The 1,153,433-nt window shown below is 43.8% G+C and overlaps 15 protein-coding genes and 1 pseudogene across 20 annotated transcripts; 8 read left to right on the top strand and 8 right to left on the bottom strand.

Moving 5' to 3' along the window:
• Positions 1-17,438: 17,438 nt before the first annotated feature.
• On the top strand, positions 17,439-118,416 carry MICAL3 (microtubule associated monooxygenase, calponin and LIM domain containing 3). Of its 3 annotated transcripts, XM_088521656.1 has the most exons (42): positions 17,439-17,823; positions 22,961-23,168; positions 24,694-24,810; positions 25,664-25,765; positions 26,306-26,461; positions 26,979-27,079; positions 27,719-27,976; positions 28,402-28,517; positions 30,975-31,101; positions 31,612-31,705; positions 32,843-32,990; positions 34,005-34,201; positions 34,625-34,737; positions 35,183-35,245; positions 35,990-36,163; positions 37,179-37,271; positions 40,945-41,040; positions 43,383-43,439; positions 45,313-45,417; positions 47,053-47,160; positions 49,792-49,899; positions 50,542-50,728; positions 53,615-53,703; positions 54,834-54,921; positions 73,647-73,842; positions 78,181-78,422; positions 79,549-79,638; positions 82,545-82,682; positions 84,737-84,799; positions 87,922-88,026; positions 88,653-88,784; positions 89,197-89,288; positions 90,472-92,344; positions 93,262-93,356; positions 97,024-97,074; positions 98,868-98,975; positions 99,708-99,801; positions 104,169-104,219; positions 113,164-113,229; positions 115,539-115,638; positions 116,677-116,750; positions 116,834-118,416. In XM_088521656.1, the coding sequence occupies exons 1-42, from the start codon at positions 17,560-17,562 to the stop codon at positions 117,016-117,018; spliced, it is 6,924 nt and encodes a 2,307-aa protein (XP_088377782.1). In that variant the 5' UTR covers positions 17,439-17,559; the 3' UTR covers positions 117,019-118,416. The 3 variants fall into 3 exon arrangements, with proteins under 3 accessions (XP_088377782.1, XP_088377783.1, XP_088377784.1); XM_088521657.1 differs by lacking the exon at positions 104,169-104,219; XM_088521658.1 differs by lacking the exons at positions 79,549-79,638; positions 113,164-113,229.
• Positions 118,417-140,139: 21,723 nt separating this feature from the next.
• BID (BH3 interacting domain death agonist) lies at positions 140,140-144,665 on the top strand. The gene is made up of 4 exons (XM_010220358.2): positions 140,140-140,255; positions 142,091-142,301; positions 143,365-143,516; positions 144,396-144,665. The coding sequence occupies exons 1-4, from the start codon at positions 140,247-140,249 to the stop codon at positions 144,663-144,665; spliced, it is 642 nt and encodes a 213-aa protein (XP_010218660.2). The 5' UTR covers positions 140,140-140,246.
• Positions 144,666-151,709: 7,044 nt separating this feature from the next.
• Positions 151,710-186,282, bottom strand: BCL2L13 (BCL2 like 13). Of its 2 annotated transcripts, XM_088521571.1 has the most exons (7): positions 186,231-186,282; positions 180,737-180,926; positions 172,221-172,331; positions 171,135-171,291; positions 167,999-168,068; positions 163,388-163,531; positions 151,710-152,783 (listed from the first exon to the last, which is right to left on the bottom strand). In XM_088521571.1, exons 2-7 carry the CDS (start codon positions 180,855-180,857, stop codon positions 151,971-151,973), a joined length of 1,416 nt encoding a protein of 471 aa, XP_088377697.1. In that variant the 5' UTR covers positions 180,858-180,926; positions 186,231-186,282; the 3' UTR covers positions 151,710-151,970. The 2 variants fall into 2 exon arrangements, with proteins under 2 accessions (XP_088377697.1, XP_088377696.1); XM_088521570.1 differs by lacking the exons at positions 172,221-172,331; positions 180,737-180,926; positions 186,231-186,282 and adding an exon at positions 172,148-172,212.
• A 1,565-nt stretch (positions 186,283-187,847) lies between these two features.
• ATP6V1E1 (ATPase H+ transporting V1 subunit E1) lies at positions 187,848-199,200 on the top strand. The gene is made up of 9 exons (XM_010220360.2): positions 187,848-187,997; positions 191,408-191,473; positions 192,775-192,884; positions 193,348-193,414; positions 195,209-195,298; positions 196,604-196,672; positions 196,953-197,047; positions 197,939-198,026; positions 198,592-199,200. Exons 1-9 carry the CDS (start codon positions 187,965-187,967, stop codon positions 198,652-198,654), a joined length of 681 nt encoding a protein of 226 aa, XP_010218662.1. The 5' UTR covers positions 187,848-187,964; the 3' UTR covers positions 198,655-199,200.
• Positions 199,201-220,299: 21,099 nt separating this feature from the next.
• On the bottom strand, positions 220,300-266,110 carry CECR2 (CECR2 histone acetyl-lysine reader). The gene is made up of 18 exons (XM_088521593.1): positions 266,022-266,110; positions 245,558-245,741; positions 244,630-244,769; positions 243,992-244,096; positions 243,309-243,358; positions 240,672-240,841; positions 239,861-239,938; positions 234,911-235,067; positions 230,647-230,776; positions 230,334-230,371; positions 230,137-230,228; positions 229,723-229,849; positions 227,874-228,298; positions 226,497-226,625; positions 225,506-226,325; positions 221,867-223,268; positions 220,879-220,984; positions 220,300-220,593 (listed from the first exon to the last, which is right to left on the bottom strand). Exons 3-18 carry the CDS (start codon positions 244,683-244,685, stop codon positions 220,588-220,590), a joined length of 3,891 nt encoding a protein of 1,296 aa, XP_088377719.1. The 5' UTR covers positions 244,686-244,769; positions 245,558-245,741; positions 266,022-266,110; the 3' UTR covers positions 220,300-220,587.
• A 77,379-nt stretch (positions 266,111-343,489) lies between these two features.
• On the top strand, positions 343,490-363,796 carry ADA2 (adenosine deaminase 2). 2 transcript variants are annotated; one of them, XM_010214137.2, is made up of 10 exons: positions 343,490-343,574; positions 344,608-344,933; positions 347,665-347,890; positions 354,485-354,695; positions 357,805-357,932; positions 359,080-359,170; positions 360,100-360,208; positions 360,778-360,935; positions 361,814-362,016; positions 362,990-363,796. In XM_010214137.2, exons 2-10 carry the CDS (start codon positions 344,621-344,623, stop codon positions 363,096-363,098), a joined length of 1,548 nt encoding a protein of 515 aa, XP_010212439.2. In that variant the 5' UTR covers positions 343,490-343,574; positions 344,608-344,620; the 3' UTR covers positions 363,099-363,796. The 2 variants fall into 2 exon arrangements, with proteins under 2 accessions (XP_010212439.2, XP_088377695.1); XM_088521569.1 differs by lacking the exon at positions 343,490-343,574 and having other exon boundaries at positions 344,584-344,933.
• A 7,338-nt stretch (positions 363,797-371,134) lies between these two features.
• HDHD5 (haloacid dehalogenase like hydrolase domain containing 5) lies at positions 371,135-376,786 on the top strand. Its single transcript, XM_088521677.1, has 8 exons — positions 371,135-371,157; positions 371,366-371,603; positions 372,465-372,577; positions 373,941-374,034; positions 374,519-374,552; positions 375,000-375,174; positions 375,480-375,668; positions 376,277-376,786. The coding sequence occupies exons 1-8, from the start codon at positions 371,135-371,137 to the stop codon at positions 376,644-376,646; spliced, it is 1,236 nt and encodes a 411-aa protein (XP_088377803.1). The 3' UTR covers positions 376,647-376,786.
• A 9,522-nt stretch (positions 376,787-386,308) lies between these two features.
• Positions 386,309-387,895, top strand: TMEM121B (transmembrane protein 121B). The gene has a single exon (XM_088521532.1). The coding sequence runs from the start codon at positions 386,364-386,366 to the stop codon at positions 387,879-387,881; it is 1,518 nt and encodes a 505-aa protein (XP_088377658.1). The 5' UTR covers positions 386,309-386,363; the 3' UTR covers positions 387,882-387,895.
• A 4,836-nt stretch (positions 387,896-392,731) lies between these two features.
• On the bottom strand, positions 392,732-413,997 carry IL17RA (interleukin 17 receptor A). Its single transcript, XM_088521676.1, has 13 exons — positions 413,866-413,997; positions 405,376-405,400; positions 403,000-403,146; positions 401,865-401,989; positions 400,949-401,075; positions 399,072-399,119; positions 398,823-398,980; positions 397,481-397,558; positions 396,928-397,003; positions 396,822-396,836; positions 395,883-395,984; positions 394,753-394,794; positions 392,732-394,285 (listed from the first exon to the last, which is right to left on the bottom strand). The coding sequence occupies exons 1-13, from the start codon at positions 413,995-413,997 to the stop codon at positions 392,775-392,777; spliced, it is 2,586 nt and encodes an 861-aa protein (XP_088377802.1). The 3' UTR covers positions 392,732-392,774.
• A 7,608-nt stretch (positions 413,998-421,605) lies between these two features.
• CACNA1C (calcium voltage-gated channel subunit alpha1 C) lies at positions 421,606-849,012 on the bottom strand. Its single transcript, XM_088521659.1, has 49 exons — positions 848,477-849,012; positions 821,471-821,792; positions 818,847-818,952; positions 618,486-618,625; positions 610,744-610,883; positions 590,452-590,613; positions 587,799-587,995; positions 567,201-567,304; positions 560,858-561,030; positions 536,295-536,385; positions 527,167-527,193; positions 524,961-525,121; positions 523,925-524,150; positions 518,220-518,427; positions 517,295-517,415; positions 515,267-515,381; positions 514,042-514,162; positions 513,850-513,919; positions 507,721-507,853; positions 505,818-505,947; positions 502,070-502,129; positions 501,874-501,933; positions 498,287-498,393; positions 496,577-496,664; positions 496,020-496,127; positions 495,227-495,279; positions 494,976-495,122; positions 494,005-494,206; positions 493,368-493,526; positions 490,929-491,039; positions 473,358-473,441; positions 472,666-472,749; positions 452,783-452,815; positions 449,732-449,860; positions 446,500-446,565; positions 442,858-442,949; positions 441,816-441,981; positions 440,824-440,951; positions 439,102-439,198; positions 437,077-437,179; positions 434,879-434,980; positions 433,383-433,510; positions 432,062-432,196; positions 430,706-431,058; positions 428,344-428,472; positions 427,746-427,855; positions 425,739-425,842; positions 422,633-422,956; positions 421,606-422,358 (listed from the first exon to the last, which is right to left on the bottom strand). The coding sequence occupies exons 1-49, from the start codon at positions 848,523-848,525 to the stop codon at positions 422,062-422,064; spliced, it is 6,555 nt and encodes a 2,184-aa protein (XP_088377785.1). The 5' UTR covers positions 848,526-849,012; the 3' UTR covers positions 421,606-422,061.
• A 30,968-nt stretch (positions 849,013-879,980) lies between these two features.
• DCP1B (decapping mRNA 1B) lies at positions 879,981-927,724 on the top strand. The gene is made up of 9 exons (XM_088521621.1): positions 879,981-880,226; positions 881,018-881,058; positions 887,845-887,972; positions 908,395-908,461; positions 910,525-910,660; positions 917,804-917,932; positions 918,687-919,526; positions 925,310-925,561; positions 927,464-927,724. The coding sequence occupies exons 1-9, from the start codon at positions 880,074-880,076 to the stop codon at positions 927,542-927,544; spliced, it is 1,827 nt and encodes a 608-aa protein (XP_088377747.1). The 5' UTR covers positions 879,981-880,073; the 3' UTR covers positions 927,545-927,724.
• Positions 927,725-945,660: 17,936 nt separating this feature from the next.
• On the top strand, positions 945,661-1,065,528 carry CACNA2D4 (calcium voltage-gated channel auxiliary subunit alpha2delta 4). The gene is made up of 35 exons (XM_088521660.1): positions 945,661-945,766; positions 950,789-950,870; positions 957,384-957,500; positions 958,996-959,055; positions 959,754-959,916; positions 962,374-962,505; positions 963,538-963,598; positions 964,240-964,390; positions 965,925-965,999; positions 966,903-966,992; positions 975,248-975,361; positions 976,415-976,493; positions 978,146-978,279; positions 981,374-981,451; positions 982,761-982,841; positions 985,211-985,285; positions 986,497-986,583; positions 990,003-990,074; positions 993,763-993,824; positions 994,474-994,541; positions 994,681-994,726; positions 996,206-996,303; positions 998,333-998,426; positions 999,649-999,744; positions 1,000,909-1,001,036; positions 1,003,757-1,003,837; positions 1,045,449-1,045,510; positions 1,046,675-1,046,689; positions 1,048,603-1,048,647; positions 1,049,688-1,049,750; positions 1,054,937-1,055,007; positions 1,055,852-1,055,927; positions 1,057,714-1,057,766; positions 1,058,774-1,058,829; positions 1,065,407-1,065,528. Exons 1-35 carry the CDS (start codon positions 945,678-945,680, stop codon positions 1,065,526-1,065,528), a joined length of 2,976 nt encoding a protein of 991 aa, XP_088377786.1. The 5' UTR covers positions 945,661-945,677.
• LRTM2 (leucine rich repeat transmembrane protein 2) lies at positions 1,021,350-1,041,669 on the bottom strand. 2 transcript variants are annotated; one of them, XM_010228319.2, is made up of 5 exons: positions 1,041,287-1,041,669; positions 1,030,517-1,030,647; positions 1,028,970-1,029,131; positions 1,024,654-1,025,244; positions 1,021,350-1,022,771 (listed from the first exon to the last, which is right to left on the bottom strand). In XM_010228319.2, exons 3-5 carry the CDS (start codon positions 1,029,034-1,029,036, stop codon positions 1,022,317-1,022,319), a joined length of 1,113 nt encoding a protein of 370 aa, XP_010226621.1. In that variant the 5' UTR covers positions 1,029,037-1,029,131; positions 1,030,517-1,030,647; positions 1,041,287-1,041,669; the 3' UTR covers positions 1,021,350-1,022,316. The 2 variants fall into 2 exon arrangements, with proteins under 2 accessions (XP_010226621.1, XP_010226624.1); XM_010228322.2 differs by lacking the exon at positions 1,030,517-1,030,647.
• Positions 1,060,763-1,061,767, bottom strand: LOC148595272 (uncharacterized; annotated as a pseudogene).
• A 14,468-nt stretch (positions 1,065,529-1,079,996) lies between the features above and the next one.
• On the bottom strand, positions 1,079,997-1,118,755 carry ADIPOR2 (adiponectin receptor 2). The gene is made up of 8 exons (XM_088521568.1): positions 1,118,713-1,118,755; positions 1,098,903-1,099,139; positions 1,087,098-1,087,217; positions 1,085,135-1,085,306; positions 1,084,353-1,084,539; positions 1,083,034-1,083,221; positions 1,081,888-1,082,081; positions 1,079,997-1,080,435 (listed from the first exon to the last, which is right to left on the bottom strand). The coding sequence occupies exons 2-8, from the start codon at positions 1,099,065-1,099,067 to the stop codon at positions 1,080,304-1,080,306; spliced, it is 1,158 nt and encodes a 385-aa protein (XP_088377694.1). The 5' UTR covers positions 1,099,068-1,099,139; positions 1,118,713-1,118,755; the 3' UTR covers positions 1,079,997-1,080,303.
• Positions 1,118,756-1,127,462: 8,707 nt separating this feature from the next.
• Positions 1,127,463-1,143,166, bottom strand: WNT5B (Wnt family member 5B). The gene is made up of 4 exons (XM_088521651.1): positions 1,143,072-1,143,166; positions 1,142,327-1,142,574; positions 1,136,008-1,136,300; positions 1,127,463-1,128,033 (listed from the first exon to the last, which is right to left on the bottom strand). The coding sequence occupies exons 1-4, from the start codon at positions 1,143,149-1,143,151 to the stop codon at positions 1,127,575-1,127,577; spliced, it is 1,080 nt and encodes a 359-aa protein (XP_088377777.1). The 5' UTR covers positions 1,143,152-1,143,166; the 3' UTR covers positions 1,127,463-1,127,574.
• Positions 1,143,167-1,153,433: the final 10,267 nt, after the last annotated feature.

The raw sequence follows: 1,153,433 nt of genomic DNA, 5'->3' as shown, positions 1-1,153,433 counted from the left end.
GAGGTTCTCCTGTCCTTACCTGCATGCATGTAATAGATTTCCCCGAAACAAGTCTTTCTTCTAAGTTATCTTTGTGGGATCAACCTACTGTATCGCTAATTCTCAGTCTGCCTCCCCTGATTTCCCTCTTTTTCCCCTTGAGTAAATTGACCCATTTTTCCCAAGTGCTCATAAGTAGCTGATGCAATAAACACTGCTCATCCCAGAGGTGAACCTCACTTTAATGAATGCCTTCTTCATATAGCAAAATTAAAATGTCAGCCCTGCAGGAACTAGTGCCTCTTGACTGCACTGAAATTGAACCTGTTGTCCTTGAAGAAGGAACAGGTTCCACTGATCTTCAGTGTTCCAAATCTTCTTGACACGTTTGCAAGTCATCCAAAATGTGAGTTTGTAAAGACAAAAGTGGAGAACTTGATTTTAAAAGTAAACATTTTGCCTTCCTGTCAGTATTATATTTCTTCACAGCCTAGTAACGCTGACAGTGCAGGATAAGAGAATAATATCTGTCTTTGAGCAGTCTATCTAAAATTTGGTGGCTTAGTTTCTAACTGAATGGCTGTTCTCTGTAGCCTCACTGCCACTCTGCATTCCTCTGCACACTTGGAAAATAGAGCATGGTTCTTTTATTGTTGATGGGTGTGAATATCCTTTTTGATGCCATTGGATGATTCTTCCATACTGCAGCTGCTAAGAAACTCGGATGTCTCTGTCAATATCTCCAGCAATGTAATCAGTTCTGTGATTTCTTGAGATTCTCTTCAGTGCTATTTTCTGATTCCTCCAGTTTTGTTATTACATATTCATCTTTTTTTTCAAATGTTCCAAAAGGCCCAGGAAAGTTCTTTCAAGGTAAGGAAGAAATCTGAAGAATTTACAGATTTCATAAATATAGGAGGAAATGACTTGCTTTTGGCTCTCTTGACTTTACGTTTTTGGGTGATGTGTGCTGGTACTCAAGCTTCTATCCTCTCTAGCACCACTGTGTTATTACATTAAAAAAAAATGCACGGAGGTTAAATATGCAGGTTTGTCTACTGTGAGAGGTATTATGTTATTAAGTTTAAAGTGTCTCCTCTGACTCTAACCTTGGAGATATTCAAAACCCGACCAGCATTAGCTGACCCTCCTTTGAGCAGTGGGGGTTAGATTAGGCGATCTCCAGAGGCCCCGTCCGATCTCAACTGTTTTACGATTCTCTGACTCCTAAATTTTCAATTTTACCTACTCCTCGAGGAGCTGTTTTAAACAGGGCAGGGTGGTACACTTTCCTAATTGACAACCTAATCCATTTTCCTAATCGAGAAGAGAAAGGAAGCATGGATGCTTTTCCCCAGAAATGATCCTTATTTTCTGCAGCCACGTGCACTGGTCAAGGGGAAGGCTAGTGGCATGGAAGGCTGCCAGTTCAGTACTGCCAGGGCCAGCCTCACACTGACTCATGTTGCTGCTGAGTGTAGCCTAATTGGGAAAGACTAGTTCCTCTTCTCATGCACATGTGCTGTTTTTCCATGAATGGAATTCAACTTGTTCTGTTAAAAGGACAAAGCCAAAAGATGAGCAAGGAGCAAAAACTAATGCATGCTGGAAGTTTCTCTTTGCTGAATTCCTCTGGTAGAAGAGACTTTTGAGAGAATGAGAGAGGGAGAGCTGACCTGCCTGAAAACTCTCCCCAGATAACATTGTTGCTTTTGGCTGCTGTGAAGCTGGATCTTACTTCATGCTGTCATCTCCTTGAAGTTTGCTATGTCTCTGGAGGTTTATTTACACCCAGAACTTGGGATGGGCTGCCCTGAGGTAGGGTTTGAGATACTTGTGGGCACAGGTCAGTATATGTTGTTTTAGTTAAGTGAAGACCAAACCCACCTTAGATGATGGAGTGGGCTTGTTGCACCCACATCTGCCTTGCTGTGAAGAGCTGTTGTATACTGCAGTAAGCTCCCTGGGCTGCTTTGAATGCTTCCTGGGAAAACAGCTTTTAATAGCCATATACTCATCTTATTGGCTGTTTTGAATAGGTGCTACCTTGTTATTAAATGATTTACCCATGTTTATGCTAGTATGACATGAGGTATAGCATGCATTTTCATGCTGAAAGTGAACTGCTTTGTCCCCTGGAGCAGAGCTTTTGGGAGACCTGTGCTTAGACACTGACATTCAGAGGCAGTGAATGCTGTAAGGAAGAATGTGTGAAGACCCCAAAGCTCCCTCCACTGTGGCCTGTTAGCTGCTGAAACATTAAATGCAGGGTGGCTTTGGAGTTGGATCTTGCAGACTAGAGAGAGTTACTGGAGAGAGGTGCTCCATACTACACAGTGGCAGAAGGTTTTCTCCAAAGGCAGCAAATGGGCAGAGCAACACTTGGAATCATTTTTAATAGTTGGCAACCCAAATTAAAGTAGGGACTATTTTTTGTCTGTTGAACGGTATTATGTTGCACTATGCGTCAAAGATAGTTTCAGATTACTTAATGGCTGTATTGTTAAATGTGCTGGTTTAGCCACTGGACACTGACAGCAAAGTCGCATGGTGTTATGTAGCATGGTGTTACACAGCTTGTATGGAAAAGGAGCTCACTCAAAATGAGTTCAGAGCAGTTCTGAGTTATGAACAGCATTTGTTTAGTGTATGCTAGGCATTTCTAAGAGCAATTTGAAGACGTTAAAGAATCTTTCTGCTTCTGGCATTGACACTCGTGGTTGGTAAACTACATGCCTGGTAAATTACAACAATACTTACCTTTAGATTCCCTGATTTAATTTGGTAAACTCATTATACCTGTATAGCTTGTAGTCATCTTACATTCTGTTATTAGTTGTGGGGGACAAACGCAGCCTGCAGTATGTTTTTGCATAGCATTTCCATGCCTTTCGGGAAGAACAACACAGACAATTTGTTTTTGAAAGCAAACAAGGTGTAGAAATGTACCAGCAGTTACTAATATGTTAGCAAGGTGCAGAAGCAGCAAAAGCCTCACCTCTTCTGGAATTGTATGACACTCTCTCTGCTTTCCAAACAACCACTTATGTTTCTTGCAGCCCAGCTCACATCAGCAAAATTGTGGAAGTCCATTCCCTTCTTCAGCTCCCAAGGCTGGTGTTCCTTGGTCAGAAGAAGTGGTGATATTTCATCTGTGCTGGCAAGGAAATGGAGTTTCAAATTACTGTGTTCTCCTCCCTCCCACTTCTGCCTACCCCACAGAACGCAAGCATCAATAGCAGGATGGACAGTTACAGAAGTGGCTACACTATCAACTGCTTCAACAGAAAAAAATAGTCTTTATGGAGCTAAAGGCCTTGAAAGCTGATAATACAACACAACATTATGAACCTTAATAAATAAAGCTTGTAAACTAATGCTTTATAAAGCAATAAAGCTTTTTAGTTACTCCTTTCAGTTTAGTAATGTAAAACATTTTTGCATTCATGGTTATGGTGACTTGATTCTGGCTTGAACTTTAATTGTGCATAATGGTCATGTTCACTTATGTACAGTAATATTAAACCAATGGACTGGTTTGAAGGCAAATCCTTGGAAATTAACGTGAATAAGTTGTGTGGTGTATGTCTGTTTTATTTTTATTTTTTTATGTTTTTATTTTTGTGTGTGTGTGTCTTTCTTTTGGGGACTGTATTAGAACCTCATTTCTCTGCTCTAAAGCACAGAGCTGTACTCTAAAACCAAACTTGTATTCTTCTGCCAGAAATGGCTCAGGAACTAGGGGAAAAGGGAAGAGCTGAACATAAGTTCTGTATTAGTTTGTCTGACTTAGCATGCATCTCAGATAGGAGTGTGTTATATGCTTTTAGGTGAGGGTTTTGATATTTGTTTAGTTTCTGCAGTCTTCTGCATCCAGAGATCATATTTGTTTCTCACAGTTTGATCGGTTGTATTGCTAAGAGCCTTGGCACTCTTTCATCCTACTTTTGTAGCTTGAGGCTAGTGAGTTTTTCTTGTATGGTATTTTAATTTTCTGCAGGGAAGCACAATATACTGAAGCCTGTACCGCACCCCACAAAAATTTTGCTCAGTTGTGGACACAGACCACTTCTACTGACAAATCTGCTCGTAACTGTGTGGGTGTTAGGCATTCCCCTGCATGCAGTGTGCTTGTGTCATCAGAGGCATGCAAGTCCCTGTGCCTGGAAGTCTTCTTATACTTGGTGCTGTTCAGCTGGTGAAAATGAGTGAGACTACGGCTGAGTGCTGCACCTTATCCAGGGATCTCCCAGCTGTTTGAAAGGGGAAGAGACTGGTTAAGGGGGTCTCTTACTGTGCATGTTCTTTAAGGATGAAAACTAGGATGTTAGGACCGATTTGATCTCTCTATTCCTCCAAATATGTGTACAATTCAGTGTAGCCTGGCATCCACTTGCAAATCACTGGCCTTCTTTGCTTTGGTGTATACCAAGGGCAGCCCTTTAGAGCCCCAGGCCCTAGGGACAAGAGAAGAAGCCAGGGGAGAGGAAGACTTGCCCTGAGTAGAGGAAGATTGGGCCAGAGAGCACCTAAGGAAACCCGATACCCACAAATCCATGGGCCCTGATGGGATGCACCCCAGAGTGCTGCGTGAGCTGGCGGATGTCATAGCTAAGCCACTCTCCACCATCTTCGAAAGATCCTGGAGAATGGGGTAGGTGCCGGAGGACTGGAAGAAGGCCAATGTCACGCCAGCCTTCAGAAAAGGCAAGAAGGAGGACCCAGGGAACCACAGGCCAGTCAGCCTCACCTCCGTCCCCGGAAAAGTGATGGAACGGCTCGTACTGGCCATTGTCTCCAGGCACATGGAGGACAAGAAGGTGCTCAAGACTAGTCAGCATGGATTCACCAAGGGGAAGTCTTGCTTGACTAACCTGATAGCCTTCTATGATGGAATGACCAGCTGGATAAATGAGGGGAGAGTGGTGGATGTCGTCTATCTTGACTTCACCAAGGCTTCTGACACCGTCCCTCACAACATCCTCCTGGGCAAGCTCCGGAAGTGTGGGATAGATGAGTGCACAGTGAGGTGGATTAGGAATTGGCTGGATAGCAGAGCTCAGAGGGTGGGGATCAGCGGTGCAGAGTCTAGTTGGAGGCCTGTAGCTAGCGGGGTCCCCCAGGGGTCAGTCCTTGGTCCAGTCCTGTTCAATTTATTCATCAATGACCTGGATGAAGGCACAGAGTGCTCCCTCAGCAAGTTTGCTGATGATACCAAACTGGGAGGAGTAGCCGATACCCCAGAGGGCTGTGCTGCCATCCAGAGGGACCTGGACAGACTGGACAACTGGGCAGTGAAAAACCTCATGCAGTTCAACAAGGCCAAGTGCAAGGTTCTGCACCTGGGGAGGAATAACCCCAGGCACCAGTACAGGCTGGGGACTGACCTTCTGGAGGGCAGCTCTGCGGAGAGGGACCTGGGTGTCATGGTGGACGACAAGTTGACCATGAGGCAGCAGTGTGCCCTCATGGCCAAGAAGGCCAATGGGATCCTGGGGTGCATTAAGAAGAGCGTCTCCAGCAGGTCAAGGGTGGTGATCCTGCCCCTCTACTCAGCCCTGGTGAGGCCACATCTGGAGTATTGTGTCCAGTTCTGGGCCCCACAGTACAAGAGGGATGTGGAGCTGCTGGAGAGAGTCCAGCGCAGGGCCACAAGGATGATCAGGGGCCTGGAACATCTGCCCTATGAGGAGAGGCTGAGGGAGCTGGGCCTGTTCAGCCTGAAGAAGAGAAGGCTGAGAGGGGATCTAATCAGTGTCTATAAGTACCTCAAGGGAGGGAGTGAGGAGGATGGTGCTGGCCTCTTTTCAGTGGTGGCCACCAACAGAACTAGAGAAAAAGGCCACAAACTGAAGCACCAGAAGTTCCACAGGAACTTAAGGAAAAATTTCTTAACAGTGAGGGTGACAGAGCACTGGAACAGGCAGCCCAGAGAGGTTGTGGAGTCTCCTTCTCTGGAGATCTTCCAAACCCGCTTGGACGCAGTCCTGTGCCACATGCTCTAGGTGACCCTGCGTGTGCAGGGGAGTTGGACTAGATGACCTCTAGAGGTCCCTTCCAACCTTAAGCATTCTGTGATTTTATGAGGAGGGAGAAATAACCATTCTGCGGACAGCTTGATACCTAGACCTGTATCCTAGAACAACATTGTAAGTGTAGCAAAAGCAAGCCCACCGTTATCAGGAGGAGCATTGCCATTTTGCTTTACAGCATTCTTTTGAGACTGTATCCAGAAAAATGCAGTGTATCGCTACAGCTCTTTCCAACAACCCTCTACACCTGCCTGGGGGGACTAGGAAAGCAGCTTCCTTAACTTAGGTTAGAAGAGTATAGGTACAATGCTAATCAAGAGGGGATATGGCTAAGTAGTTGGAGGAAGAGAGGGAAAGCTGATGATTGATGATAATGATAGATCAGTATTGTCACAAGAACACAGAAGTATAACCTGGATATAATCTGGGCCTGGAAATAAAAAGAAAGTTCCTCAGCTTCAACACAAGTGGGTTTGGAAAGAAACTCCTGCGGTGGTAACTGGAATGGAGCAAAGAGCATTACTAATCTCTGTTTTTACACTATGACGTGGTTCAGGAACTCATCTGTTAGCCTCAAAGGCTTCTGCATCTGCCTTTCAGTCTTCCGAAAGAGTGTGCCACAGTTATCCCACATAGTTGCAAAATACAGCTCATTAGTTGCGGAAGTCATGTGTCCACTCAGTGGTATCAGCCAGACTAGGCAATAAACCATATAGCTTTCAGAAGAAAGAAGTAGCAAATGACAAGAAAAAGGGCCTCTTTTTTTTTTTTTTTTCTTCCCCCCTCCTTCACTGAGGCCAGACAGGATTCACAGATCCCAATGTCAAAGAACTTTCTAGTCTATGAAATGTAGTTCCTAGGTAATTCGTCCTTATGCTTAGCTGGATTGCTGCTTTCTGTGGAGAAAACTATATATCTTCTGAACTGTGCATATAGAAGGACAGGGAAGTGGAGGTAATAAGCAATGCAACTTCCAGTATAACCAGGAACTAATTCTTTGTGTTACTCAATCATCAAATGGGAGAAAAGCAAGCATTCTTAACAGCAACATATGCTCCTGTTAGTGTGAACTAACAGTAAATATGTGAATATTAAATTGACAAATGCTAATGAACAACTGTGGAAGATGAGTTGGCTCTGGATCTTGAAGGCTCCAGGTTTCCTCTGAGGGACAAAGCTCCCTGCTTCTTGGTGCCCTGCAGCACAGGAGCCTTGTGTAGCCTCCAGGCAGGCACCTCCTGGCACACCAGGGCTTTGCTGCTGGTCACCCAGGTTTACAGAGCTGTGCTGTTCTGCCAACCCCTGCTTCTTGGGTGAGTCAGAAAATAGCAGCTGGGTGAAGCTGAAAGAAGCATTATTTAATTAGAGGATTTTTTTTTTCTACTTAGAGCTTTTCAGTCCAGTTCTGAAGTTATTACCTGATGGCAGATAAACTCTCTATCAGTGAGAAAAATCACAATAGTCATCTAGTGAAAACTAGATATATGATGTGAAATGAGGAATCAAGGAAGCTGTTCAGTTTGAGACCAGGGTCTAGATCTGAATCATCTGCCAGGAGAAATCCTGGAATGTGCCGCACAACAGCTTCAAGCCTGCGAGCGGCACCGCGGCAGTGTGTGATGGGCTCTCGGACTGCGCTGGACAGAAGTTGTTGTACAGCGTACTAGTTTTCAATGAACACTGAGGGCGTTAATGGTGGGATGTTAGAGAGAGGCATGTGGGCATCTCACACACATGGTTATTGCAGGTCCCTTGATGGGAGCTCCCCAACCTACCTGCATTAAGTAGAGAGTGTAGACAAGCACTCTCATAGAGCCCTTTTGGTGTAAGATAGCTGGGAAGTTCAGCTAAGGATATTTGCTGAAAACCCCAAAGTATCCTTGTACGGGAATCTCTTTTTCTTCGGCTTTTATTTAGAGGAGGATTGAATTGAAAAGACTAGATAGAAAAGTCCTTGATGGTGAAAGGCAAAGAGAAGCTTTTATGTGTGCTTACTGCCAGGAAGAAATTCTGCTGAATGGTATCCTTACGCTTAGTTTGGATTAGATCTCTGACTAATTCGTACCGAGTCTTTTCATGTCCCCACGAGTGCAGCTGTATTTGAGCAGACTCGTGCTGTCTGCCTCTGGAAACAATGACTGCCATCTTGCTTCAGAGCCCTTCCTGCCAGAGCCACGGGGAGAGGAGCGCGAGGCCGAACCTGCCCCCGCCCTGAGCCTCCCTCGTGCGTTTCCTAACAGGTTTCCATTTGCTCTAGGCACTGAGCTTGGCATCAGCTCTGCTGAGTGAGGCATCGCATGGGCGTTCAGTGGCTTGAGGGGGGAGTCGCTCTCTGGCCGGTTGAAACGGTTTGAGCATTGACTGAGAGTCAGATGTCCGGCCAAGTAGGGAACATGCTGCCTGGTTGCTATTTTTAAGCTTTGTAACAGTATGTGCAAATGGTATTTACTTATGTCCAGAGTAGAAGGTTCCATGTTACAAGTTTGGGTTTTGCTATACTCCGAGCTCTGCCTGTAATCTGGATTACCTTTTCTGTACCCGTGTAAGCTCTTTTCTTTCTCTTTTCTTTTTTTTTTTTTTTTTTTTCTTCCTGGGGGAACTTATGTTTTATAACATGAGAAGTTGTAATTTCACAACTCTACCTATCTTTTCCCTGCTGTTTGTAACAATTGAGTTAGAATACTTTAAGGGGATATTTGCTTAGAATGTCTTCTTGTCCCTTGTGATTCCTATAGTCTTCCTTTTTTTTTTTTTTTTTTTTTTTGAAACCTCTGGAAAAAAATGAACAATGGGTAACATCAGACTCACAGGATTGTGTAAGAGAAGTAAATTTTCATTAAGTTGCTAGATTTGATCAGTGGTTACTTGACAGTCTCTTGGTGAAGTTTATTAGTTGCTAAGGGCTGGGTTTTGTTTTGCTTTTTTTTCTTAGTATCATTAAAGATGACACTACCAGAATGCAAAGGGTGAGTATTCTTATCTTTGGAAGAGAAAGGATTTGCCTGAGCAGATTTTTTTTTCGAGTATTAATACTAAGCTAAGCTTAATACAGTCAAATTAAGAACTCTAGGATGTAAGTACAGTCAGAGAATGCTTTGAGGAAAGGGTAGGACGGAGGTTCTTTCTTCTGATGGTGAAAACATATCTATAGGAAATCAGCCTGTGGCAGGTTTTAGAAAAGAATATATTTGTGGCGCCTAAGGAAGATAGGAAGAAAAGGATCTACACTGTAAAATAAAAGTATATATTTTTTTCTTTTTTTCTCTTTTGATCTAATAAAGTGGAATTTAGCATGTCCAGTGAATGCGTTCAGTATCTTCTCTGTTATTGAGATGTCTATGCCTCAAGCATTTAGAGAAGTAAGTCCTATACTGATAATGAGATGTATCTCCATACTGAATCTGTTAGTCATTCAGACAAAGAATATTCAAAGCACACTGGAAATCAGTGTCTTCCTGTCCCCTTCTGTTCTTTAGTATGTCCTGTTAAAGCTCAGTTCAGTCAGTAGTGTTCTTGCTGATGTGTGCCATTTTCTGCCCTTTACAAAATGGAATTAAATTGCTTAATTAGAGAGATTATGGTCTAATCCAGTGACCAACATATGAGGACAATACAAGCCTGTGGTGAACTGCAGATCCTCAAGAAATGACCAGCCACATGTAACCTAAATTGAGTTCCTTGCCATGGCCATTTCTATTCTTAGCTATGTAGTGAGACTACAGTACACAGTACACAATGCACAGCTCTCAGGGGAGGGGAAGAGTAAGTACCAGGATTTGGCCTATGTGAGTAGGGCACACAAGTCAGTGATTATAAACACACTGTGGGATTTTTTCTGGCAGTAATGAAGCAAGAGAGAGTTGGCCTGCTAATAGAGTTGGCGTTTGTTGGCTGGCTGTTGGGTTGGGGGCTGTAGTAGATGGACACACATGGTGCTTGAGGTACAGTGTTGTGTGCATTGACAGCGGGTGAGTAGCGAATGCGGGTGGCATAGTAAGGTGCTGGTCCTGACCTAGTTGCTAATGAGTCCTGAAGATGCTCTCCTTGTTTGGACCTCTCCCATCAGGGCCTAGGAAATATGCGAGGGAAGGGAAGGCAGGGAAGCAGGCACTCTTTTGTTTTGTTTTGTTTTGTTTTATTTTAGGCTTACTGCTGGTATAATCTTAATCTTTATGCGAACATTTACATTTAGTTCTAGAGTCCTGGAGACCTGGGTTTAAGCTGTAGTTTCTAAGGTATGTTTTCTATGCTCTGCATGTATATTTTAGCTGGCAGTTATAAAGGCGAGGCTTGCACCCACAAGCTGTTGCATGGTCCCAGCCCTTCCTGGATTTTTCCTAGAATAAAGTTCAACAGCCTCTAAGTATTTTGTGGGTTGGAGAAATCTTTATGGCTCTTGAATTCAGATGTCTGTTTACTTTGGTTTCTTGGCTCCCAAAATACTCTTGCAAGATCTGTATTAAGAAAAAACAATCCCTAAATTTTAAGTCCTTCTATTTTTTTTCCCTAATTTTCCTGAAATAAGAAATCCATCCCTTAAATAATCTATTCATACTGACTTGTATGATACATTCAATTCATGACACCTTGGCTAGTTGCAGCATAGAGGGGATGGAATTAGCAATCTTTTAATCCTGTTTTCTGGCTCGCTCTCTCCCTGTACTGCTTCCTTCCAGAAAGTGTCTGCCTCTTTTACACACCCATGATAGCTGAACTTTGGAAACAGCACAAATAAAACTTGCTCTTCTGTGTATATTTTAATGTCTGCAACTGGAAACACTATGGGATTTTTGGTGGGGTTTGTTAGAGTCTGGTATTTACCAAACCACTGGGGAGGGAACCTTGAAGTTAAAAGTTCAGGCAGCCACCTGTCTTGATCAGGATAAATACTGACACAAATGACCACATTTTTGAGTTTGGGGTTCCTGAGGTGCTAAGCTGTCCTTGATGACCCGAGTGAAGGTGGGTTTGCAGTCTGGTCTGGGCAGCATGCCAGTTAGTGATCTTTGCTGGGCTGTGTAAGGTAGAACCAGGTGATATAAAGAGCTGAAGCCCATAGCTGGAGGTAAGGGTGGAATAGAAGTCAAAACTTCCCGTTGGGCGAGCCACTGTTACACAAGATCCTAGGCGTTTTCAGTTTCTAAATTTCTTGAAAGCATTTTAGATGCTCTTTAAAGAACAGTCCTTTTTTCTCTTTTTGTCACTTGCAGATCATGTGGTTGTGTTATTCTTTTTGTCCCCATTGATTAGTTTGCCTACGTTATCTTTTGTGATCGTGATTGTCTATATTTCGATCCGAGGTTATGAAACTTCACTTTTTTATATAAATTTAAATAATCTTTTCTTGTCACACGATAGGTGGGTCAGAACAAAGCTCTTGTTCTTTAGTTTTCAGGAAGGCTTTTCTGAAACATCTTCTTTTGACTTGCAGTACGAAGAAGAATGATGCTGTGTTATCCACCCTTGCTCCCTGATCTCCTTTTTGGAGTCATAGAGGTGATGTTCTGTGAAACTGTCATTCCAGACATTTCTTAGAGGTCTTTTTTTATGCAGTAGGTGTCCTGAGGAAGCATTTGAGGAAGTCTGGAGAAGTCCAGATTGTAACATTGGATAAGACATAACTTTAGGATGGATTTCCTTGTTGAAATATAATGTCAGGGACAGCTTCAAAGCACTTCAGATGAGGAAATGGCATTTGACCTTCTTAACCCTTTTAAGTGTTGGAGGGAGAAGCCTCCGTATATTTCAGCTTAGTAGGATGTAAAGTGATCGTGGACTTAGCTCAGAAATGGGCTATGCGCCACTCACCAGAGAATGCCACTGCCTGATTGCCTGGAGGTGTGGGATGGGGTGTTTGTGGGAAATGCTTATAGCCTGAGGGCTTTCAGCACTGAAATTGGATTTAATGAAATGTTGGTGGAGGATCTGGAGCAGTTGAGAAACAAGGAGTGGCAGGTTGGAGATAGGGGCAAGTTCCTGGGCAGAGGAAGCAGCCTACAGGATTTAGGGCAATACAGCCTGGGAGGAGTGGAGACCAAATCCAACGTTGTGTTATGGTGGGTGTGCCAAGAATGAATCTTGTAAAGACAGATGAATTGCAGAGTGCTGGAACTGATGGTCTGAGGATTGACCTGTCTCCCAGAAGAGCTGGCTTTAGTAGAGCAGCATCTTGCCATAAATTCTGGGAAAGCAGGTTGTTGGTACGTCCCCCGTATTGTAAAGTGTTCTGAATGCCTGGGGTGAACCAAGCTGTGCAGCTGCCTGTCTTCAGTGCTCTCATGTCAGAGTTCAAGCCTGTGCCAGGAAGAATCATCTGAGGGTTTGTGGGAGGGAGGTGCATGGATTTCACCACCCAGATAACATATGCGACTTTTACTGTCATCTGCCATTGGCCTTTGGGATGCTTGTAAAAGGAAGTGTTGCCCACAGGGCTTCATCTTGCCCTACTAATGGCCACAACCCAAAATTAAGTTTGCCTTGACACTCTTGCTCCTTGTGAAGAGCACTTTCATGTATTCTCAGCATGAAGGCATGTTTTCTTCTTTGAGAAACAGAGTGTTTGCTGTGCCTGTAAAATACCAGGTGGTTCTTTAAAGCACAGAGGCCCGTTCCAAGACTTAAAAACAAAAATGTTCCTGGCTCCCAAACACAGAGTTGGTCCTTGGTGAGAGAGGATCACTGTATTGGTGACAGTGGCTCTATGGAAAGATTCCTGCTATGAGGGATTTCCCTAGTATGTGGCTGTCACAGATGGGTTGAGTCATTTAAGCAGGCTGTACTGGAGACTTCTCATATAATATGACTTAGCTACTCTTTCCTTATCGTCAGGACTAGTGGGCAGCTACCTCTTCCTTCTCTGGGGTTTCAATTCTTTTTTTTTTTCCTCTATCAGTCGCTTGGGATATCATTCCCTTTATGACTTAAGGAAATGGGCTAAAATAGGCCATATAAAATATAAAGTGAGCGAATGGAGCAGCTTTTCCCCAAAGACCAGAAGGAAAAAACTCTCTGTAGAACATGTGGAGACATCAATTTCATCAAGAAGAAAGAGGAGAGGTGATCTATTTCTTGGGCCAGTTTATGCAGGGGATCTTTCAACATAAGGCACCGGTTGTGATCAAAGAATAATATCTATCAGAACAGCAAAAGAATATCTTCGTCGAATTCATGTGGGTGGATTCACCCTCCCCATTTCTGCCCAGCAAATGTGGTTTGATGTGGGTCTTAAAACACAAACACCTATTTGCCAGTGTATTTGCCGGAGTGCTCAGTTTTATGGACCGGTGTGGATCTGAATAGGATCTGAAAGCGTGTTGCTGTGCGCCGCGCTGACAGCCCTTTTTCCAATCTGGTGTAAAAGGGAAGCTCTGAACAATGGCAGCTGCACCCGTGCTCCTCCTGCTTTCCCGCTTCTTGTCTGCATAACGTAAGGCTGAAATAAAAGCAGATTTTATTTTTAGCTTTGCTTTTAGAAACTGCCCTCCTTTTACCAGGTGTTGTGTGGCTTTACAGCTCTCCAAACCTGTATTGGCGACGACTTAGCATGTGATTAAGGTGTTGTACCAGGGCTATTTCTTTAGCTTTAGCTAAAAGTGAGATCAGCCAAATCCTGGTAATGAAAACAGAGCTTTTTCATTTGTTGGAATGAAGACCTTTTTTCATGTGGTTTCCTAAGGAAGGAAGGCTTATGGGATTGAGTGCTGGTCCATCTGCTTTTCAGTTCACCCGTAATAACTTTTGAACAATTTTATCCAGATTTGACAGTGAATTAAAGTCTTGAAGAGAACTGGTTTCCTACAAGTGTCAAGAAAACTGTTGGCTGGCTGGAGAAGAGAGACAAAAATAGGTGTCCCTGCTGTGTCCAGCCTAGGCTTAACAATAATCTGTTCTTAGGCTTTTGCTAGCCAAGTTACCAGTGTGTGCCGGCTGCCTAGGTATTACAGTAGACTCAGAGCTTTCCAGAGCCTGTTACTGACCTTCTCTTAGGCAGAAGTTGAGGAGTCAGATGAGGGAAGTGAGGGCATAGGAGATCCTGTTGCCAGGGAATTGGAAATATTACGAAAAAGGTGAAAGCAATGGGAGCTGAGGTAATTGGATCTTTCACTAGTTTCACAGTGGATGGGAAAACGCGCTTTTTAGATTCCTCACAGTCCTGCAAGTTTGCAGATCTCTAAATTCTAATAAATTTGTCTGTCCTGTCAAGGGTGGATCTGAAATGTCTGTCTAGCTGTGAAGTAGCCAAATGATCTGAGAAACTCAGCACCTAAGTGGAGCTGGACAGCTATTTTGTCAGAAGTTTTATCACCCAAATGCTGTTTTGAGCTAGATGAAGCAATTTTTGAATTTGGAAGGAATTAAGTCAATAGTCCCAACCAGAGCAAAAATTGAGAAAAAATGCTGGAAATTTGCATTCTCAAACTAAAATATTTTATTTTTCCAGGCTCAAGTTGCAATTTAAATGAGGTTCTTTTAACAAAATCAGAGTGGAAAATGTACGGGAGGTGATTCCTGTAATGTAATAATGGGCCTGCATTTGTGTGGAGTGTAGGAGGTCAAAGTTCCCAATACATTTTGCAAGAATTTGAATTTGTACAATAACTTCATAATACACACCGATGCAAAACCTCTTCCAATCTCTTGCTTTCGGCAGGAGTGGGACTGAGTTTTCCAGGCATTAGCTTACTTTCCCATATTCACAGTTGGCAAAATATTTGCTCAAGGTCTGAAAGCAACACATCTTTGGTGGGAAGGGGAAGGAAACGCTGCCTGGAATTATTCATTGTCTGTTTCTCTGTTTTTCTTTGGTTTCTTTTGTTCTCGACGTGAGCTGGAGATCCGGAGCGTGAGCTGGAGATCCTGAGCGTACTTGCAGTCATGAGTCAGTGACAACCTCTTGCTATTATTGTAAATAGCAACATGAATGCTGTCCTTGCATGCTTTTTTTCACAGGCTTTGTCTTTCACTCCCAACAGTTTTGCCAAGGAATGTGCAGAGCTTCTGAGTCAGCAATCAGCTGCCTCGAGACAAAACATGCAGGATACTGCAGACTTGCAGAGGAGCCAGCGGCACATTCAAAAACCCTGGCAACCTGGCAAATTTTCCTTGCCTGCCCTTGCTTTGCCTCCTGTAATTTCCGTGATCTCTGACGTGTTGCTTTCAGGTTCCAAGGGCTTTGGGTGTTTACATCAGGAATGTAGAATTTTGGGGAGTGACTGATTGCAGTCATTGAAGTTTCCGTGCAGAAGCAGCAGCTCTATTTGCCCCGTGGATATAACGGACTTAACAGCCTTTTACGAAACGGGATGTCAGCAGAACTTCAGGATTAATCTCCCACTCCGGCTGAGCTGTGTAAAATGCCCTGCCTTTTGCAAGCTGGCCACCTGGCTTGGCAAATCTTGAACGCAAAGCATTAAATTCCTAGAGGGAAAATAGATTGTGTTTTACCTTCAGGAGCTGCCTTCGCGGTGCAGAGATGCTGCTCTGTCCTTTTGTCTGGTGAAAGAGTAGAACAGTAGCAAGAATGAGTCCTGTGTTGTCCTTGCATCTGGATAAATTAGTAATGGACTGCGGACTATCAGGCTTAACAGTAGTCTCACTGAATTTAGGTCATGTAGCTTTCACTACTTACTCTTAGGAAACATTTTGTGAGTCGTTTTAAACGCTGGTGCAAAGCGAGTGTTTTGGTGGTAGAGTGCAAGTGACAGGGGAAACAACTCAAAATGCTGCTCAGCCTGCACTGTTGTGCTGATTACTGAGGCAAGGGGAGGTACACTTTGTATATTTATTGCATCTCTGTCACGTAGATGCACCCTTCACCATAAGTGATTTGCAGGAGTTGTGCATAATGTTGCTCTTGAGAATGGAAATGGGGTCGCAGGCTAAGAGCCCAGTGTCTTTGACCTCTGGAGGTGTACAGTGCTTCCTCAGAGAAGCCTGGAGCAAGTTTCCAGCTCCACAGCAAGGAAATTCGTATTAAAAACAAGGGAAATAGTTAGTTCTATAGTGCTTAGTGAGTAGTGCTGATATGGACATGATATCACTGTCATAAATACAGCTTCATTTATGTTGTGTTCTCTAGGCAGTTGTCCTCTTGAGATCAGAATTGAGTTCTGCCTTATAACCCATTCTGACTTCCATAGGAGATTTTTTTTATTTTTAATAATAAACATTCAGTTTGGCACTATTTGTAAGGATATTGAGGTCTCCTTTGCTCTTTTAAAATATGACGAATAAATACCATGTTAGAGTGGAATACAGGAGTGCCCAAACAAACTGTTGCCGAGCTGACATAGTGGAGGGGAAGAGACATGAACTGTAATGTTTGACTTAGCTTCCTGTCTGCTGGAAGCCGGAAAAGAGCTGGTGAGAATCTAAAAGGTTTTATCTGAGTCTGCATATTTTCTTTTTTTTACCTTAATATCCTTTTGAAAAAAAAAAATAAAAAGGCAAACACAAAAAGCACCTCAGAAGTGATTTCAGTTTGATAGTTTCAGCATCTGTTTTAAGCTAAAAGCATGGCTTTGAATTTATGCTGCCCTCCTGTCTGAAGATATTTTTTTTGGAGAGAAGAGGTCCTGCAAATCAAAAGAAGTCAAAAACCATGGGACTAGAGGAAATAGCATGATTATTCCATGGGAGCAGCCCATCAGCCAGATTTCACTGCATTGCTACTTATTAAGATAGGAATATGCACATATAAACTAGGTAAGACAAAAGTTTATACTGCTTAGGGCAACACATATCTCCCAGATGTTTCTTCAGTCTTGATGTCTCTCTTAAGCATTTGATTGCTATTAGAAGATCTAACTTCTTTCCAGGAGTGCAGTAGCTGTCGTTCATTGCTTTCGTTGAGTTGCTGTGCAAAGGTAGCCTTTGTAAGGACTGAGCTATGATATGCCTATTTATGGGAAGATACATGTCCTTTTTGAATGAACCCAGACTTACTTTATTTGTGGATACTAGCTCTTCAGGACTTTGTGGTAGCAGCCATTTTAAGACCAACACATTACCATTGCAGTGGTGTTAGTGGTGTCATCACAGTGACTGTTAGATTAATAATGGTGTGTGTACCTTTTGTTTTAAAAGCTCCTCCTGTTTCCAAACATCATGTAACACCAGCCAGTTTGTTTGAAACTTCTCCGCTCTTCGTGTGAAAGAAAAATTTTGAAAAAAAACTTTCTAGAGGATGGGACAGATAAGTGTTTTGTTATGGGGATGAGATGCTCCACTGTTTGAACTGCAGCTCAGTTAGCTCTGGAATGTAATTCATTGCCGTTGGACAGGAATCTTGGGCGTTTTGTTTAGCTGGCTCATTTAGGGCCAATGCCTTATTAATTACTGAGAGTTTGCACTTTCGGTTCAGTAGGCACAGCCATAAGTTTGAAAAGAAAAACAAAGATCAAGCTCAATTGTATTTTGTCCTTTTTTATTTTGTAGGTTAATAATGCTCGTAAGCCAGAGGTGAAAGTGGCTCAGCAGTGCAACATCAGGAAGTCTGGCAGACTGGAAGAGAACAGCTGCCCACTGGGGTGGCTGCTGAGTGTGAAGCATGGAAGAAACTAAGAATGAGAAGGTGAACCAGGCTCATGTTCTCTTTGACAGATTTGTCCAGGCTTCAACCTGCAAGGGGACTCTCAAGGCTTTCCAAGAGCTCTGTGATTACCTAGAACTCAAACCCAAGGACTATCGTTCTTTCTATCACAAACTCAAATCCAAACTAAATTACTGGAAGGCCAAAGCCTTGTGGGCCAAATTGGATAAGAGGGGCAGCCATAAAGACTACAAGAAGGGGAAAGCATGCGCCAACACAAAGGTAAGGAGAATGATCCTCTGCAGAGGTTTATTATGGGAGTCAAGACAACTTTTTTACCCAGCGTATCTCTGAAATATATAAGAGAAAAAGTGGGATGTAGGAAGATGTTCGTATGCTATCCCTGTAAGACCAGGAAGATTACGGAAGATTACGGGGGAAATATGTTCCACTTAGGATATTGTCAGTCATCTCAAGATGCATGGACTGAAGTTAAATTCTCAGCTGGACGCTAGAAAGGGCATATTAGTTTCTTCATTGTTTATTCTAATTCCCTTTCCAATTACCATTTTCATAGTAGCATTGGATAGTACCATTTATCATGATTACAATAATACGGCAAAGAATTTCTAATGAAGCAAGGGCTGGTTGTCGCAGGTCAGGTGAAAAGCAAATCTTTCATCAAAAAACTTACAAGAGATTACTTACATAACTTACATTACTTACATAATGTTGAAGGTGAATATAGATTAATGTGGAAAGCAATAAAATAAGTAGTCGGTGTTGGCACGTGTGGTGGACAGTAGCTTCAATGCTCCAGCAGTCCAATCAGTATGAAGGGTTATTTTTTTTTTCAGGCACCTTGACAAAGGAAGATTAGTATACTCACTTTTCTTTATATTTAAGGTAAAGCTTCTAAGGTTACTATAGACATCACGGGAAAAAATATGAAATTAATTCTTCTGAAAACTTACGTGCCCTGCATTAATTGGAGTCAGGAGTCACTGCTCTCTTTTGAATGAAACATGTGGAAGGCTCTGGAGTGAAGTAAGAGGCTTATGTTTTTGTGAGAAAGAAAATGAAAAACTTGTGGAAGAGTGTAAATATATTTTGACTACATGGAGTAAAAGTGATTTTGTGTCTGCTTTCTGAATAAATGTATTCTGAATATATCGTAGTGGCAAGACTGCATTTGTTCACACAGGAGAAGAGCTCACATCAGTAACAGAGGAGCTATGAACAAGAGATGTAACTGAAAAATAACTGCTTGACTTAGATGTTGCTTGATCTTGAGAGCTTACAAAAAAGAAAAAAGATTTCAGAGGAAGTTGACATCCGGTTATGAATGAAGTTCAGAAAACTGATGCTGATGTGATCTAGAAATGAACCTGTGAGGTGAGCTTAGAAGGTAGCTAGGGCACCATTTTGTCCCGTTGGGCTTGAGCCGACAGTTAGACAGCCATGAGGAGATGTCAGGAAGGTGAAGATTTTAGCTTGGACAAAAATAAGTCAAGTCCGAATTGGAGAAAGTTCTGTGGCACTCAGTGATCCTGTAGATGAAATAGGAATGAGATAAGCAGAGAACATCATAAACATCTCTCAGTCATGAGTTGCCCTCCTTTGGTGATGAGAGAGAGACCTTGGACGTGGCTGGCAGAGCTGTGGAGCAGGAGGACCAGAGCAGGAGGCATGGTGTGAACGTGCCCAAGAGGCCTCCGGACGGAGCGGGGGCTCCTGCCCTAGTGCTCTCCAGTGTGTGCTCCAGGGAAGAGGAAGGAGGTGGAGAGAAGAAAAGGGAGGCCAGCCATGGTAATTTGCTGGTGTGTCTGAGATGCTATTGGAGAGATATATAAAGCAACAGTAATAAGAGTAGAAAATGAATGATTTAAGGTGGCAAAAGAAATACCAGAACACATAGGACTGTGGATTTGGGATTCAGGTAATTCTGAGCAATTGAAATTATATAGATGAAAGGAAGAGAAATTTAAATAAATATTTGCTTTGTGTTAATACAGGTTAATGAATATACCTGTGGTTATAAATCACTTTATATGAGTTTAAATGTAAACTTTGTTGATTTGTCTTTCTTTTATGTAAAGCAATGATGCCTGTATGTGTTCTTTTTAAAATTCTTTCTTGCCTATTACTGGCAATTACTTCTTTCATATCCTAATAGCATCTTCTACTAAGTACATTTATATAATTGCTGAGAAATAATCATAAATATTCAAAGCAGAGACCTTTTGAACGCTGTGTCGTATCTGATCTGATGTTTGTTATATCACCTGGTTTTATATCTCTAATTTTAATGACATTTGCAAATGACTATTTAAAAATAAAACAGGAGGTAGGCCTCTGAACATGATAGAATGTAAAATAAAGATTAAGATTTTACCCATATTACCAGAGTAGATGTCTCCCATTACTGTAATAAGCTCAACTTTTAAATGTTTGAACATGTATCAATTTTCAAGAAATTTCACTATACCTGAGGCGATAGAGAACAGAGGCTCTGTGAGGGTGACAGAGCCCTGGAACAGGCTGCCCAGAGAGGCTGTGGAGTCTCCTTCCCTGGAGATCTTCCAAACCCACCTGGATGCCACCCTGTGCTACGTGCTCTGGGTGTCCATGTTGGAGCAGGGAGGTTGGACTAGATGATCTCTAGAGGTCCCTTCCAACCTCAATCATTTTGTGATTCTGTGAAATATTATTTTTCCCATGACAGTAAAGAGCTGATGTCATCCTCTCGAGTTCAGCTCTTGTAGGGATTAAGTGCCAAGAGCAGAGTTTTGCCCATAGTACATTATGTAGCCAGTGCCCAAATTAACCAGAACTCAGATCCTGGGGATATGGGTCATGAAAGGAAGAACTGCATGTGATGGTTTGTTCAGATATAAATAGTTAGAGATTTTTTTTGTTTTATACTATTCCCTGTGTCTGTTTAGCCAAGGCCCTCAAAGGCGGATAATTCTCCTTTCTTCTTTGGCTATAGGGGCAATGCAGATTTCAGGTTACATTTGCTGTTACTTTGCCATTTTCACATTGATACTGAAAACTTAATAAAATGTGTCAAAAAGGTTTCAGCAACAAATGTTTCTGAGAGGTTGCTGTAGTGCACAGGGTTGCAGCAGTAGGTTTGAGTCAGGATGGGGAGAGGAAGCAGGAACAGCAGTGACTGTATTTATCTACTTGGCCATAATTGACACCTATATATATATTTACTGCCTTGGAGGGTTTTGGACCTACCATTTTTATGGAGATCTGAAACTGGAAAAGCATCAGAAGGGAAAGGGGGGCAGAATCCTTTTTATTTTTTCTTTCCTCTTTGAATTGTGGTTAATATTTCCTGTGTTTTATGACAATGTAATTTAATAATTCTGTCGAGGTAAAACATGGCAAGCATGGCCATGAGTTACTTCATATGGATGTGATGTATTTTCCACACAGAATGTTTAGAGTCTTAAACATAGCCTCCATGTTGTCAATCACATCCTCATATGTGTAAAAAAGTCTTATAAAAAGATAAGCTTTTACATTTCTGTGGTAAAATTGCTGGTAATTAATTTACAATTAGGTTCAGTGGACCTGTGTTTGAAAAGTCTGGATTTAATGTAATTCCTTTGTTCTTGTGTGCTCCGTTGCTACTTTACATGAGAAAGGATTCAAAGTGATGTTAAGGTGGACATGTTGCTTATTGAATCTAGTCTCTTTGAAGGTTGCAGTTCTCAGATAAGCAAAATTGCTGCCATGATCAAGCATGCAGCTAATTTTCTTACAAGGTTAAGACAAAGAAAGACTAACTGGAGTTAGATTTATCCACAAAGGAAACAATAATGCGTTGGAAGAATATTTTAGATCCTAGGCTGTTACAACTTCCAGCAAATTGCATATTGGACAATGTTTTATTTTTATTCAGGATAAAAGTCTCTTTAGAAATTGAATTGCAAATAGCTCTGTTCTTGGGCTTGTCTTTTTTCTGTGTGCCTTCAGGTTCCCAGAGCTACTGGATAAATAGTGTTATCCTTCACTTCCCCTTCCTCTAGACTTGGATCTCTGCCCTCATGCTCATGTGACCTTTTAATCTTACTTTGTATTTGCATGTCAGTTGTTACCTCTTCGTGACTATGAGCTGAACTGTTTTATTTCCAAATTTATCATTCTGGCTTTATACTTGCGGTTACATATAATTTGCAGAATACATGCCCAGTGAATAGCTAGCAAAATGCAGTGAGCTGTAAAAATGGACATATGGAGACTGTGAAAGAATAAAAATCTTTTATTTCAGAATAGGAGGTTAGATCAGAAGTTTAGGTTCTGATTAAGCTTTAGCATGCTGCTGGATTTCTCAAGTGACTTTGTTGTCCAGCTCTAAAGCTACATAAATATCTGAAAAATATTCACATAGCAGCATCAGTCATCACTGCAGGAAGGTGTTTGTTGTGTGGGACTGGATTATACTTGGTAGAAATCAAAGAGCAAAAATGATATGGCAAAACGGTCACATGCCATCTCTGTGGGCCTCATTTGCTCTGAGGAAGCAGTATCAATAGACTCTTCTTGCTTTTTTAGTCTTAAAATCAATTATCTTTATTTTATTCAAGAGATTAAAAATCTCTTTTGTTTCTCCAAAGAAATTACTAGCACTAGGTATGCAAGTGTTTTACATTCTCTGGTTGTTTTTTGGCCTCCAATAGTGTTTGCGAGTAGAGTGGAAAAAGACACAGCAAGCTGAAAGACCATCTGGCAAAAGTCAGTTCAGAAAAAATGTCTCTTAATTGAAAAAATGGTCTAGTCAGTTACATACAATTTATATTTACATTGTATTCAATCCTCTGACTGATCTTCTATATTTAATCTTTGACTTGGTCATCATCCGTGCTACTGAGAATGATGATGCTTATAAAACCAATCATTACTATGCTACTTGGTGATCATGAAGAGTTTTTAGTGTTTAGTGTTGCTCAAAATTTTCTGTAGGAAGGGCAGCTTAAGTTTTGGAAATGAGAGAAAAAGGTTAGATCACCTGCTCTAATAACATAAGCACATGGATTGAATTGGGAAGGAGGAGGCAGCCTTGAGCCCTCAGAAATACTGATGCTGTCCAAGTACTTAATATGGGTTATAGACTACAGCTTGGCAGCTCTTCTTAAAATGAAGGTTGAAAACAGGAGGATGATTTGCTGCTTCTCCAGACTTTCACTGCTGTGTGATACACTTTACTTGCAGGTTTCAGTTACTGTTTCCACATGTCAGTGGCAGAGCATGGCAGGTGGTAATAGAAACACTGATATGAAATTTCAGTTTATGTTGCAAAAAAAGAACACTTACTCCTAAGAGCTGTGGGATGCTTTGAATCTGTGTTAAGAATAATGTTTTTCTCCTCAGACTTTAAAGTTGCTCTGTACTCGTTGTTCTGCAGTGTCTGATAATTGGGGCTGGACCCTGTGGCCTTCGTACAGCCATCGACCTGTCATTCCTAGGAGCGAAGGTGGTGGTCATAGAAAAGAGGGATGCCTTTTCCCGCAATAACGTTCTGCATTTGTGGCCATTCACCATTCACGACTTGCGAGGTCTTGGCGCTAAAAAGTTCTACGGCAAATTCTGCGCGGGATCCATAGACCATATCAGTAAGTAGAGCCGCTGCTGGCCCGCAGCAGCACTTGTGTTCCCAGGAAGGCAGGGGTGCATGGGCTGCCCGTTAGAATTCAGGCTACACCAGGTGCTGCTGGCTCCGTTGGCTGCAGTTCAGCATTACCTGTGCGTAGCACAGTATGAGCTAGCCCTAGATACGGGAGAAATACATCGTATTGAGATTAACAGACATGCAGTTTATACCATTTACCTGTCATCTTTTACACCTACTATTTTCAGAGGCTTATCCTCTTCTTACACTGAAAAATGCGTTTAAGGTTCAAAACCTTTTTTTTCAGTGGATAATATTCCTGGTTTTGATGTTATAACCTTGCAGCTGCCACATTATTTTGGTTCTCTCAAACATAGTAAGCAAGTTGTAAAAAAAAAAAAAAAAAAAAAAAAGAAGTGTTTTTTAACATTCTTTTGAATAATGGTTTCAAAAATAAGAGGTACGGTTTTGACATTGTTCGCTGTTAATATCTGCATTTTTGAAAGAGTGCTGAAAATATTTTCAGGAAAACTGCCAGCGTCTGAATAGGCTTTGATTGGATTAGAGGTTTACCTACTGAAAAGGAGGGTAATTTTGGTAATTCTTAAATTCTGATAATCCAGTTTAAAACCAAATGACTGCTTCAGTTATACAGGAGTTATTTGTTCTCCGGTTTTTCTTTCTTCTGTAATTTACTGAAGATTCCACAACCAGATTGTTTTGCCCACCAATCTGTGTTGACCATTTGAAATAAGTGGGGAAAATAAAGTGGCAGAAATACAATAGATAAAATTTAGCCTCTTGCCCAAGGCAAAAAACCCTCTTTTTGGCAAGTGAAGAGTACAGCTGAAGGACCTTTGGAATTTCAGACTTGCAGATTGCTTCTTTTCTTCCAATTTCTCATTATTTTTATTCTTCTAGTACTTCATAAATGCAATCTTCTTTTGTATTTCAGTAGAACTGATATTTAGTATCATTTTTTTCATTTCAGTATCTGCAATATCATAGTAGGGTGTCTTCCTGCAGATTAGTAGTGCTTTCACATTTTCGTTTCTGTACGCACTGCTTACACTTATGTCAGAAGAGAGAAATGGTGAGAATCTTACTATGCTGTCACTAACCTAAAATTCATAGGGTAAAGGTGCAGCTCAGTAGTACAACTTGGTCGAACATATGGCAAGTTGCTACCTGTGATAAAAGTACTGTCTTACTTGTGTTCTCTTCCCTACATCCCCTGCATTGCATGTTCTCATTGTTTCCCTTGCTCCGATTTGGGGACTGAAACATTAAAAAAAAATACCTTCTTTGGGAAGGGTTGGAGTTTCTGCTATATAGAAGTTTTTTTTTTTTTTTTTTTTTTTTGCATACGAGTGGTGCTTCAATGAAAGTGCCAGGAAACACAGTGGGAAGAAGAAAAAAGCAGTTGGTCCTTAAATCAATTTATCAGTAATATTCAACTGTACAGAGACACGTGTATGTCTGTGCCCTTTCCTTTTTCCTACCTTTCTTTATTATCTGCTTCCTTGCAGGTATCCGTCAGCTCCAGCTTATCCTTTTGAAGGTTGCCTTGATCTTGGGAATTGAGATCCATGTCAATGTGGAATTTCAGGGACTTGTTTACCCTCCTGAGGATCAGGAGAATGAAAGCAAGTAGAATTGAAATGGGTAGTCAAGAAAGGGAAGGTTATGGTAGGATAACCAGACTACAGCTCTTCAATCCTGCTTAAAACGCTTAAGTCCTTTCCATACACTCTGTTAATGAGAGTAATTGTTAATTCACTTTTGCTCTCATTTATAGCTGGTTTTATTCTTTCTAGTGAAGAATCCAAATTTTCTGCTATATAAAACAAAATACACGTGAGGTACTAAGCAGAAATAATCCAAGACGCAATCAATCATACTCACTCCTAAAATACTTAGACTTATTACACTTAGAAGATAACTTTTTACTGCCCTCTCGCTTATTTGTGTTCATTGAGGATGTTTGCATCAATTGCCTACATGTTTTTTATAAGTATTGTTGACAGGCTTTTACTGAGCAAACAAGTCCTGTGCCAGCTCAGTCTTTGACTTTGCACATATGTTGTTAGACAAATCAATTTAAGCTTGTAGTGATGTTTGTTACACTTTTTGTATCTTTGTGAAATCTCTTTTCTGATCTCTGCAGAAGATAGTGCCTTACTTGTTTTTTGGCATTGCATTAATTGAAAAGTGTAAGACGCTCTACCAGGTTGTAGTCATCCTTAAAGATACTTATCAGGGTGGATTTATTGGGGCTGACACTGCCTGACATAGTGCATTCTGTAATTCACTTGGAAAGAGGGTGTCTGTGCAGGTCAACAATACCCAGGTCAACAGTATGACCTTCCTGCACTGTATCTTTGTTGACCATGTGAAAAATAGCTTGTGGGTAGTAAGAAGTGTTTTCATATAGGTTTTATGTATTTGTTATATTAGGTGCACTGCTCATGTTGTCACTGACCTCAAGTTTCTCCACAGGGATAGGTTGGCGTGCATTGGTCCACCCAAAAACACATCCAGTATCCGAGTATGAGTTTGAAGTAATAATTGGAGGGGATGGCAGGAGGAACACCTTAGAAGGTAATGGCTTTTGGTAGATCCCTATTTTAAAAGATTCTGTGTTTATTCACTTTGAATAGAGCTTACTCTTAATTTGAAGTAGATATAATCAGAAATGACCCTCAATGTCCAAACGAAAAACCCTTAAAGACATTTGGCTGGTGCTAGGGAGATTAAAAAGGCTGCAGAAATCCAGTTGTATCATGGACAATAGGTGAGTTGTCTTTTTTTAAAATTTTTTTAATCAAGTAGTGTTAAAACTCTGCTGACGGGAGTTAGAGCTGAAGTGTTACATACTCCTTTGGTATAGTAGAGGATTCTATCTTAAAATTTTTGATGAAATTTGCAGTCTTTGGTAGAAGAGAGAGGAGAGCTTTTCCCTAACTTCCCTGTTCCGTTTTCCTGATGCAGTTATTCGAGAGTTTTTGTTGCTTTCTCTGTGGAGGAGTTGGTAGTACGTTAGATCCTTTCTCTGCTTTATTTTATGAAGACACCTATCTGTGACATGTTGAGTCTCTGAAATGATGCTCTTTTTGTCCACATTATTTATCTGTCCTGTAGGGTTTCGCCGAAAAGAGTTCCGTGGCAAGCTAGCAATTGCTATCACAGCAAACTTCATCAATCGCAACACCACAGCTGAAGCCAAAGTAGAAGAGATCAGTGGTGTGGCCTTCATATTCAATCAGAAATTCTTCCAAGATCTGCGAGAAGCCACAGGTTTGTCAGCAGTAGACAGATTTCCAGTGAAAACTATTTGTCTTTATTATTTAACCTTTCTGTAAATCTGGTATCACATATTTAATCTCTCTCTTCCAAGTTTGAGTTCTTTTATAGCTTTTTTATACGGCTGTATAAAGCAGATCTATGTCATTGTTGCACAAAAATGGAGAACTTATTTCCTTGAAGGTTTTCAAGAAAGCTGAGCCCTTCCTAAGAAAAGTCTGAATCCTGAGTTCAGCTTTCTGAACGCCACATCTGATTGCAAACTTTAGAATGATGATAAATATATATTTTAAAGAGAGGTAGCTAAAGAGGTAAGATATACTGTTTGTGGATTTGTTGAAGATTCATTTTTTTAAAAACTCACCAAAAGCATAGGAGGAAGCTGCTTGGCATTCTCCTAAAGGCTTTCTAACCATGTAGTTTCAATTTACTTTCTGCTGATACAGCTAATGTCTTGTACAAAACATGTGAATTTTCCTCTTGTTTACCATGTCTTTTGTTCTCTAACAAGGTATTGACTTAGAGAACATTGTCTACTACAAAGATGATACCCACTACTTTGTTATGACAGCCAAAAAGCAGAGCTTGCTGGACAAAGGAGTGATACGGCATGTGGGTATTAACTTTTTCTATATTCTCTCTAAAATAAAATTTTGGCAGAGTTTGTTTTTTGGCATGCTGAAAGGCAGGAATACCCTATTGCTTCATACTACACCTTTTTTTACAGACGCATTTTAAAATGCAGATATGTGTGATTAATGCCCCTCTGAACTATTTTGATCCATCAGGAAAGTGTTCTGAAATCTACCGTGTCCAAAAGATAAATTATACTTTCAGAATCTTTCACAACTTTGTTGAGTCTCCCTCATTTTATGGAAATGTAAAAGCAGGGAGTGAAGGAAATCTTGGGAATATACCCATCTTATTCTGGCAGAAATTGCTGTACAACTAGTTTGATCGCAAAGGAATAAGTTAAGGTTTCCACATTTTATCGGAAAGTGTAATTAAAAAATATTCAGAAGTTTCTTTGCTCTTTCACTTTCAGAAATGCTAGTAAGGCTGACAGTTGTTTGCAACAAAAGATTTAGAAATTTTGTTTTGGAAGCTTAGACATGGATATAAATTAAAGAATGTAGAAAGCAAACCTGTATCTGTGGACTAACAGAAATGCCAATATCAACAACTGCATATATTAGTCTTAAAATACCCTTGTGAATATGGCTATTTCACTTCTAGTGGTCTTTTTGGCAGGACTATGCTGACACAGAGTTATTGCTGTCACGGGAAAATGTGGATCAGGAGGCCTTGCTAAACTATGCCAGAGAAGCAGCTGACTTCTCCACTAATCAGCAGCTGCCATCATTGGACTTTGCCATCAACCATTATGGTCAGCCAGATGTGGCTATGTTTGACTTCACGTGTATGTACGCGTCAGAGAATGCAGCACTGGTGCGGGAGCAGAATGGCCACCAGTTACTTGTGGCATTGGTCGGGGACAGTCTCTTAGAGGTTTGTGTTTTAAGCTCATAATGTGTGAACAATGAATTAAGAACAAGCCCGAGCCATTTGTATCCATCTCTAAAATATGTGCTGCTTTCCCTTTGGCCTATAAAATAGTTATTATGAGGAAAGCTGCTGTTTATTATATAATAATGTGGGAGGTAAGTATGATCTTGAAAAGAAGCTGTTGAGACACTGCAGGCTATAAACTGTTGTTGGAAATAAAGGAATGTTGACTTTGAGGGAGCTCTTGGCCAAATCACCATACATCTGACTTCATCTAGTGCAGTGGGAGTAGAGCTTTTTACTAATTACTGAGCTATAATTTCCCAGCAGATTACCTCCTGAATATATTCTTGATATTGATTTTAAATTCTCCTTCCCCAACTGACACTTCTTTCTCTATTTTTTTTTTCTGTGACATCTAATATTAGCCTTTCTGGCCAATGGGAACTGGAATAGCCAGGGGATTTCTGGCTGCAATGGACTCTGCTTGGATGGTACGAAGTTGGTCACTCGGAGCCAGTCCTTTGGAAGTTCTTGCAGAGAGGTAATAGAGAAAACGAATACAGCTTCTAATCTAAATTCTCCAGCCTACAAACTACAAACATGCAGACAAAATGTGAGATACAGATTCTTACTCATGTTTTTAGAGGATGCTTATGTGTGTAGTTTCATTAAAGGAAAATCTCCCAATAACCTGAAAAACTGAAGTATATTTAGACAGGAAAAAGAGATGTCGCAACTGTTCTCTGTCTGTCACAGCCTTACGGTAGTGAACCAGAAAGAGATGTAGGTGCCTTCAAAGTATCAAAGACACAAACTTTCCATACCGTATTATAAATCTCTTTGTCTATTTCATGTGCTCTTTCTAAATTCATAGTTTTGTTTCATATAAACCAAACAATATCTTGGGCTTTTAGTCTTTTTCTTTGGATTATCTTTTTTTTTGACATTTTTATTATCTTTGAGAGTTGTTTTAGTGGCTCAGGGTGATCTTTTGCAGATCGGGACTCAAGTTAGAAAAAGGTGATGTAAATAAAATCAACCTTTAATTGAACCTCTTATAAAAATGTAAACAACTGCAGCTTTTGACTATCATGAACCATAGTTTTTGAATTTTTTTTAAATGGCACAGTGGATACTTAAAATATTGAAAAAAAAGTTGCAGTTAGCTTTGTACACTTGCTTGAAATTAATTAATTTATTAAATATTTCATGATGGAATGTATTCTAAAGAAATCTTATTAATAGAATTTTTGTGACTTCAAAATAAGCATTGGAAAATCATTTATATTTTTCAATATATATATTTTTTAATTTAAAGATCACAGATTTAGTAAAAGATGAATAGAAATTTGACCTACTAGGCATCTAAATGATTCAATAAGTGAATCTGGAAATCTGATAAGGGGTATACAACCTGATCAAACTGATTCAGTTGTCCTTACTGGGGAACTGAATATTTTACCTTGTCATATATATTTCAGGCAGTTTCTGTGCATGTTATTTTTGTGTTGGGAGACTCTCAATGGGCTTGTTAGTGAGTCATGTAGTCTTTAACTTAAACCAGAATTTATTTACAGTTTTGAAAAAGTTACCTTTTAGTCTCTTGTATGTCAATAGTACTGCTGTGCCACATTTATATTAGTAATTATGTTTTCATTTTTATATAACTACTAATATAAAAGTCCCCTTCTTGTTTTCTAATTCGAGAACTGTTATTGTGTAATTTAAAGGCAGAAATCACAGAATCAGATAAGTTGGAAGACACTCCTCAAATACAGAGCTTACCTGCCCCTTAACTGCCAGAAGTCTGTTCAGTACACTGTTTTTTACATGATTGTGTTGGTCAGGAACAGAAGATCACCCCATTCTTTTCATTTTCTCTACCAGATAGAGTTTGTCTTATACCCCCTTTCACAAAGGCTTGTGTTTTTGTTTTTGTCATAACCGTAGTAATGTTGGAATTCCCAATACCCATATAAAAGCCTAATTAATTTTGAAAACTGTAATCTTTTGGCATAAGTTGGTTTTTTTTGTGTTAGTTGTTTCCACAGGTCCTCTTGCTATCAGAGTGAGAAGTTAAACAGCGACATTATGATAGATTTATTTTGATCATACCCGTTCCTCATTTGTATTTCATCATGAATGTCTCTTCTCTAAAAAGTTTCAGCTATTCATATAACTTGGCTATTTAATCTAATATTAGTTTATACTGTCTGTCTGTGGACTGTTTATTTCTGGTGTGTTTGGTTTGAGGTAAATAAACCTGAAAATATGGGGTTCCTGAAAATATATCAAGAGGGTATCCTATTATTATATTGTAGCTTTATAGAACAACTTAAGTCGAAGAGAATTCTGAAGGTGACCTTGTCCAACATCCTTCTAAAGACTGGTTCCAGCAAGGTCAGGTTGCTCAGGGCTGTGTGCAGTCAGGTTATGAGTATCTCCCAGTACGGAGATTCCACAGTCCTTCTGGATACCCTTTCCAGTGTTTGACCACTCTCATGATGAGTTATTTTTTTTCCTATATCTAATTGGATCTTCTGTGTTCCAACCAGTCTCCATTGTGTCTTGTCCATTGCTGTGTACCTCCAAGAAAAGTCTGTTTTCATCATCTTGTCACAATACTTGCAGATAGCAATTAAGTTTTCCCTTGGGTCTTCTCTTCTCCAGACTGAACAAAACCAATTGCTTGAACCTCTCCTTACAGGGCAAGTGCTCCAGCTTCCTCGGCCCTCTTCCCAGATTGCCCAGTATGTCAGTGTCTGTCTTGTACTGGAGAACCTTTCAGTCATGCTTCAATGTATTGCTTTTTTCCCTTCTTCTGATTTCCAGAGTTGTATTAAATTGTAAATTTTGATATGCTTAAGTCTTAGCTATTCAATACCTGAAGTGGCTAGTTACCAGATGGAATGTTCTATCTCGTCAGGACTGGTATAGTGGTGTTAGTAGTGATGCATTACTTGAAAAAAATCACTTTTACTTTATCTATTTTCCCAAGGGAAAGCATTTATAGGTTGCTGCCTCAGACAACCCCTGAGAATGTGAGTAAAAACTTCAGCCATTATAGCATTGATCCTGCCACCCGATATCCCAATATCAACGTCAACTTTTTGCGGCCACAGCAGGTAATTGGATGAATAGTGATTTAAAGTGCCTGTAATCTGCATGGTCTTTCTTTAGATGAGGCTATGTTAATGCTTTGGGACTGACTTGTCTGTGGTAGTTTAACTTGGAAGCAGTGAAATGATGACATATCCACCAAAAGTGGAGTTCTATATTCTACCAAATTCCTCTTAATGTAGGCTTTTTTATCAGCTGGGTTTCTGATTTTGGCAGTTTTAACCATGCTGTGATGATATCTGAAATATATGTTTGTGTGTGTATGTGTGTATTTTCTTTGTAGTAATGTAATATAGGTGTCTGTCATTGCAATTTGGTATCCACTGATGAGCAGAACACAACTTGGCTGTTCAGCACTGGCGAGTTGTTCTTCATTGTTCTTGGGCTAGATTCTCCTGCTATGTGAGCGTAGTTGTCTTCATTCTTGGAACTGCTCCTTCTTTTCTTCCTACTCATTCTATAAGGATTTTGAGTGTATCACATGTTGATCATTTTAATTTTTTGCATTATTTTAGGTGCGCCACTTGTATAATACAGGAGACTTGAAAGATATTCACTTGGAAATAGAAAACTTTGTGAACTCCAGGACACCCAAGCTGACTCGGAATGGTAGGCCTGGTTATTGTTTCATTCCTTTTGTTATTCTGGAGCTGGATTAGTGCAAGATACACAGAGCACTGAGGTTCTGGAGTCTTGTTTAATCCATCTCTTTCTAGCAATTCTTTTGTTAACAGTCTAACTTTTTATTTTTTTCACTTTTTAGTTACATGCCACTGCATTTTGTTTGCCTAATTTCCCTTGCTGTATAATGCTGTTATGCTTCTAAGCATATTTACTTATACAAGTATTTCTCTTCATTATCCATTAACATTGTTGTTACATTGAGTATGGAATGTCAGCCTGAATTCACTCTTAGCAGCAAACTCACAATTCTTACAAAAATAAGAGAGGATATTTCTCTCCTGTTTATGTTTACCCTTTACTAAATCTCATCTCTTTGCTTAACTACATGTAAAATTGCTTTACTTGCATCATTCTGGAAGTTAGACGTCTTGAGCTTAAGTATTTAAATATCTGTCTGCTAGTCCTGTAACCTGAGGGGTATATTGAACTTTTTCTTCTGCGTACCTGCCTTTGGATGTCCAGATAAGTCTTTGGTGACTCTGGAATGGAGTTTTGCTGCTGAACCCCCATTTTACTGTTGTGTAGTTATGTAGTCTTTTGGTTTGTTCCTTGGCCTACAACCATGTACCTTTGGGCTATAATCTCATCAGCTCTTGCAGTAAGGCAAGGTCAAAACAGGTCAGTATTTACTTGGAAAGTTTTCAAGTGAAGTTAAGAATTTGCAGAAGTACTTTTGTCATTCTTCCTTTAGAAATAGTATATCTGGGTTTTAGAGACTGTTTTGCTACTCTATGTCCTTTTGATCTTATTTAAAACAAACCTGTTTGGCTGTTTTTTTCATTCCTGAGTCTCTTTTGTGAAGTTTGGAGTAAGATACCTGGCAAGTTACAATTTGGATAACTACTTCTTAGCAAATGAAAAGTCCTTACATGGATGTAAAATAGATATGATAGCCTTTTTTTTTTTTTTGTCTGTGCTGTATTGTCTCTTGTTGAGGGAGCTATTTCTTTATAAGAAGACCCTTCCAGCAAGTTTGTTTATTGATGCATATTTTTATGACATTGTTAGAATTAATGAAAGAGATTCAATTCATTTCCACTTAAAAAACATGATTTCTTGCAGAGTCCGTAGCTCGCTCCAGTAAATTGCTCAGCTGGTGCCAGCGGCAGACGGATGGATATGCTGGTGTAAATGTGACAGATCTCACAATGTCATGGAAAAGTGGCCTAGCTTTGTGTGCCATTATCCACAGATACCGTCCAGACCTGATGTAAGTAACATTGTTTTGAAAAACTGGGAATGACAAGAATGTTGGTCATATTTGAAAATAGTAATTTGGAGATCTTAACGATGCATTTGTAACTTTGGAAGAAAATCGATTGAAATAAATACAATTACATTTGATGAAGCTAATGTACAGTGATTCACTAGCAGACTGGAAGATCGTAAAAGCTTGATGAAGGAGATAAATGTGTTATTTCCCTCCTGCATGATTTGATGGAAATAAACTGCAAGCTGGTACTTACTGGAGTTCATTATTATCTGACAACTATTTGTTTTGCGAAACTAGTTTATAGCCTCAGTTAAATTTCTTGTGAACAAATCTGTACTTAGCCATTTATACTTTGATAGTAACTCATTATGAAGATTTTTAGACTACTTTTCTAGAATTAGTAATCTACAGTCTGAATACAGTCATTGCTGCCATTTGTGCAACTAACATGTTGAATGGATGGATGAGAGAAACAGTCTTAGTCCATTCTATGTTGGGTAAAAGATTCTAGAATGGGAAAAAAAAGTGCTCTTGGCAGACATAATTACCAGTAGCAAAGACTCTGATAATTTGTTTCAAATCTGGAACGACCTCAACTTCCCAAAGGGGCATTAGAAAATCTAAGTGCTAGCAGTGTAATTAAGGACATAATCCAGTGTAAAGCATGCTAAATAGTTACTTGGTTATTCCCTTCCATACTGAATTACTTCTGTGTTGCACTAAAGTTAACCTGAGCTACTCCTTTTAAAAGCTATCTTGCTTGTGAGAGTTCAAGTGAAAATAACAAGTTTTGGAAGAGCCAGCAGAACTGAAATATAGATCACCCCCAAAAAAATGGGGACAAAAACAATGTACAAAGATAATAAATTTAAAAACAATAAAGAAATTAAATTTAAGAGGAAAAGATACTCTGGAGTTTCAGAATAGAAACTGACTTCTGGGACTTCTGAGTTCTTTCAAAAGACTTTTTGTACGTGATTCAGTGCATGCCCTCTTCCTGCCCCTTTGCAGAGACTTCGATTCTTTGGATGAGCACAACGTAGAGAAAAATAACCAACTGGCCTTTGACATCTCTGAAAAAGAGTTTGGAATATCTCCCATTATGACTGGAAAGGAAATGGCATCTGTTGGAGAGCCAGATAAACTGTCGATGGTGATGTACCTCACGCAGTTCTATGAGATGTTCAAAGACACCATCCCCTCTAGTGGTAAGGAGTTTGGGGCAGGTTCTTCAGATTTGAAGACAGCTGCAGAATGGTTTGGGGGCACTTAAGCTGTCTTTGGGCTTCTCTCACATGAGCTCATCGTTGTTACTCACTAGTTAATGAGTGCAAAATAATGTCCTCAAAACTTTTAAATGAACTTCTAGACAACTTTTGTGATCTTTTGCTATTACTAGAGCTTTATCTGTACATGGACGTAAGATGCCTTGCTAGCAGTTCTTTAGTAGTTAATTTCAAGGCATCGGCCAAATTTTGTATCTTCTGTTTACCATGTTTGGATGGTCTCTATTTTTTACAGAGAGTTTAAGGACAAAGGTTAAAAAAATTGCCTTTTGGTTCTGTATTTAATAATGATACCACAGAAATAAAAGCTTAGCATTCCCTTCTCCCACTTATTTTTGCTAACAGACAAGCTGGACCTGAATGCAGAAGAAAAAGCTGCCCTGATTGCCAGTACCAAATCTCCCATCTCTTTTCTCAGCAAGCTGGGACAAAGCATCTCTCGGAAACGCACTCCGAAGGTACCATACCACAGTCCTGATTACCCTTTTGTCTGTTAGGCTGCTGTCCAATTAAGTGTTAATAAAAATGGCTATGTGACTGCATATCTGCTGTGTATCAACAAATGACCCTGTGTTTGTCAGCTGTTGGTATAGGACAGTGCATAACCATTCTAATTGCAGAATACATACAATTAATGGTTTACTTCAGTCTTAAAATCCTAGCCTTGTGTTAGGATGTGTGGATGCTTTGTATTAGAACATAACTGGTACTTGGTTCCAAACCCACTGAACGATTGTCAGGTAGAATTTCTAATACAAAATTTGTTTCTTAAACAAATGAGCCCAGAGGATTAGTCTGTTGTGTTACAAAAGTATATTTAAACATCCTGATGGTGTTTGTCTCAGTCCAGAAAGGTATGAGAATCCTTATCTTTGTTCTTTTTTTTCCTCCTTCTATTTTCAGGACAAAAAGGAAAAAGAACTAGATGGTGCAGGAAAGAGGAGGAAAACAAGCCAGTCTGAGGATGTAAGTATATGAGAGGGGAAGTATTATAGAGAAAACAATGTACGTGTAAGTTTCTTGATCCAAATTCAAGCCTTGCATTTTCTATATCCAGATAGGGTTTAAATGAAAAATTTTAGGTAAGCATAAATTCTTCTTAAGAGATAATGCTTTGCCATACACAGAGTAGAAATATTTTACTGGTACTTGTTAAGAAATAGTATGTTAAAAAATAAAAGTTGCAGTTCCTTTATATATTATCTTGACGACTATTCACTTTGACTTGAGGAGGATGCTGAGAATAAAATGCTAATTTAGGAAAGTGATGCAGTGGAGTCAGAATTTTGTTCACGTTCAAACATCAGCTTCTTCATTTCAAAAGACATACATAGCTAGTGTGCTCTGCAAGGCAATCCTCCTCCAATCCACCTATATAGCCAAATAAGTACAAGTGTGATAAAATTTAGAACTTTAAATTGCCATTGAGGATTTGAAGGAGGTTTTGCTTTATGCCAGTATATTCATGGAAGTGTTTCATCTGTGGTCTCTTTGATAGGTAAATGTATCAATTAAGATTGTTAAGATAAGGAAAGTTTATCAGAACTTGGTGACCTGGCCAAGGAAAATTAAAATGTAGGTTTTGATATGCAAGCTAATGTTTGTTTGTTTGTTTGTTTTTTTAGATAGTGTTAGAAACCTTTTACAGCAGAAGGGAATAGAGGAAAAGGTGGTCTGAATATGTTAAGTTTTCATTCTCTTGATTGTTAGGAGGACATCCCTCGAAGCTACAGAGAAGAAAGGCCCACACTGGTGAGCGCCCTGACAGAGAGGAGAATTGATGCTGCCATTGGAAATCAAAATAAAGTGAAGTCCATGGCAACCCAGCTACTGGCCAAGTTTGAGGAGAATGCACCCATGCAGTCCTCAAGCTTGCGGAGACAGGTAGGAGAAGGGTAGTTGAACCCTCATATTGTAGAGCAACAAGATGCTAATAATAACACTTCTCAAGACTGGATGCTAATGGTGCTCTTTTGTTTCAAGTAAGATTGAAACTTATGCAAAAGAGGCAATTTCTTGATTTAGGAGTATGAGTTGGGGAAAAATTTCCTGACTGAAGTCTAGTTCACTATTAGTACTGGTATGTATTATGCAATCTCTTTCAGAAACAACTTAAAAACAATTAGATTTCTTTTCTAACTACTGCCACTGAAAACCTTTCCAGGAACATCCCATTTTTAATGTTTAAGAACTTTCATTTAAATTCTGATTTCCATTTTTTTTTTTTGTGCAAGTTATTTGTTCTTATGTACTGAGCCTCCATATTTTTATGTGTCTGTGAGCAATTCAGATAAATGCCTGGGAATGCAATCAGAATATTTGTATCATTCCGAGTGAAGCTTCCTGGTGACTATTGGTTATTCAAGATGGTATTTGAACTACTTCAACTGCAAGGAAGTCATCTTTGAAGTTAGATTGAATCACTCCAAGATACTGCTAGCAGTGCATCCTCAGCAGTTTAAGGCTCAGTATGGTTTAAGTGCCTGGGTTTTTGCCGTCCTGCTTCACAGCTTGTGGCAGAGTCTGTGCTGCCATGACTAGATTGACTGGGATCTAACCCAGCTACTTGAAAGCTGCACGCCAATGTCAGTAAGGGAAGCTAAAAGGGTGGCATTTATCTTACTCCTTGCCAGTCGCATGTTTCCTCAGTCAGCACATACTGGCTGAATTGAGAAACAGTGAAAACAAAAGGAATTTCAAAAAAATTCTTGTTTCCCATTTTTGTTATGTCTTTTCCCTTTTTATTTTTACTTGCTAATTCTCCCCATCCATTTTTTTTTCCCTTAAATGTATGTCCGTCTGATTCTGTCTCCCATTCTTTTGGCTTTCTTTGAGTTTCCTTTGCTATTTTATCTTTCTTCCCTGGTCCCACCCTGCTATCCCTACAACCTGCATGCAGCAGCCTGTTCTGCCTTATCAAGAACGTCTTCACAACCAGCCATCCAGCAGACGAGACCAGGGCCGTCTTGCTTCTGTGCCCCAGTGGAAACAGGTAAACAAATTGATTATGCATATGATGCAGTACCCACACTCAATACTAGCTATCACTATCCTAGCTATTTTTAAACCATTGCTTTTGAGCACCTTTGAGTGAGACTGCTGTTTTAAATCATTTAATTAATAACGAGTAAAACCAGAATCTTCGTGAGGCATGATTTAATATTTCATTAGGACTTGACAGTCAAAGATACCCTGTCCTCTTGCACCATTTTCAACTTCCCAGGGTTTCAGTGGCTGTTTGAACAGAAATCTTGCTTATAGATGCAACTCAGTGTAAATGTTTTGTCTGAGGTGTTCCTATTAGAAACAAACAAACAAAATATATAGGCAATTTCCCCAACCAATAAGGTTAAAAGTGTCATGTCATCTGTGGCAAGTCTTTTCCTTGATAAGCATTACTGAGTCAACAGAATATGGGGTTCTAGGGTCCAGCTCTTGTGCTGGATTTTGTTGTACTTTTCTTCTGACCGTTAAAATAGGGAAGAATAAAAATGGATTTAAATGATGTAAAAACAACAGGATACAGCAGGATCAAAGAGAAGATTGAAAAGGTCTTTATTTTAAAGGTTCCTGAGGATTTGCCTGGAGAAATAACAGATATCGGTTGTCTTAGTTCAAAAGCCATAAGAGTACATAGGAGTGTTTATTCAGAGATCAGCTGAGGCAAAAAGCAAAAAAGCAAAAAGCCCACGAGCCAGCTTTGCCAAGTTTGAACAGAAAACTGTCCGGATGGAAGCTGTTGCTGTAGGGGTCCCTCAGCAGGCTACTGAGAGTCCTAATTCTGGTTGCTGAGGCACAACAGAATCTGATAGCTGTGAGACTGCACATTACTGCAGTACTGTGGTGGCTCCCTACAGTGACACCAGGCCCTCCAGCTACAAAGCTGTTTTCTGAGTGAAGTTGGTACTGGGTACCAATACATGTTACTGGAGATGATGTAAAGGAGTAATATTGCTCCTGATAAGCTCTTAGGAGCTGTTCGTGAAGCTGTGGGACAGAGTTGTTCTGCATCTCTTCACAAAGCAAATGGATCCTACTGTGAAAATTCGAAGAGTGCTTTGAAGAGAAGCGAGAGAGGCAATTCCCAGCTGGATAAAGTGGTAACCTGTTCTTGAGGGAAATCAGATAGTGCCTAAGGTTCTTTCCAGTAGGCAGAGGGGACTGGAGGGTTCTGGTGAGGAAGGCAATTTCAGGCCTTGTGATTGACAGGTTTGGTTCTGCATGGTTGGAGCTGCATGGCAGAGGAAGATATACTGCAAAAGGAGCAAGACTAATTGTGTGGGAGAAACCAGACAGTTGCAGGGGAAGTGGTCTGGATTGCTGCTGGAAAAACTACATGTGCCTTGGGCTATGATCTTCAAGTGTCTGTCAGATGGACTTCATTAGGTTTGCTTGATTATTGGTTTAAAGTCATATACTTGTTTTGCCCTGATGGAAGGCCAGCAGTTTCAGTTTGTGATGCAAAATATCTCTGGGGTTGTTACAAAGGTGGGGCAGGGACAAGCTGGTAAAACAGAACTTTGAGAAAGGGAGAAATCCTGGCAGAATCTGTTCTGAAACAATTTTTACTTTTATTGTAAGGCCTTTATGCTATCTGTCTTGTAAAAGGAATACCTTGAAAAGGACCCAGAATGAATAAAGCCTTACCCATCTGCTGCTCTCCACGTTTGTAGTGGTCTGTGTCTTCCTCAGGAATTGAGTTGGAAATTTTGCTTTATTGAGCTACACCTTGAGAATTCTGATCTGTGGATTCATGGCATCAGGATCACGCCAGCAGCAGCTAATAACGTATGAAGATGATGTTATGTGTATATCCACAGTTAAAATATTTATTTTTTAATGCGATTTCACTGTTGTCTAAAAAAAGGGATTGTTTCATGTAGTGTGGCTAAGCTTCTCCAGTGAACTCATAGTAGTATAAAAACAACTCCTACTGTATGTGCTTTTTGGAAAGTGCACCTCATCAGGGAACATTGTAAAGCCTTGTGGCCTGTCTAGAAGAGGATCTGACTGCTTCGGTATGGTATAGGATACTAGCCTATTAAGCAGAATTTTGTTTTGAAGTTCCAGACTCAGCATGAGTCTTGAGGGTGGGTTTTTTTTTTTCCCCTTTTTTTTTCTTTTTTTTTTCCTTTTTTCCTGTGGTTTCCTTGTCTCCTAACAGCAGCAAGGTATGTGGATAGTAAAGAATCATAGAATCATAGAATCATAGAATCATCACTTTCATCACTTTCATCACTTACATTTACAAAGATGCTTATAAAATGGAGATTACATGTCTTCCTGGGCAATTTTCTTCTGCTTCTAGAGTTCTGATGTGTGTTCTTCTGAGATGGTTTCTTAAAAGGTAGCAGAGATGCAGCTGCAAAAACTCTTTTAAGTAATGCTATTGGAATTCTCATTTTTGAAGATATGTAATGACTGAGATGACTGCAGTTAACAGGATTTGAAATCTCAGTGGAAGATAACTTTAAACAATGTTGATTTCCATGAACGCTGTTTCTCTTAATTTCACATTTAAAACTGTTGATACTTCTTTATCTCTTCTTTCCTGTAGCCATCTTTGTGCATACTCAGAAATGTATCCTACTGGAGGGCTGAACATAGGCCTACTCCACTTCATTATACAGTGTTCTGATATCTGGCGTGGAAAAATATGCATGTTTGTGAAAATGATTTAATCTGAAATACAAACTAGGCTGTGGGCAGATGAAAGTGCATAAGCATCTGCAGTGGTAGAAGATGTTATTGCCCTTCTGTTAGAGATTAATACCTTGACAGCTGAGCCTTTTGAAACAGCATATAAGTGCTCCTCCTCTACTTGAGTGCAAAGTCATATGGCTTAGTTTAAACTGCTTGTAGCATCTGTTTAAATTAGGATAGTTGATTTTTGTGCTGAAGGGGAAGAGTACAACAGAGTCAAACAGATGTTTGTACCAGCTCATTGGTAAGGTCAGTGATGAACATATGTAATGTCTTTAAAGTTCGTGCTGTTTCTTAAGAGATTGTCTAATAGTGGCTTTAAATACCCAAGATTTCTTTTTGTAGTACAACTATTTCCAGATATGCTGGGGAGAGAATTGAAAAATAAAATAAATTAAAATAAAAATAAAAACAGGGAAAAGATACATGAAAAATGGAGTAGTGATGGAAAAAGAAAAAAGATTGCATTGTTAGAACTAGAATGGCATGTGCTCTGGCATATAAACTAGGACATACGTATAATGTGTGATATTCAGATTATTAGTTGTGGCTACATTTCATTTATAAAATGGCTATATTTATTTTCTAGTAGAATGACACCATACAATTTAATTTCCTTTATATATTTTAATCTCTGTGAGATAGGGAGAATTGAGTCAAAGCTGAGAACAGAGTGCTGTGACTTGAACTTTTTGCTGATGACCTCCAAGAGTAATCCTCCAACAGGATGGATATTTTTAATCATTACAGGGCAGAACAATAAGTAGTTTTTCATGAAGCAAAGAGAGCTGCTTGGATACTTCTAGGCTGTCCATTTCAATAATCATAAGATTTTGAGTCAGTTGATGCACTTCTGAGGTTGTGGCCTGTCTCATTCAAAGCTATTTGTAATGTTACCTTAGCTTTTATATACTTACTATGATTTTTTTTCTTTCTCTGTTTAAAAAAAAAAAAAAAAAAAGATGAGGACTAAGGAACGTTCTCGGACCTGCCCCAAAAAAGTGATCATGCTCTCTTCTTCCACTCCACCTTCCTCTCCACCGTATCTCAGACAGCAGGTGATTCCCTCCGCATGCTCTGTCCCTCTCTCTTCGTTACTGTTTGTACAAGTGACTAGATCAGTTACCAGATATCCCATTTCCAAATGCATTTTCAACTTTCTTTATTCAGATAGTGATAGGACTCTTGAAGCTCTTAAATTAAAAACGTAAGCCAGCATTAAATCAGCAGAAATATCCTTATGATGGTTATCTGATGCATTATAGATTCTGAGATTTTACTGTGGGACATTTGTAATTAAAGCAGCTGTTTTCCGTTTTAAGTAGTAGCAGGGCAGAAGTGAAATACAAGGGCCAAGACTTCCCCTGAAGTGCATATATGCACTGTAAAATTCAGGAAGAGTGCTTCTGTCTAAGCATTACATCTTGAATCTATATTGCATATATATCTTTAAGTGTCCAAAAGCTTTTTGGGACAAGTGACGTTTCGGACAAGTGAGGTTAGTAGCACAGGGACAGAAAGTGCAGCTTTAAACAAGTGTTACTGAGAATTTGCGCTTGTATCCATGAAATTGTTTCAGGATTATTTGTATGAAGTACCTTCTTGAGACTTTTTTAATAGTATGGACTATAGTATGGTCCAGTTTGGTCCTTCTCTTTCCCCCTGTGTCTTGCAAAAGTTTGTGTTCAGTGTCTCTGAATTTTAATATGGAGTAGGAATAGCTGTTCTGAACATCATATGTAAATGTGCTTCCAAATGTGTGTGAGCAGATATTTGTTGTTCTTCTATAGTTATATATTACCTGAAATCTTTTAGTATTTGTGTTTTCTTGTACATGGTCATTGCACTTTCGAGCAATATCAATTTCATCCTTTTTTATTTTCATTTTAAAAATTTTTTATTAACCTCTTTTCCTGCAGTAGTAGATTCCAATCCTTCCTGATCAATCTTGAACTAATCCTCAGGTGATAAAAAGGCAGTTGCAGTTCCATGGACCGCCCGTAACTTTAAATAGAAATTGTACAGATAAGTTTCCCCATAAATGGAAAACATTTCTTCACTGAACTCTTGAATGCCTGTAAACTGTGTGAAGGCATGTCACCTTTTAGCCAACTCAGAAAAGGTCATTTTGGGGCATAAAGTCTGTTTTGCCTTATTGCTCTTGTACCTCAGAGTGTAGTTACATATTACATTTAGTGTGATCTAATTTAGTCCATCCCCAGACCACACATTCTCTGCTGACTATCTTGTGTCAGGTTGTGCAGCTGCAAGATATGTCAAAGCAGTTTACAAATCTGGTTTAAAACTGTCCTAAAAAAATGTGGTTAGTTTTCTGGTACCCAAGTGGACAGCATGATGCAAGAAAGGATACAGGAATGCATCTCTAGGTAGATAGGATGCACACAGCCCTTTTCATCATGACCATTCATTTAGACTGAATTGAGTATAATATGGAATTAGATTATCAAACACTGTGATGGCTAAATTCTTCCTTACACCAAGGTCCTTTGAAGATGTTAACAGATAATTCTGGAGATGATTTAAGATTTTCCCTCAGTTTATTTACAGTGAAACTATGGCAGTGAAATGCTGAGGTTTAAGCCAGAGTTATTTTCTATATGGAAAAGTTATCTTGCTATCAGTAAAGACTCTCTATTTTTTTGTGTGTTTTCCCTTCCTAGCTTCTTCAAATATTTTGTTTGTCTTGTGTCTTGTTTGCATAATTCAGTCATGTGAGTTGACTACAGCTGAGTCCAAGTGTGCTTTGATTGTTTTCCACCTTGTGTTGTGTAGAATTTTTTTCCATGTCTTTTTTCTCGAATAGATTACAAAATTGTAAACTTCTTCCTTTAACTCTGAGGACCTTTTACTTCCTGTGCTACAGAACCAATCTGATTGATAGAAACTATTTAGTGGTATGTCTTTGGAGACACTTTTTTTTCCCCTTTTGAATAATTTCTTCTCCTGAAATTGTCTTGGCCCAGGCCTTGTAGGCAGTCAGATGGATCTAGGTCCTTGTTACACTGATGTCTTTTAAAAACTATCCCTCTGTGCTTTTAATGCATTCATTCTGCCACTTCTTTTAAATTTTCCATTTCCTTCGTTTGATCTAATATCACAGTGTGAGTTGTATTGAGTTTTTAATCATCCTTATCATACTAATCTCATTACATTGTGGTAATGTTAACTCACCTGATATAAATATATGTATACTGATTTTTAGATTTTCTCTACAGGAACCAAGTTGTTATTGCCAGTTTTAGAATATTCTTCTTAATAAGCTATTATGTTATCATTATGGCTCTTTTCTACCTTCACTGTAAGAATGTTCAGATAAAGTGTGTTTTGATTAGGAAAATGGTCTCTGATTGTTACTAAGTTCATAATTTGTTGCCTGCAGAGAAACAGGGAACGTGGTGCTGACTCTCCTGGGGAGCAGAGTCCCAGCCAGGAAAGGGTAAAGAGCATGAACAAATGGCATGGATGCTGATGACACAGTGCAGTGATGGATGTGGGCAATACAGAGAGCAAATGGACTGGGTAGCGCGAACACACTTATCCTAATGCTGCTGTTAACACGCTGCAACTGCTGAGAGTCAGTTAGGAGCGATTATTTCTGTGTGATGCCAACATAAATGCCTCACAAGCCTTCCTTCATCAACAGTTCGCTAAATATGTTTATTTTGCCACAGATTTAGCACTTAAGCTCTTCCCGTTCTTCTTTTTCTCTTACACCTCTTTACTGGCGTGTGCTGTGGCTATAGCAGAAGACGAAGAGTTAAGTTTTGTGCTAATTTATGAGAACATGGTTGCATTGTTTCCACTGCTTGCTTTCTGGATCGTTCAACAACTGGCATTCCATCCTACAGGATAGAGTAAAAGGAAAAATGATGAACAGTTGTTTAGTAAAGAGTCTTTGATGCTGCCTTAACAATGAGATATTTAACACTATGTCTACAGAAACATGGGTAAAAGAAAGATAGGCACTTAAAAGAATTGTTTGGTTTCAATTCATATTGACAAATTAAGTGATGTTCCCCTAAGACATTTTATGAATTAAGGCATAAACAATAGCCAGTTAGAAAACTATGGTAACTTTCAAAATGTGTGCTATGCAGGCAGGAGAAGATGAATAAGCATGTGTCTGCAGGGACACAGAATCCCACAGCTCTATAGTAGACTCTAGTTTTAGGGAGAATGATCTAGGAGGAAGGAGCGGGAGGAACTGAGAGCAGATGAAAATAGGCAGTATTATTAACATATCTGAATGAGAAATGTGCTTCTCATTAATTGGGTGTGAACCTAGCTTTGTGTTCTGTTTTCGTAAACCAGTTTTCAAGCAGTACTTAACAATACCTTAGCATTCCTAACAGATTTAGCTTGAAGTTCATTCGTGAGTGCATGTTTGTAGTTCCTTGTTTATTATTTTTGATCTCTACAAACACTTTAGCTGAAAGCTATATGACATGAATGATACTCCTGTCCTTCCAACAGCAGGACACTAGCCAGCTCTTTTTTTCCGTGTCATTAAAGTGCACCATACAACAGGTTAGCAAGATTGATAAGGATGCCTAGAATAGCAGAGGTGTTAAATATTTTGCCTAGTGTCTGTTTGACATGACAGTCCAGCATGAACAAGTAGGACAGTGAAAGTCAGCAAGACTGGCAACTTGCGTGATGGCTTGACTGTCTTTTGCTTTGCTTCAGCCAGTCAGTCTTGTTAAACATCCCGTCTTTGATGAGTATCACGTTCACTTTTTGTATCCCAACATTCAACATTTTACATCCCAGAATCATAAAGGAGACTAATTCATTCTTTATGAGGACTCAACTACATTACCCGTGAAATGAGTGTGTCTGTACTTAAAGTCTGAGAAGCACAGGTATGTCCAGGTCTAGATATGTAAAGGAAATCCCTGAGAAGAAGTGTAGTAAATGAATACAAAATGAGTACAAAGGATGGAGTTCTTTTTGTGTATTAGAAAGCCACATCTTTCAATTTGAAATGCTTTTTCTGGATGGTAATGCCAGAGAGAGGCTATGCACTTGTTTGGTTTGGGCTGCAGCTGTGCCAGGTGGGAAGAGTTGTGAATAATGCTTAATATGGCTGTTTTTTCTTGGCCTTGAAGGCCTAAATTTAGGACTTCTTTTGAACAGTAGTCCAATGTACATTGGAAGAAAAAACAATCTTCAGTTGGGAGCTTTTCTTTTCTGCATGTGAATTTCATACCTTCTTTTCTGGCTTTGGCCTTGCTTTCAGTTTAGCGTCTGTTCCTTTTGGGGCTGTTTTGCCTGTTTGTTCACTTCCTTCCTCATTCCTTATCTCGCAGAGATCTCTTCGGTTTTTTTCTGATGACCAAGTGCCTGAGAATGTTGAACAAAGGGCATGTCAGCTGGCTGCCCTCCTGGAGCCCAGGCCCACAGTGAGGCATCAGGTGACTACAGCCTTGTCTGTCGGGTGTTCTGTGTCAGTTTGTAATTCTGGATACTGGTGACATTTGGGGGCAGAGGATTAGAAAAATCCTCCCAAATACAGCAACCATTGCTATACGCAGTCATATGTTAAAAAGACCGTCCGTTTTTGCAGTTTTCTATCTTAGTTGCCAGTTCCTAACTTTCTTCTTGCTTGACAAAGGACAGCATTTCTGTTTCAAAAAACACTCTATCAACAATAAGGTAAGCAACACCCTTCAAGCTTCAGAGTGCATATCAGAAATTAACCGGACTCCAGATCAAACCATCTCACAGCAGTCTTTTACCAGTCGGTTGCGCACGAGTTCTACTTGCTTCTGGACACAAGAACATCTGCACTTTCCAAGCACGTCTGGCTCTGAAGTACCGGTTTTGTTTCCATGCTTCCTGTATTCTTACTTCCAACAGGAAAGTTGGCAACTCATGCAGATTTTTGTTGTTTCCAGTGGAAACTTTTGTTTTGTTCTTGTGCTCAATTTTCTCTCCTATGTGTCTCCTCTGACATATGGGGCCATGCCAATTTGAGCAGTAAATTCTTTAGTTTCTATTTCCTCACCCTATTTATGTTTTCAGTTGAGCATTTGGCAAATAGGAAGGTGCTTTTGGAAAATGCCTTTTTTTTTCCCCAGGTTTCGTTGTGTTAAGTTAACCATCCAAAGTTAACCTATCTTCTTTTGCCTAAATCGACTTGCATATAAACAGTCCCAGAGGTTTTGGACATAACTTTACCAAGCCATGTCAGAATGAAATTTATAAACTGTAGGTCATTTCTGAACTGCTCTTCTTTGGGGACATAGTCTTTGCTGGTCTTTAAAATCAGTAAAGCTGTTCTCCAGAAAGGAAGAGTAAACAGCTGCTTGGGTTTGAAATAGGATGTTGGAAATCTAGAAGAAGCCAGGAAAGATTGGGTAAGAAGACTAGTTTAAATATATTTCTCTCTTTTTGTTAATGGATGAAACAACTGGCATTGTGCATTTAACTACTCAATTGAAACGATGACAGAGAAGATAACATTTAGGCTTATACACCTTTATCCTATGTTTTATATTGCTGTCTAGCATTTTAAAGGTCCTTGTAAGAGTAGAAAAGATTAACAGCACTGCACTGAAAAAAATATTTTTGAGACTGTTTTATTAATATATTCATACAATTAGGAGAGGGAAAATACAGTGGGGAGAGAACACAGTAGAAAAGAAAGGATAAGGGGGCAGGGCAGAAAGGAAAAGAGGAAACAGATGTTGGAACAGTGCAGAAGATAGATTATGGTGTGGTATTTAAGGAAAAGAAAGTTCTTGTTAGAAAAATAAAGCTATGAAAGAAAAAAGCTTAGCAAAGTTAGAGTTTTTAAAAAGCAGCTTGAATAAATGTTGATGGTCTTAAGTACAGAACATCTGTGTATAAAATAAATAGTTATTACTTTCTGCCTCACTAGAGAAAAAAGGAAGGTGTGAGACAGTTTTTTTTCAAAATTTTCCTATACAAATCTTTATGAAAGCTTTTGATGGTGAGCAGAATGGCCTGCACTTTTGTTTTTATTTTCTCCTATTTTATCCTCCATAGCCTTGTATGATTGTCTTGATCTTTATTTTATTTTATAGCCCGAGACTGAACCGTCTCGCCGATTCTTTGTTGACCAGTGGGAACTCTCCCTTAGCCTCCGTTCTTCTAATCGTCCTTCCTCACCCTCATCTGACTCTCTTCGACAGGTAGCATTAGCCTGGGCATTGCAAGGTTCACTCCACTATGTCTGCTTGCTCCACCCAGTCCCACAGCCAAGGAGATACCACCAGACTTGGCTAGGCTTGCAATGCTTCACCTGCAGAATGCAATGTCTGTGCATTTTCATGCACAGCTGAGAGGCCAGAGGCCACCTGTGGCTTAGCTAGGTTATTCTCACCTATAAAGCAGTTTGACACTGAGCGCATTTCAGATTTGATGTAAATGAAAAAGCTTCTGGTAAGTCTCACACTCAAATTGGTTCTTTTCAGTGCTGAAATTCTTCTGGCTTGGAAATAAAGCTTTTTTTTTTTTTTTTTTGCTTGCTGCTTTTGTTAAGATGTTGAGCATAAATACTTGAAGGAGAATATGAAACAAAGTACTTCAACTTTCTGAAAAATCACTAGGAATGTGAGCTAGCTGTAGTTGCCATACGTAAAGCAAACAACAGGAACTTGATTTGACCTAAGTTTTGGAGTGGGTTCCTTGCCCACTCTTTAAAATGTTACAGAACATTGTAGATGTTGAAGGCCTTTGCTTAAGTAAGGAAAGACTAAAATACTTCATTTAAAATACAGATTTTAGGCCAGATGTGATGTATGAGAAAAGGGAGGAGAGGACAGAGAACTAGGAACCAAGCATTAAAGATCTGGGAACTTCATTCTGCACACCAAATAGCACAGGCTATTGTGAGTTAAGATCAGCATAATCCCTCTTCATATACAGAACTTTTAATGTGCTGGTAGAAATTTAAATATCCTGGAACATCTGCAGTTAAGGTTGACTGGAGGTTTCATATGAAAAGTTGTTCAGCGGCAATGTGGTTTCAACTAAAAGAAAAGTTATATTAAAAGCATCCACTTCCTAAGGAAAAGCTTGACATATCTTTAAGAAAGTTTAACAGCCTCAAATGGTTTTGTCTTTCAGAGGAAAATGGAAAATCTTGACAGATGATTTTAGTTGTCGTTCTAAGATCAACATTGGATGAAAGGAAGAAAATTAAAATTTTCCAATGGACTCCATTTGAAATGTAATATTTGACAAGATGCGATATATGACAGTGAAGTCCAATTCTGAACATGTGTGTGCACATGCACACACCCTAACTAAGGACTAATAAGGAATTTTTAAAATAACAAAAGACAAATTATATGTTATTTCTTGCATATGCAAAGTGAATGCTGTGCATTTTGGGATGGGGGGGGTCAGTGGACATGCCTCTAAGACCAGTGGGTATAAGTTTTATCTGGGCGGAAATAAAGCCTAGTGACGGTAGTGGCACAGAACTTAAGGGATCAGGAGCTCACTCACACCAGTGATAAGTGATGGCTGAGCGCTCTGTTTTCAAATCTTTTCCCCAAAAGAATTTCTCATTCAGTAGTGGTGAATTTCAGCACTTTTATTGCTTTTTGCTACCCTCATGTCTGAAAACTTGTGGAGGTCTTAAAAATTCCTAAAAGGCCAATAATGCCAGTAATTGCATTCACAAAATTTCATTGTGTGATTAGCTGTAAGAAATAACTTTTGCTTCAGAGAAGTTCGGCTATATGGATAAAGAGCTTTCTGAGCTACCACTTTAGTCCTTCCCTTCAAAGTAATGTTATGCTAGGAATTCTACTCTTGTCAAAACCTGGAGGGTGTCTCTGATCCTCATTTACTGAGAAGACTTGGACTAGAAACATTATAATGCTTCTTAGTCTGGAGACAGAACATTGCTTGGTGTGCTGGCTGCTGCTCTGCTGAGACAAATACATGGTGTTTGCAGTATGACCGAGCTAACATAGCTGTAACCACATAGTTTTATTAACTGTGTAATTACTGCCAAGTGTGATATGTATTTCCTGTAAAAAACACTTCCTCTGCCCTTGTACTGACTGAATATGGTTTTCAAACACTCGTTTTGTACAATCTAAAGTAGTAGCTAACTTGCCTGGGCTTCTTGGATTATTAGATGGTTTTTAGATATCCAAAGCTATATAGTTTGGCACTATCCATGAGGAAGAAAAGCCTAGGTATAAAACCACGTGCAAAGCTGAACAGGTATATATTCCAGATGTATGCAAGTGTGGCATTGGATGAGGATCTTACATATTTCCATATAAATAGAATGCCTTATGTACTTTTAGCATTGCAGGAATTCGTATTTTTGAATCTCTGAGTTCCTGACTTGAGGTTTTCTTCCTATTCTGCAAATGTTCTGCAAATGAATTCTTTCCATTTGCTAATCATCTAGGTATGACATGTGTTTTACCTGGATTTTAAAACCATGATCTATATTTGGTCTTTTCTTTGAGAAGTGTGTATGTTCAGGTTTCCAGGTGTCAAAATGCCCATAAGCAAAAGAAAACCCCTCTGTTTTCTCCACCAGCATATATTTCCAGAATACTTACAGAATGCTAAAGGCAGACTAATAAAATATATAGTCAGTGCGGACTGGTGATTACTGATGATGCTAGCTTTGCTCTTACTACTTCTCACTTCATATTGTCCACTGTCTTGGCATGGTTTGACCTCTCTGCACTTCTTCACCACCTAACCTATACCATTTTCATCATTTTTTTTAATTTGATTTTTCTCCCCTTTTCTCACTTCCTGCTTGTTTTGTTCCGTCCACGTGGTAGAAGTATATAAAGATGTACACAGGCGGAGTGAGCTCTTTGGCTGAGCAGATAGCCAATCAGCTTCAAAGGAAAGAGCAACCCAAAACCCTTCTAGACAAGAAGGAACTGGTAAGACAATGTGCAGAAGATGCTGCGTGTTTGTGATTAGCTCTGCTGTAGATCTGGTGTAATGTGAGTGTCCACCTGTTAACTACACCTGATGGTATCTGTAGTAGCTTTGTAAAGACTTCCCTTTCTCCTTCCATCCTCATTCTTGTCCTCATTTTCCTTGCAAATGTTTGAATCTGGTGTTAATGGCCAAGGGTTGTGCATACGCCTTTGAGAAACTACTTGCCATGTTCATGAAGATGTGCTTGATCCACTGGGGCTACTATTGCATTATTGTTTCCTGGGGGAGAGATCCTCTTCTGATAATGTAGGTCTGAGAATGGTCATTTGAGGGATTTTTGATGATTTTGCCTTTCCATTGCATTCCTCCTATGGGCATTAATTTCAAGGACAGCTTTAACAGTACTTGTGCCCACTCCTCCCATCCAGAGCTGCAGTTTGCTACTCATATAGCTAGGCCGGCTTCCTAGGACCTGGTTCTCTCGACATAAAGGTTGGTTTTTGGTGTCCCAGCTAAAGCTGTGAATTTTGTCAAAGAACTGCAGCATCCAAATGCTCCAATGTCCAGACAGATGAAGCAAAAATGCGACCATGGAATCTTGGTGACGTTGGACACTCATAAATGTGCCCACTTCTGTCTAGGGCTCGCTCAAAAAGGAGTTCCCTCAAAACGTGGGAGGCAGTGATGTCTGTTACTTCTGCCACAAGCGAGTCTACGTGATGGAAAGACTGAGTGCCGAGGGCAAGTTCTTCCACCGCAGTTGCTTCAAGTGTGAATATTGTGCCACCACTCTGCGCTTGTCATCTTACGCCTATGATATTGAAGATGGTAAGAGAAATTGCCTTTATGTCAGAATTATCTTAGCGCTCATGTAAGTTTGTATAGAGAATTCAGCTCTTGGTTTGTTTATGCATTATTTGATGAGTTGGAAAAAGGAATAACTATTCCTAAGACACCATCTCTCATACTGTTGAAACTATATGGATCTGTTCTGTGGCAGATCATGCTAGCAGCAAAATAGTAGTGCTATTAGGAATTAATTTAGTATGAAAAACTAGCTCCAGAAGGCAAAGAAACAAATAGTTTTGGGGGGCTTTAAAAGAGTTTTGGGGCTGTTGTTGAAGGCTAGATGATTTACTTCGATACTGTTAAATGAGAAAACTCCTTAGTACACTGTTTAAAAGCATTTAAAAGAATATAGCATGTTGGAGACTTGCAAACAGCTTTGTTCTTGTTGAAGAGATCACAACAGCCCAACTCTGTACATTTATTTTTGGCAGTTATAATAGGAACTTTATAATCGAGGGCTTTGTAATACTGGCTCATTACAGACTGAGTTATGTTATTATACTGAATGATGGAGCCTGGAAGCTGAGTAGAGGTGAGTGAATGTTATATATGGAGAAAGTTTTGTTGAAGTAGTTACTAAAGATTCAGTGATTACTCTTGTTTGCTCTGTCTGCTAGCCTGAAAAGGAGGGAATATGATTACAGAATGTGCTGATGTCTCAGCTTACAGAGTCTAACATAATTAAAGGGAGCTTTAGATATACCGAACAAATCTGAGAAACTGGATGATGAGGCAGCAGATGAAACTCAGTCCATCATTGACTGTGCAAAGTGTGCCTATTGAAAGGAATGAATTTTAAATTACGACTCCTTTAAGGAGTAATCACCTTTAAAAAGGTGATTTTTAATATGTTGCATTCTTTGAGCAATGGCTGTCATAAATTTTACATTTTTTGAAGAAAGAATAAAGGAGAAAGTATCTCAGATAAACCTTTATGCATATCAACAGGAATGCCTTTGCCTTCCTTCACGGCTGCCATTTATCTTTACTCTGTAAGAAAAGAGCGAAAAATTAATGAAGCTCTAGTGAGAGGTTAGATGGAAAGAATTCTGCACCAGAATATTAGGTCTGTTTAAGAAGACAGAATAACAGAAAAGTGATAGAAAATCAATCCTTTTCCCCACGTACTGAGGTGAAAATGAAGTAAAATTCTAAACTGACATGATGCAGGATGAAACTCCAGAATATTCTGCTGCAGATTAAAAAGTGAGTAATGTGATAGATAGATAGACACTGCACATAGCTATGTAGAATCTCCTCGAAAACACTGGGTAGAGTAATAGCCATAGAAGCATCACTGAGATGTCATGGGCAAAAAATGACTAAAATAATGTACGTATTGATGATGAACTGTATGGCAGTCATGAGTAATGGACTTGTTTGGTCACAAAAAGAGTTGAGGAATCTTAAAATTATCTAACCAATCTCTCAGTAAGGAATAGAAAGCCCATTATTACTTGGCCAGAAGGTCAGCAAACATGGCTTGAGAGTTTAAGGAGGTCAATGGCAATTTGAAGCTCAATATGTAAAAAGAGTACTAACAGCTTCATTAGTAATTAGTTTTGGGAAAAAAAACGGTTTTGGGGCAGTGTTGTTATTTTGGACATTAGGAAATACTTGAGTATCTGATTGGATGTTTAGCTGTAACAAACTGAACTCTTCTGTCAGCTGTATGGGCAGAAATACTTGTGCTACTAGCTTTAATGATTCGCCTGGTAGCAAGCTTATGTACATAGTTATGTTCTGATTGTACAAAACATGGAGTCTCAGCACACCTATAGCATTGATTCCTATGTGCCTAATAGTTTCATGAATGTGTATATGAACCAGACATGTCCTAACACTAATGCGTATCCTCTCTAGTCCAACCATTGTTTCTAAAAATTTAGTTCATGTTTCATTCTGGGTTTTCTTTGACAGAAAAATAACAAAGCTGTAGAGACATAGTTACTATTCATCTAGCTGTGTGTGTGGACTGATGAGTCAGCGCTGTGCAGTCAATGCCTGGTTTTAGGCACTGAAAGCCCAGGAAATTTATATAAGAACGTTTTAGTTGTTGCTCTTTTCATAAATTTTCCCTGAAACAGACAATTGGAGAGAATAGTATTTAGAAAGAGTCAGTACTAAGAAAAGTTTATTCAAGCATAGATATCTCGAAAGAGGACTTGAAATGCATTAGCAAGGGTGTAGGACTAGGATAGCACTACAGGAGGCTGCACACTGATGATATATAGAGGTACACTGGAAGATGACTATGCCATCAGTTTGCTGCTCTTATTGTTTGTGTTAGGGAATCACTAGTGTTCTTTCTTCCTGACAGTGTTCGGATACTGGTGAAGGCCCATTTAAACCTCTGGGGTGATACTAAATTAGTAGTATCACAGAGACTGTGAAATTGCGAAAATGGCTCTTTGGTTGAATGTTCTTTTCACAAGTAGCCACTGTGCATTTTGAGATGGTTCTTTGGGAGTTAACACTGTCCTTTCCCACTTTCCTCTGCTGGTTGCATTCATTCTTGCTTTTTCCAAAAGTGCTTCTGCCAGCTTTTCATGTGATGGCTTCTTTGTTCTTCACACACTGCCGCATTGTTAGCGTGTGATACCACCCAAGCCTCGCAGCTTTGCTTTGGTGTTTGATAGGACATTAGGCTAAACGGCTGTCGGGCACCCAATGGAAAGCAGCTTGGCTAGGAAGGGGAGAGAGGAGGGCTGGAGTTAAACTGTAGAGTGTTTGTCTGTATGCACAGTGACTAAACCAGGCAGAGCAAAGGGAATGGCAGGAAAGAAACTCCACTGAGATGAACATTTATATTTTGTTAAACTGCTGTGCTTTTGTTGTTAACCTTCTTTCCTGTTTCATCTGCAGGTAAATTCTACTGTAAGCCTCACTACTGTTACCGACTCTCTGGTTATGCTCAGAGGAAGAGGCCAGCAGTGGCTCCGCTGTCAGGAAAGGTAACTGTTTCTTTTCATCTAACATGTCAAGTTAGTACATTTTCATTCTTAACATTAAAAATGGAGTATCCTGTTTTGTAATTTTGCATCAAAATGTGTCCAACTCTTTTGTTTCTCATGGGGTTTTGCTCTTTTGTAAATTTAATATAAGAATTTGCCCTATAAGCACTGCTTTTCTTTTCCTGATTGCTTCTATAAGATAATACAGTGCACCTTTCAGAATAGGATTTTTATTTGTTTTCTTGTTAAACTAAAATCCTTATTGACTCCATGCAAAGACTAAAGGCATTGTATTTACAGTTTCATTTTTGCTTTGTTTCCTTAGTGGTTTTCCATAAGATGAAACAAATGTTTTTCATTTCTTTTGGGACATGCAGTTCCAAATCACTTGCAGAGGCGATAAGGACCATAAGACCTGCCTTCTTTTCTCATGGTTAGCTGTGTATTACTGGGAACCTGTATAGAAAAAGAGGATATGATTTTGCTCTTCTGTCATTATCAGAGCATTTGTACTTTAACCATAGAGAAAGGTCTCCCTGCTTTTGCCTTTATAGTCCAAGATGTATTAGACATAATTTCTCTCCTCATCTACATTTTCAATGTTTTTGCATACTCTTACTCTAAACAAGCTACATGGTATTCAGCTTGCATTCAAGTACTGTTAAGCTTGCATGCAGCTGTCCTTCCCACTTAGATTGTTTTTTTTTCTGGTTGTGATTATCTTTCTGCCCTTTCCTCAAATTTTTTCGCTACCAGCTAACTGTACTTTGTTTGGAAAGGTACAGGAACCATCCCAATATTGGTGCCACATTTCCTGCACAAAATAAAGAACAAAAATGGAACTTGTTTTGTTTCCCAGATGAAGAGACTTCAGGGGTCTCACTGCTTTGATTTTCTTGGACATCCAGATTGTTTTTCAGAGTTTTAGCCAATCTGTAAGTTGAGATGGAATATATTTGATTCTGACTGTGTCTATGCAGTGATTAAGGGCTATCTTAATTGTCAGGGTATATTCCTCATTCAGTGTTGTCTGCACTTATTGCCTCACATGAAGAAAAAAAAATATTTTTGAGGTATTTTCAATTTTAATCTGATTTTAATATATATATATTTTTACCCCACTTTTATAGGACACCAAAGGACCTTTGCAGGACGCCATGGCAAGTGATGGGAATGGACGGGCAAATTCCATCTCCGCCTCAGCAGAGATGACCCCAGGTAGCTCTGCTTCCTTCTTTGGCAGGGTGGTGCAGTACTCTCTCGGCCTCTTTGACAGAGTTAGGGTGGCAAGCCAGCGCCTGCAAAGCACAGTTTCCTCGATTGGGCACCATATAGCCCAGAACCCTTTGGACTCTTTTTTCATGTGTCAACTGATGGCTTTTGGGGTTCCCTTTCTCTATGTCCAGTCAGAAGTTCTTGTGCAGATCCTAGGGGAATTCTGTGGGCAGCCTGCTGACCACTAAGAATTAATGTGACCCAACTTTGTAAGCTGTATACCTCCTGTGATTTTGGGGTACTGTGTGAATTTGGGGTGTTTTGTGAAAGTCTCAATATATTGTTTCTCACTGTGGCTTTGGGGTCTGGATGTATTCAGTCCTTTCAGGGCCGTATCTGAAATAATCCCAGGAAAACACAGATACTCCAGTAAGGGTGTCCTCTGACTGGGCCCAGATAAAGACACTTAGTCTGTAATGTCTGCACTGCAGTGTTGATGTTAAAAGTCCCTCCTGGACTGGAATAATTTAACAAACTGGATTTCTGTGTTCGCCTGAATTCTGGGTGTTGTTTCTTATTCTCCTCAGCTTTCCTTCATTAATCTGGTACTTGAATAGGAAAGATTCTGTTACCTCTGGGTTGTATCTCCTTTAGACTTCTGGGTATCTTTGACAGCTAATGGGGTCAGATTCCTTAAAATTCCTTGAATTTCATGGTGCTGGAGGTCATGGTGCTCCCCCCTCACTGCCAGAATTTGTGCTGCTCTTGGCCATGGCTTTGGGGATTGGGTGGTGAATGTGTGTCTTCCTGTAAAGTATATTTGGCTCTTAACTTAAAATTCTAATTCTTTCTAACATGAGAGAAACGTCTGTGCTACAAACGCCCATTGGCCTGGCCCCTACATTTTCATTTAGTGATGTTGGAAAAAGGAAGAGATTTGATTTCTAGTATCTGCCCAGAACACTATGGAAGAACTAAATCAGTTCATTTTAGGAGAGGGAACATACTGGATAACAACACTTTTAGAAAAGAATGTCCTCACAGTGCTAGCTGAGCAAAAAGCCTTACCAGCATACAGGCAGATAAAAGTCATGCATGTATGTTTGACTTTACATATCATTCTTCAAGTGTTTATAAGACTGCAACCGAATATAATCAAACACAAATTTGTTTTACTGTATGCAGTTGGTTCTTGAAGCATAGTTACTTGGACAGTTTCCTTTTTTGTTTGTGTAAGATTTACGTATGACAGGATGGAGGAAAGGAAAAACATACTGAAAAAATGCCACTTGTAAATGCCATTTTGTAGCTGAGATTTCGTATTATTTGTGAAGTAGATTCTAAGTATGCAGGTGGTGTAACTACAGCATTTTTATATAACTAGTTAGAGTTAAAATTGCTTTCTGTAAAATCAATTTCTCTTTGAGATGAATGGAAGGATATTTCTTAGAGCTGTTATACATGGAGTATCTCATATAAGTGGAAGGCAGCTTATGGGGTGAAGCTGCTTGTATAAGAAGTGAAAGAAAGAGAGTTTAGCTATGTATAACAATTAGCTTATCAAAGCAAGTGCTGGCAGATCTTCTTCCTCTAGTTTTGTCATTCCAACTGATTAAATTTAATTACTCAGTTGTAAATGAGCATTCAGTAAATATTATCTCAGCTAAGTCATAGGCCATAGTTTGCTATAAACTTCTGATCAGATATTTCTAGCTCTCCTTATGTAATGATGGCACAATCCTGTAGCAGATCTGCACTCTTTCCAGAGAAGGATGCTCTTTCTATCAAAGGTTAAAACTTGAAATATAGGGTTTCTGTTGGCTGATTTTTTTTATAGCAGTGCAAAATTGAGGCATCATTTTTAAAGCTTTTGGCTCTCTTAAAGCTCTACTTCTTGTAGTGCACAAGTACATTAAAATATACTCAGGTTAGCTGTGTCATGTTAGGTCATCCTCAAGGCAGTGTGCTGTGTTGCATGCTCATGTATGCATGATAGAAGTACCTTTCATGGTGAAAGGGTAAGCACTGCCATTCTCCCCTTCCTGCCAGAAAAAAAATGCCGTTTGTAGCTGAGATTTCCTATTTTTTGTGAAGTATAAGGTTCTAAGTATATCACTCTAAAACTCCTGGGAGTCAATTAAGAGATGGGCAGAACTGGCTAAATGCAATGCACTTGAAAAGCAATCTGCAATTTCAGTCATCTGTGATGTGTTTACCGTGCTGTATGTCTTGGGAAAAAAAAGAAAGGAAAGAAAAAAATTAACTTTTGAATTACTAAGCTTGATATTACAGTGAAATAATAGGATATTATTCCTGAATAATGAAAGGGAGACTGTAAGATTATATCTATGTAACTACTGACTTTGAACTATCTTTGTGTATACCTTATTTCAGTTTATTGAATGGTGTGTGTTACATACCTTAGACATTCTACTTGCACTGTAGAATAGACCAATACCTTAAGCACAAACCTGCTTGAATCTGAGATAAAGGTGGAGCCCTGTTTCCAAGCCTTCTCTTTGCCTGTCTGAAGGACTCCCCAAGCACAAATTGTTTGTCTGAAAATGTTTTAACTTCCCTTGAGGCAAGTGAAGGGCTATGAAATTTAGCACTGGCAGTATCAGACCCTGGAAGTCTGAACTAGTTTTGTTAGTGAGGTAAATGCTGAATTAGCCTATGTGTGGAGTGTAAGCTGCTTCTAAAGAAGTAGATGTACAAAATGCAGAGGTTTGGCATTTGATGGAGATAACTTAGAAGGCAAAGGAAAGTTGTGTGACAGGAACACTAATCAAAGGGAACATGGAGGACAAAAGTGCTCTCCGTTCTTCAGTTTTATACCCTCTGAGTTAAATTCAGTCCTGAGTTAGCAAAGTACTTGTTCAGTGGGCATTTGAGGCTTTGAGAAAGGCGCATGGAATACCAAATGAATGTAAAGTGCATGGGTTTTCCCCTTACAGTCGATACCTCTTTCACGCTGCCAGTCAGTTTAGCTTTTTTTTTTTTTTGGACAGCTTAGAGCTTAAACTATATGCAAACCCCAAATAACCTTCAGTAAGTGTGATCAGCTGAGATAAGATCAGTCACAACAAGCACTTTCTTGTGGGATGTCACTAACCTGACTGGCATGTGTTAACTTTGCTAAACAGGTCAGTCCCTCGTGTGTCAGTCCCTCACAGTCTCAGTTGGTGTTAAGTGTTTTTTGTCTATCTATTGTATTGCAGTCACTATATTTGTAGGGCACAGTCTCTGATGTGCAAGTTGAGAATTTTTAATAGTCAGCTGAAATCACCATCATGTGAAGCTTTTGTCTGGTTTGCCCAGGAGCCTGTATGGCACCTTACCTTAACCTGTGATAGTTGCAAGGAATGTTTAAAGGCAGATTTTATTCAGGCTGGCTTTTGCAGTACAGATAACCCTTCAGCTGGGGACACGGTAACAAGCTTTTAAGCGATGCCTTCTCTCCTGGGAAAGGAAGTTGGGGGATGCTGTTACTATGCTTTTGGTCCTGCTGAACTGTGGCATGCTTGTGGCAGATTCTGTAACCCCTCTCTGTACTCGTCTATCTGGCTGTTTCTCTCTCTTCCGTACTTGCCTTTGTGCCAAAATTGCTGCTATTGCCAAGGAAAAAAATCTTGCTTTTCAACTGTCTCTCCCTTTGATAATCTGTAACCACTGTGTCTTGGATTTTTTGAATATTATTTACAGTATTTTATATGGTTTCAATGTGCTTTTAATGCAAATGCTGTTTTTCTGTTTATTCTAAAGGTCTGTAAGAACATATTTCTGAACTTTGAGCTCTTTCTTGACAGGTGGACTTGGAACAGTCTTTATCCATATCAGGTTTATGATAATGCTTCTTGGGGTGACTTGGGCAGTGCTGTTTTGTTGTAAGATGTTTCCCATTCCAGGCTTGTGTTCCCACAACAATACATTTCCCTCCCTACTGACAGTAGGGAGTTCAGCAAGAAAAGACCTGCTTGGGAAACTCATACTTCAAAATGTACAACAGTAAAAGGCAAGTCGTGAGGTTCTTTGCAATATTTATCTGTAACAATAGTTACAGAGAAAGATTTAAGCAACCAAATGTAAGCAATAGTATGCAAAACTGAAAAATGCAATGCAAAATATAGTCATTAGATAATTCTGCTATGAAATCACAAAAATATACAGTGTATATAAAATAGGTGTGCAATATGAAAAGTTTAAAATCCCCTGCGATTGTGCCTTAAGTGCTTTCAGTGAGCAATGCACTGAGCAAAGCTGTCTGTGGTAGGCTCTTAATATATAGTCAGTTGTATATAGCAAGCAAAGGTTGTCTTTTCAGAGAGGAAGTTCTTTGCTGACTTTCAGGGTTAGGAAAAGGTGGTAGTTCATTTACACTGCATGCCCGTAAAGGTAGATTGTAAGCCACATTTTCAGAAGGATTGTACTGTGTAATTTTCATGAATCTTTCTGAATACATGCAATATTTGCACACAGTTCTCCTTCTGTGTTATGCAGTGCAAGTAAAGTTTTATATATTTCTCTATATAAATAAGCTCCTTGCTCATAAACTTTACGCTTTTACAATTCTGCATACGTTGTGCATGCCTTACATGTGAACGTGATTCAGCTAGAAGCAATACTGTTTGCTCATGCAGACAAACATATCTTCATAGAATCTGCGACTCAGTCACTTATTTTCACAATCATTCACATTTTTTTTTCTTGTTTTAATTTGGTGCATTTGAAGCATTAGATTACAAGAGAGATAGCAAACTACAGTTTTGTGACAGTGTTCTTTATGTAGTGCCTTCATTTTAAACTACCGACCATAAAGATTTCTTACCACATATTTATACAGAAATCCATATTTCAAAATGCAACACCAAACTGGGAGGAGAGGTAGTTCCTCTTCTGCTGTGCCTTGAGGGTTGTCTCTTCTGTTTGGAGGAATAGTGGTTGTCTCTTCTGCAGACATGCACATTGTGCTGAACCCTTTTATGGGGTTTCACACAGCTCCAGAGAGATCTAATGCAAGATTTATTTATTTGTGCTGGAAAATTTTAAATATAAACTCAAGAGCTAGGCCATGTATTTTTGGAAGCTGAGGAGAGCCCGTGGGTTGGACGATTAGAACCAAGTCTCAGTGCCCAGTGAATCATCCTTCAGTAGCAAGCCAGGAAACTCTCTTAGGAGATGTGCTTGACTGTTCCCAGTCCATCCTGTTCCTTGTCAGTGTTCTTATCAGGATTTGCGTGGTTTTGGGGGAAAAAAAATGAGAATGCTAAAAGACCAGAAAGTTGAAGACCAGAAAATTTGGAAAGGCAAAGACATGACAGAAAGGTTTTTTACTGTAATGTGTGGAAATGCAGCTGACTCGATAGAACTGCACTGAAAAAACATAATAGTGTTTAGGGACTGAGGAGCAATGTATACAATAGCAGAGTCCATAACTTGTTCTCAAAACTGGATCCTGCTAAGAACACTTTTCTCTGGGAGCAGCAGCGGCTCCCAATTCCATCTTTATCTCTAGCTTTCAGACCTGTAGACCTTTTCCACTGGAATATTTGTTTGTTGTTTGTTTGTGTATATTCTGAAGGGTGATATGAAATTTTCTGGGCACTCTCAAAAGCTGCTTTTGTGTCTTAGAAAAATAATACTGAGTTTGTATAAAAGAGTTGGATTTATTTATTTGTCTGAGAGCGTTAAAGCATCTGTATTTTTGAAAAACAAAATCTGACAAATGGCCATTTGGGAGAATTTTGAATTTCCCTTCATAGAAAAATAGGGATTTTGCATAAAATAAGCTCAACGACACTTAATGTTCAAGTAAGATGATTAGTGCTCAGAAATGCTTCATGTCTCCATTGAATAGTCTCTTTGAAGATTTTGGTTTATGCAGTTGTTTTTAAGCTCGTTTTGTTTTGGGTGTGTGTCTCTTTAAATTATGTAATACTTGGTTTTCCTCTTGCTGTGAAATCAATACACTATTTGTTCAAATGTTTTGAAATGTTCAAGGGAATAAATTCCAAACAATCTTCAGGTTTCTGAGTTTTTCTTTGTCATTCCCCTTGTCAAAGGCCTCCACTAGCTCCAGGTAAGGAATGCTGTGGGGGAGAGCAAACTGAATAGATGTAGCAAGGTAAAATATTATTTCACCAGCAGTTTTGGGGAGCTCCGTGGCACGTGCCGCCTATAACCGCAAAGTACCACAGAGGCTTCTGGAGGCGGCAGTTCCCCTATGGCAAGCGATGGAGCTGGTAACTTCTCAGGCTACTTCTGCATCTCATTATTTATTTATTTTCCTGCTATGTTGTGGCTTAATCAGTGTGCAGGATGTATTGCACAGGGGTGGATGGCATTACACACTTCTGTAGAGAGTTTTTAAGGACTGTGATACCAAACGTTGGGCTGCTTTGGTATAACCTGATTTGGACAGATGTGCTGTCCGTGTTGTGGCTTCACAGACTTGTCGATGTGGGCGGTTGATTTGTGCACCTTGCCAAAGGCCGGAGTTCCCTGTGGCAGATGAACAGCAGTGAAACAGACTGGTAGGGGAGAGGAGGGACACGAGCAAGTGTAAGTCATCGTTCAGGGACAGGGAAGCATAACCTTTGCCTGTACAGTGACAGGTAAGCTTTTGGTAGGACCTTTTTTTCAGTTGTTTGCATGGCAGCAGCTGTGATGCTGGTATGTCTAGGCATAGGCGTTATGCATGGAACTCAATGGGGACCCCGTAGCCAAATCCTGTCTGACCTTGCTCTAGTCATGTGGCGCTTCCTGCGTGTGAGAGCAGCACGTGAGGAGAGGCCCTCCTTCCCTCAAGCCTAAGTGACGCAGGAAGCTGGGCCCAAGTTTCGAGCTGTGTGTTGCCGTTCTCAGAGATGCATCCGATTAGTCTACGTTAAGGCATCATCCCAGCCATGCCTTGTCTCATGCCTTCCTACTGCACTGTTGGCAACTAAAAGCTTGTAATAGCAGATGACTTTTGAGACATAATTGTTAATGACATATCTTTTCCTTCAGCTTGATTTAGCCAGATAGTCCTGTTTAGATAGTAAATCACTGAACTGCAACAGGAAACCAAATCTCTTGCAAACAAGCTTCCCGTCTTTGGGAGAAAAAGTTACACCTTTTAAATTGCTTATTTTTCTTTACTCCTGTCAATCCTCCTGATTTTGAAGCTAAGCTAGGCTTTTAGCACTGAAAAGGTGCCATCACTGTTCAGGGTAAGACTTTATGTGCTCCTGCGTGAACTGGAAATGTCATTTTGAGGCACTACTGGAACAGCCTCCACTACTCGGCATCAGGAAACTTTATGAGTCTTATCCACTCTTCAGAAATCAAGTATTTGCTTTAGGAATTTTGAAGAAAGGGTGGGCAGAGAGGTTATTTTTTTTAACCTATTACAGTGGAATCGGATTTACTGAAGCAGTGTAGGAGGCACTATTTTTAGCTAGAAATTGCAGAAAACGAATATTTGTAATGGGGAACTCCCAGGGACTCTCACCCCACTCCCTGAGAAGCCTACGCAGCTCTCGCACTGTCTCTCTGTACTTAGGCTTCTCGTCTATTCTTACTAAAGTGAACTTGACAAGTTGAGCTCCGTATCCCACCCCCGCTAGACGGGAGAGGGGTGTTAGCAGGGAACTCCTTCCATGACCTGAGCACTCAAGAGTCCTCTTTTGTTAAAGCTCCCCTAGTTTTGTTCATGAAACAAACCTGAATCTGAATCTTTGTCAAGCACTCCTCTGTTCAGTGCTACTCTTCCTCCTCCCTCTCATTCCATTCTAAGATATCTACTTAAAGAGAACGGTATCTGAGATGTTAACGCTTTTAAGGTTTGGGCCTGGCAGTGTTCTTACTGAGTGTGTGTGCTTCTTTGCCTATAGCTCTGTAAGGAGAACACATTGATTTTAGAGAATATGCTGTCCGAGGATCTTGACTCAAATTTGTCCTTCTGGTGCATCCGTCACTTTTCATGGTCTTCAGCTTTGCTGACCTTGCAGCTTGTGTTAAATAGTTTAGATATTATCTTCACCTGTGCAGGTAAGGAAGATGAGGTATCACATACCTTTTTGCAGTTTTTTTTTTTTTGCAGTTATAAGCAAAGTATCGTAATTAAGTTTGTAAATCATTATAAACCTGTAAGGGAAAGATATCTTTAACATACTAAATCTGTAGGAATCATGGATTTTTGTGTTTTTGAAAATCTGATGGCTTCCTCAGAAGGGGCTGAATTACCCTTAACATGGCTTTGGCAGCTTCATTCTAAGATTTGAGCTTTCAAGACTCTCCTTTATGCACAATGAATCCCAAATAAACTTGCTTAATTAGATTGTGGTAGCAGTTTTTCCAAGAGAGATGTTTGCATAAACCGTTTTCTTTGCTGCACACGTTACTAGGGTAGGGTAGAAATCCCAGGGTGCGCAAGTTCCTTCAAATTTTAGACATACAAAGCTGCCTCATCAGATGTGGGGAAAAGCAAAATAATTGTCTTCCTGTAATATCCTGTAACAGTGATGAGAAAACATAAGTTACTTTTAAAATAATAAGGTGAGATTATAGGTTTACTAAGTATCTATGCATCTGTACACCAAATAAAACAAGCCAGTGATTGTTTTACCACCTGCTAGTGGACAGAAACTTCAAATATTAAGATACGTAGTTTGCAGTGTATCTTAAAATACATCATGGAGCAAAGGGAGAAAAACAAACTTAAAAAAACAAGAGTTGGAATGGAAACCATAAAATCAACATCTGTCCTTTTCTCCTGCTTCTCTGAAGTGTATTTGTGGAGAAAGGCAAAGCAGTGCTTGCTGAGCTGGTCATGGTAATGTACAGCTTTGACTTCCAAACAAAACAGGGCAGATGCTCTTTAAGGATGAGACAGCACTTCTGTGCTCAGTTTAGTTGCTTACATCTTTTCTCAAAAATGTATGTTTAGTCTGACATTTCTCATGTTTGCTGTCATTCGAGTATTCTGCGTTTTCTTTCTTCGGAAAATTTTGTAACTGTCCTTTCTGTTGTTATAGAAATTTATCTGACAGCTTGGAGGTTTCTTTTTTTCTTTTTTTTGTTAACCTGAGATGTTTCAGATACTTTCAGGCTTCAGTACCTTGCTGATTTTAAACATTAGAACTGATGTGTAAGTCGTCTTTAATCAGTAACGTGTCCTTTGGAAGCTTTGTTTTTAGCACTGTGGTGGATTTGGGGTATACCTAGCTATATACTAACATAATGGAATATTCTTAGTGTCAGAAAAAATCCACTAAGCTGTAAAACTCTTGCTTGGTTTGAATATTCATTTGCTTTACAAATTATACAAGAATATGTGAGATGAATAGAGATAAGAATGTAGGAGCAGGTGTCTATGCTGCTTGGAGCATGTAGAGCTTTCATTTAGGATGAATGTTCCCTAGTATATTTTCCTGTACCACCAGCTTCAGTTTTCAACCTGTTTCAGCCTGCAGCGTTTGCTGCATTTATAATCTTCAAATGACAGAAATCAAGTAATGACACAACTAATATTCACATAAATTCTGAGATCCATTCATTATGGAAATCCAGAGTAAGTTGCAAGGGAAGAGAGACAATGGTTAGATCAGTAGTTGAAAGAAGATATTCATATAATCATGACTTATTACCGAATTTGAAGACTATTTTTGGCATCTGGTAATAATTTGGATAGGAAGCAGAGATCACACGATGACGATTATTTTCCTGTGTATGATAAAATTTCTGGTTGCTGGTTGTTTGTTCTTCACTCATCAAAGCATTTTCCAAAATCAGAGGTGGAGTACTGATTTCTAGTGCTGATTTCTACTGATAGTAGGCATTATATGTATTAATAGATCCTTCTAGTATTTTTGGTTGGAAATGACCAACGTTCAACTTTTTACTAGAATGTGTCACTTGCACAGGAGGAAGGTATGTCTGATACGTCTTGGTGAAATAAAAAGTTGCAAGGAGCTGCTGAACATGCCACAATAAATGACTCTCTGAAGCCTTATGTAGTGGTGAAGATAGAGATTTCTTTCCAACACTTCAGAAGGGGGACTGACTCTTAGGATTATTTTTGGAAAATCATTCTTAGGTGTTAATTCCAAAGGAATTTAAAGAAACAAAGAAAAAAGACTTTCAGGGGAAAACCCCATGAACCAAAGTCTTCATGATTTTAAAATGCGGAGTGGCCTTTCTCTCCTTTCCTTTCTTTCCCTTCCAGTCCTTGGGTGGGACTCTTCCTAGGTGGGTCTTTGAGGTAATATACCTTTAATAGCTGCCAGGGCAAAATTTCCACCTGCAGAGTAATGTCATCTTTAGCCAGATTATCCTTTAGTGCTCTGCAGCCTTCCCACGCTCAGCTTCCTTCAGGAAATGAAAACCATGCCAGCAACATACAATGGAGTGGATCAAAGTGTTGGAGAAAGCTCAGACCTCTTAAGTGATACCAACAAAAGGAAAATTGATAAGTAATATGCTACTGACTTACCGACCTATATAGGTAATGGACATAACAGCTATTAATTGACTTAAGTTAATATATGGCTTTTATATCTCTACTGCTGGTAGTCTGTTTTAGCAGAAGAATGAAATCTGTACAAAGGTTAGGATTTTCTGCCAGAAAAGGTTCAGTGAGGAAAACCAACCTCAGCAGTGATCACTGGGGCATGGATTAGGTGACCTAATACCTTCCTTCCCCTGTTTCTCTTTCCCTCCGCCATCCACAACTCTGGATACTTTCCAAGAGTCAAAAATAGCTATATTCTTGGATTATTCTTTACCTCTGCTGTAATGAAGGCAGCTTTTCTGTACTGTTAAGCCATATACTGAGCTTTATATTTTCATTACTTCATAAAGATACTTCCCACTTCTGCATATAAGAAACAACATTTATATCTCCAATATAACCTTGGTGTGAGCTGTGGTTAAATTTTGGTTTGTTTTCAAGTTAGAGGAACAAATTAAAGGTAACTGTAAAATAAAACTGATTATTTATGTTCACTTTTGCCTACTTCCTCTAAAAATAAATAAATAAAAGGTCAAATCAAATTGACGATTTTTAGGCCTTATGCTACTGATTTTGCAGGAGACCATTTCTTTTCGGTGTCTTTTTTGACAATGCTGAGCTCTCTTTTAATACCATGGGGACAGGGAAGAGTATTGTAACATTGATAAGTTAAACAAATTATTTCATTCAATAGTCGGTTTAGTTCATTTGTATAATTATGAAGAGAATGGGCTTCCACATTTGCTGGTGGTTATCTGAGACAGGAAGAATGCGATTCCAGCTGCAGATGCTGCAGTGTGTGCCGAGGGGCTTGGATCTTCACACGATGGTTTCTGTGGTTTCAGAATTCTTTGAATATTTTAGCTGACAGATTTTCCCATACAGATGATAATGGTCCTGTGGACCTCTCTGCCCCTCACGACGTAGGGAACCAGCAGATATCGATAGGAATTGCTCTTAAATGCTCATGTGCTCTTAAGTGACAGTTAGTAGATTATGATTTGATACAGTAGTTGAGGTCTCAGACACATTGTTTGCTCAGTGGCAAAACTGTCTTTCTCCTAGTTGCCTAAAAAGTGCTGTCTTCCTGTTCTGCATCTGATCCTTAGTTTTCTAGATTTTAAATGTCAATTTAAGGACAGTTGTGTTAATCTACTTTGACCTGCATAAGTTAGTTTGCATATGTATAATTCCCATCTCAAACTCACTAGCTTTGGCTCAATAGATCATGTATTTTAGAAAGTTTACTTAGTTATTATTTAATGTTATCCGTATGTGTGCATTACAGAAGAATTTCACTAGGGTCATCTTCAGATTTGAGCTCATTTTGAATCCTGTGTACAGACATTCTGGGTATCTTGCTTATGAATTTATTATGTTTTTCTCATCATACTGTTCTCTCAATTCAGAGCTTGTGTATTTAGATGAACATGCATTAAAATTAAAATGATTTAGCAGAACATAAGTTATAGATCAAATTTGAAATGCAGATATAAGAAAATTCAAGATTTGACAGCTCTGTGAGGGTTGGAGAATACCCTAGAATATAGGGAGATAGACATTTGAGGCATTCTATCAAAATGGCATTAACACTTGATGACTTTTATGTGTTTCTTTTCAAAGAAATGTATGATTATCTGTATGTGAGTAGATTATTCTGTTACCTATTTTGGCTTTGTTGATGTGCTTCTTAAAAGTTCTTAAGTATACGATAGGATACATGAACAAGCAGTGATAAGAATTCACCAGATTTGCTGGGCTCTTTCTAGTGATTTCTTAGATATTTTTTAAAAGAGAAGATAAGATTTTAAAGGGTAGATGAATCCAAAGTCAAATCCCTATATGTCCTCTTAAGCCTGAAAAAAAAATCCATTTAATATACTTCTGCAGGTCAGTTTAGAATTGCCAGCTACATGTTTTGTATATCATATTGTGCAATGCAAAAATTGTTAACAGTAGCTAAATACTCATTTTGGAAAGGATTAAGGAGGGAATTTCTGGGCAGATGTCTCAAAAGAAATCAGCTGCACTTAACTGAATCCCTGTTTCAATGTTTGCAGCATCCAAAAACATACTTAGATACTAAGAACTCCATTTTTGAAACACATCACTAAAAACGATGCCTTATAAATGCTTAGCAGTTTTGACTTTCTTTAAGGTAACAGTGTGCTAAGCACAGAGAGCATCTCATAGGAAGTGCCTTGCTGAACCTGCTCATGCACATTGTGTGATAATTATAAAAGGCTTAAAATCTGTCAGCTTTTAGTCCCTTTTTATTTCAAAAGCTTTTGTCTGACTTAAGCTGAGAGCGAAAGGCCTGGTATTGGGCATTCGGGATCCTGTTCCTGGCACTGCCGGTTATCTGTTCTGAAACTGATTTGCTGGTATTTAATCTGTCTGTGTCTGGACTTGTGTAATACCTCTACCTATCTACCTCAAAAATGGTTTGTTTTAATATGCTAATACTTGTAAAACATTTTGAGGCACTTGGATGAGAAGTGGATTTGAACTACAAAGAGACAGTTAATGGAATTGGAGTCGGTGAGGATGAAACTTATGGGAAAAAAAACAAAAAACAAAACAGAAACTTAATCTGATATTAACACAGATGAAAAATGAGAAGCCAAAACAAATATCAGATCTCATTCGCTTTCTTCTCTGTATTCACTGAACTGCAAACAAACTTCAGACTCCTTACTGAGCAGGTGTTTTTTAAAACTTAATGGCAGTGGAGTCCTAGGACATGTAGTATTTCTGACCCAGAATTAACCTCATTATGTTTATAGTCTGCAGAATAGTTCTCATCTTCCTTCCCTGTACCTTGTCATACGTAATATGCTGTTGTTTCCATAGGAGCTATTTTTGTTTGACGTAGTTGTCCTCTCAAACCACTGTGTGAAGGTAGAAGGTAATCAAAGAGTTTGGAAGAGAGGACTGAAAACAGGTACGATGTTTCAGGTTATCATCAAAGCACAAGATTCAAGAAATCCAGAATGAAGATTTTTTGGGGAAATGTGTTAATCCATTGCCCCCTCTGCCTGATACTCCTTTTTTTTTTTTTTTTTTTTTTTTTGAATTGCTTTTAACTCCCCAAGCCCCATCTGAGGCTGGGAACTTGTGTGTGACGTACTGGGCCCACACTTAAGAGGCATGACAATTACCTTAGAGACCTTGCAGTCTTAACAGATATTCATAAGAAGAGGAAGTATAGAGGTATTGCATGATTATGAAAAACAAATTCTAATACAATACCACAGGGAAAAGATGTGGGCAAGGGTGTGTAGTTTTAGTTTCCCTGTGGGGAAGAATTCATTATTCTCATGTTCCCAGGTTTCTACTATCTCTTCACCAAGCATTATTTCAAGAAGCAACCTGAGCATGACTTTATCTGTCTTAGGGGGTTAATCTATAGGTTTTGGAGGTAGTTCTCGTGGAAAACAGACATGGGATTCTCTTTAAGAAGAGCTTCTCAGGCCTCCCAGTAACCTCTGAGGTTACCGAAATCAGGACACAGAGAAGGATGCATTCATGCAGGCAAGGGGCAGTTCAGTGCAAAAATGTTCTCTCTTATCACACAATTTTCTTTACAGGAGGGAGGCTGCGTCAAGGCTGAGATAAATTAAGGACTCTGGCAGCTTTCAAGTAACAGCTAACGTAGCCTGTCCTGCTAGGAAAACAGTTCCATTCAGATGATCTATGTAATGTTCATGGCCCATTGCTCTTCCAAAATAAAGAATCATGGTTTAGAATGTGCCCTATTTTGGATGTTGTTTGTGCATTTTTAAATCGATCTGCTAATTCTTTGGGAAGTGTCTCGGCTTTCAGGTAGCTTCCCTGTTTGGCTAATAATAACACAGCTCTTTTTCATGTAGGCAGCCTCATCACCCCTTTTTCTGTCAGTTGAGAAAGTTGGCTTTGTGGGCCCAGCTGTCCTGGGAAGGTGAAATGTCAGATAACAGATGAAGAGTGTGCTCCGCAAGTAACTTTTACTGGCAAACTTAAAAACAGACTGTGGAATGGTGGTCTGAGAGAAGTACCTTTCCTTTCAAGAGGCACATTAGCTTTATCATCTGCAATAACCGAACTAGAAAGGACTTTGTCCACCCATACAGCGTTGTTTATATGGAAGAAGTCAGAGTTAGGGCATCATCAACTTTTCCTTTCTCTGTACCGCTTTGTATTGTAGCTTCAAATGAATTGATGTGAACTTTATGATAGAATGGCATCAAATTTGTCATCTTCCTACCATGTTAGCTACACCTATGTCTGACATTTATTTTCATCCCTGAAGCAGTTTGTTGAGCCTTCTGAAAGGTGATGACTTCATGGTGCAGTTATATGTCGGTAGCGTTGCACCTGTTGCACATTTGGTTCTGAATTTGAACAGTGGCCTTGCAGCTCGCTACATAAACTGTCATGGCATATTTTAGAAACTCAACCAAATTTTTGTGCATCCATATTGACAAAATGTCTGGAAATCCCTCTCATGAGCTGGTAATCAGTTGAATTTCTGGATCACGTTCTATGAGGTAGAGCTGTTTCTTTGTGCAGACTGAAGTGGAGGGTTGTGACCAATCCTGCTTCAGAAGTATGCAGATGTTTAAATGAATTACAAGTGTGCTGGGAATGTTCTTCCTATGACTTTGAGGATGTAAGGCATACAGCATTTCCCAAATTTATGGGACACCTGGACTAAACCACATACTTTTTGCTTGGAACTTTGGGTAGGATTTTCAGTCTTTCCATCTTCTTCTTCTTCTTTTTTTTTTTTTAATAAGTTGCATTGAATCTCTTACTGCCTCTGTTTATACTGTAGCAGAACTGATTTGGTTCTCTTTGTATCAATTATGTTGAGGATACATGGTTAGAAAGGCAAGGATAGCTTGTATTGTGGGGAAAAAAAAAGCCTGGAAACATTATATATTCTAGTGAAACGCATATAAACAGATGTCACTGTAGGTTTCACTCATTCTTTGTCTTAGAACTGTAGCTAACAGCCTGCTCCCCAGTTCCTACCCCAAATATTGCAGCAGCGAAACAAGCATCTGTTTTCTTTGTACTCTGTTCATTGCAGTCACTTTTGTGGAAGTGATTTTATATTTCTTTCCTGTTTTCCTTTGAAAAAGCTGACAGAAACTATGTTGTTAGAAAAGGAAATAACTGAAATAATGTCAGATGGAAAAAAAAAGTCTTTTTATCCTTTTTCTGCTCTGTGAACTTTATGAACTTTACTTCACCACAAGAGAACGAGTTAAAAACAGTGCATACAAAGGGATTTTTGCTGAAGGAGCTGGGCCTAGCCAAGCACTGTGTTCTCTGTAGAGCGTTCCAAGGAGCAAAGCTCCTGTTTTGTGATGATTTAGTATATTCTTCCCTTGTTTTCTCTCACCTTTGTGCTCTTCCACTGCCCAGAATCCTTTGGGTTTTCACTGTCAGCCAGAACTGGCAAAGCAATATTCCAGGTCAGTTCCCTCGTTGCTGTGAACTCAGGCTTGGGGAATGTAACACAGATTACAAAAATAGCTTTGGCTGAAGTGGTATCACCATCTAGAGAGAATGAAACGGAATGCGAATCCTAGCCGAGAAGGCAGCTCGGTTCCATTAAACTCGCAGAAAATACACAGCCGGAGGTTTCGCGGCAGGAAATGGTGGAGACCGCCCTGACCGCCCTCTCCTCGGCAGCGCAAGGCGGTGCCGCGGCCTTTCTCCGGAGCAGGCCGAGGAAGCCCGGTGCCTCCGGCCTGGGGCACAGCACCCGCTCGCCCACGTCACAGAGCAGCTCCGTAATGTCAAGCAAGCGAGAAAACTGCCCTGGGCAGGTTTCCCTATGGGAGATTGTTTCGTTCCGGAGAGGTTTTGGAGTATAACTGCCACTAATTACACGGCGAGGCCTGCGTAATCTTTTGCATGAAAGGCTTAAGGTGTTACCAGGTGGATAATTGCCTCCAAGACAAAAAAAAAAAAAAAGAAAAAGCTGTCAGGTATAAACTGTGAATTATGAAAAAAATTAGAAAAATAAAACTGTTTTTGAGGACAGAAAGTATAAGGTCAGAAAGTGCAAAGATAAAGAAACATTGTCCAGGTTCGTGCTGAGTTAAGCTTTGCGGAGGGAAAGAAAGCAAACAGCTGTGCTCATTGTGTGTCTAAGAGAAGGAAGGCGAGGAGAGTGGAAATGGGTCCACAAGGAAGATGGACCTGAGCTTAACTGCAATTTTAGGTGCTATCAGGAAATTAAATGAATATTTAGCTTCCAGTTTCTGCTGGGACAATGCCATTGAACGTGGGAGCAAAAAAAGTTAGTTAATATGTAGAAAAATCTGGAAATGGAAATTAACCCAATGAAGCTGGAAGTAAAATTCAAATCTTAACTCTTTATTGAGAGGAAGTAAAATGAGACCAAATAAGCTCTTTCTCGGAAAAAAAAAAAAAAAAAAAAAAAAAAGGTTATCAGCAAAATGGACTATCCTGCTAATATCCTGACTCTCACCTCACTGGGTGAGAAAACTGAACTGAGTCTAAACATGCTCCCCCAGCCCCACTCCAAGCAAGCAAGCAAGCAAGCAAGCAAGAGAAACAAGGTTATCTGAACAAGTACATATCTGTTAGTATAATCAGAAAGTAAAGTATTTCAGGAGGAAAACAACAAAGACGTTCTACAAATGAAACACTTTGACCTCATGAAGGTAAGTGGTATAAAATGGTTCGGGCACAGATTCATGCTGTGAATATTTTGGGTGACCAAAGTCTGTACCAAACTGCCCTGACAGCTTTTATTGATAATGTAACTGATGATTTGTTAAGGTATCATCATGCATCCGATCAGTTTGGGCTTCAATAGGCACCTGAACACTGCTACATGTTAACTAATATCTAAACTGGGTAAAGTGAAGGAGTACAGAAGGTACTGACTTAAATGAGAGAGTAGTGGAATGAAATTCACTGCTGAGGCAAAATTTTGAAGCATCATCAATGCAGAGGAGGATGGGAATATAATATATTAAGAAGAGCAAATTTTCGTGGACTGTTTTGTTAAAGACAGAAATGTAATAACGTAAAGTAGCAAGTCATGCACTAAGAAAGTGTTAAGAGTTTTGGCTAGCCACAAGGTGTTTATCAGTTGAAAGCAGAGAAAGATCTCAGTATCAGTCAATAAATAAAAGCCACCAGTATTATGTGGTGTATAAATAGGCAAGTGTGCTCTCAGGGCTTATCAGATGAGAGATTTCTGGCAAAGCTGCATGATACACTGATAAGACCTCATCTGGAAAGTTGAGTACAATTCCAATCGTGCAGGTTCTGGAAAGAGTAATCCAAACTGGGACAGGTGCAGAGAGCTAGGGGATGAGCAGGACACTGAAGAGCTTGTCCCATGAGAGAAAGCTTGGCTTCTTTATAGCATAGCACAACAGAGGCTGGGAAAGGCTGCTCTCTGTAAATACTGACCTGGATAAGGGTAAAACAGTGTCAAACTACTTAAGCTAAATTATATATATTTTTTAGACTAGAATTTAAGATAGATGAAGCAGTTTTGAGCATAATTCATTGACAGACACAGTGAATGAACCTTTTTTATACTTCTTTTCTCCAACTGCCTGATTCACATGTCCTTTGAGTTTTCTGGGATCTGTGGGATTGGTGCTTGCGAGCATCTCATCTAGGTTTTTTCCTGTGGCCTATTTTATCACATGCTCTGATAAAAAAAAAAATCAAATCTAGAAAAAGTTTGGAAGCTTTCTCCATGTTGATCTTTTCATTCCTCTTCTCCCCTTCCCTTTTTTTTTAAGTAGCAGTAATATTTTCATGCTGTCTAACTTTGTAGTTCTGTTCAACCTGACTGGTAACAATTTTAGCATTGTGCAGCGGGATTGTGCTATAGCATTTCTGCTTTGTCTCGTGGAACACTCCCAGTCTGTGGCCTTCTGCAGTCCTTAACCAAATCAGCTTCACTATAGCTCTGGTTTATACAGCTAAAATGTCCTTATTTCCTCTCTCAACTAGGACATTCAACATTCTTTTTAGCATCTGTTAGGCAAAATGGTTAAGATTCCCTCTTGCAGTCTGTCTCCACAGCAGGTTCTGCCCATAGTGGCCAACAGGATAATGACATAAGGTATTCTCTTTCTCTCACTTTATTTACCTCCCTCTCATGTCCCATTTCTCCCAATTGCTCAATTTCCTTAAGAAAGTGCTGTTCTGATTGTTGCATTTACCGTTTGTTCGCTGGCTTGTTCTTTAGGTGCTAACGTAAATGGGCTGGAAGAGCCTAGCCTGGCCAAGCGACTGCGTGGCACACCTGAGCGGATTGAGCTGGAGAATTATCGACTGTCGCTGCAACGGGAAGAAGAACTGGAAGAGGTTCCCGAAGAGACACTGGCAGAACATAACCTGAGCAGCGTATTAGACAAAGCAACAGAAGATGACGTGCCCAGCAGGTTAGCACATGTTATCCATAAGGTTTTTATATGTATCCCAACAGACTTTTATCAGATGTTCCTTTAGCTTTTTTTTCCACATATAATTTACCAGGTTGCCCTTTTTAGAGTTCTTGAAAATATTGTGCCCATGTACATAGATAATTTATGTTAGAGTTTCTGGTCTTCTAAATTACTTTTTTTAAAAAATACTTAAAAAGGTAACACCATGAAAATCAGTCCTAAATTGGAAGAGATTGGGGCGAGGGTGGAATTGTATTATAGACACAGTAGGCATCTGAGCAACAGAACATGGATTAAAAAGAGAGGGTGTTTTCCAAAGTTAACTCCATTTCAATTCGAAAACATCTGTGGTTTAAAGCTTAAAGTTGACACATATGTAGCCTGGACTGAATGTTGTTGCAATGCCAAAAAGATCTTAGTTTGAAGCAATAGAAATAACTTTTTTGAAATAATGTGCCACCCCATCACAAATTTCCTTTTATCTGTAATGTACAAACATGCCAGGATCCAGATATTTGCAGGCATAGATACTGGTTGCTGCAAGAACAACTGAGAGAAAATATTTGATGAAGATTGACTGGGACCTTTGTAGTCAATCATGGACTTCTGCTGTCTTGATCTGTTGATATGATTTCTAATCATCTACTTTTCTTTGTAGCAGCAACAACATGTAATTTTTCAGCTCTCAGTCTGCCTAATACTCCTTTTGAAATAACTCAGATAATTCTACTACTGGTTTCCTGAGACTCAGCTGTTACAAACATATTCTATGTATACATTTCCTACAGGTGTAGTATTGTGTAAGAAATTGTTTTGTACTCTTATGCCTCTGAAAGTGAATTGAATTGGTGTGGTGCAGGTATGGAATTGTTTATTAAAATCTTCATAGGCTTATGGTAATACAGAATCCAAGTTAGCTTATAAGATAAGTTTGAAGAGGTAATATCTAGAAGGGAGCAGCTTTTTATAGTCTGAACTCTTACTCTGTTGATAAGGAGGTGAGTTTGGACTCTGGAATGTGTGACAATTTAAGTGCCCAGGAACTCCTATTACCTTTGTACTCCTGTTTTCTCTGGAACTATAATAACACTTCATTTTTTATTGCATTGGTTTATTTGAAATATGCTGTTTTGATACATTTTACACAACTGAGATCTTGTTCAGTGGCCTAGTTAAATATTCTCTGGAGGATTTTTTGAGTGACTCAAATTCTGTTTGCTTTACTCAGCTCTCCTTTAGCTCCCTGCTCAGGCTCAAGAGTTTTATCAACTCTGACAATACAGACATTAGTAATATCATGGGTTTTATAGTCCTTTTTTGGTTATAGACCTCAAAATTCATAGACCCTTATTTTTATTGGCCATGATATCAGACTCATTAGTCTTGGCCAGTAAATGGCAGAAAACTTCCAAAAGAGAAGAGTCAGTAAAAAAAAATGGCACTTCAGCATGACACTGTTGCTCCTCTCCAAGAGCTGTTTTAGTAGGACTCTGTCGGCTGAGGCTAGTACCCCATTATGTTAGCTAGTTATTTTTCTCTCATAGACTGGTATATTTATCTCACTTTCTGCAACATTCATCCTTATAACTTAGATTAAATATTTTAGTCTCCAGTAGACTGAATTGTTAAATTTTGCAGGTTCAAATCAGTCCATACTCTACAATAAAGAGGAAAGAGAAAATTTATCAAATTCCTTGTCTGCTTGACCTGAAAAAAAAATCTGTCACAAATCCAAATATGGCAAGCAGTTTGATTTGGAGCATTGATTAGACTGTGTAGACAAAACATCAGAGAATTTTGTACATGATATAGTTATGCGGTGTCCTATATTCAGCTCTACGCAGGCCTTCATGCTTCAGAGAATGGCAAAGAAAAGTCAAGAAAAAGTGTGACCACTTTTTTCAGCAAAGAAAGAAAAAAATGTTGACTCCTGCAACCAACCAGCCAAATCCCTGATTTGATTGTATTCACTGTCTTGGCGCAGAGCCGTGAGGTTAGGTGCTTGCTGAGTACACGTGCAACTTTCTGTTCTCTCTCTGTCTTATGCAATACTGGCCTGACCTTCAAGGCACATGTAGTTGCACACTCTAAATGGAGAAGAAAGCCTATGTTCTGATGCAGAGCTTCCCAGTAAAATGCTTTTACTTTTTGGTCACTGCTTTATAGAAAAAAAAATCTTAGCTGTTGAATTATTTCATATATCACAAGAAAATTACCGTAGTAGAAGGAACGCCCACTCTAGCAGACCATCTCGCTGTTGTCCTTTAGGCATCCAGCTCATCATTTCCCAGTATTCAAAGGTCAGGCAAAAAGCATGTTTATAAATAAATGCCAAAGAAGGTAAAGTGAGCTATGTGGCAAAGAATTCATGTTGTCAGTATTACATGACATAAGCAGGCCGGGTGAAAAACAGCAGCTTGATCCATTCAGCAGTCATGGCAACAGTTTGAGCAGCAGCAAACCATAAAGCCAGGAACTAAAAACCCAACAGGCAGCACCTGTCAGGTTTATTTTCATGCTGAAGGGTAGGGAAGTGTGCTGTTAATCAGGGTGGAGGGAGAAAGGGAACATCACATTTAATTCTGCGAGGATATCTGCGCAAAGCCTCTGGAGTATGCTTCACTCTCCTAGAATATACACTGAGTCTGTAGCAAGCAGCAGCATTTGTATTCAGTGTTTGCTATGTGAAAACCAGGGCAGACAGTTCAAAATAAGCGTTCAGTTTCTGCCGTGGAAAAGGCAGTTGTAATTTGAGCATTTTACGTTAATCAGTACAATACAGTGGGGAGAATTTAAGGGCCTATAGATGGAAGTATGTGGCAGTCAGAGCACAGTAAAAATGATCATGTTTTATTTATTAACTTTTTAAGCAAAAATACTCTCTCGGGGAAATGGATGAATAAAATTACATAAATATGATATTTTACCTAGTGTTAGAGTATGTTTGAAATCTGCATCTGAATATGTTTATGTACGGTATAAAAGAAAGGGTGCTGCCAGGTAGCACTTTCTGTAAAGTGTCAGTGTGGCACCTTGAATGTTCATGTAATAAAAATCCATACATGAAAAGCAAAATTATAACAACTGTAGAAGCTGTATTTTATAGGCGTGCGTGGAATTTAAATGTCATTTATCTTGACTTTGAACTTGTTGGGTTCTCCCTCTCATTGTCTGTATGGAAAGGGTTCTGCCAGGGGCATTAATTTGTTAAATACAATGATAGCTGCCATAAGGAAGCAGCAGGAGTAGGGTATTGTTCTCAGATGAGTCACCCAAAATGTTAACCATTCACAAGTAGTTTTCTGGGCCTATTAAGATTTATTTGGGAAGTACCCAACTATTGCTCTAGCAAATGCTTTTTTTTTTTTTTTTTTTTTTCTCCTGACAATGCTGTCTTAGAGATTAATAAGGAAAGAATACCTTTTTGCTCTGCAGGTGCATTCTCTGGGTATTGGATGGGTCACATTCATTTTCTAGTATCAAATACAACCATCTCTCTCCCAACTATCTCTGGATGGTCCAGTATGTAAGACTAAGTTAGATTAAATGTCCTTTTGTGGGCAGTTTCTCCCCGCTGTGGCTTATTATGAGGAGTTAAACAAAAAATGTGCACCAAAAAGTGCTGATGATATATGTATATTGTTTTCCATGCTTTAGACTTCACGGGGAGAATAATGGACACATTATTGTAATTGTCCTTGCAGTGTTTCCTGCAGCTTCACGCCACTATGTACACTCTGCACTTAATTTGATACATATGATAGTGCTGTGTGTCATGCAGAGAAGTGTGCAATTCTGCATTTCTCTCCAGCTGTCCTTAGCTCACATTGCTGTATGCTTTGGCCTGATCATTGTGTTACGCATTGTATTCTTTCTCTTCCTAAAGCCTCTGTGGTTGTTTCCAGCAAGTACCAAAAATACCCTAGCTACCCAAAATGCCAGCAGTAATTGCCACTATCGAAAGATATGACCTTCTGCATTCTGGCACTGCCAAGCAATCTTCTATCATAGTGTAGGGAAAGCAATGTGGCTTGAGTAAAGTTGGGCCTTAGTGTTCAAGCTTGGTATGCTCAGGTGTTGTAACAGTGATTGCTGCACAAATATTTGGATGCGGCTTCACAGGTGATTTTATGCTGTTTCATCTTTGTGAAAAGAAGCAGGGCACAGACCGAACTCCAACTCACTGATCAAGCTGCAGCTGAAATGCCTATGAAATGTTGAAAGAAGGTGACAAGTTTCCACTGTATGTTTTATGTGTTGAAATAACTTGTCAGTCATCTGTAGATTCATCTAAGCAATGTTAACCGGTTGCTGTCTTTTTCTTTTTTTAAGCAGTAGTTCTGAGTCTGAGATGGAGGAGGAAGATGAGGAAGATGATGATGAACTACTGCCTCGGCAACCCCCTTCAGACTTGGGCGGCGTGCCATGGAAAGAGGCTGTGCGAATCCATGCCCTGCTGAAGGGAAAGAGTGAAGAAGAGATTGAAGCCGAGGAGAATCTTGAGATTGAAGACAGAGAGGGAGAATATGACGAGGATGAAGAAGATGAAGAGGAGGAAGATGAGCAGTCAAGTGAAGGTTAGACAGATTGATTTGCCCTTTCTTTCTGCTAAATAGAAATGAAAACTGAGCTGGGTATTTGAAATACAGAACGAAAAAGCTTTGCCTTGGAGATCTGTCTTTTCTTCTTCACATTCATGTTACTTTGATTTTTAATGAGTCAAGGAAAGTTTTAGGTGGCTCATTCTGGTTATGGAAGAGCTTTCCCTGCAGGATAGTTACAGCATTAACGACAACGCAATATGCTTCCCATTCACCATGCCAACATGTGCAGCTCACAGCTTTGTGAGAATGCATTGTTTGATTGTTGTTTGTTATTATTATTGGGTTTTGGATTGGAATGTGCCCTTTGTTCTTTGGCAGCAAGAACGGGAAGCATTGTGGAGACTGCGTTTTCAGTTTTGCAGGGTGCCTCACCCAGAAGTGGTCCCCTACAGCTAACATGAAGGCATGCCAGAAGCTGCTTCCAGCTCTTCTTATTTAAAAGAAGGTCTTGAGAATACAGGGAATTCAGGTTGTCCTCATTTTAGCTCTGAGGGATTTCTGTGGAAAATCTTAGAGGAAGACTCTTTCCCCTCCATTTGTCTCAGTCATCATAATGCAAAGCTTGTGTTAAGAATATACATGTCTTCAGCATTTCGCCACCATTTCAGATTTCTTATTAATCTTGTCTGTGTACTTTCATTTCCCTTTTGCTAAAGACTATTTGACTCCAAAGAGCTTCTTTGTTAAGGTCTTTGGCCTCCTTGTACAAGCAGTGGTCCAGTTACACTGAGTCTGAGTGGCAGTTCTTGTTCGTGAACTCAACATGCTGCTTGGCTACTTTTTCAGCTTAGGAACTGTGTCTCCATAGCTGAAGCCTTTGAAAGTCAAGACTGCTTTTTATGTATGGTAACTTGCATGTTTTGTGTTTTATCTGCTAAACCATGGCATTCTCAGATAGCCCTTGTTTCTGTCAAGCAGAGATTTCCTGTCAGGCACATTAAATACAGTGGGAGTAACACTCACTGGATTTGCAGGCAATTCTTTCTTTTTGATTCTGTACTTTCTCTCTTTCTCTCCATTGCTTGTGTGTTCACACACACACGCACACACACATGTGTGTCTGGTGTTATATGTGGATGTGTGGTTCCCTCTGCTGTAGAGGGAGAGTATTGCCCTTGGGAGAGAGAGCTGCAGCAAGGCCTCTGGCTTCAACGTCTCTCAAATGAAGAGGACACGGGTACATTTAAAGGTACCCATATACCATTTCCACTTCAATTTCCTCCTAAGTAGGGGGGAGCTTTTTAAAGAGCAGGTCCCACATGATAAAATTTTCTGTTTTATGTAATTGCTTTACCAGTTCTCTCAAAACGAAGCCAGTCACTATTGCTCTCTTTACTTCCTGATCCAATTGCTGTACTCCAGTTCTGTCATCTCTAATGATTTTATGCAAATACTTCAAGATATCTCAAAATCCTGATCAGTCCGCAACTATAATGTGCCGGAACACTGAACCCACTGATTTAGGACATTTCAGATTTGTTCCATAGAGACTAATTGCACCTGTGCAATATCTCAGACACACTGGACACATCACGATTACTGCAATTTGATGCCTGTGTGAGCAAACCTGCATTTTTTCTTGTTGTCCTTTGTGAATGTGTGTCTGTGGGGAGAGTCTGTTGGGGAAGCTAATCAAACTCTGGAGATCCTGAGAATTTTCAAAGTCACAAAATGTCCATGAAGATAATTTGGTGTTCCAGTGTAGTTAATTGTGCTTTTTTCCATAATAAATTTCTGATAGTTCCTTTTTTGAAGCACTTGGTCCTAATAGCTTGTTAATCCATTATTCACTCAATGTGGTTCATTAACATGAGAAGAAAATCCAAAGGCCTTCGTACAGGTAAGAAGGCACACCCAGTTGTCAAGCTACATACTTTGGGACTTTACAGTTGTAGCCACTGTATCTTAGCATCTGCCATAGTTATAAAAGAATAAATCTGAGATATTACATTTCTCCCAATTTAACTGTTCTTGTAAGAAGGATTAACAGTAGTAGTAGGATGTCTTAAGAGCATAAATAGAAAAGCTTTCCCATGTTTAGTTGCTGGTTTGCCTTATAGCTGGCTTCTAAAAACTTGATTTGTGAGTGACTTCAAATTCCATTAAAAACTAAATGTTAAGACTGCCCATTTCTTATTAAGTGCTGGTAAGTGCTAATGTAAAACTAGTTTTGCCTGTCCTAGGCTGAACAAATGTACAGCTTCTTGCAAAGCTGTAGTAGGCAGCCGCAGAGAAGGCCACACCAGCTGTCATTTGAAATTCTCAAGCATTCATAACTTGGAGAAATCTTAGATTTGCTTGTTAACCAAGTAGCCATCCTTGACAGTTTGTGCTGTTTAAACTGCATTTTCCATATTGAAAGCTGAACAAGGCCTATTTCCTAATCAAGGCCTAGGCCTTTTTATAGAGTCTTGGGGGTTGACTGCAAGTGCTTATGTTACACTGGGCTAAATCACAGGCAAATCCCTGTTAAAAACATGCAGATCACGTGGGACCTGCTCTTTTTGAGCCTTGCTGAGTGACTATATATTTTGCAGCCATTGCTGGCAAATCTAAACCATTTAACACAAAATTTTGTGTGGGGATGCAAATGCTAACTCTACTGATCTTGGGGCTTGCATGTGAGTGCTTTGGTATGCGGTGAGAAAAAACTTTTTCTACAGGATGTCAAGTAGCTCTGATTAGACAATGTTTTTGTGCTGAATTGGTTTCTAATGAGGTAATAGGGAGATGAAGCTGCTAAATATGTGTCTTAACTTGTGAATCCTACTCTGCATTTGAGTTTGTGTCTCATTCCTTTTCCCCTTTAATCACTACCTGGAGATTCTGGCCTTCCTGCAATTTCTTCTGCTTGTTTCTTTTAATGAAAGTTTTAATGACAGCAATCGTACCCAGTCATTCCTGAAACACTTTGTAATGTCTGGGGGGAACATTGCTGTGAGAGAGTAACTGCATTAAAACAGGACATCAGAAATTGATGAGTGTGGCTTCTAAAGGCTGCCATGTTTCTTGTTTCCTTCCAACCACTAATCCAGCATATGAAAGTCTAACTGCTTTTGAACCCTAAACTGCTGAAATAGTGGTTTGCCCTACACAGTGATAATCTGCCCATGAATATTGACTTAATTTCATAAAGTGGGCATTTTGCTAATCAGGATGAGTCATTTGCCCTTGAAGACCAGTGAAAGGGTCTGTGAAGATAATAGACACATCTTAGGGGAAGATGCTTTCAACCTGAGTATTCAATCAGCAACTGAATGAATTGCTTCTCAGATGCTTTCCTGTTTGTGTAGGCAAGTGAAGGAGCAATAATGTAGTTCATTTGAAAACAATCCCTTTTTGCAAAGGGAAATCTTTGTGGGGAGGAGGTAAGTCATAAGGAAGATGTTGAGACTGCTCAGTAAGCACTTTACCCTTTAAACAACCCAGTTAGTGGAAAATAGCAGGAGTAGGTAGTGTGTTTAATTGTTAAAGGGAATGTGTGGCCATGTGTGCATATGGGCATACACATAGACCAGAAACTCTGAGGTCCAACATGTAGTTTAATTCACAAAGAAAAATACACCTGTCAAAGAAGGGAATACTTAACCAGATATTGGGGAATGAAGATCCTTTTCTTTTGGTGCATCAAACTACGATGCAGATTGTCCCTTGCCTTTAACAGCAAGATGTCTTTGGCAATAATCATGTTGGGGAGGCTAAAAGAGCTGGAAATTTCTGGTAAATTGCTATTTGCTTATCACATATCTGTTGGACACCAGAAAATGTCTTCTATTTCACCGAAGCCGCTTACAGTAGATATAACCTGTAAGGAAGTTTTCAGTAAGCATCTCTTTGCCTTTGGAATGTCATGATTTAGCTTTGATGTGGAACGTGAGGAACAGGAACCTACTGTTTTGGTGTATGCGTGCACACCCATGCTGAGCTTTTTCTGTCTGTCTTGCAAACTGATCTTGGTCAGTAATATTTTCTTCTTTCCATATTTCTTTTCCTGTAATGTGTTACTTTTCCTTTCCACTGTTCTCCCACCTTTTCCTCCCTGTCCTTCATCCTCCCCCACCTACATCCTGGTCTGCCATGTCCTCGATCTGCTAGCTGGAAACCTTAGACTGCAGCAGATTGTAAATCCGGTTGATCCTTTGGAGATCCTGGCAGATGTGCACTGGACACACATCCGTGAAAAAGAGGAGGAGGAAAAAATGGTTCCAGCCTCAAAGTCCTCCACCTCCAGAGGTAATCTCCCCGTGCACTGTCAGTTCCTAGATGACAATTGCAGCTGTTTAACTCTGTTGCTTCTGCGCCCTTTCTGAGCAGTGCTCTTCAGAAGGGACGATAGTAATTCAAAGGTGCTGGTTTCTGAAAGTGCAGTTGGTTAAACATTTTGCTTTTCAGGTTAGTTTCTGCCTAAAATGACTGCTTTCTCAGCTCAGCAGTTTTGTGATTTCTGAAAAATGTGCCTATTTTGACTCCATTGCATTATTCTGTGGAAATGCTTTACCTAGAGCTAGGCATCAGCCCTTGGTAGCTGACTTGAGATGAAGTACCAGAAGCTGCCACAGGTTTCTGGGGGCAATGAAAGCTAAAGTGTGGTGCGTGCATTACAGGGAGAGACTGCACAGCCCTGGCTTCTACCTTCTGAGCGTATTTCTCTGCTTTTGCTTTTCAAATGGTGTGACTGCAGCTGATATTACCAGGGAAGGACAAGAATTCAAAGGTAGCTAAGATTGGCCAGTTATCTATTTTTTAAAGTGAGGCATGGTCTTTTTGAGTCTTTTGAGCCCCTACTGGGCTGACCTCTGCACCTGACCACTTGCTAGACTATATTACTGGGTGTCCAAAGGTAAGTATGCCATACATGCTTTACTTATCTAGAAGCCCAAAGTTAAACAAAGCTAGTGATGCTGCTTAAGTGACCTCCATCAAAGTGATTGTGCCAGAATTGTGGAGGGAATAAATGTACTGTGAAAGGGGTTTATTTTACAGTAAATGTAAAATTAACTTCACGACTGATCTGTACTGTTAAAAAAAGGCTAGGATCGTACCTCATGTTACGTGATCTTATTCCATGCAAGGTAATTACGTTTTCCTTGTAGTTCTAGCTGTCCTTTTTTTTAAATCCAAAGGGTAATAATACAGTAATAATTACAGTTCAGTTAAGCTAAGTTTATAATTGCAGTTTACAGAATGCACTTGTACTTGGTAGTGTGAAATCTGTCCTATACAAGTAGGAGATCAGTATTTCGTTCCCATGCAATCATAGAAATGGTACCTATTCCACCATTGATAACATTTAATATTCCTGAAGTGATTGTTTAAAATTTAAGCATCCTAAGTAAAAAATGGTAACATGGTTTCTTAAGCTTGTCACAATTAAGGTTCATGTAGTTCTGCTTAAAGGTCTATGACCCTCTAGCTTTTTAATTTTTCTTTTAATTGGTATTTTCTGATTCCTGCCTTTCCAGAGTATATTAGTACAGCTGCCACCAACATAAGGGAGAACCTGTGTTGATCCTACCAAAGTGATTCTGCAGTCTTTCCAGCTTCTTTTGGGAATCAGGCAGTACTTCCTTCCCTTTCCCTCAAAGTAGGCCAAACTAGGAAAATCCACTCACCAATAGGTAGCTGCTTCATTTACACCGTGGTACAGAACGTATCAGTGGTTTGTTTATAAAATAGCTGTTGCAGATATGTACTTGCGGATATGCCATAAGTTTTCAGTCTGAGTTGGATAGACAGATTTGTTCCTGGGTGACCTGCATTATGTCATATGAGCTCGTTCAGAGAGCTCAGCAGAGGAGCAGCTAGAGGTAGGGTTTGATCTAGAATAACATGGCTGAAACACTGAAGTCTCTCTTGTCCTGTTTTAGGGTTTCCTCCTTGTCTGGTCGCGTTCAAAGCCGGGCAGTGCAGATTCTGAAATACTGTGCCTGACACATTCGGTTATGTCTCATTGCTCGGCTCTCTCATCTATTAATTTTCTTCCTCTACAAAATTTCCAGCTGAGTATGGCAATAGCAATGTGCTAATCAGATACTAAGAACTGTTTTTTTCTTACATTATCATTTGCATTTCCTCTAACATCCCAGATCCTAAAGGAATATTTGGCTCTGGGCATTTGTGTGTTAGCTTACTTTAAATCCCAAGACTGTGATCAATGGTTTAACATCTTGTAGGTTTTGTTCCTATATTTTCTACTGAAAGTTTTCCCTTGTGTCACGTTTCACTTTTTAGACACTTCCTGATGATCTAATTTTGATTTCTTATAATTTATTGTTTTTTAAATTCAGCATCCGACCTTCCCTCCGTACGCCGTGAGGCGGTACAGGCGTGGCTGGAGACGGTCCCTGGAGGTAGTTTGGTGATGTTCTATGTATTCCAATGCACAATAACCCTGCCCGTCTCTTCTCCATGCCTTCAGCAGCTGAGCTGGTACTTTAACCCTGGAACTTATGGCCCTGTCGCTACTGCATGACTGGCAGGGGAGGGAGGGAGGAAGGGGAGTGTGCATGCATGCCTTGCTCAAGACAGCCCATTCCTGCATGAACTGGACATTTGTTGTAACCCTTTGGAAGGCAAGCCAAACAGAGGGGTTATCTTCGGTGTACTGAAGTAGGAGGAGGAATCTGGCAGAGCGCTTTGATTTGCTTTATGAACAGAAGAGTAGATCAGTTATGCTTCCTCCAGCTTCTTGACTAAAAATGTGGGGCTTTTTTGCAGTTGAGAGGTTAAGCGATAGAGTGTGCTTCACACAATTGTAATTATCTGAAGCAATTGCAAAGTCTAGCTATCTTGCGAAGAAAGTAAGCAATAAAAGTGAAGTTTAAGATGGGGTCATTGGGAGTAGTGATAGCTCTTGTGTCTCCTTTGACTTGGAGTTCATGTAACTTAGGAAAGCCTCAGGAGAGCAGAAGGATGATCAAGTTCAGTTACCCTCTTTAGCTGGTTCTCTAATATCTATTGCAGAACCGATGAGTGAAGAGTCTGGGATTAGAGTAAGGGAGTCAAATTCTGTAAAGCAGTGGAAGTATCTAAAGCAGTGGAACAGGAGTAGTTCATGGATATGCAGTTGATCTATGGCTATGTTGCTTTGGCACGTCAGAATAACTAGCTCACCTATAAAACTTTGCTTCTGCTGCTGCTTTGGCAAGGCAGCAGCGTTCACAGGGTGGCTGCACATGATGCAGCCTGCTCATGGCTGATAGCTGAGATGGACAAAGTGCTAAACCCAGTTGCTGGCTGCTGTAGTGTGTAGCTTCTAAGGTAGTGTGTGATAGCTTTTGGCCTCTTGCTCTCTACCTTAACTGCGTATACGTATATGCACAGTATATGTGTAATATAACCAGTCACTTGCAAGCTTTCTGTGTCCCTCAAAATGGGATCCCCTTTGCACCAAGTTGTTACTCATCTATGCATCCATAAAATCTTTTGTTGAGTTTTATATACCCAGCTATCTAAAAGGTTGATTTTTCTTCTCTCTCTAAAACACTGCATACGTGTTTGTGCATATATGCATATCTTATGGTTTCTACATCAGAAGACACTCATGCACATCAGAGTTATATTCTTCCAAACTTTGGTTAAGGGTATTCACATTTGGTTTTACCTTAAAACCATCCTATGGCATTATTTTTTTCAAAATCACATTCGCTAGAGCATACCAAAGCAACAGTCAGAGGCACAGTTTGGTTTTGTTCAGTATGTCTATAAATGCCCTTGTGGGAAAACCAGCCTTTATTGTTCAACTCCTGGGCTCTAGATCTGTAAGACTGGGTTTTATAAGCCTCCAATACACCAGAGGGAATACACCAGTGCTTTATCACACTTGGGTATAACTGCATTTGCACAACAGTTTGCAGAAAATGAACTAACTAATACTACAGAAGGGAAAAGCAAAAGGCTATGTTTTGAAATAAGCAAAAACCTGGATTAGAGAAGGAGACACAATAAGATCTCACTTTTAGAAACTTTTTTTTTTTTAAGATTGCCATGATTAATAAATGGTTCCAAAGGCTACATCTTCACTAGTAAATAAAACGGTCCAGGGCCCACGCTCTGAATTTGAAGAAAACTACCAAAACCTGATGTGCACCCATATGGCTAAAACTTCATTATCATCCTGCAGACTGCCTAAGAGGAACACACTGCAGCCTCACCATGGCAAGTAACTGCCAGGAAGCTGCCAGGAGCCCTCCGACCGATTTAGCAACAGAAATGATAGCATGGCCATGTGTGTGTCCAGGTCTGGAGGCTTACACTGCTTAGTTTGCTGGTATAGGTGTGACCAAGGAAGTTACCAATGCACCTGCTATCATCATTTAGGATGTTGTGTGTTTAGTTAGTAAACATTGTACATAACAGTACTCGTGTTGTCTGTGTACCCATTCGCAATGTGGACACATAAAAAACAAGCTAAGTGTCTCCATGCTGATGACATTAAATAGATGGCTGCAGAGATCCAAAAATATAGTTGGTGGACTCAGCAGTGAAAAAAATGGAATCACTTTTTTTTTATTTAAATTATGTCTGACATACAGCATAACACGAAAATGCCTAAATAAAACCAACAAATTTCTAGTCAATCACTCAAAACACCAGAGAAGGGAAAAGGTGTGATAAGCTGAGAGTTAGTGGGGTCTTTTTTATTTTTTTTAAATATCATTTAAAAAAGAATTTTAGACCTGCACATCTGTGTACTTCTCTAATTAAATCTTGTCACAGGTGCTGTTTTAAAGTGTGCCCTTTGGTGTTATAAATTCAACAATTTTGTCTGTATATTCAACCTACATATCAAATTGTGGTCTCTACGAACAAAAAAAAAATTGAATGCATCTTTTTATTTACTTTAAAATATTTTAATTGATCTGGGATCTCGATATTTCTACAATGCACCAAGTCTCTCAGAGTGTTTTACTAAAGAATACTATAGCAGCACAGAGTTAAACAATTTCCAAATATAATAATGATCAGTCCTAGAGCTAAACTCTTTGTCTCTATGTTAAACCTTTGAAAATTTGCTTCAGTTTCTCAAAAAAAAAAAAAAAAAAGGAAGTTGTGCTACATTGTAAAAGTTTTCAGCTAATACACATATGCTGTAAAGTGATGGTAAACTGCTCTATTGTGGTAAAGAAAAAAAAATGCTGAGAAAACAGTAAACTTTATTCTGGTTTGATGTCTTCCCAGTCCCCTTCTCACTGATTTTTCTTTTTTGTGAGGCCAGTGCCTCAGAAAATCTTGGCTGCCTTCCTGATCTTGGAGACTTCCCAATGACAGGGGCTCTGACTTCTTGGAGGCTGAAAGTATCATTTGACCATGTATGTCTCTTCAGCTGACACGCTTAAGAATTCCTTGTTTTCACAGTAATTAGTATTTCCACTAGGGACATGTGGTGCAATTTAATGTTGAACCTTTTCACTGTGTAGTTTTTTTTTGTTCTTTTTTTTTTTTTCTCTCTCAATACTTGAATATATTCTAGCTCCATGTGAGGATAATGAAGCAGAGGATGAGCTGGGCACAGAGCCTGCAGACACGGAAGGGCAGGCAGGTGAAGAGGGAGACACGGGTGCGGAACTGGATGACGGTAGGATACCACCATGCACCTTTTAAGCCTTCCTATATGAACAAAATCATACTAGCAATACAAGCACTGGCAAAAGCAAATATTTTGTACCTCAGCCTGATATTTTTTCTAGTGATGCAGGAAGGAGTTCATTGCAGATAGACAAGGTTAAAGCAGGGGTGAAAGACATAGGGATGAAGAACCTCAATGCCATGTGTTGTAGAATAAATTCCTTGCATTCCTCTCAACATCTGCTGAGTTAGAGGGCTCAGTCTGGTGTCCTTACTCAGTAATTAATACTGCTGAATAATTTAAATAGAAGTAAATTTGTAAGAAGTCTATGACACTCTGTCAAAACTAATGCAGAAAGAACTACAAAACTCGGAAAAGGCTGAAAATCTTTCAGAAGATTGAGAAGATATGGTTTCACCTACTTATTTATTTAATCAGCCATCACCTGCTGATGAGTTGCTCTAATTAACATATAATAAAAAGGAAAGTATTTAGATGTTCAGATTATGACAGTGGTAAGAAGCATGTGGATAGGGAGGATTATGAAAGATTTTGAAAATAAACATATATCCTGCTGGACTCGTATTCAAGATCTCTTTTTTTTTTTTTCCCCTGTCCGTATAATTAATGATCAGATGACATTGCATCTGATGCAGAAGCTGAGTTTCGCTTACATCAAGGGGACATAGAAGAACCAGAGCTGAAAGTCTCTGAAGATGAAGAAGATGAAGAAGGAACAGAAGGTGCTTCTTGCAGTGTGTCAGAAGGTAGACACTTGAATGATTTTAACTTGCACTCTGGATAGTCTATGTATTTATTAGTTTTACTAAGTGGGCTGACAGGGAAGACAGTCTTTTGGAATTGGATCATCTCACTGGTCTCAGTGTCACAGTAGGTGCCTGCATTAGCATTTTGAGAAGGGTATTCTGATTCCATTGCTTAGAGCTTCCTAAAACATGTGAGAGCTCATGTAACTGCTTTTTTTCTTGTAGAAGTTTTCGTATAACAAGCCTGCACACAATTTGGGCATTTGCAAAAATTTGACTAGGTTTTGGCTGTCCAATGTAGAATTTGTAAAAAGCTAAGAATTTTTTTTTGTCACCATGTCCTGTATGTAACAACAAAAAAGCAGTATTAGTGGTCTGTTTGTTTTCTGAAACATGTTTTCACTTTCCCTAGATCCGTGCAAGCCATCCTTCCCTATCCATCCAGCTAATGACAGTGTTCTTCCTCTGTCTCCTGTTGATAGTCCGAAAGCAAAACAAACAGAGGTAAGAACAGGGATCTTAGATGCTCTCTATTTACTTCCTGTAGTTCAATGGAACAGTCTGTCAGATAAGCTAATATGGACTGACAGCAGTGGTCTTTCCTGCTTTCCTGTCTTATGTTGATCTTGAAATCTGACTTCATTACAGTTCAGAGTTTACTATGTGTCTAATAACTGGTGTGTAAGAGCAGGAAGCAAATAACCCATAAAAGTTCATCTGAAGCTGTTGTTTGTTTCTAAGTGTCTGTTTATAAGGAATCGTTAAAAGATTAGAGTTTCCCACAGAATGGAGGACTAATCCTGTTTGCTTATATAGTGGATAGATTAGAAGATAAGGTTAGTTTGCTGACAATTGCTTACAGCATTCACTCTGTTAAAATCAAGATTTTTTATTTTTCTAGGTACATCTAGTTATTACATTAGACATAATTACTGTTTATATTAGGATAGCAGCCAGATGCAGCACTCCAGACCTGGGCATTCTGGAGTTTCATACAAGCACACAGATAGGTTCCTGCTCTGATGATCTTCTGTCACTTAACCCAAACTTAATGCATTTAAAAGAGAACTTTTGCAAAATAATGTAATTGGAAAGAATAATACCAGAACACATTACGAGGAGTTCACTGCCAAAGGATTCAATTGTAAAACAAAGAAATGCAATCTTGATAATACGACAGTCTGCATGCAGGAGATGGAAACCCAGACTCCTCAGACCATTAAGGGATGGGTAATTGCAGCCTAATTTACTCCTAGAAGAAAAAGCTCTTCTTGTCTTAAGAAACCATAAACTTAAAGCAGACACTGGCAAACTGCTGTATTGATAATAGCTGGAAAGACTTGTTATCAAATCTATGAGATAAGGAACCACCATAGTATACAGTGTGGGGAAAGGGAAGAGAGAGCAGGAAGAGATTTTTTTTTTCTGCAGTTTAGCATGCTTTTTCTTCCAAAAATTAGTTTTGCCTTGTTTTACTGTTTACACAAAAGAAACAGAGAACCATACCTGATGAAATACCCTAAGTGACTTTCTAGGCCTGGGAAAGTGGTGCCATACATGTTTGTTTGTTTTCATGTTTTGATTCTTGGATGTTTTCTGTATTGCAAACTCCCTTGATAGCAACAAAAATTGAATAACATTTAGCCTAGTGACTTTTTAATAATTCTTTTTTTCCCCACTTTTGTAGGATGCAAAAGATGTCCTTCCTGCAGTATCCCATCCTATAAAATCTCCTGAGGCACGCTTTTTCCCCGAGCCTTTCATTCCTGAAGAAGCACCAAAGGATGAAATCCCAAAAGACAGGAAAGTTAAGAGCCCTTCAGTGCCACTCTCTCCAGTATTATCCCAGCCAGTTGCATTACCAGAAGCCATTGCACCTACATCACCAGCTGAGTCTCAGCCAGCAGCACCAACATCGGCTTCATCCCCAACATCTTCTCAAACGCCTATCTGTTCACAGCCTTTGCCTTCTACTGAAGTGACTATTCCATCCCCAGTGGAGCCTCCAGTATGTTTCCAGCCTGTCCCAGCCTTAACGTCTACTCCTCTAGCCAAACTGGTCCTAAGGAGCCAGGAGAGTGAGGTGGAAAAACTGGGGAGCCCTACTACAGCAGAAGAAGCCCTGAAACGGAGTAATCTTGTAGAAGAGTTCTGGATGAAGAGTGCAGAAATCCGGAGGAGCTTAGGCCTCACCCCAGTAGACAGAAACAAACGCTCAGAGCCAAGTTTGAATGTGTCTGCCCTTGAGACAACTCAGCTGAAGTCTTTCAACACTGAAAATGTTTCAGGGGAGGAGAGGATTCCTCTTGTGAAACCTCAGCCTGCCCCAAGAAGACAGGGACTGTCCAAACTAGAAAATGAGCAGATTTCTCTGCTCACTCCAAAATCTCCATCAGAAAAAGATCTGAAGAACTCCAATGAAGTAAGGAGAGATGTGTCCAGCAGTTCTGGTCTTGGCCTTCAGGAGAGTTCATCTAATATGAGAACAATGGCTAGCCAGAGCTTCAACACTTCTGACTCTACCATGCTTACTCCTCCATCAAGTCCACCTCCACCACCTCCTCGGGATGAAGAACCAGCTACTCTGCGTAAAAAGAGGCATCAAGCAATTTGGCAGAATGAGGTTGAAGCCAAGTCACCTCCAACACCAGCAGCAACACCTCCTGCTCCCCTACGGTATGAGCCAGCCTCTGCTGCCACAGAGTCAACTCAGGCCAAAAAAGAAGAAGTGCGGAAGTCTTTTGCAGAGAGTGTAGATGAGATTCCATTTGCTGATGATGTAGAGGATACATATGATGAGAGAACAGAGGACACGACTCTTCAAGAGAAGTTCTTCACACCTCCTACCAGTAGGCCAAGGCCAGAGAAACCAGTTCTTTTGCCCCTGGTCAAAGAAAATGGTGGTCCACCCTCAATGGAAGGAGAGGTTAACCAAAAGAAAAGAGTGCTGCCTGGAATTTCTCCAGAAGCCAAGGAGCTCGCTGAAGAAAGAATGAGAGCCAGAGAGAAGTCTGTCAAGAGCCAAGCACTACGTGATGCCATGGCTAAACAGTTGTGTAAAATGAAAGATATGGAGATGGCGGCTGCTGCTGCTGCTGGGGCTGCAAGGGCACGAAAGGCATCTTCCATGCCCATGAAGACCAAGGAGTTATTTTATGATTCTCCAAAGCACTTGGTCTTGAAAATAGCAGAGAGCTCTACACTAAAGCATGATGCTGCTAGTGAAAAGTTCTCCACTCCTCTTGTTGATGTAGCTGGGCCTGAAGGGTCCATCACCTCTTCAGAAGGCTCCAGTGGGAAGAGTAAGAAAAGAACTTCTCTTTTCTCCCCTCGTAAGAACAAAAAGGAAAAGAAATCCAAAAATGACAGCAGGCTTTCCGACAAATCTAGTGGTGGGACAGAGGAAGGAACAAAAACTAAATCATTATGGAAGTCTGTTTTTTCTGGTTATAAGAAAGACAAGAAGAAAAAGACTGATGACAAGTGCCCAAGTACTCCCTCAAGTAGCGCCACTGTGGATTCAGGCAAGCACAAGCCTTTGCCACTGGTTACAGCAGCAGGTATGACTGATATGTGCCTCTGCACTCCATAGTTTTGATACAGCTAGGAATCCTTGAAAGTAAATATAGTTCTGTGTGATATTGAGCAGTGTGACACTGCTCTCCTTTTCTATTGTGCAGGTCAGGATGAATGAATACATTGAATGAATGCAATTTGTGTGTTTGCAGAGTTAGTGTATATGACAATGAACAAAGAAAATGGATCCTTAAATGGAAGGTTCACTCGATATATACAAGACATACCTGTTTTCTGCCTTCGACTGACTTGAGAAAAAAACCTTGTTTGCCGGAATCATGCATCCTTATTTTAAATCTGATTGTCATCTTTCCCTTTGGGACTTTGTTCTCTTTCTTTTGGATGCTGAACATCACAGAGACACAGTTTCTGCTGTGTTTTCAGTAATCCTGCAAATTCTCTACTGATCTAAGAAATGGGGATTCTGAGGTCTTATGTAAATCTCTCACATGTTATCAGGTGCAGGCAGATGTTTTTAATGATAACTTGTGATGAAGTAAATAAGTTAGCCATAAACATGGTTGAAAATAGACACATAACATTTCCTTGGCCTTGTACAAATAGTGGAAATGCTACCTGCTGTTTTCATCCAAATTCTGATCTATCCATAAGAGCACTAATACAATAGAAGGGTAGAGTCATGACCATTACTCCTAATATTATTTGCCAAAGATGATGCTCTCTTAAAATGAAGCTTCTAATTAATGCTGTTCATCTTTGGATTAATGATAATCTGGTCACTATATAATCCTGTCTGAAGCAGCAGAGAGTAGTGTGAAGGACTAAATATTTTTGAAACTTAATCAGCTTTATCAACTGACTTCTTAAATGTTTCCAGAGAGAAATGGACTATCATAATTGCCCTTTTTCTAACATTATTTTTTTATCCCTGGTTCCTCAGATTTGCAGCTACGTCGACACCTGAGTTTCTCAGAGGACTCTGACCTCTCCAGTGATGATGTTTTAGAACGTTCCTCCCAGAAATCCAAGCGAGAGGTAGGCAGATGGGGAGTGCATTTTAGATAAGGCAAGCATCTTTTAGATCACAGTCTTAGAACCACAACATAAATTTGATTAATTTTGTCATTCTCGCTGTTTCTTCTGTTGTGCTGGCTTTCCTGTAAATTGGCTGAATGATCTACCTAAAATCAGTTAGTTTCATGAATATGAGTAATTCCTTATTGTTATATGAAGGAATTGTTATCTCACTGAGACATTGCTTTACAGCTGAATATCACCATCTGAACAGTGATATTTTTCTCCCTGTGGTAAGCATGCCAGTGATCTATACAAAACAGAAATTTAATATCAAGAGTAAATTTCACTGACTGTGCTGTAATTTCATTCACTCTCATGGCGAAAAGGTACCAATGAAATAGTCCTTTCTGTTGTTGTGAGGGGTCCTCTTTAATGGGTTGATCTGATAGAATTCCAAGCAAATTGCAAGCAGGAATGTTACTTTGCGTGCATCAAGAACCTATCAAGTCAAGCCAGATCATCCACTAAAAGGTAAGCTATGGGTTGCAGTTTTGCAACTCAGCTAAGTTTGCTGCTCTGTTCCTGGCAGAAGAGGAAGTATACAGACTGAATAAGTATCTATCTTCCCTTTTTGGAGAAAAGATGAACTGTCACCTCTCTCTCTCTCCCCTTTTGATCATGTTCCTTTTGAGTTCTTGACACTGCATGGGTATTTCCATTAGGCAGTTCCTATAGATAACAGCTGTGATACAGAAATACATAGCAAGTCCCTGTACAATCCCAGTATATAGGGATTGGTTTTAGCCTGGTGTCCTCATTCAGGTGGAGGTTGGTATGAACTCTGCCTCTTCTGAGAAAGCTATTTTTTGTTCCTGCACAGGTTTCCCTAGCAAGTGCTGTAGTATTACAAAGTAAGCCCTTTCTCTCTAGCCCTTGGCTTTTAATTATGGTTAAGGAAGATATTGGAGCAAACAGAAGAGAGACAAGTGGATGCCACTAAAAGTCCAGGGAGAAAAAAAGATATGTTTAGTTTATTTGCAATTTGGAAAATATGCGGAGATAAATAACAGCCTACGTTAGTTGCTTGTAGATTATTTATTTCAATCTTAGTGTGGCACTAATAATGCTAAAATAAGTGGAAAAAATGTCAATCAGCTGAATTTATTATAAGGGGAAAAATGCTTCTTTCATTCCCGAGATGTTCTGAGATCTGCCTAGATGGGTACATGGTTTGACCCCACAGAACATTAAGGCCTTACTGGTACAGAAAATTGAAAAGTGAGTTCCTTCTGTCTCTTCCTTGTGGGGTCTGGTTTACATAAAGAAGAGATTATCTAAGAAAGCACTGTCACAGAGTGGTCTGTGCATCCAAACTTGGACCTTTCATCCAGTGTGCAGAAATCAGTCTCAAATGCCAGGATCTATTTGATACTTGGCTCAGATGGCAGAGGTATAGAAGTATTGCAGATTGAATGTCATAGGAAATACTGGATATCCTCTGTATATATGTATAGTGGAGTAAATTAGAATACCTAACAAATTTGAGGCTAGAGGAAGAAGTTGCTGAAATAAGTAGGAGTTCTGTGAGTTTACTTGCGTCTCTCTTGTTCCCTCTTCCTAGCTGGTATATATATTTTTTTCTGAGGGGAAGATTATTTTGTTTTCATTTGGTTCCTTCTTCTCTCTCTCTTCCCCTTCCATTCCTCCTTGCATGCTATCAAGGCGTTTCATGAGAAGTTCTGTGTTTTGCAACAGATGCAAAAGAATGAGGTATCCGTGGCTAGGACAGGACAGGCTTGCAGCACAAGGGGTTCAGATAAGACTTATGAAGCTACAGTTGTGCACTGTAAGCTCTTTCAGGAGGAAGCAGGGCTTCATTAAGGTCCATGCCTGTTCTCAAACTCGGTCACATTTTCTGTGCTGACCTACTTCAATTTAAAATAGCTTTTGCAGAAAAGAATCTCATCACCACAATTAGGGGTGATATGATCAGTGGCAGGTACCTGGAATCTTAATATTCAAAATACCTCACAACTCTGTCGAAGTATTGCTTTCCCATTTTCTGTCATTTGCTGTTGCTGAATGATGTTAATAATTTCTTTGCTCAGCATCTGCCTATTTTCTAAAGGAGTGGCTTTTGAGAATGAATATAGTTATTCAGAGGAAACGGGACTCAACTCTCCAGCTGCAACGCATCCTGTCTTAAGGATGTCAAAACATTTTTGCAAACCCTGGGATGCTTTGCTATCAAAGTAAATGTAGCTGGACTTTTGGATTGACAAAGCTGAGTTCACACCAACTTATGTATGGGCTTATGTATCTTAAGTTAAAAACAACCTGTTACTCTTTATGGTAAGAACTGACTTCCTATGCACCACATAATTTTTATGTGAACCCCTTCTCTAAACTAAAATGCTGCTAGTGCTGCTTTTTTGGTTTTTTTAGTGAGCTTGCTCCCCTGAGAGTTTGCTCTGTTTAGCCTGTCTTTTGTGATCAGCAGTGGAATAATTCAGTGTTGTTCAGTGTATTGTCTTTCAAGAAAAGCTTCCTGTAAAGAATTCCTAGCCTAACGCTCTATGTTAATAGATGTTTGTCATTATCTGTGTGTGTGTTTGTCATTGTTCCTGTACAATTGTGGTATTTGTGGTCAGACATGCATTTGCTACTACAGGCAGTATGCTGGTTACTGAAGTGTACATATATGCTTAAGTTCTGTGGCTTTTCAGTCGTGACTGGTTTTAGTTTATTGTATGAAAAGCAAAATGCTGTTACCCCAGAATGGCACAATGTCTTCTGCAGTTGATGACAGAAGGAAAATGCACCTCTCTTACAGACCCCAAGTAGTCTATTTGCCTTGTTTTCTGGGTGCAGGGTAACTTATAATGTCATTGGATAGAGAAGGAAATGACTTTTTTGTTTCATTTCATTATTGAAAAAAAAAACGTTTGACAATGGTTCCTGAATCAGGCAGCACTAATGAAAATGTTACATAGTGCAGCAACACTGAGTCAGTTGTGATGCAATGCCATTATTTGAGCTCCTCAAACTCTCTGGAGATTTTCTTTTAGGACAGGAAGATTCCATTAATGCAGGATATGTGACCCGCTCTAAGCCCATGTAGTATTTCTCCAGTCATAAAGCAGTGAGGAGGACTGTGATGGTATTTAAATGTAAATGATCATTTTTATTAAGTAAAGATCATTTAAAATCGCAAAATAAACAGAACTTGTAGGAGATATGTAAAAGAGTCTGTCAATGTATGGCAAAAAGTATTATATAATTGGGTGAGCAAGTTCAGACCAAACATGCCCAGGATAAAGCCATAATCGCAGATTTTAAGCCAAAATGTTCTATATGCATGTACACTTATTTTTTCAATAGACATTAAATCCAATGGATAGAGACTACAGAGGGCAAAGAATCCCTCTAGAAGTGGGATATACAGGTTGGATTCATCTTTAAAGAGGGTCCCAAGCCTAATGGCCTTCAGAAGGATGCTCGAACCTTTGTTTTGTGGCGAAAATTCCATTGTGCTTAATCAATCTGGGCCGTGTTCAGCATTTGCACAATTTCATGTTTCATTTAAAAGCAGCTTTGTTTTATTACTGTGCATCTGTTTTCAATGTTGAACTGATTTTGCTTCATTTTGTATGTTGTTTTTTTCCTTTACCATTCCCCTTTAAAGTCGATTTATGTACCACACGCCTTGGCATTCAAGAGATCATATTCGTCAAAGGTAGTGTCTCCATTCCGACTAGTTGGCCATTGTTGCATGCATGTCCCTGTATTAACCCCTTGAATCCATAGCTACCCATCACATGTGCACTAACATCACAAACATTGACTGTGCATGCATGACATGTCAGCAGACATGGGCAGCAAAGTCTCTGTAGAGGCTGTCTATGAAAAATGCATTAGACTCCAAATTCTCTGACTTCTCAGAGTGCATGCACTTATCGGTGAAAAACAGTTTACTGCTGTAGAGAACAGTGTGGATGAGCTTTGAGCTTCAGAAAAATTTGGGTTGCTAGGCAGTCAAATATGTATTTGGATTCTTTTTAATACTTTAAATATTACTGCAGTGAATTGCCACACTTGAGTCAGTGTCCTTCAGAGTTCTTGTATTCACTGAAATCTCAGTGAAACTCTGTATCAAGTTAAAATGAAAAGGTAAAAGTTGCATTTCTATTTCAGTAATGTTTCCGTTTTCTGAAATTCTTATTGTCCTTATTTGATCTTCACAGTCAAAAATGTGTTAGGTGGGATAGGAAACCTCACCCTCTATGACTTTTCCTTCTGACTGGAGTGTCATTGTGGAATTTGTATTTAAAAAAAGAAAAGTAAAACATTAACATCTTGGAGTTTTAACACTGGTGGTTGGTAATTTTCTTTCTGAGGATTTTTGAATAGAGTTGTGGTCCCAGCTTAAATCTCTGCTTACTGAGAGCAATAAAATAGAGAGAGACAGATTGATAGGGTAGTAATACTTAGACAATATTAGATAAACAATTAGACAATAAGATAGATAAAGGCAATAATTAGATAAAACAAATTCAGATTTGTCTGTATTAACATTTTGTCCTTTAAGTTGACTCTCCATGGAGAAAATATCTTTCCAGAAGTGGAAGGCATCTGTTTCCAGCTGTCCCTTTAAGCCTTTATAAATGTATTTGAAAGAGAGTTCTTCACTGTAATTATAATTGTAATTGTCCTTTGACGCTCTTAAAGTGTAAAAAGGAAGCCTACCTGAGTACAAAACAACCAACTGAAAAAAAAAGAAAAGATACTGAACTCATTTTCAATAACAATTTGCTTCTTTTTAGAACTAGTCATAGCGGCAGAAAAGGAGGAAATACCTTTCTATCTCTACAAACAGAGCCTTTCTCCCTTTTGGTAGCGTTGTAGTCTAGTTTTAGCTTAGGGGTTGTCTGCTTTCAAGTCTCTCTTTTTGTCTTCCTGATACATAGAAAAAAATGCATAAATTTATACGCAGGTAGTTACCATCAGTTATACCAATATAATTGGCAAATACGGATGTTACTGCTCCAAAATAAAATGGTAGATATGGAGAGAGAGGAATACCAATATAACTGCACTGTTCTAAATTAATTTCTTAGTTTCTGCTGCTATCACTGCTTCGTGTAGGTGTGCTTTACCGTCTTCAAGGTGACCTCTTTATATAGTCGTTATTATATTGGTTTAACTAAATCCATTTGGCTAGCTCTTTTGAGAAGAAGAATAAAGATGATCTTTGTGGGGAGGTTCTGGGAGTGATGGAAATCGGGGATAGGATAGTACATAAGGTCACAGCTTTGCAGTTGGCTTATACACTTCCTCACTCCTGATTTGACCCTGAAGTTGTTGCTCGCTGCACTGTGAACACCTGTGCCTACGAAAGCTTGATTTTTGACACAGCCATGGCAATGACACAACTCCTTTCCTATGAGATTTCGGAAGCGAGAATTGTCTTCCCTCCCCTATATCTCTGGGCATGCAAATAGAATTTGTTTCTGTTTCTTCTTCCTTCAGAGAGCCTACACAGAAGAGGAGCTGAATGCCAAGCTGACTCGGCGAGTACAGAAAGCTGCCCGTAGACAAGCCAAGCAAGAGGAGCTAAAGAGGTTACATAGAGCCCAGGTAGTGCCTCAGACTTTGCGTGTCATGCCTGGAAACCTCTGTGTGAAAGCACCATGATTCTGGCATTTTTAGTGTGCCAGAAGAGGATCCAGAGCAGAACACTCCTCTGTTTCTACATGAATGTCACTGCTCCCACTCTCTGCCAAACGTCATGTCACAAGCATGGGAAGAATTGCTGAAGCTATCATGATGGTGTTAGAGCAGGAAAACTGGCAAATGATTGTAGCACCTATCTAACTGGACATGAGCAAAATACCATTCACTGAATGGAAGAGTGATAGTCAAATAATACCTGATGATGCTGCACCAATGATTGGTATGCATAACTTTATGCTGCTGCGGGAAGTGTTACAAGATTAACCTTTTGTCATGAGAGATCTGTTGGAAGACAGGTGGCATTGTCTATTCGTGTTACAGTTTCTGTTAAAACTTGAAGCTAACTGAATAGTATTACCTCACTTTAGAGTATAGAAAAGTGGTTGAAGTTGCAGCGAGTTATCAAAGTCTCTGTAAAACTAAGGGATGGGATACAGAGGGAGTCCCTTCTCTGCAGGGACTGTGGTGCTAGCTTCTGAAGCAGTGTATTGTTGAATGCAAGTATTTGTTTTTGAAAAGGTTGATTTGACTGAAGTCACTTAATGCTGAATGAGTACTGCAGGCAGAACAAGAGAATTGCTTTTGATGAGTGTCTGCTTGGGTTTTTTTTGTTTATTTTTTGTTTTTTCTGGATAGATCATCCAGCGCCAGCTTGAACAAGTGGAAGAGAAGCAGAGGCAACTTGAGGAGAGAGGGGTTGCCGTGGAGAAGGCCCTGCGGGGAGAAGCAGGTATCCAGCAGAGCTTGGTTTGCTTTTCAGTGTTTTCTTACCAAATGCTTGTGCAGTAGTCCATAGCTATTTGTATTCTAGAGGCAGTTGGACCACTGTAGCCTAGAATCAGATTGTGAATTCATTCTCCCTTTTCTCTCAGTATCTTTCTGAGGCTTTACTGTTCCTGTGTTTCTTCTAATCCTTGGATTTCCCTAATGGCAGGAAACTAGTTCACTTGCCTTTGCCTGAGGCTTAAGAGGTAACCCTCCAATTATTAATAGATTAAAATGTCCATTTGACTTTTTCTGCATATTACTGGATATTACAGCTAGAAAACGGCAGGAGTTTCACAGCTGCAGCTCATGTAGAGCTGTCACAGTAAGAGAATCTTGTTTGTATGTTAGGGAAGTAATTGTAAAATCGTGTGTGCTTTCTCTATTGTGTTGGATTATCAAGGTAGTGTCCTTACAAGGGACCATCACAGAACATCTTCCTCACTGCACAGCCAAGCACACTGGCAACTTCTGACAAAGTTGTGCAGAGCAGAAATGCACACATGTACTGAAAGGTATCCATGTTGGGCTGTTAATGGAATGTGCTAAATGTACTTTAAATTAAATGAGCATCTGACAAAGTTAAGAGTGGAGGAATAGTTGGTTCAGAGAATGGAATAATAATTTGGAAATCCCTGAATACAGGGAGTCAGACATCCCATCCAACAGGCAAATGCGTTGGGTGTGTATCTGATAGGCTCAGAACTATGCACCTGCTTGCAAGGATCAGAGATTGGAAATTATAATAGTGGAACACGTGTTTGGAAAATGGCTTGGCGTGTTGCTAGGATTGAAGAGCAATCACAGTATCTATGAAGGTGGTAGTTGCTTCACCAGAGGAAGGGTCTAGTGTAACTTCCCACCAGTTGCTACTCGGCCACAATTAGTTGTTCCATATTCTGTAAGGGCAGTGCAAAGCAGCAGAATAGAGTACTTATCAAAGCATATGCTGACTACAAGTGTGGAGGACAATCTAAATCACTTCAGTAGTTGTGATCTGAGTGGCTCTTTAATTTGTGGGTTCAAAAAATAACCTGATGCAAACAGCATTTCTCTGTGGTGGTGCCTCTTTTCCCATGATGTGTATTTCTGTGTGGTTCATTCTGTTCTCTGGCCCAGCGGTTACTGCACTTACTAACTCCCACTCTCTTGTCTCTGTTTCTTTTCCTTTCATTTTTTTCACCTGAAAGTCCATCTTGATTATTCATCTAATAAATGACATTCATGTAGGATGTGTTAGCACAAGTGGGAAAGCTGATGAGCTGAGAGAGGGTTCTTCACCATAGCCCTAGTTCAAAGAGTGGAAAAATGACCAAAGTAACAGCTGGTATTTTGTACAGAAGGCTGCAATTCTTGCATATCTTGCTTCCCTCTCATAACTCATCTCAAAATGACAAGATCTTACTTAAGCTTGTATATATGGGATTTTGGTAGCAGGATTATGAAATCATAGGTCCCTCTTGCAAAGTGGGAGAATCTCCTTTTTCAGTATGTCTCTGAGTTATGCTTTGCTCCTGGCAACATGTTTCCATCAAAAGATGGTACATCATGTTTACAGAAGCCTAACTCCATCATAGGAACTCATCAGCCTCAACTCTTCCAGTTATTTCAGAGGCCACATTCTGTTCAAAAAAAAAAAAAAAAGTTCTAACCTATGTTGGCCGAAAACACAAGATAAAAAGTCAGCTCCGTCCTTCACCTCTCTAGTCACTCTTGCATGGGCATATTATGTATTTTTACAATAAGCAAGCCAGATAATTGGTCTGTGACTTCACCATCTTCTTATTGTACCAGATAGTGACTACTGCACTCAGCAGTACCATTGGCTAAAAGTGTGGAGTCACACTCTTGTCTCTTGTCAGCTCCTGCCCTTAATGAAATCTTGTAAGCAAAAGTTGAAACAGGGAAGAGTAGCGTATAAAGTGTTGTCATCTAAAGAATATCTCCTTCTGTTTAACAAGCTTGTGCCAGGTGAAGAAACCTGGGAGGTAGACCTGTTCTGTGCACGCTCTGTCCTCATAAATAGAAGATGGCAATACGAAGTATGGCCATCCAATAGACAGCAACCACTATCAGCTGTTCTTGGAGAAGATACTGGGTTCTAATGAATGCCTTATTCAGCTCCCCTCTCAGTTGGGAATGGAAAAGTCCTAGCTTTAATCATTCGTGAACTTGTGCAACTTCATATTTGAAGTTTTATATATTATTATTAGGGCTTTCCTACTATTAGTTACTTGAAAATCCTGACAGAATAAACAGTTTTGTATTTTTAATGGTTCATTTATTTTTAATTGTGGAAAAAGACAGGACCATGTGAAATACCATGTATCATTATCTTTCTGCCCGTCCTCTCACTAAGGGATATCATTTTTTTTCCTTAGGTATAGGTCTTTCATAACTTTAACTGTTCATATCACTGACCTCTGGATCTTGTTCTATTTTTACAGAATCATATTTTTAAGTTGGATTGTTAAGAAAAGAATTTAGTACTACAGAAACATGCTTAGAATGTACCTGGAAAAACTTTGCTTCTATTTTCCATCCATTTTGCATTCACCTTAATATGTTCTTGCCAGCTGACTTACGTTGAGCAGACAGTTAATAAATTGCTCGCAGTGGTGGCCTGCTGTCTTCCAGAGAGGTTATAGTTGATTTAGATCATAGCAGTAGGTACAAGTAGCTCAGTATTCTTTCCAGTAATTTCACCCTTTATCAGATAGTTATCGAGATGGATTACTCTATATAATCCTTCTAGCTATTCAACTAATCAGACTCAGAAACATCTTGGAGGTCACTATCAACTTTAATTTTGACTAATCTATGTAATTGCATCTTCTTGTCTACCTCCTTGTCTTTTCATTTTTAATTTGGCCGAGTCTCAGACTGGGCATTTCTACTCTTCTGCAGGTGGAATGCTTGTTACAAAATTTAGTTTATAATCCAGAAAATCATCTTACATCCTATGATTACTTCCTTGCCCGAATATGTTCCCTGTGATTATCTTTGAAAATCTCACCCCCTGGCAGTTAGTGCCAGCTCTACTTCATGTGACAAGTTTGTCATATTCAGGTGGTTTAGGTTTTTGTTATCCTCTTTCTCCTCTTTTTTTTTTCCTCTTCTCTTTCGCATCATGGCCAAGGAATAGATAATCTCAGTGAAGAATTTTCCCATTTTTCTGCAATGTCCTGGTGGAAGAGACACCTCGAATGAGATCTCTATTAATGTGGCAATCCTTTGTATGATGGTGCACTCGCCTGTTTGGACATGGTGATGACTTTTCTTACCCATGTGGATTTTCCATCTTTTTCACTGATTACCTTTAAAAATATGTCAAGCCAGAAATTTCTTGAGCATTTTTTTTCTGCTTTGTCTCTCTTTAGCATAAGTCTAGATAGTCATTTTTAGGAACAGGGAAAACTTCTCCTACAGTAAAATCAATACTGAAAAATTAAGAGCCACCTCTTTTGATCAAGTGAATCATATGCATTGGGAAATGATGCTCCTGTATGTCTCTTCCACTAGGAACCATTCTGCAGCACTATGATTACTTAATCATGGTAATATCACTGCTTGTGGTATACCTGTCTCTTGCAGCTGGGTACATACACATTGTCTTCACTTTGTGTACATATAAGCTGATTCACAGACTTTTGTGCATATTTTTCCTTCTCTAACACGGATATTGCGTTAGGGCAAACAACCATACCCATCCTTCTACATTTAGACATTTGCCATTCATGTCAGCGTTCAGGCAATGCCTTTCACTCGTGTGCTGTACACATATCCTCCACTCACCTCCAAGGAATCATCCCTTACACCTTTGCTGCAGCTGCCCCACGAAATGACAGTGTTTCCTTTTGACATATTGCTCAGCGTGGAAGCAGAAGGAATAGCTCTTCCTTTCTCAGCAAGAACAGAAAGACATCAGTGTGAGGTACAGGTGCAGACTGAAACAGGTCTCTGTCATAAGTGTCTCTGGGAAGTAGGAAGTGTCTCTGTGTAAACCTCTTGATTTTTCCCGTTGGAAGTCCTTGCCTGCCTGCCTGCCTGCCTGCCTGCTGGGAATTTTGTCCTCCTCTTCCCAATCTATATGTGTATGTATAGAAATATATATCTATATAAATATATAGATATGAATATATATATATGTGTAGAGAGAGGGATGTATATGTGTGTGTGTGTATATATACACACATACTTGTATATATATCCATGGTTTCTCATTTGTCTCTTTTTTAATGTCTGTCTGTACGTCTCTTTCTCATATATTGCTTTGATTGTGTGGAGCTGCGGTGATTCAATAACTCTGTCTTCACCACTTCCTTGTTGTAGACTATTGGGGAGAGTCTTATTACAGTGACCTCATCGACTTGCATCTGGGTGGTATGTATAGCTGAACCTCTTGCTGACACTAATCCTGCTGACACTCCTCCCTACCCCTCCCTTCACCTACTTCTCCCATCCTTGGCTCACAAAACAAGAAGAAACAGTCCTCGCACATGACTGATTGGCTATAGCAGAACCCCTTTTCCAGCTCAGGGACAGAAGATGTTGTCATACTCCGCAAATTGTGCATGTAAGGCTCCCTCTTCTCTTTTCCACAGTGGTAATTGTTTCAGAACTGGTTCGTGCCAGCCAGCTTCCCTCCTGGCAATCGAAAGCCATTCTGTTTTTTTTTTTTTTTTTTTTTTCTTCTTCGTTGCGAAGTCCAGTTCATCCAAATCCCCTTTATGAAAATATTTTATCACAAAGGGAGCAGTAGAACTGGTCAGCTTCCAAGGGTTAACAGCTCTCTAAAGGATTAGTCATGCCATTGCCTGCCTCTTGTACTCCTGAAGCTCATTTGCTTCTTTCAAAAAAACTAATGTTTTGATGAGTTAACAAAACAAAACAACAACAAAAACTCACTCAAAGAACTGAGAAAACACTTGTAGATAAGTGTAGATAATTCTTCTCTCTTCTCTTGTCCTAGTAGAGTTAGGAGAGATTCTACTGTTAGAATTCCAGTCAATTTTGCAGTAGAGCCCATTTTGCATCACTACAGTGTTAAAAAGCTTCTTGTTATGTAATTTTCCTTGCATCTCATTTAAATGCTAAGGGACACATTAGACTATTCAACTCTTTTTTTTCCACATATGGATTATAGTCATCAGTTATCACTCTGCATTATAGTTTTCCTTTCTTTAATTAATGCTACTTCCTGAATCCCTTAATAGGTGAATAACTTTTGGGCTGCAAATGTCATTTGTTTAGCATTTGCTCATCCTGCTAATTAAAATTCCCATCTTTGCTAGTTCAGTTATCCTGAATTTATTCTTGTAGACTTAAATGGACAAGTATGTCAGTTGATCCAAGAGAAAGCAAACTCTGCTAGGTTGCTGTGTCATCCAGGCCTCTCCTTTCAATTGTCTTTAAGAATATAACGTTGTTAAATCCAGACTGTGCTTTTGTTGAGGGAGTCCATTACAGTCCAGATCTGCAGAAGGAAATATCCACACACTCCACGCCTGATCCAAGACAAGAAGTCTTTCTCTGTTGTTGTTGTTGTTCTAGTTGACCTTTGAAATTTAACATTGCCCAAGTTTTTAACTGTCATTTTCTCTCCTTCATGGACACGGATGTCCCACATAGTGTCTCTCTGCTGCTGCCTGTTGGGAATGGCTCCAAATTGTCCCAATACAATAGGCTGTCAGTTAATTACATCCAGTTAGGAACATCCACCAGAAGTCAACGTTTCAAAATGGAAGACTTTTCTTCCTGGTAGACCTAACTTGTTGGTAATTTTCAGGTGATAGGCCTCCTTAGCCTGTGCTTTGTTTGCTGTTCAGCCTCTCATTCCTTGCTGACTTATCTTCCACAGAGAGACTCTGAAACCCTCTTTGTACTTATGCCTACGAGGGCAGGCCCCACACTCGTATGAGCAAGTGTATAGTAGGAGCTGTAAAAGGGTTGATGCTGAATTGCATTTTAATGAATCCTTATCCCTGTCTAATGCTATTTCCAACATACCTCTCCCTCCTCTCCCTCCTTCTCCTCCTAATGCGTCTTTAGAGACAGCAGTCCCATCAAAATCACTAATGATGGCTGTAAGAAAGCAAAATAATCTTTACTTAAAGGGACACTGTCAAAAAAAAAAAAGGCAAAAACAACTGTGTTGCAGAAAACCTCAAACAATTAAAAATCAAGTTTACCTTTCATCTTTTTTACTTGTTTGCTTTTTCCATTTCTCTTGAGTTCAACAGTCACTCTAGAGCGGTCATTTTCAGTCTTATGTTGCAGGCTGTTTTCCTTGATATGGTGGCTCAGTCGCTTGGACTTCCAACAGTCAGAGACAACGTTCAGATGTTTTTTTTAATGCTTGTTGTGTTTAAAAATTATAGCAAGTCTATTCAGATCTCAAAAATATTGTTTTCTAAACGAACTTGAAAAATACAATATTGGGCAGTATCCCTTTAAATGCAACAACCCAGTAGAGTCTGCTGGATTATGTGGCTTTATAGTTTGGTTTTGTTGCCTCTGTAACTTGCTCTATGTTTGCTTTTGGGGCTGCCAGAACACTTTTGCCAGAATGGATACGTTGCTCTGATGATACTTAGCACTGTTGGGTGGCAGATGTGGAGCTCCGCTCTGAAGCTAACGTAACTCGGACAGGCTGCTGCATCGGGGGAGTGCTGTAAAATTCCCTGGGGTGCCCTGTGGCTGGATGGTCCTGCTGAGCTCTGTAAGCAGCTAGGAGAGCTGCATGGATTAGTAATTCTACTGGCAATTTGTGTCTCCGAGGCACGGGCAAGACTCTAAAGTCATGCTGCCAGTAGAGTGCTAAGCAAAAATCACACAAATGCTCTGGAAGATTTTCTTAGGTCTGTAATCATTTTTGAGAAATCCATTATGGTTTTTGAGTGATAAGGGCATTTTTTAAAATTTATTTTGGATTTTCTTTGCACTAAGTAGAGCTCATTAAGTTGTTACAGACTGCACAAAAACTTCTGCAAGGGAATAGTAATTTCAGATGTCCTGGTCAAGTGCTAATTTGCAGGACTGCAGATCGCTGTCCTAACTACCCCTATTACGCTGCTCAGACACCATAATCCTCTCTTCCTGATCTAAAATGTCATGTACTGTTGCCATAAAACAGATGTTTCTTTTCACAGTACAGATGGTCACACTTCAATGCTGAGTAATTATTCCTATGTGTGTATTATATTGTATATGCAACTGTGTTAAAGTAGCCGTGCAAAGCTTGGAAAGTCAACTGAAGTTAAGATTGGGTATTAGGATTTAGAACCTTTAGATCCTCCACAGGGAAGTCTGACACTTGTCTTTATGGAGCAACCGGTAGCCATGCCAGGTTATCACCCTCTCTAGATCCTCTTGGGAAATGGGACACACTCAGTGGATTTCACAGATACTGGCCGCCAGCTGTGGAAGTGTGAGACTTGGAAAACGTGGATCCTGTGCCAAACGCTGGAAGGATACAATGCTGTGGTGGTTACACACTCTTTCTCCCTTTTTTTACCCTTTTCGCAGGCACTCCTAATCCTGTCTTTTCCCATCCTTATGCCAGTTTCATTTTCATTCTCAGTTCTGGACTCGGCTTAACAGGCATTTAATTTTAATCACAATCTTCTTGATAAAGAAATACGAGTATATCAACCCTTCAGGCCTCCTCTCCTGGTGTTCCACAGCCTCAGTCCTTGCCTCTGGCTTTCTCCCCCCATTTTGGGGCTCTGCTCCCTCTCCTACCTGGCTTTCTTTGTCCAAACAATTCTAGTTCATTCCTTTTCCACAGACCTGTCTTTTTCCCTCCATCCTTTATCTCTTTTCCCCACCTTCTCTCTCCTTTCTCCTTTAGTTAATGCTCTTAGGCTCCTTGTTTAGTGAGTTCCAGCCTCGGTTCTTTCCCCACCACCAATTTCTTGTCCCAGTTTACACCTCGTCTGGCCCAGGAAGGTCCCTCCTGTTGCCTGTGCGATCAGGTGAGGAGCCTCCTCATAAAGGCACTGCGGGGAATCGCTGAGACAAGAGCCCGTCGCTCCAGTCCTGCCTAGCGCTCGGCCGGGGCGTGCCGAGATAGACGAGAAGGATGTAAGGAAGAGACCTGCTGTGTTTGATAGTGGTGTTTTCAGACATTTCCTCCGTTTGACAGGATTTTTATGGACTTCAGGTAAACAGGGGGGAAAAAGCTTGCCTTTCTAAAATGCTTGGAGTTTTTTTTTAATTTATACTTTATTGAAAGCGTGTTTTACCAGAACTTCATTTTTTATCAATTTATTTAATGTAATTGAGATGCCTATGTCTTTTGAAGTCCTGTCTATCTGAATCTACAGGACCTGAGTCTGACATGCCAAAGTGGAAAGTGTCCTATGTTTTGTGGTTGGCAAAAACAGCTCTCCTGGAAGAGGGCTACAGTTGTAAGATAAACAGTGTTTTCTCAGTCTGCAACTGCTTTTGTCACTGAAATGAACCGGTAACAAATTTTCTTTAGTATGAGTTTGGAGCAGGAAAGAGCATTTGATAGCAGAACTTGTTAAGTGTGATTTGGTAATTCTTATTAGGTGCTGCAAGTGAAGAGTTGTCATTTTCCTGCTTCTTTCTGCACAGCTCTCCCAGCTGCAACACAAAACTTAACAGGTTTGTGAAACAGGTCCAGTATAGGAATGTACCAGTTCTGGTTACATTTTGAAGTGCTTAAGGGTCTAGTAGAAGGCAGCAGATTTCTGTGTGTATTCTGCTCCAACTATTGCTTTTCCTGTTTTTTTTTTTTTTAATTTTTGCTCCCTTGTTTGTACTTTAGAGCGTATAGGTTTTGGCGTAGATTTAGTAAGCTGCAAGTTTTAAGTCGGATGCCCTGACTGATGTATTTTGGAGTAAATGTAAGAATCTTTGCCCTCAACTTTCTAAGTCCTGCAATCATGAGGTGGCTGCTTGGCAATCCTGTTGTTGAACAACTTCACCAAATCATGAAGTTGGAATGCTTTATTTGCAGCTGTCTAGTTTCTGAGCATAACTTATTACTAAAGAGTGGGAAAGAGAATATTTCATGTAATCAGTACACAGTTTGCTTTACTGATCTCGTTGGATTGATGCATACTTTAAGCACTGAGTTAAAAATAGAGCTCCTTGTCTGTCTCCTAAACAGGTGATACAGATTGTGAGTAGAAAAACAGGTTTGAAAGTATCGTGTTCTTAGTTTGTGAGGAGAAGTGCTGGCAAAATGGTGCCTCAGGCTAGCCTGAGAGCTGGATTTTCCTGCCCAATGTTGTCATATGCTAATTTCTAAATTGCCCAGGTCAGTCAGCAATATAAAAATTAAAGCCCTTGGACACAAGGTTTGGAAAGGATCTGATGCTATTTCATTTGTGGTATATTTGTCGAGGAGACATCTTATTTGCAGGGGTTCATGTAGATATTTCTAAGATATCAACACACCTCTCATACCACAGGGCATGTGTAAATGATGGGGATTCATGAATGGGATTAATGGTGAATGGGGATGGGATTCGTGGTGAGCTGTCACTTGGGGGTAATGCCATCTGCCACCCTAAACTATCCACAGTGCTTTCATCACCAGAACTAGGCATTTTTGCTACTGTGCTTTAGATTAGTAGTAGTGAAATAAAAATTAGAAAAGATGGCAGTGATCCAGTGTAGCCTGTGTAACAAAGAAGAATGTACAGTGAAAAAGGTGTGTTTTCTTGGTAACTGTGAAATTTCTGTTCTCAGTTTTGAAGTGGTTTGTGAGCTATGGCATTTATTCTTGGTTCAGCTCTTGGTTTCAAGAACTGTGGCAAAGTTTGCAATCTCTCAGGGGTACTGTGTCAAAGAAGGACTTTCGTGTTTAAATCAGAGACTGAACATGATTGCATGACCTCATTGAGATCACCTTTCGCAGGGGTGAGATAATGTCAGTCACTTTATTGATACTGCCTGGCTAAAATGCAAGGCAGAGCTCGTATCCCTCCACGAAACTCTGAACATGCAGGAGATGGAGATGCTTCTTCCGCAGAATGCTGCAGCTCCTGGCTCTGTACCAGTTACCCTGGGTGCCTTTCCGAATTCCTCTATGCACCTTCTTTGGTTTCTGGGCTATGAGCTGCTGATCTCTACTTCGAAGGTTTTACATAGATTTCAGCTAAGCTGGTGCATGGTATTGAAGGAGAATAACTGGCAATTAATACAATGTAGTGGTGGGTTTGCCTCTGTGGGGTGGGGGGGGAAAAAGTGGTAAAAGCGGTAACTTTCCATCCACAAACTGTGGTCACACTTGGCACTGGGAGAAATAAGAAGACTTGTAAGGATTTGTGTATTGTAATAGGAGAAGCAATAAAGGCAAGATAGATGAAAATTTTAACACTGTATTGTGGATCTAGGTATTGCATAGGTGTCCTTTTTAATGGTCCTGGCCAGGAAGTTCAGTGTCTTCTCAGGATTATCTTTAATTAGAAATACACACAGCGAGAACTCTTGAGCTTGCTGTATGCTTGTATTTTTTCTTAATTAACCTCAGCAGGAATGTGAATGAACTGATGAAATCACCATCTAAATCAATCAATTGGTTGCCAAAAGGAATGCTTTTTTTTCCATTTATTGGATGATCTTTTTTCCTTGTTCTTTGTTAAGATACCTTTTCTTGAAAGAATTTGTCTGAAAGGGTAATGAAATGTGTGACATGGAATACACTTAAGGATTTGTTGTTGTCAGGGGGAATCTTTCATCCTTTCAGGAAAGAGTAAAACAGTATTTTTTCTCTTAAAATTAAAAAAATCCCAATTTCAGTCTGTTCATATAATCTGTACCACTTGTATCAGTACTCCTATGTACAGTGTTTCAGAAGTTTTTAAAAATATATTGAAAGTTCTACTACATTATATGTTTTGTAATATTTTTGACTTAAGATTATAGCACATTTTAGGGCATAACAATTGGTGTAGTTTTGCAGTTTAGGAGAATCATTAGAGGTAAGTTTTCAGGTTGCCTGTTCCTCATGTTCATGATCCTGTACCTGTGCTCACTGGTTCAGCTATAATTTGCATCTGGAATACTGAATATAGCGTTATTGTTCATACTGCCACTTATGTTCATTAGCTTCCTGAAGAGCAATATTGGCATTTTTAGCAGCAGGAGTTTTACAGACACCCTGGACTCCACAACTCGATTCAAGAACACATTTTGTCTATACGAAACCAGGAGAATTGTATTTCTACCAGGAAATACGGCAACCCAGAGAAAAAGAATAAAACAGAATTGCAGAGAGAGAAGTCCATATTACAGGAGAAAAATATTTGCAATTCTGCCTTCTGCTATGTAAATCCTGTGGTTTTGTGCCAAAGTTTGTATCTTGTCTCAGGATCTGACCCTTTTCTCACTAAGGATAAAAGTTAGTTGTTTGTGACCATGTCACATTTATATGAATGTCTTATAAAAATAAATACTAGGTATTTATTTTTAGATTAGATAGGGCAAATTTTGAATTCCTCACCAAGACATCCATAGTTTGAAATTTATAAATATATAGCTGTGTTTGCCTTATCAGGCTCTTTCTTTCCCCCCACCCCCCTCAGTCTGAATGAAACTCAAAACCTGAAAAACAGAAGTGGATTTTCCCTACTGTTGCATTCCAGCTCCTGACCCCCCTAAATGGCTGTTACACCAAGATAGAAAATTAATGTAGAGCAAGATAGGATATGGAAGAAAATAACATAATAGGTGTCTTGCTCTAAATGTCCTGCTTTGTATGACACCTTATTCTTCACAGTGCATAGCCTGTACAGTTTGGAGGGTTGATTTTTTTTTCTTTTTTAACTTAAACATATGAAATGGCAATCATAGGGGGGAAAAAAGCCATAGATTTTTTCATTTAAAATGAAGTCAGGAAATTCTATACAACTAGAATTAAGGTTCTAGTACTGTCAGCTAATGTTGATATGATGCTTTTTTGTAACTATCATATGGTCAACTGTGGAACCTCTCCTGTTGTCATCCCTTCCTGCTCCCAGTACAGCAGCTTCTCCCTGTCTGCGAAAGCCACCCTGCTCAGGCACAGGGTTTGAAGCTGATGTGCTCTCCCTCTTGCTCCAGTGTGTCCTCCATGTGCTGGTCCAGTTCTGTGATGGTCCCTTCTAAAGCCTTCCCAGTTTGCTGATAGTCTAGACTCCTATAAAGCCGTCTCTTAATTATAGATAATCAAGCTCTGCTAATTTGTCCAAATTATGAATTATTCTTAACATATAATTGCTATGGAGTTTATGTGTTTTCCAAGAAATGCCTTCCCTTTTTAAATGCAGTTGTGTGTTGAGAGTAGTAAGTGCTTCAGTCTTCTAGTTTTGATGCTTGAGGCTCATCACCTTTTTGGTGCCTATGTTCTTCTGTAAATTAGAGTGATATTGGTTATTTCTTGCTATTTATCTCTGGAATATAAAGTGCATCTGAAAAGCAAATTCTCAGTGTTAAAATAGCTGAACCACTATGGGTATGAGAAATGTTTGCTGTTCACTGAGTGATAGAAAAGATGAAAAAGATTCAGTAAGTCACTTGCAACAGAATTTGTAGGCTTCAAAATGCTTTGTAAAATGAGAATGTGAAGGGACAGCTTTAAAGTTACCATTTAAAAATGCAAGGCTCTTGACTGATCATTCCCCACACAGGCCTTGATGTGAATCACTTTTTAAAATCTGTGTTAACACATTTGCGTACACGTGTATCCACCATACATGGCACAGCAGATCCCGGCAGGCTGGTTCCACATTAATCAGATTCTCCCTTTAATGTCCCCCATGTGAAGGGCTTATTTTCCACTAAAAAGGACACTTTCACCATCAGCGAATGCTGCCAAGGTGATAAGAACATGGTCCTGATAAATCTTTAAAGTAGGGTGGCTGTTCACAGCTGGTGTCCAATCCATACAGGAGAGACTTCTGATGAAGCTGTGCATTAAATGTGACATTTATCAGCAGGAGTTAGCCCATCCTGACATCTTGTTCGCAAAGCTTTTTGCTAAGGACCATATGATTGAAAATGTGTATCAGGAAAAAAGTCAACAATAACCTCCTGCCTGGTAATCGTACAGAGTTGGCCAGCACCTCAGTCTACCTCTTATCTGTTACCTGTGCTTATGAGGGACATTATTCATCTGTAGAGTGTATCCCTTGTTTCTGCTTCTCCATTTCTTGTATTTTTTTCTTTTCTTTTCTTCTTGTGTTTCCTTTCTTTCTCACTCTTATGCTTTTTGTCCTTTGCTTGTCTTTTCTTTCACCCCTTTCCTCCTCTTCCTTTCCACTTCCAACTTCCTCTCCTGCCTCTTCCTCTTCCTCGTTTGGTCCTATTGAAGTTGAGCCCAATGCCGGGACACCACGTCGTAGACCTCTCTCCTTCTGCCCTTGCTGTGCCCATGAAGGTAATGTAACCTCACACACTCCCCACTCTCCTTGACCACAGCTGGGTTGTTGCAGCAGTGCTAGTCAGCTAGTGACCACAAGGTCCCCGTCCCCAGCCCCTTTCTTGCTTTTCCCCCAAACCAGTCTTCTCAGTAGCCCCCTGGTAACCAGCTTGTAAGAGCTTGTGGCAAGTTACTATTAAAGGTACAGTATCCCTTTTTCTGCTTCAAGTTCTGGTAGGGAGGGAGTTATGCCTGGGAGGGACACGGGGCAGCGGCAATGTGAGCAGTCACACTCAAAAGTTTGTTTTCATTTGGTCTTTTTAATTTATCTATTCTGCGTGAAAGGTATCTGAAAGGTGGGGTGAGGGAAGAAATTCTCCTTCCTTAAATGGCCTTTTAATTAGTATGTATGGATTAAAGGAATACTGTCTCTTTATAAAGACTGGCTTGGAAAACATCCCTGAAGTTTAAGAACCAACAAACATTGAGTCAGGCCAGTCTTCCCTGATCTGTGTTGCTGAGTGTATTCTTTAACTGTCCCAAACAGAATATGCCATAGATTTTCCATTGCCAAGGCATGGGGGAAGGGCTTGTTCATGCGTGTTCATGGTGTAACTTTGCTAACCACTTACTCTGCTTTCCATGGTGCTCCCTCACATCAGTTGTCAACGCTCCCTCCCAAGACCTCCCATATTCCTCTGCTCGTTGGCTGTTTAAAAATAATTAAATATTTCATAGGTCGGTAGCGTTGTGTTTTGGGCTTTTCTTTAGAAGCATTTGTTTTCTATACATCCTGGCATTGGAAAGGATGGGGAGACTTCCCAGTGCTTTCATGGCACCACTGCACTGGACATCCGCATGTTCTGTCTCCCCTCCTCTGTTGCCACATGGGCATATTGTGCAGAGATGCTCAGAAAGGAATGCTTGCTCTAAAATCTAGAGAGCCAGAGGCTCTCCGGGTGGTACAGTGGGGGCTGGTATTTCCCAAGGCTCTATTGCAGTTTTTCAAAAGCAGGTATTTTCAAACTAAGCTACAGCTTAAAAGGAATTTTACGCTCTCCTATATTTAGCTCCAGTGCAACACTTCTCTGAAACCTTAAGGATGGAGGCAGGGCATAGGTATGAGTTAACTAGCCATTAATGTGATATTTGTGTAGTTTCCCAGAGTGAATAGTGAGCTTTCTGCTTGACTCTTTTTAGCATCAGAACCATTGTTGAAGATGTTTTGTTCTCGATGTAGCCACTGTGTATCCATATTAACAAGCTAGACACTGCTCTTAGTTACTTTAGCGAGCCTAGGTTCTATGCAATGCAGATAGGATTCTGCAACCAGAAGATACCATAGACCTTGATTTGAGGCCTTTCTCCTGCCTCCACTTCTTTGCAGGCAGGCAGACTGCTAGCATCCTTGCTGGCATTTCATTTAAATCATGGCATTCGTCTGCAAGGTAGTGGAGTTTGCAATCAGGGGCCTAAAACAGGAGAATACCATGAGAAGCTTCCATGGTAAGCTCTTGCATTGGAAAATACCAGAAGGCAACCTTGAGAACAGAGTTCTGTAATTTATTCTATGTAACTCCTGAAAGATGAGATTTGTCAATGGACTGTTGAGTAGGGTTAGGAGTTGGTTGTAAAATAAATGAAGTATCAACTGAGAGTTCTGTATTGGCTGATCAAGGCCCAAGAATTTTTTGTCCTACTTCTGTGTTAGCAAATGTTGCTGGGGATTCTCTCTCTTTCCAGTGCTGATGTGCAAAACAGTAGAGGTAATTTCTGTGTGTACTGTGCAGTGGCTGTCGCCAAAGTGGATATGTATGTGGTTAGGAGGAAAAGTGAAGAAAAGATTTATTTAGCCACTGAAAAAAAAAAAAAAAAGAAGACAAGGGATTACTTTTGGCCAGTAAAACAAAAGATTAAGGATGTGATTTTGAAGAAAATAAGGATAAATACTCAGAGTTAGCAAATTAATGAGTTTCTGATGAGCACACATTTAAGTAGTTGATATGAACTATAAGGCTACTCTAATGAAAAGTGAAATGAGCTACAGACATTTGGGCTTTCTGCAGTGGAGGAAGGAAGAAACAAGCAGTTGGAAGAAAATCAGGAAGCAAAAAGTTCAGGCTTCAAAGAGAAAGAAACTTTTTGGAGGTGACTTCCACTCTTCTGTGTGCTATAGGCAAACTGAATGGACCCGGCTTGGGAGTGCTCTGGCAGCATCTTGCTTGGCTTTCTTTGCACATTTTGCCCCCATTGTTGTTTTTGCCATTTGGGCTTATAAGGATCACAGGGCAGTGTCTGAAAACTTACCAAGGTCTCTCTTTTGGCAGGGATGGGGAAGAAGGATGATCCAAAGCTGATGCAGGAATGGTTCAAGCTGGTGCAGGAGAAGAATGCTTTGGTTCGCTACGAGTCCGAGCTGATGATATTGTGAGTGAACCTGCAAAGCTTCAAAAGAGGAAATACTTCACAAATAGTAATGGATGATCTGCTATCACTGTCTTACCTATAATGCCAGGATGCCAGAACTCAATTAGCCTGATTCTTGCTTGAGATAAATTCTAATAAGGCGTGGGAGTTGAAACTCTTTGTGTACATGCAGAAGCATGGATGCTTCTGCAAAGTTTTGAGTCCTTCCTAAGCCATTTGAGGCAAAACAGGTCTTATTCACATGTGTTTTCCACTTTTTTATTTGTATATAATAGGTGATTTATTTTATTTTTGCTAGAGCCCATTTTTGGCGTGGCCAAACAGTTGGACGTCCTTCACCTTTAATTCATATTTTCCAGGGTAGCCCTCTTCTCTTCTTTAGTGGGATGACACTGCCTCTCACCCAGGCTCAGATGATAAAGCTTTTCCTGTTACTGAACCTGGTAGCTTTCTTAGTCTCTGCTGAAAATTCACTGAAATTAGTTTCTCAGTATGTCAGCCTGGCCAGGACAGTGTCCTTGTAGGTGCCAGAAAAACTTCCAAGGTACTGTGTGTTTTGGAGCCTGAAAGGGCAATGGCCTGTAATGGCCTTAGTTGATAAAGTAACTTTTTCATGAAAGTGGGAGGTGATAGGAAATACACCGAGATAAAATATGATTTTGACAGTAACTGCAGATTTGTCTAGTCCTTCCTTTACAAAGTCAGATTTGAACTATTTTCACTGAGCTTAAATAAAGTTGGTCAGTATACAGCTATGTGAAAAGATAATTCCTCCATAACCTTCTTACCCATCCTGTTTTCACTTCTGAGCTGAAAGTGAAGGACCTGAGATTCTGAGAGAACATTTAAATGTTATTTTTAATCTTTTTTGCATATCTAAAGAATTTGAATTGGAAAAAAAACGAATTGTTAAAATACACAGCAGATACTTAGATGAGGGGCAGAAATTGAGAATGAATACAAAACAATGTTTAGAGTATTTTTAATATACACAGAAGTGGTATACTGGACTCCTCATGTGTCATGTGCCCTTTTCAGCGCTCGGGAACTGGAACTAGAAGACAGGCAGAGTCGGTTACAGCAGGAGCTCCGGGAGAGGATGGCAGTGGAAGGTGAGGGCGAGAGGAGCATTTCACAGTTTGTATGAGTGTACTTCTAGTCCTCTGTATGCTCACGTTTCTTGGTGTCTCTGTAGATCATCTGAAGACGGATGAGGAGCTCTCAGAGGAGAAGAGGATCCTGAACGAGATGCTAGAAGTGGTAGAGCAGAGAGATTCTCTTGTGGCTCTCCTTGAGGAACAACGGCTTCGAGAAAAAGAGGAAGACAAGGACCTGGAGGCAGTCATGCTCTCCAAAGGCTTTAGCTTGAACTGGTCCTGAGCTTAAAACATTCACCTCTGCTGGTCTGTGTTGTCCAGTTGGCCTACCCTGAGTTTGCCAGAATTACATGGATAGGAAGATACTGAAGGGGAAACCTCGAAAGGGTCTGCCAGCATGCAGGGATTCAGTCTGAAGCACTCAGAAGCCTTTTGATAAGTGTGTTGGATCCAGAAGTTTAAGTTTCGTATGTTTGCAAGACAAGTTGAAGATAGTGGTCTGAGACTATGCAGTCTCCTTGAGGTCCTATAAAATGGACCATATTTTTTCCTTGTGGTAGGAGGGAAAGGAACAAACTCTGTGCGTGGGGAAGGAGGTTAAGGGGAGAAGTACCCTTAACTAAACTGAATTTTTGGCAGTCCATTCCTTTCCCATTTTCATTACACCAGTTCTAATAAAAGGGAGGGAAGTGGCAACCCTCTCTGGAAAACCACAGCAGCCTGTAGCAGCCTGTATGGAGGAGTCAGCTATCCAAGAGCGCTCCAGAAGCCCAGGGCAGCACCTTCTTTGCTTTAGTCTTCCTCCCCGCCAAAGAAACCTGCAGTTGATTATTAAGCATGGATATGAAGAAACACGAGACAGAAGATTCTGCTAGTATGTGTGATGGAACTCCCTGCATCCTGGTTTTTAGAGAGAGCTGGGCATCAGAGGACTCTCCCTGTCGTGGTCTCCAAAATTTTGTTATTGCTGTGGGGAGAAATGGGGAAAAGAAGAGTGAAAAGATGCCCTTCTGCTTTGTGACACACTGGAGAGAGAGCTACCACTGGCCTTAGTCTTCACGGCCACAGCTCAGAGGCTGATGGGTTTCTTTGTTCTGCTTTTGTTTTGACACTGGAAAATACTGACTGTGGGACAGTAGTAAGTGTTTGCTGGGGTAGGGGTCTTACCAGGCATTCCCTGGCTGTTAACCCCTAAAAGGGAGAAGCCCTTAACCGACTGAACCACCATTAAGACTTTTCAGTGTTTTTATTTTTTCCTCTGTATTTTGTTTTTGCACATTGGAAAAAAAAGCTTAAGACCTGCCTGGGCCCTCAGTCACTTTGACCCTTTTCTGTCAATTAACTTATTTTTTTAATACTTGAAAGAAGATTCATTTTTGTATCTTTTAAGAAAAATATGGACGAGTGATGGGTGTGTGTGCCTGCTGCATCCTACAACCTCCACTTCTAAATTACTGGACATTGTTACCTGTGGCTATTTATTAGTGTTCTTATTAATAATGTTAATGTTACACATTTTGATTGTGGAGGGGGTGTTTTAACTCTCTTAGAGGAAGACACTACTGCAGATTGGTCCCTGCTTCACAACAAGGCCAGCCTTTATGAACCCATGGATGCATCCTGCCCTAGCAGATTCCCTTTACGATAAAATCCGGTGCGTTCCTGGAGTTTTAATAATCTATTTGTGTTCCTAGCATACTTTTCTTCTGCATCCCAGATTCCCCCCAGGGTAAACATATAATTTATTTAAATATTAAATGTGTATAACAGGAAAGCCAAAACGGTGAAGTAGAGACATCCCATATTCTCACTGAAAGAGGGGACCCTCACATTCTTGACACACAGCTAGAGGGACTTCCATGTAGGTAAAAACAGCTCATTTCCTGCTGCATCTGTTGGAAGAAGCTCCTTCTGGCTCAGCTAGGGAAGCTGCTGCTTTTAAGCCAGAAGGGAGCCTGTTGTAATCCTACGTGACGAAATGAACATGCACTGAGCAATTCGGCACCCTTCACTGTTTGGCAGGTCCCCAAGCGCGCCGCTGCCTTGGCTTGTCCCACAGAGCTGAAATAGCCCTGTGTGCTGGGGGCGCGTCTCGTCGGCCGTGTGGCATGAGAAGAATTTCTTCCCCTTCTTTTCCTGTTAAGAAATACCAAGCCTGCTCCTCAATATCTTTGAGAAAGCATCTATTTCCCAAGTGCTTTCCTACAACGCACTGACTTTGACGATACACGGTTTGGTGCGAGATATCGAAGCAGGGCTGAACATCCTTTAATCTTGTGCCCCAGGCTAGAAGTTAACGTGGTTTTGTCCTGTTGACACACTGCCTTCAGCAAAGATGTCTTCTGTTAGCCAGGGTCTACAATTTCAGTTCATATCCGACTCCTGAACATATCTCAAGCTAAGGGCAGTTCCCAGAGGTTCCCAGCAGTGCTCGTTAACTGTGCGGACATGTTTTTTTCCACCTCAAATGTTTTCCCTTCATCCTCCTTAGTGTTTCCTGCTGAAGCATTAAAAATTAAACCCCAACTTTCATGAAACAAAGCAGAGAAGCAGCTGTTGAGCTGCTTAGTAGTCGTGTGTGTTAGCAAGTGGTACGTGCTACACCAGTGTCACGGGACAAAACTCCTTTTAAGTGCTGGTGAACCAGCGGGATGTCCGCAAGCAGAATTTCCCCCCTATGCCAGTGCAGAGGCCACGTTGTCAGTGGTGGTTTACAGTATGTGTTCAAGTGGCCACTGGAAACTGAAGAGGAGGAGGGAAGAAGGGAAACTAAGCAGTAGTTGCTCATAGAGTTGTTCCGGTACAGAGAATTGGCCTCTGTCCATTTCATAGTGCAGTGTGTATATGGAGCACGTCTGACTCTGAACAAAAAATATCTTCAAATATGAGCTGTAGAACAGAAATCCTGAAGAAATACCAGATTGCTGCTTCTCCCTTTAGTGCTGAAGGACGCTGGCCAGATCTTTGCAAAGATGAACAGTGATATCTCTTGAGGGTGTAATGTCCTTCTGCAGGGGGGAAAGCTGATTCTCTCAAACTCTTTAGGTTATGTTGAAGTCCTCTGGCACTAACAAAATGAAGACCTAACATGGCACACATACAAATTATATAAAAATACATGAATGGGAACCTTAAAAGACCCTTTTCTACCAAAATGGTAGTAAAAGGCACAACTTGTACTTGTTGTTCAGTTGCACTTTAAGAATATAACTTGCATATCAGATACTGGGGTTTTTTACTATCTGAATATTTTTAATTCAAATTTTATATTTTTAAAGCTGAAGGAGCCTCTTGTGACTGCAAGGCTCCTTATTTATATCGGAATCCACGTAGGATGTTCTAGCTGTTAGTGCTACCCAAGCAGGCGACAGCGCGTGGCCCAGCCGCGTGCGTGCTGCGACGTGCGGCTGCTTCGCGTACGAGCCAAGGGAAAGGCCCTCGGCACGGGAGGAGTGGGCACGCCACGCAGGTGCCTTCCCCTCTCGCGACGCCGCCCGTGGGGTGGAAGGAGAGCTGGGTCTGCAGCCCGACTCGTGCCTGCTTCAAAACGGGCACGCTGAGGACGGGGAGCGCTGAAGCACCCGGGCGCCAAGGGAGGGGAATCCAGGAGGTGAATGGGGATAGAGGAGCGAGGACTGCCAAAACAGCCCGTCTGCTGTTTTCACAGTACAAACAACACTTTTAACTGTTTCGTCTCTTTTACTGTGTTTTCATTAAAGCTTAAAAATGGCTGTAAAATCCTGAGCTTCAGAGAACTATGCGTGGGGAGATGACATGATTATCTTTCAGCTCCAACTTCCAGACACACTCCTCCCTTTTCAGTTATCCAAAACCCCATGGTCTCGCTAGGGCATGTTAAACACTGCATTGCCGAACATATTTTAGAGCAAACCGCACGTTTTAAGAGTCTGTCCTTCTCTAACCGTCTCTGCATTTTATGTAAATACTTGTTTGTATGTAAAGACACCAGTGGATCCTTGGGTTACCCCTGCAGTCAAGGACCTGAGTTTTGTGCAATGCCTAGGCCTCTTATTAGAACACGGTGCTTGCATAGAGCTAGTCACCACATTTGTGTGCACTCTGGTGGTTTTTAATATTTTTATACATTCTAATCCTGAGCATTACCAAGCATTATAAGCGGTCTAGACTGCATGATCTAGAGCAGCCAGCAGCTCCATTTTCTTAGCAACTGTTCTACAACGTTCAAAGCTACACCTCGTTCGGTTACCATTCTTTCGAGTTTTCAGTTCAATGTTTACACCAGACACCTGTGGATGAGAAAGGCTTTGCATTATAAAACCTCCTGTGTACAATCTGAAAAGCCACGATGTGGCCGTGTTGGGAGTTTAAATTGTCACAGTCTGCAATAAGGAGAACAATAAAGCATACTAAAAACCAGCCTGTATATAATTCACAGGGAGAAAGATTGCTTGCTCTTGACCATTGCAAAATGACAGAGATTAGAAGCTGTCCAAATGCCTCCGCTTTTGGATCGCTCTGAGTACTGCTATAGGCAGGGTAGCCAGACATACGAGGATGTCGTTGAGAGTGTAGATGTTAAGGGCAGAGTGCCATGTTCTGATGGCATCGCAGTAATTTAAATACTCTCGATGTGTGTGCGTGCACGCGCGTGTGTGTGTGTGAAGTCTAATCCAGGTGAAGGGATCTGCTTTGGCAGCTTCCCTTTTGTATGAAAGTGAACTCTGATATTCAGATCGTTCAAGGCTTTTATGGTTGGCATGTATGGAGTGTTAACAGAAAAGTGTATACCCTACCTGTAAAAAAAGCAACAGAAACAAACCAATGACTCTGTTCCAGCCTGTTTTCTTCTGTTTGGTTGTGTTTTATTGTTTGTTTTTATGCACACTTGCTTTGTTGGTGTTGAGATTTTAGCACCTCAGATGGCCAACTGAACTAAAAAAAAATAAAGTCATTAATTATTTTTTCTTTTTGTTGGTGGAGTTACATTTGTTTCATTTGTGGTCACGCCTACAGTTGGTGATAATAGAGAAAACAGGGAGTGAGGGATAGCGATCTTGAGGTGAGATAAGAAGTCAAATGTGACAGGGCCAGGATTCTCTTTCTCTCTCTGTTGCTCTGACGCTTTTAACCTGGTTATTTGAGATACGAACAATAAGTGAATGACATCAGCAGCTCTGTGCTGCCTCTGCACGTTGTGCGAAGCCTCCAGTGCTGTACACCATCACTCATCCACACTGTGCAGGTTCAGAAAGATCAGCTAAACTGTCTGCAGCTCCAGAGATTAATTATGTGTGTGCTGGAAATAACACCAGGAAACGGCCCTCTATCAGAGAAATCCCATTTCAGGATGTCCCAGTCCTCAGAAGAGCCTGGGAGGATGCAGAGGTTTAAACCTCATGAGCCCGTGCACGAAGAGAAGCTGCTTGAAAAGACCCGATGTCGACCTCATGCGATGGGTGTTGGGCCTGCTTGAGCTTGAGCTCCAGAGGAACCCAGTGTCCACTCAGCAGCGTTGATGTCACTAAGCACACTGAGGCAAATCGCAAGACCGCCTTTTGTCACCACGCAGAAAGCATACAGGATGTTGTGGGAAAACCCAGCCGGGGAAATCCAAAGCGATGAACCCGACTTGCCTGTCAAGCCCACAACCTTCCTAACACAGCACAAGCTTAGTCCTTGGTGAGGTGTGGCCGGCTGCGCGGCGACGCTGCTGCCTGCGGTTCGGCCTGTGCGTTCCCCTGCCCGGCGGCTAGGGGAGGAGCGAGGCTCTGCTAGCGCCGCTCAGCAAATTCAAAGCTATTTTGGAGATGTTTCAAATCCTGCGATTCTCCCTGTCCTTTTGACCTCTTGCTTTTAAAAGCCATGGGGGGGAAGCACCGGTTGCGTGGGAGGGATCTCTCTCGTAATAACAGCCTTGACCTTTACTAGTTTGTGAGGATTTCTCCATGAGGGGAGTACATGGAAAGAATGACAATAGGGCTTATAGATACAGGAAATTGGGATCGCATTCCTTGCATAAGAGGAACAGCCTTGCAACACTTTGCTGCCTTTTTAAACACTTTGCCAACTTGGTAGCCTGAGGAATTCTCTCTGTGGCTGTACAGCACCCGTACCTAATCTCCGGTCTTAATATGGACCCTGCAGTTTATTTACTGCTTTGCTACTAACAGCATAACCAGACTCATGGAAGAGGCCTTGGTGCATTGCTTATTTCAGCAAACAGCTAAGCCTGTCCTGGAAGGCCCTCCACAGCATGTAGGGCTACACTTCCCATCCAGATTAACCAAATGGGCATGGGAAATAACGTCACAAAAAAAGAAACATGGAGCCTGCCATGGTGGCAGCTGCTGCTTTCAGTTTCCAGTTATTATGAAAGTAGCTCAGGAGCATCTGATGCTTTCCACACATGGCTGTTTCATTCCCTAGAAGGTGCCACGTCCGTGCCACGCTGCTCCCCTTTGCACAGAGCGAGACGGAGCTGGGGGAGTCGGCAGGGACCTGGGACCTCTCCCACTGTTGATGGCTTCACGTGATAATGTGCAAAGCCAACGTGTGCCACTTTTTGACAAAAGTAGATATGCATTAATAAATAGTAGCGATAGTATGCATACTAGTGATAGTATGCATTAATAAATAAGTAGTACAGCTACTTGGATAAAAACGAGTATGTTGTTTTCTTGCACTTCTGTGATTTTTTCTCTGTACTATGTAACTTGCTAGGAAAAACAACTGTGATGTGGGAGAGGAATGATGCCCAATACCAACAGATAACAAGCAGGTGGAAAAGATGACCTTCCGGTATAACCGTTTATATGAAACCCTCACTGTATATGTTATGGGCAGCAGTTTACATTAGTCATTACATCATTAAGTCATAGAGTCATAGAATGGTGAAGGTTGAAAGGGACCCCTAGGGATCATCTAGTCCAACCCCCTGCACATGCAGGGTCACCTAGAGCACGTGGCACAGGACCAGTATAGGAGAATGCAAGCCTCATGCTTGAAAAATGCTACTCGCTTGCTGTCTCTCCAGGAAAGTATTCTTGGAGTTTCTTTTAAGCATCTTTTTCCTTTAAAATGCAAGCGGCAGAAGCAATGAGGTTGCTGTCAGAGACAAACCCCTGTGGAGGTAATGGGTAAAACCACAGATCTGGCACAGGATGCTTGGCCTCAGCACTGTCCTCCCATAACCCTTGGTGGGAAGAGGCTTTCTGCTTCTCTTTACAGAAATTACTCTTTAGAAAAAGCTATGAAGAGTCACCTACTTCCTGTATTTCTTAATTTCTGATATAGCATTCAAAGTCCCAAAACTGTCCAAACCAAACATGGTAGAAAATAACTATGTTTTATCATCTTCCCAGTAGTGCAGCACCCGTGGACAGCAAGGGAGCGGGCATACGAGGTTTTCCAGGCCTGTTGGATGTAGCATGTGGGGCTTTCTAAGAATGTCTTGGATACAGAAGTCATGTTGTTCCTTATAAGCAAGATGCCATCACATCATTTTTTTTTAATTATTACTATGTTCTATAAAGATATCTCAAATTAATCCATTTTTTTCAGATACCAGAAAACAAACAACACACAGACTTACAAGAGATATATATACTTCAGGCAGAAGAAAGAGAGAATGTTTTTTGCATATTTGAGGTTAGCAGTGCTACCTTCACAAGACAAAGTAAGGCAGTTCTGAGAAAGAAAAACCTAGCTTTAGTTTCTTGTAATTGATAAGATGGCAGATGTGGTACGTGCATGCACTTTGCTTCCGTAAAGAATTCCCAGTGGTGTGTTGACCAATGTATGACTCAGGTCTGAATCAGAGCAAAAAACTGGGGCTGAACTTTGCAGAATCCCAGGAACTTTTAAAATATTGTGGTCAGCTTTTCCTGCTTAAACACTTTGCTCTGTGCACTGAGGCACAGGCTGAGAGGAGTATGGTGCATCCCAGGGAAGACAGAGCAGAACGGAGGAACTGTATTTTAAAAAATAAATTTAAAGAATAAAATGGTATTAAAACACTGTAAGATCATGCAAGAGCTATGAAGCTATTTTACAAGTTTGAATTTTAATCCATACAGCCTTTCATATTTATAGACTGGGCACGAATGGATTTAGGCCGAGAAGCCTAAGGCTGGAAACCATCGCAGGTTCCAGAACAATCCACCGAGAGCCGGGGCGAGGGGCCCGCGCTGCGCGGGGAGGAGCCGCGGGCTCGGCGGGAGGACGCTGCGGCCGCGGGCGAGCGCGGCCCGGGAGCCCCTCGGGCCCCGGGAGCCCCTCGGGCCGGCTGCTCCCGGGGTTATCGGGGTTATCCCGCGCTGCTCGGGCCGGCTCTCCGCGAGTCAGCGCTTTTTCTCCCGAGCGCTTCCGCGCGGCGGAGGAGGGGAAGGGCCTTCCCGCCCTGGAGAGCGGCCAAGCCGCAAGCGGCTCCGCGGGGACGCGGCGGGGCCCGCGCGCCACGGCCAGGCCGGCGCCGCCCCCGCTGCAGCCGGAAGCGCCGCTCGGCGCCGCCGCGGCCCGCGCTGGCTCCGCGTGACGCCCATTCGCCCGCGGCCGCCGCCGCGCGGTTCCCTCCGCCCCCCGGAGCGCGGGCGGGGCGGGCCCGGCGCCCATATAACGGGGCCGCCGGGCGCGCGGCGAGCGCGAGGCCTGCGCGGCGCAGAGAATCGCGGCGGAGGTGGGTGCTGGCCCCGCGCTCGCCCCGCCGGGGCTCCCGGTCGCCGCGGGAGGCCCCTGCGCTGCCGCCGAGTGCGGCCGCCGCTCGCGCCGCCTCCCGGGGCCAGGGCGGCCGAGGGACGGGGAGGGCTCCGGTCGCGCCGGGCTGGGGAGGGCCGCGGGCGGACAGACCCGCCCGGCCGAGGCCGTCCCTGACTTTGTTTTCCTTAGGGCCCCCTTCGCTTCGCTGCTTTTCCTGCCCCTGCCCGGTAAGTGCCCCGGTGAGGGCGGGTGTGCGGCGGTTTCGACCCTTTTTATTGCTGCTGGAAACTTTTCTCTCTCCTGGTAGTTGTTTGTTTTTGCTCTTGATCCGTCTTGATCTTTTTCTGTAGGGTAGTTGTTTTCTGTGTTTTTATTTATTTACTTTCGTACTTTGTGCCCTCCCCGCCCGCTGATCCCTTCGCCTTTGTGCTCGTTGTCTGTTTGCTGCTCCTCGCTCTCCCGGTCTCTCTCCACGCTCCGCTTTGTGCTGTGATTTCTGTCGCCGATCGGCTCTTCCCTGTGGCTCCTCTTGTGCTTCCAGCCGTCATCTCACTGCCCCTCATCCCTCCCTCTTGCCTGGTGCATCTGCCCTCTCTTCTGCTCAGGTCTTTGTGGTTTACCTTGGAGCTGTCGCCTCTCTGGCTTTATCCTGGTCAGCAGAGTCCAGGTAGCGTTTTCAGCTCAGGAGTATCTGCCAGGATAGGAGAGCAAGGGGTTAACTAGAAGGTTTAAACTTTGCTGGCTTTTCTGCAGCAGCGGCGTGTGGGAGTGTTTTCTAATAGCAGCATTATAACGTGTAGAAGAGCCGGGTGAGTGATGCACGTCGGTCAGTTCAGCGTGTCCCTGTTCCTCCGCTCTTATCATGCGGAGCGCTCGGGTGGCTGTGGTGGCCTGTTAAGGTGACGGGGCCCCGGCTGTTCCTTTGTCTGCCGCCAGCAGCCTGGTGGCCGGCGAGCCCGTGGCGGGGCAGGATGCTGGGGAGCGCGCGGTCGAGGGGGCCCCTTGGAAGGGCCTTGCAGGGCCCCTGCGTGTCTTGGCGTGAGGAGGTGGTGGTGGGTTTTGTCCATCTCTTTTGAAGCGTTTTTGTTGTTGTCTAGCTTTAACTAAAGACCAAAGTACAATATTTAAATCGCTAAACTCTTAGTCCAGAAAATCTACACTTAGCTCAGGAGAGGCGGAGAACTGGTCTGATGTTTAAGATATGTTGAGCAAAGATCTCCTGACAGTCATAGAATACTCTTTTTTTTTTTTTTTTCTCCTCCAAAATAGTTAAGATATCTGGGGGGGAAGAAGCAAAAGGTGGTTCCCCAAGGGGTTTTTTTTTTTTATAAAGGGCTTTTTGCAAAATTCCGCCTCTTGTTGGGGGGGGGGAAAATGATTGCGTTTTATTAAAAGCCTCGTCAGTAATCAAATTGAAACTGGTTTTTGTGTGTGTGGAAGCATGACATCTTGAAAAATATTTTTGAAACTGTGGGTTTTGTCATCCCCTTATAAAAAGTTCAACTCTGTTTAGAGTAGCCTTGAGGCTTTTTTAAAAAAAAAAAAAAAAAAAAAAGGCGGCTTCCCCTCCTTGTGACTTCCTCTGTGCTGCTGCTGCTGTACCCGAGCTTCTGGGAAGTGCCTTCCCTGGGTCCTGCCTGCCCCTCTGGGGTGCGTGTGCGCCGCCGCGCTGAGGGGCTTGGCGGGACCAAGGCCCCGCTACGCGTGTGCCAAGTGTGAGTGACACCGGGTTGTGAGTGTTCGCGATGGGACACGTGTCCCACCGAGCGCTTTCCTCCTGCTGACTAAGCACGGAAGCGTGTTAAAAGCGGGAGTACTTTTCAGAGGAGCTTGTAATAAGGCAAGATCGTCCCAGCAGCATTTCTTAAATGGCTGATCCTGCTTGTTTATTCGTGATGATAGCGCCGAATTCAGGAAGGAAAAACAGACGTCAGTTTTTGGTTAGGTGGTTTTGTTGTATCTCCCCTCCTGCTGTTTTCTTGCAAACTGATTAGGCCAGCCTGAACTGGCATGAGTGAGATAGCAGGTTTGATGCTATTTCTTGCTGTGAGCCATCAGCAGAATATTGACATTGCCTGTGCAGACCTGGAGCCTCTGATGTGGGGAGCTGTGCCATGGTGTGGGTGCCATGGTAGAGCCCTTCCTATGATGTGAGGGCTCTATAGAAGTGCTGCTTGTGGCTCTTAGATTCTGTAAGCTCCCAGCTGCTAAGAGCTTTGATGTGCAAGTGGAGAGGTCTCATGTATTTGAATGTAGTCACCAAACACTCTTACCTGCTGCCAGATGTGCCATGGGCTTTCTGTATTGCTTTTCCTGTGTGAGAGGATAACGAGCTGCTCTTCAGGAGTCTGAAGAGGTGCTAGATCAAACAGGCCCTTCTCTTCTGTAATAAAATGAGAACATTTAATCTGGAAGCAGGCAGGTGCACGAACCAGTAACTGCTGCCTTTAGAAGCCCTCTCTGAGGTAGCTTGGTGTTCAGAAGTTGCTGCTTTCCTTATGTCCCCTCCACTGCACGGTGCTATGTGGGCAGGGAGAGAAGGCCCAAGTAACCAACAGCATTTGTGTAGTGCCTGGGCACAAACTGCCTGTTTGAGTGCACAGGAGCAGCTGCCAGATCTAGGCTCCTTGATAAAGCAGCTCCCATTGCCTCCACATATGAGTTAACTGGCTTGATCTGTGGTGCTTCTTTTCTGCTTGGAGGAATTACTGCAAATGAGCAGGTTTCATTTCCACTGGGTAGTAGTCAGCTTGGCTGTGAAAGAGCAGAGTTAACCAGCAGATCCGATGTCTCTTTGCACAGGGCTGCTTTCTGTTTTTTCTCATGGTGTGTTGTGGTTTTTGTCTACGTCAGTTTAGCAACCATGTGGGGTGGGAATTGTACTTGGCTTTGTAAAGCACGCAGATCATTACATGCAAATATTTCTAATCGGGGAGCTAACTCCTAGCTTGACCACAAAGATGCAAGGCTGCTGCTTGAAGTTTTGACTCTGTTAGTTTTGAGTGGCCTTTCTTGAGGTGAGAGAGGCAGACTGTTTTCAGCTTTAGCTAAAACTTGCCACGTAACATTTAGAAATAGAGTATGTGTAGCTTGGTCCTTATCTTGGAAGTCTGATTTAGACTGACCCTGACCAAAAGAAAGACAAAGGAGGAGCAAAATGATCATTTTGCACAACTTGTTACTACTTTTTACAGTCTTCTGCAGTCTTTCTAATACCCTATCAGGTATTTGTACGCACTGAGATGATTTCCCTCCCCACCCCTTCTCCAGGATAAAGCATTCCTGCCCTCTCCCTCAAGTGGTCCAGGAAGCCAGTGGCCGCCTTGGCCACAGGAGCGTGTTGCTGGCTCTTGGTCAGCTCTGTCCACCAGGACTCCCACATCCCTCTCTGTAGAGCTGCTCTCCAGCTGGTTGGTGCCTCTTACAAACGAGGTGGTGTTAGGGCTCTTCTACCTTAGTAGTTCATGCCCCCACTTGGTTTAAAAGATTTCAGAGCTTTCACTTGCCTTCAGCTAATAAGCAGGGAACTGGAGTGTGTACATGAGCGCTCGTGTGTGTTGAATTTTTGTGTAAGAACAGCAAATCTGTTGTATTTTCTGACCTTGAAGCACCTTGACCTTGGGTCAGTTCCTCTGTTTTTATGTTGAATGGGCAATATCTGCCTCTCAGGTGCTGGGCCATTCCTGTCCTTTTCCTCTAAATGAGGAAAGCATGTTCTTGGTCACTGTAACTCTAGATGCCTGAACAGCTGTACAAAAATCCACTTGGATCAGCTGGCCATCGTTTTCATTTCGTGTTCGTTTTGTGTTCACTTCCTGTGCCTAAGAGTTGATCTGCCTTTCCTCCTTAGCTAAAACTGAAAGTGAAATGCTCTGCACTCTTATGTACAGTCATGTTTCTTCTCTTAGTGAAACCCACACACACTTCAAGTGCTGTTAGACCTACAGCTTGGGAGGCTGAGGCTGTGCCTGGCAGAAGATCAGCGTGGGGCTGGGATGTCTTCTGTATCTGCACAGATCTGTCCCAGCAGCAAGAAATGTGTTTTCCTGGATGTTGCTGTTCTGCAACTCTGTCACAGTTCAAGTAGCTCCTCTTTCATTTCTTTGAAAGAGGATCTTCTCTTGAGTGCATATCGAGTGTTTAGAAGAGATCATGCTTTTATTCTAATGAAATGTTAATTTGGAAATGCTGTCAAGAGGCTCTGGTCAAGGTTATGAATGCTGATTGCAGTTACCCTCATTCTTGCCTGCCCAATTTGATGCACAACTTCAGGTTATTGGGGATGTCTGAGCATAGGGGCCCCTCTTGATCTCTTCAGCAGGCTTTCATTTTTCCCTGACTTCATTTGAGTTACATGGTGGTGGCAGCCTGAAGGCTAGGACTGCAGTGCAGGGTCCCTTAGGGCCAGTCTCTTAGGTCAGTGTAATTAAAGGAGCATGATCCCTGCTGCTTCCAGGGGTTGTCTTTTCAGGTGTCCTAATAATGCATGGTTGTTTTCTACCTGAAAGGAAGGGATGTTTGAAGCTTGTAGTCTTAGTGCTTAGGAGGATGAAAGCTCATTTTAAAACTTACTTTTAGCTTTGGAGAAGTCAACTATCGAGGAAGGGGAAAGGGTTGTGTATGCTTTTGGAGCAACTGAGCACACTTGTGTACAGATTTCTTTCTACCCTTCTTCCTGTAACTGCCTTAGCCCTTGTCCCTATAGAGGATGCTTCTGGGTCTGGTAAGTGAACAGGCTCCACTTTAGTTCTGGGGAGTACCAGTTGGTTTTGCAAAAAAAAAAAAAAAAAAAAAAATCTCTTGAAAGGAGACTTTTGTGCCCTGAGCTGCTACCTGGTAGCTCTGCTGGTGCCATCCTGGCTCCTGTACCTGCCTCCTCCGTGTCACTAAGCAGGCAGCTTTGGTCTCTGTCTCTTTAGGTATGTCATTCCTTGAACACATGTATTCAAGTGACTTGCGTTGATGCAATATTTAACTCTTTATTTTGAGAGTCTTCATAGCTGCTGTCTTTTGGAAAGCAGTATAGGTTCCTGGTATTTGCATCTGGAAGAATAATTCTTATCCAGTTATGTGGTTTGAAGGCAGAGAGCCTGTTTCGTTGTGGCCACCCATGTCCATCAAGCCATTTTTTAGAGTTTTTCCTCCTTGCTCACTTAACTTGCCAGTTAGCTGGATAAGCAGCAGGCTCTTCAGATTCCTCATTATTGTGGAAATCAGCAGAGATGTGTGTAAGCTGCAGTATGAAGTGGCATTCCTGACTGACTAATGGATGAGCTGTGACTAAGCTGGTGCGTAAGAGCAGCTGCACGTTTGTTAAAAAGTTTGTTAAAACTACACTGATGACTATAATCTTTGTCCTCTGGGTGGCATGCCAGTTTCTTTTCCTGGAAATAACCAGTCTCCCATCCTGAGGATTTTTTGTAGCTAGTTCCTGTTGGAGCAATACTGCTCTTCCCCCACCCCCCATCCCCAAGCAAGGCAAAGCAGCAAGGAGTGCAAGGGAATTACCATGTGGAAGGAGCTGGCTCTGCCTCTTTTCTGCCCTTCCAAAGTCTTCTGTAGGACAGTTGTTGCTGTAGGAAAGCAGCATTGCTCTGCTTTCTAAGTCTGCAAGAGACTTACATGTTTCATATTTTAAAACCTTCATTTATGCATCCCACATGCTAGTTGAATTTGTCCTTTATCAACATTCCCGAGAACCTCTCTGCTCTCCCTGTTTTCCACTGTAATATTGAGAGACCAGGATCATGATTGCTCAGTCCTTGCTTTTCTCCAGTCATGGCCCAAAGGGCAAACAGTAACAACAGCTTGAATATGCCCTGTGACAGTAGTGCAGAGTCGTGTGGCAGCTGCAGGTCTGATGCGGTTGTAAACAGTAAGAAACCCTCTTAAAACAGTCTTCTGTGGTGGTTCCTGGGATTGTTCTGCCTCTTCCTGACAGCTTCAGCTATGTGTATTTGGTAAGCGGCTCTCGTGTTTCTGAGGAAGTGAAACACTGCTGGCTAACCTGACTGTGGAGGTGCTTGGCTCTACATGAGGAGAGAGCAAGCTCAGTCCCATAAGTGAAAGCCTTGGCAGGCAGGATACAGATTTTGCACTTTTCTTAGATCTGGATGTGCAGGTTGAGCTTGGATCCAGTTCTGGCCAGCCAAATCCAAATTCTGGCTCTGAGCTTTGGGGCAGTCCAAGATAGAGCTTTTCCACCAACTAAACTTCAACCCAGTAGCATCTGTATTCTGGCTCCTGAAGAAGACTGAAGGGTTGTGCTGCCTCCATCACTAGTCTGGTACAAAACTCACAAAGGTCCAGAGTCCCTGCCTTCATTCTGAAGAGAATTGGTAGTGGGGCTGTGTTCCTTCTGACACGTTACATAGGGGTGGGGGGTGGGGAAGGGCATTTTGAGCCTAATTGAAATAAAGGAGTGTCGCCCCCCAAAGTTAAGAGTATTGCCCTGATAAATAGATGTTTGTTATAATTTATCAGCATGACCTTCAGCCAAAAGGATAGAACAAAAAAAAGTTAAAGCAGTAGCCAAACACAGGAAGATGAAATAATATTTAATAAAAAGGCCAATCCAGTGTTTCTCTTAAGAACTAATAAAGCTTTTCTTTAAAAAGAAAAAACAAAATGCCAAATATCTCTAAAATATTTGTGTGAAAGCGCACTGCTTGGAATACATTGAGTCCAGGCCGACGCTCGCTTAACACATGAAGCACAGGTAAGTATGCCCCAGTGGGGAGGTAGAGCCAGGCAAGCATCTAAGGGCAGCAGATCTTTGTGGCCCATTCAGAGCTTCAGTACCAGGGAATAGTGGAAGATAAATATACAATGAAACTTAACTGTGGGGAGCAGGAAGCATGTTTCAAGGCATTTTAACATTAAAAAGCATCATGAGCAAACTGCTTTCTCCTCTTGCCCCTTGTTGGAGTTAATGGAAGTGCGATTATTTGAAGCCTTGAGAGGGTTCACTCTGAAGCTGAAGGCAAGAGGAACAAAAGCAAACTGCCCCAAGCAATCACCCTGCCTGAGGCAGCAACCTCTTCTGGCTTACATCTGTCAAATAAATGACTTGTCACTAGGAGACAGGGTCTGTCCTTAGCTGGCCTGGCTGGCATCTTGGCTAAGGTATTCTACTTCAGGTTCTCGCCATTTGCCATTTCTGAAATGAAGCTAATAGTGTTTTATCCTCTCTCTGGGGGAAATGCATGGAAAAAACTTGCAGTTAAAGCCAAAGTTCCCTCTGATGGGGAAATCCTGAGAAGCTTCAAGCGCCTGGCTTTGGTTTTACCCAGATGGCACTGAACCATTGGTTTGCTTTCATGGCTGCAGAGAAGTAGGGGCAGCCACATTCACAAATGACCTTGTTCAGCCCATCCTTCCCTGCTCATTCTATTGCAGTGTCTCTGTTCCTTCTCCTCCTTCCTTTGCACCCCTCGAGGCTGTGATCCTGTCCTGCTGTAGGTGGACAGCATGTCTGGGAGGAGGAGAAATCATGGGGCCTTCTAAGCACTGTTATGGGCTGGCATGTCAGAGAATAACAGAATGGTTGAGATTGGAAGGGGTCTCCAGAGACCATCTAGTCCAACCCCTCTGCTCAAACAGGAACATCTAGAGCACGTGGCACAGGGTGGCATCCAGGCGAGTTTGGAAGATCTCCAGGGAAGGAGACTCCACAACCTCTCTGGGCAGCCTGTTCCAGGGCTCTGTCACCCTCACAGGAAAGAAGTTCTTCCTCACATGAAACACAGGAAGTTCCACTTCCAAGTTGTACCCATTACCCCTTGTCCTGTCACTGGCCACCACCAAGAAGAGTTTGGCCCTCGTGTCCTCTTTAGGCCAAATCACATAGCGGACAGATTTCCTGTGGTCATAATACCCTATTTATTAAAAGATATTTCAGCAGTTTTGCCTCATCAAACCTTGTTGAGATCAACAAGGTTTACATCTTAAAGGAAAAAAGCACAAAGCGCTCTCCCCTTTTGCGGTGGTTCTCTCTCCCCTTGCAGACTCCAGTGTACGTGCAGGGAGAGCTCCCATTTCTGCTCCCCTAGCAGAGAAGCAGGGGGAAGGAGCCTGGTGTGTGCTGCTGCTGGGCAGTGCTGGTTTCTGCTCCCATTTCTGCTCCCCTAGCAGAGAAGCAGGGGGAAGGAGCCTGCTGTGTGCTGCTGCTGGGCAGTGCTGGTTTCTGCTCCCATTTCTGCTCCCCTAGCAGAGAAGCAGGGGGAAGGAGCCTGGTGTGTGCTGCTGCTGGGCAGTGCTGGTTTCTGCTCCCGTTTCTGCTCCCCTAGCAGAGAAGCAGGGGGAAGGAGCCTGGTGTGTGCTGCTGCTCGGCAGTGCTGGTTTCTGCTGAGCTTTCCTGGGGAAGTGAGTGTGGCGGGGTGATAGGGATTCCCTCAGGGACTTGGGCTGGATGATTGGGAGTTTGCTTGCGTTCACGCGACTCCGAAGGCTAGGAGAGCAGTCTGGTGCTGCTAAATATTCTCAAGTAAGAAACTACATAGGCCTACGTTACTCTTTCTTGACATCCCAGGAACATTAATTCTGTAAAGCAGTAGTGCATGTGAAACGCAGTGCAGTTGAGCAGTTATGGCTTGAAACACGGTTAAAATGCCAGGTCGCATCATTCAAGTGCCTCCGTTTCCCAGTGTCTAAAACGATGCCTTGTTCTGCAGTTCAACAAGGCCATGCTGGACTGCAAGGCAAGCAGTATTCAGCAGGCACAGGAAGGGGCAAGCAGGGCGCTGCTTTTCTTTCTTAGAAACGGTATCATCACACCTGCCAAAAGTAAAGCAAGATCTTTCTTTGAGCAAATCTGACCAGGTGTTTGTACAGGACAGGTCTCAACTGAGGTGAGCTGTTGAAGGAATGGGTCCTACAGACATGTGGGTTTGCTGCTGGAAGGGAGTATGTTTTCCTAACCAGAGAGTGTCTGGTACAGCTGCGAGTGCAGAATGACTGTCCCTTCTGTGACCTGAAAGGTGGGTTAACCTGCTGTCTGTGCAGGCTGCAGACCAAACTGTGAGGACAAGTGAAGTGATGGTCGGCAGAGGCGTCATTCAAGGGTTGGAGTCTTCTCTAAGCTCTCCTGAAAACGTGACAGAAATGTAATGAAGGAGTGAAATACGATTTATAGGCTGGCTTTGCACTGGGCAGACTTCCAGAGTTCCTCAATGCCGCTGGTAATGGTTGTGGGAGAGAAGTGCCCTCCAGTGGATGTGGCTTTTCCCTGGCTCAGCCCTCCGGGAACAGCCAGGGACGGTGCTGTGGGAGGAGATGTACGTGTGGAGGAGAGCTGCAACAGGTAACTAACCTTGCAGTCCTGCCTCAGACCGTCGCCCTTTCTGCTGCCACTTCTCATGTTGTCACCCCTCATTGCAGGGTACTGCAAGAAACAACGGCTCTGGTGATTTTTTTTTTTTTTTGGTAAGATTTTAAAGGAAATACAGCTTGGCATGAGTAGGAGAAACGGAAGGGAGCCCCAACCTGTAATATCAGTTTTGCCACGGGAGCGAGGTGAGTTCCTGCCCTCACAAGGACTGGCTGGAGCGTTGTTTGCCCTTGAGGAGGCTGGACATTTGCTCGGGAGTGGAGGAGCATTTGCAGCGCGTTGTCTTGTGGAAACCAGCACGGCTCAGCTGGACGAGCTCTGTCGTCCTGCGCTGGCAAGCGGCTCGTGGGTGCATCGCTCTGGCTGCGCAGTGGTGTTTACTTAACCTTTGGCTCGTGTTGAGACGTATGCAACTTAAGCAGACAGAGCAGTATGACAGGGCAGAGGGCAGGGGTGGGGGCATAAAAGCATTTTAGTAGATAGGTGGGTGTTTTTGTTTTGTTTGTTTGGGTTATTTTTTGTTTTTGTTTTTTGGTGGAAACGGTCACAAGAATTACAAGAAAACGTAAGTGCATTATGAAAGTAGCTGTCCCCGTAGTTTCCAGTTGTCAGAGATAAGGGAAAGCCCGAGGGGGTGGTTTGTGTGTGTGCGTGCCTGTTCAGAGATTTGTGAAACCGCTTCTGTTGTTTGCCCTGCTCCTCGTGAGGGAAGCACGGTGTGCGGGAAGCAGCTGTGTGCTGCTTTGGCCATCCTGAGTGAACTCGGCTCTTGAGGTTATTCCGCCGGTGCCTCGCGACTTGCTGTTACGGGAAATGCACCTCTCCGCAGGGCTGTGGCAGCGGGGAGCTTCCCAGGAGCAGTGAGTAACGCTGCTGCCGCGCTCTGCGCCGCGAGCGCTGCCTGCTCTGGAGCAAGGTGCGCTGTGCAACCCGCTGTGTGCCCAGCTGGGTGCTAGTCAGCACGTAGCCCCCGCCTTCTCCTGCTGGTGCCCAGGCCGACTGGAAAGGGCACGTGTCTCCCCCACCCTCTTGCTGTGTTCTCATACGGTCTCATATTGCATTAATCGCATTAATTGGTATTTCAATTTTAAAAATCATGCTCCAGAAAATGTATTCCAAAACTTCTAACAACTGTAATCAGGCTTAGCTAGTGCTCTAAATTTACTTTTTTTCCCAAGTATTTTGGTGTGTGTGGAGGAAAAAAAAAACAAAAACAAAAGCTTTAATCTGAAAAGCATTTCATATGTACTCTGGATCTTAGTACAGATGGGGTTTGTAGCCTTTATTTCCCTCGCGTCTCATTCTCCTACTAGCAGATTTTTTTAAAATTCATTTTAATTCAATATGAAGTAACTATTTTTATTTACCAGAAAATGTCTTATTCTAAATCTAAAACTATTAAGATTCTCAAGTGTTAATGACTAAAAACTTTAGATACCTGCTGCATAGTTAAATTTCACTATTTGAGACTTGCTTTTAAGAGGTCCAATTTTTGAGATTCTATTAAGGAGCCTGACAGCCTGACTTCTCAGGAGGAGCTCTGGATACTCAAAGCCCTTGTTTTGATTCAAGGTAATCATCAGAAACTTGAGGTCTCTGGAATTACTACTTTTTTTTTTTTTGGCATGAAAGAAGTTCTTGTTTCTTTCCCAGGTGTTTCTTCGACCACCCAGCTGGAGGGTTGTTAGCTGAGAGCTGGAACCCCTCCGGCTCTTTCAGTTCCTTTATGCAGGGAAGGATTCATGAAATAATCATCCTTGCCTCCTTGCCTCCTTTTTACCATTTAAGGATTGGGGAGCTTCCCCCCTGACCTCCCACTGCTGCAGCAGTCCTTGCCCTCTGCCCTGGTGCAGGAGGGAACAATCCTGAAGTCTACAGCTGCGATGGGTGGTTTTCAATATGTCTCTCTTCTCTTTTGTGGACTTGCCCTGAGGCGGGTCTGATTTTACACGAAGCCGAGACAAACCCTGGAGAGGAAGGAGATGGGATGAACCCTCACGTTCGTTAGGTCTCTGTGCTGCTCATCACCATCTCTGGGTGCAGTGGGGCGCTTAGTGTGTGCAGCAGCCCCGCGGTTTCTGCGTGCATTGAGGTTCTTCGCCAGGGATTGCGCCCATGTTGGGTGCCCAGGTACAGAGAACACCTGTGTCGTGACCAGTGCTCAGATGTCAGGCTCTTTGAAAATCAGTAGGCATTTTGACAGTTCAGCTTTCAGAAAAGCTTTAGAACTATTGCCAGGTACCTTAGACTTACTGCAGCTTTCCAGGAATTCACATGAGGAACAAGCACAGCTGGATGGGCTCAAGCTCTCTTACTGGCTTGGTGTGCTGAATTACTGGCTGCAAAGATACTTGCACAGCCTTTGCTCAGCTGCTCTGCCTGCTTCTCCATGCTGACCTGAGCGGGCACACCTAGAGCAGATCTGCATCTCAGTTTCAGATCTGCATCTCGGTTTTCTTTGATATCTCCTGGCTTGAGAATGCAGCAGACTCTTTCCTCCTTTTTTTCCCCAGCCTGGAATATCCCATGCCTCTCTTCCAAAGCAGGGACTGGAAAAAGGCAGCAGGCATTTCCCTTTGGCAGCTTGTTTCATTAGTGCCTGGGAGTGAGCCAAGGAGGCTTCCTGGCATGTGAACTAGTTCCTGAGCCTTTCTTCTGCCATGGTGAGAGGCCTTAAAGCAGCGTTTTTAGCTCTCCTTGGAAAGATGTGTCATGTGGCAGCTCCTCAGGGAGTGTCTTCACCTGACTTTTCCATTTCACACTCTTGTTGTAGCGGTGACTAAGACAGTTTCTGTCCAGGTAGATGTTTAACTTGAGGTCAGGTGTTGATGAACAGACTACACTTGTCTCGCCTTCCTGCCATTTACTGAAATTTGCCTCCCTGAGGGAGAAAAAATAGATCCTTACACACTGGCTAGGCAGAAGTGGTCTCGCAAGAGAAGTCCCACAAGAGAAATCTCTCTGCTGCTGCTGCTCAGTTACTTCTGTGCTGCTTGCAGCTGCAGAGGTTGGTGTTGCATCGCACTCCTGACAGAGATCTGTGGGCTGGAGGAGGTCTGTTCCTCTGCATACATGGTGTGATGTGAAAGGAGTGTAAGGGGACTTCTTTCCTTTTGGAAGATGGAGATATGCTCAGCCTGTACTCTTGTTGCAAAATCAGTGGGCTGTTACCAGCCTGAATTAACCAGCATGTGCTGATATGACCAGCTGTGAAGTATCACAGTGGTCCTGAAAGAGGCTTTTGGCATAGGCTGGAGCTGCATGGGGCTGATGGTGCTGTTGGAGCCCAAGGAGATCACTGTGGTGAATGTTATTTTTAAAGCAAACGGGATGTGTGCAGCCCATGTCCACTACTGCCTTGAGCTTCCTGTATACAGTATCAACCATCATGGTCCAGGGGGTGATGGTGAATGAACTCAAAAGTATTAGTGTCTAAGGACATCTACTGGTCATAGCAATGGCATGAACACCTTTGTTAGGGGCTGATTCACTTTGCATGGGCTCTTTATTTATGCACTTAATGTATGTGTATAAATTAAATAATATGCATATTGAGACTTTGTCTGGCATAGAGAAATGCTGCCTGTCTCTGCTACCTCTGAGGTGTTTTCCAAAAAATCACTGGCTGGAGGCTTCATGCGAAAATTTCCACTTGCCTCATGATCCTAGGGATGCTGTCTCAAACTCTCCATCCCCAGAGCTAACAATTCTCTTCCTCTCTTCAAGGATAAGAGGTCACCTTTCAGAGTCCCCTTCTCCTCACAGGAGAACTGAGCGCCCTGCGCTCTCCCCAGCCTTTAAGGGACATGTCTTAGGGTAGGGGTGAGTGGCAGGAGCAGGGATTTTTGATCCGAATGGAGAAAGCAACGTCTTGAAGCACAGCAGCAAAGCTTAGGTCTCTGTTTTAGCAAGCTGTTTAATGGTATGATTAAATGAAGATAAAAGCTCATGGATTAGAACCTACTTTTTATATAGAAATTGCCTTTGGGTCGTGGGGAGTCTTAAGAGCTTTTGAAAAATTAAAAAATTCCTAATCTCTTAAAAGTTGCAACTTTGTGGTTTCCTTCAGAGTTTGAGTTGGTTTCTGCTTTCACTTCCTGCGTCTTCCACCTGCAGTCTTCTTTGTATTCAAAACACAGACACGAGGAGGTGACACTGTGAAATAAGGGCGATTCTTCACTAGCGCAGCTCCACGGCGGTTGCCGGTTCGTTTCGCTGGATTTCTGGCGGCTTTCAGCTTGCTCCGGCACATGGAGCAGCGGCGCTGCCACCAAGCTACGGAGAACGCCCCGTGGAAACGTAGTCGCCCGCCTCAATTCAGGCAGGCCCTGAATTCGGTTGCCAACTTGCCTGGGGGATCCCCACGGGCGAGTGTGGGTTGTCTCACCTCAGACATGAGGGCTGCGGCCTGGTTCCCGCCTCAGCGGGGAGCGCTGCGGCCTTGGCGCCCGCCGGGCCGCGCGAGGGCCTCTCTGGCCCCCGGCCGCGTAACGCGGCCGGGGGCCAGAGAGGCCCTCGCGCGGCCTGGCGGGCGCCAGGAACAAGCTGCTTGGCTGTCTGGAAGAGGAAGGGAGCCTCTGATGAGCCCCTTCTGGGTGGGGGCCCTCGGCCTCTGCAGCACCATGGGGGCCCGGGGGTTGAGCTGAGGCCTTGAGCGCCCGCGGGTTGGCGAGGAAGGCTGCCTCGGCCTACAGGGCCGTGCGCGCGCCCGGCTCTGCTTCCCTGCCCGCTTTGGCACTGTTTTGTTTTGTGCTTAGTTTTGCTGGTTGCTGTTTTAGCTTTCCGCGTTGCTTGTTTTTCCCCTCTTCCCAGCAAGCCTCCCTGGAGGCTTATCACTGTTTTCCTCATGTGAGGACACGCACTGCACCATAACAAGGAGCCTCTGATAACACCCAGACCAACCCTCCCCATCTATAGGTGCTTGTGTGAGAGGAGATATTGAAATAAGCCTGTGTGGCCTTTGTATACACACATATACCTAGGTACTTCTATAAGGTTGTAAGCTCATCTGGGTGTTTCACTTTTAGAAATATGCTGCTGTACATGCAGACCCAAGCAGCAAACCTGCTTTTGGAAGGGACCTGGAAATCCAAAGCTGTGGGTTGCCTTTGCAAGGCCTCGGTGTGTCTGGGATAACCCTGCTTTCTGTTCCTGCCTTGGACACTATGAAAGATGGCCCTTTCTATTGCCAGCACCACCTCTTTGCCCTGGCGCCTCATTTGGAGGTCATATCCCTTCACTGTCTTCCCTGTGTCTATGGCAAGAGGGCATTTTGTCTGTGTCACTGACCTGCATAGGGCCCTCCTGGCACAGTTATGACTTTCTCAGCCTTGTTTCTGGTTTGGAATAGACAGCCCTTGGCAGGGTGTGCATCCCTGGAAGGGCCCATGAGCACTGGTAAAAGGAGTATGGGGTGATCCTTTAATCCCTTCCGTTTTCACTGCCTTGCAGGACAAGGACCTTGGGACTGAAGCAGAGGGCAACAAGAGCCTATTTCTGGAGTCATCATGGAACAGGTAGGTTGCAGACGTGACCGAAGTTTCAAAATACTTCTGACAGTGTGTATCAAAAAAGTGCCTCATCTCCTCCAGAGTTCTTGAAGGTGCCTCTGATAGTGCTCTCTTCCTCCGGGAATATGGCCAAAAAGAAGATGGAATAATTTAGTTTGCAGGCTGCTCCCTTACCGCACAGTCTGACTCTCTCCTGCCAGGTTGCAGGCTAGAGATACAGCTCATTTGAGAGACCACAATGTTTGGTTAAGCAACATACAACTAAAGCTAATAAATCAGTTAACCAAATTGAGTAACAGACCTATCACTGTAATCAATTTATGATTGCACCATTTCGTACAGTGCTAAACACAACTATGAAGCTTCTACTTATCACCCTTAAATCTTGTTAACTACAAAAGTGCTATTAAAATAGAAGTCTATTCCTGTTCCCCACTTTACAGTAAGTGGGACCCTTACTCTAACCCTCTTCTCTGCCCTTCTTCAAGTCTTTTGTGGATAAACCTGATGGGAGGTCCAGCAGGCAGTGCAAAGGGGCCTCTGGAGTCCTGGTGAACTTGGGTCACCAGGTGAGCTTCACTGACATCTGTAGGCACTCACACCCTTATTAGTGGAAGATCTGCCATCTGTTAAGTCTTCAACTTCCTACACTGGTTCCAATTTTGTTATATCTATACCCAAATCTGTATTTCTGAGGCTGATAACCTGGGTCCTATATGTTGATGTTGGTAGTGCTACCTAGGTATGGGTGGCCTTGCAAAGCTTCATTCCCCTTCAGTTATTGGCTTCATCCTGTTTGCTTATGGGCCTTATGCCCTTGGTAAGGAAAAAAAAATCATTCTACTTTAGGCTTGATACTTCAAATTAAGCTTAAGCACTTTCTTCTCTTATAGACAAATGGTCTGCATACCAGAGCAGGATTTTTTCCCTGTATTTTTGTACTTGCACAACATCCTGCTCTCTTAGCTGCTTAATTACGATTCTTGGCTCATCTCCGGGCCTCTTGCAGAGGCCTTAGGTGGTTATGAGGCCTAAGGCCTATGCCTTATTGGGACCTCTTGCTTGCATCAATCTATGTGCCCACCTGCCAGGCCTCCTCAGCCAGACTGTGGCTTGGGGGAAGTGTGCATGGCCACACGTGCAGCATGTGCCCTGTCTGAGCGTGGATGTCAGGGCCATCAGACACTCATAGTCTGCCTTTTCGCTGTCACTCTTGCTGGCAGCTGCATGGCTCTCTCCAGGGCTCTGGACAGGCTTATTATGGACCTTGTCTAGATCCCCTTGAAGAGAGAGATAAGATATGGTGAAAAGAGGTAATAGGAGCTTGCAAAAATTAAGGTTCACGTGGTTAATTATCTTTAAATCAAGAGCTGCTGGCTTACAGTTCTGTATAGGAAGTAGGGTGCCCAGTCCCCAAATACAGGGATAAGTCTTCCAAATGCAGATGCCAAATAGGAAAGTGGTGCTGATGCACCTCTGTTTGGAAAGAGTTGCTCCGGTCAGAGGTGCAGTCCTCGCTACAGCTGGGAATGTGAGGAAGGTGAGCTCACAGTTTCAGAGAGTCAGTTCTCTGCTAGCTCATAAAAATGGGTTTCTAGAAAGAACAGTTGTTTCTGGTTTGTAGGAGCTGTCTAGTGCTCGCCATCAAACAGTTGTGTTTGAGTAAACATCCACAAGCTTACTCACAAACATCCATTTGCTGACATTTGAAGGCTTCCTGGCTAACATTATTTCAGACCTTTAAAGGAGGCCAGAAAAGTGTGTGCCTGCTGTTGGAAAGCAGTGTTGGAAAGATGGTACTTTTTCTGGGCTGAGTTTAACAGTGACTGTCTTATGCTTAGGATATCCACAGCGATGGATCCAGCCGGATGGAGCGCATCCTCCTGTACAGCTTCCTGCAGAGCTCCTCTAACTGCGAGTTTAGAGACCAACTACAAACCCTGCAAGGCCAGTGGATTTTCCCTGTCGCAAAGCAGGTCTGCCACTACGACGACGACGGGGACCTGCAGACGGACGGGAATCGGAGCGGGCACTTGCAGAACGGTGAGCTGGGTGAGTGCTCTCCTTCCCACCAGCCTCCAAGGCTTGTTGTTGTTTGTTGTCTTGTCTTCTCTGCTGGCCTGTTGAAGAGTAAATTCCTCTCCATTGAGAAACTGCAGAGCATGGCTGTTGATAGTGATGTTAATTGGGATTTTAACACTTATATAATTCTGTTAATGCTTAGTACTTTATTTCTCTGTGTTTTTTTGGCTTACTTGCCACACTGAGGGTTTTATGTAGCGCATCAGATGAGTGTCCCAAGCAGCAGGACAGTTTCTAAACAGTGTGATCCTATGTCAGGCTTCAGACTGCTTATTGAAGAGAGTTTCAGAACTTGATCCCTAACAAACAGCACTAGTTCTGGGGCTTGGATTTTGGAACACGTTCTTGTTTTGTGCTGTGGGGTTCATCCCTTTCTTCTGTATGTGTGGTAGGGAGAGTTTAAGCTGTAATATGGGTAAAACGCAGCCTCGCTCTGCTGAAAAGAAATGCTATTTGGGAGGGGAGGGGGAGATTCAAGCATATGAAACCAGAATTTCTAGAGGATATTACAACTTTACAGTATCTGTGGCTGACAGTTTGCCTCGAGCTGAGGAGGGAATTGGAAGAGCTCACGTAATTTCTTGACAGCCATTAAGATCTGTGTCTTAAGCACCATCTAAAACATAGTATCTGTGTTTAGCAAAGCTTCCCAGTGCTCCTTTGGGACATGAGGCCCATGAAGATTGGGATGGTGGAGGGCTGTGTACTGTTGCAGGTCCTCTTAGCTGTACTGAGATTAAGGTCAATGTACCAGGTCACACATTTGGACTGGGGAGGGGACCCTGCTTTGGGTGGCTAGTGAAGTACTAGATATACCTGTAACTACATGAAAAACTATTTGCGCAGTCTCTGGGCAAGTTTAGGTTGTTGTGCGGATGCAAGTGACCCGTAGCACATATAGCTGTCACAAACACCATGTGGGAGAGGGAGCAGGGGTTGCTGGTGGTGGCCAGGATGCTGTGAGTCCATTTACCTGCAGTGAACGTAGGGTGGCTGCGGCCTGTGAGCTAAATCCTGCTCTATGTGTTGGCAGTGCTCGCCGCTGAGGACATGGGGAACGAGGAAATCTTCCGGATCATTGGTGCTCAGCTTGCAGAGATTGGAGACCAGCTGGATAAAGAAATCCAAGCAAGAGTAGTAAATGATCTTGTACAGCATTTTCTGAATGAGAATTTGTCTAGAGAGGTGAGTAAAAAAAATGCAGCCTCACTAGTCGTTTGCCTTTTGAATGTTGTTGAACTTTCCTGCAGCAAGCTGGAAACATCTGCATTTTTGCTGGTTTATTGTTTTAATTGTTGAAGTGTAAAAGAAGTCAGCCCCTATGCTTACCTTTGATGTGAATGTCTGTAAGGGGCAATGCTGTGGCAGCTTTGTAGCAACCTTTGCCCTGCAGAGTGAGCTCCTTGGGCTTTCTGTGGATTGGGAAATTAAGGTGGTGAGGATTTTCACAGGTGTTTTTGCCCCCAAGTTGGTGGGCTCAGGGTAGTATCTTTGCAAATCACCATTCTGGTTTAAGCTCAGTATTTGTCTAAAAGAAAGATCTGTGGGAGGGTCTGTGGATGCTGGTGCCAAGTCCTGTACATCTGATGGTGGGCAATACTTGTCCAAGGCGATACGTGTCCCATGCCTGGCTCTTTCTCTAGCTCTGTATCTGATGGCTTTTCAGTGAAACTCACTTTGCCATCCCCTCACTAGTCCCTGCCTAAGCACAGTGAAATTCAGGGAAACACCATGTGGGTGCCCAGGCCTCCTGGGCACTGGCAGATCATGTGCAAGCACTGAGGAGGGGTGGGAGAGTGCGTGGGGGGATAACTGTGGTGCCCAAAATGAGATGTGCTGGCTAAGCTCTCCAGCAGCACGTGGGCCATCGCCTCTGCTTTGGTCTTGGGTGAGCAGCCTTCCCACTGCCAAATGGGGTGTTCCAGAGCTCCGGCAGGCTGCTGTGCTAGGGAGGAAAGAGCGGCACCCTGTGAGGTGTTGGACCATCATGTTGGTCACCAGCGTGGTGTGTGGAGAGCCCTTTCTACAGCTGTTGTACTAAGACCTTCCCTTGCTTCCATACAGGAGATAACCCGGTGCCTGTCACAGGCAGTGGAAGGGCTTGCAAGGGCCATCCCCTCAGACATGGAACAGGAGAAGGCCTTGTTGGTGCTAGCAATGGTCTTAACTAAAAAAGTTGCAAATAGAGTGCCCTCCCTTCTCCAGCGCATCTTCAGCACCACTGTGAACTACATCAACCAGCACCTCCACACCTACATCGTCCGAATGGTGAGCGCTCTGACAGCTCCGTGTGGTCACGGCCTTGGTGGCTGGAGGGGCCCGCAGGAGCTCTGAACGGTGGTGCCCTCTGGGCACGGGAGGACAGAGGGATGGCACCACTCCCACTCAGTCCCTGTGTGTAGATATGTATGTGCACGTGCACATACGTGTCCATGTGCACGCTGCCAGAGGCAGGGCCTGCGGGAGCAGGGTTTGAGCACGGGCAGGTAGCTGGGGCCAGCGCCGCGCTGTGGCTGGGTGCCACCCGCACGCAGGCCAGCCCTGTGCTCCCCAGCGGGGCCTGCGCCCCGGTGCCATGAGCCTGGGCCGGCGCCTTGCGCCACGGCTGTCACCTGCCCACTGTGAGGCAGCAGCGGGGCTGGGCAGCACCCCCTTTCCTCCATCCTGCTTCACTCGGGGCCACCGCGTTCCCACATGAGGAGCCCTTGGCCAGCCCCAGAGTGGCAGCTCAGGAAGCTGAGGGCAAAGCAGGAGAGGGCAGGAAAAGGGACCCTTCAGCTCTCAGAGCTCGTCCGGCCCTGCCCTCAGCACAGAAAACGGCACTGGGGATGGAAGAGTCAGGTCAGGCAGGTGACCCCAGAGCGGAGCAGCAGGCGGCAGAGTCAGGGCAGGGCTCAGAGTTGGTGCCAAGGGGAGCCGCAGGGCTGAGGTGCTGCTCTCCTCTCCCAGGGAAGCTCCTCGGGGCGGGCAGAGGGCTCACGGCTCCAGCAAGGCTGCTCATGTTGGCTCTGTTTCTTTCCTGCCAGCTGCGTGGGTGAGAAGGCTCGGCTCCAGCTGCCTTGTGTGAAGACTGCTGCTTCCCAAGGGCTTTCTACTCTTGATACCTTAGAATTGTTTTAATTCTGGAATATGGCTGTGAAAAGAAGGGACAGCAATGTAGATAGGCTTTCATAGACTAGCACCGCAATGCCATTTATGAGCGGCCTGCCAGCACCTGCCAGGAGTAGTGCTTGCCCTTTATTTTGTCGAATAGGTGAGGTGGAGGGGGTATTTTTTTATTTTTATTTTTCATTAGCAGACTTAAATGCAGGTGCCTCCAGAGGAAATGCCATGGCCACAGGGCCTGGCCTCTCAGTTTACCCTCTGAATGGTGCGTTCTGCTTTAGCCACTGCCTTCCCCACCCTGGTGCTGCCGCTGGGGCACGGTGGATGTTGATCATTCCCTGCAAGGCCTTGGCTCTAGAACGGGTGGTTCATCAGCATCGCTCACCAAAGCAGGGGAGAAAACATCTAGATTACCTCAGAGCGAGCTGACTGCAACTGGAAACAGTCCTGGAAGAGGTAGGGTAAGGTTCAGTCTTAATGGTTGTAGTCTTAATCCACAGCAGCTATGCTTGCTTGAGAAATGCAGCTAACGCAGAAAATTACAGGGGTAAATTGTTTCAGGGAGCGCAGTAATCTGGACACGCTTGAGGAAAAAATGTTTTTTAGCTTTAGAATAGCTTGCTGCAAAGAAAAACGAGCTATTGCCCATGAATTGGGAAGAATACCTGGCATCTCTGACCACGTCCCTCCTGCATTCACATCTCAGGGCTGGTGTGCTGTTGAGCAAAAGAAATGACTCAGGTGTCACACAGGGTAGCTGAGGCTTCATCCAGCTCCCTCAGAACTTTGAGAATGTAAATATATTGCTTTTTTTAAACATAAATAAAATTGTCATTTCCCATGGCAATGCAGTGCATAAGAGTTTGAATTTCTACTCTACCTTTTAAAGGAGTTGTCGTGCTTTGTGCAAGTTCTTACATTCCGTGCACTTAATAGTACTTAGGAGGCAGCTAGCGCAAGGGAGGTGCGCTTATTCCTAACGCCTTGAAGTCATCCTGAATAAGTGAAATTGCTGGTGGAATTTTTGTTCCACTGCACTATAAGTGGGGAGGGGAGGAGCACAGAAATAGTCCACACAGTGTTTTTGAAAACTGTACCATTTATTAAAGTGCAACCTGGGGGCATGGTCTTACAGCAGTGTCCCATTGGCAGAAGAAAAAAATATACATACCCCTTCGCTTGAACTAAACAATGAAGCTGGAAAGAACTTCCTTTTAAAGGTGGAAACACTTTTATTAACCAAATGGCACAAAAAGCTTTAGACAGTTCTCCCCAAGAAGGCTGCACTTACATTAAAAGGAACAATATGACCAGTTCCTTGGGTGACTGGTGACTTCAGGACACGTCAGGGTATCTTCCCGCCAACAGGCCCCTGGGGAACACAACCCGAACCCCCTGCAAGTCAGCCCCTGGCTGTCTACACCCAGCAGAAGCCCAGTGGGAGATATCCCCGAACATGCGTCCATGAGTCAGTCCCAGGAGACTTTGCTGCTTATCAGAATCAGGTGGCATTCTTTTGGTCTGAGTGGGTTTTAGCCTTGTAACACTTTCTTGAATAAAAGCTTATAATGCGAGTTAAAAATGGGGAGAAACCCCCTAAAGATACAGCAATAAGATGCATCCTCTGCAGCTTGTTCTGTCCAAGCCAACAATGTTCCTTTGCCTCCCCTGCAGATACTGCAGCGAGATTGAAAGCAGCTTCCACTGGAAGCTAACGATAGCTTCCCCTCCTCTACAGCAGAACCATAGACCTCTAGCTAGGAGGAAGCAACTCAGCCTACCTAAGAAACCTAGAGAGGGGCAGCTGTTACAGACAAAAAAGTGATGCAGCCACTGAAATGAAGCGGGTAGGAGCTACATCTGTGTTCTGGCCCCCCTGCATGTATTGGTAACACTACAGCCGGCCTCTCCCAGCTGGTGCCATTCTCAGGCCCCAGCCAAGGAAACTAGTCCACGGAGCTAACGGCACCAGACGCAAACGGAGACCTGCTGCCTACAGCCAGCCCTGTGCTCCCTGCTCCAGACTGGCCAGGGCACTAGCTACGCTGCTCTGACACAGGACTGGCTTCAATGCCTTTTTTTTTTCTTTTTTTTTGCACTTCAAAGCACAGCACGAACACCGAGACTCAAAGCAGGGCTGGTCTAGAAACCTCCCTAGTGCAGACTGAGCGGACCAAGCCAAAAGGGACGATGCTCAGCGCATGCCTCCAGGGGGGACAGGAAGCGAGTTTTCAGCCTCCCCTTGCCCCATTTTGCTTTAGAACTCACTTTCCTGCAGGTCTGTAACCTACCCACGTACCGGACCTGTGCAACACAGGAGCTGCCCTTTGCACACCGAAAGCCGTGTGCGTCATGCCAAGAATGAGGAATTTTACTGACAACCTGGGCTAGGCGCATTGCAGTGTCAGCAAGGTGACTGTTCACCCCCAGCTCCCCCACAAGGAAAGGAGAACCACTTTCACAGCAAAGCCTCTAGAAATTACACCTGCAGGTACAACTCTTGCAGCTCGTGTTTGCTCTGCCTCAGTCAATGAAATCCCGTGCTGCTTAGAAGCACTTTTTTGAGGGGTGGGGCAGGCTTTAATATAGGGAAGACTTAGGGCCTTAAATTATTAGACTGCTACAATAATTAATTAAAAATAACTTTTGAAACTCACTTGTTTGGTACTAATGAAATGAGCCATGTGCGACCATTAGAAAACACTGATTAGTTTATTAAAAAAAAAAAAGAGAGAAAGAGAAAAAAAGACAAACAGTCCAACTTCCTTGTTAGCCTAGGTGTGACCAGAGCTGCAGGAAAAGCACAGACAGGGGATCCTGGCAGGAGACCTGGCCCGGCGCCACCGCACGCCCTGCGCCCAGCACTCAACCTTTCCCTTGAAAGGCCCCCCCAGCCTTGGCCCCCGTCTGGGCTGGAAACGCCAGCCCTCACGAAGAGCGAGGGTGAGTGTCTGCAGTGAGCGCCTGCTCGCTCGGAGCCAGGTCAGGGAGCGCCACAGCCATCGGCCCCGCGCCGACACGCGGGGGCTCTTGAGCTCCGCCAACCTCAGCTCCCTGGCGCAGGAGCTTCTCTTGGCTCTTACAGTAGGAGACTCCCTTCCCCCAAGCTCTCGAGCGGCCTCAAGGGATCGGGTCCAGCTTGTTTGGGCATTTCCGTAACAGGGATGGTGGGGTTCAGGCTGTGCCCCCCACGCTTGTTGCTTCAGGTTTGCTCACAAGACCCTTGCCCTCTTCCCAGCAGTAATGCCCAACCGAGCCTCTCCCTAGCCCCCTCGAGTTGAGCATCACTGAATTATAAATCCCAGCACCTCAGCTTAAAAGCCTTTTCCTCAGCAGCTCATTCATATTTAGCATGCTGCCACTTCCCAACGATTTAGAGTGTGGCTTGCAAGCAGTATCTCCAGGCTGCACGCAGAGGAGCGCCGTATTGCAGTAATTCTCAGCTATTGCAGCTATAGCCCTTTGCAGCTTTATCACTAGCTTGAGGACGTGCAGCAGACAGGGATAAAGTGAAGAAAGAACGGGTCAAAGGTAGCCATTTTTGTTAAGGTACAGTCCACTCAAGGACAGATATAGAGGCACTTTCGGGAAAGGGATAAACGACAGGAGTGACAGTCACTCCATATGCTCCTTCTTTCACAAGCACACAGACACTGCCTCTCCTTGAGGAAGTCTCCGGCAGCTACAAGGGTCACCACGCAGCGTAGCAAGCTTGCTGTTCAGCGTCATTACACCATTCAATTTAGGATTCCCTCAGTGTACTTTAAAACGGGGGCGGGAAGGGGAAGATCCACCTGCTAACTCACCCCTCTGCCACTTTCAATGGGCCTGGGCCAGCCCTGACCGCAGGGCTCCACACTGAGCACAACTCCCAGCCACAACCAGCTGACTTCTTTAGCTAATGGAGTGTTCCTAGAGGACAGATGAGCGAGGAACTTTGCAACACGTGATGAGAGGATGGGCGAGACAAGGTTCCTTCTGAATCAGCCTCAGGACAGGAAGCACCGGCAAGGGACCGAGTACCAAAACCTGTCGCTGTGCGGCCAAAGCGCCACTCCGAGCAGCCACGCGCGGGCGCTGCAGATTCACACCCCACTGCAAAAAGCCTGGCAAAACCCCAAGGCGCTTGCTCACCCCACCACTGCGGCCTCCTTGCTCTCACTGCTCCTTCCTGGCAAAGGCACCTTTTTTCAGAGCCCCACTGGGCTCTTTTGTGTCCCCTGGCTTGTGCAGATTTATCTTCTGTCCTGTGCACATCTTCCCGCTCTATCAGTAAAACAACCCCTTTCAGAGGAGAGGGACAGACCCATCCCCACTCACTGCACACAGCAGCCCTGGCCCCACAGGAACAACCAAGCACCCCCTCTGCCAATAAATACTGCTTCAACATCTCAGTTGAGCAACATGTAAACCTCCTTGCGGGTCTGCCACAAAAGGGGTAACAAACAGCACCTCTGCTCCCGAAGGAGGTGCCGAGGGAGAGGACTGCGGTGGTGGGGAGGCAGAAACCTGCCCCTGCGCTGAGCCTGCGGGCACCCAGCTCAGCGGTGACAATCTCAGCAGGACACCAAGAGACAAGAAATCAACTCAGTTCCACAACAGTTCTTGTTTGTGTGTTTTAAGGCCCACCTGCTGCTTTTTGTACACAGAAAAAGAGCGGTCGGTGATCACCACTAAAGCCCAGAACCCCTAAGCTGAGTTCCCTTCCATAGCAAAGTATCTATGTGAGAGTCCTTTCTTGTCAGGATTCAAACAGCTCAAAATCCAGGATGTTTTCTACATAATCCATGATAGAAAAAGCTTAAACCAAAAATTCCCTAGAGTCTGCCAGGTTCTTACTAACTTACCACCATATTGGGATGTAGCAGGGAGAGAAAAAAGTAGCAAGAGGAAGACCTCGTGCTAAATTGGAGAATGTGCTAAAATCTCTGTTATCAGATCGCTTAAGGAACAAGCTCATTACAAGCAGCACAGTAGGTAAGGTTGTATTTTTTAAAAAAGGAGCTTGTCTTTGTGCTTTGTGGAGAGTAAGCTGACAGTAAGCAAGCTCCCATTTCAGCTTTTACATTATTCCAAGTTCCTTCTCACCTGCCTCCACCTGCCCTAGGCCTCAGTGCCAGCATAAACCCTCCGGGATGGTCAGTAATTTTGCCTGGAAAATCTAGGATCTTGCCCACGGAGAAAGCTGCAGTACAGAGACACAGAAGTGCACCGTGAAGCAGAACGCTTGCAGCGGACCTGGCGTAACCAGCACGTACAGCGAGACTTGAAAGGTTTCCCTTCGGAAGCATCTGAGTGGTGACTGCCGGAAGGAGGAGGGATGAACTTTTTCCAGAGCAACTTTCTCAGCATTTGTGAATCTGGAAGTTCAGCTAGTTACAGGTTCAGGGCCGCAAAAGAAACTGCAGCGAACACCACTCAGGGTCAGGCCAGGAACAGGCACACAGAGGAGATATTTAATGCTGTTTTGTTAGTTACTAGAATCCAGTACCGTAGGTGTCTGGGATTTTGTCACAGCCGAGACCAAGTTAGGACTAGATACACTCTGTGCTTAACTTGTGAGAGACAACAGAGACTGCAGCATGACACAGGACAAAACAGCATTCAACCTTTGCGTTTCGCAGGCGGCACCGGCTCATGCCTCCCTTCCAGGCGGCCTTGCCACCTGTTTGCTGCACGCTCGCTCGTATCAAAGTGCTTGTCAGAAGGGCCCCGCGTCCCGCCGGGCTGCTGCGTCTCTGGTGACCGGCGCGTGGCAGTAACGCAGCGGGGCAGGGGGTGCTCAGGCCAGCAGGGAGCACCGCCCGCACCTCCGTCACTGGCAGCGGCGCCGTCTCACCTCGCCGCTCCCAAACGCCAGCGCGCTCAGGGATAACCCGGCCACAGAGAGGCAGCGGCTTTACAGCACGGGGCCCCGATGCACGTCGGGGCCAAACCCGGCGTGAGCCAAGAGGTAAGATCAGCAGCCTCCCCCCGGCGCCGAGAAGGAACCCGCAAGGTTACGAGGAGCAGCGCCGTACCTGAGAGGAAGCCGAGCCACGGGGGAGAGCAGCCTCTCGCTACGGGGTCGGGTTGGCTCGTGTTGCTCGAGCAGGGCTCGGGGCTGCGCAGGGAGGGGACAGGACAGCACAGCTGCGACAGCGGGTCCGTCTGCGGAGCGAGAAACTCCAGGGGTTGGCAGCAGCTGGCTCTCCCCTTCCCCTGGGGATTCTCCGTTCCAGTTCCTAGAGCACGAGCACCCCTTGCTTCAGCACCTGCGCTTAAGTTCTTAAATTTGCAGAGTTTTTTTCTTTTATTTTTTTTTTAAAAATACCCCCCGTACTTTAATCACGAAAAACCAGTCCCCACCCTAAATCTACTAAAAACATGATTGTCCATAGCTGGAGGCTTACTGAATAACCTCACCCCACCACCATTAAGTTACTCAAGTGTCCAATTAAACAGCAGGCAGCTCAACCCTTAGTTAACACAACTACAAATATTGGATAATGCTCTCTCTTCTCTCCCCCCTCCTCCTCCTCCTCAAGAAAGCTGTTACTTCTTCCTAAGCGCCAGCGCTACTCCAACTGCTACAGCTAATATAGCCACTGCAGCAGCCCCACCGTACAGCAATATAGATTTCCCTTCGGGCAATAAGATAGGCTTCTCCTCTGCAGTGGAGGACTTCTCTTCCATCTCTTCCAAGCGGCCCTCTTTCCCCACTTTTTTTTCCCCTGGAAGCAGTATTTTCTCAGATTCTGGTGCAGCCTTTTCTTCTGACGGCGCTAGTTTTGGACCAGGTTTACTTAAGATGGGGATTTCAGGTTCCACAGGCTCTTCGGCCACTCTTCCCTTTTCCTCCTGCTTCGTACGCAGAAGCACAGAGGGCTGCGCCTTTTCAGCGGCCCCGATTGCAGCTTCAGGCTTTACCTCCTGTGAAGAGGCCGGGGGCTCGGGGAACGCCGCCTGCACGGTCTCCACAGCGGCCGCGGGCACCACCGCTTCCTCGATCCCCTCCGGTATCTCCTCCTTCTCCACGTGAACGATATCGGAGTTGGAAGAGTTGTTCTCGCTCCGTTCTTCGCCCCCTCCATTGCTATCCAGGCTTTTGACTTCTTCAGGATCCATGGCCACCTGCTGCCAGGACTCGGGCCCCAGGGAGACGGGCAGGCTCTCCGTGTGCCAGCTCTGGCTCGCGGACAGCGAGACGGGCAGGCTCTCCGACTGCCACGACGTGGTCACCGTCGGGGACTCCGGGGGGCTCACCTGCCCCGAGTTGTCACTCGTCAGGATGTAGATGTCATTACTGTCCTCCGCGATGATCCCTGGGTACTCCTCCTCTTCGGACTCCAAAGTAAAGACTGTCCCCTGCAAAGGAAGAGGAGGACAGCGCGTGAGCCGCGAGTTCAGCAGTTACGCACCACGTACAGGGAGGACAAGGCATCTGGAAACACCAAGTCTGGCAGCAAGATCAGAGGGCCTCTACAGAGCAGCATTTGTCTGACCTACATTTTAAAAGTGCTTACAGAAGCCAGATGGTCCTACTGGGATTTCCAGAGAGCAGGACCACTTAAAAGAGCTTTGCTGTGAGCCCTTCCTTCCCTTGAAGGTACTGCATCACTCAGCACATCACCAAAATGTATCATTAGTAACCAGAAAAGACGACAAGTCCAACCTTAAGTTCAACACAAGAGGCACACGAGCCCAGCTGAATCTCTGTTTTGTGCAAGTGCTCCATACGGTTGGCCATTTTTTTCTGTATGTTAATTTTATTGCATTTTACAGTGTTATCTGAAGTCTGCGTTTCTATTTTGCAGCAACAAGCTATAATTTATAGTGATTCCTTGGTAGGAAAATATGCCATGAACACAGGGCCTACAAGTGAGTAGTTTCTAACTTGTGGTGGGCACAGCAGAAGAATTCATAGTGACTTTGCCAGCAGCAAGTGTTTTTCTGCCCCACAGAAAGGCAAGAACTCTCGACTCTCCATGAACACACAAGTACTTTCTGTAGAGCTACTAGACACACTGCAATTCTCCACTTTGCTAGAACAGGGAACGATCTCCAAAAACAAACAAGTAAAAACCCCAGTTGGCAGGCACAGGGGAGAAGTATAAAGTTGGGACTTGAGAGATTTACGCAACTTATAGACAGTAACGTGGTGGAGATTATCACTATATCCCTAAACTTTCTGGCAAGGGGTCAGGGGTGGTGGATGGTGTGTGGTCCCTCTAACCATTCCCCCAAACACCCTGATGTTCTGCAAAACTCAATGGACTCACTCCTGGAGACGCTGCAGCGCTGGCTGTAGTGCAGTAGAGCACCAGGAAGATAAGGATTTCATAACTTACTGGTATTACAGAGGGGATCTAAATAACATCTTAGATCACTGAATTTGGAAGATGTGTGTGCACTAGAAAAGCATTTTGGAGAACACTTTAAAAGGAACTTTTCTTGGCAAACTGCTTGGATGTCAGAAGCATCACTTGGATCAGTAATAGATTCAGAAACTCTGAAGAGAAAGGATAAACAAAATTTCTCAAGGGGAAGGTTAGAAGTAATCAAGCTGTTCAACTAAACAATTAAAATGCCCACAAAGTCTTGATTCAGAAGGAAATAAAAACTAATACTGCATTATATTTATGAAAATGTTTAGACATCACACATACGTCAAGTTCTCTCTTACAAGCAGTAACTGAGAATTCAAGACCCCAGTAAGCTCTTTAAAATCTTATTTGGAAAATGAACATTTTTCTAATGCAGCTCGTACCACAGAAGAAAATGGACTTCTATGATCTAGGAAGAAACAAGTGCCCCAAAGTAAGGGCACAGTAAAAGATGACCAAAGAGGAGTAAGTGAAAATGTTACCGAATCCAAGGAGACCAAGTACAGACAACTGCAAGCCAAACTTCCTCCACAGTGTATAGGACCCGAATTAAAAACATCCACAAGCATCCACCTTTTGTCTTGTTCTGGAATGGGATGAAACTCCTGTTTTCCGAACTGGACACTCAAAATCAGAAGCAGGTCGGTCCCACTAGTTAACTTCAACCGCCTCATGTTGAGCTTGCAGAGTAAGCCGCCTGCCCAGACACTTTGAGATTTTACATCTGCTCCTGTCATCACTAGGATTTTCTCTGGATGTTGATTAAGAAAGAAGCGGCCTCACTGTAATATATACTTATATATTACTGTATATACTTACATATAATGTATATACTTATATACACATGTATATATATATACACACTAACAAGGACATACAATCATAGGAAATTCTGTATTTCCACAGGTTTTACAGATTCAGAGGGATTGCCATTAAATGATGAAATTCTTGTAAAATTTGCCATCTCATGAACTTCTGACACTGTCCTCCTCTCCACTCAGTATTACCCTTCAACAAATCATAACCAATTTATTATCATAACTCAGAGCCCATCACGACACAAGAGACTGCATTTGTAACATGATGCTAGTGGAAACTGGCATGGAAAGACACTCCACTTAACTGTGTTCCTGTCTTAACAGTTCTCGTCTTAACATACCTCTGGAAGGGCAATTGCTTAAACACGAAGCATCTGAACAAAACATTCTGAAATCCAGCTATGTTTCTACAGAACTCTGATGTTTGCAACAAACTTCTTTCCAATGATACACTAAAAATCAACTGCCACTTTCACACAGATACGCTCCTCGCAGCGCACAGGCCAGGTCAGGGCACAGGCCAAGCGTAGCATGGAAAGCTGCTTTGGAGAAGGTAAGGGAATGCAGGATGGCTGTAACGGGAATACGGGCAATCCTTGGCATCTTGCAGATTTCGCTGAGACTGTACAGACATGAACGTGCCCATTCCTCCTCCTGCGCAGTGAAGGCCTGAAGAGGTTCAAGCATTTCTTTTCCCAAATTGTGAAAAATGAATTGACTCCATCAGAGTTTTGGGGGATTCCTCATGAATCAGAGCCAGCTACAGAGGGATATTTCCCTTCTGTAGCAAGTCCAAACAGGCCAACAATTGCCAGTGTCTCTCGGACAGAATTCTTGAATCGTGAAGAGATAGACGGCCCAAGGCTGAAAAATCTGAGAAACCTAAAATACTGAGTGTCAACCTCTGATTTTATTACATCCTCATCAAAAGTGTTTGATGACATAGCAGGAATTATGTAACATGCAAAATTAACAATTCTTGAGTTGAGCTATTCAGAAAATCAAGAGGACAAAGGTAGGATTTGTGCTGAATGGGTTAGAGGTTGCATTCTTTTTTATTTTCTTTTAAAAGAGCTGCCGTAAAAACTCAGTGACATTTAGGACAATTCTCTCCATCCCTTTACAGATATGACCCAGCAGCAAAGCAAAGCTCCCACAGACAGATAACTCGGGATAGGGCAGACCACCTGGAAGGATCGTTAATAACCAAGGTCTTATATAAGCCACACTTTGTAGATTTAACTATAAATAAGAAACATATGCACGTTTCTCTGCCTGCTTCACCAGACAACGGAGATCAGAGTTCCCTTTTTTCTAATCTGGGACATGAGACTTGCAACTTGGAAGGGCTTTTCCCCATGGGGAAAACCTATGGAATGACTTTGCATTTGTCTGCAGGAGCAAGCCCTTCCCCACAGCCTCAGGCCTCATTCCAGCCACTGCATTTTGAGGGTGGAGTTGCTACAAATCACGATCAGGGGAACTAGACAGTTCCCCTTCCAGTTAGAGAACCATAAGGATGATCCATGGCACACGGTGCAGTCCTGAAGGGAAGATCAACTTGCTTCTGTGGAGGTGGCACTTGCAGATTTAAAAAGTGGACCTCCACAAGTCAACCATTATCCTCACCCTACGTGGTTTGACTTGTTCCACAAGCCCTCTGCAAGCGACAACCCCTTTAATGCTGTATCCTCCACAGTTCTTACGTTCATGTCACAGCCCATACGCATTCATTTGTGCATGGGAATGTGTTTGCCACACACCAAGCTACATTACAAAACTGCAAACTGGTAATAAAATAATGAAAAAAGGCCATGAAAATTGTCACCATAGGCTGAACTCATGAGTTTGGATTCAGCTGTAGTCCTGACAGCATCAGGAATCAGAATTTTGCGGAAAATCCCTCTCTGCTGTGAATTCTGAAAACCACCACCTTTAACATACAGCCAGAAACTGCTGCGTACAGAACACATCAATTTTCAATCACAGTTTAAAGACATTAAGTATAATATACCAATTTAAGTCTTGGAACCCGACCCTCATGGTGACTCTCTTCCTTTACACAGTTTTCTAATGGGGAGGTTTCTTAATAGTTGTATTGAAACAAAGTGACTTACTAACTGTAGTAGTTATTAGTCAGAAAAAAAACCCTCTTAACTCCATAAAAAAGACTTATTTACCACAATCTTAATTTCAGCCTGATTTATCAAAGCTGATGCAAATTGATATTCAAATTAAAATTCAGAATGTCTCAGAGAGATAAATTACTTTTTTTTTCTCTCTAAAAAAATAGTGTTGCTTATGTAATGGAGATGTTATTAGATAAGGAATGGAAAAAAAGAGGTGCACATTAAGTTATCTAACAGAATATTAAGTGCACCTTAGATTAGACTTTTAACACCCAGCCCTATGAACTACTGAAGAACAGATGCCTGCCAAAAGACTTTCTGGTTATTGTGGAAGCCCTAAAACTTTAAGTGTGACAAAGCTTAACGTTTTAAGAATCAGCAATTGAAAAGCTGCCAAATTATGTCTGATTTGACAAGTATCAAACTAGTTCCTCTGCATAATCTTTCCAAATCTTTAAATACGAAGGAAGCAGTTTTACTCGGACCCACTCTGCACAGTTCCATGGTACAAGACACCCGGTGAGGGGGGCTCTTCACGCGGGTCTGCCTGCGCCACAGGAATGCGGCACGTGCGGCGACCGGTGCGAGGGCTCGGGCGGCAGCCACGCACCAAGGAATCCACCAGGTAAATCTCTGCCCACACGTTTCTCTGAGCCCTTAAGCCAAGCTCATGAGCAAAGACAAAGCAGAAGTGCATCTCCCGGCTTCCCACTGAACATTTCTGCACTTTCTCTGCTAAAGCAAGCAGACGACCCTGCCAGCTTGCTCACCTGCTCAATGATGCCCAGGTAGCTTACTCTAGGGCCAGCCTTTAGCTAGCAATTAATGTTTGATCTAAAACAAAGATAAAGGTCTAATAACAATCTTCCAAAACAAATACTCTCCAGTTGAAAGTGTTTTGAAAAGCCTGACTGGTTTCTCTAAAGCAGTTCTTAATGAAATTTAAACACACAAGTGACAGCTCACTTTCTGCTCACACTGCTACTGAAGTGCAACAATGACCCCATGAAGAAAGTCACTCAAAATTCAAAAGTCTCATATCACAAAGCTGGATTTTGTCCAGCACGGGCAAAAATTATATACACTGCCCAGACAGGAGTGCCACCTTGTGGAAAAAATCTGTTCTACTTTTGTTATGTTTTCTATTTTTTCCTAAAACAGGTTCATATAAAATCCCCAAGAAGAAAAATGCCTTGAAGTACAGGAGGAAAAGCTAACAGACTGGGCAAGGAAAGTGGCAAGCTCCAGAAAAAGAGTCTTTACTACTTTACTACAACAACAACAAAAAAATCAAAAAAAATTCCAACATAGTTGGGAAGTTTAAGTTTCTGATTTTACCTTGTAACACACCCTTCAAATGGAAATGAGGTTCATTCAACGCTTTCTTCACACTGATAGCCTCACAGCAACAACATAAAACCACTAGAGACCCACCAAACGCATTCCTGCTTACAGTCTAGCCGTGAACAACAAAAGGCAGTGAGTCAGGAACTGGCCCGTGTCCAGGAACCAGAGCTCCCTCTAAGGAATTAAGCAAACTCCCCACACTAACAAATTCCCCCAGAGACGGGAATGCGGACGCCGCGTGATTCCTAGCGCTAGATCAGGAGCAGCCTTCCCCCTGCAAAGGGGGAGCCCTCCATGGCCACGCCAGAGCCGCAAAGGCTGCACCCACAAACCACCCGCGTGGTCGGACGGCTTCACTGCTGCCTAAAGCAATTCAAGCTGCAGATACCAGTCAGCCTGTGCCTCGGGATCCAGCCAGACTCCCTTACGCCTCTTCAGAAAGCAAACTCCTCCTGAATTCAGGCTACCTGACTGCTCCGCCAAGCCTCCAGAGATAGGTATTAGAAAAGGGCCAGCAAGCAATGAACAGATCTAAAATAACCTTACAAAATCGAAAGTAACAAAAAATTCCCATGCATCTAGATATTATTCATCAATGTACAACCTGTTTAGATAGGGGGAGCCAAGAAAAGCACAGCAGAACTCACAAAAAGAGACCATAACTGACTTAAAACTTTTTATAAAATTACACACACACACGCACACACACACACACACAGAAAAAGCACAGGAATCAAACCAAAACACCCTGATATCACTGCCACTGCTTTCAGCCCTTTGGGGAGTATTTTAGTTAGAATAAATAGCCTGCAGAAATGATCCCATTCCTTCGCCTTCCCTCCAACATACCCTCCACTATCCACAAGAGTCAGCTCCAATTCAGAACCTTTTGAGATCTTGCTTTTAGCTGCTTAAACTCAAGTAAATCCAATAATTTAGAGACCATTTCTTCATACAAATTGGAAGAGCCTTAACAAATGCTATCTGGGGAGCAGCAGGAGGTAAGGGGTGAGAAGGGAGCAAAAGCAGATGTAGTTGCTTGGTCACACACCATTTAAGTTCCTGTTCTTTCAACCACATGTATAAAAATATACCTATTCTAGTACCAAAGCAGTTGCAATAGAAGTGGACATTCACTGACACATTGCATGAGAAAAGCATGAAGTATAATTATTTTGAAAGGAAATCTCCTTCTGTAGTTAAGACTCTTCTTTCTTGCATCTCTACCCTCCTAGAACAACTTATCTTCTCTCCAGCACAGCACGTCCATGGATTTCTGCACTGTCATTCTCCAGGCAGGCACCTGGACTGCTGCGGAAGGAGATCGTAATCTCCAACAACGCAAACTGCCTACCTCGCTTCCCAAGCATCACAAGGACCTCTTTACTCCCCTTTTCCTCACAATTTTAAGTCCAATACATAGATTATTCAATCAACAGCAGCATAGAAAATGTCAAAAACAGTAGAAAAGTACCAAACAAAACACTGGAGACAGAGCAACTTCTCTAAGGTCCAAACAAGAAACTACAAACACTAAATTTACTTTACCCTCTTCAACACAGGCTAATGACTAGTTAATTCAAAGTCGAATTCCAACACTGTTAACACATGTCTCTGGGAAAGCAGAGACAATTTCAGTCACGGGTCACAAATGCAAAGATCAGTCTCCTTCTCAAAGAAGGAAGGTTATTCCTACAGCCCAACAGGCCCAGATTACATGCACTTATTTCAGCTTTTTCAAACAAGTAAAAAGCAGATGAGCTTGTAACATGAACAGAAAAAAAAGAGAGCAGTTAGCTTCCAAGTAGCCTTATACTTTCTCCCTTCTTACAGCTATTTCCAGATTATTTCAAAACAGATGAAGTCTGGCCATGAAAAACAGTATATGCAGAGCTGGAGGAAAAAAATAAACTACTTGAGAGGAGAGGGAGGAGAGGAGGAAAGAGGAAGAAAGTCCTTACCAACCGACTAGCCTTACTGTGCACTTTTCCAGGAGCCCAAGAATTGCTTCTGATGCAGCAGTTTTCAGTCCTTGAGAAGCAGAGACCAAGCAAGATAGGGAGGGAGGGCGGGTGGGAGGGGAGAGGGTGGGAGGGGAGGGGACAGCATAAACACTGCATGCCAGTTTGGAGAGCCCTAGCATTGCTCTCGGGAAGGGGAACTAAGCTGCTGCCAGATCAAACTGGGAGCTGCTTTGCGATAGTTCAAAATGATAAGGGAATGAGATTTTAGAGCATGACCGTTTGTGTTCAAAACCTAGAATCGGGAGGAAGAAACATGTATCCCCACATGGAGAACTTAAAGGAGGCATGACTTTGGCAAAGAGAGACCATCCTGACAATAAAAGTCAAGCAGAATAAATGCAAGCGCTGCAGCTAAACCTGCCACTGTAAGAAGTGAAAGAGGACTAGCCAGAAAAACGGAGAATTTCCCTGCTTTCCTATAGCCCTCCAAACTCAACTTGCATCTACCTTCAAATCTGAGAGACTGCAAACAAGATGGAGTTATCCTTTCAACTCTCCATTCAGAGATATTTTTGTGACAGCTGCATCCAAACAGCATACAGGACTTGAGGACAGAAACACCTTTTTTGTAGACCTTTCACTTAAAGCTGTGAAAAAAAAAAAACGGGGGGAATCGGGGACAATGCAACACAGAGTGCATGCTTGATGTTTTTGTATCAAGTACAATAGTACACAGTATCAAAGCATGTGTTAAAAATAGACAGGCCAGCCATTCCTCCACCAAACAGTCAACCGTTACAACCCAGCCTCACTCCACGATTAAAAGTTAAATCAATTATGCTTTTAGTGCATGAATGTAGCTGGGGAAGGGGCTGCTCGGTCTTGTAACATATCATAGCATCCACAAATCTCTACAGGACAGAGATGAAAGATCCCAAAAGATACTTCTAGGCTCAGAGTTACCTAGTTCTCACAAAACGCACTCCTGAAATCTACTGCACTGCTGAACAGTTTCTTAACCTTCATTTCCTTGGGCTAGCAACTTTGCTTCTGGTAAGTACTCCTTAATCAGATGCTTTCCTGGACCTACAAGCCTCCCATGCTCACAAAACCACTGGAAATCTGGCACACAAATACAATCTCTGGAGCTCTTCAAACTGCTGAGCAGCACACTGTGATGCAGCAAAAACACTGTGAACCACTGTGTTAATATCTCAATAAAATCCCACAGGAAAAGCAGCTGAAAAGAGGATGGGCTGAGCTAGCCCCTTTCATTTCTACTGGCTACCTCCCTACTGGTAAATTTAGGGTTCACTTGAAAAACTGAGGAAGATTTCACACGATCCCAAATTGTGCCACAGCAGGAGAAGGAACCTGAGTGACTGCAGAATTTTTCAGGTCTACCCTTGAAAATAGATTCCTGTAAAGCTCTCCTCTACGCCTCTTCTGTCAGTCCACAGATCAATAGATATGCAGTTCTGGTATTTTTTCATTAAATAAGCTCTGAGCAGTTCCAGGAAAGACCTATTTGATATTTACACCACCCCGGGACAACACAAAACCTAAACCTCTTGCTATCATAGCAATCTCATTTACTGGAGACTATTAGGTTTATACATCATCCTTATGACTCCAGCAAAGCATCTGACAACTTGATCTGCACACAACTCCTGTAACAGATACTTATCTTGAAAAATGCAAATCACACACATCACAGCCGACAGCACGCGAGGTAGCTCTCCCCCCAGCCCTTCTCAAAACACAAACAACTCTTCTACCTGCATTCTGCTCCCTGCTTTCAGTCCTGCCATCCCCAGAATACGCTACAGATTCAGAACAAATCGAGAAGCAAGCACCTCACCCAGTGAAAATGAACACTGTCATTATAAGAAATGGCAGAATAAACCCATGCACTCCCTTCCTCCAAGTAAAACCAAAGGCACAGTCGGTTCCCAGCCCTATCCCCAACGCAACTCACAAGGGTGCTGCTGTCTTAATTCAGCTGGAAAGTGTTTTCACCACCTTGCCTCTTTCCTTGCCTTTTCTGCTGCTTCAAAAATAGCTCTGGCTTGTTTGCTGTACCGCTTATGTCAGTTTGATTTTATGCCTGGCTGGGTGTATAGAGCCAAGCTCCGAGCCCAATGAACACCGACTGCCCAGATCTGTGCACACATGCCCAGCCACACAAACACAAAGCATATCCCCACGCTGGAAAGCTGCCTGTTTTCAGAGGCTGTGCACTGTACTAAGTCTGCCTATAGCAGGCCTCCAAAAGGGGCTACAAAACAAAGCACGGCCTTTTCTGAGAGACAAAAACAAAACAAAACAGTAGTCTTACATGGGCCTTAGTACTAACACCCATCTGTCTTAAAGGCACAAGTAAGGATGTTCACTGTACTGAAAATGCTCTGAAATCCTGATGCATTTATCAAATGGACTAACATCCAGGTGTGTGCTGTTTACAATTCTTTCCATCCATTAAAGATGAATGAAAAATCCTTTTAGGTTTTTAAAAACCATTACTAGGAAGGGAAAGGGTAAAGGAAGGTACAGACATGTCAAAACTCCTCAAAAGAACTACAGGTAAAATCTGAAATGAGAGAAGCTGAATGAGATTTTTCCTACTAACACTTTTTAATCACCGGATTTTCCTAACTTGTTTTGTTTTTTTAATTACACTAAATCCACTTGCCGGAGCCATTTCACTAATCCCAGATTAATTCTGTTCAAATCTGGCATCCTTACCAAACCTAGCAATCTGGAGTTCAACCTCCTTCAGCACAGCTCTACCTTCCAGATCCAGCTCATCGACTATGATCAGATAAAATGAAGAGTTAAACCATAAGAAGGGCTTAACTCTGACAATTTACAAGTATCTGGTACTTTCCAATGCAAACCTTGTAAGAACACATTTTTTAATGGCAACTTTCTCAGCATGCTATGACTCAGGAGCATAGCTCATCACGAATTTAAGATTTCCACACGGAAACACAATACAAAGGCATCTTGATTATTCATTATATCCTATGCATGCTCCCATAGCACTGTAAAATCCATTACACATTATCTATCTTATCACTTGTTAAATTAAAACCGCCAAATACTTACTAAAAGGCTGAAATTTAAGAGGAAAAAATAATGTAACACTTCACTAGAGCATGAGGACAGCATTAAAAAGATGAGTCTCTCTTCTTTTTCTGAGGCAAATACATCCTTCTTTCACATGCTTACTCCTAGAAATCTCTCTTTCACAGCTACCAAGACTAGGACCACACAGTAAAAAATAAGCTTTGAACAGAATATGGAAATTAAATACTGTCTTCTTACCCATCCTCCTTGTTGAATGATATAGTCTGCAGAATAGTCTTCTAGATATGTCACCCCGAAGTTCACAAGTGCACTCAGTGGTTCCTGGCCCCTTCTGGTCAATTCCATCAGAAATTGTTGTAGCAGAACCAAAGGCACCAAGACCTGCAAAAGACAAGAACTAAGGATGAATACAGAAAGCATCATAAATTCTGCTGTGCAGGTGAAATGGAAGAATTCATGCAGTCTAGAGAAAAGTTACAGCAGTATCTCCACAAGCATCTTGTGAAGACACAAGCTAGGTATAAAATACAAGACAATAGCCAAAAAGCTTTTAATCTCGCAAGCAGACTACAGGGTAACTTAAGATTGTCAGAAAACAGAACTGCAGTGGTTTCTTGAGTCCCTTTTTTCCCCAGCGCATGATTCAGGTAAAGAAGCAGAACAGATCCAGAAGCAGAACTTGCAACTCCAGAAGTCCTGAAATACATCATCATCAATAGCTTGAACGAATAAACATCCAAAATGCATTTAAACAGCAAACTCAATTTTTCTTGAATACATGTACTGCATCAGAAAGTCTCTTTAGAAGTTCACTCTCTCTATTCAGACAGGACAGAAGCAAACAACTTTCCACAGCATCAAAACATTACAGGCATATTTAAAGTGACATACACAACCCTCTCCATGTTAAATCCTCTCACCTAAACCAAATTTAACACATACAGAATTTCCTCCCTCACCTCCAACTCTCATTCCTCCCTCCAAACCTTTTATGATTCAAATTAATGCTCAGCCCTATCCAAATGTGAATTACTCTGGAAAATGCAGTACCCTGTGAACCCAGCTCGTTCACATTATACACCTCTTCCAGACACTCCATTCTGAAGTTTCATTTTTCATTGCCTAAACAACAGGCAGTTGAAGTTTTACACTTTAAACTTATTCTCCTAGAGCACCCAAGCAGCCCTCAGGACAAGTTTATATGCAGTGCTTACCAAGTCCAGAAAAAAACTGTTATGAATTCAAAGTCATTAACATCTGAAAAAGCCCTTTTATGACACAAGAGAAAAATACTTTAAAGCTTTACTGTGCCTAGTTTGTGAGAACTGCATCACACATCTATTCTCTATAAAGGTGGCAGCAGGCCATTGCAGCACTGCACAAGGGAGAATGGTGCCCCAGGTAAATACCACTGCTTAGATGGAACCTCAAATGCCTGCTTCCTTTCCCACCAGAAGGCTGACATCCCAGTCACCTGATTTTCTTTTCTGTAAGTCTCCTCTCATTACTGTTCCCAGATGTTGTATTTTAGCATGCAAAGGATGGAGGAAAGAGCATAGCAAAAGCAGGCTGGGTTTGAGACTTGTTCTAAATCTACAGTACAGTTACATTCAGATGGACACTAAAATAGATGGGATCTTAAAAATGCTTGTGATGTGATAAACTTAAGATATTTGAGATAATTAACAACTGAGAGAGTGCAACACTACAAAGGATATATTATATTACTTACTTCTAGAAAAAGAAGTTAACACTTCATTCATTTAACTAGGAATGAGACAGTATTTGAATTTTAATAGCTTTGGATTTGGGGTTTTTTTTTTTGTAAATAATCTCAAACCAGAGACAGAAAAGATGCAAGCTTACAGTTACACGGAGGATTGCACAGAGCAGGTCAAGGAGAGCTTAAGTGTCAGAAGAAACTTAAATCTTTTTGGATTAGAGAAAAAAAAACATCATGTTGTCAACGCTAGATGTCTTTCAGAGGCTCTGGGCACACCCACATAACTCCGGGATGGCAAAAACAGTCAGATCTCAAAAGATTTAACATCTACTTGAAGCTAAAGCAAAGAGAAACAAAGGCAAAACAAGACTGCTTAGGAAATTAAGGGAGATCAAATGTTGGCACACTGAACATGATGGTTGCTTTCTTCCTTTGCCAATTTAAACATCTAATCCATTCTCTCCTCCCAAATTTAACCAGCCTCTGGCAGGCCTTAGGGGCAAGAGACCAAATTCAGGCCCTAATCTTCAGTCCCAAGCACACCAATACACAGAGTCTGGTTTTGCTTTTTCACTGAAATCCCTGGAATGTTGTCTGCTTTTGAGATCTGTAGCAGCAGGAGTGGCTTTGCACAATACTACCATATATTCAGTAAAAGAAATTAAGTTTATAGTACTTTGATAAAGGTTAACCATAGCCCTTTTGTATATAAGGGTAGCTAGATGAGTGTCAATGAGATTTTAACGAGACCAAAGTAAAATTATGGTCTTAAAGCAACTGTAATTTTCTCCACCAGTGAGCACAGGAAGGAATGCTAAGGCTTATTTAGATTTTGATCTAAGAAAAAACTTGTACAAAAACAAGCAGAGTGGCCAGAAAATACTTGGTTGGCGAAAGTTTGTAGGGAACCATTAAACAAAATACTACCTTACTATCACAAGCTTTCTGATCACGTAAATTGTTTATTATTGGTTAGGCATAAAAGGGCCGAAGACATTTACTTCAGTTCAGCCACAGGACTTTCTATTAGAGGGATGAACATTCTTTTTGTGCAAATTGACAAAAACAAGCTCAACAGGAGACTTATCTCTATGAAAAATCTCTGGTAGTATTGGGGAAAGTATCTGCAGACAGCTCTCTAACGGGAGTACTGTGTTTCTTGCTTTCCCTCAGATTTTACTGATAATAAACTTTACTATTAAATATTTTTCATATGGAAACCATGTTTATTCATTATCAATTAATTACTTATCCTTATTAATTTATTTGTCCTTCTCTCTTAAAGCAGTCATGGCCTGGGCATATCTTCTACACTAACACTACAACAGTGTTAGCTACAGGAAAAAAGAAGAACATATAACTTAACGATCCATGGCTTCTATTTTTACAGAAATACATCAGTTAATTGTACAAAAGTGGACAAGTTTCCTGATAAGAGTTAACCTATATACACTTTACAGGCTTTCATAAACTGAGGCCTGCATAGCCTCATTTTTCTCCTGTAGACCTGTTAATTAGACCTACACCTAAGTAAGTCTATTTATAACTACATTTCCAAATTATCTTTTTAACAATTTTCACTCTAGAGTAGAAGCTAAGATAGAGTAAGGTTGGAGGAAGGATATCTAGATCTCTTCTATTACGAAAGATGATTCTGATTAAGACAAGAAGAGAATTTAAAAGGAAATGAAATGAATCCAAATATATTCCATCTCCTCAAAACAAGTATTATTAAAGGAACTGCTGGGCATTCCTGAAGCATCAAGGTACATCAAAAACAATACCAAAGATATTGTATTAGTCTAAAAATTTTCCACTCTAGTTCGCTTGTGGACTGTAAGTTTTGAAGCAATAAATGTTCTGCATAAGCAAAGATAACAAAGTTATCTCCTGGTTGATGCTCTCAATCTGAAGCCAATGAGGATTCACAAAACCTGCTGGCCACAGAGGCTCCACGAAAGTAGCAGAAATGAGGGCTGAATCATAAAATTGCAAGGGTGGAAGATCAGTTCATTCAGGACTATAGAAGCAAGGCATCTGATCCGAGATGGCATGGAGACACAGTAGGCAACTACGCTGCAGCCACCTTCTTTCTTGAAGCTGAGCCACAATGGCTAATTTTATGCTTGCTTTTAGTTTTTACCAACTGAAGCACAAGCGCTGTGATTCAAATAGGATAAACTGAAAGCACATACACATCAATTATAGTTGCCTGGGTCATGGGCAGTAACTTGTCAAGCAATGTTAACAAACTACTTCAAAATGCCCCCGCCCTTGGTTAGTGGTTAATGCGAGAAACGATCAGTATCTGAACTAAATAGAGAAATCTAGTAAAGGAAATGAAGTGATTCTGAAAAAATACATATATTTTAAAAGAAGGAAAAAAAGGAAGATTTCTTGTTCCAATGCACTGTTACAACTAAACTCTAGCAGTCAATTTGCAATTACATTTGCAAATAAGTGCTTTGTTCTTCTCTTTTCTGGTATCCCCTGAACCTCTCATAGAACGATTAGGATAATGAAGGATGAATAAGAATGATGAATGAAATATGTATCTGAGGACAGTAATTTTATTTTGCATTAAAACTAACAAGTCTAAATGGAGAATCTAAATGGAGACCTTCCTTTTAAAATCATATGCAAGTCTAAATGGAAAGTCCATTTAGATTTGCATATGATTTTAAAAAGAAGCTGCACATCATTTGAGATAGCTTCTCCTGAAACCAGATATACATATAATCTTATGTTTTCTGAACAATTTAAATATTCTGAAGATACTGTTAATTTTTATTTTCACCACTTTTAGCATTGTTTTATATATATTTCAAATGACATATAGGAAACAAGAAATGGTTGAGAAATATTATGAAACCATCCCTCACAGATTTCGGTAGAGTGTTGCTAACACTGTAAATCCCTCCTGGAAATTTAATACTACTGAATAACCTCTGCTTAAATTATCTACAAACTACATAATAAATTAATAGTACCATTCTGAGAGGGAAACATTGCATTCAGAAAAGAAAGTGTGTTCTTTTTATTCATGGTCCTCTGCTACACCTATCTGCACCTAGCAAACACTATCATGGACATCAAATAGATGAGAAAGAAAAGGGGGCTGGTACCTTGTTCCATCCAGTGGCGTGAGCAGCCGCCTCCTGTGTGCGCTCTCGATACTCTTGGTATGTCACTGGCCTGCAGAAGTTAAACCAACACTGAAAGTTATAAAAGGAAACAAAAGAATAAAATAAAATCCTCAGTTTATCTAGAGAACAAAGTATTTTTCCATGTATTACAAAAAAAATTCAAGAACTAACAAGTCTCATATTTCAGTGCAGAAAGTAAGGCACCATCTTCTCCCAGTGGTATAATATTGCAAAGTTGATTAGATGTATTTCATAATAATTTGACAGTCTACAACTTAAAGGACATTAGATAAGTAGGTTCTCTGATGTGCTATCGAAATTACTATGCTCTTGCACAATATCTTTTTTTTATGATCTACAATTTAGGAAATGAAAAAAAAAATAGCCAATTCACATGTGAGAGAGGTGAAAGCAGAGTAAAAGTTTTATAAATTGTACAGACTGTGAACCAACACAGGCTGCTTGATGTGTTAACATTATATTAGGGTTGAAACTTGCAGTTGCAAAACACAGTACTTTTAATCAAAAAAAATATTTATACTTTGGAAGATATCTCACACAAGACTTCTCATTTTAGAATTACCACGTCCCTCCTTCTCTTAACTGGAATGCGGAAACTCCTCTCTTCCATAATCCTTCCATAATCCAACTCCTTCTTCATAATCTCTCTCCAGGATCAAATAGTACCTCAGAGTTAGCGACAATAAAGGTCCTGCTGAGGGACAACACAAAACTTGCTGCTGCAAGAGCAGCTTCCCTGAAGCCAGACCATGGCAGAAGGCAAGCTCTACTTCAGGGAGAAAGTAGAAGGCAGTGTCAGCCTTCAGGAAAAACAAGAAACCCTTCCTGAAGTTTGGGAACCTGTCATGATCTAGCATCCTATTAGGCACTAACACAAATAGGTTTGTTTATATGTATAGCAGAGAAGAGTAAGAATAAGAAATAATTTTGTCAAGTAATCCTACTATAGCAAACATGCGTAAAAGATCAGACTTGGAGGTCACTGTGGAAAGCATAATTCGGGCTTGTTATTTTAAGTGCATTCTCTTAACTTCCTTGGTACATTAGTTCTTTTTAAACTCACATCCAAATGAATCAGTGGGATGAGAAAAGCAACAACAGCTGCAGGAAGGATATTAAGAGATTAAACAGCAGCTCTAGTTCACCTTACAGAAAAGCATGTACGCCATCCACATTTTCACAGGCATTTTAGACTTATTTATATGAACGTCTAATTACATTCACCTATCAGCCTTAGGGCTTCCTGGAGTCTGAAATCTTGTTTTTAGTGAATAAAGACCTAGATAGCAAGGTAACAGTAGTGGGAACCATACTTATATCTCCTGCATAGTACTGAAATGCCTATCTATCTATCTATAGATATGGATATAGATGTTTAAAAATATACTTACAATGGAAGAATTCCCTGTAAGACAGGCAGAAAAACTAGAATATCAAGCTATTAAGAGGTATTTATTAAATTACTCGGGTCTACACTAATGTAATTTTTATAGTCCTCACATAAAGATGTCTCCAAAAAAGAAACAATCTAAGATGTACCAGGCAAGATCAAACACTACTGGATGGACAGCTAGTATTTCCTTACTTACACTGTAAAAGATGTTTAAACTTTTATTTAAAACTTTTTATTTGCACAATACTGTTACTTAAATTTATGAATTTGGATACACAAAAAGGATGAGCTGCAAAATCTTTCTGCTAACTTTCCAACCTGTTGCCGGTGTGCTTTTTTTTAAATGGACAGTGAGATATTGTTCAAAATAACCATTCCTTAGAAGTTACTAACTGCAAGTTTTTAAGGTCATATGGGCAAATACCTAACCTGTAAAGACAGATAAGCTGCGAATTCTGGAGGAGCACCAGCAATACTTAACTAGTAGCTAGTTAAGACTAGTAGCTTAAGGAGAAATACACAGCACATGCACTGATTTCTGTGGCTAAATAATTTTTAGTTTACACAAGATTTAACTTTCTTTTTTTGACCCTAGAAAACTACATGGAGAAGCATACGTTATATGTATGCTTCTGAAAATTGGTCATAAAAAGTCAACAATCTTTGCTGGCTACTATAAGAAAACAGGCTAGTTAAGTAATAACTTCCACATTTACAACCTCTCAAAGATCTGCCAGAGGGAACCTTCATAAAGGCACAATGATACTTCTCCAGCGTCCATATGGAATACTTAAACCTCAAAATAGAAAGTTTAAAGTAGGTACTGGTATCTCAGCTTATAGCATCTTGCTATTTAAGTATTTCATGAACAGCTATGCAAATCTGAAAGAGGAGTACTACAGATTCACAGCTCCTTTAGAGACAAGTCAGTTAAACTAATCCACAAAACGTATATAGTTCAGACAGCCACCTTCTAAAGCTGCCTTCACATCTGCATTTATGTAACGATCCCTGACTAGCACCTTCCAACCCCGGCTCTCTACAAACACATTCTGGAGGTCATTCAGCATACTAGTCTGATTTTCAATGGAGATAGTCATTCATGCAGCTCCCTTAGAAATCAGGCTAGTAATTCATATTAGAAAAAGAAAAATCACATTAATCAATATACTGGGATGCCCAGTACTATTTTCTATTTAAGTAATAAGCCTAAAACGAAGGGACACTTTCTAATGCACTCAGCTTAGCCAAGTGTCCACACTTGCTTCAAATGTGTGTCCTGGATGCTGGTCATAACAGCATCAAACTACCTTCAGGCAATTCCTCCTCTCATTCTGGGCACAACTACAAACAAACCCCCAGCCCCACTTTCTCTATAAAGTAGAAGTTGATCATTTGGCTACAGCCCATCATCCATGATAGTGTCAATAGCAAATGGCACCGTGCAGCTGATAGTTTCAGCAGAAAGTCAAAGTATTTGAATTAATCTCAGAAGTTCAGTGATAAAAGATTACAAAAAAAAACAAAAAACTTCCAGCATTTCAAAGAGCAAATACTACAAAGAAGTAATCAGACTTTACAAAACAAAACAAAAAGAGGCAGAAATGCAATGCAAAAATGCAGTCCTATCTTCAGCATGTCAGCAGTAGCTACAATGCAAATGAAAATGACTTCCTTTTGAACGCAGAAAGGGAAACTCACTTGCTAAGCATGCTCTGTAGTGCTTTGTGCAGATGTTCTTTCAATTCCTGGGACACTTTCTCCCCTAGATGAGCCAGGCAATCTTCTATTGAGCTCTCTGGATTGGCAGGACTGAATACTGGAGAAGTGTGGCAGTCAAATCCTGTACTAGTAAAAGCTGAGAGAAAAAAGATATATAGATACATGTAAGTACACCATCAGTCTCAGATTTCTTATACGACTAGTTAAGCACAACTTGAATCAGCGAGGAAGAAATCACAACTTCATTGTCAAAACATGCTATCAACATATTCCATCAAAACATGTTTAGGCTAAAATTGCTCTGGAAGTGGTACTTCCGAGACACAGAACAACTACATTCCCCCTCTAGGTCTTCTTTCACGATCATATGCTAAATAGCAAATTCACTGAAGGTGAAAATATTCTGAACTTTAAGCTAATGCCAAGTCTGAAAGAGAATCAAGAGAGCTTCCTCCCCATGGTAATATTTCCGGCACAGCGAATTCTCTGCAGCAGTACCAGATAATCCGTTCTTAAAGCAATATTCTGGTCCATGGTCCATTAAAGCAGTAACAGGTCCGTGAAAAAGAAAATAAATCTAGAGCTCTTCTACTCTGGCTTCCCTGTTTACAATGCACATGCAAATCAAAGATCTTTTCCAAATTATCGCTTGCTGGAAGTCCTGCAGAAGTCACATTCACAGGTCAAAGCATGTCACAAGGAAGGAAAAAAAGCAATGAACTGAAACATTGGACAGTTTAAGTCCATTCTCCCATGGATGTTAGTTGCCGAGGAAAAAATTTACTTCTGTTATCAACTACAGCAGCTTAAGGATTGCTTCCATTTCATTATTTTACTGGCCTATTAATTGCCATTTAATTGTTTGCTTTGGCTAGACTCCATTGCTCTAAATGGTAAAGTTTAACTATTTTACTTTATGTGACAAAGGGTAAAGTACTGGGAGAAGAAGGGAGGAAGAGAGATATTCAGTGCAGCCAAAAATCTCTGAGTACCTGTTACAAAATAACCACTGTTATATCGTACAGAGTTTGTGAACTGAAATGAGAAAATCTGAAGAGCCTGCACCTTCCAAGATTTCTTCATCAAGATGTTTTAGCTCCTCCTCAATTTCTATTTTAATCTTCTCCAAAGCCTCTTTCTCCAGAGCATGTTGTGCTGCAAGCTGTTGTTGAGTTCCTAAAAAAAAAAAAAAAAAAAAAAAAAAAAAAAAAAAAAAAAAAAGAATTACTCAAATGGACTATTTCACATTAAATAGATAATGGAATATGATTTGAACTGTAATGAAATTCAAAGTGGAAATTATATTTCAGACTTCACACAGCATTTTCTTGACCGCATTTATTACAAGTTCTATTACATTAATCCAAAAACATAAAAGCTTTTGAATTTGTTCAAATCAAAATCAAACCAAAGCACATAAACAGGCAATAATTAAAATTAATACACTCACTATCAACATATACCAGACCCAAGCAGATCTCTTTACAGTTCACAATATTTAATTTTAATATAGGGGAGGGGACAAGATGAGACACAACAGGCACAAACAGAACTGAAATACATGACGTTTTCTCTGAATTTAAGGGAAAAAAATATATATAATAAGCGTAAGAGAGCTCTGGCACAGGTTGCCCAGAGAGGCTTCCCTGGAGCTATTTCAAAGCTGCCTGGACAAAGCCCTGGGCAACATGCTCTAGGTGACCCTGCTTGAGCAGAGGGCTTGGACTAGGTGATCTCTAAAGGCTCCTTCCAGCTTCAACCTTTCTGTGATTCTATGAAACACACAAATCTGAGAAAACGCTACTGAATTTCAATCTTTCTAATAAAAGACAGTATGATAAAAAACTACTCAAATAACTTTCTGCAACAGGTACAAAGAAGAGATGCGTACGACATACAAGCCAGTTCAGAACTCTTGCTATTTAGCTGCTTTTTCCTTTTATTTTTTGCTCATCTTTAATGTTTCCTCAGTTTTCTCCCTTTATCAGCTTTCAAGTATGAAATCCCCCTGTTCTTAAGGAACAATACAGAAATTGTTCCATTATCACCACACGTTACTGAATCAAAAGCCTAATTCTGAATTTCTCCTTCTTTTGTTTCAATCTTCCAAAACAGTCCTGTTCAGAGATATAATGAATATTACACCCACGTGTATATAAAAGTTGACTTGTATTAACTTGCAAATTAAATAAATATATAAACAAATAAAGCTGACTTCAAAGCTTCTCCGTTCCGTCCACTCCTTTCCCTGAGTGTCAGGAAAGAAAGTTTTAAGTCATCGGGCCTCATGAGCCTCACACTCTGTTGCTTTTAACAGTATCCATGATTATATTTCCCCACATGCATTTTCCTGGATCTCTTACCTTTGAATATTCCTTAGAATTATTTTGGGGAACTTCATGTTCTCCAACACACATGGTTTAGAAGCCTTCTTCTGTCTCATTTTCCTATAATAGTGCCTGTTATAGGAACTGCCTATAGCTCTCAAATCTCTCTTTCTCCTTTCTGCACCCACCCTAATTGCTGGCAGGTCTTCCTGGACACCTGGGCACTATTTTGATGTACAAAACATCCTCAATCAGTTGAAGGAAATGAAAAGGGAAGGGATTTTTATCAGTAATGTTAACATTGTCTGACCTTGCTGCATGCTTTTTGGCATAACTTTTTTCATCCCTGTTTTAAAGGCACGAAATCATAATTTGGCAGTTATGAACAAATGTTTTGGTTCATCTCTAGTTAAATCTGCTTGAATTCACTTTAATTATTGCACCACCCTCCCCTTTTCTCCATAACAGACACACTATAAACACTAGTTTTCAGACTGGAGTGTGTGAAAACCATTGAAAGCATCAAAGTCAGCTAACACACACAGATATCTCATACCGTACCCACAACAGAGTGCAATTTCTGTATTTAAGAACACTGAGTAAGCTTGTCATGTCATACACACTTGGAACACAAGCTAAAATCTTCAAAATCAACCTACCAGACATTTGTTTATACTTAATTGTGCAGCTTCCTTATGGATACCTGTGAGACAAATTCATGTGAAACAGATACATTGTCCTATGTAAAATGTTTATACTTGTTTACTTCAATAGTTTTGAAGGGCCAAGAGATGGTCAGTTTAGTTTCACATTACTTAATCACACAATTGTACCGCCATTACCTAATTCAGAATAACTTTATTTAACTTCTGAAATCCCTTTTCTCAAACAAACAGTCTTACTTTGTCACTCTGAACCATAAATTCCAGACAGGAGCAAACTGTTCCTTCTTTTGGTTAATAAAGAGACACTCACTAATACCTTGTCAGTGCCCTCAAGGTCTCTGAATGGCTGAATCACTGCTTTGCAGCCAAGCCCAGCGGGTACATGCAAACACAAAGTCTTGTTTTAACCTAGGTTTCACCCCGCATATGGAAGGAAAGAGAGTGTTCAGAAAAGCACCCGTTCTCACGGGACCGATGTGATGGTGATCACACATGACAAGCTGTCATACTTGATGAGAGGTCATGTGGAAAAGGGAACGAAGCGAAATTCCATTGCAACCAGCGCATAAAAGAGCCGTTTAGATAACCAGCGCTGCAGAGGCAATGGTTTCCATCCCCTAACACCTAGAGCTTTGCAGCAGCTGCTGATTCCAACAGCACCTGACCGTCCAGTCACGCCAAAACATCAGAAACCTACCCCTCCTGGCTCAGTGACTTTGCACGGTTTATTCCCCTGTCACAGGGCTTCAGCTTTCTGCATCTTCTGTATGTTGTCCATTAGCCACAACAATGCACCCAGTATGGGAGAATAACACATGCTAATATCAAATTTCTTAAAACAGCAGTTATCCTTTTCCTCCTTTAGAGAGCTTCCAAGTCAGTTTGAAAATAATTAGGATAAGACAGTAAAAACAGCTTCTGGTAGAGCAAGAACATCATATTTTCATTCTCCATCAGTGCCAAATATTCACCTCATAAATGGTACTTAAAAGACTCACGAAGAAGAAATGTTTTGTAGGCTGGAAAACAAAACCAAAACAAAACAAACAAAAAAACAGATCTTTGGTACACTGACCCTGAAAGGCTTCTTGCCAACACAAAGACACAACAAACTTTTATAACAAAATTCTTACACACACACACAAAAAAAAGTACATTCCACTTTCTCTTTAAGGAATAAATGTTACCTTTTTGCCCAAGTGTTTTCTTGTTAATAGTTCATTTTTCAGGTATACAGAGGTAACATGCCAAGCAGAGGGAAAACGACAGTGCAATGACTGGTGACCCAATGTGATAGTTTCACTGAAGTATGCCATTAAGTCCATTGCAGAAGTCTGGTAACAATATAAAACTAGCCTATTTCCAAGTTTGACTCAGGGAATAATGGAGGAATGGAAGTCATTCCTCAGAATTACAGAGCCAGCACATCTGATTCTGTTGTATTTGCGTCAAATTGACAAGAGCAACTATAAAAAGAGAGTGAAAAAAAGTTGCATGCCTTTTTATTTCAGTTGAATGTAGGGTCACTGAAAAATAAAAGGTGGTCTTTGATGTCACAGATTGGGAATTTTTTGTTTCATATCTATTATTTTAACTTATCAGTATATCTGCTTTCAAATTTCAAGTCTCTGTAATAATATCCGCACAGTTAAAAACCCTAGTTAACAACCAAAGAGACACAGGAAATTGCAAACTATATAAGTCCTTCCTTTTGTGGGCAGAGAGGAGGCTTAAGTCAGTGGGAATTTACATCTTTGGAGGTACCCCCTCTTCCCTCTCCAAGTCACAACCCCAAGAATTACATGTCTTCTCCTGAGTTCAAGAAAGAGCTTCCCTATTACCTCTAGCAACTGGATGGGTATGACATACCATTTGTAGCTTTTCAGATTGTAATTTTTCAGCGAAACTGTGTATATTTTCTGCAAAGGGAAAGTTTTTAAAGAATAAGTTACTTAGCTAAAAAAAAATACAAACTCGTCCATTTCCCCCAGGACAATAACAGGTACTATGAAACATAAGTAAGATAGAGATATTATATGTATCAGAGCTCTCTAACTGACACATGTGAACAAATATATGTAAAATCCATATCTAATATCCCAGGTCAACACCACTTAGCAATAACAAATATGTCTGGGAAACCACCACCACTGTAATAGCTTGATTACTGAATATGCACAGTACTTCAAACAGCAATCTCTAACTGATAATTTATGGTCAAAAGGAAAATGTGCACAGTAATTGGCTTACAACTAGATAACGTGTATCTCAGGGAAACTGTAAAGCTGTCAAAGTTTTGTTGACCTCTTGTGCAATCTGTGCCATGCTTAATAGTGACATTGATTGTAAATCTTGTGGATGCTACTGTGAGATATAAGGCTTCTTAGAACTCTGTGTGGGAGTCTGTCTAGGAAAACAGAAAAACAGCTTTCCTTAAAACCACAGTTGTAACTACAGGCTTACTAGTTGGAACCAAACCATGGAGAAATTGATTAAACAAGCACACACACACACACACACACACACACACACACACACATACACACACACAAAAAAAAGAAAAAAAAACACGGAAATATACTAATAAACAAACCCTTTAATCAAATTTCGAGAAGCAGTTATAACAGGTGTATTGAACCAAACTATTTGGACACTTGTGAAAAATAGCAAGTAGGACAAGCAGCTGCAGTAGACAGGAAACCTCCATAATGAGTGTGAATTTCAGAAGAAGAAACTACAGAAACATATTTCAATACTTGATATTTATTATCACAATATTTTCAATATTTGATAATTATTTCACTGCAAACTTCCTTCCACATTTTAAGTAATTGCACTCATTCGTTGCTCTAGGTTGTATAAATTTACACAGATGATATCTTACTCTGTCTTCTGTATCAGATTTCTCTGAGCAACTTTTATCATTCACCTATCTCAAATTCTACCAAGAAGTAGTGGTGTTTTCTGCTAACAGACTCTTGCCTGCAGTTATGCAGAATCATTATTTTTCCAGAACTGTGTCTCGAATAGAAGTAATCTCTAATATTGTTTCTAAATTTGCTGGCTTTTCCTCTAGAAATACTGAGTCCAATCACAAAATTCTACAAATCTTTTTCTTTTCCGATAAAATAACTTTTTCTGCAGACAGATCTCTCTTCAATTCCTGAAGAGCAGTTCTCTAAATAAAACTTTCACAGGAACAGCAGGTGTTGACTTATAGATTGGCCTTCTTTGCCTAAAGTCAGAACAGTTTTTAGCTGGAGGAAGTAAAGCCACATTTCTTGCAACAAATCAAGAGACCAAGAGATCCCTAAAGAAATCACAGTGCGGTAATTCTTTGTAATTTGTCCAAGCTTTCTCTTGACTAAATTAATTCTGTCTGGAAGTCATCACTCTATTGAAGAATATTTAATCTGCAAAAAGTAAATACAAGTTTTTATGTGAAACAAGTATCTTAAAAGATTTTACTCTTAACTGAGCTTTTGGAACAGGAAGACATGTCAGGAGCAGACCTCTCCAATGTCAAATGCAAGAAAGCACAGCTTTGGGAGAGATCACCAGAGCTGAGAAACAGAGGCAAATGAACAAAAACATTCCATTTTCTTCTGCAAGTTCCTCAAGAGCTAAAGTGGCAGCACTACTCTTAGGAAAGACTGCTTTTCTTTTTGGTTGTTTTGAGCCATTTAATACCTTTTCCTTTATCCAGGATGTTGAAGCTTCACTGAATCTTCTTTGGTATTGGTCAGTGAAATCTAGAGGCCTGCTGTAGAAGGAGTCTCATGGGAAGTATACAAATGCCATCTACACCTAGTGTATCTAACTTCTCTGTACTTTATATATGCAAGGGAAAGCAAGAAAAGGTTCTCCAGAGCGTAATTCAAGGTGCCTATAATGAGGATCTTGCTCTGAACTACCCTGTATGAGAGCCGTGCACTCCTCAATACAGATGGAGACTAAAAAGAAAAGCATAATGAGGCCTAAAGTCAGCATTTCTGGATACTCTCTTTATACTGCAGCATAAAGTACAAATTGGGCACAGAGTAAAGACTCATCTGGACCCAAGAAAAGCATATGAAAGAGATTATTATATAGCAAAGAGGCAGTACCTTGTAGGAATGAAAAGCACTAAAAACTGTTTTGTAATTAAAATACAATCAAATACCCATTTAGCAATACACCAGCATGCAAGGTTTTAAACACCACAAAAACAATCAAAGTACCTCAGAATCTGCCACGATACTACGACAATGGCTTGGTGATAATACAGCATGAAAAGACATACTGACAAACATGCTTTAATGTTTCATCATTATTTTCCTGCAAATATTTTCCTTATGAAAAAAAAGAAGTTCTTAATTCATGATGGCAGTCTAAACAATTATTCATTTTCATTTACAGGCTTGCACTTCTCTCTTGTTCTTCAGAAATTTCCAATACTGCACTTGTTACTGTAATACCCACTTAACTCCCACTAGTGCATTAGGCAGGGTAGCTAATAACATTTACGGGCTGCCTGGTCTCTCCTGGTCTCCTTAGGCGAGAAGCTTAAAAAGCAGAGTGCTTTACTGCACTTTTCGGCAAGATCTAAGCAACAAGAAGGTACACACTGTACATTACTTTATATTCAGTGAAAATGCATCCAGCACTTTACATTAAACACATGACACTTAACCACAGATAGCCCAAGAGCGTAGCTGAAACTGCGCAAGCAACAAGAAATGAAGTAGAAAAGATTTTATGAAAAATGGAAAAACTATTGGACCAACAAAAAACTTCTGCAAAGATGGAAAACAGGAAAGCAAAGCAAAAGTGAAGAAAGAAAAACAAATTTACATAGTGCCTTAAAAAAGGATAAAATGTTTTCACTTGATTTTTTTCCAGTTTTGATCAAAAAGTAGTAAAAACACTGAAAGAGAGATCTAATCACAGTGAGAGATGACCAAGGGAGAAAAAGCTGTGTCCACTTTCTGTTCATGTTGGTGAAGGAAGTGCTGGAAGGAAGTGCATTTCTGTTTAGGATGGAAGGTTTAGAGCAAAAGGGATGAAAGTGTCAATGTCTAAGAGTATTTTTAATAACAAGTCCAAGTCCACCCCACTGTAACATAAGCTAGCATATCTAAATATTGGATATGTGATATAGTGCGAGTAGAAGATTCAACACATCTCTTTAACCAAGACCTCAAAAGCTCTCTCAATTAATTATAAAATGTGTATGCGAACATCTGTAGCAGCACCTTCTCTTTATACAGTTTTAATAATGTTCTTAAATTCAAACATTTTTTACAGGTTTCTGAACTGAGACACAATTGAGAAGCATCCTCTCAATTTTCTAATATTTCGTAGGTAGCTATATCCAAATGATAACAGGAAAGCTTTAGGACTAAGTTCCCCTTCTGAGTCCTTCATTTTCAGGATGAAATAGACTCTTCCACATGGTAGGTTTGTATGCACTTCATATATTCTCAAATATAGTCCCGTTATCCCAAGTGGATATCCAGAATGAGATGTTATTCCTAAAATAACTACATCTTCCAACAAAGAGTTTTAGGAAACTGTATCTTGGCACGAAGGTGCATCTCCCTTCACAGACCACAGATGTAGCCAAAGAAGAATAGACAGATCTTAAACATACAATGTTTAATTTTTAAGTGCTATGTGATATAATCATCATATGTTGCATATTTTAGTGCCAAATTGATAAAATTATTTCTGCCATATCTTTGATGATATATTTTTATTTTTGAAATCTGTCATTTCTTCTGATGACAGATAAGTGGAGTAAATGACAGGATATGCATTCTTAAATGTTCATCCAAGGGAAAAAAAATCCAAAAAGTGGCCTTTTTAAAAATATGACTTTTATCAGAATAAGTAAGTGACTGAAACATCATCAAGAATTGACAAGCCATCATCATAATCTTGACAAATACATTCCTTGTTTTAAGTGCTTGCTACCACAACATTAAGGTAGTTTTTATTACTCCCTGGAATATGAAACAATCTACTAAACTCCTTTTGTTATGCCCAATTTACTAAATGCATAATCCTGTTTGGGAAGAAATACTTGACTCCAAGCAATCCTTGGCTTCTTAAAAATAAACAAATAAATGCAGCATAGGCCAAATTAAGTCTCACATCTCCACGCTACCACTGACTGACAACAACAGAAGTGTTAACATAATATGGCAAAAATATTTAGTACGGGGCATTGCTTAGGTCATCATTCAGGGCTTATGCTGGTAAACACCACTTCACCCCTGCTTATTTCCATTTGCCTCTGCAGAAACATAAACACAAGCTCAGATTCTCAAGATGGCTCAACAAAGATAATAAATATTCATCCTGAAGACAGATACTTAAAATCACTTATTTGCTTCATGAACACCAATCACCTCTGGCACAGCTCAAATTAAAATAGCAATCTAAATGCAAACAGCTTTGTTTCCATAAGCATTCTTTCACATTATTTTGAATGAATAATAAAGACTAAACACTAAGCATGTGGCTGACATTCTACCACATGTGCACAAACTGGACAAGACTATAAGTGATTGCCAAAACAATTACACAAGTATACATGGTATATCACCTTGAGTTGGAGGAGGAAGATGTTCCTGTGGCTTCTCTTGTGATACAAGTCCCAGGTAGCTGAGAACTACATATTTTGTTTCATAATGAAATCCTACAGGCACAGCAGTAGAGGACGCCATTGGGTTGACTTGCAGTGCTTCAGTGCTCTTACCGGGCACACAGGGTTTTCTCTGGATAACAAATGAAGCCTGTAAGGAAAGAATAGGATTTTTTGTTGTTGTTTTTGTTTTGTTTTTTATAAGTTTGCAACAGGTCATGAACTCATACATAACAGGGAATTACGTAATGACGTTAAAGTATGATCCAGATGTTTGTCTTGATATTGTAGGCATTCTTTTTAAAATATGAACTGTGCTGTCAGCCCAAATGCTCCCCAATACAGCAACCTGCCTGACTGTTGCCAGCAGTGGAAATTCTCACTCCCACTTCACATATGAACTCTCACATTAAAGCAACAGTTCCTCACCATGAGTCCTCTTCCCAAAAGTCTCCCAAAAAAACCTCATATAAATTTTGCAGGAGTTCTTTGGAGACTTAGATAACTACAGTTTAAGGGAATAGTTCACAAGAGTCTCTCTTCCCCGAATCCTCAGATGAGCATTTTCTTGCCTCTCAGATTCTCAGCTCTTGTGATGCTCAAAATTCTTCCACTAGCAAAAGTGACCACAATTGCCTCAAATGCACTTTACTGTTCCAACAACAGTGGAAAACATATGGTCAAAAGAGGAAATAAAATCCACATTTATTGCAGCAATTGGAAGAGCAGATGGTTGTGTGTCCTGGGCTTCTCACCCAGGCATAAATACTGATGAAACAGAAATACATATCCAAGGGCAACTTCTGGCCAAGGACCTTCCATGTTTGATTCTACTTATTTAGTTACTTTTCAAACATCTGAATGAGAACAGTAGAAAAGACTAAGATAAAAAGAAACAAATAACAGTCAAAAGGGACAAAGGAATAAAGAAAAAACCTCAGGAGACAACATGGAGAGCAGGAAAAAGCCATACAAAAGATTTGAAGGAAGCTTCAGACTAACATGCTTTTAGCAATTTCAATTAGGAACAGCCTGGATAACTTCTTCCAATGTACAAGCAGGTTGACGTATTAAATAACAATAATTCAAGTTCATCAATAACTTCAGGGAGTCATTCCTGAACAAGTAGTACCTCACACTTAGCCATCACACTGGATACTTAACTGAAAGGCACACAAAAATGTTGAGGCTACAGAACAGCTACTTACCAGGTACACCAAAGGAGCTAGGCAGTCTGTTAGTTTGAAATTACATTCATCTTCAGAACAAATAATTAAACCAGGTTTAACAGTAAAAATGTAATAAGAGAAAAACTCTACAGAAGTACCAGCAGAATTGGTTTATCTCAGGAGGCTTCCCAACTACATTTAGAATGTCCTGAGATTAACACAGGAAAACAAGTTAGCAAACCAAAGCACTATCTGCAAACGATGCCTCAAGACTAAGAAAAAATAAAAAACAGAGCGTGCAAAAGAAAAACACTGATCTGTCTATCTCTATTGTGGGTAACTTCTAATGCCCCTCCTCCCTAGAAAGAAATTCAGATTAACAGCAGTACAACTAGTTAGTGAAGATAAACAGAACCAGAACTATGCTCTGACATGATTATTTTGTAAGTAGCTTGGCAACGAAAAGTATCTGTCAAACTAAAAGCTGCAAAGCAAAAAGAGTTGGTGGAAAATTGGCTAGGTGGTCTTTCTTTAATCTTTAGCAATTCTAGCTTCTGAAACTCATTCAGCTTTGGAAACAGGAAGAATCTTTCATGAAAATTATACTCCAGTAAGCCCTGCCTCTTCTTAGGTATTTCAAAACACTTGAAATCCTTTACCAGAAAGATTTAATTTGGTCTTTGCTACTTCGCTACTTAAGTATCAATCTGTATAGGAACAGATGTTGAGACTTTGAGCCAATACTCATCTCTTCCTCCCTTAGAGCAGTAATCCTACATTTACGTTATCTGCTGTATGCCAAGGAGCTCTAAAGGCAATGTGCTCTGCTTCAGAAACGTAAGATGCTACAGCAAAGGGTAAGAGCAGTATTTGAACAGCCCACAGCTACCCTTCTGCCCACTACCACAAACAGAGGCTTTGACAAAAACAATTGCTCAAAACAAACGAACAAAAAAAAAACATTAGGAACCCTCAGACCTCACACAGATGTGAAAGATCTCATTCACCCAAAAGCAAAATCTTCCCCCACAATGTCTGCATCATGAATGGGAGCCCTTCAAGAAAAACTGAACAGACCCATCTTGAAAGAATCACAGTCTGATGCACGGTCCAGGGAAATCCAGACACTATGCTGTGTATCAAAGAACAAGGCTGAATATACAACAAAGGTTTATTATTTACCTAGAATCCCAAATCAACACCGAAAATGAAAGAAAAAAACATCTACCAATACAAAAAGAAGACTCCACATCACCACAGTCATCCATATGCAACAGTGAAGCCTAATTCATGAAAATTTTGGCATGATCAACTCAGCTCCTCTAGAGGAGCCTGGAGGGGAAGAGAATCAGACACGTTATTTAAACGGTGACTAAAATTCCTCTGGGAAAAGATTTTAAAAAAAAAAAGATCAAAAAAGCAGTCACTTTAGTTAATACAATCTGAGAGACAGTCTTATACTGAAATGACATGGGAAATATAAGAACCTGTATGGAATAAATACCCTAGGCTTCATATAAAAGAATATCAGACCAGAAATGCATTTCAAAGTCACTGATCTTCCCTTCAAAAAAGCCCATAATGCAATCATTCAGTTTACTCAAAACAAGGCTGTTTTACGGGGACACATGGGACTAAAACAGGACACTCAGGTTGAAAGGCAAGATCAGAGGAAGGAGAGCTTTCCATTTACAGAAGCATGATGCAAATGAGTCCAGAAACTTTTTAAGAGGACAAGACAAAGGCTTGTATGACAGATGTAAAGGATCAGAAAAAAAGGCATGATACAGAGCACTATGTGAGCTTCCAAGGCAAGGGCAAGAGGTGTCGAATTTTGGAGATTCAACATAGGAATATTGCTTCCACAGCAGCTACAGAGACCAAGACTGTTACTGTTAAAAAATTACGTCCTACAGAAAAATTGCAATCCTCCTCCATTCTTGCATGCTCGAGAGGGTGAAAAAGCAACACTTGCTCAGGCTTACTTAACTTTTCACTCCTCCAACCCTGCTGTCATTTTTTTCTACATACGGGCTGGGCTGTTCAACTGATCTGAGAACTGGAGTCCTCAGTTCCTCACACAGTCTGTCACATCCTAATCCACACAGGAGCTATACCTCATTTCAAGGGCAATGTGAAAACTACCAACAAATACAACAAAAATAATCCTTTAAGGAAGTAGCTCTGTTGCAGTTTAGTTCTTTCCTGTATAATCCTAGCATGCATCCAACTACAAATTCACTAAGTATAATTCAAAACACAAAACGCAACGGTATTATAATACTGTCCTTAGGACAAACATACAGTTGTCATCAAGAGCTACTGGCTCTCCAATGATTGTTGCTGGCTAGAAATGTGCCTGACGCATTTATAGCTGTGCCCTTACAAAGTATTTTGCTGTTCATTTACAAACTAAAGAACAGATGACCCGGACCCTTAATGATTTCCATTTAATGCCCTAAAAACTCTAATGACAATAGCACAGTTGCAGACTGCCTTCACTACAAAAACAACACCAACATCCTGAAAGTCACTAAGTCACACTTGAAAAGTCAATCATTCCAGGGTGGGAAGCAATTTCCATCTACAGCCCAAGTCACCAAACTTCACTTACCGGCTGCTAATGTTTGTGTTAGAGTACTGCTAAAATAGAGTCCCTTCCGGCTGGGGGAGAGTTATTTCAGAACATCAGTGGTCTCAGCCAGGCAATGCTAACCCAAGCACAGATGGTGAGATTTAGAGATGTAGCAAATCCATAGTACAAGAGTTCAAATCATTTTTAGGGAAGCAAGCTGCTGAAATATTCTAGGTCATCCTCCTGATAACCCCCTCTGTTACATGCAACCACATTTACCACTGTCAGCTCGCCATGCTTCAGGCCAACCTAAATTATATTTATACTGTGCTGCGTTTTACAACTTTCAGTCGTCAGGGAGTTGTTTGCAGGTCATAGATCTACAAAACCATGCTCCATATGAACAAAACAACACAAAACAAAACAGCCAAGTGTTTTGCAAGTTTACCACGGATATTTTGAATGAAACTTGCATGTAGGGACTAGTTGCACCTTGCAGGGACTAGTTGCACCTTGCAGCAGTTTGTCTCTGAAAACATTTCACCTATCTGGTAGGATTCTTCAAGGCATCCCCTGATAGAAGATAATACCCTTGGAGCATTTTTCATATATTGCAGTATTGCATAAGAGATACTGAATGTTTTCAATAACCTGAAAATTATTGGGTTCAAATATATCAATTCCTACTGGAAATGAATCAATACTACATCCATTATTGATTTGCTAGTAGTACTTAATGGATACAAATACTGGAAAATGGGGTAATCATTTATCTAGCGATGGTTTTGGTTGGCCTTAGATGGAAATGTAATTAAATGAGCATTCCAGACAAATATTTTGCTTTTCTTTTACGGAAAAAAAAAAAGAAAAAAACATTTATGAATTACCTAGTGCAAAGGTTTTCAACCATTCCAAGCTTTAAACCATCTTACCACAATATTAAATTATTGCAAACTGAACCTTTGTTTGCGAACGCGTAAGAAACCCCGGCTTGCATTCACTGTGTTTTCATTTGCCATGTGCTGCTTGGACTCAAAAGCAAACCAGTCAGCAGGTAGCTCGCACTGGAGCTCTGCTGCTGCCGCAAGTTTCCAGCGCGCCAGGCAAACACAGGGATGAAACCCATGAGCAGGTCCCCGGGAGCGCGGCGTAAGCTACTCAGTTACTACGGCAATGAATGAGATATTTATATCGAGGCAGAAACAGCAAGAGGCACCGAGGCGGGCATGAGTCAGCCGGCAGCGTTTGAGGCGCTCGAATCACACGGCTCAACCGGTGCTCGCGCCAGGTGCGGCCACCAAGGCCGCGCAGCCCGGGGCGTCCCGGGCCCGGCCCGCGCCGCCCGCGAGGGGCTGCTGCCAGCGCAGGGCAGCGGCTCCACCGGGGCGCCCTTCCTCGCTCGCAGCGCCGGGCCTCGCGCCCCACAGCGGGAGCCACCCCGGCCACACAACCGCGGGCGGCGGAGGGGCCGACGGCTGCGCGGGCCCCGCCTCCGCGGCGAAGCTCGCCGGGCGCCGACCCCGCCGCGATGGGGGCCGCGGGGGGAGGAGCGCGCTGAGTAACGGAACGGCCGCGGCGCGCGCGCCCGCTCCCCTGCCCGACTCCCGGCGGGAGAAACGGGGGAGCGGGAGGGAGGGGGCTCTCGCGCGCGCGCACAAAGCGGCGGGGAGGGGGGAGGAATAATAAGCCGCCGCCCCCAGCCCTTCCTCACCTGAGAGCGCCGCGAGGCGGAGAGAGGGGCCGGGGAGGAGGACGGGGAAGGAGGAGGAGGAGGGAGGGAAGGTCGGGCGGGCGCGGAGCGGCGCCGGTCGGTGCGCGCGGGTGGGCGGGCGGGTGCGCGCGCCCGCGCGCGCCGGGCGGTTCGAGCCTTGCCCTAATTTGCCGCCGCGGCCATGACGGAGGGGCGGGAGGGGAGGAGGGCAGCCCGAGAGGGCGTCACGTCATGGCGGCCGGGCCGCTGCGTCACGGCCCCGCCCTGCGGGGCGAGGCCGCTACGTGACTTCCCCCCCGTCCGCCTCCGCCAGAAGGAGCTTCCGCCTCGGTAGCTGTCATGGCGGCTGCCTGTGCTCGGCACGTGACGGGGGAGCCCAGGCGGGAAGCGCCGCCGCGTGCAATGCGGTAAAATATATAGTAAAAACAAATAAATAAAAACAACCCAGAAAGAAACACGGACGTGACAAACCCCGCTCAACGATCCGATCTGTAATGAGCACTTCTCTTGTTTTGTTTGTTTTCCTCAGGTGATTGTACAGGCAGCACTGGGGAAGAAGCTTCTCGTCAGAGTAAACCATGCCACCAGTCACAGACTGCTCAAAATAACGTCACGCTGGGAACAAAGTTCTTGAAGAATCGGTGCATTTTTTTTTTTTGAAAGTAGTCCTGACATAAAGTGACAGAAGGTAACCAAAAAAAAACAAAAAACAACGAAAAAGAGCTTTTGCATCTCACAGTGTATTTCTGTAATGAAAAGCTGTGGCTGTAACTGTTAAAAATAGAAATACAACCAACCTTAATGGCTTATCACAAGATGCTTCTAAATTGCTTCCACCTGAAAGTCCTTGACCTCCTACCTCCATTGTGCTATCCAGGCCTTTCCCTCCCCTTGCCGAGCTGTTTTCTGTGTCCTTCTGCTTTACTCTTCATGATTCTTACTGCAGCCTTGCATCTCATTCGTGTGTTTAAAAAAAAAAAAAAGTCAGTTTAATCTTACACTACCAATATAAACGTGAAAAACAATAATACTAGTATTTCCTAGCCTTATACAACTGAGAGCTGGAAGTGACCTTGATGCCAAAGTTTCCTGTGATGGGGAGTCTAAGGCACTACCAAAACATCTCCTTTAGAGCTTTATCAGCAAGTTTTTCTTCAAGTTTAACCTAAATCCCCTCTATTGTAAATTAACAACTTCATAACTACCACAACTTTTCAGAATTGCACACACCATGCCATTCAAAGTCCTTAAAACACTAGTTAGTGGGGGAAAACTGCTCCCTCTCTCACACACAGCGCTCCTGACCCTACTCACTCCAGTTCTGAGGCCTAATTCTGCCCCCCGCCCACGCCAAGGCTCGCAGCGGGAGAGGCGTGCCTGGAAACCGGGGAAGGGCCTAACTGCAGGAAAACGCTGTTGCGCTCCCCGCAGCTGCGAACAGCCTGAGACCAGCCCTGCCAAAGCCGCCGGCGCGGCCCGCGCAAGCCAGACTCAAGTCAGAGCCCGGCAGCGGCGACCCCCAACCGCCGCAAGATGGCGGCCTGCAGGGCTGAGGCACAACGGGCCGCGCCGACCTCCGGCTTCCTATTGGCCGGGAGGCGCGGAGGGGGCGGGGCGCGGTGACGCAGCGGCGGCAGCAACAGCTGTGACCCGAACCGGATTTGATTCCCCTCGCTGTCGCCAACGGTCCCAACGGTCCCGCCGGTCCGTCCTCGAGCCGCCGCCGCTGTCATCATGGCGCTCAGCGATGCCGACGTCCAGAAGCAGGTACCGCTTGCGAAGCCGTGCCCAGGCGGGAGCCTGCGGCCCGGAGCGGGCAGTGCGGTGGCCGCTGCCGACTCTGTGCGCTCCTCATGGCCCGGCCGGGGATACGTGGGAGGGAGGGAGTCGACGGGACGGAACCGAACGGGGAGGCACCGCCGCTGGCGGCAGAGCTTCTCTCGGGGCCGCCTCCAGGATGCGGGCAGGGTTGCCCTTGGAAGAGGCCCGGTTGGAGGCAGAAAGGTAGTGCCTGCTCTGAAGCAGCAGTCGTAGCTGGGAACAGATCCTGTGGCTGACTCCCGTTTTAGCTGCTGAGGAGGGTCTCCTGCTCTGGTGCCACACTCCCTTGTGAAGACAAGGGGAAAGGCATTCCCTTTGCTGGGAATCCTTGGGAGGAACAAAGTCAGTTTCAGAGGGAGTTGATTTTTCTTTCCATTGGTTGCCATGCATGGGGGAACTTTGCTCATGCATTTTGGTGACACCTCGTGACAGGCTGTAATGAAAGAGGTCAGAAGTAGCCTTTAGGCTACCTACAGTATTTAAACCCATTTTAAGGCAGATAAATATGACATTTGTGCAGGCTGTTCAACTGTCTTGAATGCTTTTTTTTTTTTTTCCTATTTCTGTACCTTGAGCAGCATGGTGCACCCTGGCTTCTCTGGCAATGGAAATCTACAAGGCCGGAGTCTGGACTGTGGTCCTTCCTCCAGTCAGGACGTTCTGTCCTTATTGACAGTAAACAGTGCTTTTCCCTGTAAAAGCTGCTCTGAGCTGGGTTGAAGGTGGTGCGGAGGGTTAAAGACTGCACAGATCCAGTTGAGGCTGGTCAGTGGAGTTCGTTACGGGTGATGGGCAGATCAGTCAAGCACCATATGCCCTTTGCATCATAAGGGCTAAGTGTCTCACTTTCTCATTCAGTAAACATAGTCTCCTGGCAAGGAAACATCACATTGAAAGTAAAATCAGTTGGTTGCCTTTCTCCAGAAGAGGAATTGTGACATTACATTCTCCAGTTTCTTATTTGCAAACATAGGGTTTTTTTCCTTTCTTTTCAATAAAACTGACTTTGGGGTTGTGTCGCTCAATTACCATAGCCAAGATCAGGATATACAGATAAACTAAACACATAATGCAAATAGAAATGCACATCTGTGACCTTCCTGTAATTGTTTTTCCCTGTTGAAACTAGGATGAACCTGTTAACTGGAAAAGAGAACATTGCTTATAAGTGTGCTCACTTCTGCTTGTGTATGAATCCGTGTGGATTTGGCAAATGATCCTCTGAATTGCAACCGCTTGCCTAGTGCTTTCATCAATTTTTCACATTAGAAATTATATTCAACTAAAATATTTTTTCCCCATTGATAGGTTTGGTTACTTTCTTCTGATAACAGTATCTTACAGATTCTTGTATGTATTCTGGCTAGTCATTTCTAGCCTAAACCAGTCTAACAGCTGAAACCTACCATGGAAAGGTTAATCAAGCTAGTACATATACTCCTTGATGTGCAAGAGCTATTAACTTAATTTGAAATTACCATGTCATTTAAAAATAATTATTTTTGACTGCCTTATTTTTAGTAAACCTATTTAGATGTGAAAGCTTCATTTAGGGTCTCTCTTCATTTCTGTGAAAAGCAAAAAGAGCATTCAATGCAAAAGCAATAGTGGTGTTTAGTTTAATGTATTTTTACAGTGCAGACATGGGAAAATGGATGCCATATCACCTTGTTTCTGCCTTATTCCTCTAACTTAGGCAGAGGACATATGTTGAGCATCTAGAATTGCTTAAAGTATTTTTCCAAAGTTCAGAAACCAACCTAAACCTGAAGAAATTACTAAGTAGTTCAAAAGCTTTAGTCTCCTTCAGCATTAGGCTATTCAGCAAAACAGATTCCCATATTTTAGCAGCCTCACGTATGGTTTCTAAAATGCCTCTCATCTGGTTTCTAAAGGTAGATCTCATGCTTGGATTTACCAGGCATCTAATCAGGTGAGCAGGATAAGAAGCTCAAATTGCAGGTGGACATGCTTACAGAAATATTGCAAACTGGAATTAAATAACAGTCTCTGACTTGATCTTAAGAATGGAGATATCTTCATTCACTTCATCCATTGTATGTGCTTAAAATCCTCCACTTGTTTGCTAACTTCTGTTTTTCTTTTTTATATGGACATGGTGCTGCTCTGCATGCCTTGGTTGTCTTTACATTGCCACCCTTTTCTTTCTTTAAAATACTTCATTTCAACATGAGACTATACAGATAAGATCTTTCATCCAAGTTTGTTCAGATCAGGTTGAGAAATTGTTCTCTTCACTGAGTACAAGTAAAAAGTCAGTAAGATCTTATGGTCCACTAAAGGACAAAGCATTCACCAGGCTGCGTTCAAAAGTGTGGTTTGGGTGTGTATGAGTCCTTATAAGGTACTCCAGATGTGAACCTAAACTTAAGCCAGGTCACAGGTTGGCATGTAGGCATAATGAGCAGAACCTGCCATAATTGATTTCCATGTCTTTAGACAAGCAGCTCAAATGCTTTATAATGTTGTGGAGTCATTTTCAAAAGGTTCTTCAAATCGATTCTATTAATGCATATTATGTTTTAAAGCAGCATGTGGTATACCTGTTGTGGTCTTGGTCAAGTAGCACAGCTATCCCTGATTTCTTCTTCCCCAGCCCCTCCAAACAATTATGCAACTACTCTGTGAAATCATTTGTAGAGTTGAACTGAAGAATGGAGGTTTTTTTGTTTGTTTGTTTTATTGAACACTTTTGTCACAAGCTCTTGACCTTGTAGCTTCCTACAGAATTTTTTACATCTGTTAAGAAAGATTTCTTTTGCGTGTAAAGGGGACTTCTTCATCTGTCCAGGGTGAAACGTAGCCCTTTTCTTTCCTTTAAGCACTCATCTTGTATGGAAGGCCCAGGTTATTTTAACTGCTATCTGTCCTGGCTTAGAGCAAGGACTCCACATTTAATTTTCCATGTTTCATGTGAATGTTGTAAGAATTACCCTACTTAGTTGTATTATACAATGATTTTTTTTTTTTAAGTCCAGGGGATAAAAATTCCTGTTCTCATTCAGTGAAGAATGAAAATATTCAATCTGGCATTTGTACAAACTGACTTTAGTTTATTTTGCATAGTCGCATTGTGCTTCTAACTAGATTCTTCTTAAGGTATCCAGTGAAATGGCCTTGTACAGAATTATTATTAAAAAAATGACTTTCTTGTAGCCCGTGTTACACTGAAGTAATTTTTTGACTTGTAAGCTCAATTGAACTTCTTTGAAAGAAACACTATTATAAGAATTAAAGAATAGGTTTGGAGGGACTTCTTGTGGAACAGAGGAAACCTTGCCTTTTCATCAGTTCTTTGCAATCAAAAATGTTTTCTTTTTTCTCTCTTGTTGTAGATCAAGCACATGATGGCTTTCATTGAGCAAGAAGCCAATGAAAAGGCTGAAGAAATAGATGCAAAGGTAAAGATGATGGTTCAATGTCCGTAAGTGCAATAGGAGAACTGCATATGGCATCCTATTTTGATAACTATCCTATAACACTTCCGAAAGATACAACTTCCTTTGCAATTAGTTTTTATCTAGCAAAATTATGCTACTAAATAAACAGGATGTTTATTAACTTCTGACAGATCAAATCAAGAGCGATGAGTTGGAGCTACCTTTTGTCTGGTTTCATAGTGCTTAAATGTGAACTTGTATGCAGCTATATGCAAGCGGTAAAATGAGATTTAAGTGTTAATATGATACAGTAGATGAATTGGAAGACCCTCTGTCCTCCCCCATGGCCAATAGATAACTTGGCATCACTGATCTGTGAGCCAGTTCATACCTGTATCTAAATTTGTATAGCCACACATAAACTCGGTTCTAGATGTGATTAGTGGCCATCACAAGGAAGAAAATCATAAATTTAAATTTAAAGCATGAGTTGAATTAATTGCAGAATTGTTCACTTGGGATAGTTCAGAAGGGAACGAGCATAATAGGAATCTGGTGATGTTTACTAAAGGAGCATTAATGGTGTCCTACAATCCTACCAATTTGCATTATATAAAAAAATCTAACTAGTATTTGACTCGGTCTGTGTATTATTGTGTTAATAACCTTCCATAAACATTTTGATCTGGAGAAATCTCTAATTTCTTCTAAAGCAGGTGATTTCCAAGGAGAAGTCAGAAGCTGAGACTGGGTACTCGGGTATAAATATAAAAATTTCCTATGTGTTTTCAAATGCTATATAACTAGGCTTTTTAAAGGGTAATACCTACATTATCACTCTTCCTTAAGCATTGCTTAAAATTGTGGAGTTGAAGGACACTGAGAGCTAAGTAGCTTATTTTAGGTAGGAACTCTTGTAGACTCTGTCTGCTTTCTGGCTACAAAAAAAAAAAAAAATCCAGGCCTGAAGCTCAGACAAAAGAGAATTTAGTTTCTTAGCTCTCCACTGACTGTGTAACATATAGGGTCAATAATTATATGCGTGAGGACTCCAAAGAGAAACATGACCCGTCAAACATTGATAAAATAAATTGCTTCTTTATTAGAAAGGTTTTAGCAAAAACATGCTGACTTGAGTATTGCCTGAAATGTTTTGCTTGTATGGAACCAGGAATTTTATCATCCCAGTTTATCCATAGATGTGTTAAAGCATAGCCATTTCATTTTGATTCTGTGGGGGTTTTTTTTTGTTGTTTGTTTGTTTGTTTGTTTTTCAGACTGTGGAATCAATTTCCATTTCAGTTATTTAATTTTTACTCTAGGCAGAAGAAGAGTTCAACATTGAGAAGGGTCGCCTTGTGCAAACACAGAGGCTGAAGATCATGGAGTATTATGAAAAGAAGGAGAAACAAATTGAACAGCAAAAGAAAATGTAAGTTGCTTAAGTTAGATGGTCAACTTCAGAGCTTGAGCTACCGTCTTGCAACTGATTATACAATAAACTGCTTTTCCTTGGGAAGTGGACAAATTGTAGCTAATATACTGACTTTCTGGGGGAACTATTGAAGAGACATTACAATAGTATAATTTCTAAGAAGTCTGGTGAACGAATCTTCTATGTTTCCATATGCAGTTATTGTGTAAAACTCCACATTGGTGTGTTACGTTGGGACTAATGATCATGTTAGGTTTTGTGTTTGGTGGGCTGTTATTGAAGGAGATGGTTCTGCATTGTAATCATTTGTAAAAGTTCAGAAACAGATTCAGACAAGTCAACAGGCTTATCATTAAATATGTAGAATTGTTATCTTTAAAGTGTGCAGTTAAATATAGTAGTTCTAAAACCCATGTTCAGAGTTTGGTGGATTGATTCAACTTTCCCATGCAAATTGCAGTCAGATGTCCAACCTAATGAATCAGGCAAGACTGAAGGTTCTGAAGGCAAGAGATGACCTTATTACAGTAAGTATATCTGAATTAAAGATACAGAGATTTTTTTTCCTACTGTGTGCTAGGAAGTGATCTTTTCCACTCTCCAAACAAAAATATGGTTTATAATTGAGCAATTTGCTTCAATACACAAAAAATGGCTTCCCCAGCTGCTCTTAAATTTTGTTAAAATATTGTCCATCTTTCTAATCAACTTCAGCCTATCCTCTGTTTAAATACCCTGTCCTTTTAGGCAAATATAGTTCTCTGCCAGCAATGTGGCAAGTAGCAGTTGTACTTACAATTTGGGCAGTAGTTTATTTCCTCAAAGACCAGGAACTGTCTTTGCACAACACTTTGTAGAACTGAAGGTCTATTGGCTGAAGTTCCATTGGCAAAGCTAGCATGGCTTCACTTAAGCAAGTAGGCTTAAAACACCACAAAGTGGTCGGTTCCACCTCTGTTAGGGGCCACAAGTAGATCAGAAGGTCTTTCCAATTCTAGCATGTGACAGGTATAGGGTGAGTGATCATTTACCAGTACAGACTAAATGGAGTCTACGTTCAATGTCACTGTGTTTAACATGGCATGCAGCGTATTCTCGTTTTGGTCATGATACACCTGCAAGTTTTCCGTCATCTCTTTTACAGCTTCCTTGTCCCATCTCAGAAGCGATGTAATGTTCCATGTTCTAGCTAGATGGTGCTGTTGAGCTACTGGAGAAGCAGAGAGACATTGAAAATAAAAAAATATATTATTTTGTTAATGTGGATGCCATTGCCATTTTGGAGAAAAAAAAAAGAACTTACCAGTTAATTACTTCCTTAAATCTAGTTTACTTTTTTTTTTTTTTTTTTTTTAGTTTGCAGAGGGGAGGTGGGTGGCTGGCTAGAGTGCAAGAGTGTAAACTCTGTTGCAATAGTCTCTGCTGGGTAATCTCTTCCTCATTTATCAGCTGACTCAAGCTCGTGCTTTCTGAGTAATGCATAACATTCTTCCTCATTTTAAAACACTTAAAGTCACATGCTGTGCGCTCATTTTTCCCTTATCAGATCTTTAGCCTCCTTCATGAACAAGAGATGAGCATTTCCAGAAATGCCATGTTACTCCAGTATTGTCAGATTTGACTGTGATGTTGATCGGTGGTATTCCTGCATTTCAGTACTGATTCTGTTAACATGTGCTCTTCTCTTAGTCATCTGGAGGCAGGGCAGCTAAAACTGCCCCCCCCCCCCCTCCGAATAATGCTATTGCTTTGCCTGAAGAAGGTGTGATAATAGTTCAGTTCTGGGAGCTACGTTTGAGCTGAATAAAATTCTTCACAATTCTGATACAGATTTCCTGAACACAGATATTCAAATTAAAAGTAACCTTTCACATTTTGATTTTGATTGATAATTACTTAAAATTAAAAATAAAATACTTAAGCAGAATGGTTTTGGATTTCTTTGATCACAAAGCTGGAAAAATCAGTTATTCAGGCAACTTTCTTAGTTTGGTAGGCAGTGATTTACAGGATATTTATTTTGTCTGTCTGAAATAGTTTAGTAAATACTAGGCCTTTACTACTGAGCTCTCCCTTTTCCATGAAAAAAAAGGATTATTGTCGTGTTACAATGGGCTCAGACCAAGACGAGGGGGGAACATTCAGAAGGAATATTGTGTTGTGCACATAGATTAAGGTCTAGCTTGGATGAACACCAGCTGGAGTGTACACTTACGTGTTGGCAGGGTGTGATAGCCATGCTAGGAGTACAGAAAGTTGGTAGGCATGAAACCAAATGCCAACCAGATGGGCTCTGCTGATCTGATTTCTTCTGAATGTAGGATTTGCTGAATGAGGCCAAGCAGAGACTTGCCAAGGTGGTGAAGGATTCTGCCAGGTACCAAACACTGCTGGATGGACTAGTTCTACAGGTAAATATTTAAATCATAACAAATAGTTGATAGAAACCTTATCCTTCTAGGTATGTGTCCTTAGTTGTCAACCAACTCTAGTGGTTACAGTTATTGTATGAAGTCTAGATCAAATATTGCTGAGGGGTTAATTTTATACACCTCTCAGTTGGGATTTTGAACAGGAAAGTCTGGCTGCAGCTTATTTTGGATATGAAATCCAGTGTAAGAAGCTTTTGATATAAGAACAATCGCATACATTGTAATATGCACATATAAGATATAATGCAAACACTTTAAGCTTCTGTAATAAGTGGCATAAAGAGCTTCTCAAACATACCTTTGTTAAAAGATGTTTCTCCTAATATAGAAGTTGGCAGTTTTCTGCTTTTAAAAAGTTCTGAGCATTTAAGACTTACATGTCCTGACTTTGACAGAGCTCACTGTAGTATGGCCTACATCTGTGACAGACATATAAAACACAGAACAAGGCTTTGCATGGACTTTGAGTACCACCTTCTAGTCCTCAGACTTAACTTAAATGTTGGCCGGGATCTTACTGTATTTACCTTTGTGCCCACTAGAGCCACCTTCTGGTATGACTTAGTCTTTTTTTTTTTTTTGACCTCACACAGATACAGGGCACTAGCTCTACCTTCTTCAGTTGGATGACAGAGAATTTTTAATAGTGTTTCCTCCCAGCTTGTATTTCAAATTCAATACTGTTGTTTCATTGCCATATTTAGGTCTGGCCTGCAGTATTGCTGTGCATCAAACAAACCTGTCTGATTCTTGCAAGCTGGACCCATCTGTCATGGCTCATTAGATCTGATGCAATAAGGGATCATCTCCTCTTTCAGTGCTTATGTATTACCACAGCAGCTGCAAGAGAGGGATTATTAGAACAGACACCTGAAAATAACTGTATGTCTTAACTAAACAGCTGTTTTAGAGAATGTCAGTTTGGCATTTTGCTTAGTCAGGTTACAAAGCAGTGATCATACGTATATGTCTATGTTACCTGGGCAGTTTACTCCTATGATCAATACATTTAGCTACACTTGAGCTCCAGGTTTGTAGCTAGTGCAGGAAATGCATCATATGTAGTTATAGGTTCTTTGGGGTTTCCCAGATTTTGGTGATATCTCAGAATGTCTTTGAGGTGAGCACAACCAAAGAACTACTGCACCTCTGCTAAACAAAATAAGGTAGTGGTGTCGCTCTTTGGCTATCAGTTTGATCAGCTCCTGTCCTTTCTTGGGGTTAAACAATCCGAACACAATTAAAATACTAATTTCCTGATACTTCAATGGTTATCTTGTGCAGGGATTCTACCAGCTGCTTGAGCCCAGAATAGCTGTTCGCTGTAGAAAACAGGATCTCCCCATGGTTAAGGTAAGATGCTTAGAATAAAATGGAAATATCTATATCCAGTGCCCAAAAACCATTACAAATATTTCCTGCCCAGATTCTACATGTGTGATATGAGTAAATGAGTAAAGCACTTCTGCTGCAAATACAGTGCAAGAGGGGAAGTACGCTCTTTGATTTGGGGATCATTTACTTGTTTGATTATTACCTAGGAAGTTTTAGACATTACCACAATATTAAGAATAATAATTACTCATTAAATAACACATTAGCACTGAATTAGATGTTTATTTTTTTATCTTAGGTTGCTGTACAGAAGAGTGTTCCTATCTACAAAAATGCCACAAAGAGAGATGTGGATGTTCACATTGACCAAGACAACTTTCTGCCAGAGGACATGTAAGGAAAATGAAAGTCTTTTATAGAGAGCACTAACTTAATGCATTTTTATAAGGCAACAGCTGCTACTGTAGCAGCTGCAGAACATCACGTATGGAATAATCGCATGAAGTGTCTGCTCCTGTTTTAGCACAGTTTGGCACTTCTTGTGAATCAAGCACAAATTCTGCAGTTTCCTACAGTACCCTCTCGGTCACAACATCAATAAAGGTTTTGTGCAACCTGCAGCGTGTTTCACATAGTGAAGCAGACAGGGAACAACCATAGGTAGAAAGTTTTAACTACTGGAATTTTAGAGAGGGAGAAGACAGATGTGCCTATGCGTTCTGTCTCAAGAAGCAGCAAACAATTGAGTCGTAAGGAGGAATATACGGTGTTACAGGGTGTTCACTGAATGATGTTTATGCCACTAGATCTGCAAGGCTTTATTCCCATATAGTATAATAAAGATCACAGAACAAAGCTGTCTATTTTAAAAGTAGCTATCTTGTCTTTTATGTACGATGAAGCAAAACTTTTTGCTGGGAGTTTTTCATTTCTGAAAATTTGAAACCTCCAAGTCTAAAATTTTCTTTTGTAGTGACAAATTTCATAGCCCCATTTGCACTTTAAACATGCTAATGAGGACCCTTGTATGCAATTATGCTCTCTTAATAACTTCTAAGGATGCTTTGCAGTACTGCTTCACTACATCTCTTTGTCCCATCTTACTAAGGCATCCTTTATATATATTAAAAAAAATGCTTTGACATACATATATGATGTTCCAATAAGCAGGGATTTGGGATAATGTGTCTGTTACTGTGTCTGTTACACTATGGCTTGGAGATGTATTATGTCTGCGATTTGTTTTCTTCTTTTTTTCTTTTTTTTTTCTTTTTCCCTTTCTAGTGCTGGAGGTGTTGAAATCTATAACAGTGATGGCAAAATTAAGGTTTCCAATACCCTGGAAAGTCGTCTGGATCTTGTAGCCCAGCAGGTGAGTTAGACTCCCGGAGAAGGTAAACAAGGAATAATTATTTAGTGCTGTCTTACAGTTAAAACCTTCAGTTTTCAGTGTGGTAACAGTCACAATACTATGTGGGGTCAGATTTCAACGTGCATGACAAGTAAGAAGATCTTTAGAAAGGAATGAAACTATCTATTGCCTGTGGTTTTCTATCACAAATATGGCTTTTCCCAAAATGATGCATTTTGAATGAAATATGAGCATAAAACTCCAGAAATTATGATAATAAAAGGCTTTGTATGGCTATGCTGCAGTAGATGTTGAATTACTGAGGCTAACTAATTACTGAAGTTAGCTTGAGTAGTGGGAACTTTGGCTTAAATTCTATCAGAAAACCTACTGAAAAACTGGCTCTGGTATCTCTGCCTCGTAGACTAGCACACAGTGCATGATCAGATGAAGACTTCAGAAGAACTCACATGAATTGACTTCTTAATTTTGAATGCTAGCCTAGTTATCACACAGCGTTTCCAATAGAATGTACAACAATTGTATTGCCCATTAAATATAGCTCATATTTACTCTTTCTCAACAGATGATGCCAGAAATCAGAGTAGCACTCTTTGGTGCTAATGCCAACAGGAAGTTTTTGGACTAAACTTCTATGAAAGAAGGTGGGATCTATTCCACTGCCATACTGAAGGGATGCAAAAGCATCTGCTAATTTAAATCTTGAAGTATAACTTTACTGTGTCATCCAATATCTGTTCTTCAATGGAAAAATTTTGCATACCTGCTGTGCTTAGCCTCTCCACCTGTGGTTTATTGCTCAAAGGATGTGACGACATGCATACTCATCAGAAGTGACACTAGAAAGTGGAGCATTTAGGCTCTTGGCTTTCCTTGCACTGTTGTGGTGCTATAAAGACAAGTGGTCCATTTAGGGTCACTCTCTTTGCTTTGGCCACATCTTTCTCAAGTTGTCTAATCTGTGAAGTAAATAGCTATGCTGCCCATGAGAAATCCCTTTCCAATTAAGGTCTTCAGTGTTACAGAAGGTGTGCATTCCTTCCCAAGGTTAGTAGTTTAATTCATGTTATTGGTCAGGCAGTTTCTGTTCTGTATATGTGATATTAAGAAAAAAAAAAAAAGCCTGAGCCTGTAAAACTTTATTTATTAAAATAAAAATTTGTGTGTTTATGGAGTTCTTTGTAGCCTCTATGTGAGTGGTTGCCAGTGACCTTGAAGAAGGGTATTGTGCGTATAGCAACTTACTATTTGTGGGCTTTGTGTACTAACTGTTCTATGAAGGTAGAATTGAAAAGGAATGAGTACTGTCACTGCTATTTGTTCAAGTAGTTTTGAAACCACAGTGACTCAAGAACAGCTAGAAATTTACATTGTGCCGTGAAGAATTATTGCTACTCACTACGGTACTCACTGTTTGTGGCAACATTGCATTAGGCAGTGTTTTTAGCCTTTTCTTCTCAAGCTGAGATGAATGTTCCTTTACTCTAAATGTTAGATAAAACTTTCATTAGCTCCTTTATCTAAAATGGAGATTAACTGACAAGGAAATCTCAAATCACAAGTAATGAAATCTCTATTTCTAAAATAAATGCATTTAGTTCCGTCTTACAAAATATTCTTGCTTTCTACATACATGGTTTGGTATCTATTCTTTTAGTACCCTGCTTTTCCATAGATTGTTTCATGTCTGGACAACAAGTGTACCAGATTAAGGTTCTACTAATTTTAGACTTGCAATTACTGTTACAGCCTGTAGTCATTGATCTGGTGTCCTGCCTGTACACTGGATGCTGTTTAGTGACACTGTAATGAAGGAATAGTCTTCACGTGTGCATGTTTCTGTACTGCTTCTAGGTATCAGTGCTTTGAAAATGCAGCTGAACTTATCTGGGTTCTTATTTTCTCTATGACTAGGGTTATGTACAGGAATTCTGAATAAATGCACTGTCTGGAAATAGAAAATTGAGGGAAAAGACAAGAGGAGGTGACTCTCTTTGGTAGGTGATACGCACTGAGAAGACTTCACACAAGCCATAACATCACATGCTTGTGGTACTGCTTCACTTGGACAAATAATAGAGGGAATGGTACGAAGTCTATAGGCAAAGTAACAGTCAGAATAAGCTAAAAGCAGGCCAAAAAAAGAAACAGATGGCTCAATCTGATTCCCTTGTAGCTGATTTTGCAGTGAGAGCAATATTACAGTATAATTATCCAGTAAGTTTTGTTTAGAAAATACTTGTATTCAAAGTTATCAAGGCTTTCACCAATATCAGTAACATAAGCATGCTTGGCTGACTCAAAAAGGGATTCTTTGTACAGGATCTGAGATTTTGGTCCTGAAGCTAGAAAGACCTTCACAAATCCACATTGGTATAGTTTTGAAAAGCAAAATAAAGTAGTTGAGTGTTTTGACTGTAGAGCTCACATTGAAGCATATTGAAGTTGCTGGTTACTATATTCCATTCATCTTAGGAACGCTTCTTTTGAAGCATGTAGGGAAACATGAGGAAATAGCCTGTGTTGTCACAGTTCACATATAAAAGATAGCGGCCTCAAGACTGCTTTCAGTTGGGGGAAGATGATGTTTGCTGGTTAATCACTTCAGCAGCAGTATCTCTGAGCAGGACGGGCCCTAAAAATGGTCTGAGCGGTTCATCTCTACGTCTGCTACATTCTCAGTGCAGACGCAGTGGTGTAGTATCTCATCCACACGCGCTAATAAAAGCACTTTTGCTTATTCAGGTGATTAGTGAAACTGCAGACCCTCTCAGCTTGAGCCATGTCAGCTGTGACAGGAATGTACTCCTGGGCCTCTCAAGAAAGCACTGGTCAGCTTTAATGTAGGGTGGGCAGAGCAACCACAGGAGAGAATATGCACAGAAATGGTGCCTGGATTACCCGGAACATCCTTATCCCTCATCCCAGGTACCAGAGGCTGTTAGCAGATTTTATTGCCTTAGAGATGCAGAGAAAAAGTGGCATATGCAATCCAGGCTTAGCGAATATAGTCAGTGACCTTGCTGTGTCTTCACCCAGGCCTCTACTCAGTGCTGGAACACAACTTTTTATAAAAGATGAGAAACAAAAGCAACATTTCAGGAGGATTTCATAGTTCCTTGCTAGGGTGTTGTTGTGACACTATTTTGCCCTTTGAACTGCACTGTTAACTAAGCAAATAAATTGGGATGCAGAATTTTGGTTGCCTTTGATTCACCTGATGCCCTGCGCAAATCGCTGAGGCTGTTGATCTTTATCCAGTGTTTTAGGATGCAAGTTACTCCGGATGCATGCAGTACACAATCCCTCAGCCAGACCAATGCACTGAGAAATGGACCACAAGGCAGAGGAGAACAAAGCAGGCATTAAATCAAGTGAAAGAATTAAGCTGTGGTGGTAGAGCCAGGGCACCACCAATTAACGGAGCATGCAGGGTTGGTTCTGTCTAGTGCTAGAAAAGAAATCGGGGAAATAGATAACATTGCACTTGTTCTGCACAGCTGGCAGTGGAAAATTTAGGGGCTGGTTTGACACTAAGTGATCAGTAGAGGACTTAAAATGTTATTGCACGTGAGTCACAGCCTGCTTTTAGTATTGAATTTTCACACAGAGAAGTGTTAGTATTAATCAGAGAGACACCTACTGTGTGAATGATCCCGGGAGGTGCACACAAATGTCAAAGTGAGAGAAAGACTAGAAGAAAACAACCAGAAAATATCTGAGAATTGAAGGCTCCATACCTTTATTAAACCAATAATGGCTGATAGAGCTGTAACTTCTGAAACAAAACTCTGCCAGAAAACAGGTACCAAAAGGGAGAGTTCTCGAGGAGGCTACTGAAGTGCTCAGCTTGCTACTCAGAGCCAGTCTTGGATGGAAACGTAGCTGGGTCTTGTTGAGAGTCCACCTTGGGGATGTGGTGGGGGTGTCTGTGGCTGCCGCTACAGGAAGCCTCCAACAGGAGGACGTTGCTATCGATGGCCTGAGGCGGCGGTAGCTGCGCTTGGAAGCAGGGGCCTCAGGGATCGCTAGCAGCCAAAGTCTGAGAGAGGAGGGAGGGAGGGGAAGAAAACATGCTCAGCGTAGGTGAGGAGAGAGTTTAGGGCAGCTGTTTGGAGCCTGGTGCTGCTCCACGCCTGGCTCTACAGCAAAAGCGTGGCTATGGGCCGTGGGAGGCCGCCGTGCGGAGCAGTCACAGGTCCTGCTGCACAGCCAGAGAGAAGCCAACGGCGGGAGGGGACCTTGCGCATGGTGTGCCTCCGTCCTCAGTGGTGGTGCTGGTAAGCAGTAGGAAGTAATAGAAAAATACAATCCCTATTGAAAATCCCTATAGAAAATATCTTACACAGGGCATTATATGCATCAAATCTGGAGACGTCTCTGCAGAGCCAGAATGAGCCAGTGAGGAGACACACAGCCCTTCTGGAGCCCTGAGGGGAGCCAGGCCATGCTCCTAAAATAATCTGAGAGATTAAGGGGGAATTATCCATTCATTTAATTCTAAAGAAATTGTAATGAAAGAACAGAAACGAACAGAAACAAAAAAAAAAAAAAAAAAGAAAGAAAGAAATTGAAGGGAGCTCTGTCTGAGGAAACTTCAGCCAAAGAATTTTCCTTGGTTACATGAAACCAAGGCTGACTGAGCTGCTCTTCTGGGGAGCAAAGACTTTGAGAGTGCTGTAGTTTGTTGGACAGTGTGCAGCCTTGGGCTGGGGCCCAGGCAGAGTGCAGCTCGGCTGCGTTTGCCATTTGATAGCGGCAGCTCAGAGGTGGAGCAGGGACATGGGGGAGCCCTCGGCCTGTGTCTCAGACGTGTCCGCAGGGAATGGGCTGCGACAAGAAGGCCCTCGCAGGGCAGGGAAGCTCCTGATGTCCTCGACCAAGGTACAGCCATCTGGGAAAACCCTAGAAACTTCTTCTAGAGGATCCTATACTGCTTCTTTGGTTTTATGTTAGATAAAATAGGGCAAGCACTTGTAAAGAGGCATTTTTCAGGTTAAAAATCATAGTGAACATACACGAAGCAAAGGGCGTTTTGCTGCCTATGTGACACTATGGGAACCAAGCCCACCTTGCTTTAGGTAGCTTGAGCTTGAGTCACTCGTTCCCCTGGCTAGCACGTCCAGTGTTTTTCAAGGCTGCCTGGAGTGCAGCCTCTAGGGGGACACACGGGCACTCACGAGGCACTGAGGGCGTGAGGGTTACAACGAAACCCTGCGCTGGGCTATGCCAAAAACTCCCGCTTTTCTCCCCCCGCGGGATGTGGGTGGCCCACCCAGCGCTTCAGCGCTGCACGTCAGCAGGTTCTCACTCACCCCTCTTGCTGACTGTTCCCTGTGATGGGGTCCTAATGTCTTTCTCCCAGCAAAGGGCCCTGTGAAGCCTCCCAGAGAAGCGGCGCTGTGCTGGGCCCCCGCAGAGCCTTCCTGGGACATCAGCTGGAGCAGGCGGCCGTGTCCCCCTCAGGGCTCCAGAAGGGCCATGGGGCCCCTCACTGGTCATTAGCAGCAGCTCAAAGCTGCAAGTTAGGCCCAGCGCAACTCCGGAGCCTGAGCACAAGCATGCTGTTCCTCACACATCGTTGAGCAGTTAAATCGCAGCTGCTCGTTGCACACTCCTGTCCCGGGGTTTTGCTCTCAACTGAACACTGAAAGCAAATGTTAGTGTCACTTGCCAGGGCTGGGACAGCAGGAGCCTGGTGGCTCCTTTTGGGGCTGTCTAGGTCAGTTCGCAGACAACCTCTCACTGCCCTGAGGCCCTGAGAGCGGGGAAGCTGCAGAGACCTCGCTGGGACACAAAGGAGTTATTGAGGGTTGGATCCCTGCACCAGAGGAATTTGTGACCCAGCCCCAAGCAGCAGCCTGGACCTCCCTTCACACCTCCCAACCCAAAGCAGATCTCACTCGACCCTCCGGGAGCCTGGAGGGTTTCCAGCATCCTCAGGGGACAAGCAGCCACTGCTCCCCTCTGCTTCCTTCTTTCCTCAAGTCGCCCTTGTTCTGGGAAGTGGCCTGCAACAGTGGCCTCTGCTGTCTACGGGCATAAAAACATTCTAGACTGATCCTGGTCGTCCGTAGGACACAAGGAAACAGCCCCTTCACTGCTCTGGTGGTCAGCTTTAGGTCATGAAGCTAGGAGAGTGTTTATTAATGAAAGTTGGGATGCTAATTCATGCTTTCTTATATACAGAAGTATTTTCTTGTCAAAAAAAATATTCAGTGGCTTCAAGGATCTCCTGCACTGAGTGCCACAGCTTGCATCCCAGTTAGAAAGGTTTCCTATTAAATAAGTATATTGGGATCACATCATTTTTTTGACACCAGCTTGACTCATTTAGCAACTATGTAATCACTTACCCTCCAATGATTATCCCCTTCCCTTAGCTCTGTTGCTCAGAAAGGCAGGAGCCACCCACCCTGCGCGCACAGCTGCCCCACACAGTCCTGCCTGTGCACGTGCTCATCAGTGCAATGAGATGCTCCAGAGGGAGATCCAAACTTCTCCACGTATCCTTGGCTATACAGACTCCAGAAACGAGACACTGCAGAGACCCCTACACACCAGCTGTACATATATATATATATATATACACACACACACATACATAGATACACACACATATGTACATATACATATGCATATATATACATATAGCCACATACACGTGGATACTTACATAAACTCACCTGTGAGAACAGCAGCCAGAGGAGACCACTACCTGCTGGCTTCAGCTCTCTGGTGTGACCAGGGTCTTTCCTAAAAAAGGGGACTGACAGGTTAATGCACATCACGAACCCTGCGTTGAACCCGGTGCCACACACGCTTTCCGTGTAGCAAGTGTGACAAAAGGGAAGGGAAACCCAATGCGCCCGCATGCACACATGCACGCAATTTCATGCGCTAGGAGCAGGCAGTCTCAGCTGGGAGCAGCCTTGGTGGCACCAGGGCTGTGGAGGAGGAAGCTGAACGGCTGCCGCGGTGCCCACGGCCTCGGGGCAGCCCTTCCCAGCTGCGCTTGGGATGGAGCACGCCAAGCACTGAGGCACTCGGGCTAACAGGAAGGGTTCCTGTGACAAATGCTGCTCTCCCCTGGATGTTCGCTAGTGTAGGAGGAGTCCCCATTATAGGAATTGTCCGTAGGAGGAGACACGATGGCAGAACAGCAAGGTCTCCTGTGCCCACACGGCCACTGCGGTTTTGGGATGGGAACATCTGAATTGGCTAATGCCACAGGGCACTGGCATCCTGCCTGCCACAATCACCCACATGGAGGGAGCTCTGCTGCACTGTGTGAAAGGAAATCACCCCTGACTTAGAGCGATGGTCACTTCATCGCTCAGGGTCTAAATCCTTTACATTTTTGCTATTTTTTTCCCAGAGTACCTGCAACTACTGCTGCAAGTCAGAATCTATAAAAAACAATTTAAAAGGCCCTTATGCCAGCTTTGCCAATGCCATCCTGCCGCAGCAAGTTCCCCAGACTTACCTGGGCTATGCAAGAAGGCATGAAGTGTTTGTTGTCACCCACTTGGAACTGTTTGTCTCTCGGCTCCACTAAGTGGCTTCTTGATAGAAGTCATCTGGAATTATAAAGTAAGTTGGAGCAACCATCTGGCTTCTCCCTGTTTCTTATTTAATAGATCACTAACATATCTCCCTGCCTCTAATCATTTTTATTGCTCTGCCCTAATCACAACTTTTTCATCCTGTATTTCCCTTTTCATTAAGCGCCAGCTACGACCGAAAGCGATGGCTTCACAAACTGGCACCAGCTGGGCTGGAAATGGGCCAGCCTTTCTGCCCAGGAGGCCATGTAGGGCTGACATCAGGCTGGTCTCCATTCCCTGGGTCATGGCAGTGGGAAAGAGCCTTTGAGGTTCCCTGCAGGGACTGGCTGGCCAAGCGCAGTGACCTGGATCCGGAGGTGGGGGTCCAGCAGGCTGACAGGAAAGGCTGCAGGTCCCTCTCCTGACCGCAGATGGGGTCCCCCAGGAGCATAATGCAGGTTATAAAATGTCCCTTGTCCTCCAGAGCAGACAGACTGTGTGTGGGCCCTGGGGAAAACTGCCTTGCAGGGAGGCACCGGAGGCGCACAAGGAGTCCTGAGGCAGCAGAGGAGAGTCGGCAGGATTCCCCCCGAGCTGCTGGAGCTCAGAAGAGGGCTGTGGAAATCTCTGGGAGAGGAAATCTAACATTCGCCTTTGCCTTTCCATGCTCTACAAGCACCATCTGGCTGATGGTGACGGCTGTTCTCCTGTACCAGAGGCTCTCTCTGGTGCCAGAGCCCTCACGGCACCTGGCCCCTCCTGGGCCAGCGGTACCCAGCAGAGACCATTGCCTTCAGCCTGGCTCTGTGCCCTGAGGCTCCTGGGAGCCTCCTGCTTCCTCATGAGGCAGCGCCACCAAGGAGGGGAAGGGAAACCTGCAGAGCAGACTAAAGCTCGGCTTTTTTCACTTCAGTAGCGCAGCCTCTGAGATGAGTTGCTAGTAGATGGACATTTCCCCTTGCTCTGGTTTTAGCCTTAAGAGTGCTGATTTAGGTGACTACAGGGTCAAAAAGGATTTTTTTTTCCCTCCATCCTGGCTGTGGCATGAGGTAACTGTGGGTAGGATGAGGCATGGGGGCCCCTTCTCCCATGAGCAGCTTCAGCTGCGGCAGTGGCTGCTCCTATCACAAAATATCACTCTGCTGGAGGTGCTGCTTCCGACAGCCTCCAGCCTCAGAAATACTCACTCAAGTATTAAAAAAATAATAATAACAAGGGAGAGGGCATGCTGCTGTCACCATGGACCCCTCCAGGGTGCTGGCAATAGGAAGCACGCAGAGTATGCGAGAGGGATGATGCTGTCACCAGCGCAGCCTCTTCCTCCCAAGCTGTCAGGGAAGGACGGGGGGAAAGGCCTGCATGACCATCACGGAATTTTGGGAGGGCTCAGCCCCGGGCTGCAGCTGGGGCGCTTTTCCATGGAAGCCGTCCTTGTTCGGAGCACGAGACGCTCGGCCCTGGCGCTAGCCCAGCGCCTCTGGAAACCAGCCCGCAGTGCTCACGTATCTGCTTGGGATGGCGAGTAACCCCAGGCCATGGCACGAGTGGCTCTAAGAGGAATTTCAAGGCCCAGCATGAGACTTTCCTCTGTTTCCCAGCTCCCGGAGCCTTCTCCACTCCGGCTCTGCCAAACCCAGGTACCTGGCGCACAGCCGACTTGCACCAGCAGTGCAAACCCTTCCTCTGGCCAACGCACAAATGCTTGTCCTGTGGTGGGTTTTGTTTCTCTTCTCCTGGACAGAAAGTTGCTCCTAGTCCTCCCAGGAGGTCATCTTGTGGGGCCACCACCCTACTCAGCAGCAGGCACTGAGTTAGGCTCCCCCTGCCCCAGGGATTCACATTTCACACCGGAGGCCTCCCATCATCAGGAAGCACTCCCTTGTGCCTACTGTGGGTTTTTCTTTATGCGGAACCTGTGCTCTGCTCTCCCTTCTTTCTCCTAAGTAAAGGGATCTGCCTCCCGCCTCAGCTGGTGCAAGGATTTCAGTTCAGGAGATGTGAGAACAGTCTCATCCATCCCTCTCCTCCCCGTGCTCCTCAGCAGAGCCTCACTCAGCAAGGAGTTCATGTTTGAACTGCCATGCCTGGAAATCAGCACAAAACACCTTCTCAATAAGCAAATAAATATAAATGTATGCTAGTTCCAGCACAAGAGATTGGGCTAAAGAGAGTGTTCTGGATGTTGAAAGTCCATGCTTGGTGTTAACATGAAGTGCCAGATGATCAAATCCTGCCTTCTGACCTTAAAACCGCTGTGCTCTCTGAGCTTGACCAAGGGCTGTTTGTGCAAGAGCGGTTTCCCCAGGGAACCTTTATTTGGAAGCAGGGAAGTGCTGGTAGGATGCATTTCCCTAGGGAAAGGGAGGGGATTTTTGAGGCATGCTGCCAAGGGGAGCGGGGTAGGCTAGTATGCACAGGCTGCATTTCCTCAGGGGAGATGTGTTTCATATGCAGGTATGTCTTCAAAGGGGACACCCGGGCGTGGGGCAACATGTGCTCTTGTGATGAACCTTTCAAAGGTTCTGAGGAACCTTTGCAGGGAGGCAGATGCCAAGGGCGGCTATTTCCCAGGGGATGGTTCCAGTTTGCAGCTTATATTCCTAGCACAATGTGGTGGCGGGGGATCCTCCCCAAGCCCATACAAGTTTAAAATGCCAGGAAGCCTCAGCAGCTGGGGCTTTAGACGCAGGAGGTCTGCAGCCATCTCTTGCCAGAAGTGAGAAGCTCTGGTCTGATGCTCCAGGGACGCCTTTAGGCACCAGAGAAATGAAAAAGCTTTTACGGCCGTGCTGATTCAGCAAGTCGCGATCCAGCCTCCCTCTTGGGAAGGAAAACTAAAGCGAATTCGCTCTCCAATCACTCTGGCAGGAGCAGGCCAGAACCAGCAGTTGTGCTGAAAATCTCTGCCTGAGTTTGAACCTGGCTGGTCCCTGCCAACTGCTCGTCCTTCCCTCACCTCTTCCACATCTCGCTCCGAGACAGCCGCTCCCCGGGGTCTCGGTCCTTCAAAACCCCTCGCGCAGCCTCCGACCCTCGGTGCTCGGGAGCTTGGCCGGAGGAGGCCTCCTGCCCCCACCGCGCCGCGCGGGCGGACGAGCCGCCGCTTTGATGGATTGCAAGTCCCCTCCGCCACGGCCAAAACAAAGGTCACGGCCTGAGGAAATTGCAAACAACTTTTGCCCACTGGCCCCGGAAGAATCGGCGAATTTGTGACAAGAGAGTGAACTTTTTACGATCCCTTGATGCTGGCAGGCTCTTAGGGAGAGAAGTTAAGCAAAGGAGCGGGCAGGAACATGTGGCTCCCCGGTGCTGGCGAAGGAGGAGGGGGCAGATCTGCTCCAGGGGAAGGAATGAGGCCCTAGGCCTGGAGCGACCCCCCGGCCCCTTCCTGTGTCTCGCTGCTCCGGGGCAGCAGTTCTGCCTCCTCTTGATGAGCAGGCACGGGGCCTTCAGGACTCCAAATTTTATGATCCAGAACAAGTTTATAATTTTCACTAGTGCTTGGGAGACCCAGACAGCTTCAGCAGGCAAAGCAAACCCGGTGTTGTTCACCAGGCACACGTACGTACTCAGATGCCCCCGTCCACCACCCTCAGCCTGAGCTTATGGCTGGGAGCAAGGTGGCTTGGGAAATACCAAAATCTTAACCTAGAAATTAGTAGATAGGGGTTTTTGTTTGATTGTTTGTTTGTTTTCCCTGATTCTTACACCTACCCCACATTTCAGTGAATAGAGATGATTCGTTTGGGTCCTCCTGAGCTGCCCTAGAGCCCTCAACCCTCTTTTTCTCTGCCGGGAGGTCCATGAGATGAGGAGTGACTAACCTCATAGTGTGACTCTGGAAACCCGTGAGCAAGGGGACTTTGCTGGCAAGGAGGACACCAAGGAATAGCTCTGATTCCCATGATGCACTGCACAGGTCTGCCGCCAAACCAGCCTCACATGAAACCCTATGATGGTCACCAACTGTGGTTTTGGTTCCCATACTTGTCTCAAGAAAAAAAGGGTTTGTATAGGTATTCCTGCTGTAAAATTCAAGATAGGAACTTTATCTGCTGGAATCTTTTCTTGGGTGAAAAGGACTGCACCCTCCCCCCCCCCCCAAAAAAAAAAACAAAACCCAAAACCCTTCTCCCAAAACACTGATGGGTGCCAAGTGGGCTCCAGCTTTCCCTCACCCTTAGACACCCACCACACTCAAGGTTCATTACCGCTAGCAGAGCCCTTCCTATGAAGGCAGCAGGTTGTTTCCTCACAGTGATGGAAACCCACACGGCTGCCCACGGTGGTGGTCTATGTTGCTGTAGCGACTTCTTCCTCACCCAAAATGGACACTAAAAACATCCATTTAAAACTGTCCTATCCATCCCTTCCCAATTGAAAACTTCACAGGTGAGCTGATATCACTGGACAAAAAGTGGAGATAATGTGGAGGTCAGAACACCCTTGGGAAAAACAGGCTAGAAACAAAGTCCACAGTTTAAAGCCTAATTTTTAACAGCTTGGGAAAGCCCCTTCTTTCTGACCACAGATGAGCAGATTTCCCAATCCAGGGTGGAGGGCAGAGAAACGAGAATTGGTTCAGGCAGCACAAACCAGAGAGGTGAAGAATAAGAGTGGGGGACACAGGACCTAGCTTGACACTGCCTGTTGCACTCTCGATAGCATCTTGTCAAGGTTCGGACGTGGCATTTCCTATAGCACAGATAAGCTTTGTCTTTGCCTCGGCTGCCGGGGAGCTCCCAGGGCAACAGCTCCCAGCTCCCATTTTTTTGGGGACTGGTTCCAATTAGTGTCAGCTCAGTTCAGCGCCAGTTTAGCCCGAGGATTAACAATCTCTCCCTGCCCATCCCCTCTGACCCAAACGCTTCCTGGGACTGAAGGAGCCGCCAAATTCCTCCCCTTCCTAAACCGGGCAGCTCACTCCCCTCCGCTTTGGATCGCGGCCCCTGCCTGGAGCTCGGTGGGAGAGGGGGAAGGGGGAAGAAACCCTGCCAGAGAGCGGCCCTTGGCCTGCGGGCAGGACTCACCTCGTCCCCACCTCGGGGGAGCAGCTGCCTTTGCACGGCCGCAGGTTGCAGCCCTGCCCGAAGCCCCCGCGCAGCCGCTGCTCACTTTGCTTACCTGGCCCGCGCCGCTGGAGGCAGCTCGGCCCCGCTGCTTGGCCGTTTGGGGGTACTTGAGGTGTAAAGGGGTAGCAGATCAGCTCTGGGGTCCTCCAAGAGCCCTGGGGCAGGACGGTGTCCACACATGCGCTCACTGCTTTCACACAGGGCCTTTGCATAAGTGTGCGGATCTAGTGGTGCAGCAAAGTCATTCTCAGACCAAACCATTAAGGGCTGCAAGGGAAACCCAGCAGGAGCTGGGGCAGCAGAAAAGGCTTGGGTGATCTGGGGATTTAGATCCACTCCTGACCAATTCATTTACTTGTTTCCTATCTTTGTAAAATACCAAGGGGACGAACTTGCTGCTTAGGGCGTACAAGAGGGAAAGGAGAGATGCAGGGGCAGCTGGGCGCACTGGCTTGGCCAGCAAGGAGAGGGTCCCCTGTCGCTCCCACACATTTGTGCCCCTCTCTTTGCAGGGGCATCTTGGGTGTCCCACAGGGTGGTGAGCAAGCCGGGCTCGGGATCAGCATCCTGGCCCCAGCCTCTCAGCACCCCCAGAGCCAGGGTGGGGAGGTGGGCCCCAGGGGCATAAGCTGGCTGCTCTGGGAAGCTGTTTTGGCAGGCAAGCAAGATGTGAGCAACAGCATCTGTTACTAGCCCTAAAGCATACAGAGGAGGTTTCACCAGCTACAGATCAGGAGGAGCTTGCAGCACATCCCTGCAGCCATCCCGCCCTCTGCCATTTGTCCCCAGCTGTCTCAGTTACTGACAGCATCTTTTAAAGAAATCACACCAATTTTGTCCTGAAGAGAAGCTGCTACATCAGCAAAACAGAGACAGTTATTCATTCGGGGACAGGCCAAGTGCAAGCTGCCTCCCTTCCATCGCCCCAGCCAGGGAGGTTGGACTAGATGATCTCTAGAGCTCCCTTCCGACCTTAACGATTCTAGGATTCTATGGCAGGTGCCTTTCCAAATCAAAGGGTAAGGCCACTTCTCAGCTTCAGCGTCAAAACCTTCATGAGAAAGTGCTGTGTTGTCTCAAAAACGCCTGTCTGCTCAGAGGGCTGTCACCACTGCCTCAGTTCATGTGGGAAATCTAATAAGCAGCAAATTGCTACTGCCTCTTTGGGCCTGGTGTGACCATTGGACACGAGCTTGAAAGGCCTCCTAGTCCTCTGGCAGCCCCTGCAGGCCTTCACCCTCTCCACTACCTAGCATTAAAACAGCAGAACAAGGAGCCAGAGAAACTACATTCAGTCCATGCTTCACAGCAGTGGCACACTAAGGACAGTGACTCTTTTTAAAGCAGAGACAGGTTTTGGGTGAAGGTGAGGGAAAGGGCTAACCGAGCACGAAGACCATGCAGGGTTTTTGGGGGAGGCAGGTCTTCTGGCACACGCAGCTGCCACCAGGCTGGAGAAAACCTGCCGCCTGCCAGCAACGTGTAGGACACGGGCGACACCATCTCCCTGCCACGCAGCTCTTTGAGGCAGGCAGCTGTGCTTCAGCAGGGAGAGCAGCCCCAGTTAGTTTTCCACATAGGTCTCCTGCAAAGGGTTTTCAGGTGGCACAACTATATCAGCTGGCAGCCCAATGTTTTCTTTCTCTCCAAAAAGGACCTCTGTGTTCCCTTCCCTCCCCTCTCCACTCACCCCTTGTACTGGAAGAGGAAGACCATCCAAGAGACAAGAAAACACACATACAGCAAGCATGATTGCTATTTTAAGAACGTACTTTATACAAAATAACCAATTCATATGGAAATAAAATCTACAGACCTCCAAGGATCAAGCTTTTAAAAAAGTTCTTTAAAAAAATTACCCAACACACAGTATTAAACTAACTATTGAGGTAACTGTCGCTCTTGGGGAACAAAGGTAATCAGCAGACCAAGACAAAATATACACAATATAAAAATAAATAGCATTCCCCTTTCCAGTATTGACCAGGAAAGTTCACACAACTTTGCAGCAGAAGCAGGAGAGAGAAGAGGATCCCTGACACTGTGCTCTAAGGATGGGGAGGGAGGCAGGGGCTATGGCCTGGGCTCCCAGGAGGAGGCTGGTGACGGTGCACGGTACCCAAGCCCTGTTGGGAGAGGAACCCAACTCCAGCAGGAGCCGTTCTTGCACTGAGAAACTCAGGCCACCTGACCCAACCTTTCCCTTGCATGAGGGCCAACTGGCACGGGCAGTTCACCAGCTCTCTTTCTAACTGGGTTGGAGACAAGCAACACCAGCCCTTAAGAGCAATGCCCAGCTACCCAAACAAATGCCCTGGTGCGGAGCCTTGCTCAGGTCCGGTTGCCCCCACAGAAAGATGCAGGCAGGTTTTTTATTTTCACAGCTTGGTGCGGAAGGTCTCTGCTGCAGCATCAGCTCACTGGCCTGTTGACCTGGGATAGTTGTAGAGAGTTGCAGTTGGTTGACCGAGGACAGGATTTTGCCCCCGTGACTGTTGAGACACTCTCCCCACCCAACAGCGAAAAACACAGCAACAAAAGAGCAGCCTGACCCAAAAAGAGAAAGGTGCTGTTTTCTCCTTATGCCCCCAACAGACAGATTACATTCTTTACAAACTTACAATAATACAACAACAACAAAAAAAAACCTCAATCCAACTTCAGAAACATGGATGTAGTGGTGTAGGCTCTCCTGCTACCTCCCCCATCAACATGAAGTCCAACAGTAGCGAGTCACTCTCCTGCCCTCCAATGTACAAAATCAGCGATGAACCCGCGTCAGCCCAAAGCGGCACACTCCAGCACCACGCACCCCTCAGCCACGTGCTTTGCTCTGAACCCAGGCTAAGGATGAGGCTTGACTCCATCAACTCACTTGCTTCCCTCTCTACCTTCCCACACCACAGAACAAACACCAGGTCTCTCCTGGCTACCTCAAGGAGCGCATGGGCCACTGGGGGCGCAGAGACATGGAGTGAGGGCCACGGGGAGCACCATGCTTCCCTCTCCAACTTTGGAGCCCCACGGTGTGTTTTACTACTTGCCTTTCCCTGAAACAATACAAGGACAAGCTCAAAGTCACACAGCTGCACATTATTATTGCTGAGAAAAATCAGGCAGCGGCATTCACCGATCTGTCAAGGAAGAGCGGTAACAGCTTTCATGGCTGTTCACGATATGTATTTAACCTAAGCCACCTTCGAGGTAGATGTGCCAAGACCCCGTGCCTCAGCACTAGCCCGGGAACGCTGCATGGGGGCCAGAACTGAGCCTTGTGCTGGCACAGGGACAAGGTGGCAGACCCGGGGGCACACAGCACAGCACTCGTTAGCCATCCACAACACCTTAATTTCACAAGGAGAAGTAATGTGTACTCCCCACCTTCTTTCTACACACAAGGAGACATGCAAACTGGACAGCCATCAGGTTCAAGCTTCAGGCTTTTGGCTCGTGGGGGTAAGTCAGCTTTCACCTCTGTGTTTGACAGCAACTGACTGCAGCGCGGTGAGCAGAGAGAAGGAACTGGAAAATCAGGAAGCAAGGAGAGGGAAAATGTTGGTGCGTACACAAAAGGGGGTCAGAGGACCTTCCAGGCTAAAAGTTGAGGCTCAAGCTCCTGTAGGCAGCTGTCTGGCTTCAGAGAGGGAGATCACTGCCCTGACCTACTAAACAGTGTTTGAGTGCACTAGGTGCCCGCTTGCCTTTTGCCGATTTGAAGGTCTGTAATGGCCACGTGGTCCAATTCTTGTCCATAACAAGGGAATTTTGCCCATACAGAGTCAGTTTTGCTTCTATTTAAAGGATATTCCAATTACTACCCTTCTGCTAACAGCTATGTGTTTCAAAATAAAAAGGGCAAAGGGCAGAGAACTTGCTAGAGCTGGTGACAATCCCAACTAATCCTCAGACCCAGTTAATCCTTCATCCCCTCTTCAATGATGAATTTAGCTCGTGCTCTCGCCTCTCTCCTTGCACTGTCCTTTTCTCTTTGACATCCGTATTTCAAAAACAGGAAGACCTTTGCCAAAAGAAATATAGGCCACCGTTGCACAGTAAGTTGACGCAAGGCCAGCAGTGTTAACTACAAAACACTCCTCGGTTTCTCAAACACTGCATGTGAGAACAGCAGAGGTAGGACTGTCAAAAGCGTTTCAGCATCACGCAGCTCGTTACACCTGCGGTTTAAGATATGCTTGGATGTTATTGCCCAGCTTCAAATACAGACACCCTGTCACGGCCTTCCTTGCTCTAGGGGTGGACTAAGCCTTGCTCTTGTCATTCAATAGCTCCTATTCAGAGACAGCTGGAAACGGATCCCTCCCTCCCCACCCTCTCAGCTCTTTTTCAGAGCAGTGGGCTGGGGAGGGAGGTGGGCAGCGGCAAGCGAAAACCAGAACACCGAGTTCATTATGTGCTGCTTAAAAGCACCTTCCTTCCGCATGGGCAGCAGGGGTCCTGCCCAGCCAGCACGCGCTTTCCCCCCATCCGTACGTTAAACAGGTACAGATGGGGAAGGGCTGGGAGGTCAGCATTCGGGATGCTGTCTCGGTTACAATAAGCACACGCTCTCCAAGCTCGTCACATGGCCTGCAGCTGCACCACCACTTTCACAGCCTGCTATCTCCGTCTCGGCCTCACGGAAAGGATACAGCACCCACACCCTGCTCTTCAACCGCTAGCGCCACGCTTAGAGCAAACCAGGAATTCTTAGAGCACCTTCTCTACCACCAACGCGCTGCAGGAAAATCTCTTTAATGGGATAGCTCTTGTCAAAAACACTCAGCTGCATGGGTGCTATGCAATGAGAGGAAGCAGCAGCAACTGCAGCACTACGGGTTCTCCTGCTTGTTCTTCCCAGGCTACCCTTTGGGATGATGGTTGCTCAGCACGTAGTTGAGTGCCTCCTCCAAAACTTCACATCATAACCCTGAGGTGTCTACTCAGAGAAGTGTAACAAAGCAACAACCCTGGCTGATCACAGAGATGTGCAGAAGATTGACGAAGACAAGCCGATGAAGAAAATGAAGGTGATCTGATTACACTTTCACTTTAAATGGAGAATTGTTGGGATGTAGAAACAGAGAGCAGCTTTGGGAAAACTGCCTCAGTCAGCAGGATGGGAGACAGCCTCCGTGACTAGGTTTCAGATAAGACACAGAGAAGATGATAGTTCTCCAAGACCCCGAGAAACCACACTTACAAAAATACACACCAGAGATTTGTTTTGGAAAGTCTCGGAAAGGCATTTGGCAGGTCAAAAAGAATTAGAAGCTGTTCCAAGAAGAGTGTCTTCATATACTTTAAAGTCACAAATCAAGCAGTTGGGCCTTGAAACTTCAAATTTACTTTCCTCTTTTGTCCTCTTCATTGCAGACTGGTGCCTTGGATTGCTACTGAGTGGTTTGGTGGATAACACTGTGGAATTTATAAAGTCCAGCTTCATAGCTAAAAAATCCTGTGAAGTCTCAGTTACTGCTCTTCTCAAAATACTTGATTGAATTGCCAGGCCCTACAGGGATTATGGTACCCAAAACTACCAGAGTTCCATGGGAAGTTGATACAATGGCATTTATAAAGGCAACCCAGCATCTAGGCAACTTGAAAACACACTATACACCACTTGCAAAGGAGGATGCTATAGGGAGAGCAGGCAGCTAAAAAGCCAGAGCAGCGCACAAAACTTTTCTGAGAACAGGAGAAACTTTTAGCATGCTCAGACATGGGCAGAATCTTATTTGTTCTACATATTATATAGTTCTGCTCAACAATAAATCCATAATTATAGCAAAACATATCCTCTGTATAGGAAAAAATAATAGCTACAAGAAACGTTCCCAAGTCACTAGTTCAATATGTTCTCTGAAGAAGGGCCAACTGGTTATATGCTATATTACAGCAGCGCTGGGGAATGAAAGGGAGGGCTTCTAATCACAGAGTCCAGAGTTCTCTGCACTATGTCAAAATATTAGTTAAGAGAGTGCCATTAAGTCTTGACAGCCAAAAGCCAGGATATTTTAAAATGTAGCTATGTTTTGCCTGCTTGTATACCAACCCATGGGAAAAGCACCACTCTGTACATACAGAGCTGCCATCTTATTCTCTTCTAAATCTCTCCTTAAACCTGTCTCTGTCACAATATCTACAAATCAGTCCTGCATAGCAGGGCCTGGAAAACCATGAGCTGTAAAGTTCACATTTTCTGCTTCTATCTGTACATTTCTGTCAGCACTCCATCATAGCAACCAATTCCCGGCCACTCTGAGCTCTCACTGTGAGGGGCAGGAATTTTTGTGATTTGTTTAGATTGTACCTAGGGTGATGGAGCTCTTGATTTTGGGGGAATTCCCAGATGTCATGATAAACAACAAAACAAAACAACAACAACATCAAAAAAAAAAAAAAGAGGCATTTCAACATTTATGAACAAAGCATTTGAAAGTCTGGAAACTCAAGAGCTAAGATTCCACATGCAGCGCTCTAATCTCAGCAAGTCCTATCCCTATAGCCCATAGTTCCCCCTACACTATATTAGTAGTTTTCTAATACAAACCCTGTATCCTCACAATAGCAGCTTGTTAGCCACTGTAATGAGAATTACCGATTACACCAAAAGTCATCTACTCAGAAACCTTGCAGGAGGGGTCACTACTCTGCATTTCGTCTACCATCTACAAGTCAAGACCTTCTCCCAGATTTCCATTGCGTTGCATAAAAGATATCTTCACATTTCATATTCCGTACAGGATCCTCAGGATATCTATCGCAATCTGATATTCTGCAACCCTCTTTTGGCAGGCCACAAGTGAGTCTTGCCTTTCATATTGCTCCTCTGTTTCGATCTGGGCTTCATACTCATCCAGATAACATGACCACTAGAACCAATTGCTAGTTCCAGATGAAGACCCAGAACATTTCAGCTTGCCTTATTTATTTATTAAGCTTTTAAAAATCTCTGGTTCCACAAAGTTCACAATAAGCTGAAAGGCCCTTCAAATATTCGGGTAACTGTGATACAAAAGACACAGGCTAATGTGTGACAGGGTTTGTTTGCAGAATCTACATTCATGTTTCCAGAATTTCAAATATTTTGCTACAGGTTATATTTTACATTTCCTCAATTTTAAACATGCTTTTAAGAAGAAAGTAATTGTTTTCTCTTTTGTCTGAGGTTTATTATAATGAATAGCAAATATTTTTGCACAGCTTTTAATAAATACCTATTACTTGTTTCAGTACCTCCACTCAGTGAATGGCACTAAAAACCATATTCACATTTGCATTTCGGGTGGCTGGGGCACTTGTGAAAACCCACCACCAGCCAACGGGCAAGCAGAAGACCCACCACCTTTTTGTTGGCTATGGAGAGCCATAGCCAAGAGAGTCTGCCTCATCCCAGGACAATCTTCCAGATTATGTATCCCAGACTACAACAATCCACCAGTGACAGCTGCTCCCTGATCAATAAACACAAATGAAAATAAAAACATTGAAAAATCTCCCTTTAGCAATTTAACAGCATCTATAACTATGTATTTTAAACAATTCACATTATTTTGCAGTCTTCCTTTGGGGAGGAACCAGTGAAATCAGGCACTCCCTAGACTAAGCAGAGCACAGCTCACAGACATATTGCAACATTGTGTAAGGAGAACTGAACCGACAGACTTAGAACTGATAGATTTGTCAGAACAGCAGTAAGTCGTTAACTTGGAAAGTTAACTTGGAGGATTGGAAAATACCTTGGCCTTACCCAGCGCTTCTAAGGCAAAAGTACTGTAGTAATAGTGGTAAGATACACTGGCAGGACTGGCACTGACACGACAGTCCTTCCTCATCCTGACTATTCCAAGAAAGAATGTTCCTCATCTTTTAGGCTTTTTGAGTTTCCAGAACTTTAGGTCAGGAGGAGCAATGGTGAATTGCATCTGACTGGACAGTTTGCTCCACTTTGCCTACGTAGCTCGCAGCACGACAAAGCCGTTGCGGTAGAGCACGCTAGCGCAATCCAGCTAGTTTAGGTGAAGGCATCAGTCAAGACAACAAAGTAGCCCGAAAAATTCTCCAGAAACCTGGAGATGAAGACCCTCCTCTAGTTGGCAACATAGAGCGAACGGCATGCTGTGCTGACCTCACCTCTGCTGACACTTGTGCTAACGTGAGCACAGTCTGCCCGGTACATCCAGGCATCCTGCCTTCCTGCACCACCGTCTCCCTAGTCCAACCTGCAGCTGACGTGGAGGCTGTGGTCCTGACAGATCTTGCTGCTTAGTCTTACAGTGGAGCAACTCCACTTTGCTTTACCCCTGAGTCCGTCCCCAGGAATACTCAGTTGTGTTTGCTTGTTAGCTTTAAGAGGTGGATAAATATGTGCAAATTTTGACAGAACCCATTGGTCACAGTTACGTTTGAACTTCAGTCTCTGGCTAGAAGCACGAGCTCAGGCTCCCCAGCTGCAGTATCACTCTCGAGGAAAGTCCCTTCACATTGGTTACAGCCCACGAAGGAAGCTGCTGTTAGTCCTTTAGTCCTTGCTGCCCCGGTATCGACAACAACAAACATGGTCAGCAAATCCACAGCCTTGGCACTCAACTCGAGCACGGAGTCCTCTCCTCACTGCAATTGCCAAGCCACTGCACCTCTCCCTGGGATCTCAAAGTGATGCTTTCTGATTTACCCTTAACTTGCAAACACCAAGGCCAATACCACAAGCCAACAGAGAGCTTGCACTGCAGCAAACAAATCATTTCCACCAAGCAGCTTCATGCTCCTGCTCCCCATGCCAAGTAGAGTCGTTGGGTATCTGAGGGTACTTTCTGCTCTGCTGCTGCTAAGAAGGGAATGTAATCAAGGGACAGTGAAAGAAAAATGGGGACTCTGCTCCCCTACCAAAGCAGCAAGGGATTACAGATTTGCACAAAATTTGTTCTAATACAGACAGGTGCTGCTCCATACTGTAGCTGTCCTGGTTTCCTGTAAAGAAGTCCAAGATGACCAATTATACCTTTTTCCAGGGTCTAGAGCATAAATTACTGCTATCAGAAAGGTAGGGAGAGGGGTACTGCCCTAGCAGAAGGGACAGTGCCATGAGTGTCCTGTCCTGGTTTCAGTTCCTGGTCCTGGTTTCCTTGTTCCCCCATGATGACAGGAGCTGGAAGTGCACTCAGGCCCTGGATCTGGGGGGAAGCAAAGCTGAGACTGAGAGAGAAAGGAGGAAAAAAGGAGAGAGAAAGAGGAGGACACATTATGCTCCTGAGCAATTCCTGCTACTCAGTCAAACAACTACTGGGTTATCTTCTCAGTTGCAGAAGACAGGGAGGAGGAAAGCAAGTTGTCATCACACATTCCCTCATCTCTCCCCATTTACCCCTATCCTGAAAGATTTCAGTGTGACATGATTGTAAACAGTTAAGGATTCCTCCAGTGCTAAGCCCACTACAAGCTGGGCCCACCCCCTCCCCCATTATGTACAATACATTCACCAACAACAGAAATTTATTTAAAAAGGCAACAGGTTAAATTCTGTAAACTGGATCCAGCTCCAAAACACACGCGTTAATACTACAAGTAAAAATTCCATCATCGTCCTCTTCCACCCTGAAAAATATACCTGAGTTTAGCAGTCAATGAAAGTTTCAATCCCCACCCCCGCCCTCCCCACCCAAAAAAAATCCCTCAAACCCTGAACGAGACGCAGTCTCCAGGCATGGAAAGCCACCAGTTTGGGAAGCTGCCCCGGTGGTGACGAGCCAGCCGCTTGGCTGGCCGGGGATCTGTCACCATTCTGGTTCCCAATGCAGAAGCGATTGTGGCACTGTGTTCCACGGCCCCAGGAAGCTCCGTGCTGCTTGGGTGAGGGGAGGGTGGGAGGAAGGCCTGTCTATCCTCCCACCCTGTCCAAATCACGTGTGGCTTTCATCTTCTTGAGGGTCTTCCTTCCTCGGACTAGCTCTAGAAGAGGAAGAACAAGAGTCAGGGAGTTTAATGAGCGGTTTTATAAAAAAACAGCCTCATGATTCCATACAACTAGATAGCAGGACATTGCAATATTTGTCAGCTCAGGCTATGCTTTATAGCCAGCTATGGCAATAAAGAAATCCCCAGTTCCTCTGCATAACCATGAGTTGACTACGCAGCTTACTCCAGTTCTATCCACTCTTAGTAAATACTTCACTCCTTTGAATGATGGAGAGAGAAGGTTGGCATCTGAACCCCGCTCTTTTTGGTGACCCTTACTTGATCCAGAGGCAACGCTGATGGTTTCTGTGGCGTCAGCTCTTCCCGGGACATGGTTGTAGTAGGCATCTTCGGGAAGGGAACTTGAGCCTGATGCATTTGCATTCTGGAGCCAGGTTGAACGGAGAGAGAGTTTTAGCACATAAACATCAAGAATAGATCCCACCTGCTCGGCCAAATGCAAGTCATTTGTACACAAGCATGCATTTCATGAACATGCTCTTCTTTCTGGCTTTTCCCCAAGACATAAACTTTAAATCCACCCCCATCTCCTCCAGAAGATGACTTAGTTGTAAGCCAAGTCTCCCGAATAGTGGGAGAAGGGAATTCATTTATTTCCTTTTTCTCCACACCTGCCTAAAAAGGGAACCGTTTACCGTTCAATCCATGGGGGAAACTATGACAAAACAGTAACAGTAGCAGCATATTTATATAATCTGAACATGGCATTTTTGGAATAGTAGAATTTTTCACTTTGGAATAATATATGCAAAATCTCAGTGAGAATTAATTTGCTTTGAGGGAAGTTTGAAACAGAGAGGAAGAACAAAGGAAGAGAAAGGGAAAAGGAAGGCAACATTGAAGCGATCAAAGTTGATAACAGGAAGCTACCTTCAACTTCTGTTAGCTAGTCTGCTACATTTTGAAAAAGATGCAGTGAAATTCTTGCAAAACAGAAAGAGCCCATTTGTTCAGGTGTGCAACACTAGACAAGGCATTAAAAAAATACTGTTCAGATACAACTGTGGTACAGGGATGGGCTGGACAGGCTAACAGGTCTCCGTATTTGCTAATGTTGCTTGTTTGAAAAAGCTGCAATGAGACTCTCTTCAGAGTTCTCTTACCACAGAGGCCTACAAGTAATACGTCAGGATTTTAACAGCACTTGCCACTTTCTCCCATTTCAAGTCGGGACCTTCCAACAATATCCAGCGTTTCTTGTCACCACCCCTCCCACCTCACCTTCTTGCCAAAAACACAATCTTACCCCGACGATCTATACAAGTCCTGGGGTGGCCCCCCCATGCCACCTCCACTGCCTCTCTGCTCCATCAGCAAGGCCTGAAAGTGACCTATGTTCTCCTCTCGGCAGCGGTACAGGGGTCCCTCCTGAGAGAGGCCATTGGCCTGGCCAGGAGCTGGGCGATGAGAGAGGTGAGCATTCATGGGTGATCCATATGTCCGGGGCTGGAAATGACTGGTGGGATGTCGGGATGCATAAGGAGAGCCAGTCTGTAGCATTACCCCATGAGGAGGGAAAGCTGATGGGCCAAATCCCATGCCTGAACCCAGGGGTGGTGGGGGAGCTCCATAGAGGAACTCTCCTGCTGCCACTGAGCTTTGCCTTTTCGTGGCCGCATTGTGGTTGTCCAAATCAAGAAACTCTTTGGGACTCTCCGGCCTTTCCTGGGATTCATCAGACTTCTCATCTTCAGGCCCCAGATCCTGCCCGTCACTCGGAGAAACCTCTTTGGCACTCACTACGTCCATGCGGTTTGGAGAAGCCAGGGCAGCGCTCAGTGCCTCACAGGCCTGCAAGCTGCTCACGTTCCCCCGCTCAGAGAAGGGGGGTCTTGCCAGGGGCGAGTGCCCACTGGGACTGGCCTGGGGATGGAGAGGCCTCTGCCAGTCCGAGTAGCCTTGCGGACAGGCATAGTACGGTGGTCGCTGGTAGTGGTGGTAGGAAGGCTGCGGTTGGGGCTGGTAGGGGTAGGGCATGCCCTGGTGGGGGCGGTACCGGGGGAAGACGCCAGGATGGGCGTTGCTTGGCTGGAAGCCCTGCGATGGAAAATGCTGCGGGTGAGACACGGGCGGCGGCTTCCCGCCCATCACGGGGCTGAACCCTTGCAGGCCTGGGTTGATGTGGTAACGGGCAGCCGAATTTGGGTATTCCAAACCAGGCATGTAGAGAGGATGGAACTGGTTTGAGGCGGCCCCCATGGAGCCCGCATCCATGCCAGGGAGGCCGGTGCTCTGCCCCATACAAGGCACAGCTGCATCAGGCAGAGCCTTCCCGCTGCCGCAGAGGGGCTTCTCCATGAGGTTGGGAGCTAGCCCCTTTCCCTCCGTGCCACCTGAGGAGGGTCCTTCGCCCACAGCCCCGTTCTCGGGCATGGGCCCTCCTCTCTCTGAAGTGGGCACGAGGTCCCTCACGCAGCCCTGGGCGCCTGGGCTGCCGTAGGTGCTCTCCACTGGCCACGCGCTCTTGTTCTGCATTGCCTTCAGGTCATTTTTCGCTCCGGAGCTGTCTCCTTCCCCATCTGGAGGCAAGGCACGCCGGGTGCACTCCATGGGCGGCGGGGCTTTGGGATGAGGTAGGAGTTTGGCGTAGGCCCCGTCGGGAATGCCGATGCACTGAGCCTTCTCGTCCACACCGGTGGGCGGCTCTACTGGAAAGAGAGAGGGGGAAAAGTTGCTCTTGGGTCTAATTTTGGAAATTAGCCCTCCCTGCCCAATGTACACGTGCTTACTCATGCTCACCCAAGACAAATTTGCCAAAGAGCAAAGCCTGTCAATTTAACCAGCTGTACCAAAATAATCTCACAATATCTGCTTTTGGTGGGAAGGGGCAGCAGCCTCTGTCACTCTGAGTCTCAGCAAAAATCTGTTTGGCAGCATTGTCTGACAAATACCTAATATTTGGGTGGAGAAAGCATTCTACTTTCTTAACTGTGTAAAAATGGAAAAGAACAAGTACAACTTTCTAAAAATTACAAAAATCATTTTGTTTTCATCAAAGCCCAGGTAAATACTACAGAGTCTCTGATAACCCATCCTCTACTCAAACTTCTCTAAGGGGCTGTCAGGGCATGGCACTACACAACTGCTAGACGGATTCTGTGGGGTTATGGCCTCCCTCCCACTCCTGACATAAAATTTTTCTTTTGGAGTTCCTGAAGGATTCTTGTAAAGTCGGGCAACCTTTAGTAGCTAAAGTTTTTCATAACGTTGTAGCTCTGAATCCATGGTCTGACACATGGGTGTGCAGAGACTGCTTAATGGAGGGTAGAGTGGGGAGAGACCATAGGCTCCACATAAGAGCGAGCTAAGAGGAGGAGGTAACAGCTTGATTTCAGGCTGTGTAGCACCTTCTGGTCCACAAACCCTGCCTGCCCACAGCTTGGGCAAAAGCACTACCGCATACCAAGATATTGCAAAGCCAGTAACTGTCATATTTCAGCCAACTGTGATTTGGAGATGCAGCTGCTGTGCCCTGTAATCACTCAAAGTCCTCCCTCAGTCTCTGTTCTATATCTAGCACAGTTAGATGATAATGAATTTTAAGCAATGCCACACAAGGAAAGAGTTTCCTTTTAGTGCAAGACACACAAGGGATCAATAAAAGATACAAGGTTTTTGATCTCTAATTTACCAGCTAAAATTAATGAAAAAAAACTTTTTTTTTTGATCTTTGGGTTTTTTTGATCTCTGCTCTAGGTTTGTTTTATTTTTAAGGTTTTTTTGATCTCTAGTTTACCAGCTAGAATGAATGAAATTCAACTAGAAAGAAACTTGTGGTGGCACATATGACACACTGCCACAGCATCAAAACTGACAGGGCTGTTGCATGGTTTTCTGACACTTTTCTTTCATGCGGATTTTGAGATGTTACGCTCATGAGGCCCATGTGCATTTCAAAGGAGATGCCATACTGACATATACCAAAATCCTACCTAACTCTTTGCAGATTCAATTTTTATATTAATGCCAACTGATCGCTAGAAGCATTACAGACTATGCTTTGCATTTGCCCTGAGTGGCAGACCGGTAACTGCCACGTATAACAGAGAGAAGAGACCTTTGGCAGACTACTGTTGGTGCCCTGGCAAACAAAACAAATCCTAGAAAAATCCCAACTGAGGCAGAAACAGAAAATATATTCCTATTCAGATTGAAAAACCAACCAAACAAAAACAAAAAGGCTAGGAACATCTCCACAATTACTTAATCAAAAGCTTAACTCTTTTCTAGAATAAAACTAGTGTGTCTTAACCAGTGTTGAAAATGGAGTCAGGGTAAGTGTATAAGCCAGGGCATATATTTCACTTCTCTAGCAGTGCGAGTCCAAACAAAACCATGTTTGCAGAGGAAGCTTTTGTGCATTGGCAACACTACTAAGTTTGGGGTCCTCAGAGTTGAGAGGCCAACAGCAGGCATGTATTTCCCAAGAAAGCTGGTCTGGGGGTGCTTCCTCCTTCTCAGCAGCACAAAACACACTGGGCACAACTCCCAGCCCAACAGTGTAGCTCCTTGCTCCCAAAGGTGCACGCATGGCTCTTTGTGGGGTGCTGCTGCACACACACACGCTGTGAACCTGTGCAGAACAGCACAAGGATTCAGGTAGCTGCATCCACTGTTCTGATCCTGAACGAGTCCCAGCAGCAGCAAGGACAAAAAGAGAAACCTCTTGATGGCTTTCAGCCAATGCCCTTCTCCAACAAGAGACAATCAGTGGGCAAAGGGTCCGCCAAAGCTCAGGAAAACAGCGTGCTGCGCAGCAGGGCGAGCGGCAGAGGTGTGGGGGCAAGCAATGGTGAGGCGGGTAACGCAAACGGGCAGGTAAAGCACAGAGCTGCAGGCAGGGGCTGCCTACCCGGGCAGATGAGCTCAGCACGAGAGGGGTTACCTTGGTTGCTCTCTGGCTCCATGGTCTGCCCGCTCTGCTCCTGCGAGTTCCCGTTGCCCACAGCGGGTTTCGGGGGCTGCATGCTGGCGGATGCCACGTGAGCCAGCTGTGGGAAGGGGCCGGGGAGGTGCGGAGGGGGCGGCTGGCGAGGGTGGTAAGGCACACCCGGCGGGCACACGCGGGACGACAACTGCTGCATGGCAATCATCTCCGGACTGTCCATCATGGAGTCCCCACCCTGGCACCCTCTTTGAACCTGAGGTGGCCCCCCAAACAGAGAGGCTGCTGGCTGCGGCATCCGCTGGCCGGTGGCTTTTCCCGGTGGTCTGATATATCCTGAGGGAGGAACCCCATGAGGTAGGAAATTCGATTGCTCAGTCCACTGGTTGGGAGGCAGAGGTGGCCTTATGGCCCGGGGGTCCATCATGTGGCCCAGGGCACGAGGCTGGAGAGAGGGCCCTGGTCCCAGTGGAGGTTTCTCCTCAGGCCCCAGGCTGCCCTGGCCAGCAGCGCCGTGGCTGCCGTTCCACAGCGCCGGGTGTGCACGGTTCAGGTACTTGTAGGGCCTGTACATATGGCCGGGGGGGACCTCCGAGCTCTCCGGCGGCCGCATCGGAGGCCCATTGTGTCTCGGAGGAAGAAATCCCTGCTGGAATTGCGCTGGCGGGTACACGGCGTCGGGAGGGGGGCCGCTCATCCGCCCCAGCTGCAGGGCTCCGGGCCGGGGGCCGAGGCCAGCGACGTGCGTCGGTCCTGCACACACCTGCTTCTCGGGGGTGGCCAACCTATGCCCTCGGTGTTCGTTCAGCCCCACAGCCGGCTGCAAGGCAGAGAGAGAAAGGGTAGGTTTTTATGAGAGCCATCCCACTGCAAGAGCCACAGGAAGAAACAGGAATGGACTGATGGTGCCAACTGCTCATTCCTAGGAGAAGCGAAGCCTCCAGTGTGGCCTCTTATGAAAAGAGATCACAGAATTTCTGAAAGCTTTTACCTGCATGGCAAAGTGCTGGTGCTGCTGAACCGGATCTCCAGGATGGGGCTCTGGGACTCGTGGTGAGCCATACAACTTCGTTGGATCTGATCCACGCAGAGGGCCAAAAGCCCCTGGCACAGCTGGTCTCTGGGAGTGGTGTGAGGAAGAGAAATGAAACCACTTGTGAGAAGCAGCAAAGCAAGAACAGCTATATGTAAGGAGAAACTAGGGCTGGAGGAATATCTCAGAAAGGCAAACAGGCTTTTTGGAGATATCATGATAAACCTGGAGACATCCCTATGGGACGGCACAGCTCCCTACTGAAGAGCCACTCTCACTCACATCCGTAGCATGTGTCCCCTGCACTCAGGCCTCAGGATATCCACCTCTCACCTAACTAGTTGGAAACAAGCAAGAAGATTGGAGAGGGCAGTGGTTTGCTTCAAGGAGAGGGGCAGATCTCAGGAGTATGGGTTCATCAGAGAGCGAGCAGAGTGAAGGGGGAACATGCTAGATGTCTTTCAAAATACTTGTAGGCTCCACCTTTCATGCTGGCTACCACTATTTGCATCACAAGGGATGCTCTGATAATTTTACTTGACTTCCACCTAAAAAAAAAAAAGGAGTACACTGGATCTCTGAGGAGCAGCTGATACAGCATGCCACACGTCACTGACACCAGACGTCACTGGATAAATGGAAAAGTCCGTAAAGGATGGTTGAGGAACAGTCCGTAAGGCAGGCAGAACAGGTGGCACTCAGAAGAAATGTCAGGCTAAACAGAGGTCACTACAGCAGTCCAGGGCAGCCTTGTGTTTAGTTTTGTTTACTGCTTTTATAAATACTCAAAGCACGAAGTGCGGTAGCACACAGATGGCACAAAGTTACCAGGCAGCCGTAAACAATTGAGACAAAAGACAACTGGCTTGCTCAGCATCATAAAACGGAGGTTAAAAGAGGGAATGTGACTACTTTACAGGCATAATGGGGTAACTTGCCAAGGAGAGGAAAAAGGTGGGGGACAGTGCTGGCCCACGCATGCATGGGTGCATGCTGGCTAAGCAAGAAGTTAGAAGACTGTTCTTAACTAACGAGGCATTGATCTGGAACTGCCTCTCACTTCAACAGTAGTTACTTTTCTAGCCCCAGCTGCCTTTAAGATGGAGTATATTCTTTCCAATCCTCTTTTCCCCCCTAAAGCTACATGGAGAGGTGGGAAGACTGAGCTGAATTCGTGTAAATCTAGGGGATGAAAAGCTTAACTTCTAAAAAACATAGTTTTGACTCTCAGTCCCTGGGGAAAGACTCTTGTCACACAGTGGGGGAATCTAGAAGAGACAGTTTTATTCTCCCTCCATTTGCCCATTGATGCACACCAACAGAAACACTCCTTACCATCTGCCCGGGATGTGGCACGGGGCTGGGCATGCCGCCGTACTGCAGCGGGCGAGGGAAACCTCGCCCGTTGGAAGGGCCCACTTCCCGAGGATGCTGCAGTGGGTTGCCACTTGGATCCTCTGCGGAGGAGAAGGAGGAGGAGGAAGAAGAGGAAGAGGAGGCAGGAGCCCTGGAAGCTCGATACGGCGGGGGCTTCCCTCCATTTTCCAGGCGTTGCTGCCTCTTGCCTGGTCCCTCTGGATCTCGCGACCGAGTCCAGACGCTGCCAGTACTGGAGCGGCCAGTCCTCCGGCTCCTCTTCTCCCGCCTCCCATCCTCTCTGATCCAGAATTCTTCATCTGTGTCTCCATCTTCCCCAGGGAAGTGCTTCATCATTGCTCGGTGGAAACATCTCTCCAAGTTGTAGGCCATCTTGGTATATTCTGTAGTCACAAAACCCAAACAAATAGCAACATCAGGGACAGAACCTTACAGAGCAAAACCATTACACCACATCAGACTTTCCTCATTTCTAATGGTCCACATTCAGATAAAACATCTGCTCCTAAAAATTTATCTGAGAAAGACTTCAACCCACTTTTGTTTATGTTCTTAAAGTCAATAAGCAAGACACAGCATCAGATCTGTTCAGTAACCTCACTGGAGAAGAGGCACTTAGGCATAACAAAATAGCATTAGTGGCCTGATTTGCACAGTCAGCATTAACCTGCTGTTCCAGAGCAGTGCCAAGATTTACACTATGCTAAACACCACCTCAGTTTGCAGAGATGCATGACCTGCACAGTTAGCCAGCCAGAGAGCTGAGAGAAGAAATGCGAATTTCCAGCAATGCTATTTGATTGTACTGGAAGGCTTTTCTTGGGCTGGTTCAAATCTCCATTGTATGCTACAAAATGGAAAAATCAAAGAGACTTCTCTATGTGCAGTTTCTAAAGCACTAGCTGACCCTGACACAAAAGCTAGCACAAATTCTACTGTCCCCAGTGTGTCATTTCCACAGGACAGTTCTGCTCAGAGAGGTTCAGACTTTGCACTGAGGTAGATAGGAAGGAAAAGACACATGTGAAGTGTTAACGACAAGGCCTTGAAACAAATGACTTCACAGTTGTTTCCACTGAACTAACCCAGGAGAGCTGCAGGAGGGAAAAAAAAAATAGCTCTCCCTAAAAGCTCTCCCTAAGGCAGTGCTGGAATGCTTTTCCTTGGGGCCCGCTCTGACAAGCTGTGTAGTTCAAACCACCTTCCTTTCCAGGGTGGTGCTGGTGAGACATAGTCTGCAGTGATGACCCACCATCTGGGAATTGATTTCTTACCTAAGCAACATGCAGAATTTTAATTGGCATAGCAATTAAATCAGGGTTTCCCATTAGCAGACTCATGCTGTTCATGCAGTAGCCAAAGAATCTAAACCCCACATTTTCCATCCAAATGGCTACATGCCTGGCGCATTCCTCACTTTTTTTTTGTGGTATTCAACAAAAATTGGGGCTAACCATGCTCCTATGCTCCACAAAGTCTGTGCTACTGAGATATTATGAGACAAAGGAGCACAGGCACAGGAAAACACACAAAGGAATTAGCCCACAAAGAAACAGACTTCCCTCTCTTTGCACCTTCTGCCTTTCACCACCTACCACCCTTAACATGCCAGGCCCGAATTCACCACAACCACTGTACTAGAAATCTGGCTGAAACCCCAGGTCTTCTTAACTAAAGAGCTTTTACCCTCTCCTCCTGCCTCCCACAAACATCCTGAAAAAGAAATCAAGTACTGACGAGTAGGGAGAGATCAATGCTTGTCTTGAATCACTGCTGCAAACAGATAAACTTAACTTAGCAGTCTTACCGCTGCCTTCACCGTTGTATTTTAGACAGTTCCTGAACATGGTCTTCATATCACCCACAAATTCCTCCTTGGAGCAGTACTGACCTCCATTCAACTTCTTCTCCATGCTGGAGATGTCCATGGGGGCCTGAAACACAATTAAAGCTCTTTTCAGTTACAGCAAGAGCAGATGGGCTGGCAAAGTTGCATACATTAGTAGTTTCCTCACAGACACGGATGGTGAGCAGGAGCTGCTCTCAGGAGATGTGGCCTCTTGCCTTGCATTTACTACACTTGCAAGGCCAGAATGGACTCCTAGAGTTGTGCAGTGTGACTGTGAGGGTAACACACTCCACAAAAATGTCAAAACACTATCTGAACAGCTGCACCCCAGTCAAAGAACATGAGCCAAACTGGCTGTACCACTTCCCCTACCTTAATGATCTGGTAGTAGTTTGGAGCATATGATTCATCGACGGGCTCCAAGAAGGGCCAGGAGTCCTTGTGAGCCTTTACCACATCTAGAACTGGCAGTAACAAAAGAAAAGCAAACAATTACACATTGATGCCCGGGGGATTATTGTACTTTAGAAGACTCATACAAAGCAGAAAGCTGGGATAGAAAAACTAACCTTTATACATGGCTGTGAACTCATCATCCAATTCAAAGCTGTAATGAAAAGTGCAGTATTGAATACACTGATTTAGGGCATTTAAGACATATCCCTCTTACCTCATCTTCCCTTCCATTCCATATAGGCAAACAGGCCTTACCACAAACACTCCTCTAGTGTGGATCAGACCCTGACATTTCTCAGCCTCTCCTCTGTGCTTTCCCACCTTTCTTTTACCTCATTCATGTGAGGGACCCATACCCCTATGTGACCCTACCCACTGCACAGGCTTCAGTGTATGGGTGTGCTGCATATCCAGCTGCATACTCACAGGTCCTTGGTCCGTCGCTCCTCCCTGGTAGGGGAACTGGGGTCTAAGTGGGAAAGCTCTGGAGGAAGCTCTTTCCCCTGTGCCAGCAGCCAGGCCCGCTCTTCACGAAGCTTCCTCCTCCTGGCCCGTTCTGCAGTGGGGAGACAGGTGAGAAAACAGTTCAACACTCCTTGTCAGTAATATCCTACAGGGAAAACTAAGGTAGCTCCTGTAGCTCTCAAAAATACCAGCGAAATGTTCTCATTCTTCCAGGAAAGAAACAGTAGCTTAGAGTACGCTGAATAATAAACATGCCTCTTGACTTTCCCTTGACCCTACCACCAGCAATTTTGGAGCATTACTGTGATACAGCTGCTTGTAGCCAGCTTCCAGAGAGATTCCTGCCCATGGTGTGGTATAAAGAGAGACATTCAAGGCATGGATCAGCACTATGGAAACAGCTGTCTTGCTAAATTACCAACCTTCAGCTGCTTGCCCGCGCAGCTACAGGGCATAAGCACGCCTCAGCCAGGTGAGTTTAAGGCAGCTGACTTCGCACTGAAGTGGATGCAGAGTAGTGCAGACGGAAGGGGGAAGCACTTCCAGCAGCTGGGTGAGGATGAGTAGCTGGGGTCATTAATATTTGCTGCCATCATCCCTTGTTTTGGAAGGACTGCTCAGGTAGGCCTTATAGGCCAGCGGACAGAGGGAGGCAAGCAGCCACCCAAGAGGGCCACTGGGACAGCTCTGGTTTAAGAGGCGAGAGACAGAAGAAGCAACACTAGTAACAGAACCTGTAGTTTGCAACCAGACAGCTGGCTAACAGACTGCTTCATAATAGAAAGTTTATGGGCTCTTATGAACCTCATTTCCTTCTTCTCATAGGAAAGCGGAATTCATTTGAATCACTAAACACCTGCAGTTGTACCAGCTTTCTGTTTAAGTAGAAGTCTGTGGAAATACAGCTCAGGAGGACAGATGTCATAAGAGCTACACCACAGAAAACAGATCCCATCAGGGGAACACCCAGAAGGAAAGAAAGATGAGGGAGTCTCGGCTGTTACCCTTTAACTGAGGCTACACCTCAGAAAAATGCCAGAGACTCAAGAGGCTCCAGTGCTGGTGGGAGATTATTGACATGCTCTCTCACTTCGCTAGTCAAAAGCAAGAGGGTTGGGTGGAGCAGGGCAAGAAATCTGGGAATGGGCATTTCCAAAATGTCCCAGTCTGCACACTTTTATAGTCTTTACTCATACATGAAGGTCACAGCTCGCACAAGCTTTCTGCTTCTGAAGTCTTCTAAACTTTTTTCCTAGATACTAAAAAAAATGCAGACACTCCTTCCTTGCAGAGGAGTTGATGGGCACACCTCGTGCCCAGGCACAAGGTGAACGGCTTTGTATGCTGGGAAGGAGACAGTGATGTTGCAATAATATGCTGACGTGGCCACCAGTAGCACCGCTGCAAATCATGGTTTGTCTCCACAAATAATTGCTTCCTCCTAAAGCATGCTCTGACAGGATGATGGACACTACTTAGGCATAGCTGCAGGGTGGCTATTTCCAGAGTCCATGGCCATATATGACACAGATTGGTAAAAGAAAGGGCAAAATTCCTTTTACAGAAGTCTGGGTAGCACTGAAGTTGAGAGGAGAGGGCTTGCATCTAAGCTGGCTCACAGCATTTGTCAGCATCTGCTGGAACGTTTAATGATGAGATGTACAACCTGAAACCACAGTTAGCAGAGCTTATTGGAGTCAGTGCAAGCACAGTTCCACATTGCATGCTTCTTTGGTAGAATTGGCATCGTTTAGATGACACTTTTATAGATGACTTTGTGAGAAGATGAGAAAAACATGCAACAAGAATTTGGGTGGCAAAAGGCAAATCTCATGGAAATAACCACCAAGCACCATGAGGTACATTTTAGAAAGTCATCAATGCCTGCTGAGGGCCTGACCAGGTAAGCTGACATGGATGGGGAAATACTACCACATTACCAGGCTTGAGCACAGTTAGCATTAATGGCAGGTCTCTCTACCACTACAAGTAATTAATATATAATGTTAAGATCACAATCAGCAGAGCTCACTAATGTTGGCCTAGATTGAGCCCTGCTCACCAACTTGTGAAAACTAATCAGTACCCTAAAAAGTACTACAAATAGCTAGGAAGTCATACATGGGAGTGTGGTGTTACAGCAGCATCTGGGAACAGAACTGGAAAATTCTAGCCTGCGATCTGGTAGAAATTGAGAAAGCTGCTTTAACTCATAAATTCAGGCAGTACAGATGGGCCCAGCAGCAGTCTCACTACCTGGGGCGTGCACTGGAGTGGGGGGAAGTGAAATCCCAGACTGAAAAGAGGAACATGGTCTAAAAACAGACATAGTCCAAAACTCAGGAGCAGGTGAAGCACTGATGAAGTCTTATCAAAGAGCACAAATATTTCACCCTGTGTTTCACATCCACCCTCTACAGAGCACCGTACAAAAGTAATGCTAAACTCAAAATAGACCACAAAATACAAGAAAAATCTTTGTAACCCCAAAAGCTCTGTTAGTGGATGTCCAGTTTCAACAAGTTCAAATCACTCGATGTCCCCTGTCAAAGTAAATGCTAATGGATAGTATGTTTTATATTAAGGCAAGATGGTTAAGAACTCAAAGTTTAACCTGGATAACTACTGATTCTAAGGATGAAAACTACCACACTTATCTAACAAAAGAAGTCAGCCATTTAAATAAACTCTCCAAATAGCTTCTGCACCAGGTTAAAAGCAGGATTCTCTTGATTAGCCTAAACTGACTGGAGATGAGTTGAAACTGAAATAAACTGTTCAAACCAAAATAACAGCATCCCTGCCAATAAAAGCAGTAACGTATGCTGAATTGGCTTAAAACAAAATACTCCGATGCTGTGCCAGGTTTTTGAGTGGCTCTGGCTCACTAGCACATAGCGATTTCAAGTGTAGTGATGCAGTGATCGTCCTCACCCAGAAAAGGACATGGCTGACAGCAAGCAACACCTCAGCAAGTCTGAATAATAGGATTTATCCTTTGAGGCTCTTCTGAAACTTCAAAATTAATTTTGTCTATACACATGAGGAACTAAGTACAGACAATAAGCAATTTGCCAAGTGAAACAGATATCTGTGGCAGATCCGGAAGCTGCATGATTCTGAGTTTAAAGGACCAGATTAGCCAGGACTGGCAAGCAGAAGTATATGAAGGCCAAGCAAGTAATTGAATTTTCTAAAGGTTAGAAAGGTAATCAGGTAAAATAAACTATTCTTAGATAACATCTGGTCTGCTATCAAACATCTGGTAGCAGACTGTTTTGTCTTGGAAAGTTTACAGGGTTTGCATGAACTATTTTTTTTCCCCGGATAATTTATTCACTTATGGCTTCATAACACTGATAACACCATGCGTTACCAGAGCAGGCTTCTGAACATGTTTAGTGTTTTCCTGGAACAGCAACAACTCACCAGTTATGGTGGCCAAAACAGCACATAAAGGAATCCCAGTACAGGAGGCTGGCAGGGAGAAGGAGGTAAGGAATAAGCCTTCTCTGAAAGCAGCACCTACAGGTACTGGCTGAGTCCCTGGTGTCCGTGTGTCAATAGGACATACTAAACACACCATGATGGTTTCCTGCACAAGAGTGGAACTTAGCGTTCAATGTAAAAACAACAAAACCAAGACCGACCTCTGAAGTTACCACCTTCCTGGGCTCTAGTTGGCCTGGTCCCCTCATGCCTAGTGCTCCATCTGATGAGGGTGGTAGCAACATGAAAATACTGCTCTTGCTATTCATGTACCTTTCCCTTCCCTTTCTTGCCCAAAAGGATTCTCCTGTCATCACATATTAGGTCAAAAGGACCAAATGCTATTCAGCACGAGCAAGGCCAACAAAACCTGCACACAGGAAAATCCATGAGGACTCAAGGGGGGAAGACGATAAGGTATGAGAGCTCAGGAACATCATCAGTATGGTAATATGAATGGCAGGAGAAAGATAAAAGCTATGGAAAGGGAGAAAAGAGGGATGATTTGAAGAAGAAGACACAGTTGGAGAGCACATTACACCCAACATTGAGGAAGACGGATAGGAAAAAGAAACTACACCCAGGACAGCAAGGCCAACTTATCTGAGCTAAGTCCAAGAAAAGATATGCTCGTTAGCATGTCTGGTAAGGGAGGAACACAAATGGCAAATCTTAATTCAAGATCTCAGGCTTGGCTCTAAGACTCCCATCTCCGTTTCACTCTGGCTACACATACCTTCCACTGCTTTGACCTTCTCTTCCATCTCTCTCTTCCTCTCCTCCTTGAGCAGCTGTTCTTGCTCTCTCTTTTGCACTGCTATAAGGATTTGGCGCTCCTCCTCCTCCTCCCTGCGCCTTTGCTTCTCCATCGAACTCAGCACATTCGGGCTTACCTGGAAAAAAAAAAGCGCACCGGGAACTGTAACGTGTTGGCTTAATCAAGTCTGAGCAGAGGCAGGGTTACTCTGAGAAGTAACAAAGCATAGATAATGGCTGGAAAAGGAAAAGACTTGTACAAATGTGTTCTCAGATGGAAATGCAACATGTAAAGGAAAATTATTTGTGAAGCAGTGAAACACTATTGATCCAGGGACAAAAAAAAAAAAAAAAAAGAACTGATTAGTTAGACAGACTGCCATCCTGCCAGGAGTTTAACATGTAGATTTGCCTTCCAGGCAAGGGCTCCGGACTGTACAACCCCTACATGCCCTCCGGCTAGTTGAGTCCCGAGCATTGTCAAGGGGGAGCAGAAAGGACTACCCTGCCAAATCTGTCTTTGCTATAAAACACAGAATGCTTAGGATAGGAAAAGAAACCGGTACTACCTTAAGTCAAAGTATCCTTCAGAGTGTTTTCTTTTCTTATTCAAACTAAGGCCTATCATAATCTTGTGCAGCAATCTGTCCTGAGGGGGCTCTTGCTTAATTGTTTGGCTAGTTTTCCTGCTGAGACACCTGACCATTTTTCTCCTTCAAGTACGCCTGTTCCTTTATTGCCCCACTTCCTTACCTCTCCGCTGCCAGCAGGCTGTAAGCGTGTTTTTGATCCTGCTTAGACCACAGGCTTCCCAGACCAAGAATCGCCTGCTCCTATTTCTCCAATAAATTGCTCGGTATGTATACGGTATTGTGGAATTACCTTTATTAGATTAATTTAATTGTAAGACAAAAGAACCAGTCATTTGCCAGCTGCTCCCACCTCTTTGACTTCTACAAAATCAAGGTATATGCGTATGTTATCAGCAAGGAACATCTACCAGAAAAGAACAATGTGTCTATAGTTTTCTCCACCTACATTTTCAGGGAATAACCAGCAACCACCACTTAGGTAGAAGGCATTTCCTGAGGATTAGCAATCAGCTGGGGTTCCTTGGTTGCTGCTCAAACCATCAACTTCCTCAGGCCCATTATTAATCCCTAGAAAAAATCTGGCACCATGATTACTATTTTGTTCTTGTTTCATGGCCTAGGAGCGGAACCTCAGGGTGTTTTGATAAATGCCCAGAAATGTTTTCTGGTTTTACCGTACATTAATTCCCCTTGTGCCTCCCCTTTTCCCCCCACAACACTGCCCAGCTAGATCTTACTGCAGCTTTCCAGGGACAAACACCATGTGTTATTTCTCTGCCTCCCACAGCAACAATGTTAGGAGAATTATCCTAACACCACCAACAAGTACAGAGAAGAGCCCAAGCAGGGGTCATGGGATTATTCACAACATTACAACCACAACCCACACGTAGGGACAAGCAGGGCTGCAAAAACACCTATTTTGCATTCACCTTTCTAGGCAAAACCCACAGCACGACCTCACCACAAGGGAACTCTGCCGATGGTCTTCTCCTTTTTAAACTTTTGCCAACCATTAGCATTTCACACTTCCACTGCTTCCCTAGGTAAGCTGTTCTGTGAGTTCACGTTCCTCTAGGCCAGCCAGCTTTTCCTCACATTCAGTCTCAACTTAATTTTCTTCCCCTCATTCCAACCAATTATTCCTAGTTACACTCTTCAGGGCCACCGTAAATTCTCTTCTTCTTCAGTCACATTCCAGCATTTACGGGCTTCCTCAGACGCTTAAACAAAACTCCTGTGTTTGTGTAATTAAGTTAAATGTTTCCTTATAAAGCAATCCTCCCAGCTCCCTAATCATTCTAGTTGCCTTTCTCAGATCTTGCTTCCAACTGATCAATATCCAAATACCAGAATGCCTAGGACTGAAAGCTAGTATGCTAAATACAAAAAGATCAAGAGCTTACAGAAGTGGATTCTACATTTTTGTTTTCAAAACAAAATTCCTTCAACATCCCTTTCTTTTTTGGCTATACCATCCATCCCACTTTCTACTCAGGCACTCCAAACATCACCCTTTCAGGTTTGACCTGGACCATCAAGCAGTTTCTCTCAACTTTCTTGTCCAACCTTTAAATTGCATTAGGAAACAACAACAAAAACTCAAGTTCTGCAGCAAGTAGGAAAAGGCAAGTAGGAACCATTCACCAGAAGCTGGCATGTCACAGACTTTATTTATGATGTGACCATCAGCCTTTCAACTCTGCAGGCAGTAGATCTAAGCCAGACTGCAGTGCCACACTATTTTCTGCAAATGTTGGTACACCAGTGAACTTGTTTTCTTGGATTCATACAGGTCCTGCCATTCACATCCTGCTGAAATGTGAACACAACACCCAGGTGGCAGTGTTCGCTCCAGGACCCCTCCAGGCCTGCTGTGTGCATTGAGCACCCTGTGCAGAAATGGCACAATAGAGAACCCAGAGCATGTCCTGCATTGATTCACCACAAATACAGCAGTGACAGAACAACGAGATAGTTTTAAATTAAAAGGGACAGTCTTCCCAGCACATCTAGCAAGAGAAAGACAGAAACCACAAGCTCAGGGCATGCCCACAACACAACTGCATTTGCTCCCTGCAGCACTTGCAGGGTTGATGGCAATGCTTGGATGACTCTTCAAGACTGAGATACAGAAATGGCCTGGTTAGCAGAGGGATCTAGTGCTCCATGCCCCCTGAAGCCCACTGGGGCTGGTTTTCATTGGCTTTCACCTTAGATATTTTTTTAAGCAACAGAAATAAGTAAATTCAGACTATCAACTCCTACTAAATGTGGCAGAAGCAGAGATCCACTAGAAAGACAAAAGGAAAAAGCCAACACAAGTAAAATCTCCTTCCTGAGTAAGGAGCTGGCAAAGGGACCATCCTCCAGCTTCTCCCTGGCAGCACAAAAGAAACCCCCTTGTCCCTGCACTATCACCACCTCCTTCCCTCCACCAGAGAGCACTCCAGGACACCATATCACTGCTTCCCCCCAGACCCCAGAAGGGCCAAATTTCTCCTTTCGCTTTGCTCTTTAGACACCAGGTATCCAACATCAGGAGCAGGAGTGCCAGCCAGCCACTCCAGCTCTACTGGACACACACTCCAACTCCTTGCCCTCCAAACCTTCCCCACTCCAGTTTCCACAGTGCTGCCCTAATGATGGTGCTGCTCAGGCGGCTCTTTAATGAGGAGCTAATCTGAACCACCTGTTGAGAAATCCCCCGCAGTATTAGGAGCCTCCGGAGCAGCTACATCTTGGACTGAAGCGGCATCTGATGTGTGCAGCTGGCAGGAAGGGGTCACTCCTGCGCCGCACTGAGGCTTTTTTTTTTTCCCCTCCCTGAAACTCGCCCGCTGCTCGCTCAGCAAACAGGCCATCAGACATGCTGGCACCTTCCCCGGCTCCCCCGTGGCACTTTGACTGCTGCGTCCCGCTGGGCCGCCCTCCCGCTTGCCGGCACCCCGGCCCGGCGGGTGCCGGAGGGCCCTGCGCTCGCTGGAAGGGTTTTGCCGGCCCACAGGCAGCAATTAGCAGCCCTCGGCCGCGGCAGACCTGGAGCACCTGCGCTACTGATTAGCATCATTCCAGCTCCATGTGTTTCCCACTCGCCGCCTCCTCGGGGACTCGTGCTGCCTGCCAGCAAACACGTGCGCCCTCACCTCCGGGATGGTGGGCTCGGCAGGGAGCACCTCTGCCCCGCTCTGACCATCGCTGCGGTCTGATTTTCCTCTCTGTGGGCTTTCATCTGCAGCATGATGAGAGGTTCTTCCTTCCTTTTATTTACCTGTTCTAAGTAATTATATTTATCATGGGGAACTCCACTTTCTCCTTTGTTTTGCAGGAACCACTGACCCTGGCTCACGTGGGATATTCCCTGCAGTTTAGTTTTCCAGGGTTTGGCAGTACTCTGGGGCAAAGCACCAGTTAACTATGTTTTCACTACACCTAAAGCAAGAGATTATGCCACGGCCATTTTTTTTCCTTTCCTCCAAAACCAATCCTGTGTTGCCTGACCAATTTCATTTGGCAGCAGTTGCCAGTTCAAAGACCCTCCCATCTTCACTGCACTATGCCCCTGGCTGCGCCAGCGTGACTGTTGGGGGCTGTGTGGTGAACCGGACAGGAAGACTCATCTATGTTAAAAATAACCCCTACCAAAGGAAAAAGTTATATTTAACTCCAGTCATTTTCCTGGGTCTGGTTCACTCACAGACCTGCCAGCAACAGTGCCGTTATGCTGATGGGTAGGGAGGAAGCAAGGGTGAGGAGGCAGGGAAGGAGCCATTGTAGCTGGCCACAGTGTCGTTTGGTAGCGTTTCCTAAGGCAGCCTGATCCGTGCCTTCCAATCCCATCTGATCCCCTCCTAATTCAGCTCTGTGCTGCATCAAGTCATTCTTCTCTCTCCCTCTCTCTCCCTACTATCTACACCCTCATGTGTTTGCAGCCTCACGTTTTCCCCTTGGCTGAATTTCTGTCATTTCCCTTTGTAAGCCAGTTCTTCTAGCCCTCTCATCCTTCTTCAACTTTTCTTTGAACTGCCTCAAATGTGCCAGCACTTTCATTGAAGTGGAATTCCCCAGACTGAGCACAGATTTCCATATGCAGCTGCACCGGGTTTGCGGCAAGGCCCGTTACCTCTGCGATCCAGAGGGCAGCACCTCCCTGCTCGCCATAGAAACCCTGAGTGTCAGGCTGGGTTTGATGGGCATTACCACCCATCTCTCTTTCAGCACAAGCACTTTCAAATGACTCCTTCCCACTGAATAGCGATGCTGTGGTTTATTTTTTCCCCCAGGAGGCATCTGCTCTCGCCTCCCTCCGTCGTCCTCCCCCTCACACCCCCCCTCACCTCCTGCTTGATTGGTTTGATGGGCTGATGGTCAGACATCCACCTGGGAGAAAACTCTGTCCGCTGCAGACGCTTCTCCTGAAACAGGGTTGAGAGTTGAGGGAAGGAAAAAGAGAGTGGATGAAATTAGGGCACGTTGGTGATACTGGTGGGAGAAACTCTGGGGGCTAGAAGTGACCATGAAATCCCTAATAGCTTTACAAGGGTAGCAAACAAACAAACTGAACTCGATCCAAGAACATCACACTGCCTGCAGAGCCTGTTCATTGTACAAAGCCATCTATCAGGAGGATCCCATTCCAAGTCTGTCCCCCTTTAAAATATTCGTTTGATAGGCAATACCCCTACAAGTCTAAGGACTCTGACTTACTATCAGACTTAGCTAGGACAGCTGAAGCAGCAACTGCCCCCTCAGCAGAGCCATCTGAGAAACTGCAGTTAAAGTGAAATCTGTGGTAGTTTGCATGGAAAAGCTAGGCTGTAAATTTCAGCAGTTCAAGAGCAGACAAAGATTTCCTGCTAGCAGAAAAGGGAAAAGAACACAGCTGAAGACAGTAACCCCCTCAGCCTTCCTACTTATGCTGCTGGCAATCATGAACCAGATCCTTACGTTTGACTCAAGCCCTATCGCTCCACAACAGGGAGTCTTTCTCCTCAACACGTAGTGCTTAACAGCCCCTGTTTCCACGGCACCTGCAGGCTGAAGCAGATTGGGGTGACGCTGCCTGGATTTAGCAGTCCTTCAATCAGCAAACGTCCATGCTCTTGGAAGTGGTCAGAGAGGGGTAAACAGGATGTCATGTCTCCTCACCTTCTGCGCAATCATGTTGCAGATCTCCGGCAGGAAGTCTTCACTCAAGAGTTTGTAGAGCTGCCGCTCTCTAAGGGAAGTCCTCTCTCTGAAGCTTTCTGTGACCTGCCTCCACTCCTCTTCCGTCTGACACAGCAGCCACCATGTCCCACGGCCTGGCCCTTGGGACCCTTCAACAACACGAAAGGATGTTATCTCCATGACAGTTATGACTAACAGATTTCCCTATCCCTTCTCTTCTCCTATCATCATGGCTTTGGAAAAGAAAAAAAAGACAACTGCCGGTCCCTCTTATGGAGAACATGCTCAGCAAGGGAAAGCACTCTCAGTGTATAGAAAAAGAGAAACTGCACTAGACCCAAAACTTTCTTGAGTGATGAGAAGTTTTGTCACCCTCTCCTAGTTACACTGACAGAGATGCCAAGACACAGAGCAATTACATAGGCAAAAATTAACAGAGGCACTTTGCAACGCATGGGTAGTGCGACATGCCTATAGTAAAGTAACCCTCCATCCCAGTTACAGCTTTCCATCACTTTGCATGATCAAAGGGTACCAGATAAAAGGTTTTAATTTGTTCCTTGTAACGAAGGCTGTCAGCCAAGGCAGAACGCAAGGTAATGCAAATGTCTGATTATTCTAGTCTGGCAGCAGAATAAAAACATCGAAAATAAATGTTATTTTGAAATAAGCCAAATTTTTAGCACTGCAAACCTTTACTGTGGTGAATAAAAACCTTCCATTCTACCCAAATGAAACATTTTGTTTGTAGGCACTTGAAAGGAAAGAAGAGGAAGTGAAGCACTGGGTTCATCGGGCTGCCAGATGAGGGGGAAGTTCCAAAAGTTCACATCCCATCCCCGCTTGATCCAGAGTCAAATCTGAAGCAGATTTCCCACTGCTCTGAAGCATGTCCTAACTATCAAGACATTCTGAGCTGTTCCACTTTGTGTGAAACATTTGAATATTAATTACGAAGGGAAGGCTCGCCAGCGTGGTGGTTAGAACACCCACCTGGGAAGGGGGAATGTGGTTCCTGTTGCACAAATGTTTACACAGAGCGGAGAAGCCTCAGCAGTTGCAACTTGCATGCTTTTGCCCCAGGACAGTCTCTAAGCAAAAGGGTTATGGCCCACTTTTGGGGAGAGGAAAGATGCTCATTCAAATCCCTTCACGTCGAGGGGTTCCCAGCCTCTTCAAGAAGAAGGATCTTAACCACTGGCTACCAAAAAGAAAGAAAGGATCCCAACACCCCTGGGAGATGTCATGCAACTTCTCCCTGCATTTTCAAGCAAATTTATTATGAAAAATCCTGCAGGGCACTCTTCTCTCCTGGCTCAACACTGGGCACTTTGTGGATCTGAGCTGCTGGTGGCGCCACGCAAGCCACCAGATCACCCCAGTAAGATCTAGAGCTGACTACCCCCTCCAGCCACCTGCCTTCCGTCAGAAACCTCCACGCAGCAGCAGTGACGCACAGCAAGCACGTGCTAGGCCTCAGGTCACAGGCTAGCGCATTAGCTAGCCCACGATGAGTTTCAGTTCAAGTTAAGGTACTGGACTGTTCACTGAGATGGTGAAGGACCAGCCACACCTTTATTTCTGTCACCCTGACCACGCTTCTTAGGCAGAAGGAGGCAGCAGACAGCTGGGGCTGTAGCACCACAAGCTATGGGAGCTAACCCTGTGGTGGAGAGCTTACCTGCACACTGCTCCTAGAATCTGCCCCTTCTTTTTCCCATTCCTTGCAGCTGCTTATGGCTGACTCGTTTCAAAAGCAACCAGGAGCAATGCACTGCTTTGTGCCACCAGAAGATTACTCCACAGCTGAAGTGACACAATTTACTAGAAAACAATGATCTGATAAAACCCACAGTGTCTCATGTGTGTAGCTTCAAGCTCTGCCTCCAAACTCTGGAGCAGCAGCCAGGAAATCTGAACACAAAGGAAGAAGAGAAGGAGGCACGGGCAAGACAATGCCCCAGTTGCCTTTTATTGTGGAGGAATGGGCAGGCTGAGCCCATGAGTTATGTGGAAGCCAAGGGATTCTCATGTATGACAAATGAGTCCCAGCCCCCTCAGACTCAGTTTCACATTATGTTGCCAACTCTCTTTTTCTGTTTGCCTCATTAACCCTTATGTGGGTATCCCCAAGTCACCATCTACGGAGGATTGAGTCTAGCCACCCAACAGCCACCAAGAGAGAGGGATGAGGAGAATCGAAAGCCTCTTCCCTGTCTTGGCATCACTAATCCTACTCTCTCTTCCCAGTGTGTTTGGTACAAAAGAAAAAATGCTCCCACTGCAAATGGGGACCTGTATTCACCTCATCCCCCAAGAAGCAGGGACCGTCCATTTCTATCAACTCTAGTCAGTAGGTGGGCTCCTAAGGCCTAGTGTAACCCAATAGGTTGCGTTTCTTCATCCCAAACTAATCCGTGATAAGATAGGAAGCATGTAGGTACCCAGGCTCCCAGCTGTAAAGCAGTCTGTAATGCTAACCCCTCTTTCTAACCCCATCAGGAACCACCAGCGGAAAGACTCTCCCTTTCCTGAGAAATCATCTCTCTAGGCTTTGATAATTTAAGAGCTGTGTTAGCTGATCATATCAACCCTGACCCCACAAAACCTCTTTACCATTTCTTATCTGTGTCTCACGGATTAGCAAGTTCTCTTCTGCCTTCTCCCTACCAAAAAGAAAGAGAAGGAATGATATAATAAATACATTACTTAACATCACTGAAAGACTGCCATGTCTGGGTAGAAGCATGGGGAACACAAAAATTATTCAGTGCACAGCAAAACCATAAAAAAAAAACAGTGTGCAGAACACACACATACAATATATGTATCATAGATTCACAACATTTTGGAAAGTGAAGTATGAAGATTGCCATTTGGCAAGGACAGTATTTCAATTCTTATGGGAAGTATCCCAAAATCTATACTGGCTCAAATGGGCAGGATTTTGGCTTCAAGTGCTAAACAGTGAAAGCCTTCTTTATCAGGACCGTATTCCCTAGCACTGCACAGAGGAACTGCATCAGAAGTTCAGGCAGCGGGAAGAGTGATACCCACTGTTTCACTAGACTTGGCTGCCAGCTCAGTCAGAGTTTTCTTTGGAGAGCGATCAAAGCACCTACCAAGCCTGAGCTTGCTTCATTTCAGAGATACATTGAAATTATGGCTGCACGAGATATACATACTTATTGGGGGAACCCCAGAAGTATGTTATATTATTAAAGGCAAGAAATATCAGAGAGACTTCCCCCTGGGAGCATGGGCATTCTACAACTACTGCAGGAACAACCTTTCCGTACCTCAGTAGATTTTCTTCCAGCAGTTTCTTCCGCTTTGGAGGTCGCCCTCGTCTCTTGCCTGTTTTCCCAGGAGCATTGGGGGTGTTTGTCTGCCCCCCACCTCCCCTACAAAGCAACAAATCCACCATGAAATATTTGCTGAGCAAAGGGGACTGCGGCTGGCAGGACGAGAGAAGCGCAGGGAAACTGAAACAGCTGCTAGGAACTAAACTAAAGGAGGGATTAAATCAGAGCAGCAACAGGATGGAGAGGGAGGGAGGAAGAGAAGGAGAAGCGGGATTCCCACTTGCTGGGAGCCTGGTCCGAGCGCCGCCGACACGGTGCAGGGCAGACAGCTAGGAATGCGGTGGGGCAGGCAGCATCGCTTCCACAGCAGGTTCTCGTGGTGCCACAAAGGCTGCAGCCTGGCTCTCACACAATGCACGGCGCGGGGCAGCTAGCAGTCTGCTTGGCAACTCCCGTGTCGCCCCGCACCGACGCAGCCCTCTCCCAGGCTCCCCCTTCGCAGCCACATCCTCCCCCCGCGACAACAGCAGTCAGGCGGAGAGTCTCTTCCAGTAGGGCTGGCTGCACAGGCCCCCCCTTCTCCCCACGCATGCAGACACGGGGGAAGCGCGGGGCCTTGAGGGGGCCCTTACCTGTCTGGAGCCAGTTCTCCGTTGGTTTTCGCCTGCACTGGGTCCTCCTTGTACATGCGCGTGCCGTAGAAGTACCAGTAGAGCGCTCCGCTGCTGTCCTCGCCCAGCGGCTCCACGCGGAGGCTGTCGGCGTCCAAGCCCTGCACCCACGGGGAGCGCCCGGCCAGACGGCGACAAGTTGAAAGGCAGCCACATTGTCACACAAAACATGATGACACCCCTCCGCAAACACCTCCCTCCCTCCCACCATGCCGTAACAGCAGCACAGCTGCTCTTCCAGGCCGTTCTGGGAAAATGCGACTCCAGAGGGAAGGCGACATTCGCTCCCTGCCCAGGGAGGGATTTAGATTGGCATCTCTAATTTGAATGGCCTCTCTCGTTTTAACATTTCGTCTTTGGTGCTCCTGACAGGGAAGGTCTAATTAGTGCTGGCGACAGTCATGCACGGCCTTGGGAAGCGCCCTGGAAACTCCCTCCCCGCTGCTATCCCTTTTCCCCCAGCTCTCCCAGTACATTTCAGCCCCCTCCTTTCATCTCACACCATCCCACTGCAGCACAGTCTCTGCTCCTACAGCACTGCCATTAGCATCTCCAAATTCAGTGTTCTCAGGAAGAGCAGTCAATGAAGCCAATTTACTTAGTGACTTTTGTGTTAGAAACACAGCTATTGGAGCTGAATGACCCCAGGATAAGTCCTATGCACTTGCCCTGGTTGTTCTGCAAGTGAGGGAGCAGGGGAAGAGGACAAACTGGCCTAAACCCCACCATGCCCTGGTCCCATGCCCAGCGTGCCCCCCATCTGTGTCCAAAACAACCTTGGGAGGAATATGGGCCTTCTCTCCCTTCTGCCCTCCCCAGGAAGATTTCTGAATCCATCCCAGCTCCTGCAGCTGCACCATCTCCTCCCCATTCCCACTACCCAAAGCACCTTGAGGAGGTCGAAGACATCGTCCGCATCGAGCCGGTAGTCACAGAGGCGGTGTAGGATCTCGACTCGGGTGCGCAGGGGCAGCTCCTGGAACGTGGACTCCCGCAGCGGGTTGGGTTTCCCTTCTTCCAGCTCCCAGCGGTAGTTGATGATGTCCTCCAGGTAGCTGTGAAACGTCTGTGATCTAGCCAAGAGAACAAATCCCCGCCATGTTCACTGTAGTTTTACCATGCCAGAGACAACCTAACGGAAAGGGGACAGCCTAAACAAACATGACATGGAGACAGCTAATATTCGTAGGAAAACCGTGCCCTGGGACAGAGGCAGTTTGCTCTATCTCTGTAGATTGAGTTTCCAAGCTCCCCTGCCAACACTGTACTCTACTTGCAATGCTGGGATTCCATGTCACACACATGCAGCTTACAGGACTCTTCACTACTATTATTTTGAACAGGCTAAACAGGGTCTCATCCCACTCCATTCTCTTTTTATTCCAGTGGGCAGCACCTTGTGTCATCACAGGCATGGACCCTTTACAGCAGGGAGATGCAATGCAGCAGACTCGTCTGCTCCCACCTGCCTCTCTCTATTTCAGCTCGCTCTTATCTGCTTCAACTTTCCATTCGCTTCTCACATCTGCTGCTGTTAAGCTCTGTTCTTTCCTCTGCCTCTTAGGAAGTTTTCTATGCCCCAGGCCAGCAGCCCTAAAATGTTCAATAGCTGATCCTCCCTGCCGCTGTCTCCTTGCCTCCCGTACTTCTGTCACTGCCCCCATCCTCCTCTCCTCCACGCTCAAAGCTGCTGTTGCTTTTCTCCCACTCCACCACCAGTGTTTCTGGCAGGACATTCGCACAGCCCATGCCGGACGATTGCAGCATGCATGGGCCGTGCTATGCAGCAAGGCTCATTCCTAACACTAGTGTGCCTAATAATCAGTGCTCAGCCCAGAACACAGACTCCCAGATGCTCAGGCTGAATACTTATGCGCTGCCTAAACACTACTGCTAAAATTTTACCTACCACTTGCTTGCTGGGCTACCCTAAGCACCCCTTTCTTTGCTAGGAGTTCACCATCTAACTCAAGGAAACAGATACATTTCTTAACCTTGTTTGGTATTGATGAGCATTATAAATTGCCCCATCTGACATATCTCGGACTGCTGATGAAGCTTAAGCTTAATAGAGCTCATATCTGTATTTTACAGAGAGCTTATTCTAACTGCCAAGGAAGAAAAAAAAAAAAAAAAAAAAAAAAGAGAAGGTAATGAAGAAGGGATAGTGAGACCATGAGACCATGTATTCCTAAAAACAAAACTTCCTAGAGAACAGTCAATATTGCCTAGGCTCTTGAAACTTCCAGTCTCTCTCAACCTGCTAGAATCATGTCCTGAGCACAGAAAAGGGGGAGCCCCGCTGTCCTCAGGAGCCAGCCACGCTTACGCACGCAAGAAGCCCATATGCCTGGGAGAACACCACTGGGTACACATTCCCACCATCCCTCAAACAGGCAGCTCAAGTTGATAGGTTTTTGGCACCAACGCATTACTCTATATGATTAATGGAACTTTGCCAGCACTGCAGAACTGCATGTGCCTGAGAAACTGCTAACTACTACAGAAGCTATTATTTTTTTTAATGATGAGACAGAGGAGTGTAATCTAACTGGAGGAAGATTCTTACAGGTCACCAAGAAGTTAGCTATTAGAAAGGGCTAAAGACTGGATAGTGATGGGGAGAACTGAGAAGCAGATGACACATGATTTCCTCAAGGCCTATCCACCTGGCAGCATTTCTCTTCTTTCCCAAATGGAGGAGACTTGATGCCACCACCCTGCAGATCGCTCTCTCTGAGCCCATTTCTTTCTGCATGTCAATGAAAGTTGACCTCCTAGAGGTAACTCCTCGCACTGGGGATGAGTTTTATCAGCCTCCTTGTTGTATTCAACATCAGCTGCCTGTATGCATATGGATCCAGTGGTTTCTGTAGCCTCCAAGCTTCATTCTTTTCCACATGGCACAAGGAAACATCAGCATTTCCAAGTGAGGATGTTTTGTCCTATTGATACCAGCAAATACATGTAACTTGAAACTGTCCCTTTAGGGCACAGAATGTTCAGTCAACACAATAAAGAAGGACAGTTTCATGAAATCATTTGTGTTGTATCAATTATTTTTTAAGGTAAAATCTACAGACAATATCTTTTTTTTTCAATTAAGTACTGAATGCAGAGACAACCATCCTTACATTCCTTACTGCACATTCCCACATCATATACCTCAAGAGTCAATCTAACTTTCAGCAAGAATTCCAACTTGGCAAAGGCACAGTATTGGATTTGTTTTAGAAACTCTTTATTTTAGGAGTACTATTTGATCACACACAACTTAAATATCAGGAATTTCCTAAAGTTACCAATTAGGAAGAAGAAAAAAAAAAGAAGATGGCTTGACTAAAGCTTTTAGAACAGAAAAAATGATGAGACTTTCCATGAATCTCCTTTCCTGAAAGCAGGCGAACGCCTGCATTGATCATTAGATGCTTCTTTCATCATGGAAGGGGATGGAGAACATCCAAATTGGAGGAGCTCAAGCTTAACATCTTGAAACTCTGTCAGAACTAAGGCAGATCAGATCTGATATAAGGGCTCCGGCCACTGCGTGTTGAATTGACCAAATAAATAATTTTCCTAGTATCTTGGAAAACAGCGGTGACGCGGGATACGAGGATGAAGCAAGAGAAGTCACAGGGCTTTGTCTGTTCCTATTTTTCAGGCTAAAACAATTTCTACAAACAAAGGGGAAAGGCATGCATCAGACAGACACTCTTATCACTTGTACGAGTTCACTTTTATCTTCCATTTTAGTTGCACTCAGAAAAGCAAATGGATCCAGGAAGCCACTCCAATCCAGAAGATCATCTGAAATCTTTGCCGATACAACACACATTCCCTTTGGGGACTGTCTCTGTTGACTTAACCAATTTGGTTCAAGTCTGACTCTCACGTAAGTGGCTTAACATTAAAATTTCCACCATCCAGCTCAGTGTCCAATACATTAGAAGCTCTGTTCTCCAAAGTACTTGGAGTTTCTTCCCCATCAATTTTCAGAGACAGCTACTGTGCATTTGTCGCTTTGAATAAAGATAGAAATGAGAACCAGAGATGGGAACCAGATGTCTCAAGGCATTTCCAATCACTCTCAATCCTAGCCAATTTATATTTTCCATCTTCAAGAGGGCTGGGTCTCATTTTCCAGACAAACATGGGGTTCCAGTCTTCAACCCGTCTGCCACACCTATGCTTAGTCTCTCTTGTCCTGTCTCTATTAAACTTGCATTTGCAAAAGGTTTCTGAAAGAGACAGCCTCGTTCACAGGATAAAATTTGCATGGACTTTTCGTACATTGTGTTTCAGAGTACGTAACCCAAGCAAAATCCTTTTTCCTGCCATCTTGTACCATTATTAGCAAGGGCCATGGATGGTTAGCTTCTGAGATGGAAGCACTGGGTTTCTTCAGAATAGCTTTTTCACACTGAATTAAATTGCTAGATCTAGAGGAGAAATTAAAGAGTCCCAAGTTTCCTCAACTGCTCCCAGAAAGCAAACTGGAGCTCCTTGTAACAATTCAAAAAAAAAAAAAAACAAAATAGGGACCATGGACCATAATGATTGTCACCGTATCTCACTCTTCTACCCCTGCCTCCCATGCCATAGAGAAGAAGCGTTTTCTGTACAGCTCATTAGTCAGGGAAAGTTATTAAAGCAATCACCTACAAGAGGTGAGAAGAGTTATCCTTGGAACACTATGTAACTGTAAAGCTTCCCCTTTCCTACAGACAGCTTTTCTCTCCATCCCAATTTCATTAGCCTCTGTGCCATTAAAATCTCCTTAAGTGTATGCTGTGGACCTGTCCCTGTCCCTGCACAAAAAGCAATGTGGAGTGGAGGAAAGGCCATGATCTAGCACACCCACATCAAGGGGGATAAACAAGGGCAGACGATCCCCAAGAGTACGGGTGATGTTGCAGCTCAGGTTGTCCCGGATCCTTAGTGGCAGCTGCAAAAGAATCAGGACATAAAGAAGATGGGAACAAGTCGAAGGAGGCGCTCCTCCCCAGCACGGGTATCAGCGTCCGGAGAAATTATCAGCGTCAGAGAAATTATACACCCTCCCGAGAAGCGAGCACGGCAGCCCGACCATCTGCCGCCCGGCTGCCTCCCAGAAGAGGAAGGTTTCTCTGCGCTCCAGGAAAGGGGAGCCGAGGCCTCCTCCCCCGCCTGGTGATCCCAGTTTGGCAGCCTGGCTCCACAGCAGCTCTCCCCGCGCACAGAGGCACCCTCCCACCACGCAGGGCCTTCGTCTGCTGGTCTCCTTCCGTCTGAGGGAGGTTTGCCAGAAGCTGCAAGGAGCTGAGTCTCATTCCGCGGACCATCGCTGGAGGACATCCTCTGGAGACCCCGGCAGCCGCGTGTGAGCATTTCACCAGGCTCATGGGATGAATGGAAAAATTTATCCAGAGCTTCTGTTGCGCACGCTTGGGAGAGGACAGCTGCACCCCAAGCCCACAGGCACCCTGGAGGGCGACCTCAATGCGAAAGCCCTCTGAGGAAACCCAGGACTCGCAGTTAGGACTGCAAGTGTTTGTGTGTGTCTGTGTATTTACATATATATACATTTTATACATGTGTGTAAACGTATATGTGCACACACACCCTCTTTATATTTTTAAGCTCAAGCCCAAAAGAAGCAGAACCACCTGTGCTTTTATTTTTCAAGCCTCCAGAGCACACCAAATCTTGGCTCAGCAACTGAAAACAAAATCAAGCCAAAAAAACAGAGGCAAAAACAAACACTGATTCAGTAAAAGAGTCCCCGTGTCAATCTGCACTTCCCGCAGGCAGGATGCCATGGCCCAAGTATGGCATTACTGCCACAGCACACTTCCCTGCGTGGCCTATTGCTGACAGTTTTGTTACAAACTCCCCTTCCCTGTTCCCCTCAAAAAAAAAAAAAAAAGATAAAACACCACACAAAAACCCTGAGAGAGTAAATATTGGATCAAAAGAAATGTTAAGGCTAAAAATTGAAAATATCAGAGACAAAAATTTCTCAATGATGCTCAGATACTGCTGGCGCTCACAGTTAAGCCTTCTGAAAGTTCAGATGCCAAATAATTGCCTGGACCTAGTAGCTAGAATATCTATCATGTTGACAGTGTTTTAAGTCTCTTGTTTCATTTAATTTACAAAATGCAATGGTAGAGCAAATACTGAAACATTCTTTAAGTAAAACTGCTGGGAAAATGGTAAGCCTGACCTATGTCTTATCCCAGACAGTATATTGTTCTGTACTGTAGATTAAAACCAAGAACCCTGACAAAACCAAAGGATGACAGAGAGCAGGAACATTAATAGACCTCCTTCACCTTCTACCCAAGAGACTTTCAGAGCAGTGCGAGGGAGGAAAATGGAAAAGAAGACTGCGAGAGCTCAGCCTTTCTCTCAAAGACTATTTAAATAGGATTATGATTATTCTCGTAGTTCCTTTAACGGAGTTTGCCAGTAAGAAAAATAATAAAGGTGATGCTTCTAGTCAGCAAAAGCTTTAAAAGATGAAAAACAGTTGGATTACTGAAGCAAGCAATAGGCAAATAATAGGTAATAATTGCAAGGGTCTCAGTAATAAGCGAAAAAAGATTTCTTGGGCACGTAATTCACAGTGCACAAGAGAACCGTGTTCCGCCTGTGTGACCTCTCTAGTTAAAAACAAAACAAAAAGTCTGATCAGAACAGATGTTTTATCACAGATTTAATTTTATGGACTAAAGATACTTCACCTTATGGGCTGGCACCTTTTTAAGTTCTGAATTGGCAAAAAGGCACCAGCTTGGTGTTGGGAGTCACTCAGGTGTTAATGAGAGCATTAATTGACAGATGGCATTCAAGATATTTTCCTCTCTCCAATGAAGACAGCTTCTTTGCAGTAGCGGCGATCAGGAAAGCTTAATTCCTAACAAGCATACAATGCTTCGGCACAAAGGCAAGCCCTCTAGAAGGTAATGGGAAGGATTCAGGGTTTGCTGGGATGACCTCAGTCAAACATCATTAGCAGGGTCAGGAGAAGCAAAGCCTATTTCAGATGAAAAAAAAATAATGTAAGGGCCCCCATGATCAATCTATCGTGGCTTGTCAGAAAGAGAAAGCGTAGGCTGACCTTAGAAGCAATATGAGTTACTACTACCAGCCTGACCTTGAGCTCTCATGTAACAATAGAGACCTTTTTTTTTTCTTTTTTTTTTTACTGTATTAATGAGCTTCTTATCTGAGGTGGGGGAGGAAGGCTTACGGACCGGCTTGTGCTTTAGCTTCAAACAATTTACCTTACTGGGGAACTAAGTCAGGCATAGTGCAGTTGAAAAAACAAAGGTACTATTCCCGCAGAGAAGAAAAAGGTTGGATAGGTCTATACCTGCTTTCCTTCCAAGCCCTTCATGTGCAGCTTTCTCAGAAGGCAGGCAAGCCAGCACAAAACACAAATTCCTCAGACCAAAGGCCAACCTGCCATCAGGGCAGTCAGACTGGCAGAAATTCAAGGGCAACAAGTGCCTCGAAGGGCCTCTCAAAACTCTTTACCGCAGCAGAGCAAAATGACCTGGGTGCTGGAGATCCAGAGCCTTGGCCTTAGGTTTTAGCAGCCACATTTTGCTTCCAATCCAATCTAGCAGTATTCTGCATTGCCTGCAGGGACAGACCTTAAGACTTTCCAGCTAGGAACAGTCTTGAGGGAAGAATGACTCACATGAAAGTGACAAGAAAAACAAGTAGAGCACATCAACCTGGTGACAGACCTCAGCAAGGACAGAGCATGGCAGAGCCCTTGTGGTGCGGGAATTAAACACCTGGGCTTATCTTGCTCTTCAGTGCTCTTCTGACTCACATGTGGGGAATATTGTCTGATCTACAGCGAGATGTGGACAAAATAAAGATTATCTATATCAATGGACCCTGAAAGAGACCACAAAATGGGAAAAATAATAACAATAAAAAAATCAATCTGGGCTGATCAAAGCTCCTGTGTGCACTCTCTCTTCCAGAGTGAGAGAGAGAGCAAAAATTGCTGGAGTCTGAGGCCATCATGAGGCATATATAGGCAGGCCTCTCATCCTCTGCTCTTCACCGGACTGGCTTCCTCAATGCAGATGCTGCCCAAACCTCACATGGCTCTGCCTGCGTGGCCGTTCAGGAGTCCTGACGCGGCAGGAAAGGAGAGAGGAGCTTCAAGAGTTAAAGCACAAACTGCACGGAGCTCTGGGCACACTAGTCTGCCTTCTCACTTCTAAACATGGGAAGATGTTCCTTCTACCTTACACCCATACTTTTGGTGTAAATTTTGGTTAATAAATGGTAAATAGCAGCAGCTCTACTCTAAAACAGCCTGCCTGACCCCAGGATTTTGCAGTCTGAAGTAGGAGTGATTAGATGTTTCCACACTGTGGAAAGGTACACCCACGTCTTCCACAAAAGTGGAGGAAAGCAGGGTGAATTCAGCAAGCTGGCGATTCCTGTTCCCTGCCACCCACCCACCTGCCCCACAATGCACGTCCAGAGCTTGAATGTGGCGCTGAGACAACCTCCAAGAGCACAGTGAACAGACCACATAGCAGGAGAAGATATGAGGGTACTGGTGTTAAACTAGGGCCCTCCCTCGGACATGGCAACACAAAGGCAGGACAGGAGGTTCTCCAGCAGAAGGGCTGTTAGATCCTGCTAAGGAAATCCGATTTACACAGCTGGGTGCTAGAGAATCCACTGCCTTCCCAGCTGAATTCAGACACCATTCATATTTAGGAGAGGAAAGAAATAGCTGAGAGAAACCAAGTTTGTCAGGCAGCTAAGAATACTCCAGCCCTGGCTCCTCATCTTCATCATCATCCTTCATCTTACTTCCTCAAGCAATCTTCCATACACTAAAAACTGGAGAAGCTGGAAGGGGAGCTGGCAGATATGCCGTATCCCACAGAGAAGTAGAATAGGAACAGCTATGGAGCGAGACAGTGTCTCCGGGGACGCGGAGAGAATGGAGAGCTGATGTGGGCTGTCTAGTCTAATAAGGGATCACACCACAGGAGCATGTGCTGGCTTGACAGAAGCAAGTGCAGCCACTTAACCTGAATATGACAGCTGAAGTGGGAGTATTGCTGTGCTACCCCCCAAAAAGGGGAGCATAAAGGAAGAAGGGGAAACCACACAGTCACCACAGCTGCTCCCCTTCAGGGAGGCTCCACTACTGCACATCTGCACATGGAGACTTCTCCCTGCAGTCCCAAGAGAAACACAGAACCACCAAGGAAGTTTCCAGATTGGGCTCCTCAAACTCTAGCAGACCACATCAACCAACTCATGAATTGAATACGAACACTGTTTTGCCTGTTTTTAGCCAGTACTTGTTGCTTTCCACCTTATATAGACTCCTCCTCCTTCACATGAGAAGCACAAGCTGCAGGGCCACTCTTCAAAAGCAGAAAACCTCTTGAAGAACTTATCTCATAAGCCAGGTGCCTAGCCGCCTATGGTCCGTGTTTTCTCTGTGATTCTGCCTTTATCTAGCAGCCACCCTCCACATGACAACCCCTGGGAGTCATTTGTTTGTTGTTTTTCTAAAAGAAGACAGAGAAACATCAGAGATACTGAAGCAGATATAAAACTGTCCCATATTGGCTTCTTCTGAAAAGGTTTTTCCCTTAGGCTGGCAAATGCCAGGGACAGGCGGGAGGGCTGAGATAAGTGTCTATTTGATCTTCTCTCCCCCATTCACCCTGGATTTTTCACTGCTTTATGTGCACAAAACGCCGAGGCAGCTAATCGGTGCTCTGTGACCCCTGTTAATTGGGCTGTGCGAGAGAAAGGCGGCACCGGCAGGAGAAATCACACGTACCTGTTACTTTGAACTGTCGTGTCGTTTTCCATCTCCCTGCTTGCAGGAGCTCCCAGCACCCTTCTGTGAGCCACGGCTGCTCTATTTTCATCACTATCCTCAGGACCAGCAGGAGGGGCCACAAGTGTTACCATTCAGTTGTCCTACTTTTAATACGTCAAGATAGCAGGAGCCAAGGGAGGCACATTGCATCTCTACCCACCCCAGCTCCTTCCACGCGAGAAGACGAACATGATTTTTGCTGAAGGAAATGAGTAGCCTGAAGACACCAATGACCCTTCTCTCACCTATGCCAAACTGCTCCCCGCTGCCCTGTCTGCTTCTTTATTGCTCCCTGCTTCCTCCCCTTGCACTGCAGCACCAGGAAGAAAGGAGCAGAGGCCCAGCATCCATTTCCCCGTCTCAAGAGAGCAGCCAGAGACAGAAGCCAACTGATGTGAAGAGGCAAACCATGAAAGAAAAGGGGTGAGATTTGCCAAGTCTGGTGGATTATGCAGTATCTGGAGGATGTGGAAGACGCATATGGTAAATTAGAGGCACATTGGGCAATGGGTCACATTTGATCTTTAGGTAGAAGCAAGGACTGCCTGCATATTTCTGCTGTTTGATTAGGGAGTGGGAAGGGAAGAGACAAGAGTATGAGCAGCAATAAAAGCAGAGCAGCCAGAAACATCCCAAACAACAGCTGAAGACATATGGTAGCATAGGAAGAAAAATTCCCTAGAAGCAAGAGCACGCATAAGATCACTGCCTAGACAAATTAAGAGAATATTAAAGGAATAAAATAAAACTTAAAACATGACAGCTTCCTGTTTGTTTTTCACCACCATCTCAGACTTTTTCTCTAACTCAAGGAATCTCTGCCCAGACTCCAACTAGGCAAGATTTGTGCTCTTAATGCACACAGGATTTGGGGGTTATAGTAAGATGAGAGAAGCAGAACCCTCCCCCTTCTCCGAACTCAATTGCAGATGCTGCTTTTTGAGCAAAAACTGATAAAGACAAATCAATGGCTTGGATAGCTGTATTAAAGTGGAGCAGGGAGGAAGCACAAGGTCTTCTAAAACACCCTGGAACATCACTCTGGTCAGTACACAGCATTGCTACATATATTTGTGAAAGCATGAAGTAAGGTAGAAATGAGGCACAGAAATGAACATCTACGCTGAAGGAATGCAAAACAGAAATCATTTGAGACAGCTTTTAAATTTTTCTTTAGTTACGACACTGCATTAATATCAGTTAATTAAGTGTAATTACACTATTTTGATATTGTTGGGATTGATACAGGATGATCGTGCTTCCCCAAAAAGTGTTTAGGCGCACTTGCTCAGCTTTGTTAACGCACTAACCCTGCAGTCACTCTGCACTTTATGCAGTTTATGCAAACTTACCTTTAGGACACTACCCTGAAACCATGAGTCAAAGGGCACAATAACAAATCACTTGCCATCAGTGGGACGTACTACCCATGAGCATGGCAGGGAATGGTTTAAATTCAAAGACGAAGCCAGCCACCAGTATGCCTGTTCCTACCATCACTTTGCAACATGCTCCGCAACTCCACCATGGAGGAACGCAGATGACTTTTTTTTTTTTCTCTCCTCTCACTTAAAATTACAGACCTTATTTCCATGAGATATGGCTGAACTCTAAAATACTGTGCATCTGGAAAAGATATGGGAACATCCAGGAAACGCGTAGTCAAGACAGTCTGTCACATATCCTGCCTGTCTGAATGGGAAGATGACTTGAGAGCTGGTCAAACATGAAGAGTTTTGGTTCTTTTATCAGATAGTGAAGACCTAAAAGCAAAGACTCTTGAAAAAGAGCACTGCATATTATAAAGTAACAGCTACCAGAAAAGTCTTCTAGTATTTGACAGAGGAAGAATACAATTCTCTGAATGATATGGGACACTCACTTTAGTGGACAGTCCACCAGTCATGGAGAAGGAGACAAGCTGCATGACCCAGCAGGGTCAGCTGCTCTTTTTCCTGACTCGAGGAACCAGTCTGTTAAGCCAAGGGAGTCCAAGGAAGAGGCAATACTGAAGCCTTGCCTAGTCACGTGGGTAGAGCTAGTACAAGAACAGGCTGGTTTTAGCATGGATGCCATCACACATCATGTCCAAGGTGGAATGGAGCAAGGAAAGAAGTTATCTCCTGCCAAGCCCCCACAATAAATGAATGATAGATTTGAAAATTTCTCTGTATCCTGGCTGAAGAAAGTTTTATATTAAGGTGATAGGTGATACTAAGGGATATCTCAGGGAGTTGTATAATTATACGTCAGCTCTTACCACATGACAGCATTGCTGACAGTGATCTTGGCTGTGGAAAATGACTTTCGTTAAGCAGTGGATTCCCTGGCATACTAGTAAACAGGGCTGGAGAGCTGAGCCCAACCCGTCCCTGTCCAGTGAGACCTACCACTGCACCTGGAATGGGAATAAGAACTTTCCCTGACAGTGTGCTAAGATAAAGCAGTAAGAATCTGAGACCCTAAGTGTGGAGTTTTCTGCAAGGCTCAAAATCGGAAGAATAACAGAAGTTGCTGGCAAAGGCAGAATGGCAGGAAGCAGACGGAGGACCCACACCAGGATGTGTACTGAAGGCACTGGAGCATCCATTGGTACCAAAGGACAGGAGGATAATGGCAAGGAGACGTACTTACGAATTATACTGAAGTTGGTGATATTGGTGCACAAGAGAGAGATACATACTAGGAGAGCCAGCTGAAGAAAGAATGCATTAATCCATAGGGCACAGCTGGTCTCCTGGTAAAATATTACATCACCTAAAGAAGATTAAGCAGTAGCAATGCCAAATTGGAGACTTTACAAGCACATCAGCAAGCAGCAGTCTTGACGACACGGACAGACTTAATGGTATCAGTAAATTATGTCACTTTTCAGATGCAACTGGAAAGCAAAGAACCAAGGTTCCCCTCAGAACACATACTCATAAGGCAATAAATCTGAGACACAGCAGTTCCCAGGGCCTATTTTAGTACTTGAGGAGCCATTCTTGGGCCTCAAAACAAAACTGTCTGAACTGAACATTTCCGAGCACGACTTTACGAAGAGAGGTACCTTCCTTTCTCAGACAAGAGGCCAGATGTTTTTCAGCCTTGTAAAGGAAGTCAGACAAAGGCAGGAGGGTCCCCAGGCAACATGAGATGTTGATCATGAAAGGCCGTGATCAGCTGGTGAGAGAGTAACTCCTCCAGCGTGGAGGCCTCCCAGCATGGCTGGATGCCTCCCAGCACTCCTCAGGAATCTGGGCAGATACATTCCTCCCTGGGCCCTTCTTCCCCAAGGCTTATCAGACAGTGAGGATGGGAATCACTTATAGGTATAATGATTCCACAGCCAAGACAGTGTTTGAAGCCTGGAGGCTTCTGCATTGCTCTGTGTCAAGTACCTTGGCTTTGAATACCAAAAGACAATCCCTTGCGGGATTAAAAAAAAACCCACCTCCCCCGCCCCAGTTAGAGCTATTTGTTAACTAACTCAAGAACTATTTACAGGTTACTAGATAAAATAAAAAGGGAGAGAGAAAGATCTGAGGGCCGCCACTGCCTTGATGGGAGCTGCTAAGGGAGACTTTGATTCCTGTACATTGGGCATACAGTAGGTACATATCCTTCTGGTCTGGAATGGACACACAGTCCTTAGAGAAGGAAACTGCTGCCCTGCCGACAGAACTGCATGTGTGAATCACTGCTGTGCCCCCTGCTCATGGCACTGTTTGCCTACCCCTCTGCTGCCTCAGTGCACACACTTGGACTTTCAAGGCATCAAGTTCTTTTCCTGGTTCTGTATTTTATTCTGTGTGATCTTGACAACCAGTCACACACAGCGTATACACAACAACAAACCACTCCAGAGATGATGAAATAAAGACCAAGCCATGCCAGCCAGTATTTCACAAGGAAAGAACACAGTCTCCTGGTTAGTCCAGGACAAAGGGCCTATGACCTTCCAGCTTGGCTTGATAAAGCAGCAAAGGCCTTGGTCGATTCATGATAGCATTTCCCTTCTCCCACAAGTTACCCTCACCTGCATCTGACCCAGCTTTAATCTGTGCTAGCTGATTTTCACCTGCATGATTCTTCCCTTCTGGTACTGATTTTGGATGGTGATGTTCTTTCCGAGGAGAAGCAAATCTACCCGGCGAATTGGAGCCAACCAAAGGAAAGCCCCAAATATGTATCACATATTCTGCCAGAGAGAATAGGAAAGAGGTACACTCTGCTCCACCTTCAGACAGAGAGGATCATTACTTGCTATTCATTCCTAGATCCTTTAAGAGCAAGTGAAGCCAACTTAATGCTGCATTGTTTATTCCTAGTGCCCATCAACAGGAAGCATGCTGCCAGTTCATAGCCATAAGGAAAGACAACAGTATTAGGGCACCATAAGCTCTTCTGATTGTTCAGAGGCTGTAGAGAAGACCTTAGGGTATTGCAGTGATGATGAGCACTGTGGGGAAGAAACTAGAGTTATTGTGTTGATGATGATGGGGAAATAGGAGACATGCATGTATTATGGCACAAATCCATATGAAGCAAGTCCTTATTTGCCTTGTTGTTCATGGGAAAATATTCTTCATGTGGGAGAAGAAAGTCTCTTCTGAGGCAAAAAATACCTAGCCTCAGGTTGCGTTAATGCAAAAAAAAAAAAAAAAAAAAAACACCTTAGCAAGTTCATTACTTAGAAGCAGCCCCACAGATTATGGCTTTCTTGGGACAATGTAAAAGATGAAACCTCTCTCTACAGGACTGGATTCAGAGCAGGCTTTTTCCTTTTTCTCTAAGGTACAAACTATCTTTGTTTGCTGGTGAACCAGAAGGGAACTGAGGAAGGATGGAAGGTAAAATGAAATAAACCAGAAAGAGTATGCGCTCAAGTACAGCGATTGGTATGACACACAAAATCATTGCAGCAGCTTAGCAGCTGGCCAGCACCCAGCCCACCTGTTCATCAAACTCACTGGAGCTAAGGAGTCTCCAAGAAAATAATTTTTGAACTTACAATATTCTAAAAGTCAGTTTCAGAACTTGGCTAAGTTTCTGGACATGGCCTGCAAAAAAATAAATGCAGGGAAATCCTGCACTAATGGTCTGCACCATCACTATTTTGAAATGCAAGGCTTAAAAATTAGGGCAAAAATTTTACATGGAGAGGATTGTCCAACTGTCCCTGCATCCTGTCTCTCTTTCCCAAGTACTTTGTCTTTTTCCTTGTCTAAACAGGAGATGTTTTAACTTGCTTTCTCAATTGCTTTATTCATTACTGCTTTCATCTCTGGAGTATCTGATTTTCAGAATCAAGAGCTCAAAATATAGCTGTCCTTTTCATACCTCAAATTCTGACAGCAGTAAGATGACATTGCAGTCTCCCAAGACCCTTCAGTGACTCTGGCTTTATTCATCCTTTCAAAGCCAATCACCTCCTCTTCCACCCTGTCAATGTTTTGCCTACCTTTCTTTCCCCAGTTAACCAATCTATTTATCTCTTATCCATCTGCCTCGGCAGTAACAGCACAGCTTTCACACTCTCTCTTCTTCCACCATTTGCATTCTTCATTCACCACCACACACATATGGAATGGTACTTCCAGAACATGCTACCAACTTTTCCTCAAATTCTCCTTTAAAGATTCATTTTATCCATTTTAGAGTCAAAGACATTTACTTAGCTTTATTTACACTTGAACTCTATAATTTTATTCCACTGTATTACTCATTAATCTCTGAATGACGGTGTTATTTTACTGCTGTAATCTCATCCTTCCTTCCCCAGCACCTGCCAGCTGCCTCATTTTCACATTTTACCCTTTAAAAGGCTCACCATGCATGGCTTGGTTATTATTATAATAAATATTAATATTTGATTCAAGATGAGCAAGGTAGCCACCTCATCTCCCTTGCCCCCTGAAGATACCTCCTGCATTGATGATACCGGGTTGATTCCAGAAGCCATACACCAATCTGTGTGATGTATGCAAGGCAGCACTTGTTAAAAGTCAGACTGTAAATAATGCTGATCTTGTTGATATTCATTTGGCATTCATGAATATAATCCAGAGTTAGCAAGGTGATATGTGACTGAGCCCTGGAATAGTTGTTATAATCAAGGTCACTGGCACAACTGAAGTGTCGGCTGTTAAACTCCTTCCCAAAGGTGCTGTTCCCCAGGTCTGCTTTGAGTGAGCTCACGCTGTCTGCCCCAGACGTTATGCACCGACTGAACTGCTGAAACCCTTCAGATTATTACTCAAAAAATACTAAGTACAAGCAAAACACTCTAGGTGTCCCTGCGTATGCAGGGGGGTTGGACTAGATGATCTCTAGAGGTCCCTTCCAACCCTAAGCATTCTATGATTCTATGATTCTATGATTATCATGCTACCTCAGTTTAGTTATTTCTTCAGGCTAGTTCATTACAGCATCCATGAGACTGAAAACTTGGCACTGGTTTGCTAGCTATCCCAGTTGACCTGCAACTTTATTCCCTAGGCGAGACCACAGTAAAGCAGTCCCCGAGAGGATACAGCGCACACAGGTGCAAAAAGGCAATTTTAAAACTTCAAGCATTTTATCGTGGACACTTTCCAAAACATGAGACCTTTATGGGACCATGAGAAATTGAACTGTAAAGACACAGTCCATACAGAATAAAGAAAAAAGATGAACGAGCATGACAGAGCAGAAGCAATAAGTGAAATTCTCAAACCTATTAAATGCAGTCCCCCAAAACAACCATTCTGCCCTGATGGGTTAGAAGATTTCAGATTATCTCTTATCTCGTTCAGACAAGAGCTAAAATAAGTGACTAAAGAACAGCATTAGGGAAAAAAAGAAAAAAAAGGGTAAAGGCCGTATTCTTGGCTGGCAATTCAACATTCAGGGAATATAGTTCTTCAGATACCCTATTGGGAGTATTTCTCAATGCCATAATGAAGGACACGAGAAAAATAATTAAGGCTATACTGGGGAGGAGGGAGGAATAAAGGAATGTCCTCCTGTTACCCATAATAGAACAAAAAAGACAGGTGTAAACAATAGGTGAAAGATTCCAAAGTTGTTTTACAGATCCTGAAAGAGCTAAAGGCAGCGGCAAGGGAGAGGATCTACCCAGGGAAAAAAAGAAATTCCAAGGCACTAAGTGAAGAAATAATAAAAGAGGTTCCTAAGCCAGCAAAAGCCTTCTGTTATGCCAGGGAAGTCAATTAGATCATTTCTAGCTTGAGTGATGCTCCAATCTCTTGAGATAAAAGAAAAAAAGAAAAAAAAAAGAATAAAAAGAAGAGAGTCTCATGGGGCATAGACGAGAGCAGAGATATTGTTTTTGTTATTGCCACTTTCTGGCACCTTTGTCCACTTTGAATAAATAAAAAATGAAACATGGTTTTAAGAAAAAAATGATTAAATTTTTTTAAGACACAACAACATATAGTTCCTGATGAGAATTATGATAAAGTCATTGAAAATTGTTACAAAACAAAACAAAAACAAAACAAAAAGTAGTAAATATGCAATAACAGAGTAGGGAAGAATGAATTTTGCCTAAAGAAATGCAGAACAGCAGGAGCTTTTCTGGATCATTTTAGTTGAATGTACCCATCTATGTCACACCATCACTTCTTACTTAAAAACAGCTGCAGAAGGCTCCTGCTGTGGCCTTTGCCGTTAGCTGCAGCTCTGATCTTCCTGTCTTGATACAAGTCATCAAGTCGCATTTCCTGTTGGAATTAAAGTGGCAGCCCCTAGGGATTATGCAGCTGCCCAATTTATATCAGAGTGGATTCTGAAGCGAGCACGAGTATGTTTTCAAACCGCCTTTTTTTTCATATTATATTCCATATTCTATTAAGAATTTTACTCCCTTGTCACTCCTCACTTTCCAGGCAGTCGCATTTGGAAACCTTTAAAAGAAAATGGACATTTCAAGGTCTCTGCACAAAAGGTAGTGGCAGGAAAAAATATATGGTTAAGCTCTTGGCATCAAACCAAATCATGCCTATAACATAAAATGGGGCAGTGAGATCATACAAAAAAATCTTCAAGGATATTAGTCATTACACGGTTAGTAGTTATATGATATGTATGGTATATAAGTACTACAAATGGTATTTACTTGGATCATAACAAAAGAGAGGAAAGAACAGGGAAACTGCTGTGGCCAACTGCTCTAACAGCCCAGTGCCAGACAAGATCATCTTGAAATGAAGACTACCGGATCGCAGGGATGCAGACTATCACCTTTTTTCTTTTTTCACCTTTTTTTTTTCATTCTGTTCTTCTACAATGCTTAATACAATGAGATTCAGCGCAAGGAACAGTTCTTCTAACTGCTGTGGTTATGGTAAACAACTATTTGGAGACTCCCATTAAGCAATCTTGGTAGTTAAACACAAACACCCACGACTCAAAGGAAGTCCCTAAAACACCTTAACAACCAAACAAGCCAAAAAGAAATTTCTCTTTCATATTTAATTCCTTTTAAAAAATGCTTGTCCCAGAGTATCAAACCCAAGGCAAAGCTGCAAACCACACTGCTCTTCCTGAAAATCAAGAGTCATGGAACTCTACAAAATTAATAATCCTATTTTTGTAAATACCAATAAGCATACCAAACTAGAGCACGTTAAATTGTGTACTGGAAGGACTCTCAGCTAATTCCACTTCCCAAATTACTTGAGAGCACATTATAATTAGCAAAGGTATGTGACAGTTTTATACCCCTTTATGATGCATGATTAAAGCCAGGCAACCCAGCTCAGTCGTAAGTTCTGCATGTCGTCAAAACAGATGTGACAAGAACTACAACCTACTCCCACCCAGACTGTTAGAAAGCATAGACAGATAACATTTGGGCCATCAAAGAGGCAGGACACTGTACCAAACTAATTAAACCTCAAAACTCTTCTGAGAAATAGGCAGACTGTGGTTTACATGCGGTTATATTCAGTGTGCTGTGCTCGGGCCACAGAGCTCCAGCACAAGGATGAGAACAGTTACCTTCCCCTCTGAGGTGCAACTGGGAGCAAAGCTTATAGCCTCAAGATTAACAGCCCAGGCTCAGCATGAGAGAGCAGTGCACAAATGGCTGTAGTAGTTGCTGTAGTAATGCTGTTGCTGTAGCTGCGACAGTCCAAGAAACTGCTGATATTTTCCTTGCACAACAGATAGATACCTTCAACCTGCCTTCACCCAAGGACTAAGGAGCCCTGGCTCATCCTAAGAAGTCAGCTCTAAACCATCCTTTCTCAAAAATCGTGCCTCTTTCATCTGTGCATCTCTACGACTGAGAAGTCAAGCAAAATCAATTGAGGTTCAACTTCTTACCATTAATGGGGGATAAAGTAAGAACCACAAGAAAATTGTGTGTCAACAAAGGCTGGTTGAAATCAGGCTAGAGACATGTATTGGAAATAATTGTATAACGAACAATGAGAATATTAGGTTTCAAAAACATTTATTTTTGGGTGAATGTTTCATAACTGGCTTTGTGAAGAAGAAACAGTGAGGCGAGTTTGTTTCTGAGAAATGTATCCAAGCCATCATTTTTATTCACATTTCCATATCTACACTAACTCTAGATGTTTCTTCCTTCGTGCCACCGCTCTGCATACAGTATCATTCTGTTTCCAGCCAGCCTCCAATTTTCTTCCTCAGCAATGCTTAAGAATCAATGCACAACTTTGTCCTCCTCCAGTCCCTACAGCAGCCTCTCAAACATGCATGGACATACCATTAACAGCAACACAGGTACCAGCCTATGCTCCATACACATCCTGACTAGGCTGCACAAAAATGCACTTGTGCTACCCTCCCTTCCTCCTGCAGTGACTTTACTTCCTTCCACTTTTATGTCTCGGTGTTCATCAAGGTGGTATTTACACAAGCACAGACTGGGACCTACACACACCATCAAATAACCGCACATTGTTGAGCTGCCAGATGAGTCATGCAACTGTGCATGAGTGTATCTGCATGCCTACGTGTGAGAACTTCCCCAGCAGACAACCTGCCAATGCCTAACAACTCACACATGATTCATCTCTGATTTTTTTGTTAATTAACACAGCTGAGAAGTGGAGGCAATTAAGCAGTGCTAGGCAGACGCTCTTAGATCTGTTCAGGAGAACTTCAGAACGCAGGATTTACTGCATTTGGGCACCTGAAATCTAAATCACACAGTATAGTGAAAAACAGACACACAGTGACAAGTCTTCCACTGCTTGTTGTTTATAATGCTTGTAGGATGAGTTGGTTAAGGTGGGCAGAACACCAACCACTATTTTTTTGGTACTTTTGTGTGAAGAAATAAATTGGCCACATTTACAAGCTAGATGGTATTGCTCTGTGGATATTTAGATGAAGAAGGTATATATGACTGCAATTGTTTTACAATCAAGCTTCTTATCATTATCAGTTTCATTCAGAGTTAGTAAATGCAGCTGCCTGGTTCCTGACATTGGCTCATGTTGAATGTCAACACAGATATGCAAGAAAACCTACTTAAATGACAAACATCAGGTATTCACATGATTTAAGGTAGTGGGTTTTTGGTTTTCTTTTGGGGGGGGGGGAAAGGGGTTAACAACATAACTTTAATCAGAAATAGAGACTTCAGTGCAAGCTCTATGGCCCCCACAGCAGCGTAAACACTCTGCACAACAGGGGAATCTTATGGAGCAGAATTGCTTAGCACCTCTTTTAAGCAACAGTAACAGCTGCCAAGATGTCTTCATCTCCACAGTTACGTTTTGCTATTAGCAGGATTCACAAAAGAAGAACAAATAAAAAGCCCTGCAACAAGCCCTCCTTATCACTGCAAATACATTTCACTGTATGAGTAGCAATCCTCTAGAGCAATATTTTAAAAGAAGTTCCATTTGGGGAGTGTCCGCTTAAGTGGACACTAACAAAGTGTTTCTGGATGTTGAAACACCAGAACATTTGAAAGTCCTTTCCAATATCCTACAACTGAGCTGATTTCAATGCTCCTCTTAATCCCAAGAAAATAATTACAACATTTGTTACTGTTCCTGCTGCCCAACTTGTCCCTCTGTAAAGCAATGGGATCTTCCATGAAAATTGCAGGGCAGCAAATTTATTCTTTGCAACTCACAAAAAAAAATGTTGAGACCTATGTGTTAATTTAGACATTTAGGGTGATGTCACGACGTGGATCATATAGATGCAGAGCACAACAGCAGATGTGAACATTCCCTATATGCACTGGTGCTACAGCAGGGTGCCAGATCTGCACGGGACTTGAACACCGTGTTTTCTTCCACAGACATTTGCTTAACCACAGGCCTGTAAAATTAAAAGCCTGCAACTCAGGCAGAGGGGAGCTGGAATTCCCTTCCACTTAGTGAAGAATTTGGCCTGATTGCTGGTGACTGCTGATCCCTTCCATGTCATCACTCTGAAGCTGTGAAACATCCCTGTGACTGTGTTAATTAGCTCCCCTTGCAAAGCGCTTAAACCATAGGGTGAGGTTACTCACGTGATATCCCTGCGCTGATAGCAACCTTGAAGAAGGCAGGCGATCAGGTCACTGATAAACTCCACATCATCCCTGTGAAGAGCAGCTTCCAGTTCCTAATGTGCAGAAAAGGAGAAAAAAAAATCCAATCATCAAACTAATTCCTCAAAATACCCCTGTTGGCTGACCGAGGCCAGAAAGACCCAAGAAGTACTTGTACAGCAGCGGAGCACACACTGGGTCAGCCAACCTCTCCTCATCATTAAAAGTAACAATATAAACTATTAAATTTGAAACGGTTTCATTTTACTTTTAATTCACCCAGCCTCAACTTCTTCTAAAATTGCCTCCTATTACCTCTTCATTGCAAAAGTTTATGAGAAGACCTTGAAAGGCTTTTTACTGAATGACACTCTCCAGCCAAAAGACTAATGCTTTTCTCTGGAAACAGAAAAATAAGGTTCGGTGAGGCTGAAATACTGCAGTTTAATAAGAAACCCATAATCTCTCCTATGTTCAGGTGACGGACAGGAATTAACAGTTTCATTCTGCTGCTTTGTTTTCCATTACCACTAATAGCGGTAGTGGTGAGTTCAATTAAAAGACTCGTTCAGAAAGTGTGGCAGAAAAGTAGCAATTTCAGATGGACATCCAGAAAATGATGAAAAAAATAAAGAGCAAATGCCTCACTCCCCTAGGAATTTTTTTTTTTTTTTTTTTTTTTTTTTTGCTGGAGAGAAAAATGGGATGGAGAGATGGCAGGCCATATGACCCGACCCAAACTCTCAACCCTAGACAGAACAGTGTATTACCACCTATATGAGGATCCATAAAAAGGATAAACTTCCAAACACGAGTATTTTAGATTAGATTAACACATATCTTACACCTGTTGTGAGAAAATATTTGCTCTTTGACTGGCATTTTCAAGTGTTGTTTTCAAAATGTTACTAAGTTAACTAAGATAAGTTGTATTTATAAGCTACAAAATCACTCCCAGCAAGAAAATCTACTTTCCATATGAGTGATCATCACAGTATACAACAGTTAACAAGATTTAATATGGATAGATAACAGAGCCATAAGAGCCTATTCTTTTTGGGTTTCAGAGTAAATAATGGATTGAATACAAATTCCTACTTGAATGTTACTCCACAGACTGTTATACAAATGACTAAGCTAATGGCTAAAGAATAAAGGTTAATGGCCAGAGAATAAAGGATAAACGTTTTGGCACTTACCCAATAAAGAAGAGGAAGTGCTTTTTTATTAGACTGCGGTAACTGCAGTAATAAAGTTATTGATAATAGATTGCAGATTAAATGCTGCTTGTAGTATTTTATTGGAAAGGTATTAATGGCATATTTTCATTATCAACACTACTCTTATTTATTTCTTGCATGATATCCAGGGAGCTGCATAAGCAGAAGCCTGACACCTGCCCTGTGAAGTATATATTAAAAACGTTTATTATATGTGGAAACTGAGGCAAAGAAAGGACAAAAGGCAGCATGGTGACCATGCCAGGGGATTAGAACAAGCCCCAAGAATCTCTGTGTTGGTCTCTAGCTGACTGCCTTGCTTAATGGTAAGTTAATACAAAAACTGCAGCTATTGCTCGCCGTACCTTGAATGAAGTGATAACATTGCTATTTAAAAAGCAGTAATTAATAACAGTAATACGTCATGAGATACATAAAACTGAGTTCACTCAGTAAGCAGCTAATATTTTGCAGGTGTTGACTTGCTTATTTTTAGAGGCCATTAGCAGTCACCTACCTTCTAAGAAAATGTAGGTGAGGGGGACAGAAAGGATGTGATAAAACATAACTGTTCAAGTAAGTTACCACAACGAACTTGCAGCTTGTGAAAAATGACACATTGGGACCCACAATAAAGCGGGGGAGAAAGTGAGATCTCTGACTTGGGACATTCTTTCCCACCCACCCAGTCGGCATTCAGTCTCTCCCCTTCCATCATCCACAGTATCCCTGTGCCTTAAAACCATCGGTCAACAGCCTGCCTTCCCCAGGACGTCACAGCCTTTTGTACCAAGGAATATTTAAATTGCTTCCCGTGAGCCCTTTCAGCTGCTGTTTGACTAATGCTCATTAAACAGTGGCCACAAACCGCCAAGATAGCCCCGTATCTGCCGGGATTGTTTTCCAAGCCCAAGGGTGACCTTTTACATTTTGGCAGCTCGCAGGTCGCTGCCGGAGGAGATACGGGTGCATTCCTTGAGCGCTGGGCAAGGTGCTGGCCTCCAAGCAGGATGGACACGCAGGCTCATGCCAACCTGCTTCCAAATACCTGCTCTAGGGCCTTCCTACCTACTGTGCTCACTCCCTCCTGGACCTGCAAGGTGCACCTGTAAGTGCGGTCCCTGCCACGGCCCATGGGCACGCTGAGTTAAGGGGTGCTCCCTTGCATCACGGTGAGCAAGGACCAGCGCTACACGGGCTAACGAAGGCCCATCGTTAGCAGGCATGAGGTTGTGGGGCCCTCTGCAGACCTGCATTTGCAACCCATCCTCGGGGTTGCTGGTGCACGTGTGCAAGCCCCTGAAGTCCCCTGGTCCCTGCCATCCACCGCACTCAGCGTCAAGGCTACGTTTAAGGCACAGTCAGAGTGCTGTTGTGATTGTTTACCTTGGAAAACGATACCGACCCATTGCCCTATGAAGTTCTTGCCTGCTTCCTTTCTGCTGCTGCCCGGGATAGGATAGGAGCAGTGAGCGCTAGTTTAGCTTCCCCATGATGGGTCCCCTTGGCTCTGTGTAACCTAACATGACAGTTTTCCATCCAGACAGATTCTCTGGCTTTTTGCCCCAAAATATTGAAATCCTAGAGGTTTACAATTTTCTACCCAAGGAAGCCAGGATTTTCTGGCTTTCTGCCTCAAAACATCCAAATACTGGAGATGACCCACAACATGCCCAGAGCACTGTGGGAGATGTGGTAGAGAACAGTAGCTGTAAGAGGACACCACACACGTTTTAGCATCTTGGGACCACAAACAACGAATTAGAATCCTCTAGTGTTTCCCCAGTGTCCCCTAACCCACATTTTTTAAAAGGGAAGAAGGACCTTGGCCTTCCCGACCCTCACTCCATGGCCCATGAAGCCGCACAGCGCTCAAGCGAGGGGCGCATTGAAGCAGAGAGGCGCCGGAGCAGCGAACGGGATGCTCCTATGAGAAACTCCACAATCCATCAAAATAAATAAATAAACAAACAAACAAATAAAGGAGCAGCCCGTTCCGCACCGCGAGCGCTGCCCCTGGGCACCGCTGCATGCCCCGGCCCTGGTTAGGGTGCCGCACGCCTCCTCAGCGGCCTCGCCGCCACCATCCCCCCCATGCCTGCAACCCTTTTGTTTTTCCCCCTTTCTCTTTGAGCACTGAGCTGTGAGCGCAGAAATCTGAACCTTGCCAAAACGCTTTGGGGACAGAACAGAAAGGAAACAGAAGAGGCAGCAAATCAGCAGAGGAAAGCGAGGGGGGGGGAAACACATCTCCTCCTCCTCCTCCTGTAGCCGGAGAGAGCAACAGACAGCAGAAAAGCAGGATTCTCTCCCTCTCCAGCTGGCGTCACACCTCATTAGGGAAAAGCCTGTTTAACGTCTTTCCCTGCCCCCAGCCCCGGACTAAATCCCCTCTGAGTCCTGCGGTGGCTGTTGGGAAGGGGCGGACGGGGCAGGGTGACCACCTCGCCCGGCAGCCGGGAGCACTGGCCCACTGCAGGGCTAGCTGGCCCAGGCCAGGGGCCACCCATTGGTGCCAACACAATTCCAGCGAAAATAGCTGGCATGGGAGTGCTGGGACACCCCACGACGGAAAAGTGGGCAGGTATGAGCAGCCCTTCTGAAGGGCTAAGGTGACCAAGCCTCGGGTCAGGAATGAGCGGTGCTCAACTACTCCCACCAAACAAGCGTGGGTATCTGCTAACGCCAGCTCCTGCTTGTGCCTCCTCACACGCACTGCTCCTCTCCTCCTGTGACAGCACACAAGCGCACAGCTGGTGCCCAAGCCCCAGAGCATGCCGCTTTTTCAGTATCTGCCCAGATTTGTGAGAGCAAACACTATCAGCTCGGCAGGGAATAGCAAAAATATGAGTCCACCAACATGACAGCAGACACAGAACAAGTTACCAGCGCTGAGATGATGAAGGAAACACAAAGGGTATCGCTGCACACAGTGGCTTTTTGTAAATATGGAAACTCAGAGGCCAGCCCCCGGCAAGCGGTCCGCTCCGACGGAGGCGTCGCTGGCCTTGGGCCTTGGTTTCCCGAGATGGCGCCAGGGCAACGCGCAGGCCCAGCAGGCGCCGGGGCACCGCGCGGACGGGCCGTGCCGCTGAGGTACGCGGCTGCCGCCACCGCCAAGGCCTGCTCGGTGCCGCAAAGCTGAACCACCTATAACCCACTGTGACGGATGTAACCAGTTTAAGCACAGCTAAGCCCTGTCCAAGTTAGCCGTCAGTCTAATAACCCAATCCCTTCAGCTCTATTTCTATACTGCGGCTGTTATCAGCTTTCCATTGCGATACTCTGAAGTGACTCAACACGCAGAGGGTTTCAGGAGATCGCCGAGGGAGCTACCGGCGGGCCACGCTAAGCCAACCCCCACCCACCGGTTGAAATTTCAACACTGTCACTAACTTCAGGACAATCTTTTCCCCTCATGGATAATGATATTAATGATCAGAGATACCTGGGCAGAAGTCTGGCAACTTCATGCCCTCTGGAAAGCTAAAGAAAGAACACAGTTTACGTGGACTGGGCAGGAAGGCATGAGGACAACCACAGCTCTGAAATACTCCCAGACAGACACCATTTACCTCAGCGCTCCCTCATGCTGCTGCATGTGCTTCCCATCTCTGGCTAAGAGCTCCCACTGCCCTCTGTTAAATATCCAGCTGTCGCCAGCTATGAACAGAAGTAGCCAATGCCAGCAGTATGCAGGGACTCCGGGAGTGACCACCACTCCTCTTCCACGCATATCACGGAGGAAAGTGCAGCACCTTCCTTTCAGTGCAAAGCATACCAAACGGATTCATCAGGAAAAAGGCAATGCAATGAAAAACAGGAGGCTTTGATACAGTGGGCTGCGCCGTAGCTGCTTGGTAGAGAGGATAGGAAAACTAGAGCCATAGGTAAACAATAGCACTCCACTCAGGTTTAAAGAAAAAGGTAATGCCCTCAGCAGTCCATCTCTGAACTACAATCAGAAGTGAACTAGTTTAAATTATTAATCCAACTACCCAGTCTCCCAGATTGAAGGTTGGAATATACCCAGGCACCTCCAAATAAACCCAAGAGCCAAGCTGGTTACCTTAACCAGCGTAATTGAGAGCATTCAAATACCATAGGTTGGCTGCTCTGTGAACCCCCACGCTAACCACGAACCCACCTGGCAGCCAGGTATTGCTTTCTGCAGCACAGTGCCACCCTCCCCCTGCCTGTGGGTGCTGCCACCATAGGAATTAGTTTTCAAATACGACTACTGAAATTGCCCAGCGTGGAGTGACAGGCAGAGAGGACAATTCCAGGGAATTTGGGATTCTCCTAAGGTATTCCTGATACTTTGGGAACACAAAAACCTGCAGGTTTAGACAATTGTGATAAAGCCACAGAAAGATGTTACGACTCCTGATCCTGATGGAGTCTCCAAGCCACAATCTCCTAATTCTAGTGGCTAACTGGAGACATTATCCATTATCCAAGCATTGGAGAGCAGATTACACTCCCTGCCTCACACGCGGAGCACTCTAGTCCCTCGTGCCTCCCGACCCTGACTGGCAACACCATTCAGGGCTGGCCACAGTTGCCCCGTCTTTCCCAGCTTCCCTGTATCCTTGTTCTCCCAAGCTCCTGCAGCTAACGGCACTGCAAAAGCCTTCATTGTACCCTGGGCAGATGGCTCTAGGTGACCCTGCCTGAGCAGAGGGGTTGGACTGGATGATCTCCAGAGGTCCCCTGCAACCTCTACTTCTCTGTCATTCTGTGGGCGCCTTTTTCTAACTCAGGAAGCCATAAAATGCTGGAGCATCTTGTGAAGTAAAGGTAGTATCCTACTCCCAACTCCTCCACAGAGACGGGGACAAGCCCAGAGGTAAAGCTGAATCCCTTCCCTGCCCTCCTGCCAGTAGGGACCGAATCGGCAGCTCTCCTCAAGCAAAGAGCTTCTTGGGCACCTCACCCGCTGCAGACCGGGGACTCGGTGGGAGCCGAGGCGGCCTGCACAGCCTCAGGGGCACCAGCTGAAGGGGTTTAATAATGCTCAGGGCTGTAGCAGTACAGTGGGTCTTATCTGAGCTGTCGGACTGCTCTGTGCAGGGTAAGCGGGGAGAGAAGCTTCCCCCTTGAGGGAAGAAAAAAAGCTACCCTGTAAGAAAAGAAATATGACTTGGGGAGGGGGTGGGTGGAAACAAGAGCAGCAAAAGTCTTAAGGCCCTTAAAGGCCCTTAATATCTGTCAGGGCCTTCAGGGACCTTGCAATCTCTACCTCCCTCCCTCAGCTTTCTCCAAGCGGACTTTGAAGGCTATTTCAAGCGCGTTGTAAATAGGGGCATAATGTTACGCCAGAGCTAAGCAGAGGTTTGAGATGACAGCTTTATATTAAGGAGATGGTTATAAACAGAAAGCCATGGAGAATTTGTCACGTTGCCTCCGCATTGCTGCTGTTTGCAAAATTCCCCCTGCTCCCCCATGGTGCTGGCCGTGCGATGGACAACCTCAGCCTTCCTCTCCACCAGCAGCTCCCTTCTGCTGCGAAAGGGGCTGCGCAAACACAGAACTTGGTTTAGCTCAGTCCCTGCAGGTTTGAAAACACGAACTCTTTCCAGCGCTTCTGAAGTTTTTTGGCCAGGCTAGAATTTGAGGCTTGGTTTGGAAACACACTTGGGTTTTATCCTTCTTCAGCCTCTCTACCAGGGCACTTAATGCCTTTGGGCAAACACCAGGCTGCTGGTGCTCCGAGGCCCTGCACCCGCCTGCATTAAGCTGCTGCCTCTGTCACTCCCTTAGGACAGAGACCCTTCCCTGTTTGCACAGCACACGGAGGCTTGCTCTCCGACTGGAATTTTTCACTGCTGTGTAATACAAACAAATACGAGCAGCTCACACTGGGTGGCTAAACTGTATTGAAAAAGAGATTTCAGAATGATCAATCTAGTCTCCCTCATGCCCCATAGCAGTGTACTGATGATGATAATGCTTTCTCTCCTTGGAGCCTAGTTCATCTTGTCTGCAGTGCAAGCGATTTGGGACAAGAACCACATTTGTTATGAATTTTATGCATTGTCAGCACTTAAGAGATATAAAACTGCTGCTGGCTCATACTTTCATTCCTCTGCAAAGTCTTTTCAGATGGACAGCGGTACATCTGAAGCTCTGAAGTAACAAGTGATTAGTTTGTTTAATAGTAAGACAATAACACTTTACTCCTCTAGAGTAGCTTTCATCCTAGAACATCAAAGCATTTTAAAATCATTTAATGAAGCTTCACAGCACCTGTGAAGTAAGAGGAGGCACACAGCCACACCGAGAACAATTTTACAGATGGAGAAGCTAAGAAAAATCCAGCATCCTCACGAGTGGCACACTTCACACTTGCGGCCACTGCCATGTCTTCTTTCTCAACAATTTTATTAGTAGCTAAGGCACTTGGAGATCATGCCTCTTCCCTCCAAAAGATCATTTCTCCCTTTCAAAATAATCCCCTCTTCCTTCAAAGCAGATAATCTATGCCATTTACCCATAAGCCAGCTATGCTGGCAGTGGGGCAAGCATCATACCAGCACAGAGCTGGCTTGACATGGGAGACAGACAGAAATTCCAGCCTTGACACCACCAGTGCTCTGCAGCCTGTGGGTTGCAGACCTTGTGGAAGACTTCCAAGAAGCCTGTGAGAGGCAATTAAGAAAAGCAAGCTCAACCCAAATGCGTTTAAACGTCTAATCAGGTCCGTGTCTTTACTGCCAAAGACCCGGGGTCATGCCCTTTAAAAAAAAAAAAAAGGACAAAAATCCCTCAAAGTGGCTGACCACTACTGCCCACGCTACAAGTTCAACTACTCTAGCTGAAAACAACCTCCAAGCACAACACTATGAGCGGAAGCAAAGATTTTGAATTGCATCCTGTTTGCCTCCCTGTAAGAAAGATATCATTTATTGCCCAGAAATATTCTTCCAAGGTAGCAGCACTGTATGGATTATCAGATGCATTATGATTAATTCAGATTATTTAAAAGTAGACTTTTAGAGTCTACTGTTTTAGGCTCCCCTCCGCCACGCTTTTGGTAGTGGGGAGACAGGGCAAGGAACGTGGTGAGAAGGCAGCTCGACACCAGTTGCACCAGACCATTGGGGCCATTCTGAAACCAGTCCATGCAGCATAACAGCATTACACATTTTTGAGCTCTCACAACCCCAGGCCAGTAGAATCTCGCTGGTATAAGCTAAGCAAAACAAAGCAAAAAACTCCCTGCAAGCCCCCTCTCCACAAATTCAGTAATGAAAATGTAAACGTTTACTGGCTAAATACTACCAGCAGCTGAAGGCTACAAACTTCAGCAAATGTTTCACAAAGAGCCTTGGGTAAGTGTAATCACAGATGCAGTAATAGCATCAGCATGGCTACCTGTCCTGGATGCGGTTTCAGGAAACATCACTGGGTTAGTTACGGTACCTCCCCAGACTATTCTGCTGGGCGATAAATAAAGAACAGCTGATCCTGCAATGTCACCATCTTCCATGGTAAGAGGCTTCCTGGGTACCTAGTGGGAGCTCTGCTAAGCTTTTAAGCCCATTGGCAACGTGGTGAACAGTCTGTAGCTCCAAAGCCAAGAGGCTCGAAGTAATAATCCGATTTCAAAGCTCCTCCTCCTCTCCAGCCAAAGGCAGCAAGGGAGGATGAGATCAGACTGTAGATGCTCCTCATTTTAGGTCTGGCCACTGCACTCATCTGCTCAGCATGAGCACAGGGCAGAGGAAGGATGAGTACCAAAATCTGGAATGGATTGCCTGGCTAAAGTTTCTGCAAAGATTTCAAGACGTACTTTAAATAAAGTAACTTTATTTAAAGGGAGTTTTCCCTGCTCTCCATATATCCTGGACACATCTAAGCCAGTTTCCACTTTTCTATTCCTCATGCTGCCCAAACTCCTTGGATGAACTTTTTGCCACCGTGCGCCGCTGATGCAACGTGGTATTCAAGCCCTGCAGCCGTTTCACCCTCGCCCCATGGAAGTCCTCTTATAAAAGCAAAGAGCAGCTCCCCAGCCCTCATACTGTTGCCCCTTCCCTCCAGGGTGTTATTAGCTGCCGCTTGCTAAGCAAGTCCAGAAAAACTATCTCCTTCTGTTGAAACAAAGCATAAAGCACAGAGCATCCTTTAAGAATTAGGGTGATTCCCTTATACCCTTTTTGCCCCCGTAACGAAAATGAAGGCCTGGCTTTTTGAATGGGGAAAAATTCCTGCTCACCCTTGCCTGAAAAAAGGAGGATGAAACGGTAAAACGCATGGAGATAAAAAAGGCCGTAAAGCCTTGCTTTTCTCTTTAATCTGATCTCCCCGGCCGGCCATTCTTCTAAGTCCCCTTCAGCTGCTGCCGCCTGAGCGCAGTCCACAGCGGGCCCATCACAAACAAACCCCGGCCTGTGACTCAGCGGGGAGATGGGTCTTAAAGTGCTACCAGCACTAGAAATCCTGCTCCCTCGCGCGGGGTCAAACGAAAACCCAGCCGACGACAGAGCCCGGAGCTACACACAGGTAGCCCACAGATTTCTGCTCTCAGCACTTGGCGAGAGACGTTCACAGCAGTGACACACTGAAATCCACGTGCCAGTACATATGTATACATATATATATATATATATATGTATATTAATCTAGCAAAGGCAAATCTGAGAAGTACAAAATACATGCCTGCCAATATCGACCTGACGACACAGTCAGCCAGTCCCTCTGAGGCAGGACTGAATTTTTGCAACAGGCTTAGTTGCAAATAAGTCTAAGAAATAGTTTTAAAACTACAGCTCCATTCCACTGCTTATCAGTTTGTAGGACCAAAGAAGCCTGTTAGTTGTGTTTCCCTTAAATCTCCTTCTGCACTACTCTGGAGAGCCAAAAGCTTAGCCTTACTTATCTGTCAGCATCTCTGTATTTGTCCTGAGCTTACACAGTCCAGCCACACTTCGGTGTGAAAATTGATGGCTTTCACACAGGTTTTCTATTATTGTATGCTCTGTGAAACACAGATGCTACCATATTAATGAGAGGCATATACACTGGGGGATAGAAAAGGGTTTTTTAAGTCTGTCAAATACCAAAATGCGAGAGTTGGTTCTTCACACAGCCATCATTATAGCGTGTGCTGCTGCAGGAGCCAAGGCCAAAATAAATCCGGGGAGAAGTCACCTCTTCCAGTGCTCTTAAACCCTACCTTCAGTGCGAGACAAAAACCTGCATTTCCTTGCGTACGTGTAAGAGCGCCCACGAGCGCCCGTGCCCCTGTGGCCTGCAGTGCGCATCCCATTCCCTGCCGCAATCCCACGCTTCCTCGGCCTTCCTGCCCAGCTCACGGACCTTGCTCTGCTCCGCTGAGCCGTCATCCGCCGCAGGACGCTAGTTCGGAGAGGAAAAAAAAGGGGGGGAGATGGACAAAAAGCCAAACAGGGCCCAACAATGTTGCCTAGTGACGGCGCGGCGGCGGCGGGCGCGCGGAGCAGCTGAGAGAAGCAGGAGGAACCTCGCAGGAATTCGCATTCCTCGAATCGCAGCTGGGGGAAATTTAGCAGGGAGAAGGGTCTGGTTAGAAAAACAAAGCTTTTTTTGTGACACGCTCCGAGGGACTTGACATTAAGGCAAAGGCAGCCAGTGAACCGTCGTGGCGAACCCCTCCTGGCCAGCGCCGGCAGCGAGCCGCCGTATCCCCCCGCGCTGGCGGGAGCTCTGGGCGCTACGGGGAGGGATATGAAGCCCTCGGTGGGCTTAAGACACAGCCACTCCGTGCTTTATTCCACATCTGGAATCACTGCTCAATAGAAAAGGTGATAAAAGTGTTTCTAGGACTCAGTCTTTCCAGTGCACGGACTGAGTATCTTCTTGGACATACTTTCCACAGGGGAATTTTCCTCTAGCTGGCGTTGGTATTGTCTTTACAGCCACTAAATTCACAGGGTGTTGTAAACACTTAGCTATTTCCGCAATAACTGTTATTTGCCAGAAACAGCAAATTATTCCTAATGTTAATAATAATAATTATGTCTGTAAATGTTAATGCTAACTGTGCTCATAAAACAGGTATTATAAACAGGGTCATAATTTTAAAGAGGGACAATAAAATATTGCCCAGACACAGAGGAAACTAAGTCTACTGCTTACCATTTGTTCTACAGACACTATTTTAGAGTACCTCCCCCTCCTCCTCAGCTCTCTCCCATTCATTGTTTCATGATATTTTAAGAATCAAAACGCAGGTTCATTGCATCCTGTAAATCGCAATGGCCAGCTTTGCAAATCAGTGCACAAATGATGACACTGGATTATCAAGAGATCCGCACAAAACGCTTCAGTTACACAGAATAGTTGATCTGCCCGAAGCAGGAAAAAGGGTAACAGATAATTATATAACCAGCCTGTAAACGTGTTATTTACTGGGATCGGGAAGGCTCTGTTTTTTTTTTTTTCTCAGTTCATGCATGCAGTGATGGGAGCTAAATTTCTCCCTCCTACCTCTTCCCCCACACATCCACCCCATAAGTTGGCTAATTTTTACCTAGCGCTTTATAACACTTGCAATCTTTGTGTGCAAATAACACTGGGAATGATGTATTAGCAAAGTAGTAGTACACAAATTCTGTTCTGTGTAGATAACAGAATAAAACTGGAAAAAATTTCCTCTGTACAGCATGTTTAGATAAGGTAGCCCAAGGACTCAGGGGTAAACTCAAAAGTTCAACATTTTAGTTTGAAAGGATATTTCTAGCCACTGGCTACTGGAATTCAGATCTTCACATCTCAACTAACTGATAAAATGTAATAAAAGGAGCTTTGCCAGAAGGTCCCTCTCCCTTGCTCACTCTCTCCGGCTCTTTTAAGGCAGAAATGGGAGCACCCGCCATTCTGCCTATTAACTGAGCGTAGCAAAAAACCACACGTGGACCTTGTTCTCATTTAGCTGCAACTTGATGTCTCCGGAAATCTTTCCTCAGGAGTACAGTTTTCTCCCCCTTTCTCAGAAATGCTGGAAGAGGAGAATCCAAGCGGGAGAAAAATTAAACTAGTGGCAACAGACCTTGAAGGTCTGACAGTGACCTGCAGCACTAAGGTCTTCGAAACTGCTTTCATTTGCCAGAACATAAATTAGATTCCTCACTAGGTACAGCACCAGGGTTAATGGGAGCTTTATAAAGCCTTCTTTGAACATACAGATTATCCTTTTCAAAAAAAGACTAATCTTGTAGTTTAAAGTACAGTACTTGGAGCCAGGAAACCTATTCCCAGCTTTGTCGAGCCGGGTGACTTCAGGCAACGCACTTGACTGTTCTCTGCTGTTTTCCAATAGACATGAAATACAAATACCTAAATCTCCCATGCGGCTTAGTATTTGCGGGACAACGAGCGCCCGCTTTGCGACGCGGATCTCTCCAAGCAGGAGAGGCTGCCGGGCCCTGGTCTGTGCACATTTGCTCAAAGCTCTTCAACAGTCAGTCCCACAGATGACAGCGCGCACAGCTGCACCAGGCAGCTCAAGAACCCCGAACCAGAATATTGCAAATAAAGATTTTTCGGCAAAGAAGCATCATCCTGTTCGGCGCTTATGTTCCAAGGCGGTGCTCAGAAGGGGCAAAACAATGTTAAAAACAACTTAAATACTATAACAAAAAGGAAAAACAAAAACAAACAAACAAACAAAAAAAGCCCACAGGACTTCCAAAGGTAAAATATAGAAAAGTATCAAAAAGTGCAAGACAAAGGAGAGTATTCAACATTTGGAACAATCACTACCACTTTGTTTCAGAGGATAAATCCATCCCTGACATGTCTGTTATGAAAAGCAATATCGGTGTAGAGTTTCCTCTCCGAATATGAATTCCATTCCTCTCAAGCTTCCATGTTCTCTGTATATCATCTCTTTTGAAATTCTAAATAAAACGAAGGAATCTTAAAATCAATCATAAAACTGCTCCAAATAAATACCGGAACTTATCTTTGTCAAAGCATTCTTATACCATTACTGTTCAAAAAACACCTACTTACCTATGAGCACAGGTGACTCTGACCTAGTCACCCCCCTTGACGGGACTGAATAGCACTTGTGTTGGTGGGTGATAACATTTCCTGTGAACCAAACTCAGTAATAATAAGGCTTTAGCAACACTTCAGCTCCGAAGGCTGTTCCCAACTTATTCCCTTCTAGCACAGGGAATTCCAGGAAGTCATTTTAACTTGGTAACCTCCAGAGCACATCCAGACAATTAAAAAAAAAAAAAAAAGAAAGAAAGAAAAAAAAAAGAAAATACAGAACCCCCCCACATTGCACCCGAGGCTCCAAGATTTGGTCATTCTTGGGTTATTTGCACAGAAGAAAGTTATCAAACCACAACAATGTTGCCTTGTTTTCCTCTAAAATAAACCTGGGCATTGAGAAAACTCCCAGATGAAGTGCAGCAAAATTCCACTTGGGCATTTACAGCAGATACCCTTAATCAGTGCAGAGCCAGCAATCAGGGAACTGCGTTGAGGGAACTACTCATATATTGATGTCTAGGTAGGCTAAAAAGCCAGGAATTTGCTTTTTTGTTTTCCCAAATACCTTTGATCTGAAAAGGAGGAACCTTTTTCAGAAATGCCAGATTGACTTGTGTGTGCAGTATCATAGTTATTTTTCAAATAAAAAGCAACCACCTATTTTTTCTTACAGCACTTGCGGAACAGCTAAAACAGCTGGATCCACTGCTATTCATTCCTTTGAGCGCGCATCTAACTTTTCAGTCCGTGGCTACACAGAAGGTGGAGCAGCGAGGAACACTAAGGGATTAATCCTCACAAAAGGCATGGGCAGGACTCCCAGCTCCTCGGGGGAAGGCCGAGCCTGCAGACGGCCTCGCGCGTCCTCACACTTCTCACCACAATTTCACGTTCTGCCCAAGATTACCTTGAAAGGAGCCACCACAAATGGGAAATCCATTAATCCTGCAAAAACTGCACGCTGGGGTTACACGTGAAATAAATGCTAGGCATGGCACACCACGGCGCTGGGCAGCTCGAGCGCCCCGATCTGCGGTCTGTTTGTTGGCAGCCCTGCGGTAGCTGGATAGATTTATGATTTAGATGTTTCAATGTTGGTTAACACCGATTAGCTCAAACTCCCAGAAAATGGGAGAGTGAGGGAGCAATTAAGCTGTTGTCCGCCCACACCCCAGCCCTCACACCTCCTTCTCCCGGCAGCAGGGGTAACTGATCGCATCTGTCCCCCAACTTTTTTTTCTTTTTAATCATCAGAAAGCGTCTGGGCCACTTTTGCTACAGAAGCAGATGACACTCTCAGTATAATCCAAAACATTAGATTCAGCCATTGACAATTTAAGTGCAACCTCCTTTATCCAGATACAGCTTATGAAAGTATTTCAGTGAGATTTAGTGACAGGTGAATTTTTAAGTGTGTGTTTTTTTTTCTACCCACATCCATAAAAACCTTTGGGGACAGAGAAAAGGCCAACAAAGCAGAGGCCATTTCATTAATTTTATCTTCAGCCTTTATTTAAGCTGGGTAGCATATTCACAAGTGGAGCTCGTGCATCTTGACAGAGTTTCACCTCACTGCAGCCACATGGGCTTCCCACAGACAAGGTAAGTGACTTGCCCAAGATCCCCCAGGAAGCCTGATGCAGGGCGCTAAAATTGAGCCTAACAGCTATCAGACTAGACCTCTGCAGCATCAATCCATCTCTAATTTGGTTCGACTTAATGCTCAGCGAGCAGATTTATTCCAAAGGACACAACATGGAGATACACATGAGAGGGAGAGATCTGGTATTTTTCTGCAAATTCCATTTCTGTGCTTAAATCTCATGACCCAGCATTAATGACAGTCCTCCCTAGCACTGCCACAGCTGGGAGCCTGAACTGCCGACCTTCCAGACTGCCCCACTGCCAGACGTGCTGCTAGAGGTGGCCAGTGGTGGGAGCAGCACATCTCACCCCAGCGCGGAACGCGTATCCGCAGGGCAGACACACTTCCAAAGTCCGTATGGGAGCGCCTCAGCACCAGCTCCAGATCTCCAGACACTCAGAGCCCACAGCCTCCCACTCACGCAGCAAACCTGAGGCCCTTTGCTCTTTTAGAGAGTCAGGATACGTCTAAAACACGCACATGGCAGCTACAGTTCCTACCGCTGAACGCACGCAGTCCCCTTGTGCTAACCACCCTTGCAGGGTTTGGAGCGTGCGGCGAGGGCAGGAGCTGGGCAGGACGTGGGGGTCCCTATGGCAAGCCCCAGCTAGCACCGCTCACGGAGCACAGCTCTGGAGCAAGGCTTCCGTGTGGGCACCACGCGCAGCCTGAGGAGCAAACACGAGGCGCTCGGCGCGTCCCCAAGCTCACGTACGTGCGCGTCACACGACCGAGCGCGCCTGGAAGGCAAACGCACCGCACGGCATCGGCGGGGCCCAGACCCACGAGAAGCATCACACTCATCACGCATAAGTTACACAGATGATGTGAGCAAATTCTGTCCAAAAGCTCCCGGACTGGGATACGTGAGGCCTCAGACTTCCCTAAATTGTTTCTTTAAAACTTGTAATACTGCTTTTCCTCGAGCTTTTACCGACACTATGATGAGATTAAGCTCCATTAACGTGAGACACTTTTAAACACTGGAAACTGCGGCTAAACTTGAAATTATCCGCGCTGGTGTAAAATTATACGTTAATGCACACAGAAACCAGATTAGAAGACAGATGGTGAAGAGGAAAAGAGAAGAAAGAAGAGTGGATTGGATATACATATGTGGATTTACATTTCTGTGAGCTTGGCACAAATCTTAAAGGCATTTTTTCCTTCTAGCGTATTAGAAAGTTGCCTGTCTGCTGGTAGGCTAGATAAGAGAAGAAAGAGCAGATGCTTTTGAAGGGCTTTGTAGTGCGAATCTTTGGCAGGAATTTGGAGATCAAGGTGGGTAGGAACACTGGAGGAAGGAAGCTCTCCCAGATACAGTGGAAGCATAAAAAAGGGAGAAGCAAGAGGAAAAAGGAAATTCTGGCGAGGCAAGAGGAGCTGGCAGAGCTCAGGCCACGAGGAAGGGTGGGAAATGGTCGGCTGAGGTACAGCCTGGGCAACAGCAGCGCACAGAGATCCCAAAGCAGGAGCAGCGGAGTAGCTGTCAAAGATGAATTAAAATCTGCAGGAAGGCCTAGGAAAGGAACATGAAACTTCTGCACAAAAGCACAGCGTATCTGCACCTCGAACACTACATACAGTTATGGTCCCCACATTTCGGAAAAAGAAAAATTAAAAGAAGTAAAACGGGAAACGCTAGAGCAGGGCAACAACAAATATAAAAGGCACGAAACAGCTTCTGCAGGAAAAACAATTATACGGGACAATAAGGGTCTGTAAAACCAGGAATGGCATGATGAAGGCCCAGGAGTCCGCACGGTCTCTTCTGAGAACAGAATAGGCAGGTATCACATGAAATCATCATAGAATCACAGAATGCTTAAGGTTGGAAGGGACCTCTAGAGGTCATCTAGTCCAACCCCCCTGCACACGCAGGGTCACCTAGAGCACGTGGCACAGGACTGCGTCCAAGCTGGTTAAAAACAAGCAAAAGGAGGCACCTCTTCGCACAAGCAATTCTTCTGTCGGTCTCTTTGTTACAGGATATTTTGGATGCTAAAAGCGTACATAGGTTCACAGAACACACAGACAAATTAATGGAAGCAAAGAACCTACCCAGGGCTTTTAATACAAAAGGAAGTCCTTGAGCTAGAGGTTGGGAGCGCAGTCTGGGGAAGTATCATGGCTCCATTGCCCTGCTCTGACACACTTCCCTGGGTATCCGCTACACAACAAGGGACAGGATGCTGGCCCAGACAGACCTTTGATCTAAGCTCGTACAACCATTCCTGTCTACCAGGCAAAAAGGGGTTTGTATTTCGTGGACAATTAGAACAGGGGATAGCAAAACTTGAACAGGAGAGAACACGATTCATATGGAAAACACTGGAAATGCTGGTTGCCTGGAGCTGAATGTCACACAGGAGTTCCCTCGAATACAGGCCTTGAAAAATCTTGTTAAGAGCACTAATATGAAGGTTATGGATGAATTTTTTGGCAGCAGGTATACATATAAACACAGGAGAGTGTTTCAGATGCAGAAGGAATAGACTTAATTTCACGTTACTTGGGATATAAGAAGGGAGAGAGAAAGGAGGGGATGAAAGAATGGTATTGAAGAACACTCCCAACATGTAAAAACTCCACTCTTCTCCAGTGCCTCTAGCTATAAGCAGAAACAAGAGCGGGAGATGAAAAATGCAGCTTGACATGCTTGTTCAACTTCAAGAGACGATTTTCAGATGAGGCAGTGGAGATGATCACGTAATTAAGGCGCTAGACAGACACAAGGAGATCAGAGTTCATGTCCCAGCTGTGCCACAGACTTCCTTTGCGATGCTGGGCATTTCACTTTGTTGTTTCATAAAACTAAAAAAAATATTTTGTTACTGCACAGGAAAGCTGTGAGGCCTGAGACGCGCTGCAGTGTCTGAAGAAGCATAGTTAGAATAGCAAAAGCTGAATACTTGCATTTCCAGCACTACATTTCACAGGATCCTGGAACCAAATACAGAATGGGATCTAACTGAACTACAGAGTCCTGAGTAAGCAGGAAATAATTTTTACCTCAGGAAACCAATTCAGGAAAATTAAACCTGTTAAGGTACAGGTGGAAGAGATACTGCCTGACAAATAAGACATGGAAAGCACATTTAAGGAGGTAAAAAGCTTGCAATGCCTCTGCAAAACAACACTGCCAGCTCTGTAAAGGAGCTAAAGCAGCTCAGCAAGGGTGGGAGAGAAAGAGGCTTACTGGGTACAATGGACGAGTACTTTAAGATCTGAGTCCACACCCAAGATGCATTGAATTCTTAGAAATACAGAAAAAATGCTTAACCCAAATTTTGCCGATAAAAGATATAAAGAAAGATATAAACTTTCTACTGAAAAAAAAATCCTGACACTCTGGAATATAAATCTTATATCATATGGATATAGCTATTTCATGAGAGGAGATATAAACAGACTCTGACCTGGGATACCAACACCACCACAAAATTTTCAATAGCAGCAATCACAGGCTGTTTTCATCTGCTTGGATGTTACGCTCAAATACTTAAGCCACACCAATACCTTCAAATATATACTTATGGCAATAACCAGTAACAATGGAAGCTTTTTCTGACTTACATCAGTCACTTAAGATATATTTCAAAACACCCAAAACAAATATTTGCCAAAAGGTGCAAAACAACTCACAGACTGAACTGGCAGAAGATACAGGGAAGAGCCCAGAATAGACCTTACTGATAGGATAAATTAAGCCTTGACATGTGTGGATCCCATCTGCGAGCACTTGAAAGAACTCGTACACTTAATTTCTGTGTATTCCTTTTGCTGCGAATGAAATCTCCCCTCTAACTTTTTAGCGTCGCTGCCAGACTGACGCCACGTCCCCCTGCGTGTCCTCTCCTGGTCTCCCACCCACCACCGAGCCCCAGCTCTGCAGCAACCTCTCCTCGCGCGCTGGTGTCACCACACGACACATCGAGACAGGTTTTCAGCATCCGAACGGGCCGGTGGTTGAGCTCTTTTTGCTGGGTTATTTTACGCACGGATCAACCTTTCTGGCCAACACAGCCCGGCGCGGGGGAGGCGGCGACTGCCCCAGCGGTGTCAGCAGCGCCCCCGGCAAATGCCTCAGCGCTGGGCGCACGGGCCGGCACTAGGCCGCGAGCCAAAAACTTGCTGCTTCTGCCACTCTGTGAAGGAAAACTGCACGTGAGAGGCTGAGATCTTGATTTCCTAGAGTCCCAAAGCACCCGAGCATGAGCCACAAACCGGGTCGGCCAGCTACTGGCAGTATGACAGTTTTATGTGCGAAACTGGTTTTAGGAACAACAGCCAGCTCTTCGAACGCAACTCAATACTCAACAACTTCATCAGGCCAGCTCGAAAAGTTTTAGTGCATTTTGATTCTCCTTTTTATCCAAAAGCACATTGATACCCATCCTGAGTAAATGGTTTATTCTGTAAATTGGAGGAAACAGTCATGATTTTGTAACATTAAATATTAAATCAAGAATCCAAGGAAATATATATTATAGTCATAAATGGCTTAAAGGCTTATAGGAAAAAAAAAAGGTATTGAATTGGTATAAAAGCTGAACTTTGTCTGTAAATCTGCACATCTTGGCAAGATCAAGTGACAATCCACCTTTTACTAAAGCACAAATGGCAAAAATTAAACTCATATTGAAGTGAAAATTTGCCATAGATTTTCACCTTTCAGTTTAAATAAACAAACAATTCCAACAAACCCATTTAAACTTCCTGAGGTTGGAAGAGAAGGGATTACCACAACACTCAAAACGCCTCTTTTTAAGGTGGATTCACACCAATGACCTTACAAGAGAGGCTGAACTCATTAAAATAGAGAGATCGATATTAGAGGGCAACGCAGATACCGAGAGCCTAACCCTGCTCTGCCTTTGCTTTGGCCACCACGTGTGCGAGGGACGGCTGCAACACGCATTGCTGGAACAGGTACTGTCAAAACACAGGGAGGCCCTTCCCTGTCGCCTTAAGTCACATAAAATTAATTCAGATTAGAAACAAACCGGCCCAGGTAGCACTTGCCTCAGTGTGACAAACAAAGTAAGAATGAAGTGGCATACTGCATATTTTGCTGGCAGCTCTATCATTAAGATTACATAGTAGACGGCAAAGCTGCAGGGGAGAAAATACTGTAACTTTGTGAATAAAAAGTGACAGTGAGTCTGGTAATTCCAGGTACTCGTGAACCTTCCTTCAGTAGCAGGTAAAATGGCTCAACTGGATAGCTACGGAAGTTAAGACTAATGGGCACTGCAGGCACAGATTAGCATGGCATTTGCTGAAGAAAAATGGACACCTTGGCATTTCCTACAAGGGAAGTCAAGACAGCGGCTAGCAAAATAATGGTAGATATAATTAATTTGAATTTTCAAAAAGCCTTTAGTAATATTAATCACCACAGCCTATTAGGGAAACCAGTCATGGGGTGAGAGGTAAACATCTGTCAATAGATTAAAGCTAATTTAGAAAAAACGAACAGCATGAATAAACGGCCAGTTTTCAAGAGGGTTAATGGGGGAAGTCCCAGGGGCGGATACTACGAGCAACATTTAATATATTAAATGATCTGGAAAAGGGCGCGTGTACTGTGAAATGGGGAAAAAAATGTAGATGAAACAGTGCGATAGGTAAGTTAAAACTGGAGAGTGTTCTGAAAAAGATATCTGAAGCATCGGCACAAATTGCACCAAATAAAATTTAGTACATGCAAGTCCAAGGTTATGCAAATTGACATGAAGAGTCTGAACTAATTGTGGACACGGATAGGTTCTAAATTAATTGTAACCATTTGGAGAAAGATCTAAGAGCCCTTTTGGACAGCACAGGGAAAACATCTGCTTAGTGTCCAGTCATTGTCAAAACTGGAAACCAGATGTGTAACTTGTATTAAAGAGAGATAAAGAATGTTGCGGAAAACAATTTCAGCCATGAATGTTACGTTCAATTCTGCTCTGTCTCTGTAACAAAAGGAAATATCAGAAACTTGAAAGTCCAAAAAGGATTGACGAAAGTTAAGAGTTCTAGAAAGAAGCTTTTGTCAAAGAACCTATTTACAAAATACATACCATTACAGTATGGTTAGACTTTGAATCCTAGTCAGCATGAATTTGGATGCCCAATAATTCAGAAAAAAAAAATAAAGTTAGATGAATAAGAATTCTAATGATTTTCAAATATCTGGGCTATGGGCTACGTTTCAGGTGAGATGAATATAAGCGGTGAAACAATCAAGTATATAATATATAAAGCAGGAAGAGAAACCCATCTGGATGCACTTATGCTCCATTCCCACCCTCTTTTTCTCCCAATGAGACAGAAGCAAGGAGTTGTCCAACAAAATAAAAGACAATAGATTTAAAAGTAATGAAAGAAAATATTGCTGCGCCCACACATTACTAACCCACAGAACTCTTTTCTGCAAGGTATTTATTGAAGCAATAACCCTAATAAGATTAAAAATCACAATGCATCAACAACATCAGCTACAGGAGCAAAGAGAATACTGCCTTTTTCCCACTTGTCTTTGCAGAATTTTACTCTTTCTTCTGAGGTATCTAATATTAGGTATGACTCAGGACAGGAAATGAGAACAAGCTGGGCCACTGGCCTCATCCAGGACCTGCTCGGAAGGTTCAATGTGAAGAGGCAGACAAACCCTGGACATGAAAGTATCTCAACATGAAAGAGGAAGGAAATGTGGAGGACATGATTTTAACTTCATTGTGTGGGATCCATTCAAGGAAAAGATGGTTTAAGTCAGCACAAGAATAGGTGAAATAATGCTGAGAAGCAGAGCTTTTCATGTCTAAAATTATTCATTTTTTGGCCTTCTCTGAAGAGTGGAAGGAGATGATATCAACTCTACAGTTACTGTAACTGTCTCTTCCCACCCAAATCAAATAGGATAAAATTTTTGCCTACGTCTTTCCTATCCCCAAATATCCATTTGGATCACAACAAGGATTTAAGGTAGAATAGCTTTTGCTGAGCAGTAACATGCACAGACAAAACCTGGAGTGGCTGCTGGAAGCAGGCCCAGATAAGACGGGAAGCTAGGCTGCACATCTGCTCTGAAGGTCACATAGCGTGGTCCACTCTGTGCCATTGCAGGCAAAGAGAAAGGTGGGTATGAGATTATGACCCCATCCAGCCCCAAAGAGCAAACAAATTATTTGAGGACATGCCAATCTTCTCATTGTCCTGAAAAGGAAAACTATCTCTATCAAAAACTGACCACGGAGCGCAGTCAGCTAGCTTGTGTCCTTCTCAACAAACCCTGAAGCACAGCAAGACCACCACAGTACATCTGTTGTCTACTTGCTCCTCATCCCTTCCTGTGAAACCCCGAGTCACTTGCTTAGTACTTCAGTTCAATTCTGTCAAAAGAAAGCAAGTCTGAAGAGCACAGAAGCTGCTGCTCTGTCAAATAACCGCACATTGGTTAGTGGGAGGAACCCACTACTGATTCATAACACTAACCACCCACCGTCTTCCAATTCACTTTATTGAGCATGAAACTCAGAGGAGCAAAAGGCATATGAGGTCTCATTTCTAAGCCTGGACTATTTGGGAGATATCCTCTGTCACCTCTTTCTCTCCCTGATGTATTCTAGTGCAAACGACTTAAGATTGGAGTTTCTTCTATTTGCCTAGAAGCCCTTCCTTGTATTCAGAACCAATTCTCCTCCTCCTACAGCTTAGGTTGTTATTTCTATCACCCAGTTGACTTGGCTCTCCTTTAGATACAAGTGAACATCAGATAACACTGGATGTGCTAAGGTCTCTCCACCTTTGTTTACATTAGGATCATCCTTTCACTGTTCTTACTGTTGACACTCTTGACTTCCTCATAATTTTAAAATCTTGCAAACACAACAGGGCAGGAGTCACCACCAGGCTTACTCATTTTATGGTATCACACTCCCATATATATTGCCCATAGCCTTCCTTTGCATTAACATACATTTAAGAAAAAACAAACCATGTATCTACAACTTCTTTTAAACAATTGGTTTGCTTAACTGGTCCAAACAAAACAAGGTGTCCAGCCCATAAGAAACGCAACCTAGTGGAGTCAAAATTTACTTTTTTAAGGTAATAAATACTGGGTTCATTTGGATTCTCTAATTTGGTGACATACTTGGATCATATTTTCAAAGCATCTTCGAGAACTGAGGTTTTAAGTAAAATCTTCAATACTGAGCTGTGGCCACAATCACAATACAAGACACTTGTTCTCAAAACTCAACTGTTCCCAGTGAGTAGCTCTGGGATAATTTATATCCAGTTATGACAGCATATAACTTTCAACTTCAATTTCTTTCTCTATGCACTTAATCTCTCCAAGCTCTTGTCCTAATGAGTAGTACTCCTTTTAGCATTTTTAACATCCAAGAATTTAATTTGTACACTGCTTATTTCTGTCTCTGGATCACCAGTGGATTTAAGGCAGATTCTAACTTTGATACCTATGACACCCTCATATACATTCTCCCACAGTACCCTGAAGTTTACAATCAGTTTTACCTACAGTGGGAACAGAAGACCTGTTTCTTTGCGTGTGTGTGTGTGTTTTTTTTTATAAACATTGTAAACAAAGCAATATTACCATAACAAAATACTAAGCATCATCTGCTTTGAGTAACAGCACTTAATACAGTCTGATACCAGCATTGCTTCACTTAAACTGCTCAACCAAAGGAAGCTTCTGAAAGCATGAAACTAAAGGAAAGGCTAAAAGTCATGTTATTTCCCATCTAAAGAATTACTTTACTCTATGCATCTACATAGACTACTGTCTACATGACACTACTAATCAGCATTAAGTCGCATTTTTAAATCCCTTATGAAAGGCACTGCTTGTGTATTGAATGCACCGAAGAAAGCAGTTGGCAGAGAAGGGCAAGTTACTGGAAGACGGGGCTCATGCAAGATTTTCTGGAAGCCCGTAAAGTGCCTGGAACGTGTCCACAAACACCACCCTGCGTGCTTTGCATACCACGTGCGGGGCAGCGGGACGGTGATTGAGTAGCCCCTTTTCCTTTCCTTCCCCACCGCCTCTCTTTCTCCCAGCTTCCCTCAGGAGCACAGAATGGGACCCCCTACATGTGTCTAAAGCACAACAGAAGAACAGAGTCATCATGCCGGCTCAAACCACAAGTCCATCTGGACCAGTGTCCTGCTTGAGGCAGCAACCAGCAGCAAATGGTTAGAGGATGCGTAAGAACGGGGCAAGCATACCAGGAGGCTTCCCCTTACCAGCTTCCAACGAGCTGTGGCTTAAGACTTCCTGTGCCAGAGATTGTATCTTTGTGTTTAATTGCCCTCGATGAACTTCTCTTCCATGAATTTGTTTAATTGCTTTTTGAACCTATCTAGACTTTTGGCATCTACAACATCCTGTGGCAATGAATTCCAGTTGAATTATGTCTTGCATGAAAAAAAAAATACTTCCCTTTTGTGTAGGAAATTGCTTCCTTTAAAAGAAAGAAAGAAAGAAAAAAAAAAAAGAAAAAAGAAAAAAACACTAGGTAGGACTACAAGTTCCAGTAAAAAGAGCCGAGGCTTTAGCAAAAGAACTACTGTCTTCAGTTGTCCTCTCTGGCCTCCTGTAGAAGGTTAATGCCCAGAGTATTGGATGAAATGCTACATGGCGGTCTCCTACACGAGTTGAGAACTTGCAATAATAATGAAAAAATAATTGTATCTACACTCCTGGATTCAAGGCTACAGCTCCCTGCTAGTCTGCAGGATATGGCTGGTGTACTTCAAGTTGCCAATGTTACACTTCCATAACTGAGGTCATATCACAATGAAAACTCTTCTTACTTTCCCCTCCTTTCCCAACGATCCAAACCAAATAGCAGTCTTTATACATAATGGGCTTTTTAAAATACAGGGGATATTTGGCAAACCGTGCCCTCTTTCCAAAAGTAAGTCCAAAGGAAAAACAAAAGTTATTGAGGCTGAGAATCATCTTTATAATGAACCAAAATGATGATGGTCTTTGCAGAACTATGTATTTTTTTTCAGTGCAAGACATAATTAAACTGGAATTCATTACCACAGGATGTTGTGAATGCCAGAAGTCTAGATAGGTTCAAAAAGCAATTTTCACCAACAGTTCCTTCCTACTGCTAAGCAGGATATTAAAAGGGTTGAGTCCAATTCCCTACCCCTAACCTCCTAATCTGCAACAGTGCTTGAAGTGGTCCATTCAACACTATAAATAGGTTTCTGCTTAACTCATCTGAACACCATTTAGCTCGACCTAATATGAGTGCAAGTGGCTACATGGCAAAATTACACACAAATTATTGGATTCATAGACATGCTGCTCCCGTCAACACTTCCTGGGGCATATCTCACAGCTCCTGTACCTCTACCTGCAGCTATCCCGGGACTATTTTCCTCTAAACTGTGGGAGAAATTGTTGTTTTTCTGGGACAAGAGACAAATTTGGGGAGGTGCGAGAGGGACTGAAGTGTAACTGTATCATTCCTGCACAGTCAGAGGGTTAGAAGCCTCAATGAACGCAATGCTTTCACTGGAGCTTTCAGCTCCAGGAACCACCTTACCTTGTACCAAGGCGCTACTAAGCATCAGAGATATTGGAGCAGGGGGTGCAGGAGAGAATGGGAAGAAAATGCTCAAGCAAGACTACATGCTACCCTGAAGCAATGGTCGGAGCTGACAGCTGGCAGTCACTGCCTTCCAAGTGCTTCAGAGCACTCTTCTCCACAAGCAGTCTCCTCTTTTATTTATATTTAATAGCCACCGCCAGTGTGTAACAAGAGCGAAAGTCAGAACCAGCCCCAGTTTGGATGGGTGACAGTTAATCTGACAACTAAAACGAGGACAATATTTAGCATTCATTTTCCCATGAACTCAGATCCTTCTTTTTTCCGATCAACCGAATGCAGAAGTAGGCTCAAAACCTATTTTATTTATTTATAAATGTTGCTGTGTTCACTCTTCCTGGCAACTGGTGCTCATGACATAGTGGCCTGGGACATGCTGGAACGGGGCTCTGGGTCACCTTGTAAGTGGTAGCAGCAGCTGCCTCCTGGATCAAGCGCTGATTCACCAGCAGCTCGGGATGGCTCTAAATTAAGTTCCCCCCTCCAGTCCCACAGAGGGGGAGGGAGAAAGCACTCTGACACCACCACCGAATCCCTACTTGCTTCCAGCGGGACACAGCCAAGTGTCCCCCACCGCTCACTTCTAATAACTGGGATCACCAGCAATTAGACCACCAAGCCCTGGTTTCCTTCGGCAGCCCTTTTGACTCTGCTTGCATACCGGTTACCACGATCCTCCACAAAACCACCACGCAGCAAATCACAGCGGTGGCGGCCTCTCGCCTTAAGACTTTTTAGCAGTTTTATTTTTTGTTTTCCTCTCGGCGGTGGTGGCGCTTGGCTTTTTGCACAGTGCCCAGCGCCTGCCCTTGGATCGTGTCCACGCTGCCTGCGCCATGCCAGCGCGACGCTGGAGCCAGCAACGCTGTCCTGATAAAACACCGGGCACCAAGGGTACTGCGGGCCCAGCGCGCGCCGCTCGCGAGAGGAGACTGCATAAGTAGCTGGCGCGCACACAGTGTCCGGGGGAGCAGCAGGGGAGGGCGGGAGGGGAATGTGAAGTGTTGGGCCCCAGCTGTGAACTCCTCTTGTTTTTGTTTTAGGGTAATTAATGTTTCCCTGCATAGAGCCAGGCCACGGGCTCCCGTTTCTGCAGCCTTCAGTGCCACGGGCCGCCCTTCGCGGGCTGCGCCCGGAGCGGCGGGGGAGGTTTGTATTTCCTGCCATCCCGATGAAATGAGGTAATGTGAGCGCGCGGGGCGAGGGGGCTGCCGCCGGGGACGGTCCCAGCCCGCGAGCCCCTCGCCGCGAGCCCCCGGCCCGGCGCCGGCCGCCCCTTCCCGCTCCTGCATGCTGATGACTTGTGCGGCCTGCGAGGCCCGGAGACCACCTCAGCCCGGTCCCAGCGCCCGCCTTTCTTCTCCTCCGCTCTCCCACCCCAAGTGCCCCGCGCGCCTGCGTTAGATACATTCCCCCTGCGCTCCCAGACGTCTCCATCCCCGGGTCCCCTGACAGAGCAATCATTTATCAAGTTGTTTCACGCGTTGTCGGGGAGGGGGGCCCCGGGGGACGGGGGTTTGTTTCGTCCCTTTGTTGCGGCTCCACAGGACCGTCCAGCTTAGTCTCCAGCCAACTGCTGAGAGTTGCCGGAGCCCAGGAGCAAATGTTAAAGGGGCTGCCTTTCATCTGCGTGCTGATCCTGCGGCCTTTTCATCTTATTCTTCCAGCTTCGGGGATGTTACTAACTTGCGCGCCCCCGCACCCACCCGTCCATCATTCTGCATGCAGGTTTTTTGAGGGGGCAGAAGTTGGTTTTCCATGCGCGGGTCCTCCCCACCTCACTGGCCACCTCTGTCACCAGCCCTTTCAGGCTCTGCGAGTTAGATTTACCACCAGCCCCTTCCTCACCCTTGAATGTGAGATACCGTAAAACCAAATAACAGCAAGCCCTGTTCACGCGGCTCATCACTTCCCTCTGCGCTCTTTGGTGTATTCCAGGGGTTTCTTCCCCCTCCTCTCTCTGTGCTTGAGAGACTGTATAATTTTATAGAATGTATTACCACGAAAATACATCTTTTTTTTTTTTTTTTTTGGAAGACTTTTGGCAAAAGAACTAAGTAACCCTGCTAAAGAAGTGAGAAGTGTTTTGAATGTTCTTGTGCCTTAAAACATTCTTGTGCCTTGCACATGGAGGACTGGAAGGCAGATGCTGAGGACTGCGCTGCAAGCTGCCCGCGATCACACAGGATCTTGCAGCAGGTCCCTTAACCCCTCTGTGCCTCCATCCTTCACCCGAGGACCAAGGACGCTGCCCGCCTCATGGACATCCTGCCCCACTATACTCATTAACCTGATGTTAATGTCCTCAGGATCCTTGGGTGGAAGGGAAATACAAAGTGCACTGAAAACAGGGATATCCCCCTGGAACAAAGTTCCCATTTACCTCCCTGGGAACAGCTGAGTAACAAGAGGGTAGCCCCATAAACTGTCAATCCAAACGAGTCATTTCCTTCATTTGCTGGGATACATATAAAGTAAATGCAATGTATATGGCTGCATACATTTATTTTTTGACAACTCACTCTAGATAGTTATAGCCAGTTTTCTAGCAAATTACCAAGATTGTCCTCCGAGCCTGAGCATGTCCCAGCTGTAATTTGCTGCACTTCTTAACTTACATGATGGACAGAACTTCAAGGCCAAAGTAAAAAAAAAAAAAAAAAAAAAAAAAACCAAACCCTTACTCCTTTACTCCTTTAGCTGCTAAGCAGCCACTGTAAATTCCACACGTCTTACAGAAGAGAGGGCAGGAACTGCCCGCAATCTGATGTATTCCTCTCAGCACCTTGCCTCCATAACTCTTCCTTGTGGAGGAGTGCTGGATTCATTTGCCTCCCGAGTCAATCAACAGAGTTCATGAGTCAGCCAAGGGAATGCTGAAAAGCAAGAGGGTACGCTCCTGCCCCCAGGAACTGATTACGCTGCCGCTTAATTGTTCCCAGACTCTATTATCCTGGAGAGACTGCGCAGCACCAGCCAGCTTGCCGGGAATATCCATTCCATACAGTCTACCTCATCAGACATACAGAAATTTGCATTTTTTAAAACCACAGAGCTGTTGAGACTACAATAGTTAGGTTATTAAAAGAAAGTTAGGTCCAAGAGATGCCTATCAGAAAAAAATCATCTGTCTTCTGAATCGGAGTTGCATATTCTGTAACTTTGAAGCTGCTGGTAATCACAGAGCCAGACAGCCATCTGATACCGGGACGGTTCAAATCTGCAACCAGTGTGATATTCAGATATCACTGATCCAGATAATTCCTTCTATTCTCCTTCTGTACCAATTCCAGATAAGCATTCAGGCTACGCTCCCTCTGCCCCCTCCCCACCATTTCCCTCCTTCCTTATTACTTTTTTCTTCACCCTAATGAGGTGACCCAGATGACACCCAAAACTTCATTTTGCTCTTAACTCATTACTAACCAGAGTACTTTGGATTTTTACACTGTCATTCTGCTTTACTTATTACTACTTCTTTCACATTATTTGTGCAGACTGTTGACCCTCCATAGCAAAATTTCCGTGTCAGAATGAAATGTTACATTTAGGACTACAAAAACAAGCAAGTTCTGCCCCATCATCCAAACACTTTGTAATAGCTATTAAATGAGTGATCACCTACTTCTCTATTGCACCTCATTCAGTACATGGGAGAGTGACTGGGAGGCAAAGACAGCTGTTCAATATTGATTTTTATCCTCCTCATTCTTTACATATCCCCATGTCTAACACACTGCATAGCTTCCAAGCCCTGCCACCAATAAGAAGCTATTAATCGCTTCATAGACTTTTTTCTCTGGTGGTCTTCACATAGTATCTCAATCAAATGAAGATGAATTCTCTTCCCAACCACTTTACAAGCTAATGATTTTTAATCCTATTTGACAAATGAGAAATTGAAAAAGAACATGACCAATCCTTGCAAAATCCAATTCTTAATTCAAGCTTCTAGTGATTGCACCTTGAATTTTAAGATGTCCCTCTTCAAAAGGAAAAGAAAATTAAAATCAAAAAATCCCCCAAACACTTGGCATTTTTATGGCAGTATTCAAAATACTACAGACTTTAAACTTCCCAGGACCACAAGAACGTGGGTAGGTGGTGATAGATCTCAAAGACTGGGAAAGCAAGAGAAAGACCTTGACCAGAGCTGCTCTGAGAGCCTGTGGCAGAGGCAGGCTGGCCCCTGCAGCGCTCGACCCTGCTGTTAGTACTGATTTCAACTTTAGCACTTTCTAAAGATACACCTTAACAATACAGCTAAAGACAGCTCCTGGGTTTTCAGTCCTGAACCCAAGACACCACGCTGTCTGCCACACAGGCCCCTCGGCCACCTCAGGGTTTTAACACGTTTAACCTGGTTACCTTGAGGCTGGTGAGCACCCGCTGCCACTCTTCAGCTGGCGCTAACACCGGCTCGTCGGGCCAGCAAAACACCAGGGTTCTCACGTGGATCACGGCAGCCTGGGGTGGGGGCCCAAGCACACGGTTTGGGACTGTGTCCTCCACGATGCTGCCGACCCCACGGCTCATGGGGCCACCCATGGCACCAAGAGGGACCCTGTGCCCGTCTCCCCTGGCTCACGCAACACCTCCACCTCCCAGCTCCTCCGGAGGCAAGTGCTGCCACTAAGCACCGTAGCGGGAATATGATCTCGGGAAGGCAAAAAATGGGAGAGTGAAATCTGATGTAAGTGACCGCCCCGCGGATGACAGGCTGTCAACTCTTGGTCTAGCAGCAGAGAAAACAGAGGGGAGAGGTGAGGACCTCAGACCTGCTTTGCCAGGGAGAGATGAGAAACGGGGCACTAAACCCTCATTTAATCAAATGAGGGCCCTTTCTTTTCCTGTAGCCGTCCCTGTCTCTCATTTCCTGTCCACCTTCAAACTTCAGTAAACGGAGTGAGAATCAAATAGCTAACAGCTTTCTTCAGTGCTCAGGCTTGATTTGTACACTCAGCACCATCTGTTCTACCAACTGAACGCTGCCATTCTCCCATTGAAAAAGCATGTGATCCTGTAAAGGATCATCTTCTGCAGGTACAAGGCAATGGATTAAAGGTTGCACAGACAACTGTAAACCTATAGTTCCCTGACAAGTAATTGAATTTGTAATCATTTAGCATCGGTTTCAGCACAGAAAACAACAGCGTGCAGTAAACCCCTCACTACCACGCCACAGCAGTGTTTGGAAACATCATCCACTGCTACCACCTGAGCTCAAGCACAAATTACACTAGCAGCCACAGAAAGAACATTGCACTTTTAAGCAGATTCTATTGCACTGAAACACTGGGAAGAAGCATACAGGAATAAACCCATTTTATGGGCTGCCTGGCTAACTGTAAGTAGCTAAGAGATTTTCTGGGTTTTTTTTTTGTTTGTTTGTTTTGGTTTTTTTTTGTTTTGTCTTTTGTTTTTGTTTTCTTCCCCAGAACCAACAGCTGGCTTTTCAGTTTGTTGCATTGTGGTTACAGGTTTGGTTTTCACACTTACCTTTTTGCTTGTGCTTGTCAGGAAAAAAGTTTGGGATTGTGCTTCTACCTAGTGACATTTTCCCTGTTTATAACAGTAATGAAGACAACGCATTATGAATATTAACTAGGCATAATGGCTTTTCCACTATTAAAATACTAGTGTCAAAGTGAGTGCATTTCCTTGCTGTTACCTACCATGAGAGAAGGACGCCTCCCAAATGATTCAACCCAGTCTAAAACAAGCTCCTCGCCTCTCAAACATGCCTTGCTTTCCACGGACCATGAGGAGCGTGACCAGTCTCGCATCAGGGCCCACATTCAGCAACAAACTATTCTTGCTGCTTTTCTGAACTCCACCACCTATTTCAACTCGCACGCCACAGCACAGCTGTTTGCAGGGCCATCCTCTGAGCCAGCTCATAAAGCTGATCCGGGTGATAAAAGTGAGGGGAGAGGAGCTGAGCTGCTTTCATCCACTAGCCTGAAGAGCTCCCTGCCCTGCCTCAGAGGGCCCCACAAGCAGCGGGGCTGGTGCACCTGAGAGCTGCTGCCAGGGATGCAGGGACACATGGAGGAACCAGGGGCTGAATCAGTCATCTTGATGTCGGCATGTAAAGTAACATGAACTGAGCTTGGTCTTAAAAAGCAAAGGACAGCATTCTCAGGCTATCTTGTCTTAGTTAAAAAAGTAGCATCCTACCCACCCCAAGAGGAAAACAACAGACCAAGAGACTCTCCTTCTCCCTGCCCTGAATCCCCAACAAAGCAAAACCAAACAAAAGCCCATTTTCACATCTGGCAAGACAACAGCTACTTTTTGTGTTCCTTACCCACAGTTCTCATCTCAAGTGCTCATGTAATGACTCCTGAAACGAGGTATCTGAGCCCTGGCACCAACCACCCTCAAAGACAAACTACACCCTGCAGAATGAGAAAGACAACAGGCATTTTCCAACTGTCCCTTAACAACAGCCCCCATTGGAATGAGGTTTCAAAACAAAACAAAAAAAGTAAAACAAAAACAAACAAACAAACAAAAAGACAGAAGATATATTCTTCCCTCAGAACTAAATACGCTTCTTTCCATCAACCTTCCTGCTTAATCTGGTATTTCAGCAACTTGCTTTAACATAACATTTAGCACTGTATAGTCTAAAACAATTCTTGTGGCAATGCTACTCCTTTTTTTAGAAGGTGGGAAAAGAACAGAATGCATTACACATCCTCAAAGCCATGATCTGCTGCTGGTGACAGTCTCACTGCAAGCAGGAGAGCAGACTCGAGATCTCCAGAGGTCACTTCTGAGCACACATTTCTGTGATCCTGTACTGGGACTCCCTTATCAGCCTTTCCTGATGTCAGTCTTGACTGGCTTTCCAATCACAGCACTCAGCCACCATTTAGCATCATCTCCCTATTCAGCTCCCTTCCCTCACCAAGTTGGGCACGCTGTGCGGGTGGGGTGGGACAGAGCCCGTTCCAAGCCGTGAAGACCAGAGCCAAGGAGCAGCCGCAGCCACAGCACCCATAGCAGGACATACATACGCATGGCAGTGCTCCACACACCACGACCAAAGCATTTGAGTCTGGCTGCATGTGTGGATATGGGTGCCAGCAGGTCCATGCAGAAGTGGTTCAGGAACATTCAATCCACCTTGGGTCTTTTAGTGTCCTGGACAGGCTTTAGCATCTTCCCGTTTGCAAGGAAATGCCAGAGAAGAAAATGTATTATCATAGTGCATTTGGTCCTCTGCTTGGAAGGAACATCCCCATGCACTTGGGCACCCCCTGCCCACCCCATGCCACTGCTCCCTGTTTGCTCATGTGTGGTGTGACAAGGCCTGTGGAGCACACACCAGCCAGCTCCTATGTATCCAGGTTCATCCTCTTAGCTCAACCGGGCTCATCTGGAGTGAGCGGGTACCCACTCAAAAGGAAGAAAACAGGGAACTTGCAGAGCCCCTGCCATTTGCCTTAGCTGGGGCACATCTTCAAGCACTGCTGCAATTGCCTAGGAATCAAACAAGTGGCTGAGAGCCCCAATTCACACCTTCCAGCCTAACAATACCTCCATGCCATCTCTCCCCTCCATCCCACCTCCCTCCTCCTCTGAGCAGCTTAACACTTTGGCACCCTGAAGGACTTTTTGCCCAGGCAGCAGACAATCATGAGCCCAGAAGGGAGGAATGAAGGTCTACACAGTGCCCGAGCAGGAGGAGAGGGGCAGCACGCAGCAGTAAATGTTATAAAATCTTATATACTGGAATAAAAGCTTAGGAGTTGACCTGAGACAGCCAAAGTGGGTTTGGAGGAATATGTTTTACTCAGACTTGGAACTTTTTTCCCCTGATAATAGCTACAAGCTGCAAAGATTTCAGAGACAGAACTTTACGCAGAATATAGTGCCCTCTTCAAACAGGGAAAAGCCATACAACCACTTCAATCTGAAACTGGGGGGGCAGAGGATTTAAAAACAAACAAACAAAAAAATCCTGTCTCCTTCATACTACAGGAGCAATAAACACATGAACTTATTTGTCCTAAAGTTACCTTGGGAGTTGCTTGTGTAAACTCAAGTTTGCCAGCTCCACCACATGTCTTACGTTACAGGACCACAGAATATTGTTTATATAGCGCTCCGTATTCATTGTACAAATTGGGTAACAAATCAAGCTGAAGTCAAGACCAATTAACAAAAATCGGATATCCCAAAGATAAAGCTTCGATATCTTATGTTAGATCAGCAGCTACAGCCAAGAAAAGTGAACAGCTTCAGGACACAGAGTCCCTTTATTAGGGCTTGTGCTACAATTCAAGAACAATAAGAAATTATCCTTGGCGGAAAACAAGGCTAGCTGCAGTTCATGGTGACATTGCCCATCTACCTCAGGGTTTTGCAGCTGAGGCTTCGTCCTCGCCAGCCCAGGAAGCACCACCACTGCTAGGACCGGGCGGCGATGCCAGCCAGCTACACTGCACAGCTCCCCAGCACACCCCAAGGGCCTCGCTTCAAAGACGCTAACATTGAAATGCTAATCTCATATTGTAAACCCATAAACAAAAACAAAGAGGAGGACAGAAGAGGCAAAAGCCTCCCTCAACACCACCCCCAAACTGCATTTCTGGCATGCAGGCATACCGTGTCCTACAGAGCCCCCCTGGTGAGCGCAGCCCACAGCTCTGATATCAAAATTGCAGGCGGGCAACATCTTTATGGTTAGATGCATTTAAATGGCCACTTTCACCACACACTAGGATAGTCTTTGTTTCAGAAATCTCTACGGAGAATAGCTTTTTATTAGAGCAACTGATCGGGCACAGACCTGCCAGCCTTACTTATCACACTCTCACAAGAAGATAGCATCAAGTATTAGCAATACTAAAACCTCACTGGTTTCTGCAGCTGGGCTCCAGCTTGACCCTGCTAGACGCTGACTCTGCTTTTCCCCAGCTCCCCCAAAACGTCTCCGCTTCCCCCCAGAGATGCAGCCTAGGGGCCAGGTAGGTGCCCCAGCTCTGGCTTTGCTGCAGGCTGGGCAGGATGGAGAAGACAGCACAAGTCAATTGGCGAGGAAAACAGGTCGGACAGCTTGCCTTTGCGAGGGGAGACTGTTAATATCAGGGATCAATAGGAACGTGCTATCCCGAGGCTGCCAGGCCCACCTCCGTGCTTACTCTGCTCTTCCTCCCGACACTGCCGGCGCACCCGGATCTATAGCGAGTCAACACGGCAGATCATTTCTTGCAAGCAAATGCCCCGCGCTGGGCAGCGCGCTGAAACTGTCTAATTACCCTGAAAGCCGCCCTTTTGTTTCACATCCTCCCTGTTTTCTTCGGTCTCCTGACCCCTTTTCACAGGCATTTCTGGCTGCCTGTCACACGGGAGCCAGGGCTTTAAAGACAAAGTGGAGCCGCGCGCGCTCGTCCCTCCGCTGAGACGCGGCCCATGCCGAGGGCACTGCTGGGACCACCAGCCTTCGCGGGAGAGGAAGGGCACGGGTCTAGCAAGGCCAGCCCCGGCTAAGGGGAAAGCCTCCTGCGCGCCCAGGACGGATGAGCAGCAATTCCGTAGCAGGGGGAACTGAAGCCAGCCGTGGTTAAGTCAGGCCAGAAGGTCCGAGGGCTCTTTTCTGCCAAGTTTAGTCTTGGATGACAGTGAAATGTGCTTAATTTGACAGTTTCGTTTTAACATGTATGGGCAAAGTCCAGAAGGCAACAGCAGCAAGGGAGCAGAGCTGGATTATTATAAGGTGGCTTTTCTGCTGCCTTAGCCTAGCGCTCAACACTAAAAACTGAAACAAAAAAAAACACATAGATAGATGCTGCCTGTTCACTCTAGAAATGAAATAATCAAAAGCAAAGTTGCTTCAACAGTATAACCACATTCTCACATGTACATGGCAAGAGTTACCAAAAAAAAAAAAAAGGAAAAAAGAAAGAAAATCAGCTTTTGGTTATAAATTTCAAACGCCGTGCCCTCCTCAGGCATTGCAGAAGCTGAAGCTGGGGCACAGCGCTGGAGGTGGCCGCAGTGGGGCTGCAACACGCGGGGCCACGGGCCCAAATAGGACCACAAAGCGCCAGTGACAAGGACAAGTTTGGTCTGGAAACCGGCAGCTTTATACTACAACTCAGCTTGTCAGAGAAAAAGTATTACTTTTTCTCCCTCCACACCAAAACACTGCCACGGTGGGGAAGAACTGTAGGGTCTGTTAAACTGCTTCTCCCTATTGCTCTTTTGACATTTTTTTTTGTCTACATTAAAGGAAAGTTGTGGCACTGCTATGACATAGGTGTCCTCCTCCACTTGTATCCCCATAAGCACATGCAAGATGCAGGTCCTCGCAGCCATTGAAGCACTAGGGAGAAGTCTGTTGTTAACAGTAAGTTTAATTAGCAGAATCCTGCCCAAACCATGGAGATCTTTGGCTTGCCTGGGGTTACGTGTCTGCGGGGATGGGGAAGACGCCTGTTTCTGGGCATTCTTGCCTGCTCGTCCTTGCCATGCTCTGTGTGAGGAACTCACCTGGGACATCCAGCCCTGGCTACAGCACAGCCACCCCCAGCCTCTGCTCGTGGTCCCCACATTCGGAGAGCTGACCTCTCCATTTCACACAAGTGCACCCCAGGCATGCAGGGCAGCGAAGGGTTAATTTAATTAGTTCTGTGTGTGCTCAAAGAATTACAGGCAACTTCATTTAATTATTAAGTAGCCAATCAGGTAATCTCTGTATCTGATTAGCAGGCTAATGAAATAATGTCTTCCAGTTCAAAGCTGTCATTCCAATCAGGAGACGGCCCTTCAGCTAGGGGGGAAAAGCTGGCCAGGTTTCCACGGGCTCGAGGCTTGGGTTTTTGGGCAGGGGAAGGAGAGCAAGGAGAGGAAAAGCCTCTCTTCCCAGCCGGCATCCTACAAGCTGTGCCATCGCGCGGCGCCTCCCGCTCCCAGCAAATACACCGGGACCACGAGTGGCCTCTTGAGCTGCCACTGTGTCACCTGGGCTGCTAAACATGTGGGGCGCGACTCCGCGATGGTCCCCATGGGGAAAGAGTGGCCTTGCAAAGCCATTAGGGCGCTAAGGGGAAGCCAGAAAAGCCTCCCGCCTCCCTCCCCCACGCCGCTCTCCCTCCGCTCCTGTGTCATATGCAGTTATTTCCAGCCTGGGGAAAAGTGCAAGGCGGCAGCTGTCACACGAGGCAAGGACTTGCCCCTTTTAAACAGGGATTTCAGGACTAAATGACCCATTACAATTAACACAGCTGCAAGAACTGGGACACTTCCACACAGCACAAGAGGGGGCTTGGGAGTGGGGGAGGAAAGGAGGAGGAAAGCGGAGGGTTCGCACCGTGCTCCCAAGACCTGGCATGGAGTCTCCGACCCCTCTGCTGCGCAAGGACAGCTGTCCCCGCGCCACTGCCATCACTCAGGCCCGCGCGCCGCAGCGCAGGGCCCAGGGCAGCAGACGGTTCGAGCCGGCCGCGCCGCGCGCGGGGCCGCCCCTGCTCCCAAATTCCCCTTCCTCAGCGGGAACACCGGGCGCTCCGCCGCAGCGCGGCAGCTTCTCGCGCAGCCTTGCACAGTGCTTGCGCACCAACTCCTCACGAGCTAGCCCAGGTGCTGCTGTCAACGCAGCGGCAGCACGACGTGGTTCAGCACGACCAGAGCTCCTTACCCAAGGACAGACTTTGCTGTCCAAGCTCGATCCTGCACGGCTACAACTCTACCTCCGCTGCCGCTTCGCATGCTAATTCATGATCGCTATAGGAGCTGCCACGGGCACTTTTGGATTGCAGGGCACTCGCTTCTGAGAGCTAGCTGGGGCCCCAGCTGCATCTCCCAGGAAAATAAATAAATAAAAAGACACGTCCTCCAGGATACCCACACCAAACAGCAATAGTTTTGTTAAGTCACCACGTGGAAAATGAATGCACTTAGGCAGAATCCCAAGAGGCGGCAGAAAAATTGCAAGCAGTCTCCAGACAGCCAGCTAGACAGCTGGCTTTCTACGAGAATGCTGAAGTGTTGACACTTTTTGTTGACCCTGGGCTCTTCCTGAGCGTATCCCATGAAGAAGAAATAAGACTGCCAAATGGGAAGACACATCTCCCTCTCTTCTCTTTGCTGACTACAGCCATTACAAATGAAGGAAACTGGTCAGATCAAGAAATTCAGGCTTGGACAGCACAATGAAGCATCCACTAATAATCAATCCCTTAACAGCCTCCCTGCCAACTGGCTACAGATTAGGCGGTGATTATAAATTGTAGTTACTCTTCCAAAGAAGAACAACAGAGCGTCATATGGAGGTTCATGTTCATCCTTTAATTCTTTAAAATTTCAGCTGAAACCAGTCCTAGCTTCAAATTACCAAGAGAAAAGGCTCCCTAACCTCCTTCCTGAAAAACTTCAGTCCTGAAATCCAAGCGGGCTCCTCCAGCTTCTGCTTTAGGAGTTACAAAACAAGAACAACAAATGAAGAAATGATAAAACTTGTGCCATTGAAGTTCGACATCTGCGGAGGGAAGTAGTACATCAGCTACCCGCATAGTTCCCCTGTATTTCTGGCATCCTGCTACCCTGAGTACCACGCAACAGGACCTGCCAAGACAGTGCCGTTTTGCCACTTATTAACCAGCACACAGATGCAATTTGAGCCCTAGTTAAGCACGAGCAACTGAAGCAGCCACCTGGGGACCGGCATTCCTTGACAACCCCGTGGCGCACATTCCCGCCCCGCATCCCCCAGCAGTGAAACCGGGTCAGGGAGGCACGGCATGACCTGATCTCCACCTCTGATAGTACCAAGCCCCGTCCCATCCCCTCTTGCCAGCCTTGCCACGGGCAGCAGGTCCGACCGCACACGTCCCCGCGCGCAGCGAACAGGATAGCGATACCCATCCTCATAGGCAAAGGGACTCCCGTGCAGTGCTGCGGCTATTTGTGGAGCGGTCATCATCCAAAACTTCCCAAAACGAGAAAGTCCGGGTGTTTGGCAAGGCAGAGGCTTACTATAGTGAGCAGCTTATTCTGCCGAGGGACTCGTAACACCCTCCCAAATTACACGCTGCCCTTTACAGGACACCGCAGCAGCTGGAATCGGCTCCCTTCTCACATTCCTTAATAAGCACTTCCATCGCCGCGCAGGGTGGATGTCGGGCATCAGCTGCAGTTAATCATAACCAAGAGCTGTGCTCCCTTTCGCCATGCTCCAGCACTATCTGCAGCCTAAGAATACCCAGCACCACCCTGCCGGCGTGGTACAGGGGGGCGAGCGCGCCGGGCTCGGGGGCCTCGCGGGTCCCCCCATCGCCGAGGACTTTCACTCGGCCTCCCCCCAGCAGCAGCCTTTGGCAGGGCCCCCGATAGCTGGTCAAGATCCTACAGATCATGGAAAGATAATCCATCGCACTACTAATGCACTACTGCAGCTGTCCATGGAGAAAATCCCCTTTCAACCAAAAAAAAAAAAAAAATCCTCAAGCCCTTTGATCCTCTCCAGCACACAATTATCTTAAGGGCAAAGTAGTCTTCTGTGCCTCGGCACCTTGTACCGGGCTAGAAGAAAAGCAACGGAGACGGCTATTCCGTGCTTTTCTACATGGCTGCTCCGTGCTACAGGGCAATCGGTTCAGGCTTTTTCACCATAGACGAGCAAATTGCAGTGGATAGATACCTGCATGTGCTGGGTGACCAGAGCCTGGAAGAAACTTTAGGGGGAAAAGAAATAGGATGGTTTGTTTGAAAAAAAAAAAAAAAAAAAGCCTAAAATTCTAAGCAAACTTTTCACTACTTTGTTTCTGTGCAAAACAATTAAACTGATTGATTTCAACTGCAGGCTCAAGTTTGAAAATAACAACTTAAAGGACAGCCATAAAGTTTAGTTCTTTTTCTTCTCTCCACAAAAAATGTCAAGTCGTACAAAGCATACATATATGCATGTACGTATAATGTGTGTGTGTGTGTATATATATTTATATATATATAAATGAAAAATACAGAGCAAATCTTGATTTAGAATAAGGAAAACCACCCCGAGAACCTTTTACAAAGATGACAGGGACTCTTCCCCAGGTGCCCTCGCTTACTGCATGACCTCTTGTTACCTGCACAGTTTCACTCCACCTGCTACCCAGTGCGGCAGTGTGATAAGCATTTCTTTCAGCAGAAGGGTCAGCTATAAAAAGTCCTTCCCCTCCCCGCTGCCTGTTTCCATTCTTGTGCCACGACTTCAGTTGTGCTGGTGCAACCCTTTGTGGAGCTGCACAGTGAACCAGCTTGGAGTGAACTGCTCCTGGTTCAACATAACTCACTTTAACGGGGGGGGGGGGGGGGGGGGGGGGGGGACGAGTTTTTTTTTAATTCAGGTAACCAGTTTTACTGTTATCAGTGAATGGTGGCAGGAGCTGCCATGGGATGAATGCTTGAGAATGTGTCCTTAGTTCTACCAAACCACCTGTCACTGGTCCATGCTTAGTAAAACAGCGAAACTGGCAGTATGATCACAGACTTCCCAATGAACAAAGATAGAGAGAGATATAAAGCCATTTCCCTAATCCCCTGAAATCATGTTAATTTAACAGGAACTCAACAACCACATTTGGCCCAAACTCCTGAACTTGTTTTCTAAAAAATTTTATATAAAATATTATGATCTGCACATATTTTTCTTTCAGTTGTTCATCAATAACTTTTGGGTTCTTGGCAGACTTAAATCAAAAGTGGTATGAGTGCAAAGGTCTTGGAAATACGCCTTCTATACAGAGTACTCACCATATCTGGCCCCTACAGCCACCCCCAGGCCGTAGGTTTGCATGCCAGGGCGCGCACATCACGCGCAAGGTTTGGACAACCAGTGGGCCAAGCAGCAGGGATGAGCAATACGGGATGAAATAAGGACTTTGCAAGGGGAGGACATGGTTGGGAGCAGTCATGAAGAAGGGCACCGAGGGAAGCTGGATGTGAAGACATGATGGACTGCCATCTGCCTCATCCAAACCAGCAATCCGATGAAGCCAGAACTTCCTTGTGCTCACAAATGCAGTGAGTTTGCATTTGAAAAAGCATTTACCTTTACAGAGCCCCGTTAACATTACCAGTTCAGATGTCGCAATGCAAGCTGCATCTTGGATCTCATTCTGTAAGGGTTAGGCCTAACTGAACTTTTATGATACAATATAAAAGGGGCATCTTAAAATTACAGTACCACATGGAAAGAGCCTTTCTTGCTGCTTATCTCCCCCACCAGAACCAAATTTCTTTCTGTTTGAACCTTCACAGCACACCAGAAGAGGGAGCCTCTGGCTCCTTTCCTATAGTCATCATTTGTTTTATATTAGCAACAATGACAAGCTCTATTAAGAGTCAAGTTCCTAGACTGAACTCTCACCTCCTGCCTCCTAAAACAAGTAAGAAAAAACCCAGTGAGAGAGAGAGAAAATAATGAAAACACTATTTGCTTTGTGTTATGGATGTATAAAGCATACTTGCTGCCTAAACTCCGTATGTACAGAGGCCACCTGAAACAGAAAACAAACAAACAAAACTCCACAACAATCCAACCCAACACTTTCTCCTTACCTTTTGGCCTTGCAAAGCTCCATCTCCTTTAGAGCAGATGTTACGGAATCAAGAGTCACAGAACTAATGATTTTACCAATGCGGAAGAGGAAGCACCTCCGAGGCCGCTTTCACACGAGCGGCTCCACAGCAGCACTAAGGTGAGCTTCAAGGGCCACAACAGCCGGGCCGAGCAGCTCGGCACTCGCGGAAACGCCGGGTCCTGCTCCCCTCTGCCACACGCGGCTCCCAAGGCCGGCGGCAGGAGAGCAGCCCTGCCCAAGGCCTGCGAGGCGCCGGCACGCGGCAGGGCCGGCCGAGGAGCCCGTCTGCGGAGGCCGCGAAGGGAGCGAGAGCCGCGAAGGGAGCGAGCCTTGCCCCGGGCAGCGGGCTGATGGCAAAAGCAAAGCTTCAAGTTTCACAACTCCCTCGGCAGCGTGGACGCAGCCGCTTCCATGGGGCCGAAGGCACCCATTTAACCACAGTGATTTCGAACGCAACAAAGGAAAACCCCTAAACAGGAGGCAAGATGCTGAAATAAGCTGAATCAATAGAGGCGAGGGCTGAACCAGGTTAAGTACACGGGGCATTAAAGGTTTGCGTTTAAATCAGATCAGTCTTAAAAGTATTGTTACGCTGGTGGCCTGTCCTAGCACAGAGAAGATCTAAGAAACACCTCCATGTATTTCAAGTCTTGTGGCATTAGTTTTCCATACTGTCCTCTCCAGCCGGCCTTCAGCACTCCTAGCCCGGATGATTTTTAACCAGCTTGTTTTTGTTTTCAGGAGGAACCTAGCATCTTAGCTAGGCATTTATTTGGAGAAAAAGAAAAAAAAAAAGGGTTCATAAGGACCTAACTTTAAAAGGAGTCACATATGGCTGTTAGGCCACCTCTGAGCAACATTTGCAAAGTAAAGACCTTGACTGCAATTAGTCTGCAGTGTCAAGTTATTCCCTGGTCCCCAGTAAAGACTGACTTGAAAGCACATGAACAAAACAAAAACGGGCATGAAAGTACAGCAAAAAAAGTGTGTTCTGGCGACAAACAAAATGCACCAAAATCAATTTTCCCTATCAGCTGTTTTCTGTTCATTACACAAAGGGCTCCAAACCCCTCCTAATTACAGGAGTACTCCACCTAACAGGATCTGCTAACACAGCCTTCCTCATGAAGAAGGGAGGGAGAGCAGGGACACAATAGGAAGGAGACTTGCTAAAGGGAATAGATCTGTTAAATTAACACATTTTCTGTCAACCAAATCAGCTGCCCCCAGTGCTATTGTTGATGAAACAATGGAGACCCCAGGAATGGGCACCCATTAAAAGGAACAAGCCTGCTGAAAGGATACACTCTAAGGCACAGTGTTGTGTGTTTAACAGGATTCTCTACTGTAAGGAAGGAGGAATCACTGGGCTGCATTGTTCTCACAACCCCAGCAGATGCCGTCTCTTTGGGTAACGAGGGGGAAAAAATAATTTTCATAAATATCTACTCTAAGATTTAAACTCCAAACTTTCAGTTGCGGAACTCTCAGGAACTCCCTGGCTGTTGTGGTTTCTCCCCAGCCCTTTTCTTGAGGAGATTTTCCCTGAAAGCAGCCTATGAAAGCATCCATTGCCATTACAAAAGTTAATTCTTCACCCTTCATGCAGGCACTTAACAGATGCCAGGGGCAGAATGGCACAGCTCTACAGTATTCTTTGCAGGGAGAGAATGACCACAGTTAAGCAGGTCTACATATAAAGCTGCAACACTTTTAAGGTGTTACTTCTAACTGGTTTAGTAAGCACAAATTCCAAAAAGAACATAAACTTGTCGCCTAATTTAGATGCGCCATGCAATGGTTTACATCAGCTTCATTAAATTGGTATAGGTTTGCGAGTAGTCAATTCTTTGTAAACAAAACAAACTGCTAAGTTGTATTTAAACTACTATATAAAACTTTTTTTTTCTAGCAGAGGATTTACACTAAATTATCTTACACTGTTTTCTAAACCAATTCAACTTAAACTGTTAAATTTGCGCACAAACACTTCATCTAACAACAGACGTGATTTTTCACAGTCTGCTGTACTGCTGGAAGAGGTAGCTGCCTCCAACTGCTAATTGCCACAGAACATCCACAGTAGCAACCCCACACACTCCCCTCAAATCTCTGAATTTCTCACTGAAACCCTCTTTCTCTTCTGCCATGGACTGCTGCAGTCATTCCTCTGACGTCCCTGTCACCTAAGTCAGATCCATTCAAAATGCTGCTGTCAAAATAACCTTCCTTATCCATTGTTCAGACACCCTTCTTTCTATGAGCAGTCACTTCTGCTTTCTTTTCAGAGGCTTAAGATAAGGTTTTTAACTCACATATCAACCTCCTAAACTACCTATTCCCTGGTTTCCTTTTTTTTTTATCTGATTATACAGTCTCATTATATAAAATGTAAACACTTCTTAGGAAGTTTAAGATTTACACTTCTGAAAATGTGACTTGCATGTGAAATGTAAACTGATATAATGCTGTCCAATTTGCAGGCCACTTGAAACAACAGCTCTGAGAAGTATCTCTCTGCCTCCCCCTCCATTAATCTCAATGGACTCTAAAGCCTAATACTGACATTTAGAGTGTTAACGATTCTATTATGAACAGAATAAGTAAGGCGGCAAGAGCAAGACCCAGCAAAGCAAGAACCGCAAGAAACATGGGAAAAGGGATGAGAATTGACAACAGAAGCAACAAAACCAAACAGCGAATGGGACAGGTAGAAAGAGCAATAAAAGCAGCACTAACCCTGTGTTTCAGCACCTATCTCTTACATGATATTAAAATAGCAAATGCTCAGCTTGCACTCCAGTATTGCCCTCTACTCCAATATAGGCTGTGCTACCCTGAGGAACCAGGGCCACAGAGGAACAAGAGTGGTTTATAGCCCTAATTCACACTCCAGTCCATAAATGGCTATCACTGCACAGTGGGGTTGACACTTCTTCTAGTCTGCACGTTTGAAGCCCATCATCACTTTCCCAACACTGTCTACTCACCACGCAACACATGTCTCTGCACTAGAGCCAATAGCTCTATTCTTCCTCAAATAATTCACTTTTTCTAAAACCAAGCACTAACTCCAGCTAGAGTTTATTTCTAGTGAGTAGATTCATTATTCAGTCTTTCCCCAAGCAGTTGGTGTCCACTTGCTTCGACTCCAATGTTTAACACCAATGGACAAACCAGGAGAAGGACATCCTACCTATTCTACCGAAAAAGGCATTTTAACTACCTCTGACCCGCCTCGTGCAAGTAGAGCTCACGTACATGAATTTGCCTGCATTTCCAGCTTGCACACTACACCTACCTGTGGCATTTGCCTTACTTATATTCTAAAGCCTTATAATCAGGAAATCCTTGGCCATCTGAGCTATCACCCATAGTCCGTGATGAGGCGCCAGGAGATGTTGTACAAGCTACTATCATACAAATAATAAGGCAGTACTGGCCCAGAATAGCTATAGAGATGAAGACTTAACACTGAGGTTTTGTAGCACTCTGCTTATGCATTTAGCTCCACGCAAAGCAAGGACTGAACGGGAAGGCTGAGCAGGTTTGGTATCACAGACCACACAGGACCCACTCAGAGAGCAGAAAGCAAAGAACTCTCTTTCACTAGGAAAAAAAGGACACACTTTCCTCAGTTTAAAATTCTAACACACTCAAAGTTTAACATGTTACCAATTACTTGTTTTAAACAGTGTTTATCTGTCTTGCATGAGGAAAAAAAAAGGGGGGGAAAAAGAAATGTCCTTTGCTCTTTCTCCCCCACACAGCCACAGCTGAACATTTGCAGCACAGAGTTGGGAAGGTGAGAGCTGCCATGGAGCCAGCTCCCTTCCTCTCCCCACACTCCTCCTCCTCCCAAGGGACCCATGGGAGCCGTAGCAGCCACTGCTTTGTACCAGCCACAAAATATTCCCAACAGAGCGAGCCTGTCCAAGACACGAAATGGCAGATACTGAGCTACAGGAGAAGGGAACGCACGAGGAGCAGTGCTCTCTTTGGGTGCAAGGAGAGCAGCTAAAGGTAGAGCCAGAGCCCAAAGTGTGAGGAAAGGAAAAAAGGAGAGGAAAAGCTTCTTAAAGCCATAGTGAAGTTAACAGCAGAGGCAATTTGCCCAAAGGCGCTTTTAAAAACCACAGGAAAAGATTTATGTTTTCCCTATCTAATGTGGCTTTTCCTCTTTTCCAAATAAACTAAGTTAACAACGTTTTGACTATTTTCAAGCAGGTTCTCGAAAACCGCTCCTCTGGACCTACCAAGGCACCAGTTCTTAAATGGCTGAGGCCACGGCTCTCAGGAGCACACGCCAGAGAGCTGGGTGGCCGTGCTGCTTTGGCTTCTCTCCAGTTGTTTTTTTTTTCCCAGTTATGTTGAAATACAGTTGAGAAAGTTAAGTGTTCTCCTAATATTTTCTACCTAAACAACCACTGCAGCTACCAGGAGCATTTCTGTCCCATAGCGGAGGGCATGTGTCCGGGAGACAGTATAACAAGAACTGTCACACATGGCAGCCCCGTTTTGAAGAGGGAAACAAATCGCTTCCTGTCATTACATGTGCTACCTTGATGTGGAAAGCAACCTTTTTTTTTTTTTTTTTTTAATCTACTAAGGTAAGCCTACGAAAAAGAACGTCAATATCCCCCACGTGGACAGGTCTTCCCACCTTCAAATAGTGTTAGAGCTGACGAGGACAAACGCTCGCCGTGGATTTGAGGAGCCACCGGGAAAGAGCCCACAACCAACGCAACGAGAAGCTCACTTTTGAAGTAGCACCGAAGTTTTGTACAGCAGATGGCTGACAAGACAGCCATTATAACAGGGGGGGGAAAAAAAAAGGCGAGAACGCAGAGGTCCCCTCTGTCACCCTTGGCGCGGCGCGCACAACCCGGCGTGAACCCGAACGCGTCCCGGTGCACACGCATGCACTCGCTCGTGGCCCACTGAACTTTTGACCTGGCGGTGGCCGAACCCCTCCTGAGCCCATCGCTGTGTGGTGCTGCGGGGATTTGAAAAGCGGAGCCCCTGCGCCCCGGCAGGCGCCGGCATCTGCCGGAGCCGGCGCGGGGGCCGCCGCGCCACCCCCCTGCCCGAACAATGCCCGCGGCCCGGCCTGATGGATGCGCTCCTTTATTCCCGCTCCGGACACCCCTGCCCCAGCGTCTCGCTGCGCCGCGGCCCGCACGAGAGAAAACAAAACATCTGCTCCCCGGGTCTCTGACACGTCCCGCTGCCGATGGCAGCCCACATCTGGAAGGGTCGCTTGCTTCGGGGACAGTAAGGACAGGGCAAAAGGTTTGTGCTTAAGCGTCCTCACTGGACTAAATCTGCCCCCAGCTTTTCAAATAGCGTCAGCAGATCTGCTCAGTCAGGGCAGGACAGGTCCAGATGGCCCATCGCCATAGCACCTCCTGACTAAACACGGGCAGCCCTACCAGAAAGAAACAAATTGGTGGTGGCGGTGGTTAAAAACAACCCAGAAGATAACAGCTTTCTCTTTTTTAAAAAAGACATATCCAAAAAACAGATTTTGCCCAGTTTGGGAACAGCAGTGGCAGCAGTAGTGAAGCTTAGGGATGCAGCAAGGTCCTAGCAGCTGAGAAGACTGAGGATGTTTGGTACTAGGATGTTCACAGCATCGGTTTAAAACTTTCACCATTGTAACAACGTTGTAGGAGTTCAGCAAGCTTTCTGCTGATATACTAACATCAGCACCAACAGCAGCCCAGTTCCCATGTGAGAACAAACCTCAGCCCTCCCTGCCGGAGGGAACATCCCTCAGCAGCAATCGGTCGCATCCCAAGCCAGGCTGACCATCAGCAACACAACAGACATCAGTTGTGAAGCGTTTTGAACACTGGAGCATCTCTGCTGAAACACTCCAGGGTGACCTGCACAAGCTTCCCACTTCTGCTCCAGTGCAGCAGAAAACAAGGTCGGCTCCAACCCACCTGTTTCACTCCATGTCAAAAATGGCCCAGCCACTCGACCCCTCAGCTACTCCATCCCAGAGGGGAGACAGAAACTTTTGACCAAGGTGATGTAGCTTCTCAAGCCACTTGCCGTTGACCATGAGCACACCTCCCCCTCATCACCAAAGCCAGGGCAACGGAATTCCACCTGTAGGCGAGCGCACAGCTTCACTCTTGGTGGACAGCCATGTTTTTCCTCCTGGATATTGCCTTGAGTCCTAACGTTCCTTAAAAGCTGTAATGGCCATCTCCACTTTATGCAGAAGTCCCTAAATGCCACGTTCACCTCAGACGCATGAGAGCATCCTACGAGACAGCCAGAAGGGACATGGGCATTTCAAAGGAAGGACTCTTCTTCATGTCCCTGGGTAAAACACAAAGCAAAAGCATGTAGAAGCAACACTCAACAAAAGTGTCACTAAGTCCCTTTGCGGTTTCGCTCCATAAACTGCATAGGCTCTTTGTGCAACGCACCATTCACAGATATCCCTGAAAGCACGGATGAGAGGGGAACAGCTACACAGGGGCAGAGGTAACAAGATGGTGAACTCCAAGGAAGAGCAGATGTTAGAGCAGCCGGCACTACGCCGCTCGTATCACACGGAGAAAGGGAAGGCGACGGCACCCCGCACTCCCAGAGATGCGAAGTTATGACAGCTGCACCGGCACCCTCGCAGCACAAGGATCTCAGCTCCGATTTCCACCAGCCCTCGAAAAAAGCGTCGCCCCTTGAGACCAGTCTCTGCAAACCACAGCAGGCTGGGCCCATGGTGTTTTCAGCAGGGTGGCAGTGCTTCGCGACACCCTCCGCGCCAGCCCTCTCGGACAGGCTCCTCTCCCTGCTGTCGACCCCTAGAAGGGGCTAATTTGCCCAGAGCGACGCTAACTCCGCTGCTCCGGGAAGCCAGAGGGGAGCCCTCGCTTGCCTCACCCTTGAGGCCAGCCAGATGCTAATTGCCTCCAAAGGTGAAGGGCTGCTGCCTCGGCCCTTTTATCCCCGTAAATTCAGGTTCCTCCGAGGCTCGGGGCTGCCGGCCGCAGGGTGGCCCCCTTTCATGGTCTTGCCCTCAATCGGAGGGGGAGGGGAGTTCCCTTTCGCAAGAAGTTGCATCATTGAGACCTTCCCCCCCGCTCCCCTTCGCTGCCCCCCTTGCAAGACTCCGCACTGCACAAGGGATTCCCCCTCTTGAGAAACGCCCGCATCCCGCTCCAGGCGCCGCGCTCCCGCGGGCTCGGCGCATCCTATCGAACTTCGCGGCACCTTCGCGACTCGCGTTTCACCCGGGGCAATCGCTGCGCCCTCGAGTCGCGCACGCCACCATGTTATTCACCCGGTTTATTGCCCGCGCGCCGGCGAGAGGAGCTTTTCACCGCGCGCACAAAAGGTTTCCTACCCCGGCGCACACTTTGTTTGCGGCGTCTGCAGCAGCCGGGGCGCAAAATATTTACAGAGCATTAGGCACATGCACGAAAAAAAAAAAAGAAAAAGAAAAAAAGGGAAAAGCGGGGAAAAGGGGGAGAAAGAAAAAAAATAACACGGGAAAGTTGCACAAGATTTTTTTTTTTTTTTTGGCGGGGGAGGAAGCATTAAAAACAGCGTGTTGCCTGTGGACGGCGCGGAGAGATAAAGCGCTCAGGACACCGGCAGCTTGCCCGAAACCCGCCTCGTGCCCTCCGCGGCGACCCGCGCCAGGAGCGCGGGCGCAGCCCCACGGAGCGCAGCCCCACGCCGCGCGGGACCCACGGGGGACGGCGGCGCCTCCGGCCGCCCCCCCGCGCCCCGGCCAGGAGGGGACCCCCCCCCCGGCCCCGGGCACCGCCGTCCCCGGGGTGCCCAGCGGGGAGCACCGGCCCCGTCCCCGCCGCCACCATTTTGGGCAAGGCTGGAGGGGGCGCGGGCAGCGGCGGACGCCCCCCCGCTTTGTGTGAGCGCGCGCGCACAATGCGGCCCCGCTGCCGGCCGTGCGCCCCGTCGCGGGGAGCACAACGGGGCCGGCGGGCAGCGCCGCGGGACGGCGGCGCCCGAAGTTTTCCCGGCGGCGCCCGGAGCCGCGGCACGGAGCGGGGGTCTCACCTCGATCTCGAAGTCGGGCAGGCGGAAGGCGGTGCGGAAGAGCGAGCAGAAGTGCGCGATGGCCGGGACTTCCCACCAGGAGCGCAGCTCGTCCAGCGCCGCCGCCTCCGAGCCGGCCACCACCGCGCCGCCGCCGCCGCCGCAGCCGCCGTCCTCCTCCGGGCACATCTCCCGCGGCCGCTCGCCCGCCCGCTCGCTGCCTCACTCCGCGGGCGGCTGCGCGCCGCCGCCGCGCTCTGCCCCGCGCCGCGCCGCGCCGCGCCGCGCCGCTCCGCCCGCCCCCCGGCGCCACGCCGCCCCGCGGCCGCCCCCCGGCGGCCCCGCGCTGCCCCCTCGCTGCCGCCCGCGCGCGGGGCCGCTCCGCGCTGGCTGGCGCGGGGGGCGCTGCTGCTGCTGCCGCCGCTGCTGCCGCTGCTGCTGCTGCCGGCGGGCGGCGGCACCGCGGGCCCGCCCGCCCCCGCCTCCCCGCGCGGCGCCGCGAGCAGATGGGGCGCGGGGGGGCGCCGCGGGGAGGGGGCGGGGCCCGGGCCGGCGGGCCAATAGGGAGGCGGGAAGGGCGCCCGCGGGGCGTGGCCGCGGGGCGGGGGGGCGGGGCGGCGGTGCACGAGGAGGGGGTGGAGCCGGCGCTCATGACAACAACCGGCCCCCGCGCCCGCCCGGGACACGCCCGGGACACGCCCGGAGGGGCGGGGCCTCCGGGGGCGGGGCCTCCGGGGGCGGGGCCGCCGCCGCCCCTCCGTCCTGCGGTGCTTGGATGTCCCACCCGGAGCGCCGGTCCCGCCGCTTCGCCCCGGTCCCTCCCGAAGCGGAGGGGATTGGCCTGCCCTGCCTGGAATGCAGAAAGGCAGCGAGCGAGAAGCGGGGATCGCCTGCCTGCAGGGCGGCTCTCAGGCGGCGCAGAGGTGGAGCCAAGTGTTGCACTGTGGCAACTTTGTGTTGCTACTGCTCATTTATCTGCTGAAGTTCAGCTTCAAAACAGCTACATAGGTGCCCTGCTGTTAGGATTTCACATCTAGTGAAACCCTTGCAAAGTCTATGTTTATTGACAGTTTAGGACTCCTGTCCTTCTTACCTCCATCTCTCTCCTCCTTTCTCCTTCCTCCCTCTCCCTTGCTCTCCTGCTTACCTTACTCTCTTTTCTACCTTGATCTGACTAGGGACATTTTGTGTCAGTTCTACTTTCCTTAGCCCTTCCTCTTTACCCAGTTAACTTTCTCGTCTTCAGCCTCTCGCCTCTGCATCTGTGGTTCCCCTCGCTGCTTGCTGCACAGTCTCCGTCTGGCAGGCTGCTGCTCTCACACGTGCGTGGTCCGTGTGGGAAGGCACTCCAGCCTTCAGCCCCGGCCGAGAGGATGCAGCGTTGATAACGCCTTCCAATCTTCCCCTTTGATGTCCCCAGACGCATTCTCAGTGCATGCTGGCAACATGGCAGTGGCTGCTCAGCGTCATCCGTAGGATCCCAGCAAGCTCAGCTGCAGGCTTTTGGCCCATCCTCTGGGGAATCTCTGGGCACAGTTTCAGTATCCCCAGTTTAGGTTGCCCCCAAAGGAGTGACAATTTTACACCTTCCAACAACATCCCTGCCCTGGAGAATTAGTTTTCTCTCCAATCAGCAGAACAAGTGTGATTAATCCCATGGCCACGCAATCACCGGGGCTGATGCAAAGCAGCAGTGAAATGCCCGAGAAGGAATGGCAGGGAAAGTACAACCTCCAACCCAAAGATGGACTGGATCAGCCTAAATGGAAACCGCATTGCAAATAACTTGCTTTGTCTCTGGTTTGGAGGCATGAGGGAGGGAAACGCTGGTAGCCTCAGTCAGACAGCGGCACCGTTTACTGCTGAGTTAATACTTGCTGAAGTAGATCAGCCCATGGCTTTCAGAAGTGTGATTTTAGAGTCTGCAGTCTCAAGTATCTATTTTCGATAATTCTCGGGCTTCCTCTCCCTGCTTCTTCTCTAAATGGAAGTTTCTAGACGGAATAAAGAATAAGAAGGCATGAGAGCTGTGCTGTAGCCTAGGCCACTGCATATCAGCCTTGCCATGAAAACTTGCTCAAGAGTAGGACCACTTAATTTAGAGAAGAAATAAAGGGGCAGCAGTTGCGTTATCGGCAAGAAAAAACAACCTCTGAGTTCATTGCCCTTTTTCACATTGCAAGATCAAAGGATACCTAATGAAATTGGAAGGAAGCAAGTTTAAAATGGTGCAAGGAAATACCTGTACTGTGTACAGTTAACTAAACATGGTATTTGTTACCATAAGGTTTTGTTGAGGTTGAGAGATTAGCAGGATTCAGGAAAGGATAAGACATTTATATAGAGACTAAGAACATTCATGTTAAAAGGATATAAATAAATTTTAGAAGGGGTATAAACCATTAAGCTTCAAGACACAACACAGCCACTAACTGATGGTGAGGTATTAGGGTGAAACCTCCCTTGTGGGTAGGTCAGTCTGTAATTGTCCGCTACAGGGTTTTTCACACCTTTCTCTGAAGAATCGGAGAGTGGCAACCATCAAAGTGAGCATGCGGGACTGGCGGGACTGCCGCTCTGCTCTGGTTTCGCCATGGCCACATTCTTTTGCGGGCAAGGGCTAAAGCAAGGGCTGCTTTAGCATGGAGTGGAGATGAGGGCAAGCAGCAATACGTGCATCAGCATTACCTGGGGCAGAGTCAGGCACTCCTCAGGCACCGACCTCCCTCTCCTTTGCTGTAAATCCCACTCTCACAACAGGGATTTCCTAGGTCTTCCCTGCCAAGATGTCTCCCAAAACATATGGTGTTAAGCTAGTTTATAATTTACCTTTCTGCATAGAGTATTTGTATCTATTTTTCTTCAAACTACCTTTAAAATACTTTTGCCTTGGGCAATTTATTATTTACATGAGACCAATATGTTATAGGGAAATGCTGACTCTGTTTCAAGATACAGTGACTCTGAGACTTGGTATTGAGCAAGGAAGTATCTGATCTCCTGTGTACTGTATCAGTCTGCGCTGGATCAAACCAGCTCCAGCTAAGATCTGCTAACTGCTAAAGAGGAGTTTGCAGCCTAACATGTAATACTTCAACAACACACAGTTTGGATCAGTATAAGGTACCAATAGCTCTGCATGAGCTACCTTTGGGTCACAAACCCTCAGACAATGTTTTCTCTTGGACAGTTACTGTTGTATGACTTGCCCTTTAAATAAATACTTGATTCTTCCACTGGGCAGTCTTTTTGCCCTGTTGCTATGCAAGGGGCGTTTATGTTGCACTTACATCTTGTGCTGTCCTGACATTCCTCCCTGAATTCCTGTAGTGTCCAGCCATGGCTTATCTTATCGCTGCATCTTAGCTTGTTCTTGACACTAGGTCAAATAGCTTTGTAGCATCACCACTTTCTATCCCATTAAGAATTTTGTGAATCTTAATGACAGCTCCTAATCTCTTTCTCTCTCTCTCTCTCTCTCTCTTTTTTTTCCTTTTCCCCCCCTTTTTTTCTTTTTTCCTTCTTTTTTTCCTTTTTTCTTTTTTTTTTCTTGTTAGAAGAGCTACAGTACTAATTTCTCCTTAGTTTTTGAATTAATTTGGCTCCCTCTATCGTCCCCATTCTTTCTGTCTGACTGTGTCAGACTTAAATAGCTCTTTTTTATGCAAGGAAACTGTAAGCCACCCATGATTATTTAGGGTAGATTTACTTTGCCAGATTCTTACACCGTTCTTAAATCACTTCCTTGGATTTATTATTCAAACACAAAAATCTCTGCTCTCCTGCTGGTGTTCAACAGAGGGCAAAGACTTGATGAATGCAATCCAGCATTTCCTCTGCGATAAATATCTCCATTTCCAAATCCTGTGTGGTTTCCCCCTCCATACCACTTTTGGTTATGAGTTTCCTGCTCATAATCTAACAAAACCAAAGCCTGTTCCGACCAGTGTCTTTTCCTATTAGGCTGCAGCCTCTCTTCTCTTGATCATTACTTTTCTAGGCTATTGGTTAGTCTTCAGCTACCTACTGATTCTTATGTCTGATATTCCCCCCTCCTGTTCCCATCCCTCTATGTACAGAGCCTTCCCTATACCCGTCTTTTTCTCCCTTTCCTCACAAATAGGCCATCAATGGAATGTGACTACCATGCACAGTCATACTGACAAAGAACTCTTAGGCTGATGGAGTAGATCGGAAGTTCACATTTTTGTTGTTCAGCACTGATGCTGGGTTTCTGAGCTACTTCCTTAAAAAGAAGCCAAATTCCAAGTGCCCAAAACAAACAAAAAAGTTCATAGGTGATGTAGGGACAAAAAGTTCCCTTTCCTGTATGACAAAATCTTTTATCTGTAAGTAAAAGGAAGGGAGAAATTCTTTGCACTTTCTGTGAAAAGACCTGAAATATTTGTCTAACTTGGCAAGGATTAAATGTAATACAAGGTTAATGACAGGGAGATGTCTTGTCAGGGGCTGTAGCTTGCTCCTGAAAGCAAATGGATTCCTGATGGTGCAGGTCAGTTCGTCTCCAGCCGAAGTGATAGTACCCTTAATAAGGATCTACTTTGAAAAACTCACAACTTCCTTACATTGCCATTTTATGACTGTAAGCTAAAGCCCTACTGACTAGGTCTCTGTAACTTAGGCGCAGATACCTCGTCAGTCTTCCCTCATAAGGACTCAGAAGCATTTGCAGAAAGACCCGCCAAACCTGAGCCTCACTTATCAGAAGAGCAGGGCTTCAGAGAAGCTTTGGTTTTCACAAATTCAGCTGAAACATTTTAGGAATAGAATAAAGCCCCAATTATTTCAAAGCGGGCAGAACTTCTCTGTGTGAATTGCTTCTGTAACATGCCCAAATGTTATTGCTTTTTCCCAATGGCCTAGCATGAGCAAATCTCACTGCCTTTGTTTCTTTTTGCTCTCCAGGTTATGAAGCAGAAGACAGATTCGATTCAGATTTTGTGGTTTACACATCACCTTCCTGAACATAGCCAAGGCTGCAGCTGAAGGGAAATATTTAGCATCAGGGATCAGGCTTTACTCCCTGGATCTGCCTTTCTGACTCAGGCAGCAAGTCAAGGAAACTGAGGCACAGATGGTGAAAACAGGGGTACAGAATTTTCTGTATAGGGTAGCGGTGGGGTCAGGGGCATGGAAGCGGCAGGAGAGATCACAGAGGAGGTAATAAGGTAGATGAGAAACTTTTCTTCCTGTAGCTAGTGCAGGAGAGTAGAGAAAGGAAAAATGTGCAGAGTTTGATCATTTCTTCCTTTAATCCTCTACTTGTAATTTAAAGAAGAGACAGTAGTGGTGCATAGGAGACTGAGAGAGAACACATGAAAGCCAACAGGAGTGGAACTGTCTTTTCTTTGACTAGAAAGTGCTACAAGAGAAGAAAACAGATTTAGAGCGGAAGAAATTGTAATCAAGAGACTATGCTGAGCCAGAGAGACAAAGAGAAGCCGAATGGAGAAACTGGTAACTGGAAACTGGGAAAAGTGATAAGAGGGACAAGGAGCCTACATGCCTGCTTCGTAGTTGGGAGGGAGGATGGAAAAGCCTGTAGTCACAAACACTCACAGAGTGGGAGGAGCAGAGAGGTTGCAGAAGGAAAACGAAAGAGCAGAGAACTATTGAAAGAGATTAGTGAAGGTTAGGGAGAGAAAACTTGAATATAGAAAAACGATGAAAAGCAAACAGACAAGATCAGTCAGGAGGCTGTTCTGGTGAGTAGGTTCGCCCTGGGTTGAACAAGAAGGTGAGGTGAGAAAGGTGCTAAATGTGAGGTCTCAGCAGCAAAAAGAGTGTGAAAGTTTGACTCATTAAGGGTAAAGATGGGAGTCAGGGAAAAGGAGAGAGACGCAGCTCGTAAGTCAGAGAGTGAAGGGGGAAGAGACAGGTGGGCAGAGACAACTGTGGTAGGAGAGGCTTTCACCGGACATTGCTTGAACGCATGGGAGATGGGTTTGAGGCAGAAGGAGCATAAGAAAAAAACGGTTTTCTCACTTAATTGGCACCATGTTGCAGCTTGTACACTGCTGCTGAATTCGGGTGCGTGCCATTGATACTGCTACGTTTAAACTATATCTAACATAAACAAGGCTACAGATGTGTTGGGACACAAACATTTCTTCCTAGCTTCAGGAGAATGTGCATGATTCCTGCCACCTGCATCACGGCCTACACAGGTAGGTGTCTCATCAGCCCCAAACTGGTTGCTTGGTCAGAGTGTATTTTTCAGCTTCTGAAGCACAGACCTGACTCGCCACGCTGGGGAGGGCGCATTGCAGAAGTGCCGGGCACTTCTTTTGGAACATTTCTTTTGGACATACATATTCAATTCGATCAGCTAATGAGTTAATGTGAAAGCATTCAGAAAACTTGACATAGTGTTTGAAAAAAAGTGTTCAATGTTTTTTGTAATGTCCCAGGAAAGTAGTTCAAGACAACAACAAAAAAATAAGTCAAGCAACTATTAGTAGGAGGAATATTACATGTTGCTGAAGTGTAACCATCATTTCTGTGAAACATAACAGCAGTCGGGCATCCCACCACAAGTTTAACAACACCAGGCCATTTTTAGCTTACAGCGGTTCTCTCAGGTAGTCAAAAAGTATCCATCTACCCACTGCAAACTTGGCTAGCACTGCTGCAGCAAAGCATCCTCCATCACTGCTCCACTTCTGCGTGTTTTACTGAGCTACATATCAAACCAAGAGATCTGAGCCTTAGGTCTCAACAGATTTTCTGCTTTTAATCCATTGGGGCTGAAAACCACAGGTTGTAACTTGATGTTTTGTCCCCTAGAGAGCAATTAACAGGCGAACGATAATTTGCGGCAACGGATTTCAAGCTGGGGAATCTGGATCTTTCCAAATGCTCCCCAAAGAGCAGCAGCGAGAGTGGCCCAACGCGTCCGCGTTCGTTTGTGGTCAGCCACGCTCACAGCTGCTGTTGAGCACTGGTGGATACATCTGGCAGAAAGACCGGTCAGAAGCCTGCTGGCTTCAATGGCAGCAAAACAGAAGATGGGGAGCTAGCAATCCGCCTTGGAAACCACAGCAGGAAGCAGAGCGGAGAGACATGCAAGCCCAGATGCTTTCATGTCTCTCCAGGCCTGTTGTCTCTACTCTTGCGGTCCTCAGCTATTCCACAGACGGTGGTTCCAGTGCGTAAACAAAGAGATATTTTAATTGTTTCCAGGCCAACGGGTAGCAATGGCACTGAAACGCGCACCGTACCGATTCCTATAGACGGCCTCGGAGCAACGAGGGAGACACCCGAGGGGATTCGCCACCACAGCCTGAGGTTGTCCAGCCCGGGCGCAACGCACTGTGGAGGCACGGCATCGACAAGCACAAACAGCTCCAGCATGAGATGTAGAGCGCACAGCGCAGCAGGGCTGCGCTCATCGCATAGAGGAGCTCCCCATCAGTCATTCCAGGAGAGAGTAACTATGTTCCTTTAGGGAAATTAAAAGACCATTTTGATTACAACCCATTAGGTCCTCTGCCTCAACATCTTAGATAGGGATGAGCGTTATCAAAGGAGCTCTGACAGCGCTGCTGAAATTTCCTTTGTTCTATGAAGTCTTAAGTCTTTGTCTTAAGACACAATGTGAGAGAAAGCTTGACTAGTTATCTAAAACTGCTGATCCCATGAAGCTTGCAGAAGTTTTGCTTGGCAGCTACCTGTACAGAACAAGAGGGTTCCTGTTCAGACTGGGTGTAAAAGCTGTGCTTCCCATGGAGATTTCCGGGCTGCACTCAGAGCTGGCATACAAAACTGAGTCCATAGTAACCAGCAAAGGGGGATAGATGTGGACAAGCTGGTTACTGCAAGTGTCGAGGAGGTTGGAGAGGAAAGACCCAAGAAGCTTTAGGCTAAAACAGTCTTTTCCAGTACTGCATTTGACCTGTTAGGCACTTCTCCTGCCTCATTACTTCTATTATCATCACAATTGCTGAATGCTAAACAATTGCAAGTTTATCAGTATCCATTTCTACCTCACTGATAACTCTGCTTGTTGCTACTGAATTTGGCTAGGGAGTTGCACAAATCCCATTCCTTTCATAGTAGTCAACAAAAATTAAAACTAATGTATTTTTAAATCCTTCTAAGAATGGGATCCTCGATTAAATTGGTGCATGGGCCTACAAATAAGGCAGAGCCTCACAGAGAACTCAGCAGCCATTTGAACATTAGCAGCACTGAGTTGTGATCGTAGCTCCTTCACTGAATTGCTCTGTGCCTTTGAGGATATCAATTCACATATATTTTCCTCATCTATAAGATGGGATAGTCATATTTATACACCTCAGGGAAGTTGTGAGGCTCAATTAGTTAATGCTAGTGCCTTGTCAGCTCTCATTACCGTGGTACCTCAGTATTTATTGCTTTGATATTGTAAAATGCTACTTACATATTAAATATTATTCTATGTAAGATGGGAGAGGCTTAATCCAACTTCTCTCTGTATACCAAAGGCAGAGAGGTGACATTCCCAGTAATGGCATTGATATGAAATTTGGCCTCGTTGAAGAAATGTTTTCCAGCCATATAACAAAACTGATTTAATTACAGATCCCTAATGTAGATGCTTTTGAACCAGTTTAAACTGCATTTCTACTGGTTTGCTTAATTCAATACATGTAATTAAACTCACCCACCATAAACCCAATTTAAGCTGGTTTAGACACATCTGTGCTAATATTTAGTCCCAGTACAATGAAAACAGCTATGCTCACTTCCCCTAGCATAAATAATCCTGGAAAGTTTCACTCAAGATGAGACCCATGGAAAGCTTTCCAAAGCTGTCAGTGTGCCAAACCATTTTGAGAAAAGTGGTTGCCAGCCTTGTAGGCAGCAGGAAGGGGGCTCCAGCTCCAGACTGATGGACTGTCCAGCCACAGAGGGAAAGGACTAGTGACTAATTGGGTTAGTCATCTCCAGACTCTTCCCAGAACAGTCTTTCCTGTAACTGGGGAGCTGTAAGACATTCAGACCTTTTTCTGTTGACTGGGTAAGGAAAGTCCCAACTTTGCACAGGAGCACAATCCTGACCTCAAAGACTGTTTCCATTAGTGCCAAGCATGCATTAGAGCAGACCTTAAATGTCGGCAGCTAGCCCCAAGAAATTTCCTTCATGCCTTCACACCCCAGCCTCTCAAAGAACTGTGTCTGGTGAGAGTGGTGGAGCGCTTGACTAACTGTGGGCCTGGACACAATGAGCACTGACGTTAGCGCGCAGCTTGGTTTCCCTGCTGCATGTACAGGGGCTAGGAAATGATCTAACAAGTTGCGTTTTGCAGGCACCGCATTCATTTTCCCAAGGCCACAGAAACACGCTACTCATACCTCAGCCTCTTGCCAACATTTGGCCTTCACGGGACACCAGCCTGAATGCCACATAGCCAAGGGGCCCACAAGGCTGAAAGGCACAGGGTGCATGCGACTACTAACAGGGGTGCAGAGCGCTACTATCTCCCTAGAACTCATTTATATTTTCACCCTTCCTTGAACATATTGCATTGCATGTGCATCTGCCATCCAACACTGAATCCAGGAAGCTTTGTCACCAGCATAGTTCTGCATATCCTTCTGCAAAGTTGTTCAGTAGCCATGAAAAAACAATGTTCTGAAGCCGCACAAAGGATTGCAACCTGGGCAGTATTTGTATGGCAGTGGTCTCCTCAAGGATGAAGTAACTGTCTCTTGGGAAGCAGCACTGCCTGTCTGATGTAGCCCTGGTATGCTCCAGGGCAATTCTGCCACTCAGGAGCTTCCAGAAGTGCGGAACAAGACCATGTAATGTATTTAGCACTGATCACAGGATGACAGTGGCTAGTCACCTCTCTTGGTCACCAGATCAGCCTAAAATAGCAATCGAGGGAAGAAAATACCCGCTTGTGCCACTGCTAACACTGTAATTCACTGGCTCTTCCAGATGGTTTTCATTTACTACCTCTCATTAAGCACTTGAGGTTCAGCTCCAGGGTTCCCATGCTAACAGCATATCAGTAAAAGCTGCTAGTGCTCCTTAATCTGGACATTAGATGGGAGAAATGCCACAGGCTCCCGAACAGAGAGACCTGATAAATATATCACAGTCTTGTTCAGAGAAATTTCTAGGCTTCACTCCCAGGCCCTCAAACAGCTCTTCCACTTGAATTCAAGATGAGGGACTTGTTACAGCTTAGCTGGCCATGGTGAGATGGTTGCTCCCCAAGGAAGCACCTGACTCATTTTAAAGTTGTGACTTGAGAAAAAGACAAGAAAGCATGTAACAGAGAAAGGCCTGCGCTGGCAAGGAGAAGAGCTGGTTGATCTAATCTTTCTTCTGCACTTAATAACCTTCCTTTCAAGTTTTGGGTTCCCACATCCAGTGCTCCAGGTTCACCCTCCCCTCTGAGGCCCATTTTCCTGCTGGGGGAAGGGGTGTGGGCTTGCGGCTCTGTCTGGTCCAGCCCACAGGATGCTGCAAACCCAACTAGACCACAGCATCGAAACAAAAGCTGGAAGTTAATGCCGTAGGTAAACACCTAAATAAACAGTCTGTTTTGCGGCACCCAACTGCCTGAGCGACCACCTGCCCCTTGCCTATTCGCACGGATGTGCGCATGAAATGGGGTAACTCCACCACTAGCCATGGGGGTGAGTCACTTTAGGCTCTGGGGGAGAGCAGAATCTGCTCCTGAACCCCGCAAAAGAGCAGCAAGGCTCTGATTTATATAACTAGATAAAGCCCCGTGGGGACCTCTTATAGCGAAATAAAAAAAATTATGCTTTACCATTAGAGAGTGAGAAAGGCTTATGGGTTAAAATATGAAGTGGTCAAGCTATTAACCTTCTAATTTAGAAGAAATGGTCACTAAATTATGGGGCATGTCTCCTTCCACCTCCTCCAAAGGATAGGCCTCTAAAGATGATACCAGCCCATTACAAGAACAAGCAATAAAGAGTAATTAATCTTGCTCTGAAAATATGATCAAATACCAGCAGTGAGTCAGAGCTGAACCTGAGGGGGTTAAGGAACTTAAAGCAGAGGACAAGCAAAGAGCAAATCCTCCCACTGCTGCCTGTCACCCCTACCTCGGCGCTCGGGCCTGTCCCCTTCGGGCATGTCAAGCGTGCCACCTTGAGAGGAACGCGGACGCCACAGCGGGAGAGCTCAGCCAGCACGGCCGTGCGAGACCTTGTGAGATCGGCCGGGTCAGTGCTTGGATGGGAGGCCCTGAGGGAGTCTTGGAGAGCACAGGAAGTGCTTAAACAGGCCAAAATCTTCCTCCTGAGTCAGTGCTGAAGCAACTGCCATGTAGCACGTGGAGGCAGGTGTGTGTTTGGGGAGGGGAGGGAAATAGGACGGAGTTTCCAGAGATCCTATCTTTTAAGAAGTAATATTGCATATAGGCCCCAGCCAGTCCTGGTGGTTAAAAATCCCCTGGCATTGTTTGGGCCCATGTGCTCTGGGCACATTATAACCTGCGCAATTGCATTTTGCTGGTCTTAAAACAATTCCAGACAGCCTCAGTCGGAGGAGAAATTAATCTTCCACTTCTCTGGTGAAATGTGCCCTGCTGTGCACGGTCTATGCTAGAGGCAGCTGCACTGTTAGAAGGAGGAGAAACGGCTTGTTAGCACACACTGCAGAGATGCTTCTGGGCGAAACGTGTTTCCTACGTTTAATCAGCGGTCAGAGCAGACTGCAGAATGTCTCAGGAGACAAGAGGCTTTTCTTGCAGCCCAGTTCAGAGAAAAGGCAACGCACAGGTCTGCTGTCTTGAAAGGTGAAGCAGGGCAGATCACCTTATGCCGACCCCTTGACTAAGACCCCCAAATGTCTGCTCTCAGCCAATGCTGCCTGGATACATGTGCTCCCTGTGAAGCAAGCAGGAAAAAACCCTCACCAGCGCTAGGGAGGCACAGCAGAGAGCTGTTCTGCAATTTGTGCTGCGAGGTGTAGGGGAGAGGGCACGAATTCACACGCCACAGGGCCATGCCCACCCTGCATCACCCTTGGAACTCTGCAAAAACCGAAGAAACTAAAGCCACCCTTTTCTTTACATCGCATCATCCGTAAAGAAGCATTGCCAGCCATATTTAGTGTTTAAAACTGCTCCTCTTTGCTTGGGTGGCTGTGAAGAGGCCGACACTGGGTGCAAGTACATCACTGTACCTGCTGAGATGGTGCAGACCTTTCCCACCAAACACCTTCCTGTGGCGTTTGTCGGGTCAAGATGGGGAGTATGTCTATGAGCCAACATTCGTGGAGCAGCACTGAAGAGGCAGCAGCACGGACTTCAGCAAGACTTGGACCAGCCCACTTGAATTTGGTTTATCTAGAGGCCTGTATCTTTCCTCTCGTTATCACTTGGTGAGCTAGGTAGAGCTCAGGTGCTTGCTTTTGCACAGGCATTCCCGTTTGCTTCTGTAGGTGCACTAAACATCAGCAGGTTCTGGTCTTTGATGATTCAAGGGCACAAGCAGATAACACACTGCAGGCGATGTCATTCCTCACTGTCTTTGTTGGAAATGGGAATGATGCTGAAGTGCTGCTTGTTTAAGGCACCTGAGGAGCTGATTTTTGCATGACCTATTCAAAGAGTTTTTTGGTCTGGATGACAATACACAATCTTTTGGGCATTTTTCAATTTGAATTTCTCAGGAGTGAGCCTTCTTCCCAGTTCATCTCCTCCACAGTCCATACATATGGCATGCAAGTTCATCCTGTCCTTTCCCAGCAGCTCTGCAGCTGCAGGCAGGACACTGCCCACAAGCTTGAGGTTGAGGTCACCACCTAAGTGACCTCTATTTCTGAGTATAGTTGTAACTATATGCAGTCTGCCAAGGCCTCCAAAAGGAGCCCCACTCGCAGCCAGCAACTCTGCAACTCCTGAGGAGTTACATTGGTGATAGAGGCAAAACATAATAATTTTTGCTTTTCTTTCTGATATAAATAAAGGTTCTAAATGGCCATCACAACTCTACTACTCACCTTTCCAGAGCAACTAATTTTCCTTTGTCATGAGAGACAGCTACCCTTGTTTTGAATAATTATTATAGGAGTCAGGTTAAAAACAAAAAGCAAAAATTAATTTAACAAAATATTTTTATGACATTATAGCAGTGATATTGCATACAAACCAAACTGCCAGTGAAATATTCCCCTGCAGTCTTCCCAATTTAGACTTTGAAGACTGCACAAGAGAAGATTAACAGAAGGAAAAGTGAAGCCGACTTGAGGTAAAAGAGAAACAGTTCAAATTAATTCCTTTGATCTAGCTGGGAAAAAAAAATACAAGAGGGAAATAGCTAGCATAAATAAAGTCTTTTAAAAATACTATCATTTTTAATAGTCGAACTTGTTATTAGTACAATATTTATCTGTGTACCAAGATCATTGTCTGCAAAGTGAAGATGCTAATCTGCAGTTGTAACTATATGCAGTTTTATTAAAAGGAGTTTGTTAAAAGCCTAGGTGTACAGGGAGAAGGCTATATAGACAGAAGCAACAAGTACTGTAATGAACTGCCAAATACATCACACTACCCGTTACAAGATCTGCTTAACTGTGTGTTACAGGCACCATACTGCTAATACGCATATTATGACAGTAGGCAAAACATACTATGTATTTTGATTGTTTGTGTGGTTAGCGTAGGCAGGAAATTCGTACAATATTATTAATGCAAGGAGGCATGTGTGTGCATGAATATATATACATATTGCGTGTGTATGTGTACACATACAGCCTATAGAGTATTTCAGGTTAGCAAATTGCAGGCAAACCCCAAGTAGCTGAATGAGGAGCTATCTAGCAGATCAGGCTAGTCTTGGTCCTTCGTTTGAAGTGTCATGGGAGAGGGCAGGGTTTGGGGAGGAATGTTTTACTTGCCAGCTACACACAAAAGGCTGCTAGATAGCTTGGGTCGATAGCTGGCAGCCTCCTGTTGCTATATCTATTCCTGACATCTGCGGTCAATGCCTGGCAAAAGATGAACCTTAGGAAAAGAGTCTAGGAGCAGTTGCTGGGGGCATGGGGAGAAGAGATATCTCTTGAAGTCCCTGGTCACTTGCTGATTTAATGAGTTGCTGTCCCAAATCAAGTGTGCCCCCTGCCCTGGGGGGCCACATGTAGCTCTCCATAACTGCTCAGTCCAGAAGCATGAATGAGAGGTAGGACTGGATGTTGCTGGTGCAGGTGGTGAAATTGTCAATCTTGGAAGCAGCTGCCTTTCCTCCCATGTAAGCAGGCCCTAACACTGGCACACTTCTGCCCCGTCATGCCTGTATGTCCTCTGATGGGGTGGGGAATGCTGAGAACAGACCTTCTCTTCAGCCCCGAGAATTGACTGGTCATGAAATGCTGCAAGCATTCCCTCTGCTTTTCCTGCTCTGCTGCCATGCCCCATGCTGTGTCTTCGTAGCTGGGGAGTGAGGGGCAGCAAGTATCATGTTCTAAGTACTCACCGCCAGTACTCGCTCCATTTCCTAAAAATAATAATGAATTTTACTGGACAAGGGATCACATGCTTGCTTCCATTTTCCTTCTTATTCTGCCTGCCTGCCCAGTTGGGGTGAACCTGGCCTATAAATGCCTTTCTTAAAGGCTACAAGCTGCCTGACGGTGATTGATTCATCCTATGTGGGTATGTAGTAGCTGACACACTGAGCTGACATCTGGGGCCTGGATGTGCTACCACAGGTGAAATAACACCTGATCCAAAAGGAGCTGGGGCATAGAGAGGAAAAAAAGCACTCGTGTAATGGCATCAAGGATAGTTTAGGCCCTTACTTACTCCTAGTGCCATAACATTAGCAAAACCACACCTAAGATTTTTTTCATAAACTGGCAGTTGGCTTTGCTGAGCTCTGAAGTTGCGGCTATGAAATGGCAGATCACGACTGAGGAGAAGGTTCTCGTGGCAGCTGTACCCATCAGGCCAGAGCCTTCCCCTCTCCCCCGTGCAGATACACTCCGGGAGACTCTTTCAGTGCTTATAGCGCAGGAACAGCTGAAATTGCTAAGCTGTGCTGTAACCCATCCCTCCCCCTCCCGATGCAGGGCTGAGAGCAGAGATAGATATTGGACACTGCAGAGGACCCAGGCGAGCAGTGTCAAGATGCTCCACACTAACAGACTTATCCTAGAAGTGCTCCCCTCTGCTGCCAGGGTCAGAGCCACCCGGCTAGGGAAGGCACTGGTTGCCCATTTGTTGGGGAGTCATGTGGGGGTTAATGCTCCTTTCTCCCAGTTGCAGAGTGACCCAGGTGGGTCTAATGAGCACTCGCCTTGCTTAGCTAATTAGAGGCTCTGAGAGCAGCAGACTGCACTTTGAGGCATGGGGCATTTGCAAAGGGAATACAATGTGTGGGGTTTATTTCCAGCTTTTTTTTTTTTTTTTTTTGGTGAGTGTCAAATAAAAAAAACCTCTGGCAGGAACAGCACAGCACAGATGGGAAAGAGCAATGAGATGGGGCTCCATAGCACCTCTCCCTCCCTGTTGCAATTTGTGTTGTTCTGGGGTTTCAGAAGGCAGCAGCAAAAGCCTGGAAGGCTGAGAAACTTGCTCCCCTTTGAGGGAATAAATTTGGTCCCCTGCCATGGCAGGGACAGCCCTTGTGCTGTGCCCAGTCCGCAGTCCCCCCACTGCCACCCCTGCCGATCCCTGTGAAGGACTCAAGGCTGCATCCCCCCTGCTTGTGCTGAGAACCCTGTGGTCTCGAAGGTGCCTGGAGCAGGCTGGCATGGGGGCCAGGCTTGTCCTACCCGCCGCGGTGGTGAAGGCTGATGCTGCGTTCGGCACCCCGCACGTGGCAGTGAGCAGGCAAGCACGTGACAGCTCAGCAGGGCCTGGGCTTTATCACAATATCACCTCTGTCATTACACGCCCAAGAAGACCATTAAATCCTCATGGTCCTGTTCTGTGCTCACAGCCTCAACCTCCCAAAGTTGTGGCCTGAGCTCTTTCTTGCCTGCCCAGCCCTTTAAGTACAAATTAGAGTCAAAAGCATCTACTGCTGAGAGGTGCTTGTTATGCTTCGTGCTATGGCAAGCTGCATTTCCCTTGCCTCTTTCTAGCTGTTATTTAGTTCCCCTCATGTTGTTTTCCCCTGGCTTTTCCTTTGTTTCTTTCCGAGGGAAGCGGCACATCATTACAGCTGGGCTTTCTCTAGAGCTCTCCTAGCCAAGGTCATTACTTAGCTTGTGAGATCCAAGGAGGTTGCTGTTTGTATGGATGTGAGGCCTCTGAAAAAGCAGCTAATCAATTCAGAAAATCATCTGGGTGGTAACCCCACTGTCAGCTTATTTTCTTCCCTTCCACTTAGACATCAAACTGGCTGAAGAGGGCTCTGGGGAATGAGGCATACACTGAGAGCTGCTCCTCTGCAGACACATCTGTGTCTTTCATCAGCAGGGCTCAGGGAATACCACTAACGGGAGAGGGGAAAATCTCTTTGGAGCAGATAGGTTCGCAGCCTCCATCCTCTCTCTCTGAAGAGACCCGACCCAGCGGGGAAGCGATCATTTGAAAAGTGGCTAATGCACTAACGTTGTTTGGCAGAAACTGTCACATTATATACAGGGCTGGGGGAGGATGGGGGCAAAACGCACAAGCAAACAGGGCTACATTCGAATAGCCTCACATCAGCAAGCAGCCCCTGGCTGCAAAAATAGCTCACGCTGGCTAAGTGGAGGGACAATCGGCAATAGCGTATGCAAACTGGGTTCTGTCGAATAAACTTACTAATTGCTGCACTTTACTTCCACCCACTCTTTTCCTGTTTTGCCTCTTTGTGGGCTACACTGGAAGAGCGCCCCGTCAGGGCAGTGAAGCATCTCCCTCCGGTCGTGGTAATTAGGGGTGTAGAAGTGCAGCTCTTTGGACACTGGGGCTTGGTGGTGTCACGGCTCATTCCGAGGAGATAAGTCACATCTGAAAGCCATTCTCCTTGTACCAGCTGTGCGTTTGAAGCGTGGGGGTGGGTGTGCGAGTGTGTGTCCTACCCGTGGATTTGGCCAGCAGTCTGGAAAATGTCAAGGTTGGGAGAGGCTGAGCTTCATTTGCTTTTCACAGATCTGGGTAATGAATTTTTCATTGTAAAGTATTGTTCTAGCCTGAAAAGCGGGTCTGCTGCACTGGCATCGTGGGGTTCCACATCTGTCTCTCAATTGCTCTGCACTACATTTCCTCAATGTACTAAACCGGGATTTTTGTGTGTTTTTCAATCCTGCAAGCTGAACGGGAGTTGTGGGCTTCAGTGGGCACTTTCCTCTTCACGTACCTTTATCAGTGTGCCAGATTTTGCCATCTCTTTAAAGTAATTTCATACACTGATTTTGCTTTTGCAGGCAGCACTGAAGAGCAGGAAGGGGAAAGCATCAAGAACTTACTTTTGTCACTAGATGGAATAATTGTAATTCTGAATGCAAACAGAGAGCAGAAACTCCCTGTTTTACTCCACAGTAAAAACAAGGCATTTTCCTCCACAGTCATGGTTGAGTAAAAGCCTCTTTTTTGGTGTTTTTCTTTTGGTGTTTTTTTTTTTTCCTTCATATGTGGTTGCATTTTGATCAAACTCCATAAGAAAATCACCAGACTTGAAAGAATCATTGGAAGTGCCTCATCTCCCCATTTCACTGTATGAAATTCAGAGATGTTCCATGACATTGGAAGCAGCTGTGGAGCAATAAAAGGCAGTATCTTTTCACAACATTCACATTTTACCTGAGGATCTTGCTTCAGTCAAGTGTGATGGAGACTGAGAGCCTTAGCAGGATTCAGAAAAGAGTTCAGCAGGTCTCCAACATTTTCGCTGACAAATGAAGCAATGAAAATATCAAGTGGTGTAAGCCTTGCTTGTCGAAGCTGAATCGTCCCTCTGCCGAAGTGGTTTGGGGAAGTATTTATTCAGGAGGCACATTGTCCTGCTCCTGTCCGCTGGAGGGTTGTGTGTCCTTGCCTGTTCTGCTGAGCCCAGCAAAAGCACCACACTGGAACAGACGAGTGAGCTTGATCCACTGCAAGCAGCCGTTCCTCTGTTTCTACTTAAAATGCCAAGCACCAAATATGCCCATGTCACTTCTGAGCTCGCCTCCTTTGCACTCCTGTGGGGGAGGCAGGACTACAGGGATGGCCAGAAGGGAGATGCAAAGGGATCCTCATCCCCATAAGGGCTTGTATTAGATGCTTAAGGAAAGGTGCAAAAAATCCTTTGCCTCAAAAGATACTTTGGAGCAGAAAGTTCCCCAGTTTAATTATCTGGTCAAGCAAGAAACAAAGAAGAAAACTATATTTGTACCAATTTTCCCCCAAATTGCATTTTGTTGATGTGCATTTCCTTTTTGAAACACAGAGAACACAAATTCCCCTCACCCTTCTCCTATTTTAAGTGTTTTAAGCCACCCCGAAGGTGCGCACTGAAGTAGCTGAACATGGCTACTGGGCATGGAGAGCACAATTCAGGTGAAGAACAGGCTGCTATCAAACATAACGGAGATCCAGGACTTAACAGGATCCAAAAGAGGGGATTGGCTTGTGTCTAGTTAATCAGATGAGCGCAGCCAGGTCTCAGGGCCTGTACCTGCACCCTCAGTGTTGCTCACATGCGCGCTGGCCAGGAGGAAAGCAGTGTGTGCCCAAGTGCAGCAGGTTACCGATGGCTGAGCATTGCTCCGCTCTAGCCCCTGGCACAGCTGCAGGGGGAAACATCAGAGCAACGGCGTAAGCAAACGTGGCAGTAAATGCGAGCGCACGCTTAGGGGGAATCCCTAATAGAAGTCATAATAACTACTTATCACTAACAGATTGTGACTAACTGCTATTATCTCCAGGGGTGGCTGGAAGGCTGAGGTGTCCTCGTTGCTTTTGTCGCAATGCATCCGCAACTCCCCTTTCTGCCACCCGGTCCTGCCATGGTTTCCATTGCTCTTCCTGCCCATTTGCCTGGTCAGGAGGGAAGCGCTGGGCTGGTTTGGCAGAAACAGGGACGGGCAAATGTGGGGTTGGCTTTGGAGGTGCCCTCTCGTTTCCCGCTTGCACCACGGGGGCCTAGGGCTCAGGGGAGCAGGGTGCAGGCGGGGAGGCCGAGCTGGGTGGCCCCGCGCGCATGGGATGCCGAGGGCAGGATGGGAGGTGGGAGCAGGTGGCGCCGTGTTTATCTGCTCAGCTGTCGTGTGGCTGCGGAGAGACGGCCGCAGCTGGGAGCAGAGCGCAGGGCTGGCGGGCTCTGTGCTTCGCAGGTTTGTGAGCACGGCAAAGCCAGCGGGGAGCCGCGCAGGCGGGAGGCCGGGCCCTGTGGGGGCCGCGGCGCCGCTCGCCCCGCGCCGGGGCTGTGTCCGTGCCGCCCGCAGGCCTGTGCGGCTCCACGGCCCGAGCGTGCGAGCGCCCGGGCGGCAGCCCCTGCTGTGTGCCAGCGGGGGCCTTGGCACCGCTCCCTGGGGCACGCATTGATAGCTGCTCATGCAAATAACCTGGAAGTGTCCCCTGGAGTGGGACAGCTGGTCCCCGGCAGCGTTTTTGGGAGCATTCTTTATATGGCCATGTAAGTACCCTGGCAATGTCTTTTGGGGCTTGCCAGCAGGGGCCCTGGCAGAGGCCAGGAGGCAGCGTCTCGCGGGCTGAGGCCCTGCCAGCTGAAGCTTTCCGACAGCAACGCTTTCTTCTGCCCCTAACAAAGAGCCAGTGTGCCTAGCGCCATTTATCTACTTCATCCCTTGCTGCTTTTAATGCGGCAGGGAAACACCAAGAGCAGTTTTAATTTGTCCAAATGATTTTAGACAAGGTTAATACAACTCATCAATAAATGCCACTTTTTATTAAGTTTTAATTACAATGTCATTTCAACAGGCTGGCCTTGTCCTGCCCACTCAACATGGCCAGTGAGTTTTTGTTTGAGGTGTGCTTCCTTTAGCTTCAGTGAGTATTTCCAGCGCAGCCCTTGGAGTTGACCTGCCCCAGTGTATCCCTGCTGGCTGCAGCACCTGTGCTGGCAATGAGGGCTTTGCATCCCAATGGGGCCACGTGCTGGAGCAGCGCTGCGAGGGTGGTGTGACGACGTGAGAGACATTAAAATGTACGTGGAAAAAAATGCAGTTGTTGGATCTTTCTTCAGGCTAATGGAGATTGTCCCTTCCAACAAGCTGCAGCCTGGCTCTGTATCAATGTCTCTGGGGCAGCTCATGGTGTGTTTTGTTACGCTTAATTTCTTGTGTTGCAGAAGGACCTCACCTGGGCAGATCTGGATGCGGAGTCGAGGCCAAAGTCTTTGAACCTATCGCACTACTGTCCCTACCTTCATACATCTTCCTCTTGGTCCTGGAAAAGAGCCCAGAAAGACTGCAGGTACCAGGTAGTCTGCTTTTCTAAACAGGGAATGGAGAAAGATGAAATGAATGCTGACTGCTTAATCTTTGCTATCTTGCCCCAGAGGTGAGTTTTGAACACCCAGGAGAAGCTGCAGATAGGAGCTCCTTCTGCTCCAGCTCACACTAAGATGAGTAAACACAAATAAGCAAAAAGAGCAGAGTCAGAAGTACAGCTTGGTTTTGAGTTCTCACTCTCCAGGCTGAAACCAGGAATACTATTTAAAATAAGAAGGTGTGTGCATGCATAAGGGGCTAAAGCATAGTTCCCTGCTATGCACCACCCCACTGTCTGTCCCCTGTATCAAATCAGACCTTTGCTAAAACTGGTATTTTATGTGCCTGGCAATTTCTATGAACTCTCACTTCCCGCAGCAACTTTTTATGCCCTTTCTGTACTAGCAAGATCTTTCTAGCAGTGGGAAGCTTCACTGCTACAGAAGGCACAGTAGTGACAAACTGCGGCTTGTTTATAACACTACAAACTGGCCTCCATTCCCACAGGTACAGCTGGGGAAGTGGCATGGGTGATACCAAGCCCTGCCCTCTGCAGAGTGTGCTTAGATGCTTGGTCAGAAACCAGTTCCTGAGTGAAGCTGGGATACCCGGCTACTGCACAGTTTGCCTCAGGTATCTCATGGTAGGATTTAGGGTTCCAGGAAACAGAACTGAAAGTAAGTCATCAATGAATATTGGTTATAACATAAACTGGCCCCAGCCAGGCAGAAAGCTGCCACTTAAACTTAGATGATGTGTCTCTTGAAGGGGATTTTTCTTTAAAAATGTCTGTTGTTACCAGCGGCACTTGTGGTGGTGTGGTGCTTGAGTCTGCAATGAGGTTATGTTAATCTTTGGCGTCTATATCCCTGAGGTTGGTAGCTAGCCTCTGGCTCTTAAGCACATCCTCCCCACAGGCTTATCTCCTTGAGTTCACAGCTGACTTAGAAAGCAGTTTAAGCGTCCAACTTTGAAGAGAGCTGAACAGAGACAGACCAGCTAGCTTGACTTCCTGACTTGACTCCAACCCACCTCAGCACCATGAACTTGTCTGGCAGTCATGGGACTCTTGACTGAACCTGGTTATTGACACCAGATCTGCCGTGCTCTTCTTGCTCAGGTGAAGGGGGACCATGCCTCTGTCAGGGTGTGCCACTGCCTCATGCCTGCCTGGCTGTCGTGCTAACTCACCCTAGCAGCTCCTAGCTCACCTTGCCCTGTGCAGTGACCAGCCCTTGCTACTTCTTCCAGCTGACTTGTGGTTGATTTCTAGATCCCTGATGTTGTTTCTGATCTTACCTTGGCTGTCACTCACGGAGTAAAGGTGCTGAGAACCACAGTAGGAAATGGAGTTGTCCCACTGCAGAAGGTGTATCTAGCAAGTAGGACGTAAAGGAAGCAGCTTCCGTGTACTACAATGCAACGCAGAGATCGGCAGTGTGTCTGTTCACATGTGACACATACCAACATCTTCAGGCAAGTTAGATGCATGGGGTTGTATCTGGCACTGAAGAGGGGCTCAGGAATGGGGAAATTCAAGCAGATGATGGTGATGGCTCCGCAGGGCATGTCACTGCATGACACTAGAGGGATCTGGGCTAAGTGCGGAGCTGGATCGCAAGATAAGCCAGAGGGATTGGTCCCTGTAGCTGTGCTTCCTCCCATAAGTGATGACCCAGGTTATACACTGGACCTCAAAGCTGCACTGCCCCGGTGTTGTTGCATAGTTTATTGCTTAGATGTATTCCTTAGACAGGAGCCATCGTTAGAGCCAGTGGTGAGGTTCAAGAACCAAAACTTGTTCCTAGAGATTGAAAGAAGGTGAGCTTCAGCTATCTGTTCCCAGGCTGGAGTAAGAAAGAATTTTATCCCAATGCATAGCACATGGCATAGGCTGATTGGCTTGAAGAACCTACAAGTTGTGCCCTTGAAGTCTGGTCCGTGCTTCACTTTACAAAGTCACTGTTCATATAGAGGCTTGTTGCTTGAAGGGCTTCCAAAAGTGACACATATTGTGTACTTTGTGTCTCTCTGTAACTTAGATGGGGATGAGGACATTGAGGGCTTCTCTGCTTGTCCTGGTGATGCAGATAGTGTTGTCACACTTTACTGTGAAAGTATATATCAGTGTGATTTAGGAGAAGGTAAGATTGTACCTAACACTATCTCCAGGACAGGGCTGAAAAGTGCTGGGGGATGGAAAGCAGTGTTTTGTGAGCTGGGCTGAAATGTATCTGAAGAACAGGGTGAACTATCTATACCTGCAGGGAAGGCCATGAGCATTTTCTGTAGTTATTCCAAGCAGCTGAGCTCTGCTCTTCATTCAGTACACGGTACAGGTGACTGCTGTGGTGACAAGCACCCTCCTTGCTATAAGCTCTCTTGATCGGGTGCTGCTGCAGTAGGCAGCAGTATAAATCACCCTAGAATGCAATGCTGCCTGAATAACTGGGTAAATGTTTGGGAGAGGAAAGTGCTGTTTTGCTGGCAGTGCCACGGCAGTGACAGAACCAACTGGCTTGAAGCCAGGATCTGCATTTGCTATGAAGCTTTACGGAGGTGCCTCTAAAGAGGAAGAGGCAGAAGCCCTGTTTTGACATTTCCAAGCCTTTATTAAAATTTGGACATTTGCCTAGGCAGGATGAAACTTGGCTACAAGACAGATGTTTGTGGGGACAACAGTCCAATTCCAACTCAGATGCTCCTAATGGAAGTTAATTTTGTAGCACAAACCAGGTCTAAATGCCATCTTCCTTGCTTCATGAACAGAAGGAAAAATAAATATATGCAATGGGGTGACCTCTGAACAGCTGAAATATAGATGTAGCAGAGGTGTGCTTCCCAGCCTTTGCTAGCCTCTCTTCCAAAGCATCTCTGAAGTCGTTGAGTACACGTTAGGGCCATAGTTTTGGGATGCAATAGGGGAGTTATCTGATTTTTAGTGAGACTTCTGAGACAGACACAGACAGACTGACTGACCATGGTGCTGTGGCATGGAAAGGTGTAGTGGTTCTTAGTGAATGGGTTTAGAGTTCAAGTGATGTTGGAGCAACCTGGGAAACGTAGATGCAGAGAAACAGAGAGCCAACTGAGATGGTGGAGACGCAGGTTGTCGTGGCGGGGAGGAGGCTCACGGGTGCACAGTGACAAATTCAGCTCCTCTCCTTCAAGGCATGAAAGCATCTGCCTGGGGCAGATGTGGGGGTATTAGGAATTTAGGCAAAGATGGAATATACTTCAGGGGGCTGATGAGCAGGGGAGGTAGAGAAGAGAGCAGGTTCTGGCTGAGGAAGCCAGGTGGATAGAGTAGGAGGCATGAACTGAGTGGGGTGTTCACAAAGAATATAGCTTTTATGGTAGGAGTTTTGTCCTCCTTGTTATAGGAGGGAGAATCCTCTCAAAACCACACTAATCTGCAGAAGACGACACAGCCTAGTGATAGATGCACATCCCAGGAAGGCAAGAAACCTGACATGGCTAATGGAAAAGGCAAGAACACATTTCCCACAATGACACTGGGTTTCTTCCTTCTCTAAAGTCGCTTTTGATAACTAAGGATCTTTCTGGTATTTCTGTTGCCTAGTTTTCACTCATTTTTACCTCTAATAGGTAGGAAAAGGAGAAAACAAATAACAAACTCAAGGCTGTGCTAACACTTGCTGGCAGCCTTTGCACAGAAACCTCGGAGGCAGCTTGGGACATGTCCTGCACGGCACTGAGCCCCTTTCCTAAAGCCCCCAGTGCTCTCAGCTCCCACCGTCAGGAGCCCTTGGCAGGGTGCAGTTTGGTCCCAGGGTGCTCTCAGCCACTGGGACTTGCTTTGTTTTGTCCTTCCCCTGCCCGGCGCTCGGGTGCAGGGTGCCAGCAGCAGGGAACGGCCCGGGGGATGATGGAAGGAAAGATGCAGTTTGGCTTATCCGAAAGCTCGGCTCAGCTGCAGCCCCCAGCGCTCGCGTTGCTAAAGCTGCTGGGCTCCCGGAGCTCTGAGACCTGCTCTTGTGAGCAAGACAGGTTTGAATTTTCGCAAGTGTGCTGTGAATAGCCCAAAGCAACTCGTCTCAGTTGCTAGTTAGAGGAATTCACAGCTATTATATTTAGGAGCCAGGCGATGATTACAAATCAATGACTGCACTCCCGGAGTGATTCATGGTTAACCTGGGAATTTTGCTCCTTCCTTGGCTCCCTCCATTACCTGTTTCAGTTCTTGTAGGATCCTGAATCTCTTATTTATTTTAAATGTCATCAGAGCGCTGTGGATGTAGCTGAGGAGGAAAGACAGATGGATGGAGGGACAGTTGGGCAGCTAATGAAAGGGACAGTTTCTGAACACAGAGGAGCACCTTTAGGGCGATCTGAGCTCGCTGCAGGCTGGGATGCAGCGCTGCCAGCACAACCCACATGGCAAACTGGCTTCCTCTCAGTGCAGGTCTCCAGCTGACCTCCTCACTTCTCTAGTAAATGACCCATATTTTTGCCTGGCACAAAGAGGGGAAAAGGCAAAAAAAAAATACTAACCCTTGCCCAGGCAGACAAAAGCAGGTCAGTGGGGAGGTTTTAATCATCCCAAACATCCTGGGCTAGTTTATTCTTAATTTACAGCACTTTGCACTTTTACATGTTCTAAGCATTTTGCAGGAATTACCAGGGGTTTGGGAGACTGTGGATACTTTGGACTGAGGATTGTCATAGTGTTTTGCTGCATGCCTAGCATGGATGGGCAGGCGTGCAAGGAGACTGTCCTTATTAAATGCTGTGTCTGCTCACCTATGGTTGCCTTCCTCCTTGATCCACCTCACAGTCTTCCTTTCAAAACTAGGCTATGACCACTATGCATACCTGCTTGAATAGTGCAGTCATCTAGCATCTGGCTGGATCTGAATGGCAAAGAAGCCAAAAGACACTTCAACCCTCTGCACTATCAGAAATGCCCCTTGGTTTGGAAAAGGCAGCGAGTGTGGCTTTTGCGAAATGCATAGCCACAAAGAGGAAGTGCAAGAGGATGCTGAGCCGCCCCTCGTTTGCCCACTGCCGCCTTTGTCATTGCTCTAATTTCTGCATTGGTCTGCAGACCATCTAAGTGCTCTGCAGGCCCTTCATCGTCATGCAGGTGCCCACAGTGGCACACAGCAAGCTGCTCCTAGGTTACAGCAGAAAGATGGACTTTGCAGAACACTGTAACATTCTGGGTAACATGCCAAGGGAAAAGATGAAGCACAAAATAGGTGTCCACAGACCCGACACTGCTCCCCTGCCGTCCTTCACCTCTCCCTGCGCTCTGCTGCTGGGGACAAAATCAGTGCCCTCCATCCCTCCGTGTGGGAGCAGAGACCCTGGCACAGCAGCAGCTGGGAAGAGCCAGGGGGGTGAGCTGAGAGGCAGGGCGCGATGGTGGGAAAACATGTGGCGGGAAGATGGCAGCAATTGCCTACAGGAAACTCTAAAGAACAGAACTGGTTTGCATGTGGAACTGAAATTGAAGCGAGGGGACTTCACTGAGCACACTAAGTGGCGGCCACCAGCTATATAAAGCTTCACATGCCTCTAACGCGCAGCTGGTTGTAGGTAAAGCTGCAGCTAGCATGACAAGGCAGCTTTAGCACAGACAGAGGTTTGGAAAGCGGTGTGGCTGCAGCTGAACAGAGGGTCAGTGAGGGCTAGAAGTCATTCTGCCACCACCAGCCTCAACCAGGGAGATTAAGATAATTTCAGGAGCTAGTCAAGACAGGAGAGGAACTGCAGTCGCAGGTGCAGCTTTGAAATGACTCCTGTAACAACCCTTGTCAATCCTTCATACAGGACAGGTCTTCCTCTCTCAAGCCTTGGTTCCCTGCAAGGTCTGCCACCAAAGCTGTGAATACTTGCAGGCACTAGAAGAACCCAAGGCCTCTCACAAATGGTGCTTTTGACTGGTGATATCTTTTGACTTGCCTTATCCCATTCTCCCTTCCTTCATCCCTTCCATCCTCAAGGGTCACAGGAGACCTAGCTAGAAGTGACCTAATTCTTGTTTGACTAGTGCAGACTCCCCACATGCTTTTTTTTGGAGCACAGAGTAGAGCATCTTGAACACCTTATTTCTTAGCTCATTTCTCTCAACATCTGTATAGCATTCTCCCAGCAATTGTTACAATTGCTTATGTGGAAAAGTTCCATTAAAGAAGTGTTTTAGCACTGGACTTTGGTTTTGTTTTTCGAACTCAATTTAGCAGGATGAATCAGTGCTGCAAAACTGGCAAATATCTGAGGCCCTCTGGCAGGCATTTTTAAAGCCACTGCCTAGCTGTGAATTGCTGTTTGAGGCCCTTCACACAGTGCTTTGCCCAGTCTCAACAGCCTTCCCTTCAAACCTGTCTCTAGTGCCTGATTTCTCACTGCAAAGACATTTTTCTAACTGCCTAGCCTGAATTTGGTTTTATGGTCCTAACTCCAGGCTTTACTACTCTGAGATAATTAGAGCGATTCCCTTCCTTCATTTATATTGTTCCCTTGAAGGTATTTATGGGCAGAACACTTGTCTCTGCTGAACCTTCCCTTTTCCACGCTACATGCCTCGCTCTTCAGTTTCTCCTCCTACCTCTGATCCTCAGATTGTTTTAATGGACTAATAGCTGCTGTGGAACTTTCTGTAACCTGAGCATCCTTCAAGTTCAGGGAGCCTATTCCCTATTCCTCTGATTCCTCCTTGAGAGCAAGATCATCTCAGGACTGAAGAATAGCCCTTTCCTGTCCAAGAGCGGGCGAGCGGGCGCTGCAAGCCTACATGCACGTTCTCACATTTGGGGTTCAAAAGAAGAGTCATTCCTGCTGCACAGGGCTAGAAAACCCTGATTGACCCCTGAATGTAGCAGGCTTCCCTTTTTATTTTCTACCAGACTTGATCTCAGTGACAGCAAAGGGTGAGCGGCTCAGAAGAGGGGGATGGCACAGTATATCCAGCTGGTGACTAGCTGGAATATTTGGGGTGGCCTGTCCACAGTAGTATTCAGTCTGTTGCAGTAGTGACAGGCAATGAAAATTAATGTATTACTGACCAGACTATTTTCTCTACCTTTAAAATGGTCTTTCTGACTGCTGCTAGTTGTTTTCACTACCTGCTGACTTGCAGAATCTTTCTGTCTTATTAAAAAAAAAAAAAAAAAAAGGAAAGAAAACTCATTGAAATTTTGTTTAAAGTGGACTTTGTTCTCCACTGGAAGCTGTTTATGTAACATCTGTTTTAAATAACTTTAAAACTAAGCCTATTTAACTGTGCATGATAAAACAGCAAAATTACAATATCGGTTATGGTTAAAAAAAAAATTAACAGCTGTGCCCCCACTAACCCCTAATTTACTCTGCAGGGAAAAGTTTATCGCTGTGTGCCAAATGCTGCTCTGGTGAGCTCTGTCAGAGTGGCTCTGGCCTGGTTTACATAGCTGACAAGGATTAGGCAAAAACCATTTAAATGTACCTTTACAAATTCCTATTTTCTCAGATTAAAAGACGTTATTAAATAGAATTTGCAGTGCTGCTAAACAGCACTAAAAGCCCAGTACCCTGCATGAGATTAGACTAGCAAAGCTCAGACCTATCCTTGGCGTTTCAGAGTCTCCCTGCGCGGGAGGCGTCTGAGCGTTTCCTCGAGGCTGCTTGGAGGCGGCGGAGGAGCAGCAGGGCACGCAGGAGGCTGCAGGAGCAGCGTGTTTGGGAAGCGGCCCTGTCTGCGGGTGCCCGCAGCGCTGGGCAAGGGGCACCGCGCTCCTCACCTGGCTGCCGGGCTCGGGCCCCTCGCCCGCCGGCAGAGCCTTTCTCCTCTCCTCAGCTGCCTCCTCCTCCTCTTTATATATTCATGAAGCTGTAGGGACAGGGGAGGGGGAAGAATAAAAGCTGAGCGAAGCGAAACTCCAGGACAGGAAGGGGAACTTTGTGTGCTGGCGGGGCTGGCTCGCGCCTTGCTTGGCACAGCCAGGACAGAGCCTGCTTGTTTAGCTTTGGCCGTGGCATTTTCTGCTTGCGAAAGAAAACTGTTCCCTGCTCTCTCCGATTGCAGTTGGATGAGCTCTGGATGCAAGGAGGAGAAAAATTAACAGTAAGTGAGTCAGTCTCACTATGACTGTCCTAGTGCTTTTTAGAGAGGCTTTTCTCTCCAGGTTCAGAGCCAGGCCTGATGTGGGTCTGCAGACTGATTTCTTCCCCATCAAGTCTGCAGCTTGTGGGACCAACTGATGGGGCAGAACTGGAGGGGGGTGGAAGCGTCTGAGCAAAGCTGGGGGTGGAGAAGAGGCTATAAGCAGAAGGCATGTGTGCAAGCAGGACGCAATATAAGTCACAGGGGACCATTTTGAAATGTCGAGTCTTGCTCCAGCCTGCTTTGGTCTGGTGGGATTGATGTGGAGGGTCACTGAAGCCTGGTGTTGGGATATTAGATTGCAGCTGTGCTTTTTTGGGAAGGGCAGAGATCTCTGAGTTCACATGTGCCTGTCTTCTGTGATTTACATGCTCTTACTATTCCCATGTTCTCCCTTCCTGTCCCATTCTTCTGGGATTGCAAGAAAGGGACATGCTCCTGCTGCTACAGAGGAAGCAGCAGGGATGTCTGGCTGTAAACTAAAGCCTCTGGTAGCTGGAGCATACTATGAGGATGTAGCGAAGTCTTTTTGACAGGACCTGCATAGTTCTGCAATCTAGCATAGCCTATACACTCACAAAAGCACCTCCCCGAGCACTTTGCCCCTTGGCACCGGCCACACAGCATGGCACCCTGTCACCAGCACCCCTTATGCTCAGGGGGCTCTACCTTGCCTTGCCTTGGAGTCCCAGCCTCCCCAGGCCTCGGGCTAGACCCTCACCACGTCGCCCATCCACGTGACGCACTACCAGCCTCATCCTGTGCAGCAGGCCTTCCCCGCCACAAGCCTGCACACATCCACAGCGCCCCAGGGAACACAGAGCCCTGGATACAGCCAGTACCACAGTACCAAGCATCACGGCAACTGACTACTTTTGCAGGAGGGGCCAGCAGTTTAATGACTCAATGTGTCATTGCTAAGGTGTTACTGTCTGCCTTGTGCTTACACAGATTTTGTGGGTTCTTTTTTTGCTTTTTTTTCTTCTTCTTCCAGGTGCAGCTGTAAGATGAAGCCTCCATCTGGGCAAAGCACAAGGCTGGCATACTTTCTGCTGAATTTGGTTCCCCTCTGTCTTCCCATCCCACTCTGGAAGGACAGAGACTCCCTCATGCAGGAAGAGAAAGCCTGTCAGACAGGTGGTAACTTGGTGCTGGACAAGCAGGAACAGCAGCTCAGTACAAAGCTTGTAAGCCTCAAGAAGGAAGAAGTTGCCACTGCCATGAATACAGGACTGTTCCCTCCAAGCATGCACTTCTTCCGGGCCAAAAGCCTCATTGATCGGAGCGCAGTGTTCCGCATCTTGAAGCGCATGCCAAAAGGTAGGCTCTAGCCTAGGGGCCCCTTCTCCTATCCATCCTTCCCTGTTGTTGTCTATGCTGAAGCTGGGATAAAGTACAAGATATGGCAAACCTTTGCTCCCAAGCAAACTTATAAGAGTTGTGAACAGTACCCCCTGGATCTCAGGGAGAGCCTCATTGCTTATCTTGGGGATAGAGGTGAGCAAAGAGGCGATGGACTGTGCAAATACAGGTTTCCAACCCCAGCAGCACTTGGTATAACTTTCAGCACAGCTCTTTTAGCCTTTCAAGTGGGGGAAAAGGGCAGAGGAATGGAAGAGAACAAGATGTCGCAAGAATTCCTACTTCAGCCTACTTATGCAGTAAGGGTCTCTTTTCTACACGTTCCAGAGACACGTCCCCAAACTTGTTAGCTCAGCTCTTAGCTGGGAGTGCTGTATTCCCTGCATGATTTCCTATAGCCAGCCATGCAGCAGATCTGATGTCTCCTGGAAACCTGAAGGTATCAGAGGAAAAAGGTCCAACATTGCAGGCTTTTACTAGTAGAATGGCAGTAAGTCAAAGCCAGTATTGATGTGATTTGTAGAATGTAATACAAAACAACCCTATTGTACTCTTTTGTTTAGTCTCTCTTAATCAAGTTCTCTTCTGTACACTTATGGGAGACCTCTGTTTACAAGCCTGGCATTTGTCCTATCATCCTCTTGTCACAACACTTTCTTCCCTATTGCTCAGGGAGCCATGTACTAATGGTCTGCCATGCTCTACAGCAGAAGAGGCTTATTTATACTCTGCAACACAGGTATAGTTTTAAAGGCACTTGGAACAGTTTAGGTTGTATAATGGCGTGAATTTGTCCAATACATTTAGCATATTCTATGCAGTCTCCATTGAACACCTGGAACACATCAGCATTTGAAGTCACAGCTCTCCAGGGTACACTGCAGGATGCTTTTAGCTCTATAGAAATCCAAGCCATCTAAGCTGGCTTTCAGGGATGCAGACATCTCCATGTCTCTGAGCTGCTGAGAGTCCAATGGAGAGGCAAGAGGTCAAGGCAGTTGCAGTAGGAAGACCTAAATTCCTAACTGACCAATTTCTCCCTCTGTTTAGCGAGGAAGTGTTTGAACAAGTTGCATTCTTTAACTAAAGATAAGAGGCACTTGGTGAAAATTTTCGACAGCTCTATTACTCTGGATGATGTATTCACTTTTCCAAATAGTTCCTTTTTAGATGCTGTCCCATGGCCTCACCCATGCAACTCCCTCACCAGCAGCTGGTGACTGGCTTCAGCAGAGCCACAGGGCAGCTCCTCTGCAAGGCTGTGACACTAATGCATGGATAAGAACCATCTTGTTCTGCCCCCAGTCTGATGTGACTCCTTGGCGTGCAGCATCCTGACCAGTGAAGATAAATGCTTGAAATGACAACAGGGCCATTTTCTGTTCTCCATTGATTTGAGTAGTAAGGAACTTAAAAGCAACCCCCTCTTCCCCTCAAAAAGGTTATCTTGGATACCTAGAAGGAAACAGATTACTTAACACTTTCCAGTCCAAGCGATATTAAAATAAACTCTGACTCCTTGGAAGAACTGCAAGCTTTTTAGGGTTAAGAATACATACTTGTCATTCCTTGTGCAGAAATAGTTTTTGAGGCCTCAGTCTTGAGTAGATCACCTAGGAATTACTATTATTTCAAACACTACTGTAATAGCTATTGCTACTCACATAAGGAAGAGGGTGGTACTGTAAATGACAGGAGTCTCAGCTTTGGGCAACGATGGCCTGCTTTTGCAGAGAGCCTCAGTCTAGCTCTGGTGAGAACAGTAATCACCACTGCATATCAGCTTAACAGTCAGACCTTTTATAACAAAGAACTATTGACTGGCTAGTCTTAAAGTTTCAGTTTGGTTAACATTGCATGATGACCAATTTTCTTTTCTGTTGCTGCTGTTTGTCCTCTCTCCCTATCCTTAAGTGGATCAGATGTATTTTGAATAAGAGGTCTCACCTAGACCAATAATATACGTATCTCTTAAGACCTGAGCTTCCACTAGCACAGCATCTTCCACTTACAGAGGGTAAGCTGACAGTTGCTGACACACTGCATAGTAACAGAGCTTCCCAAATGTACATGTTACTGGCCAGCAGCAGATGGGTGAACATGTATTTGATAAGAGGGGAGAGGTAGATGTTACTTCTGCATCTGACTAATATCCCACTACGTCATGACCCAAGATTTTGGTATAGGCCAGAGTTTCTAAGACATGACAGAGACATGTAGATGCAGAAAAAAGGAAAAAAAAAAAAAAACATACTGGGATTCAGACAACTTAGAGGCTTGGTTCAGGTGTGCCTGGTAGCTAGCATGCCTTGTGAATGGCTGCCGACTGTGAACACTCCTCTTTAAGAAGTGGGGCCAGTTTGCTGTGGCAAACTCTGAAAGACATTTAATAACTCAGAGCATTTTCCATCCCAGTGGAAAAGTAGAGCTCCCTATTGATTTAATCCCTGCCTCTGCTCCCAGGGAGCTGTCACGCTCTGCCTACCCCATTTTTGATGTGGAGTAGGCTGCATCGCCCAACACAGAGGGGGCAGAGTAGCAGTCTTGCTGATGGGAGAGGTCAGTCATGACCATCGAGAAGCATTTCCATATGCTTCAGGATGAGCAAGCTTGAACTGCTATTACATTAAAGCACTTTTCCTTCTCTTCAGCTGCCTTGTCTCATTAGAACTGCTTTTCCTCTTACCAGGTGCTGTCTTACACCTGCATGACTATGCCATCCTGAGCGTGGACTGGCTGGTATACAATGCCACCTATATGCCCGACTGCTACATTTGCTTCACACGCGCTGGCACTGTTCGGTTTAGGTTTTCCAAGCCTCTCCCTCCTCATCCCATGCCAGCCCAGTGCTCCGAGTGGGTGTTGCTGGAGACATACCGGAAGCAGCTGCCCAACGTGACTGCGTTTGATGAGAGGTGAGTGAACAGGAATTGCAAGCCTGCTGGTACTCCATAATGGTGTTGCATACCTGTCAGGGTCATTCTGGTGCTCCTTGCCCATCTACGTGCTGCTCAGGAAACAGGACACTTCATTATAGCTATGTAGGCAGAACCAGTAAATAATGGTATAAGAACTTGCAAGATGCAGCATTAGCTGGACTGGAATTGGAGACTATCAAAAGTAAACTTTCCTATACACCCTTGCTTTGGTCCTTTACACAGGCAGGGTTAAAGACATTATTTAAGCAGTTTTGTGCCTGCCCTCACCCTCCCTCAGCACCCATACTGAGTGGGCTTCCAGCATAGGACAGTGGTGCTTGGTGAAGGACCTTGCCTCCTCTGTTGAGGCAACCAAAAAAAAATATGTAGCTGGTAAGGCAGACCACCAGAGCACAGGGGGATGTCAGGTAGCTAAGCAATTAGGCTCGCCACCACTGCCAGCAATAAAGTAATTTTTGAAGCTATCGCTTTGCCTTAGGGCAGGAAGCTGGACAAACTACTACTATGGTAGTAACAAAAAAAAAAAGGGGGGGGTGGGGAGGGACAGAAGAACCCCCCTCCCCTGCATCCAAACACCACCCTTGTGCTCGCTTTGAAACCCAGCTGATGATACTCACTGTGCTCCAGCACAGGAGGCTCATTCCCAGTAGGATCCTCAGACACCAGGAGGTACATCCCTGCCCTCAGAGGAAGGGCTACATCCCATGGTGGGCTCTGGGATGTCAGAACCAGCTAGCCCAGAAGCCCTGTGTGCAGGCCCCATGCTTGGCAGCACGTTCCCCTCAACACCTGCCTCCTAGCAGAGCTTTATTCCACACTAACACTCTCCTATATCTGCCTAGCAGGTCTTACCTCACATGCTTCCCCCAGAGCATCACCCACTCCCTTCTAGGAACTTCCCCTTGGGGCTGGCAGCCTTCTATCAGGACCAGGTGTTTTCAGGTTGCCCAGCGGCTGCTCAGTATTTAATTACTTATGGGGGAGTGGGAAGAGCCTCACTGCCCCTCCAGAGGGTGGTGACAGGAGGACAGAGCCCCCTCTCCCTAAAGAGTGGCCATTGAGCCTTTGACAAAGCCCTGCTGAAAAGGCCAGGAGGCAGCGTGTAGTTGTGTGTTGTGTTTCGGGAGCTGGATGGCATGCGCTAAATAATGCATGACGGCAGACACTGAGTAATGGGGACAAAGGAAAATATTGAGTAGTGATCCTTTCAGAGAGCACCGCTGTCCGCAGAGCTCAGGGAGGCTGGGGTCCGGCCTTCCTCAAAAAATAGTATGTGGTGCAGGGTAATTAAAGACTGCACTGTGGTACTGACACCCAGGGAGAAAGCTGGACTAAGGTCACGGGGTGAACCTAATTATGGCATTTCCTAAGTGAAACTTCTTGCCTTTTACTGTAGCACCCTTTGGTGAGATTGTGTAGGCGTGCTTTTAAATAGGGACCACTTAACTCGCAGGGAGGTGGTACCCCCTCGTCATGGAGCCCCCGGGGCCCTGTGCCCTGCAGATCTGGGAGGCAGGTCAGGTTGGGCTAACAAGCTGCTAGGTCGTTGGGATGGCATTGCCTTCCCTCCCTCATAAATGCAAAGGGGGTTTCTGCTCCTGGCTAGTGCAGAGAGCTGACTCTCCCGGATGGAGAAAAGGGCTCGGAAAAAGGATTCCCTACCTTTTATACACTGAGGTGCAGCTGCCCTGACATGTGATGGAAGAAATAATATCCAGTGAGAAGTCACTTAGGTGTTTCTGAAAAGTGGTTTCCCGTTAGTTTCTTTCCATTTCAGCTGGGAGTGATGAGGAGAGAAATATCCCCCACGGGGAAATCCATAATGTACAATAAATTTTGAAATAGCTTCACATTCTGATGGCACAAGCAGTCACACTGGGCATTTCAGAACCTTCTTAGGAGCAACTCTTTGTTGTGTTTATTTTTAGCTGAAGTTACATGGTTTGATGTCCCTTCCTGGCTGAGGGTAGGTGGCATGACATCCTACAGGAGAAGGAGGGCGGAGCTCTGCATGGTTTGGTTCCCTGTGGTCCTGTTTGGGCCGTAAGATAATATCAACACATTCCTCTTCTTTTGTATTATTTATCAACACTGTTGTGTAACCCCAAGTCAAAGCAGGACTCCAAAGTGGTAGATACAATAAACGATGCAGGCCTGCTACAGAGGTCTCAGCAAGGGTGAGGCAGAAGCCAACAAAGTGATTTTCCTCAGCAAACAAGTGTCAGAGCCACATACAAAAACCTGAATCTCTTGCATATTGGTTGCAGAGACTTATTTATTCAAGTATATTGTATTTTGAGTGTTTTGAAGCTGCAAAGGAGTCACTGTACATAACGTGCAGACACATGAACAAGAGCCACACTGAGGCGCTTCCCCTCCTATTTTGATCTAATCCCTGGGTACTAATCTAGGGGTTAGGAATGTTTTTTGTCTGGAAATAGGTCTCCAGCCAGGAATAGGCCCCAATCTGTTCTGCTTCTCAGTTTCTGGAAATTCTCCCAGTCTCACGAACATGTGCATCCCAGGCTACCTCTTCCCTGCACTCCTCTTTGCCCTTGAGCACTGACAAGCTGAGAGAAAGCAGATGTCAGAGGAAGGAACGGATGGATAGTTGGGTGGTTTCAAGGAAGTATCAGGGGAATATGGCAGTAGGGAAGAGTTCTCATGCAAGATAATGTGGCTCAGCAAATGTGAGCAGACTCTTTCCTAGAGGATGCACTTCCTTCACCTTACTGCATTCCTGATCACCAAGGGCACAGGCAGTGAGACAGATACCATTTTTTTGTCTGTATTTTTGTATTTTTATGTGTTCTGTGTTTTATATTTATGCTGAAAGTAAGTCTTTTTCTTTCTTTGTCTCAAAAGCAACTTTCATCATTCATATTCAAAACATAAATCCTATGGGCCAAGAAGACCCTGGAGTGTTATGTTACTGGTAAACTTTCGAACTAATGCTGTGTCAAGAGTCAAGAGATTCTGGGCTTGGAGAAAGAGAAAGGAAGGGAATTCTGTTCTCACAGTTAAAAAGACTTCCACACTTGTTTTCTTTACAATCAATTATGATATGGGAGAGTGCCATTTTTTCCCTTGAAATGCCACATAATTGTCACCACTTGTAAAGTGAGAGCTCACAATAACCACGCCAAGAGATATTGAGGGAAACAGCATTGACGTTACAGATATTTGTGAAATAACCTCCCCCCGGTAGCCCAAGGATTAAGGCCATGCCCAGCAGTTGGTCTCCCGCGGCCCAGTGGAGCTCTCTGTCATAGGGATGAAGTCATCTGTGAGGGAGCTGACACAGAGGCCAGGCCTAGGCAGTGGGGAGAATCCCCCCGGGTGCTAACGGCTGCCCAGACCTCCTGCACCTTCCCCTTCGTGTCCTCTGGCTCGCCCTAGCCACAGAGAAATAGGGCAGCGTGTACATTACAGAAAAATAAAATAAAATCCACTAGAGAAACAAAACATTCACCTCCCTCTGCAAGTCTCCCCTTGGGGAGAAGAAAAGAGGAAGAGAGAGAACGAATGAACCACATGTGACAGATGTTAGTCACACTATTTAATGCACCACTGGAAGACATTCAGCAACTATGGTGAGGAGGGTGGTGGAATTACTGATATAGAATAGAAAAGCAGCAGCAGCAGAAAAAAAAAGACTTAAAAATCAGGAAATAGCAACCTTTCACTCTGGTATTATATAGTGCAAGGAAACAAAGCAGTTAGGGGAAAAAAAAGAAAAAAAAAGAAAAAAAAGACAGCAAAAACACTGTCAAAAATAAATAATCCTTAGCCGGTCACTCTGGTTGTGCCCCTTTGGGCACATGCATTGCAGTAACATTGTTCACTGTATATATGATATGACATGGAAAGCTATTTGTAGTCTGCACCTGATCACTGAGTAAGTTCCTTTCCAGAAAACAAGCAAAAATGTATTCATGAAGCTTTGCTTCATCTGCATCAACAACTCCTGGTACAAAATTGGCCGGCTGGACCCTTAAGAGATTATCCTGTTATCAAGCATGGATCACTGTTACCTAATAAATCTTCACAGTTCTAAGGATCAATAACCAGTCTCAAAGGAAAGGGGATCATAAAATACATTAGATGATTTATGTGCTTTTAGGAGCAGGGTGGTGTGGGGATTTATTGCTGTATCTAGCCCAAGAGCACAGGCTAAGTAAACAGCCCCAAGTTTGCCCAGCTAGATTTAAAAATAAGGAGCAGAGCAGTCAGTGCTCTTTGTGGAAGGAGTCTGTTCTCATGGAGAATGGGAAAAAACAGTTGGATCCCAAGTACCTGTTGGTCCTTATCTAAAAGGCAGCTCTACACGGTGGCGAGAACAGGCTTGCAAGGTCTTTTGATCCCCGCGGAGGCTTTTCCCGCAGTGTTTCCAGCACTAGCGGGAGGAACGCCCCGGCCGCCGCGCCGGGCCGCGCTGGGCCGGGCTGGGCCGGGCCGGCAGTCGCTGTTGCGGCGCAGGGCGTGCGAGGAGCCCCCACGGCCGGGCCCAGGCAGGAGCGTGGGAGCAAGGCCGGGCGAGGAGGGGAGCAGGAAAGTTGGGTTTGAGCACGAGCGCTGCGCGCGTTTTCCCAGAGGCTTGGCCGCACAGCCCGAGCTCTTCCCACACAAAATCTTCTCTCCCCTCCCTGCGGAGCTGGCGCACACCCGCTCCGCTTGAGGCCAATCTCCGACTGCGCTCTGTCAGTCAGATAAGCTCTGTAAAGATGCCCCTGGCTCTTGCATTCCTGGTTTCTAGGGTGATGCTACAATGTCACTCCTCAGTGCTCCCCCGAACATGTCTGAAATGCCAAACGCCACTGCAGGCCGCGGTACAAAATGCTGCACATGTGCCTGCTTGGTTATGGTTCAGTTCCTTTCCATTTTGTTGCTTTGTTTACTGAATAGTATCTGGGGTTGCCCAGTGTTGTGTGATAATGGACCGAAAGGCCCCATTGTAATGCACAAGAGGGCAGAGCTAAAGTTGCTGTGGAAACCTTAACTCTGAATTTCCTGACTGTTGTGCATTTAAAATCTTGCCCTTAATGTGGTACAAATGTCTCCGCTGATAAACTGTTTTGTTTCTAAAATTGTTCCCAGCAAACCAATTAACAGAGCAAAGAAGAAGTGAAACTGCAGCCTCTGGAAGAGGGACCTTAGAGAGCCAAGAGCAGCCAACACGCAGATGCTGGGGGAACAGCTCCATTTTATGCTCCGAATGGAGCGACTCCAAAGTGATGCCCCCACTCAGGATGTCTTAGTTTATAAGTTTGGACCAGATCATACTTTAGATCTGTAGAAGGGAAATCTTTAGTTCCATCCACAGAAGCTTCTTGGAATGAGATAATACAAGCACAAATCAAACCCACATCTCCTATATAACAGAGAAGAGTACTGTGGTAGGATGAGGGGCAAGACATCAAACACGAAACATTATTAAAGATCAGTAGCAGTTATCAAAGAGAAACCATATACTTGGATGAAAGATGAAGCACGGACGAAGGTATTTCTATCTGAACATGCACAGGCTCTGAGACTAGATAAACATCAGTCTTACTAGGATTGGTAATATCATGAGCCTCAAGCACTCTTCTCTTTAGCTTGTGGCTTTAGCTTGTCCAGCCTGGAATTAGGTTAATTGCTCCCTGTATTGCCACTTAGACTTTGCCCTCCAGCCTGAGAAATTTCTTAAAAAATCTTCTTCAGGTGGCCAGCTGAAAAAGGGACCTGATGTCAGAGGAAAAGTTTCATGCAGAATGAAAACTCTAAACTTTCCCACAAATAGACTTTCACCCTGTCCCAAATGCAAACGCTCGCCTATAGCTACACCCACAACTCAACAATAATGCAATTACTGGTTCCCTCAAACTTTTTACTTGATAAAATAACCTGCGGCCTCTCTGGGTTTCTTAAAGAGGCTTATTTTCCAGCAGAGTCTATGAAGGAAACAAGTACACTACCATCCTGAAGGCAAGAGAAAGGCAGGACCCACAATTCTGATTGGTTGTTTCCCAGCAGATAAATCTGAAAAAGTTATCTAAGGTACAAGCTTTCATTTAACCGGTGGAGTTGCAGCTTTGTTTCACTTGGGGGGAAAAAGGATTTCTGATTCACAGATATTATCTGCACCAGCCATTAAATAAAAATATATTAAAGTACATAACATTAAAATAAATATAGAATAAGTCATATAAAACCTATCTGGATGCTTCATAATGGTACCAGTAGTATAATATACCTGTTTATATACTGCCAGCAGGCTTCAAGTAAGGTATTGGACCTCAATTGTGATAGGATTTGCTCCTTGCCTCTTCTTGGTCCTCGCCAACATGAATGCTTTCTTCAGCACAGTTGGGCGGTGCTGCCTTACTTCATCTACAAGGATGTGGATGGGAGACTGTGATGTCTGCAAAGCTTGATCTCTGATAATAAAACTCTCACCTACCTTGGAGGAATCCTATTTCCTCATGTAAAAGTCACCCGAGTTTCCAGATGGTGCCTTTCTGCATAGTGAAAGCTATTTGACTTGTTCATTCTTCTAATTCTTCCTCTTCCCTTCACTCTTTTCTACAGCTTGCTGAGAAATTTGACCCTGGTGACAGATGCCCCTGAGCTGGCCTACCCTTCTGAGACTTACATTTGGAGAAGATTTGAAGAAGTCTTTCTTACTGCCTCTGGGCTTATCTGCTATGCACCTGTGTTCAAGGCCTATTTCTACCAGGGGCTGCTGGAACTCTACGAGGACAACATACAGTATGTCGAGATAAGAGCTCTCCTGCCTGCGGTACATATTTTTTGGCTTCTCTAGTTCCCTTTTAAATCCTGTGTCTCCATAACTTTTCTCAAGCCCTATCTTGAATTTAGGTTTTGCGTGTTTGTGAACCTGGCACTGTAAGGATGCTGGAAAAGCTTTCTCATATTCAAAGGTCTTTGTTGGAGATTTGCATACTCAGGAGCTTGGAAATGAGAAGTACTTTGTTCCTAATGATTGAGGAAGATACCTAATGTGGCAACACTGCAAAGCTGTGTGGTAGACTCTGACTTGGAACTGTGTCTAATATTCCTGGTTGGGAAGACATCTAGGATTTGTTTGCACCAGAATCACCTGTTCCGCTAAAGCTATTCTGGAATAATTTCCCTGCTTATAATATTTACATTATTTTAAATCTACAGCTTATTTCAGAGAGACTATTCAGGGAATAATAGCTGGCAAAACACTGTCCTCCAAAGTGTGCAGACAGCCTAAAAGGTTAGTTCTGTGAGGTATGAACTACCCTTTTCATTGCCTTTAACACTAAAATCACTTGATAATAATTTAGACATTTCTCCCTACATACCACTTACAGCCAGTGAGTATCCTACAGACCCACAACGTCCCTGACACCAGCCCAGCTGCCAGCAGACTCCACTCCCATCTTATAGTTATGACAATTGGTACTTTCTCTGTGACAGTTTCTATACTGCAGGCGTACATTTTCCATATAAGCCTCCACAAAACAGGAGATTGTCGAGTGGGAGCTTTGCAAGAGAGGCAAATTCCTTATCAAAATAAACAAACTGGGGCCATCACTGCTAATGACACCGTTCGTTTCCATGTTCTAAACAATCCATTAAAACAGGAATGAAATTGCTACGCAGTGTCCATCTGGCAGCACCCAAGGGACAGGGCAGCTTAGTGCCTTGTGTTGGAGGGCAGGCAGAGGCTTGCTGTGGGGAACAGAGCATCCAGAGGACAGCGCAGCCATGCTGATGCCTTCCTGGTAGCCTGACTGCAGAACGTGTCTGCCAGCAACTTACTTAAATCATTGCCCCTGTGTGAAATGGCTGGCAGGCTCAGGCCTGCTGCAGATGACTGTCTGCAACCCAGCGCCTTCGGGGCTGCCGGGGAGTCCTCCAGGGCCACCCCATGGGCCGGCAGGCGGGCACGGTTACAAATTTGGAGGCTGAGCTGGCTCTGTCAGTGCCTCTACATTGACAGCTGGGGAGCGGCTGCCTGACCTTGCCCTGTTGTGGCCTGGGCTGGCCCCACGGAGAAATAGAGCTGTGGTGTTCAGGGCTGCAGGCTGGCACGCTTTATCATGCCTGAAATGAGAATGGTGTATTATGAAAAGAGGAGAGGAGCGGAGAGGAGAGGAGAAAATGGAAAAAAAGAAAGGGAAGAAAAACACAGAGCTTATATGCATCTTACTTTGTTGGGAGTTGGTTACAAGCCAGTTCTCCTGAAGTAGCTCGGTCACCATCTGTCTTTGGGGTACCTGGAAAGAGTGAACAATAGCAATGTCAGGATTCCTGTGCTGTGAGGCAGCGTGAGTGCTGGCATGTCCCCAGGTCACAGAGGTTTCTGGGCCAAGAATATCTGCAAGGAAATGAGTGCGTGGGCCTGGCTGGAAAATACCCTGCATTAACAGGCAGCCATTAGACATGGTTGTAATGTCTTCCAAGGGGAGGTTTGGCACAGGAGATCTGCTTCCCATCCAGGCCTTCATGCTGGCTCCAGGCATGGGAGGCTCCAGAGCCCCGGCTTGTTTGCGCCTGGAGCTCAGCGTGCCACGAGGTACGTGTGGGCAGTCTGCCTGTGCCTGGGGCAGTGTCGTGAGGGCTGTGAGCATCCTGGCCCCTGCGAGCCGTGCAGGCAGGAAAGAGCCAGCGAGGCCAAACTGAAGATGAGAGGGAAGAAAAGTATTGCAGTGTGAAGGTCAAGGTGAGCAGGATGTGATGGGAATGGTGAGATATCTGTGCATCCAGAGGTCCTCTGAAAGGCTTGGGCAATGGCACTGACACGCTGCAAAAGCTGGCCTTGCAGCAAGGCATGCCAAATGCGGTGACTGGAGACAAGTAGATGAAAGTCAGGATTTACTGGGAAACAGCAAACATTGTAGAAAAGCTCCCTCAAATCCAGCTGTGTTTGCAAATTCAGCTGTGTAAAGTCTCAGATTCCTGTGAGCTGCAGTAGTGGAAAATTCCCTTTGATAATCTGCAGCCACCCCATGGCTCCTGGTGCCTACAAGGGGAAAGCCACACGGGGTGCAGGGCTTAGCGACTGCCGTGAATGCAAGGGAGCAGCACCAGCAGGAAAATAAGAGGGTGGAGTGAACCAGTTTAAGAGTGGAGAAGAGAAGGGGAAAGAAAATGAAAGAAGGAAAAGAAGAGAATTGATTGAGTGAATTTCAGCCTCCATTGGTTACAAGCTTCAGGCAGTGCCTTTGTGGATTAGTAGCAGTCAGGGCATGTAGGCTCTATGCTCCTGCTGAAATCAGGGCAAAAGCCCCACGCATAGCCCTGGTAGTGAGGAACTCACAAAGTAAGCTGATGAGACAGCGCATGCAAAAAGGATGATTTTCACCCACAGACCTGGGAAACCATGCAGGGATTAAATGACCTACTCAAGGTCATGGAGCAAACCTCAGGCAGAGGGGAGCTGAAGGCCAGCCCGGCTGGTAGCTTACAGAGCCCAGCCCTTGCATGCTTTGGGCCTGCGTTTGCTGACAGAGTGCAACCGCAAGGCATAGAGTGTACATGAGCGGCCAGACAGCTGGACGAATGCTCCAGCATTTGATACATACATGAGTCAGAGGTCATGGTCTCCTCAGGATATCCAAGGGCGCTGCTTTCCGTGTCTGAACATGGAGAAGCTTGTTTCTTGTATCGTATAGTAGGGAGCAAACGCACTTCTCAGTTCTCGCCAGCTGGTAAAGGCTTCAAAAAGAAAATACTGTAAAGTTAAAATATTTTAAAAGTTTCAACTGCCGTTTTTTTTTTTTTTTTTCCCTCCTGCCTGCTGCCAGGAATGCAGCAGAGTGTTTCTCCGAGTGTTTTCCTTAGTTCATTTCTCCCTCCCTCTAACAAAACCCCTTTCCTAACTCCTGTTTGACCTGCACTTCTTTGTCCCACAGGTGTACGAACTCGACGGCACTCGGCATGACAAGTCTTGGTCCATGGCAGCGTACCAGGAAGTGACCAAGCAATTTGTGAAAGATCATCCTGACTTTGTTGGAGCAAAGATTATATATACAGCACACAGGTAGGGGCTGAACATGGCTAAGAGTGATGGGGCATAACCAGCTACGTTACAGTGGAGGCAGTGGTGGGCATGAGAGCAGCCTGGGCAGCTGGAGGAGGATCAGTGCTTTCTGAGTGATGGGCTGGAATTGCTACAGCTTGTTGGCAGTGCCTGCGTGGTTTGTCAGACTTTGGATACTGACTCCTGCAGCATTTCCTGGCACTTGTAGGAGGCTGAGGATAAGAAAACATCAAGCCTGCGTACGTGCAGAACAACCAGGTTTACTTGATGGCGTGTGCCTGGACAGGCAAGTGTCTATAAGAGCCTGGGCATAGGAATGAGTGAGGGGAAGGCTGCTTGTGTGTGTACGTGTCCAAGCCGTGTGTCCTCTCCTCCTGTGCCTGGACATACTCTCCCTCTTTGGAAGCTGAAGCAGTGACAGAAGTGCCCGAGTTTGGGCACTCTGTATTGCAAAGGCCTTTGCGGGACCCTGCAAATCCTCTTCTCCTGGCAGCCTTTGTATGGTATGTTCATGCTGCTGTTTGCGGGCAGATACAAGGCTGTTCTCCAAGTCAGCCAGATGCCATGAAGTCATGTGAGGTGATCCTGACCAAATATAACATACCTCTCAGCAGCACTTACTTGCTCCAGCTCCGCATGACGTGGTTTCCAGTTCAGGGCTGGCTTGCCTCTGGCCAGCCTGGATATGGACAGGGTGAGCTTGTGTCTGTCTGCAAAACACACTGTGATGTTCAAGTCCGACGGGCCTGGAAGAAACCTAACTTTAAAACTCTATTTAAATGCCCACTCTCCCACCTCCCAATGAAACAGCAGAGAGGGAAACAAATATTTAAACATTTTGTTCATGCAGTTCTATTCCCTGCTTCTTATGTGGGAAAGCCAACAAATCTTGTTGCCTCAAGCTCGAATGCCTCAAGCTCGAATGACTGAATGGTGTAGTCATGCGGTGGCTGGGGGGGTCCTTTCATAGTATCATTTCTTTTTCTACTGCTGTTACTCTGTAGACCGGAAGCTGGTTGCTAGATTCAGGAGGAACTTGACTTCTGGAAATAACCCCAAACACCCCATTTCACAAGGTAAACAGACCCAAAGCAGGCAGGCCCATGGAAGTGATCCTCTGCACTGCTCTTTCTCTCTTGCTGTTTAGGAGGCTGAATGTTTCCCAGATAAAAGACGTCATCGTCACTGCCATGGCACTCAGAGCCCGCTTCCCAGACTTCCTGGCAGGCTTTGACCTGGTAACTGTGTTTCTTCCATGACTTTGAGTTAGCCTCTAGAGATGCAATGTAACCACTTATGTGTTCAGCATATGTTTCATATCAGAGCTGGATCCTCTGTTGTTCTACTGAATCTACTGAAATCATAGAATCATAGAATCATAGAATCATAGAATGCTTAGGGTTGGAAGGGACCTCTAGAGATCATCTAGTCCAACCCCCCTGCACACGCAGGGACACCTAGAGCATGTGGCACAGGACTGCATCCAAGCGGGTTTTGAAGATCTCCAGAGAAGGAGACTCCACAACCTCTCTGGGTAGCCTGTTCCAGTGCTCTGTCACCCTCACTGTTAAGAAATTTTTCCTTAAGTTCCTATGGAATTTTTGGTGTTTCAGTTTCCGGCCATTTCCTCTAGTCCTATCAGTGGCCACCACTGAAAAGAGACCATCCCCGTCCTTTGCACTCCCTCCCTTGAGGTACTTATAGACACTAATTAGATCCCCTCTCAGCCTTCTCTTCTCCAGGCTGAACAGGCCCAGCTCCCTCAGCCTCTCCTCATAGGGCAGATGTTCCAGGCCCCTGATCATCCTTGTGGCCCTGTGCTGCACTCTCCAGCAGCTCCACATCCCTCATACTGTGGAGCCCAGAACTGGACACAATACTCCAGATGCGGCCTCACCAGGGCTGAGTAGAGGGGCAGGATCCCCTCCCTCAACCTGCTGGAGACGCTCTTCTTAATGCACCCCAGGAAATGAGTCAAAAAAAAACTCTAACTAAGGATTTTGCTAAGGATAATTAACAAAAAGACTTAAGAGAATCAAGCACCTTCCCCTCTAAAAAACAACATCGTAATTTCAGTAAAGTTAGCACCATGTAGTGATTTCTAGCTGTGAGTCCCACGATCTTCCAGAGCACAGTCAAAAATACATTTTCTGTTTCTCCTCCCCAGGTAGGCAATGAGGATGAAGGTCATTCTTTATGGGAGCTGAAGGATGCCTTGACCATCCCATATTCCCTTGGGGTCAACTTGCCATACTTTTTCCATGCTGGGGAGACCGGTTAGTACGAGGACACAAGTCCCACATCATTATGTGTAACCTGGAGTTATGCAGCAGGAGAAATCACTGCTGATGTGACTCAGCCATTACCTCCTTAGAGCAGCATCCACCTCCCATCCACAGCAGCAGAATTCATCAGTCTTTAGTTTGCATTTTAAGATGAAAGAATGGCTGTGCCAACTACAATACCAAATGCACTTACCAAAACAGACTGTTGCCCTTCCTTCCTGGGATAGTCTGCCTATTTGCAATATATTATTCCACCTATACAGGTGGGATTTAACCCACCATGTAAGGCAGTTCTGTCTAACCACTGCATTATGCTTATTGAATGGTGACATCTCCAGAGAAAATATCTACATATGAATTAGTCCCCCTGGACTCCCTTTATAGTCACGGATAGCCACAGGCACTTCCAAGTACGTTTCATCTTGTGGTAAAGTTGAGACTTGGAGCATGAGAAACCCTCTCACATTGCTGTTGATAACTTTATTAACAAAACCATCTAGCAGTTTGAGACGATGTATTTCCTTATAGTACAGTAATGACTTTTATCTGTCTTTCCTCAGACTGGCAGGGCACCTCTATAGACAATAATGTGCTGGATGCTCTGCTACTGAATACCAGCCGGATTGGCCATGGCCTTGCCCTCAATAAACACCCAGTAGCCAAAAATTTATCTCTGAAGAGGGATATTCCCATAGAAGTCTGTCCAATCTCCAACCAGGTATGTTGATAAAAGCTTAGGTCTTAAGTCAGGGGTTGGGACATCAGACCTGGATTTACCCTAGTAGCTAAGAGCAGCAGGGAGCTGGAGGGCTCCATGCTATGAATGTTACATTTTTTTGTTGCACCCAGGTGACTAACTTTTCTCTGCACATTAAACTGCAGCCTGTTGTGCAGACACAGTCTGTCTATGTGCAAGGTTTCTGACACCACTCAGCTCAAAAATATTTCAAATCCCTATTCAGAGAGGCCTGGGAAGTCAGACTTCTCCCTAGTGAAGACAACAAGGTCGAGAGCCAGAGAGGCACCTAGAGGCATAATGAAAAACAGTTTATATAGGCAGGGGGGCCAGAGGTCAAGAAGCTGGGATAGCAACTGGGAGTCCATTTGGTTTTGTAGAATTCATAATTCTTGCAACGCAGCTGCATGGTGCACTTTGTTCCCTCGGCATAGCAGAAGGCCTGCTCTGGGCTGCAGATGTACCCATGTGGGCTTTGAGGGAGACATCCCTGATACTGGCCCCAGATACCTTGCATTTAGTGTCATGGTAAACTTGTAAGCTATTAAAAGACAGTACTTGAAGCACTTTCACTCAAATTATTATAAATAAGCCAAAGTTATTCAAATCACTGGCTTTGATTTAGGTGATTAACCTAAGAGACCAATCTCCCTGTATAGTCAGTAGAGAAAGGTAAGCTCCTCCTGCAGCAATTCAGAGCAAAGATGCTCTGAATATCCCTTGGAAGCTCTTCTTCCCTCATAACTAGCAGCTGACACAGGCAGCTGTAGGTCTAGGTGGTGGTGTGATGGGTGCCATTGTGCAGCCATGGGTAGAGCAATAACATGACTTGGTGTTGTCTCTCACGCTTCCCCACTGAGGTGCTGCTATTTGTGGCTGACTTGCGGACTCATCCTGCAGCCAACCTCATGGCTGAAGGACACCCCATTGTGATCAGCCCTGATGATCCCCCCATCTTTGGGGCAAAGGGTGTCTCCTATGACTTCTACGAGGTGTTCATGGCCATCGGAGGGGTGAGCGCTGACTTGAGGACCTTAAAGCAGCTTGCATTGAACTCTATAAAGTAAGTTCTTTACCTCCCTAGCTGTTGTAATACTAAGGGTAATACTACCTTGCTCTGGAAACTTATCTTACTTGGTTATTAGCTGCAGAGTATCTTCTGTCCTGTGGACTGGGATGTTAATCCAAAGTCCACTTTGTGCATCTCCTCCAAGAGCAGAATATGGGATCGCCAGAATCTCTGGGGTCCGTGCCATAGAGAGCCTTTCTCTAACACAGTGTCTCAGTTTAGTCTCTTTTTCCATCCTGTATAAAGTTACCTCAAGCACCTCATCCTAGGAAGGGGAAGTTCCAAAAAAAAAAAAAAAAAAAAAAAACATGTTATGTTCCATATAAGAACTTTTTATATCACTTGTCTATTTCTGCTTGAATTTGATTTGCTCTGGTGCTTGCCATAGCCCAGTGGACAAACAAAGGAAAACAGTTTACCAGCATGTAATTTGGGTTTGTTTAACCACTCTTTCTGTTTATCTGGACAGCACCAAATGTCCCAAAATATTTTGGACATGGTTGTCCGGTGTCTCCTGGCACATTCCTGGAGTTCTGTCTGTATGCCAAATCCCGTGCCACTCCTCACGTCAAACCCAAGCCCCCACACGGCTGGGGAGATGACAAACCCTAATTCCCTGCTGATTTGGGGCAAGTCCAGGGACAATCTCAAAGCAACGGTAGCCTGTCCCTTTTGCACTAGCCACTGGGTGCTGGTCAGAGATCCCCCCAGCTAACACAGCCCGAGGTGGTCTGTCCTTGCAGTGCAGGACTTGGCAGCTGTTGGCAGGGCTGTGGTGTCCCCAGTCCCAGCATGAGCCCAGCGGTCAGGAGCTCAGGGCTCTTCACACTGGGTTACTCTGTGCGGTGTAGGAATGTCCTGTAAGGGTTAATCTGTGGCTGCTTCCTGCCTTTTCATTGTGGCCACTGATCTTGAAATAGCTGCCCCCTGCCTCCTCATCTCATACTGGCTTTTCTTCTCCTCACAGATACAGTGCCATGCTACCAGAAGAGAAAGCCAAGGCCAAAGAGGTCTGGCAGAAAAAATGGGACCAGTTCATAGAAGATTTCTCTGACAGCTTTTTGAGGGAGCTATAGAAGGGAGGAGAGCCATCTCAGAAAGCAACTGGCAAGTCAGAGTGAGCCAGGCTTATTGCTAATGCAGAGAGTGCTTCTTCCATGGGGCTTGAGCGGACGAGCCTGTAAGTCTCACTTGGGAATGGATGATTCTTGTAAACTAGACTTAATGCTAAGACTGAGCTGCGCTACACTGCGGAAGTCATTGACTGCAGGTAAAATGCAGTCATGAGCCATTATAACGGCAGTAACAACAACAACAAAATGCCCCGCTCAAAATGACATAGTCAAAACAGTTAGAAATTGCCAGTGACCAAATCCCAACATCCTTGTTCAGGGAAAACATGGTTTCTAATTAGAGGTAGTGGGAGATTGCCAACACGAGGATCTCTGAATTTTGCCTTATCATTACAAAACGCAGACCTTGTCCGGAAACAGCTAAGACAAACATCGAGCCATTTGGGCCACTGACCTTCAGGAGAGCAAGGACTGAAAATGACTCTTGTTATGTTTAACCCTGGGCCTGCTGCCAAAATAGCACTGCTAGGTCGAAGAACCAGTCATAGGCCTGACGTCTGCTATTTCAGGACTTACCAGTGCTGCAAACAAGTTGATGGAACTGTACAAATGCTCCCAGAACGTTTAAGCTTGCTCACACGGGGATCACAAAACTAAAAAGAAGTGCCTCAGTTGCTGACAGGTTTTTTCAGGCAGAGCCCTTTTCTGTCCTCAGGTCGCACGGAAACTTCTTTCAACTAAGAAGGAAAAAAAAACCACACACACACACACAAAAAAAAAACACCCTGACTTCCCAAGCCCAGCTTAATTAAAACTCTGATCCTGCACAAGGACATGTTAACACAGGCCTATGCATTTATAGGAAGCTCCTTTTTGTTTCCGGGGGTTCCACTGTGGGCCTGTGTTGCCTAAATCAGAGCAGAGATGTGCCCTTGTTCAGCCTATGTCCATATCAGACATATCTTCACCTTGGAAGAGCTACTCTCATGCTTTTGATATCCGGTATTTTCACAAGGATATCTGTAGCTACCAGTTCTTTGGCAGAAAGGTATTGTGGCAACTACACAATAAGTAGTATTGAGACAAGCAGATTCCCTTGCTTAGCAACATCAGAAATATTGGGGAAAGGAATAGTTTCAGGATGACTGCTTTGTATAAGGGAGATTCTAAAAAATCTTAACCAGGGTGCTAAGCAACTTCAGCACAAATGCTGAAAGGCCACATAGCCCAACTATGCAGCCAGGATCAGCTAGTTTCTCTCTTGGCTTCAGGGGGATCACACTGGTTTGCCTCAGCTGAGGGGGCTGCCACGGACTATTTACACTTTTTGCCACTGAGATTCCTCCCTCCTCAGAGCCTATGACTTGCTCTGTCTGTCATTGCTTGATCTGAACAGGTCAGACTAATCATCAGTCTTTACATTTTCTGCTAATTGTTTGGAGCTGCCTGGCCATAGTGTTTATTTCCACTGCCCTCAGGTAAAACACCGGAGTGGGACAAAAGACCACTTACTAAAGAAGCTGATCAAGCTGCACAGCCTGTGCCTCCCTCGCATGCAAAGTATTAATCTGCCCACATTTCATACACTGCAAGTTTACATCTAGCTATCTCAGGCAAAAACAAACCAAAGCCACAACAAACTGAAGTCATCTGGATTGAAGAACACAAACCCGCAGAAAAACAAACCACAGAAAGCAAAAAAAGTGGGAACCCACTCACACACTTTGCTAACCAAGTGAGTTTAGCTCCTCACACCACTACCCCTTCCAGCAACGGCTAGTGCCACTCCAGCTCTCTGCCCACAGGACCCACACCTTCCTCTGAAGCCCAGCAGCTGCTCCTGCCAGGTTAGCCCTTCTCGGTCTCCATGCAGAGCTGGTGGTGGGAAGGACCTTTATCCCGGAGGAGGAGCCAAGGAGGAGCACCTTCTCCTCTGTGGGGGCCGCATACAGGGCTCAAAGTCAAGTCCTCGAGGTTGCCCTTGCTTGGAGTCAGATTATTAGTGCTGACTGGAGAAATGTCTTTTCTTTTATGCTGATGTGGTGCAAATAGGTGCAACAACTGCTAACAAGTGACCTAAAAGCAAGTCCCTCGGAGCCCCCTGGTATTTCAGCTTTCTCCATGTTGCTGGAGGAAGATCTCTTATTTGCTATGAGCTGGTCCTCCCTTTAGCGAGCCTCTCTGCCGCACGGTGAAGCTAATCGCTAGAGACTGTGTGTGGGAGGAGCTGAGGTCCTTAGCACAGGTTTACCCACCGCTATTCCTTTCCTACTTTAGTAAGCAGGAAAGGTTTTAGCTCTTAGAGTATTGACCTGTATGCTTCCTGCACGTATTTTCTTGGGGGCTGAACCACTGATGGCCTTTTGGTTACCTGTATTTCTCCCCTGTCACTACCAGCAAAGCAGGGTCAGCTCTGCTGGTTGCTGAACACTTGCTATGACCAGCTTGCCTGTTTTGTCTGTATGGTGCTCACCTTCCTATGAAGAGCCTCCTGTGCATTGGGTCACCGCCGTGCTTTGCAACAGGAACTGTGATGTGTTGTTCCCCAACGTCTGGAGCCCACCAGGACGATGCTGCTCAGGACAGCAGCACAGCAGCCACTGCGGGAGTTTCAAGCTGGGCAGGTCTGGGATGATCACAAATTCCTCAAATGGAGCCCTCAGAAGGGTAAAGCATGGCCCTCACCAGCCTGCATTTGGATTTGTGACTAGCCTAGGGATTCCTTTCTCCAGAAGAAATCTGTGTTAGGGTTTGGTCAGATAGCAGAAGCTTTCTTATCCCAATCACATCTATTTAAATGTGACCTTGAATTGAATGGAGGCTCTTGGTTCTAGTAGAACCTCATTCCTTCTATCTCCTTGAACAGGTCATTGCCACGTATGATGACTGGGAATCCCCAGGTCAATCCCTCTGGCAATAGATGAGCGTTACCTCTTTTAGGGCCTTCAAGAGATAGATAGGAGTAGGGCTGGACTGCTTTGTTTCTGGGGACCAACCTTTAGAGCATGCTCTTTTTTCAGGGAAGGATACGAATTGCAAAACCTAGACTGAATCTGTCTGCCTATAACCACAGGAGAACGAAAAGGTAGGAATTTAGTCTGCACCACAGCTGTTAAAAAAGATCAATCCATTCATATGTCTCTAAAGCTTAGGAGAAAATTGGCTATGGGACTTGGCTGGGACTCAGCTACTCAGCTCCCAGCACTTGCAGTAACATTTAAAGGATTTTGCTGCCAGTCCATCTTCTTACCCACAGTACTTTGGTTCCCTGTTCCCTTGTGATACAAATATATGATCTATAATGCTCTCTTGTCTGTTTCTTTCAATATATATTTCAATCTCTAAACCTCTTTCTATTGCGGGTTTTTTTTTCTCCCCTTTTTTTGTTAAAAAGGACTGTGATATCTGTATCTTATGCGGGGTTTTATGCTGGTATGTGCAGAGCGATGTTTCACATCACTCAAGCTGGAGTACAATTATGAGCGAGTCTGCAATGTCTTCACAGCATGAAGCAAAGGGCAGTTAGATCCATGGGGCTAGCGCACCGTGCAGACAAATCTGAGCCGCACGGCTCTGCGCGGCGCAGGTCTCCCAGCTCTCCCCCTCTCCAGCCCACACTAAAGCTGCATCCATCTCTGAGACATATCGTTGCATAGACATAGCCCGATAGACGTGTTTTGCCTGTGCTATCTCCTCCTACTACAGCTGGGTACCACTGCTGCAGCACCTACAGCATGGAGCAGAAGAAGCAACCAAAGGTCCATTTACCTGCTTCTGGCATGAACCTAATAGGCAATGAGGAGAGCACAAACACTATGATGTGACCAGCCCATCCTTCGCAAAGCTGCCAAGTGCTTTGGGGAGCATCAGCGAGCTGCACGGCACAGCTTGAGGGCACTTTGCCCCGAGTACTAATGGAAAATATCGGGAAGAAAGGGCCGACAATAGAACGTAAAAACCTGAGATGAAGGAGGTGTTTGGATGAGCAGAGCTAGAAGTAGCCACAGGGGTGATGAGACGTGGGGAGCTTGCATTGAGCAGGACAGAGATAACGTGGCTGAAACAGCCTGCCTTCACTATCCATCCAGTCTCAGGAGCAAGGAAGAAGAGCAGAAAATCCAAGAAAGTTTCTGTACACTTATTCCAAGCAGTCATATGGATATAGCAAGTCCTACACCTGTTATTTCCCCTATCAGTCTTGTCCCATGTATCTTCAGGTTCATTTTGTTTAAAGGGGAAGCGGATAGAGCTTTGCCAGTAGCATACCATGTCACGAATCTATTGGTGTTTTCTTGCACAGCAGCTTAGACTGCCTTTGGGGCATTTTAATAAATGAAATGTTCCTCCCCATCACTTACTGGCAGGAAACAGCTGACCCAGCACTAGTAGTTGCTGTCAAAAATTATGCCAATGCATGCAGAGATAAATTCAGGGAGAGAAATAAAATAGTTGGTTGGTAGGTCCAAATGAGCAGCTGAACCTAAGTTTCACATGAGCCTCCATCACAATAGTAAAAGTAAGCAGATGCCAAATCCTAAGCAAAGCTGCCTGTCTGGCCCTAAAAAACACAGAACTGTAGAGGTATTTTCCATTGGTTCCCACTGCTCAGCCTGCTTCAGGTTTTTGTCCTATAAGTCTGTGAATTCGTCTCTTCACAGGTAGAAGAAGGACATTTCTTTGGCCAGAGATATGTAGCCCTAATTGGCCAAGTACATAATTCTTTTCTTTAAAGCCTTGTAGCAGTTGCAATTATGGCAAGTGGATCAAGTGTTTCCTGTCTACTGAGGGACAGGCAGGTGAAGGGTCTGGTTCTCAATTCTACCAGCTTGTCATTTTTATCAGGCTGTGTCCTCCCCCTTGGTCATTACAGGATAAGAAAGGCATTTTACTGTATTTTCTCAACCTTTAGTTTGTCCATCATTTCCTTGAGCAAGCTGCTGTGGAGAAAGAGAGAAACTGGAGCGGGGGGTTGGTACAGGCCAGCAGAGCCTCAATGGTTGGAAAGGAGACTGAAGGTATTGCTGCTTTCAAGGGGGATGTTAGAAGGTCAAGAGAGGGGGTGTGATGACAGGGCTAAGAGTCCAGGGAAAACACAGCTGCAAAGTTTACATAGGAACCCACAGGAGAAGGCTGTGGGCAACTGATTGTTTTGCTTGTGTTTAAAGCTAGCTATGAAAAGAAGGGGAAAAAAAGCCTTCAAGTACGGTACAAATGTAGAAAGAAGATTCTCCTGTGGGCTGCTGTGATCGAGGACAAAAAAACATCTCCGTTGCACTGGGGTGTTATGGGATATGGCAATTACCAGACGGACATGTAGATGAATTGTAAGGTCCACCTATAACATGCAAAACAAGAAGCTCCTAGTGGAGCCAGTGAGAAAGTCTCAGCTCTTCAGGGGACAATTACGCTACCAGACATTTAGCACAGTGATGAGGGGGTTCCAGTTCAGGGCTGCTGGTCTCGGGTGGGCCGAATTTCGGCAGCCAAACCAGGAACTTTAGGGCAGCGCCTGGCAGCCATGCTGCTGCCAGCAGGGCAGGTTCAGCTTGCGTCCGGCTGCTGGCAAACACCCTCTGCGGTGGTTTAAAAATAAACACTTCAGCCTGTTGGACAACCTTCCTTGTAAAAATAAATACAGCATCCCTGCCAGCCTCCCGGGAACGCTCGCAGGGACTGGCTGGGGCACACACGCCTTCGAAGGCGGCTACCCCAGCCAGAAGCGCGGCTCCCCTCCCCACCCTCGGGAGGTGGTGGGCACCAAATTTGAAGGGCACCAGATCCCCTTCGGAGCCCAGGCCTCCATGCCGGTCCCATCAGAGGCCTGCAAGGCCGCCACAGGTGCCCGCGTTTCCCACCGCGGCGGAGGGAGCCCGCGGGATCCGCAGGGAGCCCCTGGCGGCCGGGAGGGGCGGCCCGCAGCTCCCGCGGCCGCTCCCGGCGCGGGGAGGCCCCGCCGCGGCGCGGAGCAGCGGCGCCCCCTGGCGGCGGCGGCGCTCGCAGCCCGCGGGACGGGCGGCCCGCGGCCCCCGCCACCCCCAAGATGCCGGCACGAGAAGCCGAGCCCGCAAGCGGCCGTATCGCTACACACCATAAACCCCTCTTAGCTGTAACCAGAGCAAATCACAGCAAATGGATATATTTTTTTTCCCCTCTCTGCCAGAAACAACTAGCTTGGTGGGTAGTTGAGAAACATTTTAAGTTTTTTGTTTGTTTGTTTGTAATTTTAGAGAGTCTGTGGTTCTCTCTCTGACCTTATTTTCTTTGGCAGCCAAGGGAAACAAAGTCTTCTAGATGGAAGGCCCCAGTCTGTACGTGGGTGTGTAATCAGCTAAGAGGTATATTTAAGAGTAGCAGTAATTGGCTCAGTTGTTTTACTGGAAGAAGGTCTTGAGCCCGATTCCACAACAGCCTGCTGTGAGGCTGCTACGACTGCATCCCCCAAGCAGCATCTAGCATGTAGAAATGATGTAAAATAAATGGTAAGCAATTCAGTAGCGGCAAGGGCCCTTAAGGAAGAATAACCATCTAGACATATCTAACCACTAAGACAAACGTATAACCTTTTGTTGCTGATGCTGTAATAGCTCCACAGAAAGGGCCCTGGGAGTTAAAAGTGGGTCAAAAATGAATTAGCATCGCAGTTCATGGAAACGACGACAAGGAAAACAAATAATCACATTGGGATGCCTGGAGTCATATATGCCAAACCTGTCTTTATTAAGGAAGTCAGGAGATGATAAGCCTATTCAGAAGGTAAACAAACATTGTTTCCTCTCTGTGGTCATTAAATAAACTTTTAGCTCAATTTAGCACTAGAAAAACCTCAGCAAAATCCTGTATGAAGATTTCCGTGCCTCAGCGTTAAGAAAAAGAAGGGAACCACTGGAACAGAGTGCATCACAGAGGACAAATAATGAGCAGAGTTGTGGAAAACACGGTGATCTGTAGAATAAAAGCCTGTGGTTTGTATTGGAAAAACACTGAGTGAAACATGGCAGTTTGCATGGGTGTAAAAAAACTGCTGTTAAGTCGCTCTGCATGTCCACTGAATTCAGTAGGGTAAATTGTCATAAGCTTGAAGTACAGTGCGATCCTGAGACGTGAAACCTTTGTGAGGGCCACGCAGAACTGGAAAATGTTCCCTAATGAAATTACCAGTCCCCACTACTGATATGTTTTGGGAAGTGGTTAATTAAACCTCTGTAAGGGCCTCTGTAATTCACGTGGAGGGGTCTGAGCCTCCACCTCTCTTCCAGCCTCGAGCTCTCCTTGTTAGTGACCCGCACAGCTTTCCCCAAAAAAAGAAAAGGGAAGTGTGCTTAACGAAGATGACAATAGGTTTTAGAGAAAGCGTGAGAGCGCCCCAAGGACCGCCTTGGAGTGAATTCTTACAAAACACACCATTATCAGCATCCTTCTCTCTGTGCTGTGCCCCTGACACACAAATCAGTAGCTTTCAGGAAACTCAAGCACTGCCTGGTGAATCCCTAGAGTGCCGAGGGCTCATTTCCTGCCAAGGGGCCAAGATGGGCCGCTTAAGGACGAGGACGTCGTGACCCACATGTTATTGCCCGCTGCAATGCGCCTCGCTGGGGCCTGATGCCCGCGGGCGGCTACAGAGCGGAGGGCCCCGTGAAAGGCCCCGTCCCCTCCGCCCGGCGCTGCCCCGCTCTCCCCCGACACGCACGACCCCGAGGCCAGGCCGTGGCCCAGCCGCCCGCCCCGGCCCCGCTTCGGACCGGACCGCGGCAGCGCGAACGGGCCGGGGCCGCCGCGGCAACGGGCGCCGCGGCCGCGTTGTGACGTGGCGGCCCGGGGCGAGGCGGCGGCAGCAGCTCCCGCCGCGGCGCCGGGACCGCGAGCGGGGCGGAGGGAGCGGGCGGCGGGGCCGCCGCGGCTGCCAGCCCGCCCGCCGGCCGCCGCCATGGGGCAGGTAGCGCCGCCTCCCGCCCCGCGCCTCCCTGGGAGTTGTAGTCCGGGGACTACGAGCCCCGGCGTGCCCCGCCGGGCCGCGCCGCGCCGGGCAGCCGGGGCAGGCCATGGCGCTGCGCAGCGGCCTGCGGCTGGCGCGCGGGGCGCTGCGCGGCGCGGCGGCGCCGCCCGCCCGCGGCGGCTGCGGCGGGGCCCGGGTGAGCGGCGGCGGCGCCCGGCGCGGCCGCGTCCTTCGCCGCGGCTCGGGGAGGGCGCCAGCCGGGGCCGGGGGGAGGGAGAAGGGGCGCCCGCCGCGGCCCGGGCTCGTCCCGGTGGGTCGTTTGGGGGTGGGGAGGCAGAGGGGCCGCCGTGACCGTCCCTCCGCTCGCCTTGCAGCCGCCCGCGTTCGGCTTCCTCTTCGACATCGACGGGGTGCTGGTGCGGGGCAGCCAGGTGATCCCCGCCGCCCGCGACGCCTTCCGCGCCCTCTCGGACGGCGACGGGCAGCTCCGCGTGCCCGTCGTCTTCCTCACCAACGCCGGCAACTGCCTGCGGAAGGCCAAGGCCGAGGAGCTGTCCCACGCCCTGGGGCTGCAGGTAACGCCCGGCAGCGCGAGGCGAGCGACGCCCGGTCCGTGTCGCCTAGGACCGGGCCGCAGGGTCGGGCGTCGAGCGGCCGTGCCCCGCGCACCCCGCGGTGCCCACAGCGGGCTCTGCCACAGGGAGGAGGAGGAAGCTCTTGCACCGCAATGAAATCAGCCCAAGAGATTGAGAAAGTGCTGCTTTTATTCCCCCTGCTTTTTTCTCCCCCACTCCACAGCGCCTTCCCCCTCCTTGGATTTGGCTGCACGTGTCCGTACTTTGCACGGGAGCAGCGGGAGGCGGGGGGGAATGCCCAGCACAGCTCTCTGGGGAGGGCCGACGGCGGGGAAGCGCTGACCTTCAGAGCGCAAACAGATTGGAAACCTCCGTCTGAATGGGCTGGCTCCTGGTTTCTGAGCTGCGGCGCCCCGGGGTTGGCGAATACAAATGTGTTCCTCCGAGCTAAATAAAAAAGAAATCCTGTATGTATTTTTAGACCAGCTTGGGCCGGGAAGGAGGCTATGGAAAGACAGCGTTGGATGGCTCTGATGGGAGCACGCAGGGGTAGGAAGCCCTGCCTTGTCTGCCCTTGCACCTGTCAGGACCTGTGTGGGGCACCGCTGAGCAGGCAGAGATAGATAATCCTGTTCAGATGCAGTTTGAATGTCTCTGTGTAGCTCAATCGGCTGGAGCTGCGTCTGTGGCAGGTCACACCAAATGGCTGGCACTGCCTTGACATGACCTTTTAATGGACAAGGACAGCAGGGATTGGTGGAGGAAAGCAGCAGCTTGGAGAAAGGGAAGCAGCCTGGCCGCTGCACGCTGCATGAAGAAGGGCATGTTCTTTTACCCAAGCACCTTTCCTCCCTTCTGCAGGTGTCTCCGGAGCAGGTGATCCTGTCTCACAGCCCCCTGCGGCTCTTCAGCGAGTTCCACCAGAAGTGCGTGCTGGTGGCGGGGCAGGGGCCCGTGGAGGAGAACGCCCGGAAGTATCCTTTGCTGCACGCGCCTCGCGCCGCCTGCGCTTCCCAGCGTAGCCTCCCGCCCAAACGCCGCTCTTCCAAACCAGCCTCTGCCTGGAGCACTTGCACAGTCAGCTTGCGGGAGAGCAAGGAAGCAGGAAGGCCACCGGCCTTGTCTTATGGGGAGGGACCCTGAGGAGAGGCTGAACTGCAGGCATGCATAATTTACCTGTTATTCACCTTCTGGCTTTTCTTGGTTTGCATTTCATCTCTCACACTGATTAGTTCTTCTGTGAGATGCATTCCTTCTCCTCCTGGTGGTATGTCCCTCTGAGGACCTCGCAGGCTTTGAGTCTCTTCTTTTTTGGGATAGTATTATTCTCATACCCAGTTTTTGATGGCAAACTAAGTTGCAGATTTCACCTAACACTCCACAATTAAGCTTTCTCCCAGAAATATGATAACATTTTAAGAGAATCCCACATGCATATCCCTTTAGTGGGCAGGGACCAGACCTATGCAGGTCTGGCATAGTCTGTGGCTGCAGGCAGGAAGAACCAGCTGCACTGTTTTGGACATAACTGCTCACCATTTCAGCCTTTCAGCTTCATCACTGAAGTGCCATGAGCAGCTTCTCCTCGTCTTCAAGAGGAATATATCTTGAAAGATATATGCCAGGGTTAGCTTGGTAAAGAGGATGGCATCTGAATCTGTTACTATTCATTTAGCTTCTCTCATGCTGTGGACTTGAGTTCCAACAGAATCTTTGAGTTGACTTAATGGGTCTGGCAGACAGCAATATGAACGGGGAAACAGAACAACAGACCCTTCACTTGTGTGTGTGCACACACACGTGCACACAGAGTCAAACCTTGTACTTTCATTTGAATACATTTTGGTGCAAAATCCTGTCCTTTCCCCAGGGCAAGCAGAGGAAGCTAATGGCAAGGTGCCCTGTAAGCAAATGCACCTCGGGCTGCCCTCGCCTAGGTTTATCAGCATGCACCATTTTCTCGTCTCCAGTTAGGCTGATGCAGAGCTTCACTAATTCAGCTTCAGTCCGGGAGCCTGTTCAGCCCCCAGCACTGCCCAGTACCCAAATTCTGGGCTTAAAGGTTTCCCAAAGGACACCCTGTGTGCCCTGGAGCAATCTCTTCTCTTGACTTACCACCAGGGGCTGCTAATGGCAAAGTAAATCTCCCCAGTCTTTTCAACCCTTAAATTGATGCAGAACATGCAATTTGACTGAAAGCAGTGAAGTTAACCAATTATCAGGTATAAGTAACAGCTCTACTACTAGAGCTTGTGTTTCTTAGTGCTGTAGATACCCTTTACAAATAGTTTATTTCTTTAAAAAGTATCTGTATCTTTCCTTGATAATCTGAAATAGCTTGGGCTTCAAGCACGTGGTCACCATAGAGGCACTGAGGAAAGCTTTTCCCCTACTGGATATGGTGGATCAAAGCCGGAGGCCAAAGGAGCTGGTAATTTCTTGATGCATCAATAGAATGGGTGGTCTCCTGTATTACAGCTTATAGCATGGGGGGAGAAGCTGCAAAGGTTCAGAGCAGCCGGCTGCTGGGGGCCTGCTCTCTTGAGAGCCTCTCTCTAACCAAGGAGCCAGCATCTCTCTGTGCTTTCCAGTGTTGGCTCCTGCTGAAAGGCAGTAACTCTTCCCTGTTCTTTCTTCCTCATGCCACGCTGTGTTTCATTGCTGTTCCTTAGAGTGACTGGCAAGATAGTGTGTGTGATGTCTCCAGGTCAGAGGGACAGGAATGCAGGATCTGTGAAACACAATATGTAGGGTGGAGGTCAAAGAAAATCTGGGGGACTCAGGATGGCCTATCAGGGGCTTTGTCCTGCCTCTTTATCAGCTGTGGCAGTATCAGAGGAAGCGTTTTTATTTCTGTCTTAAAGAAGGCATTTCCATTTGTGTTACTAACTCAGCCGTTTATTTTTCTCTGGCAGCCTCCTCCAACCACTGACTTCCCCACTATAGAAGGTAAGCAGTAGCCTTTGTTTACGTGTGCCCAGCAAGCAGAAATAGCAGTGAGGCCAAGCCAGCTGCGAGGGCAGCTAATATCAGCTCACCGGTATCCACAGGCAGCTTTTGGACAGGATACAGTGTGGAGGCAGCCTAGCTGCAGTTGCACAGCATGAAGCACAGGCTGCTCTCTGTACCCTGCTCCCGCACCTGGAAGTGGTGGTGGGCACAGCTCAGTGCTGTGCAAACTGGAGCCTGGCTCTCAGCTGTGCTCTGAGTGCAGCGGTATTAGCCATGGCATCCTGGCAGAGACAACAGCCAGAAGGGTGCATGGCTCTTTTATTCCTTCTGGACAGCTGGTTTATTTCTTCTGGGAAAGCATGCGGCGTGGCAGACATGATACCTTTGCTAGTAGGTCCTGTACTTGGGTGATGGGAGTTTCCAAGCATCTCTTGAATATTTCAGGGGTGATTCTGTTTGGAGAGCCGGTCAGGTGGGAGACAAGTCTGCAACTTATTATTGATGTACTCTTGAGCAACGGGAACCCTGGGGCAGAGCTGGAAGACATACCGTACCCTCATCTGCCCGTTCTTGCCTGCAACATGGATCTTCTGTGGATGGCTGAAGCCAAGATGCCCAGGTAAAATGCGTGTCAGTATTTATTTTAGCCTGGTTAATACAGCTCCTCTGCAGATCTTTTCTTACACAGTACATTTCTTTAAGGTTAGAGTCAGGCAGTAGGGACATTGAAATTGCACGAGAGACATAGACTGAAGCTTTCAAGAAACAAAAGCCAGATGACTGCCTGTGTAGGAGGGCATGTGGGTAGATACCGAGTCCAAACCATGCAGGACCCTGGATTACAGTGGATGACCCTCCCGCAGAGGGAAGTTTGTCACACAAGTGTCATGACTAGGGGCACTGATGACCTCCTTTCCTAAGCAGGTTTGGCCATGGCACTTTCCTTCTCTGCTTGGAGAACATCTATAAGAAAGTGACAGGACGTGAGCTCAAGTACGAGGCCTTGATTGGCAAACCCAGCACAGTCACCTACCGCTATGCCGAATACCTGATAAAGCAGCAGGCTGAGAAGCAAGGCTGGAAGTCTCCCATCCGACGCCTCTATGCAATTGGGTAAGAGACTGTTTTTTCCTACTTGCTTCCTTAGGGAGTTGCATCCTGGTTTCTTTTTAGTAAAGATCTTTATGGGGATTTGTAAAATGAGCACCAAAATCCCCAAGTCATTGCTCCTCTCCTAGAACAAAAGGTTGCTAGATTTTTGCACCCTACACTTCTAATAGTTTGAAGGGCACTGTCAGCCAAGGAGAGCTCTTACTGCAGGATGCAGAGTGAATGTAATGTGATTGGAATAAAGAAAAAGATAGTCTGCCCAGAGGCAGACCCATTAGCCCCTTTGTTAAACACTCTCAGATCGTAGGGTTTGCATTACAGTAATGGCAGAACCTGCTATGAGTGCTTTGGATGTGTCTTTTTCTCTTTGAGAAAAGGATTTGTGAAGCCTGTGGCCTTCACCACGGCTGAACAGGGCACATCGCTGGATCCCCCATGACCACCTACAGGAATAGATACACTCACTGGCCCAGCCTGGGGGATACTCTTGACAGTGCCGAGTGTTTGTGCCCCTTCCTCTCTCAGTGCTGCCTTAGTCCCAGTCTGCCAGAGCCAGAACTTGATGTGTGCATTAGTTTCTCATTTCTGTTTCATGCTATGGCCTTGTCTAGGGATAATCCCATGTCCGATATCTATGGGGCAAACCTCTACAACAGCTACCTCAAGTCAGCTCAGCAGAACCAGGTCCAGGCTGGGGTGAAGAGGAGCCCGCTGGCAGCTAGTGTCCAGACTGAGGACCAGCCCGAGCAAAGGCAGGACTGCAACATTTCCATGGAGAGCTGCGAGTCTATTCTGGTCTGCACCGGGGTTTACCGCCACAACGCCGAGGCTCCCAGTAACCCGGAGGAGTGCGTGACGGAGACTGTGTTCCACGGGCATCGGGACTTCTGCTTTGACCCCAGCCTGGTGGAGGCATCTTACGTAGTGCAGGACGTGAACGACGCTGTGCAGCTCGCTTTCAAGAAGGAAAACTGGAGCTAGGGACGAGGCAGGTGTGCTGCAAAGAACTACAGGCAGGGGGTTTGGATAGCGGAAAGGGGAGAGGGGGAGAGCAAGGAGAGGCTGCGGGTGATCTTCTAGTGTAGCCAAGATGAAAGAAAACTCCTTGTCTCAACACTAAACAGCCCTTGTTTGTACTGGTACTCTTCTGCAATACTGACAGCTGCCGTCAGGCTTTCAACTGTGAACCTGTGTTGCCACAATCATAAATGGAATCATAGTGGAAACGATGAGGATTAAGGGACATTACGAGAAGGCTGTCCCAACAGTCCCAATTTTGTTCTGCCATCAGAATTCTCTCTCTTCCACTCTGTGCACAGGGATTGGGCAGGCCCACTCTCCTTGCAACATATTTGAGGATGAAGCTCTCCCCTGTGCAAAGAGCCACCGTCAGCCTACATACCATACGTGCAATGTGCCATTCATTCAGTTTGTGAGGTGAGCAGCCCAGAAGCTCTGCCATGGTGGCACTCTGCCAAGGGAAAGCTTTAACTCTTAACAAAACCCTTATAATGAGTAAGTGCCTATGGACTTTAACAAATTATGCTTGCCTGGGGATTTGCCACTGCACCACTGTCAGTCTGAAACAAAGGCCCATTTTGTAGCCCTCCTGCAGCTAGGGAGAGGCAGGGCCCTCCAAAGGAAGCTGCAGTTGCCAGAGCATTTTGCTGCAGGGCCAAGGGTAAAGCTGTGTTATTCCCTCTGTACTGTTTAGTTTTCTGTGAATACTTCTGCCTTTTGCAGCCAGCCTTAGGAGCCAGTGGATGACTCTCAATAGCCAAGGGAAGCACCCCGGTGTCTGAATTTCCAGAGGTGTCGTCACCTAGAACTCAGTGTTGCAGCAATAGGCTGTGTCTATACCAACTTATCCCCAACTGTTGCCAGGAGCAGCCCCTGCTCCCAGCCTCCACGGAGGCACCCTGAGAACAGGGCCAGCTGAGACGAGACTCAGCTCACCTTTGATGCTTCCTTGTATGCAGGGGTTGAAAGAGCCAGGGTGCTGCCCAGGGCCCAGCCTTGAACCCTAAGAACACAAAGACTTCTGTCCTTTGCTTCCTCCTTTCCTCTCTCCTCCCTTGCATCTCAGGGGTATTCCTATACAGTCTAATGTGTTCCCTGATGAGGTGCCCATTCCCTCCCCTTCCTGCAACACAGAGGTAGAGTCCCTCTAACATCCATTAGCTGCTGGGACCTTGCTGCCTTGGCTAGTCAGAGAAAGTTCATGGCCTGTGTCTCCTTAGACAGTCCCAAAAGGTTAAGTAAACATTACTTGAGAATCACTATGTGAAACTGGCCCAGAAAGGGATTTCTAAATCATGAGCCTCATGACTTTAGAAGCACAAACCTTTGTAGCCAACACACTGAATTACATTTCTAGTTAACTTGTGCCATGTAGATATTAGAGTTATGTCCAAGGTGCCTCCGCTTCCCTCCTCCCCATTTTACCAGGTAGCTCCAAATACAAGGTACAAAAAGCGTATTCTGCACAGAAATCTGTGTTGTTCTCAGTTAAGATCTGAGCCCGTGCACTGACATTCTGCCACAGCTGCTCTCTTTTCTTGTCCCGGTGCTGTTCTGTCCTGCTAGGAAGGTCACGCTGCAGAGTGGGCTCTTCAGTTACATTATGCCAGGCTCTGTGTCCTGAGGGGACTGGGTGCCCTGTCAAACAGGCAGAGAGGTCTCTCTCTAACAAGGCAAATTTTTCTCTATCCCCTTATATTCCGAAAAGGAGCAGAAAGATACCTCTGGGTGAATTTCCTCGTATGAAATCTGCAATGGGAAGTGGTCTCTTCCACTCTCAGTGCTAGATGGGGTTCTTATCCATTGCCTCATCAGGACAAGCATCTCAGCTGCTTCTAAGAACAGCTGTGATGTGAGGAACAATCTTAAATTTTAATCTTTTGCCTTTTACAGGAAAGAAAATGAAATTATTGTTTAACCTACTTGTGCAAAACAAAGGCCTCCAGTTCCCAGAAGAATAAGTACAGGGATTGACTTGGTGTATAACATGGGGAAGCTCTTTTAGCTTTCAAATCATCTCCAAAGTCATGTGCACTGCAGACCCAGTGTGTGAGGCCTGATACGGGAGCCCTAAATCCCATTTATCGTTAGATTCGCTCTGGCGTTCCTCAGCTTCATTTCCACAGGTGACATCCAGCAGCAGGAAGAAGACTGCTCCCTTTCTGAGCAAGGCCTGCCAACTCTGGTGATTAGCTGCTGACTTCCTTGGGATTAACAGCGAACTGCGTCGTAGGCCCCAAGGAGCCTGGCCGCTGGTGATAACTGCTGGCCTTTCCTTCCATGTGGTAGATCTTACTTATCTGCAGAAATACTGAGGTTTGTGCGCCCGTGTGCGCTGCGGCCTTTGGCAGAGCTTGCTCTTGCGATAAGAGCCAGCAGCTCAGAGAGAGGGTGCTGCCGAAACGGGTCCCTGGGGGCTGCGGTGCTGCCGAAGCAGCTGTCCCGAGCGGAGCCAAGCGCCCTGGCTGCCGTTTCCACCAGCAGCAGTAGTTTTGTGGAAGGAATGCGGGGAGGGATTTGGGGAAATCACAGACTGTTTCATAATTCCTTAGCAATGCGCACAGCCCACCTCAGACAGAAGCAACCTACAGAAGCGAGAAGGAGATAGAGCCTCCTCCGCAAAGGGGATGGTTTTGCGTTTGCCCAGAGAATGAGCCAGGCACCCCTGTCTCCAGAAGAGGGGTGATGAGCCAACTGACATGAATCTGCTTCAGATTCCAAATCTACTTTTAGCCGCCCCCCCCCTTTTTTTTAAAGCATGTCAGGGTTGAAACAGTGCTCTGGGAGTCTTTAAATGCATAGGAGGCACCTTAGTGATTAAAGAAGCTTCACTGTTGACTTGAAACCGCAGAAAGGGGAGAAGAAAGCTAGAAGAGTTTCCTGTCCCCTCTTCTTGCAAGTAATGCTGCTTTTGGGGCTCTCGAACTAGTTTATGCACTAATAGGTCAGAGCTTGGGCTACCCTTGGTCTGAGCAACACAGAACTCATCCTTCTGCCCCTGATCAGCTCCTTGAAGTGGTACAACACATCCAAATTACTTCCCAGGAACTGTGTAGGCACCATGAATGGAGTAGGGATTTGGGATCTTCAGATGCTGTCTGATGCTGACCTGGTTACAGAAGACCTCTACAGCAAGAAGCTCTTGCCAGATCCCCATGCCATGAGCTCAGTGGTAGAGCTCTGTGCAGGCTGCCGGCCTATCTGCAGTTCATTTGTGGGTGCCTGCTAATGCTAGTTTTCACTGAAGTCCTTTTTCTTACATTGTTCCCCAGGTTTAGCTTTAAGCTAACGCATGGCCAGAAATGTAACCTTCCCTTTGTCTTGCGTATTACACAAATAGGGTGTTTTGAATACCGTGTTTCTCTGCTTTCCAGCAAGCAGACTGCTGTGCAGATTACTGAGCACCGTGAGCAGGAGAGGGGACTTTGCTCACCAGTCTCGTACTGTAACATTTGTATATGGAGCACTGCCCTGTTGCCACAATCATCTGATCTCAACAGCTCTGTTTGCCACAGATGGATGGGTCTTGATCAAGCCCCGAGGGAGTAAGTAGTGAGGTGAAGCAAATGAGAACAGCACAGAGGAAGTGGAGGATGGATATAAATTATTTTCGAGCTGAAACAGATCTTTTGTGTCTTAGAATAAGGTTTTGAAAAGGTTGACCAAGGAGGATGATTCCTTGTTCCACAGGACACAAGCAACTACTAGCCTGACATTCAGGGAGTGATATAACACTACTGTGCCCTTTCTTCCAATCCTCCTGCTGGTGTGTCTTTTTTCTCCAATTAATGGGTAATGTGGGTTTCGGATTAGATCTTGCGCACTGTAGCAGAGTGATTATTGTACAGAGAAATCACAAGCTGTCATGGTTTTAGCTTTCGTATCAAGTTCAACCCATTTCCAGAGCTGCTCCTTGGAACTAGCACATATAAAAAAAATAACAAAAGAGGATTTTTGTGAAATAAATTTTAACATGCTGTGTGTATGTATTGTGAGTATTGTCCTGGCCTTTTTCATGCCTTTGCCTTAGAAGATAACCAGGACAATTTCTGTCTTTGTTCTCTTCATCAAGCCATTCTCAGATTTTCTTGAGGGAGCCACCTGAAAGATGCCCTCCGGCAATTCTTCTGATGGACCAAACTGTTACTCCCTGTAAACTCTGTATCTGCTATGCACAAGTAACAAAAATGTAGCTTTGACTGTTTCCCCTTTGTGGGGGAACAAAAGCAATACATCACAATGCTGACTCCTCACAGCCCGGACTCATTTGGGAGTGCTCCTCAGTATAATGCAGGGAAGGCGTTTAGTTGTGTCCTTGCATAAGCAGTTTTCTTTTGTAAAGGCTACCTCTACGGTATGTGGAAGCCACAAAGCAGATACCGCCAATTTAACCTGTTACTGCAGACAGAGAACAAGCCTAAGGGCGTATGAAAACCCTCCTTACCATTGGCTCAACAGCTGGTGTGTCAAAGCATTTGTGATCATAAAGGAAACCCAGCCTGTCTGGCAGAAGCCGTGCTCTGGTACCTTTGGAAAAGGAGAGAGATAGAGACAGATACTGGCTGACAGAAGCTCTCACATTAGAGCCAAGAACTTCCATTGATTTCAGCAAATGAGAGAGTTACCAGGTGAAAGTCTTCAGCATTAATGACCTAGAAACATCCAGCGTGCAATATTTCATTTGCATTGAAGCTAGAGATGCACAGAAACCCTTAGCCTACACGAAGGGTGCAATGAAACACTGATGAAGAGACAGCTTGAACAAGAGGGACCAAGAGCCCTGGGCAAGTGGGGCTGAGGAGCTGCAGCGCTGGGGGCACCTACCAGGCTCAGTGCTGGAAAATACTTAGTCTGTAGGTGATGAAGAGTCTCCAACACAAACCAAACAATTATCTGCCTGCCCTGATACCAACGTGGGTACTTCAGGGGCATGCCCAAACCCTTCCTCTACCGAATCCAGACATCAGTTATAAAGGCATAAGTGCTCATGGATTTATGCACCCACAAGGCCAATATGGTGGAAATTATGCACTCAGAAACACCTCATAAGCCTACAACAGCAGGATCAAAACTAGGAGCCAAATGGTTGCACAAGCATTTCTCTCTTTAGTTCACTATTAAAAAAAAAAAAAAAAAACTCTTTCAGCCAGTTCAGCTACTAAGATATTTTCATTTTCTTCTGGATAAGGTCAGTCCCAATACACACAAGGCTGAATAAACACAACATACTAACAACAACCCCTAAACCTCAACACTCCCCAAATCTCTGCCCCAATACAGCAAGGATGAAAAAAAAAATGCAGTTTATGCATTGTGAACTGCTCTGTGAACCGAAATTTGGTTATAAGTATTGGGTTATTAAACACTTCTGAAGAACACATAAATTTGCAAAATCTGGATGCTTAAGCAGCAGTTTAGTTACAAAAACTGTACACTCAGAGGTGAACGCACTGAGGTGTCTCAGTGCCGGCCAGGTGAGACTGCTCCACAGCTATTGATAACCTCCATCTTGGACACTGAACAGTTTAAAATAGCTGTGGTAGAAAGCGTGCGTCAGAGAATCCCAGAGCTTTCCCATCCCACACAGTATGCATTTTAAGTATGGTTAGAACAGATTACACTAATTCAAACTCACTGAGATCAGCTTTGCCTTTTCTCCCTAACTCCCACTGCTGCCAGTTTCTGACAGCTTACTGCAGGGCATAATTAGGGTTTTAGCTTCTGGTCTCTTTTTCAAGCATATATATATATTTTTCTCCTCCCGAGGTACAGGGTCATCATCTTGTTTCATCTTGAGTTCTGCCCTCAAGAATTTTTGCCTTTCCCCTAGTAGGGGTATTTTTGAGGACACTACTTGTCTGCAATAGTGGGGAAAATTAGATATGGTAGTATTTTAGATATTCACTATGACTACTTCATAAAACCATCTTGTCTACTGCTAGCCTTTAAATATACACATATGCACATACATACATAAATATATAAAAAGGACAGGGAAAAAAAATTCTTTGGAGCTGCTGCAGCTTAGAAGCTCTGTATAGTTTTGCCTTTTAGTACTTTAGTACTCGTTAGGCACTAACACCTCCCAGGACTGCATATTGCAGGATATGACTGGATCACGTGGGAGACATCAGCATGTCACATCTCATCCCACAGCAAGCTACAAAAAGCTCTTGAGTGCCTGCTCAAGCAGAAGGCATCCCCCACCCCCATTGGAAAGCACAGCACAATTTCTGCTTCTTTCCAGATAAATTATTCTTCTTTCCCTTCTTTTCTCATTTTCACCTGTTTCTCTGGGTTTTGCTTTTCCCATAGAGCTCAGCAGGCCTGGAAGGACATTTGCCCCAGAAGTCCACGCTTGGCCCAAGGAAGCCTTTGGCTCCTGCTCTGCATTGCAGCACTCACCCACTACGTGTAGCTCCCCTTGCCCAAAGGCCACAGGGTCCCCTGCGGGTCCCAGTTACCTCCAACAAGGGGCCTCTCCAGCAGCAGTCCTGCCATTTCTGGAGAAGTGTTCCCATGCAGCTCCTCCTGCCCTGCTCACCTCACCCCAGCCTTGCACGTTCCTGAAGGCAGCGAGGTGCTAACCCAGGCAGACCCACTTGGCTCCCGCTTCTCCTCCAGGTGCCCCCCAAGGCCACCCTAGCTGCTTCACCTGGCCAGCCCATGGCCAGCACATGCCCCAGCGGGCAGGCCTGCTGCAGGGTTGGCTGTGAGAGATTTCCTCCCTCCCAAAGCCCTGGGGACCCCGTCCAATTGCACTTACCTCAGCAGGTGGAACAGGGCCTGGTCCACCAAGAAACACCTCCGCCTGCCTGTGGAGCCTCCAGCTGTGCGGAGGTGTGAGCAGACTTCCAGGGCGGCTCCATGGACACATCCCAGGCGCCCATGCAGGAGGAAGCTCTCTGCCCAGCAAACCCTGTGTACGAGAGCTATCGAGGCAGAGCGAGCGCTGCCTGCGGCCCTCACAGCGCAGGGGCAGCCCCCTTTGTGCGGTCTGTTGCCCCAGGGGGCCCAGATGGATGCTTGGTTTTCACTCCAGGTCCTGTCATAGAACTGGAAAACTTTTCCTGCAGGTTTAAAAGTGGAACTGGTAAAATGGTTCAGAAGCAAAAGCAATTTTGCCTCAGGACTACGGGTCTCTTCAGATCTGATCAGTCTTTGTCATGTTAATGGTGTCAGTGGTACAAATGTCGGCTTACCCTGAGCAGGACCCCCCCCCCAGTAGATGAAGACCTGGACCCGGTACAGAAGAACATGATTTTGCCCTCTAGCCCATATCACACATTTACACTGACACCTTTCTTTGGCAGGCAAGCCTGTGTTTTGTCTCAAAGAGAGGAAGGTCTTGCGGGCTGAACACCAGCGCTCAGAAGCAGAGCCCAGGTTGCAGGGCTTTCATCTCTGAAACAGTCCCTGCTCCTCCAAAGGCCTCGAGAGCAAAGGAAGCTCCTCGATATGTGTTTGGCAAGGAAAGGAGAGGTGCTTCACTGCTCCCTGGCTTTCTGCATCTTGGCTGACCTTAGGCTTTGTGGCACTCTCCGGAGTCTGTGGGGAGAGCCCCCTGCCAAGCAGACTCCTGCTGGCCTGGGAACAGTGACAGATCTCTCGGGGATCACCTGATTGTAAACTTGTGAGCCCTGCTCACACTTGTGGCACTTACAGGGCATCCCGTGCTGCTTGTTGGTCCCTCTGCAAGTGTCTTCATAGGTGGCATGGCTGTTTTGCATCGGGTTTCTTTTGCCATGCTGTGGTGACTGATCTTAAATTGAGTTATTTCTATTCTCTGATGGGAACATGGAACCAGAGAGAAAGGCTTAAACAGCCAGACAGTGCACAGGTAATCAGTCCCTTCTAACACCATGTATCACAATAAGGGCAAGAGTAGAGGAATACAATAAATACAAATAGAACTGGTACAACATAGACCCTTACAAGCATATCTAAACATTGAAGCACAGTGTGGGTGCACCAGAAAACACATTCCCTCCTCCTCGCTTTAACCCTCTCATCCAGACAGTAGGAGTAGGGATGCAGCAGGATGGACTTCTTAAAGCAGGTTGATGACCAGTGTGGAGAGCGTGGCAGTGCCTGGGGGCTACCATCCTGATTTAGGCATTGGACCACTTCAGTACTATGGTGCCCAAGTAACATGATTTAAGTCTTCATTGCCCTTTTTTGCTGTTTGACTGTGCTTTTAGGAAACAGATTTATCTGTGACCCCACTCTGGTCTCCAGCAGTACACTAACACTTTTTCTGCCACTCTTCTTCCCCTGCTTTTTGCCCTTGATCATTGCTATGTGCCTAAAGAAGTCTTCACACGCCAGCCCACCCCTTAGCTCCTCCCTCCCCCTTTGCAGAGATTTCTTTGTTTCGGGTTTCAGCATGAAGCCTCCTGGTCCCCGGCCTGATTTCTGTATCCACGGGCACTTGGTGGCACAGGCCTGCCCAGGGAGGCTGCGCCAGTGCTTGTGCATTCGGCTGCTGTCACTGCCTCCGTGCACGGCCTTTCACAGCACTCAGCAGCTGCTGGGGCTTGCTCAGCCCAGGTGGTGATTAGCATGCGCCCTCAAACGCCTCGTGATTTTGGACATTTATCAATACGGGTAATGTATACAGGGCTTTTTGGCCACAGCTATGTAATGGGCTTCACTGTGGGACAGGGTTTATCCCTGGCGGGTGCATTTAGGGATGAAGGCGCTGCAGCTGCTGATCATAGCAGCACTTTGAGACATGTGCAGTGTCCAGTGGTTGTTGCTGGTGCTGAGAGGGCTTCTCCTGGCTGAGCCCACTGCCCGGGCATTGCTGCTGCTCCAGGAAAGGCCGGGGTGCTGATCTCAGCAGAGGGAGAAACCTCAGTGCCATTTGTACCAGTTTAAAGCAATAGTCACACCAAGGCCAGCTGGGCAGAGCGCGCTGTGCATGGCTCAGCTGAGCTCAGGGGCTCTGTGGGGTGAACACCACTCATTAGACACAGAGCTACTCACCCCGGATGGCATCTGTGGAAAGCTGCGTGTCCAACTCCATGGGTGGAGGTGGGGGCAAGTTAGGGCTTCACCACAGGGCCAGCGCCAGGTCTCTGCCCTCTTGTTGGTTTGCTTAGAGAGACCTGGGGACACAGGTGCCATTAAAACACTTGGGACTTTCTGGAGTTGCCGATGCAGAACATGTTTGTATGTGGGGAGCACTCAGTACATGCTGGGGCTTTGGTACTATGGGTACTATGGGTGAGGTGATGGCATGGGAGGACTTTGCTAGGACCCTGGCAGCAGATGGGGATGGGACCCTCCTGGCAGGGCCGCGCTGAGGCTGCAGGGGGCTCGGCTGGGAAGAACCCCCCAACTCTTCCCCCGGGGCTGGCCCTGCTCCCCGGCGCGGCTCGGCCCGCCCCACCGCAGCCTCGGGGGGAGCCTTCCTCCTCCCCCTCCTCCTCCTCCCGCCTGCACAGCCTCTCCGCTCCCCCACCCCCAGCGCCAGCCCCAGCCCACCCACCGCCGGCGGACGCGCCCGCTCTGGCTCTGGCTGCAGCTGCGGCTGCCGCCGCTGCCGCCGCTCAGGGGCTCCGCCGCTGCCGGGGCCGGGGCCGGTGCGGCGGCGCGGGGGGCGGGCCGGGGGCGGGCCGGGGCCGCGGCGCGGCCGTCGGGCCCGGCACGCCGGCTCGGGGGCCGGGGAGGACCATGCACCGCGCTGCTTCCAACCAGCGCTCGGTCTCCTCCTCCTCGGGCTCCTTCCAGCCGCCGCCGCCGCCGCCGCCGGTGCCGCTCGCCGCCGATCGGCAGCCCCTCTTCCCGGGCGGCTCCAGCAGCGGCGGCAGCCGGCGCGGCTCCGGGTCGAGCTCGGGCTCGGCCCGGGCCCGCCGCCCCCGCAGCAGCGGCAGCAGCACCGAGGAGGAGGAGGAGGAGGAGGAGGAGGAGGAAGAGGATAGCATCAGCATCAGCAAGCCGCTGGTGCCGCCGCCCGCCGCCCCGCCACCCGCCGCCGCCTCGCCGCTCCCCAGCAGCAGCAGCAGCAGCAGCAGCAGCGGCGGCGGCGGCGGCGGCGGCGGCAGCCCGGGCCGCAGCATGACGGCGGCGGAGCTGTACGGGGCGGCGGCGGCGGGCGGCGCGGCGGGCGGCGCGGGCGGCGCGGCGCTGCCGGGGCCCGGCGGGGCGGCGGGCGGGCGGCGCTGGGGCTTCAAGGCGCTGTCCCTGGTGCTGCTGCTGGGCCAGGGCGCGCTGCTCGACCTCTACCTGATCGCCGTCACCGACCTCTACTGGTGCAGCTGGATCGCCACCGACCTCGTGCTGGCCGCCGGCTGGGGCATCTTCTTCTGCCGCAACAGCCGCGCGCGCCGCCGGGAGCGGCCGCCGCCGCCGCCGGGGCCGCCGCCGCCGCACCCGCTGCTGCTGCACGGGCCGCCCGGGGGCCGCGGCGGCGGCCGCGGCGCAGGGGGCCCCCCCCGCGGCGGCGACTTCGCCTACGCGCACCTCGCCTGGCTCATCTACGCCATCGCCTTCACGCCCAAGGCGGCGCTCATCCTGGGCACCTCCATCCTGGAGCTGATCGAGCTGCGCCTGCCGCTCGGCACCACCGGCTTCCGCATCACGCTGGCGCTCTCGGCGCCGCTGCTCTACTGCCTGCTGCGGGCCATCGGCTCCGAGGGCGCGGGGCAGCTGCTGCTGCCGCCGCAGCCGCCGCCGCAGCACCGCGCCGCCGCCGCCTTCCTCGCCACCTGCCTCGACCTGCTCGACAGCTTCTCGCTGCTGGAGCTCGTGCTGCAGCCCGGGCGGCCGGCGCCGCTGCCCGCGCCGCTGCGCTACCTCCTCATCGCCGTCTACTTCCTCTGCCTCGCCTCGCCCGTGCTCTGGCTGTACGAGCTGAGCGCCGCGCGCCCGCCCGGGGCCGCCCGCCTCGCCCTGCACCTCCTGCTGCCCGCCGGGCTGCTGGACGCGCCGCTCCTGGCGCTGCGCTGCCTCCTGCTCCTGCGCTACCAGCAGCCGCTCTCGCTCTTCATGCTCAAAAACCTCTTCTTCCTCGCGTGCCGCGGCCTCGAGGCCCTCGAGACCTGCTGCCTCCTGCGTCCTGCCGTGTCTGCCGCCAAGTACGGCGGGGCGCCCATGCCCCCTGTCGCCGCGCCGCTGCCCCACGGCCTCTCCGAGGTGGATGTGGGTCCCCACGGCTACGTCAACGCGCTGGCGGTCACAGCGCAGGGCTGAGCACCTGCCTCAGCGCCCCCCGACAAGGGGCTCCCGGACGCGACCCTCTGGGTGAGCACCACCAGTCCCACCCCGCTCACCCTCCCCATGGCCAAACCGAGGGTGGGAGTTGGGCACAGATGTGACCCCAGCAGTGCTTGGCCCCCACCTCCCCAAAAGGCGCCTGCCCTCGACAGTGAGTTGCCATCTTTTAGCGCTTTTACCCCTCCACACTGCTGGGAAGATGTGACTCCTTCTCCTCCACTGCCTGTCAGGCCGAAGTGTTGCTCTGTCACCGTGAAGGTTTCCTCTTCTGTGTTTTTTCCTCCCATGCAACAGGGACCAGTGGATTTTCCCCTTTCTTCAACATCACGATGAGACGTGAAAAGGGTCTGAACAGCAGCGACCTGCCTTTCGGGGGTGTGCAGGGCAGAGGGGAGTGTGCCATGGGCTCACTAGGGCTTGCAAAGCTGCCCCCTCTATTTTCCAACAAGCAGAGCCGAAGAGGGGCTTGGAGGACCAGCTGGGAAGTCAGCTGGCCACTGCGAGCCTAGAAGCCACTTTCTTCTTGCCGAAAACATCTACCTCTGTGCTTCAACCTTTTCCATCTTACATTGATTTCACATGACAAAGAAACCCATGACGCTGAAACAGACATTGATCCCGGGGCTCAGGCCCCATTTCACCAAGACATTGAATTCGGGTGAGAACAGGGTTTTATAGCAGTCTATTGCTTACTTCAGAGAGCGGCCCGCGCTTGCTGGGGCTCTCATTTCTCTGTGAATATGCATGTTACCGGGTCAGTGTTGGTTTCCTTGCACGCCATGTGTGGGCTCCCTTCACACCAGCTCAGCAGCCTGGGCAGATTTTCCCCAGCCCCACGTGCTGGGTAGCGCCAGCCGTGGCTGAGCCGGCAAGCGGCTCCCTCTCCCCAGCAGCGCAGGGGACCCAGGTGCTGCTCGGGGTGGCCCTGTGCTCAGTGCACCCCCCTGCTCCCCACAGAAAGCAAAGTGCCACCCCCCAGCGCCCACATTGCGGGGCCAGGGCTGCAGCTGAGGCCCCTTGGTGCAAGCCCGCACACCAGCACCCCGTCCCCTGCGCGCGTGCAGCTAAGGGTGACGGGGAAGAGCCGGCTGTGAAGGAACCTCTCGTAGAAACACACTTGGCTCTGGTTTCAGGCTCCATGAGTGTTTGGGGTGGGCTAGGGCCTGCTCCTCTGCTGGTCTAGAGCAGCTCCTGAAAGCAGTTAAATGAAGCCAGGGGCCCCCAGGACAGGCAGAGGAGGAGGCCTTTGCCCCTCACACGTTTATCATTTGTTAACTGGGCAGGACTGCAGACATGGGAAAGATGTCACAGTTTCCTGCCCGGAGCCATTTCTCAAGCCGTGGGGCTGGGAGGGGGAAGCCAAGGGCCAGCGCCCTGGTGCTGAGAGGCAGCGCAGCCCTGGCCTCCCCTCCGGTCCCGGGGCAGGAGCCACGGCCTGCTCCAACGCGCCGCTCCAACACGACGTTTACAGGCCGAGGGCGCTGCCCCTGCGCCGGGGCGGCCGAGCAGCTCAGAGGGGGGACGGGCTGCTCTCCTCACACCAACGGAAAAGCCAGCAAAGACCGGGCTGAACTTTCCCACCGGTGCTTTATTTGCAGTCTGAGCCCTCCTGCGGGCACTTGTGTGAATTTTGGCCAGGGGCCTTCTCTTCAGTAACTTTTCTTTTGTCTGGACAATCTTGGTGCTGTGAGTGACTGTGATTGTAATACTGAGTACTGTGAACTTTTCCTATGTGGCGTGAGATGTGCCTAGGGGATGCCGAGTTCCTGGCCCTGGGAGGAAGCGGCAGGAGGCTGATGGTGCTTGAGAGGGACCTGCTCCTGGGCGCCTCCCTTTTTTGCAGGCATTAAAAAGGCAGTAAAAGATCAGAGAGAACTTTGGTACTGTCCAAGAGAGAGCAAGATGGTACCTGAACCCCAGAGTACCACAGGCTTCATTTGGGTTACCTACCCTGAGCATGCTCCAGTCATGGACTGCATTAATAGCAATGTTCAAATTGGCCCTTTAACTGGAAAATTGCCATGTACATATGACAGCTCAAAATAAGGTGCCTGCTATATAAAATTCCCTTATCGAACAGTTCACAGAGTGATTTTCCATGGTTTCTGGTACTCGTTTGTAAGTAAATGTTAGCAAATGTGCTACGCTGAGAGCTTAAAGCTCTCTCAGCAGTTGACCGTGCAGGAGCCCCCTTGCAGGGAGCAGGGCAGCGTCAGCCGCTGCAGCGGCACGGGGAGCTCCGAGCTCTCCTTCACGAACCTGCTCCGCCTTTGCACTCCCTTCTCTTTGGTAACGGAGCTCTCGCTCCCTCTCACTCCTTTCTGCCCCACGGTGGATCCGTCTGCCCACGCGGCCACCGCGGTGCCACCTGCGCCCCGCGCCCGAAGCACCTTCCTCACTTACCGCGTCCTGCCCAGCACTGAATTTCCGGCCCAGGTCAGTGCTCTCTTGTTGAACCAAGCTGTGCCATACTGAGACGTTATGTCCCTCGCAGTGCCACTACCAGCCTCGTAACGGAACTCACCTAATTCGCGTTTTCTTGCTCTCTCTTGAGAAAGTGCTTGCTAGCCGGCCGGAGGGTGACAACTCCCAGGGGAGAAGCTGCACTGAGAGGGAAGCCTGTGGCCAGAGGACGCTGGGCATCCCCGTCGCATTAATCAGAACTTGTATTTTTTAAAAAGCAAGATTGTTAAAATAAATCTAGAAACTTGTGACTGACCTTGCTCTTTTTTTTTTTCTTCAAGTCTTGTTGAACTATTGAGTATTACATGCAGAGACCAACAGACGCATTCAAGTTACCTGGCCTTCCTCATGCCAGATTCCTTAAAGTGTTCAGATACTCAGAGTTAAACTTGTTCTGATAAAAACAAACCCCGGAAGCTCTAACAGTACGGGAATTTGAGAGGGGAATAACTAATGCAAAAAAAAAAAAATTAGACAGCGCTCCTGAGTTTCCTATCCAAATCATTTATAGAATTACATATGGCTTGAAAACGGCCCGCAGTAAAAAAAAAAAAAATCACATTTAAATGTTAACGGCTGTAAAATAAGGGGAATTTTATGAGCTGGATCATCAAGATGACCATTATCTGCAGGCTCCAGGGTAACCAACGCATGGGAGCAACACGGCGCACGGGACACGAAGGCGCCTCCTGCTGTCAAGGACAGCGGCAGACGGGCACTGCCCCTTGTCCCTTTTCTGGGCATTTGGTTGCTCCGCCGCCGTCCTGCCCCGCTCACCCGCTCTGCGCACACGTTACAAACGTTTAACCTCTGCAACGCGCAGTCTGAGGACACGTGCGTTTCTCGCCCCCGAGGCCTCTCGGCAGCAGCCGCCACGAGCACAGCACTTTGCAGGAAGGTCTGGGCATTTCTCAACTGGTTCAGCTTCCGTTTTACCTCACTGCAGATTTCTACACAAAATACTTACACAAGCGTTAGGGAGAAACTGGGAAGAGGACACGAAAGTATTTAAGTAAATATATTCTAATATATTCTTGTGTTTTGTTCCTTAAGTTACAAACAAGTTACAAACAAGTTACAAACATATAAATTTATAAAATGACATAAGACACCATTAGCTTAAAAAAATAGAGAGGTTGGTTATCTTCTGAAATATCGGAATTTCTCTGAACTTTTTTTGACAGGTAAACTTTCCTGAGCAGCACAGGGAAGGGCCCGGGTGCGTGTGCACCTCCCAGGGGCCTCCCACACCGCGGGGCTGCAAAGCCACCGTGACGGGCAGGGCGGCCGCCGGCTTTACGGGGCTGCCAGCACTACAGGGCCCAGATGGGAGCTCTTACAGGGAGCTGCTCTTACAGGGAGCTGCTCTTACCAGCGCATCCAGTCCCATTTTTTTAAAAAACACTGGAACTGATAGTTTCCATCGCTGCTCCTGGGAGATTAATCCCTCACTTTATTATAAGCAAATATTTCACAACAGCTAGCATCTGCTCGAGCTACATCTCCCCACCCCTCCCTCCCCAATGGCCTCTCATTCCCTTAATCAGCTAACACTATTTACATCTCTGCATTTTCCGGGTACTAAGATGGCCCAAGGCAAACAGCATCACAACGAGGCGTTACAGAATTTGCCAAACTCCCGGTTCAGCAGGTCTGTATTCAGCCCCAGATTCTCCTCTTAACTGCACAATAAACCTATATTCCAGTGCCTGTCCAGCATGCCTCCCCCTTGCTCCTCTTTTCCCTCTACTGCTGGTTTCAAGCAGTGGGTAAGGAGAGTTAAGGAGACCGAGCAACCTCCTAATTGAAGAGTTTGCCCTGCTCATGGCTCGGGTACTTCACTTGCTTCCTGAATGGCCGCAGAGATGCAGACGTGCCCATGAACGGCAAAATGAGAAATCGCCTGGGCAGGGACAGCCCTATCCCAGCTGAAGTTTAAGGCATACATTGTTAACACAGTATTTACAGGAAAACATTTTAAAGATGCATTAAAATGGCAACATAAAGTTAGCTATGCTACTCGAATCTGTTCTGATTTCTGGCCTTGACTTCTGTCCAGTGCAATAAATCAAGGATTTTTGGTGGGAAATCCGAAGGCACAGATGAACCACACTGACTTCTCTGCAATGAGTCAGCGAAGATCCCATGTAACACGCTTTCCCACGGAACAGAGTCACTACTTGCTCTTCCACAGCAGTGGCTATCATTCCTGTTGCCACGCTCCGTACGCAGAGGGCAAGCAGTAGCACTGGTGGGCACCCCTGCCTCCTGACAGCCAACAAGGAGCTCCCACCAGCAGGCTGTTTGTCACACAGGGACAAGGAAGGTACCTGAAATGCCGTTTCCGTGCTCTGCAGGGAAACCTTCCACCCCTGTGCTTCAGGCGGAGCACGTCCCAAATGGAGCCTAAGAATCCTTTGGAGACTGGCTCAAGTCCATCGCCTCAGCTGGATACCTCCAGTCATGGCTCCGTTGGATGTCCTGGAAAAACAACCTCTGCTGGAGACTTTTCAGACTATTCAAGTCCTCTGGAGAGAGTCCATGGAAGAGCACTTGTTTCTCTGGATCTTCCTCCTCCTCTTCCTCCTCCTCCTCCTCCACAAGGTCATCAGGAGGCAAAGGAGAACATCTAGAGATGTAGCCCTGGTCTGACTGCACTGATTGTCTTTGCTCTTTGTATTGGTCATCTAAGACCAGCTGGTGTTGCTTGTCAGCTTCCTCTTGACAGAAGGATGGTTCTGAGGGCACAACACTCTGCTGATAAAGACAGGACATGAGTCCATTCAGCTGGTGCCTCAGTTCACCAGAGAGGTTTGCAGGACTATCATCTATTGCAGAGGCTTCACAGTCATCACGGAGGAGGACTTCATTCCTCAGCGGAAAGCTTCTCTCCAAAAGAGGGACTCCTTCCATGCAGTCCTCATTAGTCAGCACATGATGCTCAAGCACATTTTTATCTTCCACAGGAGAGACTGGCTCCACTACCTGAACCAGAGGGGCCTCATCCATAGGAATGACCATAGTCTGAGAAGTTGCATCCCCAGAGAGATTCAGCTGAGGCTGCAGCTTGCAAGCTTTGTTCTCACTCTCATGCATGTGGAGGTTCACAACGTAACAGCAATTAGGGTCAGGCTCCCTTAGGTGCAGCTGATGTTTCACAATGCCCCCCTGCTCACTCAGGAACGAGTCCACCTGACTGTCTCTGTTCAGGCACTGAAGCTCCTCCTCGTTCTCCAAGCAGATGCTTTCAGTCTCAAACCAGTCTGGGTGCTCTGCCTGCCACTCCTTGAACTTTCGCACGGCCTCTTTCAGCTTCCATCCACTAGGGGTATCGACGTAATTTTCTGCTGTGATTTCCTGGATTCGATGTATACGTCCTGGTTCAAATTTCTCCAGGTCCTGAATCCGAAAATAAATATCCTCAAACTTGTCCATCAGTTGGTACCTGGAGGTGACATTGAATAGATCGGGTATATCCTTCTCACTACTTATTCCCTCAAAATAGCAGATTATATACATCCCAAAACAGGCTGGCTTCTTGAAATCAGGCAGGATCAAATTCAAGGCAGGTGTGAAAAGGTCTCCAGTTGGCTTTTGCTGATCTTGCCTGAGACACACAGGCTCACTCCCAAGCATAGCCTGCCATTTGGCCTGGGTGCCCCGTGAACACAAGATGATAATCTTTGAAGAAAGGTCTTCCATTTCCTTCTTTTGTCGAGTAAGCCAGGGCAAAGCCCCAAGCTCTGAGATCTGATGATCTTCCAGCAGATCTAAGGCCACTGCAGTGCCACAGACTGTCATCAGAAATTCGGCAAACTTCAGCACCACATCCACGTAGAGCAGATGATCGGCAGAGTACACAATCCAAACTTTCCGAGGCTTCAAAGGTGGCGGAGGAAGGTCTGGAGATAGCACCTCTGAAAGACAGAGAAAGATTCACCCCAGATGAATTTCACCATGCATAAAAGCAGAGCACACTGGTTTCAACAGTCTCGCAAGTGTAGCTATAACCTCCCACCCTGGGAGCTGCGTTCACCCCAAAGCAATCTCCTGCCGCTGTGAGTTGAATGATTAGCCATTTTCGTCCAGTACAACCACAGCTGTGCCAACAAAACAGAACAACAAATAAAACTTCACAAAGCAGTTATCTCCCATCTGCTAAAGGGCAGCGGTCCAATGTATACATTCTCTGTTCAGTGTGACCAGTTATTAAAATGTTCCTTTTGACTAAACAGGAATATAGGAAGACCTTGAGGCTATGCTAGTTCGGTTTCCAGAAGCACCTATGGAGAAGTGGAGCCCACGACAGCCCCTGCCCAACAACTCTTCCCGGATGCATTATGCATGGGACAGACCTTGACAACACACCAGCAGGATCTCTTACCTGTTTGCAAGCCACTGTGGTTGCTTTTCCCTCGTTGGCATCCTGGAAGAGAGAAAGTCGCTGTCAACTCTAACAAGGACAACTATCCCCTTCAAATAACAACTCCTTCCAAAGACCAGGCTTGAAAGTCTCTAATTGAAAGGCGAAAGAGGGAGGGAAAAGCCTAATTAAAAACATTCCATGGATACAGGCTTGTCCACAGCCAACTTTGCTATGTGCTATACTTTGTTCTTCCTTGGAGAGAAAGGATGTGGATTTTTATCACCTTTCCCAAATCTGTCTGGTCTCCGAAAAACAAGGACAGAATCCCCACACCTTTTCCCACTCCTCCTTAAAAGCAGCTTTTTTTTTTTTTTTTTTTTTTTTTTTTTAAATGTAGCTTTTTCTTAAGAGGCTTTTCCTAAAGAAGCAGCTAAAGTGTCTCCAGGTACATCTTACAGATCTTACAGATAATTTTTATGTCGAGAAGTCCTTTGAAAGATTTTGATTACTCCTCAGGTAAAAAGTGTGCAGCAAGTTATACAGTCTCCCTGTGATAACCGCTTCACAGTTACAGCACTAGACTATGAATATCTTTAATTACTGATTTTTTCAAACTCCTCAGTGTCAATTTCTGTGCTCCAATTTTCTTCTTCCATCTTCACTGAAGAATGTTATTTAAACTCAAAATAGTACAGAAGTGAGTTTTGCAGAGACAGTGGGTGACGGGAAAGACTGTGGTCTCAGAAAACAGGAAGCTGCCACCCTGCAGGGCTCTTACACCATGCCGAAGGAAAATAAATGGAAGAGATACCCACAGAAACCTGTTTTAATAGGAATCAAAGGGCTAAACTGTGAAGTCATTTTTGTTTTTTCCACGAGCTGCTTCCGAAATGGAATGTCAGCCAGTGGAATGTCAGCCAGTGCAACTCATCGAGGCTTTTAGTTGGATTGTGTTAGGATGATGCATTAGGTGGATGGTATTAGGATGTTACACAAGTCTTGTGATATAAGCAGCAAGAAAGCATTTACATGAGCATTGCATCAGTGGCAGAACATCACAAAGGCAAGGAAGAAAACAGTGAGAAAAAGTAGTAGGAAAGATTAGCTGTGGCACTTGCACGTTTCTTTCCCCCTGGTAGGAGTCTTACCTGCTCGTTTTCTGGTCATACAAACGACAGCTGCTATGACTGATCCGACCAGTAACACACAGATCCCAGTGATGCACCAGTATAACCATATAATCATATCACCTATGGTATAAAGAGAGCACTCAGACACGACTTTCAGCAGCTAAGGAGCTTTCTCCCAGGAAGAGAAATCTCCCGAGCAGTCAAAACCCAAGTAAAAGATCCAGGGCTCTGCTCAAAGCTGTAGGCAGAGCACACCGAGAGCCCAGTACTGCCCCCAACAGCCTCCTCCCAAACACCAGGCCGCATTTAAAACTCTGCTCTGCACTGCAAGTTTGCTCCACAAAGAGCCCTGCATGGAACACAGGGCTGAAACCAAAGAACAGCCGCCTTCACAGGCATCCACATTCTGCTTCTTCACTTAATCTACTTTCTTAAGAAAGAATGTAGGGTAAGTATTTCAGGCCACAGGATGCGTGTGTGTGTTTTCATCTTGGACATGACTAGCTTTTCACAGGTGTTGTTGCAGCCAAGAAAAGATGTTAAATCATTATGCACATGATTTATCTTGACATTCATGAAGATGAATATATGCAAGTTATTCTCTTCCAAAGCCTTTTTTTACTATGCAAATCTTTTGAAGATTGAGCAAAGTGACAGCAAGTATTTTAAATTAAGATTCTTTTTGTCATAATAGTGTTTCTCAAAGAATTTCATGCAAGTAAAGTACCTCTAAAAACATAATAATAATAATAAGATCATTTAATCGGGTTCATACAATATAAAATACTTGCCTTTTTAAAGCACAGTGAAGTAACTCTAATAAGTAACTCTAATACAACCCATGTTCTGAACTCAGCAGTGCTACAAGGGGATATTTCCTGACTGTCAGGTCACTCTCAGTAAGGATCAGGAAAAGAGCAGCAAAGGAAGTTTCAGCGTACTGGAAAGGCTTCTTACCTGATGGGTCTGGACCTGCAAAAGACAGAGCTACATTAGAATTCCAGTTCTCATCTATAAAACAGCAAGAATCTAAGAATCTAATTTAGAGAAGAGAGGGTCTCACTTGGAGCTGGTGAACATGGGATGATAGCAGAATGTCTCATACAGTCTGTGCCGCAGTTCACAAAGAATGGCTGAATCTGTAGTTGAAATAAATCCAAAAAAAAAAAAAAGAAAAAATCAGAAGCTATTTTCAACAGCAATTCTGTTCCTTACTTTACCCCACCCCTGCCTCTTCCTTCCCTAAAGCTCAGCACAGGAAACAGAATCCCCATCTCCCTTCAAAAACTAAGAAGATTAATCAAGGACTTCCACACTATTCACTGTACATTAATAAGTCAGTGGGCTCCTGAGGCTGCAAACCTGTTAATGCTTTTCCTGTGTCACTCAAGCTTGGCTACCCTACACTAGAATGGAGAGTCACTGTCAATACTATCTAGAAGAGAATGCCGTTATGTGAGAAATTATTTTCAGGCATAACCATTATTTCCCCAACATAGGTAACTGGGAACTAGCCAATTTCAGAACAAAACATAGTGCAAAACTACATTGAGAAAAAAGAAAAATATTCATCGTCTTGTTGGTGAAGGAAGGACATAGGAATCATATGCCTGTACCTGAATATTGTAGTTGCAACAAGCTTTTATGTTCCTCTCTATTTTGATTGTAACGTTTACTTGCTGCTGCAGTCCATCCTGCAGAAATCAGAAGCAACTATTATAATGGAAAGAAGAAGAAAATGAAGTAAAAGCTGTAAGAATGAAAAGGAGCAAGGAGAATATGGGGAAATGCAAGTTACTGGTGTGGTACAAAACAGCAGAAATTCATAATTTTGTTTGGAATCAGAAGCTCGTAAGATGAAACAGATAAATGCCTTGGTGACCACTACTGCGGGCATCCTGTGTGACAGAGATTGGAATGCAGTTAAAACAGCAGGTTAAGGTTGCAAAGGTAGCATGAAGTGTAAGTAATTAAGGATGTCTTTTGTGCAACTTCAAAAGCATTAATTTTAACTTACAGTTTCTTAACAATGTTGAGCTATTTAATGTTCACATTTTAATTAACAGCTTCTGGTTTGCTCGATTTTAAAAAGCTGACCTAACACTGCTGTCAGTCGCATCAGAGCAGATAGATAAATTGCCCCTTTTATCCACGGCACACAACCAGTATCTTTTCAATGTAAACACATTTTTACGATGGTAAGCAGAGGCATACTCTGCAATGAAGGATGATGAGCGTGGAAGGAATGGACAGATTAAGCAAGGTGAATTCCAATCTACCTGCCTCCTCTCAAGGCAGGATAAGGACTAGTATCAAATATTCAGCATTCCCCCTCTTTCAGATTTCTGGAGTGGGCCGTTTCTTAAGTCAGAAGACAACAGCGTGCATCTACTTTGAGCTTCTCAACAATGCAGGTTTAAGACCTAGAGGAATTGATTCTCAGATTAACTGGAACACCTTTGCAAAAACATTCAGACCGTGTTTCAAAACAAACAAACAAACAAACAGCATTTGATAAATTGCTTCAATGGTTTGTTGCACTCTGTTAAAACTTTGCACCTCAATTTTGATTTATTTAGCTTTGTCTCCTAGGCACTGTCTTGAAAAAAGAAATAAGGACCAAATCATCCAACGTCAAATTTTTATCTCCTTTACAGGTGCTTGCAGATTGCCCAGTAACTATCATATTGTTCACAAAAATAACACTGGATTGAGCCTTTTACTCTAAAGCATTACAAAAGAGACCTTCCTTTTGATCTTTTATTTACCAAAATCCCGTAGGAATGTCCCATCTTTCGAAGGCCAAATAAAAATTTGGAAACAATTCCTTAGAAATCACTTTTCAATACATTTGTTAGTTCTCCTAACATCATCTAACCTCTTCTTTTGTGATTTTGCGACTATTAAATAAATTTTTGTCTAAATTAGCAGAGTAGAAATTATTTGGAAGGCAATTACCGCAGTGAAATCATGCATGACCATTTTACATTTCTTCTCATTCAGGAAACTGGCCACATGGATTTGATACCGGGCAGACTCCGTCCACGGGTTAAAGCTCACGAGCAGAGTCGCATCATCTAGACTTTTACCTTGGATCCTGGGCTCCCACAGGCTGCCTGGAAGAAGCGCAGATATTCAATTTTCTCATTTGTCAGAAATATTTCAACAGGGTACCAATGACTGGTAACTCAGACAGACAACTTTTACCTGTATTTATACAGGGAACAGTCCTTTTCATCAGAGAGTCCTTGCAGTCTGCAGGAAAGAGATACTATCAGTTGACAGGTCAGAAATACTGCACTTCCACTCAAGAAAAGCACCCCCTTTAACAGAAACCAGACACCTAACTTGGAGACCTACTCGGGCAGTAGGGACCTTTGTTTCAATGCAGTAGCAAAATTTTGTAGGAGAACAATATGGCCATTTCCAAGGCAGAAACTATCCCTTCCACTGATGTTATGTTTTTTAAGGATGGAGGTATTACTGAGAAATGACTAAAACCATACAGTGCTTCTAATGTTGATCTCTGGACCTACCTGGAGAGAGCCTCAGCCACTGATTCCTCCAAAAGAGTTCTGTTCTAGGACAACCAGCAGGCTGGAATCACTTTCTTGATCCTATAAAAGCTCTTCTACATTTATAATTCTCTTAGCTTTATTTAGCAGATTGGCCCTGCTTTTTCACATTGAAATTCAAACTCACACCATTAGCTGTGTGGGATTTACAAGTGTCAGCCTAAAATACTTTTCCTCCTGGGTCTGGAGGTAACAAAGAAACAATCCCTAGCACTGCTTGCTTAAACAGATGAAAGAAAATAGCACTGATCTTAAATTTCTAACTTTCTGTCAAGTTCATGACCCTCTAACTCACAGATAAACTCTAATCAGTGAAGCTCCCTGCAACTGCTGACCCTGATGCAATGCGTTAGGTTCCAGAAGAACAGGGGGATCAGAGCTAGAAAGTGGCCCATATAACCAGGGCTAAAAATCAAGTGACTGCTCTGCTTCTCCAGGTGCACACTGACTGACACATCACATACTTTTTCCATAAATAGAGTTCTGCTGCCAAATCTAAGCAAGTTAAGAAGAAAATGGTGGTTTAAGCTGGGTATTGAATGCCAAGCATTTATGAACTGCTGAGTGCAGCCAGAGAGAACTGCAGATCCTCAACATATTCAAGGAAAAAACAAAAATAAGAACAAGCCTCCACAAAACAAAACACCCTACCCCAAGTTTTTAGTTAGAGGAATATTTTCATTTGTGAAAAAGGGGCAGATGCAACTCTCTCAAGTTTCTTGGTAAATTTTGCCTAATTGTGCCTTTTAAATCAACTGTTAAGTGCCTAAAATTTGACATCGGAAGCTAAGTTTTACTCATCCCAGTTTGAAAAGTTTTGGTCTGTGCTTTTACCTTTCACAAGCACAAGGGCAACTTCCGAAGATCTCAAATTAAACAAAAGACAATCTGTAGAGAACATGAAAGACCAGTCTAGAGCCCCGTTCAAGTAGATTAAATATGTTTTTATCTGCTCCACCAGGGAACGTTTCAGCGACGAAACCCAGCAAATGTAATTTATCATCTTCAAACGGCCTCTCAGAGGGGCACCTATATTAGTCTTTGAATTTTAATACAAATTTGGTGAACCACAACTGCAGTAGAATTGCTAATGAGCAATGCCTCAGAGTTCACAGATCCAAGTTCAAAACTCCATCCAGCTTTTTGGACGGCATGTAAACATTTTTATAGCAGTGTCTTCCATCTAGGAAGTCACCACTCACTCAGAATGGAAGTGTCTGGACTCCACTGCACTGTTCTTCCACACACACCTTCTTCCAGTCAGAGATTTGTGTGCTATATTTCAGTGAGTAGATTCCAGAAGCAAGGATGGTGGCTTTTGATACAAATTTCTGGGGATAAACAACAGGGGCACTGTAAAAAAGACCTGAGTCTTCAAAACAGATATATCCAGAAGTGACAGGAGTCTTACAATATTGCTCCCAGTTCACATATCCAGGCTGGAGAAAAACCTACCCTACAAAAAAAAAATTCCAAGCTCAAGGCCTAGCGAGATAGAGCACCTCTTACCAGGCATTGTGAAAGGCATGGACTTGCAGTTGTAGTCTCCATCTGTACCCAGTTTGGGCAGGTGGTAGACAGTCACTTGGTAAGTCTGGCCAGGCTCCACCTCAAAGCGGTCAAAACTGAAGTTCCACTAAAAGAAAACATTCAAAAGGACTTAAAAACATATAGTTGTGTTACCAAGGCACTGAAATCAACAGCTGACTTGGTTTTGTCCCATTGTGTCCCTCCATCCTATATGGCCTTAAGAGCCAAAGCATGCAACAGCTAAACATTTGTAACTGCAGTTATACGTGTATAACTCTATACCTGGCCATATTTCCTTATTTCTTTTTCTTCTATACTGCTTTTCAGTATACAAGTATTTTCAGTATAGAAGAACTTTTAGCTTCAGCCCAATAAGGCAAACAAAGGAATGAAATAACTTAATTGTTATAAAGGGAGCTGTGGATGCTCCTAATCCACAAACATAAGGTGAAAAGACAAACCCCAGGTTCGTGCTTTTATCTACAACAGGACGACACAAGAGAGAATTGGAAGCACAAGGAAAGACAGAGTTAAAGACAGTGTCACAGCTGTCAAAAAGAAAGCAAAAACTACCACAAATGTTCATTTTAAGTGCATTTAGGACAATTACATGAGCTAGGCACTAAAATGAGAGCAATAAAATATCAGAAAGCTTTTATAACCTGAGGACAGTGAAAATGAAAGAGAAACCAAGGTAGCTACGGAACTGTATACAGCTACACAAAAGCATAAAATAACCTGGAAATTACAGGCCTCAGGCTCAGTGTCTGCGTCTCTACATAAGCTCTCGTGACTCACCTGCCTGTGCTCTTCATCCATATACCTCCTCTACTACAGGCACAACTCAAACAAGCCCAGAGACTGGGAGAGGTAGCTTAGAGCCCTTTGTACTCACCCGGCCTCCACCTGGACGGACCTGAGGCATCAAGTTGTTCTGAAAATCAAACTGGGTGCAGATTTGTTGATTGCTGTTCACCTGCATCACGGCCAGCTCTGCTCCCCGGAGAAACTGGATGCTGGCTGCAGACACAGCGGGGGAGAGGTCTTTCTTTCCTGCCACACACAGGTGATACCCCCGCCCCCCACCCCGAGCCTAGTCCTGTCACAGTCCCGCTGCTCGGAAGACTTGGGGACACTGATACAAATGTGCCTAGCCCTGGAGAAGAGTGTGTGCAGGGCTGACAAACAGCACTTCCAGATGAGAGCTAGTCCTGCACAGCAAGGGCTCCCGCCATGCGGACAGGGGGCAGCGAGGAAGAGAACTTCATGGTTCCAGGCACAACGGCAGCTCCCAGCTTGTGGGCGCCGTGTTCAGGCCTGCCACTCAGGGCTGCTTTATGCAGTTCTGGCACCAGCACAAATAGGCTGTCATTTTGGCATAAGCTACCCCAGGCAGCACATTTCTAAGCATGGCTGCGCTATGAGAGCCGTGCCTGCTTCCTCACTAGCCCAGCTCTCCCAGATAATAAGGCTCTGTGGGGTGGCCCTGGGCTCAAGCAGAAAGCGAATGCATCTCTTCCCATGGCAAATCAGTTCAAAACTGGGGACAAGGGAAGGCAAGGGCACACCATCAGTGAATGAAAAATCGAAGTGTGGAAAAAAACAGACAAAACCCAAACATCTACTGGTACTTGTTAAGTACCTCATTCACTTAATGGCACCTGTCCCCGCAACGAGACAACTATTTCTTTATGAAGATAAACACAGGAAGCGCACATGGGAAATCTGAGCCACAAGGGCTCCAGTATCCTAAATGGGAATAACTTGCACTAGGTTAAGGATAATAGTACCTAAGCACCTACTTGCTCTCTCTTAAACCCATTCTCATCTGTTCACAGATGAAGTTTCCCCATATAAGAAAAATAAACAACAAACCTAAAACAAAACAAAGCAGCCAAGCCCCCAAAACTCTAAGCTCTGCTTCCATGGGTAAATCAGCAACAGACTTCGAGTACTGATTTTCCTCTTCATCCCTGCTAGACCACACTTAATTCCTCTGCTCATGTTCCTGTTAAACAGCCACCACTTACCATCAGTGGCTACCTTCCACTCTATCCGAAGCACAGGGAATAGTTTTCCATCCATCTGATGGAAAACACCAGAAGAGACATGAAGACTACTTGGAGCAGAAGGTGTCCACATCGAAACTCGCAGCCAACTCGTTTCCATGCAGGTACCTGTCCAGCAAGTAAAAGTTGCTAGTTAGGAATAGAGCAGAGGAAATTCTTCCCTTGACACAAAAATTTGGATTTCAAATGTGCTTTTGGTTCTGACAACAAGTTATCACTAGTGCTAAGTTTATCTTGCTTCCCTCTCTCTTGATATCTTGTCAGGCTCAGCAATTTATTAAATGCATGCACTGCCTTTTATGGAATGGTACAAGAGCAGTTGAGTTGAAACTATGGTCTGCACTTTGTACTCCAAAGGCAAAACTTGGTGACAATTTCTGAAGACTGCTTCACAACTAATAAGGGAAGTTTCCAGCACGTATAGACTCAGGCACAAACTGGGAAATGCAAGTACTCTAAATGGTCTGTAATAACCTGAAGTCACACATTCTAGTAAAATATATTCCCTCTTTTCCTTAATATCCTTGAAATGGATTATTATTGCAATCTTGTCTGGTTAAACAGGTCAAGCAACTTTACTCAGTATCTCCTGCAGCAAGTCCATACCTTGTTGCGGAACCAGATCAATGTCAGAAGAGAAATACTAATTTCAAGCTATGCAATGACAAAACGGTCTTCCAGATACACAGTTCATTTCCCTTTACAGCTCTCAAACTTTTCCTAAACTAATAAGCCCTCCAGATAGAAAAATAATTAATGCCAGTCAACATGGTGCTATAATAAACAGGTCCTAGAATCTCATCAAGAAAAAAAAAATCAGGTATGAAAGGCTCTATGGGCAGACATAATCTTCTTAGATTTGTGTATGACATTTGACTTGCCATCAGAGCATATTAAAAACAGCTCCACCGAATAACTATGAGGCACAGACATAGGAAAAACTGGCAGACAAATATCAAGGTCAAGCTGTCAATAGGAAATCATTAGTTTGGATGGTTTTAATGGGGAGAGCATGCACAGGCCTGATGCTATCCATTTTTAAAAGCATATATCAAAAATTGTATCAAATACCTTAGTCGCTTCATCTACTGGAACAATTCAGATAAAAAAAATCGACACTCTGCAATGCACATGTAAGTACAAGTTGGGCAGGCCACATATACCTAATGAGAGTTTATGAACTGAATAACTGTACTTCAGTAAAACCTTGTAGTAAAACTACTGCACGTGAGCTGCTTGTGCCGTGCAATCTATGAAACACATGGGGAGGCCAGCATGATCATTGCGTGTTTCAAAAATGAAATAAAACAGGCAAAATGTCAGGCAGAAGGCAGGCTTTGGAGACACAGGCATTATATGCTTTAGCTTTTTCATGTACCTACATTAAAATGCTGTAATGCTGAAATGAAAACCAAAGAGAGAATTTGTAGTTTGAGGCTCCCGGCCTTCAAATAACGGGAAAACATGCAGTTTCTCCTCAAGCCAACAAAAAACACACTGTTAATTTTTTTTTTCCTGGGCCAGTGATAGGAGCTCTCAAATGGGAGTGGTGGAAAGTTGGCACCATCCCTTCTGATGTCAGCATGTTCTTACGCTTAGGAAAAAAGTTCTTTCTTCAGATGCTCATTTTACCAAAACAAACAGACAAGAAAAAAAAACATAAAACCCCCAAAAAAACAAAAACACACACATCTCTAGAGGAGCCTAGAAAAATAGTATATTCTTGGGCAGAATTTACCAAACATGAATTCTTTCCCCTAGAGGAGAAAGACATGGCTAGAACCACAAGGTGGATCTTAAGGCAAATAAAAGCTCAAATAAGGCAGTGCATTAATCAACAGTGGAGCTGCAGGTGGGCTCAGCTGGGCTGGCAAGGGGCACTCTAACAGTGCTCAAGCTGCCAGTGCAAAGCCCGGCCCTTCTTCTGCCCTCTTCTCTTGACAAAAGCATTTTCAAACCTGGTTGCTTTCAGCACAGCCAGCTCGGGGGCCCAGCTCACCACGTGCGGCTGCGTAAATACTTGTGCTGCCCAGTATGGGGTGGAGGCAGGAGCAGAAAGAAGCCTGTCTAGCACAACCACTGCAGTGAAACACCAAGAAGTTCTGCAGCTCTATTCATATACTGGATGAAAAACTGCTAGATATTATTTTAATATTACTGATAATCCTGAAGAAAGAGAAGTGAGGTGCTTTACTTCATATCTCTCTGATTTTAGTAGAAACAAGTTGCTGCATGAAGGCAGTTACAAAAACAAAAAGGTCCGATAAGAATGTACAAATAAGGAGATATATATATAGAGAGAGAGAGAGAGAGAGGAAAAAAAAAAAAAAGACTTACTATTTCTTACGATGCAGTTTAAATCCTGTGGGGGGAAAAGAAACAAGTAGGTTACACACAAAATAGAAAGTAGCCTGACATTAATTTGCTTCTATTTGGTGGCAGAAGGCTTCTGTTCTTCTATCTGACAGATACCAAACAGTTCAGTGGGCACAGACAGGCTGAAAGACTTGATCATCAGAAAACACATGAAGTTTAAGTAGAAAAGCAAAGGACACCAGCATGAAACCTCTGCACACCCGAGGTGCGCACTTAAGTGACAGCACTAGCTGCCGTAATAGAATGAAATTGAAAATCGGGAAAAACACAAGATAACAACAGTAAAAACCTTTCGAAAGATCCCACTGTTACAACCAAACCAAAAGTGACGTGAAATACCCTGCTTGAAGTGGATGAATGTGATTTTAAACGTCACTGCTTTAAGTCCCTGTCATCCAGCAGCAGCGCTTGGGAGGCCTAAGGCCACTCGACTGGAAGCACGAGCTGCCTGCCGCCCCATCTCCTGCAAAGGGCTGCGTTCAGTGGTGTGCAGAACATCACCTCCTTCAGCTCATGCTTCGCATCCAAAAACACTGCGCAGAGATGCTCACAAACCGTAAATTGGACAAGTGACGCGGAACACACAGCAACAAATGCTCCTTTCCTCGGCAGAAAAGCTGAGGCACTTGTGGCTGGTCTTTTTCCTGCTGTCATGTAAGAACTGGGTACAAGAAAAAGGACAACCCCCTTAGCAGACGCCAGGCCTAGATGGAAGATGTGGTGTTTATATTTTCAAGAGCTACAGACACTTTCCTATCGAAGACAAGGCTGTTCTGAACTTGAAAAAGCAAGTGGAAGTTATACAGCTGGGCCTGGTTTTCCCCACTTGCACGTTGTTTATTCTGGAAGACCCCTTGGTCACAAGAGAAAAGCGCCACAAACTTGCTTGGCGTGACGCAAAACCCGGTCATGATAAAGTGCGAAGCTCTCACTGACTTCAAGATAAATCTGGGAGATAAATCAAGATAAAGACTAGCTTCCCTCCCACTCTCTTCTCATGCCTTGACCCTCGAAGGTGTCAGGCTGTCGCCGCAGCATAACTCATTCCCGCAGACACAAGGCCATGCTGTACTCGGTACAGCCAGCTCAGCACATATGTGGGGTTTGGGGTGAAGTAGAGGAGATCTGTGGCCGCATTTACTGAGGTTTTCCACAGGGACGGCACATAACGAAACCAGCTTTCTGTGCCTTTTCCAAAGTGAACTCACACTCCAGCCCACCAAGGCAGGCTGGCATTTCACGGCCACTAAGCTGCCCTTAGACAGCACCAGTGCCAGAGACACAGGCCCACACTTACACCCCAGCTTCGCACCTCCTGTGCTGGCACAAGCATTTAGGTGGCTACATGGGCATCTGGATCCAGGCTGAAACCCCATCCAAGAGAGCGCAGGGGAACTCAGCAGTGCAGAAGACTTTCCCCATGCTGGTTTGCCACAGAGCTGGTTGTGCAAGGGAGGCCATGAAGAGGCAGAGCAGGACACCCCACCTGAGGAGGCAGGGGGACACTTCCTTCATGGCAGCGCTGCCCGCTGCCCGCTTAAAACACACGTAGGACTGCATCGTAGCTTGAGACAAGCCCTAACCAAGGCAAAACATCAACCAATTAATAAACTTGGCCATAGCTGAAGGAAATGCAGAAGGTAGGTGATGGGTGAATTCAGGTATTGCACAGACTACAACTGCTTATTTTAAATGTGTTAAAACACGATTGGTCACACTTCAACTAACGTATCTGCGTTCTCATTAACCTTCAGCTGAAGCAGGCAGATTTGGCATTTAGCTCCTCACGCTTTTAAGGAAAAAAATGAACACGAAAAAATAGGAATCCCTTCCAGGCCTTTGTTACAAAAGTCAGTGTGATAACAAGTAATCAATGCAGGCTTCAGGCGTGCTTTGCAGGTAAGCACATCCGCATAAGGAGAAGCAGTAATACAGAAATGATTATGCTAAAAAGATTCAATGCAGCACTTAGAATTGATCAATTTTATACAATTCATTATAATCCAGGAAACATTGTTTCATTTCAGTGAATTCGAAGGAAGGAATCTGCCTAATCACCCTGACCTTTGAACACGTACACATCTACACAACATTTTTCCCGAAAACTAAAGCTTGATAAAGAACTATTTTCCTTTTGGCTACGAAACGTCAGGCCTCTTCATTTTTACAATTAAAAACTTAAACAAAAGCTTCTTTAGAGTGCTAAGATAGGGTTCAGGTAGCATGCCACAGCTGGCACATACTCCAGCTACTGCAGTTACTTTTCATTGTTAAAGCTTCCCTCATAAATGAAGCGGGTTTTGGGGAGAGAAGAGGGATAAGCAGCACCATATTTAACCTTTCCTGCTGCTATTCCCTTCTGATCCTGTCCTCCCTGACCCCCAGTACCAGCAGCTCCTGTGCAGAACCCGCACTGCCCTCCTGCCCTGTCTTTGCTCTGAATCTCCTTGTCATTTCCAACTTGCCAGTGGCTCCCCAGCCTTGTTCCCAGCCCGCAGCACTAACAACCCTGGCAATGGCCAGTGTTTTTCTAGATAGAAGTCCTGATATAATTGCCACCAGAAGCCTCTCTGTGCGGGGCAAAGGAGCTCTGGCATAACTGAGGGCAAACCGAATCTATGTGCTTAAATGTCAGCTAGTAAAGATATGCAAGAAGTGTTTTTCATTATCCTCAGTGAGCTCAAAAGGTCAAAACAGCCACAACTAAAGGAATTAACTCGACCAATTTGAATACCAAATATCAGTTTAATTTGTGAATTACAGTCTCACAAATATATTGCACCATTTAAAATTACTGCAGACAAACAGGCAGGCAAATCTTCCACAGAGTATTGATTTCATCAATCTCCAGAAAAAAAAAAAAAAAGATTTAGAAAGATACATAAATGCGTTATCACAATTGTGCCTCCATCTTTTTTTTAAATCAATTTTTATTTATTTTTGCATCGGAACATTCATATGTAGCATCTGAAACCTAAATCATTTGACAATGGGAAAAAAACTCAACTCCAAAAACTGAATGCCGATTAAAGCAAAAACAAACCAGCTAGCATGGAAAAGCAGATTAAGCTATAAAAGGCATTTACTCCTAACATTTCAAATACATAATTAGACTTTACTCATTCTTTGTTGTTGCTGCTGTTTTGGGTTTTTTTGGGTGGGGTGGGAGGACAAGATATTTAACCCGACAATGCTCCTTGCACCAACGGGCTAACTAAACATGTTTTCTCCCCGTAGGTTAAGGGCTTCCAATAAAACCTACCACTTAATCTGTCCTCTTGCTGTTTCAGTTATCAGTGATTATTGTAAACTGCAACATGATAAAGCCCTTGTATAAATTATAATACCTTATTTGCCTAAACAGCAGCAACATCTGCTTTCATTTGAACACTAGTGTTTCTGTTTACTAGCAGATAAGACGTGGTTAACCAAGGAAGTGTTGCAATTTCCGTTTTTTTTGCTTTGCTACAGATAGGAAGATTGATTCAGTGCAGCAGGCAAACAGATTCACTCTTCGCCCAGCTCTGCTGCGCCTGGTGAGGTGTTTGCAATGATGTTCTCAGCAGGGATGGGGCTGCTCCTTATCTGGCATCATTAAAAAGGCAACAGCTGCACCCGGAGCCATCAGTTTGTTGACGAGGACTCACGGACTGACTGAAATTCATCACTCAAAATCTCTCTTAATTGTCAGCATTGGATTTCGACTGCGACAAATGTCTAGAGCTATTTCAGTAGGTCAGCGTTCCCCCAGCCCTGCTCAAGGTTTTTGGGGGCTACATCCACACTTTTTTTCCTACCAAATTTTAGCTTCTTCGTCTGCTGTGCAGGTGGCATCCGTTTACCCCGACTGACTACACTGAAGTACATCAAACTGTCCCAGGTGGTGCTTTACCACAGGAACAAGAAGGGTCCTCCCTCCACGTGGCAGTCTGCACCCCTTCTGCTGCTGGCCCACTGCCCGCAGCATTACAGGGGTGACTTGCTGCCCCAAGGGCCTCAGAGAAATAGTCCATATGGCCAGGAAGGCCCCTCTGTTGGGGCAGGAAAATGAAGCCAGTAGCAGGCGAAGTCTCAGTGCAGGCAGGGATACAAGGACCCTGAGGTATTCCTTGAAAGCTGTCACCAGGAAAACACTCATCTCGTTTTCAGATACTAAGCTGCAGCCCAGCTGTTTTGGACTGATTACAGCTGAAGATACTCTTCTGTGCCAGAAAGAGAACCATGGCCAAAAAACAGGAAGCAATTAAGAAAACGCAGTAAAGCGTCAGTCCTAAAGTCTGAGTCAAAGCAAGCTGCGAAAATTTTCTGTTGTTACAAAACAAAACAAAAAAACCCCATCAATTCATCCTTATTCTCCTCAAGCAGATCTATTTCCAGGATGCTTTACAAATCCAAGCTTACAGTTAAGAACTGCCATCACATTGTAAAATGATGGTTCTGAGATCTCTGCTTTTATCAACAGGATGCAAGAGTCCTGTAAGAAACCCAGAGGCATCAGGCAGCTGATGAAATCCTCCCTTGGACATGCTTGGCATGGAACTTCCACCTTCCCATAAGCATGGATATGTCATTTGTAACGGGGAAAAAGCTCTTGCTACAAGGTACCTCCTAGCCCTAGCCCAGCATTTAATGAACTTTAACACTTTCCTTCCCTGCCAAAGCTCAGTTCTCGTCAGAAGCTGGACCAGTGCTTAATTCCGGAGATTTCTTGAGATGTTGGAGGCACAGAATCTACTTCTCCATTTGCCCTGCTGCCTCTTCACTGCCAGGAGCAACCGCAGCTGCTGGCAGGTTCCCCTTCTGCAGGGCCAGGCGAGTCCAGTCACCCCGCTGCTCTGAGCTCACTCAACAACTACATGAATTAAGCTACAGTCAGCAGAAAAGAGAAGGATAGGTGATGAGACAGAAATCAGATTACGCAGATGATTTTTTTTTTTTTTTATGCCCCCACATAAAGGTAGGAGCCCATGGGCAGCATTTACAGGACTGAGCAGCATGTACCAGGCAGGATACCACAGACCAGGAAACAGACAAATGGGGGGAGAGGGGGCAAAGATGAAAAGCTCTACATAAAGGCCAAAGCTGGAGCCCACAGGCAGGCAACAGGCTGTGCACAATATTACTGAACTGGCTTAAACAGAGACGTTATGCTCTCACTGCTTCCCCATCACCTTTCAGGCCCACCAAGCAAATCTGCAGAGACAGGAAGCATAAGAATTAAAAGATTGCAAAGCGTTGTACAAAACAAGGATCAACGGACGAGGACAAGCACAATCAACTCATAAGTGTCACATACAGAAAGCTAAAAAATGCTTTCGCTCCCCCCGCCAGCTTTACTTTTGCTTTTGATATCAAAGAGCAGACCACATACAACACGACCCATGTGAATCTCAGAACTGATTAAAAGCACTGTGTCACAGCAAGCCAATCATTAAATTAATAAAAGGCCAAGGCTTCCCAGCAGGATACTGTGGTAACTGGCAAGAAAACGCACTGAGCTGGGAAGGTATCCAACTTAAAAAAAAAAAAAAAAAAAAAAAAAAAAAAGGCTGATGCTAAATGAGAACCTCCCAAAATTTGCCAGTTTGCCTCTCCCCTATGAGCTATTCCATACGATTCCAAAACTTGTCTGGTTTAAAATTTACTGCAATTTCCCTTTCCCCGATTCCTCACTTCTCAGAAATGGAGATGTATGGGACATTCATCTTTTACAAGAATACATATGGAAAAATGTTCAATGCTAGGAAGAAAAATGCATCTTCCCCGAAATTATTGGGATATTTTAATTTAGATGGTCAACAGTAAAGACACGTTAACAGCTTTGCAGAGAAGATACGGGAAAAGACTGTGCACTTTTGCCTCTCACCTTCATGAAAGGAGTTACACGAGCTTCGCCTGTGGGGGTTTTTAGCGCCAACACAGGAGATACACACAGCCACGTGGTAGTGTGAAGCAGAGCGGGGTCAGAAGCACCGTGCTCCTGCGGGACACGAGGCACGCTGCGCGGCAAAGCGGTTACAGCCATGACCCGCCGCCGTGATTCAGCCCTTCAGTGTGAGCAACCGCACGGGCATTCAGTCTGTGGGATGTTTCCTCCCCAGGCGCTGCAAGGGCAGAACCTCCCCATGGATGACGTGCTTAACTGTTACTAGAAAGAACTGGATCTGCAATTGCGTTATTCCAGCCTCATGCATAGCAGAAGCCATTTAATGAAGTGCTGCTGAGAGGGCCCCATTAAGCATATGTGTTGTCATTTCAGTAAGATGAGCTCCTGTTCACGTGAGTTTTTTTTTTTTTTTTCTCCTCCTCAGTTATTATACATCTGCTCATGTGACACTTCTCCACCCTTTCTCCAGCCCCTGCCAGATGAGAGCTTTGCTGAAAAGCCACCATTACTGGCTCTGGCCTCCTCTAACATTTGGAAGCAGCGTTGCGAGTGCCGTGGCTTAGGAAAAGGAAATGTGTCTCACCGACCTGGCCCAGCAAGAGTTTCCCTTTCAAACCACACTGCAGTCAGCAAACGGCGGGATCGCCCCCTAAGAACAGCACAACCGACAGGAATGGAAGGGGAAGCTGTTGTCAACTGCCACCATTTGGGTTGATGGTAGTTTTTCTGTATGTGTCAGCAGCCTCACATCTACTTCTAAAGAGGTTGTTACACATTTGCTGCAGCCCACTGACTTTTTTTCCATAAACTGGCCAGCATTGTAGAAAAGGACTTACTGAAAGAGCCATCAAAGTAGCAGGCTTACACGTCCAACAACCCATGAGTGCACAGGGCCACATGCCCCCTCAGCAGGGCTCAGGGACACCGGCCACACTCTTGCTGACAAACCCTGGTTCACTTTCCCTGCAACAGGATGTGCAACCAGGAAGACAGAGTCTGTTAAATCCAGAGCACTCGAGGACTCCCAGAAACTCCATAACACATTATTCTCAAATATTAAAAAGACAGAGCCACGTGGCTCCAAACTCCCTATGTGAAATGCCTAGGCAATCCTGTAGTCTCCTCTTTCCCTTTTCCTAAAGTTTTGCATTTGGTAAACTCCTAACATCCAGGCTATAGGAAAACCACAAAAGCGGATTGTATTCCCACAGTACTGTGAAGTCAGCACAGAAGAAGTTGATGTGGATAAGTTCATGGTTAAATATTAGGGAAGGAGGCAGAATATACAACAAATAGGAAATACATAAGGAAGATTAGAGAGGAACAACAATACGAGTGTCAGAGAGGACTGGTCTCTCACAGGACATAAAGAAGGGACTGGGATCACAGGACATGCTCCTCAGCTCAGCATAGCAGAAGTTTAAAATAGTTACAACAGAAAAATATTTCTTTAGGTCACTAGATCACGGTAATTGTGCTGAAGGCTTCTCCCTGTGATGTATACAGAAGACACTCGGAAGTGGGAGATGTGCTGTGTAACAACTGGGATTTGTGTTTTCTTTTAAAGGTCACATTTTCTTCCTGTAGCTGGCAAAGCATTTCCTGATTTAATATATCAAGGGAAATTTTCTTCTGAAGAGCTAGAAACAGAGAGCTGGAAAGGCAGTGGGGCAGGCTAGAAACAGCACATCACTTATTTACTGCACGCTCGTTTATAAACCTATCATCCCAAAGCAAACATTTGGCTTGACACATGAGTAACCACGTCCGAATAGCTGCCTTCTCCAGGCTGCTGGTGGTGCATCATGACAGAGACGTCTTTCCAGCTTGGAAGATAACTGTGACCCTGTGACTATGCACGGTTACTATTAACGAAAGAGGGATATCTCCCCCCCCTCCCCTTTTATGCATTTTTATGTGCATCTTGGATATCTTCCCCCAAATCAACCACCTGTTAGGACTCATACTTCAGGCCAGTAAAAAGGGGTTCACGTCGGTTACTTTACTTCTTATGTACATCACAGCTGCACTTTTATAGTGCATTCTCTCTGCCTGGTTATGCCGGGAGGAAAGGCAACTTAAAACAAAATAATAATAATGAGCTTTTGCAAAACTTGAGAAACACGGAGTGGTTGTTTAGCTGCTCCTTCAGCAGAGACCCCCCCATTTTCACCCCAAATCGCAAGGGACCCGTTAAAGGGAACGCGAGGCGACCCTCGCCGTCACCGGGACTCCCCGCCGCGGCGCCCTCTCTCTCTGCTGGCGCGTCCCTTCCCCTCCGCCGGGAAACGGCACCGAAAAGAAACCCGGGCCAAGCGGAACGGGGCAGGGAAGGGGGGCCTGCCGCGTCACGGCGGCGCCAGCGGCCGTTGGCGACCGTTGGCGACCGTTGGCGCCGAGAGGAGGCCGCCACCGCCGCCCTCCCCCGCGCAGTGCCGGCCCTGCCGCCGCCCGCCCGCGGAGGCCCCGGTTCCGGCCCTGGTCCTGTCCCGGTGCCGGCCTCGCTCCCCGGTCCCGGGCGCCCCCGCGGAGCGGCCGCGCTGCCGCCCCCCGGCCGCGCTTACCGGCTGGGAGCAGGTGAAGGGCGGCGCGGCGTCGAGCAGCAGCCGCAGCGCCGCGGCCGCGACGGGGAGGACGAGAAGGAGACACAGGAGCCAGCGCGGCCCCGCGCTCGCCAGGGCTCCCGCGCCCGCCATGACCCTCGCGGCGCCGCCAGCGCCGCGGCGCTTCCGGGCCCCGACCTGCGCGCGGGGCGGTGCCGCCCGCACCTGAGGAGGGGCCGGGGCGAGGGGGCGGGGCCTGGAGCCGCGGGGCGGGGCCGGGAGGGGATGGGGCGGGGCTTTGAGGGCATGGGGCGGGGCTTTGAGGGCATGGGGGCGGGGCTCTGAGGGCATGGGGCGGGGCGTGGGCAGCTTGGGGCGGGGCCTGGCGCCGCGGGGCTGCCGTCGCCGTGGGGCGGGTGGGGGCTGTGGGCCCGGGCGCGCGGGCCGGCTCCCCCCGGGGTCTGGCCTTGGTTTCGCGGGGGGACCCGCGTGGGGTCGGCGCTCCCCGTGCGACTGCTGCGAGCGCCCCGGCAGGAGGGGTTGCAGCAGTTGTGCGCGTCTCCGTCAGGGGACGCGCTGGGTGTACGTCGTTCACGGGAGTCCGTGCAAACCTCGCGTTCCGTTCCGCTGCTCGCAGGGTTTCAGCTCTCACAGGGTTTCCCTTCGCGTTTCGCACCTCAGACCGCAGGCGGTGACACCGCCGCCACCGGCTTTCACCTTGTTTGGCACCAAAACCGTGGCCTCCACGTGGCCTCCGCACACAGCCGTGGCCCGGCTCCGGGAGCTCCGGGTGTCTCGGCCAGGCTGAGGTGTTTGCTGGGCCGGTGCTGGCAGCTCAGAGCTGCCCATGGTGAAACGGTTGTTTCTTAGGCTGCTTGCGGTGAGCAACGTCTAGCTGAAGGCAGTGAGGCGGTTTCTGGCAATCTTCCTCTTTCCAAGCCCTAACGCGAGCGACAACCGTGGGCTTGAATCACCCGCCGCATTTCCCCGTCTTGTGACACCGCTGGCTGCCGGTTTGCGGAGTGGCCTGGGGCCCCTTGGGGCCGCCCTGCAGCCCCTTCCGTGGGCACTCGAGGGGCCTTGGCTGCAGCGGGGCTGCCGCAGAGCTCGGGGTGGCAGCGGCCGGCGCGCGAGGCAGGGGAGCGAAGGCGTCCTCGCAACATTTGCAATATTGAACAATTCTGGACATTGTTTAGAAATTTATTAGCAATTTTAAAATAACATCATTCCTTAGATAAAAATGCAATCTTACAGGAATATACATTTGTCCCACACAGAGATGACCCCATAGCTCTCACTTGTGGGCCATTCGCTCTAACTTTCCTCTGTTGATTTTAAAACGTGCGAGAGGGCAAGACGGACTCTGGCACTGATGACAGGCTTACATGACAGTTACAAACTGTACAGCATTATTTACAAAAGCATTTCCGTGGGTTCATGAAAACTAGGTATAAAATTGTGGAAGGAGGTAAAGAATTGCGAGAGGGAAGGGCTTGGGTGAAGGTACGGGAGGGGGCGGGAGTGTAGGGAAGAGTGGGAGAGGAGGTTTATATCTGGACTGATTTATACTTGAGAGAGGTCATTTTACAGCTCTGGGCAATTCGGATGAAGGCAAAACACTTACATTTATCAACATCTGTAGCTGATGGTCAGAGCAGGAAATGATGCTCCCGGCCCTGAACTTAAGAGGTGCTGAGGATCCCCGTCGTCCCTGCGGTCACTGGGACACACAGGCGTGCAGTGCCCTGCCAGGCCAGACCCCAGCCGTGCGGGACAGACCCCTTCCCTCAAACGCTTTTGGTCCTGCCATGCTCAGTCACTGGTGCTGATGCGAATTCAGACTGAGAGATCAGCTCCTAAAAACTACGTTTTCATCTCTGAAGCTGGACCTGACTCCAACCACTTCTAGTTGCCAGAATTCGCCCGAAGCGCCTTATCCCTAGGTCTACCAAGTGGTGATCATTTGGAGGGAGATTTCATCATTCAGAATTATTTTTTAAGGCAGTTTTAAAAGAATCTCCCTCTTTTTGTGTGTGTGATGCAGCAATGTTTTTCAAACAGATATTTACAATCTCACTCCTCCTCCTCTGAAGTCTTCCCACATTCAAACTGTCAAGACTGAATCATCCTGAACCAGTCATTTTTTTGAGCGACCATGAAGTTGATGATGTGTAGGTAGTATTGGTTACCAGTCTGAGCGAGACATGAATAGACTGGCTTAGAATGCTTAAAATATTAAAAACATGACAGCCTGTTTGAGAAAGAGCTTGCATTTTGCCTTGCTGGACAAAATGCAGAGCACAGCAGAAAAACACAGGTAACTCAGCATCTGAATGATGATGCAGGTGGAGGAATGGTGTCTGAGTTTGTGGCTCCGTTTCGAATGGGAAGGTGCTTTGGAAAGGACCTGTTTGAGAAGAGTCCGATGTCGGATGTGCTCACGCCAGCCCTCGCCTGGGCTCGTGGGGCCGGGGATGCTCAGGGCCGTGCAGAGCGAGGCGAGCTGCAGGCTGCGGGAGCGCAGGCGGTCTGCGTGCCGCGGCGTGGAAATGGGGACGTGGGCTCCTGACAGCGCCTAACCAAGCCCTTGGGAATGCTAAAGCAGATTCCATTATAACGTCAGTCATTGGTGCTGCTCCTCTCAGTTAGCCCTTTGGAAAGGGGCTTGATGGAGTTGCCTAGTTGTCTGCTGCCCCGAGAGCCGCGCCAGCCCCGCGGCGCTGGGGGACGCGGCGCGGGCCCTGGAGATGAGCTGCCCCTCTGGGGCCCAGCTGCCGCAGGGCATCGCCAAGGGCAGCCCGGGCACACGTTTAGGCAACTGCATCAAACCCTGTGCCCCTAACGAAGGCCTGTTTGTTTTTTAATGCTCAAGTGTTAACAGCTAAGTCAAGTTCCTCATAAAGGGATGGGGAAGAATGGAGGGTTTAAATAGAATGCTAAAGTTTGTAGAAGAAGAGGGTTTATTTTCCATTCCACTGTGATCCTACTGACTTCTCTAAGCGAAGCCCAGCCTGTTTTGGTACAGGACCTATGGCCCTGCTGTGCTTGTGCCCTCACCTTCCCCAGCACAGGCTGCCACAGCAGCAAAGCCCTCGTGCTCCAGCTGGGACAGCAAAAGCTCTGGGGAACGAGATCCCCTTGGAAACTTTTTGGATCCCTGGGCTTGCTAACCCAGAATAAGACTTTATTAACCTTGCAACATTCAAAAGGAGTGAAAATGAAACCCTACGCAGCTATTTGTTATTTGAAATTTGTACTTGTTGTCTTTAAAGATGAAAATAAATGGGGAAAAGAATCATTTTTTCCTGGGCCCAGTTCTGATTTCCATGTTTCTCTGCATCAGTGAAGCCTCCTTAGCCTCCAGTGTACTCCTTTCAGCTTATCTTTGCATTAGCGAGATGGGAGCTGGGGCTACTGATGGCCTGGAATGAAGCGTTTCCTTATCCACGCTACAGTCTGGGTTATGGGGCCTGCCCGCAGCTCACCACGAGCAGGAGCCCCCAGGCGGCTTCTCGTTCTTGTACCAACTGGGTTGTGTTCCGTATTCCCCACTGCGGCTCCTCTCCCCCGCCCTGCCCCTGCTGCGGGGACGCTCGCGGCTGGCCCGTGTGAGCATCTGCGGGTACCCCCTCCTCTCCCCGTACGGCTGCCCTCACCGCCGCACCGGCGGCCCGGCCGGGGGTTACTCATCTCCACGTAAGAAGCAAGGCCTCCAACTGTACCTACAGCACAGGTCAACAGCCCCCCGGGCTCGCGGTGCCGCTACCTGCTATGACTGTGTCTGTGTGCAAACACGCATACATTTCATACAGCAATCTGAAACTGGCAGGCAGAAAAGACACAGGAGCCTGGCTGAGACCCATACAACTGTTATATTGGCGTCAGTCTAAAGAAAGCAATGATACATTGCTTTGGAAATTATCAAGAAATGTAAAAAATGCATTTGCCCTTTTTTTGTTGTTGTTGTTGTCGTCGTCATTGTCATCGAGGGGGACAGGGTTCTGAGTCAGAAAACAAAGCAGAAGTAGATGCGGTTCTGTACATGGCGCCTCTCCGGCTGTCCCTCCGCGCTGCGCACGGTGGGCAGGGTAACAGAGCGGGTCGGAGCCCTGCGGTAGCAGCAGCATCTGCGCCATCACCACTCACACGTCCAGCTGAAGAGGCAGACGATGCAGAAAGGTCTGTGGGTAACGAAACTCCAGCTCTGGATCACGAGTTCCGCTTTTTTTTTCCCTTGTCACTTCAGCCACACAAAATAAGGAAGAAAAAAAGAAATGCACCTGGTGTGGCTGGCCCGGTACTGCCTGGAACAATGAGCAGGAGCGATAAGAGGGAGGTTTGTTGTTTTGCAAGAAACGTCTTTCGTCCGCAGGGCACTCAGCACGTCGGAGACGCTCAGCGACAAACCGCAGATCCATCTCCCTGCTCTCCTCTTCCTTACACGCCACTCCTCAGCCATCAGTTCCGTTGACGTTTCCATCCACAGCACAGGGACTGTACCCAGCATCCGCTCGCTCCCCTGCACAGGGGGAGGAGGGACACTCCAGGCACTAAACCTGCTCCCGCTTCCCACCATCCCCTAGACACCACCTCACCTAAAGGAGGCAGTAGCTCTTTGCTCAGGTCTGTCACAACAGGCACATTGGAAGTACCTCAAATTAAAAAGAAAGGGGAAAAAAAAGCTACCCTCCCCAGAAATTTGCACAGCTGGTACCAGCAATCGCTAAATTTAGCACCTACCCTTCAGATCGTGCAGTTCATCTGCATCCTCTGCTAGCTGCGTGTCTTTCACTCTGCAGCACTCTGAGAGCCTTCAGCAGAGGGCAGGCATTTCCCTGCCTCTCGTGGGCTCTGACCCCTGAGGGAGTCAGTTTTAAAAAACGAAACACATGGGGCATAATCCTTTCCACCATTTTCCTTTCCATCAGAAAAAAATCCCAGCGGTGACAACATGCACCATCAGACACTCCAAATTCCCGCTGCTTCCCCTAGCCTGGACCAGTACTTGGCTTCACAGAAGGAGAGAACACCTCTGTCTCCTGCTGGGAGAATCACATGAACTTTCTAGTGAGAAAAAATGAGGTAGGGAACCCTTGAACTGATTTCTGAGACCTTAAAATTCAGGCACGGCAATATTGCCTTTCAAGTAGCCTTGGAGCACTTTGGCTCTAGCCAAAGCAAACTCCCCAAGGGACAAGCGCTTGCAGGCCCATCTCAGCCACAGCGGATGGAAAGGACAGCAGTGACTGACGTCAGGGGTAGCTTTCTCCAGGGAAGGCTTGAAATAGGACTTGGAGGCCAGATGGCTGATTGAGTGGATTCCCATGTCTCTGGTTTAAAAGGCTTTGTTTGCAAGATGTCTTGAGCTGCTACGGGCCAGTGCATAACAATACTGAAAAAAAGTTCACTGTCAAAAATACTCTTTGCTATTTTTGCTTTAGGGCCCCAGCGGACCCAGGAAACAAAACAAGGGTGTTACAAAACCAGTGTAATCAACGATGTTCTCAAACATCTGCAGAAGTTCAAGGTTTGAATGAAAGTTTAGTTCTGAGTCAGCTCCAACTCATCACTGGCTCTTGAAAAGGGAGGAAAAGAAGCAGCAGTAGTCTGAACAAAACCACTTGCATAAAAGCTATAATACCTCTGTGTTTTCTCAGCCTCTCTCAGTGGTTGGGGTCTCTGACCAGCGTGAGGAGAATGAAGAGAGGTTCACATTCACAGGTACGGAAATATGGCTGGGATACTGGTGACTTAGACTCACAATCTGAGCCACTAAGGTCTGGGAAGAGGGAAGAGGCGTTGCATAGGAACACATAAGCATGGTTTAGGTCGCTTAACACCTGCCTCTTGACCTGCAAGCCAGACTGCAGCAATTTTCCACAGTAACTCTGCTGAGCTCCTTCCCTCACTTTCTCCGGGCTCTCAGGCCAGGCCAGGGCTAGGTAATTCCATTTGCTGATCCTTCTGCCTCCTTCATTTCTGGATCCCAGAGAATGGGAATTATTACCGATGAGGGTTAGCTATTTATCAGAAGAGATTTGAAAGAGGAATTTCGCCTTGCTCCTTGGATTGCTGGTGCCAGCTGAATACGGAGAACGGATCTGCCAAATTGGTTTGGGAGTCTTGGCACCCTCTAGTGGGAAGCAACTTTTAGAGAAACTGAGAGAACGGAAAGAGAAAAAAGCCTGAATAAAATGCCCAAGTCTTAGGAAGAAAGATTCTCTACCAATAAAGTCATTGTACATGTTTAAAGGGAGTGAGAAAAAAGGAAAATGAACACAAGATATGCAAAATCAGTAACGTTCAACCTGTCAGTGGATTGCAGAATAGTTACTTACACCAGATACACTTTGTTCATCATACAAATTAAAAAAGAAAAACAAAATAAAATAAAACAGTACCCCTTTTCCCCAACCACACGTAAAAAAGCACTTAAAAGTTCAAAGGTAAAGCTTGGCACATTCCAAATACGAAATGATTCACTTGACATGCAGCAAAATATACAAGAAGTGATTCTTTTTTTTTTTCTTTTTCTTTTTCTTTTAAACAAACTTAATTCAATTCATTATATTTGCTTGGCACAATTGCAATTCATTTTAAAAAAATATTTGAAAAATACTGAAACTGACCTGAATTCAAGTATAACGGTTTCTTCGACAGAAACATTATCAATGCAATAGAACATCACACGGAATATATCGAAGCATAACGCCTTCTGTGTTTAGTTTTCCCCCACCCCCATAATTTTTTTCTGTACAGTTTTAATGCCAGCACAACTTACAATTGTATTTTAAAATTAATATTATTGCATTGTTTTTGCATATCTTGTGGAACAGAAAATGCAAAGAGTTACTGATTCCCCTTTCAAAAGCAGAGACAGTGGTTTGTTTTTGCATTCAAATGGCCCCAGGTACAGATCTCCTGCAGTTCAACCCAGGATGCGGAGAACTGCATGCACTTACACACACACACGCTCGCGTGCACACTCGCTCGGTATTGCTCCCACACTCACAGCTCTACTTAGCACTAAAAAGAACCCAAATCAATCACTCAAATGTGCAAGACTATATTAAGTGCATCGCCTACTATCTTTAAATTATAAAACAACAACAAAAAAAGGAGGTTTCAATTGCTAGCAAATAAAATTACAAATTCTTGGTGTACATAATGTTTGGTAAAACTTGTCTATCGTTGTACTTCTACCAAATTTCAATGGAGAAAAAAACCCAGTTTAAATAATACAACATGATCAAACCAATTTAACATTTGCAAAGGTGAAAATAAACCAAAACAAAAAAAGGTAGGTGATTACAAAACTTTGTAAACACTCCCTTCTCCCTTCAAAAAAAAAAATAGTCAAAATAAAAACTGCAACATGCTTTCAAGAAAATATCAAACCGCAAAACAAGGAGAGATCTACACAAGCCCATGGCCACCTCGGCAAGTACCGGGCCGCTCGGCTCAGCCTCACCGCACAGCCGGCTCCCCGCTCTCCCGCCGGCTGCTGTGGCGGGCCGGCTGAGCTCTGATTGGCTGGCAAGTGGCTGCCCGAGCTCGGATTGGCTGGCAGGAGCGGCTGCCTGAGCTCGGATTGGCTGGCAGGAGCGGCTGCCCGAGCTCGCATTGGCTGGCAGGGAGCGCTGCCTGGGAGTCTCTGCGGGTTGGCTCGGCAGGGCTCGCAGCGCGGCCGCCTGTCCCCCCGGGCGCCCTCGGACTTCTTCTGCTTCCTCCTCCCGGTGGCGGTACTGGAATCCACAGCAGAAGAAGTCCTCCTCTCCCTCCGAATCAAAGGGCCTTGGCTTTATGGAGACGGTGAGGCTCATACAGAATATGTGCAAAATGATTTTTACAAGCAAAGTTGAAAGACACCCGTTTGACGCAGGGTCCTTTTGGCTAGGGCCATCCGCAGGAAGCTGAGGTTCCCCTCTGCACTCTGGAGGCAGTCGTCGTTCCTTGTGCAGGGACCGAAAAAAAGAGGGAGCTGGCTCTCCTCCTCTTCCTCCTCCTCACTCTTCCTTCATGGACACGTGCTGGGGTTACATCCACTCCTGAAAAGCTTTCTTACACCACCCAACTCTGCGACTCGTCCCAACAGAAATGAATGAAGAACGCTGTTCCGGTTACTCCAGGTCACGAGAACAGTGAGGCACTTCTGAAACAAACCCATTAGGAACATTGAAACAAATAAAAAACCAGCATCGCTTCCAGCCCTGGCAACTACAGGCTGCTGATATAAATCCTGCTGTCCTTGAGCTCCTCCTGACTTTTTCTACAATCCGGGTTCTGCACCTCTTCCTCTTCCTCTCCTGCACTGTCCTGCCCTGGGTCCCTGCAGTTAACAAAAGGCAAGAGGTTGCCATTGGGGCTCTGCTTGCTGTTACCATTGAGAATGTTGTCTGCTGCATTTTCCATCTCTTCTATCGTCATGTCACAGGCGTCTGCGAGCTCCTGGGTTGTGACCTCAATGAACTTTGGATCTTGAGCAAACTGCATCAGTCCTTCCGAAATCAAGACCTTCAAAAGCAGGTAGGGAACCAGAGACAAAGACAAACATTAGTATTCTGCATTGTCAATCTTATGGCACCCCAATCTCAACCCTCTTTCCTGCTATATTTTCCCTAATAATCTTCCTTCTCCTCCCATTCACGCTGCTAACCCCTCCTTGGAAATGGGCTTTCCCTCTCCTGGCATTGTGAGCAGCAATATATGTTTTGGAATGCTCTTCTGAGGGCCACATTTCAAGGTGTCCTTGATATTGCTCGCGTCCTGGATGACTCCACAGTCTTACCGCTTCAACCAGGCTGCCAGCGCTGCCGTGAAACTGCCTGTTGCTCCCTCCGCTCTGACTGGGGACGGTGAGGGAGACTGGCCTGGCTCTCCTCGGGCTGCTGCAGCCGCTGCTGTCAGGGTACCGAGAGCTGCAGTGTATTGACGGGAAGCTGCTGTTGAGTTTCTCACTGGACTCTGCTCCGTCGAGGCGCAGAGTCGGGATGGGCTGTTGTGGCCAGCCGCGGCTGCAGGGTGTCGCGGGAGGCGTCGCGCACAGGCGGGAGAACGTGGTGGGGGAATGGCTTCGCTGGAGAAGGGGACTCAGGCCTGCCACTGCCAACGCCTGTGGACAGAGAAGGAACAAGGTGAGCAAGCAGCTGGGCTAGCACGGTGAGGTGGTGGAGAAACTATCCAAGAAAGGCTTGGAAGTTCCTAAGCTTTGTGAAAAGAGCTGCCAGATCCTCCAATAGTTTAGATGTTTCCTGTGAATGCATTTTGGAAGCTTTCCTTCAAATGGCATATCCTGCTTTGGTGCCAAGCAGCAGGTTGAAAGCTTTCGAGACTGTGGTTCTTCAGCCTTGGACCCCCCACTCACAGGAGTGATGCAAACCTTCTCTCCACAGCCTTGCCAGAAACACCACCTCTTCTCCAGTAGGTCAGGCAGCAATTCTTTTTATCACCACTGCTACCACTCATACAGCTAGCTTTAACTCCCAATTACTGTGTTTTCTATCAGTATGTACTGTAGAACCTGAATAGATGCCACAAGTGAATCTTAGAGATGCCCGCAGCTGGCAACAACTGTAAATCCACCTCTAGATTTTAAGCATCTGCTGGTCGTGGTAAGATTCCTGTCTGATGAGTATCCCTTTCAACCACCCAGTCCCTCCCATAGTCAAATGTATAACCCCTGAGTCATCAGCCTCCTTCTAGAACATAAATTTCTCAAGAAACTCCAATTTGCACAAGGCTCATCTAATTCCTTATTCATTGTGAGTGCTGCCTCATTCAAGAGCAGTGCCACCAAAATCAAAAGCTTACCTCACAGAGCTCCCTACTGCCTAATGTGAGCCAAGAAATGCTGACCCATAGAAAATACAAAAGAATGTGGATTTGTGTTGGTGGTAATCCTGTTATTATGGATGAAGTTAGTCTCACTCAATTTGAGCTATCTAGAAGCTATGTGTTTAGTGTAAACTTGGTGTCTAGAGAAACACCCAGAGGCATCCTGCCTGATTTGCATACCTGTCTGAAAATGTCCTCTGGAGGATGAGACTTATACTGGACTTACACTTGCTCTTTGAGGATGCTCTTTTCCCGAGTACAATGGAAGTGAACCGACCAGTTTAAACTAGACAGCTTTTTTAGGTATCTGAAGTTAAGTGCATTTTAACATGTGTTCAATTCATTTGCAATGGAAATCCTTGGGTTGCAATAAAACGAATAAATAAGAATCCATTATTGGGTCAGTTAGCCCAACAATGTTGACCAAGAATTAGATGTCAAGACGCCTATTGATTTTCAATGAGGAAAAAAGTCCTTAAATTCTTCTGCACAGATCATGTCCTGCAGGCTTTGATGACCTCAGCAATTTGCTTAAACTGACCAGACTTCAAGGAGATCCCTGCCTTAATTAAGAAGAATAACTGAACCAATTTCAGTGGAAACTCATACAAGGTACTTTATCCAAATGTAAGGTGATGAAGAAGCTAAGAAGCTCTGTAGGACTGCTTCAAGCTTCATCTGCATAAATTTACATATCTGTACGGATGAGTACTTAATGAGAATACCTCTTCAAGCATTCACAAGCAACAGAATATATTGCACTTAGTAGAAGCAACCTTTTCTGTTCATATTCTTGGTTTAAGCACTCTTCTGGGTGGGCTAACATCTTTGTAGACAGACTAACACTGCCGAACATTCCCCACCAGAGCCCCGACACCTATTTCAGGATAATCCTGCAGGCCAGCAGAGTCAGGCTGGGGTGGGTAGAGCTGCATCCCTCAAGGTTTGGAGCTGCATGGCGGGATGTAGAAGGGTAAGGTAGGTCCTTCCTCGTCATACATGCTTCTGCCCTTGGAAGGAGGTGATTCCCAGCTAGCAGGGTGGAGGATGGAAGGAATGCTTCCTGTCCTCCTGTCTTGCTGTGGGAAGGCAGAAAGCCTCAGGAGGGCTCTTACTGCTGTGAGGTGGGCAGGAAGCTGTTCACCACACACTACTCGCTGCCTCAATATTTTTTCTGGTTGTCCTACAACAGCAATAACCACTGCTTTATGAAGTTCTATCCCAAATGCTACTGCTGGCTACTGCTGCCTCCATGGATGGTGGTAAGAAAAGACAGGGAGTCGAAGGTGCACTCATCTCTCTCTTGCTGCTATGACTTCCCGCTCCTCCTATTGCTAGTTTCTGGTATTTTCTCCCTTATGGCAGCCCAGGGAGGTGGAAAGGCAATTCTGCTCTGCCTGGGGGACTGTATGGAGCAGGGTACCCTGCATTGCAGGGTTGGCACTACTGTCTGCACCTGTTTCTTTTATGTTGATAGATTACGGGGGCCATCAAGCTTAAAGACACAAGTCTACTTTCAACATTGACAGCTGGCTAATGATATAGATACGTTCCTAAGAATACATTTGCTAGGCTGCTGAATGCAGTTAAAAAGAGCTTAAGAAGCTGATTAATCACATGTCATCAGTTTATTTTTTTTAAATGATTAATTACAGTTACTGGTTACCTTTAATTAATATGGAAGTAGACCTTGCACATTTTATTCATATGAGTACTATCATCAAAGCCAGTGTGATTACACTGCAGTGTGCAATTTGGGTAGTTATTTTTATCTTGACATTTTAGTTAGTTTTTTATTCTTCCCTTTCAAGGACATCAGATAATGATAACTCTGCTAACTCTGGAGTTATGTTCCTGTAGCATTCTTCTGGGAACGATAAAATCCTAAAAACCGGAATGAGCATGAGGACAAATACAATTTCCAAAAAAATGAACCTTTGATATGGGTGAGAAACAATCCCTAAAGGTTCTTAAAAAGTTGGCTGCAAGACAGTGGGAGGCACTGCAGATGGCAGATCCTCAGTTGCATTGCTGGGCCCTTCATGGTTATTAAAGCTTACCTGATGGTGTACCAGATGCAAAGGCAGAACTGTCTTCTGTGAGACATCTACACCCTGGTTTTTCTGTCTTTTCAGACACTCTAAGTGAAAAGATGCTCTTCGACCTGAAACACAATCACAGAGAATTGTGTCCATTACTCATACAACACTACAGGTAATCTGATTTCATTTTGTTTTAATGCAAATCCACTGCTGAGAGAGCAAAGACATCCTTACTTTCCACTTTGGTGGAAACTTCCCCTCAAAACCTGGCTCATTTCAAAAACAGTTGCATTTGCAAAATGCAGTCAAGATCTATGGACCAACCAGTGCTATCTTCCAAGCAAGTTGCAAGATAGCAGCTCTGTATCATGATTTTCTTTTATTTTTCCCTTTGAAAACACTGTCCTTGGCAGCTTATTTCCCTGTTAAGTAGTAAAAGTATTTCCAAATCTCCCTAGTTCAGGCAAAACCCTCAAGGCGGCTAGCAATGGCAAAAGATGCTCTGGCCCTGGGCCTGGCTGTACCCTTGTTTTCCCCAGCGCCACGGTTTATGAGGCTGTATCCATACAAGTGGAAGTCAAGTGGAAGTGAATTATTTACATCAATGGTTGAATAAAGGTTTGGGTATTTAGACATGCAGCCTAAATGCCCAAGCCTCCAGGAGCCTTTTTTTTTTTTTTTTAAATATAAAGGATTTTTAGGGAACAGTTAAAATGTCCACAGTGTTTATTTGCTATGAAATTAAGCTTTGTTTCTGTAAATATAAGAAATATATTCCTTAAACAGGAATTAAAACGTACTGCAAGGTATAATATGAACAAGTATGCAGGCTCTACTTCTGAACAGTAGCAAATTGTAGCAAATAAATCTGAAAGCTGCACAATAAATGGCACAGTAAATATTACATGCACTTCTTGGGCCCACTGATATTTTTCTAAAGTAGGAAAAAAATTAGAATTCTGAAAATAGTAATGTCTATATTATTGATCTTTTGAGAAAAGCTCCCCTCAGGGCCTGGAGGCAACATGTCTTATGATACATAGAACTAACGCCATGATGCAGATTAAAAAAAAATCCTCTTTCTTGAGCAAAGCCTAGTAAAATTAATATGACATCACTATATAAATATTCATTGGAATGCAGTTAAAGAAACATTGTATCAAGGTCTGACTGCAAATTCAGCCTCCAGGACAGACAGGAATTCTTGTTGCCTACTATTTTAAGTTTTGAAATAGAGTAATTGTAGTGCGAGCATCTTGAAGGCTTTACGTGAAGAGATCCTCATTTAAACATTTCCCTGCATAGGCTGTCACTGTTTATTTTATAAGAATCTACTCCATTTACAATATTCTTTTCAGTTCTTGCTCCCATCCCCCATTTTTCCCCACAGAACTACTCAGGGAAAAAGGCTGAAAAACTCTCTACTCTTTCTTTCTTTCCAAACTCTCCCATTTATCCTGGTACCTTCATAAAAACTTATGATCCATGGATTTCACTTGAGCCTAGTCTGCACACTCAAGCATGTGAACACATCCAATTACAATTACAGCAGAAAGCAAATTCTTATGGTATTAACTTGATCTGAAATTCATTCTTTTCTTCAGAGCAGCCAAAAAATAAAACCTCTCCTTTCTCCTGCTGAATGCACACACAACAGAATATCATATACCGAAGGCTAGTCCATCCAGCAGCTCCCTGCTGTTTGGACAATCTACAGCACTCTAATAAACTCTCCTAATTCACATACAGGCTTAATCAAACAGATCAGATGGATTATCCAAATAACCACAGACTGTCCAAACAGCCACGGTTTCACCTATTGACTGAGCATAAAATCAGCACAGGTGTCTGCAAGGCATCTACACAATCACAATCTTATGGACACTGTAAGATTTCTGGTCTCATGAGCCAAGGGCAATAACACCAACACTCAGGCCCCACACATGATAGGATTTCTCCAGTAAGATGTGGAAATTTAGTGAAGGCAGAGGAGAGCAGAGCCTGCACATCACTCTGGGATGTTACCTAGTGAGGAGGAGCACAGAAATCCTTTCTTGGGGGAATGCCGGGTGTCCTCTCCTTTGTTGTTTTCTGGTGGAGTAAGTTGTCTATTTTCGTCGTCCTGGTATGAAAGCCTGGAAATAGGAAGAGAGATGAGCTGGAAAAACAGATCCTATTGGACAATAACCCCTCTTCCAGTAGTAAAGCCAAGAAGAACACACTATTGAACGGATGCAACTACCCTAGCTACCATCTATCTATGAATGATCCAGAGGAAGGCACGGAGACTGTGAGGCAGAGAAATGCTCTAAAGATAAGATCAGGAGATGCCAGAAGATAGAAATGAATGGAAGAATGGATCTGGACATATAAAATCCAGATACCCCACTGAGAGAAGACAGAAAAACAACTAGGAAAAAAATCCTAGGAGAAAAATTGTTTCAATGTTATTTCTCAGGGCTGAACTACATTTTTTTTTCCTCTCTGATATTTGTGTTATCTGACTCAAATTTTCTGGCCACATACTAGAAACTGAATGTTTTTAGGAAAAAAATGTCACCTTTTCCTACCTCTCTATCTTAAAGAGCCCCCAAAACACATTGATTAAAGTTGCAAAGCTCACATTTCAGTAGAGATCAGACTTGGTTCGCTACAGTACTCCATGTCTTCATTCAAATTCTCATCGTAAGTCTCATCCTGAGAAACCTCCTCTTGGCAAACAATTGCCAGCTGGCTGTCTCTGGAACTGGAGCTAATGAGCAAAAAAAAAAAAAAAAAACAAGTCAAGATATGGAGATGGGAAAGCAAATGTGTTACAAAGACAAGTATGACAGGCCCCATCTGTCTCAACTTATCATAGTGGTGCAGAGCTATCATAGAAAAATCAATGACTGAACAGAGCTGCAGAGTTCACAAACAGAAAAGCAACAACTTCTTTTCTTTGCCCTCTTTCAGAGGAAGGTTTCTTAAATCCGAATTGAACAAGAGTGTAAAAACATTACTGTGACCATGTCTACCCTCTGGGAATGTGCACATTACACTGACCACATTTCCACAGATTCGCCTCAGTGCAAAATCTGAGCTCTTGGAGATGCATCTTTTTCTCTTGTTGCAAAAGCCTTGCTTAAGAGAAGCCTCCCAGCTATGAGGCTCTGGCCTACACCCTGCTTACCCTCTCAGCTCTGTCGTGTATGGTCTCTGCCTCCCCGATTCTTTATTCTGCACCTTTCCTCTTTCCTGCTTCCTATCCACCACTTTACTGTTCACTGCTGCCTTTGGCCCTACTTTCCTCATCACTAACTGTAGAGAGCTTCAGTACAATCTACTCGAATTCTTAAGCATGAGAGCCCATAATTCCCTGCCTGTTTCCTCCTTGTCCCTCTGTTTCACATTCTGGGATCTTATATTTCGCTCCACTCTGCGGTTTGTGAGGAGTAGAATGAAAGCTGAAGGAAGCTTGAATCCAGCAGGGAGGTAATGGAGCCAATTTGAGTCTGTTACGAATATTCTCAGAGGGCAGTAATGTGGCAGTTTTTTTGCATCTTTCAGGGTCAGGACAGGAAACATTATTTTCCCATTTGATTCAGGTAAAAACACTGGGAGAAATGAGTATACACACGGTACAGAACACACTGAAGAAGAATGCTGCAGTAGCCTTCCTGCTGAGATGGGAGGTGCTTAAAACTGCTGAGGTGCAGAGAGAACTTAGTAGGGGGTAGCTCCTCCTGTTCACCAGTCTACATTTCACTGAACAGTACAGAATTTTTGTGTGAACACACCAAGGAACATTTCCTGTGCTGTGATTAGACTATGTGTAGGTGTGTGAGCCCAGCCAGAAATCTAGGTGACCACACATCACTATCTGCCTGCGGGTAAAAAACAACAACAAGAACAAAAAAAAAACCCAAAACAAGACAGGAATATTTTCTGGACGTGCCTTGGGGAGCGATACTTCTTTTTCATCCTTACTGACACCAAAAAGAAGAATTTTCATTCAACATTAATGGAAATTGCAATAGTCAATGGGAGGAACAATGGATCTTATGGAGAGTATCATAACAGGAGAGAGGTACCTACCGTGCCAGTGCTTCATAGTAATGCGTCCTAGTTCAAGGAACGTGTCCAGGGAAGCAAGGAGAGAAAAGGACACCATGTTAGCAATGTCACATCAGCAACAGGTGACAAACAGTTACACATGCTTTGCAACTCCTCTGGTCTCCTTATGGAAGCCACAGCACTTCTCACTCAGGTAATTTTGCACCCATTGATTTTTTACCATCATATTCTGCTTTTTTTTTTTCTTTTTTTTCCTGCTATATGGCAGCATTCCTCCACCTTCTCACACTGCCCCCTAGTTGCACTGCAAACAAATTTCCATCTCCCTCCCACTGTTACTGGAAGGGTTAAAAATTTCCAGTGCTGGAAATGTTATTCCTGTGATTTTACTTATCTGTGTGCAGACTTGTGTTTCAGCCTGAAAGCTGTTCAAAGAAAAGGATTTTCCTTGCTTTATGTAGTGCTGCATGTCTGAAATCCTTGTAACCCTCCTCACATAATGTCTTTGGTAACCTCTTTATGAATGTGACCCACTGGAGGAAAAAAATGACTTCCTTAAAACTCCCTGTTGGGTTCCTTTTTCTTTCAATTACCAGTAGATAAAATTCCTTGTGGAGAAGGAGGGCTGTCTTGGTTCTTATGAAGGTTTCTTCATGAAAAAGCCCAAGGAGATCCAGTGTGTTGGTCAGTGAGGGTGTTATGTGCTGCTGCTTCCTACTGGTGAGCCAGTGCATATCTGCTGCCTCCTGGGCTTTGGCACAAGCAGCGAACCAGAATGCTGATTCCAGGCTGCAAGCAGGGCAATGTCTTCTCCTGTTTCTAGCTGGTGGTGACTCGAGCTAGCGGGTGACTTTAGCAGCAGTGCTGTGGTGCTGCCGTGCACGTTCCCCTCCCTGATCCCTCAGGCCGCTTTCTGCTGTGAAGCTTACCTTTTGGAGGGGAGTTTCCAAGAAGCTTCCTGCACGCGTATGGCGGGTGACAAGGGGGTGCCGTGGCCTTCTACTGTGCTGACGGTGCTGGGGTAGCTGGGCGGGCTGGGGAAGCGGCACAAGGCAGTGTTGTTGGCGTTGTTGATGTTGGCATTGGAGCCCGAAGATGAGTAGCTGCTGGGAGTGAAGGTGGAGTCTACCAGCTTCTCATGAGATGGAGATTCAGTATCTCCCTGGTTGTTGCCAGACTTGTTGATGTGCAAAGGTCGCTGCGTGGTGAACGTTTGGGGGAACGCGCTTCTGCCATCACTTTGGTAATAGCTGACATGGTTTCCAAACAGGCCTCCGGCTCTCTGTCAAGGAAAGAGAAGCAATTTTCATTTTATAAGCAAGAAGATTTGCAAGGGGCATTGTATTTGTTGCTGAACCTGTTTTAGGAGGAAAGAAAATACAAGGACCAAATTTTGCACTACTGCACTGGTGCTTGCTCTACCAGAAGTTAGAGTGCATGGACTTGTCTGCCAGAGAGGTCTGGTACAGACACACCATGAAAGCTTTTCCTTTCTGAGATATTTCCAGGGACTGGCTTTACAGTAATAGAGAGGTGCATATGTGAGGCAAAGGTGTCTCAACCTCCCACCAACCCTAACAATGTAGGAGTGGATAGAGGTGCAAGAACAAGGTTACTGCTGTCTGGTCTTCACAGTGCAGCTGCATGTGTGTCTATACATAAGAAGGAATCTGAGCAGAGCACTACTAACTATTAAACCCGAGAAGACTGCATGAAGAAGAATTTCCTGTACTAGTTAGATTTTCAAAAAGGAAAGGGACAGACAGTAACTTTTTGTAAATATTTGAAGGGGGGAAATGCCAAAGAACATTAGGAAATATTGCCGGAGGAGACAATAAGAAGAAATAGGATGAAGTAAGAAAAAGAGGATTTAGGTAACTTATTCAGAAAATTTCCTCCAGGACCATGGAAGCTGTTAGGTTCTGGTATAGTTTTTGAAAGGATACTATTTGGGCCACTGAAAGAAAGCTTGAACAAAACACTGGTGTATGCCTGACTTATGCTTTGTGGATGGTATGTGAATTGAGCTGTTCTTCAGACTCTTTGGCCACATCCAGCCATTCTCACTCTGATTTCATTTAGGATTTATGTAGCATAACCTTCCATTGAAAAGGTAATAAAACCCACATAAGATCATCAGAGCTTGTCTCTGAGTCTACTAGTCTGCTTTTCAGCATGCTGTAGAAACCAAGAGAGAGAGGCCAGCTGAAATACAGGGTGTATAAAACACATGTTGCATTAAGCTTCAGGCCTATCCTCAGCATGTGAACTCATTCAACACCTACCCGGAAGATATCATCTTCGGAGGCGGCCGAAACAGCTTCTTTCATGGCCTTATCCAGCTCCTCTTCAGCTGTCAGGTCTCCCGAGATGGCTCGTCGGATCTCTGGCCCGATGTCGTGGAGCGTACGCAGACCAGCCTGCAAAACGGCAAACTGTACAGCTTCATATCTCCGAGTGGGTACATGAGAAATAAAAGCAGTGTTACTTCTTCCCAAGCACTGTGAGGCCATTTTACTTAGTACAGCATCCCCAGATCCTGGTAAAACTGCACCAAATTCTGTTCTCTCATCTCTAGCTTAGAGATGGAGAAACTCTTAGCAGTTTGCAAAGGGCTTAGGTGACTTGTTCCTAGTTACATAATCAATTCTGAAGGCACCAACAATTCAACCCCGGAATGCTCATTGCTAGTCATTTGGTTTCATAACTACAGGACATAGGCATAAATCCACAGGCCTGACTAAGCAAGTTTCTGTGCATTCATCTTTGGGTTCTCAGATCCACAGCCAGAAACCCTACAGCGCCCACAGTTCCAGCTGAACCATGTACTCGGTGTCTCTGAAATTCTGTTCTTTTTAGTCAGGAGCTTAAATATGGATTTAATAGCTGAACTTCTGGCATCTGGATTTGGACAGTCTTCAAAAGCCTTCTTGACTGGAAAGGACACCAGTCAACAAGAGAGTCAACCCAGTGGGGTACGTTGGGGGTGTGCTCAAGCCTCTCTAACTGTGCCCTGAGTTTGTATCACAACACATTTTTGTTTGGTGGAACTTCAGTGTCACACTTCTTCCCTGTCTTCAGCGGAAGGACTGACATGGCACTGCCTGTATGATCACCTGGACTTTCTCATTGTTTTGTACAGTCTAGTAATCTTCTCGGCAAACCTGTAGCACAGTGGGTATTAGAATCTGATGTCCTCAGCTACAGACTACGATGCCTTGGCATATTTCTTGCTTTTTAATTAATTTAGCCTCTTGGCAACATACTCTCCCTTACCAGTTATACTGACTCCCCTCAGAAGGGGTATAATGAACGTGGTAATAAATATCTGCCAGACACTTCATACCAGCTTTCCAAAGGGAACCTAAGTTTCAGACATCACCAGCTGATTGCTAAACCATATATATAGCTCACTTGCTTATTTCACCTCCAGAGCCAGTAGATATGGCCTGTGGTAGGTAAGTGCTTATTCCGAGGGATTGAATTGAAGGTGCCTACAAGTGCCTTTCCAGCAGGGATAACCCACTGCAGCTCCCCGAATGGTTGAGAGGGAAGCGGATCCAAATGCCTCAGCTGCCCCCCGTCCATCCCTGGCCCGTTTTTCACCTGCAGAGAGAGCGCGTTGCGCTGCGAGGGCTTGCCCACCAGGCCCTGCTCTTTACGCTTCTTGAACTTCCGGAAATACTCTTGGATTAGGAAGGTGGCGTAGAACTTCCCAACGGTCACCTCGTCATCTGAAAAGGGGCATGTCCGAAAAAATAAACAACATAAGCAACCGATTTTAAACAGTAAATCTGTGAATGGGAGACTTACAATTCAAAGCAGAAACATTAGAGCCCACAGTACTTCTTTGCTTTTCATGATACCAGTATGTATGGTATCTCATGGTATCAGGGCCTGAAGTAAGTGATTATTTCACAGAGCTTACTGTGAGTACTCAGAAGAAGAAGAGCCAGTGGCACTTGGGTAGACTACTGCTGCCAGAGAACAGCTATGGATGCACCTTGGTTATGGCGAAATGCCTCCTAATTTTTGCAGTACTAGTTTACCATATAGGATTTTGCTCTAGCAGCAGCCTCCCAGTCTGGGTTAACACCCTGTCTTATAACACGCCTGGGGTAAGTGTGTACTCAGAGTCTGGGCTCACTAATGACTTGGGGCTGACCATCTGCCCCAGACATATCTGACCCTTCTCTGTACTGATCCCTTTTTGGGTTGTATCCATGGGTGCGATTGGATCAAAATGGCCACCTCCAGCCCCCAGGAATGGATTCTTTTCACTCAACACAGACTACCCATGTGCCAAAATGTACACTTAGTTTTTACCCTGGTAACTCTCCTCCCTTCTCCAAACTTCCATCTCACTTAAGAGAGGCCTGAGCAGGACTTCAAGAGCTGACTAGAAATGTCAGGTATCTGCCAAGAGCTGTTTTGTGCTACAGCTCCTGGAGCCCCCTGGAAGGTCAGTGAAGATGATAGTGGACACATCCTGGCTCCCAAGACACCTAGAGAAGGAAGAGCCCAGAGGCCTTGTGATTACAGCCCATCAGGGATGCAGCGTAGAAACCTAGAACGATTATACCAATTCAGACTGTTTGAGGATTGACCCCAATTCCATAAGTCTACATAGTAGAAAGTGTTATGCCATAGAAAAGATAGCTCTGGTAAATACAAAAAGGTTATGAGAAGGAGCTGCACAGTTACCTTGAGTGAAAGGACCGTTTTTAATGTTTACTAATTAAGTTCACAACCTCTCTGGAGCTTCACCTGCTTGCTTTGCTCACATCAGCCAATGGGCAATGTCCAGGGGAACATGTACCCATGACTGCGGTAAAATCTAAGAAGGAAGGTTTATAATTTCTATTTAGAGACCCTTTCCTCTTTCTCTGATCTCCCAGCAGGGAAGAGCATCATAGTCTGGTTATTACTGACAGAAACAGTTCTCAGCCTGATGAAATACCTAGCCACGTAAACAAGTTACAGCTTGAAGAAGAAAACATGCACCCCATATTTCACCTCATGATCACAAGGTACAGTAGGACATGATAGGTAGAAGGAGGGACAGAGAGATTTCACAGACCAGGACAGGACCCTGCACTCACCACCTGCGGGAGGCACCACCTGGTCCAGCAGCTTCATACTGGTGCGCTTCCAGATTTTCTTAATTATTGCTCTCAGCTCTTCATTGGCTTGCTCCAAGTTACCTGCAGGGTGAAAATCATCGGAGACAGAATCAAGCCAGGCCCTGCAGAGGAGCAATTTCACACGTCTAGCACAGCAATTTGAGGAGGAAAATAGTAGAGCTTCTTCATCAGTAGAAGGTTTTGCACAAAGATAACTCTGACCATGGCTAAAGTTCCTCACAGCAAGAGACCTTCTTCCTAAGTGTACCTAATCATCTAAGGGTGGGAAGGTGCATGGTATTTGCTGACACTGTGTTACTGCTTGCATCCAGTAGCCAGAAACGATGGAACAGCAGTGCTACTTTGTCCTGAAAAGCAGCAATTCCACTAAACAATTCCAAATTTTAGTCCAGATCCTATGAAGATTAAATATGATGATAATAAAAGTCTCCTACCAGAAAACTGCTGCCCAGGGAAGACAAATAATTGGTGGTAAAAGTGTAGATGGAACCCGGAAGATCTGGGTCTGCTTTCAGTCCTTCCCAGGAGCTACTCACTGCTTCCCTGTATCCCAGCCTATGTCAGCTCCTTCACAGTGCCAAGAGTCTGTCTTGGAGAGAACCTGTGCAGTGCTCTGAGAAGGCACTCAAAGAATCCATAAAGCCTTCACTATCTGACACACAGGACACTCTCAGGATATTCTTGTTTACTCTCTGAGGAACAGTATAGAAGGTAACAAGCCTTTTATGTTACTGTTTAAACTTATAAATTACTTGTTTTCTCTCAGAAGCTTTTTGCTGATGAGGCATTAGGCCAGACACACCACATCTCTGAGAGTAGAGAAGATTCAGTTCATATCCTCTCCTTCCATATCCTCTCCTTTTTCTTTTCAAGCTGCTTCATTTTAATTTCTTGATTTATGTACTTTCAAATCTCTTATGCTCGAAGTGCTCTTTTCTCTCTACCTATACTAAACCACTGTCTTCTGCCCCCAGACCTCCTGTTCCTGCAGCTGTCCTTATAGCACCCCAAGGTCCTCAGTGAGCTTCACAGGGCTCTGTGTGCCAGCAGCTCTGTTAATACGATGGAGTGAAAATGGGGAGACTAAGTAAATTACTGAGGATGAAACATCTGGATGGCATCAAAGTAAGAAATTTGACTCAGGAGAGCTGATTCCAAGCTCTTGCCCTAACTACTTATAAGATGTTGTTAATTCAAGAAGGGAAGCAGTTTGAGACTTCATATGGTTTCACGGGGATCACTGACAATGAGTCAGAGTTTGAGGATAAGACAGAAGACACAAGATGTCCTACAGAGGTTGAGGCTGGCTTTTTTTTCCCCCCTCCCCAGGAAAGCCACTTCTGCTGCAGTCGAATTCTGCTTAGCACAACATCCAATGCCTTAATGCAATTTTTAATTTCATTAGCCTTTTTTTTTTGCCTCAGCTGTCAGTGTAATTCTCACATGGCAGCTAGGCTTCTGTTGGTCTCTGCTTTCCCCTGCCTAAAATGTAATGCAGTCACTCCTGAGGCAAGGTGTTTAGCTGTGAATCACCACTCTACACGCTCTTTAAGGTATGCATTTAATATGTGAAGCCATGTTTAGACTCAGGGCCAATATTTTTCACTACAGCAGGTAATATGCATAGTTCAACAATGGTGACAAGCTGAGCCCAAAACATTGCTACTAAAATGTCATGTTAACATCTGCTAATGGAAACACCTGACGAATTTTGTTGAGGTGAGACATCTGGCCTATGCTTTGCTGCTTCCCATGGACTGGCAGATTAGTGGTAAAAGTGGTCAGAAAGCTGCATAATTCCACAGACAGTTTACACAAAGGGAAGCTTTGCCCCTCTTCCTTCTTCTGGTTTCGCCACATAGTATGTTTGAAGCTTTTAAATTCCAGACTGTCATAAAGAAAATGATCTGTAATCTATGATGATACCATGGGAAAAAACAGCTTTCTAGGTAACACCCAGCTAGAAACATTGCTCTCTCCCTAGAAGATATTATTCTTCCAAATACATTTACCATTTACTTAGCTTTTTGTATTATGTGCTGCATATCGATAACCGGAAGACTTTTGCAGAGTATGTCATTATGTTGCATCCCAGCTTAGCACTTGTTGCACGGACATCATTCAGGTACCCTTGCAGTCAGTAAGGTTATTATTACCTTCTGTCTTTATCCTCAGTGCTGTTCTGACCAGCGCAAAGAGAGTAGCATTGAACATGACAGTCCCATCACTATTCAGTGGCATATTCATGGAGACAAGGCGCTGTGGAGTAAGGAGGAAAAACAGAACAATCATACTGACAACACATGGCCTGAAAAATGCTCTTTCTTTGCCCTCACAATGCCCTCCAGAACTGCTGTCCCTCTCACCGCTACATCCATGGCCTGGGGATTTGGTTAAACAATTATAAAAGGACTTTTTACATCCACCACTTGTCTCAACCATGGCATGAGTTTGCGCTGTGGTCTCCCATTGCTAAATAGATTTTTTTTTTTCTTCAATATGGGTATCACTTTCCAGCCCTCATTTTCCCCAGTGGCCAGGGGGCATTTGCCTACAGTGCATTTTACAGATAGAAGTTTATTCCTGTTCTCAAATCATTTGTCTTTTAAATGATACCTTTCATTCTGACCAGGAGCAAACTTCATGTCTTATAAGATACCTTGCTATTTTGCAAACTCCTTTGCACTATGTCTAGTGCAAATATATTCAGAGACAGAACCATTATCTTTCGCTGAAGTTGACAGACGTGAACAAAGTGGGTCAGCTGAACCTGGAAGTTTGTCTGTTTTCTCCATCCCTATCCCTCTTCCTTGCACAGTAAGGCTGCTTCTGCCCTGCAGCCATTTTGCAAAGTAATGTGGGACAGAAACTGAGTGCCAAGGCCTGGTATAGCTGCAGGGGGAACGTCTCTGAGACCAGTGACGCTTGTCTGAGGTAAAACTTACTAAAGTCCCCAGATCTTACATCCATACTTCTATCTCAGGAGGTACGGGACGCCAAAAACTTAGTTTGTGGTTTAAGGGGTTGATTTTATTAGAGCTCTGTCTGCTACCACTTTCATGCCATGAATCAAGAGCAAATTGGAAGTTTTAGTTCCCTGTCTTTCCACTGCTTTCATGGACTGTGGGACTTGAAGAAGATTGCTTAGATTGACACAAAAGAGATCAAATAACTAGACTGAAATAGATAGGCAGCAGGCTGCAGAAGACATGCATTTCTGTGTAGAGATCCCAGCATTTGTGTATCGCTCTGAGATTGATAGAAATTATCTACGAAAGTCACATACAAACTCAGGCGTGTGAGGTTATGAACGAGGAAGCTCAAGGGAAGGAAACACAAAGGCTATAAACATGTCATTATGTCATTGACTAGAGTTAGTTTGTTTTGATAGCTGGGGTCTCGCAAGCAAAGAAATCAATGAGGCATTTTCACTGAAAATCTGTCCTTGTGCTGCCTGTATTTTAATATTCAGTTCAGTTTCTGTAAGTCATTTAAGAGAGAACAGGAGGGAATATTAGGTTTCTGGTGGACTACTTTGTATAAAGAAAATCTTGGAGATATTTTTACTTGCCCTGTTATCTGTCCTAATCTGGCTTTTTGGTGTGTGTGTTCGATACCACAAGCACACAGAGCTGATACTGTGCTAGATAGGAGAGAAGCAGAGTGTGTGTGCATGCTGTCCTGGCTAGAGACAGGGCTGACACAGCTAGTGCTGCATTAGTGTGTCTCCCTAGAGGAGCTCCCTAGGGTCCTCTGCCCGTCACAGAGCAGGGTCCTCTGCCCGTCACAGAGCAGAGGACCCTGCTGCAGGTTATTGCAAGTCCAAAGGAGGAGGGGAGCTGTGCAGAGCAGAAACAGGCTGGGGTCAAACATGCACTATTCGCAGCTTGCCCACGCCAGGGCAGCGCACACTGCCTCGTGCACTGCTGCTCCTGCTCCAGCTCGCTCTCCAAGGGAATATCCTGAAACCTCTAGGTGCTTCACACTTCTAGGGCTGCTGGGCCTTGCCTTGTGAAAGGCCTGTGGTGTGTGCTAAGCAGCAGCAGCCTGCCTAGCAGGGAAGCACCAAGGCTGTGCATCGCCTGGATCTTATGCTCAGGTTTACTTATAGAAGGGCCCTGCTTGGTGTTTTGCTGCTCCTGACTCCCAGCCTTCCCCAAACTGTACTTTGCCAGCCTTACTTTGCAAGCCACACGATGAGGACAGAGCTTCCCAAAGCCCAGGGGTGGCTGAATCCGCCGTAGCAGTGTCACCACATCCAAATGCTTGATCCGTCCCCTAAGGAAAAAAGCAAGATGAGGGTTGCATCCTTAACACAGGGTAACCTGCTGATTTATCTGCAGAATGCAGATGCAGCCACAAGGATCACTGAGGTCTTTCCAGACCCACACTGCCAGTCTCTGTATTCTGGTATTTCAGACCTCCGTGCACTCCTCTGGATTTGCCCAACACTCACATAACAGAAAACACAGTAGTCAGTCAAACACAGGTCAATACCTGCATGAATTAAATGCTTGGCATGCTGCGGGCGCAAAGTGCACAGACTGGCACTTCAGGGTTGTCTCCCCACCTCTGACCTATTCTAAATCTGCGGCTGCTTTGGCCCCTGCTGGCCTCAGGGCTGTAACGCTTACACAGTGCCGAGGGTTTCTTTTTTTCTTGGCGCTTTACCTCCCAGACGACTAGCCCTGAGGCACTGTCTTTTGATTCTTGTTTATGCTTCTGGCTGTCACTGGAACCAGTGGGAAACGAGGACTTGAGCTGCCTCTATAAACACACATAGAGAGCAGCAGCTTGATTTCTTTCAAGTTTTGTAAATGGCCTCCCAAAAGGAAAATTGTCTTAGGACGAGATGAGAGCCAGCAGAGCCAGAGCTGGAGCTTCAGACTTGGGACATTCGTGAGGAAGAGGGAAAAAAAAATGCACATTTATGGATGGGGAGGAACCAGATGTTGTCTGGTGTGAGGCGTTATCTGTTATATGACTCCAGCCACTGAAGTTTTGTCTTCAAACAAACAAGCACAAATACTAGCATACGTGTTGTTAGAAAGCAATGTACTTATAAAGACATTCTGCTTATTGTCTATTGATTTTTTTTCCTGAACAGTCACTATAGATGTGAAGAATGTGAAGAAAGGTTCCCAGTCTCACATCCTGCAGAGTCTGAGTCCAAATTAATCTTGAGACTGTGTCTACAGATCCAGAACCACAGAGATCTGCTTTTAGTTTACACTAAGATCTCTTTCCACAGTTTTTGCATTATTAAGGGGGCTTTATAATTGCAATTGTCATTTATGCTATAATGCCACAGGGATTTAAATGTACTTTAAGCCTAAGCATGCATCAAAGAGAGCATGTACTAACAGATGTCAGTTAAGCTCCTGGGTGACTTATTCTTGTTATTCTTGCGTAACTTTAAATCTCTCCAAGTCTGCTGATGTGAACAATCCTGCAGACCATGTAATGCAGTCATGTGAAGGTACAAGTTGTGACGACATGTTACAAAATGGAGATTTGAGCACAGCAGCTCTACGATGAGTAGAAAGTCAAACAGAAGATTCACAGCTTGGATTCAATACATCCTTACTACACGCCACAATAAAATAACTCTCTGACCTCCTTTGAATTCCCTGCTCTGTCCTCCCTAAAAAAAAAAAATCTGACTGTACCCCAACCCTTGACTGAAAGTGAAGCAATGCCCTGTCAGCTGAAAATGCAGCCTAGATGCTGAGATTTCTGTGTGTATTCTATCTCTGCTGGTCACTGTTTTCAGCAGCAATACCTTGTGGAGATAATTATTTTAGGGTTTTTGCAGAAAGTGTTCCTGTAGGAGAAATATGGTACTGGCTGCAGTGCATCTCAGTTCTCCTGAGATGTACTGGTATTTCTGGTGGGTCACTTACTTGGCTTCAGGGTCATATTCTGCCCAGATCCTTTTAAACTCATCCAGGTGGTGTGGTCCTAAAATGGACCAGTCTCGCGTCAGGTAATCAAAGTTATCCATTATAACAGCTACAAAAAGATTGATGATCTGCAAGCAAGGACAGAGATGATTTGGTGGATTAGGCAGGTAACAGCAGACATCATGAGGTTCCCAGTTCAAAGCTTGAATTTTGACTCATAAAATTGGGAAGCTATTTGTATGTGTGTGTGTGTGGGTTCTCTGTTCCCCCATGACAGCTCCCCAGTTTAAGTAAGAAGATCCTAGAGGCAGGATATTCTTGGCTGACCATGCCTTTCTCCTCCCAAATGAATGGGTATGGCTCAGGTTTGTTGCCTTGTTAGCCACACTGTTCTGGCCTTTTATTTGCCCGTGGCTTTTCCCAGAAGAATGTGATAATGGTGGGGGAAACTGGGATTTCTCCTCTAAAAGCAGTGGGGCTGAGATAAAAGTCCTTTCTCCTGGCCCAGGATCAAGCCTTTTAAAATGTTGCTGCTGTTCATTGGGAGAGTTTTGTGCACTGACGCCAGCTGCAGAGCATGTGCTGAAGCTCCAAGCAATGCTGCACTGCCAACACTGAACAGATGCAAGTGGGATATGTGTATTCTCACAGTCACTGCTGCTGGCAGGGGAGGAAAAACCTGATGAGCAGGCAGAAGGAAGGTAGGAGGGAAGGTGGGAAGTGTGACTGAGGCGTTGCTAGCCTCAGCACGGCCCACAACACGTTAATTTGGTTTTCTCATTGAGGGGGAGTGTGGAAGAGCATTCCTTTGCAGTGCACAAAGGGTTGGGACTGCAAGCACAGCATCCCCCAGAGCTCCAAAGAGAGGCAGGAGTTGCAGTGATCAAGGGAGCACTGTCATGGGAAAGACATGATGGGGAGATTTCACGTCTTTGAGATGATTTTTCTGCTGTGCAAAACTGAGGCCCGTTGAGTTGCCAGTAGAGACTCACCAGGAAGGCACAGAGCATGTAGAAGCTGATGAAATAGAAGACAGCGAAGCTGCTCCCGCAGGAGTGATCGGCCTCTGTGGAGTTGGCCGGTTCCGATTCCGGGTCGCACTTTTTGTCTGGGAGACACGCCAGCATGATTTCCTGCCAGGCCTCACCGGTGGCACACCTGGACATGGCACAGGGAAAAGCCAGTCAACAGTCACCCTCGACGTGAGAGAGGAGAGGCTGGTACATTAGCAAGCTGCTCCCAGGATGTTAATGGAAATTTGGGCATGAAGGTCAATTAAGAGCAAGTTAGGCCGATCAGGAAAGAGGCAGAGTCTGCCTGTGACACACACTGGAATATCCCACTGCTCTCCCTGGCTTTGTTGCCATGGTCAACGTGCTGTTCTTTAACCGCTCTGGTCTGGATATGGGGCTGTCATGCTCCAACCTGCCAGTGTCAGGGCGACTCACGTGACGTGGCTATGGATTACATGATGCTAAATGCAAGGGGACATCTGGTATCTTTGATTTTAGTCCCCCTACTTTCCCTTTCTCCCCCTCCCCATTCAAACATGAGAAGAAGGCAGAATTCCTGCCAACTCCCAACCCTTCTCTCCCCTCTCTTCAGCAGCCTTTCCTGGTCCTGGCACACCTGGCCACAAGTGGAGCATGATGGCAGCTAAGCTAAGTTAGGCACAACCATGTCAAGGCACACGCAGGGATCCTGTCCCTTTCCCTGCTCCAATAAGCAGGGAATTCTACTGTCTGGATTTCAAAGAAAAGGAGCATTTCATGGAACTGAATAATCAGCCATCTTCCTTTTCAGGAGAAGGACTTGCCTCCCTGCAGGTACCCAGGTTGGCCTGTGTCGGCTGGCAGGCGTGAGGGTTAACAGACCAGTCATTTCATCTGACATAACCCCTGGGCTCCCCTACAGAGGGACAACATGTTTCTACTCACCTCATGAGCATGCCACGATAGAAGCAGATAAGCTGTGTCCAAGAGCAAAGGAATAGCACTCCCAGACTGACACTATCCGGAACCGTCAGACACCCACCTGAAAAGCAGCAGCACTGCTTGGGGGAAGGTCTGGAAGTTGTTGTTGCGGTTGATTTCTGTGGTATCATTCAGCGCAATTTTACCAAACACCTGGCAGAAAGCAGAGGTCTTTTCAGGTTAGCCTTGCAAAAACCCCAAACCTCTTGTCACTTGTAGCTCTTCATCTCAGTCTGACTCAGGGGATCTGATATGTAATGGGATCTGCTTGTCACTTACAGAACATTTCCACTGGTTTTCATATTTGCTGTTTCCCTTGCTTGTGCTTTATCATCAGAAAAGCACTCACACCCTAACAAGAAGCATCCTTCCTTATATCATACACTGTGAAAAGGTGGTACCAGGTCTTGTTCAACAAGCACTTATAGGGGAAGGAGGTCCAGCTGAAAAAAGTTAACACAGAAAAAAGGGTCCTTCCTTCATTGCTTAGCTGTCTTCCCCAAGAGGAAAGCATAGCAAAAGACCATCAGCTGCAAAGCCTTGAGCTTCCAACTCTGTGGGATGCCTTGTATCTTCTAAAACAATGTAAATACCTTGCCTTGGATCTAGAGATTATCCAAATGTCTGCACCTCTAGTAACCATAGTTGTCACCAGAAAGGGTTTTACAGCCCCTGAGAATACAGCAGTGCAAAGATGATGACTAGATTTGCCCAGAGAAGAAGGGAATGGATCAATCAAAAAAAATAACAAGAGATGAAATCAGGGACAAAGGTTTAGTGATGTAAAGAAGAGAGGCATACGAAGGAGAAGACCTATCTTAAAAGCCTCATAATGCAGCTGAAAGCAGTGGATCTGCCCTGTGGAACAGAAACAGGCTGGCGGCTTGTACACTGCTTTGGGATGATCTGCAAAGACAACACTCTTGCAGAGAAGACAGCTCAAGAATTATAGGGCCTCAGGGAATTTGGTCTTAGGCACAAAGGGATGGTAACAGTTTAGGGCACTGTGTAAGACAAATTCTGCTTCATTCTCTACTTCAACAGTTGTGCATCAATAGCTCAGTACAAAGCTATTTCAATCTACCTGGGGTTATCTGTGCCCTATCCCTTGACTATTCCAAGTTTTAATTTAGAATCTAACAGCCCTTTCCTTAAGCACATAAAAACGGCTTAGTTTCCTTCCATGCCCAGCCAACCACTGCTGCATCAAGTTCACCCAGTCACTGGACAAAGTCTACAATGATGAGCAAACCTTTTGGCAGCCTGAGATGTAAAGGTCTCTGTGCAGGAGGGTTTTGGGCATCTCTAAGAAAGTCTTATATCACTTTTGTATTTATGGGAATTGAGACTAAGAGCTTAACAACCCTTGCCTGGCAGAAAGGTCTCCGCACAACATAATCAGTCAGGGCTATTTATTCCCCATCAATAGCAACATGACAGAGATCTCAAGGACTGAGAGCTGTAATCTCATAGCCAAAATGAGCAGCAGGAACACAGCAGCCCTGAGAAAACACAGAGCTTCTTTTCAAGCAAATGTCACCAGTAATTAACACCCTAAGACAAATAACGAGGTGGAGTGAAGCACAGGGACAATGATGGGGAGGCCATTCCAGACAGGAGGGAGTGTCTGTATGCAGACTTTCTGCAGGGGTTGTTCTTGGATGTATGGGCCTTCCCCAGCCCCACCGTGGGTAGTAGCGACAGTCCCAGCTGCATTAAGGAGGAGCAGGAAGACAGTTTAAATGCTCAGAGGCAGCTCGAGCTTAGGCAGCCCATGTTTTTCATTTCAGGCAAGTATAGGCAAGGGAGCTTCCCATGCTGGAAGTCTGGGATCATCCTTTTGACCCTGCGGTTTCCCTCACACAAGATGCACTGGCAACAACTACTATGGGTGTTTGCATTACTAAGCCATGAAGAGCTGCAGGTAGAAGTTTCTCTTGCTTGATCTCTTCAATCTCTGCCTCTTGGACCATTATATTAATAACTTCATCCATCAACACCAATTTGTCCATGGGCATATCAGGTAGCAAAGCTTGAATGTTGTTCTACTCAATGTCAGGGGAATAGCTGAGATAAAATAACAGGTCTCCTTTATGTGGGAAATTCTTATGTTGACATCAGATCTGGCATATCTAGGCATTCAAGAGTGCTGCTTAAGAGAGCAGTAAAGGATCTTCCCTCCTATGTGTCCCTATGTTTGAAGGAACTTTATGTGTCAGTAGGTTCAAGAGAGCAGCACACCAAATATCTGAAATAACATGAGGACAAAAAGTGATGATAATGGGTCTGCAGACTCTAAGCAATGAGGGGAGGTTGAGAATTCCTATTTTTGTCAGTGAAAGGGCGGTTTAAAGTGATCTAGTAAACTACGATGTAATGTAGTTCAACATGATTGAGAGCTAGATGACCTTCAGGATGCTGAAATGGTTAAAACAGAGCTTTAAACCTAAACCCAGAATTAAATAGTCAACTTAAAACCAGTTCACAGGGAAGGCAGCAGAATTACAGAATCATATATAGCCTTGGTAGAGATAGGATCATTAGAGACTGAAAGTTGAAAGGTGCTTGGAAGCCACCTTAAATGCTTTCTCTAGTTACATAACATCAACACAATATTCTCAAGTGATTTTCTACATGGCAGAGGTAATCCTGTCAAGATCTTGGCCATTTGAGCTAGTTAGGTATTAAGGCAAAACTGGCACATTTCTTGTGAGTATCTGGTAGATTAAATGACAGCTGCAGTTACTGGGGCTAAAGGAGATAACCTACAATAATTCAAGAAATTATCAGTTTTATTTTTCAAACTGGGGAAGAGTAAATGGGAGTCTGTAAAAAAATGTCATTATGACAACATGAAACAAAAAATGGTCACAGAGGCCAAACGAATTTTGTTACAATTCTGTCTGAATTGTAAACCCAAGAAGCCTGTCATATTTAAAGACCTCTGGAAGTAATTATGTAGTGTCTTTCTATACTTTGATCACTGGTCCCGAATGGCTGATTTCTCTGAGATGTCTGATAAGACCCAAGTGGAAAGTGAAGCGTAGTTTGAAAAGCAGCACAGTAGATGAGGCTAGGACTGTCACAAACTGTGCCTATATCACATGCTTTCTTCAATAGGCTGCATGCAACATCAGTTCCTTGCACAGATGAATGCTCAGGCTGCTTCCAAGTTCATTTATGCAGCTGAATAGGATATTGTATTGATGCAGCTTCCTGAAAAACTGGCATAAACATACAGAGTTGGTACACTGGGTCTGATCCCATATTTGCTTTCATGGGTGTAAAGCAAAAGCTGTTCTTTACATCTCAATGGAATTACACCAGTGCAAAAGTGATGTGAGAGTAAAATGAGGTTTGCTCAGTGTGGGATGGCCATGAGGCCAATGAAACAACTACTTTGCGATGAAGAGCAAGCCAGTAAATCACCTTTGCTACAGCTGCTGTTTATTCCTTTGGGAGTGTGGAGGGCTGGCATGTAACTTTTTCTATGTCATCGTGCTTTAATATTAAATAGAGTTCCTTTTGGATCTGCTGGTGTGTACTGTGTTCTTGCTCACAGCCCATACAAACACATGTTTGCCAGTCAAGGTGAGCCACCTTGTTACATTACCAGGACTAAACATTATGGTAGGTCCTCACCACCATGCACTGATCTAGCAACTTCCCATTAGAGATAGTTGAGCTTCTCAGTATCACTTACCTGCATCCCGATCACGGCGTAGATGAAGAACAACATCACTATTAAAAGAGCCACATAGGGGAGAGCCTACAAATGGGAAAAAATAAAAACAAAAAGGGAGAGAGAGAGAGAAAGAGCACTGTGTCTGCATTGAGCTTGGCACACTGGAGCCTGGCTTTGCCAAGGCCGAACTTGGAGTCTGTAGTTGGGGCAGGCGGCCACTAGGTGCCTGTCTAGGCCCACGTTCGCTTGTCCTGCCCGCCACGCGCGGGGCCGACCCGCTCCCACCCGCGCTGCCCGGCTCTGCCTCCCTCACAGCGGGGCTGCCCGTGGCACAGCGGGAAGCGGCTGGCGCCCGCAGGACGCACGGCCATTTACCGACGGGAGAAAACAGCTGCCATCGGCACTGCTCGGTGACTAACGGTAATGACTTGCCTGGGATTTTGTCTGCATCCAATCTGCTGGAATGAAAAATGTGACAGCTGTCAAGAGCCGAGTTCAAGGCTTCTCCTACAGCGGCTGGTACCATCCTAGATACCTTCAGCAGAACCACTTTTGTTCCCTATTCAGCATTAGATGCTTGTGATGGTGTGTCTAGTGTGCGAGGTGTCTGTGATGAGCTGCTGAAGAGGGAATGCAGAGCCCTGATAGGCAGTGCTGGTGGGTAAGGAGTAGGCCAGTACAATCAGCAGTGTTGAGTGCTAGCAGCTCCCTCTGCCACCAGCAGGAAAGAAGGGCACAACTCTGGACCTCACAAGCTTGGGCTTTCCAGAAGGAATTTTCTATGCTGTTCCTTTTGAAATGTATTGTGCTCTGACCAGGGATTTTCAGATCTTACTTTGGAGGAGATGCATAGACATATTCATCCTAAAAATGTGAGCACTTTCCCTGCTCTTGATTTTGAACATCCTGCTTCATGGAATATCAAATACCCACAACATTAATTTTGGTTTTATTTGAGGTTACTTACACATTTCAAGTTTATGTTAAATTTCGATAGGGTCAAATTCCACTGGAAGAATTCAAGAAGATTTTTTTTACTGACAACCATGCGGATTTGACTAAGGCCTGCAGAAATTGTCTCAAAGGAATTTGAATGTTATGATGCCCCAAATTTAAACCTTTGAACACTGCCTGCAATCATCATCTTAAGACTCAGAGATTCCTCTAGGTTTTATGGGATCCAACAAATCATGTCCCACAATGCAGACATGCCAGAACAGAGTTTGGCTGACAGTCACATACATTTTGTGACTATCCACCCTGGGCAGAGTCACACAGGACCTCAGAAGAGCTCCTGGGATAGTGCCCAGACAGAACATAAAGGGCATAACCTTGAGAGTTTGTCTGGCTTTCACAAAGTGACTGTAAGATTATCCTCCCTCCTAGCCCTCTGCTTTCCACTCTTTTTTTTTTCTGCTCAGCCCATTCCTCTCCACTGATGTACCTTCTTACTCATCTCTGCCCCTTATTTCCTATGTGTCCTTCAGTTTTCGCCATCTCCCATACTCCACTCTTCTAAGTCTGTCCTTCTTCATCTCTGTCTTTCTCCGGTTTTACCACTTGTCCTTTCCATTCCCACGGCCTTGCCTTGCTCTCAGCACCCCTCTCACTTCCTACTCCTCCCACCCGCCGGCCTGGTCTCTGTCACTCCAGGCTCCGGGAACCCCACTGAGCAGTTTTCCCACCACACACTCCCCTGACCAGTGCCCCAAGTTGTATGGACCGTGCCTCATGCACAGGGCACCCGGTGGCTGTGATGGCATCTGAACTCCTGCACAAGTTCACTGCTTGTTAAGCTGTCTTGTAAGAGGGAACACACTTCCTGGAAGCACACGGGGACACAGAGAAAAGCCTCTGCCAGACAGAAATGTCCACAGGGATCCCGGACTTTGACAATGGGAGTGGCGGAGTTAAGGGCTCTGCACTGTGGCTATTCTTAGTTACGAAAGTAACTTAACAGTAGTTGCGAGAGGAGGAGCTCCCATCAGAGAAGGGCATGTTACAAGCAGCTAGAGGCTTTCAAGGGAAAAGGCACTTGCTCCCAGTGCTTTCTCCCTCTGCTTGTGGAAGATACCTCCCTTGATATTTCCTCCCACCATCCCACGGCCCTGCCATGGAGAGACTGACTCTCCAAACAAAGAGGTCTGAGGTCACTGGAGGGAAGCACCAGGCACACCCTTTCCCATCCACCTCATCCCCTCCAGCCAAGAGCTGGGACAAGTGGAGCTGGTACAAACTTGGTAGCTGGTGAAGTTTAAATTCTCAAGTTCGTGTCAGTTCCTTTACCATTTGGGTCAGTAAAAATGCTATCAACCATTTAAAGCCTGAAATTGGGGAATATCTGATTGCTGTTTTATGACTTCTGTGTTTGAAAGTTACTCTTTTATGCTTTTACCTCATCCTGCATCTTTTCTTACGTTTAGACCACCATTTGTATCACTGTGCTGTATTTTCCCTGCCACTACCTCAGCTAACATCTAGGTTGTGCTAGCCCAATAAGTACAGGTCAAATATCTGTAAAATGTAGAAACATGCCCCTCTTCATCTCTAACTGCCATTTTTCCACACATCAATCCAATACTGGATGGTTTGAAAGAAGTATTTCTAGTGAGTGGGTTTCTCTGTGTTTGTTTCCCATAGAGCAGATAGATAATTCTTATCCACTCTGTTCTTCTTCTTCCCTTGTCTACTCTGATACTTCACCCATCACCAAAGTGCAGCTGTCTCCAGGGTAAAAACAGCGGCAATTTAACAGCTTGGCATTGTTATCAAGGCCAAAGGTGTAGGGCAGGAAAGATGATATTCTTCCTGAATGTAGCACAGGGGCCACACACCTCTAATACTCACTGGTAGTCCTCAAAACAAGGCTTAAAAGAAATTTAATTGAGACCCAAACTTTCCTCTCAGATGTGCATTTCACCTACAATAACAGGTATTTTTCAACCAAAATGGAAAAAAGATCAACAGGGTTACAGTCTGTAATTGAGTGGAACTGAGTTATCAAGGCTGTTCAGGAAGGTCTTAGGCACTTACTCATGCTTTAAAGATGAAATTCATACCCACACAGTCATCCACCACGAGCGGGTTGCTTGAGTAGCATTCAAGCCATATGCCACTTTTATGCACAGGACTCATGAGCATCCTTTGTACTCTGGCACTTCCACTCATGGGAAACCCCGCTTTGAGGGGCAAAAAAAGGGGTAAAAAGAATTAGGCATTCCATATGATTTACAGATAAGTAAAGGAGTACCTGGAAGGACTTGATGAAGGTCCAAAGCAGCGTCCGGATGCCCTCCCCTCGGCTCAGGAGCTTCACAAGACGCATCACGCGGAAGAGTCGGAAGAAGGTGATTGAGATGCGAGAGTTTTCCTCTGCGTTCTGGAAGCCATTGGCACAGAGGCAGGAGTTACAACAGCACGGGGGGAACAAAGGCCCTGGGTCACAGAGAACACTACGCCGAGAGCTCACTGCACTGTTCCTGGTCCCGGGCACCCTCCCGAGTGTTGTGCTGCCCCAGCACCTCAGGGACAGATGGGTACTGGCCTGGCATGCCCTATTTCCCATGGTAGTGATGCTGCTCTGTGGGGGCTTTCAAGGCCATCAGCATCTCCACTGAAGATGCCTGGACTTTTAGTGATCAGGGATTGTCCATGCTCCACTTCCCCCCAGCATTATGCTGGTGAGATGCCATTCTATTTTGACACTGTGCTGGAGAAGAAAGATACTGTCTCTTTGGATCTGTCTCTGAAGCTACCACAGCAGAAACCTCAGCCAGCAGCCCCAGTGAGTCTGGTGCTGCGGATCAGATGTGTAGCTGACTCTGCTGGGAAACAGTAGCAGGTCCCAGCTCTGCTTCGGCGTGTGAAGCCCCGCAAGGGCACAGCATGCGTTGCCCCAGCTCAGCTGCTCGTGTTTCTTGTATCTCTGACAGTCCTGCTGCTCGTGTGTGCTGCGCCTGGGCGCCGAGCTGTGCTTCCAACTCCCGCTGCTCTGCGTTGGGCTTTTGCGTTTCTCATGACCCCTTTGTATTTCCCACAGCCTGTGCGCTGACTTTTTTTCCTTTTTTTTTGTTTTTTTTAAAAAAAGGCTTTACTGCTACTGTTCAGGCGTGCAGTATTTTTAAATACCTTTTTTTTTTTTTCTGGCCTGTTTTTCTCACAGCATCTGCTTTGTCCCTAAGCATTTTCCCCTGGGCCTGTAACCAGCTTTCACATTCCTCAGACTTCACACATGTGAAGGCAACAGATTTCTGAATGCCGAGATGCCAGCAGGCTTACCTGGCCTCTGGGAGGAACCTGCTGTCTAGCTCGAGAGGAGGCAAGGCGCATAAAATGCAATGCGGTCCCCAGATCATTTACTCCCTAAAATACTGTGTGAAGTCTGTGGAGCTGGTGGCCGCCACTGGAAGCACTACGGGAATGTAACCTATCCCCACCCAGCCTGCAAAGTACAGAGTTTGAGTCTAAGCCCCAAAAGAGCTACGTTTAGGACGAGGAAACAGTGCAGATCACCCTTGCTGTTAACTACTCACCACTGTGTAAACCAAGAGAGAACAGACCCTTTGGATTTCCTGTCACAGCGCAACAAAGCCAGCATCGGCTTGCGTTCCTACTTCCTACAAAAATCCAAGGTGTGGAAACTGCCCGGATGCCTATCTCTGTGACTAAACGTCAGCGTGTGCAGCTGAGAGCATGCACGTGTGCTGCGCGCTGGCTCCCGCGCCAGCCCGCGCCGTGCAGCCTCCCGCCGGCTCTGCCGGCTCCGCTCTCTGCCCCGCTGCCCGTCAGGCAGCGGCAGTGTTGCACAGTGTTGCGCACCGGCTGTAGCTGCTTGCTGCTCTGCTGTGCACAAGTGAGACTGCCTCGCTCATGAAACACAGCGGCGCGTTTAGCATTTCAGCACTGCAGCAAACCTGCAGTCTGGCTACGTCTGGGAGACACTGGTGGGTATTTTGGGTATCTTCCTTCCATAAGCTACAGAGGTTGATGCGGGCTGCCCACGCAGTTAACAGGGCAGGGAACTAGGGGAACAGGATATGCCCAGGAACAGCCTGAGTGTTCCCTGAATCATCCTCTTTTTTTCTGACCACAGCCTGGGAGCTTCAGTAAATGGGAGGGAATTGTTCTGAAGGCAAAGGAGAGTCTCTAGCCTCTCAAATAATCCTGGCATGTGACGCCTTCAGAACTACAGCTCCAGATGGCTGAATATAAAGTCACACACCTCTCCTCATCCTAAAGAAATTCCTTCACATTTCTGTAAGCACCTCAATTTCAATACCACCTAAAAAAAGAGTTGAGGTCCAAGTTTTTCAAAAAAGGATGTGGATAGCAGTCTTGCTGGAGCTGCGCCTAAGAAAAAGGTACTTGCTTACTTTAAAGGCCAGTGCTCTCATGGGCTTGGCCCTTTGGGTGGCAACGAGCTGGGACATTGGTCTGGAAAGGCTTTAGTATTGCCTCCTTTTCCTGACAGGCGGCAGGAGCTGTGAGCAGAAAATCAGCCCTACTTTCCCGGGTTAGACAAAATGTAAGCAGTGGACAAGGTGGAACAAATTCCTACAGTTCCCTGCAATTTACTGCCATCAAACTAGTACTCAGCCAAATCAAACTTAGGCAAAAGAAGGCCTGAGGGAGATTTGGCTTCATTTTAGAACTAGGTGGCTACAGATTAGCCACTGTTTGCACAGCTTTACTTAATTCTTCCTTGCTTTCATCCAGACTTTTGATGGCTTATCTTTAGCAGAGGAGGGAATATTCACAAAGTGGCAACCCAGGATTGGGTAAGCAGCTCTGCTGGGGTTGTGTGAGGACTGCCTTGGACCTCGAGCAGTACCGTTAGTGTGTACCATTGCACAGCTTATTCTTATCTGTCCAAAGTAAAAACCCCAAAGTTACAGTCATCACCTCCTCAAATGGGAGCTTCTGAGTCCTAATCCTTTCTAGTCTGTAAGTTTGGGCACGAGGTCACACTGCAAACCCATTCAGTGACACATTGATCCTGAGGGTGTGTTGCTAACAAGAAATCTTATCAGTTCTTGTTCTCTCTTGGTGATTCATTAGAAGGCAGAACAACAGTTAACTTGACCAAAGGAAAGCTCAGGATGCACAAGAAATACACATGTGCAGCATATTCACAGCTCACGTGAACACCAGACTCACACCAATACACAACATGGCAGCTTCATGCACAAATAACTAGGCTGGGCTTGGAGAGAGAACTCGTGATCAGGGGGAAGAGAATAAAGGAGTGTGTTAGAAAGAGTGTCACAGAAGCTGGGAGGGTGGTCTGTATTTTCGGTCTTACCATAGAGGAAGAGCATTGGGTATGTTCAGCTGGCTTTAAAGAAAGGTAGACAGAAATAAGCTGTAATAAGTCTCCAATCAAGAGGCCTAGTAGCCTAGGTCCTGGCTAACACAGGAGCAACAAAATGGCAGAAGAGGGCAAATGGGAGTGTGAAAGAAATGCACAAGAGGCTGGGCTCATTCCCTGGGACACACAGGACCAAAGTTGGCCATGGCACAAGTAGGAACAACTCCCGCTGAATTTCAGGTGAGCTGTACCCACTAACACCGCATGTGAATTTGACCCAGTAGCAGTGTTGGACATCCTGGAACCCAGGTAGTTGAAGTACTGATACCGTTAAAATGTTTCTGTGATCTCTACTATCAAGTTCAACAGAGGTACTCATTTAGCTCTCCAGCTCAGATCCAGGCCGCGTCTGCATAGGGAACAGCCAACTTCCAGTGCATCAGTCTTGATTTGTAAACCCTTAACAGCTCAATGCTAAAGCAACACTTTCTATTTATACATCCCCATTCCCTTACATGTAGTTCTCCGTGATTACATTGTTGTTAATGAAACAATGGGCCGGGACAGTGTAATCATGCTCTTGGCAGCCCTGCGGAACGCACTGCCAGCTGTGGGAAGTTGGATGGCAAAGTTGTTGTTTAGCTTGCTCTGACTTCGCCCAAGTCTCAGGAAAGCTCCAGGGACCTAATGGATGTGTCCACTGAGGCTGAGCTGAGTCCCAGCCATCCTGGGAACAATCAAATTGCTGCAAATACCATGTCCTTGATTAAATTCTGGGGCTCCTTCCAATACTGAAGTCAATTCTAAAGAACACTTGAGGCAGCAAATACCCTTAGGTGGAAGAAGCGGAATTAAAAATAAGTAAAAACAACTTCACGGGGGGTCCTTCGGTTAAATGGCAGCATAATCTGCCAGGCTTATCCTCTGTTATATGCCATATATGCCCTATACGGCAAATATAGTACCTCAGCCAAGCTGAAACTGATAAATTTCTTCTTCCCATGGCAGAATTGCCCTCTAGTGCCACGAAGGGCTCCTGCTCCTGCTCTCTCAGCACACGGCACTAACCTAACTGGCATTGTACTTTTTTATTACCTAAATAAATACTGTACTTTGGATGCCCAGCCTATTTGGTAATACATACAAATGAGAATGATTATAAATCCAAGCTACACCTGGTCTTATACTATTGTTTTGGGTTAACTGATTGGTTTGGCATTGTCAGCTCTCACTGCTTTTTCTTCTCCTCTTTCAGGTCTTGTGTTTTCTTTTCAGATCACATACAGGCAAAATATGGCTTGAATACCAAATAAGGGAGCAGTGCCCACAGGAGACACTTCTTACTGACCAGGCGTAAATTTTGATTTCATGTTGCTGGGCAAACCTCTCATTTCCAACAGTGACTTTCCCTGTACCATCCCCTTCCACTTTGTATCAGTTTTGCAAATCATCTTTTTCTAAGAATAGCAGAAAGTCACAACCTGCTATTGCTGTATTCCTGGTAGAAGATCTACAGCAGCTGTGATTTGACTGAAGGTACCCAGAAAGTTTCCAGCACCTTTCAGGATTCTGCATCTTTCCTGGTTGACAATGTCAGTGCATCTCAGTGTAGTCTGATCTGAGTATCCGAGGAAGCCTTGTAAGCTACCACGGAATACTCTATTCTAATTGTCATTTTCTTATCATTTTGCCTGAAAATGATGATAATAGCAGTGTAATAGAGTAAAAAATTTGCTATAAAAGGTATGACTATAAAAGGCGCCAAGACTGCACTGTTGAAATGGAAGGCTCAATTTTGAAGGAGTTGGCAAGGCATTAAAAAACCATGAACCACATGTTCTGAGTATCTTTGGCACTGCTAAGAAAGCAGAGGTTGACTGACTCCTCGGTCATTCCCCTAACAGCCTATGTTTTAAGATGGGGTCAGTTATGAAATAAATTATACCAGAAACTATAACAACAGCTCAAAAGCAAAATAGGAGAGCTTCTGTTAATGGTGGCAGGTGATATTTGTACAGACCCTGGCACGGTGGGCTGAGGCTCTTGATATGCTTGTGTTTAATACAGTGTTTTGTGCATGGGTATATAAGGGTGAGACAGTGAACTGGGGTTGCTCAGTACCTTCTTTAATATCCATAAGGGTTTGAAAGAGGAGCCAAATCCCACCATTTCCAAGTTGGCTAAAGAGTGACCAAAGGGACTAGGCAAAGATATCTGATAACTTGTGAGACTTTCAGCTGTGGTGATTCCTAACTATATTGTAGAAAGATTACCATATACATACAGAGAGAGAGAATCTTTAACTCTGCAAGCTATGCAGCTATACCAATTTTAGTACAAAAACAGGCACTTGGCACCCAAGGGAAAGAAATCATGGTGATAGGTACTTGCAATTAAAGCCAATGTCTAACTCCCATCTAAACTGCTCAGGATTTCACTTCTACAACAATGTTCTACAGAACAATGTACAAAAGCAATACTTCATGTGTATAATATCTTTGAAAAAGCTTTTTGAGGAATGAGGCCACTTAAAAGAAGGTGTAAGAGGCTTAGAGCCATCTCTCTCAAGCTTACAGCGTATCTGCGCTGCATGTGGTCTAACCTGCAAAGGAACCTCAGCTATTCCATCCTGTTCCTGTTGCCTGGTACACAAGTGATGTGCATATAACCGAATGAGAAATGACAGTAATAGTTCAACCAAGAGATAATGCCCTGAGCGACTTTCATTATAGAGAAAAGAGATCCAAGATGACCAGATCACAAACAAGTTCGAGGGCACATAAAAGTGATATAAAAGAGGATCCCCAGGTTAGGAATGGGAAGTAAAATATCTGAGCAGGTGCTTCTGAATAAAGACATGCAACAGGGACAAGTGCAAGGGAATAGCAGGCTTGCTTTTTTTTTTTTTTCCCCCTTGATATTACCATATTTAAAAAGGTAACAGAGATGCTTGGGAACAGAAGAGGCCAAGAAACAGAGATAAAGGTACTGGAAGCCCAAATAAAGATTTGTTAGGGGAAAAACTAAGGGAATCCTGAAGCATGTCTGGAAAGCTCTTCAGAATATTGTAGCCCACAGGTACCTGATATTAATGGTGTTCTATCTGCATGCCAAAAATGCCAGGCTTTTATATTGCCACTTTGCTTGAGCTACTGCTAACCTGTGCATGTCCTTACAGGCTCTACAGACACAAAAATGAAAGGCATGGCTTTTGCCAGTCATTAAATCAGGATTCTGTGTAGGGAGGACCCTGGGAAAGAAGAGAGCCTCTCAGCTCTTAACACTTGAAATCTCAGAGGCCACAGCATCAAATCCTGCTGCCTGTGCGATCGATCAAGGCGCGCTTCCCTGGGAAGACGGGAGTGAGGCTTCCTGCTGGCTGCTACCAAAGACCATGTTCCCACATTCAGGTGAGTTCAGGGAGTACCAGAGTCTTTTGAAGAGTGTGACTGACATATCAAACTTGGCATCTGATCTCACACTCAAGGCAAGGAAACAGTGTTACACAGAGGTAAGAGGATTATTGTGTTTAGGGCTTTTCCAAACACTGGATGCTTGCTAAGCAGAGGATGAAGTTTGCACTCCAGGAGAACCAATTTCAGTGTTTCAATGTTGATATGTAACAGTCAATATCATAGCATGCAGACGCCTAACATAATCCATTCTGAAATTCTTCATAGGTGATGGCTTGGCTTGTCAGGGCTGTAACAGGAGTTAAAACACAAGCATAAAGACTAAAAGATTCTGTACCGTCCCTATTGTATTGAAGCCCCTTGAAAAATCCATGGCTTAGACATCTTCTGGATAAATACACATTTAAAAGAAAAAAATAAGCTGAATTAACAAGCAAATTTAAATGAAATTTCAGTGAAAAATCCTGACGAGAGACACCAGTCCCTCCTAGTCCCTGACAAACACTGGAAATGGAGGAGGTAGCTTCAGAGGTTTGACTCTCCTGAGATTTTTGGTTGGTTTCCTTACAACTACAAGGGCCATTCAGAGAAACAGCACCAAAAATGACTGAAGTAGAGCTTCATTAGGTTTGTACAGCAGATATTGAATTAATATATTCAAAAAGCTTCCTTAACTGCTGGTAAGTATTCTTCAGTACTGTTAGAGGCTTGACGAACATTCAGATTTCAGTAGAGGCAGGTGGCAGGAAGTCCAGATGGATTTTCTCCCCACCTTTGACAGTTTTTAACTTTCCAATAAGATTTCTTCTGTTTGTAGGGAGAAATCTCTTTTTGTAGCCCCGCCACGAGACAGAATCTAATTATAAAGTTGGAGAGAACTTGGACATGGTTTGATCTGAGGAATCAGTAAGCAGCTGAGTATACAGTTATTGTTGACTTAGTTAGTCAGTTGTCTCAGTTAATTTAGTCCTACAACAAGAGTCTTCTAATTTTGCCTGAAAGTCCTACATTTGGGATGAGTGGAATTCTGTATCGGAGACTTTGGCACAGTGATATGAGAGAGCATCCTCACATATTTCTCATGAGAAAAAAGGGTTATGTTGCTTATATTGCTGTTCATGACGAATGATGTCTATTCGTATTTCTCCACTGACTACATGACTTGTAGATGAAGCTCTTCAAAGGCCAGTTGCAGTAGTTGGTTGTTGTTAACAGATATCTGCTAAGATGTTTGCTTGATTGCTGTCAACATTTGGAAAATGAAAAGCTGCAGATGAAGATGCCATATTTGTTGGAAACTTCTCCATTGATCTGTTACCTTTCTAACGTGCATGACAGATGTTCATCTTGTGCTTTTCTATACTCCTCGCAGGACAGATGTTTCAGAGAATCCACACTGTGGAGTTTACTTGAGCAGGCTGCATTGTTGTGTAGCTCATTTGCAATTCTAGGATGTCAGTCTTTTTGAGCACATTTTTTTTGGATCTACAGTCTGTCTCTGTACTCTGAGAACTCTGTCTACTTTGGTCATACTGCATCACTAGCTTTCTTGGATACAAAATGAATCAGAAGGATGGAAGGAAATGTTTTGGGGAAATGACCACATCTTACCAACATAATATTTTGAGAAAAACTAAAAGCAGTTTCATTGGGATACCTGACAGGCAACAGTGATTTAATTTTGTTGCTACAGCAGGTGAAAAAGACCTCAGCGATTGTTTCAGCTGCTTGGCCACTTACAGCTTGACTGGATGCAGGGGGCACATGCAGGGCAACTGCAAACCATCATCACTGCTGTTCTGATGAGTTTTCTTTTGCACATGTGGGTCACACACAAGCTGGGTGGGATCTGCAAGCACATGAGCTTTAAGAAGAATGAGAATTTACCAGGGTATAAGAGAGAGAGAGATTTAGAATTTATCAATGTCATGGAGACATGGTAAGAGAAAAGCCACTAGACTTTCTGTTGCATTTGTAGTGTCAAAAGGCTGAAGTGACCTCAGGAGGCTAACACCAGTTTTTGTAGAGAGCTAGAAAAAGTCAGGGTTTCAAATCAGCCTGGCTGCTGGCAGGTAATAGTCTGCCATTACCCTTGGGAGCTACCACAACCTTCTCCAGAGTCATCCATCTGCCGCTGCTCTGTGTGGTTTTAATCACAAGCACTCTAGAGACTATCCAACTGCCGCTGAAGTCTGTGAAAAATATCTAGTATTTTTTTGTGTGGGAACACTACTGGATTGTAGAAAGCATAATTCTCAATACCCACAACCTTTCAGTGAAATTAAATTATTAGTTAAAAAACAAAAACAGGCGAGCTGCTAAACCTCTACATTCTTCCATTAAGAGTACAGTTCTGTGAGAATTTCTGTGAATAAAAGTAGGCAGAATTATACTCTTTGCTATAAGAAGAGTGCTGACACTGAAAGTTAAATGTTTTGTAGAAACATGACAACTCTGGGGGAAAAAGGCATTGCAGAAATGTTAGTAAGATTGAAATCTTACATTTTGTCCTCTCTACAATAACACATTTTGAGTTTTCATTTAATTAGAAAAGTTAGATACCGGTGGAAATTCACTCCTAGAATGAATTGTTCTTACTTTATTGAGACAAATGTTTTGATTTTCCACAAACTACTTTTTTGCAATGATCTTTTACTCAAAATCTTGCAATTTAAAATTTTTATTCTATTTTAAAGGAGAAAAACTGTCAGAATTCCAAGGAGCTATTGTCAAACAAAAAAAAATCAAGACTCCCCACACAAAATGTTGGTGCTTTTAGTATCTGTTAGAAAGAGACATCCCTGTTACAGGTAAACAGGGAATCAAGATGTACGATGCTACCTGTACTGAGGCAAATGGTAGCCTCCTTGCTGATCTCCCTGCTGTTCCAGTGCAATGTAACACACTAATCTTCAGGCGGCTCTGCAGAGGAAATTAAAATCTCTTGCACTAAGAAACTAAATATTTATTTGGTGCAGTATGGAGAATTAGGAAAAATGTGACACCTGCAATGAAGGTTATCATTACATTCCTGCCAGCACTAACTAATATACAATCAATATACATTGACAAAAATGCCAGCTCACACAGATTATATATATAATACAATATATATATATTTCACATAGACGCTGTATGAGCTCAAATACTCGGGGAGATATTAGCATATCCGTATGCAACAAAAACCTATTTTGAATACAGTTAATAAGGTCATGGTAACTTTTACAGCAAATGAATCTTCCGTCTACACTTTTTCTTCTTTCATTTCCTATGTATTCTAAGATTTTAAATTCTAGAGCTTGCTTTTCTAATTGTCTTCAAATATGCAAATCATACCAATTTGAATAGCTTATTAATTAATTTCATATATATATCCGTGAAGTTTCAGACTGTAATCCTATGATTCCAAGTGCTTAAGGTAAATATGAAGGAAGTCAATTACTTTAATTTGGTTATGCAAATTACCTTAGACTGACAATTACTGGACAGTTAATGAGAATCGCTTTTCATATAGCTGAAAGCAGTATTTTTTTCATGACTTTCAGAGGAAAAGTAGAACAATTGGGAAAGTGTGTCTATGCAAATTATTCTTAATTTTCAGGATGTTTTAATAATTCTTCTCATTAGCTCTGGGTAAATGATGAATTCAAGTTTTATGGTAATCAAGCCTGGGTGTTCCTCAGAAACAAGCCCATACTAAATGCTGTGCTCATCTCCGCTGTACAAGGGCTGGTCTGACTCAGAGAGGCAGGTGCAGACTGGCCCGTGTGTTACTGCTTTTTTTTTTTTTTTTTTTTCGAGGGACAGGTAGCAAAAGAAAGTCCTAGCATACCTGGATAGCAAGGTCTGGAAATAAACCAAACCATGAAAATAAATGGCAAAAGGCCAAATCTGTGAAGGACTTGCTGTGTTCAAAATGAGTTTGAGCATGAGGTGAGGATGTTTTGCTGACTTGAACACCTCTGCCAAAGGCCATGCATGGCAATGCTGTTTTTTTTTTTTTTTTTTCTTCATTTAACTTGCTTCTTTGCTACCCAGATCTTGATTCAGGTGACAGAGGTTCCCAAGGGAGACAGTCAGGTTGTCCCAGCTCAGAACAGATTAAGGAGATGACCAGACCACTAAGATGGGGACAGTGCAAGTTTGAATACTTAAGTGTTCCCAGATCTCTGCTTTTCTTCATCTCCACTATGCTCCACACTCTGTGGTTTTCTCATTTTTGTTTCTAAGTTGTCCAAAGGGTCTCACTGTTTTTCAATAGCAGAATTAATATTGCTTTTAAACACCAAACCCAGCGCTCTGATGGAAAGAGGGTTCGTCTGTTTCTCTACCTCTTTAAAAAGATTTATCTTCTCTCTTATATTGATCTTTTCTTCTTTCTCGCTCTTCTCTCTCTCTCTTTCTTTTCCTTTTTTTTTTTTTTTTTGGTGCCTGGGAGGCAGGGAAATCGATGAAGCTGGTTTTCCAAACAAAGCACAGCTTGGTTCTGGATTTGACTCACTCCTAGCAACAAATCTTATCCAGGTCTTCTTATCATGCCCTAAACATCTAAATACATCTATCATCTTGATTTCTTATTTAAATACATCTATCATCTTGATTTCTTATCTGTAGTAGTGCCGTGAAAGCACAGCTGTGGTGGGGTATAAGTAGAGGAATATCTGACATAACTTGGCCTGTCAAAGTTCTTGCTTATTAGGGTGATGCCCCTGATATTCATCTTGAAATGAAAAAGAAGACTTCAAAGCATTCACACCAGTTGTGGTTATTTTAAATACATGTTGTTGTGTTCTGTATAAGGTGTTCTTTTATAGTAAGAAGCATCCACTCCATTTGTCATACCATCCCATGGCCTGTCTTGGAAGGGGTAATGGCAGCAGAGTTCCCCTCTAAGCTGAATTTCCTGAGCCACAGGTAGCCAGGACTTTCTCTTGTCTTCAGTGTTGCAATATTCCACTGGCACTAAGGGGGTGAGTGTCACCTGCCAGCTTCCTATTCCCTGCAGGCTGATGATTTGAGGAACTAAGCAGATTCCTGGAATCATGTCATGCTTCTGTCATGGCTCTGCTTGTCTATGATGCCTTCAAGCATGACTTGAGTAATTTCTTCTACAGCTCTTCTTTAGTTAGGTGATAGGATTTCAAAGTGTAGGTAGAGAAGAAGGAAGAAAAATAAGAACGGATTGATCCTTGATGTCCTTTACATCAGTGTCATTAGCTTCTCTGGGCAGCCTCACCAATATATGACAGAAAAGAGGCCAGGGAGCTTTGAACCTTGAAGGAATTCATCTGTGAAGAGCTTTGCTGGGCAGCTCAGCAGGCTTTACTGAGATGTGCTTGTCAGGAGTGTGAGAATCCACAAGGACCATTCAGGAGCATCTCTGCAGCAGCTGCAAAACTGACAGGGAATTACACTGGCAGAGTCAAGGCCAGAAGCAGACCTGCCATCTGCAAAAATATACCCCCTGCTCAGTATGGTAGTTTTTCTGGCACTACTGGAGCCAGGCAAAGACTAGATCATGAGCGTTTTTTTTTTTTTTTTTTTTCCCAGGCAGGACTGCAGCTCAAAGATCCTGCTGTGTCACCAGAATCCTTCCTCTGGCTAGCCCGAGGGCTCTGGGGTGGGGTGAGGAAGAGGGATTTCTCTTATGCTTTGATGAAGGTGTTGGAAGAAACTGCTCATCCCACTGAAATGAGAAAAAAGCCCAACCCATCTTCTTACAAATGCAATAGGATCACATTGAAACCATGCATTGCATTGCAAAAGACTGCAGATATAGGTGAAATAGCAGCTCCTCTCGTTTTTGAGTAATAAATCTCTGGTCAAGAGAGGCTAGCCAGATACACCAGCAGCCCAGACAGAGAGTTTGTTACAGATCATTTTCATTTGGGAACTGAAGCGATTAGTATTTAATTCATAGGCTGTGTCTTTTCATTGCCTTTTCAATTAGAAAGTTATTTAAGGTTGATGTAGAGGTTTCCAAGAAAAGAACTGCTTGCAGAGGCATACTGGGTTGCTGTATATTAATATGAGCTACAACAAAGCCTGTGAGCCATCCTTGGATTGACTGTCAACGACAGGCATCATACGAGTGTGTTAGAGGTGCTCATATGGAGACTACAGTCAGCTGCCGAAATGAACAACATATACATATATTTTTGTTCTTGACCTCTTTTCAGGAATAAATGATTACTGATTTGATGAATTCTTTAGTAAAAAAAAAAAAAAAAAAAAAAGAAAGAAGTTGGATGCTTTGGATGAAACCGAATACTCTCTGCATGTAATTCAGTATGTTCAAGCATGGACAAATGGCTGAGACTCAAAATCCCAAGCTCTAAATATCAACTTATTTTAGTGCTTTCCAATTAACAAGTGTTTCTTTATAGCTGAGGCATCTTTGCCTTCATGTCAGTTCAGCTTAGGAAAAGATGTCACTTGATCTGGCTCAGGGTGAAGCAGTTGTTTTCCCAGTCACTCAGATGAGGTTTAGCAGACAGCACTGCTTACGGTTATCTCCCAGTTTAAAAGTGGATATTGAGACAAAGACTGGAATGTGAGCAGTTGGGATGTCCAACCACAGCTCTGTCCTGTAGTCAGTTTTACTTACAGAGCCAGACCTACATTTCTGGCCATCAATTTGCCGACCATCAGAAGCAATCCAGTCTCTACAAGCCAAATCATCTGGATTCAGCTGGGAATGGGTTGGATTTAGCACATGTCTGAGAAGATGCACGGAACAGAAGTAATTTTGTTGGCATTTTACGCTCAACAATCCCTGTGAGGAAGAGACCAGTCATGAAAGGTAAGAGCACAGCAATTCTTAAAGCAATTGTCTAGTGAGAAATAAATAAAGCATGTTTGCCTGGTTGGTACATATGAGACTGGGATTGGGCAGTGAAGCAGGGAGTGCTAAGTGAGGATGCTTGATGGCCTATATTAGAAAGGGTAATATTAGGCTGTATGTGTTTATCTTTGATTACACGTCTGGCTAGGAGGCCACATTCTTTTTCTCAGCAGCAAAAACATAAGCAAGGCTTCGAGGCTTTATCTAATGGGAACCTCTGGAGTTCCTTTTAGTCTGTGCGTCAGGTTTGCAGAACAGTACCCATCACCATGCTGAATCGCTGCTCAGTGCCTGGTACTAAAACCTTCACAAGGGGAAAAAGCTTTTTCTTTGGCTGACAGTACCTTAACTGAAGGAACAGAGGAAAAAAATCACTGACACAGTAAGTAGAGGGGAGCTAGCCATTGCCTTGCTGAAAACTATTCCCAGTGCTCCTGGCAAGCATGGGAAACATGATCTCTGCTGAATGAGATTTCAGCAAAATTTGAGGAAAGTAACTGGAGATAAGATGACGAAGGAGAAGAAAAAGTTAAAGAGGAAAACAAGTTAAATACATGTGCATGTCTTTCACCTTCTTGCATCACCTTCCCTGCTTTCATTGCAACCGGAAGTTGCAGTAAGTAGCCAGGTAGCAGATCTCTAGCTATGTATAATAGTAAAATATGATGCACACATGGGCTCTTAGAAGACATGGGTTCTTGGAAGACTGAAGTTAAAAACTGATGCAATTTGGATGGAAAGAAGAACCTTTTTACAACAAATCTGAATTACTGAAGTACAGGGGAGTTTGTAGCCTTTACTACTGCAACATGCATGTGGGGAACAGCGATACTGGAAAATTCCTTGAATGTTCTAAGCAAAGCAAATCCTACAAAAGGAGAATTTAAAACTAGAAACCATCTTTCATTGCTTTAGGGAATGGTACTTTATGACACAACTATCTGGATTTAAACTCAACTGAACACCTTTTAGAACATCTAATTTTATGCTGCTTGGGGAGCTATCGTTAATTAATATTTACATTAAGACAGTATCCAAGGAATCAGAGTCTCAGATTTTCTTTGGATTCATAAAAAGATCTCTATTCTCTATCAGAGTTCAGGGAAAATTAGATTTTTTTTTCTAGGCAAAAGGAATGATTTATCCTGGCTAGCAAACCAATGGAAAATGTAACCAGCTTAGGTTAGTTCTAATTTTTTATTTTATTTTTTTTTATTTTTGAGCATTTTAACTAGCTTTGTGGAAAACTGTATTGACATTAAAATAAGAAATAATTGTATAATTCCTCAAATGCTGTTGCCAGACAACTGTAACTTTTTTTTAAGTGATGTGATAGAAAAGTGACAAGTTAAATACTGATCAGAAAGCCCAAATGCAACTTTTAAAAAGAGCTCCTTACACTTAAATATACATGGTACGCATATATTTCACCACTAAACTGACACAGGACAAGGCCTGTAGTACTTAGTGTTCCCACTATTAGCTATTATTATTATTATTATTATTATTATTATTATTATTATTATTATTATTATTATTATTGTAACGAGAATGTATAGCTCTACATGTAGTTGGGACTCCTGCCCTAAAACACCTTAAAACCTGCAGAGGTTTTAGGCACTTCAAAGCTGGAGGTAATTAAAAGCACAATCCAGTCGCCAGTGCAGTCAATGAGACAATGTGTCTCACCATTTTAGAGAGAGCTCTCAACAGTTTTACTCTGAAGAATTCCAAGCAGGTTTCTGCATCAGGTTATTTAGATACAGCGCCAGATACCTTCGTTTTTCTTACCTTCACTTTACTGTTTTTGCATGTAGATTGTAAGTGGGTTTCTTTTTTGTTTTGTTTTGTTTTATTTTGTTTTGTCCTGGAGTCTGTATCTTCTGTTTCATATACTTTAATTAATCTTTGATTAGATTTACCCAGTAAGGCAAATTTATCTTTATCCTCATCTTGAATCTCCCCAGCATTAAAATACATTGTGACTATTCCATGCATCTGGAATAATATCTGAAGCCAAGAATAACATATAGTTTTGTGGAAATCACAACACTGAGGTGCTTCCTCAGATCTAGGTAGTGTGGACAATCTTTCAATGTGTCTTTCCCCATTGAGATCAAACGTTTTACTCTTATTGTGCATTGTTAATATTACTAGTCATCGGTAATAGCTCAAATGCTCAGATAACCTGGGGAAAGAGTCATTGGTATTAACTGCCCCCTTTCCTGCAAAATAATTTTTTTTCTGTTTGCCCACCTTTCATATAGATTTCCTTACAGAAGCAGCTCTGAAGTTATCAAATGCATTCCTTTGAATGGGCAAATCATGTTATGCACTATGGAAATGCACTCAGAATACCAGTAATTTTTAAGACAAAAGAGGAAAAGAAAAAAAAAAAAAGAGGCCCCATCTTCATAACCCCATAAAAATAACCCTGTTCAAACATGGTTGTTGTCAAATATTCTTGCATCTCTTTCTCACCAGTAGCATGAAAAACACACACGAGAATCATTGATTAAGCATGGTAGGTACCAAATTCCAATAGATTTAAGTCTAGCCTGGCAAAGATTTGAGGGCTGCTTTCCCAATGCTCACAAAACAAACCACGGTGCACTAGCATTTGCCACTCTGGTAGCTCACAACCATGCTTCAACGTGGCTTCCTAACTACAGAAGCTGGGGCCAGAGTGGTGGGTTACCTGCATTATTCTGGAGATAAAACCACCACCACACATTACAAATAAATCTAAATCCCCCCACAATGAATTTCATTGGCAGTATTTCCAAAAAGAAAACAAGTCATATATACATACATATACACACACAGAGGGATAGCGCAGGACTACATACAACTTTTAGGATGGCAGCAGTAAGGGGATGACAACACAAGATGTCAAAAGAAGCCACTGTGCTTCTCCAGCCCTTTGCTACATAATTCGGAGGCCTCCGCTACCCAGATGGATTTGAAAAGGCGAAAGAGAGAGAGAGAGAAAGGAGGGGGAGGAAGATGATTTCTGCCTCTTCCAGCAAGTCTGGGCAAATGAACTTGCAGGTTCTAGGAATTGCAAAGATTTGTGTCCAGTGGCAGCTGAGGGCCAAAATCTGAGCAGCAAAGGGCAGGGAAGCGGAGAAACCAGACAGGCAGAGACAGAGAGGCAGACAGACAGACCCAGCAACAGAGATAAATGCAAGTCCCAACCGAGGTGCAGGCTAGATGTGTGTCGTCCTTCCACCGATCCTTGCTCCCATTGCGGGGGGGGGGGTGTGTGTTTAAGACTGTGTCACAGGGGCCAACTGCTCCAGCCTTACACAGATTAAATGCTCTGGGGCAGTTCTCCCTGAATAAGGACTGCAGGGTTTAAGCCACTGGTTCTCTGCCTTCAGACACATTGATTGAGGGTGAAAATGAACTTGTGAGGTTGTGAGGTTTAGTGTGGCTGGAGACAAGGGAGAGGAAAGCATGGGAGAAAAGGAAGAAAGGAATGGGGCAGGTTAGAAGGGAAGGGTGCAGGAAAAGGTGAATTGGAGACTTGAGTATATGCTGTCAGATATTCTAGAGAATGGGAGCAGGAGCCCATGATAAATGACATGAAGCCTCTTGACATCAAAAGCAGGATGATCGTAAGAAAAGGCTCCATGCACCTGGTCTAAGCCTGAGCTGTTTTCCCTCAGAAATAAAAGAGCCTAAAAGAGAAAACACTGCACGCACCTCTCAGTATTTTTGGGGTCTGAGGTTTCGGTATCTCTCTGGTCTTGCTGCACTAGTACTCAGCGATCAACATAGCTAAAACCCTCTGCCAACGGCCTACCAGAACTTAGAAACCTTTTCAGAAATGCAAGATGTAAAGTACTCGGTCCTCCTAAGTATCCGACAGACAAATGCTAAATCACTATCCAGCAGGCCTGGGCACAATAGACCCGGCGAACATTTTCCAGGGGAAGGAGTACGACAAAGTGTATTTCTCTTACTTTCTTCATACAGGCATCATTTCCTGAAGCCCTGTGTCCTGTGCCTCCCACAGGCCACCATGCATCAGATCAGCACTCAACACTGTACCTTCCTGTTCTCTCCTCCTGTCACCTCCTCATTTTCTTAAGAAAAAAACATTTCCACCAACCCTCAGACAAATGGAAATGCTCACTCTTCAGGAAACTCATACTGCCGCAGCAGGAAGACAATGTATGCATGGAAACTGCATCCATTATTTCACACAGGTCCACTAACCACCAATTCCCTACCTCTCCCAGACAGTTTTCATCCTGTCCCCACGCACCCCATCTCGGCTCTCTGTCGTGCTGCTGAACAGCATTCTGTACCTGTGACATGTACCTCATCCTCTGTACATCCTTCAGCATCCACAGGCATGCTCAGACAGGCAAGTATTTCTGTGGCCACTGACTAGCACAGGTGGCAGGCACCAGTCCAGGTGTTTTTGCTCAGTCACTGCCATGCACTCCCAGGCACTGCGGATGTCCTCGCATGCAAACCCGCTCACAGTCACCGACAGAATCGGGAAGGACGGGCTCACGGCTGGGCACACGTAAACACAAACCCTCCATCCTGACATCCTCTCCAGACAGAATCAAGCACATGACATCGCCACTGCCACTGGTGTCTGTGCTGGTGCTCTGTAGACACACACGCTCCCACACGAACATGCCTCTATAACTGTCACACATCTGCACGCCATGAGCTGCCCATCACGTCCAAATGGAACCAACTCTCAACTGGCCACAGAAACTCATCCAGGTGAGCAGAAGCTGCCATGAGAACTGCTTTTATTTTTTTGGCAAATGAAGACTCAGTCACAGTTAATCTTCAGTCTGACACTGTCAGGAGAAAACACATCACTTCAGCAGCTTTTTCAGTGGCTCAGGGTCTGGCTGTTTTCTTCTACCACTCTGGGCACTGTAGCTCAGAGCACAAATCAAACTCGATTTCCTCCTTTGGTACTGCACAACAAAACGTAATGAGAATCTTTGCCTAGAGGAGGGGACAGGAGGCTGTCAGTCATCTTCACAGGACTGAACTCGGGGCTCTGGCTGCCGATGTGGACAGGGAGGAAATGTAAGCCCCTGCTTGTGGCTCCTTCTTGGATGACATGCTCCCAATCTGCTGGCTTTTGTTCAACTCCTATAATACTTTATTTCATTTTATTATTATGATAGTAATCATTTTTAGCACCACAGTGTTTTCCAAGAAGGACCATAAAGTGCTCTCTAAACACTAACGACTGCTTGCTTTACTTGGGGAATGATAACAACCTGCAATTTACCGAAGGGGAGACCTCGGCACAGGGATCAAGTTAAAGTTCAAGAAATACAACCCACCGGCCCTGCCTCCCAGACCCCAAACATTATATCATGTTTTATCTTATCCCCCAAAGCTCATGTGTGGTCTTACTGTTTAAAGATAGCTGAAACAGGGCAGATGTGATTTCTGCCTCGTTTATTCCTTTTTAATAGCAGATTGAAAAAAAAAATCAAAAAACCCAAACCTTTTGGTTATTTAGTAGGTTGTCTAGAAGTGGCTCAAAATAAAATCAGTGTTTATAGAAAATGTTGAAAAATCTTCATTTTACGGCTAGGAAGATAGCTGTATAACACTTAATAAGAAACAAAGCTCTGAAAATGTAGTCATGTAGTAAGCTTGAAAATAAGCTCATTTAAAAGTGAATTTGGCAGAAACTGTGTCACTCCCTAAAGTTTCCAGATCTGCAAGATTTTAATCCATCCTGTGCCTTTTGCATTTATAATACGCATCCATGAGTCTGTGGAGCTGGCTTGGGGGGAGCTGGGAAATGTTCCCCAGTTACAGTTGGATGCTATTAGAGTTATCTCTTCATATTCTTCCATGTCATGGAGGTGATTTGAGTGGGGGTTTGCCTGAAATTTTAGAAATGCTATGGACAGTTGGGAGCCCAAAGCGTGAGTACATGCCTCCTCGCCACACACAGGCCATGCTAGCCAACAAATGCTCAGCTTGACATGCAAGTGTACATTCATCCAAGGCATGCAGATGAACATGCCCACACACAGTCAATTCCCAGACACAAACATCCACCCATAAGCAGATCAGACTAGCACACTAGGAGAGCCACACTGGCTCTGAAAATGTGTTCGTATATGCTCAGACACACACAAAACGACCCACATGTCTCCATCAACAACCACTCAGAACACAAACACGTTGCTTGCATACACATTTGCCTTCCCCTCACACACACATTCATGTCTATGCACTCGCCCATTGATCTGTAGCCCAAAGACATTCAGGAAAAAATACTATACCCAGTGGAGCACACACCTGAAGACCCACACACGCACACTCACATATCTCTTAACAAAGGTTTTGGTTTGGGAAATACCTTTTCAAAAACCAAACATTATTGTCAAAAGTGAAAAAAATAAACAGCATGGGGAACAGCAGAAGTAGATGCAAGTGTACACACATACCACAGTACTTGTCAGCCAGAGTTCCCTCAGTAACCACAGCTATAGCACCTAAAACCGCCTGGATATGGTTCCTCTGAGCACAAATGTCTGGTGAACCTCAAGGAAATTTCAGGATCCCACGGCCCCACGTCAAAACCTATGCCAGGTGTCTCCATATTCACTAACCGACCACAGTAAAGGCTGACCTTAGATCCAAGAGCAGCAACTTCCAAGATCCTACCACTAATGTTCTTCAGCTTCTAATGACTTGGGCAGAAACATCTTACCCGCACCTGACCAGGCTAAACATCTCCAATTAGTGGAGCTCGTTGATGTTTTGGGGTTTATTTTTTCTTTCTTTTTCAGACTCCAGGTCTATTGGAACAAGACAGGACAGTGTACAGAGACACAAGGCAGGGTTTGCTCAAACCCACAAACAGCAAGAAAGCAACAAGCTCCTGAGGAGAAGGGAAGAAGTGCATCTGATAAACTGCCTCACTGCTTGGGAAGATGACAACTGCCCATCCAAGATGGGCTGATACTTCCAACACCCATCTGCTAAATATATAACATACCAAGTGCTGCCAGCAGGTAAGGGAATCCGACAGGACAAACCAACATACAATACATTCTCTTATTCAATAGGGTTATAAGTGCAAAGGGGTTTCAAAACATTTCAGAACAAACTCCATCCATAGCTGCTGCTCATTTATCAGTGCATCAAAAGATTGTGCAAGTTTTTAGTAACAAACGTTAGAAACTAGTAGCAAAGGACTTGCCTAGATAAAAAGAGAAGATTTAAACATGCCAGATAAAAAAAAAAGTGTGCAGAAATCTGTAAAACTGTATAGAAGGAAAGGATTCTTTAGAGGAAACACAGGGACCATCCTGAAATGCTGTCCACAACCCTTCCTAAACAAGTACTGCTGCCTCCTCATCTAAGTCAGGCAACATTTTTTTAGACAGAGGCACACCCTCATTTTTCATAGACTTCTGCAGCAAAAAAATGGAGTTTCAGCCTCAGCTAACAGGGAACTGAACTTGAATTTTGATACATAAAGGGAAAAAGAGAGAGTCTCATCAGTGGTTATTACATACACCAATATGGATAGCCCTGGAGACTGAAGATCTGTGCGCAGGACTGCATAGCACAGTTAGCAGCAGCATGATCTGCTCTACAACATGCTGAGAATGGTTGCCAGTTACCTTGCTTAAATGTAGTGCCTAAGAGCTGAGTGTCTAGAGCAGTCTAACAACTTAAACACTCTACAGTCATTCTTTGGATGGGCACCTCCAAAAAGCAGTTCATCTCACCTCTCACAGACACTTACATAGGAAGGAATCAGCTGGCCTGTGGAAGTGTGTATTTCTACTAACAGTAAAAAAAAGCCTGGATGGATATCTTTCACTCAAAGGCTGAAATTTTGGGATATATATGTCAAAGTGCATCAAAACTTGATATAAGAAGTTCTTTAATTTATAGGAAATTACTCCAAATTTCTTCAAATGGAACCATTACATTTTCTTGCCATACAGCATTTTCACTTGGAAGACTTTTTGAGGTAGGTCTTCTTGATGCTAGGCATAAATTCATCTCCCACTAACGATAGCTATTTCCTCATGTATAATACTGTCTCTTTTGGTGAGATTTGAACATCTGCACACTCTCCAGGCTACCACCAGGTTTCTATTTTAGCTTTCTTCTGACAAGGATGACATATAAAAGGCTCTCATTTTGTTCTTTAAAATTAATTACTCGAGCTTGCTGATCATCTGAACTTCCCTCTACATTCTCAGCCCCACATTAATATCTTTCTAGTAAAGGTGCAATCAAAAACATCTACTACATTCTGAACAAAATTATAGCAGGAGACAGAACACTTACTTAAGAGATGTTAAAAAAAAAGGTTCATTTTTATTTAGGGACTATTTTCCATTCTTTCAAAATACAAGGAAAATAGAAGAAAATAAAATATTTTTCTGGTTCAAAATCACAATATTACAATTTGGAGAAAACTCCTTGCTTTAGAATTTAGAAAAATGAAGAAAGTTTTTAACAAAAAATAAAGTTCACCAAATACCAGAGCATTTTTGTTCTAAATAAAGTATTTTGATCTTTTCAAAATGTTGTCTATAATTTCTCCCAAGAGTGAAAACTATGCTGTCATTTTTTTTCTTGCATTGTATTACCTCTATGGTAAACAACAATTCCAAGTTGGAATATTTGTTCACTAGCCATATCATTTTGCAAATTCATAATGGATTTGCTCTACATTAAACATCCTCACAGCATTTTTTCAGTCTTTCTACTTTCCTGGCTCCACTAAGCTGGATTAGTAGTATTACTTTTGTCCATGCTCCTAAACCCGATGGGTCTTTTGCCCCTACTCGCAGTAAAGACAGAGGAAAAAAAAATGTCTGATGTGATTTAATCTTTGAACATTAGCTGCTCATTTCAGTCTCCACGGCTCATTCAATCCTTCACCTGTCCACTGAGATGGGCATCACCATTAATTGTGTTGGTGGATTTTGTGAGATGGAGTAAACTGAACTGGGCTTACTCACAGACACCTGTTTTTTCTTGGTGCCTTTTTTTTTCTTATAAGGTATCTATTTTTTTTTAAGTTAGAAACTAAGTGTTAGGAGCAGGTTCCTCTAAATAGAGTTGATTTGGTCCTTATTTATTTTGGAGGAAGCCTGGGTGGGGTAGGAAGGGAGCACCAGACAGAAGGATTCTAGGTTTGGTTCCCACAGTTCCACCTCGAAAGAACTGACCTTTAGATCTCTGTGGGGTGGAGGGTATTGAACTGCCATGGGAAGCAAAGCATAACACTGGGTAGACCAAAGTGCTGGCCTGGGACTCTTCTAGCAACTTCCCATGGCACAAATCTCTTTTTCACTTACGCTCCACAATTCCCATCACTTTTCCTGCTATACAGTTTAATTCATGCCAGGCGGTTTATGAAGGAAAGAAAATGATGCAACAGTCAAAAAGTCCTTTAAGTCGTTCCAAATATTAAAACAGAAGGAAAAAAAAAAGGAGAGAGAGAAAGCTTTAAAACTAAACAAAATGCTCTTAAAACAAACCCAAGAGAAAGGAGGAAGGGGGAGGAAAAATAAAAGAACCCGGGAAAGACAAATGAATGTTAGAGCAGGCACGATCATGGACAGACGCCAGCTACTTACGTTCACCTCGGTGATTGCTATATCAACAATGCTACCCACAACAATCAAGGCGTCAAATGTATTCCATGCATCACAGAAATAGTGCTGCATGTGGCAGAGAAGCCAAGGAAAGAGAGAGAGAAAGGAAGAGAAAGAAAGAAGAAGAGAGAGAAAGAAAGAGAGGGAGAGAAAGAGGGAAAAAAGGTAAAAAGTAAAATAAAATAAAATAAAAAACAAAACAAAACAAAAAAAGCATGAAAGAGGGAGAGAAGAGGAAAAAAATAAGAAAAGAAAGAGGTTATGTGGGCATATTAAATAGTCTCTTACCACTCTACAGTATTGGTTGCTCAAACCTCTGTAACGTTTCACATGATGGAGGGTATCAACAAAAGCCTGGTTAGTCAGAAAGTTACACTCAAGCATGTCTACCTTTTGGAGGGAAAAAAAAGCACACACACCCCAAACTCTGTGCGCTTTCACCAGTCACAGCCTCGGGGCGAGCTATGACAAGTGAAAAAGAAGGAGGTGTTTCCCCCCCTCCTTTTTTTTTCCCTGGGAGAAGGAGAAGGACGACGGCAAGTTCAATAAAAGCATGACTAGAGGAAAAAAAACGATAAAAAATAAAAAAGAGAAAGAAGGAGAGAAAGAGAGAAGGAACAGCAGAGGAGGAGGAGGTGGTGGTGGTATCCTGGGGAGGGTAGAGTAATACTCACATTAGTTTCACTGAGAATGACGTCTATAATGCTGCCAATTACGATGAGGAAGTCAAAAACATTCCAAGGATCACTAAAGTAACCCTACATAAGGAAGGGGCAGGCAGGATGGGGATTAAAAAGGAATGTTAGACAGACAAAAACAGTTCAAAATTACCATTAGAATTTCTGCCCTGACACCTCAAGTGGTATTCCTCTTAAATCTACTTGTTGCATCTCAAGCTGCCGGCCAGTGCTCACATCCCTGGCTTGTGCGAGCAGCCCTTTCCAGCTAATGTGCCCCAGGCCAGTAACTGCTTCCCTCTGCCTCTGAGAAGGGGCTGAAGGGAAGCTACACGGATGTCCTCGAGCATGGAGAAGAGGCTGCAGGACCAGCTCCTCTGGACATCTCCAATTCCTACCAGCATACGGCCTTTCCCCGTTTCACATGGGTTTAGCTTTGGTTTGGGGAAGAGTGCGGGGAAGTGCCACGCCATCTCAAAAAAATCGCTCCCCTTCTCCCAGTGAGAATAAAGCCACCAGTCTGTACGTTGTATGTGAGGCTTGTGCGCTCGCACTAACAAGGACCAGGTGCCCCGTGTCAACCGAGGGCACTCCTGAGCAAGGGCATGTGCTCGCTAAAGCTCACTGGTTGTCATGTTTCTTTTTTACCCAGCCACAACGCATATTATGACAGCTATTAGCCTAAAATTTCTATTGCTAATGTCCTAGTCCCTTTCTTAAACTACACGGACAGGCTGGTATTTTTGTTACTCTGAAAGCACTTCTGCACTGCAAAATGACAGTGTGAATGCAGCACGTGGCAGTGTATCCTGCAGGAAGGGGTAAAGATGGAACCAAAGTTGGCCTTAGCATGTGCTCAGAACAAGTCATGTTGCTAACTCATGCTAGTGACTGTGCCCCTGCACTACTGAGACATAAGCTGTCTACAGCGTGCTATGGTAGAGCTTCTAGCATATGCTAAACTCCCACCTTCATTTTCCTGTGCAGAAGTAGCTTGCATGATGCATCTCCTGTCCTCAGCAGCACTCAGAAGCAGCTTATCTGCACTGCTTGCCTTCCCCATCCTGCATAACTTTTTGCTGAATGTACCATGAGGATACAAAATCCTTAAAAAAAAAAAGCCCTGCTCAGCCTGGAAGAAAAGCTTCTCTTTGTCTGCTTCCTGTTCAAGTTAATATCATAAGCAAAGAAATTTTATCTTGGCTTACAAAATACCTTTGCACACCTCTTCCCTTGTTCTACGGTTCTGAAACGAGCAAACAGACCAAACTTTCTGTGCTCCTTTTTCGTGTTTTGGCTTTGTGAGCACAGGCTAATCTGACCTCCCTGTTTCCCAGCTGTGGCATGTCTCCAGTGAGACTGAACCCAAGCTGCACTGCGACTGCTATTCTTAGCCAGAGAGTCAGGTCATGGGTAAACTGTGAGCCTGTGTTCCCAGGCAGTGCTGCAGAACGCAAAAAGCAGGGCTGGGAGTGGGGGCGAATCCCAGCACTGGCACTGCAGAAGCCAGGCTTGGGAACCTGCAATTACTGTGGGCTCGGCCAATGCCTGCAGCAGACACTGGCAAAAAGTTTCTTTCTAAACTTTGAGACACTGCTGACCAGATGCTTTGGAGACTGATGGCTGCAAGCTGTGTTATACATGAGCAGGAAAGAAAAAAAAAGGTGGCAGAGAAAGATACTGCCCAACTGGTTTCACACCTGTGAAGGGGGCTGGTAGGGAGGACTTCGAAAAGCCCTGTATTTTGCCTGGAATAGGTAACTTAACAGGTAACTTAACACTGCGAGGAGAAATCATCCCATGACTACTCATCACTACACAATTAACTACAACAGGGAGGAAGGAAACAGAAGCAAAAGCAAATTCAGAGAATATTATTATTCAGCATCCAGCCTAGAAAATACATAACATTTATTAGAATGAATTCAGCGGTGATGTCCAGCATCGTTAGCAACCAGATGGACCTGGAAAAAAACTGTAATTAGAGGAAGGGGAGGGAGAGAATGGCAGATTAAACTGTAGAGGCACACGCATTTTAATAAATAAAGGACAGACACAGATCATACAGAGTTGCAAAAAGTGCCATTGCAGCCTGATACGACCTTGGCAGAGAAGACACTTGCAGAATCAAAGAGAATGGAGTAGAAGACAACAGGCCCAATCCTCCTGCCCCTGTTCATGTGGACAGTCCTGCTGAAGGCAATGGCACTGCTCATGTGGCACAGCCAAATGAGCACCTGCGTTCAGTAGCTTGGCTATCTTCTATTTCCTTTTCCAACTATACAGTTTGGGAACAACTAAGGATTTCAGCAGGAATGTAAACAACTACAGGAAAAACAGAGTTTGCTTTTGGGCAGCTGCAAGGGTGAAGATTAGAAACAAGTTGTGCAGGGTTTCACCCACAAAAATTAAGGCTTTTAAATCTGTGGTGATGGATACATTGTGATTTTTATTAGCTGCATGATACTAATCATATAGCAAATAATATTTTTGGGGTAACCAAATTAGCAATTTCTTTTTACTGAGCAACTCTGGACGCAGAGCCCTACAGCCGTGACTGCTGTTACAACTGCATTTCATTTTGGTACAAAACCAGATTGACAAGTGACATCAAATTCTGTCCATAGATGACCACGGAATCCACCGAGTTAAATTCTGCTTCCTGATGCAGTAATGTAACCTCACTGAAAGCAGTGGCATTATGCTGACACAGGTGGCACATCTAAGGAGAGATTCTGACCTGGAAAGAAAAGGTCCCCTTCTCATTGCCATTGCAGATACAGGATTTGGACCTTTGTGAGATCACAGCATGTGTGGAGCCACTCTGCTAACTTCTGTGGAATTGCTCCAGATTTGCCCTTTGAGTTCTTTCCCCAGGGATGCTCTGCTGAGTCTCATCTGCCAGGTTCTTGCTTTGAAAGCCACGGGCTGGTCTGTGAGGCAGTCACAGAAGGAACACTATCCTGGCACGCTACTGCTCGGCTGCCAGGTGGACTCAGAGAACCCTTCTCTTCCTCCTGTACTCTCATAGGAGTGATAGAGAGGAACCATGGACATGAATGCAGTTTTATTCAACCCCATATCCAATGCACTAGTGTTGAATTAAGAAAATGCATGAATTTTAAAACATTCCTTTCCTCCTCACCTCCTCCCTCTGTATTTCACACAGAAGGGTAAAAATTAAGAAGATATGCACAGTAATAGAGCTCAAAGAAAACAGAGTACATAGACGCCTCATTCATGTGCAAGTTAAAGGAGTCTTTCCTTAAAAAGCCACCCTCCTTAGAGACATTTACCTACGAATGACCATGTGATTACTTAGCTTTGGATCAGACCTCATAATTTTGTCAAGAGTTATGAGTACACACAGAGAGTGAACTAGACCTCTGGGGATTTGCATCTTGTGACCTCAAAGTACCTCTTAAAGCCACATTCCTCACTGGAGTGTACCAGGGTGGCTAACGAAAGACAAGCTGAACGAAGGAAGAGGTTTCACTCTAATAAAGAGATTGTATTTCCAAACGATTTTTCCCACCAGAAAGTTCCGTATACTTTTCCCAAGGGGGTGGAGGTCTGACTGGAAGTGAATTGATGGCACTGTTTGTTTTTGCAGTACAGGAATTCAGAGTGTAATACCATATTTTACCCTTAAAGGGAGATGCTTGACACTGACTTAGCAGTATAATTACATATCATACTATGGCAGCCCCAGGGCTTATTGGGGAATGGTAGTTGCCCTCTCTTATGGGAGTTCTCTGGAGACTCATGAAGCTTTTGGGGAGAAAGGAGGACAGAAAGAGACCAGGAGGATTGGACTGAATATTCAAGAAACATGAAAATACCTTACCATCAGAGCACATTTTTCCCATTTTTTGTTTCCTCAAAGATAGCCAAGGATAGTGAGTCACCACATGATCAATAAGTTAATGAAAGGCTGAGCATAAATATGCAGCAGCTGACTGGAATGGAATCTCATTTGTGTGAGGGGAGCAGACATTGTATCATTTCAGAATGAATATGCCAATCATTTTAGGTTTCCTAATTGCTGAGGTTAGCTATCAAAGATTCTGGGGATTGTTTTGATACAAATGGAGCTACTGAAATCTCTGGAGACCGTTTCTTTTACCTCCTGTGAATATGAGATCCTAAATGCAGTATCCAAGAAACCGCGTTAACAGTAGGAAAAATTGCCCACTGGAGTCTGTCTGAAGGTCTGAACTGAGAGTCACCTGGGCCCATAATAAGAGTGCACTGCTGCTGGAGCGCTGTATGGCTATGCTGAAGGCAAAAATCCCTAGGAGGAGGCTCTTGGAATCGTGGTACCCTCTGGATTATGAGAATCCAGCCCTGTGGGAGTTGCAGGGTCACCTCTATGTTAATTGATGTACAGTTATTTGTGTGCTTAGTCATGGGTTTTCATTTGCATCTCTTACTAGGTGGTTAGTGAGAATTAACAAATCCCTCAGTGAAAAGCCTCTCAAAATGAAGGACACAGTGAGGGTCAAGGCTATTCACTGCGTGAGATTTGAATGTAGGGCAGATGGTCCCTAGTGGCAGAAGCTCCTGTAAGTGTTGCAGAAAAAAAAGGAAAGATACATATGTATGTGTGGAAGAATACATAGATGAAGAGATGGTGGCAGAGAAGAAACTCTATGATACCTATGGATCCTGAGAAGAAAGCAAGATACCTATGGAGCCTGAGAAGAAAGCAAACTGACAGAAGAAACTTGTCTCCATTTATCTGAAATAAACCTGTATGTGCAAACAATAGGGAAAATATTAATCAGTTGGAAAGAATAGATAGGAAGGTAAGAAAGGGTCCGGTTTACTGATATTCCATATGATTTCTTAGCAAAAAATCCTGATCATTGTAAAGGACACCAAAGCAGATTTTGCTAGTGATTTGCAAAATGAGACAGATATTTGCTTAGAATATGAATATGTTTCTGCAAATGCTGCAGGCCATTTAGAGCCTCAGCATGAGAGAGCTCTCAGATTTCATTAAAAAAGCATTCCTAGAAAGTATTTTTGCAAGGGACAGTCTCACTGGAAAACAGAACTGAATGAAATGACATTATACTACTCTGTGACTCTTGACATACTTTCTTAAAACAGATACAAGAGATTTACATGTAACCTGAAGACTCTTACAAAGCTACAATAGCTCCATCATTAAATGGAGATAATGCAAATTCTGTTATGTGAAGATACCATTTAGCCATAACAGCAATCAGGGAAATTTGCAGAACCGAATGCAGAAGGAATAAAGTGGAGGATGCTGCTGCCTGCTGCTCCTGACAGACTGCAAGAAATCAGCATCTATTTGCATACTATCTATCAGCGCTCAGCCATTGATGGATTAATTCTGAAACAGAGACTCACAGCAGTTCACCTACCAATTGCTGTAATGAGTCACTGCTGTGGGGAATTGCACAGTACCTGCTGTGCTCTACCAAATCTTTGAGCAGACAAGAACCAAGGAGAGAGGCTTTTCAGCTCCCCAGGGCTTTCCAAAGGTCTTATCAGTTCCAGAGAAAACTGCTGCTTCTCTTTGTTTATTCAATAAGAGGACCCACTTCTAAAGCAAAATATTTGCTAAATAACACTCATCTTTTCTTTTATGATCCTATCTCACTCTGATTCATGCTCTCTCACAGTTGTTCCATATGAAGATCTAACTAAGAGCAGACAGGTGTCCCCTGGGGTCTGCAGCCTTTCTGGACATACTGGACAGCATGGCAGAATCAAAGAAGCTGGAGGACTTAAATGGTTCTGTGATCTGCAAAAGCACCAAAGTATTTATTTCTAGGCCACTGGTATAAATCTGGGGTAGTTTGTTACTGGTTACAAGTGATCATCTTCTGATAATTGCTTTAGAGCCTGCAGTTGCTAAAGGACTTACCTATCTCAGGTGTGCTTCTAGGGGATAAGTATCTCTATCATAGAAAAAAAAAAAAAAAAAAAAAAACTTTTGCTTGAACCGACTTACTGAGTTCCACAAAGCCTCTTCTGAGAAACTTATAATGAAAAAAAAGGCTTTATAGTCTCTTGAGTAAGATGAGAATGTTTTCATGCTCTCCACACCTTCAGATAATCAGTAACAGTGGGGCATCTGCCAGAACTGCCTTTATCATATCTGTTCTGTGAACAGGGAACTCCCATTTCCAGATCTTGCAGCCCAGTTTATTCCACCAGAATTGTATTTTCTAGATGCTACCATAAGCCCTTTTGTGCTCACCAAAGCGATGGTACAGTTATCCCTCACCTCCATCTACTTTCAATTACTCAAAAGTGCCTGTCATTGCAGTACAGAACACTCAGTCGGAAGGGCAATGTTAGGGTCACCAGTTCCTCTAAAGACCGGAGTGGAAGCACAGCAAAAGGAACAGGGAACATTTTTTACGGAAGCATCTTCTAGAGGCAGCAAAGGCTGTATGCTCAGAAGGCCTGAAGGAACGATAACAACAAGACGTACTGAAACTGGCATCTAGCTGATCCCAATGTCGCTCTTGGCCTGGATCGCTCATAGCTTCCTGTGAAGGAAGGACAGATACGGCTGAGAACACTAATGCTGAAGGCTTCCTTGCTATAAGTGCGTGAAAATGGAGGCAGAGTAATGGAAAGCTCTCTTCTCCATCCTGCTGGCCAGTTGGAGCAATAAAATAAAATATTTTGAACTTCCTCCAGATCCCTTGCAGGTACAGTGGTACGGAAGGAGGTAGCACTCATGAACATTAATTGCATTGCAATCATTTAAGAATTACTGCCCTGCAGTCAGAAACCAGGCACATTCTCAGTAAAGAGAAATAAAATCAGCATCAGCTTTACTGGAAAGACTGAGGAATCAATGTGATGGACTGCTATTTCTGAACAGTTCATTTATCACACAAAGTGTTCTGCATGGTGAAATCTATGATAATTTTGCCGTCAAATTCCATTAGGAAGAATTTGTAGATCCTCAAAGATTTTTTAAGGATCAGAATAAACAGGTCTTGATGAGAGCCAAAAAACAAATCTTGAATAAAATAAACCAAACCAACATCATGAAACAGTCCTACACAAAGAGCAGAAGGATGGGACTTTGCAGTTTCTGATGATTGTCAACTGCATAAGACTGAAATCTCAGTCTGGGAAGGAAGATTTCCAAAGAAGTAAAGCACAAGTAATAAAATGCAAGAACAGAACTTATATATCTTTAAGAGTAAAGAGCCATTTACTGCTGTGGGAAGATAAGGCACTGGCAGACAACAGATGAAGAAACGATCTGCATAAGGGGCTGGATTTGGAATAGTTTCTCAGTGCTTGTATCTACCAGGTGAAAAGGCTGCGGTCTACTCTGACATGGTTGCTGCATGGAAAACGCATACTCCCTGGTAGAAAGACTCCCAGTCTTTCTACAACATCATTGACAGCTTTCTGAGCAGCTTTCTTTTTTTTTTTTAATGTCATCTCCTTTCCAGAAATGGCCTAGTCTTAGCTTAGTTAATAAAATAATATATTAATTAATAAATAATGATTACTTTCATATAATGCTGGCTTTTATACGCCATCCACCAATCACAATACTTTACTAAAGAGGATAGCTCTCCTCATTTTACACTTGGGAGGCAGAAATATAGAGACCTGAAGTCTCCAAAGTCCCACAGAAGCCAGAAGGGTGATAAAGAAATTAGCTTAGAGTCCAGTAACCATATAGCCCTGGAAATGTAATTTCCTAACATGATGAAAAGTTACCTGGGGCTACATTACAAGAGCTATATCACAGTCTGCTTTCTGGTACCGTTCTGACATGAACAGAAGATTCATATTTGTGAGAACTTCTGGCTCTTTTAAAAAACTTTGTGATAGAAGTGATAGAGAGTTGATATTTTTCTTCTGTGAGTGAGAGCGAGTCACTTTTCCCTGGAACTGTTTCATTCACATGCTGTTGCTGAAGCTGCCTATGCTTTTGTGAATGAGACCCTGGTGCACCATCCCACTGGGCTTTTAACACTGTGTGAATAATTTTCTGTATTAAATAATTAAGTGTAATAGCTAATACAGTACTTCCCACACTGTTGCATTGTGCAGTCATATCATTATTTTTGATCATTTATAATGACATTAGAACCCTCAAGTGCCAGACTGAAAATAAATCTGTCACAGTGTTGCAGTAATATGCAAATTCTTTGGGTACGTTTACTGTGAAGGAAAAGGTGCTCCCTCATTGAAGCTTTTATCCATCTTTTATAACAGTTATTTCTGCAAACTGAATTGATCCACTGATCCTTCAGAAAGCTGGAGGACTGCATAGTTCTGGCTGACCAATGCTAGGATATTCACACATTCTATATAGAAATACATAGAGGAGCTATTTCTGTGGAAAAAAAAAAAAAGTCTTCTTCCTCCAAGAATAAGTATGTCCTGCATTTAAACAACTGTAACATAGAAAGCAGTAGGCCAAATAGTCTTCCAATTCCTCACCTGTTGTTTCAGCCATGACATGAATGAACAAGGTTTTAACACGAAAAGGGAAAACCTGTTTTCATATAATTTCATTCTTGGCCTCTTTGGAAACACCAACAAAGAAACCAAATGAAATCAACTCTTCTGGTAAGTTTTTGTGACATACATTTTCCATAAGGAAACTGGATAGAGACCAGTATGCTTCATACAGGATGCCAACCACTGTTCATTAGGGAGGCTTTGACGTTTCCAAACCCAGATTCAAGAACATCTGTGAGCTGGAAATTGCTAAAAAAAAAATCAGTTTCTCATCAGTCTTAGTTTCTTCTTTTACAAAATGTTTTTTTTTTTTTTTTTTTTTTCTGCATGGCACGTTTAGGTGGAGTCATGGCCTATGCCATCTCAGAATATAAACATGTTCACAATAGAAACATTTTAGTTTAGCACTACCTTCCTTCTTTCACAGACTGAAGAATAGCCCATCTCTTGTGCACACTCAAGATCTGCTCTGGAACTGAATGAAATCTAGAAGTACCCAGGAAGATTCCTGAGACTATCATAATGAAGCAGGCAGTTATGTGCTGGTTAACTCCTCTCTCGTGGAAGTTGTTACCAGATGAACCTAATCCCTCCGTGTCCTGTTGTAAAATTTCTTTCTCTGTACCAAATTGGAGGATTTGTTGCTTAAGGGCCTATTGCTGTGTCAGGCATGTTATTTCACTTAATGGGTCAGCACTCTAATGTGGTTCCTCTTCCTTTTAACACCCGCCCCGTGTAGTATGTCTGTAGCACAAACTCTTGGACTAACAACAGCCGCTGCTTTGGCCCTTGACTAGAGGGAAGCCCTTCCTCCCTGAGAAAGTCTTGCAGCCACAGGAGCTGCTGTGAGAGCGCTGTGGCATAGACTGTGCTGTAAGTCGCCATCCTACTTTCTCAGCCTTTCTCTTCTTTTCCTTCTCTAGGACAGATAGCAGTTCTGTAGAGCAAGCAGCACTAAGGAGCAAGTCCCCTGGGTGATCCTTGATACCCAACCAACTGATGGGTAGAAAAGATTGGGATGACCTGATCTTTATGTCCAGAATTTTCTCAGTTACAACAAAGTAACCTACAGATATTGCTCTGGCATATAGTACATTCATATTTTCTTAATGGCTTAAAAAAAAAAAGTTTCAATCTTCCTCCCAAGCCTGTGGACATAAAAGACCATATGGTCAAATCTCCATGGGACATATACGTTATTCAAAATGCATAAAATTCCTGGCAAACAGGATTACTAAAGAGAAAGCAGAGGACATACTAATACAGAATTATGATTTTTCTTTTCTTCTGGTTTCTTTTCAAAACCCTTGGGCCTGATTCAGCTACTTTTTGAGAGCCTTGGTCTGACTGCACACATGCTGTGCAGTGTCTGGACACGCACTGTAGAAATGTCAAGGGTTTCTGGTCATCTGGTGGCTGGGCTTGTTGAAGCTGCTGTGTTGTAACTCCAGCTGGGCTGCTGGGTATACTGAGGATCGTGAATAATATTTAGCATTTGCATACTCCAACCACAGAAATGTTATGGTGAAAAAGGCAGGCATTTCTGAAGAAGCACATTACCTTTTTGCCACAGGTCTGAGTTTTATCCACAGAAATGTGGAAATGCACTGTACTCAATTTTAACTGAAAATTATTTTAATGAAACAGTACATGGAGAGGCTCTATGGCTGAGATACTGATGTTTAAGCATGAAGACCTGGGATGTCTGCCAGTGAACCTCAGCAAAATGTAGAAGCAAAAAAAGAAGATGCTCATTAGCTTAAAAGCTATGAAATTCTCCTCTTTGCTTTTAATTCTTTTATTTTTTATCTTTTATAATTTATCTTTTATAATTCTTTTATTTTTTATCTTTTCCACATCCACTTTTATTTCCAGCCCCATTTCTGTTTTTCTTGCCCCTTTTTGTCCAATTGCTTCTTCCTCTTTTTACTAATATTTTCCACTTTCTGGATCTTGGGTTTATTTTTTCTTTTCTTCCTGTAAGAGTATTCTCTCCTGTTCTTCTCACCATTATCTATGTATGGCTTTTTCTTCCTTCCAGATGTGGTTCCCCTCTCTCTGCTTTTTTCATCCCCAGACATGGTCTTTCCTGTTTATTTAGTGCTCTCACTTTCGTCACTTCACTTTCTCTACTACCTGGCTATTCCTTGTTCTCTCCGTGCTCACTATTTCTTACTCAACAGTATCATCAAATGGACCCCACTCTTCTCTTTTGTCAAATAACATACTTTTCTTCCAACCCACAACATATTACTTTTCTCACACCTTTTTTTTCAGGCTGGACCTGAAGTGTTTTTTAGAGATGGGCAAAGACCATTCAATTGCAATCACATTTCCTGACTTTTTTGTATCAGTAGAATATCTTTACTTTGTTTTCTCCAGGTAAGTGGGAGCAAGAAAATACTCTGATGAATGATGCCAGTGCAGCACATTAAACTATACAGGTATTTCTAAAGCTACTAGAATGAAGAAGTACAAAGATCTTTAGATTTCCCAAATTAACTATCCTGGTGTCAATGGGTAAGAGGATAGGAAATAAACTTCATTTTTTGTGACGATGTTGAGACATCTATCCTAACTAAGAAAGGGCAGATTGTGATCACAGTGAGAAAGAAGAACGCGAGCAGCAGGAAGCCGCCAGTGTGACTTTGTGACAGGCTGCTCAAGGAGTAGTGTGTAGAGGCGTACACATACTAGAAATGGAGTAGTGAAAGGGAACAAAATGAGTCATTTTGCAAGTTTGAGAGGAAGATGTCAGTGCATCATATACATGATAAACACTGAATGAGAGGTGCATAAAGGGGAATGAAGATGGGCAAATACACTGGGGAGAAAGAAACACTAAAGAAAGATAGATCTATCAATTAATGGTGACTAAGAATAACCATGGGTAAGAATGGTTCTTACGAGGTACAGAGAAGGAGTGACACTGCAAACTTCCGCTGTTCAAAGGGTTAGAGCCCATCCTGGGATCACATGGGATTATATGTGCCTTGTACTGAATGTGAAACTTGTTTGAAATAGCGCACAGAAGCCTGAACTCTGTTTTATGAAAATTATATTGAAGAATGGAAGGACTTCAGAGAAAGGTCACAGTGATAAATGAAAGACTAAACTAACTATCTGATACAGGACAGATGGTGTCATCACAAGATTCTTTACAGGTAACATCCATAAGCAACTTTGAAAGCAAATGGAATAGATTTGTGATATATTGTCTCACAGAGGACTGTAATTCAAGGAAGAAATCTCTGAGATTCCCCTTGCACAGACAGACCTGGATTTGACAAGATATATGAACACGTACTTTATACATGGAAGTAGTTCTACCAGTGTATCTTCCTACCTCAAGATGACGGCGGATGAAAATTCACAGTTCTTAGACTAGTAAGTCGTGCCCAAGTTAACAGGAAGATACATAAAACATTTCCTGAAAGAAATAGATGTGGCTCGCCCGGAAAAGATGCCATTCCAGGGAGTTGGAAAAGTCTAAAATTCCTGAAGAAAAATCCATCTATATGTTAAAATAGCTTATACACACACACACATACACCCCTATATGTAGATGGCACGCATTCCGGTGAACAGGAATTTCAAGCCATTGTCTTTGAGTTGAAAAGATAAACCCAAGGTGGCATTTTGGAGAATAGTTGATCCTTCATGGACTACTCCTTGTAGTGATTTCTTCTTTAAGAAGTTAGGATGGTAACAACTGCGATCCCCCAGAGAGCACAGCACCTCTCATTTCCTTTAGCAGTTCTCTTTAGAAAAAGCAGAAATAAGCAGCAGCTTGCTCCACCTAGGAACTGGAAAACAGCTTAACAGACTGGCCAGAGAACTTACAAAATTAGAAAAACAAAGCGGCAAAAGGCCTTGGCTCAATGGTATTAATTTTAAACTGTCTGCCTCTTTGAAGCAGCTAGTTTTGAATCAGCTTATTAGCTTCAGCCAAGACAAACTTGCAGGTCAGTTTGGGAGTTTTGCTTCAGAGCATTAATACTCCGTAAGGAGATGCAGGGCATGTAATGGATGTTTTCTTTAACAGCAGCCCTCATCAACCCAAAACTCTCTTGTTAACTGTTAACAAATCCTCCTGCCTCAAGTGCATCAGACATGTATGAACTGTCTTCTATAGTGTTTAGACTTATAATGCAAAAAACTCAGAGAAGGGATGCTCTTCTCCAAAAAAATGAACCATGCAGAAATACATGAGCTCTGAGGCTGACCTTGTCCCTGCCTAGCATGCACTGCCTTTTCCAGTGGAAAACTACTACAGCTATCACACCCCTCTTCTCTATAAGTCTTTGCTATCTATAGTTTCTCTATCTCTTCAGAGACTAAACAAAATCAAAGTTTACAGAAGACGTTCAGAAAAAAGGACAGGTATCAAAGGGATTCCCTGCCCAGAGCAATCAATCTCAAGAAAAACAGAATGTTTAGCTAGGAAAGCCCTTGTCTTTCTACCACCTTCACATACTTTTTGTAAGTGTTAGGAGATGAGCCCTGACTCAGACTCAGCTCCTTATAGCCACAGCTGACTTTTCAATGACTAAATCCTCACGCTTACCCCAAGAGTTAGGCCTAAGACTGGATGACCCCTGTCAATTTTTTTACACATGTCTGTGGAGCTGTGTTTTTTTTTTTTCTTTCACCTTGTCCTATTTAGACTAGTTAATAAGGAATACATGTATCCTCTCAGAACAGGAGTGATGAAGAATCGGATACAGCAAAAAACTTATTCAGTCTGAGACTACTACCTCTTCTCTCACTACACAGGCCATATGTGGGTGGCACTGTAGTCACAATAAACCGCTAATACAGTTAGTTACTGTCATACACTGTGTGCAGTGCTCTGGTTAGGGAAATGACATTTGCAGTAATTCCCAAGCTATTCTTCACATAATACTACCTGTGTTGACTTCTGTAAGAATTCAGGACAGTAGCAATTGTGAGTACTCATGGCAGAGATCTCTCTCAGTTCTGTTAGCAATTCTTTTTGGTAAATATATGAATGAGAATTGCTGCTGTAGCTTAATTAAAGGACCCCTGCAGCACCATTCTCCAGGTAAATACAACAAAGCTGGAGAAAATGAAGCATGTTTTGCCAGTTTTAACTCGTGATGAATCTCATGCCACATCTTCTGGGGGACTGTGATGAAGATGAGGACACAACACAGTCATGTACCCAAGTTTCTCCAAGCTTACAGCTCCATCATTTTAGGAAACCATTCAGACCTCTGCTTACACTCAAAAGAGTGATGTTTAGGCACAGTATTAAAATCAGACACAGCAGCTTAATCAAAGGTTGCCTTGGAAATGGCAGCCAATTGTGACTTCTGCAGAGATCTCACTACCACCTTATCTTGCCATTCGTATCTGGGAAACATTAACGTCACTTAGTGTCTCACACCTCTAGCACTGCAGAGCTTGGTTGGTTAGCAAGGAGAGGCTGGTAACTGACGTTCACTCTGGTGACACTGAAATCCTTTTGTACTTTTTTGGGGTTTCTGGGGACAATCTCCATTTGAAAACTTGGTTTGTTCACTTCATATCTTGCATGACAGGAGGGCACAAGTTCTGGCCAAACAGAGGCCTGTGTGACCAACTTTCCCCATGCTGGGAGACTCCCCACATATTCTAGGCATGTTCAGATTTAATACTAAATGTGCAACCTAAAAAGGAAAAGACTGTTCTGCATTGCTGGTCCACAATTGGTTTAAATGGCCTTCTGGAAGGAGGAGTTTCCTTCCGTGGAGAGCAGTTTGAGTCAGTATGGAGCAGGGAATGAGGGCTGCAGGCCAAATCCTTGTACTGAATAAGAAAACAATGGGAAGTTACATCAAAGCATTTTGATGTTTCCAGACTTGAGTCACTGAACTGGTACTGAGCATTATTCAGCGTGAATATACTGCTTGGGGCAAGTGTTTTTGATGTATTAGTGCTCTTCACAAATTCATTCCTCTTATTCTTCCCTGTAGATCCTATGGTTACATTTTTTAAAATGTTGTTTATTTTCCTGAAATTATTTAACTAAACTAGCAGTTTAAAGGTTAGTACTATTTTTGGCACGTGGGGCAGACTGAGATTTTAAGCAGATTTATTCTTTTCATGGCCTATCCTTTCAGGATGAGCAGGCACCAACCTGAGGCTGGTGTCTCATTCTTAACTGAGAAGACTCTATTAACTCTCTACTATTCTAGTCAAAAGGAAACTTTCTCATCTATTCTCACTTTTAACTGTGCAGTAGCTGGGGGTTTATTTGGAAACTACACAATCACAGAAAATTGGGCTGAGAGAACTTATAAGATGATCTCTTCCTTTGTCCTGAGGCAGCCCATATATCCTAAACTTCTTCTAACAAAGGTTCATCTAACTTAATTTGAAAACATCTAATGATGGAGCTTGCACAGTCTCTTCAGGTAATCATTTTCAGGTCTTTGCTATCTAGAGGACAGATATTTACCCTCAGCTGATTTTGATTAATTCCTTTTTGCAGCAAAGCTTGAAAAGGAGACTTCACACAGGAACATGAGAGACAGAAAGCAGAAGGAACATCCACATTCAGGCTAATTCCCTACTGTTAAAAGCAACCATGTCAGATAAAGTCTTTCCTGCATAGGTACAAAGCTCAATATCTAATCTAGTTGGACTTCTTCCCTTAAATGCTCAAATGAAATTCTGCCTGAGAATCTCATCTTCCTCCTATTTAAGAGTCTTCCTGTAAAGTAGAACTATGAAATCCAAAGATGTACAAAGCCTGTGAGATAAATTCCTGGGTATAAAATGTGCAGACACTATTTTACAAAATGACAAAAGATCTGTTTGCTAAGAGACATAGCAAATTCTTAAATGCGATAGATCTCTCATGAAAATTAAAATCTCTTCTGAAGTAGATGATGATACTGTTCTCTTCCCAAGATTGTGTCCAAGATCTCAAAGAAAAATCCAGCCTTCACAGGACAGCAAAAGATGTTCCTAATCTTCCTGAGAACTACATCCAAGAAAGGATACAAGGTACAAGGGTACAAGACAAAACTGTGACTCTTCTAAAAGAATTCCTAGAAAGCATGGAGGAAGGAAGACAGACTGGGTGGAGGGAAATCAAAACAAACAAATCAAGAAAAACTAACACTGAATTCACTGGAATGGGAGAAGGAAGTTTTTCACCTGTAGCCCTTAACTTCTGTGATCCCTTAAAATTTTAACATGAAGGACAAGAAAAAATGCCAGACATGGTGTTTCTCATCTTTATTAATATTACACTGACATCTTCTTTGGTCCAGTCCTGTTCAATTTATTCATCAATGACCTGGATGAAGGCACAGAGTGCTCCCTCAGCAAGGGGGAGCTGATGATACCAAACTGGGAGGAGTAGCTGATACCCCCAGAGAGCTGTGCTGCCATCCACAGGGACCTGGACAGACTGGACAACTGGGTGGTGAAAAACCTCATGCAGTTCAACAAGGCCAAGTGCAAGGTCCTGCACCTGGGGAGGAATAACCCCAGACACCAGGACAGGCTGGGGACCGACCTTGTGGAGAGCAGCTCTGTGGAGAAAGACCTGGGTGTCATGGTGGACGACAAGTTGACCATGAGGCTGCAGTGTGCCCTCGTGGCCAAGAAGGCAAATGGGATCCTGAGGTGCATTAAGAAGAGCATCTCCAGCAGGTCAAGGGAGGGGATCCTGCCCCTCTACTCAGCCCTGGTGAGGCCGCATCTGGAGTATTGTGTCCAGTTCTGGGCTCCACAGTACAAGAGGGATGTGGAGCTGCTGGAGAAAGTCCAGCGCAGGGCCACAAGGATGATCAGGGGCCTGGAACATCTGCCCTGTGAGGAGAGGCTGAGGGAGCTGGGCCTGTTCAGCCTGGAGAAGAGAAGGCTGAGAGGGGATCTAATCAGTGTCTATAAGTACCTCAAGGGAGGCAGTGAGGAGGATGGGGCCGGCCTCTTTTCAGTGGTAGTCACCGACAGAACTAGAGGTAATGGCCGGAAACTGAAGCATCAAAAGTTCTACAGGAACTTAAGGAAGGAAATCTTAACAGTGAGGGTGACAGAGCACTGGAACAGGCTGCCCAGAGAGGTTGTGGAGTCTCCTTCTCTGGAGATCTTCAAAACGTGCTTGGACGCAGTCCTGTGCCACGTGCACTGGGTGACCCTGCGTGTGCAGGGGGGTTGGACTAGATGACCTCTAGAGGTCCCTTCCAACCTTAAGCATTCTATGATTCTATGATTCTATGATCTCAGTCTGCATCTGCCAAACCTAATGTACCAATGCATCCATAAAGATATGAAATAGCACGAGTTACCTCTGTTTAGGCATCTGAATTTCAAAATTCATGATGTACCACTGAATTTACACTCCAAAGAATAAAGCCTCACATAATTTCAAATTATAATTGAAATTATAATTTGAAATTATGTGAGGTCAGAATTTTTGTCATTGTCCCACACAGCTGTCAAAACAGTTGGAAGAGCTTGTAGGTTACAATCTTAGGCCACGATAAAACTCTACTAGAAGAATGCCATAGCCTTAAGGACAGGACAATACTTCCAGACAGGACCTTCTGGGGTACTATGTGTTATAAATGAAGTCTTAGATTGAGAATGAGTGTAATTCAACCAGCATTGAACCATAGATTTCACAGAAGAAACTTTTTTTTTTCCCCAAAGCCCAAAACTCAGAATGCGTCATGCTTGATTAACCTCACTTGGGCCAGGAGACTAATCATGGGATGCTATTTGTATTTTATTTTAGGAAAGTAAGAGCATTAGAATAACATTCAGCATGGAAACCATAGTCATAACATAGTGTAACTACTATAACGTAACAAAGAACTAGGAATGTTCTCTACTAACAGGTTTTACTTCCATTTATTTGTTTGTTTGTTTGTTTGTATGTGTCTACTCTCCAGTGAAAAAAGTTCTTAAATACATATGAGACTCCAATCCAGAGAGCAACTGTCCAGCTCAGTTATTGGTGGGGTGACAGATCAGAAATTTTCACCTCCTCCTTCTCCTCACAGCTGCCCCACACACATGCACACACACACAGAGGCTGGGAGGCTCCACACCTATAGCACCTACCTTGGGTTTGAAGGCGATTAATTTCAGGACCATCTCAACAGTGAAGAGGCCAGTGAAGAGCATGTTGAGGATATTCATGGCTTCCTTGAACATGCAGCTCTGACCGTAGTGCTGAAAAACAGGGATCCCAGCAGCAGTGTGAAGAATAAATCTACTAGCTACATATGATTCCACAGGGCCCATACTAATCTCTCTTGGTGCCGAAGTTCTCTAAAGAAAATCCCAGCACGCACCACTTTTTTTCTTTTTAGAATCCCTATCTCCCTTCACACTCCAGCATTTTCATACTTCTAGTCATTTCTGCCACTTGGGTCTGCATCATTTCTCTTAAAAAAAAGAAAAATTTTGAGTGGGGGGTTACTTGCACTTATCATTTCAGTTGAGGCCTCATTATGCATTTGCATAATGGTACAATCTCCAATTGTGTTATCTCACCCTTCCCTAACACTTAGATTACTTTTTTTGTTTGAATTTTACTGCAGAGTGAACAGGGGTTTCACTGAACTGTTCATAATGATACCAAGCTCTTTCCTAAGTAATTACATTTAATTCAGGATCCCATAATGTACATAAGCAGATCAAATCATATCTTTCCAATATGCATTATCCTGCCTTTGTCAACTCTCAATTACATTTGCAATCATGCTGTCCATTCACTCAGCTTTATTAAGATCTAATGAAGTTACTCTTTGTCTCCTCTTGATTAATCGATATAGTGTCTTCTGCAAATGTTGCCACCTGACTCTTCATTTCCCCTTTTCCAGATCATTATCATCTTGGAACTGATTTCCGTGCCTTATACTTAGACCATCTTCCAGTTCATATAATAAGGCCCTGTTCTGAGTTGCTTAACTTTGCTAAACTTTAACCACCAGAGCTGAATTTTCCTATTCTGAATTGGCTCAGGATAATTTATTTAATCATTTAGTAAATAATTAAAATTTAATAATGTGGTTTTTGTGTTTGCTACAGCCTGTTCGCTGTCCCTTAAAAAATTTGGCACAAATCCAACCAAGCTATATGCCTATGAGAAACCCGTATCTTAAGGTCAAAAGAAAATTTGGCATAGGAGAGGATAGAATGGGGTATGCTAGAGAAGAGCATGGGGAGTAGGACTTGGAGCAGGGATGAAATAGAGACAGAATGAAATGAATTAAACAGTGAAATGGAAAGGAGGTGTGGCAGAGAAACACTGGAAAGGAGGTCCATGGATGCAACTAGGATTCTGCAGTGAGGAGAAGGACTGAATGAAGAATGGGGATCTGGGACTATCTGGGCCACAGACTGAGGAAAGGAGTTCAGAGAGAGATTGGACTGACTGGGAAAGAAGAAGGGATGTTGTTTAGGGAGGAGAGCGATGGTCCAGGCTATTTCTTAAAGAGAATGCAAAATATAATGGGGCTCAAGAGGCTGCAGAAACTGGGACTGAGGAGATGGACTTAATAGGTGGACTCCATGACTGACTGAATATGGATGGGGAGGTGAGAGAGGTCTTGGACACAAACGGACTGGAAGGGACAGGACAGAAAAGGACAGTCTTGGGAAAATGTACAGAACAGCTTGTATCTGCAAGAGCTTTTCTACAAGAGGCTGAAAAGAACTTTACTTTTTGCAAGTTTGCCACTAAGTAAAGATTATGTCTCCTCTTTTACTGTTCCACTCTGCACATGTTAATCTACTACTATCATTTGCTATTCTTGTAGATCCAACAGCACATGTTTGATCGCTAGATTCACATTAGATGCTTGGAAAACCTCATAGTAATGAAAAAGAAAAGTGTGCAAATGTAGCACGTAGTAAGGTAGCCAGGCGCATCACTAGTGAAGCAAATTAGGAAACATCGGTCAAGAAATGCTTTGTGTAGAGTCAATCTTGCCTTGAGGTGATAGGATATAAAACACAGCCTCTGAAGGTACTTTTTAGCCAAGTTTTTATAGGGGCATATATAACACTGAATAAAAGTGAAGCCAGGAATTGCCTGCCTTCTATCTCCATTTTCCTTATTCATCTTGATTGCCCACCTATTTGTTCTCTCTTTTTTTTTTAATGTGGTAAAGCCCAAAATGTAAACTTTAGATCTCAAGGGAATTGCATTTCATGGCCTACTCCAAGTTTTTGGAGGATACGAGTCAGAACTGGGAATTCACTCATTCTTATAGCAGCCACTGAATTGGTCTGTGATATGACTGTTGGTGCTGTTTTTAAACAGGATAAACAAAACTGCTGAAAGTGTCACGTATTAGTGGGAAGAGGAGAAGAGACAAATTCATGGTTCTAACTAAATGTCATTCAGAGTGATCATGGTACAATGTCTTTTATCATGTCCCTCTCCCTCAGTGATGTAAAAATGAAAGGTAGCCTCAACCTTTGCTCTTTCTACATTTTCCCAGCAAGGGCTCATAACTCATCTCTTGCAACGTTTTCTGTTTGCATACTTACTTGCATGGCCAGGCAGATGGTGTTCAGCAGGATCAGAACGAACATCAGGTATTCAAAATAGGTGGAGTTCACCACATACCAGACTTTGTACTGGTACTGGTTTTTAGGGATGTACCTCCGCAGGGGCCGGGCCTTCAAGGCATACTCTACACACTGGCGCTGTCAAAGAGGCATAGTAGATTTAAAAATCAAAAACAAAATACGTGGCTGGTCATCTGCCTCCAAAAATAAAACCCAGTAAATTCAGCTTGTTTACTGATATGACAAGAAGAATTTAATTTATATTATATTATGAATGCATCCATGCTATTGGATACTATTGCATAACTATTAGAGAGATCCATATATATTTACTTTGTCCAAACAACATATTTACATTCATCTGATTAATGTAAATAAACCTAATGGTACAGCACACTTTAAAGTAGATGCTGTTCCTTTGTGAGAATCTTAAAGAGAAGTTTATTATTATTATTATTATTTTTAACCTGATTCCTTAAACATGACAGTATAGTCAGCTTAGTGCTTTAGCTTGTTGGCAGTCCTTACATGTTCCTCTGTGAATGCATTTTCTCTCTTAAAAGTTTATTGTCAGTGTATTTGTTTTCTTTGGTGGCAATGAGCAGTTGTAAATTACCTGGTTTTTGTCCAGCTCACAGTTCTTGTATTCTTGTTCTCCTTGTTCCTGAAATGTGACGATGACGAAACCAACGAAGATGTTCATCATGAAGAAAGCAATTATGATGATGTAGATAATAAAGAAGATGGATATCTCAACCCTGTGATTATAGATGGGTCCCACATCCTCCATGTGGGAATCAATGGACCTATACAGCAACCTGAAAGCAAACAGGAACCCAATGCAGAGAAATCTGCAACTGTCATGAGGGTGATAAGACTCAGATTTGCTATTTTGCTTCCAATTGTATCATAATGTTTTCACTTGCAGATGTGCAGACTTTCACTGCACATTACACATTTGAACTTCTTGAGAGGTGAGGGGCATTCATTGTTGAAAAATTAAAAAGTTAGAACAAATACATTCCTTCATTTAACAGAAAACAGAAGAGTCTGCATTGCTGGGAACTGAGTTCTGTGAGAGAAGGGGATTTCAGTGCTTTTAATATTTACTAACAATGCAGTTGGCAGAATCTAGTAATATACCTGCATACCCATGTCACACTAATGGAATGGAGCTGTGGAAGTCCTTGGACCCTATGGTACAGACAACGTAGTCTGATTAATGTCTGCCCATACTGTAAAACAGCACTGGTGCATTTCATACGAGCCTGTTGGCTCCATGGGGAAACTTGCAACATCTAGCAGTATTGCTAAGCAAGTATTAATATCAGCAACAGTACCTACTGTAACAAATTTTGCTATCAGTGCCCTACTACTAGAAACTGTTTCTAACACCTAGAGAGGTGACGTACACTATTGACAAATTCAGGAGCAGGAATTTCTCCAATCTCTTGGGAATTTTTTTTAGGAACTGCTATCTTTAATACTCTAGACTTTTAAAAATATTCTGCATTTGAATTTCTTTAGAAATGAATGAGGACATTGCCAGCATTGCACCCCAGTGTGTGGGGCTCCAGAAGTACTCACTCTGGCCAGCCCTCAAAGGTTGAGACAGTGAAGAGGGCCATCATGGCAGTCAAGACGTTGTCAAAGTCAAACTTGCTGTTCTCCCAGCTTCGGGGCTGAATCATCGGCTGGTTGACCTCACCATCCTTGTATGTAATGTAGTACCCCCTGTGTTTGCAGAACAGTCAAAATATGGGATAATTGCACTTGCAGTACCAGGCACCGAGAGCAGCCTGCCAGTAAAAGGGGTACCTGGGAAAGGTCAGACTTACCTGCATTCTGCTGCTGTCTGCTTGGAGCTATCAGTGCAGCTGTACAGTTTGCCCTTGAAAAAAGAAGAAAGAAGAATGAAGCAAAGAAGAAAGAAGAATGAAGCTTCCTTTTCTGGAAGGACTTTCTTTTCTATCCCTGAACTGTACAAGAGTTAGGGCAGATCATGTAGAAGATTGAATATACTACTTGCTTAACTAACTATGAGTATGTTTACATGTTCTTTTGGATGGAGAGGTGAGCAAATGGATGGAAAATTGCCAGTGCTTGGTAATCCAGAGCACAGGCTTTCATCTGCCTTCACAGAATTTTTTGGTGTATGTCTCAGTGCATGTCCACTGAGTGCCTGCAGAATACTAGTTGTCAGTAGGGTGATAAAGGGCAAAGAAATAAAAGTAGATTGTAACAAGTAAATAAAGAACCTCCAGTGATCATCTGGCACAGTCCCTCTCGGTAATATGAGAGGTAACAGAGTCTTCAAGACCAAATCCTTTAGAATAGCTCCATTCACCTCCCTGACACTGAGCTCATGCCACAAACTATTTGAGAAAGAGAGTGGCCAATCTAACTGCTGGTTTACTGTGATTACAGATAAAACGCAGAAATTCTGCATGTGCCTGGTCCAGTTTTGGGAAATTCATAGTAGCAGGAGCCAAGGTAACAATGCTAGTGCCAGATTTTCTTTTATATAAGGGAAGACGCTATATCCCGTTCTACAGGAGGTTTCATGTTATTTTTCCCACCCCAGAAGACAGAGCTGTATGATAGATGAATCAATTAATTCAATAGTTTTACCTTGAACAACTGAACTCCAATGCAGGCAAACATGAACTGCAGCAAAGTAGTTACAATCACAATGTTCCCAATGGTTCGGATGGCAACAAACACACACTGGACCACGTGCTGCAGATGTAAAATAGGAACAAGAGTAACTTGTAGGACCATTCTGAGATGCTCGGGCTAGGTAAGAAGACCATGACTACAACAACAAATAAATGCATTTGATTTAACTATTACCATTAAGTAATCTCAGGAAAGAAAACCGACCCCTTACATACTTCATTGTACATTGCAGGCAAAAAGGAGCGGGAAAACAACAGAGCTCAGATCTTTACTATGTTCAGCAATACCTCCTTACTTAGCTTGACACCTACCAGACCACTTGGGGAATTTAGCTAGTAGTACAATAGTGCAAGAACTTAAGTAGGCTTGTGAGCCCATCTGTAACTTTAGCAAATCGCATCTGGCCTTATATGTGATCCTTAAACTGGCACTTCACTGTTGTAGAAGTCCTGGTAGACTGAAGAAAACTTGACTTTATAATTTACATAATTCATTGGGACTATTCTAACCTTTAGGCCTTTAGCTCTATTGATGGCCCTCAGTGGTCTGAGCACTCGCAGAACACGTAGGATCTTCACCACATTGATAGCACTGGACCTGGAAGAAGGTATCAAAAGGTCAGCTTTGACAGACACAGCAATATGGCACAGGACATGCTGTAAGAGGCAGGTAGCCTTCATCCACTCATCCTCATCTGAAATCCTACACAGCCTTGGACTGGTTAGGGTCAGCTCTGTGCTACCTGCTATGGCAAGTCAGGGCATTTGATGATTTGGATCAGAACTCAAACCGATTTGCTTCAAATGCAATTGTTGATTTTACTAACCTAGCCTCTTTTTAACAGTTTGCAGTTTACAGCTTAGGGCTCACAGATGATTGTGGCTGTTTTTAGCTACAAAAAAATGCATACTTACTGAATGGTATACCAACAAACATTTCAACCTTATATAAGAAACATGAGTAAACATATGATTCAGATATTAGCAATGCTAATGGCATATGCACGAAGAAAGTATATTATCTTTACAATTTTAAATATGTTTGAAAAATGACAGAGAACTTTTATTCCGGGCATTTTACAAACAATTCTAACAGGGGTGAGGAAGCCACCCTATGCCACTCTATGGAGTTTTTTATGTAGGTCTTGCATCCTGATCTATGCAGGCTCAGGATACATTTGCCTGGTGTTCACTATCCCTGTTGTATTAACGAAGGTAATGGAATATAGGCAGTCCTTTTAAGCAGGGTAAGATGCCAAATACTCTAAAGATATTTAGCAGAAATTTTGTCAAGATGTAGTCATCACATGTAATTTTAAAAGTAGATTCAGAGAAGCACTCTGTTGAAATGTTATTAGAAGAAAGGGAAGTCCAGGTGTCTCTGGCATTTGAAGGTATACCACCCGGCTGCGTTTGATCCTGCAATGTATTGGCCTCTGGCCCAGCAAATCAATTAAGAGTGTACATAACTTTTAGAATGTGGAAACTCCCACTGAATTAATTAGGGTTACTTATGTACTTAATCTTAAGTTGCTAACAGAACTGTCTGCTACAATAAGGCCACAGCTCTCTGCATCTTTGAAAAGTGAAACCTTGACCAAGAATTTTCTCCATGCTGTATGACATGAGGCCCTCCTACTGATTTTGGCAATAACCTTATTTCTGTAACATATAAAGAGCCTATTCCAAAGCTTCAGTATAAACTTATTAAGCAAATTATAAGATCAACCAATACAAAGTGCAAGTGACAGAAGTAGGAGCAACTGACACTGCCACCACTGCTCTGTAGATTCTCCAAAAGCTCTTCAAGTGCTTGATAATATTTTACTGATCAAGACTCTTAGGGAATAGCAAAATCTTATCACCCAGCTTTCCAAAGAGGAAAAATAGCTCTGAGAGGAAGCAGTTAAGTCTCTTAACTGTCCTGAACTGATACAGTAACTCAGATCTTGGAACTGAATGTCATGATTACCAATGGTCCAAATTTCCTGTTCTCATTTGTTCCTTCTGGGAGGTCTGGGTCATTAGTGGTCAACAATTGGTCAACAGGCCAACTATTACATCTCCTCCCAAGGATGTCTTCTATGTCTCCTGAATCCTCTGGGAAGAATACTTTCAGGCTCACAAGAAAAATCCTACCCAGATAAGACAATGAGACTGAGGTATCATCTCCCATCCCAGATACAGAAATATCAAACGAGTTGAAAATTGCTCACTCACTGGATCCCAAAGGAGATGAGAGAAACGCTGACCACCAGCAGGTCTAAGATGTTGAAATAGTTCCTGCAGAAGGAGCCTTTATGGAGGAAAGCCCCATAAGCAGTCATCTGTAGGGAGGTACACGAAGACAAAAACACACTTTGCCATTAGCGTCTCTTCAGAAACCAAGCCTCACTAGCTGTGTTCAGAGTGTATGTTTGGGGAGGGGAAGTATTTCTAACATAGCAGACAATTTACCCCCAGATCCCAAAGAAGAAGATGAAAAAGAAAGAGTGAAGAAGACAGTAGAAAAACTGTGAGACAACTAACTAAGGAAAGCCAATGTTAGGTTCAGTGAGGAAGAAGATGCTCATATGGTTACTCTAGTCTCTTTTTCTCTGCACTTCCAGTGTCTAGAATATGTAACAATCACAATCAGCAAAGCAGCATAATGACTGCTTGAAAAAATTACTCTTTGCAATCATACGATTTTCCCTTTATCTTCAGTGGCAGAGGACACTTGGGAGTATTCTATTATATAAAGGCCTCCTTGCCTAAATTGAATAAAAATATAAGATAAAAAGGAACTCTTCTGTGATGCTTTTAGAGCTTAAACCAGCTGCAGTGGACAGTTGTGCTTTCTTCTCTCTGAGGAAGAAAAAAAAAAAAAACACAGAATCCACAGGGATTTCACGTTTAGGACTACAGCTTAAGCAACAGGAGGACTCCTGTTCTCTTCCATTTGCTCCTTATATTTGGCTCAATTGTTTTCAATCAGTTTTCCTTTCCCTACCCAGTTTCCCCTGTCTTTGTTCTATAAAATAAGTGTTTGCATTTTCCCCTTGATTTTTCTTTGCAAAGCCTTGAGATAGAGAAGCTTCTTTGAGGAGGCAATCATTATGAGCACCACCCACTTGGGGAGTGGAAACCAGAGTTTACATTTTATGCAAGGGACTCTCTGCCCTGCTGGGTGTGCTCTGCTGAAGGGGATGTCACAGGTCCAGAACTGCATTAAGTGACAATGGAAATGAAAGTGGGTCTCAGTTACTATGTCAGGAATGCCAAGGTCCAGACTTCCAATTCTAGGCTGAGCTCTATTTCAGGATATGAGTAGATATGTCTGGCATGTCAATATCTCAAAGAGGGTGAGGTGATAAGGATATTTGTATCACCTACCTTGGCTTTGGTGAGTGAGCTGATGCAGCTGCTTTGAGCACTCCTCAACCCCACAATTGCTAATCTTACTCCATTACCTGGAACACGGGCTTCTAAATTTGGTCCTCTGCATCTCATCTAAGTTAGATGCTTAAAGTAACCTGAAGCAGACATCATGAGACTGTTCCTCAATGACCAGCTCTAGCCAGGCTCTCCTAACTGGAATTATGAACCAGAAGTTCAAACTGGAATTCTCTGGTTCCTAATAGCCGGGATGCCCTCCCAGCTGGTGGTTTCCAGCCATGTCTACCTCTGACAACTTCAGTGAGAGTGGAAGAGCACATGCTATGTCAGATTACTTTTTTCACCAAACATCCATGACATCAGGGAACCAACTATCCACCAGTCAGACAGAACTTAGAAGGGAAGGAAGTATAAACTCTGGTCCTGGCTTAGAATTTATACTTATAGACACATTTGATTGGCGAAAGGGAGAAGGTTCTTGCCATAACAAAGCTACGGTTAAAGTGGTTATGTTTTGTATGGCAATCTTGAAAGAAAGGAGACACCATTGAAATCAGGAGGGGAATCTCTGCTGAGTTGATGCTCTATACAACCTGTGGTTGTCTCATGCGTGTTGAAAGATTTTGTTACCCTAGGAGAGGCTCTCACAGAGTATACCATCTATGCCTGCCTTCCTGGGGCACTGAACAAACTCTTAGAAAGCTTTTCTAAAACTAAATCAAAATTGAAAACTAAATCAAAATTATCTTCAATGGTATGTTCAGAACACGGCTAAGGTAGTCACTCCTCATATCAGTGTGAAACTTGCATATGCCATCAGCAACACTGATGCAGATGAAGTTTGTCTCTCCACTGTCTTGAACATCATATAATCACTTATTCTTCTGCTTAGCATTTACACCAACTTTGCTCTTGTGCAAAAGATTGTGCACAAGGCAAGTCATCAGAGAAATGGGCTCTTGAGAAACAAACCCTTGTGTGGCAGAGACTGACAGGACAAGAATAGAAGAATTACTTAAATGTCTGTAGTCCTTGCAGTCCTCTCTCACTTGGCCCTGGAGAAAATTCAGAGGTGTTGTCGTATAGTTATTGAAGTTATGGGAAAATTTTGACAGTGACATCAGGGAAGCTCAAAAATAGGTACTATGCAGTACACTCCTGTGATGAAAACAGAGCAATATACCAGTAAATTAGGCTAGGTCCTGCTTTCACTAATAGGAGTATTACATTTTGCTTCAGTGGGAGATTTGCTACTGTAATTTCATATAGGTGGGAAGGTACCTTGATGTAGAAAGCTAAGCTTTAGACTACAGCTTGCTTTTAAATATTGCCGTTGCTCAGTGCCTTGTTTATAGACCAGCTGGTGCATGCATGTTGGGACAGCCTGTGGAAACACGGATGCACACTGGACTGAGCATGACAGCAGAATGCATACATCCCTAGAGAGCATTCTGGTCCTGGTGCTCTAAAGTCATATCAAAAGCACAACTCTGCAAAAATAGGCAGGAGTCTCCTTGCTTTCCAGCCTCCACTTCGGAGACTGTTATTAAGGACCTAGGTTGTAAGACCAGAGCAACTCTAAGGAGAATGCTGCTGCCTGCTAATACTTAGAACCATCTTGCTGAGAAAAAGATCAAGCTACCAAGTGAACCCAGAATTAGGAAAAGCAGAACTTTGCTCAATTACTCTAATTTAAATTATTAACCTAATGTTTTGGGAAAATTAGAGTTAAGAATAAGGCAGCCTAGTTTTATTTGCTTCCCAGCTGTATCATTTTCTTGCACGTTTCTTTTGGAACATAGCACGTTCCTGGAAAAGTCTGTGCCAGGTGGCATAGTAATTTTCATTCTCAGCTATGGCCCTTTGTGTTTCACTGATTTTTACTTCCATTCCCTTGCTACACCTGAAAATTGAGCTTCTGCACTGAGCTCCCTGGAAGAACCGTATCTCCTATTCAGCTGTGCATGTGCATCTTAGGCAAGTCATTGGCTCCCTCTGGCCCAGTGTCATGACTTGTGTAGAGCTGATACCTTCTCTTTGGGTTGCAATATACAGAAGAGGAACTGCATGTGCTCAGGGGTCTTTGCACTAACAACTACCTTGTTTTGGAAAACCTGGTCAGGATGGAGGGAGCAAATTTCTAGGGTGTTGACCTTTTTCTTGTTCCTCTCTTACTTTTCCGAATCCATCCTTTCATTGTGATTACCCCAAAGTGCTTTGCCCTGATATTGGCCACTTACTGAAAATTTGAATATCAAAATTTCACAGAAAACTTCTTACATAACTACCAGAAGGATAAAGCCAAATGATAAACAACCCTGCATGTAGAGATAACACTGGCATTTAAAGTGATACATGAAGAAAAGTGAGAGAGAGAGAGAAAGAGAGAGAAAGAAGAAAGGAAGAAGTGTATTGCTCAGATTGGTTACCTTAAGAATAATTTCTAAGGTAAAGATACTAGTGAAGACATAGTCTGCATTGCCTAGGATCTGAAAAATAAGCACAATTGGGTTAGTGGTACTGAGCGTGACCCAGGAACAAACAGGCGTGTGTGTTAGCAACAGAGAGTGGCAGAAAACTAGAAAGCTCGTGATCAAGTAATGGTAGAGAAGATGGGCACTTTACCTTCAGAGCAATTTCAATGGTGAAAATGACAGTAAAAACTATATCAAAATAAAAGAGAATCTGTAAAAACAAAAGGGAATAGGAGTGGGGAGGGTATATCAGTGACCGACCATTGGAATGGGAAATCACAATTCAAAATCAAATACACAAACCTCTTAACAAGGGGACAAAGAGGAAAATATAGGAAATGATTTTGTAGTGATGTCCTGCTGAATGCAGTGAAAGTCTTGACACAGGAGACAAGAAGCACATGAAATGATAATCTTTTCTGAGTTACAATCTCCTAAGGGTTTTAGGGGCAAAACAAGTCTTTGGTTGTTGTAGGACTTTCTTCTCTCCTTTTTTTGTATTATTTGTATCTGATAAAGAACAGACAATTCAAGGGTTTTCCCAAATAAACTTTCAAATTGAGAATAGAAGAATGCCTAGTTTCTCTGTGGAAAACATGCATTTCCTTTTTATTAATTTCAGGCTTGTTTTGTGACTTTTGCAAAGTAAAAAAAACCAAAACAAACAAACTGAAAATCGATGCACAGGGCCTGCTCTAGCTCTCTTTATTTATTTATTTTTGTCTCTATCCTGACTTGCCCTGAATTAGGATGAATAACAAATATATGCACTCTGCCAATTGACAGAATCACCACTTTTGTCTTGGACTAAAGTTTACATTCATCCACTAGAGATGACCAGCTTAGATTTGGCATCTTTCCATTGACATTCTGGGGAATAGGTAAGCTGAAAAACTCAATAGTTCCATGAACTAAAGACTCCAGAGTGGACTTGTAAGAGTTATATACAGCAGGCCACAAAATATGGCCACAGAAGGCAACAGCGGGTCTGGAAGTGTAGCTTGACTTTCCAAGTAGCAGCCTTAAGGACAGAGATATTTTTTACTGTAGACCAATTTACACCCCTGCAGAAGCAAACAGGAATTTTACTGCTGATTAATGGGACCAGAATTAGACTCTTCCCCTTCCCCCCATCCAGTATATTCCAATATCCCAAACCCTTTTGTTTTACCTACACTGCAGACAGTGAAAATCAGAAGTATTGTTCCATTGGATTACTATTCTCTTAGCTTAACTAAGTTATAAACTGAATAATCACTATATAGAAGCAGAAGAAACCTGATCATTTGTCAAATTTAAGCCTTTATAGTTAAAATACTAATAAACATACAGCAATAAACTATCCTTTACTACCAGGAAGATGTTATGCATTCCACAGGTCTTTACTGCATCTGGAGGCTCTTCTCCTAATCCAAACTTACAGGTTTACAAAGAGTAGCTGGATTCCTACGGATTGTTATGGCATGGGCAATGGTAGCTATTACAAACTGTAGTGCCATTTTAGATTGTACCATTTAAGCATGACCCAAATCCATCCTAATTTGTACTCACTGAAGATCAAATAGGGACATGTATCACTTACTGTGACTGTGTAACTTAAAATTCCTCAGGTCACTGCTCAATTTTTGACTTCTGTGGAAGTTGCTCTCACTCTTTAAGGTTAGTTTGGGCTCTATAAATTTTTGCAATTTAGAGAATTAAAAAAGGCCATTTCAAGAACAGACTGGCCTCAGTTGCATCCGATATTAATTTCCACACATTATTAACTGGAAATGTCTCCGTGGAAATGTCTAGGTCTTGACATTTGTAACCACTGGGTCAAATTCTTGGATACTCTCAGACTGTTTTGCATCACTCCACTGACATAAAGCAGCCATAAACTTGATTAAAATTGATGATTAAGATGAGTCTGCAGCTGTTTTACATCACCACAGCATAGCAAAGCATCTAGACCATCCTGGTGAATGTGGCCCCAAAGCTACAGCTAGTAAAGATCTTCTGTTTAGATGAAATCATGCACGCTGGAAAAGACCACAGATCACCTGTTCTGGCAATATTGTTTATCAGCAGGCACATTTATTATCATCTAAATAAGTATTTAGTTCAGAATAAGTGAAAATGAAAGAGCAACTGGCCAGAATGTAAACAGGAAAAGATCATGAGTATATACAATTTTTGTTTTGGCTGGCTTTTGAAGCTGCTTGATTGGATTGGAGAGACACTTCCAAAGACCTGCTGGCTGAGCTCTGTACAACACAGGAAAGATGCATCTACTAGCCCACCCCAGGAACGAACACTGCTTCTTTCCAAAGCTCCTTGCTAGCCCTTGCTGGAGAAGGATTTCTCAATTTTTGCCTTCCTGCTCTGGGACAGCTTTTATTAACAGCAGAAACTAGTCTGCAAAAGCCCACGTGAACAGGTTAATGCTCAATGTTGTCCCAGAACAAAGTCAGGGGCAGTTGGTTTGCTTTCACCTTTATTTCCTTCCCTCCCAGCCCTCTGAGTGGCCCCAGGGCAGGACACAATCTTAGGGTTCTACTGGCAAGGCGTAAAGGCAGATCACATTTGCAACCCAAACATCTTGTCAGTGTCCCCTTGTTTGATACATTTTACACATCTGTACCTGCAAAAATTAAACACAGATTTTCATGCATCAGTGGAATTAAATAGTCAAAACAACACCTATACCCAAAGTTCCGGCACTTTATCCAGGACAAATAGCTCTGACTGTTTTTTTTTTTCTCATTTAAATCTCTCTGCACTCTATTCTTCAACAGTTTCTGTGGCATGTCAAAAGCCCGTATGCCGGCTAAGATTCATTCTCCAATGCCAAGATTGACATACATTTAGCTCTACATGGTAGACATGCTCAGCTATGCCCAGGCAGGTCACTGGTGGCGCAGGTTTCACTGTATTATTTAGCATCGTGTTTCAGGATAAAATGAAAAGCAGCTCTGAGATAAACCTCCACTACCACCTTCTCTGCATATGCATATATGGGCCAGGATATTTCAGAGCAGGCAGAACACTGAGCTTGCAATTAAGGTTTTAATATTAAACAATAAATAATTTGGCCCACTGGTCTAGTAAGCTATTTCAGCATTCAAGCAGAAAGATGCCAAAATGTCACTGCAGACAGCAGAGATCAGAAGTGTCACATATGACTGCTGACACTTCTTATTTCTACAGTGATCCCAGATTAATGGAAACAACAACTGGCTAACTTAGAAGACCACAGAACTTTTCCAAAGGCTAATAGGAACGGCCAGAAAAGGAGAGATTACATCTCTGAGCTGAATGCCTTCCTCTCCCTGTCCCAGCCTGGCCAGGAGAGAAGCATGGCATATTTTCTGAGTATTACCTCAAATTACTTTGCAGCTTGTGTTCCAACAGTCTGATTCTAACCTTAATGACACAGATCTGCCCCAGAGTGACTGCGCCACACTCAGGAATGTTACTCCTGATTTATAGTAGTGCAAATAAAGAATTGAGTCCCAGGTTTTTCAGCTGTAAAGGAAGCACGTGGCAGGAGAGCAGATGTTCCAAAGGGAACTTGCAAATCACAAGAATTAGAATGATCTGAACCCCAACCAGTGCTTCTACATACCATCTCCAACACTTCATATCCCAAGAAACAATAATTCTGCTTCAACCTCTTGTCCTTTCTTTCCCAGCAGATACTTATGAAATGAACTTTGGGCCAAATTCTGCCCTGACTCACGTGCCCTGCAAAGCCCAGTGATTTCACATTCACAAAGCCTACAAAAGGCTCAAGTCAGGACAGAAAATCACTCCAGAAGCCTCTGATGCAGCCTTTTCTGCCTTTCCTGGCTTTGGCTCATGATCTACTTATACCACACTCTTAACACACTGCAAGGGAAGGAGACTGGGAAGCATACTTGGTTCCTAAAGGAGAGGTGTCGGACAGGGTCCTCAGCTGCCAAGGAGATGCTGCTGAGCAAGATGAAAAATAGGATCAGGTTGGTGAAAATGTTATCATTAACGATTCGATGGCAGTGGACACGAAACCTGCAAGAGAGAGGAGAGGCACAACTTTATCTCTCAGAGAAAGGCAAGACATGGGAAACATTCCCCCCTCCTCTTTTGCCAGCCGGACTGGACCTGGAGGACTGCTCTGTAGAACAGCTTGGCTCTGCCCCATCAGCAGGTAACGTCATGGCCCAGGCAGCTGTGCTCGTCCCTGCTTGGTGATGGGCTCCCTGGGATCTCCATATCATGAAATGCTGCACAAGGTGTGATTGGCTTCCTGCAAGACTCATGTTTGGTGTGTTGGAAGGGAGAACAACCAGCCTCTCCTGACAGAGCCTTATGTGATTTGGTCTAAAACCTGCCAACCTGAAACTGCATCACTTGCTTTCATTCATTGTGAACTAGTTAGGGTAAAGCAGTAGGAACAGACTTTGGAGTGACTAATCTTCCTGAGCTGAGACTGGACTGTCACTGGGCAGGAGGCAAGGGGGATCCATTTGCTACTTGGGTACAAAACCCAGCAAAATGAATGAAAGGCAGGTCGGCTTCTTGAAAGAGTTCTAAGGGGACAATATCATGCCAAGCAAGGTGTCTGCTAAAGTTCACCCTGATATAAAGTCACAGAATCATCGTGGCTGGAAAAGACCTTGCCAACTGTAAACTCCTTGCTCTCAGCAGGAAACTGGCACAGGTAAGTAGCAGTTTCCCATCAAACAGCAGTATCCTTACTTGACATCATTAAAGCACCTTCCATACCATACCAGCATATGAGGAGTTAAGCTTCGTAACAGTCCTATGCATAATTGTAGAGGCACTGCATTAGTCTATTTAGCTCTACTTTTGGCTGTTCTGCCTGCAAGCCTCTATTATATCAATTTTACAGATGACTGTAGAGGTTAATTTACTTCTTCAACAAGCAACAGTGGGTGGGTGGCAAACCTGACATTATAGACCATGAGTCCCAGTCATCAGTCTCTCCCTGTTATACACATACCAAAGGAGAAGTGTCATGAGCCCTGCTGTGGAATGACTAGTTCTAAATTCCACTCTGCTTTACTTCAGGGCAGTATTTGGAAGCAAAGACCCCAGGAAGAGGTTGGGACACATGGTATTCCACAGAGCATTGAGCAATGAACTCATATTTGCATCCTGGGAAGATAAATAAATTCCCTTCTGTGACAGCTCAACTCTCCACTCATAGTACTCATCTCACACACCCAGAATGAGAAGAGAGGTGGGGCAATGTGAAGCCACACCGCCTGCAGGAGCCTGAGGGAAGAGTGTGAGAGAAGAAATACTCTTCTCAGCCTGCCCTGTGAGCTGTGGATTCTCCTCATCCCTGTCCTGTGTCTTGTATGCTCACTCTTGAAGGGTAGGAATAAGCAGAGACACAGGAACTGCCTATTGGGAGTAGATTCTGAGCAGTCACTAGGACAAAGGATCCTACCTCATGCTCAAGCGATTGCCTGATGGCTTGTTTGAATTTGGACCTGTGTACGTTGGAGAATTCCAATTGCTTACTTGCTTCAGAGTCCCTTATTTCCAAAGCTTTCATGATTTGCATTTTTAGCCTTGCAAAAAGCCTTTCAAGTTCCTCGACCTCCCACCGAATGGGCATATTGTCACAGGGCTCCCTACAGTGAGGCTTTCATGGAGATTTCATGCCAGGGACATTGAAGGAAAGACTGGTGAAAGGAGACCTCTGGTATGAACTGCTGGAAAGGAGCTCCACAGCAAAGAACCTTCTGGACCCAGGGTTGCAGGGATACCTGTCTCCTTCTCCTGGTTCCAGCAGAGCAGCCTCTTAAATACCTGTTGTTAGGACTGAAGATGAAAAATGCACTGGCATCAGGCATGGGCACAGCCTTTTCCTTGAGGTGCAGCTCCGACATCGGGCGAGGACGAGGGCCAACAGGCATCTCTGGTTCTTCCTCATCTTCCTCTGCTGCAAGAAGCAATGTTGTCTTTTAATGAAAAATACAGCCCATTCCAGAGTTCTGAGGTATTTGTCTCAATTAGAACTACAGCTATACACTTAGGATCACCAAAATAGGAAGGGGCATCTGCAAGGTTCCTTGTCCACTTCCCTTCTTCAAGGCAGTATCTGCTGCCCAGCACCCCTCCTGGCAGGCATTGATCTAGTCTGTCTGTAAAACCATCGATGCTGGTAAGTCCACAACTTCCTCATAATGGACTCTTCAGATGGTTAAATGTCCCTTCTACAAAAAAAAGGCTTCTTCTAATGACTATCCTTGCGGCAGTCTAAATCTGTTAACTATTGTCTTATTTTCCACGGCTCCTTTCAACAGCCTTTTATATGTGAGGTATGTTATTATGTCTCTGCTAGGTTTTCTGGTTCCCAGAGTAAAATAAAAGCAGTCTTTCCTGGTGCGTGCTGTTTCCTAGACCTCAGATAATTCTGCTACTTATCTTTGGACTTTCTTCTGCTTTTTCCCAGAACTTTCTTGCAGTACCTGCAGTTCAGGTCCTACTGATGCTGAGGGGAACTAGAATTCCTCTTATATCTTTTAATACTATTTTCTTGTTTGAACATCCTTTTTGGCCTTTTTTTTTTAAATCACATTCTGACATTATTTTGCTATCAGTTTCTGATCTGTGTAAAGCACAGATTCTTTTTAGCAGAACTGTGGCTGAACCTGTCATTCCCCACTTTGCATTTGTGCTGCAGACTATTCTCAAGAGTGGCATTTTGAACTCATCCTTATTGAACTGTATCTTATTTTCCTCAGATCATTCCTCCAATTTATCAAGACCCGCTTTTCTCCCCTTTCTCTGCGAGAGTACTGCATGGAGCCGTTGTCACATTTGGGGTTTGGTGCACATATATCCTGGAACAAGCATGGAGAATGGGCACTTTGTCTTACAACAATCAAAAATTCTTAAAATTATCACTTTTCAGAATACAGAAAAGAGAAGAATGAAAGGGCAGGCAACAAAGCTTAGACTTTTGAACCTGATGTCCATGAAGCAGGACTCCAGGCATTGTGCATATCGGTGACTACCCTCAAGGAAGAAAACAGAGATGGGGACTAAGGAGAATATGAGAGTACCTTCCACTTTTGCGGCTTTCTACTGCTGAAGTGAGAAGCTGTTTTGTAAATGACATGATAGGATCTTGCTATTTTAAGGTTCACGGTCCTCTCGATTAATTTGCAAGACAAAAAAATATTTTAAGAAAGGAGCCTGACGAATTAGATACAACTCATTAATCTTCCAGCTGAAGTAAAGAAGGAAACTTTTGTTAAAAGGTTTATCTGAACTCCATGAGGTAAGATAAGTTCCAGAAAGAACCTGTTCCTTCAGGGTCAGATGCTGTGCTTGGCCTGGTAATGGATACAATAGAAAGAACAGATGAATCAGCATAGAACCTAATCTAGATATTACAGAGAGAAGGAAAGTAGCCTTTTCAATGCTGCTTTTATTGCATGCAAATAGGCTTCTCTCTGTATAATTCCAGTAAGCAGGAATTCAACTCAAATTCAGTTGATAAATTTTTGGATGAAAGTGTGAGCCGGTGAAATGAGTTTGTACTTTTTAAGCAGGTCTGTTCTCTAAGAGTTCCATTTTCTTTTGTAAAATAATTTATAATAGTCTTTCTACAGGCTTTATTAGTTTAAGAAGCATTCTTTCAGAACCACTTTTGTGTATAGTACTTGTAAAATTGGTGTTAATGTTAATGCTCATAATAAATATATAACTACATTTTTTTTTGAATTTACAGTCACAGATTTCAAAGGAGTAGACTGGCCAACAGCAAGGGAGACAAGTACATCTTTTTTTCTTTTTTAGCAGTCTAGAATACCAATGTCCCTGATCACTTAGGATAGCTGAAAGCCTTCACTTAAAAGACCAGTGTTCTGAGTTCCAGTTCTCTGCCTTTACCATTGGATCACTCTCTATTTCACTCAGAGGAATGCTGAAAAAAAACCTCTTCCAAATGGACATGGAACAATGCCTCAGAAAAATAGACTCTTAATAGAAGGATCAGCTCTAGGAAGACCGTAAGTACATTGTTCCTCTTTTTCCTCTTGTGTTTGCCATAGACCAAGAAATATATTAACAAATTTGGCAACCATATAGCTGCAGACTGGAAAACACCTTCAGTCTCTCCGTCATGGAGAAAAAAATGATGTTCTAAATACATTTTCATTTACAGCAGTGTTCAGGGTCCAAGAGAAGAGAAAAGCTGAGCGACAAATACTCAAAGGGCAACACATGATTATAGCTTTAGTTCAAGCCACTACCTAATCTATCTGCCATTATAAAGAAACAGTATGTTGCATAGCTGCCAGCACGTATACAAGCACAGGTCAATGCTGTACTCATTAAGGGGCTGGGTAGTACATCTGCGCTCTCTGAATATATTTTACATGTAATGTACATTTGTGTTTAAGAAGTGATTTGCCTAGTGAAGGCTGCTGCAGAATCATAAAGAAAAGCTCAGATCTAGATTTGCCAAGATCTGCTGAGCTCAGATCTAGATTTTAACTCCCCCGAAGTTTAAGGAAATTCAAATCCAGGACTGCTGCCTTGAATTTTGTCTAATTAGAATGCTGGTGTCCTTTGGTTGTAAACTCATAGGCACACACATGAGGCTACAGTGTAGCATCAGTTAGAAATTTGATGGTGAGCATTTTTTTCTTGTTATGCAAAGACCAGAACTCCTGTGTAAGGGCATTTCTTTGCTTCAAGCTCCCATGAATCATCCCAAGTTTTAAGCTTCATCTGACGTGCTGGATTCTGTGTCTGTTTCTGTACTAGACTGCAAGACTTGCTCCCTGTCTTCCTGTAATAAACATATCATCATAATAAATGGTCCAGTATACACAAATCTCTGGTAGAACTAGTCTCCTCTTCCAACAAAGGGGATAGACAAACTGATGAGTTGAAAGTACGCGGATGGTTCTGGGGGATAACAGCAGTACTTTCAAATACAGTCCAAAGAGATTGTGAAGAAAACTCTGGCTGAGGAAATGGAAACTAACAGGAGACTGAGTAAGATTAAGTTTGAAGAATAAATGAAAAAAATAGATGAAGTGACTGTTTCAAATTGTTTTAGAACACTGTATTTGTGTGAAAGTTTTTCAGAGGATGGAATGACACACAGCCAAGTGACAGGCATTGAAGACCTTAAACCATAAAATGAAATTTGGCAGAACCAGCTAACTGCATTTAACTTACACAGCATCTCCGGCAGCACAGCTAGACTGATTAGCGATAAGCATAAGGACTTCAGAGTGGTCGGATGGACACAACAAAGTTGATAAAGGGACAGAGGTACACACTGGGTCTGGGAACTTGTTGCTTGCTAACCCCAGAGGAAGCCTTGGCACCTTGTTCCCCAGAACTGATGATCCAAGAGAGATGCTACATGTCACGTAAGCTAGAGAGGGTCTTTGTATTGCAGAACTTTATATAGCAGAATGGAAGAGATGTCTATGGTACATCTGATCTAATAAGGGTTTTATAAAAGTTTACACTATCTGAATGTGACAATAAATTCCATAAACTCTGAAAAAAGTGGTCAATTAAGGGCATGAGCTGCTGGTTCTCATTTTCGGCAAATAGCTAACACTTTCAGATGGTTTGAAAAGAAGAAAAATAAAGGAAAAACAAGAAAATCTTCACTTGAAAAAAAAAGTAGGGGTCTGCAAATCAACACCAGTCAAGAACCAGGACCAAAGCTATCTCAGGCTGTTTTAGTATGTGCCAGTTACTAGGGACTCCCCCAAACCCTTTAGCAACTGAGGATGGGTATCCAGTAAGTGGCCTGTGCCTGCAGGGATGCTTGGAAGATTAAAGCTAGAGTACTCTTCCCCTAGCCAAGATAAAACAGTACTGCAGGGTATTAGAACCACAGTCTACTCCTGATTAATGGGCTACAAATACTGATGAACACAAGTGTAGGGGGGTAATCAACTGCAAGGAATAGTTTTCATTTTTGCCTGTCTGAAACACCTGCCATCTAAAATGAATTATTTATTGTGGTTTTTTTTTACCCTACCAGATCAACTATTTACAGATATTTATTAAGAACCACAGACTCAAACAGAATGTGATTTATTACCTACTACAGCCTGTTGCATAATCATAGAAACACAGAAAAAGAGAGCAAGGGTCAAAGAAGGCCCCCTAGTTCATGTTTCTGCCAAGCCAGGCTCATCAAATTATTATACGTACGGTTTTTCCAGTAGATATTTTTCCGACTTGGTCTTAACAACAGTTAAGTGATGCTGTGTTTCTACAACTATCTTCACAATCTATTCTGGCCTCACCATTAGAAAATTCTCCCTTAGTGTGATCTGGCCTGTTATTTGTAAAGCAGAAGAAAATACAGTTCTCTCCCTATCTGTAATAGACTTCTATGCATTTGAAAACCTCTTTCTTCAGTCTCCCCTATCCCAAACAAAAATGATTCTTTCAATCTTAGTTCCTGCCTTCCACTTTCATTACTTTCATGACTTTCCTCTAGACTGACTCCTTCCAATTGAATTCCACTTCTTCTAAGCACAGTTCCTCAAATGAGACACTCTAGCTGAGTAGTCTAGCTGTGATTTTCTTAATGGTGATCAGAATAAAAGAACCACTATGCTCTGGTTAGCTTTCACTGGCCTGTTAGAAGTAACCCATAAGTTGATTCAGAGTTCATGTTTTTCCTGTTTATAAATTCACAACTTGTTCGCCCTTTGCAAAATGGTGCCATGTTTTTGGCTTGTTGAGCCTGTAATCCGCAACAAGATTCTTTTCTCAGGTCTGTTGACCAACTAGCTGCCACCTAAAATCCTTTATTTGTGAATTGTTTCTTCCTGCCTACAGGTTGAGCCTCACACTTCCAACTTTTTTTAAACCATTTCTCCAGTTACTCAAGATCTTTTTGAATTCTAATGCTGCCCTCTAAACATTCTCCCAGCCCCTTCTAGCTACATGTCTTCTACAAATATAGCAAGCATACTTCCTACTCTATCACTCAGGTAATTAACATTGAACCCAGGATGGGTCTTCGCACTGTAGAACCTCACTTAAGCAACTACTCTCTACATAAATGGTCTGACTGATTTCTCTCCCAGTCATCTAGACCATGTTTTTCTAGCTGGCTTATGAGAGCGTTGCAAGAGACAGAGTCACAAGCACTAGCAAAGTTAAAGTGTATGACATCTACTTTTCCTTCTCCATCTACAAATCCCATTGGACCCTTTGAGAAGAAAATTAGAGAGGTTTGACATGATTTGTTCTTGGCAAATCTATGTTGGCTGCTAGTCATTTCCTTATCTTGCAGTCATATAGTTTATTTAAGCATTTGTTCCAGCACTTCTCCAAGAATGGAAGTTTCGCTGACTAGCTTATAATTTCTCTGCTCCACCTCTCTTTAAAAGATTCAGCCTTCAGAACTTCTCAAAGCAAAACTGTTAGACCTTAGGAGGAAGATACTTAGGTCCAATTGTTTTGAAAGATAGCCTAAGTCCTGCTCTAGCTCCTTCTTTCCCTACTCTAAGCTAGGAGCTTGTGCTTTTTGTATTATATTAATGTCACATCAATAAATTGGTAATTTGAGAAAAAGATAAGTTGTGCAAAACAAGGCAGTCAGCACTTTGGCTTTCATAAGTATCTGTTAAGAGTTTTCGCTGAACACTGAGTACTGAAAAAGTACTGAAAAGATTGAAAACATACATAAATTATATAACATGTGCTTTACAGAGAAAAAAAATGCTGTTAATTAGTTTAAGGACTGAAATGGATAAAGTCCATACTCCTGCAAACCCAGGCAGGCACATCACCTTGTCCCATCACGAAGGCAATAAAAGCTCAGCACACCTGCTGCCTTCGGACTGTGCCAGACAGAGAGAGATTTGGCTCCATGTGCATTAGGAACTGGAGCTCCTCTTTCCTGAATCAGGGATAAGAAGAAACAAAAAAAAATACCTGGTGCCTCTGTTGTGGGATATGGGCTCTTTTCTTCATTTTCATTGGGCTGATAGTCATCTACGTTGATCTGAAAGAAATGGAAGAAGAAGTGGCAAAGCCTTTATCAGACAAGAAAGAGGGTTTTCATTCCCCCACAAACCCAGGCTGTTCTTGCCATCACTGCACAGAGAGCGGTGGCTGGCAGCAGACCTTGGTAGCAGGCGGCGACTCTCCATCAGCAGTGATCGATTTCAGCTCTATTTTCTCCTCCTTTGTCTCCTCCTCCACAGCTGCTTTTTCTATCTCCTGTTTCTTTTCAGGACTAGCAGTCCTAACAATTTGACAAGATAAAAAGCAAGCAATTACAAAGGTGAAAAGCTGTTTCCCTTTCAGAAAGTTCACGTAGTACAGCACACATTAAGAACCACTCAGCTGGCTGGCATGTCCGACCTGAGCCTAGCCTACATACCGATCCCACCTTTTAATCATTTGCAAAGGCAGGAAATTGATCTAATTCTCTGCAGCATCTTTTTATTTTGTAGCTTTCTCACTGGCATGTATTTCTTTGTGTGTGCATGTGGGTGGTAGACAGTATGTGCCTGTGTGTTTGTGCACATGCATATTCTAAATCTGTGACCAGAGATCTTGTCTTCATTCACACAGTTCTACCCAATGACAAAAGCACGAACTTTCTTCAGCCCAGAGTTTGTGATCTACCATTAGGTTGCCTACCAACTTTTCTGGGGTCACAGTTTGCCCCTTGCCCCACTCCCAGAGTCGTGGAAACCCTGCTGACTGGTGTGCGGTACAAAGCAGAACAACCTCCTCCAAACTGCCTGGAAGAGTGAATAGAATTAAGGAGCTGGGGAGCAGGGAGAGGCTTCCCCGCTGTTGGCAGCTGGGAGTGAAAGAAGCTCTACACCCAGCTCACGCCTCCCAAGAGTCTGCAGAAACATGAAGAGAACTGAAAGGAGGAGAACAGCATGTAGCGTCAAAGAGAAAAAAAAAAGCTGAATCTTGTGTCATGGGAATGACAATCTGAGAACGTGCCTTGTGGTGCAGAGCAATCAGAAGGTAATAAGGAGACTGAAATGGCATTATCATACTGACACCCTTTCATGCCTTTTCTCCACAGACACTCTGAGAGCTCCTCTGTCACCCAGAGCTTCTTTCTTCTGCTCAAATCGTCACAACTGTGGGGACTCCCAACTCTGAAGACCTTTTTGTCTTTCAGTTTCAATTATTTTATTCAAAACATTATATGTAAATAATTATTTATATATGTCATATATATGTATTTTTATGCATATATTCTCAGAGAAGCTATACTTAACATGCATACATAACCACACATATTTGTGCAGAATGTGTGTGTATACACACATACAGAAATGCATGAATATGAATGTAGATATGTGTATACATATGGGTTTACCTAGCTAGTTTTTTCCTTTCTTTCTCCTCTTCCTCCTCTTTCTGTGCAGATGTTAAACTCTCAGCATCAGCAAGGTTGTCCACGGCAATGGCCAAAAATACATTCAGCAGGATATCTGTGTTCTATTTAAAGAAAACAGGCTTTGAAAACTGCAGAACAACATTGTACCAAGGGTGTCTTGATTGAAATTTTTTAGCAAGCTGTCATCACATCTCCTGGATTTTCCAAACTTCCAGTCCACACAAATGTTCAAGATGTGCATATCCAGTATGCACAAACCTACACCTTCCATCCAAATGGCCAACACACGGTATGGAGTTTCCATATCGATATAAAACATCCAAGTCCAGACTTGAACACTTACACTTTGGTTTGTGGTTTCTCAAAAGAGTGTCACTTAGTTCAGCAAATCCCATCGAAGATAAGGGGAACTGTCAATGTTCTGCATCTTTGACAGCTTAGGTCATTTTTATTAAAGCACCTAAATACATATTCAAAAACTTCATAATACTAGTTACCTCAGCTTCTTGGCTTTAGCTTACGTACTCAAGTTGTACAAGCTCATTATAGGCACTCCTGCAGACACGAGTGGACCTAGCGGGCAGTAAGCATTCCTTCGGGATTTGAGGCATTGAATGGACAAGCACGTAACCCTACCCCTACTGTTTCCTAACAGACCACATGCGTGGAAGATACATTATCAACCAGGCTTGCATGGGCAGCTGAAGGGTAAGAAATCACAACTTCTTTCTTGTTCTGTCAGTCAATGTTCAGTTCTCATGTTACAAATCTGAACATCAGCTTCTTCTACAAATTCATTGAGAGTGGGTCTTATTATACCCTAATAACTTTATTATAATAATAATTTCCAGTTCAAGGGTTAGTCTTGAAGTATAACCAACCCACTCCCTGGGCTTCAGGGACTAATGGCTCCAGAGCCAGCCAGCATGCAAAGCTAGCTCACATTTTCCTTTGTACTTACAGAGAGATCCAAATTGTACCTTTTTTTTTGAGCTGTCAGGCAGACTGTCTCACTTGACCTTCAGATAAATGGAATTGCACCATCTCACTTTGAAGAGAGGGCATGTAGGTCAACTGAAATGTCAAATAACAGGGTTTGAGAGATCTGAATTATGAGAAAAGGCCAAAAGAGCTGGCTTTGTAGAAGAATCAGTACACAAGAAATGTCACCTCTGACTCAGGAGGGCTATTTATTAGCGAAGAAGAAACTACACATGAACAAATCTGGAGCAAACTGAGATATAGAACAGAACTATAGTCATATGTTACAAACAAATTCTTATTAAAAGACACTCAGAGACTACTCATGCAATGTGCTTTGTACCTGCTGGGATATGCACAATGTCATCACTTCACCGTGAAGCCATAGAGACTCAAGTTACTTAACACCAGCTCAGGCTAGTGCATAACAGAGCACACAATCTTCTCTTTGTACACAAGGATTGCAAAAAGTGAAATGGAACATGGTTCCTCTTAGTTTATACATGAGTTAATATATGATCTCACATAGATCAATTGTCAAACATATGTTACTCCTATTATAGCATTTGTATATAGCATATTGTAGATTATATTTTTGTTCCACATAAGGTTTGGATGAAAGCACATGGAATATATTGCTGAAAAGGCAATTAAAGCAAAAATACTCAGTAAGTGCAGTACGTAGACATAGCGATTAGTTTCTAGAGAAGGCAGAGAAGAAAAACTCATGGGGGGAATTAAGGGGAATAAAAAATAAAACCACTAAACATATAAAGTTACTAAATAAAAGCTGGCATGTGGAACTGGCATGTAGCTGGCTCTTACAACTGTTTATGAGCTTTAAGGCTTAGCACTAGCTAAAATTAAACAAACTTGTTTAACTTTTGGCAGTGCAAAGCCAAAATTCAGTCCTCAGGAAAAGGTAAAGATGTAAGGCATGAAATTCATTATTTACTGACATGACAAAGTAGTAAAGGATGGCTTTAAATTCAGCCTGAATTGGAGAAAGATAACATCAAAGGATACAATTTCCACAGATGAAGAGGATGATGAAGTAAATACAGACCAACATTCCTGGAAAAGAGGGGCCGCCATAAGCCATGATCCCATCATACATCACCGAATTCCAGTCCTCCCCAGTCAGGATCTAAATGACACATTCCCACCAATAGGGATACAGTGTTAGACCACACAGAGAATTTGAAAAACCTATTAACACAAAGATATCTTACTGTCCTACAGACCACATCTTCCCCCCAGCTGTTGGGCACTCTGGAGGTGCCCCTGTAGAAAATATAAAGAAAAAAAAAAAAAAAAGAGAGAATGCAAAGTGGGCTTGTCATAAGTGCTAAGAAACCTGAGATGTCTCCTTGAGAACTGATGCTTGAAACCAAAGAGCTATGCAAGACAACTCTGTTCAGGTCTCCCCACTCCTCCCAGGCATTTCTCTCCCACATGCTGACTCTTTCAGACAGGCTGTGCAAGCCATGGCACTCAAGACAGCACTTAGTGCAGCCTTCCCTTCTACTTCCAGGTGCAAGTGCAGTCATGATCCTGATGCTCTTGACTGAAAATAGCAGTCAGCTTAAAGAGCATATGATGTTTCTTGTGGTGCTGTGGACACACGTGTTGTCCCCAGCACTGTGTGAATGGAGAGCACTGCAGGGGTAGGCTCTGGCATGCAGGTGCTGCCCAGGAACATGGCAGTGGCCATTCCGTCACCCTTCCTGTTGAGCACCGGAGGCCTCGCTGCACACGAGGACTTCCAACACTGGGAAGGAGAACCTCTGCTCCGACAGCACAGCCCGCTGCCTGTCTGTTAATGTTGTTAGCCTAATTTCCAGTCTCAGGCACTGTGAGCCTGCAGAGGAAGGGTGCAAGACCTGCTTTCTCCCTCTTCCCCAGTGCGAGCACAATGTCTTGGCCTCAGCAGAACTGCTCTTGCCCTTACCTGAAACACAGTGAGGAGGGACTGGGGGAAGTTGTCAAATGTACTCCTTCTGGTCTGCATCTCATCAAAGTTAAACTTGCCCCCAAAGAGTTGCATTCCCAGGAGAGAGAAGATGATAATGAAGAGGAAGAGAAGCAGCAACAGGGATGCAATGGAGCGAACTGAGTTCAGGAGTGAAGCCACAAGGTTACTCAGTGAATTCCAATATCTGGGAGAGAAAAGAGATGCAGTTAAAATTTCTTCACTCCAAAACAGGTGCTCATGGACTGCAGAGGATATTGGTTCAGACTGCCTTCTGCATATAAGCAGGCATTTCCAAACACCCTGTTAGGCAGTGAATCATTGATGTGCTTCCCTAAGATAATGAGACCTACTGCAGCTAATGAGTAATTTTACCACCACGCATGTACATACACAATTCCCTCCACCCCCCACGACACACACACACCCAGAAGATTATTGCAGCACTCTCCATCTAAGGCTCTGCAAATCTTCTATCAATATACGGTGATTAGTTCTTGCTGCTTCAGTGAGTTACATTCTCACCAACCTCATTACAACACTCACAGATGTTATGGCAGCCAGAATACCTCACTCTAGAGAATGGCCTGTAATAACTAACAGGAACAGATGGGGAAACATTTTGGATGCAAATACAGACTTGTCCAAAAGCTAGTGTGCGTGTATATGCACTTGTGCTCATTCATGGATAGAGGCTGCTAAGCTTCCTGTAACTGAGAAGAAAGAGGGAGATATTAAAGGTCCTTCTCCCTTTTCAGTGCTTGTTTTATATGGACCCTAAAAGAGAGACTCCAGATCTACATCCGTAAGGTCCTGAGCTCCCTTCAATGTTGGGTGAGCAAAGTATCACTGCCTCTTGGGTAACAAACCTACAACACTTCCTAGGCAGGCTATGGAACAGGCCTTAGCAATGGGTTCAAAGACAGCTGGCCTGGACATTTCCAGAATCCCCAGGGCACCAAGGCACCTGCTGATCACAATGACCAAAACCGACACTGTATCTTGTATCTTCCTTTTAGCATCATTTCATCCAGCCTACCACCATGCTTTGTGCTTCCCACCCAGACAACTTTCTCTGCTCCCTTCTTCTAAAGCCTGTAACAGTGGATCTTTCTTTCTTTAAGGGATTCTCAACTTCTAGACATATTTTCCACAGAGACAGAAGTTCCATGTGAGAAGGATGGCAGACATGTCTAGTGCTTCACTCCTCTGTGGAAGTCAGATCCTTCAACATAGAAATCTGTCTGTTCTGCAGGCAGTGTAGTCATTAGAAACAAATGCACTTAAAATCCCAGATAAATTAATATTCCCCAAAAGTCAAGGTAAAAACAAGGCTTTCCTTCTTCCATGGGAGACAGGAATGTTAGAACAGCCCAATCAGTTTGTAAAGGTTAGCAATCTGATCTGCAGAGGCACTCTGCCAGGTCCTCTGAAGTTCAGCAACTAGTTCATCTCCAGAGGCTGAGCTTCAAAGAGAACTGTGATGTTTTCCCTCCAGCCTAGTTTCAGCACTTCATAGAAACTAAAATGCTTTAAACTTTAACTGCAATTAAAGAGATGAGCAATGTAAAACTACGGAGTAAAGGTAAAGGCATGGAAGCTGCAGGCTCAGTGCTACCAAATGTTCGCATTGAATGTGCAACTTAACAGCTCTCTGTGTTTGCATTTACACTTTGGAAGTATGGGGGACTAAAGAAAAGGGGATGAATTTATTCCTGATGGAACCTCCCTGGCTTTAGCAGTCTTATACGGGGAACTGAGAGGGTACTGAATATCTCCCTAAGTAAGTCCTCTGATGTCTGCCAGGACACACATTTTCTAGGTCTCAATCCAGCAATGCCCTTAAGGGCACAGAATAATGTCACCACAAATGTGAATAATCCCAGTGACTCACTTGAAGCTTAGATGCTTTACTATCTCAAAACATGCCTGCACAGACTTTTATGAGATCTTCACTTCTTATAAGTGTCTGAGACTCTTTTGCTTCAGATTCAGCTTTTTATGCAACAATGAAACTTTAAAGCATTTAACTGAGATGATCTGGTGATAAGATTCCTGCTATTTCATCTGTGTTCTGTGTGCTAATTAGAAATACAGCATCATTGAAAAGCAAGCAAATTGATGCTCCCCCCGCAAAAAAAGGAGAGAAAAAAATATTAAAGGAAGCAGGGCTTGACTTGACTAAAAAGCGGAACTAATGGAGATCTTATCTTAGTGTCCTAGAAGCCTGTAGTTACCATATGTCACTCTAGCAGGTTGAAGAACCAGCTGCAAAGAGAGATCTGGGGTGACTCAATAAAACACAAGCTTCTACATCAGGAATGAAGGGAGCCCAGACAAAGAAAGAATCCCTGACCACTCCATGCTCTTTTGTTAATACACTACAAAGGGGTGGGGAGTGGGGCACTACTGCACAAAATCAGCGATTTTGGACCAGTCAGCACAAAATAGGAGATACAAGAGAAAGAATCGCTGCTTCATCAGACTTCTAGGAAAACAAATGTGTTTCTTGACATCTCCCACTTGAGCAGCTCAGGTCCGTGAAGATGCCAGTGCATAAGTCACTGTGCCATTCCACTGAGTAAGCCATGAATATGTTCGTGTTTTAAAAGAGAGGAATAAGATACAGAGCAGTTACATGGTTTGTTCAACATCTCACACAAAACCAAATTGCAGAACTGGATTAGAACCTAATGTGTTTCCTTGTTCTCTTCCCTCTCCACTTATTGCCTTCCACTATGATTTTATGGTATTGGCAAACGCAGAGCTTAAAACAGTAGCAATAGCTGGCAGGCTCCTTGTAGTAAAGCTTCCCACACTGCTTGTCCAATATAACACCACTCTGAACGTAAGTACAGGAAAGGGGGTCCTGTCTCTCTTCCCCAAGAGAGCAGAGAGATATCCACAAGCATTTAGTGGGGGCATTTGGGTTTAAAATATTTAATTTCAGTATACTCTTGTGAATAAATTGATTTATCAGCAGGATATAATGGAATAAATATAGGGACTTATAAAGCATTAAAGAACCGCATATAAAGAGACAATCATTTATCTTCTCTCAGCAAAGGAAGATTTTCTGGACAGCCCTGTAAATATTAAGGACAATAAAATAAATAGATTATTTTGACCACTTGTCTAATGCACAGGAGGAAACAATTCTGAATAGTACTTATGATCTTGAAAGAAATATTCTTGAAATTCTGACCGTGGTTTTCTAAAATTATATGTTGTTCATCCGATGGATGGGATGGTATTATGGAGCTTTATTCATGCTTCTGCTAGAAGTGCGTGTCTCCTTAACGCAACCAGAATTTGTTTGTGTTTGATACTCACCACGGAAAATCTACACAGAAATATAAACAATAGGCTACATATTGATACATACTCACTAGAGTAATTTCCCTGCTTTGTGCCATTTCCATCCCCATTGTATGTCAATATGTTACTGCTTATGAATATATATTTGACATAAACTATTATACTGTCATGTGTCCTACCCCTCCCACCTTTCCAGGACTGTATCTTTCTGTACCATCATTGCCCTACAGTGACATAGTCTACCAGCACTGATAATGTCAGTGTCACTAAATTACCACTGTGTTTAGAGCTGAGTGAATAATGAAAGAAAATGTATTTTAACAGAGAACCTCAGAAATAAAAGCTAAGCATTAATGTTAGAACATTCTCTCCTGCAGTCAGACATGAGTGGGCCTAAAGTACTGCTTGCTGACTTGCACTAAGGCCTTCCTCATGAGGGTGAACTTCACCCATGCAGGGGAAAAATCACGAAGAAAATTAAAAAACACAGATAAATCTGAGACTACTGCAACCTACTTGCCAATATTTTAGGAACAGGAAAGGAGGCAAAAACCGATTAATACATTATTCATTATTCCTGAGCTCTTACTGCGCTTTACACATAGGCCTCTGCACAAATTACAGGACATGCACTTCAGATAACATTTACTGCCATGTAGAACTGTATTGTACTTCCACTGCAGGATGAAGATAAATGTAACTAGTCCTATGGCTGGTTGGTTCCTACATTCAATCACTGTCAGAAGCTTTTGTAATATTTGAATATACCAATATCTAAACCTTCCTAAAGTATGAGTGATATCATCTTAATATTTGCCTTTTAATTAGAGAATTCTCCTAACTAGATTATATACTTTGTGTAGGAGAAAAGTGCTGAAAAAACAACCACCTCTTCAGGATGCTGTGCTAATTGTTATGTTTTTAGAGCTGTTGGTGTGATGCCCTGGTGTATCTGATCACTTAATGCCTGAAATAGCTATTGGTTTCCCCAGGAACCAAGCCTGGAACTCAGTGATGATAACTTTTGGACCCAAACATCCAAAAACCACAGTCACCAGATCAGAACTCCCCACTATTTCTAAAAGGGCAAAGATGCCTTCCTTGCTGAAAACTCTTCTTAGTTGGAACATTTTTCTCTCTCCTATGATCACTCTTCTACATAGACCATTTTTATTTCTTTTGATAATTGTAAGCTTGATTTTGCCACTGTCTCTTAGATTGCAGACTGATTTTCTGTCTACCACCTGACCTTGAAAGCCATCCACCCTGACAAAGAATTCAGAAGCTTTAAGGGTAAATCTTACATGTTTCTAGAATCCAAGTCTGATTTTTTTTTCTGCCTCAAAACTCTGCCGTCTTAACAATCTTCTAGTTCTGGTCATGCTTTTGTCATGCTTAGTGTTTTTTATCCTGAGTTTGTGTGAAATTTCTTTTGGGAGGAGTTCAAAGTGATTCCAGGGACATTTTCATAACCGAGGCTTGCAGAAGATTCACTCTTTCACCACCTTAATCAAGCTTTTTATAAACACTGACTGGCATCCATCCATGTGGGAAAAGGCCAGCCTTGTGCTGCACTGGGGACCACCTTGGTAGGTTTGTTCCAAGAGCTTCCATTTGGGCAAGTCAGAAGCTAACCTCTCCTATGACTAACACCCAAGCTGAAAAACCCTGCGAAATCTAGCTAGTGTTTTGGAGATGCCTAAGTCCAGGAAGCAGCTCTTATATAATAGGCACACTTATGCAGAAGATATACATACAAGGGAAAGGAAAAAGAGGGAAAACTGGACACTGGAAATGTCTGGCTTCTTCCCAGAACCCCTCCTAACACACTGCTCCTTTGAAGGAGAAGAAAGGCTGGCAAAATCTTTTGCCTTTAGCTTTTGGTGTTGACACTATCTACCTCTCAGGACACTGCTGAGTCTCCCGACGTTGGCACGGGCTCCTCAAATGTTTTTGCTCAGAACAGTCTTTCGAGCACCTCTCTATCACCATAAGGTCATATAAAAGATGACAAGGCTATCTGCTCTTTTATTTTCACTTCTTCTTTTGTAGGCAACACTTAAAAGTCTAAGTTCAGCTCTTCTATCCCCACAATTTTCAGTTAAATGAATCTGCTTGTTTTAAAGTGTCCCCAACCTGCTTTGCCAGATTTTGTCCGAGTCCTTGCCACCTACATCACAGTCATGCAACCCTCCCCACCCAGCACCAGTCTTCAGAGAACGGAGGCCATAAACCTAGTACTCTCACTATCCAATTTAATGGTAGAAAAAGTGAAAAGACAGGCATGTGTCTTCTACCATGTGTTGTGCATTTGGAAGCAGCCTTCCTTCATTTCCAAAGATGCCCTCCAAGAAGGAAAAAAGTACCTTGTGATTTTAAATATTCTTAGGAGTCGAACACATCTCAACACCGAAATGCCCAGCGGTGACATGATCTTTGTCTCAACCAGAATTGTTTCCAGGATTCCTCCACACACAATGAAACAGTCAAAACGGTTGAAGAGGGACACAAAATAGGCCTGGAGACCAAGGCTATACATCTTCAGCAGCATCTCTGCCGTGAAAAGAGCTAGCAGCACCTTATTGGCAGTGTCTCATGAAAAGGAAACAGAAACACATTAATGAAACTTAGACAGAAAAGCATCATAGCCAACCATCAATCCTTGCCTATGAGAAACCCCTTCTGGGAATAATCTGAAAGAGCAATCTCAACTAAGCTTGGGTCAAAGAATGACCTTCACACTGTGGCCATCTCATTCTCAGAAATGTTTTACAAAGATGCTTACAGGCTTATGTATCACATATACAGCTGTGATGTATTATACAACCACACAACCTCCATGGCAGGAGTGTGCCTTCCTGTGCACAGCCTCCCCTCATACTTGTCATCTGCAGATGAGAGTGGGAACAGAAGAGCTGCTGTGATACCTGCTGTTGCTTAATTAAGCCTTTCAGCTGCTCTTACCTCCAGTGAGGACTCAGCTGTTCTGCAGACAGAGAAGAACTTTACAAATCATTTTTTCTTCCTCACCTCTCTAGTAACTAGAACTTATCATTACTTGCTATTTCAGGGGAACCCGTGGAGGACCTGTGGCTCCCAACAGTCATCCATAAATTGGAATTTCAACCGATGCAGATATATGTAGTATAAGCTTCTGCTGTCAGCTGCACCCATTGAAACTCTGCCTCAGTTGCAAAGTAGGAACCTATGCATTCCCAGAAACCTCTCTTAATGCAGGCAGGTTTTTCACTGTGAAATTTAGTTTCTCTGCAGACAGAGGAGTATCTTCGCAGCTGTGTAATACTCCTTTTCACTATGTGGCCATCTTAATGCATCAGCTCCTCCCTCATTCCTCTTTCTTGATACTGATGTTAATGAGCAGAACCACTAGCCTCTCCTCACCTTGGACCTCAGTGAGCCAGTCTGGCTGGTTGTAGTGTTCAGAGGCAATGGTAAGAGTGTTGAGAAACACAAGGAAGATCACCAACCAGTAGAAAACATTGGACTTGACGGCAGCTCGGCATTTTCTTCTGCAGAATCGATTCCATCGGCGCCAATAGCGGCTTGAAAAATTAGCAAAGAAAAAGCACTTTTCAGAAGGGGCTTCTTAGTCTATCGCAAATCTCTCTGTCAACTCTAGTCCAGATTCATTGTCCATGGCTAGTAGAGAATAACTTTAAAGTTAATCCAGAGAAGTATTCCTTAATTTTTATCCAAGTCAACAGTTCTGGTCATTTTTCCTTTAGCTACAGGAATAAAGTTAGCCCTAAGTCAATTTGAAACATTTAAGGATGAATGAACCTCTTCAAGCAAGGTCTTAATCCGATTAAGACATCCATCACCACTACCCTGTGAGGTCTTTTAGCCCAGGTCTCACAGAAATCATTATTCTTCTTGTATTTAATGCTTGTGGCCTGAAATGGGACCTGTCCCAGCATGAGCATAGCTAATGAAAAAATGTTCACAGTCTACTATGGACCTTGGGATAAAACTCTTAGAAAGATGAGGTCAAATAAAACCTCAAGTGAGTTTCCAATATTCAGCAAAGCTCAGGACCAGGTTGAAATCTGAGGGCTAACTATGAACAGAAAACCAAAATTTAGGGGACCTCAGCACCACAGCTTCATGCCTGGAACTAAGGATACCATTTGCTAATCAACAGACCTTTTAAAAGTTTGCCTTCCGTGAGCACATCCCCTTGTGTCACTGATTTCTGCGGGTAATTACTAACTACAGAAGATATTTAAAGCTAATTACACACCTCCTACTCTTCAGAATTTAACTTGCATAGCAACCAGTTTCCAGGCAACACTTGCCACTGTATAATAAAACTAATAGTTTTATATAGATATTATATACACATAGTGGTTCGTGCATATGTATATGCTTGTCTGTAGACACAGATACATACAGAGCATTACAGGACAAAAGTGGAAAATTGAGGGGAGAACTTCTCTTTGATATTATTTCCAGTGATAAATTATGACTGTGCTTGAGGTGAGGGTTCAACACCTAGATAAACTAGTGCCAGGCAATTTGAACATTGCACACCTCTCAAGAATTTTGCAGCAATTTTTATAAGATCCAAGTTGTTTTTAGCTATGCAGTTTTTTATAGCATCTAGTCTAGGAAACCCAAGTTTAGCCAGGGTTGTGTGTTTTGCAGTGGACTGGGAAAAAGAAATAGTCTTCCCAACATTCAAAAAATGCTCATATCAATTAGGCATTCGTGTTATGATCCCACACACCCTGCACTATTGATCCCAAATACTGTGCACTAGTGTACATATATGTGACCACGTGATGATACAAGTTGTTTTCTCATGCTTATACCTACACAGTAATGCATGGATGACAGGAATGTGATCACTTATGTAACTCTGTACATATACGCATATTTATAGTATGTATGCACTATATGGATTCCCAAATTTACATTACTGTTGTTACCCAGACAAGTTGAAGGACAGTTACCCAGTTGTTCGTCCCTGTTACTGTGAAAGTTAATTTACTTTTTTATAAAGTTGACTTCTAATTCCGAGTTACAGCTGGGCTCCTACTGAAGAGGTAGGAATGGACTGTGAAGACAACAAGCAAGCACCATGAAGTCATTCAGTCCTTCCAATAGAAACACATGAACGATTAGCCTGGGACTGCTTCATGTCAGCTATAAGACAACAGAGAACTGAGCACCACCAGAAAAGCTCCCAGTCTCATATGGTGAAATGAAGCATTCTACAAATAATTTGATGATGCAAATCTCAACAGTTGAGAGATTTAAGACCAGGCAGAATAGAGTACTGAAGGCAGTGTAGAAAACAAGAACTTTGAGCTGATAGGGTTGATGCTGATGGACATAGGATGATTAGTCAGACCTTTTTTCTTTTATATTTTATGGCTCAAGTCTTTTAGGTGGCAATTAGATTCATACTCCTGAGTGAAATGCACTCAAGAGTCCCTGTACTTTGCTTCACTGTGAAACAGAGAAAAATGAATGTTGATTTGAGGGAGATGAATAATTTCTGGCACACAGATATAGGAATAAAACCATTAAAAATTAAGGGAAAAAAACAGTGGAAACTAAGAACATAAAAATCTGCTTTACTTACCTAAACTTAGATTTGGAGATCCGATGCCTGAAAGATAAGAATTGCCATTAAAATCTCTAAATCTGTCCTGTCCCTCCCAAGCTTTTATTAGAACAGTTATAGAAGGAAACAAAATTAAGCACAATTGATTTTTAACAGATGCTGATTTCTTCTTGAATCCCCTGTAAGTCACCCTGTACATTGGGAAGGACTAGGATTTATTGATATCCAATTTTTTTTCTACCAGTCAGAAGCAATAGTCCTGCTGTGATTGGATCCTACCACATGTGGACGTCAGAGAAATAGCCCTTCTCTTGGATAAAAGCCTGTCCTAATGGTAGTGGCACTCTGCATCTGCTACCAAATTTATTTTTCAAGCCTGACTCTTTTCTTTTAGTCACTGGGTTTTGTTCTTACATTAAAATATGTACGACTTTATATACACAAACTTCTTGCTGTCACACATCACTTGTCTCTTCAGGATGTATAAACACATTATGCTACTATGGGGAAAATAATGTTGTGGGATTTTTTGTTTTTTTTTTCCTCCAGCAATTCAAGTAAAAAGATTATATGGTGGATATTTTCGAATTTATATTCTAACATTCATTATTTGTTGTTATCTATGTAAAATGTTTTGGATTCAAATGGGGATGAACAGCTGTGGATTCTGAGGCTATCAATGGAATTCTGGCTGTTAAGCATTCCTGAATACTTCTCCTGCTATGTATGGTTAAATAACCAATTCCATGCAACCAAATTCATTTACCTAAACTCACTTGCCTTATATATGAAGTCAAAGGCAAAGTGGGAGTCAGACTCCATTTCCCTAATCACTACATGACATTGCTTGAAGTACAAACTACAGGAATTTTGTACCCTTTAGCCATCTCTTAGCATGTACGCATTGGTTCACAGAGAGACATCAAGTTATGTGGCTGCAAAGGCAAGAGTCTGTGGTATTTAGAAGGCCGCAAAATCCACCACCAGTAACAAAAGAAATGAGAACTTGAGGAGTGACTATCAATGAGATATTTCTGCTGAGCTCAAGTATTTCTTAGGGTTCCCTTTTACAATAGGAAAGTGATCATTGTTGACAACAGTCAGAAAAGGTCTTCCTTACCCGCTTAAAAATTGATTTGCTGCTAGCAGACATGGAAGATGCAATTCTCAAAACATCCAACACTACTTTCTGTAGCTATGTTAAAGAATGGTCATGTCCCTGTTTGACATCAGTTGACATCAGCTGCTGACAAGTAATCAGTGATGGGTCAGTTTCTCTATATGGAAGAGATTTTAGCGATAGGAACATTTCACCAGCAGATGGTCAAAAAAAAAAAAAAAAGGCCTCTACACTGAATACATCTTTCTTGCGGTGTCACCAGCAGCAGTCTAGGCCGCACACGGCAGCAGTGTGGTTACAGACACACACAAGAACTCTTTCAGTAAAGAAATAATACGGTGGCTGAACAGAATGCTAAATTATGTTGCAGAGATAAGGATGCCTAGCAAAGCACCTACAGAGCACATCCTTCAAGTCAAGACCAACTCAACAGCCTCACCAAAGAGAAGTCCTGTTTGAAAAACCCTACCTACTAACTGTAATAGATCACATCTGCAGGTATTGGTAAAGAAGGATCAGACAAATCCAGGAGAAAGAGTTTAAATGCAAGAAGAAAGCAAAAGGTGGGCATTGGAAAGGAGATTGTGAGGATATTCATAGGAAAGGGTTGGAAGAGACAGAAAAGGGCAGGGAAAGACAGAGAGAGAGAATACCATGACTCATATGTTGGAAGGCAGAGGATGGCGAGCATGAAGCCCTCTGATGACCTCATGGGCTGAAGGTTTCCCAGTATAGGGAGCTATGTGGCATTTAAGGAAAGTATTTTATTTATTTTAGCAAAAGAGACGTAGCAGGTGTAGTACTCAATATGCATGTCATAATTATAACTTTGGAGCATTATGAGCTGCAGCCAAGTGCCTTCACTGCTCCGACAGGTTGGCTAATAAGTCCCCCCGCTCCGCTTCTCCTGTCTTACTGCTAAGGCAGAAGGCTTTATCACATGTGGGCGTGCTATATATAGAGAGAACAGGACAAGGAAGGAGGAAGAGATTTATATTTAGAGGTAGAATCCAAGAGTGAAAATGAATTTTGGAAACATGAATTGGACAATAATTGTTTCTGCAAACATTATGTTCTAATCTGAAACACATTTTTCAAATGACCCATATCATCTTCTGTCCTTCTGAACCCACTTAACTATGTAATATACAAACATATTCTTACGCTATTGCTAGTGGCAAATGGCAGAAACTCTGGATTTGGGACCTTGCTGTAGCTTCTTTGTGGCACTCCAAATTTGCACTTGCCTAGGATTCAATGTGGACCAGTTTCTATATTGATGAGTTTAACTACTGATCTGCTGCAACCCTTGAATCCTGGGAGCTTTATGGCACTGTGAGAAAGAGAGCTTCCCCAGTTGTTGTGTACAGGTCTGGAATGTCTTGACAAACTGCATTTTAAAATTATGCTATTAGAATCTATAAAAAAACCCATTTCAGAACACTGTTAAGAGCTTTTATCATAATTCAGGTTATCTTTTAGAAAGAAACAGAACAAAAAAACAGTCCTTTACTGTTCAACTCATTATCTTTTCAATTCTTTAGACTTCTAATCTTACTTAGCTATGCAATAAATATAGCCAGGACAATGAAATTTAAAGATTTTATCAGTATAAATTCAAGATAAGCAGCATAATTCATATGTGGTGAGTTATCCCTTAAAGTCTTCATTTTTCTGGTCATGATGTACACTAGAGAAGAGAAATCAGGCACTTGCAAAGGTTGTGCAAACCTTTGATATCAGAGATTGAGGACATTTTTTGTAATTATACACACAACAAACAAGAACTCGGAAAGAATATTGTAGGTCTCCAAACATCATATAAAAGACATGTACAGTTGTTTTCTGTATTGATATTACTACATGTGACCATGTGACCATGCAATTATTTGGCAGGCTGGTCACGAAAACTTACAAAATCCTTTGGGTACTACTGAAAGCTCTCAGAAGAGCCCTGACCCAGAAAATTCTCTTACAATGCCTCTAAATTCTAGCAACTTTGGAGATACGTCACGTCCAAAGAGCTGCATTGTGCTCGCCAGAGATTTTAGAACTGTGAGAACAGAGTCCTGTTGTGATATTGATTCTGCTTTGGTGCGATATAGTGCATTCCTGCTGTTACTGGTCAAGATGCACAAGTCTTTGGAAAGCACTTTTTTCCTCTCTGTCTCCCTGCTGATGGAGGGAGAGAGAGAAGAATTCCTCACTTCTAGTCAGGATGCTGGAATCCTTGCAAAACAGAAAAGATGGTCACCTCTGGTCCTTTTCCACACATTCATGGGACAAGAACATATAGTGACAAGACACTTCTAGGAATGCATGCTTCAGTCCTGGTAATCTCAAAGCCTAATTAAGTGTTAGGGCTAAAGTCTTCCCTCAGGTATATCTCTGAGAATCACAGTGAAGCACCTGCTATCCCGTGCATAATGCAGTTAACACAGGGCTGTTGTATAGGGATGCACATTGAAGAGCACGCTGATCTGAATGGAGTGAAGCAAGTTAAGAGAAATATGATTGCTGACCAGCAGCGATAAAAATCTAGAAAACCACCCCATGAGAACTGGATACATCTTGCTAAAAATTGTGGTGGCTTGTTATCCAACAAAAACACAACACTCCAGAACCTAGTGGATAATCCTGTTCTCCCTGTGTCAAGTCACGGCGAAGGCCTCTCAGAATCTGAGGTGGCAAGAAAACTCCTCCATAAGGGCATACCACTGTCCTTCAGACACATATCTAGGGCTGACAGTGATTATCAAAAACAATGTGCCTATAATAAAGGGAAGAGAATTTTCTGGGTCAGGGCTCTTCTGAGAGCTTTCAGTAGTACCCAAAGGATTTTGTAAGTTTCATGACCAGCCTGCCAAATAATTGCATGGTCACACGGTCACATGTAGCAATATCAATACAGAAAACAACTGTACATGGCTTATATATGATGTTTGGACACCTACAATATTCTTCCCGAGTTCTTGTTTGTTATGTGTATAATTACAAAAAAGTCCTCAATCTCTGATACCAAAGGTTGGCGGAACCTTTGCAAGTGCCTGAGTTCTCTTCTCAGCATGTTAGCTGAGGCTAACACGAAGGGGCTCATCCTGTGTGTTTTTTTCAGCAGTAGTTTCAGAGCTTTTGGCAGAGATTTCTTACATTGCTCCTGATGTGATGGAAACTTTGGTCTTCACAGAGGGACACTACATCCTCATTAGCAAAAAAAAAAAAAAAACAGCAGCAAAAGTGGCAAATGACAAGCATGCAGGCAAACTGACTCCTTCCTCCTTACCACCAGCTCCCATGCTGAGTGTTGCAAGAGCTGCATAGGAATTACTTTGCCAGCCAGAAAAACAACAAGGGAAAATCACTGATGGTTCAGCTGCCAGGGAAAGCTTTCATTGTTCATAGGATGTTCAGGACACTGTGTTTCCAGTTGTAAAGTTCATACTGCTTTATCGTTTTAACCCTCTTTGGTGAAAATGTAATTGAACTGTCTGCCAATTGTATGGAAATCCCGGCCAAGGTGAAAATGCTAAATGGCCTATTGTTTCAGTGAAAGCAGATCATTCTAAGCTCTCTTTCCTTTATAGCACAAGTGCTTCAGCTTTCTGATGTGGCTCCATGGAACATCAGTTTCCACAAATGTCTTTCTTTAGCTAATACATATGCATAAAGGCAAGTCCTATTGTGGCACTTCAGATCTGTATGGTTGTGTCAGAAAATTAACATCCTGGTTGTACTGGAAGATTACATACAATGACAGTCTGCACTGGACAGACTTCTATCGATTGTAAGCAACAGCTCGTTCTCAGTAATCTAAGACCTGCAGAGCAGCAACCACAGAAGCTCAAAGAAACTGGGAAGTCTATCGGGAAGCCCTGGGTATAAGGTCTTCCTTACCCAGGTATATAATGCTGTTCTGTATAAAGAAATCCATTATTCCTAGGCCTGGGTTTATCGTACTGATACGTGTTGTAGAGGAAACGTATTTCCTTATTCCAGGGACAACATAGGTTTAAAACTGTGACACATAAGAAGTTAAAGGTCCACTTACAAATGTTGTCCTTGAGGATAAAAGCTGTTGCGTTTCTAGTCCAGGGCAGATGTCAGTGTAATATAAGGCAACATCATGACAGGGACGATACAGTGGGGAAGCAGTAGGATGTTTTTCAGTCTCCTGCACAACCTGACAAACCACTTTCCAAATGCACAGTATCCCTAAAGCCTGGTAAAGCTAATCCCTGTCTTAGGAAAGGAACTACTGTCTGCTGCAGCTCTCCCAGTAGCAGCAGCATTATATCAGAGGTGAACATGATATTTTGTTGTTGTTGTTTTAGTTCTAAGAAACTGAATGTATGCAGTAAGCAAATAGAGAAGGCCTTTTAGATTCCTCCTGAAACTCCTTCTGCTGGTTTGAAGACTGGCATTGGTCCAGAGAGCACAGCTGATGAAGGCAGTTTCTATAGCATAGATACTATAGAAGTAAAGGCTTCTTTGGAGACAATTCCTCAGTAGGAGATAGTCTGTGTCCAAGAGGTACTTTCCTGATCTCACATAGCATATGTGTCTAAGAGAGCTGAGAAAGGCTGTCAGGGAAGATCTCCAGTTCCAAAAGAGATGCTTGAGCTTGCTTTCTCAAGCAGATCTTTCTGTCATTCACAGACCCTTTCAAAGCTCTGCAGCTTTGTGTAAGAATAGAAAGAACGGCCAGTAATTCTAATTTATCTTCAATATAAATCTTTTTTCTTTTAGATGCCTGATCATTTTCTCCTTTTATCATGTGCACATTCTGATGGCAAGGTCAGCCTGTTCCATGATGGGGGTTAAATACTTTTCCATCCTAATGCCACTAGATAAATAAATGTATCTGTCTTTGACTTGAAAGCTCCCCGTTGCTTCAGTCATGTTTAGTTGCAGCTTGCCCGGTGCAGTCTATGCTCTTTGGAAAAAAATGTGTTTATAGCAAGAAAATGGGGACTCAGAGCCACTAAGTGATTTTATCAGGCTGGTAAAAATAAAAATTCATCTAAAATACATGAAGCTCATCAATCCAACAAAAACTTGTCTGGCCATTTCAATTGCAAAACCAAAATCCAGAGGGCAGATGACGGCTCAAAAGTCTGAGCCTAATCTTTAGCTGGAATAAATAGGGATGGCTTGATTACAATTCTTAATGTTCACCGAAAGTTACCAACATTAGATGAGCAAATTATTTGAAAAGCTCAGGCAGCTTCGCACAAGAATCATACCTCTCTTTCAGCAATGCTGAAATTATTGGGCCAATTCTGATGTTCTTAGGTTTCACACAAGGCAAATATTCATTCAGTGAAGTTCTGATACACTCATTTCATATGTTCCAGGAGGAACTTTGGCCTATAGGATGTTTAACGGAAGATGAGTAGGAAGATGAGGAAGATGAGGACTTAATACTTTCAGAGAAAGGCAAGTTCTTCCTGTTTTTTCTGTCTGAGTTTGATATAGTAAACAAAACAAACCAGAAGAGTCTAGGCCTTAAAATTCAGGGCAGATTTGAATTTACACTTCCTTGAGGAATTTTCAGCTCCACAGATTTGAAGCAGACACTTTATAAAAGCAGGAACCATGGATAAAATTTGTGTCAAAGTCCAGACATTCAAATGCAACGATACAGCCATTAGTTTTCCTGGTTGGAAGAAGTCCATCCATCTTCTTGAGATGAAAAGCAATCTCTGTGGGGCCTTGAGAATGCAGACTGTCCTTGTGAAAAGAGTAAAAAACCCCTTCTCAATAACAGACTCCAACTCCCTGCTATATGCTACCTATTTTTGAATGAAGTGGCAAGAGGCAAGGAAACTGTCTATCATCTCCCCGAACCTTACATGTACTGCTCTGGTGAAACATAGGGTAGCAAGGTACATGGGTATAGTGATCACTGTGCCAGACCACAGCACTCTCATCCTCTTGTGGACACGTTGGTCTATTTTAAGCGAAATCTGTTCTAAGCCATGATTATGTTTAGAGTTGGGTTTAACTTCAATTCTCCTGGCTACATTCCAGCTAGAATTAGTTCTACTTGCCAAAATTCCCCATGTAGTCTCAGTGCAAAACAAGTCATCTCTCATACAACTCTTTATACATTTGTGCCTTTTCTATTTGTGTTTTTAAACACCTATCACATCTAACTGTGAAGGTGGTTGAACTCTTAACACTGTGAAAGCAAACCATGCATATAAAGTCCATTAAGTGCTTTAGGATCCTTTGGAAGTAAGGACATTAAGTGAATGTAAGCTGCAATATTAAAAATATATGCAATTTTATAGTAACAGTCACCATTGTGTTGGCACTGTGCAGCACCAGGGGACCCATTGTGTTGGCACTGTAACTGAAGAATAGATATGGTTCTCCAAACTGGATCCAGCTTACAGGAGTGGTCACATATCCAGCTGCTGCTTCACAAGAGCATATGCAACTTGATGGGGTGCTAAAAGGAGGGCTACAACTGCATTAGCACTGGGAATAGGCCTAATCTGGTTCCTTCAGAAAAGAGTTCATCATTTAAACTATAATGCCAGACTCAGCTGGCAGGCAACTCAACTGGCAGGTGAAGGAGAGCTATCATAAACAATTTCTCAGAGGGTTTGTAAGCTGACATTTGCAGCAGAGCAGACCGAATTTACAAAATATTCCACATATATCTTTTAATGCAGGTAAGATCTCATGCTCTTCTTCAACTTGTAGAGGACAAGGCCAAGGGGTGTGTTGAGGAGATAAAATCAAGGCTTACAAAGTCATGAAAGTGATGTATAAGCGTAATGCAGAACTGTTGTTCACCAAAACTCTCAGCATTAGAAGAAGAGGGCTTTCAGTGAAACTAGCAGATCAGCTTGAAACAGATATAAGAAGATACCTTTCTACACAGCAGGTGAACTTTGGAAACATGTTTCCACAGAAGGCTGTAGAGGCTGACAGCATGAGCGGAATCAAACAAATCCATGGACAAGAAGGCTACAAATGTCTACTAAAATGAAGAGGCAGAAGTGTGCCCCCTAACATCTCTAATTAATAGACATGAATTTGGGGGTAGTAAAAGGGGAATGGAGCAAAGGAAATGCCCAGGCTCACTGACTTGCCCTATTGTCACTGCCAGGACTCGAACACTGAGCGAAGAGGACCACAGCTTCGACTGAAGACATTTCTTAGGTACATATGATCAGCAACTGAGCAGCACGAAGAGCTCCAGGTATGTCCCTGGGACAAAACACTTCCTCAAAGTACTCCAGCATCATTCAAGCAGTAACAGCGATGTGCTTAGTCCATCTTCCAGGGAAATCTGGAGGGCTTAACACATTCCCCCAAAGCATAAGGTCCAGTCTTAAGTCATGCAAAAAAGCATAGGACTCCTCTTGCCTATCACTTTTCTCTGTGCTACTAAAAACATACCATACATTATAAATGCTTCCATAAGTTTTGTTTCACACATTTTTGTGTGCCCAATGCATACAATGGTGCAATTCCAACGAAGCCTTACTCCCCTGCTAACTAACATATTTCTCTATCACTACAGTGGTGTGTTCAAACTTGGAAGGGGTAATTTGGGCTGCAGGATGGGACTTATCGTATTTTTCTATTACAAGACTCTCTAAAATGTACAAGAATCACTGGAGAAATTAAAATAGAACATTATTTCCACTCTTTGGTCTACATATGTTTGATTTGATTATCTACCACTATAGAGCTTTTTTTTTTTCTTACATAAAGAATATTGTTTTCCGTCAGTTATTCTTTTAGCTATTATGCAAAACCATCTCTGCTTATTCTGAGAATTCTGTGCTTTATTTTTATCAGCGTAACCCCAGAGTCTCTCCACTAAGATCCAGAGTGAGTTTACATTGCAATTAAGATAAAGAACCAGGATCAGTAGATCTTCTGCACTCTTTCCTTTCCCCCATTGTATAGTTTTCTCCCTTTTAAAAAAGCCTGGGATTTGCCTTGGTATTAACCCCCCCAGCTCAATCCAGCCCCTACGCACAAATCCCTGTGCGTGTGTACTCACGCTAGCCTAGCACCGCAGTTTTCGCCTTCCATATCTGCTCCTGGGACGTTGTCTGTGTTCACGGACTCGGTCTCACTCGTGGGCATGCTCACTGTAAGAGTGGAAGGGAAGAAAAGAAAGGGTTGGCCATTAGAATCCAAACACCTATTAGTCACATGTGGCAGTGAAGGAACTGGCTTAATCAAAAGATACTCAGCTGCAGCTCTTGAGTAATAAACACTTTGCTGAACAAGTCTGCTGTCTCCCTGCCCAGGACGGGCTGGGCAGGTGGAGCTTAAGAACTTATGCAGGTTACCCAAATGCTAAGGAAAGGGGAGGAAGCAGCTGCTCTCTTTCTTTGAGAGTCAGTTCCTGAAAATTTGGAAAATAAGAACCATTGAAAATTAGAGAACTTGGCAAAACCAACAAAGAAGCCTTTGTTTGACTCAGTGGAACACTTAAACTTTACTGGCACCAGTCAGATTCTCAGTCACTGCCCTCCCCAGCTTCTCTTGTGATAAGTGGAGCACAAATAAAAAGTACCAGATATACAGGTATTCAGACAAGTCTTCTGTTTATCCTGAAAGCAGGTACCACATAAATAATACTGGTTGCTCATCTGCCACATACTACCCATTAATGTGCTTCAAACTTAACACTTAGAAACTGAATAACAAAAGATTCATTGCGGAGGTTTTGTTTAGATACCCATAAACTAAGAACTGGGAAGAGTCTCCTAGGCTTTTATAGAAATGTCATGAAATAAATAAGCCAACAAACGAAAGCGACCTTAAGTCTGGACCTGTCTCCTGCTGATTCAAAGAGCTGTCAAAAATCAGGTGTTATCAAACCCTGAATATTTGCTCTTATATATATTACACAGCCCTCCACCCCTCATCCCCCAGTTCCCTTTCCACCAGTTGTTCCCAGGTTTCCTATACCTTGTGTGGTGAACTGAAACAACTCATCAATAAAAAACCTTTCCAATAGAGTAGGACAAGGATGACACTCCAATATATGTATCTTCTTTCTCACCCTGCTCCTTTTCAAATACACACAAAAATAAAATAAAATAAAATAAAATAAAATAAAATAAAATAAAATAAAATAAAATAAAATAAAATAAAATCTCATTCAAACTGAACAATAGAAGAGTTGGGCAGATCTCTCAGATGCCTGGCAGAACTTCAGAGCAAGACATGCAATAGCCGTTGGCTATATATCTCAGATGAGACTTGACAGCATGTACTATTAGCTGTTGGAGACTGCTTTTAATAGCTTCTCAGAATACATTATTCATTAATATGAGCATATCTATTTGTGTGTCCCTGGAGCCAAAGGAAACAATGGAGAATAAACAGGCTCTGCAGTTCAACTGGACAGGAGTCTAATAGGCCTTGCGATCAAGTCTTCTTTTAAAAGCTAGAAAGATATCAGGATCCTGCCAAAGAGGTCGTGCATTCCTGTGTTGGAAACATCACTGTAGAACTGGCTCTCCAAAACGTACTGTATTTCCTTTATCTAATCCCAACAATGCAAGAGTCTGTAAAGAGCCTCTTCGGAAATCAAAGGTTCTTGTACTATGTTGGGACCGTAAGAAGTAATGGTCTCCCTTGCACTCTCTACACAGCCATGAAATACTCTAATGGTGCTTGTTGCTTTACAAAGAGTAGATGTTTTAATTGTATAATCTGTTTGCAAAAACAAATTACGAAATCAACTAAATTCATATTTTACTGCATAAGAAAGAACAAGGTAAGAAAAAAACCCATACTTATGATTAACATTTCCTGTCTAAGCGCTTTAGGAGAAAAAATTGTATTTGACAAGTCATTTTCAAAGATGAGGTAAAGCACTTCCATGACATATTTGAGCTTGTTTGCAAATGGAAAACAATTCTGAAGACATTAGCAAGAAACTGATTTACGGAAGAGCTCATTATCTTGAGTGCATGAAGAGGACACTGCACAAGTAACAGAAAAAGCAAGGCATGCGCATGCATGAATATATAAAGACACATCATTATATGTAGGTAGGTATAGAGATAAACAAAACACACACAGTTACACACAGTGTGGACACAGAGTGCAGTGGAACATTACCATGGGTTTCTGTGGAGTGACTAAACCAAGCAAACTTCCCTTTCTTCTTATCAGGCAAGTCAGCTGGAGTGCTTCCTTTCACAGACAAGATGGTCAGTGTCAAGTACCAGGAACAAGACATCAACAGAGAACATGCAGCCAGTGATAGGCAAAAGAAAAACAAAAACAAAGAACTCAGCTTACACGTGACATCCACTTCTGTCTGAAAACTTCATCATATGAATTAAAAACACAGAACGAAAAGTATATGGAAGTACGGAATAACAGAGATCATCAGAGGACAATTCTACTTTCTGTTTTTGTTTTATATCTGAATATTTAGAATATTGAGTTGTTAATTAAAGTTATGGACCAAATGCTTTTCCCAGTCATATCAATAGCAAATATATTGGACTGTTTGATGTATTGAAATCAATGAGACTACGGCAATCACAATTTCTCCCTAAGTTATCCCCTGTCCTTCAGGGCCAGAATGAAGATCAGACTATTTTTGAATGAGATTTCCTGTGTTCTTTCCTGCTCCAATATAAACTGCTCCAATATAAAGAAATTATTCTAATACTGAAAGAACTGCTAATGGAAAGTTGTTGTTGTCATCATAGTTCTGTGCCTCTCCCCATCTATAGAGATGAACAACCTTCATCATGTATTCAGAGGTGCACTGTCTTAACCACACTAGGATATGTCTAAACTATGTCTCCTGATTTCCACCTGAGTTTATGTTTGGCATTTCCCCTGTGCTGTCCTTCTGCTGCATGGCTTGTCATGGCTTTAGATAATGCTGATCCTCTGCTTATTAGACACAGAGGTCCTCAGCCCCCACACATCTGAGGTGTATGCACAAAGCTGTCTTAGTGCTTCCTTTTCATTTCCCTAATCTTGCTGCTACTGCGCGCCTGGAAGACCAAATGAAAATGAGGGATGCAGGTGCAGTGGCACGTGGGCTGGAGGGATTCCTGCGGTTCCGGCTGTGAGCTCATTGTCATTCTTACTGTCATTTATTACACTGAGTGCATAATGCATTGTTATAAAATGTTAAGGACAGCAAAAAGTATTAAGATAGTATCAAGTGTAAGAGGAATCATGGGCTAGAAGTTAAAGATCAGGAGATTAGGACTGTATTTCCAAACATGCTATGCACTCAACAGGACAATCACTTGTTTTTCTTGATACCTCCCACAACCTTCAATATCAGGGGATAATCGCGTGCACTGATGCTGTGAGTTTCCTTCAGGCCAGCTAACAAATCCTAGAAACAGAAGATGCTGCAGAAAAGGTAGAGCTGAATATGAAAGGGAGCAGAGCAAATACTGCCCAGATGGCATTCTTATCTGCCTGCTCTCAGACACAGACCTTGCACTCCCATCCAGGCTTCAGTCTAGAAATAAGGCAGGCATTTTTTGCAGTCACAGTAATTAATTACTGGAACCATGTACCAAGAATCCGGGTGGCAAATCCACCACAGGAATGTTTTAATCAGGATGAGATGTTTTTCTAAATGGTGGGCTCTGGTCCAGACCAGAGTTATGTTTGGGACCACGCTATACAGACTATGCAGTCACAACTGCCACTTCCTCCTTGCCATTTGGGATACAGAGACAAAAGTGGGAATGGGATAAATGCCTTTCCCCTCCCACCTGGGCACAGTGCTGGAAATCTTGGTGCCTTGCCTCCTATCCCATGTGTGCTCAAGTGACTGATGCACTCTTAAAGAGTGGTTCCCTGTCAGCTTCAAAAACTCTGCTGCATGTATCCCAATCAGAGCTCCCGGCAGGGCTGACACTGTCACTGGGTGCGCTCCCACCTTCTGGCTCCCCTGCCTGGAAGCAGACCAGGGAATCTTTCATCTACCACGTACAGCACATTGGGAACCTGAACTGCAGCATGGCAAAACCAGGGCCTGATCCCCATGCACCAGGGCAGAACAGCCAAGCTTTGGTCAAGTCACTAAATACCTCTTCTGGAGATAGATAGGCGACCCTTTAGATGTAGAGAACAACTCAGCCCATGCCTCCTAAGTGTCAGTGACGGGCAGGTGACAGTAAAAGGCCCAGTGGGAAAATCTGCCACTCAGTCAGGCCCTGCCCCAGCAACATGCAGCAGGCAGGGCAGTGACTCAAACATGCGTCAGTCTGCTTTGACCAGGGCAGTACCAGGAACCGGCAACAGCAGCACAGATCCCTTACAAAATATTACGGGTTTGCCTAGTTTGCAATTTCTTTTGGGGGATTTATCCTTACTCACCACTTCCATGACTTACTCTGGTTGATAGAAATTCAAAGTGTTTGCACTTCTCAAATTTCTCCACAGTGTGGCTCATTTCTGAATACAGACTTTTCTCCCAGACTACTTAAATTCTGATTTCATATTACCTACATAGCATTCCTGCAACTACTAAAGCGACAACAAAAGCTATCTAGCATTTTCCCTAAAAATAAATTTGAGAAATGCTTCCTGTAATGTCAATCCTAGCTCTGAGGCCCAGCAGACAGAAGTAAGGGCAAACAGTCTGAATTCTGTGACTGGTTAGATAGCACCAATATACAAGACCCTTTGAGAGTCTGCCTTCCATGTCACTGGCATCAAGCATTGATACAAGGTCTACTCTTGTACTAACATCTGTCCCTCCTCCAACCAAATGCCCCATGGACATGCAAATAAATTATTAGACAGCAGGTTGCCAAGAGACAGACAACCACTCAAATAAAAAGCTGGCACAAATGAACACCCTTCTGCGTAGCCTTGAGACAATTTTTTCCTTCACAGACTTAGTGAATAATATTTGCTCCCATTTCAGATATATCACTACCACAGCTGCATCCTGCATTTATGATACTTTTGTCTTCATAACAGTGGAAGTTGCACAATTCAATTTTTCAAATTTATCCCCATTAATTATAATGTTGCCACACTAATTAGTTGCTGAATCTCACTCAACCACTGTGGTAGTTTAAGATCCAGAAAAGTAGCTGCACAAAGGGTGCCCACATAAGCAAATGTAGATAAAGCATTTACTTTTCAAAGATCTTAACAGGATACATGTTCCTAAAATCATAGAATCACAGAATGCTTAAGGTTGGAAGGGACCTCTAGAGGTCATCTAGTCCAACCCCCCTGCACGCGCAGGGTCACCTAGAGCACGTGGCACAGGACTGCATCCAAGCGGGTTTTGAAGATCTCCAGAGAAGGAGACTCCACAACCTCTCTGGGCAGCCTGTTCCAGTGCTCTGTCACCCTCACTGTTAAAAAATTTTTCCTTAAGTTCCTGTGGAACTTTTGATGCTTCAGTTTGTAGCCATTTCCTCTAGTTCTGTCGGTGGCCAGCACTGAAAAGAGGCCAGCCCCATCCTCCTCACTGCCTCCCTTGAGGTACTTATAGACACTGATTAGATCCCTTCTCAGCCTTCTCTTCTCCAGGCTGAACAGGCCCAGCTCCCTCAGCCTCTCCTCATAGGGCAGATGTTCCAGGCCCCTGATCATCCTTGTAGCCCTGTGCTGGACTCTCTCCAGCAGATGCCTTCTCATTAGTTGTAGAACTGTATATATCAGAGACTACTCACATCATCTGACTTCAAGCCTCTGATTTAGCTGTTTGAGTTAGGCTAGAGAGACAGATGATAGCTTCCTATCCCAAGTTTTCTGAAAGGCTTTCTGATGCCTCCATCAACTACATGGACAGCTGGGGCATTTAGCTTATGCTCTCAGGTCAGTTACCTGACTTGAAACAGTATGGCTACCCAACAGTGTGCTCGTTTGTACTAAAAAAAAAAAGGCCTATACTTGGTTTTCAGACTGAGAAGGGAGCAACACAGTTAATTGTTTCTTGCTGATGTGCTCACTTGGACTGTACATTCCAGTTTCTGCTGGTATTGAAGTATGGCAGGATATGGAGCTAAATCACTCATTTTGCCCCCATTGGTATTTGATGTCAGAAGGACTTGTTACTCTGCCACCATCTCACCTCACTGTGTCACCTTGGCCATATCACTGAACCTTTCTGGATGTGTTCATTTTCTCTGAAATGGGGATTATAATTCTGCACTCACCTTGCAAAACTCTGAGATCTGCAAATGAAACACATTACAGTAAGTGCTAAATACTATAGTTATTACTGATGCTAATGTTTCCCAAGTGAGATTCTGAAGAACTATAAAGCAAATCTAAAGAGCAAAGAAGTCGCATGAATTCTCCAGCTGGGATTTAAGATTTCTTTTTCTATCAAGCACTACAAGAATAAATTGCAGTATCCAGGCTGCTTCCTTTAACAGAATGTGCATCAAGTGAATGACTTTGTCTCCACTAAGAACTGTGCTTCCCGTGGTACCTCCCATGCCCATCATTTCATAAATGAGTTTATGGGCAGCTGTCAGAATATCAATCGACTTGTTTTTTTTTTCCTGTGGAGAGCTCTCATTTTAATTAATACATGAATATTGCCTAGCTTTTCTCTTCTCATTGCCTGTTTTGGAAATGCTGTACTCATTCATCTTATGCACTAATTTAAATAAGATACAGCTTTCATTCTACTAACACACATACAGAGCCTTGGTAAAAATCAGTATGTTCTTACATACAAGCAGCATGTGGAAGGCAAACTGTGCAGAAATAAGTGACTAGTTTTCTCTAGATTTCCTCCTGATTCTGGCAGGAAAATATATCAGCTATTACTGGGGAACTCTTTGGGGGTTTCTATTTTTAAAAGGAGTTTTGCATTAGGAAAGCTTCTGCAGAAGAAGAGAAAGGAGCAAGTGAATTATCTGTAGGATTTTGATGGTTACATATCTCCCAAAATTAGACAGACTGGATCAATGAATCCAGCACAATAAAAAAATCCAGAAAATGGTGAACATATGTGGAAAATGCCTATCAAAGGCTCAGAGGGCAATGTCCACACAGGAAGTATTATACACACACTATTACACAACATGCATGTGATATATACTCATTGCATAACCTCATTTACAGATATGTACAAATAACTGCAATTACAAGGAGAGGGCTTGATTCACGCTTTCACCACGTGCTGTCCACAGGATCTAGGGCAACAATAAAGAGCCAGGAAGTAGTTATTGGTTGCAGCCTCTTCCATCAAACAGAAATAGGCGCTAGGAAAAAAGACCTGGACACCAGAAAATCAGCAGCAAGGATGGAGTATCTATGTAGTGACAGAGCTTGTTACTGCAGTAAAACCAGGCTGGGCATTGGACTGAATCACAGAAGACTGATGCAATGCAGTTAAGAATCGAGCAGAAATAGAAAGCATAGTCAATACTGTGCTAGAGGTGGAGTACTGTATGTTAAACATTTCCTTTATGTTTAAATTGTAGATTTTTTTACAATAAAACTTAAAAGATGTATCTTCTGTATAAGAGGACTTCCTTTTACATGGCTACCTCCCCTTCCAGAGCCTCACTGTATGCACGTATACATCCTGTGATGTTGAAGGAACACAGCCATGGAGTAAGAGAACTTACACCATACACAGAGAGGAACAGTTGAGCCAAGCAGATCTGTTATTAGCACATGCAGATTACTGCACCCCTATGAATGCATTGCCTTGCCACCAAGTAATCTTTCTGGGACTTACTTTAGTCAAACTCCTCAGTTCTTTTAATCAGCATCCATGTTTCTTCTTTTCATAATAATATTGACAGTAATATGTAGAGCTCCATAAATATTTTTTCCTTTCAGCCAGTGAGTGGAGTGCACATTAAATGGAAGACCACAAAACTGATGCAATTAAACTTCTTGCCCTCCCTAGGGATTGCTGCGACAAGCCTTAAATGTATTCTGTTCTGTATTTGAAAGAAGTTAAAAATCTCTCCACTTCCCTGCAGAGGTATTTTTTGCTTAACCTGTGGTATCTCAAATGTCTCATAAGCACAGGATATGGGACTCTCACCCAAAAGCAGACTTTCCAGAAGGCAGCCAAACTCTGCTAAAAAAGGGCAAAACAAGCAGTCTCCTTGAGCAACTGCTTGTACTGCTGAGCTCACATGTGAGTGCACATTAGGAGCCCACTCAGTGCTCTGCAGAGTATTTGCCTACAATAGCTATGGAAGCAACTCGCTTAATCCATGTAGCTGAAGGAAGACAGGAGCAGCAGATGGGCTGGGTCACAGGGTGAGAGCGCTGCTACCACAACGAATCATGAAGGATGTCTCTCTTCTGAATATGGATCCTCCCATGGCACCAGGAACTGCTTTTCTAGTCTAATAAGTAAGTTGCTTGTGTTGTTCAATGGCATTGCCATTAGGAACTACTGCTGGGCCAAAGTTCAAGGCATTTATAGACTGGCACATGGTTTATAGCCCGAGTTTCTGGGCCTCTCTAATACTTTTAAGCAACACTTCCGGTTTACCACAGAGTTCTTATGGAATTCATTAAAAAAAAAAAAAGCTAAGAAAAGAAAGGTAAAGAAAAAAGGGAAAGTGAATCATTCTACAAGATTCCTTTGTATTCTTTATAGTTTTCATCACAGGAAGGTGGAACAAGCATCAATGTCATCAACTGTGCTCGAGTCCACCCTGCGTAATGGGTACAAGAAGCAAGAGGATGGCCTGTTTTCTGGACTCCTGTCTTGTGGTGCTCTGAGCAAAGCAGAAATCCCCAACTGAAAATCAGAAGGATTCTACTATTGCAGGCTGATCTGGCAGTGCCTTAGTAATGGGTGCCCAAGAGCTGCCAACACTGTGAGTAATATGCTGTGAAATGATACAAGAAAAGCCTGCTCATTAAAAAAGTGACCACCCAAAGACAGTATGATCAACATCTAAAAAAAAAAAAAAAACTCACTTTGATAATTTTTGTCCTTTAATAATCATGATGTTTCTCATATTTTGCTCACTAGCACTGTTATCAATGATAATAATTTGCACGTAAGCTTCAAGCACAAAAGTGTTTTTTTTAAGCAGGTTACATGTTTTCTTCAACTCCTGCACATGGGAGAACTTCTGCATATGCCCATCCACATAGATAATACATTTGGGTGGTGAATCAGTATCTCCGATGAACACTAACTGATGAGGATCCCTACTTCAGCAAAAACATCTTTGTTCTTCTGTGAATCTCTCCTCCCTGCAGAGTCCAGGAGAAGCAGAAAATTGCAGAAGCCAGTTGCAACTTGATATGCTTAGGTCATCAGAAACTCTCTGGGGAGCACTGTTCACCACTGAGACTGCTAAGCTTCCAAGTGACTGAGATGCAGCTCTAGTAGTTTTATGACATTCCTGCCTGTCACACGCCATTTCAAGGTGAGTGCCACCTGAAAACTCAGCAAGTGCTTTAAGGTTTGTGAGCATAAAAGGATACGTCAGGACAGCAGGGATCACACTTCTGTTTGGATGGTGCAGTGGGTGGGGAGGCAGACCCCAGCAGCTCACAACAAATACCCTTCTGGAGGGAACATGCTCAGCACAGGTAAAATTCCTGCCAAAGCCAGCTTCCTAGCTGTGTGTGTTCCCTCCAGAGAAGTGGCTTACATGGTCTGTTTGTGGTATACCACAGCTAGTATAGAGAAAGGAAACTATTCCCCTGGGGGCTGGCCTCTGTTAGTAGAACGTCACAAAAAAAGAAAAGTGAACGAGGCAGAATTGGCTGTACATTTTTAAAAGACTTCTCTGTCCTGTGGACAGAGCTTGCGTCAAATCTGAAGAAGCTGTGGGAACAACAACAGTGATTGAATATTTTAATCTGAAATGCCACTCTGCAAGTTGGAATACTAGTTTATGTTTCCTGCAAGTTGGAGGACTAAGTTTGGGAGTGACTTGCTCAAAATATTTCAGCATTAATATTATCAACGGAGAAAGAGCAGCAGGTCCCTCTCCATCTGAGCAGGCCTGCTGCGCATGCAGTCCCTGACAGAGATTAATCTCATCAAGTGCAGACATTTTCTAATATTCAAACAGAATGTGTGAGAAGCCTTCTGGATGATGCCTTCCTGGTGGCAAATGAGCAAGCAATTCAATTCACTGATCAACAGGCACAGTAGCACAAATGATAGGTATAGTTCATTCTTGAGTTATGTTCACGCTGAGCAGATTCTATCCTCTTGATCAGAAATGGAAATCACCTCTGCTGTTCTGAAATATGCACAAAGCTGTGTTTCTAAACCTTAGTCTGTTACATGTCTTCTGTGACTAGTAAATAAAATGCTTGCAATTGTGTGCTGCTCCTGCATGTGGTGTTCTTTCAGACACTTGCTAACATAATGACTAGTCTGATACTAGACACTATTATCACAATACCATGAGTCAGAAGCATGAGACATGCTAACGGGGCAGGCTGTATTACTGCGCAGCCAGGAGGTAAGTAAAGATTTCAAGTTAAAGGATTTTGCTCTTAAAGTCAGCTTGTCAAACATGTAATTAAAGCGTTTGCACCTCTTGAGTAGGACATCAAGAATAGGTCAATTACTCCAAGTCAAAGAGGGAGGCATTTTCTAGTGGCCTTGAAATAATAGATTTCTAATTTGCAAATACTTTTAGCATTCAGGAGAGCGAGGGACTGATAACAACAGCTTGAGTGTGGGCAGGTGTTATGCAAGCTTCCCTCACACAGATGTGTTAAGGCAACTCATTCGTGACCTGACATAGCCCCTGTTATTCTGCTTGTGGTTCTTCAAAGAGCTCGATAATACACTTGTATTTTGATCTGCACATCTGTGAGGATCCACGCAGCTTTGCCACTGCACCTCCGTTCCAGTGTTTAATCCCTCTGCTATTTCAGTGTATGGGTTTTAATACAGTTGGTAACATCCCCATCCCCTTTATTACTTATCCTAGGATCTCCTACAAACCTCTACAGTCAACTTAGAGGGACACCCCTGAATGCAGCCTGTCCTCAAGAGGATAACGAAAAGAGAGCTGCATCATTCTGTGGTCATGTAAAATGGAAATAGGGATGTAAGCACCAGTAAGAACATGCATAGGCCCTAAAGTTGAATTTAAATTTAGACCTGAAGTTCTGAAAGGCCAGTTCCCAAATCTGTTGATTTATCTGTACTGTCCAGCTAAATGAAGAGCTGCTGTAACCAGCAGGCAGACACAGTGACACAGCTATTTTCAGCTCAGTTCCTCAACTGGAAACGTTTTCCTCCTTCCTTCTCCCAACACCTCGCACAGTTTGCTGTTGCTTTTGAGGTAACTGGCATAGAGGAATCTGCATTTCTTCCCAGGAACAAATACAGCTGGAGATTTTTTATCTTATTAGCAGACTGTACTGAAGTGGATGGGAAGTTTCTCACCCAATAAACAGAACAGAGGGGTCACAGAGCGAAACAGTGACTGTGTCTCTGTTAGAGTCATGCCAATACTGGGATCCTCAAGCAAGCTGCTTCGCCTTCCCAGCAAAACACTGAAAAGGGCTGGAGGCCGTTCACAACCATCTATTCTTTTCAGCTGAGCCAACACTGGCTATCAGTTCAGTAGCATACACACAGTTCATCTGTGTAATGTCACCCAGACTCCTTGTCTTTAAACGCTGCCTCAGGAATATCAGAGCGTCGCAGCCCTCCCGTCCGCTACAGCTCATTGCACTGCTCCATTGCACTGCCATTACAGCAGCGGGGTCAGTCTTCAAACCCAACTTGAATTTAAAATAAAATACTATAATCTTTGCCTTCTTATGTGCTTGTTTGTGAATTTGGTTAACAAAATGATGGACTATTCATACTGTCCTGCAGTCCGGGGCAGGGAAGGTGGAGGATGCAACTCTTTCCCCCGGGGGAGTTCTGCTGATGCAGCCCTTGCCTCCCTGAGGCCGTCCTGGACTTCTTGGAGATTTTCCACTTTGGCCCTAGCTCCCACCTAGCTTTTGATAAGGGAGCAGGAATACTTGGTCTAGACATCAGTATTTATCTTCCTGCACATTAATCTTCAAGTTATAATATAAAATGCAGAAGGGAAAAAAAGACAGATAGGTTGGTCATGATGAATACACACTTACACTGAGGCAAAAAAATCCCTCATATTGGAACATTTTTTGTAACAGTTGTTCCCATCACATTCCTGTATTGACCAGGAATATTTCTAAGGCATTGAGTTTATGAGATCTGCATTGAAGTTCCTAATTGGACAAAGTTTTTTCCTACGGGTCTTTGGACAAACTACATTCAATCATCTCTACCAAGGCACTGGATGCCATTTCTTGATACCCCTTTTGATTTCCCTGCCTGGAGGATTCCCTTCCAGCTATCACAGCAGAAAGGTGCAAGTCTCAACTGTTACATTTATCTGTCAGTCTAAAATAAAGTTTTCAGGTACCATGAAGTGTTTAAGCAGGGGTATTAAATGACTATGTTTAGGCAGTTGAAGCCCATCTATGTTACCTATGCTTTAGTTTCCTCAATCGATAAATAAATAATAAATAAATAAATGGAATAATGCAGTCTTTTGCTTGTTGAGATTGCAAACTCTTAGAGCAAAGATGTCTTTTATCTGTGCACATACATATTTTTGTTTGTATATATACAGTGTCAGGCACACTGTGGCTTTGATCTCAGCTAACACTACTGTAATACAATACTCACCCCCAACACTTGTTCCTAACTGCAGACAAATGCTCCATGTCCCTCAGATATCACTTCTGAGCACCACTGCCTCTCTGCTGACAGTTCTTTATATCAGAACTTTATACCCCATTAGAAAGTCCTTAGCATTTTATCTGCTATCAGTCCTGTTTATCAATGCTTTCTTTCTTCTCAATGAAGAGACTTTTAAGACTAAATCTGCAATGATAATTCATTTTCAAATGTTGATCTCTGGTTATTCTCAATGACTTCAGCAGGAATTATGAATATACCACAGTTTTTAAAAACACTTTTTGAGTGTCCTTATAAAGATTTAAGAGCACTTAAGGTATATGACTTTGCTACATAGTCAGTTTAGAGTTTGTGGCTTTCCTCCCTATTTTTTTCTTTCAAGACCCTGATATTGAAAGCCTTCTACACCTCTCTATCCATGGGAAATAAAGTACATTCATCATGTCAGAAGGTATGGCAATAGCATTTTTCTCACAAACTATTTCCTTTACTGTCCTTTCTTAAGAATTAAAATCACAGAGTCACTGGGTAAGTATGGACAGCTTCATGAAGTACTTCCTAATGGGGCAGATGGAGATTAATTTATTTGCACAAAGGTGCCTTCCCCAACCATATAAACAACAGCCTCTCGCTGAAGTCTCACCTTCAAAGATACTTATCTATGACATATGACTAGAGAGGATTCCTACATCAACATAACTCTCTCTTCCAGCAGGCAAAACAGAGGTGTTATCTCATCAGACATACATTGCTACGGAAATAGCTTTTATAGTAGATAAACTTAATGCCCTATCAACATTAATGTCAGCTTCTATATGCTGTAGCCATGTTTTACTGCACTGGCAGTTCTCCATGTAATGTTGTTCCCATTCCAGGTTACCAGAGTAAGGGAATGGAGGAGCCTGAAGAACTGTGTGATGAATGACACAGGCTGGATCCTCAGCTGCTAGAGAGCAAAATGCATGTAGATCACCACCCAGCTGTTTCAGTCACACAGGCTCTTACTGGCAGAGCTTTTTACCAAGCACGAGCTATAGCAGCCTAGAAGTTATGTAGCTTTTGCTGGCTGTAAAGGGTAAGAAGAACTGAGACTGCAGGCAGAAATTAGCACAGGTTTTGAGTTTGCTCTCCTCACTGCCCTCTCTTCCTCCACACAACAGGAGCAGCAGTAGCAAAGCAGATTTTACAGACGCTCCTTGTAGAGCTTGTAGTGGCCCTTTCAGGGTAGTTAATTACTACAGAGCTGTCTATGTTCATGCACTCGAGAGGCTGCTTGTTGGAGTCACACACAAGTCTGAGTTTGGCCCACCTCTCCCAAATAAGTGATTTACTCTGCTCTGCTTTCTAAAAAATGCCCTTTTCCGCTTCACCAAGATGAGACCTTCTCATACAATGCTGGAACAAACACTTTGGAGCTATATGCTCTAACATCTGCCATAGCTTTGTGTCCTGAGGCCTTCCGACTACCAGGAGCCCCTAAGCTACTTCATGTCACTTGGTAGGATAGGATCTACCTACTCTTGGCAGTAACTTCACGAGGGAAAGGTGTGGAACGAAGTGTTCAGATGGTTGCTTGCATTTAGTTTTATGATCAAAGCTTCCTTTCAGCCAGAAAGGGAGAAGAAGAAACTAGGAAGTTGTGAAATTTATGTAATGACGATTCTAAATATTGCTCTTTGTTTAAAGCTCCGTTGTTAAATTATATTACTATTTAGAAGCAAACCTATTGATTACCTTGCACACAGTGAATCCTCCATACATTCAGAGGAACAAGAAAACTGTACCTATTGAAGTGATGAAGATGATTACAATGAATTTTCAAAGAAGGAAAATAGTTCAAAAACATCCTGAAAAAACTTGAAAATATTTCATTTGATACAATCTAAGGTTAAAATTCTGGTTTAGAAGGTAAAACGACTGGTGTTAGAGTCTATCTACCTGGGTTTTGACACTGAGGGGGAAGGTGGTCTTGAGAAAGACATTATACCTTTCTGTGCTTATTTCTCTAGATGAGACAAAGAACGTCTCCTGCATGTAAGAACAACACTAATTTCCTCCCTTTCCAAATATTAACTTGCATATATATTTTAAAGAATAGATGTTGGTGAAATATTTCTAAGCATAATTTGGAACTCAAGATTTCTGTTTTTACTTCATTGAGAAAACTCATTTTCTTCTTCTTTATAAGTAAAAGGGAGAGCAAGATGAGCAATCAAGTGGAAGGGTGCTACTGCTTCATGACTTTTTCAGTGTAGAGGGAAAAAGAAAGCAAGATGTAGAGACTCAGTAGGAAAAATCTCTCTTTTTTCCTTCCAATGAAGACAAAGTAAAATGCTGGCATCATAATCTTGTTGACATCAATGAAATGGGGCAAAACGGGAAACACTGCATTCAAAAAATATTTTTTTTGTCACTTCACAGACTTTTTAAAAGGCAAACACACTAAGCTGTTACCTACAGAGAGGAACACAATTGGCCCAGGTCCTCAGCTACCGCAGCTCCATAGAGGGACACTGCTTTCTCATTCTTTTGTTTTATCTGCGATTTTTCCCCTTTGGAATATACAAGCTCATCAGGGCCAAATCCCACATTTCCTTAAATAAAAGTATGAAAGTAAAATGCTAGTAAAGACAGTGGGTTAAGTTAATGACAGACACATCTCCTTTTTAGTCAGAGGAATTATGCACGGGGCAAACGTCACTATCATCTGGACTATTCGATCCTGTAAATATTTTCAGATCACAGATATCTCATGCTCTCACTTCCACAATACTGATGCTGAGGTGAGCACACAGCAGCCTCTGGCACACAGAGACCTCACACTGGGCATCATTCTCAAGACCTGACACTTGTACATCTTGTTATTGACCTCAGATGACAGAGATCAGGACCCAAGTCCTTACCTGGGCAAAATGCCTAGCACTTGCAACAGGATTTTGCCCAAGCACTGCAGGAGTGAATCAGCCAAATGTGAGAACCAATGTCCCCTTTCTAGGCTGCATGCTAATTACAGACTCCAGCTGGACATCTGCAGCACAAACCCATGTGGCATTTTGCAACCTGAGCCTCCCTGTGTCACAAAGCAAAGACAAAGCTGACTCATCATTTACTCTGACAAGCCTTTGAGCAACTGCCCTCCAACATGGATATTTGTATTAGGAGCAGCATAAGAGCGACTTCAAAAGATGAAAATGTACAGAAATGCTACCCTGACTGTTTGCTAGCACATGCATTGGGCCAAGGACGCAGCTGGGAATTGCTGTTGCTCCTACCCAAGCAAACCATATTTTGGAATTTGCAGCTGAGTATATGGATTTTTTTCTCTTGAAGAATTGGGTATGTACAGCGAACACCAGGAATGACTGCTTTTGTCCCTCTTTCTCCACATAAAAGGGAATAAATCTACCATCAGAGCTACTAAATTCCTTGTGAAAGACCTATCAGTGCCCTTGCAAAATGCTGACAATTGCTGGCACCGAAGCTCATCTTTTCTTAGTTACCAGATGATTATTTTCCACATCGGTGGGCAATAATACAAGTAGATGACACTGGGCTTTCTTCATCTATAGGTGAGCTTTTGACAGATAATAAATCATTTCATCATACTGGCTTTTATTTCCTTGTATTTATGCATGAAAAGCAGAATACAACCAGCTTGTATCATACCATTCTCAAATCACTAACTGGTTTTGGAGGAACTAAACTGATACAGGTTTCAATTTCCAGCCTGTGATTCTTACTGCTTTTGCTTAGATGACCTCAAAATTCATGCAAGTACTCTAGATTTTTTTTTTTTTTAACAAGAGCCAAAATCCTCAAAAATACCAAGCAGTACTCTCCTGTCAAGGATGGTCTGCCCATGTCCCTTTAAAAAAGTGGACTAATTCTGCACAGGATGAAACTAGAATCAAGGTGAGTTGAATTACTGACAACAGTTAAAAAAGAGACAAAAACACTGCCTTTTTGCTTGCAAAGTCTAAAAACATGAGTTTAAAAGGAAGTGATAGTCAAGGCTGAAGTTAATATAGACATCTTGTTTATATACTTTTTTTCCACATGGAGTCTTCCATGTTAATTCCCTAGCTGTGCAATTTCCCCATTGAATTTCGTCACAAAAACTGGGCCAACAGCTTTTTAGGTGATTCTCAAATGTTACCTTTTAACCAGGTCTCTGAAAATACTGTTACTTACTTCTGCCTCAAAAATATCCTACAGTACCATACCATTTTTCAGGCTGAAAGCTATTTCCTTGTCAGTACACTAAGCACATGATTCAGAAGCTGCAGAGCAAACTGACATGTGGAATTACTAAATGTAAAATTTTAACAAAGTTGGTGTTCCTTTATCTTGGTATCCCGATTAGATCTGCACACAAAACTCTCTCTAGTCAACTGTTTCAGACCAACTTTTCCAAATGATTGCATAAGATTTAATGACAACTTTCATTAAAGTCAATGGAATGTTTTTTTGCACATACCCTTACTGAAGTCTTAAGATGTAAAAGCTGACTTTCTAAAAAGTTGTCAAGACAACTGGTATTGGACAGACAAGTCCTAAAAACTTTTACTTGAACTTTTTAGAAAAAAGGTAGTCATTTTTTGATCATTGTTAGGTAATAGAGTCAAATTACTATTGGAGCTTTTGGGAATTAAAGCCTGTTTGGGTTAAAATCACTGAGGCTTTTACAATGCTCTCTTTTCCTGTTTGTCTTATATCTGGCCTGATATTCACAAGCACAAAGGATTCTCTGGAAGATGCAGATTTCCCAAAAGTTTCAAAGGTCCAAGAGAATCAATTTCTTCTAAAAAACTTTTACTTTTGCACCTGAAAACTTTCTCAAAATTGTTTTCTGCTGCAGATGTCAAGCCTTTAAAAACAGGGATTAAAGATCCTCCATTGTCCAGGATTAAGGCCCAGTCATGACAACAAGCTGCTGTTCACAAGAAACATTGATCACAAACCTAAGAGCCAAAATGTGCGGTCTGCCTAAAGGTTAGGTCAGTTGATTCATTGCAAACAGTGAACTCAGACATTAACAGACATTTCCAAAGATCACTAAGATCCTACAAAAGATGTTTGGAAAGTGAACATTGAACTTTGTTTCTTTTAAAGCAATTCATACTTCTACAAGTTTTAGAACCTGCTTGTATTACTATATTTTCTATCTTCAAGTGGGCTTCTGCATTCCCACTTTAACTGGGACATAAATATGCACATGCAGTCAAAACCCGTGTACTTTTCACTATCTAGTATACTCTGTAGACCATTTCTAGATAGTTTCAATAGGCAACACATCGATTTCCACTGCTTTTTATATTGTGTTACATAAAAACCTTATTACAGCCTCATTATCTACACAGCCCTGGAGTATGATGAGGGTTTATATCTTTGTAGTACTTGCACATCGCCTCTTCATAGAATTTACACACCTATTTAGCATAGGACATTTTTTGGGGGGGAAAAAAGTGTTTTCTTGAATCACAGAACAGCTTTGTTATCAGACACCAGACCAACCAGGAGGTTCTGTCACATTTAGGGATGTTGCTGACACCAATGGGGTCGTACTTGCATTGCAAACAGCAGCACATAGATGCATTCCAGACCACTCTCAGGAAGAAAAAAATTCCCAGTTGCTGTGGTAACAGGAGGGGGGGATTCTCTTCCCTATCACGTAATTTTGAGACTCAGCATCTGTTTTGTGCCATGACACGTGTTTCTCTCCTTGGTCAAATTAATGTTTTCTTCCCTTGCAAAAGGATCATCAGGAAAAGGGCAGAGAGGAGATCCATAAGCACTTACAGCCCCCGGAAGCCTCTTCACATTTCCCACCTCATACCTGCCATAATGGTGAAATCATGTTTACAAACAACGAAGAAAAGCCCCCCCCCCCCCCCCCCCCCCCCCCCCCCCCCCCCCCCCCCCCCCCCCCTGCCCCCCTCTATAAATTTCTACCACTTCTCAGAACACAGAGGATGGATTCAGCTTGCTCCATGAATACCCCTCAACGCATGTCAGAGATGCCTGTAATTAAACTGGCTACCAGGAATGTCAAAACCTCTTCTGTGGATGCACTGGTTAGTCTGTACAGATAGCTTGGTTTGAACTACATTTACCTTCCTGCTCACCCTTTCCTCCACCAAGGTTACACTTGGACTTGTACTCACAGTACTTTGGATTTGTTAACCTTTTCTTTAGGGGCTGTTAAACCTGATGGGACTTAGGGCATGATTTGAAAGCTTCAGGAAAACAGTGGCACATGCCAAATAGGACGTAGGCCAGCAGCACTTCTAAGGACTGGCACAGGCAATCAGACCAAATGGGGATGCAAGTGAACTTATCTTCCCTTCTGCCTTGTGTTCTCTGTTTTACTGAATGTAATTTCCATGACAGGCAGGCAGCTCTCCCTGCAGAGTAAGAAGACAGCAAAACCTGGCTCTTCTCGAGAACAGAAAAGCGACTGGAAACATAAGTTCTCTGTGTTGCGGATGATTTAATTCAGGTAGACTACTTGGGCCAGATACAGGTAGCATGAATTGCTGAATCTCAGAGTTGCACATTTACACTTGCTGAGACTCTAGTTTAATTCATATATATGTGCTTGTTACATGTTGCTGAACAATTCTGATTGTCTTCATGAAAGAAAACTCCAAGCAACTTCCAAAACACTAGGGAAATGGAGACAGCAAAGCCTGAAGTGACTTGTTGGAAGTGATAGTCACCATCAGAGTTCATGCTGGTGCTCATGTGCTCCTGAGCATCACTGCATGTGTAACGAATGCAAAGGTAACCCCTAAGGTTTGTTGAACAAGTAAAACAAGATCTGTAGAAAGTCTGATCTGCCTCATATGCTTCAGGAAATGGTTATTTGAAAGGCTCGGGGACAATACATTAAAAGTTAACATTGTTAATAAATATATCACTAAAAAAGTGTGTTAGAAGGGGGCAGTAACACTCTACTGTAAAGATCAACACCTTATACTGAAGACAGCTGCCAATGAGTTTGAAGGATACCAGGGATCCACCCCTGGAAAGGTGATGGAGCAGCTCGGAGCAGCTCATCCTAGAGACCAACTCTAGGCATGGCAAGGAAAAGAAGGAGTAACCAGCACGGATTCACCAAGGGGAAGTCGTGTTTGACAAACCTGATAGCCTTCTATGATGGGATGACTGGCTGGCTGGACGATGGGAGAGCCGTGGATATTGTCTACCTTGACTTCAGTAAGGCTTTCGACACAGTCTCCCATAACATCCTCACAGGCAAGCTTTAGATGGGTTAGATGAGTGGATGGTGAGGTGGATTGAGAACTGGCTGGCTGGTAGAGCCCAGAGGGTGATGATAAATGGGGCTGAGTCCAGGTGGAGACCTGTGGCCAGTGGTGTCCCCCAGGGGTCAGTACTGGGCCCAGTGCTGTTCAACTCGTCCATCAATGACTTGGATGATGGGAAAAAGCAAGTTTGCAGATGACACCAACCTGGGAGGAGTGGCTGACACTCCAGAGGGCTGTTCTCCCATTCAGAGAGACATAGACAGGGTGGAGAGTTGGGCAGAAAAGAACCTCATGAGGTTCAACAAGGGCAAGTGCAGGGTCCTGCACCTGGGGAGGAATAACCCCAGGCAGCAGTACAGATTAGGGGTTGACCTGCTGGAAAGCAGCTCTGTGGAGAGGGATTTGGGAGTCCTGGCTGACAACAAGTTAACCATGAGGCAGCAATGGGCCCTCGTGGCCAAGGAGGCCAATGGGATCCTGGCCTGCATCAGGAGGAGCGTTGCCAGCAGGTCGAGGGAAGGGATCCTGCCCCTCTAGTTGAGGGAGGGGATCCTGCCCCTCTACTCAGCTCTGGGGAGGTCGCAGCTGGAGTATTGGGGGCAGTTCTGGGCTCCCCAGTACATGGAGCTTCTAGAGAGGGTCCAGCACAGAGCAACAAAGATGATTAAGGGCCTGGAGCACCCATCATACGATCAAAGACTAAGCGAGCTGGGCCTGTTTAGCCTAGAGAAGAGAAGACTGAGAGATCTGATCAATATGTACAAGTACCTGAGGGGAGGATGTAGGGAGGATGGGGCCAAACTCTTCTTGGTGGTGGCCCGTGATAGGACAAAGGATAATGGGTACAAGTTGAAAAACAGGAAGTCCCAGCTCCATGTGAGGAAGAACTTTACTGTGAGGGTGACAGAGCCCTGGCACAGGCTGCCCAGAGAGGTTGTGGAGTCTCCTTCTCTGGAGATCTTCCAAACCCACCTGGGTGCCACCCTGTGCCATGTGCTCTAGGTGTCCCTGCTGGAGGAAGGAGGTTGGACTAGGTGATCTCTAGAGGTCCCTTCTAACCTCAACCATTCTGTGTGATTCTGTGTGTGTGATTAAAATTGGCTGAACATCTGATCCCTTCAGGGAGGGCTAAACACGAGAAGAAAAGGAGGATGTGGAGCCTCAGCCACAATGCCAAGAAGCCTGGCACGACTAGCAGGTGGGAGTCAATTGTGCTGGAGGGAATCAAGCTTAAGTGATTCCTGTGGGCATTTACAATTGTGTCTTAATTGCTGTGCCATCTGTCCCATATAGTTGGAGCTTATCTTGTAGATGGCCTGGATGAAGATAATTAATACCATCTTTCTCCCTCAGTCTAAGCCTCCTAGTGACTGAACACTGTCATGAATGCTGTGATATTCAGCATAGTGGACAGCACACACACAGCCTCTGCTCTCCTCCCCTTTACCCTCCAACCCATCACTCACTCAGGGTATTTTTTATATGGCATTATCTTCAGCTCATGCCATTAAGAAAAGTACCTCTGTTTGATCTTGCTACACAGTGTTCTTTCAACTAATTTTCTAGCAGATCCATCACACTTCATGAGCAGTATACCTGGAATGTGACTTAGCTTCAGGAGAACAGAAAGGAGTTTTTAGAGTTGCTCTGATACTGGTGGGTACCAGGCAAAAGCTGGTCTGCAGCACAGAAGTGGCTTGAGGTGACTTTGTAGAAGGTATTTTGCAGGCAATAGGATATATGTATATAGGTTGTGACAATAAGTATACTAGCATTTTCTTCCCATGTAGTATACATGAGAGACAAGGTTGTAAGCCAGTGAAATGAGTACTATGTTTTAGGATAGGGTGCTGCTATTAGGCTTTGAAAATGCAGTATCACTTGTCATGTGAATAAAGTTTGAAGCTTAGAACTATCAAGAAATACAATAGGGCTTGAACAATATGACACCTGCCACTGTGCATGAGTAAATACAACAGCCTACTGTTGTACTGTTGTTGGAAAGAAAAAGTTGTGCTTTATGAAGGCCAGAAGGCCAGAAAGCAACTCTCCTGGGTGCATCCAAGTATTCTCATGGGCTTTGGGCAGGGTGGGGGCTACTGCTCATGCAGGCAGCAGTGCTTTAGTGGCACTAACAATTTACCATTTTGATCCAGAAGCTACTTACTAACTCAGCAGAGGAAGACAGTACAGTGCCCCTTTACTTCCATAGCCAAAAAACCTTGTGGCAGGAAGGAGGCCCAGATAAATCACTAAATAGTATGCCAAAGCCAGAAGAAAGATTAATTTGATATTCTTAGATGCAAGCCACAGATATTAAGAATACTGCTATTAGCAGCCTCCTTTAGATAGGGGCGTACATATCAGAGGAATAGAAAAATATGCTTCATGGAGTGATCTGGTTGCCTGGTCTATTCTGTTCTGCAGAGACTTTTCTTAGCATGACTGCTGTCCCCAGAACCTGGCCAGCATCAGTCCACAGCCTTCCATCACATCCTGAGTGATTCTTCTCAACAGACATGCAATTGTACTCTACAGCACAGGCACAGCTGACATCTGCTCCCAAGCTTAGCCTGTCACGTAACAAAAACTGACCCAAAACCAGAGCGTCAGGGAGAACAGTATTTTTGTAGCAGGGATTGATTAACAACCATTGCCCTTGGACTTGATATTTGGCACCAAGAAAGTGCATTCATTAATGGCTTGGAAAAAAAATGCGTAACATGTTAGCTTGCTATTAGCATGTAATGCTGTCATTAACAGAACAGCAAGACAAACTCTAGAGAAGCTGTGAGATGTAACAGGACTGATTCTTATAAACCATGTATTACAAAACTAACCTAATTAAACTGAATATGAAGAAGTGAAAGCAAGCTGAAGATATATTATTGTTCAGTTTTAAACATTACCACCTATAAATGGGGTTTGTTAGCTCAAATTTGGATTGCCTCCCAAGGCAACTGCAATGAAACTACATCTGGCTTACTGCAAAGCTCTTACTGAAGCAGCATTATATTCATGTTAAAAACAAAAACTAAAACCAGCAAACAGCCAAGGCAGGTTTTCACCAGTGTGGCTATATGTTCCTTTGACAGACCACCTCTAGGAAAAGAAGGCAGGTCATGATAAACATGACCCTATTTCCACTGAAGTCAAGGGAAAACCTTCTGGTACCTGAAGCTGTGTATCAGTTCAGGCATTGGTCTCCCCACCCCAGATCTCATATAAGGACACCAATCAGAGCTCATTACAGAGATTTTTTTTTTTTTTAACATGGAGTGCTGTCTACAAAGAACTGAAATAAGATTATCAGACCCTTCCATGTATAGATCCCAGCTCAGCAAATTCTGGCCATGAAGAGTGAATTAATCACCAAGTCATTCCTGAGTCCCCTTCTCAAATTAAGCAGTAAGCCCTATGTAGGCTTACACAAAATAAAAAATTAAAAAATTAAAACAACCTGATCTGGGGAAAGTCTGAGCACTTAGTAACTCTGCTTACTCCCTCAAATCCTGATAACAAATCCAGACATCTAGATAAAATAATTTGATATTAAAGACCCTGTGTTTTTTTTTTTTCTAAAACAAGAACTTAAGTGTTCATGCACCTCCAGGGAGCAGTGCTTATTCCTGCCCTCCACCCAAATCACAAGCTTCTGATGTAAATCTTACTTTCTACTGCTGACACAACTTTAAGATATTGATGGAATATATGATTCTAATGAGATCATCCTACAGATTTTGTTTATTTGGTTTGAAGGGTACTCTCTAGGGAAATGCTTCACATCATCTCTTCCAGACTCAAATGCATATGATGCATATGTCAGCAATGAAAACTAAGAGTAATGCCAGTGGCTATGAACTGTGTAGCCATCTGAAGGTTCCAACTCTGACACTTCTAGACTGTATGACCTGCAGTGTTAATTGCTAGGTGTTTCTGAAGTGATGACTGTGTTGGTAAAAGAGAAGGGAGAGGAAGAAGATTCAAGGAAGGTAGTGGCATGTAGGGAATTGCTGCTTTCTTCAAAGGCTTCCTTCTTCAGCATTTCTGATTAGTAGAGACAGTTGGTGATTTCTCACTTTGCACAAACAACTCCAGAAAAGAAGAATAAGAGATAATTCCCTTACAAGAAATCTCTGAGAGCTTAATTCCAATCTGGCAAAAGCAAATGCAATTCCACTGATTTCAGTGGAGTTACAGATGGCCCACTTAATGTACAACAGGGTTGATTTGGCCTTTCTCCCACACTGTAGTATTGCTTTGCCTAGAAACCTTTGCTTTCAAAGTAATTAACCATGTGTCAACAGCATTCAACACTGAACTGCAATTAAATAAATGAATAGGAGACAGATGTATATTTTAAAACTTATCCCAGCAGCAGACTTCTAAGAGCAAGTATTGATCTTTTTTTTTTCTATTTAGTAGCAGTATCTAATGTCACTATTACAGACAAGAAACTGAGTACCTGCAAAACAATATCAATTATTTTGTGCCTATTTCACCCTCCCACTCCCACAGTTTCCTAAAGGCACTATGGGGATCATGCTTAAGGACAGTGAGAGTCCCAGGAAGAACTTGTTCTGTCTAGTAAGCAGTCTCAGCACTAGATCACATGGACATGAGCTCCCTTGCTAAAAGCACGGTAAGAAAGAGAGACAGAAGAAAATTGCTTACTGTTTCGAGGCTTCTCCTCATCCATGCCTTCATCTTCATTTTCTGGATCAATATCTTCTGCTTGTGTTATCCAGTCTAAGTATCCCTTCAAATCCTCCTCTAGCTGTTGCTTTTCCCGCAATTTCTGGAAATCACCACGAGCCTTAGCCTTCTCTCTTTCTTTGGAAAACTCCCTAGCAAGAGGGAGGGAGGGATAGGATATGGGCGGAAAGAGAGGAAGAGATTGAAAAACAATGTGTTAGATGGATTTCCACTAGAAAGACTCCTCTTCATGTGCAGCACCACCAACTTTCTCTATTCTTTCAAAGTAAGTCACACACATATGGAGCATTCTTGCTAGATATACAGGTAAAACAGCTGGAGTGTCTGCATTTTTACTAGCACTTAAAGATAAGCACCTTTTTTAATGCTGTCATTCTCAACGTGTGACTGGTGATTCAAACAAAACTCATATATAACATTTATGAAGAATACCATTTACTTCCTAATATCCTTTACAACTTGAGTATTTCCAACAATTATCTCCAAATATCTATATAAATAATTAATTTAATTCAACGATCAATTGTTTGACAATAATCAGACATCTGGAGAGTGAGACGGTGGCTCTAATTTTAGCCAGTTCTCAATCTGACCTTATGATTACAGGTGTAATCACAAGTAAACTAGGTTAATTGCAAGTGTAATTAATGGTACCCACAGTTCTGTACACATTTAATTACAAGTAATTTCACCCAGAGTACCGGACAGTATATTTTAAAATTCAGACTTCAATGTTTTACTGCAGATTTTCAGTATTCAGGCCTGTTATCTCAATTTAAAAATATTTTTCAAACCTAAAGTTAGGGAGAGAAATATGAGCAATATTGAACTCTACCAGAAAGTGAACTTGGTGGCTTGATGAAAGACACTTATTGGGAATATAAGTTTAGACAGAAAGTGTAGGAAGAAGAATTTTATGTTGCTTAGTTATGATTCAAGGTGCCTAATTTGTCTTCTTTTGGAGGCTGTAGGCTGTATCTTCTTCTGTCAGAGACTAGTACAGAGGATTACTTTTTTCTATAAATGCGAGCTGCCTCTACTTAGAGACTCTCCTGTGGTTCGATACCAGGTTTTAATGTTTGTAGTTTAAAAACTGTACTTAATGATTGTGAAAAGTTCTGCATCAAGAGCACTTAAGCATTAAATCCTACATCTGCTGAAGCCAATTGCTACACAAGGCATGTACAGCATATGATATGGCGTACTATGCCTAGAAATGAGAGGCAAGCTCATTCTCTCCAATACAACGTCCATTCCCTAGCTGGTGACTATTAGGAAGGAGTGGTGTTTCCAACCCTCCCACTAATTTTTGCTTTATACTTGCTCATGCAAAAGGTAGCAGGAAACCTTCCAGTACTTTGACAAGAGTAATGCTAAGACTATAAAAACCCTACCCAAAAATGCTAATGTGAGCTGCTCAAGTGTCTTCAGCAGCCAAGATGAAGATGATTTTCTGTTACGGAGGGTAAAGTATTTCCCTCTCGTTTGGGCCAAAATACACTGAAAGATTTCCGCTGACTTCATACGCCCTGGACCAGGCTTCCTATATTATAAGCTGGGCACAACACCAGCACTGCAGAAGAATGAAAGTAGGCATAGCTCTTCATTTCAAGCCACAATATGTGACAAAGGATGCCTGTGTAATCCTAACTTCTAACACACGGCTATAGTTTCAAGCCTGTCCCACAAAACTGTGATAACGAGAGTGGAAATGAAGCAGCGAATCACTGACTTCTCAAGCATGAAGAAACTTGGCCACAAGAAAGAAACAGCTATTGCAAACATGGCACGAAAGATTTTTTTTTTCTTGCTGGGAGCCACTTGCTGTCTTGCTGTTTAAAATATATGTAAACAACAACAAACATAAAAAATGAAACAAAAGAAAGGTTTTTGAAAAATCCAATTTATATTTTCTGTTTCAAAAACATCTTTCCTCTAGGCCTCTCTAAGTGCCTTAGCCAAACTGATGAATTAATTTACAAAAAAATCATTAAACGAGGCTATGTATTATTAACCCTATTTGATAAATTAAATAAGAAGCCAATAAGAAATAGGTATGATTTTAAAAGGGTCTGGGCCCTCAATCCCAAGTGAGAACTATTTATATTTGCAAGGGTATTACTGGAAGGGGAAGCCTGAAACAGTGAAGTGTGAAAAACAGCATGGCATGGCCCAGCTCACAGAAAGTGAAATTCCTACTGTGCACTGAAGATTAAGTGCACATTAGATTCATTTAAGCTGAATATCTACTTCGGTCTTTTCAAGCCCCACTTACTGTCTGTCTCAAAGAGGACTGGATGGGGCAGGAGAACTGACAAAAATAATGTGAGTTTTTTTTGCACTGTGTATTTACACACCGGCTGTCTGCATAAGAGTGAATTTGTTACCAACTCCTAATGGCACAGTTGAAAATACTGTGATTCCCCAGTCTAAAAGATACCCATTTGCATGTCTCTCCCCTTGTACAATCTGTGGTACCCCATATCTCAGATGACTCTCCAAAGAAGACAATTTCTTTAAATAGTCTTAATTTGCATGCTCTACTAACATTATACCACTGAAAACCATGGCTCAGGAAATTGCTAATGTAATTCAAAACTTCCAACGTGAAATGCCAGACTGTATTTAGGTGAATGCAGTTTGCAACCAAGAATTACTATCAGTGAGTGGTCATTTACTAGCCTGTGTGTAATGAGTTGGTGACCACCATGCAGTTCCTACTGCAGGCAGGAGTGCACCTTACCTCTGCCACCACCACAGTTGGCAATAAACACTCCTTGTTTGCAGTTTCAACAGGGAGGCCAAGGACCAAAGTTTTCTCATGGAATTGTCATCTTGAGCCTGGAGGTGGCCTTCTCAAAAAGAGATTGCACTGTCATGTCAGGGCTTGCAGACAGCAGAGGCTTGCAGAGCCACCAAGCTACCTATCTCAGTACATTGGGCTGGAAAACATCAGTTTAAGAGACTGTGAATTGGGTTGTTTTTACTAGAATACAGCTTGCTTCACTTTCCCTCTCTTCTCCCAGAAAACTCTAAGATACATCTGCCAACGTGAACAATACCAAAACAGTAGAATACTCTGGAGAGAAGTTTTCTTAGTGAAGTTAGGGTGGGTCAAGATCATAGATCTATAAACACAGTTCTATATGCTGTGTAGATTCAGAAGAAAACTTCTCTTGCCCATCCTGATAATAGAATATGGATAATGCTTGGCTCTATCTCATTTCTCTATGATTATTGTCATTTTGAGAAGTGATAGGAAGTGAGCAAAATAGAAGATCTTGCTTACTGCTTAAGGACTGGCACAGGGCTTTTAACCTCATCCCTCCTCACAGCTATAGCAAGGAATGAGATGGGTTGGAAGAGGGAATAGAAGATTGGGGAAGAGTCCAAAAGGTCAGAAATACTGCCCTGGCTGTTCTCAGGAGGAGCTACAGTCATTCACTCTGACCTCTTCCTTGGCAGAAGGAACGGCAGAAGCAGCCAAATGGGTTTTCCAGCAGAGCAAAAAGATATGACTGTTCTCTTGCCCTCGGAAACTGCTTGCTTGGCCTATGTCCTGGGATTTGGATTACTGCTCAGCAAGATATTTGAGCAATACTGTCATTAATTTCTTCACTAATTGAGCGAAACAGATAACACACATACAAACATCTCTGATCTCTGAAGACCTCTCCAGGGTGAAGACAATGGCTTCACTCACAATAATGTCAAATCTTTTTTGCCTGGGCTTAAGGACATCTACTGTGCAGCCCATTGACTGGATACATCCTTTGGAATACTTGAATTATATGTTGGACTCAGTGGAGATGCGAAGACATATGAATACTCTTTGAGATTATTTAGCTTAGCATGTGGCTATTAAATTCACCAAAATGACTATGAATGGGTGAAACACTTAAGGGAAAACAAACTATAGGTGTGATGATATTTAGGCAGAACAGAACTTGCATTTAACTGTGCAGATGGAAAAAGTGTAGGTGTGATCAAAACATCTTGTTGAGTACAACTAATTACACTTGTGTATTCAGAAGTGATTAAAAAAACGACCCTTATCTATCAAGGATGAAACCCTACAAGACATGTTTGATGAAGTTTCTGAAATAAATACATAGGGAGAAATCAGAGATGCTCAGAATGGAGCTATGAAGATGACCAGGAATATTGCTTTGGATCTACATAGAACAAATCAGTGGGTTAGCTACACAGAACAAACTTATAGCAAAAGGAAGTCTATAAGAAAAAGCTGAATCTGCAAAGACACTTTGCAATTCAGCAAAATTTAGAACTGCTTTAGAAAGTTAATTGTTTAAGGACTGCTTACTTAGCCCAAATAAAATTTGGAACATTTCTCCCATCATTTCTTTGTTTTTTTCATGGATGCAGATTCTGAAGTTTCTTTTTACTTTTCTCCAGTTGGGAAAGAAATTGAACAGTGCAGCTGTCATAATACTGTGAACGTAGCCCGGAAGAGTGACTCACAGCTTAAACAAGGTGAACTGCATGTTTGATTTCAATCCTCCCTACTGACTATTTCCATCTCTCAACACAAGCTGTAGTGAAGTCTAGCTGCAGTATCTCAGAAGATGGGGGATCCTGTCCCAAAACATTTTATTGAGTTGAAAATGTGTGAGAGAGGAAATTGAAATTTCAGTTGGGTACCGACACAAATACAAGAGTTGGTAAGGTGAATCAACCCTGCTTCAATAGTAGACACTCCTAACAGCCGTGCTCACAGGCACTGTTTATCCAATCAGGTACTATATAATCTTTAACCAGTTGTCTGTGTCCTTGATTGCATCTCTGACATGACAAACTGCTTATTCACTTTTGAGTGGTTGTCATCCTTGGCTATTGCTGATGTCTTCAACTGGTGGTTAGAGTATCCATGTGAAGCAGAGAGGAGCTTGTTTTAAAATTGTATCTTAAGTATCACTCTCCAGATATCCAACACAGGCTACCGCCTGACATTTCATTCTGGCGATTTTTTCTCTCTCCATGTTCTCTTTGGACACCCTTCTCTATGCAGCAGATGTCTTAGCTGCATGTCTACTCCAATACAGTAACAATGACAATAGTAAACCTACTGTAGATTCACTATTACCTGTCTCTTTGCAGGATGATCAGTGGAGGATCTTCTCTGGTCCTATTAGTGCCCTTCCTATTTTATTGACCCAAGTACTGAGCGATATAATTTCTGTGAGGCATCAAATCCTCTCTTATGATCAAAATACGGGAGACTTCAGGTCTGCCTACCCAGCCAACAGATAAAGTCTTTGATCAAATTGATCTGGAGCTCATTAGAGGAGGCAGGACATTAGGAACAAACAAAAAAGGATGCACAAAAAATCCTCACAGCATATATATGCATCTATGTAGAATGGCTTTAACCATCTATTAATGCTCTAATATGGAATTAGAAGCCTAATTTTAGCAGAACTTTAAAAAGAAAAATCTTGCAAGGAATGTTTGTTGGGTTGATTTTTCCAATTATCTCGCTCTCCAAGGACAATAAAGTTTTTAACTACTGGGAACAGTATCCACTGTTTTTAACAAAAGCTACCAAAGCGATGCCTTGCAGTGAGGGTTACACTGCAGAACTGAAGCACAGCTAGATGTCTAGATGTCCTAGGAATGGTTAAACACTAGAAGCAATGCTCCTGCTTCTGTATTCATCCTTAGGTCAGAGGGAAATGATCTTTTCTCCTTGCATCATGCCTAAGCTTGTAATCTGCACAACAGAGAAGATGTGCTTATTGAAGAAGAAACATATCCAAGACTCTCTCTAGAGAAAAGAGTCTCCCATCAGACTGTGCTTTGGAGATATTAAGCAATGTGGAAACTTCTCATGTGAGAAGACATAATTTGGCAGGAATCTCATCCCGCAAGTATGAAGGGATTTGCCTGATGTGCTCTATTTGTTCCTTCAGTCCTCTTGACTCTACTAGAGATTTTACAGCAATCCCCTTCTATGGTGAATAGTATGTTTCACCTATAGCCAGTTTTATGGGGAGTATATAGTGTTGTGCTCTTCCCACAGAGCATCAGTAGAGACTTAAGGTGAAGGAATATGTTAAAAGCAAAGAGTTGTCTTGTATTCCTTTGGTTTACTCCAGAGGCTCCTTCCATGCTGTTTGGAGTGCTGTAGTTTGCCATTTGCACAGCAATAACCCAAGTGTTCTATTAAAGGTTCCTGAGATAATCCCACCACTGCCCACTGTTTTGGTAACCAGAGAGTAGGAATAGAAATACAATTTTTAAAAAATAAACAATAATAAAACATTTTCCTGGTACTGCTTACCCGCTAAGTACACCGAGAACCAAGTTAAGTACAAAAAATGACCCTATGATGATTAGTGTAACAAAATAGATCCAGGGCCAGTCCCTTCCTATGGCATCATTGACCTGGAAGAGTGGAATGATAATTAGTGAGACAAGCTCAGTTTCTGAGCACTGCAAGGCTCCAGCCAAAGAGATCCCAAGTCACCAGCAGTAAGGATTTCAACAGTCTTTTTTAAATGAAAATTTATGAAAGGTTGGCATTAGCAATTTTGGATGCGCACAGGTTGAATTTCTTTGCTAGAGAATAATTTCTTCTGTCACCTGTATTTTCATTTGCAAAGTTTTAATATTTTGTAAAAATACTTTCGAGTTGATGTGAAAACTTTCTTGGATTTAGATTTTTAATCCCTCAGAAAGAATCCTGGTGACAGGGAAGAACCCTTATTATGGAGTCTTGCCCTGTAGCATTGGAAAAAGGACACCAAAACTGTTGGCTTACCCGCTCAACACACCAAGAACCAGATTTAGAACGAAAAAGGATCCAAAGATGACCAGACTGACAAAATACACCCATGGTAACTCATAGCCCATAGCGTCCTGCATCTGGAAAGACGAAGGAAAGTTAGAAGACAGAGAGGGAAAGCAGAAATGATTAGGCAAAGGAACAGATGGAAAGGTTTGTAAACAGAGCCTGTGGTTGGCTTTCACATAACCACAGCAAGTGTTTCTGTATGTTCTTTCTGACGTTCTCTCCTTTGATTGCATGGTTCTCTACCTGTTTCCTTACAGGCAAAGATTAATGTAGGTTGAGATGCACCAGTGTGCCATCTGGGCATTTTTGTGAATACTCACAGCTGCAGACTATCACTTTCCGGAGCTTACTCGCAAGACTACAAAGGTCCATTCGGTGACTTCTAAACTCGTGTTTTAACCCCCTGCATGTATGTATGACTCCTTACTGTCACCATAAATACTGTTAGTGCTCACTAAGCATTGTTACAATGTGCTATTAACATTTATTTCCCATCTGTAACACAGGTTCACATACCTCAGAGAGAAGCATGTGGTGCCATGTGGGCAAATATTGATATTTTCATGGCAATGCTGTGGTAATTTTTAGTTTACATCAGTCAGAGCAGTAGCTGTATCCCTTAGAGGGAAGTCCTATCAAGACCTATCATGTTCTGACCCGGTCAAGTGTTTTCTCAAGCTTTCTCACAAACTTCCCTTCTCTCTAGAGAGCAATTTTTCCTCCACGCCAAAACACAAACCCTATACAACTGAATACTCAGAGACTTTAAATTGAACATTTTGAGTGCAGGTCTGGCTTTGACAGTACTACAGGTAGTTATCTGCAAATGAAGCAGGCAGAGCATCATTTTCGCACCGGAATGTGCATTATGCATAGAGCAGCTCTAGTGCATATTGATATTTTATGCATTCTAAAAGCTCTCATACATACAAACATCATTTTATCTTGAGGTCTCCTTTGAAGTTCAAGAATTTGGGAAGTTGCTGGGTGCTCTAATAGAATCTCATTCACACGGTGGTGTCATTAATACAACAGCCCCCTTTTCTTTACATTTCACAAACACTTATCTCTTGAACAGACAAAATATCATTAAAGAAGCAGGCAGCAGTTAACATTTTCAGGGACACTAAAACGATTTATGAATTTAAATTTTCAATTTAAAAGTACCTAAAGGCATAAAGCAGTCTAGGTTACTTTGGTTTCAGTGCTTTTGAAAATTGTCTCCTATGTTATTTTCTCCTTCTAGGAAAATGCTCTCTCCTTTGCAAGCTAAGCATTTGTTGTGATCACAGGAGAAATATTCTTCCATACATGGGCACTGAGACACACTTCAGAGGAGGAGATCTAACTCAAGACTCGTAACAACTCAGGAAAGGAATTTCAGACCTTCACTAGAATAAGACAGGAGAGTAACACTAATATAATCAGTTCTTTGGAGATAGAACATCATCCATTTTCCTCTAAAAGTACAGTCACCGAAGTCCTTGTTTGGCAACTGTCCGTGGTCAGTCGGGCGATCCAGAAACTCTATCTCAGGGCTCCTTCAGCTGCAACTTAACTGAAGAAGATTCAGTAAAGAATAAGCTCAAAATCTGCCTCTGTGAAAACAGTTCATCAAGTCCTTCCTCAGATGATTAATAAATTTTGTGACTAGAAGTGACTGAACACCTCACTTCAGAAACCCAGGAGCCCTTAAAACTCTCTCCAAGTATATCACTCAGTTTCCCTTTGAATAGCTTTGTGGAACCTCTGTGATAATTAGTGAATGATACTAATTATTCATTGTGTTTGCAACTGCATTTCATCCAACATAGCTAAAAGAAAAATAACTGACTGGTTAAAGACTGATACCCCTGCAATGGCTTAAAGAGAACACAATAGCATGACACAAGACAGAATAGCATATTTATCTTAAGTCACAGAGGAGAAATTGGGCAGGCAAAGCATAACCACCCAAGTTGGAAACAGGTCAAGAAATAAGACTTAACAACCCCTCTCATATAAAGAATGGCACTACCTATATAAAGTGTTCCACACAATAACTATAAATCACTTTGGAAAACTGCCATAAGAAATTAACAGTGCAGGCACAGTGATAACTTTATTTTCCTTTAATTATGACTGATGGTGATAAAAACTCCTCAACTACATGGCACTTACCTACCAGCATTTTTTTTTAATCATATGGGAAAGTAAATAAGGAGGGCTTTTCGGGGATTCTTGTACCCTATGCCAGAGCTTCTGGCACATAATTGAGGTGCTTGCCCCTTTGTACTATTATGTCATGAGGAAATTTCCAGATGGAAAGAAACTTCTATCATGGCTCTTTAAGCCACATAATCACAGCATAGACCACTCCAGCTATTCCCAATGGCTGTAAATTGCATGAAGATTGTGCCAACTAGCATCAGTACAAACTAGTCCAAAAAATAGACCTGCCTCCTGACAAAACAGACCACTGGGGCTTCTCCTCCTTACTGCCCAATCACATAAGAAATGAAGAAGCTGAGAGACAGGAACAGTACCAGCTTCTCAAGAGTAGAGAAACCATCAGCATTTTGCCGAAAGCTGATTACTTCATATCTCTCCTGGAATCCATCACAAAGAACTCCTCTGTATGTTGGATGCTCTCACCTCTCATTTACTTTAGGAGGAGCTGAGAGTACTCCATTCTTTCTGAGACTGAGCAACAGATTATAGGATGTTTGTTGTATGTTGATATAGCATTTATTGGTAAATTATGTAAAATACTTCCTTTGATAAAGAGACAGTACACTCTGAGTTTACTGTTTGCTTGCAAAATGTCTCCAGGAAAGATGCAAGACAGCTATGTAGGCTGCTTGGCAGAAGACGGCCAGAAAAATAAAGAAATACACTTATACAGAACAATAACATCAAAGTATTAGCATTTAAGAAACATTACGTTTTTGGCTAAGATTGTATCTTGCCAAATACCTGGAAATGCTTCCTCCTAAATGGAGGTATCCTGTAAGTCTGTAATAGACCGTGCCCAACTGAACAACGCCCCCACACCATTGGCATTAGGAACCTTGCATCTCTGCCTCATTCAAACTCCAGAAAGAGTTTGAATGAAGCAGCATTCTGCTCATTCAGCATTCTTTAAATCACATGTGTACACACACACATATCTTGCTGACTGCAACTGGAGGCTTTACTGCAAAACTGTACCACTTAAGTCATGCAAACATACCTTTAGTGGTACAGTTCAATTTTCCTAATTAAGCTATCGAAATGGAGAAGCACCACAGCATCCCAACAGGACCAGAATGAGATTTACCATCTACACATCGAGTAGATTTGAGTTCAATATAATTAAATGCTGCTGCTTTAGTATTCAGAAGTTGACCAGCCTCAGGATTACTGGAATTGAATGAGGCTGAGCTACTGTACCTCTCAGGGAAGAAATCTGCTTAAGGGACTCCTTAGTGATCACAGGGATTCAGGTTGATGGGACTGAGACTAGAACCAAGTCGCAGCACTGTGCAAATGCCTGGTCATGCTGTGGGTTCCCCCAGTCACTTGCACTGAAAGGAGCAGGAGAGTCTTTTCCTTTGAAGAACAACTGCATATTTCCTCTAACATCAACTTTGTTTCCGCAAATTGATCACTTCTGCAGCAATAGTAGGGTCCACCATATGTGCCAGTTCTCAGTGTTACTGAATCAAGCTACTGTCCAGTTGGTCCACGAGACCCTGGCTAAAGAGGATGGACTTAGTCTGCACTTTTCTGGCACGCAAGGCTGTCTCCTCGTTTCAAAACAAGCTCATCTAGGACTAGATTGGGTATCTTTCAAGCTGAACTACCCAGTCAGAGCCCTAGTAGGTATGTTTGGATTGGTTGATGATTAAAGAAATGCATTTGGCATTCTTCAAACTTTTCGGTATCTATGTCATGCTTTTGCCTTGGGTTCCATTAATAAACTTTTGTGATAATAAACGCTTGTAAGATGCACTAATACTCTCCTACATAAGGAACTGTAATAAAGTACTGAGATACACGATGGGATGCGTATACACAGATTATTATTTTGTCAAAGCTCTTAACTGCCACATGGCCAAAGACTCTATGTTAGTGTTTTTTTACAAGAACAAAACAACACAAAAAACTCTCTGGGAAAACCAAATTACCCCACTGCATTTGCTAGAATGCATATCCTTTGCCACTAACAAAGTTGGAGTCAGTCTTTCCCCTCTGGGCCAAGCAAACATCACTATTGTACCAACAGCATCATTACACAGAGACCAGAGAAAGTGAATTCTGATGCTTGACACTGATAATTTTGCTTCCAGTGAACTGAAGAAAGTGCCCAGTATCAAGATGAAAAGAAGGTATTCCTGCATATCTTCAGAGGACTGCTGGACGTGGTGTACTGTGGAAGAACTCTTCCTTTTACCAAGCATCGCTGTTAATTGCTATCATGACTAGAGCATTTCAACCTCCAGCTGAAGGCTTTTATCTCAAAGATACAGGGTACCTCCCAGAAGTGACTGCAGCATTTTTAATGCTGTAATTTGCTAACCACAATTACAACCTACAATTTCAGTAGTGCCAAGGAAGAAAAAGAGGGAGCTAAGACATTTGTGCCTTGTGATTCTGCAGAACTAGGTGAAGAGATACGAGTCGGAGCACAGCAGGCACTGCTGCTATTCTGCTTTATCTGTTTAGATTTTTTCTTTTCAGACCATAGTTCAAAAGTAATGTTAGATACATATTATCTGTTAACATAAGGGTTCATCATCACCAAGCACATAGTGGGGACGCGTCTTCATTTAACGGGGAAGGTTGACCCAACTCACTAAACTCTCCTTAGTTAACAATTCACACACCCACACCCTTACACTTTGTTCCAAACGTCTTTCAAAAACAACTACAGAACTGAAGCTACAGGATGTTTCATCCACCACAGAAGGAACAGCTATCGCTAGAAAGCAGCAACCTTCTCATGCTAAGAACAGAGAGCTGAAGGAAAAGAAAGTGTTTGTCTTGCTCCCTGTAAAATACTGTTGAGTTGCTGGTCAACAGAGAGCAAGTTAGCTAGGACACTAGGGCTAGCTTTCCATTTCTTGAATACATTGCTAGTTGATTTTTAATGACTAAAGAATGTTATAAGAGCCTTTTTTAAGTACAGATCAAACGCTTCACATACTCCATAATGAAGTCTATAACCTTTCACAGAATAACATTAATCAAGAAGCACATACTACTCAATAAAATTAAAGGGCAGTATATTTGGAGCTTGTGTGTAGAAATGATATTTATGCAGCCTACAACCAATGTGTGGAATTCACCACCTCAGGAAGAGATCTAACCAAATGCAATGGTAGATTCCAATAACAAGATCTCCTTGTTACACGGAATCTTGCTTGTAGTCATATATGGAAATAAAACTAGAGAATGCATGTAGAGGGAGACAAAAGAAGGAAGAGCAGGCACAGACAACACTTAACTATCCCTGAACACAGCTTCCTGACAGAAGACTTCATTTTGAAAATCAGCTTTTCCATGAAAAGCACTCTAAGGATGTATAACTGATTTTTTCAGCGTACTCCTAACCTGTGCTGACCATATTCAAGAAAAAAAAAATGTGCACTACAAATAACAAAACCTACATACTAGGCAAGAGCTACACAGCCCAGAAAAGAACAGGATTAAGATTTTCAAGTATTTCTGTTTTCTGTTCTCTCTTCTGCTTCCATTATATTACCATAATGCTTCATGATAGTCAAACTCTGCTTGATGATGAACCTTCCCACTGACTCCCCAGTCATCCTGTCAGGGAAATAAAATGATCTTCTAAGACTGATGTGACCCATCAGGATTAACTAAGGCAGGATGAATTTGCCAGGAAGTGTCTGGGTTAATCTGTACACTGAAGAAACAAAAAAGCAGCGATTAATTTTGTTACCTTTACTTATGCTAGATGCATCAGCAAAATAACTGCGGAGCAAAATATTCATCCCAAATGTAAATATGGATAATGTTGGCAATTCCTAAGAATATCCAACTAACAACTGTAATTGGCAGTGAAGTGCTTCTGAGACTGCTAGGCAAACAAAAAATAATTTGTTCAATGGATTACTCTCTTCTGGCTAATCTCTCAGCTCTAGATCTGATTCTGGTTTAGGAACAGCTTGTCTCTGAAATACGTGCAATCTTTGCCTTAAAAGCACTTGCCAGTAGTCAGTAGACTGAGGACTCACAACATGAAGGCTTGGCTCCTTCCTTTCTATGAACACTTTTTTCTTAACCTTAAAAGTCTAAGACATCCTCTCACAGGATCTTTAGTGGTCACACTCTATTACAGCTCTTAGTTAATTGCACCGTGACTATATGCAAAATGTGACACAAATAAATCAACTCTTGAATATGCAGAAGATTTTCATTGCTGGTTAGCTCTGACCAATTTCACACTATTTTTCTCTAACAGTGTTGCTTATGTTATATTATTTCTTTCATTTAACACCTTCAATAAACATATTTTAAACAAATAATTTTTTGCAATATATTGGTAGCCATACTACTCTTAACATTGATTTTTGCAAAGAAACTGATCATTGTTGTTCACAATTTCTAGCTTTTTCACAAAAGTAAAAATCTTAAAAAGAAGCCCCAAGAAGATTTTTATGAGGGAATAAAAAGAGACACAATAACAAAACTCAATTTCTGTACATGCCGGGATCTGAAGAATTTTTTCTAACCTGTGAGAGAAAGTGTGGATTTCCTTCTTCAGCACTGAAATCCCATAGATCCTGAATCGGCAGGTGCATTTGGAGCCTAACTAACTGGTGTGAAACTCCTGCGTATCACGTCTATAAGGACATTCAAAGAGCACTTTTTTTTTGCTTGAGAATTCTATGATTGGTCTCCAAAAGCATCTCAAGTAAGGATTTACACAGCGTAGCTCCACCTGACTTAGCTGCTCACATAAGAATCAAGTAAAGGATCATTTCTGCTGTTTCCCATCAAATGCCCATAATGCTGGATTTAGACATATTGCATCACTGTCCTAGGGATGAAGAGTCTGCCTTTCATATCCCTCAGTATTTAAAATCTAATCAGCTGTCTTTGCTTGGTTGTTTCTCAATCCAGTATTCAAGTATGTGCATAACTTAAGGCATTTGAGTAATATCAGTGAAGTCAATGATCAGTAATATTGTTACCAGCAGAAATGAACTTACAGGCTTAAGTGCCTTGACTGAATTGAGTGGGGTATGGGACTGGGAAAAGTATATCATTTTCTGAAATTCCCTGTGAAAAAAAGCAGTGTAAAATAAGAAGTTTTCTGTACATAGTGACTAAGAGATGATGAAATCATTTGCTTCATAACAAGAAGCTTTAAGTGTTTCAATCCAGACATTCTCATGCATCATGAGAAGCATTATCATTCTTCCTGTCAACCTGCAATACTCTTTTAGCCTTCTTGAATCTGTAAGACAGGTGATAAGAAGCAGGAATTGAAGGTCTCAGAGATGACTCATGGCCAAAGGATAGAGAAGGGGTTGGAGAAATAAAAAATCCAAACCCTCTAAAAAGCAAAAATATACAAATTGGAAGAAGTTGAACTTTTACAGACTTGTGAACAACAGAATATAATTGCTTCTGAATGGCATAAAATATAAGCAAAAGGACTCCAGATATCTTTGTTTCTTGGCTGGGTAGAATTTCTTTCTAAAAATCGACATCCCAGCAGTTTTAACAGTGCTCTAAGCCACAGTTTCTCCTTGCAACTGTTCTGAAACACCCTGTTCTGTAGACGGCAGTATCAGAAGGATCCAAGGGGGAGACTGGAGAGCTCACCCCAGCTTCAGTCTGACCCAGCGACACTCTCAAGAAAAAGTAACACTTGATTGGTTGGTCCTGTTAAAAAATATTTGCTTTGACATTCAAATGTATTTTGAAGTAGGGAAGGAGAAGCCAAATTTTATGCCAACATGCACTTATTTTTAAGGCTCTTCTTTGGTGGTACTTGAATTATGGAATTTTATAAATAATCCTGTATGTGCATTTAGCAACTTTTTTCAGTTTCTTCAGCACAAATACAAGACGGAGCTGGATGCAGACAAGTGCACAAGGATCAGGAACCAATGCAGGGAATGTTTCAGTTCGTTTATTCTGATATATGGCATGATCAAAGGAAATAGTGTGGACAGGAGCCACCATATGTGGGCAACGGGAATAACAACCTGTAGCGTTCCAGGATTCTTGTGTATACCTTCATTTCCCAATTACTCTGTGTGTTGTGTAGTGATGAAAAGAACAACTTAAAATTCCAACCAGACCTGCAAATATTGGCAATTTGTATAGAACTCCCTGCAGGAAGCAACTGGAGACTCTAGCTGAGAAAGGACTGCCTTGATGAGGACAACAGAATCCTCAAGAGAAGAAATTAACTTGCAATAGAGAACCCTTAGGAAAAAGTCAAAGAAAGTGTAGCAAGGGATCATGAATCCAGAAGAAAGAAGGGGGCAGACAGATCTAAGAAGATGGAGCCTACTGAAACTGCTTCTCAATCCCTGACAACAAAGACAGATGTTTCATTAGCTCTGAATGTCCTTACCCAACACCTGCTGCCTGTTTTGATCGAGGTGAACCATAATTCCTGGTTTATTTAAAAAATCCTTTCAGTCTAGCTTTATTTCACTGCTAGGCTGCCTGACTTTCTTCATAGAATGATGAAGTCTCTGTCCAGAGCTGACCAGACTTCCCACCTATCACTACAGAGAAGTTAAAGCACTTGAGTCTGATGGGCTCAATCCCAGAATGAAGAGAGCACACGCCCCTGCAAAAGGTAAACCTTGACAGGCTCCCATGTCTCAGGGAGACTGTGTGAAAGCACAAGTCTTGCACGAAGGCTCTAACAGGCTGCTGCAACCTGTGAAATAACAGGGCTAGACTGGAGATGTAGAAGTAGTGTCACCTGCTTGAGGAGCAGATAAACTGAAAACATGTAAAACATACTTGAGCGTCTCTGAAATTACATCATCACAGGAGAACAGCATGAACTCCCTCTGATGAGGAAAACAGAACAGACATGAAACTGTATTTGTTTTGGTGGCGTGCAGTATGCAGGAAGAGAATTACTACCAGTAGGATTTGCCAAGACTATTTACAATAGCACTGAGTTATATTTTCATCAAACGTTAAATATTGGCCCCACCTTCTCAAGAAAATGCCCATTTTCTCAGCTTGATAAAGCCTTATGAAATCTAAGACATATGGAAAACACTAATTTTCAACCACCTAGACCCAAATTACTGATACGGCAAGCTTACACTGCACTTTTAGCCTCCAGTATGTAACCACTGGACTGCACAATATTATTTTCATTCTTTGGCTAGTTTTTATATTCATATTTCATCTGTTTTATGTTTGGGTACACCTTTTTTCAGTCAGCTGTTCTTCAAAAGACTGAACTACTTGGGGAATTTCAAGATCCTTGAGCAAGTCATTTTAAGATCTTCGGATGGGGGCAAGACAGAATTAAAATTTGATTCAAAACCAGCAGGTCAAAATGTCTGTGGTGCACAATGACTGACTTGGACAGTGTTCCTCCTGAAATCTATTTACATTGAAAATACTCATTGATTCTGTACTTTTATGACACATGAGTTTCTCCTGGTAGGAGAGGTAAGAGGAATATTGGTTTGGGTGTGTTCACCTCTCATCTTACATAAATTTGTGATTTTTAAAGGACACCCAATTTATTATACAACTTCCATTGATGGTAAAGACTACTGGTACTTTTGTTTTTAAAATGGAGGAAAAATAGCTCTCTGTTGACTTAGAGGAAACTGCAATGTTAATGGGTTTTGTTTTCACAAAGTTACAGGATCTATTAGCATCAGTAAAGCTCCAAGTGACAAATCAACTATCTGAAAATATTTTAAAATATCTGAAAATGTATGTTTTGCTGACATAACTTCTGCATATTCATTCTTGTGAGTAAAGAAGTAACACTGGGAAATCGTATAGTCAAATATATTAAGGGATGGAAAACAGAAGTAATCATGAATTATCTTTTACATCTTTCCCTTCTACCACCTGCATCCTGTGCCTTTCTTTTTGTGGGACTGTATTAACTTTCTTCTGTGAAAACTGAAGGGGTTGGTACCTCAGCAGGATGGCAATATAGAGATTTCAAACTCCCACTGAAAATAACAGTTACACAGCTAGAATTCCTTACATCAAAGGCAGCTAATTTCTAGGCTCCAACTTTACTATCTCACCTTCTTTCTGCAGGCTTAATAGGTAAAAGAAATATATATATATATATATATATATATATATATATTATTTCTAAACATACTAAAATTCAGTTTACCAGGAACAATTGTTCATGTAATTTAAGGTCAATCAGACCATGTTTTCTACTGGGAGTCAAGAAAGTACTATTGGCATCTTAATTGATTGTTCATGGTTGCTTTTGTCTGTAGTTAGTTTGGGAAGAAAATTTATATATATATATATATATATACACACATATATATACATATATATATATATGTATATTTCAAAAGCAATATTTAGAAATAAGTCAAGTATGGTCAGTCTACTGTTAGTCACTGAGTTTACAGAAACAAAATAAGCCCCAGTTGATTCAGTCTTGGAAATGTAATTTTGAGAAGGCTGTTTTACAATAGTATGAGTTGTCAATGTTCATGTCCTAAACAGTTCATTTCAGTTCTCTCCTTCAGTTTCAACTAGATGAATTATTCCCCATTAAACCTATATTCCCCATTAAACCCATTGCATGGAAAATGTAGGCAGATGCATGGGATTCATACCCTAGTAACTGCTTCTGCAATCCAGGGTTTTTGTTTCGCACAGCATAATCAGATCTGCTTTGTGTTAATTCTAGACTAAATTTTTTGAAGGCACTGAACCTACATTGGTGAAAGATCAAAAGTCTACAGACTCTGAGACTACCATCTCTGAGATCCTTTAGGGCAACATTGGTTCTATGAATGAGAAAGGTGTATGAAACTTATTTAACATGACTCGAACTCATGATTGAAGTGCTTTAACAAAGATGTTAAATGAAATGACCCTCTCATTTCAGAGCATTTTCCTCTTCTGACTCAAAACTGTTGCAGTCCTGTATAAGCAGTCCAGTGCCCTGTGGACGAGGCAGGCTAAAGCCATGAGATGCAGTAGGTCCCAGCACCTCTGCCACTCCATGCCTGGGGTTCACAGAATACGCTCTGTCCGTACCAGACAACCTGCATCCAGCAGGATGGAAGCGGAAATCAGCTTCCTTATTTATATGTTCCATATACATAGGTTCCTGCTTAATTTACAAAAAAAAAAATATAAAAATATAAAATATATTACATGTTAGCAAAGATAGAAGCTTAAAACTACGTATTTTTTTGGTATCCACCTGTCAGAAACACCTATACAAACTTTCAGTTTACAAATGCAAAAAATCCCTCTATGTAGGAATATGTCAGCCATATATTTACCTGAATGCATTTGGAATTTAACTTTTTGTTTGCTTGCTTGTGTGAAATTTTGATATTCATTTATTGCCAAGTGACTCATTCTAGAGTTCTAAAGAGAGAGTTCTGACTGTGACATCCAGACTAGCTGGGGAAGAAAACGTAAAACACTGACCCTGGGAAAACTCCTAAAGCTGCAAGGCTAAGGCAGAACAGAAGCAGAAATGCCCTATAGTGACTCCAAAATTATTTTGACTTGAGTGATTTAATCAGGATTTGAATTCTGGCCTCCCAAAGCAAAAGTTACAGTGCTTTATGTGAGTTGCCTTGTCCCTATATAAGTCTGTATATATATTTCTCCTTTAAAAGGAAAGGTTGATCTTTAAAAAAAAGTTATTCAAAAACCCAAAGGCTACTTAGCTAAAGGGCTGATAGTTCTTTCATTATAGCCACTGCAGCACTTTCCTCTTTTACTGCTGCTTAGTTATTTAAAAACCTTTTCATCTTTTAAAAGCTTTGGAAATTCACTCCAAAAGAATAAAGCACTGATTTCAAGCATGGAAGTATCCCTTAGGATGGTGGGTTTCCAAATGTAAAGATTTCATCTCATCTTAGAATTCTGGGCTTTCCTTCCTGTCTCTGTTTATTTTGCATTTGCATGGCTGACTATCTAGGAAGGGTTTTCTGCCTGTTTTACTGCATTGCTGTCTTATAACTGCTTCTATTTTTCTCAGTGCAGACTGACAACTAATTCTACCATGAGTACATCAGAACTGCAATGATTGCTGCATGCACTGGAATACAGAAGTAGATAATGTTCATTGATTTACATAGTCAATTAAGTCCTTAAAAATAAAGAGAATGAAAAACAGTACTGTAAGTTGTAGATAATCAGTACTTTCTTTTCTATGTGGAGGCATCAGTGTCAATTAATTTATTTTTCACTTGATCTGTATATCCCAATTGCATTTGTAGGCAGTTCCCCAATCTATGATATTGCTAGAAATCCATTCTGCATTTTAGAAGATGAATCCATCTTTCAGTTGTGAAATCACACCCCAAACTCTCCAATAAAATGCATGATACTGAAACCTCATTAGCACAGATAAGAAATCATCATCTGATAGGCACACTACCCACTCATTAGAGTTTCACCAAAGAAACAACTATCAAAGTGCCTAAATACAGTGCAACTGCATATCAGCATACAAGACTGACCTTTTGCTTGTGTTATTACTAATAGCAAGCATAATATGCTTTAAATATCCACACTGTGGCTGTTCTGTGGCAGCTATTCCTCTGAGTCCTGAATCCTTCATTTGCTACTTCTGGTCACTTTGTATCTTTTGGAAAATGGATCCAGAACCATTTTTTAGGCCTCTGATTTGTATGCAGTTCAGAGGATGGGGTTAGAAGCCACAGAGAGAAGACATTTCTAAAAGAGACCGCGGAAGCAGCTAAACTATAAGTTTAGTAAGGTATGACCATCCATGAGAGGACCTGCAAGTCCTGCTCAGATAGAAATCCCGCTAAAAGCAACAAAGAAATGCAGAAGCCAGTTTCAGTGGACCAATTCTCTGTGCAGACAGGGATCATTTAGCACTCAGAGCAAAACCAATGAGGAATGAGCTGCATGGTCCTGTGTCTTGAAAATGTGATGCTGAAACAAAATTAACCTCAAATATCAGGCTTACAAAGAGTCAGATCTAGGACTACCATTTCTATTCTGACCTTATACGTATTTGCCAGTCTTTTCCTTTCCCAAGGACTGTATCATGACCCAAAGTCCATTATCTGCGTACCTGACCAGTGGATCTGACTCCAACTTAAAATCTCTGACTACGACTCTTTCAGAAGGCAACAATCATCCGTGATCATTGAAAAATACGACCAAAATAGTAGGGCCAGAGAAATGAAACCACAAACAGAGGCACTCAAATCCTACATCACTTAGAAGTGTCCCAGTAGCTCAGCTCTTAGTTTTATAGCTCTGGGATAAAAAGATTAAAGACAAGAAAGGTCTCTGTGGTGATCAGACAGCAGCAATTAGTAAAGAGCCTAAGGAAGAACAAAAGAAGAAAGAACAGAGAAAGGGCAACAGAAAGACAGGGCTATTAGAGAGGTCCTTCCCAAGCAGGAGCACTGGGCAGAGGGTCTCCACTATCACCACCCCGCAAACATCCCATGAAGGAGCTCATTTTTAATGGAGTGCTTCTTTGAATAGAGAGGGGGAAGGCTGAGAGGCCCGAAGTTGAGGCCTGAAGGGCTCATGAAGCCATCAAGTCACATAATATGTGTCCTTTTTGCACTAAAAGCCACAAATATTCAACAGTATTTTTTTGTGGTGGCTGGTAAACAGCAAGTCATTGCTGTTACTCACTTTTGAGGCAGTATAGGCAACTGCAGCAGTTGTGTGTGAAGTTGTTCATGGCGAAAATCAGATTCAGGTCAGCATTTATGTCAATTAAGTGTGGCCACTGCTTTTCCAACACAATAATGCTGAAGCTCTTCAGTGCTCTGAACTGTGGGCCCTCTCTCCTTACCCACTATTGTTACAGCAGATGGAGATCATACAACCTCTGCAATCACCGAGATGGGCTGCTCATACTTGCGTGCTTATTTGTTATTTTCTCACATCCATGCCAAACTCTGCCAGAAAGATGATTAAAAAACCTCAGCCCCACAACAATAAAAGCTCAGCATTTTGGGGGTAGGGGGCAGGGAAGAATAAACACCATGGAAACATGTAGACAGATATATTCTTAGAATCAGATAATTCTCTTATGTGGAAAGCCTTACTAATTCAAGCTCAAGTGCTGCAAAAATAAAGGGTTAGAAAGAAAAACATAGCTGGTGAAAATTGGGGGTTGTGGCTCTGCATTTAAGGTCTTCTACTTTGTGGCAACATCACTCACTGTATTCCTCATAACATCTTCCTCATTAGCTGCCACAGGCTGCGGAGGGATCAGAAAAGCTCACAAGATACGGCAAGGCTGTTAGCAAAGTGAAATTAATCTGTTTTCCTGTCTGTTCCCCAGTTGGATTTCATGATGGGAATTGTAAGGCTGACTGTGAGCTCCAGTTTCAAGTTTGGCCAGTGAATCTTGGAAATCTGATTTCACACACTGAGAGACTGGAAGAAATCTTCCAGGTGGGTCGGTCTAATGCCCTGGTCTGCTGTCTTTGGGGATGGGCTGCTGCTGAAGATTCAAGATTCAACCTCATTATATTGTCTTGGTTGTGGCTCTCGTACACTGTCTTATATTACTAAAATGTTTTCTCTCCTGGAGGCTGGGCGAGACTACCAAGGATTGTTCAGCTGAATTTGAGGGAGTCGACCTGTTGTGTGTCAGGTCAGGCATCTCTTCCAGAGACAGGTTAATGCCCTGGATCTGATGCAGACCTGGCTTTAGTACATCTGTAACAAAAAACACTTCCTTTTACAGGCAGAGCCTTGAGGTAAGCTGTCCCTACAAGCGCTACATTACCATGTTATTTTGAGATCCTCAACCAAGTATGCTAAAGTGTTGTGTTGTCCAAATGACAAGGGACCAAGCCAATACTCCTGTAACTATGACAGGCTCATTAATAATCATCAAGCAGATCGAGTAGAATTCCTTGATCCTATAATTCAAGCTGCAATGGTCTAGCTGTATGCAGAGCACCTCAAGGCCAGGTTCTCTGTTACTCAGCAGTATAAACGCAATGACACCTGACTGCATTTCGAATTTTCTCCCTGCTGTGTCTGCATTTATTTATATGATCTCTTAGATGCAGGAAGGTGGAGAAACTGGGCCCTTATAACAGAGGCTGTAGTGGGTAGTTTTGCATGCTGTGTCCCAGGGCTTCAGCAGCAGACAGCAGATGCCTGCACACAAAGATCAAAGTCCATTCTAGAGACAGGGCACTGTCCGGATCGTATTTAACTCATAAGTAATACTTCCCCTAAAGGACAGCAACAATCTGATTAAAAATAATTAAAAAGAAGTCCCATTAGGGAAGGTTAAAAGAAATGGATGTGCTCAGATTGGAAAAAGATTAAAGGGAGACACTAAATGCCTACAAATACTTAAACAGGATGTTACAAACTGCATAGGGATTAATTTTCCTCATTAGTCAAAAATACAATAAGAAATAATGGACTGTAATGGAAATTGATTACAAAATGCAAAATGACTCAATTTGTAACATTTGTCTGCATCTGCTGTTAAAAGTTCCCATGACTGAGGGCTCATTTCTGAAATGGGCCTAAGTGTCTGCACAAGGGAACAAGCTTCTCATGCTAGTCCCTCATGTATTAAGAAGCTTGGGAATAATAAGCTCAATTCTGCTACTGTGCACAGGAAATATTATGATCAGTAGAGGTACCTGTCAACTCCAGTGATTGTATGATCTGCCTGCACTTGAGACAAGAGACACCTGGAAATTTTAGTAGGACAAAGTAAACCTTTCAAAAATGAGGCAGTTTAGGAGATGTGCTCCTATAAACACTAAACATTCCCTTCAGCAAAGAGTCAACAAGGTTGTTTTACACTGATTTTCATCCTGTCCAATGTAGTTATTTTATATAAGAAATTTGGTTCATTGCAAGCAAATATCTTACTTGTCGCTATAGCTGTGTCAAACTGTTTTTTTTTCTTTTTTCCCAGAACTTTTCTTTCATGTTTTGAAAGAAGCTAATCTACTCACAAATCTTATCTGCTGAGTGAGGGAGAAACCTAGAAAGTGTATTGATCTTCTCAATATCAAGTTCTTCTAAAGAATAAAAGTTTATTGCTTTCCTGTCTCTTGTTATTTTTTTGTGAGCATGTAGATCACAGACTGGGAAATAACACTCCATGATAGAGGAGACAAACTTCACTTAAGAGATGAAAAGCTGAAGAAGGTATAAGCATGAAGGAGGAATTTGGAACCTAAAGGCAAAATCTGAAAAGATATTTAAATGGACTAGCAGTCCAGGAATGGGACCCTGTGGAAGGTCATATAATCTTCTAACTTATGAACATGCAGTTCACAACTTTGCTTGCAAAGTGTGACAAAAGATAGACATAGGTTTTATGAAATTACTGGCTTATGTTTTAGGGCATCATACTGAAATGTGCTAAGCTCTTCCTACTGAGAGAAACTCAGAGATTAGGTTATCTCTCAGAAACTATTCTTTTTAGGAAATAGGAAGGCATAATTGAAAAGCGCCTACAAAAAGTACAAATCAAGGTAACTGCTGCATTGGCTGAACATTTCAAGGCAAGTGATTTAACCCAGAGCCTTACCTGTTGTTCTGCTAAGTTTTAGGTCAGACTCTTATTTTCAGATTTAAGGAGAGAGCAAAGAAAGCTCCTTCTATCCACAGGTAGGTCCTTTGAAGGTTACCACAACAAACACCAAGGCCTTAAATAGGCAATTAAAGTCCATGTGTGGTGCATCTGACTGCATGTGGTACATCCAGACACTATGAGATTTTATAAGGTAGAAGGTGAGATCCTGGCATTTTGACAATATTAGGAATTTGTCATTGACCTCAGCAGTACCAGATTCAAAATTTGGTATCTACCCTGGTTTTCCAATGAGCTAAGAATTAACTTTGAAAGCTCAGCATTCTTAATAATCAATCCATTATCTTATATTGTTAAGTGAAAGGAATTATTTTAGAAAATCATGACCTAAAATTTTCATCCACAAAACTGATTTGCAGACGACTCTTCCTTAAGCCTTTCTAGTCTTCAGACTAAAATGTAAAATCAACTCTCAATCTGAGGATAAAGTTGGAGAAAGGGGATCTTTAAGTCTGAATTTTCAGTTTAACTATGAAAATACATTTACTAATACAGCAAAATTTAATTTGCATACCCTCACTGCAGATACAGATCCTTTAAAGTGCTATCTGCTTGAGAAGAGACTGTCTTCCTCTCTCTCTACTCTCTTGTGGAATGACAAGCCACAATGATTTGCCTACTACTAGTCAACTCTTTGTGGGCTGAAAAACGGAACAGCGTCATTAAAGAAACAGTGGTCCATGCACACATTTTAAAAACCTGTTTATACCCTACTCCACTTACTAAAATTCTTCCCTCACTCTTGGCTGTTGAAATACTGCATCAATTACTCACAGCTCAGAAGTACTCTTCCTGTTGGATTTGGCCAACTTAATCTAGAATGCCCCTTGCATGGACTTATAAAACTGTATGAATCACTACAGATACAGTCCGAAAAATCTATGGATGAAACTGCAGTATGAATGTTTAGAGGTGGCTTCTACATATCAGTCTTATAGACATGATGCTTCCCTGATGCTTTCACTGTAATAACTGCCCAGGCAACATTTGCCGCAGAAGTACCACAGACCTCTTGGCAGAAGGAAATACTCAGAGCATCTCAGATACTGACTGTATGGCAAGTTTCAAGCTCAGTGCTGACTTCTAGACACCTTGCCAATATAACATGAAGAGGCAAAAAGTCCCATGGAGACAATTGCACTCTTAGGATTGTTCAGGATAACTTAATTTTGTGTGCCTATCATATCAGGTGTTCAGCTGCTTGCAATGTGAGTCAAACTTTGTATTTTGAGGCCTTTAAACATAGATGGTATGCTTTTTCTCTATAAAATAAGTTTCTATCTATCTATCTCCTCCATTACTGAAACTGTATCTGCACTGCTAACTCTAGCTTTTATAGTTTCATCTAGAAATAACTGGGAACTGATGATAACATATTATTTTACTTATAAAAGTAAAATATTACTTTTGCATCAAGAAGCAAGCTTTCAAGCAAAGGGATAAAACTAAAATGTCTCTGAAAATAATGACCATCAATCTGTATTAATGTCAGGTCACCACATGATCTTTTAAAAAAAAAAATAAGCCAAGGGAATTAGTGAAAAACCTGTCTGAATACCAAACAAAAGCCAACTGCTAAAATTCAGGCTGGTGTAGGGGTGTCATAAAAATGAGGCTATCTGCAGCAGTCATGGTAGAAAATCATTTAGCAGGGAATATATGCTTTTTGGCTTCTGTTGTTAGACAACTGATAGTTGAGTTCTAAACAATTCACATCCAGTCATGCAAGTGATATTTGAACCAAAAAGTATGAGGATTCACTGGGTCTTTTGTAAAAAGAGGAAATTCTGAGAACTTGCAGATAAGGCTTTAGGTGAAAAAAAATAAAAGGTATACAGTGCAAAAGGTGTCTTCATGTTTTTTCCTGATATAATTTATACTTGGTCTCTTTGCACCAAATCCGTAAGTCCTCTCAATCACACAAAAATGGCACTAAGGGACTGGAGGAATTTAAGGCAAATGTGATAAAAAGTTATATATAGCCAAGTCCTTTTCCAACTTAACTTATACTTTTATTCATTATTTTATCCGTTTACACCATCTTTTCAAATAAAGCCAACTTGTGAGTCCTGAGACTCAGATTTTCCTCATGGTATGATCTCTGCCCTTCATCTCAAGGGTTAGAAGAAAGTTAGAGGAACAATTTAAATCTAAATGTAAAAGGATAAAAAGACAACTCTTAGCTCTTCCATGCAGAGTATCTATTACTGATAGGCTAAATATTGAAAGGAAAATATTGCATATTCTAACCCATTGGTGGGCAGAATGCAGCTTCAGGCTTGAGCTGATGCTGATTAACAGAGCAAGCCTGCTTTGGTTCAGACTACTCTATGTGCTTTTATGTTGAGTCAACTTCCATCATGCACTGTAGCACAAGTCCTATTTACACTGAAATTCCTACCATCTTGGAAAACCAGGTGTCATAACATGCCAATCTTCAAATGTAGTCATACTTCAGGTCAGCCCTATGCAGACAGGACAGAGCTGTATTTGAATTAAATTCCTGGACCATAACATAATGTTGCAAAAGTTGACAGCAACAGCTAAATCCAGAAAATGTTCTGTCTGATTTACAGTTTAAGCTGTATCTGATTTTAACTGCTACAATGTAACTGTATTCTTACTGAACTTCCTAGCACAGTAGTAATTACAGCAGGGAAACTAAAGATACTGAAACTTCCAGAATGAAGGTAAAAGATGAGTTCATTTTAAATTTTGCATTTAGATGAAGATAAGGTCATGTTTGGAATAACCATATAAACCAAAATTTAGATCAGTATCAGAACTAGGAATGGAGCAAGAATTAGTATTAGGGTAAAATTCAGAATGAGGAGTAATGCTGATATGAAGAGGGGTTTGTGAGGCCTTTTAAAACCTATGAGTAAATCAGTGTAGTGCCTTTGTAACCTTAATGCCACAGGTAAAGGACCCAATTATCTATTTTACAAATACTTTTACGTTAGTTATCTGGAATCGGATGAAATAGTTAATCCCTTCAAATGTCCTTACGTGACATTTTGGTCAACAAAGGTACACTGCAAGTCTTCAAACCATGTGCAATCCTTCTGAATATTAATTTTAATGGTGAGTCAACATTTACACTTGATTTAACCATGCCAGTTAAAATCTCCCATATCACCCGCTAATATTGAGTTAATAAAAGCTTCATGCTAGCAGCCATGCCTTGACCATACAGAACAACCAAGAAAAACAAAGATGGAGCTGAAGCACCAGAGGCTTAATGCTGCAGTGCACAAAGCCGCTATTTCAACTTATCATTTTCGGATACGTACCCAGTACAGCACGTCTGTCCAGCCCTCCATGGTGATGCACTGAAACACCGTCAGCATGGCAAAAGCAAAGTTGTCAAAGTTGGTAATGCCGTGCTTAGGTCCCTCCCAGCCTGCCTTGCACTCCGTGCCGTTCTGGCACTGCCGCCCGTGCGCAGACTGGGGAGCACACGGAGAGGGATCATCTTCTGCAGGCGTATCTTGAAGGAGAGGCGGGGGAAAAAGGACAGGAAGAAATTTAACTGCTGTTAGACACACTGATGAACAAGTGAAGAATATTAGTTTTTGACAAATACATTTTGCAGCGAATTTGACAGACCCTTCTGAAGACACACAAGAAACAGCATCAATTTCAACTACTGGCAGAGGGATGTTTTATTTTGCTTCAATTTCAATTTCTTCTTGCAAAAAAAAATGGCCAAGCTGCCAAACTTTACAATTGCAAACAAAACACACAACTTTTAACGCATATTCTTCTAATAGGAAGAAAAACGCCCTTCAACATTAGAGGGAACACCAGGTCAGGTTTATCATGCTTCCTCAGGCCACACATTTCTAAGCCATATTTTCATACTGGGCTGGGTTAGTCATGGGGGTAACTGCAGTATTGTAGGATCTGCTGCTGTAGGAAGCGGAGCCCCTGCAGTTGATGGGCTTAGGTGCTCTGGAGATAGGATGATACGATGCTGGGCTACTGCTCAACTGCAGCAGAGCCTCTGGAGCTCTGCTCGCTGGTAGAAGCTGTGTGGCATTTTATTAGCAGTCATGTGGTACTCAGGAGCTCTGTAAGACTTTAATGCTTGATTATCCACCCTTTACTCCGTACAGGTGTTTCCAGAGGTCCGGGAATCCACACAGCAAACCTGCTTAAATACTTTGGTATGTGAAAAATGCTACATAAAGCATTTTTATAAGCACATAACATTCCCCAGTGGGAGTGTTTTTAATAAGAGCCTTGTGATACATTTATAACAGATGCAGTATTCTGATCAAATTTACACCATGCCAGAAATAGTAATATTAGAATTAGATGCTGTAATGTGTAGTAATTGTGTAATAAGTGTGTAATAATTGTGTAATAATAACAGCACAGAGGAAAATATATATACTTCAATGATGTGAAAACAACTGAGGAGTCATTACGGCCCTAGCACCACCTCCAGAAAATGATATTTGCAAACATTATAACTGCAGAAAACAAAGGACTTCTGAAATAACTTCCCCCCAAATGCTGTTTTCTTGGTTATGAGCAGAACTGGGTCCTAGTTACTGGCACCCACAAGCACAGAGGGTATCACTGCTGCTCAAATTGGGTAAATCAAATAATAAAGAGCAGATAGTAATATGCAAGACCAAAAATACAATTGAAGAGGTTATTCAAAAGTTCTTTCCTGATGGATTTGATGCAATTCTTCCCATGAACATATCCTTACTTTGTCATTAGCTGCACTTCTCTAACCACAGTCATAGCCTGTGATTGAAAACAAAAAGGGTACTGGTCCTCAATTAGATATTCCTTTACTCTCATACAGATTTAAAAAGAAGATATACTTAGGAATGGGACTAATAATAAAATATTAGAGTCATTAAATTCCACAATGCCAGCTCATTTCCAGCTTGGTCTGCTAGTGGTGAAATCATCACTACTTTAGTGTTGCTCGAGCCTCTGGGAGATTCGATAAAAAGCTCAGCTTGGCTTTTAGTGTGAAAGAACCACAAAAAGTCTACAAAAAAAAAGTGACAGTTTTGCCTGTAGCCTTTAGAGTTCAGCACCTGAAGTGCCTAAGAACAGAAAACTAAACTCTTGCTCTTGAGGTAGCCTCTCTACATCAAAGCTGGTTCAAATCCAAGGGGCAGAAGAGAGGAACTACCACTCTCCTGAATGCCCAAACACACACACAGGAGGGAGCAAAGGCCACCCATTTCTGCAGCCGGTACAAATGCTTCATTATATGGGGAAAGCTTCCCTCAGAAAATCATCATTTATCACCTCTTTCCGCCTATGCTCTTGGTCTGAAGGCACCTATGAACTTGCTGCTTGGCAACTTCTCTAAAATCTAGCCTCAGGTGGCTTCAGTTGTCTTTGGTTTGTCTCCTGTACCTGCTGTTGCTTGTGCAGCACATGGCTAACCACACCTGAGCATGGCTAACCACACCTGAGCATGACTAGGTGACCACGCACTCTCCAAACAACGCAGCTTCTGCCCAGTGCCAACACAGCTTCTGCTCACATGCCCACTGCATGGAAACCTCTTCAGATGGTTGTCCTTTCACTCAGAGGGACAAAGTCTTGCAGAAGAAATGAGATTAACAAAACCGAACCAAGTATTTAACCAGTAAACAGAGCTCAGTGAAGGAGCTGGCCTTAAAATGAAAGTGCAAAAGGATGTTTACATTCACCCTGGAGTTTTTGTTTCAATGCAGCAGGTAGATCAGCAGCACTGAATTGCTGCTGCTCCCAGCACCTCAGGATCCTAACACGTCTGCTTCACACTCGGTGTTCTTATTTGCACTAGCACTCACAGACTGTCATATGGCTGTGTAAAAATTCCCCTGCCAGAGCAGGAGCACCTGATACTTTGCACTGGCAAAGATCTTTACATAAAAGACAGAAAACCCAGGAAATGGGCTCCATATCATAGATCATGTCTCTTACCTATTAATCCCCCTTGTACATGGTAGCAGGTCTTATGCATCTTCCCCATGAATAACTCCAGTCCAATGATGGCATAGATAATGATGACAAACAGCACCAGCAGGGCAATATGCAACAAGGGGACCATGGCCTTGATAATTGAATTTAAAACCACCTGGAGACCTGCAGAGAGAGAAGAAGGAAGCACTTACCAGTGAGGGAACAAAATTCAGAGGAAGCACCTGCGGGAGACTATAAATTGCACAATAATATATCATTTCAAACTTACTTCCCCATCACCACCAGAAACCATTATCTTAATGATGTAAAGATTAAATTTAGGGAGGACCTTCCCTCCAAAAGATTCCCAGTGTTTCACAATTTAACACTGCAGCTTGAACCCCGGGCTAAAATAAAACAAGTATTATCTGACCTGTCATTGAAATGCCACCACTGTGGGGAAGGAACACATTAGCTATCTTGCCTGTTCTTGAAAACCAGACCTAAGGCGATCCCCAGGTAATATTCAGATGAGCTAATGCATAGAAAAAGCAAAATACAACCAGAATTGAATCCGGACAAGAAGCATAGTGAGACATGCAAGAGAATAAATACCAGGGATAAGTATTTATATAAGAATAAATACCACAAAGTGTGCGGAGGGATGGCAAACTGAAGCTTTGACCCTGTTTAGATTCTGGGCCCTCCCATACATCAGATCAGTCTCAAAGAGAAGGACCACCAAGCTCCTTCTGACTGGGAGCTTCTGGCCTTCTTGGGATCTCTCTGAACTTTAGATCCATCTCATCTTACTTTAGTCCAAGCAGAAGGAGAGTTAGAACCAGCAGTGCTGTTTTTGCACCAAGATTTAGGGATGACTCTGTAACAGATCTTGTCCAAGTCTCCAGCAAGGAGCATGAACAAAATGTTACTACACAGTTGTTACAGGATGAGACTAGTGTAATTCTTACTCCTGAGCCAGCCACACATTTCCAGAATGGCGCTGGCAGTGACTTGTAGCATCACTTGCCAAAGTGATGAGCAGCTGCACCCTCAGATGCATCTGACACAATCTGCAGATTCACAGGCCCCTCGGTGTCTCCTTCTCCTCCCTTGTAAAATCAGAATAACAGAGCCAGTTTCAAAAGCCTTGCATTTATGAAGTTCTTAAAGTTATTATTGCAGGTAGCAGTGACGGTGAGTGCTGTCACTGTCATGTTATTAATACTGGATGTATTGAGAGACCTTTAGGACTCTATACGAATAGCCAGATCAGAACAATTACAAGCTCATCATTTTGCAATGCCTGAGAGTCAGAAGCCATTAATGTCTCCTACAAATGCTGTCATCTCCTCAGAGAAGTTGATATTAGCTGTGATTTTTGAAAAATGTGATTCATACGTTGTAAATGTCTGTTACACAGACATTTGCCAATGTCTGCCAAGAATTTGTGATAATGATTAACTTTTAAAACCTATCATCTAAGATCTTACATTTTCCTTTTTATTGCCTCCCCCCCCCTTTTTTTTACAAATTTAAATTCTTTCTAATAAGAATGACACGTTTCTTGACAAGCACTTTTACTTGTAGACAATTCACTTGTCAACAGACAACTAAAGGCTGAGATTTCGCATTTGCTTACCAGCCACGGCGCCATGCAGCAGAAACCATCAGAGGTGGCATTAGCGGCCAGGTCAATAAGATCATTCACTGTCTGCTAGTAATCCCAAGTTGGTTACTAGCATCTCTTTAGTCAGAGTCATTTTTTTTCCAGGTGTCTGCAATCGATTCAGCTGTCTGTTAATGTCCTATACTGCCATTCAAGGAGGGAAATACTCAGCATGAAACATTCTGGCTTTAGTAAAGTGTTCCTTAAATGGAGTACAACACTGACAGAATAAAAAAATATCGTTTACAAGAGTGGGATGTTAGCTCAGTTACTCCAGGCACGTACTTTGGAGAGGTAATCTCACAGATGAAGAAACTGTTGATGAGATCACATGGGGCAGCCAACATTTTCCCCCATTCTTCCTACCTGCTCACCTCATTATCTACTGATTCTAAATATATAGAGAAAGAGTATTCCACACCAACATAACTCCATTCATATACAACAGAAGAGAATGTGAAGTTCCCCAGAAAATAAAAATAATGTCACAGCTTTTCCAAAACAATGTAAAACATTTTTAAAAGGTTAAAGGTACAGATGTCAATGAACCTGAAGAGACTGAAACATTGCAACTGCAAATATTTGTAGCTGCAAATGCATTTACACAGGAGCAAAAGAAAGTCTCTGTTTTTAGTGATATTAGGAGCTTCATTAATCCTAACTATAGCCAAGACAGCAAGATCTAGAGTTCTAAGACCAGGTCTTGCATTACTTACCCTTCATTATCATTATTAATTGATTTAACTTTCATCAAAGGATTTACCCAGGGATTTGAGAGGGTAGTGAGGACAGGTGAGGACAACGATGAACAAAAAGCGCTCTCATTTCAAAACCGGGTTCATTATCTACTACAGCACTGAAGTGCTGTAGCGTAGTGCCTATGTCCAGAGGAAACAATATCAACACAAACCAATACTGCTTGTGTTACGAAGCAGTGCTTGTAAAATCAAAGGCTCGCACCATAAAGACGAGAGGGCACGGTGTTTAGAGAGCCAGGGGGAACATGCACCATCAGGAAGAGATTTACAGGTGCTTCAGTCAGGGTAATTGGAGAAAAGCTTCTTGAGGATAATAAACCAACTTTGAAGGGAAGAGCTATTGAATAATGTTATCATGAACTGATGTGTGTGCTCTGCAGCACCTTACTAGGGCAGTCTGTTTTCAAATCCAGATGATTTTGCTAATTAACAAGCAGTATATACATTACCATTAAATTATTTAGAGATTTTCTGCAAGTATAAAACCACCAGCTATGCAGCCACTTTAGAAAAGCTCTTCTAAAAGTAGAAGATGCTACTTTTAGAGCAGCAAGGGATATATATGCACATCACCATGCTCCTGGTATTGCTGTCAAGTTTATTGCTGCAGTACAGCTGCTGCGAGTAAGTTACCTTATTTTTCTCAATTCAAGCTGCCATTTGCAATATCAACAACTGTTTCAGGGAAAGGAATGAGGAACCAGACCTAGACAATCATAAAAGTCTACCGTGTTAAATGGAGAGAGCAGATGAAGAAGGATGAAAGGAACAAGAAGCGTCACAAACAGGCAGAGCAAGCAGAGGCACTTTCTTTTTAGGAATTACCACAGAATCACAGGAAGGCTGAGATTGGAAGGGATTTCTCAGATCATCTAGTCCAACCCCCATCCCTGCTCAAGCAGGGCCATGTAGAGCACATTGCACAGGATCATGTCCAGGCAGGTTTTGAATATCTCCAGAGAAGGAGATGCTGCAGCCTCTCTGGGCAACCTGTGCCAGTGCTCTGTCACCTTCACAGTCAAGAAGTTTTTCCTCATATTCAGATGGAATTTTCTGTGTTGCAGCTTGTGCCTGTTGCCTCTCATCCTGATGCTGAGCACCACTGAATAGAGTCTGGTCCTATCTTCTTGACATCCTCCCTTCACCTATTTGTATACATTGACGAGACTCCCTCTCACTCTTCTCCTTTCTTCATAGGAGAGATGCTCCAGTCCCTTCATCAACTTAATGGCCCTAAACTGGAGTCTCTCCAGTACCTTCATGTCCCTTTATACTGGGGAGCCCAGAACAGGACACAGCACTCCAGATGTGGCTACACCAGGGCTGAGTAGAGGCGGGGGATCTCCTTCTGTGACCTACTGGCAACAGTCTTCTTAAATCAACCCAGGACAGCCTTGGCCTTCACAGCCACAGGGTCACATGGCAGGCTTATGGTTATCTTGTCCACCCAGCCCCCTGGGTCCTTCTCTGTCAAGCTGTTTTCCAGTAGGTCAAGCCCCGCCGTGGACTGGTACATGGGGTTATTCCTCCCTAGGTACAGGTTTGTATCATCAACAAACTTGCTGAGGGGGCACTCTGCCCCTTCCTACAGGTCATTGACAGAAATCCTGAACAAGACTGGACCCAATATTGACCTCTGGGAGGCACCACTAGCTACAGGTCTTCAACCACACTCTGTGCCCCTGATCACAACTCTGGGCTCTGCCATTCAGCCAGTTCTCAATGCACCTAACTGGTCATTCATCCAGCCCACACTTCCTGAGCTTTCCCACGAGGATGTTATTGAGACAGTGCTGAAAACCTTGCTGAAGTCCAGCTAGACAACATCCACAGCTCTCCCCTCATTCACCCATCACAGGAGGCTGGCAGGCTGGTTAAGCATAACAACAGAACTGCCTGTCTTTCAGCTTGTGCCCATTGCCTCTTGGCACATTGCTGGGCACTACAGAAAATAGTCTGGCCCCATCCTCTTTACACTCCCCTCAACATATGCTTCAAAACACTCCCAAACCATGTTTTGAAATCTGAAAAATGCAGACTGGTGTTTGAACCGAGCAGCAGTTCTCACAGCTGATCAGATGCATTTCTGCTCAGGGTGAGTCAAGGTGAATCATCCCCTTACAGGCAAACAGAAAACCTTTTCCAGCCAGTCGTGAGAACTTCTACATACTTTTACATGCTCTTCTGCTATACAGAGGAAAGAAAGGTGTTGAATTTACAAAGAAACTACTTCTGTGTTTCAGCTCACACATGCTCCCAGCCTCTGAACATAGCCTCTCCACATGAACATATTACTAAACATGGGTTCTTCTCACACTGGGTAATGCAGTCCCTCCTACCACTTGCCTGTTGCATGCTGTAATACACCACCACACATCGTCAGGATTTTCTTACTTGTAGAGACACAGGACTGCACTTCTAGCAATGAGCCATGCAGCTATAATTGTAATTATACTGGCTTTTTGACCTGACCTGAGGTCAAAAGCTGGCCTCTGGATTTCAAGCAGATGATGCCAATGACCACCTCCCCACAGCAGGGCTGAGAGCTGGGTTTTCACACTGCTTTATAGAGGCAAGCAAGCAATGCCATCACTGACTAACCATGAACGAAGAGAAACACTGAGCCCTCAATCTACGTCATGGCAGGTAAATATAGGAGGAAATGTTTTTCAAATATTTGGCATTCTGAATGCATTTATTCATTTGTAGAAGCTCTTTCCATGTGCTAGATACTCTCCAGACGTCTGGGAAGGCAGAGCCTCTGCCTGAGGAGCTCACTGAGGGTTGGACAAAAGAGATAGCTGCACAGCGGTTAGAAAAAGTGCCACAAAAGGGACTGTTTGCAGTTTTCCAGATTGTTTTTTTTTTCTTCTGTTAATAATTGAAGATCTTAAACAGCTCTTAGCATTTATTTTAAAAGCACTCCAGTTTACCTTTGGAAAAAACTCTTGGTTGCATTCTGTTAGCTGACATTGACTCCATAAATGTTTCAGTAAGCAAAACATGTTAATGCCATTCCCTGGACTCATAAGATTTTAGCATTTATTTACCCTGATAAAACATTTTAAATATTTATTACATGGAAACGACGCTCCTTTTTACGCCGGGTCAAGCCCTCTCCTACCATCGCTGCAGGACAGTGTCAACCTGGTGGTTTAGAGCACCACTGGAGACCATGAGGGATGCAAAGAGGGAAGGAGAGCCTCCAGCGATGCAACATATTTCTTTCCCAAAGCTGTGGGAAATCCCCTGTTTGGGGGATGTTGCAGGTGTTTTAGAGCCACGGTTTGGTGCTGTACTTTTCTCTCAGGATAATGTTCAAACATGCGAAGGGCTGGCTGGTGCCTCCTCAGTCCATCCAGTTAATGAGGAACATGCTCATCTGCAAGCATATAAGTGTCTACACCTAAAGCAATGGGATTACCTACATACTACATTGTGTACTTACAAGCCTTTTTGGATTTAGACCAATGCTCAGCAAGATGTCACAAAAAAAAAAAAAAAAAAAAAAAGGCACACCGGACCCAGCTGCTAAAATGCACTTGGCATTGTTGTTGTGTGGAACATATCCAAGGAATATAATGGTAGGCTGGTCCCAGGAAAAAAAAGAAAAAAAAAAAGGAAGAAAAAAAGAAAAACTCGCTGCCTACACTTGGAGCTTTCCAAGCACAGTTTTCTCTTGCAATTTCGCTTGCCTTTAATTTTGGACCAAACTTGGTTAACTTGATTTCTTCTTCTAATTATATCAGTAGCCTAGATCTTCAGAGAAAGTATTTCCTGATTCTCCACCTTGATTAGCTTGTGCAAGGCTATCTTTTGCCTACACCATAACACTGCTTGGATCAGAAGTATGAACATGCAGAGTCTCACACAGATGACCTTCTAGGAGCAAGGGAGTGAGAATAAAAGGGAAAAGAGAGGACTCGACTCCCCCCTGCTTTCCCCATGAACACATAGCGTGCACACACACACAGATTTCTGTAGCTTAAACAGTGCCAAGGGTGCAGGAGGTCCTGCTTTATTTTTCTGTGTTATTTTTCTTCTAATATTGCTCAGAAGAAAACTACTACTTTCTGCAAGCAAGGAGAAGCAGGGCAGGAACTGTGACTCAGCACAGAACCTGAGTCAGATCACTTCGGAGCTTATGCACCATCCCCAGCCATAAGCTAAGCCTGCTCAGAAAGCGCAGGTGTTTCTGATGCTGTACAAAGAGAGTGACATGACACAATCTCCATCTATAGAGCACAAGCTATGTAATTAGTAATATTCCTCAAAGTGAATGTTTATCACTTAATAAACAGGGACACTCTACAAAAACTGGAAAACCCCAGATATTCATTAATATGAAAGGTCTTATCCCAATTTTAAATAAAGACTTCAAAATGACAGACACTTTATCACAAAAGCACCCACAGTCATAGTAAGATACCCAAGACGAGAACATCTGAAATGGGTTTTGAGAGATAATTTTGAAGGCTTCCCTCAAGGGAACTCCAAAGGGAACTTAGATGGCACAGTTCAGTTAAGGATAGCTGCACAGTAACAATTCAGGGGGTCTGTCCTTTACTGGGTTGTCAGAGTCTGAAAATATTAGTAACAGATTGCTGGACAAAGCATATTCTGTGGTGATAGTGGATAGCTCCTGGGGCTGCTGATACAATTTCTATTTCATGAATAAAAGGTATAACAGAGAAGGTATTGGAACAGAAAGGCAGGGGCAGGGCCCCCGATAGAAAACTGTCCTGAGAGCAAAGAAAGCTAGGAACGACACTTTTGAAATGAGCAGATAATGCAATTTAAACGAACACACGATTCAAAATCACGCCCTAGATGAACAGAAAAAGAAAGTTTTTGCATCTGTTCCCAATATTCTCATTCTTCTCAGTTCAAACTGTGTTTTCATCGACTTTGCAAACCGAAATCCACACACATACAAAAGGAGGTTCACATAAATGGGCAAGAGTTTGTGAATATAATTGTTTTATATTTGTGAAGTCTTGCAATAGTGCCCTTGCCTCATCCTCTGAGGCGAGAAAGGAATAGTAGAACAAAAACAAAAGCCACTACAAAACCCCACTCTTTCTTTTGGCTCTTTTTCTCCTGGGAAGGAATTCATCTTCAGTGTTCCCTGCTTGTCAGTGACCTAACTTGGGCAACCAAACCATACAGCTGGCCCGCAGCGGGGTGGCCACAGAGCCCCAGCTTTTGGGCTCCTTGCCTCTCCCCGGGAAGAAAACTCTACTTCCACACATAGGAAGGGCTCAACATGTTTTTACATCTTTTTTTTTTTTTTTTTTTTCTGAAAGGAACAACATGTCTGCTTTCTTTTGAGGTTGCTTGCTGGTCAGAGGAGCCTGCTCATCTCTCTGGTCCCCACAAGTTAGGTAGCTCAACTTTAACTTAATTTTAATCTCTTTTTTTTTCATCAGCCATTTGAGGCATTTCATCCTAGCTCAGTTTGGATCCTCAGTTTGAGGATGCAGTCCAGGGGATCTTCTAAAGTCTTTCAAGGTAAAAACATGATAGAGTGTCCTTCACATGGAATTAACAAAAAGCAAAGCAGCAACAAGCTGCATGATGAGAATTAGACATCACGAAAGAAAGACTAGATTGATCAAGAAAACAAATGAGACATTTAAATTAATTTTGAGAGAGGGGTAAAGACAAGGTCAGAAATTCACTCTCAGGCAGGAATGCCTAAAGATGGGCTATATAACAGGGAAGGTGGAGTGCACACAGGAGCCCTGGCAGTACCTACACACACAAGGATCAGTTCTCACCTCTTTCCTGACGCTGCTCCTTCACTGGTTTACACAAGGCTATCCTTTGCCTACACCCTAACACTGCTTGAATCAACAGTATGAACGGGCAGAGTCTCACTCAGATGACCTTCTAGGAGCAAGGGAGTAAGAATGAAAGGGAAAAGACAGAAAGCTCTTCCCTTCCTTCCCCACGCATGCACATGCGCCTGCACACACGCATGGATTTCTGTAGCTAAAGCAGTGCCAAGGGTGCAGGAGGCAAGCGCGGGAAGTAGTCTTGATTTTCTGCTGTCTGAAGGATCGTAGCCTTTCTGAGAAGACCACGCTTGGGCTCACTGTGAAGGTTTTCTCTGTAATTTCTCTGTAATTAATCACTGTGAAGGATCACAAATAGGCAGAACTTTTATTTGGCCTCCTCCCTGCACAGCTATGCAAAACCAAAGACAGTCGGTCAGAGATTGCACCAGTTCTCAGTGAAATGATCCATCTTTTCCATTTTATTTAAATTCTTCTTGCTCAAGCAAAGCTGTGTCATAAAATTGCCTTCCAGAATCAGGCAAAGGAGCAAATTTGGGTCCAGGAGATTCAGCGAGAAAACTTGCATAGGAATTTCTTGAGAAGCTGTAGCGCCTAGTGCTCAAGTTAACATGAAAACAAACAAACAAAGAAAAGAGCTGAGAACCATCTCAACTAGGATGATGATGAAAGAGCTTTCAGAACTCCAAATGCAGTCTGTACACAGCTCTGAAAGAAATATGAAACTATGGATGCCTGCAACTGTGTTTAAAGTGGTGTAATAAAAGAAATGGACTCAAAACCTGACGTTATTATAAATACACTAACATTTGAGTGGAGAACTAATGGCTGTCAGGTTAAAAATGCCATTCCAAACTTGCCAAAATCTTAGAATCATGAACAGTGTTATTTTTACCTGTTTATTGTCATAGTTTTCTAAGGAGGATGTTGTCCCTTGGGCTCATCACTAAATATGTCTTCAGTTTTCTAAATAATAAAGATTATCTTAGTTGGCTGAGCTCCTTCTCTTGAAACTCCTCCTAACTTATCACTTGTGATTAGATTTGAAAAAAGGTAAAAACTAGTAAGATAAAAACTTACTGATTAAGAGTGATGGTGCTAATGTAAAAGCGTATCCAGAGATGAATCCAAATCTTTTTTGCAGAAAAATATATCGATGACAGAATTTGATCCTTCTGAAGCTCTCTGAGAAGTACCCTTTTACAAGTCTATCATCATTGGCATATCATTAGCTATGCTAATTTTCATCTCCTGTGAATGGAAACGTGTACTAGCTAAATCCTAAAACTTTTTAAAGGGCTATCCACACAGTAGTGCAGCATTATATATATCAAAAACAGGATATATAACACAGAAGAAGAAAACTCACACCAGCTTGAAAGGGCCCAATGAGCATAGTTGGCTAGTGTCTAGACAGACACAGCATCACCTTCTCAGCAGTACTGCATACGGGGTATTCAGGAGTATTTGGGAAACTTAAAAATAAAAAGATGCCTGGCAGGTTATGGAGAGAATCAAGGTATTCAACCACATGACATGTGCACACCGCTGTATTACTGTCTTCACGCACAAGTGGAATTTGTTTTTGTGTTCTTAACTGCTGAGAATACTGCTAATGAAAACGCATTCTCTAATGCTAACATCCATGAAGGTATATAGCCAGACACATGTAAACAACTTTGCTTCTTAATTTTAAGAGCTAGTTTGGATTTGTGGACTCATTCATTCTGAGATATATTTAGGCCATCTTCAGAATATCTAAAATTCCAGCTTTTTGTTTTCCACAGTAGTAAAACTGATGCTTTTCAATTTTATAAATCTGATTAGTCTTCATAAAACTCAAGTTTGAAGACATCAGATAATAAAACACCTGCAGAGAGGAAAAAAAAGCCTTCTTTTAGCTCACCAGGTAACTCCAGTATGTTTGGACAAAAAAAAAAAAAACTAATGGCTGCAGTTCTTGCAAAGTTGTATTTGTAATAAGAAAGAGCGGTTCTTTATTGATACTTTATTTATTTGTAAATTTCTTCACGATTTGCAAAATTCACAAGGTTTTTGTTTATGTTTTGGTGGAATGCATTGGTACAAATTCTTTATTTACTTTGAATACCTTGTCCATGTATGGAGCTTTCAAGAGAAAATCATAGGGCTCTCTTTCTGCACCGAATGACTTTTAACTGAATAGTTAAAAGTTAAATTCTTCCAGTTGCTGATGGACATCTACACATATAAATCTATGTGGAATTTGGCTTCCTTTAAATGAAGTTTTTAAGTGCAATTAAGATCTGAAATGTTAAAAGCAAGACAGGGGCTAAAGCTTGAACTTAAATTTTCAAAGATATTGGGAGAAAAGAGTTGAGATTCAACCCTAAATTCTGTCATTAGGCACTGTTTCTACTACAGCTCAGCCTGGCCCTTTGTAAATCCTCACCCCATTGCCTGCATAGACATATGGCCATATTGGTTAGACTTTGGACCAAGGCTTTAACTTGATTTAACAGAGCTCTATTGTTTTGGTAACTGCCAGTATATATTAAAAGACTAATGTACAAGAATAATCTGTAAGAAAAGTATAAATGCAGGAATGTGCAAAGATTGCTCAGCATGCTGCTAAAGAAAAGGAAGTCAGTTATTGCATAAAAATCACTAAGCCCATTGACCAATGAAAAAGAAGACAGAAATCTCAACCAGGCTGCTAGCTTAATGTGTTAACAATAACAGAGTGCAAAACAACAGATGATTATTGCATGCTATGTAGCACTCGCTTTGTCCTAATTCTAATTTCAGGTGTGCCCTGCTGCCTTCAAAAAGGCAAAGTCACTGCAAGAATGGCATCTGATTAAAAGATGGGAAGCTTGAGAAAAATTTAGAGAGGAGGTTTTGCAACCCAATCTTGAATAGTCTGAATTTTTATAGATTTTTCCACTCTAGAGCCTTCCTAAATTCCATTTGCCCTATGAAAAAAAATGACAAAAATAGAATTTTGATAATGAACTATTTCTTTTATGCCATGAGCTATTTTCTGTCAAAAATACTTCCGATGAAAAAAACATTGAGCAGCATTAGTATTACTCGAGTTGAGAAACAGCGATTCTTTGCAGAGGGCGAGCAGATGTTTTCTGAATCGTGATTGATGTGGCAAGCCAAACCAGAGGAACATAACTTGAAACTGAAAAAATACGAGGCAAAACTACAGAGCTCAGACAAAATAGTTATGTCAAAGGGTAACAAACATATGGGATGGGTTACTGGTACATGTGTTAAACAGGGACTGGATTTGCTTCTGGGAAAAGAGGAGAATAAGATAGCTGATCTCCTTCCATTCTGGTAGAGGCATGAAAACCTTGATAAAATATTAAAAGATTGGGCAGGTGGGCTGAAATTTGCCTTTAGTCAATACAATCCATGATCAGAATACCAAATCATTTGCTCTGTCAATTAATACTTTAAATACAGAAAAGTTTATTAGCTGTTCATACCAGTCAATATGCCTGTGTTCTCAGCAAGCACAGTAATATCAAGCAGACAAAACTAATTTAATTAAGGTCTCTAGTAGATTTACATAGCTATTTAAATCTTTAAATATATTTACCCAAATTTGCCTCCTCTCAGCTATGTGTACCTTGTGGGCTTTTTTTCTTTCTATAACACTTTTACAAGTAGCAATATCGGTACAAATCCAGATCATCACTGAAAAATAATTTGTTTGGAGGCTAAACAAGAGACTAAAAATTAATTCAGTGTTTGAGAGAAATAACTGAATGGTCCTTACTCTGTGCCTTGCTGATATTTTTATCATGTTTTGTTAGAGCACAACAATGATTAAAGGCATCTAATGATGCTTTGGAAAGCTAGGATGAACTAAAATCATTAATTAAAATGGTGCTAGGGCCTCTGGAACATCTATGCACCTCTCTGTCCTAAGAAAAACACTATTCTACTAGAGCGTTTCCCAGTTCAAAGGCAAATCCTAGCCCTAATATGCTAGCCACCTCCTCCAGAGAGAAGGAGAATGTTTCAGAATTCCAGAGGCAGATTAACAGCACCAACTCATCCTAGGGAAAATAAACATAGGAGTTCAAATCCCAACGCGCTGCTGCAGGTAACAGCTACAGTCTGCTCGTGCACTCCTGCCCCGCGAGGGCCTGGACAAACCGACGGCCGAGCAGCGACGCGCGCTGCTCTTTCCAAGAAGAGGACAGGTGACGTGTGCCAATGTTCGGGCCCCCGAGGACAAGGCTGCTGGTGGTGTGGGCTCGCTCACGGAGCCATGCCCTGCGTCCATTCGGAATGAGACCTCTGGGCATCGTTTGAGCAACAAAACGCGGTGGTGCAGAGAGTCTCTGATACATTCAGAACAATCTGAAAAATCTCCTCTTGAGCCAAGCTAGCGGTTCAGACCATCTCCTTGTCTTTTCTTTGATGTCAGCCTGGGATTTATTTTCTTCAGTTGGAAAGGACTCCCTACGCCCTGATGTGATCCCACATTATGGGGTTGGGATATTTTTTGTTTTGTTCCATCAGGAAGACATGGTTAACAATCACTCCAGCACGCGCAGTACCTGATAGGATAAAACCTGACAGGGTTATTTGGTACATTTGTAGTTACTGCTATTTTTAAAAGACCTACACGGCACAGATCAAATAATAAATATTTCCCTGTTTTCATTGGCATTCCTCAAACGTTACAGAAATCTTTATTACAACAAGAAGTCTGTGCCTCTGTGAATAATCTTCCTTGCTAAGATAAACCTCTTGTTGCTACACTTGAGTTAATCTCTTCTGTCATAAATTACATCATTTTGCAGGTTTCATGCCTCAAAGAAGTACGATTTAGATCCTGACTATGTAAACCCTACTCACAGGAATGATCTTTACCTATGGGAGATGCTATGCTGAAATTAAATTACTCCCCTGAGTAGCAGTGACCTAAGCAAATAACAGGCTTGTAAGCCTGTGAAGAGTTTTAAGTTAAATATGCAGAAATAAGCTTAATGAGGACATTTGGTTCAGGCTGTTCTCTCCTTTTTTCTGCTCTTTTTCCCCATTTGTACTGCAAGCACAACAAATTGGCCACTTGAGATTAAAAACAGCATGGCAATGACATGGGAAAGGTGATGCAACTTGTCCTCACCCGGTGTTGGGTGTGTTGGAGAGATGGTACAGACATTTGAGCAGTCTTGGTCAAGAATGAAGGAGCATGTAAGAAATCTGCATGACAGCATGTTTACCACAGCCTTCAGGGCCCCAGAGAGAAGGAAGGAGCTGGCTTGCCAACAGCTGACATTATTAAATGCAACAACAGCAAAGTTCTAAGGCAGCTTAAGGTTGGACACCAAGTTTGGCCCAAAGATATTTGCAGCAATTCCCTTTGTTTTCAGTGACCTTTGACCATAACAGGTTCAATGGTTGGCTTTTTTTTTCCCTCCCCAAGGATACTGGTTCCTCCAGCTGTCTTAACTCTTTCATATCTTTGCAGACACCTTTCATACTGGTAGCTTTGACTGGGCTGCCTCTTGTATCTCCTCACTGTTCAGACCACACTGAAGACAACCCAGAATCCTCCTTTCATATGATATTCACATCACAACCTTACACGTGCTGAAAGGGTAAATTGAGGACCCTAGCTCAACCAGTGACAGCGTACAAATCCAAGCAACGTGCAACGTAGAGGAGGACCTAGCCTGCTTTATCAGAAGAATACACATTTTGGGAAAAAAAAAAAGAAAAAAAAAAAGAGGTGTTCCTGACTGCCAGTTAGTATTTGGTTAAAACTTATGACTTAATGCATACTATATAAACTATATAATGTAGTGTAAATTTTCTTGGATCTTGTGGAAAAAAAGAGAAAATACAGTTGGTTTTTAATTGTGCTTTCACAAAAACCAACCAACCAACCAACCAATCAACCAAACCCCAAATGCAAGCCATATAACTGCACAGGGTATGTTTATTCTAATGGCTGCGAATATCAAATCATTGCAACATTCAGCGGTGGTGTTTTAGTGACTGGGTAAGGAACGACTAGCGCAGCACGCTGAGATATGGAAAGAGCTAAGAACCCACACAGTTGTTCTAGGCCTCATCTTTAGTCTCTTTGTAAAGTATTTGGGCACATCCAAGTTGACATGATGCTACAAATGGGAAAAAAGAGTTTCCCTGGGGGAAAAAGTCTATCATAGTCAAAAATCACCATTTCTCACCGCCTGCTTTATACAGGATAGGCAGAATTTAAGGGTTTATTGGAACATACTGCAGCAGGAACTGGACTGTCTACACAGTGCTTCATCCTTATCCACTGGCATAGCTTTCTTCACGCATCTATTGGAGGGATTTTGAGGCTGCTTCAATTACGCTTAAATTCATGTTGGCCTCTGGACAGGTTCAGCTTTACAAGGGATTCACAACAGAGGGGATGTTATGCCTGTTCTCCCTCCCCACCCCAGCAAGGTACACAACCTCCAAATCAAATGTTAGTGGAGACTGAGCTTTCAGTTCAGCACCATTTTCCAGCTTACAGTGCTAGGAAGCATTGCGATGCACAAAAACCATCAAAACCTTTTATATTTTTTAATAAATCATACAAGAGGAAATACAGCTACCTGAATGAAAATAAGAGACAGATGATTTGCTTAGATTTACTTTAGGAGGACCATGATAATGGGTTTTATATTTCTCTACTGTATTCAACCCTGCAAGTTGCTCTAAGTTTTGCAGTAACCCAGCAGTCCCCTCATGTTGTTCTGTTGGTGGGAGGAACCACAAACTATGAGATCTTACACATATAATTTACCTATAATTTGAAATTATTGGATTAGATAATATTCCTTAAAAAAGAAAGAGGATAAAAGCATTACTAGTTTTAGAGATAACAACAACCTCACTTGAAAAACACAGGTTGCAGCTTAAACATTTTGCAAATATTTGTAAGTCTTTTTCTCTTATTTCTACCACAAAACCTGACCATGCACTGTTCCACTCACAAAAAACAAGACAGAAAAATCCAGTGCTGTCACTTCCTGGGATTTCCTTGCTTCACCTATCTGCACTGGTATTGCCAAAATAATACACACAGCTGTATGGCTTTGCCAATAGGGCATCTTGCAGATGGGGTATCATATATAAATCTAATAACTCAGTTTAATCAGGCCATTGCAAGTAAACTCAGAATATGTTGTCACCCATTATGAAGTTTAAAGCCAATCTGGTTAATCCCAGAGAATTTTGGATATAGATGGAAGGTGACTGAGGTAATGAGAAAATACCACAATGAACATGGGATAGTGACCATTCCTGGGACTGAGAAGGCAAGGTAAATTCTAGCAGCTTTAATAAGGAAGAACATTTTGGGGCAAATGATCAGACTGCTATAAGATAGACCAAAATGAAAAAATTGTGTCGAAATTCTCTACTCAGAGACACCTTGTCTGAAGTTCTTATCTCATTTTAACTAAAAACATAGATTGAGCAAGTCATATGCTGTTGTTTTGCTGACAGAAAGATATCACAATGTCATGAGAAAGACCTGGCTGAAATTCCTTCCTCATACTCTGTTTTCCAGTTACGCAATCACTACACATCAAGTGGGTCATGCATGTTCCGGTGATAGTTACCTTTGCAATCTGTTTTTGGGCAATTGTCTCTAGCTAGAACTCAGAGATCCACTACTGAAGGTTGAGGACATTACATACTTAGCTCTTTGTGGTTCTTATTAAAAAAAAAAAAGGAAAAATAGCAAGTTTATCAGAAAAGACAAATTTGCTCTCTAACTTTGGTAAAGATACTATGTTCTTCTTTTCACATACATCTGGTTGGTCACTAGAAGATCTCACTGACAGTGCAAAAATATGAAGCACAACAATTACTGATCAGATTAGATGGCATTTGAAGATTTCTAGAAGAGTTTATAAATTAAATTTGGCAAATAACATATAAGCAATGGTTAATGACAACAATGTAGCTACACGAAAACAAAGTATAACATATAAAGAGTATGAACAGAATGTATGAGGTGATATAATCAAGCAGCATGAATTTACTTGCACGAAAAGTGAATAGAAATGGAATTTATTAAGTGAAATGGGTATGAGTTAGCATACGTAGGAGTAACTGATGGCCCTTTCCAAGAGTCAGGAATGATTTTTTTTAATTGGATCATGCTTCTCCACTGCCAAATTGGATGTTTTCTTCGCCCTCCTCAAGCACTAAAGGTTTTAAATAAGTTTTAAAATGTTTTATTAAACATTTTAAATGTAAATGTAAAATGGAGATAGCAAAGTAATCAACTAAAAACTACTGACACAAAAGGTCTCTGACTTGAATCTGTCCCTAGAAAGCTTTGCAATGCTTTACCCCTGCCAAAGGAGATGCAGGGTAACAGTTTCCAAGGCACTAAAAAGATCATGTTTTTGTGTACTTGCTGACTTTGCATTTCTCCACTTATGGCCATCAGGAGTATTGTTTTCCTTCTCTCTCTTCTCTCAGACCAATACATTACTCTTAACACCATGTTAAGATGGATCCTGCAATGCACGAGGGGTGCTTTTTATCAGGAGGCTGCTCTGATAGAATTACACGTATGGAATAAAGTATGTACTAGACAGATTGTGTTAGTGTGTGACAGTAAACAGAAGCATTGAACAGTAGAACCAGATCTGTGTATCAAAGATCTAACGAGTTTATGTCTGATTTTTAAAAGTAGTTTACCACTTACAGACCTAAATCATTCATGTTGTTCACCATCAATGGTAAATGTTAACATCAAGCTAAACAGACTTGTAGAAGCAATATAACTTTTAAGAGTTTAAAATGTTTCACTTAATTATCTGTTTGTTTGCTTTTTCTTTTGTTCATAGAGCAACAGCCTGCACTGGGAAGAGGAATATAGGAAGCATCTAACTCTGACATACACCTCACACAGTTACAAAAAATCTATAATTCTTCCCACTTTGATAGAAGATTTCAAGAAAGGAGCTCAAATATTTACTCCAGAAACAAACAAACAAAAACCCTAAACAATTCCTACTGCACTGCTTGAAAATGTGTAAATACTAAATATCAATTATTAATGATGTAATGGGCATGCAAAGATATTACATTACAGCTATTAAATCAGTGAAGATCTTTGTCATGGTGCTTCAAGTTTTTTGCGGTCTAGGTACAAAATGTCTATCTCATCTTCTAAACAAAATGATTATCTCCTTCCTTATCACTGGTGGGAATACTCATATAATCATATATGCATATCTAATCATATATATATGATAATCATATATATATATATATATATATATCACGTTCTCTTAAGCATTATGGGATATTTATGCCCTATCACAGTCATCTTCTTCAGTTATGGTCTTCAGGCTTTGTTCAAATCAAAATCTTTGATTTTAAGAGGCACTGAAGTAATCTGGGGCCTGGGATAGTTTGATCTTAACAAAAGTTTTCATCAATATCTTTAGCTTTCTGCCCATGAATGAATCAACTTGTTTTCTTGTAGATCAATCGCTGTGTTGAGTAGCCCCTGAATTCTTCATAGCCAAAAAGTTTTCTGGCATGAGCCTCGTCCTGGGGTCTAAACTGGGTTGGAACCGACAGCAAAGGGATTCTTGGCTCTCATGCTGCTGCCCTCTACCTGAAGCTTTCAGACATCCATGCTGGCCCAGATGTGTAGCATGGTAGTCAACATGATGCATAGAGAATTAGAAGCCATTTCTGAGTGTTTAGGCTTGAACTTTTACTTTCATTTGTGCACCTGTAAAACCTTGGTAATGGTAATTTACCTTAGAGGGCAATTCACATATTTTTTTTCACTCTCCTCTAATTACACCTTTGTGGAAACTTCGTATTCTGAAATAGATCATTAAATAAACAAAATATTTAAAAATAAATAAAAACTGCAAAATGAGTGCAAAAGAAGCCTCTATTAAGCTGGATTATTTCCAATGCATTGAGCAAGAGAGAAATAATTCACACAGACTCCTTGGCTCAGAAAAAAATTATTTCTTCCTCACAGCTCCCATGTCACCAGTCAATCTCTCTGCCCCAGATTACCTATTTCACAACCCCTACCCTGATGAATTTGTTATAATTTGCATACAAAAATTCTACATGTGCCTCATATTTTTGGTTTATAAGGATCATGCTTTGCAATTTTTTTTTTCAAGTTGCGGTAATTAGATCTGGACCTCAAGCCAGACAGCAGATGTTGGGCTTTCCTCACAGAAGGCAGCTGCCAGTGACCCAGAGGATCCCCTCTCATAAATCAGATGCTGCTTCTGCATCCTTTCAGAGTCTGTTATATGAGAATAAGCTACAGCACAATTTAAGGTCATGTAAGTTTAGGATAGATCTGACTGGGAATCTCCTCACAGTGAATAAATGCTGTATTTTGGGAGGTGAAGGAAGCAAAAGGATTTTTTTTTTTTTAATGGATGGTGAAACCCAAAAAGAACTACGTTGATAACTCACATACTAGTATTTGTAATGTTATCTCAGGGACAGATTTGGAATGGGACCCAGATATTTGACTTCCAAATCTCTTTACTAGCTTATTATATTATAATGATACTCTGCAAGGTGCTATTTATGGCTGGTTCAGGCCATGTTATCTGCAGGCCTCATGAGAAAAATTACACACTAACACATACGGATTTGATAACAGCTACTAGGCCAATCAACAGGTGTTTGGTACAATATGAAAATGCTCAGTGAAGCCTGAGGCCATGTTAGCTGCAGATCTGAACAGCTTTCTAACAACAGCCCTACCCGCCCCGAGTAAGCCTGGTTCTGTACATGCCTCCCTGCCACAGATTAGTCAGACCAGCATGAGGGAAGTGTATACGTGGCTCAGCGCAACATAAGATACCAAACGTGAACAGTTAACAAAGGAAAACAAAGGAATTTTGAAGACAGGAGTGGGCACGAGCTGCGGTCAACTGCTTGAGCGTTTTACTTTTATTAATGCTTCAACCTCTCCCACAGAGATTCTCATCTTCCACTTAAAAAAAGTTTCTGCCCTTTATGGTTCGGAAGAAAAGCTGAAAACATGGCTCCAATATAAGCTAATGGGTCAGGAAAAAAAAAAAGGCCAAAGAAAAACTTCCAGTTGTTTTATTTTGCAATAAATAAATCATGATCTTTAAACTAATCTCAAAGGGTTTATGGTAGCCTGACTCAAGGCTTTTGAATGACTCCAGTTAGAAGTACTTAAGTAAGATAACCAACAAGCAGGCTCCCTAAACAAAAATAAACAAAGCCTTCTTCATAGCTATTCTGGAGGACATTAACTCCTTTCCTTGCTAACTACATCTCTCACTGCTATCAACACAGAAATCAATGACAGCCTTCAGCTATCCGTCTTTCCAGAAGGCCAATAGGTCCATTCTAAAACAAACTTTTGAGCCAAATGTAATCTCCATATACGGTATTACAAGCCTTCAAGTTCTTCAAACTTTCCTTGCAAATAAGAAAAAGGATGTTAGACACTGAAAAACTGCTTGTGGACTTCCTCAGAGTCATTACAAATGATTTAAGCTAACACAACTAACCGAGAACAAGATTGCTTCCCTGCCCTGTGTACTGCTGGTTTAAAATTGTTCCCAACACTTTCATTCAGGGCATCACATGTAAAGAAGAAAATGCACTTTTAATGAAAGAGGAAGAGAGCCTCCTCCAAAATCTACACAAACGGCCACTCACCATTTCTATCAAGTATTTGTAACACTCACAATGAATCATGATTTCATAGTTGTTTAAAGCCTCCATAAATAGACTCAAAGAGACTATATTTTAATTTACTAGCTCGAAATCTTGAAACATCATGAATCTCCCACTTCCATTGCTTACAAAGTTCGAATGATCAAATACCATCCATCATGGAACTTCCATATCCCCTCAGCGTTGGTTTGGTCATCTTTTGATTACTATCATGTCTATCATGAAGTTGCACGTAAGTGAATGTACCTTCTCCACACACCAAAAAAAATCTGCATCACATCGCATCATTAAAATCATTATATGGAAAGATTACCCTGGCCTCTTGCCATGGCACACACAGGCATAGAAGAAAAACAGTGCTGTTACTTACTAGGAACTCCAGACACCAGCCGTAAGGGACGTAACACTCGGAAAGCCCGCAGCGCTTTAACATCGAATCCGGCACCTTTTCCTCCTATTGAATTCCCCCCATCTGCTTTGGTTGCTTGTTCTAAAATTGCACTAAAAAGCCTGTAAAAAGAAAGAGGAAACAAGCTGTAGGCAGACAGCAAGGCTTGGGCTAAACAGGAACGGAGATCATCGTCATCGTATCACCCAAACTATCTCACAGACCTGTGAAGAGTGCCACACATCTCACTCGGCTTTCACATATGGTGGAGGAAAGAGACAGACTTGTCCCATATGCAATAGCCTAATGGTGATGTCTACAGCATTTGCAAAGCACTTGTTTCTGGAGCAGGCATAAACGTGATACACTGCTCCTTCAGCCTCGTGGCTCCTTGCTGCCAGCTTGCAGATGGCCCCCCCGTGTCTTGTGAAGAGGTGTGCGCCCGCCCCACGCGTGGCACGTGCTGGGCACCGGGGGCTTCAGATTGGGCATCCCGGTGGTGCCTGGGGCCAAGCACAGCTTGTGGGTTTGGCTTGGAAGGCACCTCCAGGCTGCCCTTAACAGATAGTCTGCACATGCCAACCGGGAGCTGAGAGGGAAGGAAAGCAACCCCGAAATCTAGATTTTGCCCTTTGTGCTGTCATTGTTTTGCTGTCTTTATAAACCAACAATGCATCTTAGGGGAAAAAATGTATTTTTTAATTAAATCAATCATTAATTATTTGTCACACATTTTACAGGGAATTAAGATTCACCAAGGTCACTGTAGGTAGAAGTGAATGTAAAACTCAGGGATCCGTCAAACTGCAAATTTTCAGATAAAAGAGTATGCTCAGACTACGTGCTTGCATATCCCACTGTTAATCTCCTGAGGCAGTGGCTAGGGAAGTGCAAAACTGTAGGAGTCTAATGTTTTATTACAACAGCCTGAATGTTTTATCAAGGCTAAAAGGAGTTGCTCCTTTAAGGAGAAGGTGGCTTACTCAGAATACATTTGAAAAGGCAGAGCAGAGTAGGAAATATATTGCTCTTTTAAGAAAGAGTTGAAGGCTTGCTCTATGTGTTAATAAGAACTTGATTTAATAAATTAGCTTTCAGGAAGCAGCTACCATTTTTCTGGTAAAACATTAGTACCTTTGGGGGAGGACGGATTCCTCAGGAATTTGCTAATGACTTTGCTTTCAGGCTTGAAGTCATCAGCTTGAACCCATCCAAATGCAGCAGAGGTTAAAAGCTGCTCCAGTCTAAATGGGTATTTGGCACTCTGTAGAAAAAGCTTGTCTGCAAGAGGCAGAATACCCTGTGGCCCACAGCATGCCACAGAGGTGCCAGAGGTACCTTTAAACTAGCTAGAAAGATGCAAGAAATATTGTCATTAGAGCAGCCTGGATTCAGCAGTGGCTAATTTATGTCACAGACACCACAGCCTGTAGTTCCTTTTTCAGGATCTCATCTATATGTTCTAACCAGAAAACTACACAGAGAGCCCCAAATCGCACATAGAGCAGGGCCTGAGCTATCCAACTGCAGGAAGTCCCAATCCCTGCAGTCCACGGTTAAAACTTACTGATAAGGCCACGAATATAGGAAGCTTGCCCTGGACAGAGAAAGGAGGATTCATTTACCAAGCATCTAAGTCAACATATTTCCTCAGCTCTAAATCCACACAAAAATGTGGATTACTGGAGTGCAAATGTGAAATTAGTTTCTCAAGCAGATTCTAAAAATTTCATGCAGAGAGTCTTATAAAACTTGTCGGCTGTGACTGAGGAACTCCTAACTGGATCTACTCAATGCGTTAACTCCAAGCACTGCAGAAAGATTTAACAACTAGGTAACTAGCGTGGGAAAAACTGTATGTGGGGAGACTGGATGCTGAGTTTGTAGGTGTTGCAGACTGAGAAGCAGGATGCAGAGAAGACAAAAGAGAGCCTATGAGAAATACTGAGGCTGCTACAGATATCACAAGCAGAGATAAACGAGGGCCCATGCAAGGAACATGAATTATTGGAATATACGTACTTTTTGAACTTCATACACAAATTACACAGCATTGCAATTTTCTGCTGCTCTTTGTAACAGAAACACTGTAGGTCAAATTTGGTCTAATGTATTTCCAGTAAGCTAGTGATTAAGCTCTATAAATGTGTTCCGTTTCTTATTCAAACATTGCTGTCTTCCTAGTCAACAGAATTCCCATGCTAGATTATGAGTGGCATATCTACACAGCAGTCCCACTCTCCTGGGACCCTCTGGAGAAAATAGAATTCACTGCAAAAAGTCCCTCATGCTCTTTCTAAGCCCTCCCTTGCAATACTGAAGACAAGCAGTCTTAGATAAAGAACTCTGAGTCAGTGACTGTGCACAAATGAGGGTTTTCTCTCCTGGTCCCAATAGCACTGCACCCAAGTTTTGTTAACAAACAGGAGTCTTTGGCAACTGCTACTAAGGGCATTTTCTCCTGCCACTCAACGCAAGAGGCAAGCCATGCTCTTGCTATAGAAATCTGCATTGTAAGATTCAGTTAGGTCAATCTGGGGGAAGCAGAAACACCAGTAAGTCAACTTAGTCCCATGGAGCCGGAACCTACCTTCCCAGAGCAGCGCAGCCCTACTCTAGGCCAACCAACCCTGCCCGCAAGCTCCACAGCTGACGCGTTGAATGTGCTGACTCGAGGTTCCCAAAGCCATATAACTGCTGCACCTCAGAAGGAATTTGCAATCATACCTGCAACTCCTCATTTAAAAAATATTTAAACGTGAATTCCATTACTCTTGCTAATCCTGCCTTAACTCCAAGCTCCCTCTGTACTAATTCTGCTTTCCACCAATGAAACACAACTTTGTATCTCTCTGATTTCTCTCCCTTCCCCTTCTACAGTAGAGTCTAAACCTGGCCTACTGAATCTCTACTCCATCCTTCAAAATTAGTGGACCTCCTGTCACGCCACATTGTGTCCATAGCCTCCTGAGTTAGGGCATGAACAGACTTCTGTGACTTAGAGAGTACAACCACCATGTGCTCATTTGGCCATAACTTCATCATAACCCAGAGGGAAAAGGAAAGTCCTGTTCATAAGAGCACAGATGATTAGATGCAGAGGAAATGTAAGGCTTCAGACTCCCTCTCCCATTATACTCTTCTTGCGAAAACCCCCAACCTATCTACAATTTGTAGCCTCTGTGAACTCTGTAGAGTCCTTTTACTTTGTCAGATAACCGGTCTCCAACTCTAAGAGAGATACATAGATGTTTACTGCTCATATAAAACTTCAGGATAGAATCCTTCTACTCTCTCTTCATAAGGGAAGCTCAGCTTTTTGATGAAAACCTTCGGGAGAAGCCCGCAGTAGGCCTGGTGAAGTGAGGTGCTGTTCTTTCTTTCCCTTCTCTTTAGGTGAGTTAGATGAAATGTATGCTCCAAGCACGATGTGAGAGAACACTGTGCTGCCAGAGAAATCAAAGTTGGGATGATGTAAAAATTCAAAAGAGCTAATCTCTTGTGGCCACTGAAATTCTCACCAACTCTTTTTTAAAAGGATATGAAAATCAATCCTATTTTCTTCTAGTCAACTACTTTCTGACAACCTAAATTCATGTCCCATTTTTAACTGGATACAGCAATTTCCACTGACGAGGCACAAATAACAATTAGCTTGAATCTTGAATTTCACCTGTGACACGATTATACCTAAATTAATTTAACAGAGATGAACTATAAATTTTGTAATATACATATGCATGAATGGACCAACTCCACTTTTTCTTTTTAACATTTACCTGTGATGTATAAGGCTAGCTTCACTGTTTGCCTACATTTTCTGCTTCCTTTTTGACATCTGAAATATCAAAAAGATTTTCTCTTTGCTAGATGACCCCAACAGCAGCATGACAGAAGTGAAATCTGCTTTCCAGCCCTTCATCTCTTCCTCTGCGGGGAAGGGCATGCTGATTTTTATAGCATAAAAAAGAACTTGTCAAGGACCTCCAGAAAACAGAGGAAATAGAGTGTTTGGAATTTTAAGGCCAAAAATCAGCAGAAAAAAAAAAACACAGCTGAAAGAATCCTTATAGGTGCAAAGGAAAAGTAGAGTACATGACTTTTTCACCATATTTTACAGTTCACCTGCGACTTGCCAGTGTGGAACTGTTTGGGTCTACCCTTTGGAAATTCCCCATAGGCCTCCACAAAGACATATCCTGTGACCACATTTTCACATCTGTTCTGAATTAGCCTTTTCAAACAGATTCACTGCTTACCTTACCAAGTAAGACCATCTTTCAAATTATAACACTTTTTTTTTGTTCTTTTGGCAGCAGCTATGGGTCCTTGGAGAATGGCTGTGGTTGGCGCACAAACCACAGCACTGCCAGGAAAGACAGATATTCTTCTAGCACAACAGTTTCAAGTTTGCTTTCTCTCAGGAGAGATTTCTTCCAAAAGCCTAATGTTAAAGGACATCACCGTTGTATCTGGAAGTTTATGTTTTACAAGAGAGGAACGGTAAGACTGGAGGAAGTAGGAAACAATTTGACTAGTGGTTGATGTTTGTGGGCTGTACCGCACTAGGCAGCTTAGGGGCATGATCTCTACTCTTAACTAATAATGTTCTTATCCACAGAGCTTCTGATTGATACCCACACAGAAAAATTTCTTTAAAGCAGTGCTTAATGGTGCTGCTATAACAGGGTCATAGGCTATTTAAAGATAAGCTAGAATCAAGTCTAAAGGACTTAGCTGATGAATAAGCAGATCTCCCACGCTGCAAGAATGATAAGCTGCTATAAGCCTACAGGTCTGAAGTGCATCCTTTCTTCAGGAAATATAACAGTTATTTTCAATACTCCCCTCTCCTGCTGCGTATTCATGTGGCCATGTTAGAAACGTGGACTCTAGCACTCCTTTAGACAGCAAGGAGACATGTCTTCAGAAAGTACAGAAAAGCATACAAGCAAATAGTCATTTTAATAAAAACTGAGATTGCTTTCTAAAATTTATGCTAGCTCCTACATGTTTCCATCTTCCTTATCCTCTGTTGACTTGTATGTTTTCATGTAAAGGAAGTCAGCTTCTCTGTATCCCGTCTTCAAAGTAATAATGCTGAGCTGTGTGCACTAGGTAAACAAAGAACCTGTCCTGTTTTTGCTTCCTTAACTTCCAACAGCAGTTGAAGTACTCTCACCTGACCTTTATATATATATATATTGTATTTTTGTAGCAAAGGCAATCATCACTGAAAATGAAGACGATTCCTAAGACAGAATAAGTATGAGTGGCAGTTATCAGGGTCATTTCAAGTCTTGATGCTTCCAGTGTTAGCTTCTCATCATCCTTTATTTTCCCCAAAAGTAAACCCCTTTGCCTGGCACTACAGCTATGTTCAAGTAAGTCAGCTTTTTCCAATAGCTCTGGCTATTGGGGCAGGAAAAAGGCCGCAAGGAAATTTCATTACAAGTCGCTTTTTTTTTCTGTACCTGCTCTCTTCCTTCTTTCTCTCTCTTTTCCTATTTTATTTTATTTTATTTTATTTTATTTTATTTTATTTTAACCTTTACCATGGGACTTCTTCTCTAACAAAATATCCAACAACAACAGAATTTAAGCATAATATCATTGAAGGTTTTCTGAGTGTAAAAAACAGGGCAGAACAAACAGACGATAGCAGCACCTAATTTTGCAGAGGGTTTGTGAAGAGAAAAAAATAGTACAGCAGTCTGGGCTGTGGTAGTGTACAAGTGAGCTTGAACTGATAAACATCAAAGAAACCCATCTGGCCTTGAAGTGAAATCTGTGGCTTGAGATTGCCGCTCTTTAATAAGAGACCTTGGGGTCTTGGCCATGTTTATTATACTTGTGCAATCCCTCTCGAGTTACATTTTTTTCTTTCCCCTTCTACAGACTGAGAGCTGCTGGAGGCAAGCGCAGACAGAACAGCTTAGAGCTGCTCTTATTGGCAAGGGAATTAATTTCAGCCTGAATATCATCCTGCTGATTAACTGCCCTAGTAGGAAAATTGAAAAGGGCTGTACTTGAAGTGCAGCTGCCCTCTGATTTCTGGAGCCCTGCTCATCTACATTCCAGTGGAAAAAAAAGAGACAACATGTTTTAAAAGTCTCTTTCTTATATAAACGGTAAGGGAACAATCACATTGACACACCTTTGTTTCTCCAACATTTCTTTACTTTCAACAGTGATTCCCAAGCAGGTGAGATGTCTGAGGGCATTCATAGGCACAACGTGCTAGAGGCCTGGACATCAGTGACAGTTATGGGTGGGAGATGTACCAGTTTCCAGCGATGAGTTTGCTGTGCCATCCTCTGGCTTCGGGTAGCAATGAAGAACAAAAGTAACCAGGCCCTGCTGCAGGCAGAAGAGTTGTGCCCACGTGGAGGTGGGGATGCTTTGGAACTAAGAACATGTTCCAACTTGCCTTCCTTCTCCTCACCACCATCCCTCCTTCCACCCTCATTTCTCCATTATGTTGGAAAACAGTAGGTTCAGGCATCACAGCATAGAGTTTGCTGAGTTGTAGTATCTCAGGTCAGATTTGACTATAAAAACAGCCAAGAGGCCACATAGACTTCAGTTCGGGGCAGAAATTATTGAGGGTTTTTTACTACTAACAGTGTTCCCTTTGGGCAGTTTCTCTAGGAACTGATGCAGGTTCCTTTGGAAAAGAAATCAAGAGCTTACTAGCTTTGTGGGTGATGAACCTCTTTAGCCACGGAGAGGCAGGGACAATAAGATAAATCAGGCAGGAAAAAGCATGCTTGTTCTTAGTGTTGTTGGGGTGGATTATCCTTGCTTCATCATGCCTTCTCCTAGACAACAATTCAAGACCCTACATTATCGCCTAACCTCATCTTGAAGCAATAGAAAATGGTTTATTTTGCTTTCATTGGAATCAATTAACCTTCTAACTTAAAAAACATAAGAGGAGTTAGGGAATTAGAAAGGTTGCACTTCAAAGTGGCAGTGTGATCCGCAACACTAAAATTAGTCTTTACAACATTTCAAAACTTAAAATGCTAACATTAGAAAACCGGAGTGTTGAAATTACCAACAGAACTGTGTGAACGAAGAACTTGTTTTTGTTTGTAAGTACGAAAACCTAAGATTTAAATTGTTCATCCTTATTTGGGAAAGACAAAAATCAGTGAAACTCCCAAGACCGCAGAATCCATTTCACAACTCTAATCTTAACTAAAAGATCCCACTAATGGATTATTCCTACAGAATAAAGGTGTTTCTTTCACTAAGAGCATAGTCAGTATTTTATCCAACAGGCTTGCACTGCTTCCTTTTTATCCCTCTTCCCAAAAACCAGTTTAATTTCCATGTCTTGTAAATCATTAAAAGCCTTGGAAAAGGCTGAAACAAGGGAAGCCCAAAATCAGAAACTGTACCATCAACTGTGGGCAGTATTAACTCTGAAGGTAAATCAGTGCTTTGCTAACTGACTTCAGCATGAACCAAGTTATACCTGCAGAAATCCCATGTGAGATTACAAAGGAGCACTTTGTAAAAGATGCAGAACGTTGAGGAAGGCTCATGTGGGAGGCATGAATGGTGCTGGTAGAAGGAATATGAACTATCATCAACCCCTAACATCACCTGTAAGTAATGTTACCCACTCTTTCTCTATCCCCATGCTCCTAAAGAGTCCCCATATGTCCCGCATTCCCCACATGTCCCACATTCAAAGGCAAGATGTAGGTACTCACCCTACTACCACAATTATAAAATCTAGTAAATTCCAGCCATTGCGGAGGTAAGCGTTGGGGTGAAAGAGAAGTCCATATGCTATTACTTTTAAAAATGCTTCCACTGTAAAAATTATGAGAAAGAGATATTCCACTCGTTCCTGGAGAGAAGACAAGAAAACAAGAAAAGCAATAGTTAGCATGACTTAAAAACAGTGGAAAAGAAACATTTGCTGCTTACTTACACCTAATGCGTATGATGTGCCAGAAAGCTTTTCTTTTTGCAACTGCATAGCATGGCAGCCAGTTTGATTGGACAGTGGCAGCAAATTTTGGTTAGGGTCTGAAATCTGCTGTCCTTGTCTTTGCAGGGACTGAAGAGCACTCAAGTCTGTGCAAAGGAGGAGGGGAGAAGGTTGGCAGGCCTGTTCTAGCCCTCTGCAGGGCCCATGGTGAAATCCTGTCAGCCTTCAGGGTAAGTTTCATGCAACCCGTTCTCTGGAGAGGAAATGCTGCATTGAGGCATGGAGAAATGAGAGATTTGAGGCTGATACGTGTGTCATATTGTGCCTTCTTTTTCCACTTGTCTTATGGCACTCCCTTTTCCTTTGCTGGAGAATAGGTAGGCTGAACATTGATGGCAAATGATTTAGAGATCAGGCTGACTAATGCAAGAGGCATTTAGTCACTCCATCAGAAGCGTACATGACCCCATAGAGCACAAGCTGCAATTAAGCACATCCAAACAAAGTCACTCCCAGTTACAGTATAGTCTGCTTCAGGACAAGCAAGCAGACATTCAGACGCAGTACACAGACTCTCTGTCTCTCCCGTCCTGGGGGTTTTTAACCCCAGTGAAGAACCAGACTAGCAGTATTGCAGAAACGGCACTTCTATCTAAGTAGGAGGGAAATTGCTCATCACTGCAAAAGTGCTGCAGGGCAAGCTGGGTGGAAAATATGTAGGTGAAAACTATATGCCACCAAAAGGAGATTAGGTCTCTGCAAGGTTAGACTACAAACTCAAGTCACTGGAAGTTTACATTGAAGAAATAAAGATCTGAGTTAAATGTAAGATAAAACAATCTAGAGATTTTAGTTCGGTTGCATCTTGCATGATACCCAGCTAACAGTCAGATAGGTCATTATTTTTCTTTTCAGCTTCAAACTGTAATGGTCCTGTTTCAACCCCAGGTAATCCACTAGCCACTAGTTGTCAAAAAAACCACATTAACCAATTCATCTGAACATTGCCATTAACATGTTATTTTATACCCCTGAGAAATTCCATTTGACAGCCATAGGCACATATTTGTGCTTCAAATACTGCTGTTTTTCCTCAGATAATGTTATCATAATGCTTACAGTATTCCCCTGTGCTTAGTACAGGGAATACTTACAAAAGAGAAAGATTAAGTATTGTTCCTTACTTATCTGATCCACTTTTAAAGCTTTTAAACACATCCACAGTTTTGCCCTTCATCTTTCCTAGCAGCAAGAGAGTCAAGACATTAAAGATTTTCTTCTCCTTGAACATATATTATGCGCATTCTCACATATGACCAGGAATTAGTACATAATTGGTAACAACTAGCAGTCTAGCCATAGGCTTGGCTACTGGAAAAAAAAAAACTTAGTCTTAGAACGGACTAATCTGGCCTCCCCTCTCTCTGCAGCACGCCTAAAAACTGAATGGGTACTAACTGATATACAAATCATAGTAAAATAAACCCCCCAAATCAACTCTATGTCTATATTTGTAAAGCAAGATGAGCTGGCAGGAGGCCTTTTAAAAGAATTTTTGTGTGATAGGAAGGCTTTACGCAGCGTCCCTCTGCTGCCACGTGCCCATCAGCAAGGCATGGGGTCAGGCTCCAGCCCTGCGCTGCAGGCCGCTGGCCTGCACTGGCTTTGCCCAAGAGGAGATGCCCTGGCTCTGAACAGACGAGGTAAAGCCTCTGTGAAGGCTGGGAGAACACATAAACGGGCTCTGCAGGGGAACAATGAGCTAAGAATTGGGGATAGCAGCAGGGTGTGTTGTGCCTGGGACTGAAATGGCCTTGCTAGGGATGAATGAACAGCTTTTAAGAAGGAAATTAAGTGATTTCTACTGCTGCAACCCCGTCTATCAAGGGGCCTTACTCCCTGTTTCAGCTAACGTTTTTTTGCAGTTGTGAGCAAGTTCTCATTCCCTCCCCCAAGACGGGTGACCAATAGGCCTGAGACCACTCACAACCCTTCGCAATTAATTCCTCTGGCATTCCACTCCTAGAGACACAGGCTGTCTGAGAAGTCCTCCAAAATAGCACTTCACCCTGCCTAGCACTCACAGCTGCCACTTGAGGAGTTTTTGAGAAGCCCACCCTCTTGCTTGGTCCAGTTGGAAGCAGACTGTTGAGAAAGAGGAAGCACTAAAGCTGACCTGGTGCTGGTGCAAGGACAACACTGTCCTTGACTAAGGGGACCTCAGGGTCCTTGTCCCTTGGACAAATGCTGCTGCCAGCTTTATGCCTAGCTCTGCATTTATCCTGGGGCCACAGAGCTCTGCTGCACAGTTGAGCTAGATGAACCTTTCTACTCCATAGGGTCCATTAGAATATATGTATTATCTGCAATCAGAATGACTAAGAAACCAAATAATCTGGATAATTCTGGAATGAAACACTTTTTTCTTTTTCCTGTTGTTTAATACTGTGCACAGCATCCAGAATTTCAGCAAGGAACAAGTTCCATTTGGTTGGGTTTAAAAGCCACAGACAATTCTGCCTCCTTAACATGCCTGTGGACCTACAGACTCCTGTTTTGTCATGGTAATAAGGCTTTTTGCTGAACCTTGTTACTGAGGTAGCCATAAGCCAAAATATTGCATTCATGGACGTGTATAACTATACGTATATGCATGCACATGTACACATATAACTCCAAGCTGCTTGAATAAAGTCTTTGAAATGCTCTGGTAATGTGGAAAGATTCAATAAAAATTAGGTTCTGTAAAAGCCTTGCAAATGACCATAAGATACAGCATGTTGAGCAGAAGTGAGAGGTTTTATGATCCTCCTCACTTAAATTAATGATTTCAGGATCTAAAACTGAAGGAAAAATATTGGTGAGTTTAAACAGAGCAGCTACTTCAAGAGCATTTCAGAAAGCTACTCTTGCTGACAATTGAGAAGGATTAAAAAAAAAAAGGCAGTAATTAATTTGCGTTCCTTTTCTTTCCCTACATGATAAAACTGAAGAACTTTCTCTGAAGACAGCATAGCCCAGTGCAGAAGGCAAAACAGTCTGGACTGCAGGAATTTAACTTAATTTAATTTATTGCCAATTAACAGGAATCTTTGACTCCTGATTCGGGTACTGAGAAGCATAAATAACTTAACGCGTAGGGAAACACCCTTCCTGCCCTTTCCCAGGCTCAGTTTCAGCCCAGGCACCTCTCCTCCCTGCTTCCCAGTCTCTGCTCCCCTCGTCTTTGCCGCCTGCCATGCTCCGTCCCTCCCAATCCCTTCGGCGGCGGTCAGCGTTGAGGCTGAGAGGTTTCCTTCTCTCACTGCCAAACCAGTTGCCCTGGGCTGGTGTGAGTCCTCAGGGGCAGCAGGGCGTCCCCCAGCCCTCTTTGGAGGCCCTCATGGCGATGGCGGCGCCACTGGCCCCGCAGGACCCTTGAGGAGGCCTGGGTGACGGTTGCAGAACCGGCTGGAGGCGGCCATGGCCGTCACGGGGCAGCCCCTGCCCTGCCCCACGTCAGGAAGAGGAGGTTGTGACAGGAGACACTGAAATAGTGCTGTCACCTAAGCACAAAGATGAGAACGATTCAAGCACCAAACACCAAGAACCCAAGCAGAGAGAGCTTATTTTGGAGCTATGTGAAAGACGCAACGGTATTTTTCCCTTTTTCTGTTTCAGAAAGGGGAGTTGTGGTGAGGCGTCTGAGGTGTGTGAAGGATAACATAGGTGGCAGAACTGCAAAGCAGGAGCTTTGCACTTGAACAGCAGTGTTGAAACTGGAAGGACAGAGAAAAAGCCAAACCATGAGTAGCAGAAGAGAAAGTACAATAGTTTGCTAAAGCTGGCCAGTCTCTGGAGCATACACAGATGTTTTGGGGCTGGCTCCACTGCTTTCTTTTTATAGATCCAGGACATGAGCATCAGCCACAGTAGCTGATACATTTAGCCAGCATTAGCACTGCCAAGAAACAAATTGCACATTTTCTTACCCTTAAAAAAGAAGAAACAAACAGTAACTAACCATTGAGACTCCAACATATATTTCCAAAAGAGGATTACTGTACTAAGTACAAGCCCCCACTAATCCCATCCCCATTTTTAAGATTTGAGGGGTTTGCTTTTGTTTTTAAACTGTACCTAGAGATACCCAGGGTTAAGAAGCGCCTGAAAACAGCCTGTGGGGAGCTGTGAAGTATTTCTGCCATTGGAAAAGTACCCAGGAGACTGGAGCAACTCCCAAGAAACTGGTCCTCAGAGGATTCACTCTGGCTTGACCTTCGGGCTCTCCAGTCCCCATCCATGTGGCAGCATTACTAGGTTATAGTATTGCCTTAGCAGGAGTTACTCCAGGCTCCAGTCAAACTCATATACCCCCATCCTAAAGAGTTCACTATCTAAAACTGAGTCGTTACCAGTTTTCAGTCTTCGCTTTTCCCTGTTGCTCACACCCTGCCCAGCCTAGAGCTAGCTCTCATATACTTGTATAAGCAGCCAGCCCTGCACCTTTATAACCTTGATAAAGCTGCCTGTTTGACCTTAGATCACGTTACGTCAATGTCTGCATTATTATTCCCTAGTGCTTCCCTAAACATAAGAGACTACCTTTCTCCAATAATGCAAATATTCACTTATCTAAAGAAAACAGCAGTGTTTTAAGGGCTTCTGCCATTCAGGATGTTTTGGCATTAATTGTACAAATAGCCTAAGAAAGATACAAGTCAGAGTGGAAGCCCTCAGACTTTTTCATAGCAAGAAAAACAATCTTTTACTCATTGGAAGTAAGGAGGCTGAACTGCAACATTGGGAAAAAATGCACAGCAAGCTTTATGTAAAAAGTTCCATATTTTCAGATTAGTGGTTATCATCATATCTGAGATATGGATTCCCACGCTGGGTAAATATGGTCACCTGAAGCTACCATTAGCATGGATAACTTTGACCCTTGGTGCTGAAGAACCGCATGAGTGTGCACTTACAGGGTCAACTCAATGAAGCATATGTTCAGTCAGTTTTGTTTAACATTGGATTACTTCTGAATGCACTTGGTTTCTCAGGAGATACTTTTAGCTAAGCATATGTGAATATATTGACATCACAAGCATGTTAGGATATAAAAGGTAAAGCATGTTTGTTTTTGGTTTGTTTGACTCCTTAAAATTACTGTTATTGCGAAAAAAAAAGTGACATTTTCCCTTCATTTAGTAAAGTAAAAACCCAATAAAGTGGCATACAGCTGCCATACATAACTAGCATACCTAACTGCATTGATATGGTAGTAAACATAAAACACAGTATCCCTTCCTCTATCTCTTCCCTGAGAAGAACATATATATATATAACTATATATATATATTTAAATCAAGCAATGGAACACCAGCTAATATTACTTGACAAGGTTAAAATAAGGGCAAGGAAGGAAGTGGACAATGAGCATGCAACTAAACATACCCCATTGTGTTGCAAACACTAGTCAGAACAGTTTCTCAAAGGTTAGCTTTCCAATGATCAGTACTGCCTTCATTCTCCTCCATCCAAATTTAATGACTATTTTACGGCAGGTGTTACTGTAAGCCAAACTAAATTTGGCATACTGCAGAGATATCCCCATTTAACTAACACCTAATCCTAAAAATGGGAGTTACAGTGATGTGCAGCTACTTAAAAAAAATCCAACATTTGAACAAGAAACCAGATGATAAATACAAAATGAAAAGATAAATTACAAAGCAGGAATGTAGTGCAAGCCCACCTTCAGTACTTTATAATAATTCATATACAAAACTCCCACAGAATTTAATAGAAGAACAGGACATTAGTAGTTTTGAATGACTACAGACCTGATACAAACACCCTATATTCAAGCGTTCTTTGGTAAACCAACAAATACTTCATGCACAGTTCTCTTACAGGATCGAGCTTAAGCTCCTTATTTTTCTTACAGTACTCTGGCAAAGATCAAGTTGAAGTTATTTATGGGTCCACTGGAATTACATCTTGTGTCAGAGGCCCACTGTGATACATAGCCAAGGTGTGAGGGGGTCAATTCCCTGTGCTGGGTATTTTGTGCAAGCGAATGTTCTCTTTCAGTGAGGCATGTGTTCCTCATTCACTCGAAGCAACAGACACTTGAGGTTGCCATTACTGTTCTGATTCATCAACATTTCACCTCCATTTTTGCTGATAAAAGTGCTCCAGGCTCCAGCTGTAGAGAATAACTTAATAATTGGTAATCTCACATTTCAGAAGATTTGATATGCCAGTCCTGCGTGCACCACAGTACCAAAAGGAGGAGATTTTAAAATCTTTTACTGGAGAAGGTTCTGAGCAATTTCACATTATTTTGAAGGCAGCCCTGCTTTGAGATGGAAGTCAGACTAGATGACCCCCAGATGTCCCTTTCAATCTATATTTTTCTAAGATTCTACACCCATATTTTCTCTTTCTACATGCATCTCTCATCCTCAGAATAATCTACCAAACTAGTCATTTCCTTTCCAATTTTCCTTTGATGTTTCCCAGTGCGAAGCCTCATTCCCCATGGTTAGGCATTCCCCTTTCTGCATTCGTATAAATGATTACGCATCTAACTGAACCTAAATTTTGGACTCTGGTGCTGATTAGATAATGTCTAACCAATATAAGATTTTTACTTACAGTTTTTGGTGAACAGTAAGGGAAATCTCATGGGATTCATTGCTCAAGATTTCCTCTTTTTTTAGATTGAAAAAGAACAATGGGATTCTCTCCCCATATGAACTAACAACAGAGAATATGTTCCTTATAAGTTGGGAGTTTTATGTGTGACCAAAAAAAAAAAAAAGACATCCAACCAGATCATGTACTGACATTCAAACCTGAACATTTCTGAGGAAGCAAAGAAAGTCATATTGTTTCTTTTGGTTTGGTCCACTACTCTGATTAAATGTAAATGAACTACCACTTTATATTCTTATCAGACCAGTATGAGAGCTCCCTTCTAGGGGAAAGCAGTGTAGAGAAGATTTATGGTTGTCAGCCTCATTTAGGACCCCTAGACAGGAACTAAAAACTGGCTAGCTGTTGTTTTGTTATCATGCCCAAGAATGAAATTCATCCTCTAGTAAAAGCCTTTTACTAGTTTCCTTCATGCAGTTTCAAATGCAAGGAGGCAGTCCGGTGCCTTCTCCCAAGGTTAAAACAGCCTCTTGAAATGCCACAGTCAGGTGTCCACCTCGCAGCCCCAGACCGAGGACAGAATACCAGAGACATCCATCTAAATCCAAGCAGCTTCACCACGACAGCTACATCAAATAGATCATCACAGGGCACATCTCGTCTCATTCAGCTCCCCACATGACACCGTTAAGTTAGACATCGGCTACTCACCACACTCCATTTTACTATAAAACTTGACTAGTACTATTAATATTAAAACAGTCCCCTCTAGCCTAACCTTCCTATGCTCGAAACCATTTTAGTGTTTAATGCTGAACATTCTGCTGCCAGGCAGAACTGTAAATATACATCCTGCTGTAAGGGGATTTTTTTGAAAAATTGCTGTTAAATGATACGAGATTTTCAGAAGTGTTTATAAAAGGCCTTTACAGCTCATCATTTAAGCCAGATCCACTAGGATGCCTGCTCTTGGAAATAAACTATGTGATACCACAGAAATGACTATTCTGATGATTTTATTGCTTCTTGGCATATATGGTATGTTTCCTAAAATCAACCTTGTCCTGAGTTGTTCTCATGATATGATTATCATCTGACCACGATTACATGATCACTGCTTTCAGTACATTATTTTTCAATGAGCTTCTTATCCGCAGGAAAAACGCTTAAAAAAAACAAATCTCAAATATCTGACTGCCAAAAAGATGTAACCCTGTTCCCATAAGATTTATTAATTTTAAGGCAATCACATGATTTCTAATGCAGACTGATATCTTTTTTATTCCTCTTTTTATTCCTTGGAATCAACATTATTATAATATACTACATAACATGCAGTTTGTCTGCTTTCTAAGCCTAGGTTGCCATCATATGAAAGGTATTCTGAGGAACCTTCATGTTCATATTCAGGCATCTTATCCAAGAGATCACGGAAAATTGGGCCTCAAAATAACGGGCTGAATTTCCAACAGAAGACAGTTCCATGTAGATAGTAAGTTCATTTGGAAATCTGTGCATGATGAGAGTTTATGTGTGCCAAGGGTTCTTATAATTCCCTCACGGATTAGGGGTGTGGAAGAGCTGCATTTCATACCCTTAATCAAGTATCTTTTCTCTCAGAAAGTTTTCTTTTTCCTTTTTTTCTTTCCTTTTTGAAATGATCCAAAAGTTCAGAGTAATTTCAATACATGCCAGGCTAGACTAACACATAATCTAAATCAGGGAGAATTTTGCTACTAACTTGAATGTGAAAAGTATTATCCTCTTACTGGATAGGTCAGTAAGTATCTACAGTTGGATCCCCCATTTCGTCTCAACCCCTTCATAACACTCAGGTAACACTAAAGAATTGGAAACCTTCCCTCAAATCCCCCTTGTAGGGAAAGCCTGCCCTACCTTGAAGAGGTACCCAGCAAGCACCAAAGCAGCAGAACAGCAATGCAGCTTTCATCCAAGCCTTTAACCCAGGGCATGTTTGTAGGACAGAACAAAAACAGGAAGGATGAGGAGAGCTGGAGAAGGAAGTACTTGGGCAGCTACCCTAGGATCACTTGTCAGCAAAAGTGGGTTCCCCAAGAAACCACAGCCACATCCAGAACAGTTTAGACCCTCCATGAACTACCCACAACTACTGTTGGTACTGTAGGACTTGGACTAAGAACTGTAGAGCCACAAGAGACGCCCTGCAGAAAGTTGGCCCTGAATCTCTGTTTTAATAGGCCAATAAGAACAGCATTTTCTCTGACTGACCACCCAGAAGAGCTCATCAAATCCCACTTTTAAAATATTTCTGTCAAAGGCATTTTAATCTGAAAATTCTTGCGCATTTTATCATGCTCTAATTTATGTTTTTAATCTACCACGATTCTTTTATAATTGTTTGTGCAGCACGGTGATGCCTAACAAGGAATGCTTTATAAATAAACTGAATTTATGATTATTTATAACCTTCTCTTGAAATTTCTAATAAAGTAGCCCCACGGCTCAGTTTTGCATGATTTAGGATTGTGGTCCCTCTCTGTACATACTCATACAAACACACAACACACATATATGCATGAGTGAGTGAGTGAATGAGAGAGAGAGAGTTTGTGTGTGTGACCTTGTCTTTCCACAAGTAATTTGAGGGCATATTTAACATTCTGTTCACACTGCTCATGGCAGACAAGAGAAACACAACTGAAGGGAATGAAAAATGAAAAGTCCTTGCAGCTTCTCCATCTCAGTCTCTGTCTTCCCTTCTGTGGGGTAAAGTATTTGAGATTTTGTTTACTACCTCTGAGTAAGTGTCTGTTCATTTGCTTGCTGCTTGAATGGACAGGGCACATGAAATGAGGCTGCTATAAGGACCTTTGACAACCAGCACATAAAACTCATTTTATTTCCTTAATGGAAGTCTAATTGGTAATTAAAAACATGACTGTGACCTGTGCTGTACCCAGACAACAGAAATGAACTTCATTTGAATAGACAAAAGCTCACAAAGCTACAGCATTGCACAGTAGAAAGATTTCTTCTGGGAAAGGAGAAGTGAAAAAGCTGCTTTAGTTTTCAGCAGGTTTTGCTAACTTATGCTTAGCTGAACCCCCCAAACTACTGATACACTTTGCCTCCTGTTCCTTGGCCCCACCAGCCCCTCTGCCTGCCCTCAATGCGGTGGCTGCAGATGTTGGGAGACACCCAAGGCCTAAAAGCTGGAAACTGGAGTTCGGATTTCCTCATCCTCGAGTCAGACTGGGTCATGTTTCTGCATTTCTTGCAGGCCGACCCTTCGTTTCATCCTCATATGTGCATATATTGGGGAGTAAAGGGGAAAATAACGATTTTACACACAATACCATCTTCCAACCAGTTGGGCTGGTGCAGGATAACCTGATGAGATATCTCAGCCCGCGGAAAAGACGAGGCAGCGGATCACCCTCACAAAGCCCGCAGAAGCGCTCTGGCGGGTGCAGATTAATGCAAGGTCAAGTCATATCAAAATATTTGGATTTGCTTCAAGAAATCCAAACATCTGGGAATGTTTAAACTTTTTCTTTCAATAAAAATGTTTAAACATAATTCTGTGCTGTTTCTGCAGTCAAACTTTCTGAGAACTCCTTTGGGGGCAGGGGAGAGGGTGAACATGATATATAGAGTATTTCAACTTTTCATTCAAATTTTCACCAAAAACAGATTTTGTATATCAGAGTTTTACATAAAATGCCTAGTCTTGCTGGCAAACAAACAGAAGGGAAAATGGGAGAAGAGAGACATCTGTGAAATAGGTTAATGCCTGCTAATGCATTTAGATCATGATAAAAGGAAAGATTTTTAATGAAGTTCAGGCATTAATGAGGAATGAATATTGCCCTAATGCCACTTTTTGCATGTTAGAAAAAAAGGAAAAAGGAATTAAAAGAACCAGACTAAACTTCTACAGTTTTCAAGTCGGAGGAAAGGCAAATAATCTACTTTTTCTTTTTCTTATTATAATAAACCTTCAAAGCAATATTTATTCTCAAATAGGTACTTTTAAAATAAAAACTAAGAAAAAATATTACATTCTGGAGATAAAGGTCAGCAATGTTATTAATTTTCTCTCTTTAATTAAACTCAACATAATTAGCTTCTGGCTAGCTTGCAAAAAGGTATTATCTCCCTACATTCCCCCTGCTTCAGGGTGGCATATCTGCAAATAGTCTATCCTGTGGGATCTCTGTCTATAGGGAAAATTAGGTTTCAGCTGGCCTGTCTGCAGCGTCTAAATCCTGCCCCTAACCAGAATTTCCTTTCATCAGTTACAGGCAAATCCTTATTAAACGCATGGCTCGGGAGGTCACTCTCGGTGAAATGATCTCTAAGAACCCAGCCAGATTTCCTCTACGTCAGACAGACTACCGCTCCGGGCTGGCAAACATTTTGCCAAATGGGCTTGAATTTCAAAGATTTTGTGTTCACTTGATGAAAATAAGATGTTACACACTTTGTGTTTTCACTTACTCTGTTCCCAAGGCCCCTCTCTCTCTATTCCATCACCCTCAGGCTGTAAGCAAACAGGATTCATATTGATCTGCCTGAAAATTATTTTTAATGCTATTAATGTTATAGGCTGCTGCACTGGATGTCTTCCAAGCTTTTCGTCCTTACGTGTTGTTCTGACTGATCTGTAATACACTAAACCCATCACTTTTGCCCTTCTGTTGGCCAAGTCCCAGCTCACACCACAGAAATAAAAGACAGCCAATGTCTGTACTTGAACTCATGCTGGTGGAGCATAAGTGTTTTCTTGGGCTCAGTACATATTCCTCATAGCCTTGCAGAATCTGCACAGTGTCATCCCATGACATTCCCTGGGTTTTTACCCCCCTTCTCTCCCCCTGCCCTGCTTTTTGTACATTTTAGGTCATGCATATTAAAGCTGGGCTCACTGCTGCCGGTGCAGAAGTGGCAGGAGCTGGATGAGCTCCTGGATGCTGTCGTAAGTGAATTATTCTCTTATCACATTGTTATCTCCCCGTCGAACATGCAATCATTTCTCTGTTTAACTGAAGACTGCCACATCAAATGGAGACTACATATTTAAGGCTGCAAAATAGTAATAGCTCAAATGAACGTGATGGTATTGCAGGTGAAGCTTCTAAAATATGCTGTAGTGCAAGGCAACATTTTGAAGAAAGTGAGGGCAAAAATATAGATGTTATAAACACTCAGAAATCTGTCATGAAGCAGTTTTTAACCAAAGTACTTATTTGGACAAGACTTCTATTAGCTTCTTCAAGTTCTGCACAAGCACAAACTGAATAAAAACTAAGTACAGTAATCTTTGGCCCGGTAACACCGGAAATGTTTTCCAACATTGGCATTAAATATAATGGCACAGATTGAGGATTTTAGTGTTTTCTTCTGATTGTCTGCAAACTCTTCTAAGGACTGCTCCTTCTGATCTCTTCAAAGGCTGCAGGAACCAGGCTCAAAAACTTTTTTTTTTTTTTTCATAAAATGCTTCCTTCATGGAAGATGACTTTGTGATTAAATTTTAGCAAACATTTTTGTGCTTTGCTGAAATCTTTCCATTCTAGCTAAGCAATCTAAAACTGAAATTTCCTGAAGCCATTTTTTCCCTCATGAGCATTCCCTTCTTACAGGTCCATCATGATTCATGAAGGTGTCGGTAAGCAGGCATGTCACCAGGACTCATATCAACCCCCTGAGCATAACACCATTCCTCTGCTTATCTTTCAGACACACTGTGTCACTGCATGTCTTCTCTTTCGCTCTGCTTCTCTGTCTCACTTTTCAAACTCAATTCATTTTTCACCAGGAGCTGAAATGTAATAAGCAAATAAGACTGTCAATCCACTGGCTGCTGACAAAGGGGCCATAAAATAAAATAATTAAGAGAGTTTCTTTAATTTTCATTAGTTTCTTTTCTGCAGTCACTCCCTTCATGAAATGTTCAATTACCCAGAATTGATGCCATTAGATTCCCTGTACTATATAATGTTTTGCCGGGCTGCTGCATAGCAAATGGGAATGACAATGAAATCTCTTGTATATCTTGCCAGATGTGCAACTAGTACAATGAAATCCATCCCACAAGTTTTCTAGAACTGACTGAAAGGAGAAGATTGTTAAGGATAAGTCTGTCTCATCACTTTAGAGCTTTAGATCTTCAGAAAAGGTTTTAGGGGCTGTAACTGATCACAAACTGAGGATGACTCAACATCATGCTATTGCAAAACGAAGAAGCAAACATCATGCTGGGATGCGTAAACAAACGTACAAACCGCAAGACACAAGAGAAAAATGCTTCCGCTGTAACTCAGTAGGGGTAAAAATTCTGCTGAAAATCTGTGAATGGAAGAGTACATGGATGGACGGGAGAGGGTCAAGGGGAGAACATCCGCAGTAGAGGAAAAGAAGACCTGAGAGGAAAGATTGTTGAGAAGCTTTTCAACATAGAGATGACTGCTGCAAAGAGACAGTGAATAACTTGGGCTCACTGTGGACAGGTCAGGAAATAATGGCTTTACCCTGGCACGGAGAAGACTTAGGATGGATATTAAGGAAGCCTTTCTTTGGGATAGGGGTACTAGTGATAAGGATGTGCTACAGTACATGACCTGTAAAGTTATGCAGTACAAACGGCTAAAGGCTAAACCCTTCTTGGAGGCAGTAGATGGACCAAACCACCTCTCAAGATTTCTCCTACCCCTAGTTTTTGTAGTTCTGAGGCTCTAATGGTGTCCAGGGTCATAGGACCCAGCGAGACTTGTCTCATCAGGGAAGCAGCTGTCTATCAGCTTTGGATGAAAAAACATCAGGAGACAGCCCTTCCATATCCACAAATGAATAGCCTTTCAAAGTCTCGCTGACACTCTTCCAGCTAAGCAGATCTACGCAAGAACTGTTAGTCATTTGGGATTTCAAGGAATGTCTCTAAATGCTGCCATTTGAGAAAAGGAGCTCAGAAGATCTCTTAGGAAGAAACAGAATTCAGGCTTCTCCCTAAGGGCTGTTCACTTTACAAATATCATTGCAACACCACTGGAATGGAGTCAGTTCTGTTCTGTTGTAGATTCAGGATTTTCTAAGATTATTTTGTAAAGTTGTAAAGGCCAATTTAACCAGAAGACTTGCAAGCCTTATTGTTCTGCCTGGTTCTTATCTGGAATGGTGATATTTATGATGGAAGTTTCTCTTCCTTGGTGGATCTGCCTCTGAAGGGCATTTGGGAATAGGAGCCTTGTGGATGTTTACTCTTCTTTTGATCTCTTGTGCTTAGGATCCACAGAGCACCCATAGCTGAAATACATGAGCTTTGCTGAGCATATTTTTAATTAATCCTGGATTTAGAGAAATTTGAGGATTAGAGGATTGCTGAACTCCTTATGTCTCTGGAGCAATGCTGGAGTTTCCTTGACACTGGCAGCAGAGAAAGAGTTGGCATTTATTGAGAGTTTCTGCTAAATCTACTGGTTTCAGAGATCAGAGAACCCCTCAAAGCAGCAGTACCCTTCAGGGTACAAGTCTTCTTCACCTAAGGATGGCACTGGACTTCACAGATGGTAATTAATGAATTAAAATATAAACCACAGCCACACGGTCAGACAGAGCAACTGTCCCCATTTCACAACTGGGAAAACTGAGAATGCGCAGGAGAAAGGTGTGTGAAGATCTGGGGCTCTTCCAGTTTCCAAGTGCCCACTTTGTAAGCAGGATGGCCTGATTTTTCAGAGACGCCAAATTCTTGTTCACTAATTGCAGTGATGCCGCCTCCAGGGATACGAGCTTGGCATGCTGACTTAACCAGCTAACGAGATGATAACAGTTTAGAGAAAAGGAACCTCTGACAAGCATGAAAAGATTTTGTCTAAATGTTTAGAAACCTTTGATTAATTCCTGGTGGATGAAAACTGAGATGATGCTAACCCTGTCCCTCTCTTTCCCCCTCAGTTGCTTCCACCCCACCTCTTGCCTTATGTTTCTGACATCCATCTATCCCGTTGCCCCTTTGCTGCTGGTGTTGTGTACTCTGCTTTTCTTCTTAAATGTACAAGAGATTTCTAGAAGTTCAGCTGCAACTGTGCGTTTTTTGGGTCTCCATCTCTAAAACACCAAGTATCCGAAAGTGAAGAACAAATGTGAATATTGTGCCTGCCTGATTTTTACCTTACGACAAAATCAGGAGCAGAAAATTACGTCAGGTCCCAACCCTCAGTCTTCGGACCATGGCGGAAGACTCTTCTACATTGTAAATGAAGTACACATACTAGGCAATGTTGGAGGAGTCCTGAAGGAATTTCTAATATCTTAGGAGGATATTTGGAGGGTTATTACTCTAAGCCATTTTGTGCTCTAGCAACACACAATTATTACATGCGATGATATTTGTATTGCATCACCGAAAAGATTTCAAGATGTTGCAAAAACAGCTGCAATGTTGACCGGGGGCCGGAAGACCCCAAATCTTCTCAACTGGAAAATTACATATGAACAAAAACATTGTCAAAAAAAGAGCCTGTCGGTTTTCTGTTGCCACATGGGTTAAAAGCAGTCAGAATACCATATAATATTGTATTGTATAATATTCTTTTTTGGTGCTGTGACTGGTAAGCAATTTAATTTGCTGAAAGGTGCACAACCAGTGCTGACTGAAGCAGAGAAGGCTGTGGGGTGTCTCGTTAGGTTGATACACGCTCCATTTACACTCACCAGGGAGGAAACTCAAGTCTCTCTCTGTGCGGCAGAGCTCAGTTGCTCCATTTAAAAACCCAAATCTGGATCAAGCAAGAACTGAGGAACTTGCTACATTTTTCATTGCAAGGGTCCCAGTACAGTTCAGAGTTAGACCCTGTGTGTCAATCTGCTGCTCCTCCTACCTGTTGCTATGTTCTTTTTCTATGAAACCAAAACATCCTTTGCAAAATATTGAATCAGCCTGACTAAAACAGTATCTGACAAGACACATTCCCCAGGAATGTAACCAAGTAACGTAGCAGCTCTCTGCTCGTTAAAATGCAGAACAAAACCCAATTAAATAACAAGACAGTGCACCTACTGAGCACACAACAGGGCTTACGTCTCTAGGGCTCTGATGTAAAATAGGCACAAGACAGCTCACCCTTGTACAACCGTCGCCCTTTCTGAGAGCAACCGGGAGACTGTTGTGGGTAGATACTGAGAACGGAAACCTAAGATCAAGTCAGGAGCCGGTCAAAAAGGAAAGGAGGTAATATTGACTTCTGTTTGGCAATAAACATCCATCTTTCTTTAACTTATCCACTCCGGTCCTTACCAGCAGGTACCAGCGAAGCTCTTGGTACTCTGAAGCGCCGCAGTGTGAGCCACGGAGGCCTTCACAAGAGGGGAGACGGGAGCTTCTGCTCATCGGCAGCAAGTGCTCCAGAAGAACATCACAGAAATCGTGCATCGTTCCTGCCCCAGCTCAGCCGGCTCTGCCCTTCCCTCACCAGGGCTCCTACTTCATGTTCTCCTAAAGGGAGCTTTATGGCCTCCTAAAATAATTTTTATTGGGCTCCATTTTACAAAGCAGTAATTTATAAGAAGGATACTGCAGTTTTAGCAGTTACGCTTAACTACTTAAAAATACCCTAGTATTTAGGAAAAAGAACCTAAGAGTAACAGGTACTGTCAAATTCTGATCTGCATTATTTTTCAAATTCAGTCCAGTTAGGAAGAAAAAATATGCACTCTCACATACACAGATCTGTGCACATCAATATATTTTACTGGATTTTTTTCCCCTTACATTTAGCCTCTGAATTTTTCACCTCTGAGCAAGAACTAAAAATTTACCACATCTTCTCCTTCCCAAGGAAAGGAGACTTTTATCAGGAAACTTTTATTTTAGAACAGCTTAATAAGATGCAATATTAACGTCCCAACAGCTTTTCCCTCTGAGTTTGCAATATCATTCTCACTAATTTTGACTAATTCCTGCCTGCAGCCCACCTATATTAGAGAAATTCCTGACTTCTGCCTTTTTGGACTCATGTGGCTTCCTGCACTTTGCATGCTGAGCTCTTAAGTAGCTCTGCGTTGTTTAAAAGCTGTATCTTTCTACTCAGCACGTCTGCATACCAGCGGAGAGTTGCTTAATCCTTTTGTATACTTTCAATCTTTCTGTAAAGAATGCCGAGCATTCTGAGATCTTTAAATGGACACAATATAAAAATCTATTTTTCTTTTATTAATGGAAAAGAATCCCTGTACTATTTTTTAAAAGATCCCCAACCCCCTCCTTTTCAGTATTATCCCTTTTCCTGCTTTACTCAGTTATAGCTGATTGGTTATTAACTGCCATGACATATGAGTCATGCAGGATCTAGGACACAGGATGTGTTCACAGTTGCCTAATCATGTTCTAATATTTAACATGTACACTTGTTTATAAGGTAGTAGAGTTGAGCATGATATTTACATTGTGCTATATTAGTTTGGGATGTTAATGCTAGAAGGGGCCAGAGAATAGATAAACAAATATGATACAGACCAGTGAGGAGGAAGAAAGAAAAGAAAAATTAAAGCACAATGAGAAACAGACTCTCAGAGCACGGGAATAAAAATGCACATGCAGGTTTTTTGTTACTTAGACATTCTAATCTCAATTATACCATTTTGAGCTTAGGTTATCTCCCTTTTTATGATTTCCTTCTAATATTGTCCTATAGTAGTAGCCCTATAGTAGTCTTTCCACATCTCAAATTCTCCTGGAAAATACCCGGTTCTCAAATGCCTTAAAACTGCTTCAGCATGACAGCTCTGTGTTCACTGTAACTTAAGTTTTGATGCCCAGTAGGAAAAACTCTCCCCTACTTGCATGGGGAGAGGGAGGGGGAGAGGGAGAGGGAGAGGGAGAAGGAGAGGGAGAGGGAGAAGGAGAGGGAGAAGGAGAGGGAGAGGGAGGGACATCCTATGTGAGAGTATATCCCTGTTTCTCTCTCCTCCCTCTCTCAGGGCAGCAAGCAGTGCTCAGCACAGCAGGCAGCTTTCGCACGTGCGGACGGGAGGAGACCAAGCCGTCTCAAGGTGAAGCGGACGGTTGCGTCGTATTCAGGGGCAGTGCATTAATGCCACTGAAAAGGCAATTTACTCTGGAGGCTCCATTGTAAAGAATCCCTAGCTTTATCATATGTAAAAACAGCAAAGATCCTAAATAAGATGGCTTGGCTGTTAAACTTAACCAAGAGTGACAGAACGGAAGAAAAGAGGAACAAGATGTGCTTAATATATGCAATGGTATCTGAACTTGGGATACTTAAGAATGGTAAAGACCGTGCAAAAGCCAACTTGTCCTGGAAGCACTTGACAGCCGAACACGGCTACGAAAGGCAGTCTACCGTGGGGACTGAGGCCAGAGAGCTTTCATAAGGGCTGATGACACTCTGCAACACGCAGGAGGTCGAGGCCTATTTTAAGGAGATGGTTTGGTGTCTCCGGAGACACTTGGTGTAGGTATAAGAGAACATGGAAGACTGCAAGAAGAGACATCTTAGAAGTAGAGCTTAACTTGCGTTATGGTTTACTAATGAATTACTTGTTACTGCATTTCTTTGTTGTTTTTCTTTCCCACACTTGGTGGTGGCTTTTAGTCTCTTGTTCTCCTTCCTGTGACTTCTCCCATTTTCATGCCACTTTAATCATCCCTACTTAAACAATATTTTCTTCATTTCTATCACTTTTTTTTTGTCAGCACTCCTGAGCCACTGATAAAACACTACAACCACCTACACTAACAGCTTGTAATCCCTATACTAGATTTTTTTAATGGAAGCCCACAAGTAAAAATGTACTCATTAGGAGGCATCAAAAAGTCAACAAGAAGGCATGAAAAATCCAAACAAGACTATACTAGGAAGGCATAGTGTAAACAGTCAGATTCAGCTTGGAAGGAAAAACAAACAAACCAACCAACCAAACATTCCTGGGAATCAGTGGTGCCCCATCTCTTTAACAGCACATATTGCCAACAGGTATATCTCCTGATTTGCAGTGAACTTCTGTAATGAAACTATGCTACTCTCTAGCAAACGATTTAAAAGAGAGGCTACAGAGATGCAAGGTATTCTCAATTGCTAGGTTGGGCAAAAGCTGATAAACTTTTAGGGGTAAAAGCTGATAAACTTTTAACGTATGTTATGGACAAAACCACTTCCTAGCAATTCCCAGAAAAGCGAAGATCCAAAGGTCACACAACCATGTTTTCCCATGCTATTGCTAGTGAATCAGAGCCCATATTTAAGAGACCAGCTGTCCAAAGTTCGCCTCCTCTGTCTGTGCCAAAGCACCTACCAACATTTCCTCATTTCATATTTCAATCTCAGCAGCCCTCACAGACTCCAGTGAGACTCCTGGTTTCCAAGTCAGCAGAGATTTGTGTTTTGTACAACAAATTTTATAATAATAGTGTGCATGGCAGATATGCATCTAATTCTTTCAGACTTCCCTCTACACACAATTTCTAATAACAGTTCTAAATTGGCCCTCTCTGTCTTCCCCCGCACTGTTCACCCAGCCGCACAAGCCCTTCCAGATGGAGCTGCTCGTGTGGTGCTCTGGGAAAGAGTGATCATTCTGCAGAGGGCCCTCGTCTTGGCATTTTTTTTTCCATTTTTTCCCCTAGCCACTGAGTAGTTTTCTTGTAAAGTGGGCTCTAAACAGATTTATTTTCCTTTTCAGCATTATAAATATCTTTGCCATGGCAGACAAGCTAAAATACTCAGCGATTAAGTTATCACTTCAATTTATTGCCCGATTCAAGTTATCGAGGCCCCTGCACTCCTAACAGTCCTCTCAGAAAACTCTGAATCTGAAGGGCACAAACCTCGTACCTCGTCTCTGCAGCACCTGTCCAGACGGCCCTTAGCACGTCATAAGCAACCGTAAAACCAGCAGCATTGCCAATAGCAAAACACACAAGAGCCTTATAAAAATTGATTAGATTTAAGAGGAAAGTCAACCAGTACCTGTGTCCTCTGCCAAACTGCTAAAGGAAGAAGACTAAAGCAGACTGGTTTACAACTTCAGAAAAGAATTAATCTGACTCACACACTTACTGGAGGACATTTGTCTCCATAACCCAGTGGGCTTCTGCATTTTTTATTCTGTTGAAGAATATTTTCAATTTTCGATTTCTGTGCTATGTTAACAATTATCTCTTTTTTTCTTGTACCTTCTTAACCATTATTCAACTGAAAAGGAAACATGAAGTAACAAGACCATCTGTGTAGGATATTTGCCACATGGGGTAGAGGATGGAGGGAAGACAATGAAATCCCCTCAGCCTGATTCCTGCAGGAAGAGGAGAGAAACACTATTATCTTGAAGCTGAGAGGCAATATTTAGATATGAGTGATAAGCATTGTGCAAACACAGAAAAAATACAGATATTAAGGAATGTTATTCATCTTCCATTTGTCTATGGAAATAAAAATTAAACCTATGTAACACTTTAAAGTTAATGGAGCTAATTAAAATGAAATACTTGCTCCTTAGGTATGTCAAGAGTTCCTCGATGAACAAGGAAAATATATGAAAATACATGCCAGCATTCTCCTGGACACTGAAAGAGGTGTCATCAACAATTCATTGACACCCACTCACGAGGAATAGATGACCTTATGTTTTTTTTTTTAACCAGTTCTTACTGACTTTTAGAACATACACCAGATCATGTAGAAAGCCATAGCAGTGTAAGCAAAATGCACGATCTTTCGTAAGCTCAAGGATTTTCCAAGTCATATAAAAAAGAAAGGTTAGGGATTTCTCCTGTCCCAGGCTATAGATGAGCTCACCAACCACAGCGATGTTTTAAATCAGCCGTTGCTCTTCTGTAGTTCTTCGGGTCTGCTCAGAAGCTGCACACAAATGTGGAACTTATTGTTTAAAACGGGGCATTCAAGTACAAAAATTTTCGCCCGTGGGACTTCTCCAAGCTGTACACAGTGACTGCGGTTATCAGAGGGCAGAATCCAGAACTGCCCCGTCAGCTCCCTGCTCGGCCAACACCATCTGCAACCCGCGCTGCCGAAGTGCTGAGAAAGAGGTAAACATCTTCTCACATGTGGTCTTCCATCAGCAAAACAAACTTACTGGTTGGCTTCAAACTGAGGATATTGCCAAGTTAATTATTGCTGTCAAGTTAATTATTGCTGCTGTTCTTATTATTTTCTGCCCATCACCGCTCCTGTAACGATTCACTAGCTTCCTTGGAGAATGAAGTGTGTCTGCGGGTAATGATTTCACTGCTTTTCCTCCTCTGCCCGCCTCTTGATTGCTCTTTTATATTGAATAATCATTTATATGGTGGTTTAATTAGCTAATTATGAACGTGTTTGGGTATTTTAAGGAGGAAGAATCATTGTTTATTTGCTAGTAATTAAGTGGGTTGCGTTTGATTTCTGTGTTGGGAAATTTATGAGTATTATTTTTCTGGGTGGTAGTACCAAAATATTAAAAACATAATTATTTACTTATATTATGGTGCACTAAATGGGGAAGTATATTTCCACAACTGTAGGCTTTCAGCTTCTGGGGGATTATCATTAGAATAAATGATCTGGCTATACTTATTAGGGTACAGAAGGGGCAGTGCAGAAAAGGACGCTAGTCAAAGACTGAAAGCCTCATTGCCCCATTCTGAAGGCTTTGCAGAAGACTCCGGTCACCTGCCTGCTGTCAATACCAGCACAAACAGCTTCTAAATCCCTCCCCCCCTTGAAAGCTACAGGAAAAATGCAAGTCTCTAAATGGATTTCTGTGTTTTTTTGGTCTGTATGTGATGGCTGTCTGGTAAAATCAACACTCCTCTTGCGAGGCCAGGAGATCTACATATCGGAAGGCACTGCTTGAATCTCTCGGTACTGATGAACAAGCCAGGTTGCTGCGGAAGAGCAGCAGGCGCCAGGAGGAGGCCTGGGCAAGACCAGCGCGGGCGCAGACGCGGTGCTCGGCCCTCGCCGCGTGGCACCCCCTGAGAGCCTGCGAGCACCAAGCGATGACATCTCAACGGTGCCCGTACGACACTCTTAAAAACGCACAGGCTGTGCAGCAGGACTGGGAAAAGAAAACCCAAAACCCCAAACCACATGAGTCTGCTGAGGATCTATCTCGGAATATTGCTGTTAATTTCCCAGGATTGCATCCTGTATGAGGCACTCATCCTTCCTGTGCAAGAGCGGACAGTGTGGAGCCAGATAGATCGTGCAGAAATGATGCAATACAAAGACACTGGTTTCCTCAGTCTTTTAGCCCATTTCCCAGCCTCTGCATCTGACAAACACATACCACTCAGTCACTCTAATTAAGCATAGTCCTAATATCCAAATCTGCCGGTTGCAGGGACAACAGAGCATGGCTCTGGCTACAAATTAAGTCCTTTCCATCATCAGTGCTCAATGGCTCATACCATGCATGCACTTAGAGCACCATGGTAGGAGTAAATGTCCAAGTATCACCTCTTTAATAGCGCAAAACGAGGGGCAAGATATTTAGTGTATTGACTCAAGGACGCAGAAAAAATTCACGTTCTGTCAATGTGCATAACGGGAGAGTGCCTAGAAAGAAGAGATTACTGTAGGATATCTGCAGTTCATTCCCTCTCAAAGGCCCACTTTGACTCCCACTAGTTAGAAAATCAGCTCGATGCCTGTGTTTTCCAGTAGCACTGCTGCTGGCTTCACTGACAAACAAGAGTAAGAAGAGGCATCATTTCTTAACAAAAGAATAGAAAAAAAACATCAAAGCAAACAAGCTCCCCCTTTTGTGTCCCCCTTTTTTTTCCCTTTTCCATTGAATTTTAGGGGAGATTAATGTCACCTCTTCCCCAATGTGTTTTGCACTTTCTTATACACTTCCTACTGATTTTTTCAAATTTATTTTTCTGGGAACTCCGTATCTATTTTGAACTCATACATACTATAACAAACAACGAATAAACATGCAAATCCTGAATTTGCCTTAAAAGGACCTATTGAGAACAGCAGCAATGTTTCTGAGACCCTACTGTACTTTTTCAAACTTTGCTCTGAAAATTATGCAGGCTGAAACTTTACCTCTTTTTTGAGAGCAAAGCTGAAAGCAACTTAACTTCAGGAGACTGAGCTATGACAAAGTTATCAGCTCCTGTGAAACTCAAGGTAAAGTTGCAAGGCTTGGGAACAAACACAGGTCAAGTGTACAAGCAAAGTCTCATGCCACTCTGCCAAAATTAACTTTCATCCACCCTCAACTCCCATTTCCAACCGTCCCAGGAATTAAAGCCATCTTGCAATGTGAACTGAAGGACACTAGAGATGGGCTCAGCCACGCTGGCGGCGGAGCGGGTCCCAGAGTCAAGGACCCAGGCTAAATATAACCCGCCATCAGCTCCATCCTGCCTGAACCTTCCCACTATCATCAAAGCAGCCCAGGGAACTTCAAGTGCCTTGGTACCACATGAGGAGAGAGCTGCTCTCAGGTATTCGCATCACTGCGATTCACAACTTCACAGTTTATTAATGGCACATGCGCTGTGAAGTTTTATGGATGAGCCCAAAGCCTCCTTATACTTAAACCACTTTTTTCACAAGGCTGACTTTTTGTCTGTTTGTTTGGCTTTTTCACCAGGAGTGGAGTTACTTCTGTGATAAACAGGGCAGAATCTATTCCAGCATTGCATGGATAATTAATATCTCAGCTATCCACACTATATTTTATTGCTTAAACACTCTTAAAAACCTAGTTTATGCACATTTTCACAACTTGGCTATCAATTATTTGTCTCCTCTCGGTCTTGCAAACATCCGCATTGACTAATGAATATTAAAGGTTAACACTTTATCAAAGACCCTGAGGCCACACATCAGCAAGATGCAGTGACAAGGCACTGGAGGACACGAAGTGCACAGGTGAGCCCTCAGGAACCTGGCTGCGTGCTCACTGAAGGGCTGGCCATGACTGCAGAGCCACAAAAGACGGCTGCACGCCGGCACCTGCAGCAGCATTCGAAGTTGGAGGAAACGCCCTCCAAAATTTAGGTTTGTTCAGAAGCAAATAGCGACACTGATGCCCTGTGCAGGGCTCCCTATTTCTGCAGGCTTACTGCATTTTAAGTCATAGAGGCATCACTCGTATGCTTGAAAAAAACATTTTGGAGCAGGAGGAACAATTTTAAAATCCGTCTTGAAGCAACGGACATACATGACCAAAACCGAGAAGAGGTAAGCTTGATGATATAGACTTAAAAACTTCACCCTCATTAAAAAATGTTTCTCTTTCTGCCCAATTGGTACACCCCCAATGCCTCTCATGCTTTGCTCTGGGTGCTACCCAGTCATTATGACCTGAGATTTGTAGATTTCTCTAAAACCTGATCCCTTACAGATATTCACGCTGGCAGCCAAGGACAGATTCCACAATGTCCCAGTGACCACTGTTTTCCAGCCTCAAAACCTCAGGAGAATGTGCTGCTGAGCACAGAGGCCCCACAAACACCTTACATAACTCTTGAATTTCTGCTCCTGTTGTTGGCAAAGAGTACAGGAGGATGAAGGAGCAAGGAGAGAAGGAATGCCTCCGGAGATTGACGTATAAAAGCAAGGAGATTATTCCCAGTTTCTCACCCCTTGCACTAAAGGAACAGCTCATTTTCCCCCTTTGATCACATGCATACATTTCGTATCTTGCAGGGAGTAAAGCTAATAGCAGCATAGAAAAGAAAGACAGGAAAGTTTTCTTAACAGTTGCAGACGGAGAAACAGGTCTGATCTCTATTGCATGTTCTCCTCTGCGATGTCCACTCTACTTTTGTATGCTGTAACAGATGGAGCTTCCACTATTTCTCTTCCAAGCCTCTTCAACAAGCTCAGAGGCCTCACAGTGAGAACGTTTCCTAATACTTGACTCATCTTTTATTTGTCAAATACTGTTAGCTTTTACTCCATTTCCTTCTCCAAAATGGGCCTCCAAACTCAAGAAATCCTCTTTATAAATATCTGGGGAAAAAAGCACTAATCAGCCATTTCAGAAGTGTGGCATTTTTCTGCCCTGAGATATCAGCCCCTCTTTTTATTCAATGCTCGGTAACAAAGAAGCAACCTATCAAAAGAGGATCACAGATTGTTTAAACCAGGGCGGGAAAGGGAGGGCAGATGCATCCCCCGAGTATGCAAACCAGAAATGAGGTTGGAAAGTGAACGAGGCCCAGATAAGGTCACCTTGATTCAAGTTACACAATCACCCACTGCAGCGGCACTAGTGCTTCGCCCTTGTGAAAGCTAACCAGAAGTTACCATTTCTGTACGAACACAGCACGCTTCCTTGCAAAATAAACACACAACCAGAAATGGTCGTTACGTCTGCTGTACTGACATCCTGAAACCCGTGTCCGTACATGAAGGCCACAACCCCCAGGGCCAGCCCAAATCCTGCCCGTCCCGGGGGCTGCGGCAGTGCCGTAGAGCCCAGAGGGCCGGGCCCACCTCGCAGCAAGGACAGCGCGGGTCACGTCAAGGGAAGGTCTCCGTTCTGCCCAGGCAACAGGAGAGCAAGCCAACGTCTTGGCTCGAGGCTCATCTGCTAGTATAAGGATGAAATCAGAGGATAAGCAAGACCCAAACAAAAGTGATTTTGCTGCTGCAGCTGGAGGAAGCGAAGCATCCTCTAAGGGCTGTAATCACGACAGGACAGAGGAGCTGCCGGGATCCAGCACAGAGGCTTGATCATCAGCTGGGCTGTAGCTGAACTGTGATGCACTCTGCGGCCTGCCTCGTGCTTCTGCTTCACAGCTGTCCACATGAGAGCGCGCCACAGCTCTCCCTCATTCCCCGAGCCTGGGTTTTCTTCCCAGGGACGCACAGCAGGGCTCCAGGCACAGAGCTTGGAAGCAGCCAGGGAAAACATTTAGACCTGGACAGTGTGAAGCACACTTGGATCCCACAGCTTGTTTATAGCTGGAGTGAACACAAGGACGGAAGTGCATTAAGCAATGCCCTCGGCACTCAGATTTAGCCCAGTGCATTTCCCTATCCCCTTCATCCCCCAAAGCACAAGACTCCTTTGGATTAGGGCTTGTGGCACAGTCTGGAGTGATAGTTATGTTGAAAAGTATTTCTCTGGGCTTCTACATGCTAAAAACTGCTATTTTGTGTTATTCCTAAGTGAGTAATACATGAAGCTGCAGATAAAGCCTGCTAAGATGGGAAGATTGATTTAGATCCATATTTAGATGAAAATATGAGTTTACAGATAAACTCATCAACCTTTTGCTTCTGAAGCTAACCCCTCCTTTTCAAAAGAGTTCATAGAAATTAAAGAACTGGTCTTGGAAGGAGAAGACAAACGCTGTTCCCCAAAGCTGGGCAATATCATCTTAATCCATCTCAGGTACACGCTACTCGTGGCTAGTGTGCAACAGGACAGACGATACTCAGCCCACAAAAGCAGTCCTTCCTAGGCAGCTCCTTGGAGGTATAAATTGATCCTAAACCCATTTCGCTTGAGATGTGAAGACTGTGGTGTTGGAGAAGGTCACAAAATAAGCGTAGCCTTTTGGGCACTGCTTCAGTCTCCACAGTGGCCGCCACGATGCGGTGCTGTGCATGCCACAGTGTCACTACACAGGGACATCAGGCAGCCATCAGAAGGCCTCCGCCTCACTAACCTTGCGTGGAAGTGACAGCCTCGAGGGGAACGGATCCTCACTCCATTACTAACCCTATGAACCAGCTAGCTCTGCATCTTTCTCCCTTCAGACTGGATGATTTAGCATGTTTAGGGCTACGTATGTATTGCAGCTATGATTCAGGGATACAAATGTTTTTCACAGTACATCTTATATAAAAAGTAAAATCCAAACCAACTGCGATCCTACTACTGGACTAGAAGGAGATTAAAAAGTCACAGGGCTCAGACATTTAGCTTGTCTTCAGCCCCTCCAAACTGCAGTGCTTTGGACACTCACTCATGAAAGGCAGCAAGCAGCTGAGTAAGAAGTTGTTAAGGCTTCCAGATGACTGTCCCTTTCCATGGTGGTGAAAAAGAAGCAGAGAAGATCATTATGTGCCCTTTGCACACTAAAAAAGGGGAATTGCAGTGACAGGAAACTCGATGGCATTTGCCAAAGGAGGGCAGTTCCCATGACAAGCTAAGGCATCTTGTATCCAAGCCTGAAAATGGGTTTTGCCTTGGGGTTAGAGCTTACTTTGTTTGCAGCTGAAATACTGCTCATGGTTTTCAAAGGCTAGATCAAGAGACTCTGTGGAGTCCCATATGCAAAGCCTCGTTTAACCTAAGGACCGCCAGCAAGGCTGGAAACCGCCGCCATCCGCTCTGCGGCCAAACCGCCTTCCGTGCAATTAGATGTCCGTGTTAATGATCCCATGGCCTTGAGGGGGCGGCGAGGCGGCACTCGCTGGCAAGGGCTGCTCGAGGGGACATCTGGAGCCTCTTGGCCGACTCCCTGGGGCTGTGGGATCTGATGAGCTCGCTTCCCGAGGCGGCCCGGCTGCACACGCGTGTTGCACACACGCGCGCTCACACTGGCACTTCCCTAACAGGCAGCTGACAGGCAGGCAGGCTATGTCTAATAACTTGGCTTATCGTCATAGCTCATGATGACACCAAGTGACCCACGTGAAGGGTGGCATGTTCATCTGCGACCTTTACCTACGTGGACCCCGGGAAGGGCAGAAGATCCATGTCCTTCCTTGATGAGGACAGCCAAATGCAATGGGCAGAGCCTCTACCTTTACATCTAAATTGCAGGCTCGAGGGAGGGAACTCAGGTACTGGTAGCAAAGCAGCACAAAGCAGAGACAACCTGGACCCTCCTCTGGCTCACTGCTAATGCAGCAAGTGCCAGCAATTTAATTCTGGGAAGGCTCCAAGGCGGCCCTCGCAGGAAGCGGCACCAGAGCCCAGCAGCTGCGCTGGCAGGCCACGCTGGCACGCTGTCCTCCTTTCTCTGTCCCAAGGTGCTTGGGTGAACGCGGCCAGCCTTGCAGCACAGGGGATTTTCGCAGACCGCTCAGACAAATCCAGGACGTTCTGCAAGTCAAGGGGTTTCACTCCCGCTTGCTGGGGCCAAGGCCGGTGCGTGGCCTTCACCTTCACAGTCAGCGCAAGGCAGCTCTGCGGGGCTGCTTGGTGGAGGCTGCAGAGGAGCCTTTAGACAGCAGAGAGACCAGCTGGCTGCTTGACCAGGATATGTGCACCATGAAAGCACAAGTTACCTCCTCCTTCCCAAATTCTGATGGGTGTAATGGAAAACAGCCAGTGTGGGAACCCAAGAAACTTATGAGACAGCATGCAAGCAAGATCACGACACGTTTTTAACTGTAGCTTTGAGAGAGTCTTACTAGCCTGCTCCTTCCTTTCTCTCCCACTTGTCCTGGAAAGACCTCCTTTCCGTTCCTCTCATAACTCCACCCTGTCGCTACCAAATCCTTTTCGGCAGCTTTGTGAGCTGCAGGAGCCAACCCAAGCCTCTGCTTCGCTGCCTCCTCGCACATCACATCACAGCAAAAGGCAGCACAAGGAAAGCTGAGGAGCATCAAGAACCGCGTACAAACAGGCAACCAGAGAAGGCACACAACTGGTGCAGAAGCAGCACATGAGGGCAGAAGCAGCACATGAGGGCATTTTCTATCACAAAACTTAAGTGTACGGGGCCAGCTGTTAGTAGGCTACAACTTGGGGAAGCGAGGCTCTTCTCCTCAAAGGGAAGCCAGCAGGAGATAAAAGTTCAATAGCAGAGGACGCTCGTGTGTGCTAGCTAAATCTCTCAGGGCTGCAGTAACAGAAGCAGTAACACAAAATTAGAGAAACTGGCAGGTGAAAATATACTCACAAAAACACAGGCTGGTGAAAAAAAAAGAAAAAAGGCAAGACAAAGGCATTCTGGTTCCCAGCTGAGGACAGCTAACTGGGTCAGCGCCATATAAAGATATTCTGTATGTGGCTATCTTATCTGCTTTCACTTGTGAAGGAATTCATACATTACTGTCAGCAATGGAAGACAAAGACATGCTAAGAAAGTTTTCTCCATGTCCGCAAATTTATCATCATCATGATATAAGATTTTCTTTTGCTTATTTAGTTTATTTTTACAAGAGTATTCCTGGGCCTAGAGCTTACTGATTTTTGTCCTAAAAGGAGGTTTGAAGAACTAAAGTTAACAGGGGGTTTCACTAGATGTTCCTGTGAGGATATTTAATTAAGAAAATGCAAGGGTACAAAGTGAGACAAATCTTATTTTATTCTCTTGTAGGAGATGCACCTTCCAAAGCCAGCCCCACTTGAGTCCAAATGGGATAAAAGGAATGAAGGGAAGAAATATACTGTGGGGCCTCTGCATCGATGGGAGGAACACACGGCATGCAGAAACTGAAAGAATATTCTGGCCTTGTGAAGGAAACTCAGCTACGGGCATAAGAAGAGAGGGTACAGGAAGGTGCACAGAGCCCTTAGCAAAAAAGATCCCAATCCCCAAGGTGAACAGGGTGGGCAAGCAGCACACAGGCCAAGCGGGGCAGGAGAGCACCAGAAACCCGACAGGGATGCAGTGCACCCACACTGCCATAAACCAGGTGGCTGAAGGGACACTGACTCTTGTTTTGTATGGCAACAAGCTGGAACAAATACAGACAGGAAGCTTGTATATTAGCAAGGAAAGAAAACGCAGAAACAAAGTCAGAAGGACCAGTTTGTAGCCATTCCATACTGTGCACAGGACTGCATCTCACTGGGGACAGCAGGCACGATACAGCAAGGAGAACTCGGAGGGATGGATCTGTAGACCAAGTGGGAGGTCAGCAAAGTGCTCCACAGTGGTCCAATTTTCTCTACTCTCCAGTGCCTGAGAAAAATATGTAAGCCTGGCAACACACAGAAGGAGAAGTCCCTCTATTTCGTATAAAATACTAATGCCAGTGGGTATAAAAACTATGGAAAAACTCCTTTGTAGCTTGCTATACACATCTTCAAAGTAATGCTAAACTTTATTTAATCAATCTGTTATCTATCTATTATAATGTATTCTGCAGGGAGAGCCCCAGCTTTATGTAAACTAAGACACAACATCCTTTCCTCTTGCTTTTCCACAGACTACTTTCCCTTTTATTGGTCATCACAGTCCTGCAACAAACTGAGAAACTGCCTACATTAACAGGAATTAACAGGATTAACAGGAAGAAATGTGCTTAACGTACTCTAATTCCCTGAAACAAAATCTAATGTCTAGGGCAAGAGGCTGCACTTTGGGACTGGACAGTTCTCTGCAGACCACATGAAACACACAAATAGGGTGTCTGGGCCATAGTCACGCAGGTCTGATATGCAAAATAATAGAACAACTTTTTAAGTTGCACTGTTTTAAAGAATAAACACTGCTCCCCTTCTCCCCCCCCCCCAAAAAAAAAGTTATCTTTTAGGTATACCATATACCCTACAGACACTAATTTTATAATTCCATAACATATCCGAATTACAAGAATTTGACAGAGCATCTCAGGAAATATTACTCAGAGATTTAATTCACTTCAATCCGGACAGGAATGAAATCATCCAGAGGGAAAACAGACTGAATGGCAATAAACAAAAGCCAGTCCTTGGCACGTTATCAAGTTTGCACACACAGCTTCCTGAGGTATTATAGGGAAATATGTTAGCCCACTCTTTACCTAACATCCTCACCATTGTTTCAGGAAAAAAGTCCATTAACAAAAAATGACATGGTTATAAACTAAATGGTTAAAAGCATTAGTCAGATCAGCAAACAGGACAGAAAGGTAGTTTGGAAGGCTGCAGCTGCAATTAGTAAACATGAGACTGAAATGAGTTCTGTACAGGGGCATTGGCCACTGCCACATGTTGGCTGCAAGGATCTTATCTGGTGCCATGGACTGGAAGAGCACAAAAATGTCACTGTCGGGTCACCCTTCACCTACCATGCAAGAATGCTGCCATCCCTCCAATAACCTTGAAAAACAGCTTCAGGGTTCAAGAGGTGCAAAACAAGCCCAGCAGAGCTGAAGCTACAGGAGGGCTCTCTTGGGCATTTTGGTGGCCGTGACACAACTCTGATTAGAGACCTTTACAACTCCAGACAGACACGTGCAGTTAGCGAGTCTGGCTGCATGCACTGAGCACGTGATGCACAGCACAGACAAGCCTGCGGAGTGAATTCAACACACTGGATTTGCTCTGCATACAGAATTTATTTGCACGTGTACATCAGCTGCTTTTGCAAGCCACAAGCGCTGGCTTCCCCAGAAACAGAGGGGAAAAAACATGTTTAATCCCTTTTTACGCAAGATATTTTACAGCATGAGAAATCTGTAACAGATAGGATTTCTGGGAATTCCAGCATTGGTTCATGGATATTTTGACCCTCTCACAAGACCGTGCCTTAAGATGGTTTTGAGCATGGGGCCAGGACATCAGAGAACAGAAAAAGTTAGTCCCTATTTCTCGAACACTTGGGAATATTTCATTCACTTCAAAACATCCCATTAACTAAAACAAAAGCCTATCTAAAGTAGAAGCAGAGGCGCAACAAGAATATCCGGGAGCTGATTTAATAGGAGAGACTAAGAAAATGAAATACACGACTTTGGCTAGGAGACAATGAAGAGGGAGAAAAAAACAAGAAACAACGAATATTTGAAGGCTATAAACACCAAGAAAGGAGAAGAATTTGGGGTTGTGCAAGAAGTATTAAAGCTAGGAGTAATGGCATTAAATTAAGGAAAGATAAACTTCAACTGAAACATCAATTTGTCTTTACAAGTAGTTCTAGTATGCTATCAAGCAGTCTTCCAACAGAGAGTTCAGAAGATCCATTGCTTTGGATACTTAAGAGGACAAATAATTGAAAATTCTCTGTAGCAAAAATATTCTACATTGCAAGCCAGAGAAGTTGCATGATTTACTAAGTTTTTTCCTTATTGTGACTTTTCTGAATTTCTATTTGAAACATTTTGAAATATCAGAATGAGATTTTTTAGCTCATGAAGATGGTGAAAGTTAACTTGTCTCCTCATTCTAGAGAGGTCCTACAAATTATAGAAGTATTACATGTTGTTTATTGGATACTGTTGACATCACTGCATCTAAACTCAATAAGAGATTTAAAAAGACTGAGAAAAAGTGAAGTATGCAGACTTTGGCAAAGAGACGATGAAGAAGAAGAATTTAAACAGCTGACAAATATCTGAAGGATATAAAACATAAGGTACCAGAGGCAAAAGACTTGGGCAACGACAGCTTAAATGAGTTCCTCAGATTGCAGAACCAGACAATGGGGAAGCCAAGAATTGATTCCAGGAGCCTCTCAAGGAGACTGGACACTTTGGATTCCTTTCTTAAATCAATGGGACCAATATCTGCTTATGTCATGACAGAAGATTGTTCTCTCTAAAAGAAAAGTATGTTGGGTAGGACACAAGAGGTACTCAGAAGCACACATCACAGAAAATGAAAGATGCACTCAGCTCTGAATAGATCCCATAGTGGAATGGACGCTTTCAGATGTTTTAATGCAATGCTGGAACTGAATTACAACCATTTTCCTATTAAAAGTAGTAACAGCATTTTCAAATGAACAGGGCCTTTTTAGCCTGAAGGGCCAAAAGTAAATGAATTGCACCTGTTGCACATGACAAAGCTTGGGTCCATAAAGCATATTCCCACTCATATATTGAAAATTTTTGGGTGATTTTTTATCACTGTTGGGAATGGAACAAATATTTTTTGCATGTTACAGGCTTAAATGAGGTCACTTCTGGTTTGCATGAAGGAAAACAGACACAGAGTATAGAGAAGGCACTTCCCAAATCGTACTTTCATTGAGAAGAGATACCATGCTTGTATGTGCAGCTGGATGTCAAACGTGTCCCATTCTGCTAAAAGGTTCTCCTGCCAGCACCAGAAATGGCTGCAGATTATCCAAGCAGCTAGACTTAGGAATCTTCTTTAAAAGCCTAATGATTAATCAAGTCTGGTTTTAAAGTATTAGTAATGTTAAGGGTCGTAGACAGGCTGATGAGAAGAACCCAATCTCTCAGGAATTAATTAAAGTCTTTCAAAAGAGATGAATCAACTGCGTCACCAGTGGAAACAGAGCATCACTTGGAAACGCCAGGCACCCGCCGCTCGCTGATGGAGCGAAGTGCAGCGGCTGCATCCCACTGCATCGCTCTGCAGCGCCTGCAGTGCTGCTGCAGCACGCACATCTCCAGGAGAAACCCGCCGTGCAAGGGCCGCTGCTGAAGCTACGGAGCTCAGGGCAACAGAAGGTTAATGTGGGGTCCTAGGAAAAAGAGACTAGGGCATCTTGCTCAGAAACTGGATGCAATTGTAATTCCACCTAGGAAATGAAACACAGTGGTTGTACGAGCAAGGGAGAAGCCGTGCTGTGCTCGTACTGCTGGTGGATGCCCAGCACCGTGACCGCTGGGCTGCAGCATCCCAGCACGGCACGTGCATTTCCATGGGACACGGCTCGCTGTGACGGCTCCTCCAGCCACAACAGCCGTATGGGAGGGCTGTGGTGAGGGCCCTGCCATGGCACGGGCAGACAGCTCCCCAGCCCAACTGCCCAGGCCTAGGACAAGGGGGAAATGTGCACTGCACTGGCTGTTGGCTGAACAGTGCTCTGCCTTCCCCATAACCCACCCTGTCGTGCCCCCTCGGCCTCCAGAAATGTGGTTTCCCCAAGAAAGCAATTCTGGCCTTGAATGTCTTCTCTTCTCTACAAAATCTGCCTTTTTCCCTTCAATTTAGCACATTTACAGGAAGCTGAATGAATGTGGAGCTTGAGGGGGCATTATTTACAACCAAACAAAAAGAGAGTTTATCTGAGCTGTTGAAGTCAGTAGACACCAGAGACTGGAGCTGGCACTGGGTCTGCCACACAGCACAGGGCTCTTCTCTGCTCCCCTCTTACCCTGGGCTCCCCCTCACACCACTTGCATTCCCACGCTCTTTACAGCACCACGGGCTTGGGCAGCCGCTCTGCAGAGTCCACGGGTAGATACATCACCGCATTTACAGCACGTAGCTACCGCAAGGGAACGCGCGGCCGCTGGAACCTCTGTCCGGCGCCGACCCGCCGGGGAAAGCCGAGCGGCAGCTCAGCAGAGAGGAGGGCGAGCAGCTCACGGAGCAGGCGGCCTGCACGAGGGACGCAGCCACAAAATTAAAACATCGGGAAACGGCCAAGCAGGTCTTTGGCCGTCAGTCCTAACCGCATTTGCCAGCCCCCACACGCCTGCGCTCACTTTTCCTTCTCTCCTTCCCCACCAAGCCAACATGCACCACAGCACGGGTCAAAGCAGGCACAAGGGGGGAAATCCGAAGAATCACTTTGCAGTAGCTAATCGTAGTAACTAAATGCAGCAGTCTTTCTAACGAAAAAGCTGAAAAAGGCTTATGGCCAAGCCTTGGCCAAAACGTGAATCACCATAAAACTGCACTTGCAAAGATCCCCTTATAAGGAAATCTAAATAATCATCCCAAACCCTCTGCACATTCGGATACCCTTGAGCTAACGCGCTGGCCGGCTTTACCCATCTGAGTGTACGTGTGGGCGTGCATATGTGCACGTGTGCCCATTCCTTCAAAGTCATAGAAGAAAAAATTCACAGATGAGCAAGAGTAGCAAAATTCTGGGCAGCGAAATTGTAATACGAATCTGTAGCGCCACTATATTCAAACTGAGAAGTCAACTGTGGCTCCCGGAAAAAATCTGCAAAAAAAAAAAAAAGGACGACTATACCAAGCAGGTTTCTTTCTAAGCCACATTTACTACTGCACAGAGCAGCGTGCGAGCGGCCTTCCCCCCGCAGTGCCCCTCGCCGCGCAGGAGGTCTGCGCTGCGCTGCAGAGCCACGACGCAGTAGGTGACAGCGCTGCGCGTGCACGGAGACTGAACACAGGCACCACTCGATTTCTGGCCACTTTCTTCTGAAAAGAAGATCCCCATATAAGGAGATCCAAGACTTTCCCTTTGGGGCTCGGGCAGCGGGTGGCTGTGGAGGGATTACACACGCGCTCACCCTCTCGCTGCAGCTACGCTTTAACTCATGATGTGAATTGGAGACCGCTTTGCTGTTGTGCTTGCAGCCTGCAGAGTCCCCTAGGAGCTGGGGAAGGAGGTGACTGCGAGGAGGGCGCTGCCTGCTCGAGCCCCGGGCTGCCCTCACCACCGCACCGCTCCTCCAGCCCTGCACCGCGCGCCGCTCCACGTAGCGCCGTCGCTGCGCTTGCCCGGGTAGCCAGGAGAGCCCCAACACCACTGCACTCAGTCATACCGTAAAGACTGACGGGGAAGAGGTACAAAAACACCGTTGATTCAATACAAATAGCTATTATAGGAAGATGATTTCATTAACGAATTATCCCGATTGCAAGCTTAGCTAGCAGGCATGTGAAAAGCCCAAAGCCATCAGTTTAGGCTGAAGGGATTTTATTTTGCTCTGTAGTTCAGCCCCTCCAGTGCTGTCAGTCTCCCAGTTCCCATGTATACTCACACATGCGTATACAGCTCACTCTATATTTCATTTGCTAATTTCATCACCCAACTGCAGGTGTCTCCTATACCCTGAAGACATTTCCCAGTGAAAGGCAACAGCAGGGATAGACAAGGGAGGACAACCAGATGTTAACCCCAGCAAAGCAGGGAAAGGGGGAGACTGTGAAAAAGAGGGGAATAAAAAAATGAGACTGACTGCTAGGGAGTGAAAAGGAGAGAGATTTAGGGGAAAAGAAAGAGGAGAACAAATGAGAAATCGGTAAGGGACAGCAGACAATGGAGAAAAAAGGTGCAATAAAAAGGAAAGGTATGAAGAATAAAAGAAAAAGAGAGAGATTTAGAAGGAAGGAAATACAGAATTCAAAGCAGATAATGCAGATGAACTACAAACTGCTCTGGAAATATGTCTATTTGAAGGACCCATATTCAGCTAGCAGATGTGACACCAGGCCTATGGGAGAGGCAAGCTAAAGCAGCACCACAAGTCCAAGCCTAGGCAACTAATTCTACCCTTGCTGCAGAAGATGAAGAGGCAGGGCCAGATGCACAACGTGAATATGAGAGAGAAACTCCAGGACCACAGAGAACGGGCAGAGGAAAAGCTTACCATCCACCAACAACCCTGTGGAAAAAGTGAAAAAGCCTGACCCACGTGGAACTAAGTGGCTCCTACTGCAGCAAGGTGGGCAGCCCATCAAAGGGTGGCTAGAAAGATCAGCCTCACTGAAAACAGTAGAAGCGCCATATTTAGATCAATTAGCTGCCACCTAAGATTGAGTGTATGACAAAAATGTCAGCTTGAATCGTGAGCAGCCATCGCGTCTTAAGTATAAGTCCACATAGTTTACAGCAGGAATTACACTTGAGAGCATTAAGAGAAACTGCGGAAAGATCAGGCAGGAGTACAGGCCGAGGGCAAGACTTCAGCAAAGCTTCTGCAGAGCACTTCTCCTAGCACTCCAGCCTGTACTCTGGGGTCCTTCTGAGCCACAGGGAGAATCTTTGGATCCAGTGCTCTTCTTTTTTCCACGAACGGCCCTGGTCTCTTCAGCATCCACAACATAATGCACCAAGCAGTTCCACAGATGAATTTTGTGGCACTTAAAAACCCAGATGTTTGAACCTGTGTTATCACTTACCAGGTTCACATAATCAATGTAGGTTGACATCGTTTGTGTTCCATGATTCATGAATGGGAAGAGACAGTGAACAATTATTTGCTCGCTCCCCTTTTTAGTGCCACTCATGATTTTAAAGACAAAGCTGAGTGATTAAATGAAGAAGCTCTGGTGGTTACCATACTACATGCATGCCTAAACGAGCAGGCTAGTTTATCTCTTTCTTCTTTGCAGTTGCTATTGTACCTGTTAACAAGTCAGCATACAGGGCCGTCAGAGAAGGACTCTCCACGTAAAGGAGACCTTCCTTCGTGCCCCTCAGCACTTAGCTGTTTCCTGCTGTGGCAGAAAGCCTCTTTTCCTGTGTGTCCCTAAGAAGAGCCTGCCCTCTGCACCAATTCACTTGCTATTTGCACATTCCCAGGGGAAATTTTGAAGCGGGACCTTCATTCCTGTCACCACATTAGCATGCCCATATCCCCAGCTCCCTTGATCTGAATGGATTACGCTGCGGGATCACTCATGCTTGGGATTTGTCTTCCAGGCTTGTCCCTTTTTGGAAAAGCAGAGAGAATGAATACAGTATTTCCCACAGAAATGGGGAAGTAGAGGCTAAGGTGAGGCATTCAAATATTGACAGGGAAAGAAGAGATAGGGAAAGGGAGAAAAAGAATTGAAGTGGTAGGAGACTGAGGGAAAGGAGATAAGTGCAGAGAACAGGCAGGACGGCTGCTAAGGCATCGCAGCAAGCATATTTTTAATCAGGTCAGCTTTACGAGAAGGCAAATGACAGTTTGTTTTTACTGTGTATTTGTGAACTTATGTAACCTTAGCAAACTCCACTACTACAATACATTTCATTGCTAATCATTTCCATCTGCAAAACAATCTCTTACTAAGACAAACTGTATGCAGTGTCTTGGAGCTGAAGTTGCAGCCGCTGATTCGGTAACTGAATCCGGATTTTGTTGGGATTAGATTGCTTGGTATTTTCTTTACTACCAGGAAGAGAAATTCACAATTTTTAAATCACTTCTTTAAAAATAGATCCATCAAGATTGCTGTTTAAAGCCTACATTCAAAGTTGGGGGAATTAAAGTAGGAGTTAATTTTTAATGCTTTCAGATGAAGGGAGGGTGTGAACATACTGCTATGCAAATAGCCTAAGAGTCATAAAATAAAAGTATATTGTTGTGCATGCACAAATATGTATGTGTTTAAAGGACAAGCTTCCCCAGAACACACTGATAGATCCTTAGTCAGCTACTACTTGTAATCTAAATAAACAAACATCAAACGTGCTGCAGGAGACCTTTTAAAATCAGTAATTGCATATGCATGCAACAGTTTAAAAACCTTTGCAGACCAAATCTTCAGATTTTGACTCTACGAGAGCCCAGAAACATGGTGTTTGGTCTTACTGGCTTTCTGTAAAGCTGTGGGTTTTATATATGCCAATATGAAACACCCAACAAGTTTGTTTGCCTTTGAAACTGTTAACCTACAACCACCCGCAATCCCACCTATTTTGTCTGGCTTGGGGAGGTCTAAATCAACACGCTCAGCAACACAGGTGCTACTGCGGGAGACTCTTTTTTGTTCCCTTTGCACCTGCATCTGCTTGCTCAAAATATTCCTGATTTGAAATAGCTGGGACAACAGGAAACCATGAGCCTGTAAGACAAGACGTGTGGCTATAGGTAGGAGTTTCACACAAAGAACAGCAAGTATGGAAAGGAATTTCCCCATTCTAGGACAATCTTCCTACACAGTTCTCTTGGGCAATGTGTATTCCCACATATTGCCCCAGCTTGACTTATGGTGGGTTCAAAACTTATTGTGGCAGTAAACCATATCAGAGCTCTTCCTGGAGTATATAAGTATACCAATATAAGCAGCAGCTGCTCATTTCCTGATGAGCGATAATCTGCCCCATACTGTGTTCAAGAGCACCAACAAACAACAGAGCTAAACTTATCTACGATAAAAAAAATCTTTTAAATCACATTTTCACTTAGTTGCCTGTGGAATATATGAAATCTCACAAGCGTTTGCACAGCATAACCCTCAGGAGAACTGTTCAACTGTGCCTGAATACAGCTGTCTACCCAAATCAGCTATAAACTCTTTTTGCACCAATATAAGAAGGCGAGTGACGGCTGTAGACGTAAGCTGCCCAACAACTGGAAAAAAAAAAAGATTTTGCTCGTGTGGCAATATGTTGCTGATATGAGAGAAAGAAGCAAATAGCTCCTTCTATAGGGAGACAGACTGCAATGGGCAGCTAGGTCCCAGCCCGGAGCCCCAGGTCCTGTTGGCTTTGGTGGTTAGACCCCTTCTAGCCACAGCAGGGAATCTGCCCAGTTAAGGTGCACAATGGAGAGAGATGGTTCAGGTCTACACACAAACTCGGGGAGAAAAAAGGAAAGGGAAATATTCCTGACCTGACTACAAGGTCTCTAAGCACTTACAAATCTCATTTGACACAAAAAAAAAAAAAAAAAAAAAAAAAAAGCTGCAGGTGACCTGCTCTTCTGTAACAGAAGTCGCTTGCAGAGAGGCTCATTCCATAGCTGAAGCTACCAGGATCAGCAAAGCACTTTGTCAAACTGTTACCCAAAACTGAAATGAAGTCAAGAAAAAAAAAACTTCAGTTTCAAATAAATATTTCTGTAAAAAAATTGAGATGAAAATTTGCTTGCATCCTGAGAACAAACTGCATTCCTTTGTAGCGTGAGCACTAGCAATAAAACTTAATCAAGGTCTAATTGTGTCTCAAAACAATGCATTCTACTTGAACCAGAAAGAACCCAGCTTGACTCTCATATTACATTTGCAGAACTGGCAGTTATGTCAGAAACAAACGCACACATTACTCCCCCTATAAAGAAGAAGATTTAGATCTGGAGTAGGGGCAATACAGTACCCGCACAGCATATCGCTTAACCCTGTTCATTTTGTATGCAAGTACTTCCCAGAGCTGCTGTTCAAAATACAGTACAAAGCATCAGCAGGACAGTGTCTGAATATTCGTTAGTGGAGCCAGTAATTAATGCCTAACAACTCTGGTTAAATTACTGGGCATGTATTGGGACAAACTCAGTGCTTGAATATAAGAAACATGCTGTGTTACAAAAATTCTGTTAAACAGCATAACAGCAGTAAATTCACAATTCACCCCGTTAGGATTTCCATGGCCACTAGCCTAGGAAGCTTGCAGCAGAACTAGAGATAGAACCCAGCTCTCTGAGGTCCCAGGCCCCTTTCCTCACTAACAGTTTATTTTAGTGCTTAGTTAGTGATAGAGGTTCTGAAATCACGAGTAACAACTGATTCTGGACTTTTGGATCAGCCCTCTCTTGGAACAGCCAAGGGGAATTTTGCCTCTGCTCCGTTCTCTGCTGCACGCGCCTGCTCGGGGACTTGCATCTCCTCAGGGAGCTGTGGGGATTCAGAGCCCTCCGGCTGGGGCTGCCACTGCAGAACTCAAGGATGCCCAACACAGAGGAGAGCAGAGAAAGATTTTGCCCATACAATCTCTTCAGCACAAGCAAAAAAGCCATTTCAAGAAGTCTGCAGCAAGGCAAATCTCACTAGGTGTTCATAAAGACAGCAGAGGTAAGCTCAGTTTACACATGATGTTACCTTAACAGCTATCTGAGATCACATTTTCTTTTGGCCTCAGAAAAAACCCAAAATTCATTTCAAACAGTTGCAAGTGCTCGCAATTCACCTGTTCAGAAACTGTCAGAAACTTTTTTACACCTGTTTAGTATCTAGAGAGACAGCTATAGTCTTCACATATGCAAATTTAAATATATCCATATCCATTGCTCTGCAAGTGTGTTCATCCACTGACATTCTGCAGTTTGGGCAAATATGTGTAAATGTGTCTTTAAAAAGTCAGTCCCAAAAGCAAAAATGAACTTGAATTGAAAAGTTCAGATTTACATACGTCCTTATGTTACATCCTTGCTTGTCTAAATTTGGTTACATAATGAAGGGAAAAGAATTTTAGTTCATACTGAAGGGAAAAGAATTAACTGGTAACTACATATCCAGTATTCCCCAACTACACTGTCATTTCTGTCCACTAAAAAGTTAATGTTTGTAATTATTTCCTCTCTTCACAAAGGGAAAGGGAATATGAGAAAAAGAAATACAAAAATACTTAAAGAAACCCTTTTGTTCACTTTGAAAGTAGCAGACACTGCTGGAAAACCACCCATTTCAACTTGTTTGCTCTCATGCAGCAATTTTGTTTTATTTCCAGCCTCCTGGGATTTACAATATATAGTCCCTCTTGATACTTCTGTCAATACGCCCACACTCTCCTTCAAACATGGATGTGCCAATGTCTGAGTGCCTCTAACCAACAACGCATACGGCAACAACTAAGAGAATATTAGCAAAAATCTTAAGATAAGCAGACAGAATCAAGGACTAAACCACATCCTTCAACTCCCAGCTCACAGTGTGAGAATTTGTACAAACAAATCCTCGAAATAGAGGGGATGGCCACATCCAAACAAGAGGGCTGCAGCCCGCCAGGAGCACCCGGAGGCCTCATCTCACTTTTGGGTGTCCTGGCTAACCTGTGTGGATCGAGTCCAGGCGTTGAGGACACACGGAGCCGTTCAAGGGCATGCAAGGGAGCAGAAACCAATCGTGGAGATGCACAGAAGAGCTCAGCCGGCGCCCGCGCAGCGCTGCACAGCGGCCGGTTCACCTCTCTGGGCTGCTCGGGCTGAAGTTGGGAGATGCTGCAGGAGTTGCTGGCTCCTGGCAGGAGGTGGCCTTCTCCGTGCCCTGTGTACTGTGAGGAGGCCTCTACACAGATTTACCTAGAAGGCACTGAGCCTGACGGAGAGCTTTGAGCATAAAATCAATGTTTTATAAAAGTCTAGGGTACAAAAAAAAAAAAGAAGTCAAGAAAAAGGGGCAAGTTTCAACATCATCTCTTGCATTTGGACTTTGTGAAAAGCTTTTCACACTCATAGTATTTCATTGGTAATATCTTTACTAAGCCTTGACATGTGTGGTTTAGGCTATTTAGCCATCAATTATACCTCTTTTTTAATAGTGAGCTTTTTAACTGGACAAAGTTATGTTTCTCTCTTCGACAACCCTCAGTTAAATCGCCCTGGGAACTATAGCCTCGCATGTCACAATTTTCCCACTCCAATGTGTAGAAAGTCCTCTTAGTTGTGGCATTTACACTGTTCTGTTGTCATGTTTTTAAAAAAATACTTCACATTTTTTGATGTGGCTATAAACAGTTTTAGCCTTGCATTAAATCTTTTATTCTGTCAAAACCCCTACTCAAATTCACACCTTTTGAACAAATTAAATGAGGAAACCGGCCTGTATGAAATATTTATCTTGGACTTAAAGCCATAAGATAAACAAATCACTATAAGACTCATAAAACCAGGCAACCTTTTTCAAAATGACAACAATTAGTATGACATACGTAAAACAAAAAGGACAACAGAACTGAACTCCTCCATGATGCATGAGAAGACACAAGCTTTGTTCTTTTAACCAGCTCCCCAAGGAGACCTACACGCTGCTGTCGGATGTGCCTCTGGAATAGAACAATAAGTGCTAGAGTACAAAAACAATTTAAAAAAAAAAGAAAAGAAAAGAAAAGAAAAGAAAAGAAAAGAAAAGAAAAGAAAAGAAAAGAAAAGAAAAGAAAAGAAAAGAAAAGAAAAGAAAAGAAAAGAAAAGAAAAGAAAAGAAAAGAAAAGAAAAAAAAGATACATTTGAAGTAGACGCATCTGTAAGGGGAGCACCAGGATCCGGTCAGAATATTACCAAAGAAAGTAATAAGTTAAGTTATGCAAGCATGTTTTGGCTTCACTCCGGAGTACTTCATGAATTTCTAAACCTTTACATCTGTCCTGGGTTGGAAGTCTGAGAGCTGCAGTGGCAGCTGTTTGAGAGCATGAAGACCTGTAACTAGCCTATCACCAGTCCCTGGTACCTGACAAGGCAGTTAAGCTCTAGTTTGCACTTGCATACAGCACCTAAAGCTACAGTGGCTTCCTTTGCCTGCCTTCTCCTCAATACTTGGTCTAAAATAGACAAATCAAAATGTGCCAGTTTGGGACCTGTGTATTTCACATTACTGCTTCTCAAGAGCAGGTAAAATATCTAAATAGAGTTTCATAAGTGACAGCAGCATCTCATGACCCCCAGAACCTCATTCATCTTCATGTTGCTCCTTTAGTCTGTCCCCATGGGACTCTACACTCCTACATGGCAGCTAGTGTTGGTTCCATCAGCAGCTACTGGAGATATCCCACTCCCTAGGACTAAACCACAGTCTCAGTGGCAGTAAGGAAACCCCAAACTCTTGAACTTCCCTGCACAACAACACTGAAACAAACAGTTTTCTTTTCAGAGCAGTTAAAACCTTTCATTACAATTTATTTTATTCTTTTCTGCTGTATAATATCAACTTAAATCTTCATAACAAAATAAACATTTTAAAAAACACCCAAATATTCCATTCCAAAAATCTCAAAATAATACGTTAGAATGCTCTAGCTCTGCTCATTTGGTATTTTATGTGTTTTATTCTGCTTTCAAATTTGATAAAATTGTGTTTTTGGAAGTGAAGTTACTCTCAGAAAGAGTCCAACCAACTCTAGCAGCTGTGACAACTTGCTAGAACTTGCTTGTCTCCTGCACAGGTGGGTTAAAAGAGCTGGTAAGAGGTTATAAACCATGAACTCGAGACCGTCTCCAGGAGCTGGAGATGATGGCTGGTAATTAAATTTCATGCTCTGGTTATCTGATAACCAGAATCATGAATATCATGATTATCAGCTGACTACGTACAAGGAGGAAGCACCAGAAGAGCTGCCTGAACTCTTCTGCTCCTTTAATTCTTACCTAGTAGCTCAGCTGTTGCAGAAATGTAGAACAAATTTCACAATGATATTTAATACCTTGTCTTCTGTGTTCATCTTTGCATGAACACTTTTCTTCAAATGGTACACAGAATTTTAGATTGCTCAGCAAAGAAATTAAAATATATTTCTGCAAATGAGAATCAGCAATAACACTGAATCCTGGAGGAGGCTCTGTTGATATTTCAAAATAATCCACTCTCATTTGTTATTTACTGTGCTCGGCCTCATCATATATTGCCGATGCATCTATAAATTATCTTGTCAGAGAGCAGCTGCTGGAAGTGATGAAAGCTGTCACTAAATCAGAAAGCCTAAGCCAGAGGAGAGGAGAGGAGAGGAGAGGAGAGGAGAGAAGAGAAGAGGAGGGGAGGGGAGAGGAGAGAGGAGGAGACCCAGCACTGCTGAGAATGTTTTTTCCTGCTGCAGTGGCAGTGATGGACAATGACTGTGGGATCTGCAACCCAAACAGTGCCAGCAGGCCGGGGAAATCGCACGGGCACCGAGGCACAAGCAGGTGCCTCTGCAGCTCCAGAAGCTTCACCTAAGCCTGCCCTGCAGTTTCAAGTAAATCCTGTCTTCTCCTCCTTTACTCTCGTGGCCGGAACCATCGGCCCATTAAGGGGTCGCTGTGTTTCAGCCAGGATACAGAGCCTCGCCTCAGGAGTGGGCAAAATACTCTTCTGCTGTAGTATGAGTCTCGTATGAGTCCCATTTTGCCAAATGCTTCAGGATTCTCTGAGACGAACGGCGCTGCGGAAGTAACAGTATTTCTGCAGGAACTATTCCCTGCTAGGAGCTGCCGACAGGGCCCAGGACGAGGTTCGCACACGAGCGTGACTCATCACCTCAGAGGAGAGGAGCAGAATAAACCTGGCGTTTAGCAACGCCGAGCGTTTCACCGCTCCCCGTTCCTTAACGCACCGCTCTAAATGACACGGCTAACACAGGTGCTCTTATAGGAGAATATATCCCCCCAGTGCCGAGTTTGGTGGGTCATCTCCTCACGAGAGGCGACGTGGTGGTAACACTCTGCTGAGGGAACGCAACTGCCGCCTACGCATCGTGGTAAATCACAGCAAAGTCAAGAGAAGGGGAAGACCTATTTAACTAAAAGGGCACTGTGGATCAAAAGGAACCGCGCACACGTATTTTTTCAAGCAGGAATCAGGAAAAGATTTCTAAGCAGAGAAATGAGGTTTTAGGACAGTGTCTCAAATAAACTAGAGAAAAACTCTTTTAGGATGGAATCTGATCACTTAATAAAAAGGATTATTAGATGGTTTGCCTGCAGTATCAGGAGACTTAGATTCAGTGGAGAGGAGACTTACACATCCCCAAATTTTGCTTTCCATCTTTCTTTCCCAAGAATAACAACTCAATCTACACGGACAGAAACTCTCTAAAAACACACTCAGCTACTCCAGGTGCAAGTGGAATAACAGAGCACAGAGACTCCAAATCTCAGTGTCCGACCTCCATAAGGCCTTGGATATCTCGATGCTGTAAGCCCACTGTATACACGCACCATATCTTTTTGATGTCAATCTTAAAATGCAGGGAGCCGACATGCTTGTAATCTTATCCAAACTAGATGAATCACTGTTTTTATTCAAAAACAAGTCCAATCCTCTCTAACTTAATAACGTATTTGCCTATGTGCAACACTGGTCAAATTTCACGTGGCACAGAAAAGCATCATGTTTTAGTGTGTTAAATTCACTTCCTTTTCACCTAGGCAAAGAGAGCCATGCAGAAGCCTCTCTGAAATCAAACTGGACGGACAGTTTAGCTCATGCTGGCAGCCGGCATTGCCATGTGATGCTGCGTGCCACCGAGAACCTGCCTGTGTCACAGTGCCCGAGCTTGGCTTTGGCTTGATCAGGTTGCTGAAGAATTGAAGCCGGTCTCCTCTGCAACACGCACACACACACGCACTGCTCAGCCCCCTCCAGGATATTCTGGAAAATAGATCTTGTACAGATGACACTGTAATTTTTAGAAAAGAAAGCAGGGTGCTGGCAGTCTATCATACAAATAATCAAAGATTCCCTAACCTTTCCATTTCCCCTGGACATTTTTCAGGCCACTGGCTTGTCCCCCGCTAGCTCTTCATCGTTTTCTGTGCTTGTTCTTGTGCTGCTTTAACCAGAAGCCCCTTTCCTTGTGGTTGCCTTAAAGTTATTTGACTTCCTCTGTCAGGTACCCCTGCGTTCACATCCTCTCCTCCATTTCTGCACTTCCATTGCAGACTGTCAACCGTAAGCCTGTCAACATTTCTCAATGAGGTGGCACATAAAGAACACTCTGGCTTCTTCCTGCAAGTGTCAAACACACACTTTGCTATCATCATAAACTTGCAAGGCCTGATTTTGAATCCCACTGGTACAGAGAAAATCTGTTAACTATTCTCTGCTTCCTGAAGGTGTCACCAATAACAAACAACATGGCATCTGCTACGTGTTTGCTGCTAACAAAGCTGATGGCTACTAGAGCTCAGTGATCCTCCATTCTGTATTCCAAGCTAGCCACAATCTTAAGTTTCCACTGGTAAGTGATGGTTAATCAAATTATTTGGCTTATTTTTCCTTCAGAGACCTCCTACCAACTGGGTCAGCAATATTGTTTACGGCACCCATTTCAACCAGCTACAGGTTGTTTGAGTCACAAAAAAAAAAAAAAAAAAAAAAAAAAAAGTGAAGAAAAAGAAATGCTGTTCCTGTAAGAGCTGCTGCAGTTTTCAAGCCTCAGTGCTTTTCTGCTGCCTCTGGTGACAAACTCCTGCTGCTGCTGAGCAGAAAAATCCTCGCTCACTTTTGGTTCATGGCATTTCCTTTATGGCTGGTCCACGGACCAGCAATCTCCCTACCCCATTTCGCTAAGTCTGTTAGCTGTTACACATGAACTCAGAGACTCACCACTAGATTGGTCCTTAGAGGGGAGCCTTGTTACTGATAGCCAAGCTACACGCCAGAATCACCAAAGCCTCCCTGGCATGAAGCAACGGGGAGGCGGTTCATGACACTTTTCACTGGTATGCAAAGCTACCTCACAACCCACATAACCTATGAAAGGAAAGCCTGAAAAGAACAATCATCTCGAAAACTTACCTTCCATCCTACTAATGGATAATCTGATTTATCAAATTTATTGCTCTTTCTGTATGATGCTCCCCAGAAACACAAAGACATTCCTGAAGACCCTGCAGCCAATACTAACTGCACAACTGTAAACCTTGCACTTTGGATTAGAAATAACCTACAAAAGAACTAAATTTGAACGTATTTCCTCCGAATGGGTTTGTTAAAAATATCTGAAGGCTTTTTATTTTGAGAGAACATTATTCTCCATTTGCAATAAGCCAGCTACACCAGACAACAGGAATTCAAACATCTTTGAAGGGCTCCTTTGCTCTGCCAGGCAACTGAGAGATTTCTGGAATGAGGATGTAAGAGGAGGTTACATGTTAAGGGTCAGCTGAATTACATCATCTAAGTACTGAAAATAATCAAGAAGGTTCTCTTGAACCACACTAAGAAGGTTCTCAATACAAGATATAGCAAACAGGCTGTGGAATAGACAGTGAGGCAAAATGAGAGATCAAAGCCTAGAGAAGGGGCACTTTCTGGCTATAGGTGACCATTAATAAATTGAATTTCTGTCAGTAGAAATGTCACTGCACAGTTTTTCTCTTGCCTTTGTCCTTTGTATTCAAAGTAAATAGCACATAAGTATACAGGATAAACAAAAAACATTGAGGGATCAAAAGAGATTGCCATTTCTCTTCCAGTACGACACAATTAGACAGCTCTCTTCTTCCCAAGTCTATCAATACCTGGCAACAGGTTGTATAACAAGGCCATTTCCACAGTGAGCAACTGGGGAGTATCTGTATAGGTTGACTGAGATGCAAAGATCCAAGCAACCATTAAATAAATCATACAAGTTTGTTTAAGAGAAATGGGAGTTCTCCAGCCAGGTTACAAGCACACTTAACACGGAAAATATGCCCTGAAATAGGTAAAATTGGTAATATAAATGAAAATTGTTTTTCAGTCAAAGAGCAAATATATTTTTGACAAGTAATTGTTGACAGAAATGAGAGTCCCTGCCAAAATGTTTACACTCAATTTGATTACAATGATCAGAGAGCATTGTCAAATTTACTATGTTCATTCAGTTTTGGCAACAGCCTCAGCACGAGTCTTAGGAAATAATTCTCTTGCTCCAGATTTTTTATATATATTTAGTATACTTTAAATACATATAAACACACAAACACTCAGCAACACACACACATATATACACACATATATTTATATATATTCCAGCTGGTTAAGCCTTTTCACTTAAAGATAGAATCATCTTCAGTGTTTCGCATCCATTCCTCTCATCCTCAGTCTGCCTGAAAACTTTATGCTAACCCCTCTAGAAAACATGAAGTGGGATTTGATGAAATAGGTAGCTCCTCGCACCACTGAGATACCCGGCTGGCATAGCTGTCCCTCTAGAAATGGCCTGCCACAGAGCAGAGCTGGCTTTGTGAGGAAATCCCTCAATAAAACCAAGAGTTTTTGCTGAACGCCTGTGTTATACTGAATCTTCATGGATGACTCCCATGCCAGAGTTGGACTCTGTCAGGTGCAGGTGGCAGTGCTGACCGCCACCTTCGCTAGACGCAGGAAGGAGAGCACCAGCACTGGTTTTGAGGCCTCTGGCTGGGACGGTACCTAGGGACACGTCCTCTACTGCTGCAGGGAGGGAGGACGAGAGCAGGTGAGTTTGCAGAAGGAGGCTCTAGAGGGCCAGAGTTTCTGCTCCCTCTGCCAGCTGGGGTAGAAGTGGTATCAAGGTTGCCAACAGCAGCCTGTAATGCACAAACAGGTGAACAAATGTGAGGCAGAACTCGAGCTTTCTGCTCTTTATTAAGCGAAGATGGTGCTTACAAACAAGCTAATGAAGATTGTGCACTGCGAGGTGAAGTTTTGACAGCGCTTCCAAAGTGTGGAGGAAATGGGAGAAAACAGAAATAAGAATTTCAGTGAGAAACAAGCACAAAGAAATAAAAGTTTGTATGTATGTAGAAGACAAAGGAGTTTTTACCCAGAAACAAGCAGCAGGGAAGGGGTATGAGTGTAAACCAGTGTGACAGCGTGGTGTGCTCTTTGGCCTTAGCGAGGAGTTAACGGGCAGGTAGGATGAAGTAAAGAGCCAGGAAAGAGATGTTGTGGCAGCGGATGGCTTTCCTTTGGAGCTGCCTTGGCAGCCACTGAGCACGATGCAGAAACACCCCGAGATGCTGTGGGGTTTTCCTTCTTCATCAAACGGGCTGCCAAGACGTCTACCTGCCTCGAAATGCTGTGCTTGTTAGGGGAAGCTCTGGCACTCCTCCACCTCCACAGCAGAGTAATCTTTTAAAGAGGATTTCTCACCTTGGGGTGCATTTTCTGCTCTGTTTACAGTAACTGCCTGTTGTGAGCTCCTTAGCTTGAGGCCTTCATTCCTCATTAGGATTTGCTGCTTCATGGAAACGTTTTGAACAGCAAAAGCTGCAGGCTCTGTGCACGTCACAACAGTTCCATGGCATGTCGCATCCAAACGCAGCCACGAACTCAGCCTTCTCTTAAAGCAAATGGAGCTTCTATTAACTGCAGTGATTACCGAAAAGTGCCTGTGAACGTTTCAGTGTCTGGCTCAGTTCTTTTTTCTGGCTTGAAGGTTAGTGTGAGATGCTGGGCTAAAACCACCATGCAACTTCAGCAGCTTGCAGCAGAGAGGTTTTATTTCAGTTATAAAATAAGTAGAAATAAGTAGGTATGCATGTACTGTTAAGAAATTATAGCAGCACTTTACGGTGCCTCACACCTGTAGAGTCCAGATTTTTGAAACACTAATTAAAAATTGCAGCAACCTGGAAGATAATTAAGAATTATTCTATCTAGCAGACAAAGTCAACCAAACACAAAGCCAGGACTTGGTTTTTGAGTACCGTGCTCTTGTCGCTAAATTAATCTTAAATTTCTTGGAAATAAGAGGACTGCGACAACATCATTTTCGACATGCTAAATTGGGTGAACCCCTCAGTAGTTCAGAAAAGGGATTTCTTACATGCAGTGCCACTGGCATACGTACTAGCAGTGTTACGTGCTAGCAAGTAACTGTGTATAAGCTTAAAGCAACAAAATGCCATCAACCCACTGTATCCTTCCAAAACCCAACAGATAACTGCAAAAGAGACATGGGATGCAGTGTTGCAATACTAAGGCATATAACTGCCACCCCTTCCCCAGCCACCTTGACAGCTCCTTTACCTTAATGAAGGCTTAAAGCCTTACCTGCTGCTATCCCTGTCCCTGTCACAAAGACTCACAAGGGGCAGAGCATCCGACGGGAGAAGCAGAATGGAGGCAAAACAGCTGACAGGGATTTGATGGGAAAAGAGAAATACTAGACATGAGTTCAGCTTTATTACAGATAAGAGAAAACTTGCCAGGGATATGGCTGAAGGTGCTAGACTGTGGAAATAAATTCTAGCTAGCAGACATATGAAACTAAATATCATACTATATGCAAAAAAAGCACAATATGGAAAATTCTGACCTAATATACCCAACTGTCCTAGTGTTACCTGCCACTAATGATGCAGTTTTGTGTTAATTTCTTAAGATCAGCGCAATCTTAATACAGTAGAAAGGAGGAAAAATAAAAAGCAGATTAAATTCCATGAATCATGCTTATCTAGCATGGGTGAGGGTGTAAAAAGTTAGAATCAATCGCTATTATTTCCAGCTATGCTGTTGAAAGTGAACTTTACTTTCTCCTCTTCCTCTCTCTCCAAACCTCCCCTTCTTTTTTTTTTTTTTCCCCCCAATAATTCTGATGTATTATCACCCCTCAGCAATCCCTCCTGCACCTTCCCAACCTACTGCCAGGGTCTCATGGATGATGCCAGGACACAGACCTATATAATTAGCTATCTCAGTACTTCTAGAATTAAGACCTTGTGGACATCTGAGGAATCTGCTCATGTATAGCCTGTTGGTGCAGTATGAGATGTGTAATTTCCAAACCCTGTAAGGCTTAGGTATGCACAGAGGCAGCTCTACTGTCATGACCTCTCAATCCAAGGAAAAGGGGCACCAGTCAAACCTGGACAAAAAAAAAAAAAAAAAAAAAAGCTTCCTCCAAATTCCAACTAGGATGCGGATCTTGAACTACAGCTGACAGCCAGAGAAAGAGACAAAGAGACAAACAGATCAGGCCTTGATCGTAAGTATGGAGTCTCAGGGATGTGTGAAAAAATCTCAGAAAAATTTGCACAAACTCAAACCCGGAGCAAACACAAGAAACACAAGGACCTGATTTTATAGCCCTGAGATCTTGTATAGCTAAGAGACTCACCACGAAAGGAGGAGTCTGGCTATTTACAACAGCAAGAGCCTAGATAAATACAATGAAGAAGCTTTACAGTTTATGAGACTTTCTATACTTCAGTTATTACATGTCACACTGAAGTCCCTTGCAAAATAAGAGCTATCACAAAAGCAGAGAGAAAAGGGCTGGAATGAGCATGAAGGCAGAGGATAAGGAGCCAGTACTGATCCTGAAGAGATAAAGAAAATGGGTCTCCCTTTACACAGAGAACTCCTAGCAAACTTCTACCCACCAAGCATGGTGAAGGTCAAGAATACAGACAGCTTGGCTTGTACCAGGAGATGTAGGAGCACATGAGCGAGAAGGTTCTGGGCGTCAGGATCAAAGCACAGCAGCCTGGTAAGCACCTAGGCGAGGAAAGCCCACGAAGGCTGCACGAGGCCCTAAGCAGAAAGTGGTTTTGTACTTGATGTTGAAAAGTTGGTGAGAAAATGCAAGAATGAATAAACAGTTTGATGTGCTGAAGAAATTTTCTATATTTTAGACATTGTGCTTTGAAGAACGCCTGTCAGTCTTCATTCTGGCAAACATCACTTGATATAAGCCCAATTTTAGGGAGCGTAACACAAAAATAGCTGTGGTGTTTGCTCTAAGATTGCTGAGTTCCTCTAGAAAAGGCTTTTCTGCAACAAATGTTTGTCTTTCTGATACTTATTTCCTCTGTAGATTATGAGCTCTTCTTTTAGATGTCCCAGAGGAGTTCTTCAAAACATTAATGCAGCTGTACAGAACCGCAGCCTGGTAACACCGACTGCATGCGAAATACCACGAGGCAGCAGGGGAAGGGAGGACGGCTGCTCGCGCGCACGGGCCCTGTGCTCGCGGCAAACCCCATTTCCCACAAAGAGTCTGGACGCTGTAGCCGTGTCCAACGAGTGGCCCATCTGCAGCCGTAAAAAGGCCACACGAGCTGGATTAAGGTTTTGAAAGGCTGAAGTTATGTTCCTGTGTAGCGAGTCGTTCTTTTCCAGCTAACCTGAAAGACGGCAGGCTTCTCCTGGTGAGGCACCTGGGCCAAACCCAGCCTCTAACCTGATGCTGGTCACTGGCAGGCAATATCTACGGCTGGGCAGAAACGCCATCTTCTGTCTCGGAAGAATTTGGAGGACTTCAAAAAAGAAAATTCAGTTCAAGTTGCTTAAAAGATTTTAATCTGAAGTTCAAAAAGTTTTAATGGTAATTATCTTAGCTTTCTAAAGGTCATTCTGAAATGAAAAAGCACTTTTTTTTTAAATTTAAAAAAGGTCAAACTAGATATATTGCAAATTTGGAAACTCTCCTCTCCCCAAAAAATATTTGCCTTGAAATATTAATCAAAATTAACTTTAACCTGAGAACTGGTTCAGTTTTGATGAATCCATGTTCTCTAAAAAAATATCAGTTTCATGGAAATATTAATGACTGGCTCCAGAATGTTGCTGGTAGTACAGTACATGCTGTAATGTCTCACAGAGCTGGAGTTATCAGTCTTGCTGGGCAGTGCTTTGTTGACTTAGAGAAAAGGGATTAAGATTTTGGAAAATGTAAATGTTTTTGCTAATTTGGCCCCTCTTAAAAAAACAAAAGGCTTTTTTCACTTAAATCATTTCAGAAATCTCCTGAAACAGCTCTTAGGTGGGTAAGAAATTGGACTGCCTCTGTATGAATTTGGACACAAAACAGCAACAAAAAATATCTAGAAACATAGTCATTAACCTAGGGTAACATGACCAAGCAAATCTCCAATGCTTAAACGTAGCAAAGTTAATTCTCTTTAGCGTATCTTATCCTTAGGGTAAGTTAATTGCGCTACCCTCGTGACCCAAAGCCAGCCTGTCATTGGAAACAAACCTCGGGGCACGTGTGGTGAGGAGCCAGCGTGCCAGCCCGCGCAGCGCCATCCTGTCCTGGGCGGCTCGACGGGTGCAGGGTGCAAGAAGGGTGACTGGGCACAGGGTAAGAACATATTGTGTGAAATCACACGCCGCCGCCGAAGGGCTCAGAGAATTCCAGGGCAAAGCCAGCCTGCTGCTTGCTGGTGGCACAAAGTTCCCTGGCATCCGATAGGAAAGGCAGCTTTCCTTTTGGAAGCATTTTGCAACACTCAATTAACTAGATTCTCTTGTGATGCTTGAAAACAATCTGTCAGTGCAAATGGGGCTGATTATTTTTCTCTTCTTAGATGATTGCAGTAAAACTCTCAAGGCTAAAAGCCTGCTCGATTTATGATAAAACGTGAATAAAAACTGACGAAGAGATAAGACTTCTTTCTTAAGACTTCCCTAAAAGGCTGAGGAATCTAAACAAAGGGGTCTTGATTATTAGCTCAGGACAACCTATCATCACGGCTACCCGGACAAATTGCATTGCATGCCAAAGCACACTGAAGACACACAATAATTTATCAGTCACAATGCAGAAAATTGTACAGTGCACAGACACTTTCCAGATCACATTTCCCTGCAGGGCCTCCCTTTCTGATTTAAAGCAACATTGCCATGCTGCTTTGGGCTAAAATTGAGTTTGGGAGGGGGAGCAGAGAGAAGCATCCTGGAGAAAAATACCTAATTTAGAAGCCTAAATTAGGGATCAGTCTCCCTGGAAAATGGAAGGGCCCAACTAGAGGGTAAGTCAAAGCATAAGCCCAGGTGCTCTGTGAATAACACTCCAGTTAATACGCACACCCCTACCTCTTTCTATCAGCTATTCCAATAGCCTATAGAGACTAATCTGTCAACACAAGCACCTGAGTCAGGTAGCGGGTAGAGCCAGGAGATGGAAGTCAGTGAATGCCTGCGTGTCAAATCTGGGACAAGACCAGGGAACTTGTACAAACAAGAAAATCAGAAATGGGGAAAATATATCCAGTGGTGTTACTTTAATAGAAAAACTAAAGATACCAAGAGTTCTGTACTTTTCTACTCTTAATGACTTACGATGGGAAGCCAGAAGAGCTGGAAAGTTAACACAGTGGATCTCAAGGAAAGAGGCTTCAATAATGCAAGAGAATACCTGCAGGAAAGATATCTGGGGCTGGTCTAAGAGGGAGAAGGCATTAAAGAGAAATGCAAGTTCTTTAAAGAAATAATTTTTAAGGCCTTAAATATCAACTGTTTTACTATGGAGGCAAAACAAGTCACATAGCAGCCTTGACTAGACCTCGAGCTCTTGGTTGACCTGAAACCTGAAAAGGGAACATGCCTAAAGTGAAAACCAAGTCACATTACCAGCGAAAATACAAAACCCCTCTGGATTACACAACATTGCAGAGAGTCTAGGGTACAACTGTAAGATACATCAAGAAACCATTCAGGAAAGACATTAATAATAAAGAAAGGATCAAGGGTAGCCTGCCATGAAACTGAGAGTGAAAGTCACTGATGGATGATACCAAAAAGGTCAATGAGTTCAATGCCTTCTTGTGTGTTGATCATCACAGGAGCTGAGCTCTCTTCAGGCTACCATACCTATTGCCAGTGACAGAAGAGCAAGATCCTTTGAATAAAAAACAAGTTAGTAAGCGTTAGTTAAACTAGAATTTTTTTTTCTTTCAAATTGTCCAGACCTAATGAACTTCATCACAGACTACCATAAAGGTTTGGTTGACAAAATCCAGACTTTTAGCAGTTACTTTGAGCACTTTGGATTGGTGAGGTATCAGACACCACATTTACTTTTCTCTAGTCTTTTACTTTTAAAAGACAGCAAAGAAGAAAAAGAGGAATTAGAAACCAGTCAGCTTAAATTCCTGTTCCAGTCAATTCCTGGAACAAATCATGAAAAAAAAATTACCTATGTGGAAGGTAGCTATTAGCAACCAACAGGGACTAGCTATGGAAGTTGTCACAGTAATCTGATTTCTTTTTAGAACATGGTAACAGGCCTTGTGGAAAGAGAGGAAAGACATTAGATGTTGTGCAACTTTACTTCAGGATCATATGCAATGTGTTCTTATCATAGAATCATAGAATCATAGAATGCTTAGGGTTGGAAGGGACCTCTAGAGATCATCTAGTCCAACCCCCCTGCACACGCAGGGTCACCTAGAGCACGTGGCACAGGACTGCGTCCAAGTGGGTTTTGAAGATCTCCAGAGAAGGAGACTCCACAACCTCTCTGGGCAGCCTGTTCCAGTGCTCTGTCACCCTCACTGTTAAGAAATTTTTCCTTAATTTCCTGTGGAACTTTTGATGCTTCAGTTTCCGGCCATTTCCTCTAGTTCTGTTGGTGGCCACCACTGAAAAGAGACCAGCACCATCCTCTGCACTCCCTCCCTTGAGGTACTTATAGACACTGATTAGATCCCCTCTCAGTCTTCTCTTCTCCAGGCTGAACAGGCCCAGCTCCCTCAGCCTCTCCTCATAGGGCAGATGTTCCAGGCCCCTGATCATCCTTGTGGCCCTGCGCTGGACTCTCTCCAGCAGCTCCACATCCCTCTTATACTGTGTGACATTAATGTATGAAACCAGGGAACCAAACTCTAGATGCAAATGAACACCAAACTGGTAGGAACACTATTTTAGAAATTATTATTAATATTTCATTGTCAGCAACAAATGCTGTTTACATACTGGGATATATAAGAAAATATCACTTGCAAAATCATCCTTCTCCTCTTCTGAACAACTGGAATGGCTTCAGGTCTGTACCCTCCATCTGGGTATCACATATGGACTGATTACAGAAGCTCCTAAGAGAGCAATAGAAACTATTGGAGGTCTCATAAACACCATTTATAAAGACCTGCCAAAGGCACTGGCACAGCCTAGCGTAAAGAAAGCCGACAGTGGATGTAATAATAAATTCTAAGCATCTTCCATGTCAGAAGTCTCCGAAGTTTAACAAAATCATCTATTCAATAAACCAAAGATGAGCAGCAACTGTCCCTATTTATTTTGTATTTTAGGATCAACTTCAGTTTATCTACAGTAAAAATTTAATATTTTGCATTTCATGTATCAATAAGCCTAAAATGATGAGGGAGGCACTATTCACAGCAGTGTAGAATTTTATACTATATTTGCATGTATGTATATATATAAATACATGCCAGCACACAAACATAGGTTGGAATGCCCTCAGAATAAACTTTGTGATTTTTTATTTCTTAGACAGAGGGTCAGCCTAAAACATCTAGATCAGATAAAATACTGACCGCACATGCTGCAATCTGGAATGAATGCTAACACCTCCCACTAACACGAACATCTCAAATCTCTAGAAACAGCTTCTGCTTTGTCCCCTGACCCCTGCATGGTTAAAAGCCGCTGCTTAGCCCTAATGTCACATCAATATTCATGAACTCTGAGTCCTTCGACTTGCCATTCCTTGCCCTGCTGTCACCACCTTGCTCTTTGCCTGGTCTCCACGTGCCCACAGTCTTTTCAATAAGACAGATGCAGTATGGGTTGCATTCTTAAATTTACCATTAGCGGTTATTTAAGAAGCACCCCCACAGTTAAGGGTCCTCTGCCCTCTCCTTATTTACATGCTGATGTGTTTTAGGACGTGCTCTTTCTGTGCTCGAAGCGATACTGGGCCTGCCCCTGCAGCACCCGCTTGCCCACAGGAGGTTGCTTGGCGCTGTGGATGGTGCCCGAGCTGCCACATGAAGGGCACGGGAAACCACACGGGATCTAGAGGGTATTTAAAGGTGCCACGAGCTGCCCCCGCAGCTCCTTCACAGCAATCCTGCCTGCTGCTGGGCTTCTAATGATGCTCCTTCCTCCCACCCTGCCAGTGAGTCAGATCCCCAGAGAGAAACATTTCCCTTGCGTGCCCCTGGCTAACAGTGGCCTGACATCCCTCAGCTCAGCTAATTCTGGGCTCCCCGCAGCCTGGCCGCCTGCACCCCGCCAGCGCCACGGCAGCTGCCGCCTCGCGCCAGCCCTCGCCATTCCCTGTCCATCCCCGTGCCCCGCGGCCTGGCCGCCTGCACCCCGCCAGCACCACGGCGGCTGCCACCTCGCGCTGCCCCTCGCCATTCCCCGTCTGCCCCCGTGCCCCGCGGCCTGGCCGCCCGCACCCCGCCAGCGCCACAGCGGCTGCTGCCTCGCGCCAGCCTTCGCCATTCCCTGTCTGCCCCCGTGCCCCGCGGCCTGGCCGCCCGCACCCCGCCAGCGCCACGGCGGCTGCCGCCTCGCGCCGCCCCTCGCCATTCCCCGTCTGCCCCCGTGCCCCGCGGCCTGGCCGCCCGCACCCCGCTAGCACCACGGCAGCTGCCGCCTCGCGCCAGCCCTCGCCATTCCCCGTCTGCCCCCGTGCCCCGCGGCCTGGCTGCCCGCACCCCGCCAGCGCCACGGCGGCTGCCACCTCGCGCCAGCCCTCGCCATTCCCCGGTGCGCGGAGCCAGAGGCGCCGTGATCACAGAGGATGGCAGCAGAGCACAGAGCACAGCGGCAACAGAGCACGGCAGCAGCAGCAGCAGGTGGGCAGAGCAGGAAAGGGCAGGTACCGTCTCTGCGATTACTGTCGTTTATGTCGAGCCAGGCAGAAAGCAGAGCGCGCGCTGCCTCGGCTCCTTCCCGCCCTCGGCAGCTGTGGAGCTGAAAACACCACACGCGGACGTCTCCCGCGTGTTAAGCTTCGTTTTAAGCGCCAAAAACCACCTCAGTCCAAACGAGCAATTGCCCCTTACTGCAATCATAGCTTCCTCCCAAGCACCAGCACCATAGGAGAATAGAGACCAGGAAGCCATCACTGCCAGCAACAACTCGAAAAGCTGCTGCATATATTTACTTAATAAAATGGGCATATTTCTGTCTTTCAATCTACCAGGCAAACATCACCAAGAATTGGAGTGCTGTGCCGCTCCGAGGGCAGCGGCGTGCTGAGAATGGCGTTGTGGAGCAGCCAGAGCACGGCCAGCAAGGGTGCTGTGATCCATCTGCGGGCATCTGGTTCCCATCTTTGCTAATTCCTCTCCCTTTTCTCCCTGATATTTAACAGGGTAACAGTCTCTGTCATGGCTAAGTGTTTTCAATTCTGGCTGTCAAATCTCTACTTGAAATCCATGTATTTAAAAGCGTACAGATTTATACATCAATGCGTTATACAAAAGATACCATTTCTAAGTCTTAAAACAGACTTTCTGAAGTCAGCCAGAAAGCTTAACACCATCACAAATACAGTCTTCATTGCAACACATATCTTTCTCCTCTAAAATTGTATCCAAACTTCGCTGCTTGGCCTCGTCATTAGGTTAAGAACAGATGATAAAATAAGACTCAGCTAAAGTCTGTGTCCATATGAAAGATAAATGTGTTTTGAGACCTGAAAATACTCCATATGCTCTGATTTTCATTCCACTGGTCCTGAACTAGAGGCAAAATTGAGAAAAGATTTGATTTTGGGGGGAAAGTTTTTCTATTGCACATTAAAGGTGCAGAAAACTGTAAAGCCCAAATAAGGTTTAACAAAAGCTTACTGAATAAATCTATGGGCCTCCCGAGGTTTCCTCATCACCCACTCAGACAGAGGGAGGAGAAAAGAGAATGCCTCTCCCAGAGGCAGCTGCATGAATCCAAGTCAATAGATATGAAGAGAGAGGTACATTTTAAATATATTACAATGCTCATTTCTCCATCAGCTTCCTAAGCTGTTTAGAGCTGCCAGTTTCATATGAAGACAGCTTAGATTACTCCTCATCCAAAGCAACGCTTACTTGCTTCTTCAGTTGATAGCATGATCTGTTTTAAAAACAGGGAGTTGGAAAGCTCCATGCTAGACTCTTAAGAAAGAGGTTCCTGGTAGACAAAACATCCAAAAATGACCATTAACATGGATTAAGCATGGACCATTATTAGTCAGTGGCAGAACTGCAGTGGCTTCCCATCGTGAGCCATATGCACTGTGTAAAAAAGATACCTTGTGGTTGCACGGGCCATTCTGCCACGGTAGAAGACAAAGTCCCCTAAAGGGTTTTTAAACTAGTCAGGACAGTATTATGTCCTTAATTCCCAAACCTACTGCCAGTGTCGAGATTTCCCAAGGAAATAAGCAGAGGGCAGGGGAAATCTCGCTCATTTAAAGCGGTCCTGAGTACAGGCTCCTGGAGGTGCGCTCCCTTTTCTATGTCCCCAGCAACTCCTCTTCACTTTCCAGCAACAGGACCAGGGCACCACCAGCGAGATTTTGCCAGGCTGGTCCTGCGGATGAAGGGCAGAGGGCTGAGGGCTTTCTACGGCCTCCCCACCGTGCCCGGCAGCAGCCTCCCGGGCAGGGCGATGCAGGACGGCAGCGCGGCCGCCCCTGTGGAGGGAGGCCGGGAGCGCCAGGGGCCCACGCGATGCTCTGTGAGACACCCCTCGGCGGAAAGGGCAGCAGGCGGCCTCTCCCTGCAGCCCCTCCAGCCACGCAGGGACGAACGCAACAGCAACAGCCGTGCCTACAGCGCATCCCACTCCGCTCCAGCATGGGCAAGCGGGCAGGGAGAAGCCAGGAGCATCACAGGAACCCCCTGCCCGTGAGCGCAGGGCTGCTGCCAGCTCCACAGCCCTGCTGGAGCTGCAGGTGCTGCGTCCTGGCTGTCCTGCCCTCATGCCCATGCTAAGGCCGCCTGGCCCCGGGGGCACCTCCCACGGCGCTGGGGGCGGCCGCGGAGCATCCGGCCTCCCCGCGCACCGGCCAGGAGCCACCGCTGCCGCCCACCGGCTCCTCCCGTGAGGGGTCACTGAAGGACAGACCCAGTGCGAGGTGGCAGGAAAGCAGCCCCGGTACCGCGGCCCAGCGCCCGCCTCGCACCGCGCGCGGCCTGCGGGACACGGGAGGCGCGGGGAGCCGACCCGCGGTCGCCATGGCGACCGAAATCCTTCCCAGCGCCATGGCAACCGGCGCCGGGGATGCGCTGTGAAAAGCTGCCCGCACACCCTGCCTCTGCCTGCGGCTCTCCGCGTTTTTAAACCAATTAGCTGGGAGTTCGGCTAAATTAGTTTCTGTTTAAAGAAAGGTTGCTGCCAAAATGGAAGACGGAGTAGCTGGGATCTTCTCCCTTAGCAAAAAAAAAAAAAAAAGCTGTAGGGATGCTAGGATGTTATCCAGATCCATTTGCCTGTTTCTGAAAATCAATAGTCTTTTCTTTTTACATAAGCATAAGCAATTCATTTTTTATGCATATATCTGTAAGGTGGAGAAGAGTTGGGCAGCTCTCAAGCAGCTTCCCTTAGGGCACAATACTCTGCTCCTTCCATTTCTCTGACACCGCAGGAAGTTTTGAATGGACAAGGAGCTTCGGAAAGAGAATAAATCAGATTTTCAATGAAACATTTCAGATAAACATGATGAATCAGTGACAGCAGCGGGACACGGCAGAGCTAGCCGCAGACACGCGAATACCCAGGTGAGTTTAAAATGCAAACGCTCAGTTTGCCATTTGACTCCTCTGTGGGCAGCGACTCTTCCTTCGCTCTACAGCACGCCACGCAACCAGTGGACTGAAGGCTCTCCGCTGTCGTTAGCGGCATTTCCTTTTCGTTCTTCCCTCTCATGTCCTGAGCAAACATATGCTCCTGACTGTGAAGCTTGATATCCAAAGCTCTCCGCACAGGAGGGCACGAGGGATGAACTGGGACTGTGCAAGATGATACCCACCCGGCAATGGCAAACCCACAGATGCTAGGATTTATATAGATATATCTATATGTATCTATGAACACAGACATACACACATACATACAGAATATATAATACAGTCTCGACTTTACCACTTGCCTAGGGGATGGTGCAAGCCAACAGACACAGGAAGAAAAGCCACAAATCGCCAGTACGAGGCTCTCCAAGCCAATGCTGAAAAGGCTGAGCAGCTCCTGGCAGACACCTGCCCGCAGCCCCTGCAAGGGCAGTTCAGTGGCCTGAGGGGAGGGGGCTCCTGTGAAGAGCCAGGTTTAGCTCTGGAAAAGACAGCTAATCGCAAAAACTGTCTCAAAGCTGATTCACGTATTTTGGGGGGTCAGAAATTTGGCTCTTAAAAGTGAGGAGAATTGCAAAGAAATACTGAACGTGTTATTCGCTTTGGGGATGTAGGTGGCAGAGCTCTCCTACTGAAATTGTGCCAAAGACTGTCCTCGTTTGACCCGGTTGTAAACGGATACCCGGTCATTTGTGGTGCCGGTGAACGCTGGCCCCATGCAGCGGCAGTCGCACAGTGCTCCAGGTAACAAGGGGGGTGATCCCAATCTTCTGCCTCTTGCTTGCCACTGCTGCGAGCTCATTTTCCCCTTAGCAACAGTTGCAGCAAGAAGCATCTGTGGGGCACAGCTGTAAATCCACCCCACTGCTCCCAGCGGGTGTCATGGAAGAGGCCAGGCAGAAGAATACTGATTATGGAAGTTCTAATAAAAACCTGCCATTGCTAATAAACAGCCTGTAATAACTAAGAACATTTCCTCTGAGTTTAAGTGAGCAAACTGAGGTTTCTATATAAGGCAGCTATTGCATCAGGAGAAGATGTACTGGGTGGGTCTAAAAAAAAGAAACGCTGCAACCTGCCTTTGTTCAAGAGACAATTCCTCTCTTGAACAAAGTTGCAGTTATTCTGCAATGAAAAAAAATATCCATTGACATTAAATATACAGAAAAGTTATTTTTCCAAATTAACTTCAGCCAGGTTCATTCATGCTACATCAAAAGAGCAGAGGAAAAAATGAAAGGGACCACTTACACAAGAAAAATGTAAGACACACAGCACAGTAAAGGTGTTGCAGTCACCATGGAAACACACCCCAAAAGTTTTTGATATGTGTTTAAACAGCAAGTGGGGAGCCTGGGGGAAAGATGCCCGGAGTACTAGCTGGAAGTCATAGGTCTTCTTCCCCACAGAAAAAGGGAGCACTTCGTATGAGGTAAACATTACGGATAGCAAATAGAAAAAAAGAAATGAGGTGGTTAAAGAGGGACAAAAAAGCAGACAGAAGGTATTTTGAGGGTAACTACTGGAGAATGCAGCATTGGCTGATCAGCGGCAGGAATCCATTTCAGAGTTTTCCAAGAGAGGCTAAAAATACTCACAAGAGTATGAGATGCCAAACGAGCTAGCTAGTCAAGGAGAAGCAAGAACAAAAGAGGAAAAATCCCAACATGTTACACAGGAGACGGATAAAGGAGAAACCAGAAGAAAAAGCGAACCAAGTCTAAGCGAACTCCCATCTCTGGTTGATGCTCTGCTCTGTATGAAATTTGCTGCAGTTTCTTTAGCAAAGGTTTTCTAAAGCGCTTCACTGAAAGCGAAATAACAAAATAGGCATTTGGAGCTAGAAAATATTCTTCTGAAGACGTTGGCAGCTCAGAGACGAGTGGTCTAAACACAGGGTTTAACCATGAGGGATAAATGCACTTAAATGTCATCTTATCTTGCTGATTTGTACACTGTTACTCCAGGGAACAAATTTTAGCTCTGTTGTGTTCAACTACATGGTACTTCTAAAAAAAGTGCAAATTTTCATTCTGGGTGGCTTTCCCTTTTATCTGCCTAGGATGCTAGTTAAGTTTGTCTTTAATCAAATTGCTAAACCAAATGATTAATAAGAGATTTAAGCACATGTCAGACTGAAGTACAGATTGAAATATTGGCTTGGGAGGATGGATCTGTTCTTCACTAATGAACCTAAGGAATCAAGTCCTATTTTGTACCATAGATAATATTTCTTGAGATTCCAAATTAAATAACAGACAGAGATAGATTAAGTATTTCTGTCCCTGAAAATAGCTACCCATTCTTCTTTATCATATTATAAAGTCAAACATACTCTTCTGAAAATACCCAGCGTCCTGAATTGCTCGCTATGTGGGGAATTGTCTGCAAGTTCTTTGTGTACTATGAACCTTCTAGAAGTGGAAACTTTCCAGCTGTATAATAGATGACCAAAGAAAAAACCATCCCACACCTCTGCTTCCTCCTCTCCTGACCAAATACAACATGCCAACAACCCGAGAAGTAATTGTGCTTGTTTGCCATTTTGTTCACTAATTGCTGCTAAGGAAGAGCTGGATGCAAAAATTGCTCACCTTGAAGACACAGAGATTTAAAGAGCTGTCATTTTGGCACCAGCAAACGCCCTCATAACCAAAGTGAAATTCCTTGCACTGCTGGTTGCTGCAGTCTAAAACAACCCCCAAACTTTCGTAGCTTTTTTGACCAGTCACGAGCCGTACACTTAACACTGCCTGCGAGCTTCCACAATATACCACAAAATACCATGAAAAACACTCCTACCAAAAGACTGTGGACCCCTTAGAAAGGGCTGATTTCCCAGTTTATTCCAGGAAAGTTTGTTCCCATAGGATTTCAAGCTCACCACCAGCCTGTACCCGGTAGCATAGAGCGCTGTTACCACTGAGCTGTCTGGGGAAACACATCCTTGCCCCCCTATCCTGTGGTAGAAAAGTCATAGGAATGCTTAAAAAAAATGACATCACAGAAAGACGACGATGTCTCTCTTTTTGGTGAAGAACAGTAGAGCTTCTCCAGGTACATTACTACGGAAAAATTGTCATCCCGAGCTGCTCCCTTCAGAGCTAGCCGGAAATTAGTCATGGCCAAACCACAAATACCTTGAAGGCTCGGATGCAGAATGCCTGATACTTATCATAATCTCTGGAGTCTGCAGAATAGTCTTTATTGCGGTTTCTTGATGCTTCTGCACAAAGCACGGAGATATGAAAAATATGAAAAATTACAGCAAAAAAATTGGCCTGACATTTTCAAATTACAAAAAGAGCACCAACTGAATTTTGAGGGAGGACTGCAGTTAGCTCTGATTTTGCTTCAACTAGCTTATATATCCTAAACTGTTTTCACAGAAGAACTCTTTGGGACTTTTATAAACCTTCAAGCAACATACAGTATCTTTATCAGATTCTAGCCTGATCTCTGAAAACTCCAAAATACCAATTTTAATACAGGAAAACAAACCCAAATGCATTTTTGGGGAAAAGGTGGGAAAAATGTCTATTAAAAACAATAGTTTTATGTTTGTTTGTTTTTCCTCCCCACCTTCGGGATAAAAGTAGAGTGAAATAATAAATATTATGGCAGAGAACTGGGACAGGGCATCACAGCTGTTTGCAATACCCTGCACCATCTGATTACAAGAAAAATGAGAAGTAGTCAGAAAGACTTTACCAGCTACAGCTCAGCGCACAGGGACATGAGAGTGAATGTAATAGTTATAGCTCTTATTGCCCCATTCACAATCTAAATTCCATTCTCTGGACTATATTCAAAACATTAGTCAAGCAAAAGAGACTTCATGGAAACATGCAATATGGGCATATTTTTCCCACAGCTTATTGCAAATGTAGCAGTGATCATGGATCTGAGAAATAACAGGATCACAGAATGTTTGAGGCTAGAAGCGACCTCTGGAGCGATCTCTAGCCCAACTCCCCTTTCAAGCAAGGACACATAGAGCACGGGGCACAAATGAATTAAAAAAATATATGTGAAATATGAAGGGACAACTGAAAGTGCACAAAAATACTCAAAGTGTTGAAAAAAGTCACCAAACACTCCTACACAGCGATACTGATGTGCATGCAACCTATGAGAATTCTGTATTACTAAGATGAATTTAAAACCAGAGGTGTCAGAAAGCTGGATGCATGCGTAAGTGTAGTAAGTATGTATACTGAAGTTGGAAATAACTCTTCTCTTTTCCTATTACTTTTATCATGATAGGACCAATTAGCTTTTTCCTCATAAGAAACCACCCTCATGAGCTTGTTCCACATGCAGGTACGAAAGAACAGTTCTGCTGAAAACAAGAAATGATTGCACTACTCTATCGCTAAAGACAATTCCTCTTTTCCTCTGTGAAAGACAACTCAGAGATGCATACAGAGCCAAAAAGAAACAAAAAACCCCAACGTGCTAAGGAATATTTAATTCCTTGTACTACCCCTGAACTACCCAGTATCAGTACTGGCTCTTTTAGTTTTCTATTTTGGCATCTTCTCTGCATACTTTTCTTCACCTACTTCTTGTAAAAGATCCGCTAAGCTTATCTGAAAATAATCTCTCTCTGAAAACCGACCTTTTGCTTCTGCTGAAAAAGCCAGAAGAGTGTGAATGATTACCTAAATACTACCCAAAGTGATTGAATCTATACAAGGAAAAGTTAGAAGAGCAGGGAGGGAAACAAACAAAAACCAAACCAAACAAAACCATTTTAAGACAGAGACAGCCATCTTCCGTGTAGCTCTGATGGCAAGTCAGGCTGTGGAGAGTGAAGCGTTGCAGGTGCATCCTGAAATTCATTCGGTATCCTCAGTTTCTTGTTATTATAGATCAAACTAAAAATCTCTCTCCTTGGGATCTAATACTTAGTTTTCAAAGTGATGCTCCAGAAAATAGCATAAGTTGAAAAAGAGAGATGTTCCAGGGGACTGCAAAACCAAGAACTTCAGAAGTACTTTGCCTTTACTGAAATAGATGGATGGTACCATTTCTGATAGAGAAAAAAACAAACCACGAGGTAGCATCTTGCTCTTCCTGGGCATTTTTCTCAACTACTCACAGAGAGACTTCATTCAGAAAATATTTTTTTTCTGAATCACGTGATAAACAACAAGAATGGGGTCACTGCTGCCTTTTCAAAACTGGCTCGGGAGAATGCGGGCCGCAATAGCGCTGAAACGCGTGAACTCCAACAGTGAGCAGCGTTCTCTCACGTTGACTTAACACAAGGAGCTCCAGGGAGTTGTTGTAAAATGGACAACAAATCTAGCTGCATTTGACTGGCAAAACTAAGATAAATATCTTGGCACTAAACTCCTCTATTGAGAAAAGAATGATCTGCCTTTGTTTTCCAAGCACCAGGAGTTTATGAAAAACAGCAGAGAGAGAGGAAAAAAACCCAAAACCAAAGGGTCTGTGACATCAAGCCAGTATGAGTTCATGTGTGACAAATATTTAAGGGCTTTTAGATCCCTGAATAGCTAATGGTCTAATGCCCCAACTTTGTGGGTGTTTTTCATGTTACCAAAGCAACTTGCAGTCTATTGAAAAAGTTGAAGAAATTCAAGCTCCAGAAGAGAGGTTGAAAACAGTCAGATCAAATATTTTGACACTGCTCGATGACAAACTGCAGGGACGCTGGGCTTAACTGCAAGACAGATTGAAAGAAAGTACCAGGCGCAGGTTATTTTGACTAAGAGTTGATAAACGGGTGTTTCTTAGAAGACACAGCTGTACTGCACAGCAGAATAGTTTTCTCTCTTCTCCCCTCTTGCAGCATTTAAGCTCAATGACAGTATCTAAGAATAACTGGGGGCAAAATTTGGTTCATGAAGCTTCTTCTCCAGCTGTCTGTACCAAAAGGCACATTCAATTATAAATTCAGATTCATTCCTACTTTTGCTGTATAGGAAGTCCAAAAAGAAAAAAAAAATAAACCAACAAAAGCGTTTATTGTATTTGAAGTATGTGAAAACAGATGCCAGAGACGGTTGGGAAATGCCAAACTCTTGCATCGTTCAGGAAAATTTAATTATAAACAACCCAAAGATCCATTTAAGCCACATGTTTTGATTTAAAAAGTAGGATAAAAGAACAGATACATTCTTCTTGTTACCTTCTTGCTGCAGGCCTCAGGATCTATGCAATACGATTACAATCTCAGGACTACAATTGATCAGAAGTTCTATAATTACATTCAGTCCTCAAAAATGAAGTGCCTTTTGGGACATTGTTTGTTTGCACAAAGATGTGAATTTTACAGAGTTACTGCCTTGATAGTCTCCACCTCCCCATACTCTGTTTTAAAAATAATTGCTATTAAATAGTTTCTGTTACTCTCTCCAGTTCTCTTCTACAAATCCAATGGGCTGTAAAATGCTACATAAGGGAGGGAGACTCTACTCACAGTTTGCTTTGGATTACTTTCCATCTCTTTCCCTCTCTCTCACTTGCTCAGTTACAGTTTCTTGAAAAAGCACACACACAGCATTAGAGAAATAAGTACAATGAATAGCAAGAGCGACTTGAGGGTCACCCTTGAAGGTCTTATCATCAGACCTTCTGTGCATGAGACATGAATTTTGCTGACTTGCAAACTCACAGAAAGGAAAAAGACATAACAGATTTTTTTTAAAGAAGCTTCTAGTTTTCATTTGCTATTCATTTACTTCTTTGTATTTGTGGGTTTTATTTTCTCTGATTAAGCACTCATGCCATCCCCGTGATACACTTCTATAAAAGCATATTCCCAGGCGGTTCTTCCAGTCCAGGACCGTATACTGTCTGGCCTGATTGAGGAATGAAATAAAGACAAAAAAGAACGAGGTTGCTCTAGCAGTACCGAAGAAATAATGACAACCAGCCAGAAGCTCATGCTAAAAATGATGGGAGAAAAGAGAACCGAATCCATGATTCACAAGTATTGGGAAAAAATTAATTTGTACCAGGCACCAATCTCGGGAAGGGGAGAAGAAAAGTGGAAGTGAACGACTGCCTTTGCCTGCTCCCTCGTTTGAGAACAGCTTGGAAAGGCCCAGGCTTCGGACTCCCCGTGAACTGCTGCGGCGCGGATCAGCGGAAAGCAAACGCTCACACGGATCACGTTTGCGAGCCGAGCCTTCCTGAACCAACAGCACATTGTATTTTCTCAGGCCGGCACGCTGGCTCGTACGACAGCACGTGTACCTTATAAAACGCTTTACCACATGGAACGGACACTATAAAAACACAAAAGCAAGGGAATTCTTGGCCGTTGCAGTGACCTCACGCTGTATGGAATACGTGCCTATAAACCGAGAGGACAGATAACCAAATCTGCCTGCTAGAAATCACTGGAACTTCCCCAACACCCAGGGCACGCAACACTTGCCAGGTTTCTAGAACAGAGAAACAGATTTGCGGCTCCTTGAGCCAAATTCTGCAAGCTTTTGAGGAGGCTGAACGGGCGAATCGTGCCAAGCGAGACGCGCAGGCGCTGCTCACCGCGTGCGGCCTCCTCCTCCCGGCCCAGCCCGACGGGGCACTCGACAGAGATCCCATCAGCCGCCGCGTCTCCGCCTCTCCGGTACCGGCAGCTTCCCAAAATCCATCCCCCGTTCCCTGACAGTCAACGTTTATCTGCTCTTTGCCGATGCTCGCTTACCCCAAGGTTCTCTAAACAATTGGCTCTTGACTTCGGAGGGGGATTCTGGACAGCTATTTTTTCGCTGCTTCTTAAAGGAGAGACTAAAGCATAGAATAATACCTCTTGAAGGAGCAGACTGAACAGCATTTTTGCTGTTTAACCAGCACAGTCATAGATTATAGAGAGTTTGGTTTCATTATGTAACAACCCGTCATTGTTCCCTAATACATTATCTCTTCAGGAGGCCCCATTTCAGAGAGGCTCCGTAGACACACATTTCTTAATAGCAGAGCTAAGTGGCAGCATGATCTAGTGGACTAATTATATAACTGGCAACTAGGCTTTCCTGGGTTTAATACAGTTTTAAATTTACATCTTTAAATCTGATTTCTGGATAACCCGACTGCGCTTGTCTTTAAGAGAACCGTACCTAGCTCATTTGTTGTGGGGGGAGGGAGCGGAGGGGACCATTTTTTCCTCTTTAGGAGCCCCCTCGATCTTGTTTATCCTCATTGCAGTCAGAAACCTCTGGGACAGCACAGTCATTTCAGAAAAAAAAAATCTCATAAAGTAAATAGCTCACAAACTTCAGATATAGAGGCAAAAGCAAAAATATATTAATTCAAACGAAGACACTGGATGAAATTATTCTCATTAGTAAGAAAAAATAAGAAGGAAAACTAGGTGGTATCTTAAAAAATCCCAACGCATTTCTGCCTTTGATAGTAATTTGTCTGAAAAGTCCCAATAAAGGAATTACATCAAAGTCACATCCAGTTGTCGAAGAGAGTAAAAACAGTGATATTCTAAGAGACCTTCAGGCAACGTTTTTCCTTCCCCACCTGGAAAAGCTTTACATTTTTTGTTATGAAATATTGTGTCAGATTATGCATTTAGCACACACTTTTAAATCTTCTCCATATGGTCCCAATCATTCTACAAATACAGACCATGTGGCTATCAGGATTTATGAACAATGTGTGCAAGCTGTCAGACCACTGAAGTGGATTCTGAAATAAAGCATGGTAGATAAGTAGACCTCGTACGAATTCTTTTTTTAACGCGAGATATCCCCAATGCCTGCTCTTTTTCTGAGATTTTTATTCAAGTTCTCACTGAATCAACGCAGGGAAAAAGTTTATTCTTTCAGAGTCAGAGCACCTTATCAAATTATCCTACATGGTTTTGCTATAAAATTATCTCAATGTCCTAGAAAAGTTTTCGTGCTGGTATTTACGAAGGCTCGCAACAAAATTTCGCTTTTAAATAAGCACTATTATTTACCTTTACGCATTGAGAGGGAAGGAAACAGAGGATACAATCCTGCTCATTTTTACATCATGAGCAGGAAAGCCAACCTCTGCAACAGGAGCTAATCCAGTTTGGTGAGCTGAAAGCTTTCATGCTGCGTCCTGCAGCAGGCACACACCTTACACAGTTGTTGATTCTGTTTATTCCCTTCCTGTGGGGGCAGAAGGTGAATGTGCTGCTTTCGCTCCTTAACTGCATGCAGCCTCCACCTCCTTCTCTCCAGATCAGCAGCTGAACGATAATAATTTTACTGATTGACTTACATTATCCTTTGCAATATAAACTACAGTTTCTGAGCATTGTATGCAATGAAAATAACAATAAAATAAACCTCCTGATCAACGTAGCTCTTTCCAAACCGCAAAAATGTCACAACGATCCAAACCTATACCTTCCCTACCCTCCAACCGTGCCCGTATATGCATGAGAAAGATCTTCCTCTCCATTAGTCAGGCATAATTTAAGTCCAAACTAGATTTTGAATCTGACAGGAAAGGATTATTTCCATTCCGCCCAATTCTAATCTCATTTAGATCGACTTACTGATAATGTTAACTCTGAAGACTTTATTAGGGGTGTTTCTGACTTTCACCATTGCAGATTAAACAAACAAACACCCCACAGCACTACCACCAGCAAAAACCCAAGCCTGTACATTTCAAGTTTGACGATCTTCTTGCATCTTAAGACATTTTCAACTGTCTCCAATTCTATCTCTATTAGTGAAAATCTGGAGCTGCTCCAAGTGGAGGCTATCACTTTCTGGCAGGCAGAAAGTGAGAATAATTTAGCAACAATTTCTTTTGCTCATGTAACAGACTGCAAGCACTACGGAAGAAAATAGCACTAATGGTCATAACTGTAAATTCAAAAATCTTTCATCACTTTTAGCATGGAAAAGAGATTACCGTTCATGGCAGAACTATGGAAAGCAGATACTTTTATAGTTAAATACTTAAATGACATTAATCAAGCGATAATGAAACTTCCAGAAGATGCTTTTCCCAAATCAGAATAGGCAATAATTTCTAAAGAATACCAGCAGAGCATATTCAAGAGGAATAGCACAATATCTTTACATACGAATTTTGGGCAATTTGTTATCTCGAATCATTGATGTGTCTTTTAGGACTTGATGCTGAATGTTGCACTACTGAGGGGAAGGCGGCTAGAAACACTGGCTTAAATGAAAAACCCTCCCTCCCACAGAATCATTTTAGATAGTTAAGATTATGCACAGTATGAGTTACAGGGTTACTAATGTAATTTGAATAAAACTTAACAATTATCTCTGAGCTACGGATTGTCACAAAGTAATGCTTGATGGACAGAAGAGAAGAAACACAACCGTTAATATTTAAGAGCAAGGATTCCTCTGCTTGTCTAATATTTGAAAATAATCTATTAGGCTGTCTTTCCCCCCCTCACCTCTTTTTAATTTTTTTCTTTCTTTCTCTCTTTTAAGCAGATGTGTTGGTTGGTGTTACTATAGGAATTGCACATGAAGAATGACTTGTCCAGGGAAGTTAGGGGTGTTGGAAGGGATTTGGGAAGGCGGTGAGAGAGCAGACAGGCCCTGCGAGCACGCTAGTGCAGGCAGACCAAGGGCCCCAACTACTGGGGCAGGAAAGGATGAGGAGGTGGGAGCAAGCTCTAATCAGGAGCCCTCACTTCATTTCCCAGCTTGGAGCCTATGCCCTTATTCTACAACGTTTCCAAACCTGGTCTGAACCCTTCACACTCTTTTTGCACTCTCCCATATCAGCCCCTTCCCTGTTTTTTGTTTCAGTCATGGAAGCAGAGGGTCTATCTTGCCGCCTGGACCTCTGTGCACTACGTGCTGCTGATAGCTCAGTTCATAAGCTTCTCCTTCTGAATGTTTAATCACGACACGCATGAACTTCTGGCCAGGGCTGCCCCATCGGTTTCTGCTACCTCATTTTTAATATGCCATACCATGGACAGTATTAAAATTCATCCAGAATAGCACAGGCCTGATCTGTACAGTTGCCTCCGCGGCCCATGGCAGCATGGTGCTGCTGAGGGAAGCGCACTGCTCTCGTGCAAAGGCAGGAGGGGTTTCTCTTCTCCCCTGTAATGAAATGGATGTGTTACCGCACGTAGGGAAACATCACTCGTCTACGGAGGAGCACGTGATGCCAGACCGTCTTGAAAACCCACTGCAGCGTGCGGAATTATTACAGACATTTTTTTCAATAAATTGAGCACTTCTTATGACTTGTATCCCAAGCAGATCACAATATTTACACTTCACTTAACTGTCTAATATATTTCAGTCTATGGACTGCCAGTTAACTGTTTCTGCTGATCTAATTGGTAAATCTGTTCAGACGTATCCAGACATCTGATCCCAACAATTTGCCTTGCTTTTATTTCCAAAGCTACTGTATTAACTTCATAACTATATACCCTAATACTAATACATTATTCCTGTTTCCACCCAAAATTATCACATTTGAAATTAATCTTAGCTCTAGAGCAAAACTAGTTTTTGCGAATGTTCTCATGAATAAAATGTCATTATTAAAAGAGCTACCACTTTCATTTAATTTATATAAAGGCTAGAGTACAGAGGTGAATATGTGCTAATCAAATGAAACACAGACTGCAAAAGAATTTATAAATAATATTTCTTATTATTTTCCTAGTTTTAAATCATGACAATGCCTATGTCAAAGCCAGACTTAACAGAAAACTGAAAAAATTAATCAATCAGCTTTGGCAAGAGATTGACTTGACAAATCAAAGCAGAATATCCACAGGAAAGTCACTCGAAAACATTAATTTCAAAAATTCTCCTTTTAGACACGAGATGATGAAGTGTCGAGCCAAACAAGGAAGTGAATGGCCTCAGTGTAAATGCCCAGGCGAACTTTAAATAGTCCTTTTATCAGTTTCATGGAATGCAAAGTCTGATGACACTTTTGAGATTAGACGATAGACTGATTAACCACTCAAAAAACCACCATTCAGTTATGCAGAGTTAACTTGCTTTTATTAATCTCTACACACTATTCGTTGATCAGTCCTAAGAAATTGGCATCCCTTGACTCAGCTGAAGTGGCTGCCCTCAGAAAAGCCACTTTGCATGAAATGTGTATGAGCATGTATGAATCGAGAAGCACAAAAGTGCCTTCCTTCCATTTTTGGGAACAATGCAGACATCCACCAGTATCTTTTGTACCGGTTCTTCTGGTGAACTCGGCACTCGCACTAAGATCCCTGTGAATATGCTGGCTCCGATTAGTCTTCTTTACAAAAGCAATGCCTTTGAGAACTTGATTGAGGAGAGAAGAGACAATTGAGATTCAGCTGAGCTGCATCCAAGAAAGGCCGGATGCATGTTCCCTATTGTTCTGTGGGAAAATATTAAACTTGGATAAGTTTTGTCATACATTTTGATGTCTCCAGCAGCACAAAGCTCGGATGTACCGATCGCTCTTTACAACACAATGTCCTTATTTAGGCAGCCTTTCACAGTTTGGATATTTGAGCGTTGGCAATTGCACAGCTAACTACACTATTACACCCCTCTTCTGCCCCACAGTCAGCTGGAAGAGGCTTCTGAAGACGCCCTATGAGCAGGCAATTCCAGGAACGCAGGCACATAGAATAGGTTTTCTTGCTAGTAATCTCCTAGGCACAGGGAAAATACTTGCCTCAGGAGAACGCATGCACCACCTAACCTCCTATCAGATCTTGACAGATATAAGTGACTATTACAGACATCACACTAAAGGGTCAATTGCTTTTATTCTTTGAACATAATAGGAGCTATTTTATTAACAGCTTAATTCAGGTTCTGCTTTACTGACAGGCCCCTATTTTTGCTCTCCAGATCACTTCATAAGAATTTTTTGTTTTGAATCAAACCTAAAGAGATTCTGAGCACAGTAACCCTCGCTCAAATTAGCGGTATTTGGAGGTCTTCATAACTTTTGTCTAAATATATGGATATTAGAAAATGTGTTTACTTTGTGTCACTTAAACTTCTCTGGGAAAGGATTCCCGAATTCTTAGATATTCATGTGTTTTCTGCCTCTGCAGAGCAGGTGACTTCAACCTTCACAGCCCATTCCACGCTATGGCTTTCACTTTGAACTGACCAAAAGGCAGTGAGCTGATGCTGTTTGTATCACCAGAAGCACATGTTCCACTGAAGAGATGTAACAGCTTCTTGACTTGTAGCCTCTTGTGATTTAGATGGCTTTGAGCCACTTGAGTGACAGTATCCTTGTTTCATTCCTAATTTGTAGAGCTGCTAAGTGTTCCGGGATGGATGTGAACTTGCATTGAAACTCAGTCCTTAACGCAGAATTCATTAGGTTTTCTAGCAAGTTGGACATTTGTGTCTTCCCCAGGGAAAGTCTTAAAATGTTGGGGCTGACCACTGAGTTGACTGTGCATCACTCTTCCTTTTATAGGCTATTGATATATACCCACATTATGAGGTAACCCTATGCTCTTAACAGTACTCCAGAGTCATAGAAATAAGAGTCAGAAAGGATCATGTGAAGATAAAACCTGAAATTCACTCTGCAATGTAACTCCAGGACCACATAGGCTGCTTTGCCTTTCCTGCTTTAATGGAACTTACCCATCCCCAAAGACCAACTTCAGAATATAAATTTAAATGATTATGAAATTCTCCTCCCTGACCCACACCCCTTTCCCAGGCTTCTTACGTATTCTGTCTCTTACTGTGGGAATAGTTGTGCCACCATGAGAGGATCCTGTGCCCTAGAAGTACATTAACTAACCAATAGACAGAGGATATGAAAAGAATACGAAGGGTGACAAGCCAGCCCTTTTCATATACAAATAGATACTGTAGTAAGTAATAATCTGGGGACAAGAGTTCCCTGGGAAAAGAATCCAATGTGAAGGGTAAAAGGATTTCTATTTATACATTATGTTTCCATTTGTATTGTTCGCTAAGTATGAAAAACCTCCTTTTTAAATCTACGTCTCCTAGAGTCTTGAAGAAGAACAGACTATTCCTGCCTGTCTGACTCATGTATCTCTGGGCAGTCAGACCTTCTGACTCACTGGATAGTCAAAATCTCAGATTAACAATACTGCGTGGCTGCTAAAAATAGTAACTGTAGACCCTAAACTGAACGAAGACAGAAATAAACACACTTCCTCTGAACACCTGCAATTAGTGAAAAACACAAAAGTGGTGGCATTAAGCTTCTTTACTTCTACGTCATTAATTTTGCTGGAAAACCAGATCTTAAAATGCCTCTGCAACTCCCTCAGAGCATCTTTAGAAGAGGCGTCTCTAGAAGAAATAACTGCATTGCTTTCGGAGCTTGCTACCTGGAAGTAGATTACTTATGTGCAAAACCAATACCTGGGCTGATAATGTAGTGATGCCTTCTCCTGCCACCCAAACCTCAGACCTCTTTGCAGGTCTTTGAAAGCACAATTCCAATGCTCAAACATATTACAAGTGACTGGGCAGACAGCATTTTCCTGTGTGCCTGTAAGTTAACCATAACTGAGGTCATCACGTGGACAGATTTCAGAAAGATACTGAGAGGACGGCCTCTCCAAAGTGTGTACATCTTGCCACCAAGATTTTTAACTGATAGGACTGCTGTGATGTTAGGAAAAGACATAAAAGCAAATTAAACTTTGTAACCAAGAAAATGGCCTTGAACAAGTTTCAAGAAAAATTACCATGAAAGGCAGAAAGACTATTTCCATTGCCTTCTATCACAGATTTGACGCTGATACCACAACTGGTAGCTAACTTAACTTGCCTCTCAGCAGGATGAAATTGCATACAATTGAAGTATTAATACAACCTAATCAACAAAAAACGGCCCACTTACACGACAGTCTCACCGAGTAATTGCAATAATTTTTTGAAGTTGTATCATGAAAGAACACTATTCAAAAAGAGAATTCTGGCATGCGAGCAGCATGAACCCCTAAGTCTTAAACTTCTTGCATCGCCAGATTTTCTTGTATAGCAGCTCCGATATTCTTTACACTAGATGTACACTTTGATCTTGTAAACTGCCCCGCATGACTGACTTAGAAATTATCATCATCAATGCCAAAAAACATCCAAGTGATCGGCTTAATGGAAGAGCAGGTTACAGAACGGCTGTCTTCAAAGAACAACTGCACATAAAAAGTTAAGTCACTTCCCAAGGATCCCATCAAACTATCGGTCTTGGAAATCAAACTTTTAAGCTAGGAAAGAGTCAATAGGCAGCAACACTTGAACAATGCTATATATTTTACGCTGTAACCTTAAAACCCAAAGCAGAAAAAAATTCTCCGAATAGGTTTTAATTTTGACTTTGTCTGTTTTATCCAATTTAGGTACTCACACTTGCGCTGAAGACTGCCTCCGCTGGGCAGCCTTCTTTCTTAACATATAATTCCACTGTCTTGAGGAGTAGACTCCTACTGTAATTAGAGATAATGCTCTATTTGGCAACTCACTTTTGTTGGGCCCTTGAGTAGCATTTTAAAAGTGGCTCAGCTAGAAAAAAAAGAGAAAGAATCTGATCTTGCACAGCTGGCAAGCTGGAAAATAGATATTGAAGAAAGGTGGGGAAAAATCCATAGAATTAAAAAAAAAAGAAAGAGATTGGCAAGGATTAAGGCAATTCAATGCCAGAAAGTAGTTCTGCAACCCAAATAGTCCAATTGTTGACTGCTGTCTTAACTCCTGTCAAGTCTAGGCAACAATGTTTTGTAAAAGGGTGCCGAAAACTCCATGTGGCTGCCAAAAATTATCAAAGATTGACTAGCAGGGCTGAAATCACTTCTATTCAGTGCACTGCTGAACCGGCTCTTGAGAGATGTAAGTAGACAGCTATTTGGATGTAGAACCTTTGGCAACAGCAGAAGTTATTGTATTTATGCCACATAAAGACAGAAGTAACAGAAATTCAGTTCTTTTATTAGAGAGTTGGCCTATTCTCGACAGGAATGTCAGAAGAAAATGTATTTTCATGTCACATTTGTAAAGAAAGTTCATAGCTGATTAGGACATCAGTTTTCCATTATCTTTAGAAAGAATTTAGGATGAATCTATAATCCTTAAGAATTGACCCACCATTTTACCAACTGACTCAATGAATTAAGTCCAAAAATTAAAGCTCGCTCATGCTGGCGCAGTCCTTGCTAACACTTGTGTGTCTGCTCTCAAGTTTGGAAACTTCCAGAGTTCCTGGCATAAAAAGGTAACTTTTCAAGGTCACTTTGTAAAAAGTCTTCCCCCTGTTCTTCCCCCCATTTTTTTTGCTGAGAAAAGAGCAGAGACTACTTCAAACCAGCCAAGAATCCAAGAAGAAACGCTTGGAAATTTCTGGGAAGACTGTTCATCAAATTTATCAGTTAGACATTTTTCAAATGAAGTAATAGGATGACTCAAAAGAGTAAGAAGAGTCCTCCACAGAAAGTCTTTCTTCAGTCATCCACGGGGATGAACTGATAGTTAGAAACAGCAAAAAGAATCACCATTTTGCAAGCATGGCTTATACTATAGTTGGAAGAGGCAAATTTGCAAAATCTGGAACCATCTCATGTCATCACCCCTATCATCATGCCTGTACCATGTATTGAAGCATCAGCATCTGTTACAAAGGGCTTGTCTGCAGAGGCATTACCATAAAAAAAAAAAAAAAGGTGAATGCTTGGTCTCATTTCAGTTCCTATCAGGCTTTTATCCATATATCAAAAACATCATTTTGCCATCATTGGCCTTCCTCCTTGCAATCTGAGCAAGAGACCCACTTCTTAGGCCCGTAATGATCCTTTTTGTGATTTATGTCCAGATAGTTCTTGCAATACTTGCCCTGAAACATTTATCTTGTCAAAAGTACATCTTCAGTGCTGAAAACTCATGCCTATCATCAGGGCTAAATACTTCAGAAATATATTTTTAAAACATCTTAATCTTATGTAGTAGAAATATCTACTGAAAAAAAATCAATTTTAGCAATGAAGTCTTTGTGTATTTAACACTGTATTACAGTATAAATCCAAGTAATGACAGAATCAGATTGCTGTGAAAATGAGATTTACCAGAGAATCTCTTTGCAAAAGAATCAAAACAGGCATAATTATGCCAAGCATATCCTAAGTAATGAAGATTCAAATGTATGTCTATGAAATTCTGAATCTCTTCTTGACAACAATCAAGTGTAGCTAAAGAGGTTCATATTTTGACAGTTATAACTAGGTTCCATATCAAATGCAATAGTCCACACACCAGAACTGCCATATAGGATGGTTGAGAGTTTTCTGCATCCTAAGATACTTAAACAGCTTCTGCTACCTTCATCTGGACAAAAATTTTATAATATTGAAATGATTTTTTTTCCATCTCTCCATTACCTTTTGTCTGCTTCAAACGCAGACAATAAAAACCTGCCTTGCATTGAGAAGAGCACCGGTCTGCTCATCAGCAAGATGCAAGAACTACCCTGGACACCTTAGACAAGCCCCGCATAGTTTCTACACATGCTCAAACTTCATTTCATCACATTTATCAGAAACTTTGGCCTATAACCTTCTCTGGCCAAGTCCTAATTGCAATTGATTACTGGATTACACGTGTGTGCATGTGTGCACACAGTGAGCAAGCCTAGCTAAGGATGACTGTAAACCCCTACTTGCCCTTCTTAATCTGGTATTGCTGTAATGAAACAGTGACAAAAACTTAATGAGATCTAGCTATCTATAGATATATAAATACCTAGATAAAAATAAAGCACAATACTATCTTCTGAATAGATGCAAAAATAGCCTGAAGTTATAAAATAAAGGGTGTTTTTAAATGTTCAGTCAGCTAAAACTGCTTTTCTCTTCTGTCTAGGATAAGTCTGAAATAGGCACTATGAGAGTCTGGGTTTTATGTAAGAGATGCTGAGCAAAAATACCTTCCTATGATAGGTATTCAGAAAAAATAATAAGAACTCATTAATCAGTATGGTCCATGTCAGCTTTCTCGAGAGTAATTTCTCTCTGGAGAAGAGAATTTCATCAGCAGCACCATACAAAATCTCTCTCATTTTCTCAGTGATATTTTGTGTGTCAATACATGTAAGGGAAGCCATGATTCTTTTTAAATGACATAAAAATTGTAAGACAAATCCAAAAACATTAAATTCTGAGAAAAAAAAATGTGCATCTTATTTTTGTACTTAAGACCTGTATTGAGTTTTCTGATCTCAGTAGGCAGATAAGAAATCTGAGGAATAGGGAATGCTATGTAAAGGAGTGTCTCTGAATTTTAGGAGGGGGAATGACCCTAGAGGAAAAGGGGCAAGGGGAAAGAGAAGAGAGACCGTGACAGACACTGCCTGCCTTGTCAGTGCCTCCTCTTAAGCTCCAAATCTCTGACTACACCAGGAGCTGCAGCCACGCGTCTTATGTAAAACATGAGCTGTACATCAGCAAGGATGAGAGGAGCACATAAGCAGATTTTCAACATCAGTTTTTTGTTGCAGTGAGATGAGATGACCTGACATTAATACCTGGTGCTAAAAACAGGCGATTCCTGACAAGGAGCCTGACCATTGCTCAGTTACCTTGAAAGCGTTAGAGAATTGGAAGCCTTCTGCCGTTCCTCACCTGGGCACACCGTCTGGCTTGACAGGTGATTAACTGGCCATTATGAATCATTGTGCTAATTCCAAAGGGATCTAGATGTCTTGTTTGGAGGAAGGATGCCAGCAGTTAAAGGAAAGCAATTATTTCCTTCTACTCAACATTTGTGAGGCTACATCTGGAGTGCGGTGCCCAGGTCCAGACTCCTCAGAGATACAGAAAAGATGTCAACAACCTTAAGTAATCCCAGCAGCAGGATACCAGGATAACTAGAGGGCTGGAGCAGCTGACACAGGAGGAGAGGCCAGGGTTTGTTCAGTCTGGAGAAAGGTAATGGTGGAGTAGGGAAGGGGGAAATCAAGCAATAGTCTTAATGGGAGGGCAGGGAGAAAGCAGCAACACACTCTTCGCAGAGGTGCAAAACAAGGCACAACTGGCAAAAGTTACAGCAAGAAAATTTCTGATATAAGGAAAAAAATATTTGCAACAAGGGCTGCAAGGTTGGACAGGTGCCCAGAGAAGCTGCCAGATCACCATCCTTGGATACGTTCAAAACTCAAATGGAAAAAGCTGCTCAAAAAACATGATCCAACTTTGAAGTCAGCAATGCTTTCAGCATGGGGTTGGACCAGACGACCTACAAAGGCACCTTCCAACTTAAGTTATTCTATGAAAGAAACTGGATTCAGAGTGCCATTATAAAAATGGAAATTCCTGTTCCACTTCCATCAATATAAGTAATACCAGTGCTTCCACATCAAATATTTTTAAAAATAAGCATCTGAAATACTATTACAATTACGCTTAAATGTTATTACCAGACATATAAGCAAGACCGTCGTTTTTGTTTTGTTGCTATGAGTTATTGGATCCGTTATAGCAACATTTTCCTGCAATTTTTCTCAGCAAGGCTGGTGAGGTTTCTTCATAACCTAAGGTGGGTGGGTATGCATGCACATGTGTGTACATACTCGGAATGCCTGAAGCTCCATTTCCCTGCTTTTCTTCAAAGTGAATACCAAAAAGAACTTATATTTGAAAACATAAGGTTGTGTTTTGCTTTTTTTTTTCTACAAATGCCTGAAATTTTGATTCTTCCCCCCACCCCGTGTATAGCTTTACTGCTTTACATACAGAAGATCTAATTATATTGTGTAATAGCTTACATTCCTTTTTCTTTTCAGTATTCAGGAGTCAGAAAAGGCCATGTCTTCAGCGGGGCATACATTAAAAGCCATTAACAGACAAGAGTCATTACTGTAAAATCCTGCTTTAAATGGTCTGTTCCTAATAGATGGCCAGTGGTAATCAGCTGTGAAGTTCTCACTTCAGGATTGCTCCGCTACATGAACTGCCTAGTTTTGGTTCGATCATACACTGTAGAGATGTTTGTATTTATGGCCAAGTTTCAGTGTTAGCCAGTTTTCTTTTTTTTCCCTTCTAATAAAAAAAGACCCTTCTGTGAACTCCACCTTGGTCACTAGACAAAAAGGAGACTTGTTTTTGGTAGACTTGCTAAGCTTCTGGAATTTAGCCATCTTGCACAAATACTTTTTTAAGGAAGTGTCTGCTGGGTACAACTTTACATAATTATTCTTCATCCACAGGAGTGAGCTAATGTATTTGGTGATTTTTAAAAAGGTACTATGAGAAAAATAAAATATTTCTGCATGCCTTTCCACAGAAAGATTTTGACTAGCAATAGAAAACAGAATAAAGCTTTAAATACCAAAGGTCATTTTAGCTTAAATTTTGCCAACAACGAGCAGCATGTATTTTTATGATTGCTAGAAATGAATTAAAAGGGAATTTCAGATCTGCCCTACCCATATCACTTTATTCCAGTGGCCAATCTGTGGACCCACAGAATCAGAAGGCCAGGAGAAACCCTCAATAGCCATTTAATGCAATGTCTTTCATCTCCTGGAAGGCATTATTCCCTTTGGGGTTCTATATCTTGTTGCAACAACTACGTGACTTGAGCGGGCAGAAATTTGAAGTCAAATACTACTAGATGTAGCCACTGCTAACACTCTATGACCCCTCTGAATTCGAGTGTATCATAACCCACAGTTTGAACACAGCTAGTTTATTTCATCCCTTTAAGCATAATTTACTCTTTCCCCGTTCCAAGGAAGACTCAGATATATCATTCCTAGCAGATGTTCGCTTAGTCTGTTTTGGAAATCTTCCAGTGACAAGAGACTCCACAGCCTTCTTTGGCAATGTATTCCAAAGCTTTGCTATCCTTATTGTTAGAATTTCTTTCCTAATATCTAGTCTGCAATTCCTATCTCCAGACTAAACAGTCCTAAATTGCAGGTCATGCTTTTATCGTTCTTCCTCTGGACTCTCTGCTCTTGCTGCTCACCTTTCCTAATCCGTATTACCTTGCACTAGCCTCAGTCTTTCAGCTACTTTTAACCAACGCTCAGTAACACTGGAAGATTCTGCCGTTTTTCCTGCAGGCTGTTCTGCTGCTCAAGCATCCCAAGTTGGCATTTGCTTATTTTACAATAGCATGACGGGTTATACAGCTCCGTACTGGTTTCTTACTGCCAAGCTCCTCGCCTTTGCCTCCATTTCCAGATGTCACAAGAGCCTTTGTGTCCCCAGCCACCCGGGGTATATGTTACTCGTGAACTGGTTGCACTGGGGATTAGTGCAGTTCCCAGCCTAGGCCCAAATGCAGCTACTGCCTCCAAGAATCCCCAGCAAATGCCAGCTAAGGATCTAATCCAGAATGGGAAGCAAATCCGAATAGCAAAAAAAACACGAAGAGGTTTCTAGGAACATTATTTCCTAATGCATTTCAGTTGCAAGGCAAATAAAATCATACAGCAGTGGGCTGGTTGGATTCTTCTTATATCTATGGAAGGCATGTGCACACAGGCTACAGTTGGCAAAATACAATCGCATAGCTTCACTACTGCTAAACATGTGGGCCTTTTTCAATTATTCCCTCCCCTTCGTTCGGTTAAATATGCTGTGGGGAAATTAAGTACAAAAATCTAGGATATTATAAGATTATTTTTCAATATCAAACATTCCTTTGCTAGGAAATACGGAAGTTAACGATATTAAGGTAATTCGACTACACAACATGTCTTGTTTCGGGTAACTGGTAATAAAATAAGAAATGCAAAAGCTGGTGTACAGGCTGTGCTGAGAGCTTGCTGTTGTAATGGGAACCTTACCTTCCACATTCCCTCAACTGCTGTATTCATTTATGCAATTTTAACATGAGTTCTGGCACAGCACACATTCTCCTCCTTCTCCTTTGCTTATTCCCTGCCCTCCTTTCATCTCCCTCAATTCTTTTATTTTTTTCCAGAAGGTGGAACAAATAAGTCTTTTCTTGCTTGTTGTTCTGAACAATACAGCAACTTGCTCACGCAAGGCAGGCAGCCCTCTCTTGACTTCTATGGAAAGTGGCAGTGCTTTGCTTATCACACCTTTAATTTAGAGTAATGAAGCACTGTAAATATGTGATTACATGCTATAAAATCAGACCTTCCAATGCTTTAAATACCTGCTGGAGCCTTTTTATATTCTTAATGCCTCTTATCACATTAAGAGGTTTAGCTGCAGCTCCCATCAGAAATGGAAACAAGCCCTGAGCGAGCCTTTTGGATGGCTGCTGTCGGGTTCTAGAATAATTTCCACAGACCAATGCGTTCAGTGAAATGCCACCACTTTTCATCACTTTTTTCCTTTTTTTTTATTTTTTCCCCCCAAAAGGAAATAAGGAGCTGCGTGGTAAGTAAACAAACGACACTCTCACAGGTTAGTGCCTAGTGCGTGAGGATCAAGAGTGGCTCTGCACTGCAAGCGGTGAGAGAAATCCAAACTGTGTTTTAATAAGCAAACACAACAGCAATTCTGCACTCCCTTCTCAAGTTCTCTACTCTTATTCTGCTTGTACAGTCAATTAATTCCATCCACACCAAGGGCAGATTCCTGAAAAAGTTGGGGGTTTTTTATGAGCTAATACAGAGACCTACAGAGATATAAGAACTCCAAAAAAAGAACAATAGATTCATGCCTTAAAAAGCATGAAAAGAAACACCTTTCTGTAACGTGCATGTAATCTACAGTAAAGCTAAGAATTACACACTTTCTTCCTGCCTGTAAGAAGTGCTGTTCTGTGATTCTTCTTTCAATTCTCCACAATTCTTTGAACATCCTTCTGGTTCGCATGTCCTGTCCTATTAGAGGGACTGTCTCCTCTCTGACAGGCACTTTCCAGCATGCAAGAAAACGCTAGCATTTAGTTTCTGAGCAGAGGTTGGGGCAAAAATTGTTTTCCAAAAGAAGTTTTATAAAATCTGTATCAATCATACATGGAGAACCTCAAAATCAAAATAACTACTTTTGTGGTGACAGCTCTTGGACTTTGCACTAAAACATTCATGAGAAAAGTCTGATGTTTTAATGCTTCAGAGAAGAAAGCAGAGCACGAATGTCTCACACTTACTCCATGACCTTGCCCAGAGAGAACGAACATTGGTCAACAGCAATGTGAGCAGAACAGGTCTAGGAGATCGGTCTTTAACTTCCAGAGGCCTCATCTGATCAGTCTTGAAGACTCAGACCTATGGTCCACAGTGCCTGCTATCCACAAGAAGCTCCTGGGAGAACTGGTGAGATCACCAGCACGGCAGTGCTGGCAGTCTGTGAGCCAGCCCACAGCTCCAAGTCTCCTTTTCATCACATGTAAACAGCTCCATCCCTCAGCTTTCTCAGTGCCTCTATGAAAACAGCATGTGGAGGCAGGGTAGCTACCTACAGCTGAACAACCTACACACGACTGAGTAACATCGGGAAGAAGCAGCAGGTTTTTCTCTGCTAAGATGTTCATCCTCACATTTACCAAATGGGGTTTGTTTATTTAATTGCATCTGGACTCCTTAACTTATCTGAATAATCACGGAAGAAAAAAAAAAAAGAAAAAAGAAAAAAAAAAGGAAATCTACTTGTCACAAAGGAGAACCTTCAGCCAAGCAGAGAGCAGAATATGACCTAAGTAGCTGTGGCTGGTGCCGTACATGGAGGTTGATGTAGTCAGCAGCAGAGATTAGAGGAATGTCCCCTCCAACTCTACTTTGCTGCTGGCTGCAGGGATCAAGGTCTGCAGGTGGGGAGGGAAGGCTTCCCGCGGTTATTCCTGGCTACCTTGGAAACTACCCTCCCTCCGTCCCAGCCTTCCTACACACACGCTTGTCACTGACACAGTTAAAACCAACTCATGATGTCACAACTCTCAGATCAGCTAAGCCTGTCTAATATTAGACTAACAGGAGAGAAAAAATGAGCATGATCTCACTAGTTTCACGACTAAATACTCTTTAAAAAAAAAAAAATACGAGCCTTCCCTTGACATATTTCTATCCACCCACAAGCACAAACAAGCAAGCAAACAACAACAAAATCCTGTGACTGAAACAAGCAATTCCTTTCTCCGAGCTGGAAAAGGAGTGACAGAGACAATTAGTTTTTAAAAATATTTTGGAGGTATTTAGGTACCACCATCACACAGGCTATGCAAACACTGAAGTACGCAGCCTCCAAGCTACGCTCTCACCTACGGCTGCTAAAACTCACGCAGTAATCCGTGCAGGAGTCGCAGGGGAAAGACTGGCCCTTTCATCCTACAGAAATCAGTTTAGAGTATCTAGGTCAGATTAGTGGCTAAAAAGGGATTACTTTAGAAACCTTATGAAAAAACAAAGTTGCAAGCAAAGCCAGGGGTTGAGATTTATAGGTCCCTGGCAGCAAGGATAAGCAGAGCCTCTGCAGTGCCCTTCACGTGTGTAAGCTATGAAGAGTGGGCCGGAGGAGATTTCCCTTTTAAGAACGTTTAGGGAACGCGCGATCCCGCGGGATCAGGCTGCCGTCACTCTCGGACTCGGCTGCTCTGCAGAAGAACCATGAGCTACCAAAGTTTCCAAATAATGACTCAAATCATTAAAGGAAACTCGAGTCACCATCAAAACCACCGAGTAAGAGCTCAGATAGCCAAAGACATCCCTCTCTTCCTCGTGGCTTTCCAAATACTTGCGGTTGGCTGGTGGGAAATGAGGGTTTGTTGGTTTGTCTTTGTTTTCAAGGTAACAGCCTAAACCAGATGGCAAAGGGGACTATGCAGGTACAAGCCAGCACATACAATTTTGGCATTTCCTGATGAGAACCAATTTGGTTCGGGGACAGCTCTGTGGGAAAGTGTTTTATTTATGACTGATTCATGGCTATTATATAAAGCCTCCTGCTTTTCCGAATGGGTCTTGTGAGAGGATTTTAATAATACATAGTGACTCCAACAGGCATAGGTTACAGTGCTATTAATATATCAGAACACGAACATCTTTCATGTAGCAATGGATACTGTGGACTTCTTAGCCTGTAAAGTACCAGCTGGGTAACATTTTTTAAGAGACCAAAAAGAAGCACATGACTGTTTTATAACACAAACTTCTGAAACCCTCCTGACCAATTTTCTCAGCTGTTTTTATCCTTTATAGATAAAACCAGTTACAGATTAAAGTAATTTTACATAAATATTTGATGCTAGACTTCATTATGAATCTGGGTTTAGTAACAGAGACCGAGACAGAACATTTCACAGGCAGCTTTTTCCAATACAAAATCATTTAAGCATCTGCCGGCTGTAAGAATAAATGTCTCTACTAACTTGTCAGAGCCTGTCAGGCCTATAATTATGTTCTCCAGCGTTAAAGAAACTACTTTTGATTGTGTGGGTATAATTCCAGAAACAACAATACCAAATTATGGAGGCTGCAAGCTGAACGGATTCGCTGGGGACGAGCGTTCTCCGGCCGAGGGCTCCTCATCGCTTGCCCCCAGGACGCCTCTCCCCAACGCGGGCACGTTCCCCGGCTCCCAGCACCTCTCCCGCCTCGTCCTCCGAGGTTTCTTGGGAAGCTGATCCGCTGCTCCGTGTTCGCCCTTATTTTGCATCCCAACCTCTTTGCTCACACTGCTTTGTGCTGCTTTGTATTCGCCTCCCTTTGCGCTCCCAGCAGGTAGCTACATTTAAATACTGAGCAAGCAGTTTCTGTGTCCGTCCTACTACTAACAGGAGGTAGGGTTATGAGCTTTTGTATTTACTGACTTCAAGGAGCAAGGGCAAATATCCCTTTTAGCAATGCTATTTTTAAACCGAAAGAAGAATGCATTTCCAGCACACTAATCTAAACCACATTTTGAGTCCAGAGCTTTTGGATGATGCCTCTGCACACCTGCATTTCTCTCACGCAGAAGGAAAGAGAATGTCCCAGGAGAATTAAATGATTTTACGGCTTCTAAATAATAAGGGTAACTGTGATATTCCCTATACATGTTACAGTGTATATTTATCATAGGAAAAAACCTGCAAGTTGCTAAAAATATTAATCACCTGCAATTAATCAGCTTTTTAAATACTTTATCTTCTGACTCCTGGAAAAGAATCCTACATGAAAAGTGAAAGTTTTACCTAGAAAAGGTAAAACAGTGGTTTTGAACCTTTTTAATTTATTACCATGTCAGAATATTTCTTGTTTACTACTTAAGCCTTTGTTTTGAAGAATTAACCTCCACTTTAAATGCAGGATCATGCTGCCATGTTGACGTTAAGTGTCTTATTGCAAGAGAATTTATTGCTATGATATACTACTTTGAAAATGGTTGACACCCCAGGAAGTCACACTAAAGAAAAGCTCTCCCTCTTTTGTAAACCCATTTTAACTCTATCTTCAGGCAGTCATTTTTTATATAGGGCCTGCTTCCGTTTGCACAGAATTCAGTGGAAAAAAAATACCTATTGACTCTGCTCAGAGTGGAATTAGCCACTAAAATCTAAGACCTCAGAGTAGTCATTTTCTTTCAAAAGACAATTATCATTCAGAATTGAATCCATATGGTCTTGTTTTGTTACAGTTCTGCCTCTACTAAAGGAAACACTCTGCTATGGAATTGAGAGTAAGAGACAAAAGCCTGTGTTTCGGGAAAATATATATATTTAACTCAGAACTAAGATCTCCATCCTGGCAAAGCAAAATGCCTGTAAAAGTAGCTGCACAAAATACACAGTACAAGAAAGACTTTATTTTCTCGAGAATTCTCCTGTCATGCTTTGGTTTGTCGGCTCTTTTTTAAACTTGGCATACAATAGAAATACTGGTCATTGCTACATACTCTTAATTTCTTCTTGGTGTTTCATCACCCACAAAAACCTTTTATGGCCTCATATACTCCTGTAGCTGAACAATGTTCCGCAACTATTTCTTAAAAACAAAAACAACAAAAACTTCAGAACTAAAAAAGGACCAGTTTCTATTGAGAAGCGACAGTACAAACTGCTAAATGAGCTGGAGATCCACAACCAGCTTACAGGAAACACTGCTTAAATGGCAAAGAAAGCTTCTGCCCATTACTTTCAACAGCAGCTTGGTGAAAAGGATAATTTCATCAAGTGGACTGACTGCTGTAGCCATCCTTATGTCTGCAAAGGGAGTCACTAGTCAAAGGTTGCTAGAATGGAAGCAGCTTCGCTCCTCCAAACAGAGACCTGCAGCAGCAGGGAAATGGGCATCTGTAGCTTCTGTATTTCAGAATGGAGAAATAAGCTCATACTTGACCTATTTACAATCAGTCAGTCACCTCTTTTGCCCACAGTATTGTGTTTCCTCCTGTGGAAAAGAAGGTTCGATGAGGACTGCCATGTGACTGTCAAAACGAGGGGATTTATAGCACAGAGTGGTGTCCTTTGGGTGTGCAAGTTCAGACCTGGAAACCCTTTCCCCCTACCCGGGCTGCTCACCTTGCAAGCACGATGGGTCCCACGGCATCTCCTCCACCTTCCCAAGCCTGCTCCCGCCCTCTGCAAGCGCTGTCAGCTGCCAAACGCACCCCGTCCTGTGCCCTCTGCCAGCCCTGGGGCACAGGAGATGCCAAGAGCCCTCCCCGGTGCTATGGGGAGCCACCTCTCCTGCTAGCAGCTGCCCTTTCCCCATCCATAGCACAGATAGAAGCAGCCATCGCCTCTGCCCTCAAACAGCTGCTCCCCGTCTGCCCCGAAGAAAATCTAACATGCTGGAAGGAAGCGTTCCCTGCTACCAGGCAGGCCGTACATGATCATAGTCATTTCATATCTAGAGAGAGTAGTTTTACACTTTTAGGGATGAAATGGAGTGCATCATGAGCTTCCCAGCTTTCGCTTTAAATGGAGAGGGTATGGGATTCTTCTTTATTACTGGTCTACATCTGAGCTAAGTCAACCACAATTTCTTTTTAAGTAAGTGGCAAATAAGAAACACTAAGTTATGATCCACCCCATTGCTTGAGAAGGAGATTTGTCTGCTTGAACATCCATGTCCCAAGGGGGACAGCTGAACCCCATCCTACATGACTTGACCTAGGAAATAGTCAGGTATATTGAGTTATAGCGGCACTGCCTTCAGCAACGCTGTTTGTTTAGATGGGCAGGTAGGGAGTCAGATTTTAGTAATCATTCAGAAAAGAATACTAATGGGCAAGTGGAACAGTGGAAACATTTTTGTCTTTTTTTATTGGACAATTGTTCTAAATAAGACTAATTCTCTAGAGATTCAGAAATCATTTATGTTTTAAAACAAACAGTGACATCCTTACTATATTTCTGCTGGTTCAACCGAATTGCAACTTAGCATCAAAAGGCAGTTTGAATTTTCAGAAGATGTTACCTTTTAGCTAACCCTACTCCATAGGGTGGCACACTACACCTAGAACACAGCGCACATAGAATAGTGCAGAAACTATGGGTGCGGACTGCAGTTTCACAGGGGTGCTACCATCAAACTGCCAGTATGCAGAAAAAAATGCAGGGAAGACTGAGAACACAACGTGTATTTCTCAGACTATACGTCACGGGAAGCGCAGCTGCATCTTGCGGGTATTTTGCCTGGGATCCAAAAGCTGAATGTTATTTTGCTAGTAAGAGTCTAATTAGGAAGGTAGAATATGTGCCAGTCAACATTCAAAAAATAAATAAATAAAAATATTTTTTTAAACAAAGAGTTGACTCAAACATGGAGGGGTTGTCTGGGGCCCACAGTGCACAGATGCACATCCACTTTAATTGACAGAAACACAGATTAAGAGAAAATATGATGCAATTCCTATCAAAGAAGGAAAGCAACAGCAGTCTGGCTGGAGAGGCAACAGAGACAACGTGGAGAGAGCTACTTGGAAAAGAATATGGATTTTTTTTTTCCTTCTTGATAAAAAAAAAAGCATCCCATTTGGTAGAAGTCACTCACAGGGGCATATAATATTTCACTGAGGATGATATCATGCCACTGAGGATGATATCAGCTCATCACTGACTATCTACTGATATCTACTTACTACTAGCTGGGCAATGCATGTTTACTCCTGTGCCCACAGAATGGGTAGGAGCACAAATTATTGCAGAACATTTTGAAGTCTTGATGGTGCTTCTGAAATATGGCCTTCTTCATTGCTGGAGAACAGCCTTAGCACACAAAGGCTGGAAGAGTGTAAATAAAGGCAAGAACTAGTTAAAATGTGGAGTACAATACCGTGACTTGGCATTTCAGCACTGTGTTTTATCTAAAAAAAAAAAAAAAAAAGTGCCAGCATTGAATCAAAAGCCAAAACATTGTCCATATTTTGTAGAACATCAAGTTCCAGAAAATTTTAGCTAGAAACACCAATATTTTCCATTTGGACACTAATGTCAAACTGAAACTCAAAGCTATACTTGCACCAAAAGCCTTTTGTTTTGCCTGGATTGTGCGACTCTCAATATACTGCAGAGGTCGAACAAAAGGGGGGTCACAACTGAGAGCGCTCAGGAAAGACCCAGCCCAGGAGGAGAACAGGGACACAAACCAGCTGTATCCAAGTTCTCACAAGGAAGCAGAGCACTTCAGGGGAAAACAACCTGAAACACATCAGTTCAGTATCTTGAATGTATAGAGTAGAAAGTCAATTTGAAAATCTCAATTCACAACAAAATAAAAATAAAAACTAGGAGTAATATATATATATATATATATAAATATATATATATATATAGTTTTGCCTGTGAGAAAGTTGCTAATGTCTGAGGAAAACAGACCTGTGTGCGCTGCTTTTCTCCCCCGTCAGAGCCGGAGGGGAGCCCAGCGGCAGGAGGATGAACGCGGGAGCGGTGGTGCCGGGGGGCAGCAGCCGCTGCCGCCTCCTGCCCGTTCGCGGCCTGCAGACACCGGCGTCGCTGCGCAGCCCTGACCCCCCCTGCGGCTGCTCTGCAGGGAGGGGGCGAGTGTAGAAATCGCTGTTGCCAAAGCTGGCGCCTTTGAAATGGTTTATCTCCAGGCACCAGCAAAATGGGTTTCGAATTTGCTTCATCTGATGCATAGTTGTGAGTCACGGCAGCTTATGTTTCCTAGTGCAGGCTTTCAGAAGCAGGCTGATGTTTGCTAATTAGTGCTCAGCCCTGTTTTTTAAAATCAACACTCGTTTGCCATAGTTTTAACTAGATGTTATTTGATCACGCAGCTTAAGATTATTAACCTTTCTTTTTAACCTCAAGACAACTTGCAGGTTCTCCCCAGAAAACACATGCAATCCAAAAACGCGGTGCTTTGCTGCTTCTGTGCAACATGCTGTTTGCTGGCGTTGTGTGCACCCTAGTCAGGTCCCTTCATCTTTAAGGTACACGATAGGCTGTTGTGAGCCTTCTCTCTGATATGTTCAAGTAGCAGCAGCTCTAGTGGGCTTTGCCCAGTTGTGACCCTCTTAAGTAATCCCACATCAGAGCAGTTCACGGACTGAATGTCGCTTGATCTTATACCAGAAATGAAATACTTTGGCACAGCAAGGGGGTTGGACTAGATGATCTCTAAAGGTCCTTTCCAACCTTTATGATTCTATGATCATATTTCTCCCCACAGCACTCCATCCTCAGCACGTAGCAGACAGGATTAGGAAACAGGGATAGAATAAGATCATTTTTGCTAAGACCGATCAGAGTAGGTAGCAGATCATCAGCGATTCCCTCCCTCTGGCAGGGAGAAAGGAACAAAGTCATTAAACTGCACTTATTCTTACAGCAGTTGATTTGCCTGGCTTGTTATTAATGTAAACAGTTACTTGCCGGCTCACAGACCTTGGAGAATAGCTGATGGCTCCAATTAATTCCAGTGTGTGCCCGGCAGTGATTACAAGCCAAATCACCTTCCAGTTGGGCATAGGCAAGCCCGAGTACGGTCACCGTATGACGATACTTGGGGACAACGATGCCACTGCCAACATCTGGGAGACATTATGGACCAGCACCAAGGACGTTTGGTGTTAGGTAAAGCAATTTCCTGCAGTAAGGGGAGATTTGTTTTTCTGCACCTCTCCACACTACACCTGCAGAACCAGGCAAGGAAACTTCCACATGTCAGAGAACCAGGGGTAAGGGGCTCAGTTGCAAGGGTGCAACAGAAGCAATTCCCCTCTCTGCCTCCTAGCTAGAGGAGTAGGTACACAGATTAATACAGGCATACCCATCTCTTGGAAAAGGACTTTAAGACTGTAACTTTTGCCACACAAGAAGACTGAGCTACCCCGGGGTTACCTGTGCAAAGTACCATGAGCACCAAAAAGCAAGAGACCAAGCTCCGATACCATGGTTATGTAACGTTACCCTTGCTCAGCCTTGCTCTTGAGACCAGAGTCCTCAGCAACTTCTTTCGCCCTTTGGTTGGCCTCTACGGGCAGGAAGACTCAGGCAGGAGCCTGGGCTCAAGCACAACTTCTGCAGCAGGGATCAAAACCAGCTTCCCCACCTGGTGGCACATGCCCAAGCCTGAAGGCCAGCCTGGTAGCCCAGGGCTCCAAAAAGGCACACAGATGCAGCTATGGGTATGAACCACATGGAGCAATTTGTTCGTTGGGCAGCAGCATCACAGCTAAGCCTGCCAGGGCACTTACTTACAGCTTTACAATAGAGCACAAAGAAGACATCAAGGTACAGAGCCTATTTAACCATATAAATCCGAGTCCTGCCTTCCCTGCAGGGTTATTAATACATGATGTATGCTTAGGAAGCAGCACAAGAACTTCGTGTAGCTCTTACAGAAATTCATCCGAAATGCTCCCATGGCCTATTTTAGGATGTGAAAGACAGAAACAAAACGGATGGAAATATGATTCTTTCACATTGGGGAATATTTACCGAATAGTTTATATATTCTGAATGAATCTTACATAAGAGTCAACATGTTCAAACAACTAAAAATAGGCCTGGAAAACTTTGGTGAGCTAACTTGAAGTGTTTCTTTTGAGTTTTGTTTTTTAACCCATTAGATACTGCACATGCTTTCCCTGCTTCCTGTAGCCTTTATTTGCTTCCTTCTAACAGACTGGAAAACAGCAGTATTTCCAAGGATTTAAGCAGGATCCCAGGTAGACATATCAGTAGTCAAAAAAAGAAGTAACACTAAGTAAAAAGCTGCCAAAATCCAGGCAAATGACACATGGAATTTAACATAAGATCTTGGCTGCCGTTTGACTCGATTATTTCATTATTATTAGGCAGGAATCATGTTATAAGCATTTTTACAGGCATTATCACATCTGATTTAGATATTTTAGATTTGTACAGATTTCAAAAGAAGACTCAACCAATGCCCTGGACATCTTTTCCAGTCCTTTCCCAAATCCCCAGTCCAAAACTCAAATAACCAAGTAGCAACCTAAGTTGTCATATATATATATGCATATACATGCATACACACACACACACACACACACAAAAAAAAAAAAAAAAAAAAGAGAGAAAAAACCCACCACCACACAACAAATCTAGCCACCAGCAATGCATGTCACAGCAATAGACTATTTTGGAGAGCAGTGACTCAGAAAGGGACTCGGGTCATGGCTAGATAGCTTACAGGACATGAACCCCCTTCCTAGGGCTATTTAGTGATGAAATTGGCAAATACTAGGTTCAGATGTCTAAGAAAGAAAATGTTGAAAAAAACATAAGTGTTTTTATTGCTGCAAGATTACCATTAAATTAGATCATCATCACATTCAGTTGCTATGTCTATGATTTGAAAAGGATGCTGAAAAATTGGAAAGGATTACAAGAGCAGCTATAGAGATTTTAAATATATTTAAAAAAGAAAAGAAAAGAAAAGAAAAGAAAAGAAAAGAAAAGAAAAGAAAAGAAAAGAAAAGAAGAGAAGAGAAGAGAAGAGAAGAGAAGAGAAGAGAAGAGAAGAGAAGAGAAGAGAAGAGAAGAGAAGAGAAAAGAAAAGAAAAGAAAAGAAAAGAAAAGAAAAGAAAAGAAAAGAAAAGAAAAGAAAAGAAAAGAAAAGAAAAGAAAAGAAAAGAAAAAGCAGGTTTTCTGGTAGAGAGGCCTAAAGATGACTTGAACATACGCAGAGCAATACTTCTGTCAGACTTGCATCTACCGCTACCACAGAAAGGCCAAAGGCTGTGGGAACAAGAGAGGGGCGTGGAAATTATAAGTCTACAATGAGAAGAGCATACATACACACACACATACACACACACACACACACACACACTTACACTTTGTTTAAAAGAAAATTAAGAAAAGTACTGGGGCAAACCACCAAGAAGCAAAATGCATTTTCCAACACTTTATGCCATACATCAAGCATCTTTTCAAGAGGGTATATTCTAGTTTAAGCTTGGCTTGACACACGAAATCCCTTAGGGAAATTTTGTGGGTTGTGTAACTCAGGAGGTCAGAGCGTTTTCAACAAATCTGTTCATCTGTGGATGCAAGTATAATAGGTGTTGATATCCCCTCATAGAAATTCCAGCATTCTGAACCCCTGTGGTAGACCTCTACATATCACCTCACCAATGAGGTCTTTTTAAGTAATAAATATTACTTCACACACCGAATGAGTCTTTCACTAAAGAAACCTTCAAACTTGGAAAAAGGTCTGCCCAGACAAGCTCCTTCTCTCTCCCCTTCCCCATTTATGCATGATGTGCATAGATGATAGCAAGGGACTACGAAGAGAAAGCAAGTTTCTTGGATGGCTTGGACCAAATCTAGAAAAAGCTTTATAAAACTAGAAAGAGATTTATAAAAAGGATATACAAATAAATCTGAGTAGGAAAAAACAAAAACAAACAAACAAACACACAGGAGAGTACAAGTTGAAGAGGACAGGGTTGACACTGAATAAGTAACAAAATTCCTCTTCCACCACCTCTAAAATACTAAAGTTCCAAAATATTCTCAAAATGTAGCCTCCCCTAGAGAGCATCAAAGCAAACTGATCTCCAAGTGACAAAAGCATTACAAGACCACAACTCCTCATCTTCTCTGCTTCTATTTCCATCTCCACGAGCTGGAAATAGAAGGATTTACAGTTATTCTCAGAAGATTTTGCACACTTTCAGACAAGGTTTTTTTGAAAAAACAGAATAGATTTGCAGTATAGCCAGCAGTGGAAAAAAAAAAGAAAAAAAAACATAATACAAGGCATCTGTTGCTCCTGCTGACAGAAGCACTACAGTGGGTTCAAAAGGGACAGAATATTGGAAGCTATTTCAGTATTATTCAGTATTATATTCAGGAAATGTATTATTTCATGTTAGTTGTAACACTAATAACTAATAGGCAGCAGCTTTTACTTAGATTTCTGATTACTTCACAAAACATGCTTCTACACATTGCTGCTGCCTGCTCTGAAACAAATATGCACCTGTTGTGTTGAATGCCTGTACTAAAGGGAATTTCTGTACACACGTGAGGAGTCAGTTCAAAAGAGACTGAGCCGCATATAGGCAGGCAGAAGGTCAATAACCTCACTAACATCGTCTCCCCAAAATACCTGAGAACGCAGAGACCATGGTTTAACCCTTTACAGAGCTCACCAGTGTACTACAAAGCTACCAAAAGGCCTGAGAAGAGGGAACAAGGGCTATAATCAGGTTTTAAAAGGATGCATTTAGGAGGGAGCTTTTTCCAGACACTGTTCACAGGAACCTGTCTGATTGCCACAGCTGTAGGATCCTCAAGACACATGCCATTCCCAGGATTTCAGAAGGCTTTAAAGAAGCTTAGGAAAACTCAGTGTATAAGAGGACCTCTTATTTATTCAAAATTAGAAAACATTTTCCTCTTGCGCCATTTTACCTTCTATGAGAAACGCATTGTGTGCGATAGGAACACAAGCATCATCCATTCGAGGAAGGGAGCAGCCAGAGCTGCGGCCTGCACTGCCTCGCAAGGGCCCGGCCTCAGCACGAGGAGGAACGCGGGGCCCTTCGCTACAGGCCACGGAAGCCCTTCACAGAGGGGACGTGCACTCAAAGGAGAGGCCCTGCACGTCACCACCAGCAGGCGCTGCTACATGGACTAGAGGTGAAGAGAGTACCTAATTCTACCTTCAGGAAAAAAAGAAAGTCATCAGGGGAATTTAATTTCCTGAGTTAGAAAGCAAAAAGCAAACACTATGTCTAAAACTCCTATCCTTGTGAAAAGGTCTGAGCTATTGCTAATGAACAGAATTTTATCTCTACATCTTACTAGGTCTCCAGCAGCTCAGGATGTCTGAATGGACCACAGAGACACTAGTTCAGCATCATCTTAAAGCTAACAAAAGAGCCATCGCTGACATAGCTGTAGTCAAAGCACCGAGAGGCATAATTGGTGTAGTATGGTATCTGCTAGCCCTAATGAAAAGTCTGTAAATCATGTTCTTGGTTAGATTTTTCCTGCTCTACTCAAGTGACCATGTGCCTGCACCGCATGCAATGCATTGGCCAGCATGCCTCCGCTTCCACTACCTCCATTGCTTCTGACGATTTTTGAACATCATTTCTGTGACATGTCCTGCTGTTAATCTGAAGGCTATTTTTAAGACAAAGGGCACTTTCTGCTTTCATTTAAAATATCCATGGAAGGTAATTATTTTAGGCCACTAATGATGAGAATCTAGACAGTTTATTCTGTTCAGCAACAGTTGTGCAACAGGGAAATTCCTCTGAGCTAAGAATTGAATGGAACAGTAATTAGGACTAATTTACTTATACAGTTAGAAATAGCTTAAAATTGAAAGAGAGTAAATGTTTTGGTTTACATTAATTTCATGACTTAGGCTAGCTGTTCCTTTTTTTTTTTTTTTCCTCCCCCCAAGCTTGACCTTATTTGACCCAAGTTTTGTCATGCAGAGTAAGTTTGCTTAGCTAGTCTTATAAGCAACTCCCTCTACTGCTTTTATCGTTGACCTTCTTTAGGTATTTTCTTGCATATTATCCATGCAATTTTTTGCTGTGGAAACAAGTTTAGCAATGCAGGTTGATGCGACTCCTGAATAAATGGATAAATGTGTCGGCCTGGACAGACATTCCTGAATCCCTGCTTCCCAGGGCACCACACTCGGAAGAGATGCTGAAGCTGGAAGGCAGTGCAGTGTCCCTTCCTTGTTGCCTGGACTACAGATTAACCCAATTTCTTCATTGTCATTAACACTTCTTAAATCCTCCCTGACACCTGGATGAGCCCTTTCACTTGCCACTCAAGCACACTATAATCTCATGGTATCCATGTAAGCTTATCCTCTCAGGCTTCTTGGAAGGTCTTTTCCACTTGTCCAAGCACCTCTAGAAGAGTTTAAAAGCACAGACAAAAATCCATATGTGTGCATGCCACACACACTTGCCAATTTTAGGTCTTCTTGCAGGCTAAATCCTTCAGGTAAAGAGCTCATTTTGTTTGCCTAAGTCATGACACCTGACTGTTGGAACTGGAAAGAGTGGGACTCTTCCCATGGGATTCTGACAATATTATAGGTCAGACTTAACGGCCTCAACTATATCTGACAGCTCAACTTCAATGGATGCACTGAGCGTCCAACACCAATAATGGGCGTCCAACACTAAACCATAAAGCTGCCAAAATCTGGTCACAGTTTTGGAAGTATCACAGTCCAGCGCACTGCAAGGCTCTTGCATATGTAAGGTCAGGAAACCAGATCCTTTAATTCCCTTGCAAACAACCACAAACAGCAACATTGCATCTTGTAGCCAAGGGGTCTCCTGAATTTTGAGAACTATTTATTCTTAACAGAATAAGACAGAACCCTTTATTATAAGGGTTCCCACTGAAATGCAGGGTCAGATTTCAGTGCCCCTTAAGGTGTACTGAAAAATGCACCACCTCGACACAGGTTCTTTCCTCCCCAAACCCCATTCACTTCGATACTGTTTCTGCCCCTGCCATTCCTGGAACTCTCTCGACCTTAGGTCTACAGTCCAGGCAGTCCTTGTACTCTTGAAGCAGGTGATACAGTAATAATAAAATCCTGCTATGAGCACATAACCTAATAACACTGGTTCTGTCAAAGACTCTATATTTGGCAGCCTTCAGCTCATGCAAAGGTTTATTGTATCTCTTCTAAAGCACAGCCAAGGTGGCTGGTAGAGCAAACGAGTTTTAAACGTGTCTGATAAAGGCGCCCTGTCAATAGTGTAGCTCACTGCACTGACAGCTCAGGTAATTTCCCCTTCTTCCCTTCTCCATCATTGCGGGTAATTGACATTAAGAATTCAGACATGTCAACTGAGAAGAAAATAGGCGCGTTCAGCAAATTTGCAAATACAATCAAGAATCAAGTTGCTTACATTAGCAATGTTCATTTCCCCAGCAACTAGCAACTCTCTTCCCATTTCCCTTCCTTTCTTAGCTGTAAGGCCACGCTGCCATTCATCGGCCATTCCCAAGCAGTATCGGCCCTTTTGGACTCACTATTCAAAATACTGAGCACTTGGGCTCTTTCCTCTGAATGGCCAAGTCGTATGGCCCCACTTTAAGCATTTCAACAATCTTGCAAGAAGAGAATAATTTGACATTCCTCTTCCCACCTTCACTGCAGTCAAAATATTGGGCTCCTTAACTATTTAGAAAGGCAGATTCATTGGTTGCTAATTTACGCAAATACCTTCCCTTCAGATTTGTCTATTCACATCTTTAAAATATGCAGTAGAACAATGATTTTCAAGGCCTAAAAACTATTCCTTCTCTTTGTCAGTTCTGCTCTCTCCACTCCCTCTGCTTCCCACATATATAAGGCAGTTGCAAAGGATAAGGATCATTGCACGTTATGTTTGCATTGAGGCACCCCTATTTCTGGCAAATGCCTCTACCAACAGTGAACCAAAGCATTTTTTCACCAGGGAAATAAGGCTTACTTGCCAAAAATCATCCATAGGGTTCACTGTACAAGTTATTGGAATGGTGAGCTTTACCACTTGCTACAGAGTATTTACAAAGACACAATAGGTGAATGCACAATCCTTTAACTTATAGAAGCTTTAAGGGAATGTTTTTGCTCCTACATGGACTTAGCACCTTATCTCTCCAGCACCTAATGCTGACACCACTACTCCCAATCTTTCAGTGTTGGAGATGGGACAATATCTTCATTTATTTGCCAAAAAGTTGTTACCATTTCTTGGATACCTCACATAGGCAAGCACCAGTTTCATAACGAAATAATAAATCAGGTGAAGCAAATGACATGGCTCAGCATAGCCCAATCTCCTTGATGACAATGAAATTTTAACCTAATCTGTATTTGAGATGCAAATACACAGGCACCCATACATGCATACCCACAGACACACACAGATCTTTTAGCATCACCAGAATAGGACAGCTGTGCCTAAGCTATTAATGTCCTGGTAAAAGCAGGAAAGCGAGCCTGGCACACTCAAAACACAGCTCACCAGGATTCCCTCCACATTAAGTGATTGAAGTTGTCCTCCACAATTTCTCCAGCTCACTACTGTATATTTATGATTAGCATTTTGCATTTTTGTGCTGGCTAGTGATCTGAAAGCACTTTATGAATATTCATGTATTTTACTAAGATTACTTCTGATACCATTGCCATTTTTTATGACATACATACACATGATATACATATATTAAAGTCAACACTTGATAGCGGCCACTTGTTTGGTGGGCTCACTTCTACTGTAGAGCATCCAAAATAGCAAGGCGCTTGGGAGAATCTGGCTTGCACAGCTAGGCAGGGCACACCAGAGGAGGCATCTGGCATAGAAATCTAAACTCCTGCTTCACAGAAGTGGACAGAAAATCTCTTTTTATACTCATTACTGCAAAAGCAAGGGACCCACTGAGATATTCAGCAGAGTTAACTAAGTAAATTTGTTATTTGCCAGTAGAGTGCTTCTTGTTATTAGGAAATGCTGAATCAATGGAGTCTAAGCTTTTCACTTTTCATATGGACTTTATTTTTCCTCTGAGGGCCAGGATGTAATTTTTACTTCCTTGTGTTATTTCAGTGGCTGTTCAATAGCTTCTCAAAGGAAGAAAGAGACTAAGCCAGTAAGTAAGTTAATTTTATTACAACAAGGAAACTACAGGGGTTTCCTCTTTGGTCCTGAAACTAAAGAATTTAAATAACCTGTATCAAAATTAATTTAGAAATTCACAGAGATTAATATTAGCCCATCCCAAATTAATAAATACCTTTTCACTGGTTTTAAGGATTGCTATATAGCGTTTATGCAGAAGAGAAATGCAGCAAACCTGCACAGCTTTTCAAAAGTTACATATAAACATGTCTGATGAGCCCCTTGCAAAGAAAAAAGCCTTGTCAGCCATAATTGCTATTAAAAGTGGTAACGCTTTAGGCCCAGATGGATTCTGATTACACATTATCAAATATTTAAAGGCAGAATCAGCAGGCTTTTTCACAAAAGTGCTGTACAAAAGGGGGAGGGGGAAAAAAAAAGTCACAGAAGCTTTTTTGCTAAACTCATGTATAAACATACACGGGGATGAAGCATTCTTTAACACACTGAAGAGATGCATCTGAACGCTTTGGTAAGTCAACTAAGGATTAAAAGGGGAAGAGGTTTTGGGAGGAATTCTGGCCCAGTTAAATTCAATGTCCCCATTCAAAATGAAGGGTTGTACCTCAGCTGGGAACACTAAAGACAGGGAAATACTGAAAAACATGGGAATGGAGAAAGGGAATCTCCCCTTAAAGCGGACCATTGCGGACAACATTCGAACGCATCTAAGCGGCGAGACGCGGAGCCGCCGGCAGCGGCCGACTTGCCGTAGCCACAATTCCTGGGATGCGTTACCAAGGAGATAAGGAGGAAGAAGCCAGAGAGTGGGAGGGGAAATAAATAACTACTCCTTATGCCTTTCGTGTCAATTGTGTTTGTGTATTTGGAAGGATAAATAACTTGTTTCAAAAAAGAAGCAAAATGCATAACTATTTTAAATATAGTCACCGAAGGGAGAGAGCCTTAGCTCGCAGTAAAGGCTTTTTGAGGGTGTCTTATTCTTGAGAGGATGAGCGCTCACAGTTCAACCACTAACATACTTTGGGGCATGGAGGGGACACAACATCCTTCTCACATACCCCCGCAAAGCGGCAGGTCCACAGAATCACAGAGAGGTCGAGGTTGGAAGGGACCTCTAGAGACCATCTAAGTCCAATCCCCCTGCTGCAGCAGGGACACCTAGAGCACTTGGCACAGGGTGGCATCCAGGTGGGTTTGGAAGATCTCCAAGGAAGGAGACTCCACAACCTCTCTGGGCAGCCTGTGCCAGGGCTCTGTCACCCACACAGTAAAGAAGTTCTTTCTCACACAGAGGTGGAACTTCCTGAGTTTCAACTTGTACCCATTAGCCCTTGTCCCGTCACTGGCCACCACTGAGAAGAACTTGGCCCCATCCTCCCTACATTCTCCCCTCAGGTATTTGTACATATTGATTAGATCCCTTCCCAGTCTTCTCTTCCCCAGGCTAAGAAGGCCCAGCGCAGGGTCCAGCATTAGCGTGCGCAGCCGGAGGGTTTGCCAAACCACGGGCAGCGCCGGGCAAACTCCCGGCATAAGAAAGCTCTCCTGCCTGAGCTGGTCCCCCCTGGTGCAAAGCTGAACCCCCCACTTCCCAACTCCAGCATCAGGTTATTACGCCTCTAATTATTTCACCTCTATGTTTATTAGAAAGACGAGCCAAATGAAGAGGTCTGGAGAACACAGCCTGTTTAGAGAAAGGTCAGCTCCAAGTGAACATCCTTCTTTTGCACAGGGATAACAGGAAGGAGTGAGAGTGCTCTCATCCTATAGGCAGTGCTAGCAATTTCTCCAGCTGTCTAATTGTTTGACACAGGTATTTTTAAACCAAAACAGAGGGAAAAAAAGCTCTCTAAACACAACCAAACCCAATATTAGTTTTCGAAATTAAACTTACATTTGACATCTTATAAAGAATTTAACGATTCCTTTTTAACAATCAGGATTTTTTTTAACTACAAAATCTCTATGTTTTCAGCAAAAAATGAATAACATCAGCTTGTGTGAGTGTGCAAGTACCCCAAAAGTGTCAGCAGCAAAAAAAAAAAAAAAAAAAAAAAGTCAGCAGAAATGTTTAAAAGCATGGAATAGCTGTTATTTCATAAGCCCATTAAGTTCCTTTCTGCTTTAAAGGAAAGATATTATTTCAAAAATTCAACCTCTACCTGGCTAAAACAATGTTACATTCTCTCCTTTGGGTCACCAGACTTTTTCAAGTCTTCCAAATGCAAAGTATTCCTGAAGGGGAAACTGGCTGCTTAAGGAACACATCAAACACTAAAAACTCATATCCAATCCACTAATGTTTAATTATTTCATTAATCTTCTCAAGAAAATAAAGTTATGCATGTATTTTTTCAGATAGGAGCTATGCATGAATTAAAGAGAAGCAAATTAGAGATAACAAAAGTTAGAGATAGAACCAGTTTTGTGGAAAAATCCTCTGGGAACGATTGGAATAAAAGAATAATAAAAATTGATAGAAGAAAAATATTTTTGAATTTTGCTTGTCGTTAACTTGAAGAAAACATCTCATCTCAAAATCCAGCTTAAAATACAGGTAAAGCAATACTTTAGAATAAAAAACTTTTAATGGAAGAAGTCCAAGACAAGTAGAAGTTTTTCTTCACCATCTTCCCAGGGGAAAGTGAATCCCCCACCACCAGCCTCCTGTTTCATCTAGTTATTAGCCACATACAAAACTACATTCTTCATTTTCATGGTTGTTTTTTTTCTGAAAATATGTAGCATCAGTTTGAGATCTCAGTAAACTTCACAGAGCTCAGTGGAGCTTGTTTGCCTGCATGACCAAACTATGCTCTTCCTACACTAAACTCTCAGATTTTTCATTGCAAAACAGAAAATTCCTAAATGAAGTACTGAGTGGACTAACGCCCCTAACAAAAGCGAAGCTGATGTATTTTGTTCATTTATTTAACAAGTATCGTTTGGTGTTAGTTTTTTTCACAATAGTACTTCATCACATAATAGCAGGCGTCCTTTGGCGTATTTTTAAAAGCAACAAAGGCTCAAATAACACAATACCTCACTGCAACGTTATGCTAGTAAGTCTTTGCCATGAGTGGTGGGAAGACAGGTCCCTGTGTGCGCCAATTAGTGCAAGGTATATTGGTGTCCTTTAATTGCACCCTGGCTTTCTGCGCAGCTTTAGATTCAGCAATTCCTGATCATCCTTGAACCATGAGCATACCAACAACCCCCAAGACACAGGGAAGAGATTATAAACCTATTATTTCATCAAGGACTGAGCTTCCTCCCCACCTGAGTGTGGAGAGAAGACAGGATTTGTATTAATGCCAGAAGACCTAAGTGAGCTGTAGCCAGCCAAGAGAGTGATTTAGAGAAGAGGAATGCGTTTCCTCCACAGCGAACAGCCCAGATTTCACCAAGAAGTGCAATTCATGACCATAACAGGCAGAATGTCGAGCTACGGCCTGCACAGCTCCACACAGCGTCCCCCGGGATCGTGCTGCCCCTTCCCTGGGGACGCTCAGCCACATCCCCGTGCTCCCACCACCTGTTTCGGTCGGTGCTCACAGAGCCACAGCTTCGCTTGCTCATTTCGTCATTCATCCACGAAACACCCTGCCCCTCCGCACCCCAAGGCCTTCCTTCAAGCCTGCAACGTATCGCGGCCCTAAGGCCGCTTCCGGCATGTTCCAGAGGCACAACAAATGCCTCGAGCCCTGCTTCACGTTCCTGCCGTGCACCCAAGTGCTTCCGCGCCCCGCCAGGGGACGGGAACAGGTCGGCAACCGCAGGGGAAACGGAACTGCTCTCCTTATAGCCATGAATTACACGGCATGAGGAGTCGCTTTGCTTGTGAACGCAACAAGTATAGCCCAGCAATAATGCATGTTGAAGCTGAATGCATGTGGAAATAGCACAGAATTACCAAGACTGAACAGCTTCCTTATAATAGGATATAATCCAAACAATTTCCTTTGGGATATGGGAAATACTGGCAGTAATTTTTTTCAGTAGGAAAGTGACCTGCCCCTCTTTGAGGCAGGTAAGAGGGCTGCAGAAGGATCATCAAGCCATGATGAACACATAACTGCTCCTGACTTAACTCCCTTTCTCGTATTTTGCACGCTGTGATGGCTATAGACAGCACATTGCTGAGCAGTCTGACATCTTTCAGATGTCCTCAATAGCAGGCTACTTCCACATCAAAATCCTGGTGGCATTTCCATTGCTGGAGAGGAAGGAAGATCCAGCAGTTACAGCACTAGCCAGAAACCAAAGGCATCAAAACACACAGTCGGATTGACCAGTGCCTTTCTGTGCAACTCTGATCATCCAGTGCCCCTGCTCTGTCCATAAAGCGGGTAGTAGCGCTACTCAAACCTGAGAACGTCAGCATCTTTGCCATGAGATACCAATTAGCAAGAACTGTAACATCGGACAATACACATCTTGCTCTCATTTCTCCTCCAAATTATTGGCAACGCAGTGCTTCCCCAGAGCCTCTTTCTCTTGAGGCTATCAGAGCAAACTATATTTCTCTTCCTCAGAGATGTGTGATGAAGATAGAGTACATCAAAAAATCTCAGAATTCTGGATACTACTGTCAATGTGGAGAGTGGACCACGATTTTGAGACAGAATTTAAAAAAAAGTATGTTTTCTGTTTGTGACAGGCTACTTTATTAAAATTCAGAAATTATGCTGCTGAATTCCTTAGATGTTTTTGAAAATCATCCTGAATGCTGCTTTATATGGGGCACAACTAGAAAGCCAAAAATAATTTGCAGTGGTTTAAGCCTGCACTTTCACTACAATTAAAATTTCTCTTCCAGGGACAACCTCTATTGCACTTGCTTCAAAAAGGCTTTTATACCCTTGGGTGTCAGTCTGTGGCCCAGTCACACTCACGTAAATGACATGCAAGAAACCCAAGTACAACATTATGCAACCACGATCTCAAGTGGCCCAACACACCTGCACAAAATCCTTGAAGTCTATGAGACATCTCAAAGTTTACAGGCTGAAGGAATGTTTTAAACCAGAAGAGAGCCACATGACAGTGCCCTGGGGCATCCAGCCCACTTCCCCTTTCCCCTCAAGCACCTCTGCTGCACGAACTGTACTCATCTCCCATCGCCTTCGTTACTCAGGGAGCTCCAGCTTGCCACGCACAATTCCTTTGCTTGTGGCATTTCTGAACAGGGCAGACATTTAGTGCATAATTATTCAAGGATGATGTATTTCAGCAAGCTCTATTTTTCTAATAGGTCTATTTTGCCAGATGGAAACTCTTTCAGTTTGACTGGCAAGTGGACAATGTGGCATTTCCCCAGCCTAATGGAGGGCAGAGATTTTGAACAAAGTTTAATTGAAACTGTCTAAACTAGACAAACCACCCTGAAGCTTATAGTGTAATTTTCAGGTCCGGTGTATCTATTAGCACTGCCTTTTGACAGCCACAGTTCTTTTGACCAGCTACACTAAACGTTACTTGGCAAACACCGCTAGATAGCAGCAAACCAAGCAGCACGTTTGTCGGTACCCATGACACCTCCTGCCACCCTGCTCACTGCATACACCAGTGACTGTGCTCTGCACAGCCTGCACGAAGGAAGACTTGTAAACAGAACGTAACACAGGAAGATACAGGCTCTCCGTAAGCTAAAGACAGGCTAGAAATACACATGCAGCTAAAGCCTGCTATAACATCAGCAGTGTCCATACAAAGAGCACAAACTGCAGAAAGAGAGGGCACCAGCGAGATGCTTCCCTTACATGGGTACTCCTGCAGACTGGCTGCTACACAGCAGATATTCTTGTAATGAGAAGTCACATCTCTAGGTAGCAGATAAAAGAGAGCTTATCCTTCCATCCCACAAAGCTCAAGATGGACTGGCCCTCACACAGCCCTTAATGGGACTAGAAAAGAGCTGTGTGGTCACAAATCATGGGCCCAGGACTGTGCTACCCCTGCTGCTCGTTTGCCAGAGCCTGGGAGGCAGGTGCAGGAATGCCCTCCCCAACGAGGACTTGCCCTACTTGGAGCAACCTGCGTTGGCCAAATCAGCCCAACCTCCGGGGTTCAGCTGGGGATTCAGAGAGGGTTTGTGGGGACGTCACCCCTTCAAAGCTATTCCTAGTGACCATCTGTGATTCCTAGAGCCAGAGAAATGGAGGAGGCAGAAGTTTCTTGGCCTTGTTTTCAGTCCTTTGGCTTTCCACATAGTGCCACAATGGTAGCAAGGAGTCTTAGGCTTTCACGACATGTTTTATTGGATATCAGAGTTAGTGGCTTGCCTGTAAAAACTCTGTGAAATGAAAATGACTACGAAAATGCCTGTAAACAGCATGTCTTAACACATATGAAAACAAGATGCATAAACACATGCATATATGTCTTGCTTATATGCATATAAGTGTATATAAATATATTCTAAATATATATCTTTGTTTACAGAGAAGGGAGAATACAGAGTTGGGTAGGAATTTATTAAGAAGAAAGAGCAAAGGAAGAAGGTAATTTCATTGGTTTCCATGAGATGTTATGAAAAGATTACACGACCAACCAAACACGGTAGAGCAATACCACATGGTTACTGTTATCTCATCATGCACAGCTGGGGTCAGGCCTGTTTCCGCATTGACCTGACCAGCGTGTTGCTCCTTTCCACCACAACTACTCAGGCAACGTCAAGCACTCAGGTCTAAACTCCCCGAGGTGGAGAGGGATCACAAAGCCTTAATAATGTCGGTGCAGGTTTGGAAATAGCCATCTAGGTGACAAGGGAGCTGAAGGTGCACTGCTCTATTCCACTGTGGGGAGGAAGCAAACTGCCAGAAAGGATCAATGGGGAATGAATTGTTTCCTGGGAGCGATGTTTACTGCATGAAACATTTAAGACATCCTGACCGTAGTGGAAGTGACTTAAATTGTGACTGACACACGCTTTGGAAAGCAGCAATTCCTCATGCCAGCCTCAGTCAGAGTCTCTGAAGACCACGTTAGATGCTTAGTTTCAGCCCAGGAACTGAACGTTTCCAGCTTCAAGGTGTTGAGACCTGCAGCGTCACTACAGACGGCTCCTCGGAATACACCCTGGAATGAGGTGGCAGGCTGTTCGCAGCACGATTGGCATACGAGGGTAAGGAAGCTGCAGGCTGTTTCATCCTCCACAGAAAGGACTGTGTGTGTTGACGCAGGCATGTGTGTGCTTACAGGCAGACGGGTGCAGCTGTACATGGGTGAGGGTATGTAAGCAAGCGGCCGAGCTACATGGGTAAGGAAAAGCGCCTCTTTCTTGCTAGAGAAAGCATTTTTCAGATGTTTGTCAGTGACTGAGGGCACGATGAAAGAATGTCCCACAGTACTAGGCATGAAATGAAGCAAAGTGCTAGAGACGGAGGCATGATGAGGGACATCTGAACTTTAATTCAAGGAGCACCACCTCAAAACAAGAAAAGAGGATTGGTCCAAGTGACAAGGAAAGAATCTGTCCATCACTTTGTAACTTAAGAAAAAAAGAAACACATTTAAACAAGATCAGCAACTGATCTCTCTTCGTTTTATCGTCACCCGTCCAAGTTCTCTCACCCCCTGAAACAAGGCATCTGCTCAATGAAAAACTTTCCTCTTGTTGTAGGAACCAGACACTTAATAGCATGTGCGATATAATTGGAACTACATTTGCAGGTTACATACCATAAACAAGCAGGCCAAATACTGCAAATTGCAAATACTGCAATACTGCAAATTTCGCTGAAACTACTAGTAGCAACTTGTAAGGTTGTGATATGTGATATTCACCTATTTATGACTTTTATGACTTTTATGTCATAAATAGGTGAATATTCACATGATTCAGGACATTTACCCCCAGATAAAACAGGAGTCTGAAACCACACATAAGATGAAATTAATCAGCAAGATGAGACTACAATCGCATAAACTACCAGTGCAACTCCAATCCCAAGTTCAAAATGACAGAGCATGGAAAGAGATACAGACACTGGTATTTTTAATGTTCTGACAGCAAAAGTCCATCTGAGTCAGTCAACTAAAAATATAGCTTAGAAAATGGAAGAGGTGTGACTTACTGACAAGTCTTCTCACCCACTCTTTCATAGACTTAGAACATGATAGATAGAAAATGGAAAAACATTTGGGTAAATTGTAATTAGGGCTCCGCACACAAATTAGCACTGGAAGAGCGAGGGAGCTCCTGCAATGCAACAGCACCCGTGTGAGCCAGGAAGCAAAGCGGACGGAGGGGACCACGAGAGGCCCCATGCAGCGCCGGAGCCTGGCGGGGGACTCCCCGCGTCCTGCTTCACATCCGGAGTCAGCTGCCCAGCTGCAGCCCTGGGCTGAATGGAGCAGAAACCTCTTACAGGAGCCAGGAATACAAGGGCCAAGTCTAGAGGATGAGGGCTATGCAGATTCCAACACAATTGTTATTCCATTCCCTCTTTTTTTATTTATTTTTTTTTAATCCCAGCTTTTAAGGTAAGGTTTTCAAAGCCACCAGTTCCCTTAGGCAGCTTTGAAAATCATCAATATTAACAATCTGCTTTATTTACCTTGGCAGACATTTCGTGTTCAACTGAAATCTGAAATTTCGTGTCTCATTCATAAGGAGAGTTAGTACTGTGGCTTTTTTTTGCTCATGTGAGGCAGCTAGAAGGCTGGGGTCCACTCTCAGGTATTTCTGTACAACTTGGAAGACGGGGAAAGCTGCAGTATCAAAGAGCGTATAATTTCTAAACTGCGCTGAAAAACAGCGCTCATTCCAAACACCCAAATTAAACTGTTCTTTACAAAGAACATATAAAGCACTGAAGGATTTCTTGTTGAGTCCTCAGCTAGTCCACTTTTCTTGTTTTTGCTTGTTTGTTTTTAAGGGAGGCAGGAATAGTTCTTCTTTTCCATTTTTTTTCCAATATTTTTTCCAGTATTTGCAAAGAAATACAAGTCCTAGCCCCCAAATTCTAGTCTTGCAAACAGATCTGGTTTACTGAGGGTACAATCAGGTCACTGTGATTGTGGAACTTGCTCAGCTTCGGCAACAAAGATGGAAAATTAAAACAATATGCACGTATTTACTGCGACCATGGACTAAAATAGAGAAAAAAAAAAGCAAAAATACCAGATATATTTTGCACTAATAGGAATGAAGATAGCTAATTCAGACATGACAAATATAAAAGCAGTAGTGAAAGATCTAGAACACTGAAGGAAGATGGAGCAACCTGATAAGTATATAGGCAATTCAAGAATGCTGTAGTGTGCAAAAGTCATTAAAATTGGCTCTCTTGCTTTAGAAAGTAACAAAAAAACAAAACAACAACAAACAAACCAAAAAAACCCAGAAAAACAGTTGCATCCACTGGCGTTTGAACATGAAGGCTATGCATATCTGTATCTGGGCTGGTTGGTGTTAGGATCAGCTGGAAGCTGTCAAAGCTGTCAAGTATTCTCCTTAAATCTGCCTCCCCGTGTCCAAATAAGGCTGCCTACTAATCCCGTCTGTCCTTGCAGCAGGTGAGTTTGGCCTTTTTACAGAGGACCACAGGACATCTCCTGTGACTAACATCACTGGTGCAACGGCAGGAAAGTGACAGATGGGCTACATGGAGTCACGTGGGTCACGAAGAGCGACCTAGTTGTTCATGCACACCACAGCCAAACGCCACACTCAGTGTGGAGAGCCACACTCACTGTTATTGCCCTTGAATGGCAACCGGCTCGCCCTAAATGCAATCCTAAAGGCACTGCTGGTGTTTGGTCAGCAGCTTTAATTTTGGACCCAAACTCACTCTTGGAAAGCTGGAAGAGGTAGCTGCAGGGAGTCGGCAGTTCCTTTTGGCATCTACCTGAAAAGCTGTACACCTGCCCCAGCAACACCATGGAAGAGCTGTGCAAGAGATCTGCATTAATGAGCAATAAAGATAATGTTGGCAAATATCTGGGAAAACGGAAAGTCCCAGGAGTAGCCAGTCTTTGAAGTAATCCAACAATCAAGGCACTATCTGCATTTCTGTGCTTCAGAAATTGCAGTCTACCTGTCAAAGCACAGCGATCAAGGAAATTCGATTCATGTTTATAGATTTCTGGTATATGTTCCAGTCAGAGTTGCAAGATTTCATAGCAAAAAGCCATGTGGTTTCTCCTCCTTTTACTTTTTCATACTTGTCCACTCTGAATGACAACCAAGAATGTCCTCTCAGGCAATTCAGCATGTAGAACATAGTGCCAACATGGAAACATATGGCTTTAAGACTTGCATTTTTTCAGCAACCCTTCCCGAGTATTTGAAAGATTTAAAAACCTATTTAGAATTGTTGAACTACTTCGGTCTGACACTTTCCACCGAGCTGAAAACTCCGTCTTCCAGTTTCATTTAACAGGAAGGGGAGGCGTCGCGAGGCGCCGCGCGGCTGCTTGGGGGACGCGCTCCCGCGTCGCGTCGCCCGTCGCTGCACGGGGGTGACATCTCCAGGGCTCCACCAGGCAAAGGGCTGCGAGTGCAGCGGGCCAAGGAGGCTGGAGGCAGCTCACCCAGGCCTCCTGCGAGGCATTAAGGCAGCTGAGGCCGTTTAACGGCAAACTGACTCAGGGGGAAGATGCGCCTATTCAGATCATCACAAGGAAGGACATTCTTTGCAGCTAACCACGCTTGAAATTAACTATTTTGCTTGATTTTCCTTCAGAGAAAAAGAAAACATTGGTAATAACAATTTCCCTCAAGGAAAATGTAGGATTTAAAAAAAAAATCCAAAAACATGTTTTTCTTTAAATTTATGTTTGCAGAAAATGTTGTAATAAATAGTAATACAAACCCAGAGATTCCCCTTTTATTTGCAAACTGCTTGATATGTCACAATAACTAATCCTCTCAAGAGATACCCTGTTTCCAAACAAATCACTCTTGCCATTTTCAAACTGCTTTGAGATGATATGTTTGAACCAACATCAAAATAAAAAACATGGTTTCACAATTGAAACCTAAGTGCACTATAATCAAAATTGTAGTTAAATGATATCTTGATTTTTCTTCTAGTTTTTCTAAACTGGTCAAAAGTGTTTTACACACTGTCAGAACATTTCAGCAGTAGGTCTTATCATGTAAGCATCCCATCAACCTTCTCATGTGCTCTCAGATTATGACTTTTAGCAGCAGGTCCAAATTTAAAATAGAGGAATGTGCAAGATGCCCATTGCTATATTAATACATGAGTACCAAAACAACTGTCTGTGATGAAATATTGCTGCCGAGACATCACGCTACAAAACAAAACACAAAGATGTCACATATAGAAACAGAACTTAGCAACAAAAACTAAGTGGAAAAAATAGTCCAGAGATTTTGCAGAGGGCATTTCACCAAAAACCTTTTTAAGTGTTGTGGCAATAGTTTAATAAACAGCAAAGCTCTCCTGAAAGCCCCAGGAGCCCTTTCTTTGCCATTCTTCATGCATCCCATTGTGAAACCTTCCCCCTGAGCTTCGCCTTGAACCTGCCACCCTCCCACAAAACAACAAAAAAAGCTAGTAGAAGAATATATCTTCTTATATAGTTACATGTTACATCTGCCTTTTAGTGATGACCCCCAATTTCCATAACCATAGCAGAAAAGTTTGGCATTTCTCCAAAAACAGATTCTGCTGAAAGATGGTCCTCAGAGCCATGAGAACATTTAGGGGTGATTTAAGTATGCTTAAAGAATTATTTTTCTTGGTGCCAGTTCAACTTGGATTCCAACTCTGTTCCCATTCTGAAGGAAGGACATTATGGACCAACCTACTTAAGCAGAAGAAAACCCCAAATAAAGCTTGTTAGGAGCAGCCGACTCTTCAGTTCAGACATCCTGACTTCAGCGTACTCATACAAACAAGTTGTGCCAGACGCTCTGGGTATAAGCATTTCAAAATCAATCAAATCATAGTTTATGATAGGAGTTATGATAATATTTAGGTAATGACATTATGACCAGATTAAAGTTTGATTGTGCATCTAATTTTGTATTTAGTAGGTCCCTCCGCTATTCTCACTTTTAGTACGGAGGTAATAGGATCTTTTTGCTAATTAAACGTTAATATGCAACAAAGGAGAAGCACTGGAAACAAATCCATTTTGGGGCTTCACACAAGCAGCTCTCTTTGAATACAATTAAAGCGTGAGAAATCTAAAACCAGTCCTAACGTGCCAAGGAGAGCAGGAATAAGCCAGAGAGCTGACTCCAGATCCCTGTCACCTGAATGATGGAGGGACAAGCCTAAGCAGGAAATGAACAGCCTAATATCCAGATGAGGAGCGTCAGGCCAGTATTTTTTTCATAAAATTAAAAAAATTAAAAAACAAACAAAAAAATTCCAGTGACAGGGTCTCTACTGCAGCCTGCCTAGTGAAATGAACATAGACCTGGAAGCAGGAGCAAATCAAAAAATTCAGTTCTGTCACTAAATCCCATCCCATCTCCTGCCATATCTTTTAATTTCTCTGCCTCAATTTCTCTATTTGTGCTGTCAAGCCACAATATTTTCTAGCCTATTTCATGGAAATATTGCATCATTGAAGAAACCTAAGCGTTAAATATTGTTAGCCCAGGGGGGTATACAGCTAAATGCATATTTGGTAAACTGAGGTAACACTATTCATATCGATAGTGCAGTAGCATCCAGAGGTCTCACCTGCATTTGGATCTACAAAAGGCGAAGCGCAACACATCATATAACACAGGCTCTTTGTAAAAAAAACAGTTTCAAAATATCAGACAACAACAAGTAGATAGAGCACGCTAGGGGAAGACACGAGAAATGAAGGCTCCCTGTGGCTGTAAGGAGACTTCATCAGCGCACTGATTTAGGTAGGTAAAAAAAGAATTGAGACATATTTAAATAATAGAATATGTATGTAAGTATTGACAATAATACTTCACATCTACCAACTGCCCTTCATGCGAAACCGTTTAAATAGTTGCAGATGACAAATGAAGCTATCCCACGTTGTGACGCAAGGAATCCTTCCTGGTTTGATGGGAACTGGTGTGTACACACAATGCATGCTAAGACAATAGCGTGAATGAAGAATCCCTGGCTGTGCCCGGCTGTGAAGCAGCTCCCTCCCCGCGCTCACACCGAGCTAGCATTTCACTCAGGCACGTCAGGCTGCAAGGGGCTGCTGGAATAATCAGATCTGCCCTTGTGGACGAACTCCAGCACATTTTTCCCAAAGACATAATGATGAGTTGCACATCAGCATGACTTTGGGATAATCACATTACTGAAGACGACAAACAGCGTTTCGTTCTGTTTGCGAGCTGGAGGCTGCTCACTGCTGCTCGCTGCCTGACACTCGTGTTTGGATTCTCTCCTCTGGCAGGAAATCTCCCCCTGAAGCTTCGCTCCTACCTGAGGGCAGCCCAGCGACCAGAGCCGGCCCTCAGCCTGCTCCCGTTCCCTGTCCGTGCCCGAGCGACTGAAGCGGAGGGATGTGCCCTGTCTGTCTCCTGCAGAATATTCCAGCCGGGAGGCTCCCCATAGCCTGGCAGGGCTGCCCAGCATCCGAGCTGTTCTGAGGAACGGGGGAGACGCGGGCCGAAGTTCACTGCTCCTGCAAGAGCATGCCTGCATACATATCTATATGCTTATAATGCATACTTATGTATTTTTAATATTATAACTTGATTACAGGCAGAAATTGTAAATGCAAGGATTCTTCTGACACTGTACTAAAAACCGATTTCATCACAGAAATGATATCTATGTTGAATAATCAACGAAAAATCATAAAAAAATGCAGAAAGCTTGGGTGGAGTTGGTGTGTTCCATTTGAGAAAATAATAAATGGGGCAAATGTGCCATGGCATAGGATGAGAAAACCCCTGAAGGAAAAAGAATAAGTGTTTTAGAGGCACAAGTCCCTTCACATCAGATAGATGCAATTAAATATTGCCTATGAATGTGTAGAGATGACCTTTAAATTGCATGCAGTAAAACATGTTTCATTAGAGTTTGGTTTTTCTGTTTGTTTAAAGTTGTTTAAGATTCTGTTTGGAGATTGGTAACCTCCCAGTGTGGGGTCAGCTTGCAATGATTTTTCTTCCACACAGACATATTGATAGCAGCATAAACATACCAAGCTTCTTCAGTTAGAAGTTACACATGTCGTTTTTATGACAGTGACTAATACTCCAGTTCATAAATAAAAAAAAATGTAGGAACTCAGTCCAATTGCATTATATATAGTGGACTTTCATAAAATACTTTTTTTTGGAAATACATCAAAATAGGAAGTTGAATGTGTCCTTTACTATTCGTAGCTTGTGTTCTTAAAGAAATATTAAGGACTTATGCACACTTTCAGATTTATGCTCCACGAACTGTGAAAGTGCCAATATCCTCCTCAAAAGAGGAAAAAAGTCAGTATCTCAGTCATTTATCATTTGCAACTCCCAAACCATATTTCTAAAATCTTTCCTTTTTTTTAATCTTATTAAAACCCAGATCACTTACATGTTAATTTTTGAGATTATCTATCATGTCTACATGTGTGTGTCTTATACCAGAAGTTTAATTCGATTTGTTCACCTCTAAAAATTACAATATTTTCTTAATCTTTTCTTATTCCTTTTTCCTGTTAACTACAGTCTTAAACTATTCGGAGGGCCAAAGATCTACCAGATCTGCATTTTTAAAGAAAATGATTAATGAAGCTGTGTAGCATAAAACCCACACTTTTTTTTTGTACCTGTCTCAGGTAAGTAGAAGAGTATAGAATCCTCCCAGTGTTTAAAACACTAATCAGGATAAAAAGCATTTTCATTGTTCTACTTAAACATCACAAGATGACAAAAGCTAGTCTTCCTACTGAGATCTCTGCATGCAGTTAATCTCAAAGATACAGAGACGGGGGGATGGCATCATCTTTGTCTCCATTTATTATTTCTACAGAATCAATGTTTTAGAGACAGCCTCAAATCCAAGTTCACGACATAAATTCCTCGTCTAGGACAGTATGCTTCCAGATGCACTTTTTAGCACTATGGACCATTCCCAGATTCAGAAGAACCGAACACCAGTGACAATGTCTACTCGAGGAAGAGCTAGAATTCAAATAGCAAAGCCATTACAGGCAATCAAAAGTGAAATATATTAGGCAAAACGATGCAAGAAACTATGAAAGGCACAGAAAAGGATTCTGCAAATCATGCATGGTAGGGGCAGTGCATGTATGTGCAGCCATGGAAATGAGGAAGGCTGAAATCACAAGATGAGACTCGATCACAGAGTGGAGTGAACGTCACTGGCCCGCAGCAACCTGATGTTACCGGCCACGGACGAGCTGCCACAGCAGCTCTGAATACAAAGCAACTCAAGCTACTGCAAAAACATATTTACCCTAAAAATGTCAAAGACGAAAAACTGAAAATGTTTGGAAGTCTCATAGTCAAATGACAACTGTTGAACGGTGACACAATTCTACTTATAGAACATATGGCAATAACTAATTCATGGGTAGATCAAAATAAATCAAAAAAAAAGTATAATCAAAACAAAGTTATCTGCAAATATTCTCTCTCATTTCTCTTTGAGTCTGCTACACCAAGGCAGCCACCGATGAATATACAGTATGAGGCAACTTCGTACCTTGCTCAGAAAGTTAAGATGACTTCCACAGAACTTAGTCATTTCCGTACAAAATTTTCAGTAAAAAAAAAATGTCCAGAGTGATACTACATCTCACTTCCCTGCCCAATTACATATAATAAGATGTCTCAAGTCCCATATAACAAATCTGATGTTTTCCAGTATTCTACATCACCAGGTTACAGAACCTCCATGGTCTAACATTGTTTAAAAAAAAAAAAAAAAGACAAAAGTTCCACTTGGCTTTAACAAGAGAGCCAGAGCCCAAAAGGCACACGATCTCCCTGTCTGAACTTTCATGAATAGGGTTCTAAAGTCTCTGTGATGAGATTATGTTTTCCAACAAAAACAAAAACCTTTCAGAGCTGCCCTGCCGATGAAAGATGAGAAATTCTGCTCTAAGTATTGGTAATATTTTAATAATGCTTTGCAATAAGAGCAGAGGTATTCAAAGCACTTTACAAATGACTTATCCCTCTCTGAAGAATGAAACTGAAACAAAAGTTTGGCAGGATGGGAAAATTTAAAAAAGGAAAGAAATAAGAGAATCTGCAAGTCATCGTTGCACAAGTGACTCATGGATTATCCTTTCCTCTCCTAACTCTTCTCTGTAAAATGTGGCAGCAAAAACATTGCAAAGCAAAAGAGGAGAGTCATGAGCATGGAGAATATGAGACGTTGCTTATTAAATGAGGGCTCAGCACTATTTCACCAATATTGGCTAGTATACCAAAGTGTTTTTCCCCCCCAAATTAGAGGTGATGTGAACAAGGGAAAACTCCACAGTAACTGGAAGATACAAAGGAGGAACTGGAAAGGAGAAAGAAAAACTTCTCCATGACCAATGCATTAAAGCAAAAGAGGTCAGAATGAGAGAGGACAGGAGATGCATCTCCAAGGAAGCTTTTCAACCTTTATGAGAGCAGTTACTTCAGAACAGAGAAGGAAGAAGACAGACTACAGTGGGATAAACATGTTATCAAAGAGGAGGCACCTGGAGCAGCAGTTGCAAATGATTAACACAGTGAGTTCTCAGGTGAAGCAAAAAAGGTGGTAAATGGGAGAGCCACCTGAAGTCATGGGTTAATTTGTTTAACTAGAGGCAAAAGGGACATAGAGGCAAATACTGAATCTTGAGCAGAGGAAAGGAGAGGAGAAGTTAGCATTAAGGAAAGACAGACAGTTATTGACTTCCTTTCCCCCTGTCTAAGTGCACAGGCAGGCAGCAGGTTTGGTCTGGCTGATTGCTTCAAGCCACATTATAAATCAAGCAGTAATCCCTATTAGGCTCCTTCTGAATTAGCATTCCCTCTGGGCATCTTCTGCATATTGAAGTTATTTTGCTCATTGCTTGCTCTCCAGCAAGTTACTGGCTGGAGCATTTTGCAACTGTCGCTACTGTGACGGTGCATGAGCATTTAATTATATGCCACCCTCACACTAGACAGTAAATGTCTCACTAGACCATAGCCCTTTGGCCAAAGACTCATCATGACAGCAGAGAAAATGGACTTTTCCAAGCAATGTGCTTGTTCTTTTAGTAGGCAAAAAGAACTGGCACCTTTCTGTGCCGATAACAACGGTGATTTACTGCAGTGGGTACTGCACAGGAGCTGCTAACTCGCATCACGGGAACCGACCACCTGACGGACTTGTGTCCTAACACCCGATTTCAGTACCTTGACACGAGTCTGGAAATGTCCTAACAACAGCATCTGCTGGTGTTATTAATGTAAACTTCAGAAGTACAGTGCAAATTCACCAATTCATAAAACACAAAGGTGTTTTTGTAAATAAATAATAAACCGGGGCCTTTAAAATACATGTTCAGTAAATTCTCAAAAGTTAGTAAAAATACAAAAATTATTCAGAGTGACAGTTTAAGGTAGAGATATTCTGATTAGCTCTCAGATGTTATTTCTGTTTGTGCTTTCATCTTTGTTGAAATTTCTAGCTACATGCTTGTCTGAAGGATCTCCTCAAAGCTCCAGTGAATCTCTGTAGGGACCCCTTTGTAGCTCTTCCTTACTTCTCACAAGATAGATACCCTTGAAAGTGAAATTCTCTGTAGCATAAGTGATTTTTCATTATTGTCTCTGCAGCAGGTGAACCAAATTCTTAAACATGACGCAGGGTTCACTGAGAAAGCAAAGCGAGCTCAACCACTACGAAAGGCACATCCTGCTCTGGGCAAGAAAAGCAGTGTGAGGGCCACCAGTGCGGGCAAGAATCAAAGACGAAACTCCCTTCTTTGACAGCAAATGTCAAAAGATAAATCCCTTCTTGGAATCACTGCCTCTCACCTTTTACCTGGACTCCAGAACAATTCAAACATTTGGTTTTACAAAATTAAAATGCTGGCCCATTCGACATAATGTTATTCTGCAAATTCTCTCTGCAAATTTCCCACTAATAATGAAAAGCTTCCTTCCTGCAGACGTTTTAAGTCAGCGATATCTAAAATATTTTATCTCCTTTTGAAGGGTTAATTAAATACTAATTTGGAAATCCTCACTACAATGGCTTGGACTAAGACTTTGCAAGCAAACCCACTAAATGCATAGAAGAAAAACTATTGGCAGGCTCATGGGTATCAAGGAGTTTCTCTTACTTCAACCATTTATTCTGACTGTAACTCAGTGAATTACCTTTCTCCATTTCTCCATCTACAAAACAGATACAAAATCATCTCCTTACCTGTAGGTTTGCCATGAGTTGTTATTTTCTTGTGTGTTCTCCAAAATCAGTGGCATTATTCAAGTAAATGGCTCTATGAGATACTAAACATTAAAGCAAAACCACGAAAATCAGTGTCTCTGATCCTCATTTTTGAAATGGGATACTTATATTTTATTTCAGATTTTTCTACATCTTTAGTTGACACTGCAGAACAATCCAGGTGCTAATCTCCAGTTTATCTGCTCAGACACATGTCAGATTGTGTCTCCAGTGTTGCCAGGTGTGATCTGTGGAAATCCACCACAGCACGAAATTGCACTGCATGAAATTCCTTCCCTAGGCACAACCTGTTCATATAATAAAATACATCCATACTTCCCAGCACACCCAGTGGCAACTTCGTTGGGTTTCAGTGGAGAAAGCATTACAGGTATAGTCAGGACTTCTGCAAAACAGAGAATGGTCTTCAGGAGTAATTGCTTCAGCTGTGTGATGCATATACCTTTTTTCCAAGCTTCTCACCCCAAAGTCAATGGAATTACAAAGTCTCATAGATTAAAAACAGGCCATAAAGCCTAGGCAGAAAGAATATTCAGGTTTATTATATGAATACAGTCTGCAAGCGCCATTTTCCCCTTTATTGGGATATTGCTATCCACTCAGAAAGTAATGCACCCATAATAATTTTGCAATGAAGCTTTAGGTCTAGTACACTGAACAGTATTTAGAAAGTTGAAGAGAATCTAATTTCTCACAAACAGGAAAAGAAGGGAATGCAAGCTCATGCCCCTTGTAGGAATTAAATCTATCTTGATATTCCTAGTGAGAGAAAGGAAGACAAGAAAGGTATTCTCAGATCTCGGGGAGGAGAATGAAAGCATGCCTGGATCTCGAGGAATGAGACCTTGAGAATCCATGTAAGGATTTTAGTAGAAAGAATCTACCTTGGCCCTGCAAAGAAAACAGCGAAGAATTTATAACCAGATTCCAGCAGAGCAGAACAAGGCAGACACAAACAGAAATCACATGCCTGGGTCTTAGCAAGAAGAAACTAACGTTGCACAATAAAAAGTGCTTTTCTAGCAATGCATTCTCCAGGTCGTACATACAAAGCTGTGTGGTAAATCACCCCTGATTGTTAGGAATTAGGTGTACCTCCATTCTCTAGCTGATTAGAGCCCTATTCATTTTCTCTGGCAGAACAGGATTAAAAGCATTCCCTATACAGTTTAGGAAGTTGGTATTTCTTCATTTCTCTGCTGCACAGGATGGCTTGCTGCATTCTCACAAGATTTCCAAACAGCTGATTCCTAAGGCCTCCCTCAGCAGATAAGTGCATGAAAATACTGAAAGCAGCGAAATCTCCCCAGCTGAAGTGGCCAACCAGAAAAATATCCTTTCTGTGTGCAGAGCTGTGACCCTTGTTCACTCCTTCAGTGCTTCCTAAATACCTAACTTCAGGCACTTCCATCTGAAAATTTGGGCAAGTAAGAGTTACCTGAAGTAACTCATTCAGAGGAGCAAATTAGCTAGATGCCAAGCTCTCTCCCAGCCAGGAGTAAAACTGTGTTTCCCACGTTTCTCCCCTAGAACACATTCCTCCCTATAGGGCAAGCTGCATTTCCCCGCTTCTTTCTTTAATCCTCTAATTCCCAAACGGAAGCCACACGCTACTGATAAACAGCCTATCAGAACGGACACGGAAAAAAAAAATCTGCGACTTTGTTTTGTAGGCTCGAGCCAATGTAACAGTATAAGTCACTTATCCTTTAATCTTCTTTTCATGGTAGCAGAGCACTCAGAAACGTATTATCCCGAATTTCCTCTGGTAGGTGCTCAGTAGCAGCAGGCTCCCATTCAGCCCGAATACCTTTTCTTCATGCTGCAACTGCACTCGCACCAAGGACAAGGCGGGAGCTTCTGCGTTTTAATCCTGAACGACCTTCCAGAGCAGGAGTAGAAGCAATTACTTCTTACTGCCATGAACACTCCCACTAGGAAGACAGGTTAGCGTTTTAGATGTCAATTAATTCTGTTTCATAGTGGCAGCTAGTATCTGTTCTTTGCCTGCGGAGTTAGAAGCATGAAAGATTATTTTCCTGTGAAAATATTTCCCGTTTTAATCTTCTATGCCATACCTTACTATCAGTCATCAAGTGCAGCTCTAGAACACAGCACAATATTCCATCAAGTTGAGACAGAAAGAAGAATTAGAATGGGAATGGTTGGTTCTAAAATAAAATTGAAAAACTACTAATTCAAAAACTGTGCTTTCTTTGGCTGTGTCTACATTAAAAAAAAATTCTTACAACAGAACAATATCAGTAGGTGGAAACAGCTAGTACTGAGGCCCCTACATCTCCAGTATATGTAATTCCAGTGATCTTTTCCTGGAACAAAACATCATGTGGTGTGAATCTCTTTGGTAGATCAATCCTTGGTTCGGACCCCCATGTTCTTTTTAGGAGCTGGAGCCCTTTTGGTGCATACCTTGACCATAGAGAACCATACAGACTATACAGAAATGTAACTGTTGGTTACATTTCTTCTGGCAAACATCCACTTGGTATAAACCGAAAGCACTCAGGAGAAATGAAGCAAAAAGTGCAGGCAATCAGAGGATTCACTTCAAAACTGCACTGCTTTCCGGATTCAAAACGCTAGCATAAAGCCACCTTCTGCGTTGGTCGTAATGGAGCAATTAAACATAAACCAACAGGACTGGAAAGAGCCCCGACTGGCTGCGAACGGCAGTGAGGCTGGCGTGGATATAATACATAGGGGTGAAATACACAGCTGTGAAAAGATGGGCTTGCACATAAGCACCGTGGTGGCTGCACAGATTTATTCACCTCATATGGGAAGCCGGGGGCCCATCACCTAACCCCTCAGTTCACTCATTTTGTCTGTCACAACACAGACACTGAACTCAGGTTTTTTTGGTCCTGTTTCTTCAGTTGAAAATGTATAACCTGAGAAGATGCATATGAAATTTCACAAATGTATGTCCTAAATCATTTTAAGATCAGTAAAAATATACTTTTTTTGACCTAAAAGGCTACCCAACTGTTATTCTTCCATAAATCCGCTAATGGGATCTTTGTTTTTTTTCCCCCAGCCTGGAATCCAGCAGTTTTCAAACTGTTGGTTTCCAATTTGTTCGTTTTTTCAATCCAACAAGGCTGTAATATTTTCTAAGGGCATTCAACCCTATGCACTAAGATACTGTGGTATGTAAGAGCTAAATCATCTGGCTGGGTTTCAAAAGTGATTTGTGGTCCTGAGAATTACTAACTGCCAAAATATTTTTAAAAGAGCTGTCCCTACAAAATGTAGCATCCATCAAAAATATTGCTATTTGGAAAAAAAGCATGTTACCTTTAGAGACATGAAATTATTTCTTTACAGATGTTTTGTACCTCAACAAAAATGAATGTGGAAATGTTTTTGTTAACCTGAGGTCAGGCTGACCATTTACTTGTATATTTAAACTGCCCACCAGGACTTCTGTTATCAGGTGTTATGCAAGGACAAAAGCTCGTGCAGATGGTATCCTCATACTCTCACAAGCCTGGCAGTGCTTCTGCAGGATGCAGAAGTGGTAATTTAGGTGATACTGTGCCTAACATCTCTTCCAAGACCCAGACACTTCAACAGCACATTAGATGGGTCTAAAATCTTCTAAAATCAAGCCATATGTAATAGTGTCCTTACAGAGACTACTGCAAGATGCCTTAGGAGCGGGATGGTGAGATGATGCCCCTGCACGAAGCCTGACGTGACGCTTTTGCACTCCTGTAGCTCTGTTACGAGCACCGTAAATGGGGCTGAGGCCACGCGTGAGGCTTGGGCTGCTCTGCACACTGCCTGAGCAGATCACGCAAAGCACATGGCACTTCTGTTTAGCTCATCCAAAAATCTGCAGAGGTCTGAGAAAATATCCTCAAAAAAGCCTCCAGTTCTTCTCACTGCTAGTATTGCCATAGTAAAGCGTACAGTGAATACAGTACCTGTGAGTCATTCTCTTCAGTTTATAGGTCTTGACCAAATCACTGAGCAAAGGAGAACATGGAAAATATAATAGCCTGGAAATGGTAATTATAGAAACGCTACATCTAAATTTGTACCTAGCGCCACAAAATGACCTTCCTAAAAAGAGGTAAGAACAGAGTACCAATCTGCAGAAGACTATGCTACGCTTTGTTTGCAGCTGCTCTTTTATTATGCTGAATTGTTTGGTCTAAAGCAAATGCTAATAGAAATCTAGAAGAACTAAAGCTCTTTATAGATGAGATAAACTATTGGCTATATAAGTAAGCATTACACAACTGAAATACAGAGATGTAGTAATAATATAAGGCAGTCAAGCCAGTTCAAAAGTGCAGACAGGAACGGTACTGAAAACAGGAGCATGAAACAGAGCATGAAGTCTAAAAGGAAGAAAGTCTACCCAGTCAAGTCTATATTTCTGATCCAAACTGACCCAGATCTATAGTCCAACTCATTGCATTTTAAAGCAGAGGATGCAAAGACAGCTATTTTCTACTGCAAACATGAAAAAAAGAAAAGATTATACAACTTAAGAATAATATTAGGAACCATGCAAGCTAGGAGAACATCAATGTCCAAAATGCACTACTTTAGCACATCAGGAGCATCATTCATCACCTCAAAAAGATCACAGCATCCCTTGAACAGTTTACATCCCTCTGGCACATCAAAAGATGACCACACTAAGGAGAAGGTGTTAGGCTTGTTGACGCAGCAGTTTGATTTGAGGTTGCAAATCATCCCTCCCCGTGTGCACTCAAAACTGCTCCTGATTTTTACAAAGCAATCCCGAAGTAAAAGCCAAGGAAAATATGAGATCCAGATCTTTGCCACCAAATCCTGCTGCTATCTGTTGATCTGTAAATCCTTGTCCCTCCTCTTCGCCTCCTTCCCCAGAGCTGCTGGAAGACTTTTTTTGGAAATCTCTAGGAAAGAAGAAATTCAAAGCAGTGTGACCAACAGCCAACACATCCCAGACGTGCGGGGAACATACATACAATGCAGCCAGGACCCTACAGATGTCAGAAATAATTTATGCTGTTGTCTGTTACATATTTGGGTTTATTACTTGTTCTAGTCCCCATGCGGGGTGTTTATCTGGGAGTGCACCAGGTGCAGGCTAGCTATGGGTAAAGCAGTTTCAGGCTACTTTGCCAAAGCTGCACCCTCATGCAGCTTGCATCTCACTGCTTTTATCACTATTTGCACTGATAGAAGTCAAGGAAACAGCATGAGTCATTGCTAGGAGACATCTGTATGTCTTAAACTCTACAAGTGTTGCAAGGACATATGTGGAAGGAGAGAAGCTGATAGCAAGCTGCTGGGATCACTAATTCCCACTGTGATTACAATTTCCAATATAGTAAATTGACAAACCCCATTTTTCAGAACAGAGTCTTAAATTGCTAGGTCAAGCAGGTGCCAAAGCAGAAGCCGGGCCAAAAAATATAAGCTTGCTACAAAAATATCCTCTTTTGCCAACTCTTCCAAAGGAGAGTTTGCTAGCTTGTTTAAGCAGTTGTCTTTTGAAGAGCAGAGTGAATAGAGATGTTTATTTTTGGACTTTTGAAAGGGTTGTTCTTCTGTATCTCTCCCTATTTTTCTGTCTCCTGACCAAGCATTTTCTTTCTCCTCAGAGAACAGCGTAAGCTTCTTAAGGAGCTCAAACCTTATTTGAAATTTCTTAGATACTTCCATGATTTGGAGCAACAAAGCAACTTAAGAGTACAGCACGTTTACACAAAGTATTGTTCCCGCTTCCTCCATCACTTCTCTGTGCTGTGTAAACATAGCAGAACTTTTACATGTTATGGGTTTTGCTACATCGGCTGCCCAAATGCCACTGATTCTGGGTGAGCTCATTTTAATATGCTCTATTTTATTACTATTTGCATATGCATAAACCTTCACACGTCAATATAAACCTTTGAAGCTAGGAGAGCACATGGAGTACAATTCAGTGATTGCTAGCCCAGAAAACTGTTTTATCACTTATTTAGAGGGGCATGCTTTGGACTCTTAACCAGTCCGTATATTTAGTACTCCAAATGCCACAAAAGAGACAGCAGCCAGATCCTAACACTTGAGACATAAGACAAAACTGGAGTAAATTGCAGAATATTTTATCCTTTGGCAGTGGAATAATCGCTGTTTCAAAGACACAATGGAAGGGGATAAGACAAAGTCACAAAGCAGTGTTTACGCTCCAACAAGCCTCCTTATAATGCCACTGTCATTAACTGGCTCTTAATGCTTTACACCATTGCCTTCTGTTGAAGAGAATCCAATTTTGATGCATGTGTGTGTGCAACAGCCCTGCCACTTGTGTCAACAGGAGACCAAGCCCCTCATTCAACGCATGTGGCTTGTGCTCGGGGAACCACGGGTGGTTTTGCAAGACGTAGGTGTCCACAGATCCCCTTTAAGCCACGACCATGAAGTTCTCACCGGCCCCAACAGGCAGCAAAATGAAGATGGAGAGGATCTGACCCAGTGAAAAGCTTGTTTTAATGCCTTTAAAATCTTTGGCAGCAGTTGACCTGCTGATTATATATACATACTCATATACAGTTATAGAGGAAAGCAGAAAACATGGATTGCAATATACGGGAAGAAAGGCAACAAGAAAACAGTCTGAGAAAAAAGACATCTGGAGACACTTAGTTTAGTTGTGGATCTTGTATCATAATTTTCATATTTTCTAACATATAGCAGATTTCTCCTTAGACCTAAGCAAATAGACACTGAGGAAAAAAAAACAGATTTATTAGGAACAACTTTTCTTTTTTCAGCAAAATGAATACCTAAAAATTTCAAGATGAGTGAAAACCCTCCCATGATTTTATAAATCAAATACATAGATTTTGTTTTGAAAACATCATGAATTACATTGACTTTAACTATTTTATTTTGCTTGTTAAAATTGAGAAGTTTTCCTGATTTAAACACAAGTGCGGGCGTTTTTCAGTTTGAAATCTAGGTCTTTGCAGTGGGCTAATACCATCCCGAATTTCAATTACTTATGGAACTTACTGAGTTATTTATTTCATTTACTATTTCCTTTAGTGAATGTAGATGTGAAAAACTCCTCCACTATGGCTCATCCAGGTAGCAGGACCAGGTTTGTGGGTGTAATGTAACAAGTACAGCGTTGACCTGTGTGTGTAACTCTCTGGTCCCTCATTCCCCTGAATATCGTTCTGAATCCAAGTTGATTGCAAAAGCAAATCTGTGGATTTGACCTAGCTTCCAATGCAGCTAAATCAAAGCGTGAGAATATAACCATTTTTGTGTCCCATTCTTTCATCACATAAACGTCTATCCACCAAACCTAAGTCCTTATAATATCTGAAAATATTATGTAAAAAACTGATAGAAATGTAAAGTTTAGTGAAAATTGAAATTCTTGGACGCAGAAATCATAACTTAAACTTTAAAAGTAAATTTCCTGATCTAATGTAGGGAGAGGCCTCAGACTTCAGCTAAAGAAAAAGTGTGAATATAAAAGGAATCCATTATTTTGGCTGAGCAGCCAATTTTGTTCATTCTGATTGTTTTAAGGAAAAAGATCTTTATAATTGTGTTTTTCACTTTTGAAAAGTGAAAAATTTAAATGTCCTTCACTGTGTGGGAGGTTATTTCTTATCTTTTCTTTAACTCTCCTGTAAGGAAAACAAAGATTAAAATACAAGAGAAAATGGAAAAATATACCTCTTCCATATCTTTTTAAACTTTATCAAAAAAATACAAATTGAATAAGGCTAAGCAATTCATTTTTTTAAGCTTTAAATTTTTCCCTTATATTTTTTTCCACTGCTGTAGTATGGAGAGATTTCTAACCTGTTCCCAAATTCTTAGCCTCTCTACTTGCTATCTTTTTTTTTTCACTCTTCCTCAGGGCAAAAGAAGGGAACAGATCTCCTCAAGGAAAATGAGGAGAAAATAGTCTTGTCTCTTATACTTGAAAACTCAATTAAACTTCATTTTGAAACGAAGAAATAAAACTGTTTTACTTGTAATTGTTTCAAAATAAAACAATTTATAGTCTTTCAGCAGATTCTACCCTTCGGAATACTCTAAAACCAAACATAACTAAAGACTGAGAAAAAACTGTACGCCAAGATTTCTTCCTCTCACTCGAAGCACCACCACAGGCTTTCTCACTGTCTTTGGCCAGCCTACTTAGTCATTCCGTTCTTCATTCTTCATTCCATTCAAAATGGAAGTAATAATATTAACTTACCTACCAAGGATGTGATAGGGTTTTATGTATTAAAGGCAGTGAGGTACTCGGAGAAACAAATCTGTTTCAAAGTCAAATGCTGGACATAACAGCTACTCTGAAGAATTGCAGAGCAGTGTCACCTTTATCAAAAAGATGAATAACAAAAATGCTCGCATCACTGTGCCATGTACCAGTTTTCTGAAATTAAGCTCCTAAATTGTACTCGGGTATTCGAAAGGCAGCTTGATTTTCGAAACAGCTGACCTCAGTGAATGCTTGGGTACTGAAAAATGTAGAAGCCTAATTTTAACCACACCTTTAGATTTTAAGGCCTGCATCTATATTTTCTTCTAATTATATCAGCTGAATTTTCCATAATCTGAGTATCTTGGATATTTAACTAAATATAGAAATACAGGTGGGCTTTCTGAAGTCACCTGATCTTTTGTCCCTCTAAATCGAAGCACTGCGTTACACGCGGATGTTCATGCAGCCGACTAGAGGAGCCCGCTGCTCTTCCTTCTTTTTCTTGCCCTGCACTCCGTTCCCTCAAATGCTGTGGGATCAAAGGCACAGCCTGAGCATTACGGGTGGCTCTCATCCCACAGACTAAACCCTGTACGCGGATAACAGAACTCGTGTGGTAAAAGAAAACGACTCTCATTCATCACATACTGCCAGCACCTTTCCTTTCTGATCCATCTCCTCCCGTGGATGCCAACTAGCAGCGTGGATCACCTGCCATTTTCTATAGCCCCACAGACCCAACTTGGTTCTGGCAGCGAGATGCTAAATACACCGTGGAGCGCGAGCGGCCGTAGGGTAGGCCTCAGTGTAGTTACAAAGGGAGGGAGAAATTTCGTGCTCATGGGCCTTGCCATAGGGAAGTGTTCCTTGGAAAGAGAACAGAGAGATTCCAGACGTGCCAGCAGCCTCACCGTGGCTGAGTTTGCTCTGTCTTCAATGTGCAGCCGGTGTAGAGGCAGGGGCCAGTGGAGAGCCTGCCACGAGCTTGATTTATTATTTATTATAAAGAAGACGGCACTACAGTGAGGGAGATCAAGAGAATGCTCAGCATAAACAATCTGAGGAGGAATGCAAAATGTGTGGATGATTATCCTGAAATGGGAACTTTGTCTGAGACATTTTAGGTGGTGTTTTTTTTTTTAGTTCAAAATAGCACAGGAATGTTAAAGTCTATATCCAAGTCTTTCCTGAGACTGGCTTGTAGGAGCTGAGCCTCTGTGACTAAGGGATGCCTTGGTGATACCTGAGAAGGGCCTTATTCAGAGCAGAATTCATAAAAGGTTTCTATATTTTTCTCTTCTTTATTTTTGCACTGAATTTTAATACTACTTGCCTTTCTCTCAATCTGAAAAAAAATCAAAGAAAGATAAGGACAGATGGATCTAAAATAAACACAGAACTCTCATTTGTTTGTGAGAAGTACACAGATAGCTGAAGGCAGAATGTGTACCTAAATTATTGAAAGCTATCGGTCTTAATTAATACTGCCACACAGTCCATTTTCAAAGAAAAAAAAGAAAAATTGGAGAGTTCGGAGTTTGTGACCAGTATCTGACCACATATTCAATTAGCAGCAATGACAGCAAATGCAGCCACTTGCAGTAAAGCAACTCAGCATCCCAACATTAATACGATGCACCATCCTACCTTCTTCTAAAAAAGCAGAACCTGAATAACTCTGGGTGGATATTGAAATGACCAATTTGGAAAGCTCACAGTAGATGGTTTGGGGCACATTCTCTATCACCAAACTCCTCACATCTCTCTGCTGAGCACTGTCTCCAAGCGCCCCATGAGGCAGACAACACGTCCTGGCCAGCGGCCACACAGGCACCGCGCAGCCGGCGCAGGATCAGCTGCAGCGAGCGCAGGATCAGCTGCAGCGAGCGCAGGGCAGGAAGGCAATCGCTGCGCCCTGCGCACCGGCTGGCAGAGCTGAGAGGGCCACGCTACACCAGGCCCCACGCTGCTGTGTTCTACCACAAGCACAGCCAACATTCAGAGACATAAAGAGCCCATCACAGTGTCATCCATTTTGGGAGATGGAGGTGGAAAGCTGGGGCAAAGACAGGAGCCTGCAGACAAACACAGAGGACTGAAGCTGAGCATTGGGGAAATTGGGAGTTTCCCACTAACTTGAATCCACAGACAGATCACTACAGAAAAGCACCAGGAGCGCCAGCAAAATTATGGCACCCAGGACACAGTTTACCAGTCAGCTGCGATTTCACCTGCTTCATCCAATTACACATTTATTTTCCCTTTCAGTCTCTTCTGTCTTCCCTCTCCCGAGCTACTCTGATGCTCTGACTTCCTTGTGCAGGCAGAAAGCAGGGCAGGGAGCAGAGGCCAGCCGTGCTCTCCTCAGTCTGCTGCTGCCCAGCTGCGGCAAGGCAGGGAAGCTGCCTGAGCACTCGCTGCTCCTGCAATCGCTGCACACACAGCAGGGCAGCCACGGGAAGGAAAGAGGCAGCCAGTGCTGCCTGTTCTCTCCTCCTACCAGTAGCATTGATCGGAACATTCCAGTCACCAAAACCATCAGGCCCAATTCAGGACGTTTATTTTCCGTTCACGCTCCATTCAAACCACTCCTCAACCTACCACCACCACGTTGCACACCTCTGGTCTAAAGGGCACTTTCCAGGTGGAAATTGTTATGACCCAGTTAGTCTCAGCAGATCCCAACACAGGCACCAGACTGAGCTGGAAGTCTGTCGCTGCCACTGATCCTAGCCAACAGCTTTTTTAGCAGTAGGAGAAATTTTACAAGGGTGATGTGCAAGGCCTTATGGCACAGCTGACCAGAAACTGCCCCCAGCCAAAAAAAAAAAAAAGACAAAAACAAAAAAATCAAAAATTATTTTTAAGATACCTAGGAACTCCTTTTTCTGCTGAAAAAGCCTACACTGGCTGTCTGGCGTAGGATTCTGAGACACCTACACTGCATCCGCTTAATCACACAGCCCTGTTCTTTGAGAACTTGGTCAGGATTTGTGATAGGGAGACAACTTCACTTACTAGAAGAAGCCTCTAAAATTCAAACATATTAAAAACTCAAGAAATGTCCACATTTACTTTTGGAAGAGATTTAAGGAACAAAATGAAAAACCAGGAAAGCAGGATAAGATCCTGTCCCTCTACTCAGCCCTGGTGAGGCCACATCTGGAGTATTGTGTCCAGTTCTGGGCCCCACAGTACAAGAGGGATGTGGAGCTGCTGGAGAGAGTCCAGCACAGGGCCACAAGGATGATCAGGGGCCTGGAACATCTGCCCTATGAGGAGAGGCTGAGGGAGCTGGGCCTGTTCAGCCTGGAGAAGAGAAGGCTGAGAGGGGACCTGATCAGTGTCTATAAGTACCTCAAGGGAGGGAGTGCGGATGATGGTGCTGGCCTCTCTTCAGTGGTGGCCACCGACAGAACTAGAGGAAATGGCCACAAACTGAAGCACTAAAAGTTCCACAGGAACTTAAGGAAAATTTTCTTAACAGTGAGGGTGACAGAGCGCTGGAACAGGCTGCCCAGAGAGGTTGTGGAGTCTCCTTCTCTGGAGATCTTCCAAACCTGCCTGGACACAGTCCTGTGCCACGTGCTCTAGGTGACCCTGCGTGTGCAGGGGGGTTGGACCAGATGACCTCTAGAGGTCCCGTCCAACCTTAAGCATTCTATGATTCCATGATAAAAATTGAAATAAATAGGTATGTAGTCTTTTTCCCTTCTAAGCTTTTCTTACAGTCTGATGTCCTCTGCTAGCCATCATCCACATGTGTATGAAACCCAGTAGACCGTACACATCTAGAGGCAGGCCCCAGCAGATGATGCATCCTTTGAACAGAAGCTAGGCAGCAAGAGAGACAGCATGGATTTGCAGAGTTAAACTGTATTATCAATTATCAACTTTATTATCAATTATAAACTTCATTATTTGCAAAGTTATACTTTATAATCTTCGGGTTTACCTGTATGCGAGGACTGAGCCCTCCCAGTAGATCTCATTTGATTTACATTAAAAAAGGCCTAAGTGCCACACTTGAAATCTGTGGCAAGTACTATTGTTTATAAAGCGTTTTCTCTTTGTATGCATATGAACATGGAGTGATATTCTGAAAGTACAGCTACAAAACTTCTCACTCCTTTGATGTCCTTTTCTATCTTCCTGTTCCATTTCTCAGGGAAAATATTGCAAGGCTCTGCTATTCAAACATGGGACCCTGCACAAGGGAATACAATCTAAAATCCACTGGGAAATACATTTATTTTTGCAAGAGATATAAAAAAAATTCACAGGCATGGTAGCCTTGAGTTCCACTTGTAAAAGAAACTCAGAAGCTGAGATTTGTCCCAGTCACCCAAGAAGGAAAATGGTCTGGCTGATTTCTGCTTCTTTACCTTTTAGATGTTGTTTATGGTTTATAGACTCTTTAGCATTCATGAACAGTACCTTCCAGCCACTTTGTCCTTAGTCTCACTTGTCCATATAGCAGAGCTTTTCATGTGTCATGAACCTTAAGGAGGCCTTAACATTACCTTCTTTGCCTTTTCCAAAAATTTCCTCTCTTTAGTTTATGGATCCCATCCTGAACCTACTAAAGTGAATGGAATAAACCTCAGTAATTTCAGTGGGATTAGCCACAAGCCCTGTGAAACAAACTTCATAAATCTGATGCGACTGGCAACATGACTTTACTGGAAAGTCAAAAAAAGAAATGTGCCAGACAGATGAGCTATTAAATCACCGTTTAATACTCCAAATGGGTGTGAATCTTTTAATTTAGTCTTATTGTTTTCACTATATTAACTGTCAGTACCGCTAGCTGAATGAAGTGGGCATAGGTCACTCAGAAATGGAGACCATCCAAAGGAAAAATCAAGTCCTGCAAGAATTGTTGGTGATTTACTACCAGGACTTGGCTGTTTGAAGCATTTTGTGGTTGCAAGTAGAAATCACTTTTCAGTAGCAACAGGAGATTTTGTATCAGATCCCGGTCTCTCCTAAGAAGCCCCATGTTTCCAATCAGAGTATACTTGCTAGCTTAGTATCCAAGCTAAATTTCAGCCTGTGGAATCATTTCTTAACTATCTGATATTCCCAGAAACATCTCCTCTAAAATTATTCTATAACTGGGGCAATTCTTCTATTTCATTGTAGAGGTGAGTGCACATGAATGCGTTTGTTTGCCAAACAGACAAACACAACATTTGCACAGCAACTAAGCTAACAAGTTGGCTGGGTAAAATGTGAAGGCATGCCTGTCACCCTGCATTGCCTTGAGTTATATATAGACAGATATGTATTATATATGTACAGGTCTGGACACCATAAAAACAAGAAAAAAACCCACCTATCTGTTGGCTTAAATGAATATGATTGCATTATGCTTTGCTGTCTCCCCACTGCATCTCGTGCCTGGGATGACGAGCATCTGCAGTCCTGTGAGCACAGAGCCTGGCCACCACTCACTTGGGGCACTGATGAAGAACACAAATGGGGAAAGGACGAAGAAAGAGAAATGCACTTTATAAATTTCCCAGCTGATACATTGGACTGGCAGAGAAACAGCCTGGAAAGGTTGTGGCAGAGCCATCTTCATGAATACAAAAGAGAGTGTTTATTTTAAAAGAAAGAACAGAACAGAAAAGTGATGCAGCTGTGTTGTTCCACCCATTAAATTACATTAACACTACAGAGTGAAAAGGTGCATTCCAGGCCCTTGCTGGCACTAAGCCCTTTTATTCATTAATCTTCTTAATGCATCCAATAAACTTTAGAGTTAAAGAACATGCAGTGGGTTCTGTCATTCCTTGACCTATTTTTCCAGCTTCATACAGCTCTTTAGCTGGTCACAAGTGTACATACACACACAAACACACACCTACACTTCCTCAAGCCCTTTCTGAGTGTGGAAGAGGTTGGTTTAGAACAGAAACGATCTCATAGACTAAAATGATGTTTATGATCCAGAAGAACAACAAATTGAGAGGCCCAGTAATGCCCTACATTTCTTTGGCATAAAAAGCACAGACTTCACTGTTGGGACAAGACAGAAGAAACACATTCCGTGTATCAAAACCCTGCTATGGTGGCACGCACTTACATTAAACCTAAAGATGTTTCGTGATTGATAGAAAAAAAGGAGAGAGTAGGAAGATTAAAACAGAATCAGCATCTTAAACCAGCTGTAAGTTTTACACTCATACACTTTCTTTCTCACATAGATGCTCTTACTCCCATCTACCTCAGCAAACATCCATTTATCCACCTAAACACTATCCTCATCACCACTACTCACATACTCTCAACTCACATATACTCACTCACTTTCTCTCACGCCCACACATACGTATGTGATCTTTGGGCTGTTGATCTTTCACTTTGCTTAAGACATGACACAACATTACAACAGCTAAAAGACATAAACACATTCACCGAATGCCACAGCAATAAAGTTTAGCAAATTGACCGTGGGTATTTGTGTTTAGAAGGCATGGGCAGCAATCAAACGACCCTGCCCCATCTTTGCTCCTCCTACGTGACCACAATGTGATAAATGCAAGAACTCAGCAGCAACCACATCCTTCATCTCCCTCATTAAAATTAAACTTTCCTGGCAAGAGAATAAGGGCAAAGCTCACATACAGGGGAGACCCAAAGTACTGAATTCCCTTAATCACTGTCAGTGTTACTACAGATTGCCAGAAGTTTGCACCAGATCAAACCTGGCTTCAGCCAAGACGGGAAGGACAGCACTGACAAGGCTCTTGGAAAGGGTGGAAACAGCCAAAGGAGAAAATGCCCCCAGGTCTGAACTTTGCTGCAGTCACTGAGAGGCTGGCTCAAGAAAGGTTGATCTTTGAAACTACAGGGAAAATGTGCATTGCCATTAACGTAAAGTCTGCTCAGGCTTTTAAAATTCACAAATAGGAGATTTACAAGGAAAATGACACTGACAGAGAAAAATACTGTGTTAAGAAAATATGATGTTTAGGAGCAGAACAATCAAGAATTACAATTGTTGGTATTATGTCTTTTTTAGACTATAGATCAAGCAGAGCAAAGTTTTATCATCCTGAGCTATTTGTGTTTCGTGTAATAATGCCTTAATGATTCAATTAGCATTGATTCTTCAGCTGCAACAATATTTTCTGACTGATCTAGTAATTTAGCTCTCACTGTTGATTGATACAATTCCTATGAGTAATAAAGCAGTTTGAAGGAAATTTATTCAATAATTCACAAATCGCTTTAAAGAAGATTTTTATTGCCTCTGCCACTAGTAATCCCTAAGACTTCAGAAGGTAGAATATTCCCTTTAACAGTTTGGCATTTGTAATGGTGGTTCTTTCTCTTAGCAAGTCTCTTTTCCTGCCTGACATGCCTATGATAATTCCCTCTTGGAATACTTACCAGCATTTAGGTAGAGGAGATTAAGACAAGGATGAGTAACCTGAAGATAAATGTGCATTAACATACATAATGTGCAGAAACCACACAGAAACAACACGGGCAACTTGTGCAAAGTCAGTACCTAGAACATGCCTTTGAGTCTCATCTCTAAATCTCATTAGCTTTGAGAGAATATCCTAATATTAAATGTAATTTGGTATTAGAGAAGATACCCAAAGAGGGAGTTAACACTGTTATTGAAGGTGATCACAGACACTCATGAGGTATGACAAACTGAAATTTCTTCTAGTATAGAAATAGCAGTATATGAATGAATTACAGCATGCTCTGAGGTATTTTGGGGAAATAACGACTGCTTCACAACTCTGTGGCACAGACTTAGCCAATAGGAGCTACATGGTCAAATGGGCTCTGCAGTGCAATAAGAAGGAAAACTTCATCAGTCTTTCAAAGTAGAGTCCTACCCATGATTTGGATTTGTCCCTTCTCTTCGTTGCCTCATAAATTTCCACAAAGATAAGCAGAGCTGTCCAAATGAAATGCTCTTTTAATGGGTTGGTATGTATCTCTTTGTGCTTGTATTTATACACACTTATCGTATGATGGGTCCCTAGGCAAAATGTTCTATTCTGTTCTATCAATTGTCTAGAATTTCCTGAGGGAAGGAGACAGCTTTCAAAAACAGACATTTTTCTTTATGTCATACTGTTAAAATTTTATTTTTAACTTAATAGGTAGCAACCAAGCTGAAAAGAAAATGTGGGAGGGAAAAAAACACATTTGACTAAAACAAAACCAGAGAAACCTACATGAAGCTCTGAGTAGGATTAATCCTCTTTGGGATGTATCAACTTCCCAGCTAATTTCACTCTTTCAAGGAGAAGCAACATTCTATGTTTAAAACACAGTGCAGGGAGAGTTAAGACATCAGTTTCCTTCCTCACTCTGATTAAACTCATTATGTGACCTTGAAAATAGGAGGTTTAATTTTAGTTTGAAATTGCACTTAAGTTACCTGCACATACATTTGTGAGCCATTTACAAATATACATGCTCAACAGTTGGCCACTTTACTATGAGACAGTGCTTGCACATCTGGGGGGTGAAATTCAGAGCCTTAATCCGTCTGCGCCTTAATGTCCTATCTTGCTCCTGCATAAAACAGGAGATAATGATTCTTACCTAGTTGTACTTCACAGGCATGTCAAGAGGCTCCATTCGCTCATACAATATGTATAAAGTTTTCTGAAATCCCTAATAAGAGATTCTACATAGTTACAAATTATTATTTAATGATGGAAAATTGAAACATGGCATGTAGAAAGCAAATGAGAGTGAGATAAAGTGATTTTGCACTGACAAACCGAGGTTGTCCCATCAGCTGAGTGTTGACCAGCGTGCAAACATGAATACAGCAAAGATCTAACCACGGTGCTGCAAAAATTGCTATTATCACAAAGTTCTCAAGAGCAGCACAAGTTGTTTCAAATAAAAATGTACAACTCACAATTATGTTATCCAAAAAGAAAAACAAAACTGAGAATTATGTGTTTGTATGCTCCTCTCCGATGGGCTAAGGAATTTATATGTAGAATTACATTCTCTCCTTCTTTACTTTTAATTGGTATTGTTAATGTATCTAGGTCATTTAATAAAAGCATTTCTAGAGCAAAAGCGCTGGAGGCTACACAGTTGCTTTCATATATTTTTTTTAAATTTTAGCATACAGAATAATACTCCAAAATCGTTTCTTCTTTTGCCTGAACCTGGCCCACCCTGCTACAGAAAGCACTGATGAACAAGCAATAGCCTTTTCTTCAGACTTCGCCGTTCAATACGACGCCCTGGGGAACTTGGAATACCCCGAACCTTTGCCTTAACCAAGCCCCTGATCCCAAACATTTTCCCTCTTTCTACCTAGCGCCTCCCCAAGGTTCAACTGCTCCTCAGCTGAGTCTTTTTCCACCTTCACACCTTTCCCCCCTTGACAGTCGCTGCTCCTGTATTTAGAGGCATCCTCGAGCCTTTCCGCCTCCCTCCACGGAGGGAAAAGGAGCGCTCGGGCATGGGCTCTTGGGCCGGCTTTCCGCAGCGCGGGACGTGGTGCAGAGCCGGGTATCCCGCCTGGCCGGGCAGCAACGCGCCCTGCAGTCCCCTGCAAGCCCCTGGGAGCTGCAGGGGCAACGCGCACGGCAGTGCATCGCTCGTGCCAACAGGCACGACAGCCTCCAGCCATCGATACCCAAACGTCCCGAGGGGAAACACACCTGGGCAAGCCATGGTCATGTAACAGGCAGGCACCACCTGAGACCTGGACTGCTTAAAAGACCCCAGATTAAATGGTTATGGGGTCAAAACCCTTCTAACAGACCAAAAAGGTTCCTTCCGCTTCAGAATTGAGGCACGGGATGCTTTCTTCCTGGGAAATAAGAGCTTAATAGTCAGTTTTCCGTTTAAGATTAGCAACTCATACTAATGCTCATCTCACTTTAAAAGCAGGAGAAACTCTTCAATGCTATTATTTTTAATCATACTACCTCACATAATATTCTCTCATGAAAAGGTATGAGCATTTGAAAAGCAAGAACACTGTAAAGAAAAGTGAAATAAGCTAACTATTATGTTTCCACGGGTTTGCTTCTAGCAGATTGTCTATTACTGGAACTATGATACTGAAACATGTCAGTATATAGCTTCTTCACAAAATAAGTTCAGTGGCGTACTGTGTTTCTTTATCTCTCTTCTGAGTTAAAATTGTGCCATCACATCTCCGATAAGAATTTTGTTTTCTTTTCTGAGAGATAAATATCAGGACTTCAAGCAGGTTTCTTGCCATATAATCTTGTCAAGTCTTTCAAGAAAGAGAGGAGATGCATAGAGCCTGTTTCTGCTAAAGCCTTAGGAAATGTATTTATACAGTTTAGAGATAATGAGCATTGTACAGGGACAGGAGAATATATTTGCCTCCCAGACACTGTGAGTAAGACTCTCAAAACATACAATGCCACAGAAAGGTAATTCGCCTTTGATTTGCCATAAACCATCTATAAAGTCTCTACTAGCTATCTCACAATCTCAACTGAGTGTAAAGCCGAGCCAAACCTTTTTAGAAAGGCAGCAGCATTATGGTTTTCATAAAAATAATAAGGATACCTTACGGTTTGCTTTGAGCTCTTCAATCTTGGATTTCACCTATCATGTCTTAAGTGCTGCACCCAGCATGGCCTACAGGAGTGTCCTGAGGAAGAGACACAGGGTGGCTGGCGCAGGAGAAAGGTAGCAGGAAGGATTTGATGAGAAGTGAGACGCACAAGCGAGCAGCAAGAGGCAATAAGAAAATAATTCCCAAGGAAAATAATTTTAGTGAGATGAGGCAATAGGCAAATATAATAGAGAAATATTTTTAATAGACTTTCCATTTAGAAGACTTTTAGTAAGTAATGTTGTAAGCTTAGATTAGCCAACTCTATTTAATCGACCTCATTTTAGCAAACGTCTCCCTCGCTGCGCTGTGTTTGCCATTAGCGGGCAAACTCTCTGCATGATGACCGACCTCTCCTAAATCTACGGAATGTGGAGGACATTTTGTATGCCAATTATTTATAAAACAATAACTTAATAAGAGTTAGAAGTGAAGACCTTGCCATATGTATGGTAACTGCAAAGCATCTGGATTTCCTCTAGGATGAAAAGCATTTACCAAATATAAATTATTTTTGCATGTAATTTGAAAGGTACTTTTCCCTTGATTTACATCAATTTCTTACACTTGACCTACAACTTCAATGTCAAAAACTATTAATTATCTCCCAACATGTAATATGAAAGCTAACAGTTTTCTGAAGATTTGCTTGAGTTTAAACGGCTAAACTAAATTAGCACCGCTCAGTCATTTATCAAATGTATTCCTGCAAATGTAACTCTCCCTTAGATGGCAGCTCCACCAATCTCATGCTGATTCATACCTACAAATTAAAAACAACCTTTTTGATAAGGCTAATTGTTCCCAACAGTTTGGTGTTGGTGATTCATGAATATGGGACACTGACAGTGAGGCGGTGCAGGGAACGCCAGGACCAATATCTGTCAGATTCTTTGACTGACTTTTATCAGCTTTCCTCCTTTCCGCAGTTCCAATGGGCTCCTAAATTCAGAGGACTATATTTGAACGCCATTCACTTCGCTGGAGCTACTTGTTGAGTGATTTACTCAAACTGACTACGATAGTCTTCAGCCATTAAGATACAGAGAGATAAATTATCACTCTGTACTCTCACTAGTACAAGCCAGCAGAAAGCACCACAGCCTACAAAATAAGCAAGGTCAGAGTGTTGAATTCAAAAGTATAGTGTTTGAATGACCAAAGAAAAAAAAAAGTAAAATTTCCTTTGATAAAGAGAACTTTTTTTTTGTATTTGTATTACATAATATATGCTTGAAGCGAAATAAAGTTCACAGTGATGTACATTAGAGAACCTGGCAGTCCTTTTTAAAAGTCTCATTACTGCATCCTTTCCATCTCCTTGAGTACAATGTCAAATTGCTCCCTATTGTACATTTATTAACATTTTGTCCAGTCTATATTTAAACGTGTCAACAATAGGGTTCCCACAATTTCTCTGTTCCACAGTCTATTCCCCTCAGGTCTAAAATTACTCTGTTATAATTTCCTGTAATTATCTCTATTTAACCCTATAGTTCCCAACCTAAACTCTCTCTTTTCCATTCTCATTTTCTTGTGCCCCTTCTCTTCCTCTCCTACTGGACAAACAAGTTACCAGAGGGACAATACCCCTTCCGGTAATGTCTATATTAAAGCTGTTAAATGCATGAAAAAAAAATGACATTAAAGATCCCCTCTTCCATTGTTTATTGCTAAAGAGTAGCTAGAAAATTTCCATTCTGCCCCTGGATGAGTTTGGGGGCATTTTTTTTTAGTTCCAGCCAAAGCAATCGTAGTGTTGGCCAATAGGAAAAGCTTTCTTTGTGTTTTTAAAAGCTCTGATGACTTTTTCTTTGAGCAGTTCTAGCATTGCTTGAGAGCAAAAACTTTAAAATCTAGTAACATTCCCTCATGCTTTTCTTTCCTTTTTTTTTTTTTGATTCCTTTTGCTATATGTGCCATAATACAACTAAAACTTTTTTTTCAGTCTCTCAAGACAAACCCAGTATGAAAGCCTATTTCACTGCCAGCCACCTATTGCTTTCATCAGCGCTGTTCTTCCCCTCCCGTGCTCCAATTGCCCGTAGCCTTCACTCACGGCCTGTCCTGCAGGGCGCTGGTTATCCCGGGCTTCCACAGGAATCCGGGGAGGCTGCGGCTGTACGCAGGAGGCGCGCAGCGACCGACAGCAGCAGCTCCTTACCGATTAGCAACACGCTGAAAACAGCACAGGAGCAGCCACTCGCTAATATTAAAACCGCCCTTTTGAAAGGGACAGGTCTTGCTACGGATGCGAGCAGGGCCTGCCATGTTTAAAGCATGTTACTAGCTGCAGTGAAATATGGTCAAACAAGGGACTTGGTGGGGAAAGTGAAAGAGAGGATGTGTGATGGATAGACAGCGCGGGCTTTGCACATCGCACTGGCCCGTTTGTCGGGACACAATGTCTTTCCTGCTCGTGCCCTAATAACTACCCCAAAAACCAGCTGCTGTGCACATGGAGGAGAGACGTGGAGGCAGCTTGGTTCAAGGCCCACTTCAGCACACATTAAAAAGCTACAGGAGCAACGCGCATTACCATGGGACTCCAGTCTCTATCCGTGCTCCAACCAGTCCACTTCAAGGCTTATTTGAACTACTTTGCTCCTTCCTACAGCTGAGTATGTCCTTCAGAGCAAGGTGACATCATGTTCTCTCTCTCCAACCCGAGGAACCTGTCAACAGCTGCAGAACATGGGGGAGCTGTTCACTGGGAGAACTAGGCCTGCCCCATGGATTACCAGCCCCTCAAAACCATCAGGAATGAATGAGGGTGAATACGAAACCTGTATCCAAGCTTTACAGGATATTGTTCAGCTGAGGTTCAGACTGCTTGAAAACAAATGCATTACTGTTTTAGGAGGGTATCTGAGGTTGAGTATAATAAAATTCCCACTAGCTGCACAATGGGTCTCAGAAAAATAATGGGGAAAAAATGAGAACCTCTGTCATTTCAAATAAAATGCTGAGGGCAAACCAGTATGAAGTTCAAAGTTAGCAAGTGTTCAAACAGACTGGATAGTATGAAACCTACATTTTCTAAGAATACCTTGGGGTAATTCTGTTTGTACCCGTTTTTGCTCCATAGGCTAAAATAAATGTTCCCTGACTTGCAGAACAACTCAGGTGAGTGTTAGCAAAGCATATCAGAGTGATCTTGCTAGTATATTTCCTGAGTGACAACTGCAGAGACTCAAATCAGAAAAACTGCAGGATAGGATACCTCCAGACACCACAGAACACGTACTATGCTCCTCTAAAAACTATGCCCCCTCTTTGGAGTGTCTGGTGGCTACTAACAAATTGAATTTTGCAAGTATGACATAATTTGAAGATATTAGAAACTTGGTTACACTTGTTCATATTTTACTTTTTAAGTAATGATGCAGAATGGAACACAAAATAGGAACTACAAAAGCATAGATTAATGCAAAAGTAAAAAACAGGAAACAGCTGTAGCAGCCTATATGCCTTCATCATACCTTGTACCACAATTCTCTCATAACCGTGTGCCCCTGTTTGCATTCCTCCACACTTCGTTACAAAAAATAATTAAAAATTCTCAAAAAAACATAAACCCATTGCTATTGTTCTTAGAAATTAAATAAATATTCTCTTCTAATGCATTTCCATTTTGCAGAAATAGTAAAAGTCAGTCAGACATAAGATGTGGAGATGAATGCATGGTCTAGATTCACACTATTCATGAGAAAAAAAAATTTCTTTATTAGATATTGTCTATATCATCTATACCATGCTAAAATATCACCAATACAATTGTTCAGAATAACTTTGGGGTTCTATGACATACACCATCTGTGAACTTAGAGTAATTGCAAAATCTTTCCACTTATCTTCCAAAGGAAGCGAAATAAACAGGATGAACCACTTCATGTTTTTGCTGCAGAGAACGGGCATGTACACAGAGATCAGACTGGTGGTAAATGCATGACCTGAATTTCCACACACAGATACAACGCACGTCTTCCCAGCAGTTCCCACACGTGCAAGCATGCACCCGGCCGTGCACAGAGCCCTGCCTGCACGCTGCTTACAGGTGCTCAGCTACCTGCAGAGCACCGCGTATAGAGCCAGCTGCAAAGGTCACCCGAAAGCAGAGATAATACCCGGGTAGTTTCCTTGAACTGAACTCTGTGCTCCTCTCATTAAGGAGCTGTCAGCACCCCAGCTACTCACTTTTAAAGCCAGCTTTACTACAGCTACGCAAGCTACTCAAACTATATCATAGTCCAGGTATTCAAGTTAAACAGGCAGCTTCGTCTCAGTCTTATAACTCCAAGATTCTTCACATGTGAGAATTTGCAAAACATCACACTCTAAAAACCTCAGGGTGTGCTCAAACAGCTATTTTGTTTGAAGCTACTAACGACATGTATACATCAGGGCAAGGCTTCAGCTGGGAACTAGAAAAATTCACAGGCCTGACAGCTTTACCACTTGCCTCCCTGACTCTCTCTAACATTTCACAGCAGCTGAGCGAGACTGAGCTGAATCCTGACATCAGTTTTGCCTCCCTCTGGGACGACAGGCGAACGCACGCGGGAAGCGCCGGCCCTGTCGCGCGGCCTGCACGCGCTGCGCCCGTCCTCATCCCGCGGCGCCACGTGCGGCGGGCGCCACGTGGACGGCGGCGCCGCGCGGCCCTCTCCGCCGCGCGGCCCTGCGCCTCCCGGCTCGCGCCGCGGGGATCAGCCCGCAGCTCGGCTTTGCCAGCGAGCAGCCACACGCAGGCTGCCCGCAGCTCTTGCCCTGGGCTGCCCAGAAAGCGGTATTTTGACCTAACGGTGATCTTGTTAAGTTTACCGCGGTAAGGCCTGTCCTGGCTCGACCTCGTCCTCGCTCCAGGAGTCCCGCCGTGCCTGCTGACGTGCCTGGGCTCGGTACTTTACCGGGGTTTCTGGACAACAGAGTTCATTGCTCTACAGCACCCACTTCATCTCATCTTCCTACCCTCTTTTTATTAAATAAAAGCCTCCAGTATTTTTTTTTCAATTGTCAAGGGGATTTTTTAATGATATTTACTTAATGATTGCTGCTGGCATTAGGTTTATTAATGCTACATCTTTCCCAGTCTCTCTTCTGAGCATATGCATGTATAGGAGAGAGAGTGATAGTGGCCTTTATTTTTAATCTGTTTGATTTTTAATACTAGGTTATTTATTTAGTTCCTTAATGCTATGTTATTTATTTAGTTTTATTGCATTTTTATGTTTAAAGAAACAATTCCTTGTTTAAACAAACTGAATAAAGCAAGGAACGCAGAGTGCTTTATAAATAAATGTGCTATTCTAATTCTGCTGGCATCAAAAGGATAGAATAGCCAGGACAGGGCTGCGGTGCTTAGGCGTTACCCTGTATAAATAATCACAGTTCATGCTCATAATGACCCAAAGATCCTGAGCCAAAGCTGACGTGTTCCCAGCAAAAGCTGAATAACGCTGGCAGGGTGGCTCATCGCGGAGCTACAAGATTGTCCTGAAAAAGAAATAGAGCTGATGATACCCAATCCGGGGACCCAAAGGGTTGTTCCCTTAAAGGTAAGCATTAGGAAAAGAATCAAGCCTCTAGGGAAAAGAGCTAGATAAATTTTTAAAAAATCAGAGACTTGATGGCAAGTTACTGAGAGAAATATGTCTCACAAAAGACCAGCCTCACCAGGACGAGGTGGACAAGGGAAACCACAGGAGAAGCAGCCTTCGCCTCTGCAGGACCTCAGGTTTCACATGGAAATGCCCAGGCCCGCAGAGGCCCCGGCCTGCACAGAGTCCACCTTGAGGTGGATTATGCAGCGTTGCAGGCCTTGCGAGTGGGTCCCACGGTTCGGATACTGCACATGAAAAAGGCTTTATGAGAAGGATCCTTCATCTTCTCACCTGGGTGGGGACAGAGCTATGAACATCGAGCTATTGACTGAAGTCCTCTCATAATCTCACAAGCATGTTTTGATTAGGAGAAAACCTACAACAGTGAAATGTCCCACAAAACTATTCTTCGTATGCATAGGAGCCCTTCAGATCCTCACTGCAAACCAGTACTGAAGCATGTAAAAGAACCACCACGCAAGCTAAATCATCTGATGATTTAATGCATTTGATCTAGCCATGATTAAACACGCACCGTGTCTCCCATTAGATATTACCACAGCATTAGTGCACGCATACAGCATTTCTGTGCCTGTACATACACCCACACAGAGCTGCAAGCGTTTTGCTACACCGTAAAACTGCACGTGAGGAAAAAGGAAACAGGAGAGAGTTTCTCCTCCTGAAACCACTCCGACTTTCTGAGTTATCGGGACCAGCCGTCCCGAAGGAGTTAAGCCTGGCATCAATTTAAAGGGATGCCACACACATCTGTTTAGCACACACTGACTAATTGCGGTGCTGGCAGCAGCTGGCAGGGTGCCAGTTCCTGTGCTCATGCGCAGAACCCTGTTTTATACATTGATCTGCTTTTCTTGTGTGGGCTGTAAATATCCAGATAAGCCTGCAAGAAGATCACATCGATATATTTACCCCACAGGCTTCCCTCTGTCTTCCTGTCATTCTGTTATGCGTCTCCCAAAGGTCTGTTGTGAAACAATCTCCTGAGCCCTGTTGTGTTGTAGTTTTTACTAATGTTAGCTGAATTTCCCCTAGTAACAGAGGCACAGTATCTCAGCAGTATTCCCACTCTCTTCTCTTACTAGCTTATCATTTGATAGTGGAGCTATTCAAAATGGCATCTAGCGCTTTCCTCCTAAGGCTTCACCCCTGAATTATTGCTGAATTAGAGCATAATTTTAAAGGAGCTGCAATTTAGCAAAACAGCTGGCTAAGCGATAACTAGAGGGTTAGCACATTTGCTCCGTGGTGAGTTTTGCCTGTTACGAACTACAGCCAATTTTCAGGTTGAGACTCTCACTCTCAGGCAGCTCTTGGCATTTGGAAGAACAACCATGAACGTGAACTGCTGAACTCAGGGACTTCACGAACAGAAACACACTCCTCTTCACAACTCCTCTGGGGACCATCTTCCTTAAACAAGGAAAGGAAGGTCTAAGGGATGCTGAGCCCTGTCTACAGTCTGACTCCATTTGGTCAGGGGACATGCTCGTTTCAACAATAATATCTATGAAAGATGGCTAGAGATTTTCAAATGAAATTGATTTTTTTTTATTTTCCCCAGAAAGATGCTGATAAATTGAAGTCAAAACTTCAAATGAATATCTATGCCTGTAGCAACAAAGATGGGATTCCTGACCCACCAAAAGGCGCAACCAGGATTAGTTTGGTGATAAGCAAAACCTAGGTAACTAACACATAAGCAGTTATCTTCTCTAACTAGAACAGAGAAGAGAACGTTTCAAAACTCTACCTGAGTCCTGCAGAAGTCAGTCTTGCCTACTGCCCTAGAAGGAGCATCTTTTTCACTTTGAGCAGCTCATCCTTCTACAGAATGGGTTGATATTTGAAATGCTGTAACATCTCACAGGTCGGGAAACAGCTTTCACTGCCCAGTTCTACTAATTGCAGCTAAAATCTGGATCAAATAATAACCATAAGGAGCTGCAGAAAGCTAAATAAAGCTGTCACGACCAGGAAACATTGTGTTGGTATGAAACTTCCAGATGTATTTTAGAAAGGTGTTTTTTTAAAAAAAAAAAAAAAAAAAGAGAGAGAGAGAGGCAAAATAAAGCTGGCTGATTTCCTCCAGCAAGTGTTCCAGTAGCAGATCAGAACTGCAGCAAATTCTACGGCACTGTGAAACGAGGTAGGATTTGCACAGCAGTGAGGAAAGCATTATGAGATAGGGATTATTTCTGACTAAGAGAACCTAGTTCTAGAGAATACAAACAGAATAGAGGCAGGAAAAAAAGAATGATTTAATTTCATGCTAATGTGAGCAAAGAGTACTGGAAATTGCAGGTTTAAAATTATCAGCATCTATTTTTAAATTATCAAATAATAAATACATTGTTAAGATTCTTCTTGATCAGTCCTCTCCTAATATATTTTTTTCGGGAATGTGCCCTCATACAATTTTGTACATTTCAACTCCTGTTTTATTTTATCTTTCATTTTTTATTATCTTTCAGGGACATATTACCTATCCTTTTTTAAGTTGATTTTACCTGTGGATTATTTAGGTTAGAATAAAATGACTGCCTGAGCTTCTTTTACCTGTTAGACCAAATTCTTTCATTTCTTTCGTCATTCTTATATTTTCCCATTATTGTGCCTGAAAAGCTTTTGGAATGGAAGCTCTAAACTATGCTTACTTATTTGCCTAGGAAGGGAACCAAACTAAGAGATGCCAACATACCTACTTTTAAGATAATCATTGTACTAACAAAAGTCAGTCCGGATCAGTCCTACAGTCTGTGCCTTTCTGATATGGGTCTTATGGTTCCTACTGACATCCTTTTGACCTGAAAATATTATTCTTAGTGTCTTCCTTTTCTCATAGACCTTTGAAAAGACCCTGCTTGATGGTTTTGCAACATCTCTCTGGAGACAGGTAGCGAACATCTCTGTTCAGTCTCCCCTGTCCAGATTAGCTTATCTAGCTGTTAATAGCTGTCCTTGGCCTGGTTCATTTTTAGTTGGGAGGCATAGCTGTAGTTTATTTCCACTTGTTTGTTAACATAATTTTGGAATATGCCTCTGTTACAATTACGGAGAGAATGATAATAGCAAAAGGAGAGCTTTAAAATAGGATAGTTTCTGCTGGCTCTACTTCCTAAGTTACCATAGCAGCCAATTCAACACATTACCTGTAGACTGGAGAGCAACAGATAAATAAAAGCAGTAAGATACCATTTTAAAATGTAAAAGTCTTCAGCAAATTCTCTATTTGTACCCATTACAAGGAACAGATATGTGTGTTGTTTTGATTCCTGACACCAGTAACATGACAGAACAGTGCAGAAGGTCTTATTGGACCTCATTTCCTGTGGCACCATTCTGCAGGCATCCTTTGTGAACTAATTTCTGGTAGGTTTATATAATAATTCAGCTCCACAGAAGCCATCCCCTCTGATGATGAAAGAGCGTTTCTTTTCAGTTTTCCGTGAATGAAAAAGAATGCCTAATCCCAGATGCTATCAGCTCACTAAGAATAACCTAATCTTCTGTGAGATCAGGTTGTTCTCTGAATTGAATGCAGACTGCTAATGCTTATCTAACAGGAGACAAAGTGATTCATGTTTACAAGTCCATGAGAATACCTCATATGGATTTTATATTTTACAAACATACAGAATTGAAACCTATGTGGTAAACTGTACATTCAGATGATAGAGAAATTTTACACCCACGATTGTATCATCTATCATCTTTTACATGCCCATCCATTTTGTTTTAACATTTCAATTAGTTGGGGCCCTTGGATTTACATGGCACAGTTCAGCTCGGATGACAAGATATAATCGTATCACTGCAAGTTCTGCATGTGTAGTAGTACAGAAGGGTGCACCCACCATATCAGCTAACCTCGATTAGACCACGATTGTAGCAGCTTGTTGGATCCTCTAGCTTGGGTGAGCCTATAATTCCATTTCTCTTGGAGTATCCAGTGTTAATAAAAATTACTGATTAAGAGCACAGGGAATAGAGCCGTTACTTAGGCACAGGCCAAACACAGATTAATTTGGCTACAGATTTGGCTTAGCCCAGCTTCAAAAACGTCCACAGAGATGTGGTCTGATCCTCGCTTGAAATTTCTTGCTTTTAAGATGTTGCTTCCTCACTGTTACTTTCCTGGGTACAACTGAACAATACAGAACACAAACAGACCTTCCCAAGGGTTAATGAAGAAAATACTTAAAACTGTACAGCTAGGATTTCCTCTGCTACTAATATACATGTTGACTATCCCTCTCCGTGTAAAGCAGAAATCAAGAAAGAGATTACTCAATTCAGTTCTGCAAGAACGTTAATGAGATGTCGGCTCAGCAGGCTCTCCTGGTGCTTGCCAGTGTTTGTCAGTTACACCACGTTACCTGTCCTTTCGGCTTTTATTTCTCCAGTGACATTTCTACGCAATTTGCCAAAAAACAAAGGATAACAGTGATGGAAACTTTCATTTTAGTTTTTCATTCCAAAAAAAAAAAAAAAAAAAAAAGGAAAAAGGTTCCCACAGAAAGAATATAATTCAAGCTCTGAATACAGAAGAGTGCTTAAGAACATGATTAACCATAAATCTTTGCAACAGTCCTACCAAGAGACCGAAGCAAATGTTTATGTACTTTCTTGAGTAGGCTTTGCAGAAGTTTTAGGCTGCTTAAGATTTTTCCATATCACCTAAGATGCTTCATAGCAGGAATTATTACGTTTCTGAAGCTTTATCAGTTTACCACTAAGAGTGCCTAGGTAAGTTCAATTTTCCTCACTTTCGAGATCACATTTCTTCATCAGAAGAGACAGTTCCTATCTCAGAAATCTGATGATACCAAATGGACAAGAAAGACAAATGTACGAAAACTGAAGGCAGTAAAGCAATTAAATAAGTATCCACCAAAACAGAGAGAACTGGATGATAAACCAAACAACTGACACAGGAACCGATTTCAGCTGAAAGGAGAGAGAGGAGCTGAAGCATGAGAAAGGTTGGAAAGAAAGTCCAACTTGCTCTCACGCATTGCCATTGACTTTGATAAGATGTAGCAGGAAGTTCTGACCTAAATCTTGTCTCCTAACTTTTTCTAGTTTGGGAAGCAAGGTTTCTTCTCTTTAACCAGTGAACCACAGACTTGAATCTGAAAATGTCTGGTTAGATGCAGTCCTGTGCTTAGGAGGACAGCGGAAATGTACAGCAAGAATTTCTCATTTCTTGACACTTTCAGCTTCCCCCATTCTTAGATAAAGCACAGTTCATGTATTTTTTCTGGTGTGGAAATCAGTGACTGAAACATTTGACTAAATTAAATTGTATGTGAAGATAATGAACTAAGGGAAGATACACTGAAAAAGTACTGAGTAAACCCAGGAGCTATTAAGACAATAAATGGGAAAAAAAGCCCACATATAGACATCAACTAATCACCCAAGTGTGGATCTGTTCAGTCATCCAAAAGGAATGATGTCTGTCCCCCTGCACTTTGAAAAGACACAATTGCCAACTAGTCCCAAACCTCAGTTTGTGCAATGATCGCAAATTTGCATAATTAAGAACAGCCCAAATGGTTGTTAGTCCAGAAAAAACTCTCTGCAATCTGCTGAAGTCTGTGTGTTGAGAAGAAATGTCATGAGGATTGGTAGGCCAGTCTCACGGCTTAACTAGAAAAAGGAAGGATGTTTGTGAACTTGGATATGCTCGGTCTGTGACCTTAGAACTGTGCTGTAGTACTGTTTAATTCAGTTTTCTGTCTACAAAGTGGGAATAATGTGACCTTTTCCAAAAAACTTCATGACTCTTAATTGAAAGGACCTATAGAAATTCAAATTGTTTATTATTAGGTAAACTGTTGCTGAGAATTTCCCTGTGACAGTGAGCTATATTTTCATTTAAAAAATATACCATCTTTCTTCATGGAATTTTCTTGTAATTCCAAAAGATAGTTTCATAACATTAATTTATCATGAGTAAGTATCTAGGGGCATGTACCCATGTTTTTAATCATTCCTTCTTCAAGCAATACTCTGCAAGGTTAGCAAGGTATCTGTTTTAAAAAGGAGCAAGTCAAAACTGATGAAGGGCATCAGGATTGAACTACGAAGCAATAATACTTTTACAAGCATGAGAAGGGCGAAGGGGAAAGGACGAACCTCTCTCAGGGATTAGCTTTGATATCTTACAGTACAATTGATTTGGTAGATTTTGATTTTCCTTAGTTAACAGATAGACCTCTCTCTAGCAACAACAGGCATTCCAGTTTTCATTTTACATGCCAAACGTATTCAAATGGATTTTAAAATAGCTAAAATGATTAACTAATGAAATTAAGCTTACCAAGGAAAAAGAAAACATCTTTATTCCTAACGCCTTTAGAAACCTTCTGGACACATAGTTAAAAATCATGATTAAAAGATTCCTAAGTCCAAAATGCATTTGGATAAAGCATATCCATGATCATGCATGTATTTTGCTCCTATTCGGCACTCCTGTCCGAAAATCAGGCATCTTAACTGAAGCCTCCTCAAGCTGATGAAAGTCTTTAGCTTGACGAAACTTAACTCGACAGCCAGTCCCAAATGCATTTCAAGGTCCAATTAAATTCAGAACTTTATCTGCAATATACAACCATTGCTCTATCCCCCACCTCAATCCCCCTGCAGTATAGAGGTGCAGTACAGAGGTACTGCTAAGCAGATGACAGACACTAATAATTTCCTGGTATGTAAAATTCTGCTCTACAATTGATAATCCACTGTCTTTCTAGTCCAAGTTCAAATACTTCAGAAGTCATGCAGAAACACCTTGAATTCAATCTTTGATCTTCATGCATTAGGACCAAAAAAAAAAAAAAAAGGAAAAAGAAAAAAAAAGAAACGGCACATCACCATGAAGCCTCTTTAAAGTCTTTTCAACACTGCAATTATGGTACAGGAAACAGTATTTTTCTAAAAACTGCAGATCTCTGCTTTTCTATCAATAGAGTTTATTTCGAGCCTGGATATATGGTAAAATGTTTACTGCTGTTTTGCTTCAAAAGAAAGGGTAGCAAGCTCATTTTGTGTTAGCTATAAAGCTCCCAGAAAGCCCACCTGGACATCTCCAACCCAGTTCTGCATGTTTGCCTCCACATAAAGAGCAGGCCCTGTCACAAGCGGCCTGGGAGAACACAGACATTTTCCTCAGGGCAGCAGTTTCTTCTTGTGGTTAAATTAGTCAAGTCAGCAGTGACTGGAAGAGTCTCCCTCCCGGCTTCATTTGCTTCTCTCCAGAGAGCCCCACCGGACTAGATGTTCCTGGCTCGCGCTGGCCACCGTTGCGAGCCCCATCCGCGCTGCCCGCTGCTCCGGACCTCCCGCTGCCGCTCCTGCCTTGCCGCAGAGTATCCTTCACTCGCAGCAAGAGCACGGAGAAAAGAAACTAACAAACACTCGCACAGGAGAGTCGAAATGGACGGGGGGGTTGTGCAGCCATGGATTAGGCACCAAGACCTAGATCCATTTCCTTAGACTGGAGAGGCACCCATAAATAATATTTTAGGGATGTGGGAGAGCTGTATCTTGTTTGCTAGTTATTAGAGGGCTCTGTTGTTTTTCTACTACGCCATCCCCAATGCCTGCAGAGTTTTCTCCCAGTCTTTAATCTTTCCATCTTCAGATCCCTCGCGGCTCTGAACCGTCCATGCATCCTTCCAGAAATGACCTTCAGATTTATTCTCATTCCGGGATACCCGTTAGAAGCTGTATTTAATACGATAAAATTGGCTTTGACGTTTTATTAGATAGGTATCCAAATGTGTGTAACAACAAACACAGTTCAAGATATTTCATTCCTGTGAAAACATATTTTCTTCTACTCTCCCTGTGATTACTGGCATTCCTTATTATGTAATATTTCATTGGAATCTTAATTCTTCTCTGTCAGAACCTGTCGTTTGATTTATCTATAGAGTGCCACAAACATCTGTGTCTCTGTATACAAATCGAAAACCACATAAAAATTATAATACTCTTAATTTTTCTTCCTGTCTTTTTCGTCTCTCTCTCACTTACAAATGCATCAAAGTCGACACGGAAGTTTATCACAAATAGGCTGTCCTTTGCCTTTATTTTTGTCTTTAAAATAGCCACAGGGTATTGCAGAACAAATCAAAAGCAGCATCCTGTCCCCTTGTGCTGGTTTACCACATGGTAATGGCTTAGATGTCTCACTCTGCTATTTCAAGTGGTTAACAGCATTAGCTAAAGTAAGCCCTGATTGTCAAAGCTTGAGCCCATATTCTTCACCATTTTATTTGAAGGTAATGTAATTTCGGATAATTGATTATTTCAACTGATGAGAAGGAAGAATGACAAAGCTCTGCCTAATGCACTGAAAGGATCTGAGTACTAATGTCTTAATATGCTGTAATGAACTTTAAGAAAGTATCTTTTCATCTTGTGAAAGGGGAAATTTTTGATTGCAAAAATGCATCTGTGATAGCAACACTGTACATCACCGCACATGCAGCCCAGCCTCATGATGCCTGCAGAGCACACAGCACAGATGATACAACACAGCAGAGCAAATCTCTTTTCCACATACTTTTGTCCCTGGATTTTAAGTAAGATGTTCAAGCAAAGTGTGAGGGCAATATTTTCAAGTTACATAAGAACTGTCAACCCTTCAGAGTTAAAAATAAAACAATTCAGGCTCTCCTCCATAATTGTGATTTACAATAAAGAGTTGCATAGACACATTCTCCTAAAGAATTTCAGTATTTATTCCTCTTTTTAGCACTGTGAATCATAAAGGCCCACTGGCTCTCTTTTTTAGGTGAGACATGCACCCTGTGATTTTAATAGATTAGGAATAAAACACAGCCTAAGATCATTATATCTTTATTTTCTGCTTTTTTTTGTTTAAGGCAAATGAAAGAAAAATACAGGTAAAGTTCTCTGAGGGTTATGTTGAAATGCACCTTAGGTCTTGTTTCTGCCCAACATCTTTTTGTATCCTTCTCCCTTCCCAAGTCCATCCCACAGTTTTGAAGCACTGTACATTTGCAATCCGTATTTATATCCCACTTAAGGGGAGGGGTTTCTGGACCAGAGGGCAAAGTGGAGTTTAGAAGGAAGTGGCAGAAAACGTGGATGGTAGAACAAACTCCCCAAGGAAAGTGTTACCAGGCCTAGAGAGAAATGAGAGAGAAGCCATTTCTTGAGCAAAGTTTTAAGAATTGGGATGCCAAGAGGAAAAACTGTGACTCATGCAAATTATGATCCTGAATGGACTTCCACACCTGGATAGTTTCCTCCTTTCCATCCTTCTCCTCAACCATACAGTCCTTATTTTTAATAGTTGTATTATCCTTTCTTTAAATTTTTTTACTGTAATATTTTAAGACTTTTTTTTTTTTTCCCCACAGATGAACTACTAGCAGCCACCTGCAAAGATACTATGCCTGCAAGAAGAGTTGTAGCTTGGACATATTCTAAAGCATCTTCCTTCCTGCCGACAGCTTGTTGGACAGATTATGTTATTGAAAGAATAAAGTGTTTACTATGTCACCAGGGTAATCGTATCCGGCAAAAACACATGAACATTCATAAAATCTCTTCCCAAGCCTGAGCCGTGTGCTACAATAAAGGACAATGGCTGCATGAATAAGCTCAGCCTTGACAGAAGCTTCGTGCGAAGCTCACAGCAACCTACCCTTTCCTCTCTGTCTTCCAAAAGCTTTAGTCTTACTGCCATGAAAACAGTGCTACCAACTTCTTATCCTGGAAAGGCTCTTGAATGATCAGGGTTTTTTCTTTTGCTTGTCTTTACTTCCCTTGCTCTTTAAATATTAAAAGATTTTTTTTTTGCCACTGCAAAGTTTGTTTAAGGCTCCAGTGACAATTTCTACAGATGCAAAGACTCCTGGAGGTGCCAAACCTTGTGCTATCAGGAGCTTCAGCTGACTTCTGGAGCTCTGAAAATGAGGTAGGTGGCAAAAACCACCACGATGCCAGCTCTTACGTGTTAAAACAGTAAGGCTTTTAGAGATTCCTTACGAGTGAAAGATGTAGATTTAACATGAGAAAACCTGCAACATTTCCAGTGATCTGAATAGGACCAAGAAGCCATAAAATTACTATTGCGGCTTGCAAAGACTTGCAGTAACTCCCAATTCCAATGCAATTTTTGGATCAAAAAGGAAGGGAGTCTCTTTATAAATATTTGATTGAGTCTTTTTAATTCCATTGTGCTAATTAGATTATTTAAAGCTTTCTATTTGTTAAGACTCTCACAAATCCTTACATGAGGACTTCAACAATCTACCACTGAAACACAGATTCTGAGGTAAAGAACAATTTCTGGTGGACTTAAATTATGATGAGATTGCTGTATCACATAGTGAAGGCATTTACAGTTTTCACAAGTTTCATTTTAAAAAGTAATCTCGCACAGTTAAGTTACTATCTTGTGTTAGGAAATGCATTTAGTTCACAGGAGTGAACCATGCAGAGCTCAAGAAGAAGAGACAGGTTTAACTTGCACTGACTCTAAACATAATTCTCTCATTCAGTGAATACCAACCAGAATTTCATCCATAGCTTTATATCAAACTCTTAAAAAACAATAGTAAGTGCAGCCACAAGATGCATAAAATCATCAACATATTTTACACTTAAGTGAAACAACTTTTCACCTGTGATTTATGAATGACGTGGAAATCAAATGGGAAAATATTAAATCTGTTTCTTACAGATTTGTAAGAAACATGTATATACATGTGTACATGTACATACATGTGTTCTTACACTATACATGTACATTCAAATTCCCTGAAAATACCATTTTAGATAACTTTGGGGTATTTGATTTTAACACTTATATCCTACAAATTCATTACTTTTCTAGTTTACAGCAATCCAGGAATTTTATAGTTAAATTCAAGTAAAAATTTAGCATTAGCACTCCTTTACTTTACTGCTGCAAATAGAAATATTATGAGATGACATTCACAAAATACTAGATCAGCCACAGAATATTCTATTCCACTGGCAGACCTGGGAAATAAGCTACATCAATCAGCGCTTTTATGGGCAACCACAGGCCCACATAAAGTGACAAGACAGGCAGCATGCCTGGGTTTTTATAGTGTATATTTGGGTATTTCTGGGTAAAAATGAAAAACATTTCACTTTTACATGACTAAAATGATACAGTGGTACTATTGTGCCCAACAAACAGTAATACTTTGGAGACCTAGGACATGAGAACAAAAAGCTACGAACAACCTACCACTTCAGAGTAAAGACAAGATATTGTAAGACAACATCAATGAATTTCCAAGAATGGTGCATCACATGATATTCTCCCTTTCCAGATCAAGTGTTGAATATAGTGGTAAAAATCCAACAGGACTCAACATACTTTGCTATGACCAGTTATTTAAAGAGTACAAGGCAAAACTCTCTGCTGATTTCAGAAGGCAGCACTTGGGAGGCACGACCCTTCATACATGGTTTTGGAGGGAGCCTGCTACCTCCCTCGCTTGGCTCTGCTCTGTGCCACTCCACATGTGCTGGGGCTTGTGCTGGTCTGACCATCAGTGCACGGGCTCCTGGGCTGCTCCCTCTGCCCCAGGGGCGCTTCCTTCCCGCCTCACGGCAGCAGTGATAACGTCACCAAAGAACTCCACGATAAATGCTCACTGATCAATTTGGTTACATTAACATCGGCCCAAAGGGAATACCAGGCATTCTGTCTTACTGAGGACTGTTCAGAGTAGTTTTTTGGTCCCCGTGGAAATTTCTGGGAGTAATATGAACTTCTGAAATCTGTAGACTTTCCGGGAAAATAAGTCTGCTTTTCTATAGGTAACATTAATTTTGATTTACAGTGTTTAGTAGATTTAGATTTCTGGAAAGCCAAAAATTTCAGCTTTTCATTATCAGTTTGAGATCATTCATGAATCGATATTGATATTCTTGAATTTACTTAGATTGTCACGACTACGGCCCATCTCTGTTTCCATGCCTCAGAGGAGGAAGACGTAATAAGGAACCATGGGAAAATCTGAGTGATTTTTTTTGAAACATTTAACGGGAAGATCAAAAGTTTACAAGCACTTTCATTTCATGGAAGCACAGAATCATTGAGTTTGGAAGGGATCTCTGGAGATGATCTAGCCACCTATTCTAAGCAGGATCAAGCTGACCAGGTTGCTCCAAGCCATTTCTAGTCAAGTTCTAAGTATCTCTACAGATACAGACTCCACAACATCCCTGGACAACCCATGCTAGTATTTGAGCACCGTCCCAGTAAAAAAGCTTTTTTCCCTTAATATTTAAGTGGAGTTTCCTGTATTCCATTTTGTGCCCACTGCCTCTTGCCCTCTCACTGGGCACTACTGAGAAGAGTCTGGATCTGTCTACTCTTCACCTTCTCAGCAGGTTTTTGTACACATCGATAAGATCCCCACCAAGCCTTCTCTTCCCAAGGCTAAACCATCCCAGCTCTCTCAGCCTTTCCTTATATGAGAAAAGCTCCAACCCTTAATCATGTTTGTGGCCCTGCTCCAGTACGCCCAGGTCTCTTGCACTGGGGAGCCCAGACCTGGACACCATCCTCCCCATGTGGCCTCACCAGGGCTGAGCAGGGCTTCGATCACCTCCCTCGACCTGTTGGAAACACTCCCTCATGCAGCCAAGGATGCTGCTGGTGGTCTTTGCCGTAGGAGCACAGTGCTGGCTCATGGTCAACTTGCTGTCTGCCAGGACTCCCGGCTCCTTTTCTGTAAAGCTGTTTTTCCAATAGGATAACCCCCAGCATACACCTGTACATGAGATTTTTCCTCCCAAGGTGCAGGGCTTCGCACTTGCACTTGTTGAGCTCTAAGAGATTCCTGGCAGCCAGTTTCTCCAGCTTGTTGAGGTCACTCTGTGCAGTAACACAGCAATCTGGCGAATCAGCTGTTCCTCCCAGCTTGGTATCATCTTGCTGAGAGTACGCTCTGTCCCATCATCCAGGTCGTTAATGAAGATGTTAAACAGTATTGGACCCACTATTGACCTCTAGGGGGTATCACTAATAACTGATCTCCAGCTGGACTTCATGCCAGTGTTCACAACTCTCTGAGCCTGGCAGATGAGCTAATTTTCAGTCCATATCACCATCCACTTACACAGCCTGTATTTCACGAGCTTTTCTACGACAATATTATGGCAGACAGTGTTGTAACCCTTGCCACTGTCAAGATAAACAATATCCACTGCTTTCCCCTCATCCACTGAGTCATCTCATTGTAGAAGGCTATCACATTGGTCAAGCATGACTTCGCTTTGTAAATCCATGCTGATGCTCCCAATGACATTCTTGCCCTTAGTACATTTGGAAATGGCTTCCAGGAGTATTTGCTCCATAACCTTCCCAGGAAAGAAGATGATTGGCCTATAATTGCATGGATCCTCCTTTTTGACCTTCTAGAAAATAGGAATGACATTTGATTTTTCCAGTCCTGCTCTATAGGAGCCTCCTGGATTGCTTGTGCACTGCTGTTGTCAGCAGTTAAAGTTCCCCACGAGAAACGGGGCCTGCAAACATCAGGCTTCCTGCATTTTATCTGCAGAGGACCTCATCTACCTCTTCTTCTCAACAGGCAGCCTGCAGCAGACACCAACCTCATCACCCCCTGTGTTGGACTGCCCTCTAATCCTGACCCATAATCCCTCAGCTGTCTAATCATCTGTCCTTAGGCAAAGCTCCATACATCCCCACTGCCCTTTCAGGTATTCGCCTTCCCAGCCTGTCCTTTCTAAAGAGCCCCTATCTGCACTCCAGTTTAAGAGCCCCATTGCAGCACTCCAGTCAAGTGAGCTATCCTACCATATCTCTGCAATCCTGGTGAGACTGTAGCCCTGCAGCTGCATGCAGGCCCCTAATTCCTCCTGTTCACTCCTCATGCAGGGTCCATTAGCATGCAGGCACTTCAGAGAGCCACTTGGCTAAATTATTTCCAAGTAAAGCCATGAGAGCTTCCCTCATAATGTTGTCCTGCAAGCATTTCCTTATTTATGTGCATACTCTTGAGGTGCGTTCCTTTCTGTCCCACTTTGTTGATTAAAAGCTCTCTTCTGTCCACATCACCCTGTGCTTTGGCTTACCAACTCAGCATAGCATCTTTTCTCTTGATTGTGGGTTGTACCCTCCCTCTGCTCTCATTCCTAACTTACATTTCTCCTTACTAGGCTGGACACCCTACTGGCAAAGTTATTTTTCCCCTTCCTGGCCAGGGGGATCCCATTTTCCCTAGTAGTCCTTGAAATTTAGGTTGTAAAAGATGAATCCCTGTAGCTGAAGGAAGCTGCACAACCAAATGCTGACCTGCAGGATCTGTCTACTCCTCCTCAAGCCCTTCCCCACCATGGGCAGAACTGTGGAGAGTATCAACAGAACTAAATTTTCTAGTGCATTTCTAATCATTTCTAACTTGCATCAACTGTGCAAAGAACAGTTGATTAGAAACCAAGATATGGAAGCTTGACCCATCCAGCCCAAATCTGGAAGCAAAACTAAGATAGCGTCCTACCATCCCAGGCAGAGAATTATCTTTGTCTAAGAACTTTCTCAAGCAGATTTTCAGACCACGGTCCCACAAATCACATCAAAGTTTCAACAGCCTGGAATTTCTGTCTCCGTTAACTTAGTGACAACTACTGTTGGTATAAGGTATAAATGTGGATGCAATCAGGATGGGTTCTAGCCATGTGGGCTGGGTGTCTCTAGCTGATGGAAAAAAAATCAGGAATAATAAACTGAAAAAGGAACACCTTCTCAGTGAGCATTTGAGGAAGACACCTGCAGCTACCAACGCAACTGTGAGAAGCACAGAGATGATGAGCGCGCGGGGAGTCTGCATAACAGCGCTGAAGAGCAGACGAGGCCTCCAGGAACCGGCTCTCGGCTTCCCACCCGCTGTACGAATGCCGGGCAACGAGTCGCCCCCGTCCTGCCCCGTCCACCCCTGCGGCGCGCGGGCCCCGGCAGCACCCGCCCGTCGGCGGCCGCGGGGACCCCGGGGAGCAGCAGACGGATCCGGCGGGCCGAGCGCGCGCCGCAACGCCGGCGTTGCCACGGCAACGAGCTGTTGCCAGGTAGCCGGCGACTAAGAGAAGGCTGAGAATTAGCGAGGCCTAAAAATAAAGATGCCTTTTTTTTTTTTTTTTTCCCTGAGATGTTCGTGAGTACCAGGCAAAATAATAATAAAACTCCCGCAAGATCTCTGCAATTAGAGGGTGTTTATAGTCCGCAGACTTTGATCACCTTTTAAAATTAGCACCACTTATTTTTTTTTCCCCAGCAACCGAAACAACCGAAACATGACAGCCAGAAGATTTTTCCAAACCAGTGAAAACACAAAACTAAACAGTAGGAAAGAAGATAAATTTTCCTGGATATTCAGAGAGAGAGATAAAAGACCAGAAAACCTCCTAAATCCCTGCAGCAGAGCCAGAAAGCGAGAGAGCTCTGCTGGTTGATGCTGCCTGTGCTGGGACTGGCCTATACTTAAGGGACAAGAACAACTGGATCCCCTTCCCATCGCTCAACGTTCTCTGTCCATGCAAACCCTGAAAATAGCAGAAGATGCCACTGTGAGTACTGTGGAACCTCACGCACTAAGGGCTTCGATAGTCTCAAAGACACCAGAGGAATAAAAGCAGTGCCAGGCCTAGCTGGAAGAGAGCTTGTGGAAACAAATATTGTGCAGGTTCATGAGCAAGGAAGGAAATGTTGTTGAAGCTCGTAAAGGTAATGAGAAATTCTTCAACAAAAGTATTTCAAATAAGACAATGCAAGTTGGACTTTACTGCTTCTTGCCGGCTACTGCATGGCAAACAAACCAAGGCATGGATAGACAAATTCGCAATTTTTCCAAGCAGTAAGTAGTTTTTAAAGGAGAGAAAGTTTTGACAATCCCTGTAAACTGCTACTGTAAAACACCAGAATGAATGAACCTAGCTAGAAAAAAAACTATACTTGGTGATGCAGAGACCTGCACGCTTTCGGGCTACTGGATTTACAGGAACGGCTCCTTCTCCCCATCTAAGGGATAAGCCAAAGACACACACAGAGCAGGGTTGGGACAAACTACATGTCCAGCTGATTTCCTTCACAGGGAAAGCTCGACAAAGACTTGAATATTGAAGGCAACTCCATTCCAGCATTAAAAAATAAGCAACAAAATAGATTTTTTTTTTTCATTTTCAAGCAAGGAAAATCTGAAAAAAAATAATTCTTTCTACCAGGAATGACTTTTTAAAAAACTTTTAAAATTGAAAATAAAAAGAGAAATGAAACAAAAAGGAATTCAGAACCAGAACATGACTTCAGATTAAATATTGTAATCTTTTAATGTTTAAGATGCTAAAACATTCTTTTTTTTTTCTTGAATATTGCTGGGTTTGCTTTTCAAATGAGTAACTTGGCAGCATAAAAGAAATTTCTAAAACATCTGGATGATAAAGAATCTGTATTTTTTAATTGCAGTGAAACCCCTGGCCAAAATATGTAGTCCCCTGCTACACTGAGCACTTAGCCCAGGTAGTATTTTCTCTGCAAATTCCATACCTGACCCTGTGATTAGAAAGACATCACACAGTGGTAGAGTGATGAAAATGTTTCTCTTCTTTTCCCCTTTTTTCCATAATATTTCAATAAAGGAGACATCTTTTTCAGCAGTGGCAACTGGAAAATGTCATGCTAAACACTTAACAGTGGCATGGTGGATTTGAGAAACTGGAGTAATATCTTTGATCACAAGAACCTCTCAAACAGTGGCATAAAGAAGCACTGGATTTACTGTGAATATGCAAAAATATATTTTTAGACACCATGAAAAGACACTAAGTAAAAATAGGCCAAATTTGAGGGGAAAGTTACTTCAAGAAAAACAAACAAGAACAATATAAAGAAAGCTAAAACAATGAGGGCGGTGGATTTTTTTTCTTTATGCCTGTTTGCTTTCAGAAAGAACTTAAAATTAAAACGTCTTTTTTAGTTAGAAGGTTCCTTATCCTCTTCCCCTTGTTCTGGCATCCATCACTGAATTTTATACATTTTGACTTGCCAAGTATCAGATAAGATTAATTTATACAAACAAAACCAGACACAGAGAACACTTAAAATAACTGCATTTTAATCCTGCTGATTTCAGCCTAGAATTTGATTTTTGTACGGATGGGTTTCATCTCCTGAGAAAAATAAAGCAATTGCAAATACAAGGATAACCTTTAAGGAAGTCACAAACTCATATATGGAAAAAAAGAAAAAAAAAATCTGACTTGCTTTTTTCCCCCTTGTTGCATCCCCTTGGGAAACACAAGTATTCGTCTCAGGATGGCTTCCAGAGATACAATGTTTTCTGAACTTCTGTAGAGTTATTTTGACCACTCTGTGTTTCTTAGTCTTGTTTCTAAAATATAATCAGGGATTCTTTAGCCTTAGCCAAGTTCTTGCATATATGGAGGTGCCAGTTAGCAATTCCCCTCAAGAGGAGCGCGCGGCGCAACGCGATGCCTTTATAAAGGCATTCTGTTCCCTGAGCCCTGCACGAGTCTTCACAAAACTTAACTAGTTCAGAGGAAATGCTTCTTCCAATGAGTCTTCCATGGTGAACTCCAAAGCAACATCCGCACAGACGGTCCAAATAGTCCACTACACACAGGGACCCAAGAGTGCCAGTGCATGCTGGAATCCTGCCCATGCTAGCTATGCTTATAGTTAGTTCTCGCACTAGTTCTCGGTAGTCACTACAACCAACACTAGTTATACTCCCTCACTTGCTATCACAGAGATAGTTGCTGGAGGGCAGGGGGGAGGTTAATTCCTACTTCTAACATTTGCAATTTTAAGTGTAAATAAAAGAAGAGCCATCACAAAAGACAAAGCCATTACTAAGAGGTCTAAGTCCGTGTCTCTTCTTATTTCTGCTGCACTTCCATTACCTATACCAAGTCTTTCTTTTGCTATCTATTAAAGCTAACTAAAACTGGCAGAAGAGTTCTTTAGCAAAAAAAAATATAATTTTATCAAAATGGAAGTGTTTTGCAGATATGTTGTTGGTTTCAACTGAAGTTTTTGACAGAAAATGTCAAAACTTTCCATTTCAGCAGTTGAACATAGCAATTAATCTACTCATTCTCATATTATTTTAAACTTTTAATTGTAATTTTATATGTAAAATTATATATATCACATTTAGGGAGTTAATACAATATAAAAGTGGAAATTAACTTCATAAAAATCTTTTGACATCATTAAAATGATATATTCACCCTCAAATTGCAGCATTTATATTCCAACTTGAAATTATTTTCTTCTCAAATTTTGAAATTTTCCATGGTATTCGAGAAACAAAGAATTATCTCAGATTCCTGTGAATTTTTTCAGGAGCAGCATAGCTGCAGCTCAGGAGCATTAGCCCGATTGAATTCACTCAAGGAAAAATTATTATTAATTTACATCAAATATGTTGTTTTTAAAATAGCATCTGATTTCAAACAATATTGTATATACTCTTCTTTTAGCCTCAAGGAGTCTTTTCAATCTTATTGTTATTTTTTATACCTACATTATGTTTTATGGCTGAAACAACAGATAAACCAGAAAATACGTCCAAAAAGCTGCAGCAACATTAACAATTGTCTATTTCTCTGTAAAAGAGAAGTGAAGACTTTGCGTTCAGATAACAGATGGGGATGAAAAACAGTATATAGTCTCAGAGAGACCACACAGCAAAGCATGTGTAAGACAAGAAACATCTCTATATCATCCCCAAATTTAGAGATTGCTCACTGCTGATCAGACCTATAAGCAAAAAAAGAAGATGCTTAACATTCATCCAGAAGCACTAGAATGAAAATATACCAATTTAGTCTCTCAGATGCCACCTGAGCTTTGTTCAGTTTGAAAAACTTCACCTTAAATGCACTCTAAAAAAGCCTTTGTTATCTGGAGAAGCATTTTTTGTTCTAAATGTGTTGAAATCACCTTCTGCATCACTTCCTCCATTTGGAATAATTAAGTACTGCAGCCATGTCTTACACCTTTAAATAGTTAGGAGGAAGGAGCATTTAGTACCAAGAAGCCAAATCTCTTTAAAATGTCACCATTTGTCTACACAGAGAAATTATATGGAGAATGGCAAGGCATGAATTTAAAATAAAACAGGTATTCTGGAATAGGCTCTTGTGAGTATACGTATCCCCTTTTCCTTCTCTACTCTAAGCTTTTCTATTGTGTAAATCTGAATTTAATTGACATAAAATGTGTTCACACCTACATGTATCACTGTGAACACATTTTATGACAATTAAACTCAAATTAAACCTAAAACCTGGAGTAAATTCTCCCTAGCACCATTGAGTTCCAGTTAATTTCCACTAAGAACTAGTAAGTGACTCAAATATATGGAAAAGATTTGCAAGTCTTCTTACGGTTGCTCCTCTACAAAGCAACCTGCAAAAATAATTCTGCCAGCGTGACCATCTTCTGTGTAACCCTGCCAATGCTTTAGGTATGGCCTTAAATTTCTAGCAGGGAAGTATGGCTATTGGAAAGTCAGACAGGATCTCTTTTGGCTTAGGTATTAAGGCAGCTTCAATTGTGGTGCCAGATCTGGTAATTTATGATACCAGTAAGCCTATGCTAAAACAACAGGCCTGGATAAGTTTCACTGAGAGCCAACTTTGTCCTGCAGAATATTACTGGTAATGATGTGTAAGTGGGAAAGAATCAGGCTTGTCTTTCTTGACTAAGTCTGCAAGGCTGACAGCAAAAATATCTATAATCTGAATACATTTGATCTGAAGCTATATAGCGAGAAACATGACAACCTATCACATCTTTCTTCTTTTTTAAACAAAGTCACATTTCTGAGAACTGCAATTTAAGGAGCCTTTCAAGCTTTGAGGTCTGAGGCAGTTATAAAAGGAGAAAACCGGCATAATGAACATACATGGCTCCCACAGGAACCTTTCTAGTCAAGTTAAAGAAAGAAAAGAAGTCACATGCCCCGCCGAAAGGTGGTTTTTCTTCACAGAGTTATACTGGAAAGTGAGCAGAACTTTTGCCTCCAGCAGGGCTCACCAGCTCCAAGTGCACCAGCAGGAATGCATTCTGAGAAGCAGTTGCTCCACTTTTAAAGGCTAAGAGCAAGGATTTACAGTTTCTATTGTTTCTGTTATTTTTATTTTAATTATTTTATCTCATGGAAACAGGCTCATCACCTTCAAACAACTGTGTTAACTGTAGGAAAAAATGGTAAAGTTGGCAGCAAAAAAAATGAGATTACTTATTGAAAATGTTTGAAGTCTTGATTTCTTGTTTTTTTGATCAGCAGAAAGACTCAATTACCAATCTTCCCTGCCTTGTGCACACGCTAGTTTACACTTACCCATACTTGTTTTGCTGAAATTCTATCCAAGATTTGATGAAATTGTCATTGAAACAGAAATATCTTATTTCTTGTGGGACAGAGAGACAGATTTAAGCTGCTTTAGCTATGCCTAAGTGAATTATAAACCAAGAGAGAATGATAAATTTAACACTGGCTTTCAGACAGTCTCAAAGATCCAAGAGGAAAAAAGAAGTGGAAATAAGGAAAATAACATACCTTTTTTCTTCAACTAAGTGGCATAAAAGAAAATATACAGATGTTGATCAACATCCAAAGGACTGGAGGTTCCTGAATCTGGCTATTTTGAGTTCTTTTCAACAGTCTTTGCCATAGCACAAACCTCTAATTTACAGTTTTCAAAGAAAATTTGAATGTGACAACAAAAATAGAGTTCATTTAAATTAAAAATACATATTCTTTTTTGATAATGCAGTCTGTAAATACACACAATACTTATAATAAGTCTTGCACAATTGAAATTTGGGACAGTCACCCTAGCGGAGGGATCCATGCACTAAACCTGCACCACATTCTGGTCCATCCTCCTAAAACAAGCAACCGTGCACAAAGCCCTAAAATTGAAATGAAACAAATGGCTACAGTGAGAGGAGAACTAAAGAAATGTGGATTTCAATATCTCTCGTCTTCCACTTTTCCCCCATGAAGAAACTCAATTATTGCACATCACTTAATGTATCTCCACATTTCCCATGTACTACTCCATGCCATTACCTTCCACTCCTCCCCATCTGCCCATCATATCTCCATACTACTCCCATTGCTCCCCAACCCCATTTTTTTTCTATGTGCAATATTCTGCATTTGCTCCAAACCCCATTTACATTTCTTTTTGGGGCAAGGCATAGCGACAGTCTGTCCGAAGTCACCCCCGTCACCCGTGCTCTTTGCTGATGTATCAGGCATGGGGCGATTACTTGACTTGTATGAAATCTTATTGACCAACTTGCTGTTGCCCAACAAGATGGATAATAGCTGATGAATTTTGACTGCCATCCTCTCAAAAGGGCCACAGACATTTTCCTTCTCTAAGAGCCCACTCTTTCAAAAATACTTTAGGAATTTATCATATTTGAGACCTGTTCCTCCATGCTAACTTAGCTGAAAGTTTGCCAACTAGTTCAGAACTTCTTAGCAGAAGACTGATAGAAAGTGCTACCACATATGCTTTGTTTCTTAAAGAAACTATTCAAAATATGCAGTTCAAAGACCTGTCATTCATGATGTTACTCTTTATTCCCCATAAAACTCATCTTAGATTCAGTATAAATTTTAATCTCATATTATACTTTTTCCTTACCTAAATCAGAGCTTCATACTCAGTTATAAGAAACTGAAAGATGTTTTGCATAAGGTTACACAATATGCCACTGACTTTCAATGGCTGAAATGCTACTACAACTTCTTTGACGGGATTTTCCACCCTAAATGTGCTCATACTTTAAAATTCTTTTAAACACTTTGATCAATGATTAGATAAAAATTGCTTAATTTATAGCCAAGAACACTGGTAAGAATTTTTCATAAAAAACCTCCCACAGCACATTAAAAATACAGTGTTCTCTCTTACTTCAACATTGCATTAACTCCTATCCCAAAATATTGAGGATGAAGCACCGTCCTTTTTGATTAAACATACTGCATCTGACAGTCTTGAAAGGACAAACACAAAACGGTCCTCTCTGGCAAAACCCTCCACAAACTGTTTTTAAACTTCTTTTCTCTTTCTCTTTCTATATATATCAAATGCAAGAGATGCACTATAAAGGAGAAAAACCTTGAATACCCTCCTAATTTCATTATGTAGGGAAATTCATATAATAGATTCCCATTTTTCATAGATACATGGTTCCTGAAAAATGTTATTCTGGAAGCACTTGTCAGAGCTACATTCTTTCCCCTCAGTTTCTGTCATTTCAGGTACAGAACTGTTTTCTGGCTCGTCCTGCACTGTTTGTTCCCTCCTCAAGGGCAGTACCAATAAGCAGCCTACACAAAAGACTTAGAAATGCCCATCACTAGAAGCAGTTACTTGTAAGCTGTATCCCATAGGCCACCAAGGCCTATTCTAAAAAGAATATCAGTGGGACAGTTCCTAACTTGAGGATGAAATACTCTTTCTTCGAGAAGCAATACTTCATCTGTGAGAAATGACAGGAATTTTATGAGATGCCTTTCCTGCCATATGAGGTTTTTCAGATTTTAAAAACATTCCCTTATAGAATTCAAAACTTTCATTCTTTAATCAAAAAAAAAATAGGATGGATAGAGTACTGTTCTGTAAAATTCACTGGCTGCTGGGTAGGGAATGCCTCTGACATGCAGAAGCTGCAATTAGCTGAAGTTTTCCAGTAGTTAAACCATTCTAGCCGGATTCCAGTCCCATATTCCCAACAGTGAGTGGCAAAAGCCTTGAATCTGTCTCCCAAGTCCCAAGGCAGCATTCCGTCCACCAGAACACTGCTTATTCCTGCAGGGCTTTCTGTCAGGAAGACCATCCAGGATTTCAGAAGCCACTTCCAGTTTTATGTTCATCAGAACTGGTAGGTTCCTTTTTTTGATGGAAACTTTAGTAGAAAAAATGTCCTGACCAACCCTCTTCACAGTAATTGCCCTATTCCACTTAAGGGATTTGCAGACCCTTACGATCAACAGATTCTCTTATGAACAAGACCCTTATGAACAAATCTAGAAAGCAATAATTTCTTAGCACTTTGCTAAGTTTAGATATTCTCTGATGCTCCTTTAACCCTGATCACATTTGTTCACAAACTGAGAAGATCAGGAAGCCCAAGTAAAACTTTAAAGTGACCTTGAGGTATTAGCGTCTTGGGGATGCTGTCACTGCTAGCAAGGAGTAGGATACTGTAAAGACTCATTTCTTTCTTTTTGTGGAAGCATAGGTATATAAAAATCTATCGGGTAAGTTCACTTCAGTTTTGACCTAAACCCAATTTATTCCAACACCCAAGAGACCTGCCAGCAAAACTTCCTTCAGATCACAGTACTCGATGCAATGGATTTGCACCTCTATCAAGGGGTAAAAACTAAGTAGTTGTGCTGACCACAAGATCTGAATGGGACACTACATGTGTACATTTTTCACCTTCTCCTGCTCCTTTAAAGGTAAACACATTACCTTTACATCAACGTAAGTAGGGCAGACTCCAGAGACCATGTAGGTGACAGTAGTACATTCCTGAGCACTCGCAGATCTCAGCTCTCTCTACTCCCCTAAGATGCTCCCCCTCTGCTCCCCTCTGCCTCCAGCACTCCCTGAGTTCTGGTGCTTTCAACAGGGACCTTGTACAATGGCATAACATGAAACATGTTCCACTTGAAAACGGAAGAAAATTCAGTTGTCCTGGATATTTAACATAGGTTTGGAAGGGGGAAGCCAACACAAGAATCTCTCCAGGATCTTTGCAGAAAGTCTCATCTGTGTTTCAACACATGGCTTGTTCTTTTCAGAAGTCACTATTAATAAATCAATAACTGAATGTGTGATCTGATATATTCTTAGAGTGAGCGGAGGTGCTGCTCTCATAAACACTATTTTACAGCTGAGATTCAACAGAGGAGGCTCTGGAGTATTTACAGTCATTACAAATCCCACAATTCTACATAGAAGTCATGTTGGTATTCATGCCTGTTTGAGTTATTACCTTCTCGAATTGGAAATAAACGGTGCTTGTTTAGGTGTTAGTGATGAATGAAAAAATTGTTTATTTTTGTATATTGAATCATATACAATTTTAAAATACCGCCTTACAGTGCAATGAAGTATTTTCTCAGAAATGGTATAAATCTTTTAACTATTCTTTAAGCACTGCATTTCTCTTCTTGGTACTTTCTCATATTGTGTATTTGTAGGCAGTAAGTGCACCTCCTCTCAAGCTTTGTTTTGGTAAACAGATCTAGTGAAACTCTACCACAGTATGTTTGATAGATAATGGCTCCATTCTCCTACTCCTCCTGCTATCCTGTCTCTCCAGCTACTCCTGAATCTCCATGAACGAAGACTCATGGTTTAATATTAAAGGTCGTGGTCTCTGGGGTAGCACTGTGTACAATAGGGCTAATACTTCCTTCCATCTATAGGACTTCTTTTAACATGAGCAGCGCATTTTCCTCCTTCATAACAACGTTACACTGCAAAATCAGAATCATTCTCTGGTCAACTGTGATGTCTTAGCTGTTTTCAAAACATGGACTTCACAGAGTATCAGAATTTTATGCTTAGTTTTCCTTACAGCATGACCTCGTATTTTGTGCCACTAAATTATATTTGATTTTTATTAGTCAAGTATAATCATCCAGTTGTTCCTGTAAGATATCAAATCTTCCTCCACTGTGATAATGCCCTATAAAAGTCAGTAAAATGCAGGAAATATTAAACGAGGTGTTTTAGGGATGAGACAATTCCCTTCATGCAAGAAAATAAACCCTCCTCTGTTCTGAAAATTAGCATGCAATCTCAGTGAAATCATTCATTTCACATTTTAGCCAAAACTTGTCACAGAATCTAGAGCTTTGACTAGTTCTGCATACATATAATTATATTCATACCTATTTATGTCCCTAGCAAGGAAAGTTTGCTTACTGTAATCATCCTGAAAATAAAAGCTCTCTGCTTTACTACTTAGCATGGCAGCACTCTGCCTTCATGCCCCACCTGTGCGACAGGAGCTCGCTAAATCTACCGCCGACCTTCTAGACATGGCCCTGCAGCAAGCTGCCGAATCCGGCCTCCCGCGGCCGACGCAAGTGAGGGTGTTAAGCACTGTTAACTGCAAATGAAAGAGTTTCCCTGCTAGTCCCTCAACAGAAGGATGCTTGGATGTAAAATCTTAACAGACCTAAAAACTTCACAAAAAGACTAGAGGTTCTTCCAACAAAAATAACATCTCATTTGCAAGCAACATTAAATAAAAAGAGCTATGGATTAAAAAACAATTTGCAGGGTGAAATAGATGTCCCTAAGGTCAGTAGAGCATTACGAACCAATCGATCACGTTTTGAGTCCCACAGCAAGAAATGGTCAATTGATACCTGCATTTTGATAGTGATTTTCCATTGTGTGGGTGTTTTACCACTGAAATAGTACTGTTGCCTAACTAAATGTCAGACCCCAAAGGAAGATGAAATTTTGGTCTCTGGTTCAGAATAGTATATTTTCTTTGTTAACTACTTATGTGTATATATATACATATATATATATAAATACATGAAAAGACAGAAACTCTGAGAGGCTTTGTTGAGTCTTTTAGATGTATCCAAATCTACTGGCCACTGACTCTTGCTAAATCACTGGTTAATGAAGCACCGTCAACCACAGAAGTGTTAAAACATGCTATTTATGTTTGCTGCTTCTACAGATCTTGCTGAGACATGCAGGCTCCCTACCTTTCCAGGTCACATTTAAAACACTCTCGAATCATACTCAGGGAACTGACAGAGATGATGGACTAGGTGGGAATATTCAAGCTGTGAATGAATTTATACTGGAAATTATAAGGTAGTTTCGAACTATAAGATAGGTTCCATCACATGACTAGAATGCAATCATCTCAATGATTATATTCTACACTTTTTCATTCCATCTTCATTCCTAAAGTAATGATACTTAGGCATCACCATATTCCCACTTTCAGAACCATTCCAACAACTAGCACCTCATATCAGTTCCATTTTAAGAATAAAAGGAAAACTACTGCTATTTATAAAGTCTGCAGAAATAAAAGGAGTCCAGCATGGTCTGGTGACCACAGTGGGCACCATCCAGCAACAGCTGTGATTGTGAACTGAGAAAAAGCTAACAAGAGCTGAATGCTTAGTTCACTAAGAGAAGGGAAAAGTTAGCAGATACATCTTAGCAAAGTTGAAGTCAAATTAAGCAACAATCCAAATGATTCAAGGTTAAATCAGGGAGCAGATGTATAAGGATGCCTGTGTAGGCAGGAAAGCTGTTTAGCTAGAAGAGGCTCACTGAAGACAGCAAAAACACAAGAAATTTTTTTTTACTCCACAGAAAATGAAAAACACCGTGAAATATTATTAGAAACCATCCATATCATAAAAAAAAAGAAAGTGTCTCTAGCACTTCTTAACTAGTTCTGATTATAACTGAAAATGACACATTCCTCTAACTAAAATCTATGGTATAGAAAACATTAAACAGGAATAGTCTGAAATAAAAATTGAAAATTTGGTTTTTATTCCCTCACTGCCTACATGAGGGAGTTAAACATACAGATATTTCACTTCTGACACATTCAAAAGGTATTTAGATGATGATTTCTTCTATATATAGTCTTTTCTGCTGCTGCAGAGAACAGTGTGGTTTTTGCAGGTATATATTAGCATAAAAAATTAAATGTTCTGAGTGTTTTGAATTTAGTTTTTTTTTTAGTGCAATTTTGGGATCACATGACTTGATGTGTTCATAGAAAAAAAAATCAAAAAAAAAATGCTAATAAAAATGAACCAAGCTATCCCATAAGAATTAATATCTTCCATTTTGGTGTCCCAAAGAAAAATATACATGTTGAGGGCTAAGAGGGAAACTATCTACCTCAGGTTTGGGCACCTCATTTGCTTTATCTCTTTTAATGCTATGTGACTTTAGATTATTTAGAATGGGAGTATTTTCTTCCACTTTTGCATTTACAATTTGCCACAAAAATTGATGAAAAGTAATCATTGTTGTTGGGTTCAGGACAATTAGAATAAACTGCAAACAGTTTCAGGCTACATATATATTCCTTCTACCATGGTGAGATGCAGCTCTGAAGAAGTTTTGCCTATGTAGAAAACCATGCTACAGCATTTCTGATAAAATATTAGGAGAAAGCGTTATCGTCACAAGCACGACGAGCACAACTGAAACAGGGTGCCCTGAGAGGCTGCAGAATCTCCATTCTTGGAGATGATCCATTGCACGGTGCCATAAGCAACCTGAATTAACTTTGAAATCCAGTCTAACCTCAAGGTTGACTCCGCTTTGAGTGGGAACCTAGCTCAGACGACGCTAGAAAGTCCCTACCAAACTAACTTATTCTGGGATTCTACTTTCAAACTAAACTTTTCAAGCTGGGCAGGGAAGCACCTTAGGAGCTTCCTGAGCGCAAGCCACAGCTATCACCCTGCCACGACGATTCCTCTACAAGTTATGCTCTTCTGCAGAGCCTGTTTTCAAGGCACATCTTAACTTGCATGACCACCACCTCCAGGCCAGTCATCATCCAGGCTTCCAAATATTCCAGAACTGTCTAGCTCCTAGTAGGAGCATCCACCAGCTCACACACCTTACAGAGTCCAGAACAAGAAAGGACTCTGATGAAATTTTGCTTAAGTGAGGAGATGTTAGAGTGTTTCTAAGGCATTTTATTATCACTGTCCTGAAAATTTCATTAGCTTCCAGAGATTACCTTCATTAGGAAGTGTCTCCAATTTTAAAGGGAAGCATCTACCAAAACTTCAGATGCTGGTGGCAGGAGGGAGGGAAATAGACGAAGGTACACACTGCAACCATTATAATGCAGACAATATTTACGATCTCTTCCAAGAATGTGAACAATATTTAGAATCAAGTAAATCATATTTTTTCAGGTGCTCACTAGGTGCACACCTGCTAAAACTAACTCCAATGTGGAAAAAAAATGCCTACTACTATTCACTGAGGCTTCTGTTCATCTGGTGTGTACTTTATGTCCACTTTTTTTGTGCACTTCCAAGGCTATTACCAGAGACCTATTACAGGTTTCTACCTCTGTTAAAGGAGACTTCCACAGATTTTAACCTCACAGCCACATCATTGACTATAGGACAATCCAGCAGGCCTAGGAAGGATTCCTGTGGTTTACTCCAGCTCATGGCCAGAAATGCTGAATTAGGAAACTGCTTTCCAAGATCCAACCCTTTAAGCATCTGCTGTGGAGTGGATGCTCTTGGGCCATTCTTTTTTCTTGCTTGTTCCTGTTTACCTACGTGCCCCAATCAGACTAAATACAGCTGTGTAGCAAATGCTGGTATAAGCTAATCAAAATACCATTCATAGCATTAAGTCTGTCACACCTCTCTGAAATCTCACTCTCTAATCATCTTGAACAGCATATGGAAGGAAGGCAACACAAAAAGTCCCATCCAGTTCTTTTCTAATGTAAAGTGCTCTCCCGTGACTTCATCCTTTCTGCTGCAAGGAAAAATTTCACACTAATGCAACCAGCGAGAACTTTGCTGCCACTGTCTCCTGACGGCAGCGTATAGATCACTGATGTGATCAAAATTAAGGCTAAAAAAAATTCCCAACAGAGCTTTCCTCTTAAAAGTTAGCTTGTTTTTCCCGTAGAGCCCACTCTTCAGGAAGTTGTCATGGTGTCCACAAGGAATGCAGGGACCGACTTTCTAATCGGGATGGGTGTGCGCACGGGCAAGCGCGCGCTTCTTGGCACTGCTGAAGGGCCAGCTCTTGCTTAACTGCATTATCACTGAGGAATCTGTTTCTCTGCCTTCATCTGACCTCTAAGGGAAGAGTCTGCTAATGCTAATCGTGGGCTGCCGTGTCAGGCGCACGCCAGAAGAGAGAACGGTTGGTGGGCCCGCGCAACGCTGAGGCGAGGGAGGTCACCACCGCTCTCCACAGCAGCTGGAGGGCAAGTGCACAAAATGGAGGCCTACCCAAACTTCTACCAAACCTCCCTGGGCTTTTTACTCAGAAGAAGTCTGTTAAGAGCAACTTTGGGAATTTACATATCCTGCTTACGGGTGTTTGGTTGGTTTGATTTTGTTTTCCTGTGGGGACGTTTCTGCTCCCTCACATGCCTAGAGTACCTTCCCTCCCGTGAGGCAGACTTTGCCCACACTAGCAGGGAAGTGCAGCGTGCACAGAAACGAACAAAAGAGGATTGATTTTAAGAGCTTAGCAAAGTGAAAGATCAGAGTCCTGAATGAATGCTTCCAATTAAATTCTGTAAGAGTTTTGCCAGTCACTTCAAAAGTAGTTTGATGTAGGTTTAGTTCAAGGACTTGGTAAAGAACAGAGTCAGTTCTAATTTTATCTGAACTGATTTGCCCATTTGTAATAGGCTGTCCTAAGTGCTCTGGTAACACAGTGCTATGGATCATACACCCACAGTGATAGACAGATGTCAGATTTTTAAGATCTTGAAGAGGATTTTTTGCTGACAAGCTGGCAGCTTGACCAAACGAATGTTATTAGCTTCTATTAAGGGGCACATATTCTGGAGGCTCCCTAAGGCAAACCACAGGACACCAGGCAAGACAGCATGTTTCACATGAAAAAATTTCAACAGCCAACTCAGAATAACTCTTTGAGCATACACCAGGTTTACTGCATTTAAGTTAAAGGCACTGAAACCCCTAGCAAGTTTTAGAATGAAGTACACAAACTGCAGAACATGTTGCGTGTGAATACCCAGAGATGAAAATATTACTGATACTATGATAAACCAAAGGAGCAAAAGAATAATTGAAACATCAGCTATTAGGAGAGGAGAAACTCAGGACCGTACAGTTCACTGCCTTTCTTCATGTACCTACTCTCGCTGAATTTTACTTTGGGCAAAATGAAGCTTTTGCAGAATTAGAAATGAAGGTTTTACCAAAAGGACATCTGCAGCAATACCCACATTCCTTGCCAATGTTGTTCCACTTTAGCGGAGAGAAACTCCTTTGAAAGGCATTGGGGGCAATCCTGCATGAGCATGTTCACTCAGCCAATTATGGTCAAATGTTAGTGGTGACTTTTCTGATGTGGGCATTACTGATGATTTATAGACAGACTATTACTGCAGCAGTGAAACATTTACTAGAAACTGGACTGGGGCCACCAATTCATTTCACACAAGCTATTGAAGCAGTGAAATGTTCTCCTGTCCCGTTACTAATTTGAGCCAAAATTTTTCAGTTCCTCTAAATCAATGTTTCTCATTAGCTGCTTTCGGTTCAAAATCTCGGTGACTATTTATATGGCTTTTAAGCATTCAGTTTAGTGTAGTTCATTAAATAAGGGTTAAAGTGATTGAAACATCCCTGTAGAACATACTTAGACCTTCTCCTAAAGCCTTTCTTGTGACTATATGCTGGAGGCATTTTAAAGCAAAGAAAGCAGTTTAATAATGCAAACTGCATTAGTATGGTTACTGGCTTTCATAATTTTTTGACTATTGACACAGGGACCTGCAAAGATAAGTCAAACAAATACAACAAATAGTTTGGTACAAAAATGCACATCCTTTATTCATAGAGGGTCATAAAGAACCAGCAGCAACAGGAAAACACTGATACAAAATGGAGCCAGCCATTATCTTTAACACTGAGACATCACGTAACGCTCCATCTAGAACCAAGCAACTGAATCTAAGCATGAAATAGGTTCCTAATGCAAAAGTTTGAAACTAAATGAAACAAAATTTCTTGTTACACACAAGGATGCTCTAGAGTCTACAAGAAAAAAACAGGGGGTCATTACTCTCAGCTACTGCCCACGTGTCTGACTGCAGCACTCATCCTGGATTTGGGAAATCCAGATTCAGTTCTGTACTCTGCTAATTTAAGGATGTGGATCTTTTTAAAATAATTTGTTAGCAAATAGATTACAGAATCTCACTCACATGCTTTCCTGCTGGTGCTGTCCCATTTTGTGTAAATCAGTAAACGCTCATCACAGTCCAGACTTGAATTTGTTTCCCACATCTCAGTTGCAAGATTTGTGTCCTAACTGTAGGCATGAATTTAGACCTTCTCATTTTTGCCGTCCTGGATGTACTTATGTTTACCAACAAGAGCAACCATGACAAGTCAGAAGGCAGGGCTAGAGCCTGGTGCTGCCCACATGGAACTGCCCGTTGTGATTATCTCTTATCCCTTCTCTTTGACTCTTTTCCCCCAAAACCAAAACCAAGACAACAGACCAGTGCAAAAGGAAAGCCTGCAAGTAATGGAACAGTTGGCAGTACCGCCATTGCACGTTTTGCCATGAACACCAACGTTTCAATATTTGCAGGTACTTCTAAAACAGAACAGGTACTTAAGAATTAATCATGACAAATGGAAGTAAATAAACACACAAGTACGGAGATGATCCGTTACTGTTACGCTGAAGCTTAACATTTAATGTTTTATCTGAAATGTGAGTAAGAGTAAATACTCAATGAATTCACATAAATATTGATAATACAGTTTCTGTGCATAAGACTGAGCAGGCACTGGCTCAGTCACTGATAACAGCATTTCTCACTGGATTCCTAACATATAATTTTAGAGGTGCAACCACTAAATTTATTTAAAAAACAAACCTAAAACTCTGAATCCCAGCTGAGTATAACATTTGGGGAAAGGGAGGTGATCAGACAACATAAATGTCTAACCTCTGTGAGGTAAGGTTCAGTGGCAGTTTGAAAGAGCATTTGCGGAAGATCTCTTAGCACTCAAGCAGCGTGCTAGACATGACTCACGGTAACACACCCTTAGCTGATGTTTGTACTGCATCATCTAGTCTCCGAGGATGGTCTCCTGAAACGCATTGTAACTGCACAAATAGATTTTGTTATTTGGTGTGACGGTTAGGAAGAAAAAATAAATAAAATAAATGACTACGTAGGTGGGGAAACTGCAGGAAAGGAGCAAAATAAGGAAAGGCCCGGAGAAGAGGAGCTAATAGGTAGGTTGTTCCCCACCCCCGCCCCAGTTAAGTTTGTTTTTAACATGACAGCTCAGATTTCACACAGTTACAACACAGTCCCATTGAAATCCATGGCATTACACCACTTTACACAGGCTGAGGATCTAGCCCTGAGCCTGGAACCTCTTTACTGTAAACCACTCCATCTTCACAAAATAGCTCATCTCCATAAGAGTCTCACATGGGCAAAAATGATCTCATCTCACTAGCTCTCCGTGAACTGTAATTAAATAACCTGTAGTAGCAGTCCAGAGGCTCCAGCCTGGTTTTAATCGGGTTTTCATTAAAGCAAGCACAGTTATTGTCCAAATGAACGGTGCGCTCCGCCGTGCGGCTGCGCTGCCTCTGCAGAAGCCAGGTGAGCTACAAGCCCCAACATCCGCTATCTGCTACCATGCTGCGACACTAATAAACACTACGGCTAGCAACGGAGATGGTCAATTTTAAAACCATTTAATTAAAACAAAATAAATTAAAAAAAAAGAACAAACAACTGTTCTCTCCTTCATTTACTTTAGTGCCAAGAGGGACAGCAACGCTAAGCCATTGCTGAGGCAAGCAGCCCTCTGCAACAGGCAAATGGCACTTGCAAATACATATGCAATTCTCCTGACGCTCCTCAGGCAGCACAGGCACAAGATCTTCCTAATGGAGAAAAAATACAGCGCAAGGCTTGAACAAAGCACCTTCCAGCTGAAACCTGGCAAAGAAAGCAAATAGTTTGCACATAAGGTTCAGGCTATGCAGTTTTGGTTCAACATCTGCTGCAAGAGTAGATTTCCCCCTAAAGCTCCTCCAGTTATTAATATTGAGAAAATAGGATTATTGTCTGAACAGCACAGAGATGAAAAACTGTTTGCATCTGCAAGCTGCCTGCATATTTTGAAAGTATGCAAGGCTTTTTCTCTTGATAACATGTTCGAAGTATAATTTGGGGTAAATAAACCTTTTGGCCTATTTTTTGTTTTCTCTTCCTCCCCGCAGATGACCCAGGATTTGTTCTAAGTAAGTGACACAGAGCACAAATTCTTCCTCTTCCTACTACATGCATAGAAAGGGTTTCCAAGAGATTAGTTTCAAGGATTCCAAATCATAATATTAGAATAATAAAGAATGATTTGAAGGGCTTCCTACCACAGCAAGCTTGTCCTGAAGTACGCAAAAATCAGCCACTGCTATGCAGAGGTAAGTGTCTCTCAGGCTGTTTTTATTTCATATCCTAGCTAGGAGAAACTGGAAAACACTTCAGAGGGAAAGTGGATGGAAATACTGGCCCTGATGACTGTTGCTAGGCACCAAGCAATGCAGAGAGGCCTCCAACAAGCCCAATTTCCAGCAGATTTAGATATTGTCCTAATGAACATAAAATGCCATTAAAAAACAAGGGTTGGTTCCAGCAATTTTGTCCAGGCTATTCAAAAACTAGAAAAGGCAAGATTTTCATCTTAAACTACTCGGCAGGAACACACATGATACCCGTGTAGGTAAACACACTGAGAATTAGACATACCGAGCTTAGCGGACTTAATTCCCAAATAAAGGAAGATTAACTAGCATTCAACACTCCTACTGAGCACTGGCTCAGCGGTTCGCTCGCACAGTATCTGTTGCAGGAGGGGAATCCAAACGCTAATCCACGCATCCGCACTTAACTCCGGAAAGTGCTGACGTCTGCGCAGCTCTGGGCCGCACGCGGGGCCATCTTGGAAGGTGGAGCCCCTTGTGGTGCCTCGCAGCGCTGCTCCGGCCCGCGCCGCCCGTCCTCCCCATGGACGCGCGACCTCCCCACGGACACGCGTCTTCCCCATGGACATGCATCTTCCCCACGGACACACATCTTCCCCACAGACCCCCGTCTTCCCCACAGACACGCATCCTCCCCACGGACACACAACCTCCACATGGATACATGTCCGCGCAACGTGTTGCGGCCCCAAGGGAGGCAAAGCCAGGGAGGCCTGCAAGCCCCTTGGAGCAGATCTGGCACAAGCGTACAGGGCAATTCACCCCTGTGTCTCCTGCGAAATGTACTAGGGAGAATCAAAGAATCACGGGATAATCGATGTTGGGAGGGACCTCTAGAGGTCATCCAGTCCTACCTCACACTCAAAGCCAGGCTTTGGACTCAAAAAAGCCTTCAGGCTTTTACACAATTCCATCTTTGCATCAATTCAGCTTCAGAGTCTAAACGCTTTGGAGGAAGATTTCTGGGGGCAAGTTCGAGTCTTTGATCACAGTTGTTTTTGTGGTGCGTGACATTTCCTCACCCGTCGCTGCCATTCCTTCTCATGCTTTAGATCTAGAGACTGACGGGAAATAAAACCCTGTCCCAGATTTGGGGATATAGACCCAAACTTCTCAGTTGCTGTCCAGCAGTTTCAGATGTTTATGTGAACACAGTTTGACTCTGGTGCTTTCATTCTTTTCTGCCTGTGCTCTAATCACTTATATCAACTACTTTGATAACGCTAATTAAAAATAACCAGACTACCACCACCATCACCTCAGTCCAAGAAATTCCATACAATCTGGAATCAGCAAGGGAACTAACGGCGATGCAAATACATCAAAAATCTTTATCTCTATTAAAAAAAAAATCCTCTTCAGCTAACGCCACTCTAAATTTCACTACTAAAAATCCATTTAAAAGAGCAATTTCCTAAGTATTTTCTGCAATACAAATAATTCTCTAGGTCATCTGCTAGTAGGACAGAAAACCTCTGTTTATACATTCAGTTATTTTGTATCATGTCTTCAGAATATGTTATTGTTTGTATTTGTCTTCCTGTCTTTTGATACATTTTATTTTCAGGTTGCATCATAACTTGCATCACTTGTGCTCTAATCTGCTAATGGTGTTTGGACAGAATTTCCATTTTTAAAAGTTTTTTTAGAAGCTCTAATGAATTAGTTTTCTTCTGTGATTTATTGCACCAGGCTTACTGCCTCTATTTTGTTATTCAATTTATTCTTGCACCAAAATGCATTTAAACAGCCTTCTCCAGGGTGATTCTCTGGTTTAGGGTTTCTCTTAGTTTTTTCACCTGACTTTCAACCTCATTTTAACTATTTTCCTTCCAGCTTTAAAATAATGAAACCATGCAAATTGCCATAAGGAAACCTCCACATATATAAACCAGAGTTCCCTCATTTAACAGCTGATTTTTATGGCTGGCGTATGAATTTCTGCCATTATATACTGGTAAAAATTACTATTAGCATAACAATTAGATACTAGGCAACTCTCTGCAGCTCTTTGACTGAAGTGCCTTTCCCAGTGTATTAGCATGATTCCCAAGGATTGAGAATTTCCCTTCAAGTGCCAAACTGCACCAGAGTGACCGTGGAAATGGCGCATTATATCCAGCCACTGGCAACTACCTGCGATGCCCTATTTCTCTCTGCCAGGTCCAGTAAGAAAGCTTCGAGTCCTCCCTCTTGCTTTATAAGCTCCAAAGCCAAATATTTACAATGTTGTCATTTGCACACACACACACACAAAAGCATTTCATCAAAGCACGCTCTCATGTGCTGTTCGGTCTTTGAATAGTGGGTTGTTTAAAATAAATCCTTGACGCTTTCATAATGGATTTTAATGTCTTATCAAACAGGTATATTCATCACTTGGGTTCTGGCATGATGTGTTACATGTCTGCTGTTATCTGGATTCACTCATATATGTAACCACAGCCAAGAATTGGAAAAGCAGCTGCCTGAAGTTAGCATTGTAAGTCTCTAAGCATCTAAAGCTGTGTTTTGACTTTCAAAGGGGCCAAGCATGGAGCTCCTACTTGAACTTTCAGGATGAAGGATAAATGCCAATCCAAAATTTGGATGTTTTCTTAGAAAGTGTGCTTCTCCAAAGTTTTACATTCGCTGCTTTGATTTTCATGACACAGCTAGGAAATTTGACAGGTGAAGCAGAAAAGCTTCGCTAAAGAAATAAAAGCTTTTATAGCAACAGCAGAAATCACTGCCACAAGAAACAGGGTTGTCCAGAATTGCAGCAAGCTTTTAAAAGGCATGCCCCTGAATAAAATGTGTTTTGGAGCCCAAGCCAGGTGGTATGAGGGACACTATTTTCCTTTTCAGATAAACTTGCACATCATAGCGGGCTTTCCTGCATTGCTCTTCTATTCGGATGCTATTACAGTCCTCCAAAGGTAAGAGAGTGAACTAAAAAGGCAGTTAGGTCTTTTGTAACATGGCAACGGCAGTGTTCCCATGAAGTGCTCTATAGCAGGACTCTGTGCTCCTTTTTGAAACCACATGCTCCTACTCTGACATTCAAAAGCCCCTTGTAGATTGCACCATGTAGGGGCATGGAAAAAAAAATAGCTGTATTCTTTCTTTTGGAGCTGATACAAATGTACAGCCAACAGCCACAGCCAGCAGGCTACAAAGACCAAAGATTTTGATGTTCCAGATCAGAAACAACAATATTCAGACTATTAAATTTCAAATACAACTTCAGGATGAAAAGCTGAACCATGCCTGATATGTAGGAAGTCAGAGAAGAGAATTACAAACTGATCCTAAATATCCATGTAATATACAATACAGTCAAATTATAAATCTAGCCTGACAGCCATCATATACTTCGCTGAAAATGGAAATTTGTAAATCTGTAGGAAGTATTTAGATGCGAGAAATGTCACCAGTTCCAACAGGCAGTCCTCATATGTCTATATGCAGATATGGCATAATTAATTTAATGGTAGTACCATTACATTTTTGTATTAAAGTCCAGTAACCGCTTTGTTTTATCAGTGAATCCCACAGTTCAACATCTGTATAAATGGTTTTACACATTCCCATACGCAGTCACATGAAAAGAAAAGAAAATACCCTTGTTGTTAGTAACTGCATTAATCCTTAATACAATTACATGCTAGGCAGTCTGTTGAAAACAAAAAGAAGGTAAATCATGCTCAAGGTGTTCTTCCTTATCCTGGCATGAACTAGCAGCTGCCCCCTAGTCAATCAATTCATTTTACCTAATGTAGCTGGAAGAGCGTCAGGTCTGTCAAGGAGAAAGACACACTCACATCCTTCCTGCCAGCTGCACAGTTCTTCCAAAGGGCTTGGCCATGAAGCAAAGGTGGAGGAGTGTCCCTGCCCTAATCCCCCGCTCTCTCAGAACAGCGAGTCTTCAGGACAGTGACTCACTACAGAGATGAAAGTCGAATTCTGCTTGAATTACTTTGCATCTAGCAGAAAGTTCTCATTCTCTGTCCTGTTCCTACACCACTTTATATCATGTAAATATTTAATAACATCTTTAAGTTTTAAGTTTCAACATTTTTACTTCAAGAATGGGATGCAGAATTTAAAATACATATTCCATTTCCCGGAAGAGATAGAGGAAAGGAGGAAAAAGCAGAATTTCAAGGGCTGCACAGTAAGAATGCACCTTATTTTCATGACTTTAATATTAATTGCCAGTTACAAACCAGTTTTTCTTACCACGAGGCACTCTTATTATTTTTGAACATTATCCATAGTTCACATGAACTATCCATAGTTGTGAACCACAGTTTACAAGAACATGTGCTTCATCCAATCTGGAATTGTTGTCTACCTGTAAAGTCTCTGAAGGCAGTGAAGGACTATATTGTCTTCATGCTTTACGTTCCTTGACTTCACACAGACCACTTTCCCGATTCCACAAGACTGGAAGATTTTGGAAAATTGAAAAAAAACATAAGCCTTTAACCAGAGTCTCAAAACAAGCACTTACAAATTAATTTCAAAATATTGTGACTATACATATGACTCCTGGTGCTTAGACAATTGAAGTTGAACCTTAATTCTCAAATATCAAGCCACAAAAATTAATTAGGTTTGGGCTTAAATTGTTTTCAGAAGTGCCTGCAAACAAAATCTATGGGAAAATTTTGTTGTGAGAAATGGAGTGAGGATGAGGCAAATGCTTTCCTTTCTCATAGGCAATGAACCAGGATGGCACTAGATGCAAAGCTAAGGTCCAGAACACTTGCCAGGTAGGCAACATACTGGCACCTCAAGACATTTATTGCATGCAAAAGGAAGAAGTCAGTAAAACTCAGACAAAATCCTACTTTAGATATTTTTAATCTATTTTGTCTCTCCTCTGAAAATTACATGATTTTTTCTTCCACCATAACAGTTCTGCATTGCCATATTGTCCTTATCTCACACAAAGCTGATTAACGTTGCAAACAACTTTAGAAAATTCTGGAATGAAAATCAAGGAGCCATGCCCACCTCTGCCAAATCTCAGATTCAGGCTGCTGCTCACATGCATTAGCCTAGCCTTTCAGAATGGTTGATACGACAGAAAGCAAGTGCATGTAGCAACCCAGGATCCCCGCAAGTTCCTGTGAGCAGTTTCAAAGCCCCAGCTCACTTTGTTCCAAAGGAGGCAGCCAGAAGCGCACGCGCCGCTGACGGAGTCACAGGAGCACCACGGCTAGCGGCGCGTGGCAGCAATGCCAGCCACCAAGCCTCGTCCCGCTGCCGTTCTCTTAAACCCACCATGCAGAGACAAGACTGAGGGATATCACATATCGCATTTACTAAGGACTCGCCTGGTGAACAAAAGGTGCAAAATTATAATAAACATAAAGATAACAATAGCACCAATTTTCTTCCTCTTCACAAAACAGGGAGCATATGGCATTGCCCATAAGCTCTTCCACAGGGGACATTTTAAAAGCATTGGAATAACATATATTTTCTATTAAACCTTTGTTTCCCTATGTGTTCTGCTTGATTTTCATCATATCAGAAAGTAGCTATTATAATTTAGATCTTATTTTACACAGCACAAAACCCCTTATTTACATACTCTTCTTTATACATGTATTCTGTTTCGAGGCAATGTACTTTATTCTACTTTTAGATATAGAAAAGCCACCAGACACCTCTTCTTCTAACTGCACCTTTTAAGAAACTGTAGATTAAGATCAGTATTAGAGTGCTATGACAGACAAGTCCAAAATCCCCCTCACCTCATTTTGGTAACTTTGAACTGTTAAGGAAAGCGGAAATGCTATGTAAACACATTCTTAAACATAGGCATGTGAAGCTGCAATTCCCTATGGCGTATCCTGCTTCCTTACAGTCAGTTCCTGATATTCAGCTAAAGGCACTAGCTTGCAATTATATATATACGTTTGCTATTCACATTCAGGAAAAGGAATCTAGCACTTTGAGAAACCTGAGCTAGACAGGGCTGCTTCTTGCACGCAGCACAGTGAAAGATTTGGGGCAGGGTTCATCTTTTATTCCCTGTAATGCCGAGCACAAAGCGGGCCGGCCTGCCGCCGCGGCGCCCGGCGGCTTTGATGCTCTGAGCAACGTTATCGCAGCCTGATGGCACCGATCAATCTGACAACTACTCTGTGCCGCTAACGCAAGCGCTCCGCGACGCCCAAGTGTTACTGCACGATGTGGCTGCGCTGACTCAAGGCAGCCAAGCTGAGATGACAGCTCCAGCTAAACCTCCACGGAGGCCATTTTCAGCGAGATGCACCATGCCTCTAGCACCAGTCCCGGACTCACCGCTCCTCTGAAGCTACACTTGTACCGCTGAATTGTACTGCTAATACACTGCTCTCTTCTGCACGGTGACAAGCACAGAGTGAATCTGCTTCACCCTCCCAAAGGCACGTGCAGACCTGCTGTCCTGCACGTTCGGAACTGGGATCTTGACAGCTGCCCCACAAATGTAAGTGATCAGTTAGAGAAGGGATATAGCATCTCCGAGAGCAGCCATAGCACCAGACAAATAAACCAGCGCTTAGTGGCAACAGTTAAATGTCAGGATGCTATCTGGTCTGTGTTATCTGATATCCCATCTCGCTTAAAGTAGTAACTTGGATAAATATTGGTAACTACAGGTTATATTTTCTAACAAAGAGTTCTCAAGAAGAAAAAAAAAACAACATTGCCAGTGATAATTTTTATGTTAAGGACATAGCTTATTCTGTAGAAGAAAATAAAAACATTTTTTCTGCAAGTCACTTTTGAATCAGTCTTTCACAACACGTTATCAATGTTTACATTCAGAGTCTTCTCACATAATCAGTACTATTCATAAAATTTAGGTCACACATACATTTTTACTTGATTTATTTGTTGGTTAAGGTAGGACTATCAGCGTGAACCGCTTACCAGAAATTTTCAGCTCAAGGATTTTTATAACCATTTTATATCTCCTTTGTTCTTCATATTACCAAAGTCTTAAAAAATGCATAATCAATGCTCCTAGCAGAACTGAACTACTTTTATTCAGATCACTGTATTAACAACTATGTATTAACAACTATGGGAAAAAAAAAGAGCCTTGTCCTGATACACACACTTGTAACCTACAAGCGAAAAATACTGTAATACCTTGCAATGGTACTTCTTTGGCTTCTTTGACCTTCTGTTGACACTGTTAAAATTAATCTTCTGCAAAAGTGCCAAACAGGAGCTGCTCTCTGTCCTAAACCCAGTTACCCACCTCAAATCTATGTGGTAAAACAGTTTTAGAATACTACTCATTTATTTCTCAGTTGCGACAAGATGATTATTTTTCCTGACAGTTCTATACTTAGAAAAGCTGTGAAATAAAAGGAAAAGGAAAGCTGTTGGTCACTTTCACATGGGAAGTCAGCCTAGACTATATCCAGAAAGAGGATTTGATGACCTGAAGCATCTCATCTTTTGTGTCATGTGTTTCTATATTTATGTCCTATTCGGAACCTGAACTTGCCCAAAGTCCATAAGGGTTCAGATCCAGAAACTAATTTCTACTAATCACCATCCACATCTGCTGATACATGGGAAAGAAAAAACAAAAATACAATGTCATATCAGGAGACCAGTAGGTCGAACCACAGACTATGCACTCCAGCAGTTTTGCTTTGCCTGTCTTTAAAAGCTCGAATGCTGCAATTGTAAGTTTCACTAGATTAACATCCTTAGGAAATCGGTAGCAACCACTAGTGGTCTGTAAAAGAAACTTTATCAACAAAAGATAAATGTAGCAGCAAGAGTCAATTAGACTCTAAAAAATACAAGAATGTGTACGGAGACCTTGATTTTGATAGGCATCATCTCTGGATTCTGATCCAGATGATGATATGTCAGCGTGTTAAAAAAGCGCTTTCAGCTTCTTTTTCTTGGCTTTCAGAATAATTTTGCTGAACAGCCTTCCTAGAAAAACTGGGAAATGCCAAAAATGTACGTAGAACACAGTTATATTTTCCAACATAAAGAGTCGCCATCCAGACCAATTCCGATAACACTACAGATTGACCTGGGTGCCACAGAGCTATTTCCTAGCCCAGGCTATTTCCTGAGCCCGGAAAAATTCCTTTTCCTTGCTAATACAGCATGACTGCAGTTACCTCAAAACTGACAGCCCAGCTATTACATACCCTGCTCTTAACAGGATGCATATGACCTGTGTGTCCTTAATAAACTGGTACCAGCCTTTAGGTACCACTAGCAACCCTTAGGAACGGATTTCTAAATGGTGTTTTTTTTCTTCTCTTTTTTTTTTTTAATCAAGAGGTTAAAAGGAAAAAAAGGTGTGTGGTGGGGAGGTCTTTTTTTTTTTTTTTCCCAGCCATTTGAAATTTGAAGTACTGAAGCATCAGCAAAAGAACAGCAACACGATCTTGCCCTGGAAAACATCAGCCTGGTGCAGTGCTTCCTTTTGTGGGAAGCGGAAGGACTAAAAGGGAAGCAGAGATCTTGCTGGATGAGGTAGATGCCAGTGCGTAATTAGAGCTGGCACTTGTTGATGCTGCGCCTGAGTAACAGGCATTGCCTGCGCCTGTGAACTGCCTTCTAAGAAAGTAAGTTCCCAATCAGGAACTTCACTGGAAAGACTGAGAGGATTTTGTTAAGGCAAGGTTTCTGAGGCCTTACAGGGATCCATTTTTCTTTTATCTGGGACATTTATATCTGGACTCAAATTTGCTGGGGAATTGATGAAAATAGGGACAGTATCTAGATCGCGCTGCCAGGTTTGTTTTCCTTGGAGAGAGGCAGAAATGTCTTGGGCCCTGCCACCTCCTTTATAGTCCTTGCATGCGACTCTCCACCAAAAACTCCTTGAAATAAAGGTACTAAAGGACATCATGAATAAAATGTCACAAATCTGATGGCATGTTGTAAAAGACTAATGCAGGATTCATCATGACATTTCACAGATTTCCAGTTTCTCTTGCCTAACAGGGTGAAAGCAAAGTTGGTTTAAAAAGGCATGTTGTAAATGGAGGGCTATAACACACATGAACAAACCAACATTCTTATATTACCTGCCTTCCTCCTCCTCAGTTTCCAGCTGCTTTGAAAGACCTTAGTTAAATCAGAGGAAAAGACACAGCATCTCAGCTAAATACCACCCTTCCTACTCTTATCGTCTGGAGATGCAGCATTTTTGCTGAATACTCAATGCACAGTCACTCAGCTCTCAAACTGAAGACCTCTGTGTATAACAGGAACACTACTGGAGGGCTGTTTCACCTCCAGAGCTTTTGACAACCCCTAGCAGCATCCTGAAAGATTCAGAAAAGCGCAGATTTTATTTCGCTGTTAGCCATGTCACCTTAAAAGTAGCTGGCTGGCATTACTGTCCAGCAGGAATCGCTGGCACTGCCAGTTTCCAAGCCACAGCTTTAGTGACCAGCCTAATTAACCTGCCAATAAGAGGGGATTAAAATGTCCAGTTTGGGAAGAGTTCTCTGGTGTGAAGACATGTGAAAGAATAAAATCCCCTATGAACAGCCTTCCCAGTCACATTCAGATTTCATTTCCCAGTCACATTCTGATCTACATCTGGAAGACGTACGCAGCCAAAGCTCACAGTCCTTCCTTGAATCTAGCCTTTATTAGCAATGAAATCAGAATTTTGAGGAGAAAAGTACATTTTCAGATGTGTGCCTGAGTTTGGCTACTCCACTGCTGTCTCAGGATGGGCTTCTCATCGAGGAAGCACAGTGAGCTTCTCCTTTCTCATTTAAGTACAGGAACAAGCCACAGATCATCAGCTTTATGTACAATTGTTTTCCCCATTAAACCAAATTCTCTAAAAGGCAAAGACTACTGTCAGTAAGAAACAGTTTCTGCAGGTATCATAGAACCACAGAATGCTTAGGGTTGGAAGGGACCTCTAGAGATCATCTAGTCCAACCCCCCTGCACACGCACGGTCACCTAGAGCACGTGGCACAGGACTGCGTCCAAGCGGGTTTGGAAGATCTCCAGAGAAGGAGACTCCACAACCTCTCTGGGCAGCTTGTTCCAGCGCTCTGTCACCCTCGCTGTTAAGAAATTTTTCCTTAAGTAAGTTCCTGTGGAACTTTTGATGCTTCTGTTTGTGGCCGTTTCCTCTAGTTCTGTTGGTGGCCCCCACTGAAAAGAGGCTGCCCCATCCTCCTCACTCCCTCCCTTGAGGTACTTACAGACACTGATCAGATCCCCTCTCAGCCTTCTCTTTCCCAGGCTGAGCAGGCCCAGCTCCCTCAGCCTCTCCTCATAGGGCAGATGTTCCAGGCCCCTGATCATCCTTGTAGCCCTGCGCTGGACTCTCTTTTTGAGAGTACTCAATTGATGTGTCCAGAATACATCAATTGATCCCCTTTCCTTCCTATCCATGCCAGGAGAAGACTAGCTACAAAAACATAACCCAAAAAACTCTCAAGCTTTTTCTGGATGTTTGAAACCCAAAGTTCTTAGTACCAAGTTTTAAGCTTTTTTCTTTCCTCCCTCCTCTCATTCCTTTTCCACTTCGTAGGCCAGGTAAAGAAGAAGAAAAAAAGGCTGCATGAGAACATGAATGAGAACCAGGGCTCATGTAGCCCAGTATCCTGCCTCTAACACGGGCGGTAATCAAAAGCCAAAGGAAGGGCAGCCACGGGACCGGCTGTGCTTCTCCCAGGCATTCCCAGCCTCCTACTCTTTCCTGGGCCTGCTGCTGCTTGGCTGTTTGGGAACCCTCAGTGGACCGAAGTCTTGCTCCATTCTCCCCCCAAGCTCTTGTGGAGCTTCTCTGTTCTTGCACCACAGCCAGACTTCTGACTAAATCTCTTGATTGCTCATGAAGTTATGTCAGAGGGGACTAGTACAGGGAATGAGTCATTTCTCTCTCCCAACTCAGCGTTCATCCAACAATGCTATCTTCCTGTTAGGCTATTGGGAAGAGGTGGGAACTACTACTACTTGCACAAACCAGTCGGTTCCTAAGCGCAGCAATTAATTCTAATAAGCAACGAAAACAAAAAAAAAAAGAAAGCTTTTTTTTGTCATAAAATGTTTTTCTGTATGTTCTTTTGTATGTCATTTTCAATCTTTAAAGTCTATAGATTCTTCTGTGATTCACTGAAAGCAGTCTGGAGAACGAGTGTTTGAAGACTGAAACAAACTTATCACTGGGTAACATGAATATCCCACCAAGAATACAGCCTATTTATCAAGAATCCAGTCTAACTTAAACTAGTTTCCATTGTTCCAGGATTATGGACATTTTAACATGATAAAAATTACTACAGTGAAAAGGAGTTAAGGGATGGATTGTAATCATCATATCTGATTCACATACAGTAATGAGAATGCAGTAAGAAGATTTTAATATGTTTTAATTTTTATGTAAATAATATGTCTGTAGGAATACAGAGGGTGGTGGGCTGTGGGTATCATTGCTCTTCTCTTTCCTCCCTTATCCTACTCCCTATTCTGGAACTCAGTGATGGAAGCAAAGACAAAAATAAACCACTATATGCCAATGCAAAATTGTCCCTGCAAGTCTGGCATCATGCCCAGGTTTTTACTCACTCCATGACAAGTGGTGTTCTCTTCAGCTAGGATTTATCCGGCCTCATCAATAAATACCTCGAGCATGGTCATTTGATGGACACGATGAGATGAGATTCCAAAACATTTCGGTCTATGTACAGTATTTCATTATTGTAAAGCAAATGGCAAATATCCTGAAGCAGGAATGATTTCTTTTTCTGACATAAATGCCTGAACAAGTTCTTTTACAATCCTGGTGGCCTTCCATAACAGGACTTTCTAAAATTGACTTTGTGTACTTCTTTTCCATTACATTTTTCAATCAGCCATTTTCCCTTCAGTCTTCACTCTACTAAAAATTACTACACTCACCACTTTGCTCACTTCTAAAGAGGTGAGGCAGAACATACTCCGATCTCCATCCTAAGAAGCAAGATCCAGATCTGTTTACAAGGTTTTTCCATGCAAACTAGGGAACCCAAAATAACAGTTTTGAATGTGACAAATAAATGATAAAATCAAAAGCCACAAGGTTTTCGCTTGCTCTCTAGTCCAAATAAATGTACTTATTGAAGCAGAACAGGGTAGCTACATAATTTTTGCCATACAACATAGAGCTTCAGCAGGTAAGATGGAGAGAAGACGCAGGGACATGAGAGGAGAAAGCAAACAGCAGAAGCAAGCACAACATGTTGTTCACAGGATATTCACATGAGACTCCCTGACCAACAGAAATCAAGCTGAATGCTTCTGGTTTAGCTAAAGCAGCATGAGCTTGAGAATGTTTAATCAGAATTGGGGACTATTGAACAACATGCGATTTTGCCGTAGCCAAAACAAAGGCATATATCTGGGGACAAAGAACATAGGGCAAATTTATCCAACTCCAATGACATGTTGGAGACCAACCATTTCTCCAGGTGACATCCAGATTATATCAAAGGTCAGCTGAACATGAGCATCAAGGTAATGCTTTTGGTCAAGATCATTAGTAAGATTGTGTGACACAGGGAGAACAACTTGAACAGAAGGAAAGAGTTATTTATTGCCTCTATTCAGTGAAAGCACTGCTGATTTCCACTGCACTTCAAAAATGATACCGATCAGAATTTTCAGGAAGAAATTTCATCAGGAAAAATATTGATTTCTTTTTACAAAGTTATGTTGCTTATTATGGAGAGTATTCAGTGATGGACAGTATTTACAGTGATTGCCAGTATTTACGTGGAGTTGAAGAAAATTTCATTCTTGAGGCAATTAGTAGTAGTAGGACAACGTACTGAGGAATGAAAAACATTATCAATTTTTTAGGTTACATTATTCTTAAACATCTTTAAATTAAAAGGGAAGTTGTCCTTAAAAATATGCCATAGATCTTTATTTTTCTTGTTAAAGGAACTACAGCATGAAATTATATGCTCAGTGGAAGGCAATACCAGTTGCCTGAGATCAACACCTCTGACTTTCCAATATCAAAATGTAAAAGTTTGGGTCCAAATTCAAGTTTGTGCTCACCTCCGGGTTCTGCTCTGGTCTAGTTCATCTGGTCTCTCCCTATTCCCACAGGGTCAGACATACTTTCAAGAGGTCATAAGCCGCTTTATTTTAAGCAGTTCAATGAAAGAGGAATCATTTTCAGCTCGGTATAGATTTTGATGCTCTGAAAAGGCCAGAGGCTCTGCTGAGCCCAGTTTGCCTTCTGGGCTGGAACAGTAAAGGCACATGAGTTTCTACAGCCAGAAACCCGCAGGGAGAGATGTGGCTACTAAGCTGCCTTCAGCCCTCTGCTCCCAGCGACTGTGCGCGGGTAGACGCATCGATAACTGACAACTTTCAACACTGCTCCCAAAAGCAAATCTCGCACACCAGGACACCAGCCAAGGCTCTTACCTGCTGTGTCACTGTTTCAAAAGCTGAACAGGCCCCTCTCCTGCACAGGCCGTGGCGCGGCCCTGCCGCCCATCCCGGAGAGACAGGCGGGAAGGTGCGAGGAAGAGGCACCTCCTCCGCACGCAGCTGCTGCCGCTCCGTGCACCGAGATGGCGAGAAGCCTCCAGGCTGCTGCCGGCTACCCTGGATGTCTGTGTTTTGCCCGAGATGGGGAATGAGAGGAAGGAGACAGGCCTGGGACAACCACACAGCCTCTCAGAGGTGCTGCTTGCTCTCAGCACCACCCGGAAGCACCCCTGACCATGCACCCCCGAACCAGAATCCAGCACTCCCAGCAAAGCTTTGCAAGTTCTGCTTCAACCCATTAAGTTCAACAGAGGCTTTTTACAATACTTCTTGGCTTTTTAAGAGTCAGTGATTCAAACATTCTTCCTTAGAAATGATTACTCTTTTAAGAAAAGGAGAAATGTGCAGGTTACTAGAATTTACCATCCAAGGAAACCTTTCTCTGTATTTTACTGAGCATTGGTAGGCACACTGGCTCAGAGGCATGTCAGTTCAGGAGGGAGAATGAACCACAAAAAACACTGACTATTTTAAGCACACGCTTAAAAATTCACTCAAGAGCCCAGCAATGTTACCTGCCTACCATGGAAAACGGCTTGAGTAACTGAGAGGAATAGAGCAGAGAAGCACACGAGGAGCATCCTGAATACAAGCTGTGATCTCTCTTCCCCTGAAAGAAGGATCGATATCTCCGTGGTATCCTTTTTCAATACAGTATTTTAATGTGAAAGCTGAGGTAGCCATTTCCAAAAGGAGCTGTCAGCCAGGACTGAATTTAGTTCGAGAGATATTAATCAGAAATATTTCCACAGTTGTGCCAGAAGTTACTTCTCTCCAAAATACTGCTTCGCATTTTTGCTAGAGCCGTTCCTGCTCTTCAAAACCTTTCATGTCCTATGTTCCTCACGCAACCATATCCTACATAAGGTGACTGCCATGAACATGCTCAGAACTTACCAGAAGTAGATCTGAGAATTATAAACACTTTCCTATATATATTTTTTGTTCACTCCATAAGAATTTCAGTATGGAAAGATCATCTGAATTACTCAAACATATTCTCATATTTCATAGCCTCTGAAAGGTTAAAATATTCAACTCTGCTTCATCTGCTTCTGTCTTTTTCCCCCGTGCGGACTGTCAAATACTTCCACGCAAGAGCCTGATACTTGAAAGGTGGAAACAAAATGGCAGCACAGTGAAAAAATGGAGACAAAAAAGTGTTTGGACATTAATATTTATATCTGATATAAAGAAAAAGTGAGAAGCAGAAACAGGAATGTAATTTTTAAGTGGGTTGTAAAAGTGTGTTACACATTTAATTAGAGTAAATAAAAGGTAATGCGGGAGTTAGGCCTGCAATAAACTACAACTTGTTTATGTCAGGAGGAATCTATCACACAACCTGTGTTCCCGTGAGATTGAAAAAGAGTTGTATGACTGTCAGATAAGAATACAGTGACAGTGTTAAATAAGAATTATAAAAAAGTCACCAGCTTGATTCACAGACAAAGCTCAGTTTGAGATTTGATCAGGGAAGGCTAAATCATTGTTAATGATTTTAAAAAATAAGGATACAATTAGGTTGATTTAAGGGAAATGTATAAGTTTCTTGCTGTCAAATATATATAAATATATAAATAAATATATATATATACATATATATATATATAAATGCAACATCAGGTGTACACCAGCTATGCAATGAGCCCAGGAGGTCTACACACCCCTGCCAAATACTGCCTACAGTCTTTCCTATTATTTATAGCGTTAGATCTTACAGAAAATTCCAGGTGAATAACTACTCCATTGCTACAGTTGTATATGATTACTCAGTATTTGCATAAACAAATGCTTACTCTGCTTGTAGGACCTGGGAGCAATTTGGACATTTGATAGGAGCATGAAGTTGGAAATACTCTTTTCCCTTCCCTTTGTTCCAAGGACAGGAGAGAATTTCAACAGCCGAGGCAGCCAAATTCCTTGCTTTCCAGAAAAAAAAAGATAATCCTTAAGTTACACGCACCAATAGCTGCACACTACAGTGGTAATAATTTTATATATGTTTGACATTTTAGATTGCCATTGCTATGATTCAGTGCCAGCAGTTAAAAGGGATGAATAGGAGCTGTTAATTCTCTTAGAGGCTATTTTGTCTTGCAGTCTTTCAACCCAGACAACTACTAAAGAGCACTAATGTGTCTTTTGTTCAGAATCAGACATTATCTCTGTGACCATAATGAAGGGTTTTTTTTCTTTTTTTTTAATACAAGTTTAAATTGTGAAATATTATTCATCTAGATCCCTAAAAATCTTATGTGGCCACATTTGGCTTCACAATCTCATTTTAACAGGTATTCCTGTTTTAAAGCAACTAAACAAACAGTGAGGCCACACAACATCACTGTAAGTGGTTTTCAATAAATGATGATGAGGACAACAAAAATATGCAAGTGTCTCTTGAGCGAGGTTTTACGTTTGAAGATATGCAATAGGCATTTTTAACATAAGTACAAAAGCATTCATCTTGCTTGAGATCAAGGAGCACTAGCAATAGAGATTAAACTAATTTATGGCTAACTAGAAAAATATTTTAACGTAAGAGATGAAAGTCACTATATACAAGAGATGACTGCTTCATTTTCTACCATCAGCTACCCACACATAAGCTTTACAAGCAGCAGACAACAGAGAGCCGGCGTAAGAGGAAGAATTCCAAAATCCCAAACTCTCCATAAGTGCGAGTTTATCTGGACAGCTTGAAAAAAGTTGCACAGCTGCCCGCACAGCAAGCTGGGGAACCACACGAATGCTGCTGCTGGAAAGCTTATAACATGGGAGCAGGGCATTTGGCTCCTGCCACTGCCAAATTTATTTCATGGGCTAAAAGTGTTGACACCCCCGTTGGAGAGAACACAAAGCAACTACTGTAAGTACTAGCAGCAACCACAGGAGGGTAGCACCAAAAAACAGGTTTACAAGGAGAAGAGAAGCTCCTTGGAGTTTCCAGTGCTATGATCCTTGATAGAAACCAAGCACTGATAAGCCTGGTCTCTTCATGGCTTGTGTATGCAGCAAAAAAAGGTTTTGTTCCATGGATTGTATGCAATCTAAAGTTGCCCGGCATTTCTCAGTAGGGAAATTCAAGGACAGTCTTCACCAGCCTGGAAGTACAGACTGTCCATCAGTCAGCCAGGATGAGCTGCTCTGACATATGAGCTCCCTGACATATGAACTCCCTGGTTCCAGGAGTCCCAAGAGATAAAAAATAGGAATTGTCTTGAGAGAAAGAGCTGGTCAAAACCTTGACAGACACACAAAACATTCTCTTACTTTCTGCCAATTCTGTCTTTGGCAAGCACCACATCTATTCTTTGCTTTCTAAGGGAATTTTTTTACGTGTTTGTTTTTTTTTTCCCTTAGTTAGCACAAGTACAAGGAGTATTGGCATTTAAGTAGATTTTACAGATGCCAACAAGGCCCGAGGTCCCAACTCTCGCTTGTAAACAGCGTACAATGAATTAGTGGATGAATTTTGGTGGTTTAGTCAAGAAAACTCCAGTGAGGCTAATGGGAGCCTTGTCTCATTAAAAAACAACAACAACAAAGACATAATATGAACTATGCAAAAAAATATCTAAAGAGCATATGTTAAACTATCCATCAAACTTCTAGCTAGAGATGCTTATTTCCCAATATCATTATTAAGATTTTAATGAGTTCATGAAGAAAAGTCTAGCATCTTACAGAGGGATAAGCATGCCTGTATCAAAAGGACAGTACAAAAAAGTATCTGTCATTTAGGAAGTTACTACTGCTTTTAAAAAAAAAATGATTTGCAGGGATAGGAAATAGTGAAGAAAACACCACTTTAAAAACCTCTTTTATTTGACCTTCATCCACGTTTTTCCTATCTTTCCTAAATGGGGAGGGAAAAAACCAAACACACAAACACACTTATCCCAAAGGAAACTTGAGGTTTGACAAACAGTAACAAATATTACCTGAAAAAAAATAAAAACACACTTAATTAGGCAAATTTAGAAAGCTTATACATAAAAGAGGGAATAATGGCAATCAGGGCTGTCTACAGAAATAGGATAAACTACTCTCTAATTGGCTAAGCCAATGGACTTTGGCTCAATTAGAACCAAAATAGAGTTAAAATTTCAACATCCTTGAACGAAAACATACAAGCTGCAAATTTACAGTGAATATTTCCTCAGACTTGGACCAATTTGCATAGACAAACTCTTCTTTCACAAGTTCTCTTCCAGATCCCCACTGAAAGTGAATACATCTTCCCTTCCTTTAACAACCCTGCCACTGCCTATGCAGCTCCTCTGCACCTTTCCATTGCTGTTTTCTTCTGCTATTCCAAACCAGGCAGGTTTTTTGAATAGTCTTTTTCTTTTTTCCCCCATCAAAGACAACAAATCCTACCTGAATCTACTTCTTTTTCTATTCCTGTATCTCTTAATCCTCTTTTCTCTCCACTACATTATATATGCTATAACATAAAGGCACTTGAAATCACTATAGCATTATACACAATTCATTATTTAAAGCTGGAAGCCTATTATGACAGTTTTCAATATCTCATTGATTCTGTGAAGCACCATGTTTTAATATGGAATATATTATTGGAAGTAGAATTCTGGCACTACCGTTTTTAAGATACTGTTTTCAGTTGCTTTCAGTAACAACTTTAAGGATTAAGACTACAGTTTTCCAGGCCGGTTTCTGCCTCAGGCTGAATATTTTTGCGATATTTCAGCCAAAACATTTTAACAATATCCATTGTTTTACCCTAGTTTTTTTTTTTTTAAAAAAAAGTTTCAACACCTATTTTCTTTAGTGAGCGTATATTTTGTAACAAGAACATAAGAGCAGGCAAGTAAACAGCTTGTGTGTCCAGGCTGCATTTTTTCGCCTTTCCTACCCACTTAAATTTGGCCAGGTTTTCAAAGGCCACTTTGGCTCTTAAAAGCCCCATCTGTGCAGGCGCCACAGAGACTTGCAAGAGCTCAATGTCCAGACTGTCATTGCAAATACTAATCAAGCATCCTGGGGCTTCTGCACACCAGAATGTAGATACCCCTTCCCCAAAGCTGGGCAAGGGCTACAGAGGCCTAAAAGGGCTCACTTGGTAATGACTGTTCTCAGCTGGCCTGAATCAGGGGGGAATAAAGCACTTGAACTTTGGGGTGGCACCTCTCTCTCACTATTCCTATTGCATCAGGCATCATGGAAAAGGAGATTACTTTTGAAATGAGTAGAAGTGCTATAAGATGAAGTGAGGAAAAGGCTCAGGCCAACAGAACACCATGCTGAGAAAAGAATTGGAAATGGGAATTGGAGACTGGCATTGCTGAATGAGAGACTTAGTTTAGGAACTGAAAGGAATTTAAGGCTGGAGTGGGTAAGAGAAGCAGTCAGAAAATGAGGATAGCGCTGAGATCGAATGAGAAGATATCTAAGAAGCAGATGGAACTATTAAGGAGGGGAGACTGCCGTTAGAAGTAAATAGATAACAGAAAATCAAAGAAGCAAGGATGGGTTTTGACACAGTAAAAGGAGAAAACTGATTTAGCCATAAAATCCATAAAATGAGGAGCAAAAATGATGGCATCCATAGATGAGAAATCTCAGGGCAGATGAAGACTGGGAAACAGCAGCAAACACAGCCTGGGAGAGGGCACCTGGAGCACTGGTGTAAACAGAAGGTTGGCAGACAGCAGAAACACTGAGGAAGAGCTAGAGCTCGGACACCTGCAACTGATTAGAGGAAAGGCTCAGAAAGAGGCATCGCTGGCAGAAATTGTCCTTCTTCAAAGAGGCAGAAGAGTCCCTGGAGTGAATTCTCTTCTAGAGCCTGCAACAACACCTCGCATTCCTCTGCTGTGGGCAGACACCTGCGACTCTCTGCCAAGCCTTCCCAATCCTCTCGTCACCCGGTCCACACACACACAACTTTCTGCTGCTGACACCTGGCCGTTTCAAAGGGCAGAGCCCTGTCCAGGGAATCTAACAGTTCCAGCCTTGCTAGTAACACATCCTGGGGTGAACCTCTGCTTTACCAGTCTTGCTTTCACAAGGTGTATGAAATTACACTACTGGGCTAAAAGGCTATTAGGAAGGCTGCAAACTTAAGCGTTCAAAAGTTAAGAGGCTTCCTTAAGTGAATTCAACACATGCGAGCGTGTTGTGATGATTCTCTTATACACTTACTTATGTGCAGAAATTCTGCATCCTCCAGTGCACAACAGATGAGGCATCTGTCCTACATTTTACCCTCATAAGGGGCTGAGTGATGTAAGGCTAATTGCTTTCATCATGGAAGCACTAATCCATTTTACAGATGGGAAATTGAGCCAGCAATTTACCCCAGGCCGCAGAGCGTGCCAATAGCAGAACCAGCATACAGGCTCCAATCTCAAACGCGGTGCTCATTCCTCACCTGTGTTCCACTAATGCCAGAGACACAGAGCATCTATCAGCCTCCTTGCCAGAGGAAGGGATCCCAAGAACTTCCGAATAACAAGTTTCACTGACCACCTGAAGAGCTGAGCCTAAATTTTCTCATATCCAGCTTCCTTAGAGTCGCCCAGGTCAGCATCTCTCGGTGTTTCTGAGGCAAGTCCTCACTGATCTTTTTTTTTTTTTTTTTGAACAAATTTTTCATCTCCCCCACCAATCCCTTTCCACCCTCCTCAGCTCCTCTCCTTCAGATATTGTTACTTATTCCTCACTTCCCAAACTCTAAACCCTCCTCCCCATCCTGAGCTGCACCAGGCTGCCCTGGCTTTGAGGCCTAAGCTAGCAGACCTACCGGAGTTTACTAGCTTAGGATCCACCTAAGGCGCCCAGCACCTCACCTTTAATGTTCGCACGTGTCCTTACTGCAGTCACTTGCTAGTCTGAACTGGCACGTAGGAGAACTACAGCAATGACAGAAGAGACCCAAGAGCTTTACTTTGATATCCTTCCTTATGCACAAAACCCCGTTCCTTTCTCTTCTTCAATCCTTCAGTTTTCTCTGTAAAACTTATAAAATGCTTGTTATGCCAGCATCTGGGAATACAGTAGGTATCTAGCCACTTCCACATCTACCAGGTCAGCCTGCTGCAAAAGCCAAAAGACATTTTTAATATTTCCTCACTTTCCACAGAGATCACCCACTCGGCAGGACACTAGGGTAGCCCCCAAGCAGCAACGCAGCCGTTCCTCACCGCGAGGCGAGTCCCCTTCTCGTGGGCACGGTCACAACCACCGAGAAGCAGGCACAAACCCGTGTCTGCTTGCTGCATGGTTGTAATTTCAGGTTTTAGCAAATTAGCCTCAAAGCAGCATCCAGTTATAAACTCGTATATCCTTTTTTTTTTTTTTAAACTTAACTATTGTACAATAGGATTTCCTTCCTATAGTAAAGGCAAGGGAGGGAAAACAGAGCTTTCAAAACAGCACAAGGCATTTTCTCCTGCTATTTATCCAAGGCAGAAACAACGGACGGCACCGTGTTCCACGAAACCTGTTGTAAACCTTGGTCTGAACCTCATCACATTATCGCCCCGCTATGACTCTGGCCAGGCTCGTGCCCTTTGCAATTGCCAGTAAAGGCACAAAAGTGTTTCCCTCTCGGCTTCCTATCTGTAGTTTTATCCCTGAATGTACATTATCTCTGTTCTAATGCATAATTGCAGGGATAACAAGCAGAAAGCCTCTATATCGGATACAGCCTTTCATGTAGGCTAACTCTGATTCCCTTCAAACTAACTCCAATTTTCCTGACTCCATCAGGAGAATACACAGCACTGTCAGGCCTGAGCTTGCTTTGCTTGTAAATTCAAGCAAAGCCTCAGCAGGGTTCATTAATACAAAAACGCTTTTACACTTAATACAACTCCCTTTCATTTGCACAAGCTTAATAGTTTTCCAGTGAACAGAGCATAAAAAGAAAACATTAAAACTACAGAAGCCAATTACAAGCATTTGTTTTTACTACATGATATTGTTCTTAAAGTGAGTAGCAAAAACACTCTAATGAACATAAAAATGCAAAATCAGGGTTTGGGCATATATATATGCGTTTTCAAAAGTGAAACTGCTTCGTTGTCCAGCTACCATACCTGGACCCAATATAAATAACTTGCTGTTTTACAGGAACTATTATTACACGAAGTCAGATCACAAGGACCCAGTCAATACATCTGTGTAGTATTTGGCCTAAAATGAAAAGGATTATTTATTGGGAACCTCGGTACAGAGCTCTAGTCTGCATGCTGACAACAACAACGGCATAATGTTGAATAGCTGTTGTACCTAAAGGCAAGGTTTATTAAGAAGGAGATATAAATACATATTACTGGATTTTGTATCTAACAAGGTATGTGTATCCAAGACTTCTAAGCAAGACATAGCAATAAGGATGCCTCACTTGACCAATGGCCTATCAATCACATCTGGGAAATTCACAGATAACCATTCACCAAAGCATCATTTAGCCATCACTTTCCCCTTTTGCTTAAGAAGAAAGCTGCTCACAGTGCAGAACTCCTTACTCTTCTCACCACTCTCTACTTCAGAAGCTTATTAAAAGCAACTGCTTGAATTTTACCCTCAGCCCTAAAAGAAAACAGTTTGAAAAGTTATGATGAAATCTTAGAAAAGGAATACTCCGACCCTAAGGGAAAAGTAGTTTATTGGTGTCCACTGTGGGTGTCCTTCAGACCTTACAAAGCAGTTACTATCCATCACATGTTTCCTGCATATAGTTTCTCCATATCTCAGGAAGTCAAGGATGCCTCAGGAATGTGGGAATGACTGTGGTAACTTTATCCCCCTCCCAAAACTAAACTGCAAAGTGGAAATGAAACATGAATTCTTATGCAAGTAAAACCTTCTCTGGGCAGACTCTGTGTATTCTCAGGCTTACACTGATGCACAAGCTCACGTATCTGTGCTCACACGCAGCAGACACACACCCAATTGTAGCCTTTGGAGCTCCAGACTTCATAGCTACAGAATAAATCTGACTGCAGGATTTTTGCTCCCAGCTGGGGCCGGCGGGGGAGACACGCAACAGAAACCGAGCAAGTATCCCAGCTTTTGCAACAGGAACACATTACCAATCCCAGCTTCTGTCTGGTCTAGTCTTCCTTGTACGCTTTGGCTGTTTGAGTGTGAGGTCCCTCTCCTCTGCAGTTCCTGCCATATGGAACTGTTTTCCTTTAACTCTGCGTTTCATCTACTCTTTCATCCCATTCCAAGACACAACTAACATTTTTTCACCCTTATCTCACCCTTTTGCCTCTACTCCCTATTGCTCAGTACTTCACTGATCACAACCTGTAATTCTGTGAAGCGTTTGGCAATGCAGTTGTCTGACACTGGCTCTAAAAGTTTGTTTCCTAACAGCAGTACATACAGCAACATGAGAAAAAGAAAATAAAAAACCCAAGATCTAACAGGTGATGGTGCTGAATCGAGTTTAATGGAATATGAAAGTGCAGTTCCGTGCCCGGGACTAACCACGTCCCACCCTACCACTTGCATGTTGCAAAAGGAATGCTCCTTTTTCAGGTCACACAACCAAAGGCTGCCGGGCAGGCAGAGCTCCAGAGCTTGATCCAAAACGTGGAACAGCCTTAATTTCACTAGCTTGAGTCTTGCTATGTTTAACGGCTCGAGAATCGAGACCCAGGGAAAGAGGTGCAGGAAAGCAGATTGCTCCATTCACTCTCCTCTGCTCCTCACTTCTGTGAAACAGCTATTCAGGAAAACTAACCACACTCCCTCTCCTCAAAGTTACGATAGAATTTCTAGACTTTTGGAGGAGGCTAATTCTCAGTTTGGTTTTAATCCTATCCATAAATAAGGTGGGTATTTTGAAGGATTGGCCAAACAAGGTAAGAGATGCAAGAGAACTCCTGGAAAACAGATTAAGAATAGCAATTCAGTTCACAAAGTGAATATGTTCTTTCAATAATAGAACAGTTTCAATATACCTCATCCAATTACAAAGTTATTTCAATATATCCCCAGCCTGGTATTAGCCAGTAGTCTTATCGCTGAAATAAGGCAAACACCCACACTCAATTAAGCTCAAAACAAATTAAGAGTCCTCTAAACTTTCAACTCGGCTTTATTTTTGCCTTTTAACCCTGTAAAAGAAGGATGTATAACGAACCCAGCTTTTATAGTCACTGAGGAGCAAAAGAATGTGCATTTTTTAATATAAAAATATTATTTTTGAAAGGTGCCAGGCTGACAAAGTCTAAACATACACAAGACAGGTCATTGCAGTTCCATGTTAAGTCAAGCTAGCAAAAAGACGGCAGCAGGAGATAACACCAACTCATGAACTCCTTTGTTCTAAACCTCGTTCGGACTTGAAATCAATTGTAAATACAGAAAATACTTGAAGTTTAATAATCACTTATCTCCTGCTGTTCCACTTTTTAAACTTCTTTAAAAAGTTAGAATGGAAAAGTATCAAGCATATCACTAGATTTTTTTAATCATGAGTTCTGTTCCAACAAAGTCCTCAAGTTTGCCATTTGTTTTACACAACTCCAAAAGATATTTTTAATCAAATGACTGACTTGCAGAGAACAGGCCTCCCAACTACCCCTACTTTAGAAGCGTGGCTTTTATTTTCCACCTCTGTTCTAAAAATTCTTATGCCCGCTAAATTTCAGGAAGAAAATAGCGTCCCCGCTCTTAAATCTTTGGAGTAAATTTTTAATCATCTGACTCAACCAGACAAGTAGGAGTTTTGTTCACATATTTGGGAAGGAAGAAAAATGTTTGCTGCTAATTCAGTGGCTTACATTCCCAAACTGTTTTATGCCTTGCTGAACAGAATTCTTTGCTATGACTTCATGCTGAGCCAGAAGTAAACACTCTTTCCTTGTTCCACGGACAATTCTATCCCAAGGTACCAAGACTAGCACCAATAGCAACAGAAAAAAAAACTACCTTCCCCAACAAAAGTCTATACATATATATATATGCATATAGTTCTACCAAAGCACATATTAATGTGAAAAGCAAACATTAATTCACATCCTAGAAATAAGTAAGTCATCAAACCAGTTCCTATGTATAACCCAAAAGCAGGACTGTATCTATTTCACAGTGGCACTTAGTAAGATGGAAAGCACCTTATAACAAGAATTCTCTTGCAAACACCTGCAGTTTAAACTTACCAAGCACTTTTGCAGCATGCAGAAGCTCACTAACCATAACTTCATACACGGGATCCATGCAATTTTTGGAACATTCTTGTCTAAAACCAACTCAATCAAAACAGATGCTAACGTGAATGAAGAAGCAAAACACCCATTTTGTTATGGTCTCATCTTCAGTGGATATATTCATGTTTCCTAGCTTCAACAATCACTATAGTCACTTTTTAGAAGGACTTTCAAAGCAGTAAGACTAGACACCAGTAAGGACTTACCAGATTGGAATTGGTGGCATTGGAATCATCTTCTGGAAAGGGGATATAGATAGCTAAGGCCACACAATTGGCAAAAATAGTCAGTAAAATAATTATTTCAAATGGTCTGAGGAATGGAGTTAAGGGAATTGTTCTGAAGCGTGCAAACACAAATAAAAAATAAAAGATTTATAAGAATCCTGTTTAAAGAAAACATTCCAAGTCCCTTATACTCTGAAAAGAAACATATGCCTTTTTAAGTGCTCTTAGGAGCTCCCAGCCAAGAATCTTCCTAATATGTCAAAAGCAGTGTAGGCCAGTCGCGTGCCAGAGTAAACACAGATTTCTTAAAATTTTTTCTTCTTTTATTTATTTAGATTGCATTTTCCCTATTCTCCTTCAAGTGCGGCTGCTCTATTTTTAATACTAGAAGTCTGCTCTGGAAGGACCGTCATCTTTCCTCTCACAATTACAGCTTGTCTTGGTCTTTTCCATCTGCAGGTACAAACCCTAAAAATTATTTTAAACCAAAGTTCGTATTTTTTCCCTCTAATATCTGAAAGTTAAAGGAAAGGCTTGAAGAAACGTATGTATATACTTGCAAGACGTTTAAAGCCCCAATAATAAAGGTAAAGGCAACAAAAGGAACTTTGTCCAAAATGCACTTAAATACACATGTAAATCTTTGAAATATAAGGTAATTACTTCAGGCCACCTCATATCATATATATAAACAAATACATAGTTGCACTTACAAGCTTTTAACACCATAATGTTTGGATATGAAACCCTGCAGAAAAAAGCTTTGGATATTTGTTTAATGTCCACTGTGCTTAGAATTTAGATGATGTTCAGAAAATTAAGCTCAGCTTTTTTCAGTAATTTTTAGCAATTAGGAAGAGTCAGAGTACAAAAAAATAAATCTTATCACAGCCTTTTGATGATGTTATTTGTTACTGAAGTATTTCATGTTTATAAACACGAGATGTCCAATGAGAGATTCTAACAGGAAAAAAGAAATATATTTCCACGAACTCATCTAAAACCAAATAAATACAAAAAAAAAAAAGTCAAGCACCAGCATCTTTGGATTGCTTTAATCACGTTGTTTGGTGCTCTCTTGATCTCAGCAGTGCTGTATCCTGTTTTACAGCACATCATTCCCATCATTCATTGCTGATCTTATTCATTTATCAGATGTCACTCTGTGCTCTCTCTCTAAAGACATGTGGTTACTGAGGTGCTGGCAAGTAAACCAATATTCAGCCTTGTCCTGTTAGTCATCATCCATCATCTTATGCTTAAAGTAACAGGGATGTGCCAGATGGGATAAAAAGTAACAAATCTAATCAAGGGGATTAAAAATTAGCATCCAAAGAAGAAAGGAATAGGCAGGTACCTACTTTAAGGACATCAAAGAATTGTCAGGAGCATTTTTAACAAGTTCTTCATCTGAAAAAGATGTCCATGTCAGCAAGACCTAACACAGTCAATCTGTTTTCATTCTCCTAATATCCCACCAGACCCTCCAAAGAAACAATCTTATCACATTGTCTTAAATATCATTCCTGTTTTCTTATCATATTAACTACCGTTGAGTTCTGTACTGCCTGCCCTTAATGTACTTACCTACCCCTAGCAACATGCTTCCTGTCTTGTATTTAGTGAAGAACACCGTTAGCTTTCGATTTACTGATAGTTACTGGTGAGGGTCAGTTTTCGTTTCCCTGGGGAGGGCAGGGGAGGTGTTCTTATTTCAGCCTGGATTTCAGACCAAAGCGTACAATTCAGGCGTGCGCTCCCTCGGCTCTGCTGAGCGGAGCAGCTCTGCTCGGTCGCTCGCTGAAGCCCACGGCCAGACTCGGCTGCCTTCCCGGGGAGCAGAGCCGACCCCGCGTTCCTGCAGCTCTCGGTCAGGCCTGCGCATCCATCGCCGGTGTCGCGCTCTGCTCCCCGCTCCGGCTCCCATTTGGACATGCTGCAGGGTTACTCCAGCTGCCTCTCTCCTTCCCTGCTCCCAGACACTCGCAAGGTTTATCTTGCCATTAGGGAGTGCTATTGGTTTCAATGGAATGCCAATATGATTAACAGAGCTTAGCCCTATTTTAGGGTTTTATCACATACGTTTTTTTTCTATCCCAGTCTTTCTGCAGAAGGGCCACTAGTTAAAGCAGCTCTGGTATTTTGAAGCATACACATTTTTGTTAAATACATGCTGTGCCCTTTTCTACACTACAGAGAAAGGAAAGGCAGCAGCTGCTGCCATCAGTCTCACAGAGTCAGCTCACCTCTGGCTGGAGAACATGCACCTTGATGGGCCCTGCAGAGCTGCCAGCAGCTTCAGCTTGTGCTGCACACGTGCGTGCCAGGGCAGAATGCAACCCTGAACCTTTACATGCTTTGAACTTCTGGTGGCTTCTTGCACCCTGGTACAAGTAAGGCTTCAGTCCTAGGGCCATTTCTCCCCCCGCCACCTCCCCCCCAAGAATAAGTGATCTCAATTAAGATGTCAAGTACTACCTGTGTACTTTACGCTCCCAGTGGTACCTTTCAACTTAATATATCGATTTCTCCGCACTTACGAACAGCGCCCGATGAACACTAGCAAATTTGCCATTGGCCAAAGGGGAGGCCCAAAAGGATATTTCCATTCGACGATGCTGATGCACGCCCTCCGGATGGGATTTTTCAGTGTTAAGCACAGCAGAGCCCGGGGAGGCCGCGTGGCTGTGGTGGTACCCTGTTTTTTCTGTTTCCCGTACTGCTGCCGTTTTCTCTGTGTGGAGCTAGCCGTGGATATCGTGGCATTGCCAGCGCTGCCCATCAGCTTGGCCTGCCTGGCGGCATCGATGGCAGCCTGCCAGGACAGGGCCGCCCCCGGCGTGGGGATGTGCTCGGGGGCGAGCCCCGCGGCCGCGTTCGCGTTCATGTTGGCATGAGCTGGACGGGGACTCCCATAGTTGGAACCTGCGAACGAAAAGGAACAAAGAGAATGTTGTGGAGACATCTGGCAGCAGAGAAGAGGGCATTTAAAAACCTTAAGCATCAGTTTAAAAAAAAAAAATCCGGATCCGAGGTTAAGGATAAGTGTAGGGTATCCGCTTACTAACAGCTTTTTCCTGCAATTCAACCTCCTCATTTTAAATACTATCATGCTCTCACTTGCCTTGCAGCAGCTTAGCCATTTTCCAGCAACCAATGGACACTGAGTTTAGAAGAGCCTCCAACCAACAACCTCCAGGGAGCCAACAACAACAAAAAACACACACACAAATTTGTCCTCTCTTTTCTTTCTCTTTTAGACACTTATTTTACAAGTTTGAAAGCTGTACGGGTAAGGCTAGCTCTCACTGCTTTATCACAAGGACCCAAGGCACCATGCCACAAATACGTAGCAAAGAATCCAGACGAGACACTCAAGTCCCATAAAAACCCTTGTGTCTGTAAGATTTCCTCAAGGTGAAATGGGATTTCAACTATGAATTAAGTGTTATCCGTAAACAGTACACACACATCTGCATAAGCCTAAGAACAGACTAAATGGATCAGCAATGGGAATGTAAAGGCAGGATTCATGGCCTTTGTGTCCTACAGGATGTGGGAGCAGGGAATTCAGGCCGACCGTCTTTATTTAGGAAATGAAACTGAACCCGAAGAGCTGATTTTGACTCAATGAAATAAGACCGCACTTAAAAGCTAGTACTAACAAAAAGGCTAAAAACTAACAGTCTCAAGCCTCCCATCTATTTCAGCTTAAATTGAAACAGGAGCATGCATTTGTGCGATCCTCATGCTGGAATATGTCAGTGCCCGTTTTCTTACATGTCTCTGACATTTAGAGGGCCTCAGCAGCACAGAGAAAATGAAGGTCGCCCTTTCAGGACCGTGCAGTTGATCCACGGTTCCAGTGATGACAGGCATTAAGCCACCTGTGCCTCCTCAACGCGGCTTTTCCAGTGAGTGGAATTAAAACCTCAATCATGCCACAATGATTGAATTTTGAAGCTTCAAACCTGCCTCGCTGACTCTTTGTTGGTGTACACTTCAATTAAGACATGTGAGAACTTGGGAAAGATTAAATTAATTTTTGCCACAGACAGCACTTTATGGAAGAAAATATAAGCCACGCTAGAGAAGCGCAGTGTAGAGTGACAGCAGCCAACCTTAAGTAGGAAGAGCTTCTTGTTTAGATACATCCCGTTCAAGATTTAAAAGCTTATTTAACTTTTCTATGGGCTTGTGAACATGCCTGGCACCCATACTTTGGGATATGGGCAAGAAGAAGCTGGAATGAATCTTATTCCTTCACAGGGTATAAAACAAAAAGAATTCAATTTCAAACCACTGCCTGCCCTCAGGAAACTGCTTCCCTTCTGATGAGAGAAGACCATGCTTTTCTGAAGCATATGTCTAAAGGGCAGATAGCAGAAAACCTAGTCAAAGACTTAGACTTTGAGCTTGCTTTGAAATAAAAGGTGATCTATCACTGACTCTGCTCCACTTAAGATTAATGTAGAAATAGGATGTTATTAATTAGATCAGCTGGGCTCCTACAGACTACAGGCCAAAGCAAACAGAGACCGTGCGATCCTTCAATGAGGGATATTACAGACAAGTTAAATTAGGGAAGCCAGCACACCGTTTCGAAGTCTCGGGAAGAAAACCAGCCACCCAAGCTGCACACGTGGAGGCTGCACACGCGAGGGGCACAGAGCAGGGCAGGCACCGCATGACGGCGAGGCGCCGTGCGAGACGCTGGGCCCCTAACAGGCCCTCCGGTGCCTTTCCTGCCTGATTTCCCCTCCAAGGAAGGACACCACAGGGGCAGACGCTGCTTCATGCAGCCGTAGGATTACCGGGCTGTTGTAGTTTCACTGCGTAGCAGGAAAACCTAGAGCTTGTCGTTATTTGCTGAAAGCCCTCCGAGTTTCCAAAGCAGCCAAAAGAAGCTGTGAGTAATACCACTCCGATACGTGAAAGGGAAAGCAGAAGGAAACAAGGAACGGGAGCTAGTTAATTCACATCCCGACCGTTTTCAAAGTGAGAAAAAGAGCTTGCCGAATTGCACGGGCTAAGCAGATTCCCTAGCTGAGGCTGGCAACCAACTGGCAGACCAAGTTAGTCAGAAGTTTTCTAAGACTAGGCAAACTGCACACAGTGCTACTCCTGGGATACATATTTATTATTTTCAGACTAGTTCCAGATACAGTTTTTCTCTTCAGCATCCATTTGCCCTCCCTGCCCCAAGGCATACTGGAAAGAAAAATAAACAGAAAATTGCTCTCATTATTCTCCTGTTCTTCCTTAATGCTGAGCCATTACAGTGGGTAAGAAAGATGCGTGTGTTTTCCAGTAAAAGCAAACTTGCTGATCCATCACCACCGTGTCCTTATCGCGCGGTCGTGAAAACCAACAGCTGCTGCATCTTAATGAGGGCTTCTCTGCAATTTGGGAACGCGTCAGGTTTCTCCATTATTACTGCTTATTAGTTCGGTTTCACAGGAGGATTCGAGTCTACGCGGTTTGACTTTGATGTCCCAATGTAGCTACGGATAGAGCTTATGGGGCCTTCATTGCTTTTACTTCTACCACGAGCACAAGGCCCATAAATAAAGTCCTTTATCACAAATTAACTTCAAAACATGAGCCTGTAATGACAGATTTATATTAACAAATATTACAAATATTGATTACTGATAAAGATCTGTCTGTTTCATGGAGCTCAGAGGCTGCAAACACTATCTGTACTAAATAACTAGCGGCAGTGACAAATGACTTGATCTACAGGCACTTTATAGAGGTAGCTTAAATTAAAAAGAGTAAAGCTCATATGGTTCCACAGAGAGTGCAGCAAGGAACTGAGCAACATCTTTTCAAAGACAGTATAGCCAAACTTTCCGGAATTTCTCTGGAGAATGAAATTCAACACAACAATTTAGATGTTCTGTTTACCTCCTAGGAATTAACACTAAACATGTCTCATGTGGAGCTTGTGAGGCACCACAATAAATTTCACCTATGGCAGTCATTTCTCCCTTACCACAAAACTTTGCTGTAATCCGAGAGTTTACTGGAACTGCTATTCTCATTTTGCAATGTGGCAATGAAAACGCTTCATTTGTTTCCTTTGCCACAAATGAAGTTCCATGACACGTAAATCACTTTAATCACTTTTATTTACATGGTTATAAAGCTGGCTGGCAGCCAGAAGCAGGAAAGGGCTTTAGCCCCCACCTGAACAGAATCACCCACCGAAGCGCTGGGATCGGCAGCAGCGCCAGGGCCCCGCTCATCTCTACCACCCTTCAACAAGAATTTGTGCTCTTGACTGTGTCCAGCTGCTGCTCAAAACTGAAAGCTTCATTAATCCTTTTCCCTTTGTAATTAAACAAAGAGGTCCATATCAACAAATAAATTAGATTACAAAGTCCTTGGGATCGCTCTAGGACTTTCCAGAAATTAAAGCCAAATCTTGAATATTGAAGCCACAGAAATGTTTCATAATTTAGTCAGCAAAGTAACAAATAAAGATGCTATACAGCAGAAAATGAAATATTTTTGCACGAAATACACAATGTTGTAAATTTTCAACTAAAACACTAAAAGAGTTACTACTGTCACTGCCAAAACCTTTGAAAGTGCAAATATACAGGCAAGAGTCATGACATATTCACCAATCCAAAATGGTGAATTAAAATAACCTAAGTAAGTGCTGACCACCCTCTGTGAAGTGGACAAGCTAATGGAACTGCAACTTTTCAGTTTCTTGATTTCATCTAGTTATCCACAACATTTATTTTGCAGTCATTTTGCTTAGATTATTTCTAAAAAATAAATAAAAGCTAGGCCAATGCTGAAAGCAACTTTTTTTTTTAATCACTCTACAAATATTTGAACTGTAAAACTGCAAACATTGGAACACTGGTGTTGCACAACTGTGTTTTTCCTCAAGGCATAGGGAAGGTTCACATAGTAAAAGGCAAAACTCATCACACCATGCCCTAATTGATTTCCAACATTGAAAGAAAGCATACAGAAATTAGAAAGCTGGTCACACTACTAAGATCATGCAGGCACACAAGGGAAAAGTTAAAGGACAGAATAAAAAGTGCTTAATAAGAAACCTGAGGAATAACACACACACACACAGAATCTATTCAGATATCTGTTAATTAGAAGAAGAATGTGGAAACCATTGATCCATTAGCCAGTGGAAAATGACAGCATTTGATAAACGATGTCAACAAGAATCAAGTGTTTCATGTCTTTTTCCATCAATCTTCACTAAAAGGGAAAAACAGAAAAAGCAAAAGCAGGTGACTAGCACAACTAATCCCCAAATAGCTACGATTCTCACCTATATTGAAAAAAATAATAATAATTACAAAGCACCTAAATAATGCACGTTTTGTGCTAGTTCTAGCTAAGTACAGCATCCTCAAATATTTTGGAAAGCTCTATTGAAAAACCTCAGAGGACTAAGAAAGGAGAAATGTAGTCCCCTTATAAAGAGTGAGAAAGGGGGAAAATTCAAAACCAGCTTAACATCAATCCCCAGAAAAAAAAGTTCATCAGACGAGTGTCCGCCAGTGCTTGGAAGCCAAAGAAGAGGGACAGCAGCCAGGGATCCGTCAAGAACACACCGGGTCAGAGACAACTTTATTCCTACCAGAGCAGCGCTCCAGAATTCCCAGGCTGGACAGGCTGGAGCGGTCAGGTCTCCTGACAGCCTTCACACTCGCTGCTCTCCTGGGGCGCTTTTACAGCTCGAGACACAAGAGCTCGGACAAGCCCTTGCTCTAACACGCACGCCAAGCCCGTGGATGCCCGAGAGGAGCTGACGCGGGGACCCAAGGATACACGGGGTGCCTGGAGGCTCCCGGCCTGGACCCGACTCCGTTCAGCGCGTCCATAACGACCCAGCAGCCTGAGGGGGAGCGGAGCTATTAAACGAGCAGGTAGCTCTGGAACTGGGAGATGCAGCAGACACAGCAAAGGGCAGGACTGGAATTCAAAATGAGCTCCATGAACTGCAGAAAGGGTCTTCAGAAAGAGACCGCAGTTCAGCAGGGACAAACGCGAAGTATTAAGCAGGAGGAATCATCTGCACAAATTACTTTCGGAGAAACCTCGGGGGTTGCATTGGATTCCCAGCAGATCAAGCGGGAAGATGACACTGCCCCACAGCTCACTCCTGCAAAAGGCAGGCATCACAGCCCAGTCTACATGCAGCCATATGGTCACACAGCACACCAAGTAGCACTTTTTTTGTGTGTTTTTAAGATATATAATACGTATTTAGACATGTTCATCCCTCTCCCAGTGAGGGACCTCTGACATCCTTTCCTCTAACTTTATTTCTTTAGTGTTAGGAACTCACTCTGCTAATACGTTTTTCCTGAAGTATTCAGTGTATCAGGACAAACAACTACCCATACACAAAGTTTAAAAAGCAAAATAATCCAGCTTATTTGTATGAGAAACCAGTCTTTTCTGGAAATGCTTGTTAAGCTCTCAATGTATGTCCCTGGAGACTTCACCTAGTGAATGCAGGAAGGCACCCACATAAATCTTGCTGTCCTTAAAGCCCGATTTGCCTATTTAAAATAGTTGACAAAGCATATTCTGGCAGAGTTAACTTTGAGAGTGACTTTCCCTCCCGCCCCACAAAAAGGAATATTCTTCTGGAGGTAACATGCAAGTATAAATAGGGGTTATAATAAAGGCTGGGCTGCAACCTGAGCCATAGCTTTGGCTAAAACAAAATTTATAACATACCCATACACTTTTAAACATTATGTCAACCTAAAACTCAGCATGCAGTTGTTAGCCCGGATAAGAGAGTTAAAGAATTTTTGCTGTAAATTGTTTTGGGGTTTCGGAACACACACATAAAAGATACATGAGTTAAGACAGTTCATTTGCCATAGTTGAGACTAAATATTTTTTAAAAACTAAACAAAATCTTATTCAGGAGTTATGCTTCATGTGCAACTAGAGCTCTCTGTTTTTCTTTATATCCCCCCGCTCCAAACAGAGCTTTTTGCCGCATGCCATTAAGGGCAAGGAGATGCGATGAGCTACCACCAGTGTGAAAAACGAGTCCCCTTTGATGGAGGGAGCAAGTGCAGAAGCTCCTCTCATTTCAAGTAACGAATGCCTCCAAGTTAAATATTTACACTTGGAAATTAACTATGGACTCAGCATGGTAAATTTGCATAACTTTGCCAACATTATGAAGATGGTGAATTTTCTAAGGAAAGGGCAAGCTTTTTCTGCAACGGTGTAATATCTAGCAGAAAGGACCCCTGGCCAACAGAAAAGGTGTGGAGACCCAGCGAGAATCCAAATAACAATATCAACACCAGAATAAATCATGGGTCAGAGCTCTTCCTTTTAGGGTCATTTTATATATACTTTTCGCCACGCAAAAATATCTGTTTCACCAGAGCACGCTGGAAATCTGTAGCCACCTGGCAAGATGCTTCCTCCATATGTGCTCCCCTTGACAAGCAAAAGGATTCCGGCACGGAAATACAGATTTCTGTCCTTTCCCTCCAGGCGCTGGTGAGCTCTTGGCGGTTGCTCTCCGGCGCACGCGTGTGCAGGCGGAACGCAACGGATCCGTGCGGCACGCGACCCGTCGGCACCAGGCAGCGGCAACGCCAGGCACAGGAGCCAGCCTGACCCGACACCACTGCAACCAGCGAGAGGCCTCACTTGTGGGGTCTGCTGTCCTAGCTGGGAAATGCCAACAAATCCGAATAAGGGCCGGCAGATCCGAACCAAACCTGTCAGGCCTGTGTAGAAGTGTTTTGAGAGCTCCGCTTGGCCTTACAGGACAAACATATACCCAGTAAAAGCAGAGGTCACGAGCTGGCACGGGTCTTCCAGTGTCATATCCCCATATCACATAGTTTGGCATCTTCTGATATGGGAAGGTAGGGGGTAAAAAGCAACATGCAAAATAAGAATGAAATGATTTAGAGCGTATACTCTTCCTGCATAACTATATGTTATTATTATAGGAATCCAGCTAGACAAAGAACCATACTGCTCAGATATGCTCCTTAAAAAATCAATGAACAAATGTTAGATTCATCACATTATTGCTATAAAATCTGTAATTTAATCAGCAGAATGATGACGCTAAATTATATTTACTTTGTTTGTGATAGTCTGCACACTTCATTTGAAAACAGAGCCTTTGATACACACATGCAAAAAAGCCCAGCATCACAGCCTAGTGCACAGAGCCTTCCGTGCTGGAAGGAAACAAACTGGAACAGAGCACTCTCTTCCCTGCCCTTCATCCAGGGGGTGCCTTGTCAAATCTTGCCGGATTAGCCCGGACAGGCATTTGAAAATCCTCGGGGGCCTCCCCAAATCCAGCTGGCTCCTGACTTGCTCTTCCACGATTCTGCTGCAACTGCGCACTCCAAGAGCAGAGAAGACATCCAGAACCAGATGAGGAAAGAAAGGGCCCTCTCTAGGAAGGAGGCAGCGGGAAAAGCACAGAGCCTACTAAACATTAACCATATGGCAAGTTTGGTCATTGAAGCTGATATCAGGCAAGCCACAGGAATCTATAACACATGCTATACAATCTATATATGCTCCTAGTAGAGCATTGTCCTAGGCTGTAGGTGGGGGAGCCCAATTCCCTTCAAGGCATTCACATTTTCTTGCAGCTCTTGAGCTACCAAAAACAAGAAGAAGAAAAGGCACATGAAGCCCCCCACAAGCACGAGCAAGCCTTGAGGCACGTTGCTGATGGCAGCGAGACTCAGCCCTCATGTGCCAGGCCAGACAACACTTTCCTTTCTTGCAACCACAGCTCACTGAAGCAGTCATGAAAACTCAAAAACAGCACGGGAGGACTAGTGACGTAAACCTCCTCATACTAACAACAGTATCTGCATTCATCTCAGGTAAGCCTGAGGGAGCCCGATTAGCCATGGGTTTGAAGGAATGGCTCGTAGGAGCTTTTATGCAGTGCTGTAGTTCTGATGGGTTAACGCAGTCTTCCAAAGAGCACAAAGCACGATGCATCTCCAAGCCCAAACGGAATATAAATTAAGGAATTATGTTCTACGCTTGCAGCAGTTGTTCAGTGCGTGTCTCATGCACTATACATCCATTTAAAGTCTTGCAGGGTGCCTATAGTTCCAAAGTTTTGCAGTGCTAATAGGGGTATACTTGTCACGCAGAGTGTCTTGGAAGAACATCATACTTCTTGGGACAAATTCCAGGCACAAATCCTCAAATAAGGAAGCCTCGAGAGAGCTTTCTTGCTTAAACACATCTTTTTACTTTATCTAAAGTAAATACAGTTACTGTAATACAGGACCCTGGAACAAAATACACTTGGTAAAGCTTCCTCGGCATCAGTAAAATTGCTCTGGAGATCAACTCAACAGACTGGATTCCAACCTTGAGCCTTCTGTGATTCTGTGATTCTCCTGACAAACTAGTCAACCTAATAGCTCATCATTTTCTTACTGGTGAATAATGATTGCTCTTCACTTAAAAGTAATCAAAATAGACCTACCTTACAAGTTATAAATAACCTTAATGTATTACATGGTCTCCGAATTCCTTGTCTAAGAATGTACAGCAGGATAGAAATCAACACACAAAATGAGACACACTATGTATGCAATTTGCCTGAACTTATCTTATCCAAACCATTCTAAAATAAGGATCTTGTCTAAGCTCCCTGTATAGTCAGTGCAGTGGACAATTCACTCCCCTCTTAAAACAGAGGTGTAAAATATAGGTGAAACTGCCTGCTAGAAGTGCCCAATCCTCTTTAGTGTACACAGAAGTAATCTGGAAAAAAAAAGTCTGATGTGCAATTAAACTTAAGTGGCTAAAGCAAGATGACAGGACTCCCACCTGTAAGCGGAGACCACATGCATTCACACATTAGATAAGGAGCAATTCCACATCTGTTTTTGTGGTAAAAGCACATTAGATGTACTGAAAACACGTGACAAAAGCCTGGAAGATGCACACAAATGTGTGGTACCGAAATAATTCAAAGCCTGCCATTTCAATGCTTCTTCATTCTGTAAAGTCAATCGCATTTTCTCCACAACTCAGGCTCTTCTCAGTCAAGGAACAGAAGCCTCTGCACAGCTGCAACAGGTAGCTGATGGGCTGCCACAGGTGGAGGATTGCCAGAAAGCACAGAACAGATCCCTCTAAGATAGCTCTACGCCTGAGTTAAAGACAGTATGAATTTGAACGAAGGCAGATTTAAAAACAAAAGCCACGCACCCCACATCACGCAGCTCTAAACACAGACCCACATTGATGAACAACGCACAGTGCAAATTCCTTGGGCGTCACGGGCTTCCTCCTGCTGCTCAGGGGGTCAGTGCTCAGACGCACAAACCCTGGCAGCAGGCAGGATGGTAAGAGAGGGCTTAGCCAGTGCTCAGGGAGAAACGCTGCGTGTATCCTGCCTCTGCACGGGGAGCCCCGTGGTGCTGGCAGGAACGGGAAGCCGTTAACGCACGTTTATCTGGTTCAGGACGGACTCGGGAGGCCTCCCCGCCGCCCTTCCTTCCCTGCCCCCTTGCTCAGCAGCCCCTCTGCGCCGCTGCCCTCGCCCGGGTGCGCAGAGGGGTCCTGCAGCCCTCGCGGCGGCGCAGGAGCGGGAAGGCTTTCCGCACAAGCGCCGGGAACGCGCTTCCCTGCCAAAGCGCCGAGACGGGTGGCTCGGCCTCCAGCATCACCTCTGCTAGGGAGGCTTTTATCCGCTCATCCAGCTTCGAAATGCACCTTCTAGGCAGCGTCGCCCATGTCGCCCTACAGAACACATGGATAGCTTTTCATTTCTCCTACATTGCTCCAAACATACACGGTTTTAATGTCTTTTACTTTCCTGATAGCTATTGAATCAGATTTCATTGCTTTCTCCATAAAGCTGATTGCATTAACATCCAAAGCAGGGCTCCTAAACTCCATTCACTTTTAAGACGAAATCGGCTTTCAGATGCATTCCTCTTGGGTAACACAAGCTTTGTTTAAATTTTCAAAAGTGACTACTGCTTTTAGAGGTGTCGGGTATTGTGGATGTAAAAAAACAGCAGATACCTAATTTTCCCAAGGTATCTACTATACCCTACTTGCAAAAATGATACCTGTAAATGATATCATTAGCACCCATCCAAAGAGATAGCTAAAACCTATATTTTGCTTTTGAAAATGCAAAACAGAATTTCCTTTAAGCTGCATTTACCTAATGTTTAGATCAGGCACGCATCATGCTAATAAATTAAAGATGCTTTAGCTTCTTGAAATGCAGACAGTTTCAAAGGAAAATGTATTAAAATAAGTTTCAAGTGTCAAAGCTGACTTTAATTCATCTGTTAGTGTTTTAACAATCACATTTTTATATTTTTAAAACATCATTTTTTTCTCCCTGCTACCTGGGGCAAGACCAGCAAAACATCAGAAAAAAAAATCAGCTATAGAGAAAAGTTTGCAAACCAACTATAAAAGATGTTTTACTAAATCCAAAATATTTACTGAAAATAAATTGTTGGATTTTTTGCCTAATCCAATTATTGCAATCCAAGTTTTCAATAATTTTCTAACAGATAAAACTATTCAAACAAGAAGGTTCATTTTAACTTGGCATCTTTCAGGTACTAGATAGAGATCACAGGAAAAAAATGGCAAAATTTAAAGTGAAGAGAGGAAAAAAAAATGCTGCCTCAATCATACCATGCTCTCTTCCTTCATGCACAGAATCCCAGGGGGATGCTCCATATGGAACGGACTCCGCAGAGGTGGCACAGAAAAGCGGCCCGCTCGCTTGGGAGCCTCCATTACAGCTCCAACCTGGAGAAAATTACTATCTGCATGAATAGAAACCATGATATGCAACACCAGAAAAGAAAATAAGGCTCGAGTTTCAAATTCAGGGTGACATTGAAAGGCGATCAGAAAAATTCAAACTCCTATTCAAACTAGGCTTATTTGAAGTAGAGGCATTGCAGCACTTACAAAAAGACGTTTATAGTCAGTTTGCACAGAGGAAAATAATTGTGTTGAACTGTCTGAGTATCGAAAGGAGGATGTTCTACCTCTAGCATGCAGACACTTCTCTAATGTATTTTTGTATTTACTGCTATCCACTTGGAAAGTGTTCCAAGTCTGAATACTAAGTGTATGTATGTAATATTCAGATGCAAAAAAAAAAGGCAAACAAACAAAAACACAAGTACTCTTGACTTGCTCTGCTAGATTCCAACCTAAAGAAAGGCCCTAAATCAGAAGGTTGCAAATGTAGCAGACAGACAAAAGTACAGGAAAGGCCATGTGGTCACTAGGGTAAATGCAAAAGATAGCAAAAACTGGGAAAGTTTAGCCAGGCAATACTTGTGAGCACCTTTGAGAAAAGAGAAGGGGGAAAAAAAAACCCACACACAGAGCGTCTGGCTTGCATCTCCTGCTGAACACCGTAATGAGTAACCCTGAAACGGTTGTACAAACTACACCCTGAAACAGTCTGTACAAACATTATTAACCAGCTTCTCCATGACCTTTTCTGCAGGAGACGTAGACAAATGTTTGAGACACTCTTTATAGATTCTTTCTAAAAATATAAAAACCCGTTTACATAAAAACAGATTCATTGATCATTACTGCATTTACACGTACCAGAAAAAAAAAAAAAAAGGTGGCGAGAGCAGATGCAGAGCAGGTTTGTAGAACACTTGCTTAGGAGCTGGCGGCCAATTTTTATGCTCATTTATCACTCCACGGAGGTAGCACTCCAACTACTGATCCAACCGCTGCCTTTTCTACGGTTCCTGGATCGCACCGAAGGCGGCGGAGGCTGAGGCTTTTCGGTACCTTTCTTGGGTGCTCCGCACTTTGTGGGATTGGGTTCACGAAGAGGGCAAGCAATTCGCCACAGGCCATTTACCGGGATGGTGTTTGAGCAGCAATTGGGAGATCCTACATTTCTGCAGCTCATTAGGGAGGAGAAGTCCAGCCCGTTCACCAGGAAGACCCGGGCAGCTCTCGTCACCTCGGCGAATCCTGCGCCAGGGCAGTGGCCTCCCTGCTTGCAGGCAGAGCTCGAGGCTGAGCGAGCCTCTCCGCAAGGCTGAGACTCCTGGCTGCAGCCCAGCAGCAGACACAGACCAGGCCAACGCACAGGCCACATCGGGCACCTACAAACCTCAAAGCCCATGGAACGGGCTGCGCCAGCAAAGCCACAGCAGCACTGGGGCAGACGGCATCACCGTCTCTAGCTCCTCAATCCACACCTCAGGAAGAGTAATAGAACTAAACAGAGAAAGAAATGCAAGAAAGTAGAGAACGGAAAAAACATATTTTATAATGAGGATCTATAGACCCATCCATTATGTGGTCTTACACAAGAGATGGTTAAAAAATGGACCACAATTTACCAGCATAAATTAGGAAAATTTTGATACCAGATGACCCTTAAATCAAATAATAATAATAAAAATTGAATATTTGGTAGCTAAAATTAAACAAGCTCAAATACCTAATAAGGTTACTATAATAAAAGCTTAACTAAAAAACTTAACAGTGCAATGTTCGGAGTCACCTTAACTTTAGTTCTCCAAATCAAGGGCCTGGATCTTTTTTTCATGTCCATGGTGCTTTGGTGCTCAAAGAAAAGGATCCAGAAACTGCTGGAGAAGATTCTTTGTCCTGCTATGTGTCCCCCCGCCCTTAAAATCCATTTTCCACAAACAACCCAAACAGTACAATTACAACAGCATTTAAAATGTATCACTTGGAAATCTACCTCTAAAATAGTATCTTTTGCAACATATCTACGCCTGCAGCAAGATAAATCCAACAGAAATTTTCACACATAGACTGGGGATCCCCATTGTTGTCCTCCTTGCAAGCTATTTGCAGCACAATGGTTTAATCAGTAAACCAGTGTTGCAGAAACACTTAAGATATTTTCAGTAAATTACTCCCACTTAAATCCATACATTTCCTGAAGGGTTCTCTTGTCTCAACTTTTGAGTCACTGCATCATTGCTAGGCACTGGCAGTAAGAGAACATTCAAAAGCAAATGGCGAAATGATGACAGAAAGCCTCAGAGACAGCCCTATGGAAAATTTCAGAAGAGCTTCCCCTAGAAGCACAGCATATGCTTGTGATCCCTCCAGAAAGCTTGAACTGGAAGCCGCCGAGGGGAAACGCTGCAACTCTATTATTATTATTATTAAGGGAAACTCCCCTCGCTTTTCATTTTCAAAGTTCACATTTAAAATTTGAAACAAACAAAATATTGCAGAATCATCTCCGACAAAGAGCACTCCAGGAAAGACAAGTGTCGTTTTGAACTGCTCTGTTGTGCTGCAGATGACAATTCCAGTGAGCGGAGTTTCTCGCTGATGCTCTTCAGGAGGTTATAATGGTGGTTGCAGGTATCTTAGTTACCACAGCACATCCCTTCTCTCAGAGCAAGGCAGGAGCTCTGTCACTATACAGCTTATGTGGAGAGTAACGCGATAATGTCAAGCTACAAATTCTGGGAAAAGAGGCTCTGAAGAGATAAGGAATTCATATTCCTGCTTGGGGCAGTGAGGGAGGAAGAAGTTTCAAGAAGATACACACTTCTTTATATCTATGAAGCCACATTATCCTGAGCAAAATGCAATATCACCTTTGGTTTAGGGCAGCAAAAACTTGCCCTGCTGAGGTGGCCTAGCCGTTTTTCCTTAGGGCACCGGCATGAAACGCTGTCCTGTTCCCCCTGGGCGTGCAGCCTCAGCCAGGTGGCTCTCGCTGGGCTGGACTCCGCTCCCGACGCAGCCCTTTGCCCAATGCACCAGGCTGGGGCAGGCACAAACCACGTTTCCAGTGTTAAATCAATGAGGCCAAACGAATTTTGCACCTTGATTTATCTTCCCTTTGGGACCCTCTTCAAGTATATGTATACAATGACTCAAAAGCAGCACTGTCAAACACCAGGCATGCTGTATTTTTCCCACCCAAAAGCGCACAAACCGAAGAGTTAATGCAAAAGCTCCCTCTACGTTGTTATTACCTAACTGCTGATCTTTCCGTGCAAGTTTCATACATTCCAGCGGGCCCAGCTAAGCAGCCTCTCTAGCTGGGAGCAGCAGATTGAACCAATTACCGCCGGTTTCTCCGCTGCCGCGCGGCCCCGGCACACTCACCATCTCCTGCTGACGCCGCCTGCAAAGCCCCCGCTCCTTCCTGAGGCTGCCTGCTTTGCACTTGCAGCGCTCTCAAACATAGTCTGGGGAGGGAACACATAAGGAACCATTTCCATCCTGGGTGGAGACAGATAGGGATATTCCTCAAGAAACAGCTTCCCCGGATTTCCCAAATGTCTCTCCCCTGAATTCCTGTTTTGCCTGTCATACTCATTTGCTTTAACAAAGCCTTTCATTTGCTAGCACGCACTCAGGCAGAAGCACACATCTAGTGCACGCACTCACACAGGTCACCTGAACGACAACCCGCTGGTGAAGCACCAGCACAGGCACACGGCTGCTTTCTTCACGGCGCGCCTGCACCGCTGGCAACCAGCATCAGCAAGGCACGCACACACTCTGCATCTCTGCAGATAGGCGGCCTTCATTTCACTGCTTCCAGCAGTCTAAAAGCTGGCAGTTAGTCCAACTTAGCCAGCAAAGATCTCTCCAATCAGGGGAGGCAGTCCGGTACCCCCAGGAAAGCCCTTCATCCCACTCATCCCAGATACGGATCGCATTCTGTGGCTGCACCTGCCTTCCTCACCACTCACTGCATAGGGAATCGAGGGGATTAGCTGAGACCAGACACTTCCAGACACCTACAAAGAGGTAATATGAAACCTCGGAAAACTGACTCATTTTACTATAGGAGAGAATAACAGATTGAAAACTTGCCTCTAAAAGCCTTTATTGTCCCCTCCCCCCCCAAAAAAACCAAACACTAATCTCTTCCCACCACCTTAAAAGACGGTGACCTGCTATAGCCCATTTCTCTTTCAATTTATATCATTCTATTTTTTTCCAAGTTTTTGCAGTACAGCTAGATGCTTTCCAATCAGTGCCACTTGTTCATTCAGCTGGTCATTTAAACAGATTACACTTCTCCCTGTACACACACACTGAAACACCCAGTGCGAGTGCATACATCTACAAGACACTAATGACTCCACAGGGCAGCAAATGTGCTTTTCCAACTGTTTGGACACAAACCCACCAATCACCAATGATGTCCTGCAACGCACTCACCAGAAATACAGCAGGTAAAGGCAGAAGCCGCTGTAACACCTAGGTTTCGTTTCTCTTTAAGCCCCAGTACAGCCTACTGGTAAGTGTGTCTAGATGGACCTCACTCCTTGCTCCCCACTAGCACGCAGCACGCCGCATGCGCACCCCGGGCTACAGTGTGCAGTCCCCTGCGAGGTAACACACACCCTTCCGTGCCCGTCAGTCTCCATCCATTCTTTGCAGCCTCCACCAGCTGTCAGATCCCTGAAGGACTGCGAAACTTGGTGACCAAGGATGAAATCCTCATTCTAGTAGAAAGAGAGAACTTACCGGCACCTTTAACTACAGGCACTGTCCTCAGGCCAGCGAGCAGGTCTCTTAGTTGATGCATCCTACCAGAGGGCCACCTAGTCCTTCAGTAGAAGATGTCTGCCTCTGGGTGCAGCAGATGCAAGAACAGTCTCCTTCTTCACCAGACTCTCCTTTTTCCCTGGTGATATCCACATACCAGAGACGCACATGTAGTCAACCGCCACAACTTACTTGCAAGAGCGAAATCATGCACATCCTGAAGACCAAGCACTGGTCTTCAAATTGCTGAACACAACAAATAAGAGGTTGAGAAGCTGACAAAGTTTACAGATCGCAGGAGAGATGGCCATACTTCACCGTTAATCAAAGTGAAGTATTTGGGACATTTTGGAAAGTTTTGTAAGGCCAACAGTGCCCAGGTAACTGCATCGGTAATGCCACATAAGTTCAAAATTGCCCAAGTATCAATGTCAAAAATACTCAAACTTGGGTATCGCTGTAGCAAGACTGGGACCACTAGGGAAAAGGGGTGGGTTCTCATTAAAGGGGTGGGTTCTGTTTGTTTTGAAGACACCTGGGGAAGGGAAGGGAGGTACAAAGGCAGTAACAAAAGGAGGGTCAGAACAGGCAAGGATAAGCTCTGGCTGTCACAGCTGTCTGTAAACATCTCGGGAGCCCTGCGCTTGATCATAGCACTGGAGCAGGACTGCAAAACAACCCCTTTGCCTGACCAGGCCACAAGAGTCAAACCTGCTTCTGCAGCAGGAGCACTGGGGTGCCAGGCGCTTTCTCTGACTTGCCAGGGAGGCCCGAACAGATGGATCCAGCATCCTGGCATCATCGCATGGAACAGAGGCACTGACATCCACAACTACAGGACACTCCATGGAATCAGAGAATCATTATGGTCGGAATAGACCTTTAAGACCACCAAGCCCAACAACAAGCCCATCACAACTATGCCTGCTAAACCCTGTCCCCAAGTGCCTCATCTACACGGTTCTTGAGCCCTGCCAGGGACTGCGACTCCACCACTTCCCTGAGCAGCCTGTTCCAATGCTTCATAACACTCAGCTCATTAAAATTAAATGCTAAATTAATTTCTTCAACTGCATTTCCCAAGGTAATGTCTTCATATGAGCACAACATTTTATTTTTTAAAAATATAAATTTCCCAAGTCTGCCCAGCTGGCAGGTTAGAAAGAGTAACGGCATGTTTAACACTTGGGAGACAAGGATGACGACCATGTAAATATATATCTAAGGACATAAGGAGACAACTTCCCAGAAAGTATTTCTTTGCCAGATTTCTGAAAGTAGTATAGCATATCTCAGCAAAGGCTAGACTTTCTGGAAGCCCATATCCTAACACATAAATAAATTAGAATACTGTCTAATCCTCCAAACGTTCTTACTCTAGCCTCTACATTAATCTTCCAGCTAGTACTTGATGACCTGTCACATCTCTCTGTTCCAGACTTTGTAGCTGCAGAAGCAGGTTTAGATCCTTTCTATGACTGTTTTTTTTTTTTAAAAAAAAAAAAGCAAAAAACTAGCTACATGAACTAGAGGTTTAAGTCCTGAGATGACAAGTTGAACTTTCCATCTTCCACAGTAATTCTATCTTTAAATAGTACTTTTAAGTAGTACTTCAACATCAACATTGGGATGCAAGCACTAAAATTCTCCAATGTACGTAAGCTCAACCAGATGGCTTAATCACATTCCTTTTGAAATATCAAAACAGCACTGACATGCACTATAAGAATACGTTTCCTGCTCTCTGGTATTCACAAAACTAGCTCCAAATATGATTTTCTCAGTCATATTTCTGTTAAATAATGCACCACCTATTCCTACTGAATGCATGCCAAAAAACCACAACTTGCCATCAAACTCACCTCTGTATTCTATGTGCTACCACTGTCTATAATAGATCACCCCAAAGCATCAGTGTCCCAGAAAAAAAAAAGAAAAACTTAAGATGCAAAACCTTAAAAAATGCATACATACAAATAGAAATAGAAAGGTGTTCTGGAGAAATATTACCAAAAATCAAGGTGCAGCAAAATAACAGGGAAGTTCTCAATAAGAATGCTGCACAAACTGGCAGAAAGCTCCTGAGCAATACGTACCATCAAATTTGAAGAACATTTTATTTATTTCAGTACATGTTTCGCATTAAATCAACAGGCTGTACATTCCAGTCAAGTTTAATTTGCAGAGACACAGCAAGCTGCCTAACATACACTGCAAGTCGCAAGCATCTCAGAAGACGTCCAAGCACTGCGTTTCGCAGGGAACGGTGCAAGTTGCCTGCCCGCAGTTCAAGAAGCCTTGAAACGTTTCGTTGGACGTTCCGTACTCTAATATGTGATCCTTTTCGGAGGGTTTCAAGCTTGACCATGTGCTAAGGCACTTTCCTAGAAAAGCATCTGTAGAGCTCTATGCTCAAGGCTTCCCAAGATTGATATCCAGCATTTTTTAATTTGTTTTAAAATGAGCTGCTTTTAGCAACTGACAGTAGCAAGTGCCTCTTGTTATTTTTTGCTGGCTTCTGTTATGCATGCCTGCATGACAGCTTTTATCACTGCATATGAATTAGGACATAAGTTTTCCTCTCTTCTGTCTTTCCTCTACACCCCTTGCCTTCAAGCAGATAAGAGCCCTCAAGTCATGTTCATCTGATTCTTCCTCCACTTCTTTTAATTCTGACTTTGGCTACGACGGACAAATTCAAGAGAGAAACTCCCTTTATCCTGGTCACTCCATTTGCTTTCGAATCCAGAATTTTTGTTTCTCTTGTGGTCACAGTGTAAACCCAAAAAACAGACTAAGGAACTAACTAACTTCCACATAGTCCCTCCTAAACTTGCCAGGAGTTCAGGATTTCTACATTTCTGATTTAAGCAATAAGTTTACCACATTTAACTGATAACACCAATAACCTTTTTTCAAAGAAAACTGTAGGGAAACATGTTTGAACCCTAAACACAGGACTACTACATCCCAACCACCTATTAGCAATAACAAGTATTTTACAGTCACAGGATTAAGGCAAATGAGTCAAATCCAGTGAAAGTATCTGACAGGGAAAAAGTATATTAGATCCATATTATTTAAACTATTGACTTTAGAATTCAATTTTGCCACTGGCAGTGCCAAAACCAGCTGATGTCTGTCAATCTATCTCATGTTTTGCACTTAAACATTTGATTTAGCTGAAAGTGATACAAAAATGACATCTAATCCACCCTTTGTGGTGGTGGGTGAGCACAAGTCCTACAGAAGTGCCAGTCAAATCAAAACTAAACCTGAACAATTTCTATTTTCAATGAATAAATACATTTTGCTTCTCACTGAAGACATCAGTTAGAATTTAAGTTACACCTCAAACTGCTCTGTGAATACCCCCAATCTACAAATGAGCAATAACAGGTTATTTAACCATCACTTTGGGAATTTCAGCACACAGGTGCTGGATATTTCCTCTCTACACAAACAAGTCAGGAAAGTAATGAACACTATGGATTTCCTCTGCTCATAACCGTACGTGGGCTTGTTTGACTTATTGACAGCAAAGTTAGCAGATTATGTTAAATGTATCCAAGGAATATCAGACTCCTTGGTACTTAACTAAATCCAAGTTTATAATCTTTACACCTATGGAGTCTGAGTGGAAAATGTAGCCTCTTATGAACTACATGAAAGCTGTAAAACAACAAAGTTTGAGGCTGTGCATCAGTCTAAATTTTCAGCTTCCTGACATTGTCAGGAAGTATCAGACTTAAGTATAAAATTCAGTATCCTATGCAGCATACTTAAGTGCAACATTTTTCTATCATTTTCAACAAATGTCAAAATTAACTCTTGAATTCCCCTGAATTCCTTTGCCTCTCATATGGGCCATTGGCTACAATGCTGTATCTCAGATTTATAGAATCTATTGCTCACAGTCGCATATAAAAAAGTTTTAATTCCAAATCATTATTGTTGTCAGAAATGCATGAAACAGAACAAATATAGCAGTGAATATAGCAGATACTTCAGAGAGTTGGACTAACTTGTATATACATATATATGCATAGCCTTCTTGTATATTTAAAAGCATATTCTGTCTGTCAGAAGGTACAAGTTGAATATCACAGGCACAAAAAAAAAAAGAAAAATGTTAAAAAAACATTTACTTCCATCTGACCATATTGAAGAGTGGAAGTCTTTTTTCTTCTTTGGAATAAAGAATCTGAAATCTGATCAGTAACATGAATTTGTTCCTACAATGCCTGTAGGAAGAAATGTTGAGTTAATTACTCAATTAGAGCATATTTACTTTGTAATTATAATGTCATGTTCAGTCATTTTAAATTGTTTTTTCCAAAATACCCAAAGGCAACCATCCACATCATGGTCTGAAAACCTGAAAAAAAACTAAGAAAAATAACAATACCCTTTAGAAAACCGTATTTTAAAAGTATGATACAGCATGCTTTAAGGTTGGACAGATATTAGATAATATTTCCATTGAAACAATTAACTCCAAGATTTATGTACAAGATGCAGATCCCACGGGATTTGCCGGAGTTTGGGGCTCATTTCTGGGTCTGTTCTAAAAATCATTAAGTCTCTAGTCACCCTTGAGAATGACTTAATTTTCATCTTGTATTCTATACCAAAGGAGCAAAATTTTCCTTCATGGTATCTGTGCTGTCTTAATCTGCTGGTGCCCAGCCCATGACATTGATTAATCCTGTGTCTTTTTCTCTTTCCTTACAGGTGCCAGGATAAATGATTCCTTCCAGCTCAGGCTTTAACGGGTACCCTGATAGCTCCTCCCCAGCGTTGGAGAAAATTAAACTTCCCGGTTCCTTTTAAGGGAACCCCATTATTTCACCTGCCCCGACTGTCACTGAGATTTAGCGTATCCTGTCTGGGATTAAAACCACACACTGGCAGCAAAATTGCACAAGTCATCTACTCAAATCCCACATAAAACTGTTCCTTCAATTCTTATATAAGCTTCTACCATTCCACAGAATATCCATTAGCACTTACGTGCTAATAGCACTTATCTTAATTGTCTTAAGGCAGTGGGGAGTGGGGTCTAAACAGACACCAGGACCCCATGGGTTTGTGTGTGGGTGCAGATAGCAGTAGCTCAGTGGTTGGGTTCGACAGGATGCTTGTGAGTTAGAGTAGGATTCATCTATTGACCTGATGTAGAAGTTTCAACAAATCTTTAAAAGAAACACATTTAAGAATACAGATTAGATGATTGCAGAAAAAAAAAAACTTCTTTTTTTTAATATATAAAACACCCTGAAAGCAGTTAAACACTACAAAAAGCTGCCAATACAGGCTGTGAAATCTCTGTCCTTGGAGGTGTGAAAGACTTGACTCTATTTGGCCTCCATCAACCTCATCTAACCAGACCTGTTTTGATCAGGGGACTGAACTAGATAATCTCTGGGGGCCTTTTCACCCTGAACGATGCCCCTAGGATTCTTTTTAATCTCCACCCTGTAGGCCTGCAGTTTTGCACAGTGCAGTGTGTGGGGCAGCATCTCAAAATCATCCCCTCTAGGAAGGATCAGCATGAAGACGATACATAGAGCAGACCGGTATCAAAGACAATGCGAGTGGTTTTCCCTCACCCTAAACTTCTCCTGCAGATGAACCATACCAATAAACTCTCAGTTGTAGATCTAAATAACTTGTTTTTATGTCTGGAGCCGTGCCAATATGCTCAAATAAACACAAAACGGGATTCCATCAAATCTTCTCTCTTACACCCATTAATCCTTTCTCTCTCTAATTTTTGCCCTCCCCTCAAACAACCCAAACTATGCAGACTCCTTACATTTAAGTTTCTGGGGGAAATGCAGCAAGACTTTCTGTTCTGCAAATCACTATACACGGTACCGAGACAACTCAGCTCAAGAGCAAGCTACCCCAGCTCCTTTCACGTTCACTACAAAGTTGATAATGCCACCATCATTAGAATCCCCTGCCCATGAAACGGATAAAGTCATTTAAAACATTCTTTAGGATACCAATTTATATATATTACAGACCTCACCCTCATTTATTCCATGTCAATTTTGCACTGTCAGGACATAAAACCAGAAGATCTCATCATTGCTTTGGAGCTCCCAGAAGCACCGCGTTGCCACCAAAAGCTAGTGCTGGCATGGGAATACAGAACCCTTGCATGTCCCTCACTCACATCCTCTGTTCTCTGCACAGGGGACCAACTCCGACCTCCCACCCCTTAACGAAAAAGAAAAGGAAGGAAGAGGAACAAATCCTCCAAGCGCGCCACGTCTCATTTATTCCAATGAAAGCAAAACAACCAAAAATTGGTAAGTCTTTCATTTTGTCAATATGCATTTGTAAAAGTTGCATGAACAAAAAACATAAAATTTTCATGTAAGATAACATATAACAAAAAGAAAACCATTCAGTTATCAATATAACAGAATGCTTAATGTCCTCTTCTATTCTTAAAATTAATGATACTGAAAGGCAGTAGTAAACATTTTAATTACCAAACTTTCTTTCAAATTCATCTCCACTGTGTATCTAAATAAAAAATAATGTTTTCTGCAAATGATTGACTCAAAAATGCATTGGGTTGCTCTAGAGTCTTAAAAACGAGATAAGGAATTGAACAATTTAATAACATTATGTTTTGTAAAGCATATATCTGCCACTGCTAAAAGCTTTCTTTGGTGTTGATCTGATTTGTTTTCAGTAATTTAAAAGACTTTAACTGCACAGAGTCACATCTGTTATGTTGGTTGATAGTCAATAAATTTACACAAGTAATTTGCTCACAAAAGATCTTGTGTTTGCTATTCCTGAATGCCAGTTTCTTGAGTTGATTCCCCAAAAGGGTTAAACAAGACAGTTCCTAACAAATAAACTGACAACTTAATGTTCTCAACTGTCCTGTATAAATAATGAAAGTTCCTTTAAGAAAAAAAAAACAGGGAGGTGAGGGAAGAAAATGCAAACTTAACAGTGATTGTCATCCAGATGAATATGATCTTAAGCACGGTTGTTGACTGATTTTTCGCAAAATTGAAAGCAAATAAAACAAATCAAAACATTTATGGTGATATTGCCATTATACCGCGTGACCTCTAAGCTTAAGTGTTCTCAGGAAGTTTTTTTTTTTTTTTTTTTTTTAATACCGAGAATAAATAGCTCAAAGTAAGCATCTTGGTAGAACAAATTAATTCTGCCCAGCAAGGGTGCATCATGTCTCCTGCAATGAATTGCACCAACGTAACCCCAAAAACATTTTTGATGGCGCAGCAGAGATGCGGCCAAGAGGGGTTTCACAAGGAGCATGTTGGCTCCAGAGAGCTCCAGAGCTCCAGCCACATCTCCACAAATGACCTCTGGTGATGGGAGAAACCTCACAAACTTTAGGAAGAGCCCGCCAGAGGACACATGGACATTTCCAAGAAAATCTTTCAAAAGTATATATTTTAAACTCCATGCCAGAATACTCCTTTTAAGGACAAGAGACGGCTGAAAACAACTTTAATACATTTTCAAGGGTCTACTGGTAGCTTCTACCAATGCAGAACACTTACACAGACTGTTTAACTCTTCTTATTTAACATTACTTTAAGTGTATTTTATATTACATGGCTATTTCATTTTATATTAAAATCCTTAATGTTTAGAGCATGATCTGAGCACTTGGATGTGCAAGACTGTACTTTATAACACAAGTAACTACAGACAAATCGGTGGGGCGGGAATGGTACTGCTGTGCTTTAGGAGTGATTCAGGTTTTTCCCCCTAAAAGCCTGAAGGTAAATACAAGATGCTTTAAACCTATTAGAAGTACTCGTTATGCCCCACAACTAATGCCTCTTCTGATTAATCCTCACAGCAAAGTGATAGCACACAAAAAAGAAGAAACAGACTGCTAAGTTAATCACTTCGCCACCATGGGAAGAGTGGAGTTTCTCCTACATGCGAAAACACAGTGTCCCCCCCACCAAAATATAGGAAAAAGAACAGGAATTCTAAAAATACAGTAGAAAACAAAGGCAAACATCCAATAAATGCTAGTCCCTATCACCAGTGGTTTCGTCTCACAGTACAGCACAAGACAGATTTTATGCCTTAATTTGAAATCCACTGTGAAGTGTACAGCATCATCATACGTGGAAAGTTAAAGGGAGTATTTCTCATTTTGACCCTCACTTCAGAAAATGCAGTCGGGACACACTAGTGGTTTGATTGGCACTATCTGCAGGCTTCTGACAAATAAAGGGAATACTAATTAGTTGCTTAATTTAACAGATCGAGAAGACACAAGGACTATGAAAAGAATGTCTTACAGGAAAGATTTCAAGAACAATATACGTGTGGGTTAGAAAAGGAGGTTGCAAGAAGACCTAATTATGGTTGACAAATACCTGAGGGGCCTTTTTTTTTAACCAGAAGCAGGTAGAAATCTGTTCAAAATATGCAATAAGGACAAAGCCCAAAGGCATTATCCGAGATTGAACGAAGGGTAGCTCAGATCTGCTCCCCGACATGGATTTTCGCTCAGAGGATCATCACCACACGGAATAGATGACCTAGCCGGGGCTCCTGGCCGCTCATGAATTTTATTCCGGGGTAGGTGGGTGCCTGTTTGGGCTACAGCTGGCCCTTCCTCCCGAAGAGCAGGGCACGGGGAAGAGCACCCCGAATCGCCTCCTGCCACGGCCGCGACGCGCCCCGGCTCCGCGGCCCTGGAGTGCCACCTTCTGGGGAGGCCACCCCGGCCGCCCACGTCCACCTCCCACCCGGGCCGGGGACTCGAACAGCCGAGCGAAACCCCTGGCTTCATGTCACCGCCTGGCCGGTCACCAGCTCTGCCCAGGAAAGAGCCCTCCGCGCGCCAAGATCGCAGGCAGGGAAATTTAACTAGACGGTTAAGCCCTGTTTGAGGCTCCAGCTTGCAGCACCGAGGGCCGCGTTGACTCATTCTGTTCCCTCCCTTGAGAGGGCTGCAAACCATAATTTTGCAAACTGATTTTCCATTTTATATTATGAGAGGAAATTTTCAAAATATTACAAGGGAACACATTAAAGATGCCCATCTAGGATTACACCAGGTCCCCTATGTGCATTAAATGTGATGTAGTTAGTTTTGAAAGCTTTCTCTGGTGCTTGCTGGGTTTTTTAGATTTTCTAAATAAGCATATGCTCTATGGTAGCAATGAATAATTGATTGTTGTCAGAATATATTCCATTATGGAGGGAAAATAAACAGCAAAAAGTACCTCAGCATCAAGAAATAACACTCTTAGTTCCACTTTCCCTGAGGATCATGAGACTGCCATGAAAACGTAGAAGTCTCACAGTTTTAACACCCTAAAGAGTCAGGAAATTCTTATTTTAGGGAAAATACTTTTTTTTAATGGACTAAGCCACCTCCAGAAGTGTAAAACAAGGATATTACAAACCCAGCTAAATTAGCAGAAAAAAAAATCAACGAGGCTTTTTCAAACAAAATTCATTTTCCTTCCCATCATCCCCTCCGTTTAACTAATGGAGGAAAGGAAAGGAAAAATGCGATTACTATTTTGGCGTACTCGCTGTAGAGGCTCCCCAGCACGAGGCTGCTCAGGTAGCCCCATCAGCGGTTCCCGGAGCTGCCATGTGCAGAAGGCAGCGGCAGGCAGAGGCCTAGCCATGCTGCTCACGTTTCAGGAAAGAGACATATTTCCTTTTCTTGCAGTAGTACCTGGAACATCCACCCTGCTGCCAGTGGCGGAGAGGGATGCAAGAGCAAGACGCCGACTCCCTGAACAGATCCTGCCTGCGCCCGCGTGAAGGGCAGGCGAGCAGCAGGGCCCCGCGCTTGCCTTCCGCTCATCTTCCCAACCTCTTCGAGCCGAGACCCTGCGCTTGCTTTAATTACTGCCTTGCCCGTTGCCATTGGTTCGCCCTCATCTCCCGGCCACCAGGTTTTCGTGACTCCTGAGCAGTTTAACCTTCGCCGCGCTCTCTGTTTGCGCGCAATAAAAATAGAGCGCAAACAAACGGGCAGGCGGGCGCTGCCGGGGAACCGAACTCTCCGCCATCTGGGCTGCTCCGCCGGGCGCCCTCTCACCTGGCCGCCCTGAGGAGCCGCATCGGGGGAGGGATGCGAAGCGGCTCCGCCAATTGCATAACCCCGCAGGCCGATACGGCGCCGAGGGCCGCGGGTTGACACAGCTGGGGCGGGGGGGTGACCGCTGCCCCCCGCGCCTCCCCACACTGGTCAGGGCTGCCGTGATGCTGCCCGGGAGGGGGCAGCTCGGGGGGTGCTCCGGGCGCCCTGGCACCGACCCCGGGCGCTTCGTCGGGCAGCGGGCGGCCCAGTGAAGCCGGGCGGCGGCGGCGCCGGCTCCGACCGCGGGAGGGGGGAGAAGTTGGACACATGCGGGGTGCGGGGGAGGTCAGTTAAGACCCCCCCTCAGCAGCCGCAGCTCCCGCCTCGCCAGGGAAGGCGATGGCTCTGGCCGCTCTGCACGGCGCTGTGTGCGGGGCGGGGAGGGGGCAGCCCGCAGGTACCCGGGTTAAAATAACCCGGGGAGCACGGAGCTGGGCGGGGGGGGCGGGGAGGGGAAGACTGCTGGAGTTTGGGCGAACAAAGTTTTACTCCCGGGCAGGGCGGGAGCGCTCGGCGAGCCCGGGAGCCGGCGCGGGGGCTGCCCCGCGGCCGCCTCGCTTGGATGTTGGCGCGGGCGCCCCCCGCGCTCCGCACCCGCCGCCTCGGCGTGGGGACGGTCCCCCCTCGCCTCGGCGGCAGCAGCGCGGGGCCGGGCCGGGCCGGGCAGCTCCGCCGCGGCGCTCCCGGCGGGAGGTGCCCCCATCCCGCCGCCCCGCGCTGCGCAGCCCCGGACACCGCTGGTCGCCCGCGCACAGCGACCAGAGCAACTTTTGGCTGCCCAGGGCGTCGTAGGAGGCGCGCAGCCCCCCGGGGGGTGCGGAGGGTCTCGGCGGGGCTCGCCCCCCTGCCCGTGTCTGCGCCCTCCGCCCCGGGGAGCGCGGGCGCCGGCGCGGCGGGGAGGCAGCCTCGAGGCGAAGCCCGCGCTTACCTTGGTGGTTTTCTTCGGGGATGTACATCCTCTTGTTTTCATTGACCATTTAAAACGAGTCCAGGCTAATCCCTCCGCAAATCGGCTTGGTGAAACGCAAGGAAGCAGCGAGCCGCAGAATCTCCTCTTTTATTATTACCTGATTCCCATTATTGCATCGAACACCAAAAACTGCTCCTTTCCACTACTGCCTCCTTTAGTGAGATTGCAATGCATCCTCAGTACATCCGGGCCCCTTCCAAGAATTTAGCACAGCACCTCTGGCTGTTAAACCATGAAAAAAAAAAAAAAAAAAAAAAAAAAAAAAAAACGGGAGGGGGAAACGAGAGAGGGAAGAAAAAAAAAAGGAAGAAAGGAAAAGCATCCAGGACAAACCTCTGAGGGTTAAATGTCTTTTTAAAATCCACCAACTACAAGAGTGAGAAAAGGAGGAAGAAAAAAAAAAGAGAGAGAGAGAGAGCGAGATGTTCAAAGGCTGCTGCTCCTCCTCTTCAAAGCCATTCTGCGCGCGTTGTGCTGGCAGGCAGCTCTTTCTGCAGAGGAAGAGCGAGCGCAGTCCCAGCCCCTCACTCCCTCCCTCCCTCCCATCCCTCCCTGCCTCCCTCCCTCCCTCCCTGCGCGCCCGCTCCCTCCCCGCCCGCAGCCTCCCCGCCGGCCCCGGCCCTGCCTCCGCGCTGCCCCGCGCACACGCGCGCTGGCCGCTCCCAGATGTTCCGCGCGGGCAGCGCCGGCCGCGCAGCCCCCCGCGCCGCCCCGCGCGCGCTGCCGTCACGGCCGCCCCGCGGCCTTGCCCCAGACGTGACGTCACGGAGGCAACGCGGGGCCGCCGGGCGCCTCGCGAGCGGCCGCGGGGGCTGCGCGGGGGCTGCGCGGGGGCTGCGCGGGGAGAGCCCGGCTCGAGCCCGGCTCGGCGGCCCCGCGCGGGGCTGCGCAGCCCTCGCCGGCGGCACGCGGGGGTTCCGCCGCCTTCCCGCGCCCCCGCCCCGCCTGCCTTCGGGATGCTGCTGCTCGGCCCGCCGCAAGCGGAGCCTCCGCAGGGCGCAGGAATGGCTCCTCGGAAGGGAAAGGCAGCGCAGCGCGTGCGGAGTGGGGCTGCGCTCGCAGCGCTGCCGTGGTAAACAGGGGGTGCCGCGTTCGGAAATACCCCCTCGCAACCCTGCGCTGGAGCAGCCCGCGGGACACTGCGTCCCGTGTGCAGGGCCGCAGGGGCGAATGCTCCGCGTAACACGGTGCCCATTTAGCATCGCGTGTGCGCAACACGATCTATGGAGGCTCATGGATAGTGGTGCTGCCTTTCCTAACATTGCTTTTTTCCACCTAACCACGTTTCCAGAGTATTCAAATATTTTAAAGTTGGCTGCATCATCTCTGAAGCAGTTACTTTCGAAAGAATTTAGTGCCTTCTCTACCAATGGATTTCAATGGGATTTCTCAAATATCTGTCTCTTTTCGAGGCTTTTCGTCCCACCTCTTTAAAGCAGCTGTCTCTCAAGTGAAGTTCAGAACTGTAGCAGACAACAGCAACACCTTGAAGATTTTTCGGGAAAAAAAAGGCAAGAAAATACACTTGGAACTACAAGAGGAATTGCAATAGATGTAAAGCACTTACTTACTTAGTAAACCTGGACGCAGGCAAGGCACCAGCCCTAAGAGAGGTTGCTTTGGTTTCTAACCACCCCGAAGACCACAAGTTCTGCTTTAGATGCTATCCAAGAGGTAGTTCTCCAACAACAACATCCTGACACTGAGAGGTGCAGCCTCATTTCTGCCTCAGGAGGAAGCAATTAAACGACTCTGGTCTCTAGTGCTGGGTTTTTCTCTCATAGTGTCACATGCAGTTATCCTGTTTAACTTTGGAGATTGAGCAAGATCATAACCAGAGGTGGAACAGCAATATGCCACCTTTCATTTTCGATTCCAGTTGTCTCTTGTAAAAATAAGCAAGCCAACAAGCAAACAAACACAAAAGGAACTGCTCTTCTCTTCATCATTGTAGAAAGACTTAACAGCAAAGTATCCACCTTCCTACATTTGTTTATAAACAAGCATTTTATTTTTCTCCTTGTGAACACAAACTCTTACCATTTTGGATTGTGCTAATTGGCTAATTCCTTTTTTTTTCCCCAAGGCGTGAGTCAACCAAGAGTTGCCTGATGCACCCTCGCATGGACGTAACCTCTTAGGATGGGATGCAGTGCACGCTGATCGCTCTCGTGCAGAAACCACCCACCACTGGGGCACCTGCACACATTTCTCTTGCTCTTCTTTTGCCTTACTTCCCTAACTAGCTAAGGATTCATATACTATGTCACTTAAATAGTTAGCATCCCCATAGCTTGCTTTATGCCAGCTCACACACATACACAGCTGCATACACAAGCTGTCCCCTCCACCTACAAATCTTTTCTCTTTTCCTTATTCCTCTTTCTCTCTACCAAGCTCCCACTGTGGGACACAATTTGAGCCAATTACCAAAAAACAAATACAGAAGAAAAATAGATCAAGAAACAAGAATATTAGCTGGCATTGAATTCTTTAGCATAAACAAAATTGCACTATGAGTTTTCTTTATTCAGCATTGCTGGTGCAAATACTTTTCTATACAGAGAAGAGGAAAGAAACACTGCAGCGTGAGGCTGGAGATACCTGCTAACGAAGGACAGTCAGGTGACACAGGAGACAGCATCTTGCTTTCTCTTAAAACATTTGGGCTGTCAAAGTACACTAAGAAAATGTAGTCCAGGAAAACAGGTCTCGTAAAAGAAAGGCTGCATTTGAAGTAAAGGAGCTTGTAAGATTTTTCTTAATACTGTGATTGCCTAAATTCGCATTTAATAATAGATCTCTCAGCAGAGCACCCGAGGTGTTACCCTCCTCAGAAAAGGAGAAAACACAGTTTCTCTAAAGTACATTGGCTTTCTGTTTGCCCTTGAGGTGGTGAAGAGAGGGTTTCATTGGTGATCCAGAGCAGGCCGCTCTGAGCCGTTTGATGGGGTAAGTTCTGGGCCAGCCCCCCACAGCCAGAGGGAATCAGAGACTCTTTTTGAATGTCCGACAACCATCTGTTGGTCTGAAAAACCTTTAGGCCTTCTGAAGGGCAACACATTTTGCTTTCTTCAAACTGATTTAGATGACTACACACGCAGCCCAAAGATGGGGTTACAGGTGAGCAAAAGATGGTAAAGGATTTATTTTTTTTCAATATAAAAACAATTAGAAAGTTTATTGTCCCTTTCCGATGGGGTAGCCGGTGGCTTTAAAAGAAAAGTGTAATGATGGGGTCTCAGACTGAATTCCTCCGTAATCAGACACTTTCCTTAACAGACAGCTACCGACCAGACAAATGATTCAACGTACGCTCGGCCTCAGGCCAGCTCTGATTGATAGTCTTGCTGCTCCTCAGAGGAAAGCCAGGAGGGGCAGCACGGCCTGTGACTGCTCTGCACGCAACAGTGATGAGGGCCGTGTGAGGCACCAAGACCGAAATTTCTGGAAAATGGTTATTTAGAGTGACCAAATGTCAAAGACGACTTGCAGAGGGCGTAATTCAAACAGGCAGCCGCGCGGCCTGCGCATCGGGGAGGCCTTCGCTCCGCGCGCAGCGTGGTTTGCCCTCCCCGCCACGGCGGCTCTTCAACACCCCGTTATCGGAAACAGGAGGAGTCAGCTGTGGAGGAGAAGGTTCCCTTCATTCATAAAGGAAGAGCTACCATAGTGCTCGTTTTTAAAGATGGGGCTAGGAAGTACTAGGATGAGAATGGACAGTTCTCATATACAGTAACTGTTGTGCACTCAACTATTTTTATAGTTCATAAGATTATTAGAAATGCTCTTTTAAGCAGTCTCACTACTTTTTACACGGTCATTGGGCCTATTACATAAGTTACCTAGCTCTATAATCTGTTCTGTAGATTATATTCACACTTCCTTGGCAGCTATGTCCTTCACTATCAAGTAAGAAGGTAAATTATTCAAAAAGAAAAGAAATGTTATTTATCCCCCAAAACAGTATTTCAGCTCACAATACAAACGTGATTCCTTTTAGGGCCAGCTCAGAGAAGAAGTGCCAGAGCTCTTTCTTTGTTACTTTCCTTAAAGTGCGTTTTTTTCCACAGATTTAAGTTTTTGCACCTCCACCAACTAACAGAGGAAGCTTCCCATAAGAATCAGCACCTTGTTGCACAGAAAAATATGGGATTTTTTTGTCACTGACTTAAATAAATGGGATCTAAACACTGCAATTTGTGTGTGAAGAATTTGGCCTTTCCTTTTTTCAAAGCATTTAAATAATTGTTTTCTGTCTTGTGTTCATTTCCTTTAAAATAGAGAGTCCAAACCCGAATACAATAGTTTGATTAGTCCTGAGACATTAAAATAATCATTATGCATGAATAACATAATACTTTTAACACCCTTTGTTGATCCATATACAGTATATTGAAACGCTGTTTTTCTTTTCTAATGTTCCATGAATAAAATGGATTTATCTTAAATAATCATGACAGCAAACTCTCATATATCAGGGCTGGTCTGTTTATAACTGTTCTCAAACCTATTTGTGGTTTCTCTGAACTTTGTATCACCTAAAGATATAAATACCGTCCTCTCCACTTTACCTTTCCAGATGTTATTGAGAAAAAAATGCCACCAAAATAACCCTTTTCATATCTATTAACAAATATGGATTTCTAAAACATGCTCTTTATTTGACATATGTTGTTTCAGCTTTGTATTTTAATTGGAATGAAAGTAATTGATAGTCCTGTCCAAAGCCATTGAAAGTGTGGTCAAGAGACTGCAGACCTTTCAGACCTACCAGTTAGCTCTAACACAGGGGACTGTCTGCAGAAAAAAAGAGACCTGGGATGGCAGGAAAAAGTAGGGCTGATGACCAGGATTTCTAGGTGCTTTCATTTCTTAAAATCCATAATAATGATAAATGCAAACAAAACTTATATGAATTATAAAATCAGAAGCCTAGTTTTGCAAAGAAGTCATCTTTCACACCGACGTTAGCAGGAGTTGTTGCTTGGCTTTGAGATTTCAATCATTAGCTTTAAGTCATTAGCTTGTATATTTAAATGTCAACACACAATTCTGAAAAGATTGAAGGAAAATGATGGGATTTATCAGGATATTTGTGGAGTCTCCTAACGGATATTATGACCCATTTGGGGAAACAACAGAAACTGTTAGAGAGAAACTGTAAGGAGAAGAGAGGAAGGATGAAGTCACTGACAGCTGGATAGGAACATGGTTAATAATTAGAATCAGCTGGCATTAGACATAGGAGAGAAATAAGTAGACGAAAATGAGAGCTGTAAAGCAGGTTTTGATTTTCTGGAATACAAAAGGCTTTAGAAGATAAGCTGAATATCTGAAAATATGATTTTATTTAAATTTCCCTAGCTCAGGTTAGGTTTCAGCCATAACCTGTACAGATGATTTCAGTGGGTGGTGACAGTGGTGATTTATTTTAATTGTAACTGTAGAAATGTGAGGGCTGGCTATTTCTTAATGTAAATAGGTGGCAAGTTGCGTAAGGATGACTATGTAGCATTGTATGAGTTCACGCATCAGTTTGAAGTATAGTAGGAAAAAAGCACTTAAACAGCACAGACTGAAACAGCACAAGAGACACTTACCCTAACAAAAGCAAAACACAGATGCACTTATCAGGCTTGAGGAGGACTAATGCCCATCCTCAGGACCCTGTAAAGCAAGAATCTGGATGCCGACTTCCACACGGCCCCCTGCCCACAGCACTCAGTGCTCCGGGGAAGGTCCAACACCTTTTCAGAATTTCAGTATAGAAGTAGTCTCTGTTCCTCGTGTCTGTTCCTCAAAAGTGAGGAAGGTCAATTGGTGACTGTGCCATGAAAACTTAAAGACCTGAACTTAGTGAAAGAACACTGAACTCTCTCTATTTTAGAGAAGAGATAATTGGGTCACTTTAGATGGGGGTATGCACTGATACAAGAACATTTAAACACAGCAAATCTACTGCAAATCTATCTACTGCAAATAACGAAACATGGGGAAAATGAAGAAAAATATTCACCATTAACAATAGTCTCCCTTCACTTGAAGAAATGATCTAATAATACCTACAAGGAAATTTTTGATGAAAAATGAGCTTTCATCCAATGAGCCTACAGTTGATGAAGAAACAGCACCATACAAACTACTGAGTGTATCTTAGATGGTTCCCACTGAGGGAGGGAAGGTGGGAAGACAGGAAGGGAAGAGGAGTTGGAAGAGGAGATAAGGAAGAGGGAAAGGCAAGGCAAGGCAAGGTTATTACCATTGTGAACTTCTAACATAGCTCTACAAAATCCTCAGGAATATGCAGTCTGTATCTTATTTGTAACTAAGAAATACCACAAATAAATTGATATTTATGGCAAGCATGAGGAAGGACTTTCTTTTACGGGATGGACTCTACAAAGACTAAATTTGCACAAGCTGTTCAGGAATATTTTACAGTGACTAGAAGGATTAAAGAATGTTGGCGTTATGAAACCTCAGTGGGTCTAATTAGTAAACAATGAAAACTACACAAAGTCAAAATAAGAAAGCAATACAGAAAAATATATTTAGCCAGTACAAGCAATTCCAAATATGCAAGTCATAAACTGAGCTCAGAAAAGAAAAGCACAAAGGAAATGGAAGGGATGGGAGACATAACACAGTTCCCTCATTCTCTTTTCATGTTCCACAGTGAGATTCAAGACTTCTATATCTGCTTTGTCACTGTACAAAATTACTAACGGAAATTCACAAAAGCCAACGCTCAAGAAGTCTGTCAAATTGTACACAATCCACAAGAATCATTAATTGGTAATGAGCTAAATTGGTCCAAAAGTACATGGTCATATGTATTAGCTGCACTGAAGATAATTAGATTAACTCATTAATATAGTCGGTTACTCTGATCTTGACCTTACAGCCAGCGTTAAGGATTTCACTTTGCCCAAGGTGTCTTTTTATGCTAGAGGACTAAATTTGCTTAGTAAGTGAATCAGGTCATAATGGAAACGTTTTTCTTTTTTTTTTTTTTTTTTTTTTTTTCCAAAGTGAAGAAAATCACAACTCACTCAGCCCACAGCCTCGGTTTCAACTGCAGCACTTTCAACTTAGGGAATTTTATATGCTCCCCAACTCGCAGTTCTCCCACTGCCTCCTGCTAAAAGAACTGGTAATTGCTTTTAGCTGACTAATGATCTTCTGGTGAATTCAAATGGCCACTAACTATGGAAGACATCTTCCATATTAAGCAATGTCAGATTTCAACTCCAAATTCCAGATATGGATGGTCAAGCACAATAGTTAATCCAGCCTTACATCTCTGCACTACCTAAACCTGCATTCAGACAATCTAAAGCTATTCTTTGCAAGCCCTCCTTTAAAACAAAATTAGTTCCAACTAATTGCCCAAAATAGCTCTTTCTTTATTTCCATAAAAATCATCATCAAAACACCACAAGTGAATGTTACAGAGTCCCTAATTGGATTGGTTAAATCATCAGCTTTAAAACTGTACATTTCATTATGCTTCCATCTTGACTAATGGTTCTCCCAGGACATCCGAAAGCTCATTTACTGGGACTTTATTAACGTGTTACAGAAGTTCTGAAGTGCGAAACAAAGTGTTATTTTGCTGGAGAGATATTAAAGGCATCCTGGAAAGGTTCTTAAATACTGTATTAATTAAATCCTCCCCAACCGCATGCATTTGGGCTAGCACGCAATAGTTACTCAAATGGCTTTTAATTTAGAAGTGGCTGCGTGACTATCACTGTTTGTAAACTCCACGGCTGCGGCAGGATATTCCAGATATTTGCAGCAATATGTAATGGGTGGTCTCCTGAATAGAAGCCCTCCGATGCCTCCTTAACTGCACTGGAATGTTAATGGAACAGAGGCAGTAAAATAGGTGACGGGACCAGCCGCAAACTATTGAGTTGACAGCATTAATTCGCAGGGGTGATGCTAAAGTTTAGGTAGGTTTTGAAACAACACAGTGTAAAAGATGTTTGCTATGCTTGCCATTTCCTTAAAAAAAAAATTTGTGGCTTTAGCGAGCGGGAAGAACGTTACACTCTTACTTAACCTATCCCTCCAGCATGCAATCAGAACAGTTTATTTATATCACCCCTTTCACTTCTTCCCATCTTCGCTAGAACAAGCAAAGGGAAACAAAAAACAACTCTGCTTGAAAATCTCTACTCACTAATCCCACAGGTTCTGAAGGAAATATTTATATTTCCTTGACAAAAATAGCTTGGAGTACAGTTATTTTGTAATGCCATCAGATGTGCACACTAGTTAGTTTGTAAGAGTTGCCTCCCAAGAAATGCATGAGACCACAAAAGACCAAGGTAAGCTCCTAATATGCATAAAAGAAACATCACAAAAAGTAGGCCTTCCAGGTTAGGTTTAATACATTCTTCAATTTAGGGTAAACCAGAGAAAGTTGGAGGAAGGAAACCTTTTGTTGGAACTTAATGTATTAATGGAGTTTATACAAAAATACTTATTATATATACTTGTTATTTGTTATATATACTTGTTAACTCCTCACCAACTACTCAAGACTAAACTATTCTGCAAAATAACACCGGTAACAAAATAAATAAATCTGAGAATAGGCTACATCAGGGCTAAGGCTGGTTGAGCTATTATTCATAACTTACTCTTTTTTGTAGCATCATGGATTTTTTTAGCCTTTATTTAATTTCCCCTTTTACACTATGTGAAGAAAATCTAGTCAATTTTAATGGATATTAAAAGACACTGTACATATAATGCCAATTATATTTACAGCAAGCATATGTAATTGTACAATCTCATTCTGTGTCTTTACCATCCAGTTCCCCTACCTTTCTGCATTGTTGTCTCAAATCAGAATAAGCAGGATTTACATTTTACATTTTTGTAAAAAAATCAGGTCCTGATACTGATGAAGATTTTGGGGTATTACACCAATAAAAGGATAAAATACAATAACGTTTATCGTAGTACTCATACAATTGGAGGGAAAAAAAAGAGAGAATAAATGCCTGGTCCAATGTTACACAAGAAAATAAGATTGAAGATGTCGTGTTTTTCACTTTGTTCTCGGATTGCCTCCTTTTCAAATGCGCTTTTTTTATCTCATTTACTTGTGTTTTTTACAAGACATTTTGAAGTCTTCTTACTTCAGAAGGAGACTGGACCAGTGGAATGAGGATGAATATTTCAGACCTGACTCTTGTACAACCAAATCTCTAAAGATTTCCTATCCAATTCCTAAGTTTCTACTTCTAGACTTCAAAGCCAGGCTCTTTACTCAGGCACCCAGGAGGCACAAATGCCAATGGTCATAAACTGAAACCGGGATGTTCCATCTGAGGTACAGGAAACACTTCTCACCCTGAGGACAGCCAGCCACTAGACTAGGTTGCTCAGAGAGGCTGTGAGACCTCCATCCTTGGAGGTTTCCAAAATGAACTGGCCCAAGCACTAGGTAACCCGCTCCCTGATTTGGGAGGGTGGAGAAGGTCCTTTCCAACAAGGCCTCTTCGGATTCTAATACTACCTGGGTAAAAATGCCATGTTTTCTAAGACTTCCTAAACGTTGGTGTTTCTTTTATTGCAGTCAGTGTAAAATGTCTATTGATACACTGTGATTCTGAAATAAGACCAAGTGAAACAGAAAATCGTTCATTCACTTCCACCAGCACCATTATTTTTTAGTCTGGAGGGTTCTTCTTTTGCATGAAAAGAACAAGAGGCTCAACATCTTAGTGGGTTCCACCTATGTCATCACTGCGCACACAACTTTGTCCTTCTGTTACTAGACTGAATGCCGCTGGACAGAAACAGATTTTTTTTTTCCTTTTTCAGTCTCATAGGAGTCTCTGCCTGCTACAATTACTGCATCATCTGCTGCCATCTCCCACAGAAACACAGGAGGAAGGAAGGAAGGAAGGAAGATGGAGACACTGACACATGGACCTTCTACTGGTCACTGCTGCCTGTCCATCCAAAGGGAGAAGCGTGGCCTTTGAGTTCCAGGCTGGCCGAGCTTGTGAACATAGACAACGAATGATAAATAGGAGGGGACTGCTTGGTCCCTCTGATTCTGTTTCTCCTCCAGGTGAGCGTGCAGTGCTTATGGCAATCGCTGCCATGAACAACAGGGGCTGCTGGTTTTCCCTGCAGCCCGAGGAAGGGGCACTTACCAGCACAAGCACCACAGGGCAGCTTGTGCAGAATAGAGCAGAACAAATCCACAGGACGCGGGATGCAAGAAGAATACCTGATTTAAGAAGCCACGTGACCGCTGCTCTAACATGAATAGGCACAGACTGGTGCCCAAGGGACTGGCTGACAGATTGCACATTTGGAACATCTGTATTGAGCTGCATGTTACTGTACTGCTGCTTTGCAGCCTCTACTTGTATCTACAAGTGAAAGACATCAATTAATTTAAGAAGGAAGAAGCTAGGGAAGAAATTCTGTTCTTAAATAAAATCAGTTGATAGAAAAAAATACCACTCCTTATATCCCTTATAAGGACACACTGCATGGCCCAGTGACCCAAAGATATACCAGTAAGATCATCCTGATCACAACCAGAAATGATTCTTTATCTACACATACATAAATCTTCCCTTTTTTTTTTGTGCTACCCTAGTATATCAGATAGATAGCTTCAGTTTACCAGAAATAGCTCTACAGAAATAGATCTATAACCATGTACAAACAATTTTTTCTTCTGTGCTCCTCCAGTTTTTAAAAATCATTTTAAAATCATAGGGCTATTTTTAAACTAGATTTCTGCAGCTTAACCGGCCTAATGTATCAAAACAATGTAGTCATCAGCAGAGTTACAAAGACAGCAGATTGAGCACACTATCAAAGAATGGCAGATGGTAATATTGCCAAAACGGAGGGGTGCTGGTGGTCAAAATCATCCGCCGAAAGCTACACCACACCTGAACTTTCATATGGAAAGAGCACATGAATTAAACATGTCAAGTGAATCTATTTTGTTAATATTTAGTGGAGAATAACAGAGTCTACGCATGATCCCCAGTACAGAAAATCCATTGCTTTTCAAGGGAATCAAACACGCGCACACATATATATATATATATGTTTGTTAAGAGCAAATCCATTTCTAGTGAAGTTGTTGAATGTGACAAGATCTCACACAAGAATTACACCGATGTAGGTCAATCAGTTTTACAGAATTACTCCCAACTTACATTATTACAAATGAGATCAGGATGCCATTTACTCTTCAATGGAAGTAAAATCCAACCCATAAAGATGCATCTGCACTTCAGTACTCAGCAAAATGGAAGTGATGAATCACACTCTTGCCCTAAGAGTGACACAAAGGAGCAATCAGCCTGCGCTGATGTTCTGGCACTAACCAGAACGCACTCGTCACTCCCCGCATTCTTCCTTTCTCAGTCCTTGAGATGAAGCTCCCATAGTCTGCAACAGCATCAGTACGGGAACTAATGATATCACCGCGTGCCTGGCATCCAAAAAAAAATAAATCAGAGCACACAAAAACTGTTAAAAATCATCTTACTAGTCACAAAGATAGAACTGACATTTGAGTTAAAGCTTCCTTTTGAGCTGACACCATAACAGCACTTCAAGACTGGAAGTGACAAATGCCATATGAAATTATTTAGCTATTGTAAGAATTTGGTCAGAATATAAATATGAGAACAGGAAATTAGATCGCTCCTGGAAACTTCACTGAACTAAAAGGTTCAGGAGGTTCCATAATGATCATAAATTGTCAGGCCATCAGATGTGTGCTGCAGTTGCAAGGCAGCATATTTGGCAGCACAGTGAAACCCAAAGCAAATAGGGATTTTGGCTCAGTACTTATTCCAGGTGAAGAATGCAACCTACTCACACCCTTCACCACATCTGGTGCCACGCTAAATTCTACCTGAAGTTTGATCTGATTAATAACTATGACTGATTTTGCTTATTTTGCAAGAGTCCAATTCCAGGTACTACAGCAAACAGAGCCATTAAAAGATAGACTGCAGAGTGGAGAACCGAATTTTAATGCCAATGTGACATTTTTTAACTCTTCAGAGCATTACAAGGCAGGGACTAATTAATCTTTACAGCCTCTATGAAGACAATAAGTAAGATATTGTTCTTCACGTCCGGATTCAACCACACCGAATTGCAGGTATCTCAGAAAGTTTCCTTTTAACAAGACCACCCTCACCTAGGTGAGAGGGAATCACTCTGCTGAGCTGAAATGCATTTTCAAATGCAGCCTGGGTATCAACTCCACAAGGTGTTAGGAAATAAAAAATGAGTAGGTGGCTGCCTAGCAGTGTTGTGATAGGGCAACACTCCTCTCTGTCCCTAAATTAACTCTGAGAATAAATGTTATGTGGACCCTCACAGAAGAGTATTCATTTAACTCTCTAATTCAGAAAAAAAGAAGCTTTTAATAAAGTTTTTTAAATAAGAACATAAGTTCTACAGTGGCTTCTATTATCTATTTGTTTCTTTTTATATATTTAATGATCCTGTGTAGAAGAAGTGTGATCTCCTTCCTTGACAGACGAATAAAATTAGGAGGTCATTCAAAGGCAAAAGGAACGGCAGACCAAAGGGAGTCAGGAGTGAAGGCTAAAAGGTAGAGCGCGCTTGTACTTCCAATTCATCTGCTGCTTCCTGTCAGCCCCGAGCAAAGCATACAGGGCATCATTTCCAGGCTGCTGGAGCCAGATGGTGCGAGGTGCTCCTGTTAATATTAATGGTTGCGTGCTGCCTTCTCTTGACAAACCAAGAGCGCTGCTTCATACTGTCATTGGGGAGAGGACCGCAATGCCAAGGAGGGTTGTCATGCTGGGAAGCAGGAACAACTCTTTGGCCAGCTCTTAGTGTTCTACTTGGGATCTATAGTTTAGTGTCTTTAGTTATCTCTATTCAAAACCTTTTGAAACCCTAAAACTAAAAAGTTTTAAATAAACTTTTTTTTTCCCCAAAGTTGTATTTAATGGAGTCATCATAGCATTATGAGTATTTTCACCTATTGAAGAAAGTAGAGTAAAATCTCTCTTCAAGATGTATTCAAATTCATATTTTTGATCTGGGGTTCTGCATCTTGCTCTGTGAGCACTTTTGCTCCCCTGGGTGTGCTCTAAGATACTCTTGAAAGCCTGTGCAGTAACTCACAACACTCATCTCCTTTACTCCCCATCACCATTTACCATTTTATGAAGAACATGGATGAATTTCTTTCAGAGAGCAGAAAAATACCAGAGCGTATTAGGCTCTTTGCAGAGATGTTATTTCCACAGCCTGAGCCTTAAAAGAGAAACACAGGATACTCTAACTCTTTCAATCCTATCCAGGGAGTGTAAGTCAGGGAGCATTTACAGTATTAAAACTTGGTAATATCTTATGCTATAGAGGTTTAGCAAGAGGCACCTTGTCTTCCTTTTGCCTAACTAATTCTTCCAGTAAAAGCGAATCTTCATGAAGAACCAGTCAGATTTGGACACACTCTCAATGCCACTATCATAAAGCGTACGGGGCCACATCCTGCAGTGCTTTAGAGTCATTCAGGTGAAACACTCATCCACCTAAATAGTGACTTCAGGTCAGCAGTGATGGTAGGATTAGGCATTCTGCTGTTTTTCATTTTTAACAATAAAGTTGGATTTCGAAAGTCCATGTAAGCCTCTCTTCTGGGCAAATAGGGAAACTTTTGCCCCTCAATAATCCAGCTTTAAATTTTCTAGCATATGTCTTTCTCTTAACTTACAGCACTTTGTTGGTGGTAGATATGAATCCCATCTTCCCATTGTAAACAAAAAATTTTTTCTAGCATCTCATGCCTCCTTTAATTTTAAACATCTAAAGTCTAAGGCATGCATTCTGATACCCAGAATACTTTTTTCTTTAAAATAGAAATTAAATTATTTGTCTTTGCACCCTCTAGAACATATAAAATATGTATTTCTTTTTATTCCTCATAGCTTTTAGTAACATAAAAGCACTCCAAAACATAGACTGAAAGAAAATATTTTCAACTAAATTACATTATCAAATTACATGCAATTTCTATTAATAATATCAACTAAAATCTGGTTGTTTTTCATACTGAAGTGGTACATCTGATCTTCTCAGGCACAAATGCTATTTTTAAATAAAAAACTGCTTCTATAAATATTTTAGCTTTAAACACCCATAATTCTGCTCCTCTTTTTTTACATCTAGAACTGCAGCAGGGCCTTGAGAGGTTAAAGAACTACAAAAAAACGAACATCCACATCATGATTGTTAGTAGCATTTCCCCATGTTCAAAGCAGACTGCCCATAATTCAGAGGACAAGACAAGGTCACTAATAAACATCGGTGAACTGTGTCTGCTTTTGCAAGTCCTGCATAAAAATAGTGCATCCCTAGGAACACAAAACAGACATAATAGATTGGTTTAATTCACATCAGAACACACAAAAATACAAGAAACTAATCATCTTTTGATTCCAACAGGCTCTGACTCAATTATTTTGCAACACAGCAGCCCTATCCTTTGTATGGGGTAGGAAAGGGAAGGGAAGGGAAGGAAAGGAGAAAGGAGAGGAGAAAGGAGAGGAGAGGAGAGGAGAGGAGAGGAGAGGAGAGGAGAGGAGAGGAGAGGAGAGGAGAGGAGAGGAGAGGAGAGGAAAAGAAAAGAAAAGAAAAGAAAAGAAAAGAAAAGAAAAGAAAAGAAAAGAAAAGAAAAGAAAAGAAAAGAAAAGAAAAGAAAAGAAAAGAAAAGAAAAGAAAAGAAAAGAAAAGAAAAGAAAAGAAAAGAAAAGAAAAGAAAAGAAAAGAAAAGAAAAGAAAAGAAAAGAAAAGAAAAGAAAAAGAAAAGAAAAAGAAAAGAAAAGAAAAGAGAAAAGATGTTTTAGATGTTTAGAAAGCTTACAGCTAATGCCAGGGACAAATTCAGCTCTCTGTAGACGAAAGAGAAAGTCTGCGTTTGGCCCAGTACGAGCTGCCCATCTGGCAGAACTGGACCTGAGCAAACTACAGTTTGCGTCATGAATGTGTCACCAATTAAATTTCCACCTCCCATCAGAGAGCAGGCAGGCAACAGGGTGGGAACGAGGGCATTTGCTATCAGTCTTTGCTATCTCTTACAGACGTAAGGGGTGGCTCCAGGAGGGACTGAGGGCCCCGCTCCCGGCGCGACAGGCTACACCGCAGAACATCTGACGAAGCAGCAAGTGCCCTGCGCTCCCCTTGCTAAGTAAACTATCTGCAGCTCTGAAAAAATAAACACCAGGTGACTTGCACCACAAGGTAGAAGTGAGGAGAATTAACTCGCTGATCCTGTACTTGAGCCACCTCACTCAGTGAAGCCCCAGGGAGGATGAACCTGGGGAAGCTCCTGCAGGTGGCACATGGAGAACGTGTTCCTGAACCATTTGCTCCCATGTGGGCACAGAAATGAGGAAGAGAGCGTGGTCATCTTTAACGCACCACTGGCAATGACCTGCGTAAAGCAGAGCAAGACCAGGGCCCTCTGAATCACTCAGGACCTTGGGTATTACAGATAGACTTTGTCTTACTCAGTAACTTACTGAGTGCACGAGAACTGTTGAATTCCAAAGGATAGGCCAGCTGCCCTCAGGAAAAAAAAATCTAAGTAAAAGGGATGTGCAATATATTTTATTTGTTTTGTGCTTCTTCAGTACTTGGCACTCTTTGAGGTATATCTTCTAATGCACTGCATTTTCTACATTACATTCTTCCTAGGTTTTTCATTTTTATTCTTTCTTAGCTTTCTGGATTCAGATCACATTTAAAGTATCATAAAGAAAGAAGGCCTTTTTTTTCCTTAGAGATTTATTTTCAAGCCATATCTCGCTTAGCTGAGCTGCCAGGTGCTTCACCCTTTACTTCCCAGGCACCACACAGAGCTAATAAGGATGTTTGTACCGACATCTCCCCATGCCTTCCCCTCCATCTGTGAGGCACTTTGGAAGCTGGTATGTTCTCAGCTGGGAAGGGGAGCAGATTATAAGGGCAGGTTGATTTATTGTTGAAATATGCAGAAATTAAAACATGAAACACTTGATGTCTCCCCACCAACTTCTAGCTCTCTGTCTAGATACATCACCGAGATCTTCAGCCCATGACTTGAATCAACCCTTGTCTCTCCTCAGAGCGCTGTGTCCTCCCTGCAAAGCTCCTGGTTACATGGCAAAGGGCGAGGGAGCCCCGGGGAGGCAGAGCTGCAGAAAGGAAGCGGGTTCATGGCAGAGCTGTGGTAACGAAGCGGCTCGTGACCTGCATGTGCCTTTCTCTGACTAAGCCTAAGTTCCCCAGGCGGACGTGCAGTCCTCTTGCTAACCTCAGGTGGAAAAGATTTCGTTTGTAGTAAAAGTTTTATGTATCTGGTAGTAATGAAAGGAGACCGCAGGGTTACAAATACTCTTAATCTTCAGGCAGCTTTCTCCATAGCAGGATGCAATAAGCACAGTGGTTTCTTTGTATTGCTTCTCCTGTCCGTCATATCACCTCTTTTTCTCTGAGACTGAACTTTGACTCATCTGTTTTGCAACCACTTGCTAATGCGACCATGATATTTGGATAAATGATACAACAGGGGAAAACTACATGCAGATGGGCCTCCCTTTCTCAGATTAGAAAAAAAAAAAAAGATCAGAAAATAGATTTTTCAGAAACATAACATACATCCTAAGAACCCCTTAGGACATCTGAGGATGGTTTGGGAAAAATCTGTCCTCAAAGACTCTAGTTAACAACACACTAATGTCTCAATAACTGCAGGTAAACTGCCTAGGCACTGGCAATACCAGGGAAATTTGTCAGACATAAAAACTTTCTGAGAATTGAAAATATTTTTTTAAAAGATTCTTGATCTTGTATGACCAGCAGAAAACTGTCCAGATGCACAAGGTCTCTGGAGAGGTACTTCATTAATACGGTTAAATCCCTGGTTGTAAACAAGTTATATAATTTCACCAAGCCAAATGAAACCAAACTGTTCTGACCAGTGCACAAGAGCTGAAAAGTGGAAGTGGTTACAAACAAAAATTAACATTGATGCTTGTACTCAGAGTGACAAGCAAAATGCAAACAAACAGTGTTAAGTGTTGATTTTAAAAAAATATCTCTAAAAGATGCACTATTCTGGCCAAAACACATTCAGGCTTTTTCTCATACATATTTTGCTTGATAGCATGATCTAACTTATGCTCAGGAGACCCTTTATTTAAAGAAAGGGAACCAGAAGTGTCTTCTGTTGGGAGCTAACAAGAAATATTTCCAAACTGGTCTGTGCTGACAAGCGCTTTTCCAGACAATAAGAAGTCCCAGGTGTTCATGGGTTTGCACTAAACAGACAGAATGATGGAAACAAGTATCCTAAAATGCTTATTGATTCATTGACTAGGCATCCACACAGGAAATACAGAGTATTATCTACAAAGGAACATGTGGATGCAATACTACAGATGTTATCAGTAAGTCAGATACTATCACTCTGCAGGCAGCAATCAGAAGCTTAACTCAAAACTTAGAGAAGTCAAAGAAAAGCCTCCCATCGACTTCAGCTGATAATGCAGCAGCCTTAAATGAAGACTGAACTACTATTTTTTCCTAAAGATCCTTTCAGAATGAAAAGCTGCCATTTCAAAGGTTAACAAAAGAACTGAGTAAATTATTTAATCTCTGACCCAGTTCCTCAATGGTATCTTGCCTCTTCATTCATATGGACCAAATTAGGAGGCTTTTTGTGCCTATTTTTGCTTTAAAAGGGTATAATATTTCTGCATCTCACTGAAGTAATATTTGTAAATTGATCTGAAATCTGTAATGAAAGAACTAAAAATCTGCATGAGTACTTTATACACGCACTAACTGTAGTGTTACTAAATGGCTCCCTGTAATTTAATTTCCATGTAAAAATGAGCCTGCTTTACATAGCACACATAGTAATATCTGTGATTAGTGTGGCTATGAGGCAACACTTCCATATAAGACATTCTTTTCAGTCATCAATAGCAATTTTTAAAATTTGAAGCAGAAGCTAAACTAGAACCACATTCCTAGATGCTTAACACTCCCTTGCTCTGAGCCTTGTGCACATGTAGTCCTTGTTTTCTTTCCAGGGCTGCCATGATAGAGGATGACCACTTGTACTTGTCAACAGTTCCTCTTGTTTTTCAAATGGCAAAATAGGTAGTAGGAATGGAAATGTTTCAGCTGTTTTAATAAACTATGCATTAATTACAATGTGTATGGTTAAATTTGTGAATGGTTGCAAGTCTGCGTTTGTCAGGGCTTATATAACAAGAAAATTAGATCCAGAAGATTAGATGAAAGAAACAAGAATAGAGCTCAGCTAGGTAACCTGGTAGTTCTGTTTCCATGGAGTTAGTTATGCCTTGTAATATTTAAATTACATCCAAGTACTACCTGTTGCGAGGACCACTGGAACACCTATCTTCTGTGATACTGATTTAACTCCTCTGCCTTTGCACCCAAAGAACTGACAAAAAAAAAGATCATTTTTTACAATAAAATCTCTGTCCCTAGGAAAGAGATCTCTATCCTGAAGAAAATTAGCATTACTATAGCTCCAGACAGGAGTTATAGTCCTTGCTGATGGATCAGTAGGCAAGATCAGGCTGAACTCAGTTATTTTAACTATGTAATGGTCTTTTGGAGATAGTCACCCAACCATTTCATACTTCCAAGTCAAAATGGGATACTTCTTTATTAGAAAGGTCTTGCTGATGCTCCAATGACAGTGACTAATGGAAGTGACTAATTTTCCATCAACTTTAATGGGACAAAGACAGTTCCTGCATATATAGATGTAGTAGAATACGTTTCTCACTTCTCAATGGCATCTTAATGAACAAATTCATTTAAAGTTGAAAAAAAAGGATTTCTCATTTTGGGAGATAGACTTTAATTTTTAAAATCATCTTGAAAATGTAAACTATCAGGTGTAGACTGTCAGGAGCTCCTCCATCCCATTAAATACCTTCATGAGCCTGACCTTCAATAACCTAATTATTCTGTCTTATTTTTCAGTAATCTGCTGTTTTCTTGGTCCTTTCATAAGATAAACAAGTGTCCTATTTTATGACAGTGCCCTCATGAACAGCCTATAATTAAAAGTAAAAAAATATAAAAGTATAGCAAGTGATAAAAGGGGGAAAAAGAACATTCTCAGTATTCTTACTATGCACAGTCCATACTTACTGATTGGAAGTGTTCCATTAATTTTTTTTTTTAGCAACACAAGGCGTGTATGTCTCAGTTACAAGGCAGAAAATCCTGAGATGTTTTAATACTCGGTTCTAGACACAGTGTTACTAGATTGATATGGCTCCGTTTAGTGCACCCTGTTCAGAAAACTAAGTAGTTACTTTCTGAAGCTTCACATCCTTTCATACATGTAAGAATTTGCACTATATCATATATTATTTTTATCTCTAAGTTTACAGTCAATGTGTGTGTGTGTATAACTGACTTACTTCCCCCAAAAACACAACCTTCTAGTGTTTTGAACAGTCAAACCCAAATTTCCAAATCATAAAAACGTGTGTGTTCTTTGCTTTGTTTGGAATGAGCAAGCAAAGCAGACTGATGAGACATTTTCATAATGCATTCCTCCTTCGCATACAACACATGAAACAATATTAAAACCTCTGAATATTTGCCTAACAACTTGCACATGACCAGAGAAACATTTTTTTTAAATCTGGTCTTAAGAACTTTACTAACTGCTCTGTATAGGTGTGTATAACAGGACATTTAAATACATGTACATATCTATGTGAGCAAAAACAACTATGTGAGGAAAAAAACAACTCTCAGTATTTTGTTCTGTGGACCTCTCTTCTCTAATGCCCATATTCTAAGAGCATGCCAAGCCTGCGTTCCAAAAAGTCATCTCGGTGGCTCCTTTTGGTGCCCCTCCCAGGAACAGGCTTTCTGATACATGGCTCAAAAGTCAGCATTAGCCTTTCTGTATGGGCTCACTCAAGAGCTGACTATGTACAGTCAAGTCAGTTCACTTCCACACAGAACAAACAGTGGTACCTGATCTTATTAGCCTTTTTACTCTCCCGAGAATCTTTATGTAATGTTGCATTAGTAGTCTTTACTAAATTAGAAAACCAAAGGGAAGATAAATCAATATGAATGTACGTTTGCTGATATTGATTTTTCCCCTCACAGGCAGCATGGGAATATTGTGGCTCCTATTAATATAAAGAGTGGGAGAACTTTAAACTGTTTGGTTTGGATAATTACCCGGTAGTTTTGGAAACTTATTCAAACTTCTTTAGTCTGAAAATGAGACATTTCAAAAATGGAAATCCTCATTAATAATGATGTTAAGATATTGATGACAACTTCTTGATGCAGATGAGTGACGAGCTGACTAAGGGAGACACTCAACCTGTTATTCATGAGAAAGGCTGAATGTGTTGGTGATGTTGGTGTGTTCAAGGGCAGCTTAGGCTGCAGGAACCGTGACAATCTGGAATTTAAAATCCTGAAAGAAACAAGACAAATATTAGAATAATCAGAGGACTGGACTTCAGGAGAGCTGAATTCAGCTTGCTCGGGAATACACTTGACAAGATCCCATGGGAGACTGCCCTGTAGGGCAAAGCAGCTCAGGACAGCTGGCTGGTGCCCACAGACAACCTCCTCCATGCACAGGATCAGACCAATCATCTGATGTGCAGAAGCTTAGTAGGATGAATAGGAAACTTGTGACTGAGCTCAAAGGCAAAAGGGAAGCATGCAGGAGCAGGGGACCCAGGAGAAATATACAGCATTGCCTAAGTGTGCAGCGATGGTATCAGACAGGCCAAAGCCCAACTGCAGTTGGAAATAGTGAGGGAGGTGAAGGGCAGCAACAAGGGCTTCTGCAAGCACATTGGCAACAAATGGATGGCTAAGAAAAAACAAAAACCACAGCTCAGCACTGACCCACAGCTCAGTGAGGCACAGGAACAGAGGCCGGGGACAAGGCTTGAGTGCTCCATGACTGTTTTATCTAATTTTTTACTGGAAAATTTTGTCTCCCATCTCTCAGCCCAGTGGCAGTCTGTGGGAGCAAAGTGTAAGTCACCTTAGAGGAAGACTGATCCAGGGAGTCCTTAAGCCCACCGGACATACACAAGTCCCCGAGACGACATGGGACACATCTGAGGGTGAGAGGTGGCCAGTGTCACTGCCAAGCCACTCTCCTGGGAAGGTTATGGAGCAAATCATTCTGGAAGCCATTTTCAAGCAGATGAAGGATGAGAAGGTCACTTGGAACAGCCAGCATGGATTTACCAAAGGCAGACCATGCCTGGCCAGCCCTTTTTTTCCTTTTTTTAAAAAAATAATGGACAATCTTCTTGTGTGGACATAAGAAGAGCACTGGGTGTCATTTACCTGACTTTAGAAAGGTCTTTCCATAATATTCTTGTAGCCACAGTGGTGAGATATGGACTGGATAAGTAAGGTGGATGATAATAAATCTGCATTGGCAAGTTCAAAGGACTGATCAGCAATGCAAAATCCCACCAGTGGCTGGTTACTAGTGGCATCCCTCAGAAAATGGAACTGGAACCAGAGCTCTGTAATCCAGCAAGCAGGGTGATCAGATGGAGTGCATGCTCAGCAGGCTCAGGGATAATACCAAGTCAGGGGAACAGTCTATGCTGGAGTGCAGAGCTGCTTTACAGAAAGGGACCTGGGGGTGAAGGAAACAGCAAGCAGTGAAGCCTTGCTATGAAGAAGGATAACCTAATTCTAGGCTGTACTAGCAAAGCAAAGTCATCCTGTGCCCCTCCGGCTGGAGTGTTACGCCTAGTTCTGGGCTATTCACTACAAGAAAGACAGTGCCATACTGGAGCAAGCCCAGAAGCTCCCAGGTGTTTAGGAGGCTGCAGCATGTAGCACAGGAGACACTGAGACACATGAGTTTGTTAAGCCTACAGAAGAGATGATTAAACGACACTTCCTTAGTGCCTTCAGGTATGTAATGGGAGGGTATAGAGATGATTGAGCCAGCCCCTCCTCAGAGAAAGGACAAGAGGCAACATGGGATGTTCCAGTTAGACATAAGGAAATTGTCTTCACCATGTGCTAGTCAAACACTGAGAGAAGTTGTCCAGAAAGGCTGTGCAATCTCCATCCTTGCTACAATTTTGCTTTAGAACAAAGGTCTGTTCAGCTTTGCTTCTATGAAAAAAGCAAGTGTGCAATCATATTTTTTTTCTGTTATTCCTGTACTTCATACACAGTATCTTCATTCACAGAACAAAGATCATATTGCTCGGCACCTTAGGACACCTGAGAACCAATAATACTACAAATGTAGCATACTTACAACTCTTCCCTGACATATCAAGAAGGATTTGCCATATGAAAGTCAAAGCATCTTCCTGATTTACACGAAATAAAAATGGAGGTATCCTTACTGGAGTTCTCAAGTGAAGTTAATGCAGGCAACCAAAATTCTAGTGGGATCAGACCTCAGAAAAAGGAGGGTTTTTCTTTTTCTTCTTTCAAATGTTTGAAGTTTTTAACATGGACAAAATAAGTTTCCTCCAACCCCCTTTAGATCTATTTATTTCTGTATATGCACATACATATATCATCTCTCTCCAACTCAGTCAAAATAGCTTGGTTTATATAATTTTTGCAAGCACCAATTTCCAAGACAGGTCATTAAATACAGTACCTTACATATACATGGACATTTCCTCCTTTTATATTCTAAACCATATTTCAAACTCCAGGGTCTATCATCATATAATTTTGGATAAAATGCAGCTGCTTTTTATGAATTGATACTAACTATACAATGATATTTGAAAATACAGAACTGTAAGATCTCTTCTGGAACTGTGTGATTGCAAGGAGGCTTTGCTATTTGGTGGTGAGTGCTATCAAGGTGTATGAAATTCCAAAGCTTTCTAGTAGGCCTTATCCTTCATATATGTTCTCCCATCATCACTATAACTTTTCTCTCTTGATGATCAGCCTGCTTCTGCTACAACCAATCAGCCTATATCCTTGTCTTCCTTTTCTTCAAGCAAGCAGAGAAACTGCCTCTTGCTCTGTATTCCTCAGAAGCCACTCAGGGACAACGAGAGAGAGAAATCTATTAGATGCTGTATCTGTTTCCTAATTGCTCAGCACTGCATGAGGAGAGACTCTCCACACGTTCTTTCCATAATAGCAACCAGTTCCAACTAGGTCACCTCTCTAATACTGAGTAAAGTGACCTAAAAAAATATGGTAGTGGCAGAAAAGGGGCATTTTCGATAGCCATGGTGCATTATTTACCCATCCTTATGCTCAGCAGTTCAGTCCATCTAAACTCCAAATGCCCCTTTTCCTCCGCTTCCCACAAGGAAGTCCGTCCCATTTTTCCTAAGCGAGATTTACATTCCATTTCATTCCCAGCAGTGTTCTCATTCTGGCCACAACTCTGTCCAGTTTTGTCCCAACATTAATGTTGACCCCCACTCCTGCACTCCATCCAACTATTCCAGCTGTCCTGTCTCCGATCTCATCAGTTGTGACTCTATATGTCATGTGTATGTATTTCCCTAGTCCTCAGGTCCATATAATACAAGCAACATAGCAATGCCATCGATAGTTTTCTTCCAATACTGCTCTCTCCTTTATAATCCAGGCTACTGCTTCTATCTGTCTGACGGATTTTGCCCTGTCAGTGCTTCTGTGAGCTCTGCCTTGGAGCGAGCCCAGGCTGCTCGGGTAGCTCTGCTCCTGTTTCCCTCCCCGGAAGTAAGGTAATATATTATGGTTCCTATAGCTACGTTTTTTCTTTTATTTTTGATTCAGAGATTAAAGTTTTGCCAGACTCAGAATCCACATGCTTTTCCATTAAGAAAAAAAAATCATATACACCATATTGATTTTAATAAGAACTAAAGGACGAGGTCATGAAATATATTGTATTTAATTTGTCATCAATAAACTGACTCCTTAAGAAGCCATGCACAAAACACTTTCCGGAAATCTTCTCTTAAAATCAAATAGTAAGATGATAGGAAACAACAGAAGCTTCTACAAAAAATGTTCTCAACCTGTTTTTGTTTTGCACTTCTTGTTTGGGGTTGCTAGGTTTACTACTGCTTAAATAACAAAGCAATTTCACAATGCAGGATTACACAAGTTCAACTTAAGGTTATATTTATAAGATTAATTTAAGATTATAATTAAGTTGACAGATTCGGACAATCACCAATGAAAGGAAAGTAAGAGGAAGACAGAAACTTCAGCCTGTTACTGGTTATGGATGCTTTTCTTGGAAAAATCCATGCAGTTTCTGTTTCTGTTGAGCAAGGTAGCATGCCTGTAAATTCACTCTGACAGGAGACACCACACAACATAACCAGAAAATGACAAAATCGGATTGTAGAGGGGGGCTGCCAAACACCTTCCCTCATCAAGGGAAATAAATTCACACAAGTGTAATAAACCTCGACTTGGACACCCACTGAAGATTTGTGGTGCTGAAACCTTTAGTTTCCACTTCAAAAATCTCATTCAAAATGCTTAAGTCTTCTATTGGCTGCCCACTGGAGGCTGCCTTTGCCCAAATCCATTCTTTCTAAACACCAGAGATTTTGTTCATTGTTTCCAAGGGCAACATTTCAAATGTTATCAAGCTCTATCTTCTAGTGCAGTTTACACAAATATGAGGTCTTTTTTTTCTCACCAGGCCATTCTTTCCATATCCACCAACCCTAGAGCAACACAAATAATAATTTAAAATCAAAATGAAAAATTCTTAGCTTTCAATGAAAGTCAAGTAATCCCATTAAAGTACAGAGGCAATTGTGGATCCTTACTGCAACAGTCCATATAATGAAAGAAAAAAAAAGTCCATTTTCAGTTTGAAAGAAAATCTATTTTAAACAAATATCACATCGATATTTGCCAGTAAAATAAAGCCAGTAATAAATAAAAATGATCACCCCAAATGATATACCAGATGGAAAGATTATACTGTTATGGATTAGCTTATCTCATATTAAGAGAAAAATATAACAGCTTCTAAGCCGAACTTTAACTCCAGAATATGTTTGTGAGGACCTTCGTAGGTATCACCACCTCCAGAATCAGATATGAAGTAGCATCACAAGTACTTTCCTATAGGAATCTCCACAAGCAGCTACAAAATCTCGTTGTGGGAACTTGAGGAAAACCCCCACCCTTACTCAGCTACTTCACCCCTCTAACAACAATATAGTACGTGGCTGCAATTTGGGTGAGGATGGTTGCTTACATAATCATTTATCTGCTGTAGCTCACTCTGCATTTCAGTAGTGCTACAACACTCCCACCAGCTCCACTCGCCCTTGCTGTGTCTAATGCTATGAAATCCTCTGCCAGAGTCTGTAATAAACACTGCAGCTCTGCACAAAGCAGCAATGGTATTTTTGTCAGTCAAGAATGCACTAACGTGAACACCCTTGATAAACATTGCAAAAGCTACAGGTATGATGGTAATTCAGAGCCTTCCCTTCTACAGCTGACACAACCAGACGAATTTGAATATGCAGGATTGGTCTTCATAAAAAAAGATGCTTTGGCACTAAGGGCATGTCCCCCTTCTTCAGCACTTCCCCTTGGGATGCCACTGCCCTGATCAGATACTTCCCTCGGTTGTCACCAGCTCCAAGCAACAGCAGCACATCTTTGCAATGACACCCTTTCTTTAATGTGGCAAGAGCTCCTATGCTAGGTGAGATGTAAAAATCAGGTCCTGGCTTAATGTAATTGTCTACTGGAACTGTTCACATTAGTAAATAAATTAAATGAGGCAATCTTCTCTGTAACTAGTTGATTGTAACTAATTGCTCTTTTATAGAATCACAGAATCACAGGATGGCTGAGGTTAGAAGGGACCTCAAGAGATCATCTAGTCCAACCCCCCTGCTCCAGCAGGGACACCTAGAGCACGTGGCACAGGGTGGCATCCAGGCAGGTTTGGAAGATCTCCAAGGAAGGAGACTCCACAACCTCTCTGGGCAGCCTGTTCCAGGGCTCTGTCACCCACACAGTAAAGAAGTTCTTCCTCACATGGAGATGGAACTTCCTGTGTTTCAACTTGTACCCGTCACCCCTTGTCCCATCACTGGTCACCACCGAGAAGAGTTTGGCCCCATCCTCCCTACGTTCACCCTCAGGTACTTGTACCTGTTGATCAGATCTCCTCTCAATCTTCTCTTCTAGTCTCTTCTCTTCTTTATAGAGAAGAGAATCTTCTCTTCTTTTAGAGCTACAGATGTTTGATTCTGCCAAATTAAATGGTGATTACCAGAAAGATGTGCTTGGAAAGATACTATCTTAGGTAAAATATAATTACTATTATACCTCATTAACCCATGGAGATGGAAGACCTGGCCTATCATTAGTGTGTCCGTGGTTCGTCTGGCCAATCATCTGTGCAAAGAACGAAGCTGCTGGATCAAATCTGTTTATGGCTGTTTATCAGGATGGCAATAAGGTAATGGATATCAACAGTATTTTATTGATTTTAAACATATACAAGTGTGGTAACAAAATTACAGAGGAACTCACATAGTGGTCCCAGAAGATTGCCTTCTCATAATATAATCCAGTGTCAATTTTTTAACTGTAACTAAAGTAGCACAGGATTGCCTATAAATAAAGTAGCTTGCGAAGTTAAACTTTAAGAGGAATATTACTGAAGGAAGGCAATGATTTCTGATACATTAAACAGTCAAAGAAGTTGAAAAAAGCTAATGAGATTTGACAGCATTTTTTCTTTGTTATGGCAGCAAAGAGTGTATGTTTAAAACATTAGCAGCTTTGGGAGAGGCCAGAGAAAGTGTTTTAAAAATTTACTACAAGATCTGAGAGAAATTATACTTGCAATCACATAGAAGTTAGGAAAAGTTTATAGGCAGAGGTAAGCACCTTTTATACCAACTGGTATAGTTGAGAAAATTATTTCTGTTACAGAAATCTTTTGTGGGGTCTATAATCTTTTAATTTCTGCCCTACTAAAAGATAAGACATTAATATTACAGACACTTAAAACATTGAAAATGTAACACAGATAAAAATGAGAATTTTTACAGATTAAATGTATACAAGTTTTTTTTTTACAACACTAACTCATAGGAATTATATTAATAAAAGTTCTCACTTCCTTCTTCTGAAAAGATAGCCTTTTCCTGATACTAGATTTTTTTTTCAGCTCAGTATATGGCTTCTGAAAACTGATTAAAGTTAAACCAAGAATTCTTCACTACAGAAGAATAGCTACATAGAAAGTTATAGAAACAAAATGGAGGCAGCTAATTACATTGGTTAATTTTCTTTAAATTGCTTTCTAGACATATCACGTCGGGAGCAGGGCGTAAAAATAGGTATTGCTAAGCATCTTGTAAATAAATATGTCCTCCCCCCCAAAAAAATAGAAGTTACTAGCAGAATTGCTTAGCAAAATGTCAATCAAAGCAACAAATGGCATTTTGTTAAGAATCCGGGCCCTTACACACAAACACACAAGGTTCTGCAGAAAAATCATAGCAAATTGTAATCATTTCAGACACAGTATAAATAACATCACAATTTCAAAAGCAACAATGTCAAAGAATTCCATCCCATTCCTCTGTGGACTAATATATTGCAGAAAATCTTAAAATAAGCATGCCCAGGAAGTGATGTTACAAACACACATGTGTATGCTCACAACTGAATGGGCTGTGGTTTATCGGGAGGTGGAATGTGAACGAAACTAACCAGATTTAATTTTAGTCTGGGGATTATTTTCAAATAACTGCACCAGATGAAACTGTGCAGCCTGTCCCTATGTGTACTAAGGAACTGGCAGCTAATAATAATTTACTAACAAAAAGACTAAAACTGCTTTGACCATTGGCATTAAAAGGTGGTCCGCCAATACAACCCACAATTTAGACTTCTGAGCGTGATGCAAATACCCTGAAGTTCGCCTGTGGTAAATGCGGGCTAAAACGACCATGCATTTCCCCAGGGAAACGCATTTCTGGGAAGGGATGCAAACAGCCTCCAGCAGAGGTGGCTATGGTGGCTTTGGAGAAGGAGCAAGAAGGAAAAGTAACTACCTCTGAAGCAACTAGCTTCAGTGGGGTGGAAGGTGAGGAACTGAGGCCTGGGACCCGGGACAGGGGCTGCATAAACTCAGCATTGCCAACAAATAAATTCATATTGTCAGTGTCAACAATTTGCTGCCGGAGGAAAGACTCAGCCTTCACAAGTGACATAGATTCCTGGATGTGAAGGAAAGACTTAAAATCTGGTTTGAAAAATGCTTGTGGAACTGTTTGGCCTAAATATCTTGGTGTTTATTACTGAGACCTTAAGAACAGCATGCTGTTTGGATTTTGCTTTAAGCAGTCTGGATATTACCTACTCAAAATCCCTTTTATACTGTGTCAAAAGCATAGTTTTTTAACAGAATAGTATCCATGTGGGTGGAAGACAAAAATGAGACATTCTAATTATATACTTCATGAAATTATGACTTTTTCAAAGCTAACAAATGACTTTGTTTCATAAACAAGTTGCAGCAAAATCATTCTGACTTGATTTGATAGTTATTATGGACCACTGGATTACTGACTGTAAGCAAATAAACATACTGTAAAGAATCAATCTTTTACAACTGTGTCATATTTGCTAAAATGTTCTTAACTTTTTAGATGCAGTGAGAATTTATAGTGTTTCGCTACTTACAACATCTTGTTTCATGGGAAAATACATGTGCTGTTAGGTCTACTATCCCATAAAGCAGGGAAAGGCTAATGAGTTTATTAAGTACCTTTGCTTCAGGCTAAATGGAAGGAATGGTTGTGTCACACTTACACAGGAAAACAGCTGGAATCAGCAGAAACTTCCACACAGGGCAACAAATTATATGAAATAGCCAGATCAGAAGCAACACTAATTCACTAACTATAAACGCAGGGCTGGGGAACTGACTGTCAAGCTCTGTTCGAAAAAGCTACAGTAATCCAAGAGGAAGTGACTACTAAAGGGAGAAGCAGCCATGAGCAGGGCACTGAGCGCAGAGAGGTGACATTTTTTGACAGCCCCAACTTGGAAGATTTTGACCTCACAGTTGGGATTTTGTCCATGGTGTGCAGGGAAACAGTACAGCCCGTACACTGCTCCTGGGTGAAGAGAAGGGCACGAGAGACCCAGCCTGCCTGCCACTCTAGCACATGCAACGAGCAAGCTCGCCAGCAGTCCGTACTGCTTGGCCCCATGAAAGGCGAAATGAGGAGCTGGAAAAGTTGAAAGATACTTCATTCCTGCTTCAAATGTTTTTGTTTTGTTTGCAGTTAGAACTGCAGTTTTTTGCACAATTTCAGTTAGGCCTGCAATGTGTCTTGCACATTCTGCACATTACCTTCTCCTACCAGATAACAGTTATGACTACTTGCAGTCCAAATGTATAACCTTTGTTAAAACTGCTTCTGTAACACATTCCTTCTCACTAGATTTTGCATTATATTCTCTTCCTTCCCCCAAGAAAAAAAAAAAAAAAGAGTAGGGGAACCTATTTTTAAAGTATTATTGTTGGAGGGAGCAAATGCATCTTGAAACAGAACTGCAGAAGAGGGGATCCAAGAGTTTGAGAAAAGTCTCCTGTAAGCAGGAGACATGACAAAGAATTGGCGAGGGGACGGTCCCTCAGCACGAGGAGCTGGGATTAGCGGTGCCTGCAACCCGGCAAGTGAAGATCATTTTACACCAAAAGCAAATGATATGATTGTGGATTCATTCGCTACGTAAGCAGTTGAAATGATCTTTCCTACTAATTTCATTCCACCCCTGCCATTTCTAGACCACACATGGTAGTTTCCCTTGTCCACCAGGAATATATCTTATTTGTAGTTACAGGATATGAGTTGGACAGAGCTTTGCTGTAAATGAACATACTAGAAACCACGTAAACAACTTTTAAACTCCAAAGGTATTCATTAGAGTCCTGGATAGACCAAGGCAACTTCAGGAAAGTGAGTGTGAGGCAGATAATAATACAAGTCTGTAAGGAGGTTTCCCCCCCTACACACGCACACCACAGAGCTGCAGAAGATGCTGCAGTTCCTTGCTTTTAGTAAGGCAATTTTCAGTGGGTCTTTGACAAAAAACAAAAAACCTACACACGCCCTCTTGAGCCTCAGTGAAAAGCCTCTTCATCTGACTTTTCTCTCAGTATTTGCATGCCCACTCAAGAGACTCACCTAGCTTTAATACTACCAATCCCTAGCTGCTCATCTCCCAGGTCTCCCCTGTAACACTACAGAAATTTAATCCTCTGGGCTTGCCCTACACCAGCCTCCCTCTGCCACAGGGTGCCAAAGCAAGAGCAAAACAAAACAGAGCGCTCTGCCTCCCTCCTTGTGTCCAGCTACTACCCTTTTAAAAATGTATCATCTAGCATAGAGCATACTAATGAATCAGGTACCTGTGCCTTCAGTTCTTGCAGAATATCCCACTGTTTAGAAGGAAATGCATCGCCCTGCTGCTGCTGGACGCAGTGATAACTCCTTGCAACTACCGCAGTCTCCTGTGATGAAGTTGAGCTCTAAAACGCTGTGCTGCCACTGTGGGGTCAGCCTGCACTGGTAGCCAAATCTTTCACATGCAACAGTACATACTGAGTTTATCTGCGTGCCACAAAAAAAAATGAGGTATTTGCTGTGAATTCTTGATAAAACAGATTAGTAAAAAAATGTGTGTGGTTGATAGGAAAATATGGGATATGTGGTTGATAGGAAAACTGAGTTCCTGGGCCTATCCGTGTGCTCCTGCTGCTGGCGTGGTGGGTGCCCATGTGCTGCTGAAGCGCCCTGCAGAAAGGCGCCCAAGGAGCCAACAGCAGAGGCAGAATTATGTACAGATCTCCATGAGATCTTGTCACGCTGCTATGCCCAAATTCTCCTGGGTATGTGTTGGCTGGTGGATACGAGGCTCCCAGTCTTTTTTTTTTTTTTTTTTTGGTGGCTTTCCCTTCTCTTGAAGCTGTACGTGTGCTGGCGCACACCAGGCCCGGGTGAGCTCGGCAGGCTGGCGGGCAGCGTACCCATGCCAGACACCTCACTCGAGGCTCCCAACTCACACAGCTCTGGGCTACTTTCTGCTGACACTTAAAACCCCAGCAGGAGGCAACTGCCTTGTCGGAGGCAGACCCCAACCGCCACCTCGACAGCGAAGTCAGTGGCCTCCCCAGGGGCGCGGCGAGCACCGAGAACAAGCACGGGAGCACAAAAGCAGCCGGGCCGGCTACGTGCGGGACCGAGAGGGCCCGGCCGGAACCAGGGACAAGGCCGGGCCGCAGCTTGCCCGTCACCACGGGCAACAATCGTAGCAGAGCGGCGCTCGGCGCTCGATTGCAAGTGGCTGGCCGCCGCCTCCGCCGCCCGCTCTCGGGCGGGGTGGGGGAAGAGCCACCACCCTTCCTTTCGGCGCTGGATTGGTCGCGCCTACTAGGAGCCGTGTGTTGTTGTTGGAGGCGAAAATGGCGGCGGCGGTGGCCGGGGCCGCCCTGCTGGGCAAGGGGCTGGACATCAGCCTGGCGGCGCTGCAGCAGCACGACCCCTACATCAGCGGCATCGTGGACGTGGCCAGCCAGGTGGCGCTCTACACCTTCGGGCACCGCGCCAACGAGTGGGTACGTGCGCCGGGCCCCGCCGCCGCCCCGCTCCCGCCGCCGCCGCGGCGGGGCAGGGGGCGGGGACGCCGCGCGGGGGGCGGGGACGCCGCGAGGCCCCGCCCCCCGGCGCCGTGGCGGGAGGGCGCGGAGGTGCGAGGGCGGTTAACGGCCGCGCGTTTGAAAGGCGCCCAGGGCTCTGCGCTGCGGAGGGGAGCGGGGAGGAAGATCCTAGTTTTTTGGAGCGGGCTCAAAAGTTAAAGTGATTCAAGTTTAGAAAAAAATAAAAGGGGCTTTAAGATAAATAAAGTTGTTGAAAATTTGAGAGGCTTTTTATGTTTCGTTCTTCTTGTTGTTGCTAGGTTTAAGGTCTGTGCATGCAGCCCTGTCTGAGGAACCTGTGCAATACAATTTCTGTAGGTTCCTTCCCATATTATTACCCCTCATCCTGGACCAGCCTTCCCTGCCCTTCTCACAGACACTTGCAAACTTCAAACAGGATATCAAGCCACAGTATACACTGAGGTCTCATTAGCTATCCTGGCTGGCAGGGTACAAAAAGATTAGAAACAGCCTGTGAGGCCTTGTTATTATTATTGAAGAAAAAGCAGATCTAATAGTTTTCATATATTGTCACTTGCATGTGGCGAATGGTGACCTGTGCTATTTGTAATCTATCACTGTCATCCTTAAGGCAGGGCTTTGTTATTTCATTGCCTAAGTCAGAGAGGTGTAATGCCACTTGATGCTCTTAAAACAGAGGTACTGGAGGCTTACCTATGCCTGAACTTTATAACATTTCTTTTGTTTAGGAGAAGACGGATGTGGAAGGAACACTGTTTGTTTACACGAGGTAAGCGTCTTATATTTAAATGTCTGAACATGAAAGCTGTGGATGAGGAGAACCTAGCTAATTTGCCCAAATCTCAGACTCACAGAATGGTTGAGGTTGGAAGGGGCCTCTAGAGATCATCTAGTCCAACCGCCTGCTCCAGCAGGGACACCCAGAGCACGTGGCACAGGGTGGCATCCAGGCGGGTTTGGAAGATCTCCAGAGAAGGAGACTCCACAGCCTCTCTGGGCAGCCTGTTCCAGGGCTCTGTCACCCACACAGCAAAGTTCTTCCTCACATGGAGATGAAATGAAGCAACAGGCTCAAATCCTGTCATATTCCAAGGTGAAAAGAAATTGAAAACAGAAAAACAGACTTTCCTGAAAAAGAGGCATCACCCAGAATGTAGATAAGACTTCAAAATGTAGTCTGAAATGCAATATGGATGAATCAGAAAAATGCGTGACATTGTTTAAAATAAAATTTAACATTTGTCCTTTAAAAAGTGTCTGAAAAGGCAGTATAATAAATTATGATGTTCACTAAGATTTGAGAATGGCAGGACTTCTTTTTTTTTCCTTTTTTTTTCCTGGATAGGAGAACATTCATGCTATTTTCATCTGACTGCTAATTTTCTGTGCATCATTCCTCCACAATTCTGGATGTTTTTAGTGTTTTTGTTATGCAGTGCCATGGATTGTGGAGTATTTTTTATAATTCCTATGCTTAGGTGTCTTACTTTTGCAGGGTCTTTTTTTCACTTACACCTCAATATTTTTGTTTAAGAATAGGTCTGTTGAGGAGATGAAAAATTCTTGTGAAGTTCAGAGACCTTACAAACAGAATGCTTTTCAGAGCATCTATCAGATTATCTGTTCTAATATTCCACGCGCTAGATGTGTTGTAAAGCCTGCTTTGCAGTCCAACAGAGTTTCCAAGGTAGGGCTCCAGCATTTTTGTGTGACTAATGTTAAAAGCAGTTAACAGATCTTGCTGTAGTTGCTGGAAGGGACACTTGAAGCAGATAAACAGACTTTCTCCTTCAACTTTTGCACTTTAGAGGATCCAGTAGGAGCACTGAGAAAGCAAAGGATTCTTTTAAGTGGGCAAGAGTTGCATATATGAAATGAAAAACTGACATGGAGGAGGCTCAGGGGAATTTGAATATTGTGAGGTGGAAATGCTTATTTTAATCTTTTAAGCTCTTTCCTACCAACAGCAGGAATTACTAGTAGTGATTTTTTCAACCTCTTTTATGTAAGTGAAGAGGAACAAAAAGATGAGATGAAATGCTATAAAAATTACCATTGCAAGGTGAAAGAACTGGTCCTTGTTTGTGCTAGCAACACCATGCGATGCCTAGCTGTGTCCTGTACCACAGAAGTATTATTTCTCTGGGATGCTGGGTTTATATGTCTGGAACTGACAACCTGTAGGTCTGGCACTTCTAGCACCTATTTTCATTCTTTTTTCTCCTGCAGAGAAGGGAAGCTGAGGAAGTTTCCATTTTCATCAAGAATTTCTACCCTTGTTCATAGAATCATAGAATAGAATCATAGAATGCTTAGGGTTGGAAGGGACCTCTAGAGATCATCTAGTCCAACCCCCCTGCACACGCAGGGTCACCTAGAGCACGAGGCACAGGACTGCATCCAAGCGGGTTTTGAAGATCTCCAGAGAAGGAGACTCCACAACCTCTCTGGGCAGCCTGTTCCAGTGCTCTGTCACCCTCACTGTTAAGAAATTTTTCCTTAAGTTCCTATGGAATTTTTGATGTTTCAGTTTCCGGCCATTTCCTCTAGTCCTATCAGTGGCCACCACTGAAAAGAGACCATTCCCGTCCTCTGCACTCCCTCCCTTGAGGTATTTATATACACTGATTAGATCCCCTCTCAGCCTTCTCTTCTCCAGGCTGAACAGGCCCAGCTCCCTCAGCCTCTCCTCATAGGGCAGATGTTCCAGGCCCCTGATCATCCTTGTAGCCCTGTGCTGGACTCTCCCCAGCAGCTCCACATCCCTCTTGTACTGTGGAGCCCAGAACTGGACACAGTACTCCAGATGCGGCCTCACCAGGGCTGAGTAGAGGGGCAGGATCACCTCCCTCGACCTGCTGTTGTCCTCTCTGTTGTCCTACAGAGAACAGTACTGACAGATTATGAGCTGTGGGAGGCATCGTACATTGACCTCCCCATCAATTTCAGTTTTAACTTTTAATTTTATGTGGCTTTGAAGAAAGTCATAAATTCCTGTAGGTAAAACGTTGCCAACAGACCATAGGTTGGAGACAACTGATACTGTCTCTTGCATTCTTATTACCATTGTGATCGAGCTTTATTTGAGCTGATTTATGTATCTCCTATCCCATCTTTGAGAACTCTCAAGAAGTTTCAAAAATGGGACTGCCCACTGTGTTGGCACCAGTGGAAGTCGACTATTTAAAAACAAGCTTGCCTGGGGCCAAAATCTGCTTGCCTGGGGCCAAAATAAAGGATATCACAGAAAGGCTCCCAAGAATAGTTCAGGAGTCGGACTATTATCCTCTACTATTGATTCATGTGGGTGCTAATGATGCCATGGGGAAAATGAGGGACGTCAAGCAAGACTTCAGAGCCCTAGGGATGGCCATCAAAGGTACAGGTGCCCAGGTGGTGTTCTCCTCCATTCTGCCAACGAGGGGAATGGACTCAAGGAGGAGAAGGCGGATATGGCAGCTTAACAACTGGCTGCGCCGCTGGACCTGGCAACAGGGTTTCGGCTTCTACGACCATGGGTCTCTGTTTGATGACCAACAGCTAGTGGGGAACGATGGTACTCATCTTAGCAAGAGGGGCACATGTCTCTTTGCAAAAAGGCTGGCCAACCTGGTTAGGAGGGCTTTAAACTAGGCAAGAAGGGGGAAGGGGAGTGGCACACTGACACGGCAAGCAGTACCGCACAGCCCAGGTCAGATGGCGTCCAGCGGGAGTATGGTAGTGGGGAAGTGAGGATAGGAAATGATCACAGAGGGTCCTCTTTCACCCCTCCTGGGAAACCTGGGGCCTCTGTTGCTTCCCTGAAATGCCTGTATACCAATGCGCGAAGCATGGGGAATAAGCAGGATGAACTGGAGATCTGTGTGCGGTCCCAGCGTCATGATCTCATCGGAATCACAGAGACGTGGTGGGATAGCTCGCACGACTGGAGCGCTGCCATGGAAGGCTATGTGCTCTTTAGGAAGGACAGGCTGGGAAGGCGAGGTGGTGGAGTTGCTCTTTATGTGAGAGAGCAACTGGAATGCATGGAGCTCAACCTGGGAGTCGAGGATGAGCGAGTTGAGAGCTTGTGGGTAAGGATTAGAGGGCAGGCTAATGTGGGAGACACTGTGGTGGGTGTCTGCTACCGGCCACCTGACCAGGACGAGGAGGTTGATGAGGCCTTCTACAGGCAGCTGGATGTTGCCTCACGGTCACAGGCCCTGGTTCTCATGGGGGACTTCAACTACCCCGACATCAACTGGGAGGACAACACAGCCAGGCATAAGCAGTCCTGGAGGTTCCTGCAGAGCGTCGACGATAACTTTTTGACGCAGGTTGTGGAGGAGCCGACGAGGAGAGGTGGGCTACTGGACCTCGTGCTATCAAATAGGGAGGGCCTAGTAGGAGATGTTAAGGTGGGGGGTAGCCTCGGCTGCAGTGACCATGAGTTGGTGGAGTTCAGGATTCAACGAGGAGGAGGCAGGGCTGTAAGTAGCCTTGCGACGATGGACTTCAGGAGGGCCAACTTTAGCCTCTTCAGAGACCTCCTCGGTAGAATCCCATGGGCTAGTGCTCTAGAAGGCAGGGGGGCCCAAGAGAGCTGGTTAGTTTTCAAGCGGCACTTCCTCCACGCCCAGCAGCAGTGCATCCCTGTGTGTAGGAAGGGAGGCAGAGGGGGCAGGCGACCTGCGTGGATGAGCCGGGAGCTTGTGGCAATGCTCAAGCAGAAGGCGGTGGTATACAGAATGTGGAAAAAAGGACAGGCCCCCTGGGAGAAATACAGGAGCGTAGTCAGGGAGTGCAGAGATGCGACAAGGAAAGCTAAGGCACGTCTGGAAGGCAAGCTGGCAAGGGACGTTAAAAATAACAAAAAAAAATTCTTCAAATACATTAACAGCAAAAGGAAGATCAGGGAGAACGTGGGTCCGCTGGAGGACGGGATGGGCACCTTGGTTACAAATAACACAGAAAAAGCAGAGTTGCTCAATGCCTTCTTTGCTTCGGTGTTTACCAAGGGCAGCCCTTTAGAGCCCCAGGCCCTAGAGGCAAGAGAAGAAGCTGGTAGAGAGGAAGACTTGCCCTGGGTAGAGGAAGATTGGGTCAGAGAGCACCTAAGGAACCTCGATACCCACAAATCCATGGGCCCTGATGGGATGCACCCCAGAGTGCTGCGGGAGCTGGCAGATGCCATAGCTAAGCCGCTCTCCATCATCTTTGAAAGATCCTGGAGAACGGGGGAGGTGCCGGAAGACTGGAAGAAGGCCAATGTCACTCCAGTCTTCAAAAAAGGCAAGAAGGAGGACCCAGGCAACTACAGGCCAGTCAGCCTCACCTCCGTCCCCGGAAAAGTGATGGAACGGCTCATACTGGCTGTTGTCTCCAGGCACATGGAGGACAAGAAGGTGCTCAAGAGTAGTCAGCATGGATTCACCAAGGGAAAATCTTGCCTGACTAACCTGATAGCCTTCTATGATGAAATGACCGGCTGGATAGACGAGGGGAGAGCGGTGGATGTCGTCTATCTCGACTTCACCAAGGCTTTTGACACCGTCCCTCACAACATCCTCCTGGGCAAGCTCCGGAAGTGTGGGATAGATGAGTGGACAGTGAGATGGATTAGGAACTGGCTGGATGGCAGGGCCCAGAGAGTGGTGATCAGCGGTGCAGAGTCTAGTTGGAGGCCTGTGGCTAGCGGGGTCCCCCAGGGGTCAGTCCTTGGTCCAGTCCTGTTCAATTTATTCATCACTGACCTGGATGAAGGCACAGAGTGCTCCCTCAGCAAGTTTGCTGATGATACCAAACTGGGAGGAGTAGCCGATACCCCAGAGGGCTGCGCTGCCATCCAGAGGGACCTGGACAGACTGGACAACTGGGCGGTGAAAAACCTCATGCAATTCAACAAGGCCAAGTGCAAGGTCCTGCACCTGGGGAGGAATAACCCCAGACACCAGTACAGGCTGGGGACCGAGCTTGTGGAGAGCAGCTCTGCGGAGAAAGACCTGGGTGTCCTGGTGGACGACAAGTTGACCATGAGGCAGCAGTGTGCCCTCGTGGCCAAGAAGGCCAATGGGGTCCTGGGCTGCATTAAGAAGAGCGTCTCCAGCAGGTCGAGGGAGGTGATCCTGCCCCTCTACTCAGCCCTGGTGAGGCCGCATCTGGAGTACTGTGTCCAGTTCTGGGCTCCACAGTACAAGAGGGATGTGGAGCTGCTGGAGAGAGTCCAGCGCAGGGCTACAAGGATGATCAGGGGCCTGGAACATCTGCCCTATGAGGAGAGGCTGAGGGAGCTGGGCCTGTTCAGCCTGGAGAAGAGAAGGCTGAGAGGGGATCTAATCAGTGTATATAAATACCTCAAGGGAGGGAGTGCAGAGGACGGGGATGGTCTCTTTTCAGTGGTGGCCACTGATAGGACTAGAGGAAATGGCCGGAAACTGAAACATCAAAAATTCCATAGGAACTTAAGGAAAAATTTCTTAACAGTGAGGGTGACAGAGCACTGGAACAGGCTGTCCAGAGAGGTTGTGGAGTCTCCTTCTCTGGAGATCTTCAAAACCCACTTGGATGCAGTCCTGCGCCACGTGCTTTAGGTGTCCCTGCGTATGCACGGGGGTTGGACTAGATGATCTCTAGAGGTCCCTTCCAACCCTAAGCATTCTATGATTCTATGATTCTATGAAGAAAGGGAAATAAGAGTGAAAAATTGACTGTTGCAAATAAGTATTCTTCTTAAGATTTCCATCTTGTGTTTAATTTTCTGTTGCCTGCCATCCTGTAGTGCGGGTTCCTGGGCTTTGGATTTCATAGAGACATTCACCCACCAGTGATTACCGGAGCTGGATCTTTTCCCAAACATTTAGCCATTATCTTGTCATTTAGTATCAAACTCAGTTTGAAAGTAATATCTCCTGTCAGATTGCTGACAGGGTTAACAGCTCACGTTAATGGAAATTATCTAAAACTGACTTAGACATATAACCCTTGTGAAGCAGCCTAATAAGATTTGTGTTTTTTTGCTTTGGATGGTATTGAAAATCCCATCTGGATTGATTGTTATCCTATGTACTTGTTACCTGAGTATTAAACCACAGACTGTGCTCTGGCCCATGAGCATATCTTTCTGATTGCTGTTTACAACTGCAGCAAGAAACCATAGTTTGGTTGAGTGCTAGTGTCTGGGATGAAGTGTCATTTGGTAATATATTGTCTGTTCAGAAGTTGTAACCCTTATAATTCAGTGTAAAACCTGGGCATCCATATATGATTAGTACAGTGTGTGCGTAAAATGATGTGACTAAACCATTGGGCCTCCAGTGATAGTGTCCCAGATGTTGCATCCTCCTTGCAGTTATTGTGAACTGTGGTGCTTTGGACATTTCTCACGCAGAATGTTTTGAAATAATTAGAAGGATTATATAGAAGACTGCAAGATTTGACTCTCATTTCCTTGACAACCAAATTAGATTGCTGAAATATCTGTTAAAAAAGAAAAACAATTTTGGAGAACTATACAAAAAAAAAATTACAGTCATTTCTGATTTTCTTTGACCTGATATTTCTACTTGGTAATTTTCAGATCAGCTTCTCCAAGGCATGGCTTCACAATTATGAACAGGCTGAGCATGGAAAATCGAACAGAACCAATTACTAAAGACCTCGATTTCCAGCTGCAGGATCCTTTTCTGCTTTACAGAAATGCCAGATGTAAGTGCCTGGGTTATGTTGGGTTAAATATTTAAACAGTCAGCTCTTCTTCAGAGTCTCTTTTCTGTTTAAGACAGTCTAAGTCATTAGATTACAGTTTTGAAGAGCTGAAACTATTTGCTTAATGGTTGTAGTTGAAAAAATACGTTTTTTTTTTGTTTGTTTGACATGCTGAAAGAGAGGAGTGTCTCAGCGATTCCGAAAATACCACTTTTCTCTAGAAAGCATTTAAACATGCTTAACATGTAATCTTTCCCTTAATTGACAAATAGTAGATTTTTATGGTAAAGTGTATGTGAGGGGTGTAGATATTCATACAGATAGTGTTTGTGTTTTGAGTATACTTCAGTCAGTGTTTCTTGTCGTAAGGAAAATCCACTGAAGGTTGGAGCAATCTTGGTACCTGATCTTGTGTTCTGCTTCAAGATAGGCAAACAGAGCCAACTGAAAACCTGCTTCTGCTCCAGCTCCAATATACTGTTCTTGCAGCAAGTTGGAGAAAGGGTCCTTTACTCTTAAGGGTAACTGACCTAAAAATAGTGCTAATACAGAGTTGAGCCTCCTTTAAACCCTGATGATAGACAAAGCTAGTCCTTTGGCTCTGTGCTTGTCTTAATTAATTATCAGACTTCTATGTAACAATTGGCAAATGTCAGGCAAACTCAGAAATGCGTGGAAGACAGGAAAATGCTGTACATAAAAATATACACAGAATCATTGCGGCATGCAATTATATGTGAGTAAGTGCTTATAAATATACAGTTTATATTTTACTTGGAAGTAGAGCTGTAGTGTGATCTGTACTCTGTGCTTGGTGCATAAAAGCAGATTTCAAAAATTCTAATGTGACCTGACCTGTGATCTGGAGTGTTCCCTCTGAACAAAGTAAATGTTGAGGAAAATCCTGGCATCCAAAGCACTGCAGTTGGGTGACTTTTATTTCCTAAACTTAATATGATATTTGAAAATATACCGAGAGGGAGTTCTGTTGCTCACATGTGCCATGTGGCAGAAATAGTAGTGGTCAATATTTTAAATAGACTAAATGAAAATTCTATTTCTGAAAATATTTGAGATGCTGAAGAGGAGATAAAGTTCCCCCTTTAAAATTCCTAGATAATCTGAAAAGAAATACACCTCCAGGCTAGACTAAACTAGGCACAAGGATTTTAGGCAGCATTAAGTCGTGCATTTAAGCACCACAAGACCCATTTATCCCATCTGATTCTGATCAGTTTCTCGTACAAATATATATATATATATATATATGTATAAATCTCATTTTAAATTCCCAGTAGGAATTTGTATATGCATATACCAATATTTGCCTTTTGAAGTTAAAGCTTTAAATTTTTTATTTTTGTTGAGGCGCATGAAGAATAAATAGAGAGAACTTGTTTATTATAACTCTCTGTGCTGACATAGTAGAACTAAGATAGTCTTTAGCCTGAACATCACATATAAACTGAGCTATTTTTTTATAGCTGAGAAGGTTGCTTACTTGGTTTTTGAGGTATACACAGCTCCCTAAGAGATGTCAGAAATTAGATTTTTAGAAAAAATCCAGGTTTCTCGATTATTCTTTCTAAATAATTGTTCATGTATGACAGGATTTCCATCTGGCAACTCAAAGCTGGATTTTTTTTTTTTTTTTTTTGAAAAATCCACTGCCAGTCAGCCTCTGCAAAGTTAGAACAGTGTGTTGGTACCTATCTATCTGCTGCTTTTTGGTGCAGAAGAATTTTACTGAACCCTTCTGTGTTCAATTTTAAGACCTTTCATGCAAAATAGACCAGCCACTTAAACACACCAAGGGGTTCCTTTCCATGGATCAGTTAATACTCCTTTCTGCCAGTAGATTGGCCATTCTGTGCTAGGAGGCACGACCTCAAATGAAAATTCAGTGTACATTAAAGAACAAATCCAACAAGCCTATCAGACAAACTAAGGGAATGCAAGCAGGGAAGGTGAAAGATTGTCTTCAGAGATGACCTACACTGACAATTTGCCAGCACGAGTAGGAAAGTAACATTTTTTCTTTGACCTTAGAATCTCTCAACCACAAGAACTAGTGTCTTTTTAGTCTCATGATACTCTTTGCTCTGTGATTCAGTTGAGGATAAGCATGAACAAGATAATGCCAAAACCTCAGCTACTGCACATCTAGTTTTCTGAAGTTGTCTTCAGCCATAGTTTTGGTGGTTCTATTTTTTTTACAGTTAACTGCTGCATCTGATCGTGGAGAAATCTATTCCTGTTACTTTGAATGTTTCATTATGTGAGACAAGATTCATGTTTGTTTTACTAAAAATCCACTGTTTTCAGGTATCAGATAGTAACAGCTGTGTTCCATGTGTATGGATGCATGTTAATCCTGGTTATTTATCTTTCTAAAATGGTCTTGAAAAGGTTTTATCATTAGTTCTCCAAGAAAGCTGAAGCTGTTGATACTTCAGAAGATTTTTTTTCCTCAGACTTTCATGTCTTCAAAACAAACTGAGTTTATAGACCCGTAGAGGAAAGTTATTTACCACTTTGTTTGACCCTTCCAGGTTTCCTTATGTTATCCAGGTAGTTTACCTGGTATTTTCTCCACTAAGATGCAGCTAACTTCAGTCATTTCCTCCCATATCATATATTTCAAAGTTTTTACTATATAAAATAAGTAACTTCCTCTCCATTAAATATCTGTCTTCACTAAGGTCTCATCAGACCTGAATGAAAATATACCTTGAAATTTTGTGATAAATATTTTCATTTTCGTTTGCTTTATTTTACAACTTTCTGTTTATCTTTTTTGTTAAACTGAGGCTTCAGGTTTTTTCCTGATTAAATGTATCTTTCATCCAAAGCCTGTTCTTTTTAGGCATCAATATTATGATATCATTTTTATTTCCTCCTTCTGGATACTAATAGAGGACTATTTGGTAATAGTTGTTTACCTGGCTCAAGCTTGGGCAGTTTGAAAGTATTTTGGAAGCAGGTTGCCTTTTCTAATCTTTGTTTGAATTGGTTACTTCTATCTTGTCATAGAAATCTTTTTAAATATGACATAACTAGCCCTGTTTCCTCTGTGTTTTAATTTGTATAGCTCTTTTCTCATATAAGATTTGTATTTGATTTTTGTAAAAATATTAAATTTCAGAAAGAAAAAGCATACAAAATGAATCATCCAGAAGAATAAGCAAGTCCTTTGTTTGTTGCAGAATTATGAACGTTTGTTGAACCTGGTTTTATTTCAGTAAAACTGAGTATCTACTGCTGGTTGTATCACACAATTGAAAATAACTGCTCTTGGCAACAAAAGGGTGTTACTTTTGCGCTGGAGAAGTCCCCAAAATTTTGTCATATTTTAGAAACACTGCTTTGCACCCACTGTATGACTGCAATAGAAAAGGCTTTCCAAAATAATCTGTTATAAAACTAAAGTTTATGAAAACTTAAAAAGGGAGCATTTTGATCTTTTTATTTTATTGGGTTTTATATAAATTCTGTTTTTCCATATGATCTTGTTTTGTCTTCGTCGTCTAATGCCTGTTGTCTAAAAACATCGGTGCAGGCACCTACAGTCTAATCCCAGGACTTTTCTGGCTGGATTTGGGAGCCCTGCCAGTTAATGTTTGTGCTGATCCATTATTTAACAGAGAAGTTTGTATCTGTTAAGGTAAGGCTAGAACTAGGGTTACTCATCCAAAAGCCAGAAGGGAGGCTCAAATTACAGTATTTGATGCCAACAGAAATCTTCTTGTAAGTACACCAAGAAACAAAAGGTTTATAGGTCAAATAAGTATTTTCAATATGACACTTAAATTTATGTAGTTAACTGTGGTTTCAGATTCTTCATCTTTCTGAAAGGAAATAAAGGCAGTGGTTTTGATTTTTGCTGTTGTTGCTTAGATAATCTAATGATTTTAGTTTTAAAAAGAAATTCCTGGCTTATATATTTGACTAATCTTAAATTAATAATAACTTCTTTTTCTCCTAATCTTTGGTGGTATTTATTGTGGAAACCGATGTGTGGAACCTGTTACTCTAGAAATCATCCTGGTTAATATGAGATAGCACTAAAGAAATGCATAAATGTAATTATTGGCTAAAATAATATCAGTTTCTCCTTTTAGCAGTGATCAACTATATAACAATCTGGTCGCCACCGCTCCTGAAGTGTGTTGTACCAGTTGTATACACATCTATGCTGGCTTAGAGAATTATTTCTTGAGTTCACTGATTTCTCATCTTATCACTGCTTACTGGGATATTATAGAACAGGGAGAACTTGAGGAAATCTCAAGAGCTCTGTTCACCTTTAGAGTTCTGGCTGGCAGAAAGAACTTCAAGGCGATTGTACCTTGCAAGAAGCTGGTATGCCACCTGGGACCCAAAATCTGATACAAGTTACTTGGGTGTTTTCCTGCTGTAGCCTCTGGAGGAAGAAACTGAGTGACGGTTCAACAGATATTCTGTATCTCACTAGCCACTCTACCCATTTGGGCACAGATGGTTGTTTTTCATGTGTGTGTTGCTTAGCAAAGCCTTTGGTGGAGTCATCTCCTAGGATGGGAACCAAACGTGGTTTCTTAGCCAGGGCCGGTGTGTTGGACTGGCTGAACTTGGATTTGGGGAATGTACGCAGGCAGAGCAGCCAGGCCTGCCTTTGGTGAAACTGCGTAGGGACACACAGGCAGACAGACAGACAGGGCCTCAAGGTAATTCCAGCTGTCGGTTTAACTAGCCACCATATGTCTGTCGGAACCCTGTGAGTTTAATATCACTTTCTCAGATTCCCATACTGCCAAGATTTGCCGTAGATACGGGAAGTTTGGCAGTTGTCCACAGGAGATACCTCAGTTACCTCTCCTCCCACCACCAACCTCATGGTTATTTTTTCCCTATGTCAGAATTATTGAAGGAGGAAAATTGAAAATTTTCCTGAAAGTCGGTTAGGGGCAGGTAAAATGGAAAGGCAATATGAAGGAAAAGATAATGTTGTAGATTTTTGCTGAACTAGACTTTTTTCATTCTTGGATTCTATATCATGGTCTTCCCAAGCCCTTGCAATTGGAAGAGCTCATCTTTTTGGAGGCTGAGTGGGGTTCTTTTCCATTCACCCTTCTTATTAAATGCTAAATGGCTAATAAGTGCCTCACTTCTGTAGACATTTGTGAAGATCTATTGATCCTTAAGGTAGACTCATAAACACATTTATCTTCTAAGAAATATTTTCTTAAAAGGCTATTGGAATTTTACCTTCCTGAGGAAAACAGGAGAGAACAGTACAAAACTTGAGTACACATGAGTAAGGAATGAAAAAAAAATCTCCTTTTGGTTGCTATAATGTTTTTCCCCTGAAATCTGTTCTGAAGATACTCTACCTTATGTATTTTAGAATTCAGTATTATTAAAACTCTTCTTTCTTCTGAAATATGTTTTTGTTTGAGAAAGAAGCCAGCATTTCTTAGTTAGATCTACTTTCTGTGTATATTTGGATTCAGTCTCATGCAGTGATTGTTAAAAACTTGCTCAGCTATTTCCATCGAGACGAGGGAAATAATAGTTTTTTTTCTTCTTCTTCTTTTAGACTCTCTTTTTATGATCTAATAAGGCTGCAGAGTTTCTGTTTACTTTTTGGTTTTGATAAAAATGTCAACTTAAAATGGAGAACCAACACACAGTATTCTGGTCAAATAATGAAAATGAAACAAAATGAACACAGTAAATTGAAACAGGTATTTGATTTTTTTTTTCCAAAATACTTGTGTCATTGATTTTGAAGCAAATACTGACCAATGTTTTTAAATTCATTCAGTTTGAATTATTTTCCTCTCAATTTTGTGAGTTGGTGATTTTTATATATTATATGGTGCTCTGATGGTGCAGCTTTAAGTAAAGTGCAGCCTGAAAAGCACTTCTTGGAGGTTAAGTTTGAGAGTGAAATTATTATTCTGGACTGATATTACATCTGCCCAATTTGTTGAAGAAACTTTTTCCTTAGTTTAAAATCCTTTGAAAAAAATGGTCTATACATTTGGAAGAAAACTGTTAGATACTGAAAATATATAAAACTATAGAAATCCAAAGTAATTTTGGCAGAGGGGCCTTCATTAAAGGGGTTTTTGTGTCAGCTTCCTGCTTGCTAACCAAATTTGGCAGAAGCCCTTAAAAAAGCTTAAACTTGTCTGGACAGTCCACTGCCCTTTCTTTGGGTTACAGAGGCTTGTAGCTTGCTTAAAGAGGTGTCCCTGGGAGACATTTATGCCTCTTAAAAATAATCACAGAATTCTTCCTATTCCACTGTCTCTCCTTTGCTCAGCATTATAGAAATTTGTCAGGGAGGCAGGAACAGCAGCAGGTCAGGAGTGTCTTTTCTGAACGTTTTTCACCTTAAAGTGAAACCTCAGTTTGGCTGAGTACATTTGAATGTCAGCACTGTTAAGAATAGCTTTTTTAAAATTATTTTTTAAAGGAAAACAAGTTATACACACTGAAAATGCATTAATGTTGCAGTAAAGTGGATTTTTAAAACAGAAAATTAAGGCTGTTATTTCTAACAGAATCGGCTTTGTCATGTTGTACACACTTTTTTTTTCTAAATCTGTTTTACAGTTTGTCTGTAACTTAACTGTTTTATAGATTTGTCTTGTGCACGGATTTTTTGTTTGTTTTGCTTTTGAGATGCTGTCTTGCATTCAGTTATGTGTCTTCATTGCGGCTACACTCAGAATTTATCTGTCCTTGGACTGGTTTGCAAAACTAGCTTACTGCTTACTGCTGTGTTTCCCATATCTCATTGTCCTTCGTGTTCTATAGTTCACTCTAGTAGTGGCTTTAATGTCCGTAGAAGATGGTAAAAGTTACTTAAAATGGTAAAGAAAATAATGACCTCTCAGCAATAGTATAGGTATTGATTTATTTTTTTTTTCACTGGCTTTGTTAAATTATGCCAATTCTGTCTCTCTCTGAAAATTAAAAAAATTTCAGCGATAGCTAAAAATCTTTAATGTCTATTGGTAGACCTACAAAAAAAAACTTATGGTAACCTGAGGGCATAACTTAGCCCGAGTTTGCATTGAGGTGCCGCTGGACATGCAGCAGTGCTGGGTAAAGGCAGGAGACTTGTAAAATCAGGAGATCAGGGTTGTTGATCTTGCTACCTAATGCTTAGTTTGCTTGCTTATTTTAGAATATACAAGCTCTTCTGGAAGAATATACTTGGCTCTTTTGGAAGTCTGTGATTAAACTCTGCTTGATTCTATGGCAATAGGATTAGATTTTTAATGTTGTGTAATGTCTGAGGAAAACAGAATAATTTACTGCCGAAAAAGGTATGATGCATATATGCAAATTAGTATAGAAATATATAAATAGGATGAGAAAGTGGATTAGAAAAGCAGAAGAAACATTTTGGTAACAATCTGTAGTTCATCATATTGTTTACTTTCCCAAACTCTTTATCTAACTGAAGTTAGCCCTATTTTGAGCAGTGTTAGACTCAATGACCTCCAGATGCCCCTAAAACTAAACTATTAATGGGATTCTAGGATTAGCAGGTGTTGGGTTGGTTCTGCTTCAGAGTGCTTGGAATTTTTTGTACTTAGTGTCGAAAGGACATATAGTTGTATGGTTTTTAGATTTAGATTTTTAGGGTTCAAATCACAAGACAGAAAAAACTAATATTCCACTATTTTTCTTATAAGCAAAACCCTGTATATAATACACTAAGTATTTTAAAGTGATTTCGCCCCCACACCCTTTCTCTGGGCTTTCCTATTATTCACGATCTCCCTTAAACTAAATATAACATATATTTTTTTTCAGTTGAAATTGTAAGTGCCTGTTCTAAAGGATCTAATTTTAAGACATAAAAACTTGATGAGGAAAACCATGTCACTTGTCTCTCCCTAAAACTCAGCACCGAAGTATAGGAATTCTGTTCAGACTTTCCTAAAAGCTTGTTTTTGTTGTCTTCTTCTCACCCTACATACTCTGAGGTTTAGTTCCAGGTCTGGAAGTCTTCAGCTGTAAAGCAGTAATTTAGAAAGCTCTGCATTTCTAAAGTGTGTTTATAATGGTGAGAGGTTTTGCAACTATAAGTGTAGTGAGCACAGCCGTCTTCTGCTCAAATGAGTCATGTATTTCTGTTGTGTAATGAAAGTGGTCAAAATTTTGAGGAAAAGTGTGGTATTGCTACCAGATTTTCCAGTTACGTAGAATGAGGGAGTCCAGCTTGAAAGCCAGTGGCACTGTATGTCATGTGAGAAGCAGCAGCCTAAGGGCTAAAGATAGCAACGCTCTGTAGTTTTTGGTGGCTGATGATTATTTTGTGTGTGGTAGAAGGTATCTGCCTGGGCTAATGAATTGGTAGGGGAAACATACAGAACTAAAAGCATATATCAAGTATGTGCAGCTGTGGATGCGTTTCTGAGTAGAATGGAAAGGCTACAATACTGCGTGTATCTGCTCACCACAGCCTTAGCTTCCCATTTATGGATGTCAGCACATAAGTAGCATATTAACTTATCTGGACATTTACTGCTGAGGGTGTACTGCCAACACGAGGAATTCCGGACATCTTTTCAAGATAAGATAGGCATATGATGCAGTAAAGCTCAAGAGTCAAAGTTGGAACAGATTTTTTTAAGAGGGTCTTTTTCATGTGACAACCTGTACACCGTCTCCTTTGTACAGACCTCTTTGTATAGTATAAAATAGGAGACGTTTCCACATCAGTGAAAATGCGTATTGGTCTATCTAAATACTTAGGCAAACAAAATATTGCAGAACTAGTTGCTTTTTAAAAACTACTCACATAACCCCCTTTTCAGATTAACCGCTTTTCATGCAGACGTTTGCATTTAATGTATTGAGCTTTCAGGTAATGTTTTAAACTTTTCATCCTCTTTATCTCCAGTAAACCTCTTGCTTGCGTCCTGCTCATACCTGCACGCCTTCCCATGCCTTTGGTTTTCACTCTAGAGTCAAAGGGGAGTGGGAAAGTGATGTTTGCTAGGTGCTCAAAAGACAGTATGTTACTGAGAGAAGCTGTCCATCTGTTTGATTCCAGCAACCTGAGAATCACCAGAGCTCTCTATACCATGTCATAGTGTGATCACACATGCAGGACTTTAAAGTACATTGTCCCTAACTATTGCTTTGCATTATTGATGCTGTTTCATACATGATACAGGCTCTTCTATTTAATTAAAAATGGAATACACTTGTCCCAGGAGCCAGATACCCACGCAGGTTGCATGCACGCTGCTGGCTAGTGCTCTCTTACCTCCAGGTTTGATGTAGAAGCAGTTGAGCTGAGATTCATGCACCAGCTTCCCCTTGTACTTCGTGTCGGGTTCCCCTGGTGAGTGGCTGCCGAGCGGGTGATACGCTTGCCGGACAAAGGCTTGAAACATTTTGGAATTCCAAAGGAGCTGATCCGGAATAGATTTTTTGTGTATACTAAGTAAAATTCCTTTTGGTTGTTTCTTCTTGCTTTAGAAATATCTAATGTAATAGTCCTGCAGAGAAGTTAGAGCTTCAGTGTTGCGTAGAACTACTGACAACTCAGTGCTTTCATCTAGAAACTATTTTCCAGCTCTTTGAAATCTCAGCAGTATCTCTTGCATTATCCCTCCTTTCCTTACTCTTTGCTCCTAATCCTTTCCTTGTGCTCTGTGCCTAATGCTCAGTCGGAGCCTTCTCCTCCCCCAGTGGTTTTTCAGGAAAACTTGGATTGAGAAGTGAAGATAATGGGCACCATCCACCCGTCAGCTCATCACCTCAGCAAGCCCCGACCAGCTCTGGTTTCTGTATATCAGCACGGACTTCTCTGATAATATCCTCTTGTGCTTGAAAAAAATAGGTTTGTCTAGCAGGACGTGGACTGCACTCCTGACATAGCCAGAAAACTTCTCTTGGAATGTGAGCTTGCTTGTTCGCAGTCTCTCTTATGTGTGTGTGTATATATAAAAAAATATTTGTAACCTTCTCTTAATGTGAAGGATTGTATCCTCCAGCGCATGCACAAACTCCTCGCTTCTGCCTGGTGTTGATTTATTGTAAGCTCTTGACTGTCTCATCAGCTCTGCCTTCATAAGAACAAGTCTTAAATCGGTATTAAACAGTACTTTTCAATTACGGGAGCGGAGGGAAAAAAAAAAAAGGGAAAGAAATCCTTTTCAAGTATAAGATAGCATACCCTTTAAAGGACAAGGAATGTGTTCTATATAGGAACCCGGTACAACTGTTCCAGTGGAATTCCGCTAAGGCTGCAAATGCAGTGTTGCTTTTTTGTCTTAAGGCGTACAAACTAGTAACAGTGTTGGGCTTAGTATTTGCCATCTGCTGTGCTTTAATGGTTATGGCCGCAGCCCAGTTACTGGTTTTGCAATGCAGAGCTTGCATTAGTAGAATGTAACAGGATATAAAGTCTTCACATTATAATGCATTGCTTAAAATTAGTCTTTCTCAAAAAAAAAAAGTTTGTACCTGCTAGTTTCATTATTTAAGACATATGTGCTCCTAGGTCTTTTAGAGTTTGTTTCAGTAATCCTTTTGCATAGTAGAGATATTATTCATATGAATAAAAACAGCCGCACATCCAATAGGCTGGGGGTGGGGGAAAAAGTAAGTGATGTAAGACACATCTGCTTCAGGTCAGATGTCGACAGGGAAGAGGAGAGGAAGATTCTTCCTGTGAATCATCTGGTGCTGGTCCTTGTCTCGCACAGGATATGGACTTGCAGTTTGATGAACTGCACCAATTCTTTTGTCTCTGTCAAACAACTACTTCTCTTTCAAATTTGGGGATTATTTCCTTAGAAAAATAGTGTTAAATCCTGTACACAGGAATTTTAATGTATTGTGGCATCCTTCAGTAGGAAGGCTCTTGAATTTTTATAATAATTAATTAGAAAAAGAGGAGAGAGAACATTGGATGTTATGTAAAGTATCATATGCCTTCCACCAATGCCTTACTTCTTTTTGCTTTTCAGTTGTCATCTCTGTTCTGTTTTTATTCTGATTTCTGTCACGTGAATCTTTTGTACATCTAACCATATTGAAAACAAAGTTAGGATTCAAGTTTGTACTGAGCAAGCTAGAAGCAAAAGGAGGGCACATAATGAGAATGAGGAAGCAGAATGTGAAAATTACTGGTAGGTTTTATACCTAGAGGATTTTGCATGGGTTGGTAAAACACTGCTGACTTGGGCAGGGGGGGGAAAGGAAAGAAAAAGAAAGAAATGGTACAGTTTTGCTTCTTGCATGAAAATAATGGAGTCACTGTAACAAAAGCTCCCAATGCCTTGTTCCAAATTTGAACTCGAATTGAAGCATATCTCTATTCTGCACACAAAGCAGTGCAAAAATTGTATCACCCCCCATTGATGCAGTATTTTAAAATGTCTGACTGCTAATATAATATGAATTTGCTAAGTATGCATTTGCGAGTGCTCTAATCTGTGGGATTACAGATTTAAAACAAATATGTATTGTTTAATCATATTTTCATGGTGACAAGCTTGATCTCAAAAGGCACATTTTGTTTCTCCCTCTGGACATGCACACATGCGTCTACGCATATACACAGAGGCATGCACTGCTTTGTGCAAAAAAGGTAGAAGAGTCAATAAAATGCTGAAGTTTATAGTAATTTGAACACTAAATTTAATAATTGAAAATAATTTTTAAATTTAAATTTATACTTTAAACACAAAATTATAGCAATCAGAGGAAAAAAGTAGCATTATTTTCAGAGAAGTGACATTTGTATGCTTATGAAAGAAAAATGTCTAAATTGCAATTTTCACAAGAATAAAATAGGTCCTAAAATATGCCTAATAAAATTCAAATATGCCTAAAGGGTAAAATGTAATTTTCAATGGAAACATCATAGTTTGGCCAAAGTAAATTAAGATGACTTAACAGGTGACTATAGCAGAAGTCTTTGGTATGGAATAAAAAATCTGAAAAGGTTACAGCAAGTAGCCATATTAAAAGCAAAACATAAGATATGCTGTAAAGCAAAGACATAGATATGCTGTAAGGAGGAGCTAAGAATTGTGAAATTTTGAAAAAGTGGTTGACATTTGCTTATTTCTATGGGATTTTTTACCTTCTAAACTTTTTCAGAAATGAATTGATTGCATAGGAAAAATAGTGAGATGGTGAAAATAACTGCCTCTAAAATGCAAACAGAAAAATACCTTTTTTTTTTTTTTAGTTTTGTCATTTTTATGATATTCTTTAGATGCCACATATTACAAGAACAAGTTTGTATTTTCGGACAACTAAGATAGTTGTTGCAGGTTGAGAGCTTCATCCTGATCTGCAATTATATTTCCATTAGTTAGGATTTGAAGATCTCCACTGCATAATGGAGAAATGAGTGAGATGAGATCACAACAGTCAGAATTTTAAACAACATCTATAGTTGCTTATTTCCATAATGAAGCCTTTTTTCAAGTTGTTTATAATTTTGTGTGACTTGAACTGTTCTGGATAAGAGCTCATCAGACTGATTATAGGAAAAACTCAAGATTCAGGATAAAATAACATAAAATAATATGGTGTCGAACACCTACTTTAGGTCAAAATATTTTCCCTTGTTTCTTCTTTTTTTTTTAACTAAAAAAATTAACATCAGCAGAGTTGGAAACTCAACCTTGAACCCAAAGGTAGCTGTGGAATTAGAAATGTTCTTTAGCAGGTGCATCAGAGACGTGGGAGAATATATTCTTAGATTATAGATCCTTGAAAACAGCAGTGGTCAAGTCCTGTTGAGTCTTCTACCAGCCCTTCAAATGTGTCCTTTATGCTGGAGCAGCCTTCATTCCCATTGGACTAGAACACTAGATAATCCTTAAGCAACGTAACAGAACTTGCCATGTACTGTAGCCTAGTGGAAAGGGAAGTAAAGGTGAAATAGAGAGGAGATGAAGAGTATGACTGAGAGCTGCCTTCAAAATAAAAGCAAACTATTTTTATATCTCCCAAGTTGGAAGAGTAGTGATGCTTCCTGCTGTCTCCTTTACCTCTGCTGAGAAGGAGAGTTCTTCTCATTGCTTTAACTTTTAGGGTGATAAGCATATAATCAAGGGTCTAGTTTAAACTCTTCCATTGATAATGAACTCTTCTGTGAACTTTATAAACCATATTATTGAGAAAACACTTCAGAGGCTTCAGTAGAGCTTCTGGTTTTTCAGGTTTCATAACTTGTAAAAGTTCATTTCTACCATTCTGTCAGGAAACCTATATCTGTAGTGCTAAAGGGGTGGCAAATACAATCTTAAGACGATTTTTTTCCTAGTGGAAAATAGTGTTTTTACTTTGCTGATGGAAGTTACAGATATATATTTAGTTTAGATTTGAGTAGTGGTAGGTTTTTTTGTGTGTATATTCAGTTCACTTTATGTAGATGAGAACCTGACTTTATTTCAGTGTGCATGGAAGATCTATTTAATGGTTTGCAGTGAAAAGTTATAGGGGGCAACAGAGGCCTAGTAAGCTGCTGTGGCATTGAGGAGTTCTGCTTCTTTTCCCATTCAGCCATTTTCTGATGGATTTCTTTCACAGGGAAGTTGCTGCAAACTCAGGATATCTGGGTTTGATTTTTAGCCTTGGTAGACATCCACGTGTAGCCTTCCAAACTCAGTGTCTTGTCATTTTTCTATACAAAAATGGAAATAGTAGCATATTGCTTGTAAATCTCATCTAGCTTGTAAGCTCTTTTAGTGAGAAACTGTGTAATCATATAATCATTGTTTTTAGAAAAGGCAGTGGAGTTCCAGTCTAATGGGGATGTTTTAGGAGTCTACTGTGAAATAATAATGAAAAACACTTCTTATTTCAGAAAAGCGTATTTATTTTTAAGAACAATACAGATTTTATTAGGAACCACTTCTTATTTAAGAAATTGATAGCCCTGTATTTACAGACCTCCTGCCTTCATATCAGTGTCACGTATCATTATGATTTAAAAGTTATTTGGACCTGATGATGCAATGCCAGGGAACGCAACTAGAAATTAGGAAAAGGAAGAGAAAAACTGCACTAAGCCAGGTGCGTCGTTGTGTTGACTCTACTCCTATGTCGTTCCTGAAAATTTCTTGTAGCAACAACAAGAGTCAACTTTAAGAAAAATCTTGCAAATTTGGTTGCCCTTTGGGATCTTTTCCAAAAAGTAAATAATCTGTTGTTGTACTCTTACATGTGCTGAGCTTTTTGGTAATAAATGTATCAATGAAAATTGAAGTTTTTTGCCAAGCTAAGATAACCTTAGCTTTGAGACTATTCGAGGGACATTCCAACGAGCCTATTTTGTTTGTCCATGCTGCTCAGTTGGTGTTCTTTTCTTTATGGGATTTCCTATAGATTTTTCTTAACAATACGTCTCAAATCAGCCTGTCAGAGTAGAACCTCAGGCATAATTTTATAAAGAAATTATCATCTTCGTTTGAACTGCCTTTTTTTTTTCCCCCCAATATGATCGGTAATGATTTCTGGCTTTTTTATCTGGAAGTCTGTGAATTGGTCACCCACCCTTCATTAGTGGCAGAAGATCACTAGGATACTTCAGTGTCCATTTTATTAACAAAAAAAAAAAAAAGATGTTTCATGCGTTGATTTTAAGATGTAGTTTCAGGCATAATTAAACAGATGGTGGCAAGGAACCTATTCTTGACTTTAATAATGTTGCCAATCACTGCCCACTCTCTAACCATCTGCTTTGGGGGAATGGGGTTTGGGGCTTTCTGTTTTGTGTTTTGGTTTTATTGAGAAAGTTGTTTGAATATTCCCCTCCTTGCTTTACTTTAGGATGACTGGTCAAGCTGAAAAAAGGATTTTTCACTCTCCATGAATCATTTTCATTTTGCATTAAGCCATCTCTGAGGAGACTTTCTTTTCCCTTTCATAACTGGCTTTTTTCTGCTTGTTCATGCAAACTGATGAAGTTCTGTGTTAGAGACAGAACTGCTAAATATTGTATTTTTCCCAAATACTTGCAAATAAAACATACCCCGGCGATGGCAGCCCCTTCAGATGGAGTCTTGTCACATTCACTTGTCTGCCTTGGAGATGCTCCTCCGCTCCCCAGAATAATGTGGGGCTGCCTTAGCCACAGCTTCATTTATATCCTCTTCCCTTTCTTGCAGTCCTGACTTACTTGCTTTACTGTGTGTTAAATGATGTAGAGCTCTGACAGAAAGTTTCTTTCACTGTTTGGGCCTGAGCAAAGTGGAAGGAATATCCTACGTTTGTGTCATATCATAAAGATTATGCCGTGGTCGAGGAAGTCATATTGGCATTAGAGTAGAAGACACAATTTAGCGTACTTTAAATGGTGTTTTGAGTTGAAGAATTCATAAATCTATAAGTATTATTACGGTTATGATCTGCTTCGGGTACTTTCTGAATAGGTGCCGCAAAATGGTTCTTGGCACTGGAGTGTTTTAACATCGGAAGAGGAAACACAGTTATCATTAATAGTTTGCAGATTAGTCAAATATTGCATGAAAGGTAGATAGCAGCGAGAAATGATCATCAGCATAGAGCAGTCTGCCTTTCTTGTGAGATGTGCAGAGACAAACTGCATGTCAGTGTAGCCAAGTGTGGTTACCTATTCAGGAGTGAGAGCGTAGTCCACACTTAAAACTACATCAATATCCTAGGAAGCATGACACCAAGAAAAAAAATGGAAGCTAAAATTAATAGTTTGCCTTTTTTCCCTTTGTTTTGTTTTTTGGCTGCAAGTTTAAAACAGTTACAGGCGAATTGCAAGTAGGAAGTTTTAATATTTCCATATTTAAAACGTTATCCATGTTTTAATATTGTAGTCTGTGTATCATTAGCTTAAAATAATAACTGCAGGTAAATACCCTGAAACCAAAACATTGCTAATGAAAACTTCCATACAGAGGTCAAAAGCCTAATAGCTGGAAACTGAAGCTATGCAAATGAAGACTAAAAACAATAACGTAAAGAACCTCCTTTTCTTTTAATAGGGTCCTTAATTCTTAACATGAATTATGAAAGGTGATAACAAATTCATTAGAAATAAATAAATATTTTAATTTTGAGAGGTTACAACTTGTTATCTGTGATTCTGATAAGTAGCAGCTGTCAACTTCTGCTATACTAATAGTGTCCAGTACTGTAGTATTTGTGACGTTCGGAGATAGGTTTAGCCAAAAATTATAATTATGAGACGGAAGCTTTAGAATTGGCTCTGAAGTTATGATTTCAATATTAAATAATTTAATTTCTGAAATTAAATCACTGAGCACTATTAAATGAGCTTCACTGGTCTTGTTTAAAATTTTCAGTTCTGATTTATAACCTACCTTTTTAAAATTGTAACAATTCTAAGGACTGATACACGTGAATATTTAATTTAATAAATTTAGTTAGATGATTCAACTAATTCATTTATTTTGCTTGAGGTCAATACTAACTACTTTTTGTTGATTTGATACCTGCGCTACATCCTTCTAGTTTAGCCTCGTCTCATTAAAAACATAACCTTGGTGAAGTTTTTTGTTTTTTTCCCCTTTAATACGGTCGATTCATTACTAAATCTCATTTCTTTTAGTAAATAACATGAGTTCAGAACTGCCGAAAATGGATGAACAGATGAATAGCAGCTTGTCAGTATAAAATTAGCCGTCCTCATTGGTCTTCCGATTTGATAGCTCCTTTTCGTGCAGCTGGCCCAGCCGGGGAGCAGAAGGCATTTGGGGCTGATGTTTGTTTGGTTGCTTTCCAGCAGTATCTCCCTGGAAAACTGCAGGTAGAGCCGGCGTTTGGTGGCTGAACGTTTCCTCTCTTGTGCTGCAGCAGAAGAGTCTCCTTTGTAGCTCTGCTGCTTCCTGATTATGTTTGAGCATGTGAACCTCTTGGATGTGCAGTTGCCACTCTGCAGGTGTTACGTAGATCTAGATTTTTTTTTCTGTCAGAGAGCCTAAACAGTCTGCCTATAAATAATCTACTTAAATCTAATCCTCGTAAGAAATATGTAATTTTCATACTTGTGGAAAGCTTTCAGTGAAACGAGTGTAACTAGTGTTCATCGCTTTTTAGTGAAGAGCATACTGAGTTACTAACTTAATAATTAGAGTTTATCATCTTAAATACTTTGTCTTATTCTTGATTTTTAACTGTGGACATTCATATAATACAAAAGTTGCCATTTTTTGTTTGTTAATTAATCAAGATAATGGCAGTTAGCACACATTATCATCGTAATTTCCATTTCTGTTTCCTTAACTGTGGATTAAAACGGAACATATTGCAGCCTACCTTTACGACAAGGTTAGTGCAGGTGTGGTGCCCTCGATACGAGCACATGGGCTTAGTGCTCTTCAGGTTTATCTCTCTTCTGATGACCACACAGACTGTGACCTTTTCACTGGCACCTCATTCTCTTGTGCATGAAGACGAATTGGGCGTGCAGGTGAGGGAGTCCCTTGTGCTGCAGTAGGTTGAGCTGCTCTGTGCTTCTTTCTCAGTGTATTACTGAATTATTCATCTGTTCTGGATGGAGCGAAGGATTGTGTCCCTGTGAAGGATTTTACATCTTCATTGCTAAATGCTTAAGCTGCCAGCTCAGAGAACATTAGTCTGGGGTTTCAGTCCCGATTTTCTTTCGTGTGTGCTTCCTACTGTGAGCTGGAAGTACCATTTGACTGAGGTGAGAAAGTGTGTGTGTGCGTGTGCGTGTGTGTGTGTGTAAGTCAATAGGGTGGGATTGACACTCAGATAACATCTAGGTTAATTATCCAATTATGACAGCTCTCTGGAGAATATTCTGGCTAAAACATTCAGTAAAAAAAATTCATCGGTATTTTGTTCCTTTGGTTGGATAGACATAATAATCAGTATCCTGATTCTGTGATCTGAACTTGAAATGCATTTCAAACAATGAGTTGTCCTTTTTATAAAATACAAAATGTCTTTCTTTTTTTAGTGGCAGTCAGACAGCTTACTTGTTCTTTGTCTCTGAGTTGAGACCAACTACCTTGGTCCTGCTGTTAATTCCAGTATTTAAACTTTTAATGGCCAGAGCAATATTCCCAAGAAACTGACTTCAGGTTTATCAGATTTTCATGAAGAACCTGTGACTTGTTTGGTCAGTTTGCCAATAAGAAAATCTGTTCAACCTATCGTGTATAATGGAGATGCCACTAGCTGTGACAAAAATGTTTTAAAAATATATTAAGAAAGGATGGAGCAGTTAACCATTGTTTCATCAATAATTGTCCATGCTGGAGATTCTTTTATAATAAAGAATAATCGTGTTTTATTAATACAGTTTTGACTTGTCTGGACAGATGAGGTTTTCAGTCAGTTACATTGCTTTATTCAAGAATTATGGTGCCTGTACTATGGACAACATCTAGCAAAACAACAAATTTTTCAAATATGGTTTAGATAGAAAGATGTCAGGTGTAGCATAGTAGTATTCTGATCTTTGCAAGTCCTTCACACACTTTGTCCAAGCTTGCAGTTTATAATTTGATATGCATTGTGCCATGTGTTGGAATATTACTCTCTGTTTTAAGTTCAGTTTTTAATGCTAATGTCAGTTTTACAAGAAGGTGATGAGTTGTGCAGTTCATGCCAGCACATATGTTGTACATTTATGCATGGATTTTACACCGTCCGGAGCATATTGTGTTACTTGCCATTTTTTAGCTAAATAAGAGAAATCATCACAAAACTTTTTTTTTTTTAAATGAATCATGAAAAGGACTATACATCTTTTAAAAGTTATTTTTGGTCTGTCTATAGGATGGCTGTTCTTTGCTTATGCTTTTTACCAGTATGCTCTCATAAATGTCTAAACTGTTTTTAGGTATATAAAATACAACAAATGGTTGAAAATTTGAGGGGGATTAGAGATAAATATTACATTTGTGTCTTAAAAAGAACTGCACATTCATTTTATTTTCCGACTTGGATAAAGCCAATTCACACAAGGTGTGCTGCCTTTTCGGGTCTTTGCAATTGATGAAGTGATTACTTTGGGTTTGCTCTAATCCGAAGAAATGCTACATGACCAGAAATAACGTTACATATGTTTTCAAGCATTTACTCCATTCTTTTTGTCTCCTCTCAAATGAAAATCAACCCCTGCTGCGGGTGAAGATGTGTTAGGAATCACGACGTATCGCTGAGATTAACTCCCGCTGCAGGGTGAGCGCAGAGGGACAGTTAGTTGCCCGTTTGCTCCCATATCATATAAATGGGAGCAAGGACGTTGCCCAAGGTTGTAGTGACAGAAAGGGGAAGGTGCATATTGGTCCTTCAAGTGCCTCTGCACTCTCTGTCTTGCAGCAGAGGGTCTTGCATGTTAAAACTAGGCCAGTTACCCTGACCGGCGTGGACAGATCATTTGGAGAACATGGGCAGACAGTATTTAAAATTTATTCCGAGATCTTATAAAAGTTACGTGACATGACGGTGAGCAGAACAACCTCCCTGTTGATGATGATTGTGAGAGCTGCACTAACTGCAGTTCCACTGTGGTTATCACCGCCGCGGTGGTGGCATTAGTCGTGCCTACGTGAGAATTCTGTACTATTACTATACATGTAAAACTGTGGTTGCTGAGCAAAGCTGTGGGCACTTCCTTTGCAGGAGCCAGAATCTAAAGTCTGAACTTAGATATATGTTTGCTAATCCTGGCGTTGGCTACACATGATTACTTGCTTGGAGGTGAAAGTCACAGGCAACGTGATAGGCAGACTGCAGAGAGGAAGAGATGTGTTTATGTTGCTCTAACAACATCTGCGGTATATGGTGTAAGAAAGGCCTGAACGTTGTTCAAAAATAAACAAATCTTGCTTGCTTATATATGTGTGCAACACTTCTCTGCTACTAACCACTAGAGGTCTAATGGATGGATTTGACAACTGAAAAACTTGGCAGAGGAAAAGGATTTAAAGAAAAAAATCTGATGGTTTACTGTTTTGGAGAAAAGAAAAAATCTCTGCCTTCAGTGTAGGTTCCAGAACTCGTACATCCTTGGACACGTGCCCTTGATATCTTTCTCTCTTTCTCTCTTTCTCTCCTTCCTTCCTTCCTGCCTTCCTTCCTTCCTGCCTGCCTGCCTGCCTGCCTGCCTTCTTTCCTTCTTTCATTCCTTCCTGCCTTCCTTCCTATCTATCTATCTATCTATCTCTCTCTCTCTCTCTCTCTCTCTCTCTCTCTCTCTCTCTCTCTCTCTCTCTCTCTCTCTCTCTCTCTCTCTCTTACTGCAAGATCTGAATTCTCATTTTTATAGCTGGGTGGGAGGGAAAAAAAGACAGAAATATATTTAAATATTCCTTTGCAGGTTACCTTTAAGTATCTACCAGGTAGAATTGCTGTCAGATAGAACTGCTGTTTGAGAAGATGCTCATAGTTTGTGTTTGATGTGCATTTACAGTGTCCATATATGGGATTTGGTTTTATGATAAGGAAGAATGCCAAAGAATTGCAGAGCTCATGAAAAAGTAAGTGATGGGTAAACAAGACTTTCTGTGCTTTTTTATGTATGTATTTCTGTACATACATGCACATTATATTACAAGGATGGTCACACCTCTCTACTTTAAACCTTTTTCTATAGAATCTGTTGAAAGTAAAATTGTCACACAGCTGCATTTTATATATTCAAAAATAAGTTGTTATGCTGCAGTATTTTTTCATGTGATTTATTACCTGTTGCCTCAGAGATCTGTTTTGAAGAACTGTATTCTTTCGGGGCTTAATATAATTTTCACTTTGGGGAGTTTTTTTAATGCTGGTGTTACCTTCTTTTTCTCCTATAAATGTAAGTGAGGGCAATCATGAAGACATACTGTAATAATACAATTTCTGTTTCTGCATCATGACTGAATTCCTGCTTCTTCCTTTCTTAGCAATATGTACAAAATTCACTTAATTAGCTCTGACTTCAGGACTCTTTTTTATTTAATAAAGTTATTTTATGTTAGTGCTTTAATCTTAAATTTTGTAATCAAACCAGAGAAGAAAATTTCACACAGAAGTGTGTGTTCAGATGCATTTTAATCTTACAATGTCATGAATAGTCTCTTAACTGTCACTGCTTTCTCCACACATTCAGAATTGTTAAAGGCCCATTCTCCTGCTCTGCCCTCTGGTTGGTGTAATGGTTGGCTTAGTTGCAATGATCCCATTTTGATTATTATATTCTCCAGGTTTTCATGCTTATTTGAAGGAGCAAGGAGCTAAGTCATTTAGACTGTATCAGCATGTGCAGTCTCATTTTTTAGAGGTGTAATGTGGAGGCTGTTTTAAAGGGACCTGGTAGGAATTGGCAAAGGCTGGATTTACCAGTTGCCTCTGCAACGCAGGATTCGGACACATTACATCACAGCTATTCTGATTTTCCTTCTGAAGGAAAGGAAGAAAAATTATGTACATCCAGGTCTTTGTCATCCCAAGAAAAATTCTAGGAGACTGATACAGTCAAGCTGACAGCATGAGATACTAGCAAAGCTGTGTAAAGGCACTGTCCAAACTGTGAATCTCTCCTTTTCAGGTCACCTGTCCTAACAGCCTGGTTAACAAACGTGTTTCTGTAGCCAGAAGCATGCTGAGGAAGTGACAGCCGTCCTCGTGGCCAAAGTGTCATGTGCCTGTTCGTGTCCCACAGCCCAAGCAAGGCTCATGCTCACACACTGGGATCCGTAGCAAAACGCTTCAACCAATCTCCCACTATGTGCCAGATAGTATTCATAACGAAGTACGAGCTGGGAATTTAGTCATAGTTCCTTTATGTCTCCCTTTGAAAAAATACCTGCTGCTCTGCATTTTGCAGTGACAAAACATTATGAAACACAGACTGTGACATTGGTGGTTTTTTGGTTTTGCTTTTTTCATTTGTGCTGTGTGTCCTATAGCTCCAAAATGAGTCAGTTGTGACCCAAGAAATAATTGATGGGGAAGAATTTACAGAAATAAGCAATGAACCCTAGGAAGTCCAGGTTTTTGACAGCTAATTTTAGTTAACTAGCTCAAGTTGCAGTTGGTGGTGATTAGGTTCTCTCAAACTGGTAATTTACTACAATAAAGACTAGTTTTCAGAGGATACATGCTATTGTAAACCATGTGTAGTGGTTTATAATAGCAGTGTTGCATATAGATAAAAAATACCCTGTAGCTCAGCCAGTTGGCTGTGTGTTATAATTCTCAGCATTCTGCAATAATAATAAAGCAGCTGGGGCAGGAAATTGGTCATTTGCTAGTAGTTAATGACTGATTTGTGTGCGTTTGCCATCCTCCACCACCAGTAGAACTGAATAATGCTATAAATTCTTTTTCTGAGCATAGAAATTCTGAGTGATTTACAGCAATTTAAGAACATGTATCTCATGCTTTATCAAACTCTTTTAGTATAGATCTTTTAACATAGGTGTTTTAACTGAATTTGATGGGGGAAAATGAAAATACTCAAGTTTTCTTTAATTACGATAAAATAGTAGTAGTAGTTAAAACTTTATCTTTTTGTTGTTTTTGTCTTGTATATTCTCCTCTCACCTCCCACTTTCAGCCTAACTCAACAGGAACAATTCAAAGCACAGCAGGGCACAGGAACAGGAGCATCCCCAATGATCATGAATTCTGCTAATAACAAAGAAGTGGATATCTTACGGATGCTTACCAAAGCCAAAGATGAGTATACCAAGGTGAGACTTGCTCTCTGTAAAATGAGGCATTTTCTTTCAGTGGTAAAATGAGGCCAACCTGCTTGACACTTTTAATTTTAACACATAATAGTTTTGGGGGGTTTTTTTGAAGAGGTTTCCTCAAAGTAGAACTGACGGTCTGATTTCAGACAGTATACTCTGTCAGTTGTTTGTCAGAATTTGCTAGAGATTCAAGAGAAAACAATGCTGTGAATAAAAAATTCTGAAAGGAAAATATGTATATGATTATTTATTTGTTGCTCCCTAGGAGATAAAAAGAAATGGAAACTTGAGGCATGAATGTTTCTGGCTTTGGTTTTGACCCATAGACCCATTCAATCAGCTCCCTGCTGATTGAATAGTACTTTAAAGTTCCTTAAAGTTGTGTCCTATTTCTGGATGAAGTATTCAAACCCTCTGATAATTTATGTGGCTTTCACAGATCACTTCCTCTATGAAATACCTTTACTTTGGAGATACTGCTTTTAATTGTGGCCATTAGCAAGTTTTGGACACTGATGGAACCTAGGATGATCTCAGCCATGGGCTGGTTTGGTCTTCTGAGGCTTCTAAACAAGGATGTAACTAATGGACTAATAATGTTCTGTATTATTGAGCAATCAAAAAAGCTTACTTTAGGGAATAAAAATATAATAATTTAAATTATTCATATATAGGTTGCAGATTGTTTCAGAGCCTACAATTGCTCCTGCTGCTTCCTGTCTTTCATATGTATTATTATGTAATAATGAGTTCATAAGTATTTTGAGTCTAGAAATATCTGCATCTTAAACATAAACAATTCGAAGAGAGAAAAAAAATGTTTTTTCTAAAATGTGGCTACTAATAAGAACCTCATAAAGATTATAATAGACTGCTTTGGTGAAATGTATTTGTTTTTCTTGGATCATAGTTTGTTTCAAAATACAGACCTTTATATTTTCTTAAAGAGGTGAAATTCATGTTTTATAGTAGACAAAAACAGCTTTAGAAACTTGTGTCTGTTCTATGTTTTAATATCGAATAAGTATTTAGTGTTTGCATAAAAGAGTGTGATTTTATATATTCTGAAATGTTCAAGGATTTTTCATTAACCACTTAAATACCCCAGAGAAGAATGGCTAGGATCTGTACTATGTGCTATGAGAAAGATGGTAGGTCTAAAGATAATTATCTTGCACATATAGATGAACACACCAAAAATCAAGACAGAGGAAAGGCAACACTGAAAGATGAGTTTAAGCAACAGATTTAAAAACAAAGAAAAAAAACCCGAATCTGCAGATCTCTTGTAAATTTGCATCTTGTTCATACCATCTAATCTTTCTGCTTAAAAGTGGTTGCTAAGGAAATAACATGAGAATTTCCTCTTCATCTGGGACATGAGTAATGGGAGTTTTTTACCTCTTAAGGACTGGGCCTGTGTTTCTTTTCATTTTGCTAGTAATGTAAAATTAGGAAGAGTGCATGAAATAAAGACAATAAGAACCCACTTTTGCATTTAATGTCATTATATTTCAGTCATGCTATTTGGCTGCTTTATGACATATGCTTCCTTGCCAGGGTATGTCTCATGACTTACGATGCAGATGTGCTGACATTGGTCATGAAATCTGTTGTTCTCCTTTGTGAATTCAGAAAAGAATTCAGAATTGTGGTTTCAGAAAAGAGGAGGTTTTGAAGTTTTTTGAGCCACAGAATAAGAGCCTCAGTTTTCAGAGCATCTAGTTTGCTGAATTTTGAGTCCCACAGTAATTTTGAGGACTGTAAGTAACTTTGAAGAATGTAGCCCATTCTCAAAAGTGACTTGCACATTCAGAGGCTGTGGGAAAAAATGAAATGCTTAGCCTTCCCTCCCCTTTTTCTTTATCAGTGGAGCTTTAATCTGCTAAATCACCAAAACATGTTTGGGAAAAAAAAAAAAGAGGGTTTTAGTATATCCTTGTGTGGTATTAGCAAACCTCATAATAGTAGCTAGAGAGATAAACAGTTCAAGAGCTGTGCAGAACAAAGCATGATGAAATGCACTGCCCTAACTGCTGTGCATTTATTGCACCATCTGTCTCTTAATCTGACAGATCAGAGCACATGATAAGGTGGACATCCTTTGGCTTGTTGATGTGCCCAAAATAACTGAAGCTTACTTGTCCATTACTAGGGACACACAACATTTGATATGAGCATCACTTCTAGCAGTAAGCAGGCCTGGCCTCTGAATTTTGTTTAAGTTTTTTGTCGAGTTCTTTACTGTCCATCAGCAAAGTGAGGTTGTGGAGTCTCCTTCTCTGGAGATCTTGGACGCAGTCCTGTGCCACGTGCTCTGGGTGGCCCTGCGTGTGCAGGGGGCTTGGACTGGGTGACCTATGGAGGTCCCTTCCAGCCTTAACCATTCTATGATTCGATGAAAGTGTTCCAGTGATACTGACCTGCTCAAACAGGAATGTAATTTGTAAGTTTTTAGGCACACACTTCTGTGTTAATTTGTTATCTGTAAGAAAGCCTTGATACTATCTTACCACCTCTCCAGAAGTTCTGTCTTTCCAGAGGGCACTGTGTTGTAATTGGCCTAGATGATGCAGAGCCAATGTTCCTATTCCTAAACAGTCTGTATTTGTTCTTATTGTCTCATGTAAGCAGAGCTTTCCGTGGGAATCCTCGCAGCTATTACTCTGTTTGTTCGTTTAATTTTTTTGTTTTGGTTTGGTTTTTTGTGTGTGTGTGACAATTCTTGTCCTCCTTTGTATTCCTCTTCTTCAGAGCACTCTGTACACCTTTATGTGACTGTACACTGATGTCTTCTTATGGCTGCTTCACATCAGTTAGATAAAAGTCCTTGGTTTCAAGGGCCAACTAGCTCTGCATTCCTTCTCTGACAACTTTAGAGTTCTTTATCCCTTTCAGCATAGCCATCCATCTACAGAATTCTTCTGAACTAAGTCCTATACAGTCCTGGTTGACCTTTCCTTGTATCAGTCCTTTTCACATCTCCTCCTTGTACCTGATAGGTCTTTGCAGCTCATATTTTCTGTGAGAGTCAAGCATCTGACTCTCACAGAGAGAGTGATAGAGGAGATGGAGAAGTGACACGGTATCTGTTTCAGGAGAACTCCAATACTGAGCTACAACGCCTGCCCGTTGTCTGTGTTTCCTTTGACAACATCCTCTTCAGTCTATGCATGGTTCAGGTAGATGGTGAAATCTCATAACACAGAGCAAATATTTTTGTTGACTGGAACTTGCTCTGCACTGTTACATGGGTAAAGAGACTTTGGGGAAAATAAAATACTTCATTCTGGGTCATTTATTTGTAGTTTTTTGTTCACAGAGTGGAAATATTGTAGTTAGGTTAAATAGATCATAGAATCATACAATTGTTAAGGTTGGAAGGGACCTCTAGAGGTCATCTAGTCCAACCCACCTGCACATGCAGGGTCACCTAGAGCACGAGGCACAGGACTGCGTCCAAGCGGGTTTGGAAGATCTCCAGAGAAGGAGACTCCACAACCTCTCTGGGCAGCCTGTGCCAGTGCTCTGTCACCCTCACTGTTAAGATTTTTTTCCTTAAGTTCCTGTGGAACTTTTGGTGCTTCAATTCAATTTGGTGCTTCATAGATTTCCATACTCAATGTGACCTACTCAGATTAGGCATGGTGCACTCACTGTGAGATTTTATATTTTAGTTAGATTTAATTTTCTTGTGAAGCTCTCCATTGCTGGCAAAGTCAATGTCTTGTTTGTCATGTTTTTTTCAAATCTAGTGCTTGAGGCAATTTCTTACTTTATACAGTAGTGATACAACAGGAAAGAAGATGCAAGTTCTTTTTTCTTTAAACCAAATGGATAAACTGTAGGATGATTGTCTCTGAATGTTTTACAGTTATTTCTGAGAGCAGAATTTGAACCAGAAATTGCTATATAATAGAAGAGAGCGAAGTGCAATAGAAGAAAGGCAAGTGCCAATGGAATTACACTTCTGCTTTGTGAGAGTATGTCTTCAGAAATTCATGGCAGAAGGCTGTCACGTCCTAACACTCACAAGATAATTTTGGAGCAGAAACTCAACAGAATCTCAGAATCACTGAGGCTGGAAGGGACCCCTGGAGATCATCTAGTTCAACTCCCCTGTTCAAAGTTGGATCAGCTAGAGTGGGTTGCTCAGGACCATGTCCAGTCAGGTTTTGAATATCTCCACAGATGGAGATTTCACAGCCTCTCCGGACGTCCCATTCCAGCATTTGATCACCTCAGTTTAAAAAAAAAAAAAAAAACTTTTACCTTTTATTTATGTTTGAATGTAGCTTCCTATCTTTCTATATCCCTTCCTATATGTGTATATATTTTTTTTCTATCTATATTCTGCCCATTGCCTCTTTCCTTTCACTATGCATCACTGAGAATCAGGCTCCATCTTCTTCTTACCTTCCCATCAGGTTTTTATATACACTGATAAGCTCTCCATCAAGCCTCCTCTTCCCAAGGCTAAACAATCCCAACTCTATCAGCCTCTCCTCATTGGAGTGATGCTCCAACCCCTAATCGTCCTTGTAGTCCTTTGCTAGTCCGGCTAGACCAGCTCCAGTATGCCCATTTCTGTTGTACTGGGCAGCCCAGAACTAGGCACAGTACTCCAGATACGGTGTCACCAGGGCTGCGCAGAAGGGAAGGATCTCCTCCCTCGACCTGCTGTCAACACTGCCTCACACAGCCAAGGATGCTGCTGGTCTTTGCTGCAAGGGCATATTGCTGGCTCATGGCCAACTTGTCTGCCAGAACCCCCAGGTCTTTCTGCGAAGCTGCTTTACATCTGGTAGATGCCCAGCCTGTCCTGGTGCATTCAGTTATTGCTCTGCAGTTTACCTTTGTTGAATATCATGAGATTCCCGGTTTTTTTTCATCCGGTCAGGGTTCCTTTGAATGGTAACACAACCGCCTGGTCTGTATGTCTCTTCACTGACTTTGTATTGCCTTGCAAGCCTGCTGCTCATACCCTCTGTCTCATCATCAACAACATTAATGAAGATATTAAACAGGGGGGATATCCGGGGGATACCACTAGTGACTGGCCTCCAGCTGGACTCACAGTTCTTGGAGCCTTGCAGATCAGCCATTTTTCAATCCACAACATTGTCCATTTAATAGACTCTGTTTCAAATCAGCTGGTCTATGAGGATGCTAAGGGAGACAATTGCAACCCTTGTAAAAGAAAAGCAATATCCACTGCTCTTCCTTCATCCACTAACACAGTCATCTCATGACCTGATGGAAGGCTATCTCATTGGTCTTCTATAAATCCATGCTGACTACTCCCAATCACCTTCTTGTCCTTACTATGTTTGGAAGTGACTTCCAGGACTATTTGCTCCATCTCCTTCACAGGGGAAGAGGTGAGGCTGGCCAGCCCGTAGTTCCCTGGATCCTCCTCCTTGTCTCTCCTGAAGACAGTGTGACACATACTGTCTTCCTGTCCTCACGAGCAGCCCTCCAGTTGCTGTGACCTTGCGTAGGTAATTGAGAATTGTCACGCAGCCATGGCCAGCTCCTTCAGCTGCTCATGGGGGCATCCCATGGACTTGTGTACGTCCAGCGTGTCCGCTTAACAGATCCTCCTTATTGTGACAGACTTCTCCACATGTCTCAGAGGTTTGGGGTTCCTGAAGGCAGGTCTTAGCAGTAAAGGCTGAAGGGAAGAAGGCACGGTGTACCATGACCTTTGTCACCAGGCCTCCTCAAACCCCCTCAAGAACTGAAGCTCTGTTTCACTGTCCATCTGGTGTTTGTTTTCTTTCACATTTTACTATTATGGTAGGTGTTAGAAATGGATACTACAAACACTTCTGTATATTGGGGGGAGGGGGAGGTCAAATTATTTTCTCACCTGACAACTTTGAACCCTGAAGAGTTTATCACAAAGCTCTAGAAAATATACTAGCATTTTCATAATCGCGTCAGTGGCACTACTTCCTGAGAAAAGCAATCTGTCTAGTGCAGTAGTCATTAATGCATAATACTGGATTCTTTGTAGGAAGGAACAAGAAATCAAAGTTGATCATTCCGTACCAACCATCTGCAAAGTGTTTTTTTTTTCCTCAGGACTCATTAGTCCTGAGGCATAAAACTTAGACTCATCAAACAGTTAATTAACTAAGCATATTCTTGTTAGATAAGCTTAAATTTTATTAAATAATTCTTTAAAAACCTCTCCAATTTCTGGTATCAATAATATCTTGTGGAAGCGAATTCAACTGTTTCACTGTTTCCTTTTCCATTGAAAACAGCCTTTGTTATATACTTGTTACTTTTTTAGTTTCATCAACTATCCTCTTATTTTTATGTATAATATGAATGAGATAATCTAATTCACTTTTTCTTATTCCATTTATTGTTTCTCTATGTCCTTCACACAGCATACTCCGTGTCTCTTTTCTAAATTAAATGATGCTCTTCCATCTTCATATTGCAGTCATTTTTTGTCCCTGAACAATTTTAGTCTCTGTTTGCCTTGTCTCCTCATAGTTGATTAGTACTGCCATGCTTGATAAGGAAATACACTGATTCTACAAATGCAGATTGATCTAAACATTTTAATTGTTTTTTTTTTCCATATGGTGTATGTATCCTCCAAGTTCTCATACTGTGGTGTATCTGTGTAAAGAAGTTTAGGAATTATAATGCCATTTTTTAACAAAGTCTTTTAATATGCTATTTATCTGCTCATAAATCCTCCATGTGCCTAAACTACTTTTATGCCTACAAGTTATAGGACTAGTTGCCTACTGCTGCAGAAAAGCATGTCTGTTCCTTAGCGTCTCAGGTGCGGGACTGACTTTGGGCTAAGGGTGGGAAAAACAAAAAATAAGGAGACACCTGAGACTTAAACCAGGAGGGGAAATCTCTTAAACAAGAAATCTTGGAGTCAAGTCTTTATTTGTGCATGTGCTTTGTATTTTTAGAAAATCACTTGCTAGTTTTTCAGTAGTGTAACTTCTTATAAATGGTGCTAAAACTTTTTGTTATTTTGGTTTCATTGTTATTTGGTGATAATTTTGGTTATGAAATAGCTAACTCCAGGATTTTATTTTGCTAGAGAATTAAGGGAAAAAGATATTGTCTCACTCAAAAAAATACGTTTTTTCTCTGTTGCAGTGTAAGACCTGCTCAGAGCCAAAACAAATGACCAGTTCCTCTGCTATCTATAACAACCCTAACCTAATCAAACCAATTCCAGTGAAGCCTAGTGAAAATCAGCACCAGCGAATATCTCAGCAAGGCAAGGTAAAGTGTTTTGCTTGTGTTCCGCTTTGTGCTACTGTAACCCAGTAGCCATTTAGGAATGCTTATTTAGGCCAGGAGGTCAGTGCAAGTATTTGAGGTGGAACTTTGGTAAGGAATTATTTTAATGCAAAATTGCACTAAAGACACTGCTCCCCATGCCACATGACATGGAAGCATTAAAATTAGAGACATACATACTCTGCTGATGCAACAAAGAAATACTGATCTTTCAATTTTGGGGTGCTGTTTTGGTTCCAAGCTAGTCTAGTCAATTGTCAGACCACAGTTTGTTTTGTTTTCTTTTAGTGAATTTAGTTATTCTAAATACAGAAAAATGTTTTGATATATCTTCAAGCTACATGACCTTGCAAAATCCTAACAACTGAATCCAGTCAGCTGTTGCAGTGAGCTGTTCAAGACGCGGCACACCTTCACACCAGGGCAGAGGATTTCTGTCTCTTACCAATATTGTAGTAGTGGCTGAAAGGGAAGATGCTTTTCGTGGTATTTGAAGTGAAACTGCTGCTGCTGTTTCTCAGATTCACTGTTTTTCACCACAATAGAAGCTTGACAACTATTTCCTTGCCCTTCCTGTGTCACAGTTATTAAGATTTTTCTTAGGAGAAAAGATCAAAGCATAGCTTTTTCAGCTGTTGCTTGAATATTGCTGGCTAAGTTTTGTAGACACTTAATGTGACTTAGCATGCAACAGAGAACTATGTTTGTTTGTTTTCTTTTTTTTCTCCCTCCACAGAATATGGATTCTGAACCACAACACTTGTCTCTGACAGCACTGTTTGGAAAACAAGAAAAGCCAGATGTCTCAGAGCCACATAGTAAACAGCATCAAGAGAATCTTTCTGTTAGGCAGGGGGTGGTACGTTCCTTGTCTTATGAAGAACCTAGCAGACATTCACCCTCTGCAGAGAAACAGCTTTGCCCAGCAATTCAGAAGCTTATGGTGCGTGGAACAGACCTGCATCCACTTGCTGAATTTCCTGAGAGCCGACTGTGTGAAAATGGCAATATGCACCCTGTGAGTGAGACTTTCACAGGACTCTTCCAACCTGTGACTTCTCATGGCATTGCAACATCTCATGTAGTCCAGGATACTGCTGGCACTCGGAGTTTATTACAGAAATTACAGGGCCAGTCGGGATCAGTCCCTAAAATGGACGCCAGTGCAACAGGTCCTGTAAGCTCAACAGCTTCTGTCTTCAGCAGGACTCCTGCTGCTGCTGGAGCACCAGCAGCACAGATAAACAGTCTGACCCAGCCACCTTTGGTGTACTTCAATGGTTCCCTTCCAGGCCAGACTGTGGAGTCCCAGCCAGTTGGTAAAGAACAGTCCAAACTTCCTAGACAGCCACTTTCTCTCTCTGGCAATCAAACAACCGGTTCTGGGGTGATTTCACCTCAAGAGCTACTGAAAAAACTCCAAATAGTGCAACAAGAACAACAATTGCACGTATCCAGCAGACCCACCTTGGCAGCTAAGTTTCCTGTTGTTACACAGAACGCCAGTACACTGAAACCACTGGATTCCTGGATAGACAAGGCACCAGGTGCAGAAAAACAGAGCTCTCTCTTTCAGGTAAATAAGTAACTGTAGAATTAAAAAAAAAGGGTGGGGGCGGGAAAAAGTTTGAGTTTGTCTGTCTTTTCATCTTGGAGTTTTATAAGAATAGTCCCCGATCTTTTTGACCAGTATCTTCCTGTGTTATCTTACATGCTCCATTCATTCACAATTTTATAGTGACATCAAGTAATTTCTCTTTTGCCAAGCTGTGGTATTGTAAATAGTGAAGGGTGAATCTCTTGCACATCAATAATGAGCCTTGTGTGCAATTACAAAATGCCTAAATGCCTCCCCCAGGCCCACTGTCTTTCCATAGGAGGTGCTACACTTGATTGTCTTCCAATGTCCTGTTTAGGGATGAGCATCTAAGCCCCTTTTAACTTCTTTGTTGTGGCCAGGCTATCCCCAAGGCCTGCATTGTACTGGTGACTCCAAGTTACTTGCCCGAGTCAATAAGCATTCACCTTTTAGTGTAAAGTTCAAAAGCTACTTTAATTCATTTCAGTTTATGCACGAGCTGAATAAAAAACTACAAACTGCTTCAGCTTGTTGCAGAAATCCTCCTTATTGTAGAATGTTGATCTAAGAAATTGAAATGGCCACTTAACAACTAACAGCCACATCTTTCACTAGCACTGATAGGTTAAGATTTCTAATTCTGTAAGAGTGATCAGAAGATGATGATTACATTATAGCAAATAGCCATCTTAATTTTTATTCATGAATCAAAGCAGCACAGCTTTGAACCTTTGTGAAAAGGTTTTTGGTGGATTAGTCCATCAAATTTTTCAGGAGCAGTTGCTTACAGATGGGTATCTGGCTTCTCAGTGGAGTACTAATGAATAAAAAGAGGATCCAGAGTCACAATAATTTACTTTTGTTACTTCTGGAGATTGTTATAAATGAAAGAAGTTGTCTGGTTCACCAGGAAATGTACTGATAGCATGGAGACATGAGCCATGCCTACTTAGAAGGTAAAAGGGAAATGAGGCAAGTGCTAACCTCTATGTTATAAGCCAGAGCACAGTAATAAAATGTGGCTAAAAATATTGAGGTATTTCCAAATGAAAGAATTGGTATAGATGCTGATAACACTTTTTTGTGTATATTTGTAAAAGAAAGTGATGCTGACATTAGCTGCAAAGTAGAAAGAGAATGGAATATGGAAAGGGTGTCACAATTCCAGTTATTTTATTGCAAAGGTACAAATAGAACAATGGCTTGAGAAGAGAAAAATGCTCACTGCAGGAAGTCTCATTCACTAGGGTATTGCTGCAAGTTTGCCTCAAAAATATAAAAAGAAGGAAAGGGAAAAAAAGGGTCAGGTAAGGAGAGTCTTGATCTTACTTTACATAGCTGAGACCAGACCAAGAAGACTCATCATGGTAGAGATGAGTAGCTTTGCTGACTGATACAATCGCAGCTGTTACCAAAACAGTATTAGATGCAGTTCCTTTAACATATCGAGAATTGTTTATAAGGCATTATAGAAAAATGATCGAAGTGTGACTAATTATAGCTCAGGACACCTAAAGCTTTGCGGTGAGGAAGGCCACGTTTGCACACAGAAGACTGTCAAAAAAAAAAAAAAAAGCCAAAAAATGAAGGAATTAGCTTTCTTTTATAGAATGCCATGAATTAGCCAAATTAAATATTTCTATTTAAAATCACATCCTTGCTATAGACCACAGGTTTAAGTGTTGTCCTGCCTGCAGACAGACATCTTGAGTGAAATTGAATTGGCACAAGTGTGTCTGCACATGCTTATGCAAAATTGATTGAAGCAGAGCCTGACAACAAATGCTGCAAAAGCTTTGTTCTCTCTAATTATTTATCCGGTATTGCATCTTTTACTATAAATTAGTGTGCAGGAAAGGCAAATTCTAAAAAGTCTCACAGACATAGAAATGTACCTGGACAGTGTCACATGATGTTGGAAAAAATCATTTTAAAGGAACACCCCAGATCCATCAGTAATACTAAGAAAATAGAAGCAATAGTCTTTTCCACAACTGACACATTACAAGCCCAAATTTAAATTGGCTTCTGCTGCATCTCCATATGGTATAAGAGCTGTGATCTCCCACGTGGAAAGGAAGAAACCAGTCACCAAAATAAAATTTCAGCAAAAGCTAAAGAATAATACTCGGAAGCATTCAGTCTGATGCCAGCCCTATTCTGAGAAGTGATCCTTATGTGGACAATGAGCAACATGTGCTAAAGCTGCAATAAAAACGTATTAATCTGCATTAGACTTCAAAACATAGGCTTAGAATTAGACATGAGTTGTCCTGATTATAGATAACACGTGTGCTTAAGTGTTTCTGTTAATCAGCGTTACAGTTTTAAAAGTACTTACAATAACCTTGACACAAATTTCTCTCTTCTGTTTTAGAAGGCCACTTATTTTGCAGACTGTCTGTTTTCTAAGAGCAATATATTTTACACATCATATGCTGTTTCTCCTGAATCCGTGTGCGGTACACAGTATATTTGGTGGAAGAGTCACACCATTACCTATAGATTATCTTGACTGCAGTTTCAGCATGAGATTGTAAAGATGCACAGCAGTAAGGCAACTAGTAAGTTAAACCTGTCATGGAAAATTATATAAGATTCTGCTGTTAAACATTAGTTAGATTTTTCTAAATTAAACTTAGAAAGATGAAGCAATGTTAGCACCAGCGTTGTAGCCAACAACTGTCTTTTATAGTTCCCAAACCATTCATAGCTTAAATGTTCTTAGTTTTAAAAAATGCTCACTAAAAACAGCTGGAGGCCCACAGCATCCACTCTGCCTGCCGATATTCTAGAGAAGCTGGTGGTGCATATGGAATCACACACATTTAGGGAGCAACGGTGATCGCCACCTGGCATTACAGGAGAGCCAGGGCATTTCTTGGTTCATAGCATGATGTGGATTTCGCAGCTATCATGTCATCTCATTGCCACCAGTAATGCAGAATGGCAAAAAGGAGATATCTTAGCGAGATCTTCCTACAGAGAAGGAATATGACATGCTACACGTTTGTCATTGTTCGTATTTCATTGCTGTACAACTGATGCAAATGTGCTACTCTCTTATTAGTGATTCAGAGGTTGAAATGTTATCTTGAGAACGCTGAAGATGATTCAGGGGAGACTGGAGAATCAAGAAACTCAAGAGAGATTCCATGAGAAAGTTGTTGTTGAGGAGCATTTGGGAAGGGGTATTGTGTCCTTGTGAGAAATTACTCAAAGCTGAAAGAATAGCCCAAGGGCTACATGCCACTCCTGAGCATTTTCAGCAAAACGGTCCCAGAGGAATTGCAGTAGTAGCGCCAAGATCAGCTCCCAGATTTTCTGATGGGATTCTCATTACACTGGTTTCAGTTTAGCTAAACTAAATCTTAACTGAAAATTCCCTCTTACATTTTGAAAAGAATCATTTCTGTTTATGTAATTTTTTTTCAAAATGGCAGAAGCTGTGAGCAGAAGTGTTAACAAAAAATACATTTGGAAGCTTTCACACAGAAGCAAATACTGTGTGCCGAAAAATGGTACATGTAAAGACTGCTTTGAGACAACTGGGTGTGCAGTGGTACCTTGCAGATATTAGGAGTGTCAGCAGTAGATGGCAGTACTGCTTACTACGTTTAGCTTCCATACGCTTGGCAAATCCCAGCAAACAGCTGCTCCATCCATGAAAAACAGATAATTTTTGAGATATCTGCTAAACCGCAACATGTGTATCTGCTTGACAGTTGTAATTATGTATTATTAAAAGCATAGTTTATCTCAGGTTTTGTTTCTGCCAGACTAGAGGAAGATGTCTTTTGATTTCTAAGGATGTGTCATTTAGGTCCTTGGTGTGCGCTTTCTCCGAGTCAGCTGGGCGGCTGGGACAGTTTCTCAGCGCTGTTCAAGGGTGGGAACTTTCATGGAGCTTCCTACCCTTGCCGAGCAGTCTGTATTAGCATTAATTAAATCATTTTAGGAAAAATCAGCTGTTTTAAGCTAGCTTGCCTTTAATTCACCACAAGTAAAATTGGCCAAGTCACTTGACCTGCATGGTTGAGTAGAACAGAAGTGCTGTGATGAGTGCCTGGAGGTAGTAGATCTTCCTCAGGCAGATTTGGAAGAATACATCCGTGCAGCGTTTCAATGTCTCACTCCACAGAGCTATAGCACTTTGGATGTACATTGGTTCTTTTCTAAAAAGAACCATTTTTTTTTTATCAAGTGCAGGTGTACGTACATATCTACTGCTTGAAGGAAACCTAAAGTGAATTAAAAATACCTTAGCTCATTCAGGAGCATTGTAACACAGACTTCATTTCTGTTATGGATTGTATGTCATGTGCTGTAGGTAGGTAGTCATTTTCAAGTAATACTCTATCTTTGAGAGAGTGAAAAAGCAGTATTTATGTAAAAAGTGTTATTATTGGGAGATTTTTGCATAAACTATATATGGTATTGTAATTCCACGTTCTGCTTTCGTAAACTTAGTATAAACCAGCACAAGATCTTGATCCTCCTTGATCCTGTATATAAAAGGATCCTTTATATAAAAGGATCAAGGTTATAGCACCTTTTCATGTGGTACTATACCTAACTCAGAAATATCTTGAGCAAAACAATTGCAAGTAAGGATAAAACAAGCTGCAGAAGTACAAATTTTCTTTAATAAATTGCATTGTTTTGCATAGCAAGGAGATAACCCTCAGAAGAAAGAAAATAGGATAAACCCTATTTCCTTTTCTAATTTTACTTAATTTCACTTCAAGATTTAAATGTAACCCAAAAGTCAGATAAAATGAAATTGTTTGGTATCCTTTGCACAGTAGCAATAAGTCATGTTCCAGTCTCAAACAGTAGAGCTGGTGTGCTCATGCTGATTCTTTTTATGTTTTATTCTTTAAGGAAAAGATTGGTTACTTGAATAGTGAGGAGATAGCTGGTTAAGGTTTATTAATAGAGTTATCTGGAGAATATTCTAATTTCTAAAAACTTAGTGGATAAACTTTCCATGATGGCTTGTATCTCCTAGTATTGCTGGTCCTGCGTGTTTCAGAGATCCAAAATATATCACAAAATTTAAAACCTCTTTGACGCATAATCTGTTTTCAGGTGGATATGGCTATAATACAGAGGAAATTCACAGAACTGCAGAAACATCTGTTTTCTCCCTTTTTTTTTTTTTGAGGGCCTTTTTTGATTTTGTGAACTAAATGCGAGCTAGGCAACTATGGGTGAGTTCTGCTTGTGCCACCAGCTCACTGTGGCTCTTTGGATAAGTCATGCAATCTCTTTTTCCCTTACATTCTGCCTTGGGTAAAATGAAGATATAAGAGTAAAAATTGTATAAGCCTTAAAAATTTTAAATTAGGTTATTTTAAGTAGTTTGGAAGTTATTACCAGAAAATACTTCTTAATATTAGGTATAAGGTGTAAATCTTCAATAATTGCATTTATATGTATTATCAAAGATGGGACTTTGGAGTATCTGTGTAGAAAATTTCAGTGTTGTATTTCCATAGCGTTGCTATTAAGAGTATAATTTCTGTAATAACATGTTCTGGCACTCAGACTATTTGCCTATCAACTAGACTTAATCACATTTGAATATATTTCTGCATTCTCCTGTTGGATGGAAGCCCTTTTAGTTTGGAGATGGAACATACAAGTGGTCCTGAGCGGGAGCGGCAGCCGCTTGTGCACCTCTTACCGCTCCTGCAGTTTGCCGTTCCCATCGTCTTTATTCGCACATAAATAACCAGATAGGCCCTTAACTGCCGGCTGTGTTTCCACGTGGCCAGGTGATCTCACCTCAGCGCATTCCCGCCACCGTGACGCCCACCTTGCTGATGTCCCCGATGGTGTTCGCGCAGAGCGCGCCCGCTGCACCCAAGGCCGGCGAGGGCGGGCGGTTGGCGGCGGCGGCAGCCCCGGAGCCTGCGGCCGGCCCTGCCGGCCTCCTCCTGCCGCTGCCGGCTGCGGAGCCGCCCGCGCGCACCGCCGGCCCCGTCACCAAGATGCAGCTGCAGGAAACACTTCTGCACCTCATTCAGGTAGAGTGGCCACGCTGCTCCTGCTTTGCTTAGCGCCCGCGTTCCTGCTCTGGTTTAAACGCCCACGCACCTAATTGCATCCATCTGCCTAGAGCCTATATGAATAATTAAAACACATTTGCAGTTGTGCTACTTACGGCTGTATGTTCAGGGCGCAGTAGGTCATGGAGCAGGAAGGTGACAGCCTCTCTCTGCAAACCGCTGGCTTAAATGCATTTTGATTAATGGATGTAGTTCGGTGTTCAGGAAAGCTAACAAATTTGAAGGAAAAGAGCAAAGATGGTCGAAGGCTTCAAAAGGTTGGCCTGTAAGCCAGAGAGATATTTATTATATCTTTAGCTAAGGCTAAATAACGGGTGATTATCCTAGCTGCCAAGTATTTTCAGAGATGCGTGTTAACAGTAAAAGGAATCCAGATGGGAAATCAAAATCACAGGACGAGCCTGAGGAAAATTAAAATATGGGTTAGGTAATCTAAAAATATATTATTTCAGTCCATTCTATGCAGTTCTCTGGTTTGAGTGCTAAAATTCTTTTTGATACAGTTACTCAGATTTAAATGTGACAGAGCATTAGTAGTGTTATATAAGAGGCAACTGTTTACTGATGTGGGATGGTATGACTGATTATGAGTATTTTTTCTTTAACTTCTCATGTGATTACTGCCTAGAAGAATAAATATTGAGGTTGTAGACCTGAAGAACTCAGTATAAGCAAAAGGAATTAGAGACAGGTTTAGGATTCCAGTTTGTAGGCCAGAACTATGAACCTGTATGACTTTGGAATAAAAATAAAAGTTATTACTGGAATGTTGAAGTGACTCATTTAAAATTCAATTTAACTTATAGACCCAGAAAGATAATAGTATCTTTAACAAGTGGGAGACTTTTCTCATTTTTTTTGCTGTATTTTTAGTATGGGATTAAAAAAAGAAAAATACCACATTGTCCTGTCTTTATATACTTGGAATATCTTGGAATGTATGTGGATAGTAGGAAAGCCATATATTAAGTTAAAAAAAAAAAACTAGACAAGGGAAATAAATAGGATTTTAACCTGAGAAACTGTACTCGCAAAGTGTGCATTTGACCCTGCTATTCCTGGTGATAGTAAGGGTTAAGCAAGTTTCCTGGAAATTGTTTGCTGTTTAATACTGTGATACTGACTGACAATTTCTCACCTCTTATTTTTTGATTTGTAACTGCAATCTCAGATGGTCCTGGTTTTCCTCAAGGAACATCCTGATTTTAATTATCTTCATGTATTCATGTGAGCTACTTATGACATTCATTCTTAATTTGACCAGTTCTTGCAAAATGATCTTCAGAAGGAAAAAGTTAAACAAGCATCAGAGCAAAAGGAGCAGCATCAGTTAGGAGCATTAAGTCTAAAAGAGCTAAACAAGATGCAAGGATTTGCCCAGGTAGGATTTAGAATAGGATCAAATACCAGAGTTTATCAATGTTCCTTCAGACAACCTTGGCATTACTATTGAAGTAATAGAGGAAACTAAGAAAACCCCAGGTTAACTGAGAGCAAAAGGAAGAAAATAAAAGGATGTATTGTCACTGCAGTATCCTAAGAGTAGTTTATCCACCAGTTAAATCCACCATGAGTCTAGAAAATCTGCTTTCATTATATATTCTTTACTTCTTACAGAGATAGAGTCCAGTTTGCCACAGTAATAATTGATAATTTCATATACCAAAATTCTTGCAGGGCTGCTGGCAAGTCTTGAAAGTAATGTATTGTTTTTGGTGATGGAAACAAGCCTTCATACACCTGGCTTTTTTATATAGAAAAAGGTTGAAAAGTATTTGTTGCATGAAATGGAGAGAGCTTGTAATCGCTTTAATAAAGAACCTCTATCTTGCAGTAACCATGATCTGTTTTGTTTTTCAGAATGATGACAACTTCTTAAATATAATTTATGAAGCATATCTCTTCAGCGTGAGAAAGGCGGCAATGAAAAAGCCTATGTGAAAGATGATTTTTAAATTAAATTCCAATGACTTCCTGAATGCAGGGAAAAGATTCAAATTTTTCAAGTAATGTTATGTTTTAAAAACTTCTGTCTTACAAAAAAATTAAACCGAAATGGATGGTCTTTAGGCACTTTGCATACATGTAGATTTTGCTTCTTGGGAAGTATATGATGTACTGAGAAAGGTGGGTGGAATCGGATTGTGCCTTCAGGGAGGGGAGTGTCACGATACTGAAGACTTAATCACAAAATATCTTAAATTATTTTTCTTTTATGAGCCCATGCTTAGGGTTGTTTCTCCTGCATAAGGGCTCTGTTCTCAAAGTTCGGTTTCCTCCTTTAAATTATGCTGTGGTTATTCATCGACTAGGTATTTTACATGGATTTTCGCTGAGAGAGATGCCATAAGCAACTTTCAAAACGAACAGTACTCATTTCTGAACGCATGGTGGCAATGTTGGACTATTTTCAGCCCTGTGAAAATATTGGCAAAATTTTGAAACCGAAAGTCGTAAGTAGGAACTTCCATCACCCTGTTTAGTTGTCTGCAAAACAATTTAGAAACTATTTAGAAAAAATGCCATGACTTTACCCCAAATTTTGTAGAAAAATCTTTTTCTATCTTAACAGCAATATTTTTAGCTAGTTGTAGAAATGGGACGCTGGAAGGCCTTTGGTGGATTGGGGTGGGAGGGGGTTCTTTGTGATTGTTGCTATCAGCATAGCTTCAGGTGGCACTGGATTCATGTTTCTATTCTTCAAGATCAAATCTGCATTACTATAAGCCATGTACAGCTTTGTTAAGAGGGAGGCTACCTGGTGTAAAAGTCCTACTTTTTTCAGTGTGTTCGTGGAGCACAATGATTTCATTGATCCATTTCTACAAAAGAAAATAAAATGGACTTATCTCTACTCTGTAGTGATTTCATCTTATCATACCACAGACTATGTATTAAGAATTGTTGGGTTGCTTGTATTAGCTCTTGTTTTAACATGTTTTTACACTTGGCAGAAAACACATTAATAAGGTTTTAAATCAATTATTATTTAAATTGCTGAAAGAAATTATATTTTTATTAGCATCTGGTGCTGAAGTGCGAGTTAGGAACCCAGTCCCAGTTGCTGGGGAGACATTCCTTGCATGGTACAGAGAGCCTCATCTGTAATGCGCAAATGAATGTACACTCTGCTTTGCTCTGAGTAACGCTGTGGGCACAATTCTCTAGCCTCTTCTGTGAAGGAAAGGTTCTTCAGGGTGAAGTAGGATGCAGGTTTCAGTGAGCATAGTTGGAGCTATTTATACCATTGCCCTCTCCCCCTGTCCTTACTCTGGTATAAGAGTGATTTGGAGGGTTTGGTTTGGGCTTTCTACTTAGATTTATTGGGAAAGAGTTTAGTTTAAAACAAATAAACGCAAGACCTACTTTATTAATGCATGGGTAAATAGCAGCATGGGACTCGGGCTCAGACAACTGGTGGGCTTTTCCTACACAGACTAGCTCAGAGTAAACAAAGGCTACTCCAGCTCTGTTTTGTTACCAATCTGTTTATGATACTTGCAGATTTCATAAAAAGAACATAGAATCATAGAATCATTAAGGTTGGAAGGGACCTCTAGAGATCATCTAGTCCAACCGACCTGCACACGCAGGGTCACCTGGAGCACGTGTTGCACAGATATCATGAAAGGTACATTTTAAAGATAGCAAGTCTTAATTCTAACCCTATGGCCAATATAAAGTCACGTGATCCTACTCAGTTAATTTGAATTACTTCCAAAATGAGCAGGTGTGAAAGAAATTGGAATCTACAGAAAAGCATTTATATGAGATAGTCATATAATAGGTATCTTGGATTCTGCATTATTTGAGAGGATAATTTAAAGATGATGGGACACATAGTCAAGACTTAATTTGACAGGTAGAATTTTTGTAATTTGTGGAGGAGGAGGAGGGAAAAAAAAAGATCCAACTCATTTCTGAAGCATCTCAGGCTGGGATAGGCTTCCCAGTCATGAGAGAAACATTTCTTATTTAAAAAAATGCAAAATTGATATAGAAATTTTAAAACGCCTTTATTTATTGCTTTGCAGGTTACCATAGCTTTTAAAAAAGTTAAATGCAAGTTCTTTAATAACAGCTATTAACTCCTTGTGTGTATAGCAACCATGGTCTTTGCACTATGCCTGACAAACTGGAGCCTCTCTGCAAATGGGAAGGGTAAAGCAAACAGCTTCTGTTCTCTGCCATCTATTCTGGTTACATCTACACCAAGTAACACTGACGACGTTGGTTTTCCCCTACCCTCACTGTGTATTTGGTTACAAGGAGTATCTGGGATTGTTCCAGGGGCAAATTACTGTCTTTTGCAGAGTGAAGCAAAGAAGGACATGTGGCAAAAGAGGGAAGTGCCTTTTTAAAGTGGCTTGCACTTACAGAGAACAGCAGAGGTAAGAAGGTAAAATAAGACTTAGAAAAAAAGTACATTTTATGACACAGAATAGAGGAAGAGAAACAGAGAATTATATTGAGAAATATTTTTTTCCAGGTTTGGATTTCAGACTGTGGGATCTGTTTCTTGAGAGATGTTTGGGAATTGATGTCTCAGTTTGCAAACACATTGGTGTGTAAAACTGTGACATGCCCCTCTTCTTTTTTCTGTTGCAAACTGAAGTGTCTAATCCAGGAAAAGGTTTTTTCTTGAAATAAAGTTGAGCCTTGCAGTGCCACAAAAAAGCTGGAGGATCCTCATGCCTTGCTGAAAACTTCATCTCTACATTTTTATATTGTGTTTTGCATAATAGCTTTTTTTATCAGCTGGGAATTTCCCTTTCTATATCCATGTCTTTGCAGTGTGTGTACAGGACAATTTATAGATCACCTCTGAACTAGTGTACTTTTTGGCCCTGATTTATTTTATTTCTCTCTTCAGGCCTTTTTTCTCTTTTAATCTTAAATAGGATAAAGGGTAGCAAGCTGGAAAAAACAGAGGTATGTAAGGGTCACATTAACTTTGCTTTAGGCACTTTTGCAGTAGGCAGGTTGGGGGGAAGAGCAGGGGCTGTACCTGCCAAGCTGTTGTGTTCCCCAATGTTGTGTCTTTTTTTTTTTTTTTTTGATCTAGAAGAATTTGCTTTATGTAATGCATTAGTCCCAGTCTCAGCATTGAATTCATATTAGTTTTCAGTATATTCCCACTCAAGCACTGTCCGCTTGCTTATAGGATTCCTTGCTTATAGGATATATAGGTCCTAGGTCCACTTGCTTATAGGATATATATGAAACTGTAGTTTATATATAAAACTGCAGTGAGAAGATGAGAAGTAGAAAGTTGGTGAAATACTAAAGCATGATCTTTGACTAATTCTAGCTCTGTTTATCATGGAAATACATAATCTCAGTGAAGCCATCCAAACCTTTCCTTGGGCCCTTCTCAGAAAATTCAAATCCTTTATCTGATTTTTATGCATTAGCTGCCTACTGCTTCTCTATTTACTCCTCATTGTTGCTGTTGCAAAGGGGATAATTAAAACTGTACAGCAAAATAAAATTTTCCAGGAGCAGGATGCAGCTGAATAGGCAGGATGTTAGGTCTCCTCTGACAGCCTATTTGGAATATGTTGAGCTTTGAATTTCAATTTTAAGTGCAGTGAGTATTCTAGATATCTCTGTCCCTTTAGAATATTAAAAGCACAGTTTAATATTTTAGCAAAGTTGGAGATCATTGCTGAAAAAAGGCAAGATTAGAAAAAAATTGCAGTAAGTATTTGAGGCTCTAATGTAGAAAACATGAGAAGTCGGCTTTTCCCAGAAGGATTCCTGAAAAACGGCAAAATTCTAGTTACTGAAATGAATAATGTACTAAAAAATGAATCCACAGTCAAACTACAGTAACCTTTACTGCTAGTCCTCACTGAGGACTTTTAAGAGACTCATAAGACTCCCTGCCTATTCCACAGTGCTACTGATATCTGTAACAAGCTTCTTGTGGCCTCTGGATGTGTAGTGCTCAGCTGAGCTGGGAGCATGGGAGAAATATGTTCTGCGAGACACTGAAGAAGCAAAGGCTGCAGCTTTATAAACATTTTAAGCTGGCACTGCTGCAGAAGCAGCAACCCGACCCAGCTACCCACTCTTAGCTGCTCATTCCTACTCCGATCCATCTATCCTTCCTTTTCTCTTTTTTTTTTTTTTTTTACTTCTTTTGTTTGTTTGTTTGTCTTGATTAAGGTAGCTACACACGGAAATGCATTTCAGAATTATCCAGGTTGAGCCTCCTCGCCACCCCACAGTTAGTTTTAAGCTGCATCCGTTTAGTGGGTATCTGCCCAAGCACCTATAGCAGCATAGGGACAGAGTGGGAATGAGTGCCTGGGAACTGGGGAGAGGAAAGCAAGGCAGAAAAGCTGGGCTGCAATACTGCCTTAAACTGACTTGAAGCATTTCTGAAACTGTAATCTAAAGGTCTTTCCCCTTTCACTGGCATTAATACTCTGAGACAAGACAAGAAGAGCAAAATGCAATTTTATTGTTATCTGCTGTTTTGACTCTATGTGAAAATCTAGGAAGGTGTTTGCAAATAACTCCACAGAAGGTAATCATTGTCCAAGAGCCTAATCTCTCTGTAGAGCCAGTGGAAAGACAGGATCCTCTTGAGGGCAAGTCGGTACAAACCTGATTTAGCCTGGGAGATCAGGGAGGCTGCGCTAAAGTTAGCCTTTGCAAACACCTTCCCCCTCCTCCTTGTGCTGAAACAAGCCTGATATCAGAGCAGGTCTCTATTTCTTCTCACAAAACAGCAGATGTTTGAATTAATTTCCTTTTTTTTTTTCTTTTTCAATTTATTGGAGACTGTACCATCAAACCTGAACAAAATGTTCAGCTCCAAGTCTGCCCTGCATGGATGTGAAAAATGCAAGGACAATTACAAGCCCAGTTTCTCTTTCTGGTTAGCTGAGAATACTACTGAGGTAAACAGGAAATAAGCACCAGAAAGATAAAGGGGAGAGGAAAACTAAATTCTAGGTAAATTTATGTAATAATATCTAGAGAAAGAGTGTCCAGTATATGAACACCTTTATCTTGTAGCTGTTACAGAAAGACCTCTAGCTGCAAGTAATCTCCATGTATCTTCCCTTTGAAAAGTGGGCGACATCATTGTAAAAACTCCCACAGAATGAATTTAGAACAAACATCTGGTGTACAGAATGGCAAGTCACTACATATTTTGTGGGAGCAGCAACTTCAGTCACTTGTGTAACAAAAAACTTCTTTGAAACTATTTTGGACATGTATTAGTTAAAAGCCTTTTTTATTGTGCTCTGACGTAAATTCTACAAAACAGCAAAGCAAAGCTGTGATTCAGAACAACATGTCTGCATTAACAACAGCAGTCAGCAGAGGCAGAAGAAGAGAAAAACCCCTCCGGCCGCGTGGTGACTAAACTAAAGTCAAGAAATCGGAAGGATCGGAACTTAGCTGACTCTCCGGCAGCTAGGAGCCTGTTTTCAAGCTATGAGAGAACTACAGAAAATGATGGGAAAGTCCTAGAGCCGCTGCTGTGTTCACAGAGGGGTGCTAATGCTGCCATTGGGTGCTGTGCAAATATTAACTCTTGCCTTGCCCAGGTACTGACCTCCTGCAACGCAGGTGCAGGTACCAAGCGCAGAGCCCCTGCACGTTGGCTTGACCAGTGCTGGTGTGCCTCCCCCTGACAGCAAGCAGCTTTGGGTCGGCCCATGGGCAATGTATTTCTCCACCTGATTCCTGAAACCTGCTTAGGAAACATCCTAAAATTGAGTTAGATATTATTATGCCACTTCAAAAAGCTGCCTACATCTGTGTTTTTCTTCAGCACTTGCCTGTAAATATAGCATTCAGAAGGATGGAGGGAAGGAACATACAGGCTCTTGGCAGCGTTCCTGGCGTAGGGTTACTCAGGCTGGGAACAAAAGCTCTGTTTTCTTTCATTTTTACTGCTGCTTGGCAGCCTGACTCATTAACAATCTCCTCTCCACTTAGAGCAGTAGCCCCAGACATACCACTTAGTAAAAGTGCCTGCTTTTCCCATTTATTTAAGATTTATATGTTTTCTGAGGATCCCATCTTGGATTCTTATCAGGAAAAGCTCTGTGTTCCATGGATTCTTCCATGGATGTGGGTAGCTGTGGCCAAGGGTTTGAATTACGAGATCAGCCAAGCTGTAACCTAACCCAGGGATCCTATACTTAATGTGTTTGTCAACAGAGGTGGCGATTCCCAACTTTTTCTGGAGTTGTGTTTACAGGTAGAATCCACTGTTTGTGCCTGCCCTCCTACCCTCATGTGATCTGCCTTTCGCTGTATCTATATTCAAAGGCTCAACCTGTTGTTTTAAGCAGTTTATGTCCCCTTTCCTAGCAATGAAACAATTCCTATAAATCCATTTCCCACAGAGCAGCTGCTCAGATACTTTCCCATGTTATCCATGTGAGCAAGCACAAATGGTCACCATGTGCTACTTCCAAGTGGAGCATATCCTACTAATAATGTGTGCCACAGTTTAGGAATGTCTAGCCAGTATGAGCAACACCAAAGATGATGACGATGACTCCTATCACACATAAAAACTTTGTTATCCTGGAGAAAAATCATAAAACAAAAGACTCATCAAGGCAAAGTAAGATGGAATTAGTAGAAACATAAAGATGAAGAACTTCCAATTAACTCCTTTGACTGAGATATCATGAGGCGCTTAGAGAGCATTAAAGTTCAGAAGGGACACTGAGCTAAGCACTCTGTGGGGGACATTAAATCCAGCAGACAGGTGTTCTTCAACGTTAAGTGCATCAAGCCAGCTCACAGACCAAAGATCAAGGAAATACAGACTTACTTCTGAGACATCAGCTGGCTCTCAAAGCTGAGCAGGCCTTGCAAGTGCTACCGAGCCACACAGAGGAGCTACATCTAATGAAATGAGATGTTTTCAAGGGTAAAATAAAAGTAAAGGTGAAGGCTCTTCTTGTTAAACCAAAACCATATGCTTAATTACACTGGCGCTGATGGGGACAGGTCTGAATATATAAATGGCTGGGGTGGCTTCTGGTACAGAACAGAAGGACTCAAAAAATCTGCTCAGTATTTAACCCAAACTGATCTAATCTTGGAGATGATAATAGAAGTTATTTTATATTCCAATTAAACATTTGGGATGAGATTCATGTATGATTTTACAGTATTTCTGTTGCATATATTTTGTATGTCTTCAGCATTGCTCAAATATCTAAAAATGCTTTTCTATACAAACTATCTTTGCAATGCAAACAGAAGGAAATATCTCCTTTTCAAATGGACATGAAGAGTGGTTGCATAAGGGAAGGGTTGTAAAGGAAGTCGAGAGGCAAAGCAGGGGATTGTGCTCCTCAGCCACAGCTCATTGGGGCCTTACTCCCTTTTCCATCTTTTTTTTTTTTTTTTTTGCCCAGAAAAGCAGACTCATCTCCCAGTCCAGATTGCCCTGCTTCCCAAAAGCAGCGCTTTGTAGATATCAGTGTGCCAAGTAGATAGGGAAGCCTGGAAAATGCAAGGAACAGCAGCGGCATAGCATGCAAACTCGGAGTCCCAACAAATGAGGGATTTCTCAAGTTGTGTTTCTCCCCCCGGCTGCTGGTGTATGACCCAGCAGGAATCCCTTCCCCTTGCCCTTCCTCTGCAGCATCACGCAGGTCGCACAGCTGAGGTAGCCTGCGCTTGAGGGCGCGGTATGTCTTCTGCAGAACAGAAGAAGGAACAAAGCCAGCAGGACTGAACTAAACAAAGACAGTATTTTTGTATGTAATTCCTGTATTGGTCAAATATAAATATATATATATATATATTTTCTGAAATGTATTTTCTTCAAATATGCTGCAGAGACCGTGCTTCAGAAGCCGGTCAGTACAAGTTTCCCATTATCCCTCCTGTCCCTTTAGCATCTGCTCGTCATTCCGAGTGTCTGAGTCAATTCATGATGTGCTGCTGACAAAGCTGCTGTTGCATTTCCTCCTTGGAATTGCTTTTCTTCCAAATGACTGCAGCAGCTCAGTGGGGGTCCTGAAGGCTTTCCAATGGCCTGTCCAGAGGTAAGCAATTGCTATTGGCATTTCCAACAGGATAGAAATGGACAGAAACTGCATTTTCAGAGGAACAGGAAAGCAGAAAACACCCTGTGCGTTAGACACTTACCTGCCAACGCAAGTTCGCCAGAACGAGCTGCATTACTGAGCTTCAAGATCTGTTCCTGGTTCTGTCCTTCACCACCATGATCTTCATGCTTCGGAGAAATGCCACTGCCCAGTAAAGCAAGGGCTCTTCAGCAATGCTGAAAACTACTGTCACAAAAAAAAACCTGTCTTCCTGGCTCTCGTACATGGGAACTTTGCCATAAAAACTTCAAACTCACGGTGTATTTTCAGGCACACTATCTATATTTGTTTCTACAGCCTATTGGCCCTGAATATGCCTATACACAACTGGTATTTTTCTAGTGCTAATTACAGTTTTCTGCTTAGTTAACGTGTGCTGCAGTATCATTCTAACTCCAGCTCATCCATGCTGTCTTGGCCGAAATGCAGGATAAGGACCCCATGCCTATTCTACCTTGTCAGCTTTTCTAGAGATCTGAAGAAATTAATTCCAAGGGCTTTTTAGTTACATTAACCTAAAATACACTTAATATTTCCATCTTATTAAATGCTAGGTGCATTAGATCGCCTTTCTATTGTATCCCAGATACAAGCAGCAGTGTACAGTGTCCAGAAGCATGCTGGCTTCCATTCATCCCTCTGGGAAAAACATGAAAGCAGTGAGCAACCCTTTTTCTGGTCACCTTCAACATGTTCATGTCAGAAAGGACATTTGCTGCCATTTGCTGCTGGAGACCTTCCTTGGAGGGAAAGCTTTGGAAGTGAACGACTTTGCATTTTCTGTGTCCACCTTAAACATGTAGACGAGGAGAAAGAAGCTGTTAGTAGAGGTGAAGCCAGAGATCAGCAGAGAGAAAAGAATCAGCAGAGCCCTAGAAAAACTCTAGGAGACAAGTGAGAGTTTATGGCACCTTAAAGAGAGGAAAATGCTGACAGGCGATCTAGGAGTTGACAATAAAGGCAGCAGGGTTTGGGGGTGCCCCGGGAAAGGAATTGCATACTGCTGGACACTGCTCTACATCCCCAGAGTGTAATGAGGAATGCTAGGCCTCAGGCCTCGTCTACTGACTCTGTATTTCCAGAGCCACAGCCCACACTCAGGAATTCACCTCATAAGTGGTCTCAGTTGGCAGGGTGGAGGCACAAGTGTTGTAAGGAAAAATGATTGAAGCATGAGAGCTGCTGAAATGTTTTGGCGGAGATGGCCCTATACCTAGAGCTGCAAGGGGACAGCCGAGATGTCCCAAGAGGCTGCACCATAAAGCCGGGCTGCTGCAGTTAGCTGCAGATTTCCCTTTAGCAGACCCCCCAGTTGGGTGCAGCAAATATAAATGCTGGCCTGTACGCAGTGAGAGGCAGCGTGTGGGCTGCCCCTTCAAACCAGCACCTCGCCAGCACTCCTGGGGCTGGTGGTGCCTGAGCAGCTTTGCTGGCTCCAGCCATCATGATCTCTTAGACGGGGTCTTCATTTCTTGCAATGTCATGCTTTGAAAATGGGTGAAGACGTTGCAGCGCAGTAGCTTTTTAACTGCCCTCCATCGAAATTACTAGCGAGCAAGCTGCAGCATCGCAGGTATTTCACCACCGCCTGCTGTGACATTTTGGGCCTCATGCAGACATAAAGTAGCTTAGTGGCTGTCCAAATGTAATACTGTGCGTTAGAGTACAAGGAAAGACAGGTAATGCTTTTTCTTTCCAGTGGATTTAGAGACCTGGAGAGCAGACTAGCTCCAGCTTTAAACTGCAGCTAGGAAAGAGAATCCCTCCAAACCGAAAACACCAATTAACTCCAGCATCAATGAATGAATTAGGCGAAGGTCAGAGCTACAGCGAATACCCACCGCTAATGAGATTTCAGTGCCGGCCTGCCTGCTTAATGCACATCAGATTTCATGCGCAGGAGTCCCTCCCTCCGGGCACAACTGCTTGGCTTCTGCCTGAAACTTTAAGCGCCTCTGGCTCAGAAGGATGCTAACTTCAGCCCTGGTGCTGTGCTAACCAGGAGGCAGGCAGCTGCACTGTGCTTCCTTAGCAAAGGGTAGATGGTGTTAGACAGAGATCATGACTAGGAATAAGAAGAGTTTTCTTTTTTTTTTTTTACATTTGTATACATGTATATGTTTATTTATCATTCTGGTAAAACTGCATTCCAGTTTTTGTAAGGGAAATCAAATGCATTTCCCAGGTTTACTTCAACCGTGTCGTAGGCACCTCTATCCGTAATCCACGGAAGCGTTTTGCCAGGTGGCCGCTGTCTGTCTCCCCGCTCTCACACGCGCCCCCGGCACGGACAGCAGCGGGAGGGCGCAGAGCGCGCGGGGCTGCCGGGCGCTGCGTGTTGCAGGGGTGTGCGGCCTGCACCGCGGGCGAGCCCGTGCTCTCGTGACGCAGCGGCGCGGAGCAGGCCGAATCCTCGCGGCTCGCTCCTTCCCCTCGCGCTGACGTCCTCACGCGCCAGCACCCGTGTGGGGAGAGATGCCCGCCGACACGACGAGACAAGCGCCAGAACGAGGGACTCCAGCTCAGCTGCCCGGGGCCAATAGGGGTTACAAAACTTCTCGCACAGGGTTTGCTTCCTCAGCTAATTTATATTCTTTGAAGGAAATCAAATGAGGCGCTTCATGGTTTCTTATACACAACGTGATTTGTATCTTCATCCTTTCAGGGCAGACTCACAGCATTAAAACCTCTGGAGTGGAGGGAAAAATCTCTTTGAAAGCTCCTCTCTGAGAGCGCCGCTGTCAGATGCTGGAGGAAGGGAGAGTGCGTGCGCGCTATGGAAGTTGGCAGGTGACTGAGCTAATTACGGATGTGGAGGCAATTTAGGATGGCGGGAAGTGACTTGGACTGTAAGCAGAGGTTACAGGAGACGCTGCTGGCCCTGCCTTGCTCCGGTGCCTCCCTCGCCCGGAGGTGCAGAGCGTTCCCAGCCCGTCAGCTGAACAGCCACAGGTCAGGGAAATACCTTTCACTCACTGGGGGTTAGTTCAGGAGCCAAGTGCAGCGTGGTTTAAAATGGTGCTGATCTGATGCAGGAAGCCTTGAGGAATCTTCCTCCAGGCTCTCTTTTTTCATCAGGGTATTTTTAATAACAATTGCTGGTTGCCTAAAATCACAAACATGTTTTCATTAATATTCATGAAAGAATGGACTGTTTTATCTACACCTACATTGCTGTGTGGCAAATGTATGTAAAGCCCAGCTTTTATCTTTAATCATCTTGAAACCGATCATCTCTGATCTTTGTGTGAAAAGAATAGTCCTGTTTTCAAAGGGGAAAAGCATGAAATGTTATAATTTGTGACCCAGAATTTTGGCAAAGCTGCTTCTTTCTGGGAAATCAGATGGATGGAGGGAAAAAAAAAAAAGGAAGAAGAAAAGCTTTTAAGATTTTTAATTGCGTTCTAAATATTCCAAAGATCCCAGCAATGCTGATATACATTTCTACAATAACTCTTGCCTGGACACTCAGCATCATCAGCAAAGTGTAAAATTAAGAGAGAACCTGTAAAAGGATGAAAAGGACAGCTGCTCCCCTGCCGGGCCTCTCTACATCACCTGCGTGTCCAGGGCCCTGTCGCCTGCCCTGGGCTCTGCTGTCTCCCTGGACAGCAACACAGGGAATTGCAGAGCACCCTGTATTTCCAATGCGCTCTACAGCTATGACCTTGGGGATTCCCATAAGGATTCCAGCAAATAGGTGAGCCAGTAACCCTGGACCACAAAGACAAGTAACTCAGCTCTGCGTCCCCCATGTGTGCCCGCTGATGTGGGCACACACAGGGCCCTGCTTCCTTCTAGCCCAGCAAGGCTGGAGCAGCCCTAATTTGGTCCGAAAACGTCTGTCCTCATAACCTGGAAAAAACCTGAATCCTTGTTGGCACTTGAAGGAGGAGGAGGTATCTGTAGCATGTCCTCTGAGCAGGGTCATTGCGTTGCACATTTAATGCAAAGGATTTGGCAGCACAGACAATGTTGCTACATGTGCACTGAGTCAAGTGTCTTTGTGGCTGCACGGATTAGCAGAACAAGTGACATAATTTATTTAGTCACTTGATGCGCTGCAATTCCCGGGGTTCCCCAGGAAGCAAAGCTTCCTCCCTCGAAAAAGCTGTTCTAGTGCAGGCACTTTAGCACAGAAGATTTTAATCCCTTTTAAAATGGGGTTTCCCTTCCTCCTAATCAAATTCCTTCAGGTCATGTGGACTTGGAATGGAAAAGATTAAGTTTAACCCTTCAGTAGTAGAGAGATAAGGATAAAGTTGATTTTCTGCCTGGGTATTATCTATGTGACAGAGCCCAGGAAAGCTGCTGTTTGCTCACAGTCCTCCCCAAACTGAGTATCTCCTCCTGTCCCCTTCCCTCCCCTTCCCATAGAGGGAGATGCTTCACTGCTCCGTGGTTTTTCTGCATTTTGCTCTCCTCTCTTGGTGTGCATCTCTCTGCGCTCTCAGTTTCCCGCTGCTCTGAACATGATGGATGCCGAGGGTTTAAAATGCTGCTAGGAAGAAAAAAAAAGCCTGTTTCATCTCAGAGTATTTAACCAAGTCTAAATTTAGCATGGAGTTGGGGGAGGGAAGGAAAAAAGCAAAGTAACCAGGCAAAGGCATTAATTAGTAGGATGCCTGCGTTGCCGCTTCTATAAACAGCAGGGAAATCACGCTGCTTGCAGGTGACTGGGGCCAGGGGCAGATGCCTACAGAGCACCTGGGTGGATGCTGGACAGTAGGGTCTGAAAGGAGACTTTTGCCCAGAGCCATCCCCACTGACATCTGATGATGATCTGGGGCCAGACACTCACACACTACCTGCTGCTTCCGAAGCCTCGTGAGCCAGAGAGCATCAGCGGTGCAACACGTGCCCGACAAGTCTCTGCTCCGAGTCAGCCTGTGGCACCCTGTATGTTATACATTATGCGTGTACGTATATGTTAAACGTGTGTTATGCAAGGGTACTGCTCCCAGGAGATCTCCGTGAGGCTGCAGCATGCAGCTGCATTCCTGCAGTCCTGCTCTGCGGAGCCATATCGGGGTCTCCTTGTGAGTGCCATCGCTCGTCATCCCGGTCTCTGATGCAGAGGAACCCTCTCAGACTGTATTGAGCGGCCAGGTGGTATTAAAAATAGCTAATTTAACCCCAAACACTCGTGGGAGTGAGGGAGTGTCATCTTCCCACAATGATAGGCGAGAAAGGGACACTTGTCATGATGGTGCTCACCCGTGGCACTGTGTCTTGCAAATCATCTGGCCCCTGATGGCAGCAGGAGGACCTGAAATTCCCCGATCCCAGCACGCTGCCAGTCATGCAGCCAGCCCATTGCTAGAGCAGAGAGTATCACGTCCTGGCGTCGCTGCCCAGGCCTGCAGGAGAGCAGACCAGGAGGAAGGGCCACATGCAGCTGTGCGGCCGCTTCCCCGCTCCGTGCGCAGGGTCCGCCCGCAGCATCGCCGCTCACGCCGAGGAGAGGCTGCCGCCCGCTGCGCCACGCACCGCTTAAACCCGCACCTCCTGCGAGCTGGGCTTGCAAGCGCTAAACCTTCACAGCAGTGAAACCTTATCAGAGGAGATTTGCATGACCAGCCAGTAAAACCACCAATAAAAGTGCTTTTCCATCACTGCCTCTGGCAAGGGCTCCCTCCTCCTGGCAGATGCTGGGACAGGGATATCAAGTTTTCTAGTATTGGCAAAGCACTAAATGACTGCTTTCCAACCCCCTCAAGCCTCTCTTAAACCTGCCTAGGCAGACCAGAGACGTTGTACTTATATCTCCTAAACAAACACCATTTGTGAGGGCATTTCTCCACGAGGATGTTTGATCTGGGTAGAAAGAATCTTTTATTCCCAGATACGTATCTGAGGAGGCCTGTCATGAGATAATGAGAGACATAAGTTTATGTTCGTAGCTAAATACATCTGCTGTGAACAAGACCACATAGTTTATCCCCATCATTCCTTTAAGGAAAAACACAGTCTTTCTAGGATCATAGAAACTGAGTGTTTTAAATTACTGAGATTCAAAGCAAACAGTTCTTATTAAGCAATTATGTTCCAGCTGTTTTCAGTTCAGGACCATGATGGAACAAAGACTTGCTTTGAGGTAGGAGGTAGTGGCAGGCACCCAGTAAGATCCCATTGACTCCAGGATGAAAAACAAATCAATACTTGTGATCTCCCACATCCTCTTCCCCAGGCCTGGTATCGACAGTGGAAAAGGATCCTGATGCTCAGTCCATGTGGGCCCCCAGACACTGCTCCAGAAAATGCAGAAGATGGGAGGGTGCCTCTCTGTACGGGCCAGCCGGGAAATCAGAAGCACGGGAAGAAGTGCCTTCTGGTGACCAACTTTAGCCAGAAAAACCTCCTGGCAACAGAGAGCGCATGGGCTTGATACCCAAGCAGTCAGAGACACTGTCCCATCTGCTCATCATCTCCACGAAGCTGCATGTGACTCTGTTTGTCATGTTCAAGGCCACAGCCATATCCTCGGTTCCAGCTGACTTCCTAGCAAAGGGAGATTGGCTTGCTACAAAATGTGCCTTACTCAACAGCACTGCGTGAGGAGAGGTTGCCTTAAGAGGCTGTGTCATGTCCAGCAAAGCTATCTACTCTTTTCTTTTTCCTGACGCTCAGTGTTAGAGTTTCCCTTTCTGCAGCGTTTCTGCATTTTTTCTCATTCTTCTTATATTTATCCTGCTATAAGGCTACATGTTAGACTGCTCAGGCATTTCCAGGTTAGGGTCATCACATTCATGCATTAAACAAATGAGCATTTTTAGTGACTTTAATAAACTCTCCTCATACACCAATGTTCTGATCATATTCTCTCTCTCTTTTTTTTTTTTTTTTTTTGCCGGTATTGATATTTGCCAGTATCTTCTCATAACAAGATCATCCAAACTGAACACAGGTTCTAGTCAACCCAGAAACAAACAGAACTGCAATACCTTCCCTGTGCCTATGGATGCAGCACAAAATTGCACTGGCATATTTTACAGCCCCACTATTTTGCAAATTTAGCTCTAATTTGGTGTGTTGTCTCACCCCATATTTCTTGCAGCCCTCCTCAGATTCTCATTCCCAGTTATTTATTTGTTTTCATTCCTTCACATGGGATTCATTTTCTTTTTCCTCGTTAGACCCTGCCATGATTTATCTCCTCCCAGCAGTCCAAATGCTCACAAACTGGTGTAGCTGAGCCCTGCAGAAGTACCTTGATGCACACTAATCCCATTACAGGCTCTCCAGTCACCTGGTATTTCTTGGTTCTTTACACTATTTTCATTTCATTTTTGAATCCCATTGCCTTGCAATTTCAGATCATTAAGGGGTTAAGTGAGCTATATCCATTAGATGATATCCATTAAATAAGATAAAGCCAAATAAAGGGATTTGGATTTCCCTGTTCAGTTGTTGCTGTTTCTCATTGCATTTCTATCAGTGTTTCAGAGCTTTCCAGGCACACAGAAACAAGGTCTCTTGCCAGAACCCATTTGGATTAAACTGGGTCCCAGCTGCAAATAGCCTGAAGTGATTGGAAGGGTTAGCGTAAAGATCCTGGAAGAGTCACTCCAAATATCTATTTGCTTACGGCTCCTTGTGAAGTGGAAAGAAAATGCTGTCTAAAATGTTGATTTCCCTCCCTTCAGATCTCATTTTGCCTTTTTTCAAAATGTGAATTTTTACTGTCTCTTCCACAGGCAAGGAAGCTAGCCAGTGCTGCATGCTACCCCTCGCTTTTAATCCTGGTAATCACAGAGAAATGACACCTTGACAGACAGTTTTAATAGCTTTTCTAAAAGCTATCTTCACCTTTTGTCTAGGTTGACAGGAAGGAGGAGAAGGAATTGTTGTAAACCTGATCCTGAGGGCCGCAGTCCCAGCAGCAGGAGGCCACAGCCAGGGGAAGTGCAACCAGGTCTGGTGTGGCCCAGCGTGCGGCATGTGGGCACCCCTTGGGTGTGATTTGTTGGAGGAAGGCATTTCTCTGTGCTGTTATCACCTTCAGATTCCTTTGGGGGCAGTTTGGTTCTATATTTACCCCTTTACAGGGAAAGAGACAACATATATTTTAGCTATTTGAGAGAGAAATGTATTACTAAGATCCCAAGCTATTCTGACTATTGCTTTCATTAGCTAACTATGCCATTTGCTATGGAGGCATGGAGTACTTTGAAGGCAGTGTCTCTAGAGTGTGAGCTTGTGTGTGTAGGAATTATTTTTGTAGATTTTAGGTAAGAAAGAACTATTTTGGCCTTCCAGCATAATCCTTTGCATAGCACAGACTTAAGAACATCATTTGGAAATTTCTGCCCTCCGGGCCCATTACTTCTGTTTGAACAAGATTGTAACTTTTAAAAAGATACTCAAACTGGAGTAAAAACTTTGATAAATGAAGAAACCATCCTATTCTGAAGAAAGTCATTCCTGTAGTCACTTTATTGTTCATCCTGGACTTTCAGCCTCTTCATCATAGTTTGACCTTTATTCCACGTATCACAGTTTGATTTTTCCTTTTCTGTATTTTCTCTGTTTCTTCTGTTACCCATTCTGTTACCCATTCTGTTACATGTGGCACCACCACTGCACCCAGCAGCATATCTAAGATAGGTCGTTTAGTTTTACTTCAGCAGTCTCACAGTCAACTTCTTCTTTCATGTCCTTATGAGAACCCTAACTTGATATATGGTGGCATTGCTTTTTATCTTAAATAAGGAGTTTACAAAGGTGTGAAAATTATTTGCAAGATATTCTAATAGATGGGTTAATCCATAGCTATGGAGTCGAGCTGCTCAATAGGTTGCTCTAGTCATTTATAATCTTTCCACTGCTGTATCTATAGTTATTCATAATTCATACTTCTCCTGATGATAATGAGCTTATAAAAAGCGCCCCTCATCAGAGCACGCTGTTCGCTACTTGCTGTTACTCATCTAACACAACCATCGGTCCCCTGTGATTCATTGGTCTCCTGGCACCGATTAGGGGATGGCAGTCTCAATTGAATGTTGCCTGAACGGAGAGGTTTGACTATTAATAAATAATCGCCCACATTAGTAGGTGATCAGTTAAAGTTAACTGCCATGGGCCTTTTTCCATGCCATTTTTTTCCCACTTGCTGTCCATCTGCCTTCCTCTCGAGTTGCTCATATGAGGTCTTTGGACGTTACTTACATTCTAGACTCTTTGATCCAAGGGTTGGACCGGCGTTGGATGGTGCCTCACACACCGGGCCTATGGCTGGGGCCATCAGTCCCAGGCTAACCTGAGACACGGTGGTGTTAACCCACGGCGTCCCGAGAGGCAGGGCTGTGGGAGCCCTCCAGGCGCCCCACGCTCCAGCAGCGGATCGACACATCCTGGAGAGGGCACCGGGCTCGCTCCTTGGGCTACTTCCCCAGCGGCCTCAGGACACGGGTTGGCGGCGCCTTGGTGGAGGATCCGCAAGGAGAAGAGGATGGGCCATGTGGGTGCGAGAGATGAGGATGCGGGAGCACCCACGGGGCAGGATCGGGGCTGGGGAGGCGCGATGCTACCCCTTTAAAGCAGGCTCGGTGGCCTGACCTCGGCGTGGAGTAGCCGAGACCCGTCTTCAGGAATCAGAGTAATCCCGGGTGATTTTATCCCACTCCACTTCCCTAAATCTGCCGCTGCGCTGCTCTGCAAGGGGATTAGAGGGCTGGCGGTGGATTACGCAGACGCCGCAGCTCCTGCCGGGCTCTGCCGTCCCCGCGGGGCGCCCAGCCGCAACCGCCTCCGGTGCCCGCGCGGGCCCTGCGGCTCCCTGCCACGCCAGCCCGGCGCGCACATAGGCCCCGCCGAGGGCCCGGCTCCGCGGCAGCCCGGCCCCGGCCCCGCGCCATGCCGGGCTCCCCCGGCAGCGCGCAGGCACCGCGGCCCAGCGGCACCACGGGCCGGGAGCCCCCGCGTCGTCGCTGCCCCTGGCTCTGCTGCTGACGCTCGGCGCATGGAGGATGGCGCCCGGAGCCGCCTCGTGTCTTCTCCTCGCCCTCGTCTGCCTCCCGCCCGCCGCCAAGGCCCAGACGAAGATACCGCTGGAGACGTAAGCGCTCGCCCCCTCCGCGGCCTCCTCGGTCCCCTTGCGGCCTCCTCCTCCCTGGCACCCGGCACCCCCTGCCCTCAGCCTCCCGGGGCTGGTCTGCAGCCTGCAAGGGACAACGCGGTGCCTAGCGCTGGTGGGGACGTGGCCGCATCAAGTGCCAGGGGCCCCAGGTGAAGACACGTCTCTCGGGCACGTCCCAGGTCTGGATGGTGCAGCGCCAGCTCTCCTGCTCTCCTTACTCTATGTGCGCGGCCGTTGGGCACAGGCAGTGGCCAACAGATAGGAAATGTTGATGCCCCTTTTGCACATGTGCTCTTTGGGTGTCTGCAAGGCGCCAGGGTGCCCCGTAGCTCTGCACATGCTGGGATGTGCGAGTGGCTGCTCCATCACAGTCGCCGCTGGAAAGTTGCTGCTGCTGCAACATGGGCATCAAGCCCCAGCCCACAGCCCCCCAGGAAGCTAACGGGTCTCAACAAACTGAGTTTATAAAAGCCTCGCCTCATTAAGCTGATTTAGACAAATTAAATCCTTTAAGGATTAAAAACCTGTCAGCAATGCTGTTGGCAAAAGTTGTGGGGCAGTTTTTCTGAAGGAGAAGGGCTGGGACAGGTCCGTCCATGTAGGACAGCAGGGTTAGCTTGGACAGGAGACACGGTGTCTTTGAGTTTCAGAAAGAGGTATGTGGACTACACCACCCAAGGTGAGCCAAAGTCCTTCCCTGAGACTAAAAAAGCATTTTGTATTCAAAAAGTGCCAACAAGACCCTTGCACATTTGCTCGCTAATGAGGCACACCTGATGCACCCCAGCCTGACTCCTTGCTGCTCTCAAGGGTTTTATGGAGGGGATCGCAGGAAACTGCCACTGGCCTCACCGCCTGCTGTGCTGCCAAATCCCGGCTGAGCTCAGGGCTTCTGATTTGAACTTCGTAAGAAGGATGCACAGGTTATAGGGCAGTCTGTAGCCTTCCCCACACCTCTGCCTTTCTGTGAAATCGTCTTTGCTGCCGTGGCGGCTGCCTCTGATTTACAGCAATCTGCATTTCCTTAAGTGCTTCTGTCAGTAAGTACTGCGCGTTGGGAAACAAGACTTTAAAAGTCCATCTGAGAACTTTGCAGCAAAAGAAGCAGTTCCCTGCAATAGCAAAAGCTATGCAAAAGAAGCATATTTCCCTCTTGCTTTCATTTCCCTATAGAATAAAGTTCAACCTTTAATAATTTCAAACTGTGTACAGTAAAAAGCAGCTTTCTGTGCCCAGAGTAAACACTGAATATTTCTACCTTTTGGCCTTAAAATCTGTGGCATTAAGAAGACAGCCTGTCCTCTCTGTTGTTTTTGCCACTGCAGACGAGTGCAGGGATTACAGGCAGGCAATCACTGCTCAAATCCTTTTCTGATGTGTTTGGTTATAATGTGGTAGCACTTTACTACAGAGGAAACAGTTATGTCACTTCACAGAATTTGGAATTTATTCATGCACAAGAAAAAAAGGGAAAGAAAAAAAAACACAATGGAAAAAGATCTTCTTTCCCCTGGTACCAAAAACAGTCCAACAATTGAAGTAGTCCCTGGTGTTTCAAAACCACTCCTGAATTTGACTGAAGCAAAAAAAAAAAAAAAAGCCTCTTTGAAATAAATTTCAGCAAAGGAATGCATTCGCTAGGGGACAAAAGGGAGTAGGAAACGGTCCTCCTCTATAGATTACCCAAGGACATTCTGGGGACACAAAACTAGAAGCTTTTAAACACCAGCTGGATTCAATCACAGTTAAGTGACACAAAGCTAAGCAGGCCTGCACTGCTCCCTGTGTCATGCCTGGCTTTGTGGCAGCGTGCTCAGTTCTTTACCAGCTTATTCAAATCTTTGCAAAACACACTCAGCTTTAACTCCTGTGGTGCAAAGATCTAGTCAGTCCATTATTATTTCTGAGCTCAGCACAGAAACCACCTCCTCTTTTCTCCTGACCACTGCTCTGCTTGCAAACTGGTCACAGCACAGGCAGCTGCAAAACTGGTGTGGATTTGGGGCTGGCTGCTCAGCCTCTGCTTGGGGGGGCTACTCGAAACAGCAGGAGATGCTGGTGGGAGAGGTGCAGACCAACCTGGGGTGGCCTCTTTCAGCTGCCTCTGTCGTGCCTGTACATCTGCTCCTGAGGTCTGCGAGCAAGCAGCCTTGGATGAAATCTCTCTGCAGCGTGACGAGGTTCAGACTGACCTTTTCCCTCGTTGTTTCTGAAAAGATGAAGAAGCCCATTTAAATTCAGCAGGCTGGCTGCCCTTAACCTTCCAGGACTCTAAGGCCATTCCCTTCCATGGCAAATAATTGCCTTTTGTACATGTAAATGCCAGTATGCCTGCCTCTTCACTTGCCTTCTTCTCATCTCCATGAAACACGTTTTTGTACTATACATTTTTAATTATCTGCTTTTCAGCCCCACCAGGCTGAAAAAGGTCCCTGTGACCTTTGTGCCCTCTTCCATTTCCCCTAATTTTGCAGTCACCACTATAAAACCGCCCATCCCTAACCCTCTCCTTGTGCTTCCTTCTTCCTCTGGTCCTTTTCTCTGCCTTTGCCTCTGCCAGCGCTTGTGCTTTTGCAGCCTGCCACTTTGCAGAGCTGCTTCGAGGACTTCTGCAGAAATATCAGCCCCAGAACCAGGGTGGGAGCCAAGAAGCAGCCATGAGGGTCCTGCAATGGGGAACTTACTTACACAAATCCTAACTGTTTTTCTCTCCCTCAAGTTCTTCTGTTACTGGAGGTTTCAAGGCTCACATATTTACTCTTCTTTTGCCATAACCTCAAAGGCTAAAAAATTAACTTCTCTTTTCCTGTTTTTATGAAAGCCAGGAGTGCTGAGTGGTCGCGTAGCACCAGGACTTAAGGATTTCAGAAGCAAGTAGTTCTGTAAGCAGCAGAGATGCTTTCAATAAAATTGCATCTTGTGGTTGGCTTCTGTAGTGACTGATGATTGCTAAGCTCATATTGCAACCCCTTTTCCCTCAATAACAGCATCTTTCTGCTGAATCTGCTCATCTACCCACACTTGTTGGAACTTAATATCACTGACTCTTTTACCCTGCTGGACAGAAAAATTATTAGGGCTGGGAGGACAGTCACATGCAGAGCCACAAACACAACACAAAACTGAAAAACCTCATTCCTTTCAGCAAAGAGGGTAAAAACAAGTATTTCTGCTAGAATTACTACGCCAAGCCTCATTTTAAGTTTTTGCTTTCTATAGCAAAAGGGGAGGAGACATGAAGAACATTAGTCAATATCAGCACAAAACATCTTACATGTAAGAGTTATAAACTAACATCAATACATTCTAGATGGGCATCAAGTTAAATGTCAGCTTATAAACTCTTAGACCTTGTGTCTCAGGGAATAAGTTGGCAACTACAAGAATGAGGAAAAAGTTTCATTAGGTCTCATACTTCTTTTGTTTTCCTCTTTTTTTTTCCCTCTCTATTCTAGGCTTTTCTATTCTAGTGTTATTCCTCTATTCTAGTGTTATTCCTCTATTCTAGTGCTATTCCTCTATTCTATTCTAGTGTTAAAATAACTGATATGGGACAGTAAAATGTTGAAAATAGCTATGTTTAAATTTTTATGTTTAAATGAAACAAAGAAATAAAAGCTCTAGCAATCAAAACAGGATATAGAACACAACCCCCTCTCCACTAAAATAAATACATTAAAAATAAAAATAAAGTTGAGTTCTTCTTGCTGATTTCACTTGGTACCAGATCACACACAGTAGTTAGAAGTGCATACCTCATTGCCAATTAAGGAGTGATTATAAAGGGACCTACTGTAGTTACCCCCTTTTTGGAGTTAGTGGAGATAGGTGTGGTAGAGAGCAGGAGTCTTAAGTGTGGTCTAAATCAGCCCCTATTGCTGCTGCTCTGCCCCTGTTTGCAATAAAGGAAACTAAACACATAAACTTTTCTAGACTAAAATTAGTTGTGCTTCTTCCACCATCACTGCACAGGCTTAACTCTAGAGCTCATCTTAACAGTAGCTGTGTTATTCTGCCCCAGAAATGGTGCAGTGCAGTGGATAGTTAGGCCCTGAGGTTAGTCTGCTTTGAGCTGGGAGAAATGTACTGGAAATGATCGGTAAGACTCTCTATCTTGTAAATAGATAGCATATCCCAATAAGTGCAGAAGAACATTTATTCCCTTAAATACATCTCTCCTAAGTGAATCCTCATTAAAGGAGCTGTGCGTAGGTGGAGCTGCCTAAAGTGAATTATGCAGGCAATTTCTGATGAAGCTTTCTGCCAGTTACAACAACCATCTATTCTGATTTGAATGGCTTGGAGTTCGGGCTGCTCTTCAACATCCTTGTGTTCTCCATGCACTACTGCTATCATCAGTTACTTACAGGACAGCATAAATAAGAATAGTGTTTTACAATGATGAGATCTACACAGGCATTATCAAGCTGAGAGCATCATCTTCATCCAGCTTGTTAGCCTCTGTCCTGTATGACTCGAGGAACTGGAATGAAGAGGTGGATCTTGACAACTCTTGTAGGGCTGAGAATTATTTCTCTTCAACAGTCTTAAAATAAGGTGTCTAGACCATCATCCTAGGCTCTTTCTACAATCAGCAAAGGTATCTCCAGATATCTATTTGTTTCATTCTACTAATGGCTCAGGAAATCATGATAAAATGTAAGACCAAACACACAACTTTCTCACTTCTAAAGTTAGGTGAGGAAAACTATACCCTCCAATTGAACAAGTGACGGCCGAGACTGTCAAAACTCACTGTTGCTGCCTGCTGACTATAGCCTGGGGAGAATGTCCCAAACCACTTCCTACCTTGCTAGTTGTTTCACTGGCAGTTTGGGGAGAAAGGATTATTGTTGTCACGTAGTGGTTGAGAAGAAATATGGAGGTTTTCATACACAGGAAGACTGGTTTTCCCTGTTTGTTCCCTGGAATTAAGTCCTGCTGCCTTTGAGTTAAAGGTTATTACCTATTTATGCTGTTTTCTTTCTTTTTTCCTTTCAGGGTGAAATCTTGGGCAGATGCCTTTGGTGGGGAGCTGTACTCCATTGTGACCAAGTACTCAGGGTCTCTCCTATTACAGAAGGTAGGCAAAAGCTGCAAGGATTTCCTGGCCTTTGTATGTTCTTCCCACATAGCCTTCCAGACTTCCTTTTCTACAGAAGACTTGGGGTGGAAAAATGGCAAAACATATAGTTCTCTTTCAAAATCATGGGATTTCATGTCCATTGGAAGTGAGTGGGACCCCTCAACTATACCGAACTAAAGAAAATCTGATTTAACACTCCTCCTGCTCTTACTAGCCATGACCAAATGCCACCTAAATTACCCTTTATTAAAAAAAAAAATGAAATGCTTTTTAGCAGTACTCCTCACATTTCTCCCTGATCATTGCCCAAATCTCCCACACTGACTCTCTGCTGCTTCCTAACTGCACGTCCCTCCCTCTCCTTCTGTTCCTCATCTGTGCTTCATGACCCAGCCTTTCTGCCTCTTCTGTGGTCCTCCACCTGGTATTTCTGCTTATTTCTGCTGCCTCATTTATCTTTCCCCGGGCATTCATCACGCCACATTCCCCCTTTTTAAATCTTGCCTTTGAAGCCATCTTTTCTCCCTTCATCTTGGGCGGCATCTCTGGGATGGATGTCCTGGCAGGGCTGGAAGCTGCGGCCTTTGGATGCAGATCTTTGTCTCCCTTCCCTGCCTGGGGCACCCAGTTTGTTAAGTGAAAACTGAGCAGCACCAGCCTAAAGTCTCTGCCAGCATTAAAGGGTGCATCTCTAGGGGCTTAAACTGAATATTCCCGTTTGCAGCAGTAGAGAGTTTGCCTTATTACCTTTTTGATTCCTAAAATTGGAGATGAATAGCTGGTGTGGTTTTACTGTAAAATAGTAGTAATTATTAACTAGCTCTGACACAAGTAATGTACTCTGAATTGCTACTCTTTCACTCTGTATGGGCAAGAGCATCTGTATCTCACTGCCAGCAGGTCTGTATTAATCAACCTTTCCTAAGCACTGCCCAAGAGGTCTGATTTCTGCCAGGCATATCTGAGAGGATGTATATCCTTCTCAATCTCCTGTGGCCATGCACTTTATTTTATTTTTTTCTTCTTTATCTGATTCCTCTTTTCAGCATAAGCCATGCATTGTCTCTTAGGCTTTTTAGTTATCTGTTTTTTGTCCTCTCAATAGTAACAATAACCACGTCCTAGCACAGAAAGAGATGGTTTGACTTGCCTTGCTAGTGAGCTTTCTAATTCCCTGTTCCTAGCATGCTATGGAGGAAGGGGGAGGCTCCTGTGGCATTGCCTTTGCTAGATTTGGCAGAGAAACCCCTTCAATATTTATTGCAAAGGCCTATACTGCTTATTAGTCATTTATAGGGGGAACGTGCCACTACACAGTAAAACGTTGTCAGTACTGACCTAGGTACATCATGGCCTAGTTGTGAAGCAACTGTGTTGTGTGATAACATATCAGGCAAAAATTTGGCCTTTAGCAATTTTGACAATGCTTCTGCATTGTCTGTTCCTCCATGAAGACCACAGAGTGTCAGAGGCAAAGGAACCTGGGACCTGAGGTCCAGTGGGCAGGAGATGGGGTTTGTTTGATACACATATGTGTGTGATAGAGTATAAGTATTAACTGTCTCACAAAAACTCTGAGCTTTTCTAGAATTTCGTAAGGGTGCCACCCTTTCGTGTGAGGAAATACTGCTGACACCTTCTGACTGCTTCAGCACAGCCAGCCTGTGCTGCTCCTGCAGCTATTCCTACTAACAGATTAAAGGAGCTCACATTCCTTAAAGCTCAAATGTTAATGGGAATAAGGAGAAAAGGACTTAGCTTGAGAATACTAGCTAGAAAATACTTGCCTAGAAAGGCAACAGCAGAAGCCAGGACAACCGTGGCACTGAGGTGGGTGTCAAGATAGCTGTGGTGGTTTTGCTCTCTGCAGACATTGCACCCAGCCGTTTCACCTCCTTCTGTCCACACTGTATTTTGTCTGCTTGAATCTTAATCCTTTTGGAGAAGGGAGTACATGGGTCATCTAAATTATACTTATAGTACCACTAAGAATAACAGTTGTGACATCCAAATCTTCGAAAAAAGTTCACAACTGCCAGGGCTTTTGTTATAATTCATTGGAAAAAGGAAACATGATTTCTGACCAAAAAGAAGCCTGACTCTAATCAAATCCAAGATAGGATTCGTGCTGAGGTAATTCAAGGGAGATTTATATTTCCCTGCTGACCTGACAGACCCTTAGCCCCGAAGCAGTCACACTCTGCTGCAGCTCATGTCCTCACAATTTCCCTGATGGAAGGGGAAAGTATCCACTTTGGTCTTGCACACAATGGAGCTGGATGTAGCACAGAGGGGTTGTGCTTTCTGCAGTCTCTGGACACCGTTGAGTGAGATGCAGCATCACCATGACTCAGAGGAAATGTCCTTCAGTGAGTCACTGTCACCACTTCCAGCAGAAAAGATAGATAGCCTTGAACCATCAAGCTCTCTTTATGCTCTCCAGGAAGGAGTCATCTCCTAAATGCTTGTCTTCCCCAGCCCTGACTTACTGAAGGTGGTCAGACTTAAGCAGTTTAAACAAATCCAGCTTGCCTTCTACCCTTCAAATCTCCCTCCTTAAACCCTTTCAGTTCTCCCTGTTTTCTGGTAACTGGGGAAACAAGGGGAGAACAACTGTCACCCATTTCTTCAGTCCATTCCTCAGCCTCCATTTCCTTGGCAAGCACTGAGTCAAACACCTTCTCTCAAGTAAGCTCCTTACACCAGGAACTGTCTTGGAGGTCTGTCTGATTCCCATCCCTTGGAGCACTGTAGACAAATCCCTTACAAAAGGGCTACTTTTCCATGACCCTTAAGATGTCTCTTAATAGACCCCAAATGGCTCTTTGTAGATCAGCACACTGGCACACACATGGCAACTGAGTCAAGCAACTTGCACTAAAATCTACAGACCCACAAATCTGTGCTCTCTATTTGCTTTTTAAATTTGAGGCCATTGCCCCTTTTTCATATGATTTATTTCTTTGTGTGCTAGTTTGGGCAGCACAAAGGTAGGGAGTGCAATGGAGAGGCTCATACTTGTATTCTTCCCTCAGTGTTTGTTTGCTGAAGTCAGTGGTTGCACCGTCCTTCAGAAAATCCAACCTGAGTACATTTCACATTTGACCTCATGTTCTCCATTTGCTTAGCAAGTATGAAGTAACTAAGTTATTGCTGCTTTGACAGTCATAATTTTTCAGTTACCTGAGTGCTGTGTGCCGGTAAACCTTCTATTTTAATAATTTTTAATATAAAATTGCTTTGGTGATTTGGGGGTTTTTTTGGCATTTTTTTTATCCCTCTCCCCCTACAAAGAAGCAAAATAGCATGTTGTGAACTCAAATGCTGAGTTTCCTCCTGAGCTGTACTTCCCCTAGAGACCCAGTGAACCAGTAGACATCTCTTGAATCTAGAAAGGCAAGTCCTCCCCTAGACTGGAGAGCGTTGAGGTGGCCCTGAGTCCCCAGGCAGTTGGAATAGCATCAAATCAAACTTCAGAGATGTAGCGTAAGAGCTGTTTTGCATTGGTGGCTGAAGCATTCATTGTAGTCTACTGAATATTATGAAGCCAGGTGTCTCGCTCACCAATTTGGCTTGGTAGCCTAGGTCAGCGATGATGGGTTTGTACTAAAATGCTAGAAGTGGTCTAGGTCTGCTGCGGGTAAAATGGCTGGAGCAAAGGGACTAGGGGAAAGACTGAGCAGAAGGGTGGTGATATTCCACAGAGCTGTTCACCAGAAGTTGGTAGCCTGTGGCTTATTTGGTTTGTTTGCTGTAGCCCTCTTGCTGTTGTCTTCTAGGCAGCTACCTGGGATCTGGGGCCATGGGCTGCAGCCAGACTCCGAAGGCCTCATGGTGCTTCAGGGCTTCTCAGGGTTTTCCTGCAAGTGAAAGAAAAGAAAAAAAAAAGGAGGGGTGTGTAGGAATTAGAAAAAAAAAACAAAGAAACCACCAGTTGGCTTCAGTGATTTTATTTTTACTCTACTAAGTTAATGCATGATACATGTTTCAAAATTCCTACTTTCTTTTGTAACTGAGGTCCTAATCGCTTACAGTGGTGGATAGGACTGAGAAAGGACAGCGAAGTTTGGCTCCAGCTATGTAATTATTAGAAAGTGCTACAAATAATTACACAGCAAAGAACAGGCAAATCACCAGAGTCAAGACATTTTCTGGGTGAGGATGGGATGAGTATTTTTCACACTCTTAACATAGTTTCATCAGCAGTGAGTAATGCCGCACTGTATGTGCCTTCAGTGGGCTACCTTTCATGGAGGTGAGAACAAGAAAATGTGTTTGGTGACATATCCATCTCTCAGGTCACAGATAAAATACGGGATACTGAATTTTGGATCTTCTGCTTTTAAATCGCCACCCCTTTCTCTGTTGGAGGAGAATTTAATGAATTGTTCCTACTATGTAAGGAAGAAAAATATCTGATGAATGTGAAAAGACTTCTGAGTTTGCAAATTCACAAGCAGCCCATGCAGGTTTAGTCTCTTCTCAGTACTGGATTATATTGGCCTATATGTGATTCCCATGGATTCTAGCCAGCTAAAATTTTTCAGCAAGTTATTTTGTGGTGTTTTCCCCGTTCTGACTAGTTCCCAGAGGTGCGATGCAAGTGTGACATTAGCAGACTGCTCATGATTGCTCGTGATTGCTTTTACTCCATTAGCCTGTACTTGTCAATATGTCAAATGCACATTGAAAAAAAAAAAAAAAACAATAACTGAGAAGAGCCCTATTTTTAATTCAAGACAGGACCCGAGGTAACCGGCGGTAGGCCGCTTTGTGAAGAGCGTGCTTGCTGGTGCAGAGTCCCAGCCCCCAGGCGCTTTCCCCGGAGGGATTACCCTCCTCCCACCAAGGCGGCCCTGATTGAAGTGTAGCGCGGCAGCGATCGCGTCTCTCCCCGCGACACCTCGACACGGAGCTAAGCGGGGCAGGCGGCCTCGTCACGGGCCAGGCCCGCTCTGCGGGGCTGCCTCGTGTCCCGTGGGGCGGCCTGGCGGCGCCGCCTCAGCGCTCAGCCCTCCCCGGTGCGTGCAGCCCCGCCGCGCGTGCGGCTGCGGCTCGGGGGATGCGAGGCCCGGCCGTACTAATCCAGCCAAAGCCTCGCTGTTAATCGCGCGGCGCGGAGGGAGCCGCCTCCCCGCCACGGCTGCTGCAGGCCGCGTGCGGCTGCTGGTTCTGCCTGAGCTCGGGCATTCCCACCTCTGCTCCTGCGCAGCCCCCTTCCCTGGCCGTCAATGAGCGCCTTGAGCCAAAGGAGCTTCATGTGTCACCCCAAGACACACAAACTGCCTCCTGCTTTCTTCCCATTCAGAGGTGTCCGGAAAGTCCCTGTGGTCCCCTCAGCTTTTTCACCTCTTCTTTGTACCAGAGGAGAAGCACAGCTCTGGCTGAGGTTGCTGTGGGGCTGGTACAATACGAAGGGAATGTGACAAGACTTGTGGGATGGAATAACTTTCCTGCGCTGGGATGGAGGGGATGTGTATGTGCTGCACAGAGGAATGGGGATGAGCAACCAGGGAAATCTTATCACTTGCCTTTGCACTTCCAGGGAACGCTCTTTGTCACGGAGATGAGGCTTTCTCTTTTCTGAAATAGGTTAATTGTGTTGCTTCCTTTTGCAGATTTGTTTTGGCTTTTTTTGTTTTGTTTTGTTTTTGTTTTCCCTTTCTTTCTGCCTATCTCAATCTGTTTGGGGTTTTCTTTGAGAAGAAATAAAGGCTGTTGCATCCAATCTAAGAAGGTCAGGCTGAGGGAGGCAGAGCACCTACCTTGGGAGTACTCTCAGGCTTTAAATGTTAGGCATTATATGAAGCAGTCAGAAACAGATTATATTGAAAAAGTCAGAAAAAAAATGGCTACCCCTACAGTTATAGAGCCCCTCCTCATTGCCACATCTCTTCCATGCTTGCAATTCCTAGTTGTTGGGAATCACCTCTGCACCATTCCTGGCCAAAATGTGCTCATGTGTGCTAAATAAATATCACAGTTCTTGTCTTCCTGGCTTTTCCTTGGCAATTTCTTGCCTAAGGCACTGAGCAGCCCACTGACCCATCTTGCTGGAGAGCTGTCCAGATAGGCTAGGACAGTGCCGTGAGAGGAAAGGATGCTCTCCAGCGTGACCCTCCCACCAGTGCCCCAGGACGGCAATGACATGGAGGGCAATGTAAAGACAGCACGCAGCCCCTTCAGCCCTGTGTAAATCTGTCCCTGTGGCTGTGACAGTTTCAGGTCTGTGATGCATGTAATGCTACTGATGATGTAAGTACAACATGCTTAGATTTTAAAAAGCTGGCCTTCCTTTTCCCCCCTGATTTTCAGGAACCAATGTTATGGCCAATTATCTGCATGTGCTCTAATTATGGGGTGAAAAGGGAGGCAGTGCAAAGAGGAAGGAATAAATTGGGCCAGTCCTCTCAACGCATCTCTCTCCACCAAAGAGAACAGCAAAATTAGGTTGATCCCTTTCCTTCTGTGCCTGCTGCTCAGCAAGATTTTCTCCTTTCCCTCGGGTAGAAATACAAAGATGTGGAGCCAACTTTGAAGATTAAAGAGGTGGACGGCTTGGAGCTGGTGAAGAAGTTCTCAGAGCAGATGGAGAGCATGCTCCGCAGGAAGGTCGAAGCTGTTGAGGTAGGACCATGGGGCTGGAGGAAGCACGGGCCCTCCTGCTGGCCCCGCAACAGCAGGTGCTGCCCCATCCTGGGCCTGTGGTGTGTGGGTGTAGAGGTTGCCCGGGGCTTCCTCACCCCTGAACACCTTCTGCTGCAGCTGGCGCCTTCTGAGGTTTAAGTAGACGCTGGTGGGAGGCTGTGGGCGTGCAGACAAGGGAATACTGGTTTCTCTCTTAGCCCAGAGTAAGAAATAAGGAAGAAGGAAAAAAAAAGTCTAGAAATAAATATGAGGGAATGAACGCTCTTTTGGGAGAAGGAGGCTTAGCTCTATAGATGTTTGAACAGAAGAAAAAAAAGCCTTGCACAAATGCAAATGGAATTCATCTGTGCGTAATATTCTCTGGCCACTGAAGACTACTAGCTCATTTCAGCTCTGTGTGGCTTGGGGGAAAATTCTTGCAGCCCTTGAACATGAGCAGCAAGTAACACACTTGGATTTCCAGTTGTGTGCATGGGCAAAGTTGGAGGAGACAACAAATATTCTTTAACTGTTGCTGTATTGAAGATGAGAGCAGGTAATTGTTAGAGCCCCCTCTTCTTGCATTCAAGGATCTAATGTACTCCTTTATATTTAGAAGTCTATTTCTGTAGTCACAGAGCTCTGACAGCTTAAAGCATTTAATGCATAAAAATGATCCAGAAACACATCATTTGAATCTCAAAGCTAAATTTGGGCATGTTTAGACTGAGGGCTTTGGCCCATAACATTAAATTCATAACCAGACTTTCACAGTGTTTGGATTGCCTTATTCTTTGTGAAGCACCAAAAAAGTAGTTTTGCTGAGACTGCCACTAATTGTGGAACTCTGAAAACTTGTACATGTTTGGCTGGATTCCTTCCTGGTCTGTATGAAGTGAGAAATAGTGCCCTGAAGCATGAGACTGGAGAATACCAGTGATTATTTTGGCTTCCAAAAATGGCAAAAGTGTATAAACGGCCATAGCATCACTGAGCCCTGTAAGAAATCAAACTGTGGTCTTTTGTCTCAGTAACAATAGCAGATTGATACTCCCATCAGGCCTGTTCCTTTGACAAGGTATTGACATCAGACTTGCTCTGAAATGCCTTTCCCATGGATTTTTGGAAACTCCCCTGGAAAATGAAATTAAATCCCTGCCTGTTTTTTGTCTAAATGTGTCATGTATCTGCATGTGTGTGTCCTGTGATGACTATGATTGCTCAGGAGGTTACTAGGAACTCTGGAGTTATAGACAGGAATATGTTCAGAAAGAAATCACTGTGTATGTCTTCCAGGTTATAACACTGGAGTACAGAATGACAGGCCAGCAGGAAAAGGGGGAATCAGGAAAGTTTATAGCCCCTACAGCTTTGTTCTGTGTGGATGGAGGTGGTCCTTGTCCTCCAAGTGTGGTTAGGAAATAACTGATGCTGCCGCAAAAACTTCTTGTGTGCTTCCCACAGCAGCCCTCATCTTTCTTTGTGTTTACATTAGAGGTTGGTGGAGGCAGCAGAAGATGCAGATCTGAACCATGAGTACAATTCCTCACTAGAGGTAAGTAAGGATGAAGGGAGACATTCTTCCTTTCTTCCTTTCTTCCTTTCTTCCTTTCTTCCTTTCTTCCTTTCTTCCTTTCTTCCTTCCTTCCTTTCTTCCTTCCTTCCTTTCTTTCCTTTCTTTCCTTTCTTTCCTTTCTTTCCTTTCTTTCCTTTCTTCTTCTTCTGCTCTTTCTTTCACTCTTGATGAGCTCCTGTTGCTTGGAGCAGCACAGCAAAGGGGCTATCCTGGTTGCGTTTGCATTAAGAGTTACTACAGTAGATATAGCTACAGAAACAGGACAAGTAAGCTCAAAATCAGTGCACGCTGTAACAAAGCTCAGGAGCCAGACACAGGAAGATACTTCACCTTTCTAGCTAATCACTTAAATATCTCCGAGCTGTGGAACCATGGCAATCTTTCACCGTGTCCCGTTTGCTCTTCAGGGTCTTCCAGTCTGAGTACTGATGTCAGTTGTGACGTTGCTTCATCACATGTGGGCACCTGGCGGTGAGAAATTGGACAGAAACCAATCATTTGGTTAGCTCGTCACTTTTCAGTTGATAATGGCTCTGATTTGCTGATCATATTGACCTGATTTGAAGGCCAAATTCTCCAGATGTCCCCTTTTTATATTTTTTTCTGACAGTACTGATAATAATCTGTCTTATTCTTTCTCCTGCTGTCTTTCTCTTTTCCATTGTCTTCATCAACAGTTTGATTACTACAACTCTGTCCTGATTAATGAGAAGGATGAGAATGATAATTATGTGGAACTCGGAGATGAATTTATTTTGGAGCCAAACGAGCATTTCAATAATCTACTGGTGAACACAACATACAGTGATATCCAGCTCCCCACTAATGTCTACAACAAAGGTAATGGACTCCATTGGACTCTACTTTCTCACTACCAATCGGCTGCTGTAGAAGCTAACAAGGAGTAATAACACTGAAGGATGATGGGACAAGAGAGAAAAAGACAACTGACAGAAAATTGTGTTAGTGTGTTGGGTGACAGGCAGCTGAACATGAGGCAGCAGTGGGCCCTGGTGGCCAAGAAGGCCAACGGCCTCCTGGCTTGTATGAGCAACAGTGTAGCCAGCAGGACCAGGGAAGTGATTGTCCTCCTGTACTCGGCACTGGTGAGGCTGCACCTCCAATACTGTGTTCAGTTTTGGGCCCCTCACTACAAGAAGGACATTGAGACACTCGAGTGTGTCCAAAGGAGGACAAGGAAGCTGGTGAAGGGGCTGGAGCACAGACTGAGACAGCTGAGGGAGGTAGGGTTATTTAGTCTGGAGAAAAGGAGGCTCAGGGGAGACCTTATCGCTTTCTACAACTACCTGACAGGAGGTTGCAGTGAGGTGGGAGTTGATCTCTTCTCCGGAATAACTATGGATAGGCCTCAAGAGGAAATGGCCTCAAGTAGCACCAGGAGAGGTTCAGGTTAGACAATAGGAAGAATTTCAACATGGAAAGAGTGGTGAAGAATTGGAACGGGCTGTCCAGGGAAGCGGTGGAGTCACCGTCCCTGGCAGTGTTCAAGAAACGTGTAGATGAGGCACTTAGGGACATGGTTTAGCAGGCAGGGTGTTGAGAGGTTTATGTTTGGACTCGATGATTTTAAAGGTCTTTCTCAACCATAATGATTCTATGAAAACAAAGCTGTCCCCCTTGCACGTTCACACAGCTGCAGTCTGCACACAAGAACCTGGCCCATCTTGGGCAGGCCTCCACAGTCTCACCTGGAAGCTGAGGCACCTGGTGACAATTGCCCTTAGGTTGTTGCTATTTCCTATCAACATTTGAAGCTGCCTGAACTGGCTTTTTGATAGCCTGTCAATCAGTTGTTCTCCTTGCAAACATTTGGGGGAAAAAAAAAAAAAAGCTCCATTACTTCTCTCGTAGACTGAGCCCATTTTCAAGCTTCAGGACCAGGCAGGGCAGGCATTGACAATTGTGCTCACAGCTGCTACATTATTTAGAGGGACAATAGAGGGGCTTTTTTTCTCTCACTATTTTAAATTATTTACATCTGGTCTGACAGCCTCAGACAGTAAATTTTTGTGCACAAAGATCCATGTGACTCCAGGACTTTTCATATGGAGGTGTCCCACCCTGGTCAAGAACAGCCTAACTTAGGATTCAAAACCACAGGAGTGCAGAGAGTTGGAGCAGCCATCTGTCTTCTCAGCAACCCTCCTTCGGCCCTTCATCTGATGCAGCTCTGACCCCTGTGATGTCTGTGGGGCCTTGGATGGTTTGGTTGAATTGATGAGTGCTAATACTATTCAACTTAGTTTTGCTGCTGGATTTAGGAGTAGTGTACCACTGAGCTGACAGTAAATCTGTAGATTGTCAGTTTTACCAGCAGCAGAGCTGGCTGCAGGTGAACATAGCGTGGGCTGGTGGCTCCTGCGGCGCATGTAGGTGGCCAAAGGGCTGCTGCAAGAGGCAGTCGTTGTCCTTGCCCGCTCCTGGAGGGAGAGGCACTGCCCAGCCAGCTGTCCTCCTGTCTGTACAATGCCTGGGAATAGTCACTCCCTCCCTGGCAAATGCCAGCAGGAGACCAGGGCTCGTTCTCTGCTGCTCTTCTGGCTCCCCTTCCTGTGTGAATTACTTTGGCTTCATCACTGGGGAGCTGCAATTCAATTTTGTCCCTATCTTTCATAAAGTGACTGAACGGGAAGTGGTGGGTCGCAGCCCCATCCTGTTCAACAATAATGCGGTTAATCCTATGATTAACCACTTTCCTATAATTCCCTTATCCCACTCCTGCTGCTCCATTTGATCTCCTGAGGCACTGAGTCAACATCAGATACTACCTATACGTGGCCTCCTATGAGTTCATGCAATCTTGGAGCTTTATATTAATTCTGACAAGTTCAGGGGCAAGTGAGAACAGCTCAGGCTTTGTGTAAGAAATGGAAAGAAAGGGAAGGCAAGGGAAGAGCAGAATCAAAGAAACATGAGGGGGAACGGGAAAAAGATGCCATGCAAATCACAGGGCTCCTCCGTCTTGGGGAATTAAGACATACTGCAATGTGTCCTGTAGAGATTTGGGAACTGCCATAAATTTTAAAACTCTTTGTAGGAAACCTTAGTGGTGTGTCAAGGCCATAGGTGTCATTTTGAGGCAAGTGATCCTAGTAAGGGAGCCTGGATTTCTGCAGAGCACAAGCATGAGTTTTTCCAGGGCTCTTTGTCCCCAGCTTCCTTTTCTATCTGGGTTGGGAGGCTTCCTCCTCTTTTTTGCACACTTCCCTCCCCTCCGCCCATTTCCATTTCCATTTCCTGTTTTTTTTTTTTTTTTTTTTTTTTTTTTCCATGCAGACCCTGATATTCTGAATGGAGTTTACATGTCAGAAGCCTTGAATCCTATTTTTGTGGATAATTTTGAAAGGGACCCCACACTGACCTGGCAGTACTTTGGCAGCTCCACTGGGTTCTTCAGGCTTTATCCAGGTAAAAGAGAGAATATCTGTTCTGCTCTTCCAGCTCAAAGCGTGAGTGTTGCAGGAAGGGGAATGTGCTGCCCAAGAGCCCAGTCTGGGAAGCTTGGTCATGCACAGTGACCAAAAAGACTGCATGTTCCACCTCTGCCACTTAGGTAAAGGAAGAGCATCCATGGCAGACACAACCTGCCTTATTTTTTATGTGGACTAACCTCCCAGCGATGTTGCATTTATATCCCAGAGGAGCCTGCTGCTGATTCTGCTTCCGTGTGCTTCAGGCAGATTGCCCTCTAAGAAAGTCCACGAAACACCATGATGGGGTCTTCACACCCCTCAGACTGGATTTGGAAGTCATGCAGCAGCTCCCAGTCTCATTCTCCGGTGATTTTTAGCTACAGCTCCACAGGCTCTCTCTGTCTCCAAGACCATACGTGCCAGATGTGCTGAGCGACCTGACTTGCTGTGCCCTCCCCAGCTGTGAGCGGCATGTAAGGTCACGGAGCGAGAGGGAGGATCCATGCTTGGAGGAGCCCACAAGATCCTCTGCAGCTGTAACTTGGCCTTGTCTCCCCTCTGTCAGATGGCTCTTGTGGCCTTGTTGTGTGACCTGTCATGTGCCTTAGAGGAGGGAAGTAGAGATGACAGTGACAGAGCCTTCAGTAAAGAATCAGGGGCATGTCCCCATATCTGCTGCTTTTTTATGCTTATCCTTTGCATCTCCTTAAAGAGAAAATGCTGCTGAGAACTCCATCAGAAGGGCAAAAAGCTTGAAGTGTAACTGCTCCCCAAATCTGAATAGATTTTACAGGTGCCAGCCAATGCTGGATGTATTTTGAACAGAAATTTAATTATCAGTTTCCTGAGAACTGCCAAAGACCATGCAGCTCTGCTTCCATTTCTGCTGAACGGCAATTGCTACTGCTGGCCAGACTTGTATGTCCTTGCAGGGTCTCAGCAGTGAATAAGAAGTGCTGGTGCCTGGGGAGCAGGGAGAAGATGCCTCTTTCTGTGCTTTGATTGTTCCTTTTGCTGTTCCCTTCAGGAATAAAATGGTTACCAGATGAGAATGGAGTCATCTCCTTTGACTGCAGGAATCGTGGCTGGTAAGACTTTTGGAGGAACTTAGTCAACGCATTCTTAATGCCTTTTTTGCTCCCTCTTTTCCATCCTTTTCCCTAATCTGAACACCAGGTAGTAAAACAGCAGGGGAACAGACCTTGCCTGGTGACATCTTGGTGAAGTAGCTACTGCCCCGTGCTGCTGCTGGGAAAGCCGAGGGGTACGTGAACTAAGGCACTGCCAGGTTAGGGGGTCTGCCTTATCACCTGCAGTGCCACCTTTCTGTACAGGCATTAACATGTGCCAGAGGGAAATGACCACAAATGTTTCCTTCCTCTGTCCCATCCTCAGTACAGTTTTGCAACCAGAGAGTCCGGGCTATTCAGACTCTGGGAATGTGGGGCACTTATTCAATCTATTCAGCGTGTCTAAAGGACAGGTGAGCAATTGTCACTCTCGGCAGCATCTGGAATTATGTCCGTAAGCCCAGCACTTGTCAATGCAGCAAAAGAAACAGTCGTGCCAGTGGGGCAGCGAAGTAGGGCCCTGCCCCAAGCTTGCACCTTTCTGCATGGGGTACCACATCAGATCCCCAGCCCAGCGCTGCCAGATAGCTGCACTTGTGGTACATGTGATACTAGGGTTTGTGTTTTCCCTGCTTCAGTGCAGTGCTCTTCTTCTAAAGGTACATCCAAGCAGCTACTTCTCCCAAAGACATTGTAATTATTGTGGATGTCAGCGGGAGCATGAAGGGCCTGCGGATGACCATTGCCAAACACACCATCATCACTATTTTAGATACCCTGGGAGAAAATGACTTTGTCAACATCATTGCGGTAAGTGTGCCTCATTTCCAGTGCAGAGTTGTCTTTTGTCCCTTGTGTCCCCTTAGCAAACTACAGGCATTGCAGTGGTATAACTACAACCACAGGATTGGCTGGATGAGAGATTAAAATGAATATCCCCTAGAGGTCAGCTTCATGTGGTCGTAGGGTGGTTGCTCAGTCATCTCATTGCCTCTATCTAGGATGTCAGCTGCATCTTTTTGCTTAGGATGTGACTGCAACAGATAGCAAAGTGCTGTAAAGGGATACCTGAGCTGACGGGGACCCGGGTTAGTAAGCTGACATAGCAAAGCAGAACATGACACTGTGCTTTGGGTCAGAAGTGGTATAAACCCCAGCATAATGTTTCCAGGTCAGGAAATTACTGCCATATGCCATTTTGTGCACCAGTGAAGGCTGGAACACAGTGCAGGGCTGATTTGCAAAGCCATGTAGGGTGTTAGGTCAGGTAATGTAGGAGCTTCTCTCTCTCTTTATGACCATGACCAGTATGAGGGTGGGCTTGTTACTTGCAGAGGACCAGCAACACTGACAACAGCAAAATTTTGACATGATCCACATCAAGGCTGGGAGTGGGAGGATTGTGCCAGGTTAAAGGCAAATGGCAGCTTTCCTCATAATTTTCAAAGCAAATTCAAGCATCTCTCTCTCCTCAGGCCTTCCAACACAAGTTTGTATGGGCATGATCACCAAGATACAGTCTAGTTTTTGTTGAGAGCTTCTCATTGAATAAGATAGTTGGAAACTCCAGTAGTGACAGCTCTGTCTTTATATGGGTGCGTAGATGGAGGAGAACAGTGTTGGCAGAGAATGGAAAGGAAGTCATGAAGGACCTGGAAAGGTCTTCTGATCTTAAAAAATAAATAAATACAGAAAGATCATATAATATGTTTTTTTTGTTAGAGCTACAACGAAAACCTATTGACTCAGACACTATGTAGTCTGATCTAAACTCCTATTCATATACAGAGCCTTGCTAACCGTCTGTGGCTTTGTAGCCCACAGTAAAATACACTCATCTGGACCTTAGTGGAAGAGGTTTATCCTGGCATGTTTTGCATCCTGTCTAGCAGCACACATCACTGATTATCACAGTTAGCTGATATTGTCATCATTCAGCCATGTGACAGAGACATCAGAGCTTAAGCTAAAGTCATTTGCAAGGTTCAGCTGATGGCTGGAGACTCCAGAAATCAAAAGCATGTGCAAGTAGTGCTGGAATCAAGGTCAGAGGCACAAGCTAGTAGGGTATGCAGAGCTCTGGGATGTCTGAGTGGAAAAAAAAATAGTTATTGTACTTGTGGATGTGCCCAAAGAGAACTTAGCCAAAAAATCATAATTAAAAAACAGGATTAATCAATATTATAATTGCCCTGAATTCTATGTACAATTCTAAAGAGAAAAGGGATAAAGTAGCATAATACTCATTATTGTGCTTCTGAAAGTCCACTTAAGAATCCCGGTTTTGTGTTCCCCTACCCCTTTCCCCCATTTTAACCCCTTCCTTTTCATTTTGTCTTTGCAGTACAATGATTATGTTCATTTTATTGAGCCCTGTTTTAAGGGTATCCTGGTCCAAGCAGACAGAGATAACAGAGAGGTGAGTACCAGACTCCTATTGATACCAATAGGTTCGCTCTGTTAGTGGAATAAGAACACAGGCTTAGGATGCTATGGCATGAAAATCCAGGGATGAGAAACAACCATCTCCTAAAAGCACGTGGGTTTGCATTTCAGGAACAGGCTCCAATGCAGTGCTGTGTCCTGACTCCTCACTGTGCTTTTGCCTTTGCAAAGCTGCTGTAATACCAGGGCAGCTGCCAACAACCAGTTTCCTGAGGCCCCAGTACACACTGCACCACTTCTGCTGGAGCACAGGTGAACCTGCCATGGAAAAAAACACAAGCAGAAGGCAAAGGTTCTCTGCAACCCCATGTTCTCAGCCCTCAGAAAGGAGGAAAATCAGCCCTTTTCCAGTGAAGGCGTGCTCAGCCTGGCCTGACCCACTGCCAGGGTACCTTCCCAGCGGGCTTTCTGTGACTTGGGCTTTTGCTGCTCTGATCCAGGAGTGTTCAGCAGCTGCAGCCCTGAGGTGGTCTGTCTGTGTCTGACTGCTCCACCACCCTCTGGCTTCACTCATATTTTTAGCTCTTTTTTTTTTTTCCTCCTTTCCCTCTGTGAATTAATATGATGAAGTAGTACATCCTCACATGGCCCATTCCACGTGTTCAACAACTAGCTTTCTCTCCAAGTTTCTTTCCTAGTTCAGCTCCAGAGGGTGATGCCTCAACAGAGTTTCTCAAGGGATCCTGCAGCCTTTTCTGGGGGAGAATGCTGTCCATCTTATGGGTTTCTCTCTGAGGGTTTTATTTACAACCAAATCAAGCCAAATGAAAATCTAACCAATTTCTAGGTTAGATTTTCTCCACAGAAGTGCCCTACCTGCCACCTGCAGGTTCATCACTGCAACTCATCACTACTTTTCTGTCTCTCTTCTTGCCAGCACTTTAAGCAGCTGGTAGACGAATTGCAGGCTAAAGGAGTGGGCGCTGTGAACAAAGCCCTGACAGAGTCCTTCAAAATCCTGAGGGAGGTAAGAGAAACGTGCAAGGTGCGCCTGCCCTGGGCCCACCCCACCTTCCCCTCCACTTCCAACAAGCAGCACAACACTGTGGGGAGAAGTGATGTGAGCCCATCTCCAGGGTTCTGAACACAAAACCCAGCATTGCGCAGGGCAAGCTGGTTTTAGGGACAGCCCAGGTTGTGCAGAAGGCCCTGGTTTGTGTGTGATGGCCCTGAGCAGTTCAGGAGGGCAGCAGCATGGGCAGGGACTGTCAGGGAGATGCTGGCAGGAGCAGCACCTGCAGGCACGGGAATCAAGATGCTCATGGGCTTTAAATGCGAGGGAACTTTCTGTTTTCTACTGCAATCAGACTCTTGTTTCCTGTGAGAGTTAGGGGCTGGGGATCTGATCTGGTATGCACCCAAAATAATTGGGGTAATTGGGCAGAAACTGGTCAGGCTGTGGCCTTGTGTTTCCTTAACGAGCCCGCAGCCTGGCACGGGCCCAGGGCGCCCTGAGGAGCGCGCTGCAGTTCTGTGGCTGAGGGCTGGGGCCCTGGGCACGATGCCCAGGTGGGAGAGCACTGCCTTCACCCGAGTGAATAGTGCTGGGAGTGTGGGGCTGGGAGACACCCTGGTTATGGATGCTGGCAATAAAATTTAACTGGCAAGTTCAGGGCAATAATTCTGATCATATTATTTATGTAATGTTATTAGTGAGCCTCGGTAAGTAGGTTATGGTGAAGACATGAAAGATTATTCTCAGGATTCAGATTTATTTGAATGTTACTCTTCTGAGGATCAGGGCTCTTTGTACAGAAGAAACCACAGGTACCAGGGAATTAATCAAAATCAGTGTCATCGTGTCCTGTGATAAGATTAGTAAATGCTCCATTGCCTTATGTGAATGACTGGCTTGTGTGAAAAATCCTTAGGATTCTGGAGGTAAACGTATGACTGAACTCTGTTTCTTAAGGAATGTTAATACAAAGAGGACCAAGAACTCAGCTTAACCCTGCCACCACCGTACTGGCATCTACCGCAGCATAGGCAGGTAGATGTCCATGCCTTTGGTGACAGAAATAAGTAACCAGCATGATGCTAGCAACACTGATGGCACTGAGGGAAAGATTCTTTTCTCTTAATTGTTTTGCAAACTGTGAGTTTAAGGTCACTGTTTATGGTAAAGTTGTTTCTAATTTATCTTAGTGCAAGTACGGTCAGAATTTTATCCCATGATGGCAGTAGCTGTCTTGTCAGTGCAAAAACAAATTTACTGGCGATCTGAGAAGAATAGTGAAGCATTGTCACTGCAATAATATGATGGCAACACTCCTAGTAATGATTCAGTATCTTTTGGAGAAGATGGTGACTGAAAAGAACAAGGAAGCAGCAGTGGTATAAAGCTGGAATCCATTATACACACTAGATGTCTGCTAGAATCATCTAAGTACCACTTTGCATTTTTATGACTAAAATCATAGTCATAAAATCATTTTACCTTTAAAATATTTGGAGCCTACATAGACTTGAGTTCATAAATCAGAATACTTAAACAGAGAATCTATTTCTTAATTTTTAATGTAGCACTGGTTATCTGCAACGACAATGGAGTAAAGAGGCAGACTCTCTCAGACAGCAAAACTTTGAGGGTTCTAGGAGGAATGGAGTGCAGGCCTGTTTGCCCCAGCTGAAATAGCAACTAGCTGTGCTAGGCATAGACACCCAAACAGGGTTGGTTCCATTGATAAGATCTCACAACTCCTCTCCAGCCAGTGTGGCCCACCCAGAGGCTTCTGACAATCTGACCCACTAGACCAGGCAAGCTTCCAGGAGGCAGGATATTATTATAAAACCCTGTGTACCTTGAGCCCGGCTGCTTGCAGCCCCGTGGATTATCCTAAGTCCACTGCAGTAACAGAGAAGCGGTTCCTCTTTGTCAGACAGAAAATATTTTTCCTCTCCATTCAGTATCCAAAATGCAATGAACAATGTAAGTAAAAATCACTTGTCTTGATCCGTGTTGATCTTGCCCTAATCTAATAAGGTCAACAAAGTAGTGAGATTTCTACTTGATTTTACAGTAGCCAGTGATAAGAAACCTCCCGGATGTTGTTTACTCCAAAGGTGAGATACCACTTCCCTCCTGTCTTTCATGATCACCCCAGTTGTGAGAAGAGAGTAACTGACTTGGACATTTCAGCATCCTTGACTTGGACATCTGCAGATAAGGAAAGATGACTGGCTCTAGGTGACTCCTAGTGTCAAATTTCTCCTCTTTACACCTCGGGAGCTGCTGGCTCAGAGTGCTCTCCAGGGCTGAATCACTCACCCAGTTGATGACGTTGATTCCTGGAAACCACCGTGCTGTCCCTGCTGGCAGGAGCAGTACAGAAAACAGCACCAGAAATCTCAGTGTCTATCCTTACATGACTAAAGGATTAGGTAGGGTCACTGCAAAAGCTCCTCAGCAAGCAGAAGGCCACTGTTGCCTACTTTGTGGTGGTACGCCAATCCACAAAATAGGAATTTGCAGAAATTTGCAGGTAGAGGAGGAGTGTGGAACCGAGCTATGAACACTCATCTGCTCAGCTTTCCTTTCCCCGTAGCACTGGTTGCAGCCTTCTCACAGCGTGATGGAAGGGAGCCCCTCCACCAAAGCTATAGCTCTCATCTTTAGCAAACTGGGGCCTAAACACAAGGTGTCTGGAGCCATCAACTGGGAGACATTTTTGCAGCCAGCCATGGAAGGGCTGCATACACAGGAAGGGCTACCTTACCTCTTCAGTCACTTCACAGTAGTATCCCAGGATTTCAGTCTCATCGATGACTTTTAGAAGAGACTGATACCACATCCCAGCACCCATGTGTCAGTCTGGGGGGCTGGATGGATATACACAGGCACGCCACTGTGAAAACACCCCTGTTACTCTGCAGCAGCCTTCCCAAAACTGTCATGTTCCTGGAAAAGGCTCAGCTGGAGAGTGCCCCATACCATCAGCTGGAGGGCTCCTGGCTCAGGCAAAACAGCAGGTCCGGGTGCACCCATGCTTTAAGCACTCTCTGAAATGGTCTCTTAGAGCTGGCCAGATCAATATCAATAGTAGGGGAGGGAAAGGGTTTGCATCAGAGAGTCCTGAAACAAATCAGCGGATGGGGCAGCTGCAGTCTCACAAATAATGTGCACGGCTGAGCTGGAGAGCAGGAGGGGGAATTTGGGAAACAGCACCTCCCTTCCCCTCCAGTAAAATTCCCACTCTCCGCTTGCAATTGTGCCTGCTCCTCACAGACTGCTACACAGCACGCAAGAGAAGAAGGATGAAAATCAGCACATCTCACCAGCGAAACAGACATTGCTGATTACAGTAGACAGCCAGCAGTAATACTTACAATGAAAGCGACTGCAAAATTTCCTTGCTAATTTGTTCCTGGTCCAATTGCTCACAGAATTAATAGCCTGACAGCAACCTACTCTGTGAGGTATGAGCAGCAGAGAGGGCTTGAAGAAGAGCGCAACCTCTCACATTTTTGTTTGGCCATTATGTTCTGGGGCGGACAGGGCATATTTTAATCTGTGATACAGCTCACAGTAAAGCTTCAGGAGAGTAGTTAGTCAGCACTTCCCCTGCCATGCTGGGTAAGCCACTTAAACTCTCTATTTAAATTTAGCCACATACCGAGCAGTTTCAGTCAAATTTGCATCACAGGGAGACCAGGGTGTTAAACACACATTTATAAAGTACTTCAAAATTCTCAAGCATCAGGTGCTACATTTGAGTTCCTTTCTTGTTTTCATGTTTTATTCTACCTCACTGCAAACTTCTCTTTGTTTCAACAAGCTGGGCAGGTCTTGTTCTCTCCTCCTTTTCCTGCAGGATTTATAACCCTTTGTTCTGGCCAGGGCTCTGCTCTCAGCTGCTTCCACTTTCCTGCCTCTCTGAAACACGACGCTTGACAGTTGGCAAGTGCTGCTGCTGAGGGCTATCAAGTGCTAAGCAGGGCAGAATAATTACCTTTCTTGTTTTACACACAATAGGCCTCTTAACACAACCTCAGACATCAGTTACCTTTCTTTAGACACTGTCACATTGTTAATTCATATCCAGCTGATCTGCCTTTGCGGTGCTCCTTCCCAGACAGTCTCAGTCTCCTGTGAGCTTGTTATTCTGTTTTCCAGTGTAAACCAGTTGTAAGTCAATTTATATATTTATGTAGATATACCATCTAGTATTTATGTGTGTATTTACATATATGTATATGTATATTTATATGTAAACACGCTCACACCCTGCCCTAATCCTGAGAGCCGTATATACGTTCACACATTTATTATATACGAATCTCTTAAAACAATGTATTGAAAAATCTCACTGTTACTGGTTCTCCCTTCTCAGGATCTACTTCAGAGTAAATATGTTTTCTAAAAATTGCTATTTTTTTTTGACTACGGAGGGAAAAAGATCCCAGGTTCTGTTCTAGGAGGCCACCTTAGAATGATCTTTCCTCTTAACAGCAACCTGTTGTAATGCTGCCTTGGTTCATGGCTGAACGCAGAAGTGACATAGTTTATGAGGTCTGTTATGAATAGGTCACTCAAAAATGAGTGTAGGTGAGAAAATGGTGAAATTGGTACTAAATTGGTTTTCAGTGAGGTATAAAATTCTGTGCATCTTCAGCAGAACTGACGATGCCTAAAGAATAAACCCATCTGCTGATGCAAGAAGTCAAAGGAATTTGTGCTGTCTTATGTCCAGCCTGCGTGGGGAAACATTCCCCTTCTGCACTCACACAAAGCAGTATTACTAATTTTTCTAGGAATGTGCTGGATGTTTAAGGTCAGTTCATTCATCTAGTTTTTTTCCCTTCTTTTCAAATATTTTCTGTTGATTCCCTCTTGTTCTTTGCTATCTCAAACCGTCTCACTCAGATCTCAGACCATGTAGTGATCAGAGTTTGGACTAGGTGATCCTCAGAGGTGCCTTCAGCCCCCAGCCTGTGATTCTGCAGTCCAGTACCACCTTTGGCAGTTCTGCCCCTTCCTGATGAGCAGTTTGCTTGAATACATTCTATTGTTTCTGCCTTTAACCATACCACTTTATGATTCTGCCTGTAATTCCTTCCTTTGTTTCTTAGCACTTCAGCATGTACCCAGCCGTGACAATATTGGCTTTTGGATGGTGAAGCACAGAGGCCATAAAGCCTCAGCCTTCTGTTGTTTATCATCTGCCATGTACTCCCTTTACTCCCTTTCTTGCTTCTTATCTGAGCGTTTATAAGTCTCCTCCTTGATCTTGTTTGCATCTTTATGGACCTGGATTTTGCAGCATATTTTTCAGCATGCAAAAATCTCGGGGTTTCCTATTTACCAGATATTTTACTTAATTCCATCTCTCATTTCTTTATCATTGGTTTCCTGTTTCTTTCTCTACTCTTAATTTTCTCCTTAGGGAACAATCCACTAAGTTTGAATTTCCACTAATTCCAGAGGCCAGGGGTGGAGAGTGCGGCATCCCAGCTGCAGGGCTGTATCCAGCTGCAGCGTGAGGAGGTCAGGAGGAGATGGAGAGGGGCTGCTCGTTCATCTGGCCAGATGTGTGTCTCGTTTATCAGTGCACACATGCGCCACTGAGCTGTGCTGATGCCCCAGTGACTCTGCGCCGGGCTGTAACTGCAAAGCAAAAGGCAACGAGTACAAGAGAATCTGACCTTGAATCAAGTAGATCAGGCCTGTTACTCCTGGCAACGTGACCAAAGCTGTAGAGGAGAATAGGTAGCTCAGGGCCTCCTGCACTTGTTGCAGCCCTAGCGCACAGCTCCTCAGACGTGTCCGTTCTGAGTCCATCTTGCTCATCGTGTCACCTTTCAGTCAGAGCAAAGGCCTGTAAAAGGCCTTCAGACGCTTTCAGGCCATTGCTGTAGCCAGGTAGGAAAGGACCTAAGAATCAGGGACTACCTCTTAGTCATTTGTTTTCTAAATCTGCCTTTTAGTTACTATTTCTATGATACTAATGATCTCATTTTCCCTGTTTAAAATACAGTCTATTTCTATAATTAGAAATGGTATGGTATTTAATTTCTCTGTATCTCAATGTTATGAAATCTGAAGTAGTCTACATGGAGAGATGTCTTAAATAGTTTCATGAAATGGTGGTTGATTTCAGTTAAGTGTTTAACTTAATAATCACCTAAATAAACCATATTGTAGATTTCAACGGACTAGAATAAACTGCTTTCATAATAAGGTTCACATACCCTCAACCTGAACCTGATTTGGACAGCATCTTCCATACCAGTGCGGCCCTATGTTCTGCCATGGATGGTCTAAGCAGTCCTCTTTTCCAGACCCCTTTTCCCTTCATATGCACCTTTTTTGCTTTCAAAATTCACTGGAAAAGTCAGACCTTGTGGAGCACATGGAGGAAGATGTGGGCGATGCCACTGTTGTGTTGGCATGACCAGAGCAGCAGAGGTGCAGCTGGTGTCTCCTCTGGATGTGCCGCTTTGGTGGTGTGAAGGAAGAGGAGCCAGTCTAACTGCCTCACTTGGGTTCATTAACCCTCATGGAAGACTTGCCTGAGAACAATGAGTTGGGAGTGAAACAGGGACCCTGTTAAGCCACCCTTCTCTTTCATATCAGATCATCACCCCTGGTTCTGATCAGAAAGGCAAATAATGAGATTATTAAGAAATCAGGAGAGAAGGAGTCATACATGGTCCTAGTGGCAGTTGTTCAGAAGCTGTTGAGTCCAGTCTCATTGCAGTAGAGTAACGTGTATTTCAGTGGTATCAAGACTAATGTTGTAAGAGGCAGGACTGCTGACATAAATGGCGGTGATTTTTGGCACTGAACCTAGTAACTGGTGATGGTAGGAGTGGTAAAATGACTGGGGAAATCTGGCTGCAGAAGTAACACAGTACGGACCTGGCTTCCTGGCATCAGTGGTCATGATGTTGATCTGCAGGGGGATCCATATCATTGAAGGCATTTGTTTTCTGTCCTAACATGCCATTACCACACTGGAAGTGACTTGTGAATTGAAACTTAAAACACTTAACAAGTCCCAGTCCACGCTCTGCACTCTGTTTTCCCATGCAGTGCTTGCTTTGTTGTACTTGTCCTACTAACTTTCCTAATTTCTAAGATACAGCTGCCCATCCACCGTTTAAAGTCGCTGCAGTGTCTGATAGAGCCTTAGTCATCCTCGAATTAATCTCCTACACACCCACTATCTCATGCCATTGCCTCTCATTAATCTCCTGAGCGGAGCTGTCATATCTTCCTCCTTCCATATTTTTAATCTGCCTCAGTTTCTGTGAACCTCCTTTGTTGATCAGCCTTTTTGTTGCTCTAAGCATGAGAGCAGAGAGATGCTCGGCAGGAAAAGAAGTACGTGCTGACATTGAGCTAGGAGGCACAGCCAAGTAGCTGCTCACTTTTGCTCCCTGATGTAAGCACAGCTATGGTGACAGCTATGATAGTGGTCCATAAAGCACTTAGTTCTCTAGAGCTGCTGCACCTGAGGACATGAGGCAAACGGCTTGCCCTCTGGAGCATTAGATAAGCAGCTTTCAAAGGCTGGTCTTCCTGCCTAAGCAGTTGGGTTATGGCTTGCCTGTAAGAGTAAACTTTTCCAACACCTGTGTGTGTGATTTGGAAACAGAATATTTATGTTTGTACCAGAGTCCTAGAATAATTCTACCCTACCTTAAATATTGCTCATTCACAGATAACAGTCCTCTGTCATCACAGTGTATGGCTTTTCTATTTGGCACATCCATAGCCTATTTCAGCTCTGATGGCAGTGTCCCCCCTCTTTTTTTTCTATGTGTTCCTGCCTTTCCCTACTCTTTATTTGACAGATTGATGGATTTAGCCTGAAATAATGACTCTGATTCCTTCTCCTCTCCTGCCATATGAAGTGATAAAAATTGCTGTCAAATCAGAATGGCAGTGTTTATGGTCAGTCTATAACCACTTTGCATGAGTGAATGCAACTGTGCAAGCTGTGAGGCAGCAGGGAATCTCACCCTTTCTCCACAGCACTTGTTTTTCTCTTGTTATTTTTCTTCTATAAAGGATCTGTGACTACCTGTGGTAGGAAGGGCTGTATAAACAAAAAATATATATGCAGCTTACAAACACAGTCCTTTTTTAAGCAGAACTCTTCCTGCAGATAGCGTAAGATTTGCATGAGGAGTCAGGATCCGGCCTGTCGTGAATAAACATGCTGTAATAACATAGAATCAGTTGCTGAAACAACTAATGCTGTTCCTGTCTCTTTTTAGTTCAGAGAAGCTGGTCAAGGAGGCTTGTGTAACCAAGCCATCATGCTGATCACAGATGGAGCAGTGGAGGATTATGAAGCTGTGTTTGAAAAATACAACTGGCCAGATCGGAAGGTTTGTCTGGGAAGTGATAAATAGAAAGGATGAGAAAAGGTGCTACCCTGCCATAGCAGGAATAGAAGACCCTGAGCCAGGCAGAGCTGAGCATTCACAGCTCCCATATCTGCATGCACTGTGCTGCAAACACAGCACGGAGCAGCCAGACAGGAGTCTGCTGGGGCGATTTTAAACGTGATAGGATCACAAATGGATATCTGTGGGGGAGGGCAGGCTGTCTTTATACACGTCTTTTTCCAAAGCTACGGGCGATCAAAACTTTCTCCTGACACAGTGATAAAGTCTGAACTGAATATTTTGTAAAAATAAACACATCTGCAAAGAATTTTAATCCTACCCATAACTGATCCTGTTTGGGAATGATTCAGCTATGATTGGTCCCATCAGTGGACACAGAAATGACCCAGATGACCTCTCTAGGTACCTTCCAGCCTTATTTACCCTAGAGTCTGGAGCGACAGAGTTGTGGTAGCAGAGCAGATGGTGAAAGTAGAATAGACTACAGCTCATATTAAACCCTCAAGATTTATTTTTTTACCTCATCTCAGCTAAAGGCAATACACAAAGGGAAAGAATCTGCCTACAGATAGGCCAGAGTGCTGCTACTAAAGCTGTTTATTTCAGGATTCATTTAATTGCTATTGGTCAAACACAAGCAAAATGATGAAGTTTTCTTCAAAAGATTCATGGGGCCAGCTGTTCCCCAAGGTAAAGGATTTTTGTGAGCTATAAACCTCTCTGCATGTGCTTGGCAAGTGCCAGCAGAGCTGCTATCATAAATCTAATAGAATTCACACTACTTTATTCAGATGATCCTGAGTGTTGCTTGGCTTCCTGGGCCTATTGTCATTGATAATAAAGTTCCAGCCCATAAAATGCAAAACAAAGATACTTCTGTCTCTGTGTGAAGGCAAAAGGTTGCTTTAGCTATTACTCTGCATCTCAAATAGGCATTCACACCAGTAGGTAATGGGATGTCAAACTTCAGCCCTTTGGATTTTGGTAGCACATTCCAGCTCATTTAGGCTAACTTTGTGTTCTTGTTGCCAGGTCCGGGTTTTCACTTACCTCATTGGCCGGGAGGTCACGTTTGCACCCAATGTGAAGTGGATTGCCTGCAACAACAAAGGTGCAGTGCAGGAACGGCTCCCCAACGCCCATCACACACCTCACGCATCGACTGCAGCTGTGGGGTCTTGGGCTGCAGCCCTTCTGTGGCTCTCCCACCACAGCTGGGGCAATTAGTTAAAAGGCTTCCTAGAAAAAAAAAAATCAAAGCTTACTGGTCCATGTGAAGTGTGTCTGTGTCCAACTGACCTGAGTCCTCTGCCGAACCACCGCATTTTCTTGTCACGGTGCCAAGGGACGCTGTGACCGAGATTCATGCTGGCTATAGTCCACCTAAGTCCCTGTGCTTATTCTGTCCCAGTGGCTGACTTTTGACAATCTGTCTAAACCTCTGTCACTAAGCCTGATGTCTTTTCACTGAGATGTGAAGCAAAGACCTCTTCTTTAAAGATTTTGCAGCATTTTTTTATAAGATCTACAGGTTAACCCCTAGGCCCTGGCAAAGTTTTTTTGTACTATTGTTTTTGCTGGAATAACAGAATGACTTCTTTCTCCTGCCCCGAATTCATTCATGGCATGACATGGCATGAATGGGACAATCCATTCAGAGTGAGAGAGTGGTCATTTGAGGCCGCTTAAAAGTCCAGTTAGTCCAAGGGATAAGGAAGAGGGTCTTTCCCCTCTTGAGTCTAACAATCAAGGAGTCATGTTTGGGCATGACTTGGCCTCAGTACATCTGGAGACAACCAGAAACCAGCAATATTTGCAAATTCAGAATCACTCTGAAAATTAAGGATTAACTAGATAGGTATATTGGCTCTTTTTCTGTCTGAGCAGTGTCTCCAGCAGACTGTGAAATGCATGGGTATGTTTGCTACTGAAAATAATTGACAGAAAAAAATGTCTAGCCTGCAGAATGTCTGCGAGTCAGGTTGTTCAAGGTTCAAACAGTCATCTGTTAGCACCATGAATCACATGTAACATTTCTACTTTTTATTAGATGAGACAAAAGCCTAGATTTTGGGTTGCATATTAATCTTCAAGATTAGTGACAGGGAATTCGTTGTGATGTTAGTTTACCATAAAATGGAAGAATGGATACAACCAAGTAAAGACCAAAAATACCTACTTGCCCTACTTTGCCCTAGGCTTCTCACCTACCAAATTTCAGCTCTGAAGAGAAGCTCTGAAGCTCCTTGATTTTGAATTTATAGACCTATTATATAGCTCTTATGTACCTTGTTTTCAAGCACAACAAATTTACTTCCACATCACATAACTTATCAGTTCAACTGGAAAAACTTTGGAAGATAAGTTGGGAGTTTAGGCTGTGTATAGGATTGGGCAGGATAAGTGAGTAGCCTGATGTTTGCATATGCTCAGGATTGGAGGCAGCCTGATTTGGTGATGGCTTTGACTAAGACTCAAAAAAACATTGTACATCTGCTTAGCGTGATTCTGATTATTCCAAGACTCTGATGTTGAGCATTGGGCGAGGATTTTGAGAACAGCACCAATACTTTGAAATTCTCATTTTCAACAAAAGGAAGCCTTATCCATACAAGGTAGGTAAAGACATCTTTTGTAAAGAGCAGAGTAAGCTGTTTGTGTAGATATAGTCTTTGACATGCAGTATTCCAACTTTGCATGAACATTCATTTGGTTTGGAAGGGGTGTTAGGAGAGTGACTCCCACTTCTCTTTCTCCATGTAGGCTACTACACCCAGATATCCACGTTGGCAGATGTCCAAGAGAATGTGATGGAGTACCTGCATGTGCTCAGCCGTCCCATGGTCATCAACCATGATCATGACATTATTTGGACTGAGGCCTACATGGACAGTGCGGTAAGGACCTACAGCACAAGTCTTTAATTTACAAATAGGGGCTTCATACCAGATTGACAAAGGTGTTTAGACATCCAGCTCATAAATGTAGGCACTTAACTGGTCCTGTCTTCCCAACTAAATATCCTGTGTATATAAGAGTCCAAATAAAGTTTTGGAAACTATGTAAAGCCTTGAGATAGAAATTACTAGGTTCCTGCTCTGCAGAGATGGACAATATTGCTGTGCTCACTCCTGGAGTTGAGATGTATAAGCAGACCCAGATCTCCTTGAGAATCTACAGCGACCCAGGAACCCAGGACTAATCACACAGACACAACATGACTTAAGTAGTACTTCTCTGCCAGGAGGCTACCTTCTCAAGGATTAGTCATAGGAAAGATTATTTGCAGCTCAGGATATGGGTTGTGGGGATTCATTTCCTCCAGCCCATTGACCAACTGCCTGTGGCTTGTCGCTCAAAAATACAGATCTCAGGTTGGGAGGCAGGCTCACCCTTCTGCTGCTTAGGCCGGCAAGGCACAGTCATTGCGATGGCCCTGTACCCAATACTGCGGGCGAAGGACATATCACACTTACTGGGAGGGAAGCAAAGGGCTGTAGGTCCAGACTCCCACCTCTACTTGCTTTCTCTCAGGCCTACCCCAAGGGAAAAGCTGAGGCATTGGGACCACAAGGAGATCTTGTGGTGGGGTGTTGCTAAGGTGGCTTTGAAATCCAAAGGAATGAAAGACAAATGAGTAGATGATCACTGAAAGAGCCTTCCCTGCAGTTCGCAAAATAGATGACTTTTCCAAGTCATCTTTCCCATCTTTACTTTGCAGCAAGAAAAAGCTACACATCTACTTTAGGAAATCTTTGTACTTTTATGCAGATGAAGTGTTCTCCAATATTGGAGTCTTCACAACAGAGAGGTATCTGACATAATTGTGAGATCTTGAGCTGACCAGAAGTCAGATTCCCCTCTTCCAGAAAAAAATGCCATCATTTTTTACTGCTTTCTGAGGGAATTTTTCTTAAAAAAAAAAAAGTGAAAATATTTCCATACATGATTTCCTGGGCTGAATTCCACTGTCGGACTGACATTCCTAGCCCAGGTCTTGCCAGCAGCAGTTTTAGGATGTCTGCCATAGGCCTGAAAGAGGTAGGGGGGACTCACAGTTTTTATATTTAGAATTCATGGCAAAAGCTCGAATGCATTTTGAGTTGGAGTAAAACTAGCAGTTCTGAGCTCAGCTTTTTGGCAGGGAAGATGGAAGCCCAGCTCACACGTTGTATCACTCCACGCTGATGCCATGCTTAGAGTTGAAACCACATGAACCCCCAAGCCTGCCGAGCTTGCACCATCACAGTGCACAGGTCTCATGCTCATGGGAAGAGACTGGTCCCCACCTCTGTGCTGAACACTGTAGATGCAGTCCTGGTGCTCCAGCTCTGTGAGGTGATATGGGGATGCTTTCTGCTGCTGGGGCTGTGCCAAGAGAGAGCCGGGCACATGGTATTTGAGGGTGCTAAGGAAAACCTCCAGAAGAACCCCTATGTAGCTATTAAAGCACCCCTGTGTATCCAGCAAGTTTATTTTGATAGTAAGCATGCTATTCCCAGCCCTGATGTTTGGTGTCACACTTCCCAAGGCTGCAGCAGGGTTTCTACTGTTGCACTTGCTTGCTGCATCTCTCTCTCTCTCTTTTTTTTTTTTTTTGCCTCTCTTTTTTGGCTTGCCATTCTGTCCCTGCAGTCCTGCCTGTCCTGTCTTTGATTCATTCCTCCATTCATGTATTCATTCGTGTGTTCATCCGTGTCTCTCACTAGCTGCCACAGTCCGAGGAGGTAACGGCACCCCTGCGTTTTGTGAGCGTGTTGTTTCCCTCGTGCCAGTCGGTGTGTCGGTGTTAGCGCAGTCACAGCTGGCCTGTACTGTATCTCTGGGGATGGGGATGGAGGCCACGGCATCAGGGGAGCCCTATTACACTTTCAAGAGGAGAAAAGGAAATGCTGGATGTACTGGAGAGCTGTGCTGTGCTGTTGGTTCAGAACGGGTAGGGGTTATGGGTTGTGCAGTAGCTTAGTTCACTGGATCTATTTTTCCATACGCCCAGTGAGTGCTGGTGAAGTTTATTTGCTGTGTATTAGTGCTAATGTTGCTATGAATGGGAAGTTTCCACAAAGAAGTGTAAATCCTGTAAATCAAGACACAAGGTTCGAATCTCCATCAAGAACTTGCAAGGATTATTGCCTGTGTCATCTGTGGTTCCTAGTCGTACGGTAACAGTGACACAAAGTCATTTTTTACCTTGCTACTTACCTGACCAAGTGAAAAATGGTAGGGAAACATTGCTGGTATCAGAGGATTACCAGGCAAGTCTGGGAGATTCCTGTGCATGTCTTGCCTCTTTTACATCCTTTCTTGGGTGTTTGCAGAATATCTATCCTCATACGTATTGGCAGCCTCTATTACCCCCTTTCCTGTGCATGTTCTGTATCCCCTGTAGAGACAGCTTACAGTTTGTATCTCTTTGTATTGTGATTTTACCTCTTCTTGGCTATGCTTGGATGCCTGAGTAACAAGCATATACAAGTAGACTCTGTGTATATTTGTGGCTTTTAAACATTTGCCCGTGGTGTTTCTCATTCATGCTATTCATGTGTTTGCAATGTAAATGATGTGTATTGTCTGTGATTTTGCTCATGTTTGTGCTGTTTTTCTTAATTCCGTGCACCACGCGTTGGTGGTTTTTGCACATGTTGCATAAGTGCCCATGTCCGCTCCCATTGCGTTGGGGGTATAAATTGTGCCACCACTTTTACAGATTCCTGTCTCTTCATTAAAACAGCTCTTTAACGTCTCTTACTTCAACACATTTCACTGGCTTTCCTCCCAGCCTCATCACCTCACACTAGCAAGCATCCGTCCTACGATCGTCTTGGATACAGAATATTGCAAAGTGCTGCCATCTGTTTTGAGAGGGGCGTGGGAGGCAAGGAGGTCTCGAATTGTGCTCAACATCTGGGGTCCTTGGGAATTCCAGTGCCTCTTGGTGAGGTTAGCCACGATACCGCATTCGCTAACGTGCCGCTTGTTGTTTTGTGGCAGCTCTTTGCATCTCAAGCTCAAAGCCTGTTGCTCATGACAACAGTGGCGATGCCAGTCTTCAGCAAGAAGAACGAGACGGTAAGCGCCACGTGGCTGCGCCCGCTCGGCAGCCGCCAGAGGTTAAAGGATGCAGCAGACCCTCGTGGTGTGTTCGAGCCCACGGGCCCCTGAAAGCACACGAGGCCATTAAGGACTGCCACGGTTTTTCTGGCAGGACGTGTGGCTGATAATTCCTCAGTCAAGATGATAGTCTGCCATTTCCTCGGAAATGCTGTTTCTTCCAAATGCCCCTTAAATATGACACTTCACCTTGTATTATATTTTCCATTTTCAAACTGAGCCTAATTCACAGACCCATAAAGTTTTAGGCTGGAAGAGATCATTATATTGTCAGGTCTGTGCAGTTTATTGCAGACCTTTACATTTCATATAGACAGTCTTCCTGAGCCCAGTAACCTGTGTTTGGCAAAAATGTCATTCCAGCGAGGCATCCAGCTCTGAGCACTCCACTGTGGTTTCTCACACACTGTTAAAAAATGGTGGCCAAATTCCAGTCTGAATTTGTCTGGCTTCACCTTCCCACCATTATGGCTTTTTCTCTAAAAAAAAAAAGCCTGTAGCCATTGATATTTTCTGCCTGGAAAGCATCATCTGCACTTTAGTAAAGTCAAATCTGTCATTCTTCGGATAAGATAAAAACTTTGAGCAATTTAGGTATATTTGATAAGGGCATTTCCTCCAGGTTTTGAAGCTCTAAATTTAGAGACTGCTTTCTGCACCATGTCCAGTTTTCCAACTTCCTTTCAAAAATGATGTACTCTACCTCACCATTGCTGTATGAAGGATAAACTCCTCAGCTGTCTCCTGTGCAGATTATCTGCCTTGTATGCACAAGGCCAGCCTTAACTCGCATTACTACAGCACTTCAGCGGGAGCTTGAGTGTTATTTTTCCACCATGATCTCCGGATGATTTTTTAAACAACCATCCCCCATTTTGCAGGGATTTCCAGCCTTTCTTTTTCCTAAATGAATAATTTTATATTTGGTTAGCCCAGTTATTAACATATCCATATTGCTTTGCGTGATTGACTTTCCTGTGCTGTTACTCGCACATACTGAATGCAGACATTTGGCTTCAAATCTTCTTTTAGTGATTCTATAGCACTTCTGGATCGCAATCAAAAATGTTGAAAATATTGGGTGGAAATACTCCTAAACACAGGAGCAATCTTCTTGAGACTTTTGAGTTTGAATGAGCTAATTGACCCAAACCTAAGGAGGACCCTGAGAGAGACCAGTAGGAAGGTTGTTCTGTGTATTCATTCAGGGTAGCTCAAAAGCTACCAAAGCTTCCCTTCTAAGAATGGATTCTCCTTTTTTTTTAAGCGATCTCATGGCATTCTCCTGGGTGTGGTGGGCTCTGATGTACCACTGAGGGAGCTGTTAAAGCTTGCACCACGATATAAGGTAAGATTGAAATAATTCAATGTGTTATTTTGCACAGAAAAGGCAGCACTTACTCTTCCATGGACATGACACTGTGAAAAAACTTTCCTCTGCCTGTAGGAAAAACTATGTATATAAAGCAAAGGAGGTTGGATGTGATGATGTGTGATTTCAACATGACACATGAGAATTCATCATTCACCACTAGAAACTCTTAGGCTGTTCCAGAATTACAGGGACTGGATGATTCTGTGGATTGGCAACAGGTCATGGAACCTTTGCATCTTGGTGGTCACCAGCTTAGATGCCTAAGGGATAATACAGGCCTAGCAGACTATCTCAGAAGAATTCATATTTTATATCCCTTTCCCAGTGGACAAAGGTTGCCATGCCAGCTGGCACAAAATAAGCTAGTTTCACTGTCAGTGCTCTTGGCAGAAAAATGTAAGACTGAATGGACTGTGGTGACCAAACTGTTCTGTCTTGCCTAGGGGTTTCTTTCTGCAAACCAGCATGAAGATTTCTTGGCAGGAGAGTGTCCAGGAAGCTGATTCTCACTCACTTGTGCTGTACCTAGACAGAGTATTTGCTCTCCAGAACTGCTAATCCAACAGTCCAACACTTTCCATCAGCTCTATGGACAATATATTCAGAGAGGGAGAAAAAAAAATAGTTTTGATCTCTAGAAAAACACCCTGCGATGCACCTTTTCATTTGGTTTCTGCTGTAAATTCTGTGCAGTGACCTTTTCTTCAGTCAGTCTGCATGCCAGGAGACAGCAGTAACCACTGAAGAGATTACCGCAGAAATCAAGTAATTTGAGCCCCAAAGCTTCCAGCCTCCCTTGGATAACTACTAGACACAAAGTACCTGTTACTTAATTGTCTGAAGTCTGAGTAATAAAGCCCAACAGGTCTGCAAGTGCTGCCAGAAATTGTGAATCTCTGTGATGCTTACAGAGCTGGACACAGGATTTTTAGACCATTTGTATGCAGCTCTGTAAATGATCCTTAAGGCAACCCAAGAACTATGAGTACCTTTCTGCATCTGTTTTGTGACCAGGGCAACTTTGTCTAGGAGGTTCAATTTTTATACATGTTTATTTTCTCTGGAAGATCAATTTCCTTTCATTTTCTTTTCTCCATGTCACTCGAAGGTTATGTGTCACAATAATCTTTCTTCAGGACCAAGGTGGAACACCACTCCTTCCTTCAGCCAGGGCCAGGGAAGGAGGGAAAATTAATTGAAGTTTTTTTTTTTTTTTTTTTTCTTACATCAGAGAGAGAATATGTCTTCACAGAAGCTCTTCCAGCTCCAGTCCAGTTTGGAAACCTGATATCCTCAGCTTGGATCCGCTGATATATGAGTTACAGATTCAGTGAGCTGTTCCAGAGTTACAGCCCTGGAGAGCTCATACATTAATGACCCCACTTACTGGCTGGGAAATTTCAGCTTTAATAGGCCTATAGGGAAGTCTGCTGATCCAAGCCCTGATTCAGTGAGCACTGAATTCAGTCTGCCCTGCTGAGCTGAGCTCTGCGTGATTTGCAAGAAACTGTTCCATGTAGAAACAGACCCAAGTTTTGATCTGGGGTGTGTGAAGTAGATACATAATTGCCTCCAAAATTTGATTGATTGTGAATGACTTACTTACCTCCTCGCTTCCAGACTGTTACTCCTCCAGGATAGATTCTCTAGGAGCATATAAAGAGGCTACATCTCTTTTAAGATAGAAACTTCAGCCATTCTTGTTTTGCTCGAGATGCTTTTTGTTTTGGCAAGTACAATCTAGAGAGGGGTTTTTAACCCCTGTCAGGTTGTGCTCTTCCTTTAAAAGCATTTTTAAGACTATAGGCTTGCACGATTAACCTAGACTAGATCTGGCCTTGCCAATACTGACACATAATGCAGAGCTTGTCTAAAGGCCAGGTTTCCAGAAATGTCTGTGAAATTCATACTCCCTTGTCCATTTACTGTTGTACATATATAGTGATCAGCACACACACTTGTCACACCGGTTACTGTACTGTTTATGATATTTTCCCTTATTGCCTGCTCTATGTATAAAAGTGCTGTCACTGCTGTGGAGAGTTAATGAGATTTTCAGCTGAGACGATGGCAGACTCTAAGAGTGCATCTTTTTCTAAAGGAAACAGTAATCAACTACCTGCCCATGCATTTGTGCACGCAAGCACAATCAGTCTTCTCAGACAGAGCAGCCAAAGACACAGAGACAAATGGTTTGGGATGGAGCCTACCATCTGCCAGTGAATATCTGTAAAAGGAATATACTGCTGGAAGTTGCTGGGGCCAGGGTATCTGCAGCATCCTTTACACAGCAGTATTTCTAGAAAAAGCTGAGCTAATTATTGTAATGCTTCTTTCTCCAGCTGGGTGTCCACGGATACGCCTTTCTGAACACCAACAATGGCTACATCCTTTCACACCCCGACCTGCGTCCTTTGGTAGGTGCATCTATGGCTGGCAATTTGAGAACCTTTGCTTGCTCGAAAACCCTGACTCTCAGGATGCGCATGATCTCTCACTTTTTTTGATCTGTGGGCCACTGGGATGGATCAGAACCAGATGGATGGATTCAGAATACGGATATTCTGAACATGAGGGCCAGAGAAATCAGTTCCATGCACAGTGATGTATATACATGCACATGCATACACATATGAAGTGTAAGGGAGCCTCCCTGACTGTTCTGTTAGACAGCATGGGAGTGCTTTGCTGTGGGCACGCACGTTTTTGTACTAGCAGACTGAGGAGGCCTTCTGGAACTTGAGGGGCACAAGGACAACCTGTCTCCTTGGCAGTGCCACCTGGACCTCCAGATTGTACATGTCCCTGCAACACAGGAAGGGTTTCATTGCACCGACACTCAGACATGCATTTTGCATTTCCTACAGGTGTCTGTGTGCACAAGGCCACAAAAGCACAGCTGCAAGTGTTAGTGTTTGTGTGGCAAGCGAAAGTACCACAACAGGGCTTCACGCCAGCTATCTTCAAAGAGGCAGCTCTGTGCAGGGAGCCAACAGGCATGGATAACTACTCTGCTCTGTGAGGAGAAGGGATACGGTGTTCCCATGGCAGGGGCTAGGCAAGGCCAGTGCTTTATCCTCCACCTGGGATTGGCCTCTCCTACTCTACTGCACCCTGTTTTCTTCAGCAAGAAGATTATAGGGAAGTAGCTTACTTCCATCAGTTAGCATCTGGTGAAAAGCACACCATTTTGTAAGCGAAGCTAAAGCCTAATTCCCATCAGAAAAGATCTCCTGGTGTTGTTATGATGTTAATGGGATTAGACTCTTAGCTGTGGGCAACACCTGATTTGCTCAAGGATGGTGTACTGTGCTGATCTATTTAGCAGAATATTCTCACAAACCAGACTGTAGCCTTTACCTGTAAGTTACCTCATGTTCCTGCTTGTCCCTTGCTCTTGAAATGGCTTTTCCCACTCAAACTCCCTTAGCCCCAGACTGCCCACATACAGCAATAGATGTCATGGGACTGAGATAGCACCTGTACCCAAATTTTGCCTTGCCAGTCAGACTAAATAAGGCACCCATTTTATGCATTAAATAGCAATTTTTAAAGGGTTGGTTTGGGAAGTTACCTAAGCACTTCTTGTTTTTTCTTAATCCTTTTTTTCTTTTTTAATAAACCTCAGTATAAAGAAGGAAAAAAATTGAAACCTAAACCAAACTACAACAGTGTAGATCTCTCAGAGGTGGAATGGGAAGATGAGGATGAAATAGTGAGTATCAGAAACTGATTTTAGCCTTCTTTTATCTCCTTTCTATTATGTTGTGTGCACATGTGGTGGAGGAGGAGGGAAGAGGCATGCTTACAGCAGGCAGCAGATGCTTCTGGTTTCTTCTTTGAGGGACTGGCCCTGCCTCGGAGAGGCTGCTGGTCTACAAGAGGACAGGACTTTTGCTCCCCTTTGATTTCCTCTCAATGTGAGGTTTCACTCCCATGGAGCAGGGAGGAAAGGTGCTGTCAGGAGGATGGAAGCACTTGGGGGCTGCTCCAGGGAGCCACGTGCCCCAAATGCAAGTGGTAGCTGCTGCCTCCCTGCACAGCTGGCTTAATACAAAGCCAAGATAGTTTATAAATACGGAGGCCTCCCATGATGTTAGTCAGACATGTAGCATACAAAATATAGCTGCAGCCATCCAGCTAAGAAGATCCACAGGAAAGAATAAAGGACAATTCACAAAAAGATTTAAACTCGCAGTTTTTATTAATAATAAACAAAGAGCATGTGAAAAACAAACTTCCAAATAGCCCTTTATTGCACAAGTTAGGAGGCAGCGAAAACAAAAGATGACCAGAGTGGAAAAAAATGGAATATGCCTCTTTTTTACTCTCCATTGAGCAAAAATACTAAAAAGTAAAGAAGTGTTCAACCTGAACACATAATAAAAAGTGTTTCAGAACTAGGAACACCTGTGTAATAGGAAACCTGCTGTAGCTGGTTTTCTTTTACTCAAAAGAAGAATTAAGAGAGAATAAATACTTAAGTTGCTAAGTTAAGAAGTGCATTTGGAGTAAGACAGAATTATCCGTGGGACACATGCCTGTGGATTACAGAGAAGATTGTTGAGATAAACAGATCTGATGCTATAGATATCCACCCAAACAGGGAGGACAAACAAATTGCCCAGCCAGAGGATCTAAATAACTTCTGTCATGACAAAGGGCTGTGCTGAAGGACCTCGGGAACTGGAATGGCATCACACTGAGAAATGAAACACAACAAGATTGTGGGCAAAATGTGGAAAACAAGACAAAATTAAGCAATATTACACATGGCAGAAGCAACAAGATACACGTTGTCTCCAGCTTCATGTGGGTTTGCTGATGTCTTCTAGGAGCTCTGTTCCCAAGGCACTTCTCTGTTGCCAGTCTTACGGCTGCTCTTTTCTACCTAGGTCACTATTTCACAGAAGCTTCCAGGAATTTAGAGGCCTCCACCTTGCTGTCATAATTATTTGGCAAGTTCTTGTCTGACCTGTGTAAGGTTTCTGTGCTTAGGCTCTCAGAGTAAAACTACCCAGAGTGACAAAAATTCCAAAGAGGTATGAAAAACAAAAGCACTTCATGTTCCTGTATTGCATTTTCCAGAAGACAGAAAGGTTGCAGTCTCTGAGGGCACAGAGCGGATCAGTGACGTGAACGATATCTGCAGTGTGACTTCAGCAAGTCTAGAGACTCTCAAGATACACCCACTGCAGCAGAAAGCTGCCAACATTTCAACACTTGGATTTGCAGCTTTGCTATTAGATCAATGACAGACTCAGCATCAGTTGCAGTTTAATCTCAGCAACACTGATAAGCAGCAAAATCAGTCTGGAAAAAATATGCCCAAGTGCTAATGATGTGTAATATAGCCAGCTGCTAAAAGAAATCCAAGGGAGAAAAAAATGTCACTGTCTGGAAAATTCAAATTGGTGCACAACAGTTCCACCCACAACTGGGCAGCGAGGAAGTCTGGGCTTCCTGAAAGCTCTCAGCTCCAGGTGATGGGAGAAGGGAAGGGTTGGGGGTTTTGCCCTGCAGTCTAGGAGATCTCCCCCAAGCATCCTGCTTCAGTTTTGTCAGAGCCACTGAAAAATAAATCCGCCGGCCAGGATCCTTCCACTTCTGAAAATGAGTGACTAAACATCTAGACATTCTGAAAAGCCTCCAGGTAAACTGCACGTCCGCGTTGGCTGGAGAGCCCCCGCGAAGCCGCTGGACAGGCACTGCTGCTCACGGCCAGCTTCGGGACAGCCCGCGCTTCCCGCTCGCCCGCGGGAGCACCTGCTCTTCATGTGTCTGGAGCGAGCGCCTCAGCACAGACCAGATCGCTCCTCCAGCCAAACTCCCCTGCATCGTCACTGTAGCGGCCCTAGGGAAAAAAGACCAGACCCCAGGGCTACAGCTGATTGATTCTCAGTGCAGGAGAAGCTTTTGAGGAAGAAGAAGCCAGCCTTGATCTTGGCACAACCTACAGCCACTCTGGCACGAGCGCTGGGCGCAGGACAGAAACCTGCAGACTCGCTGGAGCCGACAAGATTGGAACTGGCTTAGACAGCTCTTGCTTCTCTACTACCATATGGGGCAACAAAAGATGCCTGAGATGTGAGGAGAAGGTATGAATGAAACAACAATACCTGAACAGCCCCAACCCGGTGAAAATGTAGCAGGCTCAGTCAGATCAGAGCCGCCTATGGCCGTGGCTCTGACAGGCCTTCAGCGTCTGCTAGCTGAAAAGGAGTAACAGCACCAGCCACCGTTTTGATTTCCAAGGGCCCGTGAACACACAAGCTTTATATTGTAGGCCTGTAAATAACCCACTTCAAACAGCTCTAATATTTTGAGCTATGGCTGTGTAAAGTACATATAGGTGAGACTGACCAGCTCTTGAATGGAAGCCTGTCTGTGGAAGTAAGGAAGTCTTCTGTGTGAATGAATTTGTTACTTCCCACCTTTTTTTTTTTTTCTACCCAGACTAAAGCAATAAGCTGAAATGCTCTGGCAGGTTGGACCTAAAGTCAAAGCCTTTGTGCTTATGGAAACTTCCCTGGCTCTTTCTTGCAAGAGCTTGGGAGTCACTGTGAAAATTACACTTTGCCTTTGGAAACTGGAATGAATAAACTGGTCTTCTCCCTGCCTACCCTGCTATCATGTAGTCTTGCTGTGCTGTGTTAAACAGCTGCTTTGCTACGCCCCAGAAGTGTTGCTGAATACAGCTTATAATTTATAAATCAGTTCTAAAAATGTCAAAGAGCTTTGGAATTGGTTTGGGAGAGCTGGTGCATTTTCTCAGGTGTCTCTTCTTTCACAGTCTCAAAATACTGTGCTAATGACTTGCTGGCTGCCAAATGGTGATTTCTGAAACTTGGACTGAGAATTTCATAGCTTCCAAGTCTTTTCCTTTAGCTAAAAAGACACATCAACAAGCTTTCAAAATAAGCTTTATGATCATCATGTCACTTATTAGACTGATTGAACAAGGATCCTGACCACTGAGAACACATTTTCGGTTTAAAAGAAGTGAGAAAGAGCTGGGTGGGAGGGAATCCTGCCACTCTTCTCTGCCAGCCTCTGTATGTTATTGACAAGTGGCTCTGTTAACTCCCGTCCTGCTCTACCTGCAGACACTAACACTCTCATTCACCTCTGCAGCTGAGGACGGCCATGATCAATGGGGAAACAGGCTACCTCTCCATGGACGTGAAGGTCCCTGTGGATAAAGGGGTAAGAAATTATCCTTCTGTTCAGGTCACAGGCAGGAGGGGATGGGAACTGGATGTTGAAGAACCACAAAAGATGTGGTTTCTAATGCTCAGCATTTCTGAATGTGAGGGTTTTATTGTTTTACCACGTATATAACACATATGCTAAAGGCATAAAATACAGCATCATTAGAAATATTCTTCATATGTAGTGACACTCTGCTCGTACAAAGGTGTTAGAAGTGCTTCACAGCTCCCTGCTTTGTCCAGGCAAAGCCAAAAAGCATGTTGTTCATTGCAGGGCTGTGAAACGAATCAGGGAGCTTTCACAGTTGAGAGATGGGGAAGGTGTGTTGAGCTGACCTAGTCAGAAAGAGCTTTGGAGGCTCTTTTGCAACTCCCTTTCCCTCCCCAAAAACACTCATGAAAATTTTTCCCTCACTCTGTCAGAATATGATTTCCATTAACCAGGTCAAGGATTAAATTTCTATGCAAATATTTAGAGATATTTTATGAAAAATCTCAGTGAAATGGAGATGTTTGAATGTTCCCTACCAGCTCTAATGTAAGGTTATACATCTTCTCTTGGAAGCAGTGCAAAATTGTCCTGTACATTAGGTTCACTGGTACTTTTTCATTCAGGTTTACTTAACTCTCCCAAAGATTTTGGCTTTCATCATTTCCTCTTAGAAAGTATTCCAGAGTCCTGCAAGTTACACTACCCAGAAATCTTCCATCTTCTAGGAAAATTTCCATCCTTTAGGAAAGAGCCTTTTTTCACGATCAGGTTGGCTGAACCACTCTTCTATTACACAACCGTCAGCAGTCAGCACTAGTTTCAATAAACCAGTTGCTCAGTCGATGTCATTTGTTAATGCAGGGATCTCGCCATCTCTGTGCAGTGGTTGCTAGATCTTGTAACTACATGATCTTTCCCTGTTCTTTGTGTTCACAGCTGTCAGGTACTTGTCCGTAACTTTGCCCTCCCTCTCCTGGCCCTTGCCAACATATGCATTTGAAATACTTGCACACTTTCCAGGCCAAGTGGTTCAGCAGTTCTTTTTGTTCCCTTTGTCCGCTGTATCACGTCTGGTACACAAATACCAGAGCTTCAGTGAATTATTTGACTACTGCTTCCCTGTTGCTCTATAGAGAGCATCTATTCTCTGCAACAGGACCTTTCTGAACAGGGAGCCTCAAAGCTCTTCTTTTCTGCTGTCCCTTCGTATTTTTCCTCTCTTCCTTAGTTGCCCCAGAACTGTTGCCTGGGTTTTTATGCTTCTTAACTATTTTTTCCTCTTTATTTTTTTAACTGAACCCCATGCCTTCTCTTTATCACATTTTTCTAACTTTTAGGGCTGCTGAGATTTTTTCTCTGCATGTAGAGAAATGCTGTTTTTGTCATATTTTGTCTTATAGATCATTATATGTAATGGCTCCTAAGATAGATTCCGTCTGTTCCTCTCATTAGATCATCTTCTTGATACACTGCTGTTTACTGCTTCTCTCTGTTTACAGTACAGCAGTTGGTTCTCACTCTACAGCTTATTTAAGCACACATTAATTGATTCTTCAAAATAAAATTTCATGAGAAGCTGTTTCAAGTGCTTTACATAAACTCAGATATATTGCATGTCCTTTGTTCCCTTTATACATTAGCTTTGTTGCCCTGTCGGAGAAGCAATCAAGGTTTTCCAGCAAGATCTATTCTCTGGAAATCTAGATTGCTTATTTCTCTGGCCTCATGTTTTTCCTCATTCTGTCTTTGTTCACCCACAATAACATTTCTTCTGAGTCATCTGAAGACAACCTTTTAGTTCAGTATCTTAAGGACATCTTTCTGCTCCCCTACCTAAGGAAAAAGCGTAACAAGAAATAGCCTCAGCAAGAGATATTGCCCGTTTGATTCTGCACAATCAGAGGCTGAAGCTGAGCAGGTGACAGTTTTATCTGAATGCACAGGGAGCAGGGACCAGAAGCAAAACTTCACTAGTCCCTCTATTACTCAGCTAGCTGATGGGCCGAGCAGCAGTTGCAACAAAGCAAGTGCTGACAGAGCCTTAAAGCAGTGGAGAGAGTCAGACAGCAGAGCAAAGCGTTGAGTGAAGGGGATAGAAAATATTGTCAGCCATGTAAAAGTGATTCCCCGGGTTGATCAAAGGAAGGCAAGGGGAACAGAGGGAGATGATAGAGAAAAATAAGGACCAAAGAAAAAGGGTGGTCCTTAGAGAGAACTGGTGGCAAAAATGCCTTTGATTTCAGCTAGCAGGCAACAGGGTTGAGACTATAAAGGCAGGAGTGAAAGCAATAGAGCAAGGACATGTGCAGGAGCTGTGGCAAACCACTAGTGGCGTGAGTGAGGAGTGACTACCCAGTAGTCACAACATCAGAATGTGACAGAAATGTTCCCAGACCACTGGCTGCTGCCCCACAGTAACTAAAAACCACCATGTCATGTTGCTGTGCTTGGAACTGGCTGTGCTTGGCAAAAGGCTGGGACCATGTTGCTCAACAGCACAGGAATGGCACTCAGAGAGGGAGGGGGATGAAAAGTGGTTGAGCTGTCTGTGACCTCCTCACTTATTCCTTAACTCTAGCCCTTGTTCCCTTTAGTTCACATCCTCAGTACACATCCTCAGTAGCCCATCTGCCTAATGCACAGCCAGATCACACTGCAGAAATGGTGCGTTGTGCATCGCTCCCCCTTTGCTGCTGCACTGCCTGCACCCTCAGCAGGTCAGCGCAGACCCCACACTTCCCCTGGGGAAGAGTGAGTTTTCTGTATGCCCTCACCATCTCCCCTACACATCATCTCCCCTCATTTTTGCAGCAGGGATGGGATTTAAAAAATATTAGGGTTCATATACTGGCATAAGTGTTGGATAAAATTTTTCCAAAAACTTTTCTCCTTTAGAAAAGAGTTCTACTGAAATCAACACTTTCCTACAGGAAAATGCCAATCTGGAAAACTGCTGAATTCTAAATCAGCTTTCAAAAATCTGACATGTCTTGAGTGAAAATGTCAGCTTGAAACAAATATTTTCACGTGAATCAAAATGGCTTGGATTTGAATCAGCACTTGTGTTTTATTTTGAAAATGTTAATTGTTCTTTTAATGCTTTTTCAAAAAAAAAAAAAAAAGGAATAGGTTACTGTTTTGTCCCAACTCGGCACAAAAACAAATGTCAGGAATCTCAGCATTTCCCACAAAACTGGGGAGAGTTGGCGCCAGTTGTCCACCTTCTTTGCACGCTGGATTGCCATTCTGCCCCTGCTGACTCTCCTCTGATGCCACCTCCTCTTCTCCTTCTTACCTGCCTCACATAAACCCCACTCATACTAGGGAGGATGATGATGTGCAAAGCCACAAAGGTTGCTCCATGCAGCAAAAGAGCAGCAGGGACCCTGCGCTTTGGCTGAGATGGTGCAAGAGGGAGGGCAGCTTCTCCCCCTCTTCCAGCAGCCTGCCTTGCAGCCCCAAAGTAAAGAAGGGTTTAACTGAGGGCCTATATGGGAAAAAAAGGGTTGCTGAATATGCTGAATGCTGCACATTCTTTCCTGCCTCAGGCCAGTTCTTCTGGGGTGTGACGTGCTGGTGTTGACCAACTGCTTTGGCCTAACCTTGGGGACATACATCCCAGGTCACCATCATAACTACGGTCTTGGTCTGTCACATGGTCTCTCACAATTTTTTCTTGCTCTTATTCCAGAAACGAGTTCTCTTCCTCACCAACGATTACTTCTTCACGGATATCGGTGGCACACCTTTCAGGTGAGCAAGGATTCGCAGGTCCAATACAAAGAATCAAGAGTCTTTTCTTCATAAAACTGGCCATGACTCAGGAGTATAGCAGTGTGAATAACTGATTTCTTTGTTCCTACAATCGTTTAAAAAAAATGACCTGGGGTCAACTCAAAATTACTGAAAGATTTATCTGAAGTTCAAAGTCCAAAAGCTACATTTCAGATAAAGCAGATTGTTTCATTTCAGAGAAATGAAAGATCTTCAATATCTGTTTCTATTAAATATGTTCTGATATATGGTTCAAAACAAAACATTGTTGTGAACTGAAAATTATAAAATATTACATGAGAAATCAAATTAATATTTATTTTGTGTTTTTTTTCTCCAGCTGAAATGGTTTAAAATTGGCAAGGTTTTAGAAATGCTATTGCTGACCTAAATGTGTGACTCTGGCCAAAAAATTGTGGTCAAAAGATGCCTCATAGCTGTACAGCCAGGTTCCTTACTCTCTTGCACTGAAATTAGATCTCACTTAATCCTCTTTGGATGATGTTCTTTAATAGCTGTGAAGGGAATTAATGGCTTTTAGGGTTGTAATTGCAAGGAGTGCAGTGTCATGTTCAGGGATTGCATCTTTCCTTGTTTACAAGCCCCCTGTTTTCCCTCCTGTCTGCAGCCTGGGTGTTGTGCTGTCCAGGGGACATGGGGAATACATCCTGCTGGGAAACACTTCAGTGGAAGAAGGTAGGTTAATTTGGAATAGCCATATAGGTCCAATGGTCAGGAAGTTCATCTGAATTTCACTGCTTCACTTCTAACCCTCCCGGCCTATATTTGTCAATCTGCTGCCTAACCAAATTCTCAATATATTATCTGGTTTCAGGTTTGCATGACCTGCTCCAGCCAGACTTGTCTTTAGCTAATGAATGGTAAGTGGAAGGAATCTTGTCAATGATGCAGGACTTTGTCCTGAGGTTGTTGGCAAAGTTCCCAGCAGTTTTGCTTGAGTTCACCACCCTCGATGACCTTGAAAAAACAGTGTTACTCAGGGACTGCATCTGGAAGAACTAATGGTCTTGGGACAATGCAGCAGCACCTCAAGGATTCAGTTCCATCTCCTTCTTTGAGAGATCACTCCGAGGCCTGAAAAATCACCCTGCTAGGAAACATCTCCCAAGATCTACCCTCAGACTTCTGTGCTCAAACTCATCTTTTTCCTCTTCATGTTGTGCTACAAAACCTAGACTACGTCAAACATGGCAGGGGATTTTGTTGCAAGGTTAGCTAGAGATTGAAATGCTTTTTTAAATCCTAGCTTATTTTTGGTTGGCATTCCTGTGAACTGAGCTTAGACCTAATTTCAAGTGAACATGGAGCTGATTTATTACCCCTGTTTCAATACCATGCATAATTTATGGTTTTGCTTGGCTTGGATATGAAACAGGGTGAAGCATGGCACTTTCCATTTATTGCTGAGAGGTTTGGGAGTTTCATGAACCCAAAATTCAGCTACACTCAGGCACATGAACCCAGCTTGAATCAAGGCCAAAACAACTATATTCAAGAAGCCCTGCAGCCCTTCAGACCTCTCATTACACTGTCAAGTTTCATAGGCAGCATACTTCAGACACACGCAGGGACTTCTCCTTCTGCTCCTAACTTGAGGTATCAGCTTACCATGCTTTACATATTCATCTTTCTTAGACTTCTCTCATAAATCATTCCTTTCAGTCCCTTAATAAGTTGTAATTCTCTCTTAGAAGCCCGTCCTTGTCCTGCCACTGACGTGGTCAAAATGGAAAGCAGAATTAAAAGTCTGGTTTCTTTTATAAAACAAAGCTTTCTATTTATAAAACGCTGCCCCAGCCCTCCCCTAGTCTGTGTCCTGATGCTCCTGGAGCTGAGTCCGATTTCTTCGGGACAGCTTTTCTTGCCAGTGTATCAAGCTGCCAGCTCCTTTCATGTCTCCCGTTCTGTTTCTCTGTCTCTTGGCTTTTCTGGTCCCGATGCAGTGTTCCCCACTCTGCATGTGGCCCCCTGCTTTCCAGATCCATCCATCACATTGTTCCCATTTTACACACACGGCTACACATCCTATGCAGCACCTATCTAACTCTGCTGGAAGGACCTGGGGCTGCTAAGCAGGTTGCATTGTTAGCTTACGCTCGTGGATATTTGAGCAGCCGTATTTGAGCAGGCACACTAACTGATGTTTGATTTTATCAGTAAAGCCCGAGTTACAGTGAGACTCTTAGGTTTTAAGCAGCTGTGGCTGCAACAACAGTAACATTTTTGCAGCCCAAGCTTTCTTGCTGACTCTTTGTTTGCAGTTGCTTTCTTTTTCGAGGAGCATCTGCTTGACTGTGATTTCTTTGCGCCCTTGTGGGCTTGTTTCCCCTCCACACCAGGATCTACTGCATCACAGACATTGATCCAGACCACCGGAAGCTCAGCCAGCTGGAGGCTGTGATCCGCTTCCTCACCGGAGAGGAACCTGACCTGGAATGTGAGTCCTGGGGATCAAAAAGGCCCTGCTGGGGTTTTCCTGTCCCCATCACAGTGCAGGAGGGACTGTGAGAAACTGATTGGTGTCAGACTGATCTCCTGCAGCATCTGCTCACACAGGCAAAACCGAACTCAAACCCAGGTTAATTTACAAGTGGAAATGAGCTCAAGTTCCATTTCCTTGTCTCTGTCAGAGGATCATTTTCTATTTCAAAACTGTCACATAACTTTGCCTTATTGAAGGTCTCTACGTAGGGAGTAGTGAAAGGTGAGAGGCTTGAATGGTGCTGGGGTGCTGCACACTGTGTTTAAGGCAGTCTGACCAGTGGCGGTGGAGGGGGCCATGGCAGGACAGCCAGGAAAGCTGCTATCTATTCTGCCCCCGCGGGCTCCAGCTAGCATCCTACTACTGCTGCACTGCGCCATCTACACAGAGGGGTTCTTCCATAACGAGGATTATTAATTTTGTTTTTCAAACACAAGTGGTAACTGACTGGGGAAGGAGAAAAAGAAAGCTTGTTATGGCATGATTGTATATCTAGTCCCCCTGCAGCTCCCCCCTCGCACCAGGCCCCGTCCTCTAGGTCAGTGCGGTCGCCCAAGCAGCTCACACGGCGGCCCTGTACAGTGGACGTCTGCTGGGGAGGGCAGAGGCAGGCAGCGTGCGTGGGGACTCCCTCCTGCAGGCTGGCTCCAGGGTGTCCTGCTGCCCGCCGCGCTGGGCACGGCTTCAGCCCTCTCGGTTAGCTCAAATGCTGAATCAAGCCCCTGAAGGGCTGCAGCCTTTGACAGGGAGATGGGAATCTCTTAAAACAAGAAACAAATGTAATGCAATAATTGTTTGTCCCTTACAAACAGACCCTTCCTGGCTGTGTCTGGAGCAGACAAAAAGAAGGGATATAGGAGTCAAAAAGACTAGGGACATAGAAGAAAATTTTAGTAGAGCCAACTGTGAGAAGCAGAGAGATTTGGAAGTGTTATGAAGGAAAAAGAAATAGGAATTGGACATAGGCTTGCTATGTGGGGGCAAGGGAAGGAGCTCTGGTTTTAAGGTCTGAATGACAGCAAGGATGTGGGAATGGATCTTGTCATCTGTGACAGAGAAAGTATAAGAAAGTTGGGAGAAATTAATAGGAAAGACTAGGAGAGCCCTGCAAGCTCAGTCCAGAAAGTGAAGGCTCACACACCTAACCAGAGAAGATGGTGTGTCTAGAAAAGCACTGAAAGCTGCATTTCTGGAATATGGCAGCCATCGCACACTCACCGCATGAGACAAATGCGAGCAGGCTATATAAAAACAAAACAGATCAAAGTTTAGATACTTTTCTACAATGGGATTTCAGAGCATGCCATTTAAAGCACAATGCCTCAGACTGTTCCAAACACCTCTCAGTCCCAGTTCACACTGGACTAGACTGGTAGTCTAGGCTAGTAGTCTAGTCATCTGAGGGAATCCAGGCCAGGATGGCATCTTGTGAAACTTGCAGGATGGGCAGTTAATGCCAAGAGATACCAAAGAGCACAGAGACAGCACAGAAGCCACCAAGAAGTCACTGGGGGTTTTGATGGAACTGGTTGAGTGGAATGGGGTGGATGATGTCCTCACTGCAGGATACTTAGAAGCAAGGCCAAGGGGAAGGATTTGAGGCAATGGCTGTGGACAGGCTGTTCAGTAAAGGAGAAGGCCAGAGATAGCCTGGTGTGGTGGATATCTTCATCAGAAAGTCTCTCATTTACCCACTCTTTAAAACCTTTCCACCAAGTTTAGAGGGAGACTGCCTTGATCTGCCTCGTTAGAGCATCCACCAGAGCTCCTTCTCTGCATCAGCACTGTTTGCCTGAGCTGTCACACGTGCTCCTGTAACACCTCTCCATGAGGCAGGACTCTGGCACCTGTCCTCAGCATTGCAAGGGCTGCCTCTTTCTGTGCCACGTTGCTCCACTGCCGAGAGGCAGACAGGGAGCCTCTTAAGATATCTACGGGCAGGCCATGTCTTTCTCTCCTGATTCTTGTTCTCCTTTCTCCTTAGGCGATGAGGAGTTGGTCCAGGAAGTGCTGTTTGATGCGGTGGTCACTGCCCCCATGGAAGCCTACTGGACAACACTGGCCCTCAATATGTCCATGTAAGTGTGCGAGAAATAGATGTATAGCACACAACATAGGCAGCATTTCCAGATGTGCTTATCCCCTGCCTGAAATAGTCACAGATTCTTATATCATGTAAAGGAAACTTTAGAAATAGCTCAGAAGGCACTGGTAGCTTTTGGGAGTGAAGTGCATCAGGTTGGGCCTTCTTAGCACTTGGTTAGTGAGGGTTTTTTCGTCAAGAGAAATTCTTTTTAAGATCACCCATGCTTGAATGGAGAATAATAACGAAGTCTTACTGTAAGGGGTGCTCAGCGCCAATTCATTGCAGTACCTAACTCAGGTGCACTTTTTGCTCAATAGTTTAGACCATTTCAGTTTGATGTTTAAAGTATAGTATTTTTCTATGCACAGATTGTCCCTCCAAATGGTAGCAAAGTTGTTTGGCTTGACTTCCCATAAGGCTATAGCAAAAACGCATCCCAGTGGGAAAGGCATCAGCAGAACCTAAGGAGTTTGATCTTGTGTCTTTTAGTGATGCCTTCAGGTTGATACTCAGGATCAGACAGAACAGCCTGGCTTTAGAGGGCAACTTTCTACTTCATTATTCCCAGGGTGGCACCTATTGCTTTTAGTATCTAACACCATGTCCCGCTGATCTGCTTTCAGCAGACAACATGCTACTTGCATAGATGCATGGCCACAGGACTCTTGTCCCTGTTTCAGCTACTGGTGTCCCAACTGCCAACACAGCTTGAGCCAGTGGCAACCCTGCTAGGAAATTTTAGCCAGCACACCCATAGATGGTCACAGCAATGTACACACCTCGCTTTAAAGCTGCACCACATACGCCACGCGGAAGCAGCTTCTCCACCATGTAGCTGTCTCATCTGTGCCCTTGATGGCTCCAACCAGGTCTGCTACCCAGCCCTCCTCATACTGCCTGAGATAGCCGTTCTCTCGCTGTGCAGTCCCTCTCCCATGCTTACGTCCTCTTTCTGAAATAATCAAATGAACAAACTCCGCCAGTGTGAATGTAGGCATACATCTAAGCCTGCCAAGTGCTGGCCAACGGCCTGCTGCTGTTAGCAGGTAGAGGCCGGGGTCATTCCTGCTGCAGATGGGGTTACATTACAAATGAATTTGGGGTGCTCTCCGGGTGTGCTTCTATTTTGAAAGGCCCTTACCTTGGGACAGGGAGACAGCACAGCTCATGTTCTCAGAACTGTTTGCATCTGCCTGCATGTTTGTGTCCCACAGGGAGACTGCGTCAGGCGTTGAGATGGCATTTCTGGGCACCCGTGCTGGACTCATGAGGAATGCCTTATACGTGGGCTCTGAGAAACTTTCCAACAGGCAAGTCCCTAAACTGCATTACAGGGTTTCTCTCAGTTTCTGTGACGGGACAAGGGGAAATCACCACAAGTCTCTGAACTGTATTTGGGCATGCAGAAATGGAAAGGAAACAAACAAGACCTTGGTGGAGTGGGTGCTTGCTGTTTTAAGGAGTCAGCGGAGGGGTCCTTTTGTCTTGCTCTGTTCCTTCTGCATATTTCTTAAAATACTGTCCCAAAGTGCATGCATTTCATTGTAAAATGAAAAATTTTGATAATTCGCTGGCATTAGTCAGCTGAGAAAATGTCCGTAGTTGCTACAGATGCCCAGGACCATTTTTGCAGGGTATAAGGCTCTGCACTCCAGTGCCCAGGAGGAGACATTCCAGTCTCACTAGGTTTGATCTTTCTGTCTCAAGTCCTCTCCCAGGTTTATTCTGCTCTGGCTCTTATGCTGCCCACATCACTGTAGTGTCCCAATGCCTTCCAGTGATGCATTAAGCGATGTGACTGACATCTGCCATATACGGTTCATTCTCTTGTCCTCTCCCTCAAGGCCAAAGCGTGTGCTCAGTGAAGGGTTCTGACGTGGAAAGGCCACGGTTTTCATTTTCCGTTGAGTATTTAAGGTAGGCTGGTAAGGAAGGACAGGGCACAGAGGCAACACCAGCAGCCGGAGCAGAACAGGATGGCATCAGAGGTTTTGAGGATAAGCGAGAGGGCCTTGAGGGCAAGGAAGAAATCGATGCGTGGCTACGGCCCGCACCCCGCGGCCGACAGCGGTCGCCTCCCCCGCTCGCCAACGGCCCGCGGCGGCCAACGGCCGCCGCGGGCCGTTGGCGAGCGGGGGAGGCGGCGGCGCCGAGGCCGGGGCAACAGCGGCACCTGGCGGGCGACCCGCGGAGGCGGCGGGAAGGGGCCAGCGCGGGGCCTCCGCTCGCCCCTTCCCGCCTCGGGCGCCTCCGTAACGGCCGCGGGGCAGCATCTTCCCTACTGAGCTTCGTGTTTGTGGCAAACGTGGCCCGCGCTGGCCTGTGTCCCCTCTGACTACGGGTAATGAGGTGCCACTGGTGGCTCCGAGAAGAGCCCGGCTCTTTCATGTAGCCTCAAGCCCTTCCCCCTGTATGACCCGCGAGGAGAACCGCTGCTCCTCTGCAAAAGGCTACACTGGTTTTTCCTTTGGCAGGAAATTCCTGACAAGGAAGGACAAGGAAAGTATCTTCACCATGGACCACTTCCCTCTGTGGTATCGTCGGGCAGCTGAACATCCCCCTGGGAGCTTCATCTACAGCATCGTTTCAGAAGATGATTCAGGTAACCTCAGCCTGACCCTGATGCAGCGAAGCAGGGAAAAGAAAGCTTGTTACATGCTGCACCCCATGTGAGGTTCATCCTGGTCTCTTTATGAGCAGCTCTTGCAAGTGCTGAGATCTGGTCACCGGCAGTTTGTTACAGGAGCAGGAGGCACCAGCTCATGGGATGATATGGAAACTGGAGATGAGGAGAGCCAGTTGCTCTGAGCCATGAGGAAGGTGCTCACAGTTGTTTATCAGGAGGAGCTGGAAGATATAGGGAGGTAAAGGGCCTGGGTCAACTGAGAGATTCAGAGGCAGTCAAGGGAGCATGAGGGGCTGCAGGACATGTGAACCATAAGAATGGGAATTAAAGACATTGCAGAAGGAATTAGAGACACAAGTTTAGCCAGACCTGGGAGGCATTTGTGTGTCAGGCCCTTTAGCCACAATGATTAAAGTTATTGTCAGCCAGGACTGATGAGGGGTCAGTGAGCACTCAAGCAGGAAGACATGAGTTTAGAGGGAGTCATTTCTTCCATCACTGCTTTCCGTGACTAGAATATGTTCTCTCACACCCAGCAAAGGAACTCAAACATGACAGATGAGCAAGGAGCAGCTTTTCAGTGTCCCTTGCCTAGGGTGTTGGCTCCTGTGAGTAATCAGAGTCAGCTAGGACTTCCTCAAAGGCTGAAAGAGAACAGAAGAGCCAAGAGGGTAAGACCCGAACAAAACACTGGTGTGAGACTCCTACACAGAAGGCAGAAATCCCCTGTATGCTCTGTGCTGGTCCTCAGTGCTCCATCTCTGTCACGGAGCTCAGCACTTTAGTTGTTAGAGCTTTTTGTGGCACAGTGGTGGGAGGCTGGTGGGTGGGAAAGCAAATAGCAAGAAGAAAACAAGACTGGGAGGCAAGAGATGAACGAGGATGTAAGGGAGAGAGAGAAGTGGAAACAGAAAATATGTAAAAACTTTCACCAAAATCTCTCTTTGCCCAATACGTTTTCATCTTACTTAAAAGAGGAGTGTAGAGACGAGGTGGGGAGGGGGCATGGCAGGAGAGACATTTTGCTGCCCTGCATGCCACTACATTTGCTGTTTGGAATGAAGTAGCACTTGGAAAACCTGGTGGTAGCACCATATGGTGCTTCCTACAGACTGCTATTATCCAGGCACTAGCAGTCACCCCTGACTAACTGTTGGGGCTGTGGCTTGATTTTGTTTTCTTGGAAGTCATGAGTAGTTTTGCATGGATAAAGACTGAATAAAAGCAGCTACACTACTTTTCTGGTTGTATGTTTGTTTGTTTGTTTATATTACACTCCTATTACTTGGAATCTTCATTCAAGGTCAGGACCCTGTTATGCTGGAAAGCCTAAAAGCACATTGTAACAGGTAGTGCCTGGACCTGGAAACCTTATACCCTAAATTGTAGGGAAGATAATTACTCCTTTTAGATTTGGATAGTCAGGTTTAGAGAGACTGATCTATGTGACCATACAAGATTGCTGTAGGCTTAGAGAGACAGGGATCCATGAGATCACACAAAGTTACTGTGAAGAGCCTGGAAATAATACTCCATTTTTGTGAGCCACAGCACTTCACTGTCAGAGCAGAATCCTGGCCCTTCACTTGACATCCCATGGAACAGGGGTGCCCCACCTTCAGGACAGAAGAGGCCACTCAGTACCTTATGGGAGTTTTTGAGGATCAAATGTCCACTTTTCCTGTTTTCCACATCACTCAGTGTATGTCCTCCTAACTGGGGGTGTTTGTGGCAGATGCATAAGAGAGAGCCATAACATCCTTTGCGGAGGAGCCCATCAGCGAATGGCTGGAGGTTAGCAGAATAATTTATGCAGACACCTTGCCAAGTCCAAAATCCCTCAGAGAAAGTAGCAGGGAATGCTCAGTGGGTCAAACAGAACTTGCTCGGCAGGTCAAATGGAGCTGTTCTTGCAGCCCAGATCTGTCATGTGTCTAATGTTTCTTTTCTAGGGATAATATGTGCATATTGGTTATTGAATCTCACTGTAGGGACAACAAGAAATTTGGGATTCACAGTAAATGCAGGATAAGGCTCGAAGCATGTGAGCATCGGTTGGCTGAGTATTTCAGCTTCACAAGGGCTTTGCTAGTTCTGGCTGACACCCCTGAGGAAATTAAACTGGCTTTAGTCCAAAAAAATGAGTGAGAGACTCCAGGCTAAAGCATGGTAGCCACAGAACTGTGCTCAGGACACATGGAGTATGAATAAGAACGATGAAGGCAGAAATGAAATGCAGGGACAAACTCTGGAGCTCTTGGGAAGGAAAGAATCCTCAATCCATCTGTCTGAGCAAGAGCCTCCGGTACAGAATGCGAGGAAGGAATCGGTTGCAGGCTAAATCAGTCGTGCTGACCTTCAGACTGTCCCCTGGCAGTTTCAAAAGTGGTGTCCCAGCTGAAGCTAATCTAATCACGAAAAAAATAATACAGACATGGCATCTGTTACAAGGGCAATTGCATTCTCTAGAAGAGAGGAGAGGAGAGGAAAAAAAAAAACAAACAACTATCCCCTTAGTAGCTTCTTAGGGTGCTTTTGTGGTTTGAAAGAGCAGTCCTTCAAACTCTAGGATTTTTTGGGGGCTTAGGCCTCTGTAAATACTGTCCTGGATATGAAATAGAGCAAGCTGCTCTTGCTGTGTTTTACATATCTCCGGTGGTGAGCTAACTGAGTCTTCTACATCTGTGTCTTGACAGAGGGAGCTGGCCCTCCAGAAGTGGTGACAGTGAGCACAGCCGTAGCAGTGTCTGTGGATGGGAAGATGGGGATTGCTGCAGGTAGGACATTTGGATTCTCTTTTCATCTTGAGTGAAATGGTAGCATCTTGTATTGAGAGTGGGAGCTGAGAGTTGTGAACTTGTCACTCAAGGGAAGTGATGGTAGCGATGACGAAAACCAGGCTGAACAGAGAACATTAGAACAGCTATTAAATGGCTAATAAGCTTTTGGAAGGGGAACTGGTTGTTTGAATGAAGCTTCCTATCTTCAAGATGGTAAAGTTGTGGATTGAGACTGACTTTGACCCTGGAGCAAATTCTATGCAACTTTTGAACTGTGTGTGGAAGGCACTAGTTTTTAGAAGAACAGGGTGTTCCTGGATCTCCAGTGCTGTGTCAACTCAAAACTAACTTTTACTGGTGGAATGGGCCTGTTGCTGGATTGAAAATTCATACAAACAAATTTCCTGAATTCTCTTTGTATCTGAGCTTGGAGCCCCTTTTGACAGACTCTCAATAGACCTTTATCTATGTGCAGTTTTGGAATATTTGTGAAACATGTTATTTCTCACAGAGACCCAAAATACTGTTGAATCTTTTAACATTTTCTGTAGCAATTGCAATTGTAGCTGTTATGAAAATACAACCAACTTGCTGTGTAGGAGTACAGGTATGGGAGAAAATGAGTGGATATGAGTGGAAATTTTTTTTATTGCTGGAAGCATGCACTAAAGGAAGTGGTTGCCAAAACAGCTAATGGAGTAATTATCACCTGAAATATGCAGAGAGGCAGAGATAACCATGAAAGATTGTTTGGTGTTAACTAAGTCCTGTATGATGGAAAGAATGACTGGCAAGAGCAGGTACCAAGCACTGACTTCGGATGCAAAGAATATCACAACCTGAAAGAGTGTAAATGCTCTTCAGTCTTCTGAAATCAGTAAAAACTATGGCAATTTAACTTCATCTGAAGAACTGTTCCTTAGTTTCCAGGCTTTCAATAAGTTCTGGTAGAAAGTGGTACTCTCTAAATATCATGTAGAGATAGAGAAAATATTTCTATCTTAAGAGAGTGATAATATGAAGTAACAGTTTTCATTGCTAGGCCAGCATTCCAAATCCAAACCAGGTCATAAAATTGCTGCCACGTGAAGTCTGTTCAGAGACCTCCATGAAATAAGGAGGTGGTTTCAATGCAGTTTACATTAAGTAAGTGCTTGAAGCTCAAACACTGCTACCAAAACTGTTACTAGCTGACACTATCACGAGTACACTGGCAGAGAATGAAATTACACTGAGTCTGTACTGAGCCAGTACAGCTGGAGCATTTTTTTTGGGGGGGGGGGCAGGAATTTGATAGGAGAAAAACAGTTAAAAAAAAAAAGTCTGCTTTTCAAGATTCCTTTCCTTCCCCATGAGCTTGAGCAAAGCCACACAAAAACAGTTCATCTGGCACTCAGCATAAATACAAAGGAGGAACTTCTGGTGGGAGAGAGCCAGAACAAGAACTCTAAGACAAGTTCTCTCTGGTCAGCAGCTCTTTTTGCAACCCCTGTGGAGATTTACACCCCCTCAGTTGTTCTGAGTGATGAATCAACTGTCTGTGTGGATATGCTGTGAAGGGATAGAAACCTCTGATGAGGGAAGGGTAGAGAAAGCAGTGGACGACAGGAAAAGAAACCCCATTAAAACAGTATTAAGGTAAATTTTCTGACTGCTGTGGACATGATAAGGAATAAACCCGTTTCCTCATTGGTAACCACAGACTGAGATATAGAAATAAATTCTGAGCTGCTTTTATTGCTTAAAAATACCGTGGTTCTTTGTCACTAGCAGGAATGGTATGTGACCCAATCACAGAAGATCATCGCCTTTCACTTATTTCTACCCACAGTACATCCAAGTGGGCGTTCTCCATCCTCTGTTCGTTATGTGCTGCTGCAGACTAGCCATACGATGTTGGTCTCAACAGCCACAGAGGGAGTAATTCCTCTCAAAGGGTCCCAGATCCTTCAGGCAGCTAATGTCTGTTCCCAGCTGTAGCCACCATTGCCTTCAGTGGGAGTGCGAGGGTTTGCCCAGGTACATACTGTTTGCTGGATTGGCTTTATGTTTTCAATATGCTTTTGGGGTTACAGAAAGCAGAAAGGTATTATATTTAAACAGCCATTCGTTTTTTTTTTTTCCAGTGGTGATCAGGATCACCATTTGAATCTTTCTAAATTCTGGTATTCACAGAAAAATGTATCATGGTCCCCCAACAGGTTGCAATACTACTAGATCTTGAGGAGAGTAGGTTTGAAGGTAAGGGCATATTTCTCTCTTCGTTTCTCCTCAAACTAATATAATACTACTGCATGGCAGAGACCTGATTCTGGGCAACTTCACCCTACAATGGAGGTTGCAGCACAAATGCCCCTGGGCCTGCTGTAGTACCTGTAGTACCTCACATGAGCTACAGAAAAAAAGAGGTGAAGGAAGGGGGGTGTGCAGACACAGCAAGAGGCAAATGGTGCACAGTGGGGCATGGATTTTTATTCTTACTCGGATAATATCAGCCCTCAGTGGGTTTGATGTGTTCATGTAGAGTTAGGCCACTACCAGAAATCCGTTTGCTACCTAGCAGTGATTTCCAGAACGGCAAAGATCTGGGTGGGCTTATAGTTCCTGCATGTGTTCTGTCACAGTGTTCTGTACAGGAGGGTCAGCAGAAGGCTTTTTAAGTGCCCCTATAAATGTGTCATTTGGATGAGCTGGCCTGTCATACTGCCACTGATTGTTACTGTCACTTGTTTGACTCGATGGTGCTTGGAGGAATTTGTAAGCACTCTGAAATGTTTGCTACACGTGCAGTGAAAAGGAGAAAAAAGAGAACTCCGGGATTTACAGCTATGCCTGCGGTTAGGGGGCACCCCCAGTGCTCCCCTGAGGAGGATGACAGTGACAGGGAGTGTTGGGCCCCTTTCATCCTGGCAGATGAATGCCAGGCCCCAGCCAAGGCTGAGAAAGGCAAACTCGTGAAAGCAAGGGACCAAGAAGATGACAGAGGCCTGGACTCTGTCAGAGAATGAGGGAGCAGTCAGCTGGGATTGGAGAGCAGGCAGCCAAAGGGCTGAGGGCACAGGTGGCCGGCGGCTACCAGGGGCTCCTTCCTCCTGTTCGGATCTGGTTTGGCTCAGTGGTGCGACCCAGAATGGGGAGGAGACCCAAACTGTCCTCTTGTCATTAGAGAGGCTGTGGGCCATGCGGTCAGGTGTGGAGCTGTCCAAAAGCAGTAGGAAGGAAATGGTGTGGAGCCAAAGCAGTTACACAGTCCCTTGACAAGCCTGAGAAGTTAAAGGAGAACAGCCTCCAGGACTGCTCTGAAACTGTGCTGCCTATGGCACTCCATTGCAGCGGCCTTCTGTGGGTCAAAGCCCAGTGTCCTCTGTGCTGTCCCCTTTTCTTCCATCTCTTTCCCTCTTTGGGCAACGCTCCTGTATCTGGCCTGTGGGGGAGACTCGCGCAGACCTTTTGCTGGTTCTAGGTACCTGCAGATCTCTTGGAAGACAAGATGGAGCCAAGGAAGGGCCCACTGTGCGAGATGAGTTGGTGCGATCTCAGTCAGGGCTTTGGTGGGAAGCCACGCAGGCAAACTGACTGCTAGCTTGGCTACGCTTGTTTCTTTGAATTAATACTATCTACCTGCTGTATTGTGCTTTGCTGCTTCAAAGCACTGTGCAAACATTAAGTAATGCCTGGATGATTAACTGTAATTAATTAGAAGGAAGTTAGTCTCCTGGGATGTCAGTCCAATACCTTTCACAAGCATTAACTTTGTCGGAAATGAAAAATAAGGAATTATGATGGCACTCTCCTCAAGCCAAGTCCTGCCCCAGATAGCACCATGTCATCTGTTCCCTCCAGTGAGTCAGTAGCCCGAAGCTTTGTGGTCCTCATGGGGGTCACTGCAGTCGCATGCAGTTGCTGACAGAAGCTTTTAGTGATTTAAAGCCCCAGTGAAACGGCTGGAATCTGCGCAGGAGTTTAACCGTCTCTTTGGGCTGCACATGACATCTCTTTTATTGCCTGACCTTCTCTGTATGAGTTACCTGGTACTCAGCTGACTGCCAGTCAGAATAGGGAACAGGGAGATACAGGTTTCTTTTTATTAGGAGCTTTGCCCCTCCTGTCATGTCTCAGGGATGGCAGACGACTGATTGAACAAACAACAAACCACAGGGCATGCACAGGCCCAGCTGTGCCCAGCAGGACAAGCAGGGTGGCCAAACAGGCCTTTGGGAGATCCAGATTTACTTTATCCTCCTCTGTTTACCTCTCTCCTCTGTTTCCATTCAAGTTGTTGCTAGTTCTCATTCACTGGGCCAAAGTGAAATTGTTATCCCATGATGACCAGTATATACAGATGTACTTGCAGAGAGTCCTCTTCAGAGAAGGCTTATTTTTCAGAAAGGCAAGCTTAAAGAAGGGCAAGAGAGGGAAATGTCCATATTTTACAGAGAGGGATTTGGGACACTGAGTTATTAAGGCCAGTATTTTCAGAAGAGCATTCACAGCAGGAAAAGATTTTCAAAAAAGCTTATTTTTTTTCAAAAGTGTTTGAAACCAATCGTTCTGGAAAAAGAAAAAAAAAAGGATAATGGAGAATAATTTCACCATTATAGCACAGTTTAGAATTCAACTTCTATCACAAGTAACAGTCTGATGAAAGCCCTTCATTTGGAAAGCAATTACTGGCCAGCTTGATGTCTCTACATCCTCTTCCTTGGTCCCCAGTTTTGGCTGCCTGCTGTCTGTTACCACCATCCAGAAAGAGGAGATGCAGGTGGCTTTTTCAGCAGTTCTGCTACTGTGGCATTTTTTCAAGGTAATCTACACTCAGTTCTGTATTCCTACAATTCTGTTGTTTGGGTAGTTGAAACATTTCAACCTCCTCTGTTTTCTCCCTAAGAAGTGGCAGTCGTACCTGTAGAAGCTGCTAAATGAATGATAGGTGCATGTAAAATGCATGCTATGGTAGCATAAGCACTTTTTATATTGAAAGAACTGCATCCAAGCTGGAGAAATAGAGTGATTTCACTACTCTGGCTTAGAAACCAGCGTAATATTAGCAATGTGGGAACTGTGAGCAGCTGATACCGCCCAGTGTGTGCTGCACTATTTGGAGGGAATGCTGCCTCTCTTTTAATGCTGGATGTTGTGCCAAAAATGTCCCAATGTGTGGCCTGCTGTGAACTCCTGGGGTATCATCTGAATGACTTCTTTATAAAGCAGGAGCTTCCCTGCATCTCCCTTCCCCTCTACCCAGCCGAAGTAGAAAGAGAGGCAACTCAACTGATTTTCTGCTCATCACTGTGCACCTTCTAGGTCTACCTACTGCTGCTCCCTCGTGGCAAAGGCAATCCCTGAAGCCCCGGCAGTTTCACAGTCATCCCTTTGCTCTAACAAAAGAAGCACTTCCATAAGATAGACACCTGAAGAAGCACTGCCTTGAAGCTCAGTCATAGAAAGTGACAGGGGAAGTCAGGAAGGCAAAAATGATGATAATATTAACACTAACAGCAGCAGAGGCTTCTCTACCTTTCAGGACATCTGTCTGGTGTTGGTTATCAATCAGTGCACATTTGACTGGCCTAAACACTGAGCCAGTGCTCAGCAGGCCAGGCTATCAGCTTTGCACAGTGCTGCTGAGGCACCAACCCCAGTGTCTCTCCTTTCACACTGCTGTCTTGCATCTCTGCTCCACCTCTCTGCCTGCCTGGCATCCACCACATTCCCCCTTCCTCGCAGAGACCTTGGGGCAGAGACCTGTGAGCAAAGAAGGTACCTCTTGGACATAAGCAAGAATAGAACCCTAGTACCTAGTGAGGAATTTAAGACTTAGTGAGCATTAGTCTCAGGTGAAAGCTATAAGCAATATTGCTTTTGTTTCTGAGTGTTTTGGGGGCACATGCAAGCTTGCTCTGCATATTCTGTGAGCCAGCCAAAAGTGAGGTGGCTTATTTTGTACTGAGTCTGATCTCACAAACTCTGCCTTTTGCCAAGGTGGGTAATGGTACTGGAGCCAGAGAGTTCCCTGCCCAGAGCTGGTTCTTCTGCATCCAGGTCAGTGCCTGCAAAATCCTGCATGCAGGGACAGTGATTGCCGAGGATGGGGCCAGATACATTTATTTTGTCCTCAGAAGTGTGTAAAAAAACAGGAATGTGAGGAATGTTCTATCGTGTCCTGCACACTCCAGCTGGACATCTGCAGTTTCCCTTTCTTCTTTGGTGCGTTGTCTTTGTCTGTGTAGATTGCATGATCCTCAGTGCAGGGCTTGTGCCTTTCTGTCTGCTGACGGGGGACACTCCCTTAGTTGAGAAAGGGAAAGGCAAAGGCAGTAGCCTTTTCTGCAGCATCAATATTTCCCAGTAGGCTCAACTCCTTGGAGTGCTGGATGCTGCTGCGTTCTATACCCCTTACTAGGAAAAACCCTGTTACGTAAATCAGCCCTGCTTTCCTCAGCCCATGCGGGCTGCCCCGCAGCAAACCCCACCATGGGCCCGTATGTGCGCCCAAATGCTGCTCGCCGCCAGCTGAGTGCCCTGCCAGGCTATTTGCTGTATAGGCTGCCGTGACAACCTGGGAGCATCGGGGTTTCCTTGCCAGGGCGTCGCTCTGGAGGGAAATCCAGCTGTCCTCAGCGCTGGAGCCTGTTCCAGGCTGGCACTCCAGCCCAGGAGCCCATTCCTGCCAGGAGATAGCAGAAATCTTCTGGCCTAGGGTTATCCATCACCCTTGCCTTTATAGCTCCTCTGATTGCCATGGTTGTCACGCTTGAAGGGAAAAGAGCCCTTGACACCGGCTCAGGAGAGGCTTGCACAGAGACGGATTTTTTAGATTGGCACCCAGTGCCTTTGCCATGTTCCCTTTGCTTGCAAATTATTTGATATCATTTTAATTCCGAGCCGAATTAGAGCAGTGCGAGGGTTGCCATAGCAACCGTTTCCTTGTGCCTTTTGCTCTGACTCAGTGCAGACAATTACTCTCGCGCTCCAGGATTCACAGATGTGATAGGAGAAGAATCATGTGCTGGGCTTCCAACTTCGTTGCTTTTAATTTCTTTCCCATCCTTTCTCGCATTAACTCATACCTAGCCAGGCTCCTCAGAGACCTGCATCTGCCTGGCGTCACGTGGGCCCGCGGGAGCGCGTTACGTGTTGAGTGTGTGTAGAGGCCCTTGGTGCAGGCACATGTGCATCTGCATTTGCAGCCAGGCTCTCTGCAGTGGGTAATGTGCTGGTGACACTTGTTGGGATGTGCAAGTAGGGTGCACATAGATGCCGGTGTTTGCTGAGAGATTTGAACTTCCTCCCTCTCACCTGTGCTGGGGTTACACACACACACTCATCCTTGGTGTATGTTGGTAATCCTGGGGACATGGCAGCGTGCCCAGCAGGTAGCTGGTGCAGGTGGGGAGAGGGGGGTGACTGTAGTCTGAGAAGGTGACTCTGAGGGCCACAGATCGGCCAAGGTCTCCCAGTAAGATGCATGGACTGCCAAGCAAGTGGCAGGGTGCCACTTCCGACCAAGCAGGGTGCAACCTAAACCTGCACAAATGCAAGGCTAGCATGTCCATGCCGATGCTTCCACAACAGACCGTGTCTCGGCATCTGAAGTACATGGAGTGCAGTGGTGTTGTCCATACAAGAAGCATTGATTTAATATTTCTATAATTTATGGCATGGACTGTGTTAGCACCTGCATAGTTCAAGAGGGGAGTGAGGTGATCTGAGGAGATTCTAGAAGGGATAACAGAAGCAGTTTGTGTCCATAAAGGTGGTAAATACTAAAGCAGAAGAGGCTATGGGAAAGGTATCCTGAGATGGTTTGTTTTAAACTCAATCAAGTTACAAGCAGACGAATTTTGAGGGATGAGCAAGTCTGAGATATGGGAATACATGGCTTTAGCCTAGCCCTAAGGTCCCTTCCTTTTAGCACCAAACTCAGTCTGTTTCCTTCCTAAGTCCCTCTTATCCTGCCCAAGGACATAAATCTCCCCAGCATAAGGCTATGTAAAGGGCATGGGACTCCTACTCCCAGTCCTTTTTCTTCACAAGATCTTTTTCTTCTCCTGCTCCCTCTGTGGGATACAGGCATCGCATTCGTAGGATCACAGGACAATTCAGGACACCTCAGGAGGCCTGTAGTCAACCTCCCACTCAAAGCAAAGAAGTCAGCTGTGAGGTCAATCCAATTTGCTCAGGGCCTTCTCGCAGCAATACTCCCAACAGGATCCTGAGTAGTGTACTCTTGTACTATCTCCGTCATGCAGAGGCTCTACTGACGGCCACTCTCTTTTTCTCTCTCTGCCCCTACCCTGAGCAGGGGCTCTCCACAAATCTTCATGCCTTGCCAGGGCCTGTGCCAGTGCTGACTGCAGAGAGCTTCGTTAGGTGGTGAAGTCTGGTGGTATGAGAGGAAAGAGGAGTGGAAGGAGCCACCCTTGCTTCTGCCAATGGGAGAAGCTGGCTAAGGAGCCCTTGCCTAGAAGCCCTGGGAAATGCCTGACTTTTCCAGGGCAGTGGGAGGCAGTGGGGAGAGTTGTTGCTGTGTGTACAGGAGGAAGGCATGATGCAGACAACACACTTTGCCCGGTGTTTATACAGAGTTGGTGTGTCTCTCTTGGCACTGCTTCAGATTAGCACTTGGAATGACAACACTGAGGCAGCGCAAGGTCTGGGGTGCAGGGAGGCAGCAGTTCAGCTTTTGGGGACACTGTAAAGACCATATTTCTGAGAAGAGTCAGTAAATGGCAGTGCCTGATTCTGCTACCCTCCATCTGTCTGCCACCACAGGCAACTGCTTACGCTGCTTAAGCTGGCTCTGCAGAGAGCCTATGCAGGATGGAAGAAAAGAACAGACAGCAAAGAAAGCTGTGTCTTATAGGTCATGAAAAGCAGGGATAAAGTGAGGATTGCTTACAAATCAAGCTGAGTTAGACCCCACAAAGGAGATTAAAACAAACAGCAAAAGATTCTTCAGCTATTTAGAGAGAAAGAATAAGAAGTGGGGCCACTTCTCGCCAGTGAGAGTGAGGTCAAGATCAAGAAGATGATAGTCTGAGACAAACGCAAAGTGGGCTCTGTGCCTAAGTTATTGATAAGGACAGCAGTATTGACCCTGGGGAAAGCAACAATCTGCCTACTGCAAATAAGCAGCTCAAGCTGCTTAGCACGCTCAGTGCTGGGGGAACCGGGTGCCCTCTGTCCCCGGGAGAGCTAGCACATGGGGTCACAGCAAGGATTTTTTGTCAACTGCACCCACAAGGGAGACTCCATGCTGTCTGGAGAAGTGCAAATTCAGTGTTTAGGATTAAAGAAGGGGGAATAAATAAGTTTGTCACTCTCAGACCTCTAAGTCTGACCTCTGTAGTGTTTGTAGTGCCTTAGATGAGATCTTTAAGGAAAGCACAATTATCATGCAGATTAAGGGAAAAAACAATCAGTCATGTGGTATGGTTTATCAATGCTAGATCATGCTGGACTACCCCAATAGCATCCTAGAGATAATTATTTTCCAGGAAAATGAAAGAAATTTCAAAGATCTCATCTCTGATTTCAGTACTTGATGTGGTGCCACACAGGAAACAGACTGCAGAAGATATGGGAAGCTAGAGTGGTTGTAAGGGACAGGGGAGGGAGCTAGAGGTAGAGATGGCCGTGAGGAAGATGGCACAGCAAGATCACCTCCCAGTCTGCTCCTTACTACAAGATTCCTTGCAGCACCCTGACATTTAGCGATGAGATTAGTCTTTATCAACATTACCCTGAGACCCTGACACAAACAACAATAGTGTCAGGAAGTGTCCTCATGATTCAACACTAGAAGAAACTGCCAGCATGGGGAAGGACTGGGGTATCATAGAGACAGCCTTATTTGACCTTGATAGGGGTAGCAGAAGCAGAATGAATTTTAGTAGTACAACAGACAAGGTCAAATGCTTGGGAACTAACATTATCAGTATTCTGTGAGCTGGGAACCCTGTGGGAGCCAGCAGAAGGCACAGCAAGTAGGCATGGAGATAGACCTTGTCGTCTGGAAACGGCTGGGTCCATTTTGTATCTCTCAGTTAGGATCCTCAGTGTAGACTGTATTACTGTCTTATGCCCACACAAAATTTAGGGCAGAGAGCTGCCAAATTCAGTTCCAAGGTCCTTGCTAAAAGGCAGCAGGGCAGAGGCAGCGGTCCTCAACAGCTGTCCCAGCCATATCTTGTCCTCTGTCCCCATGTGTCTGTAGCTCTTAGCTCTTGAAGGTGCATGTTTTTAGAATCTGCCCACCAAATGAAGAAATTGGGATAGGATTGCTCTATATAAATACATCACAGAAGAAACATATGGGAATGACGAAGGCTATTTAAAGTAAAGGACACTGCTAGTATGAAAACAGTGTAGTATAGATACACCAAGAAAGTATTTAGGGTGGGAGACTAGAAGAGCGTTCCTAACAATTAGGTAATGCTGCTTTAGAATAGCCTTCCAGCAGGAATCTGAGGTTAAAAGCTAAATGGATTTAAGATGCAGCTTGAAAAGTTTGTGAGAGGAAGAGTGAGATGTGATGGCAGAAAGAGAGGAGCCTGCAGCTGCTTCCTCACTGCCCAAGGAGCAGGCAGCGCCCCTTGTTTCGCTGCTCGGTGATGCTGCTACCCACAAGCAAGCGAGCTGCAGGGTACTTACTCGGGGTACTCGAGGTACTCACCATGTGCCTCAGAGCACCCTTTGGGCACGAGGCTGGGCCTTTTTACCACACAATTCACATATGCCCCGTCATGACTGAATAAAAATATCTTTGTTGATGCAGTAGAAGGCCACCGCGCAGCATCTGGAGAGCCACAAGTTAGACAGGGCTGACCTAAAACCCTCTCTCAGCCCTTGACAGCGTAATGGTTTATCTTGATGGATGAGGGTTTTGCAAAGAACAGTGAGCGGAGAAGCCCCTGCTTATGATAACAGGCCTTTAAAAAGCAGATGGGGATGTGGGGGCTGGCGTGTTTTGTGAGCTGAGAAGTGACAGTTGAGATCAGAGAAGGGAGAATCTGAAAAGCAGCTGGTCAGAGGCAGTCGCTGAAAAGGGGATGATCAGTCACAGGAGAATGAAAATAAGAGGGAGAGGGAAAGAATAGCTGATGAATCAAAGACATTTAGATCCAGTGGGAGAGATGTGAAAAATACCATATGAGACCAGGAGTGAATGTGAAAGTGGAGACTGAAGAAGGGGACCATTAGTTTAAATAAAGGACTAGATTTTCCTCTTGCCAAGAATTGTATAAATCAGGAGCATCTTATTCAAAAGCCAGTGAATTTATACTAGTAGGAATGTGATTATGAATGGGGTCATAACCAGTTCTCCACAATGCCCAAAATGTTTTGCAGGGCGTTGCACTAGCTTTTCCATATATCCCTGTCTTTAAGGTAGGCATAATGCACATACAGCTTAGCAAGTGTATTGTGAGACATAGTTGATGGGTAGGTGTAAGGAAAGGTGATATTTACTATTGTATGACAATAGTTAGGTAAAATCTGCAATACATATCACAGGTGGTGATGGATGAGGGGCGTACTTTTCAAAGGAGGAGGAATAATTGGAAAGAGTACAACAAAGGCCTACACTATTGTTCCAGAGATGAGGAAATGCTTTGCAGTGAAAGACTTAATGAACTCAATCTGCTTATCTTACCAAAAAGAAGATTGAGAGATGATTTGATTACCGTAAAAGTACCTTCACAGGGAGAGATGCTGGTCACTAAATGTTTTTTTTCTTCAAATCTAGCAAAGAGAAGAATAATAAAAAACCATGGCAGGAAACTGAAACCAGACAGACTCAAATGTGATATTAAGCATGAATGTTAACAGTGAGCAAGAATAGTTATTGTAATAAGGTGCCAAGGGAAAAGAGGATTTTTAATCTCTTGAATGTTTTCAAATCAAAGGTAGATGCCTTTCTGGAAAATTCACTTCAGCTGCATGTAAACACACACTATCAGTCATTCTACAGGCTAACCTCTGTATTTTCTGTTTCATAAGCTAGACAGATTGAGCTCTTTAAGCTTTTCACAGCAAGGCATTTTCTGCCACCCCCAAATAATGTCTATGGTTCTTTTCTGCACACTTTCTAAGTAGCATGCGATACACAGAAGGTCAGACTGGATGATCTAAAGTCCCTTCTGGCCTTTATACTCTCTGAATCTCTGCCTCTGTGAATTCATTAATGTTTGCAAGCTCCCAGAGAGCTGCCAAAGGCAAGCACTATAGAAATGCAAAGCATTGTTGGTACTCTGGATATTTCCCTTGAGCTTTATGCGGAGCTGGGTGAGTATCTCAGTGTATTGTCTGTGCATATTTTCTCAAATAAAATACCTGAATTTGTCACTCTTTCTGTGCCCCTTATGCATTGACTTTCCGCAGATGTTCTAACAAACAAGTTTCTTCTGAAGTTAGAACACAGCAAAAGCAAATGTGAAGGGCTAAATCTTGTCTTCGAGCCTCAGGCGAAGAGTGCTGTGCTGTCCTGGCCCAGGAGCTTCACGCAAGGCCGACTGTTATTCTTAGCATCCTGCTTTGCTTCCCCGTGGCTCTGCCTGGCCTGGGCGCAAGCGGTGTGGGAAGCAGAGCACTGGCCCCTGGTGCCTTCGCCCCTGCCCTTCGAAGGGAGACGAGCTGTGAGGACGCTGCCCTGTCTCCATCTTGCAGGGCTGCTGGTGGTGGTGGGGAGCTCCAAAAATGACCAAGGAAATCTCTGGTTTGCTTTCACTCCATTCCGTGTCTGTGCTCATCAGGGAAGGCTTATTCTCTTGTCTGTATTATACAGTTCTCCTGGAAGGAATGATTTTCAGTGCCAAGAAATCCTGTCCTAGGACCTGCCTTTATCTAAACAGGGCATAGAAACTGGCCCTCTGACCCATGTTTCCAGTCAGAGTTGTGTTTCCAGTCATGCACAGCAGGCTGCCAACAGGCAATATATGGAGCAGCTATTCTGCTTTTTTATATTTCCCATGTATTATGCTTTCATATACATAATTACATGTATACAGGGCAAATGAGAGTGAATCAAGTTGCAGACAACCACAGGCTGCTCCCAGATAATTTACGAACAAAAAGAAGTTTAGAGCCATCAGATGAGTGTGTTGGTTTTGCATTTTTTTCAGCTCTACGTTTCTGCAGCTATATGAACTGTTAAGTAGCATTTCTGTGCACTCCTGTGCTTGGGTGGTAAAATTAAATTAAACTGTGTGCCATAGATACCATACTGTTAAATAATAGTAATGGTGATTCTGTCATGGTGGTACATTTTCAATAGTGCAGACTCCTCGGCTGTTGTTATCAGATTAGGATTAGTGGGTTCTGCCCCCAGTTTTTCTGTGAAGATCAGGCAGGATGTCATGGTGTGAGTACAGTGTCACCAGGTTTGCGTGTGGTGGTTTCAGCATCTTTGGACACTCCACATACCTCAGAAGCAGGTTTGTCATGGGAAGACTATGCGATGAATTGCGTATGGATAGCACCTTCCTGGAGAAGTGGGGAATTTCGACTTACTAAGTGTGTTGTGAGAGACCTCGCTAGTGAACAGCTGGTGTTTATCTTGGGGGGTGGTAGCCCGTGTCGCTGGGGGTGCAGTAGGATTGTCTAGCATTTTTCATTCATTTTAACATAACCCTGCTCAGGATGCCCAGAAACCTGGAGCTACCAGAAGCCATAGCTCACTGTTGGTTACGGTAGGTGTTATTGAACATTATGCTCTAATTAAAAAATGAAAAAGGCTTTTGGAGTCAAATTTGACCTGAATATAACTCCATTGGCTTCCGTGTTCTTACGCGGGGGATTAATTTGGCCCTTTCGACTTTTATGTAATGAGCTGATTGCCACAGTCTCTTATCCTTGTTACACAATTGCCCTTGCCTGCCGGTGTCCCTGGAGCCCCGTGCGGGTGTGTGTGCAGGTGTGCGTACGGGTGTGCGTGCAGGTGTGCGTACGGGTGTGTGTGCGCCTGTGGGTGCATGTGGGTGCGTGTGTGTGTGCGTGTGTGCACACATGTGTATGCGCATGTCTGTATGTGTGTGCATGTGCTTGCAGATCTAGTGTCTCACCTTGTCTCCCTGTATCTCTTGTCCTACAGCCCCATCCCGGCTACAGCCACACGCGAGCCTAGGACTTGCACTGATGGGATGGGCCGGTGTAGATGCGTGTGTTCCGTCCAAGCCGAAGCACCATGTGCAGACAAGTGTGCACATACGTGGAAATTTGCTGGTTTTTCTTTATCTGGCCATGATGTTTGCAGCATTTGCTGTTGCAGGGGATGGGGGAGAAAGGTGACTCCTACCAGAGAGCTCATTTAAGCAATGAGGAACATAGGAAAATACATTCTTTATTATTCTTCTGTAACAACAAGCCAGAAATATAATATACCTTTAAAAATCTTCTGTCTCATGCCAAAGAAACCTCCATTCAGTTGTTTTAGAAAATCCTGTTGCTCTCCCTCAAAAACAGTAAAAAAAGAAAAAGAAATTCCAAGTGCCATCTGTTCCCTGCAGGAAGGGTGCCTGCCTGCACCACAGGTAGGCTGTGGGGAGGGGAGAGGGGGGCAGGAGGGCTGTTTCTGTGGGCCTGCCTGACCCACGGGCCGCGTGGGCCTGCTGGGGCGCTTGGGCCTGCTACCCCGGGGCGTTTCCTGCGGGCAGCCCCGTGCCCGCGGCGGCTGCTCCTGCCCGCAACAAGGCGGGTTTATGGGACCCTCCGGCCAGGTCGAGCCCGTGGGGAGAGGGGAGTCCCCCACGCCAGAGGAGCCCCTTCCCACGCGCCAGGAGCACCGGCTCTGCTGCAGGGAGCATCCCGCAGGAGAGCGTCACGCAGGGCCCCCCTCGACGCCAGAGGTGCCTGCTGGCCGTGCTAAGGCTGAGCCCGCCTCGAGCAGCTTGCCAGGTGTGCCAGGGAGCAAAGAGCCTGTTAGCAAGCAGGGCGCTAGCAAGGGCGCTTCCCAGTGAACATCTTGTCTGCGTGAAAGAGGACAGCACCTTGTCCTTCAAAGCATTCGTTTGCTTTCCAGGGGGGCTTGCCATAGCATCCAGCCTTTGAGTTTCTCAGCAACCCTCTTTCCTCCCTTTTCCTGACTTCCCCTTTCTTGGGTGGGTTTCTAAACATAGCAGTCCCTTGTCTAGGGTTGAGGTGAATCCAGACTTTCTGCCTTATAACTGAAAACAAAGAGGAAAGGTTGGGCAAGGTTATCAACAGCCTCACAGCACAAGGTGTGGAAAAATATTATTAGCAACAAAGGAAAATGGCCGGGGGGGAAAGAGGAGGTCACAGGGGAGGTGCAGGGAATGGGTATTGCCTCCTCACATCGTCCCATGCCTCCCTCCGATTACTTTATCCCTTCTATCCTCTTAAAAACGTTCTCATCCTCTCTCTGATTCTCACTCTCTCTCACGCACACGCACACACACAGACACACCAATTATTTTGTGCAATGTTTCACCATTATTTGATGCAAGTAAAATATATATCTATAAATATACCGCTCTGAGTCAAGTCCCATTTCAAGTATGATTGCCAAGTCCAGTATGGTAAAGAGAGAAGTTCCCCTGAGAGGGGGGTTGGGGAGAGGTTTGGATCCAGCAGTTACTCTAGTCCTGGTTGCTGGGAATGTGGAGCAGCAGTAACACACATAAGGAGTCTGCAGTGCACCAGTTCTGCCCTTCAGCGCAGGCTACGGTTGCAGCAGATGGATGGTTGAGTGGCTATACAGTACATGGGGAGAGAGTCCTTCCTCCTCACATCCCGCTAGCCCTGCTTGTCCTCCTCCTCCTCCTTCGGGCACACAGAGTGCTGGTGGTGAGGGGCATGGTGTGCGCGCACGCTTGTGGGCAGGCTGCTTTTCCCAGCCCTTCCTCCAGGGCAGCGTGGTCTTCTCCTCCCCGAAGAACATCCTCCTTGTCCACTGCATCCCTGTAGTAGAGGGAGGTCATGCGAGAACAGCCCTGTCTCTTTGCCTCTGGCATGTCAGGGGGGGCCTGTGCCACTCCAAGCTCAGATTAAAGACCAGGCATTGGGTTCCTGCGGGTCAGTGCAAGAACCCAGCTGGGGCTAGATGGGGGTGAAGAGGTGGCGTGAATGACCTGCGCTTGCGGAGCAGAGGCTCTGTGGGACACCCAAAGGCTCGGGGGTTCAGCTGGAGCGGGGCAGCGGGAGCCGTGCGCGGGCAGCTCCTGCCATGGTGCCTGTGGGCCTCCCGCCCAGGTTGCCTGTGCAACACCACGCGATGCCGGCTGCGCTGCCGGCCGGCCTCCCTACGCGGAGGATCGCAGTCCAGGCAGGGCGCACGGATGTGCGACCTCCGGTGTCATCTCCCTAGCCCAGGAATACCCACTGCAGCGGGTTAGAGCAGGTTACCATGGCAATGTGTGCTCTCCCCTGGCGACAGCATTTTATCCCACTTCCAGGGAGATAAAGCGAGTCCTTCTTTTAGGTTCTTTTCTTTGTTTTCCCCCTCTCACTTTTATTTTGTTTTTCTGTCAGGTTGTAAAGAACCGAGACTAATATGAGGCACTGCAGTCTGAGGGCTTTAAAATCCGTCTGGGGACAGTCACCCTACGTGGCAGTGGCGGCGGGTGCAGCTGGCAGCGAGCGCCCGTGTGCCGCGTTGTGCACTGTGGCGGCCCCGCCGGGGATTGTGTCTCGCCTCAACAGCCTCCAGAGCTGTGCCCCTCTCTGCAGCCCCCCAGCCATATTGCCCTGCACCAGGCGCCAGCAATGCCAGCTCTGGGGCTGTTGTCTTCTCCCCCTCCAGTGCTTCTCCCTGAGGCCGCACCACCCCTCAGCATGGCTTGCACTACCCAGGCTGCTGAGCCACCTTCTCCTTTATGTCCTCCCTGATGACCGCTTCTCCTCTCTGCCCTTCAGACACTTGGACACGGAGCCTTTGTATCATTCTCCCCCTCCATTAATCACAGGAAACATAAAATAGATGACAAAAAAACACCTTTTTTCATGCTCTATGCTCATCTTTGCTGATTCATGCTATAACCTTAATAATTATGCCTTTCTCTATCCTCTCCTGCCCCTTCCCCCACTAGCTCTGCAGTATTCATAGAATCATGGAATCATAGAATGCTTAAGGTTGGAAGGGACCTCTAGAGATCATCTAGTCCAACCCCCCTGCACACGCAGGGTCACCTAGAGCACATGGCACAGGGCTGCATCCAAGGGGGTTTTGAAGATCTCCAGAGAAGGAGACTCCACAACCTCTCTGGGCAGCCTGTTCCAGTGCTCTGTCACCCTCACTGCTAAGGAATTTTTCCCTAAGTTCCTGTGGAACTTTTGGTGCTTCAGTTTCCAGCCGTTTCCTCTAGTTCTGTCGGTGGCCACCACTGAAAAGAGGCCAGCCCCATCCTCCTCACTCCCTCCCTTGAGGTACTTATAGACACTGATTAGATCCCCTCTCAGCCTTCTCTTCTCCAGGCTGAACAGGCCCAGCTCCCTCAGCCTCTCCTCATAGGGCAGATGTTCCAGGCCCCTGATCATCCTTGTAGCCCTGCGCTGGACTATTGAGATGTTTTTGTTAGCTCCTCAGTGGCAGGGTTCAGGTATTTTCTCCCAACCAGAAGGTGCTATGCAGTGTTACAATAAAAATAAGTTGGAGTGGCTAAATGTATTCATCCTGCATGCACAAGGCAGATAAATTTGTGCACATGTGGCTCTGCATGCGCAGATGGAGTGCCTGGATGTATGGAACAGAGCTATGCCTGTGTGTGTGTGTGTAGAGATCAGACTGACTCAGTGTGTGTGTGTACAGGAGCATGGCTCTGTCTCTGTGTGCCCATAAAGGATGAGACATATGTCAGCTTGTAGACTTGTCCTTGGCCAGGAGCAAAGAGAGCTTTGTGCTCCTGGGCAGTGTCGGAGTGATGCAGGTGTCCTTCCACCTCTGAAAGTGAGAAGGGAAATACCCTCAGACAGTAGTCATCCCCTAGAGACCTTCAGTCCCTTCTAACATACTCTTGGCCATACTGACTTGTCGAGTGAGGAGCAAGTTGCTGTCACACAACAGCAGTGACCCTAACAGTAAGGCATGGACACTTGCCTGGTGTTCATGAGCTTTCACAAAGCTGCTCTCTCTGCAGGGCACTCTGGACAGGACACAGAAGGACTCAATCCTGAAGCTGAGGGCACGACATGGGTTCCCAGAAGGTGCCAGTGGCTGCCAAAGTAGGCACATGGGGGGGAAGCTCTGTGCAAGGGCATGAGGCACGGCAAGCACTCGAGGTCTGACTCTACTTTATTTGCCTGGAAGGGCCCAAGAATTGAAGGGCACAAAAGGGGCCTGGGGCAGAAGAACAGAAGTTAGAGCCAGGTGTCCTGACCCCCCAGAAGCATGTTGCACTACTTGGGTGAGTGGAGCAATAGCACAGTCTGTCTGTCTGGGAAGATGTATTGCAGGAGGACCCCATGCTTGGCAGCTCTCAGGTACCTTTGTTAATTGCTGTCCTTGCCTTCCTAGAAGAGTTTCATGCCACAGAGGAGATTTGTTTTTGCTCTTCGTGTTCACCCTCTGTGTCGCCCATGAGTGGCTGCCTCTTCTTCAGCTCCCGGTGGTACTTGGCCATGAGGGATGCATAGATGCAGCCATAAGCTGCTGCCACCACCATCATGATGCACACAATGCCACAAACCACCCCCGCGATGATCACAGTGCCAATAGCCCGGCGCACGCTCACAGGCCTGTATCGCTGTTTCTGAGGGCATCCCACACTGGGCTCCACCTCTGGTTCTGGGCCTGATTTAGATTTGGAAGAAGTTGTGCTTCCTTTCGTGCATGGCGGGCCAATATTGTCCAGTACGGTAGAGCTGTTCTCATCATCCAGCTGCGAGCAGTAGTTAAACATCTCCATGGGCACCATTCGCATGTCCTTCCCTTTCAGCTCCTTGGGCAGGGTACATGCCAGCTGGTCGATCTTCCCACCTGTCCCAACAGAGATAATTAATAGGAGTGAATTACAGTTGCGTCATCCTGTTAAAGCGCGATGGTGGAGCATTGAAACACAGCCTACAGCAGTCAGTCTTAGCAGCATTATGGCTCTCAAGGATGGACTGTCTTTGTTAGGTGCTGGTGTTGTAAAATCTAGCCCCTCACATGTGAATGCTGTGTTGAGTGGAGAGAGATTTCAGAGAGCTTCCTCCCACCCTGAAAGGGAAACATGATCCAGCATGGAGTGATCCTAGAGTTCAAGGGTAAGATGAAGTGAGGAGGCATTGTTGTCCCCACCCCACCCCTTTCTCCTCATACCTGCCAAGTTCACTGTGCCTCTCAAAAAGTGGTAGGAGGGAGAAATGGCTGCACTTGCCTTCAGACAGGCAGACGGGGCAGAGGGTGCACATGCCGTGTCCCCTCAAAAGGTTACTTTTTGCCTAACTGGGAGGCACTTGGCATGGGTTAGCCCTCCATGACAGGCTTTCAGCCATGGCACCTGCCTGGGATGCTTCTACCGAGGTTTGATTTGGCAGTAGAGCTCGTGGTACGTGATATCTGTGTAGATAGCTCTCAGGCCAAGACATGAAAGCCCTCTGAAATCATCTACTAAGTCAACCTCACACTGTTTATGGAGTTATGTAAGTGTTAATAGAAGCTTTTCAGGAAAGGAGAAATTAAAACAGTAAGATAGGATCAGGACCTATCTTCTCAAAATAACAACAGACACACAGCTCTATCTTTTAACAACTAATCCACCTCCCCTCTGTGAAAACAGCGACAGATGTTGAAACAAATGCTTCAGCGAGTTTGGGCAATTTCTTTGGAAGGGAAAAAAAAAGGCAAAATTAACTCTGTGTGCTCTTTATCAGCTTTGATGTGAGAGTCAAACAAGAAAGTAAACTGCCCAAAAGGGAAAAGTGTCACTCATATACTTGTTTGGTTCTGCTCACGCAAAGAGGTATTACAAGGTATTGCAGTCTAGTCGTAAGCAGAGGTCTCTTTGCAGTACGGATGTGATTGGCAGGAATGTGACAGCTGACTCTTGTTATCCACCTGATTTGAGACTCTTTCCTACTCAGTGGCTTCAGTGGCAGAAGGTCAGGCCTTCAGTTGTTGTTCTCGTAAAATGTGCCATTTTTCATAGAATCTCAGCTCCTATAATCATATTATTCCATCAGAATTCCTGCTAAGTCATCTACACATTTCTAGCCTCCAATATTTCAAGGAAAAAATGGAAATAAGAAGTTGTCAAAAACTGCTCATTTTGAAATAATGATTTTATAGTCAAACTGATTTAGGGCCTGACTGGGTAATTGGAACGTTTGGATTTGACAGTGTTAGTTATAATATTTTCCTAAGTGGCACTGTTTTCTAGGGTTGTTTTGTTGAATGAAAACCTCATGCTTTACGGACAAATCTGGATTTTACTTCTCGTAGCATAAGGAGGAGAAGTGGATGTTTATTTAGAAGCTTGAAAAGCTTCTCCTTTTCTTTTGTCAGAGGGATGAAGCAAACATAATTCCAAAATTTTAAAGGTTATTTGAGGAAAGATCCTTCCTCTCTCAAAAAAAAAAAAAAAAAAAAGGAATAATCTTTGAGATTTGAAACGAAACTAGGAAATGTGGAATCTGGGATTGCCTGGGTCTTCTCAGGCCTGGCAGTAGCATTAACTGTATCACACTAGAGTAGCACTATGTGGTCTCTTAGCATTATAGCACTGCCCTCCTGTTTCTTGGCAAAGATGTGGAATTTAGGTCAGCCTGATCTGCTGGATTTGTCTGCCTGTGTTTCTTCCCTGCCTGACTGCCTTTCCTTGAAAAACAAGCAGTCAGTCTCCCACACCGTGCTTTGTTGACCCTGCCCAAGCTCCTACCTCGGTAGGAGAACCACTCCATCCAGTGCTTGAAGTCTCGGAGGTTGCAGTCGCATTCCCAGGGGTTATCCCCAACTTGGAGTTGCTGCAGGCTGGTTAAAGGCTCAAAGGTCACCCTGTCCAGGCTCTGCAGGCGATTAGACCTGAGCGAGAGGGAGCGGAGAGCGGGCAACTCATCAAAGATGCCCGAGGGTATGTGGGCCAGGCCGTTGATGGAGAGGTCCAGCTGGCGCAGCAGGGCCGTGTGTTGCAGCAGGTCCTTGTCCAAGGCCCTGATGCTGTTGTTCCTCAGCTGGAGCTCCGTGAGGTTCCCCAGGTCGCTGAAGATGTTCTGAGGGAGCTGGTCCAAGAAGTTGTTAGATAGGTCCAGCCTTTGCAGGGCTGAGAGGTTGGAAAAGACCGGTCCTGGGAGGATGCTGAGTTTGTTGTTGAGAAAAAGGAAGGTCCGGGTGTTTGTGGGGATGTCTGAGGGGATGGAAGAGAGGCCCAAGCCGCTGCAGTCCACTTCCAGATTGCCACTGTTACACTTGCAGGAGGAAGGGCAAGCGAAGAAGGACTCTGCAGCACATAGTGACAGCCAGCAGCCAAGCACTGGTGGTTGAAAAGCAGAGGGTTGGGGAGAGAAAACATGTTAGCGCAGCACTTCCCCTCCTCATCGTCCCCACCGTGAGCACAGCTACAGCTGCAGCCTGACCATCGCAGCGGGGCTCTTCACTGCAGGGCCCTGCAGTGAAATGAGCTGCCTCACAGCTGTACCCTTCTGCTGCTGGCCTGCATGGGTTTCTTCTTAGCCTTTTCTTTTTATGAGCGAGCAAATAAATATCTGCTTTCACAAAGAAGTAAGGACAGTGTATTCCAGAGGGGTTTGCTGCCTGATGCCAGAGCATTAATTCATGTCAGAAGAGTGTGGAGCAGGGAGTGGTGGCAGATGTCACCTACAGTGAAGAACACCTCCTTCTAGGGAGTCAGGATTCAGAGAGAAGAGACTGCTATATGTTTAGAGATGCACTCTTTTTTTTTTTTCAGAAATAAACTTGTTAATGAAAAGCTTTTAAGAAGAAAGCAAACCAAAACAACCCATATATCATTATGTTTCTGCAGTTTGAATCATGATTCTTATGATGGATCAAACCCAAGCCCAAATTAACCTTCAAATCAGAGTATCAGTTGCTCTCCATATCTACAATGTGTTTTTGTGAGCCTTTTAGTAAGATACTTTTTTAATGAATTGAATTTCATTGCAGAGGGATGACTGAGGGAGGTATTATAAAGCATCAAAGAGATCCCAGCCCACTGAATACCTTTACTTGATAATGGTGTCAAAGTGGTTTTGGAATCCCACCCCAATAGCCACACAAGAATCTCCTGTGACCCAAATCACCCGTTCCAGAGAAGAGATGAGGGAAGAATGCAGGCTGGTAGATGAAGAAAAGGGTATAAGAAAAAAGGCTAGTGCCTTTCTCCTACAGAGTTTCACAAGTAAGGTTGGAAAACCCACAAAACAGCATTTGTGCTGTGTGCAGCTGCCCTGGATCGTTATTCCAGACATTTGTCCGTATCTCGTGAGTGGTGTCAGGGCAGTAGTTGTCAACCCTCACTGGGAGCCATTGCCCTTTAAAAGTCTTCCTTCTGTGACGATGAAGCATCAGCAACAGGAAGGCAAGCTTTGTGCCTCCTGTCTTTAGAGGTGTGGGAGTTATGTTTAGGCAGACTGTATAAAACATTTGCATCCTTCATCTTAATTTCACAAAAGGAATTAAGATGAATTTCTTCAATGTGGGAAGCAAGTTCAGCTCCCTCATTTTTCAAGGTGACAAGATTGAGCATTTGAGTAAAACTGAAGTAGATTTGTCTCTACGTCATGCCCTGTCCTCTCTATTTTTCTCTTCTGCTCAGTGAAGGCAGTCACTTAGGGTCGGCAGTCTTCCAGGGCTGAATGGTATCTAAAATGGATGCATTTGTTGTATCACCATTCTTTCCTGGACTGGAAAGTAGATTTTCCTGCCCTGCCTGCATTCCTGCTTTTTCTTTTGTAAGAACCAGTAAACAGATATTTTATTTCTTAACCCCAAGAGAATTTTGTAAAGAAAATCACAGGAGAGATAGCTAGTAGAGACCCATGTTCTGGAGCAGCTCTGCCTGGAGCAGCTCTGCAGTCAGTCATGCATTTCCTCTCTCCCCTCACAACTCAGTCTCTACTTTAGTCAGCCCTATAGCCTCCCTCCTCTTTTTTTTTTTTTTTTTTTGACTTGCCTTCTATCAGTGATGCTGCCTTCCTCATGCCTGAGGTCTCTTTTTGTTCCCAATGACCCTTGTGAGAATTGGCTGATTCACTGTCAGCATAAGGACAGCTATACACGATTTGGACCCTGAGCCATACGATTTCCTCAAGGACTAAGGGATAAGCGTTTGGAGGGTGCCTCTTTTTTTCATTTGTTTGTTTGCTTTATACTTTCATACATCTTTCACATTTCCTTCAAGAATTTCTTTCTGACATTCAGTCAAGATCTCAAGTCTACCTTGGCCCTGCCAGTGCCAATCTATGTGCTCTTCTAATAATAATTATGTATTGTTGTAGTGAAATGTAAGAGAGATCTTTATCCTGAGTACCTCTGTGCCTTCCTGTTGTGCAAAGGTTGGGGTCAACAGCAGACAGTGCCATGAAAGCAGATCATAGCCTGTGAACTAGCACAGTGAAGGCACTGTCTGCCTGGGCGATATTAAATTCCATTCAGAATACATTGCTCCCTTGTTGTAGCATGAGAATTAAAAGAATGAGAGCAAGAGTGGGGAAGGGAAAGAGCCGTGAGTCACTTAAGCGACCCTGTCTTTTCCTGGATGCTTGACAAAAGTACAGTATTAATAATAGATTGACAGCTGTGATGAGGAGATAACACTTAGCTGTTTTGTACACCAGGAAAGGTGAGAATAGACCATGTAATGCTATACAGGTTGCATTGCTCAGGGCTCATTGCTCACCATACCTACCCACCCCTGCTCCCTGACCAAGCATCTGCGGAATTTCACCAGTGTAAATGGCGATGTTGGCTGGTAGGAACACTGTAACTGGCAGCTAGTTATGGTTAAGTTCAGAAACTGTGTTTGTGCCAAGTTTCTGCAGCCATATAGGATGTCAGATACCCATATATTTCTGCTCTTGGAAACATTTTACTAAAATCACAGAATGGAGAAGTTTTCATTTCATATTCCATCCCTGTGAGAGATGGAATCCCCATATAGGATGTCATCTGAGTCCTAGGAATTCATCTCACCAGTTAGGATGCAACTATATATGGAATAAAAACAAGGAAGCAATAGGCAGAACTTGATGCTCTCTGCCAGCCCTGCCAGAGGATGAGCAGTGTGTGTTGTTCTGTGAGGGGAAGATGAAGTTACTTTGTAGGGTGTTTGGTGACTCTAGTAGGTGGCAGAAAACTGATACAGGAATATCAGATTAAGTCAAGACTCAGCAGCATTCATTGTAAATAATTTATACAGCAGTCTAGTCTGTGAGGGTAGATTACAAAGATGCCTTTTTTTTTTTTTTCTGGGGAAGGAAATAATTCTCCTAGCTTCTTGGTAGTGCTAGTCCCAAATTTCATCAGGAGGGCAAGAGTAAGGGAACCCATGGGTCTGCTTGGCTGCCTGGGCATGCAGGAGTGGTGGGTGCTCTCCAAGGGCTCCCTTTCCTCTGCTGTGATTCTCAGACGTTTTTCTGAGGTGCAGGTGCATTCCCCAATGCCCTGCAGCAGCCTGGTCGTCTGCGCTCTGCAGTCAGGGCTTCTACAGCAGATGCTCTGGTCCACTGGGGAAACAAACTTTTATGTTTTAATTTAAAGGATGTCTTCTTTATTTACTCTTGGATTTTTGCTACATATGGCAGTGCCTAGTAGGAGTATTCTGCGTTCCTGTCTTGCATTCACTTCTAAAATCTGTCATGATTTCTCCTGCCATGAGAAGTAACGTAGGTATGAACCTCTAAGACCACAGAGAGGAGTCTGCTGCTTACAGGGTGCTGATGAGAGAAGGGTTTGGGGTGGATCTTTGTGCAGTGGTGCCTTTCTCATCATTTCTCACCTGTCAGGCCCACTAGAAGCAATCACTGCTAACTGTCCCACTTTAAGCCCATCTTCAGCTCTAGAGTCTCGCTCTCCCTCCCAGCTAGCCTGGCCTCTAAAGGAATCAGGAATTAGTTCAAACATCTCCATTCTTAGCTGTCCCTCTCCCCCATTCTTAACCCTGACATGACCTATTTTCTTTCCACTCCCTTGCGAAACAGGAGCATGGTATTTAGCACCTGAGTAGGTATTACTTACGGCAAGCCTCTCGCCACCTCATGGGGAAGCTGCTCCTCCACCGGTGGCCAGCACTCATGGGCAGCATCGTTGTCTTCTCCAGCGTGTCTTCACATCCACCAGCCAGCCTGGTGCACGGCCCCGCAGGCTGGAGGAGCCACCTTGCAGCCTGCCTGTCGGAGCCTGGAGGAGAAGAGCCAAGTAGAATGGGTGGCATTCAGTCCCCTGGGCGTGGGAGGCAGGGCTGGCCCCAAGGTTTTCATTCCCTTCCCCACCATGGTGTTTTGCCTTTGAGGCATGAGCCTCCTTTTGGAGGGGAGATGGGGCATATTTCAAGAGCTACAGCAAGATCTTAATTCATTTTGATCCTCTTGGTTAAGAATTAAGGCCTCATTCACATATGTGCCAAAATGCACTTGAGTAGCCCGCCATGGCAGCTTCATGAGCTTCACCTTCAAGGTCAACCTAATGAATCGCTGAGGTGACCCTGCGAGGGCAACAGTCTCCAGCTCGTCCCTTCCTGCTCACACAGGCTAGTGCCACCTGTGCGCCCTGCTCTGGGCCACATGGCCTGGGCTCACCTCAGTGTGGGCTCTAGTGGCTGCCGGTGGCTCCCCCCGCACTCCCCAGCAGGGCTGTCCTCCTGACGCGGTGTTAGAGCAGGGCCGAGCAGAGCACCGTTCAGCCTGGGGGGCTCGCACGGCAGCACCGGCAGCAGCTCAAGAGCAAGGGAGCCTCGGAGAGTAAGGTTGGACCTGGGGCGGCGGAGGCTGAGTGGGTGTGTTGAGAAGACAGGAATCCCATCTTAATTAGAAGCCGGCAAAATGCTCGGTCTAATTAGAAACCCAAAGACCATAAACTCTCCCCTGACAATAAGTGACTGACAACAGGTCCCTCCTTCCTTCCCTCTTCCCACTTGAAGAGAGGGAAGCAGGAAAAGGGGAAACACCACAGACCATCCTGTCCCCCTGCTTGCTCTCTGATGTGCCATGCAGAGCTACGGTAGCAGTTAGATGGACATTTCCACCCGAGTACAGAAATACGCCATCCTGCATCCCCGCCGTGGGGCTGTGGCAGCGTCCCTAGCCTGTACGTTCAGTGGGCACTGCACGCCCGCTGGGCGCTCTCCCCGGGCACGTGCCAGCTGCCCACCCTCCCCCAAGCTCCCAGGACAGATTTATTTTATACCGGCGTGTAAATCACCAGGTCATATTGAAATTAGCATCTTGGTGAGAAAGACAGGCAGCTTCCCTGCCTGGGCTTGCACGTTTTGCCAAGCTGTTTAGATTATCTATCCAAATGCCGATGCAGCAGACAGGTGAATACCTTGCCCGGCACCAAAACAACTCCAGCCTTTCCCTGCTGCAGCCCCCCGCTGCCCGAACAGAGCCTCGCCTGCGGTCCCTGCCGGAGGAGAAGCCTCAACAAATCGCTGTCCCCATTCGCTCTGGCGGGGAAGGAGACTTTCAGCCTCCTCCGTATCCATGACTCTGCCCTAAATGCCACCCTAAGCCTGCTGCCGCCGTCTCTCAGATCGACAAGGACGATGAAAAGCCGCGAGCACTTACCTGGAGGGGCTTTGCCCGCAGCCACTTCCACCCGACTCCCAGGCACTGTCCAATTACAGTCTGTGCCTTCCCTCTCCCTCCTTGACTTTCACTCCCCAGCAGCCAGCTTTCCGTGTGCTCTATTTAACTCCCTACAGCACAGGAATAAACGGCAGAGTTAAGCTGACAGCCACAGAGCCTTATCTGGCTGCCGGGTAGCTGGAGTTGATCAGTTCTAAATCCTGTTGCCGAATGATCGTGTCCTTGCTTTCAGCATTAGGGGCTGCCTGCCACGCTTTGCATTTCCCTCTTCGCCACCTTCACTCCGTCTAACTTTGGGTTATAGATAGCTCTGTTCCTTACGCTCTTGCCTTTTGGCTCTGTTTTGTAACACCCCGTCTGTATCAGCTGGCTCAGCTCCAATCAAGGGGGCTAAGCCTGAAAAAAAGAAAACAAACAAAAAAAATTCTTTTTGACACCACTTCCTTCTCCGACCTCTCCTCACCCAAGCCCCCGTTAAGTCCATGGGCGGGTGTTTTCCCCTGCTGTCTATTCCGTGTAATTCTGCTGTGCCATCCACCAGGGAGAGCAGGGGCTGAGGGCAGCACCGGCATACCCAGGGACAAGGATGCGGTGCAGGAGTCAGGGTTGTGCTGCCCCTCATCCCTTCTGCTCCAGCAGGAAAGGTCCAGCACCCCTTCCTGGTACCTCGCAGGTGCCTCGTCCCAGGAGGCAGTGGCAAGGCTTGAGCACAGAGCAGGGTGGGAGGAGCAGATGTGCATAAATAAGCTCTTTCCCTATGTTTAGAATTTATTACAGTGCATAGTGATTAACACCTGTTTGGGCTTTAATGCTGCCTCCTGCATGGCAACACGCACAAAGATGGAGGCACCTTGATAAACCCATGATTATTTTAAAAGCATGTTACAAATACACAGTGCTCCTCACCTCATACACAGCAGCTACACGATTGTGCATACACATCTGCCTAAGTCTGAAAGGCAGCATGTACGTATGCAGATACAGGCACAAATCCAGCTCGCATTTGCAAGCGTATGCACCGAGGTGGACTCATTCATGTACTTGGCATTCTCCCATGAGCCATGTCTAGCCACTACATGTCTTGTTCAAGGCTGCCAATGGCCACAAGCATAACGTATGCTTCCGTGGCAGAACATCAGCTTTGCTGTAGGTAGAGGTTGCTGGCTGCTGAAGTGAAAGCTTGAAATAATATGTTTATAAAGAAATTTTAAGTCCAAGGATCCAGAAAGAACAGTTTCTCCCATGTACATATTGCCCGTAAATCGGTTAGACCAACGCCACTAGTGAATAACATCCTGCAGCCAGAAGAGAGTAAGGAAGCAGAGAGGGTTTTTGACAACTTCCTTCGAAAGGCTTCCCTGAGCTCTGACTTCATTAGGTGTTTTGCTTCGGCCTGAGGTGCCTTCTGCTCCACAGAGCCAGCTGCGCTCCCTGCAAACCCAGCGCCGGGAAGCCTGTAGTCCTGGGGCGGCCAGTGTGCGCCTGCACCTCGGGGCTCTCTAGAGCATCACAAATGCTGCCCTGGCTGCTCTCAGCCTGACAGCCTGGGCTGTACCCCGTAGCAAGGGCTCTGCCAGGCCTGGCAGCACCTCACGGATGTCCCCAGCCCAGAGAGGCCCATGATGTCTGTTCATGTCTTAGCATGGGACTGATGGGCTTGCCAGTTTCCAGCTGATCTCCACTGCTGGAGCTCTGGGGCTCTGAAGTCATCACAGGCTCCAAAAATCTGGCGTCTACGTGTCTTGTGGGCTTGCTGCATGTTTCCCTCTTCCTGGAACATGTGAGGCACATGCCCTATGATCCGTGGGGCATGATGTCCAAAGCTTTCTTCCAGATGCTTGAAGTTTAATATCTTTTCCAGATTATGGAGATATGAACAGAATAGCCTGTGGGGCTGTTGCTGGCCTTTTCTTCTTGCCCTTTGATACAGGACAGCAGAAGGCATTTTTGTTGTTGTTTCAGCTCAGAGCAACAGAAGGAAGCCATCCATTTCTGGCTGTGGGCTCCAGTGGCCAGAAATACACTAAGCTAAAGTGCCACTTGGGCATTTGACCTGCTGTCAGGCCCCCCAGAGGACTCTGTAATGAGGATTCCCCTCATTAGCTTAAACAGGGAGCTTTACTGACGGGTAGGCGGGGGGGGGGATGCATTAATTGCAATGACTTTGCAGGACTTGCCAGCACATAAAAGCTACAGCAGATGCTGTCGCTGTCTTGTGCTTCCCTTCTCCCTCTCCAGACACCAGCGGTGTTCACAGTGTCGTGGTAAAACCTTAGCTTTTGTAAGCAGGGTCACAAGGATCATGCTGAGAAGGTGGTGAGGGCACTCTGTTTACTGCATCCCGATACTGTTCTAGTAACACTTCCCAGTTCTGAGGGACCTTCTATCCAAAGCTTTCCATCTGCTTTACAAATGGCTCTTTCCATGGTTGTATGTGTTGTCGTTGTTAATGCTATATGTTTAATAACCTGTGGGCCATGGTTTCTAGAAAAGCTGCCTGTCTTTCCACTAGGTACCATGAATGCTCAGCACAGAGTGAAATAGGCTTCAGACCTTAGCCAGTTCTTCCTCTGCGCTAGGGAGGCGAGTAGAATTATCTCGTTTTCCACACAGGGACACTGAGGCTATAGAGACAGGCGACTCTCCCAGAATGTCACTAGTGTGAGGCACAGTCAGCAGCAGACTCCAGCCCCCTGTCTCTGATCATTGCACTAACCCTTAGCTCCAGGATCCAGGCTCCAGGATCAGACTCCTTTAATGGCCTGGCTGCCAAAGTCAGGGCGTGAGGGTGACCTATATTATGAGGGGTAGGTAGCAGAGGCTACAGCAGATGCCAGTAATGAACTTACAGGAGGCATTCGTCCCACCCACACACTCTCCTTGATGAGGAAAGTCCCTTTCCAGTGCTAAACTGCTTTAGCCTTTATCAGAAAGCCAACAGCGTGAGGGAGGGCATGGAGGATACTTTAAGGAGATTATCTTTTTTTCCCCCCCACTTTCCTTGGGGAAGCTGTTGTTTCTGAGATTCTTGTTTTATTGGCCTCACCCACAGTGGAGGAGGACAGTAGGACCCCAGAGTCCAGTGATTAAAACGCTCTGTGTCTTGTTCCTTCATCAGCCCTTGGAGGGCACGATGCTGCACACAAAGGGAGACGTATAAGCTCAGAATTGGAAGTTCATTACATAATCTGGTTGAGTTGTCCTAGCAGCAGCTGCCCCTCTTCTGATACTACCAGAGTGAATTTAGGTGGCGTGGATATGATACCTGTTCTGGCTTCCCTGACAGACCTAGGTCAGTCAAGCAAATTACTGACCACACGAGTCCAGGTTTAAGCTCCTTGTCTCATTGCGGCTCCTCCTCAGTTGTTTATTTGTATTGCAAAAGCACCCAGAGCTGGCAGCCAAGCTCAGCAGCGCTGTAGAAACATAGAGCATGTGTCGCTGCCCCAGTGAGGTTATACGCTAAATAGCTGGGGGCTCCATTTCCAGCACTTGCTGATTTATTAGCACGTGTTCAGGATTCATTAGTGTTGCACTGCCACAGTCAATGGAAAGCACATTTTAAATTCACACTAGCTGCAGAAGAAATGGTGCCATCTGACTTGCAGTGATCGATCGCAGCTAAGCAAAACACCTCACAGAGCAAGCTGCAAAGTAAGTAGAGAGCATATGAAACCCACTTGGTATGGTAAGGGGGCTGTGGCTGTGGGACCTGCCACGTTCCTGACTAGCCGCAAATTATAACCTCACCCTGTTCTCTAGGATGTGCGTTGGGCAGAAAGCTGCGGATCTGCAGAAATGTTAATGCATAGATTACTCTGAAATGCAAGTGTGATTGGTGTTAACATTTTTTCCTCTGCAAACCCATGTAAGAAAGGTCAATGTTATCTCCATTTTATGGAGGGGTAGGCTGTGAAGGAGATGAAATGGCTGCTAAGTTTGGCTGCCTGAAGTTTCAGGTGCCCAGCTCTTAAGACCTCAATGGCAGTCTACATCTGTTCCCAGCTCAGATTTTCGAAGCTACTCAGTGCATCCTTCGATCACTTAGACTGTTAAATGTTCTCCTGTCCTGCAGAAATTATTGTCAGGGTTAGCAAAGTTGCACAGAGCAAAGGAGTGCCGACAGGGTCAGTTATGGGGTTTTCCTAAAGTTCAATCCCTGGCCAGCATGTGGCAAAAGGAGGAGGGAAGCCAGTTTCTCTGATTCCCAGTCCCTTTCTGTAGCCAAGACACAATATTTGCAGCCCAAGCCAAGCTCCCCAGTCAGCTCACAGTAATGAGGATTGGGAGAGGTCAGCGGGGCTGGGCATAGCAAGGACATCAGGCCTCAGTGAACCCTCCAAGAAAGGCACAGAGCACCTGAAGCTCTGAAGAGGGAATGCACCTGAGCACCTGAAGGGGAATGGACGGGAAAGGCCCAGATTGCTGAGGCGGGTGGGGAGAGCGGGATCTCCAGCAGAGCAGCGACAGGGAAGTCCCAGCGCAGCCGGAGCGCAGCATATGGAGGAGGCCCAGAGCAGCAGCCGCAGGAGAGCCGAGGGGGCAGTTGACAGGAAGAAATCCAGCCATGTGTGTGCCAGCATCTTCTCCAAATATTAGCGAACGTGACAGACCACGCGCGTGTTTCATTTAGCGGAATGGAGGCCGCTGAGGAGGGAGGCAGGTGAGGGAACGGGAGGGCGCTCGGACACGTGAGCTGCTCACCCAGTTTCCTCCTCTTTTTTTCTTTTTTGCCACAGAGTTATGTTTTTGTTCTTATCATGCTGTTGGCAAAAACCGATAACCAAGCGAGATGTGGAGGGGGGATTCTGCATGGAGCCTGAGCTAACATTTTCTGATCCAGCCGGGAACAGTTGGCTGTGGGTGGTGGCTTGTCACCAGGCCTGCCAATTCTAATCCAAATCCCAGTTTGTCTCTTTCTCTCAGCTGTGGAGGGAAGAGCCTTCTCTACAACTTTAATTTTCCACAGGGGTTAATCCCACGGTCAGTAGTAGCTCAGGCCCTTAATCCTCTCCCTTGCCCCTTGGCAGAAGGCCTGCAGCCACTCCCGACTCAAGCAGGCCGATGGAGGCCGCACTTCCGCTCCCGCTCCCAGTTCTACCCCACACGGGTGCCCGGCAGCATATTGGCATTTAAAATGCCACTGCGCGAGGCTTCCCCTGGGGTAGAGGGTAGGTTGGTGACATACGGCCAGGGCCACCCATGAGAGGCTGCTGAGAGAGAGGGCGGCCTGGTGGGAGAATCCTGCTTCTGCTGTGCTCATCTCCCTCCCCACCCCCACAGACACTTTCCTCACTTCTTCGCTAGATGGGACTCAGGATCCCAAAATAATCTCTTTCTTGTTTTTATTCAGTGTGTTTTAAGAAGAAGAAAATGGGCCCACATTTGTGAAGGATTCTCTGAAGGCTCAGAAATATGGACATGCCCCAGTACTATCCTTGGGTTTCTTACTAGGGACCAAAGATGCAGCAGATCCATAGCAGGGAGGGACCCTGCCTATCTGAGGTTGAAGACACATTTACTTACCCAGAGTAAGTAAATGGAAGAGCCTCAATTTAGTTACCAGATATGAAAATAACTTTTTTTTTTTTTGATCAAGTGTTAAGTAGCTCCCCATTCATAGCTCTGTCCATGGATTGCTAGGTGAGAGATTCATCAAACAATGCAGTAAGTGAGGGAGCCAGGCTGCCAAATCAAAGGACTTCCAGATCAGTACCCCAAACTAACCAAACCAAACCCCACAAAACCACACCAATCAACCAAAAACCTGTTATACCTTGTTATAGCTTACTTGACCCAAGAATTGAGATGCTCTATGCATAAAGCTTTCTTTGCTTGTGCTTCCTAGTTCCTGGAATGCAATGGTCTGTAAATCTGGGTGATCCCATGCACATGAATTGTCCCATGCAAGCTGATCTGTCCTCATTCGTGCCAGTGTCTGCTCAGGAACTGGCTTTGCCTCTCAAGGTAGTCTATGTGCTGAAAGATGTCAGGACCCCAAATTCCCTGGTCTTCTAAGTAGTTACTTTTGCTCCCGCATGGTGGAGAAGCCAATGATGTGATGGAATTGCTGCCACTTAAGCTGCTGAGTGACAGAGTCACTCTCACTCTTTCTCTCCCAGCACCTTGAGTGCGCTCCCCTAGCTGCTGGCTCTCAGACCATCAGCTGCCAGGCCCATCACCGCTTTGCCAGTTGGAGGAGAGCAGGAAGAGGATTTAGAAAACGCTGTGGATTGAGGCAGAACTTCAGTGCCGTCTCACTTCACAAGCTCATGCCCCTGGCATGTTCACAGGGGCAGGGATCAGTCATGCATGCGCAGTGGTGGGGCAGAGTGCAGGATGCCAGCAGTAAAATCCTCTCTGCTCTTATCATAAGGGGATCAGTGACCCAGCACACTCACAGCTCCTGGCAAACTTCCCAAGGAAAAGCTGACTCTCATTGTTCGCACATGATGCATTTATACTGAACTCTGAAAACCTTCTGCTGATTTCTTTTTCTGCCTTAGTGAGTTGCATGGATCTCTTTCACTTGGATGCCCCTGTGGCGCAAGGAGTCCTGTGCTGCATGTTAAAAGAGGCCCCAGACTTCTCCTTCTCCCCCTTCTCCATCACCTTCCCAGACCATCCAAGAGGGGCCTCCCTGCAGTCAATGTCCATGCAAACTGCCTAGGGTCCAGGCTGCTGCCTGCAGCACCAGTGGTGCCCGAGGAGCACTGGGATATGCTTCCAAGCTTTAGAAGTTGGCAGCATTGCCCTCGCCTCAACAAGAGGTGGTGATGGCTCTTGCTGACCAGAGCTCCAGCATGGCTGCCCAGATCCATGTGAGCTAGCACATGCGCCATGCTGCAGAGCTCGCTGAGCCTGGGGAACATCTTCAGATCTGATCAGTGACCAGATCTCTGGGGGGTTTGCAGCCATGGAAAGAGTACAGGCGAGGTAACATCCATATCCCATCAAAATCACTAAATGCCAGTGTGTAGAGCAAGATCCTCCTTCAGCCCCTCTGCCTCCTCGCAGCAAAATTGAAGCAACAACACACTGTGCTTTGGAGAGCACTGGCATCAGAGGACCTAGCCAGGAATAGAAAGAGGACAAACAGTGAGCGTTAAGCCAAGTTTCTTCTAACAGCTCTCCTTCAGAGTCACAGTGTGATCCTACAATGTTATTCCTCGAATGAGGGAACAATACGCGGGGCAGGAAGTCCCGCAGCCTCCTGCGGGTGAGGAGCGGAATGAGCTCAGGGCCTGATTTCAGAGTCAGAAGCCTTTGCGTGCCGGCATTCATGGACTTCAGGCTTGTGTGGCCCTGACGTAAATTTAGGTCTCAGTCCATCCCATGAGGGGTATGAGGAGTTACCACATCTAGATAAGAGAAAGTGTTTTTTCCATCCATAAGAAAAGAATCAAAGTGTCATATTCAATTTTAAAAAAACTATATGAAAAATATGCCATTTGATTTGTAAAGCTAAGCACTTATGTGTTAGTTAATACCTGCATGACCTTAATTCACCCACTTGCGTACATGTATTACAACACAGCCTTTGTGTGTTGATCAAGTACTATCTATTTTTTCCACGGGACCATGTCCCATACTCCATGCATAGAATGCACGATACATAGGATAACAATCAGGATGTTGTAATAAATGAGACCATTTTTATATGGTCAATGTAAAATACTAACCCACAGTTTTGGTGGTCAATCTGCACATTCCCAATTTTGCGGGTGCCCAACAGGAGACCCAAGGGGCCATTTTGCAGAACTGCTGAGCACTCGCAGCGGATGTTCTGCAAAATGCTGACAGTTTAGTCAGGGAGCTGCTGTGGGCTCAAGGCATCAGAGGCGCTAAGAGCCAAGAGGTCCCAAGCTCCACTCCTGCCCCTGCTGCTCCTTCACCTGTGGCTAAGGGGCAAATCTCTTTCCCCTTCAACAGCAAGGAAAATAACCATTCTATTGCCTTATCAGGAAAATAAATTCTCTATCATCTATGAAGCAACTAGAGCAGCGAACATCTTCAGAACACCGCGAAGCAATGAATAATGATGTATTGCCTGCAGGGCTTGGATGACAGGCAATAAACAAATAAAAAAGGCACACACGCAACAGTACCAAAATCATAACAACCCCCTGCTTCTCTCCCTGAGAGCTGTGCATGCAGTGCCCTGGACAAGGCAGCCGAATGAAAATACAGTGTGTGATCATAATAGCCAGGACTGCAAGCCAGTGCAGATGACACGGTGCCCTGGATCCCAACACTTCCTAACTTTCAAGGGCTTGATTTGCAATGTGAATAAAACAGAATTTCATGTAATCCCACCTCTCACAGGTGAAGCAACTTCCCCTTTGATCCATCCAACCTAAGCTAGCACACAGAAACAACTGTTTCTTCCTGGTATTAGGATGCCTTGAGTCTCAGAAAGCATTTCTGTGAGCAAATATTTCAGCAAAGCTACAGCAGGACAGGCCATGTGTTACAGGCTGTTTTCATGCTAGTCTGCAGCCTGGGCGGAAAGACTCCAGGACTCTCTAACGTCAGCGCTTTCCCACTGAGAAGTGCAGTGTGTATCATGGTGTAGCATTTTAGAGCAGCACCCAGCTTGCAGGAGCATCCCAGTATGGTCATTTGGGTTACTACTTGAGCCACCCAGGACTGGGACAGATGTCAAGCACTTTAAGCAGCTTCTTGTAACCAAACATGGCAAGCGAGGGTAAACGCTTGGTCTTTCATCTGAATCAGCAACAGGCAAGTGCTGAAGAGTCGCTGAAGTCTTACCCGGACATACCCTCCTACAGGAGCGAGCCTGCCCTGCGCTGACCATGCTCCAGTCCAGCCTCCAGGGCTCCCCATCGGGGTGTCCTCATGGCCCCGTGCTGCTGAGGCCCACACTGCCTCGCCGAGGGGGCAGCTCTGCCTTCGTCGGCTTCTGCGCTTCCGACGAGCCCTGGAAACCCTTTCCAGCTCTGTGTGCAGGAAGGCAAGGGAAGGGCGGGAGGCTGGAGTAGCTCATGAAGATAGCCAAGCTCTGCGTGCACCTTGCTAGCGTGCGGCACTCACTTTGCTGGAAGCAAAGGTAAAGCTATGATGTGGCATAGATTACATAAGAGGGCTTCCCCCCTTTCTCTTTGTATACAGCCTCTTTGCTCAGGATTTACCATGAATTCCTCCAAGTGGACAACATGACTGCACTGATGTCTGAGAGGGAGACAACTCCCTCCAGCCTTCCTCTCATGTGGAATAATTCCCTTGCAAATGTGTCTTGCCCACAGCAGTTAGAGGAGAATCCAGTCTCCCCAAACATACCCAAGTGACAAAGCTCAGAAGAAAAATAGTCTGAGGTTCTGGAAAGGCACCCCCTTCTCCTCGCAGCTGCAAATATCCCCTGCTTCGTGACAAGTCCATCTGTACCTTTAAGGGAGACCTTGTCTTTAAGGGTGTTTAATAGCACTCTGGACAGCAGCTGCTCAAGCTCTTATCAAACTGAGCTCTTAATTTTTCTCTCAATCCTTCAGAGGCAGAGCAGGAATCGGCAGCAGAGCCACGCTGCGTTCTGCTAGCTGCCGTTCCAGCCAGGGATGCGCTGAAACCTGCACATTCAATCTACCTGACAATCCAAATTGCAGGCCCGAGGCCTCGTTCAGTAATGACCTGGTTAGAGTGCCAACTCCAAGCATCTCTTCTCCCCAGACCAGGAGAGCTCTGATTTTATGCGTCTCTCTTAATTAGAATGAGATGCAGTGGCAGTAATAAGCTGGGCAGGCAGCAGAGGAAGCAGGCGAAAATGCCCTGCTTGATATATATGTGCGCACGTGTCTCCACATGTGTGTGTATGCACACACTCGCATGCACACAGACTAACACGCACATACGTATTTTCCTGCCTGAAGCAAAATCCATAGGAGGCTTCACATCAGCTCATTCAGGACTCTCTCCTCCGCCTTTTCTTGCAGGCAGAGCTGCCCTTAGTAGCAATATTGGAAAAGGCTCTCCAGTCTTTCCGTGCTGTATTCAGCCCCATCCCTTGTGGTATGCCTTGCTCCCAGAAGTTCAGAGATCACAGGCTCAGCCTGCAGGGATTCTGGAAACAACTCAGGATTTATTTTTGGCCCCACTTGTGACATGGTCCATGAGCTCTATGTGTGAACACATACACGCAGACAACACACATGCACAGAGAACACATCCTACAGTCAGTTTACTGAATTTTGGGTCAGTCACCCCATCCAATTTTAGCCCTCATTCACTTCTCCATTTTAGGTTTTTCCTACTAAAGACAGCTGTTGAGACCAACATGCTTCCCAGCAAAGCCACCTCCAGTCCAGTGAGGTGGGTCTGGAGTGTCAGACCCACACCACTTTGTTGAGGAGGGGACAGGAGCCAGGGTCACCAGCAACTGCCCAGCAAACTGCCCAACCACTGCACCAAGCACTTGGCCTGAAAGCTGCACTTGAGCTGTCTGTCCTATAGCTAACGGTGCTGGTGCCCTTCACAGCTGGGAGAAGTTGCCCCATACTTAAACTGGACTCAAACCAGTACCATCAGCCTCCGCGGCCGAGTTGTCACTCTGCCTTATCAGGAAAATTGCTGCCCTTCAGCCTCATACAACTGGGATTTCTCTGCTGCACCGAGTTGCAGCCGGTGCTGTCCCTGCCTGCCAGTCTCCTCCCTGAGGAAGCTGCTTCCTTGGGGGCAGCCCCACTGAAAGATCTCACGTAACCGAGGGGATATACAGACAAGAGAGCCTCTACTTACTGTGCCCAGGCTAGGACGGACCCTCCTGTGAGCCAGCTCTTCCAGCGAACCCTGTGCAATTCCCAAAGCAAATCCTGCAGAAACTCCCTCCGTTGCCCGGTGAGTTCTCGCTGGACCCCTGTTGGCACGAGCCCTCGTCTCCTTGCGCGCTCGCCAGCCGGTTGCCCCGTGCGGCGGGCAGGGAAGCAGCACGGTTAGGTGGCAGCGTGGGAAAGGGACTATAATCCTCTGTAAATAATAAATAGGGGGAGAGAGAGGGAGGCGGCAGAGGGAGCGACTGAGCGCCGTGAAGTGACAGCTGGGGGTACATATGCGGTGGCAGCAGCTCACGCACGGGAACGCGCGCGCACACGGCCAAGGAATCGCCCCGCCGAGCAGGCAGGCTCCGCTCCGCGGCAGCCGGCGGAAGGAGCTCGCGGGATTTGGGTGCCTCTCACCCCATGCTGCCCAAAGAGCTCGCTGTCTGCCTCGGCGGCGCGCGCTCCCGCCTCCCGCCCTGCTCCGTCGCCCTCCGCAGAGCGGTGCCCAGGGCTCCAGGAGGGTGCGGGGACACGGGGCAGGGGGCCTGGCAGATTGGTGCGAGCCGGAGCACAGGCTGCAAGAGGCTGAGCTCGAGTGCCTCCTCCTCCCGCCCCCCGCGCTGCCATGGCTGATCACAACAACCTGGGGAGAAAGGCACGCCAAGGGGAAGGGGACAAGCCGCCCGTGTGACGGCTTTGTGCAGGGATGAGGCTGGCAGGTGCCCGGAAGGGGAGGAAGCAGGGAGACACTGGGGCTTGCAACCGAGACCCTCACTCTCCCTGGTGGGGAGAGGGGCGTAGGGCGCTGCGTGTTACCGTGTTACACAGGGGCTTGGTGAAGCCCTCGGCAAGCGGACAAAGTGTGGCTGGCACAGCAGGCTCGGGGAACACCCAGTGCACAAACAGAGTGTGTCCTGGTATTCAGGGAAAACTTGAGGACTGCAAGGGGCGAGCGGAGAAGAGCTGTGAGGAGAGGAATGGGCGCGAGGGGGGCTCGTGCACATGTGGTTCTCTCCCGTGGAGCCAGTGTGCAGCGGGCAGAGCATGGGCAGCCGGGACACCCAGCACTAAGGTTTTGCTCGTAGCTTCATCCATGCAGCGGTGGAGGCGGCCCCTGCCCTACGGGAGGCAACCCGCTGGGGTGGTGAGGCCCCACATCCAACCCACCACCTCTGGGACGCTTCTCCCTGGGCTCCTTCCTCAACCTCTCGCCTTTGTCCTGCGTGCTCCGGAGTTAAAGCTTGCAAGGATTATTTTTTATATTTTTGCTGATCCACTTTAACAGCCTCTTCTCTGAACTCCAGTACTGTAGGCTGTCTGCCTTTGATTTGAGCTTTTGTTATTTTGTCTTGAAGTTATTTTAAGTAAGAAATGTATTGGACTTTCCTTAGACTGAATGGAGCAGCTTGTTTTGGCTTGAAGAGGAAAATTGAAATATTTCAGTTTCAAGAAAGAGGGAATGAAGATGGGCAGAAAAGGCAGGGCTCTTCTGCTGCTTTCTTTGGCGTCCTGGTTTTTGTTTAAACTCACACCAGCCACCACACAAACAGGTTTTTGGATGACGAGGTCCATCTCGATAAGCGGTCACCGGGATGTAACCTTATGGCTCTTTATTACGCTTTCCTGTGGTGTGCTAGGCCAGAGCATTAAATGTTGAGGAAAGTGCATTATAAAACCAGCATACGGATACTCCAGGAGCCGAGGCAGGGAAGGCAGGCAGAGTGGCAGCCAAGCCGAGGATGAGCTCATGCGCAGTGCTGCGCGGAGGCACGAGCAGGCGGAGGGCAGAGCTGCCGATGGCGCGCGCACCGCGTGAGCGCGCCAGGACACAGCAGCTCCTGCTTCGACTGGGCACCGCGTGCGGCTCGGGGGGCTCCTCGGCGTGGCGGAGCGCAGGGTGTGCGGCACTGCTGGTCCTCGTGCTGCTTGGGCTATCTGGGCATTAACAGGAGTACAGCTGCTAGCCACGGTCTCTCCAAGGGCTTCGTGGCTGCTGCTGTGCCGCACACCAGGGCCAGTTGGAATTTCCTGGACCTTGGATCTTTCTGCTCCTGCAGCCTGTGCTTTGCCACCAGAGCAAAAGGACCATTATCTCTCAGCTATGCTTTGGAACAAGCAGAGAGGCTTTTATTCTAGTTTCCTCCCTCTCATCCGAGCTGTGGAATGATTCTTTACTTCAACTGAGATGTTGCTTCCCTCCTTTCTCCTTACGCTGGACAGAAGGTGCTCACCAGGCACCTATTCATTACTACTCTGGGAGGCTCCCTCATAGCACTTGAATACATGGAAGATTCTTCTAATTCTTGCCAGGAATGGCCACTCCACCCCTGAGTGAAGGACCATGGGGTAGTGATTCCCTCTGGTGCGATCTTAGGTCCCTTTGAGAAATTATTTCTGGATACATGTCCCTGCTTATAAAAACACCAACTGCTCAATAAGTCTCTGCATTGCAAGGTTAGTTTTCTAGATACCAACCTCTCCTCATGTTTTATATAACCTGCATGTGCCAAGATACGCTCAATCCTACCAGTGTGATCTGCTCTGAAAAAGCAGAAAAGATCTTGCTTGAGATACTTTTAAATGATAACAGGGAATTCATTGAAAGCTACACAGCGGATCTCCTGCATGTCAATGAACTCGCATCGGGGCACCATTTGCCAGCTGGCAACACTTGGTCTGTGGGGGCAACAAGCCAACCTGGGCCTACCCGCTGAAGTCGGTAACTCTTTTCCAGGGCTGAACTCCTCATGTCCTTTCTCACAGGTATGGATGATCTCCAGTGAACGTTGTATCCTGTCTGGTTTGTGCCCTTTGAGGCAGCTGTACAAAATAACCCCCTTACCCACTTAAAGACAGTCAGAGCATTCTGCAACAGGGAGAGCTGATTAAGAAACATGCCCATAAAGGGGATTTTGTAAGATGAACCAGCAATGGGAATGTGACGAGAGGGACACAGACACTGGTATAAAAGGCAGAGCTGATGCAACATGGCTGTCATTCCAGCTGATGCCAGCTGCCAGGTTTTCTGTACGTTCTGCAAGAAAATATAGCATACTCTGCTTCTCATTCTTACCCAGCTGAATTACAGCATCAGACTGTTAACTTAAAAGTATCCACATAGTGTATAGTGTGATTCAGATCTGAATGATCCTAAGTGAGTTTCCATTCCTCCCATGCACCTCCCGTTAATTCAGAAGAAATCTACAGAACCAGAAGCAGGTATCATCTGCCTGATACTGGTGGCTCCGAAAAGAGGCTCAGAGTCTCCTTCCCTTTATTTTCTTTTCTCCCTCATTTCACCTTACATTCTCTTTCATTGGCCTGTTTCTCCCCTGTCACAGTGCTAGGATGTACTTGCAGGCAACCTACCCAAGGGATAGTTGTGTTACTCTGTCAGGGAGGCCCTGCACATTTTTTTTCTAACATAGAGTTATGCCTCACTTCAGGGACGTAATGCTGGGGAAGGAACAGCGATTAAGCCAAGAAATAGGGATGCACTTCATCAAAACACAAACACACACTCTTCTGCTTGGAGGAGTGTGCAATAGACTGGCAACAGGTAGCTAAGCAGTTCTGATCTACACGTTTCCATCAAGAGGCATTAGTATTTTTCTGCTTTTGTAGCGGCTTAATGGCTATCTAAATCACTCTGGTCTCCTCTTGAGATGGGTTGGCATTCAAATCCCTTCCTCAAACTGGCCTGTTTTTTTTTTTCTGATTTAGCCTGTGTTACATAGCAGATGAGCCTCGCACAATCATAAAAGGCCATTCCAGCCCGATAAATCTACAGCAGACAAAGACGAAAGTTCACGCTCTCTCCCTTGTATTTTTTGTTGTTGTTGTTAATCTGTTTGCATCTCTGCAGTGTTTAGTGGGTGGGAGGTGTCAGTACTTCAGAACAGCAGTCAACATCTCCTTTTCCCCTACCTTGTTAAACCTCTGACTCTCACTTGACAGTCTGACTCAGTGCTTATCCGTCAGTGCTTATCATTTACACTTGGAAGCAGGCTGCAATTGCAATTCCGTCCCATTACTTTGGGCAAATATTTACGTCTCCTCTCCTAACTTGTGTTTATCTTTCTCTCTCTATCCCTCTCTTTCTCACATTCCTCTTTTCATCCTTCCCCTTTTATTTCTCATAGCGGTGGGTGTGCAAATTAAGCTGGAATTGCTCCAACGCAAGTTTTGGATGGCCATGCAACAGGTAGGAGCATCAGCAGTCACTCAGAGAGACAGTTGAACGTTCTTTGTCAGCTAGGCCGCTGCCAGGTTGCATCATGTACGATGGCATTTCAGCAAGGGCTTCAATGAAGTATATATTAAAAGATTTATGGAATAGATTAGTTTGAAGTCACACATTTCTGTAATCCTTTGACGGCGCTAATGCCATGTGAGCCATGAATCTGTTCCACACATGCTGTGCTGACGGTGTCGGCATCCTGGCCTGGCAGTAGCTCTGCTGCCCATGACACATTTAATTGTGGCAGTGCACTACTGCTCATTCAGCCTTTCAGAAACTTCACGGAAATCTGCAGTTCTGGACACGTAGAAAACAAAATCTACTGCCCTCTTTTATCATCTTGATAATGGGAACAAAATGCTAGTAGCTTGCCAAAATAAAAATGATTTGCTCTAGGGATGAGCGTTCAGTGTTATGCTGATTTTAGACACTCTCGCTGAACTAAGAGAAGTACAATAATTTAACAATAATTTCCTGCCTGCGAGGCAGGAAAAATGAAGCACTTCTCTGCTGCTGTTCAGGGGCTTTCCCCCAGATTTTGCTTTTGGGGCACCGTACGAGGGAGAAAAATCCTGTAGGACTAAAGCGGTACACAACAGAAACCTGCTGAAAAGAGGGAACTGTCATAAGGTGACTGTGTAGTGACGCGAGAGCAGGAAGATGATCACCATCAGAGAACACATGAAGAATGGAAAAATCCAGAGTTGTCCGTGGCAGCAGGAGGAGGTATCGTAGCAGATCTGAGATTGAGACCTAAGATAAACCTAACCTGAGCTAGAAGGACTTATGCAAAGTGTGTGAGCACATCCTGAAGTGTTGGCAGAGAGCTTAATTTTAAAAATCTCCTGAGGGCTATAGCCGGGCAGTTCCCACGCAGACACAACACACTCTCATTTCAAGTGTTAAGTGAAACCGGGAAGGTTTATCAAAGAAGCTAAAAGGAGGCCTGTGTGCCAGGCGTCTGTGTGCCGTGGTCCTCATAGGTGCCTATAGGAAAAAATCCATATGGTTTCCCAGGACATGACTGCAGTTTGACAGGGCAATGACTAACAGGTTTTGTTTTCTCTCTCCCCTGTCAATGCACACTGCGCTGCTCTGCATGTCCACGCTGTTCCTCCTGCCTCCCAGCCCAATGACAGTGATGTAAGTAGACAAAAGTGCTGGACGGGGAGGTATCCCGGCGTGCCCCGCCGCGTCTCTGCTTCGTAATTGTGCAGTTTGTGTGCCAGAGCAATACAGGCACCGTCCCTCGTCTGTAATCACTGGAGACAGGCCAAGCCTGTCACGGGCTGTATTTGTCTTCACAGTAATTAAGTGTCTTTGGCAAAGCTGAAAACACTCTGGGTTGCAGCATTTCAGAAACCTGACCAAGAATAGGAGGATGCTGTGAGGTAGCTGCTCTCCAAGGAGGAAGCTGTGCCGATAAGGCAGTAGATGTAGTGGTCTCAAAGCAAGCAGCAAGCTCAGGTTCAGCTATGCCCCCCTCCAGGGCTCTCTGTGAGCTGTCTGCGCTTCCGAGCAGGCTTCTCATCTCATTCCCCTTGCTGCAAACGTAGCCTTGTGCAGGGGGGACTGCTGGATTTGGCCAGATCTGGTCCTCAGCAGCAGAGATGAGGATCAGTCCTTACACTGCTCAGAAAGACATTGTGAGATATTCTGGGGTAAAATGACCTCTTTGGTGCACGTGGGTTTCTCTTCTGATTTCTGAGCTCTGGATCTATATTTCTTAGCAATAATATTGGTTTGTTATGGCCATATTTCTCAAATAACCAAAGGAGGAAACCCATCTGAGATAAAGGATAAGGCCACTGCTCTCAATCCCTATGTCATCGGACACGAAATAACCCAGTCGGGGTGAGACTAGGCTTGCGACAGCATCATGACATTGGGCCAAGGAGGGTCTTTAAACCACCATCCTTAGGGCCTCAAACAGCCAGCCAGAGCAGGAGTGTAAGGATGGGGTATTGCAAAGCCACAGGGCTTGAAACAAACACCACGGAGCCTCCTTTGAAAGCTAAAAATGCTGTATAGTCCTGCAAATGTCCTGCATGAGGGGAAACAAAATGTACCTGAAAGCAATGGCTCCATTTTATTTTCAAATGACAGTTCCACCTCTTATTATTGAGCCTCATTCAGAAAGGGGGCTGGGATTTGTATATAGGAGCTCTGCAGTAATAAAGGGCAGCTGACTGAGAGCAGCCAGGCTATGCTACACGTCAGTGTCCTTCCCTGACCCTGGAAAACCTCTGGCAGGAAGGGGACCCCATGTACAAAAACGGCAACACCATGTCAGCTTTCTTGCCTCAGCTCCTCATGAAAATAGCATTAAAAAATAACACAAAGAGACAGACACATGCAGCCACCGCAAACTCGGAACAATTATGAAATCAATAAGCACCTGAAGGGCTTTGTTACTCACCACTTAACCCCTCCTGTCCCCGTCCGGTTCAGTGTTGTGAAACACATGTCAACTCTGCTACACATAAATCCTAAATGAAATGGATGGTGCCTCAGGCCACACAAGCACCATTCACATCCTATTTTATCATTAGTTGTCTAGAGAATAAAGAAACCAACAGCAACATTAAAAAAAAAAAAGTAAAGAAACTGGCCAAGAATAATCCTAAACTAAAATACCATACACGTATTTAGTCCAGATTTGAGGAGATACTGAAACACATGCTGTTTTCCTGACAGTGCACAATAACCTTTGTTATCACAACCGAGGAGCTTGATGCTGCCCCCTTCCTTTATAAGCGCCATCCTGCTGGAAGTGCACAGGGAGCTGCCTAAAGCACTAGACGAGGCTGGCACAGGCTTGGAGCCCTCAGCACCATTACTCAGGGAGGATTCACGGTGTGAGGAATGCAGAGAGGCACTAGCAGGTTTCCTTGGTGGGTGCTGCCTGTTCAAGCCATAGAGCTTTTGTTTAAAATGCCAGTTAACTTAGACAGCTTCTTGGGATGCTGATACAGAGACCTTTTGCTCCGCCTTGCCAAAATGGAGACTGTAGGCTGAGATCATGCCACAACTTAATATCTGCATTTCTTTTACAGTGCAGTGCCTTTGATGGTGCCTGTCCACTAAGCTGTCAGGATGATGTAAGTTGCCCAGATTTCTTCTCTTTATCTGCAATGGGAATGATTACATGTTCTGCGGAGGCCTTTGCCTCCCCTCACACCAAGTACTGCTCAACATCTCCTCACAGGAGGCTGCACAAATGGAATAAGACCTCAAGCCATTGACACAAACGTGCAGCTTAGGTCTTTCCTAGTATAAGCATCAACTTTGAGAGATCAGCTGAGCTCAGCCAGGGGTATGTGATTTGCAGCCAGTGACTCTAAGGAGACTCCCATCTTTTTTAAGCCTCTCCCACGGGGACCCCAGGTCTGCTGAAGAGAGTGGCTGCCAGCATGAGATGCTGGAGCCCCCTCTTTGCCTTTATGCCACTACTTCAGTCTTGATCTCAGGCGTGTTTGAGACAGGGTACCCTCTGCCCAGAGGGTGGAGTCACCAGAGGATTTTCATCCTGTGTTCATCTAGGATCTGCTTCGGATCCTAATTTTCCCACTTGACTCTCTGCGAGACCTAAAGATTTCTATCTAAACTCCATGGCTCTGTTTCCTGCTTCACAAAATAAAAATGATAAATTACTTCATTAATGTCTGTAAGACTATGAAGTGCTCTAGGTGTCCCTGCTTGAGCAGGGGGGTTGGACTAGATGATCTCTAGAGGTCCCTTCCAACCTCAACCATTCTCTGAATCTGTGTGTGAATCTAAAGATGAAAAATACCATATTACTAAAGAGGAATTGTCTCCAAATACCCTCTCACTTCCTACAGCATGTATGGTCCGTGTAAGTACAGGTCAGTGTATGCTAAGCCTGCATGCAGCCATGCCAAGTAAAAATCTCTGTCACAAACAGCTCACTGACAGAATACCTCAAAATGGAGACAGAGAGAAAAAAAAGAATTGTCTAAAGCCTGTTGCAATTGAGTGACAGGACTAGACATGGAAATGCTGAGGCTGAGTCAATTGCTGTAAGCGCCCATCCACGCTGCCTCACCCTGCACACAGCAGTACGTTAACAGAAAACCATGGAAAAGTCGTTTTTAATGTTGCTTCTCTTTCATCTCTGCAGATTCTGAATTGCTTTCTCATTGATAATAATGGCTTTATACTCATTTCCAAAAGACCTGCAGAGGTAAGAGGAGGAGGAGAGTGTGCTTGTCTCTATGCTATTTCTAAATATCACACCAGAGCTGTTTAAAACAAATACAGTTGAATTCTGTACCAAGAGTGGCCAAAGGGAGATTAAATTCAACGTGTGGTGAGGGGAAGGCCTCCAGGCATAGTGATTGCATGTTCTAGGTAAGTAAGGCATTCGCAAGGATAAGGAAGGAAACAGTTGAAATGTCTTTTTTATAAAAATTGCGGAAATTAGAAGCTTTGCCCTCACCACAGATGCTACTGAAAGATGATCTAAGAGAGTCCCAGAAAGCAGGCATGCCCTGAAACTGGAAGGAGAGGCAGCACTTTTGACAGGCTCTTAAGCCAAAAAAAGTGTTCTTAAGGAAAGGAAGCTGAGGGGATAGTAAGAGCAAAATGCCAAAGGCAAAAATGAAGAAAAAAAAAAATTTAAATAGCAAAGAGGACTTGCTGGACTTATAGAAGTAAAAGAGTAAGGGAAAAGAGTCAGAGCATTAATAAGAATATAGTGACAAAAGCTGATGCTTTTCTCCTGCTGCCAGTACTTCCCACAACCAATTCCAGAGAGCGCAAGGGGAGCAATTTGTGATGTGATACCTGTTCACCTTGGGCAAAGGCAACAGAACCAGCCACTACATGGTTTAGCTCTCCATTTCTGCCCTCTGGTAAACTTACCACAGAGCTGCCTGTTTCTAAACACACACACACAAAAAAAGGAAGCCATGGATATGAATGTCAGAAAATGGCATGCTGGAGTAGACTAATGAACAACAAAGCAGTAAGTTACTAGCAAAAGCTATCTTACAAAAGAAATGGAAAATGAGGCATTTTCATTACTAGCAATAGTGTGGAATTTCATTGAAATTTCCATAGGACTGGAGAAGAGCAATAAAACAGGATTTTTAGAATGCAAAACATCTGCAGTGTGTGTCCCATAGTTTCACATCTGGACTCTTGTTGGCTACCATATTCATTAATCTGCTTGCAACAGGGAAAGGTGACATAGTGAATTCTCCACATGCTACACAATAATTTCAGAGATGCCAAACGAGAATTGACAAAACGGGTGAAGCAAAGTGAATCAGCAAGGCAGTAGTACCCAGAGGTGGTACTGACTGGTATTAAATAATGCATATTTCAAGGAATAACCAACCTATTTTCCACAAAAAAAGAAGTGACCTATCTGACACAATGGATATTTAAGTAGAAGTGCCTATTCAATGTCTTGTAGAGCCAAGAAAAGCAAAGTTTGAAAAATAAAGGAAGAAAATGTACCAGCGTTGTAATGGCTGCCTGCTCTGGGAGCCAGGTCCTCCTGTGTGTTAAGCATGGATTTACCTTTTCCTGCTCTGAGCACCATGGCACTTTCAAAGGCACTTTACTGAGTGCTGTTGCACGTGCCCACAAAGGCAGCTACGTGCTTTGGGCACCACATCTAACTGCCCTTTCTCGGCACCACCGTCCTGTCACTGTATTTTTTTCTGCATCTTATGGATTTTTGCCCTTTTTTTTTTTAACTGGTTTCTGAAAGATCTGCCTACCAAGAACCTGGCATTCCACTGGATTTGGGTAAACTATAAACATTATCCACATGCCTCCGAGATCAGGCATTTTGGCAGGCACTAATACTGGCAGCTTCGCCAGCTGTGCCCTCCGCTGACCTTGGGAAGCTCGCCACTCTTTCCTTCCCACATGGCTTCCTTATCTTGCTCCAGCTGTTGCTCCCACTCCCCAGCAGCACCGCGGGTGTCCATGCTGTTAGCCCCTATGTGGAATTCGGACTGCAGCTGCCCACCCAGGAAAGGACACAGGCGGCGGCAGCAGCCGCCGGGATTGGTATTTCTCACCGTGACACACGGCTGTGCGGGAGTCCCTGCCTCACAGCAGGCCCCGGCACCAGCAGGAGCGGCTCACGTGGCCTCCTCGCAGGCCACCCGCCCGGCTGCGCCGCACAGGCCGCGGCAGCTCCGGCGAGGGGAGTTTGTCCAAAAAAAGCAGCGAAGGAACCTGCCTCACGTTGGGAAAAGACATGGCGCCGCTTTCTGGGGTGCCACTCCAGATGGAAACAGAGGAGAGGTGCCGAGGTGCGTGTGTCCTTAGGGCACGCATAGGAGCAGCCAGAGAGCTCCAGGGGCTGTGAGAGCCTCGACTCTGCTTCTCTGGTTGCTCCCTTTGGGCTATGGCGCTTCGCCGTGCACTCGGCCTGCTCCCAGCCCTGCAGCCCCTCCTGGTGCTGGAAGCAAGCAGGGCTGCGCACACAAACCCTCTGAACGCAGCCTCGTTCGGGCTCTGCTCCCCGCTGCCTTCGGCCTGGGGGATTGGCTCTAATCACCACGGCCCGGAGGTGGCAAGGAGCTTATCCACAGCCAGGCACTGCTGCAGAAGAAAGAGGGACTCGGGGTTTTAATGACTGATGAGATGGAAGCTCCCTGCAGGATTACTTGGAAAAGAAGGGGTAATCTCTTAATTCGGACTAATCCTCCATCCAAACTGATCGTGGAGGGAGCGAAGAGTTAATAGCTAGAGAATGAAAGAGGAGTGGGTGGGAGAAAAGACCAGGCAATCTGGGGCAGAAGAGGAAGGGAAAGTATCTGGTAGGCCCAGGCTCTGCTGCCGCAGGGGCTGTGCCAGGGGAGCACTTTCCAGCGCTGTCAAAACCCAAGGCGAGCTCATCCCGCACACAGCGGCGCCGAGCTGCGTCCCCGCCAGGCGCGGGCCGTGCAGACAGCCCTCCGCCTGCTCTCAGCGCCGCATCCCCAGAGCTGCCCTGTGCTGCAACAGGGTTTCTCTGCCCGTGTTGCCGTGTTGCCCGTGACCGCCCCTGAGTTTGTAGCCGGCATTCACTGCCGGTCGGAACAAGTGCCCAAGGCACTGCTGCAGAGCTCTGGTCTTGGCATTTCTCCACGTGCGGCATGCGGATGTCCCCTCACTCAACACGAGCATTTATTTGGGACTCCTGCCTTCTCCCTGAGGCATCTTGCAGGATAATTCTGCAAGTAGTGCCCAGGTGGGACTCCCAGGACAAGGGGCAGGATATAGCAGACCAAGACCAAGACCCCACCAGCCCACTCCCCACCACTGGATCTGACAAGATGGCCAGCAATGGTAATTCCTGATCACGGACAGTATCGCAGCAGACATAAAACAAACTGTCTTCTGTGTGGATCGCTTAGTGCTCGGCCAAGGCGTGGATGGATACATGTGCATGAGCAGTGATGCACCCTGCCAGCTGCAGGTGGGCTCCAGGACGCGGCTCCTTGCTGTGACATCCCGCGTGTCATGCCAGGATGTCGAAGGTGACTGTAGATCTCTGAAACCACGGGGGCCTGCGGAAACCTGCTCCGAGCTGAGAGGGAGGAGGAACACAGCAGAGGGATGTTTGCAGCGGCAGCGGACAGGCGCTGGAGGCAGGAGACTGTAATGAGAGCTGCTCTGCAAAATGTTGCCTCGATAAAGAACTGTTTTGGCTTGTGCTTTATGCTTTACTGCTGCACAGAGCACCTAAACCAGCGTTTAGCTTTGGATGTCTGAATCTGTGTTAAATGTCAGGTTGCCTATGCTTTTCTGTACCTATTCCCCAGGCCTTACTCTCACTTACACAAACATCCCCTCGTACCAGTAAGAATCAGGCCCTCCCAGCAGGAATTCAGTCAGACATCAGTGTCTCTGGATAGTGCAGGTCCCCTCTGCAGTCCCACAGTGATGCTCTGCCCTTGTCACACCAGCTGGAGATTGGGCTGTGCTAAATCCCATTGCTCCAGCTCTGGCAGTGGCTGCAGACTGGTATTAAATGCAGGCAGCTGGCCTCCTAACCACCATAATCAGCTTGAAAGAGCTGGAGAGGTGGAAAAAATTAGCGCTTGCTCAGACGCATTCAGCTATGCTTGAGATGATAGATTATTAAAAATCCAAAAGCTGAAAGGGAGGTTGATGTCATGTATCGATTTACGCAATGAAACACCTTCTAAAGCCTGTTGGGAGGAGGCTCATAGCCATGTAACGCTACTGTTATATGATTACCATATGATCTTAGGTAAAGCTGCCTAAAGCTTTTTTTAGTGGAAATGGCCCACTCAGATAAATGAAGTCATCTGTCAACTGCTAAAGAACTGGTAGCCTATCAGTGGAAAAGTAAAATGTCCCCTCATAGACTACATAAATGGTTCTATATGGTTCCATATCATATAGGTGCTATTTACTGTGTCAAGACCCTTCAGCCAGGATGCAGAAGACAAATCTGTATCTATATTTTTATAATTTACAAGTATTTTACTTGCTTGCAAACAAAGCAATGTACTTGGCAGATCGGGAGAATTTTTGAAAAAGATTTGTTACACTTTAGCAATCAGGAAAGCTAGAATTGTCATTCAGTGAAGGAAGTCTTTACTGTGGTAGTGTCCAGAGTTGGGACTGTGATCCTACTTAGGTTTATCAGGTCTAAGATATGAATGCAACTACAGAGTTACAAGCCCCACTTCTAGTCCAGAAATGCAAACAGAATTTGGGCATTGTTGCTCCCCACAAATGCAGCCTCTGCTCGGGTAAAGCCTGGGCAGTAGCTTTGACTGTACTAGTACAAACTGGCTGGTGCTAACTAGAAAGATGAATCAGTTCACGATATGTTGTTTGGGTTTTAAACTACTGCATCCTTGGAACTTGCACCACAGTGAGTTCCAAAATTGCTTGTGCTCCCTAAATAAATCTGCACTGTGCTCTTAGGCACGGTGAGTTAGTTAGGCTGGGGTGGCTGGGCCACAGAGGTTTACAAGGGCGCTACAGCCCCACGCTAGCAGAGCAGGCTCAAGTTGAAGAGACTTAAGATTTCAGATCCAGAGAACATGGGCTCACAAAAACTCACAAGAGAACCCAGGTTCCAGGTGAATTAATGTGCCTGGTTCTCTGCAGCTTTAGAGCCTGCCTTTTTCTGTCAGGCTCTGCAGGGACTTATGTGGGCAAAACCATTCTGAAGCAAAGAAGGAATGGTGCAGAATGCCCAACCAGCAGCACGAGAAAGTCCTGCCTCAAGCTTCCTAGCCAAATAAGGGACAAACTCCTTAAAATGCTTGCTGTGTGCAGTAGGTAGCAGGGTCTTCAGCGGCTAGACAGATCGTATCAGCTGAAGCAGTAGAGCACTTGGAAATTTTACTATTCACAGTTTATTCCTCTTTTTTGTGCTTGCAGACTGGAAAATTTTTTGGTGCAGTGGATGGATCAGTAATGACCCAGCTGCTAAATATGGGCATGTTCAAGCGGTAAGTAGGTGGTGGATCTCTGCTCTGTCCCCTGCTTTCAGCTGGTGTGTGGAGCAAGGTGTATCAGGCCCTGGAAGCAGCACTGCTGGGGAGGGGGAGGATGTCTGGGCTGCTGCATGTGGCTCCTATTTTACTACATTGCCTGCCTGCCCTCCTCCCCTGGCTCTCTCAACTCTCATCACTGTGCCTCCTGTTCCTCCCCATCTCTGCCCTTCAGCCTGCTGCAAAGAACTGTCGGGTGCAGTAATTCCCAAGCTTTGTGTTGCCAGAGAGCAGCTACTTCGCTGTCATTTCTAAGGCAAAGGAAACACTTCCTTGCATTTTGTGTGAAATCAGTTCCCTGTGCCACTTGGAAAGCCTTTCCACGGGTGGTTGGCTGAGAGGCCCCTCCAGACGTAGCACTGCAGCTAGCTGAGAACCTTTATGTCTCTTAAAAATACCACTGTTATTTTCATTCCACACCCCCAGTTATTTTTCAAGAGAACTGAGAATTTCAGTGGATTGAAAACAAGACCTAGGGAGGCTTGCAGCAGATGATACAATTATAATTTTCCTGTTCCAGAGTCCGTATTGCTCAGCAGCTGAAGTTAGGCACACATTTGCTTCTGCACTGACCCAGTTACATGAAGCTGGGGCTTGTATATTTCCCTTTTCAAAATTCAGAAGTGGTCAAAGAGCAGAAAGGGCTATAAGCAGGCCACCACTTGAGTTCTTCTGTGCAGATTTTTTTTTTAAAGAAGAATGTGGTCTACATAGGAAGAAAGTAGTGCACGCTGACGTGAGTGTCTCAGAGGCACTTGCATTGCTTACTTTTGACTGCTTGCTTGTTTTGTTTTGATTGTAGGGTGACTATGTATGATTATCAAGCAATGTGTAAAATGCCCTACCACCACCACAGCGGAGCCCGGCCTCTGCTCAGCGTATGTATCTCTCTGCATGTAGCCTTGGGGTGGGCAGTGGAGGCTTTCTGCTAGGGCGTCTCCAGCACCTCAATGAAGCACATTCCCCAAAAGAGCTTTATAGCTGTTGGCGATGCTCAACCTCAACTAAGGCAGATGTCTGAGGCAGCGACAGCCACTAACAATGGTCCCAATTCAGCGCTTTATTGGTATATAGAATCTTACTGAAAATTCAAAGGACCAGGGAGAGGGCAGAAACTGGACTATGTCAGGTTGCTGAAAGCCTGAAACCAAATTGCAGCGGAAGGGAACAGAATTGCTTTTACAGGACATTGTCCCTGATGCTCTGATCACTGACAATGCAACTCTCCTTTCAGAATAAAACAAAGTCATCAGCCTTTCATGGAAGATCAAGCAGACTTGAGTAAATGGGAAGAAGGTTAAAGCTGGGAGAAGATGTGATAGCCCAGGGAAAGGCTGAGTGACAGAGTCAACAGCTTCACCAGTACTCAGATGCAATCACTTCTTAGTCTGAAGCAGCCTAATGTTCTCATCCTCTTCTACCTTCCTAACCTGGCCTTGCCAGACAGAACTAAGTAATTAATCCAAAACTAATCCAGATCAAACTAGATAAAGCAACCTTCTACAGGAATGTGTTTATTATTATATGTTCATTTTTTTAACACCTGTAATGTAGTGTGCTGGAAGTAGCTCTTAATGGCCTAACTCATATTTTCCTACTAAAAAGTGTTTTCAACAAAATACATATATTTTTTAAGTAGTTGCTATACTAGCAACTAATATCCTGGTGTAGATAGATAATATATTTTGATAGTAGTAAAAATATTTGCTTGATCATAGCCTATAGAATTTTAGTATTGAAAGAAATGTCAAAAAAAGTGAACTGCTAAAATCAAGCAAGATGGGAGTAGAATAACAGCTTGAAAACTCAGCTCTCATCTCTCCCTTTCCCTTCCTGGCAAAACCCTCAGAAAGTAAGGCATCAAAACAGTGCATTTTTCATTTCCTGTTCATAGGAAAAATCAACCCAATTCCCAACCATCTATACTTTTGACCATTTTCTGGCTTATTTTGTTTGAAGATAAGGGAATTAGCAGTAATTGAAGATTACCTTGTGTTCTGTATTTGTTTGGGGGCTGAAGAAAAGGGGCGATTAGGAGAGAGAAGTGAGAATTAGACATCATCACCCTGAGGGAAAGGTGGCTCTGTTGCCTCTGGCACAATGATGAATTTTCAATTTGTAGCTGAAAAGAAAGAAAATGAAAGTAGAAATGCCATTTTGAGGGAAAGCCGGATAAAAGCACAGTCAAACATAATCAATAGCAGATAACAGTAGCTCCTGGACAATAGTGCAGCTCGTCCCAGAAATACCGTTTGCCATCAGAATATGAAAGCATCCAAAACTGGTGGTGTCCCATTTAGCTGTATTTCTCTCCTGCTCTGAGCTCTCAAGGTCATCCATACTGGAGAGAAATCATCCAGCAATTATATCTTCAAAGTCCCTCATACATTCGTGATAAACTCCCTGCCCCTGCCTGGGAGGGGGTGAGAGGATATTATTAGTAGCAAGGCAGCTCTGCTGCCTTTTGATGCATTTTGAGCATTTTCCAGTGACACCCAGACTTTGAATTTCCAGCCTGTCTTCAAGAGTTTGGAGCAGTGGAGGGAACTGGTCTGATACGTGGGGTCCTGCACAACAATTTGAAATTCTCTGACCAGGTCCTTATGGTGTTTCTCTCTCTTTTTCTTTCTCTCTCTCTTTTTTTTTTTTTCTTTTGTTCTCCAGCCAATCTATGCCTTTCTAGCTGCAGTGAAATGGCTGATAAGTGATTTCCTCATGTGAGTACAAAAAGAGAGGGGCTTTTGGGAGGCTCAGACCAACAGGGGCGAGTGCTTAAGAAACTACAAGTTTTGTGGGCTCTAAGGCCCCAGAGTAGGACGTTGCTGTCAGCCTTCCTGTGACATTCAGCTCAGTGCTCGTGGAGCCTGTGCCTCGCTCCTGGGAGACAGAAAACTATTATTATTCCCAATTTGCAAACGGAGATGCAGAGGCCCAGAGTGGGTCTGGGATTTACCTGAGGTCACTCAGTACAAAGTGGCAGAGTCAGAAATAGGACTTGGGTCTCCCGAGGCCTGGTGCAGCTCCTTGACGCTCAGTCCTCTTTCCTGTCTCACTTGCCCGTGCCAAGCGAAGACACGTGTGCACTTCACAGGAGGTGAAGATGGAAAGAGGGAAGCCAGGAAGCTCAGATCTGAGGAACAGGCAAGGGAGAAAAGAGCAGGATGAGGGGAGCCCTTGAGCTGCATAGTGGCTTCAGGCTCACCTCAAACCGCAGGGGTTGGGAGCGAGAGCTCAGGCTCAAATTAGGATCAAAGTGCCGCTGCTCAGCTTGTTGGCCCAGGCTGAAATACTGACCCCAATTCTCCCAACCTGAGATGTGGAAAAGATCCTAGGGCTTGAGTTTATTGCTACAGAATTATTCAGTGTGGTGCTGTGTAGCCAGAGTGGCAGCTTCCTGCCATGCCTGCTCCTCAGGGAGCGCTCACAGTGACCCAGTCCCTCGCAGCCCCAGGGCCACTGCAGTCATTCCTTCAGTGGCAAGGCCCACATAGAGTGTGTGCTTCTGGAAAACGTCCATTCAGTTACTGCACAGTCCATGTGCTTACCTATACTGTATCAAATACTGAGGAGAAAAAAAAAAAAAAAAAAAAGAACATTTCAGACTTCTCCTGACAAAAAATTCATAGCGAACATTTTGGAACTGATACTCACAGGGCCATCTCACTGACACCTGCATCCCTCTAGACTACTGAAAAAGTGTCCTCTGTTCTTGCTCTTTTGACAGCTTCCTTTTGGAGTTTAACATGAGTAGCTTCTGGCAGACAGACAACTTGGCAGATGGTGAGTATACAGGAATGCAACTATCCCATGGCACGCGAGCGCTACAGCCGCCAGCAGCAGAAGCAGCCGCATGGGAGAACCAGCGTCATGCCAAAACACGGCCCGCTCCCACCTTGTGGCTCCCGCCGGGGCGTCTGGAAGCCCCTGCTTCTCCCTGCCCTTCTGCTCCCGTCTCAGCCTAGCAAAGCACCAGAGCTGTCAGGGTGAAGATCTGCAACATGCAGCTCGGAGGATGCTGCTTTCCTCTCCCAAATTGCAGGTTGGGGGTCTTCTTTCCAAGCGCCCCACCATGGTGGGTCTATGGGACAGGACAGAGTAGGGCTGGAACCAGCAGGCTCTGCAGAGCTTAGCAGAGGTCGCTGGAAACTAGCCAGAGCACCTGCAGAATTCAAACAGAAATAACGTCTTTGCATCCTTTTTTGAACCCCTCTGGGAGTTTCTCTACTGAGTTGCACTGGCTGGTTCAAATAACATGGCAAGGATCTCTCCTACTGAACTCTCTCTGGAGGATAAAAGGCCGTGGCATGTGCTATTGCAAAGCAACTCAGTACAGCAGGAGAGGCTGGGAGATAGGAGTGCTGGGTTGAAATCCAGTGACCTGCCCAGGAGTTACAAGGCTGCCTGCTAAAAAGGTCCCGAGAGCCTCTGTGGTCTCGTCTCTGCTCCCACATGCAGGGAATGTAAATGGCTGTGAGGCAACCCTAAGGAAAAGGCAAGGCACAGCAGTGGAGATACTGCTGTTACATGCAGATTAGTTGTTCGGCACTAAAGGTGCTTTTGCTGGAGGTAGTGATATGTGCCCTGCTAATTGTAGGGCTGAGCCGTCATTTCCCCTCACTTTTCCTGGTGTATTAGCAAAGCAGTTATTTTCAGAAAGCAAAATTTCCTCCTAGCTGGAGAGCCAGCCCAGTGTCTAGGTAACATTTAACTCCCCCTTGGCTCTTTCAAAGGGGATCCCCAGAGGTGGTGTTGGAAATTGCAGGTATCCCCTGTGCAGCACTGCATGTCAGAGTAAGAGAATGGCTCCATGCAGAAATCAGTAAGGAAGAGTCAAATGAGCAAGCATAGTATTGAGCTGTTGGTGCTGGAGCGGCTGTTCTTACTGGAGGACAGAGCTAGAGGCCTGGTGTTTCTGAAAGAGCTGTTACTGGTGGTAAATGTTTTAACTTTTGAGATGTGAGCAAGAAGGGAAGGGGTTCTGACTGCTGCACTGCTCATCACTATTTCCTTTTCTGCTTTCTTCATCTCTCTCTTGCATCACCTCCATGACCTCTGTGTATGAATTCATCTCCTCGTTGTGCTGTCATCATGTGAATCTGTCATGTGGCTCCATCTTCATCATGTATGCGTGTTATGTGATCTGTCCAGCCAAGGCTGTTTTCCATCACTGTAAGTAGAACTGTCTAGCAACAAAAAGATTAGGATGTAGCTAGAAAACCCAGGCTAGGAAAGCCATTTTTTTCACTTCTCTCGGGCAGTATGAAACTTGCAGAAGGGTTTCACTGCAGCGTGGTAGTGCCTGGCTCTATTTCCTTGCAGTACAGTGAGAAGAAGCAAGCAGTGCTGCTGCTTATTTAGCTGCCCGAGCTGGTACCTGGAACAGTAAAGCCTGGGAAGCCGATAAAATAAGGGACACACCAGTCTCTTCAGAGAGTGCCGGCCCAGACAAAACCACCACTCATTGCTGCTGCATAGATGTGCCCTTAACACCTGTAATGTGATGTGTCCTTTATTTCGGTTCCCAGCTGCCCCACTCATTTCAGGCATCTTGCTAAAAACAAAGAGTATTTTAAAGGGAAGTTCTTAGCAGAAACTGTGCCTTCTTGCAGTATAGACTATATGGGTCTTTTAAACTTCAGATATTAGGAAGCAACTTAAGACTTCTTTTCCACACGCTGTGGCACGACTCCTTCTGATGAATAGCAGCCCAGCTCTAGGGTAATGCAGTATAATTTTCAATCAGTTTTACTGATAAGCATATCCTCCAGCTCATAAATCCACCCCTAGAGGCAAGTTCGGAATCCCTCCAGACACAGTCCAGACTGGCTGTGTTTGTATCTCACTGCCTCCATGTCCAGCTTGTATTCACTGATTTGCTCTCTGCCCAGCAAGATGTATGCGTGAGAGAAACAGAGACCATTGGAATGTGTCTTCATGGATGAAGAGGAGCATGAGAAAGGGAGCATGGCTGTGGGTGAAAAAAATGATTGTCCATATGTGGGAGGGGGTAGCAGGGTGGAAGAATACTGTTGGGGCTGGAAGGAATGGATTGCACATGTTGTTAAGAATAGGCTGTAGATTTTTGCTAGAGATGTTAGCAGTTTCTTGACTGCCTGCCAAGACTGGTGTATGCAAAAAGTAAGGAGAGAAGGAGACATTTTGTGAGAGAGAAATTGAGGATGTATTTATTCAGGGATACATGCAGAAGAATTAATGGTTGAGGATCTAATGCTCACCCTTAGCTGAATGTGCAACTCTGGCTCCGCAGCTCTGATCATATTCCTGCTTCCCAAGTTCCCTTGCTCTCTGGGAAGGCAAGACTTGCAGTTGGAATATGGGCATAACTGATTCACAGTGCACTTATCATGCAAATCTGCTTTTCAGTGATGGAGAGAAGACATGTTTGCTACCACAGATTTCTCACTGCTCTCTGCATCTCATTCCTGTCTGTGTTTGTAAGAGCTTCTGCTTTTATGGAAATCATCACAGATCTGAAAGCCTTTAATTAAGCCAAAGATATTTTCAGCCAAGGGCTGCAGCTTAGAAAGGACTATTTCTAGAATTCTGTAGGTCAAAAAAAATCTGTTTTTGATTGCATTATAAAGTCCACAAAGGATATACAAGATAATTGATTAAGTTCTGTGCTTTGTATTGCACAGAAATCAGTACTTGGAAGTTTGCATTTGTAACTAAGTGGCAGGTTTTGTCTCTTTTCCATCAGTGCAGATCTATTGACTTGGCTGTAATTATTCATGATTTATGCTAATGGCAAAGAGTTCACAATCTGGGCTCTATAGTTCATAACAGGGAGCAGCGGCTTCCTTTGCTGTGCGGAAGGACTGGTTGCCAACTGCCTGCCAAAGTCTTTGTGGAAGTGCAGATGGCAGCAATGACAGCCTGGAATTAACTCACTCTTTGCTATAAAGTTTGCAATTTGTTATCAGCTCCCTTGGCTGTTTACTAATCCCTGACCAGCAGACTCTTGGAGCTGCTGATAACGTTTTGATGTCCAACATGTGCACGCAGAGACTCAGCCCAAGCGTAACACTGACGATGTTCATGCTACTGGGCTCAGCTGAACTTCTGAACGCTTCTGCAGCTGCACTGCTTCCAGACAAAATAAGAGGCAGGAGGCTTAAGCATAATCTCTGTCTTAGGTCGGTCTTGTCTCTGTGCAGAAGTCAGGAGATTTTGAAGTGGCTTGTTTTCATTTAGCCTTTGCCAAGAAACTGATTTAAGATGCTGTATGCGGGGGACTTTTGCGGGTTTAACACAGTTTAAAAATACAGCTTAGTGCACATGATGAGGTTAACCCAGTGCAAATTGAACTGCAGGCATTTATAAAAGACTGCAAACAGAAGTGCAACTTCCTATAGTGACTTAGCCCGTGCTACCAGTGTTAGAAGTGTTCCTGAAGGAGCTAGAGTTGGTGCACACATTTACCTTCAAATACACAGCCTGCTCCTGTGACTGCCAGGAGCAGCACAGCAGTCCTGATTCAATACTGCCTGAATTTGGGAGGCCTTAATCGCCTTCCATTCCCCCACTCTTTACTCCACTGATTTTTATATAGCTCTTACTCCAGTAGATTTGATGATTTTACACCAAGAAGCTGAAGCCAATGGAGAAGCCAATTCTGTGTTAGGGAGGAAGAGAAAACTGAGCAGTTGGCATGAGGCTCTGTTGTGTCTTTGTAACTCCTGGCATGAGCAGTTTGCTAAATTCTGGCAGACACTTGCACCATACCTTTATCAGAACAACTTTATTGCCATCACAGCTGCTGTTTTGCACAGGGAATGGCAGAGTCTGACTCCAAAGGCTCTGCTGCTATGAAAGTCTTGGTGAGCACAGTGCTGTGAACCAAATGTAACATGACGGGACACTGAGAGGTCATTGGCTTAGGGCAAATGTGTGGTCCTGCAACAGGTGTGTTCCTCCAAAGGCTCTGTGCTGTGGGCACAGACTGGGAGATCCGGCCTTGTGTTTTGGAGTTAGTTATTTTCCTAGCCACTAGTACAGCAAAATATGGCTGAAGGAAAAGGTTCCCACTCTGTTTTCCATCCTCCTTCTACTATCAGGGAACTTTAGTGGCAAATGGTTAGTTCTTCACACTTAGTCTGAGTAGGAAAGCATTAGAGCATAAATGGAAATATCCTTCATGTTTTACCAGAAATGTCTAATCCTACTTTGAAATTTGACTCAGTAATAGCATATTTTACCACTCATCCCATATAGCCTTAGGAATATTCATCTCTACAACACAACCTAGTAAGAGCAGTTCTCTTTTAGTAAAAATGGGAGAGGCCTTTTTGTGCTTCTGCAGCGTGGGTTTTTTTAGGTGCCTGTTTGCACAGATGGTCACAGACACAGCCGGAGAGCTCCTGGCTGGCCACAGAGTCGCTCTCAGACCCCGAACATTTTCATCCATTAATTTAAAATGAATTAAGTGTGACTACATAGCAAAGCAGCATGCTCATATCAAGGCCTGTATGCTTTGGGAATTGTGAAAGATGAACCCAAACACGATACTAAAAGGTGGTTCCCAGAGCCTGGAAGGATTTAAGTAGGAGGCTGACTCGTGTATGACATATTTAGAAAGAGTTTGAAGAAAAACACAAGGCACAACTGCCAGAGACTCTGTGCTGCAGGGAAGGGTTTAAATACACATCGCATCACCTGCTGAAGGCATTAGAGGCATCAGAGGGGAGATCTGGCTGCAGATCTTGGCTGTTAATGGATGTCGGATGTCACTGGATCTCCACGGGCAGAGAGAAGAATCATCCTTCTTGTCCCTCCCTCACGTAACCCCTATTGCTTAAGCAGCAAGCTCCTGCAGAGTGCCTGCCCGACTGTGTCCTTCAGCAGAGCCACAGGAGAGGACGTCAGAGGTCTCAGTGAGGACCTTTGGGTTTTACAGCAACACAGGTTATTCATAGGTATCACTGATGGTTTCTTGGTGCCTTCTTGCCGTACCACATTTTTTTACTGATTAAAACCTCTGTTGCTGCATTTTTCTATAAATTATCAGAGCTGGGGCTGCTGCAGAGAAAAAGCTGGTGCGCTCCAGACCGCACAGAGTCTTTACCCCTGCCCATCACGTGCAGCAGCGCTTGCAGCCACCGTGTAGGTGAAGGGCTGTGTGGGAGCCCCTTGTGTGCAGACCCCAGCGCTGATTTAGAAACCATTTCTCCTACTCTGCGCAGTTCGAGCCTCAGCCACTTCTCCCCTAGCAACAAAGCCTCACACTTCGATCGGAGACATTCCCTGGTGGGTGACAGAGGCGGGAGGCGGCTTCACTACCGCCGATGGCAGAAAAATAACTGCCAGGCTGGCCCAGTATGAGCAAGGCTCTGTTTGGGGAAAGGAAGACTCCGCTGAACCCTTGGAAAGGCTGCTGGGGCTCCGTGGGGAGGCTCTGTAGGCTCTGGGCTCCCCCTCATCCCAAAATCGGTTTGGGAGCCCCGCAGGGTGTGACTGGTGAGTGACGGCCCAGCTGCACTGCCGCCGTCATGGATGGGCCCCTCCAGGAGCTGGTTCCTCACCTGGGTTGGGGCTCTGCCGCTCCACGAGCGCTGTCTGGCCCTGGCCCGCAGTTCCACGGCAGGGCTCTTGGCTGGTGGTGCCTTCATTTTAACCTGATGCATATTTAACGCATCAAATTCCCTGCTATCAGACTTCCAATGCAGTGTTGCAGGATTCAGAAAGGATCAGAAGTTGATGGGGGACCTGGAAACGTGGGAGGTTGCAATAAATCACAGATTTAGGAAGGCTACCAAGCCTCGTGTGTCGGAGGGGTTACCCTTATCCCATAGTGGATCCCGCCTCACCTGGGGACGCGGGGGACGCCCTCAGCACAGTCTGCAAGCGCAGACACCGAGGCCTCGCTTCCCCACAGCGCTGAAGCCAGGTCAGAACCGCTGCTCCACACAGGGCCGGGGGAGAGGGGGAGCCCTCTCCCTTGAACGCAGGGGTGCAGGTGTCCCCTGCCTGCGGCCCTGGCCGCGCACCCTGCTCTGTGGCGCCTTTCCTCAGGGCAAGGCCCAGCCCTGCCGCAGGGAGGCCAGGGCGGATTTCGGGAACATTTCTAACATAGACCGGGTTTCCCGCACCACCTAGTGGGAGCAGGGATCTCTGCAGGGCTGAGTTTGGCCAGCATCTCACCGCACACACCTCCCTCTCCTCTGTCTCTGGGGGGCACCCACCCCTGGCCACCCTCAGAGGACCCAGGGCAGCATGGGGCTCTGCTCCCACCCACATGGCCATCCCACCCCCTCAGATGGCCACCTCCCTACAGACGTCTCCCTTGTGAGCCTCTAACCCTGCTTTGCTATCATCTTGTCTCCTTTCCGCCACGCAGCCCACAAGCATAAGAAGCACGACACCCTGCAGCCCTGCGACACTGAGTACCCCGTCTTCGTGTACGAGCCAGCCATCAAGGAGACAAACGGGCTGATCGAGTGTGGAGACTGCCAAAAGTAAGAGCCACGGCCTCCCTCTCACTCAGGCCTTCCCCTCCCTCCTGCCCAGCTCACGAGACACACAGAGCCGCAGGCACCAAGTCAGCCAACAGGGCTCAAAACGCGCACTGGCCAGCACAGAGGTGGGACCATCAAGTTAAAACTCCTGGATAAAAGAAAAAAAGATAAAACAGCTGTCAACAAGCAGAGATGGCTGTACAATGAGAGGGCTTTTTTTTTTTAATTACTTCATTCCACAAATTTGAAAAAGAAATATTTTTGTTGTTTTTCATGTTTTTGGCAGAGGTTTTCTCTTTAGCAAATTTTCTATTTTGCATTGCTTTCACCTTTCCTTTTTCTTTTGTATTTTTCCTCTTTTCTGTTTTTATAGAAAAAAAAGAGGGAGGGAAAAGAGAAGTTTTAAATCCAAAAAAAAAGGTACACTTTTTTATTTTCCATCTTCATTTTAAGAGAATGAAGAGTCAAAAATAACAGAAAAGTCATTGTGAAGTGAGGCCATTTCAGCAGTTATGAAGTGCCTAGTGCCATTAGTAATCACGTGTGGGAAGGTGAAGAAAGGATGAATTTCCACAGCCAGCTTTTCCCAATACAAAAATGTGCAGAGGAGTCAAAATGGATCTAACTGGAATCCCTCTAAAAAAGAAAGAAAGAAAAAAAGCCTAGCCAGTCTGACTTCAGTCTTGGATCGACTACAGGAAAGAATTAAAGGTTAGGAAAACAGCTTGTGCTAGTCAGCATGACTTTATGAAAAACAGGCCTTGCCAAACTTTGTTTTAGAGGAGTTTGCAGATTTGGTTAATAAATAAATAAGGCATTGGGTAGATGAAATAAGCTTTGGGCAGATCCTAAGGAGTTAAGTGCCCCACGCAGACCTGTTTGTGCAGTGCACATTAAGCTGTCCCTGCACGAGTCACCTGCGCAAACCGGCCCCAGGGCGACCTGGCCTTGCTGCCGCCCAGGGCTGCTGCCCCGTCCCAGCTGGGGCTGGTGGAGGTTGCAGGGCCCTCACCCACCCTCAACAGCAAAGCCCGCAGATGGGAATGCCCACCTCAGAACTTCTGTGCTCCTGTGGTTACAGCAGCCTCCCGAACGGTGAGAAGGGGGAGCTTGGATTATGCCAGTACCATGAGGCTGAAAACCTCATCTCCTACTTCCTGCCCCACTTGATTCACTGACAGGCTCTGCTCCTTTGTAGCTGAAGTGTGGGGCTGGATTGCAGGTTCTGGGTACTGAGTGCATCTCTTTTGCTCCCTTCATGCAGATACTCAGAGAAGAGTTCAGACACAGGTTCTGTGCAGCATTTGCCCGAGACCTGCCCGGGCATACAGGCTCTCTGGATCACGTTAGCAGCCCGAGGCTGTCTCCGGTGGCACAGGGGCCTTCATGCTTCATTCTGGGCATTAGCTTCCACTGCAGAGGGTGACAATTTGGCTCTCAGTCCTGCATATGGGGCACCTCCATCCTGATCACAGAGTTTGTGCATGGGTTAAAGCCTGCTTGTCAAAGCTCCAGAAATAATCATCAGTCAGGAATACTCATGAAGGGGTCACACGCTGCGTGTGTGACATTTCAGCATCACTGCCAAGGCTCTAAAACTGAATATATTAAAAAAAAAAAGACATTAGAGACTGGATTGCAAGTAGTGAATAACCAGGGAAACAGGGCTGTCCTACAGAGCAGCCAGGAGGGTTGGCCTCATAAACCTGTATTTCTATGGCCTGTTGTAGAACCCCTCTTCCTTGGCTGTGAGCGGGTTAGCAGGGACACAAGCAAGGTGCGGCGTCGCCGTCCTGCTGGCGCCAGCACCAGGCCCCTGCGGGTGCCACCGCTGGCCTTCTGCAGGTGCACACGTGCAGATGTGCAAACCCACATTCCCAGGCACGTGCAGCCTCACGCTCTCACGTGGACGGAGCAGCGCACGCACTTGCTGGACCTGGCCCTGCTGCGCCCACGCAAGCCCTCCAAGCCCTGCACAGCCTGGAGGCAGCGCGTCCCCATCCTTCAACCCCTCATCACGTGCACGTGCGTGGGCAAACAGCTGCACCTAGTTAGTCCTCATCCGCACGTGCTGCTAGTCATCACTGCACACATTGGGGTTCTGCCTGTTCTACAGGGAGGCGAAGGGACAAACTTGTGACTGCAAATTGAGGTGTCACTTTTTTTTTTTTCACCATGTCAAACAAAGCAGCCTATCTTTCAAACATAATGAATGACGTTACCAGGATCTTCCATTTCTCACACAAATATAGCATGAAACTGAGCAAAAATCTGCCCTTTGCAGGACCATATAACTCCTACACCATGCACTGTACAGGTGCATGTGTAACTATTTGTTAAATGGGCAGACCACCACCTGAAAGGAGGACTTCTCAGGTGTGATCTTCTTTGCTGACTCCAGCTGGTGCATGCTGTCCCCTTGTGCATGTGAATGTGTTTTAGGAGGAGTGGGCTTATGGGGCCTTCTTGGAGTTGGTTGGATTTTGGTTCTGATTCTAGCTTTTGTGTCTAACATACATTTGTGAATCTGAGCCAGTTAGGATTTTCCTGCAGACAAAAAGATGTCTTAATACCATCTTCCCTGGCACACATTCCCTGCTATGTCTCCTGCTTTCTGCTGGCATCCCTTTCTGATTGTTCCCTCTTTGTTTTTTTCCTGCATTCCTTCGCTCTGGTAAGCAGGGCTAGGTGATGCCAGGGCTGCTGCTCTGTCTCTGCAGTGGGAGTGATGTGATCTCCCTCTCGTGCTTCTTTCTCCACAGGATGTTTGTGGCACAGCAGATTGCCAGCAGTAACCTGCTGCTCCTCGTCACAGACGCCACCTGTGACTGCAGCATCTTCCCACCTGTCCTGATGAGTGCAAAGGAAGTCAAATATATCCTTCTACGTGCAGCAGGCCTGCGAGGCCCCTTCTGTGCCCGGGTTCGCTGGGCTGCAAACCTGCTGCTGCAGAGATCGCTGTGAGGGAGGGAAAGGAGGTGGAGGGCAGGGCCCAGCTTGTGGGGCAGCCAGGGGCGCCGTGGGGAGCCAGGCAGGTCTGAGGTGTGATGGAGTGGGGAAAACAGCCCTGCCCTTTAAAGTGGGAGATGGTGGCATGTTATTATGAGGGCTTGCCACAGCCGCTGCAGCCCTTCCTGCCCGCCTCCCCGGTGTCCCCGAGGCCGAGCGGTGACACCTGGGCTGTTTGCAGCAGCCCCTTGGTGCGTGCCCCGCTCACGTGCCGCCGCTCTCGTCCTTAACAGCCCCGCACACAACGCGTCCGTGAAGTGCGAGCGGATGCGCTCGCAGAAGCTGCGGAGGCGCCCGGACAGCTGCCACGCGTTCCACCCCGAGGTACCCACGGCCCTGGCGCTGCCGCTGGCGCCCATGGGTGCCCCGCTGCGCACACGGGCACCGCGTGTGTCCTCTGCTGGCCTGAGGAACCGCCGCGTGGCTTCCCAGAGGGCTCCTAGCAAGGAAACGTTCGTGCTAGTGACATCTGTGAAGGGCTCCGGTTCAGATGGTAGCGGGTCGCTGGGTTTCTTTGGGATTGCTTTGTGGGGAATTGCTCGCTTGAAGAGCATCTGCTGCTGCAAGCACTCCTGGCAGCCAGCGGCCGTGGCAGCAGCAGCTCCGGCACCACTGAGGTGAGCATGGCCTGGGCACCTTTGCGCGGCACAAGGTGCTCACCCCGCTGCCTGTCCTCCCTGCCCCTGGCAGCGGGGAGCCCGGCTGCCTGTCCTCCAAGGCCAGGGGCGAGCACAGCGACCTGCTTGTGGGCAAAGGACTCCCCAAGGAGCTGCAGGAGGTGTGGGCAGGAGTCCACATGCCCCCTGGCAGCGTCGCTGTTGCAGAAGCAGCTCCTGTGGCACCCTGAGGGGGCAGGAGCTGGACTGGGGTGTGGGGCAGGGCACGGCGAGTGCCGGAGAAATGAGTGGCTTTCTGGTGAGCCTTTCCAAAAGTGAGAAGCAGGCTCCCTTCCCCTGAGCAGCGCCACTGTGGCAGTAAGCAAGCTGATGTCCTGTCTCCTTCCCAGGAAAACGCCCAAGACTGTGGCGGCGCTGCAGAGATCTCGGTCTCACCAGCGATGCTCCTGCTGCCCCTGGCGCTGCTCCTGCGGTGACCCTGTCTGCAACGCCTGACTCAGCAGCCATGCGAGGAAGGATGGGGCAAGCGTCGTTTCCAGCAGCCAGCTGGCCACAAGGAGAGGAGGCCACCACGGCACGGGCATATCTGTGACTCCATCCGTGACTCCCTGGGGAGAAGAGGCGCTGCAGACGCGGCGCAGCGTGTCCTGCATCCTTCCCAACAAGCCCACTGTCCAACTTGGTGTCAACGCTGGGAACATCCCCTCAGTGAGAGCCCGCAGCCCAAGGCCTGGCCGTGGCAGCGTGGGGACCGGCAGATGGGCTCTGCCTGCCGCACACCCAAGCTGCTCCCAGCGCAGCTCACGGCAGGGGAGGCAGAGGGCCAGGATGGCTGATGTGCAGCTTTGATCCCCACACACCTCACATTGTGCTGCTGCTCCTGCCAGAACAGGAGAGCCCACACTGATGCCCTGGGGATTTTACTGTGGCCTCTCTCAGAGCCACGCTGGAGTAACTTACCCCATGGAGGCTGCTGGGCCAGCCTTGCCTTAAGGGAGCGGGGCACATAGGAATCCTTGTCCAGCTGTTGCTCCATAAGAGCCGGGATTTTGAGCACCTTGGACTGGGGCTGCCGGGGCAGACCAGGCCCCACACGGGTACTCAGCACGGCGGCAAAGCCTCCTGGTCATGGGGGTGTTCGGCCGTCAGACATCAGGGACAGGACACGGCACCTGACCTGAGTTGCACTAACGTAACATGCACCTGGGTCATAGGAAGTAGCACAGCTTCACTAGCTGGCTGCAGCCACACGAGCTCTGCCAGGACAGATGTGGTGTTCAGCACAGACCTTCCTAACGCTGCTAGAACAGCATCCAGGCCCTCGCCCGTATGTGGGCTTCCGTGTAGGAAGGGTTTATGTGTGACCCACCAAAAGGGTGTCGCTCCTCTGCTGCCTGCTAGTTTCACTGCATAAGCAACTACAAATCAGGCATTTTTTTTTCCCTCAGAACTGCACTACCTGCACTCTGAAGCTGCTGATGGTGGTCGTGGGGCAAGCAGCAGCCCCCACCGAGCCCAGCCCTTGGGCACGGGCTGATTCTCACAGAGCTTTATGAAAATGGGTGGGGAGCACCCATTTTCCCTTTTTTTTTTTTTTTTTGTATGACCTGCTCCCTATTATCTCTTTAAAAACAAATATATGGCATATTTTAAATAGATACTTAACCTGCATCATGTCATGTTTGGTGCTAATCGCTGCCTGAGCCCGTGGGGCTGTGGCATGGGTGGAGGAGGGAAATGGGGCTGCACTGCTAGGCCCTCAGGGATGTGCCAGTGCCTCATGAGGACGCCAAGAGTCATTCCTGGTCACGGATTTAACTGGAGCGGTGGGAGGCTGCACTGCGGGGCCCTCCCTGAGGGCGTTCAGCTGCACCACACTCAGCTCACGGCCCTCTCATTGCCCTAGAGGCGGGCGGTGCCCCAGGCGGGCGGTGGCCCCAGGGCCTGAAGGGCACATGCCCGGCTAATGCTAATGGCTACGGACGGCAGCAGGTCTCATTTGCCCCCTTCTCCGGTCACCCATGGGTACGCAGCAACAGCTCCAAGGCCCCACACTGGAAAACAAGCAAGGCAGGGCCTTGTCCTGGCCTCCTCTTCGAGGTGGGGAGCTCAGGAGACCCCCCTGGTGCCTCAGCGCACAACCATGGGCTCCAGCAGATGTCCTGACACTGCCCTTCACACGGCGCCTGCGGCGCCCCTCACCGCGCGCCTCCCGCCACAGCGGCCTCTCACCCCCAGCTCTGCACAGCCCCGCTCGCGCCGGGGCCGGCTGTAACAGGGCTCCTCCAAGGCGTCACCCTCACATGAGGATTGCCTCCTTCCCCACGGAGATGACCAGGAGCCCACAGATCCACCCCAGCGTGTGCTAGGGCCGGGAGGATGCTTCCCCTCCCTGCCACCGTGTCTCAGCCCTAAGCTGAATGGGGACCTTCGGTGACATTCCAGCTCCATGTGTGGGTTTTTTTTGCCTTACCAGAGGTGATGTTACACGAAGAGGAACAACTGCAGTGCTAGAAGTAAATCCGCCCCTGGAAGTGGAGATGTTTTCCATGCTTCACATCCAGTGACCTTATTAGAGTCAGAAGCAGACAAGAAAGATGAAGCCTATGCTCAGGAAAAAGGGTCTCCTGTCAAGACCGAGGAGCTCCAGGACCTGCTCCCAAACGGAGGAGCAAGTGGCTCAGGGCATCCCCCGCCAGCTGACGCAGCTGGGAGAGCGTCGCGCTCCTGCCCTTCGCACGAGCCCTCCCGGGGCGCGCAGCTCTCAAGGGTGACCTCACCTGTCAGAAAGGATTAGAGTCCCAGCTCCGCTCGCCTTCAGAAAAGATACATAAATACACATTGCCCTGCCACAGCAACGTTTGACTTCAGGTGTGTTAATCCACAAGAAACCAGGACCTGCACACAGACCTGCGCTGAAAGGATAAGTTTAATTATACCCAGTTTAATTACCTCACACAGTTTGTGCATCGGTTTCAAATGAAGGGAGCGGGAGGGTAAGAGAGGAGGCAGGAGGGAAATTGAGTTATTTCTTCAGCCAAAAAGTGAGGGTAGGTCTGCCAGTGAGTCCTGCTTTAGGAATAAAGCACGTCTTGGCAAGGGGCTTGCGCAGCGGCTTTCAGCAGTGCCCCTTGCCGCTGCACACGCTGCCTCCGCCGGGACACCGCAGGCAGCAGCCGCTGCCCTCCCAGCCCAGCGGCTCCTGCAAGGCGGCCGCGGCGCTGGCACCGCTCCGTGCAGGGGACAAGCACCAACGGGGCTGCCCAGGCCCCGGGGCCCCGACACCGCAGCCCACGGGCCCGGGGGAGGCAGGCGCCGCTGTGCCCTCCCGTGGCGCTGCTGAGCCGGGCGGGCGAGCTGCGCGCGGCTGCTCGTGGCCTGCAGAGCCAAAGGCTTGTGGGGGCCAAGCAAACTCCACCTCGGCAGAGGTGTCAGCTCACAGCCCTGCAGCAAGAGGCAAATCCCCGGGAAGAGCAGCTGCTCCAGCTCCCAACTTCTTCAGCTCTGCGTGCTGGGCAGAGCAGAGGAAAATAGGTCAGCAAAGCAGAGAGCTGAGGACAGAGAAGTCAACCAGCAGCTGCGCAGCTGTGAAGAAGCCGTCTCCCATTTCCAGCCAAGCAGCATCGCGCTGCCACCCCAACACAGCACTATACTCGGGGCTCTATCAGCCCTAAAAGTTGCAGCCGATTTCTTCCCAGGAAGGAGATGACAGAGAGTCAGGAAGGGACTGGGTTATTTCAGTTAAAATCCTGAGAACCAGAAGTGCCAGAGACACCACGTTACAGGCTGTATAGATCCTACTACCCCGCACGGGGTGGCAGCCCTGCCAGTGCTCCCGCTGCAGGCAGGACACGCACCCCGCGCGGCGTCACGGGCACCCACCACAGCCTGCCTCGCGCTGCCAGACCGGTGACAGAGCCAGCAAACTCGTGACCTCGACCCTCAGGTATGACCAGACATGGATGATTTCATACTATAAAAAAGTAAGAAAATCAGGCCTGGAGGCACCTAACAGCATCCCCTGTTGGCAATTCAGATGGTGCAGAAACAGCAGCTTTCTGGCAGTTGGTCCCAAGGTGCTTTTCCTTAGCAGGATGCCAGCCTGGGGACAGCGGTGAGCACTGTGAGGAGGCCTCTGGGGGACCAAGGACCAACATCGTGGCCTTGCTGGGTTTTACGCAGACCCGAGCTCCTCGGGGCGTTTTCTGGGATGCTCTTTGCACCGGTGGCAGCAGAGCCCACGGGCGCTCTGCGCAGCCACCTGCCAGCGCACGTGACCCAGCGCGCCGGGGAGCAGCGCGGGGGGCAGCCCAACGCGCCGCGTACGTTTGCACAGGGCTGCGTTGGGAAGCGAGCGGGGACGCAGCACCAGCCCCCGGTGCCCTGCGTGACTCCATGTCCAACCCAGGCCAGGGCCAGACCCTTGCCCAGGGCGGCTGCTGCAGCTCTTCTGCCCTGCATCCCTCTGCGTCGCGGCCTCCTCGCTGGGCCTATCCCCTACCTCAGGGCCAGCTCCCCTCCCGCCACCTCAGGGCACCTGAAAGAAAGCGCTGCCCCTTCTGCCCCTTCATCCCAGTTACTGCCACCGCCACAAACTCCGATTATGGTACCCCAGCAAGCTGGCCAGGAGCAGCTCTTCATGAGGCTGTGATGCCAACTGTAATAGCCCCAGTTGCACGCTGCAAAGTGTGTAAACATTCCTTTATTAAATCTCTCATGGGCTGTTGAGAACCGATTTACACCATTTTGGCTTTATTTCCTGCTGCTTGTGCGCCATGCAGATCCTCAGTCCCCCAGCCTTTCCCCGGAGCAAGGCAGAGGGAGATGAGGGCTGTGCACTGGGTCCCTTCGCTGGATCCATCACTGTGGTCCTTCTTGATAGCGCTATGATAGCAGCAGATGTGCACAGATGTGCCACTCATCATATGGATGAGCACAGGTACTTCTGTGGCCCCTTCTTAAGCTGCTTTCCAGGAAAACGGGATGGAAAACAGGTCCCTGACCCGCTGCTGGCTCCGTGCACACGCAGGAGGCGCGTGGCCGCGGTGCTGAGGGCAGGAAGTCGCGCCCTGCCAGGAGGCCCTGCCTTCCCCCCGCTCTCACGCCGGGACTCGCTTCACACAGGCCCCCGGGATGGGGCCGGGAGCTGCCGCGGACGCCCTCGTGCCGGAGGGGGCGCACCGAAGCTGGGCACGTGGGCACAGCCTGAACTCAGTCTGCGCCTGCTCTTCTGGGCTGCTGCCAGGAATTGCTTCGGACTCCAGCCCCAACACTTCAGAGCAGGCTGCGCTGGCAACATCGTACGAAGCCGGCTGTCGTGTTCCCCCTCTCCCCATACTACCCATCTTTGAAAGACGCATCACAGCAGGAAAATGAGTCATCTGCAATAACAACATTAACAGGCTGCTCTGGCGTCACTCCCGCGGCCAGGGCTAAACAGGGCATAAACGGTTGTTTCAAAAAACCAGCACGAGGGCTGCCAGCAAACGCAGCAAGGCCAGCAAGCCAGAAGTACAGCCGGGAGCCGCTGCTGCTGTCTTGGCACGGGGCACGTGGGACGAGGAGGGCGCTGGGGACAGCACCAGGCTGGCCCTGCTGCTGGGAGGAGCAGCAGGGCAGTGGTGGCCACCGCTGCTCCCGGGAGGGCTGGCACCTCCCTCTCGCTCCCGGGCAATCGCTGCCACCCCGCAGTCCTGGCGGCAACTCTCCCTCTCCTCCAGCTGACCCTGCGGGTTCGGTGGCCAGAGCGCCCGGAGCGGCGCCGCAGGCAGCGCCGGCCCCTTGGAGCACATGAGCGCGGCCGCGCGGGAGCAGGGAGCTCGGCCGTGCCGGCCTCGCCAGCCCATGCGAGCTCAGCTCCAGCCAAAGCTAAGGCGAACTCCAAGGAACACAGCAAGGGCTCAGCACAGAGACAAAAATTACATGTATGTCTATTGGATCTGTTTTGGGTGTAATTTGCCTCTGTTAGGGAAATGCATCATCGTTCTGGGAACACGGCCAGCCCTATGATGCTCTCATCTTGTTTACAACTTTTTCAGACAGCTGTAGAAAAACCCTCTTTGTCCAGTTGTTCTGTAACAGAGACGAAGCTACCAACAATGCTACCAACATGATAGCAAACACCTCAGAGCTCAAAAGTAGTAACATCGCTGTCGCCAAAATACAAACATTACTGGAGGAGGGGACAGCCAGAGAGAAGCCCTGGAGAGGCTGCGATAAAGCAGCTGCGCTGCTCGCTGTGCTCATGCGGCCGCACTGCGCTAGCAGCTGGTTCACACGCTGCCCTCCTTGCGCAAGGAGCCGAGTCCCTGTGGGCAAAGGTGCCAGTGCCGCCAAGGGACGAGCTACCCCGCGGGCCCTTCGTAGCTGTTGGCCTACGCGCCGTGCGGATGATGCTGGGCAGGAGGTCTCCGCGCGGGCGCCTCCTGCATTGCTGTTAGATGATCCTGCTGGAAGATGATCATGTGCAAAACGCTCGGCACTGCCAGGAGGTTGGGGCTGGTGTTCCCTTTTCCTAAAGGGCCACATGTGGCTTCTCCACGGAGCTGATCATTCCAGGGAAAGACACATTAGCTGGCGCTCAGCACCTCTGGAAATCCGCTAGAATTTAAACTTGGGCACTTGCGACAAATACAGAGGGAACAACCAGCAGGAAAGGCTGGTTCAAGCAAAGTGCTTGGCAAAGACTTTGGCAGAGGCAGAACAACTCGGTTTTGCAGGAAGCTGCCATCAGATTCAACCACAACAAGCTCCATTTCCTCCTTCCCATCACAGGCTTCACCTGCCTCCAGCTCCTGCAAGAAGTTGGGCAGTGGCCTCAGACATCACCATTATTGCAGCTGTCCAGTCCATGATCAGGACGAGCTCACCCTTGGTAATGAACTGAACAAGGGTTTCCGGGGGGAGAGAAAATAGCCACAAGTACATGCAGAAGAGTTAGGAGAAACGCGTTGTAGTTGCCCGGGCAACCTCTAAGCATCATTCTTATTTCTGAAAATCAAACCAATGGGGCAGCGTTTTTTTGTACTTCATGCATGAGAGCAAAATTCTCTCTACTGCTGTCACAGGCCGTCTGCTCCAGCTGGAGGGCTCCCAAGTCCCTGCAGACGGGGCATCCGGAGGCAGGTGGCTGATAGGCTGTGCAGGTGCAGGCGGCCACGCTCAGCGAGCACTAACGCAACAGCAGGATTAGCCCTACCTGGCCGCAGGGGCTCCCAGCCGCTTGCTGACAGCTGAGGACTGCAGACAGGAGCACAGGGCTCGCGCCGGGCACCTCACTGCCCGCCCAGCCCCGCACAGCTCCCTCCCGCCCCAGCTCCGCACACAGGAACGAGGAATCCCGCGTGGGCAGCGGGGCACGTCCTGTGCTGGGAGCACTCCTGCCTTTGCACCAGTCACTTGAGTCGAGGCTGCCCAGAGTGATTCCCAAACTCAGGGATCTAAAAGGCGATGCCAGCCACGTCTCCAGGGCCTGTCCTCTGTCCTGACCAGCTCTCACTCTTCTGGGCCTCGATCCCCCCCACTCCCTTTCCTCCTCATGGCCTCTCTCTCCCAGCCTTCATCCCTGCCTTTCAAAGACCCATCACGATGTCAGAGCCCGTTCGTGCTCCTTCTGCCACGTTCCACCCTCATCTGCTCCTCGGCCTGATCTGCTCCTTTCCCTGGCCTGCTTGCCCCCCGCTCCGGCATTCACAGGGTTCCTTTCCCAGGCCGGGTTGGGCACCAGGATTGCCACAGCAGACAGACACAAGGCACGTACTGCCCTGTGCCCCGTTTGCACCCAACCTGCAGCAGTACAGGGGGCTGTTCCAGAACCGGAAATCTGAGCCACTAAAAACGTCACTGTCGATACCGTTCCAAATTGTAGCTAGCCTATGGCCCGGGTGTCAATGAGAGATTCTCCAACAAAAACTTACCCCTGAGGACTTCTCTTCAGTTTCAGGTCCTCATTCTAAAGCATAAAGCACTAAGCTTTCCAAAATGCAGCAAGAAACTTAAAAGTAATTTTAATTCCCCTTAGTCCTTAAGTTACTTAAAAATACAATAGGTACCAAAACCAAGCAGACATAGGAAAGGGTAAACATCATCTCAAGCATTTCCCGTGGTTCATGGCAACTGCGTGGTGGGTGAACTCTTAGGATGCTGCACTAGGCACCAAGTAGAAGTCCAGGCTTTGGGATAACAAAGTTCTCTCAGGATCATTAGTGTAACTAGAGGCAGCAGTGTCCGTGGTCACCTCTGTCTCCTGCCGTGTTTATATGCTGAGCAGCTCCAGAAGTCTTACTGGCAAGACCACGCGAGTACTCACTCGACTTGTAGACACCCACAAGGCACCACGAGCAGCACGAACCTTTCAGGCACGCATCTCCCAGCCACGAGCTTCTGCCATAGGACGCAGAGAGCAAGTGTTAGTTCAGTGCGACCCAGCCAAGCCTCTGAGCAGCAGTTTGGTTTCCAGGCCAGGAGGAGGCCTCTACCTCTGCAAGCAGCGGGGAAGGAGGAAAGCGAGAGCGACTCTTTCAAAGGCCACACGCAGCACAGAAAGACCCAAGCTAGACAACGATCCATTTGGTTCTTTTATTAGCAGAAATTAAGAATACAGCAATTAATAAGATCCCATCTTATGTGGAACCATCACCAGAGTCCCCAACCATCAAAACCCCAGAATGTGCTTCATTGCTTCCAACAGTAAGCAATTTTTAAAAAGAAATATACTGAACAAGGCCACTATTTAATGGGGAAGGAAAGAAGCTGTAGGTCCTAACTATTCTATGGCAATAACCTGCACACAGAGCAAGCAAGCCTCTGACTGCTGAGAGTAAGGCATTCAGGTGCCAACCTGGGAAGAGTTCTCAGCAAGAGCTACAGAAAAGTGCACAGCTAGGTTGTTTTTCTTGGAACACACAAACTTCTCAAACGGAGAGACTGACTGGGCTAAGAACAGCAGGTGGAGTACTGTGTTTTTGTAATAGTTCTGTGCTGTTGGGACCAGGTTACAATCACCCTGCAGGGAGCGAGTGGGACGACCCAGGATGAAACTGCCACTTCTGCTGGTACCGATACGGAGGTATCCCGAATACCTGACGGGCAACATTGCTTCTGATATGTACCATGCTTCGCACAGAGAACAGCGCAGTTCCTGCCAGGCAGCTCTGTACAACTCCGTCAGGGATGCCAGTGCTGAGGAGCCCTCGCACCCAGTTAATACTGCTCTTTATTTCATTTCAGTACCACACAGACTCTCGATGGGCTTCTGGCCTACTGGCCTGCAGCGCAGCGATGCAGCTGAGAACACATCCCTCGAGCCCAGAGCCGCTGCTGCAGCCGCAGCAGCTCTTCCTGCAGCTGCCCTGGCTTTCAACAGCCTTAAACAGATTCCACTCCAGGTGAGGCCGTAATATCCGGCAAATTCTAGGAGGGCATTCTGCTTCTATCTGACTCCATTCGGCAAAGTAACTCCCTGAAAAGCTCAGCGAGATCCAGGGTACTGGAAGATCTTTGCAATCCACATTTTTTTTCCTTGAAGGATGAAAACACGGACTTGCAGGAGTCAAAGAAAAGAAAAAAAAAAAGAAAAAAAAAAAAACACACAAAAACACCCATACCTTTACCTGCTTTGTGAACCAGAGCGTTTTATGAGCTGCTCAGCTCATCTGCAGGAGAGGTAATTGCTCTGAATTTCCAGCGAAACACTGCAAGCAATGGCTGTGCCATAACAAACAGAACGTTCAAGTTTCACTGAACAACTTCAAAGGTTCTCCTTCGGTCTGGCTTCTGACTGGGCTCCAAGGATCGAGCTACATCAATTAAACGAGAAGGGGGTAGGCCTCCCCTTACAGGGGAGGTGTGCCTGCTCCACAGCAATCCAGCTGAACTCTACTTCTAGAGTTAAAGAAATACCATCAACCCCACTGCTAAAGCACAGATGGGAAGCAGACCTAGAAAAAAGGGGGGAAAAAAAAAGGAACCACGTTGGGCCAATCGTGGATTTCTCCCAAGAAGACCCTGCACACCCCCGTGGCGTACGGAGCCTGACACATGAGGTGATGTGCCCGAGGTCTGCAGTAACTGCCACCTCCAAGCCCACAGCTTCTTCCCTCCAGTCCCTCTCCAGGCCGCCTCCGTTTGCCTTCGCGCGCTCGGCTCTGGTGGACGAGCGCGTCGCCGCCGCTGCTCCCGCGCGCCGGGCAGGCCCCAGACGGCAGCCCCGTGCTCAGCGGGGCCGCTGGGGGCACACGGGCACCGACGGAGTCGCTCTGTTCGCCATCCCATCGCGCTCCAGCTCATGCGGTGAGAACCAGAACAACCTTCTGCCGGTTCCGTTATCCAAACCCATCCCGGCCACGCGAGCTTGGAAGGCAGCTGTCCCGCACACCTGGCAGGGCTCCGCTGCACCGTGAGTTACTTGAGCAAATAAACTCGTTAACCCTGCGACCGGAACAACAGGTTAATCCATCCTTCACACCCCTGTGCTCACTTACTGAACCTACTCCAAGTGCTGCTGGGACTCCACATTGTCCATGGCGTGCTGGCCACCGGGAAACATCTGCAGGGACAACATACCTCACTCCTGGGAATTATACCTGGTCCTCCTGCAGTTATTTATTTTGTGCAAAATTGAAACAGTGTGTGGTACTTGGATGTTGCATTCTTTACAAAAACCCTTTCTCCCCCCACCCATTGTTTAAAACATTTATATAAATTTTATTTAAACAGAAAGTTAGAAATCTTATTTACAATTTCTTTTTTTTTCTCCCAAAAGAGCATCTAAAATCAAATCCCAAACCCTCCAAGAGGATATAAATTTAACCTTGATTAAAAAAAAATGAAAAAAATGAAACTGCTAAGCTATCCCTCCCAACATCTACAAATAAATATGGCATTGAACAGAAGCCGATTTGGAAAGGGTCCTCTGTAGCTCAATCTGTAGATCCCAAGAATAAATTAGGGCTTCAAAATTTCCTGGTCTTCAAATTGATTCATTCCATTGCTTGAGGTATAGAATTTATCTTGGTTAGTCAGAATCCCCCATGAAGCTCCATGCTCCATCAGCTGAAACTTGGATTCTTCTTAGGTATTCGTTTTGCTAGCCAGTGTGCCTCGCCCGCGCTCGCGGTGCTGTTTTGGTTACGCTCGTGGGCCGAAGGCTGGTGTTACTGCATGCCCTCTTCCTCCGCGCAGCCTCCTCCGACCGTGAAACGGAACTCCTGGAGGTTCGACACTCCGTGGAAATGCACGAAAGCACCAGCCACTACAAAGACGTGGAACAGCTGGTGGGAGTGGAACTGCGAAAAACAAAACACTGCCGTTCAGCCGGGGAATTCTGGGGTCTAACGATGCCCTGCCTCCTCGCAAGAGCCACACATTCAACTGAGGTATATTATACTGTAACACATAGCAGCACCTCAAGTTGCAAGCTGCAAGGTTATTTAAGCCATGTATTAAGCCTATCCCTCTCTTATCATTAGCAAAAGGAAGCAAATTCACCACACAAGCCTTTCCACGGTCAACATAATCACCTGATCAATCAACAAACGCTACACAAGTGCTACAGCCTATCTTTGGTGAGACACAAAATTTTAGAGCTTTGGCCAGAAGCCTTAAAAAGCAAACTTCTTAAGTGAGTCCCTCCACAGCCACTGGGTACAACACTCACTGGCAGTTTATGATTAGAGGGGCTACGTCACACAGTGAAGGGCAGGAACTCTGCTCTGGTCACAGGCATGAGTTTTATCAAGTAGATTTTCAAAACATTACTTTATTTCTCTGCCACAAGGAGACAGAGCAGAAAGACAACATGATGTTATATTAAAACCCTGAAAGAACCAGATGTTCTGAATGAAAGCTCAGGATGCCAGTGATTATATTCTAGGGGAATATGAGGAGCTACATGACAAAGCATACCCTTGTTTGAGGGACACCAATATGGATAATGAGCTTGAATAAGCTCTGTACGTGTGCAGTGCAGGCTCCATGGGAAGCTTGGACAAAGAGATGGAGGCACAGCACTGCTTTTGGAGCCTCTCAATATCATAACAGGGTTTGGTTAGACCATTTGAATAATAATGCCTCTGGTACCTCCTCACTTGGCAAACTGGTGCTGTGCACAAGCCACTCAGCCCAGGCATCATCCCCGTTTTAAGTCTTTTATAGGTGCCTTAAGCTGCTCTAATGGAAGTAGTACACACTGACATGTTTCCCAAAAACCCAATCCCCTCTAAACTTCAGCCTCATTCCTTGCTATTTCTTTCCCCACGTTCCCTACATATCCCTCTACCCAATCCTCACAACCCTTTTCTTCACCCACACTCACCCACCCCCTACTTGCCCTTCTTCAGGGCCAGAGATCCTTCACTAGGCTCCAGCCAGTATTTTCACTGGACACACAAGATGAGGAGCCAGACAGCAAGGATCCTAGAGAAAGACACTAGAAGCAGCCACAGGCTTTTGCTTCTTGAGGTGACACACCTAAGATCCTGGACACGCAATGTTGCGGAGCCCTCAGTAAAGGCTCCCGCCTACGAGGTTGCCGCATACGCGCGCCGAGGTGAGTCTGCGCGCCGGCGGCTACCTCAGGTGTGGGTCACCGAGGGGGGACACGCATCATCTGGCCCTGGAGAAGCCACAGGGCTGTTGGGCCATTGAAGACCTGGGCTCTCATGGAGCGGTTCAACATGGGCAAGAAGACACCCAAACCTGCTGGTCTGCTCCAAAAGCCGCTCACGTTGTGCACTCACCCAGATATCGCACTTGCCAGGGAAGAACCTCTCCGGGATGCGGGCGGCGTACAGCGCGGCACCGGTGATGTACAGGCAGGCCATGAGCGCCAGCCAGCCTATCTGCCCCATGGTGGCTGCCTTCAGGAGCCCCTCAGAGATGACAAAGTGCAGGGTGGGGATAACCCCACTAAGACCCAGACCTAGAAATACTCCTAGGAGGTTAAAAAAGAAAAAAAAAAAGTGGGAGAGTCAGGTTTGAACACAGTGTCAATAAAAGGACAAAAAAGAACAAAATAAATCAATGAAGGGCTCAGTGTTTGCCAAAGTAGCAGAAAGGTCACAACTGTTGACACTGGAAGTCCTCAGGATAGTTTTAATGGAAAGTAGGCTAAAAAATACAGAGTTCCTTGATATACTATAAGTTACTTGATTAAACATTCCTGCAGACACTGAAATATTTCCTCTGATGACTGTATGGGCCGGCTTTGATATACATAGAACTAGTTACAGTTCTTGGACTGTAGAGGGCACTGAGAATACACAAACTATGTCACGCTTTACCATAACCCCTCAGGATCAAGCCAACAAGGAGTAACAAGGAGATTTACCATTATAGCGCACAAGCAATCACCAGAAACAAGAGTGGCATCTCAGGCTCACCTGCCCTATATGAGAATATGGTTTATTCATTTAGATTTGAGCAAAATTTATTTTGGGACCTTTGATCGTGTGAGTATAAAAGTTGGGCTCTGTCTCAAACATGTATTTTCTTTAGACATATTCAGATTAATTCAATCACTCAGATGATTTGCTAATGTCTCAGCAACACCAAGTAAAAATACACCAAGCAAACCAGGCACTTTTCTAGAGAGCATATTTGCTCAATAGTGCCAGAAATACCTTGTACTATCTTTCCTATTACATGTGCCACTGACTGTTTCAGAAATGAGCATCCAGGACTTGTGCTAGTGGTTATTTGTGTGTGCATCCAGGAGGCTATAATCAATGCTCAAAGAACACCCATCGAGCTCCCAAACCAAGAATTGTTCTTGAATCCAAAATGATCTGTAAGATTATGCACTCTCCCCCACACTGTCTTTTCAGATGATAAATAGGAAGGATGGAAGACAGTCAAGAAGCAAAACAATTAACTTCAGGTCTTACCTGCCCTTACACCCCGGTATTGAGGGGTTGCAAACATGTCCCACTGTGAGACAATTATGGCTGCAATGCCCAGGACACAAATCACAATCAAGTAGATGAAGCAAGGCTGTGGGTTGCAATAGAAGGAGTAGTACAGCCACGGTACAAAGCTGCCCATAATGAGAAGTGCAATGCCAGAATAATCCAGCCTAGAGTGGAATAAAAAAAATCAATTTGATTTAAAATATGAAACTTGAGAAGTTTTCATGCCAACACTTGTCTGGTACTTACAGCAAGGGCCTGTTTATCTGCAAAATGAAGTTATTCTCACTATCAAAACTTATTCCCCGACTGCAGCTTTCAGCCAATTCCTTACTACAGCAATGCATTACCTTGATAGGCCTTGATGGTAAGGCCGTTTAGGACAGTCATCAGCAAGAATATATAGCAGCCTTTAGATCCAGACCATTTGAAGGAACCTCAGATTAACCTTTGGATGAGGATATGGTGCTTGAGCACACAAAAGGCACACAGCATGTTATGAGAGAACAGCCAACAAAAACACTTTTGTGTCTGACAAGTATGTGTTAGGAAGGCATCATCTTAAGTGACCACTGGGGAATAACATCACAATTTTTCAGCAGAGCTGTTTTTCCTAGACACCAATGAATTAAAAAAAAAATCTTACAGCCACTGCTTTTTTTGCCACTCCATGGCAAAATGCTCCTGCAAGAAAAGATGAAGCTAAGTCTTCAGTAGAGGATTTTAATTCCTGAGTTATTTTGGAAATGGTCTTGCAGGTTTCACAAACCTAGGTTTAGTAGTCTTGGGAAATACAAGGTATAAATAGAAGGTATATAGCATCTATCCAAAGCAGAATGCTTGGTAAAACAATGACAACAACAACAAGAACAAAAAACTTAAAATTTTAAGACTGGAAAAAGGACATCTTGAAACACGTGCTGAAGCTGTCTTATGTAATAAAAGTTAAGACTTGAAGTTACCCAAAATAATTTGAAATGACAGAAGTGACAGTCACATTAATAATTCAAAGCCCTGTAACTAAGCTGTAGGTATATTACTTACAGCAGTAATATATATGCACATGCCTGCCAAACAGTGGTAAAAAAAAAGTTTCATGACTAAAATAGCAGCACAAAAACAACCTTGCTGCAACAAACAATGACCAGAAAAGCTGCACTGAATCTTCATGCAGTTCTGTTCCACCAGACGTGCAATCACATAGTGAAGAACTCGCACACTGTGGCTCCAGGCCAGAGTCCCAGCTCTGTCTTCCCAAGTGTTTCCGATGTGAGCTACCCTGTCCCCTAGACACTTACTTGGAGAAGAGCCGAGAAACACCTTCTGAGTGGCAATAAACGGTGTGGAAGAGCCATGAGAAAGAGAGGCAAAGGATGGCTCCCAGAAAGAACAATCCAACCACCACTTTCTCCTGCACAGGTGCTACAAAGGACATGTTTGGCCGGAACATGTAGAAGATTCCCAGACACAGGAAGAACACACATCCTGAATAACAATAAGGTAGAAACGTGTCAAGTTCATGCAAGCTGAAAGCTTCCTTTCCCCCACCTCAAAAGAAAAAAAAAAGAGTATGGCAGTTCTAAACACTGCAATTGCATGACAATTAATGGCATTCAAAGCACTGCTTTGCCTCATTTAGGCAACCACATTTCTGGGTCAGACTGAAGCAATACAGACCCACATGGAGTCTGTATTTTTACTTATTTTGCAAGATACTTATTGCAAAATGCAAAAGCAGTAGGACATAGGTCTTTTTTTGAAGCTCAAAGAAACCTCTTTTCAAAGTTACTTGTAGGCTGAAAAAGCATTTAAACAAGTTGCAAGATAGGTGTGTACCTGTGGCCAAAAATGTGCATTCAGTAAACATCAACAGCACTTTGGAAGAGAGACTATCTATTTGTATTTTATTAACCATAATGTTGAATGTCACAAAGCCTCATTCAGCCTCTACAGAAGATAATTTCAGGTTTCTCTAACAGGTTACTAATGGAAGGGTAATGCTCACTACCTTCTACTCCTTCCTATCTTGCTCTCAAAAAGCACAGTGAGACCTATAACCATTAAAGCAAATTGGAAATACCTAGAAGATGCGTCCAGATGTTACCAGTCTCTGTGTGTATTCTGAAGATGCTCTTGAAACAAGCCCGGAAGGAAGGCATGGGTGGTCTGTGCCCATGCAACAAGTAGTCGTTATCCTTCAGCCAGTCGGGCAGAACATCGTGAGGAATGACTCTCCATCGGCCCTCCCACACCTGGAGGTTAAGAAGGGTTTGGTTAAATGCAGACAGTCGAGCTCCATTGAGTATGGCAAAAATGAGACAACTCAAATTAGTAGAACTGATAAGTTAACAAGTGAGTGCAGTGAAGAGAGAAATAGGTCAATGCAACATTTCTGTAAAAAGCCTTTACACCTGAAATATGAAGTCAGGTCATTCTTCCTGATTCAACTCAGTGTTTCATTATGGATTTGAGCTGCACCGAAAAAAATACTTCAACATCTCATTTAAATGGGAAAGTTATCGGACTTTTTCCTGCTTAATGAAGGGAAAACATCTAATCTAATGAAGGATTGCACATTCTGCTGTATATATTTTCACAGATCTCCCCTTTCATTTAATCGAAGAAAGTAGCCTATACCTAGCCTACCTATGAGCAATAATTTAGGCTAGAAAGCATGAATGGACAAGAGAATCCAGTGAGAAGTGTCCCCAGTCTTATCCAGGTTGGAGAAGGAATGGAAAAAAAAAAAAAAAAAAGACTCCCACATTCCAAGAACAAGTAATTGCAAAATTAGTTAAAGCAACAGATCCAAGACTCTCCCAGTTTTGCTGGATTTCTTCTTAAAGGAGAGAGAGAGAGAACGAATGCACACGTATGCAGCTGATTCCAAATGAAAAAGTGTGCACAGCTGTGCTCAGCACTGCTTCAGTGACAGAAGATACATGTAATCTTCAGTTGGGCTTCAGAAGCAGAGGGGCATCAGAGAATGCTTTATGTACCGGGGTGGTTTCTGCAATGTTCCTCGGATTTGCCGTCTGGCTAGTAATACAGGAGCCAGCCTGAAGAATCCTGCAACACTAAGTTTAGAGACTGCATTCTTATTTCAGTTTCAACATCAAGAGGCCACAGTGTTTTTAGTCAGTTCTGCTCAATATTTCCCAGAAGATTAACAAAACTAAGCAGAATTACCATCCCAGCTGAAGACAGGATGCTCCCAAACCAAAAATATACCCAACAAAAGAATTAACTTGTTTACTTCATGAAAATATATCTGAATTTTGACCAGCAAGAGAAAATTTGTTTTACATAATGCACCCTGCAAACACCTAAAATGGAGAAGAATTCATAGGGAAAAAAACACCACAGAAGAAGCCCTAATACCTAGAACTCCTCTGTAAAAATCAAGCAGTAGCTCACAAAGCCATGAGCACCAATTGAATGAAGGGGCAAAACTCCCTCGCCAAAAAGAAGGGCGAGAGACCAACATAGACCACGACATCAAAGCATAGCAAAAACTGACCCAAGGTCAGCAATATTTACAAAATTAGCAATGGATTTATTCAAATAAACTTTTTATAGAACCTCCCTCCACCCCCATTTCAGTAATAACTGAAGCTAATCCTACAGTGCACGCAAATGGTGCTGCGAAAGCAAAATGTGAGCAAGTCTGAAGCCGCCTGGGAAAAAGTGGCCTTGTAAATGAAAGTGCCTTCAACCAGAAACGCTAGAGGCACAAATCATTTATGCTGCCTTCTAGCCACTGGTGCCTCTCAGACGCTTATCAGATGCACGATCAGCTTTAGAGTTTCTGCTTCAGTTCGTAACCCCTGTTGCTCCATGCTTTACAGTCTATTCTTTTACAGCTGACTGTAATCTCCCAAAGCTGTAAGGTCAGTGGTTACTACGAGAGATGCCTATTCCACGCGCTTCCCCACACGAGCACTGCAGGGGCTACAAGTTATATAGTCTGCTGGTCATCTGAACTTCCTAAGCAAGGAAATTGCATGGGCAGCTTTTCATTTCTGGTTTTTACACGCTCTTACCTTGCACACGAATTCTTCCATTCTCTCCATAGCATGGTGTGCTTGTAGAAGAGGTGACATACCCATAAACCCTTCATCTTCTTGAGGCGGTTCATTATCGTGGTTATTATCATCAGAACTCTGCAGAGAAAGGGGGAGAAAACATTTTATAGAAAGATGTAGAAAGGCAATGTTTAACATACTAGACCGCCTATTTGAGGTCCTCACAAATATAGAAGTCTTATTCCCTTGTGAGGAAGGGATTCAAAATAATCAGGAAAGATATTAATACTTATTCTACATTCTCAGATATCTAACAAAACTCACATGTCAAAGTATTATACAGTCTGCAGTTGTTTTCCCCAAGTTTAGAAGAAAGCAGTGGTGTGCTGTAAGGTATACTTCATTAGCTTAACCATCTCTATGGATAGATTAATTCCTATTTTATGTTTCAATACCAGTGCCCCTACCTTAATGCCATTTAATGTATTTGGCATTTTAGTATAAGAAAAGGCAAGCCAAGGGCAGGAATCCATTCACCTAGTTATAACCAATTCACTTCAAATTTCAGTTCAAACCTGAAGATCTATTAAATAACACTTCTGTTTACCTCATAATCCAATAAGAGATTTAACTTACAAAGTATTTCATTTTTTTCAGTATTCATTTTTTTTCTATTTAACTTACAAAGTATTTCAAAAGTTAGTACGAGACTTCTTCCAGGTAGAAAGCAGTAAAAAGTATCAGGAAGTTTTAAGCAAAATTCAAAAAAAAAGGAACATCCATATTGCCAAGGCTTATCAAGAGCTATGGAGGGTAGGAGAGAGGGAAAAAAAAAAAAAAAGAGTAGCAGGATTTTCAGCTGATAAATATATCACTAATAAATACATAGGAAATAGTCACTAGGTTTGGCTGTTTTCTACACTATGTTGACTCCCCATTTAATAATACCATGCAAGTAACCTGCATATGATATGTTCTAGCTTTTGAGGGGAAGGAGAGGGGAAGGAGATCCACGTCCAGTTTGCACGAGGCAGAGCGTTGCCAGCAGGAGGTTGAGGGAGGTAGGGGGTGCTTCCCTCCCTCTGCTCAGCCCTGGTGAGGCTACATATGGGGAACTGCATCCAGGCCTGGGCTCCCCAACCCAAGAGGGACATGGGGCCCCTGGAAGGAGTCCACACAGGCTACAAGGTCATGAGGGGACTGGAACACCCCCCTAGAGAGGAAAGGCTGAGAGTGCTTCCCAGACTGAGACTAAGAAAGGATCCTATCAATGTGCTGAAGTTTCTGAAGGTAGGGTGTGAAGAGGATGGGGACAGACAGAGGATGGGGTGGGATGCAAGGGACACAAATTGAACCATAGGAAGTTCCATCTGAACATGAGAAAAAAACTTTTTTACTGTGAGGGTGACTGAGCACTGGCACACGTTGCTGCGAGAAGTTGTGGAGACTCCCTCCTCACAGATATTCAAAAGCTGCCTGGGCCCAATCCTGGGCAACGTGCTTCAGGTGGCCCTGCTTGAGCAGGGAGATTGCACTAGATGTTCTGCAGAGGTCCCTTCCAACCTCAACCATTCTGTGATGCAGGGGGAAAGGAGTGAATGTGCCCACTTTGCTACCATCGGTGCCTCTAAAAAACCTCAGCTTCCAAGGTAAACGAGTTTGAAGAAGCTAGAGAGGAGAAAATCTTCTGCACCCTTCAAGTTTGATGTAAATCACCACATACCTCATGACCAAGCCAAGAAAACACCACAGTCCATTTTCAGACTGGCCTCCTCCATACCACAAGCCATGACACTTTTCTCCCTCCTATTCCCATATCAAGAATAACAACTTGATATCAAGACAAATTATCGGTAATTCAGTCTATAATGATTCAGAATCTAATATATAAATTAATATCATCCTCTGAGTTTTGTATCAGAAATCAGATCTTGCTACACGTGTTCTGTGTTTAAGGTCTCTCCTGAGGAATAAGGCCTTGATGACTATTTCCATCAGTAAGTTATCTGAACAAGCTTTTAAGTGTGCCTTTTTTTTTTTTTTTTTTTGATAAAACGAAACCTCAATTTTCCAGTCAACTATCTTCATAGACCTGCAGTCTTTATTTTCTTTTGAGAGGGAGGAACGACTGGCTAATGCCTATTTACACATCCATGGGTTGTTACAGGAGCTCCCTATAACTTCAGCCTTGGAAGAGGTCCCCTTGCATCACAGTTCTATTGAGAAAGGCATCAGGCAACACAGATACGCTAATGGTTTTAACATCCTTTTAATATACATGCATGTCCTCTTGGACCAGAAAGTATGCTAAACATTTATATTAAGGTTTTTTCTTTTCCTTTTTTTTTTTTTTTATAAATTCTCACCCAGGAAAATTTAATGATGTTATTTCCCCCAGTATCAATTTTACTAGCTGCTAAAGGATCTCTACTTTAGGATTCTCAGTTTTCAGCATTATTTATAATTCACTCAAGGTCTGGATGAGACACTCATCACAAGCTCACTTGCAAATCAAAGCAATCTTCAGTTGCTCCTAAGTTCCTGATGCAAGATGCACTGCTCTGCATCCCCCAGCATCACCCAAGGCCAAGCTGGATGGGGCAGTGATTCTACCCCCATCAGCTTTTGAAACTGGGTAATGGAAGGCAGGGGGGAAAGAGTCCTTCACTGACTCAAAGCTGGCATTCATTGTAGTCTGCCCAGCAACTCAATGCCAAGAAACAACCATTTCCCTTTCCCCACATACTCCTATTTCTAGAATGATGGGAAGGCTTAATTTGAACTGACCATGGGCCTCTGGGAGCGCTGCTATTTATGAGCTAGTCTGAAATGTTTGCATTTTGGCAAAGTGCCTGCAAACAAATCATTACTGAGCTTCTTTTAGCGATAAAAGGAATTTGTATCATATATACAGTCCAGATTACTGCCAGAAAATGGAACTGATTTTACTATTTCCTTCCTGCTATTAAGCTGCAAAATTAGCATTCAAGGAAAAAACCCAAGTTCCTGCTAGGGAGGAAAAATGAGGTCCACAGTGAAACATCTGTCCTTTCTCAACAACTTTGACTCTGATATCCCGTTAAAGAACGGCAATCTATGTCCGCTGGAATCTGGAAATATATAGTTGGAGTGCAACACCAATGCCATTTTTCATTTAGAAATCTGAAGGAGTCTGTTGACCCTCATATTCTTCAGACAATGACTGAGGGGAAAAAAACAGCTTTCACTTTTCTGTTCAGAAGGCATAATGCCACCGTAAAGCTTCCACTGTCACAAGTAATTTGCCTATCTTAGGGCTGCCATATTCTTTCTTCTTTGGTTGACTGCACCAGGAATTCAAAAATCCTTCCTTCCAGAATGTAACAACATAAGTAACCATGGGCTACTTTCAACTCTTTCTAAATTCTGGATTCACTTTCAACTCTTTCTAAATTCTGTCCGTTTTGGGGAAATGAAGAGGAAATAACTCCACTTGTGTATGACGGTGCGGGAAATGAGAACCCAGAACAAAACTCAATACTCCTACTTTAAATGCAGTATCCTATATCCTGAACCAAGTACTTCCAGAAGTAGTTTTTGCCTTTGTACTTTCTAGATTGTTGGCTCAAAAGATTTCCACTCAAGTAATATTTCAGATGCTCTTTTGTATTGTTTAATCTTCCTCCATCTAAAACTCTGAATAAATAATTCAGAGAAGTCCTTAGGGCATTTAGAAATAATTGATTTGCAAAGGAAAACTCTTTCACTTGCAGCAGATTTAGATCATCATCTGCCATTCTTCTGCTGTACATATGTAGCGATACCTAGATTCAGTCTGTCACACAAGAAATTATGGCTCCTTCCTACCTATACCTTAGAGGGGCTCAATAACTAATCCTGGGGAAACTTAATCCTTCCAATTTTCAACTTAGCACCTTTGCAGATTCATAAAATGTGAAAACTCCCAAACAGCACCGATACCTAATGATCTGTACACTATGGAGCAGAGGTATAAATGCATTCTGAATTAAACAATCATAACAGTAAATAAACTAAACTTGAAGGACAAGTAACCATAACTGAAGAGAGTTCTGTTTCAAATACCTGCATTTTATTTTGAAAAGATTTTCATATGTTTTTGTGTTAGTAACGATGGACAAGAAGATACAGGAAAGCAAGCAGGATTTAGTTTTACAGTAGGCAATACACTTCCAGGGACAATTCGTGTTTTAAACAGGAATTTTGGAGAATGTAGATGAAAAAGGCTCAGGGCTAAAGCCACAACTTAGAACAGTGGAGCAAACAAGAGCAAGAGGCTTTTCTGCAAGAGCCCAACTGCACACCATCCTACACATTCTGGTGTTAGCAAGTTTATTTCAACATTCAAGTCTCATCCTGTGGCAATGGTACAACAGGCATAAAATGTGGCTGTATTAAATACAAAAATTGTGTCTGAATGTCATCCAATCACATAGAGAAAGAACTTGTGACAAACAACAAAAGTACCACAAAACTTGCTCTAGTAAAATCAATATACTTGTCTACTGCAACAGCTTCTCCTTCTCGGACAGGTTAACAATTTCTTTACGCTCGCTTCCAGAGCTGTTAGCAGGTATACTGATTATTAATGCAGTTACTGTGGAAAAGCCTGCCAGAAGTCAAGCCACAAGAGCAGAGTAAGATTTCGGAAACTGCTTGCTTCTGAGAAAGTTGCATTCTTTGGATTTCAGCTCCTTGAAGTAAGTTTAAAGGTTTAGAGAAAGCTTACTTGGAGTTTGCACACATTTATGATCTTAGAGAGGCAACAAACAAGCTGTTGCTCATTGATTTAGCCTGCAATTTCACCGGAAAATGTTCATTTACCTCTGTGGTACTCATTACAATTTGCAAACTGAAAGAGAAGTCATACTTGAATGAAGCAGCTTATCAAGCTTACTTGACCAAAAGTAGCCCTGTCTCCCTCATCCCTCTCTTCTGCCACACTGCTGCTGGCACTCTGACCCCTGGATTGATTAGCTGATCTGGCTGCAGTTTCTTATGTTTTTGCTGCCTCAGCTTCCCTTTAAGTAGAATTAAGTCGAATCAAGTTGAATCAGATCACCAAGAGATTTAAAGAGCTCAAGCTGGTGTAACAGAAATAAAAGGAGCATCAGTGCTCATTTTATTGAGCTCTGCTGTAGACTACTTTCTGCGGACCACTTTCAAGAGCAAGTTTCCTTTTGGTGCAAATCAGGTGGATGCCAAATGACCTCTAGCCTCCTTTTTATAGGTTAGCCAGCCAGAAAGGAGCCTAAGAATCCTAGCAGGAATGAATTAAGGTAAGAAACTAACACACACTTCCATAGGCTACTGTATTGTCAAAACCTTCAGTGCCTTTCAGGACTGCTCTTTCAGAAGTTGCAGAGTGTCCATTGGTGGTATGTATCATATTCGAAGCAGAACCAAAAGTACTAGTGTTACTAGTTAACACATGCAACTCCAAGTTATCTAAACTCAGGAAGAGGCAGAAATTGTCCATGATTAGGCTCCTTTGTGGGCAAAATCACGACTGAGTTACTAACTTATAGAATGCATACTTACATAGTATGAATTTCTGGAGTTGGCAAAAAAAAAAAAAAAAAAAAAAAAAAAGTACCTCAAAGCTTGACTTTTTGTGATGCCAAATCACTATCACTATGTCACTAATGCCTATCACAGGAATTTTTAAAATGGAATCAGCAGAATCATGCTTTGAAGTGCTCACTGCTCCCTTCAGCTGTTGACAGAAGTTCTCTCATTCTCTTCTTGATCCATGTCCAGCAAGAACTTTGCCTCAGTATGAAAACAGCTTTGTATCATGAGCAAGACTGTTCAGAAAAAGGTAATGTCTTTATTAAACCTGAGACATAAGACACTACACAACTCAGTATTATATACAATTCTCCTATTTTAAAATAAAAGTTAGAAAACATATGTTGCTTCATTTACAATACCACTGTTATCCCGTATATTAAACTGAAGTCACAAAGTCTAGACATGAATTTGGAGTTTTTGCTCTGTTTATCTTGATCACATCAGATGAATGATTAACAGTGTTTAACATGACATTCAAGTCATTTAATGTTTCTTGGGGCTGCCTGCCAGATCCAGAAACCCGAGAGCATTCAACAAAATGGCCAAGATATGTTCAAGACTGTAACAGAAAAATGCTACTTTTCTATTCCCAGCTCTGTAACATCCTTTTCACCTAGCCAGATTGCTTTTTACAGCAACTTCAGTGTGCCCATTCTGTCAACTGACCTTTTACCAACTAGTCTTTCGTAAAGGGAAAGGAGAAACAGGCAGTGCCATGCTGTTTCTGCCAAAAGCTTGGGGCACATTTTTCAGAATTTCTTCAGCTTATGTTCTTTGGATTACAAGTAATCAACTGGAAAAGCACAGCACCTAAAGACTTTCCCTGACTTTCCTTAACTCTTGTACATACCAAGTTACTTTAGAGCAGCTTTGCTATTTAGAAGTTACATTCTCTCTGTAACAGGGCTGTAAATAGACACCACAGTTGCCAAGACGCTAACTACATCCATCCTCTAAGCATAAAGGTGCACAAGGCTGTTTTTGCTGTCACGGGACCAAAAAAAGAAAAAAAATAGTGGTCGTCTTAGTGGTGTGCCAAAGAGCCTTGCAGCCTACTGGTCAAAATGTTAAGTGCTTTAAGGTTCCTGGAGTTTAGTATTTTTCCTTTGTAGGTCACCTTCTTAGAAAAGCTACACTCCATTTAATACAGCACTTGGAAGCAATTTTATGCAACTGGCTATGGGTGATTGCTTGCTGGCACTCATTAAAGAAACAAGCGCTAATATTCAACATTTGTTTAGCAAACAGTCATAGGAAAGTCACATTTTGGCTTCTGCAATTTCCTTAATAGACACTTATTAAAACTAGCTGCGTTATTGTAAGTCTTCAGCCGAAAGGGGTTTGTGGAATCTGAGCTGTAGCAACTAGTGATTTTCTGTCAATGTTCAGTACTTGATAAAGACCAAAGGCCTCAGTGCCCTGTCTGGAGAAAGGCCCTTAAAAGCCATATCTGCCATGGAAGACTTTCACATGCCATCTTCTGTTATTGTTAATCCTGACAGTAGAAAACAAAACAAGTTATGGACTTGGAGAAGTCAGTTCTTACATATATGCCAAAAAAAAAAAAAAGAGAGAGAGAGACAGACACAGAAAATAAGCATACTGCTGAACTCCACAAAAAAGCATAGTTGGGCATTTTAAAAGAGTTGCTGGAGGAAGATGGAAGTTAATCCATCAGTATCACCCTACATCACCCCACCTGAAAGGCTGCCACTCCCTTCCTTTTACTGCCCAAATCGTGCGGATATGATCTCCGTAAGAACGACAGAAAAGCATGCAGAACCTAACCTTTGTCCAGAAAAACAGCTGGACTACTGAATTTTACACAAAACCACACCCTCCCTCTCTGGCTTCAGTACACAGCACAGCTAGGAATGGTTGCAAAACCAGCTGACAGGGAACAAACTCTGAGTCCCAACGCATGCCCTCTTGCCTGGTTTCCAGGCTTTGGAGACAGTCAAACCCAGCTGCAGCTCAAGAAGTTTGCAGCTTTCTTGGAGAAAACTTTCTGGGAGACAGGTCAGAGACACAGGCCTTTCCCACATTACCAGACTTCCAGGTGGAAGATCATCTACTCATGCTTGACTAGGTCACCAAGCTCTTTCTCTTTTGCAGACATTCAAGATCTAAAAGCCTGTTAATAAACTGGGCACATTAGCATGTTTGTCAGCTAAGGATGGCAGCAACTGAAGCCTGTCGAGCCTGGAAACCATCTCCACAGACGCATCATGTGTATTCACACTGTTTAAACAGGAATACTCAGATATACCATTCTGTGTATCCACAAATGCTTTCCGTGCAAGAAAAGGCATATTATAGGGAAAGATAAGCACTTGCTCCAGCAATTAGTAATCTGAGAACAAATATGCATTACTTCCAGTGCCTAGAACAGCAAATGAAGGAGAAATTCTGACATTAAGATTTTTTGACCTGAAAAAAAAAAAGGCCAATTTCTCGTGCTTTCAAAGAAATGACATTATTTCCCAAGAACTGCAAGAAACAGAGGAATTAAGAGTAGATATGAAAATCCAGGCAGCAAGAAAACATGTCTAGGAAAAGTAAACATGTTTTGGTGAGACCTCAAATTTCATTATGCCAGGCCTCTCCCACACCCACTCCTAAGGCAATCTCAGCCAACAAAACCTATAATGCAGGAGGAAAGCAAATGCAGAGGCTTTTTTTTTTAAAAAAAAAAAAAAAAAAAAAAAAGGTTCAACTACCATTAGTAAAATGTTAGGTGGAACAAAGCTTAATGGTTTCAAATTTGGCAAAAACTTGTAAGTAGATCTAAAAAAGAAAAAAGAAAAGTTACAAGACAGTGAAAATTCCCAAGTATTAGCTCCAGGGAGTCTACTTTCTAACTTAAATGTCAAGCTTTGACCTGTAAGACTTCAACTGGGTATTTTTCATTCAAATAACATCCACCATAGAGTGAAGTTAAGCGCTCCACAAGTTTACATGCACATTTGTGAAAGCTGTCTTTGTAGTCCCTACAGATAATACATGCACTGTTCTGTAACAGCAAAAGCTTTGAGCAAGTTCTGTGATCCCAGCTAAGAATCCTCAGTGATATACTCACCTGCCAATTACTCTTAATGTTTTCTTTTACATCTGAAATCCTGCAACCTCCTTCAAGTTATTTTGGTATTTATGTCCTGAAAAGTCACTCTAGCTGCATGCAAGTATCAGGATGTTTGCAGAGGTCAGATTCCACCTGAAGTGAAAGTCCACGCCCCAGGAGAAGTGACCTAGCTGAATACTTGCCAAGGCTGCTTCTATCCACTCAGATGACTGGAGAGCTATATGTGCCTCTCCCCAGGCCCTACAGATTATCAAATCCTTCAGATCAACAGGCCTCACTTCATGGGGGCTTTTCTGTGCCACACAAGACAACTGCACTGTGCAGCTCAACTTTAAGAAAGGAAACACAATTCAAGAACATGAGTCTGATGGTTGGAATAAAGGCAAAGAAAATGGTTCTTTGTTCACCTCCTGTCACTGTGAGATTGAAGTAAAAAAGAAGAGAGTCAAGCACAGGTTTTTAGAGCAGCATAAAGAGCCCCATTCATCAGGTTATAAAAAGTCACATGCATTTGCTTGTGTCAGCTTAACAAAGCCACAGTAAGAGGGATTTCTTTAGAAGTCATGACACTGCCTGAAATACAAAAGCAGTTGAGACATGAAAACACTAGATAAAAAATGAGAAAAGATGCTGTCATGAAGGCCAGACAATCCAGCACGCTACAGAGGAGCACTTGCTTAAAAGTGTTTTCCAGCACATAATACATGTAACAGAAAAAAAAGTTGCAGAAAGGAAAAGATTATGCAATGTGTCCAATCCTCTTCCCACCACCAGATCAGACAGGTTGCTCCTACAAGAGGCACAGAAAGTCAATACACAAGTAGACAGAGGAAAGGGAATCTCATGAAGGAAGGTTTGGGGCAGTTTTGATGCACTAAACAACCCACCACCACACACACACTGTAAGGATATAAAGATGCTAGTACGAACAAGTATTTGGGTGAAGGCACCAGGAAAAGAGAGTAATGCAATTTTCTCACTGTACAAAAACATAAGCTTTCACACTAATGCCTCGAGTCTTAAGCCCAGTATGTTTTATGAAAATATCATAACCATTAGGATACCTAAACATTATGATGTTCAAGAATGTCAATACCATTAGCATGTCATAAGTAGAAGCATCCAAAAGCTTAGGCTATCATGGATGTTCCAATGAAGACATTGTACTTATTCAATTTGCTTCTCCAACATACATATTCCTGGGTTGTTACTTTTTGCTTTAAAGAAATTGCATTTGACTAATAAGGTACTAATATAGCGGGCACGACTTAAATCCTTTTATAAGGTCATATTTAGCCAATATGCCTGGGAACTATTACCATCTACAGAACAGCAATAATCTTGTGTTACTCTTAGCTAATAAGAGCCTTTTCAAGGCAGAAAGAGGCTTTTGCGCTAAAGTCATTTCCACGAAGACTGTTTCAGATAGTCATAATATACAGTTGAGCACAAAGCAAAGACTAGTGTGCATGTCAATATATTTGAATAACAGCTGTGCTTATACAAGACAAAGGAAGACATGTCACATAATGCGTTTTTCAGATTATTTAGAATACTGCAGTATGGCACAAAACAGAGTCATTTGGCAACCTAACATTAGCGTGTTTGACAGTAGAGAGTCTGGGGATGCTCCATCTGAGGCATCGAGCACTCATTGTCTTAAAGAGGGGGGACACTGATACCATAGTATTCAAACAAGCAAATATGCAGAGGACACAGGAGTAAAGATTAGGCAAAAAAAGGTCAAGGAAATAGGAAGTCACAGGAAGCAGAGAAAGTCCTTTAAAACATACGACAAAGACATTGGATTAAATGTGCATACGTATAACCTATCTGCTAGTGCTACTCAAATTTCTCCCTGCCTTCAGTAGATTCAGCCACTAACACTTCGCACACATTATACACATACTCTATGACTTGCCCTATAATGCAGAGAAAGGCTTAATACACTTGATGTTATTAGGATGCTGAGAAGGTACTGTAGAAGTTCACAGCCACATACAACTTGCATCAACTAGGCTTCTTAGCCACAAATACCTGCTCTGACTTCTGATTACAAAGAGCCCCAGTAAGGGCTCACACTATTAAAGTTTAGAGAGTCTAGTAAAGGTTTTTATGTTAGCTGTGGATCCGTGCACGCAGCTGTGGGTCCGTCACAAAATCTGTGACAAATGAAGTTATAGCAACAGTCCTACTCTCAGCATTGAGGGCAATGCTACAGAGCATCATCATGTCTTTGGTGCTGGCTAAAAACACGGAGCTGTTTAACTAAGCTGATACAGCAAACTCATTAAGCCATAATAAACATAACAGTGACTCTAAACTCAATGCCTATTCCACTTAACTGTGCTGATATGCATCTGTGAATATCCTGGTAGAAGCACTAATTACAGTTCTGAACTCCAACCAGAGGGTACTTTTGTCCAATGCTTGGACACTACCACTACCTTCGTACAACACCTCATTAAGCTGTGGAATGCCTTTCCGCAGGATACTGTGGTTGCTGAAGTTTACCAAGGCTCATGCAGCAAAAATTCAGAAACAGTGCCACGAGCTCAGGAAATCTTTGACCACCAATTGCTAAAGGCTGGCAGAGATCCCAGGGAAGTAACACAACATGCTGCCCGACTAAGTCTGCTACTGGGTAAAATGTCACAGATAGGACATTGAGCAGGGTGATCTTTGGCCTAACCCAGTGTGACCATTCTTCTGATAGGAATGTTCAAAAACAGATTTTTCTCTTCTGCTCTCCCAGAGAATAGCAACCAGCCAAGCTTCAGATTATATTCAAGCCACAGTCAGTGGATTTTCTCCTTGCACTTACACCTAATAGGCAGCTAGAGCAGGAAAAAAAAAAAAAAAAAAAAAACACCTTGATATGAACACTGCCTCCACAGTAAATAATGACATGATATAAGACAAACTGTATTGCTTTATGGAGGAAGCAAAACACTAAGCTGGTATCTTACACACATTGTCCAGCCTTGACACCCAGGTTCCCATATAGTCAACTGAATATTTCTGACAGTTTTCTGTTTTTATTACAATTATAGTTTCAAGCTCTTGGTTCACCTTTCTGGAAATTATTTCAAACACTGAAGCACTTAAATTTGCTGGGATAAATGAGTTAACTGATGATCATAACTTACATTTTCCTGGTCAGAAGACAGAGGTGGCTCCACTAGAAGAAGCCTTTGCTCAGAGCTGTCCTCTTCAATGTTTGACTGTGCTTCAGTGCTAGACATGTGTCCTTTCCTGAGCCGTAGACCTGGCTCGGGAGAGCCAGCATTATCGAGTTCCGTTAGTTCATTCATGAGATGCCGGGAGCCTTCTCAAATACTCTTGCTTCCTCTTGAGGCTTTGGCTTGGCTGATAATGCGTTGGCTCTGAAAGATAAACAGTTTATATAACTCAAAGTTTAAAAAAGAAAAAAAAAAAAAGATTACAAGAGTTGGCTGGAAGTATGTCTAAAAGCTACTAAACAGCTTGAACTCACTGTTCAGAAACTGCCAGGATTGTCTTTAATATGCCCAAACTCACACACACCATCCATATAGACTCTTAAAACGGACAATGAATTCTCAGCTCATGCCCACTAATGCTGCTGTTTGCCAACACAGGTTAAACATCCGCCTTTGAAATGTGACAAAGACAGCTCCAGCACAGCAATAAATTCACAAAAGCACTTAAAAAGCATTGTTGCAAATGCTGTGATGTTAATATCACAGCCGTTCTGCAATGCTTATTTTTTTATGGGAACAAGGCTCATTTTGGATAGACTAGGCTAGATTTCACATTAGACAGTGGTATATCTGCAGATGTAGTAGTAAGCAAGGAGAATTCAAGCTACAACAGACTTCAGACAGGTTGCTATGAGGGCAGTTGTACACACAAGGGTTGTTTCCCTTGCTTAGACTAACATGCCCAAAAATACTCCCAGCAATATGTCTGTACCTTTACTTCTAAAGGAAACATGATCAGACAGATTTAATGCCACGTCTCTTGAACGCAGTCACCAAAAATACAGAATTTTCCATCAAAACCATAAACCTTGTTACCTTATGAGAAGAGTAAGTAAATTTTGCGCTTGTAACACCACAAAAGGATTTGGTATAAATTTAACTGAAGATACTAACAATTAAACTTTCAGAAAAATGTCAACCTGTCAATCTGAGCCTTCATCCAAGAGCACTATTGGTTGCCAGCTCCTACTGCACATCACTGTGTGATGGTCACTTCACTACCCAGCCAAGATGTACTCTGACACCTGTGCTCTCCCAAGCCAGAATAACCAGAAAGTCAGACGGAGCCAGGAGGTGGCACTCAGGTGAGACTGCAGAGCGCCTTTGAATCAGAACCTATTCATTTTGTACCAGACACTTCCGATCACCCTACTACTATAGCATTAAGCACTTAAATATGACTAACAAGTCACAGTAAGATCACCCACCTAACAGGTTTTAACTCACAACAGTGCTTAAGTAGATTGGAATCTTAATACCCAATTAAAAAAAGATGCAGATCTTACCCAATATTAAATCTCCACTTTATATTTTTATTCTATCATCCTCCCTTATGGCAATCTTGTAATAAAAGATTACCTCCCAAAAGCCCACAAGTAAAGTACTTGTTCCTTTAATGAATTAACCTCATTTACATACGGTGACTACATGACAATTTTGGGTTCTGTCAAATATGCTACGGCTAAGTTTGCTGCAGCGGTTTTCATGTTACACACCCTCAGCTGCCTGGCAATCTCCAGTGGAGAGAGGTGTTAATGAACAGGTAACCAGACTGTGCAAAACTAAATCACACACGATTTGCCCGAGTTCAGCTCAGCAAACGGCTTTAACCATACAAAGTGGCAGGTTTACAGTACGACAGCAGAGCAGATGGTGTGGCCACCTTTCTGCTAGTTCGGCCACACAGGCACTAGCCTCCACCAGAAGAGTAACATCTAAAATGGTCACAGCTGTTTACTTGGTATTTTACACAAGAGCTGATCAGAACTACCATCCTGTGAGAATTAAGGTAAGGGATTAAAAAGCTATACAAGAAGCTCAATGAAGATGTTAGGTTGAGCAAAAGGATTTTAAGACTAAGAATATTCAGCAAGCAACTGAACAACCGAAACCTTTCAAAATCTTGCCTTTGGCAGCTTGAAAGCAGTCACACTTCTTTCTGCATGGAACATAAAGACTTTGACACACTGGAATTTGGCAAAACTGATCTGAAAAGTATGCAACGAGAACTACCCTTTAAAGTGAAATTTGCAGGGCATCTCATTTTAAAAGGGAATTTACAAAAGCCTAATTTCAGTAAAGGACATGGTGCCCAGTTTGAAGCTGTAGTTATAGCCGAGAAAGAAGGCCAAGTTAGAGAAGCAGCTGTTTGTAAACAGTTATGAATGTACACACACTCATCTGATATACCCATATATGTCTGTTCACATTCTTTTGAACGGGTATGCGATAGTTAATTCCATGGATTGATCAATTTGCATTAGCCATCCTAGCAGCAAGTTTTACTGGTTTTTCTTTCCACCACCTTGAAGCAATAGAGCTGCCCCTGCACACTGCCCTAACTGCCACATTGCCCAAGAGCAGGTCCTTGCATCACCTAAATCCGCGCCATTAACGCCGTGACACACAAGAGCCAAGAGACGGGAGCCAGCATGATGGGCGTAACCGCATTTGGACTCAAACAAGGTCAAAAGACTTGCGAAAGATTTGTGCACAAGAACATGCAAGAACACCAACAAGCTTCTCAAACTTGGCCTTGAAGATGTGACTAGCACTTGTCGCCAAGCAATCACTAAGGTTAAAAAATGTATTTCCACTCAAAGTTATTTTTCATTTAACAGTAGAGATGAACTTCAGATCTCTGCATAAGTAAAAATCGTTGTGCCCTAAATTTACAGGGGATTTGCTCAATGAACTAAGTTTCCATGCTGTCCTTTGTATAGGATCATTTCAGAGCTAAATCTGCTTGCCCTTACTAAGCATACAAAGTGAGCTAGTTGACAGATAATCCAAAGATTTTAGACGCTCTAAGTGGATTGCAACAGCAAGCAATGTGCACCCAAATGTAACAGAAAACTCGTAATAGCCCAAACTCAGGTTTGTGAAAGAAAGGGGAAAGCAAGCAGTACAAAGTCATGAATGGGAAACACAGAGATGGTCTTTACTTGCTGGTTATAGGCTCATAGAAATTTAGGTCACCAAAGGGTTCAAACACTGAGCTTGACCTTCTTGCTAATACATGAAGTCTACACATGCTCCGTAGTATCTGACCCAAATAACAACTGATCAGAAGATCACACCTGAAATAGAGGCCTATTGCCCGTTCTCTCTCTAAAACTATGAGATAATGAATCCAATGCTGGAAATTTGAAAGGTATAGAATGCTTGTGTTTCGGAAAAGATTGCTTCACATCTCAGTTAAATTATAAATCTTAAGTTTAAAGCCTTCAACTTTTTTTGCAGGATGGAACAACTGAAAGTTTCATTTAAGTTAGCTGCCATTGAGAAAGGAAGTTGCCATGTACAATCTAAACTTTACCTTATATTTTTAGGTGCAGTAAGGACAGCAGTATCTAGACCGAACAGTTAAGTTTCCATTGTTTAAATCATCTGAGAAAAGTAGATACAGAGTTTGATGTTTGTTTTGTTGTTGTTGTTGTGCTGTTTAAATACAAAACTTCCAAACACTAAGCCAGCTCTTAGATAAAGCTTATCAGTTCAACGCTGTGATAAGTTCCCAATAGCCCATGAAAGGAACAATATTCCATTAACCTGTTGACTCCTGTGTGCTGCTGCCACCGCACAACCTACAAGAGCCCATGTGTCACTACTCAACTGTTCACCCAGCTCCAACTCAGGAGCCACCTTTCCCACAGCAATGGAGCCTGATGCTGGCACTGACTCTCATCTTATTTCTGAAAACAGGAAGAGGAGAAAACAAAACTATTTCAGTAGGTTCCCTGCTGCTATGCTATAGCACAGGAGTCAATACCAACAGTCACGCAGCACATTTTTTTGACATTTAAACACTTCCTTTCCTCATCAGCTTGGGAAGTAAAACAAACCTGCTAAGCGTCACATGATGATGCTACGGCTCCTTGTAAAATATTTGTGGATATTCTAACAAGAGTCTGGAATGGCTTACAAGTTTTCTATCTTGGTTTTCTACCTAAGCTAAACAAGCATCACACAGTAGCAAAGCTAAAAAAAACCCTCAAATTTAACTACAAACCGTATCCCTAAGAGAGGGGTCACAGATCTCCTTAAAACAGCACACAGCCCTGGGCGATGAGACTGCCTCCTCCGATCCCTAAGCAAACCAAACCAACCTTGCCACCACAACTCTTCCCAGTATATCCACCCTGTAAGCACCACTGGAATCATCCACTCCAGGCTGCTTCTTTTATTATAGTTGGTGTTTGAAAGAGTGAAAATGTCATCTTCCCCTCACTCCCCTGTTACTGGTCTACAGCTTTTCTGATAGAAACTCCTGTTCAAGAAGGAAAAAAAAAAAAACACAGAGCATCTTCAGAGCATCCTCAAACTAGCATGTGCAGCGTGAAAGTGGGACTAATCATCACAAGATGGGTTCATTCTCATCAACATAGCTTAGACACTAAAAGAACAAAAGATCACCATGAAACTTTCATGCTCAAAATATTTGTTCATTTTTAAAGAACGGCTTGACTTAATAAGTCAAGAGTTAATAATTAGTAATTACTTATTTAGCAATTAAGTTACTAAGCTATTAAGTCACCCTCAAAACAGCCTGCATCCATGTGCCATCACAGCTGCAGCAGCACCACTAGTTGGTTAGCACAGTTATCTGACCAATAAAGCATCTATAGATTCATCCGCTTCCCAAATCAGCAATTGCTTGGACTAGTCTTAGGAACAAAATAGGTGGAACTGCACGGCCAGTGCTGTTAGCACAGCCACAGATGGCAAAACACCTCCTGCAGGCTCCATGGGCCGAGCGTTCATGACAAGAACGCAACTTACTTTATATGACAGAGGGAAAAATCTGCTTAGCTTCTGGCTGCCTTGACTGAAATAAGATTACCAAACAAAATACAGCTTTTTGGCATCTTGTATTTACACTAATTTCTGCTAGAGAGGTTCTCTCACAAGTAGCTCCTCTCCAAGCGATGCAGTCATACAGACAACATTCAGTAAGACTGTATTACTTAAGTAAATTAAGTTACTCTCAGATAATACCACCATGAATCCATTTATGTACAAGTCATTTCTCCCTCTCTAGCACCAGCACTGCTGTTCATTTGACTTCATCCACGGTGACCTGATTCAAAGAAACAAATGAGTAATTTTTTTTCTTCCTTCCCCAGCTACCAGCTTGGCATCTGACCCACTTACTAGGAAAATTCAGCAATTATCAGTGTCAAAACAAGGCAGGAGATGGGAGGATATAGTTGGGATAAAAGCGATAGCGAAGAGGAAGACGGACAACAGAAAGATGGAGTGCCATATCACAATAGTTAGACTGTTGCTGAATATCACCTATAGACAGGGCCTCGCTAATCCATGCTGGCTCACAAATTAACTGTATGAGTTATCATCTGGGTGGCTGCTTTCTTACAGAACACAGGGAGAAAAAAGAATTCCATAAGTTTTAAGTGGTTGTGGACTTTTTTTGCCCTTAAGTTGGTAGGCAGCAGCTAAAAATTAACAAAACAGTAAAGTAAAAAGATCTAAGAGTACAAGTTGAAATATGGAGTTTTTATCCTTCTTGATTCTTTAAGATAAAATCTCTTCATGTTTGAGCCATGTCTTTTTCCATTAAAGTGTTAAACATCCATAGCCTTCCAAATACTCTCCAAAGCTATATAGTCCAAAGCAAACAAGGGCATGTAAGCATGGGAGGAAGAAGAATCTCAGTAAACCTCATGTTTTCTTAATGTACCCTGAAGGAAAAGGATGAAACAAGTGGTAAAAATTCTTTGGAGGTCATCTTTAACAAGGAGGGACAAAGCAATCCAGCACCTCTTCTCTTAAGATGCAATTTCCCTAGATAAAGAGACATCTACAAAACAAAGCTTACAGATTCCTGTGGAGGGTCAATGGCCAAAACACTGCCTTTGGAGCTTGTAAACTGTCACTGGACACTTCAGCCTAAGCTATTTCACAGCAGGCTACAGAGGCAAACAATCAAGCACATTCTGATGCATTCGGATCCCAAGAAAGGGAACAAGCCAAGAGCCTGCCTACATTAACAAAGTGCATCCATTTCAGAGGATCCCATTACATTGTTACAACATTTGTCCAATTTGTACTGCAAATTGGATCCCAGTTTTGTAACTGGGTTAAAGTGTTATGTCAGAGGCTGGTCCAGCCCCAGTGCTGAACGTCCAGTTGTTACAGGCTGGATGGCTGCTGTAAATTAGTTTTACTCTTCAGTAAACCAGAGCCAAGAGTATTGCCACAAAAGCTGTACAAAAAGAATGGCAGAAGTTCAGGCTCTTTTCACACCATATTCCACAAAAAGCCACTGCCCAGACACACATGATTTTCAGTTCATTTTTCAATAAAAGCCTCATTTTTCTCTGAATGAGAAACATTTGGTCTTTGCGCTCTTTTATGCTTTTCTTTCTATGGCATCTTCCTAGTTCACATCAACTTACTTGACAACTGCCAACAACAGAAAGATGTATTTGTTTTTTGTTAGCAACACATTGGATCACCAACTGTCTAAATGAGAAAGACTGAAATTAGACACAAGTTTTCCTCCAATAAAATGGAGAATAGCCTTTTAAGTCATGCCTCAAGGGCACTCAATTCATAAAAAAACCCAAAACACATTGTTGGGTGAATATTAAAAAAAAAAAAAAAAAAAAAAGGCGCAGGAGGCACTAGAACCCAGAGCTAAGCTAAACTACTAGGCTTGTTATACTACTTCTGCTCTGTACAGAGAGGATCTCTGCTTGAGAATGAAAATGGCAGCAGATCAACATCAGCAATCCAACTGTAAGCATTGCTCTACCCCCATCAGACACAAAAGTCTTCTCCTGGGAAGCAGAGGTTTGAATCCTGCTAAAAAGGTGAACCTAAATCTTCAGCTCAGGTACTCCAACACAGGGAAGAACCATATTAAAAAACACACACACTCCACAGCATCCTACAGTACAGTCACCTTCATTAAAAAAAATAGGAAAGCACAAGACCACAAGACTTCTCAGGGGCTTCATGGACAGCTCATCACTCAGATGACAAAACTGGGCAGATTCCAGGGCTGACTACCACCAAGAGGGGGCAGCCCCACTCTTCCTTCTCTCCCTGGGAGGACATTAGGTGATCCCTCTTGCCAAGTCGGCCCCCTCCAAAGGCAGCTCTCCTACCCGTCAGAGCCCATTCTAGTAGGTGCTCTTGGGGGGAAAAAAAAGGTTGAACCAAGGACGAGAAAAGGAAGAGTTCTACCAGATTAGCAAACTAAATTGGCTCAGCATGCTGTCAGATAAACAGTAGGGCAACAGAGCCCAGCACCATACAGCTAAATACTTCCATCCTTCAATTGACAACTGAGAGATTGACCTGTTGGCTTAGATACTTGTCATATATACCCATACCGCAGTCTTTATTACAACCCTGGTGGCCTAGCAAAGCAGACACCTTACTGAGACTACCAAGTTAAGCACAGAGGTCAGGATTCCGGAAGTCAGCGTCCAAGATGCTGGGCAGCACATCATTCTTTTCAATTTTTGGAAGCATGTAGGTGCCGCTTTGCTGGTAATCTTGGTAAATGTTATTCAGGGTGTTGTGAGCTAACTCACCAGTATTTATCTTGTGGGTGACAGGCTTGGTCTACAAAACACGCTCGCATTCCCACATTTGCGCAAAAATTAGAAGAGAGATCTTCTATTTATGCCCAAAGTCTTTTGGTTTTCCCTATAGTGGAAAACAGCACGCAGTTCTTTCATCAAAACCCATAAGGTAACTCTGCCACAGGTCAGACACTCCTCAAATTTGCTACTCTTCTATAACAAACAAAAGCTATGAGGAAAAAAAAAAAAAAATCACAGAAAGAACCAACCACCTTACCCAGTGCTTTGAGTCAGTCTAAGAATGTGAAAGATAAGACCGCAGCATCTTTATTCAGATATTTCCATGGTCACCAAGAATAAAAATAAAATTAAAAAAAAAGCCAAAATCTACAGTTACTAGATTCCACCTAATTAATATCAGGCAGAAGTAGATTTAGTCTAAAACGTCACTCATTTGACAAGACCAGGGTTTCTAACATCATATTACTTTAATTACAGGTATTAACATTCTTCATGAAATAATCAAAGAATATAACCTACTTTGACAAGATAATTTAAGCTCATTTCTTAAACTTAATCACCATTGAAAATGTTATGTCCCTTCTACTATTTGCTACCACTCTTTCAGACAAACAGTATAATCGGGATCGCAATGCATTACATTGCGAACTGTGATGCAAGACTAAGGACACCGATATATCATAACTCAAAAACAGAAAGATGAATTATTACATTCAACTTCCTGTAACTAAAGAGAAGAAAATACGCAACACCAAAAACACTTGTAACACCCTGTGTGATTATTGCCATAATTCTAAGAATGACAACTACTACCTGCATAAATGCAAGCTCTTTAAGTAAAGATGCAGCTTACACTCAAGACGCATTTACAAAACCTAAAACAAGCCATCTTTCTGCCACTTATTTTAAACCCTGGCACAAGACTTTTGCCAGTATAAATGCATTCCCTGCAGAGCCTTTCACTACTATAACTCTGACATGAAGACTATTTAACAAAAGTACACTAGCATGAACTTGAAGTCTGAGAGAGCTTAGAACCTTAAGACATGCTCCATGTTAGTTTTCAAGTAATTAAGAAGCAACATCACATTCCTTTCATCCAAAGACTCCAGGTTTTCCAGCTTACAGCGTTACCCTCTCCAGCAGCCCAAAGGTACTGAGTTGAAGACCAAGAGGAACAATGGAGGAGTGTGAATAACTCCAAGAGAAGACAGAAACTCTGTGTTTCTGTCTTAATTGTTTTACAACTATTATTGCAACTTTTCCTGTACTTAAACACTAACTGCATTATTCTTTTTCTGTAATAATTAAATCTAGACCAGTGATGATTCTTGAGTTAATTCTCACTTTATTTGAAATAAATTATTGGCTTTCCATATGTAAGCATATTTATATGTGTACATGCGCATAATCAAAGACACACACACACTCTTATATGCTTCCTTTCTGCCCACATACAAGACTTTGAGCATAACAACATCAGTGGACTGCTCCAGTTCTGCTCCCATTTTGCAATCCTGAAGGGCATTATTAGACTTTGAAGTGCTACAGGAAAATTATAATGTAGTATCAAAGTCTGAAAGCAGCCTGAGGTGAAGTAACCAAACAGACCACCTGAACTTTTAACACTTTAACCCCAGAGTTATCTTTGTACCACAGACACACAAATATCAACGTTTTTCTGTACCAAAAGGTCTTCATGAAGTTATGTACATTTCTGTGACAGTATTTAAACATCAAAAAAAAACAAAACCAAAAAAAACAAACGCACACAAAACGCCACACTGTAGTGAGTCACTGTCTATCTATGTCTTCTGGATGTCACAGAAAACACAATTTCTTCAAGAAACTCTAACAGCAGAAAGGAAGTGTGGCAAAGTTGATAAATATCCACACTGTTAAGAGTCGGAAGGGCAAGAATTTGGGCTGACTTCCTGGATAAGAGCCCAAACAGGAGGAACATGAGCAGAGAGAAGAAAGCGGGTCAGCAAGCTACTGCATAGTTATTTGTCCTAATTTCCAGTACTCAGTGAAGGTAGTCTCACTTTAGCCCAACTGCATCTGCAAATGGCATTAATACACATAAAACTATTCAGTTAATTATGTTGGGAAGAAGAAAAACCCCTTACACCCATAACATCTAGTGTCAATGAAGCTAGTATAGAGGTATCTCACTGCAGTATAACCTTACTCTTCTCAGCAGAGAAATAAGTTATATTAGCATTATCAATACAATGCAGAGATTGACTATGGTGTCCATGCCTGCATCAGAGAGGCAGCAGAGCCACCCAGGCCCCCGTGACAGGCGCGGGCAGGCGGTTGCCATCAATACAGAAGGAATGCAAGCCTCGCTGCTGAGCAAGGGTGGAGTGAGACGCGTACAAGCCAGCCACAAAGCTGCAGGCCAGACATGTGCCTTGAACGCTTGCTGCAAACCACACAAAAGCGGCCAGATGAAAACTCACCTGCCTTCTAAAATCCCAGGTACACTACTATGAGAAACACAGAAAGTTCTTGCAGTATTGGCAGCTCAGCATGGGCATGTGTGCTTTTCGAAGAAGCAGACTCTGACAGACTTACAAACGCTGTAAGTCAATAACCAGTGTTGTGAATTTAATCTCCCCTCTTAAATTTTGTATATGTTAGAACAGAAATAAAACCTTGGATGACAACTGACCTGCCCAGATAGGCCGGCCAGTCCTGACCTATGCTGACAAACAAGCAGCTGTAGCTAAGGAAACGGAGTATGAAGTGACACAAGCCTTCCACGTACAAAATACGAAATCTGGAATCTATTTTTATCATGTGCTAGTTATCAGTTCAGATGTTCTACAGTTTTTCATTTGCTAAATTATTTGGGAAAGGATTTTCTTTGCAATAACAACAAGAAAAAGGTTATTTCAAAGCAGAGTTGACCACTTTCAACTTCCTTAAGATTCCAGCACAGCACAAGCATTTGCAATCACAGTTACAAAAAAAATAAAAATAAATAAATAAATAAGAATAAAGGAATCATCAAACATAACGAAACATTTTGTGAGCCAGGTGAATGTCACAAAATTAGCAGATGGCAAACTTAAAAAAAAAAAAAAAAAAAAAAAAAGAGGTTGTCCTTGACACAGCAAACTGCATAACACAAGGATTCACAGTAAAACCGAACAAATTCACAGGCGAAATCCATCAAGGGATGCTACAAAGCCGCTTCTAGTACTAGAGATTCCCAAGCTAAAAATGTCTCAAAACGGAGCAAGTATTCAGGACAAATAACAGCACATGTTTTCCACAGGTTTCTTGTATATGCCTTTTTAATTACTATTTAAAAAAAAAAAAAGCACGAAGCCTGCTTTCTAAGTTATATTAGAAAGTGAATAATATACTTACACAGTAAGAAAGAAAAAAGCACAAAAACCTTAGATTTGTATGTACTGCAGTGGGTAACAAGAAGCACCCATACAAATCTGGAACTCTTGATTTTGATAAGCCTGCCCATTGACATATCAACTTTGACTTAAACAAACCTTCACATAGTTACAGCTGAATCTGTATGAAGATGAACCAGCACACAATCAAGGAAAGAAAGAAATTCTTAAATCATCTCAGCTACATCGGCTCCCATAAGACTCTCAGTGTTACCCCAGACACCATATTTTATTCAAGCCCTCAAGCAATTTGTCAAGACAGATTTTTTACAGTCATAAATACATTAATCCACATGTTAAACTGCTTTGTATCACTTAAAGTTAGTCAGAAATGAGTTTTATCAAACTATATTTAATACTGCTCTCTCATACACACTAGAGTCCAGAATTAGAGCTTGAAAGAGATTGTCAGTGACAAACACTACAGCCTAAGATCAGCAAGGAATTCTGGAGACTTTTCCTATCACTCATTTTCATTTCTCCTGCTTGATTTGAAAGCATGTTGCTAACAACATAAAAGATTTCCTAGATGAAATCTGAGTTTATCTTTGGGTCCTCTGCCACTGCAGTTGCAAAGCATTATGACACTCACAGGCCAGCTTCAAACTGACAATGACTGCACAGCAGTGCAGAAAGGAGTGTTAAACCTGCGTTACCTCTACTTCAAGTAGCACATAAAAGAGGAAAGCTTGCTCAAACATTACAACGGTACGTTCGGCAAGGGCTGGCCACACTCCTGCACGATATCTTGCCCAACAGTTAGTTCAGAGGCTTGAAGCTGTATGGCTGTTTTATTATCTCGAGCAGAAAGCACATTTGTAAGCAAGTATAATCCATTTTCTAGACTACTTACCCAAGTCAAGAGGTCAAAAAATGTCCAACAGTCTCTATTCTTGTTTGAAGAGTGTTTTTAGTGCAACCATCCTGCACATTTCCTTAGCGACTGGATCAGCAACAGCACAACATTCTGATACAGGTATATTTTTTGTCACATCCCTTGAAGCAGCAGCCTTAAATGCAAACAGCAGTAACAACCTTTCCTTTTTATGTCTGCCTAGTAATTAACTTTAAGTGCCAATAATTCCTAATTACCCCATCATTAGTATGACTAAATGTCATTCTACAACACGAATTATGAAACTATGCTTTGGTCAACCCCAAATACGACCACTGTCACCTGTGACTTTGTTTTAACAAAGAACGTGCTTATAAACTGCTCATTTATTACAGAGACATAACTTAGATTACTATCTAATTCAGGAGTCCATCTGGCTTCAAATGACAGAGTGTTCAAGTATCCTGTTACCTTATAACAGGATCTCCAGGAAGGGAGTACAAAGTTTTGAGAGAGTTTTAATTCCTACAAGAAATAAAATTTCTCATCTGGCATGCACTGTTAAGGCAACAGAAATGTGGAATTACACCTTTTTGAGATCGATCATGGACTGCACAGAACATTCACTCAAGTCTTGCAGGCAGATCAGCCCTAAGGCCTTTGCATAATAACGAACTATTGAAACAGAGCCAAGACGTTAGCGTTCGGAGAAAAACAGTCATGGGTTTTGTGATCATGCTTTGTTTTTCACAATGACTTTACTGTGATGTATGACAAGGGGCTGATTTGGAACAGTTAACTAACACAGAAGAATGCAGCTGGAAAGGCCCTGCATTGAAGAACGAGAAACTAATGTCCTCCTGATGGCACCTTAGTACCCATTTTCCATAGTATGCAAGTCTCTGCTGATCAAAATCCGAAGGTGGACCTAGTTTACTCAGACACGAAAAACTACACTGTTACATCAACCCTGAGCTAATCTGAGTATTTTAGACTTTTTTCCCCCACCATAGTTTTTTCTCTACTCTGACCCATATACTGGAGTCCTTCCAAATCATTTGACATAACTGGCATTTTCAACAGCATCACGCGCTAGCTAAATGTTTAGGACAGAAGGATTTACGCAAGTGTTGGGAAACTTGGTCAGTCTCTTTCTCAGCAACAAAGACCACCTTAACTTGAAATTCCAATTTCAACTTTATGCAGATAAAGATAAGTTATTTCCCAACTTTAAACTTCACAGTATAGGAAGTATCAAGGCCAAATCAGAAGACAATTTTACAGATAGAATAGTTAAAGCCAACACACAACTCCAACTTCTTTAGCAATGAGTCACCTCTTAACGAATCAAACATACCCAGAAGGTTTTAATGTTTTGTTATTGGTCTTTGCACTCCTTGTTGATATGAGATTGACACGACACCTACAAAAAACTAATAAAAAGCAAAGGTAGCTTTGCTGAATTATATTCCATATTTCTGCGGAATGATCTACTAAGAGAACTTAAAAAAAAAAATACCCATGATATGTATTTACTTCATAGAAGTAAAACTAACTCTAGTTGTCAGAAAAAAATTAGTATTTCTCTTTTAAGCCCAAAACATATTTGAAAACTGACCCATAACAAAGAACTTGGAAATCAAGTATAAGCCACCCAGCAGGTTCTTTTGCTCCCTCAGGAAGGCTTGCAAAAACAACAACAAAAATATTAACTTTTAGCTCATTCTTTATTGAACTTTTTTTTTTCTTTTTGTAACTCCACAGAATTGGTATGGCAATTAATAATTAAAAAGGTCAAAAGCAGGAACTGAAGTGCAGTAGCACTTAAGTCAAAGACATCAAGATTACCAGCATCCTCCCCATAGAGCTGATTATACAAAGGCCAAAAAAGCACTAAGAAAAGCTTTTGTTGACTTTTTTTTAAGCTTATTTTCATCTCCCAGGATACCCACCTCAGAAAACAATCCATTTTGTTCCCCACTAAAGGTACAGCAGGCAAAAAGCCAGTAGTTGGCACACTGTCACATAGCTACTTTAATAAGACGTCAGAATAGGCTGTTCCTTTTATTTTTAATGGTCATTTTCCATTAAATGGCAGAAAAATACCTGCACAAAGAACTAATATTGAGAACTGTAAAGTACAGTTGTTATCAACTTTGCAATGCCATATCCTGTTCTAAGGAATACATCAAGAAATCTAAATAAACACCTAAACCTAAAACAAACAAACAGTCATCTCTGGAATATATGCTATTCTTTGCAAGTAAATTAGTTCTATAGCAGCCCACAAAGTCAGAGAGCACCAGGTTCCACCAGCAACAACTTATCTTAGGACCACTGGTGTTTGTCTATGAAATCCAAGACCACGAATTCCACTAGCTAAGGAGGCCAGGACTTAAAGCATTAGAAAGACTAAACAGGCACAACCCTCAGTTCACGCAAGGGGCTGGCAAACACCAAGTCTCAAAAGCAGCCCCTATGAAACGCAATGTAGTTGTTATTAAAGTATGACTTCTCTGCTAGCTCACAGCAGCAAAAATGCATATTCAGTGGCTCTTTATCTCAAGTCCTACTAGCTATCCTCCTTCCTATTCCAAATGCTAAAATCTATCAGTTAAAAGCTTGGCAGTACTCTCAAGACTGATAACCAGCCTTGGCTATACTTATCTTTGCACTGCACGGGTTTTTAAAACAGCTCTCACTGTAGGTTAGGAGATACAGATATAGGTATTTCTAGCACAGGCAGGAGTTAAAAGTTAGCCAAAGGAATTTGAAATACAGATTAAACCTCAGTCATTAGAGGATGCATTCACTCTCAGAAGGCAAGGTAGCTTCTACTATCTGAACTCAACTATTCCATTTTCATAGCAAATTCTTCACTATATGAAAACTCAAAATACAAAACTATGCTTAAGGTAGTAGTCCCAAAATCTAGTATCATGATGCAATTTACACACAAACTCAGAAGAGCATGAACAACTGGCTTCAACAAAGCCTGCAGAATCCCATGGAGAAAAAAAAAATCTGGATAGGGAGAAGGAGCATGGTACAGTCCCTCAAAAAGAATATGGATTTTGTACAAGCAGGTTAAACAACCAGTTTACTACACTATACTTGTGACAGCATTCAGAAAGTCATACTAGACAAACAAAATAAAAAATGGCTTGGTGTACTTCAGGTAAGTCAAACAGTGCCTTTGAAAATACAGATGTCTGCATTTAGAAAAGCAATTAGGCTAGTGCAGACATTGAGATTTTTAGTGACCTTTTCAAATGTAGGCAGTGTTATAGTATTAAGACACCTATAGTATAATTTTGGTTGTTAGTATTAAATGAAGAAATATAAATACTATCCATTTTAAGATAAAATATGGTCAGAAAGGAAATAAGGTAGGGCAAAAAAGAAAGCATTATTTTCATTTCCTACACCAAGTCCCAACAGAAGTTTCTAAATCTGTCACCAGAGCACTGCAACACTCATTTTAAGTGCATAGAATAGACCTTCAATCCATTCCTGCAAGTAAATTGCATACTCTTGCTTACTGCCAGCTAAAGCAACCTTGGAGAGCCAGTGATTATAGCTCTGCTCACTTCAGTGCCCCCTCCCCTTTTTTTTTCTATGTAATACTTGTCTTTATATTCTGTTCTCACAAGGCTTTGTCCTGTTCATAGAGAGTTACAGCAGTTAGCACATCCCAGCTGATTCCACTGCATTTTCATGGCTACTGAAATCCACCTGAACCAGGCTACAAGTTCTGCTATATTGACAATTACACATCCTGTGACCTTTATAGTTATCTAAACACTCAAAGATGCTTCTCTGCAAGCAATTTAAGCACCAGTCATCACTGAGAAGTTCCGAAAAGCTCTCCAATACACACGCAATTTGGGTACAGATTATTTGCAAGGCTAAACAAACCTGCATGGCCAGAAGACACTTGCTTCTCTGCAAGGAGGAGGCTGTTTTTCCTCCCTCCTCTCTGTTATAATGAAGTAGAGATTGGCAAGTCTAGAATACAAAACCAAACATGAGTATATGCAATATCTAACTTCATTTTATACCCACCACTATATTTTATCTTCAAGCGCTCATTATTTATGAAAAAGAGAAAAATAAAAGGGCACTACAAAACCAAAAGAGTAATTTTCTTCCTACCGTGACTGTATCTTTACTCAGACACCATACAGCAAAAAAAAAAAAACCAAACAAACAAACAGCAAGAAACACAGATATTTCCGCGTGGCATTAAAAATTCAAAAGAAAGCAGAAGTTAAGTGAAAACCATCCTAAATTAGCTGGCAAGCTGGTATTTAAGTATGCAATATTTCCTCTTCAAAATTTTGAGTACCTTAAGTTTGCCAACATGCCCTCACTTCAAATTACTTGCTACTTCTCCAAACAAAGCAGCAGCATGAGCTGTGGCACCTCCTTCCCCAGGAGAGGTTGCCTGCTTATCACCACACCAACTGCCACATTGCAATGCGGTGAGTAATGTTCTATGCACAAAAAGACTGCCGCGGTGCCCTCAAAGTAAACCTCAAAGTTTGTCTTCAAGCTACGCTAAGAAACATTTTCTTTTTATGCCACACCTTTGAAATAAACTTTCCAGAAAAAGTGTGTAACCACTGGTCAAACTATACTTCAGCTCAGTTCCAGTTTCCCACTGATAAAAGGTAGTCTAGCTAGTGAAACATTTAAAGCAATAGATGTTTCTTTACAAAGCCCTGCATAGGCCACATGTGGAATCAACGCACCTTCTCTGATCTGCAGCATCCTGCTTCAAAAATAAATTCTTCCGATAGCAGAAAAATATTCAAATACAAAAATGAAAGGTAAAAAATGCTTTCAGAAAACAGAAATCTAAGAAGCAAAGCCATATAGTTGTCATTTCTTACTCTCTGAAAGCTAACTCCTTTATGGGAAGTGGTCTAGACAAAAGTAGTGCTTTAAAAAAACACAGAGCCCACCAGTCACCATGTTAAGTACAACCAGCTGAAATAGAATGTCTCACCAAAAAGACAATTGTTTAGCACAAGCTTTATCAGAGAATTATACTGTTTAAAGTAATACTTTTCCCTTTAAACTCCCTCCCAAGTACTTTTTCATAATCACTACCATTATCTTGTGTAACAACCTCTTTTCAAATCTACCAACAGTCTGCCAAAAAAGTCAGTGAATGACTCAGACACACTTTCGAATCATAAATACTCAAAATTGCTATTTCCATTTCAGTCCTACTTCTATTTAAGCATCTGAATTGCTGATAGCATAATAAGCCAACAACCTCCTGAAGTTGCCCCATCAAAATTTTCCTCATGCACAGACAAAAAGCGAGCTGACAAAAGCTTTCTTTACACAGCACCTTGGATGATATGGTTATACAACCAGAAACCTGTAAAATTTACACATTTTTTAGTATCAAATATTGAGTATCTCTGGACATCAGTGCTTGACACAGCTCCTTGAACATTCAGCTGAAAACATAAGATAGCTCCAAAGACCAGGCATTGAAATCACTGACATTACATGCCCTGTCAATTCCCATTAGTTTACCCTTCGTGGCAAATCAGCAGAAACTTCTGGTTAGAGCAAACACAGGCTTCACAAACTCCTCCAGAAAGGTCCAGCCTTTTCCCTGTACGCAGAAGTCAGGCTTAAGTCTGAATCTTGCTCACAGATACCAAAAACACACTTAGGCACTTGAGCACACTTGCAGTAACTCCAGCAGTATCAATGCTGCCGCAAAGAGGGGATTAAGACGAGGAAAGAACCCTTTGTTTAGGCCTGGCTTTGCTGAAAACCTGAAACAATTTAAGAACCAATTACTATCATATTTTATATTTATGTTTGAGAACACACTTAAAATAGATAAATAGGTTGCAGGAATATTCACCCTGAATGGACTTGACTCAGAGGTATGCCAGGAAAAACAAAACAAAACAAACAAAAAACCCTTGAACTTCACATTCGATTACTTTTCATATCTGATTCACAGCCAGGATAATCCTCTTGAAAACATGGACAGACTAGGGATGCAGGTTTTCACACCTCTGCAACCAATTCCAGTTCAGTTTTCCACCTCAGTGGATGCTCCCCAAGGGTTAGCTATTAAAAAAGTGGTACCATGAAGCTGCCACCAATCTTATCCACAGACTCACTTAACAATATTAAGTTGTCAACTTAGACAAGAGAGTCATTTCCATATTTTAGCAGCTAATCTCACCCTTTCCATACAACAGGGAACTTCAGCTTCAGGCTACCTACTAATGCACAGTCTTCACATATAGGGCAAAGAGTCAAAGCGCAGCTTAAGCTTACATACAGCAAGTCATCTCTTTAAGGAGAGATCCACAGCTTAAAACCATCTTAACGTGAACTGGCTAATGCCCCTGTGTGAAAAGGGTAACAGAAATAAAAATACACAAATAAGACATCTTCTGTTGTATAAACAGTATTTGTTCACAGCTGAAATAAAGAAAAACAGGGTTTGTTTTTGACCACGCTGCACCTTAAATCCTATCATATGACACCTAGTTCCATCAATCACAAATATCTTTTTCTCTGTTACAGCAGCTATCATCAAAATATAAGCAGTCTGATTAAGATTCTGTAGAAAGATGAGTTTCTCAGCACTGAAACATTACAAAAAGGCCATTTAAGCCTGAGGAATTTTACTACAGAACTGTGCAAATGAAGAGGGACTGCGTAGCACACTGTCCTTCACCCACTTCCAGAACAGATTTATGACGACCGCAGAGAGAACGTAACTAAGAACTTAATATTCCCTGACAGCGACTACAGCAAGAGACAGGGAACAGCTTCAATTACACATTAAGAACTCGACTCTTGGAAAACAGATTATGCCCAGAAGGCTTTGCCCAGAGGACCTGGCCAATTTTAAAAGCCTAGTCTGTTTTAAAAACTGACACGCAAAACTCCAGTGCCTCACTGAGCACAAAATAGATCTTTAAATAAGCAGCAATACCTAAAAATCTTCCTACTATGTGGCAGGTGCATACAACAGCTTACATACATCAAGTGTCAAAGCCTGCATGTCGACGAAAGTATCATTTAGCATTAAGGGAAAGGGTTTTCTTAAGTATATGCCATCACAGATGTCTACTACAGCTTTTAAGTCAACAGGCTTGCTAGGCTGGGACAGTCACAGAAGAGAAACCAACACACTGCAGAAGCCCAGTAACAACAGCAGCAGTCCTATCTTCCTTGTCGTCTAGCCAAATACTGCAGGTTCTTCCCTCCTTGCTGCCTAACTCAAACATATGAGAGATGAGCATCTAATTCCCTATTTAAAAAAAAAATATATAGGAAAGTTTCTTTCACTAAAGTTTCCCTTGGGAATGTCGAAATTCGGGTGGTGCTACCTGCTGCTGGTATCTGTAGTGTTTACAAACATGCAAACACACACACACACACACACACACACACACACACAGACAGACAGGGTCATCCTCAGGCGAGGCAAAGCAAAGCCGGGCAACGCTCCTCGCATGAGGGCGAGAGTCCGGACTTTCACCGCCCTCACAAAAGGTGATTCCAGGGGCAGCCGCAGACCTCCCGCCCTGACAGGCAACCAGCGCGAGGCGGCCCGCGGCCGAGCCCCACTGAGGGGTCCCCTGGGAGGCCTCGACCTCCCTCCTCCTCGCGTCGCCAAGGACCCGCCGTGCCCGCCGGCGGACACCCCGCCGCGCTGCCAACCCCACGGGGTCCGCTCGCCCCTCAACTGCCGCACCCCCAACGGCCGCCCAACGGCCCCGGCACCAACGGCCGTCCCAACGACCCCCGGCGGGGGGGGGGGGGGGGGCAGGGAAGGAGGCGCCCCCCGCCACCACCGGGCCCACGCCGCGGGAACACCCCGCGCCGCTCACCTGCCCGCGCGCGCTGGCAACGGCCGGCGCCGCCGCCCGGTGCCTCCTGCCGCGCCGTCCCCCCCCCCCCTCCAGCGGCCGCCGCTCCCGCCGCCGCCACCGCCTCCCTCCCGGCCGCGTCGCCGCCTCCCGGCCCTAGCGCGTCATCATCGCACGAGGCCGCCGCCGCCAATGCGCGCCGCCCCCCGGCGCCTGCGCGCGACGCACCGGAAGGAGGCGCCACGGGGAGCCCCGCCGCATCTTGGGGGCCGTAGTCGGCGGAGGGGGCCGCGGAGGCCGCGGGACTGCGCCTGCGCGCAGGGCGGGGCGGGACGGGGCGGAAGAGGGGCGCGGTCCGTCCCCGCCGGCTCTGATTGGCCCAGGGGAGCGCGTGACGTTTGCGCGGGCTTTTGTTCTCCGGCGGCGGGCGCGCGGGGCGGTTGCCATGGCGACGGCAGTTGGGGCGGTTGGGGCGGGACTGTCGCCGCATCCGTCGCGGCCCCGGGGAGAGGAACTGTCCGGTTTTATGTCCCATTGAGAGGCACAGAGAGGGGTCACCTAAAAGCAGAATATTTTATTTATTTAAATTTATCTATTTCTTCGTTTGTTTGTTTGTTTTAATCATGGGAAGTGTAGGCAAAGCGGCAGGAAAACCTCCGCGATACCGAGGTCCCCGCTTCTGAAAGCCTTGGAGAGAAAGGGTGGAAAGGCAAAGCCCGTGCCTTGTGCAATGAGGCTGGTCAAAACACTGAGGAAACATCCTGTCTGGGGACAGTCTTGCATTATCCAGGAGAACAATCGGATGACTGGGAAGGGCTTGTCGATCGATCTGCAGTTTTTGTGGGTTCTGCATTTTTGTGTTTTGTCCTTTCAAGCAGCCACAACCAGAAGTTGCATCTCAGACATTTTATTGATTATAAAAGAGTGGGTTATGAAAGCAGAATTATCCCCAGAAATAAGCATCTGGAACGTTTTGACCTGAAATGTTGAATAAATATCCATTCCCTAAAACCATATTTATAAAAATGTGATTCCCTGTTATTGTCACTAGAATGGCCGTCCCATCCCACACATTTGTTATAATGCTTAAATAAGAGTTTTTAAGAGAGCGAGGTAGTTACAAAACCTCAGAATTCCACTATTAAGACATATTTTTCAATTTCTACGATTATCAAAATGTATTTTGATGGTAGAGGGGAGCAGAATAGCACGCAGCAGCGGCAGTGTCTGCTCCTAGTTGCTCCCCACCTACGACATGAAGTATTTCCTGTCCCATGTTTCAGTATTTCATCTGTAAAATGGTACTAATTTAAAAAATATTTTGAGCCCTGTGGATGAGAAATGTCTGTAAAAACTTCATGCCATTATCATTTGTCACTTCCTGCCACCGTAAGCTTAAATGCAGTCAGCCGATTAAGAAATTGAGATAGAAATACTGCTCTGAATTAATCATCAAATAAACTGACTTAAGATGGTTTATTCTGGTTCGAGAACCTGGGAATCAAAAAGCAAAGTTGGACGGTACAAATTATTCATTTGGAAAGACACATTTTTAAAAAATTAGGTCATGTACTTCTTGGACATTTATAGCTAATTCCAAGAACCCACGGTGTTAATATAAAATGTTCATTGCCCTCATTATTTTCTCTGATTGCTTTTGTCCTAAATACATAGTCTGGCGCTTTGCAAAGTTAGCAAGTTATTAGTTACCTCTGTTCCTCAGCAAGAGAGAGCAAATTTGCCTGTGGTAAATGAAACTGAGACCGACCAGAATAATCACAGTGAATTGCAAAGAGGCTGCCGCTCTAAAACCCTGGTGTTCCTCAGCCAAAGAAAGGCAATGGCTAAATGCTTATGAGTCTGCTAGAGGCTGTGAACAGGGCAGGACTGCAATTAGCTCTAGCATAGTGACTGTGACATTCATTAAGTGACGCTGGCTCTATCCCATATTTTATTTTTTTTTCCTCCTGAAAGGCACGTTTGTAATGTTTTCTTGCATAGTAATGCCTCATCTTGCCCATCCTGAGCTGATGATGGTGCTTCTGGAGTCATATGAAAGACTGACACAACTATATGGCACTCTAGGAAAAGCCCAAAGGCTAATTATGATTCAGAAGGAACTGTGGGATATGCCTTATTTCTGCAAGCCTTTAAAATGCTCCATCGCTGTGCACACGCACATTTGAAACACTTCCTCCTGCATTCCTGGGACGGAGGCAGCCACGTGGGTGGCACGGGACCTGCTGGTCACCCCAGCACAGAGCAGCACCCCTGGGGAAGGCTCCTGGGGCTCAGGAGGAGCCCTGATCTCCGGGCTCAGGGAAAGCTTCCCCTCCTCGTTCCCTTCACGTTTCCGATGTTAGGGAGATGTGCAAGTCAATGCGCCCTGCCTGGATGGTTGGGTTGAGCTCTGCAGCACTGCGAGGGGACGCACAGTGCAGAGGGGAAGCGCGCGGGCACCGGCAGTGCTTGGTGCCCTTGCGAGGCAGATTAGCAGCAAGGGTAACAGCAAGATAGGGTTTAGGCAGCCACCTTTTAAGAGCCTTTAAGGTCCTTAAGGACTTTCAGTGCCAACACTCCTGCAACAGGATCTGGGGACAAGAGTGGGGCGGCTCTGCGAGGGCCAGAGCAGGGAGGCAGGGGTCATGGAGCAGGAGAAGGCGGCAGCACTGAGGCCTTCCTGAGCGAGAGGAGCACCCCTGAGCACACCATTAACAGGACTGCTTTCTTTATTATATTAAAGTCTTCCGAATGCTTGACAAAGGAACAAAATAAAGGAAAATGATGTCAAGATAACATGTCTCTCTATAGGTGTTACTGCCCAACACATGAGCGGGTACCGGTGAGGGGAAGGCCTGCTGGGACACGCAGCACCTGGGGTCACCTCACCACCTCACCGCACCTCACGTAGCAGAGGTGCCTGTGGCAGCTCAGGCAGATCTGGGGATCCACCGCACAACGGGCCCTGCCTCCTTGGGTCACCAGATGGCTCCTCATGGCGCACGCGGACCTGGGGATTTTGTTGGGAAAATTTCTTCAAAGTATGCTCGTGGAAGGACACAGCCGTTATAGACTGCTGCATCTGTTTGCTTAAAAGGAAAAAAAAAAGAAAGAAAGAAAAAAAACTACTTTGTTTTTTCCCTTTTACTGGGTAATGCTATCTCTTTATAGAGGATGAGAGGCAAAGTCCAAACAGACAGACAGGCAGAAAGTATTAAAATTACAAAGAAATTAAATGACAGCTTTCTTCCCACGTGGCCCCCATACATACCAGCTAACTTTCCAGGGCTTTGCATATAATCTAGTGGTTAAACATATAGACATTAAGGGAGAAGGAGCCTTTTGACCACATGGGAGGAGGCTGCGAGCCCTTTCTCCATGTGCCTCTCTGTGAAGATACGCAAATTCTGGCAACCCAAGGTATATTTTCCAGATTGCGTTTACCTGAGTGAAGACAGAGCCCTAATTTTGCATGCTTAAAACTCAAGCCTTGGTTGCTTGACAAGCAGCAGTCTGGATTTTCTCAAACAAACTGGCCTCCTTTTCGCTCCTCTTAATGACTTTCTTCTCGCAAAGCCTGTGACCTTTGAACCAGCAGCCCCCTCAGCCCCTAATAAGCTCTAGCCTTTAAATGGTTTAGTCGGGTCTTGTGGAAAGCCCTAGTGCCCCGCACAGAGTCAACGCAGTCCAGGGCAGGGTAATACTTAGTACTCCAAAGAGAGAAGCTCCTGTTATACTTAGTACTCCATTTTATGGCTGTCCCCCAGCGTCCTTCTCTCTGCTTGCTGAAAAAGAGTAACTTCTGACCCTGCTGTTGTTCCCCCTTTCTGCATTTGAGGAAATGCTATAAGTCATGCTTTCTTTTTTTTTTTTTTTTTTCCATTTGTAACCCTCTGCTGCAAATAGACTTCAACTGTCATTTCAACAGCGCTAAGGAGGAAAAGGGAAGAGTAGCAGCTCTGCAGGAACGGATTGACAGGGAATTTGACAGGAAGGCATGAGCCTGCAGGAACGGATTGACAGGGAATTTGAGAGGAAGGCATGAGCATGCTGTGATCATCGTATCATGCAGGTTTTTATATTATTGTTATTTTGAGATTTACAATGGCTGATTATGGTTCATTTTAGTTCCTTCTGGCACGTGTCCTGACAGCCACAGATAACTTGCTTTGCCTGTCTCTGAGGTGGGTTGTATTTAGGCTTCAGAGCTGGAGTGCTCCGCAGCATGGACCCAGTTCCAGAGCCTGCTGCTGGAGCAGGAGCTGCCCAGACCTGGAGCGGGAGCAGGAGCTGGCACAGGCTCAGCACACTATAGCACCCGGCACCCTTCCCACGGACACACGGAGCAGGCCAGTCAGTGCCATCCTGCAGCCCTGGGGAGGAGTCAGGATACAGCCAGAGCATGTGCCGGGGCCAAGCAGCAGGGATGCATCTCTGGGTCCCACGGTTTAGGCGTAGCCAGAGGATATCTTTGAGGAAAAGGGTATCCAAAGTCATGTTTGTATCTGCCCACTGTCAGCTGTATGACACTTTCTTCAGAGCCTGCTGCTCAGTGTGACTTTATTTCCTACAGTGGAGGAAGCTATTTGGCCCAAAATGTAGTTAGTAACAGCTAAATGACAGTGAACAAGCGTAAAAGCCACTGGTTTTGGACAACTTTGTGACAGACATTTTAGACGTGCCCTTTAGTTGGTGGAAGGTATTTCCCAAGGACTCCTTGGGATGTTCTGTGTATGCGTCAGCTGATCAAAATACCGTCCGTATTTCTGTAGTCACAGGTGATTAGGAACTGCTCCCGCAGCGTAATTCAAACCAACCAGACTTCTCCCTAGACAGGGTCAAGTGAGCAGACAGAGGTGCTTGCCTGGTTGATTATATGTCCCTGAAGAAGATCGGCCTCATTTGAACTTTGTCGGGGCTACAAAACTTGGGTCCAAATCAAAAGTATGTTACATTTATACTTCATGTTTGAGTTCAACCTTGATGTTTCCCCAGTGGCAAAAGACAAAATCTCTTCATCATATTGGGCTCTGGATAGCCACAGATTTCCTGAGGACAGAGAACTGGAACCACCAAACAGCAGAGCCGACCTTCTAGTCCAGTGCACGACTTAATTTTTCACTTACATTTTCTCTCAGCTTGAATTTTCTCACGACACCATCACTATCTTTTTACCACAATTAATATAAAATGAAGGTTTCTGCTTTTTCTGGCATCAGCTCCTCTTTAGCAGACCTTGCACTAGAACATATTACGGACTCATTCAGTGTATGACATATATTGCTAACCAACTGGAAAATGATGACAGCCTCGCATCCTGATCGGCTTCGTTTAGGAGCTGATGTTCACTGACTTGTAAGAGCCATATATTTGCACAGTGCCTTAAGTTCTGAAATACTTCGGTTTTACATGACTTAGGGGCGGTCATTTCCATCAGCCATGAAGTGCAGCGACTTCAGGCCTGGAATGTGGCAGGCAGTTACCAGCCCACACTGTATAGGAGAGTGTTGTGTGAATATCTCAGCCATACGAAACTGCAGATAGAATTTAGGCAGGCAAGTATTTGATTCAGAAACCAGGTTAACTTTCCCAAGCCTTACTCTACTACAAGATATTCAATGGCCATAAATAAACAAGTCCCAAATTTCACCTTTCTTTGGGAGAACAATGTTCCTCCCAGTCCTGGGCCAGACAAGGAGGGTTGTGCAAGAGCCCCAAGCTCCTGCCGAGCCTCTGCACAGCTACCTTGGGGCACCTGAGCCAGGGCTGCCCTGGGCCTCTTGTCCTGAACGGAGTGTATCACAGCAGAGAGCAGACACAGCTGTCTCACTGTGAGAGTGCCTCACAGGGGGCCTTTCGTTACATTTATTCTTCTGTATTTCTCAAAGAAAACGGTGGCATCCTGCTCTTCATTTTGCATAGGAGGAGACTGGAGACTAAAGTGCAAAGAAATGCAGTACCTTGTTGAAGATTACAAAGCAGGTCATTGACGGAGCTGAGAATTGAGTTTAACCAGCCTCCAGGAGACCTGTACCCCTTCGTCCATCTCACCATATGCAAAATCCACTGCTCTCCAGTTTTCATGGTGAAGGAGCAGTTCATCTCTGGTTTTACGTTAGACTTTCTTTGGCTTTGCATCAAACCAAACTCACTGTGCTTACTTATTTTCTGTGCTGGCTTATTTTCTACTAACTACCATCTTAAAGAGGGTCTTCTATGCATGGGCACCGTATAAATTAAGCTAGAGCTTAGCGGAATCAAATTTCTGGATGTGAAAGTTACAGAAAGTCGAAAGGGCTGCAACTAAGGCCTTGTGAAAAAGGGGAAGGGCAGGGAGCATGGGGGAGGAGAAAGTGATCCAGTGGTCACTTCCCTCATATCACTACATGGTCCCAGTCCAATAGGAACTACTGGCTCCAACCAGGCTGCCAGAGGTCTGGAGTTCTGGGACAAAAAGCCAAAATCATCTTATTTTGATCCAGACAAAATTTTAGGTGGAAAAAGGACACAGCCAGGGGACACCCAGATGAATAGTGGCCCTAACAATGCCGACTTTCCCGCTCCCAACGTTGTTTACACCCACAAAATGAATCCTGGTGCCAAACTGCAAGGAGAGCTGAGACTCTCTTAAATGTGTGGTCTTTATTGGGAAGGCCAAAATGAAATCATTTTGAATTATGAGACATGTTAACAACACCTAAGGGTGTCATATACAAGTATCTGACACCTTTAAGTACTGATGTAATCGAGATGGACAGGAACATGAGGTGAGGGTCGTGGGAGGAAAGGTCTTTTTAGATGTATCCAAGGTAGAGTAAGTTTTATTGCTGGGCTAGAAATGTATAGTACCCCAGGAGTGAATAGCTCACACATTTGATCTGATCTTGGGCTCAGTCCAGCTCCCACTGAAGTTTAATGGGAGTTGGATCAGGCCATTGCGCTCACATTTTTTCCATGCATGGAAAACTATTTCCGTTACTTTGAATTACAATACCACTGCCTTTGGATTTTCTATAATAAAATAAATCTAGGCCACTGTTTATATTCCAAGAAACTGCATTCTGGGATGCCAGCAAATATATTGCCTGTTGGATTAAAAAAAATAAAATAAAAACTGGATGCATTGGTTTTAAAAAAACAACAGCTACTAATTATTAAACATAATTTTTCTTCCTTATGCTTTTCTGGACTCCTCAAATATTTGAAGTATGAAAGGTACATATAAATTCTTCTTTGGTGGTTGAAATGGTGGAATCTGTAAAACTGCTATGTTTTATAAGAAACAGGTTTAATATAAAAATAATAATCTTCGTGGCTTGCTCTTTACTTATTGGCATATTTTGCACATTTTAAAATTTATAGTAAAAAAAAATGAAATGTTAGTAAGAAAGAGGATGTATATTAACAAACCCTTATATTTTGGGACTGGTGTCTCTTGATTGTTCTCTGACTGCAAATGAACTCTGCAGATGCTTAGAGGCACAGGAAATGTCTTGTGCTAGAAACAGCATTTGTTCCCTGTTTTATGAATTGGATTCTGCTAAAATTCCGAAGTGGTAAGACTGATTAGCAGACTTTGGTAACAGCTTCTGCCCTACTGCAATTTCATTACAGTCTTTTATTACCAATGGAAAACAGAAAAGACTTCCATTAGTGAACATTTGTCCATATTCTGGGAACAAATTTATCTGTGGTGAGTTTACGCCCGGGAACAGTATGGCTTCTGGGCTCTGAAATACCAAGCTGCAAAAGAAAAGACCCCCAGAAAAGAATAAAAACACGCATATACACAAGCAAGCAAGGGCAAGAAACCTCCGTGAGGGGTGTTTAATGTTAAAGAGAAACTGTACATCTGGGATGGTGGTGAGAAGGATTTAACAGCACTGAACGAAGTGACCACCTGCATCCACTTCAAAGAGGAGAAATGGCAGCAGGATGAGGAGCACTTACGCAGCCACGTGCGTGTGTACGCGTGCAAAACTCCCGCCTACCAGCAAAAACATGAAGCCTATTTCTTCAGCAAACCCCTCGGGGCACAGGCAGCTTCTCCTCTACTGTGACAAGGTTTGATACAGAGTTGAAAAGAAAAAAATAAATCTCCCTCACCCATGTATCCACAAAGACCGCGCCGCGACAGACGACAGACTCCCCTCCGTCCGGGTAGTGCAGAGGAGCGGGACGCTGCCTCCTTCCCAGGGGCTGGGAACAGGGCATTCCCAGCCTCGGGTCACACTTGCCGCCTCCTCCTCGTCCTCCTCCTCCTCGGCAAACCTTCCCCCTCGATGGCCCAGCCGCTCTCGCCAGGCTCCAGGCACGGCTTCATTCGGCACGCTCAATTCTAAGCCGTATTCTCGTCCACGAGACTTGGCTACTCGCCCTCTAGTGTGACAAAGCCCTTAAGAGGCACCGCAAACTGCTTCCAAGGCCCCCAGTGCGTTTAATGGGGTGGTGCCGTCCGAAACGCGAGTAACAAGGGCTCTCCCATGCCTCACTGTGATTTCTGGTGTCCAATACTATGCAAAATGCAGACATTTCATGGCGACACAGCAGAAAGAACCCACCCTCCTCCACCGCCTTGCTTCTGTCAGGAGGGATGTGTACATGCGTGTGCCTGTGTGCTGTGGCCCTTCTTCTGGTCAGCACCTCCCTAGGCCCCTTCTGCCTGCCTGAGAAACACCCAAGGGGAGATGCCCATGAGGACAAATCGTTCCAGCAGAACCAAGGGAATGGCAAACCAGGCAGTCTGATGGGGGGAAACTTCAAAACCAGAATGTCTCTTAAATAAGCTTCTTTAATTATTATCATCATCTGTTTATTTATACAAATATAAAATATATTTATATAGATTTATATAATATAGATTTGTCGCTTTGGTGGCTCTTCTCATTTACAGACGTACTGGTCAACGATCTCTGTGCACTTTTTACACTTGACGTAACAGCACCAGTGGAACTTGCAGTGGCAACGCTCCACCTGGACACTCTTGAACTGGTCGTAGCCCCGGCCGCAGCACATCAGCTCACATCCATCCATGCCCTCCGAGGTCTTGTTGCACAGCCGGCCCTGGGTGCCCAGCGAGCCCGTGGTCTCGTTGCGCAGGCAATAGTCCGGGCTCGGGTCAACGTAGACCAGGTCCTCCTGCGTGGGCATGTTGAAGCGGTTGTTGACCAGCTCCAGCTTGCCCTTGCGGCTGATCCTCATGGCGGCGGCGCTGTCGTACTTCTCCTTGAGCAGGTCGCCCACCTTGCGGAAGTCGGCCAGCTGCAGCCAGCACGTCTTGAGGCTGCAGGAGCCCGACACGCCGTGGCACTTGCAGGCCACGTCCGCCAGCTTGTACACGGCCTGCGGGAGAGGGAGCGGGATCAGGCAAAGCTGCTCTTACTCCTGCCACAACTGGCAGGCGGCCTAATTACAATCAATTCTTCACATTTTTCTAACTGCTTTGATTATCTCCCACTTTCTGTTGTTTCTTCCTTCATAAGAGGCAAAAATCTCCTCTTCCGCCCGTGGCAACTGCGGCTCCCTTGTCTCCTGAGTATTTCTAGGCTGCTCACATTCCCTCTAAACATGCCTTCCTCACTCCTCCCCCTCTTCCTTCAGCAGATCTCTGACCTGATGGCAGGGTCAAGAACGGGAAGCAATGAGGACAAAGAGCCCTCACCTTGTGAGACACTTCCGGAAATGCTCCCACCCTCATGCACCACCACATATTGTATCTCTTTCCTGTCAAAGGTCTTAAAAGAGAACACTTGGGAACTTGATAGTTTGCTATCAGTTAAAGCAGTAAACGACGCTACAGCTCTAAGAATACTTCTGTATCCTTTGGAAATAAATCCATGGATCCACACCCTTTCCTGCTGTCTCTGCTATGGATCTTGTTCACCTACAGCTTTCCGAGGAGTCACTGTTTTCCAAAGAAGAACAAGCAGAGACGGTAGTAGCGGTGTGAAAGATTAACACCTTTACACTGAAACAGAACAGCTCACATCTTCTCAATGTGTTACCGGTCTCAGCATTTGAAGAGCAAATTTGCAAGCCCAAACTGCAAATGTGCGCCATCTTGCGTCCAGATATCTCATTGCTCTAGAGTTACTGCAGCTATGGAAAAGGCCTACTTTTTAAAAATCAAATGCATTTTTTTCAGTGCTGTCTTTTCTGAGATACTTTAAACTACATTTTTAGAAGTTCATGGGGTCTAAAAATGAATTGTGCGTCTGAAAATGTGGCATTCTGAAAGTTTGGAAACCAAAATTAACAAATAATACTGAAAATTTAGGCCTTGAAAGAGCAAGTCAGTGATATATAGAACAAGGGTCATCCACTCCCCTCCCAGCTATCAGGAGAGAGAGATTAGAAAATACTCTAGAATAACAAAGCCCAAAACCTATGAAAATAAACTGAAATGCATGTTGGGTTTGTTCTTTCCATTAATTTCAAATATAGGTACAAAATTGCAGACTATGTGAGATCCTGTCAGCGCTAACAGGAACTTAATAAAGTTTACAAAGTGAAGAGCTGGCATCCACATTAAATCAGAGCTACTAAGTGTTACAGTATTTTACTTCCAGAACTCTCATGCATTAAGTATGAGGCTCACATCTGTTCTCGCACAACCGCGCTGCATCCTGCACATTTGCAGGGCACTGCCTCTGCCAGATCCCACATGCCAATTACAGCTATTTGGCTTCAGCTGCAAAATTACCACCAGCTGTATCTGGTGTGGAAGATCATAGAATGGGGGAGAAAATAGGATGTTCTAAGAGAGATGGCAAAATATGTCTTCTAGCCAGGTTTTATGCTCAAGAAAGCAGCCAGACACTGAGGTTACTTCTCTCCTTTGCTCACTGGCATGGAATAGTTTCCCAACTCTGCAATTGCTTGCCAAGGGGTAGGTGATGAGGGCAATTTCACATACTGCAAACAAAGCAGTCTGCATACAATGATGGCCTAAACCAGCAGAGAGAGGTCAGAGTCTTCCTTACAGAAAAAAAGGGATACTGGTATAGTTACCAGCTTGTGCTTCTGACAGCTAGTGAAGCTTCCGTGTGGCTTAACTGCTCAGCCACGTGGAGGCCGAGCCGGCTCCCAAGAAAGTCACCGAGTCCATGAAACAGAGCAGCGTCAGCTCTGCTCCTGTGCGCCGGGTACCGCGGCCACCCCTCGCAGCGCAGCGCAGCGCTGCCGCGGGCTGAGCGCTACCTGCGGAGGACCGGCCACGCCGTTCCTTGTGACCCCTGCTGCGCTGCCACCAGACTGAACTGCACATCCCAAGTCCCAGACACACGCTATAGCCTCGCCACGCTGCTGCTTAGACGCTTGTGTTAGCACTCCTTGGTTATGGTTCTGTCAAATCCCAGGCCACTCATGCCTCCCTTGCCCTTGCATGTGTTTTTATAAAGTATTATGGCTCTTCCTAATCCCAGGCTTTGTTCCTTTAGAAAAACACTGCAACTCGATCCCTCTCAGCTAGTGTCAGGGGACTGAGTTTACTCTGACTTGGCTTAAAGCAACTGATGCTCAAAACATCTGGCCCGCGTGGGCAGGAGCCGTGCCGGGGGTGGGAGCGCTACCACTTATCGCAGGTAGGCCCGGCACCGCTGTGGGTGCAGCGGCAGCTCCGCTCTCAAAGCGGCTCTCCCGCTCTCTCCCTGAGCTGCCCGGGTGGGGAGAAAGTAGAGGAAATTGGAGAATTCCTTTCTGACTGAGCTGGGGTCAAGGTAAAGAATAACAGACCCCACATGTAGTTCTGAAGGCAGGGTCTGATCGATGGCCATGCCACTTAAACAGGTTGAAAATACCTCTAATGGAAAGCTTAGAGCCCTCTTCCATAAGCCCAAGTTCTCTTCCAACTCTTTCCTCACAAGAATGAGAACGAGAAGGGAATTATCAGTGAATTCCTGTGCGGTCAATTAGCCGGACCCTCTTCCAGCCTCTTCTGGCCCCGGACGGAGTGACTGGCGACGGAGTCCTGCCATATGCTGACTGGGTGAACAGTGCGGAGGGACCAACTGCCACGGGCTGCCAGACACGGCGACACATAAGGAACAAGGCGGGAAATCTGAGAGGGTAATGGAGAGCAATTGGAAGAAAAGACAGATGGAAGGAAAGGGCATATTGAGGTAACAGCCAAAGGCAAACAAACAAAGGCCATAAAGCCAGAGCCACTACCAGGAGGAGGACTCCGAAGCGGAGTGAAGAGGTAATGGAAGGTCAGGCTGACTCAAAGATTAAAAGAGCTTTGTTCTGCTCCCGTTCCTCATGGAGAACATGGACAAATTCCCCTCCCACCATGAGAGCTCCTCAGGCTTGAAGGAAGGCTTCCTCACCTAGAGGAAACTGGGGAGACATGGCAAAAATCTGCCTAGAAATCAGAAGACAGTGCTGGCTTGGAACCAGGGGGCAGGCTGTGTGGGCTGCCGTGTCTCTAGTTCCTCTCTGCTTTCCACTTTTCTTTCAGAACCAGCTTTCAGGAATATGGTGTTACATAGGAACCTTCCAACTTCCCAAAGCAGAATCTCAGAAGGGAAAACTTAACATCTAGGAAGGCAGAACTAGATGGAACCTCCAGGGTTATTATTAAGTACGATCTCCTGCTATTGTGGGCACCACTTCAAATAATATTTTTCTTAAAAATATTGAGTGGCCTTTTAAAAGCAATTAGGTTTTTAGCCACCATTATTCTCATCACCATTCCAATGATAAAGTATCTTTTTTTTCTAATTTCCAGGCTAAATGTATTCACTCAGTTTAGCCATTTGCTCTTGTGCCAAATTGGCCTTTTGCTTAAAAAGTACTTTTCCTTCCCTGCTATTCATCCCACTAACATAGACATCAGTCATACCCTCTCTCAGCTTTCACTTTGCTAGGCCAAACACAGCAAGCTATCCTAGTGTGTTTTTCCTAGGAGAAGATTCCTACCCCTTGGATCACCTGTAACAGTGCTTTTCTAGGCAGAGGTCATTCTGCTGGGAATATAACAGTACACAATACTTCAAAGCTTAATACAATAGTATTAATATTTCCCGTGTCTCTTTAAATACTTTCCTTAACACATCCTAGGATATTTGCCACTTTCACAGCCGCATTACATCTGCAGCCATCTGCAGCTGACTGCACTTGATTTTGTTTTCTACTGGTTTCTTAATGCCTAAAAGTGGTTTCCGTACAAGACCTCAAATGATGGTCTTAATGTTGTTTTATTGAATGTCGCCCTTTTCTTGACTACTACAGTCAAAATTAGCTGACAGACAAAATCCAGAACCTCTTCTATGTTTGTGACGCCTGCTCACTTTGCATCAGCAGCAAATTTCATCAGCACATTCCTAATATTTATGGCAAGGCTCATAAACAAAAGCGTTAAGTGTTGGTCTTGAGGCCAGTCCTTAAAGAACTCTGCTAATTAAGCACCCTCTAGATCAAAACAACCCCTTTCGCACAACTTGCTGACATCTTCCCATGAAAAGTTTCTCATCCATCTCATAACTGCTGTACTTTTCCTTATCTTTCTCAATTTAACTGTTTCCCACATGGAAAAGACAAGAAATGTCTTACACAAGTTTAAATGGATGAGATCTATCAAATCTATTTTGTCCTTTAGTAATGTCTTAAAAGAAAACTCATGAGTCAGCTTTGTATGATCATCCCTTCAGAAACACACGTTGAATCATGCCTCTTTTTGCCACTTCCTCTGTGCTGCCTTTTCCCTCCAGCCCGCCTGTGCACGCTGCCATGGTCACGCTGCCTGTGCTGCCAGCTCTTTCGGAGTGTTGGGAGGAAACGTGAATACTCCCCATGACTTTAGGACTTGAAGCTTTGCTGTGTTTTGCTTCCACCTTAGTGGTGGTAGTTTCCATTTCTGGAAATTTGCTGCTTTTCTTGCTCTGTAATGTTCAATTTTGCTCCTATAATTCCAACAGCCAAGAGAAAAGGCTGTCCTGTATTGGCCAAACACCATACCAACCAGATACCTCCAAGATACCTCAGACCCACACTCCAGATCCATTCACGGTCATCTCCTTTCTTGAGTCCAGTACCTCCATTCCCCACTACCTCCAAATCCTCATCCTCCCAATCTACCCCAAAACCCATTCTTGTTTACTCCAGAACCCTTTGTTCTTCCAGTCTCTTGTTGCCACTGGCCTCCCATTTCCTACACTCTGAATCCTTCAGTCCTAAACTCCTCTTCTTCTGCCCCCCTGATCCATCACCCCACCTCCAGATCTTCCAATTGTGAGCTTCAGTGCTTGCTGCTCTGCTCCATTTCCTCTCCCTTCCCTCACCCAACACGAGCGCTGCCTCCTCATGCCTTCCTCACTCCCACAGGTGCCAGTCAGCCACCACTGACTGTCCTAGACCTTTCCTACCCCTTGGGTGCCCTCCCTGGATTTCCCTGAAAAGCACAATCCCAGGGGCACATAAAAAAATCACTCTGTGAATACTTATTCCCTCAGGCAGGCATCTTGAGATCAGAAAAAGACATCTCCAATGAAGCAGACATAGAGTATCCATCCCCGTGAGCAATGCCTTCATTCTGACTTGAAACCTGAGGTAAAGTATTCACCTTAGGGACCAAAGCTGCTGTCTTTAGACTCAGCCCCAACCCATAGCAGCCTCTTTTCTCCTGTTATCTTCTTATTTGCTTCATATAAGAACATTTCACTGTTTTACCTTTGCAAGGTTTGACTCAACTTGATTTTTTATACTGTTCTCACTTCATCTTTACACTTCTTGACCTCTCAGACAGTGCTTCTCTTTATTTATTTGCTATCAAGTCCTTTTTTTTTTTTTTTTGCATTCTTAGTAGACTCTCAGGCTAGTCCTAACAGCTTCTTTGTGGTAGTTATTCATTCAGTGAGGTCTGGAGATTCTTCCTACAAGCTTTTTCCTCTTGCTTGGCATGCAGAATTGTAATGGCTTTAGCATCTTTGACTTGAAAAAGTTCCAGACCTCCTCCACAGCTGAGTTTACTAACTGGTTCTCTTAGTTTATCAGTCTGTTCTTTGAACACCACAAGCTTAATTACAAAACTGTTTATACTTCTGTTTCATTTAATCTAAAATGATTTGTGTTCATTTAATCTAAGATTATTTTCTATGGCCACATTTTACAGAGCCCTAACTATTTACCAAAACAAGCCTAAAATAACATTACCTCTTGTTAGACTCTAAGAAAAACTTTCGTGCAGGTCTTTTCTTACACTCACTGGAGACGCAGCCTGGAGAGTCTTGTCTGCAGAGCCCAAGGAAGCCTGTGAGCTAGAGCTGCCCATAGAGAGTTTAAACAAGTTTCTACCTTGTCATAAAGGTAAGACATAACTGTTTTAAGCTGTATTCCTGAACGGGACTGAACTTTCTTCTGACTAAAATTGTATCATCATTTGAAGTCACAGCTCAGTTAGATTCTTGCCCCTAAAACAAGACAGGTGTAGCAAGGCAGAGGCATTTTGCCCATGCTGAGAAGCTAGTGCCTTCCTATTTAACTTCTAATACAGATGTTATTACAGTCGAGACAGCCTCTCAACCTACTGGCCATTTGTTTGGTCTGCTTCTTTCAAGGCAACAGGACTGGTTTTTAAAAGGTCTCATAAGCCATGCACTCCCTGTTTTAGGCAGAATATTCATTTGTAGTAATGCAAGTTCATGACTCCAGACATACATGATGTTAAGTCTAAGTGTTGCAGAGAAGAACCTCACTTTTACGCTGCTCTTCCACAGAGGAATCGAAGCCCCTTCCAAAGCAAGGACAGTTATAACTTCAGTTTCTTTGCCATCCCAAGATTAAAAAAGAAAACAAAAAACATACCCAAAACACTGAGTTCCAGAGCTGCCAAGCCCACTATTTTCCACCCAACTGCAAAATTACCCCTATTTAGTTTAAAAAAAAAAAAAGTATGAGGCATTTGCAAAGCTTCACCTGAGATATACTGATTTCACACACACAAAAAAAAAGAAAAAAAAAAGTCTTCTCTGGTGGCAAAACGAAGCTGAAACTATACGTTAAAATTAGAAAGGCTATTAAGGATACTAAGGATATTAGTGAAGAATGTACCAAAAAGAAAGGCTAAGATAATTTAATAAGATTTTTTGTAGCATTAGAAATAAAATAAACCTTAGAAATGCAAACTACTAGGCAGCAACAATAAAATTCTTGAACACCTTGTAGAGAAGGTGAAAAATGTTCAGTAAAGTGCTTCTGTTCTACGTTTGGAAAGATGCCAATTGAGCAGTCCTGCCATGTCAGGATGCCAAACACCTTCCAAGTTGCCTAGTCACAGATACAGGAACGGAGTGAGAATTAGACATGCACACTGAATGTATACGAAGGGGACAACTTCACCTATGTTTATGGCTTCAGAGGGACCAGTATCAGGATCCTGCAGGTAACTGTGGAATCTGCTTTCCTAAAGGATACAGGAAAACTGGGAAGGGTACACTGAAGTGACACAAATATGATTTGATGGCTGAAGAAAATGTCTGAGAGCAAGAGAGACTTAAGTTCTCAATCTAGTTGTCAAAAAAAGAATGGTGAAAAAATTGCAGTATATAAATACTTCCATGGATAGGAAATTCTGGTTACTGTGGGGCTTTTCAATCTAGCTGTAAAAGTCAGAAAAAGAACCAGCTGGAAGCTGATGCCAGATAAATCCAAATGATAAATGAGGCCCAATGTTACAGCAGTGAGGGTGATTAATGATGGTAACATACTACAAAGGAGAGTGATGGATACCCCATCTCTAGGTTTCTGCAGATCAAAACTCGGTATCGTTTCAGAAAACGTCTGTTGCCTAAATGCAAATTATTTGGCCCAGAACCAGGGTAGCTGAGCCGGGTGTAAATTTCAGCGATAGCCAGACAGTCTGATTCTATGTTTGGTTTTGGCCTTTCATTCCCAAGAATCTGAACAACGCCAGGAAAAAAAGAACTCCACGAGCCGACAGGCTGTCCTGTTCACCACCACCTTGTCACTCTGGAGACTCTGGGAAGCAGTTTTGGAGACATAAACTTTGCAAGCGGGCCACGTCCGCACCAGATTGATTTGGTAAGGGCTCACATGCACGTGTGCCATGAAGCATTTCAACCGGCCCATAAGCTCGCTGGCCTTACCTTGATGGCTGCCCTCCATGGCCAGACTAGAATATAAGACCGTCTATAATCAGAGGAATGGGCCCAAAGTGGCTGTATGCCCTTTCAAGGGCATTACAGGGGCACTGTTGGGCTATCCCTTATCAAATCTCCAGGCAATTTGCTAGCCCACTATATCCTGAGCTCAAAATCTGCCTCTGAGAAACAGCGCAGGGTCAGCATTCCTCTTTCTTACCCTGCGACCAGCCTCGTTGTTCTGCAAGTTCATCAGCATGCGAGCCTGCTCCTCCGACCCTCTCACGTAGTTCTTCTCCCTCTCCTTGGCGTCCACGAACTCCTTGGCGAAGCGATAGCCGTACTCCACGTTATCGCCGCAGCCGCCCCAGAGCCAGTCGCGAGGCAAGTCCTTGGGGCGGGCCGTGCGGCTGCAGCCGCAGCTGGAGAGCTCTCCCTCGCGGCACGCGCGGCTGATGGCGTTCACCACGCCGGCGGCGCTCACGGCGTACGTGAAGGCGGTCTCACGGCTCCCTGCGGCACACACACACACCAAGAGCAAGTTAGCGGCGCGCGAGGGAGCGGCCGACGCAACGGGCGCGAGGGAGCAGCCGCGCTGAGCCCGAGCAGTGGGGAACGCGTGAGCGGAGCAGGCTCACGTAATCAACCGGGAGAAAGGGCCATCGAGTTTAAGGGAACCACAGTTTGGGCAAAGGGGAGGGGGAACTGCACAGGCCTGCGTTCCCTTTTGCTTTCCATTTCTTATGAATGGCTCCAGGCAACTGACTGTTCAGTCCTGGCAGTTTCTGCGCACCCAGGATCAAATCCGAATACTCTCTGTCATACCAAAGAAGGGGCTGAAATTCCTGCTATGGCCTGGAGGAATATTCTTGTGAACCACATGTGCTTTAGTACTGTATAGGTGCTGCTCTTCAGGGGTTAATATTACTTTCACGTTTGCCCATTGAAGATTCCTGGAAGCTCCTGTCCTTTGCCCCAAGAAATAGCAACATCATGGCTGGGGATTGCTCACTCTCATTCCCACTTCTGCCTCAGTCAACCTTGTAGTGTGCTCTGATTTGAACCTGGAGGAACCTCAACCATTCTGCGATTCTGTGAATCACTCAAGCAAGTTACGCTGCCTTGTCCACCAAATCTGCCAATAACCATTGAGAACAATGTACAAAGTCAGGCCTGTACAGGAGAAGTGACCCAGTTTAACCAGCTATCACTCTAGAACTGTTTTTATTTTGATTAGGAGAAACATTTCTTATGGACGTCTCAGTACAAATCTGCCTTATGTTGGTTTAATTAAGGTCTGCTTGTAATTGGATTGAGATAGACTAAAGGAAACCATTTTTATACTAAAACATCAAGACAGAGGCTCTCCCAACACCTACAGAACTGCAGTGCTGGAACGAGTAAAACTTTCCCATGTAGACAATAATAAATGAAAAGACTTTCCATTTGCACTTCTACTAGAGACTGCCCCGCTTGGAGCGTATTCCCTACACAGTTCAGAACACAAGCCAAGCAGCTGGATCAGTCTCCAGCTCTGTATTCCTGGCACTGGTTCAGCCCCACTTTGACCGGGGCACCTCCGCAGCCAGAACACCACATAAGGCCAAGTGAGCTGCACAACCCAGGGCTGTGGGTCTGGGGGGAAAGAAGGAGGCAGCGAGGCAATCCACACCTGCAACGGCACAGCATAATAAATAACTGCACCAACACCTTGTGGGTCACTGTGTGTCATCAAAATTCGGATGATGAAGAGAATGACTGCCAAGGCTTTGCTGGAATAAGCAGTATGACTGTGAAGAGCTACTTGCACCAACCCCCAGAAAGAGATGCCTGTCTCACGCTCTCTACCAAGTAAGACTGCCCTTGGAGGGCAGATCCTCCAAGAACAGCTTGCTCCCGGTGCTCGAGCAGGATCTCAGTGCCCGCTCCCTCAGCAGGACTGAGCTGATGCTTTCTTGTTCCAGTTTGCATGAGCTGACAATCTGCAATTAATAGCAGCTTATCACCAGCTTAGCAGTACTTGACCCAAGACAACTGCAAACACTTACCCACCTTGCAGAACGGTCAGTGCTTTGCTCTTTGCCTAAATGAGGGTTGTACACTAAGGGTTTCTGCCGAAACAGCTGCTGCTCTGGAGAAGATCACAAGGCCAATCGAGCTGCTACAAGGGATCTCTAATATAGAAAGGATGACCTGAATAGCAGGTCATAAGGGAAGGCCCTCCAAAACCTTCCTGGAATGACAGGTAAGGTGAGTGACTCCTAGTTGAGGTAATTCAGTTGAAACTGCCTGCTAAGGGAGTTGCAATCATTTTGCAGTGAGCAGTGTCAAGCTTTTGCTCATCTTGCTTGCTGTGCATGTTACATACTTGTAAGGTGATGGGCTAATGTGCAGCTTACCCCTTCCACGCTGCCTGTATGGAGAGAGCTCAAAACACATACAAGGAGAGGGCCTCCTAATCAAAGAATCATTGTGGTTGGAGAAGACCAGTTTGTTCAAAAGACAGTGCATGAATCCAGGTGCTCAGCATCCTGAGAGTACGAGCTGGATTTGTGCTTTTACTACCTCTATTTTCACCATCTCCACACTTCAAACTGTAAGCGCAGCACAGCGCAGTGCACCTGGGGGCCTTAAGGGGTTCATGCTGCAGACGATGGCAGCGGGAGAGGCTGAGACGGACTTCAACCTCCTAGTTTTGAGCTGGTCTCCTCACTGCCTTGTCTCCGCTCTCCTACCACACCTTCCAGCCAGGAAAGAGCACTGTGGGTTTAGCTCATCCGCTTTTCTCAAAATTCCCTCCAGCTGAGCACGGCTGTGGTATCACCTCAACTGCCAGGTCAGTGGCATTCCCTAAACACGTGCAAACACGAGCAAGGTGACAGCGGTCTGTGAGCAGCCCCCTCGGGCTCTCCCGGGCAGGGGGCCGTTAGGGACGGCCAGGGCCGCTGCGCGGGGCCGTGGCGGCTGCGGGAGGCAGCGGGGCCGGAGCGGGGCTCTGCGCGGAGCAGTGCTGCCCTCCTGCGCCCGCCGGCTCCCCAGGCAGGGCCCGAGCGCGGGGCTGCGGGGACGCCGGCTGCAGCATCCCCCCGGGGCCTGCCCGGGTGAGGCAGCGACCCCGGCTGCTTGTTCTTGTTTCTCCAACTAGAAATAAAAGCAGAACTGACCTCAGTGGGAAGACTGAAGTAAAGATGATAAAAATCTGTATTTTTTTAATGCAAACATCTTTGTTTCAAATTATTTTTTATAATAAAACCTTTTCCTAAAGCTTGCTGATCTTGAAGAAAAGTGAGGGGGAAAAATATCTCTATTTTTCTTTTATGATTAGTTTTATCCTTTTTTTTTGTTTAACATTAGAAAAGGAGGGGGAAAAAAAGTAAGATAATTTGCTCTAGAAATGGCTGGACCAATCCGGAAAACCCAGTCTGGCATTTGGGATTGTACTGAAAGAGATTACAGAATAAACTATATATTCCCTCCTCTCCTAAGGAAATTCCAACACTACCTGACTGGGTCTCTGCCCTCTCTTTCAGACATGCAGGAGCAATTAAGGTATATATATCTCTGTATGTAATCTATGTAAACACACATATACAGTCTGCAATCTGTATCGATAGGGCAAGAAGCAACTTCAGAAGGACCATTTTTATTTACGTCACCAATAAGATACTGCTTTTGAATGAGCCAGAGACTGCATTCCAAAGCTAAAAGCCATTCCCACGATAACAAAAACACTAGGAAAAACAAATGTTAAAAAGCAGTTGACTCCATTACCACAGATGACACTACCAAACCTCTGTGCCATTAGGCTGCCTCACCTCTATGAAATGCACAAAATGAAAGCGCAATGACTAAACACAGACCGACCACCAAGCACCTGATCTGTGAGGGTGAAAGGAAAAGAAGCTTCCAGGTTTCCCAATGAAGACCCTCATGAGGTTTTGAACTTGGCTAGAGCAGGCTTTTTCCCCCTCTCTTAATCAAAAACAGCTCAAGAAATCACGTAGGATACCATAATATGTGCCATGCCAGCATATGTGGGTGGGCAGCCTAGAATTATTGGCACACTAAACACCTTCTGTTCTGGGTCCTTCTTATCTCCTTTTCTGCCTCTCCACAACACCCTGGCATGCCCCTGCCCTCGTGCAGATACTCTGCTCTCCAGACCTTTTGTTCTTTTTTCTTTTTTTGCACCATTGGAATAATACAGAGAAAAAGGGCTGTCATCCAGAATTGGGGCTCAGAGGTTGAAAGCAGGAGACAGGTACACAGTGTGAACCTAGGGAAGAAGGACTTTATAGTTGACGTGACCTAAGAGGTTGAAATGGTTTCTTCTCCAGCACAGAAAATAGATTTGCTGAAGTAATGAGCAATGCCCCATTACAAAGTAAGAAAAAAAAAAGAAAACCTGAAGGTAGAACAAAGAGAAAAGAGGCAGAGTCATCCTTTATAGCAACTTATCACTGACTTAAACAGACAACAGTGATGAATCACCATAAAACCTGTAATGCTCCAGGCTACTTGTGGCAACATTTTTCTAGCTTGTCCTCTCTATTGTCTTGCACTAGAGGAAAAACATCCCTCTCTCAACACGCTCTAACTGACCAAAGCAGAGCATCTAATGGAGCCAGTCTGAACACTTTTTGTTAGGGTAGCTTTTTAAATAGCGGGCAACTGCCGGCAACCACTTCACAGACATCAGCAGATTCCTAGTAGAGACACATCAGCGTTTCCAACAAACAACCACCACCACCTCCCCCAAAAAACAGCGACAGGACGACTGGACTTACCCATCACATACCCACAACACCTATCCTCATCCAAATCCACTCTCGGTTTAAGTTAATAGGATCAAAGTAATTTTAAAAAGGAGGAATCTTCCTTCTTCCTTTATTCTCTCCCGTCCCCTTCTTCCCATACTCCTAGCGATCCTGTCTGTCTGTCCGCCTTTGCCTCCAATCTCTGCTTTCTCTTCAACTCATCCTCACTTCTTCTCCATGTTTGGACTCTTCCACCAGAGTAGCTGGGGAGAAGGTTCACCCCAGAAGTGGAAAAACATCTTTTCTTATGTCCTTGTTGAGTCACTAGGATCTCTGGGAATCTTCACTTTATCCCCTTTTTGGAAAGCTTAGGCTGTGCTTCGGAAGGGGGATGCCAGATGGGAGAGATGGAGGGGTATTTGCTGCCATTACCCAGCTCCAGCCTCTCTCCTTTCCCATTTGGTGGCTGAACGCTCAGCTTTCATACCCTGAAGCACAAGTTTAACAATGTGGGACCGTATGTAGCCTCATCTGGCCACCACCCTTGCTATCAGACAGCGAGAGATCAAGGATGCGCAGATGCTTTGGACGTGTGTCAGGAGCTGAAAGTATGTGTCAGGAAACGGAATTTCCCAAGGGAGCACCCTAGAGAAACACAGCATTTCTTAGAGCATGAGCTGAAGAGATGGATAAAAAGGGTGGAATGGGAATTTTATGGGCTGAATAATTAAAACTTCCCAGGATGATGCCTAAGCATTTTACACTAAGCCCTCAAGTAGAAGGGATCAAGGGACTTGGTTATCCAAAACACCCTACTGACTTGGCTCCCCAGAAGAGAAGAGATAGAAAGATTGGTGCCTGCTCCCAGTGCTGTTTTTTGAGAGTGAAGTCAAAAAAAGAAAAAAAAAAGAAAAGTGTAGGCGATGCTGGGGTAGCTGGGGTGTGGGAGCTCCATCCTCTCTCTGCTAAGTGTTTTCCCTGATCCCGTCACGGAGGGATAGCACTGGTTTGGATTCTTCAGTGCTAAATGGTCGGCTTTGTGGGTGAGCAGTAAAACTTCTTCACACAGGGGGTGGAGCGTGTGGGCCAGCGTGTGTGAGCGTGTGTGTAAGCTGCAGTTTTAACACCTTTTCTTTATTGTCCTGGCTGTCGGACACATCAAACCAAGCCCGGATTTCTCAGTTTCTTGCCATAAGATGATTGCATTTCAAAAGGAGCAGGGACAATGCAGCTAGGTCACACCTCAATTCAAGTGCAGGAATGGCCTGTCAATGCGCCGCTTACGGTCAGCAGGGCAGGAATTATAAAAATCTCTTAGGTTTACACAGAAAGCAGCAGAAAAGAGAGAAGTGGGGCTGGGAGGGGGGAATCCCAAATGAAGGAGTCAATATTTCCCCCCAGTGTCTCAGGGCTGCATTCCCTGTCCAAGGGCACTCCAGATGCCGGGGAAGATAATGTGGGGCCATTGTTCCCGGGTCCAAACAAGCATGGGGAAACAAAAGCAGCCCCCTCTTCCTGACCTTCCCATGGCCTGTCCCCTGCCCACCAAGGAAAATCCACCGGGGTCTCTGCTGGCTCCTGCTGTGGCTCAGGTGCACAGGCAGCGCCTGGGCAGCGCTGGGGGCCACGCAAGCTTGCCCAGGAATGGGAAGGCTGCTTTACGGGAGCTCCAGGAGCAGCACTACCGGAGCTCATCGCTCCTCCGTGCGTATCTGAACAGAGCGAGGAAGCCCGAGGCGAGCCGGGCACCTGACGCCCGCCAGCGGCGCTGGCTGCTCCTACCTATTTTCATGACGCGGCCGAAGACGGAGGTGTTGTCCACCGTGCTGCAGTTCCACCTGCGCTGCCGAAACTGGTACTGGCACTCCTTGATGGCGCTGCGGGCGCCCTCGCCGATGAACACCATGTGCTCCTGGTAGAGCTGGCAGAGCTTGCGCTGCCCGGGGGACAGCCCCGGCAGCTGGCTGCACACGGGCTGCGCCCCGATGATGTACATCTCAGGCCGCTGGATGGGGTTCATGGCCAAGGACCTGCGGGGAGGGAGAGGTCCGGCGGAGCCCAAGGCCGGGAGCAGCGGGCTGGCGCGCGGCGCGACTTGGGCGCTGCGGGCACGGGGCTGCGCGGGGGGCAGAGGGAAGGGGGCCGCTCGCCGCCGCCGAGGGGGCTGCCCCTGGGGCTCCTCCTGGGAAGCTCTGCCCATCCCGACTCGCCTTCTCCCGCCCAGACGCCCGGCCGGGATGGCCGCGCGCGCTCCGCGGGGAGCCCCGAAACGCCCGGGGGGCGCGGAGGCTCCGCGGCGGCTCCGCACAACTGCGAGAGCCCGGGGGCAGGGAGGGCAAAGCGGAGAGAGGAGACAGCGGGAGCGCGCGCAGCGGAGCAGCGAGCCGCTTCAGCGATAGAAGTAGCGAAGCCGCCGAGCGCGGGCCGGGGGCGGCAGGAAACTTCCCGCGGGGAAACCTCGCGCGTCCCGTCCCGTCCCGTCCCGCCGCGGACAAAGGCGCCGCGGAGCCGCCCGCCCCTCACTCACCACCACGAGTTGGCGTCGGCCACGGGCGAGGTGCAGCTGCAGAGGAGCGCGGCGGCCAGCGCCAGCCTCGGCGCCGTCATCGTGGGCTGGGGCAGCCCCCGCGGAGGCGGCCGCCGGCTCGGGGCGCCCTGCGGAGAGAGGCAGAGGCGCCGGGGAGCAGCGCTGCGGCGGGGCCTGCGAGCGGCGAGCGCGGCCCGGCGCGGGCGGCCGCCCTGCGCCCCCTCCCCTCCCCTCCGCCCCCCGCAGGACCCTCCTCCCGCCCGCCGGCTCCGCGGGGGCCCCGCCGGGCCGCGGGGCAGGGCCGCGCCGCCCCCTCCCGGCCCCGCCGAGCGGGGATGCGGGCGGGGGCCCGGGGCCGCCGCGGGCCGGGCCGGGCCGGGCCGAGCCGAGCCGGGCCGGGGGCGGCAGGTGTGCGCGGCGCGGGCCCCTCGGAGCCGCCGCCTCCGCAGCGCGCGGCGCCAGCCCCAAGAGCCTCCAGCGGGGCCGCCTTGCCACCCCCGGGGCCAGTGGAGCTGCAGAGGCTCCTCCTGGCCCCGCGGGAGACGTGAGCACCCTGGCCCCGCTGCCCTTTCCCCCAGTACACCCCGAGGGCCAGCATAAGGCGAGGAGGCACGGGGCCGACACACACGGGGCCCCCGAGGCGCTGCCTGGCACCCCGCCGCTGTCCCATGCGTCCCCGCTGCAGAACTGCCACGGTCCCGTGTCCCCCACGACGCCGTGTGCTCGTCCGCGCTCTGCTCCCGCACGGCCCACGTGCCGGGCAGCAGCCGAGCTCCCGAGCGAGGCCGCGCGATGGCCGCGCGTGCGGGTCCCCTCCAGCGGCCGCCGAGCTGTGACAGGGCGCACGCAACAGTGTCTGGCTCCTCACGTTGCCTCCTAAGCGGCATCGGAGACGTTAATCACCGGCCTCGGCAGCTCGGAGCGCTGCGGTGTATTTTTTATTGAATTCCTTGCGTCCACCATGGTGAAATTGCTGTGTTTGTTTGTACCAAGCTTCGCTTCCTGCCCCATCCAGATGTGCAGTACCTGCAGCTGGTGGCCCTGCCTCACCTGGCACACAGATGTGCAGCTCTGAGCGCCAGCACTAGCCCCGGGACAAAAAGGCCTTGTGTGACCCACAGCCTCGGCGGGAGGGGAGTTTTACTGCGCAGGCACAGCGGGGTCCACGTCTGAAGAAAACAGGGTGACTCTATTCACATCTCCTCTATCCTCCCTGCCACGTGGCCCGTGCCCGCGAGCGTGACGGCGGGCTGGCCGGGGCTCTGTGTGTGTAGCATGCATGTTTTGGGTCGGTTTCTATAGGGAATGGGCAGAATGGAAAGTTTATCTCTCGGCGTCTGGGGAGGAAGGAAGCAGTGTACGGATGAGTGGCTTTTCCATGACAAACAATGAGTCTGCACAGACACGGTGTGATGTCACCTACACAATTTCCAAGGCAGATACCGAAAATCTTTTCACTGGCAGAGGAGAGAACATCCCACCTTTCCATTTCAACACAGCCAGAAGGAAGAAGAATTAAGGGAAAAAAAAAAAAAAGAAAAAAACCTCCCCTCGCTGTTTCGCATGCATGCCTGAGGTATGTACCATGTAAATAAATGACATGATGGGAAAGGTGTATCCATAAGCTTCGCCCTAATGAAGTCTCCTCACGGGCTCTGAGCAAGGAGAACCCAGTGGCAAGCCGTCCCTGTGACCCTCCAAGGCGGGTATGCAAGACGCCGTAGCCGAGATAAACACGCTCACAAATACGGGCGATGCCGATGTCCCGACATCCGCGCTGGGCTGGACGGCGCTGGCCGTCGAGCTTTGGCACTGCGGTGACGTGCAACCTAAAACCTTTACGGCCTCAAAGCCTGCGAGATGCTCACGTGAAACTTGCTCTGAGAAACACACCATGTTAATTAAATGCCTCTTTAATTATTAATATTTGAATGCTGCTGATGATTAACAACAACAAAATGTTGTGAATACTGCTGGTGGCAGCCTGATAGCTTGTAAGCACAAGTCTGATCTTCTCATCTTATTTTGAGCCATGGGACATAAAAAATGCCATATTGGATAAGAGGACTTAACCAGCCAGCCCAGTATTTCAGCCAAAGGCTAAAGGAAATGCTTCCAAGGGAAATGCCTGAAACTCTGAATTCTAGCTAAATTCTGCTGTGGAGAGAGTGACTGCTGCTCAGGTGTGAACTGTGGAAGTGAGTCCTTTATAAGGCCTCGTAGATAATTCCTTCGCTGATTGTGCTTATGACTTCAGATAAAGCAGTAATGGCGGGTGAGGTTTTGTCAGAGGGATTTAATCTCACATAGTGTCTTCCAAACTGAAAGCTGCAAAAGATGTGGCTGATGGTCTGAAGGAAACAGCCAACAGGAAAGCAAACAGGGTGAGTGGCTGCAGGAAGGAGGAAGGAGTATGAGGAAAAAGTCCAAAACAGGCATGGCCCACTCAGATGATGGCCATGCATCAACACTGCTGCGAGGCAGCTAGAAAGCTGGTCCTTGCACCCAGACCATCGAGGATCACGTGGGGAGAACGGAGCCATCGCCTGAAAAGCTACATGAATTGTAGCATAAAGACCTCAGAATCCAAGGTAAAGAGCTCAGAGTGAAGGTCTAATGCTCTTCCGACCGACTTACGTGACACCTTCCTAGAGGAAGCAGCAACAGCAAGCGTGTTTCTTAGTAAGAACTTGGCATTTTGCTGCACTCAACAAGTCTGCTGCCCTAGGCAACTGTCTACTGTGTTGCCTGGCTGCCTAAAATTAGTACCTGCATTCGCCTTTGTTCAGTTTTCAGAGGTGACAAATGTGCATGAAGCACTAATTTACACATCAAGTTTTGAAAGTCACGCTGAAGCAGCTGGGGAGCTATCGCCACTTTCCTCATCCTGTCACTGCTGCGTTTGCTGGAGGGAAGTTGCGAGACTTCAAGAAAGAAGGGGAGGCCACGACCATGAGATCTTCTGCAAAAGTCTGGCAAACTCTCTGAAAAAGCTGAAGCCCGACAACTTAGAAAAGAGTCACCCATGCAAGTCTCTTGTCCTATTACTGATATATATATATATATATATATATAAGTATATATATATATATAGGGATGTCTCCAAATGTGACAGATTTTATCGAGTGCTATAAAAGGTGGTGAAAAAAAAACATAAGCCTCCACTGCAACTTAAATGATAATAATTTCTGCATCTTGTCTCTCCCAGACTGGGCAGGGCTGGACGTACATCCTTCCTGTTACGGTCCAGAGTCTCTTTCAAGTTCCTGTTCATTCTCACAGATTGTCTGTGGTTCACAGCCCGTTTCTGAGGCCTCACCATGTCCAGTGCATCCCAAAACATTTATTGCTTTCTCTCTCTTTCTACCTTGGGAGTGACATAAGCCACTTAACAGGGGAAAATACTTACTCACAAAGTAGAGTCTCTCCTGCTTAAGGAGCCAGTAGGATCCTAGGGATCCCTGATGTGGAAAGCCAGGTTTACATTTGCTGCATGGAAGGGAAACCCTTGGCTTCGGTGCAGTGGACTCAGATTCTACTGAAAGGTGCCCCATAAAACCCTACCATACACTTGTGGCTCTGGCAGCTGAGCTTGGTTTTAACCACAGTTCTTACTAAGGTTTCAGGAGTCTCATTAAAGTAGCATATCCACCCATTCGGATGAAGTAGTTTTAGAGGGAGTGTAGCTTAGAAAAAAGTTCCTTGAAGCTAAATTGCAGCCTCCATCCAGAATCCTCAGTAATGTTTTACCCCCCTGGCTTGTTTTGGACCGCACTCTTCATGTCCTGTTCCTCTGCTGGGAGTGTAGCACCATGTTGTTGCACTGGTGTCCAACTTCCCAGCTGCAATGTGCTGCTATCTCTAGCATGACGACTGGTAAAGCAGCAGCAGGAGTCACCTCTGCAGGTCCGGACCTAGCTGAGGTGCTACTGATGGTGCAATGAAACCTCCCCAGAGCATCCCAGCATGGTGGTGCTGTGCTCCTGTCTCTGTTCTTGCCATGGCACTGCCTTGTTTAGTTCTTCCACACTGCCTGTCTGCCTCCACTGTAAAGGTAGGTTATTCCCACTCGCGTCCTGTCTGTTTCTGTTGTACTTAAGCCCTCAGTTTTATCTTCTGAGGTGTTCATGTGCTACTACCTTTCTCTGCATCTCATCATCTGTCACCTGTGCTGACAGATCCAGACTTCCTTTCACCACTACCTTGCTCCTTCATTTTTCCATGACTGCCCTGACCAGTGACGCTGGGTCTCCCTGTCACCAGAGCGTGTTGTGCAACAAATGCCAAGATAGACCTGCCAGTCTCAGTAGACCTGGTGACAGCCACCTCTGAAGTGTCTAACCAAGGCGAACAAGGATGGAGGGAAGTAGTAAGAAAAGAACAAGTATTAAAAACAGAAATACAGGCCAGGTATTAAATCATTTTTACCACTCAAAACTAGAACAGTTAGAAGTATAGTGTTTCTATGAATACGCCAGCTTCTCACTAGCAAAAGACCTTACAATCCTTGTCGTTCATCCCACAATTTTTCACATGCCAGGCAGTGAGTTCACCTGCAGGAAGACCATCTCACCTGCTAGAAAAAAAAAGGAGAAAACTCTAGGTAATACTGGCATTACCCCACCTTCCTCTCCAGGCGATACAGTGGTAGATGCACCCTTACAGTAGATGGGATCCCCGTGTCTAACCAACATGGTTAACAGAGACCAGATGTTCCAAAGAAAAAGCCTTGCAATGACCTGTACAGCACACGCAGCTTCTGCAGTGCTAAAACAAAAGCAGTTTCACGCTTCTGTCACACCCTGTGGCTGAGGACAGTCACATCTCTTTTGGCTGGTAAAGTACCAGCATTGCAGCCCAAAGAGGCTCAGAAATTTGCCCATGTCCCCTCAGTTTTGAGCTTCACAGTAGGGGGCAGAAAAAGAAGTGACCTGAAAAGACTTTTCCTGGTTATGCACCCTGTAGCTTAAGACAGGGAAGCCCCATAGAACTATCCTAGCAGGTACCTTGGGAAACACCCATACTCACAGTATACCCAGAGATAGACCCCAGGCTATCTATTTGCCCTCTACACGGTTAGTTTGCTACACCGTTTTTGCATATTAGTTCAAATAACTTGCATTGGGAGTTACATGAGAGGGATGGGACTTGTTTGGCCCAAATTTTGCACTTGGCATTTCTGTGACTGACAGTCTTCCAGCATTTGTAGAGCTGTGGCAGATTATCGTTAATCACAAACTGAAAAGCGTCTTAGTGTAATTTATTTACATGGACAAGCAGAAGAAATTACATCCGTCGCGTGCGTGTTTGCCAGGGGCGGCGCCAGGCTGCGATAGCGCCCGCGCCACGGAGCAGTGCGGGGAGGGCGACGGCAGGGAACCCTGCACCCGGATTACGGCCCTTATGAGTACACGCGGCCTCCGCTAAGATTAGCAGGATAATGGGACAAAGTTCCTCGGCAGCGTGAGCAGCGAGGCAGTGGAGACAGCCCAAGTCAAAGCAACTTCTCTGCAGAGGAAGGGAACAGCTGGGTGGTTATAAGTAGCCTCTCCTTACCCCGATCTCGCAAGGCGCAGCGCACCCTTCCTCCTCCCCAAAGTGGCGCTTAGCCCTTCCAAGCCCACCGGAGCCACCCCACACTGAGAGGATTTATGTCCTTGCGGCTACAGGCCTGGGCCTCACTTAGTGTGTTTGACTTTTGCTTCATACCCCATTTCAGACTTGACTAACTAGCAGAGACAATCTAATATTTAAATGGAGCTCGGCTGCTGCTGCGCTGGCTCCTAACTTCCACAGGTATCCATGACCCAGGAGGTGCACAGCTACTTCTCTGTTTCGGACATCCAACAGCTCAGTGTAAGCCACGAGGATCAGGGTCAGGTGACTTGCCTCAGTAGTCTCCTGGTGGCTTCTTTTTTAAAAGCAGAATGAGCAAATCTTGAGGTAGGAATACAGACATAAATTTCCAATGGAAATAGATAGTCATGGAATACATTCAGATTGAATTTACTTTCTCTCTCTTTCCAGCTAAGCATCTGCAAGATGTTCTTACATCTAATCTTATATCTGATCTTCCATCTTACAGTCTAATGAAAATAATACCAACAGTCAGCTCTACTCCCACTAAAGGACTGCAAAGCGAGCACATAGAGCGAACCCATAAAGCAAGCCCTCAACCCTAACAGGTACTATTTTCCCTTAGACTACAGATAGGGAAAATGAGGTGCTGAAAGGGTAGGTAACAGGTTCAGATTTACCTCCGGTGCCTCGTGCAATAAACCAGGTGCTGAGAAGAACACACACATCCACCCATTGCCAGAAGCAGGGCAATATTGACCTTTGCTTTCTGTTTCCATTATTCTGGGCCCCAAATACTTCTCCCATCCACTAAACATTGTTCCTGCTCAAATACAGAGCATTCAAAGCCACAAGTGACAAAACACTGGCATGTGGGAATAATGCACCAGTGAGCAGCATCATTTACGTACTTATCACGGTTTCCAAAGCAAAGGAAGAGAGAATATTTTCCAAGCATGCTTAATATATTTTGAGTATTAAAAGTCCTCTCTCCATAAACAGAGAATTACATTAATTTATCTATCAGTTTCAAAACTTATCTTTCATATGGTCACTTCCAGTCATTTTGGGAATATCCTGTCAATTTTGGATGCAACAGACTTAAGCTAAATCTGTTCAAACTGTTTTAGGAATAGACTGCATTGGTACCAAAAAAAGATCATTTTATATCTCACCTTTATTTCAGTGCCAATCACATATGTGCAGGTCTAATTTCACAACAGAGGCAAGTTATACAAGATCTTTTTTGCAAAACCTACTCTAACATTCTGGTCTTCTTAAACAAAGAGTGTCTAGATACAAATTTTTTCAGCAAAATGTCCCTTCATGCAAATTGAATCTGGAAGAGTTATTTCAATGTTGATTTTTGTGTAGGTTACCATTTAAACTGAAAGCAAGGCCTTCATAATTAAGATCTTCAGTCATTTAACGAAACTGTTCAGTTAAACCACTACATATTACACACACACACACACACACACACACATATATATTTTAAATAGATGCGGTCTAACACAAGGACCAAGGAACCATGTCTGTTTTCAGTGACGCATCGCAGGACCCCATATATAAACTTACCGAGCATCTTGAGAGCTGTTTGGTTTACGCGGGGTCCCTGCTCTGCCTGGAATCTCGCTGCTCAGAAAGCTGCGCCTCTCTCTCTCCTTTCCAGTCGGGAATCACCCAGGGCCAGCTCGCAGCCGGCGTGCCGGGACTGGGGCCGCAGCCCCACAGCCCGGCTGTGCTGGCGGCAGGACGGGGGCACTAAACATCCACGTCTCCCACCCGCCGGAGCTCATCCCAGGCTGCTCTCTCGGGCTGCAGCCCCACAAAAAGCCAAGCAGAGCCTAACCTGGCCCCACTGCAGTCCCAGGCCACTGTCTCCCTCAGACTATCTCCTCCCTGTGCTGCTGCTCCTGATTTTTTTCCATCTGTCCCACTGTGAGCAAGGGCAGGGAGTTAAAAACATTCAGCATTAAATTTAAAAAAAAAAAAAAAAAAAAAAAAAGCATCTGCTTTTGACTTATTTAACTCCCTGGGCTGGTCCCCGTGGGAATCAGAAATGTGGCCAAGCAGCGCAGGACCACGTGGCCAGATGGAGCCGTGCCGGCACTTCAAGGAAAACTGTATTCCATGGAGGATTTTCGATTGCGGATGAGTTGCCTGCCTGAGTTCCCAGCACATTGCCACAGGCTGAGGGCACAGCTGAGTGCACCAGGGGAGGGGGAAAATCTGCTTCTTGGACAGGAACTGCTTGAACCAGTATTGCTGCCAAGCTGAAATGCAAGAACCCAGTAATGCAAACCAATCTAAAATATCTGAATTAAAAAAAAAAATCCAACGAAGCACTGATTTGAAAGACACTTCTCTGTAGAATTAACTACTTTAAGTTTGAAGTGTAGCAGCTAGAATTTTCTGCTTTGTAAATCCTTCCCTGAACAACAAGAAAGGAAAAGAAAAAAAAAAAAGAACTGGAGAAGCAACTAAAACTGCAGAGCACTTTACTCAAATTCATTCCTTCTCAATGACATTGAATTCGACTCAGTTTTCAAGGCCTACCGTATATATATTTTAACTGCCAAAGCTTTCCAAAAACCAGGATTTTTCTTCGTGCTTCTCTCAATGCAAACTGTAACGTGACATTTTTGCCGGTGGTACAGACGCTAGAACAGAATCCATCTTTTCTTCTGCCAGCCCAGCTAACAAAAGCCAAAGTCCCTAAAATTCACCACTCCTGCAGCAGGCGCAACCGAGCCAGACGAGGATACCCTGCTTGGGTTGTTCTGCAAGCTTCATAAAAGAACCTGGAGATTTTGACTGCGGGCCTGGGTCGGGATCCAATTTGCTTAGTGATTTTCGTGGCCACTACCTGAGACCCTGAGCTTTAGTTTCCTCACCCGCCAAGGCTCAGTATTGTGGTAGTGCTGGTGAATGCTGTGACACATTGCAGGCTCTGATGCACTTAAATATCCTTCGGTGAGACCATGTAAATACAATTATTATTAGCTCCATATTCACAGTGAAACCTCAGGCAGAATTTACCAAACAAAAGAGAGTAATGTATAGCAGACAGAGCCTTTTTTTTTTTTTTTCCGAATAAAGAGAGGTGTTTTTTCTTTCTTTAAAGCTAGTTGGAAAATATCTAACCAGTGGGGGAAATTAAATGGGTTTAGATCTTCCGGTTGCCACTCAAATAGAGGAAAGCAAAATGATCTCCTTTAAGCGACCATCCAAAAGAACATTTACAGTACTGCAGATTTTCTTTTTTCATTGTTATTTTGAATGTCTATAGTCTCCCTAGGCAATCCGTTATGGAATATCTCGTCGAGGAAGGACGCGGGAGTTTCTGTACGTGGAACGGCTGTTCCTCTGGAATGCAACGTTGGCTCTTCCGGCCAAAAGCCGCGCTCCCGCAGAGCTGCCCGTGTGCGTCCTGCACAAACAGGGTGTTCGCAGCAGGGCAAGGAGGGCCGGCCTCGAGCGAGGGCTCGCGGCGCCCGCACGGGGAGCCGGGCACCGGCAGCTGCCCTGGGCAGCGTGTGGGAGCAGCGCAGGAATTGCCCGAACTTCTATACGGCAGGGAAAGCAAGAAATCCTCGTAAAGATTGCTTTGCTACAGCAAAACAACTTCCTCACTTGTTTAAGAAGGCAGCTTTTTGATTGTCTTCCTTTCACTCACACTGACGGAGTGTAGGGCTTTGATCAAGCCCAGGCCTCTTTCTGTACTGAGAAATTCATCAGTAAACATGGGCTACCACGACTTCTAACTCCTACTCCTGCTCTTGGTCAAACTCAGCCCTATTTTCCCAAAGTCTCCTTTGAAATGTAGTCCCAAGGCTTCGGGTGAGCGGCCTTCATACTGCTGCACACTCCTACAGTGAAAGGAGAGTTATTTATCATTATGTGAACGTGCACGTTCAAAAATATGTCCAAGGGAAAGTATGTATGGGAGAGGTCTGAAAAGAAATTTGTGCACGGAGTGTAATAATTATAATAAGTTTTCATTTATGCAGTGTCTCCTCCACGCACAAGGGAATCTAACGAAATGTAGCTAAAACCACAAATCGTTACTAAAAAAAAAATTAAAAAGGGAGAGGGTTCCATACAAAGGTTAAACAAAAAAATCTGTTTAATGTTACTTTGGGGATTAGAGAAACTGCAGTAAAACAAACATGCAGAACAAACGCTGAGGAGTTGCTTCAGGAAAAGCCCGTGTGCGTGTGTGTGCCATCACATCTGCATATTCAGTGCGTCTTGCTGGGACAACTAGGGGAAAAGAGGAAGCTGGAAATTTTCAGTGTGGGAATCAGATGTAAGAATGTGAACCATTCAAAACAAAACATGGCTAAGTTGCCAGCTGACTTGCTAAAACGCCAGTGCTCTCTAGGATCCATTGAAGCCGAGCTCTGGATTGGCCCGGCCGCGCAGGCGCCGGGTAGGGAGCCAGGAGCGCTGGGCTGGACTCCTGGCGCTGCGAGGAGCTCAGCATGTGACTCCGGAAAGTGACCCAGGCCTTGGCTTCCAGAAACTGATTTCATGCCGCATTTCTGGGCATCCAGCATGAGACAGCGTGAGCTCAAACATCCAGCAGTTCAAATGAAGTTGAGCTGCAGGTAACAAATTCCTATCCCCGCAGAAGCTACGTTTTGGGCCTCAGTTTTACCACGGAAATAGTGGGGTTAAAACTTGCTAAGCAACCAGAAACATTGTGAAGCTTTAGGTACTAAATGATTACCCAGAGCTTGGCTCTACCAAATGAAAGGTGCTACAGATAAGCCAAGGAAT

Source organism: Tinamus guttatus, unplaced genomic scaffold (assembly GCF_059628265.1).
Source record: "Tinamus guttatus ecotype Peru unplaced genomic scaffold, ASM5962826v1 Tinamus_guttatus_pri_ptg000125l, whole genome shotgun sequence".
Taxonomy (NCBI): domain Eukaryota; kingdom Metazoa; phylum Chordata; class Aves; order Tinamiformes; family Tinamidae; genus Tinamus; species Tinamus guttatus.
The sequence above is the reverse complement of the archived record's forward strand: the minus strand, read 5'-3'. Positions and strand labels throughout refer to the sequence as shown.

Bases quoted from the DNA above. Each gene is read 5' to 3' on its own strand.
- CACNA1C (XM_088521659.1), bottom strand. From the start codon at position 848,525: ATGGTCAATGAAAACAAGAGGATGTACATCCCCGAAGAAAACCACCAA. The intron at 818,953-821,470 runs ATATCCTTTTGG...TCCATTCCTCAG, and splicing joins ATCAGCATCGTCGAATGGAA to ACCATTTGAAATAATTATTT. The intron at 517,416-518,219 runs GTAAGGGCAAGA...TGTGTCATTTAG, and splicing joins CCCTCCTCACTGTGTTTCAG to ATCCTGACTGGGGAGGACTG.
- ADIPOR2 (XM_088521568.1), bottom strand. From the start codon at position 1,099,067: ATGAATGAACTAACGGAACTCGATAATGCTGGCTCTCCCGAGCCAGGT. The intron at 1,087,218-1,098,902 runs GTAAGTTATGAT...CTTTCTCTGCAG, and splicing joins TGTCTTCTGACCAGGAAAAT to AGTTCTGATGATAATAACCA. The intron at 1,083,222-1,084,352 runs GTAAGTGTCTAG...ATTCCACTCTAG, and splicing joins GTTTCTCGGCTCTTCTCCAA to GCTGGATTATTCTGGCATTG.
- CECR2 (XM_088521593.1), bottom strand. From the start codon at position 244,685: ATGTACAAGGAGGACCCAGTGCAGGCGAAAACCAACGGAGAACTGGCT. The intron at 244,097-244,629 runs GTAAGGGCCCCC...GTTGCTTTGTAG, and splicing joins GGAGAACTGGCTCCAGACAG to GGGAGGTGGGGGGCAGACAA. The intron at 235,068-239,860 runs GTGAGGGGGGGT...TTTTTTTTCCAG, and splicing joins TCAAACCAATCAAGCAGGAG to GTAAGCCCGAATGTGCTGAG.
- IL17RA (XM_088521676.1), bottom strand. From the start codon at position 413,997: ATGGCGGGCGCGGGAGCCCTGGCGAGCGCGGGGCCGCGCTGGCTCCTG. The intron at 405,401-413,865 runs GTAAGCGCGGCC...TTCCCCCCACAG, and splicing joins CCTTCACCTGCTCCCAGCCG to GATTTAAACTGCATCGTAAG. The intron at 394,286-394,752 runs GTAAGAGATCCT...TCTGTCTTTCAG, and splicing joins CCACAGTGGCTTGCAAACAG to AGGTGCTATCTCCAGACCTT.
- BCL2L13 (XM_088521571.1), bottom strand. From the start codon at position 180,857: ATGGCGTCCTCTACTGCTGTGCCTGTAGGATTTCATTATGAAACAAAA. The intron at 172,332-180,736 runs GTGATATACCAT...TTTTTTTTTTAG, and splicing joins TCTTCCTCCTCCAACTCAAG to GAACTCAACAACAGCTTGCA. The intron at 168,069-171,134 runs GTGAGTTTCCCT...TAACTTCTGCAG, and splicing joins CTACAGAGCATGCTTAGCAA to GCCAGTGACATACCAAGAGT.
- WNT5B (XM_088521651.1), bottom strand. From the start codon at position 1,143,151: ATGACGGCGCCGAGGCTGGCGCTGGCCGCCGCGCTCCTCTGCAGCTGC. The intron at 1,136,301-1,142,326 runs GTAGGAGCAGCC...TGTGTGCCGCAG, and splicing joins CGGCCGCGTCATGAAAATAG to GGAGCCGTGAGACCGCCTTC. The intron at 1,128,034-1,136,007 runs GTAAGAAAGAGG...CCTCTCCCGCAG, and splicing joins ACAACGAGGCTGGTCGCAGG to GCCGTGTACAAGCTGGCGGA.
- BID (XM_010220358.2), top strand. The intron at 142,302-143,364 runs GTGAGTGCTCTC...ATGTGTTGGCAG, and splicing joins CTTGCAGAACGGTGAGCTGG to TGCTCGCCGCTGAGGACATG. The intron at 143,517-144,395 runs GTGAGTAAAAAA...GCTTCCATACAG, and splicing joins ATGAGAATTTGTCTAGAGAG to GAGATAACCCGGTGCCTGTC.
- ADA2 (XM_010214137.2), top strand. From the start codon at position 344,621: ATGAAGCCTCCATCTGGGCAAAGCACAAGGCTGGCATACTTTCTGCTG. The intron at 344,934-347,664 runs GTAGGCTCTAGC...TCCTCTTACCAG, and splicing joins CTTGAAGCGCATGCCAAAAG to GTGCTGTCTTACACCTGCAT. The intron at 347,891-354,484 runs GTGAGTGAACAG...TCTTTTCTACAG, and splicing joins GTGACTGCGTTTGATGAGAG to CTTGCTGAGAAATTTGACCC.
- DCP1B (XM_088521621.1), top strand. From the start codon at position 880,074: ATGGCGGCGGCGGTGGCCGGGGCCGCCCTGCTGGGCAAGGGGCTGGAC. The intron at 908,462-910,524 runs GTAAGTGATGGG...TCCCACTTTCAG, and splicing joins ATTGCAGAGCTCATGAAAAA to CCTAACTCAACAGGAACAAT. The intron at 919,527-925,309 runs GTAAATAAGTAA...CCACGTGGCCAG, and splicing joins AACAGAGCTCTCTCTTTCAG to GTGATCTCACCTCAGCGCAT.
- CACNA2D4 (XM_088521660.1), top strand. From the start codon at position 945,678: ATGGCGCCCGGAGCCGCCTCGTGTCTTCTCCTCGCCCTCGTCTGCCTC. The intron at 981,452-982,760 runs GTAAGCGCCACG...TTTTTTTTTAAG, and splicing joins TCAGCAAGAAGAACGAGACG to CGATCTCATGGCATTCTCCT. The intron at 1,055,008-1,055,851 runs GTAAGTAGGTGG...TTTTGATTGTAG, and splicing joins AATATGGGCATGTTCAAGCG to GGTGACTATGTATGATTATC.
- ATP6V1E1 (XM_010220360.2), top strand. From the start codon at position 187,965: ATGGCGCTCAGCGATGCCGACGTCCAGAAGCAG. The intron at 187,998-191,407 runs GTACCGCTTGCG...CTCTTGTTGTAG, and splicing joins ATGCCGACGTCCAGAAGCAG to ATCAAGCACATGATGGCTTT. The intron at 196,673-196,952 runs GTAAGATGCTTA...TTTTTATCTTAG, and splicing joins AGGATCTCCCCATGGTTAAG to GTTGCTGTACAGAAGAGTGT.
- HDHD5 (XM_088521677.1), top strand. From the start codon at position 371,135: ATGGCGCTGCGCAGCGGCCTGCG. The intron at 371,158-371,365 runs GCTGGCGCGCGG...GTGGGGAGGCAG, and splicing joins GCGCTGCGCAGCGGCCTGCG to AGGGGCCGCCGTGACCGTCC. The intron at 375,175-375,479 runs GTAAAATGCGTG...TTTCCTAAGCAG, and splicing joins GCTGAAGCCAAGATGCCCAG to GTTTGGCCATGGCACTTTCC.
- MICAL3 (XM_088521656.1), top strand. From the start codon at position 17,560: ATGGAAGAAACTAAGAATGAGAAGGTGAACCAGGCTCATGTTCTCTTT. The intron at 78,423-79,548 runs GTTAGACAGATT...CCTCTGCTGTAG, and splicing joins AGATGAGCAGTCAAGTGAAG to AGGGAGAGTATTGCCCTTGG. The intron at 113,230-115,538 runs GTAATGTAACCT...CTCTTTTGGCAG, and splicing joins CCCTTGCTGTGCCCATGAAG to GGATGGGGAAGAAGGATGAT.
- LRTM2 (XM_010228319.2), bottom strand. From the start codon at position 1,029,036: ATGCTGCCCATGAGTGCTGGCCACCGGTGGAGGAGCAGCTTCCCCATG. The intron at 1,025,245-1,028,969 runs GTAAGTAATACC...TTCAACCACCAG, and splicing joins GAGGTGGCGAGAGGCTTGCC to TGCTTGGCTGCTGGCTGTCA. The intron at 1,022,772-1,024,653 runs GTAGGAGCTTGG...CTGTTGGGACAG, and splicing joins GGAGTGGTTCTCCTACCGAG to GTGGGAAGATCGACCAGCTG.
- TMEM121B (XM_088521532.1), top strand. From the start codon at position 386,364: ATGCACCGCGCTGCTTCCAACCAGCGCTCGGTCTCCTCCTCCTCGGGC.